General features: G+C 41.3%; 7 protein-coding genes, 1 long non-coding RNA gene and 1 other non-coding gene across 18 annotated transcripts; 4 read left to right on the top strand and 5 right to left on the bottom strand.

The window, feature by feature from the left end:
- Positions 1–146,936: 146,936 nt before the first annotated feature.
- On the top strand, positions 146,937–196,254 carry LOC126270553 (uncharacterized). The gene is made up of 4 exons (XM_049974078.1): positions 146,937–148,182; positions 182,120–182,638; positions 182,721–182,777; positions 195,964–196,254. Exons 1-4 carry the CDS (start codon positions 147,251–147,253, stop codon positions 196,187–196,189), a joined length of 1,734 nt encoding a protein of 577 aa, XP_049830035.1. The 5' UTR covers positions 146,937–147,250; the 3' UTR covers positions 196,190–196,254.
- Positions 174,529–294,789, bottom strand: LOC126270569 (craniofacial development protein 2-like). Its single transcript, XM_049974079.1, has 2 exons — positions 294,771–294,789; positions 174,529–176,023 (listed from the first exon to the last, which is right to left on the bottom strand). Exons 1-2 carry the CDS (start codon positions 294,776–294,778, stop codon positions 175,264–175,266), a joined length of 768 nt encoding a protein of 255 aa, XP_049830036.1. The 5' UTR covers positions 294,779–294,789; the 3' UTR covers positions 174,529–175,263.
- On the top strand, positions 233,099–316,728 carry LOC126270585 (glycolipid transfer protein). The gene is made up of 6 exons (XM_049974081.1): positions 233,099–233,161; positions 234,604–235,001; positions 235,121–235,176; positions 265,167–265,285; positions 297,437–297,587; positions 316,158–316,728. The coding sequence occupies exons 2-6, from the start codon at positions 234,857–234,859 to the stop codon at positions 316,338–316,340; spliced, it is 654 nt and encodes a 217-aa protein (XP_049830038.1). The 5' UTR covers positions 233,099–233,161; positions 234,604–234,856; the 3' UTR covers positions 316,341–316,728.
- On the bottom strand, positions 303,862–362,615 carry LOC126270601 (transmembrane protein 17-like). Of its 5 annotated transcripts, none has more exons than XM_049974083.1 (5): positions 362,076–362,426; positions 339,025–339,128; positions 326,024–326,137; positions 325,386–325,632; positions 303,862–304,771 (listed from the first exon to the last, which is right to left on the bottom strand). In XM_049974083.1, the coding sequence occupies exons 1-4, from the start codon at positions 362,188–362,190 to the stop codon at positions 325,390–325,392; spliced, it is 576 nt and encodes a 191-aa protein (XP_049830040.1). In that variant the 5' UTR covers positions 362,191–362,426; the 3' UTR covers positions 303,862–304,771; positions 325,386–325,389. The 5 variants fall into 5 exon arrangements, with proteins under 5 accessions (XP_049830040.1, XP_049830042.1, XP_049830043.1 ...); XM_049974085.1 differs by lacking the exon at positions 303,862–304,771 and adding an exon at positions 311,402–311,591; XM_049974086.1 differs by lacking the exon at positions 303,862–304,771 and adding an exon at positions 316,768–317,118 and having other exon boundaries at positions 362,337–362,615.
- A 77,303-nt stretch (positions 362,616–439,918) lies between these two features.
- Positions 439,919–494,011, bottom strand: LOC126270526 (uncharacterized). Of its 2 annotated transcripts, XM_049974076.1 has the most exons (5): positions 493,481–494,011; positions 471,007–471,846; positions 456,174–456,332; positions 442,970–443,235; positions 439,919–441,242 (listed from the first exon to the last, which is right to left on the bottom strand). In XM_049974076.1, exons 1-4 carry the CDS (start codon positions 493,481–493,483, stop codon positions 442,972–442,974), a joined length of 1,266 nt encoding a protein of 421 aa, XP_049830033.1. In that variant the 5' UTR covers positions 493,484–494,011; the 3' UTR covers positions 439,919–441,242; positions 442,970–442,971. The 2 variants fall into 2 exon arrangements, with proteins under 2 accessions (XP_049830033.1, XP_049830034.1); XM_049974077.1 differs by lacking the exon at positions 456,174–456,332 and having other exon boundaries at positions 493,481–493,642.
- Positions 494,012–599,751: 105,740 nt separating this feature from the next.
- On the top strand, positions 599,752–618,763 carry LOC126270515 (uncharacterized). Its single transcript, XR_007549141.1, has 4 exons — positions 599,752–599,865; positions 605,346–605,446; positions 612,759–612,881; positions 618,675–618,763. It is a non-coding gene; the product is annotated as an uncharacterized LOC126270515 (long non-coding RNA).
- Positions 614,287–1,002,891, bottom strand: LOC126270443 (transcription factor HIVEP3). 2 transcript variants are annotated; one of them, XM_049974070.1, is made up of 20 exons: positions 1,002,295–1,002,891; positions 712,851–712,907; positions 696,180–696,736; positions 678,975–679,187; positions 669,020–669,360; positions 666,385–667,024; positions 663,879–665,208; positions 651,345–651,781; positions 650,713–650,988; positions 650,224–650,317; positions 650,028–650,148; positions 649,609–649,744; positions 649,403–649,526; positions 647,228–647,454; positions 646,276–647,096; positions 640,907–641,093; positions 635,243–635,491; positions 629,595–630,305; positions 624,709–625,629; positions 614,287–618,791 (listed from the first exon to the last, which is right to left on the bottom strand). In XM_049974070.1, the coding sequence occupies exons 1-20, from the start codon at positions 1,002,332–1,002,334 to the stop codon at positions 618,669–618,671; spliced, it is 7,605 nt and encodes a 2,534-aa protein (XP_049830027.1). In that variant the 5' UTR covers positions 1,002,335–1,002,891; the 3' UTR covers positions 614,287–618,668. The 2 variants fall into 2 exon arrangements, with proteins under 2 accessions (XP_049830027.1, XP_049830028.1); XM_049974071.1 differs by lacking the exon at positions 614,287–618,791 and adding an exon at positions 628,123–628,269 and having other exon boundaries at positions 625,498–625,629.
- On the bottom strand, positions 834,769–834,841 carry Trnav-aac (transfer RNA valine (anticodon AAC)). Its single transcript has one exon. It is a non-coding gene; the product is annotated as a tRNA-Val (tRNA).
- Positions 1,002,892–1,002,909: 18 nt separating the features above from the next.
- On the top strand, positions 1,002,910–1,104,879 carry LOC126270469 (proteasomal ubiquitin receptor ADRM1-B). Of its 4 annotated transcripts, none has more exons than XM_049974073.1 (8): positions 1,003,283–1,003,535; positions 1,018,872–1,018,988; positions 1,033,493–1,033,595; positions 1,041,973–1,042,081; positions 1,050,110–1,050,306; positions 1,074,331–1,074,420; positions 1,094,805–1,094,971; positions 1,103,312–1,104,879. In XM_049974073.1, exons 1-8 carry the CDS (start codon positions 1,003,332–1,003,334, stop codon positions 1,103,612–1,103,614), a joined length of 1,290 nt encoding a protein of 429 aa, XP_049830030.1. In that variant the 5' UTR covers positions 1,003,283–1,003,331; the 3' UTR covers positions 1,103,615–1,104,879. The 4 variants fall into 4 exon arrangements, with proteins under 4 accessions (XP_049830031.1, XP_049830030.1, XP_049830029.1 ...); XM_049974072.1 differs by having other exon boundaries at positions 1,003,306–1,003,535; positions 1,050,113–1,050,306; XM_049974074.1 differs by lacking the exon at positions 1,074,331–1,074,420 and having other exon boundaries at positions 1,002,910–1,003,535.
- The last annotated feature ends 48,554 nt before the right edge of the window (positions 1,104,880–1,153,433 follow it).

Raw genomic sequence — 1,153,433 nt, 5'->3', positions numbered from 1 at the left:
CGAGAGAATACGGAAACCTCGAACGTCGTTTTTGAAGGCCAGATATCACATTCCGGGTTGCATAAAACGACAGCGGTAGGGGCAGCTGAAACGTCGTGTGTAATTGCAGCAAAGTTATAAATTACAGGGCACGGAAGCAGAGTTGCGTACGCAGACAACTAGAAGTCGAGATTTCGAGAGCGGATTGAGACTTAATATGAACAGGCGAACGCAGTCGACGAAAGGAAGTACATCTGAACTGAGAACGTTGTAGCTGGACCGAGGAACGACTGACCAAAGGAATAAGCACGAGACCGACTGAACGAGACCGCCGGTACGAAACCGAGACGGGAAAGAGAGCGTCGTGACGGTGTGCGGACATTTGCCACGACTTTACCTGCTCCGGAGGGTTGGGTCCCTTGTCTCCCCTCCCCCCTCCTCCTCCTCACCCGCAGCCCGACCCGCAGTAAAGGTACTCACTGAGCCTTTCCCCTGGTTTACTTAACATAGGACCAGTATGTCTATGGGTTCTCCGCAACATTTCTAGACAGAGTTTCGTTGTGGAAACTACTAAATGCATCTCGCATTGAAATCCGCATCAAATTTCGAGCCTCAGTAGTAAAACTTCGCCAATCTTGGAAATTTTGCGCTCGTCTAAATTATACTTGCCTTTTTCGGGGCTCCTGCAGCAGCCTTCTGTCGTGTATTGTGTACCGTGGGGAATCAGTTCCGACTGTTATTAATTTATTTGGCATGGATCTCTCGAGTGCTGTTGATACTATTTCTTTGAACTTAAGCCACATATGGTCTTCACTTACATAGTTTGGAGGGATTGGAGGCCGTCTCTTAGAAAGACGTCAACCGAATTTTTAGTTGCTTTTAGTAAACAGATATATTTCGCGTTTAGTTTTGTTGAATTTCTTTGTTGGGGAATTGAGCCTCGCTACGACTGTGTATTCACTAATCCGTGTATCCGTCGTGATGCTCTGGATTATTTGTGGCTAAGAGGTCAAGTGTGTTATCGTAATCATTTACAATTTGAGTGGCCTCGTGAACAATTATGGAAGTTGTTTTCTATCTGCAATAGGGTCTGAAAATGTATTTTTGTCAACATAAGGAGGGTAGATTCAAGTCACTGCCAACTATAATTGTATGAGTAAGATACCTACTTGCAATGAGACTCGAGTTTTCTTTGAAATGTTCAGCAACTATTTCATCTGAGACCGGGGGTCGGTAAAAGGAGCCAGTTATTAATTTATTCCGGTTGTCTAATATAAACTTCTAATATAAACTCTGCCCATACTAGGTCACAGGAACTACCTGCTTCAATGTCGCTTGTCAGCTGGAACACACATTACAATATTTTTCCTTAAGTTGTGCTTCTTGTTTCTGTTGTTGTGGAGATCATTACAATGACGGCTTTTCCCCCCAAACCTAGGATGCTTTCTCTGTGACCCTGTAAACACCAGAGCTAGACAATGTAGAACAACAACGTACGTTACAAGCATAACATTCTGTGTTACTTCATTTCCTTATTTCTAACATTTTAAATCTGTACGTCGTATTTAGATGACATGTCAATCATAGATGTTCTTATCTCTGTTTATGAACGTACTTTCAGTCATGTTTTGAAGAGAGTAAATTAATATGGAGTATGTCGTTCTTCTTTTCGAACATTCACATACCCATTTCTTCTTTCCTTGTTGTGTTTTGGGCATGCAGTTGTAGTAATTAAAGTAGACACAAATGCAGTGATCAAAAAGAAATGATTAGCGTACATTCGCATTCTGTTTACAACGTCCCTTTCTCGTTGCTCCCATGGCTATGGACTGTTTCTATCGCAATCAGTAAGCGTGAAAGAAAGCTACCGTACAGACAGAGGGATCTATATTTGTACTTCGAAAAACTAAATACATACTGACATAATCGTCGGAATTGCTTTCGTTTCCCAAAAGTTATAAATATTTCGATTTCGGAAATGAAGCTCTGTATTTCGCCAAGCTGTCGAAGGAGAAGGTCCCTTGCCTACTTGTTGTATCGAGTAAGATGTGGAGACAGCGGTTTGAAAGCGGACAGAAGTAGTACGAGGAAGGGCGTCCCTTAAGCCGTTGGCACACGGACCGTGCTGTCGAACGTCAACGTTGAGCGTGCCAAGTTCAACGTGTTGCAGAACGCTCTGAAATGATGCGACTTGTGCATACGGTACGTGGGCCCCAACGTGGTATACGCGATCGCAACGCACTCCAGCGGCAGTTGAGGGATGTTCCTAGTTCGTAAATCACACTGTTTACTCAACGGGCGGGCGTAAAATTCCCACATTAGCTCTGTTAAAACGCACATTTCCTCCATCGTCCACGAAAGGGAAAGACCATGTCCAATCAATAAGGATACAGGTTTATAAAAGTTCCATTACAAATAGTGCGGAACAAATTTGGAATACTTCTGCGCGTAAGATAAGCATTATTTCATCATTCCCACATTTTATTAAAACCCCAAGGTCAGTCTTACTTGATCAGTGTTGCTACCCAGTAGCAGAATCTTTGCAACACGTGAATTACGAAGTGTAAAAGAAAAAGGAGCAAAATATCTTTATACAAGTAGCGAAAGCTGTCCTGTAGATTAAGCCAATCGAACAAAGTCACCCCTCAAAAAAAGGTGAACTTATATTTATTTACATAACATCAAATATTATAGTATATACTTATATTAAACTAATAATAAAGTGTCTGAGCCCAATAAAAACGCGAATGTTAGGAAAAAAATTTGGAAGTGGGAAGACACGAACCACCGCCCCATCAAAATAATCTACTCCGGCAGTGACGCTAGTCACTACGCTATTTTTTTTTCTCATTTTCTTCGCTTTTGTTCGTTACATCTGCTCGGGGCGGACGTCGTAAGACATCCGTTTAAGTTCGTTGTTGATCGATTTACTCAGTTTTTTTTTTTTTATTTTATTATTACAGAGGGCACCTAACCCCACTGACCGAACACGCATTTTTTTTCCTTTTTCATTTTGTTCGTTATTGATCATTGTGTTTGGTCGTTGCGGACGTCGCAAGACATCCTGTTCAAGTTCGGTGGTTGATCCTTCCACTCAGTTTTTTATTACACAGACCAACCGGCTCTCTGACGGAACACGGTGAGCTACCGTGCCGGCATGCTATAGCAATAAGATAATCTAGAACTCCAATCATAGTATCTTAGGTCGTGCAGAAAACCTTACTCGTAGATATGTTACTAATTGAAGTTTAGTTATAACAAATTGTACCAACAACAATGCCTTTTGGGTAGATCTTCAGTGAGTCGCTGCCTTGAAATAGCCTACTCTCATAATACGCAAGTTACAATAATTCTTTTGCCACGAATATGAGGTTTCTCATTATTTTATTGGAACGAATCACACAGTTGACAACGGTTTTTTTTTAGTGATTCTCAATTTGCTGGTGCTCAGGATTGGCATATGTACAAATAGGCTTGAAATGAATGCCAACCAACTCTGATCCTCACTACCCCTCCTTTCCTCAATCCCTTTCCCGGGCTCCCTCTCCCCCCCTTCCATCCTCTTTTTTCCCCACCTCTCCTCTCTCTGCTCCCTTCTCTCCCCCGAGTCATTTTGCATTTCCAGCCTCTGCCTCTTCTCATTCCCTCTCGCGTCCGCCCTGCCCCTGTCCCTCCTTGCCCCCCCCCCTTTTCGTTTTTTCCTCTCCTCTCTCCTTGTTTTATCCCCACCAGGTCCTCCCCCCCCCCCCCCCCCCCCGATCTGCCTTTGGCTCGGGAGTGTCATCTTTGTGCCGCCATTTTCGTGCAGTGTTTTACAGTGAGTGTTCCGTGTTGTGTCTTTTGGGAAGTGTTGCGAACGGCCATCACACTATCGCTGGGTGTGATTTTTTTATCTCTTGCGAACAGAAACCAGACCGTCGCCATGTTTTTAATTGTGTTCTCCTATGTTACTTGTCTGATTCCTGTGTATTTTATTAACATTGCCAACCCCTTTTGCTTTCTGTTTTAACTTTCTCCATTTTTCCGCCATTTTACACTTTAAGTCACCGTTTTATGGCCTGTTTTTCTTGTTTCTTTCTTCTTCCGTTTTTAAAAATGTTTGTAGGCTGTAGAGCAGCGTACTAAGCTGCTGCCAGCCCGCCCCTTTGGGGGAATTGAAAATCAATAAAAAAAAATGCCAATTAGGCGCCTCACAACTCTGTACTGAAGGGAGACGGCGTGCGTGTGACGTACGTGACGTTGTGCCATCTCATTGTGCAACGCCCAGACGCATGCTCCGAATATCTGACATGCCAGATATTGCTCTGCACGTCCGGAAAGACTCCCGAACGTGCTATTCCACGCTGTGACATCAGAAACTCGGCACGCTCAACATTCGGATGCACGGTCCGTGTGCCGACGGCTTTACCTGAGGGAGCGCTACTCAAGCTACCTGGCGAAGGGGCAAGTGTGGCAAATGTGCGGCATTCGTCGTGGACGGCCGCCCCTCGGCAGTCGTTGCCTCGGAGCCGCTCCCCGGCGCGCACGCGCTGCAGATGCAGCGGCCGGCGAGCGTTGGCCGGACGCCCTTGGCTCCTCGGCGCTCGCGGCGGCCGCCCGGCCGCATGTGGGTCGCGCGGCGGCCTTGGCGCGCCGGGCGGTCAGCGACGCGCCGACCTTGACACAGCGACCCGGCCGCCGCCGCCGCCGCAGCCCGCCTTACGTAAATGTTATTCAACCCGCGTCGCGGCGCAAACAACGCCCCGCGTCATCAGCCTCCCTTGCAGGATTTCTGCAGCGTGCGCAGGAAAAAACAATTCCCCGAAGCGAGTGACCGGGCCGGTCTTCCCGCGGAGGTCTCCGAGGAGCAAACAAGTGTCCGAGGCCCTGTCCCTGCGACGCAGAATAACACTGGCTCACGTGTCAACACAGCAGAAAAGGATAATAGGGCTGACAACAGAGATACAATTCGGCGAACGCAGCAGTTGCGTAACAATGCTCTTATCCTCCCATTTCCTACGCCAACGACCGCCACTTGGATTTCATTAGGTTAAATAATATGACCGTAGCTTACATTTGACGGCTACGTTTAGTAAATTATCGATTTAGAAATTAGCGGCTTATTGAAGGTTGGAGAGTCAAAACATCCATGAGAATATTATTATTATTATTTTACTTTCCTGATGCAATAATTTAGCAACAGCCGTATGTATTGTAGAAATTTATTTTATTTTATGAACTTCTAAGTGCTACCAGGTTCGGCATTACATTGATGCCATATAACACGGAAGGAGCCATATAACTGGATTCGTGAATCAATCGTCCTGCAACAGCTCTTGGTAGCCAGGCGACACAGACACTACCAAACTTTGACTTCATCCACGTCTGCTAAGGCAGTTTACTCGCGTGTATCAAAAATCTGTGCTTCACTACAAAGTGACGAAAACATTACACAAATAGTTTTTAAAATCTGAAAACGTGTGTAAAACCCAAAGAAACGGACGACGTGTTATTAATGAACAGGTGGACAATGCCTGCCAAAAATATGTCACATGCCTACATGTCTCTTTCCCGGCTATGGCAAGGATGAGGTTTATGACACCGAAGTGCGTGTTCTGTGGATAATTAACGTCATTAGGACCATCACTTCAGACTGGAAATAATCCTTGGTACGTTCCTTGTTGCACATCTCCTATCATCGCATTACGGTAGGAATTATAAATAAATTTATGCTAAATAGATGAAATCACTAGGCTCGAAACTGAAATTATTGCTTCTATTGGAGATACTGGATGAAGTTAGTTGGAAACCGTGTAACTAATGGACGCCCTTCCTGAAGCCAAAGCAGCCCAATTTGAAGTGGTATGATTGCTGTTGGGCAACAAAATTTACATGCCTATGAGTTACATATGTGGGATCATGTCCTCAACCTTTATGGTTTGTATTCTGATAAACATCATATTAGGTATTACCAGACGGACGCCGTGATTATGTTGATGACTGAAAGCGTCCGTTCAAAAATTTGTTTACTACCCTGGAGGCAATGGAAGAAAAGCCATAATTCTGAAATATTCTTTCCCAATTTCGTTCAGTGAAAAACTTTATTATATGATTTAGTGGTCCGTGATTGCATAAATGGAAGTGATTAAAAATAAGCATAACACTTACCGAAAATAAATTAATATCAATAGGGAACTGGAAGCTCCCTGGGTATGTTACATTTTCTCTGTACAGGGTGTGAAATAAAATTAACTTTCCTTGCGGATGATGTATATTATTTTGTCACTGGATATGCGGAGCAACAGTTTCGTCGAGTTCCAAAGAAGTAATGACGTACATGTGTGTTCTTATATTGAGAAACATAATAACGCCCCGGATGTTTCATTGTTTTTCTTATTTTATTTCGAGGAAAACTAGAATGTCCAAAGAATACGAGAATATTCGGGATACCGGACCTGGTAGGATGCATTTAGCAGCTACGTAAGTGGGAGGTGGAGGAAGAAAGCACCTTAAATTCGATATCTCTGACGTAAACTTGATGGAGTGTGATGGCTCTACTGTCATTTACTATATTCGTAACTGAGTAAGCCGAAATATTGGTAGGACTGTGTGCTCATACTAACGCTTGTCGGTAGAACGCCGTGGCGAGAATCGGAGAGTGTATTAAAGCAGAAAGCTTGCTCGAGATAATAGTTAAGTAATCCTAGAGATGACAAAATGTAATACAAATCGCCTATATGAAAGAAAAAAAACTCCCTCTTATCAGTTCTGCTTGTCAGCGCAGTTTTAGTGCTCTTTCATAAGCTAAATACCATGAACACGTGAAAAAGGCTTAGTGCGGAAGACCAATAGTATACTGTATACCACTACAATATACTGAGAAAAAGTAATTTGCATGTGAAGGAAATCGACACAAACCTTTCTTTAGGGTTAGTCTGTTTAGTTCGGATTTCGAGCGTATATTAGCCATGATTAATGAGAATGAAATACGTCATGCAGAAGATGGAAAGAACTTTTGTTTACTCAACACGGTCGTGTTACGTAAGTGCTCAGTATGCTTGCGTTAGTAGTGTTACAAGGTCCTGAATCGCAAAAAACTGATCTTACTTTTTTCCTTTCTTTATCTCTTCGCCGTACTTAATCCCAAAGTCTGAAATATACCAGTTTCGTGATACTTGTAGCTCCCTGTGTTCACAACGAGGAAATCAGTGAAATCAGGCAGATAAGAGGTATACAGTCTTTCTGACAATAGAAGCGGAAAACTGGTTCCTCTTGCTGCAAACTGTATCGGTAGCACAAGTGTACATACGCAGGTACACTTTGACCACTCAGCGTATAAGTATGATAGTATTTCTATGGCACTCAATACAGTCGTAGTTGTTCAAGAAATGGATACTATCAGTCATTACGACGAACTTGGGGGAGGTATTTGGCACAAGAGAGACTGTCGAAGTGAAGATCACGCAATTCCTGTATTTTACAAAGTAGCTTCATGTCCAGTCTGCACAAATTAAACTTGAAATGTACTCGACTCTCCAACTACACGTAGAAGCAATTAGTTAAGTCTTCAAACGTACTTCGCGCTCGTGATTGTTACACCATAAAAGCGAGAAAGTGATTTTGTGGCACTAGCCATTACGCTGATGAACAATGAAACTCCATTTGGAGAAGACATCAGGCATGAAATTATTTTATAGATTATGGATTGAGAACGGAGAGGATCGATAGAAACATGAGATGAGGAAACAGCGGACCACTTATAATTTTGTCATGTGAACAACGTGTACACTCGTATTACGTTTAAAGCCTAAGCTCATTTGCAAACGGCGGCTCACGTTTCGTAAGTAAATTTACATATTTCTCATAAAAAAGCGCGAATTATCTCCAGTGACACAAAGTCAAGCTGTAATTCGACGCCGGCCGAAGTGGCCGAGCGGTTCTAGGCGCTACGGTCTGGAACCGCGCGACCGCTACGATCGCAGGTTCGAATCCTGCCTTGGGCATGGATGTGTGTGATGTCCGTAGGTTAGTTAGGTTTAAGTAGTTCTAAGTCCTATGGGACTGATGACCTCAGAAGTTAAGTCCCATGGTGCTCAGAGCCATTTGAAATATTTTGTAATTCGACTATTTGTTTTCCTTCATTGAATTTTGATTCCCTCCAGAGGGGGGAGGGAGGCAGCTTAATATGCCGCTCTTATAAGAAGATAAACATCAAAAACAGGAGATAAGATGGTGACTTTGAAAGGTCTCTGTCGGATTCCTTTCATGTTAATTTCTTAAATCTCTTGTCATTTACGGCATACATTCCACTTCTAAATTTACTGTGGTCTTTCTGACTATCTGGGAGGAACGTGTTACTTTTACACATAATCAAGAACGATCTGTCACACTACTACACTTTAAAACACAGTTTATATGTAATTCATGCCTCACAGTCTCACATGGAACCTACATCCTCTTTCTTTTATATACTGTATATGATAAGATACTGTCATCCCCCTTCCCTTATGTGTGAAAGGATGAATGAGCAAATGTATTACTAGTTGCATGCTCGACGGTAGCAGACGAGCCGATCTGATAGAGAACTCCGCCACACACCGTCAGGTGGCTTGCGGAGTATGGATGTAGATGTAGATGTAGACAAACGTCGGAACACGTAGCTACGCTTTCTTAAAGCAGAGAGGTTTCTATGGTCCTGTCCGTCCCTTGTCATGTTGGTATAGGAAGCTGCCTCTCTGGTCACTTCCGATTGTATCTGTTAAGCACCCTCGGTAGAGGCCCACACCAGTCTGTCCGCGGCGAGCGTCTGAAGTGGTAAGATCTTCGACTAAGCGCGTCTCTGCGAAGTCCGTAGGACAATGGATTTCTTAAGTTCAGCCTAACTGGAAATTTAATCATCTGTATTTCAGGTTTAGATCTAATATATCTAATGTTAGCTTAAATTCCAACTTAGTATAATTCGAGTGTGAAGTTCAGAATGTCTTCCAGTAGTTCCTTTGTCACTACTTTGTGAGTAAAGTGGAACCACGTGTTGATGATCCGTAACTCTCAGATCATCAATCTTAAATGCGAATGTGTTAGAGATTATAACGTCTCGTATTGACAATATTTTTCAATATAGCAACTTTTCTTTATGTTCATCCCATGTGGGGTGTACTTTGTGAGATCAGTACCACGTGCTTATACAATTGTTTGGCCCATCAGGTTACTAGCAAGACGATAGCAACCAGTTCGAGGTTTTTCTTTTGTAAATTGCGTTTCGATGTAATTTATGTATCAAAATTATTGGTGAGTTACACTCATTGTGTAAATCAAGTTGACCTCATGAAGCATGTGGTGTAGTCATGAAAGTAGCCCTCAGCTATTCTTTTTGGGAAGATTTCACAGAGAGTTAGTATGATTTCAGAATTCCAGTGTGTGGTAATTTCATGACGGACAGGATTGCGCTACGAACGTAACTTCTTTGGGTGAAAATTGAATCGGTTGGTTGTGGCTAATTTCCTCTTGCATATGTTTCGACATTCTTCGTGGGGTATTTTATGAATGCAGTGTTGTATGCAGTCTCCCAATCTTGGCTCCATGTTTGATGTGTTCTGTAAGATTACCAACTCACATTTTCACAATCCTAAATAAGGCACCAGTTTAGTTATGAATCAAGTTTAATATGCTGAAATTTCAACGGAACAATGGTCAACGTTAAAATAAATGTCCAAATATAAGCTGATTTATTTCTTTTTATTTAAATTCTCTCTCTCATATATATACACTCCTGGAAATGGAAAAAAGAACACATTGACACCGGTGTGTCAGACCCACCATACTTGCTCCGGACACTGCGAGGGGGCTGTTCAAGCAATGATCACACGCACGGCACAGCGGACACACCAGGAACCGCGGTGTTGGCCGTCGAATGGCGCTAGCTGCGCAGCATTTGTGCACCGCCGCCGTCAGTGTCAGCCAGTTTGCCGTGGCATACGGAGCTCCATCGCAGTCTTTAACACTGGTAGCATGCCGCGACAGCGTGGACGTGAACCGTATGTGCAGTTGACGGATTTTGAGCGAGGGCGTATAGTGGGCATGCGGGAGGCCGGGTGGACGTACCGCCGAATTGCTCAACACGTGGGGCGTGAGGTCTCCACAGTACATCGATGTTGTCGCCAGTGGCCGGCGGAAGGTGCACGTGCCCGTCGACCTGGGACCGGACCGCAGCGACGCACGGATGCACGCCAAGACCGTAGGATCCTACGCAGTGCCGTAGGGGACCGCACCGCCACTTCCCAGCAAATTAGGGACACTGTTGCTCCTGGGGTATCGGCGAGGACCATTCGCAACCGTCTCTATGAAGCTGAGTTACGGTCCCGCACACCGTTAGGCCGTCTTCCGCTCACGCCCCAACATCGTGCAGCCCGCCTCCACTAGTGTCGCGATAGGCGTGAATGGAGGGACGAATGGAAACGTGTCGTCTTCAGCGATGAGTGTCGCTTCTGCCTTGGTGCCAATGATGGTCGTATGCGTGTTTGGCGCCGTGCAGGTGAGCGCCACAATCAGGACTGCATACGACCGAGGCACACAGGGCCAACACCCGGCATCATGGTGTGGGGAGCGATCTCCTACACTGGCCGTACACCTCTGGTGATCGTCGAGGGGACACTGAATAGCGCACGGTACATCCAAACCGTCATCGAACCCATCGTTCTACCATTCCTAGACCGGCAAGGGAACTTGCTGTTCCAACAGGACAATGCACGTCCGCATGTATCCCGTGCCACCCAACGTGCTCTAGAAGGTGTAAGTCAACTACCCTGGCCAGCAAGATCTCCGGATCTGTCCCCCATTGAGCATGTTTGGGACTGGATGAAGCTTCGTCTCACGCGGTCTGCACGTCCAGCACGAACGCTGGTCCAACTGAGGCGCCAGGTGGAAATGGCATGGCAAGCCGTTCCACAGGACTACATCCAGCATCTCTACGATCGTCTCCATGGGAGAATAGCAGCCTGCATTGCTGCTAAAGGTGGATATACACTGTACTAGTGCCGACATTGTGCATGGTCTGTTGCCTGTGTCTATGTGCCTGTGGTTCTGTCAGTGTGATCATGTGATGTATCTGACCCCAGGAATGTGTCAATAATGTTTCCTCTTCCTGGGACAATGAATTCACGGTGTTCTTATTTCAATTTCCAGGAGTGTATGACGACACTTCCAGACTGCCAATTTCTGCTTTCCTTAGAATATCAGTTATTTATTTATTTATTTATTTATGCATTTATTTTACCTGGCAAGATTAGGGCCTTCAGGCCCTCTCTTACACCTAACCAGGCATACTCAGGTTGAACGAGTTACAGTTTCTACTTAACATTAAGGACATATAGCCTATGATGCTGTATTGATGTTAAAGAAAAAAATAGATATTATAACAGTAGTATAATGATAATTATAACAATAAAAAATAATTATAACAATCAATAATAATAATAGTAATAATAATAATAATAATAGTAATAATAATAATAATAATGACTATGTATATGAAAGTAAACATACTTTTCTTTTCTGAATGTCAGTCCCATTGTTAGTTGGGAATTTTCTCGTCATGTTCTTGCAGCTTGTGAGTTATTCTCATCGAGCAGAGACATAAGACGATAGAATGGGGTGAAAGAGATATATAAGAGGTAGATAGGTTAGAGGAAGAGAAATAGAACGGTAAAATTCGAAGCTGTGATGGAGAGGAGAAAGAAAGAGATGGGAGGGGCACAAGAATGGTGGTTATACCGTCCCTAATATGTAAGCTTTGAGTTCCCTCTTGAATGTTGAGTAGTTCTGGATAAGACGCAGATCACAGGGGAGCGCGTTCCATAGTCGTATGGCTGAGATGGAGAATGACACGGAGAAAGATTTTGTGTTATGTAAAGGTACAGCCAAGATGATAGACGTATCCGATCTGGTGTTGCGATTGTGGAATGACGATAGGTGTTTAATGTGAGAAGATAAGTATTGGGGGCACCAGTGGCTAAGAAATCGATGAAGTAAGCACATCGTGTGGAGATCGCGTGCCGTATGTGGGCGTATCCAACCTAGCTGGGAGTATGAAGGACTGATATGATCATACAACCAAATATTGCACACGTATCTAACGCAAGCATTCATCACTAGCTCGAGGCATCTAGAATTTTCACTATTTGTGCCGTGTTGAACTACATCGCAGTAGTAAAGATTAGGCAAGACTAGTGTTTGGACTAATTTTTGTTTAACATGGGTTGGAAATATTTTCCTAAACTTTTGAATTGCATGTAGGGAGGAGAGCGATTTCCGGCAAGCTGTGACTGTTTGTTCTTCCCAGTTTAGGTGTTCATCCAAGATTATTCCAAGGTCTTTTACTGTTTTTTGGTATGGTAGTTGGGTACCATTGAGGAGTATTTTAGGGACTGTTTCGCGAAAGTACCGGCTGATTAACTTTGGATGAGATATAAGTATGACCTGGGATTACAATTCGCACTCTTAATTCACTGCAGATTCTTCGAATAACGAGCAGTGAGTTACTCATCTTTTAAGTGTCATAATAAATATGAGCAATAATAAAGAGATAACAACCTCCTCATTAGGCTGTGACGTGCAGCTTACAGTTTGAATAATCAAACATTTTTAACCAGTAGTTCTCCTGCAGTCGTTTGAGAATAATGCCAGCGAAAAACGTGGGGATTCAAAATATATGGTGTTTTATGTTTTGTGCTACAAGTGAAACGTTTTCCGAAAAGCTGCTTCAGCAACATCAGCAGCTTCGTTTGCATACAGTACGCTCTATCAGCAGCGCACTGGATGACTCGTCTTTCACCTTTCTGCCTTCATTGAATCAAGCCTAGATGTGGACACGATTCCTTGCGTGGCACGGCAAAGAAATCTGCTACAAAAAGTCCTCGACAAAGAATTGCGGCAATGAGTGTCAACAGTGCACCACAGTGGGTACTAAGTTTCACAAGGGGAGTGCTGTAACATGAGCTACATTGGTACATCATGCGTATATTATCTTTCTTTTCTTTTCTTTGTGCCGCGTCAGTCAGCCTCTGGCACATATTGAATCACGTGCGCACGCGCGCACACACACACACCACACACCACACACCACACACACACACACACACACACACACACACACACACACAATGTTTACATTGGTTGTGAACATATCTTACATCACGATGTGTTCCCATCATTGCAAGAGATGTCACAGCAAAGGCTATATCAATATGGAACACACAACATTCGTACCTGCAGACAACTTTCCTGGTGTGCGCTGCTTATACCGGGTGTTACAAAAAGGTACGTCCAAACTTTCAGGAAACATTCCTCACACACAAATAAAGAAAAGATGTTATGTGGACATGTGTCCGGAAACGTTTAATTTCCATGTTAGAGCCCATTTTAGTTTCATCAGTATGTACTGTACTTCCTCGATTCACCACCAGTTGGCCCAGTTGAAGTAAGGTAATGTTGACTTTGGTGCTTGTGTTGGCATGCGACTCATTGCTCTACAGTAGTAGCATCAAGCACATCACTACGTAGCATCAACAGGTTAGTGTTCATCACGAATGTGGTCTTGCAGTCAGTGCAATGTTTACAAATGCGGAGTTGGCAGATGCACATTTGATGTATGGATTAGCACGGGGCTATAGCCGTGGCGCGGTACGTTTGTATCGAGACAGATTTCCAGAACGAAGGTGTCCCGACAGGAAGACGCTCGAAGCAATTGATCGGCGTCTTAGGGAGCACGGAACATTCCAGCCTATGACTCGCGACTGGGGAAGACCTAGAACGACGAGGACACCTGCAATCGACGAGGCAATTCTTCGTGCAGTTGACGATAACCCTAATGTCAGCGTCAGAGAAGTTGCTGCTGTACAAGGTAACGTTGACCACGCCACTGTATGGAGAGCGCTACGGGAGAACCAGTTGATTCCGTACCATGTACAGCGTGTGCAGGCACTATCAGCAGCTGATTGACCTCCAAGGGGACACTTCTGCGAATGGTTCATCCAACGATGTGTCAATCCTCATTTCAGTGCAAATGTTCTCTTTACGGATGAGGCTTCATTCCAACGTGATCAAATTGTAAATTTTCACAATCAACATGTGTGGGCTGGCGAGAATCCGCACGCAATTGTGCAATCACGTCATCAACACAGATTTTCTGTGAACGTATGGGCAGGCATTTTTGGTGATGTCTTGATTGGGCCCATGTTCTTCCACCTACGCTCTATGGAGCACGTTATGATTTCATACGGGATACTCTACCTGTGGTGCTAGAACATGTGCCTTTACAAGTACGACAAAACATGTGGTTCATGCACGATGGAGCTCCTGCACATTTCAGTCGAAGTGTTCGTACGCTCCTCAACAAGAGATTCGATGACCGATAGATTGGTGGAGGCGGACCAATTCCATGGCCTCCACGCTCTCCTGACCTCAAACTTCTTGACTTTCATTTGTGGGGGCATTTGAAAGCTTTTGTCTACGCAACCCCGGTACCAAATGTAGAGACTCTTAGTGCTCGTATTGTGGACGGCTGTGATACAATACGCCATTCTCCAGGGCTGCATCAGCGCATCAGGGATTCCATGCGACGGAGGGTGGATGCATGTATCCTCGCTAACGGAGGACGTTTTGAACATTTCCTGTAAGTGTTTGAAGTCACGCTGGTACGTTCTGTCGCTGTGTGTTTCAATTCCATGATTAATGTGATTGGAAGAGAGGTAGTAAAATGAATTCTAACATGGAAAGTCAGCGTTTCCGGACATATGTCCACATAGAATATTTTCTTTCTTTGTGTGTGAGGAATGTTTCCTGAAAGTTTGGCCGTACCTTTTTGTAACACCATGTGTAGCTTATGTTGTATGACAAAGGTGATATTTAGTCACTTAGCATTGTTCTCTGATATCTATTTGTAAGTCTACGCAGTGGTCCACAGACAAAATACGCTATGCCACGTAAGTCGTCTGTCTTTAGATATTTAATGATATCCATGTGAAGCGAGGCCGGGTCGTTAGCTTTAGGTAAAGGGAAACATTTCTCTTCTTGAGAGACTTCCTGAAAATGAGAGTAGAGTCTAAACTAATTATGGGACAATAAATTGTACATTCGGTTAAGTTCTGACTAGTTGTAGCCTTTTTTCTCATTGCTATAATTCTTAAGAAGTGGTGCTACCTGCAGCAACTGTTGAGGCCACGTCAGTTTCACGTATTGCATAGCGCCGGGTGGTATATGACCCGGCATGCTCGTGTCTGATATATATTCTCCCAGGCACAGTTATCAACCTAACATAGTAAAAAAACTTAAATATTATAACCGGACTTCGTTTCCCCAATAGTTAAAATCGCAAATAACGAAATCATTTGTTCAACAGGGAAACCGTACATGTTGCCTTTAGTGGAACCCACTGACTTCAACGAGCGACGAATGGTGTGCCCTCCCCAATACTTTGCTCAACTGCCACTCCTACCCGAAGTTTCCACCTTTTCTGTTTTACGGAATGGATAAGCCTCTATATATACGTTTGCAAATGAGCCAAAACTTTGTAACATATTATCTACTCATACGAAATGCCGAAAGCGTGGGGACATCCACTAAAAACTTACCTTTCTTGCATGTTCCTTGCCAGTCGCTTGACTATCACATTTTCAGTTGTCATAGTCGCTTACATCGGCAGCTATTCACATTCTCTACACATTGACTTGTGCATATGGTTTCCCTGTACCATCATGAACAACTACGAGACGAAAGTGAACGTTACTGGGTTGTGTTTTTCAAATCCTCTTAAGTCAGTGCCCTTTGTACAACGTTCCTATAGCAAGTAAATTTCATCTCTGAAGTATGATCCTAGAATTCTACAAAAAAAAGTCTACAACGGCCATTATCTTTTAATTTAACTCAAAATATTTTGTACATACATTTCTTCATTTCTTTCGATGTAAGTGAAGAAGGAACTCAGACAGTTCAAATGGCTCTGAGCACTATGGGACTTAACATCTGAGGCCATCAGTCCCCTAGAACTTAGAACTACTTAAACCTAACTAACGTAAGGACATCACACACATCCATGCCCGAGGCAGGATTCAAACCTGCGATCGTAGCGGTCGCGCAGTTCCAGATTGAAGCGCCTAGAACCGCTCGGTCACATCGGCCAGCGAACTCATACAGTAACAAACCTGTTGCGTAGGGGGGATTTTCCAACACAGCGTATATTTTCCTGGGTTTTCCAATGCCAGAGCAACTTTATAGGTAAGTGTACTGATCAGTAGCAGGTCCTTGCGTAGCTCATTCCATTAGTTATTCCTTGCTGTGCGCTTTAGTATTCTTCCACTGGGAACAAGTTTTACTGGCTGTCTTCCAGTGGAATGACGTGAGCAAGCTACTCAAAAAGTTTATGTCTCATCTGGTCAACGACATTTTCTGCTACTGTATATTTTATCCAACTCGTTGTTGTACGGATTTGCCATTCTCCATTGCACGCGCCTTGTGCTGGACCATATATTTTCCTTAAGGCTTCCACTCAAAATCAAGGAAATTGAGAAATACATCTGTCCGGGTATTCCAGGTACTACATTCAGGGAATTTCAGTTATTGAATCAATGCCGCGTACATCTGAATACATTTATCAACAGTGGAAGGTCAACACGAATCAGACCCCTACACAGATCTGTTCAGCACTTCTGCTGAAACATTACTACTTGTGAGGCTTCGGCATGCGTGTTCGCAACCTTCGCCAGGGATCTTTTTCTTCGTAATCAAATGGACTGCCCAGTGCAGAGGAATACTGTTCAATCCATGCAGGCTGAGGCCATCAACGACGATTCGCGTATTTTATTATACTATCTTAATTCGACTCCTACTGAAAATACGTAAGCTCTTCTTAGGATAGTCCCACCCCAGGTACGAAGAGCAGAAGCACCAGCACCGCGCGGGATTAGCCGAGCGGTCTTAGGGGCTGCAGTCATGGAATGTGCGTCTGGTCCCGGCGGAGGTTCGAGTCCTCCCTCCGGCATGTGTGTGTGTGATTTTCCTTAGGCTAATTTAGGTTAAGTAGTGTGTAAGCTTAGGGACTGGTGACCTTAGCAGTTAAGTCCCATAAGATTTCACACACATTTTAACAGAAGCACCAGCAGTAAAGAATCAAAAACAAGGGACAAACCAACAATAATCACTTTTCTGGCACGAGAGACCTCTCTACGCATGCTAATTAAGAAATAACAGACAAGTCTGCCTATAACATCTCGAGAGTGTACCAAAAGAGGTGGCGCCTGGTTTCAGCCTGGCCATCATATCCACAAGACGCTTAACAAGCTGAATATAAAACTCTCCAAGTGCAAATCAAATCTAATTAAATAAGAAATGAGCATAGACTGAGACAGCTGCAGGTGCGCTCCATCCTGCACTCGACATTATCTCTATTCTCAACGTTCTGATCAATTGCACCTCCATGAGGGTAGAAAGCCAAAGAAAAGAAGGCGTCAACACGTTTCAACTGAAGTAACACAGTTGAGACACATTAATGTGACCACCGCATATGTTCAATGTCAGAATGCAACAACCACTCACAGACGCCAGGGGGCACCACTAGCAGCGGAGGGAATATAAAGCGTGTTGGGGGAACGTGGAAAACAGTGCAGCCGTCGTCGTAATGCGCGAACGGAGCGATTTGTCTGACGTCCAAAAGGACATGATCATTGGCTCTCGGGCCAAGGGTGAAACGATTTCCGAAACGGTTAAGCTTGTAAACTGTTAGCGTGCCGCCGTGGTTACAGTATACCGTTCTTGGCAAAATGGTCGTTTCCAAAACTGGCGCCGAGACAAGCGTGCTGCACCATGGGCCGCAGACGACAGAGGTAAATGACGGCTGCGGTGATGCATGCGGGGCAGACGTGCATCTGTTGAGCAACTACCTGCCCAGATGAATCATGGGGCTACCAACATTATCTTCTCAACGACCGTTCAAAGAACGTTGCTGCGCTCGGACCTTCGCACCAGGCGCGTGATTCATTCAACCATGCTGACTGCGAATTTGCACGCCAACACGCAAATTGAAGTCCACTGAATGGCGAAAGGTAGCCTTTTCAGATGAATCACGTTTTATGCTCCACTGGACAAATCATTGTTGGCGTGTACGGCGTGATGCGTCTGAAAACAGACATCCTCCGATAACCGTCGGAAGGATCCAGTCCAGAGGAGGGAGAGCATTGTAGTCTGGGGAATGTTTCTGTGGAATTCGCTGGGTGATCTCGTCATTCGGGAAAGCACAATGAATCACCAGATATGCATCTGTGACCATATCCACCGCTAAATGCACTTTGCTTTTCCTCGGCACGACAATTTCTACTAATAGGACAATGTAACATGTCACACAGTTCGCAGTGTATGTGGGTTTCTCGAAGGGCACCAGACTGCCCGCATTTAAACCCAATGAAGAATCTGTTGAACAACTTTCATCGGGATGTTCGTACCATGGGTCGTTAAACGAGAAACCCAGAAACCCAGCGCAGCTGGCTGCGGCACTGGAATCGACATGGCTACACAACCCTGTCGGTACCTTCCAGACCGTTATGGAAACTCTTCCTGCAAGTCTCGCAACGGTCCGCACTGCAAAAGGTGGTTATTCAAGAATAGGACCGTTGCTCACATTGACGTGATTGGGCTGTGTATAATGACTTGTTCACAGTTTATAATGTTGATTTCTGTAGATTCGTGTTTCCAAAGAATGGCTTTCTGTCATGCTGGAGACGCACTCGTTTTTATCAAACTGTGGCAGATATTCTTCAGTTTTTGGTAGTGCTGCAACTAGACATCGTAACTGCGGTTGTTTGGTGTTATTGTTGTTGTAGTCTTCAGTCCTGAGACCTGAGACTGGTTTGATGCAGCTCTCCATGCTACTCTATTCTGTGCAAGCTTCTTCATCTCCCAGTAACTACTGCAACCTACATTCTTCTCAATCTGTTTACTGTATTCATCTCTTGGTCTCCCTCTACGATGTTTACCCTCCACGATGCTCTCCAGTACTAAATTTGTGACCCCTTGATGCCTCAGAACATGTCCTACCAACCGACCCCTTCTTCTGGTCAAGTTGTGCCACAAACTTCTCTTCTCCCCAATCCTATTCAATACTTCCTCATTAGTTATGTGATCTACCCATCGAATCTTAAGAATTCTTCTGTAGCAGCACATTTCGAAATCTTCTATTCTCTTCTTTTCCAAACTATTTATCGCCCACGTTTCACTTCCACACATGGCTACACTCCATGCAAAACTTTCAAAAACGACTTCCTGACACTTAAATCTATACTCAATATTAATAAATATCTCTTCTTCAGAAACGCTTTCCTTGCCACTGCCAGTCTACCTTTTATATCCTCTCTACTTCGACCATCATCAGTTATTTTGCTCCCTAAATAGCAAAACTCCTTTACTACTTAGAGTATCTCTTTTCCTAAACTAATACCATCAGCATCACCCGACTTAATTCGACTACTTTCCATTATCCTCATTTTGCTTTTGTTGATCTCCTTTCAAGACACTCTCCATTCCGTTCAACTGCTCTTCCAAGTCAGTTGCTGTCTCTGACAGAATTACAATGTCATTGGCGAACCTCAAAGTTTTTATTTCTTCTCCGAATTTTTCTTTTGTTGTCTTCACTGCTTGCTCAGTATACAGATTGAATTACATCGGGCAGAGTCTACAACCCTGTCTCACTCCCTTACCAACCACTGCTTCCCTTTCATGTTCCTCGACTCTTAGAACTGCTATCTGGTTTCTGTTGTTTGCTATTACAAGAAAATATTTTTGTATGTACACTATTCTATTCACTGTTATGTGTGTAGGCGAGAATAGATTTTATTGGACCAGATACTGAAGCTTTTCCTCTTCTCCATCCAGACGCATTGCGGAAAGATAATTGGGCCAACACCGCTGTGTGAGCTATTATTAGTCTAATTTTATGTTCACAATCCTTACGTGATCGCTAAGCAAGCGAATGAATAACATTTGTTGTATCTGTCCTGAGAGACGTCTTTTAAGCACGCTTTCTCAAGATGCGTGGCACTTTTCTTCGAGCCTCTACCATTTAAGTATTTGCAACATTTCCGCTATACCAAGCGCACTCTTTCGTGGTTCTCTGTAAAACAGACTCTGTACTTTTCCCTAGTTCTCCAAAAATTCGTAATAGGAGAGCAACCATTATTCGAGTGTCTTCTCAGTGAGATGAACATGATTTTTATCACTGCCTGCTAATTCTCACGTGGATTATTCTTCGAACGGAAGGTTGGTTTCTTCACCGAGGTCAAGGCCAATTTCTTCCCTATGCTTCTTGAGGTCGTTCATTCACATGCAGATTCTGATTTCCCTAAATCACCAGTTCTTTGTATTAGAACACGGGCTGTATTCTTCCCTTTCTAGCTCCCTTGAACTTGACCCGCGCTTCTACTAACCTCATGTTAAATCATTTCCTTCCTTCGATTTCAGTTCGACGTTAGACAAGGTTTGCAGCGTTTTTTCGCAGTAAGGCAGTTAACGTCCATTACGGGCGAAGACTGAACTCGTGCCGTGGGACTTGCTCGGGTGTCGGCCGCGGCTTCCCTGGAAGCAGGATCGGCGCGTGGGTACCCCCGGTCGGTGCTCGAACCCGCGCCAAGGTCGTGTGACGTCACCGTGGGTGACGCCACACGTTCATTGACCAGAGCGGGCGGCCTGACGTCAGCGGTGTTCCGCTGCTGCCCTCGAGAGTGAGTGGACGCGCGCAGCGGTCGAAGGCGCCATCTAGGGGCCAAGGCCGGCCGAGGACCGGGCGCGCTCAGCCTCCGCTGATCCGGGGTCGCGGCGGAACGACTGCTCCAATTGGACTCTCCAACCCCCGGACACATATTCTGTCAACCGCCAAGCTGCTCTTTATGTTGCCTGCTCAAATTGAAGGAGTGATCGCACTTCAGTTGGGCGATAACTGTAGAGGGCGTTTAAAAAAAGCTACCCCATTTCCACATGGGAGATATCACGGGTTACAAATACGAATAATGTCTTGCAAACATAACACTTCACGCAAACTTGACATCATGTACCCTATTCTGAATGAAATTTTCACTCTACAGCGGAGTGTGTGCTGATATGACAGATTAAAACTGTGTGCCGGGCCGAGGAAGGTAGGAGACGAGGTACTGGCGGAATTAAAGCTGTGAGAGCGGAGCGTGAGTCGTGCTTGGATAGCTCAGTTGGTAGAGCACTTGCCCGTGAACGGCAAAAGTCCTGAGTTCGAATATCGGCCCGGCACACAGCTTTAATCTGCCAAGTAGTTTCATGTACCTTATTGTTTCAGAACTGGTTATTAACCCTCATAATCTGCCGCACTTGTACCAACATATCTCTCTAACATTACACAATGCGTCCGATTTCCGTTAGGACTGTGGCTATGAAATATAAATCACGGATTATGTTCACCTGTTTTGGTATTGCATTTAGTACTGCATTACAGTTTTCTTGTTGTTGTTGTGGTCTTCAGTCCTGAGACTGGTTTGATGCAGCTCTCCATGCTACTCTATCCTGTGCAGTTTTCTTCATCTCCCAGTACCTACTGCAACCTACATCCTTCTGTATCTGCTTAGTGTATTCATCTCTTGGTCTCCCTCTACGATATTTATCCTTCACGCTGCCCTCCAATACTAAACTGGTGATCCCTTGATGCCTCAGAACATGTCCTACCAACCGATCCCTTCTTCTAGTCAAGTTGTGCCACAAACTCCTCTTCTCCCCAATTCTATTCAATACCCCCTCATTAGTTATGTGATCTACCCATCTAATCTTCAGCATTCTTCTGTAGCACCACATTTCAAAAGCTTCTATTCTCTTCTTGTCCAAACTATTTATCGTCCATGTTTCACTTCCATACATGGCTACACTCCATACAAATACTTTCAGAAATGATTTCCTGACACTTAAAAATCTATACTCGATGTTAACAAATTTCTCTTATTCAGAAACGTTTTCCTTTCCATTGCCAGTCTGCATTATATATCCTCTCTACTTCGACCATCATCAGTTATTTTGCTCCCCAAATAGCAAAACTCCTTTACTACTTCAAGTGTCTCATTTCCTAATCTAATTCCCTCAGCATCACCCGACTTAATTCGACTACATCCCATTATCTTCGTTTTGCTTTTGTTGATGTTCATCTTATATCCTCCTTTCAAGACACTATCCATTCCGTTCAACTGCACTTCCAAGTCCGTTGCTGTCTCGGATAGAATTACAATGTCATCGGCGAATCTCAAAGTTTTTACTTCTTCTCCATGGACTTTAATCACCTACTCCGAATTTTTCTGTTTGTTTCCTTCATTGTTTGCTCAATATACAGATCGAATAACATCGGGGAGAGTATGTCTCACTCCATTCCCAATCACTGCTACCCTTTCATGTCCCTCGACTCTTATAACTGCCATCTGGTTTCTGTACAAATTGTAAATAGCCTTTCGCTCCCTGTATTTTACTCCTGCGACCTTCAGAATTTGAAAGAGAGTATTCCAGTCAACATTATCAAAAGCTTTCTCTAAGTCTACAAATGCTAGGGACGTAGGTTTGCCCTTCCTTAATCTATCTTCTAAGACAAGTCGTAGGGTCAGTATTGCCTCACGTGTCCCAACATTTCTACGGAATACAAACTGATCTTGCCCGAGGTCGGCTTCTAATAGTTTTTCCATTCGTCTGTAAAGAAGTCTGTCTTTGTAATTAATCCTCTGTGAAGCTGTTGTCAGACACAACATTTTAAACTGTCTTCTTCAGCAGCCATTTCGAACATATCGATTCGAGTTAGCGTTGGCATCAGTGATTCTCGGGAGCGAGAAGAAGACAAATCATGAAACGGATTCCTATTATTGAATTCGGAAAGTAGTCCGCGGTGATACACAAAAGAAGCAGAAGACTTCACTCACAATGTGATAACGGCACGGCCAAAAACGATAGCTCCTTCCTACCACACTGTGACATTTCCACGACGAACCATCTCACTGTACGGATTCCAAACAAACAAACGAAACATAGACTCCATTTCACTTTACGCCAACCCTTGAGGCCTTTACGTGTCGACTCTGAACGGCGGTGTGTCCGAAATGTTTTCCTCGGTTACCTATTAGAAAACTGCGTATTTTTAACGCTGGGCGTCGCTGTTCGGACCTCCATCGCAGAGTCGTCAAAAAAAGGGGTAGAACGTGAGAAATATAGGGTATGACAATCTCCCTACCGCGTGACACGTTCACGGTGGCGTTGGGAGGAATATTAGCGAAATCTGGTACTAGTGTGACATCATTAACACGTCTTGCGCCTCACATCAGATCTGGCCTTTTTCTTCGCTTTTGTGGATAACTTGCTTCGCCGAGTCCGAGGGCGACGCCGCTGGTCTCTACTCTGTTGCACCATCAGAGAGGAAGGAAGTAGCCACCTTTGAGCCAAAATTTAAACTTATTCGTCACAGTGGAAGATAATTACGGGGTTTCGAAAAAGTGACACTTTAATTGTGTTGCGCGGTATAGAACCGTTGTCACGTTCTGGACCGCTCACAAGTTTATACCTTGTGCAGCCACGACAGAATCGTCTGCAGAAACGTTTCTCTAAAAGCTTTCCTTGTTTTCACACATGTTACGTAAGAGTAGAACAAAACAGGTATCTCGGCAAACTCTTTTCCTCCATAATCGACATCTAACAATTAGGACAGCGCTCTCGACCTGCGAACTCTATAGTATTTGATCTCTTCGTTTAGTGTAATAACTTTCTGTGATGTGAATCGTTAAGGAAATCGAGCTCTGCCGTTCGCTGATGGTCGAGAGAAACCGCACTCGGCCGGACTACTGCGGCTGATCAGTAATCGTCAAATCGTCGCACAATTTGGATAGGAGTCTAGCTAAACTCTTTGTCTCGAAGCTGTACGTGTTGTGATACATAAGCAGGACAACTGGACTTAGTACATTCGCGTCGTCAGTTACTGGCACGCTTTATACCTCCAACACAAGTATGAGCTCTCTCCATAGTTTGAAACATGGGTTTAAAGTGGTTGCGCGTCATTTATCGATAAATGGTAGATGTCACATGAAAACGTATTGCATTATCGACTCTGATCACCTTCGGAATCCGGAGGCGAAACAAGAGCGCGATACTGGTGGTGTGTTTACGCCGGGGAAGGGGTCACTGCTTTGCTGCCGGCATTCCAGTGAGGTTCTGATCAGTTTCTGCAGTGAATAGTTTGTCAATTTGCGCGACACAGACCATCTTCACTACCCAGTATCATCTTCGCATGTGTCTAAGTTACACGACTCCACTTTACTCGATGTAGGTTCTTTTCATACCTTGATTATGTACCTTCGTGTAAGATTTGTGTACTTTCTGAAGTAGTCATATAATGACTTTGTCCATTATCAGTCTGTCTCCACTCTCCTATTTGCGATGTGTTACTTTTTCAGGCAGTTTTACGATGATTTAATCGAAACGCATCATTAAACAAATCGCTCACCACAAAGTCTACGACATATGTACGATTTCGGTAGTGTCCGTGTTAGCACTGTTTGTTCTGCACGTATGAGTAGTATACAGGCACAGAGGTAGAACACCATGTTTTGCTACCTTTCAACGGAGCTGCCCTGTAAGTCTCTACAGACAGAGTCCCAAAGTTCGATCAGTGGTGGCAACGCAACGCTCTTATATCCTGCTCCTAAGACCGTGCGTATGTTTGCAAATAGCGATACGTTATTCAAAGCGTAGTCAACTGTGCATATTTAGATGAGTTGGTTTAAATTAGGCTTTACTTTAAATATGGACTATAGTGGGCTGTGTTTCTGGTAGGTGCTAAAGCTTCCTCGACATAACACAAAACCACAGCTCTCCCGTGCAGGAAGTGAGAAATAATTGAGAGCTCACAGTCGAGTGAAAAACACCACGTGTTTCGAAGTGCGCCATATTAAGTGTTTCTCATATTGAACATTTTTGCAAGCGTTTACAGCTCATTTTCTATTTAAATATCTGTGCAAAACATTCCAAATTTCAATGCACATTTGGTTTACTGTCTGTAAATGATAGAATGTTCTACCTGAACTGAAGGTACTACTGTCCCGCTTGTGTACGTAAAGTGTATGGAGCGACAATATGTTTGGTAGTACAGGGATGGTGAGAATGATTTATAGTATTAAAAAGGTAAAACACTTCGAATGTTCTGCAAAAATATATTCTGTTTGTCACGAAGCGGCATTCAGCTTGTTAGGCCATCTTCAAATGACAACCTGAACAAGCTGAAGGTGACCTGAGAAGCCGAAATCCGCTTCGTAGCACAAGAAAGAGGGGAAGCACAAAGGTGGAAGGAGTATATAGAGGGTCAATCCAAGGGCGATGTACTTGAGGACAATATTATGGAAATGGAAGAGGATGTAGATGAAGATGAAATGAGAGATATGATACTGCGTAAAGAGTCTGACAGAGCACTGAAAGACTTGAGTCGAAACAAGGCCCCGGGAGTTGACAACATTCCATTAGAACTACTCACAGCCTTGGGAGAGTAAGCCCTGACAAAACTCTACCATCTGGTGAGCAAGTAGTTTCAAACAGGCGAAATACCCTCAGACTTCAAGAAGAATATAAAAAATCCAATCCCAAAGAAAGCAGGTGTTGGCAGATGTGAAAATTACCGAACTACCTGTAAATAAGTCACGGCTGCAAAATAACAACGCGAATTCTTTACAGACGAATGGAAAAAGTGGTACAAGCCGACCTCAGGGAAGATCGGTTTGGATTACGTAGAAATATTGGAATACGTTAGGCAGTATTGACCCTACTACTTACCTTATATTAAGGAAAGCCAACCCTACGTGTCTAGGATTTGTAGACTTAGAGAAAGCTTTTGACAATGCTGACTGGAATACTCTTTCTAATTCTGAAGGTGGCAAGAGTAAAATACAGGGAGCGAAACGCTATTTAAAATTTGTACAGAAACAAGATGGCAGCCATAAGAGTCGAGGGGCATGAAAGGGAAGTAGTAGTTGAGAAGGGAGTGAGACAGGGTTGTAGCTTATCCCCGATGTTATTTAATCTGTGTATTGAGCAAGCAGGAAAGGAAACAAAAGAAAAATTGGTCGTAGGTATTAAAATCCATGGAGAAGAAACAAAAACTTTGAGGTTCGCCGATGACATTGTAATTCCGTCAGAGACAGCAAAGGACTCGGAAGAGCAATTGAACGGAATGTGAAACATCCCCTTTAACAATTATACATGACTGCTTAAACTGACACAATATCTCTAGCGCAACGCAGTCTGACTTTGAATAATCCCTACAAAAGAATGGCCCTGAGTAATATTAAACTATACCTTTCACAAATCACTTACCTCACAAAAATCTTCGTTACTCAAGCTACTGCAATACATCGAGCGCCACTACTGAAGGCACTAACTATTGATAGGCACAGTTGGCAAAAGAAAGATTTTGATAGAGAACAAACAATGTATTTACCTTAATACTGTTCAAAAGTCATATTATATATATATCAGTTCATAACTTCCATTCTTACAAATGTACTGTTTCTGGTGGACACACGTCCAGATCATCCGCTCTCACAGATCTGCCATCTCACTTCCCCACATCACCACTGCTGGCGGCTCACCTCCAATTGCGCAACGCTACGTGCTGTTAACATCCAGCTGCCCAACACTACAATGGCAGACAACTATGCAAACTAGCTACAGACTGCACACAGCACAGCCAGTGATTTTCATACAAAGCGCTACGTGGCGTTACCAACAAGAAAACCTAAACAGCCTACTTACATAGCCCCCATGCTCCCCACAAAAAATTTTGCAAATTGTTTTGGGCATTGACCAATACATGTTTGTTAAAATTTTTTCCGAATTACAATAATAAAGAAATCATATGCACACACTTATTGATACAACGTTGGTCAAAAGCTAAAATTTTCTCACAGTCCATAAAGACAGTCCTGATCGTTCATCATAGTAAAACTGCAGTGTTTTTCTCAAAGTCTGAGAAGTAAAAGAAAATGCACACGAAGTAGTGGATTTTCATGCAGTCTTGAAGAAGTAGTGTCGTCCTTCAAACGGAAAGACAGTGCTGACTGTTGACATGCAGACAGGTAATGGGCCACAACAGAGCAAACCCACCACAGAGTCAGTTGAAGTTTTGAAGAATATTGGTAGGTACGTCATCACAGGGTAGACTCACTGTAGTCCTCGTAGAGATTACGGTATTGGTGGGCCACCAGAGGTGCAGACCCACTGCAGTCCTTGTAGAGATAATGGTATTGGTGGGCCATCAAAGATGCAAACCCACTGTAGTCCTTGTAGAGACAGCCAGCAGCCATCTGTTGCGGCTGTGCAGGTGCACAATCACCATCGAAGAGTCTTGTGGACAATATAGCAAGTCCATAAACCACCACTTGTGCACTTACAAAGTTTTTGGAATTGTCCTTAGAACCAGCAATGCTGTTATCCAGTCCCTTGCTGAATTATTAACACATGTGCAAACTCTAACAGTCCCTACTTCTCACATATTGTCCACATGCTATGACGAACAGAAACATGTGCAGTGAAATGTAACTTACAAGTTACTTAATTTGATGAACTGGTGTCAATTACAATTTTATAACATAAGAATACAATAACAAAGGTACAAAATACATCATTAAAGAACGTAACAGTACAGATAACATTTGTAGTAACACAGACTTTACAAAAGAATAGAAATGAACATTTGCATCAGTGTTACAGGAATTATGACATAAGTAAATTAAATAAAATAATGAGAATAGTTTTCGAACATTAATTTCCCATAAGAGCATTGAAACAAAACAGAATAAATAATGTCTAAACTTCTTTACAAAGTAAATAACATATTATCAGAAAAATTCTACAACATAACTCTTATTAGATAAACACATAAAGACAGAAAAACACAAATTCACACAGTGTAATGACACAAAAATACAGGACAGGGTTTGTTTTCAGTGTGACATTTGGTACTGCAGTCCAACCCAAAACTTCATTCTGTAGATCTTTCCTCTTATTTCAACATTTGTTTCCACCAAAAAAAATCGTATCCAAGCATGTTTTCTGTATTCTGTTCACATCCTCTTTCAGAAATAGTTTTTATCCACTGTACACTACTTTTTTGGCCAAACCATTTTCTTATAGCTTCTCAATGCATTTCTTTCAATTTATCATAACTCATTCTCTTATATAGTCTACCCCCTCTTAAGCTAACTTAAATGTACTGAGCTCAGATGCTAAATTAAGGGACAAGGCAATGCAGCAGCACTAAACAATTAATACAAACAGCAATGAAAAAATGGAAATTTTCAAAGCAAGCAGCAAAAAAATATAAATTAGCAAAGCAATTGCAATATTACAACTAATATAAGGCAATGTGCAGCAAACAAGAAAAATAAATCATTAGTAAAACTGGCTTAACAGAGTAATACAAAGTTAAATTCAGTATCACTATGCCTGGCAAACAGCAGCAGAAAATGCAATAAATTATGTCTAAACACGACAAAGCTTATGCAGAAAAAATATTACAGTAGAAATGGCCATGTTTGATACCTATGTCACATCTTAACACTAGAGTGATGCATGACGATAACTTACTCTACCAAAAAAATTACCAAGTAGTTGAAAAAAAATTATGTATGCTGTTACTCTTATCAATCTCTTCTTATTGTTGTTTCCTTTCCAACTGCTCCTTTTTCGAAGGACGTGTAACATAAAATTATTATTTAATAGATCTGTTGACAGAAACTGTTCACATTGGTAAATGCATTTCCATTTTATTTTATGTAACCAATGCTGCAACACAGCTGGAAACCAGATATCAAATGAAATAAGCAACTATGAAAAGCAAAGCATAAAAATATCATTCAATACTCATGTGACATTTCATAAATTAGTAGAAATTCTCGCAACTCTCGTAGAAAGACGCTTGTCATAATCAGGTGTGCAGATGTAAATATCTTTCCAAGTAATGAGAGTGTCATATTTGCGATGCTTTCTACAAAGGAATGTAAATAGCGAGGATAATGGCCTCTTTTTTTCCACCTAATGGCTTTCTTTTGTCAGACGACTATCTCTCAGCTGGGCGCCCAAACCGCATTATGTCAATGTCACCTTTCTTTCCGAAATATTTACGATAGCAGTTTCCGCTACAGTGGCAGTCTCATATAAAAATTTCACAGGTCGAGAATTTGAGTTACAAATTTGTAGAAACAAAATCCTGTAAATGCAACAGTGTCCAAAAAATTTTCGCTATCATTGTGATACATTCACGCATTTACACACATTTCATAATTCTTAAAGTACGATTCTCAGTTTCCAACATCCTTTTTAATAAGTCAGAGTCCCTAACCACTACTCATTATTCCTTACCTCATTATACATATACATATTCGTCGACACTTCAATATTTCACCATAATAAATACATAGCATAATCAAATTCCTCATATAGCATCAGCTTTTTGATCATAAACATACCTCAACAGCATAATACACATTTTCATCATAATAGTATCATCATAACACCTCAGTCAAATCTCAAAAACGTCGTAGCTTTCTGCAATAACTTCAAAACCTAAATACGCCATTCAAAGCTCTCATAGTATCACAGTGGTTCCGAAAAAAATACGAACAGTTCACAAAGTACAGACAAAATACAATTTCATAAGTTTGAAGTTATCCAACTGTGTAATTGCGTAAATATCTGTCACTGACATAGCAAAAAAAATGTTTCTCTCTCTCTCTCTCAGTTAAATGATCAGATAGCTGTATAATTTATGTGTTAGAGAAATATGGTGCCGATGTGTAAAGTTGTATAAGCAAATACCATATTAGCTAGGGCTCCTTGTGCTTGCCAAACACATGGTACACAAAGTAAGCGTGTATCCCCCTGAGCATTACTGTAATTGTACCATCAGGTGTTACATATTACAGCAATCGAACGAAATGTATCACCGAAAACTTTCTTTGTATCTTTGTGATTCAAAAATTTTTAAAAGTAAATATTTTAAGTACAAAATTAATCGCTCAAATACGTGTACTGTAGCGCTAAACTGTGCGTCTTGTTAGATAATCTCTGTGGAAGTGTCGTAGTTGTCGTCCTCCGAAAGCTAAGTTCAGCAGAAGTCAATGTACTTATCTCATGATAAACAAAAGTGAAATGTTTTGCGTATATATATATATCTTACTTATTACGCTTATTGCCGTGATGAAGAAAGTACTGTGCTGTAACGTATTGTTGTGCTACGGAAAAGGCTGTTTCATTGTAGATATACTACAAAAGTTACTAAAACATGTTTTCCTTTCCAGAAGAATTCAGAAAAACTGTGCACATATAAAACAGAAACACCGCAAAAGCAACATTGTAAATTGTCACTCATTAGTAGCGTCGTGATAAAATCGTGTAGCAGTCACATAAACTAACCACTGTGTCATCTGGTATCTCACAGAAAGTACTTCAAATAAAGAATGTCTTTTCAAGTAAATCAAAATGTTGCATTAAAATCTCATTAACAGTACATGTTCTAAGTATGTAAGCCGTATATTCGTTACGTAATCGTTGTAGTGCTACAACGATGAAAATTAATATCACGACGATGTCAAACCTTATTTCCATGATTTAAAGAAGTATTCATGATATTAAAAGTGTAATTATAATTTTTTTATTATCATTTTTGTGCTCATGTAGCAAAAACTTTCTAATGCGCGGAATAAATGAGCATTGTTTGTACTACGAAACTATATACGATTGTTAAGGGTTAAGCATGTAATAATTCGATGTAAGGCATTTTGTTGAGTCTGAATTTTGTTCTCGTACTGGTCAGTAGAGAAGGAAAAGTTCCTTAATCGATGTGAATGTATAGACTGTAAAAAGGAGAGGGGGAGAGAGAGGGGGGGGTAAAAACAATGCATTCAAAACAAATTTCCCAAGTGCAACGTCTTGTCGTTTTCTATAACTAAAAATTGCAAGGTCTAATCTGAGCCTGTCCTGAATAACAGCGAAGAACATTGATGTTATCATATATTTTCTTCGTTTGATCACGGTTGTGATTTGCATGTTTCTTTTTGTTACGCGACGTGTTATGAATATTTTCATTATACGCGCAAAAGTGCACACTGCTTTAATCGAACCTGCATCTTTCGGAAACGCTCACTTTCAATCAGTGCAATTACGCGAATACCGTCTAAATCACAACCGTGATCGCAAAAGTGTTTCCTGGACCAAATAATTCTTATAAAATGTGTATTCTCCAAAGCGAGCAGCATTGCACTATCGCTGACTCGCAACAATCAAAAGAGTAAAAAACGGTGCTTAAATAAAATTGCCACCTTTTAATAATTATTATTATCCCATTAAATAAATAAATAGCAATTTAGTGGCTATCCAATCAATAAACAGAGGGAGCAATTCAGTGGCAACCTATTGACAGGACTAGCTTATATGTGTGTGCTAGTGTGTGTTTTTTCTATTTGTTTCACGCTGTAATGAGCGGAAATCTACGACGACCCAAAGCACGATACCTTTACTGTACCATTCCATTCCAACGGCAGCAGAACATCGTGTGAGTGTGTCCTCTTAGGAAGGTATAAGAGTCAATTATATTTAAATAACTGCGAGAAGGATCACTAAAATACAGCATCAAGTGTTTTCAGTAGAGGTTAACTGAACGAGATTGGAACTGAATTTTAATCAAACGAAAGCGAACATTTACAGTACTGATTCCAATCTGGTGCAGTGTAATAATTATTTTATGTTTTGTGTGACGGAATAATTGATGTGTTGCGTGTGACGTTTTCCCGATTAGACTTGCACCCGAACATTTGCAAACATGGTGAAAACAGGGCGACGTGTAAGAAAAGCTACACAGCAGGAAGTAACTGTAGAACATTCAGAGGAAGAAGGAATAACTAGTGATGTAGAAATTGATAATATTTTTTTCAGATCAGACAGAGGATATAGAACAGGACACTAATATTAAAGCCAGTGATCCATCTGCTGTAGAACACAGACGGTAGTTCAAGTGCATACTGAAGCAGAACCACAAGAAACACCAGCTACAGTCGGTAGAGACAACACAAACAGTAATAGATCCATTTTCTCTTTTAATGATGAAAAATGGAACAAATGTTTAAAATACAGGAACAACCACAGATACAGCGCGAACAAGAAACTGCTAAACAGCTTGCAACTGAGATTAATAGTAATATTAGCAGAGTAGATGAACGGATTAGGACCTTGGATGAACACATCAGTTAATTAGACGAGCGTACGCAGTTAGCTTTTCACAGTTCTCAAAAGAGATAAATCAAAAGCTTGAAAACCGATTAAAACAACACTATCGCCAGCTGCGACAGCAAATAGATGCCCTGTTGTCTGCTATACAGAACAACATTTCAAGTATGTAACAAAAATATCATGACTTACCACAGAATGTAAAGCAAGTAACCCAGGATGTGGACAAATTACAACAAACACACACTTCTTTGGAAGCAGAAATATGCAAATAAGTACATGTATAGAAAACCTTACGGTTGATAATCAAAACGTAATCGAACAAAAATGCAAAGAACAAGAAGAACGCGTTGTGACCACATTCAACACATGGCTAAATGACAAAGACAAACAAATTAGTACTGTTATACAGACGGAACTACCTGTGATGTTACAACGAGCAGGAACACAACTGATACATGAAAACAACACAAAGATTCATGAACTCCAGACTGAATTACAAAACGTGCAGAAAGTGCTTAATGAAACACGTATGCAAACATCTCATAACAGTTCACCGGAGTGTGTTGGTATCACAGAAACATACCCTGATCATTATGGAACGCCTTTAACTGAAAGTAGGGGGCAGACGGGCAATAATTTCAATCCAACACGTGGAGTAACATCCGTTTATCAAAACCATACGCAATCATTGGTGACTTAGGATGCTTTAGTGAAGAATTCACAGTTTCAGAAGTTTACCAATGATAAGAACGGACCCATCCAATTGTGTTCATCAAAGGGATCCGCGGAATAATGCCAAAAAGTTGGAACGAAAGGGAGAAAATTGTCTTTACAATTACCCATATTCAAGGTGAGCCAGCGTTGTTCGCGACACAGAAAGCTGAACAATGCACCTCCTTCCATGAAGTTGAACAAGCTTTTCTAAACAAGTATTCGTCGCGTGGGGTACAAGAACGATTAAGAAAAGAAGTTTATAGTCCTGAGCCATTTAATAGAAAAGGCAGTACTTTGCGGAAATATTTCGAAAAGTATCTGGACAAAGTGAAATATTTATCCACACCAATTCCTGAGTGTGATGTTTTAAAGATATTAAAGGAGAAGTTACCGCGTGATCCAAAGGAGAAATTGTTTCACATTCCTGAAGACAACGTGGAACATTTTCTATCTGTACTAGACTCTTTAGATTTGGTTATCGAAGAGGACAGACACCATTTTGGGAATAATTCGTCGAATAATGGTAATGGTAATGGTAATGGTAATGGCAATGGGCGAAACCACAAGAACAATAGTAATAGAAACACCTACTATGGGAATCAAGATCATTGGAATAGACTGAATTATTCAGGATGGCAGAACCACAATACGAACACAAATGCACAGTACAGTAATGCACCGAATCACATTTATCATCCACAGAACAACAGTGGACAAAACAATAACGGAAACTTTTCAAAGAAACGGAAACGAGGTTTTAGAGCTAACGCCAGTTACAATAACTGGTAATGTTTCAAATAATCAGCAAAACATGCAACCACCACATAACTGGCCAACACAGAATTATGCACATCAGCAATGGCAGCAGCCTAGGCCACCGCAATATCACAATAACAATCATGTACAACCTCCGTACAATAGAAATATGTCAAATAACATGCAGCAGCATATGAATGCGCAGCCATGGCAACCACTGAATCAAAATATCAAGATCATTGAGGTAAGTGAACCGCAACCATCAACCAGTACCAGTCAGTCAAACTAGATGCGACGACATTCTGCTCCCGTGTCAGTCGCAGGGTGTCTAGGGGGCACTTGCATGAATGATGTTAGTAATAACGAGCAACCAAGCGTGCAGACAACCAGCTGTAGTAACAATGAGAATGTGTGTCGCATAGCATCAGCAGCGATCGCGTCGAACGACGCAAAAGATGCAGTGTGTAGGAATAATTCTGTTGATGTTGCTCAGCAACGTAGTTCAACTATGCAGATGTTAAGATACAATGACGGAGTCGATATACGAGAGCAATTATGTGAAGATTTTGGGAAGAAGTGTAATTTGTTTGAAGGGGAAGTTGTACAAAAAGCTATAATTAGTGATATTTATGGTATTCAAACTACGGTGAGTTTAGATACTGGAGCATCTGTTCCTGTGCTGAATGAATCGTTCTTTCTTCACTTAAAGAAGATTAGAAAGATTCCGGTTTTTCCAGTCACTAATTGTCGAGTTACAGAAGACATTAGTCAGAATCCCAACTAGTTCGGGAACAGACACGGATTTGTATTAATTTTGGAATGGGAGCCAAAGAGTGCACCTTCCTTGTTGTAAAGAATTTAGCGGTGAACTGCCTCCTCGGATGAGATACTTTGCGAGAGACGGAAACTATAATCGATCTCGCAAAGGGTGAATGCAGCATGTGTTTCTGTGACACGAGAGTCAGGTTAGACTTAGTAAAGATCAAAGAATTGCATGGCAAATATTGTCAAATTTTAAAGATAGAACCCATTCGCGCACATTTATGGCGGGTTCAAGATACACTCCTGGAAATGGAAAAGAACACATTGACACCGGTGTGTCAGACCCACCATACTTGCTCCGGACACTGCGAGAGGGCTGTACAAGCAATGATCACACGCACGGCACAGCGGACACACCAGGAACCGCGGTGTTGGCCGTCGAATGGCGCTAGCTGCGCAGCATTTGTGCACCGCCGCCGTCAGTGTCAGCCAGTTTGCCGTGGCATACGGAGCTCCATCGCAGTCTTTAACACTGGTAGCATGCCGCGACAGCGTGGACGTGAACCGTATGTGCAGTTGACGGACTTTGAGCGAGGGCGTATAGTGGGCATGCGGGAGGCCGGGTGAACGTACCGCCGAATTGCTCAACACGTGGGGCGTGAGGTCTCCACAGTACATCGATGTTGTCGCCAGTGGTCGGCGGAAGGTTCACGTGCCCGTCGTCCCGGGACCGGACCGCAGCGACGCACGGATGCACGCCAAGACCGTAGGATCCTACGCAGTGCCGTAGGGGACCGCACCGCCACTTCCCAGCAAATTAGGGACACTGTTGCTCCTGGGGTATCGGCGAGGACCATTCGCAACCGTCTGCATGAAGCTGGGATACGGTCCGACACACCGTCAGGCCGTCTTCCGCTCACGCCACAACATCGTGCAGCCCGCCTCCAGTGGTGTCGCGACAGGCGTGAATGGTGGGACGAATGGAGACGTGTCGTCTACAGCGATGAGAGTCGCTTCTGCCTTGGTGCCAATGATGGTCGTATGCGTGTTTGGCGCCGTGCAAGTGAGCGCCACAATCAGGACTGCATACGACCGAGGCACACAGGGCCAATACCCGGCATCATGGTGTGGGGAGCGATCTCCTACACTGGCCGTACACCTTTGGTGATCGTCGAGGGGACACTGAATAGTGCACGGTACATCCAAACCGTCATCGAACCCATCGTTCTACCATTCTTAGACCGGCAAGGGAACTTGCTGTTCCAACAGGACAATGCACGTCCGCATGTATACCGTGCCACCCAACGTGCTCTAGAAGGTGTAAGTCAACTACCCTGGCCAGCAAGATCTCCGGATCTGTCCCCCATTGAGCATGTTTGGGACTGGATGTAGCGTCGTCTCACGTGGTCTGCACGTCCAGCACGAACGCTGGTCCAACTGAGGCGCCAGGTGGAAATGGCATGGCAAGCCATTCCACAGGACTACATCCAGCATCTCTACGATCGTCTCCATGGGAGAATAGCAGCCTGCATTGCTGCGAAAGGTGGATATACACTGTACTAGTGCCGACATTGTGCATGGTCTGTTGCCTGTGTCTATGTGCCTGTGGTTCTGTCAGTGTGATCATGTGATGTATCTGACCCCAGGAATGTGTCAATAAAGTTTCCCCTTCCTGGGACAATGAATTCACAGTGTTCTTATTTCAATTTCCAGGAGTGTAGTTTCAATTGCAGTACATTCCCGGTCATGGATGATGTGAAGGACGAGAATATCCACCTCTCTGAAATAGTAGAAAAAGTACAACAATCCTCTGGTCTTGACAGTCTGCAACAAAAGCAATTATTAGACACACTAATTATCGTAAAGTATTTTTGAAAAAACCTGGACTAATTAAAGGTTACGTGTACGACATGCAAGTATTTCCCCATGAAATTTATTGTCATCAAACGTATTCAATACCCAGCGCGAAAAGGGAAGCAGTAACAGAATACCAATTAGTTGTAAGAAAGTTTCAGCTCCAGTTCGACGGAGCAAAAGGACGCCGAGCTGCAGCAAGGAGAAGAAGAATTGCTTCAAGATGATTCCACCCTAAGACACTTAAACATAACACAAAGTTGAGATTTATTAAACTTTCAGGAACTTTTGCGTGTGAAACTACGAACAGTGAACAGAACTGCATATTTCACACAACAGTAGGATATAGTGACTTTAGAAAATAAACGTTTCATTTTGTTGATAATTATTTTGAACTCACTAGGGTGAGCAGGTTATGTTCTTTTTTTTCTTTCAGGCTGTGTACACGATACACTTACAAGATGTAAAGTTTACGCGAGTTACGTATAGGTTTAACAAATTTTGCACTTTAAGTTAGTGCTCGGACTTGCATGAACTATAAACCAGGTGGAACAAGATGATGTCCATGACTGAACAGATCATTACACAGACAAACATACAGACTTGTGTTTATCACTGCACACTTTGTAAGTCCAGGAGTACCATTTCGAGAAAATATATGACTTAGGATTTGCTTTTATATTGTAATTGACAACAATTATGTACTTCATTTGATATGTACAATCATTCAGTTATTTATCATTATATAACTAGACTGTGTAAAGACATTCTTATGGGTAGCACAAGGACTTTACCTTGTCAGACTTGATTTAACTGTGATCAAGTGATTACGTGGTGGAGTAAACATGTCACAGATGACCTATGAACAAAGACTTCCTGTGAACATTATCCTCTACGCGTACGAACTTTATTTCACTAGCCAAAGAGTGGAATCTAACACAAAAGTGGACGCTCAATGAGTGCGTTGTGTTACCATGATTTCGTTTTCAAATTTTGTGCTACGAGTGTTTAGTAATGCCAAGTATTCAGAGTGTTATTGGGACCACATGCGTGGACGTAACATTCCAGGCAAACTAAAACTCAAGAGCAAGTGTTTTTTATCGATCAGTCAGCAACAGTGGTGAGCCGTAACAGTGTTGGGAACTGCTACTGACTATCATTAATCCCGTTGCAGATCTTATAAAAAAATAAAAAAAATAAAAATAAAAATAAATGAAATATTAATTATTACTTATGTATTATAGCGATTGGTTGTAATTAATATTTGCTTATCTGAAACGTGGACGTTTAATTATTTGGCATAAGACGCTTGAAAATGGCTTTTTCGTAAATGCAATGTTATTCGTAGTTGACCGTGAAATAAGACTCAAATAATCGGACTTCGTATTTAAATCGTTTCCAAAGACTGCTGCGGTAGATGCGGACTCAAAATCTAAATCTCAATATTAAAATAATTTGCCAGCCATGTCAATACGTCGTACAGAGGTGACTGTCTATTTCATAAATATAAATTCTTTACAGAATCGAGTGCCTAGTAAGATTGCAACTCGCAGTGTTATATAACATCGAATATGGCGGTGTCCCAGTTAATAAAATATACGTGCTTCCCGCACCAGTTCTTCTGCTCGACCCCCTTCTTCTTAAAGAAACATAAGAGTGTCGTAATTGTATTTTGTTTTATCAGCGGGATAGCGCTGCAGTTCTGTGCCATAGGCTTTATTTATTTGTCAGAGATTAATTATTTAACTAAGATTTCGCGTTTCCAAGGGAACGCACGCACGGCATGTAATTTGCCTTTATATTGCCCCCTGAATTGCGAGGCGAAAGGACACACCTGCAGGCGAGCAATTCACCTAAAGGCACAAGAAAATCTAAGTTATCTACAACTATTTACACGACATACATTACACAGTATATTATATGCAAAATTTGAATAACGCAGAAGCGTCTATGTGACTCGGGCACTGCTGTTATATCGTAAATTTAGATCGCGCGGCACAGTATTGCAGTTCATATTGTTCGTGTGCGCGCGCGTTTCTCAGTCGTTGCATAAAGAAAATGTTCCACCAATATTACATATGAAGAGTACATTCTATGACAGGTAACTTAATTTTAAAATTACAATATTTGTTATAACACAATACAATTTTAGATTCTTGAATGTTCTTAGTTACATGGTATTGCATTCAAAGAAAAATGTTTTTTGTTTCAGGTGCGTTGACCTATACACATCGTGTCGTTATGACAGTTTATATTCATCTGCTGCACAGTAATGTTTGAGATGTTAGTGTCGTCGTGGTAAAGTTTTTTGATCACAGTAACATCGCTGTTTAAGAACGTATTGGATACATAAGCACGTCAATTTCCTATTTCCAATATAGTCGTTGTGATGCAGTTCGTTGTGACAACAAGCATTGTTTATTACAGCTCGGACGTGACCCGTCAAGTAATGGGTCCATATGCAGTTCGTTTTCAGTATTCCGTCGAAGCTTGGTTGCAGAACCTCGGACAGCACATAGCTGGCGTCGATCCTTGGGCAGTTCAGGTACGTTTGTCCGTCAAATTTCGAGAGCATTCCGTTCCCAGAAGTTCCAACCAAAATTCTTCCACTCGTCGTGTTGTTTTCTGGACAGGCAAGATGTGACCATTTAATCCAGTTAACATCTTGAAGTTAGGTACTGTAGTAATGTCACTAGACAATGTACCAAATATGCACTTCACATTTTTAGTTTTTTGCTAAATATAGCTCACCTAAATATTTGCAGTTACTTATCAAAGAAATCGTTCATCGCGTTTACAAAGGTACGATGCATGATGAATGTCATTAACAGTTTCTTTCACATAGGTTTCTGCATAGTTGCAGACTTAGTAATGTACGTTAATGTCCGTGACCAGTGGTTCACTATGCGATTCTTTTTTAAAGTTTTTCACATACTAACAGTTGCATTATACATCAATTTCTTAAAAAACATAAGTAATCATACATATACACGTCACACATTTTCTTAGCATAAACATAATAGAGTTACACATAAACATGTTTACATCATCATTACATAGCTATAAATTATTACATTATGTCACATTTGCTTGCATGTATTGCATATTTACGTTCCCTTTAACGGTTTTGCTGGGATTTTATCGATGTTTTTTTGTAATGTCATCTGAAATTAAGATAGGTTAGACACAACATTCAGTACATCAGTAGGCAAGACCAGGTGTTTTCACTACTCAAATATTCAAAATAATAAGAGACGGAAAACTTTCAGATTCCTCGCGATTTAAGCGTGTGTGTATAGTGTCTGTGTCGCCTTGGCTACTGGTAGACGCCTTTCTTGCTGAGAGGTGTGCGTCTAATCTATTTCTCGAAGTAAAAAGCTCCTTTCACAGATGACGTCTGTCGGTTCGTCAGGTGTCATACCAAGTCAGTGGTACCTACAGTCCCAAATGTTCCGTGAAAAATTAATGTATCATTCACTGCTACGTAACCATAAATTTTACCTTAATATTCAGTTTTCTTGGTAATGTCGCGGCGTTGAAAGAAAAGTTCTTCTGTCTTCAACTGCGTCACTGGTACAGATGAAATGAAAATTTCTATACTACTTATTATCTATGTTTTGCAAGTTGCTTAACAATGTTTTCATGGGCTTGACCTTGACATTATTTAGCATGAAATGCTCTAAGATCTCGGTGTGCGTATAGCCCAACAATTTTGTTCGCTCTAGGATGTTGCAACAGATACGCACCAGGATGCGGTATGTTAACAATAATATAAGGTCCTTCATATAGCAGACGCCACTTAGCATTTGTATTGTAAATATTTAAGTTATTGTGTACGTCTTCGAAAAGACTTAGGTAGGACACCCAATTATTATGTTTTGATGAAATATAGGTCCTCATGAATCGGTTTGGTTCTCGGAAAAGTCTCTCAGTCGCGTTACATTGTGGACTAAACCTTGAAATAAATATACTTTTAATGTTATTGCCCTTCAAGAAATTTCTCCATCTGTACCCAGAGTAGTATGCTGCATTATCTGACAATTTCTTTAGGTTTTCTTCCCACGTGCGTCAGGTAATCACTTGAGAATCTTCGTATTATAGTATTTGCAGTGGTGGATTTTAAAGCATAAAGTTTTACATGTTTAGAAAATATATCGTAGAAAGCTAAGATACATTTGACGCCTCCAGAGCTTTCTGGATGCGTTCCACTGATGTCAGTACACAGAATTTCCAGGGGGTTTACTCGGTAAAATAGAATGTAAATCTGTTTTTGTGGATAAATTCGGAGGTTTTGATTTTTGACATGTTTTCAATTCCCTGTAAATTTTTCTTCTCATATTTCTAAAATAACAGTATCTGCTGAGCTTTGCCAAACACTTTTTCGTCCCATAATGACCCCAAACTAAGTGTGTGTGCCAAATCAAATTACGTTCAGACTCTTTGGGAATGCATACACACCAGTTAGTAGCATTTGGATGTCGTCGATAAAATAATACATCATTGTGTAACCTGTAATACTTAATCAAAGGATGGTTGTGTTTTTCTACCAGTAATGTTATTATCTTATACCGGTGAGGATCAGATTTTTGTAATTTAGCCATGTTTCTGCACATATCAATATAGTACTGGTCATACTGCTTGTCCTGCATTGAGAGAATCCTGTAGTCATTTATATGTTCTAAGTCACTGTTGGTTTCATTCATACCTTGTGGAAGTCTAGACAAAGCGACGACAATGGTGTTGTCCTTACCTTTTATGTACTTAATTTCAAAAGAGTAGTTCTGAAGAGTAAATGCCCATCGTGATAGTCTAGAATGTACAAGTTTACAAAAATGTCTGGGCCTGGTGATCGGCATAAATTACTGTATGTTTGCCAAATAAATAATAATTGAATTTCTTGAATGCCCAGACTATGGAAAGTGTTTCTAACTCAGTAGTGGAATACGTACACTTACACATTCACTTAGGGTACGACTTGCAAAACCAATAATTCTTATCTGTTCCTCTTCTTTATTCTTTACAACTTGAAATAAGCAACAGCCCAAGCCAGAACATGAAGCGTCACAAGTCATACAAAAATCTAAATTGAAATCTGGATGGCTCAAAATGCTTGCATTCACTAAAGCATGTTTAATTGTATTGAAGTCATTCTGGCACTGTTCCGACCACATCCAAACTTGATTCTTTCTGAGTAGATTTAACAGATGTTTACTGTTCAAAAGTGGTTGTGGTAAAAAACGTCTGAAAAATGAACATAGCCCAAGGAATGATTTTAACTGCTTTTTTGTTCGAGGGCTAGGAAAGTTTGTGATAGCATCTAATTTACTGGGATCAGGACATATGCCCTGTGAATTAATAATGTTGTTGTTGTTGTTGTTGTTGTTGTTGTTGTTGTCTTCTTCAGCCCTGAGACTGGTTTGATGCAGCTCTCCATTCTACTCTATCCTGTGCAAGCTTCATCTCCCAGTACTTACTGCAACCTACATCCTTCTGAATCTGCTTAGTGTAGTCATCTCTTGGTCTCCCCCTACGGTTTTTACCCTCCACGCTGCCCTCCAATACTAAACTGGTGATCCCTTGATGCCTCAGAACATGTCCTACCAACCGATCCCTTCTTCTGGTCAAGTTGTGCCACAAACTTCTCTTCTCCCCAATCCTATTCAATACTTCATTAGTTATGCGCTCTACCCATCTAATCTTCAGCATTCTTCTGTAGCACCACATTTCGAAAGCTTCTATTCTCTTCTTGTCCAAACTATTTATCGTCCATGTTTCACTTCCATACATGGCTACACTCCATGATATGTCCTAAATATTTTATCTCACTGCAACCAAATTTTGATTTTCTAAGATTGGCTGTGACTCCAGCTTATGCAAATTTTTCTAAAATTCTTTGAAGTGTGTCAATGTGTTCATTCCAAGACTGTAGCTATCAGTATATCATCTACATAGTGTGTGACTGTCTCAACTAAATCATCGCCAAGCACGGTATCCAGGGCTGTAATGAATACTCCCTAACTACATTCAATCCGAAGGGTAGAACACAAAACTGATAGGTTCGCCCCCCGAACTTAAATGCAGTATATTTCCGAGAATCAGGAGTGATACCTACTTGCCAAAATGAATTAGCTAGATCTATTGTAGAAAAATATTTTGCATCTAGAAATTTCTGTAATTGCTCTTCTAAATTCTCGGGTTTTGTGTGAACCGGTAAAATTATTTCATTTATAGCTCGTGCGTCTAACACTAGCCTAATGTTACCGTTTGGTTTTTTGAGAACTAGTAGAGGACTACAGTAAGGTGAGGTGGATGGTTCGATGACTTTCCAGTCTAACATTTGTTTTAGTTTTTGCCACATAGCAGGTCGTTGAGATAACTTTACGTTATATGTCTTGTGGTAGAAGATCTTGTGAGGCTTAACTTCAATTTTGTAGACATACGTGTTGATAACACCTAATCGTTTGGTAAAAACTTGTAAATATTTGGATAGCACTTCCTGTATTCTGTATTTTCATACGTTCATGTACACTGAGAGCTGTAGCTTCATTTATCTTATGATCAATGTTTTGAAGTCCATTAGCTCTGTGTAAGATGAGTGTGTGTGTGTGTGTCTTTAATGTCATTGTCAAGTACTAACTGAACCTTGTACCCTGTACAGTGTTTGTCATGCTTTAGAGTTCTCCTGTCCAAATCAATAATTACACTGCCTTTATCATTTAAAATACATTTACCTTTGGAGAAGTCTATAATGCAGTCCTCGCTCATAATATCTAATCCTAAAATGCAATTTGTCACAAGGTTTTGTACAACCAGGAATGGCCATTTTACAGTTCCATTACCTATTTTAATGTTTACAAAAACTTGCTTCTTAACCCTACATGACTTATTACCTAGAGCAGTAGTTATTTTACAGTTTTGGGCAGGAAACTCAGGTACAGGCACCAATTCACATATCTTTTTATAGAAATTAAAAGACAAAACGCTCACAGCTGCACCTGTATCTAAGATAATAGTAGTTGGAATCCCACCTACTACACCAGTAGTAGACGCTAAAACAATTTCATTTGTGTTTGAACGACATTGTGTACTGTCTTGCAAAAGTTCATCTGATATATTCTCATCTTATAAATAAAACAGGTAGTTTTTGTTTACAGTTATTAGGCATATCAATATTTTGTTGTTCAATGGTGGTGTCAAATAACTGATTAACATTGAAGTGGCCCCCAAGAATTCTTCAGCCACGACCCGGGGCATAGAAGTGACTGTTTCTAGTTTGTTGGATTAGCATTTGTATTAGGTATTGAAACAGATTGAGGTTGTGTATCCGGTGTCACTTCTATTATATTCACATTCGGATATTGCCTGTTGTGATCTCCAAACTTTTGTGGTGGTTGTTGCAGTTGCGCATTATGACTTAACCTGTCGGTCGTAAAGTATGCTCCAATTTTGTCCTGGTGGCTGCTGTTGTATAGCAGTGTTCGAATGAAAGTAGTGATCGCTACGAGTCCAGCCTTGATGCTGTCTTGGCCCGTATTTATTGTTTGTTTCTGTTTGTGTTTTTGTTGTTATATTTATATCCGTTGTTACCGTTGTTGTTATCGCGGCGCCTTTTGTATGGATTGCCGCATTTAGTGTTATTACTGTTGTAATTGTTGTTTGTAATGGAATATGCGTGTTGATTTTGATTTCCGTATTGAGACGGCATGTGAGTTTGCTGTTTTTGCTGTACCGCGTATCCAACTGTCGGCGCGCCAGAACTGAGTTGGCAAGCCTGCATGTTTTACATACCACTAGTATAAACATTGTGGCTGCTGTTTTGCCGCGCGAAGCGCTGATCATCTAGTAACATGACAACCGAATCTAAAGCTGTTAAAAAATAATCTGGATCGTCATCCGGAATTTGTAAGAGTTTGTCTTTAATGTTGAAAGGTAATTTGGCCTTCAACGCATGGAGTGTATCACGTGTTGCGACTGGTTCGTCCAAATAAGTCCCATGTTCAAGTGTTTTTCAAAATATTTGCGTAAGTTACCATTTTTACCGTTAAAAGTTTCAGGTTCTAAAATTTGTCTTCTGAGTCGCTCCCGGACGGATTGCGACCAGAATTTGTTCAGAATGGCACGCTCAAACTCATTGTACGTGGTACATACGTCAGCTTGACTGTATGCCCAGACAGCTGCATCGCCTTTGATGTAACCGACAATATATGAAATCTTTTTCCGGTCACTCCAAGTGCGTGGAAATGCGTTACTAAAGGATTTAAGAAAAATAACCGGATGAATGGTTCGTTTTTCTGGGATAAAAGTCTGAAACTGCCTGTGTTTTATTAAGCTTTCTTCTTCCTTTGTATTATGATATGGATTTGTTCTATTGTGATTACTGTAATGTACAGATGGCGAGTAATTACGATAATGTTGCTGTGGTTAACCATGATAATAGCTTGTGTTTGTGTTTGCACGACGTGGTTTATGATGTTGTCGTGGTGTGTTTTGTTCTTGTGTGTTTGTTGCGTGCGGTATGTGTGTCATACTCGTATGTATATTGGTTTCTGAACTGTACATTTTGACTGATATTTTCGTTACGTTCAGACTGTGGTTGATCGGTGAATTGTGTCATTGGTGCAGTGACAGACTGTACTGCGTCACTAATCAGCTGTTTGTTATTAGTGATATATTCCGCTAGGGAGTCGTTCACAATTGTTGGTAAATTTTCACGTATGCATCTATCAAAATGTTTATCTTTGTTCTCTACCCAGTCATGAAATCCTTTATTAATATTTTGAAAATGAGCTGTGGCATCAGATTGTAATCTGTCAGTCAGGTGTTGTTCAACATCGTCAAATTTATTCTGCACGTCAGTAATTCGTTTTTCAAGGTAGTTATGTACTGTAGGATATGCTTGAATTTGTCCAGTAAGAGATTCACACGTGACATTAGGTTTTTTACTTGTGTCTGTAAAAGTGCTACGTCATTTGTAATCGTTTCTTGTATCGTATTAAGCTTGGAAAATTTCGTAGTGAGGTCAGTCATCTGTTTGGTCAGTGTGGCGTCTATAAGTTCCACACGTTGTAAATAAAATGTCATTACATGTCTTGATTGCTTTAAGGCAGATTTAATTACGTCATTTTGTGTCTTTAAGGTTGCCATATTTTCTGCGTTTTGTTTCATTAGCGTTTGTAAAATGTTGGCAATGTTTACTGTTTGCAAGGTCACTGCCCCCGCCGCGTCATTAGACGTGACGTCATGTATTAACATGGGCTCTGACTGAGACGTTGAAATTTTTGTGGTGGACGGCCTATTGTCAAAATTTTCGTTAACACTTGCGTCAATATTTGATGAATCGTCACTACCGGTTGCTGTCGTAAAGTCATTTTCAAACATTTGTCTCGAGTCCGAGTCGGATTGCGTCTGAATAGTGTGTCTTTGCTGTTCCATCTTTGCGTATTGTTTTTTAGTTATGACCATGCTTCAAGAAAATAAAGTTTTAAAATAAAGTGCAGTTGAACATGAATCGCTCGTAGCAACAATGGCTGTTTGTTAATTTAAAAATGTAAACTGAATATAGGATTGTTGTTAATGGCTGCTGGCCATGTTACAACGTATCGTACAGAAGTCGTCCATATTGTACACTCGTGTAATGGTATTGTTGCAGAAGTTATTGTTTAAGGAAAACCACTGAGAATCAAATTTATCACTGAAAACTGCTACGCGCCCATGAAATACTACAGAATCTACTAAAAAGCTAATGCACTGAGTTATGCGTCTGGTCAAGCCTGTCAATGCAAAAATGCTGCGTCTTACCTCATTTTGCTGGAAGCTTCGTTGCGTCTTCCCGCAAAATTTTAGAATTGGAAAATATCTTCAGATTTTTGTTATTTCTCATATATTCACGTCCAGGTCCAGAAAGTTGATTTTTCACATGAAACAAAGAGAACGATGTAACAAATGACAAACTGAACAACGTCCTGTCGCGGTCGCAAATATAAAATAAATAAAATAAAATATTAATTATTACTTATGTATTATAGTGATTGTTTGTAATTAATATTTGCTTATCTGGAACGTGGACGTCTAATTATTCGGCATCAGACGCTTGACAATGGCTTTTTCGTAAATGCAATGTTATTCGTAGTTGACCGTGAAATAAGACTCAAATAATCGGACTACGTATTTAAATCGTTTCCAAAGACTGCTGCGGTAGGTGCGGACTCAAAATCTAAATCTCAATATTAGAATAATTTGCCAGCCATGTCAATACGTCGTACAGAGGTGACTATTTCATAAATATAAATTCTTTACAGAATCGAGTGCCTAGTAAGATTGCAACTCGCAGTGTTCTTATATAACATCAAATATGGCGGTGTGCCAGTTAATAAAATATACGTGCTTCCCGCACCAGTTCTTCTGCTCGACCCCCTTCTTAAAGAAACATGAGAGTGTCGTAATTGTATTTTGTTTTGTCAGCGGCATAGCGCTGCAGTTCTGTGCCATAGGCTTTATTTATTTGTCAGAGATTTCCGAGGAAACTCACGCACGGCATGCAAATGTGCCTTTATAAACTGTATCAATGTTGGAACGTAATTACATGAACCTTTAATTGCAGATAGTTACGTCGTAAGGACGAATGGACTTGCATCATGATAAAGAAACTCACAAACAGTCGAACACCTCGCAAAATACACAAACACAAATTCTTCTTGTTGAGTGAAAGAGTGCGTAAAATATGATGTAATTTAGATGTTAATTTAAGGAACTGATACTGCTGTTTGAATTTCATGTGACTGTATGCTGGGATGCTGAGCACACGTGTCGGTGAGGGCAGCATACTGCAATGACATCATCCGTCATCCCTTGCCGCACCCTGCCACGCTATCGCTGTCCATCACAGACTTACCTGATGGGGCGAGACATCGATGTTGCAGTACACCAAGTCGCCAGCCGTCGTCACCAGAAGCACTATCACAAAATTGTACCATTATTAAATGTCATTCGAAGTGAATATTCAAATTTTGAAATTAAAAAAGAGGGTATGGAAGATGTGCACGCTCCGCCCTGGTTATTTCCGGGGTTTTTCCCATTGGTCTTTGCCCGAATGGGAGAGCGTAACTCGAAATCCCTGAGACTTAAAGGTAAACAAAGCACATGCTTCCAAGTGAATGAACACAGTGAACTTTAAACATAACAGACAAGGAAAATAAGCCTGCTTGGATGTCCAGTCAAACAAGTGTGACTGTACATCCAAAGGGGGCAATGTAGTGCTACAACGATGAAAATTAATATTACGACGATGTGAAACCTTATTTCCATGATTTAAAGAAGTATTCATGATATTAAAAATGTAATTACAATTTTATTATTTTCATTTTTGTGCTCAGTGTAGCAAAGACTTTCTAGTTCACGGAATAAATTAACATTGTTTGTACTACGAAACTATATATGATTGTTAAGGGTTAAGCATGTAATAATTCGATGTAAGACATTTTGTTGAGTCTGAATTTTGTTCTCGTACTGGTCGGTAGAGAAGGAAAAGTTCCTTAATCGATGTGAATGTATAAAGACTGTAGAAGAGAGAGAGAGAGAGAGAGAGAGAGAGAGAGAGAGAGAGAGAGAGAGAGAGAGAGAGAGAGAAGGTAAAAACAATGCATTCAAAACAAACATCTCCCAAGTGTAACGTCTTATTTTCTATAACTAAAAATTGCAAGGTCTAATCTGAGCCTGTCCTGAATAACAGCGAAGAACATTGATGTTATCATATATTTTCTTTGTTTGATCACGGTTGTGATTCGCATGTTTCTTTTTGTTACGCGACGTGTTATGAATATTTTCATTATACGCGCAAAAGTGCACACTGCTTTAATCGAACCTGCATCTTTCGGAAACGCTCACTTTCAATCAGTGCAATTACGCGAATACCGTCTAAATCACAACCGTGATCGCAAAAGTGTTTCCTGGACCAAATAATTCTTATAAAATGTGTATTCTCCAAAGCGAGCAGCATTGCACTATCGCTGACTCGCAACAATCGAAAGAGTAAAAAACGGTGCTTAAACAAAATTGCCACCTTTTAATAATTATTATTATCCCATTAAATAAATAAATAGCAATTCAGTGGCTATCCAATCAATAAACAGAGGGAGCAATTCATCATGTAACTAACAAGGAAGAATGTACAGATAACACTGTGTCGCCTGTTCACTATAACAATGCATTCGTAATTACTTGTCTAAGTTCCCTAGGTTCTTGACTGGGTAGTTAACATTAAAACACAGTTGCATGTTATCAGTTTGTAAGTGTGACAAAGAGTACCAGTAATGAAGTGAAAAATTTTATACCAAAGACTAAGTTAAAAAGCAGATTATCATCCAAGAAACGGTTTTACATGTGAAATGTGGTGTAAACCTTTACTCTTTCTAGTACCCAGAGTTTCAACTTCAAAGTAATTATCACGTTGTATATGTCGGTAAAGAATGCTAAAATTTTTCTCAAGGTTAGCAGCTATGTCATTTTTCTCTGAGCCAGCAGGCGCACGTGGCTGGGTGCGGTGCGAGTCATTGTCTGCTATCTCCTTACTGGCTTGCGTTGTTATTGGGATTAGGAGACCTAATTTCTACAAATTCACCTTGTAGAGAGGGCCCTGCCCTGTTCGAATCCCGCCAATTCTGATGCAATTCAGGTGCGTCGTTACGATCATGTCGTCTGTCATCATGTCGGAAGTTCCTGTAGTTTCTTTCTTGTCGGGTAAGTGGTGGAGACTTTATCCCTGAATTATCACTGCTTGGTAGACCGTTGCGTGTGAAGTTATTCTGTCTCCCTTGATAATAATAGTTCTGGTTGCCATATTGTCTGTTTCTATCGTTCTCTCTCTCACATTCATTACTATGGAAATGCGATCTTTCTCTGTAATTATTACTACACTGCCAACGGTTGTCATGGGGGTGATGATTGTTTTGGTCACTATTTATGTTGTGAGAATAGCCTTGTGTCCAGTTGTTATTGCCACCGATGTGACCTATAATTGTTGTGCTCCTGTTTTCGTATTTCCGCGATTGTCAGTGTCAATTTGTAATTCTTGTAACAGTCCCCGAAAAGCTTCAATGTCGTCTTTGCAACGTCCTGCGAAAATAATATGCCGTAAATGTTTAGGCAATTTGATTAAGCAAATGCGGATGCGTTCTGAGGGGCTGTAGGGGTTTGAAAGATACTGATTCTAATGCAACATGTCTTCAAAATATTTCACAAGACTGGAAAATTCAGATTGTTCGAAATGTTTCATCATTATGATGCTATGTTTTACTCGGTCTTGTGTAGCTTGAGACCAATATGCTGTGAGGAAGGTATGATAAAATTCTCCTTCACTTTGACAATCGTGAATGAGCGATCGCATTCTTTCAGCTGGTTCATTCTCTAAATAGCCACACAAATTCTAATCTGTGCTCTAATTACCATTTGGGAGGAAATCAATGAGAGAATTGATGGAGCCATGCTTGTGGATGAATGTCGTTGCCAGAATTCTTAAATGTTAAAGAATTTACTTGTAGTAATGAACAGCTTATAGTCCAAATCATCGTGTCGGCGAGTAGCATGTCGGTCATTGTTACGTCGTTGTTACGTCGTTTCGGCGGTTCCATCTCAAACCTTGCCAATTTCTTTCACAATTTCCGAAATGCCATGTGTTATTATTTTGTGGCCTTTCCGTAGTTCTAAGTCCCTCTTCCCGTATTGGAGCGCGAGTGTCCTCTGAAATATGTAATTTTTGTACTACTTGTGCCAACTGATCTTGTACTTCCCGGATTTCTCTTTTGTGTTGCGTATTAATTTGATTCTGATTTTGTTCGAATTTCTTAATTTGTTCATACTCTTCTGTGTCAGTGATGGCTACAGGTCTTGTGACATTCAGATCATCATCTACCTTTGCAGATAAGTTAGTGAACTGATCCGAAAGTTCGGCTACTTTCTCCGATAGTGTACTTATTTCCGCAGTGTGTTTTTCTGAACCAAGTTTCAGAGTGTCCATTTGTGTTGAAATCGTATCTACTGTGTCCTTTAAGTTTTCCTGAGTTTTTGCAAGTTGCGTAACCGAATCGGAGATGCAACTGAGTCAATTTTAGCTTGCAAGGTCTCATGATTTTCATGAACAATAGTTTGCAGTTCTTTTATGGGTGCTTCGTGATTCTGTAATGTATTTTCATGCTCGCGAAAAAATAGGTTGGAAATGCTCACAAATTTGTGTTTTTACGTCATTAGAGTTTTTGACATTTCGATTCAATATTATGTAACTCAGTAGTTAAATCTTCAAGTGTTTGTTCAAGTGTATCTTCGACTGAGTCTAACGTTTGAAGCTTTTGTTCCATTGCGTCTAACTGTTGATGTGTTTGTCTCTGGTGTTGTTCCATTGTGTCTAACTTTTGAAGGTTTTGTCCCATTTCAAGCGTTGTGTCTAATTTTTGAAGCTTTTGTCCCATTTGTTGCATTAACTGTAATAACAGTGCACTGGTGTCTGAAACATGTTCCTCAGTGGTATTCGGAAGTGCATTTGAACCGGCAATATTCGCATTTTCAAAAGCAGAAAATGTGTCTTGACTTATTTGAGAAAATGGTGAGGACGCAAAACCTGAATCTACAGTATTTGCAAGATTGTGTCCTGTCATTTCGGATTCCTGAGGCGAGCTTTTGCCGACCGACCGATCGATCGATAATGCTTCCCTGTTGACTAATTGTTTCACTGTCTACACCATTGTTTGACGCCCGCTCCATTTCCCTATACACAGTTACCAAATTACTACTTTGAACATTAGTTAATTCATTACATGGTGGCGCTAACACACTGCTTTCGTCTTCACTGTCATTTCTCAGTTTACTTTGGAGCCTAGTATTACGTTTTTCACACGCCATTATTGTCACAATATTTCACACAACACAGAAAAACACAATTTGAAGAACAAAAATAAGAGAACACATTAACATAGCACTGAAAATAATATCTACTTAATTGCAAGTGCAGCTGCGAAATACTTGGTGCAAATTTACATGCGTGCGACACCTGTTTTACTGTACAACAATAAAAGACTACAACTACAAAGAAGATTCTCTCTACAATTACACGCTAGCAATAAACAAAATCTACACTAATTACACAAACTACAAGGAAAAAATCAGAAGATTCCAGTGAGGTATCCTCGGCTAAGGGCCGACATATGAAGCGTCCCCTTAGAAAACTTATACAAGACTGTGCTTAAACTGACACACAATATTTTTAGCGCAACGCAATCTGACTTTCAATAATCCCTACAAAAGAATGGCCCTGATTAACATTAACCTATACCTTTCACAAATCACTTACCTCACCAAAAATCTTCGTTACTCGAACTACTGCAATACAGCGAGCGCCACTACTGCCAGCTAAATAAAAGATTCAAACTACTGAAGGCACTAACTACTGATAGGCATAGTTAACAAATGAAAGATTTTAATGTAGAACAAACAATGTATTTACCTCAATAGTGTTCAAAAGTCATAATGTATATAGCAGTTCATGACATCCAGTCTTACAAATTTCAAAACTCCGCCATCTCTCTCCCTACATCCACCACTGCTGGCGGCTCACCTGCAACTGCGCAACGCTACGCGATGTTAACAGCCAACTGCCCAACACTAGAATGGCAGACAACAATGCAGACTAGCCACAGACTGCACACAGCACAGCCAGTGATTTTCATACACAGCGCTACGTGTCGTTATCAATATACAAACCTTAACAGCCTACTTACAAGTGTTGTGTAGCTTGCATAGGACAGATCACACGCACTGTGACGTGACTTCCGTAAATTGCTCCAGCCAAATGCCGTGATGGTTCCTCTCAAAGGGCACGACCGACTTCCTTCCCCGTCCTTCCCTAATCCGATGAGACCGATGACCTCGCTGTTTGGTCTCTTCCTCCAAACAACCCAACCCAACACGCACTGTGAAAGAACGCTGCACTGAACATCTGTGTTACACTCGCCAAGCAAATCCGGTTATTTTCGAACACTGTATTTCCATAGGACATTTATGGAGTATCACACATCTATGATTCTGACGACAGCAGCATCTTTTTGGGACTCCATTATTAAAGAATTCACAGAAACACACCTGGTGGAAAGTCCAGTTGGGCAGTTCATGGAACCTCATCATCTTCACTGTTTGGTCTAATCGAAGACTACAGAGTGCGCCAACGACAGCGACAAGCGGTAATGCAGAGGACAGCTGAGTGGCTCCACCAGCGAGGGGTCTGCAGCTAGAAAGTGTGGTCCGTCTGTGGACTTCATTGACGCATGCGCGATGTACTAGCAGCGCTCTATATATTACACAACAGAGCAGCTCGCCGACTGACATGCAGGGAGGGAGCGGTGATATCGCCATGCCTGTTTAATTTGTATATTAACAATATTACCACCATTCGGCACGTCACCGCCAATGCGTATGCCGATGACACGGCCTTTCTAACCTCTGGAAGGAACATCGAACAACTTGTCAACAGGATGCAGCAAAAACTTGTCACCGAACAATGGGCAAAGAGCAATAAAATCATTCTAAACCCTACGACAACTGCAGCAATAATGTTTACGAAGAAACGGTTGGAACTGAGGACGCGACTTGCAATCAATGGACAGCCAATACCCTGGGCTACGACGACGAAATACCTTGGAGTGATACTGGATAAAAGGATGACTTTTACGCCACACGTACAAGATAGAAAACTGAATACTATGAAGATGATCCCGTTTTTCACGAGCAGGAATCTAGATCCGTCAAAGAAATTAAAACTTAGAGAGCAATGGTACAACCATCCCTGCTGTACGACTCGACGTCTTGGTGAACAATATGCGACTCTAGTCTAGACGCCCCACGGTGGGCCAGAACGAGAGAAATACACGAGCTGACTGGGGAAAAATACGTCGCTGAGCAGATAAAATATCAGGTAACTCGTATTTTTCACAAATTAGACGAATATCGGGGAAATGTCCACCAACCTGCGTATGTAGGCCAAGCCCTACCACAACGTTGGCACAATTACAAGGTGCCTCGGGCCATTATTACACCCCCACAGGACCTTCAAAGATGATGCAATCTTTAGTTACTTGTGGTAGTTACCGTTCATTACTCGCACGACTACCTATGCAACACTCTCAAAGGACTCAAGGATCCACAGAGAGCCCAAGATCGTTTCCAAGCCAATACACAATAAAGTGAAACCATTTCTCACACCTTGACACTCCAGAAGAAAAAATGGCCCAAGGCGTTCATTCTTTGGACACAACATGCCAAAAAAAAGCTCGCCGACAGTCTTCGATGGCTCGCTTGAAGATGACTGACAAGTACCCCGTCGAAACAGCGTGGGATTAATTAAAAGCCGACCCGCTGCAAGCCCGATATTTGTTTGAATAGCTCCTTCTCATATCATTCGCGCATGGGATACGGAAAGAATTATTGCTTAAACGCCTCTGTGCTTATTTTAATTTGTCTACTCTTGCTTTCACGGATCCTATGGAAAAGGATTATCCATTAAAGCTGATTCTGGTCGGAACAAGGCATTCGGGAGATAGTTGGCGTCTGTCTTGAAGTGTATTACAAATCACGTTTCTCAGAATGTCCGTACTCTCTTCCCAAGAGTCAAATAAATCTGTGACCGTTCGTTTTGTCCCTGTTTATAAACGTTTAATATCCTCAGTTAGCTTTATGAGATATTTTACACTGTAGGAAATACATTTACCAGCCACAAGTTTTTGGTACTGGTGCCACAGACTTGGGCAGTGTTCTAGAATGAGTCGCACTTGGAGTTTGAAAAGCAGGAGTGAGCACTGTCAGATTGGAAGTTGTGAAGACAGACTGGATAGCTCAGTCGATTAAACTATTCTTTTACACGTGTTTTTAGTCCATGCCACGCAAAGATCTCAAGTACAACTTTACTGGGACCAGCCGGCACGGTTGCTCAGCGTGTTCGGTCAGAGAGCTGGTTGGCCTCTGTAATATAAAAAAAAAACTGAGTCTAAGGATCAACAAACGAACTTAACCAGATGTCATGTGGCGTCCGCAACTACCAAACACAACGATCGACCACGAACAAAATGCAATAAAAAAAGCGGTCTAAGGCACTGCAGTCATGGACTTTGCGGCTGATCCCGGCGGAGGTTCCAGTCCTCCCTCTGGCGTGTGTGTGTGTGTGTGTGTGTGTGTGTGTGTGTGTGTCCTTAGGATAATTTAGGTTAAGTAGTGTGTAAGATCAGGAACTGATTTAAGTCTCATAAGATTTCACACATATTTGAAATTTTTATTTTTTGGTACATTAAGCTGCTGATATGCGTAGCCGCTTTTCCTGTGTTACGTGAGGAATATTTCTGACTCCGCTTCACGGTAGGGATCAGCGCGTTGGCGCCGCGGGCGCCGTTGCTGCCATTTCTGGGAGACGGTGACTCACATCCGTTCCCCGATATTTCCGCCTTCGCAAGGCGAAGACTGTTCGCCCCGTGGTACAGTACGCCAAAGCAGACTTCCTGGATAGAGTGCGTCACGCGGCCACTTTCCCTGGAAGACAGTGGGGTAACGATTACGCGGTGGCCGGCTGCCAGGGTCAAGGGCACGCCATGACGCACACCACGTGACTGCCGGCAGCCGACCTACCGCCGCCGCCAGATAACCCCGCCTACGCAAACGCCTTTTTCGGAACTGCACCTCCTATCTCCCTCCTCAAGGTGGTTGTTTTCCTTGTGATTCGGCACCTCGAACTTCGGAACTGTAGGGTGTAACTCGCCAATAAACAGCCAACTTATGGTGCTAGTCGTGGGTGTACTGAGCAAACCTGAACTCCACCGATAAAATTTCAAAGGTTGAGGCTGATTAGCCCAGTGGTGGCGTCACTATGTCGCAAAGATTCAGTGAGTTTCGTTCCCATCATATTTAAGCAAAGACTCCTCTTGAAGGTGGTGCGTACGAAACTCATCGAAACGTTGCCTTTCGCGGGCAAGTGCTCTACCAACTGAGCTACCCAAGCACGACTCACGCCCCGTCCTCACGAGCTTTACTTCTGCCAGTACCTCGTCTCCTACCTTCCAAACTTTACAGAAGCTCTCCTGCGAACCTTGGAGAACTAGCACTTCTGAAAGAAAGGATATTGCGGAGACATGGCGTAGCCACAGCCTGGGGGATGTTCCCAGAATGAGATTTTCACTCTGCAGCGGCAAAGGTCCCGAGTTCGAGTCTCGATCCGGCACACAGTTTTAATCTGCCAGGAAGTTTCATATCAGGGCACACTCCGCTGCAGAGTGAAAATCTCATTCTAACTGCAATCATCTACTGTATTTAATAGATTGGGAATATTTGACGCCATCGACTTTCTTATGTCCGTTGACTACAGGAGACAAGTGAGTCTACTGCGGCGCCCTGGCGTTTTATTTCTCTATCGAGTCTCGTCTGTTTCGAGTGGTCATTCTCGTTTACACGACAGCGCAAACATTGTGTGTGGTGTGAGAGCTGTCCGTCGGGCAGTTTGGAATTTGAGCGGTGAAATTGAGGTTATCAGAGGCTATCCTTTTCACGAAAATATCGAAATATGGTAAGAAAATTTAGTAATAAACAGTGATAATAGAGTTAATTAATGAACTCATGATGGAAGTAGTTGTCAAAGGTCGTGCGGTAAATTTTTCATACCCCTGACAACTCAGAGAATGTGAAAAGCGCTATCCGAACATATACATTTATTTGCTTAACAAAATATGTACTTTCAAACACATCAGACAACTTTCCCGGAAGATTAAAACTGTGACTGACCGAGACCCGAACTCGGGACCTTTGCCTTTCGCAGGAGAGCTGCTGTGAAGTTTGGAAAGCGGGAGACGAGGTACTAGCGGAAGTAAAGTTGTGAGCACGGGGCGTGAGTCGTGCTTGGGTAGCTCAGATGATAGCGGCACGGTAGCTCAGCGTCTTCAGTGAGAGAGCTGCTTGGCCTCTGTAATAAAAAGCTGGGTGGAAGGATCAACAAACGAACTTTAACGGGTGTCACGTGACTTCCGCAACGACCAAACACAACGAAAAAAATAAATAAAAAAATAAATAAATAAAAAAAGGTATGGTAGACCACTTGCCCGCTTAAAGCAAAGGTCCCGAGTTCGAGTCTCGGTCCGGCACACAGTTTTAATCTGCCCGCGGACAGTTTCATATCAGTGCACTCTCCGCTGCAGAGTGAAACTCTCATTCTGGAAACATCAGAAAACATTTAGAACACGTTAAATAGCGCCTTTTTGCTCTACCTTTTGTATCTCGTTTTCTTACTAAATACCTAATAACATCAAATTTTTTTTCGTAAAATAAATCTGTTGAAATATTTCTCATTAAAACGCTTTCACATATATTCATGCTTTTATCTTTTTCCATAAGTTGAATTAACGCTGTAGATATACGTAACAGAGACTTTAGTCATCAATAATACATTCTCCTTCACTATTTACAACAATCTGCCAACGCTGGGACAACTCCATTCCGCGACTGTAAAAATCATGTGGTTTTGAGGCGAAGAACTGTCGACCATGTTCGGAGCTCATTTTCATCCGATAAGGAAATTCCTTCGTGGCTGTTCGATAGAGAGCGGAAAAGGTGAAAATGTGAGGGCGCAAGATCAGGTGAATAAAGTGGGTGCGGAAGTACTTCCGAACCCAACTCTTGTATAGTGCTTTTTGTCAGTGTGTCAGAATCTGGGGGGGGGGGGGGGGGCATCATCGTGGAATAGCACCATTTGACGCAGTCTTCCTGTCCGTTTCTTCTTAGGTTGCGTCTGCAAGACGTCTCAGTTGTTGGCAATAACTGCCAGCAGTCACGGTTACACCTCGGGGAAGCATTTCATAGCACAACACACCGTCACTATTCCATAATGTCTGTAACATTATCTTTTATGGGTGCGCACAGGTCGCTGTCTGGGAGTGGCTGCTTTCAAACATTTCTTTCGCTTCCTTATGTTATCATAAACACGCAATTTCTGTTCACCAGTAACGATACAGAATAGGAACAGTCAAAGTGATTTAAGAGCCAATTGATGGAGAGCAAGTAAGGATGCGCATATTGCCACCTGCTGATTTTTGTGAAATTGGCTTACAGCATGTGGTAACCATACATCCGATTTTTGAACCTTCCACTTTGCTTGAAAATGTTACACGATGTTCGAATGGTCACAGTTCATCACGTTTGTCAGTACTCGAGTACACAGTGGATTAATGCGATCAAACAATCTTCATCACAGTCCGAAGGATTTCCTGAACGTGAAGCATTGGTAATGTTAAAACGATCCTCCTCAAAACCATTTTCTTGCTGTGCTCTGTCCAACGGAATTATCCTCATACACGGCGCTAATGTGTATGGCTGCCTCCGCTGCCGTCACCCCTTTTTCGAACTCAGACGGAAGAATATGTCGAAAATGTTCCGATTTCTCCACTTGGCACTCCATTTTCTAGCGTCCACAGCTCCACTCACTATTTCCTATGACAATATGTAAACCCAGATACCAACAGTGAACAACAAATAACAAATCACAATCGATAAATAAACCCATAGCGATCGGAATACCAAGATGCGAAACGAAAATGCTGCAAACTTATGCAGCAACTTAATATTTATGCACAGTGTAGCCTCCTCCTTTGCAGAACGTAAACACCTTTTTAGTTTCATATATTTCTTCTCTGAGGAAACAGTAACAGGAAAAAAATACCAAGTCCTTGCGCATCTTTTCAATGTGTCGCAAAAACAAAGGAAATTACTCAATAAAGTTTAAGACACAAAAACACAAAATCTGTTTTATAATATGTGTGACTTCGGCCAGATTAGGCTAACTTCCGATGTTAGAAGACGCAGCCGTATTCCCTTGTTTCTCGCGTGTGCAGTCTGCATCAAACTCAAAACTTATAACTCCACAAGCGGCACAATCTGTGGATCACTGACGTCACAGACACTCGACTCATAGTTTTTTGCTGATTTACACGCAGTTGCGAAAGGTGCACGCACTTCGATTAGTAGATTTTGATCAGAAAGTCGCTCGTGTAAAACGTGCTTAAAGTTCAAATGGTTCAAATGGCTCTAAGCACTATGGCACTTAACATCTGAGGTCATCACTCATCTAGAACTCAGAACTACTTAAACCTAACTAACCTAAGAACATCACACACATCCATGCCCGAGGCAGGATTCGAACCTGCGACCGTAGCAACCGCGTGGTTCCGGATTGAAGCGCCTAGAACCGCTCGGCCATAGAGGCCGGCCATGCTTAAAGGATCAGTGGTTGATTGCCCTTCGTTTAATGTCTTACCCCACATTTATCTCTATATCTGCAGTGAAAGCCTCGCGGAGTGCCCACGTGGTTAGAGGCGCCATGTCATGGATTGCGCGGCCCCTCCCGCCGGAGGTTCGAGTCTTCCCTCGGGTGTGTGTGTGTGTGTGTGTGTGTGTGTGTGTGTGTGTGTGTGTTAGTATAAGTTAGAGTAAGTTAGTTTAAGTAGTGTGTAAGTCTAGGGACCGACGAGCTCAGTAGTTTGGTCCTTAGGAATACACACCCATTTTTTATTTTTTTTATTATTCTTTTATTATTTTTTTCACCTGAAATACGGACAACAGTGACTGCACCCCTACGCGAGCATGCAGCGCCGCAGCACGACGTGGCATAGACTCGACTAAGGTCTGAAGTAGTGCTGGCGAAAATTGACACCATGAATCCTACAGGGCTGACCATAAATCCGTAAGAGTACGAGGAGGTGGAGATGTCTCCTGAACAGCACGTTGCATGCCATACCAGATATACTCAATAATGTTCATGCCTGGGGAGTTTCGTGGCCATCGGAAGTATTTAAACTCAGAAGAGTGTTCCTGGAGCCACTCTGTAGCAATTCTGAAGGTTTGGGGTGTCGCATTGTTCGTCGGAATTCACAATAGGCAAGAATGGATGCAAGTGATCAGATGGAATTCTTAAGTACGTACCTATCAGAGTCGTATTTAGACATATCATTCCATCTGCAGACGTCCCACACCATTACAGAGCCTCCGCCAGCTCGAGCAGTCCCCTGCTGACATGCAGGGTCCATCGATTCGTAAGGTTGTCTCCATACCATTACACGTCGATCCGCTTGATACAATTTGAAACGACACTCGTCCGACAGGGCAATATATTTCCAGTAATCAACAGTCACATGTCGATGTTGCGGGCACAGGCGAAGCGTAAAACCTTGTGTCGTGCAGTCATCAAGGGTACACGAGTGGACCTCCGGCACGAAGCCCACATCGATGATGTTTCGTTGAATGGTTCGCACCCTGACACTTTTTGATGGCCCAGCATTGAAATCTGCAGCAATTTGCGGAATGGTTGCACTTCTGTCACGTTGAACGATTCTCTTCAGTCGTCGTTGATCCCGTTCCTGCAGGATCTCTTGCCAGCCGCAGCGATGTCGGAGATTTGATGTTTTACCGGATTCCTGATATTCACGCTCCACTCGTGAAATGCCCGTACGGGAAAACCCCTACTTCATCGCTATCTCGGATAAGCTGTGTCACATCTCTCCTGCTCCAACTATAACACCACGTTCATACTCACTTAAATCTTGATAACCTGCCATTATAGCAGTAGTAACCGATCTAGCAACTGCGCCAGACACTTGTCTTATATAGGCTTTGCCGACTGCAGCGCCGTTTTCTGCCTGTTTCCTGTATTCTGTATTTGAATACGCAAACCTATACCAGTTTCTTTGGCGCTTCAGTGTATATCACAGTACACAGTCAGAGAAATTGGATTTCATACTTAAGACAAATGAGACTGCAGGTTGTACAATAAATAAAGTAATTAATCATGTAATAGTACGCAAATGACGCGTAGTCATCAAATCAGCGAACTTATAAAATGGAAAGGTGAAGCTGAAGCATATAATCCGATCACGCAAATAATCATGGATAAAGAACGGGTATGTAAAATAAATATAAGCTCATAATCTTCCAAAACCATGGTAATTATTAGGAATTGGCTTGAGAGTAACAACATTGGCGCCTTACATTTAAGAAAAAAATGAAGATTGAAATTACGGCAAAGATACATGAATGGTGTCTCATAATCGAATCGATAAAAATATGTTACAACCTAAACCACATTTGTCCAGCGTTCACACGTATTGGCGTTCCAATGTACTTTGTACTGAACTTACATGGTAATTCCAAGTTACATCTGCCCATCGTTCTGCTGGATACGTACCGCACCTCCTAGCACGGCCTCCTGCAATGACTGACTGCTCGACTGCTTTCGCCTTCTACCTGGTTCATCGACTACGTTGCAACTTGCATGCCATCTATTGCGCATCCAGACCAGCTTTTTTTTAAATACTTTGTGTAGGGGACACACGGCTCGTAACTTCAGATGTCTTCACATTCTGCCCTATTAGCTTACGAAGTGTGATTTACTTATATGCCTACTTATTGCGTCGAAGTATGTCTAATAATCCTGTGGTTTAACACGAATCATTGTTTAACATTGCTACCAAAAAACATCGAAAGATATTTACTTCATATTCTTACGCGATATTCTAATAAACATTCAGACGGACGTAGGCTATATTTTTTAATATTTGTGGTACATGAATAAATAAAAAACTTTATAAAGAGGAATGTTGTTAGCAAAAATTTCGAAAATGTCTTGCCCAATTTACTTGAAAGTTTTATGAGATACTCTAATAAACGACTGGACAAACATTCGAAGGGGCAACATCGTTAGTAAAAATATCGAAAAGTTCTTGACTGATTTTCTTCAGATTTTTACTCGATGCTCTAATAAACGTTCGGTCGGACACGGTTCCATATTGTTAAAGACGAAACGTTGTGCAAAGAGCACGAAAATTTCTTAAACGATTTACTTCAAATTCTTACACCATTCTCCAAGAACAGTTTGTACTTAAATTTTTTACACAATACTCTGATAAACATTCGCGCGGACATAGGATACATACCTTTTAATGTACAGTATACGGTATCTACTCTGATAAACCACGTCATTATGACCATATACCAAATAGCCGGTATGGCACGGACAACAGCGGTGGCGCGTCATGGCATGGAAGCGATGAGGCCTTGGTAGGTCGCTGGAGGGAGTTGGCACCTTATCTGCACACACAAGTCAGCCAATTCCCGTAAATTCCGTAGAGAGGGGGGGGGGGGGGGGGGCGACGAGCTCTGACGCCACTTTCAATCACATCCCAGATGTGTTAGATCGGCTTCAGATCTGGTGATTTGGGGAGAGGGGCTGCATATCAACTGGAACTCGCTACTATTGGTCCATCGCGCTCCTGGCCTTGTGACATGGTGCATTACCTTGTTGAAAAATGCCACTGCCGAAGAGAAATATGATCATCATGAAGGGGTGTTTGCGGTCTGCAACGAGTGAACGGTACTCCTTGGCCGTCATGGTGCCTTGAACGAGGTCCACTTGACCCATGGATGCGCACGTGAATGTTCCACAGAGCATACTGGGTCCACCGCCAGCTTGTCTCCATCTGGCAGAACAGGTGTCAAGGAGCTGTTCCACTGGAATACGACGAGTTCACGCCCTTCCACCGGCATGATGGAAAAGGTATCGGGATTCATGAGACCATGCAACGCTGTCCCACTGCTCCGACATCAGTGCCGGTGGTCAAGCGCCCATTTCAGTTGTAGTTGCCGATGTCGTGGTGTTAACATTGGCACGTGCATGGGTGTCGGCTGCGGAGGCCCGTCGTTAGAAGTATTCGGTGCACTGTGTGTTCAGGCACATTTGTACTCTGCCCAGCATTAAAATCTAATCTCAGTTCCGTCACAATTCGCCGCCTGTACTCTTTTACTAGTCTGCGCAGCCTATGATATCTGTAGTGAGGGGCGGCTGCCCAGCGCCACGACGCCTCAACGTGGTTGCACCTTGGTTTTGCCACGTGTTGGAAGCAGTCACAGCACTCCTCGAATACCCGTCAAGTCGTACATTTTCCGAAACGATCGTGCCGAGCCTCTGGGCCATCACAATATGCCCTAGGTCAAACTCAGATTGCGCAATTTCCCCATTTTACACACAGACGCTACGCTCACTGATATTACATGTGCCTTGCGTGTGTCTGACTAGCGGTCATTCCTCGCCAGGTGATTATGCTGGCGCTTGAACGGGTTTATAGCGACAGTAGGTCGATGGTCACAATGTTCCGTTGCGGAACTGGAACATACTAAAGATTACACACGTCAATGATTGATTATGAAGACAACTGTGAATATTAGTTACTGAAATACTGTGTCGGCACTGTGGTGGACAGAATAATGGTGGGACAGGTGACTGATCCGTCCTACAAGAGGTGTTCAATGAATCCCCCACCCATCTCCATGCTCTTATCGCGTTGGAGGGTTGTGTTGCTTTTCACATCGATCATCATCTCGGCAGCCTTCAATGCCGGCAAAGGGTCGGTGATGCGAATGATAAGTTCTTTACGTGTATCCGCCTTGGCCAATCCACCGTTGAGGAAATGTGTTATTCAGGCACTGGAATACTTGTTCGATACAGTGAATCGATCGGTAATTCATTGTGTTACAGGTACATTTGCAGTAGTTGCTCTAATGTTACGTCTTCAAAAAGTGCAGGCAGGTCTTCCATCAGGAAATGTGCGTGCGCTGCAGCTGTCATGCGGTTTGGCAGGAACACAGGCCCTATAACCAGGTCATCAATCATACTACACCAGACGTTCACTGAGAACCTGACTTGGAATCTTATTTCCTACTGTCATGTGGGTTTTCCAACGCCCATGCATGAGAACTGTGGGTGTTCATGATACCACTGCGTGTAAAAGTAACCTCATCTGTAAATAAAATGTATTACACGACGTCTCTGCGTACATCCAACCATTCACAAAATCGTTGTCTGTTTACTGAGTAACCTGGATACAGATGTTAAAGGGCTGCACATGGAATTGGTACAAGCCCTCGAAATGTAATGTACGCCACACTAGCGGTTTTGGAAAACCAAACTGACGGCTGACTCCGTTTTAACATAGCAGTAATGTCTCCCCTTTCCTCAACTGACTGGACGGCTTCACATTCTGATGTTACGTGTACAAAAATGGTTCAAATGGCTCTGAGGACTATGGGACTTAACTTCAGAGGTCATCAGTCCCCTGAAACTTAGAACTACCTAAACCTAACTAACCTAAGGACATCACACACATCCATGCCCGAGGCAGCATTCGAACCTGCGACCGTAGCGGTCGCGCGGTTCCAGACTGTAGTGCCTAGAACCGCTCGGCCACTCCGGCCGGCGTTACGTCTACACTGAGTAGTGTTCCGGACTCATGTAATATTTGAAAGTCCCTGCAAAACACCCTGGCACAACGGGTTCGATGACCAAGTAAAAGTCTGGTATTCAGTCAAAGCCCCTCGGGCACTGTCATTATAGTACCTGTACACAAACAACATGTCTTTTCATTATAGTACCTGTACACAAACAACATGTCTACGTATTCTGCATGGGTGCACGTAAGTGGCAAGTACCATTCAGAGACAAAATGGAATTACTGTGACTCAGTCAGCCATAGCCACATTTTAAATGTTTTATGTTAGTGACACGTCCATATTCAGATGGCTAATATTTTCGTTACATAAATTTTTTGATCAACAGCATGTCGTCTACTCCACAATACGTTCCAGTAGAAGGCAATATGTCTTGTCGTGGTCCATATGGTTTTCTAGGTAGCTTCTTGAATTCCAAGACAACACACGTATAGTAAATAAGTTACTGTGGTGCACTTCACTTCATAATACTCTTAAAATGTGTGTTGAGCATCGCTCATGTGCTATACACCTGATGTTTTTCGTTTAGGATGGATCAGTCGTCTCTCCCACCATTATTCTGTCCACCGCAGAGCCAACACAGCATTTCGGTAGGTAATTTTCACGCGTGGAAGTAAGTGGTCTTCAACCTGCTCCAGTTCTGTTGGGTAACGGTTGTAAATTGGAACATGTTAAAACCACTTTTTCGGTTTATTTTCATGTAAAGAACCACCTCATAAGCTATGTGACATTCCTCCTGAATCACCATGTAACAGTGGAAAATTATTAGCAAAAGTTTATGCTCGATTTCCTTCAGATTTTTGTACGATATTCTAATAGTCATTCGGACGGACATAGGATATGTATTGTTCAAGAAATATAATATATAAATTTATTCATAACAGGGAAAAGTTGTTAGCAGAAAATCTCGAAAAAATTTTGGCTGGTTTACTTCAAATTTTTACTTGATTCTTTAATAAAAATTAAGATAGACATAGGCTATACATATTTTTATAGAAAAAATCTTGTTTTCGTAAACAGTGGCACTGAATGTTACATAGTGCAGTTTTTCACAGTGAAGATTATGGAAAAACCAGAGAAAACAGAAAATAAAAGCCCATTGATGATGCTGAAACTCCAGCGAAACGCTTCTGGGTAACAGAAGAGAAGATAAAGTTGTATTTTGCTCAAAGCAGATCCCTTCCGAAAACAACTCTCAAGCTTTATGAATTTTAGCATAGAATACCCAGTCGTTAACACTATAATCTGTCTTCTCTTTTACCATCCAATTAAAATTGACATCCTCAACTAGAATCATGCGTTCATCATTTAGGAAAATGATGTGTTTCAATTTCTTCTTCAGAGCAATCCGCCGTTGCAACGTTTTTCTCATTACCACTCAACCTTACTTCTTTAATCAATTCATTACCATTACATCGAAAATAATTATGTATATTCAATGGCACATTCATATCATGAACAAGTATTTCACTGTCTACAACATCAACGCCGCAAAATTTGGTAATAATAGTATCTATTTCACTTTGAATTTACTTATTTACACCGTTTCCACAATTCTTATTACTCATCAATACCTTTACATATACCCTTTCCTCAAAATTACTTTGTTATTTATTCTTTTGCCCCTTGAGTTCACATCTAGCTCTTCTTTTGCGATTGAGGAAACTGGTGCATCTGTTCCAGATATGTCAGTAATTTTAGCTGAAACATATTCAGCATTTGCCGGTGCAGCAACACTTTATGTGAAATACACCTCCTTTATGAAAGTGCCAACGATCATCATTAAACTTAGTTTTAATTTATTTAATATAGTGATTTCTCTTATTCAGTTTACTATATCTTTTATAAGCCACCAAAGTTTTTACTACCTATAATAGTATCCACATGACACACATTCACCTCTTTCCTCTCCCTATTATACTCAATTATCTTCCTATTGCATCCTCGTCTGGCCCTGTTCTTTGCGTAATTAAAAGCTCTCTTGCAGACCCAGGTGAGGTACCAGTTAGTTCTCTGTCTGCTCTGAAAATTGGTATCTGGCAGCCCCTCATATTTTGCACCTTGCTCACCATCATCTCTTCTTGGCTCAAAATCATGCCTTCTTTCCCAAAAACTTTTACTTTCTCCTTGCTGCCTATTTCTCCAGTCCCTATCCTGATCACTGTGTCCATTTCTCTCATCTCTCCATCTATGACCACTGGTTTCGTTCCTGCTATGTTTCTGTTCAACAAATTTTTATCCGTAAGATACAGCCCTGACCATGTTTAACATTCAGACCTTGGCCATATTTTATCAGCATTCATACGCATGCGGTGGTACAATGTACCTAATCGACACGAGAATTACAGCCGCTCACCGGCCCACTGGATCCTAACCACACCTCTTCGCATGGTCCTCTGCAGTGACCGGGACCGCTGGACAGCTCTAGCTTACCTGCCTGGGTCGACCACCACGTCGCAAATTGCCAGTCACATATCGCTCAACCAAATCCGCTGTTTTTAAATGAATTGCATAGCGGGCGCAGCACTCTAACGTCCTCCAAGATTTGTTTCAAGGCACTTATTTGTTGTGTCATATATACTTGCGATTTTGCAAGTTTATTCTCTTTATCTCCGTCATATTCATGTGTAATCTCACATCCTAGATAGTTAAAGCATTTAAATGCACTGTTGACCGTTACAGTTACCATAGCATGATGGCAGCATCCAAAAAACGTCAAATCAGCATATAGTGTGCTACCCGTTGACATCTGCACATAATTAGCATTTCAATAGTCATACAAAGTAGGTAGAAGTAAGACCATCTCCATCTGTATAGAAGGAAAAATTACTCAGCGTGTTGTAAGTAGGCTGTTTAGGTTTTTTTTTATTGGTAACGCCGCCGCCACGTAGCGCTCTGTATGAAAATCACTGGCTGTGCTGTGTGCAGTCTGTGGCTGGTTTGCATTGTTGTCTGCCATTGTAGTGTTGGGCAGCGGCAGCTGGATGCTAACAACGCGTAGCGTTGCGCAGTTGGAGGTGAGCCGCCAGCAGTGGTGGACGTGGGGAGAGAGATGGCGGAGTTTTGAAATTTGTAAGAACTGATGTCATGAACTGATATATATATATATATATATATATATATATTATGACTATAAAGGTAAATACATTGTTTGTTCTGTATTAAAATCTTTCATTTGCTAACTATGCCTATCAGTAGTTAGTGCCTTCAGTAGTTTGAATCTTTTATTTAGCTGGCAGTAGTGGCGCTCGCTGTATTGCAGTAGTTCGAGTAACGAAGATTTTTGTGAGGTAAGTGATTTGTGAAACTTATAGATTAATGTTAGTCAGGGCCATTCTCTTGTAGGGATTACTGAGAGTCAGATTGCGTTGCGCAAAAAAATATTGTGTGTCAGTTTAAGCACAGTCGTGTATAATTTTTCCAAGGGGACGTTTCAGTGTTTCTCATTCAGAAACTGCATGTTACGTAGTTAGTTTGTGAGACGATCGTGTTATAACTCATGTAAGAAGGAAGAATGTCTGTGTTGGATTTCGACAGCAACAGGATCTCGGCCTATCGGGACTGCGCTTTGTTGTTCCGCGATATTGCTGCTCGTGTTGGGCTGGACCCCACGATAGCCATGCGAATGTCGAAGCAACGGGTTCAGGAGGGTCGTATTTAGAACTATACAGGATCTTAACAGCTCCTCGCCGCTAACGCCCGAGACGGCAGACATTTTGTCTCCGTGCCGTGCAGGATCGCACACCCCGTCGTGAACCTTGAGTCAAGGAATGGTATTTTTTGCAGCAGTACACGTTTCCACATGCATAGTGTGACGTCATCAGTAGCATCAAGGACTCTCAGCACGAATGTCACTGTTATGGCTTCAGTTGACGTGACAGAGAAGTGCCAGTTACGAGTACAGCATCATGATGGACGTATCGATGTGTGGGGTCCCCAAGGAAATTGAGCGTTATCAGACTGCGATCATTGTCATGTGCGCCGACCATTGAGTACATAACACGATCGCCTCTGGTTCACACAGCTGGTGGACAGTAAGGCTTCTGTTCTCGTCCGGTTAGCCGTGCCGCCTAACTCACGGCGAATGGGTGCTGGTTCCCTTATTCCACCTCAATTACATTATGTCGGCGATTGCTGCGCAAACACTTTCTCCACGTACGCGTACAACATAATTACTCTACCAAACATTGGGTTTACACTCGTCTGGAGTGAGACATTCGCGGGGGAGGGGGCGTGCACTGCGGGCCGAACCGCATAATAACCCTGCTGTGACCCACTGAAGACTACGGCGGGGACGAAGCCTTTCCGTCTTTTCTAGGTCCCCAGTTCCCTACAATACAATACAATACAATACAAGGCTTCTATTTCTGATGTGTTAAAGCCAGTGGCTGTTCTCTATCTTCTAGATTTTCGCAACGTTTTCTCATAACGCACGACTGAGTGTTACTTATGCTATCCTTATGTACCTCGATACAGAAGTGGTTGACTGTTGCCATGGCTAGCACATTGTGCAGTTCTCTCGTCGATTGAAATTATCTGGTCATACTTTGCCGAAAAACCAGAACGTCACCACACACCAAACAAATGATTTATGAACTGGCCCTTAAAGTTGAAGGAGGGTGACATTTCGTACTCGTATCTGTCATAAAATCACAGTTCAGTTTCTTTGTATTCATCTGTGTTAGAGCTGTCGTTGCTGCCAAAAATGGCATGTCTGAGAACTAAATTCCGTAATCTGTGTGTCTCCAAATCACGAACAAATTTAATGGTGGCTGCTTCTGTACTGTACGAGTAAATGCACAATGAGTAAAATTTCTTCATTTGCATTCCATCCTGGTGTTGCGATTTTCATGGCCAGTAATGTACTTAATTTGTGGTAATGCCTCGCGGGATTAGCCGGGCGGTCTTCGGCGTTGCAGTCATGGACTGTGCGGCTGGTCCCGGCGGAGGTTCGAGTCCTCCCTCGGGCATGGGTGTGTGTATGTTTGTCCTTAGGATAATGTAAGTTAAATAGTGTGTAAGCTTAGGGACTGATGACCTTAGCAGTTAAGTCCCATAAGATTTCACAACATTTGAACATTTTTGAATCACGTAATCCAATAAATGTCGCGACCTGCGCAAATCATCGAGGCTTCGAAATTGAAGTTGTGTAATCCTTCTAAAGAGTTGTTCGCTAATCAAAGTTCACTGGAACGCTGGTGGGTTCCCGTGACGATGCTGTCGGATTTCCGTGGCTGTGGGAGGGCGTCTGGAAGGCCAGTCGGTCTCGTCCCGAGGAGCCTGCGGCATTCCATGGGCCATCGTGACGTCACAGCAGGTTAGTGACTCCCGCCGGAACTCCACGGCCGCGTGCGCCCAGAGTGCGCACGGTTGCGTCATCTTGCGTAGCTGATGCACACCTCTGTGCGTGCAACCAACATTACAGCGCGGCACTGATCGGAAAGTGTTGGTACCTCGGAAGCACCTCTGAAGTCCGCGACAGGATACAGTACTTATTTATTTCCTTCTACGCAAGTCACTGTATAGTACGTGGCCGAGAGAACTTTTCACTAATAGTAGGGGAAGGAGTAGAAGAAGGCATTACTCGATAATTTGGGCTTGGTAATACGAATGAGAAAGGAGAACGACTAACTGAGTCCTGCAATAGACCAGTAAAAATATCGTAAGACGGGGACGAATGCTTGAAAAATGGTGGTAGATACGAGAAGATTTCAGATGGATTACCTCATAGACAGATAGAGGTTCCGAAATCACGTATCTGATTGTAAGTTGTATCCAGGAACAGATATTATCGGATAAAAATTTAGTAATGACGAAGAGCAGGGTAAAGTTTAAGACAAAAGTGCAGAAGAATCAATGTGGAAAGAAGTCGGATATTAAAATACTGAGTAATGGTGAAATGAGTAAAGTTTTCCGAGGCTATAGATACTGTTATAATGAACACTACGGTGAGCAGTGCAGTTTAAGCATGGGCATCCCTAAAAAGGACAAAGGCAGAAGTTGGACAGACAAACATAGGTACAAGGAAGGTAACTACGATGATACCTGGGGTAAGAGAAGAAATACTTCAATTGATCGATGAAAGAAGAATGTACAAAAACGACCAAGGAAATTCAGGAATGCAGAAATAAAAATCACTAAGTGACGAAATAAACAGGAAGCACAGTGAATCAAAGACGAAATGGCTCTAAGGAAAATGTAGAGAAATCTAAAAAGAAATGGTTGTCGAAAGGACTGATTTAGCATACAGAAAACTCAATTAAAAGGATGAACATCAACATTAAGTGTTCAACGCGAATTAAACCGCTAGGAAGTACAGATAAGGGAGAGAACTATCGCACAGTCACCTTAACGGTTTATACATCTCAAGTTGGTGGCAGGTATAATATACCGTAGAATGGAAAAGAAAATTGAGGATCAATTAGGCGGCTTTCGGATAGGTGAGGGCACAAGAGAACCAGTTTTGACACTGCGATTAACAATGAAAGCTAGACTCAGTTAAAATCAAGATACGTTCATAGGATTCGTCGACCTACAATAAGCGTTCGACCGTGTAAAATGTACAAGATGTTCGAAGTTCTGAGGAAAATAGAAGTAAGTTACAGGTAAATAAACGATATTTACAAGAACCATGAGGGATCCATAAGAATGGAATACCTAGAGCAAAGTGCTCGGATTAAAAAGGGTAATACATGTGTGTAGTCTTTCGTCCCCACTACTCAGTCTATACATCGAAGAAGCAATGACTAAAATTAAAGAAAGATTCAGGAATGGGATTACAATTCAATGTGAAAGGATATCAATGATAAGATTCGTTGAAGATGTTGCTGTCCTCAGTGAAATTGAAGAAGAATTACAGCACGTGTTGAATAGAATGAAAAGTCTAATGAATACGGCGTTTCGATTGAGAGTAAGCCGAAGCCAGACGAAGGTAATGAGGCGCAGCAGAAATGAGATTAGTGACCACAACGTGAACGAAGTTAAGGAACTGCACTACCTTGGAAACAAAATAACGCACGACAGATGAAGCAGACTAGCGCGGGAAAACACGGCATTCATGACCAAGAGAAGTCTACTACTATCAAACATCGGCCTTAATCTGAGGAAGAAATCTCTCAGAATGTACGCTTGGAGCGCAGGATTGTATGACAGGGAACATGGACTGGAGGAAAACCAGAAAATAAGACAATCGACGCGTTTTACATATGTTGCTATAGAAGGATGTTGAATATGAGGTGGTCTGATAAGGAATGAAAGGGGTTCTCAGCAGGATGAGCACAGAAAGGAGCAAGTAGAGGAGAAGAAGGGACAGGATGACACGGTATAGGTGAAGTTATCAGCGTATAACCCCCACGGTACTATAGGGAGGTGTAGAGGCTAGAACTGTAGGGAAAGAGACAAATTGAAGTACATCCACCGAATAACTGAGGACGTCTTGGGCAAGTGCAACTCTGAGACAAAGAGGTTGGCACAAGATGACTTATTTCGTATTGTCAGTATCCCTATGTGTGATGTATGACGGGGCAAAAGAATTTTCCCAGTAGCGTCCTTTTTTCAGAAAAACGTCATCTTTTATTCTAAACCATTCCGTTAATTTTCCTCAGCATATTTTTACACATTTATGGATTTTATCAACTTGTTACAATCTTAGCAGCGTATCTCAAAATTACTTTGAAGTCTGCTGTAAGATTTACTTGCGAAGGACACCAAACCCAAAAACATCACACTAGCTTCTCTTATGTTCTTTTCAAATATCACCGCATGAAATTTAAGCCTTCCTGTAGCCTGTCTTGCAACTAACGTCGTAAGCATTTCCGTAGTTCCGTACTTTTCGAGAACTTCGCATCAGTTCGTGATATTACCCTGAGCTATTTAAACGGTGTGCCGCACTCCAGAGAAGTTGACAACTAAACTTGTACTCTTTTTATATTCATGTTATTTAAGAGGCACAATATTTTACTGGGTAATTACTTTCGGTCATGATGACCATCTTCAAGACCTGAGCAGAGATTATGAGTTGCTAACTGCATCAAATTTACATACGCTGGCTCGATTTGACAGAAAATTTTTTTACACGCAGGTCTTGAAGATGGTCAAAATAGACTGCAATTAATTCCATATTCTAAAGGCAATGCCTTGTCGAATCAACCATTCTGTTCTGTCATTGGCTGTTCGTTTCATTTCCATGTTATTGTCACATCCTATCTTCTTCTCGATGCCTTTCAAATACTTCATCCTAGACCGTCTTCTTTCTTCCTTTCCCAGCACTCACCTCTTCAAGAACGTTAACAATGACAATGTTGGATCTAATGACATTGCTATTTTTCTGTTTTCCGTTTCCTTTAATAATATTCTCTCTTCTTTGACTTTCCTCAATACCTCCAGGATGACTTTTCTTTCCGCTCAGCTCGTTCTTGTCATTTTCCGACTTATCTACATCTTAGTATCTGAAAGTCGATACCTTTCCAGTTCACTCAGAGCGCAGCTTTCATTTCCACACAAATGAATTTGCAAAGGATTTTCTGACATATGTATCCATATGTTTGCTGGTTGAAATGTTTTTCTTGGCATGAACGCCTATTTCTCAGATGCTGTCATTCTTTCCATTAAGCTCTGATGTTATCTCTGATTATACCGCCGAAATAAAATTGTTTCACCTGCTCAATTCTGGAGTGATCAGTTGTTATACTGGTTTTAATTTCTCCTATTCTTTTCCGTATTACCATTTGTTATCTTTTCCGTTTGTTCATTTTTAATTTCCATAGCTTAAGATTGTCTGATAGCTCTTGCGAAATAATCTTTAACCTGGATGTTATCACTTATTATCAGCTATTATTGACGAGCATTATCTTATGCTGATCTACATTTGAAGACAATGATCATTCAGTACACCAAGTGAAAATATTGTCTTAAGTCTCTCAGCAGTTCCTTGCAATCCATCGGCATGAGACTTTTTTGCAGACAACGGTGTCATCAGTGAAGAATCTATGGATAGTACAGATCATTATACAGCGCTCCTACTTCACTACTTTGGAGTTCATCCGATGAGGCTTTTCTGTTGAACATTCACCTTTCGGTAGAACTTGCTGGGTTGTATTGGTCATTGACCATTCGCATAACTGAAAAGGTGAGAAAGAACACAGCGTGGTCATATATTGGCCTACCTTACGTCTCTCTGTACTAGTTGTAAGATATCTTGGATGAAAAAAGCAAGAGATGTTTCATCAAATTTCCTTTCTTTACAGAAATTTCTTTTTCTAAAGGATTGACTTTATCAGTGGATGATTACAGTCTTTATGTTCGCCTCTAAGATGCTACAACAGACGAACATTAGGCATATGAGTCTATAATTATGTGCGTCCATTCTTTTACCAGTTTCGAAAATAATCTTTCTCAGTCACACAGCGCTGTTCCCTGCGCAAGAGGTTCTCAGTAAATGAGTACCATTATGAAAAAGACTGCTTCATCTGTATGGTATTTATTCATAACACAATTGTTTCATGGCGTTAGAGCCACATCTTCGCGGATAAATACTTATTTCAGAATTTTTTGGGATTTTTATATCATTTGAAGAAAGATGTTGGGTCATCTACTGGTTATCGTTTTAAATAAATTATGAAATAAAAATGTATCCCGGAAGATGTGGCTCTAACGCTATTGGATTTCTTTATGATCCAACAAATTTCACGGCGCTAGAGTTACATCTTCAGGTATACATATTTATTTCAAACGATAACCGGTTGATGAAACAAATATTTACAAGCGAAGGTGTTGCTCCAACGCCGTGAAACTAGTTGGATCACAAATAAAAAAGTATTTTATCATACAGCTGAAGCGTCTTTTTTCATCATGGTACAATTCGACAGCTGTGGGTGCCTTCAATACAAAATTTTCTGCAATCAACATAGGTCGTTAGAATCAATATGGGCCACGAAAGAGACTAATTCCGCCGCCTGTTCAGTACAAATTCTTCCACGAAATCTGTCAAGCACTATGCCTTGTTCGCTCCGAGCGATTTCAATTGTTTGTCGGCATCAGGATCATCTTCTCAGACATATGATTGTCTCAGGGGCAAACAGAACCTAGTATGCAATAATGGAAGTCCAATGTCCAACAAAACATGAAAGTCACATCGGGATGTTTTCACCAGGCATGTATAGAAGCACCTAATAATGTTATATATGTTCCTGTTGGCGCTGTTATCGATAATTTTTCTCTTTTTTTTCATCAGCCTTGTGTCTGGTTTCATGCGGCCAGTCACATCATCTCATATTAGCGCTTATACACAACGTATTCAACTATTTGCTGGACATAGCCCAGTCATTTTCCTCTGAAACTTCTGCAATCTACAACTTCTTCTAATATCATAGAGTATTCCTTCGCCTCTTAACCCATGTTCTATGATCCTGTACCGTTTTTCCCTCCGATCCCGGGGAGAACGTCCTCATTCCGTATAATCCTCTTGATTTTTATCACGTTTCTTAATACCAAATTTAGAATTCTTTCATTTTCTTCTTTTCCGGTTTTTCGATTCCATACAATGCGTTGCTCCAGAAAATTATTCCGGAGATTATAGTCTGTGTTTGATACTAGTAGAGGCCTTTTGGCGAGAATACACTCTGCATGTCTTAATCTGCTTCTTATGTTTTCCTTGATTCGTCCTGCATTATTTTACTGCCAAGATAACATATTTCCTGCGTTTCATCTGCTTCGTAGCAGATGTTAATTTCACGGTTAGTCTCATTTCCTCTACTCATCGTTACTTTCGTCTTACTTCGGTTTACTCTCAATACATATTCTCGTTAGACTAATTATTCCACTTAATAGAACCTACAATTTTTCCTCACTTTTAGCTACCTCATTAACAAATTTTACTATTGATATCACTTCACCCTGAACCTTTCTTTTATTTCCGTCAATACTTCTTCAATGTACTGATATAACAATTATGGGCCAGGACTGTATTCTTGCCAGCCTGCCTTTAATGTTTAATTCCCCACGTCTTCCATGTCTAACATTTCTTCTTCTACTGCAACATGCAGCTTCTTTCCGTCCTACTCAGGTTCAACAGTGGAACCCCTGTTGCACTCTATGTTGGTGACTTTTTTCTTTAATTTACCCACGCTATATGGATGTTTTTTAAGGTCTGCAACTGTATTATAAGATTATGTGGAATACTTTTATGCTGCTACAGTCACTTTTTACTAATATTTTAGTAGCACAATGCATTTCGGCAGCTTCAGGTGCATTATACAGTTACTTACACATCAGCTGATAGGTTATGTACATAAGTTGTGTGTGCCAGTGAGGTAAAGAATCGAAAAATAAACCTGTGTGGAAGGATAAATCTGTTATACTGCGTACATTATGGGAGAGACTTCCAAACAAGATATAATAAACACATAAATGCTTACCACACTAACACTAAGACACTAACAATAGATCAGCAATAGCTACCCACATAAAAGTCACAGGTCACCATTCCACGATATTGCGAATGATCTTCATATCTTACATAAAAAGGATAAAGGACACCAAATGGACTTATATGAAGAACTGGAAATCTTCATTCATGGCACAGCACATGGACATGTATTATTAAATGATAAGCTTGAAAGTAGTAATGTTAACTTCTTCAACAATTTCTCCGACATTAAATGTTTATTCCATTGACAATAGTTTTTATTAAGTATCCATGTAACATTCTCCATATTGCCAATACATCCAGATAAAAGTTTTCATCTTCACTACAGGTATATATTACTGTCTTTGAAATTGTAAGTAGTTTAGCTTCGGTTTTATAACTCTCTTGAAAGTTGTAAACAATCTTTTAAATTGTAAGTAGTTTATCGTAGATTTTAAAACGTTTGTGAAAATGGTAAGCTGTGATTGACCCTTTACTGTGCTCTGTGTACCAGAAAATGAAACCGCCAACAAAAATGTAAGTATACGTATTAATACATATTACCTGATCAGGCTATTCATATAATGTACGCAGTGTAACAAATTTATCCTTCCACACAGGTTTAATTTTCGATTCTTAACCCTACTGGCACACACAGCTGATGAATAAGCAACTGTATAATGTACCTGATGATGGCAGCATGCTGCCGAAATGCATTGTGCTAATAACGTATTAGTAAAAAGGGACTGCAGCAGCATAAAATTATTCCACATAGTTTGTTTTTAATATCACCGGTGACAGTTTCGACTTCTCCATTTACTGAATCTGGACTCCTGACAACCGTTACCTTTTCGATATCCCTACAATTTTCCTGAAGCCATTTCATTTAGTTTCCTATTGATTTGATTTTCATCTGACTTATATCCTTTAACTCCTTTCTTTTCGTGTTTGTATTTTTATTTCTTTCTTTCGTCTATTAGCTCAAGTATATATTGCGTTACCAAGTTTTTCCGCTGTTATGTTTCTCGCACCTTCATTTATCTGTCCAACTTCTGTGAGTGTCCTTTCTACGGATCTCCTTTCCCCTTCAACTGAATTGGCTACTGCGGTATACATTATCGCAGCCTCTACAGCCTTAAAAGCCTTAAAACACTCATGTCTCAGTAATTTATTATCTAACTTCTTTACACACTGATTCTTCCTAATGATTCTTTTCAATTTCGGTCTACTTCTTGTCATTACTAAATTGTGATATGAGTGTATACCTTTTCCAGCGTTAACTTTACAATCCAATATTTGATTTCGGAATCTCAATCCACAGTGATGTAATCTAGTCGGTGTCGTCCACTTCCTCCACGACTTCAAGCATAAGTGCTCCTCTTGTGATTCTTAAAGAAAGCTATTACTATTTGAAATTATTGCAGAACTCAAGGAATCTTTCTTCTGCTTTCTCATACCTACTATCAAGTCCGTATTTTCCTGTAACTCTCCTTTCCCTACTACAGCTGCTAATCCTTTGTGATTATCATCTCTCTTTGCATGCTGTAATACACGTTCAATTCCTCATATGCTCTCCCCCCCTTCCCCCCCGCGCGCCCTGCGCTCCCTCCTCTCTCTCTCTCTCTCTCTCTCTCTCTCTCTCTCTCTTTCTCTTTCTCTCTCTTATTTAAAATTTCGGAAAATACACGGGAACTGTTGTTTTTTGGCACTGGTTTATTGACTAGTCTGATTTGGATAATCCAACTATTGAACTGTTCACAGTGAAATTGCTCAATGTTTCTCTTTCGGGGGCTAAACCAGAGTCATCTGCCAATGTAGTGATCATGAGAACACTTCTTCAGTTCCTGACAGCATTCCCGCCCTTGAATAGCGGTTACATGTCTTTAATGTAGAGGAATCCTCATGTCCTCATGCCATTGATCACTGCCGAATTTTCCGTTTTTAGGGCGTTAGGGTGACTTCAACCTTTATCCGCTCCTCCATCCTCTTTCACAAGCTCGTAGGCATAAAGAGGGAACTCTTTACAAAGGAATCTGCGGTCGCCATTGCTGACGATTTTTTTTATTCAAATTTTAAGTGGCGGTTGGTATGGAAATGTTTTTTTCTGTCAGGAAAATATTTTGGGTTTTTTTCGTGAAAAATTATCGTAATTTTTTTACCCTTTTCCCTTCCTAGGTCATTGTAGTTGTCCAGCGTTTTCTTCCATTGAGTAGATTCTCTTCGTATAGTGAAAATTTGAAGGCCCGAAAAGTACTAATCAACATATGCCATAACCCCTTCATTGAACTCGATCTTTCTGAACCACAAATTTCTTTAGATGTGGCAGAAGTGGAAGACTAACGATACCAATTCTATTGAATGGGATGGATGCTCATATCAGTTACCCCGTTGCCAAAACAGCTTCATGGGAAAATTTAGTGTCCTGTTGAAATATTACTTTTCTCCTTTGTAATACAGGCCTCTTCGTAAGGTTTTTCCATTCAGTTGCTCCAGAAGACTTACGCAGTATTCAGCAGATACTGTTTTACTCTTTGCAATGTAAGCAGTAGGGAAAGCCTTTTGCATCAGAGACGACGCGTCTGTAATATTAATGACAGTCGAAATAGACTTTCTCCAGCTCACACCCACAGCTTTGGTCGCTGTTTCGTTAACGACATCACGTGACATAACGGAACAGTGTCTCATCGAGAACAAGATGATGCGCAAAATCGGTAAGATTCTTTTTAAAGCATTCCATTCACTGCTGAGAAATTCGTTTCCGCTGCTTTTTCATAAATAATTCTTCACGTTCCTTTTCTTCTGATATGCCTGTGGCGACAGCTACTTCACACAGCTTCAGTATCTTGTAGGACACATTCTGGAAGTTTTCTTCTACAGTAGCTATTTTGGGATCTCCTTCATGTGTAATATTTTCGAGACATATGATCACGTTGGGATTGAGCTCCCCGTTTCCTGTTAAAAACTAAAGAGCTGACTCCTCGTAAAAATGCATTATGTTATAACTTCCTTTCGCGAAAAATGTACCAAATCAGTAATTTTACGAAGCTATGATATTCCAATTAGTTTCAGTTTTAACTAAGAAACACAATTTGCGACGGATGTAACCCATAAATATCACTGACCAACAGATTTTGTGTTTATCGGTCATCGTCTTTGAAACTGTATCAGTTTGTATGCATATTTCGGTGAATACAAGAATACTTCCTAGTTAAATTGCAATCTAACGAAAGATTTATCTTGCGTTTGCGTAACGCTGAATATGGTGCAACACGTGAGTATAGTATTAGACTTATTTATTATAAGGCGCACATATACGATTTCAAACCTTACTGCAAGACTGCGTTGTTTGATAGCCGTTTTTAATGGCCAGTGAAGTCTAAAATATCTTACTTTACAGAATGAGATTTTCACTCTGCAGCGGAGTGTGCGCTGATATGAAACTTCCTGGCAGATTAAAACTGTGTGCCGGACCGAGACTCGAACTCGAGACCTTCGCCTTTCGCGGACAAGTGCTCTACGAACTGAGCTACCCAAGCACGACTGACGCCCCGTCCTTACAGTTATACTTCCGCCAGTACCTCGTCTCCTACTTTCCAAACTTCACGGAAGCTCTCCTGCGAACCTGTTTGTTTTAACGAAACAGATCTGATGATGGTCATTAAAGACCTAAATCGGTAATATGTTAAACAAAAAAGATTGTGACCATAGACGTAAATTAAAGGAAAGTGACTATAGGATACTTGGAACGTTTTTCGCATGCAGTGTAGAAGTATTTCGTCAGCTTATGAAATTAGAACATCACCTATTAATGTCGCCAATCCGAATCAGTCATCAAAATGAAGTTTTTAACACATTCATTAAAGCTCAAACGCTAACGGTTTACACGTGTATTCGTTCATACAGACCTGGCCGTCAGCGACATATGAACACTAACATGTGAAAGAGTATATTGATATGCTAGACGAAAGTTTCGTCCTTGGGCGGTACGTGTTTGTGGTTTGATTTCTTTAGAAAGAAAGATATATCCTTGAAAAAGCCCTATTATCCAGTTTTTAAGCAATTTGGCCACCCTCAGTCTACGATATTTTACGCAAGTTTTAGTGTGTATTCGGAAGCGAGATAATGACAAAATATAGTATATCCGGTCAGGGTCGATGTAAACAAAAGTTTTTTCTGTTGTGCAGTTATCTGCCTGTAGAAGAGGAGCATATTTTGAAAATATGTACTCCAAACTTGACGACTCAAAAACACTAGGCGCAGTCACGTGACATAGAACCAGGCATTTACTCGAAGGTTTGGTCACGACAAATTGTAAGCAACAGGCTGATACAGACAATATATAATGCTAACCGAAACATTTGTGCTTTTTTCAACACGACATCGTCACACATCCAGAAGTAAGCGGGAGTGGATTTAATTTTGAGTAGTTTCGTACCTCGGAAAAATACCATATACCTCTGAATCCTCTAATGCAGGCCACCAGAAAAGCAGTTTGATACGTATAGACACATCTTCATATTGCTATTCACTTATTACGTTGTTGTAATCAGAGGACTTAGGAAGGGGGGGGGATTCTTATTGGGAGTGTCGATTGGTCATGTTCTTGGTCCAATGAGTGTATTATTATTATTATTATTATTATTATTATTATTATTATTATTATTATTATTATTATTTACATACGATATTGCAGTGTGGCACAAGTTTTCGTTGTCATCGTGCCATTCTACAGCTGATGTTTGTCCGTATTCGCAACTGTGAACACATTTTAATAACTTTTTTTACTTAGAGCCGTGACCCGCCACTAAACATGACAGTTTCTGCCATTGAACGCTCGTAAAATCGACTTTTATTATCACCATGAACCATGGACCTTGCTTATGGTGAGGAGGCTTGCGTGCGTCACCGAAATAGCCGTACCGCAGGTGCAACCACAACGGAGGGGTATCTGTTGAGAGGCCAGACAGACGTGTGGTTCCTGAAGAGAGCCAGCAACCTTTTCAGTAGTTGCAGGGGCAGCAGTCTGGATGATTGACTGATCTGGCCTTGTAACGCTAATCAAAACGGCCTTGCTGTGCTGGTACTGCGAACGGCTGAAAGCAAGGGGAAACTACAGCCGTAAATATTTCAGAGGGCATGCAGCTTGACTGTATGGTTAAATGATGATGGCGTCCTCTTGGGTAAAATATTCCGGAGGTAAAATAGTCCGGAGGTAAAATAGTCCGGAGGTAAAATAGTCCGGAGGTAAAATAGTCCGGAGGTAAAATAGTCCGGAGGTAAAATAGTCCGGAGGTAAAATAGTCCGGAGGTAAAATAGTCCGGAGGTAAAATAGTCCGGAGGTAAAATAGTCCGGAGGTAAAATAGTCCGGAGGTAAAATAGTCCGGAGGTAAAATAGTCCGGAGGTAAAATAGTCCGGAGGTAAAATAGTCCGGAGGTAAAATAGTCCGGAGGTAAAATAGTCCGGAGGTAAAATAGTCCGGAGGTAAAATAGTCCGGAGGTAAAATAGTCCGGAGGTAAAATAGTCCGGAGGTAAAATAGTCCGGAGGTAAAATAGTCCGGAGGTAAAATAGTCCGGAGGTAAAATAGTCCGGAGGTAAAATAGTCCGGAGGTAAAATAGTCCGGAGGTAAAATAGTCCGGAGGTAAAATAGTCCGGAGGTAAAATAGTCCGGAGGTAAAATAGACCCCCATTCGGATCTCCGGGAAGGGGGGGGGGGAGAGGACTACTCAGGAGGACGTTGTTATCAGGAGGAAGAAAACAGTCGTTCTACAGGTCGGAGCGTGGAATGTCAGATACCTTAATCGGGCAGGTAGATTAGAAAATTTAAAAAGGGAAATGGATAAGTTAAAGTTAGATATGGGGTGAATTAGTGAAGTTCGGTGGCAGGAGGAACAAGACTTCTGGGCAGGTAAACACAGAGTTATAAATACAAAATCAAATAAGCATCGTGCAGGAGTAGGTTAAATAACGAATAAAAAAATAGTAGTGCAGGTAAGCTACTACAAACAGCATAGTGAAAATATTATTGTGGCCAAGATAGATACGAAGCACACGCCTACCACAGTTGTACAAGTTTATATACAAACTAGCTCCGCAGATGACGAAGAGATTGATGAAATGTATGACGAGATAAAAGATATTATTCAGATAGTGAAGGGAGACGAAAATTTAATAGTCATGGGTGACTGGAATTCGATAGTAGGAAAACGAAGAGAAGGAAACTTAGTAGGTGAATACGGAATGGGGGTAAGGAATGAAAGAGGAAACCGCCTGGTAGAATTTTGCACAGAACATAACTTAATCATAGCTAACACTTGGTTCAAGAATCACGAAAGAAGGTTGTACACTTGGAAGAAGCCTAATGACACTGGAAGGTTCCGAAAGATTAAATAATGGTAGACAGAGATTTAGGACCCAGGTTTTAAATTGTAAGACATTTCCAGGAGCAGATGAGGACTCTGACCACAATCTATTGGTTATGAACTGTAGTTTAAAACTGAAGAAACTGTAAAAAGGTGAAAATTTAGGGAGATGGGACCTGGATAAATTGACAGAGCCAGAGGTTATAGAGAATTTCAGGGAGAGCATTAGGGAACAATTGACAATAATGGGGGAAGGAAATACAGTAAAAGAAGAATGGGTAGCTTTGAGAGATAAAATACTGAAAGCAGCAGAGGACCAAGTAGGTAAAAAACAAGGACTAATAGAAATCCTTGGGTAACAGAAGAGAAGAGATATTGAATTTAATTGATGAAAGGAGAAAATACAAAAATGGAGTAAATGAAGCAGGCAAAAAGGAGTACAAACGTCTCAAGGCCGAAAGGAAGTGCAAAATGGCTAAGCAGGGATAGCTAGAGGACAAACGTAGGGATGTAGAGGGTTATCTCACTAGGGGTAAGATTGATACAGCCAACAGGAAAATTAAAGAGACCTTTGGAGAAAAGAGAACCACGTGCATGAATATCAAGAGCTCAGATGGAAACCCAGTTGTAAGCAAACAAGGGAAAAGTGGAAGGAGTATGTAGACGGTCTATACAAGGGTGATGTTCTTGAGGACAATATCATGGAAATGGAAGAGGATGTAGATGAAGATGAAATGGGACATACGATACTGCGTGTTGAGTTTGATAGAGCACTGAAAGACCTAAGTCGAAACAAGGCCCCTGGAGTAGACAACATTCCATTGGAACTACTTACAGCCTAGGGAGAGCCAGACCTGACAAAACTATACCATCTGGTGAGCAAGATGTATGAGACAGGCGAAATACCTTCAGACTTCAAGAAGAATATAATAATTCCAATCACAAAGAAAGCAGGTGTTGACATGTGAAAATTACCGAACTATCGGTATAATAAGTTACAGCTGCAAAATACTAACGAGAATTCTATAGAGAAGAACTGAAAAACTGGTAGAAGCCGATCTCGGGGAAGATTAGTTTGGATTACGTAGAAATACGGGAACACAAGAGGATTATCTTAGAAAATAGATTAAGGAAAGGCAAACCTACGTTACTAGCATTTGTAGACTTAGAGAAAGCTTTTGACAATGTTGACTGAAATACTCTCTCTCTAATTCTGAAGGTGGCAGGGGTAAAATACAGGGAGCGAAAGAATATTTACAATTTGTACAGACACCAGATAGCAGTTATAAGAGTCGAGGGGCGTGAAAGGGAAGCAGTGGTTGGGAAGGGAATGAGACAGGGTTGTAGCCTATTCCCATCGATATTCAATCTTTATATTATGCAAGCAGTAAAGGAAACAAAAGAAAAATTCGGAGTAGGTATTAATTTTGAAGTTCGCAGATAACATTGTAATTCTGTCAGGGACAGCAAAGGACTTGGAGTATTTTAAGGGAGTGGACAGTGTCTTGAAAGCAGGATATAAGATGAGTATCAACAAAAGCAAAACGAGGATAATGGAATGTAGTCGAATTAAATCGGGTGACGCTGCGGGAATTAGATTACGAAATGAGAGGCTTAAAGTAGGAGAGTTTTGCTGTTTGGGGAGCAAAGTAACTGACGATGGTCGAAGTAGAGATGATATAAAATTTAGACTGGCAATAGCAAGGAAAGCGTTTCTGAAGAAGAGAAATTTGTTAACATCCAGTATAGATGTAAGTGTCAGGAAGTCATTTCTGAAAGTATTTGTATGGAGTGTAGTCATGTATGGAAGTGAAACGTGGACGATAAATAGTTTGGACACGAAGAGAATAGAAGCTTTCGAAATGTGTTGCTACAGAAGAATGCTGAAGATTAGATGGGTAGATCACATAAATAATGAGAAAGTATTGAATAGGATTGGGGAGAAGAGAAGTTTGTGGCACAGCTTGACTAGAAGAAGGGATCGGTTGGTAAGACATGTTCTGAGGCATCAAGGGATCACCAATTTAGTATTTCAGGGCAGCGTGGAGGGTAAAAATCGTAGAGGGAGACCAAGAGATGAATACACTAAGCTGATTCAGAAGGATGTAGGTTGCGGTAGGTACTGGGAGATGAAGAAGCTTGCACAGTATAGAGTAGCATGGAGAGCTGCATCAAACCAGTCTCAGGACTGAAGACCACAACAACTAAACTTTAAACTAATAAAGATACTGAAAATCTGATTACGCTATCAGAATCGTCGTACAAATAATAGTAATGCACATGATTCATCTGGCTACTATTAATTTCTATACGAACTGTGAAATGTCTGCCATTAAGGTTTCACAAAGTCCGCCATGTTTTGCACTCCCAGCATAGACATCTCCTTCATCGACACAAAGCACCGTCCTCGTCACAGCGGAATTCTCAGCCACGCGGCTGGACCATGCGCTGGGGCTACCCCTCTCGTCCGGCTAAACTTCGCCACCACATGTTTGCTGCCGGGCCCCGGCTTTGACGAGCGTCCTGTGTAGCCGCCCCATTCCGAACATATAATATTTCCAGGGCGCCACAACTCGCAGACTTCAGAAGTTGCTTTGACGAATGCTGCAGATACAGCACGATCCATAATAAAGACTGCATAAGGCTATCAATGACATTCCCCGTTGCTACTAATTGTCCACGATCCACCCTTTTGAAGAAGCTACAATATTTTGCTGTAATTTTTCCTCGTGACTCCCGACGAGTGGTATTAGCCACAAAATAAAAGACCAAAGCAAACGCCAGAAGTTCATCCTCTGTATGCCTGACAGCGTGGATGCTCGTGGTTGAAGACAAGAAAGTTTCCTTAAACCAAGTGAGGACTTTGATTACAGGACTGGATTAATACAGCAAATAAGGCCACGAAAATGGTCTCACAGAAAACAACATCTTGAAAGAGGGACGATGCCTGGAGAGGTACAGTTACAGAGGAGGCTGGACCGCCAGGAAGCCTCTTAATAGACACCATTCTGGCGTCTCACGCAGCAAGTCCCATCACCGTTGATAGGCTTCCAGTCTGTGATCTGTGAATGTGGGGCTGAGTAAAACTGAATCGAATCGGTACATTGTCACTTATGTTGCATCTCGTTTACCACGGAAAATTATAGACAAATCTGCTATTAGCGAAGTTGAGAAAGTCGTCAGTATTGTCTTCTTTTGCTTTGTCTGTATACATTTATTATGGAGGTTTTTTTCTTCTCCTGGCTTGATAAACAACTATGTAAGTTACCGTACGAGAAAGTGTACACTTGCTGGTCCATTTTCAATATGAATCATAAGTCTCAGATTTCTAACTCTGAAGTTAAAAGAAACTACAACTACACCCATATACACATTCTGCAAGCCACCGTATGGTGCCTGGAGCAGGATACCATGTACCACTATTAGTAATTTCCCTTCTTGTTCCACTCACAAATAGAGCGAGGAAGAAACGACTGTCTACATGCCTCGGTACGGGTATTCGTTTCATTGTCTTCGTGGTCCTTACGTGAAATGTACGTCGGCAGCAGTGGGATCAGTGTGCAGCAAATTCCGGTTCTCTAAATTTTCCCAACAGCGTTCCTCGAGAAGAACGTCGCCCTGCCCCCGTGGATTCCCATTTGAGCTCCCGAAGCATGTCTGTAATACTTGAGTGTTGACCGAAACTACCAGTGACAAATCTAGTAGCTCGGCTCTGCATTTCTTGTCTTCCTTTAATCTGACTTGGTAGAGATCCCAGACACTCGAGCAGTACTCAAGCATGGATCGCAATAGTGTTCTATATGCGGTGCCCTTTACACATGAACCACACTTTTTCTAAAAGTCTCCCAGTAACCCAAAGTCGACCATTTGCCTTCTCTACCACATTTCTCACATGCTCGTTCCATTTCATATCGCTTCGCAAAGTTACGCCTAAACTTTTAATAGATCTGACTGATGCTGTGTTCGAACATCGGCGGATTGTTTTTCCTACTCATCTGCATTAATTTACATTTTCTACATTTGGAGCTAGCTGCCATTCAACACATCAAGTAGTAATTTTGTGTAAGTCATCTTGTATGCTACTATACAATCACTCAATGACATCTCCCGCATATAACATCAGCTTCATCAGCTAACAGTAACAGATTCCCTGTGACAGATTCATTGTTATTCTATACTGTAGTTCTACTCACTTGCTTAGAACTTTTCACTTTACAAAATGGTTCAAATGGCTCTGAGCACCACGGGACTCAACTGCTGTGGTCATCAGTCCCCTAGAACTTAGAACTACTTAAACCTAACTAACCTAAGGACACCACACACATCCATGCCCGAGGCAGGATTCGAACCTGCGACCGTAGCAGTCTCACGGTTCCGGACTGCGCGCCTAAAACCGCGATACCACCGCGGCCGGCTTTCACTTTGCAGAGTTATCTAGAATAGCTGAGCGACTTTATCGTCGGAATGGAAATCCTAAACCGAGTATATCGCTCTGAAAAACTCTGGCAGTAATTTATGTTTTTGAGAAATGGTACTTGCACAGTCCTTTCGAATCCACGTCAAACAAAAGTTCTGTCTATACTCTTAAGTCAGTTGGCAGGTCGGAGAGGGCAATGGCATATTAACTTCAACAGAAACATGCCTAACGAAACACTGCATTTCTTAAACCAGCCTTCAAATTTAACTCTCGTATTATCCAGTATAACGCAGAAAATATATTGCATACCTGTGTTTGCTCTGTTATGTATCTGTTGACGCTCATCAAATAAAACTTATGGAAAAATAAAAATTTTTCAGTGATAGTAAAATGTTCCTCATACAACATGATTATAACAATTAATGAAAATACATCCATACATACCATGAAAATGTACGTATGTTGCACGCCTCCTTCTAAACTGCTTTATCGATGTCAATCATACTTGGTACATATATTAATTACTGCCTGGAAAGACCCACTGTGGGAGTAAGAATCACTTACCTCTGAAAAGGGTGGGAGTTGGGGGTGAAAAATGAACGCAGCTCACCAAGCGCCAATACCCTGCCTTTATTCATCTAATATTTGAGAATGAGATGACTTACAGACTTGCAAGAACCTTTACGCATTATTTCTAACCTTTATGAAACTTATTGCTCGGCGAAACCCATGCGCGCCCCCCCCCCCCCCTCCCTACAAACAGTCACAAAATAATGGAGGAAAGAGTTTTTGTCTTACTACATCTCCGCTGCTCATGCAGTGAAACTGCCGCCTCGGACATAACGTTTTAATTTAATATTTCTTTAATAATAACTCTATTCGCAACACATCGTGCAGATAGTATTCACATATACCACTTGAACGTACCTGCAAAATTACATCGTTGTAGTGTAGGAAATATGACGCCACAAATATTGAGCTGTGCAAAAACGAAACTCAAGGCGAAATTTGTTAGAGAGATAGGGTAAACTATACGTGTGAAACTTGTTAAAGATATGTGAAATATAAGCGACATGTGCGTGTGTAGGCGAAACCGCGGGAAAGCATCACTTCCTAAACCCCTGTATCCGCGTCTACATCTATATGTGCATCTACACTCTGCGAACCATTGTGAAGTGCTTAGCAGAGGTTACGTATCACTGTACCAGCTATTAAGACTTTTCCGATTCTATTCACGTACGGAGCGCGGGAAAAATGATTGTTTAAGTGCCTCCGTATGTGCTGTAATTAATCTAATCTTGTCCTTAGGATACCTAAGTGAGCGTTATGTAGGTGTTGTATATTACTAGAGTCACCATCTAAAACAGGTTCTTGAAACTTTGTTAGTAGATTTTCTCGGGATAGTTTCCGCCCATCGTCAAGAGTCTGCTAGTTCAGTTCTTTGAACAGTACAGTGACAGTCTCCGGCGGGTCAGACCGTCCTGTTACTAGTCGTGCTGCCCTTCTCTGTACACGTTCAATACCTCCTGTTAGTCCTATTTGGTGCAGGTCCCACATACTTGAGCAGTATTCTAGGATGGGTCGCACGAATGATTTATAAGCAATCTCCTTTGTAGACTGATTGCATTTCCCTATCATTCTATCAAGAAACCGAAGTCTGCCACCCGCTTTACCCATGATTAAGACTATGTCATCGTTCCATTTCATGTCCCTACTAAGTCATACACCCAAGTATTTGTATGAGTTTACGAATTCCAACTGTGGTTCACTAACACTATATTTGTACGGTGTCAGGCAAATCCAACACCTTCCATGAAAACCATGACATGATAAGCAAGTCTAGTAGTATGTCACATAGCTCCGAATAAATCGTGACATTAAATTAACCAAAGTAATACGAGTAACGAGTGAGCAAATGGAATACCACAGACTAACACAAGAATGCCTAAATGCATGTCGTACCTTCCCAACGTGGTAGAGGGGAGAAACGAGAACAGAAGCCGAGAGCAGAACCGTATTATGCTAGAAGGCCCTACGATAAGGGACGGACTGGACACCCACGTCGCCAGCCTACCGCTAAGACCACACCACCCGCACGTTTTAGCGTGAGATTTTTTCGCGTCTCTGTTACGTCAATGACAATCCCCCAGCCCATGTTAAAAGCTAGAGCCCTCCAGAAGAACACTATAGATCTTACGACAACGCTAAAAGGACCAAACCAGCTGCAGGTTTTAGCGTGAGACTTTTTTGCGTCTCTGTTACGTTGCAAACTTTAAAAACATTGCCCCACCACAAAAAGTATAACGTTTCTCATTGGCTAGACAGAATTTTTGTAGGCGGAGCTTAAGATTCACATTGAGACCCTGATTGGTCAGATGAAAACACAGCCGGATAGTTTTTTAAACCAACTTCGGTAAATTGTAGTAGGGAGAAGTTAGGAGAAGAGAGTTAGTTCCGAGACGGCGAGCTGCATGGCTGCTGCGCCGGCCGCTGCCGCCCTGACGCTGCCTAAACACCGACAAGGTAATGAACGCACGCGATGCCGCATTTTTGAGCGCATAAGACTTCACTCAGAACTGCAGAAGTCTCATCTGTTACACCCCCTTTTTGCGTAATACTAGTGTCGATCGTAAATTAAAGCTCATGGTATTCACATTTGCCACTTTAAGTAAAAAACTGAAACGCGATGATTTCTCTGTTATATAATTATTTAGAAGCAACGTAAGCCACTGTAATTTACGACAAGTTAGATAAGTAATTTAAGATAATTGAGGGTCACTGTAGACCATTTTGATAGTTTTCTATTTTGTGAAACTTAATTTAAACCTAGATTATAGATGTGATATGGCATAGGTCATCCTTCGAGCCATTGTAGAACTTGGAAATCCATTCAGGGAATATTCGTTCACATTTTTGTTGAACGCAGTTGGTTTTTACCAGGATGGTAAAAAAAACGCTCAGAGCGTCGTTGCGCGAAAGTGGTAGGAAGACACGATATAGAACAAACAGACACCACCATGAATGTTTAGATATTCATAGGATATTATGTTCCTTTTTTGCTTTGTGACAACTTTAAATTTTTGAGCATTTAAAGCAAGCTGCGAATCGTTGCAGCACTTTGAAATCTTAGCAAGGTATGACGGAATATTTGTACAGCTTTATTCAAACTGTACTTCGTTGTAGATAACTGCTTCATCTGCGAAAAGTCTAAGGTTACTATAAAAATAGTTCGCAAGATCATTAATATACAACATGAGCAGCAAGGGACTCAACACAATAGCTCGGGGTACAGCCGAAGTTACTTCTACATCTGTCGATGGCTCTCTATCCAAGATAACGTGTTAATTCTTCCTACCAAAAAATCCTCAATCCCGTCACATACTACTTCTGATATCCCATATGCTCTTACTTTTAATAATGATTGTAGCTGTAGTTCTGAGTCAAATGATTTTCGGAAATCGAGAAATACTGCACCTACCTGACCGCTTTGATCCACGACTTCACGAAGTGAGGGAAGTGCGATTTGAGTTTCAGATGATCTACGCTCTCGTAAGCCGTGTTGGTTAGCATGCAAGACGTCCTCCTGTTCGACGTACTTCATTACATTTGAGCTCAGAATCTGTTATAAAATTCTGCAGCAAATGGATGTCGAGGGTATTAGACGGTAGTTTTGTTGATCACTTCTGCTACTTTCTTGTAGATAGGTGTGACCTGTGCTTTCTTCCAACTACTGGACACTGTTTTTTGTTCGAGGGATCTACGCTAGATTATAGTTAACAGAAGGGCTAACTCGGCTGTGAACTGAGTATAGAATCTGATAGGGATTCCATCGGGCCCTGGAGCTCTGTTCAGTTTTGACAATTTCAGCTTTTTATCAACCCCACTGACACTAATATACATTTAACTCGTCTTTCCAGTGGCACGAGCATGAAATTGGGGCAATACTCGCGGGTTTTCCTTCGTAGTGGAACATTTGAAAACAGTTAAGTATTTCTGCTTATGCTTTGCTGCTCTCAACTTCAGTTCCAGTCTCGTCCATCAGTAGACACTGACTTTGGTGCTGCTAACAATCTTTATATATGACCAAAGTTTTCGTAAAGTTACCATGGACAATCTCTCCAGTTATGAGCTGCTCTGCTGGCATATCTCTCCAGTGCATGGTCAACTATTCTTTTAAACTTGACCCATAGTTCCACAACATTCTCCTATCCTGAGCTAAAAGTTTCAAGTTCCTCACTGAGGTATGAAGCTATTGTTTCTCTGTCTAATTTGCTGAACATATAAATCCTTCTGCATGTTTTAGTTGACCTTTGTGTTTTGGTGATCAGTGTTGCTATAAGTGCGTTATGGTCACTGATACCAGTTACCACATGGACCTCCTCGAAGAGGTCAGGACAGCTTTTTGCCATTACATCTAATATATTTCCATCATGAGTGGGGCTCTGAACTACATATTCTAAGGAGTTTTCAGAGAAGGGATGTAGTAATGTTTCACGGGATGTCATCTCACGCCTATCACGAACGAAACTGTAATTATCCTAATTGATTGTTGTATGTTTCATGTCTCCTCCAATGACTAGTATCATTACAGAACGTACGTACAAGCGAAATGATATTTTCTCTGAAGTTGTCGGTCACATCAGGAGAAGAATCTGGTGCTAGATAGAAGGAAGCTAATTGAATTTTTTGCTTACCCTTGATACTGAGTCTTGTACAAACAATCTCACATGCATCTTCAACTTTTATATCGGTGAATTTGAGTTTTTTGGCTGATCTCACTACTGTCAACTACAAGTTTTAAACAGCTTTCTGTGCCTAATATTACCTGAGCTTCGATGTCTTTTAAAAGCGCTTTGTTGCTAATGCTTCGGCAGTTCATCGCCAGGATTTTGATACTCTCATCTGCGGGAGACATTTCTTTGTATCTTACACTGATACTTCTTAGGTAGCTGTCGTTAACTGGATTGGATTGAGAGTTACCTAATCTAAAAGAATCATGTGCGCACTCCACTCACAGTCAGCTACTTGGGCAGCTGCCTCTTATGTATAGTGCACACCTGGGCTATTTATGGAGACCCTACAACTCCCAACGCTATGGCGCAAGTCTAGGAAGTCACAGCCTAGGTTATCACAGAACCATCGGAGTCTCTGTTTCTTGCCTTCCATTAGACTAAGAACCAGGAGGCCACGATCTGTTGTGGGGACAGTGCTGCAGATTGTAGTTGGTTGCACCCTTTTCCCTCAATGGCTGCCGGAAGTCTTCAACATGCTCAACATGGTAAATGAGGACTTCAGGTATACACGCTAAACCTGGTGTTTCTTCTCTTGCCTCGCTGCCATTTCCCTAAGGCAGGGATTCCCAACTTTTTCAGCTGGCGGACCCCTTCTTCAGTCAAAAATCCATGGCGGACCCTTAGTCAAGAGCACAGTAACTTTAAATTTCAGAGCGAAACCCATGGGAACTGAAAGCTTATTAATGCAAGTTCCCAATGACCCCCTCCACCCCCACCGAACCCCCCCCCCCCCCCTCCCGAAGTATCAATAGCCTTTGGTGTAGAGATGAATGATAACTTGAAATTAACGATCAAATTTGAATTCCTACTGTATCTAGACACTTACTAGTGGATTTACTCCCTTTGCTCAACACACTATAGCCAGATTAAAATTACTTGCTAATTGAAATTTCATACGATGGAGCTGTCTTCCTCCAAGAGCAATCAACGTCACGTCCAAATTGTTCGCTGTTGACAAGCTGCCGCTTATGGTCTGTTCACTTCCACTGTTTGGCTACTGTTGTGTAAGGAGAATTCATATTTCGTAATAGGTGTGTGTGTGTGTGTGTGTGTGTGTGTGTGTGTGTGTGTGTGTGTGTGTGTGTGTTTTCGTGAAATCCGAAGAAAAATGTTCAAATGAAAAATGTTCAAATGTATATAAAGTCTTCCTTTGGTCGTCCTCCCTCCTCATTCATTTCAACTGGAAATTACCCTTGTTGTGAAGGCGATGGAGAAACTGCAGCCTCCTTCAATGATCCTGACTTCTTCAGCCACCGTTCCATGTTAGAAGTTATAAACTGGTCAAAAATCGACTACTTATGAAATAGGTAGTGCACTGACAAAGCAAGTTAAACATTTAATGATGCCTGGGGCCGCATACGTGCCAGCGAGCGCTGTAATTGGTTGACAAAGCTCGCTCCGCGCATGCGTAAAAGGTTTCAGAGCATCTAGCGTCATGAGCCGGCGCACAAACGACCCCCGTATTGTTGCGAAACACTCGACCAGAGAAGCCGCACTCTCCGGCACTAAAGTATGTATACGTTCTCATTTAGGAACCGCAAAGGCTGCTTGGGGATACGACCTGAAGTAAAAGTACACTTTTTTCACACACAAAAAAGAAAAATAGTGATGAATTTGATTTTCACATTTTTGTTCAATAATTTTACTCATTATTTTACACGATTTGGTGAAAGGTGACCGCGGCCCCTAAGGGGTCCGCGGACCACACGTTGGGAAGCCCTGCCCTAAGGGGTACCATCATTCGCAGTACGTGTGAACTGCGACGATTAACAGATCCAACGCTTCTGCGTTTGCCCACAACAGATGAACAGAGTACCACTAGCTCAGTTTCAGTTTCAATGACAACACCTGCAGCTTCCTTGTTAGAGGGATCGGCATAACACCCTGAGTCCTCCTTGCTCCTTTTCTACCTGTACAGGACGCCTAGACCCGACACCACTCACAGTCAAGTGGATGGGTAATAATGGGGCTTGTAATTCCTGCAGGAGAGACAGTGTCCACAGGAGAGGATAATACTTTAGGTATGTTTGGTACCACTGGTACACAACTCTTCGTATCTCTCCCAACACACATTCGCAGCAGTTTTCATTCGCTTGACGGTAGCCAGGGCGATTTCCTGCTGCTTACGAATAGCAACAAACTCATCCCCTGCCTTAGAACAGGAAACACAGTGGAGCTGCATTATGCCTGGTGCAGTATTTTACAGAACAGTAACCAATTTATGGCTGATGCAGTATTTTACAGAATATTAAACAAATAGCTTCATACTAAACTTGTTGGTTCTCTTAATTTATGAGTTTGATATGATACAAATATTATCAGCAATCTGTTGGAATTTAATTTATAGCCAAAAAAATAACATATCCGTTATGACAACAGAAAAATTGGTACAAGTTTTATTACTTCTCTGGAGAGTTTTTAGGGTTGAAGAAAGAAGGGGAGAGGTTGAAAGAGAAGGGGGAACGAGAAGATGGCACAGAGAGGGGCGAGGAGGCGGTGGACAGAGAAAGGGGCAAGAGGAGATGGACAGAAGGTCGAGAATGGAGCAGGTGGACAGAGAGAGGGGGAAAGGAGGAGATCGACTTATACGGTATTGGAATAAACACATGTCCAGGCAACGCCACGTACTCAGCTGATTTAACATAAATAGTGGGCATAGCCGTTTTTCTCATGTTTACTGTATTCACTAATGCTCAAGAATAACACTTGTAGAACATGCAATACGTTAGTTTAAGGTCAAAAGTAGGAAAGACACAAAAAAATCAATATCACGACATGGGTTTAACGGGACTGTCAAGCGGAAATGTTTCTCACTGGAGCTCTTTAGTTCTGCCAAATAGTGTTCAGTGTGCCCTTACGATGAGACCGTTCTAAAGTCCGGCAGAAAGTTTTTCCTCTTGTCCTATCTACTTGCTTGGGATTCAGTAGTGACAGACGGATGCCAACCGGACTGACTGTAGTTATTCACTTCTAGAGTTTTGTTAGGCTTTGCTTCGTTTGGTTTCTTTGTGTTGCTCTTTAGGACTAAATTTCGTGCCATCAATCTAACCACCCCACATGGGCTCTCTCTCCATTTCTCGGCAATTCAGCAAATATTTTTTCCTGTATTGGAACGTACGTAATGTTGACATTCATTGTCACCTAACGCCAGCAGTCAGTTTCTCAGCAAATACTCTTCACACTAGGTCCCATATTTAAGCAGTTCCAGAGCGGTATCGGCCCCGAGGTGACTTGTTCTCACAGTCGGCGTGAGTATGAACTTACACAAATACGTGGGATGTGTGAAGCGATCGGAGCCTGACACAGAACGTGCTCAACGATGAAATTTTTGCTTTTTATTAGTATAAATTTATATTCAGAAAAACTTTCCTTTGAAAGTGCTCGTGTTGTATTTCTTCGTTCAAATAACTAAATTGGAATACCATGTAAGAAAGAAAACACAATCGGAGCTACATATATTGCAAGTTCTAGATTTGCCACGTACTGTGAAAACCTGTTTTTTCACAGGATTTGCGTTGCACGCCATTAAGTACGTATCAAAGTGCGCGCCACCATTTTATGTCTCAAGCTTAATTGCCTCTTTACTCCTTTTATTTGCATACTGTTGTAGTCCATTAAAACATGAAAATACCCCTACATTTATTCCTGGAGACGGGTGTTCAGCGTGATTCTTAACATGAGTCTCAAAAACCGATTGAGAAGGGTCAATTTCAGGAAATATGCAGGCAAGAAGAGAAGAAAATAAGACCTGTTGATATCATGGGAAAACAATGGGACCTTACTCGTTTGTTACTCTAAAAGTCAGAGCAGTTTCCGTGTGTTGCGACTGAAGCATGGAGACAGTAGCATTTATAAGATTTAATACTGAAGCAAACATACTAATAGTTCCTTAGTTAGTGGACAAAACTGAATGTTGGCCGTTTACAGTTAGTGCTTTTAGTGAACACGAAATAGTTTGTGGCAATAATGAAAACAAAACACGAAAAATGATCTGAGCGCCAGCGTTATACCTCATACAGAGAATTTTGGTTAATATTCCAGGTGAAAAATCTCTCTCCTGATCAGCTTGTAAGCAATTAGGAGGTGGTAAGTTAACTGTAACTGTTTATTGCGGGTTACCGGTGTAAGTCAATAACAGCGTAAAAGTTTTTGTGCTCATCCTATTCAGAAGAAGGTAAGCTAAACCGTGTAGAACCATCGAACTCATTTCCTACATAGATAAATATGATAACTTGCCACATTTTTTTACATACTACCCTTATTTGTTGTGTGTGTAAAAACTTACACAAAGACATGGCCTATATGAAACGATTTCAGCCTGACACAGAGATGGTGCTGAACGATGAAATTTTTGCTTTTTACTAGCGTAAGCTTATATTCAGAATAACTTTCTTTTTAAAGTGCTCGTGTAGTATTCCTTTCGTTCAAATGGAGAAATTGGAATGCCATGAAACAAAGATTTTTTTCTTTCTTTTAGGCGACTTCTCGTCTACTGAAATTATTCTAAAGTCGATGAAGACAACGCTATGAGTACTCTTCCAAATTTTACACATTTCTCTATTTCAGACTCATGTGAATGGCATGAAACGAGGAATTCGACACACGCATACATCGTAAACCGAATATAAAGAACTAACTGTCCACCTGAAGATAAAAATAAGTATTTTAGAAACACGTCCAAGATAAGAAATAAACGCCAGTAATTGGTTCCATTTATAGGTTTACAGAGACCAATAACCACTGACGCAGTCTTTCGTCAATATTTCATACACATCGTGAATAACAAGACAAAGCAAAAAGACCATTGCTTGGAAACTGCGAAATCCTATTTTTTTTCTTTTGGAGTGTTAAATATGTACGTATGAGGCACCACTTAAAATTTTATTTTCTGTTCACTTGCACCATTTCTAAATGTTTATATTCTGTAAAGGTTTTATTTTTTCTCTAATTTTCGTATTCGCCTGCATTATTTTTAATGCATGAGTTCCAACAATTTTGTATAATCATTTCACTGTCGTACTTGACACGAGCTCTTAGACAATCGTGCGTCGGCAACATGCAATAAAGCTGGACCATCGGACGCCATATTCCGCGAATATCACCATGATACGTAACGAACGTCGATTCTCATGTGTTCCTGTATCCTCTTCCAGCAGCAGAAAAGCTAATTAAGTACGGCAAGAGGGGTTTTGTTTTCTTTGAATGATTTGCATCATGTTAACATCACGCACTACTTTCTGATGGAATCGTGAAACCAGCATATTTGTAGGCAACCCACCGAACAGGAGTGTGAGGCAAAATGCATAGACACAACGATGAATCCCGAATGCGCTGGTTGTTTTACTCATTTGGAAGAGAAAAGATTTGCTAGTATGTGACTGCCTAAGTGTCGCGGTCAGGAAAATTTAAACTTGGATCAAAAGCTGCTGACAGTGCTTCTACCCATCCTTTCTAGAGTATTCCCTTCTTCAAACCTACGAAACTGTCGTGTGGCAATGCCCGTTTCGAAAAGCTTCAACACGTCAAGTTTCGGATGCATCGTAAAACAGAAATCCAGACACTCGGAACAATTTCCAAATTCCTTAGTGAGTCGTTTGTAAATCTTGTCATGGCTAGTGAATCATTTTATTGGACCATGATGTTGGCGAAGTTTGTATAGTGTAAGATACTGAAAAATATTACATTGTTGTCGTTTTGGGAAACCCAGCCTTACAACTAGGTCGCATTAAGGGGATGTAGGTGCACCTACGATCAGACCTGAGCAAAACTAGTTTGATTTCTTTTCATGAGAGGTTGTTTCACCAACCGAGAAACTGACTTTAGCTTATAAATCGTAAATTTTGTAGGTCAGACGCTGTGTCAGCAAGAGGTCTTTGGAATTGCATAATCCTTAGCCAGGACTCTTGTACTAGAAATTAATTCGGAGATCGACCCTATTTTGACGAAAACTGAGATGTATAGTTAAAGTTACTTGTTACGAAAAATACAAACAGCAAGTGACCACGTCTACTAATGCTATGCGCTTAAAACGAGGAGCCGACCCTAGAACCCTCTTACACCTGTTGTTGTTGTGGTCCTCAGTCCGAAGACTGGTGTTGTGGTCTTCAGTCCGAAGATGGGTTTGGTGCAGCTGTCCATACTGCTCTGTCCTGTGCAAAGCCTCTTCATCTCCAAATAACTACTGCAATCTATATCCTTCTGAATCTGAGTACGGTATTCGTCTCCCTCTACCACTTGTACCTCTCTTTCCTCGCCGCCCCCCTCCCCCACCCACACACACACTTCCCTCCAATACTAAATTTGTAGTCCCTTGATGCCTCAAAATTTGTCCCACCGTCCGATCAACCTATCAGCCGAACAAATTCTTCTAGTCAGGTTGCGCCACAAATTTCTTTTCTCATTAATTCTGTTCAGTACCTTCTCATTAGTTACGTGATCTACCCATTTAATCTTCAGCATTATTCTGTGATGCCACGTTTCAAAAGCTACTATTCCCGTCTTGTCTAAACTTTATCGTCCACGTTTCACTTCCATACATGGCTACACATCAGACAAATACCTTCAGAAAAGTCTTTCTAACACTTAAGTCTATATTCGAAGTTAACAAATTACTCTTCTTCAGAGACCTTTTACTTGCCATTGCTAGTGTACAATTTATATCCTCTCAACTTCGGCCATCATCAGTTATTTTGCTACCCAAATAGCAAAACTCAAATACTACTTTTCGAATCTCGTTTCCTGGTCTGGTTTTATTCGACTGCATTCCATTATTCTTGTCTTGCTTTTGTTGGTGTTCAGGTTATATCCTTCTTTAAAGATACTGTTAATTTCGTTTATGCGCTCTTCCAAGTTCTTTGCTGTCTCTTACAGAATTATAATGTCATTGACAAAACTCGAAGTTTTTATTTCTTCTCCCTGGACTTTAAACCCCATTCCAAATTTTTCTTTGGTTTCCTTTACTGCTTGTTCAATGTAAGGATTGAATTACATCGGGGTAGACTACAACCCTGTCTAATCCCTTTTCAACCACTGCCTCCTTTTCATGACCCTCGATTCTTATAACTGTCGCCTTGTTTCTGCACAAGTTTTAAACAGCCGTTCGCTTCCCGTATATTACCCCTGCTACTATCAGAGTTTCAAAGAGAGTAATCCAGCCAACACTGTCAAAATCTTTTCCTAAGTCTACAAATACTATAAACGTAGGATTCTAAGATAAGTCGTACAACAAGTATTGCCCCGCATGTTCCCACATTTCTCCGAAATCCAAACTGATCTTCCTTCAGGTCGGCTTTTACTAGATTTTTCATTCTACTGCAAAGAATTCATGTTAGTATTTTACAACCATGACTTATTAAAGTGATAATTCGGTAATTTTCACACATGTGAGCACCTACTTTCTTTGTAATTGGAATTACTGCATTCTTCTTGAAGTCTGAGGGTATTTCGCTGTCTCGTATACCAGATGAAATTTTGTGATGGCTGGCTCTCCTAAGCCTCTCAGTAGTTCTAACGGAATGTCATCTACTCCCGGAACCTTGCTTCGACTTAGGTCTTTCAGTGCTCCGTCAAACAGTTAATTAGGAGCAAGATACAATATGGCTGTATGTTGTATGTGTCCACCACCACGTCACGACCGAAGATTTATAGACCATATACAATCGTCAGTTCTGCGTATTTTTGGTGGCTATATTAAAATATCTGTCATGGAAACGACTGTGACAATATCCGCACTCGACGACGAAAGCTCTCACGTGCCGACGTATGATGATCAGATCCGCTACCAATAGTCTATTACATTGGACATTGCGTCTGTTACTAAATATGATACAGACCAAGTCATATTGGTCGAAAAATCCCAAAAATCTCCTATGAATATCATATAGTATGCTGAAATCCTGAAACACCTGAAAGAGCAATGTTAACATCAGTTTCACAGGAGACTTATGGTGTCAGGCAAACCATCTCTCTTCAAAAATTCAGTTTGCTGTATATCAAAGTCATATAACTAAAAGATGCGTATACCTAAAGTATGTCTTTGCAGGAGCCGGATATTTTTATGACCAAACGGTATGTGGACAATCCTCCTGTTGCCAGCAGAAGCGGTGATATTAGACGCGGAGTTGTGTGCCATTCATGAAACGTATTATTTACACAGACAACTTACAAGTCGTAATACTGTATGTAGTGGCTCTATGAGTGCCCTATAGTCTCTTATGACAGCAGCCGAACGAAACCCTGTAAATCCTTTGGCACACGGTGTACTGAAAGGTCTGAATCGAACAAAGGAGCTGCGCCAACTGGTCCAACTACAACGGCTGCCGGTAGAAATTGGAATTAAGGGCAACGACAGAGCAGACCAACTGGTGAAAATTGTGCAGCATCGACTGCACGCCGGTTTACCCCTACCGTGCAGTGACTTTTGTAGGAGACTCGTCAGCCATGCAAAAACGAAATGGACGAAGTGGACATGGGTCGTAACACCAGTTGTACACGGTACTGGGCGATTCAGTAACAGATTCTACGCCACATAACAGATTCTACGGCACCCTTGTTTCTCAATTTGGCATTCATGAGAAGAGAAGTTATTACTATTAACTGACTAGGAGCAGGTCACATGAGCGGTTACTAATAAAACGAGAAATTTGTTAAAATTAATTCCATCTCCAAATTGTGATTCCAACATCAATGACGAAGTCAATGTACACATATTAACACTATGTGATAAACAATCATCCATGAACAATTACAGTGTACAATATTTTAAAAATGAAGGACTATTTTTCTCTTAGTATAGCTCTTAGGTCCACAAATACGCCCGTTGCCAACTGTATTTGCCATTTTATCCGTCTCTGTAAAAGGGAACTGTGTATACATACAGGTCCTCCCGTAAGAATCAGGCTCATTTACTTTGGTATTTCAGCAGATATTCGCAATTTCATTTTTGCATTCTGCAGCTGGAATCAGCCGAAACAAATAGCGCTCATCATGTCTTTCATGCGACGCCCAGTGCCGACGGGACGCGACGGGGTTTTTCCTCTTACAAAAAATATCTTTTTTAAAGCGGAATATTTTGTGCCCATCCGATAGAGCGCTCCCAGATTAGTTTAGTGCAATATTTGTTTTATTAATACATACACTACTAGCCATTAAAATTGCTACAACGAGAAGAAATGCAGATGATGAACAGGTATTCATTGGACAAATATATTATACTAGAACTGATATGTGATTACATTTTAACGCAATTTGGGTACATAGATCCTAATAAATCAGTACCCAGAACAACCACCTCTGGCCGTATTGACAGCCTTGATACGCCTGGGCATAGAGTCAAACAGAGCGTGGATGACGTTAACAGGTACAGCTGACCATGCAGCTTCAACACGATACCACAGTTCATCAAGAGTAGTGAGTGGTGTATTGTGACGAGACAGTTGCTCGGCCACCATTTACTAGACGTTTTCAATTGGTGAGAGATCTGGAGAATGTGGTGGCCAGGGCAACGGTCGAACATTTTCTGTATCCAGAAAGGCCCGTACAGGACCTGCAACATGCGGACGTGCATTATCCTGCTGAAATGTAGGGTTTCAGCAGGGATCGAATGAAGGGTAGAGCCACGGGTCGTAACATCTGATATGTAACGTCCACTGTTCAAAGTGCCGTCAATGCGAACAAGAGGTGACGGACACGTGTAACCAATGGCAACCCATACCGGTTGATACGCCAGTATGGCGATGACGAATACACGCTTCCAATGTGCGTTTACCGCGATGTCGCCAAACATGGATGCGACCATCATGATGCTGTACACAGAACCTAAATTCATCCGAAAAAATGACCATTTGCCATTCGTGCTCCCAGGTTGGTCGTTGAGTACACCATCGAAGGCGCTCCTGTTTGTGATGCAACGTCAAGGGTAACCGCAGCCATGGTCTCCGAGTTGATAGTCCATGCTGCGCAAACGTCGTCGAAGTGTTCGTGCAGATCGTGGTTGTCTTGCAAACGTTCCCATCTGTTGACTCAGGGATCGAGACGTGGCTTCACGATCCGTTACAGCCATGCAGATAAGATGCCTGTCATCTCGACTGTTAGTGATACGAGGCCGTTGGGTTCCAGCACGGCGTTCCGTATTTCCTTCCTGAACCCACCGATTCCATATTCTGCTAACAGTCATTGGATCTCGACCAATGCGAGCAGCAATGTCGTGATACTACAAACCGCAATCGCGATAGGCTACAATCCGACCATTGTCAAAGTCGGAAACGTGATGGTACGCATTTCTCCTTCTTACACGAGGCCTCGCAACAACGTTTTACCAGGCAACGCCGGTCAACTGCTGTTTGTGTATGAGAAATCGGTTGGAAACTTTCCTCATTTCAGCACGTTGTAGGTGTCGCCACCGGTGCCAACCTTGTGTGAATGCTGTGAAAAACTAATCATTTGCATATCACAGCATCATCTTCCTGTCGGTTAAATTTCGCGTCTGTAGCACGTCATCTTCGTGGTGTAGCAATTTTAATGACCAGTAGTGTATTAACAGTGACAGTAAAGCTCGATGAATAACGAGTACTCCAGCAGCGACAGACCTGCTCTGGCCCTGCTGGAACTGCTGTTCGCCATAGATGTTTAACAGTCCCTGTTTGTACATATCCATAAAACGAATATCGGACTAGTCTAAATTGGGAACACACTGTCGAATGGAAAAGTAAAAATATGGTTTGTTTGTTTGTTTGTAATGGGAAACAAATCAACTCTTTCTGTTGACACTGAGCGTCGCATGAAAGGCACGACAAGCAGTAATTTTTTGGGCTGACTCTAGCTACATAATTCAAAAACGAAATTGTAACTATCTGCTGAAACACCAGAGAAAATGCGACAGACTACTGATCTCGTTCGATTGTTTTATGTTGCGTAATGAAGTCAGACCAGTGTCCTGTGTTTATTATGTGAAGTAACTGTATCTGGTGAAATGGGCTCTGCCTGGAACCAAACAAAGTAAAGTAGTGGCATTACTGACATGAAACCGACAGAGACGGTCAGACAGCTCTTCACATTTAAAATTCCATCTTGCTCATTTTGAAGGCAAGATGTTGGCCGTTAATGGTTGTGGCTAAAGCTCCTTGGAATGGTTGTGCCCTACAGCAAAAGCCGGTATTAGAAAAAATATTACTTTCAACAGTCACAACAATGAACTATAACAAGAAAATTTGTTATTGCATCTGAGTTTTGAGCTACGTACATCAAAAACCTCCAACATTTTATGACATAATAGACTATTTTTAAAGAGGTTCATATTTCGTGGAATAATAAACCAGAATCAACACTTTTCTGAACCTTGAAAAGAGAGAGAATGCCACAGCACCATGCACACAGCTCAATATCTCGGCCATGTGGATGTTTACATGGAAAGATGGCGATTACAAAGACAAAACTGCCATAGACTGCCTGTAAGAGAACGTTCGCGTGTCGTGAATGTTTCAGTACATGCATGATAAACTGTATGTGCATTAATTAAAACTGAAATAAAGTTTCCGATCATTTTTTGTTTAAGTTATAAGTAATGAAACTTCTATGGCCTGGGACACTAATGCAAACATCCGCACAGCCGGAATACTGAGGAGTGTGTGTGTGTGTGTGTGTGTGTGTGTGTGTGTGTGTGCTACACTGACTACCCCTCGAAGGTTCAAAAAAGTATCCAATCCATATTTATCCACTGACAAAGAAAATCACAGCACCAAAAAAGATTTATGTAGAGTAATGAAATTTTGGGAATACATTTATCTAGGTAAGATATTTAAGTGATTAACATTGCAAGATCACAGGTTAATGTAAGCGCGAGATAAGCCATTGAAAACGTGAAATGTTGGTACATGAGTAATCGGCGCAACCTCCAGAATGTTTAATGCAAGCATGAAAACGTGCATTCATTGTATTGTACAGGTACCGGATGTCAGTTTGTGGGATGGAGTTCCGCGCTTGTTGCAACTGATCAGTCAATACTGGGACGGTTAACGCTGGTTGCGGGTCACTGGAGTTGTCGCCCGATGATGCCCGACATAAGCTGGAGACATATCTGGTGACAGTAGACTAAGCCAACATGCCGACGTCCTGTAGAGCATGTTGGGTTTCAACAGTGGATGTGGGCGAGCGGTATCCTGTTGGAAAACATCCCCTGTAAGGATCTTCACAAATGGTAGCACAACAGTTCGAATCACCAGACTGATTTACAAAACTACTGTCAATGCTCGTATGATAACCACGAAAGTGCTCCTGCTGTCATACGAAATCACGCCTCAAACCATAACTCCAGTTGTACGGTAGACCTAGTGTGTCTAGCACGCAAACGGGTTGCTTGTAGGCATTCAACTAGCCTCCTCCTAACCAACACATGGCCACTACTGGCACCGAGGCAAAACCAGCCTTCATCAGAAAACTCAACAGACCTCCATCTCGACCTCCAGTGAGCTCTCGCTTGGCACGACTGAGGTCGCAAGCGGCGGTGGTTTATGATCAGTGGAAACACGCTACGTGGCCTCTGGATTGGAGCTGGCCTTGAAGTTACCGATTTGTAACAGTTCGTTGTGTCACTGTGGTGCCAACTGCTGCTCAGATTGCTGTTACTCATGCAGTACGATGCGCCGAACACGGTGGTCTTCCCTCTCGGTAGTGCCAAGTGGCCGTCCAGAGCCCGGTCTTCCTGGGACGGTACATTCTTGTAACCACCACCGCCAGCAATCATGTAAATGGCTACATTTCTGCAAAGTCTTTCTGCAGTATCGCATAAGGGACATCCAGCTTCTCGTAGCCTTGTTACACCTCGTTCAAACTCAGTGAGCTTTTGATAATGGCGTCTTTGTGACCACAAAGGCATTCTTGACTAATGTCAACTCGCCGTTACAGCGCGTATTTAAAGCAAATTTGATTTGCATCCTCGTAGTGGCGCTACTACCACCACTCCTATGAGATGGATGAAATCCGAATAAACATTTTTCAGATGTAGGATCTCGTCTACCAAGCTCTTCTTGGGATTCTTGGTATTGCAATTTTTTTCCGTCAATATATATAAGCATCCGTGTGGTCGAATTATTTAAGTGTTAGTGTTTGCGCGCGCGCGCGTGTGTGTGTGTGTGTGTGTGTGTGTGTGTGTGTGTGTGTGTGTGTGTGTGTTCTTGAAATACGTGAAAAACTGTTGGAAACTAGCCAACAGTATCGTAAAATGATTTTTTATGCAAGTGTGGTTATTTTTCTAATATCTTTTTTTTTTTTGTAGTGCACGACCATCCCAGAAAATTCTCACAGCCAACGTCTCGTTTCCAGGACGAACTAAATGAAATTATAAACGTGAACAGCCCTCTGGTGATGGACCTTTCGATTAGAAACAGGTAACAGTAGTATTTGTTTCTCATAGAAAGCGTTTATAACAGTGCTTGGTTCCTGCTTTTAATTTCTGCAAAAATCAATAAGTAGCGGGATGATCATACACATCAGAAAGGCGTTGCTTGTGGAAAACTGATGGAAAGACCAAGTATCACGATTACAGAATTCCTACATCCAACCTTGACCCATTAATGTAGGTATATTTTATGGAACCAGCCATACCTTTTCTGTAGCAGGAACGTTTCTGGGAACTTCGTTTCGACCTTCGCTCTGGACTGTTGCCATGTGGTTGGAAATTTCCGCACCAAAGATCTCAGAAATGCTATCAGCTACTTCTTTTGGTGCGCTGATGCTGACCTCGGGCGATATAAGTTAAGTGGGGAGAACATGGGCGTTCGTCTGTAGAAGGTTCTGTGACAGACAAATCAGCATGAATCAAACGAGGGTAGCTGCTACGCACAATTTCCACTTTTCTGTTCGTTAGCTCTTAAATACTACATATTCTTTTAGATAATTAAGTGATGCCAAAAAAAGAGCTTCGGGAAATTCCTGTAAAGAATAGCTTCAAAACTTGTCATTTAGACACTTACACATGATGTAGTTCAACGAAACAAAAATCAGAACTGTTGTACAAGTTCACGCTATCATCCTCGTTTTTCGATTGACTGGTGTCTTCTGCAGTCTGACCTATGAAGTGTTCTGGGTGTATTGGCATGCTCGGAATACACCTCTTAGCTTTTTCTAGAATTCCCCTGATTGAGATTGGACGTCATTCCCTGTTCAGTCCATTTTATCCGCCTAATGCTCAGATTTTCTTCGTTATTTCGATGTAATTTGTATGAAACTAAGTGAATCTTATATTTGTATTAGGATTTAACCTTCACTTGTTACCGAAGTCGTTCAGGGCAAAGCACCTGGGAAAGTACGTAGAAAAAGTATTTCAATGCCACTGTCGAAGAAATCATCCCGACATTCACGAAGACAAAAGTACGAGCGCGGAACAAGGAGTTCAGCCACGCTTCTGTCACTCACTGCGCTATGTCATTTATTTAAAACACGTAAGGTTGCTGATACTATCAGAAAGCGAAAATGAATTCTCAAGTATTTGCAAATTAGACGAGCCGTCACTGTGCTAAAGTGGCGACTTCTTAATGTGAAGCGACGGGCTCTGAAACCCTATGAAACCATCTTAACTTTTCGAAGTTTACCCTGCGTATCTTGGTATCTTTACTAAGCCAAGTACACAGTGTTCCTAAATCCTTACACATCCAATATGTTAAAGTTGTGCGTCTAAATAACCTCGTCGCCGGCGTTACCTTCTACAATTTAAAATAATTCTAGGATAGGGTCGAATGTTGACAGAAGAGCAGCGTGACATATTACCGAACACGGCATTTGAAAGAAATGTCTTTACGTGTAGGTTTGTTTTACTGACATAGAATAGAGAGAAAAGAAAGTTAAAATTGAACTTACTTTCGACATCGAGATTGAGAGAGACGGAGGGAACGGGAAAGAATGTCCAACGTGTTTTTCTGACGGCTCTGCCTTGTCATTGACATGAAGTGAGTTTTGCGAACGTGGGAAATCAATCAGAATTGATCGGAGATATGAACACGACTCCTGACAAATACAGGTTTATTGTTCTTGACACTATACCATTTCGCTCAGTGCCTATTTGGAGCTTACTTACCATGAACACGTCATTTTTTACACTGAAGAGCCAAAGACACTGGTACATCTGCCTAACATCGTGTAGGGCCCCCCAAGCACGCAGAAGTGGCGCAACACGACGTGGCATGGACTCAACGAATGTCGGAAGTAATGCTGGAGGGAATTCAAACCATGTCCGTAAATCAGCAAGAGTACGAGGGGGTGAAGATCTCTTATGAACAGCTGGTTGCAAGGCATCCTAGATACGCTCAATAATGTTCCTGTCTGGGGAGTTTGATGGCCAACGGAAGTGTTTAAAATCAGAAGAGTGTTCCTGGAGCCACACTGTAGCAATTCTGGATGTGTGGGGTGTCGCATTGTCCTGCTGGAATTGCCCATTCCGCCGCAATGCACAATGGACAAGAATGGATACAGGTGATCACACAGGATGCCTATGCATGTGTCACCTGTCAGTTGTATCTAGACGTATCAGGGGTCCCATATCACTCCAATTGCACACTCCCAACACCGTTACAGAGCCTCCACCAGCTTGAACAGCCCGCTGCTGACACGGGGGTCAATGGATTCATGACGTTGTCTCCATACCCGTACATGTCCATCCGCTTTATAAAATTTCAAACGAGACTCTTACGACCAAACAACATGCTTCCAGTCATCAACAGTCCAATGTCTGTGTTGACGGACCCAGGCGAGACGTAAAGCTTTGCATCGTGTAGCCATCAAGGGTACACCAGTGAGCCTTCGGCTCCCAAAGCCCGTATCGATGATGTTACGTTGAGCGGTTCGCACGACGACACTTGATGGCCCAGCACTGAAATCTGTAGCAATTTGCGGAAAGATTGCACTTCTGTCAACTTGAATGATCCTCTTCATCCGTCCCGTTCTTGCAGAATCTTTTTCCGGCCGCAGCGATGTCTGAGATGTGATGTTTTACCGGATTCCTGATACTCACGCTGCACTCGTGAAATGGTCGCATGTGAAAATCCCCACGTCATCGCTACCTCGGAGATGATGTGCCCCGTCGCTCGTGCGCCGACATACACCACGTTCAAACGTACCTAAATCTTGGTAACCTGCCATCGTAGCAGCAGTAACCAATCCAACAACTAAGCCAGACACTTGTCTTACGTAGGCGTTGCCGACCGCAGCGCCGTCTTTTGCCTGTTTATTGAGGCTGCGCACATCTCCCGCAGTGCATATGCTTTTTCCGTATCGAAACCGAGGCCTGACACAGATTGCTGTCTTTGGTAATTTGGCAGTTCGCACATGTTACACTCAAAAGTACCGTGCGAGATGCCGCAATAGTAAGGCATCGGTCTCGTTGTCGCAAAGACGACGGTTCGAATCACCGCCCCAGCCATCTACGTTTAGGTTTTACGCTGTTTCCCTAAATTGCTTAAGGGAAATTCCGCGCTGCTTCCTTTGGATTTCTTTCGCCATCCTTCTCCAACACGAGCTTGTATTCCGTCTCTAACGATATCGTAGTCGACTGGACGCCAAACATACACTTTCCTTCCTTCAAACACACACAGATAGTCTGCATCTGTCTACAGTAAATCTCGGAATTAAATTTTCCAAAGTAACATCTGTTATTTCTCTTTTACTTCTACTTGTATATTTTGAAACAGGTCAATAAGCTGATATATGCAAGAGAAAATAAGCTGTTTATTTACCTTTTGCTATTGTGAACTCTCATTCGTTCTTAATAGTGAAGTGTATTAAGCGACAAGACAAAGACAACCATCGTTATACAGATTTAATTTCTAATATGTGAACCATACCGCATCAGTCCCTCCGACGTTTCACCAATTACTATATTCGTTTCTGGTTTGAGCTCAATTTGTAGTACTAATTCCGTGAAGTGAGCTGTCTCTTAAGAGAAATATATTACTTGTAACAAATTTCCTTAAATAATTATATGAAACAGCACTATTTGTTCTTCAAAGGGAGTTTTCATAAATAATATTTGTTTGTTTGACCATCTTCCGCGGCAGCTGTTATACGACATGCGATCAAAAAGTAAGGGGAATTTTTTAATTCCATGTGTTTTATACAACTGATTTTCTACTTTTTTAGCTTGTTGGTACACATGCTCCTGATGTATGTTTGCATTTTCAGCTGTTTTGAATATTTAGTTTACTGTTGACAGTCGATAAGATTATGTGTTTCCGAGTGCTCGGAGAATTTTTACTTTCAAAATAGATGGATCACAGAATCTACGTTAAATTTTACTCGAAAAAATGGAATAAAGTGCAGCACCACATTCGAAAAGATGACTGTGGCTTTTGGTAAGTAAGACAAGAGTTTACGAGTGGATAAACGTTTCAAAGAGGGTCGAGAAGACGTTGAAGACAATTGCCTCGGACGCCCTAGCACATCAGTTACTGACAACAATGTGGAAGAAGTAAAGAAATGTTTCTCGAAAATCGCCGTCAGAGGTTGCTGCTGATGTCGGCATATTCTCTCGCTCATGCCAAGCAATTTTTGCGCACATTTTGGGCATGAAATGTGTAGCAGAACGTCGCGTGGGTATCGCTCAGGACCTGCTGAATGAAGCCGACAGCGATCCAAAACTTCTAGAGAATGTCAAACAGATGACGGAACACGTGTACACGGGTATGACGTCGAAACCGAGGACCATTTGTCCTAATGAAAACGGCCTGAAGATCCAAGATCGAAAATATCTCGACAAGCTTGCTAACATATGAAGGTCCTCACTGTTTTCTTTGATTACAATGGGACAGTGCACCATGAGTTTCTGACTTACGGTCGTATGGTCAATAAGCAATACTACCTGGCAGTTAAGCTCAGTTTGCGTGAAGCAATCCGAAGAAAACGACCAGAATTGCCTCAAAACCACTCGTGGAAATTGCATCACGGTTATGCTTCCGCTGAAACTTCACTAGTTCTGCATTATATTTTGGCAATAAACAAAACCATAGTGTTGCCTCGACCACAGTATTCGCCGGACATGGCCCTCTGCGATTGCTCTCTGTTCTTGATGCTCAAGAGAATCATGAAAGGACGTCGTTTTGCCACCACTGATGAGATCAAAAGAGAATCGTTGAAGGAGCTGAACACCACAACGAAGAGAGTTCTAGAAGTTATCCTAAAATGGGGAAAGTGCTGGCACAGGTGTATTATACTTACTTTCAAAGGGACAAAGCTTATGCTGATGAATAAATGAAGATTCTGTAAGAAAAACAAAAATTCCCGTTTCTTTTCGATCACACCTCGTATATTATTGTATTTTCCATCTTAAGCTTACTGCAGTTTAAAAGTGTTTTTCGCCAGGTGCGTTTTGCTTTTGTTTATACAGCACCTTCAGTGGACATTCTGGAAAAAAATATACATAAAATGTCTGTACATTGTGGCATTTATAAGCTAAAAACAGTATTTCTTTATAATTTTGGCATACAGTTTACTTACAATTTTTTTGCCTCTGTTACATATTCTCAAGTCCACTGTTCTTTTCCTTTGTTGTTTTGTTAAAGGCTAAAGTAGAAAAAATCTTGGTTGTACTTCCACTCTCTGTACATTTTTCAGCTTTTATGACCCTGCTTTTTCTTACGCTGCATTTCTTGGTGATTACTGTGTCTTGGGACTTCATTTATCGCCTCAGTGTAACCAGTCACAGGCTCATAGGTGGCCAGTGGGGCTCAGCCCGCGCTAGTATCGGTCCTGTGAAAATAAGTCAGTTGAGAGGATGCAATCAGTCAGGCAAACGAATTAGCACACACTGTGAAGCTCAAGTACTTAACGACTGTACTCAGCATTTAACAACCCCTTATGGCCTGTGATGACCGAGAGTGCGGGAACTGAAGGTACCAGGAATTCTGTACTGTAGTCTACTAGACTACAGCAGTTGAATGACGGGCTGCAAAACAAAGTTATAAAGGGAATCACCAAGAGGTGCCAGCAGGTTTCTTTCTGGGTGCCCATATTTTTGAGACCATTCCTTTGAGTCTCTCCTAATAGAAATGGATGGAGGTACACATATTGATGAGACTGGTGCAAACGTTGATCATCAGTTGGTTTTGGTGTTAAGTAATTCAAGAAAGAAACCAGAAATCAAAGCTAGTGGCTTCCCACATAGGATAAGCAAATGGTGCTTAAAAATACAAGCTCGCCATGGTTCCAGACAAAACAGTCTACACATCGCTGAAAGGAAAACAACACAATGACCCGACCATAAAACTGCACAATAGAAATATCCTCAGAGATTTCGTAACCAGTGACTTAGGACTGCAGACTGACGATCGATTGACATTCAAGCAACTCATGGAACAAGTGTTGATAGAGCAGGAAAACTTGTACACAAATTCGGACGCATCATCATAATCACTGACAAACTTCCACTACATGCTATAAGAACGTCACGGAGACCTTATTTGTGTCAACGGTATGCTTAGAGTCGAGGAGAAGGGCACACAGCGTCTGTCTCACAACAATCAGAATCGGTGTCAGGCCCAGCGCAGAGAAGCGTTTTGCTAAGATCATCGGGAGCTTTCAGCACCACGTCAATGGCAGTACTGTGCGTGATGCTCGGAATATATCTGACCGATCATCATTCCGTCAGCGTACTGCGACGTACTGGCTGAAGATGGAAAGACTGGACAGAGTAATGGAAGTTACGAGACAGAATTAATGGGACAAGTGCCAGCTAAAACAGTGGCGAGTGAATGTATGCCAGCGTGATTGGGAAGCCAATGTTTCTCCCGATGTTCGGCAGTGGCAGAAAATGAGCATTGCGTCAGGCAAGGTACTCTTTTCGACAGGACACGGCGCATGAACAATGCAGCTTCACTGACTAGGGACGCCTCTCGGCTCGACCAAGAATTTGTATTTAAACATATGTAAACAGACCCATCTCACGTTTCTAACCACGCCTGCGACGACGTGTGATTGTGTTGCTTTTGGTTTGCACACAACAGCGTTTGCAGTCGTGGACGGGGAGGAGTGGGGGAGGGGGGAGGGGGGGGAGGGGGGGGAGGGGGAGGGAGGAGGGGGAGGGAGGAGGGGTGAGGGGGGGGAGAGGGGGAGGGGTGAGGGGGGAGGGGGAGGGGGGAGTGGGAGGGGGGAGGGGGGAGGGGGGAGGGGGGAGGGGGGAGGGGGGAGGGGGTGGTAACACACCAGGCAGTCAGTTACCTCAGTAAGTGGATGACGTGTTTAGTATACGTGTAGCAGCATTGTCACACATATACAGCAAGAAAATGAACGAAACCATTAATGTTGGTATCGATTTAAATATTGTGGCGTCCAAGTAAAGACGACGTTAACCAATGGAAGACAGTGTAAGACAGGATGACACCTCCGTAATGTTTTTGGTGGATCTGATTATTCAGAAACACAAATATTCATTTCACTTCTCAACTGAAGTTACATTATATATGATAGTGGATGAAGTGTATAACGATAACGCTATTCATTGTGTTAAAGACATTTGTGCTAGTGGCAGTGGCGGAAACAGTAGCCCACTCATCAAAGAGAAACTAACAGTTCTGGTGACTACGAACCCCCAGCAGAAAAGGAATTCAATACTGTTAGTATTTTAACAAAATTTTCGAGAGAAAGTCTTGTGCGTATTTATGATGATTATCGTACAAATCAATTTAAGGTTGCGACCTACAGGTCATCACTGGAAAGACATCCACGTATAAACAATACATTGAAGGTCAAAGTAATATTTCATTATTTGCATAAAAAAGACGTGAACATCCATTTCGAGGAAACAAGGCAATCAAATACCTGGAAGTACAACACACACTATTGCAATTTGACATTGCAAACAAAGGAGGAAAATATGCCAATTACTGGTTCCTGGAAATTTAGGCACGGGAAAAATCTAGAGAAATTGGGCAGGCAAAGTTTAAATGTCCTGCAGCTTTCATAACGCGTCTCAAGAATGAATTCAGAATGTACCGTAGATACATCACTGCTTCCATGACAGCTAGAGACGCACAGAAATACAAGATATCCGCCAGTCTGCGGCCCATTTTGTCGAAGTAAACCAAAAAACTGCAAGTTTTCAGATACAGCCGTACTGAATTTGGAACACTGGTCGAAGTGAATTTAATTATGAACTACAGTACCTTCTTAAACGACACTATTTGAGAAAAGGAAAAAGCAACAGTTGCCTTGGTCCAGTCTACACACAATACAGCTCCTAGTTCTACGATGGATGTTAGAGTTCCATTGAGTGGACATCTAACAAAAAACTGACTTCAGGAAAAAACTTTCGGCCCGAAAGTTAAAAAGGCTATTGAAGACAGTCTTCTACCAAACACAGTTGGAGACTAGCGCGAGTGGAAAAATGTCAAAAAACCATTTAAATTCCTTTTTCGTGACAGTTGTTAATGACAATACTACTTTGTGATTCTTAGAATAGTCAAAGTTACAGCAACAGTAAATTATTAATTTGCCCTTAAAGAAGCTGCAAGCTAACATCCCATAGATGTTCGGGCTCACATGCCGTTCCTCTTCGTCGAAATGTCTAGGCTCAAATTCATCTAGGAGTTGAACCGCACGGTCGCGTTACACACCCTAAATTAGACACTTTTGACCCTTTGGTTATATTGTCTGGATGATGCCAAGTTTGTGAAATTGTATGAAACATACAAAGTTAATATAACATATAATAACAGTAATAATATCGCGAGCTAAATTAACGACCCATAGATGATGTAGGTCACACAATTGCAATTTGTGTTAGAGTAATGTTTATTCATAAAGCAAACTAATACCGCAAGTGGTCGTATTTAGAGTTACTATTACACTCGAGCGCACATCCATTTGGCACAGTTCGATCATTCACTATCTCATCGCGAAATACAAGTTATCTACGTGAAAAATTAGGAGTTCACTAGGCGCGCGGCTGCTCACCGCTCAGAGACTAAGTCCCGCGATACCACACAACGCGAAATTTTCTGAGTTGTTTCACTTCCTAGCTGCCTGAAGACAGACTGTCCGCTGTCTCGTCCTAATCCGTCCTTTGGTGTCTCCAGCTAAACTGTCCCCTTTGGTGTCTCCACCAGAACTACCCTCTGCCCGTCTGCCACCGCGTTTCCCGCGCGCCCAGCATCTTCGCTCAACTGACTAGCGCAATTCCCTTTCCTGAAGCCTTCCATCTGATTGGCCACAGATTATTCTAAATTACTTTACATTTTAACGTCACGTTCACGTTCTAAATAAAGTAACAATAATATCCATGACATCATAAACGTTAAATTCTTTTACATAAAACCAATGCAGTTGCCTTAACTTTGAATGTCACGGCCAGTAGCCTTGCACCAATGTGCTTTCTGATAAACAAATAAAGAACAAAAGTAACTATTATGCACTAAACTTTACAACAAATATTCTGTTACCTAATGTTTTAATAAGGTGTCATGCTGTCATCGTTCAATGTGTTTTGTGTGGAGAAAATGATCTGATGCTTAATTGAAAATTCTGATAATTTAAATTTACTATATCGTTTAAATAAAGTTACAGAGTTGATATTTACAACATTTGTCATTTTAATGATGCGCTTCTATATGAAATGTCGATTGTTAAGATCGACCAAAGCGTTCAGATTTTAGCATTCAGGTCTTCGTTACAAAACTTGTTTATTTCACTTTAACAGTAAATCCTAAACTATTATGAATATGATCAATATTCAAGTTTTATTGGGATCATCAGGAAAATTTATGGAGGATGGCAGATTAAAATTACTGTGGCTTCATTCCCTGCATTACTACAGAATTAAATAGTTTTCATAAATGTTTCCCTTTATGGCCGGTATTAGGTCCGCCATATTTAACACTGCTACGTTTCCTTCGCCACAAAAGCCTTCTACTGGGTTTCCCTATGATGTAGGCTCTCGTATGTCTCGCTCGCAGACTTCAGCGCTTAGGCCTCCATAGACATTAGACACCCGTGAGTTTCCCCATCTCATGGTGAATCTGCGCCCTGTCCTCAACGACAGGGTTCGTTTCACAATTCCTGAAGGCTGACACTTTCGGCCATATGCTTAAACGAGAGGGAAATGCTCGTTAACTCACAAAGTTAAATGCATGATTTTTCCGACAGTATAAAATATATACAATAAGGATAACAGTTTCTACAAGAACTATCTGCATGGAGTTCAACACTAAATTTGCTGTTTTCACAATGACAATGCATTCTATTATTCATAAACAGTTGTCTGCTCCACTTTATTAGCCTATGCTTCAAGATCCCTACCAAGCGACTGGGCAGAATACTCCTGTACATATTGCTGAATTCAAGAACTTGATTCAGGTGGCATTTACTGTATTTTGCAGTTCAAGAATGTGATTCTGCGTATTGTCCAGATACTGCTTTCAACAAATGTGCATATCGTCTCATGCACTTTGTTGAGGAACCTTATGTACATTTTTAAAGTCCTATTGTTGGTAAACTAATAACGCAATCGAGTGCTTTCAATAACCTAACCACAGTGGCACACGAAGCTTATAGCTGTTCGAGTTTAGGGACTACCCTTATGAGTGCACATTTGTCGGGAACAGGCTGTTCCTGTGGAGAACCTGGTACACGTGAGCAGATACTTCTGCATTGCACATTACACTCGAAAAGGGAAAAAAAGGAAAACTCAGTCATCCTGCTCACAAATGAGCCAGTCAGGCTCAACTGATTGCAGTGTCATCTATCAGCGAACGGCGTTACTCTGATGCGGTATGCAGGGGCGCGAAGTCTGCACTACTCTCCCGGCCGCTGCTACTCTGTCAAGTAGCTCCTCGACTGTCATTACGAGGTCGAGTGGCTCATATTCCAGTCTTCCGGCCAAAACAAAAACACAAATAAAACCTCTGGCAGTGCCAGAAATCGAACCCGGGTCCTCCACACGGCAGCCATCTGCACTGGTCACTTTTTCTCATTCGTTTATTATTTTTTAAATTCTTTAATTACACAAAGTTAACTGACGAATAACGACAACATAAATTGGAAAAAACATTCGTAGGTAATTCTGATAGAGAGGTAAGAAAAAATAAACTAATTACCCCTTCCACTTCAGGCGTTGGCCCCTATCTCCCAAAAACCTATCTAACCTAAAAACAAAGCCATTGCCATCGCCACTTTCATCCTAAAGCTAACTAGGACAGTTGTGCGCCACCACTTCAGGTTCCGCCCACGAACAAAAATTAAATATGCCTCTGAACATTTTATTAAAAAAAGATTACAATACTTTATTATATTTTATTCGTTCATTTTGTTCTTATATATTTATCTGTAATTCTTTTTTGTTCTATTTTTCTTTTTTCTCGTCGGTTGTCACTCGGCTATGGGGTCGGACGCGTTATTTATGCGGCCCTATCGAGCAAGCTTCACGCGTTGGCGCTATCTACGAATTCCTAAGGGACACAGACACATGGCAAGAGTTGAACACAACCGCTGACTATATTACGCACACTACACGACGAATACATAGAAACAAGAGTATGTAAACCAGACCGACAATCACCCGAGATGAATCCGACCTGGCCGGCCAGAGTGGCCGAGCGGTTCTAGGCGCTACAATCTGCAATCGCGTGACCACTACGGTCGCAGGTTCGAATCCTGCCTCGGGCATGGATGTGTGTGTGATGTCCTTAGATTAGTTAGGTTTAAGTAGTTCTAAGTTCTAGGGGACCGATGACCGCAGCAGCTAAGTCCCAAAGTGCTCAGAGCCATTTTTTTTAACCTGACCAACGGGAAGTACCCGACACAGAACAGAAGAAAAATACAGGCTAACAATGATCGACACAGTGGAAGAAAAATGGAGCACACAACACCACATTAATAACTGTCAGGTTGACGACTAACAAACAAGAACATCTCTGACTACGATTAACTATAATCGAGCCAGGCACATTAAACCTGTAATAGCTATCGTGCAGGAATAGTACCACTAGATCTAAAACGTATGTTAGCCAGATCATAGACGCGGAAGTCACATTCGTGCTGGACTACGCCTAAAATAGGCAGGTTAAACCGGATACCGGTAGAAATGAAACACACTGTCCATAGAACAACTCAATGACATAGATGACGATAAAAGAATAGAATAGTAATTAGAAAACAACAGCATAGTTAATTCGGAATTGCTTCCTACAACCAACCAATCAGTCACTCACTACAGTTAGAAATCACTATACCACGCAGTACTGAGCAGCTCTGTGTGTACTATCGAGGCCCTGACATCTTTAATGGCACTGGTTGCGGAGTCTCACATGTTTTATCCTACAATATAAGCAACGCAAGGTGAGACCTTAACTTTTCCTGGCGAACTGAATGTTCAAATAACTTACGTGTTTGTTGCCGGGTGACGTCGTCGACCACCGCCGATATTCCGACAGGAGCACACCCTGCCATTCTCAAGGCACAAATGCAAAGAGCAAGGAATGTGCAAGGAAATTTAATACCTCGGTTCACAGAGGAGAAACAAGGAAGATACCACACACAGAACAAAAGACAACACAAACAAAGATAACGAACGTCAGAAATATCGATAGTGACTATTAATCAACAGGTGAGGTAGCACTAGTTCTGTCCCTCTGTTTTTTGATGAGAGACAGAGCCGGATTCCAAGCAGCATTTAAACAACATCCACTATCTCTGTTAATAAGGTTTCTTGATTTCAACAGCTTCCTTAATAACAGTGCTGTGGACTTCCTGTGGATACCACCTTCCCAGGTATCCCTTTATAGTGATGTGGTGCCTCAACTGCGCCAAACCAGTGATCATGAGGGGATTGGTCCAATCCAGGAAAGAAGTGGCTGTGTGGCACTGTGCTACGAGAACTTGACAACTGACCTCCATTACCTGAATGCACAGGGAATGACAACGCATTATGGCCAAGCTCCTTCCTTTCATTGATATGCAGTAAGCTACAAGGTATAGTGGTGAGAGCACACAGACAGGATAAGCACACGTGCATACACCATCTATCCTCCATATCATCTCTGATCATCATCATTGTTGTCAAAAGCTTATCATCACCCTCCTTAAACAAAATGGTAACCATGTCACAACATAGGTAACTATTAGACACCACCTTTTCGGATCAACATCGAAAATTTTGCGGAGACAAAACTGTGGACGTTGCTACATCTGAGGATTTTTTCTGACACCTCACATGTACTCTCAGCGCTAAAGAGGCAAAATGCATGTGCTGTTAATTACTATGGATGAGGTGGCAGACACTATCATCAAAGGCGCGATGAACAAATCACCAGGCACAGTCAGCCTTCCGATTGAATTCTATCAGGTGTTCCATGAACCGACAATCCAGTGGTGGCTCGAATTGTTTCAGGAGCTGCTCACTCCTAACTTCCACATGCCAATGGCCTTTGTGGTCGATATTGTAATTCTGATACATATACTGCCTCAAGATCCAGAGGTCATAAACTTTCGCCCACTTACTTTTCTCAGTGTAGACTATAAGATGTATGCACACCTATTGGCGGCACACATACACACAGTACTACCCTCAATCACTTGATCAGAGCAAATGTCACATGGCCATGTTGCTCACCTACAAACAGCCACGGCAAATGTCTGGATCTCGTCATGCTCGCTACCTCAAGCCACCTCTGTGTGGCACTGATATCAATCAATATTTACAATGCCTTTGATAGTGTCCAACACCAGTTCCTTCTATCAGTGGTGATGCATATGGTGCGTCCTCCACACTTGTTAACACTGTGAGATGCCTTGTTACCAGTGCCACATAAAGTGTTCAAGCCAATGGACGACAACAGGCGGGACAGATTCCAATACTTCATTCCATCAGATAGGGCTGTCCCCTGTCCACTGTGCTGTTCTCCATTGCCCCTGAATCCCTTATCAGAGGTGTCCTACCATGACTTATGGGCTCACCCTATGGAGCCATACCTTCTGTTGCTGGGCATATGTAGACGACCTGCTGCTGGTATGTACACCTACTGAAATACATAACGGCATCACACGGATCTGACAGTATAGAAGAATCTCAAGAAGGCTGCTCAAAGTGGCCAAATCAGCAATTAGGAAGATCAGTCATGGACTCCAAGGTGAAGGAACACTGCCACTGTCCTCAATGGACAAATTCCATTAACTGAGTAGCACATTTACTGGACATACCCACCTTATGGTGATATACACCTTCTGCCATTTGCTTCAGACAATACAAGCCCACATACAACACAACCTCCATCGCAAACTGAATACTGTCCATCGAGTGACCTATATCAAATCATATGTACAAAATGGTATATAGTGCCCAAATCTTCCCTCTGCTGGTGATCCTAGGACGACAATTCCAAGAGGACTCTGCATACTTCATATCGACAGGAATCTACTTTAATGCCCACTACAACGCCCTCACCCTCCCACTTAAGGAGGAGGACTCAACCTTGTCCATGTTAGAGCCAGACATCTGCTTTATACTTAACTATTATTACAATGAATTGGCGCTGGTCTTCCATGTCTCTTACACACTGTGTCTTAGAGGTCGCCCCTTTCTCAACAGTCAATCGGTCAATTTGGTCCACACTGCCCCAACACTTTCCCACTTACAGATCTTCTTTGTCAAACTCAGGTACATATTGATGATCTTCCAAGCATGTGTGCGCCACAAGCAAAAGACTTTTACAAGTTTGTTTCACAATGTACCCCCCACAGTATGTTGGAGAACCTCCACCCATATATCTGTTGCGCAGCAGTGTGGAAGAACATTCATGTGCCCTTCCTTACAAATTATGCAAGAACCCTGTGATACTGCACCATTAATGCTAAATGCTCAACAAACCAGCAACTTCACCATATGGGACTAGTCAGATCACCATTATATACTCACTCCAACAGTGAGGATACTGGTGACATATCTCGCATGTCCATCAATGCACAATGTATGGCAAGTCATTCAACAAATACAGGCATGTTACCTCAGTGTCCCACCAATGACTGCCAGCCCACAATTCCCTCTACTCTCAGAGAACACACATTTTCCTCTTAACCGAGCCCCACAGTATAACATGGTTGTAGAGCATGATGATTGCATATCTCATCTACAGTGATGGAGCACACTTCAAGCTCGACGTTTGATACCATGTTTTAGATACTCATGCCACATTTGAATGAATGCAATAGTACAGCCATCAATTTGCTGATTGCTTACATACTGTACTTATTACCCCTCCCCCCTCAGTTGGGGAGTACCAGACATTTTATGCACCTGAAGTCTCTTGACACCCTTTCTGAAAACAGCACAGTGTAACAGCGTAGTCCAGACCACATATATATTATTACTAATAATAATACAATAAAGAACATTAAAGAAATTAAGAAAAAAAACATTTTGTATGCATTTCCTAACTTTACACAGCAGTTACCACAGGTGATGGCAACAATGTGGCCAGGCTCCAGGTTGCATCTCTTGCCCAGTTCACTTCCTTATCTCCTGGCAATCATCATGCATCCTCTCATTTAAAAAAGTCCCTTTGAAGCAATGGCTGCTTTGGCTTGCATTTCAAGTCTTACTGGTGGTTATGTTTTAATCAGCTTTGTGATAGAGGTAAGATGCAGAACAAGGATCGGGATTAATTTAAGGAAAACATGAGAGAGGGTGGCCAAATTTGATGTGTCATTTATCATTCCCAAACAAATATTTTTTATTATTAACAAAAAATGGTTCAAATGGCTCTGAGCACTATGGAACTTAACATCTGTGGTCATCAGTCCCCTAGAACTTAGAACTACTTAAACCTAACTAACCTAAGGAAACCACACACATCCATGCCCGAGGCAGGATTCGAACCTGCGGCCGTAGCAGTCGCGCGGTTCCGGACTGAGCGCCTAGAACCGCTAGACCACCACAGCCGGCTATTATTAACAATTCTACCATAAGCCAATGAACAGTTACCAGACGACCGATGTGGCCAAGCGGTTCTAGGCACTTCAGTCTGGAACTGCGAGAATTGTGTGGTCGTAAGTTCAAATCCTGCCTAAGGCATGGGTGTGTGTGGTGTCCCAGAGCCCTTTGAACCATTTTTTAAACAGTTACCAAGATTCTTACTAAATTCGTACAAACAGTTTGGTTTTTAAATTAAAGACAAAATACATAAGGACATTTGGTTTATACATAACACATAAATGGTACTTTAGGAACATATCAACTATAAACTACAATGGTGGCCCGATTACAAGCAGTAAACTAATTTAATAAACCTGTGGTGGCACTCTGTCCCCATGATTAGCATCCCAACTATGGGCTAATCCCACAACAGGACTTTAATATACATTCAACAAATGTTAAATGAAGATATTAAAATGCATACACTTCCACTGCATTTTTATTTTCCTTTTACTAAAAATACTAGTAAGTAATAATTATAGTAAGTAATACTGGGTAGACAACATTCCATTGGAACTACTGACGGCCTTGGGAGAGCCAGCCCTGACAAAACTCTACCATCTGGTGAGTAAGATGTATGAGACAGGCGTAATACCCTCAGACTTCAAGAAGAATATAATAATTCCAATCCCAAAGAAAGCAGGTGTTGACAGATGTGAAAATTACCGAACTATCAGTTTAATAAGTCACAGCTGCAAAATACTAACGCGAATTCTTTACAGACGAATGGAAAAACTAGTAGTAGCCGACCTCGGGGAAGATAAGTTTGGATTCCGTAGAAATGTTGGAACAAGTGAGGCAATACTGACCCTACGACTTATCTTAGAAGCTAGACTAAGGAAAGGCAAACCTACGTTTCTGGCATTTGTAGACTTAGAGAAAGCTTTTGAGAATGTTGACTGGAATACCCTCTTTCAAATTCTGAAGGTGGCAGGGGTATAATACAGGGAGCGAAAGGCTATTTACAATTTGTACAGAAACCAGATGGCAGTCATAAGAGTCGAGGGACATGAAAGGGAAGCAGTGGTTGGGAAGGGAGTGAGACAGGGTTGTAGTCTCTGCCCGATGTTATTCAATCTGTATATTGAGCAAGCAGTAAAGGAAACAAAAGAAAAATTTGGAGTAGGTATTAAAATCAATGGAGAAGGAATAAAAACTTTGCAGTTCGCCGATGACATCGTAATTCTGTCAGAGACAGCAAAGGACTTGGAAGAGCAGTTGAACGGAATGGATAGAGTCTTGAAAGGAGGATATAAGATGACCATCAACAAAAGCAAAACGAGGATAATAGAATGTAGTCGAATTAAGTCGGGTGATGCTGAGGGAATTAGATTAGGAAATGAGACACTTAAAGTAGTAGATGAGTTTTGCTATTTGGGGAGCAAAATAACTGATGATGGTCGAAGTAGAGAGGACATAAAATGTAGACTGGCAATGACAAGAAACGCGTTTCTGAATAAGAAAAATTTGTTAACATCGAGTATAGATTTAAGTGTCAGGAAGTCATTTCTGAAAGTATTTGTATGGAGTGTATCCATGTATGGAAGTGAAACGTGGACGATAAATAGTTTGGACAAGAAGAGAATAGAAGCTTTCGAAATGTGGTGCTACAGAAGAATGCTGAAGATTAGATGGGTAAATCACATAACTAATGAGGAAGTATTGAATAGGATTGGGGAGAAGAGAAGTTTGTGGCACAACTTGACCAGAAGCAGGGATCGGTTGGTAGGACATGTTCTGAGGCATCAACGAATCACCAATTTAGTATTGGAGGGCAGCATAGATGGTAAAAATCGTAGAGGGAGACCAAAAGATGACTACACTAAGCAGATTCAGAAGGATGTAGGTTGCAGTGGGTACTGGGAGATGAAGAAGCTCTCACAGGATAGAGTAGCATGGGGAGCTGCATCAAACCAGTCTCAAGACTGAAGACCACAACAACAACAACCATATGGCAGATGGTCGGTTAAAATGTACATCTACACACATCAAAAAAAGTTTTGCATCACCTCGAGTTCAGAGAGTTCCGAAACCTGTACAGAATATTGAAACAGAGATCAACATAAACATCATTTCCGCCCTTTTTATTGCTCATGGAAACCAAACATTGCATGTTGTACAACCATACAGCCAGACCTTCAGAGGTGGTGGTCCAGACTGCTGTACACACCAGTACCTCTAATACCCAGTAGCACGTCCTTTTGTACTGATGTATGCCTGCATTCGTCATGGCATACTGTCCACAAGTTCATCAAGACACAATTTGTCCAGATTGTCCCACTGCTCAACGGAGTTTCGGTGTAGGTCCCTCAAAGGGGTTGGTGGGTCATATTGTCCATAAACAGCCCTTTTCAATCTAACCCAGGCATGTTCAATAGGGTTCATATCTGGAGAACATGCTGGCCACTCTAGTCGAGCGATGTCGTTATCCTGAAGAAAGTAATTCACAAGATGTGCATGATGGGTGCGCGAATGTTGTCCATGAAGACGAATGCCTCGCCAGTATGCTGTCGATATGGTTGCACTATCGGCTGGAGGATGGCACTAACACATCGTATTGCAGTTACAGCGCCTTCCAAGACCACTAGCGACGTATGTCGGCCCCACATAATGTCACCCCAAAACACCAGGGAACCTCCACCTTCCTGCACTCGCTGGACAGTGTGTCTAAGGTGTTCAGCCTGACCGGGTTGCCTCCAAAAATGTCTCCAATTATTGTCTGACACTCATCCGTGAAGAGAACGTGATGCCAATCTTAAGCAATCCATTCGGCATGTTGTTTGCTCCATCTGTACCACGCTGCATGGTGTTGGGGTTGCAAAGATGGACCTCGCCATGGTCGTTGGGAGTGAAGTTCAGCAACAGGCAGCCTATTGTACACAGTCTGAGTCGTAACACGACGTCCTGTGGCTGTACGAAAACCATTATTCAACATGGTAGCGTTTGCTGACAGGGTTCCTCCGACCCATAATCCGTAGGTAGCGGCCATCCACTGCAGTAGTAGCCCTTGGGCGGCCTGAGTGAGGTATGTCATCGACAGTTCCTGTCTCTCCTTATCTCCTCCATGTCCGAACAACATCGCTTTGGTTCACTCTGAGAAACCTGGACACTTCCCTTGTTGAGAGCCCTTCCTGACACAAAGTAACAATACAGACATGATCGAACCCCGGTATTGACTGTCTAGGCATGGCTGAATCACAGACAACATGAGCTGTGTACCTCATTCCTGATGGAATGACTGGAACTTATCAGCTATCGGACCCCCTCCATCTAGTTGGCGCTCCTCATGCATAGTTGCTTACATCTTTGAGCAGGTTTAGTGACATCTCTGAACAGTCAAAGGGATTGTGTCTGTGATAGAATATCGACAATCAACGCTTATCGTCAGGAGCTCTGGGAACTGGGGTTATGCAAAACCTTTTTTTATGTGTGTATAATGTAAAGGGTTCCTGAGCACAGACTAAGAGAATGTACAAATACAAACACGCACGCGCACCTGACACTCACATGCTTACCTTTATCCCGAGCACACACAACTTTATTTATGGGCCAAATCCAATAACTCGCCCCAGGAAGGGCAATAAAGTCTACAACAAACATAAATTAGAATCATTGGTATCAAATACTCGATGATAAAAAATAATAGTTTCAAGTACCAGATTAATATTACAAAATATTAGCTCAGTGCTTACAGGAACATCCAGATTGACAAACACAGCGCCAAAAGGGATCACTGAAAGGCATAAAGTAATGGGATTCCTGGCCAGCTCACACGGGGCACAATTAACAGCATTTAAGTACAGCACTTTGTGAACAGTCTTCGTACATAATTTTGAATAATTTCCAAATAGACCAACAGCTTCAGGACTCCAGATAGGTACCAGTTAATAGTGCCTTCTGCTCATAGCTGCTAACAAGTCGTTCGACTCATCCTGGCATATCTGTCACACCACACTTGACTGATGCACTTCGTAGCCAGGTTGCACGGGACGAGACCGGCTCCTTGCCCAGTAAACTCGCCAGCAGAAAAGGTAGGCACTGCAGGAAAACGCTGGCACCCATAGCCGAGTACTCAGGCACACCCGTCCACCTCCATGTCGCACACGTCATTCACCTCAGTGTGTACACATAACCAAGCAAAGATCATACGACGAGGGCCAGAGTCGATAGAACGCGAGCAGAAGTGGCATCAGTAGATCTCGCTCGTGTACTCGCAGAAGCTGCAACGGCTCAAGAGCTAAAGGCTGCAAGGTCTAGAATCAACAAGGAAATATTTGTTTTATTTATATACTGTTTGAGAGTGATACAGAACAGCAAGTAATAAAAATTAGAAAATGGTAAAGTGCGTGCCTGGAAACCGAGAGGCTCGATGGATCGAATCTCGGTCGGACAATAGCGGTTTCGGTCTTCGTTTTAGCCCAGGCTTCACTTCTCAACGATGAGAGGAGTCGACAGAAAATACATGTAGTTCGTATTCCATGTTAGGCTACAGGGTCTCTTCCTCCAGGTGGATAACTGGGATACAATAGGGACACGCAAGGCGCCACAGTAGGTTCCAATAGAAAGATTTGTACCAGGACATTGAGCCATAAGAAATTATTATTATTACCTACGACATTTTTTACTACAAAGTGGAAAGTGCAGAATACAAGCGTACCTCTCGTCCTACAACCAGATTTCGTAACACGCCAAATTGTTCAAACGTTTCGCCTCCTGCAGCAAAGTCAAGCTATAGGCAACTGACATTTCCGCGACACATTTCTTTTTGCGACTTTGAGTTGCTATGCAGTGATGCGATGCTGAAATCGTGCTGTTCACTGGGAATTGTCGTGTGTCTTTTTACAATTTTACATCGATGACGCACTTTTTTACTATGCTGTACATGGGCTCGGCACTTTATTGTTCACTGTCCTGACTATTATTCATCGAAAATCAGGTCATATCATGGTGAGCCAACTGTAAGTTTGCCAACCATGTTTCCCATAAGATTGCAGTATATTTCATTTGAAGGCAGCCGGACTTTCAAAGGGAGACGGTTTACAAACAGATCAAGCCCAGCAAACTGATCAAACACTGAGCATACTGCCTGTGATTTGCCAATAATTAACTCCCACACAAGATTAATAACTAAAAATGACGAGGATCCTCTGCAACAAAAGACAATGTCCTTTGACTTAGATTATTAATTTAAAAGGTTTACCTTCAAATGGTAGAAAAACTTAACTACATTCTTCTATTTCACGCTGATATGATTCACAAATCAAACTTCATTCTTTCCAGAGAATCCACAGTTCAGCCAAACGAGTTTGTTTATAAACATTGTGAGCTCACCTATAAATTATTCTGTTTGTCGGTCCCCACGCCCCACGCTAATAATGGGTATTCATAAATGATGTGAGTTGATGTATGTCTTGTAAATTTTCTTCTGCTCGACACGAGAAACCAAAACAAAACAAAAATTCGTCTGAGCATGTCTTGAAGGCCCAAATGTACTGACTGGCTGCCCTGTCATTCATAGCTCATAAGTGTCACCAGAGAGGGGCAAGTGGTCATCACAATGCTCTCCCAGCCATTGTCAGTTTTCGAGAGCGGAACCGCTGCTTCTCAAGCAAATAGCTCTTGAATTGGCTTCACAAGGGCTGATCGCATACTGCTAGCCAACAGTGCTTAGCAGACCTGGACGATCACCAGTCCAGGTGCTAGCCAAGCCTGACAGCGGCTCAACATGAAACGCTCTTGAATTCACATCTTTGTATTAATCTTTGTAGACCATTCATTTCTCTCCATAATTACTTAAATACAGTATGTGATCAAAAGAATTTGGACGCCTGGCTGAAAGTGACTTACAAGTTCATGGCACGCTCCATCGGTAATGCTGGAATTCAATCTGGTGTTGGCCCATACTTAGCCTTGATGACAGCTTCCACTCTCACAGGTATACGTTCAGTCAGGTGGTGCAACGTTTCTTGGGGAATGGCAGCCCATTTTTCACAGAGTGGTGCTCTGAGGAGAGGGTCGACGTCGGTCGGTGAGGCCTGGTATGAAGACGGCGTTCCAAAACATTCCAAAGGTGTTCTATAGGATTCAGGCCAGGACTCTGTGCAGGCCAGCCCATTACAGGGATGTTATTGTCGTGTAACCACTCCGTCACAGGCCGTGCATTATGAACAGGTGATCGATCGTGTTGAAAGATTCAATCGCCATCCCCAAATTGCTCTTCAACGGTGGGACGCAAGAAGGTGCTTAAACATCAATGTAGGCCTGTGCTGTAATAGTGCCACGCAAAACAACAAGGAGTGCAACCCCCTCCATGAGAAACACAACCTCACCATAACACCACTGCCTCCGGATTTTACCGTTGTCACTACAAATGCTGGCAGATGAAGTCCACTATGTACTCGCCATACCCACACGCTGCCATCGGATCGCCACATTGTGTACCATGATTCGTCACTCCACACAACATTTTTCCACTGTTCGATCGTCCAATATTTACACTCCTTACACTAAGCGAGTTGAGTTTTGGTATTTACAGGCATGATGTGTGGCTTACCAGCAGCCTCTCGACCATGAAATCCAAGTTTTCTCACCTCCCACCCAACTGCCATAGTACTTGCAGTGGATTCTGATTATTTTTGTATTGCCTTTTATACGTTGTAAGCTCGTTACAGATTTCAATTATTGTATACTCCTTTAGTTACGCTGTTCAATTAATTATTGAAAACTAGTGTATGCCGACATTTGCGACATCTGGTGAACTTACAACACAGACATCTTGTGGCTACTGTACGGCAGCTTGTTTTGAACAGTAGTGCTATTGACAACATGACTCATGCATCTGATGTTATTTATATACATTTGACGATGATGGTGCTGATTTTGCATTTAACATTTGACGATACCACAGTGGCTGCAGTACATTAGGACTTTACTTTATAAACAGATATGACTCTTCATACTTAAAGCCCACAAATGCGTATGTTTGTCAGTAGTACTTTTCATTATGGACTACTTCTTGTTCTTAAGCTGTAAACAATCTGCGAGTGTATTTATGTTTTTTCACCTTTGCTGCAGATCTGATGATGGTCATTATAGACCGAAACCAATAATCTGTTAACAAAAGGTTTGTGATCATAGACGTAAATTAAAGGAAACTTATTGATTCTGATGCAATTTGGAATTCCTCTGTGATGGTCTGGATAAATGTCTGCCTATTACCCATTATGACCATCTTCAACTGTCAACGGTCTCTGTCAGTCAAAAGACGAGGTCGGCCTGTACGTGTCCCTTTATGTTTCCACTTCACTATCACATCGGATATACTAACCTAGCGGTGTTTAGGAGTGTAGAAATCTCGCGTACAGACGTATAACACAAGTGACACCCAATAACCCGACCACGCTCTAAGCGCTCCAGTCTGCTCTCTCTCGATGTCTATCGATTACTGAGGTCGCTGATATGGAGTACCTGGCAGTAGGTGGCAGCACAATGCACCTAATATGAATAACGTATGTTTTTGGGCGTGTCCGGATACTTTGATCACATAGTGTGCCTCCCTCTTTAATAGTCACATGTCCATTTCCTGCAACTCTTTCTCGCAATGTTAACTAAGTCGACATAGAACCGATACTTTCCACTCGCTACTGCAAGCATTGTCGGCGCGTGTCGAAAATGCACCAAACGCCAAAGGATTATACGTAACAATAGTAAAAATGAAGGTACTGCTCGCCAGCTAGCGCACACCACGTCAAAGAGTACAGTAGGTGGTCTGAATTCACTCCAAATAGGTAAACGGTGCTAAAATAAATTGGATAACATAGCGAGTGGTTGCTGAACACCATTCCGCATTAACATACGACACAGTCACTGCGTTCTATCATTATTTAAATGATATTTGAACGAATTAACAAACTAACATTGCCACATGGACTATAACGAACAGTATCACATGCTCTCAGCCAAAGAGGTGTTTGGGTTTTATTGTAGAATACAGTTACACAGCCTGTAACTTTATAACTTTGCGCCATCACTTTTCCTCCTCCTCTTGACCATCGAATTCTCATGACAGAAACGTATACTACGACCAGGGCTTTAACAGTATATCTCACTTTCAAATGCCATCACTCTAGATGGTGTCAACAATATCAGTTTTAGCAACTGTAGAGGTTTCATGTGGAGGACAAATAAATTGAAGCTGTGTAAAGTTAATGTGCATTCTAAATTAATTATGGGCTACAGTTCGAAAGGCTATCACCCGAGAAACAGTAAAAGCTACTTCACCTCCTTAGTTCTACATTGGATAACTTGAAGAAATAGTTTTTGTTCGATGTCGCTGAAGTTATGTGAGTCTCGAGGATAAATATTGAACCTGCTATTTGTTTTATGTAATAAAATAAACTTGGACGAAAGATAATAATATAAAGAACTGGTAACATGTATGATAATATCCCCCTCCCCCCCCCCCCCCCCCCGCCTGTATCTTAATTCTCTGTCATGACGTGATATTTTGGCTCTGTAATTTTCTTGTTTTTCATTGACTCGACGTTAATGTGCACCGATTTTTCTTGAATGTACCTCTAATCAGTGACTAGTTGAGAGGAACTGCAGATATTTGTGGGGCAACGGAGTAAATATAAGTGTCAGTTTATCTGAGTAAAAGCTATGGTGCGGCCTGTTGCCAATGTAAAAATGTTACATTTGAAAACAAAGCTGTATTACTCCAGAATAAATCCACAGAAGATGTCTTTAATACAAAGAAGATGAAGCATGACTGGAACGTAAATATATGTTAAATTGCAGCAATAAAAAGGCGTCCGAATTTATAAAATGAAAATAATTCTTGTTCGGCAGTATCATCAAGCCCTTTGCTGTAGTGGTTGATGTCGGCGGCTCCTGACATAGAGATTTCACATTCGATTTCTGGTAACCATGTATGATTTTTCTATAGACAGAAGGCCTACAACCAGGTCCACTCAGCCTCATGTGGCCAAGTAAGGAGCTGCTGGAATAAAATAAGCAGCAAAGTTGCCACACAAGACGCCGAGGTGGTGTCAAATCGAAAAGCCTACACTGCCTTTTGGGAGAGCATCATAAAGGAATCAACAGAAATAACCGTTTTTAATCGAAAGCAGTGACTGAAGGTTTATTACACGAAGGCAACCGATTCCCAGTTAGGTGCGACACTAATCCTACTGCAATTGTAAGAAAAGATGGGTCAGATTCCAAGCTACTCTGAAATTTCTGTAGTTTTGCTAGAATACTTTGAAGCACTGCCTTTCAGACATACATGGTAATTATATTGCCGTCATATGTCAAAAGGTTCAGAGCAACAGGGAAACTGTATAAATCCATGAGGCAAGAAGTGATGCTGCCATTGCAGTTGCATAACAATGAGATAGAACATTCATTCTTAATTATTCCACAGCTTAGTGTAAATATCATCATAGGTGTAGGTTTTCTAAACCGTTGTTGTGGTAAACAAGTGACTCTGAAGAACTGAGTGGCAAGAACAAAATAAGAAGGATTTTTATGAGTATAGAATTTCAAGAAAATCCAAAAGAGTCATCCTCTGGTGAGTGAACAGAAGAAAATGATGTACAGGTAGGAGAAAGGATTCTGGCAGATGAACAGGTATCTTAATGAAAATGTGTAGGAGGATTCTGTGGATTTGGAAGCTTCACAGCTGGATGACTATGTACACTCGAGTTATATACAACAATTCTTCTTTTCCTTGTTCTACTCTCTTCCTTATTCTAACCTTTTCGGTTTTATCTAGTTAATGGACAGTTTATGTAGCTATGCGAAGATTCTACGACAACTTTGACATACATTTTGCTGAGATCTTAGTTCCAAATGATCCTCTTCAGTGGAATGGATCTATTACTAATTTTAATCTGGTCTTCAAGTTCCCCAATCGTGATTCGTCTATATAGCATAACCAGTGTCCTTACATGATCAATAACAACCTCATTTGTGTATTTTGAAAGTCTACTTAAAGATAGTTCACTCCACTGATGAGCAACCACCTTTGAAGTGTTGTAAAACTTCTTTATCTGTGTCATACCCATTGCTTCATCCCCAAACACTTGTCGGATATTGTGGATTTTTTCAACTTCAGAATGACTTAGATTAAAGAAAAATTATGCAAAATCCGTTGTTCCACTTTTTCTGTCATTTTGCCCACAGCATATAATCCGACGACTACTAAATACACATGTTCAGTTGTCTGTGGCTAACCAGTAACTGATAGTTTCCACAGTCGTGAACGAAATCAAGCATGCTCATTACATATGCCTCCAAACATACTAAACGTGGGCGCCCCAACACCATTGTTGGTTTAAGCAATAAAAAATAAGATTGGATACTTTTGAAGAGCCCTTGTATGTTAGAGTTAAGCTTATGTGTTTGAGAGGATGTACTAAGCAGTCACGAGCGCTAGTGATATGACAATTATGAAAAGCACCCTTGAGTGTTAGGAGACAATTAGTTTTTGGTGTTGTGAAATACAGTGGACTGAGCAGCCATGAGTGCCAGTGTAAAATCTCAAATTTTGATTTACATTCACTTAAGGATTGAAGTAAGAGGGAACTGAGAAGTATTTGTTCATTATTTCAAAATTTTTCACACATGTCTAAAGGTTTAAATTTATAATCGTTTTAAGAAGCTTGTAAAAAGTCCAGGAAAGCTACCGATGTGTGCATGATTAGGGTGAATAGGATCGAGATGATATGGCAAAGTAACAAACGAGAACAGAGTGTGTATAGGCGCCATAAAATTATAAAGGAAGAACGAAAACCATTCCCATAAAATTTATTGGCAAAATGTCCCTGCAAATAGAAAAATGTTTTAGGAAATCTGATGTTAGATGTGGCTTTCAGGTTAACAACACCATAAATCTGCGAGTAAAACGTAAACTGAAAAGTACATATGACAAATTTGATAGCTCTGGAATGTACAAGATTGATTATGGTAACTGCGACAAATATTATGCCAGTCAAACGAGCCATTCTTTTAATGTAAGGTTTAAAGAACATTAACAACCACAGAACAAAACTGCTTTGGGACAGTATTTATCTGAAACTGGTCATTCTATAGGGAACATTGAGAATAGTATTTGTATTCTCCACAGGTTGGAAAAAGGTCATGACCTTAGTTTGTTAGAAGAGCTTGAGATTTATAAAGCGAAAAAAGAGCTTAATTAGCAGAGTGATTTCGTGCCCAATGCCTACTTTGATTTATTTGACAATGTTCTACTTTATCACTTTTTTTTGACGCACTATAAATCGAAGTACGATCGTCGACGACGATCCAGACTCCATGGCCGAAGGTGATGAGGTGCCTGGTTCACTTTATTGAATAAACGTTTGTGGTCAACGTCTAAGGACCTGTATATCGGACCGTAAGATACCTCCAGTACGCTTCCAGAGTATGGTTCCAATTTCGCTAGGTGTAGTTAGATGGGGCGGTACTGGTCAAGAGCAGTGATGATCCGGTCGACGAGTTGTATGGTCGCATACTCGTGGTCTCTCTGGGTTCTGTTGAAAGGCTCCCTCACAAGCTTAATTTGTCACTCAAACGCCGTAGCGAATGTTTCCGCTTTTGTCAGTGGGTCTTATGTTAATTCCTGAGGAGCCTGAAGCCGTCGTTTGGGTGTGGGGTCGGCCCTCAAGGTTTTTACTAACCACAATTCTTCTCTGGTTTGCAGAAGGAAGGAGGACGTCTTATCTTTCAGAGTTTCTACTAACTAGAGGGAGACCAAGAGATGAATACATTAAACAGATTCAGAAGAATGTAGGCTGCAGTAGATATTGGGAGATGAAGAAGCTTGCACAGGATAGAGTAGCGTGGAGAGCCGCATCAGACCAGTCTCGGGACTGAAGACCACAACAGCAAACTAACTACTCAAGTAATCGCCATCGAAGCTGCCGTTCCAGGCGATGCACCCATCAGTGGTAAGCTGGGTTGTGAGACTGTTGCCATAACATCCGGTACCAGTTCTTCTGTAGCAGTAGTTCTTCAAATAAGGCAGGCAACGGATAGTGGGTCTGGAAGTCCTCAAGAACCTTTATAGATGACAGTTTGTGGGCCTTCTGGAGGTTCTGCGCTAAGTAATTGATGGCATAATCGATTTGGGCCAGTGTCTGAACCTCACGTGTAGGCACGATGTTGTTATGTAAGCACCTCTCGAACTGGAGCCAGTTATTTTCCTGATGAACTCGCTGGTTCGGTAGGTGCCTTGCTCGTGGTAGCATCGCCAGAACATGATGATGGTTCGACAATAAGTCATTGATAGTAACAAGACAGGAGTCAGTCCCAGATCCTTGAGTGATAACGATGTCAAGGACTCATGGACGTTGGTGACTGGGGGAGGGTGTGTGAGTCAGCTCAAGAGGTCCCCAGATTTCCAGGCCAGTGCAGCACCAGCCCCTATGGTTGGCGGTACGTGAATTTCGTTGTTTGTGTGGCCAAGACGTTAATCTGACCCCTCAAGCTGAACCAGTGTTTCTATCCACATAACTATCCTAGCCAGCTTAGCTTTAGCTGCCAACATCATTTTCCAGCAGTGATGAGTTCATGTAGACGGTTCTAACTGCTAAGAAGTTTGAGTACAGTTGTCACCTCCGTAAGTGCACTATCCACATCTTTGCCCCGAGAGTCCCTTGGTGTTGAGAGACCAGTGTCATGCTGTAGACCCTGCATTGCTGAAGCAAATGTTCGTCCTTCCCATGTTCTAGTTCAGCCCACGTCTGGTCCTGTGGTGTTGACAGGGGCTTTTTGAGCAACAAGGCCAGCCCTGTCAGCCATTACAAATTTCACACCCTCAGGAACAGTTGGGCGTTCCCTCCGTGATTGTGCAGGATGTAAGGCTTATGGGCTGAACTTCTTGGGAGATTTCTGAAATTCACTTCATCCCTTCCAAGAAACTGTATTCAGGCCCTGGCAACGCACTTTAATCACTGAACACCTCTGCTTTATATATCTTGCTGATAGAGTGCCTTACATATTTACATCGTTTCTTACATTGTGCACATAACTAGCGTTTTCTTGTTCCTTCTCTGTTTATATTATATACTTCATTAACTAGATAATGTTGCCCATGCACTGGTATGGGGTTTTACGATTCTTTTCTTGGAACAGGGTACCACAGAGTATTAGGGACCCTCTGGCAGTCATGCTTCTTCTAACAACTTCTCGCCTATGCTGCGCTCTGGCGTTACTGTCGACTGTTTTCATTCATTGGGCTTCTTTCTGTTTTGTAATTTTTATATTATTCTGTGTATTCGGAAAGCTATTTGTTATTTATTTATTTATCTATAGTATCACCACCTGAGCGCATGTAAATTATTGTCTTTCAATTTTTTTCCTTTTTAACGATCTAACTTTCACAATGTTTTATTTCTTTGCTTACACCTTATAAACCCATTACAGACTTTGCTTATTGTATCTCCCTTTATTTTGCATCGTACAATTATCACTGAAGAATATGTGTACACCTACAGTAGCGACATCTGGCTACTGTACGACAGTTAGTTCTGAACGGTAGTGCTGTTGACAAGATGTCTGCTGTGTATACTATTATTTATATGTGTTTGACGATGCTGGAGCTGATTTTGTGTTTAGCATTTGACGATGCCACTACAGCTCCAGTGTATTAGGACAATTTTTTATAAAACAGGTATGCCTCATCATGTTTAAAACGCTCAAATAAGTAGGTATTTTCTTCGTAGTCTGCTTTATTGTTTTAAGCTGTAGACAATCTGCTAGTTGTATATGTGTTTTCCCACATTTTGCTGCTAACCTGAAAATGGTAATTACAGACCGACACCAGTAGTCTGATGACAAAATTTGTGACCATAGATGTGAAGTAAAGGAAATTTATTCTACTTTTGGGTCACTGTTCAATTTTCAACCATGTTGGAGCTTGTGAAATTATTGTCGCATGAGTAGTCAAGTGGTGGCGTTAGTGTGTCCTTGCATAGCCAAGTTATGAGGTTAGGAAATCTAACCCACAATTTAGAAAGTTAACAAGGGTAGGGAAAGGTGTTAGACATAGTCTGCATTGATGAGGGAGACATTTTCCTTCCACAACCATCTCTAAATTGCAATAATCATCACCACATATGTGAGAATGAGTGTTATGAATGTGTTGCAAGTGTGAGAGATCAGTAAAACATGAAAAGCCTGGTGACTAGAAGGAAAAGGAGTAGTAGGTGTGAAGACCTGTTCAATATTTGAAAGTGGTCGATTTTTTTGTTTTTGTTTACTCCTAGTATTACAACATTATGTATGTTATACATGTGTTCTAATTACAGTAATATGATAAACCTGAATCAACATGACTGAAAAGGGTCTGGGATCATTGATAAGTCATAAAAGGTGAAATCGTTAGGTGCTGAAAGAATGACTTCAAGAACAAAATTTTGTGGTTGACATGAAAACTGCATTGGTACAGCAAGTTGTTATTCATGTAATGAGTTTCAAAATTCCTGTGTGTATAACCAGCTGAGGCAGTATAAAACATGGTAATGATCTGTTATCTCACTTAACATGCTCATTTCCTAATGCTAATGTTATATAATCGGGAAGAGAACAATTTATAGCAGAAAATCTCCTAAATATATGCTCTGTTTAATTTGAAATGGACTGGAGTAAACCATATCTTAACATGACATTTGGATCAATAGTTATTTGAATTTTGATTGAGTGCATCAGGACATGCTGACTTGTGTTAAGACTTGTCCAACCATTGTTGCTCCAGGGCTGCAGAGAACCTAGCTACATACACTACAAGTCATCTATAGCAGGGACAAAGTCCAGGATTTGGAGGTCTATGGAAAAAAGTGTTACAGGCTGACCACCTGTCCAATTCTCACAAGGCATTCTTTTATATATTGTGTGTTTGTGCAGTTTTGAGCTATATATTTTCTTTGTTTTTCCCTAACAAATTTTATATCATTGTGAGATGAACACTGGATGAATAAATAAAAACAATGAAATAGAATTAGGACTGACACTGACTGGCATGTACTGGCATATGTAGAGGACTTATTGAGATGTCTATCAATGGTATATTTTTTCCTGCTTGCGAAAATAGTCTGAATTTATGATGTGCCATTCATTTGACTGTATTATGTTATATGGGCCCAATTTTTTAGTGTTTTGTTGGAGATACAGTCAAATATATATGATCATTTACTTTTGTTGGATGTGTTGATTTTCCTTATCCGAGGTGCAGATGTGTGTGTAATTTTCATGTCACTACATTTTCTCTGTATTGTTCTAGAGTGTATTTTTTGTGGTATCTTAAAAAGTTCTTGAATTAAGTTTTCACTGACTATTAATTAATTATTATAAGTATCTGTTATATAGAACCTATCTCTATAATGTTCCCATTTTCTTTAATAGAAATAGTGTATTGTCTCGCGTCTTTCTCTGTCCATTTCATAACAATACTGCATGATCATCAGATTTTATTGTCTGATCTGTCAATTTCTGAAATGATACGTAATTCCTGGATCTTTTTACCAGTTTTCTTAAAAATGGCATTAGTGTTTATAGTGTGAAAGTACCCTGAGGTACTTACTTCTCCCGACTACTACGCAAATTTTCTTTTTTCTCTAAGAAGATACTGTTTTAATACACCATTTCCTTGAAGGCTTGCATGATTGATTTTAATTTTTGAGGGTAACACTGCTTTAAAAATCATTAAAAACTTATCAAGAAATGTGATTAATTTAGATAATCTTGTCCCAGTTTATATTTTCAAGATTTCTGTAAAATCTTTCATTGTTTGGTAATTAGTCACCCTCATTGTTTTCTTTGGGTGGTTGCGAGATGAGCTAATTTATGTAGTGTTCACTAACATATGTAATAATTTGATGGTCTATTTACTTCTGAGTAGCTATGTGTTCCTTTAACATCTGTTAGTTAAATCAATACATTATCTGTCAGTGTACTATGATCTTGAGCAGGGAAATTTATGACTGATAATAAATTGTAGTAGTTAATAGCTTGTCTGGATCAGTTTCCCTGTCACATATCTCTTAAACACTGATATGGAAATCACTGCAAATCAATAATACTCACTTTATATGTGAAAGACATAACAGTAAAACAGTAACATCTTTTATGAAATGAGGTTGCCTTGGTCTTTGGAGGAGACTGGTGACCTTTATATCTAAATAAACTGGACCTGATCCATGTAAGTACATCCCAAAAATCGGAACAAATAAAAGTGAAGCTCTTTGTCACGTTTTGTTTTATATGAACAGATGACCAGTTTCTGCTTTATAGCCATCATCATATCGATAGAAGAATGAAAATGAATTATTATTTCAGAATTTGCGAAACATTAACGTTAATCTAGTAAATACACACACAAAACAAATAAAACTCTTCATTTCTGTGTGTAAATAACAGCCTCACATTTATATCAGTTCAGTTTGTAAGTACAAATCATTTGTGTCACTGTTTTTAGAGTAATTAACTTACTTGCTTTCAGTGTGTATGTTATACGTCCACTTTATTGTTTCACAAATTCTGAGACATATTTCATTTTAAACTTTCCACTTATAGATATGATTATAGCTGTAAAGCCAGAAAAGATTATCTATTCAAATAAACTAAAATGTGACTAGGACTTAGAATCTACAGTTATAAATATTTTCACTAAAATTTTTCTGTTACCCAGTGAAACCAATCTACTTCGGCCCACCATCTGCTGGTCTAGGAGAGAACTTTCAGCAGTAAGCTGCTACCCTCTCGCAAAGTTTATCTCAGTTCAATAAACTAAATGATGATGCAGGAAAGTCAGTTATGCTCTTTCTTCGCTACTAGCCTTAAAAGTGTTATTAAACTGTCAGAGAAAGAAAGAACGATCTAAATAGACAAGACAGTGCGCCCTTAAGTGGGGTGCTTTACACATTTCATTTCATGCGTTACACTGAGAACACAATGACCTGTGACATTGTTTGCGAAAAGACCTGGACACATATCTATATTTCCAAACTGCTAACCCAAAACCAGGTACCAGTTGCAGGTTGCCTGTCTAAAACCATTCAGGGGCAACAAAAATTAGATTTTAAATATTTCACATAGTTATTAACTGAATTAAAAAATTTACAGTGATGTCATAATCTGTTCATTAAGAGATATAATCTTATGTTAAAAGGCTAACACAATAAGATATGTACTGCAGTTAGAAACTGTGTGTTTGTCTTGAGGCAGTGGAACTGATAACAAAAAAATTCCTCCATTTCATTCATCATGTATTTGAGAATGAGAGCACTTAGCGATTTCTAACAAACTTTACACATAAACTTTTTTTACAAAACGTTTCTTGCTGATATCTCCCACCTCACCCCAAAAAAGATGAAAGGAAAGCAATGTATTGCTTACTACATTTTCACTGTTCACACCATCAAACTTCAACCTCAGGCATGATGTTTTCATTTATTACTTCTTTCCTATTCATTCTATTCAAAACATGCTTTGAAGATAGTATCTAAATACACCACTCATTGTACCTGCAATATTATATCATCGTATGACACATAGGTGATATGACTTCATAAACATTGAGATGCACGGAAAACTAGCCTTTGCTTAAAATTGAGCTTAAATTAGCCAGACTTGAAGCATAATTTTAAAACTTTCCTAAGCTTTTAGTCGCTTACATGCTCACTGCTACTCTGACTCATCTGTATAGTTATCATATGTTTGAAGCTGTTTTATACATGGGAGTTAGATTCCTTAAAGAATGAGGTGTTTGCTTGTAAATATCTGTTGATGCCCATTATTCGTCATATAACATGGTAAAATACTTGCATGAGGACGGTAATTTCACCATACAGCATTGTGATTCCTGGCAAAAGCAAACATTATAATGATTCAGTATTTTCGACTGAAATGTCCAAACAGATATTGAGTGAAATAATACCTGACACATACAATGCAGTATAACCATCCTGAAAAAGCATTTCACGAAGAAAAGTATCTCTATTATTTAATATAGCAGTTGTGACAAGTTAAAGATACTGTAACATTTTTGTGCAACTCCACATATTCTGAAAAATTATAGGTGTGGTCAATGAGGTAACTTGTATTATGCTGTTTCTGAAAATACCGGAATATTCAATTTCTTGCTTAAGCTCTACCTGCAACCTGTTATAAACTTTTTCATCAAAATACAAATCTCTATTCTGAGCTTTAGATCAGGATTCATAGTCTATGTGGAAAGTTTTACTTTTAATCTTTGGTAGTGAATTGTACAATTTACCTTTAATTCGCTTCTTTTATGAAGCACATATCCGTTTAGGGAATAAGGATATTGACACTCAAGTATAAGAATATCTATGGCCAAAAGACACTGCTACAAGTTGCATCGTTATCAACTGAAACAATATTCTGACTGAAATCTTCTGTAGAATAAATATGTTATTTTTATTTTATCTTCACTGCCACAAAAGATGGTGATGTACAATAGCATTGAGAGAAAGTAAGGTAACAATTCGTTATTTGGGTCAAAATGACACCTTTCTTAGCGCAAAGGAGTCAAAACTAATATTTTTTGTTAGACCCATTATGTTTTCTTCTTTTTATTTATTTATTTTAATTACAGTTTTCCTGTTTGGCGTAAGTGTTAACTGTTCTTGTTTTATAGGCAGCTGTCGTCAGCCCTACACACACACACACACACACACACACATATATATATATATATACACACACATATATATATATATATATATATATATATATATATATATATATGTGTGTGTGTGTGTGTGTGTGTGTGTGTGTGTGTGTGTGTGTGTGTGTGTGTGTGTGTGTGTGTGTGTGTGTGAGAGAGAGAGAGAGTGGGTGTGTGTGTTTACTTCAATAAATTCAGCAACAAACCCTGTAAAGTACTGATCCATCACAACCACTCCAGAATTTTCACAGGCTGCTGCATGATCATCAGTAGACTTATGTACAGAACAGCGATTTTGAAAGTGTAAAATAAATTTCTTTATTTCCAACTACGATCACGCCAGCCGCTGTGGCCGAGCGGTTCTAGGCCCTTCAGTCTGGAACCGCGCGACCTCTACAGTCGCAGGTGCGAATCCTGCCTCAGGCATGGATGTCTGTGATCTCCTTAGTTAGGTTTAAGCAGTTCTAAGTTCTAGGGGACTAATGACCTCAGATATTAAGTCCCATAATGCTCAGAGCCATTTGAACCATTTTTTTACTACAATCACAAACTTGTTGGGTCCTCAGACTACCAGTTGCAGTCGGCAATGACAATCTTCAGGTTTGCAGAAAACGTGGGAAAAACACAAATACAACTAGCAGATTGTGTACAGCTGAAAACAATAAAATAGACCATAATGAAAAGTATTAGTGACATACATATAAATATTATGCGCTTTAAATATGATGAGGCCTGACTCTTAAAAAGATGTTCTAATGTAACGGAGCCATAGTGGCACAATAAAAAGATAAGCACAAAATAAGGTCAGCATCGTCGCACATATATAAAAATATGGTATATACTAGAGTCATCTCTCTAACAGTGCTACTATTCAAGACAGACTGCCACAAAATGATTGTGTCATGAGCTCAGCAGATGCCACTACTTCAGGATACATATACTATGTGAGACTTATGACCTCAGCATTTGCGTCCCATAGTGCTCAGAGCCATTTTGAACACTATGTGATCAAAAGTATCCGAACACCTGGCTGAAAATGACTTACAAGTTCGTGACGCCCTCTATCGGTAATGTAGGATTTCAGTATGGTGTTCGCCCACCCTTATCTTTGATGACAGCTTCCACTCCCACATGCATATAACAGTCAGGTGTCGGAAGGTTTCTTGGGGAATGGCACCCCATTCTTCATGGAGTGCTGCACTGAGGGGAGGTATCAATGTCACTGTGCTGCAGGCCGTGCATTATGAACAGGTGCTTGATCATGTTGAAAGATGCAACCGCCATCCCAGAATTGCTCTTCAATGGTGGGAAGCAAGGTGCTTTAAACATGTGATGTGATGGTGCCACGCAAAACAACAATGGGTGCAAGCCCCCTCCATGAAAAATAGACCATATCATAACACCACTGCCTCCGAATTGTACTGTTAGCACTCCACACGCTGGCAAATGACGTTCGATGGCCATTCGCCATACCCACACACTGCCATTGGATCGCCACGTTTTGTACCGTGATTCGTCACTCCACACAACGTTTTTCCACTGTTCAACCGTCCAATGTTTACACTCCTTACACCAAGTGAGGCGTCGTTAAGCATTTACCAGTGTGATGTGTGGCTTACGAGCAGCTGCTCGGCCATGAAATCCAAGTTTTCTCACCTCCCACTAACTGTCATAGTACTTGCAGTGGATCCTGATGCAGTTTGGAATTGCTGTGTGATGGCCTGGATAAATGTCTGCCTATTACACATTACGACCCTCTTCAACTGTCGACTGTCGACGGTCTCTGTCAGTCAACAGACAAGGTCAGCTTGTACGCTTTTGTACTGTACTTGTCCCTTCACGTTTCCACTTCACTATCACAATGGAAACACTAACCTAGGGTTGTTTAGGAGTGTGAAAATCTCGCGTATTGATGTATGACACAAGTGAGACCCAATCACGTGACCACATTCTAAGTCCATGAGTTCCATGGAGCACCCCATTCTGCTCTCTCACGATTGAGGTCGCTGATATGGAGTACCTGGTAGTAGGTGGCAGCTCAATGCACCTAATATGAAAAATGTATGTTTTTGGGGTTGTCTGCATACTTTTGATCACATAGTGTATGTTCCACAATCATATAATTGTACAACATGGAATAAATTGAATAATACGATCGGTAAAATCTGTAGTGAGCTTATCAGATGTACAAGTCGTTACAGTAATAAAATGCAAGTAATAAAAACATGGCCAAACTTGGGTTGTTGAAAAGGAAATAGCTAAGTGATAATAATTTAAAGGAAATTAACTGCCAGAGGTCACATCATACCCTGCGACATGCTGTTCCAAGGAAAGAATGATAAATCACGGTACCACTCAATTAACAACATTATCTAATTAATTTAATACATTATACAAAACAGAGAATAGACAAGAAAATATGAGACTAATATGCTCCATGTAAGAAAATGAAGTAAATATGTAAAGCACTCTATCTCATCTTGCAGACATTTATTTAAGGAATTTGGGATATTCACAGTACCTTCGCAAAACATATGTTCACTTATGAAATTTGTTATTGATAACCCACCCCAATTGAAAAATAATAGCAAAGTGCATAGCGACAACACTAAAAGAAAGGCTGATCTTCACTATTCCGGATTAAATCTCACTTTGGTATAGAAAGGGGTGAATTATGCTTCCGCAAACATCTTTGCTCATTTGCCAAATAGCATTAAAAGTTTGACAGATAGCCAACCAACATTTAAAACCAAATAAAAGAATTTCTGAATGACAACTCCTTCTACTCAGTAGATGAAATTTTAGATATTAAGTAGTAACTTCAAAAAAAATTAATAATTTTGTGTAAAGAAAACTACTGTTAAAGTGATATGTTCCACATCATTACGAAATGTCGTACTGTAAATGATCTAAGGAACAAGTATTAATGTATGTATGTATCAGGTAAAGACAAAGGTGAGGTACATAGGGTGAGTCGAAAAGGATATTACAATTTTGAAATGATATAGAAATTAGTTGAGATAACTTACAGAATCAGTAGTTGTGTCATTTTGTAGCAAACAAACTCAAGTTTGATTCATATAGTGCATACCCCACTCTGCCACTAGGAGCGCCAGTGTAGTGTGCAGTTGAAGTGGCTACTTTCACTGATGTGGAGTGTACTTGCTATGTGTTTAGGTTTCATTAAACAAACTTTGCAACGGAATATGCCAAAAGAACTTTTCTGAGTCGGGTTGCTCACTGAGATATGAAAAATCACCAGCTCGCCCACGTGTTGATGATTATGTCAAACAGGTTAGGGAGAGCTTTGTTCACAGTCCACAAAAACGCGACGTGCGTCTCACGAGACTGGCATTCCGCAGAAGACTGTTTGGCGAGTGTTGTGCAGATGTTTACACTTGAAACCATATAGATTCACAATGGCACAGTTCATTAGCGATGCAGATAAGGTTGTTCATGATGAATTCTGTGCGGAAATGTTCCATCAGGCAGAGGATGACAAGAAATACCTGAACACAATAATCTTCAGTGCTAAGTCCACATTTCGTACCACTGGCATTGTGATCACCCACAACTACAAAATATGGGACAGCGAAAATCCGTATGCAACCTTCAAACACTCTCATGGCAGCACCAAAGTTGATGTGGTTTTTTTGCCGTTACCAATTGAAACTGTACAGGTTTTTCTTCTTCAAGGAGAGAACTGTCACCCATATTGTGCACCTGGATATGCTTGAAAACATTTTTGTTCCACAGATCGATGAAGATGATCCAGATGGGGTAGTTTACTACCAGCAAGACGGTGCACCACCTTATTTCCCCATGGAAGTTCGAGATTTCCTCGATAATTGTTCCCCAGGTCGCTTCCCAATTGCATGGGCACCTTGGTCCCCAGACTTGACACAACTGGATTCCTTTCTCTGGGGTTCCATTAAAGACCATGCGTATGTTCCTCGCTTACCACATAATTTAGCTGACCAGAAAAATCGACCCCCCCCCCTGCCATTGCCCAAGTAACAACTGAGCTGCTGAAGGAATGTAGGAAGAAATTGATTACCAGAGGGATCTTTGCAGCATCACAAATGGTAGTCACATCGAACCAAAATGAAATATGGAACTTGTTGTTGTTTTCTACAAAATGATACATCTATCGATTCTGTAAGTTATCTCAATAAATTTCTATCTAATTTCAAATTTGTAAAATCCCTCTTGACTCGCTGTGTATATAGAGAGGCGTTTAGTAATTAAAGTAGAATATTGTCAAAGGAAGCATATTAGCATTGGGCACAAAATCGCTCTGTCCATTGAGCACTTTTCTTGGATCTTGTTTTTTCACTTTGTAAATTTCAATCTCTTCTAACAAGCTGAGAGCATTGCCTTTCTGCACACTATGGAGAAGAGCATATTATTCTCAACGACCCCATAAAATGACCAGTTTCTGATAAATGCAATCCCAAAGCAGTTCTGTTACACTGGTGTTAGTTCTCCTTAAACATCACATTAAAAGAGCGACCGGTTTTGCAGATACAAAATTTATCACAGTTGTTACAACCAACTCTGTATACGCCAGAGCCAACAAATTTGTGTACACTCTTTCACTTTACCTTTTACTCGCAATTTCAGGATGTTGTTAATTTTAAAGCCACATCTACATTAGATTTTGTGAATCATTTCTCTATTTGCCAGGACATTCTTCTATGAAATTTTATTACAACGGTTTTCATTCATCCTTTATTTTCTTTCTATTTTCTGGGTGAGTGTGCCTCTGCCTTCTGTTTATTATACGTTTCTTAAGCCTATTGTAATGGCGTGTGACAGCATTTACAGAAAAACCATTAGCTATTCCAATTTGCTTTAAAATACTGAGTTCTTTACGTATTTCACTTTCAGTAGCAGGTAGACGAAGGAGCCAGTGAATCACTGAAGTGAAGAAGACTTTTTTATATAGTGGATGATAGCTTTACAGAAAATGATGCAAAAGAAATTTATAGAGATCCAACTGAGAAGTTTCAGACTCGTTTACATACAAAGATAGACATCTCCCAGTTCATCCTTAACGATTATGAAAAGAAATCCCTTGAAATGATAAATGAATACTTCCTCAGCTTAGATCTCAAATTAAGATTCACAAAGACGGAAATCCAGTTCGCCCCATTGTGAACAACATGTCATCACCAAACTATAAACTAAATAAGTTTCTTAACGACAAACTTAAATCAGTTTACCGGGTCAATACTTATTTTGGGGTTAAAAACAGTTGTGAGCTTGCAAATGTAATCAAGGATATACATATACAAAATAATGCAACATTAGCATTTTTGGATCTGAAAAACCTCTACAGTAATGTCCTGATAAAAAAAAACTATTGAAATTATTTAACGTAATCTGCTAAACCCATAACAAGATCGGTAGTGCTAAGTGTACGAAACTACCTGAATTTCTAGATTTTGTTTTAGCTTGCAATTATTGTACTTTGAGTGACAATATATAGTATCAGAAAGATGGCCTTTGGATGAGTAATAGTCTAACTGGTATTTTGGCAGATATTTTTTTGAACGATTCAGAATGTAAAGCTTTTGCCAAGTTTACACAGATAAAGGAAAAAACGATTTACTATAGATGGTATGTTGATGGCATTTTATTACTGATAGAGGGTGACGCCAGTAAGGTTAATGCATTTACCCAAGTAATAGGGAGCATGCACCCAAAATAACTTTTACTATGGAAGTTGAAAAAGAGAAGTCCTTTAACTGCCATTATCTTATTGCTAAGAAAGTTGAGAATAAAGATAAATTTTCGGTTTTCAGAGATCCAACATGTAGAGGTAGTCTCATCAATGCCAGTTCATGCCATCCTCCACTATATAAAAAAGGCTCCTTTGGCCATCTTTGTTCGAAAGCAAAATATGTGAAGAACTCAGCATTATAAAGTAAATTGCATGTAGACTGGCAATGGCAAGGAAAGCGTTTCTGAAGAAGAGAAATTTGTTAACATCGAATATAGATTTATGTATCAGGAAGTCGTTTCTGAAAGTATTTGTTTGGAGTGTAGCCATGTATGGAAGTGAAACATGGACGATAACTAGTTTGGACAAGAAGAGAATAGAAGCTTTCGAAATGTGGTGCTACAGAAGAATACTGAAGATAAGGTGGATAGATCACGTAACTAATGAGGAGGTATTGAATAGGATTGGGGAGAAGAGAAGTTTGTGGCACAACTTGACTAGAAGAAGGGATCGGTTGGTAGGACATGTTTTGAGGCATCAAGGGATCACAAATTTAGCATTGGAGGGCAGCGTGGAGGGTAAAAATCGTAGAGGGAGACCGAGAGATGAGTACACTAAGCAGATTCAGAAGGATGTAGGTTGCAGTAGGTACTGGGAGATGAAGCAGCTTGCACAGGATAGAGTAGCATGGAGAGCTGCATCAAACCAGTCTCAGGACTGAAAACAACAACAACAACATTGGTTCTTCTATAAATGGTGTCATGCACCACTACAATAGGCTAAAGAAAAGTATAATAAATAGAAGGCAGATGTACACTTAGCAAGAAAGTAGAATCAATAGAGAATGAATGGAAACCATTCCAATGAAATTTCATGGCAAAATGTCTTAGAAAATAGCAAGATGTTTCAGAAAATCTCATGTTAGATGTGACTTTCAAGTTAACAAAGCCCTAAAACTGCAAGTAAAACATACATTGAATATGGCACATGATAAATTTGTTAGTTCTGGAATACACAGGATTGATTGTAATAACTGTGATAAAAATTGTATCGGCCAAATCGTCGGTTTTAAACGTAAGGTTTAAGGAGGATCCACAGCACCTTAACAGAACTGCCTTGGGGTTGTGTTAATCAGAAACTGGTCATTCTGTGTGGGGGCATTGAGAACAATGTGTGTATTCTCCATAAGGTGCAAAAAGACTATGCTCTCAATATGTTAGAGGAGCTTGAAATTTAAAAAGCGAAAAAACAGAACGATTTTATGTCCAACACCTACTTTGCTTTGTTTGACAATGTAAGACTTCAATCACTGAATGCCTCTTATATATATATCTTGCCTTTGTCTTCACTTGGTATAGAGTGCTTTATACACTTACTTCATTGAGCTTATTACTCATGTGTTGTCTTGTCCCTTCTCTGTTCATATAATATATTTCATTAACTAGATAATCTTCTTAATTGACTAGTACTGTGTCTTACCATTTTTTCCCTTGGAACAGCACATTGCAGGGTTGGTGGTTAAATTCCTCTGACCACATCTACCTCTATATCTACACTCTGTATGCCACCATGAGGTGAATGACAGTCGATATGTCCCAATATGCCAGTTTCTAGGGCTTCTTCCCATTCTATTCATGTATGGACACAGGAAGAATGATTGTGTGAATGCCTCTGTCAGTGCAGTAATTATTCTAATCTTTTACTCAAGATCCCTATGTGAGCAATACACAAAGGATTGTAATACATTCCTAGGGTCGTCATTATATCTGGTTCCTTAAAGTTTGATAACCGCTTATGTCTATCTTCAAGAGTCTTCCAGTTCAGTTCCTTCAGGAGCTCTGTATACTCTCCCTTGGATCAAACAAACCTGTGACTATTTGCACTCCCCTTCTCTGTATACATTCAATAACCTATCTTAGTCCTACTTGGTACAGATCCCACACACTTGAGCAATCTGGCAGTTACATTCCTTTGGCCACTTCTCGCGTATGCGACATTATGGCGGTCACACCAACAGAGGGTGCTCATTAGTTACTACAGTCTGTTTACATTCATTCCAGTTCTTCCCCTATTTCTTTCATTATTTCTATATTATTCTGTGAACTCCATAACCTTATTCTTATGTATGTCACTATATTTTTAGTTTAAATTCGCCACAATGGCGTTTCAGAATTATTGTCACTTAACTTTTTCCTTTTCAACAATCTAACCTTGGTCATGTTTTATGTTTATTGCATTTTATTACTGTAATGATAAATACATCCGGTAAGACCACTACAGATTTTATCAGTCGTATTCTTCTTTTTATTCCACACTGTAGAATTATATTATTGGAGAATACATTTAAACCTACAGTAGCGACATCTGACGAGCTTGCAACACAAACATTTTGTGGCTTCTGTACGGCACTTTGTTTGGAACAGTAGTGTTGTTAAAAGGATGACTCTAGTATATGCCATACTTTAATATATGTGCGGCGATGCTGACCTAATTTTATATTTATCTTATGATGATGCCACTTTGGCTCCATTATATTAGGACATATTTTTAAAGCAGGTATGCCTCGTTATATTTAATACACACTATTTTCACATGTATGTCAGTAATGCTTTTCATAATGACCTACTTTGTTGTTTTAAGCTGTAGACAATTCACCAGTTGTATTTATGTTTTTCCCATGTTTCTCTGCAGATCTGAAGATATTCATTACTGACCGAAACCGGTAGTCTGATGACCTAACAAGTTTTTGTTCATAGACAGACATAAAGACATTTGTTCTACACTTTAAAATTACTATGTAATCAAAGGCGAGAAACTACTAGACTAAATAAACAGCTGACTGAAACCCATTTTGCGCCCCAGATTTGCAGTGATCTCCGGTTCGTACACTACAATCTGTCTGTGCAGTTGTGATCTGCTGCACCCACAGCTGAGCAGTTTTGTTCAAACCTCCAACTCCAACTTCTATGTCTGCGCAGGTCTCTCATTTTCGCTCAACTTACGTCAACACGCTACGATCGATCTGTGCAAACTCTTGTGTGACAAGATCATTGGTTGTCGACCGGGCACTTTTACTTATGCATTGTGGCAACCCTGTCTGTCAAAATTAGTTTCGTTCGTGGGAGGGAGGCGTGGAGAGGCTCAATTAAGTGACAAGTAGTAAAGGCTGCAGGTCTATTGTATGTGAAATATGTATGTGTCGATAGTAATTTGAGTTCATTTGTAAGTGACTTTGTAGGCTATGCATCTCGATTGGGAGATGGAGAAAGTAAATACGCAGGGAACAGGGATTAGTACTTGTAATAGTGCAGATCACGATATCTTTGTCTCCAATCTGCATTGCGGAGAAGTATTGTGTTATTCTGTAGTTCTTATTAAAGGTGGAGTAACCAATAAAAACAATAGTCTGTGTGTTCCTCAAAACTGTAAAATAAAGCAGTTTAACAATTTTTCGGGCTTGTCTAAAACTACGCAATGGCCTATTATAAATTTTAGGTTCAAATGCCTAGTTGAGTTAGGTTTAGAAGAAAATGAACTCGTTATAGAATGTTGTGGACGAACGTTAGAGTTAAAACTTCATTACAAACCTAGGAAAACATCACTTTCTGTTATTCCGCTTTATATCGTATGCCATGGTCACGACGGTAAATTCCAAGCTCCTGCCGGCGTTGAAAATTCAATCAGAAGTGCTTGCGAAAGAATAGCACTTGGAGCTAAATTGATTCAAACTGTTATTGCAGAGAAACTGTATGACTGTAATTTTGGTCGTAAGACTTTTCAACTCGAAACAGACATAGACCCATCAGCTCCAGACTGTGTCACTTTTCACAGTCAACTTTCACACGAAAAAGCGCGAAAAATGAAGCCGCATGAACTGTGGGAACACTTTGGGAGAGAACTAATGATGTCTTCTCTAGGCAGCAATAATAGAAAGTTCTTGGCATTTCTGTCATGTACTCGGTACAACCCACCAACTGATGGAACTGTTCCAAATACATATGCAGAAATGCTATCTGCAATGGAGGCTCATGTTGCTTTGGGAGGTGGAGGGCTCGCTATTTTCGGCAGTGCTTGTTTATATACTTGGGCTAAGACAGTGGAAGATGTTGTACCATACTTGACAAATCAGACAAAAGTAGATTCAAAGTACTTCATGGATGACAGCTGCTATAGGTATGTTTGTGTCCTGCCAGCATTTACTTCCAACACTGTGCAATTAAATAGCTTAATTATAGTACTTAAATAGTAATTTTTGTTTCGTCAGAAGAGATTTACTATCAGATTTTCTAAACTGCAAGGAGCAGTCTGAATTATAACATACAAAAATGAAAGACAGCCATCCATATTTGTGTAATTAAATAGCTACCACAATACAGATTTACATTAAGTTATACCCCTGATACTGTTGTCAGGCTGTTCTTAAACACTTGCATTAGAACTACATGTGTTTCTAATCAATTATTAGAAATAATAAATACTCCAGGTAACTGTAGATGAAAAGAAAATTTGCAGTGTAAAGAAAAGTATTTTCCCCCATGTAATATGTAAGTAATAATCTAAACAATAGATTTAGTGCTCTGATTGGATAATCTGTACAGTGTGATATGTAGGAACCAAAATATTAAAGGTAAAACATTACTGAATACAATCCAACCACTATTTCATAAGCATGAACGGTCATCAGTCGTTCAGCATCCAGTGCTTGTTTTGGGTACTTCGGACCTTTCCCTGCAGTGTGCCCTATATACATTTGTGTTGCTCGTTTCCTAATGTCATTTATCCACTTTCCCATAGGTCATCATGTGGATCATTTATCATCTCCTAGAATCCAACAAAGAACTTCCATGATTTGTGTCCCATCAATTTGCCTTGTTACATGTACTGCTCATGTTCATTTCCTTTTCAGTAAAGTAATAATTTTATTTACATCAGTTTGTTATTCAGTCCTCTAATAGTTAAAAGCATGCTTGTCTACATTGGTCATGCAGCAATTGAACTCTTTCACTGTAAGTCAATTCTGGACTTCATTAAACAGGGCTGGTGATACACACAGACTTCAAACTCCATGTTTCAGACACATGGAAAGCTTGGTTTTGTAAATGATTTAGTTTATCAAAACCACACCAGGCCCTTTTTACTCTTCTGTTTATTTTTTATTATTTATTTATTTGTCAATGCAGTGAGTCTCCAAATTCAAAAACACAGTAATTGTTATCTTATTATAGTTAATGTTCAGGTATACCTTAAAACTTACTGTAAGGTATTAAGTTCTTCCCTTCATCGTTGAAGTTTATTTGTTGTAGAGGCAAACTGTACAGTGTCATGAGGAAAACAAGAGGTTCAGTTATGTTCCATAAACTCAACCTCCTTTTTTAAATCCCCCAGTGTTGTGGCTGAAAATTATTTCTAGGAATGCCGAGAATGATTTGATGATATGGAATCTCCTGGTATGTCTCCTGTACTAATTCTGAATTTGTCACTATACTCGAGGAAAGCTGTAGCAATGATGTATATATTATTCAGCATACTTACATCGTTAAATCAAGTTTCTCAAGGGTCATTTAAGTATAATTTTTTTAGCCCTATATCCACTTCAAAGTCAACTTATTCATTTGTCTACTTGTAGCCCGATTGTCAATAGTATAGAATCTTCATTCACCTTTCAGTATTCTTCATGTAGTTGGACTCATCAAAGTTTACACATGAGTAAACTTTTATGGAGTAATCAGTCATTCAGGAAATAACTTCCTTATTTAAGAACCAAAGAGTTTCCTTTATCACTTGAGACAAACATATATATTATGATGATTAGTTTCTAGGAATGCTTCTGTTGAATAGGATTTGTTGTATGTTAGCTCTTATATTTGTTTAGTGTTGCTGTGCAGGCTGAGTGTGGTAACTAACTGAAAAAAAATTCTGCTTAAGCACTTAGTTATTACGGATTAACAAGTCTCAAGGAAGGCAAATCCAACAAGTGAATTTTTCTGTTATTGTTTACATGCACGTGACATCTTTTGTTGAATTTTTCCTCTAACATATATTAAACAATTATGTATGTATAGGCTAGGCACTGTCATTATCCTGAGACATTTAAAGTAGTTTCTGCAGGAAGCTGATCCTGAGATACATCTGATTCCTTGCTTCTGACACCTGAAAATACATTAGCTCCTGGGCAATCACCCCTAAGTAATATTCTACACTGCAAATGAGAGTGGAATAAAGCAAGCATGAGTTGAGTAACAACTGTCTGCTTACACAGTTTCTTAATTTATATAATAAAAAACTGTCAGCTAGTTTGCCACATAATTAGTGTGCCCTTCACAGGAAAGATTTTGGCCTATGGCCAGAAAAAGTATTGCCAAGTACTTATTCTGTTTTTGTCTGGTGTATGCACTTCTGATTGAGTGACACTACTCATCTGAATCATTTCTGTTTTATCTAATACTCTTTGTAAATTCTCTACTGTGGTAAAACCATCGTTAGAAATATGCACAATGTAGGATGAAGAAAATCATGTTGTCTTCTCCTAAAACATCAGAGTATACTAAGTTTTCCTCACTATATATATATATATATATATATATATATATATATATATATATATTTTTTCCAAGACTTACCAAGCGGGAAAGCGCCGGCAGACAGGCACATGAACAAAACACACAAACACACACACAGAATTACGAGCTTTCGCAACTGGCAGTTGCTTCGTCAGGAAAGAGGGAAGGAGAGGGAAAAATGAAAGGATGTGGGTTTTAAGGGAGAGGGTAAGGAGTCATTCCAATACCGGGAGCGGAAAGACTTCCCTTAGGGGAAAAAAAGGACAGGTGTACACTCGCACACACACACACACACACACACACACACACATATCCATCCGCACATACACATACAGTCTGTGTATGTGCGGATGGATATGTGTGTGTGTGTGTGCGAGTGTACACCTGTCCTTTTTTTCCCCTAAGGGAAGTCTTTCCGCTCCCGGTATTGGAATGACTCCTTACCCTCTCCCTTAAAACCCACATCCTTTCATTTTTCCCTCTCCTTCCCTCTTTCCTGACGAAGCAACTGCCAGTTGCGAAAGCTCGTAATTCTGTGTGTGTGTTTGTGTGTTTTGTTCATGTGCCTGTCTGCCGGCGCTTTCCCGCTTGGTAAGTCTTGGAATCTTTGTTTTTAATATATTTTCCCATGTGGAAGTTTCTTTCTGTTATATATATATATATATATATATATATATATATATATATACACACACACACACAATGACCCTGATTTATTTGTGGCAAATCATTTTCAACATGATTACAACACCAGAAATCAAAATAATTTTATGCTGCCCACCCACAGTTTAAAACTTTATGCTCAAACTCCACATTATACGGGTATGAAAATTTATAACACAGTGAAAGGAAGAGAATTGCTCAGCATGCATTTAGAAACACCGAGAACATCCTTATATAAGAAACTAGTGCAGGAATGTTACTATTCAGTAGAAGAATTCATAAATGACAACCTGAAAATTTGAGCAGGAGAGAGCGAGTACTTAGGACTGTTAATCTTAAAAAGTTTGTTACTTTTGAAGAAAATTAATTGCTTCATTATGTAATTATTCAGTACTGTATATTATATTGCTGGTATTATAAGGAAAATTGTAAACCAATTTTTGTGTTTTGGCAAGTCTCCTGTACTTTAAAGTAAATGGCTTGAAATTGTATGTTATGAGACAATAAACTTCTATTTCATCAGTATATAGTATATTCTTAGATGTGTAGGATTCGAAAAGTTATTAATGTACACACTGAACAGATGATGTCCACGAAAAGAGCCTTGAGATATTCCTCTTTTTTTTATTAGTAGTGTTGCCGATCACAACTTATTTACATGATTCATCTGTAACATATTGCTTAAATAATATTTTAATAAACTAAGTAGTTTATTTTCAATGTCACTGTGTATTTACTACTTTTATGATCATGTCAAGTGACAGTCAAATTCTGTGTTTAAATCAGTGTGTGTTCCAGACATTATTACCCGTTTTTTTCGTATCCATCATAAGGATTAGTCATCAGAACTTCAATTGCTTTTATAGGTGATGGGAGGGATCAGAATCTGAAAAGTTAATTGTAATACTTTTTTCTGTGGAGTAAAATCATCTTGATAGTTTTAGTGAAAATTTTGTATATTTTTCAAACGAGTTTGGTGAATTTATTTGTATGTTCCTTTTGCTGTGAAGTTGAATAATTAAAGTACTGTCTAGTTCTGTAACTTACCTTCCTCTGCAAACGTTCTGAAGCAATTTGAACGTTTATGTATCATTATGTCTCCAACTTTAACCATTTTTAGAGAGAAACAAAATCAAACAATGGAAAATCCAAGATGGAAGAATGACAATATTATGGAAAGGGTAGACTGCTTCTTACCTTATAGTGGAGTCATTTACTTGCAGACAGGTACAACAAAACATCTGCTAAGCAAGTAAGCATTCGGCCAAAAGGCCTTCTTCAAGCACGCACACGGAAAAGTGCTGTTTATGGGAGAGGGTAGGGCAGGTGGGGGGGGGGGGGGAGGTGACAGAAAAGAAATAGAAGTAAAAAGACTAGACGTGCAGGTGGCATAGGAGCCTGGGTAATGCTAGAGTGGCAAGAGGGAAGGGGATACATGGATGAAGGTCAGTGATTATTGAAGGCTGAGGCCAGGAGGTTACAGGAACATAAGATATATTGCAGTGACAATTCCCACCTGCGCAATTCAGGTGGGAACAGTACTTGTTAGCTGTCTTATTGCATGTGAGATTTTCTTCCTGTTCTCCCCTTGGGTGTGCAAGGTTTACAACTTTTTACTTGACTACTTTTGTTAAGTAACTGCCTCTTTCATCTATGTATGTGCAATATACAAATGTGTAGTATGTATGATCTAACATGCTTTACTTACCCCTATTCATTAGACACAATATTCTCACAGTTTATGCCATATATATTCTAGAAACTCCCCCCCATGAACCATGGACCTCGCCGTTGGTGGGCAGGCTTGTGTGCCTCAGTGATACAGATAGCCGTACCATAGGTGCAACCACAATGGAGGGGTATCTGTTGAGAGGCCAGACAAATGTGTGGTTCCTGAAGAGGGGCAGCAGCCTTTTCAGTAGTTGCAGGGGCAACAGTCTGGACGATTGACTAATCTGGCCTTGTAACACTAACCAAAACGGCCTTGCTGTGCTGGTACTGCGAACGGCCGAAAGCAAGGGGAAACTACAGCTGTAATTTTTCCTGAGGACATGAGGCTTTACTGTATGGTTAAATGATGTTAGCTCCCTCTTGGGTAAAATATTCTGGAGGTAAAATAGTCACCCATTTGGATCTCCAGGCAGGGACTACTCAGGAGGACATCGTTATCAGGAGAAAGAAAACTGGTGTTCTATGTATTGGAGCGTGGAATGTCAGATCGCTTAATCGGGCAGGTAGGTTAGAAAATTTAAAAAGGGAAATCAATAGGTTAAAGCTAGATATAGTGGGGATTAGTGAAGTTCAGTGGCAGGAGGAACAAGACTTCTGGTCAGGTAAGTACACGGTTATAAAAACAAAATCAAATAGGGGTAATGCAGGAGTAGGTTTAATAATGAATACTATGAACAGCATAGTGAATGCATTATTGTAGCCAAGACAGACACAAAGCCCATGCCTACCACAGTAGTATGTTTATTTGCCAACTAGCTCCGCAGATGACAAAGAGATTGATGAAATGTATCACGAGATAAAAGAAATTATTCAGATAGTGAAGGGAGTCAAAAATCTAATAGTTGTGGGTGACTGGAATTTGATAGTAGGAAAAGGAAGAGAAGAAAAAGTAGTAGGTGAATACGGAATGGGGGTAAGTAATGAAAGAGGAAGCTGCCTGGTAGAATTTTGCACAGAGCATAACTTAATCATAGCTAACACTTGGTTCAAGAATCATGCAAGAAGGTTGTATACATGGAAGAGGCCTGGCGATATTGGAAGGTTTCAGGTAGATTATGTAATGATAAGACAGAGATTTAGGAACCAGGTTTTAAATTGTAAGAAATTTCCAGGGGCAGATGTGGACTCTGACCACAATCTGTTAGTTATGAACTGCAGATTAAAACTGAAGAAACTGGCAAAAAGGAGGGAATTTGAGGAGATGTGACCTGGATAAATGGAAAGAACTAGAGGTTGTAGAGTGTTTCAGGGAGAGCACTAGGGAACAATTGACAATAATGGGGGAAGGAAATACAGTAAAAGAAGGGGTAACTTTGAGAGATGAAATAGTGAGTGCACCAGGGGATCAATTAAGTAAAAAGACGAGGGCTAGTAGAAATCCTTGGTAAAAGAAGAAATATTGAATTTAATTGATGAACGGAGAAATTATAAAAATGCAGTAAATGAAGCAGGCTAAAAGGAATACAAACATCTCAAAATTAGAGCGACAGGAAGTGCAAAATGGCTAAGCAGGGATAGCTAGAGGACGAGTTTAAGGATGTAGAGACATATATCACTACGGGTAAGATACACTGCCTACAGGAAAATTAGAGACCTTTGGAGAAATGAGAACCACTTGTATGAATATCAAGGGCTCAGATGGAAACCCAGTTCTAAGCAAAAAAGGGAAAGTAGAAAGGTGGAAGGAGTATATAGAGGGTCTGTACAAGAGCGATGTCCTCGAGGATAATATTATGAAAATGGAAGAGGACATAGATAAAGATGAAATGGGAGATATGATACTGTGTGAAGAATTTGACAGAACACTGAAAGACCTAAGCTGAAACAAGGCCCTGGGAGTAGATAACATTCCAATAGAACAACTGACAGCCTTGGGACAGCCAGTCCTGACAAAACTCAACCATCTGGTGGGCAAGATGTATGAGACAGGTGAAATACCCTCAGATTTCAAGAAGAATGTAATAATTCCAATCACAAAGAAAGCAGGTGTTGACAGATGTGAAAAATACCGAACAATCAGTTTAATAAGTCACAGCTGCAAAATACTAACACTAAGTCTTTACAGACGAATGGAAAAATTGATAGAAGTTAACCTCGGGGAAGATCAGTTTGGATTCCATAGAAATGTTGAAACGTGTAAGGCAATACTGAGTGTACCACTTATATTGGAAATAGTTTAAGGAAAGGCAAACATATGTTTCTAGCATTGGTAGACTTAGAGAAAGCATTTGACAACGTTGACTGGAATACTCTTTCAAAATCTGAAGGTGGCAGGGGTAAAATACCAGGAGTGAGAGGCTATTTACAATTTGTACAGAAACCAGATGGCAGTTATGAGTCTAGGGGCATGAAAGGAAAGCAGTGGTTGGGAAAGAAGTGATACAGGGTTGTAGCCGATCCCTGATGTTATTCAGTCTGTATATTGAGCAAGCAATAAAGAAAGGAAACAAAAGAAAAATTTGGAGTAGGAATTAAAATCCATGGAGAAGAAATAAAGTTGAACAGAATGGACAGTGTCTTGAGAGGAGGATATAAGATGAACATCAACAAAAACAAAATGAGGATAACAGAATGTAGTCAAAATAAATTGGGTGATGCTGAGGGAATTAGATTAGGAAATGACACACTTCAAGTAGTAGAAGAGTTTTGCTATTTGCAGAGCAAAATAACCAATGATGGTTGAAGTAGAGAGGATATGAAATGTAGACTAGCCATGGAAAGGAAAGCGTTTCTGAAGAAGAGAAATTTAACATTGAGAATAGATTTGTCAGAAAGTCTTTTCTGAAAGGAATTTTATGGAGTGTAGCCATGTATGGAAGTGAAACATGGACAATAAATAGTTTAGAGAAGAAGTGAATAGAAGCTTTCGAAATGTTGTGCTGCAGAAGAATGCTAAAGATTAGATGGATAGATCATATAACTAATGAGGAGGTATTGAATAGAATTGAGGAGAAGAGAAATTTGTGGCACAAGTTGACTAGAAGAAGGGATTGGTTAGTAGGACATATTCTGAGGCATCAAGGGATCACCAATTTAGTATTGGAGGGCAGCATGGAGGGTAAAAATCGTAGAGGATGACCAAGAGGTAAATACACTAAGCAGATTCAGAAGGATGTAGGTTGCAGCAGGTACTGGGAGATGAAGAAGCTTGCACAGAATAGAGTAGCATGGAGAGCTGCATCAAACCAGTCTCTGGACTGAAGACCCGCACATGCATTTAAAATTACGTGTTATGAGCAATAAATTAAATTGAATTGAAAACTTTTATCTATATAAAATTTCTTCCCTGATGAATTTGTTCCCTTCTAGCTTTGTGTGTATTTGTACTCTGGATCTCACTTGTCTGTTTAGTTGCTGTTCAAAACTTGTAAAATGTAGTCCGTTTCATTTTTAGCTCCTTTTGAATCAGTTAAGGACAAATATGATGATCTTCTCAGTAAAGTCTGCCAACATGTGACTTCTTGTATCACGACTAAACATTCCCCCTGATGAATTATTCTTTAGTTATTGTACTACTTTCACATTAAAAATCTGTCATTGGCATCATGTTATAGTACTTCATCATTTATTTGTTTCTCTAACTCTTTGTAGAGGTCTCCTGACTCCTCTTTGGCATATGAATGCATTGCTAAATACAGGGTAAAACAGAACCCCACTGACAAACTTACAGAGGTGATAGTATAATGGGCTTTAAAATGCATACCTTAAGACCTATGAGAACTTGTTCTGTAGAAGAAATATGTTTCACAGTGACGAAGATGAAACAGTGCTTACAGCTCTTGAGGTATGCACTTAAGAATCCATATTTACCGGACATATTTTCCTTACTTTCGTACATACTGCCATCTCTGAACGTTTTTCGGTGGAGTTCAGGTTAACCCTGTATATGTAACTGATTTCCATGGATTATATTTTGATTATTTTTAAAAGAAGTCTTTTTTATTGTGTATGATATTCCTTCACATTGGTATATGGTTTTTATTTTTCTTGAGAGTCCAGAGTGCTAACTACTATGTCACCTCACTCGGTGATAGTCAGTCTGTCTGTCTGTCTTTGTCTCTATCATCTGTATCACATCTGATTGAAATAGTTGCAAACTTTGACACAACGAACTGTCTGCAACGTGATTCTGTGAGAAGGCCACCCATATTTCTTCCTCATAGTGATTCAAGGCATTTACCTTATGTTTACTATCTACCGCATAGTCACACAGAAAGAATTCGCTTCGTGGACAGACTGCAGGAGATTGCACCCCAGTCTATGAATGGAACACAGAGATTTAATGTGATAAAATCTCTCACTCCCTTGATTTATTCATTGTGCTCTGTAAATCTCATCACAAAGGAGAACCTTTAGGGATACCGAAAAATTGAAGCTGAAACAAATAAAATTAACTATTAGAAACTGTTTAGTAATTAGCTGTTTGCTGAACAGATTGTATACATACAACAAAAGTTAAGTTACATTTTTGACAGGTGCCTGTTAAGTTCTTTCTGTCCTCCTGATAACAGCAACAGTCAGTTGTTGAATTTAGAGATAATCCTGCAATTTGTAGGACGGGTGATTAACTGGATGTTCTTTTGATTTTGTTTTGAATTTCTAGAATTTCACAGTCTCTTCCATTATGTGATACGGGGCTTGTTAAGACCTCCCTCACCAGAGTACAGGACAACAGTCTGATTCCTCACTGGACCATGAGGCAAAGGCTACTTGCAAAGCACTTTATGAAAAGACTACACAGATAATGAAAATTAAAAACAACCTAAAAGAGTATGTTGGCAGCAAACATTGTACCTGCAAATAAACAAGTACACATACATTACATTTAATTAAGAAGACATAGGTTGCGCTACTAACAGCCATTAGTTAAAGAAATATAGACAAAGATATGAGCTACCTTGATAGATCCACCTTTGACGTATTTTGTGACAGGTTGACGACTTCAGGCATACTTCCTGACAGACTTAAATTGCAAGTAAGATTGCTTGTCATGTCCATTCCATGGCTTAGCCTGCAGAAGCTACACATCTCCTGATTAACAATAAATTGTGTGCAGTTTAAAGAGTTTAGCCTTTGTTGGCTGAGTTTTGGTTTGATGAACATGAGGATCTCGAGCTGGAGGAGGGTCAGCACAACCAGTCCTATACAACTGTAGACTCTGGGAATGCTTCAGGAATCCATCTTAGTCATAAAGGTGGAACTGGTTTGTTATGGAGATCAAAGTTCTTGACTTATCTACCTGTATCGCAAGGATGGTAAGAGTTTGTATATATAAACAAATAAAACTGTCAATGAGGTGGATGAGTGTTGAAGAGAAACCTACCAAACACCATTCTTATGATGAAATGAATAGATTGATGGGGAGAAACTGTTTAATGAAATGAAATCATTGACTGACTTGAAAATCAGTGCAAACTGTTATGATACACTGAACCTGGATGTAATGACACTGGAAGTTTGTGTTGGTGTAGCATACCTGAAAGTTTTGCAGTGATAGCCTTTCCTGTGTCATAGCATTTCATTGATTTCATCAGCATCAATTAATTCATTCATTTCATTTCACTGCCCTTGATTCATTTACTCAATGAGGCAGGGTAAGCCACAGAATTCCAACTCCATTCCCCAGTGTTGCTGTTCACACACATACTCTAGAGAGCAACCTCTGGTATTGGTGTTCAGAAATCATACATGAAAAAAAAAGTTACAGTGAAAGTTTGTCAGGCCTGAAGGTGTGCTCAGATAGCCTAATGGTTAAAACAACTATATATGAAAAGCAAGAAATCTGTGGTAGAGTCCTGTATCCGAGCAAATTTCCAATTGTATCTACATATTCTGGTATACTCATTGGGCTCTGCTTGAGTTGGAATGTATTTCCCATGGGTCATGTTGGACAGAAATTGATCCTGAAATTCAAATACCATTGCCAGGATTTTGTTTGTGCTCTATGGAGTACTAACACCCACCAACCAGAGGCGGCCTGACATTGAAGTCATCCTATTGATAGATTGTCAGAATATTAGATAACAAGAACATATTACACAATGTTTTCCTTTACATGTTTATAATGATCTGAGCGAAAAGGATGCTTCATAGTACTGTACTAATTGAAGTACTCTTAGCACAAGGGGCATCTCATGTACTGGGTGAAAGTAGTGAGGGAGTGTGTCCTTTACAAACTGGGAAACCTTAAACATTTTATTACAGTAAAGGAGCTACAACATGTTATAATGTAATGTCAGTTGCCATGAGCTGAAAGAGAGGTGAAAAAAAGTTGAGTGGATGAGGAACTAGAGAAAAAGCTGATTTCATACACACATTCAGCTTGCCAGTGTTACTAGAATATGTGAAAGCAGAAGTTCATTGTATTATAGTATATCCCTACATTGCTCAATCATTATATTTCTATAAATATCAGCACATTGGCTTGATGTGTAATGACCTGCCTAACTGCATGAAACGTGGTAAATCTATGAAGCTGGAACAAGAGCTACCTCTCATCCCTTTTGTGATCAGATAACCATCTGTTATGGAGTAGAGGAGAATAAGATACAATAAATCAAACTTATGAACAAATATTGTACATGGAGGTGAAGGAATAGTGTAAGATGCAGCAGCCACAAATCCACCCAAATTCATTCAAACCTGTTGCTGTGAGATTGGCCTCCAGAGCTAATTCAACATCACATACATTCTTCTATGTACCTACTGAAAAATTCAGTCTTCTCCAAAGAAAAACCAAACAATGTACTAGCAATCATACATGGTTTAATCATGTATTGCAATAAGATAGTCAAAAGTAAATATTACTCTTTCATCCACATTCAAAGCAAAAGTTGCAGAATAGGGGACAGATGTTCTAAACAGAACAGGTCTTAAACCATATCACAGCAGAGGCAAAAACTTCAACTGAACAGAGTTGAAAGACAAAGCAGCAACCAAAAGGGAGCCTCCAAAATCGTTGGTACACAGAGCTCCCTGTCACAACCATGATCCACCACAATGATGATGCTTCCATGCCAGAGTCTATCTTTTGGTGGCACAATTGCCACTGCAATGATGGAGAGTTGGGGGGTGTGGAAAATGCTAAAGTGCAAACTGACCACTGAGATGCTACCAGAATTTCAGGTTGCAAGGGATGAAAAAAGACCAATAATAAAGAACTACCAGGAGTTCCTCAGTTCCTACACACTTATAAAAAAGAAAACAAAAAGTTCTGCAAAAATGTGAGAAGTCTCCAGGAGCATTTCCAGTATGTTCCAGAGGGCCAATACCAGCTGTATCCCCACAAGGGAGCCAATAACACAAGTACTGTAAACATTGCCTGCGCAGTGGTAGGATGTCACCACAATTTGGAGGGATCCAGCCACTCATCACCACAAAGAGTTCACAGAGATAGGCAGATGGAATTTTGCTTCCAACAACAATGAAAAGTAAAATTGTCTTAGTCCATGCCAGACCTCAAGTAATCTAAAAATCAGGACTGTGGCTCCAGGTAGTGCCCACAGTACAGCATGCTTTGAAGGCTTACTTGCCAAAGCAAACCATCCTCTAATTTTTTACTGGTGAAAGCAATTATTGCCCCCCCCCCCCCCCCCCCCCCAAACAGATGAGTAATGCCCTTCTCAGAGTATTTACCACAGGGTGGCACTTTTTAATTATGTAGTTTCACACCTATTGGTGTGCATGGTGAGCCAATGACTAACACATGTTCTAGAAAACAAGAAGCTTCTAGTTGTCAACAATGTGTATTCAAGAGAGATCAATCAATTACCGATAATCTGACGAAACTAGAGGAAGGTATACAGAAGGCCATGCAAGGTAGGTTGCTTAAAGTGTGATCTCCTTTTATTAATATAGTTCTTCCTGTCTAAATGTTACTTCAAATTCCACATGGCTAAAGTTCTGTCACCAGTTTGAGCAGAAGAATGAGCTCTCAGTGGTACATTTTAAGTGTCAAATTGTTTACAAGAGAGATCAACAGAATAATACTCACACTGAGGAATCCAGTTAGAGTGCTCTCTATTTCTGAAAGAGTTCTCTATTTTCCACTTCACATTGCCACCTGTTAATCTAGCTTTACAAGACTGGGGAAGTGGGCAGATAGTAGTGAAATTAAATTCTCGTCAGAGAAAACAGTTTCTGTTAATTGTAACTATTTGCATTGAGTTTTTAAAGCACCTAAACTCCAAATGAAGGACCCTATTCTCATTTTTAAAATTTGGTTAGCTACTGTTGTTGTCTGTACACATCAGACACTGACATTGCTAATGCCTATAGAACTTGATGATGATGATGATGATGATGATGATGATGATGATGATGATGATGATGATGATGATGATGATGATGATGATGATGATGATGATGATGATGATGATGATGATGATGATGATTCATTTTCGAATAACTACTGCCACCTACATCCATTCAAATGTATTGATCCTGTGGTTTCTCTAAACTTGTAATGCAACACATTGCATATTTATTATCAAACTGGCCATTCCTTCATGTCTAAGGATATGTTGTATCAACCGATTCTTTCTTTTAATCAAATTTTGCCATATTTTTTCCCTCCAATTAGATTCTGTAACTTCTCATCGCAAACCAATCTACCCATTTAATCATCACCATACTTCTGTAGCACCACATTTCAAAAGCTTCTATTCTCTCCTTTTCTGAATTGTTCATAGCCCAAATTTCACTTCCTTAAAGGCTACACTCCATATAAATACTTTCAGAAAAAATTTTGTAACACTTAAATTTATATTACATTTTAACAAATTCCTCTTCTTTATAAATGCTGTTCTTGCTATAGCCACTGTGCACATTATATCCTCTCTCATCTGAACATCATCAGTTGGTTTGCTAACCAAATAGCAGAACTCATTTTCAAGACACTATCAACTCCATTCAACTGCTCTTACAAGCCTTTGCTATCTTTGACATAATTACAGTGTCATCAACAAGCCTTAAGGTTTTACCTGAATTTAATGTCTTTTCCAAATTCCTCCTTGGTTTCCTTCACTGCTTGCTAAATGTACAGACTGAATAACATCGGGTATGGGTGCAGCCTTGTCTCAGTCTGGTTTCTGCAAAAGTTGTAAATAACCCTGTAGTTCCAGTATGTTATCCTTACTAGCATCAGAACTTCAAACGGCGCATTCCAATGAAGATTATCAAAAACTTTCTCTAAATCTACAAGTACTATATACTTAGGTTTGCTTTTCTTTAATCTGTATTCTAAGATAAGTCATATGGTTAGTACCGCCTTGCGTGTTCCTGCTTTTTTCCTGAACCCAAACTGATCTTCCTCAAGATCAGCTTCTACCAGTTTTTCTATTCTTCTGTAAATAATTTCCATCAGTATGTTGCAAGCATGATTTATTTAATTGATATTTTGGAATATTTACACCTGTCAACACATGCCTTCCTTTGAATTATTACATTCATCTTGAAGTCTGAAGATATTTTGTCTGACTTGTATATTTTTCGCACCCAGTGGAATAGCTTTGTCATTGTTAATTCTCTCAAGGATGCCAATAATTCTGTGTCAACATTGTCTACTCAAGGGGCCTTGCACTGACTAAGGTCTTCCATGCTCGGACAAATTCTTCCCATAGGAGCATATCTCCCAACTCATCTTCATCTCCTTCTTTCCTTTCTATAATATTATCTTAAAATTAATTCCCCATATATAGCCCTTCTATATATTTGTTCCAGCTTTCCCTTCTTTTTCTTGGTACTGGCTTGCCGTCTGAGCTCTAGATATTCATAGACATGTTAAGGCAGTGATTTTAATGCTTCAGGTGTTCTACCCGCATGCACGTGTGTATAGTCACCCTGAGTAAAATGCATAGAACATCTTTACAACCATGTTAAACTGTCAGTAAAATCCTCCTCCGGGATTGTATGTCACATTGACTTGAATGTTAGTTATGTCACCAAAGTGTTGACCCTCCATGTGAATTTCTGCATTTTTTCATTTTATGGTAGATTCATATTAGTAACACAGTCTCATCAACTGTGATAAATTTTGCCAGAAAGGAATTGCTTGTGTTTTGGATCTAATCAAGCTGTGGCAGACGTTCACACTTGGTTGATTTTGTTCAAGAGTCGAGGAGTACAGGACTAACTTTGTACACACTATTCTCTTTTTCAAAACATTCTGAGCAATTTAGAGATTTTACGCCATTGTGATTTGTTACACAACACAATTGACACAGTAGTATCACATGTCCTCTAGTTAACACTGCCTGCTCAGAACTGACTAGCCAACTGCACATCTGTCAACAGTTGTTAGGTCAAATTACTACCATAGTTACTGCACTGACATCACTTATATGATAGGACAGTACACAGCTGTTCCTCTTTTCTCCAAATATGTCTTCAATCTTCTTATAGCCAGCACCTATCTTTCCCCTAGTCATAAATGCTTCTATATCCTTGCATATCTCCTATAGCCACACCTTCTTTACTATTTTGCATTTCCTGTCACACTCATTTGTAGATATCCATATTCCATTTTGCCAGCCACATTTGTATGTTTTCTTCTTTCATCAAGTAGATTCAATATCTTATGTTTTATCCAAAAGTTTCTGCTGGGCTTTTTCTTTTTCCCTGTTTGATCCTCTGCTCCCTTCACGAATTTATCTCTCAAGGGTATTCATTCATCATCTGTTGTGTTACTTACTCCAACTTAAGGATAAAAGCTCTAAAATTTTAGCTGCAGGTCATGATGAACAACAAACAGAATCAGTCCGAGTTTTGCAATGTCCAAGTGCAGCTTATACGTTGGCTAGGTACCACATTGATCTGGTGCATCACGAGTGAATTAGGCTGATAACAGGTGCCTTTAAAATGAGTCCAATACCCATGCATTGTAACTTCCTGGCAAATTAAAACTGTGTGCCCGACCGAGACTCGAACTCGGGACCTTTGCCTTTCGCGGGCAAGTGCTCTACCAACTGAGCTACCGAAGCACGACTCACGCCCGGTACTCACAGCTTTACTTCTGCCAGTATCCGTCTCCTACCTTCCAAACTTTACAGAAGCTCTTCTGCGAAACATGCAGAACTAGCACTCCTGAAAGAAAGGATACTGTGGAGACATGGCTTAGCCACAGCCTGGGGGATGTTTCCAGAATGAGATTTTCACTCTGCAGCAGAGTGTGCGCTGATATGAAACTTCCTGGCAGATTAAAACTGTGGGCAAGTGCTCTACCAACCCGCAAAAGGCAAAGGTCCCGAGTTCGAGTCTCGGTCGGGCACACAGTTTTAATCTGCCAGGAAGTTTCATATCAGTGCACACTCTGCTGCAGAGTGAAAATCTCATTCTGGACCCATGCATTGTGCTTAATGCAGCGAACCATCATCTGCTAGACTATGAAAGCTGCTCATGATGCATCAGGCTACCCTACTGACATCCGTCGCATACCATTGCTTCGCTCTAAATGGAGCACACTTCCACAAACTTACCATGAGCAATGAGGCCATCTGGAATTTGCAAAAAGCAGTGTGTAGTGACCCTTGGTTCTTAACAAATTGCAATTTTAAAAAGTTATATACAGTCACCAACCCAGTTATTAAAGAAGCCCAAACTAATTTGATAACTGTCGATATATGGAAAGAACTATAATGCAGGCTAAGTTCTCAGTCCATTATTTAGTGAAATATTAACTAGATTGTGGTATGTGCAAATTATTTATGGCATTCACCAAATCTGTTCTTGTGATTCACTTATTGAATGAATTCACAGTTCATTCACTACAGGAGATGATATGAATTCAGTCTATGAAATTCCTCATGTGCTTCGACACCGTGAGTCACTTTCAATCTATTAAACACTTGAACTTTCCAGACAAGCAAGTAAAAACCATCTCGCACTCCCTTCTTTTCCTACGGAGACAGGGGAGGTGGTATTAGTCTGCTGGGCACAAGGATGTATAAAACTCTGGGGAAAAAAGTCTGCATACAAAGCAGCTAAGGATGTATGCATGAGAGAGACTACTGAGGCACAGTATTGTTTGTCAATAGCTGGCAGTAAGGAACAAGCAGCTGGGGCAGCCTTCTACATGGATCCACCTGTATGTAATGCTTGTGTGTGTAATGCTGTAAGTCGCGTTTTAAATGAATGCTTTTTCTGTCATGGCAAGTGAGTAGAAACTGGTTTACAACATGATCTGAATATCTTGACTAACTGTTTTAGTTCTTTCTGCTGCCCTATTTGTATTTTAAACATATATTTAACAAAAGGATATGTCAGCAAATTTCAATTTGTTTACAATGAGTGTTTGAAGAAATAATGTGACATCAGCGTGTGAGTTACTGTCTGACAGAGGCATCTTTAGGCTCATCAAAGACTTGCAGTACATTTGATATTGCATTAACATTTAGTTGTGAAACAAGATGTTGCTGATAATATGGCGAAGGTCATTAGTTTTGGACCTCCGTTTCCGTATGGTGTCTCTTTTGTTAGCCCTTTTTCCATATGCCTGTTTTTAGCTCTCTTCTGTTATGTTAATTTGGACTGACATTTAATCGTTTTTTAACTCCTTTTATGTCTTTGTGTTCGATAGCTTTGACTTTGGTACATATGACCCCAGTTGTTTTTAGCACCCTAAAGCAAAACAAAACTAAAACAAGATGCTGATAGGTTCTGCATGATTTGACAGAAGCACAAAAACAGGCTTGTTTCAGTTGGTGTAAAGACACAATCAAAATGTTCGACTGAGGAGATGAAAAATGCATATGCAACTTTGTAATGAATAAAAACTGCATGAGCTGGAATTTAAGTAGAATCAACCACTTGTTTAAAGGTTAGGTAACAGAAAGTGTAATCATGTTCCCATAGCACTTTGAGTCTTGTTTTCCCATAAAACAAAAGGGAAATCATGGGATGAGTAACTCTTGGGGTTAAAGTATCTTGTTCTAGGAAGAAAGAGCTTAACGTAACTCGGTGGCATAGCTGTAGTGAAGAGTCTAAATTATATTATCATCAATTTGTACAATCATCCAGTCTGTTATAAAATACATGAAACTCATACACTCTGGTCAAAAAGTAAAACACTCGAAGAAAATGCAAGAAATAAATAATTGGAAATTACTGAACAAGAAAGAAATGAAAAAAAAATTGAATGAAATTGAGCCCCAAAAAATGTCTGTGGCAGAAATGGTGACAATTGAAAATCAATCACTAAAAAATTCAGTGATTGCTACTTCAGTGGTACAGAATGTTGAACCCACTAATAAACAACCAAATACAGGTTCATTACATTTACTTGTGCGGACACTGAAAGCACCCAAAAAGTTTAAATAATACAATCCCTAAAGATATTACAAAATTCATCAGGTAACTAGAAATTCGTAATCCTGCTGACAATGATGATTCTAAGAGAAGATTAAAATTTAGCACTGACTTGATAGCATTATTCTTAAGCCATCTTGGTAATCAATCAATGAACTGAGGGAATATTTCTTGATGGACTTAAATGTGCTGTAATAACACTCATCTATAAAAGTGAAGATATGCAAATCACTTGTAATTAGACCTATTTCACTCCTTTCAGTTGTCTCAAGAGTGTTTGAGAAAGTGGTCTATGACAGAATATTGTTTCATTTAACTGATCAGACCTTCTTAATTGCCTCTCACTTGGGATTTCGTAAGGGTTCATCACAGAAAAAGCAATACGATACCTCAGAAAACAAATCGTGGTAGAAGTAAACAAGAAAAATTATCTTGCTGCTGTTTTTTGTGATCTTGCCAAAGCCTTGAGTGTATGGACTGGAAAAGTCTACATGACAGACTAAAGTTTTATGACATTAATGGCATCCCTGTTGCGTGGGTGGAATCTTACCTTCATAACAGAAAGCAGTGTGATGTCCCCACAAGGACTACCAGTTGGCACACTCTTGTTCTCAACATATGTAAATAAACTTCTCATGAGTTTATCCTATTATCACGGGCACTAGGTGCAATGTTTGGGCACATGTGGCATGGAATAGTCTGCATGAGTAAGCTGGATAACTAGCTTACTTTTCAGAGTGGATATACTGTAACATGTACTCACCTTTGTTATTAAATTACATATTTTCCTTCCTTTTGAATGCAGACTTTTGACCAATACTGGCTAGTCAAAAATACATATTTCTGTTGATTGTTATGTTTCCACTTGTAAATTATTACACATGCTAACTTTTCATATGAAGTACAAGATTCATTTTATATAACAATGGTGAGTGCATGTCACTGCAGTTCAATTCTGAAAATGAATGTACAGCTGTGCTCAGTAACAAAAAAATGATTTTCTGTATTACGTGATGGATGGATGAGTCACTGTTTTTTCTGTGTTCTTATTGATATTCAGTTTTATTGATCAACAGTTTAGAATCAGACAAAGGATTAGTAAAAGAATGACTGAAATTGACAATTTCAATACAGGTGTGTGTATATGTTAGTTAATTCGAAACACATTGACAGAAAAAGAAGGAAAAAAAAAGGAAGTAACTGAAACTTCGATAGGCTGGCTTAAGTTTCATAACTCTGCATTTAAAATATTGAATAGCTTAAGCTTTTTCAGGGAGGGCATTCTTCCATTAGTCTGTCATCAGACTAGTCTCGTGCTAAGGGCCCACTTTCATTTTTCCATTATGTGACAGATGTCATAGTTAACAAGCTGATTACCATGAAGCTGATTGCAGACCTAGCTGAGATTCACACCTGATGCCATGTGCCCACCAGCAGCCACAAGCTTTGGATGATGTTCAATGCTGAAAAAATACTGCATTATATACTGGACTAAACATGTGAAACTTGCGGCCATCGGTAAGCACATGGTGGCAGGTATGAACCTCTGCTGTGTCCACCAGTGGCCTTGCAGCAGTCAGTGTGTTAAAGAATGGTTCAAAAACCATAACATTCTGTGATGATACATCAATACTAATGAAGGGACCAAGGGCAGCCTTTGCAGTTTGTCTTAATCTCACAAAGACGTGCATTATCCAGTTTCAAAGAACCAGTAATAATCAGTTACCGTAACACCAGAAATAGACCTTAATTGTCATACAGTGAATGAAGCGCACATCCTGAAAAAATTCATTGGCTCACAGATGCATAAAAAGATAAAAGTTGCACACGCGCCCGCACAAAAATCAAGAAGCGCACACACGCACACACAAAAATCAAGAAGCTCATTTCAGCTTGTTTTGCCCAGAGAAGAAATAATAAAACTATTTTTGTCAACATTTCAGTGCCTATTACAGAAACTGGAAAAAGAAACCAAGAAAAGAGTCATAAGTAAATGGATGGTCAGCAAAGTGAGTAGGTAATGGTTTAACCAGTTATAATTGTAGTGAGGCCAGTAAGTTTTATTTATGTTTGGGGCTTGCTGGCTATTGTGCTATGTTTGTGGAGTTACCTGAACAGTAGAACCTTGCTCCAAAATGTATACAAAATGACAGTTCAAGACAGAAAATACAAACTTATTCCAACATACATTAAATTAAATGAGGTGCAGTAGATCTCATGTTCTGAAAATCTGTCTAAATTTTTGAAAATATTCCTGCATGTTTCTAATGAAACTTTTCTTCCTCTTACCGTATGCCACAAAGTACCAAGAAAAGTGGATTGCAGAAGGAATAAAAACATCTAGTGCTTCATAAAGAACAGCTACATTGAGAACTAAAACTCAACAAATCCTAACTTAGTTATCTATGTAAAAAATTAAAAAATTACAAAAATATTTTTAAGATAGCTATAAATGCATCAAAAGAATTAGCAAATTTACAGATTTGTTTGGAAAAGTGTAAATAAATCCAAGATGCAATGGTCAGTGATCAAAATGAAACATGTGTAACTGCTAGAGGCCATGACATTTCTCACATCAAAGCAGAGGACAAAATTGTTGCAGATGCTGCTTCGGTATCAGAAGTGTTTATTGATTCCATTATAAATGTGAACAGATCAAGCACTGATGTAGAAAATTACACAGCTAAAGTAAATTTGTTTGGCAATTAGTAACGTGAAAGTGGCCTTTCTGTAAATTCAGGAAAATTACCACAAAAGAAAATACAATACTATCACTCAAAAGTAAAATATCAGAAGGGTGGGCTGGGATATCAATGAAAGTGTAAAAAGCAGTCCCTAAATTAAATGCACACCTACAATCCACAATCCACAATAGTTAATCAACGCATTGAAGAAGACTGTTCTCCATACACTCTGAAGCATGCAGTAGTTAAACGGCAATTTAAAAAAGCCACAAAAGTACACACCTAATCTCTCTCCTTCCCTCTCACTCAAAATTATTTGGAAGGTTGTTGCAATACAAATTCAAAATTTCAAATAAAAATTTAATATGAGTTTCAAAAATGCAAAAGCACCGTGCCTGCTACCAACAAATTTGCAGACAAAATTAGCTCATCTGTAGAAAACTCCCTGCATGCCACAGGAGTTTTTTTGTGACATCAGTGGCCTTTGGTAGTGTAAACCACTGCTTGCTTCTCTACAGACTGAAACAATACAGAATTAGGTCACTATGTCAGAATGTTTTACATCCGGTCTAACCAATGGCAATGAAGAGTGAGTTTCAGACACAGGACACTATGCTTCAGACTGCAAAATTATTACACAAGGACTACACTAGGGTTCACTCTTAGAACCCACTGTTCCTGTTTTTACATAAGTGATCTACAACTAAATATTGACTGACACACAGCTTTATTGGCACATCTGTAATTATTGAAATTAACAGCACTGACCAAATTCATCAAACTGTAGTAAATACCTTAGAAAAACTAGATAAGCATTTAGATTAAAACAGGTTAGAATTGAACATGGAAAAACCTTGTGTCTGATGCAAGCATGGTGATGGATGTTTCACCACCAGGTCAGGTCACAATGTCAGACATGAGGCTCTGCTGTGGTCACCAGCAGCCTCGTGGCAGTCAGCTTGTTAATGCAGCTTAAAACAAACCAAGCAAGTTAAATCATGTTGAGTTCCAGTTCTGTGTGACAGAACTGCCACCAAAGTGGACTAGTATTGTTACCAGGCCTGGTACAGTATATGAGGAGTGTGAACAGCATCTGAGGTTGAGGGATGAGTGTGAGATGCTGTGTACTTGTGTAATACATTGTTATCAGCACCTGACAGTTTTAACAGGGCTTCATTGTTTATTGTAGGTCTCCGTTTGAACAGGCAGTTGAATGATGTAATACCTAGATTTGTGGGGCGTTGGACTGCAGTTGATACATTTCCCAAGTGGACGGAATAGCCAGCAGCCATCGTGATGGAGCAAAGTGCGGTGGTGCCGTACAGAGAGCAAGTCCACTGGCAATGCACTGTTGTGAAGCTGGGAGCAGTAGTACAAGAAAAGCAGCAAAGCTTTGTCTTATGTGTGGTGGGTGCATAGTTTATCTATCTGCTGCTTTAAAGTGCAGATAGAGCGTCCTGTTTCTCTGTTGGACTGTGAGTGAAAAGGCAGGCGGGTGATGTGACAAATCCCATTGGCCGCATGGACGTCCTCGAATTCTGCAGACACAAATTGAGGTACATTGTCAGCATTGTCAGTCACAAGCAACTCAGGTAAACCCTCAAGGCAAAAAATGAACACGTGAAGGGCGCAATGTGTCATCATAGAGTGCATGGGAACCACAAAACGAATCTCGCAATATATGTCGACAACAGTCAAAGAACGAGTCCTGCAAAATCCAAATGGAAGCACTGTTAAGGTGCTCCAGGCTTTGGCCAATCAAAAAACCATTGGGGCGGGGCGGGGCGGGGGAGGGGAGGAGGGGGGGGGGGGGGGGAGGCACACCACTGAGCTGTCATCTGTTCTATTTGTGAGACCGTATCAAACCACGTACAATGTCAGTGAGCTAATTGTTTGGTATGGACCACACCCCAGATACCCCGATGAAGTAAACTGAGAACATGTCTTCAGAGAACCTTCAGAATCACCACATGTGATGGTTTAGATTCAGTGCATAGCAATAGGACACCATGTAACACAGACAAGTCATGCCAATGTGCAAAATGTCAGAGAACCACAGGACTAACAGTTTGTCTCATAGTGTGAGGCCAACCAATGCAGACATAGTGCAATATAATCTGCAGTCAGGTTCTGCTGCTGTGACCTGGGTGATCTGCCAGTGATCTAATGGAAAAATGGTCCAGCATGTCTGAGTCCTGGCAATGGTATGGCAACGAGATGGTTCTGAAGCATCAAGAGTCCGCATCCAGCCCAAGGGAAGATGCAAAAGCATGTCTGCATTGTCATGCTTGGGTGTGGGCCTACACATTATTTTGTAATGGTAGTGCAATAAGATGAGAGCCCAGCATTGAAATTTCTGCGCAGTGCAATGTGGAATGGGTTGGCTGGGTTGAAAAGTGACTTCAAAAGCTTGTGGTCAGTCACCAAGTAGAGTTTTCTTATGTACAAACACTGATGAAATTTAGTCACTCTTAAGATGATGGCAAGAACCACTTCCTCTATTTTAGAATAACTATTCTGAGCTTTGTTAAGCAATTTGGAGGCGAAGGCTATTGCTCTGCTCTGTCAGCAGAATCAATCCTATGTGAGAGACTACAGCATCAGTGTCATATGAACAGGCATCCACGGCCAAGATTACAGGTTTGGGAGATTCAAAATAAACTAGGCAACTGTCTAAAAACAATGTCATATTCTGGGATAACATGAAAGGTACATTCTTGAAGTGAAGGCATTACAATGGTGCTGCAATCTCTGCTTCTTTTTGAACGAAAAAGATGTAGTCAGCTTCCCTAGTACTGACTGTATGTAATTCAGTAACATTCCTTGGAGGTCTGAGGTCACGAAAATAGTCTGAAAGTGCGACTAATGCCAAATGAACACCCTCAGAAATAATTACACCAAGTACTCGGTCTCAGTTTGAAAGAACATGCATTTGTCTGTGTTGCATTTAAGGCCTGCCCCTGCTAACAATTGCAACAAGGTGCCCAAATTACCAAGGTGCCTGTCTGCGGAGTGACCTGACCCACAATATCATCTACATAATTTGTACACAAAGGCACAGATGCAGTTAATTGTTCCAAACAGCACTGAAAAATTCCCGGTGTGTATGCAGTACCAAAAATAAAACAAAGAAATTTGAATAGTCTCCTCTGTGTATTAATTACAGATGCTTGCTTTGGCTGTTCATCTAAAGGGATCTGGAGGTAGGCATCATATAAATCAATTTTAGAGAAGTAACTACCAGCTCCCAAATGGTACATAAGTTCATCAGATCGGGGCAAAGGAAATAAATCAATCACTGTTTGGGGGTTCACTGTTGCCTTAAAGTCTGAACAAATACACAATTTGTTTGAAGGCTTCATGATAAGTACTAAGAGAGATGCCCCCTGACTGGTCATGGTGGGAGCAATAATGCCACCGTCCTGCCTCTGAAAGTTCCTGAACTACCTGTTTACAGAATGTATGTGGTACAGTGTGAGCCCTGAAGAAGTGAAGCTATGCATCATCTTTCATGGTCACAAGTGCAACAAAATTAGCTTTGCCTAAGCCATCAGCTTAAAAATATTTGAATTCAGCACACAACTGAGCAACAGTGCCCTTTGAATCAAAAGGGGTAACTGACAACTCATTGTCTACCACACACAACCCAAACAAATCAAGGCCAAATATATTTACATTGTTACGTGAACACAAACCTGAAACATCAGTTTTTCACAAATTCTTGTGTATTGCAGAAAGGAACAAATACTGAGTACTGGAGTGTCTGGTCCATTATGTGAAGCAAACTTAGTGTGTGATTTTGGCAGCTTGGGCTTGCCAAGAAGATCATAAGCACTGGAATTTAGCAAAGATAATGAGGTACCCATAGCTAATTGCAGATAATTAGTTTGGCCCACTAGCACAAGGTCCACAAAAGTATGTTAGAGTAGTGTCGCACTGAAGAAGAGGCTATTGATTTCTTGATCCGTTCCACACTAGAAGCTCTGTTTGGTTCAGAATACACAACATTTACAGCGAATTTTCATTCCTATTCGCATGTATTAGGAGAGAGAGCTTTTTTTTTTCTTTTCTTTTTTTTTTTTTTTTTTAAAAAAAAAAAAAAAAAGGCAGCAGCATACTGCCTGACCATGTGTTTTGTGATGGCCATAAGTGAGTGTCACTTATGCGCTTAGAAGCAGCACGGGCAGACTTGACACTAGTGCCTTGTTGGCCTGGCTGTTTAAATGGCTGGCTGTGCTGAGCCTGAATGGGTCACCATGTGCTTGACTTTGAACCAGTCTGTTCACATGGCCACCAATGCTATTGTTGTTGTTGTGGTCTTCAGTCCTGAGACTGGTTTGATGCAGCTCTCCATGCTACCCTATCTTGTGCAAGCTTCTTCATCTCCCAGTACCTACTGCAACCTACATCCTTCTGAATCTGCTTAGTGTATTCATCTCTTGGTCTCCCTCTACGATTTTTATCCTCCACACTGCCCTCCAATACTAAATTGGTGATCCCTTGATGCCTCAGAACATGTCCTACCAACCGATCCCTTCTTCTGGTCAAGTTGTGCCACAAACTTCTCTTCTCCCCAATCCTATTCAATACTTCCTCATTAGTTATGTGATCTACCCATCTAATCTTCAGCATTCTTCTATAGCACCACATTTCGAAAGCTTCTATTCTCTTCTTGTCCAAACTATTTATCGTCAATGTTTCACTTCCATACATGGCTACACTCCATACAAATACTTTCAGAAATGACTTCCTGACACTTAAATCTATACTCGATGTTAACAAATTTCTCTTCTTCAGAAACGCTTTCCTTCCCATTGCCAGTCTACATTTTATATCCTCTCTACTTCGACCATCATCAGTTATTTTGGTCCCCAAATAGCAAAACTCCTTTACTCCTTTAAGTGTCTAATTCCCTCATCAGCACCCAACTTAATTCGACTACATTCCATTATCCTCGTTTTGCTTTTGTTGATGTTCATCTTATATCCTCCTTTCAAGACACTATCCATTCCATTCAACTGCTCTTCCAAGTCCTTTGCTGTCTCTGACAGAATTACAATGTCATTGACGAACCTCAAAGTTTTTATTTCTTCTCCATGGATTTTAATACCTACCCCGAATTTTTCTTTTGTTTTCTTTACTGATTGCTCAATATACAGATTGAATAACATCGGGGAGAGGCTACAACCCTGTCTTACTCCCTTCCCAACAACTGCTTCTCTTTCATGTCCCTTGACTCTTATAACTGCTATCTGGTTTCTGTACAAATTGTAAGTAGCCTTTCGCTCCCTGTATTTTACCCCTTTCACCTTTAGAATTTGAAAGAGAGTATTCCAGTCAACATTGTCAAAAGCTTTCTCTAAGTCTACGAATGCTAGAAATGAAGGTTTGCCTTTCCTTAATCTTTCTTCTAAGATAAGTCGTAAGGTCAGTATGCCTCACGTGTTCCAGTGTGTCTACGGAATCCAAACTGATCTTCCCCAAGGTCGGCTTCTACTAGTTTTTCCATTCGTCTGTAAAGAATTCGTGTTAGTATTTTGCAGCTGTGGCTTATTAAACTGATAGTTCGGTAATTTTCACATCTGTCAACACCTGCTTTCTTTGGAATTGGAATTATTATATTTTTCTTGAAGTCTGCGGGTATTTCGCCTGTTTCATACATCTTGTTCACCAGATGGTAGAGTTTTGCCAGGACTGGCTCTCCCAAGGCCGTCAAAAGTTCCAATGGAATGTTGTCTACTCTGGAGGCCTTGTTTCGACTCAGGTCTTTCAGTGCTCTGTCAAACTCTTCACGCATTATCATATCTCCCATTTCATCTTCATCTACACCATCTTCCATTTCCATAATATTGTCCTCAAGTACATCGCCCTTGTATAGACCCTCTATATACTCCTTCCACCTTTCTGCTTTCCCTTCTTTGCTTAGAACTGGGTTTCCATCTGAGCTCTTGATGTTCATACAATTGGTTCTCTTATCTCCAAAAGGTCTCTTTAATTTTCTTGTAGGCAGTATCTATCTTACCCCTAGTGAGATAAGCCTCTACATCCTTACATTTGTCCTCTAGCCATCCCTGCTTAGCCATTTTGCACTTCCTGTCGATCTCATTTTTCAGACGTTTGTATTCCTTTTTGCCTGCTTCATTTACTGCATTTTTATATTTTCTCCTTTCATCAATTAAATTCAATATTTCTTGTTACCCAAGGATTTCTACTAGTCCTCGTCTTTTTACCTACTTTATCCTCTGCTGCCTTCACTACTTCATCCCTCAAAGCTATCCATTCTTCTTTTACTGTATTACTCTCCCCCATTCCTGTCAATTTTCCCTTATGCTCTCCCTGAGACTCTGTACAACCTCTGGTTCTTTCAGTTTATCCAGGTGCCATCTCCTTAAATTTACACCTTTTTGCAGTTTCTTCAGTTTTAATCCACAGGTTATAACCAATAGATTGTGATCAGAGTCCACATCTGCCCCTGGGAATGTCTTAAAATTTAAAACCTGGTTCCTAAATCTCTGTCTTACCATTATATAATCTATCTGATACCTTTTAGTATCTCCAGGGTTCTTCCATGTATACAACCTTCTTTCATGATTCTTAAACCAAGTATTACCTATGATTAAGTTGTGCTCTGTGCAAAATTCTACTAGGCGGCTTCCCCTTTCATTTCTTAGCCCCAATCCATAGTCACCTACTACGTTTCCTTCTCTCCCTTTTCCTACTGCCGAATTCCAGTCACCCATGACTATTAAATTTTCATCACCCTTCACTATCTGAATAATATCTTTTATCTCCTCATACATTTCTTCAATTTCTTCGTCATCTGCAGAGCTAGTTGGCATATAAACTTGTACTGCTGTAGTAGGTATGTGCTTCGTATCTATCTTGGCCACAATAATGCATTCACTATGCTGTTTGTAGTAGCTTACCCGCATTCCTATTTTCCTATTCATTATTAAACATACTCCTGCATTACCCCTATTTGATTTTGTGTTTATAACCCTGTAGTCACCTGACCAGAAGTCTTGTTCCTCCTGCCACCGAACTTCACTAATTCCCACTATATCTAACTTTAACCTATCCATTTCCCTTTTTAAATTTTCTAGACTACCTGCCCGATTAAGGGATCTGACATTCCACGCTCCGATCTGTAGAACGCCAGTTTTCTTTCTGCTGATAACGACATCCTCTTGAGTAGCTCCCGCCCGGAGATCTGAATGGGGGACTATTTTACCTCCAGAATATTTTACCCAAGAGGACACCATCATCATTGCTAGGTGCAAAAATGTTGACTGACTGAAAACTGTCTATGGCACTGTCACAATAGTCTTGATAGTAAATACTTTTAAAACAAGAAAGGGTCAGGAAACTTGAGAATCTGTTTCCTTAGTCTATTATCAGCCACATTCTGAGTAATGGCATCATGTATCATGAGTTCAATATAATACTTGCAACATTTAACATTTAAACTTACACTGCCAAATAAGTCCTTGTAAGTCTTTCACTGACTGTCTATAAGTTTGTCCTGATTGCTTTAAAAAAATTTAAACTTGGCAACTGCCTCATGGACTTTCTCATCGTAGTAGCTGCTCAAAGTATGGATTAATTCTTCATAGGTCACAAACTCTGGTGGCTAAGTGGGGAATAATTTGCAGCACACTCTATATGTCGATACACCATGTGTTGACAAGAACAAAAGTACCTGGTACTTGGTGTGCAAATAGATGAGCTTCAAACTGGGCCAAGTATTCAACATAGACTTCTTTGGTTTCTTCAAATGGGTAAAACCAAGGCACTAATGATGGTTGCATAAATTGTGGCACTGCTATAGCTGTTGTTATCTGATTATGATTCTCATTGGCTGCATCTGAATGAAGCCCATCATCTCAGTAAGCTGCATCATTTGTTGCATTCTAACTGAAGAAACTGCATTAGATCGAGCATCAGTGGCAAAGGAACTTGTAATTGTGGTGCTGATAAGTACGAGGCAGGCATACGTGGGGGTTGGGGTGGGGTGGCCATGACAAAGCACAAAAATATTAAAATTAAATCAATATGTGGCAGCACAAACAAATAAATTGAAAAATTGGATCTAAAACAGAAATATCCTCAACCACAAATGGTAAAAGTTCAAACAAAAATCTCCAGAAAGTGGTAAAAAAAAAAAAAATAGATAAAGGGCAACAGAGGAAGTAGATTCAAAAAGGTTTGACACCTAATGTTGTGGTGCGAGTTAGGAGCTGCTATGTTCTGAGTGGCCAAGTGATACATCCTCATTGGTTAGGAGTGTGATGGGTAGCAGCGTTCATTGCAAAGCTGCACTAAAAGTCGTGATGTATCATAAATAGCACTGAATATTTACTGATGTAGGTAACCATTTTCTTTGAAAAATACTATTATAATCAAGTAAATATTAAACTACCAATAGGAAATAAAAAGCAGCCATTTAGGTTTACTGAGCAAAGAGTAGTGTTTTAAACAGTGCAGCTTTCTTTCTAATTTGCTCCTTTGTTAGGGTGTCACAAGCATGAATAGCATTAGGCAGCATAGTAATACTTTATTGTTAATACAGTTTAAGATTATGTTTCTATGGCTTACTTTCATTTCTTAATGCATAAATTGACTCATTTGTCATTCCTGATGGTTCTCCTTGTTGTTGGGATCTATAAAACACAATGGACAAATGAAGAGGTCTTTCAAGGTGAAGTGACGCCAAAAAAATGGTTCAGTCATGAAGCACTTCTGAAAAAATGATCACTTGTTTCTTTAGCTTCACTGTACATGTATGACGACTGCTTTAGGGAAGGGCTTAACAACTTGCTGATTTTGAGGAACTTGCATCTGTTCACAAGCAGATGGGGAGTGAGGCAAATCTTCATGTATCATGTGGTCACGACTACACAGGAGAAGCACCAACCATGAAATAGGAGGGTGTCAGTTTTGACAGCGGTGACATCTGATACCAGCAATGGCGAATTGACATTGTGTAACACTGACAGTGTCTTCTACTCCAATCTCCTGTGCAAGGTATCTTATTTTACACAAAAAATGTGGGCTACCAAAATGTTTAGTGTACCTCCAGGAAATTCAGTTTACAGAGGCAGTACTTCTTGATACAACAGAGAATACAGAAATGGAAAATATCAGGGTTCATAGTGCTTAGGTTTTAAAATTAAAAGAAAGCTCTCTGAAGAGTAAGAAATGTTACACAAATTTTCTGTTCAGATGACCTACAAAATTGTGGTACTTTTATAAAAGTCCTTTCATGGACTGTGACTTAATAAAATAATACTTGGTAGTGCAGCACTGTTATAAGACATGGCAACCAAGCCTCCCATCCAGTTTCTGGTAAACAGCTTTCAGAGCCAGCTTGAAAAGTATTTGTAAAGAGGGTGTTGCATATTCCCTACCACTCTATGAAAGTGTAGCTATTGCTGGCACACAGCTGGATGTGAAGTTCTAAGCAGTGTTGAAGAAATCATTAGAAAATACAGATGATTTGTCATGGAATTTATTGGCATGTGTCTACAGACAGAGTGCCAGTTATGTTGTCGGAGGGGGGGGAGCTTGAAGTAATTGATCTGTAAACTTCTAAACTGACAAAGACTATACAGACAGTCTAGTTTTCTCCAAGCATTTCCCTCAAAATCAATTTCCTTGTTTACACTAGTCTCCATATGTCTCCACATCCTATACCCTACGATAATGGAGAAAGTACAGTATGGGCTGCTCATGGAGCACATTTGTTGTGAAGCCCTGCTTTGGTATACCACTGAACAGTTAAAACTAAATGGTATACAACAATATGTGTGCCCCATGAAATCGGGAAAAACAACCCATCTGTCACTCATGCAACATGTCCATGAGAATGGATGAAAGTGAGTGAATGAGCTTTATAAAAGATTTTATGGTATTAATCTAACAATTTCAAATATTTGGTGAGAATCATTTTAGCATATTTTAGTATGGGCACTGAAACTGCAATTTTGAGTGCCGTAAACCCCGAGCATTACCGACATAAATGTAGAAGCAAGACCTCTGATTCAGGGTTGCTGCAAGTTTCCCTACACGAAATTCCCTGATATTTCCCTGATTTCCAGACAAGTTATACGATTTTTCCGTGACAAATTTTGAGATCTCAACGGCAAGTTAAGACGTAAGTTGGTGACGGTCTTTGAAGCTATGGTACAAAAACAATAGTGCAAACGAGAAACCATCTTCGAAGCAGATGTGAGCAAAATCTTGCTAACATCAACATCTTTTGTAATGAACATGTTTTTAGATGGAGAAAGCAAGCTAAATGGTACATGTGTTTCATTAAGACTACTGATGTTATTTTACTGCAAAAAAACGAAACACATTTGGTGACAAAAATAGGCATTTTCTTGGAGTTGCAAGACAGATTTAAAACACCTTCAGTGACTAAAGAAATAACCTCAGGAGAAAGTATGCCTCTTGAAAGAAATGTATAATGCGGGGAAGAATTGTGTGAACCAACACTGTGAGTGACCACCAATAAAAAGTTGGTTCTACTGTGTTTGTTGTTGTCAGTTATTATCCACTGTGTTATATCCATTATTTTACAGGTGGTGTGTGATTTTTCTTTCAAGAAATGAGTATATTATGTATAAACTGTCCGCCCCCGGTAGCTGAGTGGTCACCGTGACAGAATGTCAATCCTAAGGGCCCGGGTTCAATTCCTGACTGGGTCGGAGATTTTATCCGCTCAGGGACTGGGTGTTGTGTTGTCCTAATTATCATCATTTCATCCCCATCAATTCGCAAGTTGCCGAAGTGGCGTCAAATCGAAAGACTTGCACCAGGCAAACAGTCTACCCGACGGGAGGCTCTAGTCACACGACATTCCTTTTTTTATGTATAAACTGCCAGGCAGGGCCTGCATATTAGTTGAAACCAAACAGCTTCAGATTGACAGGCCCGATCCAGTACAAATACCTGCAGAAACAGCCTGCGGTCTTGGCCCGTTGCAGAAATCCACTCACGTGGCCAGCTATTACTAGCTGACGATGAAATGAGACCGCGGTGATCAATCCATGCAATGGATAACTTGTTCAAATACTCTGAGAATCAATAATAATGATGATAGATAGCAAATCACCCCAAAGATTATTGCTGAGCCACAGACAGGCACACAGAAAAGCCAATCGTCCTCTCACAACTAAATTTTCAGCCACAGCTTTTGTCAGAAAATGAGAGCGCACACACAATCACTCAGAAATAACTCACACACATGTGACCACTGTCTAAGGCTGTTGTGTCTACAATCTCTGAAAAACAGACCTAAACAAACCACTCCTCATGCCTCTCATTGGCAGCTGCTAGGCTAATGACAAGAAGTGGTGGCAGTACTGATGGAAGCTGAGGGGAGTGGTAGGAAGGGGAGAAGCAGCGCACATACTCAGCTGCACCAGCGACAGTACATGACACCTCAGTAAACAAACCATTTCATCTACTAAGACAAAAACGAGATTTTTCCAGTGTTTTTTCAAATTTCTCTGATATTTCCCTGATTTCCCTAATGTATTTGAAATTCCCTATATTCCATGATTTCCAAAACCTGTGGAAATCCTCTCATTACAGGTCCATTTTATTCTCTTTCAAACAAATTTGATACATTGGAATCATTTTTAGAATATAAGTTGCTAAATGTCTTTTACTTTGTCTTTCACAAAGAATTTACATCCACAGAATTACTCTGGAGTTCACAATTAAATACTTGGCAGAGGGTAGATCGAAATTTTTTCAGACTATTTCCCTACCATTTTCTTTTCAAGCAACATAAGGGAAAAAAAGGAACTTAAATCTTTCAGTGTAAGCTCCAGATTCTCTAATTTTATTACAATGATCATTTTTCCCTATGTAGGTGAGAATCAACAAAACATTTTCGGATTCAAAGGGGAAAGTTAGTGACTGAAATTTTGTGAAAATATTTCACCACAATGAAAAATGCAATGAAAAATGCCTCTGTGTTAATTATTGCTATCCCATCTCACATCATGTCTGTGACATTCTCTCACTTGTTTTTTGATAGCATAAAATGAGCTGGCCTTTTTTGAACTTTATCAGTGTCCTCCATCAATCCTGTCTGGTAAGGAACCCGTACTGTACAGCACTACTCCGGAAGAGGACAGACAAGTGTACTGTAGGCAGTCTCTTTGGTAGATTGTTGCATCTTCTATGCATTCTCACAATAAAACACATTCTTCCATTCACCTTCTCCACAATATTTTCTATCTGATGTATCCAGTTTAAGTTGTTTGTAATTGTAATCCTTGGGTATGTAGTTGACACAGCAACCTTTAACTTTGTGTGATTTATTGTGTAACAGAAACGCAATGAATGCTATTTATTACTCATTTAGGTGACATCACTCTTTTCATTGTATACAGTCAACTGCCACTTTTGGCACCACATAGATGTCTTGGGTAAATCATTTTACCGTTGGTTTTGACCTTCTGATGACTTTATTAGATGCTAAATAACAGCATCATGTGCAAGCAGTCAAAGAGGGCTGCTTAGATTGTCTCCTAAATCATTTATATAGATTAGGAGCAGCAGAAGAACTGTGAAACTTCCTTGGGGTATGCCACATATCAATTCTGTTTCACTCGATGTTTTTATTGTCAGTTCTGTACAACAAGGCCATAGGTATGACATCAAAATGGTACCAGTAGAGCTAAACATACAAAACTATCCCGCTCATGTAACCTGTGACACTGCCAAGACCTTTGATTATTTGGACCATAAAGTTCCATTCAGCAACATAAAATATGGCACTAAAGGCATATTTCGGAACCCTTTTCTTCAAATGGAAGTTAGGCTTTCAGAAAGTTTAACTGTACCACAGAAATACAAGTACTTTGTATTGAGGAAAATAACACCAAGCCCATAAGGTACGGTATGGGTTTAGTTCTGCCCTTAACGTAAATAATGTGATAATCAGTTCGAAAACAAATTAAAACCTACTGTGTGGAATTAATGGTCAGAAACTATATTTTTTTTCCTGAATTGAGATGTGACTGTCCATAATTTCATAAGTTGGTTTGATTGTTTGATGTTTAAAAAATGTGTAGTTTTTGTGAAGATTTCTATAGTGTTAGTAAGCATTTTGTTACTTGTGTTCTGTGCATATTTAGTATTTGAAAATTTCAGGGGAACATATGGCAGCTGTTTTTCAACCACTCTGGGATCAGCTTTACATGAGCTTGGCCACACCTTTGACTTAGGTCACTCCTCTGATGGTATAATGGGAAGAGGATTTGATAACATTGATCTGGTTTTTACTGTGCCCAAAAATGATAATGGAAACAGGAATTCCAGCAAAACATGTGCACACATTGTGAAACCAGTTTTCAGGGAATTATCACAGAATTCTACTGTCTGTCTAACAAGATTGTTACAGGTTTCATATACAGTGACACCCCTAGAAGAGAAACTGAAGCATAAACAGGAGAATATAAACAGGAAAGTAGATTTTAATAGCACAGAGAATGTACACAATGCTAAACTACATGGAACTGACAAGAAATTTGCCAGTCAGAGTGGCAATAATTTTGAGAAGACAAACAGCTTACACAACAAGAAACCAAACCACACTACAGAGAAACTGATGGATATTTCTGATCATACATATTGGTCAAAAAGTTGTGCAGCTCTACTGTCATACCATAGGTGAGCAATAAACATGAGAATTTCTTTTCAGTTTTTTTTTCTTTCATAATGATTGTTATTAGATTCATACTTCAATTTTCAGGTGGTTCAATGACTATACGGATGAGTTTACTGGAGAACTGATACTGGATTCAGTTAGGCAAGTATACACACATTTAGAGATGCAGAATGTGTCATGCATGTAATGATTACAATTACTCCTTGCTTCATAATGACGAAAAACTGCTACTTCTGTACTATGATACAGAAGCTGAAAAGCTTTCTTTTGTCCGTGTTCAAAGCTACGGTGGTGTGCAAAAAAACATGCACAGCCACGCCCTGAATCCACGTACTCTGGATGATGTGTGGCACACAAGACCAGTGATGCAATCTACAATTCTCTAGATTTAATTGGAAAAAATCTTTGACAAGGAGATTAAATAAAGCTCACCTGTGTTGCTTTAATCCATGAGACATGGTTAAATTTCACAATTCGAAAGTCAATAATGAAAAGCCGTGCTATATCTAATTATATCATCTAAGATTCCAACCTCTAACCATTGGACTAGAAAGATCCACTGGTGACGTTTCAATCACTTTCAATCGTGACAACCATTGATAATTACACTAACAACAAACAGGAACACAGCTTAAATTCAAACAACTCTAGCCAGGTTGATTACTTTTATCTAACTGCATCTGCAGCTAGCTAAAGGTTCCACACTATGCTCTGAGGTGTCTCTCTGTACCTAAACAGTCCACTGTCACTGAGCCACACATGTGAATGCAGTTTCAAATGCTCTCTGGGATTTCCACACCGTAAAAGTGATCTCATTGATCACAAGAATCACTCACTCCAGTACTCTGAAATGATGATGATAAACATAAACTCTGCACCAGTGGACACATGACTTGCCATGTCAGCACCATGCAACCAAGCAACCAAATGGTTTCAGGAGCTCCAACCTGCTCCATGAAATTATTTGACGTATATGTCTTCCAGCCAATCAGAATTGGAAGCAGAATGACAGCCTTGTTGTTGGCTATTGTCTTCTCCTGCATACCTCCACACCAAGTGAGGTGACACAGTGATTAGCACAGATTTTGGTTTTCCATTATTTCCCTAAGTCACTCCTGGCAAATGCTGGTATGGCCCCTTTGAAAGGACAGATCAGATTACCTTCCCCAGCCTTGAAATAATCTGAGCTCGTGCTCCGTCTGTAAGGATCTCAGTGTCAGCAGGAAGTTAAAACACTAGTCTTCCTTCCTTCCTTCCTTCCTTCCTTCCTTCTTTCCTTCCTTGCTTACTGCTGCTACTGTAGAGGGCTGTGTCTTAGTAGGATATTAAGAACTTTCTCTGCAATGGCCCTCACGGGGGAAATTGTTGCCATGTAAGCCCACCAAGTAGGCTCTGGCTGACCCTTTTAGTATGATTAACAAGAAAGGATCCCACATTCTCAGCAGCAGGGAAGTGTCTGGGATGATTACAAAGGCAAACAAGCTAGCACTTGTGGTTGGACAGAAAATGATTTGTTACACAGCCCCAATATTTCAGCGACATATAAAAATTATTCTCCAAGGACAACGAAAAACTTAAGAGATAAGAAATATAAGTAACATATAGTAGCAATGGCTTGTCAGTTGATGATCTCCAGGGCCTACAATTTCAAATTTTTGTAAGATGAATTTTACCTCTTTATTTTCATGAAATAGCTCTTTTTAGGTCGAAGCAAACTGTTTTAATCTTTTTGGAATCTTTTAATGAAAGATATAATGAACACTAATATTAACATAGAAAATTTTACTATAATTTTGACACAGTTGTTCTAATTCTTTGCGGAGGATGCACAATTAACTATTCCTTATACAGGCACTCAGAAAATGCATAAACAATTGAGATATTTACCCATGCCACAATTACTATCTCTTTTTATAATATTTTAATGAAAAATCTGTTACTGAAAAATTGTTTTCATGAGTCACTCACATAAAAAGACTCACTTGAAATGTGTATCTATGTATTACCACAGTGCATTGTATGCTGCAACTAATAAGGAATTTTATATTGTGTTTTGGTATTGCAGTACACAATTAACCTTATTCCTAAGGTTTGTAAGCTGAAACCTTTCCTGTTGCTTGTCAGTAAATTTTTGTAGGCTGAGAAAAATCCCTCTACAGCACAAGAGGTCAGTGGTGCATATTTCATTGAGGAAGTAACTTGCCTCCAGTGCAGTCCATCTTTAAACTGAATGTTCTTCTTTCAAGGAGGAAACAGAAAATGAGTTTACTGTAATGTAAACGAGGAAGACAAAAATAGATGCAGAGATTTATTGGACCGAAAGTGATTACACAACTGATTTCAGTTATGTGCACAGTTACCCAAATAAATTAACGCCAAGGTGATCAAAAGACAGCTTAAGTTTTGACTCACAAGCAGGGACACATGGAAACTAAAGTAACCTTTTTGAAAACTTATTCTGAATATTTTACTTTCTCTCTATCATTTATGTGATCTAACTAATGGTTAAATACTTTTCCATTCTTATTCCTAGCTATTTATTAATTTTGTTTATTTGCTGTATTCATGTTCCATCTAATTCATGAAAAGGATCAGCCACAATAATGACGGACACTTCCTTCGTATCTTCATATCCAGGATTCCTGACAAGAATATTCTTTAATTTAGTAACATATGCTGTACCCAGTGAACCAGGTATTTCTTCCAGATACATCTGCATCTTGGAGATTACATCTACAGACTCTTTCAGTGGTAGAGATGCAGACCCTAAGTATTGAACTGCAACAGGTAGATGTTAGAAATGAGTTTTTAAAAATGCCATGGATGCAACATTCTTTTTATTCTTAAGGGGCATCTTGGCTTTTTCAGTAATAGCTGATTCACTAGAATCGAGTGTGTTTAACCTCTCGAGCTTTTTGGTAGTATGTCAAGAACCAGGTGGACCACCATGCAACTATGGGTTTGGGTGGGAGGGGAATGTTTGGAGCCATTTCCTTAAAGGACTGAATGTGGGTAGTAGCTTTGAGAAATAGTTTCATAACAGAGGAAATGATACTGTTAACCCCAAGAAAATTATTACTTACTTCCTCTGCTAGATGGTGTAGGCCATGAGCAAGGCAAGTGTGATGGATCATGCTCAGATAGAATTCTTTCAGTGTTGCTCCCGCATCTAACATATGGGCAGCACAGTCTAACACCAACAGCAAAAATTCCTAATCGTTATCTCCCCCTGGCCTAGGAAGCATAGGGTGTCTCTGACAGTGGCAGATACTGTACTGCGGTTCGTCTTCTCCAATTCTTTACACAGGAGTAGGTGGGTTTTTGCTAGTACCATCAAATTTAATTCCTTCACCATGACATTAACTATAAATCTTCCACAACTCTCAGTGGTTTCACCAACTGAAAGCCAATCCAGTGGTCACCAACATCTGTTTCAAGATCAGCGATAGTCTTTACATACACCTTTTTCAAATCATTTTTGCGCAATGTCAACCCAACTGGTATACTGTGGCTGCCAATACTCTCCAGGACGCCCTTAAAAATAGTGTTCTGTAGCACATCCTATGGCACATTAGCCAATCATAGATTCTCACTCAAGTCTAGATTAAAGCTGTCCAATGTGCTCCTTGTTGTAGAGGAAGTTAATGGGTGAAGCTGTTGTTTGATCTTCCTCCTCCTGATGCAAATGTGAGCTGCGGATCTTTATGTGGAAGAAAATGTGACCTTTTTTGGAAACTAAGAAGACTATAGTGACTAAAAAGTAAGAATGTGATTATGTAAAATGTCAACTTCAATTGGCTCTCATATGAATGTCAGTGAAGTAATTTTAAATTTTGACTTGAAAATCTGAGGGAAGAAGACTGGTAGATAAAATGAATGACCAAAGTAACCTATGATTTCTTACTTATTTTTGAATGACTTGGCAAAAATATTACTTGGCTCTCTGTTATGAAACAGTAGTATTCCCCAATCAACTGCCAAAAAAATACCATTTTTTCAAGATTTCTGTTTAGGCATGACAAAATTACTCTTAAAGCACACTACTCAGTGTAAGTCAACACATCATGCCACTTTACTTTGTTACTGCAAAAATAAATAGATTTAAGTGTCATGATCCATTCCTTTATTATATCACTCTGTTGGTGGTTATCTTTTAGTAGAGGGTGGGTGAGTTTGTCCCTGTGCAGCAGCATGTGGACATATTCTCAAAACAATGATTTGTGACATACAGTGTTGTGATTTAAATGTGAGCTATATTTCTTACATCTTCTGAACGACAAAAATAAGTAGATTTAAAGTGATATTGATGTAAGAGCTTGCTGACACATTATCACGAAATAAACACAAATTTTATTGTGCCAAACACATCTTGATTTCAGTACAGTGTTTAAATTTCTTTATTATATCATTTCTTAACATGTGCAATTTCACATGACTGAGTTTCCTTAGTATTAATTCAGAAAATCTGTTTAAATAATGAGTTTTCAGCAGAAGTTCTCTTTAGCTCTTACTTTTCCTCGGGAAGTCCTCTTTAGCTCCTTTCAGGCCTCTTAGTGTGATTTAGCCATTTTTTACTTTCTCTAAAGTGAAAAAACCTTCAAATCCGGGCCCTGGTGATCACAGAGGCCACATATACACCTCTTTAAAACTGCCCCTCTTCCTCTGCTTCATTCACTTTTTTTCCCAGAAGAAGGGGCCACTGGCTCCAAAAGTAAATACCTTTATATGTGTGTTCTCCTGCCGCCGCTTTGTTAGTGTACTATTATTTTTATCTATCCATTTATGTTATATCCTTTAAAACTACTGAGTGAATAATGGGGAAATGTCATACAGATCTAAATTACTTGATTGATTAATTCATATACAATAACTTCATTAAATAATTTAGCAAAAGATACAAATTAAAAAGACATCTGAAAAACACAATTTATAATAGTTCATAAAAACTATCATCTCTAAAAGCAAATGTCCGCAGCTTGTGGTCAAGTGGCTAGCATTGCTGCCTCTAGATCGAGTTTGATTCCTGGGCAGGTTGGGGATTTTCTCTGACCGGGGACTGGGTGTTTGTGTTTTCTTCATCATTATCATTCGTGACAGTGGCTAGATTGGACTGTGTAAAAATTGGGAATTTGTACAGGCGCAGATCACAGTGCAGTTGAGTGCTCCACAAACCAATCATCATCATCATCTAAAAGCAAAAGGTAACTGTTGGAAAATCAGTGTACCACTGACCTCTTTTGTAGCAGTGCTTTGATGATCAGAGACATTACTATTTTAAAAAATAAGGAAATTCTCCAAAATATACAGCTGAAAGTTAAAAGTAATCAAAACACATTTATGTGGCATCTGTAAATTCTAAAATACTAATAATTCTAAACACAACAGGCCAGCAAGCAAATACACTGAAGAGCCAAAGAACCTGGTACACCTGCCTAATGTTGTGTAGGGCTCCCGCGAGCATGCAGTAGTGCCACAACATGATGTGGTATGACTCGGCTAATGTCTGAAGTAGTGCTGAAGGGAATTGACACCATGAATCTTGCAGGGCCGTCCAAAGGGGTGGAGATCTCTTCTGAACAGCATGTTGCAAGGCATCCCAGATCTGCTCAAACCATCATTGATATGGGCTTTCCGAGCCGAAGGCCCACTTGTGTATGCTGGATAGCTGCATGACACAAAGCTTTATGGCTTGCTTGGGCCCATCAACACCGACATAGGACTACTGATGACTGGAAACATGTTGCCTGGTCGGATGAGTCTTGTTTCAAATTGTATCGAGTGGATGGACATATACACGTATGGAGACAACATCATCAGTCCATGGACCCTGCATGTCAGAAGGGGACTGTTCAAGCTGGTGGAAGCTCCGGCCACCAAACTCGCCAGACATGAACATCTACCTCGTAGATACTGTGTCCCATCACTTGTGTGACAACTACAACATCACCTTCAAATTCGCTTAAATCTTGATAACCTGCCATTGTAGCAGCAGTAACCAATCTAACAACTGCACTAGACACTTGCCTTATATAGGCATTGCCGACCGCATGGCCGTATTCTACCTGTTCACATGTCTCTGTATTTGAATATGCATGCCTATACCAGTTTCTTAGGCACTTCAGTGTAATTAAATATCAATACAGTCAAACGGTGGTGTGTTCAGTTAAAAATTACTGTATGACTGTTGCTCAGCAACAACTTTAGAGCACAAAACTTTGAAACACATTGTATAATAAAATCTTAAACAATATTATTATGAGCTTATTTCTCCAAGGATATTACATAAACATGACTGCTGTCCCATCTCAGTTGCGGAAAAAGCTGAATTGTAGTAGGGGCAACAAATGAATCACACATTGGTGAATATAATTCTCCAAGCAAGTAACCACCTAGCTCTCATTAGCTCACCAAAATCACATGCTATTTTGGATTCATATGCATTTACTGAAATTTTAGGTGTTTTGTGCTTTAATTTATGGGGCTTGTGTTTGTATATGCTTAACCACTTCACTGCTTCCATATCACCACTAAGTATTTGCTCTACATTCTAACACTTAGGCTGAGGGGCATCAGGAGGGCACATTTATTGGTGTAGTGAAGATCAAACAGGCTGTTGGGGATGATCCAAATCTTCATCTTGCACATTCTGTGATCAGTGATGCATCAATGGGAATTCCATCTCCTTCAAGGTTCATGTGCACTTTTACAGCTGTTTCCAAATGTAAACCCTACCTTACGTATTGTGTATGTAATAGCCATGTAAAAATTTGAAAAAGTTACACAACTGCAACTATTCTCAATATCCCCGCATCAGTGGAAATGTGCTGATTTAAGAGTTTTATTTGGCTCTTTTCTGGTCACATCATTCCCAAAAATCTTTTGATCATGTCCTACCCATTTCTTCCATTTTTTTTCTGCTTGGCTTACATTCTCCCAAATGTCTCCCACATTTTGACCATTGAGGGGCAGCTTTTTCACCACATAGCTATAATTCATCCTCTGATTCTGGTGAACTTCTGTCACCTCCAGTTCTCAAACATTTAACATTAGAATGAGAGGCAGGATCTCATCAATTTCTTGTCTAGATAAAACATTGTCATTCACCAAATGATCATCACAAAAAAATTATGAAATTCAGAAACACATTCAATTTTTCCATCCGATGATGCTGAATGTATTCAAAAAGTGGAAAAGATCTTATTTTTCACAAGTCATTATTATCAAATACAGCCAGAATTTCGGGAGCAGCTATCTTCTCTAACAGTTTCAACATCAGATTTCATCTCTTCAGATTCATTTGATTCTTCTTCTGTTTTTATATCCTCTTCCCTATCACAATTATTTTACTGTGAGACCTCAATAAACGGGCTTTCCACAAACTCATGGTTATATGCTAGGCCCCACCATGTAGTTCTGTACAGCATCCTACTTGTGTAATACTGTCTACTTCTTTCTCATAACTACAGATTCTGTCATCTACATCTTCTTCCAATGCATATTCTTTTAAATTCTCACTTTATTGTGCATAAGATGGTTCATCATCATCAAGATGGTTTAGATTATTCTTTACTTCTTCTTTCCTACATTTTTTCAAGTTTACACTGCCTCAACTCAATTCCTTGATGTGTAATTCCTTGATCTTCCATTTTATTTCTAACCATGAATCTTCCTTTCTTTTCTCCTTTGCTTCTCTTTCCCTATTCGTTTCCTTCTCCCTCTCTCTCTTCTCTCTCTCTTTTGTTTCCCTCTTTTCTCTTTTCACCCTATCCTTCCTTCCACATTCCTCTCTCCACATTTGATCATTTTCCCCCATCATGTGCTCAATTTGGATAAGCACTTCTCGAATACTTGACTGGCTTTCCATGGTATTCATTATTTCACTCTCCTCAAAAATCACAGAAAAGGAAATGCTTAAATCTCTGACCTACTTATTTGAAAACAACCCTTGCAAACAATATATCATCTGCACAAAATCCTGCATTCTGTGGGACTTACGAGGAAAACAGTGGAAACAACACAAAATCAATCACTTGCACCCAGATTGTTCAAAGTGAGTCATGTTAAGGCCACACTCAGCCAACAGTAATGCAATGATTAATGCATCTGGCTGGTGAATATGTCATGGTCAGTGCTTCCAGTCAGAAAAGATGACATTCTGCACAGTGTTTATCATAGCAGTGCTGCCAGTTGAAAATGTTCCTTTAGTCCTTGCCTCACATCTTCCATGGTGTCGTCAAAAACACTCAGAGCCATGGCCTGAATCTATATGCTCTTAGCAATGTATGAGACATGAGACCAATAATGTGATGTACTGCTCTGCTGATTTAATCAGAAATGTTTTTAGTAAATCTGGTATAATTGTCTACTGTGCCACACAATCCAGTCACATTAAATAAGATGTTGTATGGTGTGAGACAATGTGTTGACAACCAAAAGCTGTATTCAGTTAAGAATGATGTCACAAGATGAACAATTTGTGACTGCAGTGTGATGAAAAGTGATGGGGCGGCATGAAAACTCCTAAATTAAATTTTTAATCAGCTTCAGGCTTATTGCCTTCACCTTTTTGCAATTGTTGCTCATTATTGTTTCACCTTTGTATCAATATGTACATATGATGAAGAAATAAAATAAAGGCATAGAAAAGTGTTCTCTCTTACAAGTGAAATCTGAAACTTCTGTCAGTTAAAAATGAGTTGTTATGACCATAATAATTCTTTTTAACTGATGTAATATTCAGGTTTCACTTGTGATAGAAATGATTTTTCTGTAGCCTAGTTTTATTTCCTCATTGTATGTACAGACAGCCGATGACATCAAAAATCATTTGAGCTTAATAATCCTTGTTAAGTGCAATTACTGATTTCACTTGTAAGAGAGTTGATTTCTCTATGCCACTGTTTTATTTCTTCACTGTTTGCACAGTTGAAACAATATAGCATTCAGTTCTTTAAAAAATATATTTTATTTAACATCCCTAAAAAATTGAATGTTTAAGAAGACAACATAATCAGGAACAAGATACGTAGAGGTAGCCTACAACACCCATTGTGGCTCATCTGTGACAGGTGGTGGAGTGGCTAGAGCATAGGTCAAGTCCAGGGTGTGTGTTGATGAGTCCACAACAGTGCAGGATGCACGGAAAGCTGGTTTGAGCCTGTCAAGCAGTGAAAGTGGTTGGCGTTCCCATCACACTGACTACTGATGACAGGATAATGTCCATCATAGGGTGGCTACAGTGGCTTGCATACTGCACTGTGCTGTATGAAGACATGATGTCTCTCCCATACCTCATCAAAAACAAAAGGGCAATGAGTCTGATGACCAACAACCTATTCAATTAAGTATGAACTCTAAATTGTAAGTTGTTTTTTGGTCTTGGTTCAGAGATTTGTTTACAGTTTACTGTGGTTTTTGATGTTAATATTGACAGTGAAGTATAAAATGAACACCAGACCAGTAATATTAAATGATAGAGAAACTTTCACAGAAATATATTAAATGATAAATGGCTTCATATGTGTGATCCACTGTAAACAGAACTCCCAAATACTCATATAAATAAAATTCTTGTACTTTTTTTTAATTGAATGGAAACTACCATTATTCCAATGTGCCATCAAAGAAATTGTAAACCCTTTTTGGAGTTAAAATATTGTGAAGGTAACAAAGGTAATACTAAAGCTTAATTCAGACAAGTAATTGTGCAGTTGATATTGTAATTGAAAAAAATGCAGAACACTGAGAATTATTACTCAGAAATGACAAAAAAGCTTGCATGTTATGTATGAGATTTTATCTGTAACAACAGAATCAAACTATTATATGAGAAGAAGAGGTGTTAAAAAAGAGCATGTTTGAAATCGATGACTAGGTTATTAAATGCTACATCTAAATGTTACAACAGTAGAGTGACAAATTTAATGAAGACAACCATTGTCGTCAGTTCAAGGAGATGGCATACAGCAAAATCAACAAAATAATGATTTCCAATCAAATTATTACTGTAGTAACGTGATTCATATGATGTCAATTGTGCAAACTTACTTACTTTTTTTGTCAAAAGACGTAATATATATTGTACATCTTTCAGTAAAGCAGAAAAACTAAATGAATTTTCTAATTAATATCTTTTTTTTACAGTTTTAGAAAGTAACGTAACCAAATTTAATTGTTCAGATTTTCAAAAAAGGTTGCTTAACATACAGCCCATAACAGTCAGGAGTCCCTCAGAATGTGTTAACCATTACTTTAATCTCATTGTAAAAATTTTTAATGGAAAAATCACCAACTAGAGCTTTGTCTTTTGTCTACAGCATTTGTGTACATCACTGGTACAGTCAATAATTGGTTTGTCAAATGGATGTAGAGTGAAGCAAAGGTTCACATAATATACAGACTTACTGGTACTCATTTAGTTCTGCATTACCTTCAGTAATTATTAGTGCTCATTTTGTTTGTTGACAAAAAAAATATCCTGAAATAGGAATGGTGAATAAAAAACTTTACTTTCCATGTGGCATAAAAGTGAGTCTAGCAGGCTTTTTAAAGGGAGGAGGAAGGGGAGTTCAGCATGCTAAGTATTCCCTTGATTCCTTTGCACAGAAGGAAGCAGGTAAGTGTAGGAAACACAGGATCTTTATTAAAGGATTAGATTGGAAAGCCATACAGTGGCTTTGGCCAAGGGAGATAAATAAGCTATGGAAAAAAAATCAGAAGTGAAATGACTACAAAAGATGAGAACTGAAAACCAAGAAACTAATGTTCAAGGTGCCAGTCACAAGAAAGAAATGAGGGAAGGAAAAATTACAGTAAAAAAACATAGAACAGGTGGTTAGATATCTAAAAAAGAAAACTTAATCTACTGAAGGTGAACAACACAAGTCTGTTCCCTACATCTCCTTCTTTTGTATGCAATTTGTTGAGTACCCTATATACCTAATTTCTCAGATATATCTAACAACAAAGATGATGTAACTTACCAAACGAAAGTGTTGGAATGTTGATAGAGACAATAACAAACACAAACACAAACACACACACAAAGTTCAAGCTTTCACAATCCATGGTTGCTTCATCAGGAAAGAGGGAAGGAGAGGGAAAAACGAAAGGATGTGAGTTTTAAGGGAGAGGGTAAGGAGTCATTCCAATCTCGGGAGTGAGACTGTGTTCTTACAGAGATGGATCACCCATTTCACAATGTCTCTATGAATTACAACAGACCAGGGAAAACAATATGAGCCATACCTGTTCAAAGTACTTGCTGTCCTCCTGGGTACGAAGTGGATTAGAACTGCTGCTTACCACCCAGCAATGAATGATTTAGGTGAATGCATGTGCCACCAACTAAAAGTGTCACTTCAGTGTCATAACTCACAGTGGTGGACAGAGATGTTATCAGTCATCCTCCTGTGTCTACGTGCACCACTGAAAGAAGATGTGAAAGCAACTTGTTATGGCCAGTAGATATGATTGCACAGTAAGTTCTTTGCCATTGTGCCAGATGATTGCATTGTCCCATTTGATTTTGTACAAAAGCTACATACACTAATCCAGCAACTATGCCCTGTTGTTCCAAGAGATCAACAGACCAGTTGCCCTTTTGTTTTTGATGAATTACAGAAGTGCCATCATGTTTTCAAACAACATGATGCAGTAGGCAAGCCTCTGCAACCACACTATGATGGACCTTACTGTGTCATCAGTAGGAAGAGCAAGACATTCAAAGTTGACATGATGAGTACGCCAACCATCATTACTGTCAACAACCTCAAACCAGTTTTCTGCACACCCTAAGCTAGTGAAGACTAATGTAGGCACACCACAGACTCAACCAACACTGCAGCCTCTCCACTGCCTGTCACGGATCAGCCACAGTGAACACCAGTGGCTACCTTTAATGTACCATCAGCAACATGTGCACAACCTATTGTTACCTGGTCCAAACAAAACTTTGATTCAACAGAAAATAATGTTAACACTAAGGGGGGAGTGGTTAAGTGCTGTGTTATGTGCACTGTAATGATTACTGTTTTTAATGATTATCTTTGGTGCAGTTGCTGACTTACATTTTATCTTTGTTTTATATATGTTTAATTCTGTTGTTGATTGTGTTATTAAATGGAGTTATAGAAGTTATAGTTTAGTTCTTATGTTGCAATAAAGTTAATTCATCTAGCCCCACAACATATACATTCACAGAAGCACTCTGTGCTACTGACTGAAATTCAGGCTTTCTCTCACCAAAACAACACGACGCAGTAGGCAAGCCACTGCAGCAACCCTATGATGGACCTTACTGTGTCATCAGTAGGAAGGGCAAGACATTCAAAGTTGACGTGATGAGTACGCCAACCATCATCACTGTCAACAACCTGAAACCAAATGGCATATTAACAATATGATCATCTGTACATCTTGTTCTTAATGCTATTATCTTCTTAAACATTCAGCCATTTCTGGAAGCTAAATAAAATGTATATTTTTTAACAACTCAACAATATATTGTTTCAACTTCGTATTCATATACAAACAGTGAAGAGGTAAAGTGATGGCACAGAGAAATCAATTCTCTAAGAAGTGAAATATGAATAATTTGCAGTTAAAAAGAATTATGAAGCTCATATGATTTTTGCTGTAATCTCTAATTTCTGTTTCAGCTGTGTTTACATACAATGAGGAAATTAAAAAAGACTGTAAAGTCAGTTCTATGGCAAGCAAAATCTGAGATTATGTTGTTTAAAAAGGAATCATCAGTATCATAAATGGAACTTGAATATTACGTCAGTTAAAAAAGAGAATTAGTGTAGTCATAACAGTTCACTTTTAACTGACAGAATTTGCAAATTTCATTTGTAAGAGGTAAGATTTTTCTGTGCATTTATTTTATTTCTTCATTGTATGTATGTACGGATACAAAGAGGAAACAACAATAAGTGAAGACAGCAAAAATAACATGCGATGAAGGTAATAAGCCTTTAAGCTGGTTAAAAATACAATTTAGGATTTGTTCAAACTGCCCCATCAATTTTTGTCATACTGCGTTCACAAATTTTTCACCCACCTTCAGTTCTACAATATCATGTTATTTATCATTCTTGTAACTGTCATACATTTATATAATTTTATATAATCTTGGGAGTGTCACCACACACTAAATTACTAAAGCCCATTTCTTATTTCTATGTTTCATACATCATTTGACCTGGGATTCAGTTTTGCAAAACTATTTTTAACATGAAGTCTGTAGCAGTGTATAAAACTAGACAAAAAACTAATTAGTATTTTATGGTGATTAAAGACATTGACTATGTTTTCATATCCACAGGAATGTAATAGAGTCATCTGTTGGTATCAGAGTGGTGGAGATTCGTGATGGCTCGGGACAGATTCTCTGTGACTGGCAGTTTCTAGAGGAAAAGAAAATAACTGAATTTGCATTGCCATCTGAAGTATATTCTGAGGCTGGTCAGCTCTTAGTTGCAGAAGATTCTGCAGGAAATATCTTGAAACATCCATTGCCATTTTATGCAGTTTCTGCATCAGTTCCTTAAAAATTAATGTGCTTTTATTTATTTATTTTTAATACTGCCTTTGAATAAATCTCAACTCAAACCCCTCAGTCTATTTTATTTTTTATGTTTATCAGTGTATGAAACCAAGTCACAATATTGATAATGCATGGAATAACAACTAAGAAACTGTATAATTATCTTCAGTGGTAGAAGTAACAAAAATGAGTTAAAAACCTGACAGAGCCACACAGAAATCATAATATTCACTACAGAAGTTATATACGAAACTAAAGGTAGCAATTGAAGGGTTATCATGCTAAAAGGGCCAAGTAAGAAAATGTGCTTTCTTAGTTAATCAAAATAAATTTTATTCAGATAACATGAATGTAAATATGCATGAACTCCACATTAATACATCTCATTGACTTCAGGAAAGAAAGCTATCATGTGGCATGTTCCAAAAACAACAAATAAACACTGAAAAGCTAAATGGGCTAAGTCCATCAAACAAGTGTTGTAACATTTTTACCTCTAGTAATCATTTTACTGTTCAGTCTTTGCACAATTCATTGTACAATTGTTTTAGCATCTCAGGTAAGTCTTCCATCATACTTTTAAAGTCTTGTTTCTTCTGTGAACATAATCCTTTTGCCCCACTGACCTCACTGAATATGATCATTTCGAAACCCACTTCACCACCATTTTTCAATATTCTTATCATTTTCCATCCCTGTGTTTTGCCAAATGAATTTTTATCTGAACTACCACAGATGTGGTGATTTTAGTCCATGAGGCAAAACCTATATTAACATTGGTTGTGTTGATGATCATGTCAGCTGCATGCTGAAAGTCAATACAATAACCAACTTCCATCTGAACAGCTTTAAATGGTTACTTATTGTGAGCTGCTGTTATCATCTTCATTACATCATTAGGAACAAAATGCTTCCACACCTTTTCTCAGGCTTCCTTACAGAGTTACCAGTTTCTATGTTACTTCCCTTTGCTGAATTATTTTTTCACAGTCAGTTGTATTGCCAATGCAGACATGCAAATGACAGGCTACAAATCAGCTAGAGCAAGAGGTAGTATGTAATCTCTACATACAGTATAGCCAACTCTTGTAAAACAATCTGCATGCACCCCATTTAGCTTGAACGAGTCAAAGGAGTTACCTCTCATGCCATCTACTGGCCTTCATTACACTCACATCAGCCATCATTGGAGATAGCCCCTTTAGTATGTAAATGGCTTGTTCACATACCACCTAATGAAGTAGAAAACACAGTTTGCACAAAACTGGTGTTAGGCCCTTTATCATGATAACCCATTAATTGGGCTCTCAGATATACATAATCAGTTCTATTGGAGAATGAAGTGGGGCACAGAGATGCATCCACATTAGCTCATAGAGTAAGGTGAGAGGCTGACACAATTTAACTTGTCTCACTTGTAGTGCAGTTTGGTGTACTTCATCTCATTTGCACCATCAAGCACAACACAGTAAATGACAACATTAATCCGTACTTGCATTTTATATGCCAGTAGGGAATGCTCTAAAAGAGAACATTAAAATCAACCAAAATAGTGTTTGTTTGTGTATTGATTATCTCATTAATCAGTGCATTTTGTCATATAATTAAAAATGGCATCATCTTTGACTTATGAAATCTGCATATTCTAGGTCTCCTTTTTCAAATTACAAGTTTTGTGTCATGTGTTTCTGATGTCTGTACTAATCATAACACTGAGAACATTTTGCAGAAATATAGCATATTGTTGAAAGAACACACAGAGTTTGGGACTATGTGAACATTACATATGTTGATTGATTGTAGATGGCACTATTGCGGTTTTGGAACTCCCATATGTGGTTTCCATAGGATTTCTTTTTTTCTATTTTCATAGAGACTTGACTTAATAATAATGCCTCAGTTATCTATTCAACTTTTGATAATCATTTGCCTTCAAAAAATAGTTCACAATTATATACAAAACATTCTCAGTTTTCTTTCCATGTCAGTTCGGAATAAAATGTCAAGCTTTCGATGATAGCCTCCATTTTCATCATCAATGACAATGGACGCTACCATCGAAAGCTTGACATTTTATCCTGAACTGATGTGGCAAAAAAACAAGAATGTTTTACATATAAGTGCCACCACGAAAGACTTCATTCTGAGTTCACAATTAGTTTGCTGAGTTTTGTCATGGCCATTCGTAAAGGTTGACTAAAATTGGTTGTTGGTCCAAAAACACATCAATGTTGTGTGCATTGTGATTGGAGAGTGTGAGCATGTACTTACCATGAGGTAGAGATGCCTTTAGTTGTATCAATGGCCCGCATTACATTCAATTTTACATGAACATTTAGTTTTGAAACAAATCTTTCCTTGACACATTCCCCAAAATTTGACAGAAGATCAAAAACAGGCTCATGTCTATTGGAAAAAGGAAGTAGTCAGAAAATTTGATCCAGCAAATGCAAAATCCATATACAAAATTGTTACAGTATAAACTCGGATATATATGTACAAGCTGGAAACTAAGCAGTATCAACTCTGATTGTTCCAAGGTAACCAAAATCAACAACAGTGGTTTGTTCATGAAGCACTTCCAAGAAAGAGACCACTCTTTCCTATTGGTGTGCAACTATTTTTCTGCCACAGGTCATTGATGAAATGAGGAAAAGCAACCAAAAATGTTGCTTTATTGTTCATCACAATGATACCAACTATCACAAAGTGTGTCATATAGTTGATTTTTTCATGGCAAAAAACACTGATTTGATGTCGTTTGGCTCATATTAACCTGATTTATTAACTAATACCTTCCCTTACATCAAACAAAAAATGCACAGACAGTGATTTTCATCATGTCAAGAAGCTGTTGAATCCTTCCAAAACATGTTCTTAAGGTACCTAATTCAGGTTAGAAAAAGTGCTGCAAAAGTTTATTAATACTGGAGACAAATATTGCAAGAAACAATAAAAAATTTGTACAAAAAATGGTTTTCTTTTCTAGTGTTTTTGTAAAATCTGCAAAGGTGGTCCTCATACATATTTTGAGTTGTGGGGGCAAAGCTGCGATAAGCGTACCCACTGAATTTCACAGTTCTGTTTTCTTTTTGAATTTATAATGAGCAGCAGCTAATATTTAATATTTTGTAAACTCACAGAATATATTCATTCTGTGGCACAAGGATTCTGTGCAGCAAAAAAATTTGATCTCAATTAATTCGTATTTAAATATAAAAATATTTCATAAATAGTATTCTTGTCAACAGAGTGACAAGTCAACAATGTGTCCACCCTTTTTGTCCCATAGCACCAAAGCCATTGACATGAAATCATTAAACATCTCATTGTCACAAGTTAATTGTTCCCTCTCACCCAGTCAAGAATTATTCCATAATTTTTTTCACACGTCTTTGTGAACTTTTTCGTATATGTTGTGTTTCTCACATGCCTCACCACAGCATTAAGGACAAACATTTGTGTATTGTAAAATCATAACATCTGATTTGGATTCTGTATCAATGCAAGGTTCAAAATTTTACGTTTGTAGAGGATCTTAAACTGAGCACTTTGAGATAAGAAACCAATTCTCACAAATTAATATTTAGGTTTTTATTAACGTAAATAAATTACACTTAATAGCAACTTCTTAGTAACTGTAGAAAGTGGCAACTACAAGTCTTATGAGGTGCATGCATTATAACATAATCTATTGGCAGAGCTAAACTCTAGATTGAATGAGTGATGTGTGGTGTCAATAGGTCACATCAACCATACAAATTACAATCTTCGGAACATTAACTGCTCTGATGAGCTGCCATGTTTAATTCAGTCTGCCTTTGTACTTCATGCAGTGTTCATATGTATCAGTCTTTATGGTGAAATATATGTGTATATAGAAAACTTGGGAACTGTTTATTATGTATATTATAATCAGTATCCAGAATCCCATATTGGTGACCCCGGACAAAAAGTTCTAAGTCTTCCGCGATTTCCACGCCGTTTGCATAGAATCAACAGGTTTCACATCTGACGCCATGGCTACATCACCGAACATTCTTTACGAACATTTGGAGGCCCAGCTCTGACGACCAGGCCAACACAACCCTCTGCCATCGGTTATTTCACAGCTAACGGACAATGATCTACGACAAGGATAACCTCTACTTTAGCAACTCCACAATGACCAACTGTTACGCAGTTACCTCAAACAATGGACTCAGGCTTTGTTTTGCCAGATTACACACAACAGCAAGTGAAAAGTGAAATGGACAATCTACTAAATGTGACGATCGATCACTTGTATGAAGTTCAAAGGGACCGAAATTAGCACACGTGCTTTGATCCTCTACGCACCATGACGTTGATTACAGTAGTGCTGTGTGCAATGCCACCATCTGTGCGAAACGAACATGCTGTCAACTATTACCAAGCTACACCAGCCTCGCCTCCCTTACAAATCAGTAACAGACATTTTTATGCATCCAGTTCACCACAACAAACCACCAGATAGTCAGCTCAGGTTTGCGACCATGTGGGTACGGTACGAGTGCACCCAACATAGTCTCTTCACCCAGGAACATTGTACTACAACAGTGCGACCCCCAACAGGTTACACCAGTGTTTCATGGTCCTCCCACAAAGGATGCGTGGCCAGTGTGTGCGGAAAACTCTCGCTGTTGCCACCTTAAGCTCCAGCCCCCTCCCCCTCACCCAAGGGGGTCCTCGATTCTGACCAGACAACCGCTCACTCCTTCTGCAGTGCTGTCTGCGTTTGCCATGCCAACCTTCCACATCATTTCTGATTTGGACAATGTCAGTGTTATTCGTGCAATTTCTGGTCCAGTTTATGGACCCTCATTACACGCCACACACCCGTTCGCTCCAATGGTACTGACTGATTGCCACGTCGTGCTTTCGGCCTTTTTCAGAGACATTACAACCAACTGTTGTTCTGAACATGTGTGCTAGTATCATTTCCGCTCTTGTGATGCCAGATCCCAACATGTGCAGCGAGACCGCAGGTCTTCCAAGACATCTTTGTCTCCACCTCCCAGGCTGCCTACCCAAGCTCCTTCCCCTAGATGAGGAAAATGGTTCGCATTGGTGGAGCACCTCTTCAAGCTGCATCAAGAGACTGATGACAGCTCCAAGTTCCTATGTTTGGTCACACACCTCCACGAACACTTGGATTTAATTTGTGATCTCCTACTTTCACATCCACCGCCACAAAGTACGAGTTTGCCAAGAAAACAATATTAGAGTGACTTGCCTGCTCGCCACAGGATTTGATAATCAAGTTTCTGAACTAGGAGCAACTGGGGGACCGCACTCCATCACAAATTTGGCGCCTCCTCAGGTTACTCGTGAGTGAACACACAATGTCAGACGTCACTCTGTGGGTGGTGTGGTCTGCCAAGTTACCTACTGACCTACAGATACACCCACTGCCACATTCTTACGAGTCTATCGGTTCTCGCCTACACATCGCAGATCAGCTGTATGCGCTCCTGCACCAGAAACACCCAGCTCATCCCCCATCACTGTGAGACACTACACCTCCTGTTTACTGGTCGCCTGCAAGCAGGGCAGGGCCTGTTCCACTTCCATGGCTTCTACGCCGTCAGGCAGTACTCATTCGCTCTCTCCTCTTTCTGAGCACTCAAGACTCACCCACAATCCATACGTCCCGGTTTACATCCCAGAACAGATCAACGAAGACAAGCCTCCCCCACTATCAAAGTCACCACCACCTTCACATCCAGCTCATCCATACTGTTGGTACCACAGGATTTTTGGAGCTGAGGCCAACAAGTGCAGGTTACCTTGCCAACACCCAAATGCCGACCACAGGAAATAAGTGACACCGAGTCCTGCGGGGAACTTCACAGGCATCCCTTAACATTGCACTCCATTCACTCGTTCCATCAGCCAAGCAGTTGTTTATACATGACAGACATTTCATCACAGTTTGTCTACCTAATTGACATTGGTGCTGACATGTCTATCATACCTTGATCGTTGGCTCCTACCGACTTTTCACCGACAAAGTCTCTCCTGCGAGCTGTCAACGCATCACCATTACAAACTGTCGGTTCTGTGAAAGTGATGGTGCACCTATCCCCTTCTCTGTGTTTCCCACGGACCTTCTACATCACTGACATCGATGAACCAATTCTTGGTATGGATTTTTTGTCCCGTTACAAACTCTCTCCAAACGTAGTCCAGTGTTCAGATACCGTGCTCTGGCATCTATACTGCTCATTCAGTTTCCGCTGCAAATGGGATTTAGTTCATGAGTGTTCCACCCTTGCAGGCAAGATTGTGACCTGCATCACTAACCTACTTTCAGAATACGACTTAGCGGTGCACCTCCGCCGGGACAATGACGAGCTGAAACAACGAATTGCTCACACTTAGAATGAACTCGTTGTGGCCCACACCTCGCTGTTGAAACTGCAATGCGCAGTTCCTTCAGCAGATCAAACTTCACGCCCACTATGCACGCAGCCGCCCTGCTTGTTGATCAACAATCCCCCTCTCCCATGTGCCAGCCAAGCAACTTGGCAGCCATCGCTGGCCCTTGCGCAATGCCAGCGCCTCTCTTGCCTGCACCAGATACCCAAGGCAAAGTTAACAACAGACAGTCGCTGCGTGCCCCACTCCGCTCTGTGCTGCGTGCCCAGCCTACCTCTACAAACAAGCACATGCCGCGCTCATGTAATAGGCATGTGACTTACGTGCTGTCTTTTCCCACTTGCGCTAACGGCTACGCCTCATCGTGCCCCACTCGTCCCAAAACTCCAAGGCAGAACATTACTCAGCCTAGTGTGCAGTTCTCAGTCTGTTCCATCACTGATGGAACAACACACATGATAATTACCACTGCCGGCCCTCCTATTAGATACAAGGTTAGGCGCCTCAACCCAATTAAGTTGTGCAGCAAATTAACTAACTCCTGGAGGCAGGCATTCTACAGCCATTGGACAGCAATTGGTCTTCAGCAATTCACCTCATCACCAAACATGACGGTTTAAATGCTCGCACTGTTACGGGCAATTACCCCATGCCAAAAATAAACAATTTCACTCATATGCTATCGGGCGCCACAATCTTCAGTGTGATTGACTGCAAACGTGCTTATCACCAGATTTCTGTAGGGCCAGAAGACATTCCAAAGACTGCGATCATCACGTCGCTTGTTTTGTTCCAGTACAACTTCATGCCATTCGGTTTAAAGAATGGGGCACAAACATGGCAACATTTCATTGACTCAATCTTACGATGATTCAAGTTCTGCTTTTCTGCTTTGCATACCTGGATGACATACTCTTTTTCAGCAAATCGACTAAAGACCATGAAGATTATTTATCCCAGGTCCTCCAGTCTTTGGCATCCAACGGTGTCGAGGTCCACATAGAAAAATTCCAGTTGCATCAGTCTTCTGTGAAATTTCTGGGTTACACTGTCTCCGCAGGCAGAATACAACCTCCCAAATCCTGGGCTATCATGTCATTGTCATCCCCCAGCTACATACAAAGAACTCAGACGTTTCCTAGGTACTATTAATTACTACCACCATCATCTACCTACTGCTGCTGCTGGGCAGGCCCCTCTGACGAACATTTCCGCACTACCGTTGAGGGCCGTCCTTTCTTCATTCTTACTGATCACAAACCGCTGGCGGACGCCTTTGCAACCCGCAAGAGGATCCTCCGCCCCGACGCTTCTGCCACTACGACCTGGTCTCTTAATTCACTACAGACATATGCTACATCAACGGCACGGAGAACATCTCTGCTGATTTCCTCTCGTGAATAAATGCTATTTCAAGAATCGTCGGTTTATCCCACCTCACCGCTCTGCCCGCTTCGGACGAGGACACTCAGGGTCTGCTCACGGACCTGCAGTCTTCACTCGTGTTTAGCAAGGCTAAGTTCCCTGGCATTTTGTATGAAGTGCGGTGTGACTCTTCTATGGGCATTCTGCGGCCTTTGCTCCCACCCACGCTGTGCCAACAGGTTTTCGACGCCTTGCATAATCTCGACCACCCCGGCATCCGAGCCACCACTCGCCTCGTCACTGAGCATTTTGTGTGGAAAGATGTGAAACAAGACTGTCAAACATGGGTACACAGCTGCGTTTCCTGTCAAAACAAAATAGGACGTCACATCTCTCCACCACTCGGCAAGTTTTACATCCCTAAGGGACATTTCCGTTGTGTACATATTGACCTTATCGGTCCCCTGCCTCCGTTGGAGGGCCACAGGTAAATCCTGTCCACAATAGATCGAATGTCTCATTGGGTGGAACCTGTCCCCTCACCTTACATCACAGCAGAAACTGTGGCCAAAGGATTCGTTTCTTCTTGGATCACTAGGTTTGGCTGTACGTCCACCATCACAACCGACCAGGGTCGATAGTTCAAATATGCACACTTTACAAATTTCTGCAATCTTTGTGGTATTAAAAAGATCCATACAACAGCCTACCACCCATAAAGCAACGAGTTGGTGGAATGATGGCACCGCACCTTTAAAACTGCACTCAGGTGCCACGACTGTCTCTGGTCAAGGCACTTCCTTGGGTGTTGCTGGGCCTACATTCTACATTTAAACCAGATTTACATGGGACAATTTCCGAATTCATTTTCGGCGAAAACCCAGTTCTACCAGGGGAACTATTTCTCCCCCAAGATCCCAGGGATTCCTCATCCTTCCCAGACTTTATCGGAAGGATGCATGCACACTTTAAAACACCCAGCTACACCCACTTGCCAGCCATTCCACACCTGACACTTATGTGCTGACTGCACTCAGCTCTTGCTCACATGTCATGCTAGAGACAACTCTGTTATACAACCCTTACAACCTCCTTACTTCAGCCCCTTCAAGGTACTCTGCAGGGGCGAAACGATGTTCGAAATTATGATAAAAAATCACCCGCAAACTGTTTCTCTACACAGGCTCAAGCTTACCTTTGTAGACTCCGACACCCCTCTGCCATCCCAGTCGGACTGCCCGAGCACATGTTCTTTTGACAAACCCACTAACGAGTCCGTTGGGTTTTCTCCATTCAATGATTCACCATCGCAGTTCGCGCATTCCTGAGACATGTCATCATCATCCCCATTCACAGGTTTTGAAGACATTTCTGGTACTAGAGACGCGGACGCCCGGTCCTTCATTTTGCACTGCAACGTACCACCTGACCGTGTCGACGACGTGTCAATTATGGTGTTACACAATCGTGTGCTTGTACTGCTCACCGACAGCACAGACCTGACCCTCACGAGGAACTCAATGTCCAGATAGTGCATAGCTTGTCCCTCCCACAAGAGTGGGACCCATCATGTGTTCAAGCTTTCATTTCTTCAGACAGTTCATTATGCATTCGGGGAAGGCACACTCACAAGCCGCCTCCTCTCCCATACTGCTACTCCCGAGTTGGCCGATGCATCATTCCCCCCCCCCCCCCCCCCCCCCCCCCCCGCTGGTTTTCGGATTACAAGTTGGATCGGCGTCCCCCACCGCACCTTCGCATGCCGACCCAACGGAGATGGAGCTTCTGGTCATGTGCCTGCCGCCTCGCACCACTCGCGCTGATGCTGACACCCACACGATGCCCCCTCAGGGCCCATAGGCTGTAACCCATATTGCAGGGGGGAGGCTGTATGGCGTCGATAGGTCACATCGACCACACAAATAACAATATTTGAAGCATTAACTGCTCTGACTAGCCACCATGTTTAATTCAGTCTGCCTTTGTACTTCATGCAGTGTTCATGTGTATCAGTCTTTATAGTAAATAAAATGGAAAGAAACTTCCACATGGGAAAAATATATTAAAAACAAAGATTCCAAGACTTACCAAGCAGGAAAGCGCCAGTAGACAGGCACAATAAATAAAACACACAAACACACACACAAAATTTCTAGCTTTCGCAACCGACGGTTGCTTCTTCAGGAAAGAGGGAAGGAGAGGGAAAGACGAAAGGATGTGGGTTTTAAGGGAGAGGGTAAGGAGTCATTCCAATCCCGGGAGCGGAAAGACTTACCTTACGGGGAAAAAAGGACAGGTGTACATTCGCACGCACGCACGCACGCACGCACACACACACACACACACACACACACACACACACACACACACACACACACACACACACAAGCAGACTTTATAGTAAAATACATTTGTATATAGAAAACTTGAGAACTGTTTATTATGTATATTACGATTCGTATCCAGAGTCCCATAAAAGTAGTAAGTCCAATTGCTTGTACACTTAGTTTATGATAGGATTGTAATTGTTACTGCATCAGTATTCCCCATACTATTAATCTTTTTAACTGTGCAGTTTGTTGGGAAATTGATGGACACTTACTGATGAATCTTCTCACACATCATCCAATGCTATCTTGAATTCTACTGAGTGAACAATGTTCAGTATCTTGGCCAGATCTCTGTGGCTTGAAAATTTCTGTCCGCATCAGTAAATTCTTCCAGTTAAGGTAACACCTGATGTGCACTTTCCCCTATTCTCTCCTTCATCTTTCCGGGCACTACATCCTGTTGCATCATATGGTAAATGCACATCTTCATGTAAACAAATAAAGCTCTCTTCTTTACCAGTGTTTACAATTCATAAACGGCTGTCTAACTGCACCATGGATACATTACAAACATTTATGTACTGTTTATCAAGATAGTGCCATAAATGTAGGTGCAGTAGACAGTCCTTAGTTATAAAACTTAAGTAATTTACTTCCACCCACCCTGATAATTGAGCATGTTAGTGAGCCACTTTCAGGATTACAGTAGGTGAACCTGCCCTGGATCAAATCTGTCTTGCAAATTAACAATGAGGGTTTGTGAACTGGCATCTAACTATGTGAGTATTCGGCTGATACCCCTATCGGGCCTCAGATAACATGCTACATAAACTTTTAGGAAGCATTCTCACATTTGAACACGAGATCCTCTCCAGATGCAGGTGGATGAGGTATACAGATTCAGTGCTGGAGGAGAGTTGTGGCATCAGGAAGGACATATGGCCACTAACTTTCACTAACATTGTCAAAAATCCATATAACAATGCTGACTCTGTAAAGAAATGGGATAAGGCAAGGAGGAGCAGGAGGAAGAGGAGGAGGAGGAGGAGGAAGAAGAAGAAGAAGGAGGAGGAGTATGCTATGCGCTCGTTGATGAGGATAGCAGTAGAGTCCTCCCACAGGCGCCTCCCCCACACCATTGGTGTGGCACAGCCCACAGAGAACAAGGTCGTCTAGACCCTTCTTTGTCCGACCTCTCTATGGGTTCGGCGCCACCGGTCACCCCTTGTTGGTGGTCGTGTGGGTCACTTCCATCATGCCCACAATGCTTTTTTGCCCAATCTCGCACAGACTGTCCCCATCACTGGAAGATATGTACCCTCTGTCAGAAACACGGCCATCTCCGATTGTCTGTCACAGCCACTCCACCAGCTTCCACTCCTCACCCATAGGTCATCAGGATACTGCACATACGCTGCAGTCGATCATCCCACTGGATGCCTCATTGATGTGGAAGTTGTTCCTCACGTTCTGCATTTTTAATGTGGATGTTCGTTTCCAGGTTGATTCAGGAGCCCCATCTCCTTGCTCAATCTGGTGACGTATACATGCCTAGGTTCCCCAGAGCTGTCTCCCACCTCTCGGTGATTGGTCGCATACAGTGATGGCTCTGTCAGCCTCTGTGGGCAATTCTCGGTCCCAGCCACCTATAAACACATTCCCCAGCTCCTGTCCCTACAGGTGGTTGACCATCCTTTGGCTTCAAACATTTTTGGACTCGATGCTTTCACACTGTTTGGCTTTTTGATTTCCAACGAAGTTAAGGTCGTTTCCACTGCAGTCCCATACCAGGACCTCGATGACCTGTGCTCGGCTGTGCCTCTCTGTTTCAGCTGGAATTAGGGTGTGTTTCGGACTTCAAGACACACATTGCTCTCTGGCCAGATCCTCAGCTGCAGTTCTTCCAGGTCCAACCCATTCTGGTTGCCTTACATCCAGCAGCCAAGCAAGAGCTTGATCGACTGCAGATGTCATCGAGCCCATGAAAGTGAGTGCTTGAGCGACCCCGTTAGTGTTTATCGGGAAACCCAATGGCTCCCTTTGCCTGTGTGGGGATATTGGAGTTAAAGTCAATGCACAGTCCCTGGTTGAAACTTATTCCATTCCTCGGCAGGAAGACCTTCTCTCCTAACTTGTGTGTGACGAGTAGTTCTCTGAGATTGACCTGGTGGAGGCTTACCATTAATTACCCTTAGATGAGGAGTCCCAGGAAATCAGTGTCATCAACACGCCTTTCAGATTACATCAACACAAGTGCCTCCCATTTGGTACTTCCTCCACGACAGCCATTTTTCACAGGTACCTGGAGCAGCTCACACAGCCCATCCCAGCTTGTGTCAGTTATCTAGATGACATCTTGAGTCACCGGCCGCACATGCCATGAGCATTTGCAAAACCTCGGCACCTTATTTCATGCCCTGCAGACTTTCTTTCAACCAGAAGTTGAATAACTGGATCGCTGGCTCAGTAAAGATGGCATTCATCCATCAGATCACAACATTGTGGTCATCAACTCCCTTCCATGCCCCAAGGATTTAACTGACCTCGCAAGTTTTTTTGGGCGAGGTTAACTACTACTTAGTTTTTACCCCAGGCTGCTGACATTGCACAGCCCCCCAATTGCTTGCATCGCAAAGCGGTGCCTTTCAGTTGGACTCCTGCCTGTAATCAAGCTTCTCTCCACTTGAAAACTATACTCAAGTCTGCCCCTTGCCTGACTCCCTTCTCTTCTGACCGCCCCTTGGTTGTGGCAGCCGATGGCTCGGCCTATGGTATTGGGCAGTCCTGGCTCACAGGAATGCAGATGGCTTAGAACAGCCCATTGCGTATGCGTCCAAGACACTGTCCCCAGCACAGATGAACTATTCTCAGATTGATAAAGAGGCCGTTGCAACTGTGTTTGCCATTCTAAAGTTTCACATCTACCTGTGTGGGATGAAATTCACTCTCCCTGCTGATCACAAGCCTTTGGTTACCCTATTCAACCCAGACACACACATCCAAGAGTGAAATGTTCAACGTCTCTAGGACTGGGCTCTGTTCGTATGCAATTACACTTTCATTATCCGATATAAGCCCACCTCTCAAACTCCAGTGCAGATGCCTTGTTACATCTCCCCTCAGGCCCTGATCCCAAGTTCAATGAGCAGGGAGTCCTCTGCTTTCACATTGATATGGCCTGCCAAGATACACTGGACAGATTTCCCATTATGGCTGTACATGTCGCCTCGGCCATACACCAAGATACCATTCTGCAACAGGTTCTCTGCTACATGACCCATGGTTGGCCCACCTATTGGACTCACCATTTGGAAACTGAATTCAGCCCCTGGCACACCACTCACACAGGCTTTCGGCTGTGACGGGTGTCCTCTTGGCCGTGAAGGCTGACACCCATCAGGTGATCATCCACCTGATTTGTGCCACCATGTCCTACACTTGCTACACCGTGGACACGGGGGGTATCCCTTATGAAGGTGTTGGCTCGCCGGCAAGTGTACAAGCCCAGCATTAATGGCGACATTGAATTCCTGGCCCGTGGTTCATGGTGTGTGCATGTCGCCAGGCCAGCCCTTCACAATCATTTGCACCCTGGCCTGTCCCTCACCAGCCCTGGACTCACATCCATCTCGATTTTGTGGATCCCTTCTTGGGATCAAAGTGGTTACTCATTGTGGATGCATACTCCAGATACCCATATGTGGTGCGCATGGTGTCCGTGGTTGATGCCACACTCACGGTCTTGGCTTAGGTTCTTGCCATCGAAGGCCTGTCTCATACCTTGGTCCCAGATAATGGCCCCCAATTCACGGCAGCCTCATTCCACACATTTTGGGAGTCCAATGGTATAAAAACACATCTGCACCCCTCTGTTTCATCCGTTCTCCAATAGCACAGCAGATCGACTGGTCAGGATGTTTAAACAACAGCTGACAAAAGCAGTCAAATCCTCTGCAACCACATCAGCCCTCACTTTATTCCTGAGCACTTATCGCACCATGCTGATTGATGGTCATATTCTGGCCGAACTCCTCCATGGGCAGCAACCACGGACCCTACTCCATTTGCTGACGCCATCTCCTTCTGAGCCCTGCTTCTGACCCTCTCAGCATTACACATTGGGCATGGCCTTGTGGGTGAGCTTGTATTGGTAATGCTGCTTGCACTTCTGCCACAGTAGTTGTGACCCATGGGCAGCATATGACATTGGTACAGACACAGAAGGAGCTCAAGTGCTGCCACTATAACAAACTCTGGCCTCATACCTCTACCTCATGTCCACCAACCTCCCACCTCCTTCTGCCCCACGGCAGACGGCTCTCCACAGGCACGTCGGCACTCCTTCCCGCCTTCACAATGATCGGAGGCACTGTGTGATGCCCTGCCCTCCGGTGACTTTTCAATGGATTGCACGGACTGCCCTCCCGACCCACCGCTGGCAGTCGACAACACATGGCCTCCCTCCTTTCCCTCCATCCACCCACCATGGCACATCCTGGGCAATTCCGCCCCAATGCACATATTTCAGGGGGGAAGGGAGCGAGTGTTGGAAGGCGTGGAAGCTGAATGTGCGCCAGAGGGTATGGACCAGAATACCCGCTAGGGGTCTCTGTGCTCTGGCACGTGCATGCACCGCGAGTCTCGTCAAGCAAATGCGCCACACTTCATACCATGGGAAGTCAATGGCCAATCATGTTTCCGGCAGTCACGTATTTAGGAGGCCACACGGCGCTACCCTGGCAGTCTGGTACTCACCATAGTTCACGTGTACATCTCAGCTGTACTGCATTCCAGTTCTGTGTGTTGAGATATACACTGTTGTTGTTTGGAGTGTTCCTGCATTGTTGTTGTCTCATTGTGTTTGCTTGCTTGCTTCCTTGCCTCATGTTGTTTTCTGGTCGGTTGTAGTGTCTGTCATCCCCTACTTATTTGTCTGTTCATTGTTAGTGATTCCTCCAGTGGCTGCCCTGCCTGGTGGCTTCGCATCTCCGTTTTCTGCCATGCATCGCTCACAGGTCACTCGTGACTATAACACAGAGTATTGATTAGCAGTAAAGTTTTCATTTCTGGACACCTTGATATTGTGGAAGAGGATGTCAGATGTACTCATTTAAAGGATTCTGATTCAGGATGTGAACATATTAGTGATTCGGAGTGCAAAAGCATAGCAATGAATATGTAAATGAGCAATAGAAGAACAGGATATCAAAGTGCATAATTGTTTTGATTATCTTTTAAAAAATCTAGGTTTTAAAAGAAGTGAACATGATTATTTTCAATATCTATTGATGACTGCAAATTCTGTGATCTGTGTAATCGTGTTTGTTATAATAGTAAAAGGAAAATACAAGAAATCAAGAATCTGTTATCCAAACTAATCCAAATGAAAGACTTAGGTGAAGTAAAGAATTATCTTGGAGTAAATATTGACTGTAATTATGCAGAGAATGAAATGACTTTTAGTCAGGGAAACTATACTAACACACTAGTTAAGAAATATAAGAAATATCAGATTGAACATCAAATTGTACAGTACACCAATGGAAGTTACTTTGAAATTAGGACCAGCACAAGATGCAAGTCATGATATTATTAACAGTAATTCGAAAGGTGCTCTCCCATATTTTCACTCAGGAATATGGCCTGATATAAGTTACAGGATAAACTATTTGAATAAATTTAAAAACTGTTACAATGATAGTCACTTTAACTATGCTTTGCGAGTACTGAAATATTTGTATCAAGCAATAGGTTTGAGGTTAGCTTGTGGAGGCAATGAAAACATCAGTCTCTTAAGAGTGTATTGTAATGCAGATTGGGCAGGTGACTGCATAGATCATGACTTTGTAATTATATTATCTTGAAATCTAAAAAGCAAAGTGTCACAAAATCTTCTACTTTTGCTGAGTAAATAGCGTTGTTAGAACCTGTCACTGAGATTAAGTTAACTCTAGATATTTTTAATATGTTTTATGCAAAATCTGATAAGTCTGATAGAAGTATTGGATGACAACTAAGATACAGCAACTATTGCTAGATATGGTAATTTTAGAAAAACTTCAAAGTGTAATGAAATACATTATCATTTTGTGAATGAATATAGTAGGAATTGAATTACAAACATTTTTAAAGTAAATTTACAAGACAACCTAGCAGACACCTTTACCAAATATTTGTGCAAGTATAGATTTGTAAAATTTTGACAAATGTTGAATGTAATCTGACTGCAATATAAATTTAAGGAGACTACTGGAGTGCGGTTCATTTATATCCATAGTATCGACAGTACAGTGTCGAGAGGACCCCCAACAATGAGTGTATATACATATATATGTACAACAGTCAGTGCCATGCTGTCTGCCTGCCTGTGTATGTGTATGTGTAAAGAGAAATGTATGTTGTATTTAACTATTCATTAATAAATACTCATATTGATTTTTTTTGCTTTTGCCAATGGTTCCACAATATGAAAAATGTGAACCTGTTGTATGATTCGGAATTCACTTTAAGCCAGTTCAAAGGCTGGAAGAAGACAAACCAACCTCTGGCTTAAAGACAGCTCCATGGATTTTAATAATCCTGTAAAAAGACCTTCAGATTTTTTATTGACACACATACTCTGTATAATGACTGAGTACATAGTAAAGATCCTTTGTATCATTTTGTTGTGTTTTTTATTTGAAGAAAATACAGTTGTTTTCTGCTTATAGTAATATCTGCATGTTTATATTTGGTTAGTGGAATGTCCTCAAGCATAATGTAACAGCTGTTTTAAGTTGTTTAAATGTAAAATTCATGCCCATAATATCACATGGAATTTTGCAAATGCCTAATTCTAACAGATTTGTCTTTGCCAGTATGTACACAGATTATGATAGTATGTTACAAAATGCTTTCTTTTGAGTTAATCTTAGACAAAATCAGCACCTGAGTAGTATAAAAGGAGGAGCAGTGATTTTTTTTCTCCAGAGTTGCAGTATTTATTCTAATATACGTGTAATCATATGAAGCAGTCAAAGAGTATTTCTTGTAATCATCAGTCTGAGTATATTAGCATTAGCCATAATTTACAGAAGTAGCACTCAATAGCTGCTACAGCCAGTTAACATATTACTTAGCTCATCCACATCCCTGAAGGCTCTCTTTCATGATATGGGTTTATGACATACTATGTGTGAATGAATGAAAGAAACATACACCCACAAATCATTTCTCAATATAAATTCAGGTGCACTATATTTTGTTGAACCTACATGTACAAAATTATGAAAGAGGACCACGTACAGGGTGTTTCAAAAATGACCGGTATATTTGAAAATGACCGGTATATTTGAAACGGCAATAAAAACTAAATGAGCAGCGATAGAAATACACCGTTTGTTGCAATATTCTTGGGACGACAGTACATTTTCAGGCGGACAAACTCTCGAAATTACAGTAGTTACAATTTTCAACAACAGATGGCGCTGCGGTCTGGGAAACTCTATAGTACGATATTTTCCACATATCCACCATGCGTAGCAATAATATGGCGTAGTCTCTGAATGAAATTACCCGAAACCTTTGACAACGTGTCTGGCGGAAGGGCTTCACATGCAGATGAGATGTACTGCTTCAGCTGTTCAATTGTTTCTGGATTCTGACGGTACACCTGGTCTTTCAAGTGTCCCCACAGAAAGAAGTCACAGGGGTTCATGTCTGGCGAATAGGGAGGCCAATCCACGCTGCCTCCTGTATGTTTCGGATAGCCCAAAGCAATCACACGATGTACCGCTGTTGGATCACCTGCTGCACTAGCTGCGCGTTGCCCTCTGTGGTTGCCGTACGCGGTCGCCCTATCTTTCCAGCACATTCATTCGTCACGTTCCCAGTCTGTTGAAATTTTTCAAACAGATCCTTTATTGTATCGCTTTTCGGTCCTTTGGTTACATTAAACCTCCATTGAAAACTTCGTCTTGTTGCAACAACACTGTGTTCTAGGTGGTGGAATTCCAACACCAGAAAAATCCTCTGTTCTAAGGAATAAACCATGTTGTCCACAGCACACTTGCACGTTGTGAACAGCACGCGCTTACAGCAGAAAGACGACGTACAGAATGGTGCACCTACAGACTGCGTTGTCTTCTATATCTTTCACATCACTTGCAGCACCATCTGTTGTTGAAAATTGTAACTACTGTAATTTCGAAAGTTTGTCCGCCTGAAAATGTACTGTTGTCCCAAGCATATTGCAACAAATGGTGTATTTCTATCACTGCTCGTTTAGTTTTTATTGCCGTTTCAAATATACCAGTCATTTTTGAAACACCCTGTACATACAACCTTGCAAAGCCATATGTGTTATGACAATGACTCAAACAACAGACTGGTACCAGTTTCTTAGCCAAGTAATACAAACGAAATCTATCTCATTATCCTTGCAATACAAAAGATATTCTGGAGACACAGAGTGCAGTCCGAACTTGCAGTCAACCGAAGAATGTACAACTAGAACATGATTTCTATTTGGCCTTTTTTTGACAAATATGATTAGGGTATTACAGTAAGTGGAGCCAATGCTTAATTTCTAAGTGCTGGAGTGCACTTCTTCACTGTACAACACCCCCCCCCCCCCCTCCCACCTTTCCTCCCATTCCATAAAAATCACGTTTCAGTTTTTGAAACCTGGTGACAAAATTTACAATGAGAGATCATTTTTTACAAAATACCACTCTGAAATTCAGGTTTTTAAAACATACTTTCTTATAATAAAAACAGTAAAACCACAAGATTTAATGGAAACAACAGGTGCTATTACCTGAAAAATGTAATGCATCATTAACTCAAGCCTGTAGCAGCATCATTTTGCTCCCTAGTTCTTCTTGGTATATATTAGCACAAGTCATTAGTTTTCATGACTATGGCATCATCTTTTCAAGTGCTGCCAGCCACTTGTACTTGCTCCATTAATGCATGTCCATTCAGTGAGTTCCAGCCAAAATTACGCCCTGGTTGGAGCAGGCCTATTGATTTATTAATAATTTTGAGAATAATATTAAAATGGAAATTTGCTGGCACCACACAAGAGGTGCAACAGTAGTGAGTTCGCTGGGGAGTGTGTGTCTTAGCTAATTTAAGCACTGCAATGCACACTGCAGACATTCAGGCTTACGATTTTTCGTATACAAAAAATGTCTGTAGCATATAACGTTGCATTATTAGATGATAGTTCTTCTAGCCTTGAAGTTACTTACCTCCTCCTCTTCTTTGAAGACAATGCTATGGCATCCACCTAGCTCTGCTTAAATTTCTTGCTTCTCCAAAGTATTACAGGTACCAGCATTGCAGATAGATAGATCAGGTGAAGTAAGGAACTAGTAAGTGTAGTTGACTTTGCATTATAAGAATTAATATATTTCAGATTATTAGTGAACTAAACAGAAATCCACATCCTCTGTCTATCATCGATGGGAAAAGTCGGCAATAGAAGACTGACGAAACATCTGATAGGACTTTTTAACAAACATGTTCATCTTTTTCTCTCACTAGCTCCACAGGTTTGATTGCTGTGGGCGTAATGTGTTTTAATCTTTGCTGTAAACTAATTAGACAAATGGATGGATAAAAATAGACAGAAAAAATAAAACATATGTCCATATAGATAAACCACATAAATTCCAATACACAGACAACAGCCTGGCTAAAGACAGAAGTTACAACATTAGGGATGACGTAGATGAAATAAGATTAGCAACTACAAACAGAAATGTAAGTTTTGTGAATGTCCTATGGCCCCATGACCAGCCCTGGGTTAATACTGCTGTAAGCTGTGTGAACACTGAATTGAGCAGGCTGCTGCTGACAGAAATGAAATCTCATATGAGTGCAGTGACTGTTGCTACAACTGGGAAACGGGGACTTCGCCTTTTAAATTAAGAAAATTACATATTCTCTCAAAAATAAAAGCTCACCTGGATTTGATGACGTTTAATGGAGAACTAAAGATTTTTTTCCGTGTACTACACTCTGTCTTACCTGAAAAATGTAATGCATCATTAACTCAAGCCATTTTTCCAGAGAGACTGAAATGCTGATCTGATGAAATTACATTTTCTCGGATACATATTGAGTCTCCACTTTATCTTCAATAATGATAGAAGCTGAAGTAATGAATTAAAATTTGTACCAAGGCCAGGTATTGAAGTTTATGTTAGGAAGGGCACTGGATTATCGTACTCTGTGCAGCTGTTTTAGCCACATTGCCAGGGTGGTGTAGGGATAACACGTTTGCGTAGTAAGCAGGAGACCTGTGTTCAAGTTCTGGCCTTGGCACAAATTTTAATTCATTACTTCAGATTCTGTCCTTACTGAAGACTGAAATGTGTAGTTGTTAAACCCTTCTTTAAGACAGGTGACAGGAGAGATGTCTATAATTAATGACCCATTTCACAACTGACATCACTAAATCACAATTAAGATTTCAGAAGAGTTGCTCTACTGAGAATGCCAATTACATGTTCACTTACAGAATTTTACTAGCATTAAATGACAAAAAAATAGTGCTGGTCGGTATTTTCTCATTTATCCTAGATAAATGAGGTTACATGGGACTGATGGTATAGCCAATCAGTGGATAATGTCATGTCTAACCAAAAGAATGGAGGAAGTTGTGCTTAGTAACACATCTGATGCTGACCTAGTACATTATTGTGATTGAGCAGAAATCATATATGGAGTTCCACAAGGTTAAATCTTAGGTTCACCATTGTTCATCTTATATGTTAATGTTCCTCTGTCTAACATAAAACAACTAGAATTAATTCTTTTGGCAGATAACACTAGTACTGTAATCAGTCTAAGCATACATACAGCAACAGAAGAAATAGTAAACAATGTTCTTAAAAGTATCATTGACTGATTTTCAGTTAATTGTCTCACTCTATATTTTAAAAAGACACAAATACTCAGTACTCAACATCTAGTGGTACTACACCAATGATAAGAATAACACATGGTGAGGAAATAATAAATAGGGTGCAAAATTCAAAATTGAGAACTTTTAACATTGCGGCGTGTCAGCAATCATGAATAATTTAATGATTATAGAGAATTCACCTCAATTGCAAATAGAAACCGGATGTTGACATAGGTTTCAGCATGGATAATCACACCTTCTTCGGAACACACTAAAACTACAAACTGCCTTAAGAGGAATGGTCCAACATTAAAACAGAACGCCCAAACGGGCGAGTCTTTTGCCCTTTTGGGCATTCTATATTAATGTTGGACTTTAGGCAGTTTGTAGTTTTAGTGTGTTCTGAAGAAGGCATGGATTTCCACGTCAAAACCTAGGTCAACATCCAGTTTCTATTTGCAATTGAGGCGGATTCTTTATAATCATTAAACTTCAAAAGTCTTTGGTATCCAATCGATGAGAATTTACACTGTGAAAAACAGATTTTGGAACTCCTAAAGCAACTTACAGTTAGCTCAATAATGTGCAGAAGTTCTGGTCGAGAGTAATGAATTATTTAGGAATAAAGGAGACAACTCACCTTAAGGCACTAGCACTGCATCATCGAAAGATGCAGAGAAAGAGAGAGAGAGAGAGAGAGAGAGAGAGAGAGAGAGAGAGTATAAGGAATTTCATTCTGAAAGCTAGCAAAGTAAAGCTCTGTAGCTTTTGTGTGTTTATCAGTAGATGACACAGCACTTCTGCCTTTAGGTGAGTCGTCTCCTTTATTCCTAAATAATTTGTTACAATTAGTTCACCCACAGTTGCATTTAGAATCATTGCAAATTTTGGGGAGAGGGAAATCAGTATGTTTACATATTTTTCAATAATGTCATATGTAATAATGCTCTGGAGAAACTTGCCCTCAAGAAATAGTCTTTATTGCTCAAAACTGTGCTTTAAGAATTATATGTGGTGCTCACCCTCTATCACATGTTGACATCTGTTTAAGGAGATAGGCATTTTTGATACTACTTCACAGCATATTTATCCCCTCATGAACATTGTTGTGAATAATCCACTGCAGTTGAAAAGGAACAATGATGTATATTAGGTACAGCACCAGAAGAAAAAGTGACATTTATTATGCTACATAAGGTCATCTTTACCACAGAAAGAAGTGAACAAAGCTACAACTAAAATCTTTGATCACTAACCCAATGACATAAATTGCCTGATAGACAGAAAAGTAAAATTTGAAAATAAACTGAAAACTTTCTCCTTGACAACTCCTCCTCTTCCATATAAGCATTTCTTTTATTATAATGTGTAAAAGTTGGTGGGAAGGAATTACTAACTCACATCTGTATGTCTTCTTCTGTACAGGTTTCAAACGCTAGTAAATTTTATTCTTCACGATTAAGATAAATTTATGGGACACTGGAATACATAAACCAAGGATCTTTGCTATAAGAAAATATATGCCAAAAATTATTAATGTCAGATACCACTCTACTGAGAGGTATAAATCACGTATGCAGGAGAAACGGGCCTAAATTCTGCGCCTATTCTTGATCCATTATGTGATAAAAGAATAGAGACACAAGTTCAAATTATAGCATAACTGCAGGGTGAACGAGGTAGTACTTAAGGAACGTAAACAGAAATTTGGCAAATGATTATAGCTAATTTCAAGTTTATTTATGTTGTAACACTATACAGTGACCATTACCCAGTCTTTTGAAGTATCTACAGAAGCAAGAGGTCAGACAGAAGCTTGGTGTGAAGTAGGTGATACTTCTCCTCCTCTTCAGTCACCATTGATTAGCTCATGAGTGGAAAATGACATCGCAGCCATACAATCGTGGTCTTCAAGCACACACCTCCACGGCCAGCCTAAAGAGGCCATTTCACTCGGCACAGTGCCATGTCATGTGCTTCGCACCATTGCCCTCTCTACTGTTTTTGTGATTATGGGATACTTCACTGTGAGACAGTGCTTTAATGTAACCTCAGATTTTGTGTGTTGTACTTATTCCTATGTAATTCAGTGTGTCAATTTTCCTGTTTGTGTAGGTGAATTAAAAGTTGGCTGGTGGGAATCCTAATACTGTGTTTGTGCAACATTGCAATATTTTTGGCAATGAGTGCGGTATTCTAAACAGCGTGTTTCAATTTGCAGTTCACTGAGACCAATATGTCAGAGGGAGAAATTCTTCAATGTCTTGTTGAACAGCAGCAAGCTCTCACCAACCAGCAGCAGGCTCTCTCTGTGTCACTAAACAATTTGGCAACTTAACTGAGCTACAGGGTTCATCACCACTGATGGGGCCCCACTGTTTCCTCCATACAATGATATTGCAGAGGATCAGGATGTGCACAAGAAATGCCTTCAGTAAAATTTTCAATCTTTTGTTGTATCTGACCCCAATGTGTGTAAGGCTTTCTTTCTGTCATCATTTCTCCTCATGTTCCTCACCTTTTATATCAGCTAGCTCCTTTGTGCGAAGCTGCCTAGTCTCTCTTTTGATGGAATGTGTCGGTTGCGCACCAATGTACTCACATTATTGCTGCAAGCGCTGAGTTCTTCCATTGACAAAAACAGCCACAGCAGTCCTACAGAGCTTGGGCAGCAGAACTTTATGGGCTTTGCTGTGAATGCCAGGTTGTTACTGAAGCTCACTGGGACTCTCATGCTAATTCAATGTTTTGTGATGCTGTAATATGCTTAGCCCCTGGAGAGAAGTTAGTGAATGTGCTCTAAAATGTGAAAATCCGTACCTCATAGAGATTCTGACCATTGCCCAGTCTTTTGAAGTATCTACAGAAGCAAGAGGTCAGACAGAAGCTTGGTGTGAAGTAGGTGATACTTCTCCTCCTCTTCAGTCACCATTGATTAGCTCATGAGTGGAAAATGACATCGCAGCCATACAATCGTGTTCTTCAAGCACACACCTCCACGGCCAGCCTAAAGAGGCCATTTCACTCGGCACAGTGCCATGTCATGTGCTTCGCACCATTGCCCTCTCTACTGTTTTTGTGATTATGGGACACTTCACTGTGAGACAGTGCTTTAATGTAACCTCAGATTTTGTGTGTTGTACTTATTCCTATGTAATTCAGTGTGTCAATTTTCCTGTTTGTGTAGGTGAATTAAAAGTTGGCTGGTGGGAATCCTAATACTGTGTTTGTGCAACATTGCAATATTTTTGGCAATGAGTGCGGTATTCTAAACAGCGTGTTTCAATTTGCAGTTCACTGAGACCAATATGTCAGAGGGAGAAATTCTTCAATGTCTTGTTGAACAGCAGCAAGCTCTCACCAACCAGCAGCAGGCTCTCTCTGTGTCACTAAACAATTTGGCAACTTAACTGAGCTACAGGGTTCATCACCACTGATGGGGCCCCACTGTTTCCTCCATACAATGATATTGCAGAGGATCAGGATGTGCACAAGAAATGCCTTCAGTAAAATTTTCAATCTTTTGTTGTATCTGACCCCAATGTGTGTAAGGCTTTCTTTCTGTCATCATTTCTCCTCATGTTCCTCACCTTTTATATCAGCTAGCTCCTTTGTGCGAAGCTGCCTAGTCTCTCTTTTGATGGAATGTGTCGGTTGCGCACCAATGTACTCACATTATTGCTGCAAGCGCTGAGTTCTTCCATTGACAAAAACAGCCACAGCAGTCCTACAGAGCTTGGGCAGCAGAACTTTATGGGCTTTGCTGTGAATGCCAGGTTGTTACTGAAGATCACTGGGACTCTCATGCTAATTCAATGTTTTGTGATGCTGTAATATGCTTAGCCCCTGAAGAGAAGTTAGTGAATGCGCTCTAAAATGTGAAAATCCATACCTCATAGAGATTTTGACCATTGCCCAGTCTTTTGAAGTATCTACAGAAGCAAGAGGTCAGACAGAAGCTTGGTGTGAAGTAGGTGATACTTCTCCTCCTCTTCAGTCACCATTGATTAGCTCATAAGTGGAAAATGACATCGCAGCCATACAATCGTGTTCTTCAAGCACACACCTCCACGGCCAGCCTAAAGAGGCCATTTCACTCGGCACAGTGCCATGTCATGTGCTTCGCACCATTGCCCTCTCTACTGTTTTTGTGATTATGGGACACTTCACTGTGAGACAGTGCTTTAATGTAACCTCAGATTTTGTGTGTTGTACTTATTCCTATGTAATTCAGTGTGTCAATTTTCCTGTTTGTGTAGGTGAATTAAAAGTTGGCTGGTGGGAATCCTAATACTGTGTTTGTGCAACATTGCAATATTTTTGGCAATGAGTGCGGTATTCTAAACAGCGTGTTTCAATTTGCAGTTCACTGAGACCAATATGTCAGAGGGAGAAATTCTTCAATGTCTTGTTGAACAGCAGCAAGCTCTCACCAACCAGCAGCAGGCTCTCTCTGTGTCACTAAACAATTTGGCAACTTAACTGAGCTACAGGGTTCATCACCACTGATGGGGCCCCACTGTTTCCTCCATACAATGATATTGCAGAGGATCAGGATGTGCACAAGAAATGCCTTCAGTAAAATTTTCAATCTTTTGTTGTATCTGACCCCAATGTGTGTAAGGCTTTCTTTCTGTCATCATTTCTCCTCATGTTCCTCACCTTTTATATCAGCTAGCTCCTTTGTGGGAAGCTGCCTAGTCTCTCTTTTGATGGAATGTGTCGGTTGCGCGTACTCACATTATTGCTGCAAGCGCTGAGTTCTTCCATTGACAAAAACAGCCACAACAGTCCTACAGAGCTTGGGCGGCAGAACTTTATGGGCTTTGCTGTGAATGCCAGGTTGTTACTGAAGCTCACTGGGACTCTCATGCTAATTCAATGTTTTGTGATGCTGTAATATGCTTAGCCCCTGGAGAGAAGTTAGTGAATGCGCTCTAAAATGTGAAAATCCGTACCTCATAGAGATTTTGACCATTGCCCAGTCTTTTGAAGTATCTACAGAAGCAAGAGGTCAGACAGAAACTTGGTGTGAAGCAGGTGATACCTCTCCTCCTCTTCAGTCACCATTGGTTAGCTCACGAGTGGATAATGACATCGCAGCCATACAATCGTGGTCTTCAAGTTGCATGGGGCAGCACTGTGTTAAACAACAGTAGCAGTACACACAACAACAGTGGCCATGTGCTCCTCTCACGTAGTGCCCTTACTTCTTTGTTCGACAAGAGTGGCCCGAGTGCCCAAAGCATTGGGATATGTGCAAACACTGTAGAAAAATGGACATATTGTGTCTGTGTGCAACTCTCACTCTCATTCATCACATGGATGTAAACAGTGTTTCCCAAGTTACAACAGCCCTAAACAAATTTTATACTGAAGTGCATGTTATGGATAAGGTATTAAAACTGCTAGTAGACATGGGTGCTGCAGTGACTTTGTTAAATTCTCAAACCTATGTATATCTTTGATCACAGGTGTTGTCCACTGCCTCTTGTTCATTTGTGAGTTACAAAAAACAACTACCCACACTGGGACAGTTTTCTACTCTCATAAGGTATAAAGCAGTTGTTCGGCCTTTGACCTTTGTAGTGGTTGATGATGCCAACACTGAAAACTTATTTGGGTTAGATGTCATCAAAATTTTTGGATTCTCTATTTCTGATGAAGTGCATCTAGTATTGGATTAAGTTCTGTACTAACAACTGGACGCACTCTACTTGGAATTTTCCTCACTGTTTGTGGGCAGTATAGGGTGGGAATCCTCATTGCTTTTTGGGAGCAAGTCAAAGCAGAACTCAATTCTTGGGTGTTGTCACACCAGTCTCCCCTAGTGAATTGTCTACCCCATTGGTCATTGTCGCAAAACCTATCAGCAGCCCCCAGCTCTGTGGTGATTTTAACAAGTCTGTGAAATCACAGTCTATTTATTCATATCTGACAATTATCCTGTTTAAAATAAATTCTTAGCTTGGCTATCCAGGGACCAATATTTTTCCAAAATAGACCCATCTGGAATCCTTGCAACTGATTTCAAACATATCCTCATAGTTGATACCTTCTTTGGGTTGTACCAGTACCTGCACTTGCCATTCATCATAGCTAGTGCCCACGCTGTTTTCCAACAATTTCTGGAGCAACTCACAATTGCCATTCTGGGGTGCACTAAATACCTAGATGATATTTTTGTCTCCGATTCCTCTACAGATTAACACTCATGAACCTTCAGGCCTTGTTCATGGTACTGCAAACTGTGAGTTTGAAATGTAACTTGGACATGCAAACTATGAGTTTGAAATGTAACTTGGACAAATTGCAATTTTTTAGTCGTTCATCATCTACCTTGGTTTTGAAGTCTTACAAGCTTGCACTAGCATGTTGATGCCATTATGGCTTTGCCACGTCCTATCAATGTCAAGGAGTTGCAAGCCTTTCTTGGAACGATTGTGTGCTACCATAAATTTCTTCCTGATGCAGCCACAGTGGGGCTCAGATCCTTCAGGCTCTTCTATATCAAGGTGTTCCTTTTCACTGGTCATCACCTGAAAGCTTGCTTTTGCTCTGGTGACATCATTATTACACTTGGCACATTGTTTTCTTACCTTACAACCAGGTCAGTATCTCATTTTGGCCACAGATGCCACCTAGTCTGGCCTTGGAGCCATTCTTGTGGACAAACACATGGACAGTTCCGAGCGCCCTATGGCACATGCTTCCAAAACCCTAAATCAGGCATAACAGTGCTATTCACAGATAGAAAAAGAAGTCCTTGCTATTGTCTATGCACTCAAAAAACTTTTATGTTTTCCTCTATGGTTCTAAATTTCATTTGATTACTGGTCATAAACCTCTGGCTCTCTTCCTCATCCTTCAGTCTGTCTTCCAGACAAAGCAACCCATCACTTTCAATGCTGGAACTATGAGATTCACTTCCACCCCACTACACAACATGTTAATGTGGATGCTCTGTCTCGGTTGCCAATTGGCCCTGATACAGTGTTTTGATGAACTGTTGTGTTTCCATTTAGATGTCAAAGTCCAAAACACTGTGAATAATTTTCCCATTACCAGTTCTCAGATTCTGGCAGCTGTCAGCCAATCCTGTCTTACATCGGGCTATTCAATTTGTCCATGCTCTTCACCACAGTGCCCAGGGTTGTGATCCTGTCCATGTTGCAGTGGACCATCATGCACCAACTCTACTGGGCCCTCGGGCATGTTTCTTGGACAAAATTGCTGGCCCACCACACGTGTTTTGTTTGGGTTTTGACAACTAGATCATGCATGTTGTGTTAGCCTGTGTGTGTATGCTATCCATCAGGTTGCACCATGCGCCTCTCATGCTCTGTGGCCAACCCCCAGCACCCCAGGAGTGTATTCAAGCTGATTTTGCAGTTTCCTTCCTTAACTCTTTTTGGTTTGTTGACACTTTCTCAAAATTTCCTTATGTCTTTTGTAGTCCGTCCACATCCAGTCATGACTCTCACAAAGATATTTTCCTCGGAAGATTAACATATACGCTGGTGATAAACAATGGCCTGCAATTTGCATCTCAGGATTTTTGTACAAAGATGCTCTCTCTCAGTTGCCAACTGGCCCTGTTCCAGTATTTGGTCAGGATGAACTGTTGTGTTTGCATTTGGCATGTTATGACCCCTCACAAGTCAAACAGTGATGTGGAGCAGTTGATCCGTACTTTCAAACTCAGATGAAAAAATATATCACACAATTTTCTCTTGAGGACACACTCGATAGGTTCTTGAGCTCCTATAGGTTCCCTGCAGTTGATGACTATGGCCTGGTGAAGCTGCTTCACAACTGCCAGCCCCATATGCTGCTTCACCTGCTCCGGCCGATGCCCAGCCACCTGCCAACACCTGCCTCACAGCAGTTCTATCCGAGCTCTGCCGTTTGCACCAGCAAGTCTGGCCGATGCCCTAAGTGGATCTGGCAGTCGTACACCACTGCTGAGGCTGCTGCCTCTGAGTCATGTGCACCTTCAATGGCTTGGTGCCCTGACACTAGACCAGCTCTGCCCATGCATGACCGACCACGCACTGGAGACCTGCCACCAGCGTGGCTGCCTCCACTGTCCGCACTGGTCCTGCGGCACAGTACCCACCCCCTTTGGCTCCTGCATCATCTTCATTCTGGGAGCCACTGCTGCCAGGTGTAGCAGTTAGTGCAGGGCTGCTTTCCTCCCCATAAATCACTGCCACTGCCTTTGCCTTCTCTTTTACCTCCATCACCAAGTGCCTGCCTGCATATGGACATGGCAGCTCCATCACCGGTGCTTCATTATGGCCTCTCACGGGAGAGTGAGCACCACACCTGTCCACCCATATGTCATTTCAGACCATATTCTGCAGTAACAGCACGACACCTGCTCCAGCAGTCGTCCCATCTGACAAAGACACAGACATCTCCACAGTGAACAGATACCCCCAAGACGAAGGAGTGTTGTTGCCCCATACAGTAAGCGTACATAGTTAAACAGCGCGTGCTTCAATGACCACTTCACTCAGCACAGATGGCACAGCAAGAACTGTACTGTGTGCAAACAGCTGTATATAAGCCAGCCTGCCAGGCCCTTGGCCGCTCTAATGTTTTTGTGATTGTGTGACACTTTACTGTGAGATTGTGCTTTAATATACGCCTGATTTTGTGTGTTGTACTAATTACTACATTATCCAGTGTGTCTGTATTTTCCTGTGTGTGGAAATGAATTAAAAGTTGGTTGGTGGAAATACTCATATTATGTTTGATCAGTGTTACAACAATATATACGACTGGAACTGCAGCAGATAAAATAAAAGACGGGGAACAAAACAACACAATATCACAACCATACCCCATCATTAAGTCAAAATAGTCATAATATGAGCACCAATATTTTATATTAGTATATTATAATAAAAAATGTTTACCGAGTTTTATAGCAAGTTTCTAACAAGGCAAATTTTACCCACAGTATTTATAGGAGGTGTGAGTGGCTTGATATCCAAACTTGACCACCATTGTCAGTACAAAATACTACTCGCCAAATATGCTCATGCTCCCAAAATGTGGACCTAGCTCACCAGACTCCTACTGAATAACAGGCCCAGAAATCTCACACTTCATATAGTGGGGTCCTATGAAGCCAGTGTGACTGCAGGTCAATGTCATCAACTTTATGGATCTTGTGCTTGTGAGTTGTAAGTCACAGCTCTGATAAACATTACCTTTTTAGACTACAAGCTGCTTAGGACAGAGCTAAACACTACTGTGTAACAGTGACCATGAATGGAACGATTTTTACCAGGCTTTTGTGGGCATATTAGACAAACACAACCAGGTTACCCATGCACAGGTAAAAGTAAATCATACCTTTGTGCGATATTCAAACAATGCTGCAACAAGGATGCCTGCTATGCACCACCTCTTAAGCTTTAGTGATGGAGCTGGATCCTTCCTTTTGAGGTATTAAGTTTGTAATCCATGCAAATACAATGTGTCATAATTAACATCATACAAGACTCTAGACATTCAGGCAGTAATTCACAATCATGAGAAAGTTTGGAGGATGGAGGAGAGTGTGGCTGAACCCGACAAAATTAGCTGTAACGGCAATGGGGAGAAGTCCAAACATCAACAACTGAACAGAAATAGCTAGGATTATAAATAATAATACAGCCACAAAAACTGTGGTTAACCAGTTGCATGGATGTAGTCTGAACAATGATCAGGAAAAGAAAATGAGTAGAGTGGACAGAATACAGATGGCATTCTTTATTAATATATGTGTCCTTATGAAGTTACAGCATGCTGCAATAATGTACCTCCAACCAAACTAATAATATGAAATGGTTTTGGAGCAGTCACATGGTATTTTTGTAGGGAAACATCTTTTAAGACATCCATCCTGATAATGGTAACACCACTTTACAAAGGGGGACCAAGCACATATGACACAGAGGCACACTGCAAAGCGGGCTTCCTTAGGCGAGTATCACTGCACTCAACAGCTGTGCCTGTGTTGAATCTGGCTGAAAAACTGGTGTTTGCAAGTAGGTTATTTTAAATGATATGATTCACAACAAGATTACAGTTCAAACATTTTAACAGCACTTTTATTACTGAAAGAACTAATGTTTATGGCCAGATTGAATTTCATTCACTTAAATTATGCACAGATAATTGGCTAACCACATATTACACATGTGACTGATGTCCTATAATGGAATTGTTGGAGTGCAGTAATCTAAGACCGAAGTAACTATTTACAAAAGTTAGTTAAGACAGTCACTGATTAAAGTTCTTATATCACTGTCCTTGAAATCTAAGCCAATTCAATAACAAAATGATGTGCACAGTAAGTAACTATTCGAAGAAACCAAGCTTATAGTTTGACCCTATTGTCACAGTGGACATTATTGGAGCTTGACACGGTCCATGATACTAATGACACAGTCACTATCCAATTAATCATACACAACAGTCACTGAATTGTTAAATAAACTCTTAGATACAAAATCTAGGTAAATTCCAGTTCATTTTATGACATGATTTATACTACATTGTTTGGAGTGCATTATCCTGTATTTGAGGACATAGATGTTGCTCCATTGAAATTCACTGTAGACTGGCTTAAAATGGCTTCCCATATACCTCTTTTATAAATTTACAATAGCTTCAACTAAAATTGGCTATTTTACAATTAAACATTTATGTTTCTAAGTAACTGAATAGTGGAAGAAGAACTGTTTGAATGTGGTCTTTTAGATACAATGGTAATTTAAAGTGAATTCACTATCTTATTTGCCCAAATATGGAATTCCATTTCACTAACAATGTTAATTACTCTGAAACTAAAAGGGTGCAAAACTTGCTAACATATTTTGTCACTGGCTGCAGGATACTCCACATATTTAAGTATCTTTTTGATCTACTTTATCAGGAGAAAGAAAACTGGCATTCTACAGATCAGAATGTGGAATGTCAGATCCCTTAATCTGGCAGGTAGGTTAGAAAATTTAAAAAGGGAAATGGATAGGTTGAAGTTAGATACAATGGGAATTAGTGAATTTCAGTGGCAGGAGGAACAAGATTTTAGGTCAGGTGAATACTGGGTTATAAATACAAAAACAAGTAGGGGCAGTGCAGGAGTTGGTTTAATAATGAATAAAGAAATATGCATGGATAAGCTACTACAAACAGAATGGTGAATGCATTATTGTAGCCAAGCTAGACACGAAGCCAATGCCTATCACAGCAGTACAAATTTATATGCCAATTAGTTCCGCAGATGATGAAGAGATTGAGGGAGTCATGATGCAATAAAAGAAATTACTCAGATAGTTAAGAGAGATGAAAATTTAATAGTAATGCCGGACTGTAATTAGATAGTAGGAAAAGGAAGAGAAGGAAAACTAGTAGGTGAATATGGAATGGGGGTAAGGAATGAAAGTGGAAGCCACCTGGTGTAATTTTGCACAGAGCATAACTTTATCATAGCTAACACTTGCTTCAAGAATCATGAAAGAAGGTTGTATATGTGGACGAGGCCTGGAGACACTGGAAGGTTTCAGCTAGATTATATAATGCTAAGACAGTTTAAGTAACCAGGTTTTAAATTGTAAGACATTTCCAGGGAATGTAGACTCTGACCACAATCTGTTGGTTATGAACAGTAGATTAAAACTGAGGAGACTGCAATTTGAGGAGATGGGACCTGCATAAAATGAAAGAACCAGGATTTGTAGAGAGTTTCAGAGGGAGCATTATGGAACGATTGACAAGAGCAGGGGAAAGAAATACAGCAGAAGAAGAATGGGTACCTTTCAGAGATGAAATAGAGAAGGCAGCAAAGGATCAAGTAAGTAAAAAGACAAGGGCTGCGGTAACAGAAGATATATTGAATTTAATTGATGAAAGGAGTAAATACAAAAATTCAGTAAATAAAGCAGGCAAAATGGAATACAAACATCTTAAAATGATATGAACGGGTAGTGCTAAATGACTAAGAGGGAATGGCTAGAGGACAAATGCAAGGATGTAGAGGCATATATCACTTGGAGTAAGATATATACTGCCTAAAGGAAAATTAAAGAGACCTTTGGAGAAAAGAGAACCACCTGTATGAATCTCAGGAGATCAGATAGAAAACCAGTCCTGAGCAAAGAAGGGAAAGCAGAAAGGTGGAAGGAGTATATAGATGGTCTATACAAGGGGGATGTTCTTGAGGACAATATTATGGAAATGGAAGAAGACGTAGATGAAGATGAAATGGGAGACATGATACAGTGTGAAGAATTTGACAGAGCACTGAAAGACCTAAGTTGAAACACGGACCCAGGAGTAGACAACATAACATTAGAACTACTGATAGCCTTGGGAGAGCCAGGCCTAACAAAACTCTACCATCTGGTGAGAAAGATGTTTCAGACAGGCAAAATAACCTCAGACTTCAAGAAGAATATAACTAGTCCAATTCCAAAGAAAGTAGGTGCTGATGTGTGAAAATTATTGAATTATCAGTTTAATAAGTCATGATTGCAAAATACTAACACAAATTCTTTACAGAAGAATGGAAAAACTGGTAGACGCTGACCTCGGGGAAGATTAGTTTGGATTCCGTAGAAATGTTGGAACACGCGAGGCAATACGGACCCTATCACTTACCTTAGAAGATAGGTTAAGGAAAGGCAAACCTGTGTTTCTAGCATTTGTAGACTTAGAAAAAGCTTTTGGCAATGTTGACTGGAATACTCTCTTTCAAATTCTGAAGTTGGCAGGGGTAAAATACAGGTAGCAAAAGGCTATTTACAGTTTGTATAGAAACCAGATAGCAGATATAAAGAGTCAAGGAGTATGAAAGGGAAGCAGTGGTTGGGAAGGGGGAAGAGACAGGGTTGTAGCCCTATCCCCGATATTATTCAATTTGTATATTGAGCAAGCAGTAAAGGAAACAAAAGAAAAATTCGGAGTAGGAATTAAAATCCATGGAGAAGAAATAAAAATGTTGAGGTTTTCTGATGACATTGTAATTCTGTCGGACACAGCAACGGGCCTGCAAGAGCAGTTGAACAGAATGGTCAGGGTCTTGAAAGGAGGATATAAGATGAACATCAACAAAAGCAAAAGGAGGATAATGGATTGTAGTTGAATTAAATTGGGTGATTCTGAGGGAATTAGATTAGGAAATGACACACTTAAAGTAGTAGATGAGTTTTGCTATTAGGGGTACAAAATAACTGATGTAGGTCGAAGTAAAGACGATATAAAATGTAGACTGGCAATGGCAAGGAAAGAGTTTCCGAAGAAGAGATATTTGTTAACATCGAGTACAGATTTAAGTGTCAGGAAGTCTTGTCTGAAAGTATTAGTAAGGAATGTAGCCATGTATGAAAGTGAAACATGGACGATAAACAGTCGAGACAAGAAGAGAATAGAAGCTTTCGCAATGTGGTGCTACAGAAGAATTCTGAAGATTAGATAGGTAGATCATGTAACTTATGATGAGGTACTGAACAGAATTGGGGAGAAGAGGAATTCGTGGCACAACATGACTAGAAGAAGTCATCGGTTGGTAGGACACATTCTGGGCATCAAGAGATCACCGATTTAGTATTGCAGGGAACTGTGAAGGGTCAAAATCATATAGAGAGACCAAGAGATTGATACACTAAGCAGATACAGAAGGATGTAGGTTGCAATAATTACTTGAAGATGAAGAAGCTTGCACAGGATAGAGTAGCATGGAGAGCTGCATCTATCTAGTCTCTGGACTGAAGACCACAACAACAACAACAACAACAACAAAAAGTCAGTAATCAGTGGTGTACCTTTCATATGTTTACAAAGATGACAATAATCGAGTCTGAGGTTCCAGAATGAGATTTTCACTTTGCAGCGAAGTGTGCGCTGACATGAAACTTCCTGGCAGATTAAAGCTGTGTGCCGGACCGAGACTCGAACTCGGGACCTTTGCCTTTTGCGGGCAAGTGTTCTACCATCTGAGCTACCCAAGCACGACTCACGCCCTGTCCTCACAGCTTTACTTCTGCCAGTATCTCGTCTCCTACCTCCCAAACTTCACAGATGCTCTTCTGTGAACCATGCAGAACTAGCACTCGTGGAAGAAAGGATATTGTGGAGACATGGCTTAGCCACAGCCTGGGGGATGCTTCCAGAACGAGATTTTCACTCTGTAGCGGAGTGTGCACTGATTGGAAACTTGGGTAGCTCAGATGGTAGAGCGCTTTCCCACTAAAGGCAAAGGTCCCGAGTTCGAGTCTCTGTCTGGAACACAATTTTAATCTGCCAGGAAGTTTCATATCAGCGCGCACTCCACTACACAGTGAAAATCTCATTCCGGAAACATCCCTCTGGCTGTGGCTAAGCCATGTCTCTGCAATATCCTTTCTTCCAGTAGTGCTAGTTCTGCATGGTTCACAGAAGAGCTTCTGTGAAGTTTGGAAGGTAGGAGACGAGATACTGGCAGAAGTAAATTTGTGAGGACAGGGCGTGAGTCGTGCTCAGGTAGCTCAGATGGTAGAACACTTGCCCGCGAAAGGCAAAGGTACCGAGTCTGAGTCTCAGTCTGGCACACACTTTTAATCTGCCAGGAAGTTTCAAGTCTGAGGTTATTGATATTATGAAATTACCACAGTTTTGAGATAAACTAGCTGGCTCATTAACTTCTATTAACCAAGGGAAACTAGCAAAAGATAATATCTGCTCTTCTGCCCTCCTCCTCCTCCCCCCCCCCCCCCCCCCCCACACACACACACATAATAAAACACCTATAAAGAAATTTGCAGATTGCTTGCAGGAGAATACATTATTTTACCAATACTCCCACTAGGCATATGCAGCGACTGGAATGACTTTATAATTAAATAAGTAATTATGAGTAGGAAGACCTTCAAAATTCATTAAGCAATAGTATCGTGTTGTGCCAAGTAGTCTATATATTTTCCTGTGATGAATAATGTCATGTGCTAAACGAGGAGGGGGAAAAAACTGGCCCTCAGTACCAGGACTGAGCAGAAAATCAAGCTGGTATACATTGTTTTGATACGACATGGAAAATTTTTTTCACATAGCAGAACATAATAATTATGTGCGGATTCTTGGAAATTTTATAACCTACATCCTATGCACAAAATATTTGAACATGGGGATTAGCTCTAATGGGTGCTTCACTCACAGTCAATAGTGTACAACAATATCAGACAGTAAGATGGGAAAACATTCCAGAATTTCTTTAAGATTGAATGACTGCACCATAAGCAGGACTAATCTACCCATATGCAACCAAGGTAATTCTTTACTTTCAAAAAGGGTTTTTAAGGAGTTTAGCCTGCAAGTAACTCATTAGTTTCAAAGAAGACTTACTGGGACTGTTAGGCTTGAAGATTGTAAGGTTTCAAAACGATTCTAGTTTTCAAGAAGATTTAAGTTTTCAGGAAGATTTTTGTTTTTAAGCCGATGTCATTACGAATTTTATGTCCAATAAAGTTCTGGGTATTACGGTGAATTTTGTTTCACACGAGGCTTTCATTGCAGAAGGAAAGCTTTAATTCGTAGTTACTGTTTTGTGATTCTTTCATTATGTAGTTACTACGTTTATCCACGATAAGATGAAATTTAACTCTGTGGCTCTCGATAACAGCAGTAGGAGTGTCTTGGACTCGCACTCCTACTGCCGAAGACCACGGAGCGACTAGAGGACGGCGCGAACTTGCAGCAGTTCTGTTACCTTTACTGCAAACTGTGTGCACACAGGTGCACACTGCAAAATAATAAGTCGCGTCATCTGACAGCTTAACTTTGGCAGAGCTCAGAGATAAATGAATATCTTTCAACTAGTACCGATTTTCACCGCTCCTGGCAGCACTAGTACAATCGTCAAGTTATTGTGGACAGAGTACAACCTTGGATCAGTGATCTCCATACTATGGAATTGATTAGCTGTATTACTAATCATCACTCCCGTTACCAGAAGGTAACTCTTCAAGAGGAACGTGTTATTTTAGGCAAGTGCAATGTAGACTAAAAGGAGAGGAAGAATGCCAATAAATACAACAAAAAATGGAAAATATCTGGTAAAGGCCTATCTTCAAAAATGTCAAGGAGAATTACAATTTCCGTTCACACTACGTGCAGCTGTACAACACTGTCGCAAGCCAGAAAAGTTTATTATGTTTGCCTCTTTCGAGTCCCTCCATCATAAAATTGTAACTGGCACAGTGATCTGGGTGTTCCAATTCATTCGGAAACAGTAAGGCAACTAGTGTTCCAGGTTCACTCGAATTACCAGTGAACAGAACTAAAATTGCCTGCAGTACGTAACTTGTACAGAGGGCCTCAGAATTGATTGTAAATTATTATAGCTCATGTTAAAATGTAAAATGCGTCCCAGTCCAAACTTATTATGTTTATATCCATTGGTCAGAATAAATCGTGGCACACTCAATAGTAAAACATGACAAAACCGATTGCGAAGGCCTGATCTGTGTTCGTGCATCTGAGTAAAACATTAAATTAAGCATGAAAACTTTACAAACATTTTTTGAAAACAAGTCAAGAAACATACTGTTACACCAAAACAGCAATTGAGTGAGACAATCACTAATCTTAATTCAGATCAGCTAATTGTCTAACTATTCCGCTCAGATCCTTTGGTGCACGCCGCACGGGTGTGGTCAGTCCTATGATTGTTAGGCGAGCTATGTTAAAAACGTAAACCAAATAATTTCAATCGACAACATTGTTGCGCACTTTCACAATAATAATGCACAGCAGACCAGAGTCGCACGGAATATGTAAATAATAATAATATAAAAAGCCGAGTGCCATTATGTAATATGTTACTTGATTAACTAGGGATCTGTTATTTGTAGTACTTTAAAAATACCACACAATCATCCTTACATAATCCTAATCAGTATTATTATTTTTAATACAAAATTGCCCCCGAAAAACCTGACTGTGAGGCTGCGGGGTTCATACCAAGTGCTACAAGAATAAACCGCTCCTGTGCATAAGACTATACATGTTTATTGATTACACACACCTGCAAGATGTACAAAATTTTATGATTATTTTTGGCGCGCCCCTAATGCATCTGCACTTGACAATGCCGAATACGATCGAAACTGCAAAATCCAACAGAAATGTTTTTGTCTTCGTTTTGTTATACTTCTGGTGCAAGCACTCTATCAATTTTCTCGAAGTGACAATGAGCACTCTGCACGCCTGTCCTTTTCACTTAAAATGATTTAATCGTTTTAGTATTCTGTCGCTTTTTCAACAGTATAATAACTCATTGAAATAGACAGTCTGATGACGTCAACTTAGTATTATTTGGTTTTATTATGCATTTATTGAGAGATAAAGATGATATTTTACATGCAGTTTATTCTCTTTTTGTACTGTGTCTTCAAGGAAAAACTCGCGCTGTAGTTCAAAAGTACCGCGTAATCTTTCGGCCGGAAACTATGGTCTTATTTTGACAGCGAACAGCTGATTAACTCCGAGATGAAGTGATGGCTTTCTGTGGCGCCGATCGGAGAAAATGCTGGTCAGGAGATAACGGACTGATAGCGATTGGAGGCCAAACGGCTGCAGTTTGTGCATTTTATTCTTCTGCTTTACCAAGTTAGTGAGTGTTGTGATAAAATTGATACACGTGTACAAAATGTCTAGTCCGACGAATAAAGCATCTTCTCAAGGAAGAAAGAACTTTTTTACAACAGTGCAAGTGCCTTTTCCTGATGTTATTGAAGGGAAAATTAATACTTCTAACTTCCTAGAGGCGTCGAAAGGCGTTGTCGAATTGGTTGGTAAGAATCAGGTGTTTTCGGAAACTTTTGTTGTAAATAGCAAAACAATCTTGCAAAATTGTGTTCGTAATTATGTATGACTTGAGTATTCAAATTATATTCAATTTTTATTGTTTCAGATAGGTTTGGAGGTATATTCGCCCCTGTTAAATATGACATGTCGGGAAATATCAAGGTAGGCGAAGTTCATTCTGTGAATTTACGTTTTCATGTAAGACTCTACCTTCTTGTTATTGTAATAGATATTAACTATAACTGAGAAAATGCTCCACTAGGCTCGAATTTTTAGCAGTAATAGTGCGTATCGGCGCAGTTACTGGTATTAATCTGTAAGACACTGCATTTCCCAAGAAATGTAATCAATAGTGGAAAAGCATAATTTCGGGCAATTGTTTGTTACAGACAGCTGTATCCAGACGATGGATCAGTTAAAAAATTTAGTAAGAATTTTGTGATAAGTATATGACCCGCGGACAGTCGTAGTAGTCTACATGGTCAACAAGAGAGGTGTGTGTGTGTGTGTGTGTGTGTGTGTGTGTGTGTGCGCTAATTACACATTGTTAGTTGAGACAAATAAGGACCATAACAAATTACGCCATACATAGCACTTAAGATGTTGAAAGTATTGTTTCATGGTATATTAGAAGTGTTAATAATCTGAAACTCAAGCTCATACATTTGCCTAACAGTAGTACATGGAATATGTGATTTATTAAAGTACACACCATGTATTCACTTCCAGCTGTTATCAGTTCTGTCTTACCCAGCCAAACTTCACAGAGGCTCACTTGCATACTTTTCCCAAGAATCATCCCTTTGAGAAAGCCAGTTGTATCCTTAACTCTGTCCCGTACTGAGATATACCAATAGCGTTCTAGCATGAACAAACATTTCTAATAAATAAAAGCTGGATAGCTGAATGGAATTTGCAACCAGTATTTTTGTCCTTAGCTTAGAGTGTGATAGTTAACTGTGTTAATTCTATTTTTGATTTTATTATCAACTGTTACTAACCTCAAAGTTTTAGGAAACAAGTGATTTTTTTACCGTAGGTTTTTCTGCTGCCGTAATAGAAATCTCATTTTGTGTATTTGATTTGATCCTTATAGGAAAGAAGTAAATTTTTAGCTCAACAGATGAAAAGATAAGCAGCTGGCTTAGTTTAAAGTGTACAGTTATTTGTCCTATAGTAGAATTACACCAGCCAAAATGCAGCTCAACTGTGAATGCTGTTCTCAAACACGGGGTGAATTGATTAATGTTCATAAGCAACTGAAAATCACACTGACTACTGTCAAACTATTGGCTGCTGCTCCAAACTGGTGTGTTGGAAGTGCCCCCAAGAGTCATGAAACTATGGTACCAGCACATATAGGTACCTCAGGTACTCTCCTGTCGTATGAATCCTATCTGCTCTGCAGGAAGTTTGAGCTCTGTCGTACTTGACTGTGAGTAATGTGTAATTGGTAGATACAGGCGTCCTATAGAGTAGATGGTTCCAGGGTGTTATACTGATCCTGCTAATGAACATGTTTGAGGTACTGTCTTTCACTGAAACTGAAACAAAGCTAGAAGGACTCACTTTATCTGTTTTAGGGAAACCTGGTTTGTCATGTGTTGAGAGGAGGCAAATGCAAAAGGATAGGGAGTCCATTAATCGTCAGCAGTCCAAACATATTGCAACTAATGGAACCCCTTTGGGAAAGGGCAGCAAGGGAGAGGGGAGAACACCAGGTGCACTCTGTGTATACGCCTGGGGGCCTCGTTCAACATGTTGAAGAGGCTATACTGGCAATCATTGAGGGAACAAGGTGAAACAAACTACAGACTGTGGTGCACATGAGAACAAATGATGCCTGTTGTCTGGGCTCTGAAGTCACACTTGGGTCATTCCAGCAACTGGCTGAGAAGACCACCCTTGCACAGAGTTTCAGTGAAGCTCACAATTTGCAAAATTTTTCCCCTGTACTGATCTTGGTACTCTGGTTCTGAGTAGAGTGCAAGAACTGAGCCAGTGACTTCAAAGGTTCTGTAACAAGCAAAGCTGCTTCTTTGTGGACTTGCGCCATAGGGTTGAGAACTGTAGGGACCCCCTAAATGGTGATGTGTGCAGTATATATCAAAGCCTCCTACCCAAGTAGTTGACTGTGTGTGGGGTGCATGCAAAGATTTTTTTTAGTTTAGGCAACTCTCCATCCCATCTAGATAACAATAGCTGTAGGAAACCCAGAAATATCAGTGTAAGTTTAAAAGAAATGTCTCTCACAGGTGAGAGTATTATTATCCTAGTAGTTAACTGCCTCAGAATTTACAACAAAGTGCCAGAATCCGAAGTGCTTCTGAAAATCAATGAAGCTCATATAATACAAGGTACAAAAAGCTGGTTGAAACCTGAAACTGATAGTGGTGTGATTTTTGGGAAAAGTTTAAGTGTATATCAAAGGATAGGCAAATGGGAAATGTAGATGGTGTATTTGATGGAGCGGATGAGAAACTCAGATCCAGCAAGACAGAAACTGAAGCTAAATGTAGGATTGTCTGGGCAAGACCGGAGTGGGCATAAGATGGTAATTGGAATCTTCTATTGCCCACCAGATTCGTCTCCTGACACAACTGAAAACTTAATGGAAAACCACAGTTCTCTTATACATAAGTCTCCCAGTCATGCTGTAAGCATTGGTGAAGACTTAAATCGTCCAACAATCAATTGGGAAAATTACAGTTTTGTCAGTGGTGGGTATGATAAGACATCCTGTGAAACATTACTAAATGTCTTCTCTGAAAACTACTTAGAACAGATATTTTGGAACCCCACTCTCATGATGGAAATACATTGGATCTAATGGCAACAAACAGACCTTGACCTCTTTGAGGATGTTCATATCGCAACTGGTATTGCTGACAATGATGCTGTTGTGGCAACGGTGATTATCGAAGTACAAATGACAGCTAAAACAAGCAGAAAAATATATGTTAAGTAAACTAAATAAAAACTCAGTAGTTTCATATCTTAATGAGAAACTTGAAACTTTCAGCACAGTACAGGAGCATGTAGTGGAACTATGGCTCACATTTGAAAGAATAGTTGAGCAAATGCTGGATAGATATGTACCCAGTGGAACAGTTCATAATGGGAGATATCCTCCATGGTATATAGTCACTGTAAAGAAACTTCTAAAGAAAAGAGACTACTGCATAATAGGTGTAAAACAAAGCACATGCCTATAGATAGAGATATGCTGAATGAAACACATTTGGCTGTCAAGAGAGAAATGCATTAAGCCTTCAGTGACTACCATAGCAGAATATTCTCAAACAATCTTTCACAAAGCCCAAAGAAATTCTGATTATATGTAAAGACTATTAGAGGCATTGAAGTTGATGTCCAGTGCCTGGCAAATGTGACAGGATCTAAATTTGAGGGGCAGTAAAGCAAAAGTTAAGATTCTTAACTCTGTTTTCAAATGTCCCTTTACAAAGGAAAATCAAAGAGAACTGCTCTGATTTAATCCTTTTACCACAGAAAATATAAGTTAAAGAAGTATTAGTGTCAGTGGGGTTGAGAATCAACCGAAATCACTAATTGAACAAAGCTCCAGGGCCTGATGGAATCCTTATCAGATTCTATACTGAGTCTGTGGCTGAGTTAGCCATCTTCTAAATATAATCTGTCATAGGTCCCTCGAACGTAAAACTGTGCCCAGTAGTTGGAAGAAAGCACAGGTCACACCCACCTACAAGAATGCTAGTAGAAGTGATCCACAAAACATCCTTGACATTGATTTGCTGAAGAATTCTAGAACACATTCTGAGCTCATACATAATGAGGTACCTCAAACAGAATGACTTTGTCCATGCCAACCAGCATGGATTCCGAATACGTCGATCATATGAAACCCAACTAACACTTTTCTTGCATGACATATTGAAAGCTTTGGATCAAGGCAGTGGGTAGATGCAGTATTTCTTGATTTACAAAAAGCTTTGACTCAGTACCACACCCACACTTAATGTCAAAAGTACAATCATATGGGGTATCAAGTGAAATTTGTGACTGGACTGAAGATTTTTTGGTAGGGAGGACACAGCATGTTATCTTTAATCGAGAGTCATTTATTGTGCCCCAGGGAATTGTGTTGGGTCCCATACTGTTCATGTTGTATATTAATGACCCTGTGGTCAGCCTTTTTGCAGATGATACAGTTATCAGTACTGAAGTAATGGCTGAAAGAAGCCGCATGAATATTCAGTGTGATCTTGATAAGATCTTCAAGGGGGTGCAAAGATTGGCAACTTGCATTAAATGTTTAGAAACATAAAGTCGTGCACTTCACTTCAATTAGTCTACAAAGGAGATTGCTTACAAATCACTTGTGTGACCCAATCTAGTATGTTGCTCAAGTGTATAGGACCCATACCCAATAGTACTAAAACGGGATATTGAACATATACAGAGAATAGCAGCACGAATGGTCACAGGTTTGTTAGATCCGTGGGAGTGTGTCACAGAGATGCTGAAGAAAGATGTTAACTTTCCTGAGAAAGTTTGCTAACAAAGCTTTAAATGATGAGTCTTGGAATATACTACAACCCCCCTACCTAGTTGACCCCGAGAAATGGTTGGTGTGGCAACACTAATTTGTAAAGTAGCCTGAAGTCTAGGTTAGTTTGGAAGGTGATAATTTCCTTCTGAGTTGGCAAACAAATGTGAATGTGATAGGGAGGTTGTGGTAACAGATTTATCTGCAGTATAATGTTATCGCCCCACCCCCCACCCCCCACCCAAAAAAAAAAAAAAAAAAAAAACAAAAAAAAAAAAAAAAAAACACCTCTGAACAAGCCTAAAAGGCCCAAAATGACAGAAAATCTGCATTAGACAACGTACTAGTCTCAAAAGTATTTTGGTGTGTTATCGTACAGACCTACATAAACTATGAAAAATGCAAGGGTGGATCCACTAAATAACATTTACCTTCAACTTTTCCAAATTCCACAATGGCTAAGAAACTGGTACAGTTCTAAAGCCTAGTGCACAGTACCTATCTTTCTGGAAGATGACCCTTGATGCTGCAGTCCTTGGTGAGAGCTCTTCTCGTACAGCAACTTGATCAGTTCTGTTTCATAATCATTATTATTGTGTGTATCAATGCTAATCACATGACCAGTGTTCAAAAGGAGGGAGATATTAGAATAGAAAGCTGTTCATGTACTTCAGGCACAATGTCATTCAGGTGTTAATATGTCCGTCAAGATGAATAGCCACTGCCAAATTGTGGCCAAAGCTAAACTCACTGCCCAGCTGCTGCCCAAAATACTCAGTTTAAATGGTTGTTTCATAAATTTTGCTACCTGGCTCTCCTCACCAAGACCAGCATCTCTGAATGACATTTCACACAGTTATCATGTGCACTCTCACTTTCCTCTCAGTTCTATCACCCACCCTCCATCCCCAACTGTATCCACCATATTGTGTGCCATGCCACGTGCCTGTTCCCTTGCTTCCTGTCACTGTTATCCATCAGCCCCTCTTCCTGTCACCACCTCACCATGTTGTTCCTCTCACTCATTCCACACAACAAGATCAGACCACTCACTCCAATCAGGCTGCACCATAGGGATGATGTAGCCATCAGGGACAATGCTGCTGACAGCGATACATGTTTTCATTGGTTGCAGAAAAGGATATTGTCCAAAAGCTTAGCAACATTTTCAACCTTGTTTGTGTGCCTGCTGATTGCTCAGTGGCTTAACTATATAGTGGCTGGTTACTCTTTCACAGTGCTGTAGTTGGAAAAAAACATTTAGTCAGTACTGAACAAATGGACTCCAGACTATGAGTCCAGATGGACTCATAGTGGAGCAGGTCATATTTTCAGCATGCTGTTTCTTCAGTTGATCTTCTTCTTGACCTGAGCCAAGACTGCCCATAAATTTCTGGATTAAATTTTCCCAGTGGTGGATCAACACTTCTTAGGAAAATTTGTTCTGCCAACAAACTGTTCCTTTTTTTAGTGTGAATGTCATTCATAACACTAATTGTTCTTTCGCATTCAAATGTGGAAATTGGAATTGAATGAATTATTTGTGGTAATTGTTCAAGGTGTTTAGGTTTTATGTTTGTGTCCACATTTCCATGAATACCAGAATATATTTTCTAACAATATATTGTGAAGGAAAGTGGCTACTGACCATATAGCGGAGATGCTGTGTCGCAGATAGGCACCACAAAAAGACTCTCACAATTACAGGTTTCGCCCATTAAGGCCTTTGTCTACAATAGACACACACACACACACACACACACACACACACACACACACACACACACACACACACACACAACTGCAGTCTCAGGCAACTGAAATGGCATGAAGTCGGAAAACCTCACATATATTAGAGATGCTCCTATCTCCACAAATTATGTCAGTACCATGTGGTTAGTGTTTTGTTTGCTACAAGAGCAAGATTTTTCTGTGCTGCTTTGCTTGGTCTAAGAACCTACATTGGATGGATGGCTAAGACTGGAACAAGTCAGTGTTTGAGATTTTCATCAAGAATTCCGTGAAATGGACCACTGTTTATTTGAACAACTCTATGGTTGTTGTGTAACTCAATGCCCTTAAAGACTTTGTTTTACCTGCTTTAGTTGCATCCTCAGCATGAGAACATGGAGAAGATGACATGGATTCCGATACCCGGATACTAAATTTTATAGTCTTGTCAGCTTTGGTAATAGCCACGTATCTTCTTTGTTTGATTTGCGCGTAATGGGCCCCCTTAGGAACTTGGCTGCCAAGGAGGGGACGGAAGCCAGTGTGCACTCCATGTGCATTCCGGGGGGGAGTCATTCCGGATGTGGAAAGGGTGCTGCCGGATGCCATGAAGACTACAGGGTGCAGCCAACTGCAGGGGATGGCTCTTGTCGGTACCAATGACATGTGTCGCTTTGGATCAGAGCAGATTCTGTCTGGTTTCAGGCAGCTAGCGGAAAAGACGGCCAGTCTTGCTTCCGAGATTAATACGGAGAGCTCACCATCTGCAGCATTGTCAATAGAACCAACTGTGGTCCTTGGGTGCAGAGCTGAGTGGAGGGTCTGAATCAGAGGCTCAGGCGGTTCTGTGACCATGTAGGCTGCAGATTCCTCGACTTGCGCCATTGGGTGGTGGGTTTCTGGGTTTCGCTTAATAGGTCAGGAGTCTACTGCACACAGGAGGGTAGCGGGGGCTGTGTGGAAGGGACTGGATGGTTTTTTAGGTTAGAGGGTCTCGGGGAACCTCAGAAAGGATGTCCGTCTAAAAGTGGGCATGTAAAACAAAGTAAGGTAGTTGTAGAAACGATTGGTATTGTAATTGTAAATTGTCGTAGCTGTGTTGGGAAAGAATCAGAGCTCCAAGCCCTAATAGAAAGCACTGAAGCTCAAATAGTTATAGGTACAGAGAGCTGGCTGAAGCTGGAAATAAGTTCAGCCAAAATTTTTTCTAATGATCTAACAGTGATCAGAAAGGATGGATTAAATACAGTTTGTGGTGGAGTATTTATTGCTGTCAGAAGTAGTTTGTCCTGTAGCGAAATTGAAGTAGATAGTTTGTGTGAAATAGTATGGGTAGCAGTTAAACCTGACAATTGGACTAAACTATTAATTGGATCGTTTTACCAACCCCCCGGCTCAGGAGATATAGTTGCTGAACAGTTAAAAGAAAACTTGAGTCTCATTTCAAATAAGCACCCTGCTCATACAATTATAGTCTGTGGCGACTTGAATCTACCCTCAATATGCTAGAAAAATTATATGTTTAAAGCCGATGGCAGGCATAAAACATCATCCAAAATTGTACGGAATACTTTCTCAGAATATTATTTCGAACAATTAGTTCATGAGCCCACTCGAAGCGTAAATGGTTGTGAAAGCATACTTGGCCTTTTAGCACCAAATAATCCTGGACAAATAGTGAGTATTGTGACGATTATAGGGTTTAGCAACCACAAGGCAGTTGCTGCTAGGCTGAATACCATAACACCTACAACCATCAAAAAGAAACACAAAGTATATCCATTTAAAAAATCTGATAAAAATGCTCTTAATGCCTTTTTAAGAGACAGTCTTCACTCCTTCTGATCTGATCATATAAGTATAGAAAAGTTGTGGAATGTTTTCAGAAAGATAATATCGGCAGCAATTGAGAGATATGTACCACATAAATAATAAGTGATTGTACTGATCCCCCATGGTACACAAAACGGGTCAGATAGCTGTTGCAGAAGCAGCAAAAAAAGCATGCCAAATTTAAAAGAACACAAAATCCCCAATATTGACAAAGTTTTACAGAAGTTCAAAATATGGTGCGTACTTCAATGTGAGATGCTTTTAATAATTTCTACAATGAAATTCTGTCTTGAAATCTGGCAGAAAACACAAAGAGATTCTGGTCATACATAAAGCACACCAGCGGCAAGATGCAATCAATACTTTCACTGCGCGATAACAATGGTGAAGTTACTGATGACAGTGCCACTAAAGCAGCGTTATAAAACACGGTTTTTTGAAACTCCTTCACCAAAGCAGATGAAATAAATATTCCTGAATTCTAATCAAGAACAACTGCCAAGATGAGATACAAGTCACACAAATGTGAAGGCTATAAATTCAACGAAGTACTTACGGATTACAATTACAAATAACCTAAATTAGAACAATCACATAGATAATATTGTGGGTAGAGCAAACCAAAGACTGTGACTCATTGGCAGAACACTTAGAAGGTGCAACAGATCTACTAAAGAGACTGCTTACACCACGCTTGTCTGCCCTAATGTGGAGTATTTTTGTGTGGTGTGGGATCTACATCAGGTGGGACTGACGGATGACATTGAAAAAGTACAAAGAAGGGCAGCTCATTTTGTATCATCGCGGAATAGGAGAGAGAGTTCACAGACATGATACGTGAATTGGAGTGAGAGTCATTAAAACAAAGGCGTTTTTCGTTGCGACGGGATCTTCTCATGAAATTTCAATAACCAGTTTTCTCCTCTGATTGCAAAAACATTCTGTTGGCAACCACTTACATAGGGAGAAACAATCATCACAATAAAATAAGAGAAATCAGGGCCTGCACAGAAAAATTTAAGTGCTCATTTTTCCCGGCGTGCCATTCGAGAGTGGAATGGTAGAGAGACAGCTTGAAAATGGTTCATTGAACCCTCTGCCAGGCACTTTATTGTGAATAGCAGAGTAATCCTGTAGATGTAGATGAAGAAGCAAAGATAAATCTGAAAGCTCACGTAGAGCATCGTATCCAACTGCTAAATTTATAACAAACTCAGAAGCAGTCAAAGTTTTTCAAAGGCTTGCATATTTAGACTGGAATCCCTGTATCTATCAGCAGCAGCTTCCATGAAATGATTGATAAGTGGTGTACAGTTATTGCAAACAGATTTCACAGTTCTAGTATGTAAGGTAACCAATCTGATGGTAAATATTTTCCCAACTTTATTTACTTTTTTGCCAAGATCGTCTGCACATTCTCTTAGCTGAGCTTCAATTTTAGGCAACGTGCTACAGACAGAATACAGTTTACCAAAGAAAAAATGGAAATGAGTAACATCTTCAACCTCATCTCTTGTGTCTTGTATTGCTAGTTCGAGTCTGTGGATAGCACAGTGCCAAACAGTCAAGTGAGGAAACATGTTCTGTAATGCCTCAGCAGCTTCATTTCTCTCTCCTAAAATTGCTAAGGCTCCATCACTTGCAAATCCAACAAAGTTATCTTTTAGGTAAAAATGAGGAAAATCATAAACACTCAGGTTCTGCAAAATCGCATCCTCGATTGAACTGGTTTTCGTGTCTGACATAGTCCATACCAATTCAAGCAGACTAGGAAAAAATCTTACATTCATATTCTCAGGTGTTATTCAGTTTAGCATATGTTAAATTTAAAGACTAAGATGGCTACAGTGACACTGCACATACCATTTTGAAGATGCAAATTTTGGAAAAAATTTTAAATGCTGTAGTCTGGAACAGCTCTAATTTTTTTTAAGATAATTGCTTTATGATTACAAAGAAATCCTCCATTTGGACGTATCTATCAAAGTTTTTTTTACTATAGTGTTCTGAACTTTTTTATGATTTGTGGGAAATTGGTTCAAACAAAATTTTTCAAAGATATCAATCCATAAAATTTTGATTTTTTTGTGTTGATTAGTACCATATAGTTCTACATTCCTTGAAAAGGAGAGTTTGCACTTTTAGGTTGAACAGGTTTTATAAACAACTGAAATTTTTGACAGACATAAAACCTGTTTTATTACCACATTATCTCATAGCAGGCTCATAAAAATCAAAACCTAACCTTATTTAACATAATTTTAGTTTTGAAAGATGAGTAAGAGACACATTTTTTCAAGCATTTTAAGTGGCTCTAAAATGTATGTGAAAAGTCCAAAGACTTAAAGGTTTCAATTTATACAACTTATGTGCATTCTGTTTTGCACAGAAATTAGCCAGTCAATGAACAAAAATGTGTTCCACTGCTTCAGTATCTTCCTTTGATATAGAGTGATGCTCTCTGTTGAACCAATAGGAACTGGAGAACTTGTCTTCAAAACATTGTGAACAGGAAATGAGCACTGATGGCATTCTTGCTGTCCAGCTGGAAACCTATATCCAGCAGCTGGTCCATGTGGTAGCACAAGGTTCACTACAATTTCATTTAACTCATAACTGGTGTCTATAATTTCAGCAATCCACCAGTCAGTCATACACACATGCCACAAAGATCCCCCTTCTCAGGTTTTGAATGTGAGTATTATCCTGTGGTTTCTGAGGTGTTGGCCGAACAAACAAAATTTCTTCTTTCTTGTTCTTTAAAGTGCGTGCAATATGAGTTCGCCCACTTTACGTCCAAAAATGTGTCTTCTGAATTCCTTTCACAGTAGTAGTTTGTTTGGACCATTCTTCCTTTTTCTGCTCATGTAATTCTCCAATTTCCTTCAAGTGTAAGATTTCACGACTCTCGTAAAATCCTCAGCATTCTGAATTGCAGCTGTATTGGGTCTGGAAAGATTGTGTTGTAGCATGGTGCTTCAGCAGGCCTCCTACTCCATCAAAAGGCACCTTCTTGTGACCAGTAGCACTGTATACCCAGTCACTTGGCACAAGCAACTTACTCAATTTGAACAGTTGGTAACGGTTTTTTAAATGAATAGGAGCACCATCAGAAATAATGATGATCTTCTGTGCCCCTGTTTGGAGTCAAAGAATTTTGCGCACTGCTAGCAAAGCGTGTGCCGAGTCATGTCCTGTGTCATGACCTATAACTGCAACACTTGTGGTCTTGTTTTGAAAAAATGTCACTCCTGTAAAAACTGAAACCTGGTCATTACTCCAATGATACCCTTGTACTTCTCATAGGAGAGTTACATACCAGTTCTCAGCAAAATCACAGTGAAGCACTGAACATAGTTCTTCAGCCTGTTCACACCCTTTCACTTCTTCAATGTGGTGGTGTTGCAATTTCTTCAGATGCTGGTGTGTTACTGCTTTCACTGATCATTTACCAAGTTCATCAATGAAACTGTCAAAGGTAACAGTTTTCTCAATTAGTATATTTTCCTCCCATGACAGATATGTAATTTCTGCAGAGTTATCTGCTTCTCTTCCAGGCCGAGTGTCTGTAAAAATGGTCCTCCCATTCCAGGACAGTCACCACATTCTTGAATCAAACAAGTTTCTTTGAAAATGTCTCTGGAATAATAGTTAAAACTTGCACCTTTTCACTGTAGGATGCACAGTATTCAACAGCTGAACTGATAATTGTAAAAAATTCCTGGCAAGAGGTGCAAGGGTACGTTGTTTCATTTTCCTATGAAGATGGAATTTCTACTTTAAAGAGAGTGGGGTTAGTTTTGCTGTACATAGTGTATTCATCTATAGCTTTAGTAATTTCTCTGCACTTTCTTGATGCGTAGAGCTTATGACTCAATTTCACTGACCACTGTTTATTAACAGGTTTAACACCTACCTATGTAGTTGATTGATTCAGGGTATTTAATATTTTCTCTGTTGATGCAAAATCTGCATCATCTGCACCATTGTAACTGTCACCTCGTTCAGATACTATCATTGTTGTTATTCTCTCAAATCATTTAGAACACAAAAAGTCCTCCCTGGAAACATCTTCACTTTGAAATAGAGTCTTCAAATGAGGGGAAAGAAAAAAAAAAAAAAAAAAAAAAAAAAAAACACTTATTCACAACCTGAACGAAGTCTGTTTTTTTGTTTGTCTTGTATATCACTCTTTCATGGATATGCAAATAGCCGCGCACTTCACTCTCCTGTGGCCCCTGTCGGAAGACATTTCAAACAGTCCTTTTCATAAAACACACTGCAACTGCATCAACTGGCAAATTCCTTGTGAAAACACAGAACTCACTGGATGGTCTCAGATTTCTTAGAAGCCTCTTCAGTAAACAAATTAGCACTGAGTAACTACAATAGATAAACTTGCAATGAACAGCCACGACAAAGAAACTGGCAAAAAACTCCAACAAAGTGTAAGAAGTATTTCCAATGATGGAAGTGAAAAGAAATAACTGCAACAAAGAAAGTGATCAGAAATAACTGCAACAAAGACAATATAAATAAACATTGTAACAAAGAAATTAAAAGGACCAGCTTCAGAGAAAATATACTGTACCCTTGAAAGCTAAAAAAAAATAATTTTTTTAAATTAAACATGCCGAACTTAAAAGTGGAAGCTCTCCTTTACAGAGAATATTGTACTACATGGTACTAATCAACAGAAAAAAATCTAACTTTTCTGGATTGGCTTTTTTGAAGAAAAAAATTTCTGTAAATTATAAGAAAAATTCAAAAGATGACAGTAAAACAACTTTAACAGATATGTCAAAATGGAGGATACCATTGTAATCGTAAAAAAGGAAAAAAAAACCTCTAACAAAATATCTAGGACTATTACAGACATAAAGCATTTTAAAAAATTTTCTGAAATTCACATCTTCAAAATGGATTTCTTGCAGTGTCATCTTTGCATCTTTGGAGGCCTGTATCTCGGGGCAGGAATATTTTGGAGGGGGGAAAAAAAAAAAAAATTTCTTATGTACTCCTGAATTTTAACATACACTAAATTCAATAACATCCGAGACTATGAAGGTAACCCCCCCTGCCCGAAGTGATACAGATCATGCTGTCTTTAAGTGCAATGATATCCCAAAAAATAAATGAATTACAGTGTTTTCTGACATGGCACATCACAAACACAACACATAAATTACTGCAAGTAGTGGCTTGTCCATGATAACACGTATTCTAATATTACTTTATATAAGGTGATAAGCTATTATTCTCTTTCTCATTTCTGTAGCGATATGATCAGTAATCTTGTACAACTGAACTTGGAATGTAAGACTTTTCCCCTATTAAGACCATTAAGTTCCTGGACATGAATGCCTATTGGAAAATCAGTTAATGGTCTTCCTAGCTTTGCCTCCTTATATGCTGTTCTAATCAGTATACTTGTAGTCTCACACTGATTAACTAACATTGTATCTACTCCTCTTTCTAAAGGTTTTCTCTCAGCACTAGCCTTAGTCTGCTCTGCACTTTTATGACTCATTGATTTTTTATGTTCATGTATTTTCTTTTTTGAAACTATTTTTCTGCTATCTTTTGTATTTTCAAAATAAGTAACTCCCCATCAACTCGCTCTTTACTAGGGTCATTCAATATTTAAAGAGCCAAATTGGTCTGGAGAAAAAAACGTTTATTTAAAAAAAATTCTTTTTTTACTTTTCAACATAATCCCCATGAACATTTATGCACTTGTTCCAACGGGCTGCAAGCTTTTTTATTCCAGCTGCAAAGAACTCTTTATCTTGTTTGAACCAATTTCCCACAAACTTTTTCACATCCCCGCTGTCCTGGAACCTCTTCCCACATAATGCCTCCTTCAGTGCACTAAACTAACGGAAATCATTAGTTGCTAAATCAGGACTGCAAGAGGGATGAGGCAGTACTTCCCAGCCCATTTTGTCAATGGTTTCACAGGTTAGGTGAGCAATATGAGGATGTGCATTGTCTTGCTGGAGACTCACACCTCTCCTCTGAGATCTGCGACATCTCCCTCTCACAGCTGGCTTCACTTTGTTTAACAGCAAATCTGAGTAGTATTGGTTGTTCATTGTACGCTGCTGTTCGAGATAATCACAAAAAAATTGGACCTTCAGCATTCAAAAACACTGTCAACATGACTTCCTGCTGATGCTTTGAATTTTTTCTTGGCAGGTGAGTTGGTATACTTCCACTTCATGCTTTGTCTTTTTGTTTCTGGGTCATAATAGAGAACCCAAGTTTCATCACAAGTTAAAATTTTGTTCCCTTTCATAACGTTCCATTAGCTCTGTGCACACTCTCAACCTTGTTACCTTGTGTAGCTGCATAAACTCCTTAGGGGCCCATCTTGCACATGTTTTGCAGTACTTCAGCTTGTTACAGTTAATGTTATAAACTGTACAAGTACTAACTTGAACCTTATCAACTATCATTTCCACAGTCACATGGCTGTCGGCACAAATAATGTCATCAGTTCGATTTTCAAGTGAGGGAGTTGAAACTGCAACTGGTCGGCCAGAACACTGTTAGTCAGTCACTGAGTCACGATCATTTTTGAAGTGCTCTATCCACTTGTAAAAATTTGCACGATTCATACAACCTTCACAATAAACTTTAGACATTCTGCAGTATATATTCACTGGTTTCTTGCCTTCAGCAAGCAAAAAACAAATAACAGAACATTGTTCAACTAATGTGGACGTTTCAAGTGGACTCGCCATCTTTAAATGTATTTTTGAGGTTATAAACAAAGCGATGTTGATGCATAAACTACCCAGGGCTCATCTCAGTGATACCAACTTAAAACTACAAAAGTACCAAACTTGCCCTAGCAACAGTTTTTTCCTCAGACCAATTTGTCTCTTTAATTACTGAATGACTCGTGTAGCTGGCTCTAATCCTGAATCTCGCTTTCGTCCCAAACCATGCCTGCTAGCTTCAGCACAATACGAACACCACAGCTTTTTGTTTTTTATTACTTTCCTGCTGTTTTCAGTCTTAAAGTAATTGTACTGAGATTCTGACTAACTTTCTGGCCCCCCTGTGGGTCTGGGGGTTAGAACTGGCACGAGGTATTCCTGCCTTTTGTAAGAGGCGACTAAAAGGAGTCTCACATGTTTCGGCCTTTATGCGATGGTCCCCTGTAGGGTTTGATCTCCATTCTTCCAAATATTTCCAAAGAGCGAGCCAGTTGCAAAAAGGCACCTAACATGGGGCTTCGTGTCTATTATGTGCTGAGACCTCTCGCATCCTTCATCGACATGGATCTGCACTTCCGCCTGTTCTCCAGTCGTTGGGTGGGGTCACCCTCCTGGGTACACTTTCCTCCACCCATTGTGCAGTATCACTTTGTGTGCTGGTGTTGCTAACGGACTTCTTTGCACCTGATATCCAGCACGGTAGCCAGTCCATTGTGGTGAGGTCGCCATGTACCCAGCTGGTTGTAGTCCCCTGACCACACAGCGATGCCTGCACCGTTAACTCTCTACGTATGCCAAGGAGTATATACTCATCACTCTGGGGCATCGGAACTCATGGCAATGGCCATCCTCCAAGGGGGCCTTTGTTGTGGCGGGGTGGCACTTGTGGGGTGCCCTTCTGGTTGGAGTGGGTGGCATCAGGGTGGATTACATGCTATGAAGTGTAGTATGTTAAATCTTGCAGGTAGTCAAACACCAGCAGTCTCTAAGTGGTCAAGGTCTAACTTAAGTGCTAAGAAATACCCCAAATTGTTCCTCCATCTGGCCACACCATGAGAGGAACACCAGACTAAGGATGGCAGCGAAGCTTATTCATCCCGGTACCTCGTATGTACGAGAGTTGATGGTGAATGTTTGTTGTCAATGAAACCTCAGTTTTTTGTGGAGCATTTAGAGGACAAGTTTGGGAAGTTGGAGGGCTTGTGCAGTCATGGGCACTACTCGCCTGTGACAAGCTGGGGGATGTTTCTGTTTCCATCACGCCCCATAAGAGCTTAAATATGGTCCAGGGTATCATATTTTACCAAGGACCTTCTTTTGCAGCCTGACGATGCGCTGCATGCCAATTTAGAGTGGTGAGGTGTCCATTTCATTCGGCGCATCCGCCAGGGTCCAAGGGCTAATCAGGTTGCCACCGGTGCCTTCATCTTGGCCTTCGAGGGTGACACATTACCCGAGAAGGTCAAGGTGATGGTCTACCGCTGTGACATAAAGCCATATATCCCTCCCTCGATGAGGTGCTTTAAGTACTGGAAGTTCAGCCATATGTCTTCCCACTGTACTTCCAGCGTCACCTGTCAGAATTGTGGATGTCCTTCACATCCCAATACTCCCTGTGCTCCACCTCCCATTCGCCTTGCTTGCCAGACTGCAGGAGTCTCCAGAAAGAAAGAAAGAAAAATAATGGAACACAACACCCTGGACCGACTGACCTACACTGAGACAAAGAGAAAGTATGAGAGGCTACATACTGTGCATATGACGTCAACCTATGCTGCCGCTACAACATCTGTTCTACCATCTTCCGTTCCGCCACATACAGTTGGCTCTCAGAGCCGTCAGACTCCACCTGCCCCCTTGATGGTGGGGGGGGGGGGGGGTACTTCCCTCCCTGTTGCTCTTGCACAACCTACTTCAGGAGCCTCCCAGCCCCCCCCCCCCCCCCACTCCCCCCAACCGTCAGTGACATCAGTCCCCACTTCTCAGACAGAGAGGTGAAAGTCTTATTCGGCTCCTCTTGCCAGGAAGGGATCCTTCGGGTCACTCCCTTCCCATGTTCCTATCAGTGGCAAAACTGACACCTGCCCGTCGCTGAAGCAACCACTGGTAGCTGCTGGTCATAGGGCTTCAGGGTCCTCCTCAGTCCCTGAGACTGGAGAAGTGAAGCCCTCCCAGCCTGACAAACCTAAGGACCAGCGAGAGAAACCTAAAAAGAAAAAGACCCCCAAGAACCAAGGCACTGTGCTGGCACCCAAACCACCACTACCTACAAGCTTTGTGTCTGAGGATGAGGTGGAGATTCTGGCATCTGCTGAGGACCTAGATCATGCTGGGCCCTTAGACGCAATGGATGTCGATTGCACAGGTACTCATCTGGTGGCAGCAGGTGACCCTGAGGCATAGACTGCCTCATTGAGTGTTTCGTGCTTTCCCAGTCTCATGATCATGTAATCCTCCAGTGGAATTGTGGTGGTTTTTTCCACCACCTGGCTGAGCTACAGCAACTGTTAAGCTTTACACCAGCTTTCTGCATTGCCCTCCAGGAAGCCTTGTTCCCGGCAATGCGGACCCCTGCCCTCCATGGCTATAAGGAATATTACAGGAACTGTAGCGACTATAAGTGTGTCAGGTGGAGTTTGCATCTATGTCCTGAACTCAGTATGTAGTGAACCTGCGCCCCCTTTAAACCTCTCTTGAAGCTGTGGCTGTCAGGATAAAGACGACACAGGAAATAACTGTCTACAATGTATATCTTCCTCCAGGTGGTGCAGTACCCCTGAACTTATTGACTGTGCACTGATTGATCAACTCCCTAAACCTTTCCTACTTTTGGGAGATTTTAACGCGCATAACCCCTTGTGGGGTGGTGCGATGCTTACTAGCCAAGGTACGGAGGTCAAAAATTTACTGTCACAACTCGGCCTCTACCTCTTAAATACAGGTGCCCCACACATTTCAGTCTGGCACATTGCACATATTTTGCTATTGATCACTCGGTTTGCAGTTCTGGCCTTCTCCCGTCTATCCACTGGAGAGCACATGACAACCTGTGTGGTAGTGACCCCTTCCGCATCTTCCTGTCACTCCCCCGGTGTCATGCCGATGGATGCTTACCCAGATGGGCTTTAAACAAGGCAGTCTGAGAAGCCTTCATTTTTGCTGTCACTGTTGAATCTCCCCCACATGGTGGCCCCCCCTCCCCCCCTCCCCCCAGCAAAAGACACTTCCTTGATGGTCACTGGAAGTCGCTGAGGCAATTAAAGAGCATCAGCAACCTCTACAGCAACATAAGCAGCACCCTTCCCTAGAGCACCTAATAACCTTTAAGTGGCTCTGTGCCTGCATTCACCAGCTTAGAAAATGAAGGAAAGAGGAGTGTTGAGAGAGGTACATGTCGACCATTGGGTGTCAAACGTCACCATCCTAAGTCTGGACGAAGATCAGACGTCTATTGGGGTACCAGACCTCAACGGGTGACCCTGGCATTAACATCAATGGCGTGTTATCTACCAACACAAATGTGATTACAGCAGATGGAAAGGAAAGTTCTGTCATTTCTTTACACGCCACAGTGACCCCTATAATGCCCCATTTACAAAGTGGGAGCTCCTCAGTGCCCTTGCACATTGCTCCAACACAGCTCCTGTCCCAGGTCAGATCCACAGTCTCATCATCATCTCCAACCAGGTCTGGTGCAATGGTGTCTTTCCGTTGCAGTGGCGGGAGAACACCATCATTATGTTGCTCAAACCCAGTCAAAACCCACTTGATGTTGGTAGCTACCAGCCCATCAGCCTTACCAACTTTCTTTGTAAGCTGCTGGAACAAATGGTGTGTCGGTGTTTGGGTTGGGTCCTGGAGTCACGTGGCCTACTGGCTCCTTGTCAGGACAGCTTCCGGCAGGGTCACTCTACCACTGATAATCTTTTGTCCCTCGAGTCAGCCACCTGAACAGCCTTTTCTAGATGCCAAAATCTGGTTGCCGTCTTTTTTGACTTACATAAAGCATACAACATGACCTGCCGACATCATATCCCTGCCGCATTGTCTGAGTGGGGTCTCCAGGGTCCGCTCCCAATTTTTGTCCAGAACTTCCTGTCGCTCCGTACTTTCCGTGTCCAAGCCAGTGCCTCCCACAGCCCCCCCCTCCCCCCTTCCTCCCCCCCCCCCACCAGTAATCATTAGAATGGTGTTCCTCAGGGCTCCGTATTGAGTATGTCTCTATTTTTAGTGGCTATTGTATTAATGGTCTAGCAGCAACTGTAGGGCTGTCGGTCTCACCTTCTCTGTTAGCAGATGACTTCTGCAATTCGTACTGCTCCTCCAGTACTAGTGTTGCTGAGTGGCACCTACAGGGAGCCATTCACAAGGCGCAGTCATGGGCTCTAGCCCACATACTTCCAGTTTTCAGCCGGGAAGTCATGTATTGTGCATTTCTCTCTGTGTTGCAACATTCATCCAGAATCAGAACTTTACCCAATGACAATCCACTCACTGTAGTGGAGACATATCGATTCTTAGGACTGGTTTTTGATGCCCGATTGACTTGGCTGCCTCACCTTCATCAGCTTAAGCGGAAGTGCTGGCCAAACAGACTAAGTGGTTTTGCTTCTGGAGATGGGCATCTCCGAATCTGACCTGCATTCTATCTTACACCACAGGGCTTTGGGAGACAGAATGGCATAACAGTACACACAACAAACTGCGTGTCATTAAGGAGACTATGAATGTGTGGAAGCCTACCATGCGGTCCTCTCGTAGGGAATCAGTTGTCCTATGCCGGCTCCATATTGGCCATATGTGACTAACGCATAGTTACCTCCTCTGTAGCAAGGACCCACCTCAGTGTCACTGTGGCTCACAAATCACAGTCGTCCACCTCTTACTGGAAGCTCACTTTTAGCCCCTCTTTGGCAGACTTTTAACATTCCCAGCACCCTCTCTTCAGCATTGGGTGACAATGCCTCATCAGCAGCTTTAGTTTTACATTTTATTTGTTAGGGTGGGTTTTATCATTTGATATAAGTTTCAGCGCAAGTCCTTTGCGCCTCTGTGTCCTCCACGCTAGTGCTTTTAGGGTGGAGGTCTTGATGTGTTGCAGAGTTGCTGGCTGCTCCTTTTTATTCCCATGGTCAGCCAGCCATGGTAAACTGCTCTATTGTTTTGATCTCTTCTACATGTTTCTTGTGTCTCTCTGTGGTTTTCTATTCAGATTTTGGCCATTTTAGTGTTTGTTGCCCTTCAGTCATTCTTGTGGTTTTCTCCTTTCTTCCAGCTGTGTGTTGTTTGTTTCGATTATTTTACTCCGACCCTTGTGGAATTATTTTAAGCAAGTGGAACAAGGGTCCGATGACCTGGCAGTGTTTGCCCCCCTCCCTGCTCACTTAAACCAACCAACCAGCCAGGGATAATCTAGAATCACTTAACTTACTTGAACATAAATAATAACTGAATTAAAGCCTCCATTCTTAAGTTCCTCCTCAAAATCTTTGTCCTTTGAGATGATAGTTCTTTTCGAAGGACTTGGTTGGTCACAGCTAGCACTGTTCTCTTCAACTTCTCTGTTATCTGGAGTTTTTCATTTGCCATTATTTAACCAGTGAAGCAAGCTCATTATTATTTGAAATTACAATGAGTGTGTGTGTACACACACACACACACACTCTCTCTCTCTCTCTCTCTCTCTCTCTCTATCTATCTATCTATCTATCTATCTATATCTCTCACCACACACATACACAAACTATACCTAGCAAAACAGACTCAAATAAAACAATGGCACAGTATGGCTCTCAAAACGCACACCCAAACATTCACTGTAAAAAGAAGCAAAGCTGGCAGTGTTGCCAACAACTCAGCATGTAATATATATCTGGCCAGTCGAAGAAGCATTAGTCAGAGAGAGTAATATTCAATTCCGTTTTTGTTTTGAGTTGTGCCACAAGATAACCCTGAATAAGTAAATAATCAATAATCATCTCCAATTTTTCTTTCTGAAATCCATTTGACAATTTACAGTTTGACTATTTTTTATATTTTTAAAAAGGAAGTATAACTGGTAGACTTCTGACGAGTGTTGGTTTTAGGGTAGTACACCATACCGGCCCAACAAAAGCACTACTCTTTCCATTATATGTTTCAATGGTTGTATGTTGTCATTACTTAAAAATATATCTGTATATTCATCATAAGTTCCTTAACTGGAAGCACAGGAGACTTTTTTAGGGTGAGTACACAGTTCAGCTCAAAGATTAAACTGACTTCAAGCCTGTGCACAAATTTATATAGGATTATTTTGCTCAGGTCTGTCATATCTTTGATTTTGCTGACATGCATTGTTCCTGTGAATACAGTCACTGAAAGATGCAATAACCCTCTAAAGAAATAGTTTCGAAAAAGTTTTTAACATTTTGATGAGTGAGAGAGAGAAAATCAGAAACCAAACATGTGAAATTTATCTGGACTATAGATAAAGACTTCCGGGCAGATGCTATATCTCACCTCCACAATCTTATCACTGGAAAGTAAATGTTTGCAGATTATGAAAACGTCTGATAAACTCTGAGTTATTGGGAAACTGGTGGTGCAGGGAAGAGAATTAGAAAATGAATATGTAGCATAATTGACAGATCAAGCATCCATTTTCAGTGGGACGAAGATAAATATTTTTGTAACTATTTTTGAGTTTTGGAATAAAAGTTTCCTCATCATTAAGAGAGTTTTGGAGATTATTATCTATATCACTACCTATATGGAACACTGTTTGGTTCCACTTGTAACAACTACACTGAAGAAAAAAGTATTGCAACACCAAAGAATAATTAATTTAGAGTAATTAAATTTTGGGAATATGTTTGTCTAGGTAATATATTTAAGAGATTAACATTGCAAGACCACTGTTTAATGTAAGCACAAGGTCAGCCATTGCAAATGTGAAATGCTAGAACATTAATACCCATTGTAACCATCAGAATGCCCCCCTGCGGGTTCGGTGGTTAGAATAGGCCCGCGGTATTCCTGCCTGTCGTAAGACGCGACTAAAAGGAGTCTCAAACTTTTCGGCCTTGTATGATGGTCCCCTGTTGCGTTTGACTGCCATCTCTCAAAATTTTCCGAAGAGCGAGCCGATTGGGGAAGGGCGCCTTACTTGGTGCATTGTGTCCATCTTGCGATCAGACCTTTCGCCAGCTTATACACTGTTGAAGTGCAGTCCTGTCTGCTCTCCATCTCTTGGGCATGACTGTTTCTGCGTGCAGATTACACCTTGCACTGTGCAGTGCCTCTTTCTGCACCGACGGCGACCATGGACCACATGTTACCTAACATCCAGCATGGTAACCAGTCCGTTGTGGTGGGGCCGCCATGTACCCTGTTGGTTGTAGCCCCCTGACAACACAGGGATCACTCTACTGATGCCTGCGCCGTTAACTCCCCACATATGCCAAGGAGTAGATGCCTATCCTCCTGGGGTATCGGGACTCAAGGCAACGGCCATCCTGCCAAGTGGCTCTTGCCGTGGCTGGGTGGCGCCCATGGGGAGGGCCCTTGGCCGGTGTAGGTGGCATCAGGGCGGATGACCCGTAATGAAGCGTGGTACATCGTCACTCGCTGGTGGCCAACCGCCATCAGTCTCTAAGCGTTCTCGGGCTCCGAAAACGTTCCTTTCCCTGGCCACACTGTGGGAAGAATGTAAGTTTCAGGATGGCATTAGCAGTTATTCGTCCCGCTTCTTAGTTTGTACGAGGGCTGATGGGGAGTCTTTTCTCTCCACAAAGCCTCAGTTCTTCGTTGAGCATTTAGAGGACAAGTTTGGGGAGGTGGAGGGCTTGTCAAAAATGCGCTCTGGGTCAGTCCTGATACAAACGGCATCCTCTGCACAGTCACGACGGTTACTCGCTTGTGACAAGTTAGGGGATGTTGCCATTACGATCACACCCCATAAGAGTTTAAATATGGTCCAGGGAGTTATTTATCATAGGGATCTTCTTTCGCAGTGAGCTGCGCGCCAATTTAGAGTGCCGGGGTGTACATTTCGTCCGGCGCGTTCATCAGGGTCCGAAGGAAAATCAGATTGCTACCGGTGCCTTCATCTGGGCCTTCGAAGGGGATACATTACCGGAAAAGGTCAAGGTGATGGTCTACCGATGTGACGTTGAGCCCTCTATCCTTCCCCCGATGTGGTGCTTTAAGTGCTGGAAGTTCGGCCATATGTCTTCTTGCTGCACTTCCAGCCTCACATGTCGAGATTGCGGACGCCCATCACATCCCAATACTCCATGTACCCCGCCTCCCATCTGTGTCAACTGCGGGGAGCACCATTCACCGCTCGCCAGACTGCCGAATTTTCCAGAAAAAGCGTAAAATCATGGAATACAAGACCCTGGACCGACTAACCTATACTGAGGCCAAAAGGAAATATGATCGACTCCATGCTGTGAGAATGACATCTTCCTACGCTGCTGCTACAACACCTGTGCTAGCCCCGTCTGTTTCTCCAATTGTGGCCGGATCGACGAGTAGTACAACTCCTCCTGCCCCCTCGCCAGTGGGGGGCTCTACCCACCGGGTTGCTCCTGCGCCATCTACCTCAGGAGCAACACCATCCCACCCATTGGGGACGTCCGTCCCCACTTGTAAGCCGGAGAAGTGTCCAACTTCTTCGGCTTCTCACGCTCGCAAGGGGTCCCTTGGGTCCCTCCCTTCCCAGGTTTCCGCCAGCGAGAAGGCTGACGACCGACAGTGGTGTAAGTGCCCACAATCAGCTGGTCGTAGGGCTTCACGTTCCTCCTCCGTCCCGGAGACTGAATCGGTGAAGCCCTCCCAGCCGGGGCGACCCAAGGAACGGCGTGAGAAACCCAAGAAGAGCTCCCAGCCCAAGGATCTCGTGGTGGCAGCCATCCCACCACAACCTTCCAGCTCTGCGCCTGAGGATGCGGTGGAGATTCTGGCGTCCGCTGAGGACCTCGATCTCGCCGGTCCATCAGACGCCATGGAAAGCACTATCACAGGTGCTAAATCGGAGGCAGCAGGTGACCCAGCGGCGCAATCACCCTTCCCAGTCCCGTCACGCCTTTCTCAGCCATGGACAACACCATCCTCCAGTGGAACTGCAGCAGTTTCTTCCACCATCTAGCTGAGGTCTGCCAACTTATCAGCCTTCACCCTTTCCTCTGCATTGCTCTGCAGGAAACTTGGTTTCCGGCAATGCGAACCCCCGCCCTCCGTGGCTACCGGGGTTATTATAATAACCGGGCAGCTTATGAAAGGGTGTCTGGTGGCATCTGCATATATGTCCTGAACTCTCTTCACAGCGAATCTGTACCTCTCCAAACACCTTTAGAGGCTGTCGCTGTTCGGGTGTGGACGCCACAGGCTGTTACCGTCTGCAGTCTTTACCTTCCACTGGATGGTGATGTCGCGCAGCATGTCCTGGCTGCTCTGATAGCCCAATTGCCGCCACCTTTTTTGTTACTGGGCGACTTTAATGCCCATAACCATCTGTGGGGTGGGTCGGTGGCAACAGGTCGAGGCGCCATCGTTGAGCATTTATTGGCGCAGCTCGATCTCTCGATTTTAAATGATGGTGCCTTCACACACTTCAGTGTGGCGCATGGCACATACTCTGCCATTGACCTTATGATCTGTAGCCCTGGCCTCTTACCGTCTGTCCAATGGAGAGTGCTTGACGACCTTTGTGGTAGTGACCACTTTCCGATCTTTCTGTCACTACTACAGCGTCAGTCTTCTGGGCGCCCTAGCAGATGGGCTCTGAATCAGGCTGACTGGGACTTGTTCTCCTCCACTGCCGCTATTGAGCCTCTCTCTAACGATGACATTGATGCAGTGGTTCAATCGGTCACCACCGGCATCGTTACTGCCGCTGAATCTGCCATTCCCCGTTCTTCTGGGTCCCCTTGACGGCAGACTGTGCCTTGGTGGTTGCCTGAGATCACTGAAGCGATTAAAGCTCACCGGCAGGCACTCCTGCGTTACAAGCGACATCCCTCAATCGAACACCTTATCGCCTTCAAACGGCTACGTGCGCCCGCCGCATTATCCTCCAACGCAAGCAGGAGTGCTGGGAGCGGTATGTGTCACTCCATCGCAGGTCTGGGCCAAGATTCGCCGCCTCTATGGCTATCGGACCCCTGTCAGCGTCCCTGCACTCTCACTGAATGGAGCAGTTTGTACTGACTCCGACGTCATTGCAAACCACTTGGCAGAGCACTTTGCTCTGAATTCTGCTTCTGCCAACTACCCCTTTGGCTTCCGCTCCATTGAAGAGCGGATAGAACGTCGGAGTCTTTCTTTTCGCACCCACCATCCTGAATTGTACAATGTTCCATTCAGTGAGTGGGAATTCCGCAGTGCCCTCGCCGCTTGTCCTGATACCGCTCCTGGCCCAAATAGAATCCACTCTCAGATGCTGAAACACCTTTCAGTGGACTGCCAGCAACGCTTCCTCGACCTTTACAACCGCATTTGGGTCGAGGGTGAGTTTCCGTCGCAATGGCGGGAAAGTCGTGTTGTCCCCATTCTGAAACCAGGAAGAACCCTTTGGAGGTGGACAGCTACCGTCCCATTAGCCTCACCAACGTTCTTTGCAAGTTGCTTGAACGGATGGTGAGCCGGCGCTTGAATTGGGTACTGGAGTCTCGGGGCCTTCTGGCTAAGTCTCATTGTGGGTTCCGTAAAGGCCGCTCTGCCACCGACAATCTGGTGAGCCTGGAGTCGGCCATCCGTACTGCCTTTGCCCGCCGTCAGCATGTGGTCGCTGTCTTTTTCGACATGTGGAAGGCGTATGATATGACATGGCGTCATCACATCCTTTCTACGCTTCATGGATGGGGCCTTCGGGGCCCTCTGCCGATCTATATCCGCAATTTTCTGTCGTATCAAACCTTCCGTGTGCACGTCGCAGCCTCATATAGTTCCTCCCAAGTCCAGGAGAACGGTGTGCCACAGGGTTCTGTTCTAAGTGTCTGTCTGTTTTTAATAGCCATTAACGGGCTCGCAGCGGCCGTGGGAAATTCTGTCTCCGCTTCCCTGTATGCTGACGACTTCTGCCTTTACTACAGCTCTATTGGCATTGCGGCTGCTGAACGTCAGCTACAGGGCGCAATCCGCAAGGTGCAGACTTGGGCTGTAGTGCATGGTTTTCAGTTTTCGGCAGCCAAGACCTGCGTTATGCATTTCTGCCAGCAACGCACTGTTCACCCGGAGCCGTGGCTTTATCTTGACGGCGAGCTTCTTACAGTGGTGGAGTCACATAGGTTTTTGGGGGTGGTTTTTGATGCCCGGTTGACTTGGCTGTCTCATATTCGGCAGCTTAAACAGGCGTGTTGGCGGCATATAAATGCTATGCAATGCCTGAGCCACACCAGATGGGGCACCGACCGATCTACTCTCCTATGGCTTTACCAGGCGTTAATCCAGTCCCGTCTGGACTATGGGAGTCTGGCTTATGGCTCAGCATCCCCATCTGCATTGCAGCTGCTGGACCCAATTCTCCACAGCGGGATACGCCTTGCCACTGGTGCCTTCCGGACCAGCCCTGTGGACAGCATACTTGTGGAGGCAGGTGTACCTCCCCTGCGGTTATGACGCCAACAATTACTGGCTGCTTATTCTGCCCATGTTTTTAGCTTGCCTGGGCATCCAAATTATCATGTCCTGTTCCCGCAGTCAGTCGTCCGTCTGCCAGAACCTCGGCCCCGGTCGGGTTGTCCGATCGCCGTACGCGTCAAACAGCTTCTCTACGGGCTTGGGTGTTTCCCTGTTCTACCTCCTTTCCAGGCCCCTCTGCGTACACCCCCATACCCCCATGGTGTGTGCCTCGCCCTTGCCTTCGGCTCGACTTGGCACAGGGCCCGAAGGACTCAGTCCCTCCGGTGGCCTTCCGACGCCACTTTTATTCCATCCTGGCCACGTATCAGGGCTCTGGCATTGTCTATACCGACGGTTCGATGGTTGCTGGTTGTGTCGGTTATGCACTAACTCTAGGGGACCATTCTGAACAACGTTCGTTGCCGGCTGGCTGCAGTGTTTACACAGCTGAGCTGGTCGCCATCTTTCGTGCCCTAGAGTATATCTGCTCCTGCTCAGGTGAGTCCTTCGTTATCTGTAGTGATTCCCTGAGCGGTTTACGAGCTCTCGACTAGTGTTTCCCTCGTTCTCATCTGGTGATGGCTATCCAGGAGTCCCTGCATACTCTTGCCTGTTGCGGCAGATCTGTGGTCTTTGTTTGGACCCCGGGCCATGTTGGGATACCCGGAAATGAAACTGTTGACTGCCTGGCGAAAGAGTCCACTAGTGCACCATCTCTGGAGATTGGCCTCCTGTCGACTGATTTGCGGGCACTATCACGCCGCAAAGTTTTCGATTTATGGGACACTGATTGGCGCAACCTGCCCGTGCCAAACAAACTCTGCCGTAGCAAGGAGACGACGACTGTGTGGCGGTCATCCATGTGAGCCAACCGCAGGGTATCAGTCGTCCTTTGTCGGCTCCGCATTGGCCACACCCGACTCACGCACAGTTATTTACTGTGTCGTGAGGATCCCCCTCTTTGTCGTTGTGGGGCGTCCTTGACGGCGGTCCATATTCTGTTGGAGTGCGCCCTTTTAACTGTGCTCAGGCAGTCTTTTGCGCTGCCTGTTTCGCTCTCTGCGCTTTTGTCTGACGACTCTTCCATAGCGGACATAGTTCTGCGTTTTATTCAGGCAGGGGGATTTTATCGCTTGATGTAAGTGTGTGAGTTTTTGTGTTGATTCTGGCCTATGGCCTATGATTTGTCTGATTTTTTTTTTTTTTCATGTGTTTCTCGTTGGTTGGCTTTTCCCTTGTTGTTTGTATGGTCGGCCAACCACCGTCACACTCTGTGTGATTTTAGTTCGTCTTGTCTGGTCTTTGTCTACGTTTCTCTTGTTCTGTGTCGTCTGTCTTATCGTCTGTTGATCGTTTTTATTCTCTGTGGGTGTTTTTAGTATTTGGAAAATGGGACCGATGACCGTAGCAGTCTGGTCCCTTTAACCTCCACAAACCAACCAACCAACCAACCATCAGAATGATGAATTCAAGCTTGCAGATGTGCATGACATTGTGTTGTACAGGTGCTGGATGTTAATTTGTGGGATGGAGTACTGTGCCTGTTGCACTTGGTCGGGCAATACAGGGACGGTTAATACTGGTTATGGATGACACAGTAGTTGTCGTCCAATGATGTCACATATGTGCTCATTTGGAGACAGATGTGGTGATCGAGCAGGCCAGGGCAATATGTTGACACTCTGTAGAGCATGGTGGGTTACAACAGTGGAATGTGGGTGGGCAATATCCTGTTGGAAAACACCACCGTGGAATGCTGTTCATGAATGGCAGCACAACAGGTTGAATCACCAGACTGACTTACAAATTTGCAATCAGAGTGCATGGAATAACCACAAGAGTGCTCCTGGTGTCATACATAATCACACTCTAGACCATAACGCCATAGGTCCAGAGTGTCTAGCATGCAAGCAAGGTTGGTTGCAGGCCCTCTGCTGGCCGCCTCCTAACCAAAACATGATCATCTCTGGCTCTGAGACAGAACCAGATTTCATTAGAAAACACAACAGACCTGCACCTTGTCCTCCAATGAGCTCTTGCTTGACACCATTGAAGTTGCAAATGGTGGTAGTTTGAGGTCAGTGGAATGTACACTACAGGGAGACTGGCTCAGAGCTGTCCTCGAAGTATCCAGTTTCTAACAGTACGTGGTGTCACTGTAGTGCCAACTGCTGCTCAGATTGCTGCTGCAGATTCAGTAGGATGCACCAGAGCTGTACACTGAACACAAAGATCCTCTCAGTAGTGCTAATGACAGTACATTGTGACCATGTGTCGCCATACCCCAGATGCAAAATTGTAGTGTGGCTAGGAACAAAATGAATCCAAATTAATCTTCATGCAGTTAATTCTCCTCCTATCCTCATAGTGGGGTAGGCAGAGCCTTTTCACCAACAGGAAGTAGAACCAGAAATATTTTGGATGTAGAATGCTGAATTCCATTTGTGGATAAAAGTTTGCAATTTTTTGAAACAAATGGTCCCAATAAATCATTGTTCAAACAGATGGTCAATCTCTGGCTGCCTTTTCTTCTTTCAGTACATTTATAATGATAATTTCTTCTGATAAGCTTTTTCAGAATATAGAACCTTTTAAATAACAGTCTCTGTTAACTTGCATGCTACAAACTCCATTAATTAGATTAGTGTTCAAACTAAACACAGTCAGTGTTAACATGCACACCAAGAATTGCTAGTGTACACACACAAATTTCACTTCAGTATTTGCTGTTAAGAGATTAAACTGACTGCAATGAACCTGTAGCATTCACAGTTAGGTTCTATTTGTCGAAGTTAAATGCCATTAATAGTTCAACTTTAGATCACTTAGCTCAAAATTCACATAAACTGAATTCGAAACTTTTTGTGATATTTCTTGTTGCAGCCTGTCAAGTAGAAAATGATTATTAATGGAGTTTAAGTTCCTAATATTATGCTAAAAATCTAATATGTGAATTCAGAGATACTCTTATCACTTCAGATGTGTAAAAACTTTGTCTTCATCATTCATTTAAAGCTTTCCTAGACTTAATGTGAATTCTAAGAAACTCCATTAAAGTTGGACGATAAATCGCCCTTTGAATGTAAATCCCAAAATCTTATATAAATCTGTATTAAATTATCAGTTACTTTTGAGCCATCACAATATTACATATTGTTTCTTGAACACCAACAATTGCCTTTACACACATACCTGGCAAACATAAATTTTAATGTTTCCAGCTTGGTATCATATACAACAACGAGTCAGAATTCAACATCTCATTTTATTAAGAAGAAATTTTAATAATCAATGTATAGGTCTCAACAACATCTTCAGGTCGGCTGTAGCCCTATGGTTCTTGTGTGTACTCTAAATAGTGCCCAGTACACCCACTGCCACATCATCAGCACAGCACCAAAACACCCTATCTGGACTTGTTTCTACAAGTTTTTCAACACAATTCATTTAAAATTTATAATACAAAATTATGGCACATGTTTATACTTTCCTTGTGTTGCTCAGCAGAACATACTAGCATTTACCACAGTTATTTCGTATAAAACAGTTTAAAAGTGGTGGAATAAATGAGAACATTGCCTAGTGTGAGTCAACTGTAATATGTCGCAGCACTGGCAGCTGTGAAACAAGTTTGAGGCATCTTTTGTGTCAACACGAAAGTCAATGCATAAACTAGGTCTAATTTGCTGGCACTATGTCAATTCCATTTTTTTCTCTCTCTTTTGCAGAAACTTACAGAGAAGTATGAAAGTAACAAAGAACGGTTCATGTACCTTAATGACATGATTCTTATAGAGAAACAAGAAAATGGCAACTATGCAACAGATGCCCTGCTTTGGCTGAGAAGGTAATACCTAATGCTACCAGCAACTTGGCAAAAGTTTATATATCATATGAGAAATAACACAATAAGCTATTTTCTGCTTTTTTCATTTCTTTTTTTTATTAATCTGTTGTTGCAGTTGTGTCCACTGATTACACTATTTCAGATTACACTCACTTTTTTAGTTCAAATCGTGACACTAAGTGAGAGTGGCAAGCCCGATTTAAAAAGTACGGGTCAGCAGGCACAACCATTCAAGATGTCCCTTTTGCTGCAACTATGCACATCCCCTGAAGGTCTCTATATTTTTAAATGTGTCACATATTGCAATACTGGATCCTCCTAAAAGTTTTAGAATCACATAGGAGAATGTAACCCTGTCAATAAGTTACAGTTGCATTATACAAGTTTTAGTTTTCTGGTATACTACAAAATCACTATCAGTGGTCTAATACAGACTTGATTTGGTATGAGGAAAAGTTAGAATGCAAAATGGCATTCTTTCAAACTAAATTTAGGAGATGGGTAAGTAGTTCAGGATGACAGAACCTAATGAAACTTTTCCAGTTGATTTATTCAGGTCAATACAAAAGAACAAGGACCATGCCTCAGTGATGCAGATAACAGTACCGTAAGTGCAACCACAACAGAGGTGTATCTGTTGAGAGACCAGACAAACGTGTGGTTTCTGAAAAGGGGCAGCAGCCTTTTCAGTAGTTGCAGGGGCAACAGTCTGGATGAGTGACAGATCTGGCGTGGAACATTAACCAAAGTAGCCTTGCTATGCTGGTACTACGAACGGCTGAAAGCAAGAGGAACTACAGCCATAATTTTTCCTGAGGGCATGCACTTTACTGTGTGGTTAAATGGTGATGGTGTCCTCTTGGGTAAAATATTATGGAGGTAAAATAGTCCCATAGTCACTCATTTCGTTCTATGGGTGGGGGACTACTCAGGAGGACATTGTTATCAGGAGAAACAAAACTGGCATTCTACGGATTGGAGTGTGGAATGTCAGCTCACTTAATTGGGCAGGTAGGTTAGAATATTTAAAAAGGGAAATGGATAGGTTAAAGTTAGATATAGTGGGAATTAGTGAAGTTTGCTGGCAGGAGGAACAACGCTTCTGGTCAGGTGAATACAGGGTTACAAATACAAATTCAAATAACAGTAATGCAGGAGTAGGTTTAATAATGAGTAAAAAATACAAACGAGGATAAGCTACTATGAACAACCTAATGAACACATTATTGTAGCCAAGATAGACACGAAGCTCACGTCTACCACAGTAGTACAAGTTAATATGCCAACTAGCTCTGCAGATGAAGAGATTGAGGAAATCTATGATGCAATAAAAGAAATTATTCAGATAGTTCAGTGAGACTGAAAATCTAATAGTCATTGGGGACTGGAATTCAACTGTAGCAAAAGGAAGAGAAGGAAAAAATAGTAGGTGAATATGGACTGGGGGTAAGGAATGAAAGAGGAATCCACTTGGTAGAATTTTGCACAGAGAATATCTTAATCATAGCTAACACTTAGTTTAGGAATCATGAAGGTTGTATACGTGGAAGAGGCCTGGGGTCACTGAAACGTTTCAGATAGATTATATCATGATAAGACAGAGATTTAGGAACCAGGTTTTAAATTGTAAGACATTTCCAGGGTCAGATGTGGATTCTGCCGAAAATTTATTGGTTATGAACTGTAGATTAAAACTGGAAAAATTAATGAATTTAAGTAGATGGGATCTGGATAAACTGAAAGAACCAGAGATTGTAGAGAGTTACAAAGAGAGCATTAGGGAATGGTTAACAAGAACAGGGGAAGGAAATACAGTAGGGGAAAAATGTGAATCTTTGAGAGATGAAATAGTGAAGACAGCAGAGGATCAAGTAGGTGAAAAGACAAGGGCTAGTAGAAATCCTTGGGTAACAGAAGACATATTGAATTTAATTGATGAAAGGAGGAAATATAAAAGTGCAGTAAATGAAGCAGGCAAAAAGGGTACAGACGTCTCAAAAATGAGAACAACAGGAAGTGCAAAATGGCTAATCAGGGGTGGCTAGAGAACAAATGCAAGGATGTAGAGACATGTATCACTAAGGATAAGATAGATATTGCCTACAGGAAAATTAAAGAGACCTTTGGAGAAAAGATAACCACCTGTATGAATATCAAGAGCTCAGATGAAAAACCAGTCTTGAGCAAAGAAGGAAAAGCAAAAAGTTTGAAGAAATATATAGAGGGTCTATACAAGGTAGATGTCCTTGAGGGCAATATTATGGAAATAAAGAGGACATGGATGAAGATAAAATGGGATATATGATACTGCATGAAGAATTTGACAGAGTGCTGAAAGACCGAAGTCAAAACAAGGCCCTAGGAGTAGACAACATTCCATTAGAATTACTGATAGCCTAGAGAGGGACAGCCATGACAAGACTCTTACATCTGATGAGCAAGATGTATGAGACCAAATACCCTCAGACTTCAAGAAGAATATAATAATTCCAATTCCAAAGAAAGCAGCTGTTGACAGATGTGAAAATTACCGAACTATCAATTTAATAAGTCATGGGTGCAAAATACTAACATGAATTGTTTACGAATGAATGGAACATCTGGTACAAGTTGGAGAAATGCAGTAATATGCGAGGCAATACTGACCCTATGACTTTTGTTAGAAGATAAGATAAGGAAAGGCAAACCTATGTTACTAGCAATAGTAGACGTAGAAAAAGCTTTCGTCAATGTTGATTGGAATACTCGCTTTCAAATTCTGAACGTGGCAAGTGTAAGACACAGGGATGGAAAGGCTGTTTACAATTTGTGCAGAAACAGATGGCAGTTATGAGAGTCGAGAAGCACGAGTGGAAATGAGACAGGGTTGTAGCCTATCCCCGATTTTATTCAGTCTGTGTACTGAGCAAGCAGTAAAGGAAACAAAAGAAAAATTTGGAGTAGGAATGAAAGTGCGTGGAGAAGAAATAAAAACTTTAAGGTTTGTTGATGAAATTGTAATTCTGTCAGAGACAGCAAAGGACCTGGAAGAACAGCTGAACGGAATGGACAGTGTCTTGAAAGGAGGATTTGAGATGAATGTCAAAAAAAGCAAAATGATGGTAATGGAATGTAGTGTAACTAAATCAAGTGATGCTGAGGGAATAAGATTAGTAAATGACACACATAAGTAGTAAATGAGTTTTGCTATCTGGGGAGCAAAATAACTGATGTTGGTCGAAGTAGAGAGGATATACAATACAGACTCCCTATGGCAAGGAAAGTGCTCCTGAAGAAGAGAATTTTGTTAACCTCGAGTGCAGATTTAAGTGTCAGGAAGTCTCTTCTGAAACTATTTGTACAGAGTGTAGCCATGTGCGGAAGTGAAACATGGACGATAAATGGTGCAGACAAGAAGAAAATAGAAGCTTTCAAAATTTGGTGCTACAGTGGAATGCTGACGATTAGATGTGTAAGTCATGTACTAATGTGGAGGTACTGAATAGAATTGGTGAGAAGAGGAATTTGTGGCACAAGGTGGCAAGAAGAAGGCATCAGTTGGTAGGACACATTCTGAGTCATCGAGGGATCACCAATTTAGTATTGGAGGGAAGTGGGGAGAGTAAAAATCATAAAGGGAGGCCAAGAGATGAATACAATAAGCAGATTCAGGAGGATGTGGGTTGCAGTAGTTATTCAGAGATGATGAGGCTTGCGCAGGATAGAGTAGCATGGAGAGCTGCATCAAACCAGCCTCTGAACTGAAGATCACAACAACAAGAAATAAAATCCTGGTGGACAGCTGGTATTGTAGTTATAGAAACATAAAAGACCGTGCAGTGTTTCCAACAGAGTTGGTATATGACATGCCATCTTTCACAAGTGATCCATCCTCCTATCAGATATGATAAGCCTGTGACAGGGCAGCAGTAGGCAGTGCTCGGTGGGTGGACTGGGCAGGTCTTTCATCTTGGTCTACCTCAGGGATATGATCGATGTGGCAAGAAGTTCAGATTAGGGGTGGCATAGGGGTGGACCAGGATGCTGTACAGATTGGGTGGGCAACAGAACATCACTTTAGGTGGAGTGGGAAGGGTCATGGATAGGGTATTCCTCATTTCAGGACATAATGAGAGATAATGAAAGCACTGACAAAGTATATGGTTCAATTGTTCTATTCCAGGGTGATGATAAAAGAACTCTTTTTTTGTAGCTGATTCTTTGGGGGATGAGAGAATGGGGGGAGGGCAATATGGCATAGGAAATCTGCCTGTGGACTAGGTTTGGTTGGTAGTGCACTACAGCTATGCCACTGTGAGTAGCTAGTTTGTATGGGAGGGATTTTTTGGTGTGGAAGGGGTGGTATCTGTTGAACTACAGGTACTGTTGGTAGTTAGTGAGTTTATTGTACACAAAGGTGTGGATGGAGCTGAAGGAGAGGTGGACGTTAGTGTCCAGGAATGTGGCATGTTTGGTTGAGGTGGTGTAGGAATGAGGACTGGTTGTCTTGGCCCTGAGCATGTGTGTGTAGTCGAGCTCGTAAAAGAATTCCTCTGAGAGCTAGCAAAGTTTCTTTCTTTAAGCGTGTGTCTATTGGCAACTTAGTGTTTCTGCTTTTCAATGAATGGTCTCCTTTAATTGAAAATTATATACAAAATACACTACTAGCTTGATGGTTGGTATATTATTCAAAGGTATTTGAACTGCAATTTTTCCAAAACTATTAGGAAGTTTGAAAAAAAAGGTCATGCACAACACTCATTTGAACAGCATTTTTAAAAAGTATTTAGAAGACCAACAATGTTTTTTTACTGGGTAGTGGTCATGGGAGGGGAATGTCAGAACTGGTACAGAACCATTTGGGAAATGATTACCAGGTAACATAATACATATAAGCTAAGCATAGGGTCTAGCAGCATCACCAGTGGTTTAGGCTCTTTGGGGAAGAATCTGGTAACAGTTAGAACCATAATCTTAATTATACAATTGAGGGTGGCTGGGAATACCTTACAGTTGAGGATAGTCATATCACTCTTTAAACAGTGTGGTAAGACCTGGATGAAGTGTCCTGTAGAATATATTAATGTAGAACATAGAAAATGCTCTAATAGGAGACAGATGTTCACACATATGAGGTAATCCGAAAAGTAAGTTCTCCTATTTTTTATAAGTACAGATCTCTATCTGTGTGCAGTTGGTCACACTGTTATGAAGAGTGCTTCACGCGCTGTGTGTAAACATGCGCACACCATGCTAAGGTGCTCAGTCTTGGCTTGGCAGCCATTGAGAATGGAGCTCCTGTTGGATGTTACCCCCAAGTGTGAATTGTGCGCAGTCATTTGGTTTTTGAATGCAAAGGGCACTGCGCTGATTGAAATCCATCACCAATTGACAGAAGTATATGGTGGGTCATGCATGGATGTCAAAATCGTTCACAAGTGGTGTAGAGAAGTTGCAGCTGGTCGGACCGAAATTCACGACGAACAAAGGAGTAGGAGATCATCAATTTCGGAGGAGACAGTGTTGAAAGTTGAGCAAAGCACGTGTAAAGGTAGGCGGATCACCCTGGATGATCTCTGCACGTAGGTTCCTGAAGTTTCCCAAAGCACTGCTCTCAGAATTTTAACAGAAACATTAAACTACTGGAAGGTGTGCGCAAGATGGGTTGCCACGCATGCTGACTGAGGACCGCATGCGGCAACGAGTTGACACTTCCGACGCATTTCTTCACCGCCTTGCAGTCGAACAGGACAACTTACTGGACTCAGTTGTCGTACCACTTTACACCTGAGACCAAGCAACAATCACTCCAGTGGCGGCATCCTTCTTCACCAATGCAGCGAAAATTCAAACAAACACAGTCTGCCAGAAAGTCATGACAACCGTTTCTTGGGATTGGGAAGGGGTATTGTTGGTCGACTTTATGCCTACTGGAACCACAATTAACGCTGACAGGTACTGTGAGACTCAGAAAAAACTCAAACGAGCAATTCAGAACCAGAGAAGAGGAATGTTGAGCAAGGGCATACACATTCTCCATCACAGCGCTTGCCCACACATTGCTCGGCAAACTGTTGCTCTCTTGCAACAGTTTCAGTGGAACAAAATTACCCACCCACACTATAGTCCTGACTTGGCACCCAGTGACTATCACCTGTTCCCTAGGTTAAAAGAACATTTGGCCGGAAAGCGATTCAGCTCCGATGAAGAGATCCATAACTTTCTGAACAGCATGATGGTGAGTTGGTATGACATGGGCATACAAAAACTGCCACAGCGTCTACAGAAATGAATCGACAGAAATATAGCTAAATGTTCAAGGTGTAAACTGATGTGGACCATTGTAGAAATAAACAGGTCTATGTACTTATAAAAAAAATAGGAGACCTTACTTTTAGGATTACCCTCGTAGGTGTGACTGGTGCATGATGCTTCACTTAGCATCTGAATGGTTCCAGTAAGAGGCTACTTGCACTTCTAATTGTTGAATCATCAGTCTTCTGACCAAATGGTTCATTATGGCCTCTGATGATTATCGTCTCTTCTACCAGCATCTTCATCTCAGAGTAGCGCTTGCACCTTATATCCTCAATTATTTGTGGGATGTATTCCAATCTCTGTCTTCCCCTGCAGTTCTATGCTCTTCAGCTTCCTCTAGTATCATGGAAGTTATTCCCTGATGTCATGACACGTGTCCATTTATTCTGTCCCCACTTCCTATTAGTGTTTACCACATGCTCCTCTCTTTACTAATTCTAAAGAGAACAACTTCATTTCTAATCTGACCAGACCACTTAATTTTCAATATACTTCTATAGCACCACATTTCAAACACTTAAGATTCCCTCCTTTTCCAGTTTTCTCAGAGTCCACAATTCACTACCATTTATTGGTTTGTTTCAAAAATACATTCTCACAAGTTTCTTTCATAGGTTATGATCAATGTTTGGTACCGGCCATCTTCTCTTGGCCAGGAATGCCCTCTGTCACCTGTGCTTCCTGTTGTTTGTTGTCCAGTTTGCTTCATCTATTATGTTTTATTTCATTTCCAAGGTAACAGAATTCCATAACTTCATCTACTTCCAGGTCCCCCACTTTGTGTTAAGTTTATCACTAATCTGATTTCTACTATTCCTCTTTAGTATTTTCTCAATTTACTCTCAATCCATACTCTTGTGTTCTTTCCTTTCAACATATGCTGAATTCTTCTTCACTTCTATCAAGGATAGTAATGTCATCAGTGAATCTTATCATTGATATCCTTTCAATCTGAATTTTAATCCCTCTTTTGAACCTATCTTTTATTTCCACCACTGCTCCTCTAATACAGAGAATGAACAATAGGGTCAAAAGACTACACCTGTCTTCCACCCTTTTTAATCTGAGCTTCATTCTTTCTCTTCCATTCCTACTGTTCTTTCTGGGTTCTTGTACAAATTACATATTATTTGTCTTTCCCTATAATTTACTGCTGTTTTTCTCAGAATTTTGAACATCTTGTGCAATTTTAGATTGTAGACAGCTTTTCCAGGTAAACAGATCATATGAATGTGTCTTGATCTTCCTTGCTTCTTACTTCCATTATCAGTCACAAAGTTGACTGCCTCTCTGGTGCCCTTACCTTTTCGAAAGGCAAACTGACTGTCATTTAACAGAGCCTCAGTTTCCTTTTCAATTCTTCTGTATATTATTCTTATCAGCAATTTAGACACATGAACTGTTAAGCTGATAGTTCTTGCACTTATCTGTCTTTGCTATATTTGAAATTGTGTGGATGAAATTTTTCTAATGTGTTTAAAGACTCATAGATCATATGCACCAACTTGAGCAGTTGCCTGGTTGCCATATATTCCAACAATTTCAGAAATTCTGAAGGAATGTTGTCTATTGTGTCTACCATATTTTATCTTAAGTCTTCTAAAGCTCCAATAAACTCTTCCCCTTTTTTCTCCCTCTCCCTCTTCTACAACTAATTACTGTAATTGCTGACAGATGATAAAATTAGTAAGTATTATCAGTGTAATATGTGCTGCTTATTTTTGCACTTCCGGTTGTTTTACTGTGATTAACAAAAAACAACAACAACAACAACAATAATAATAATAATAATAATAATAATAATAATTGTCCCAATTGTAACTGAAGTGTACCTTTATCATTGCACACAACATTCTCTTGATGTGTTAAATATTGGATCTTAATGTCCACTACAGTATATTTGTGCAACAGTGAAGTTGTAATAATGGTCTTTCAAGTCATAATTATAAGGAAGAAGTTTTTTAAACATGCAGCTATTATAATAACTTGACAAATTCTGGCTCACCTAACTTTCCACAGTAAATTTACAGTTTTGTCTTATTGCCAACAAAGGTGGAATTACAGCCAGAGTGAGACGCTTTTCACAACTTCAATAATTTGGTATTTAATTGTACGTATCAAGTTTTTACAACTCGTGTAAGTTTCCTTCTCCTGTAAGTTTCCGTCTACACATTACATCGGAGTAAGTGTCAAAATATTAAGTATTCTACTTCTATAGAAATTATCTTTCACATATCTTTCTTCAGACATTTTTTCTACTTAACGAGTACTATGCGCAACTGTCTTAAAACATTTTTCAAACGACTGTTTAAAGAATATGTATATTTGAATATTATCTCCAGAAATTTAGTTGCTCAAGTGTATATCTGCATAGTACACGAAATATTATATAATGCCTGTGAGAGAAACCTTCCTCTGCTGCACCTTCCACCCCCAGCTGTAAGTGAAGGAATGATATGTTGATGTGTTATAGTTGACCCCCATAAATTATGCAGGATATTGTTGAAAATGAAAGCTAATGTTTAGAATGACTCATTTTGTAGTCTATGAAACATTATAACACCTATGAGAGAAAATTATCGTTGCTGTGGGTCAGCTCTAAGTGAAGGAACAGTATCCCCATGAAAAAGTAAGATACTTGTGTTTCTCTGTTGGGTAGCAGCAGCAGAATTGTTTAAAAAATAAAGGTTCATAATGGATTGGATTAGATGATATTAGATTAGATTAGAATTTGTTCCATAGATCAGGAATACAACACTTCGTAATGATGTGGAACATGTCAGGTTAATAAAAGGTGTCTATACAAAATATTGCATTACACAAAATATTACATGACACTTTTTTGTGGGGGTTGGGGAAATTACCCACTTACTATATACAAAAATTCATCTAATGAGTAGGAGGAGTTGCCATTAAGAAATTCTTTTAATTTCCTTTTAAGTGCTATAAGGCTATCTGTCAGACTTTTGATGCTATCCGGTAAGTGACCAAAGACTTTTGTGGCAGTACAATTTACCCCCTTCTGAGCCAAAGTTAAATTTAATCTTGAGTAGTGAAGATCATCCTTTCTCCTCGTGTTGTAGCGAAGTACACTGCTATTAATTTTGAACTTGTTCGGATTGTTAATAACAAATTTCATAAGTGAATATATATATATATTGTGAGGCTACATTGAAGATCTCTAGCTCTTTAAATAAGTGTCTGCAGGATGATCTTGGATGAGCTCCAGCAAGTATTCTGATTACACGCTTTTGTGCAATGAACACTCTTTTACTCAATGATGAGTTACCCCAGAATATGATGCCATGTGAAAGCAGAGAATAAAAATAGGCGTGGTAAGCTAATTTATGAGATGTATATCACCAAAATTTGCAATGACCCTAATAGCATAAGTAGCTGAACTCAAAAACGTTTCAGCAGATCTTCAGTGTGTTTTTTCCAGTTCAACCCCTCATCATTGCATACACCAAGAAATTTTGAATATTCTACCTTAGCTACCGATTTCTGACCGAAGTACATATTTTTAATGGTGTCATTCCAGTGACTATGTGGAACTGCATGTACTGTGTTTTGTCAAAGTTTAATGAGAGCCCATTTGCAGAGAACCACTTAATGATTTTCTGAAAAAAATCGTTTACAATTTCACCACTTAATTCTTGTTGGGTGTGATAGCTATACTTGTATCATCGGCAGAAAGTACCAGCTTTGCATCTTCATGAATATAGAATAGCAAGTCATTATATATATTAAGAACAGAAGAGGACCCAAGACCGAACCTTGCAACACCCCATTCTTGATTGTTCCCCAGTTTGAGAAATCACCAGTTTTTTTGCATATTATGTGAACTGCTTATTTCAACTTTCTGCATTCTTCCAGTTAGGTATGATTTAAACCATTTGAGTGTTGTACCATTCATACCACAGTACTTGAGCTTATCTAGAAGTTTTCCATGATTTACGCAATCAAAAGCCTTTGAGAGATCACAAAAAATCCCAACGGGTGACCTCCGGTTACTCAGAGTATTTAATATTTCATTAGTGAAAGTATATATAGAATTTTCCGTTGAAAAACCTTTCTGGAAACCAAAGTGACATTTAGTCAAAACTTTATTTTTACAAAGGTGTGGAGCTACTCTACAAACCATTACTTTTTCAAGAATTTTGGATAAGGCAGTCAGAAGAGAGATTGGGCAGTAGTTGTTGGCATCAGACATTGTTGTTGTTGTTGTTGTTGTTGTTGTTGTCTTCAGTCCTGAGGCTGGTTTGATGCAGCTCTCTTAGCTACTCTACCCTGTGCAAGCTTCATCATCTCCCAGCACCTACTGCAACCTACATCCTTCTTAAACTGCATTGTGTATTCATCTCTTGGTCTCCCTCTACGATTTTTACCCTCCACGCTGCCCTCCAACACTAAACTGGTGATCCCTTGATGCCTCAGAACATGTCCTACCAACCGATCCCTTCTTCTAGTCAAGTTGTGCCACAAACTTCTCTTCTTCCCAATCCTATTCAATACTTCCTCATTAGTTATGTGATTTACCCATCTAATATTCAGCATTCTTCTGTAGCACCACATTTCGAAAGCTACTATTCTCTTCTTGTACAAACTATCATCCATGTTTCACTTCCATACATGGCTACACTCCATACACATACTTTCAGAAACGACTTCCTGACACTTAAACCTATACTCGATGTTAACAAATTTCTCTTCTTCAGAAATGCTTTCCTTGCCATTGCCAGTCTACATTTTATATCCTCTCTACTTCGACCATCATCAGTTATTTTGCTCCCCAAATAGCAAAACTCATCTACTACTTTAAGTGTCTCATTTCCTAATCTAATTCCCTAAGCATCACCCAACTTAATTTGACTACATTCCATTATCCTTGTTTTGCTTTTGTTAATGTTCATCTTATATCCTCCTTTCAAGACACTATCAATTCCGCTCAACTGCTCTTCCAAGTCCTTTGCCGTCTCTGACAGAACTACAATGTCATCGGCGAACCTCAAAGTTTTTATTTCTACTCCATGGATTTTAATACCTACTCCGAATTTTTCTTTTGTTTCCTTCACTGCTTGCTCAATATAGAGATTGAATAACATCGGGGAGAGGCTACAACCCTGCCTCACTCCCTTCCCAACCACTGCTTCCCTTTAATGTCCCTTGACTCTTATAACTGCCATCTGGTTTCTGTACAAATTGTAAATAGCCTTTCGCTCCCTGTATTTTACCCCTGCCACCTTTAGAATTTGAAAGAGAGTATTCCAGTCAACATTGTCCAAAGCTTTCTCTAAGTCTACAAATGCTAGGAATGTAGGTTTGCCTTTCCTTAATGTAGCTTCTAAGATAAGTCGTAGGGTCTGTATTGCCTCAAGTGTTCCGATATTTCTACGGAATCCAAACTGATCTTCCTCGAGGTCGGCTTCTACCAGTTTTTCCATTCGTCTGTATAGAATTCATGTCAGTATTTTGCAGCCGTGACTTATTAAACTGATAGTTCGGTAATTTTCACATCTATCAACACCTGCTTTCTTTGGGATTGGAATTATTATATTCTTCTTGAAGTTTGAGGGTATTTCGCCTGTCTCATACATCTTGCTCACCAGATGGTAGAGTTTTGTCAGGACTGGCTCTCCCAAGGCTGTCAGTAGTTCTAATGGAATGTTGTCTACTCCTGGAGCTTTGTTGTGACTCAAGTCTCTGAGTGCTTTGTCAAACTCTTCACGCATTATCATATCTCCCATTTCATCTTCATCTACATCCTCTTCCATTTCCATAATATTGTCCTCAAGTACATCACCCTTGTATAGACCCTCTATATACTTTTTCCACCTTTCTGATTTCCCTTCTTTGCTTAGAACTGGGTTTTCATCTGAGCTCTTGATATTCATACAAGTGGTTCTCTTTTCTTCAAAGGTCTCTTTAAATTTCCTGTATGCAATATCTATCTTACCCGTAGTAAGATAAACCTCTACATCCTTACATTTGTCCTGTAGCCATCCCTGCTTAGCCATTTTGCACTTCCTGTCGATCTCATTTTTGAGACGTTTGTATTCCTTTTTGCGTGCTTCATTTACTGCATTTTTATATTTTCTCCTTTCATCAATTAAATTCAATATTTCTTCTGTTACTCAAGGTTTTCTACTAGCCCTCATCTTTTTACCTACTTGATCCTCTGGTGCCTTCACTACTTCATCCCTTAAAGCTACCCATTCTTCTTCTACTGTATTTATATCCCCCATTCTTGCCAACTGTTCCCTTATGCTCTCCCTGAAACTCTGTAGAACCTCTGGTTTAGTCAGTTTATCCAGGTGCCATCTCCTTAAATTCCCACCTTTTTGCAGTTTTTTTCAGTTTGAATCTACAGTTCATAACCAATAGATTGTGGTCAGACGTATCCCCTTTTTTATGCAGTGGTTTAACAATGGCATACTTCTGTCTGCTTCAGAGAGCTATTACATATGTGGCCAAGAATCCCACTTATCTCTTGGGAACAAGCTTTTACTATCCTGCTGGAAATGCCATCAATTCCATGTGAGCTTTTATTCTCAAGAGAGTTTATCATTTTCCTAATTTCAGGAGGAGAGATGGGTGGAATGGTATCAAACGGTGTGGGCAAGGTCTCTTCCATTAACTGCCTTGCTTCTTCCAATGAACATTTAGATCCTATTTTCTCTACAACATTTAAAAAATTATTATTCAAAAGGTTTTCGACTTCCAACTTGTTTGTCAAGTTTCCGTTCGCCTTGGTAATGCCGTCATCCTGTACTCTTGGTTGCCCTGTCTCCCTTGTAATAATATTCCAAATTATTTTGTTTTGTTATCAGAGGTATTAATCTCAGACATGATGCACATGCTTCTGGTCTTCCTTTCTTAATGTAGTACAGTAGTTTTAATAATATTTGGTGTTTTTGGGTCATTACTCTTTCTTGTTGTTAGATACTGTTCCCTTTTGTGGTTGCAAGATATTTTTATTCCTTTAGTAAGCCAAGGTTTTTTTGCATGGTTTCTTATAATCGTATTTAATTACTTTCTTGGCAAAACAGTTTTCAAAATCTCTTACAAGTGTATCATGAAATAAGTTATATTTTAAATTAGCATTGGGTTCCTTGTACACCTCATCCCAGTCTAACTGCTGAAGATTTTCTCTGAAATTTCTAATTGTTGAGTCATTAATTGAATGCACAACTTTGGATGGTAGTTTTGAATTACTGAATGGAGCTATGTCATATACTGTTGATGCAAACCATGATCAGAAAGGCCATTCTCAACAAGACAAGAATTTATGTTTTTAAACTTATCTTGGTCTATAAAAGTGTTATGTGCTGCTGTCCTTTACTACCTGAGTGGGCAAATTAATGACAGATGTCAAATTGAAAGAACCGAGCAAGACTTCCAGGTCATTCTTCCTATTACACTCTTTCAGTGAATCAACATTGAAGTCCCCACAAATAATAATTTGCTTTCCCCTATCTGACAGATAGCTCAATAAGGCATCAAAGTTTCCTGAAGGAGACCTACATACTGTTACAATTATAAAAGAGCCCTCCTTCAGTTTAAGTTGACATGCACATGCTTCTATATGTTGCTCTAGACAAAACTTGTTTTGTATCTAAGCTTTTTACACAGTGGAAGTGTAATTGCTCTTATATTTCTCACACTGAAAGTGATAAACCACTCTGCCAATACGTCTCAATGTGCATCCAACCTGATTACTTCCTCCAATTGAGACAATTAGAGAAAATGTACTTAAAGTACAGTATAACCCCACTTTTATATTCCCAGAATTAACGTTTCCCCACCATTTGTGACAATTCTTATCACTCCCGTAAAATTTCCTATGCTCACAATGTTAATGTGCACCCAATTTTGCATTAACATATCTATAATTTTTCCATGACCTACACTTTATGAAACAATGTTCGTGGAGGAAAAAACTGATGTAATTAATATAAAATGATGCAGGCATGACATTGGCCTTTTAAACAGTGTATAGAAATATCATGTGGTTAAGTTTTTTGAAACCAGGGCATTCTATTCAAAGAACCTGAATCTGTAAAAGTTGGAACAATCTCTGCTTGGTGTAATGGAGTGACTCACTATGTCTACATACGCCACATTTTCCAAAAGATTAAAATCAAATTTTGGAAACCATTTTTTGCTATCATGTTTACATGTCCAGGTCTGAAGCGGATTTGCTAACCCAGTTAGTTATGACATCTGGAAAATAGCTGTTCCAGTTTTTATTTAGTCAGCACAATCGTTATTTCTCTTCAGTTAAATGTTAAAGGTAGACAGTTTCATGCTCAGTGCAATAATTCTTCTTCACCTTCAATGCACAGTAAGTCATCCCGTCCATATAAGTAGACATTTTGATAACAAAGATATGGACTGACAATCCAAGTACGTTTCAAAAATTGCTGTGCATTTACGTGGGAGCAAAGATCAATTGTGGATGTGGAAAGCAGGCAGCTAGGAACAGATTTCCAGAATCGATTTTGGTGTGCTTACATAAGCAACCAGAAACAGTATTGTGAATTCGGAATACTAAGTTCGCTCACAACAGTTTTCAGTCTACTGTGCATGCACAACTTTGTGATTGTTGCGCTCATCTTGTCAGTTCGAAAGGACATTTCATGTGTTTCATTGTTTGACCACTTGTAGTGCTGGTTGACACTTTTGTGTCACTCAGATGTTTCCAGTTTAAATAACGAAACGCTGCCCCGGTTAAGTAGTTTTTCATGCTTACCAAAATGCGTTTTGAGAAATTATTCTCGTTGCCAAGTGCAAATATTTACGTATGTATTTCTTGTGTGTGTGTGTGTGTGTGTGTGTGTGTGTGTGTGTGTGTGTGTGTGTGTGTGTGTGTGTGTGTGTGAAGGAGGGGGCACAGTACCTTTAAAATCTTGGAAAGCATCATGGTAAGCATGAAAAATATGTATGTTTCATTATTTAAATTATGAATGACACAATTTCATGCTTTCCAAAGACATCAATTGTGATGAATTAAACTAAGTCAAACAGTTCTACTTCCCAGACAGTTTATCCAGTTCCAGTTACATAGTAGAAAATTAGGATAACCATTATTGGATACTAGCCTAGTCCGTAACAAGTATTTTGATGCCTTTTACGCACACATATCATAAATAGTGTATACGAAACTGCAAGGGGGGGGGGGGCATCTACATGTGAAGTTTACCGGTTACAAAGTTATTACAACATTTTATATTGTCCTGAATTTTATATCACTTTTTTAAAGTCCATTGAAAAATGTAACAGCAGGGTTTCACTGTATACAGAAAAGTAGGAGTGGAGTAATGTCCTACCAAAAACAAAACATGAAGAAATATGACAATTTGAGGCCTTGTAGGCTCAAGTCCTACCATGGTCACCAAAAGTGTAATTTACCAGTTGGATTTGATGTACTTGATTCAGTGGAGATTCAATATTGTTCTGCTTTTACTTTAACTGTTACTTTGGATGTAGTGGTAGTAGACTTTGTCTCCTCAATGTCCTCCTCTTGCTGGAAGGAACTATAATACAGCAACTTCTACTTTTCTTGAGTAATTATGTGGACATCCTCCACAGTCATGTGCACTAACCTTCAGATGACATCAAACATCTATTCAGAGTCCACCAACTTGAAAACAATGACAGGCAACTTTATATGCAGAATGATGCATCCAGAGCAACACTTCAGTTCATAGTTCATTTGTTCATATTCAGCATAACCATTGGCAGCATTTTTTGTATGTACCCAGAGGACGTCACACTTCTCCATTTTAAGTGGGCAATGCAAGGACCTCATATATACTTCCATGCAAGCGCTTCCTCTCCTGAAGTTACTGCTATTGCCATCTCATCTTGAAGACATTGTTCCTCAGCATGGTTTTCCATCCACATATAAAACAATAAATTCACACAACAGCCTCTCTAAAAATAACTTGTTTTATAATTTCTCATTCATGAGTATCATTTGTTGGTAAGAAGAAGATGAAGGATTCTGATTGTATGTAAAGTGGCACCAAAGTTAGTGCTAGTCCCTAGCAAATGAGACAGGAACTGAAACTCAGGTAGCAAAGCAAAATCTGAATTGCTTAACTTCATTTTCAAATGCTCGTGTCAGTGGTGTTGAAAAACAGCTGAAATCATTAAAACTGAACAAAGCTCCTGGGCATATGGAATCCCTATCAGATTTTATACTGAATTTTCTTTCGAGTTAGCTCCTATTCTAACCATAGTCTATTGTGTATACCTTGAACAAAAAGCCATGCCCAACTCTTGAAAAAAAAAAAGAAAAGCGCAGGTCACACAGAGACGATGGCAATCGTGGGGGATTTCCTCACAATCAGTCAATCATCTTCCCACTCAGTGTCTACAAAACACAAATGTAATGAGACTAATGATTCATAGACCCTTCCCGCTGCACCATGGTTCCTCGTGGTGTCATGTACTGAAGACGGTCAGTCTTTCGCCACGGTAAATCTGTTTATTATTCAGAAAGGTGGGGTGCAATTGCTGGCCCTGTGAAATCCTGCTACCACTTACAGAATGGCACTTTGCTTTTGGAGACCAGTTCTGATGCTCAGCACAATAACTGCTTGCTGCCTTGCTTCTCCACAGTTATCGTGTTTGTGTCGAGGCCCATAAGAACTTTGAATTATTCCCGTGGTATAATTTACACCAGGCTTCTTGACGGTCTAATTGAGCCCAGAATCCAGTCTTACCTCTCTAATCACAGTGTCATTGCCATCCGTCATGTATTGAAAAGGTTGATTCCTCCCTAATGCCCACCCACACTCTCTTTCTCACCTTTAATAGATTGGTGCTTCCATTCAAGCTCAAAGCAGGCTATGAAATTATCACAGTCCAGTTGTACATTTCGAATCCAATGCGCTACCTGTGTCATCATTTCAACCACACTAGAACATCTTCTCGACACCCAGCCACATGTGTCACCTGTGGTAGGGATGTGCACAAGGACAATTGTCGACCTCCTTCTTCCCACTGTATCAACTGCAATGGTGGCTGTGCCGCCTCCTCTCGGGATTGTCCTGTGTATCTTGATGAGCAGGCTGTTAAAGAGATCCAGGTAAAGGAAAAGGTGCCGTACCCAGTCGCTTGCAAGTTACTGGCTAGTCAAGCCCTGCGTTCTCCCATCTGGTAGCTGTAGTTGTGTTCGTGTTACCCCTTGCTTCGTGAACGCCATGGCCATGCAGACATGTGACCTAATATTCAGCTCTGAGGTTGTGAAATCACCCAGTGTCAAGGTAGCCATCACCATCCTCCGTCCAGCTGTCAAGCCGTCAAACTCCCGCCTTAAGAGGCACAGCCACCAGCTACACAACCGGTAGGCAGGAAAGGACAGAATGAGTAGTCCCATGAAGACTTCCTCTGTCCCTCCAGCCAAACACCACCCTAGTCTTCCTCTAACTGGATGGGCTCGAAGAAGTCCACCAAAGGCAAACGGTCTCCTCCTTTGCCAATTTGAAGATCCTCTTCAACAGTATCACCACATGGCACCCTAGCCCGGCCACCCTCTGTATTGCTGGTGCGCACCACCAACCGTTTTTCAGCGTTGGACTCCACAGACCGACCGCACAAGCATGCTGATGCTTGTTTGGACCCCATGGACCAGGATCCTCCTGCTTCTGTGCCCTTTAGTAGCGACTCTACACCGACCCTCACTCGGCGGCCGCTAAGTTGACAGCCCTACATCTGTTCCTCTTCATGACAGTGTTCCAATGTAACGTTCGCGGCCTTCGGTCCAAGGAAGAGGATTTATGGCTGCTTTTAGCATTGCAGCATCCCCTTGTAATCTGCCTTCAGGAAATGAAATTGTGCCCTTGCGACTGTTTTGAGCTTTCACATTACTTTGTGATTCGTTTTGACCTTCCCCCTGAGGCCTGCATTCCATCTCATGGGGGCGTCATGCTGCTCATACAGGATGACATCCATAGTCACCCCATCTCCCTGACTACCCGTCTTCAAGCTGTTGCAGTTCGCCTTTTCTTTACCTGCCTGACTTTTTCCCTCTGTACAATTTATGTCTCTCCATCATTTGATGTCACCAGGGCAGACTTCCTTCAGCTTATTGGGCAGCTACCTCCCCCATTTTTGCTACTCAGTGACTTTAATGCACATCATCCCCTTTGGGGTTCTCCCAGGACCTGTCAGAGAGGTGCCCTTTTGGCTGACCTTCTTAACCAACTTGCCCTCTTCCGCCTGAACACTAGAACACCCAATTTCCTATCCAACTCCTTGCACACCTATTCCCTTTTGGACCTATCCTTTTGCACTGCCCAGCTTGCCCATCGTCTTGAGTGGTCCGTTTTTTGTTACACCTACTGACACGACCATTTCCCATATGCTCTCTGCTTGCTGAGTCCTACACCATCCACGTGGATGCCCAAATGGCAGCTTACTAAGGCTGACTGGCAGCTTCACTCCTCCCTGGTGTCCTTTGAAGAACAGGATTTCCCCAGTTGTGATGACCAGGTGGACTATCTCACCTATGTTATCCTTACTGCTGCAGGATGTTCATTCCTTGCACTTCCTCTTTACCGTGTCATGTGTCCGTCCATTGGTGGACGAAGGCATGCTGCAAATGCAATTGACACTTGGAGACGGACTCTCCGCGTTCTAAACTGCCATCGTGTGGTGGCAAACTGCGTGCAAAGTGTCCTCACGTTCTTTGGGACAGCAAACGAGCTAGCTGGATTTTATTCACTAGTTCTTTTAACAGTTCCACCCTTTCCTCTGTTGTGCGGGCCAAGCTCCGACGCCTCTCTGGGGCCAAGATCTATTCCCCCATTTTCCGGCCTCACAGTAGCAGACGATGCTATTGTGGAACCTATTGGTATCTCCAACACCTTGGGCCACCATTTTGCGGAAGTTTCAAGCTTTTCCCACTATCACCCTGCCTTCCTCCATCAGAAATGAGCAAAGGAGCCTAGGGCGATACCCCTCTCTTCTTCGAATTATGAGTGCTACAATGCCACCATTACTATGAGGGAGCTCGATCATGCTCTCAGTTCATCCCGATCCTATGCCCCAGGGCTGGATGCTATCCACATGCAGATGTTGCAGCACCTTTCTCTTGTGTCTGCTTAACATGTACAACCGCATCTGGGCAGAAGGCTCATTTCCTGTATACAGGCGCGAAGCCACCGTCATACCATTACCTAAGCTCGTTAAGGACAAAACCCTTCTCCCCCATCTCTCCTACCAGCTTCGTTTGCAAGGTGATGGAACACGATTCATGCCTGGCTGGTATGGTGGCTCGAGTCTTGCAATTTACTGACAAATGCACAGTGTGGATGTAGAGTGTGGCATTCTGCAGTTGACCAGCTCGTTACTTTGTCCACCCATGTCATGAATGGTTTTCTGGGGAAATCCCAGACTGTGGCCGTGATTTTCAATTTGGAGAAGGCCTCAGACACCTGCCTGAGTACTGGTATCCTGCATACTCATTACACGTGGAGCTTCTGTGGCCACCTGCCCTGTTTCCTTCAGGCATTTTTAAAAGATCAAGTTTTCAAGGTGCGTGTGGTTTCTGCTTTGTCGGACACCTTTCTCCAGGAAAACGGTAAGTGGTTTCTCCCACCATCTTTACATCTTGGGCCTAATGCCCTTCTGCTCATTGAAACGACGAAATTCCTGGGGCTCAAGCTTGATAGGAAACTCTCTTGGTCCTCCCATGTCTCTTACCTGGCAGCCTGCTGTATGCGGTTCCTCAATGTTCTGTGTGTCCTCAATGGTAATTCCTGGGGTACCGATCGAATCACCCTCCTCTATTTGTACCAGTCCCTTGTCCATTCAAAACTCGATTATGAGTGCTTTGTTTATGCGTCAAACATGCCTGTCCCTCTTAGGCCATCTCAACACTATCCACTATCCGTTTGGCCACAGGTGCATTTTACAACAGCTTGGTTGTGAGTCTGTATGCTGAAGCTGCTGAACTACCACTGCCCTACTGCTGTGACTTCCTACTCAGCAGGTATGTATGCCGTTTGTCAGCCATATGTGGCCACCCATCCGATGCCTCCTTCTTTGATGATTCCTTTGATCGTCAGTATGGGAATCGTCCTTCTTCTCTGTTACCTCCTGGAGTCCGCTTTTGGCACTTGCTACGGCGGCTTAACTTCGCACTACTTGCACCTTTCCCGGTGTGTGTGAACCATTCGCCACCTTGGCTTCATGAAGCAGCCCATGTTAACCTTGGCCTTCATTTGCTTCCTAAGAACACTACTCCACCTTGGTCTATTGCCTTCAGTTTCACGACCTTCAGATGGAACTTCGCGATAGTACCTTTGTACACACTAATGTCTTTCGGACTGACCGGGGGTGAGGTGTGCCTTCGTCATTGGCACCCGTGTCTTTCGACATCAGCTTCCTGCACACTCCTCAGTATTTACAACCAAGCTCTTCACCTTGTATCAGGCCACAGAGTACATCCAGCGACTCAGCGTTTTCAATTGTGTGCTCTGCTCAGACTCACTTAGTGCCCTTTACAGTCTATGTGCACTGTACACCACCCATCCTTTAGTGCAGCGGGTGCAGGAAAGCTGTGAACTACTCACTCCTGGTGGAGCCAGTGTGATGTTCGTGTGAGTTTCTGGCATGTCAGTCTGGCAGGAAACGAGTCTGCTGCCAAAGCTGCAGTCCTAGTACCTCAGCCCACAAGTACCTATATTCCATCCAATGACCTTTGTGTTACCGTCTGTCAGGATGTGGTGTCCCTTTGGCATCGCCAGTGGTCCTCCCTTCACGGGAATGAGCTTTGGCTTATTAAGCCTCTCCCAGTGGCTTGGATGACCACCTCTCAGCCCTCCCGCTGGGAGGAGGTATTTTTAACTTGGCTACCTATTGGGCACTGCCTTTTTAGCCATCGTCGTTTGCTTTGTACACATTGTGCGCAAGTTTTAACTGTCCACCAATTCCTGATGGAATGTCCATTTTTTGAACTTTTACAGTCCCGTTTGCGTTTGCTTGTGAGTTATCGGCCGTTTTAGCAAATGACACGCGGGATGTTGATCACGTTTTAGTTTTTATCTGCCAAAGCAGTGTGGTGAAGGCCCTTTAATTTTTAGTTTTGGACCTCCGTTTCTGTATGGTGTTCTTTCTTAGCTCTTTTCCACGTGCCTGTTTTTAGCTGTCTTCTATTATGTCAGTTGGCATTGACGTATAGTTGCTTTTTAACACCTCTCTGTCTTCAGAGTTCTAAAGTTTTAACTTGGGTGCGTATGATCCCAATTGTTTTTGCACCCTAAAACAAAACAAACAACAAGGGTAATAGAGGTGGTCAACAAAACTAAAATCCAATATCGATTTGTTGTAGAATGCTTGAACACATTCAGAGTTCAAACATAATGAGATTCCTTGAACTAAATGACCTGCTCAATCCCAGCCACAATGGATTCTGAAAATATTGATCATTGGATCAAGGCAATCAAGTATATCCAGTATTTCTTGGCTTCCAAAAAGTATTTGACTCAGTACTACACTACGTTCATGGTCAAAAGTATTATCATATAGGGTATCAAGTGAAATTTGTGAGTGGATTGAGGACTTTTTGGTAGGCAGGACACAGCATGTTATATTGGATGGAGTCAACATAAGATGCAGAAGTTAACTTCAGGTGTGCCCCAGGGAAGTGTTAGGACCCTTGCCCTTTATGTTCTGTATCAGTGACCTTTCAGGCTTTGTGCAGATGATACAGTTATCTGTGATGCAGTACTGCCTGAATGAAGTTGCATAAATATTCAGTCAGATCTTGATAAGATTTCAAAGTGGTGCAAGGATTGGCAACTTGCTTTTAATGTTCAGAAATGTAAAATTCTGCACTTCACAAAATGTAGTATCCTAAGAGTATAATATCAATGAGTCACTGTTGGAATAAGCTGACTCATACAAATACCTGGATGTCGCACTTTGTAGGGTTATGACATGGGAATGAAAACGTGGGCTCAGTTGTGGGTGAACCAGATGGTAGACTTCGGTTTACTAGTAGAATACTGGGGAAGTGCAGTCCGTCTGCAAAGGAGATTGCTTACAAATCACTTGTGCAACAGTTCTAGAATATTGCTTAAGTGTGTGGGACTCATACCAAATAGGATTAAGAGGGGTTGTTGGAAGTATACAGAGGAGGGTGGCATGGATGGTCACAGGTTTGTTTGATCCATGGGAAAAGGTCAGAGAGATACTGAAGGAACTGAACTGGCAGACTCGTGAAGAGACCTATTAGCCCAAGAAAGTCTGTTAACAAAGCTCCAAGAACCTACTTTAAATGACTCTAGGAATATAGCACAACCCCATATGTATCATTCACCTATGGATGCTGATAAGATTAGAATATTTATTACACGCACAGAGGCATTCAGTCAGTCATTCTTCCCACACTCAGTTCATGCATGAAACGGGAAGAAACCCTAATAACTGGCACAGTGGGATGTAGTCTCTGCCATGTACCTCATGATGGTTAGCTGAGTGTTGCTGTAGATGTAAGTAGCAATAGTTAAAATCTTCTGGGCTATTAGGCTGTGTTGTTTTTCTTCTAAAATGTTTGACCCCTCTCAGGGTCTTTTGGTGTCCACTACTGCTAGAAGAGTGTTCTAGCAGTAGTGGACGCCAAAAGATCCATCCTGAGGAAGATCCCAGCAGAGGGGTCCAAACGTCAAATATTTTAGAACAAACATGATGTGGCCTAATAACCCAGAAGATTTTAACTTGGTGACAATGCCCACGAAAGCCTGCAGACTTACATAAGTAGAAATACACATCACTCTTCTGACTGAAGTGATATGTAACACCAGAAACCAAATAACAGTTGCTTATCATTATTAATGTGAATCTCATCAGATAATATGTTCCTTAAAGTTCTCCTTTATAACAGAATCTCAATGGCTACATGAGCTAAGGACAGTATTGCACACAGGTCTGTCTCAGGACCAGCAAATATGTAGTTCTGATGTATGGGGACGATTTGTTTTATTTTATTGGCAGCCCATATAATTCATACCAGCATAAGAAGAATTTAGCAAATTTCAGACCACAACTTCATTCATCTGTCATCTACATACACCCTACCATGAAGGAAAAGCTTTGTGGATGTGGAAGGGGTCAAAGTATACACTAACAAAATGAAGCAATTGTACAAACAAGTTACAATTATTAAACTGCTATATTCTGTTTGTGCATGTACACATTTAAGTGACATATTTCCAAGGCTACATTGGTAATTATCAAATAACAGTAATCTACAAACAGTAAGAGTAGAGTGAATATTATTATTTGTTGTTGTTTTTAGTCCAAAGACTAGTTTGATACAGGTCTCCACAATAGTCTATCCTGAGCAAGCATCTTCATCCTTCATAACTACTGCAACATATATCCATTTGAAGCTGCTTAGCACGGTCAAATCTTGGCCTCACTCCACATCCCCACCTCCCTCCTGCCCTGCCAAAACTTATTTCCATTACCAAGTCTACTATTCCTTGATGCCTCAGGGTGGGGGTGTGTCCTATAAATTGATGCCTTTTTGTAGCCAAGCTGAGCCATAAATTTCTGTTCTCCCCAGTTCTATTCAATACCTAACCATTATTTACTTCACCTATCCATCTACTTTAATATAGTATTCTTCTGTAGCACAGTAAGTCAAAAACTTTTACTCTCCTCTTGTCTCAACTGCTTGTCCAAGTTTCACTTCTGTACAAGGCCACACTCCATACAAATAGCTTCAGAAAAACTTTTCCAACATTTAGATTCATATTTGATGTTACAAATTTATATTTGATGTTAACAAATTTCTGCATCGGAGGTTCAAGACCTCCCTCTTGTGTGTGTGTGTGTGTGTGTGTGTGTGTGTGTGTGTGTGTGTGTGTGTGTGTGTGTTTGTGTGTGTGTGTTGTCCTTAGTGTAAGTTAGTTTAAGTTAGATTAAATAATGAGTAAGCTTAGGGACCAATGACCTCAGCAGTTTGGTCCCATAAGACCTAACCACACATTTTCAAATTTAACAAATTTCTCGTTTTCAGAAATGTTTTTCTTGCTATTGCCAATCTGCGTTTTATATCCTTTCACCATCAGCTTATTTAGTTAGACTACATTCCATTGCCATTCTTTTACTTTTGTTGTTTTTTGTTTTATAACCTCTTTTTATGGCACACCCATTCCTTTCCACTGCTCTTCCTCCAAATCATTTTCTGCCTTTGACAAGTTTACAATATCACTGACTAATCTCAAAGATTTAATTTACCCTTTCTGCTCCCTTTCCACATTTCTCTTGGTACTCAATGTATAGAGTAAATAAAATCAGGGATAGACTACAACCCTGTCTCATTTCCTTCACAAAGACCATCTCCATTTCATGTCCTTTGACTGTACAACTTGTAGACACCTTACTGGTCCCTGTAATTCGTCCCTACCACCTAGCATTTCAAACGGTGTTTTATTCTAGTCAGCATTGTCAAAAGCTCTCTCTCAGTCTTTCTTTATTTTGTAATCATTAGTCTTCCGAATGGTTCGATGTGGCCTGCTACGAATTCCTTTCTTGTGTCAACTTCATCTCAGAGTAGCACTTGCACCTGTGTCGTCAATTATTTGTTGGCTGTATTCCATCTCTGTCTTCCCGTGCATTTTTTTACCGTCTATAGTTGCTTGTAGTGCCATGGAAATTATTCTCTGATGTAAGATGTGTCCAATCACCCTGTCACTACTTTGTGTCATGTTTTCCACATTTTCCTCTCTTTATTGGTTCTGTGGATAACCTACTCATACCTTATATTATCAGTGTGCGTAATTTTCAACATCCTTCCATTGCACCACATCTCAAACATTCAGGTTCTCTTCTTTTCCAGTTTCCCACAGTCCACGATTTGCTATCATACAATGCTGTACTCCAAACCAACATTCTCAGAAATTTATTCACAAATTAAGGACTATGTTTCACTATAGCAGGCTTGTCTTGGCCAGGAATGGCTTCTTTATCTGTGAGTCTGCCTATCGTGTCTTCCTTGGTTTATCTGCCATAAGTTAGTTTGGTTCGGAGGTGGTAGAATTCTGTAGCTTCATTTATGTCGTGATAACTAATGTTGGCGAAAAAGATTATCATTAATCTCATTCCTGCTTTTATTATCAGACACATCATCAGAACTGGCCCTATAGTTCTTTTACCTTTCCTAAAACCAAACTGACTGCCATCTAACATATCCTTAATTTTCTTTTACCTTCAGCAACTTGGACACATGAGCTTTTAAATTGATTTTGCAATAGTTCTCACATTTGTCTGCCTTTGCTGACTTTGGTATTGCATGGATGATATTTTTCCAACAGTTGGATGTTAGGTCTCCATTCGCATACATTATACACACTAACTTGAATAGTTGCTTGATTTTATAAAGTCAGTAGGAATGTTATTTATCCTTTCTATCTAACTTGATCGCAAGTCTTCGAAAATTCTGTTAAAAGCCATTGTCAGCAGTACACACACACACACTCACACACACACACACACACACACACACACACACACACACACCTGCAGTCTCTGAGACTGCAGATGTTGTATGACTGTGTGTGCGTTGTGCACGTGCGCATCCGCGCGCTTTTGTGGCTACTGCTAACAAAGGCCTTAATGGCCGAAAGCTATGATTGTGTGAATCTTTTTATTGTGCCTATTGCGACTCGGCATCCCCACTATATGGTGAGTAGCAACTTTCTTCTCTGGTATTGTTACATTCCATCCTGGATTTTCCAGTGTTTAAATTACTGTTAAAGTGTGATTTTAATACTGGATCCCTGATGGATCCCAAATTGACTCCCACTGTCATTAGAGAAGTCTTCCCCCTCACAGAGTCCCTATACATTTAACACAATTCCCATTGAACTCAATTTTGGCAGCTTTGCTTTTCATTTCGCTGAATGTTGTTTTGACTGCTCTGTATGCTGAATCAGTCCACCTGACAATTTTTTTCCCCCCCTACTCCATGTTTACTGCGGCCTCTTTGCCTTGACTTCCCTATGATTCCTGTCTTTTATCCACAAATGCTATAAACTTCAGTTTACCTCTCCTCAGCTTAGCTTCTAAAGGTAAGTCCTAGGGCCAGTATTGCCTTATATGTTCCTACATTATTCGAGATGGGGGACTGATGACCTTAGCTGTTTAGTCCCCCTTAAACATCCCACCAACCACCACCACCACCACCACCACCACCACCACTATTTGAGAATCCAAACTGCTCTTCCCTGTGTTTGGCCTCTACCAGTTTTTCTATTCTTCTGTAAATAATCCCTGTCAGTATTTGCAAATATAACTTATTGAACTTATAGTTTAGTAATATTTTACATCTGTCAGCATCTGCCATCTTTGGAATAGGAATTATTACCTCCTTCTCCAAGTCTGAGGGCACTTTTCCTGTCTCTTCGTTGTTGTTGTTGCTGTTGTTGTGGTCTTCAGTCCAGAGACTGGTTTGATGCAGCTCTCCATGCTACTCTATCCTGTGCAAGCTTCATCATCTCCCAGTACCTACTGCAACCTACATCCTTCTGTATCTGCTTAGTGTATCAATCTCTTGGTCTCTCTATATGATTTTGACCCTTCACCGTTCCCTGCAGTACTAAATCGGTGATCTCTTGATGCCCAGAATGTGTCCTACCAACCGATCCCTTCTTCTAGTCAAGTTGTGCCACAAATTCCTCTTCTCCCCAACTCTCTTCAGTACCTCAACATAAGTTATGTCATATACCCATCTAATCTTCAGAATTCTTCTGTAGCAGCACATTGCGAAAGCTTCTATTCACTTCTTGTCTAAACTATCCATGTTTCACTTCCATACATGGCTACACTCCATACAAATACTTTCAGAAACGACTTCCTGACACTTAAATCTATACTCGATGTTAACAAATTTCTCTTCTTCAGAAATGCTTTCCTTGCCATTGCCAGTCTACATTTTATATCCTCTCTACTTCAACCATCATCAGTTATTTTGCTCCCCAAATAGCAAAACTCATCTACTACTTTAAGTGTCTCATTTCCTAATCTAATTCCCTCAGCATCACCCAATTTAATTCGACTACATTCCATTATTCTCGATGTTCATCTTATCTCCTCCTTTCAGTACACTGCCCATTCCGTTCAACTGTTTTTCCAGGCCCTTTGCTGTCTCTGACAGAATTACGTTCTCATCGGCAAAGTTTTTATTCCTTCTCCATGGATTTTAATTCTTACTCCAAATTTTTCTTTTGTTTCCTTTACTGCTTGCTCAATATACAGATTGAATAACATCGGGGAGAGGCTACCAGCCTGTCTCACTCCCTTCCCTACCACTGCTTCCCTTTCGTGGCCCTCGACTCGTATAACTGCCATCTAGTTTTTGTACAAATTGTAAATAGCCTTTTGCTCATGTATTTGACCCCAGACACCTTCAGAATTTGAAAGAGAGTATTCCAGTCAACATTGTCAAATGTTTTCTCTTAAGTCTACAAATGCTAGAAATGTAGGTTTTGCCTTTCCTTAATTTATCTTCTCAGATAAGTCATAGGGTCAGTATTACCTCACATGTTCATTCCAAATTCCAAACTGATCTTCCCTGAGGTCAGCTTCCACCAGTTTTTCCATTTGTCTGTAAATAAGTCGTGATTCTATTTTGCAGCCGTGACTTATTAAACTGATAATTCGGTAATTTTCACATCTGTCAATACCTGCTTTCTTTGGGATTGGAATTATTATATTCTTCTTGAAGTCTGAGGGTATTTCGCCTGTCTCATACGTTTTGCTCACCAGATGTTAGAGTTTTGTCAGGACTGGCTCTCCCAAGGCTGTCAGTAGTTCTAATGGAATGTTGTCTACTCCCGGGGCCTTGATTCAACTTAGGTCTTTCTGTGCTCTGTCAAACTCTTCCCGCAGTATCATATTCTCATTTCATCTTCATCTGTGTCCTTGTCCATTTACATAATATTGTCCTCAATAACATCGCCCTTGTATAGACCCTCTTTATACTGCTTCCACCTTTCTGCTTTCCCTTCTTTGCTTAGAACTGGGTTCCCATCTGATCTCTTGATATTCACGCAAGTGGTTCTCTTTTTGCAAAAGGTCTCTTTAATTTTTTTGTAGGCAGTATCTATCCTACCCCCTAGTGATATAGTGCCTCTACATCCTTACATTTGTCCTGTAGCCATCCCTGCTTAGCCATTTTGCACTTCCTGTCGATCTCATTTTTGAGACGTGTGTATTCCTTTTTGCCTGCTTCATTTACTGCACTTTATATTTTCTCCTTTCATCAATTCAATTCAATATTTCTTCTGTTACACAAGGATTTCCACTAGCCCTCATCTTTTTACCTACTTGACCCTCTGCTGCCTTCACTATTTCAGTCTCAAAGCTACCCATTTGTCTTCTACTGTATTTCTTTCCCCTGTTCTTGTCAGTCATTCCCTAATGCTCACTCTGAAACTCTGTACAACCTCTGGTTCTTACAGTTTATCCACGTCCCATCCCCTCAAATTCCCACCTTTTCCCAGTTTCTTCAGTTTTAATCTACAGTTCATGACCAATAGAATGTGGTCAGAGTCCACATGTGCCCCTGGAAATGTCTTACAATTTAAAACCTTGTTCCTGAATCTCTGTCTTACCATTATATAATCTATCTGAAACCTGTAAGTATCTCCAGGCTTCTTCCATGTATACAACCTTCTTTTATGATTCTTGAACGAAGCGTTAGCTATGATTAAGTTATGCTCTGTACAAAATGCTACCAGACGGCTTCCTCTTTCATTACTCCACCCCCCCCCCCCCCCCCCCCAAAAAAACCATATTCACCTACTATGTTTCCTTCTCTTACTATCGAATTCCAGTCGCCCATGACTATTCAGTTTTCGTCTCCCTTCACTATCTGAATAATTTCTTTTATTTCATCAATCTTTCTGTCATCTTCAGAGCTAGTTGGCATATAAACTTGTACTACTGTGTTGGGCATGGGCTTCATGTCTATCTTTGTTTACAATAATGCATTCACTATGCTGTTTGCAGTAGCTTACCCGCACTTCTATTTTATTTTATTCATTATTAAACCTACCCTTGCATACCCCTATTTGAGTTTGTATTTCGCACCCTGTATTCACTTGACCAGAAGATTTGTTCCTCCTGCCACCTAACTTCACTAATTCCCACTATATCTAGCTTTAACCTACCCATTTCCCTTTTTAAATTTTCTAACCTACCTGCCCGATTAAGGGATCTGACATTCCACACTCTGCCAGGGATCTCAGTAATTCTGGGGGTATATCATCTACCCCAGAGGCCCTGTTTGGACTTCTCTATTTCAGTGCCTTTTCAGATTTGCTGCACAGTATCAAACCTCCCATTTTACCTTCATATACTTGCTCTTCTTCTGTTTCTCTAACATTTTCTTCAAGTGTGTTTCCCTTATATAGACCCTCTGTATATTTCTTCCACCTCCCAGCCTTCCCTTCTTTACTTAGTATGGGCTTGCCATCTAAGCTCATAATATTCATACAGGTGCTTCTCATTTCTCTAAAGGTCTCTTTCATTTTTTATAGGCACGATCTGTCTTTCCTGTAGTCATACGTGCTTCTGCGGTCTAGCATTTCTCATCCAGACATTCGACCTCTGCCGTTTTGTACTTCCTCTCAGTCTCAGTTTTTAGACACTTGTCTATCCTTTTGCCCACTTCATATGTATACTTTCTCCTTTCATCAGTAGATTTAATATCTCATGTGTTATCCAAGGATTTGTGCTGGGCCTTGTCTTTTTACCTATTTGATCATTTAATGTTTTCATTGTTTTATCTTTCAAAGCTACTCATTCATTTTCCATTGTATTTATTTCCATGTTGCTGTTAATTGTTGCCTTATGGTATCTTTGAACACTCGTCAACCTCTGGCTATTTCAATTTTTATTCAGGTCCTCTCCAATTAATTTCCTACCATTCTGCAATTTTTTTCAGTTTTAATCTGTAACTCATAATCAGTAAATTACAGACAAGCTCACGTCTGACCCAGGAGATGCCTCACAGTGTAAATTCTGATTTCAGAATCTCTGTCTTACTATTATAAGTAATCAGTGTGAAATCTTTCAGTATCTCCAAGTCTCTTTCACATTTACAACCATATTTCATGGTTCTTAAACCAAATACTGTTGATGATAAAACTGTGCTCTGCACAGAATTCTACAAGGCAGCTTGCCCTCCTTTCATTCTTCTAAACCAACTATGTTTTTCCTTCTCAACTGTTCCTTCTGTCAAATTCCAGTTTCTCATCACAATCAAATTTTCATCTCACTTGAAGCTGATCAGCATATAAACTTTTACTACTGTAGTAGGTGTTCGCTTTTCATCAATTTTGGCTATGATAATGCATTCACTGTACTGCTCATAGGAGCAGTACCGGTATTGTTATTCATTATTAGATCTACTTCAGCATTACCCCTTTGATTTTGTGTTGATAAACCAACAATCACTTGACCAAAAGTCATATTTATCTTGCTACTATGATTCCACGATTCACTAAATCTAACTTCAACCTATCTTTTTAAATGTTCTAAACTACCTACATGATTGAGGGATCTAACATTCCTACATTCCTCATTTCAACCTGTAGAATGTCATTTCCCCCCCCCCCCCCCCCCCCCCAAGAGATACAACATCCTCCTAAGTAGTCCGTTGTCCCCAATCTATGATCTGAATGGGGGGTTTTTACCTATGAACATGCCATCAACAAGCTGTAAGTAGAGCTACATATCCTCAGGAAAAATAACTGTAGTTTACCCTTGCTTCTTATGGTTCTAATGTGGTCACAGTCCAATTTATTCCACACATAGATCCGCACACCAATTTCTGGAATGTAGAAAACACTTTAATTTTCTCACCCCAAACATTTCTATTTCTGTGCTCTGCACAGAATTCTACGAAGCAGCTTCTCCTAGAGGACTAAAGTTAAAACACACAGATGACATACTCTTACTATAAGTAGTGTTTTTTATCTCTGAGCTATGATCATAGCTTATTACCCATAGAGAGCCACTCTTCTTGTACTGACAAATGAACAGACTGTTACTTCTGTTCTATGCAGCACAGTTATTGACTGGTGTGTTAGATAGTGCCTGTCTGCACTGTTACCAACAGTCCCAACACATCCTGATAATATGGCATATGTAATGTTTGAAGCAACTCTTAGAAAACAATAAACACTTAACACTGAATATAAAATCACTATAGCTGATACAAGAAGCAAAACCAAGTTAAAGCAATTCTTGCATCCCAATCCCAAATAGCATAGTATTCTCAGAGACCCACTAGTGCTTTCTAGGTGCTGCCTCACTTTGGTATGGGATGTACTAACTGGATTATAAAAATAAATTTTCTCTGTCTTATGATGCTGCTCATGTGAATGGGTGTAATTTGTACTTAAATTAAGCATAAGATCTATTATATTATTTTCTGTCAATACCTTTAATCCATCAGGGAGGCTGTAGAATGTTTTCACGACTTTGCAATTTACATCTGGCTGTGCTCAATTAAGGTTAAATCATTCATAGTAGTCATATTTATTTCTGCTATAATTCCAGTTGACTGCAATGCAATTCATAAGAGTGTGTGTGTGTGTGTGTGTGTGTGTGTGTGTGTGTGGAGAAGCTATTGTTAAATAAGCCTAGTGACTCGAACTGCAGCCCATAAGATGCTTGGGGATGTATGTTTATGTGCTTATAAAAGCATTGAGAAATTCAAGAATTTTAAATTTTTGACTGGTGAAAATGTACAATAGATAAGAATCTGCATATTTTGCAATGTTAATCATCACCATTTTAATTATTTTTTTTCTTTTTAATTTGCAGAGCTCTGAATTTTGTATATACGTTTTTTAAGTGCATCCGAGAAGATGCTCGCAAAGGAGGAAACACTGAAGATCTCATACTATTTTTACAGAAGGCTTATGAAGAAACCCTAAAAAGGTATCATGGCTGGATGGCACAACAAGTGTTTGGAGTAAGTGAAAAGTGAATGAAAATTCACAATTGAGTTTGCCCTTGATATATTTTGCTGTCTTTAATCCCCCCCCTCCACACACACACACACACACACACACACACACACACACACACACACACACACACACACACACACACACACACACACACAACGTGTGCGTGCGCACACCATATTATCAATTTCCTTGAAAGAAAACTGTGTTGTCTGTTTCTCAAACTCAAATACTTTATTCATCCAGTAAATCTGTACAGATTGTGGGCTGTAACTTGCATGCACACAAGTTACATATTACATCAGTGTGTATTGTAATTGTGCAGTAAATTACCTACTTCAGGAGCAGTAGCAGTTTTTGCATATTCTTGCTTCAAGTCTGTTGTACTTCACATAGTCTAAATTTTCTGCCACTGAATAGAAGCAGTGAATCTAATAAGTAGAGACCGGATTATATGCATTTGTATGTTGCATATGCATTTGAATATTTGGCTCATTTTCACTAGTTATTGTATATTTTAACTAAAAACTAGTGACGATGCATTTTTTTACCCTGTATTTACAATATTTTAATAATTTAGATGGGCGGTCTCTAGCTCTATCTAGTTTTGACGTCTCACAGATTGACCACAACCTTAACTGTGTGCAGTTGCTAACTGAGAGGCCACTGCCTAGAGAAATCATTACAAAAGAGGAACAGGCAGGCAGACAGACAGACAGTCAATCCTCCTGCACCCACACCCCTGGACCATACTCGCTGGCAACAATTAAGTTAAACTACGCAAGCTTTTAGCCGCACATCTACATCTACATCTATACTCCGCAAGCCACCCAACGGTGTGTGGCGGAGGGCACTTTACGTGCCACTGTCATTACCTCTCTTTCCTGTTCCAGTCTCGTATGGTTCGCGGGAAGAACGACTGCCGGAAAGCCTCCTCGCGTGCTCTACTCTCTCTAATTTTACATTCATGATCTCCTCGGGAGGTATAAGTAGGGGGAAGCAATATATTCAATACCTCATCCAGAAATGCACCCTCTCGAAACCTGGCGAGCAAGCTACACCGCAATGCAGAGCGCCTCTCTTGCAGAGTTTGCCACTTGAGTTTATTAAATATCTCCGTAATGCTATCACGGTTACCAAATAACCCTGTGACGAAACGCGCCGCTCTTCTTTGGATCTTCTCTATCTCCTCCGTCAACCCGATCTGGTACGGATCCCACACTGATGAGCAATACTCAAGTATAGGTCGAACGAGTGTTTTGTAAGCCACCTCCTTTGTTGATGGACTACATTTTCTAAGGACTCTGAGCACTATGAGACTTAACATCTATGGTCATCAGTCCCCTAGCACTTAGAACTACTTAAACCTAACTAACCTAAGGACATCACACAACACCCAGTCATCACAAGGCAGAGAAAATCCCTGACCCTGCCGGGAATCGAACCTGGGAACCACCAGATTTGTGAATGAGTGTATTAGAAAAATGTTTCCAGAGTCTTCTGCAGGTGGAGAGTGTTTTTATTTATTTCAGATGCTGCTCCCTATATGATCAATGCAGGAAAAGCCCTCTTAATATTGTAACCCAGTATGGTTCATGTGATGTGCTTTGCTCGTGGAGTACATTGCCTTGATGAAGAAGTATGTTCCATGTTTGTGAATGTAAATAAACTGATTTCATCCACAAAGAAAGTGTTTCTAAAGGCTCCTGCTCACATCAAGACCTACAAAGAAAAATTACCAAATCTGCCTTTACCTTCTGAAGCAGTGGTAACTCATTGGGGTACGTGGGTCTAAGCTATGTTGTTTTACAATGAACATTTCGAGGCCATTGAGGCGTAGTAAATAGTGCAGAGGCTATGACAGTATGTCAGTGCATGGAAGCTTTTAATGATTCCAGTATTTAAAAAAATATTGCTGTGATTAGCACTCATTTTCCCCTATACCTCCAAGTATTGAAAAGCTTGAAACTGGAGGTTTGGCATTTAATTTTATTCATTAACTTGAATAGATTCATTCTTCTAGTGAACTCTTCATTGCCAGAGATATTCCCAAGAAATCTTAAAGAAAATTTTTGAAACATTTTAAACAATAACCCAGGTTTTGAACCCTTGTGCGAAACTGATAGTTTTATTAATGGGGTAGGTCAACTTTTACCAGAAACAATAAGTACCAACTTAGCATCCTAATTCAAATACTGCCCAGTTACCTCAGTTGATGATGCAGAATGGTCCTTCTCTGCCTATAAAAATGTTTTGAGTGACCGAAGACAATCCTACTACCGAACATTTGGAAGAGTACTTGGTTGTTTACGTTTACAATGTTGTTGTTGTTGTGGTCTTCAGTCCTGAGACTGGTTTGATGCAGCTCTCCATGCTACTCTATCCTGTGCAAGCTTCTTCATCTCCCAGTACCTACTGAAACCTACATCCTTCTGAATCTGCTTAGTGTACTCATCTCTCGGTCTCCCTCTACGATTTTTACCCTCCACACTGCCCTCCAATGCTAAATTTGTGATCCCTTGATGCCTCAAAACATGTCCTACCAATCGATCCCTTCTTCTAGTCAAGTTGTGCCACAAACTTCTCTTCTCTCCAATCCTATTCAATACCTCCTCATTAGTTACGTGATCTATCCGCCTTATCTTCAGTATTCTTCTGTAGCACCACATTTCGAAAGCTTCTATTCTCTTCTTGTCCAAACTAGTTATCGTCCATGTTTCACTTCCATACATGGCTACACTCCAAACAAATATTTTCAGAAATGACTTCCTGACACTTAAATCTATATTCGATGTTAACAAATTTCTCTTCTTCAGAAACGCTTTCCTTGCCATTGCCAGTCTACATTTTATATCCTCTCTACTTCGACCATCATCAGTTATTTTACTTCCTAAATAGCAAAACTCCTTTACTACGTTAAGTGTCTCATTTCCTAATCTAATTCCCTCAGCATCACCCGATTTAATTGGACTACATTCCATTATCCTCGTTTTGCTTTTGTTGATGTTCATCTTATATCCTCCTTTCAAGACACTGTCCATTCCGTTCAACTGCTCTTCCAAGTCCTTTGCCGTCTCTGACAGAATTACAATGTCATCGGCGAACCTCAAAGTTTTTACTTCGTCTCCATGAATTTTAATACCTACTCCAAATTTTTCTTTTGTTTCCTTTACTGCTTGCTCAATATACAGATTGAATAACATCGGGGAGAGGCTACAACCCTGTCTCACTCCTTTCCCAACCACTGCTTCCCTTTCGTGCCCCTCGACTCTTATGACTGCCATCTGGTTTCTGTACAAATTATAAATAGCCTTTCGCTCCCTGTATTTTACCCCTGCCACCTTTAGAATTTGAAAAAGAGTATTCCAGTCAACATTGTCAAAAGCTTTCTCTAAGTCTACAAATGCTAGAAACGTAGGTTTGCCTTTTCTTAATCTTTCTTCTAAGATAAGTCGTAAGGTCAGTATTGCCTCACGTGTTCCAACATTTCGACGGAATCCAAACTGATCCTCCCCGAGGTCCGCATCTACCAGTTTTTCCATTCGTCTGTAAAGAATTCCCGTTAGTATTTTGCAGCTGTGACTTATTAAACTGATAGTTCGGTAATTTTCACATCTGTCAGCACCTGCTTTCTTTGGGATTGGAATTATTATATTCTTCTTGAAGTCTGAGGGTATTTCGCCTGTCTCATACATCTTGCTCACCAGCTGGTAGAGTTTTGTCATGACTGGCTCTCCCAAGGCCGTCAGTAGTTCTAATGGAATGTTGTCTATTCCGGAGGCCTTGTTTCGACTCAGGTCTTTCAGTGCTCTGTCAAACTCTTCACGCAGTATCGTATCTTCCATTTCGTCTTCATCTACATCCTCTTCCATTTCCATAATACTGTCCTCAAGTACATCACCCTTGTATAAACCTTCTATATACTCCTTCCACCTTTCTGCCTTCCCTTCTTTGCTTAGAACTGGGTTGCCATCTGAGCTCTTGATGTTCATACAAGTGGTTCTCTTCTCCCCAAAGGTCTCTTTAATTTTCCTGTAGGCAGTATCTATCTTACCCCTAGTGAGATAAGCTTCTACATCCTTACATTTGTCCTCTAGCCATCCCTGTTTAGCCATTTTGCACTTCCTGTTGATCTCATTTTTGAGACGTTTGTATTCCTTTTTGCCTGCTTCATTTACTGCATTTTTATATTTTCTCCTTTCATCAATTAAATTCAATGTTTCTTCTGTTCCCCAAGGATTTCTAGCAGCCCTCGTCTTTTTACCTACTTTATCCTCTGCTGCCTTCACTACTTCATCCCTCAGAGCTACCCATTCTTCTTCTACCGTATTTCTTTCCCCTATTCCTGTCAATTGTTCCCTTATGCTCTCCCTGAAACTCTGTAGAACCTCTGGTTCTTTCAGTTTATCCAGGTCCCATCTCCTTAATTTCCCACATTTTTGCAGTTTCTTCAGTTTTAATCTACAGGTCATAACCAATAGATTGTGGTCAGAGTCCACATCTGCCCCTGGAAATGTCTTACAACTTAAAACCTGGTTCCTAAATCTCTGTCTTACCATTATATAATCTATCTGATACCTTTTAGTATCTCCAGGGTTCTTCCACGTATACAACCTTCTTTCATGATTCTTAAACCAAGTGTTACCTATGATTAAGTTGTGCTCTGTACAGAATTCTACTAGGCGGCTTCCTCTTTCATTTCTTAGCCCCAATCCATATTCACCTACTATGTTTCCTTCTCTCCCTTTTCCTACACTCGAATTCCAGTCACCCATTACTATTAAATTTTCGTCTCCCTTCACTATCTGAATAATTTCTTTTATTTCATCGTACATTTCTTCAATTTCTTCGTCATCTGCAGAGCTAGTTGGCATATAAACTTGTACTACTGTAGTAGGTGTGGGCTTCGTATCTATCTTGGCCACAATAATGCGTTCACTATGCTGTTTGTAGTAGCTTACCCGCATTCCTATTTTCCTATTCATTATTAAACATTTTGTGTTTATAACCCTGTAGTCACCTGACCAGAAGTCTTGTTCCTCCTGGCACTGAACTTCACTAATTCCCACTATATCTAACTTTAACCTATCCATTTCCCTTTTTAAATTTTCTAACCTACCTGCCCGATTAAGGGATCTGACATTCCACGCTCCGATCCGTAGAACGCCAGTTTTCTTTCTCCTGATAACGACATCCTCCTGAGTAGTCCCCGCCCGGAGATCCGAATGGGGGACTATTTTACCTCCGGAATATTTTACCCAAGAGGATGCCATCATCATTTAATCATACAGTAAAGCTGCATGTCCTCGGGAAAAATTACGGCTGTAGTTTCCCCTTGCTTTCAGCCGTTCACAGTACCAGCACAGCAAGGCCGTTTTGGTTAATGTTGCAAGGCCAGATCAGTCAATCATCCAGACTGTTGCCCCTGCAACTACTGAAAAGGCTGCTGCCCCTCTTCAGGAACCACACAACAAATTGTAAATGATGCTTTGGTCCAGGCCGATAGTATTAAATAAAAGTTAACGCTGTTCAAAAAAATTCATGATTGTACATTGTTTTTTAAGTAAAATATTAAGAAGTTTTTGAGCGTGTCCTTCCGCATGGGATATATCTCAAAGTTAGTCCTGCACATACGATTGTTTTGCTGCAACTCACTCACATCGCATCTGCTTGTTACCGACAACAATAGCAAAGAAGGCACAATTCTTGAAACATGGTGTGTGTCCCCATTTTGCAAATTTTTCGAAAGTAATTCCAGAAAGACCCCCTTCCTAACCTATACCAGAAAGTATTCAGAAAATGATGTCAGCGTTCTAAATGTACTGATTTTTCGTGTGGCTGGGTGCTCTTTCTCGTAATTGATACGGACAGGTTCGACTTTGATTTATATGGACAGGTTCGACTTTGATTTATAATGCACGCAGTAACTACCACTTCTTTTTTATTATTTGATCATACATATTTTAAGGTTTTTATGATGCATATAATCTAGTCTCTACTAATAATTCCTTTAGGCATTTATAAAACAGTAAAAATGAGGAAACAACTTTTAATTAGTGTAGCAAACCTTTATACATTTTTATAGCACTATTTGTAGGAGAGGTTTTAAAGGTGATGTCCTGACTGCCTAGAGATAAGAGTTTGTCTTTTTGTCTAGTATTGTGTTCATGTACATTCTTTCTTTTACATTTTTTCTGTACATATTTACCTGTTTCTAGAATAAAAACATAGGGGAGTGGGAGACTCGACTTTTGAAAGAGGGACTTGTCATGCATTCTATGTTGCTCTTACAGCTCTTTTCTGGGTCAAGATGATGACTAGCTACCAGTTGGGCTATCCCAGAATATAATCCTATGCTGTGTAACTAGGTAAAGTGCACAAATCGAATGATGTGGAAGCAAACCTAGGCTGTAGCATACTTTCATCAGTGTTAGATTTGTTTTTGTTATGTGTGTCTGTCATTTAAAATCATTGTGAAGCCATTGCCTAGAAACTTTGTTGTGTTGGGGGTGTGCTGCTGGAGTTTGATACAGAGGTGTTGAAGGCTTGCTTTAAAGAGATGTTTAGAAAAATTGTTTGAATGTATTTATTATTAGCTTATTTTCTTCAAATCAGTCATTAAGGTGGTCATATGTGATTCAATGCTTAGATCTAAGTCATTTATTTACAGAAGGGAAAGAAGGATAGGTCCAAGAACGAATCCGTGAGGGACTCCACTTTTTATTGTTCTTGCTAGCATTTAGTTCATGTGTTATTGCTACTTTTTGTACAGTCTCAGAATATTTTAATGTCAGATTACCTACAAATGTTAAAGAAAACAAAAACAACAAACACACACAGCACAATGAATAAATATGTGATAGGATATGTACCTGCTCTATTGTTCTGCCTTTCAAAACGAGGTGGTACTGAATTTGCTCAAAATGTTTTATTCCCATTGTGGCATTAACTTCAAAATAGAAAAGTACTTGAGTTATTGGACACTATATTAAAATATGTATGCTGCCAGCATATCTCAGAATAAGCAAGATGGTCATTTTCAGCTCTTTTGATCACAGCCAGACTGAGTGTTATACACATGGGACACTGAATCTCCAGTGTCAGGTAGGCACTGAGGTTTTCATAAACTTTTATGCCAGGCATGTGCTGTGAGTACCTTGATGCAGAGAAAACCACCAACAGAAGTCATCTGCAATGACAACAATAATGATCATCATTAATTATTATGGACTGTAACGGCAATCAGCCCAGAAAAAATATCCCCCTCACCCAACCACATGTCTCTACTGAGCCCACGTGACAGAGATTATCATGAAATCACAAACATAGCCATTATGTACTAAAATCATGGAGAAAGGTCTGGTTGAGTAATTGGTGCCACCACTAGCAGTGTAAATGTGTATCTTAAATTATGAGGTGATGTATTCCACTTACCTCATATGACTTCCATCATATCTTGCTGATAAATGATACAGGAGCCTACTGTCTGATTAAGTGCATCCATTTGTTCAGTTACTTTATGAACATGTTCAGGAAGGCAATGTTGCACACCATCATTCAAAAATTGTCAGAACAGCTTGAAAATCAGCCTGAAGACACAAATGTGCTTGTTTACTCCTCCCTCCCCCAACATTATTATGACTTCAGGTATGTTTAGCTCACATGGAATCCCAATACAAGAGATGTGCACAATGTGGAAATTGAGCAGTTATGGATCAGTATGGCTCCCTAATGGTTTCTTGGAGTTTGAGCCACACACCACAACTGATATTTCACCAGGTCTAAAACTTACCCATCTACAAGTGCCATAACCTCTTAACAGGACTCCATCTATTTTGCTGCCTTAAGTTCCTTTAGATAAAGGAATTGATAGAAATCTGGGTGTGCTGAATATGGTAAGCGAGTTGAATGTTCCAATACTTCAAATCCCTTTGTACCTTTGTGATTGTGTACGCAGTTCTGGTTAAACATTTTGTTTTTCTTTTTTGATTCAGGTGCCTTCTCATGTATTTTTATTCAGTTGGCCGAGAAGGTTACACCTTCATTCTGCAAGGTCACCATGTTTCAATCATGGCTTTGTTTTTGGTATTATAGCCATAATAGCAACTCGGAACATACAATCAGTTGGATTCATTTTAAATGATCCAAATCATGATCAGAAATTTTCAGTCTTTTGGTCGGCGCTATATAAATGAGGCTCCCGTACTGCAACTTATTTCAACATTCTCAATGACCAAATATTTCCCTCTCATATAAATCTTCATGATAAGTAAGTCGCGGAAACTCCCATCTTCTAATAAAATGACAGCCGTATTCACTGGGCTGCATACATATCTTCATCTTTTGATGAGCAATCACACACACCCAACTGCCCCTAGACCTGTCCACTATACCACCTGATCTTAAGCCCAGTGCAGGAATGTGCAGATTGAGTTTGAATCCAGTGAAAATTTCTTTTTGATGTGGAAACATGTACATTGTTGTTATACAACAGGATAGTTATTTACTTGTCTGACAGACTCTACATCTACATGGTCAGAGTGCTTAAAGGTCCACAAGATGAGTTCAAACATTGCAGACCTCCCAACTCCACCAAAATCAGCAATGAAAGTATATGGCATTCAGTTGGGTATCATGACAATTCAGGCAAATGAGGCTGCATATAAAATTGCCAAGCATACAAATATGAGAAATATTGTGGTGATCATAAATGTAGTCACTTCAGCACTTAGATAGATGACCATATAGGAAAAATGGATAAGGTTGACAAACAAGGAGCTGCAATTATTGAAGCCAACAACCTTTAATATGGTAATTCTCTTCTCAGCCGGTGCTGTGAGAGGAAGTACTTTAAACATACCTTTGGGTGGTAAACTGACATGTGACACATCAGTTCCTCCACTAGCAGGAAATCCAATCAGTGTGCAGGACTTGGGAGATACAGATTTGTGTATACATGGACAGAACAGGATATATTTTAAATCACAGTAGTGAGGTGAATGAGGTAGGAGTTTTACAATAGTTTTTTGTGTAATTATTTTACTACAATTGTCAGAGATTTTAAAATATGACTTCAGTGGCAGCATACTTCTGTATGGGTGCGTGAGGATCAACAGTGCATCAGATTCCAATTCGAGATATTTACTCTTATGAACCCATTTTTAACATAGTGGGGTACCACCATATAAACAAACAAACAATTATATTTTGTGTGACTTGTACTTATATGGGCAGGGTACCGATGACACAATCAGCTTGGTGCACATGGGGGCACTAGCTTGCGTACCCGTGGCAAAAGGTGGTGGTGACTTCTAGGTGATATACTTCCTGGTTGCTTTTATAATAGACAGCAACCCCTGTTGTTGCCCATGGCAATTGACTCTTAGGGACAATTAGTAATTACTCGCACTGCACTCTTGGCATAGTGGTATGTAAAAAGCTCACTGCCTGCAACACAGCCTCAGAGATGGCGACAATATCACTATATAAAATGACACACACAAATCTTTCTATTTGTCATGGTGGCAAAATTCTCTCTCAACATAGCAGCTATCTCTAATTAAGTTGCTCATGATACCTCAGAAGTGTGTAAACTTATTCCTTGTCCACCAAGGCCACATTGCCATTTACAAGTTGCAGAATATCTTCTTCACATTTGTAATGTAACTCTCTGATAATATTAAATGACAGCAAAGTACCCGTCAGAAATAGCAAAACTATTTAACTTCATGTTGATCTCAACAGCTACTCAGTAAAAATGTGATTATGCTTAGTTGGGTGAACTGAATCACTAATGTGATTAACAGACATGTCTTGTTGAGTACAAGATCTTAGCTGTTCTTCCTGTATCAATTGCACATTTTGAAAAATACTTCCTGACCAATATAAGTGTGGCGCACATAGAAATTGTGAGTGTGACTAATCACTATATTTAAAGAAAGAAGGAAAGGTTCACTACTGAGATATTCTGCACAAGACATAGTAGGTGACAACTGACTTATGCAGTCCACAAGTGTGTTCAGAAAAACACAACTTACGCTGCGCACACATTATGTGATTGTGTTTTCATTACTTGTAATATGTAACTTGCAGCAAAATTCATTATGAAAACATATGGCACAAAATCTTTAACCCAATATTATTATTGTTGTTGTTGTTGTTGTCGTCGTCGTCTTCAGTCCTGAGACTGGTTTGATGCAGCTCTCCATGCTACTCTATCCTGTGCAAGCTTCTTCATCTCCCAGTACCTACTGCAACCTACATCCTTCTGAATCTGCTTAGTGTATTCATCTCTTGGTCTCCCTCTACGGTTTTTACCCTCCACACTGCCCTCCAATGCTAAATTGGTGATCCCTTGATGCCTCAGAACATGTCCTACCAACCGATCCCTTCTTCTGGTCAAGTTGTGCCACAAGCTCCTCTTCTCCCCAATCCTATTCAATACCTCCTCATTAGTTATGTGATCTACCCATCTAATCTTCAGCATTCTTCTGTAGCACCATATTTCGAAAGCTTCTATTCTCTTCTTGTCCAAACTATTTATCATCCATGTTTCACTTCCATACATGGCTACACTCCATACAAATACTTTCAGAAACAACTTCCTGACACTTAAATCTATACTCGATGTTAACAAATTTCTCTTCTTTAGAAACGCTTTCCTTCCCATTGCCAGTCTACATTTTATATCCTCTCTACTTCGACCATCATCAGTTATTTTACTTCCTAAATAGCAAAACTCCTTTACTACTTTAAGTGTCTCATTTCCTAATCTAATTCCCTCAACATCACCCAACTTAATTCGACTACATTCTATTATCCTCGTTTTGCTTTTGTTGATGTTCATCTTATATCCTCCTTTCAGGACACTGTCCATTCCATTCAACTGCTCTTCCAAGTCCTTTGCTGTCTCTGACAGAATTACAATGTCATCGGCGAACCTCAAAGTTTTTATTTCTTCTCCATTGACTTTGATACCTACTCCGAAATTTTCTTTTGTTTCCTTTACTGACAGGAAAATTTTCTTAACTTCTGCAATTTCCTGCTTGTAATCCCAAAGAGGGGTGTTTGCTACAGGACATGTCTCTGCATTGTCAGAAAAATTTCAACAAGAGAAGTGTCCCTTAAATTATGTTGTTAATAAATTGTTGTTTGGCATAAGATCTTATTAATCATGATGGTGGCTTTCATCAGTGAAGAAATTAAAGTAATAACTGAGCCCCACATCTCTCCCAGACATAAAATTTTATGCTGAATTTGTCATGATAATCCGTTTTCTCTGGTTGACTACTGAATTTAAAATCCATAGGCTCACAATTCAATAGAAGACATGCATGCAATAAAATTGTTGAGCACATGTGTGCTAGTCCCAGATGGAGTAATATTCAACAGAGGGAAGTCATGTAGACAATGCATGCATCAGCCTGTTGATTTCTAGTGTAAACTTAGCAATGTGCATTAAACATCTCTGCTTATAAAACTCACCTGAAGAGAGCTGCCTTATTCTCGACAAGTTCTAACAGCCTGTGGTGTATGTCATACGCGTTTTCACTATGCACCGCAATTATATTATCATTGACAATATAGAACATTTTTTGCACACCTAGATCAAGTTTCTGTAGCACTAGTAGCTTTTCCTGGGGGTTGTCACTCCACTTTGGCCTACAAACCGTTAATATGGTCATACGTCTTACCACAATGAATTGAACACAGTAGCACCAAGCTAACTCTCCATTCCTGAGTATTGGGCTAGTAATTATAGAATGCTGACAGATCCACATAAAAACCCTGAAATAATAATAAAAAATAAAAATATTGGAGTCAGTCACTCAACAAAATCTGTAACATAAATTCATCAGTCAAACCAAGCCAAGTGCGTTCCTTCAGCCAAAACCTTATTCCACTTGAGGTTGCCAGTTATCACATGAAATCCTGAATTTTCACTTAATTTGGACAAAAATCCCCGGACCCATGTTTTTTCAAGATATATATCCCCCCCTCCTATTGATGAATTTCGGTTTACCAATACGACTTCTGTTTGGTGTTGTCAGCTTGATACACTCAGAGTGATGAGATATTCTTCTTTCACTATTGCTCAGTTATGGTAGTTGTGTTTTGAGAGAACAACGTATACCGGTTAGGCATTGAAATACTTTGTAAAGTGTTAAAACATGAGTGATGCTGGAAATTAAAGGTGCCTGGTTCAAATGCAGGTACAGAAAGAATTGTTTCATTAATGAATAATAGATGGAGTGACACACAAAACAAGTGATACTTTTACAGAAAGAGAACCAGTCTGTTCTCAAATACTAGAAAGCCATCAATAATTAAAAGATAAGGTTTTAAATCACAGTAAGTGTAATCTTTCAAGTGCTGAACCACTCTTCTTGTGTGTTTCCTTTTCTCCTTTTTTGTATTTGCAGGAATGTATGTAATGTGTGCTGTTAGTGTAGTGATATAACTTTTTTCATAGAGCACAATAATACAATATGATTATTTACCCTTTGTTATTCTGTATGAGTAGTCAACTTTAGGTCCATTATTTTCACATTTATCCCTTCTTTTATACACTATTATCCCTTGTCTCCACTTTTACTGTGGGATGGCAACCCCAATTCCTCTAGTTATGAACTCTAACATAATGCAGGGACAATGTGATGGAGAAATGAATGCAGCTGTAGAATACATTCAGAGCAACTGTCAAACTAACAAGACAGTTCGTAAAATCACTTGAAAATGAGCTAAATGCAAAAACTAGTTATGTACCAATAAATCAGATACAGCAGAAATTGAAAAATGTCACCTCCTTTTACAACTTTTATCTCCCGCAAAATAAAAAACCTTCAGAAAATTACTAACATACTGTTATTATTAGCCATACCTGCATCAGTAACATACAAGAAAGAACTAATAGTTGTCTGATGGCTTTGAAATATTTTACGGTTCTTCACACAGAAAACCATGGTCATTGTATTTCAGGTTTCAAAACTAGTACATGGTAATGAGAACAGATAAGACTGTTTTCTGGGACATACATGATATATTCTAAGAACCAAGATATTGCCATCAGTATGTTGTAAAAGTACTGAATTTTATATAGCTCTATTTCACTTGCAAATGACACAGCTCAAATGAAATAACTGAATTTTCTTCCTGTGGTGTTTGGCATTGCAGGCTAACCAGATTTTACATATGCTACTTACTGTGAATATGAGGCCAAACTCGTTTATGACTTTGCCTATCAGCCCATTTCCCAAAAGCCTGACCTATTGTTGTCCTTGGAGTGCTGCACAATTGTGATATCAGAAGAGTAAGTTCTCTCTCTTGTTTGTGAATCTGTCGATGGTTGAGGACATCAGATATTGAATTGTTACCTTTACTCTTGAAACCATTTATATTTCATAAGGGTTTTCACATTATTATACGTAGTTACAGACGTAGAGAACAGAGAGCTAAACCTCAATCAGGATGGTCAGATAAGAATTTTAATTACTGAAGTTCACTCTGCCACTCTTTCATTTAGTGAAAGAAGTTTGTTGTGCATTGCATGTTTTTGCCAAGGAAAATGAAGGAGAACATTTTATTCAGAGGGAACAAGCTGACCAGATATTTCACATATATAAGATATGACAACGCCTTGTGATTGTTGACGCTAGTATTGTGTGCAAGGAGAAACTTACACAAATACTTAACATACCACTGAGGTAATTAACATTATTCTGAGTAATGTATGTTGCATTTCGCTTGACTATAATACACATATAGTACATTTGCAACTGCAACAGAGAGAGATAACATTCAAAACTTGTCTTTAAAACCATTGTCCAAGAGCAATGCAGTAAATGTAACTCTGTTAAAAATTTTCCCTAGTTTTTTAGACAGACACACACATTAAAGCTAAGATTACTATGGTCAGACTTGACAAAAAGTTGGTACGTTGAGGTGAAACACCATCTTCACATCATTTGCCACACACACCCATATCAGCTTTAGGGTGCTCAGCAGGAAACCTAATAATAATAATAATAATAATAATAATAATAATAATAAATAATCAGACTCATAAGTTAAGCTCATCTATTAGTATGACAAAATATGACTTCCTCAAGTCTTAACATGTTGACTACCACACACATGGTAATGGATGTTCTGTCACCAGGACAGGGCAGGCACATGGTGTTAAGATACAGGGCTCTGCTGTGGCTGTTGGTGGCCACCAGCAGCCTCATGGCAGCCAATATGTTAAAGGAAAATAGACGCAGCAGCAAATGAAGTATGTAGCAGTTTGTGTTGTTGCAAACCTCAGCTTGTTGCTCCATGGCTGCCAACAAATAAAAAGGCCCAAAGTGATAGCTCCATGTACTCTACAGGAGGCAGATCCCCCATGCGGAAACTACTAAATTTGCTTTGTGCCCTCACTCTACAGTATCTCAAAATGGAGGGTGGTCTTGTGGGCAGGGATATTTTTGTTAATTTGAGGATCACCATACCACAGAAGTCAAACTGTATCCCTCCACTATGAGTAAAATTCCAGTATTGAAATACAACATATGTGAAAGTGTTTTCACATCAACCATTGTAACTACCCTGACCATATCACAGTTGTTTTAATGTTGTCATACCTAAACAGTACTCCTGTGTGTGCTTCATTCTCTTAATACCAGCTTATCTGGAGTATTGAATATTTACTGTATTGACCTGAATATATGTCACATCTTTAACTTTAGGGAGTAGGGGAGGGGCAAGAAGCTCAGTGGAGAAAAATTGTCACAATATGGTAACTCTTAATCACATTTTTTAATGTAGTAATGTAGATAAAATACTCCGAAATGCCAGTTTCATGAACAGTCTTCAGTGATGTCATTGTTAACTTCACTAGCAGCACTTGTTTGATCACAATCAGTATTTTCATCACTCCTCCCAAAGTACACAATCCTCACTACCATCGAAAGCATTGGACACACAGCACTTCTTGAACTTTTTCATGACAGTGTCTGGTGAAACGGGGCATCGTGGAAAGATAAGTCTGACTGATGGTTTTGTTATCTTGAGAGGTGGAATGAAAGCATGATCCATTTCTAAAAGCCAGTCAGAATAGTGTTTTCAAGGATAGTTTTTACATGGCTTATTTATTATGATATCAAGCTCCTGAAGTTTTTAAGTCATATCTCAAGGTATAATGACTGTTTGTCTTCAATACAGCAACTTTATTTTTTACTCTAGAAGTGAGCTGATCTGTAAAGGTAGATGACATAACTTAATGAACAATGCAGTATATCTGCAATTCCAAACAGCAACCAGCCAGTACCTTACTCTGTTATCCCCCAGCCTTTTTCATGCCAATAAATCACTCACCCTCCTGCGAAAAATTTCCTTGGGCATAGGCCTATGCTTCAACAAGATAAAGGGGGCAGCTTTCTACTCTGTGCAGTAAATGCTGACATCATGGTGTTTTTTGTTTGTTTTGTTTCCAGTTCTCAGTGACAGTATCTTTTACTCTTTTATAGCCCACTGTGGTATCACTCAGCACCTCCCAAAAGATAAGTGCATCATTGGTGTTGCTAATCTGGTGTAGAGGTTAAAAGTACTGCCATATTTACATTATGTGCTTCTGGAAATTGACGAATTTCATCAGTAAAATCTTGATGTCTCTTTACTTAAGATGTGATTCATCACATCAAGACCCACTTCTACATACAAATTTGCAGCATGAGCTGATACCCCCATGGAATTCTGGTATGTTTTTGTAATTTCCAAACTTAACACTTTCGCTGCGGCATCGGTGCAGGTGCGCAACTCTCCAGTGCGGGCCGGTAACACTCCGAAACGGCAGGTATTGCTCGTAACAGGCGCTCCTAAGCACACCTGAGTAACAGGCTGACGTCAAGACCTTGTAAGATCTGTAGTATCATGTTCTATACCAACTTAATGATGACACCTTAGATGCATTACTTCAAATAAGCTTCGACTTTATTGTGGTCATGTTTTAAAGTCTGTTTGGTGTCTGACACCTATAGGGGTCACAGGCGTCATTAGAATGTTCGTGGTTTGTTGATGATGTAACAAAAAATACAATTCAAACAAGCAACATATCCACTGCAGTCATGAAAAATTTGGATTCCATCTGTATCTTAATGGCATACTTATTTCGTTTGTCATTTAGACAATACATAAAAAGCAATCTTCCCCTCCAAAGAATCATTGATTCATCTATTGATAAAACTCTTCCTGGGTAATACAGTTGAGACATTCTCGTGTTAAAATAATCTAATACAGGTCGTATCTTATATAAACGGTCATGCCTGGAAGTGGATTTTTTCAAAATGCGGAGAGCATAATATGATTAAATACTGGTCTCTGCTTATACTCATCGCTATTCCTTTATTCTCAAATTAGTTCTTTCTTCCAGTAGTCTTGTAATCGCGGATATTTAACGTTACCCATATGTAACGAAACACCCAGGAAAACTAGTAATTCACCTATACTTAGAGGTTTCCATTTACAGATCCTAGATCCCTCTTTTGTATTTTAGCTCGGCAGTATGTTGACTGCATTATCGTTCGTTTCGTCAACTACGAGTTGCAACACTTCGTCTGTTACCACTAATCTGAAGAAATCCATAGGAGAATTGCCAGCAGGATGAATTTGCAAAACGTCTTCCCTCATAAATGGGTGATACTGCATATTATGTGGTTCTTTATGCCAGGAATCGCCTGGATTATCTCCGTGTGACAGGTCGGGCTCTGTTTCATCATCGATTTCCACACAATCATCGTGATTGGTATCGTCAGATTCGGAACTGTCACGAAACAGATTTGAAAGCTGTGCTTCCACGCTATCATCACTCTGCAATTCTTCTGCAGGCTCTAAATGACAATCTCCGTGGTATGCCTCGTCCTCACTATAAAGAAAGTCACTGCCGACCAGTACACTAAGTAACTGTTCCTCTGTCAATTTAACACTTTTCCTGTCCAGGTGTTGGTTCATTAGCCGCCATTACAAACAATATACGTTCAACTACTGACCACACAAAACAAAAGTTTACACGCTATGATGCTAGATGAGACACTGCAACTAGACTGAGAAATCAGATAGCAGCGAGCGCGGATGCTTATAAGTGTCAGCCGCACTGGATCGTGGCTTGTTTTGACGCTTATAAGCGTCAGCTGCAGCGAAAGTGTTAACAGGATTATTCATCTAGAAATTGGACACTTATCTTATACACAGGAAAGAATCCTAGCTTCCACTTCAGGTCCTCTACAGGACTTCCATGATGAAATGATCGTTTGCAGCTCCTATTACATGTACTCTTTGCATTACAAACAACTTTGCTGAATTCCAAAGTTTGTTGATAATTTTCTTCCAGCATTACCACTCATTGGTGAAGACAGGTTTTATTCTCTTTGAAATAAAATTCTAACTGTCTGCACGATATGAGTCACTGGCTAAATGATATCGGTTACAGTGTTACCTTGCATTGGTGACTCATTTCCAAACACTAGTGATATTGTAGATCTATTTTGAACCAAGGAATGGGCACTACAGTTTGAAATTTCCATGATGAGAAAATATACTCCTATTTGCAGAATTGCACAGTTAATTTGCAAGTGAATTTTGAGGAAAACTGCAGCTTACCATAGTCATCATGAAATGGAAGCACAAGCAAGATTTGAAACATTTTGGTACATCAGCTACTTTTTTGCTGGTGTCGTCGTGTACCAATGCTTTCTACCTCTTTTAGACCTTCCATTATATTCCTTATTAACACCAAAATCTTTTAAGTTTAGAATCACTGCCTAGATGGTTTTTGTCTTACTGCTTCTGTGATAGCAGCAACTGTTTCCCCTTAGTAGTCCCCAACAACATTGTTGGTTGATTCACTTACGATATTGTTGTTGTTGTGGTCTTCAGTCCTGAGACTGGTTTGATGCAGCTCTCCATGCTACTCTATCCTGTGCAAGCTTCTTCATCTCCCAGTACCTACTGCAGCCTACATCCTTCTGAATCTGCTTAGTGTATTCATCTCTCGGTCTCCCTCTACGATTTTTACCCTCCACGCTGCCCTCCAATATTAAATTGGTGATGTCTCAGAACATGTCCTACCAACCGATCCCTGCTTCTAGTCAAGTGGTGCCACAAGCTCCTCTTCTCCCCAATTCTATTCAATACCTCATTAGTTATGTGATCTAGCCATCTAATCTTCAGCATTCTTCTGTAGCACCACATTTCGAAAGCTTCTATTCTCTTCTTGTCTAAGCTATTTATCGTCCACGTTTCACTTCCATACACAGCTACACCCCATACAAATACTTTCAGAAACGGCTTCCTGACATTCAAATCTATACTTGATGTTAACAAATTTTTCTTCTTCAGAAATGCTTTCGATATTGCAAAACCCAAATCGGCGACGTACGATAGTGATGGAAAAAACAATTCTTTTGTGCACATCTGAAAATTTGTGTGATGACTCATGTTTTGTTAGAAGCCAGCCCTAATTATTTTATTGTATGTATGTATGTATGTATGTATATATATATGTACAGTACACATTACTGAATGCTTTTGTTTCCATACAGTTGCTTGCAAAAATGTGCCCTGGTAGAAGTGTCTTGTTAAATACTTTGGCCTTGGGAGAACCAGACCAAGAATCTGAAGTCATGGAGGATATGGACACATTCCTTACGCGGCTTCACAGCAACATCAGCACCCTCTCTGCCTTTTATGCACAACATGGGCTTGAAACAAATACTAGAGTGTGAGAAAAGCTTATTACAAGACCAGTTCCAGAGGTGCTGCTTAAAAAGTACAAGGCATTGTTTAAAAAAGTCAGTATTAGATGTTTAAAAAATTAACTGTTGTACACACATTTTAATGAAACTGTTTGGTGCTTAAACTTTTAAGAAAATATTTACACAAAGAAGTGCCTGTTTGTCGTAAATGACAGTTTTCTGTGCTCAATGCTTGTCTTCAAATAAGCAATAGGATTTAGTAACATAAAATTCTCAATTAGAAAATTGTTAATTACACAATCATTGCACTCATATGTACTTAAGGAGAAAATATTTATTTTCTGTAAGAGGTTTTATTGTCTAATGTTATGAGAAAAAAATCTTCCATTTTTATAAATTATTTCTTTTAAATCCTTCACCAACAGAAATTTTTCTTGGATTAGTCTTTTTTCACTCAGTGATGGGGAACAATTTCAAATATGTATTTTTCCACTTGTTACACTTACGCAAGTTAAAAATTGCAACAAAGGTAAGCAGGAAAGTAAATAATAGACTACAGGTAGGATTCTTTTCATACTGTGAAAATGAATACCCATGGATCAAGGTACCACAATCAATCAAGCTCTAGAGAACTGTGTAACCTGCAAGATAAAGATGGCAGGTCCACTTCACTCTATTAGGGAACAGCACCAGCACATAATTTACACAATTTCAATAGTTAAATATTGAATTCTGACTTAAATTCCTTCACAAAATATAATTGAATAGCATTAGAGTGATCTTCACTATCGATGATGTTGACAAGCACCTGAAATCATCAAACACAGAACTTAATTAAGACTGTATCACACTCTCTATATGGGGTGAGTCGGGAGGAAAGTTTGTGCTTTGAGATGACTGTGTTAGTCATTCCAACCAATAAAACCTCATATGTATATATGCCCGTTTCTGAGGTAGAACACATTTAATGTAAATTGTAATTTTCCGTATAATTCAAACAGTGTTTTTTTTTTTTTTTTTTTTTTTTTTTTAAATGATGCTGCCACCATTTGACTGTATCAATTTTTACTTTGTTACAAGATCCAGATTTCAGCCATTTTCAAGTACAAAAACTTACCAATGTGTCAAAAGACATCAGACTGGTATGAGCCAAACATCCTTGTTGAAAAAGCATATCTGGTCATATAGGCCAGATCTGTCATCAGTTAAAGTGAGAATATCTCTAAAATACACTTCCATTTCTCGACCCTATAGCACAGCTGTTACATGAAACTGCTAACCAATAAACAGGTATGCACCAAACTATTATGTTGTTCAGGCATAGTCACGTAGAGGAAGCTGATATGAACAATTTGATATAAGAAACTTAGTCTATCATTTCGGGAAACTGCCAGCGGTCTTACTGTAGTGGTAACACTGGTTCCCGTCAGATCAAAGTGCTGCCGGACTGGGCTTAAACTTGGATGGATGACTATCCGGTATGCCAAGCACTGTTGGCAAGCGGGGTGCACTCAGCCCTTGTGAGGCAAGCTGAGGAGCTACTTGATGATAATGAAGTAGCGGCTCCTGCCTTGTAAACTGACATACGGCCGGGAGAGCGGAGAGACAAAATTCCCCTCCATATCTGCATCCAGTGACGCCTGTGGGCTAAGGATGACATGGTGTCTGGTTGGTACTGTTGGGCCTTCATGATCTGTTCGGGAGGAGTTTAGGTTTTTTAATTTGCGGAAACTGCCAAACACTGACCTTCAAAAATACCTAAGCTACAGCACATGCGCATCATGAGAGATTTTCGATATTCTCATGCTCTTTGTGCAAACTATTTTTAAGAAAATTTAATACACTGCAATACTTTTTGCTAGAGGATGAAGTATGAAAGTGATATTTAATGTGGGTTCTATTTTGGAAATCATTCAGAATAGGGCATTTGTTGATATGAAGATTTTTATCTGAATCACTAATACTATCACCCCTCACAACCCATGCACCTTTCTTCCTGACTCTCCCGGTATGCTTGTCCCTTCTCTTGACCATGGTTTACTATAGAACCTGAGCCACCTCAAATGGAACACATGCTTCGAGGTGCTTCAACATTTTTAGTGGGATAATTTGATTCTCACAATATTCATCTGTGGAACACTCGTGCAGAAGGTGCCTACAAACCATCTCAGAGAAGAGGGGAGGGGAGGGGGGGGGGGTCAGACCGTTTTGCACATTTATTTACAAATCTTTTCAGGCTACTGCCACTGTCTATGAGTGTTACCTGTATTTGTACTATATACAACATCACCAATGGTATCTTTGTCCAAACAATTGTTCCCTAATTCCATTGTATAAAGGTAAGTTTTTGAAAATTCTTGAAATGTTGGGCATAATATACTTCATAGTAAATCAATATTTACGAGTTACTGCTTTCCAAAATTTTCAGTAGCAAATATCTGGTTTTAAAAATTGTTTACCCTCTGTCACAATGTTCATATTTGTATAATTAGCATAATATTTTTTTCTCCCCACACTGATCAGAGGATACATTTGAAAATCTATCTTCGAGATGTAAATACACTGTTAAGAAGTCAACTGCCATTAGGGAAATGTGCTGTATCCTGTGGCAGTGAAGCAAAGGCAAAAGGTAGTAAACTATCGGTCATCAGCAAGTTGCATGTACAGCAAATAATTGTATCCTTAAGGAAGTGGCAGGAAGGGATGGAAAGGATCACTGTGTATAAATCTGGAGGCATTATTCAACACATTGGAACAAATGATGCCTGTTACATGTGCTCACAGGTCATACTTCGATCTTTCCAGCAACTGGGAGAGAAGGTTGGATCAGAAGGCTTGAGCCAGAGACTTTGAACTTTTTCGTACAGTTGAACCATAGAATTGAGAACTGTAGGATCTCTCTAAATGGGTCAGGGGTGCACTACAAGACCACTACTGCTGCCCAGGCAGCTAACTGTGCATGGAGGTTCACACAAGGATTATTTCTACATTAGATATATCTCCAGCCCATCCAAACATATAGTTTAGGTGCTCCCATTTACAGTTTAGTGTAAACTCCAGTAGATCCCCTACAGATGAGAGAACTAAAATCCTAGAAATCAAGTGCCATAGCATTTGCAAAAAATTCCTCCAAGTATAAAAATGCTCTAAACAGTGGTGGAATTCACATAATACTTGGGACCACATTTGATCCATCTTGCACACTTGCTTTCACCCAACCTTCTTTTATAATATTTTATGGCTGCAAACACACCTCCACCACTAGTGTTCAAACCTATCTTTCCGATATACATTCCAGCAGAAGTTTAGAAGTTTGTTGCTATTAACATCTGGTTTCAGTCAGCTTTCCCGTCCTACTACTGTGTGTTTATTGTTACTGTCTGTGAGTGAGACTAGTTAGAGAACCTATAGACACTCCTGTGGTTAATTAATACTTAACATTTTCTTCTTCTGAATTGCTATGACGGATGCTACCATGTCTGTGATCATAATACATCTTATTGCACCTGTGGAGGGTTTTTCCTATCATAAAAAAAAAGTTGCATCAAAAGTACTCTCTTACCATTGCAGCTACTTCCTATGTGTGGTGAACGCCTGACCTTTCAAGAAAGGTTCTGCATATATCCATCTGACAGCGGAGGTCAAGAAATTAGCATCCAATCACAGAATTGTCTGAGCCTTTGGTTTAAGCTTCCACTTGATTCCACACCAGAGGACTGCAATCAGTTTTGGGAATGATGTTACAAAATAACAGCTGTGCTTCCACCCCAAGAGCGAGGCTAGCTGTCTTTGCCAAAGCAGATAGCTGCCAGTAGAAAGTCAGGGTTGGCTGTGAACCCAGGCCGGAGGCAAAATTTGTGCCAGCATGGGCTATGATTTACAGCTGTGTGCACCCAGTGTGCTCAATTGCTGCCAGCAGAGCATCCTTCACATTTCATACAACACTCTCCAGCACGCAGAGCAGACATTGGATTTCTTCCCTGAACTGCCCACTGTTTCCCTTCAGGCCCTCATCACCAGCCTAACATTGTACCACCCTCGGCACTTGTCCAAACCACTTGGGGATATTGGCCAGTCCCAACAGGCACAGTTTCTGTTGCTGGTTCTTTCAGCGGCAGGCAATACCTTAAGCCAGGTTTTAAAGCCATAACTGGACAACTATGTGGCTGGTACCCACTTTTGTTTTCTGTCCAGAGATTTGCAACATTGGTACTATTTGCTAATCACCGTCAAGCAAGTGTCGACCAGCCGGGACATGAGAATCTGAAGGCACAGCTGCATCAGGGACCCCAGACGACACTTTAGGCTCCAGTGGTGCCAAAGCATTCGTGTCAGGTGCTCCAACACCACCTATTATTTGCTTGTGTTTGCATAGTGAATTTACGCATTTTGATGATATGTACAATGCCTTTTCTTTATACCGGAAATATGAAGTACGAAAAGGTTCATCCCAGTGTAATTAAAGTTTTGCAACTTTTTTTGTCGAAGCACATAGTGCTAAACGTCAAGAGTACTCTGCAAGACTATAAACACGTGTCGTCACATTTACCAGATCAATGGGAAAAGTACAAGCATAGTCTATGCTCGAAATGGTGTTAGGAAACAAACTAAGTTGTGCTGTAAGGAAAGCAATTTAACTCTTTGTGCTTATCCGTATGTCAAAACTTATCACACACAATTTCAGTAATAAAAAACTGTTAAACCTTGTTTTGAGAGAACATAGAAGTATATCACTATTGTAAATGTTTTTATTTGTACAAGGGTTGAAACTTAAATAGTGGCAGCTATTTATTCACAACCAATACAAAAAAGTTACATGTTTGCACCTGTTACTGTCCTTCAAAGTAGTCATCAGTGTTGCGTAGAACCTGTTGCCAGCGATGTGGAAGGCGTAGTATACCGGTAGCAGAGCCTGTTCTGTTGATGGTACAAATGGAGCAGTCTACTGCCTGTCGAATCTCTGGAACAGTTCTGAAGCGAATGCCATGAAGTGGTTCCTTCATATTCAGAATCAAATCAAAGTCACAAGGTCTTAAGTCCTTGGAGTATGGTGGCTGGTACAGTGCTTCCCAGTCCCAGCGACCGAACAGAGCAGCCACAGCTTCCAAAATGCTTCTTTTAGCACGATTTGTTGTGATAAAGGATGGAGAAATGCTATGTCTGTAGATACATATTCTAACTATAGATCATATCTTCAAGATAGCTTTTCGCATTATTTGGTAGCTGATTGTGAAGTGGAAAGGAGATACAGTATGTAAACTTTTATATGACTGCGTGATGCCAGTACTTTCAGACATGTCCAAAAGAAATGACATCACACATTCATATAACTGATTCACCTCAATGGGCAATGAATGCACTACCTTCAGTGCGGATGAACAGTTATCTTCAGCTTCCTGTGGGGAATCTCAAAACAGCGAGCATGGAGGACATGGACACTGAGACTGCAGACAGGAGGCGTACTGAGATAATCTTTGCAATTGTGATAAACACTGTGTCTGGGTGGCGCAAGGGTTAATGCCAGCTGCCTAGGAAGCAGGAGATACTGGGTTCAAATCTCAGTTTAGCACACTTTTCATTCATCAATGCTGATTCCATATGAAGTCCTGATGCAGCTGAAATCTATAGTTCCCTCCCCCCAGTCAGCAGCATACCCCAATGTCTACATTAGTTTCAATCTGCCCAGTATGGCAACCATGAGCACCTGACTTATACATATTACATTAAAATATCTACCATGTTATCTTGTCTGTATATGAAGGCAAATCGTAGCAGATATTACAGGGATGTTGACGCGGTTTCCACTGATAAATAGATCGATTCCTGACAAAGGTTTGTGTATAAAATTTTACCACTACGCCACACAATCGATCTGACTGTAGGTACTTAGTACTACCCAGGTCGCTAGTTTAAACTAAAGAGATCTATTAATTGGCATACATGTGTTTTCTGACATTATATAAATCTCCACATTACTGTTGAAAAGTGAGTGAAATTGCTTTATCCTTCTAGTCATGCAACATACAGTAATGACAAATCTTTTCAAGAATATGGTGTCCCACCTCACTATCATAGGGTGAACAAGTACGCCTCAATCAGAATGTGCCCGGCCAGTTCTTGCACTCCCCACACCTTATGGTCCTTTTTCTCTTGTGGAACTGCGTAATACGGACACACTTTGCTACATTATTGAAGTGGTGTGAGCAGAAATCTCATCTAACACTTTGGTGTGAAGTCAAAATCTGGCACGATTTTTACACAAAAATGTATTGATGGTGAAATCCAACAATTTGGATACTTCTTTTACCCACTATTTGAAACTATTAGTTTGAGGAATTACACTTTTAAGTATAAAAATGACAAAGTGTGTGAGGGCAAAGACAAAGGAGGATCTCCTTATCTCCCTCCCTCCCCCCCCCCCCCCCCCACACACACACACACTAGAGGAAGGAACTATTAATTCTGAAAACTAAATAGTGTGTCACTTTTACTTCTGTTTGTGTATGGGCTGTACTAAACATTTCATCTCCCAAAGTAAAGTACTGGCCAGCAACTGTCTCATAATTCATTCATTTACCTTTGATAAAATTATTTACAATATGTATAAGATAACAATGTAGAGGTTGATTCTGACCAAATGCTATGCAGAGCTGCTTCATGCAGTTGTATTGTATGATTGACATTGCCTTATAATTTTTAACCAAACATAAAATTGTCATTGATATCCACAGACATACTTACCGTACCTGAGCACATCAAATCAACATGAGATTACATTTCCTCATCTCCCCCCCCCCCCCCTCCCGCCTTCCACGTTTTCTACATCTCCTTGACTAGTTTTCCAATGTTGGCACCAGAAATCTTGTCATATTGCACCCACCACGACGAGAGTTTCAAAACACCTCATAACATCCAAGCTAAGTGTATAGCCAACTGCTGTTGCCACCAGAGTGAATGCTGCAGTAGCTCTTGACATGTATGTGATACTGAGTCTATGGCATTTGGGAACTCCCAGCTTTCTAACCCTAATAATGCTGTAGCAGAACTGTGTGCTTCACTTTTAAAATTTTGCTCATATAACAGATAAATAGTAGGGCTGTAATCTATCCTGCCTACCAGCTGAACCAGGGTTGCCAGAAGTGAAATTCCCTGATATTTCCTGGCAAGTTTTAGTATTTTCTCCTGACAAATTTTGAGAGCTCAAGGGTAAGTAAAGAAATGAGCTGACAAAAAAGTGAGGACTTTTAATGAACTGCTTTTAGATGGAGAAAGCAGCCAAATGGTATGTATGTTTTATTAAGACCACTAATGTTATTTTATTTCAATAAAATGAAAAACAATTGGTCACAAAAAAATGCATTTCGTTGGAGTCACAAGACAGATTTAAAATACCTTCACTGATTTCAGAAATAACTTCAGAAAAAAGTAGACCTCTTGAAAGAAGTGGAGAAGAATCGTTTAAACAACACTATATGTGACCGCCAATGAAATGTTGATTCTACTATATTTGCTATCATTGGTTATTACGCACTGTGTTATGTTTATTATTTTACAGATACTGTGTGATTTTTCTCTCAAGGAATATATGAGTACATAGCTTATAAACTACCAGCCACTGCCACAATTTTCTTCTTTCTTATAGTCCATACTTTCCAACATATAAACTACTTTTGAAGTGCCAAAATGTATTGGAATAAATAAGCTGTCTACAAAACACCGCACTGTACAATGTACTTGCGGTGAGACAGTCTCAATTCGTGAAACCCACTGCCCGTTGCCTCTGGCCCACTGAGCAGCACAGCAGTCCTGGGTCCATGGATAAAACACAAAAATGTACTTCATTACATGACACACAAAGCGACCTGGCCTGCAGGCAGATCGGTGAGACTAGATCAGATGGGCAGAGCCTGCACATTAGTGGGAAACGATGGGCTTCAGATCAGCATGCCCAATCCGTTAGAGATACCCAAAGAAATGGCCTGCAGTTTTGGTCTGTTATGGAAGTCCACTCATATGGACAGCTATTCACGAGTCCCCAGACACCATGTTGATGAAATGAGACCATGGTGACATGGTAAATACGAGGGCTATGCCGAAAATTTTAGCGGAGTGTGTATAAAAAAAAGGGGGGGGGGGGGTGATGTGGTAACACTCGCACTTTTTCCTTCTCCAGAAAGTCCATCGTTCTGGTAACTGTGTGTGCAAATGCATTGCCGTGATGCAGCAGAAGGTGCCCACTCTTGGACTTTGGATGCTGTGACTTCCATGTGGCGATGACTTTTGGAAGACAATCGTTCACGTACCATTCAGCATTGACTGTACGACGTGTGTCCAAGGTCATAAAGGTGAGATGCCCAATCTTTGTGAAAAAAGTTGCCACCATCTTTTTGCCAGAGCTCCGACTTCGTCGAACTTTTGTGGGTGGTTCCTCCCCTGGAAAGCACCACACAGAAGACTGTCTCTTCGTTTCAGGGTCATAACGATAGACCCACGTTTCATCACCTGTGACGATATTGTAGGTGTCTTGGGACTTCCCCCCACTGAATTTTTCGTATGATTGCTCAGCCACTGACAGGCACATATAGAAGACAATCACACTCCCACAATTAAATTTTTGGCCATAGCCTTTGTCACAAAACTAGAGCGCACACACACATTCACATAATCATTCATACACAGCTAATGCACACATGACTGCTGTCTCCAGCCGCTGTGTCAACAGTCTCTGAGAATCAGCTCCAAACAAATCACTCCTCACATCTCCCTGCCTCTCATCAGCAGCACTGACTGGAAGCTGAGGGGAGTGGCAGAAAGGGGAGAAGCAGGAATAATGAAGGAGTGGGGAAGCGGCACACGTACTTAGCTGTGCCCAGCCAGCGATGATGCATGACAAATCAGTGAACAAACCATTACCTCTACTGAGAGAAAAATGAGATTTTTCCAGTTTTTTTTCCTTCAAATTTCCTTGATTTCCCTGGCACTTTTGAAATTCCCTGATTTCCAGAACTTGGGGCAGCCCTGTGAATACATCTGTGAAATAATGGGTCCTTACGTAATGTTGAGTAAGAGTAATACCTTATCAATCATCCTTCTGCTGTGTAGAAAATAGTACACGCAAACGAGACTGCTCAGCATGGATCTTTGAAGAGTGGCGTAGTGCAAAAAAGCCAGTCAGTAACTGAATAATTAATAAAAGTACAGAAAATGACTGGACTATTTGCTCCAGTGGTTGTAGCATAATGTTCTGATTAAGCAACAAAAACAGCTGGAGAGGGAGCTGTGGAACCAGCGACAGCAACCAGAATCCAGCCAGTTCAGGTACCTGCACATAAAACATGTGATTGATGGCGTAATTTGTTGCAGGATAAAAGACACATTACAAGTAGCTCATTCACGACTAGGTAATTTTACACATTTCAACATAGCAAACATTCAATAAAACAAGTTCACGACAATGTTTTCTTCGTTGTTAAATTCATTGGTAGCATTACCTATCATAACAACTGTGATAAAACTGAACAGCTCTCCTTCTAATGAAGAGATTTAGATCTGACTAACTGCACATTATGAACAGTTTCCCTCCAGCCTCTCAAATAATTATAGCTCATTATTTCAGTTTACTCAGGTTTAATATTGATAAAGATCTAAAATTCTCTCTCTCAAAGAATAAGTCCATTAAATGGAAAACCAATGCTTAAAAGATTCTGTCTTACCTTGTCTGATAGGTTACCAATGTACCCAAAGTACAGTCTAAGACATTCATTAACCGCCGCTGTCAGAAGAACTGTAGAAACGAGGAACCGATATAAAACAGTAAGGCACCCATACTGTAAACAAATTAATATGTCACTTATTTGTGTTTACATACAATACCAGTAATCACTTCTAATAAGCTAATTTGGTAGTATTCTGTTTGTTAGGTACTTATTCTATATTTTAGTCTTATGATAATATCTAGAATACATTATTGTTTGTGTAGCATTCCATTACACAGGGGAAGCAGTTAACCTTTGCATCTCAAATAACTTTTGCCTATATGAATAGTGACTAGGGTCTTAAAAAAGAAAAAGGACCAATGTGTTTCCACAACTTCACGATATTCAGATGTTATGAAAGGGAAAGTTGCTACTCACCACATAGCGGAGATGCTGAGTCGCAGATAGGCACAACAAAAAGACTGTCAATATAAAGCTGTTTTGCAGGAACTACATTGCAGTTACAAGAGTTGAAGGGCATCTCAGAGTTTTTATTTCTTCCCTCTGTAGTGTAATTCTCTTTCCATACTACTGATTAGCAGTTGATATGGGGGAGAGACAGGATTGTAGTTAGCACTGATGTTATTCAATCTCTACATAGAGCAGACAATAAAAGAAACCAAGGAGTAGCATGGAAAGAGAACTACACTACAGAGAGAAGAAATAAAAACTCTGAGATTTGCTGACAACATTGTAATTCTGTCAGACTGACAGCACTGAAAGCCTCACTCGGCACCTGCACAAAGCACCTTCCAATTGCTAGCTGCCGACTTTACGGTTGCTAGTCTCCGAATGACTATTGTTCCACCTTTTCCCTTGCACCAACCACATTTTGCGTGCGCTAACTCACTTTTGTTTCAGGGGAGAAGCACACCAAGTTTTCATTTATACAATCCAAAAGTCTTAAGTGTGAATCAGCACATACTTTGTTGTATATTCATACCTTTTACAAAATCCTCCCATTTACACATATTAGTAAATCAACAAAAAAAATACATATAATTAAAGTCATCTTCCGCCAAATGATGCAAAGTGTTCTAACAGTGAAAAGAAAACATAGTGCATATCTTTACAGCATATCAAAGATTACATACCAAAGAAAACATACTTTATATGAAGCATAATTATCAGGAAAAAAATAATTTAGGATCTTAACTATGATGATACAAGTTGACATACAGATGCCCAAGCAGATGGGGAAAACTAAGGTGAATAACAATAGTGATCCTATAATGCTAGTTACAAAGCAACAAACATAGTAGAAAGATAAAATGAACTATTACAAGAAACCTCCTTTCTTTAAGGGGCCATTCGCCAAGAGTATCTAGGACAACTGGTGACCAGTCAAAATTTAAATCTCTTTCACTCTGTGGCTACAGACATGAAGAATAGACTGCATTTACACCTTTTGCTGTATCTGCTAAACCATTGGATAGCTCAAATGAAAAATGCATATTAAAGCATATACAGTTAAAACACTGACATTGAGTTAGAAAGTGATGCACCATCAGTGGTTCATCACAGTAAGAGCAAAGTGGCACACTGTCACCACTTTAACATATGAGAATGGCTGAAATGACAGTGTCCAATACACAGACTAATTAAAATTATGCCCTTACGATGCGACACAGGAGGGAAAGTTTCCCAAGTATGCCTCATCTAGGCTAAGATATAGGGATTACAATGTGTAGGAAATGTGCTCCCCTTCCAGGAACAATTGCAAGTATGAAGGAGAAAACATTCGCCATCAGGACACAGATTCTACATCATCTGAGTGTGAACGGAATGTAGTCCTGGTACAGAGGAACACGGTGACAAAAAAGTTTGCTCTAGCTGCTTCGCAGCAAGAACAATAATATAGTATTCACGATTTTGAGATGTGAAAGATATCTCCTGGGCCTCCACCACTCACTTCCAAGGTAGAAGAGCAGGACAGTAATGCGACGATTTTGAAACCTACGCAAAGTGCAGTCCCAAAGTGTTGGGCATATCAGACATGGTCCACTACAACATTGTTAACAAAGTGTTTTGGAAGATAGGTCTTTTTCCAGCAACATAATGAAGCTTCTCCCCAATGACAGAATAGGAAGTATAACTTACTTTTACTTTTTCGTGTCCGGAAACTAAAATTTGTTTGCCCAGTATTGGGCAATGTCCAATGCTTCTTCTTTAGCCAGCCATAGATCATCGAGAGTGCATCTGTGGGGGCAGGAGAGTATTGTAGAAGATGTTCCATGTCCTGTCGAGTGCCGCAGTCGCATTTGTCGTCATTTTCGTCCAACAAGACCCATTTGATCAGATTATATTACACAGGAGCCACCCCAGTTGTGATGTGGTTAAGCATACTCCAGATTTTCCAATCACCAGAAACACCGCTTGGTGGGTCCTCTCTTAGTGGATAGTAGATGGACGGTTCATCCAAGGCGCACCTTAGGAAATGGTGTCTGGATTTGAGTCTTCTGGGGCCACACACTACGCCAAATATTGAGTGACGGGCATCAAAGGTTTGTTTTAGCTTCTCGGTATGTTCATGGGCTTTTCTACGTGAGTCAGGGTTTGTGAAACCTGCGGTCCGGTGAAGATTTTCTATGGGGGTTGGTTTCATGCAGCCTGTCACTAACCTGCATGTTTCATTCAAGGTAATATCTACCTTTTGTACGTGGGTGGATCTGCACCATACCGGGCAGGCCTATTCAGCAGTTGAAGAGCACAAAGCTTGGGCTGAAGTTCTGACCACGGTAGGTTTGGCACCCCATTTGCTATTGGACAGCTTTCTTATTAGGGAATTTCGTGCTTCTACTTTTTTGCATGTTTTTTCGCAATGATATTTGTACGTCAATATTCTGTCCAGCATGACACCAAGGTAGGTGGGAGTATCTGTGTGTTCTAGTAATGTCCCATCCCAGGTAACATTAAGCCTGTACTTTGCCTGCCTTGAGTTCAGATGGAATGCACTCACTTGAGTTTTGGAGCAATTGGGTTTTAGAGAATTCTTTTTGTAGTAGGTTGACATTGTAGAAAGGGCGGTTTCTAGTTTCTCCCCGTATAACAATAACGAGAAGCAACAATAGAGATCCAAGACACATTCAGTGACAGAGAGGATTACATTTGTGAAATACTCTACCTGGTTACCACTGCTGGGGAATTGTTGATTGTCAAAGGTATCTAGTAAGGAGTAGAGCTTGTAGTCAGGTTTCAGAAGCTGATACACTGTCTTACACATGGATTGTACATGGTTCAGGAAGCAAATTATGCATACAGAATGTTCACTCAGGTACACTATGTAATCAAAAGTATATGGACACCCCAAAAACATATGTTTTTCATATTAGACCCATTGTGCTGCCACCTACTGCCAGATAGTCCATATCAGCGACCTCAGTAGTCATTAGACATCGTGAGAGAACAGAATGGGGTGCTCTGCAGAACTCGCAAACTTCAAATGTGGTCAGGTGATTGGGTGTCACTTGTGTTATATGTTTTTATGTGAGATTTCCACACTCCCAAACATCCCTAGGTCTACTTTTTCCGATGCGAAAGTGTAATGGAAATGTGAAGGGACACATACAGCACAAAAGCATACAGAACGATCTTCTGTTGACTGACAGAGACCGCCGACAGTTGAAGGGGTTTTAATGTGTAATAGGCAGACATCTATCCACACTATCACATAGGAATACCAAACTGCATCAGGATCCACTGTAAGTACTATGAGAGGCAGCTACAAGGATAACAAGGGTTGTGTGGTGTGGACTGGGCAGTTTTTTTAGGTTAGATGGCCTCGTGCAAGTACAGAAAGGGCAACAGCCTCAAAGGGTGTGGGGCAAAGTCAGGACATGCAGGGACCAAGCAGAAATCGGTATTGTAACTGTAAACTGTCGAAGCTGCGTTGGTAAAGTACCGGAACTTCAAGCGCCGATAGAAAGCACCAAAGCTGAAATCGTTATATGTACAGAAAACTGGCTGAAGCCAGAGATAAATTCTGTCGAAATTTTTACAAAAGCACAGACGGTATTTAGAAAAGATAGATTGCATGCAACCGATGGTGGCGTGTTTGTCACTGTTAGTAGTAGTTTGTCCTGTAGTGAAGTAGAAGTGGATAGTTCCTGTGAATTATTATGGATGGAGGTTATACTCAACAACTGAGCTAGGTTAATAATTGGCTCCCTTTACTGACCTCAACAGCATTAGTGGCAAAACAACTGAGAGAAAATTTGGAATACATTTCACATAAATTTTCTCAGCATGTTATAGTCTTAGGTGGAGATTTCAATTTACCAGATATAGACTGGGACACTCAGATGTTTAGGATGGGTGGCAGGGACACTATACTGAGTGCACTACCTGAAAGTTACCTCAAGCAATTAAAAAGAGATCCGATTCGTGGAGATATCTTGGACCTACTGGTAACAAACAGACCCCAACTTTTCGAATCTAAGCGCAGATCATAAGGCTGTTGTAGTATCCCCAGATATGGAAGTAAATAGGAATATTTAAAAAAGGGAGGAAGGTTTATCTGTTTAGCAAGAGTAATAGAAGGCAGATTTCAGACTACCTAACAGATCAAAACGAAAATTTCTGTTCCGACACTGACAATGTTGAATGTTTATGGAAAAAGTTCAACGCTATCGTAAAATGCGTTTTAGACAGGTACGTACCAAGTAAAACTGTGAGGGACGGGAAAAACCCACTGTGGTTCAACAACAAAGTTAGGAAACTACTGCAAAAGCAAAGGAGCTTCACTGCAAATTTAAACACAGCCAAAACCTCTCAGACAAACAGAAGCTAAACGATGTCAAAGTTAGCTTAAGGAGGGCTATGCTTGAAGTGTTCAGTGACTTCGAAAGTAAAACTATGTACCGACTTGACAGAAAATCCTAGGAAGTTCTTGTCTTACGTTAAATCAGTAAGTGGATCGAAACAGCATATCCAGACACACTGGAATGATAATGGCATTGAAACAGAGGATGACACGTGTAAAGCTGAAATACTAAACACTTTTTTCCAAAGCTGTTTCACAGAGGAAGACCGCACTGCAGTTCCTTCTCTAAATCCTCACATGAACGAAAAAATGGCTGACATCAAAATAAGTGTCCAAGGTACAGAAAAGCAACTGAAATCACTCCACAGAGGAAAGTCCACTGGACCTGACGGGATGCCAATTCGATTCTACACTGAGTTTGCGAAAGAACTTGGCCCCCTTATAACAGCCGTGTACCGCAAGTCTCTAGAGGAACAGAAGGTTCCAAATGATTGGAAAAGACCAAAGGTAGTTCCAGTTTCCAAGAAGGGTCGTCGAGCAGATGCGCAGAACGATATGCCTTTATCTCTGACATCGATCTGTCGTAGAATTTTAGAACATGTTTTTTTGCTCACTTATAATGTCATTTCTGGAAACCCAGAATCTACTCTGTAGGAATCAACATGGATTCCGGAAACAGCGATCGTGTGAGACCCAACTCGCTTTATTTGTTCATGAGAACCTGAAAATATTAGATACAGGCTCCCAGGTAGATGCCATTTTCCTTGACTTCCGGAAGGCACTCGATAAACAAAGTAAGAGCTTACGGAATAGCAGACCAGCTGTGTGTCTGGATCAAAGAATTTTTTGCAAACAGAACACAGCATGTTGTTCTCAATGGAGAGACGTCTACAGACGTCAAGTAACCTCTGGCATGCCATAGGGAAGTGTTATGGGACCATTGCTTTTCACAATATATATAAATGACCTAGTAGACAGTGTCGGAAGATACAGGCAGCTTTTCGCGGATGATGCTGTAGTACACAGAGAAGTTGCAGCATAAGAAAATTTCAGCGAAATGCAGTGGATAGGCACTTTGAGCAGGGAGTGGCAACTGACCCTTAACATAGACAAAATAGAAAGAAGGATCCTTTATTGTATGATTATATGATAGTGAAACAAACACTGGTAGCAGTTACTTCTGTGAAATATCTGGGAGTATGCGTGCGGAATGATTTGAAGTGGAAAGATCATATAAAATTAATTGTTGGTAAGCGGGTGCCAGGTTGAGATTCATTGGGAGAGTCCTTAGAAAATGTAGTCCATCAACAAAGGAGGTGGCTTACAAAACACTCATTCGACCTATACTTGAGTATTGCTTATCAGTGTGGGATCCGTACCAGGTCGGGTTGACAGAGGAGACAGAGAAGATCCAAAGAAGAGCGGCATGTTTCATCACAGGGTTATTTGGTAAGTGTGATAGTGTTACGGAGATGTTTAGCAAACTCCAGTGGCAGACTCTGCAAGAGAGGCGCTCTGCATCGCGGTGTAGCTTGATGTCCAGGTTTCGAGAGGGTGCATTTCTGGATGAGGTATTGAATATATTGCTTCCCTCTACTTATACCTCCCGAGGAGATCACGAATGTAAAATTAGAGAGATTCGAGCGCGCATGGAGGCATTCCGGCAGTCGTCGTTCCCGTGAACCATACGCAACTGGAACAGGAAAGGGAGATAATGACAGTGGCACATTGGGTGCCCTCTGCCACACACCGTTGAGTGGCTTGCGGAGTATAAATGTAGATGTAGATGTAGAGTTAGATGGAAGGTGAGAAAACTTGGATTTAATGGTCGAGCAGCTGTTCATAAGCCACACAGCATGCCAGTAAATGCCAAACAATGCCTCACTTGGGGTAAGGAGCATAAACATTGGATGACTGAACAGTGAAATAATGTTGTGTGGAGTGATGAATCACGGTACACAATATGGCGATCCGATGGCACGGTGCAGGTGTGGCGAATGCCCAGTGAACGTCATCTGCCAGCATGTGTAGTGCCAACAGTAAAATTCGGAGGCAGTGGTGTTATGGTGTGGTCGTGTTTTTCATGGAGGGGGCTTGCACCCATTGTTGTTTTACATGGCCCTACCACAGCACTGGACTACATTCATGTTTTAGGCACATTCTTACTTCCCATTGTTGAAGACCAATTTGGGGATGGCGACTGCATTTTTCAACATGATCGAACACCTGTTCATAATGCACGGCCTGTGGTGGAGTGGTTACATGACAGTAACAGCCCTGTAATGGACTGGCCTGCAGAGTCCTGGCCTGAATCCACTAGAACACCTTTGGGGTGTTTTGGAACGCCGACTTCGTGCCAGGCCTCACCGACTGACATCAATACCTCTCCTCAGTGCAGCACTACATAAAGAATGGGTTGCCATTCCCCAAGAAACCTTCCAGCACCTGATTGAACATATGTCTCCGAGAGTGGAAGCTGTCATCAAGGCCAAAGGTGGGCCAACACTGTATTGAATTCCAACATTGCTGATGGAGGGCGCCACGAACTTTTCTTTTAAGTCATTTTCACACAGGTGTCTGGATACTTTTGATCACATAGTGTGTGTGTGTCCAAGATGACAGACTTCTCTACATGGTGAACTAGCTATCTACTGCAGATGGAGAGGTCCAGGTGTGACAATGAATGTGTGGAATCTGAAAGAAATATGGGTTCACATGTGGTAAGGGAAGTCATATTAATCTGCTCTAGATCACCTGCCAGGAGTGTGTCCCTTGCACTGGCTCTTGGAGAGCCGCATATAGGATGGTGGCCATTGCAATTGCTGAGCAGGAAGACTGGTATTGGGAGCTGACCAGTAAGCTGTAGTATTTTCACTCTGTTATGAACAAGTGAGAGGAGTGCACAGTTAAGGCAGAGAGAACATGTTATCCTGGGAAGGGAAATACAAACAGTGACAGCTTGTAACCAAGTATTCAACTCTCAGATAAGTGCCACTATACCATGACGAACAGGAGCCCCTTCTCAGGAGGAAGGTAATAGCAACAGTAAGTGAAACCTTTTCCCTCACCCAGATATCCTGTATAGCCCACTTAAATTACAGAGGGCATTTGTGCAGCACGGTCTCCTGTGCAGTTAATGCAGTGACAGAAAGGAAATGTGCAGTCTCCCTCACTGTATAAGTTTGGCTGCATCTTAATAGGACTTGCAAGCGTGACTGAAACACTGACACTGGTAGCAATGCATGACGATGTGTGACAGGTTGAAGTGGTCTTGGGGCCATATTTTTGTTTCTTACACGCATATAACAGCTAAGGACCATGAATGTAAAAGCAACTGAAATTCAGTGGTATGTGATCTGATGCTGCATGCATTCAACTGGAAGATAACCATATTTAAGGATGTCAGGTGACAGTAGGGTTAGTGATCACCCTTGCAGCTTCGGACAGCTCGATTCTATATGCACTGGAATACAGGTTTCAGGAGGAGGAGGATTCTGTTCCATTATTTCTTCAGAAGTGGAGCTTCCCCAGTTGATTAGTTGGCTTTAAGGTTTAGGATCAGTTGACGATTTGTATCGGTGAAGTGGAGATTGACCAAACAAGGTTAGGGAACAGCACTGAAGTAGAAGAGGATTTCAGAGTTGGGGAATGCAAGGAACAATTCCTCTTGCATTTGTTAGGTGACGACCTGGACATTGGTACAAGAGATAAACAATAAACTTTCTTGACAGTATTCTCTGTTCAATTTTTGGTATTATATATGTGTCACACGAGACTTCTCGGTGTGGGTGAAGATTTGATAAATTGTTGTGGAGGTACAGTAGTAACAGACAAGGATGATACTTTAGAGCTTGAGGACTTTAGAATCCTGGTTCTGAATAGGCGGTAGCAGGTCTGTGTAGACATATTCACTTTGATTGTGGTGTAGCCACAAAAGTGCTGTTAGTGCAAGATGATGATATGAAACCTTTTCCCGTACACAGACATCCTGTATAGCAAGTACAGAGGGCATTCGTGGCAGCATCGCCTCCTGTGCAGTTAATGCAGTGAGGGACAGGGGATGTACAGTCTCCCTCCTCTGTATCTCTGCCACAATGTATGAGTTTGACTGCATCTTAAGAGGACTTACAAGTATGAGTTAAACACTGACACTGGTAGCAATGCATCAGATTGAGTATGTAGGGTCCCAGTAATGGCATAGCCTAACCTTATCTTCAGCAGAAGCTGTATCTGATTAAATGTCAGGAATGGGGAATGAGTAAGCACTAATTCACTGTTTTTCATCTTTGTGACTCAATGGATTGCTTTTACACACTGATCAGAAAAGCAACCTAAGATTCCCCCCCCCCCCCCCTCCCCCCCAATAAAGCAGCTTGGTAACAACTTTGCACAAGTAATTCAGTCTAGCTTTCACCGGTTTCGGGGCCTGAAATGCACTGTTTGCCTCAATTAGCTGGGTACCATTATACAGGGGAGTGCATGGCTTCATTGGACCAGCAACTGTATCCACTCCTTGCTGAAAAATGAATGGTTTTACATCAACAGAACTCTTAACCTTATTCGGTGTGTGTCACAAATAGCACAATGCCACTGGAATATTTGTAATTTTCTTGATTTCTTCCCATCTTCATTTGTTAAATGGAGGCAGAGTGGATGGGATTGGTGTGCTCATTGTAATTTGAGAGTCCCCCCAGATTGACAGTGTGTTTCTGATGGTTAGCTCCCTCCTTCTGGTGGTTTCCCACACAGAGAGAGTAACCCATCTTGGGTAACTGTTGACACCTCAGGTCACACCTGCCTAATTCCAGACAGAGCAACATACCAGGATGTATGTGCGATCCCTACCTGTTGACCCAGGTGCTGGGAATTACGTATTACCTAATCACCCTTTACGCGTAAAATGCATTAGCTGGCCCTTTGGAAACGTAGACTGTAATAACTAGCACACAATACTTAAAAATGTGTACTAAGATGAGAAAGTGAGTTGCAGCAGCTGGGTGTACAGATTATGTATCAAAGAAGGCAATGGCAATATTATTGTCCCTCACACAATCCAAATCAAATCAAATACACTCCTGAGGTGAAACACATGGCACAAAAATCTAATTTTTTTGGTAATTGGAGAAGCAAGCATGTGCAGAATATCACAATACACGTCTCGGAAAAGTCTGTGTCAAATAAATTCCAAGAATGTTCATGTACCCAAAAACAAACTCAAGTGACAGTATACATTTGACACAATACAAGAAATGGAAATGACTATCTTTGCAAGCACTGTGACACAAGATGAGACATTGCTCCACTAATTTGAAAATAAGATGAAGAGAAAATTATGTGGCATACACGAACTTGTTCAAAAACAGCGAACCAAATGTGTATCATTTTCAGGAAACATTTAAGGTTTCCGCAATTTACATGAAGACAGCCTTAAAGAGACTAGCTTTTGGATTAAAGGAGAACACTCCTCAAAAAGCACACACTTTGAGTCATCAACAGGCACACATATAAAGAGAAAAACTTGCTAGTTTTCACAGTAACCTATCTCTCTCACATTCACACTCACACTCACACACACACCTCCAGGGTGCCGAATGGATGCACAATACTGCATTTTGACAGGTGGACTAAGTTGTTGCAGTTGGGGGTTGTGTCGAGTGGAGGGGAGAGGGGTAGGGGGAGGGAGGTGTCGAGAGGGACTAGGGGTGAGTGACTAGTGACTCAACAGGAGGCATTTTGCCTGCTAGGAATGAGAGAGGGAGGGAGGGAGGGAGGGAGGGATGGATGGATGGATGGCAGGAGCATGGGCTAGGTATGTGATGCACAGTTGTCGGAGCCAGTGGGGAGATACGCATGCTAAATTTTGGAAGTGCTAACAGGACAGAAGAGGAAATATTGAGTGGAAGGTGTGGATGCAGTGGGTAACTGGAAATTGAGGCCAAGACAATTACAGAAACAAATAATGTGTTGCAAGTATAACTCCCATCTACATAGTTCAGAAAAGGCTGGGAGTGGAGGTGGCGTAGGGGTGGGATAGAATGTTGTGTAGGATGGATGGGCGATTGAACACCACTTTACGATGGTTGAGAAGGGTTTGGGGTAGGATGTCCCTCATATCAGGGGATGATGAGAGGTAACCAAAGCCCTGATGAAGGATACTGTTAGGTTGTTTCAGTGCAGAGTGATAGTTGTTGACTTGAGCGTGCTCCTCTGTAGTTTATTCTTGGGAATGGTGGGAAGATTGGGAATGTGCGAGGATATGGCACAGGAAATATGTCTGTGGACTAGGTCCACTGCATAGTGCCTTTCTGTGAAGGCCTTTGCGAGACCTTCAACACACTGGGCAAGTGAGTTCCCATCACTGCAGATAAGACGTCTGTGGGTGCCCAGGATCTATGATAGGGATTTTTTTTTGTGCAGAAGAAATGACAGCTGTTGAAATGTATGAAATGTATGAAGTGTTGGTGGTTAGTTGATTTAACACAAACAAAGGTGTGGATGGAGCCATCAGACATTGAGATCCACATCGAGGAAAGTCGCGCACTGGATGTGGCAGAAGGTATTGAGGTTGTGAAGGAATGAGGATAGGGCATCTTGGTTTTGAGTCATTATTGCTTCACAACCTCAACACCTTCTCTACCACCCACTTCATTTGATCCCCTCAACCCAACATGCCACCTTCCTTGATGTACCTTCAATCTCTTTGATGGTTCCATCCAAACCTCTGTCCACATAAACCACTATCCACCAACAGCTATTATCTTTCGACATCTGCCATCCCTTTCACCCCCCCCCCCCCCCTCCATACAGCCTAGCCACTCATGGACAACATATCTGCAGTAACAAGAATCCCCTTGCACAGCATGCTGCAGATCTCATGAAAGTCTTCACAGACAGTCACTACTACCTCATCCACAAACAAATTTCCTGTGCCATATCCTCACACTCTCCCAATCTACTGACCTTCCCAAGAATAAACTACACAGTAGCTTTCCCAAGTTACCCAGCATGGTACTGGACTAGAAGTACTAAACCACATCCTTCATTATGTCCTGAAATGGGATACATCCCACACAAGATCCTTCCCACTCTTTCCTAAAGTGGTGTTCCATCGCCCACCCAACCTACACAACATCCTAGTCCACCACTATGCTATCTGCCGTCCGAACCAGTTACCACAGAAATCATATCCCTCTGGAATGTGAAGGTGCAAAGCCTGTCCAATCCACACATACAACACTTTCTACTCCAGTCCTGTCACAGGCTTATCCTACCACTTTTGAGTCCAGGCCACCTGTGAAAGCAACCACGTCATATACTAACTTTGCTGCACAGCCTTTTAATTAGGTATGACTATCATTCAGCTGTCCATTGAATGGCCACTACCTAACTGTTGCCAAGAACAAATCTGACCATACAGTGGCACAACATTTAGCTATGCATAACATACTCTCTTTCAATGGCTGCTTCACAACACAGAGCACCTGGATCCTTCCCTGCACCTCTAAGCTACAGAGACGGGAGTTCTCCTTATAACACATTCTTCGCTCCTGCAATTGTCCTGGTCTCAAACTCCAGTAAACCACTGTACCCACACACTCCACTCAACATTTTCCCCTTTCTCCATCCCATTACCCTATCCCAGATTCATGTCCTGACGTCACCTTCAGCATGCGCCACTCCCCACCAGCTCCGACAACTGTGCATCACATGCCTAGCTGGTGCTCCTGCCGTCCTTTCCTCTCTCATTCATAGCTGGTAGGCTTGTTGCCTCCCACCAAGCTGCTATCCCCTCACTCCAACCCCTCTTCCTGCCTCTCATCGTTTGTGTTTAATTCAAAAGTATTCATGTTCTATCACAATTTTTCTGCAAAGTGAAAGATGTATTGTCTGACTGTCAGGCAGAGAACAAATGAAAGCTATCATCACAAAAGGTAGGCTTCATTTAATTATTATTAGTGTCAGAGTGCTACACTACTTAGGCGTGAGACAACATTCATACAGATTTTAAAAAATAAAATATAATATCATCATTATAGCTGAATTCCATAATTGTTAATGTATAGGCCTACAAGAAGTGTGCTTAGAAAACCACACGATTCTCATTATTCTACAGCTAAATAATTTATATTTTACAGTTTTGTTATTCTAAATGACTATTACAATTGCTCATTACATAAAACACCTAATTATACAGTACCTTGAAATGAAACATAACTGTCATAGAAGAAAGCCAAACTGGGAAGAAGATCACACTGAAGTACAACGCCATCTGTAGAGGAAGGCTGGAAAGTGCTTCTGTTCCTGCAAATAGTAAACTTGTCTCATAAAGCTGCTATTTAATATTGCCATAAAAATGCATGGGGCAGTGCAAAAAAAATTAGTACACCCTTTTAGAGCTTTCCAGTTCACCTAAGATTTATTGTTGCAACAGTGCAGATGAAGTACATGAAATGATTACATTTACAGATCAATAGCACAAGAAGATTTTAGGTACCAGATATTGACCCATGCCAAAATACTCATATTACTGCATGGGTGTGCATGCAGGCACTGACTCTGGCATCCAGTCACTCATACATATGGCAAATACTGTCCTGGGATATGTTATACCACCCCTGCACGTTCACATAGTTCTGTAAGAATTGTTGGCTGACGAGTTGCACAAGTCACTTCTCATCCCATTGTACATCTAAATCATTATTCTGCCATTCACATTTAAGTGCTTGGCAGAGGGTTCATCGAACCACAATCATACTATTTCTATACCATTCCACTCCTGAACAGCGAGCGGGAAAAACGAACACCTAAACCTTTCTGTTCGAGTTCTGATTTCTCTTATTTTATTTTGATGATCATTCCTACATATGTAGGTTGGGCTCAACAAAATATTTTCGCATTTGGACGAGAAAGTTAGTGACTGAAATTTCGTAAATAGATCTCGGTGCGACGAAAAACGTCTTTGCTTTAATGACTTCCATCCCAACTCGCGAATCATATCTGCCACACTCTCTCCCCTATTACGTGATAATACAAAACGAGCTGCCCTTTTTTGCACCCTATCGATGTCCTCCGTCAATCCCACCTGGTAAGGATTCCACACCGCACACCAATATTCTAACACAGGACGAACGAGTGTAGTGTAAGCTGTCTCTTTAGTGGACTTGTTGCATCTTCTAAGTGTCCTGCCAATGAAACGCAACCTTTGGCTCGCCTTCCCCACAATATTATCTATGTGGTCTTTCCAACTGAAGTTGTTCGTAATTTTAACACCCAGGTACTTAGTTGAATTGACAGCCTTGAGAATTGTACTATTTATCGAGTAATCGAATTCCAACGGATTTCTTTTGGAACTCATGTGGATCACCTCACACTTTTCGTTGTTTAGCATCAACAACCACCTGCCACACAATACAGCAATCTTTTCTAAATCGCTTTGCAACTGATACTGGCCTTCGGATGACCTTACAATCACTTTCACGTGATCCTCTGATGGCCCCAGACGAGCTACACAAGTCAATGCTGTGGCATGTGTGGAAAACGAGCTATGGATGTACATGTCCATAGTCCCACTGGTAATAACCGGTTCGCAACAGTTCTTGCTGACATGTCTTATCTGTACTATGGTAGCTGTACGATCAGCCACTGCTGCCCTTACAATATGACGATCTTGGTAGGCGACTGTGTTGTGGACATCCAGAACCTCATCTACAGATGTGGGAATGTTCATGTGACTGCTGATATCACCACCGTTGCACAACTGACGCAGCACGTCCAACTTGTGTGGCCATTCTCCTAAAAGTCCATCCCGCCACTCGGAAAGCCACAATCTGACATCTTTCAAACTCACTCCCTTGCTGTAGCAAGCACAAGTAAGTATCTGTGGCATGGTTGCCTGCTTGCTTCAAATGTCTGCAGCACCCAATTCTTCTTTCTTTGATCATTCCTTTTTAAAGGGTAGAGACAGATGGCACACTGGTAGCCGAGTCACTACGCTATCTGCTGGCAGACGACACTGAAAAGATTATCAGTACATTCACTATCCCACAGGTGGCATGTGCCATCATCGGATAAAATCAACATCATTTTTCCATATGTACTAATTTCTTTCCAACACACACACACACACACACACACACACACACACACACACACAGAGATAGAGAGAGAGAGAGAGAGAGAGAGAGAGAGAGAGAGAACCACGTGTTATTTTTATGTGTCTATTATTATGATTTAGTGGCAAGTGCTGCTTCCAAGTGAGTGTCAATCCAATACTATGCCTCGTTTGTGTCAAGAGTGAGTCAGTAGGCCTATAAGCTTCCCAGCATACTGCATACTTTTGTGTTTTTTGCCAAAACTGAATAGGAATGATACAAATTTTATTAATTATTCTTATTTTAATTAGTAGCAATGGATATAAGTTTTGTTCCTTCAAAGGACCTTCTCTTCAATGCACAACATAGTGCATTAGAATAATTTGACACAATTCATTACATGTCCAGCAGTAATCATCACAACTGTGCCTTCTGCAAACTACCATAGCACAAAATATTCCTTATTTATTTGCTACAAAAGAATAGAGTGCTTGATATGTAAACCAACAACTAACTGCTCCTAGAGTTTAATGTTATTGCAGCTGGTAAGTTGGCAAAAACGGCACAATGTATCCTCATTAACACACAATATAACTGCCAATACAAGCAACATATCAAAAATTATGCGCTTCCTCATTAATCATTCCTTACAACAAAACCAGATAATATTAACTGTCTAAAGACTTGGCATCACAGGACAAACCATCTGATATCAACCTATGAATCTACACCTACTCCTAAACTATGCAAACCACCTTAGAGTTTGTGGGAGAGAGTACCGCTAGCATTACTATCCTTCTTGCCCTTGCTCTGTAGATTGCAAATAGTGCAAGGGAAGCATGACTGACAGTAAACCTCCACATTGGCTCTAATTTTCTCATCGGGGTAATTTTGCGAGATGTACTTGGGAAAAGTAATATGTTGCCTGACTCCTCCCCGAACTTATTCACCAGGAAACTCTACAGTAAAACTTTCCTCAGTGCACAATGCATCTCTTGCCGCATCTGCCACAGGGGTTTGCTGGGCATTTCTGTAACTATCTCATGTTGACTAAATGATCACTACGTGAAACACACCACTTTTTATTTGATAGTCTTTCTTCCATTAATACAATCTGGTTGGGTCTCAGACTGATGAGCAATAGTCTGAAAGGTTGAGTGTTTTGTAAGCCATTTTTTTCATTAAGACTCTTCCAATCGCATCCGCTTCTCTTACAATTTGTTTTATGTGGTCATTCTACTTTTGGCAGCTCTGAATTGTTACCACCATGTATTTTACAGTAGTTACTATTTCCAGAGACTTGTTGCCAACAGTGCAATCGTAAAGTGGTAGATTTCTTCATTTATTTATGCACAAGGCGCTACATTTATTTACCTTCAGGATCAACTGCCAATCCCTACACGAATCATACATGCTCTGCAGGTTTTCCAACAATTCACTACAAGACATTATCCACTACGTCATTTATATGTATCGTAAATGGTAATAGCCCTATCACCCTTCCTTGGGGCACTCCTGAAATTACCTTAACACCAGTCAGTTTTGTTCCTTTAAGAATAACTTGTTGGATTCTAACTGTGAAGAATATTCTGCTACCCAAGTAACCACTTACTTATTGAGCAGGGCCCAAAATTCTCCACCTGTAGCAGAGGTCAAGAAATTTGCATCCAAGATTGACACAGAATTGTTCAAGTTTCTGGTTTAGGCCTTCCACTCAGTTCTAAATCAATAGACAATGACTGACTCTGGTTACGATTATACAAATAGTGAGTTGAGCTCACATCCCATGGGTGAAGCTACCTGCCTTCAGCAATCCAGCCAGCCAGCTAAAGGATCTGACAGCCTCAGAACTCAAGCGGCAAGTGTCTGTGCTGACATGAGCTATGATTTACAGCTAGCAGAGCTTCCTCCACAGCTCAGACAAAATCTTCTGGCAAGCAAACCAAATGCGTATTGACGTATTTTCCTAACATCTTTGCTATTTCCCAGATAAAATCTTCTGGCAAGCAAACCAAATGCGTATTGACGTACTTTCCAAACATCTTTGCTATTTCCCAGAGGGTCCCTATTACCCATTTAACATTGAAGCTCTCAAAATGACCAGGATATCATTTTCTGCACTTGTCCAGACTTCAGGAAAATCTGGCCACTGGCTCAACAGTAGAGGCATTCCGTGACCTGCATCGGAAGAGACAAAGTGATTCCAATGGCACCAAAGATATCACAGCTTTCACCATTGGAGCCCTACGGTCACTGCAGTTCAGAGTAGTAGCCTAAAGCCTGTTAATCAGGGCCAATGCCGGTTCTTGCTGTTTTCAGAGAGCAGCCAATTACCTTTGTGTTTGTTCACAACAAGCACAGTCCTTATCCATTTTGTACTGTATAAAAACGGCATAAAAATCACCAAAAAATACAAACTAAGCTGTCTGAGCTAACTGAGAAGGAACAAACAGACTGCAGCAAGAGAGTAAATCACCCAAATCACTATTACAGTTTTATGCACAGAAAATATAAACAAGAAAAAAACTACCACCAAAATGTGCTCTACAAAACACTCATTCTACACTAAAGATCACAATATTTGAAAATTTTTAAAATAAAAATAAATACCACCACCATAAACAGGCACATTCTGTTCACTAAAAAGTCAGGCCAAAAACAAATATCCAAAAAAAAATTTAAAAATAAAAAAATCTCCAGTCACTTAGAATATATTTGGAACTGCATTATATAATGCGCAACCAACCATAGCTGTTGATTTTCGTCAGTTTAAACTCCATATACACTATTTGTATCAAATGAGAACAAACTATACATAAAGTGTATACGATGACTACAACTAATGCCTCTTCAAACATTATTCGCACATAAACTGTACCTCTTATGTGCAATGTGTCCCATCATTATATATGGAATATACTTACAAAATCTACTCATCTGTATATTCTATCAGGCTGGTGCATAACTTCAGAGCATTTTTGTTTTGCATGTTGGTATTCTGGTTGCTATGGGTTTATTTATCGATGTCACTTTTTATTTGTAGTTCATTGTTGCTATTTGAGTTTGCATTTTGCTATTTGGAGATAGTGAGTGGAGCTGTGGACTCTAAATATAGAGTACCGAGTAGAGAAATCGGAACATTTCTATTCTTCCGTCCGAGTTCAGTAAAGTGACGACAGCAGCAGAGGCAGCCACACACATTTGCACCGCATATGAGGATAATGCCACTGGACAGAGCACAGAAAGAAAATGGGGCTCTCATTTTGAGGAGGATCATATTGACATTAGTGACTCTTCACGTACAGGAAGCCCTTCGGCATTTGTTGTAAGTCATTTAAATACATTAATCCATGATGATCCACATCAGTATTCATGAGAATTGGCAAAAGTGATGAACTGTGTTCATTCCATCATCATGTTACATTTGCATGCAATGGGGAAGATTCAAAAATGGAATGTGTGAGTATAGCATGCTCTACGCAAAATCACAAAAATCAGAGGGTGACCATACATGCACCTCTGCTTGCTCATCATCAATTGGCTCGTGAACAACCCCACCCATTCCTACCCTGTACCACTACTCATGGTGAGAAATGGTGTCTTTATGCTAAGAAACTCCCTGTACAAAGGCCTGTGCATCCACAAAAGATTATGTTATGCGTCTGGTGGAACAGCAACAGTGTAATGTACTATGAATTACTTCCCTGAGGTATAACCATCACTGTTGACATTTATTGTCAACAACTGAGACATCTTGCAAACACAATCAAAGACCAACGAGCAGTAAGACTGTGTGATGTGACGCTTCTGCCGATAATGGCTGCCTGCTTTCTGCTAGACTGACAAATACATTATCAAGGAGTTCAGTTGGGAAGTCACTCTCCAAAAACTTAATCTTGCTCCCTCAGATCTTCACCTTTTCTGCTCTCTATATAACAACCTTCAAGGGACTTCCTTTCTGGATGAAAGTGCACTCTGAACATGGCTCAACAATTTTTTCACCTCAAAATCCTATGGTTTCTACAGTTATGGAATCATCATTGGCAGACTGTTGTAAACAGTGAAGGGGAATATATTGTTGGTGATAAAGTCTGTTATGTGTATCTGCTGTGCTTATTAAGCTTACAAAACAACACTACAAACTTATGCACCAACTGAATACAACTGTAATGACTACTCAATCTGAAATGTTCTACATGTGCATTATAATCTCCAACGAGGCAAGATGATCAATTTAAGTATGGGCATCAACAGCTGATTTGGCTTTCACAATATAGCTTCATAGTTTGATTGGAATCATTCATTTACTTACTGATCTTTATAACTGGACTGTGTATGTACACAGAACTGCCAAAACATTACGACCACTTCCAACCGTGACGTTGGATGCTGCCTGGTGGCACCATGGGCACGTGATGTTGTAACAAAAGTATGTAAGAGGAGCAGGTATGGACAGGGGACAACCCTAGTGAAGGTATGGGCTGCAAATGAGAAAATCCCCTGAGATAAGTGACTTTGACAAAGGGCACATTATTATTATTATTATTATTATTATTATTATTATTATTATTATGCAGAGCCTGTCAATGAGTGTCTTGAAAATGGAAAAGCTGGTTGAATATTCATGTGCCACTGTCATAAGTTTCTACAGAAAGATGTTGAAGGACAGTGAAACTACCACTAAGTGCTTAAAGGTTGTACATCAATGATTCTTGACAGAACATGGAGTTCAGATTCTTGTCTGCTCTGTAAAGTAGAATAGATGGTGAATTGTGGCACCTCTGCCGAAAGAACACAATGCTGGTGGACGCACAAGTGTTTTGGAGCACATTGTTCATAGTACATTGTTGAACATGGAGCTCCACAGTAGCCTACCCCTTTGTGCTCACGAGTTTACCCCTTTGTGCTCACATGTTGACACAAAGACATCATCAGTCATTGTTGCAGTGGACACAGGACCATCAGGATTTGACCATCGACCAATGGAAATGTGTCGGCTCTTCGGGTGACACACATTTCTGCTACACTAGGTCGCTGGTCATCTCCACAAGTGCTGTTATTGAGGTGAACGGCAGCTTGAAACTTGCAGTGCACCACTGACACAAGCTGGTTTGAGCAGTATTATGCTATGGGAGACATTCTCCTGCACTTGCATGAGACCAGTGGTAGTAATCAAATACACGCTAACAGCTGTGAACCACCTGCATCCCTTTATAATTGATGTCTTCCCCAACAGTGACCTCATCTTTCAGCAGTATAACTGTCTGTGTCTCAGAGTCAGAAGCATGCTACATGGTTTGAAGAGCACTGTACTGATCTCACATTGATGTCTCGGCAACCAAATCTGCCTGATGTAAATCCTAAAAAACCCATCGGGGTTACTACCGGGCACCATCACCGTGTATGCAAATCAGCGGGCCGTTACTTACGCGAATTACCATGACCTGTGCATGAACATCCACTGCCACATACCTCCACAGACCTACAGACAAACTGTCAGATCCCCAATATGCAGAATCAGTGATGTATTTGATTTGGAAGATGGACAAACAAGTTATTAAGCAGGTGATCATAATGTTTTGGCTCATCAGTGTACATAAAAAAGCAAAATCTGTCGTTACTGTTGGTTCATAAAGTATTAAGATGTACTATATACTCCTTAAGCAAGTAAGAAAAGAAGATTAAGCACCTTAACTAATTTTTATCATCTTACAATTTAGTGACATGGGGTTCAGTACTTGAGTTTTCTGTCCATTTGAACTGGAAGACACCACAGAAGGTATGAAGAACATAAAATCTAAAAAACAGAAGGCACTGATGGTACTTTCCCTGACTTCCTGTTGCACTATGTTCCTACTACTGTCAAATGGCCGAACACCATCTTTTCAAATATCTTAGAAACCTGTCATCTGTCTCTGCTCTTCAAGAAAACTTGTATAGAGCAAGCTGGATTTGGATCAGAAAGAGGATGTGAAGTACAGGTGCCAATAGTAACTCTCATAAAAAAAACTGCTATGAGAAGCAGAAGATAAACATGAGGGTCTAACTGCAGCCTATGATACCATCAAGCATGATAGACTCCGCTGAAATTCATCAGCATCATTTTGTGTCAGAGACCAACCACTCTACTTGGCAACATATTGAATAACAGATGCTTACAGGTATCCTCAGAGAAATCTAATAATAGAATTCACAAAATAAATTATGCTACCCCACTTGGTTCCCGTTTGGCCTCACTTCTTTTTAACTTCTACACACTGGCTGTATTTGCACATTTGGCTGCATTTTCGCAGAACATGTACATATGACAAACAATGACACTGGTAACATGCATTGGGCTATGTACAATGGGTCTTACATTGATGACGTCATAGCCTGTGTGTATACAGAATAGGGATCCATGACATCACTGCTTGTCTTCATCTTCTACAGTAGCTTCAGCTGGTAAGTGTACAGAGTAGTGATCCGATAAGCACTAATTCACTGGCTATCCTCTTTATGACTCGACAGACAGTGATCGTGCCCTAATCGGAAAGGTAACCTTGTATTTCTCTCTCTGTCAGACTGCCAAGCATCCATGAGGTAACAACACCATGCACGTAATTTAGCACAAAATGGACCTCTAAACGAATGCGGTATCCATGGAGGAGTATAGGATCCAACACTGTTTGTCTCATTTAGCAGGGTTCCATTTCACAGACGAGTGCTTGGCTTCACAGGACCTGCAATTGTACCCACTCCTCACTGAATGGTGAACGAATTTAACTTAACAAAACCCTTACCCATTTTTGTGTATGATGCAACTGGATGATTCATTATTTCCTTCCTTTCTTTCCATTTCAGTTTGTCAGACAGATGCTGAGAGGACTGGTTTGGTATGCTCATTGTGATATGATCCCTCATGTTGCCAGAGTCATTGATTGCATGGTCCTTCACTCAGGGGTTTTTCATACAGGGGTATTAACACATCTTACATGAATATTCACACATCTTACACGAATATTCACATCTACCAAACTATAGGAAGAGGGACCAATTGAGGGGGTCGGAGCAACAGTGGTCTAACCCTCTCCAATATGGAAAATGAGATACTGGTGCCATCTGTTGTCTAGTGAGGTGAACTACCTTTCTATCATGTGGCATACACCAATATCACCTTGTACATATTGTTTAGAAGCCACTAATTTCTTCCCTCGAACAAACTTCCATTTTGTTTGGGTGCAACATTGGTCCAACCTCAAACAGCCAATGAGGGGTCAGTATCTGGATCATGAGTAATAACATCGAGTACGGCTGACAATCAGGGCAAGAGTGATGTCTCAAGCAATGACAATAACAAAGAAACAGTGGAGTATTGTGGAAGGAAAAGGACAAGGTGTATACACTCCTGGGACAGGAATATAAAGAAGAGGAAAAGAAATGCAGGAGAAGAATATGTAGGGAGAACAGACAAGAAAGTCCACAAACACAAACTAGGCCCACCAAGTGGTTGTCAACGTGTAAGTGTTATGCATGTTTCAGTGAAGAACAATGCGAAACAGTGTTCAAAAGGTTTTGGAATACGTGTGACTTAGTTTACAAAATGCGTATATTAGTGGGTGTGTGAAAGTAAACCTAGTGAAGAAAAGATATGGAGGCAAGTGGAAATGAGAGCAGGAGACAACACACCCATGAGTATTGTATTTCGTTACATGGTAGTGATAAAAGAGTTTGGAAACAGGCATTCATATCTTTGATTGGAGTCAGTAATGGTAGACTTTCGAGGGCAGTTTCACAGAAACAGACTGAGGGAACACCACAACAAGATGGTCTTGGAAGACACGGAAATAGAACCAATAAAATTAGTGATCATTAGTCCAATTCAGTTGTAAATCATATTAACAGTTTTCCATTGTGTGAAAGTCATTATTCGAGAGCTTCTGCTCCAAACAGAAAATATTTGCAGCTATGATGTATAAACTTTATGTTACTTGGATGAAAAAGGAACATAATACTGAAGGTATTGTGAGTGAGTATATTTACAGGGATATTTTAAATACAAAATTCAACCTCTCTTTTTCCTCACCATCTACTGACACATGCAAGGTGTGTGATTCATTGCGCATAAAACTTTCACATGTGGAGGAAGATGTTGAAAAAGCTAACATACAAAAAGAGTTAAATCTGCATCAATTAAAAGCGCAACAAGCACATAATAATCTAAAGACAGTTACAGCTTATTCTAAAGATCACAGTTCTGTGAAAGTGATAGCATCCGATTTACAACAAGCTCTGCCTACTTCCCATCTACACACTACTGAAGTGTTCTATAAGAGACAGTTGTGGACTTTTAACTCTTGCATGCATGATTGTACTTCAGATGATGTGCACATGTATGTATGACCACAACATATTGCAGGATGGTGTGCTGATGAAATATCATGTTTAATTAAATATACTTCCAACAATCTTCAAAATATTGATAAATTAATTGTGTATTCTGGTAACTGTTTTGCTCAAAATAAGAACATATCCTTAGTATATTTTTGGTTCAACTTATTCACAAACAATAAGTTAAGGAAATAGTTCACAAGTATCTAGTATCAGGTCATAGCTACCTACCCTGTGATAGGGACTTTGGACTCATAGAGAAGAAAAAGAGATTGGAAAAATGTGTGTATACACCTGCTGGGTGGGTATATCTTATAAAAAATACTAGAACAGGTAAAAGGAAATTTAATGCAACTGAAATGCAACAGGTTGATTTCATAAGTTCAAAGCCTTTAACTGATAAAATAAATAATCTTAAATTTACTGAGGATAAAGAACCCATTCTTTACAGTCACATTTCAATGCTGAAAATCTGTGCTGAACAACCATGGAAATATTGTGTCAGGTATTGTTATTCAGATTGTATAGAGCAAGATACATATGTGAGTATCGTTAAAAGACAAAAGAGAAAGAATTATCACACCCTTGAACTACAACAAACTACATGGTTTAAAGAAGATTATGAAATCAGAAACACGGAAGTAAAGGACAAAGTTGCTGTTGCTGTAACTGATCATGCGGCATTTGCTAGTGCTTGTGCAAAGTTTTGCAGTCGATTTTACACTGGTACCCATACAAGATTCAGATGGTGCAGCAACTGAAACCCCATTATCCACAGCAACATTCTGAATTTGCTCTTCGGTTACTAGCACAGAATGAAGTAGATGACATGTGACTCAACAAATGAGTAACGAGGCACTGAACAACCATGGAAATATTGTGTCAGGTATTGCTATTCAGATGGTATAGAGCATGGTACATATGTGAATATCGTTAAAAGACAAAAGAGAAAGAATTATCACACCCTTGAACTACAACGTGTTCAGCTAGTGCCAAAATATTCCAACCCAAGGCCAATTAACCCAAAGGGAGAACGATATTAATGACCTTTTGAAATATGTTCCACCCATTTACCATTCATTTTACAATAGTCTGTTATCTCAAAATAGAACTGAGGAAGATGAAAATATACAACATATTTTGGAGGTTGACAGTGAAGACATTTTTGATACCCCTGATTTATATAGTAGGCCTACTGTGTAATCTTGCAAAACACATACTGAAAAAGTATATTGAAAAAGAAAGCTCTTGCTTGTAATAAGTTTAGAATTTTAATATTTTACTGACAGAACAACTTTGTGTAATGTGTTGTTACTTTAAATTCATATTAAAACTTGTAGAAGAACTATTGGGATGAACATATGATTAATTACATTACATTTATTTGAATAGCATTTTTTATTCTTTCTGATGTATACATAAATGTCAGTGCAACAGTGGCCTAACCAAGAAAACAAGTTGCAGGAACTACACTATTTCTAAAACTAATTCACAAAACACTTTATAACATTGTGGTTAAGTTACTCAATCGTCATGGAATACACCACTATCAAAAAAATTAGTATTTCCAAATTACAAGATAAACCACAATTGTATAACTTTGACCTTCTCTTTCTCTATTTCTTAAAAAAGTGGCTGAGACCACTGTTGCACTGACCCCCTCAATTGTCAGTTGGAAAGGTGCCAGCCCAGGCAATCACTCCTCCTTGGGCCCAGCCTTTAACAGGGGATATGTGGTAGTCCTAACTGTCAACACAGATGTTGGGAATTACGCATTACACTGTTAACCTTCGCATATAAAATGCATGAGCTGGCCTTCGGGATCACACAAGTGGTGAAGAGAGAAGAAAAACGAAAGACTTCAAACATTCATTGAAGCAGAGCAAAAATCTAATAAATCAGAGCCCAAAAAAAGAAAGGGAGAATAGCATGGAAATAGTAGTAGAACAACAGACTCGCAGTGGGGGAAAGGAAATAGTACTGCAAGGACTGTGGGCTCCATGCTTGCCAAGCACTTGCTCACAAGAGGAACTGGTATATGACAGTCGACTTATTTTGAGGAAGAATACTTTCCTTACCTATGCTAGTACACTTCTTAAATCTTCCACACTTCATAAATCATGTCGTTTTGCTTCCACAGAAGGGGAATTCCTTAACCGTCTCTATTACATGGTTCCCAATTTTGAAGTCAAGTTAGTTGCTAATCACACTCCTGCTACTCTTAAATACTACCTTCCTTCAGTTTGCTCTCAACCCATACTATGTGCTCAGCAAACTGTAAATTCCACTTAACATGCCCTGCAATGTTTCCTCATTATCCTCTCATTCTATACTTTATACTAGTTCTGAACTTTCCTTTTATTCGCTTCATTCCATCTTCAATATAAATGTTTAACAAGAGAGAAAGAACACGTCTCTCTTGGTCTCCAATATTTTTGTTCCATCTTTGTTCTTGTATACATTTTATAATATCGTGTTGTTATAATTAAAGTGCAGCTACTCACAGAGGTCCAGTATGGGCTGAATTACCACATGCCAGGGATACTTGGTACATATGCTGATATGTTAATGCATTAATGCAGAATCTATTTATGCTGGGAAATAAATTAGGTTCAATTGTGGCCACTAGCTGCAAATCCAGCATTGCACACTGTTCGTATGACAATATGACACCCACACTGTCATATGACAGGCCATCACACGAGTGAACAGTGTGGCTATCAAGAAAAGAAACTGTGCACTGTTCGGGAAACTGTTTTCTCTATTTGGCAGCAATTAACATTGCTGCACAGGGAGAGTATCACTGACAAAGGTTGAGAAGAGGCCTAATGTCACTACATGGTTTAAAGAAGATTATGAAATCAGAAACACAGTAAGCTTGGTGTGGTACCTGGAAGAGGAATCCGTCCTATCCCAGTGGAAGTTAAGGACAAAGTTGCTGTTGCTGAAACTGATCATGCGGCATTTGCTAGTGCTTGTGCAAAGTTTTGCAGTCGATTTTACACTGGTACCCATACAAGATTCAGATGGTGCAGCAACTGAAACCCCATTATCCACAGCAACATTCTGAATTTGCTCTTCGGTTACTAGCACAGAATGAAGTAGATGACATGTGACTCAACAAATGAGTAACGGGGCACTTTATACACTCCACAGTGCAGTGAACAGATAGAACTGCTGGACTGGGGTTACTGTTAAAGCACATGTTTTGCGTGAAGAGCTATTGCATTTGCCTTACGTGACTGACTGCTGTGGATTTACAAGCACCTTTATTCTTGGTCCATTTTTCTTTGAAGAGAATACATCCAGAGTGCTTGTCAGATGTGCTGTGATGTCTTCATGTTATCGACACCTCCTTGTACAGGACATGATTCCTCCTTTAAGAGTGAAAATGTGAGGAACTCACTGTTTTTATGCAATACTGGAGCAACACCTCATGTCACTTGCCCAGTGAATGATCTGCTCTATGCAACTCTCCATGGACACGTTACCTCTGGAGGTTTTCCAGATGCACGTACAGCAAGATTACGTTATCTGAATCCATGTGACTTTTGGCTCTGGGGACAATGAAAAGAATCCATTTACCAGGGACACATTCGGGCCAGTAAGAAGAATCACATTCCTCAGACTCCACCAGAACTGCTGCGAGCAACTGTTGATCAAGTTATTTTATGGATGCAGCACCTTATCAACACCTCCAATGCTCATATTGAACAAACTGTTCAAGCGGCAGTTAACAGTAAAATCAATGTTATCCTTTACGCATTGTTTGGACTTTTCTGCCCATGTATTGTTCCTAATCCATTAGATATGGAAACATTTCTATACATCTTTCTTGCATTTGCAGTGCCAGATTTGCAACTGGTGGCTAAAATTGGAACTAGTTTTTTCAAAAGCATTACAACGTCTACAAAGTTTTGCTGTCATATGATAATTACAGCACATATTGGACCTCTGCGAGTAACTGCACCTTCATATTAACCACCTGATACCTGTCTTTCCCTGTAGTATTCACGTATTTCTCTGAGGGTTTCAAATACTTTGCGCCATTTTATATTATGATAACTTTTTCTTGGTGAACAAATCATACGGAAGTGGATGTGATTTTCTTAGGTCTTATTTCCAATATCAAGTACTTTATTAGAACTGGCCGTCTAGTGCCTATACCTTTCCTACAGCCAAACTTATCATTTAATTGATCCTCAGTTTTCTTTTTTATTCTTCTGCATATTACATTGGACAGAAACTTGGCTGCTTTAACTGTAAAAGCTCATTGTTCAATAGTTCTCACATAAATCTACCCTTGCGATTTTCAGGATTGTCTGGATATTTTTCCAAAAGTCCAGCATTACGTTCCCAGTGTCTTAATACTACCGGCCGCGGTGGTCTCGCGGTTAAGGCACTCAGTCCGGAACTGCATGACTGCTACGGTCGCAGGTTCGAATCCTGCCTCGGGCATGGATGTGTGTGATGTCCTTAGGTTAGTTAGGTTTAAGTAGTTCTAAGTTCTAGGGGACTGATGACCACTGATGTTCATCCCATAGTGCTCGAGCCATTTGAACCATCTTAATTCTACAGACTAACCTAATTTATCATTTGGTTGCCACGTGCCCGATGATTTAAAAAAATTCACACAGGATTGTCATCTATCGCTTCTCCCTTGTTTTGAACACAATTCTTCTTTGCCTCTGTCAAGCCCCGACACTCGTACTCCTTGCAACAAAGGTATATTACATAAGATGAAGTACACAAAACCAACTGTACGGATGGAAAATGGACAAATTAGACAGGAAAACAGCAATGTAGCTGCAATGACACCATTCAAGATTCCTGACTTATCAGTTGGTTGAGTTATGAAAAATTCCACTAGCAGGCGCAATGTTTCCCCATTGATCCAAACTATCATCCTTGATCACAGGTGATACTCGAATTGTGACACCCATGTGTTCAAGAAGGCCCTTGCTGTAGTCTCCACCAATCTCTCACTGACAGATACTGCCTCTGACCATCACGTATATCTGTCAACTGCTATGAACAAAGATCAGTATCCCTCAGGTGGTAGCAATGTATGTATGTGCACATGGAAGAACTGATTTGCTGTTTCCAGAAAGTCCTAGTCTATGCATGTCTACCAACTTTACACCTTTGACTGGATGGGCATGTCCTCAATCACACGTGGGAACTTCTCTTACACCAGACCACACAAATTTCTCTGTCAACAATCTGATGGTTGTGTTAGCACCTGGAAGTGCGAGGTTGCAAGTTCTGTCAAACACCAAGCATCGCATCCTCATGGGACCGAATGCTGTCAGATGGTGTTTGGACATGTCGCACCAAATTAAGTGCCTTCTTCCCTAATATTCTTACTTGCTTGAGTTTAAGGCATGTTGAGGTGTCCTGTAACAACTGCTGTAGCTGTTCATCTGTGGCTTGCTCTTTTCTTAGCTGATTGTAATCTCACAATTCATAAATTGCAACAACTATTGGGAAAAAAATCTGCCACTATATTATCTGTCCCTTTTGTGCTTAATATCAATGGTAAACTACCCAATGAATTCCAGCTCGTGGAATTGTTGTGCGGAATAACCTCCTTTCCTCTCCTTAGAGGTGAAGGTCATCGGCTTATGGTTGGTAGAAACAGTAAAAGAGTGAGCTTTGACACAAGGACGGTCAGCAGCTCCCTATCATACTCACAACATTCAGCTTGTGCTTTTGAAAGATTTTTTGAGAAAAACCCTGAAGGTTTCCCAACTACTCTCAATTTTTTAATACAGGGCAACACCAATTGCAGACTGTCTGGTGTCCACTACAACCACCAAAGATACATTACAAAATCAGTGTGCCTGTTACCCACCAGCGCATCCATGAGTAATTCCTGCATCTTCTCTGCCTCAGGTAAATGGCGTCTTGTGAAAGCTGATGATCCCCAGGAACCTCCTAAACTGATGGTAACATGTTGGCGACAGGATTTTTTTAACGGCCTCAACTTGTTCTTTGAGAGGACATATCCCCAACACTGACACTTCATGCCCTAAGAATCAGATTTGCTTCTGCCGGAGGACACACTTAGCTTTATTTCTAGTTCATGGGATCACCAATTTAGTATTGGAGGGCAGCATGGAGAGTAAAAATCGTAGAGGGAGACCAAGAGATGAATACACTAAACAGATTCAGAAGGATGTAGGTTACAGTAGGTACTGGGAGATTAAGAATCTTGCACAGGATAGAGTAGCATGGAGAGCTGAATCAAACCAGTCTCTGGACTGAAGACCACCACCACCACCACCACCACCACCACCACCACCACCACCGCCGCCGCCGCCGCCGCAACAGCAACAACAACAACTGGATTCTCTGAAACACTGTCTTGTGGTGGTCTTCATGTAATCTAGGCGTTTATGAAAATATCAATATACTGTCCAGGTATGTAAAATATAAATTTAGTCTCCTCAGTACCTCATCAATGAATCTCTGCCAAGACTGGGCTGCGTTTTTTAGACTGAGTGGCACGAAGCAGAACTCTAAGAGACCGAAAGGTGTTATGATGGCAGCCCTGAGAATGTCTACTTCAGCCCCAGGAATCTGGTTGTAGGCCATTTTACAATCTACCACACTGAAAAAAAAAAAGAAAAAAAATGGTTTCGGCTAACACGTAGATTGGAAACAGCATAATGGTCCAGGTATGTCCTTGTGTTTAATGTACGATAATCCGCACAGGGTCTCCCAGTACAGGCACTGGAAGAAAGTGAATGGGCAAACATTTTTCTTTGTCTGTTCACTCCTGGATAAACTGTCACATGTAATGAGTCCAATCACTGGTGCAGAACCCTGTTCACCTCCTACAACTTCACTCTCAGCTACTATAGTTGTGGGGGTTGATTTTTCATTTGTACCTTGGCAACTTTCAGAAAACATGTGGCCTACTGTGCCTATTGCAGGTTGTTGAGCTCATCAGGGAAAGAGCAAGGCGAAAAGAGCAAACCATTTGTGGTAGCAACATATCTGTTCATGTCATTCCCACGGTGCCTGGCTCTGTCATCTGGGGAAGCCAAGTTTCTTCGCCTCTAGTGTTGACAGCTGCTTCTGCATTGTATGAGTCTGTAGCTTACATCATGGAGTTGCAAATCTACGTTCACTCTCAGTACTTGCCTTACACCTGCAGCCTCCATCTTCCATTGTCACGAATGTGCCTTCTTCTCCTTCTATAGCATGTATTTTCTCTGCCACCGACAGCACAGCATTGATATCAGTGCTACATGCGACTACCGTTGTTTTTAGCTACAGTGGCAGCTGTGTGAGCCATACATGCCTTAATGTGCCATTCGACATTGCCTTCTCCTCTACAATACTTTGGAGATGCCGCCAAAACTTAGGTGTCCTATCACCAATACATTCTGGGGTGCAGGAACTGCTGCGTCTCTTGATTTGTGGTTTTGCATAGGTGTTTATTGCGTCTCTCAAGAGTTAGTACCAGTCTTGTGAGGGCAGTTTTAATTTTAACATTGGACACGGTCTCTATTGCTCTTGCATCCAGGCTATTGACAGCCACTGCAAACCTAAGTGTAATTTTCTGTAATGATGTTCTGTGTGAATCCTCAATCCAACCTGTCTTCTCCGGTAGGAGCTTAGGTGTTTGTGGCTTCATTGGTGGGCCAGCAACTGCTTTATGAGTCACTTCTCCACCAGCTGCTGCCGGTGCCCCCTACAGGTGGGAATTCTTGTCATCCTGTACTGTAATTTTCATCTGCAAGTCTTTAGTTTGTTTCTCCAAATCTCCCTGTAGCTGTGAAACTTTCTGTTCTATCTGAAAGCGTTTGGATCCAAAACACGAAGTGCTGTGCTCAAATTTACCAATTTGTCTTGGTTTTCCGAGGTCACCATCTAAAAGATATAGCTCATTGTGCTCTTCCTACTGCACAGAAAGGTGATTGTATGCACAATAACTATTTACCTCGAAAACTCTATTCAACAACTTGATAATGGAATCATAACAGATTTGTTGAAACTAAAAATCGTAAAGAATGGCTATGTTACAACTAAGCTACTTAACCAAAGAATAATAGAAATGTCTTTCTAGTCATCATCTGCAGCAAGTGGTTCACACAATATAAATATAATGTGCACCTTTCATCTCCCACTCCCCCCACCCCACCCCACTCCTCTCTCTCTCTCTCTCTCTCTCTCTCTCTCTCTCTCTCACACACACACACACACACACACACACACACACACACACACACACACACACACACACACACACACACACACCTTTAAGACAAAGGATGATAACAATAGTTTCAAGACTGGAGTGGACCTACAGGACAAAATAATATTGAATACAATATAGCCAAGAAATTTCTTGGTTCATCACTTTTTATTCTGGAAGATGCCCAGTATCTGTACCATGGATACACAATTAAATGCACTTACACTAACTGCCAGTCTAAATGTTCAGTGTCCGATATCAAAACTTGTGTTACCGTTTGTTGTTAAGGAACTGAAAGCATGTGTGTTGTGTTTTTCACCACTGACTGGTGAAAGCAGAAGGTGAATACCACACACACACACATAACAAGTGCACAGACACTGAGTGCATGGTACCAAAAACAGCTCTTTCTGGTGGAGTGACAGTGTATGCAATCAATAAATTTTGTGTCAAGGAAATTAACCCAACAAGGTACTGTGTTGATTTAGATACGGGATTGGCGGTAAAAGTCCAGATTACTTATAAATATACCAATGTGCAAATAAACATTGGTCCACCTACCATCTCCAATGATTTAATTAAAAAACATTGATACACTTACTCAGCGTGCCCATATGAATCAATTGTATAGTCATTTTACAACCACATGTGATACATTTCATGTCTCTTCATTTAACCCACAAATACATTTTGACAAGAGATGTCCGTATTGAAATTGTTATTATTTGTCAAACTACTTGGGATAACAGGATAAATATAGTGGAACCAACCATTCATTACAATGCCAAGTATAAATTCTGTAATTAATTTACCAAATATTTCTCGGTGTTCAGCAGCAGAATCATTAAAAAGGAGAAAGTATATCATCTGAAACCTGCATCACATTTGTTAACTGGCAACAAGAAGCTTAAGGGAGAACACGTGTATTCAATGTCCTCAGGGCTAAATTTAAAGCATTTCCCACTATTCCTTAAGAAAGATCCTATGAGCAAATTTCAAAACAAACTCAAGACAAAAAGCAACCAAACAAAAATCACAGTACATTCCTAAACTAGTTAATAAAAAATGCATTGCACCAATAATAAATGAACACCTCAAAGTGGCAAAAGAGTTCAGTATAAGGAATACGTGTTGTTGCATTATTTACATGCAAAAGGAATGTACAACAGGTAGAGTAAAGAGGCTACAAAGGATTCAATTGCACTGAAAAGGCCCACAAGCCATGCAAAGGAGCTTGGGATCTAGTCAATGGGCATAAGACAAACTAAACAGCTGATAGTTATCTATAAGTTTAGCAATATTTTCATTATATCTGTCTGCAGCTCATCGCCTTCTCTGTGCGGCGAGTAGCACACTATCATTTTCATATTTTTAGTAGTTCTACTTAATTTGATGAGTTCTTTGTAGAATAATTGAAAAACTTAGATCCAAAGCTTGAGGATTGGCCTTACAAGCAGGTCTTTTCCATTGTTGCATTAGTGAATGGGAGAAATTTAACCATAAAACTATCATTAGCACTGTAAAAACTTAAAAGCCTTTGAAGAGTCCAGATACCTATGGTATGTCATGTGCTGTCCTGAAGAAACTACACATTATAAAAATGGATGTATGTTCCACTGCTCCTTTTGAACCACTGGACCAATTTCAACAGAACTTGGTACATACACCCCTAACAGCCAGGTAGCAATCGTTGTGAGGGTAAGAGCCACCTACCTACCATAGTTCAGGAGGTAAGGCATCATAAACGAGGTGCACAAAAAGTTGCCATATCATATCTAACATTTAAATTTATTACTTCTCTGGTACTAACATTATTCACAATAAATTTTGCAGACAATATCTATGTATGCTGTTAAATGCACCAACAAAATTATATCATGGTACCACACACACTTCAGAGGAAACAGTGCCATAAACACTAAAATGCGTGAAAAAAATGCTGCATTGTGCACAATGTTTAAATTTATTGCTTCCTTGCTACTAACTATTTGCAACACAATTTGGATACAATACCCACATTTGCTGCTGAATATACCTACACAAAGTATCATTATAAGACACACAGTTCAAGACATGTGACATTACAAACACTGAGATACGTGAAAAATGCCGCATCATACACAGTTTTAATTAATTTATTCTTTCCTACTAATACACTCCTACAGCCAAGTCAAAGTAAGGAAAGTCCTGACATCTGAGAGTGTTTTCAGCAGGTTTCAACTGTGAATCAAAAAAAGGTATAGATGAAAACTATAGCCATTTATAGAGCCATGAAGAGGCATTGTCATAGAGATGTTTACAAAACTGTATTGTCATACACAAAGTGGCTGTACTTTTACATTGGTACAATCTGCCTACTTCTTTGTACAACTGTTTCATAATCTCAAAGGTGTTTTCACAAATACATAGAACTGAAATTTTTTCAATATTACACTACAAACACGCTTTATTTTTTGTTTTCATTTCTAATACAAAATTGGCAAAATGAATACCCGGGCAATTTTGGATTTATCAGCTAGTCACAGTAATAAACAAATGCTTCCCCCAGTAGCTCTAACAACAACAGTTTACAGAAAATAATGACCTGATTACAATGTCATGCTAGAGTCCAATATCAATCATTCCTGTACAGCCTAAAGTGATGGAATCTGCACTGAAAAATAAGTTTTTCCACTTACACATTAAGTGGCATATTCTACAATATGCACCAAGGATTTAAGAAAGGAAGATATAGCAATGAAAAGTGTAAGTAGCACTGACACTGTGGCCTTAGAAAAGATGCACTAAGTCACTTCCACACTATGGTGTTGATTGTAGTCTGACAATCACACAACTCTGCTTCAAAAGAAGGTGACAGATTGTGCCTGACCAAAGAGCAATATTTTGTGAAAAGGAGCTAGAATACACCATCACTCTGAGACCTGCAGTTGAGCTGCTCTTTATTGATAGAATTTCTACATGACTGGATGTAGAGGTCAGATATTACTATTCACTGACAAGATAATATTATTACCTAGTGGGAAAGACCGTAATTAGGCAGTTCATGAGGCAGTTTTATAATTCAATATGGCCCAAGAATGGTTCACAGTAGACTAGATTAAAATAAGACAATATGCTGCATGGGTATTATGTAGTCATGGTGGCACTGGATTCTTGGGCAGGCCTAATATAGATGACACAAAACTTCTTGGTTTCAGCACTGACAGGAAGTTCACCTGCAAAGAGCAGACGGCACATGCATTTGCACGCGCACATGTGTACGCTTTCACAGCTATTGCAGTTACATTGAAAATAAAGTAAATAAAAGAAAAAATATCACTAACACTTCGTGTAAAAATGGCAGCACAAATAACAGTTGGAACATTTGTGATATGTATGGTTTTTTCTACAGAGACTAGGTTTATCATTTATTTGTATCAGTTTTGGGACACCTTATCAAACACAAATGGTAGGAGCAGCACATAGTAGCACTTAACTTTAAGAAGACAAAGACTGTGTCATAACAACTGCCTCAAAAATAAAAAATCATGCATACAATCACTCAGTCACTAGTGACAGTGCAATTTTCTAGTCCATTAACAGAAAAACATTAAAAGAAATTTTCAGTTTACAAATTGAGTCATCCTAGAATAATGAAAAAGAACAAGGGAGCCCACTGCCTGGAATTTTTTTAAGACCTATGGATCTCAACGTCCCCTGCATGTTATAATTTTCATAACATAACTACACATCACGAAAAAAACCATACATCAACATGCCAGAAGCCCTATACACAAACAAGAACCGCAAAATGAATAAATTTTGAAAGAAAAGACAAAACAGTAACAGTGTTAACTATTGATCCCCCTTGCCCTTTTCAATATAGCATTGACGTAAATATTAGGCTGCGCTACCGACCAATTTGTTACCACAACCTTCATTTTACTTTCACATTTGTTGGTTTGGCCAACTCTCAACCAAATTATATGTAAGCATTAAGCCTCATTAACAGCTAATTTGTTACAACCAAACTTTCTGCTTTCACATTCTTTAGCTTTGCCAACTTACAATCAAATTGTCACCATCCAACATAACCTAGATCTCGGGCCGAGATAGAAATCGGTTTGCCAATACAACCAAGATTTCATGGGAAGGGGGATGGGGAAATGGGAGACAACACATTTTAACTGTTAAAATTATATAATACATTACATAAAAAGGCATTAAAGAAGCATGAGGTACAGACAGCAAAAAAAAAGTTTACGCACACCAACTCAAAAAAACTTACTATACAAATAAACAGAAATTAACAACAATAAGCAAAATGTATGTACGTCTACTCTATTAAGATGCATTTTGGTACAACTAAAGCAAGTTTTTTCCTTCGTGTGTGTAATTTTTCCGTGCAATACTTGTATACATTATTATGAACAGTTATCAATGTCAACGACTCAATACTGGAAAACAATCAATGGCCAATCAAGATTCTTGCTTCCCGATATGGCTCAGCATAATAGAAAATAATTTAATTCATAAAAGCAGTGGTAAGGAACAGGAAAACGAACTGCAAACAGAGTGCAAAAATTACTGTAAAATTCTGACCTACTCCCTCCGGACTGTTTAATGTTTGGACGGAACACGTAGACAAACCAGGAAATATTTTTTCTGATATAGTTGAAAACGTCTTTCCGTAAAGTCTTGCTCTTCTGTTCTCCATCACACCACAGTGTAACAGTGTTATGTTAGATTGTGATCACACCCTCGTTGCGGTTTTATAAAATGACCTTAAACTCGCAGAACCAGTTAAAGTAAGTACATCGAAAACCACAATCGAGCTGCAGAAAGAAAAGTGATTACGAGAACCTTTTGGACGTAAACAAAGCTTTTCGATTCTGGCGCCATCCTGCAGTTGACATTTAACACTGCGGTACGGATCAGTTTCTGCTTTCATATGATTGGCTGGCATTAATCACTTGCACGTACACATCCCCTCAATCGCATCGGTGAGTCAAGTGGCTTGTGGAAACACCGTAGTGGCTCCCTGTCTCTCCAGCTGGCCTACTGACGGAAAAACGTTAGTGAGCGCCGTAAGAATAGTTCGGCTGCAACAGGCAGAAGCAGCATTCCTTGTATCCATAAGGGGTGCTAGCAGGAGACGAACATTGTTGGTGCTGCTCATATTAGCGATTTTGACCGAGATAAACTCACGCTGCAGAGTCCTTCTTCGGCACGCCGCCGTAGAACTATGCACAGAAACCGCTAAGTGAAAAATCCGTGCAATAAGCACCTTTGTTTATATATAAAAGCCGACTTCGGAATTCTGTTTCTCGGACATGGAAGGAGTTGCTAGACATTCATAAGTAGCTGCAGATTGCCCTGACTACCATCAACCGATTGGTAGCTGCTGCAAATCAGTGTGTTGGAAAAGCTCCTGAGACTCATACCTGTGGTACCAGTACCTAAGCTATCTCAAGCACTGTCTGCTAATGTGGATCTGTCTCCTCTGCAGAAAGTATGGGGCCTGTTATTGCCCGTCCATTTGCCTTTGAGTGGCGTTTCAGTGGTACAGCTACACATCCTGTACAAGGTGGATGGGAATCATGGAGAGACCACAGTGTTATTCTGATCCCCCTAATCATCAAGTCTGAGGTGCTGTCTTTCACTGAAACTGGAAATGAGTCAGTGGAACTCACTTCACCTGTTTCGGCTGAGGTCATGAGAAGTTAAATGCAAAAGTGTAGAAGTCTATTAATTGTCGGAGGTTCAAACGTACAGCAAATGATACTTCTCCTTACAGGAATGGCAGAAAGAGACAGGAAAGAGCAGCAGCTGCACTCAGTGTATATGCCTGGGGGCTTCATTCAAGATGTTGAAAAGTCTATTCCAGCAGCCACTGAGGGAACAGGGTGCAACCAGTTGTACACTGTCGCGCTTTGGAACAAATGGGTTCCAAAGTAATACTTGGTCCATTCCAACGACTGGCAGAGATGGTTGAGAAGACCAGCCTTGGACATATAGTGTCAACGAAGCTCACAATTTGCAGCATTGTCCCCAGAACAGATCAAATCCCTTAGGTTCTGAGTTGAGATGAAGGACTGAACTAGAGACTTCAAAGGTAATGTGACAAGCTAAGATGCAACTACCTGGACTTGCACCATAGGCTTGACATCTGTAAGGTCCTCTTACATTGGTAAGATGTGCACTACACATCATAGGCTGCTACTCTGGTAGCTGAGTGCATGTGTGTGTCGCACAGCAGTTTTTTGTTTTTTAGATTAGGTGACTCCCCATCCCGTCCAGACAACGATAGCTGCAGGAAACACAGAAGTATCAGTGTAAGATAAAAAATTACGACTCACAGGAGAGAGTATTAAAATCCTAATGCTTAACTGAGAAAGCATTCACAAAAAACCCCAGAGTCTGAAGCACTCCTGAAAAGCAGTGAAGCTCACATTATACTACAGACAAAAGGTGGCTGAAACCTGAAATTGATGCCAGTGAGAATTTTAGAGAAAATGTAGTTGTATGTCGTAAGGATAGGCTAATGGGGAATGGACATGGTGTATTTGTCTCAGTAAACAAGAAACATAAATCCACCGGAACAGAAGTTGAAGCTGCATGTGAGAAGATCATTGGGGCAAGACTTAGTATCAGGAGTGGGCGTAAAAAGATAACTGGATCCTTCTGTGGCCCACCAGACTCATCTCCTAATGTAACTGAAAACTTTATAGGAAACCTCTGTTCAATTGTACATAAGTTAACCAATCATGCAGTAATCATCGGTGGAGAGTTTGATCACCCAACAATTAACTAGGAAAATTACAGTTTGTTAGTGGTGGGCATGATAAGACATCCTGTGAAACATTATTAAATGCTTTCTTTGGAAACTACCTAGAAATGATAGGAACATAACTCATGATGGAAATATATTGTATCTGATGGAAGAAATAGACCTGACCTCTTTGAGGATGTCCACATCGAAACTGATAGTGACAATGATGTGGTTGTAGCAACAATGATTACCAAAGTACAAAGTACAACTAAAATAAAAAAAGCTATATATGTTCAGCAAACTAGATTAAAAGTCAGTTGTGTCACATCCCAGTGACGAACTTGAAACTTTCTGCACAGGACAGGAGCATACAGAGGAATTATGCCTCAAATTTTTAAATCATAGTTGACCACTCGCTGGAAAGATAGATTCCTAGCAGAACAGTACATAATAGGAGGGAACCACTATGGTATTCGGTCACTGTAATGAAACTTCTAAAGAGATGCCTGCGTAATAGGTGTAAAGCAAAGCATAGGGTTATAGATAGAGAGATATGAATAAAAACAATTTGGTTCTCAAGAGAGCAGTGCATGAGCCCTTCAGTGACTACCATAGCAAATGATCTTTCACAAAACCCAAAGAAATTATGGTCATATGTAAAGGTTTTAATGTCACTAAAGTTAGTGACCAGTCTCTACTGAATAAGACAGGAAATGAAATTGAGAAAACATGCCCAGTTCTTTGAAAAGAGCAAATGCCACACCTGCTGTAAGAATGGAAATAGAAGTGATCCACAAACCTATCATCCAGTATCCTTGACATCAATTTTTTGTAGAATCTAAGAACATACACTGAACTGAAACGTAATGAGGTATCTTGAACAGAATGGCCCCCGCCGTGCCAACCAGCATAGCTTCTGAAAACATCGATAATAAGAAATTCAATTCACACTTTTCTCACATCGCATACTGAAAGCTCTTCATTTCCGAAAAGTATTTGACTCAGTACAACACCTATGCTTATTGTCAAAAGTACGATCATATGGGGTATCAACTGAAATTTGTGATTGGTTTGAGACACTTTTGGAGAGAGGTGGAGAGTCATCGTCAGATGTAGGAGTAACTGCAGGTGTGTCCCAGGAAAATCAGTTGGGATCCCTGCTGTTCATGTTGCATATAAGTTACCTTGCCAACAATATTAAAAGTAACCTCAGACATTTTGTAGATGAGGCAGTTATCTATAATGAAGTACTATCTGAAAGAAGCTGCAAAACTATGCAGTTAGATATTGGTAAGATTTCAAAGTGGCGCAAAGAATGGCAAGTTGCATTAAACGTTCAGAAATGTAAAACTGTGCACTTCACAAAACGATGTAACGTAACATCCTATGACTATAATGCCAATGAGTCACTGTTGAAACCAGCAAACTCAAACAAATACCTTGTAGGGATATGAAATGAGACGATCACATAATCTCAGTGGCGCATAAAGCAGGTGGCAGACTTCGTTTTATTATTAAAATACTGAAGAAGTATAGTCTACATAGACGACACTCACAAATCACTCATGCGAACACTTATAGAATATTGATCAAGTGTGTGGGATTCACACTGAATAGGACTGACAGGGATACTGAACGTACACAGAGAAGGGCAGCACAAATGGTCACTGAAGTGTTTGAACTATAGGAGAGTGTCATAAAGATACTGAGCAAATGGAACTGGCAGACTTGAAGATAGACATAAACTATCCCCAAAGGTTTAAAAAAACCGCCTTTAAATGATGACTCTAAAGATATACTGCAGTCCCCTTCGTATGGCTCATATAGGGATCATGAGGATAAGATCAGAATAGTTACAGCAAGTAGAGAGGTATTCAGACAATCATTCTTCCTGCACTCCACACATGAAGCGAATAGGGAGAAGCCCTAATAACTGGTGCATTGGCATGTACCATCTGTCATGCACCTCACAGTGGTTTGCAGACTATAAATGAAGATGTAGATATTAAGGCCTCTAGACATGCACCAATTTATCGGGCTACCTACCAATTTCGTGGCAGCCTACACAAGTGCCAACCGACTGCACTCAGCGATTCCTTTGCCACCATGTTGTTGTGATTTGTTTATCTTAAGTTCATTCTACGAGATCCCCTTTGGTTTTACACAGGAAAAAAATGAGGATTTCCCTTAACTGTTTTAGACATAACAAGGCCAAAAAAAGACGAGAGAAAGCTGTTGGCAAAGAATTGGCTAATTCAAGGGAAGAAAGTCACACATTGTGTTGCTTAAATAATGGGAGTCTGTTGATTTTTGTAATTATATAACACTGATTCACTCATACAATTCTGAGTCGCTTAACGTCATCAATCCATTATAAACGAAAAAGAATACTGTCATGAGAGAGACTTTTAGTTACTTTATGATTTCTAGCGACTGACAGTAGAGAGGAAGACCTCAGATTCAGTGAAGTTATATACCCACAATCTCTATATACAGGGTGATTAATGAAGGTATGCAAATATTTTAATATGTTATTCTCCAAATAAAACTAACGAAAAAAATCAAATGAATATAGGTCCACAAATGTTTAGTTATGGAGTTGCAGCTAATAAAATATTTTGCCTGAAATCTAGAAACTTCGCTAATATGAAGACATTGTAAATATTAGTCCTGAGACTGGTTTGATGCAGCTCTCCATGCTACTCTATCCTGTGCAAGCTTCTTCATCTCCTATTACCTACTGCAACCTACATCTTTCTGAATCTGGTTAGTGTATTCATCTCTTGGTCTCCCTCTACGATTTTTACCCTCCACACTGCCCTCCAATACTAAATTGGTGATCCCACGATGTCTCAGAACATGTCCTACCAAGGGATCCCTTCTTCTAGTCAAGTTGCGCCACAAACTTCTCTTCTCCCTAATCCTATTAAATACCTCCTCATTAGTTATATGATCTACCCATCTAATCTTCAGCATTCTTCTGTAGCACCACATTTTGAAAGCTTCTATTCTCTTCTTGTCTAAACTATTTATCATCCACGTTTCACTTCCATACATGGCTACAGTCCATACAAATACTTTCAGAAACGACTTCCTGACATTTAAATCTGTACTCGATGTTAATAAATTTCTCTTCTTCAGAAATGCTTTCCTTGTCATTGCCAGTCTACATTTTATATTCTTTATACTTCGACCATCATCAGTTATTTTGCTCCCCAAATAGCAAAACTCCTTTACCACTTTAAGTGTCTCATTTCCTGATCTAATTCCCTCAACATCACCCTATTTAATTTGACTACATTCCATTATCCTCGTTTTGCTTTCGTTAATGTTCATCTTATATCCTCCTTTCAAGACACTGTCCATTCCGTTCAACTACTCCTCCAAGTCCTTTGACGGAATTGCAATGTCATCGGCGAACCTCAAAGTTTTTATTTCTTCTCAATGGATTTTAATTCCTACTCCGAACTTTTCTTTTGTTTCCTTTATTGCTTTCTCAATATACAGAGTGAATAACATCGGGGAGAGGCTACAACCCTGTCTCACACCCTTCCCAACCACTGATTCCCTTTCATGTCCCTCGACTCTTATAACTGCCATCTGGTTTCTGTACAAATCGTAAATAGCCTTTCGCTCCCTGTATTTTACCCCTGCCACCTTTAGTGTTTGAAAGAGAGTATTCCAGTCCACATTGTCAAAAGCTTTCTCTAAGTCTACAAATGCTAGAAACATAGGTTTGTCTTTCCTTAATCTTACTTCTAAGATAAGTAGTAGGATCAGTATTTCCTCATGTGTTCCAGTATTACAACGGAATCCAAACTGATCCATTCGTCTGTAAAGAATACGCGTTAGTATTTTGCAGCTGTGACTTATTAAACTGATAGTTCGGTAATTTTCACATCTGTCAACATCTGCTTTCTTTGGTATTGGAATTATTATATCCTTCTTGAAGTCTGAGGGTATTTCGCCTCTCATACATCTTGCTCACCAAATGGTTGAGTTTTGTCAGGACCAGCTCTCCCATGGCTGTCAGTAGTTCCAATGGAATGTTGTCTATTAAGGGGGACTTGTTTCGACTCAGGTCTTTCAGTGCTCTGTCAAACTCTTCACGCAATATCATATCTCCCATTTCATCTTCATCTACATCCTCTTCCATTTCCATAATATTGTCCTCAAGTACATCACCCTTGTATAGACCCTCTATATACTTCTTCCACCTTTCTGGTTTCCCTTCTTGGCTTAGAACTGGGTTTCCAGCTGAGCGCTTGATATTCATACAAGTGGTTCTCTTTTCTCCAAAGGTCTCTTTAATTTTCCTGTAGGCAGTATCTATCTTACCCCTAATGAGATAAGCCTCTACATCCTTACATTTATCCTCTAGCCATTCCTTCTTAGCCATTTTGCACTTCCTGTCGATGTCATTTTTGAGACGTTTGTATTCCTTTTTGCCTGCTTCATTTACTGCATTTTTATATTTTCTCCTTTCATCAATTAAATTCAGTATTTCTTCTGTCACCTAAGGATTTCTACTAGCCCTCGTCTTTTTACTTACTTGATCCTCTGCTGCCTTCACTACTTTGTCCCTCAAAGCTACCCATTCTTCTTCTACTGTATTTCTTTCCCCCATTCCTGCCATTTGTTCCCTTACACTCTCCCTGAAACTCTCTACAACCTCTGGTTCTTTCAATTTATCCAGGTCCCATCTCCTTAAATTCCCACCTTCAGTTTTAATCTACAGTTCATAACCAATATAATGTGGTCAGAGTCCACATCTGCCCCTGGAAATGCCTTACAATTTAAAACCTGGTTCCTAAATCTCTGTATTACCATTATATAATATATCTGATACTTTTTAGTATCTCCAGGGTTCTTCCATGTATACAACCATCTTTCATGATTCTTGAACCTAGTGCTAGCTATGATTAAGTTATGCTCTGTGCAAAATTCTACCAGGCGGCTTCCTCTTTCATTTCTTAGCCCCAATCCATATACACCTACTATGTTCCCTTCTCTCCATTTTCCTACTCTCGAATTCCAGTCACCCACGACTACTAAATTTTTGTCTCCCTTCACTACCTGAATAATTTCTTTTATCTCCTCATACATTTCATCAATTTCTTCGTCATCTCAAGAGCTAGTTGGCATATAAACTTTTACTACTGTTGTAGATGTGGGCTTCATGTCTATCTTGGCCACAATAACGAGTTCGCTATGCTGTTTGTAGTAGCTTACCCGCATTCCTATTTTCCTATTCATTATTAAACCTACTCCTGGATTACCCCTGTTTGATTTTGTATTTATAACCCTGTATTCACCTGACCAAAAGTCTTGTTCCTCCCGCCAGCGAACTTTACTAATTCCCACTATATCTAACTTTAACCTATCCATTTCCCTTATTAAATCTTCTAACCTACCTGCTCGATCAAGGGATCTGACATTCCACGCTCCGATCCATAGAACACCAGTATTCTTTCTCCTGATAATGGCGTCCTCTTGAGTAGTCCCCGCCCGGACACCCAAATGGGGGACTGTTTTACCTCTGGAATATTTTACCCAAGAGGACGCCGTCATCATTTAATCATACAGTAAAGCTGCATGCCCTCGGGAAAAATTACGGCTGTAGTTTCCCCTTGCTTTCAGCTGTTCTCAGTACCAGAACAGCTAGGCCATTTTGGTTAGTGTTAGAAGGCCAGATCAGTCAATCATCCAGACTGTTGCCCCTGCAACCACTGAAAAGGCTGCTGCCCCTTTTCAGGAACCACACGTTTGTCTGGCCTCTCAACAGATACCACTCCATTGTGGTTGCACCTACGGTACGGCTATCTGTGTCGTTGAAGCACGCAAGCCTCCCCACCAATGGCAAGGTCCATGGTTCATGGAGGGGGGGGGGGGGGGACCACCTGTACACGTGAATTTGTTGGTCGTCCCATTGGTGCCTTTGTACCGTCCCTTTTGCTGTGTTCACAGTTTCACTTACAACGATCATTGAACGCTGTCACTAGATGTCGGCCGACAGCTTGATCATGGTGCGTCCAATCTTCTTCCTCAGTCTGTGACAGGGTGAAAGTAAGGTTCGATTAGAGTTTGTTGTATGTGTGAAGTAGATTAGATTTTAACCTCCGTGGTGGGTTGGATATCATGACACCTCTGAGCTTGGAGACAAGTCTTATGAATATATGAGATGAAAGGGAAAACGCCATGTCACAAAAGTTAAATTTTTTTTAACTTTATGACACCTCTTTCCTTCTTCCACCACTAGTTAGAGTCAGAATGAGCCACTATCTTTGAATCTAACATCCTGGTCAGATGTTTTTCGTGTTTATATATTTATGCTTCGAAATTATGTAGTCTCAGAGACACATCACATTAAGGATCTCTCCCAAACCAGTTGTTCTGAGTACAGTTTATTACGCTATAGTGGCTGGAAGTGCGATTTCAGCTATAATGGTTTTGCCAATGATGTTATGAGCACATAATGGTTAAGCTATAGATGAAAGTAGACACTGTTTCTATTATATGATGCACAGATAAGATTTGTTTGTGAATAAGCAAGAATTACTTAAATAATGAAAGATAGATCAGTAGTTTCAAGGCAGCTCACTTAATTCTAAAAATGGTGAAAACTAATGCAATACTGGTAGAATATTCAGATAATCGGATTCTAGTACTAAAAACTTGAGTATTCTTTAAACACTTGCTCAGGACATTTGTGAAAGGAAAGAACAAGGTTTCTGGTGGCACTATTGTTTCAGATTGTGTGTAGCTTTTAATAAAGGAAATCATCTTCATCATAGAATCTTTTTAGTGCTCTTGCACAAAGCGAAATTCGCTATAGAATAAATGTGTATTTGGGGTGTAAGAATGAAGATATTAGCTTTTAAATTAGTCCATAGGTCATCATAAATAGTATCCAATGCATCACACATAAACTTGGAAATTGTACATTGTATAATGTGGTATAGGCCTCAATATTGGAAAGACAAAATCACCAGATGTCAAATACCGAAGTGCCATGTCCAGTTTTAGTTGAGTCGGAAGTGCATCTTTAATGAGAGTATTAGTTTTTGTTGTCAGAACTCGAATCACACCTCTACAAGTCCTCGAAATTACTTTTCATTGTCTGAAAGTGTTTTACTTACGGTTTTTGACTTCACAGACCCAAGATTATTATTGGTGACCCTAAAAAGCAAGTTTACAGACACTATGTTTTGCTGAATTTATTTGAAGTTGTGCCGGCATTTATTAATAAACCTCCAACGATTCTCGTTTAGCATATGTGTGAAAGATAAACAATGTTTTGAGTAGCATACTCTGAACATGTATAGCACTGTAAAGTGGACACAAGTAACACCAAATTTGCAAGCCATTTCGTATAACAAAATCACCAACCTACTGGCATAAAAATGCCAACAAGCAGTAAAAACAATTTGTAGACAGCTAATGTCCATATACCACAACCTAAAAAAGATCCATTACAGTAAGCATAAAAAGATGCATATCCTTCTTGGTAGCACATATCAGTTTTGAGGTTATAGTTTACACCTAAAACTTCTGATAAAAGTTTTGGCTACTTGTGGTTTCCAATAAACCTACTACTTCAGTCAATAGATTTCAAACTATATCCTGATAATGATTTTGTATCCTCAGGATGCCACAAATTCATTCTGTCTTTGATAAATGGTATCAGTTTCTCACACTCCAAATGTGAAAATGTCTGTCGATTTGTCCAAAGGAAACAAACTGATCTGAATTTCACCGATTGTCATCCGAAGTCTATACATTTAGACAATGAGATCGGCTTCAATGTGACCATGCTCATAGTGATATTCTGATTTCAAAAAATGAACCGATGTCAGTTGTTGTCGACATCCACTGATTCCGACGCACTGTAACTGCAGCTTTAAACGACCCCTGTTTAACCACCAACGTCGACAATAAGACATTCTTTCCGAGAAACATTGACACTTGACAGCCTGTAAGGATAGCACCATTTGAAATGTATCATGCAATATTTTGACGTTCCATTCCATTAGTAATGAATCTACTGTAAGGCTGCAGTCACAGTGGATTTCAGCAATGACCAAAATATAGCCCATCTTCTCAAATCAGTATGCGACTATGTTGGTCACATTGAAGACAATGTCAATGCCTGCACATACAGAATTCAGACAGCAATCGATGAAATTCAGATCAGTTTTTTCTCTTCAGTCGTGTCAACCACCGTTCTCACACATAAAATATGGATGGTGAGAAACTGACAAGTTTGGCCCATCAAAGAGTTGTTTAGTTACTTCGATAACTGAGGACTGAGTGTACAGTACTCACCACATGCTTTCCAAGGCGGATATAGCTCATTCACATGCATTTGACATCTTTTAAGTGCAAAAGAATCCAATGCAGCACAGAGGCAACGTGGTATCCATTGAACCATAGCAGATAAAATCTAACCTACTTCATACATAAAGTAGCTTGTAATCTAATCCAATTTCCTTGATCCTTACCAAAAATTGATGGAGGAGATTGGACACAAGATGTCAGTAGAAGTTATTGAGCGACCTCTGGAAATGGCGTCTGATGACCATTATCGGAACCACTGAGAAAACAGTCTAAGCTATTTGAATAACAGGGATTAAAATCCTACAGAAAACAGTGAACAGTGGCTGTTTTGTATATATTATTTAATTACGAATATTAAGGCCTCATTCCTCAAGTGCATCTATAATACCCCTCAAACAGAACATTAGAAAAGTGTTGCCTTCTATCTTTTTTTAGGAGCGATAAGTTGTGAATTATGAATGTCTCTACAAATTAATGTCCAATATCAGTCAATGGTTTCTTTAGATGTAACCCAATATGGTCCTGTGTTAGTCAGTTTTTCATTAGTCATATTCAGATAAACATTATGATGTGGAACATATCAACTGAACACACACACACACACACACAGATATATATATATATATATATATATATATATATATATTGCTGTTCTGGTTGCTGTAGCGCACAATCCTCTGGTGAGCATACGAGAAATTGCACGAGGTGTAGGAAAGAGCCACAGTAGTGTGTGCACAATCTTGCATCAGCATCAGTTTCATTCGTTCCATATCTCATTGCATCAAGAACTGTATGGGAATGACTCTGAATCCCACATTGCATTCTGTTGTTTTGCACTTCAGCAATTGCAAGGTAATCCAGCATTCCTAAGCAATACAACGTTTATGGACGAGGCTTCATTTACAAATCATGTTAATGTGAATCTGCAGAACATACACTACTGGTCCGTGCAAAATCCCCACTGGATTCGCCAAGTTGCTCATCAACGACAGTAGGGTGTCAGTGTTTGATGCAATATCACTGCTAACTGTATTGAAGGAACATTGAATGGACATCGATATGCATCATTTCTTCAACACACACTAGCGCTCCTCTTGGAAGATCTAGGATTGGAAACTTGTCTATCAATGTGGTTCCAACATGATGCAGAAGTTGCCAGAGGCGTTCTAGATGCGACATTTTCAAATAGATGGATGGAGCGGGGAGGTACTGTGTGATGACCAGCATGCTCCCCCGACTTGACACCATTAGACTTCTTTCACAGGGGCGCAGTGAGACACAGTGTGTATCAAGAACTCCCAACGACAGTAGAGGATATGCAACATCATATCACTGCGGCGTGTGCGGCAATATCTGTAGAAACTCTACAATCTGTACAACACTCTCTCGTTACCTATCTGCAAACGTGTATTGATGCAAACGGAGGGCACTTCGAACATATGTTGACGTGACACAGTTCCATTGATCAAGATGTGGGTGTAGTTTCTATGTTAGTTATAACGCACAACAATACAGTTTCAGTGGGTGACAGGGCACTAGTAAATGTGTTTAACGAAGTGAATTCAAGTGTGTTATCTCTAATTGTAGCTCTAGTTGTCATTTCGCTAGAATAAACATACATTTCCAATTTGAAAAACGTAACTTTGCGTTAGATTTGTTACTATTTTATTTTTGTGGATTGTGCATAACTTCCCAATGTGTGAGCCCCTGACACAGGCAGTGTGAGGTGCATGCTTGAATCTCAGGACGTGCGCTAGCTCTGCGCTTCATTTATTTCAAGTGTTAACTTCGCTTTGCAATATCTTGGGATGTAACTGATGTATTGCGATACAACATATAACAATTCGATTCTACACAGAGTAAGCGAAATAACTTGCCCCCCTTATCACAGCCGTGTACCGCAAGTCTCTAGAGGAACGGAAGGTTCCAAATGATTGGAAAAGAGCACAGGTAGTCCCAGTTTTCAAGAAGGGTCGTAGAGCAGATGCGCAAAACTATAGGCTATATCTCTGACATCGATCTGTTGTAGAATTTTAGAACATGTCTTTTGCTAACATATCATGTCATTTCTGGAAACCCAGAATCTACTCTGTAGGAATCAACATGGATTCCGGAAACAGCGATCGTGTGAGACCCTACTGGCTTTATTTGTTCATGAGACCCTGAAAATATTAGATACAGGCTCCCAGGTAGAAACTAGTTTCCTTGACTTCCGGAAGGCGTTCGATACAGTTCCGCACTGTCGCCTGATAGACAAAGTAAGAGCCTACAGAATATCATACCAGACGTTAAAGTAATCTCTGGTGTGCCACAGGGGAGTGTTATAGGACCATTGCTTTTCACAATGTATGTAAATGACCTAGTAGATGCTGTCCAAAGTTCCATGCGGCTTTTCGTGGATTATGCTGTAGTATAAAGAGAAGTTGCAGCATTAGAAAATTGCAGTGAACTGCAGGAAGATCTGCAGCGGATAGGCACTTGGAGCAGGGACTGGCAACTGACCTTTAACATAGACAAATGTAATATATTGCGAATACATTGAAAGAAGGATCATTTATTGTACGGTTATATAATAATGGAACAAACACTGGTAGCAGTTACTTCTCTAAAATATCTGGGAGTATGCATACGGAACAATTTGAAGTCGAATGATCATATAAAATTAATTGTTGGTAAGGCGGGTGCCAGGTTGAGATTCATTGGGAGAGTCCTTAGAAAATGTAGGCCATCAACAAATGAGGTGGCTTGCAAAACACTCATTCGATCTATACTTGAGTATTGCTCATCAGTGTGGGATCCATACCAGCTCGGGTTGACAGAGGAGGTGGAGAAGATTCACAGAAGAGCGGTGCGTTTCGTCACAGGGTTATTTGGTAAGTGTGATAGCGTTACGGAGATGTTTAGCAAACTCAAGTGGCAGACTCTGCAAGAGAGGCGCTGTGCATCGCGGTGTAGCTTGCTGTCCAGGTTTCGAGAGGGAGCGTTTCTGGATGAGGTATCGAATATATTGCTTCCCCCTACTTATACCTCCCGAGGAGATAACGAACGTGAAATTAGAGAGATTCGAGCGCACACGGAGGCTTTCTGGCAGTCGTTCTTCCTGCGAACCATACACGACAGGAACAGGAAAGGGAGGTAATGACAGTGGCACGTAGGGTGCCCTCCGCTACACACCGTTGGGTGGCTTGCGCAGTGTAAATGTAGATGTAGATGTAGAACCAACGCCATTATTTTTGTGATTTTTCATGCTAATGGTTGCATACGAAATATAGGGGTGTCCATTTAAAAATACACAAGTTTGTGTTAAAAACCGTATTTGTTTATGTTTTAAAATTTCACGTAGTATTTGCTTTCCTAAGCTCCTGCCATACGTTCATGCTGGTGAAAACCATTTGAATAGCTATTGTTGTTCCAGAGATATTTGAGGTGGCAGAATTAGGTGAGACACCCTGTATATATATTTGTGTGTGTGTGTTTGTGTGTGTGTGTATGTGAATGTATAAAATTATATGTCCATATGGTGCCCATTTACAAATTTTAACTTTAAATCTGACTAGTTAGCTATAGTTGAGAATTCCTCTATGGTACAGAAACAGTTGACAAGAAGACTCAGTTTTAATTTATATTTTGAAACACTTCTGCTACCTGACAGTCAATTTATTTTCAGTTTTATAGCTGCTAATTTCACCCATTTCTGTGCCAAAGGTGGATTCATTAAAGGGTAATGAAGATCATTTTTCTTTCTAGTCTTGTATTTGAGAATACCTCTTTTACTCTCAAACACAGTTGGATTGTTGATAACAAATTTCATGAGTTAGTGTGACATGGTACTGTGGGGTGACTTAGAACTTTTGTAGTGTTTTGTTTCGTATTATGTTGGCAACAGTGTGTGGGAGACATTCATATTTACATTCTCATTCATATTTACATATGAATGTGAAATGCCTCATTCCATATCATTAGAATTAAGTGTACAAGTGATCCACAGAACATGAAACTAACATACAATACATTAATGTGTTCGTTTTTCTATTTCATGTCGAGTGCACAAGCAGTCCTACATTTGGACCTCATAGTCTTCACTACATTTGACAGTCATCCTGCTGTTCAGTGTTGCAGACCTCAAATTGTATTGTATACGAGTATTTCAAATACTTCAGCTCTTGTTTAGACTTGATAAAGTTCACACACACACACACTGACATTACATGATATAATAGCTTGTTATACATGTTGATCAAAAGCACGAGAATTTTCATGACAACAAAAACTTGATGTTGACCCAAAGCATTAGCTTCAGGTGTTTAGATTGTTTCAAGTCATGAAAGTTATTTTATCAAAAATGCTGTGTGCATCATTTAAGTGTATCCTACTCGTTCTGATCATAGTCTAAAGACCTTTGTTGGAAAGTGTTTCACCATATGTGTAACATACAGATTGCTTAGAAGAAAGTAAATGAACATTGAATGAATATGCTTCTACTAACCGATACATACTGCTTTCTTAATCACAGATTAATCATGGACTTCAAATGTCCAGAACATTTAATCTCATAAAACTTGTCTGCTTTCCTCTCATGTTCCTCTTTTATATCGTTGTATGTTGTTTCTGCTTATTCAAAATTTGTATCTGAGTTGTATCTTTCTCATTGTTTACCTGTAGATCAAGTTTAGAATAGTCGCCTCTAAACTTATGTAGCAATTTGTCACAAACATCAGTCGTTATTATTCGTTTGACACAGTGTTTGGGGGATTTTTTCTCTGAACATATCAGTTGTAACTCTCGAATTAAGTTCTTCTCGTAAATATAACCGTTTGCTATCATGAATACTGTAATGTAATTTGCGATCTCTCAGTGACTGTATACATTGATGCACTTTAGATGCTGTTTCTCCTTTGTTTGGTCCAGTGTTATGTTTTCCTCTGGTCCCAACGTGTGCTTTCCCTGCTGTAGCGAATGGTTGTTTTGGGACTAAGAAGTGCTGTTCCTTCTACATTTCAGGAATTTTTCACTTTGTTGACAACAACAAGTCATGATAACATGCCTTGCTTACTTCTTTCCACATTGCACACATCTTTGAGCTAAAAAAAGAAAACATATGTAAGTTTTTTGCACACATGAACATTAAACATGTGGTGCATATGATTTGAAAGTTGAAAACATAATGAGTAAATATCAATACCATATAGTGAGGCTACTATCCCCCTAGAGGAGTAACTTTGCTCCAACTCTGAAAAAAGATTCGGTCATGCCAAGAACCTTTTCTAATAAACTTTTTGAAACAGTTCTGATTGTCTTCAACTGCTGACAGTATCTGCTAGGTCATATATTTCAGTTATTGTGCCTCTCGCTGACCTGGACATTTTCTGCCAACAAAATCTGTGCTGCTGTATTTCTGAGGAAGTTATTGTCCAGAAAAAGCGGTATTTTGCTACCAGAAAACTACTTGAAGGGAGTGTAGTGAACATTCATTTGTATGTAGAAATTAGTTAGTGTCTAAATCATACCCACAAACTTGTACTCAACATGTTACTTATCACTGTATGATCGAAAGAAGTCACGAATGTCCTTTTCTAGGGAAAATGGGATAACCTTGCACCACTGATAAAGTGGATCAAAGTAGCTCCACTGTACTTTCATTACTTTGTTTTAAAGTTGATTCAGTTTGGGATGAATCTTACTACATTGAAAATAAGTACTACTAAGAGAATAAAGTTGTTACAGTATGATGTGAGTATAATGGGAGCTAGGACCTTGCCAATATGCAGTTTAGACCATTGTAAACTGAAATTATGCCTGGAATCCATAACAATGGAACACTTGCTTGAAATGTCACAAAATGCTTCTACACCAGTGCCAGGTGCTAGTATTAACTCAAGAAGAGAAAAAATCCAGACAGTACTTGAGTATTCCAATGATGAAGACCTATTAGAAAAAAAAAATCTTGATGAATGTTGAGACAAAGATCGGGAATCACATAGAAGAAATCAAATGGAAATGTTAACAGCAACTACGTAGAATGAAGAGATCTTATCAGAACCACAGGAAAAATTTAAAAGAACCAAGAAGGAGGACTGTATGAAAATAAACATTACCTCTGTATTACTGTTAGTTTTACCAAAGTTGGTGCACCCATGAAAAGCATGATGCCACCTCAAGGTAACTGGAAATAGCTTGAAATAAAAACGTACTTTTTCGCAAATGGGACGACATTGGTTGAGGTGTAAACCCCTCAATATACAATCCTGGAAATGGAAAAAAGAACACATTGACATCGGTGTGTCAGACCCACCATACTTGCTCCGGACACTCCTGGAAATTGAAATAAGAACACCGTGAATTCATTGTCCCAGGAAGGGGAAACTTTAGTGTATATATATATATATATATATATATATATATATATATATATATATACTCCTGGAAATTGAAATAAGAACACCATGAATTCATTGTCCCAGGAAGGGGAAACTTTATTGACACATTCCTGGGGTCAGATACATCACATGATCACACTGACAAAACCACAGGCACATAGACACAGGCAACAGAGCATGCACAATGTCGGCACTAGTACAGTGTATATCCACCTTTCGCAGCAATGCAGGCTGCTATTCTCCCATGGAGACGAACGTAAAGATGCTGGATGTAGTCCTGTGGAACGGCTTGCCATGCCATTTCCACCTGGCGCCTCAGTTGGACCAGCGTTCGTGCTGGACGTGCAGACCGCGTGAGACGACGCTTCATCCAGTCCCAAACATGCTCAATGGGGGACAGATCCGGAGTTCTTGCTGGCCAGGGTAGTTGACTTACACCTTCTCGAGCATGTTGGGTGGCACTGGATACATGCGGACGTGCATTGTCCTGTTGGAACAGCAAGTTCCCTTGCCGGTCTAGGAATGGTAGAACGATGGGTTCGATGACGGTTTGGATGTACCGTGCACTATTCAGTTTCCCCTCGACGATCACCAGAGGTGTACGGCCAGTGTAGGAGATCGCTCCCCACACCATGATGCCGGGTGTTGGCCCTGTGTGCCTCGGTCGTATGCAGTCCTGATTGTGGCGCTCACCTGCACGGCGCCAAACACGCATACGACCATCATTGGCACCAAGGCAGAAGCGACTCTCATCGCTGAAGACGACCCGTCTCCATTCGTCCCTCCATTCACGCCTGTCGCGACATCACTGGAGGCGGGCTGCACGATGTTGGGGCGTGAGCGGAAGACGGCCTAACGGTGTGCGGGACCGTAGCCCAGCTTCATGGAGACGGTTGCGAATGGTCCTCGCCGATACCCCAGGAGCAACAGTGTCCCTAATTTGCTGGGAAGTGGCGGTGCGGTCCCCTACGGCACTGCGTAGGATCCTACGGTCTTGGCGTGCATCCGTGCGTCGCTGCGGTCCGGTCCCAGGTCGACGGGCACGTGCACCTTCCGCCGACCACTGGCGACAACATCGATGTACTGTGGAGACCTCACGCCCCACGTGTTGAGCAATTCGGCGGTACGTCCACCCGGCCTCCCGCATGCCCACTATACGCCCTCGCTCAAAGTCCGTCAACTGCACATACGGTTCACGTCCACGCTGTCGCGGCATGCTACCAGTGTTAAAGACTGCGATGGAGCTCCGTATGCCACGGCAAACTGGCTGACACTGACGGCGGCGGTGCACAAATGCTGCGCAGCTAGCGCCATTCGACGGCCAACACCGCGGTTCCTGGTGTGTCCGCTGTGCCGTGCGTGTGATCATTGCTTGTACAGCCCTCTCGCAGTGTCCGGAGCAAGTATGGTGGGTCTAACACACCGGTGTCAATGTGTTCTTTTTTCCATTTCCAGGAGTGTATATAGGGCGAGTCACCAAACGGTACCGCTGGATATATTTCGTAAACCACATCAAATACTGATGAACCGATTCCACAGACCGAATGTGAGGAGAGGGGCTGGTGTAATTGGTTAATACAAACCATACAAAAATGAACAGAAGTATGTTTTTTAACACAAACCTACGTTTTTTTAATGGAACCACGTTAGTTTTGTTAGCACGTCTGAACATATAAACAAATACGTAATCAGTGCTGTTTGTTGCATTGTAAAATGTTAATTACATCGGGAGATATTGTAACCTAAAGTTGACGCTTGAAACCTCCGACGTTCAGTTGCGTGTTGTAACAAACACGGGCTACGGTCGGCGAGCAGCATCTGAAGGGACATGTTTACGACGACGACTGCGTTTACGAGTGTGGGTGTAGTGCACTGTTGTGGTTTGGTCTAGCTGTCGCAGTGTCCGCATGTAGCGCTTGCTGCTACTGTTAGTCTGCTTTCGTCTCCGCACGCAGACCAACTGTAGTACACCGTGTTACCAGACGTCTGTGATAGTGTAGTGCTGTAGGAATTGTGACCATGGTGTATTTCAACCCTGAAAAGGCGGAGATGATACTCATCTATGGCGAATGTCGACGAAATGCAGCTGAAGCCGGCAGGGTGTATGCAGAACGGTACCCGGACAGAGAGCATCGAACGTGCCGCACATTGCAAAACATCTACCGCCAACTGTATGCAACAGGTATGGTCGTAGCACGCAAACGGGTCCGTAACAGGCCCGTCACTGGAGAAGCGGGTGGAGTTGGTTTGTTAGCTGCTGTTGCCATGAACCCACACATGAGTACACGGGACATTGCGAGAGCCGGTGGACTGAGTCAAAATAGTGTCATGCGCATACTGCGTCGTCACCGCTTTCACCCGTTTCATGTGTCGCTACGTCAGCAATTACATGGTGATGACTTTAATCATCGAGTGCAATTCTGTCAATGGGCATTAACAGAGAATGCGTTGCAGTTCTACCTGTTTATCGATGAAGCGGGTTTCACAAACCACGGGGTAGTGAATCTACGGAACGTGCATTCCTGGTCCATGGACAATCCTCGCTGGCTCAGACAGGTAGAGCGACAGCGACCGTGGACTGTAAATGTATGATGCGGAATCATTGACGACCACCTCATTGGTCCTCACTTCATTGCAGGGGCCCAGACAGCTGCAACATACATCGCGATTCTACAGTATGATCTGCCAACATTGCTCGAAAATGTCCCACTGGAAACGCGTCGACGTATGTGGTATCAGCATGATGGTGCGCCTGTACATTCCACAATTAACACTAGGCTGACGCTTGACAGGATGTTCGACGGGCGTTTCCTAGGACGTGGAAGACGCATAAATTGGCCAGCCCGTTCTCCTGATCTTACACCTCTGGACTTCTTTCTGTGGGATACGTTAAAGGAGAATGTGTACCGTGATGTGCCTACAACCCCAGAGGATATAAACAACGTTTTGTGGCAGCCTGCGGCGACATTACACCAGATGTACTGCGGCGTGTACAACATCCATTACGCCAGAGATTGCAATTGTGTGCAGCAAATGATTGCCACCACATTGAACATCTATTGTCCTGACATGTCGGGACACACTCTATTCCACTCCGTAATTGAAAACGGAAACCACGTGTGTACGTGTACCTCACCCCCTCATGGTAATGTGCGTCAGTGAAAAATTCCAATAAAAAGGAGTTAGCATGTAGACGTAATGTGCTGTTCCAGTCTCTTCTGTTCCTAAGGTCCATCACCGTTCCCTTTGGATCCCTACGTAATTCGGTGCTCTCCGATACACACGATCGAACAGCGGAGGAGTGGTACTCAAGCGTCAACTTTAGGTTACAATATCTCCGGATGTAATTAACATTTTACAGTGCAACAAACGGCACTGATTACGTATTTGTATGTATGTTCAGATTTGCTAACAAAACCAACGGGGTTCCATTTAAAAAAACGTAGGTTTGTGTTAAAAAACATACTTCCGTGCATTTTTTTATGGTTTGTATTAAGCAATTACACTAGCCCCTCTCCTCACGTTCGGTCTGTGGAATCGATTCGTCAGTATTTGATGTGGTTTACGAAATATATCCAGCGGTAATGTTAGGTCACTCACCCTGTATATATACTTTTATTTGCATTGTGGCGCCGTCAATGAATAAGGTAGTTTTAGTATGAATTTGCAGCAGTGGACTGTAGCCATATTTATACGTGGACTTGATGTTAACTTTGTGCAATTTGAAGTAGCGAAGTCTGCTGGGCCGACATGGTGTTATATCCATGAGTGAAGCAAAGTCTACATTGCATTATTCATAACAAGCAGGGAAATGTTAAGGCATTTTCATAAGAGAAAGAGGAAACTGGAAAAGAGGCAATAGTAATGTATTTAGGTGTGATGAGAGAAGCCACAGACCCGGAAGTGGGATGGGTGGCTGACGCCAGGCAGATGGGCACCTGTGCTTGATAATGAACTAAGAACTATAAGCTATAAAGACACAAAGAGGGCTCTATGTTTTTGACAATGTGGTCCGTAATACGGCTTGGAATTAAACTTAATAAGCAGTCAGCACTCCTGATTAGAGAGAGAATGTGTGGGACGAGAGGGCGAAAGAGAGATATCCTTCTGGTGGGGACAGCACTATGTGATTCTCAGCCAATACAGGGCTTAAGACATGGTGTGTGACCATATTAAGGGTGGCGTCCCTAACCCTCCACCCAGCCTCTGAAGAACCACTGAAGAATAATGCACAATGGCATCTAAAAAGGAGGCAAGCAACCCCCAACATGACGTCATGGCAATACGCAGCGGGGTAGAAGGGGAAAAGGATACAAAATTCGGCAGAAAGACTCTCCGAGAGAGAGGCTGGAGTCGCCAAGGCAGTCTGGGAGAGTGTGCAGTAAACGAGCAGACGGAGGTCAGACGAGAGGCGCTGCAAGGAGAGCCAGGGCTCGTTGCAGAATTATCATCCGGAGCTAATGATCAGATAGGCAGTAGCTGTGGGACTCTGAGTTAGTCGTGAGGGTCGCATTCGAAGAGTAGACAGAATGTCAGTTGTCTTATGCTGTCTCTGTATCAGATTTTGCCACTTATTGGAATCGTCTCAACCAGACCAATTATGTATTCATTCTGTGTATTTTGAATAAATTTCAGATAGTTAAACGTTTCTGAAGAGTACTTCAGTTATCTCCCAGCCTTTTTCTGCCTTCACACCAGAGATTGCAACTTCTTAGAAAAGGGAGTGTTCAGCGGGATTGGGCCACAAACTGCTAACGAAACCATTGCACTGGTGCTAACCTAATGTGTGTCAGTATGTGACTTCAAGAAGAGCATTCACTAAACATGTGCATGCTGCTGAGTATAGATAGGGGATATCAAGAATTATCAGTGCCATTAGTGCCAAAGATCTCTTGGATGAGGGTGCTGTGCTATGCCAGTGTCCACATGAAACTTCCGACGTGCACTGCAGCTGCAGTCTGTAACAGAGCTACAGTTTGAACCTCTGAGTTCGCAATGGACTTGGAGCCAGCCAGCAGCGGGCCAGACCAGGTCTTCCAGCACAATGGTCGACTCCTGCCTGGAGGTAGAGGGGTCGCATCCCAGCTTCTGCAGAACATCCATGCATTGCATTTGCCTTCCACCATAACGGGATGCGAGTCATCGTGTCACAAGTGGCGCCTGACACTGGAGGCCAGCACATGGCAGTCATTGAAGACTTGGCTGATGTGACAAGTGGGCCACAGGCAGCAGGGCTGCGCTCTCAGCAAAACGGAGCGACCAAAAACACGATTGAGCGGAATTCGACGTGCGGGACGCCAGACAGTTGTAGTGCCTGAGACAAAGGAAAATAAAATCTTTACAAACTCCATAGCGTTTCTCTACACCCATGAGGTGCCCCGTGCCCCACCACACAGCCTCCACTCCAGCATCCCCATACCTCTGGTGACTTCAAAATCTTTTCATTCATTAGAAAAGTTAAAGCTTTTAAATTGTATTCTAATACTTCATCCGAGTCAATACCACTTTTCCTGGAATCTTTTATTCTTTTCACCTGTTTCTGAAGATTTTTCCCTAACGAATTTAAATTTTTACCTCATCTATCTTTGTAATTGTGTGATATCTTTCTCTGTACTTCATCAGCAAACATCACTCCACTCATTCTTCATGTTTCCGTTTTTGTAACTTTCTGCTTTTACATCTACATTTACAATCTGCAAACCACTGCGAATTCAGCGGCAGAGGGTACTTACCACTGTTCCAGTTATTAGAGTTTCTACACGTTCCATTCACATATGGAGGAAGAGAAAAATAATTGTTTGAATGCCTCTGTGTGTACTGTTGTGGGGTTGTGGGGATGGTCGAAACCAGGACCCCAGATGGCCGAGCTGAAACCGGGACCCATTGCTGTTTTTTGTCAGGAGACCGAGCAAGTTCAAGAGCAGTGCAGAGTGACACAGTGGTGTTTGGTGGCATTACTTTATTCTCATAATTTACAGCGGTTTGGAGAGTGCAACTCTTGGTATTTCAACGGTATGCCGACGCAACAGCTGGTGTCAACAAGGCTGCTTGCTGCTGTACGTCGGCAGCCACTCTCCTGGTCGCCACCTGCTGAGCTGAGGCGTAGCGGCTATTTCGGAGACTGCTACAGTCCCTGATCCTTGCCGCCCTCCACTCCCTTCTGTCCGACCATGGGACAAAGGTGGTTGTTTTGGTCACTGGTGGCCCTCGGCCGCTGCTGCTCCCAGGACAGGACTGGACTCTAACCTGCACCCTCCTGGATGGACTCGAACCTGCGCCCTCCTGAACGCTGTGCAACAACTTTCTGCTAGTGGTGCTTGCCAGTTGGCAACGTCCTCTGTCGTCGTTGGTGCTGCTCCAGCGCTGCTGCGCCTCCCGCAACATACGCCTCGCCTGGACCCCGGTACGCCAGGTGGGAAGTGAACGTGGCCCGTCCTGGATCCACTGCAGACTGCTGTCACTGCCCTCCTTCAGGCTGACCATGCAGTCTTCAAGTATCCGGCTGCCTTTCCGTCCCACCCTGGTGTTGCATCCCTGGAGTTGGAATACAGCCTGAAAAAGTACATAGAAATAAAGTTAAGATTTATATAGAATATATAAAACATCACTGCCACACTGGTCCCAATAGGCATAAATCAGCATAGGTCCATCCCGACGCACGACTGACCTGGCACACTCTGTCCCAAGGTAAACGCACCTCACTATTTAAACTGCCTTTCCGCTCGTTTTTGATGCTGTGTCAGAGTGAGACAGAAACTATGGCACGGATAAATTCCCATCTCTTAACTTCGCTCTGGCCTAGTTCCTCGCGTCGTATCACAATAACTTCAAGCAATGCTGCAGTTTGCTGCCTCGTTGTTGCTTCACACAAATCAATTTGGTGCGCGCAATAGCGCTGTCCCAGCACTGTGCTCACAAGTGGCATGTTTGAATTTCCTGGTCTACTAGCTGTGACCGTTTCAACACTATGCCAGCGGCCCCAGATTCCATCGTCCAACCGCGCGTTCGTTGACTTTTGATAAACTTTCCTCTTTCCTACTGCTAAGACTAATACTAGCGCAGCAGTGCTGTTGAAGCGGTATGGCTCGCTATTTTTTGTTTTTTTTGTTTTTTGTTTTCGAAGCTGCATATCTTTTGTGAGTTTGCTTCCTACACCACGAGGCGACAGAACGAGTAAGAAGGGAATTGCGAGTAGTTAGCTCTGGCCTGTGTGTGCAGAGCGACATCGGTGTCGGAGGGCAAGACCGCTTAGTCAGTGGACCCTGTGGAAGAAGCCGTTTGGGGACAGAACGCCATGGGATCAAAGATCCTAGTGTGGAGTGTCAGTGTTGTCCCGACGGCGGTCTTTGTGTGGTCACTCAAGGGCTGAAGAGTAATTTCTTGGTTCTGCCCTTGGATTCCGACGAAGAATTTCGGCAAGTTTGATGTATGAGGTTAACATAAGAATTCTAAAAAGGTACATTGATTGTGCGTGTATCAGACATATGAGTGGTATAAGCTGTGCTTCACTATTGCTGTTTCCAGTTAAGGCGCTGCTTGGGAGGAGAGTGTTGATATCGCCATTGTCATCTATTTAGTGAGGGACTGAATCATTGCTTGTCTTGTTAAGAAACCAACGTCGGCCCTCAATGTGTTAAATTCTGTTATCTACAGCTATAACGAGGAATTTGACACTTCGGTAATGTCGACGATTGAACTTCGGAGGTACTGTTTAGTGTTCGTAGTAATGGAAAGATTGACTATGGAGCTTTCCAGTAGGATACTTATGAATTGTGTTAATTGCAGTTCACTTTTTATGGTATTATACCATTCTACTAGTCGTGGCGAAATCGCTGATAGTATTTTCATAATATAGCTTGGGACGTCATTCTGTGGTTTGGCGTGGCCCTCCCAAGAGTTTAAAGCCCCAAATATTTTCTTTCTACCTTTGCAGAGGTTGCCTTGCAACAGTTGTTGATTTGTCTCTTGTCTACACCACCATACTGCTCTTTGGTCTTCAGAAGTACCACATCTACTCCCTCGCACGTTTTAAGGTTTGCAAGCCGCACCAATATCGACATATAATCCCAGTATGCAATTTGTGTAAGTTGGTTGCGCCCTGTTAACGTTTTGTGCATCTTGGAAAATCTCTATTGTACCACATGTGATTCTGAAGGACAGCATAGTGCAGAACAGCCCATGACCACGACGAAATCAAAGGATATGTATTGTATATTAGTTTTCAACAGATGTAACGACTGAACTTAAGAGTTGTGTGTTTTATTATTTATAATGAAATGAAAAGATTTACATACCTGGTTAATTACAACATCTATGCATAATTATTTGTCATAATTCGTTGGGTGTGATGTGCATCACATATAGCGAGGTTTATGGTGTAAAGTATTTAAAAGGAAGGAAAATATTTTGTGATACAGTGCGCATCGTAGATGCTACGGGATTTGAGTGTATGTTGATAATACCAGATTTTACTGCATTTAAGTTGTTGATATATTTAAAATTTTGTGATCAATATTTCATTGCCTTTGGATATCATGGTGATATCTAGGAACATTTTGGTATTTGCCATGTGGCATTATAATTTTTATTTAACCTTGCATTATGCAATTTTTTGCTTAAAAAGGAATTATGAGTTTTAGGCGTTGTAAATTGATTCTGAGAGCTGTTCTTTGATCTGTTATTATTCAAGAGACTGATGGTAAAAATAATGCTTCAGGGACTTTCATTAAGGAACTATGTTGAGGATGTTGCTGTTCATGATAACGAATGTTCACTTACTAGTTTAAAACCAAGTTAATAAACTTGTAAAATTTTAAAGGTGAAAAAAAACTGGAATGATGTCTACCCAAACTTCCCACAACTTCCACATAATCAAGTTATTTGCCTTCGAGTGTTGTCTGCTGTTTTTCCCCTGTATCTGTCCCAGTTAATGCCTGTGGGGCCATGTAAGTTGTAATTATTGTAATCTCATCTGTATGATCCTTGTGTGAGTGATGGCATACTCCTATAGTCATCATTTAAAGTTGGTTTTAGAAATTTTCTTAGCACACGTTCTTTGAATAGTTGACACCAATCTTCAGGAGTCTGCCAGTTCAGTTTGTTTGGTATCTCTGTGACACTTTCCCTTGGATCAAACAGACCTGTGATCATTTGAGCTATTCTTCCCTGTATACATTCAGTATTCCCCGATAGTCCTATTTGGTACAGATTACACACACCTGAGCAATATATATATATATATATATATATATATATATATATATATATATATATATATATATTTGTAAGCAATCTCCTTTGTAACCTGACTGCACTTTTCCAGTATTCTATCAATATACTGAAGTCTACCATCTTCTTTACCCACCACTGGGCCTACGCTGTCATCTCATTTCATATCCCTACAAAGTGTGACAACCAGACATTAGTATGACCTGGCTGATTCAAACAGCGACTCATCGATATTTCAGTCATTAGATACTATATTTCTTCTTCTGCTACTACAATTTTACATTTTAAAACATTTAAAGCAAGTTCCCAATCCTTGCTCCACTTTGATATATAATCGAAATCTGATCGAATATTTATGCAGCTTCTTTCAGACAGTACTTCATTAAAGATAACTGCCTCATCTGCAAAAATTCCGAGATTACTATTAATATTGTCGGCAAGGTAATAAATATGCAACATGAAAAGCAAGGATCCTAACACATTTTCCTGGGACACGCCTGCAGCTACTTCCTCATCTGACGATGACTCTCCATCAAGGATAACATGTTGCGACCTCTCTCCAAGAGACCTTCAATCTAGTCACAAATTTCAGTTGATACCCCATTTGATCATACTTTTGACCATAAGAGTAAGTGTGATTCCGAATCAAATGCCTTTTGAAAATCACGAAATACATCATCTACCTGTCTCCCTTGATGCCAAGCTTTTAGTATATCATTTGATAAAAAGGTGATTTAGGTTTCATGTGATCGATCGGGATCCGTGCCAGTTGGCCTGAAGAATGTCATTCTGTTCGAGAAACCTAATTATGTTTGAACTCAGAATATGTTCTCAGATTCTACAAAAAATCAGTTCGGGGTACTGGACGGTAGTTTGGGGATCACTTCCACTACCATTCTTGTAGAAAGGTGTGACCTGTGCTTTTTTCAAAGAACTGGGGATGGTTTTTGTTTGAGGGACCTATGATAAATTGCAATTAGAAGTGAGACTAGCTCGGCCGCAAATTCGGTATAGAATCTGATAAGGATTTCATTAGGCCCTGAAACTTTGTTCAATTTTAAGGATTTCATTAGGCCCTGAAACTTTGATGAATTTTAAGGATTTCAGCTGTTTCTCAACGGCAGTGCCACTAAATCTTGTTTTTCTCATCTTTTCAGCAGTATGAGTATTAAATTGGGGCAATTCTCCTGGGTTTTCCTTTGTAAAGGAACATCTGAATATAGAGTTAAACACTTCATCATTTGAATTGTTACCCTCAATTTCCGTTCCTGTCTTATTCAGTAGGGACTATTCTGCCGTGGTAGACACTGAAGGCATCATGCATTACTCTTGACAGCGAAGCGTTTTTCAGTCAGTGTCTCTCTGTATATAACCCTGTTTTACACCTATTATGCGGTAATCTTGTTTCTTTAGGAGTTTTCTTACAGTGACTGTGTATCATGGAGGATCCCTCTCATTATGAACCGTTCTACTGGGACATTTCTATGCAGTGCATTATCAATTATTCTTTTATACTTGAGCAACAGTTCCTATAAATCTTCCTGCCCTATGCTGAAAGTTTCAAGTTCAACACTGAGATATGACACTACTGATTTTTTATCTAGTTTACTGACCATATATATCTTTCTGCTTGTTTTAGTTGTCCTCTGTACTTTGGTAATCATTGTTGCCACAACCACGTCATGGTCACTAATACCAGTTGCAATACGGACATACTCAAAGACGTCAGATCAATTTGTTGCCATCAGATCCAATATATTGCCATTACTTGTGCGCTTTCGAATATTTGCCCCTGACAGTCTTCAGAGTAGGCATTTAGTAATGTTTCACAGGATGTCTTATCACACCTACCATTAACAGAACTGTAATTTTCAAAACTGATTACTGGATGGTTAAAGACTCCACTGACGATTACTGTATTATTGGGGAACTTTCGGACAATTGAACTGAGGTTTTCACTAAAGTTTTTGGGTACATCAGGAGAACGTGTAATGGGCAAAAGAAAGGTATTATTGTCTTTTTATACCCACTCCTGATATGGAGTTTTGCGCAGACAATCTCACATGCAGCTTCAGTTTCTATCTTGGTAGATCTGAGTTTCTTGTCTACTGTGACAAATACACCATGTCCATCGCCTTATCCTTTCGATGTACAATTAAATGTTCCCCAAAAATCCCACAACTGTCAATTTCGCGCTACAACCAGATTTGTGTAGCCAGCATTATGTGAGCTTCATTGCTTTTCAGCAGCACTTCAAACTCTGGCATTTTGTTGTGATGGTTGCAACTCAACACGCCTGTGGGAGGTATTTCTTTTGATCTTACACTGATACTTCTATGTTTTCCTACAGCTATTGTTATCGGTGTTGAATAGAGTATTGCCTAATCTAAAAAAAAAAAAAAAGTGTGGACACCATACACACACACACACACACACACACACACACACACACACACACACACACACACACACGGCTACCTGAGTAGCACATTCTGATGTGTAGTTCACACTTTGTCGATTTAGGGGGACCCTTCAGCCTATGGTGCAAGTCTAGGAAGTTACAGCCTAGCTTGTCACAGAACCTTTGAAGTATCTGATTCAGTCCTTCCACTCGACTCAGAACCAAAGTGCGACGATCTATTCTGGGGGCAATGCTACAAATTGTGAGCTTCGTTGACACTTCATCTCTGCCAGTCATTGGAATAAGCCACGTACAATTGGTTGCACCTTGTTCCCTCAATGGCTGCTGGAATAGACTCTTCAACATCTTGAATGAAGCCCCCAGGCATATACACTGAGTGCAGCTGCTGCCTTTTCCTGTCTCTTTCTGCCATTCCCGTAAGTATCATTTGCTGTACGTTTGAACTGAAGACAATTAATAGACTTCTACACTTTTGCATTTAACTTCTCATGACCTCAGCCAAAACAGGTGAAGTGAGTTCCACTGACTCAGTTCCAGTTGCAGTGAAAGTCAGCACCTCAAACTTGATGATTAGGGGGATCAGAACAGCACTGTGAGCTCTCCCTGATTCCCATCCACCTTGTACAGGATGTGTAGCTGTACCACTGAAACGCCACTCAAAGGCATCATGGACGGGCAGTAACAGGCCCCATACTTTCTGCATAGGAGACAGATCCACAAGAGCAGACAGTGCTTGAGGTAGTGTAGGTACTGGTACCACAGGTACGAGTCTCAGGAGCTTTTCCTACACACCAATTTGCAGCAGCTACCAACCGGTTGATGGTAGTCAGGGCAATCTGCAGCTACTTATGAATGTCAAGCAACTCCTTCCATGTCCGAGAAACAGAATTCACAGAAAATTCCGAAGTCGGCTTTTATATACTCCGTTGATACTCCATTTGCGAGGCTCGTTTTCTCAACCTTCTCTGCCTGTATGAAGTCGGAGGCCAGAAGACGGGCATCATTTGTCCCAACGTGAACCTCAATCTCCAACTGGTTGTGCCCTGTTCCCTCAATGGCTGCCAGAATAGGCTCTTTAATATGTTGAATGAGACCCCCCAGGCATACACATTGAGTGCTGCTGTTGTCCTTTCTGTTCCTTGCTACCATTTGCTTAAGGAGCACAGTCCTTCACCATACGTTTGAGCTGCTGACTGTTATCAGACTCCTACCCTTTTGTGTGCACTGCACCTACTGTTGACACCAGAAAAAAGAGATTTCCTCAGAACAGGTGAGTTGGAGTGCTACTGGCTCAGTTCCAATTTTAGTGAAGGACAGCACCTCAGACTAGTTGGTTAGGGGGATCAGTACAACACTGAGAGTTCTCCCTGCTCCCCAGCCACCTTGTACAGGAGGTCTAGCTCTGCCATTGAAACGCCACTCACAGTCAAGTGGACAAGCAAAGACAGATCCCATACAGTCTGCAGATGAAACAGAATCCGCAAAAGAAGACAGTGAGAGAAGGAGAAGATTTTAACGTCTAGTCCAGAGCAGACAGTTCTTGAGGTATGTTTGGTGCTGGTACCACAGGTACAAGTCTTGGTAGCTCTTGCAACATACTGATTTACAGCAGCTGTCAATCCTTTGACAGTAATCAGGACGATTTTCAGCTACTTACGAATGTCAATCAACTCATTCTGTGTTCGAGAACAGCATTCACAATGGAGCTGCATTTTAGTTGGTACCACGTATTACAGGGCAGTGAAGAAATAACTTTAATCTAAGCCCACTAATTGTCTTTTAATCTCTTGATCTACAAAATTACTAAACCCCTATAAGACTTGAAGGAAATGCAGAAAACGAGATTTCTAATAAGCTAACATAAAAACTTGTGGTAAATTACTAATTTCCCAAAATTTTTTGATGTTAATTGTAGTTATTAGCAAACTCGAAAACAGAGTTAATTTATGGTAAATGTAGATAATATGTACTCCTCTTGAAGGGAAAACTAGATGTTACATAATATGTTAGTTGGATTATCTGCTACAGTTACTAAATCCTAAACGCTGATTTACTGAAAATTAGATTATGTACAGGACAACGATAGCTTCCAAAAATTCTCAAAACTACACCTTTATTTGCATTGACATACAATGAAATTCAGGGGCGATCTGTTTCTTGACAGTAACTGTGAACCTCAAAAGCTGATTTGCTACGAAATAAGTTACAAGAGCAAAACATGCGCACCAGTTACTTACAAAAATATAGTTTTGTAAATATCCAAAACTTTTCAAAAATGACCTTTTTTATGTAATTGTAAAAAGAAATTAGAGAACGATTGTTCTGAACGAGGATAGGGCTACTGTCCTCAAAAATTTTAAAAGAGCACAAATAAGTTTAAGCTTACAGTTGACGATAACAGTATGAGTTTACATAATTCTGGAATTTTCGAAATTTCACGATATTTCACAAAACAAACGGGTACTGATACAATCAATGAAATATTGTGCAGAGGCGATGTGAACAGTGAAACATGCAAAACTAGACTTTCGAATCGGTTCACGAATCTTGTATATGCAACTTCACACAAAAGAAAATTCCAAAGTCGCCTTTCGTATATAAATAAACATGCGATTTTGCTCCAATATTTCACTTCGTTGTTTCTGTGCCAAGTTTCACAGTGGTGTGCTCAAGAAGAACACTGCAACGTGAGTTTATCTCAGTCAAAATCGCTAATACATGCAGCACCTACAAGGCTCGTCTTTTGCCTGTTGCAGTTAAAAAATGCTTCTACCTGACAGTGTGGGCTTTGACTTGTAGAGCTGTATGCACTATAACGAAAGTGCTCTCTCTTCTTCTTTTTTTGACATTTTAAAATTCTCATGCCCAACGTCTATGACAACACAATATTTAGACACAGCCCAAAATATTTCAAAAGCTTTTAATGTTCCATATATTACTACACAACCTCTCCACCACAACCCTAGACGTTCACTATTACTGCACAACAGGAAAAACTATTACAGTTATTGCTACTGAGAGTAGTACTTAACATTTAATGTCATGGGGGATCTACTGTCTTCATACATTTTTCTAAGAACTCAGTGTCTCACAGTACAGATGTGTAAACTATCTATGGTCAAAGTAATGTGAAAAATGTTACACTAATTTTTTACCTTGAAACGGCACTGATAAGTTTCACTAGAGGTTAGTAGTAGACACTCCTCTTGGTTGCACAGCATAGCTCGCAGTCTGGATTTGGTTCAGAGGTGATCATTAGGTTGAGAGTCGGTGAAGCAAACAAATGTGAAGGCCAAACAGACACTATGGTAAGATATTGAGCTATAGTTTAGCTGATGTTTACGTTTGCGCCGTATTTTAGCACACTTAACACTCTTTTAATCATGAAAACTAAAACTGTGAGGTAAATTTAGAAGAATATTACACAATAGATAAGACTCCAAGGAGTAAATCGCATATAAATTACGAAAAGTACAAGAGGAGAGCCATAGAGTAACTTTCACCAAATGTTTAACGATAACACACTAGTATATTCACAAGGAGAGAATGGACTTTTCATTATTCAGTCACACTGTATTTTACATTCATATAGCGCCTCTTTAAAAACGACATAATGACTTTAACGACATTGTGTTGAAATACTCATTTTGCACGCTTTACAGGCGAGGATATATCACTTCTGTGGCACTGACACAGTTCACATAGCCAAAAGTACCAGCTATCAGATACACTTGTCAGTGACTGTTAGTTGCTACTTGTGACTAATCATAGTGTAACATCTATGGTGGTAAATCGCCGAAATCGCATTTAACGTTGATAGTGTGCAGATATATACAACTTGGGAATTAATAAAATGTAATTTTAAATGGTGGCAAATCTCAACTAAATAGTTCGATTACCAGGAAGCAGGAAACACAAATATCACTGATATCGGAAAGTCACTGTTTATCCAATCCATAGTACACTCCTGGAAATGGAAAAAAGAACACATTGACACCGGTGTGTCAGACCCACCACACTTGCTCCGGACACTGCGAGAGGGCTATACAAGCAATGGCACAGCGGACACACCAGGAACCGCGGTGTTGGCCGTCGAATGGCGCTAGCTGCGCAGCATTTGTGCACCGCCGCCGTCAGTGTCAGCCAGTTTGCCATGGCATACGGAGCTCCATCGCAGTCTTTAACACTGGTAGCATGCCGCGACAGCGTGGACGTGAACCGTATGTGCAGTTGACGGACTTTGAGCGAGGGCGTATAGTGGGCATGCGGGAGGCCGGGTGGACGTACCGCCGAATTGCTCAACACGTGGGGCGTGAGGTCTCCACAGTACATCGATGTTGTCGCCAGTGGTCGGCGGAAGGTGCACGTGCCCGTCGACCTGGGACCGGACCGCAGCGACGCACGGATGCACGTCAAGACCGTAGGATCCTACGCAGTGCCGTAGGGGACCACACCGCCACTTCCCAGCAAATTAGGGACACTGTTGCTCCTGGGGTATCGGCGAGGACCATTCGTAACCGTCTCCATGAAGATGGGCTACGGTCCCGCACACCGTTAGGCCGTCTTCCGCTCACGCCCCAACATCGTGCAGCCCGCCTCCAGTGGTGTCGCGACAGGCGTGAATGGAGGGACGAATGGAGACGTGTCGTCTTCAGCGATGAGAGTCGCTTCTGCCTTGGTGCCAATGATGGTCATATGCGTGTTTGGCGCCGTGCAGGTGAGCGCCACAATCAGGACTGCATACGACCGAGGCACACAGGGCCAACACCCGGCATCATGGTGTTGGGAGCGATCTCCTACACTGGCCGTACACCTCTGGTGATCGTCGAGGGGAAACTGAATAGTGCACGGTACATCCAAACCGTCATCGAACCCATCGTTCTACCATTCCTAGACCGGCAAGGGAACTTGCTGTTCCAACAGGACAATGCACGTTCGCATGTATCCAGTGCCACCCAACGTGCTCGAGAAGGTGTAAGTCAACTACCCTGGCCAGCAAGATCTCCGGATCTGTCCCCCATTGAGCATGTTTGGGACTGGATGAAGCGTCGTCTCACGCGGTCTGTATCTGACCCCAGGAATGTGTCAATAAAGTTTCCCCTTCCTGGGACAATGAATTCACGGTGTTCTTATTTCAATTTCCAGGAGTGTCTTTAGTAATAATGATCTTTGTCAGTAATAAAAATTAAGCACCCCATAGACTGTCAGTTGGGGCCCCATGAGAAACACAGACCCAACAACAAACTTGTGACCTCTCACTAGCTGATTTGTGAATGCTCGACTCCAGGCAGGTCCAAGGGAAATCAATGTGTAACTGAAAAGAAATCCATTACAGGTCTTAACTGTGTGATGTGCTATCGAGAGTTTGCATGCATTCACACACAGTCAGTTATTTAGGACTGTTTGTGAGAAGCAGTATAAGCGTCAGGATAGCTCACATTCAGATTTTACATTGAAATCGTTCTATGTACTGCTGTTATTAGTGTAGGAAACAATGCAATGCCAGGCCATTCTCATTTAATACAAAAGCATGTCCAAAGATCTTTGTCAGTAGTGTATGGAGTATCTCAGTTACCATTTCCATAGAGAGCGATATATGAGTAAGTGCCATCTACACAGATAGTTAATGCAGAGGCGTTCTGTAAATCCTGTTCACTGTGTTTTACCCATGAACATACACATTCATGTGCTTTAGTTTGTTATTTATTAGCTCCTTGCATTGTGATGGATATAAATACAGCATGTACTACTGTTAGGCAGAAAAGGGCTGATAGGAAAGACATGAGAAATCATGGAAAGGCTTACAAGACAGCAACATGGAGAAATAAACCAGCATAGCCTCTAGTATGATTGCAGTGTATCGTCTTTATGGCCCCAAAATATGTTTCTGAGACGTGTTTCTTCATGTTGTGATTATAAATTAAAATTTAAATAAATTATGAATAATCCGCCACGATTGCGAAAATTCCCGGTGTTTACCCAGGTTTCAACGTGGATAACCACGCCTTCTTCAGAACAAAATAAGAAACAGTTTGCCTAAATGAGCATAGTCAATTTCTAAAATGAACACCCACAACGGCAGGTCCCCATAAAATATATTAACATTACAAGGTACATCCGTACCAAGTCAATAACACTACTTAACTGTGTGTGCTGCCTCGCCCCAGCCAACGTGCGATGGGTCATAGGCTCTCCACTGCACTAAGGCCTCGCCGGCTGTTCCCCTGAGCGACTGTCGACAATCTCTGCGCATGCGCGCGGCTAAGAAACGCTCTTCTTATGCATAGAAACGGGATACAACAGTTAACATGAATCGGGGCCTAAGTAACTACAAAAAGTTGTCGCCCAAATAGTAAGTGATACAAGCATTGATGCGGAAATTACGACATATTAATTCTCGGCCAACATTGGGCACAGTTCGTGTATCAGCCACTAACTAATATGGAGGCACTAAAATTAGGTAAAAATTACAACTAACATACAGAAATGCCTATGCATGAGGACATAGTAAAGTGCAATCGGTTCCAAACCATACTACATGCGGGAACCATTAAGTTGTAACTCACAGAGCAAACGGTCTGCAAAACTTGACACCTTAACGGATAATGCTGTGGGGGCGGGGAGAGGGGGGGCGGTGGAAAGAAAATCTCAAATATTGTAATAGTGGAAAATTTAAATGAATATTTTATTTTTTTATAATATATTATATTTATATTGTTTTATTGCTGGTAACATGCAAATGTAAGAACAAATTTAAAGAGCTCTCAAATTAATTGTAAAGAGGTGATATTTCTAGATCATTTTTATTGAGTTCACTATCAAATCTGTACATCAATATAGCCAAATTCAATCTGACACAGCTCTCTTCAATTAAAACGGGTAATACCAACAAAATTCTTAGCAAAGGAACATTCAGTGAATTTGAGGATGCAAAGCTGAATCAAACTTTAAGAAAGGTTGTACTGTGCAAAATGTGACATGTCTGGATGACCTGCCTCAGTTAAATCCATCACCACAACGAAAATGAAACATCTTTCATCTGTGCTTCCTTACATGGATAAGAAATATCGCATGTCTTACAGAAACATTTGCCAGTGAGGTAGCTGAATTGAACAGACAGTTGGAATTAAATTTTAAAGCATTTAACTTTTCCTTTTTCTGTATCTGTTATTTTGAAAGTTTTCTATTTGCATTTATGATTCAAAATAACACTATTAGTAGCAAACAAACATTAAATAACATTTGACATTTTTTTCATTTCATAAAGAGACTACATTTGACATTTGCACCATTTCCAACAAACACTACTCAATTTTGACATTGACAACACCAAACACTTACGAAACACATTGCCCTGCACATAACAATGTATGTGCCATAGCCTATCTTCCATGCATGCCTTGTGATAAAAAATAATGCGCAATATTCCCACATATGTAACAATATTGAATGTGTAGGAGTCAGATTGAGAGGTTGGACAATAACATTGACAACACCAAACACTTATGAAACATATTGCGCTGCACATCTTTGGGCAGAATTGACAATATTCTTCACGGTCTCATGTGCTATAGCCTATGTACTTATTTGCATTCACTGTTTTTTGTTGTTGTCATCCGCATTTAATGTGGAAAGCATGGGGGTATATAAATCCACCATTTATGGTTCTTATTTGGTGATATTTAGTCTTCCATACTTTTTCGTTTCGTAGTTAACAGAAGTTGGTTTCTGGTTTCACCACATTGCGATTCTGTTTATAACTTCTCCTGCATATTGCATTCCATTAATTGTATTGTAAAAACGGCATGTTGCTCGTATTCTGATTGAGTTCTTCTAGCATCTGTAATATTGAGTGAGGTAAATGACTCCATATTTGTTTTGTTTCATATAAAACAGAAGCTGGTTTCGTTGCATTATGGATGGTGTTCTGTGGAATTGTGTGTATTTGTTAATCTGGGTTCGAACACACAACAAAAGTGTCGCCACAGCGAGTGCCATACTGCAGTTATATGTGTAAACTTCCAGTTTGCTATGGTGCGACTTAAGACAGACAACTTTTGTCATACCACAAAAAGTGCGACTTCGTTGTACTTCATTACATCACTTCCCTTCCTGTATTTCGAAACAAGAGTATCCTGTTGCAGTTATCGTGGAGTTAACTGCTGCTGCACTCCATTTAGTTTCAGTAAGTTTACAATTTATAAGCGAAAAAAGTCTAAACAGTGGTCGGCAGGTACCTTTCTTCTGCAACTACAAGAAATTTCGGTAGCTGTGTGTGTGTGTGTGTGTGTGTGTGTGTGTGTGTGTGTGTGCAGTATTTTTTAAACCAATGATGTAGGATCCACCTCACAATCCTGGAAGATTTTTGGACGGATAAATAAATAAACTTAATAAGTCACCCAAAAGCGAGGTGTATAAACTTTGTGATTTGTGAACTCAAGCACTGTATAAATTGCTTTTTTGTATGTGAGGAATAGTCCCCAAATGGATATGGGAGATGTTAAACTAAAATGTTAAACTAAAAATTAGTTATTTTGAATGCCTACATCAACGAATACAATAAGATTCTAAAATACTGGATGAGTGGTGTGTCTGCAGATGATATTTTTGCATTCCAGCTGTTGGTTAATTTGCCACACCAGACAGCATTTTTCGTCTTTGTGTGTTCTTTCATTTGTTATGTGATTGTGGCTCCTGATTTATCCCTGTACGAAATCTATTTTCGGATCAAAGATTTGCGTTTCTTCTTCCTTGTATTTAAGTACTGTCTCAGCACCAACACTATAACGTTAATACCTGCTCATATGATTTCAGTTGACATCACTTGAAGTATATAGCTCAACTAAAGCACGGGATACAAAATTTACATGTGTTTTTTCTTTTGCCTCCGCTACCACTAATAGTCTGTTCTTACGTAGATAGTAGTACTACCGATCATAGAGTAAACATCTCTGGAGAGAGCATTGCGTTCTGCACATGTTGTCAACGTTAAACCAGGATTGTCACGTGTTTTCGGGACTTCGCTGAGCGTGTGTGCTTTCCGTCGAGTTTGAAGTTTGTAATATCAAGAGTTTTGTTGTTTTCGCCGTCTGTTGATTGTGTAATAGCGATGGTGAATTGCTGTTGTTGCTACGGATGCAAAGAAAAATATGTGAAAGGAGGGATAGTAACTTTTCATGGGTACTATGTTTAAAATTTTCGAGACGCATTATCATTAAGGCTTGAGTCTGTAGACCTATTTTTCTACGATCTTATGACTATATAATAGATATTACGGTTCCTACAAAAGTTTACAAACAATTGCTTCCTCTCGTGAATTTGCTAGTGGAACAGAAAAGGGAATGGTTAGTTGTTTCAGCAAATACTATCCTCCATGCATTTATCAGTGACTTGTCGATTATGTATATAGATTTGAAAGACGGGAGACATATAAATTCAATATAGTGGGAGTCTGTAATTGTCTTCGTATAATATGTGTGTCCAAACCTTTTTGTTTACCATAAAGTTACAGTAGCAGACCATGTTAAGTGTGTCTGGGACATGGAGAATGGTTATGTGTGATTTATATTTTAGTTTCCCAAAGGATGAACAACGAGTAAAGATGTGGCTCCAGAAAATAAGGAGGAGTAATTTTGTCCCCACAAAATATTCCAAAGTATGTTAAAAACTCTTTGAAGGGGAATATTTAGACAGAGAAAAATTTGGACGTGTGTGGCTGAAGGTAGATGCTATACCAACTATTTTTAATTTTCCACAGCAGACAGCACCTACTACCAGTTTCTGCATTCAGCTGAAATACATTTTTTGCACAAATCAAATAAAAAACACAATAGTGTAGCTAATCAAAGTACACATTCATCTTCTTTGGTATATTTTGCCTTCAGTTTATTTTCTTCACCATTTGATTAAGAAGCCTAAAATATTAGTAAACATGTCCCCAAACCCTTCATTTGTGTCACTTTCCACTTCCCTTAATGGTGTTATATGGGTTGACTGTTACATGACCAACTGTATTTGCTTTACAGTACATTTATTCTCCGAACGCCTTTTTTTACCCACTTCTTACTCAGTCTTCTATTTATTTAATAAACTGGGAGCAAGTACGTAAAATGCGTTAAATAAACACTTCCAAGTGTCACCAGTAAGAAAAATGTTGCTTTAGGTCGCAAAAACGAGAAAATAAATACGCAGAAATAGCAGAAAAAGAACGAATTAGCAGGGATATAATCACTAATGTGTGGCAAATTCGGTGTTTTTCGGACACTTGCATAAATACTAGCGTACTGTCAAGTCGTTTTGCAAGATTATCACTGCAAAAATGTACGTCAGTCTCTGTAATACTATAAAGTGCCGTATCATACCGAAAACTACCAAAAATCGAGTGCATCTGAACTGTGACACCTATCGCAAAGGAGTAGAATGCAATATCATTTGCCCTTAGAATTTACGTAGCTGGTTTCTTCCTGGTATCAAATGGATACTGTTAAAATGTCTGCGCAACATATACAGGGTGTTACAAAAAGGTATGGCCAAACTTTCAGGAAACATTCCTCACACACAAATAAAGAAAAGATGTTATGTGGACATGCGTCCGGAAACGCTTAATTTCCATGTTAAGAGGTCCACCTACGCTCAATGTAGCACGTTATCACGATTTCATACGGCATTCTCTACCTGTGCTGCTAGAACGTGTGCCTTTACAAGTACGACACAACATGTGGTTCTTGCACGTTGGAGCTCCTGCACATGTCAGTCGAAGTGTTCGTACGCTTCTCAACAACAGATTCGATGACCGATGGATTGGTAGAGGCGGACCAACTCCATGGCCTCCACGCTCTCCTGACCTCAACCCTCTTGACTTTCATTTATGGGGGCATTTGAAAGCTCTTGTCTACGCAACCCCGGTACCAAATGTAGAGACTCTTCGTGCTCGTATTGTGGACGGCTGTGATACAATACGCCATACTCCAGGGCTGCATCAGCGCATCAGGGATTCCATGCGACGGAGGGTGGATGCATGTATCGTCGCTAAAGGAGGACATTTTGAACATTTCCTGTAACAAAGTGTTTGAAGTCACGCTGGTACGTTTTGTTGCTGTGTGTTTCCATTCCATGATAAATGTGATTTGAAGAGAAGTAATAAAATGAGCTCTAACATGGAAAGTAAGCGTTTCCGGACACATGTCCACATAACATATTTTCTTTCTTTGTGTATGAGGAATGGTTTCTGAAAGTTTGGCCGTACCTTTTTGTAACACCCTGTATAAATAATCCACGACACGTACGAAAAGAATCCGTCTGTACTAGGGATGTAGTGACATTCGAAATATACAGGGCGCTAAACGGACAAACACACGACGTCCCGAGATCACGTGACCAGGCCGGCAATGTATGTTGACAACACAAAATCTGTTCTGTGAATGTGAATACTCACTCCAGAGATATTTAATCTATGCTACCGATGGCAGAAGAAGCTACGTGCATCGAAAACTTGGAAGTGGAGCTACGTTACGTTTGCTGCGTGTACCTCAGCTGAACTACGCGAAGAGGCACTAAGACGACACACATACGATTTGTATCCCGTACTTCACTATGGGGTACAGTTCTTTTCTTTTTTTTCACCTTCGATGCTAATAGTATCGACTGAAAGTTATAGTTTTGATCACAGCAGTGACATTCTTTAGTTGAGCTATATAGCTATACACAACATTTATATCCTGCGGACCAGTTGACATATATGGGTAAGTCTCATCAATGCTAAATATGTCGTTCTTTTCGAATAGGTAGTGTCAGTGCAAAGGTCAACTGAAGGACGTGACACAAACTTCAGTTGTGTCGGGCGTTTCGCCTTTAATATTGATAGTACAGATTCGAAAAAATCGTACTGTTACTAGTGCTGGGAAACGGAAGAAAAACGACATCTGCGAAATTTCTATTACGTACTGGAGTACACGAAAACAAACGTAATGGTGTAATACAACAATAAAATATGTCAAAATGGTCAAATGCACTAAAAGAAAAAAATGGAAAACTGAACTTACCACACGGGAACCTCTTAAAAGAAATGAATCTCTCATAGAAAGACATTAAAAAAATCGCATACCCACATACACAACAAACAAAACATTACGAAAACACACACGCACAGACACACAGACATTCACCCCTCATTCCCCATCCTAATGTGAAATTAGCTAACATATTTCGGACGGTACATTTGCCCAACACGTTTAACGAAACATATAAATGGGCAGTATGTCTGGGGAATTCTACGCCTCCATGAATATTTGTCTAAGTGACTTTGTAGTGTGGAAATACTGTGTTTCCCCTTCCCTACAAGAGATTTCACCGCTGAGCAATAACCCTCTATGCTATTTGTGCAAGCCCATGTGGATAGTGATCTGAACTCAGTATTGTAGTTAACTACGAGATGTTGGTAACCCCTTTTCCCTAAATCCCTATATTAAGAAAAACTGTCTGAAATTACAATGGAACCCTCTGCGACGTGATCTTCAATTAAACTGACAAAAGCTTCGTTCCTTCGATTGAGTACCACTTAAACACTACATCGTCACTTCTTGACCTGAAACTACAGCTCACCAAACCCAGAATCCCACTCGAGTTTCCCCCCCCCCCCCCCTGTTGTACTTTCTTTAGCCAAAATGCGCCTCTTCATTTCGACCACAACATCTCTCCCCTCCCCCCAAAGTCCCCTATATTTCATGTATTCCCCACAAACATCCCTCCAAAAAGAGTACCAATCTACAAATGTACGCTTACTCACACGATATTCATGGACACACAGCCACACATGATATCTCAAACATCAACAGTACGTGATTTTCATAATGTCTCTCAAGGCGAGCTTAGATTTTTCGAACCACGTCCCTCGGCTAATGGATCGCCACAACCGATCTTGATGCAGCGCCACACGAATAAGTGGTGAGTATGGAGACGAGATACACTTGTGAGGCGCATCTGTTCGCCACACTCACGACGTCGAACATACTCCACACATTTGTAAAAAAACAAATCGTCGCAACATGTATACGCCCATAGCCTCTGTAAAATCATCCAGATTCATCGGAACAGATAAATCCATACCTACAAACGAAAATGACACACAAAAATTGTCCTAAAATAAGAAACTAATATTCTAAATTACCTCAGTATCACTAAGAACGAAGTTAAGCACTGAATGAATTGCAAACAACCAATTGTCTAAATAAATGCACACGAAGAATATTTTGAGCAATATGTAGTGATCTCTTTTAAAATCGCATTCTGTTATTTTAATGTACAATGATAGCGCTTATCTGGAACACAGAATTATTTTATCATCTATAGCTGAAAATGAAGACATTGTTATCTATGAGTAATGTATGATGTCATTAGTCAAAGGCGACGGGCTGTATCCCCTGCTTCACTAAACCCGACTTTTAGTTGCTGAAATGCCTTATTTGTGCTGGGTTTATCTAGTGAAACCACATAAATATTGACCACTGACACTTGCAAAAGTATTCTCAATAGAAACTACTGAGCTCCTTGACAATAAATAAGCCTGCCACAAATACATGTTTAAACAAACAGCTCTATTACATTACTTGATGCACACCACATAAATATTGACCACTGACACTTGCAAAAGTATTCTCAATAGAAACTACTGAGCTCCTTGACAATAAATAAGCCTGCCACAAATACATGTTTAAACAAACAGCTCTATTACATTACTTGATGCACACTTCACAAAAAAAAGCATTTTGCCCTTGTCGCAGTGCCTGAAAGTTTCAATCCATTTCTTTATGAAATATCACAAATGTCTGACAACATACAAATAAATTTCACATACTCGACAATATGTTTCTAACCTCAGTACGTTTTCCACTTCAAGGTGCAGCCATGTTGCAAACCATCTCATTGTAAATTATTAAAATATGTACTGGTATGTATAAAACTGAACGTCATAGATCCAGCAGAGGACCTAGTATGGATGAGCTAAAATGCGATTTCCCAAAATCAATGATCTCTGTGAATGCTAGCTTCCAGTAACTGTGATATTCTTTACTATGATTTGTCGCAGTTAAGAATCACATTTAACGAATTCACAACTTATATCCCTCCACTATTTCTGAGATTCTTGCTACTTCTTCGATTTCAGCGCTTTGCATGACTTCTCACAGGTAAGATGTTACTCTGTCATTAGCCGCAACTAAGAAATGAGCTGTGTCAGCGCAATCGAGAGATATGTTCTCGCCTCTATATCTGATTATACAGCAGGGCCTAAGGTTAACCTATCAGTAACACAACTGACAAAAAGTAAAGTCAAATGGTATTATTCATATTTCCAACTATTCTTCCTCAGTTGTTATGTGACGTACGAAAGATACACCTGCCACGGAGAAAATTTCATCTGAACAAAACAGTCAGTAGTAAGCATGTTTTACCTATGTTCTTCCTTTGGCTTTAGTTTTGTGTTATTGGAACAAGTGTGAAAATGTTCATAGTGTGATGTTGATGATCAGAGCACAAACTGCGACACAGTACCAAAAGAGTTCACATTTAGAATATGGACTCTAACCACGTTATTATGTTGCTAAGTATCTGAACCACATTGTCAGTCTCTTCATATAGCGATAATTCATCACATCGATAACAGGCTGACAGCAGAGTTGGAAAAGTTGTCATAGCGTCTTTACACCATCTTTGCCAGAAGTAAGGTTAATTTCTAAGTTTGGGAATGAATGTAGGGGCATCGTTTATGCAAAGTGTGAAACCTCCCCCTACTCAACTGCTTTTATTACCAGAAATATGAGCAGTTGTATAACGTGTATTATATTGCTAGTAGTTAGTAGAAGTATAGAAGTATAATAATGCTTGTGATTTTCCAGATGCAGTTCCCATTTCGATTACTGGATGGTCCATGTACCCATCCACATTTAGAAGAGATATTGTGAAGATTCAAAATGACTCTTGAAGAACTCGCAATGTAGAAGGGCCACCATTGATAATATAAGTATGCAAAATGAGTATTGTACAGTGTGTCATTGAAGCCATTATGGAATTTGAAAGAGATGTTAAATAAATATGAACTACACTGTTAGTGGACAAAGAAAACTCCATTCCCACCTTGCTTAAGCCATCTCATACCCCAAAATTGCCTGCAGTGTATTAAGTGATAAAAACTTGCTAGAGTGTGATATCAATCCATCCATCCCTCCTGCCTTGAAAGTTGGTTGTGATAACAGACTTTAGTCCAAGGGTTAGGTTAGGTTGGAAGGTTGAGTGTTTTATGGTTAATGATGTGGAAGTGAAAACAGTGGAAAGTTATGATCTTAGGGGTAAAAGTTGACACTGGAACAGTATTAACGCAATATTTGAAAATACAGACAAAAGTTTAACTATGTACTGTACTGTCGGAAAAAAATATCCATTGTGCGAATACAGTTGTTAAAAGTCTGTAAAAGTTACATAGGAGACACCAGATAGCATTTTTAGTAATTTATATACGATGTATGTGTGTAATATGCACCAAAATACTCAGCGAAACCTTATCAGTTATCCGTTTCCTGAAATTACACTGCAGTTTTAGCTTTTATGACGAAAAGTGTGTTTAAACGTGTCCCGAAAATTCCAGGCTACACTATAGGTCTATCTATTAGCACAATCTATATTCGGTCTTCATGTTCCTCAGCTGCACCAATCCTCAACCGAGTATAAAATTTTTCTCAGAGCAAATTAGCTTCATGGTTAATTACTTCGACCATTAGTTTGTAATACAACCATATTGTGAGACACAAAGTTCGTCCACAGCTCGTGGTCGTGAGGTAGCGTTCTCGCTTCCCACGCCCGGGTTCGCGGGTCCGATTCCCGGTGGGGTCAGAGATTTTCTGTGCCTCGTAATGACTGGGTGTTGTGTGATGTCCACAGGTTAGTTAGGTTTAATTAGTTCTAAGTTCTAGGGGACTGATGACCATAGATGTTAAGTCCCATAGTGCTCAGAACAATTTGAACCACTTGAACACAAACTTCTTAGAATGTAGTACAGACGTAGGCCAACAGATGGCAAACAGCATCTAATGTTAACTGTGCTGTATAGTTGATACTTGCGAGTTCTAGTTGTGACTTGTCATAGAAATCACTCTTAGACTCGATATCCTGCTATTTCGAGCTTAGGCTATCAGATGGCACATGGTGTTCAATGTGAACTGCGCTTTTTAGTTGCTACTTGCGACTGGTCACTGAAAATGCAGCTACACAAAAGGTCCACAGGAAGAAGTACGAATTTAGGCCAACATGTGGCACAAGGCATTGAATATGCAATGATATTTGCTTAATGCTTAAGCTCCAAAATGGAGTAATTCGTATTCTGAAGGGGTGTTGCCTACAGAGATCCATATAGAAGACTCTTTAAGGAGTTTGAAATTTTGAACCTCCCTAGTTTATTCACCTATGAATCAGTATGTTTCCTCCAGTCAAATCAAGAATTCTCTAAACAGTGAAGTACGCAACTATCAAACCAGAAACACCACGATTTCCATAAAAACATCCTTTCAAAAGCGTTGTACCAAAATAATATGATGTATCTACCAAAATAATGCTCAATGCCTTACCAAAAGAAATAAAAACATATTTTTATTTCAAAAAATAATAAAAGAGGCTACTATTGGGTTAAACTTTCTACAATGTTGATGAATTTTTTTGCTATCTAAACAGGTAGTGATTATTTTTGATTTTCTTGTATAAAACTTTATTTTTTCATCTTGCATGTAAAAAGAAAACAAAATATGTGAAGTGTAATTAAGAAAATATTAAACTGTAATTAAGAAAATGTTACTTCCCTTAATTGTTAAAAATATAAATTGTACTCTATTTCTCTCTCTCTTTCCCTATGACAATTCCTATATCATGTATATGATAAAATGGATGATAATAAACTGAACTGAACTGCATTGACTTTCAGTTGTGACTGAAATCGCACCCAGATTCTGTAAAGTTGTTGTTGTGAGATATGTGACTACTCAGTCACTATTATTTATAACAGACACGCAATTTCTTGCTGGCCCTTAGGGCAAGTAATATAGTACAATCATGTCATACAATTCAGACCACTGTTCCATTGCTTCAATTAATATTTGGTCATTTATTATAGAATTACAGAGTTCATTGCTTCAATTAATATTTGGTAATTTATTATAAAATTACAAAGTTTAACAAAATTAATAATGAAACGACACAATTTATATTAAATAATGAACAACAAACAAGTGACATCAACCACGAAACAGTGATGAAACTAAATAGGGAGATGTGCGCTTATCCATGAGGAAATGAGCTTTGGAGTCGCTTGACCAACGAAAAAATGGATGACGTCAACCACCAAAACTTTCTTCCCTAAAAATATGGACAGTGCCATGACATGATGTGATGGGATGAAATGGCAGTGTGGATGCCTGCATTTAAAATGTATTGCAAAATGTTTCGATGTGATGTGGCGTGACAGACAGTGTGAATTGTCCTTGGTTCATAAGCAGCAATGAATAGACATAAGTCCACTGAGCACCATGCTACAAAACCAGCTTCTATTTCATATTAACCAAAAACAAATATGGAATCACTTACTCCACTCAACATTATGGATGCAAGCAAAAATTAAGTAAAACATAATTGCAATGCAATACAAAGAGTGCAATACATGCAACAAGATTGTAATGAGGTACAGAATTTCCACTCCATAATGGCTACATGATTGAAACTGCCATTTTGCTGCCAAAAGGCGACCACCATATCATTTATGAAGTTTTGAATTACTATGAACTCCATCTATGAGAAGTTAATCTTAGTTTCTGATTAAAGTTTTTCCAATATATTAGTTTGCAAGATAACAAAAACATTTTCAGATACACATTTTACCAACTGAGTACAAGACCTACACACAAAGTATGAATGAAAAATATTTTCTACTTCATTCATCATAACAATAAACCAGATATAAACAAACACAAACGCTATGATTGGTCAGCAGCCATAGCACATGTAAACTTGCAGTGTTACGCTCTTGGATGTAAGATCAACTTATATATTAGATGACTTATTGCTAATTTTCTGTAAATGAAACTTTAAGATATTCTAATGTATTAACAGCCATCAACGTTTGTCTTACTCATACCTTGGCCACATAGTTTTCATTTCAAGAACAGTGTACAGTTGCAGTCTGTGTAAATGCTACTTGCACTCTGTATGTCACACTATTAATGCATACCATGAAAACGGCTGACACTGCTTCCTGTTATGCAGTGAAACATGCGCATGGAATACCATATGAAAATGGCGATTAACATTCTTGACTTTTTTGCAAGTCTACACACAAAATCGGCTTTGAATTTTTTCGACAAATATTATTTACAAACAGTTAGGCTTTATTTTTTTATGAAAAGCGTGGCGCAATCGGTAGCATTGAAGTCTGAAAATCTGATATACTGTGCAGTACTGGTTTGAATCTCACTCCAGCCATTTTTCTGTCACTTCGAATACCTATATCATTTAAATATGACATTTATCAAATATACAAGGTGAGTCACCTAACGTTACCACTGGATATATTTCGTAAACTACGTCAAATACTGACGAATCGATTCCACAGACCAAACGTGAGGAGAGGGGCTAGTGTAATTAGTTAATACAAACCATAAAAAGATACACAGAAATATGTTTCTTAACACAAACCTACGTTATTTTTTAAATGGAACCCTGTTAGTTTTGTTAGTACATCTAAACATATAAACAAATACGTAATCAGTGCCGTTTGTTGCATCGTAAAATGTTAATTACATTCGGTGATATTGTAACCTAAAGTTGCTGCTTGAGTACCACTCCTCCGCTGTTCGATCGTGTGTATTGGAGAGCACCGAATTATGTAGGGATCCAAAGGGAACGGTGATGGACCTTAGGTACAGAAGAGCCTGGAACAGCACATTACGTCCACATGCTAACACCTTTTTATTGGTCTTTTTCACTGACGCACATGTACATTACCATGCGGGGTGAGGTACACGTACTCATGTGGTTTCCGTTTTCAATTATGGAGTGGAATAGAGTGTGTCCCGACATGTCAGGCCAATAGATGTTCAATGTAGTGGCCATCATTTGCTGCACACAATTGCAATCTCTGGCGTAATGAATGTCGTACACGCCACAGTACATATGGTGTAATGTCGCCGCAGGCTGCCGCAATACGCTGTTTCATATCCTCTGGGGTTGTAGGCACATCACGGTATTCATTCTCCTTTAACGTACCCCACAGAAAGAAGTCCAGAGGTGTAAGATCAGGAGAACGGGCTGGCCAATTTATGCTTCCTCCACGTCCTATGAAACGCCCGTCGAACGTGTGCCTCACCCCTCATGATAATGTACATGTGCGTCAGTGAAAAAGACCAATAAAAAGGTGTTAGCATGTGGACGTAACGTGTTGTTCCTGTCTCTTCTGTACCTAAGGTCTATCACCATTCCCTTTGGATCCCTACTTAATTCAGTGCTCTCTGAAGCACACGATCGAACAGCGGAAGAGTGGTACTCAAGCATCAACTTTAGGTTACAATATCTGCAGATGTAATGAACATTTTACATTGCAACAAATGGCACTGATTACGTATTTGTTTATATGTTCAGTGGTGCTAACAAAACTAACGGGGTTCCATTTTAAAAAACGTAGGTTTGTGTTAAAAAACATACTTCCGTGCATTTTTGTATGGTTCGTATTAACCAATTACACTAGCCCCTCTCCTCACGGCAAATGTCGGGATGGTTCCTTTGAAAGGGCAAGGCCGATTTCCTTCCCTAACCCGAGCTTGCGCTCCGTCCCTAATGACCTCGTTGTCGACGGGACGTTAAACACTAACAACCACCACCACCTCTCCTCACATTCGGTCTGTGGGATTGGTTAGTCAGTATTTGATGTGGTTTACAAAATATATCTAGTGGTAATGTTAGGTGACTCACCCTGTATACTATCACATAATTAATCATCATTTTTATGAAAAATGAGTGGCTTCTTGCTTCCAACTACATATTGCACTAAAAATTCCTGTTTTCATTACAAATATAAATTCTTAATTATTAATATTTTATGAAATATTGTTGAATATTGTTTAACTTAAGAAAACATTACACAATTAAATTTTTTGGAGAAAATAAACAATCAAATACTCTATATTCAGATATGTTCATTGATTTGTATTACAGATGTGCTCTCACGCAAGGTAGATGATAAACATCATAGAAACATGGAAAACAATAATTTTCACAGAATCTAGCAGACTATACAAATACTGAAATTTCTACTGTTACCACCGTACCACTTCAATTTGAACCTAATGGCACTGATCTGGCGCCAAGTTAATGGATTGGTCGAGATAAATAACAAAACATTTAAGCTGCCAGACATATGAGAACTAATGCAGAAAGCTTTGTCACTTGTTAACGCCGAAATTCAGAACAGCCTTTATTAAAAGATGATAAGAAAATACGATTTTTTTGGGTGGCTTTCACGAATCTGTTGTTGCTCACCGACTTATCAACATTGCAGATGACAGTTTCAGTACTGAAATGTATTCCTCTGACTCAGATATGGAAGAATTTCAGCAATCACCAGTCTGCTGACTTTTATGCCTTCAGTGACTTCAATATTTAATGTTGAGATCCTTGCAATATGCTTTTCCGTCACACATAACGGAGGCAGAAAAATTACCGTTGGTTTAAGTCAGGAATTTTCATCACTCTTGTTTATAATTACAATATTATATTAGCAAAGATCAAGAGCATAGTATGTTTTCCATCTGGTTACCTAGAGGCCAATTCACATCATGTCCAGTACCATCAAAACGTTCCACAATGCATTTCAAATTGCGTTATCCACTTTGGCCGTCACGTCACAATGGTGCACCAGAAAGGTTTCTCAGGAAAAAAGTTCTCACAGTTGACGTCATCCATCTATTACTGATCACGTAACTCCAAAGCTCATTTCCACCCAATACATCTGCAGATATCCGTATTTCATTTCTTGTGGTTTTCGTTCGTTGTTTGTGGTTCTTTATTTGTTATAAATTCTTTCATTTCACTATGTCTTTTGTTAAAATGTATAAAAAATGACGAAAGATTAACTGAAGCAGTGATGTCTTTAGTCTGAATTATAAGACATAAACATACTACATTATGTGCTCTCTACTATTTATTTTACTATGGATTTTTATACATATTGGTACCGTATTTAATGTTTTGCGGTGAAATGGATTGCAGTGTGGGTGCAGCTTGAAGTGAGAAATATTGTGGGCAGGAGCAGACAGATTAGTTGGTGGAATGTATTTTAATGTCAGACATCTGTAGTGTTTCCTAAAGAAATTGACTGAAATCTTCGACACTGCAAGACGTTTGTTTAGATGTGAGTTTGTTGCAGGCTTATTTATTTATTTGCAAATAGCTCTCTGGAATGACTTTGAAACAGTTTTGCAAGCATAGTTGTCAATATTTGTGTGGTTTCACTAGCTAACCCTGGAAAAGAAATAAGGCACTTGAAATAACAAAAACCAAATACAAGGCATAAAGAAAACACATAAATCTTGAAGGGAAGGTATTGAAGGAGATACGACTATTGCACAGAAATTTGCACTGAGCTAGCAACTAAACTTAACCTTGAAAAACCCATTGATGGAAGGTAACAACACTGTATTACTTTTAGTAATTCTGGGTGCAATTTGATGGAACAAGTGAAAAAACAGATGCTTTGATTTTCTGAAACATTGAAAGGGTACAGTACCGCCCAAGAATGAAAATAAATACAACATTCTTTGTTATTCTTGTCAGAACAACATGTTTTTATGTAATAATAACTCAATTTCACTTAATACACCGAAGCTGGATACCAGTGTAGGAAAGAATGACAATTTATTTATTTAATTGATCACATGTGCACTCCCACAAAGTAAATCCCTACATCGAATTTGGTTAGATCTGCGAAATGAATGAATGTATGGTCATCTGCTTACCGCAGATAGTGAATGTAAATAATTGATCATCTTTGTGACGGTCCTTTGGTCACCTTTGGTGGAACCAAAGAGATGAAATTTACCTGAGCTTTGAGCACCTGAAATGTGGCTGACCAATACGGTAGCAAGGTGCGCCCCCACCTCGACAGAGGTGCGAGCTGACCTGAAGAACAGCCGCTGGATCTTGTGTTGGTAAAACCTGTCTTAGGTGTGCTCCGTAAAGACAAAAAAGTGGATAGAATGGTATGCATGTGGAATACTTGAGAGTAGTTTGGAATAATAATTTCTCTATTTCAGGAACTTTTGTGGGGAGAATTAAATGTCAGGCAGGTAATATTAAGGGGATCATAGTAATCTTCGTAAGTGACCAATGGTCACAATGAAACCACATGTAGGAATAAGTTGAAATACTTCCGAGTGCTAAAGTTAAGTTGAATTACTGGCGTGTGTGCTATAAGTTGGAAATATTTAAGAATGGCGTGTGCAGGACTTGAAATTAGAGACGAGTACTTCCACATGGTGAGTCCAGTGTGAGTCTCAATCTGTGTATGAGACAAAGGATAAAGAGAAGTACTTGTCGATGGTATCAGTTGAGGACTCGCGTGTGTGATGAATATGTTCTTAATATTACTTTGCGTGTTATGTTTCCGTGTGATGCTTGATTCAAACTATAATACTCTGAGAGTGAAGCAAGATCAGTCAGCCGTCTATCCAGCAACGCCACTTGGCTTGCATTGCACAGGAAGACGAGCATGTATACTCCAGAGTTCATAGTAGGGAAGAAAAGCTACGAAGTGGGGCAGTGTCGTGTGAAACTGGGATGAATACTAATTGAAGTGGGAAAACTGAAAGTGATGTGATTATAACGTTCTGGCTCCTACATGCTGCAATGTTGCCATACTTTGAGACAACCGAATTATTCTTTCAACTGTCAATTTTTTTTGTTTCCTTTGCTTTTTTCTTGCAGCAGTATAGCTGTGAATGTATATCTGCATTTATTTAAGAGCGGCTGAAAAAAAGTCAGGTGACGGCAATAAATGTGAAGTACTTTACAAGCAGGCGAGGTGGATTATTTACCAGATTTTTAACTTTTTCAAACGTGAATTTGAAAGCAGCTATCCTACTGTTGACATTTGAAAACATAAGAACAGACTACAGAACCATATCGTGTCGCCAAGAGAAATGCGAAGAGAACTGTAAACGAAAGTGTCAGACCTGTAAGAACCCAGAAAAACATCGAAATCGTAAGGAACCTGTAACACAAATGGATGGTTTTAACAACTATGTTGTAAAGTACTCCAAGTGAATGATGAATGCCTGAAATCACAAAAACGTGTTACAGTCAAGCAGGCTTCAATGGTTAAACACTACATCAATGTGAAGAAATTCCAGATACTTTACGAAGAGAGTTTTTAGTTCAAAGAAGTGACATAGGTGCAGTACGATACAATAGAAGAAGGTAGTTCAACAGTGTATTACCTTGATGAGACATGGGTCAGTTAGAATCATTCCAAGAAGATATGCCTGAAAATGAGTGATGTTACTGGCGGTTTTAAAGTTCTCATAGAAACTCGGATAATTATTCTGCATGTTGATTCTTCTTCTGGTTTTGTTTCTAAGAATAAACTTACAATTACGTGTAAGAAAAGCAGTGGGATCACCATTCGGAAATGAACGCTGTCAGTTTCGTGGCATAATTCACAATTCTTGTCATACCTTGCTTCGAAGTCGGTCATTGTCAGTTATAATTCAACTGTTATAGGGAAAACATCCAGGTACAAAGCTGACATTTTTCCCCGGCTTGAAAATAAAAATATTAAGCGCCGTATAAACCAGACTCGTGCAGATCTCGTTAATTTATACAATTACGTGACGGAACGTACAAACTTGACTTCCTTGCATGTGAATGGGATCATACAGTTTTGCATTTACCCACGTGTCATTGTCCCTCTAGCCCCATGAAATTAATTTGGGAAAACTGTTTTAAGGCTATGTGGGGGACAAAAAACATTCAATATAACATACAGTGAATCGTTTGTGCATGAGGCAATAGACAATGAAGCATTAGACAACATCCCACCTGTAGCATGGGCACAGTGTGTGACATACTGAAAAGCTTCAGAAAGAAGAATTTGGCAGGGAAATGATGATGTATATAATCCTTGAGCTTATCATCGTAAATTTACAATCAGATTGTTTGGAAACAGACTCAAATGGAAGTGGCGATGTATTATGATGTACACTTTGGAACAAAGTAATAATATTTCTTCGTTTCAAAGGCTCGTGGTTTTAAAAAATGTGTCTGCCAACGTATCAGTTGCATACATAATAATGATAACTTCCTAGCCTTCTTGATCAGTACTTTTTATCCTTTTAATTATGCAGACTACAATGTTCAACATATTGCCCAATGAGGGGTTAAACTTCTCCCATCATGTTGTATGCTCTAATAACTCGAGAGAATGCAGCTGGATAAATTCTTCAGAAGTCCGATAGTTCAAAAGGTAAACCTCTGTTATTTTCATGGCATTCACTTGATAAGGCCCTAAAACGACAATAACTGTTATTTGTCGAGATATCGAGGGTTTTCGATGTTACCGGTCAGTACACCCTGGAGTTATTACCAGATGCTTGTTCAATGTTACGAAAGCGGTCTCTCACTGTAATATCAAGCTTGTTTTTATTACACTCATGATGCCCATTAACAGCGAAAAATATGGCAACTTAGGGGCCATTTTTAAAATAGTCTTTTACATTAGTCTTTTCTACCACTAATTCTTTTTTTACATGCAGTGATTACTATAACCAAACACACATAAAAATTACACATTTTTAAAAATTGTTTTGAGTAGAAGCAGTTGTCAAACAAATATAAAAATTTCGGGTTTTGCTTGAAGTTAATTTTGTTGTGTATTAAATTTTTATTTATAATGCAAATCAAATTGCAATAAATGGTAATTATTGCAAGCAGTTTCAATTACCTTGTCGTTAGAGAATTGTCATTTTGAGAAAAATTGTACTTCACATCTTCACAGAGCTGTATCAGCTGTTCTCGTCTTCCGACATCACGCCAAGTAAATCTGTGGAGCAGTGGACGCAACGTCACCAAGACGTGAATTAATATTTCTCTTTTGACGATTGATCGAAATTGGTTTTAATATTTATTATTCCCCTCATATATTAGAATGTAGAATACAATGCACCGTAGACAATCGAGTCTGACTGTTGTCCGCAACAAAGCAGTGCGGCAACGTGGACTTTGCCCAGTCTCTGCTGCGGCGCATGTGCAGTTCTCATCCCCCCCACTTCCTTTCCGCTCCACCTCTATACATGGAAGCGTCGTTCTAGGTGACGGGGGCTTTAGCTGGAAGCCGATGTGCGCATAACGCACAGCATAAAACGCACTCTTTATTATTGTAACTGACTGTACTCGAGGCAACTTAGCTCCCGCGCCACGTGAAACGAACTCTGATGAGGTTCCAGCAAACGCGGAAGAATACATAGTGCAATATTGCCATCAAGTTTATTCCTACAATTAAGCAGTACATTCACAAAGCAATAAAGTATTCTCGCGCCATATTTTCCCTATTCTAAGTTTACTGTCAGGCCACCAAGAGCGCTACTGTCGGTTTCTTACCACGGGTCTTGCATTTGTGATACTTTAATTCTTTGTAATGGAAAGTTGAATATGAGGACAAGACGAATGAGCGTATCTATAAGAGGGTATTGAGCTGTATTAACCAGCACCGTAACAGTGGGACGTGAAGGGAGATAATTTCAAAATCAGGAATGAAACATACGATTGCTATGAGGTTTCCCTCATGACATACAGTGAACATTATCACACAGCCACGAAGAAAGGTGTCAAAAAATTTTAATTAATTGAAAGTTGTGAGTAAATGTGTACTGTAAGGGGTGGGGGTGACATTGAGGCCCTTATATGAGTTTTTTTCATGTAAGCCGGGTAAAAATTATTCAGTCTCAGATATATTTACTACTACATGTAGCTACACTCTGTGGTCATATAATAGATAACAGCATATAAGGGCAAACTAAATATTAAATTGTGATATAATTATAAATAATAATTTATCACAAAATCAAAAAGTGTCATATGAGTATAATATCAATGAGTCCTTGTTGGAATTGGTCAGCTCATACAAATGCCTGAGAGTTACTCTTCGTAGGAATATGAAATGGAATGATCACATAGGCTCAGACATAGGTAAAGCAAGTTGTAGTCATCGGTTTATTTGTAGGATACTGGGGAAGTGCAATCAGTTTGTAGTGATTAGAGAATTTCCACGTAAATTCTGGAACCACTCGACCTTCTGCCGCCTCGAACACGCGATGTTTCAAAGATAAGTGTGTGAGAGAGAGCCTGTTTACTGCGCAACACATTTCTGTGTCTGCAGGATCGACGCAGCTCGTGGGAGGACAGGAGTTGCATCAGACGGGCGACGCCGACAAGTGTTTGCCGCTCGCGCCATAGAACCTGTATGGAGGGTGCAAGGAGCAACTACATATCATTCCTTTGTAGTCGAATAACTGTAACTGTAATACACAATTGAAACATGATGCTTCTAAAGACTCGTACTTAACCTCAGTGTTAGACTTACTAGAAGCAAGACCTGTTTTTGAATTTCTGGTGGTTATTAAACCCACCACATTGTACTTATAGTTGATAGTATCTGATGGTTATCGATGTAGTTCGCTTGCAAGAGTTTATGTGTTTATATGAAACTTGTGGAAATGAAAATATACCTGAACTGAACAGAAAGTATGAGGGTACCGAGTTATTTCTAGTGAGTGAGTGAGTGAGAGAGAGAGAGAGCGCGCATTTTGTAGTTCCTCTAACCAGCATTATTCCTTTGGAGAAGAAGTTATGGAGATTGGTGCAGCTGCATATCCAGAGAAAAGTATCGGCTAAACCTTTCACGTAAGTCAACTGTAGTAAGAGAAGTGTGAAGTTCGCAATCCAGTTGCACCGCTTCTCTTGTCACCGAAACTGTCAGAACATGGTGACCGACGTGATCAGGACTTGAAAAAAGTGGAATTTTGAAACGAAATCAAGATAAAAAGGTATTGTAAGTTGCCATAGCAACGAATAGTATCAAGGCAGGGAAATTGTTTCACAGAGTTGGATTCTGCATAAACGTTATAAACGGGTGAAAATTAATAAATACCATACAAGAAAAGACTCAAGGAAAATCTCAACAGTTTAGACTAATAAGAGTTAGGACAAGATCTATTTGATGACAAAGATCCAGTGTGGAGAGTAAGAAGCCCTCACACACAACGCTGGGGCGTGAACTCCGTAACCAGCAACCGACGCCAATGGCGCCAGCTGCTGCTCACCGGTGCTGACTACAAAGCCGTTCAACGGCACCGACACTGAAACCAACCTCAGACGCTGCCGGCGCCCGTGCTGTCCACCGGCGCTCATTCCACACCAGCTCACCGAATGGGCCTGAATCTCTACGCCGGATGAGCGAAATACAATAATTATTTCAGTGTGAAGTTAAGGACATGGTTCAATAGTAGACTGTTAGTATAGTTATTATACTCAGAGGTGAATATATTTTAACGATCACTAGAGCTAAAAGTAAGGGGAATACGGATAAAACTCAAAACTCTGAGGAAACATGAGAACTAGCCGTGGCCATGACATTGAGAGAGGAAATGCCAGATTGGACAGAGGTAGCAAATTTCATTAAATCACTAGACTCAGTGAATACTCAACTAAATGCTAGATTAGATGAACAGAACGCGGATTCAGCTGCTATAAGAAAGGAACTAAGTGCTACTTTAAGTGAAAAATAGAAGCACAGGATGAAGTTTTAAATGCTAAGTTAAATGTCTGTTTGCAATTAGTTTTAAAGAATGAATTAAGTAATTCCCTGAGTATCCATGTAAACCAACTGTTCACTGACTTTGGTCAGACATAGAGTAACCAATTTCAGGACTTAGCTAAAAAAAACTAGAATTTGATATTGAAGATAAATGTAAAAATGTAGAAACTGAACTTGGTGAAAAGTTAGGATCATTCCAAAGCGTGTGCAATGTTACATTCGATGCTGTAAGGCATAGGTTGCACACCTTAAAAGAGAGTTTGGACAAAGAGGATAAATTAATACCTGTGGTCCAATCGCAAATTGCAGGTGTGATCATTCGAGTAGATGACGTGGAATGAAATGTTAAACCACTTCAGACATAGTAAATATAAGTAATCTAGAGGAACAGGTACAGGAAATAATCGACCTAAAAGTTGCTGAGATGGTAACCCCCAGCAATATTTCTTCAAATTTAGGTTCAGAACTTAATGATACTAAGAGAGGCATAGATAATCTATGGAAAGAACTCAAACTTATCCAGGATAAGGTAGACAAGAAAGTGACATCTCCTAACATGGTGTTAACCAGTGAGGTAATGGCCGACCTACAGTGGGGGGCAAATTCTGGGCTATTCAGACAGTTTCCAAAGTTTAAGCCAGAGGGGGAAACACATCCTACTCGTTTTCTGAAATGGTTTAACCAAGCCTTGTAGAAAAACTGGGAAGATTCAAATAAATCCGAATTTTCAGTAGAGTACCTTTTAGGAGAAGCTTCAGAGTGGGGCAGGTGGTCAGCTAATGCCCATGAGAAATTAACATATGATTTGTGGGACCAGAAGTATTACAACAGTACGTGGGAACAATGACAAGTATTTTGACTGGCATTTAACACGTGCAAAGTACTTAGATAAGCCCTTGAGGGAAGAGGGGTTCGTTCGAATTCTAATAAGATTTCTATCCATTCATGCCAGGAAAGATATATTGTGTGGTGGGTGGAAAACCAAAGAAGAACTGTTGTCTTTTGTGGATGCAGTCAATGCCTCAAACACGGACCGTAACGAGAGCGTACACCAAAATGAAAATCAGACTTATAAAAGTAGTAGAAATTATAATTTTAGAAAACATGAGGGTGATTTTGCTAGAGTACACCAATTTAATAGGAGTAATGGTAATGATAATTACCAAAATAAGCATCCAACTTCTAATATAGGCCCAGTGACATCGCAAGAATGTGTACCAAGCAGTAATAGAGTACAAAGTGGTAACGTAATACCCCAATTCGGTAACCAACCAGTGGTTACACCTTAATGAGGAAAACGTAGTGCGATCTTGATCCAGGGCTGGGGCCCAGGTCGTAGAAATACATTAGGAGGTCTATTCCATAATAAGTATGTTAATTTCACGCATAAAATACCAACCAAAGAATGGTTGTTACTGGAAGAACCGAGCTTAACTACCATTAATCCACAACCAATAATAATAAGAAAAGTAGATAATTTTGAAGTTAACAAATTTATAGATTCCGGGAGTGAAGTGTCACTTATTTCTAGAGTTTTCTTTAACACATTACGAACGAAATATCACTTAGCGATTCTACCGGTAACGGGAAAGTACAAAGTCGGTATTACTGGAACAAAAAGCAAAGCTGTAAAACACGAGTCCTAGGTGAACTGCAAAATTTGGAGTATCCCATTTCGTCAGACACTATAAGAGGTAAAAAATATCAATAGGATTTCGTTAATTGGCCTAGACTGGCTATCAGAAATTAACGTCATATTGAATTTTGAGGAGAATTTTCTTTACTTTGAAAAAGGTGACTACAAATATTGTGTAAAGTTTGTGATGGACATGTATATTGGTAAACAAACAATTGAGAATCAAGTAAAGCTGTGAGTACCAGGTGTGAGTCGTGCTTCGGTAACTCAGATGGTAGAGAACTTGCCCGCGAAAGGCAAAGGTCCCGAGTTCGAGTCTTGGTCGGGCACACAGTTTTCATCTGCCAGGAAGTTTCATATCAGCGCACTCTCCGCTGCAGAGTGAAAATCTCATTCTGGAGTTGAGAATCAATGTTTATGATTAAAAGTGACAGCACAATTGTCACTTGTGTCTACAGGGTGACAAGCAACTGCGCACCGGAACCGAGCGTTCGCTAAAAGCGCCGATGCTGAACGATGCATAACTGCGGCACCAGAGCCGAGCGTCAGCGAAAAGAGCCGATACGGCAGACGACACGGAAAATGGGATGTTAGGCGAATAGTGGCCTTACGCTAGTAGCCTATGTGGTCTATTGTGTATGTGTCGCGTGTGTAGTTTTCGTTGTCGTCGTGTGAAATCTTCGAGGTATTGTGGAAGTGTGAAGGTTTTCTCCTTCTTGAACTAGGACAATACCATCAGAAATATGATGAATCCAGAAAAGAAATTCACATGTTCAGAGTGTGGAAAAATCTATAGCTATAACAAGACTCTGCGGAAACATGTATCACAGGTACTTCGAGGAAAGTTAAATGATATCGCTCTTCAATTAAAAGTGCCAAAGTTTCATAAATATTTGTCTAGTTTATGTGGCAAACAGTTCAACCATGAGCGCAATGTAATGTGCCGCGAAAGAAAGGAACATGGATTGGAAAATAGTTTTATGAAAGTGAAATGCCCATTGTGCGACATTTCAGTTCTTTCGAAGAAAAGCGATTATGATCACTTGTCAATGAAACATGCTGTGCTGATAGCATCTGAATAGACGGAATTTGCATCTTTCCAGGAATTCAGTGAGTGGAAGAAGCAGACTGAGAGAAAAACGTTGTCACTTTACATCAAAACGTGTGGGTCGTATCGTACTTCGGACAATGTCACTCGGCATTCCTTAGTATGCCATCGTTCAGGACAATATGTATCTACGAGTAAAGGTATTGGCCGCATGAAAATCCAAGGCACTAACAAAATAGGAGGTGTATGTCCTTCCAGCATTGAAGTAACCGAAGCTGGAGATGGTAGCTGCAAAGTAAAATACGAGGTTACTCATGTGGGTCATCAAAATGGTGTTAGACATTTAGATTTGACAGAAGAAGATAGAACGTTGCCCGTTAACATCGCAAACAAGGTACCATTGCAAGCGATACTCGATAAAGTAAGAGACACTTTGTCTGATGCCATGCTAGAGCGTATACATCTACTGTCAAAAAAAAGATTTATACAACACTGAACAGTGTAATAATTTACGTTCCGAGGTCATTAGACATAAAGACGATGGCATCAGTGTAGAAGCGTTGGTAAACGAAATCAATGCTAGCGATAATGGTTCAAATGGCTCTGAGCACTATGGGACTTAAGTTCTGAGGTCATCAGTTCCCCAGAACTTAGAGCTACTTAAACCTAACGACATCACACACATCCATGCCCGAGACAGGATTCGAACCTGCGACCGTAGCGGTCGCACAGCGCCTAGAACCGCTCTGCTGCCCCGGCCGGCGCTAGCGATAATCCCTGTGTCTTATTCTACAAACCACAAGATACAAGCAGCCAAAGTCATATTCTCCTGAGAAGTGAAGACTTTGTCCTCATCATTATGAACAATGCTCAATGTGAAATTCTGAAGAAGTATGGCAGTGACTCATGGAACTAACGGTTATCGTTTCGAGTTACTTATACTTCTTGTGCTTGACGACATGGGAAAAGGTTTTCCTTGTGCTTTTCTTATCTCAAACAGGTCTGATCAAGATGTGCTGTCATTATTTTTTAACGAAATAAAGACTAAAGTAGGAAAAGTACATCCTCAAGTGTTCATGTCAGATTTAGCTGAGTCTTTTTACAATGCTTGGCTTTCACAGATGGAAGAACCTGTGAAAGACTTTATTGCTCGTGGCATACAGACAGGGCATGGAGAAAAGCTATATGTATTAAAATCAAATCAAAGGAAAGACAAGCTGAAACTTATAAGCTAGTGAGGAGTTTAATGCAGGAAAGAAACGTCACAACATTTGAGCACGTATTTCCTGTAGCTTTGGAGCGAGTGGTTTTATATCTTGTAACAGCTGAGTTTGGGTTCTACCTCCAAGAACATTATGCTAAAAGCACCAGGTGCTGAACATATTGTTACAGATCCAACAGTGGTATCAATACAAACAAGCATATTGAAAAGATGCATCGAACAATAAAATACATATATTTGCGTTGTAAACATGTAAAACGACTTGACAAATCCATTCATGCATTAATGAGCTTCGTCAGGGACAAATTACATGACAGGCTCATTATTCTGACCAAGGGAAAACTGACAAGCAAACTCCAGGATATTCGCTCAAAGCATGTCTTAAGTTCTGAGATGGTTCAGGAACGCATAGTTGAAGAAGGAAAAGGCTGGCTTGTACCATCTATTTCTGAGATGGGTGACACTTATTTTGTACAGCCAAATATGCAAGACTGCAGCTGTAAATTGATTTATATTGACTGTCAGGCCTGCATATATCAGTATACATAATCGTGCGTAGATTCGAGTATCAGATGGAACATGTGTAAACATATTCACTCTGTCTGCCTATAGTAAACAAGACAGTCAAAAAATGGTTCAAATGGCTCTGAGCACTATGGGACTTAACATCTGTGGTCATCAGTCCCCTAGAACTTAGAACTACTTAAACCTAACTAACCTAAGGACATCACACACATCCATGCCCGAGGCGAGATTCGAACCTGCGACCGTGGCAGTCGCGCGGTTCCGGACTGAGCGCCTTAACCGCGAGACCACCGCGGCCGGCCAAGACAGTCATCCAGTTCAGTGAACGTCAGTAATTTTTGTGATGTTAATGGTGACGAGCATATATTGCATATTTATGAAGAAGGGGAATCAGTAGTAAGTAAAAAAGAAAGCATATTGGTCGATCTCAGCAGAGGAAATATTGAATCTTCAGATTTAACTCAGGAGAAGGAGAATATGAAGAGAAAATTTTCTGAAGTGATTGACACAATATCTTCTCCAGGGCAACTGGAAGTTTTAAAACGCCAGCTATCAAGCTTGAAAGCTACATTAGATGCTGTTGACTCCAATAAAGATCATATAGGAATTGGCCCTTGCACTGATTCATCAAGAAGGGAACAAAATACACAGCCTCAGAGACGGTTGTTCTCTGCAAAGAAGAGGAGGAACATAGTGCACCATTTCGAGAAACCAAGTACAGCTGTGACACAAGACATTACTGTTTCTCTATTACAAGACAGTCAATAGATATTGACGTTTATACAGTGAAAATTTACCTTACCTAATTCCTTTTTTAGTGACGTTTCTTAGTATTTTGCAGTTCACATCGTAATTATGCTGTTGCTATTAAACTCCAGTCAGTGGCTTAAGAATGACTATCATCCCTTATTAAATATGAAGAAATTAATTTAAATCAGTGCTGTATGTTTGGCTTTCTTGTTTAATAGTTTTATTTTCTGCTACATTCGTGATTAAAACAGTAAAAATTTATACTACTGTAAGTAAAAGGTCTCCTTTTCACAAAGTGGCTCGCTTGTCAGCCTCAATTGCGTGTCATGTTGTCATCTGCAACCTCGAGCATCTTCGGTTCTTTCCGTGAAAGGTCGCTCGGCTCCAGTGCCGTAGTTGGTTGTCGCTCTGTAGACTCAAATCAATGTCACCCGAGACTGAAAAGGCAAGTTACGTGTCGCTTCGTGTTGACATACAGGGCAAAATAAATAAATCGCCAATATTAACCAGTGAACAAAACCTAGATTTATATAAAATTCTGATGCAATATGAAGAAGTATTTTCCGATCGTCCCGGTAGTATTAGCGATTATGTATATAAATGTAAAATCAAAGATATTACCCCATTGTTCAGTAAGCCTTAAATGAAGCGGTTAAGAAAGAAATTGGCACTATGATTGACAATAACGTAATAGAACGTAGCTCTAGCGTCATGAATTACCCCTTGGTAGTAAAAAAAAAACCTATATCCAATCCTGAACTCAACCAGCTCCCTTCTCCCTTCCTGCCTAGTAGGAGTAAATGTGTACCAGCCCCTGATCCGGCCTGTAATGGAATATGCGTACCCTGTCTGGGGATACGCGCAAAGCAGCATCTGGACAAACTCCAGAGGCTGAAGAACCACGCCCTCAGGAGGATATTGCATTTACCTCTTGGGTACCCCATAGATGATCTGCACGCAGCAGCTAAAATCCCACTCCTGATAGAGCGTTTCCAAGATCTGGCAAGGGCCTCCTATGAGGGTTCTTCCAGATCAGGAAACGCCCTCATCCACTCCAAAGGTCAGTACAACATGTCCCACGACAAGCACAAGCATGACGTTCTTCGAGGATTAAGTCAAAGAGAAAATCCCAGTATTCAATCCTTAATCCTGCTCCTTCCCATACAACACCAATCATCTCGCCAACCTCAGGCAAGTACCAGACACAAACAGAACAATCATCACATTCCACAGACACCAAAAAACTACAGATATAATCACACACACACGTACACAGGGGAATAAAAGCCAAAAGGCTACAAAGTCCCCCTCACACTTCCCCAAAGAGGGGAAAGTAACAGATGAGAGCAGTAGCAGTAGTAAAAAAAGACTACAGGAGGTGTGCGGTTAATAGTAGACGCACGTACTTTGAATAAGCATATAGAGACGGAACGAGACAGACCCATTAACATCGCTGAATTATTGTGCAAATTTGAGAAAGCAAAGTATTTTAGCATAATGGACCTGACTCCTGGATATTGGCAAATTTAGTTACATCCTGAATCAAAGAAATATACAGCATTTCTATTTGATGGGAAATTGTATCATTTTAATGTGTTACCATTTGGGCTAAATATCTCAGTGTCTGTGTTTATACGTGCACTGGACGAGGCGTTAGGAAGTGGATTGTTAAGTGGTTTAATAATATAAGTAGATGATATACTAGTAATCTCATCTACCTGGGAAGACCTGCCTGACCTTGAGTAAAACTCTGAAAAGGTCTACAGAAATAGGTATTACACTAAAATAATCTAAATCGTACTTTGCAAGGCAGGAGGTTAAATTTTTCGGGCATATTGTAGGAGTGCAAGGAATTAGACCAGATCTGTAACGTATGAAGGCCATTAAGGAGTGTCCACCCCCTAGAAACATAAGACAATTGAAAGGATTTATTGGAGTGGCTGAGTACTATAGACGATATTTGCGAAGTCAAGAGCTGAATGACCCAAGACTTTTACGTTTATAAGGAAGGGAATAATGTGGTTTGGGATCAAGAGGCCAATGATGCATTTGAAAATGTAAGAAGAGCACTTGTTGAATCATCCATATTACACCATTCTGTTATAGGTGAGCCATTTAAAATTTCAACAGATGCATCTGACTATAGTATAGCAGCAGAACTTTTCCAAGGAGAGTGGGGTTAGGAAAGTACAAATCACAGATCTATAGCTTTTGCTAGCTGGTGTCTTGGCAAACATGAATTAAACTATACAGAAAAGAACTATTAGCAATAGAATGGGGTATCCAAAAATTCCAAACACTAGTATGGGGGGGTTATATATATATATATATCACCAAGCTCTATCCTTTTTAATGAGTAGTGGGTTATTGCATAGTAGATTAATGTGGTGGATGATGTTCCTACAGGAACATAACATTAAAATACGGTATATAAAAGGTCCTGAAAATATTGTACCTGATGCTTAGTCTAGGTTACCTGTAGGCATGAAAGAGTTAAAACATGTGGAAGAGCCCAGCGTAATTTTTGCGATTAACTTTTTGGCAGTAGAATATCCACATAACAGTGTACAAGAAATGACTTGAAGAATAACAGAAAACATCCATCATGATACCTACTTTACAGAAATATATACTAGGTGTAACAAGAATGCCTTACCTCTTAAGCAAGTAGGGAGGTGCAAAATTATATGAAATAACTTGGAGAGACGGTGTAACATCTTGACGGTGGCATTTATGCATCCTGAAATTAATGGAGGATGATATTGTGTGGTATGTTCATACTGGATATGGACACTTCAGAATAAAGAAAAGTATCGTGTGTATGAATAAATTCTACTATTTTAAGAAACTAGGACATAAAGCTGCATCTTTAATTATAGCTTGTGAAAAGTGTCAGAAGGTAAAAGACAGTAACACTCATGTTAGAGACAAAACGTATCCAATCATTCCTAAGGCATTACACGATCTTACAGCAGTGGATCTCTTCAGACCAATTCTGAAAGGGAAGAGAGGAATATTGTACATTTTTGTCCTCATACAGTGTTGGTCGAAGTATGTTTTGTTGTATCCTGTTAAGAAAGCAAATACACCAACCGTGATTCACTGCCTGCAACAACACTTTCTTGAGGTAGGTAAACAAAAATGATTTATTACAGACAATGTACATTTTTGTCCTCATACAGTGTTGGTCGAAGTATGTTTTGTTGTATCCAATTAAGGAAGCAAATACACCAACCGTGATTCACTGCCTGCAACAATACTTTCTTGAGGTAGGCAAACAAAAATGATTTATTGCAGACAATGGACCACAGTTTGTGAAAGAATTTTTAGCGTGGGAAGATGTTCAGCAAGTATTAATCTCCAACTATAATCTATCTTCCAATCTGTGTGAAAGGGCTATGAAAGAAATTGGAATGTTATGCCGCACGTATTGCCATGAAAAACATACATCATGGGCATCAAAAGTTAAACACTTTGAGCTTATTTTAAATGAATTACCACATTTATCAACTGGATTAAAACCTTTGGAAGTAATAGGCGAACCCTTTGTGGGACAACACCTTATTAAATATTTTACTTGGCTGGAACAACCTACCGTGGATTACAAACTTAATCAGACATTAGTTTCTAAGAACTTGGGTGAAAGGGCACTACAGCGAGTAAGTAGACATAATGAGAAACCTACCAAACTTCAATACAAGGTTGATGACTTCGTTGTAATAAAACAGCATCTAAGTTTCCAGCAACTATTAAGAGTTTAGTTTCTGATTGGGCACAATTTAAACATAATTTAAAAGAATTTTTGGTGGCCAACTCCTTCTATTCCATCCATGAGTTTCTCGACAAGTGCACTAGACCATTTTAATGAAAATTTATTAACTTTAATTTTTGACAATAGTTGGTTGTAACAGCCAAGTAACTACCTACTGTGTGAATGATGGATGTATGGAAAGCAAATGTAAGTCGTAAGTCTGTAAATAGTGGAAGTTTAATTTTAAATCTTATACATAATCTGACTGTTCTTAACTGAGGATCACTGAAATGAATAATTTACTTTAATTTTGACAATACTTGGTTGTAATAGCCAAGAAACTAGCAAATATCTGAATGATGAATTTAATGAAAGCAGATGTAAGTATTAAACCTGTAAATATTAGAAGTTTAAATTTAATTCATGTACATAGTTCTACTGTTTATTGACTGAGGATCATTAAAATTAATGATACTCAAGTTTTTCTAATTACATTTTTGTAAGGTGTTTATCTGACATGTTCCACACCAAGGAGGATTCCCTCTTTTATGGGTCTATGGAATGAATAATTAACTAATCTGATCTACTGTTCAGAGCTCCGCCCTGAAGAGGGAGACACACAAACTTTTCCTTAAATATGAAGGACCTTACTGAGGACAAGGGGTGACACACCCCAAAACGTTAGTTTTGGTAGATCCTATAACAGGATCAGAAAAAGGAAAATACAATGTAAAAGACCTAAAGACGTATATCTCCCAGGGACGTTAACGTTCTGTGTTAATGGGCAGAGTGACGAACATCAGATCCCTAGTTGTTTTCGGTGTTTCTTCTGCAATAAAATTTTTCTGCACCAAATTCGCGCAACTTCTTACACTATCCCCCTACTTCTTACAATATCCCCCTACCTCTTATACCATCCTATTATCCACCATTAGAGAAACATACCTGTGTGGAAGTGTGATAACAGCACCCAAAACTGGCCCTGGTATGTGATTAAGTTGTCTTCACAATCCACTCTAGTCACCGGTGGTATCGATTGTAATGTCGACAGCAGCCAACACAGCCTCTGGAGCAGTGTGCCTGCTAGGTATTTGGAAGAAGTCATCCTCTGTTGGAGGAGTTGTCCGCTAAGTATTTGGAAGAAGTTGTCCTTGGTTGTTAAAGAATTGTGCCTGCTAAGTATTTTAGTCGTCTTCATGCTTCGCTCTAGTCAGCGGAAGTCTCGTTTGTAATGCCGACAGCAGCCGACGTGGTCTCCACGTTTAGTTAGATCTTATTTTTCCATAGCCAGCCAGCCTCTCCTGCTATCTACGTGTAGTTAGGTCTTATTTTGTCTAGCCAGCCACTCTCTCCCACCATCCACGTATAGTTAAGTCTAATTTTTTCCTTAGCTATTCTTTGAAAGTAATCTCTTATCCAGTTGGTCTATGCAAACCTGGGTGCAAAGGTCTTAATAAACTGCGAAGGATATTAGAATAATAGAATATACGATAATGTATGAATAATTGCATAGTTGTGATAATATGATACATAATTTTATGTTTTTTACCCTTTTATAAAATGTGATGTAAGTTGGAGGATTTGTATCAAATTTGAAAGGGGTGGGTAGTGTAAGTAATAGCATGATTTACACCAACAGATAAATCATGTCTAACACTAAACACACATCACACCTTCTAGAGAACCCTCGGAGACAAGTGTGACTGCTTCTTCACCATTTGCCGTTCCATAGGTGTTGCTAAAAGTTTTTGGGGGGACCTCAAGGGTGAAGGTGATAATGTTTGTACTGTAGGAGACGATTTAACACCGTATTCCTTCGGCTTCTCACTCAAGTACTGGTGAGGTAGGAATCCTGGGGACGGGAAGGTGGGAAGAGTTTCCTGTCTTTGGGGCTATCTTCTTTCTCTTCTTTGATCTTAACAACCATTTCTACTTTTTCCTTTCTTACTTCCCATTTGAGTACCTGTCTATCTTTCCCTCTTTACATATTCATATACTTCTGTTGCTGAAGTATATTTTCCGTGGTTTCCAGTAACCTTAAACTTATTTCATATAAGTAAGCAAAAAACAATGATCATTCCATATCGCCTATATGCATAAGTATAGAAGAACTATGCTAATTTTACATCGAGTATACCTAAGTAGGAAGCGTGAGCAAGGAAAGAAAACATAAGGCAGAGAGGTCAGTTTAACAAATATTCTGATAAATTTGAATTGTAGGATAACTGTTGGACTCTTATAGCTTGAGTAAAATATATTGAATCGAGTATATAGGCATGGTTAGAAGTTGTTGAGTTAAGGACACTAGGGTATGAAATGAAGTATTAAGAAGCTAGTGTAAAGTGTAAAATAGATTTTTAATTTTACCAGAGAAATTTAATTATAGTGTACATAAAGATGTATACTAGGGCATAGAACCACGAGGCCTACTCGTAAAGTATAAGGGAGGTGCACCCAGCATTTATTGGATATAAAGGGCAGATAGGTAGACCTAAGAAAGGCTGACCTATACTGTGTGGACAGGGGCACCAAGAAGGGTATTAACCTGTACCATAGGAGAATAGGAATTTAAAGGGGCGTACCTACTGAAATGCAAGGAGGAAGGGCACTCATAGGGTCAACACATGTGTAAGGTATAGATGCTGATCTGAGGGGAGAACAGTATCGTGGCAGAAGTCACACATTTTGTAGGAATTATTCTGGTAAGTTTGGATTCTATATTTCACTAGCATTATTATGTTTTCTTAATGTCAATAGTAACACTTTTATTTTGCCCAGAGTTCTTCTAGACTACAGACTGCTGTAAGTAATGATGCAATTATGTACTAAAGAGGTATAGTAGAGAGAATTAGAATAAAGGATGAAATATTCAAGGGTCCATGACATCTGGAATTTACGATTGGAAAAAGAGCAGAAAACAAAAACATTTGTCCTCTTAATATTTAGGTATTGAAAGAGCAAGCTCCAACACAAATTGAAAGGTTCACGTTTTATAATTGTAGCAGAGTGGAAGAAAGGGATGACCAAGTAATAAGAACAAGAGTATTTGCGATTATTAATAAAAAAAGATGTATTGTTGAAAAATGAAGTATTATCCTATGAGATATTAATGTGCATGGTAATTATGTATAAAATATCACATGTTTGATCTAAGGAGGGGGATATGTAATGATTCGAGAATTTCCATACAAATTCTGGAACCAATCAACCTTCTGCTGCCTCGAACATGCGATGTTTTAAAGATAAGTGTGTGTGTGTGTGTGTGTGTGTGTGTGTGTGTGTGTGTGTGTGTGTGAGGGGACAGAGAGAGAGAGAGAGAGAGAGAGAGAGAGAGAGAGAGAGAGAGAGCGTGTTTAGTGCGTAGCACATGTCTGTGTGTACAGGGTGGATGTTGGTCATGGGAGGACAGGAGTTGCATCAGACGAGTGACACTGACAAGTGTTTGCCGCTTGCACTACAGAACCTGCATGGAGGGTGCAAGGAGTAACTATGTATTATTCCTTGGTGGTCAAATAATTATAATTGTTATAGACAATTGAAACATGATGCGTCTAGAGACTCTTACTTAATCTTGGTGTTAGACTTGCTAGAAGCAAGACCTGTTTTTGAATTTCTGGTGGTTATTAAACCCACCACATTGTACTTATAGTTAATAGTATCTGATGGTTATCGATGTAGTTGACCTTCAAGAGTTTGTGTGCTTATATGAAACTTGTGGAAATGAAAATATACCTGAACTGAACTAAAAGTATGAGGCTACTGAGTTATTTCTAGCGAGGGAGAGGGAGATAGAGAGAGCATTTTTAGTACCTCATTATTTCTTTGGAGAAGAAGTTGTGGAGATTGATGCAGCTGCATATCCAGAGAAGAGGATCGGCTAAACATTTCAAGTAAGTCAACTATAGTAAGAGAAGTGAGAAGTTCGCAATCCAGTTTTGCACCTCTTTTCTTGTCGCCGAAACCATGAGAAGTTTACAAAGGAGACTGCTTACAAATCACTCAAGCCAACTGGTTCTAGAATGTTGCTCAAGTGTGTGGGGCCTGTGCCAAATAACACTAACATGAATATTAAACACATACCGAGAAGGGCAGCACAGATGGTCACAGGTTTGTTTGATCTATGGGAAAATGTCACAGAGATATTGAAGAAACTGTACTGGCAGGCACTTCAAGATAGGCATAAGCTATCCTGAGAATGTCTACTACCAAAGATTCAAGAACTAGCTTTAAATGATTGTGAGGACAAGATTAGAAAAATTACAGCACACATAGAGGCATTTAAGCAATCATTCTTCCTGTGCTCGCTATGTGAATGGAAAGGGAAGAAACCCCAATAACTGGTACAATAGGACATACCCTCTGCTATGCACTTCACAGTAACTGTAGGTGTAGGTGTAAAATCCAGTATGTAATTCTAGGTGAAGAATCTGCATTTGGGGGGGGGGGGGGGGGGTGATTTGTGAGAGTTTGGTTTTTCTGCTAAAACTAATTGGGAAAGAAAACAGTAACAATGTAACTCCAGAAAACTTTATTTTAATGTCAGGAAGACATACAAAAATTGTGAAAATAATTTTAAATGCCAGGCTTTGATACTACTGTTTCAGATACTGCAGTTCACCACCTTAACAATTAACTTAACTTGATTAGTCTACACCAATCACTCAAAGAAAACTGCCGATGCTCATTTGCTAGCTTGGATTTATGCTGTAAAACACCGCGTCTGCGTCATAGAAATGACATGAAACTTTTATGAGCATTTCTGACTCTTCTTTGATTACTCCATAACAGATACAATGTAACAACCAAACGTTTTCTTGATTACCTTACTGGGCGCAACTTATGTTAAAAATTGACAACAACATAATTTCCTGCTACAAAGTCTGTGTTATTGCATTCTTCAGCTGCATATGTTAAATGATTTGCATTTCTGTTCTTTCTAAACAGTCATTTTGGATAACTGTTCATTTAAAAATTCCATATCAGCTTCATTGAAATCCCACAGAGAAAACGTGTCACTGCCATCAGTTACATCATCTGACTGTCTCTTCTTTATTGTCTGCTACTTACTTGCCGTTCCTTGTTTGTTTGTGAAAGTTTTCAAGTCTCTCTCAATTTTATTATTTTCTGCACGTAAAACACCTGATGTTCCAATGTTGATTCCTGCTGGAACTTGTATATCACCTGAATTGTTGTTTAGGCTAGCTTTAGGAAACCTCGACAAAACCTGTTTGTTTAGTGGAAAATTCTTGTATTATGGAAACCAGACTTCAGATTTTATTCTGTGTTCGGGGGCATGGTTACAATAAACTTTTATAATAAACCAAGAAATTCATTCAATAGATGAACATCTGCTTCCCAAAGCTATCATCCTCTAAGAAGAAAGTATTTCCCTCTATTCCAAAGGCCAGAAAAATGCCACATCAAGAGGTTGGAGCAGGTGGGTTGTATGTGATGGGAGGGCTACAAATTTGATTTCATTTTCCTCACACTGACGTAGCACTTCCAGGTTAATGTGAGAGCTCTAAGTACCTCCTATTAATGCTTTGACACCATTTTGTTTCTTAAAAATAGTCAACACAAGAGAAATGAACCAATCTTCGAAACACTGGTGATCAAACCAGCCAGATTTCATTCTGTTATACTTAGACTCATTTGTTCCATTCTGGGTTCAACTGGACCTCATGGTTTGGAAGGAAACCATTAATTATTATTTCATCAGTTGGCTGTTCTTTGTGAAATGTTGCTCACCTCCAGGAAAATTATCTTGAGAACCAGGTACTTTTCCCCCTGTGCTATCCAGTTAGCTGTTGGCAATACAACAAATTCCATAACAAGTAATTGGAAAGCCATATGCAACCATGGAAACAACATGTACCACACATCCGATTTCCTCATCGTATGGAAAAACTCACTGACTGCCCATTGTTCTCAATGGTACCGATACTGGTATTGCAACTGGAACATTCTGGGCCTCCTTTGTCTCCAGCCGTAGTGTATACTTATGGATATTGTACCTAAGAAGAAAAGATAAAACAGGATTGTGCAGAGTAACAATATGCATTTGTAATAATTCCACCTACGTGTGTGTTACTGACATGTCAGTGCTTCCCTCGGTGATAGCTGTTTGTCCAAAACATGTTTGACAAATTCTGTGAGAGTTTCTTCAGTGAAGTTGCAGTAAGAATGATTTCCAGTCCTCCTTTAATATGTTCTGGGCACAGCGGACGGTCTTATTGTCCAATATAGTTGGCTCGACTGATGATAAACGTGATTGGGGGGGGGGGGGGGGGGGGGGTAAGATTGTGAGGTGACTGTGTGATAATCTGCAACTGTCATGTAGTCATAACATCAACCTTTGAAATGTTGTTTATGTCTGTATAACTTTGGCTCTGAGCACTATGGGACTTAACAGATGAAGTCATCAGTCCCCTAGAACTTAGAACTACTTAAACCTAACTAACCTAAGGACATCACACACATCCATGCCCGAGGCAGGATTCGAACCTGCGACCGTAGCGGTTCCAGACTGTAGCACTCTATAACTTTAAAATGAAAAAATATAGTTAAAGTTTTTAAAAGTTAAATAATATAATTGCCTGTGTAAAAATCAGCAAGTAAAATGTATGTTCCACAAAAAAAGTTCGCAGGTTTTCTATTTGGATGGAAAACACGTGGTTTTAATTAAAACAGTCAGGAAGCTATGATAGTTCAGTGGAAGCACAAGTGATGACTGACGGTAGTCACCCCTATTTACTGTATACAGGGTAGTCAGAAACAGTCTGAAAAACTTGTAAGAATTTTGCAGGATAGGTTGTGCTGAGAAATAACTGTTAAGAAAGAAACTTCATACACTGCAACATTTCCAAGTTAGTTAATCTTGAGGTCATCAGTCTCATCAGATTAGGGAAGAACGGGGAAGGAAGTCGGCTGTGTCCTTTCAAAGGAACCATTCCTGCATTTGCCTGGAGTGATTTAGGGAAATCACGGAAAACCTAAATCAGGGTGGCCGGACGCGGGATTGAACCATCATCCTCCCGAATTCGAGTCCAGTGTGCTAACCACTGCGCCACCTCGCTCGGTGTAATTGTACTTGGCCGATGATATTTAACTGTGCGAGAGTGAATTTGAGGTGTACAACTTTGCTTTTGCCGTTTGCCAATAGCTGGCGACAACAGTAAGTAGCGGTTGAAAGAAACAGATCGCAGACATCAGGCAGTTAGCTTGGACCTTGGTCAACATAACCTCATTCAAACATTAGTTGATTTGTATCTGCATCATAAAGTTGTTCTTGATTGAAAATGTCAGTTTACGAGCCTAATTCTTGTCATTTGCGGGAGGTGTTACTGTTTTGTTTCAATAAGAAGAAAACAGCAGCTGATAATTTACGATAACCCTAGACACAAAAAAATCATGGGGATATCCCGGCCATGCTTCGACCTTGACTGCCAAACTGAATATTCATGGCTCCAATATTGTGCTCTGCATTTGGTGGGACCAGCTCAGCTTTGTGTACTGTGAGGTGTTTAAACCAAGTGAAACAATCACAGGTGCTCATTAATTATAAAGTGATTTTGCAGCGCGACAACGCTCGACCCAACACTGCAAAACAGGTCAAAACATGGGAAGTCCTATCCCACCCACCGTATCCTCCAGGCATTGCTTCCTCTGACTGTCACAGGCTTAGATCAATGGCGCATGGCCTGGTTGACCAACACTTCTGATCTCATGAAGAAGTCACAAATTGGATCGATTCATGGATTGCTTCCAAAGACGAAAAATTTCTCCGATGCAGAATTCGTACACTGCCCGAAAGATGGGAGAAAGTAGTGGCCAGCGATGGAAAATACTTTGAATGATACATGTGTAACCAATTGTTTCACTAAAGCCTCCAATGTTAGCGAAAAAACAGCGGAAGCAAAGTTGTACACCTTGTATGTAGAATTCCCACTGAGGAAGCAATCATAGTCAGTCTGTTGTAACTGCACTGCTGGGCATCCAAAATGCAACACCAAGAAGGAGTGGAGATTTCACAGCCAAATGGATTTGGGAGATAACACATTGTACAAAGATCACATGATTGAAAATAGTTTCATGTGAAGTGAAGAAGATGATGAAATCGGTGCCAAATACTGCTACGAGCCTCAGCATTCAATCGGAGACTCTAGATATGTTCTTGGGGTACAGCAGTCCATGCTGTACACACAAATACGAAAAGTTAAACCATTAACTTAATGTATATATTTTTTGGATTTGAGGTCCGGCAGTTATACAAAATACCGTTTTTCTCAGTACTCAAACATGTTTCGGCACCGCTGTGCCATCATTAGTGGGCTTTCGTTTTTATTTATTCCACAATTTGAACATTTTTGTTACATTATTATAAAATTATGTGCATTTTTAGTTAAAACAACAAATCGTTTCTTTTTGTAAGTACCTTTACATTTGGTGAGCATGAATTTTCTGGAGCACTTTTGTGTTAATTATTACAGGAAGCTTGTCATCTGCAACCAAGTGATGATGAGAGTTTACCTATCTTCTGGAGTGTAATTTAGTTCTTCGCAATGTTCTTGCACCGATTTTCGTACTTATGTTTTCATGTGGCAAGCACTTCCATTCTCCGCATCATGCTCAGATGTTGCGATGCATACATAGATATAACAAGCATTTTCCACAAATAACGTAGTAAAACTCTTTTTCGCTACACCAGAACACAGTGTGAATGTGGTTTGTTACATGACCCAGCCCAGCGAGTGTTCATTTGAATTTTATTTGCATTGTGTGTGTGTGTGTGTGTGTGTGTGTGTGTGTGTGTGTGTGTGTGTGTGTGTGTGTGTGTAAAACTTGTCAACCGTATGGGTAGTATAACTATTTTCTACTGCCATTTGTTTTATTGTGTTTAGTTCTTGTGTGTACTTCTGTTTGTTCATGGGTGTTCTGTTTAATCTATGGAGCATGAATCTGAAGTTCACATATAATATTCGTCTTTTTTGAGTGTGATCCCTTAAACATACATCACACAAATGTGCCAGTAATGTTTTAAATAATGACCCTAATGTCTGGTCTTCTGGGCTCGAAATTCTTGTAAGTGGCTAGTTATCAGTACGTTAAGTTAAATGAGAGCCAAACTCGCTGCAATTTAAGAAATTCATTGCGTATTCGCACGCGTAACAATTCATCTTGCATGAAAGGAAATTTACATTGAAACTAATGCTTTTCAAAGTGCCATTTGTATTATTTCCCTGAGACCTGTTGGAAATAGCTTCGTTTCAGCAGTTGCCAGACTGCCAGAAAACAGGCATTACTGGGCATGGGCAGCTACAATGATGCAGGAAGCCCATATGTTCTTACATACGTAGTGTTAAATGATCTTACATGGCGTCATAAAACAAATAGGGTACTCCAAGAGCCTCCAAATTTAGTAAACCATACTAAAATGCTTAATTTGGCTTAAAACCACATTTATGTGTCCAGATTCACAATGAAGTATGCCCCAACCTGATATTAAGTTTTTCAGTGCAGTTTTCAAGATGCAAATTTTCTTGGAGTACCAGTACTGCATTGTCTCAGATTAATTCTTTAATATGACATTATGCCATACGTGCCAAAAGCTAAAATGTGCACTTGAAATTCAGTTAGCAGTTGAAACTAGCTAATAGTGCAGAATGAAATACTTTGTTTCTAATAAACTGACTGTCTCTGGGAAAAAAGATTAATAAAAGCCACATTTATTTAGCAAACCAAAAAAATTACTTCATTGTTCTGCAAGGCAACTGACTGCCATAAACATGAGGAAAAAAATAAAATCAGAAAACCGAAACTAATAACATATGTTAGCCTTCTGTAATTATGTGGAAGTACTTTAATTCACTCGATAGCTCCAAACCACAGAAATCCATTTGGTTTTCGCTTCATGTGAGAAGGGTAAACAAAGACAAAACAGCAAAACCTAACCGTAAACATACAGTATGAAATACTCATGTGCAATACCCATCCTTTGTACTCGCTCAAAAAATTCTATGTCACAGGAATGTCATTCACAATCAGAAGTAGAGCCAACTGTGAAATCAGCCATGTCATATACCAACTTGACTGTAGCTTCTGCACAGTGTTTTGTGTGCTCATGACCAATGAACTACCCACCCAAATGAATGGATACTGCCAAACTGACGAAGCAGTACACAACTTTCCCTACATGAGTCAGAGCTGGCTCTGAAGTGCCACTTTTCTGTCCCATTGTCTAACAATAGACCAAGCATGCCCCAGTCTCTGTCAGGTTCAGCTATAAGATCAACATGAAAGTCACATGATGCATGAAAAAGCCTAGACCCTATCACTGAGTTTTGTGCAGGGCTGTTCCAGTACTTGCAGACCTCATTTATAACTAAAATCTATCACTGATTGTAACAACATCTACTGTGTTAATATTACATATGTAACAACACAGGAAACAGCATTTCACACAAATTCAGTGATTATCCCCGTAACAGTTTGTCAGTTAAAAAGTAACAAATTTAGTAACAGTACTTACAGTTCTTCTAGTGTATATTTTTCCTATGTCCCAGAATTGACATTCATTAGTGTCACCATAGTTTGTTACACTGGGAATAATCTGTTTGATCATTAATACATGATGACAATACACACAAGTTTGGTAGGTTACCTTTATAATTTTCAGAGAACACCCAAAAAGTTACCAAAAGATGTCTGCTTTACTCCACATTCATTATCATCGTAATAATTTAATTGAATAGATAAAAAAACCTACTCGCCAAGCAGCAGCAGAACACATATGTAAAAGAAGTTTGTACAGGTGCTGACAGATTGAGTACAGGAGTCCTTTATTTTCAATAAAAGAAAAGATTTTTTTTTAAAAAAATGTGTGAGCTATGGATGGCAATGGATGTTCACAAAGCCGTGCACGGGTCCTGGGTTGGCGACACATCAGATTTTTCCAGTATGTGCACTATCCCACGGCTTGTTCACGTGCTCGACGAACAAACAACCTTTCTGCTGACGGGGTGACGCTTAGGGAAGCGTCGCTTGCCTAGGCAGGGATCCTACAGCACCCAATCAGAAAGGTCCAGGAGATCACGTGTGAGCGCCCAACTGCACGAACGAGGCGTGTGGATCGCCGTTTTTTACTGACAGGCCTGCGACGCGATCAGACGCATTGGCCGGTTGCCTCCATGCACTTTTCGAGCCCTGGCTCAATCTGTTTGCACCTTAGGGCCACTAAACTCACATAATGTACCCCGGCTAGGTCATCAATAAATGTTTTCTCAATAAACGGGAGGCAGTTTGCCGACCGGAGTTGAAAAATTAACACTTATTCTTTTTTAGACCCCACTTCAACCTCAGCCACATCCTGACATGCACAAGATTATAATTAGGTAGGCTTTTGGAGCCAGTGGCTCCTTCAGGCAGAAGGTTTGAAGGGGAAGGAAGAGGAGTGTAGGTCTAGGAAAAGTGGTAGATATTGAAAAGTCACCCAGAACCACGGGTCAGGGAAGACACCAGATGGGATGAGAAGACAACCACAAAAATTTATGAAATATCTGCAATAATTAAAATATATTTTTGGCATGTGATACAGCCAAAATGACTGTGCAAAGTACAACAAGCTGTTACATCTGTGTTTGCTGAAAACTGCAGTTGCTACTTGACCATTGCATTAAATGTAGTGTAACTTTGTAATATCAGTTTCATAGGCTTTGTCAGCTTACAGTGTAACTATTACCTTTCAACATAACCTTGATCTTTGTTATGGTACAAACAAGGGTGTCACCACAATTTTCAGTACGGAGAAGTAGTCAAAGTGCCAACCCACAAATAACCCGAGAGGGGATATTTCAGTTTCAGTCCTCGACGTACAGCACTGCTCTTCTTTATCCCCCACCCCAGTTACTTAAAACCATCTTTCATTGGCTTCACAAGACTGATTCATTATCAACATGTATGCCAAAGAAAAATGTTTTGGCTGGCACTGCCCCTGACCTGGAGTTGAGCTGTTATAATCATCGAAAGTTAAAACTATAGTGCAGGACTTTGTTTCAACAGCCTGTTCTGGTAAATTCTGTTAGTACCAAATGTATTGGTTCTGTAGCTTTAACAAGGGAATGGCTCATTCTTAAACTGACACAGAAAATGTTCAAACTGAGCTAACCAAAGCTCTTGTTACCATGATTATCAAAAACTGTGCAACAAATCTTTACCGAACATTGGACTTTGACATTTAAGGCTAAAAATGTAACCTCAGCTTGATAACTAATAGTGAGCAAGGAACAGCATCAACAACACATGGCAGTGAAAAAAGTATATTTACACAAGCTTATTATGTTCAGAAAAAACAGTAATTAAGAGCAGCATCTTAGGGCAAAAGTTTTGTATTCTAATGCACTATCAGTTTGACAGTAAGAAGATGTGGTCCAATTTGTTCAACGTGCTCAAGCTCTAAAGAAAGACTACAAGAAAGTGAACAATGTTCATCCAGTGAAATATTTATTAACACAGACAATCAAGTAATTCATACATAATTTTATTTGTTTAGTTAAAAACATAAATGCTATTTTACAGTGTGGAATTGTGCAACAGCAACAAAGTTACATCAGGTACATTATAGTTGAGCAAATTTTAACAGTCACGACACTTGCAATTCTGAATACCATTTTTCCATTATAATAATGAACATTTTTAACCACCAAATGTTCAGATTTCTTAAGCAGTGTGGTGTGGTCAACACATTTGCACACTCAAAAATAATACTTCTTAGCAAACATTAATAAAATAGATAAAAAATTTCATAATGAAAGATTAGGCACTGACATTGAATGTGAGATCATATATGGTTCACTGAATAACTTAAATATGGAAAAAAGAAGTACTCCACAAGTATCACTGCAGATTACAATCTTGGATGGATTTTTTTCCAGGAGTTTGTACTATTAAGAAAATTTACTAATGCATAATTAGAAGTTTTTTGTAATTTAGAGATTCCAAAGCAACACTGAAAATTTCTGCTGATCATTTGTAAGCCAAAAGGTTGCGGAAGTATATCCCAATGAAAAAAAATCACTTTAAAGGAACTTAACATTTTTTGTACAATAATACTTCATTTTCAGCATAAGTGATACACGGTACATATAGAAACTAAGCTATTTTGATGTTGAAAACAGAGTCCATCCTCCCACATAAAAACTGTGCCATAAAATTTTCATACCTCGTTTAAAGTTCCTCCACAGGAGGCACAAACAAGGGACTATATTAAATAAAACTGCAATGGTAAAAAATTCACTGCTGAATTTAAGCCAAATGGCAAGAACTGAAGCACAAAACAAATTAAAAATTTGTACTAACATGAGACTGTATGAACAGGTGTACATTATTATTTCAGAAATATTTCACTATACAACATTCTAGTCAGAGTTATGCTTAAAAGGAATAATTCTACTAATTTATTACAATCTCCAATAGTTACAAAACAATTTCTGGCACTACAAGTTTGTTTAATCTTAATACTAACTAAATGTTGAAAAGTATGTACATATTCAGATAGCACTATAAGGAAAATTACAAGTGATTCAAGAGTGTTTTTCCAAGACAGACAGATGATACTGAAGAACATAAAATATATACAAGCAATAGCACAGAAGAGACAGTAGGAAGAAGTATCTGCATAAAATTTATAGTACAATAAACCTTATGTCTTACTGTAACGTTCCTGTTAAAAACTTAAGATATTCCAGATTGCAGTTACATTCTGCAGTTACTAAATGTTCATTTATCACAGACGATTGAGGTATTTGAAGCCCCCTGAAACAAATAAGAAACTCCTTCAAGGATAGATATATTTCTTTTAATGAAAAATGATTCTGATTAAAACATCCACTGAAAGTATTAGAAAAATGAATTGCAAGCTTTTAATATACAATGAAAATTAGAAGTCATTAAACATGGCAATTATCACTTGCAATATATGAACAATGTTGACAGTTGCAAGTGCAGTTTTGAATATTGTTCATTTTCAAGCAAAACTCAACTGCAAACACGCACATTAAAACAATCACCTTTCCAAAATTTAAGCTAGTATGAACAGTATCCAGGCCTCGAAGATCAATATAAAATTAAGTCAAAACTGCAACATCATTTTCACTGTAAAGTCTGCTTGATAGTTTCATTTAAATGCACGAAAAATGGTGTCACATTAAAGTCTGTTAAAATAAACTACTTTGTACTTCCAAATGAGACTTTCACTCTGCAGCAGAGTGTGCGCTGATATGAAACTTCCTGGCAGATTAAAACTGTGTGCCGGACCGAGACTCGAACTCTGGACCTTTGCCTTCCGCGGCCAAGTGCTCTACCATCTGAGGTACCGAAGCAAGACTCACGCACGGTACTCACAGCTTTACTTCTGCCAGTACCTCGTCTCCTACCTTCCAAACTTTACAGAAGATCCGCTGCAGAATGAAAATCTCATTCTGGAAACATCCCCCAGGCTGTGCCTAAGCCATATCTCTGCAATATCCTTTCTTTCAGGAGTGCTAGTTCTGCAAGGTCCGTAGGAGAGCTTCTGTAAAGTTTGGAAGGTAGGAGACGAGGTACTGGCAGAAGTAAAGCTTTGAGTACCGGGCGTGAGTCGTGCTTCGGTAGCTCAGATGGTAGAGCACTTGCCCGCGAAAGGCAAAGGTCCGGAGTTAGAGTCTCGGTCGGGCACACAGTTTTAGTCTGCCAGGAAGTTTCATACTTCATAATGTACTGCCACTTTTTCCATGTTGGAGTGTGATCAGCATAAAATTACTCCACTTGGTGTCTTTAAGCAATCTTTGACCAGCAGGATAACAACCCATTTACTGCTTTCAGCCCCCCCCCCCCCCCCCACCACACTCCCTTTAAGTAAGTAGTAGTAGTAGTAGTAGTAGTAGTAGTAGTAGTAGTAGCAGCAGCAGCAGCAAACTTCCATGGTAGCCTAATCCAGAAGATTTTACTTTTCAAAGCCCTTTCAGGTCCTAATCTTCCATCAATAGGAAGCAGAAATAAAAATTGGTGACTTACTTCCACAAGGGGAAGCAGCAGTTGTTAGAGAGATAAAGTGTGTCAATACATTTTGTTCCAGTGGTTAAAAGAGAGGGCTGTAATCCTATCACTAAGTAATTACTCATAGGATTAGTAACTAAGGACTATTGAATGTTAGTGAGGCAGTATAAATATTTACCAAACATATACAAACTAACACGTATGATGTGATATACATCAAAACTTAACTATTAACGAAAAGAGACTGGGCACTGAATAAACCTGACAAGCCTATTACCTTACATTTTGCTCTCCCACAGCTGTTTCTTTTAGGAATCACAATTCATCAGAAGAAAATTGTGTCTACAGATTTGGATACATTACAGTTTCTACAGCCTCCTTAAACATAACTGGGCATGGTGAATTTAAATGCGCAAAGACCAACTCAAAACAACATTTTAACTGTCTGAAGTCACTATAGTAAGATCACAAGTAATATTCTAACTCTCTACAAATTCCATACTTACACTCAAAGTAACAGCTTCCGCAGATTCCTGCGACTGGCAGCACTACCAATACCGTTTCTCATTCTTCTGCAGTGGCTTTGCAACACTGGCAATACTGCTCTACAAGGTTTACCCATATGAGGAGCAGAGTGACAGTGTATGCAGAATTCAAACAAGCAGCCAGGCCTCGAGCAGCGACCATACCCCTCAGAGCTACTTATGTGAGATGGCAACGAGCATCGAGGGCAGGGCATTAAGTGTTCTCCTTGACTTAGCTTTCCACCCTCCTACAATTATAATCAAATATGTTGATGTTAGATTAATACAAATTATTGCATGGCACATTATCATATTTAGTATATTTATTACTAAAGTTAGCACAGTATTGTCAGTTTCAAGTTAAAATTTTTGAAACTTTACTCTGAAATTGCTTAGCAAGAACTTCAATGGGCTTGGCACATCAAACAGTGAGCACATAAAGAAAATTGAACCTTCATATTTGAGTCCAACAACAATTAGAGAAGTAGAAGTGCTGAAATCAAGAGAGTGGAATGAATGTTGTCATTCTATATTAACCCCTTTAAACCCCGAGTTATCTTCTATTTTATATTTTGACAGAAACTTAAAATCCCAAATATACTCTTGGCAACTTAAGAATATGCCTTCGGAAAAATAAAACCTTGCCTGTATCTGTCTCAGGAGGAATAGTAAGTGTTCAGCCTGTAGAGAGCTTTTGGTCCTGCATTTGTAGCCTGGCTGTTGTGTTTTGGGTGATGTGGTTGCCATTAGATACAGTCTTTACTGTGGGCAACTTTTTATATTTGAAAACAAAACACACATCTTCAGCTTCTTTCTTGTTTGTTGTTTATCTTTATGGACAAGGCTGTCTATAGCGATCCTGAGTTTGACACTGAAATTAGCAACTCAAAGTAAAGAAGAATGTGATTTTACTTCACTAATGATTAAGTGACAACAGTTGATCAATTGTGTGACAAGTGCTCACTACTGGTACAAGATAAAAACATCCACTGTGCTCCAGGCAGCTGCTCTAAGATTTATGTTCACAAGAAGCCATTGTGAAATATGTGGTCAGATTTCATAGCTGTACAGAAACTAAAAGATGACTTCAACTTTCAGGATATTTTAGACCAAGCCATACGCACAAGTATACTAGGTATTTTATTTAAGCTGATATGCAAAAATTTGTAGTTCATTGTTTTGAGATTTAAAAGCTATCTTTGTACATTTGTATGTAATGTCATTCAATAATTAAAAAATATTTTAAAGCATAATTTGAAAAAATTAATGTTAATGGGTTGAAGAAAGCTTAGCTCTGAACATAACCAGCTCTCCAGACAAAGCTCAAATGTTCAGGAAATAAACTTAGCATAAGCAAACTACTATTTGTAAACTTTTTTATTGTACATTACATTTAATTAGAAAACTGTTCATGTATCATTCCTGTTGGTGATGTTCCACGACATCACCACTTCAATTAAGTCACAATCACATAACCTCTTAGCTTTTTTTTGTAGTGCCCTTACTGAGAAGTGTTTTTTAGAATTAACTAAGAGAGAAAGGAATTATAGATGCATCATATATTAACTGTAAGTGATCAGCAGTAAGGCTAGACATCAAACAAGAATCAAAGGTTGATACTTGGTTTGGCAAAAATATGTAACCATCACATTAACTAAAATGGATTGATATTTCATAAACTAAACATTCTTCAAGAGCTCATAAATTGTACACGATAAGCCTGGAGCAAAGTTACATGCTTTTAGGGTGATAATGATTCTAAACAAAAAGCTTCATATGGATATTTGCCCTATTCTGAATGGTTTCCGAGATAGAACACATCACTTTTGTACATTTTTTCCCTTTCTGGAGCCTTTGGAAACAATTCAGAGTAGGGCTTATGGATATGAGGTTTTTATTTAGAATCACTAATACTATTACACCTCCAACCAAGAAACTTTCTTCTTTACTCACCCTGTATCTGGTGAAACAGATTATAAAGGTAAACCATCTTTTTGGAACATTTACTTGGAACTGCACTTTTGTGAACAGTTAATTATATTTGAAATACTCTATTCAGCCACTGCTACAACAAAATTAAATTCTTTTAGAGACTTACACATTATGTAATTAAGGACTCAGTTCAATATCACAATACAACAAAACCTAGAGAAATAAAAGAAAAGTATGGCCTGCTAGGACAGATTGAAGAACAGCTTCGTAAAATTATATAAACTAAAAAATGCAAATTTAAAACAACATTTTGTTTGCTAAATGAAATTTAAAACCTGCTATAAAACGCAAGTGCATTATATTAACAGCATGAGAGGAATACTAAACTGCCCATTTCACATTGTAAAGCATCAGCGATAGACTAAATTTCAATTATGAAGTGTACAATACCCAGCAAATATTGTACCATACAATACTGCTTCTGGATTAGTATTCTGTGATACATATTTGGCTGAACAGCGTAAAAACTATAGTTACAATTAGTAGTGTTTCATATAAGCACTGCTGTTGGCTATTGTTTCACATGTAAACATGATCTCATTTTTGAAATTACAAGCAATAATAATAATGCTATAAATACTTATGCTATACCAATATTGACCTACTCATCTGGAATAGTGAAATGGAGTAACACAGACCTAGAAGCACTCAATACACTTACACGATCACAATGCCACAAATATAGAATACATCACATACATTCAGCAACAGAAAGATTCACATTAAGCAGAAAGGATGGAGGAAGGGGATTTATCAACATAAGAAACCTACATTACGGACATGTAGACCATTTAAGAAAATTCTTTCTAGAACGAGCAGAAACTATCAAAATACACAAAGCAATCACTCATATAAATACATCGGCTACACCACTGCAATTTCGTAACTACTTCCACAACCCTTTAGATCACATAACATCAACAGAAACGAAGAAAGTAAATTGGAAAAAGAAAACACTACATGGCAAGCACCCATATCATCTAACACAGCCACACATCGATCAAGACCCATCGAACAAGTGGCTATGAAAAGGCAATATATACAGCGAGACTGAAGTATTCATGATTACAATACAGGATCAAACAATAAACACCAGATATTACAGCAAGCATATTATTAAAGATCCCAATACCACAACAGATAAATGCAGACTTTGCAAACAACAAATAGAAACAGTAGATCACATCACAAGTGGATGTACAATACTAGCAAATACAGAATACCCCAAAAGACATGACAATGCAGCAAAAATAATACATCAACAACTTGCCATACAACATAAACTTATAAAACAACACCTTCCCACATACAAGTATGCACCACAAATGTACTGGAGAATGATGAATACAAATTATACTGGAACAGAACCATTATAACAGATAAAACAACACCACGTAACAAACCTGACATCATACCAATAAAAAGAAGAAATTAACACAACTAATCGAAAAATCTATACCCAATACAACAAATATACAGAAGAAAATAGGAGAAAAAATTTAAATACATCCAACTAGCTGAGGAAGTCAAGGACATGTGGCATCAGGATAAAGTTGACATTATACCAATTATACTATCAACTACAGGAGTCATACTACACAATATCCACCAGTACATCAACGCAATACAGCTACATCCAAACGTATATATACAATTACAGAAATCTGTAATTATTGATACATGTTCAATTACCCGAAAGTTCCTAAGTGCAATGTAACATGTACCATACAGTTAAAAGGGAGTCACGATTGATCAAGGTCCGTGTCACTTGATATTTTTGACCAGATATAACGTCTTGAAAAAGAAATCATAGTAATAATAATAATAATAATAATAATAATAATAATAATAATAATAATAATTTCAGTTGACATAGAATACAAAGACACAAATACAGACATTAGAAACTTCTTGCATAGACCACCAAATGGCCCGCAAGTCTAAACAACAATAACAACTATCAACACAATCCTACACAACAAAATAAATGAAAATACAACTATGTACGAGTTATAACTACTCGTTTATTTAGGAACACTCACTACACTAAATATTCACACTAGGCAGAGATCAAAACCAACCAACACACAGAAAAAACCCACAAAACCAGCATGGCAACACAGGCTACAGATCAGACTAGAAAAACTGAGAAAAGACATCAGACAGCTAACACAATTTATAAGAAATGAAATATCAGACAAAAAACAAAAAAGGTTAGGTAAAATCTCACAACAAGAAGCGATAGAGCAATTAGATGAAAAGAAGCAGAAATTACAAGCAACGACTTAGAAGATACAAAAAAGTGAAAATAGAAGGAAACAAAACCAAACATTCAACACAAAACAAAAGAAATTTTACCAGACAATAGATAACACACACACATTAAAATAAACAACCAACCAAACGTAACAGTCATGGAACCCTTCTGGAGCAACATTTGGTCAAACCCAGTACAACATAACAGACATGCACTGTGAATACAAGCAGAAACCGACACATACAAGACGATACCACAAATGCCTGAAGAGAGAATTTTGCAACATGAAGTCACCCGAGCAATTAATTCTACACACAATTGGAAAGCCGCTGGAAATGATAAAATAGCACATTTCTGGCTAAAGAGGTTCACCTCAACTCATTCAAATCTAACTAAATTATTTAACATAGAGGGAAACATTCCACGTGGGAAAAATATATCTAAAAACAATGATGATGTGACTTACCAAACGAAAGCACTGGCAGGTTGATAGAAAAAAAAAAAAACACAAAATTCAAGCTTTCGCAACCAACAGTTGCTTCATCAGAAAAGAGGGAAAGACGAAAGGATGTGGGTTTTAAGCGAGAGGGTAAGGAGTCATTCCAATCCCGGGAGCGGAAAGACTTACCTTAGGGGGGAAAAAAGGATTTAACAATTACATTGCAGACCCATACACAGTCCCTGATACACTTACACAAGGAATAACTTATCTGAAACCTAAAGATCAAGCAGACACAGCAAACTCGGCGAAATATCGCCCCATAACATGCCTACCAACAATGTACAAAATATTAACTTCAGTCATTACACAGGAATTCATGACACGTACAACACAGAACAAAATTATAAATGAAGAACAAAAAGGCTGTTGCAAAGGAGCACGAGGATGTAAAGAGCAACTGATAATAGATGCAGAGGGGACATATCAAGCTAAAACTAAACAAAGGTCGCTGCACTACGCATACATTGATTACCAAAAAGCTTTTGATAGTGTACCCCACTCATGGTTACTACAGATATTGGAAATATACAAAGTAGATCCTAAATTAATACAGGTCCTAAACATAGTAATGAAAAATAGAAAAACCACACTTAATATCCAAACAAATTGAAACACTATCACATCACGGCCAATACAGATTAAGCGTGGAATATACCAAGGAGACTCATTAAGTCCTTTCTGGTTCTGCCTTGCTCTGAACCCACTATCCTACATGCTAAATAATACAAATTATGGATATAATATTACTGGAAGATACCCACACAAAATCACACATTTGCTATACATGGATGATCTAATACTACTGGCAGCAACAACTCAACCAATTACTAAAGATAACAGAAGTATTCAGCAATGATATAAATATGGCTTTCGGAACAGACAAATTTAAGAAAAATAGCATAGTCAAGGGAAAACACACTAAACAAGAAGATTACATATTGGATAACCACAGCGACTGCATAGAAGCGATGGAAAAAACGGACGCCTATAAATGTCTAGTATACAGACAAAAAATAGGCATGGGCGCGCGGCGGCGGAAGGCCTCTGGAGGGACCGAGTCCTTTGGGCCCTGTGCCAAGTCGAGCTGAAGGCAAGAGTGAGGAACAACCCTTGGGGGTTTACGCAAAGTGGCCCAGAAAGGAGGTGGAACAGTGAAAACCCTAAGCCTGGAGAGAAGTTTTTTGACGCGGATCGCGATCGTACAACCTGATGGAAAAAACGGCCAAAGTTCTGGCAGATGGACAACTGATTGCAGGAACAGGAGACGATAGTTTGGATGCCCGGGCAATCTAAAAACATGGGCAGCATAAGCGGCCAGTAAATGTTGGCGCCTCAATCGCAGTGGAGGGACACCAGCCTTCACAAGTATGCTGTCCACAGGGCTGGTCCGGAAGGCACCAGTGGCACGTCGTATCCCACTGTGTAGTATTGGGTCCAGCACCCGCAATGCAGATGGGGATGCTGAGCCATAAGCCAGGCTCCCATAATCCAGACGGGACTGGATTAACGCCTGGTAGACATGTAACAGGGTAGATCGGTCGGCGCCCCAGCGAGTGTGGCTCAAGCATCGCAGATCATTTAGATGCTGCCAACCCCAAAAAACCTATGTTACTCCACCACTGCAAGGAGTTTGCTGTCAAGATAAAGCAGCGGCTCAGGGTGGACAGTGCGTCGCCGGCAGAAATGAGTAATGCAGGTCTTGGCTGCCGAAAACGGAACCCATGAGCGAAGACTGCGCCTTACGGTTAGCGCCCTGTAGCTGACATTCAGCAGCTGCAATGCCAATAGAGCTGTAGTAAAGGCAGAAGTCGTCAGCATACAAGGACACAGACAGACGTTCCCACCGCCACAGCAAGCCCGTTAATGGCTATTAAAAACAGACAGACACTTAAAACAGATCCCTGTGGCACACCGTTCTCCTGAACTCGGGAAGAACTACGGGAGGTCGTGACTTGCACGCAGAAGGTACGATATGACAAAATTTTGGATGAAGATCGGCAGAGGGCCCCGAAGACCCCATCCATGAAGCGTAGAAAGGATGTGGTGATGCCATGTCTTATCGTACGCCTTCTGCATGTCAAAAAAGACAGCGACCAGGTGCTGACGGCGGGCAAAGGCAGTACAGATGGCCGACTCCAGGCTCACCAGATTGTCGGCGGCGGAGCGGCCTTTACAGAAACCACCCTGAGACGGAGCCAGAAGACCCCGAGCCTCCAGTACCCAATTAAAGTGCCGGCTCACCATCCGTTCAAGCAACTTGCAAAGAACGTTGGTGAGGCTAATCGGACGGTAGTAGTCCACCTTCAAAGGGTTCTTCCCAGGTTTCAGAATAGGGATAACAATACTTTCCCATCTTTGCGACGGAAACTCACCATCGACCCAGAGATGATTGTAAAGGTCGAGGAGCCGTCGCTGGCAGTCCACTGAAAGGTGTTTCAGCACCTTACAATCTGGCCCAGGAGCGGTATCAGGACAAGCGGCTAGGGCACTGCAAAATTCCCACTCACTGAATGGAACATTGTACGATTCTGGATGGTGGGTGCGAAAAGAAAGGCTTCGACGTTCCAATCACTCTTTAATGGAGTGGAAGGCCAGTGGGTGATTGGAAGAAGCAGAACTCCGAGCAAAATGCTCTGCCATGCAGTTGGCAATTTCGTCGATGTCTGTACAAACTGCTCCATTCAGTGAGAGTGCAGGGACGCTGACGGGGGTCTGATAGCCATAGAGGCGGCGGATCTTGGACCAGACCTGCGATGGAGAGACATCGAGGCCAATGGTGGACACATACCACTCCCAGCACTCCTGCTCGCTTTGGCGGATAAGGCGGTGGGCCCGCGCACGCAGCCGTTTGAAGGTAATGAGGTGTTCAAGGCAGGGATGTCGCTTGTGACGCTGTAGTGCCCACCGGCGATCTTTAATCGCCTCAGTGATCTCATGCAACCACCAAGGCACAGTCCTCCTCCGAGGAGACCCAGAAGAACGGGTAATGGAAGATTCTGCGGCAGTAACGATGACGGTGGTGACGGAGTGAACCACCGCATCAATGGCGGCAGTAGAGAGAGGCTCAATAGCGGCAATGGAGGAGAACAAGTCCCAGTCAGCCTTACTCATAGCCTACCTGCAAGGGCGCAGAGAAGACACACTGTGGCAGTCACAGAAAGATCGGAAAGTGGTCACTACCACACAGGTTGTCATGCACTCTCCATTGGACAGACGGTAAGAGGCTAGGGCTGCAGATCGAAAGGTCGATGGCGGAGTACGTGCCATGCGTCACGCTGAAGTGTTTGAAGGTACCATCATTTGAAAGCGAAAGATCGAGCTGTGCCAATAAATGCTCAATGGTGGCGCCTCGACCTGTCGCCACCAACCCACCCCACAGAGGGTTATGGGTGTTTAAGTCCCCCAGTAACAAGAAAGGTGGCGCCAGTTGGGCTATCAGAACAGCCAGGACATGTTGCGCAACAGCACAATCCGGTGGAAGGTAAAGATTGCAGACGGTAACAGCCTGTGGTGTCCACACCCGAATAGCGACAGCCTCTAAAGCTGTTTGTAGAGGTACAGACTCGCTGTGAAGAGAGTTAAGGACATATATGTAGACGCCACCAGACACCCTTTCATAAGCTGCCCGGTTCTTATAACAACCTCGATAGCGACGGAGGGCGGGGGTTCACATTGCTGGAAACCAAGTTTCCTGAATAGCAATGCAGAAGAAAGGGCGAAGGCTGATAAGTTGTTGCAGCTCAGCTAGATGGTGGAAGAAACCGCTGCAGTTCCACTGGAGGATGGTATCGTCCATGCCCGAGACGGGCGTGACGGGACTTGGAAGGCCACTGGGTCACTTGCTGCCTCCAATTGAGAGACCGGCGAGATCGAGGTCCTCAGTGGACGCCAAAATCTCCACCTCGTTCGCTTTTCCACTGGTCAGAACTCGCAAAGGGAGGTCCCCAAGGGACCCCTTCTTGGTGAGAGTAGCCTAGAAGTCTTACGATTCTCCGGCTGGGAAGGAAGAGCAGATGTCCCCGATGGTTGGGGGGGGGGGGGGGGGGGGTTGCTTCTGAAGAAAATAGAGCAGGAGCAACTGGGTGCATCATACATTTCTTCAATCTCTTCATCTGCAAAGCTAGTTGGCATATAATTTTACTATTGTGGTATAGTCTAAACTACAGAGCGAGCAGCGCTTTTGGTGGGGAAGTGGCCTTTCCCGAAGAACGCTGCCACCGGACTATAGGGGCACCCTAAATCTGTTGCCCGTTACCTATCTAGCGGTGTAGATATGAGTGCAGTGATATGGGCCGTTTCTGCTCGTGGTATCAGTTGCCAGTGCCAGTTAACTTTGTAAGTGGAGGTATTTGCAGATCAACGAGCGTTCGATCGTCTCCAAGGCTAGTACAGCGTATGTTAAAGAGGCGACGCAAAAAGAACTGTTGGCTAATATTACCAGTCCCAATCGAAGGGTTGCAATTTATGAAAAACGTCCGCCTCGCCCAGTAGGACCCATAAGGAAGGAACGCGAAAATAAGCCGCATGGTTTACTGGTATCGCCACGAAGGAGATCTAATAATTTTGGAAGGAAACCCATAGTTATAGACAGTATCAAGGTCACGTAAAACCTCTGATACTTATGGAACACTAAATCTCTATCTCTGCCACTATTCACCTGATTCTACGACATATTGCTTAAAACATGTGCGTAATAGGTATTCTAAACACTGCTGAAATTTCTTTCGAAACATGTAACCCGGTTCTGGAGTTCTAAGCAGAAAGCTTGACATACGAGGTGCGTTTACATATTAATTTTTATTTTTTGGTAAGAACTTTATTTGTTAATCTACAGCAACGTTACACTCTTCAAAATAATCCACATTACATACTATCCACTTATGCCAGTGCATTTCCCAGTCCCCGAGACACTTTAGGAACTGTTTCTTTGGGATAGTTTACAGGTCTTTTAACTGTGCATTTTTAATCTCATCCATACTTGTAAAACCGCTGCCCTTTAAGACCTGCTTTGAAATGTTTATACCACTTGTATGCCCTTTATTTTTCATAACAGGCTCACCAAAACAATTCTAAAAATTTCACACTCTTTATTCCATTCTTACAACAAAATTTAATACAGATTCTCTCATCTATTTTTATAGAAAACAATCGTTGATGCTAGCAAAACACATGTAACCTTTTTGACAGCTCACAACAGAGTGAATACCCAATATGTACAACATTGTACACACACTTTTGAGACATGTTTCCAAAGACAGTGACAAAAAAGTAGACCAAATCTGACTACAACACACAAAATTATAAATTTCTGCTTAATTTTTAAACACCCTTCGTGTTGCAAGAATTGTTAAGTTTCAATACAGTCCTTCAAAGAAAACTTCTACCTTTCAGTAGAAACACAAAGTAAGAACAAGCCTTAAATTTTACAGATTGATTGCATTACATGGGGTTCGTTTTACAAATAGCAGTGGAGGAACATACATTTGCATGAACAGGCAGAATCCTGATTTCCGTTCTTATGTTAATATTATTTACTCTATAATGTTGTGTTTTGGAAGAAACTATCGTTTTTGTATTCTTTATGGTCTTAATGCATTTGTCTAAAAACAAACGCAGCCGAGATGTATCTGTACACAGCGTTGCCACAGATTTAAAGCGCGCGCCGCGACAGGGCTGGCACAACGTTGTGAAACGGTCTGTAGAAGCGCCTTGTGACATAGCTGGGTTGGCAGAGTAGGGACTTGCTCGCTCGCTCATCAATTTACTGACAGACTGTAGATGTGGGCTTTGTACCTGTCTTTGCTACAATAAAGCATTCACTATGTTGTTCACAGCAGATCACACACATTCCAATTTTCTTATTCATTAATAAACCTATTCCAGCATTACTGTTATTTGATTTCGTATTTATAACCCTGAACACCCCTGACCAGAAGTCCTGTTCCTGCTGCCACCAAACTCCATTAATTCTCACTTAAAAGAACATTACAGCTTAGTACTGAAATGTTACAAGAATATATAATCATTATAGACAATTCTTTGTTGTGGTCAAATGCTATACAATTACCTGATCGCATGGATATCTTTAAACGTACTGATGTAGGTGCCCAAACTTTTGTTACATTTCAGAATAAAAACTTTTACATACACAATGTGATACAGACACTCACATGGAAGTAATTATTTCATTAAGCATTTGCTATAATCAGTAGAAGCATTTCTTTTCAGTTATTGTTGAGTGCAATATATTACATATGTTTTGTACGTTTAACATGCACTGTTGTATCAGAAGTATCCTGACACCAATTAGGTGACATTAATATGATTATTATGGGGTGTGTCAACCCTCCACCTTTGTGACGGCTAGAAGTTTACTAAGAACGCTTTAAAGTGAGGTGTCAATGTATGGAGTAATAGCACTCCATTCTTTCAGAGCCAAAAGCACAGTAGATAGTGATGTAAGATACTGAGGTATGGAGCAAAATAGACATTGTAACTCATCCAAAATGCTCTCGTACTGTACCACCACCTCATCTTTTAATGGCCATCATTTGCAAAACCAACAGCAGAGTACATTCTCTAGGCACTCACAAAACCTGAACCTTTCCATAGAATTGTAATTGGGTATAGTACGATTAATTATTCCACAGCATTCTTTTTCAGACCTCCACTGTCCATCATTCTTTACACCCCTTAAGCATCGCTTAGCATTTACCTTAACGAGAAGCTGCTCAACCACTGTGCCCCATTCTTTTTAACTCCCTACACACATCCAGTGTGCTGGACTGGTGGTAGCACTTTGGAACTCCTGAATGATTCCTTCCACCGAAGTCATACAATATTTTAACACACCCCCTCCCTTTACAGAATGTCTGCCTGGTCTTACTCTACCTGTGGTTGTTCCTTTATCTTCACAATAATGTGAACAGCCACTTTTCACAGCTTTAGAAAAGTTTAAGTGTTCTTGTTAAATTTGTTACTCGGGTAATATCCAATAATTAGCCGATGTTTGAAGTCACTGAGCTCTCTTGACTGGCCTGTCCTGCTGTCATTGCTTCTCAGCTAACACAACACTTCTCACCTCTGCTTCTCATGACCTCCAGTGATCAATTTCACTTTAAATACGGGTGTCCAGGTACTTTTGATCAGATAGTGTATAGCAATAAACAATCATCATCCTATTTATTTTGTAATAGAGGAGGCACTTTGAAAAATACATGCCCCCCTCCCCCCAAACTATTTTCTCTTATTCAGTCTATTAATAGATAATGAGTGATATACAAAATTCAGAGGTTATTAAAATTTTAGTTAGACTTTTTTGGATTGAAACTTATTGTGTATTTAGTCATCAATATTTTGAACGTAAAAATGCATTAAGCTTCACTAAAAATATTTTCTTTAAAATTAAATTATGAACTTGCTGTGTAAAGACCATTAATGCAAAAAATTGGTACACAGATACAGGTTAATTTTATTAAAATTAATATACCCAATTTGAAACTATTTTTTTTTCCGGTGTTAGGACAATGATATTTTGTTTATAAAATTATGCGCAATAGAAAGCACCAATTTCTGAAACAATCCACTATAAATTTGAAAATAATTCAGAAAACAAAAACTCTTTTTATAAAATTAAAATACATTGTAGTAACTTGCAAACCTATTTACTTTTGTCAAGATTCATGTCCCAATAAGAATATTCTAGCAACTAAAACAAAGTTTTTTTTTTCGACAAGGTCTGGACACCATCTACAGTCTTATGTTCAGTAACTTCCAAGTTCTGTTCAATTGAAATGTCAACATATCACTCTCAGTTTTGTGATATGTTGCATTTAATCTAGCTAATATTTTTCTGATGTGTAAACATAATACACAGTGCTGTGAGAAATGGTTTGAATGAAAATCCATGTCAGAAAAATTGACTGGCAGACAAGTGTTTCAAACATTACAAAAACAAATCTGCCCTGTAGACATCAAGATGAAAGGCAAGTAAATATTTTATAATTACTCAATGCAAGGCTGGAATTATAATTAATCACAAATAAATCTATGTTGATTATTGTTAAACTTTATGGTTATTGCTGTTTGGGAAGACAGATATTCCAATTGTGTTTGCTTATTCGGGTTAAAGTAGGAATGAATCTCGTCTAGGAAAGAATATTGCAACTTCTACTGTTTACAGTCAGCACATTCATCATTCACCTCTGCTGAATAAATTGTTTCTTCCATTTCCGCAAACAATAAAGAGAAATTTTATTATACTGGAGAACATTTTTTTAGTTTTATTAATTACCAGTTGACTTAATGATCACAAGCAACTTTTTAATATTTTTCAAGAAACTTTAATTATGTAGCCACACTACATTTTCATGTTCCAAATAGGTATCAAAAATACACACACTCACTGAATGTTACAGCATGACTACAATACTAACCTTATAAAAAAGGTGAAAACGCACTTTGCTCGGACTGACAGGTGGACTAACTGGCTCTTTTTTACGAGGTGATGGTATACAGAGATTCTGCAGCTCGGAGCAGGCTCCACGCCTTAAGTATCTTCTACTGTGCTGCTGTGCCTTTACATAAGGACTGTACTGTGGTGAATAAACACACTACATTACAGTTCTGCCAACAAATTTCTAATGTTATTAACAACTAAGACACTCAACAAACTAAGCAGAAATGTACAAGGGGCAATCACAAGGAAATGAGAGAGATGGAAAATAAAGAAAATTTTATTATTTCAAAAGTAATTGTTATAATTGTTAATGCATTTATCCTACTGTGGGACAAAACAATCAATGCCACATGGAAAAATGTTTGCAGTTGCCTACAGAACCACAATTGTACCCAGGTGTGCACCTTTGCGAATTGATGGCAATGAGTGCATTTCTTCAGGGCTCCAAAATATTGAAACCATATGGGGACAGAGTAGGTTGCATTGAGGGTGTGTCAGGGCTTTCCATCACAACTTCTGCAGTTTAGTCTGAAAAACTGCAGCAGGCTGCCCTGCGACAGAATTATGCCGCCTGCCAACTTTCCTGTGTGTTTGGGTAAACTTCAATTTAGGCAAATTGTCCACATACCACTGTGCATTAATAGTGGTACCATGCTCCAGAAAGTCCATGAGCAGCACCCCCTTGCAGTCAAAGAAAAATGTCACCGAGTTTCCCCAGAGCTGGCGAGCCTGTTTTGGCTACGCTGCAGATGTGTCAATGGGAAACCCTTACACATTGTCCATACAGTCCTGATCTCTCCCCACGTGATTTCTGTATTTTTGGAGCAAAGACATTTGTGCCCATCAGTTTGCTTCAGACAAGGAGGTGCAAACCTGGGTATGAATGTGGTTCTGAAGACAACCACAAACATTTTCCCATGAAAGCATTTACCATCTTGTCTCACAGTTGGACAGATGTATTAACAGTTATGATAATTGGTTACTTTTGAAATAACAGTTTACTAACTTTTCCCATCTGTCTCATTTTAATCTGACTGGTCCTTGTAATTCATTATGTTCTTTAATGATCTGCAGTAGCTAAAATGTCTGACGAGGAAGGGAGGGAGAGAACAAGAAAGGTGTTGCCATGTATTACATATTTGCAATCAGGCATTTTAAAAACACATGTCTAAGAAATACTGCAGCTATTTATCAACAACTGTACAGTAAAATGAAGTAAACCTATGAGCTACAAACAATCACCGAGTTGGTATCTAAAATAACCTCTGAATTCAATCAATAATTGTAAATGGCCAAGCTTGCAACACACAGGGTAAACATCACCTGTAACACAATGCACAAAACTGACAGAATGATTTTTTTTTAACTTAGCAAACTGCACTACTGACAGCAGTTGATGTTTTACAAGGTCCAAAGGGAATACTAATTGATTGGACCCATCCTCTACAATATTTCAAAATGCAACTCAACTGCGAGGTCATCAGAATCTGTACAAAGTCCCAATCTTTACACAGACCAATATACTCACTTTCACGAGTGACTATGAAGTGAGGAGGACAACACAAACACTTAGTCCCCTGTGATTCAGAGGTAGCAACACTAGCCACCAGACCACGAGCTGCGGACTCCTTGTCATTGTGCCTTCCTACAACTCAATGCCTCTAAGTATTTCCACATTATTGTTACTGCTAACTGAGTCTGATGCCCTACATTTTATTGCTCAAACCAACACTTAACACAAAAGATGCTGAACAAGGAAAAATTTTCAATTAAGATACTCTATACGTTTGTGATGCCAAGAAATAATGACATAGCTGCATTGCCTGGGATTTCATTTCCTGGTTATCTCCACTCGTGCTCTGGTGTTTTCCTCAGATGTCTCTCCAGCAACAAAGTTTTTAATAGTCGTATGCACTGTTAGAGTAAATTGACAAATCAGACTATGCAACATGGCAGTGTCAACAGTGACTGCACAAAGTTGGCATGATCCAGAAAATGATCCTTCAAAAGACTATACCCATTAGAGATACTAAAATTTAAATATTGTTCAACAACACAAAATGTGGCATCTTCCCCTTCCTCCCCTTTTTCCATGTCTTCCCTCCAGCCTTGACATTCTGGTAGTGCAAATGGAACAATATCACAAAGAATGCACTTGCTGTCAACCCCCTCCCTCCCAACAACACATCAGCTCATTCCCCTGCCACCCCCCCCCCCCCACCCCAAAAAAAAAAGAAGAAAGAGAGAGAGAGAGAGAGAGAGAGAGAGAGAGAGAGAGAGAGAGAGAGAGAGAAATCTCCTACTTTGTCCTTGCTGCACAAACCTACCTCCCTTACTCAACTGTTGTTCTACATTCAACCAACTTGTTTTTTCCACCTCATGAGTTTACCATCTTTCCAATATTTCATTACCATTTCATGCTTTCAAATGTAATATGTGACTTCTTTCTAGTCGTTAGCATATCAACAAACAATTATTGAAAATTGCACACACCCCTTCCCCTTGTGCTTAATTTTTTTTTTTTTCTTTTTTTCCTACTCAGTGAATGTCCAGTTTCCTGAAACTTGTCCATTCTCATGTTACCGTCAGATTTATTACAAACCTGTGAGACAAATATTGCTTATAGGTGTTTTTTGACCTGAATCTTGTTTGTGTATTTTCACTCTAATTTCTCCCAATGTACCAGTTTATGCATCATACTGCAATCCAGTGTCCAACATTATCTGAATAATGCTGTTTTTCTTAAGAGATTCAATGACATTTATAGTGCCACAGTCATCTATTATTCACACAATTCCACATTTTCTGCAGTACATACACAGATCAGTAACTGTGGTATCCTAAAAGAATTTCTGTAGCGGGTGTTTTGTTACTGTATGCTAACCACCCATGATCAAATTATTTTGGACCATTGATGATAAAATATGTACAACAATATGGTCAACAGCAATTTTTGAAGAATGTTAAATATAACCACTCACCTACAGTTGGACTTACGTGCAGAACATAGAAAGATGTAATTGTAGCAACAAGAGTATAGGTTTTGGTGTCAGTTGTTGTATGTGCATGTGAAGCTAGTGTGAATTGTTTTCTACTATGCATTTCTATGCCACACTCATCAGTCCGCTGCAGGCTAGTGGCTGCGTTTCCATTGCGTTACATGTTGTTCGACCCAGGAATTTCCATTACTGCTTAACTTTTAATGTATTTATTCAATAATAAAGTGGGAACTAGATGCAATAAAGCAACATAAAATGCCATTCTGGTAAATGTTCGCAAGAGAAGTTTTCATTAAACAAGGCATTTCCAAGACTATACCTTCACACACTGGGTGAGCTCCCAACCTAAATTAATATAGAATTTCACTGCTGTGAAGTTTCTCGAAATTCACAAAACATTAGAAAGTATTATACAAAAAGAACTCATAGTAAGCACTAACCCTCACTGTTAACAGAACAATCACATATTTAATGCAATATCTTTCACTGAATAGTTAAGTCACACTCCGGATAGTGTGTACACTAAACTGTTTGGATAATACAAGGTATCAGAGTTTCAAGACTTCTGATAGAATATTCACATAACCAGAGGTATTGTCTTTACAAAACTTCATTGTATTTATCCCTTTCCATCCCGAGCGAAAACATATTAAGCCTTTATCTGAACTGTACCCAATTCCATACATTATGAGCTGCAGGATCAATTAAAGACACTAAAAAATTCTCATGGTGGGAGTTTGTTAAAAAAGTGACTACAAATATGTATAACATCCACAAGTGGCACATCTTGCCTCTGTTTAGACATCTTATACATGTTAAGTACATGAACAAAACACAAAAACACACACACAGAATTACTAGCTTTAGCAACCGATGGTTGCTTCTTCAGGAAGGAGAGGGAAAGACGAAAGGATGTGGGTTTTAAGGGAGAGGGTAAGGAGTCATTCCAATCCCGGGAGCGGAATGACTTCCCTTAGGGGAAAAAAGGACAGATGTACACTCGCGCGCACACACACATATCCATCCGCACATACACAGACACAAGCAGACATATTTAAAGGCAAAGAGTAAGGGCAGAGATGTCAGTCGAGGCGGAAGTACAGAGGCAAAGAAGTTGTTGAAAGACAGGTGAGGTATGAGCGGCGGCAACTTGAAATTAGCGGAGGTTGAGGCCTGGCGGATATCGAGAAGAGAGGATATACTGAAGGGCGAGTTCCCATCTCCGGAGTTCGGATAGGTTGGTGTTGGTGGGAAGTATCCAGATAACTCTGACGGTGTAACACTGTGCCAAGATGTGCTGGCCGTGCATCAAGGCATGTTTAGCCACAGGGTGATCCTCATTACCAACAAACACTGTCTGCCTGTGTCCATTCATGCGAATGGACAGTTTGTTGCTGGTCATTCCCACATAGAAATCGTCACAGTGCAGGCAGGTCAGTTGGTAAATCACGTGGGTGCTTTCACACGTGGCTCTCCCTTTGATCGTGTACACCTTCCGGGTTACAGGACTGGAGTAGGTGGTGGTGGTGGTGGGAGGGTGCATAGGACAGGTTTTAGACCGGGGCGGTTGCAAGGGTAGGAGCCAGAGGGTAGGGAAAGTGGTTTGGGGATTTCATAGGGATGAACCAAGAGGTTACGAAGGTTAGGTGGACGGCGGAAAGACACTCTTGGTGGAGTGGGGAGGATTTCATGAAGGATTGATCTCATTTCGGGGCAGGATTTTAGGAAGTCGTATCCCTGCTGGAGAGCCACATTCAAGGTCTGATCCAGTCCCGGGAAGTATTCTGTCACAAGTGGGGCACTTTTGGGGTTCTTCTGTGAGAGGTTCTGAGTTTGAGGGGATGAGGAAGTGGCTCTGGTTATCTGCTTCTGTACCAGGTTGGGAGGGTAGTTGCGGGATGCGAAAGCTGTTTTCAGGTTGTTGGTGTAATGGTCGAGGGATTCAGGACTGGAGCAGATTCGTTTGCCACGAAGGCCTAGGCTGTAGGGAAGGGACCGTTTGATATGGAATGGGTGGCAGCTGTCATAATGGAGGTACTGTTGCTTGTTGGTGGGTTTGATGTGGACGGATGTGTGCAGCTGGCCATTGGACAGATGGAGGTCAACGTCTAGGAAAGTGGCATGGGATTTGGAGTAGGACCAGGTGAATCTGATGGAACCAAAGGAGTTGAGGTTGGAGAGGAAATTCTGGAGTTGTTCTTCACTGTGAGTCCAGATCATGAAGATGTCATCAATAAATCTGTACCAAACTTTGGGTTGGCAGGCTTGGGTAACCAAGAAGGCTTCCTCTAAGCGACCCATAAATAGGTTGGCATACGAGGAGGCCATCCTGGTACCCATGGCTGTTCCCTTTAATTGTTGGTATGTCTGGCCTTCAAAAGGGAAGAAGTTGTGGGTCAGGATGAAGCTGGCTAAGGTGACGAGGAAAGAGGTTTTAGGTAGGGTGGCAGGTGATCGGCGTGAAAGGAAGTGCTCCATTGCAGCGAGGCCCTGGACGTGTGGGATATTCGTGTATAGGGAAGTGGCATCAATGGTTACAAGGATGGTTTCCGGGGGTAACAGACTGGGTACGGATTCCAGGCGTTCGAGAAAGTGGTTGGTGTCTTTGATGAAGGATGGGAGACTGCATGTAATGGGTTGAAGGTGTTGATCTACGTAGGCAGAGATACGTTCTGTGGGGGCTTGGTAACCAGCTACAATGGGGCGGCCAGGATGTTTGGGTTTGTGAATTTTAGGAAGTAGGTAGAAGGTAGGAGTGCGAGGTGTCGGTGGGGTCAGGAGTTTGATGGAGTCAGGTGAAAGGTTTTGTAGGGGGCCTAAGGTTCTGAGGATTCCTTGAAGCTCCGCCTGGACATCAGGAATGGGATTACCTTGGCAAACTTTGTATGTAGAGTTGTCTGAAAGCTGACGCAGTCCCTCAGCCACATACTTCAGACGATCAAGTACCACGGTCGTGGAACCTTTGTCAGCCGGAAGAATGATGATGGATTTGTCAGCTTTCAGATCACGGATAGCCTGGGCTTCGGCTGTGGTGATGTTGGGAGTAGGATTAAGGTTTTTCAAGAATGATTGAGAGGCAAGGCTGGAAGTGAGAAATTCCTGGAAGGTTTGGAGAGGGTGATTTTGAGGAAGAGGAGGTGGGTCCCACTGTGATGGAGGACGGAACTGTTGCAGGTAGGGTTCAATTTGGATAGTGTCTTGGGGAGTTGGATCATTAGGAGTGGGATGAGGATTGTTTTTCTTCCAGCAGAGACTACGAGTGTAGGACAGTAAATCTTTGACAAGGGCAGTTTGGTTGAACCTGGGAGTGGGGCTGAAGGTGAGGCCTTTGGATAGGACAGAGGTTTCGGATTGGGAGAGGGGTTTGGAGGAAAGGTTAACTACTGAATTGGGGTGCTGTGGTTCCAGATTGTGTTGACTAGAATTTTGAGGTGTTGGGGAGAGTGGAGCTGGAAGTGGGAGATTGAGTAGATGGGAGAGACTGGGTCTGTGTGCAATGAGAGGAGGTTGAGGTTTGTTGGAAAGGTTGTGGAGGGTGAGTGAGTTGCCTTTCCGGAGGTGGGAAACCAGGAGATTGGATAGTTTTTTGAGGTGCAGGGTGGCATGTTGTTCTAATTTGCGGTTGGCCTGTAGGAGGATGCTATGTACAGCCGGTTTGGATGTGGGAGAGGAAAGATTGAGGACTTTGATTTGGGATAGGAGTTGACGGGTGTGTTCATTGGCCGAGTCGATGTATAGGTGAAGGATTAGGCGGGTGAGGGCTATGGATTGTGCTGTTTGGAACTGGTATAAGGACTGATGGAAAGAAGGATTGCAGCCAGAGATGGGAACTTTAAGTGTGAGGCCTTTGGGAGTAATGCCAAATGTCAGACAAGCCTGAGTAAATAAAATATGGGAGCGTAATCTGGCTAGGGTGAAGGCATGTTTGCCGAGGGAATGTAAATAAAATTTAATGGGGTTGTTGTAGGGATGTTGTGAGGTTGACATGGTATTAGTAGGTGGAAAGGGTAATAGGCTAAAGTGAAAGTAAATAGAGATTTAGAGATTTATGTAGGGAGAGATAAAGGTGTGAAAAAAGTCGAAAAAGTGTTGGTTTCAGATGAGCTATGTTGATCATGTGCAGAACTTAGGTTGGTGAACAACAATGGGTGCAAAGGTTGGGTAGTTATGTTGTCTCCAGATCACGTTAAAGGGTGGGGAAATTCAAAAAAATTTCGAAAAAATAATTTTCGAAAAAATAATTTCCGGAAAAATAAAATTCGAAAAAAATTTTCGAATAAAATCTCAAAGAATATGGGTGTAAATGTATTCAAAGGACTGGTTATGTACTGGCAGGTTATGAGAACGAGGCTAACAATTGTTTGATGAAGAAATAATAACGTGTAAACCTGTGGGAAGCTGCTAAAAAATGATCGGTTATGTGGGAAAAACGGGAATGGAAATAAAACGAAAGTTGTTGGAAAAAACTGAGATGGTTGTGTAATGGGTGAAAGGAACTGAAGCTGATGGATATGTGTGTGTGTGCGCGAGTGTACATCTGTCCTTTTTTTTCCCCTAAGGTAAGTCTTTCCGCTCCCGGGATTGGAATGACTCCTTACCCTCTCCCTTAAAACCCACATCCTTTCGTCTTTCCCTCTCCTTCCTGAAGAAGCAACCATCGGTTGCTAAAGCTAGTAATTCTGTGTGTGTGTTTGTGTGTTTTGTTCATGTGCCTGTCTGCCGGCGCTTTCCCGCTTGGCAAGTCTTGGAATCTTTGTTTTTAATATATTTTCCCATGTGGAAGTTTCTTTCTATTTTATTTACATCATCATTAATTTGAACCCAACAATTACGTTTGTTATTGTCTCTGTTGCATTTCGAAATCTCTATCGTCTTACTTTCTCTTTTCGTTTGTACAAGAAGTTTCACTTTGTATTCATCTTCCATTTTTCCGTAATCTACCATACATTTTATCCTGCCTAATTATACTCAATAATACGTAATTTACTTCCAAACCATAACCTAAAATTCAACGCTTTCAACATAACCGCTGCTATAAAATACATTGTTCCAAGTTTACAAACATTTCGTGTAAACTCGTGAATACTATTTCACAGCTTCAGTTCCTTTCACCCATTACACAACCATCTCAGTTTTTTCCAACAACTTTCGTTTTATTTCCATTCCCGTTTTTCCCACATAACCAATCATTTTTTAGCAGCTTCCCACAGGTTTACACATTATTTCTTCATCAAACAATTGTTAGCCTCGTTCTCATAACCTGCCAGTACATAACCAGTCCTTTGAATACATTTACACACATATTCTTCGAGATTTTATTCGAAATTTTTTTTCGAATTTTATTTTTTCGGAAATTATTTATACGAAACTTTTTTCGAAATTTTCTTGAATTTCCCCACCCTTTAACGTGATCTGGAGACAACATAACTACCCAACCTTTGCACCCATTGTTGTTCACCAACCTAATTTCAGCACATGATCAACATAGCTCATCTCAAACCAACACTTTTTCGACGTTTTTCACACCTTTATCTCTCCCTATATAAATCTCTATTTACTTTCACTTTAACCTATTACCCTTTCCACCTACTAATACCATGTCAACCTCACAACATCCCTACAACAACCCCGTTAAATTTTATTTACATTCCCTCCGCAAACATGCCTTCACCCTAGCCAGATTACGCTCCCATATTTTATTTACTCAGGCTTGTCTGACATTTGGCATTACTCCCAAAGGCCTCACACTTAAAGTTCCCATCTCTGGCTGCAATCCTTCTTTCCATCAGTCCTTATACCAGTTCCAAACAGCACAATCCATAGCCCTCACCCGCCTAATCCTTCACCTATACATCGACTCGGCCAATGAACACACCCGTCAACTCCTATCCCAAATCGAAGTTCTCAATCTTTCCTCTCCCACATCCACACCGGCTGTACATAGCATCGTCCTACAGGCCAACCGCAAATTAGAACAACATGCCACCCTGCACCTCAAAAAACTATCCAATCTCCTGGTTTCCCACCTCCGGAAAGGCAACTCACTCACCCTCCACAACCTTTCCAACAAACCTCAACCTCCTCTCATTGCACACAGACCCAGTCTCTCCCATCTACTCAATCTCCCACTTCCAGCTCCCCTCCCCCTAACACCTCAAAATTCTAGTCAACACAATCTGGAACCACAGCACCCCAATTCAGTAGTTAACCTTTCCTCCAAACCCCTCTCCCAACCCGAAACCTCTGCCCTATCCAAAGGCCTCACCTTCAGCCCCACTCCCAGGTTCAACCAAACTGCCCTTGTCAAAGATTTACTGTCCTACACTTTTAGTCTCTGCTGGAAATATCACTTTGCCACGAAGAAAAACAATCCTGAACCCACTCCTAATGATCCAACTCCCCAAGACACTATCCAAATTGAACCCTGCCTGCAACAGTTCCGTCCTCCATCACAGCGGGACCCACCTCCTCTTCCTCAAAATCACCCTCTCCAAACCTTCCAGGAATTTCTCACTTCCAGCCTTGCCTCTCAATCATTCTTGAAAAACCTTAATCCTACTCCCAACATCACCACAGCCGAAGCCCAGGCTATCCGTGATCTGAAAGCTGACAAATCCATCATCATTCTTCCGGCTGACAAGGGTTCCACGACCGTGGTACTTGATCGTCGGGAGTATGTGGCTGAGGGACTGCGTCAGCTTTCAGACAACTCTACATACAAAGTTTGCCAAGGTAATCCCATTCCTGATGTCCAGGCGGAGCTTCAAGGAATCCTCAGAACCTTAGGCCCCCTACAAAACCTTTCACCTGACTCCATCAAACTCCTGACCCCACCGACACCTCGCACTCCTACCTTCTACCTACTTCCTAAAATTCACAAACCCAAACATCCTGGCCGCCCCATTGTAGCTGGTTACCAAGCCCCCACAGAACGTATCTCTGCCTACGTAGATCAACACCTTCAACCCATTACATGCAGTCTCCCATCCTTCATCAAAGACACCAACCACTTTCTCGAACGCCTGGAATCCGTACCCAGTCTGTTACCCCCGGAAACCATCCTTGTAACCATTGATGCCACTTCCCTATACACGAATATCCCACACGTCCAGGGCCTCGCTGCAATGGAGCACTTCCTTTCACGCCGATCACCTGCCACCCTACCTAAAACCTCTTTCCTCGTCACCTTAGCCAGCTTCATCCTGACCCACAACTTCTTCCCTTTTGAAGGCCAGACATACCAACAATTAAAGGGAACAGCCATGGGTACCAGGATGGCCCCCTCGTATGCCAACCTATTTATGGGTCGCTTAGAGGAAGCCTTCTTGGGTACCCAAGCCTGCCAACCCAAAGTTTGGTACAGATTTATTGATGACATCTTCATGATCTGGACTCACAGTGAAGAACAACTCCAGAATTTCCTCTCCAACCTCAACTCCTTTGGTTCCATCAGATTCACCTGGTCCTACTCCAAATCCCATGCCACTTTCCTAGACGTTGACCTCCATCTGTCCAATGGCCAGCTGCACACATCCGTCCACATCAAACCCACCAACAAGCAACAGTACCTCCATTATGACAGCTGCCACCCATTCCATATCAAACGGTCCCTTCCCTACAGCCTAGGCCTTCGTGGCAAACGAATCTGCTCCAGTCCTGAATCCCTCGACCATTACACCAACAACCTGAAAACAGCTTTCGCATCCCGCAACTACCCTCCCAACCTGGTACAGAAGCAGATAACCAGAGCCACTTCCTCATCCCCTCAAACTCAGAACCTCTCACAGAAGAACCCCAAAAGTGCCCCACTTGTGACAGAATACTTCCCGGGACTGGATCAGACCTTGAATGTGGCTCTCCAGCAGGGATACGACTTCCTAAAATCCTGCCCCGAAATGAGATCAATCCTTCATGAAATCCTCCCCACTCCACCAAGAGTGTCTTTCCGCCGTCCACCTAACCTTCGTAACCTCTTGGTTCATCCCTATGAAATCCCCAAACCACCTTCCCTACCCTCTGGCTCCTACCCTTGCAATCGCCCCGGTCTAAAACCTGTCCTATGCACCACCACCACCACCACCACCACCACCACCACCACCACCACCACCACCTACTCCAGTCCTGTAACACGGAAGGTGTACACGATCAAAGGGAGAGCCACGTGTGAAAGCACCCACGTGATTTACCAACTGACCTGCCTGCACTGTGACGATTTCTATGTGGGAATGACCAGCAACAAACTGTCCATTCGCATGAATAGACACAGGCAGACAGTGTTTGTTGGTAATGAGGATCACCCTGTGGCTAAACATGCCTTGATGCACGGCCAGCACATCTTGGCACAGTGTTACACCGTCCGAGTTATCTGGATACTTCCCACCAACACCAACCTATCCGAACTCCGGAGATGGGAACTCGCCCTTCAGTATATCCTCTCTTCTCGATATCCGCCAGGCCTCAATCTCCGCTAATTTCAAGTTGCCGCCGCTCATACCTCACCTGTCTTTCAACAACTTCTTTGCCTCTGTACTTCCGCCTCGACTGACATCTCTGCCCTTACTCTTTGCCTTTAAATGCGCGTGCGCGTGCGCGTGTGTGTGTGTGTGTGTGAGCGCGCGCGCGCGCGAGAGAGAGTGTACATATCTGTCCTTTTTTTCCCCTAAGGGAAGTCTTTCCGCTCCCGGGATTGGAATGACTCCTTACCCTCTCCCTTAAAACCCACATCCTTTCGTCTTTCCCTCTCCTTCCTGAAGAAGCAACCATCGGTTGCTAAAGCTAGTAATTCTGTGTGTGTGTTTGTGTGTTTTGTTCATGTGCCTGTCTGCCGGCGCTTTCCCGCTTGGTAAGTCTTGGAATCTTTGTTTTTAATATATTTTTCCCATGTGGAAGTTTCTTTCTATTTTATTTGTACATGTTAAGTGAAACATTCCCAGTCTAAATTAATGCACAAACTAACAAAATGCTTGAAAATATATTTCTTTTCTCCCAGGGATGCATGCCTCTGTCTTATTCTTGAATTTTGATATTCACACACACACACACACACACACACACACACACACACACACACACACACACACACACACACCAAACTGCAGTCTCGGGCAACTGAAACCACACTGTGAGCAGCAGCATCAGAGCATGATATGGGTGTGGTGACTTGGTGGGGGTAAGGAGGAGGCTGGGACAGGGAGGTCGAGGGATAGTATGGTAGGGGTGGTGGACAGTGAAGTGCTGCAGGTTAGACAGAGGGCAGCAGAAAATGATAGAAGTAAAACGATAGGGTGTGATGGTGGAATGACAGCTGTTTAGTGTTGGAATGGGAACATGGAAGGGGCTGGATGAGTGAGGGCAGTGACTAACAAAGATTGAGGCCAGGAGGGTTATGGGAATGTAGAATATACTGCAGGGAAGTTCCCACCTGCGCAATTCAGAAAAGCTGGTGTTGGTGTGAAGGATCCATATGGCACAGGCTGTGAAGCAATCACTGAAATGAAGGATGTCATGTTTCTCAGTGTGCTCAGCAACAGGGTGATCCACTTCATTCTTGGCCACAGTGTGTCAGTGACCACTCATGCCAACAGACAGCTTGTTGGTTGTCATGGCATGACTGGTTTCACAGTTAGCCCTGCCTTTGATGGGATAGGTGATGTTTGTGACTAGACTGGAGTAGGCAGTGGCGAGAGGATGTATGGGAGAGGTCTTCCATCTACGTCTATTACAGGGGTAGAACCCATGAGGAAACTGGCTGGTAGCAGGGTTTGTGTAAGGACGGATGAGTATTTTGTGTAGGTTCAGTGGATGGCGGAATACCACTGTGGGAGGGCTAGGGAGGATAGCGGGCAGTCAATTTCTCATTTCAGGGCACAATGAGAGGTAGTCGCAACCCAGGGGCGAAGGAGCGAAGAGGGGTGAGGGGGGAAGGGGACAAGAGGAGATAGAACAAAGAGCAGTGCGCTTCATTACAGGCTCATTTAGTAATCGTGGAAGCGTTAGAGAGATGATAGATAAACCCCATTGGAAGACTCTGCAAGAGAGACACTCAGTAGGGGCTTTTGTTGAAGTTTTGAGGACATACCTTCACCGAGGAGTCAAGCAGTATATTGCTCCCTCCTACGTATATCTCCACGAGGAGGATAAAATCAGAGATATTGGTGCCCACACAGAGGCATACCAACAACTTTTCTTTCCACGAACAATACGAGACTGGAATAGAAGGGAGAACCGATAGAGGTACTCAAGGTACCCTCCACCACACACCATCCGGTGGCTTGTCGAGTATGGATGTAGATGTAGACTGACAAGTGACACATGTAAGCATCCTGCCTGATCACCTGCAGTCATTCTTGTCCGTTGCGCATTCCAATTGACTTGGCCATTACCAGCAGGACAAGGCGACATCCCACACGCACGACATCTCACATCTCTGCAGGATTCTTTGTGGTTAGGTAAGACCATGCGACGTTGTGTTACAGTGTTTCAACGTGCTCATGGGGACCCAGCACAAAATTAGGCAGGTGTATCAGTTTCTTTGGCTCTTCAGTGAATTTGTGATAAGGAAGAATATGAATGTTAATTCTCCTTGTTTCACTTGCAGCAATTTAAACTACCCTCTTAGGTTCCTGCCAAACCACATACTCTGAAATCACTAAATACTTGGGCACAGCAACACTGAAAGTATGAAGTCATAAGGTCTTCTTCAAAGTGATAGCAAGACCTTATGACTTTATACTTCCAGTCTCCATCTTTGAACATCATATGGAACTAATTCAATTTTCACTACTTTATTTCCACTTTTATTCAATCCCCTTTTACAGTTTATGCATCATTTTGGTAGTTAACAGAAGGTTTCTTACAGACTTTTTGCAACTTTAATAGGAAACCCTCTCTTGTTAAATCCATCACATCCCCACAACAATCCTTCCTCCTGCCTTCTTTGTCCACTCAATTCCCCCTTCCCCAATTCGTTTTATAATTTCACTATTTTAACTGTTTACATTCTACGTACCCATTTTTCTATACAAGTAATTTTTCAAACAGAATATTTACATACTTATACAGTCCATAGTTTTAGCACAAACCCCCATTTTAAACTCTTGGCATGATATGGTTCTGTACAGTCAACCTTAGTTAATGATGCAGCAACTGAGGTGAATTCTACATTTATGCACAATTCTTTTATTTTATACTTATTTTAAAATAAAAGATGGTACATATTTAGGTTTACTTTGTTTTGGATCTGAAGATGATCCAGAGTAATCAAAGTAAGTAATCAGATTAAAGATATGCAAATGAGATGGGACAATAAATGGGAATTATCCTAAACCTAAAAAATAATCAGCACTTTTGCATACTTTGCACACAAGTTCAATAGCTTTGAACTAAGAGGTTCCTAAACATCCATTACTGAAATTTAGAGTTAATAATTTGCGTGATTACACCTAAAATGTATCAGAAAATAGCCTGAATGGTTAAGTGGCAATTATTTCTTACAGTGAACCACTATACACAAAATGATCAAATGAGGCAGTATTTATTTCTCAAGCCAAGAGAAGTCTGACAAATTCTTTCTCCAGAGCCCCTGACTTGTCTCTTGTGACAGCATGTAGAATGTGGACAGCATGTTATGTCCAATCCCTAAGAGTCTTTGGAAATTAGGCAGAAAGTAAGTAAAACCAACATGGAAGACTATATTGCATGAAAAAATATGTCAGGAAATAAAATAGCAGGTACTAAATATATTGTTAGGAATAATTATAGAACAAGTCCCCCCCCCCCCTCCCAATTACGTAATTGCAAACCTTAGCTTACCTCCTCTTTATTTTCTTTCAGCTGAATTTTTGCACGAAGGTAAATTTGGCGACGTCGATTTGCCTGCTTGTCATTTTTACAGATGTTACGCCATGTGTGTGAAACTGCAGCTACTGCTACAAGGTCTTCAGGCCGTAGGAACTGTAAAATCCTTGACACAACTGGCCGATAACTGGCCAGTGCAGCCAACACATCTACACGAGGTTTGCCCAGTTTACTGCTCCATGAATATGGTACAGTTGACTTACTTATTATACTTGACTCATACAGCGACTCGTTTTCATTGCCACAATGTGTAAAGAAGCACTTTGAAAATGACTGTTCACATGGATTTAAATCTATTTTTTCTGGTGTCTGGGAGTCAGAAATACCAGAAGCAGTTTGTAATGAAGTACTTCTATCAGAAGTCGGCGTAGAATACTGAGACGATTTTAAAAAAGAATAACTTTTGCTTCCTGCCAATCTTGGCAAATTATCTTCTCTGCAAGAAGCTGCCAGCAGCTTGTCTTGCAGAGAGACTGTTTCTTTACAGCAACCAATATCATTGAGCAAAAGTGAATCACAATGAGCTCTCTCAGTCTTCTGCAAACTGTCCAACTGTCCCTTAGTATAGCAGTTCTGCTGGGAGGCTGCTGTTGATGGTATTATGTTACAGCAGTAGTCAACTGGGGACCTACTGTTATATGGACTGCTGCAACTACCCCGTCTAAAGCGGACACAGTTACTTTCTGACCCTGAGCTCCCTGGGTTACTCAAGTAACCACTATCATCTGGAAAATATTGACTGGTATTTGGGGTACCAACTTCCTCGCCATTCCATGGTGATGAGCAGCTGTCCATCTGAAAAAAAAAAAAAAATTAATAAATAAATAAATTAATTGGATACATTCACTGTTTGGTTATCAGTGTAACTGCGAAAGTCAAGGACAAACAAAAATAAAAATTTACCATTTTGTGTCCTGCAAGATAAGTCAATTAAAGTGTTTTTATAGCTTTTTTAGTTACACGGGACAAAGCTGGTCAATGCCAAAAAAAAAAATTTGGCCAAATGTTGCAACAATTGCTGAAATGACTTTGAAAATGTGAAATTGAACACAGCCCTTAAACTGAATTTACAAATGCAGGATGTACTAATGGAGGACTGTTCTCATATCAGATGTCAATGAAGCAAAATGCTAGTTTAGCATGCAACAAACTGATGGAAAATTATGACCATATTATAATTTTTTACTTTGATCCAAATTTTTCATTCTTCACCTTTTGCAATTTGTTAATATGGGGAGCAATTCTCACTGCTGTTGGCACGACTTCTGAATTCTCACATTATCTTGCAAATATCACAATATGATCAAAGCTCTGTTTCAGTCTCAGAAACCTGAGATTGCATTTAGAAACTTGCAACAAACTTTTCTCAAAAGAGACTGAACCTAAATATGTGGTACAATGTTTCCTTTTTACTAACAAAATTGTTTACACAGTGAGGAAAAAAAATCTATAGGACACATTTTCTCAGTACTATGGAAAATTTGGTGTTAAGGTGGAGTTAGCTACTAAGCAACATCATAAAAACTGAACAACAGTTTGTTTATAGTTTTATCAACAAGTCCAAATGTTACAAGTCTTTCCCCTATCAATGCCCTCATTCCCTACCACACCAGAACACTATATGACAATATTAAACAAATTATTAATCCCTACAGCAGCAGGACTCAAATTGATGCCATTGAACTGAAAATTAAGACATTGGCAGCCAAGTAAGAAACACCCAGAACCTATCAACAATAATAAAGTCCCAAGTTGCATGTGAACTAAGTGGGTGCAATGGTAGAACTAACAAATCAAAGGGAGAGTCTACAACCAGCTGCTCTGCAAACTACAGTCTCAGGCAACTCGTAACAAAAGAAATCCACATCTTTCAAATACAAGTTTAAAGTCTCCTTCAATTCTTGGAATGGAAGGTAAAGAGATTCTTTGTAAACTGCACACAAAATAAAAACCTGGGAAAGAATGAACTTGACCCGGATGGTGGATGTACTCTACTTTTTAAAATTTTCAATATTTGACATAAATAATAAAGAACAATCTTCAATCAAAATGACATTTGCAGAAGGAAGTTCAGCTGTATAAAGTTTGCTGCTAAAGCAGCACCATTAGCTGAAAATGAGGAGGAAATAGTAACTTCAGAGCTGTAAATATAGTATGAATACAGAAATAATGTGCCAGGACGATCAATTCACGTTTGGAATGCAAGTAACAGTTAGGCTAGCAGAGAAATAACATTTTGCAATGGCTCTAACTACAGTTCCAAAGGATTAGTCAAATGCTATTTTTGCCACCTATATAACTTCTTCCCCAATCTAACTGTGGGCCCCCAAGGACAAACATCCTAATTCAACTATGAACTTAAAATCTCTATAGGTTTTAAGTTCAATTTACTTCAGGTTCATATAATCAAGTTCCCTACAGAACATGCTAGTATTCTCATCTTAGTCTTACATTACCCATAGCACTTGTTTACATTAGATTCATTTATAACAGTCCTCTATATAGGTAGTAGTAGTTCCTTCCACAATAGAGGCTTCATAGCCTATGCACCTGCGGTTTTAAAAATTCTTCTCTAAGTACCCCAAACACCACTTTCTATTATCAAGAAATTTGTCAAAATACACTAAAGGACCCTTTCAATTTAATCACCAGAACTAGCAGCAACATTTTATCTATTCACTTACACCCTCCACTCAGAAAATGTTTCATTTGTAAGAAAGGAAGATTAAATCTCAATATTAAATCAGTCACTGGAAGTGAACATTGACAAAATGGAATGGCAGACCTGTAGGCCCTCAATTACAGGACAAGTTAGGGGAGGACCATCACATTGGTTGATTGGGAGGGGGGAGGGGGGAGAGGGGAGCCGGGGAGGGGGGGGGCGGGGATCAAACAAGGTCATCAGTCCCTTAATTCAAGTGTGTTGCAGCCAGAAATTTTTTAATCAGTCAGGAAATTCATAACACTAAAAGCAACAGAGCTAAAAACATAACAAACGTCTTTTGTATCATCAGTAATAAAAGCAGGATGAAAGAAATAGGTAAATTAGCAAATGGGTGCCTCCCGGGGCTCTGCGTACAACAGGAAATGTCGCACCCACAGCTCTCCCACCCCTGATCCATTACAGTCAAGAGCACCCACTATTCAAAAGAGTGAGAGACCTAAAATAGAGAATTAGTTGCAGCAGAAAGGTGGCAAACTGAACCTAAAAGTAATTAGAACAGAGTGAAAGAGGGTGAAGGAGGTAGAGTCTAGCAACCCCCAGACTCAGCATACCATGGGAGGAACTCCTTCCCCAACCATACTACCCCCACTCTGGAACCTTATACCTGAGAATAAAAACCACTTTCACGGAGAACACTGAGAACTAGGCCAATCATCAATCATCAGTGAATCATCTGCTAATATTAGAGCCAATGATCCTGGAAGTCCATACTTGTCATTGAGGGCCAAAAGCAGGAGGCATTCCTCCAAGATATGAGCTGCTGTCCACAAGGATCCACAACCTCAATGTAGGGGCAGCTTGTTACACAAAATGAATCTATGGGTTAACTTGGTATGATGCATGTGGAAGTGATATAGGACTGTGGATTCCTTCTAAAAGCGTAAGGAGGAGCAACAAGCTGCAGTAAACTGCTTGATTGTGCAGTAACGCCTTTCAGAGATTTATGTCTGAAATACTCCTTTGTGATACAGACAAGGAGAGATTGAGTCAATAATTAAATTACTGAAGACTAAGTACTCTCATGGATATGGTGGAGTGCCTAACAATATTAAAGTCTTGTGCTGCACTCGTTAGCCCTGTATTTAGCCATATTTGTAAATTTTCCTTTAGGAATCGTCAGTTTCCTGAACAATTGAAGTACTCAGGAGTCAAGCCGCTTTATAAAAAGGGAGAAAAAGATAATGGAGACAATTTTAGACCTAGTTTGCTGATTCAAGAATTTCTGTGTAAATTCTAGAACCACTCAGCCTTCTACCGCCTCGAACACACAAAATTCTGGATATGAGAGTGGGATGGTAGAATCCTACTTACTGCACGTCACATGTTTGTGTGTGCAGGTTTAAAATCAGTCGTGGGAAGAAAGTAGAGGCGGCGGATGAATGGAACCGGCAAGTACCTGTCGGGCAGTCCATAGATGTTTTAGTGAGTGTGTAAGGAAGAACCATGGAGTTTATATGCAGCTCTGTGCTTATTGGGCCATTGACTATTTTTGTTAAAATAAAGACAGTTGAAAAATAACTCTTGAACATTCCTGACGAAACCTTACTATTTGCAAGACTTATTTTCTGATTTACGTTAAGAAAAGTTATGGTATCAAAACAGACTTCCTTTTAACTGTAATTTAGTTTGTTTCTGACGTTCGGCTGTACGAGGGACTTACCAGAATTTATATATTTACGTTGAAAGTGAGAGTTTTAATGTGTATGAAAGTCAAATAAGTCATTAATTAACAAAAAGCAAAGTTTGCAATCATGTCTAATTACATCATAAGCACAAAGAGTCTAAAAATTGTTGTACCTAGCGTTATTTGACGAAGGAGTCAAAAAGGTTTCCAGCAGCCAGCTATCCAGTAAAGAAGAGTGGCTGCAAATTCCAAGCAAGTCACCTTGTAAAGAAGTGGAAGGTGGTTTGGGGGAATAAATTGAAATAACCCAGATTCACACTCCTACTTCAAGTCTGAAACGTTTGACTATTTCTATGCCATCAGTGTTTGCTAAAGTTATTGAAAAGGCTATGTATCTGGGATAATAGATAATTTTATATCACGCAATCTGCCAACAAATTTACAGTTCAGCTTTAGAAGTGGTTTAACAACTGAAAATACTATATTCGCTTTTCTCTGTGAGGTACTGGATAGGTTAAACAAAAGCCTTCAAATGCTAGGCATATTTTTGATTTAACTAAGGTGTTTGATTGTGTTGACCACATGAATGGACCTCGAGGAGAGGTGGTAACAGAAAGAACTCTAGTTTAGACAGAAGGGACCAGACGCGATAAGACCTGACGTGGGCCGCTGATGCTGGAAATTAGCTGCCGTGGTTGGCAAAAAGGAGACTGTAATTTGGATGCGCAGGAGAACTACAATTTTTTTTGGGCGCAAAACTGCTATGGTCATTAGCGCCCGGTCTGTGACTTAGGAAAAGGCAAAAAAACGAAACTGGAAACCAGCAGCAATGGGAATGAACCTCAAAAAAATTGGAGAAACTAAAAACAGAAGGAAAGCTTTAAAAAAAAAAACAACACTATAAAAGGGGGTTAGTTGTCCCAAAAGGAGCTTCAAATGACTGACGTCATCTCACTGGCACTAATAAACTCGAGAACACGATCGGCTGAGCACGTGTCATCTGCTAAAATGGAAGATATATCAGGCGACAGCTGTAGACGGGTGCAGCACTTAGTAAAGTAGGGGCACTCGAGTAAAAGGTGTCTTACCGTCCACAGCTGAGAGCAGCGGGGACAGAGTGGGAGAGGATCGCCACTTAAAAAATGTCAATGCCTAAAAAGACAGTGCCCTATCCGGAGTTTAGTTAAAATTACCTCCTCCTGACGACGTGTTCGGGAGGAAGAGGTCCAAGCACAGGGAAGAGCTTTCACGTCCCGCAATTTATTATTGCGGAGTGTCAACCAATGTGCATGCCAAAAAAAAAAAACCATTCCATAGCTCGGCGAAGGGAATAATGCAAATAGCTGGCTGAAGAAGAGAGACTGCAGTCTTGGCCGCTATATCGGCTGCCTCATTTCCACAGATACCAATGTGTCCAGGGATCCACAGTAACGCCACCGAGACACCCCCAAATGGAGCAAGTGTAGGCAGTCCTGAATCCGGTGGACCAGAGGGTGGACAGGGTAGAGAGCTTGGAGACTGAGGAGAGAGCTGAGAGAATCTGAACACACAACATACTGTATCTGCTGATGGCGGCGGATGTATTGGACAGCCTGGAGAACAGCGTAAAGCTCCGCAGTATAAACCGAACACTGGTCAGGAACCCGAAATCGATTTGGGGAGTCGCCAACAATATAGGCACTCCCTACACCTAATTATGTTTTTTGGGCCATCAGTGTAAATAAATGTGGCTTCCTTCATTTGTGCACATAGAGCAGCAAATGCCCAATGAAAAACAAGTGAAGGGGTACCATCCTTGGGAAACTGACAAAGGTTACGGAGCAGGCAGATCCGGGGACGGAGCCAAGGCAGTGCTGTACCCCAAGTTGTGAAGAAGGTTTTAGGAAAGCGGAAGGAAGGAGAATGGAGCAGTTGACGGAAGCAGACTCCCGGTGGTAGTAGGGAGGAAGGGCGGCCTGCATACCCTACATCCAAGGAGGCGTCGAAAAAAATGTCATGGGCCAGATTAGCAGGCATGGAAGACAGATGGCTAGCGTAACGACTCAGGACAGCTCACCGACTGGACAGCGGAGGTTCAGCAGTCTCAGCATAAAGGCTTTCCACAGGGCTGATATAAAAAGCTCCAGACACTAAACGTAATCCACAGTGGTGGATAGAGTCGAGACGCCGAAGAATAGACGGCCAAGCAGAGGAGTAAACTATGCTTCCATAGTCCAATTTCGAACACAATAAGGAGTGATAGCGGCGGAGAAGGACCACTCGTTCCGCTCCCCAGGAGGTACCATTCAGGACACGGAGGGTGTTGAGGGATCGCAGACAGCGAACCGAAAGATAGGAAACGTGGGAGGACCGGCACAGGGTTCTGTCAAACATAAGACCGAAGAATTTAGCGACGTCCAAAAACGGAAGGTTGACAGGTCCTAGATGTAAGGAAAGTGGAGGAAACTCCGTACGACGCCAAAAATTAACACAAACAGCCTTACTGGGAGAAAAGCAGAAGCCTGTTTCAATGCTCCATGAGTGGAGGCGATCGAGACATCCTTGAAGACGTCGTTCAAGAAGGCTGGTCCGTTGAGAGCTGTAGTAGATCGCAAAATCGTCCACAGAGAGGGAGCCCGAGACATCAGGAAGGAGACAATCCATAATCGGATTTATGGCAATGGCAAACCGTACAACACAGCACGAAGCCCTGGGGTACCCATTTTCTTGGGAGAAAGTACGGGAGAGTCTGGTGTTCACCCGCACGTTAAATGTGCACTCTGCCATAAATTTGCGAAGGAAAAGGGGCAGCCAACCTCGAAAGCCCCAAGAGAACAGTGTGCGGAGGATGCCTGTCCTCCAACAGGTATCGTATGCTCTCTCCAGATCAAAAAATATTGCTACTGTTTGGCGTTTCCAGAGAAAATTGTTCATGATATAAGTGGAGAGAGCAACAAGATGGTCAACTGTAGAACGACGCTTTCCGAAACCGCATTGGGCAGGTGTTAAAAGACTGCGGGACTCCAGCCAATAAGCTAAATGGCAATTCACCATACGCTCCAAAACCTTACATACACTACTCATGAGAGAAATGGGGCGATAGCTAGAGGGGAGATATTGTCCTTTCCAGGTTTCGGAACAGGAATGACGATAGCTTCCCGCCATCGTCTGGGAAAGTACTGTCGGTCCAAATTCGATTATAAAGGCGAAGGAGGTAACGCAGACTATGGGTTGATAAATGCAGCAACATTTGGATGTGGATACCATCCGGTCCTGGGGCGGATTTACCAAAGTCTACAGATCAGTTTGCAAATAAAAACTTTATTTATGAAAATATACAGTACAATCACCAACAAACTTTACATATTCACATACACCTTTACCTTTTACCCAAATGAATACAGACTCATTTACAGATATTTTCCTCCTGTTACGAGTATATAAAGACAAAGAAGAAGGGAAATATATGCTGATTTACCAAAGTCTTTATTAGCAAGTTCGGCCATATGGTAGGTGCGAAATGCAATGTCTTTGTCAACGAAACTTTCGAGTCCACCAACATTTGGTACTCCAGAATCTCCACGGACAATGGCTACAGTAAACCATCCGTTACCATGACCAAAAGAATCATTAATATCTAAACTAAAATGAAGTCGACAACCACAGAAAACAGAAGGTCCGTCCAGCAAGGCTTGAGCAGCGACAGACTTGACTGGTATACGATTCTTCTTGTCTCCAGATGTTGTAGCAAACTCGATGGTCTTGTGCACTGTCTGCTTAGAACGGCAACGATATCTTCTGTACGGCATCTCGGCGACACAGTAGACGGCCGAGGGCGATTACCGCCGCCAGGTGGTACTGTAGATGAGACACGCCGTGGCGGAGAAGGAGATGAACCGAGTTTCTTACTAGCCTTCTTGGAAACATGATGTTTAGATGAAGGAGGAATCGATGGTTGTGAAGTTGGGGTACATAAAAAATCTTCACAAGTAGACTCTTTTTTGCAAGTCCGAGTGACTGACTTTTGGGCTTGAGATTTAGCAGAACCCGAAGAAGGGTGAGCCATAGAGTGAGCAGGCGAGAGTGGGGAGGTTGAATGGGCAATCTTTGCGCTGGCCAATCTGCCGACAGTGGCACTAAAGGTGAGGTCACAAGTTTATGTGGCTACCTCCTTTGTTGGCCGAGGAGAGGCAAGGACAGTGCTGTATTTACTTGTCTGAGGCACAGTGGGCTTTTGACTGGCGTATAATTTTAGAGCAGCAAAGGTCGACAGCTTTTCCTTCACTCTGATTTCCTGAATGATCTTTTCGTCTTTAAAAATGAGGCAATCTCGAGAGGAAGCAGTGTGGTCACCCATACCATTGATGCAACGAGGAGATGGAGGTGGACAAGCACCCTCCTGGATATCCTTGCCACACTTAACACATTTGGCAGGATTGGAACAGGACTGGCTGGTGTGATTGAACCGCTGACACCAATAGCAACGCGTAGGGTTTGGGATGTAATGTTGAACAGAAATTATCTCATAGCCTGTTTTGATTTTCGATGGGAGTGAACTTTGTCAAATGTCAAGAAGACAGTTGGAATGATGTTCGTGTCAACCCTTTTCATGACTGAAGAGCCGTTACGTCCTGGTCAGACAGGTAGTGTTGAATTTCCTCTTCGGACAATCCGTCGAGGGAGCATGTGTAAACGACCCCACGTGATGAATTTAAAGTACGGTGCGGTTACACCCAGACAGGGAAGGTGTGTAGGAGTGAAGAACGCAGAAATTTTTTTGCCTGGAGGGCACTGACTGTTTCTAACAACAAGGTGCCATTTCGTAATCTGGAACAAGACTTTACAGGACCTGAAATTGTGTCAACACCTTTCTGAATAATGAAAGGGTTAACCTTGAAGTTGTGACTCGTCAGACCAAGAAACAACAAAGAACTGTGGCTATGATGGAAGAACTGTCTGTAGCTGAGACTCATTGAACTTACGCTTGTTAGCTGACATAGTAGAAGATGAGGAAACCATTGCGAAAGTATCCCCCATGATTACCGGCGTCTCCGAGGGCGCACTCCTTCCTTTTATGGGCCATCTCTGAGGGCACTCCCACCTTAGGTGATTGTTCACACCTCAGGTCACACCTCCCGACAAACGGACGGAGGGACCAATCGGCACTTTCGGAAGTTATCAGCTCGGGTAAATCGCCCCTCCCTGGGCGGGGAATTACGCGTTACCCCGTCGCCGGTTATGCATGGAAACGCGTGGGTCGGCCTTCAGACACTCACAGGGAGGGAAAAAGGGAAAGGAAAGAAGAGGGGTCTCAAACGCCCCAGCGGAGAAAAGGGCAAAGAGAATAGCTAAGGAAAAGAGAATAGCTAAGGAAAAGAGAATAGCTAAGGAAAAGAGAAGGACAAAGGAAGGACGAAGGCACAAAACATACTCCCAGAGGGGGAGAAAGGGAAGGAAAGAGGCAGAGGTGAGGGGCGGCGAAGATGGGGGATGGGGGATGGGGAAGGGGAAGGTGTGCAGCCCGGAAAGGAAGGAAGGCCACATTAGCTCGGGGTCCCGTGCTTGCTACGCATGTATCCACGGAAGAGTTGTGGACCCCCTGGGGGGGACAAAGACAAGGTGATGAAAGGTTCACATCCATTGTGAAAGTGACAGGTAACATGAATTTAAGCTGCCAGAGCAAGAGCACAAAGAGAGGTCAAGGGGTAACAGAACAGGGACACACCCCAAAGTGGTGACCAAAGGACTTATTGAAGGAGGCAGCATAGGATTGGTGTCCAGGCATGGCAGACAAACAGCATATGTTACAGCTGGGGAGAAAAATCATGATTGTATGACAGTGGTAGTTCAGGAGCTGCAACATACACTCTCAACCAGGCTAGTGTAAAAAGCACCAATGGCCAAACGGATGCATGATGGTGGATTGTATTGATATGGCTTAATATGGATGAACATGCAGAAACAAAACACCCATAGGTAGTTTTGAACGGACAAGAGACCTGTACAGACAGAGCAGGGCAGTCCGATCCTGCTCCCAGGAAGTACCGAGGACATGTAGGACATTGAAGGACCTCGTACAGCAGGCAGCCAAGTATGTGGAAGGACAAGGAAAGTTTCCTATCAAGGAGGAGCCCCAGGAATTTCTTATTTCAACAAATGGAAGATCAGCAGGCCGAAGGTGTAAAGATGGAAGAAACCAATTAAATCATAGTAAGAAATGCAGAAGTCGTCTTCATACATAGAAGGTAAGACAGATGGCCCGACAGCTTCTGCTAGACCATTAATGGCCACTAAAAATAGTGATGCACCCCATACAGAGCGCTGCGGGACCCAATTCTCCTGCATCCGGGGGAGATAGGGGGAGGGGGGGGGGGGTGGGGGGACTATGGGAGGCACCAACTTTGACACGGATAGGAAATCTTGGATAAAAATCTAGAGAAGGACCTGGAGACCTCACTCATATAAAGTGGCTAGGATATGATGTCACCAGGTCGTGTCTCTACCTTTTCATACATCAAAAAAGATTGAAACCAGGTGTTGGCATCTGGGAAAGGCTGTTTGGATGGCAGACTTGAGGGAAATTAGATGGTCAGTGATAGAGTGACCCTCGTAGAAACCACCCTGGCATGGAGCCAGTAGACCACGTCACTCCAGGGCCCAGCACAACCACAGACTTAGCATACGTTCTAACAGCTTATAAAGAACATCGGTGAGGCTGATGGGTATTTGCCAGGTTTGAGCACTGGAATAATGGTGCTCTCTCGCCACTGCAATGTATATACGCCTTTGAACCAGATCCGGTTGAAGATGACATGGAGATGTTGCTTGTAGTCTGACGAGAGATGTCTGATCATCTGACTGTGGATCTGATCTGGCCCCAGAACTGTGTCAGGGCAATGTGAAAGGACTGAGGAGCTCCCATACTGTAAATGGAGCACTATAGGGTTCACTGTGATGTTGAGTGAGTGAGAGGGCTTTCCTATCCATCCACCATTTAAGGGTGTCAAATGCTCGGGAATAATTCTCCGACGCAGATCCTCGAGCATAGTGCTCAGCAGTTGCATTTGCGTCGGTAGGTAACACGCTGTGGATGTTAATGCCAGTGACACCTGTCAGGGTCTGGTACCCACAAACATGTCTGATAATCACCCAGACTTGCCAAAGTGACATATGGAACCGAACGGTCAAAACGTACATCTCCCAATACTCCTGTTTCAATTTTTTATTAGCTGGTGGACACAGGCACAAAGCCATTTAAAAAAGCTATTAGATGTTCTATGGAAGGGTGCTGCTTTTGTCACTGTAGAGTTCACAAACGCTCTTTAATGGCCTCAGTGATTTCCAGCGACCACCAAGGAACTAACTTTCACTGGGGGGCACCCTGAAGAACAATGGATCATGTTTTCCACCACAGCGAAGATGGTTCTAGTGACCCACTTAACTACCACATCAATGGTGCCATGTGGGGGGAGATTCAATGGTGACAGAGGTGAAAGCTTCCCAGTCTGCCTTGTTTAAAGCCATCTTGGTAAGCATCTGGGGGATGGCACTGGGGAGTGACAGGAAGATGGGAAAGTGGTAACTACTACACAAGTCATCATGGGCTGTCCAGTGGACAGATGGGAGAAGTCCTGGGCTGCAAAGGGATAAATCAATGGCCAAGTAAGTGCCATGAGCAACACTGAAATTGTGTAGGTGCACCATTATTTAAGAAACACAGGTGGAGTTGATACAGGAAAGTCGACACCATCTGGAGGAAGGTATACATTACAGAGGCAGTTGTTTCCCGCACCATCCTTATCCTGACAGCCGCCGAAGGCAGGGGTCCGCAGTGTTGGGAACCAGGTTTCCAGGAGGGCACTGACGAAAGCATGGGTAAAGCTTAACAGTTGCCGTAGCTGAGCCAGGTGGTGGAAAAACCTGCAGCAATTCCACTTTAGGATGACGTTATCAAGAGGCTAGGAAGGCATGGAGCACACAAGGAGGCAGTTTGCACCTCAGGGTCACCTGCTAACACCAATTGAGTATTTGTATCCATTCCTATTGCGGGTGACACATCAGTGAGATCCAAATCCTCAGGGGATGCCGAGATCTCCACCTCAGCCGCAGGTGCAGAATTGGTAGGAAGTGGTGGTGTTGGGGCCACCGGAGGCTCCTTTTTCTTAGCAAACTTCTTTGATTGCTTGCCCCCTCACTTCTCTTTAGGGGCTTGCCGGGAGGACTTCTCTGCAGTAGCTTCAGACACAAAGTAAGACCGTGAAGCTCTTCATCCAGCAGCTTTTGGCTCCTTTAGGCAATGGCAAGTGTCTGCTGTGGCATTAGTGGAGACCTTGGGAAAGAGGGTCCCACCCCTTCCATATGATAAGAGCTAAAGGAGGCGGGGGGGGGGAGGGGGGGGGCGGCTTGTTCCTGAAGTAAGTACTTTGGGAGCAATGGAAGGATATTTTCCCCTTACCACCTAAGGGGCATATGTATTCTAGAGGCCCAGATGGCCCACTATTGGTGGCACAGAGTGTGGTACGACGTACTTGTGACAGCAATGGTAATGTAGCTGCAGCAAACGTGGACGCCAACCAAAGAACGTGTAAACTTTCAAATTTATGTTTAGCCTCTTGGTAAGTCACCCAGTCCAGGGTCTTTTACTCCACGATTCTCCGCTCCTTTTGTAGTACTGTGCAGTCTGGCGAGCAGGGGGAGTGCTGCTCTCCACAGTTGATACAAGTGGAAGGAGGTGTACATGGAGGACCTGGATGCAGTGGCTGTCTACAGTCTACATGTGGTGCTGGAAGTGCACCGGGAAGACATGTGCCTGAATTTCCAACACTAAGTACTGCATAGAGGGAGGGACATATGGTTTAATGTCACAGTGATAAGCCATCACCTTGACCTTTTTCAGGCAATGAATCACCCTAAAAGGCCAAGACAAAGGTACCGGTAGCAACCCTTGTGTTTGGGTCCCCAGTAAACACACCAGATGAAATGAACACTCCACAACTCTAGATTGGCGCGGAGCTCATCATCAGACTGCAAGAGGAGGCCACGATGGAAAATAATCCCCTGGAACATGTTGAGGCTTTTATGGGGAGCGATGGAAACAGGAATATCACCCAGCCAGTCATAAGCAAATAACACCCGGGATTGGGCTGGGGGATGCTGTCTGAATCAAGACTGCACCACTTCTCATTTCTGACAGTGCTGTCACCTCCCCAAACTTATCCTCAAGATGATAAACAACAAACCGAGGCTTCCTAGGTAGAAAGGAGTTGCCGTACATTTGGCTACAGACTAAATACCGATGCAAATACGTATTTCTTCTTTCTGTAACTCTACCTTCATCCCATGGTGTAGCAAGGAAGGGAAACGATTTAGGGTCGCATCTGTCAGCAACGCATTCTATCTTGCCCTTCTTAGAGACTGCTGGCGCTGTACAGTCACCAGCAAGAGATGACAGTCCGCTTCATTGTGAGTCTCCGCCCTGATGCCACCCACTTCAATCAGTGGCTCTTCCCAAAGGTGCCACCCAGCCACAGCAAAGGCCACCTGGCATGGTGACCACTGCTGGGAGTCCTGATTCCCCAGGAAGACAGTCATCTACTTCTTGGCATACATGGGGAGTTTACAACTCAGGCATCAGCAGTGCGATCCCTATGTTGTCAGGGGGCTACCACCAACTGGGTACATAACTACCCCACCACAACAGGTTCGCTACCGTGCTGGATATTGGGCACAGAGAAATTCAATATTGTCATAGGGGCGAAACTGGGAACCACATTGAAAGACTGAATGAAAGAAGCAAACCAAACGGGGAATATGTGCGCTAAAAGCAAAAAGGGTGGAGAGTATTAAAATACTACGGCAGATGGGCTGGGCTGGCTGATTGCAAGAATAAAAAAAAGGATGAGCCACTCGAGGAAAAAGATGGATAACTGTGTATTAGAAAGTGCTCCCAGACACTTAATATATAATGCAGAAAATAAAATCAAAGTGGGGCTAAACCAAAGACTGTTACACCCGTCGTCTTTTACCCATGAAGTCATCAAGATGGACACCCCTATTCAAGCTTATGACATCACTCATCCGTACAGTAAATGAAGGAAAGTTACAGGAGACAAATCATGTAGCCAAAAATTTCTGTACCGTTTTAAGAGAAAGTATCATGAACTACCCACTAAAAAAGTGGGGTACGAATGTGGGGGTAGATGGTTGGCACCTGATGGTCACCATGTTTTTCTTTCATAACTTGAGAACCACAGATTCTAATGAAAAGATTTTCCAATAGAAAATTAAACTACATCAAGTTGTCTACAAAAAATATTACTTTCTACTCTAATACTAATGGTTTCTACATTGCAGGAGATGGAAAACAGCTATTAACTTATTAAGAATTTGCAACTAAATGATTTATTCCCCTATTAAGCCTAATTGGTCTTTGTTGAGTGGGCTACATTACACACGTAAAGACAAACAAAAAAATTTTAACTGCAGACATGAAATTTGCAGGACAATCTCAAGAATTAGGGAGTTCTGGATGGGGACAAATTATATATGACAGTCCCAACACTGAAGATGTAACAAAACTAACATTAATGCAAAAATCAAGCGAAGTAAATCCTCAGGAAAACAATAAAACCAGTTATAAAAAATAGCACTTGACCTATGCAGTTCAAACAAAATCCACGATATCATGCACCCAGCCACACATCCAAAACCCAGCACTGGAAATTTCACTCTAGTTACAAAGATCGAAATAAGTCCACAACACTACAAAACCACACACAACTATCAGTCTGGAATCTAACACTTCATTTGACCTATGTAGCCAAAACTAAGTCCACAATACCACAAAGCCGAAACTCACTAATACTGAAAACCTCAACTCACCATTATAGGTAAAGGACAACAACAACAACAACAACAACAACAACAACTCAATGGCTACCAATCACTATCCAATGTAATTTTTAACAACACAACCAAAAATTACATTAATACCAATTTTTATATACGAGAAACACGGAGTTATGTACTAACACAAATACTATATATAGTATAATAAAATATAAAACCTTAAAATTATATTTACCAAGCAAAGTGAGCCACCAAATAAATCTGACAACATCAAAATTAATATGTCGTCAGCACAATCTCTCTAATCGCCAGCTGTTATACCAGAGCCAAGGTAGCCCCGGGTGCCAGGAACCCATATAACATCACTGAGGAGGGGGGTTGTCTATGACCAAGGCATACACAAAAGTACCATGGTAAACACCGGCTATTTACATACAAGATAATGGAAACAGACATTCTGAGCACTACTTCCTGCAGGGGGAGCTCGAACCACGGCCTGCAGGAAGTATCACTACGCCAAAACACGATTGGCTGGAGACAGATATTTAGGGGCTAGGACCAGGTCGGAAGTTCAGTTCACACCAGATGCCAACCTCGTGTACTACGACTGCAGAAGATTATGTCTTCGTCTCGGATTTGGACTGTTACTAGTGTGCGAGTTTGTTACCACGAACCTTTGTGGAAAAATTAGAAGAGAACTTTTGTTTGCCTCAATTATGAGAATTTTCGTTATTGTTATCTTTAGTTTGTATGTTCAGTCATCAACTTTGTGAACTTACATCAATAAAAGTTGTGTTTGTGAAAATTGCGAACTGCCAGTCAACACCAGCCTAGACTTATTGAAATGATAAAATGCCTGCTCAGTCCCATACCTTCTCCACAAACTTAACACTTCACATACTCAACAATTAAAAAGTAGCTGTATGACTAACTGTGGGTAACATGTAATCCCCAACAGTACTCACTAACAGTACTTAAGGAGTCCAATTAATCATTAGTATCACTCAATACAGAAAAACAGCCCACAATAGGTAGCACCACTGCATACTCCAACATACAATCTATAAATACAACCCATTTCAAATATTACACACCACCCTGATCCTGCACAACACAGTTACATCATGGGTCAAAGCAGAAGGATGGTACTCCTAACTTAAGTTGACCCCAAAGTGTGTGGAATGTCATAAAATAATCTGGAACAGACATAAATCAAAGATAATGGTAGAGTAATAGAAAATCCTCAGGAAACAGCAAACTTCGTAAATGAATATTTCTCTGCTATTGTGGAGAAGTTGCCACAAAATTTTCATAAAACAAATGTAGCACACACAATGACTTTTGCAACAAGAACAATGATGATATTCCCCCCCCCCCCCCCCCACAACAGAGCTTGAAGCCAGGAAGACACTACAGAAATTAAAACATAGCAAGCCAACGGCTGTAGATCAGATCTGAGTCCCTGCTCTGCAAGGTTTGCATACAAGCCCATTAATTAAATAAATGAGTCCTTTAACTCAAGTACATTTTCAGAGTATCTAAAGCATGCACTAGGATTGGACTGATGGGTTAAGGGGCTCAAACTAAGAGGTCATCAGTCCCTTCATCCTACATGTATCAAGCTGAGAAGTGTCCACAGAAGAAAAATCCTGGTGAAGCTGACAGTAAATGAGAATCAAGAAAACCAAGGAGGTGACTCACCAACACTCTTCGTGTGGCCTCCTAAATGAAGTTAATGCGGAGGGACAGTGGACACTAGAGGCCAGTTTTACTACTGTTTGCATTTCCAAAGATAATGGAATCGATCTTTAAGGACGACTAATGAGTTACATCAATAAATACAGCCTTTTTAACGAAGCACAGATTTCTTTCTGAAGTGGGAAAAATTACAATATGTCCCATTGCAGAGTTCGCGAAAGTGGTACTTTAAACTCTTGGACGAAGATGACTAACAGGTATACTCTGACTTGTCCAAGGTTTTTGACAATGTTGACCATGAAATACCAAACAAGCTAGAAGCACTAGGTGTAGGAGGAACAGTGAACAAGAAGTTTCAATCTTACCTGGGAAACAGGTTGAGTGTTCATACATCTGCTAATGGCAAATTTTCAGCAAAACAACTGTCAGACAAGAAACACACAAACATGTGTTTCTCATGGTAGTTCATTGGGTCCAGTGATTTTATTATACTGGGTGTCTCTCCCAAGAGGCATCAGGTGCATTTTCTCTGGTGTTTCAGCAGATATTTGTAATTTTGTTTTTTGCATTGTGTAGCTGGAGTCAGCCCAAACAATTACTGCTTGTAACCTCTTTCATGCAACACCACGTGTTAACAGAAAGCATTTCTTCCCCATTAATAAAGAAAGAAATGTATTTTTAAATCAGAATTTTACATGCCCATTCAATAGAGCAAGCCCAGATTAGTCTACTCTGATATTTGTTTTATCGATATGTATTAACAGTGACAATAAAACAAGAATAAATAGAAATCCAGCAGCGACTCAGCAGGTCTGCATGCTTAGCGGGAGCAGTCGGCACAGGGCAGAGCATTGGTCACTACTGGAGTAACTTTTATTCTTAGAGTTTTACTATCCCTGTTAATACATATTGATAAAACATATTGCACTAAACTAATTTGCAACCACTATTAAATGGGCAGGTAAAATTCCACTTTAAAAATAATTGCATTTGTAATGGGAAATGAACTGACACTTTCTATCAACAGTGGCCATTGCATGAAAGACATGATGAGTACTGTTTATCTGGGCTGACACCATTTATACAATGCAAAAACAAAACCGAAAATGTCTACAAAAACGCCAGAGCAAATGTGCCCAACAACTCTTAGGTGAGAGACCCTATATATCAATCGTGCGTGCGTGCATGCGAGTGTACACCTGTCCTTTTTTCCCCCCTAAGGGAAGTCTTACCGCTCCCGGGATTGGAATGACTCCTTACCCTCTCCCTTAAAACCCACATCCTTTCGTCTTTCCCTCTCCTTCCCTCTTTCCTGAAGAAGCAACCATCAGTTGCGAAAGCTAGTAATTCTGTGTGTGTGTGTTTGTGTGTTCTGTTCATTGTGCCTGTCTGCCGGCACTTTCCCGCTTGGTAAGTCTTGGAATCTTTGTTTTTAATATATATTTCCCAGACAGTGTAAGACATGGACGAAAAGTTCCCTTTGCTGATGACAACAACACCATAGTTAGTAATAAAACTCCAGAATATCTATTAAAGAAAGCAAATGAAACTCTCAGATGTTTACTATTGGACAGTATGTAGTAAATTAAATGTAACACGTGAAAGAACACCCCCTCATGTACACTAATTTCTTAGCTATGGGCTTCTTTTCTGAGGATCAAGGCACAAATCATGGAGACAATTTTCGAACTGCAGTGAAAGACCACAAGAATAATAAATACCAGTAGTAGTCAAAAATCACATTGTAGTCAATTATTTAAAAAACTGTATTCTTACTGCACCAAGTGAGTACATACCTACCGACCTGTTACTAAGTATTTCATTAATATTTCTATATGCAACCATGGAACAATAGCAAGTTTGGACTTAAATTTATCATATAGAAACAAAAATCTCTGAACAGTATTTTCTATCTGGAATAACATTTTATATTAAACTGCCACAGGAAGTGAACAAGATTATTAAAACACATCTGTTTAAAAAGGCTGTTAAAACATGCTTTATAAGCAGTGTATTCCACACATCAAAGATTACTTAAAGAATTCCGAATATTGGTTAATAATGAAATAATAGCAACACCGTCTCACAAGTGGTATCTTCTCATTCTTCAGAGTTCAACATCTCACCATCATGGGGCAATGTTGACTCAGTTTTTCAGGAGGACTGAGTGGAGGACATGGAGAAGAGTGGAGAGTTTAACACCGGCAGTTTGTTTTCAGAGTGGACTGGAGTCAGTTTTCTATGTGAACTGGAGATAGTGCAAGGTATAAAGCAGCAAATTTATGGTTCTGCTATCACCAACACGAGTCCTTGATATGTGCAGCAATGAGTAAAACTGCACATATACCAAAGAACAGTGCACAATTAGTACCCACTGAATAGATCAGTTCAGTTGTTAAGACAAAGACTCCATATTCAGGAAATGAAGCCTACTCTGTCCGGCCACCCAAATTTATGTTTTCCACCTCGTTATCCAAATTGTTAGTCATTGCCTATGGTGTGGAAGGACCCGGATTCAATTCCCGGTACCTCTTCAGATTCCCCCTCCCCTTGAGATAGGAAGGTCTGATACAGGGTCCACTCAGCCTTTATGAGACCAAAACACGAGCTGCTTGAATCAAGAAGCAGTGGCATCGTCAGAATTCATCTACTGGTAATAATGGTTCGAGGGATTGGCAGCATGCTCATAACATTTTCAATGATCAGAGATCACTTAGTCCTACTGCCTTGTAGGCAGCAGTCAGCCAGTCAGAACAGGCGTAACATCTACCCCATTAGTGGTGTTTATGTTTTCTTCAGTCAAATTCAAGGATAGTTCCTTCAACAAGACCACAGCTGAACATCTGTGCTATCCAATTTAAGCACATTTATATATTCAGTGCATCTATATTTCTTAGCTATTTATTTTCACTAACTATATAAAGGATTTGGCAGACAGGATAAGCAGCAGTCTACCATGTTTGCTAATGATGCTGTGGTGCATGGGAAGGTATTGTTGAGTGATTGTAGGACACAAGATGACTTACGCAAAATTTCTTTGGTGTGATAAACTGCAGCTAGGCCTATATGTAAACGTAGAAAAAATGTAAGTCAATGCAAACGAGTAAGAGAAACCTGTAATGTACAGAATTAGAAGTGTGCAGTTTGACACAGCCACATAACATTTCAAAGCAATATGAAATGGAACGAGCATGAAAGGGTTATGGTAGGGAAGGTGAATGATTCGACTTCCATTTCTTGGGAGAATTTTTTTGAAAGTGTGGCTCATCTGACAGGAGACTGCTTATAGGACTAGTGCAACCCATTGTTGAGTATTGTTCGAGTGTTTGGGATCCGCACTATGTCTGACTGAAGGAAGACACCGAAGCAATGCAGAGGCAGGCTGCTAGTTTTGTTACTGTTAGGTCTGAGCAACACAGAAGTATTATGGCAATAAGAATCACCAGAGGGAAAGTGAAATTCTTTTCGAGGAACATTGCTGAGAAAGTTTAGAGAACTCGCTTTTGAGGCTGACTAATGATTCTACTGCTGCCAATGTACAGTTTCACGAAAGAACCGTGAAGATAAGATTAAAGAGATTGGGGCTCATTCGGAGGCACACAGAGAGTCATATTTTCATTGCTCTATATGCGAGTGGAACAGGAAAGAAAAACTGCACCACAAGATGATTAGGAGTGGAAATAACTAGGAGTGGTACAAGGCACCCTCTGCCACGCACAAAACTGTTGATTTGTGAAGTATTTATGTAGATGCAAATGTGAAATCCTTTACCACAGCAAGATGATCCCTGGATGGACGGAAGTAGGCAGTGGCCTATTTATAAGAAACACCCATAACACCAGCCTGAAGCGATTTAAGGCAATCATGGAAAACTTAAATCTGGACGATTATACAAGGAGTTCAACACCAATTCTGAATGTCAAATTTCTCCAACACAGAACCACTTTGTTCAGTATCTAATTTTGCAGAGACAGTTGTTCCACAAATCCACTAAACAATATGAGGATACATTGCACATTTACATTTTCAGAAATTTGTTGTAGCTAAAATATTTTCCAGTATTATGAACATTCCTTCTGTGCTGGAGAAATGCCCTATACCTGTCTCAATATTTCAAATACCAAGACTGTACTGAATGTGGTAATTTTATTAACATAAACAAGGCCATGTCTTTTTTTTCCACTGCAAAGTTAGAAACTGTTTTACAAAGTTGTGATAGTTTACTTCAGCCATCTTCTGTGCTTCACACACAAGTTACACCATGCGTTGCTTTTTTCTCATAGATAGATATGAACAATGCAGGACAAACACTTCTCTGAATCACATCACTACCAACATTTTTCGTTACTCGACAGAATTCTCCTCTCCATAACAAATGGAAAAATACTCCTATAGTAAAATATTTTCAGATTTTCTTACATGCCTCTTTCCATCTAAAGCTATGCAGACACACTTCCTATGCCATCTCAAACCAGCCACAGCCACCTCCTGACACACTCCCACTCCCCCGCCAATTTACATAAACACGCGGTAAGTAACCTCTATGCTCCTTTCATAGCACTCATTAACACCAATTATTTTCACACATCCGCTTTAATGTCAGCTGATTATTCAAGTGTTGCTTAGTACTGGAAGCTTTATATTATTAGTATTAACTTTATTTTTAATAAAGGTTGTGGTGCCTAACTTGTCTTTTGGTCAAGGGTGGGTGGAAAGTAAAAGTTTACAGATTCTGAAGATATTCGAACACAAGATGCAGCATTTGTTATCCACAATTTCATGTATTGACATGTATCAACATTGTCCAAACTACGCATTTCACCTTTTAATGTCCTTTACTTTTAAACTCTTCCCCCCAAGCAGTTAAACATGCTACCTCTAAAGTAATCACTACAAAAACAAAATCTGCCAAAAAATCAATACAAACAAAAAATATCTTGCATCTCACAAAATGTATCAACATATGTATGAGCCATTGGCAAATGATGTGGCACGTTATATTTTAGATGCTGCTGATCGCAAGCAATATTAGCAAATATATGTAAAAAAAAAAAAATGTTAACGGTACATTACAAACCTTTCATTATACCCTCAATAAACACTGAAGACAAAACACTGCGTAAAACCGTCTCTAAACGAAGTTCCCACAATGTTTGACAGTTAACGGCAACGGTCACCACTGTCGCTTGAGAAATTATTGCACAATGCCACTCAGGTAAATGTATTTTGGATGTATGTCAGTATTCTTAGCCTTTTCAATAGTATTCACAAAGTAAAAAATCATAAAGCGAAATAAACGGTTCCAAAACAGTAGTAAACAGTCTGCGAGCAAAATGCTCACATAGCGGTATCAGAAGTCCTTGAGACAGAAAATTACAATCAAGATGCATTTAACATCAGTGAAGGACGCGTAAAGGTTTTCGAACACCCAGAAAATTATGATTTTCCTCCGACGTTTAAAAAAAAAGTCTCAATCCGCCCCCGCATGCCAACTACATAGAACATTAAAATCGTGAAAAAGACTTTCAGTGCGAATAGTTTCTAGTTGTACTTACCATTCCCACTAATGCAATACTCTATCATTTATCCGGTGTAAGTCAAGATAAAGCTGGTCAACAGCAACACAAAACACACTGAACAAGCAAGCTTTTGTATAGGATTTGATTTGAATTTCCAGCCCTATGATAACGATTCCAACAGCCAATCGCATTGTTTTTCTATAAAATCTTTGAATGTGCCTCAAGTGTACATGGCTGCCAATACTTAATTTTATTTGCATGACTAATAATGTTTAGTATGTGAACAGCTGATTTAATTTTATTGTGGATAAATTTTTCGAAGGCCTTAAAGGTATTTTTCAAGCGACTGAGCAGTAACTAGTGAAAGTCCGTTCTTGTAGAACGCGGTTGTTCTGTGTTATGTGATTGTTGGTACCAGACGCAGGAAGTCGGGCCGTTGTACTGAACAGCTGAACATTGTGTAGTGTTGAAACCGCATGAGAAAATTTGTGTAATGTTTATGAGTATCACTGTGAACGTCAGTAAGTAGGGTTATTGGGATCAAGATTTCTGACATTTTGTGCAGGTGGCCATGGACCAGCCAAAGGAACAAGTTAAAATCCCGATGGTATACACATGTGGAGGTAAGATTTCTTTCATGAAATTTGAGTGATGTTCGGCTTTTGAACATTCCATTGAAACTGTTACTTTTGTAATTGCAGAATGTCATCATGAAAATGAAATAAGAGCACGCGACCCAATTCGATGTCGAGAATGTGGCTACAGAATTATGTACAAGAAGAGAACAAAAAGATGTATCCTTTTGGACCTATATATTCCCCATACTATGTATTGCCTCAGTTGTCCCAAACAAAATGAATTTGATTTGATGTGTTATGAAGGTATAAAGCAGTCAGTCAATGTTATTTTATGCTGAACTACGGGAAATGTCGCGTCGGATCAACAATAAATGAAATGTTAACTGGCAGTATAGAAGGATTCAGGGTTTTTTTAAATCTAGAATTGTATAGTGTGCAAAAGATATTGGACCATTCATTAATTACAATACACATTCGTTGATTTTTTTTCCTGACGTCATTTCAACAAAAGAAAATTATACAATATTTTCTTACTCTACACATTTTATAAAAAGGCTAATCGGTGAGGCAGTTTCATTTTTCTGGGTATTCCCTGACGGTATAGAAGCAGTGTTCGGCCAAGTAATCCTTCACAGTTGATTTGAACTTGTTTAAGGCCATTATTATTTTCGTGGATTTGTGTAGTGCATTGTAAAATTTGCTGCCAGGGTTGGAACATGGCTTTCTGTAATAGCGCTGCATTTGTCTGTTGCTCATGTACATCATTTGTTTGTCTTGTGTGGTAGCTATGTACAGATCCTGATGAATGTTTTGATTTTAGAAGCTTGTATTTCTTGCTGTGTTTCTTGTGTATTAGTTGGTATGAGAAATATTATTTTCTACCTGTTTCATCTTTGATGTTATTTGTGTGGGACATTTGTGGGTGACCTTTTGTTCGATAAGCTTTTCTGCTACATATAAAAAATTACTGTAAAATGTATTAGCTACCTCCTTTGGTTTGCAGATAGTGTGCAGATTTTCATTCAACTGTATATTATTAGTTTGTGTACAATATTCCAAACAGCTTTAATTTTATTGGATGCATTTCTTACGTATCTGTCATTTTCCAGTATTTTGGCAATTTTTATTAATTTCTTGAGAACTATTTTATAGTTATAATACTTATCATATTCTGGTGTTGTGACATATTTTTGTAACTCCGTAGAGAAATCCTTTATCTGGACATGATTTTTTGATACCAGTAGTGATAAATTTATTTGCGTGAGTTAGTTTTGACAACCTAAAATTAAGTGGAAGTGCTACATCAAAATGATATTTGTTTCCATAAAGGTATTGAATTTGTCAGATTTATTTCCCATAAATTTTCTTCTCTCTCTCTCTCTCTCTCTCTCTCTCTCTCTCTCTCTCTCTCTCTCTCTCTCTCTGTGTGTGTGTGTGTGTGTGTGTGTGTGTGTGTGTGTGTGTGTGTGTGTGTGTGTGTGTGTGTGTGTGTGTTTCTTTTTTTAGTACCTGTAGGTGGTCTGTTTTACTGGCAGAAACATGTCTAATATTTTTTGTAGTCTTGCTTAAATTATCATCCCCTTTGCTAAAAGTCTGTGTCCTTTGTGTTTTTATAAAAGCACACACATCTGCTAATGCTTTACTGCAAGTTTTGGAGTCTAATCTATCCAGATGATTTTCTATGTAAAATTCCACTTATCATTATCTGGGACCCAGGATAGGTATTTCTGGCTGTTCTGACTGTTTCTTGTTTCATTAATCAGCATTCGTTCCTACATGCACATAAACAAAGAGTTCTTTGCCTTTACAAATGTCTGCTTGTGTCTGTGTATGTGCGGATGGATGTGTGTGTGTGTGCGCGCGCGAGTATATACCTATCCTTTTTTCCCCCTAAGGTAAGTCTTTCCGCTCCCGGGATTGGAATGACTCCTTACCCTCTCCCTTAAACCCCACATCCTTTCGTCTTTCCCTCTCCTTCCCTCTTTCCTGAAGAAGCAGCCGTTGGTTGCGAAAGCTAGAAATTTTGTGTGTGTTTGTGTGTTATTTTATTGTGCCTGTCTACCGGCACTTTCCCGCTTGGTAAATCTTGGATTCTTTGTTTTTAATATATTTTTCCCATGTGGAAGTTTCTTTCTATTTTATTTACATCATTAATTGGAATCCAACAATTACTATTGTTATTGTTTCTGTTGCATTTCGATATTATATATAAATAATCATTTCCAGCTGCGGTTTCACCTTCCCTCTTATGTCCCCCCCCCCCCCTTTAAATGTTTTTCAGGTGCCTAGTCATCTGATGTAGCCTAATACTAGGTCGACATCGATTTTACAGTTCAGGACTTCAATATTTTTCATAAGAGTACCTGGGTGTTAAAATTACGAACAACTTCAGTTGGAAGGACCACATAGATAATATTGTCGGGAAGGCGAGCCAAAGGTTGCGTTTCATTGGCAGGACACTTAGAAGATGCAACAAGTCCACTAAAGAGACAGCTTACACTTCACTCGTTCGTCCTCTGTTAGAATATTGCTGCGCGGTGTGGGATCCTTATCAGGTGGTATTGACGGAGGACATCGAAAAGGTGCAAAAAAGGGCAGCTCGTTTTGTATTATCACGTTATAGGGGAGAGAGTGTGGCAGATATGATACACGAGTTGGGATGGAAGTCATTACAGCATAGACGTTTTTCGTCGCACCGAGATCTATTTACGAAATTTCAGTCGCTAACTTTCTCTTCCAAATGCGAAAATATTTTGTTGAGCCCAACCTACACAGGTAGGAATGATCATCAAAATAAAATAAGAGAAATCAGAGCTCGAACAGAAAGTTTTAGGTGTTTGTTTTTCCCGCTCGCTGTTCGGGAGTGGAATAGTAGAGAGATAGTATGAGTGTGGTTCGATGAACCCTCTGCCAAGCACTTAAATGTGAATTGCAGAGTAGTCATGTAGATGAAGAGAATCACGAAGTAACAAATTCGTTTTCAATACACTGCTGTCTTCGTAATTAGTGGTTCTCTTAATGTTTCTATATATATATTTGTTGGTTTCACACATTTTGAGTCTCCCCCCACCCCCAAGCATCTGTAGGATTTTCTATCACTTTTTGCATCACCTTCTCAGAATTACAAATATTGTGTTTATAGTGTTCAGAAAACAATTGTTTCTCATTTTCTTCGTCAATTTCACTTGTAGGCCTAAATGTAACAACTTCAGAGTATGTTTCCTTCTCAATAGAAAGTTTCACGTTTCAGTCTTTTAATAACACAATTGAATTTTTGAGAGTTTATATATTACTGAAACTTCCTGGCAGATTAAAACTGTGTGCCCGACCGAGACTCGAACCCTGGACCTTTGCCCTTCGCGGGCAAGTGTTCTACCATCTGAGCTACCGAAGCACGACTCTCACACGGTACTCACTGCTTTATTCTGCCAGTATCACGTCTCCTACCTTCCAAACTTATATTACTGTTTATTACTTCATGGTTTTGTTTTTAGAGTTAACAGATTTTGTCGGTTCCAGCTTTTATTCACATTTATGACACGACCACAAAATATTGTCATTAATAAATTTTAAGTTAACTTGTGCACTTCTTTCATGCTACCGCCATGATAGGCAGTTCATCTCAGCAGTGGTACGTGAATGAAAGGGCAGAGAGAATATACAGCTTTGTATTTTGTTTCTACAGATCATGTGCGTCAAGTGATTATTAATTTGGGGCGCAATTAAAGTAAATTTGTGACAGATGGATTGCATCGTGTGGGGGGGGGGGGGGCGGAAGCCAGTCATGCTGGACAAGGATCTGCCTGCATCCACAACACAGGTGCTCGACAAACAAAGAACAGATGGCCTCTGCCACTCGTCTCGCTGAAGTTATTTTAATTGGAGTAAAGGTAATCCATTTTATTACATAAGGAATGCAAAGAGAGCAGTAAGTTGTACTAGAGTTTACAGAAGCAAAATGAGGGAAATTGAATGTAGTCTAATTTAATCAGGTTATACTGAAGGAATTGGGTTAGGAAATTGGATATGTAAATAGTGGATGACTTTTGTTATTTGAGCAATAAAATAACTGACAATGGCTGATGTTGAAAGAATATAAGATAAAATTATGTATAGCAAGAAAAGTGATTGTGAAAGAGAGAAAATTGTTAATGTTAAATATGGATCTAAATTTAATTGTTAGAAAGTCTTTTTCTGAACTTGTTTGTCGGAGTGGAACCTTATACAGAAGTGAAATGTAGATCAGATAGCTAATGAGCTGATACTGAATCAAATTGAGGAGAAAAATTAATAGCACAATGTGAGTAAAAGAAAGAATCTGTTGATATGGCACGTATTGAGATGTCATGGTATCATCAGCTTCAACATAAAGTGGAGGAAAAATTTGTTAGGAGACTCAATGGCCTGGCTGCAGTAAGCAGGTTCAAATGGATATGGCTTGTAGTAGTTCTGCAGAGCTGGAGAATCTTGCACTGGATAAACAAGTGTGGAGAGTTGTGTCAAACCAGTCTTTGGACTGGTGACCACAACAAGATTTGGGGAAACAAAATTAAAGTTGATATGGTATTTTTGTAATTAATTATACCGTGACTGAGTATACTTCATCGGTTGGCTGTCAGCAATGTTTCAAAAATCAAGCCTAAACTTCAGTGTAATTTTCCAAGTTATGCAAATATGGTGTTCATAGAAAATGTGACTATGGAAGAATGGAACTGAACATTGGGTCACATTCCTGTTGAGATAGGATTGTTTTGAATTTCTCCCACTAACGGAGCAGGGTTCAAGAATGTAAAGACATTCTGGATGAAGGATATATTTATCTGGTTTTCACAGATATGTTTGGTAACTAAGTGCTGATGCTTTGTGTGTACAACTCAAAATTAATAAGCTGCTGTAAGAGCAAAAGTTGAAAGGACTGGTCAAATTGTTGACAAGTTTGTTTCAGTGTTCACTCCAGCTTTCTAGTAAACTTGCAATGTTGCCTGGACTCTTGACATTTTCCCATGTTTATACAATTGTGACTGTCAATACTGCATACCAGAACCTCAAAAAGATCTTTACAATAAACTGTAACAATGATGAATGAACTGTTGTGGAATTTCAATATGTTTCTAGCCTCTTTTTTTTCCTTCATGAACACTTGTGACCATGTTTATGGCATCTTGATTGTCAACACACAGTTCTGTCAGTTGATTCAAACCTGAAATTCCAAGTTCTTATCCAAGGTTTCATAGCCAACATACATTGGTGTCGAAGACATAGCAGATTGGTATTGTTTGGTTAAAAACAACAGTTGAGATTGTAGTAATATTTGTTTATTATAATCAGTTTTGGCTTATGTTAAAGTCATCCTCAGATTTTTTTGGGGCCGCTGTGGCTGGTGCTGGTGGCTCCTTCGTATTTCATATTATACTACGATCATACACTATGTTGTCTTTCTTGCTTTGAATTTGCCACAAGAGTTTGCTTTAAAGTGACCAGACAATGGGTCCTCCTTGCATGATAAGAACGCCACTGTAGAGCATGTAGTTGAGATATCACATCCATAATTAGGATCAGCACAAGCAAGTTGTGTTAAGCCTCCATCAATGAAAATAACATTTCATAGTTCCTTTTATGTACTGAAAAATGTTTCCCCTCTAGTTTACTACTAAATCTGCTTAAGTAGTTAATAGCAAAACTAATATACGGAACAGATATTGTTGCAAGGTGTAATAGACTCGTATAACATTTCGGTAGGGTTCAGTAGTCCTTTCCATTGGCTCATCATTAACAAGATTTTCTTTGTACACATAGATGGGTTTACAAAGATTCCCTGTGAACTTGTTTAATTTCCACCCCAAGATATGACACTTGGATTTTGAACTAACCTGTCAATTATTATTTCAAACTTTTGATTCACCTTGTTCAGAACTTCAGTAATGCTGTTTGTCCTCCTTCAAAAAACAGGCCTATAACGAACAACAGTGGTATACAGTAATAATGGTTCTGCCTTCATTATAGTAAATGCAGTGATAATCAGTGTTAACAATTACTAATTTCTTCAGATAATTTGAGAATTTCTAATTCCATTTCAATGGGGAGCTTGTTTTATGCCATATAAAAACTATTTGTTTCAAGAAATGTATTCGCAATTGTGAGTATGAACCACCTTTGGTTGTACATTGGAATGACAGTAAAGATTTGTGGCAGAATGGAGCTTGAATCTGGATTTCCCACTTGTCCCAAGTGGTCACCCTAGCTGCTTTGGTCATCCAAGCACTTACCACATCCATACTCAAACTTCCATATGTCGTAGTCCATGTGTCAACACCTGCACCAACACGTTAAGTATATTCCTGTCCCGGAAGGACATATTTTCATTGAGTCGAGGCCCTGGTTTTGGCGAATAAATATGAAATAGCAGTGCACTTCTTAGTAAGAAGTATTACGCAATGTTTCTTGAGGCATGCATGCATCGTACTTCTTAATAATGTACGCTCTGTTATCTCGTACTGTTTGTATCTTCATTGAACCCATCAGGTTGATTAATGTAGATCTCTTCTTGCAGATCACTTTATAGAAATGCTGTGTTCACATCACAAGTAGATATTTTCACTTCATTTGCAGCTGCAAGATTAAGCAGCAGTCTGATTAGAAATATGTTACATGATTACAGATTTAGGAATTGTCTAGTGCTTCCTCTTGCTCAAAACTTCTTGTATGAGGCATGTTTTTTAAGTAAGTACCGTTTTGAAATTTAAAAAAAGGCTTGCTACGATATCTTTATTTTCACATAAAACCCTGTACCTTAATCTATTTTTCTACATAATTTCCGTCGATATTGAGGCACTTGTCATAATGTTGGATGAGTTTTTGAATACCCTCCTCATTGAAGTCTGCCGCCTGACTTGTTAAACATTGCATCACCATTGTTTTGACTTTGTCATTGTCTTGAAGATGCTGATCGCCCAAGTGTTTATTCAAGTGCAGGAACAGATGGTAGTCACTGGGCGCAAGATCGGGGCTGTACGGAGGAGGATTTAGAGTTTCCCATCGAAAAGATGTGATGAGATCCTTGGTCTGATTCGCCACATGCTGACAGGCATTGTCTTGCAGCAAAACAATGCCCTTGCTTAACTTCCATGGACTGTTGCATTGATTCTGGTGTGACGTAGGCCACCCATGTTTCATCGCCTGTAAAAAAAACTTCCATGGACTGTTGCTTTGATTCTGGTGTGACGTAGGCCACCCATGTTTCATCACCTGTAAAAATTTGGCTTAAGAAATTACCACCATCGTTGTGGTACTGCTCAAGGAAAGTCAATGCATTGTCTAAATGTTTGGTTTTGTGCACATCTGTCACAATTTGAAATCGTAAAGCGCCTGTTTTCTCTCACCTTATTGTCCACTTCCTGCACCAAACTTTCATTAATGACCGAGGGATGCCCACCGTGTTGTTCATCATGCACATTTGTGTGGCCATCTTTAAATGCTCTCACCCACTTTCTTACCATTCCATCACTCATAATGTTTTCTCCGTAAACTGCACAGATCTCACGATGAATATCGATCGCGTTTAGGCCTTTAGCACTAAGAAATCTTATAACAGCCCCTACTTCAGTCAGGGGGACAAAAGATTATCGGAGGTATCTTAAACACTCGGTACACAATGTAAGCAAGGAAGAATCAGACTTTAATGGCGTCAGTGCGTAGATTAAGGTGCAGGCTTTCAAATAAAAATAAAATTATTGAGATATCGTAGCACGTCTTTTTTTAGTTTCAAAACAGTACTTACTTAAAAAACACACCTCGTAATTTACTTTTTACGCAATACGCAGTGACAGGTTAGAGCTTTATAATCTTTGGAAGTTCTACAAGGCTCTTAAGTTTCCAGTTTTATTAGATAGTTGTATTCATCAGACATTTCTTTATACCAGTTTTGTCTTTCAAGGCATTTCAAATACAAATGTCACAAATTTTGCAAATCATGCCAAATTTTTCATTAGTACTGCTTTGCACAGGTTGACAGGCTGCATGAGGTTTTGACAGCAAGACTATTTTGAGCTATGTAATCCTGAAGGTGACACTCTGCATTCGTTAGTGATATTACAGAGTAAGTCATCAGATATCAGCTTTTTTGTTCTCGTTTTCTCTTGTGGAAGTATTTACTATAGTAGCTTCTTTGTCTTTTACTCTTTAGTCAGATATGACGTTATCAGAGCTAACAAATACTTTGTTCTGACCTCCTTCACATTGTTCACCATGTTTCTCCCTTTTTGTGGTGTACGGTTGTTCTTTTGCCACTCAATATAACTATTTTGTCGGACACTGCTTTTAACAATGTAAATATTGCAACTCCATTGTGTGTTTCCTCCTCTTTGAAACACACCACAAAAAAAGGAGGAACATGGTAAACAGTGTGAAGGAGGTCATAATGCAAAGTTGTAATAAAGTGGTATGCGACCTCCAGACCAGGTGAGAGGAAACGCAGATCAGTAAAGCATGCCACTGATGATGCCTTAGAACAAGAAAAAGGCTAAATGCATCTGGTGGGATCAATAAATTAAGTGGCGGCAGCAGGAAAGGGCAATTTTATTTACAAAACAAGTATTTCTATGCTTGCTGTGGAGGATGGCAACTCACAGACTTTTTTTAATAAGTTTATATTTGATACCAGCACATATAAAATATTCTCCAGAACTAAATCATAATATATTTATTCATCAAAAACTTCTAATTCAACATTTCCCACTAAAATTCCTTCAAATTCAGTAGCATCACCAAGCACCACTTTCGTACATTGATTTAATTTTAGAAAATTCATTAACCATCTTTTCTAAATGTCACGTGTTGTACGATGCCACAATTTTGATACCACACTTTCTTGATCATATTGCAAATTTGGCAATAGATAATCCAACAGTGACTAATACCGTATATTTGAATTTTTTTGATTCTGTACCGCTGTGTTGTTCACTTGTCTTATTTCTGTCTAATGTTGTGTTAGGACATTGCCTGGTAAAATGACAATTTTGTTTGCAGTTATTACCCTAATAAATTTCTCTCGATATGCTAAATATTTACCGCATGGTTTATTTCTGTACATGTTCATTTTTTCCAGGTTTGAAACAATGAAATGTGGACTTTTCCTGCCGACTTGCTTTGACAAAGTGTTTATTTTAGAGACGGTTCTGTCTCATTTAATGTCTCTTTGTCCAGGGACAAATGTTCAAATAAAGTATCGAAATTTTTGTCGGTTGCTGCTACATCATCCCATACAGTGCAGAAGAGGGAAGTTTCAGTGGTACCATTCAAAGAATTTGTGACATAATCCAACCTTCTTTCACAACTTCACCTTCTGCTGCTAAATCTTCCTCATAGTCTTGTATTTGCATATAATGTTTAATACCTGACTTACTATTAGCAGAGTAATTTGTTGGCAGTATCCATTAACAAGTTACACACACTCTTGTACATTACGGTCCACGGGATAGAGAGAAGTGTGTCCATAGCAACACAAAAGATATGTTCACAACCGAGGCATAAATTTGAATTTCCGCATACCCATTAGAATAAAAATAATACATTTTACAGTCCAAAACCTTGTTACAGTAGATGATAGGGAGGCTTTGCCACGGGTTTTGTTGTCACGTCTGCCAGTATTTCGTCTGAAGATATGTGCTCCACAGTGACCTTGGTTTACTATTTTTTTCTTATAAAGTATTGTCTTGTCTGTATGTTTGGTTAAACTCTTATAGCCAATAGTTTTAGGCAAGTCAGTTGCTGCTTTCACGTCACATAATAGTTTGATAGGGTACTGTCTAACCTTCAAAGCCGTAGAGCCTCCTGACATGATGTGATCAGGGCCACATATTCTGCCTCAGTCATGGAGAAGGCTACATCTGGCCGTTTCTTAATCTGCCAGGATGTTACTGCTCCTTGGGATTTAAACCGATATCCAGTTGTTGACTCCCTGTCTTCAGAATCTCCTGCCCAGTCTACATCACAAACTATTATGTGCCAAACATCTGCATTAGAAAACAATAGCTTCAAATACTTGGTGCTGCACATATTTCAGTTTTTATTTATGCTTCTATAAACTTATATTACACTCAATCATGAATCCTAGCTTCTTCCGACTGCACCAGTAGAGAAACATGTCCTTATTCCCAGGTGGAAACTTGTTCCACATACTGTTCCTGCATTGTGGTCTGGCTAATGGAATCTCCCCAAATGGCCTTGCCATCAAATTAGACATCTCCAGCTGCAGCCTCTCCTTCCACAGTGACCTCAACCTGTTCAGATTCTGCCTGTTCTTAGCATTCACAAAGTTTGTCCTACCAAACCTCTTAAATCAGGCACAAATCTCCTTGCAGTACACCTTTCCACCCATAAAATTCTCCCACTCTGCAATCCCAACTTCGTGTATCCCTCCTCATAAAACTTTCAACCTGTTCACCTACTCTGCTTTGCACTACAATTATACTACCTCTATAGCAGCCTCAAAAGCTCTCCCAAATCCAGTCATAACTGACATTGTGCCTTCCAGGGCTACTTCATTTACCACACTTTAAGAATCAACCTCCTACCACTCTATAGAATCCACAACCTACACATCCCTGAAACACAGTCAAGAACCTTCCCTCCAAAAGCCTTAGTCCCATAGAAGCATCATCTTACCTTACCTTTTGCCCCACTACCAAATTTGATCATGCTGGGCTTGTTGTTAAAGACCTTCCCTCCTTCTCCCAGTCCCTACAGTGGAAAACCTTTTTGCCACCAACCTACCGAACATATTCAATCCAAAACCAATGTTGTACCCTGCCTGACTCAGTTCAAATCATCCCCTCTTAACATTCCAGACTTTCTTAACCTAGAACCTTGCCTCAGCATCATTTATCAAATTCCTCAACATGCAAGATAATATTACATCCACAGAAAGAACCGCATTCCACCACCTAAAAACTGATACTGATTTTATAATATACTACCTGCTGAAAAAGGCTCCACCACTGTTTTGAACAGCAAGGATTAAATGCTGGAAAGGCTTCACCAGCTGTCAGTTGACCACCTAAAGTCCATAAAACCAACTGCACAGGACACCCCATTGTGCCAGGTTACTGTGCCTCCACTGAGAGAATCTCTCTGTTAGACAAACACCTATTACCTGCAAACTATCCTCCTATTTAAAAGCTACCAACCATTCCCTCCACCAGTTCTCCACAGTTCATGTTCCTTTACCGCACAGTACCCTGCTTGTCACTATTGATGCCACTCCCCTTTACACAACATCCCTAATGCTCATGGCCTTGAACACCATATTTCCCAATGCCCGGCAGATTTCAAACCTACAACCTCCTGTGTGGTCACTATGACAAACTACACCCTCACCCACAATTACTTCATCTTTGAAGGCATCACATACAAACAAATCTGTGGTACAGCAATGGGCACCCACATGCCAACCTATTCATGGGCCATCTAGAGAAACTCTTCCTACCACTCAAAATCACAAACCCCTCATTAGGTTCAGAATCATTGATGACATCTTAGTGATCCAGATAGAGGGTGAGGGCACCCTATCCACAATCCTTCAGAACCTCACCACCACCTCCATTTGCTTAACCTGGCCCTCCTCAACCCAACAAGTCACCTTCCTGAGTGTTGCCCTCCATCTTAAAGGTGGCTCCATCAGTACCTCCGTCCATAGCAAACCTACTGACAGCCAGCAATACCTCCATTCAATAGCTGCCACCAGGTCCATACAAAGAAGTCCCTTCCATACAGCCTAGCCATCAAAGCCCATCACATTTTTAGTGACAAGCAGTGTCTATCCAAATATACCAAGGGTCTCACTGAAGCCTTCACAGACTGAAATTACCCTCCCAACCTTGTATGGAAACACATCTCCCATGCCATATCTATCCAGTCTTCTAACATCTCCTATAGTCACACCGTCCGGTCACAGAGGAGAAAACTCATGACTCAGTACAACGAAGCACTGGAGCAGCTACATCACACTTTCCACTAGGGTTTCAACTACCACTTGTATTTCTGAAATGAGGAATATACACACACTATTCTTCCCACCCTCCCACAGAGGTATTCCACCACATACTGAACCGAAACGATATCCCCATCCATCACTACTCCACCCCAACTCCCAACCCCTTTCCCCATGGCTCATATCCCTGTAATAGACCTAGCTACAAGACCTGTCCTCCTATACATCTTCCTACCACCACCACCACCACCACTCCTCCTTTCCAGTCAAAAGCATCAATTATCTCATTAAAATGAGGGCTACCTGTGATGTGATTTACAAGTAAAGCTACAACCGCTATGCTTCATTCTGTGTGGGCATGACAGCCAACAAGCTTCCTGTCTGCATGAATGGCCACCAACAAACTGTGGCCAAGAAACAGTTGGACCACCCGGTTATCCAACACAGTGTTCATCACTTCAATGACTGCTTCAGAGCCTATGCATATGGATCCTCCCAACCAACACCAGCTGTTCTGAATTGCTCGGGTGGGAACTCCCCCTTGTAATGCCCCTGCCTTCAACCTTCATTGGCCACTGTCATTCACCGACTATCCCCTTCCCTGCTCCCATTCCAGCACTGCACAGCTGTCTATTCCACCAGTGCACTCTTTTTCCCCCCCCCCCCCCCCCCCCCCCTCTCCTTTTCCACTCCCTCCCCCCTCCCACACCTCTGCCTTCCCTGGTCCTGCTGACTGCACCTAGCTGCCCTACCCTGTCCCTTCCATGTCCATGTATGCTCCCACAAGCAGCACTTTACTGCGCTACACTGCTATCCCTCCCTTTTTTATCATTTTGTTATAAGTTGGCTCTCAAAATGTGAATTTAGGCCTTGCTTCCAAATATTTTGAGATTTTGAAGATCTAGCTTCTTGTTCGTCAAAGTAGCTTCTGGAGTCTTCTTTTTAGTGCCTTAGTCAGTGATATGTTAATTAAGTGGACTGCAGTGGAGACTGCTCTGCCCAGAATTTGGCAAATTTGTTTTGAAGAGCAGACATCTTGCTTCTACTTATGTACAGTTATGACATACTGCTATTCCATTTTGTTCTGGTGTGTATGGCACTGTAATCTGCTGTCAGATCCCTACTTCTCTTAAAAAGTTTATCACATACACATTCTGTGCAAATACCTGTATGTAGAGTGCAAATCACTTTTCCAGTTTGCGTATCAACTAGATTTTTAAAGTCATAAATTAGCCATTTCACATTATTTTTATTTCTCAGACTATATACAAATACTTCCATGGAGTTGTCATCAGTTAAAGTAAAGTAGTATTTGGCTCCTCCAGTGGACCTAGTCTTCATGGCCCACACGAATCTGTGTGAACTATTTCAAGAATTTATGTGGCTCCTGGGATAGATCTTGAAAAAGGAAAAGTCTTGTTTGTTTGCCCCTAAGCAAGTTCCACGTGTAGTGTCAACTGCTCCCTCAAATTTCACTAGCAAGACTTTTGTGAAGTGCATGCGTAGCTTCAGATTGCAGATGACGTAGTCTTTTATGTCTCAAGTCAGAGTTATTTGACTGTAATGCTGATGGCTTCAAAAATTTGATCATTTGGTTCATCAGTTGATACATACTATTTGCTAATGACACTGGCAACCAAATTTTTGGATGTGTCATAAGTACGACATCGTTACTTGTAAATAATATTGAATGAACTTTTCTACTATTTTACTAACAGCTAGTAGATTTGTGTGTAGTTGAGGCACATACAGGAATCCTCTACTTTAACATTGTTTATTTGTTGCCTGTGAGAACATTTACAAGTGAAGATCCTATGCCTTTTACAGGTAAGTTGCCATTATTTGCTATCACAACTTGCAAGCGTATAGCTATTTTACCGATATTGTTGTTACATGGATATTTAGACACTTATGCTGACACGTGTGAATCTACATATCTTTCTGTCCATGTGCATCTTTACTTGCAGCTGCATTTGAAAGTAAGTCTGGTAGCTTGTTGTCTTGGCCAATGTTTTTTCATTGTTTCTTATCTTTCTGAGACAATTTTCTTCCAGCTGCTTGTACTTGTCACAGCTGTAGCACCATTGACCTTTTTTTTTCTGAATGTAACATCGCCATTCTATCTCCTGTTGACTCACAGAGCAGTGTTGCTTATCAATGGTTTATTACAGGCAACATTGATTGTTTCTTGCCGCAGTTTATTTTTTATGGAGTCTCCTGTGATTGACAAGTTTGAATTTTCTAAGCTCTTAATCATAGGTTTATATTTGTCTGGTAGACCTACAAGTAGAATACACCAAATTCATTCTTCTTTAACATCAAAACTCATAAACCATATAATTTTTGTGGAAGTTATCTTCAACATTTATTCTTCAATTGACGAACAATTTTCTAGTCTGGTTGTCAGCTGTGTCTTTGTAAACCTATTCATCAGTAGAGGTCAGAATATTTGTAGAAGTGCGTCAGCCTCATGCTTATTTTGCTGTAGACATATCTTGTAACTGAACATATAGTGACGGATGGATGGAGTGTGTAATTTTTGCTCTCAGTGTGCAAACTTTGGTTACAGCCATTATTTTGCCATACAGAATCTCACAAATGATTGTGTTCTAAATAGTTCGCATAGTGAATTGTCACATACTATAATTTTCCCTCCCGATCAGTGTCTGTCAGAGGCAGTGATTCAGTGTTTAGAAAAACCATTGTATTAGCTGCTGCTAATCTCCACTAGTAAACCATCTCATATTTTTTAGAATATTATGCTGAATTATACAGCCTGGGCCCATAAGCTGTTAGCAGGGTAATATGCTGACAGTATCTGATTGAAAGTATAATATTTATTGTACATATTAAAAAGTTAAACACAGTTACACAAATTCTTGTACAATACAGTCCATGGAATAAAGAAGTGTGTTCATAGCAGATTCTCACACTTCCCAATATTGTATTCATAACTGAACAAATGTCTGTGGAAATCTTCAGTTAAATGATGATAAAAAGTCATCAGCTGCATAATGAAACCTTTACTTGGTTCACTTAACCAGTTTCGACAGTTTAGTCCTTTGCTATAGAGTCAATAAAACAGTGACATCACAAAAAATTAAATGTCAAATTTTACATCACACATAGTATGTCCAAGAAAAGTAAGCCACCAAACTGATCAATTTGGTGGCTGGTTTTTCTCACTCATACTATGAATTCTGTGAAATCTGACACTTAATTGTTTGTCACTCATCACACGTTTGCACATATCATTATCTGGATTCTTCCCCCAGACACCAGTTTGTCAGAACTTCACAGCTAGTACCTAGCACTACAACATGTCCTTGGTTCTCGCAGCTCACCTGGCCTTAATTTACGTTAATTTCTTCCGCCTCTGCATTTCTTCACATTAACTACTCTTTTCTTCACAGTGTTTTAGTTTTCTACTTCTTTGGTTGTCTTACTTGTCTGTTTTTGACTGCCCCCTCCCACCTCTGTTATGTACAATGCACTTTGTGTTTCACTCTTATTAACTTGTGCATGATGTGTAAGCAGTAATCTCTGTCCTGCATATTACCCTGTCTTTTACTTTTAAACTCTCAGGTTTTCAAATCTCATCTGATGTAGTCCCCAATAATCAATCTTCCCTTCTCATTCCGTACAGTAAGTCTCCCCTGTCCTGCCGTTCTGGGTGACTTTCCCGAAATCTACCCCATTTCCTAGCTAAATCTCTTCAGTCCTACTCCTTCACCCCTCTTTCTTCCCCTTCTGACCTTTAGACCTTCTTCCTGAAGGAGGAGTCACTGGCTCTGGAAGTTTGCCTAATTACAACCTTCTTTTATGCTTGTGCAGATATTTTATATATGCAATTTAATTAATTGATTTGTATGTTATGTAACTCAAGTGGAAACAGTCAATGTTTCTACTTTGAGAGGCAGATCTGTAGTCTCATTACATGAGTTGCATTGCTTCAGGATGGTTCAGACAACAATAAAGCACAATCACGGGATCCATATAGTTACACTATAATGGAGCAGAAAACAAGACAGGTGGCCGTCACAGTGAATATCACTGAGTCAGAGCGATATCTCTAGAATATGAAAAGTTTCTAGCAATGAGATCAGTTGATGATCATCACTGAAATGGCTGTGGCAGAAAAATAGCAGGACTGATTTCTGTGTATAACAGCAAACAGAAACCTTCAATTTAATACTACAGATCTGTGGTGGCAATTTCAAGCAGCTACAGGAGTGCAGGTGTCAACACAAACAATACGAAATAGACTCCATGCACTGAGAATAAACTGTAGTGTCTAGTTGTATCATTCAGTTTCTTTTTTATTTTGCTTTAGTATCTTTTGTTTGTTTGTGTTAGTTAAGTGGACATGTGTTCATCTTCTTATTTTTGTTTTCTTATAACTGTACCTGATAGCACAAAAATTGCTTTATTTCCTATTATGACCATTAAGGACAATGAATCAATATGCAGCATTTATTTTTACCACTGTACTTCCTCTATTTGCAGCATACTTTGCTGACATTATCCACATACACCACTGAATATACTATTGAAATTATAACATTGTACGACGCACAGTTCAGGAGATGAGCTTTCATAAACGTAGAGATGTGTGAAAAACTAGCTTGTGCTTAAAGTGGAGTGCAAATTACCAAAATTGCATTCATTCATTGTTTCATAATGAGTGTACCTAGTGACTTAAAAACTTGAAACATAATCTAAAACCTTTGTTAAACTTTGTCTAACACATTTAACTTCAAATATTCAAAACATTAACCTGTTTGTAATCGGACATTTGAAGCTGGAAGTTCGATTAGATTTGTTAAAGAATTAGTGATTTACTGGTTTTTACTATTTCCTGAATGATGATTGTGGGGAAAGTGTGATCTGTTGCTAGACTGATGCGTAGTTTAGATTGAAAAGTGAATAAAACGTTTTCGGTTTCCAGCCACGTCAGTTCGAATAAAATCCTCAAGCTTTTGATGGCCTTCTCCGCCATTGTCGTTAGGAGTTCACTGACTGCCAGGGCTGCTACGGTTTCTTGCTTATATAGGCATGGTGACATCAACAGCAGCCAATCAGATCAACCCAATGTGGCGTGCACCTGTAAGTCTACCTGGGCAGTTAGCAGAGCTATTGCCCGTGGCAGCACCAGTAATGTCAGGTGGCCCCAGGGGCAGGTGACATGTTTGAAACTGCCGCTCCCGCATCGCGCATCTGTCTTTTCTTTCTTTAGATGTCCAATGCCCACCCCCATGCCCTGCTGTGTGTGTATCCCTGGTCTCTGTTGAAATTGTTGTTTAAATGAATCTGCCTTTACAACAGAGTCCCAATATGTAGATGCATGAACCAACACCTTTGTATTTTCAAACTGTGTTTTATGTCCATTTTCTAGGCAATGCTCTGCTATGGCCAACTTTTCAAGCTCCCTTTGTTTTATATAGCGCTTGTGCTCAGTACACCACTCCGCAACTGTGTGAATTGTTTGTCCAATATACATGCTGCCGCATTCACAGGGTACACCATACACACCGGACACACGAAGAGCAATGTTGTCTTTAACAGGGCGCAACATATCTCGTATCTTGGGGGCGGGCCAGAACACTGGTCTTGGCCCATGTTTCTACAGCAAACGTCCTAACTTACTGATATTTGCTCTACAGTATGGCAGGAATAAAGTCCGTTTTTCCTCTTCTACTGATTCACCAAGTGTCTTTCATCAGCGGCCCTTGAAAGCATTTGCGGCATCTCTTTTGATGTATCCATTTTCCCCGAAAACATGTTTTAAGTCCTGCAATTCAGACTAGGTGGTCGTTGTCAGAGATAATCTTGGCTCTATGAACCAATGTGTTCAGGGCAGCTTTCTTGTGCACAGGGTGGTGGAAACCATTGCCGTTAAAGTACCAATCAGTGTGTGTTGGTTTCCGGTACACTGAATGACAAAGCTTCTAATTCGAAGAAGCACACCACCAGATATGCTGGTAATTGTGGGGATTTTCTTGCTATAAGCCAATCACCATCTCAGTCGACATCTACTAAATGTAAACAGAATAAGGTTAAAGATTCTAAGACTCTCCCAGTTGTACCTCAGTTCCTCATGGTATCACCTACTGGAGGTGGTCAGTCCTTTGCTATCGCATTGATAATTCATAAAGACACTGAAATTGCCTGCCCTGTGAAATCCTGCTCTAGTTTACGTAATGGCACTGCTTTTGGACACGAATTGTGATTTTCGAGCCCAACAGCTGCTTGCAGCTTCTCTCCTCCATGGTTACCCTGTTCGTGGTAAGGTCCATCAAACACTGAATTCTTCAAGGTGTTATTTACACTAGTCTGCTCGATGGTCTGACCGAGGAAGAAATCCAAACTTTCTTCTCTGATCAGGCCATCACTGCAGTCCATTGGGAAATGAAAAAGATTGATGCAATCTTAGTACCTACAAGCACACTCTTTCTCAAATTTGATAGGATAGCTTTTCCTTCTATGACCAAAGCAAGCTATGAAGTCATCACGCTCCAATCATACATTCCAAGCCTGATGCACTGCTACCAGTGTCTACGTTACAGCCACATTTGAATGCCCTTTCAGAACACTGCCAGATGTGTTGCTTGTGGTAGGGATGCTCAAGAGGGCAATTGCCCATATCCTTCTCCCCACTGTATCAGTTGCAGTGGCAACCATGTAGCGTCATTCTGAGAATGTTACTTGTATATCGATGAGCGAGCTGTCCAGGAGATCTGGGTGAAGGAAAAAGTACCCTACCCTTTCGCTTGCAAGTTGTAGGGTAGTTGAAAGTCCTGCATTTTACCATCTGGCACTTACAGTACTGCTCTTTCTACAGCAGCCTCAAATTCAGCACCATGGTTGTAAAATCGCCATTGTCACAGTTGCATCTGTCTCCTCCACCAGATGTGTAACAAGCCACCACATCTTTGCCTCTGGTGACGAAATCACCTGCTACACAACCAGCAAGCCAGAAAGGATGGAACAAATACTCCCGTGAATACTTTTTACGTCCTTCCAGTCAACAAATATCTTTATCTTCCTCTGCCAACCAGAAAGGCTCCAAGGAATCGAACAAAATCAAATGTTGTTCTCCTTCACTGACTCAGCAGTCCTCTTAAACATATGATACCCTCACCCAGCCGACCCGCAAATTTGCAGCATCGCAACCACTTTGACGTCATACATTTCTTTCCGGTATGCTTTGTCCTTCCCCCTGAGGACAGTATTCCACCTCGAGGGGCAGTCATTCTGCTCATCCGGCATTACATTCATAGTAAACCATCTCACTGAGCACCCAGCTGCAAGCTGTTGCGGTCCACATTTTTTTTCCTCACTTCACCTTTTCCCTTTGTAATGTCCACAACACTCTCATTCTGTGTCACCAATGAAGACTTTCTCCAGCTTATTGGTCAATTCCCTCACCACTTTCTACTGGTTGGTGACTTCAGTGCACACCATCTCCTCTGGGGCTCTTCCAGGGCCTGTCAGAGGTGCCCTGTTGGCTGACCTTTACAAACAACGGAATCTCATCTACCTTAACACAAGATAACCCATGTTACTTTCACACTCCATGCACACTAGTCCCATTTGGACCTATCTTTCTGTACTGCCCAGCTTGCCCACCGTCTTGAGTGGTGTGGTTCGTTCTCTCTGTGCTCTCAGTTTACAACCATCATCCTACAATGACAAACTGCATTCATCATAAACAGTTGCATGTACAGGGTTGTCGCGTTCTTCAGGGTAGCAAATAAGTTAGCTGGATTTCATTCGCTGGTTTTTTTACAGTTCCACTTCTGTCGTGTGGGCCAACCTCCAAAGACTTTCTGGGGCCAAGATCCATTCCCCAATTTCCATCCTGATGGTAGCAGACTGTGTCATAGTGGACCCTACTGCTATCTCCAACACCTTGGTCCACCATTCTGCGGAGATTTCAAGCTACTCCCACTATCACCCTGCCTTCCTCCATCAGAACGACTCGTGAAAGCTCGGGCGATACCTTTCTTTTCTCAGAATTGAGTGTGCTACAGTGCTGCCTTTACTATGAGGGAGCTTGATCATGCCCTCACCTCATCCCGATCCTTTGCCCCAGGGCCAGACAATGTCCACATTCAGATTTTGTAGCAACTTTCTCTTGCGGGCAAGCACTTTCTGCTTCGTATGTACAATTGCATCTGGGCAGAGGGCAAGTTTCCATGGTGCTGGTGTGAAGCCACTGTAATACCCATACCTAAGCTCGGTAAGGACAAACAGTTTGCATCTAGCTACTGCCCCACTTCTCTCACCAGCTGTGTTAGCAAGGTGTTGGAATATATGACTCATGCCCAGGTGGTATGGTGGCTAGAGTCTCGCAATTTACTAACCACTGTACAGTGTGGATTTTGAGCATGTAGGTCTGCAGTTGATGACCTTGTCACTTTGTCCACCCATGTCATGAACTTTTTTCTGTGGAAATCCCAAATTGCAGCCATGTTTTTTGATTTGGAGAAAGCCTAAGACACCTGCTGGAGGACTGGTATCCGTCGTACTCCCTACACATGGGTTGCATGCCACATTTCCTTCAGGAATTTCTAAAAGACTGAGTTTAAAGATACATGTGAGTTCTGTCTCATCAGACACCTTTATCCAAGAAAACTGTATGCCTCAGTGTTCCATCCTGAGTGTTGTAGTGTTGTCCTCTTTGCAATGGTCTGTCTGTCTTGTGCCAGGCATATGCAGATCCCTTTTTTGTTGACTATATTGCCATATATTGCAATTCTTCATGGACTTCTCATTGAACGGTGTCTTCAGCAATGCCTCAATCGCCTTTACTGATTGAGCATTGACAGTAGCTTTCATTTTTCCACTAACAAAACTGTATGAATTTCTGGTGGTGCAATTTGTTTCTTCCAGTCTTCACATCTTGGGCCAGTTGCTATTCCATTCATTGAAACTACAAAATTCCTGGATCTCAAGCTCAATAGGAAACTTTCTTCATCCTCCCACATGTCCTACCTGGCAGCCCACTGTATAGTCCCTCAGTAGCCTGTGTCCTCTGTGGTACTTGCTGGGAAGCAGATCAAATCACTCTATTCCGTTTGTACCAGTCCCTCATGTGTTTGACACTATACTCTGGACGTTTCATTTATGCATCTGCATATCTGTCCCTCTTATGCTGTCTTAATACTATCCATTGTTGTGGCATCCGTTTGGCTGCTGGCACCTGTTACACTAGCCTGGTTGAGAGTCTGTATGCATGCAGAAGCTGCCAAACGACCTCTGTCCTACCACCATAACTTTCTCCTCACCAGATACGTGTGTTTTTTGTCTGCCTTGCATGATAAGTCATCCTATGCCTCCTTCTTTGATGACTCCTTTGATCTCCAGTAGGGGGCCTGTCCCTCTTCTCTGTTACCTCCTAGAGTTTGCTTTCGGCTCTTGCTCCAGCAGCTTAACATCATGCTACCTGCCACTTTCCCGATGGGTGTGAACGCTTCATCTCCTTGGCTTTAAGTGGTGGCTCGTGTTCACCTTGTCCTTCATTCACTTCCTAAGAACACTACTTCAGGCTCAATCTATTGCCTTCAGTTTCACAACCTTTGCACAGAACTTAATGATAGTACCTTTGTGTACACTGATGGCTCTCCTGCTGACCGTGGTGTTGGGTCTGCGTTCATCATTGGCACTGACGATTTTCAGTATCTGCTTCCAGAATGCTACTCAGTATTTACAGCAGAGGTCTTCACCCTCTATTAGGCCATGCAGATATCCGGTGTCACAAGTATTTTCAGTTGTCATCTGCTTAGACTCTGTGCACTTCAGAGCCTCTGTGTGCTGTACACAGTCCATCCCTTAGTGCAGTGGCTCTCGGAAAGCTTCCATTTGCTCACTCTTGAGGGAGCCATTGTGATGTTTGTGGGTTACTGATCATGTCAGTCTGACAGGAAACAAGACTACTGGTGCTGTGCAAAGGCTGCAGTAGACCTCTGCGTGCTAATTCTTCCATTCCTTCCAGTGTTGCCATTTGTCACCAAGTGGTGTCATTTTTGTTTCACCACTGGTCTTCCCTTCATGGGAACAATCTCTGGGGAATTAAACCTCTCCCAGCAGCTTGGCCGACCTCTTGGCGCAAGGAGATCATCTGAGTATTGGGTGCTGTGGTTTTCGTCACTGCCATTTAAGTGGCGATCCCCCACCAACTGTCATTAACCTTTGACAGTTCACCATTTCCTGACACAATGCCCTCTTTTTAACTACTCACATTCTAATGTACATTTGCCGTTTTAGTGAACGACACACAGGCTATCACCCATGTTTTACTTTTTCTTTGTTTTAGCAATATGGCTAAGGACATTTTATCTTCAGTTCGGCACCTCTGTTGTCTCTACAGCATATTTTACGGACCTATCTCCAAGAGGAGGTCCTTGTTCCTAGCTCTTTCTCTTCCCTTTGATTAGGCTTAATGTGTAGGCATTTTTAACTCATTTTTCATATCAGTGTTCTAAGGTTCTTACATGGGCGATGTGACCTTAACTGATCTTGTGCCCTAAAACTCACACTAACAATTCATTGTGTGCTCTCTCATGTTTAATCATAGTTTCTGATCGATGACCATTGATCCACATTTTTCTGACTTCTTATTGCATTATTGTTAACCTGATTTTTAAAAAGAACTCTTATAATAGCATGAGCAAATTTTAGTTTTATATGGTTATGTGATTGAATGTTAATAAGATACTGATTGTCATACAACTGGATTCTCTTTGTACAAATAATAGCCATTGTCATGAAAAATGAGGTTACTGTCTTGGTCATGTACCTATAAAGGGCACTCTCCCTCCCCCTCCCCCTCCCCCTCTCCTGTTCTCTTTGCCTACTAGTGTGCGGATGTTGGTTTGTCGGATGGGTAAGTACAAGAGTGGGTGTGGTATAAATCCATCAGCAGCCGACGGTGTTCTACAAAACAGCTCATCTCTGAATAAGATAATTGTCTTTACGTGTCTGGTGATTATTTTTAAATGGGACCTTTCCATGGTCCTATTGTGGCCATTGTTGGGTTTTCATTTGACTGCCACTTATAATTACCACTTAATAAATGTGTATTTCATTGAAAGGCTGTCAAGAACATCAGTTTGTAAATCAGTATTCTGACAAAGATAAAATTACTTGCTAAATCTGTAAAAGTGTAAGACGAGGAAAGGTAACTAATTAAAATTTCTGTAAACATGGCTTGAGTAACATAGCATGATTTATTACAGTTTGAAAAATTAATTTACTTGAATTAATGTGGTAAACAGAAGAGTAATTTCCTTAACAAGAACAGTAGTTGTTTTCGACGCCAGATGAATGATGAATACTCTACAAAACTACTACTGTGTGTAATTGTTCTAAATGCTTGTATATTCTGTTCAGAGTAAGATTCCAAGTGGTAATGTTAATTATTATGTCTAAAAAAAACTGTTACTAAAGTAAACTCCCTAGCAATTTGACTTGGCATATTTGTTGTATTGTACATAAGTATTGTAAATGTGAAATAAATAATAAAAATTATTCTGAAGTAACCACGTTTTACTTTTGTAAATAATTTAGAACTAAAGGTAACAACTCATGAGGTGTTAGGTGTTAGGTGTTAGAAGTGTTGAGTAAAAGACTGAAAGCTTTTGAACAAATTAGAACTAATGTTACCCGACCCCCCCCCCCTTCACACACACACACACACACACACCACACACACACACACCACACACACACACACACACACACACACACACACACACAAACCTTGGTAGCTACATTGTGCCAGCTGAACACAAAATGCTGCGACTGCAGTTTGGCAGGTAGACTAGGGTTGAAGGGTAGTAGAGTGGAGTAGGTAAAGGGAGGAAACAGCTGGAGAGAGAGCTGGGGAATGGTGGCTGATGAATTGAGGGGAGGCAGCGGGTGTAAAAGATAAAAAAGTGGGAGGTAGAAGAAGCAGGTGTGCGGACAGGTATGTGACATGCAGGCATCGCATCTGGTGAAGTCGTGCTGCACATGAGGACGACCACCAGAGGAGTGTATGACACAACAAATGAAGGGGAGACTGTGGGGTAGAAGGGCTGGGTGCAAAGGGTTACGAGGAGGATTATTGGAATGAAGAACGTGTTGCAAGGATAACTTGTATCTATGGAGTACGGAGAAGCTGGTGCTGGGAGGCAAGGGGGTATAGGATCCTGATGGCACTGGTTGTGAAACAGCCATTGAAATTGTCCATGCTATGCTCAACAGCGAATTCCACCAATGGGTTGTCACGTCTGCTGTTGGTCACATTTTGGCGGTGGACATTCATTCAGGTGGACGGTAGTGATAATGCCGACATAAAATATTGTACAGGAATGGCAGCATAGTTGATTTATGATGTGGCTGTACTTGCAGGTGGCCCTATCCCTGATAGGATAGGATAAGCTGTAATGGAACTGGAGTAGGATGTGCTGGGTGGGTGAATCAAATAGGGCTTGTAACTCGACAGGTAAATGCCCAAATGGAAATTGGTTGGCAGTAGATGTGGTATAGGGATGGACCAGGATGTTATGTAGGTTGGGTAAGCAGTGGAATAGCACTTGGAGGAATGGGGAGGATTGTAGGTAGAATGTCCCTTATTTCCAGGTGTGATGGTAGGTAGTTCCAGCCGTGGTGAAGGACATGATTCAGTTGCTTCAGACAGAGAGGTGATGGGTGAGATGCTCCTTTGTAATTGGTTCTTCATGGTTGTTGGAGGATTAGGAATGTGTGAGAATATGGAATGGCAAACCTAGTTGTGGACTAGTTTTGGGGAACAGTGCCTGTCTGAGAACATCGTGAAACCTTCAGCATACTGGGCAAGTGAACTGTCAGCAGGTGGCCAGATTTTGTGGGAGCAACTTCTTGGTGTGGAGTGGGCTCTGTATGAACATGAGCATGAGTGTAGCCAATTTGAGAATTGTAAGTCAACATCCAGAATGGTGGCACTTGGTCTTGAGGGATCCAGGGTGAAGCGAATGGGAGAGAAGGCTGTGAGGGACTAAGGATAGATTACCTTGGCCCAGGGTTCACATCATCAATCTAGCAGGCAAGGGGTTTGGGGTTTTTGGAGGCTATAGAGGTTTCCTTTGAATGGCCCATAAACAGTTTGGCAAAGGAGGGTGCATAAAGTGCCCATTGCTATGCTACAGATTTTTTTATCTGCCCTTTAAAGGTGAATTAGTTATATGTGAGGACATAATTAGTAAGATGCCTTATACATTCAGACAATTACATTCTCATACATAACTGCTTCAACTTGAAGAAAGAGAACATCTCATTTGTAAAACCTTTATTTGTGATAATCAGTTTTAATAAAGAGTTACTATTGTCTGATCTCAGTACAGGTCAATATATGCAGCCATTGCATATGCACTCCGTATCTTAATTAATGGGACAGTTGACGTAAGATGTATTCGCATGTCAAAACCGGTATGTACAATATGTTCAAAGTTAAAACCAGTGTTTACAGAATGTTTCACAAAGGGTATTAGTCTCCTGCTACAGATCAGATTAAATCATTGATGCAAGAGTACCACTGAACCAAGTTCAGCAACTAAATCCTATTCTTCACCAGGGATTTGACTACCTATTGTAGTGCCAGAAGTGAGGGACATTGTAGCTACAATCTTTCCCACCCCTCGTCAAGTGATATTCTGCCATCACCCAACCTATGCAACATCCTTATTCCACACACATTGCCACCTCCTTGCCACACGTATCATCAGTCTGTGGAAAACCCAGGATCATGATCTGTCAGAGTCACACACTCTTCTCCAGTCCTGTCATGGGTACATTCTATCATGTGAAAGCAGCCGTGTCATACACCAGCTTTTCTGCCATTTCTATACAGCATTTTATGTCTATATGACCACAAACCAACTGTCCATCTGAATGAATTACCACTACCAAACCGTGGCCAAGAGTGGACCCAACGGTGCAGTTGTGGAGCAACAAATGAAAAATTTCAGTGGCTACTTGACAAACCATGTTATCTGGACCACACACACACACACACACCCTGCGGGTTCGGGGGTTAGAATAGGCCCGCGGTATTCCTGCCTGTCGTAAGAGGTGACTAAATGGAGTCCCAAACTTTTCGGCCTTGTATGATGGTCCCCTGTTGGGTTTGACCTCCATCTCTCAAAATTTTCCGAAGAGCGAGCCGATTGGGGAAGGGCGCCTTACTCAGTGCATTGTGTCCATCTTGCGATCAGACCTTTCGCCAGCTTATACACCGTTGAACTGCAGTCCTGTCCACTCTCCATCTCTTGGGCATGACTGTTTCTGCATGCAGATTACACCTTGCACTGTGCAGTGCCTCTTTCTGCACCGACGGCGACCATGGACCACATGTTACCTAACATTCAGCACGGTAGCCAGTCCGTTGTGGTGGGGCCGCCATGTACCCTGTTGGTTGTAGCCCCCTAACAACACAGGGATCGCTCTACTGATGCCTGCGCCGTTAACTCCCCACGTATGCCAAGGAGTAGATACGTATCCTCCAGGGGTGTCGGGACTCCCGGCAACGTCCGTCCTGCCAGGTGGCTCTTGCCGTGGCTGGGTTGCGCCCGTGGGGAGGGCCCTTGGTCGGAGTAGGTGGCATCAGGGCAGATGACCCGCAATGAAGCGTGGTACATCGTCTCTCGCTGGTGGCCAGCCGCCAGCAATCTCTGAGCGTTCTCGGGCTCAGTTTAACACTCAGAAGTACGATCCGAAAACGTTCCCCTCTCTGGCCACACCGTGGGAGGAACGTAAGTCTCAGGATGGCAGTAGCAGTTATTCGCCCTGCTTCTTGGTTTGTACGAGGGCTGATGGGGAGTCTTTTCTCTCCACAAAGCCTCAGTTTTTCGTCGAGCATTTAGAGGACAAGTTTGGGGAGGTGGTGGACTTGTCAAAAATGCGCTCTGGGTCAGTCCTGATACAAATGGCATCCTCTGCCCAGTCACGACGGTTACTGGCTTGTGACAAGTTGGGGATGTTGCCATTACGATCACACCCCATAAGAGTTTAAATATGGTCCAGGGAGTTATTTACCATAGAGATCTTCTTTTGCAGTCTGATGAAGAGCTGCGCGCCAATTTAGAGCGACGGGGTGTACATTTCGCCCGGCGTGTTAATCGGGGTCTGAAGGAAAATCAGATTGCTACCGGTGCCTTCATCTTGGCCTTTGAAGGGGATACATTACCGGAAAAGGTCAAGGTGATGGTATACTGATGAGACGTTAAGCCCTATATCCCTCCCGCCGATGCGGTGCTTTAAGTGCTGGAAGTCCGGCTATATGTCTTCTCGCTGCACTTCCAGCCTCACATGTCGAGATTGCGGACGTCCATCACATCCCAATACTCCATCGCCTCCTGTCTGTGTCAACTGCGGGGAGCACCATTCACCTTGCTCGCCAGACTGCCGAATTTTCCAGAAAGAGCGTAAAATCATGGAATACAAGACCCTGGACCGACTAACCTATACTGAGGCCAAAAGGAAATACGACCGATTCCATCCTGTGAGAATGACATCTTCCTACGCTGCTGCTACAACACCTGTGCTAGCCCCGTTTGTTTCTCCAGTTGTGGCCGGATCGACGAGTAGTAAAACTCCTCCTGCTCCCTCGCCAGTGGGGGGCCTCTACCCACCGGGTTGCTCCTGCGCCACCTACCTCAGGAGCAACACCATCCCACCCATCGGGGACGTTCGTCCCCACTTCTAAGCTGGAGAAGTGTCCAACTTCTTTGGCTTCTCACGCTCGTAAGGGGTCCCTTGGGTCCCTCCCTTCACATTTCCGCCAGGGAGAAGGCTGACGACCGACAGTGGCGTAAGTGCCCGCAATGAGCTGGTCGTAGGGCTTCACGATCCTCCTCCGTCCTGGAGACTGAATCGGTGAAGCCCTCCCAGTCGGTGCGACCCAAGGAACGGCGTAAGAAACCCAAGAGCAGCTCTCAGCCCAAGGAACTCGCGGTGGCAGCCATCCCACCGCAACCTTCCAGCTCTGCGCCTGAGGATGCGGTGGAGATTCTGGCGTCCGCTGAGGACCTCCATCTCGCCGGTCCATCAGACACCATGGAAAGCACTATCACAGGTGCTAAATCTGAGGCGGCAGGTGACCCAGCAGCGTAATCTCCCTTCCCAGTCCCTTCACGCCTTTCTCAGCCATGGACAACACCATCCTCCAGTGGAACTGCAGCGGTTTCTTCCACCATCTAGCTGAGCTCCGCCAAATTATCAGCCTTCACCCTTTCCTCTGCATTGCTCTGCAGGAAACTTGGTTTCCAGCAATGCATATCCCCGCCCTCCGTGGCTACCGGGGTTATTATAAGAACCGGGCAGCTTATGAAAGGGTGTCTGGTGGCGTCTTCATATATGTCCTGAACTCTCTTCACAGTGAGTCTGTACCTCTGCAAACACCTTTAGAGTCTGTCACTGTTCGGATGTGGACGCCACAGGCTGTTACCGTCTGAAGTCTTTACCTTCCACCGGATGGTGATGTCGCGCAGCATGTTTTGGCTGCTCTGATAACCTAATCGCCGCCACCTTTTTTGTTACTGGGCGACTTTAACACCTATAACCATCTGTGGGGTGGGTCGGTGGTAACAGGTCAAAGCGCCATCGTTGAGCATTTATTGGCGCAGCTCGATCTCTCGATTTTAAATGATGGTGCCTTCACACACTTCAGTGTGGCGCATGGCACATACTCCGCCATTGACCTTTCGATCTGTAGCCCTAGCCTCTTACCGTCCGTCCAATGGAGAGTGCATGATGACCTTTGTGGTAGTGACCACTTTCCGATCTTTCTGTCACTACTACAGCATCAGTCTTCTGGGTGCCCTAGCAGATGGGCTCTGAATAAGGCTGACTGGGACTTGTTCTCCTCCACTGCCGCTATTGAGCCTCTCTCTAACGATGCCATTGATGCAGTGGTTCAATCGGTCACCACCGGCATCGTTACTGCCGCCGAATCTGCCATTCCCCGTTCTTCTGGGTCCCCTCGGCGATGGACTGTGCCGCCTTGGTGGTCACCTGAGATCGCTGAAGCGGTTAAAGCTCGCCGGCGGGTGCTCCAGCGTTACAAGTGACATCCCTCAATCGAACACCTTATCGCCTTCAAACGGCTGCGTGCGCGGGCCCGCCGCATTATCCGCCAACGCAAGCAGGAGCGCTGGGAAGGTATGTGTCCACCATTGGCCTCCATGTCACTCCATCGCAGGTCTGGGCCAAGATTTGCCGCCTATATGGCTATCGGACCCCTGTCAGCGTCACTGCGCTCTCACTGTATGGAGCAGTTTGTACTGACTCCGACGTCATTGCAAACCGCTTGGCAGAACACTTTGCTCTGAATTCCGCTTCTGCCAACTACCCCTTGGGCTTCTGCTCCATTAAAGAGCGGATAGAACGTCGGAGTCTTTCTTTTCGCACCCACCATCCTGAATTGTACGATGTTCCATTCAGTGAGTGGGAATTCCACAGTGCCCTCGCCGCTTGTCCTGATACCGCTCCTGGTCCAGATAGCATCCACTCTCAGATGCTGAAACACCTTTCAGTGGACTGCCAGCAACGCCTCCTCGACCTTTACAACCACATTTGGGTCGAGGTGAGTTTCCGTCGCAATGGCGGGAAAGTCTTGTTGTCCCCATTCTGAAACCAGGGAAGAACCCTTTGGAGGTGGACAGCTACCGTCCCATTAGCCTCACCAACGTTCTTTGCAAGATACTTAAATGGATGGTGAGCCGGCGCTTGAATTGGGTCCTGGAGTCTCGGGGCCTTCTGGCTCCGTTTCAGGGTGGGTTCCGTGAAGGCCGCCCCGCCGCCGACAATCTGGTGAGCCTGGAGTCGGCCATCTGTACTGCCTATGCCCGCCGTCAGCATCTGGTCGCTGTCTTTTTCGACATGCGGAAGGCGTATGATACAACATGGCGTCATCACATCCTTTCTACGCTTCATGCATGGGGCCTTCGGGGTCCTCTGCCAATCTATATCCACAATTTTCTGTCGTATCGTACCTTCCGCGTGCACGTCATGGCCTCATATAGTTCCTCCCAAGTCCAGGAGAACGGTGTGCCACAGGGTTCTGTTCTAAGTGTCTGTCTGTTTTTAATACCCATTAATGGGCTCGCTGCGGCCGTGGGAAATTCTGTCTCCGCTTCCCTGTATGCTGACGACTTCTGCCTTTACTACAGCTCTATTGGCATTGCAGCTGCTGAACGTCAGCTACAGGGCGCAATCCGCAAGGCGCAGTCTTGGGCTGTAGCGCATGGTTTTCAGTTTTCGGCAGCCAAGACCTGCGTTATGCATTTCTGCCAGCGACGCACTGTTCACCCGGAGCTGCGGCTTTATCTTGACGGCGAGCTTCTTACAGTGGTGGAGTTACTAAGTTTTTTGGGTGTTGTTTTTTATGCCCGCTTGACTTGGCTGCCTCATATTCGGCAGCTTAAACAGGCGTGTTGGCGGCATCTAAATGCTCTGTCTCTTTACACATTGCTCTTAGCACACGACAATAACCTGCAGAATGTTGAGTGGACTGCTCAGCCTTACGACCCCCATCTTGCTGCTGCCTGTTCCACAGAACTGAAGGCAAATCTGCATCCGTGTGTTGGGAATACAATGAAATGCATGTACAGATGTTTTCCCCATTGTTAAAGATATACAGGGTGTTTCAAAAATGACCGGTATATTTGAAACGGCAATACAAACTAAACTAGCAGCGATAGAAATACACCGTTTGTTGCAATATGCTTGGGACAACAGTACATTTTCAGGTGGACAAACTTTCGAAATTACAGTAGTTATAATTTTCAACAACAGATGGCGCTGCAAGTGATGTGAAAGATATAGAAGACAACGCAGTCTGTGGGTGCGCCATTCTGTACGTCGTCTTTCTGCTGTAAGCGTGTGCTGTTCACAACGTGCAAGTGTGCTGTGGACAACATGGTTTATTCCTTAGAACAGAGGATTTTTCTGGTGTTCGAAATTCCACCGCCTAGAACACAGTGTTGTTGCAACAGGACGAAGTTTTCAGCGGAGGTTTAATGTAACCAAAGGACCGAAAAGCGATACAATAAAGGATCTGTTTGAAAAATTTCAACGGACTGGGAACATGACGGATGAACGTGCTGGAAAGGTAGGGCGACCGCGTACGGCATCCACAGAGGGCAACGCGCAGCTAGTGCAGCAGGTGATTTAACAGCGGCCTCGGGTTTCCGTTCGCCGTGTTGCAGCTGCGGTCCAAATGACGCCAACGTCCACGTATCGTCTCATGCGCCAGAGTTTACACCTCTATCCATACAAAATTCAAACGCGGCAACCCCTCAGCGCCGTTACCATTGCTGCACGAGAGACATTCGCTAACGATATAGTGCACAGGATTGATGACGGCGATATGCATGTGGGCAGCATTTGGTTTACTGACGAAGCTTATTTTTACCTGGACGGCTTCGTCAGTAAACAGAACTGGCGCATATGGGGAACCAAAAAGCCCCATGTTGCAGTCCCATCGTCCCTGCATCCTCAAAAAGTACTGATCTGGGCCGCCATTTCTTCCAAAGGAATCATTGGCCCATTTTTCAGATCCGAAACGATTACTGCATCACGCTATCTGGACATTCTTTGTGAATTTGTTGCGGTACAAACTGCCTTAGACGACACTGCGAACACCTCGTGGTTTATGCAAGATGGTGCCCGGCCACATCGCACGGCCGACGTCTTTAATTTCCTGAATGAATATTTCGATCGTGTGATTGCTTTGGGCTATCCGAAACATACAGGAGGCGGCGTGGATTGGCCTCCCTATTCGCCAGACATGGACCCCTGTGACTTCTTTCTGTGAGGACACTTGAAAGACCAGGTGTACCGCCAGAATCCAGAAACAATTGAACAGCTGAAGCATTACATCTCATCTGCATGTGAAGCCATTCCGCCAGACACGTCAAAGGTTTCGGGTAATTTCATTCAGAGACTACGCCATATTATTGCTACGCATGGTGGATACGTGGAAAATATCGTACTATAGAGTTTCCCAAACCGCAGCGCCATCTGTTGTTGACAATTGTAACTACTGTAATTTCGAAAGTTTGTCTGCCTGAAAATGTACTGTTGTCCCAAGCGTATTGCAACAAACGGTGTATTTCTATCGCTGCTCGTTGAGTTTGTATTGCTGTTTCAAGTATACCAGTCATTTTTGAAACACCCTGTACTTAGTACACAGAATACTGATCACACTTTAGATATGATTCACCTATTGACATGTAATGGATCATGTCCCAAACATGTCAACTCTGAGAGATGGAAGACAATAACAGTTTGCAATTGCAGAGAAAAAAGTTTAACTAATCATGTGACTCTTCCATTTCACATACCATTGGTCCTTTCATAAAACATTTTTCAGTCTAGTTAAGTGATTTCCATTGCAGTCTCAATGAATTTTGTAAATACTGTATTCTGAAGCTCTTCATCATTGTTGGAATGTAAACAGGCATAAACATTGTGTTTGCTTGAATTTTAAAGCAAACAGCTTTAGTTATATTTGAAGTGTTTAACGTAATACTGTCCAAACACGTTAGTAACTTCTGAATCTGCTTAATCTTAGAGTAATTTGAGTTTTCATGTGAAACACTGTTTGCACGATCGGAATTTTATGTTTGTGTGAATTAATTTCTTAAATCAGTAATACAATGGAAACTCCAGGTTGTAATAACAACAATGTAGGAAAAGATGGATTGCTACTTACTGTAAAGACAACGTGCTACGTTGCAGACAGACACAATTAAGACACTTACATGTAATCTTTCAGCCACAGCCTTTGACAGAAAAAGAAAGAGGAATACACACAATTCATTCACACAAGCAAGCACTCCCCCTCCCCCCCCCCCCCTCTCTCTCTCTCTCTCTCTCTCTCTCTCTCTCTCTCTCTCTCTCTCTCTCTCTCTCTCTCTCTCTCACACACACACACACACACACACACACACACACACACACACGACTGCAAAGTCTTGCAGCTCGGACAAGCATTATGGTCTGAGCTGCCGGAGTTGGCAGTTTTGTGTGTGAGGTGTGCCTGCTCATGTGAATGAATAAGATAACAAGTGCCAGTGTTGCATGATAATACGTATCACAGTTGTGGCACCATATACTGGCCAAGAATTTTCGGATGAAAGAGAAGAGTGATTTAGAGAAAAAAGGGCCAAAGCAAGTCGCCCACAGTGAAACAGTTCTACTTTAATCAATATGAGATTTGACTGTGTTTTAAATGAGAAGTTAGTAACAGGCATTAAGAACAAAAAATAACATTTGAATAATGCAGTGTCAAAACATATGCTGGAAATAGAGTAAGACTCTTGACTAGTGTATGTGGATCCTGGCAACGTGACAATCTGAAAAAGAAAGTTAATTTCTTAACAATTATGAATGGAAGAATATTTTAAATTTTGTGATAAATAATTTTAATGAAATGTACTAAATGTTGAGTATAAATGACAAGTTGTGACCAAATGTGGTTGGCCACAGTTTTGACCAGCGTAGTGGTCACGTGACTAATGGAGCTGAGAGCACGCAGGGATGTTTTCGTGGTTTTTGCTGGTAGATGCTGATCGGGTAAGGTCATTTAGGCATCAAAATGCCTCTCTGGTACGTGAACTGAGTATGGGATTTTAGAAGTCTGTTTTGGCACTAGGACTGAAATACCAGTAGCCGGTTGCCTTTCAAGTACTAGGTAATATCTTTTTTTGGATTTGCATATATGTAATTTGCCTGCAGACTACTTTCCATGCACATGACCATTTCAGTTTGTACTTTGAATCGTATTGATGAATATTCAAATGTGAACTCTTGTCATTACGTAAAGTGTTTTCAAAAGTGCTAATGTGTTTGTTTTTCCTAATCCACTGAGATTCATTGGCCACTTGATAAACTTAAATCTGTTCATAAGGGTATAAATGCAATGGTGGACAACCACTCCCCTCAGCAGACAAGCCATCTGTTAATTTATGTTGTTCACTTGCCCTTTAGTGGGAAAATAGTGTTGATTTCTATTACTGGAGTTTGAAAGGCACGCCATCAACCAGCCCACACCTTGGCTGACACCACAGTCAACCTATGTCCTTGCCTGAGTCTCCTTCCCCTCACTTGTCCCAGGTAGTTTCAGTATTGCCGATGCATTGTCCATATCGTTGCCTGGTCCATGTGTCCCAACAGAGGACATCGCAATAGCCACAAGTACCAGGATCAGTTGCGTTACATAACTTGTGTTGCTAGTCATCAGCTGTGGCCGATCAGTTTACACTGTTCTTCAACTCAGATAGTGAGAAACTAGTTGGAAGAATGGAATCAAAAATTGATTATCTATAGTGTTAAATTGGTCATAGTATAAAATCTGAATTTGAGGATTTAAAGCTGAATTTGCTGATCAAATAGATGAAGTGTCTAGTGGGTTTGATAATGCGGTATCAGTGTCTGATGACGTAATAATGATGAATAATTCTTGTTACAAAATTGGAGAATCTAACCTGGGAGAGCATAAAACAGATAGTGAGAATTTTTCAGTAGTGTGTTTACATTTTGTGGCATGCAGTTGCAGCTCTAGAGGCTATAAAGCTAAGTACTGACAAAGTTATTTATGCACTGTTATACAATTATTAAATTTAATAGTTTTCAGCAGTGTTTCATGCTGTTTTTGGTGAAATAACGATATAATGAACTTTTGGAAAGATTCGCTTGCTGTGTTTTTAATGTTTTCTGTGCGTTGAAGCCATTTAGCAAATTTGGTGCTTTAGTTTTCAGCTGTATTTTCTTATTGCTTGTAGTGAAATAGTTCAGTAAAACTTTCATTTAGTGTTTTAACTTCATTCAGTGTTTCAGTGACCACTTGAATTTTTGGTTTCAGCTACTAATTTTGTGAAGTTTTGTTGGTATTAGTATTAGTTGTGGGTTAGTAGTACTAATACAAGTAGTTGCTTTCTTAGTCGAGAGAGAATTTCGACACTGCTATTGTTAGTTCTATAAATAGTTCTACTGGTGTAACTGAACTTAGGTAACTTAGATGTATAGTTTTTTTGTTTTTTTTTTTTTTTTTTTTTTTTTTTTTTTTTTTTTTTTTTTTTCAGTAACTAAAATTTTACCAAGAGTGACAACTGTGGGCTTTGTCGTAGATTTGTGAGTAGTGGGTTACAGTGTGGGGTTTATTCAAAACATTTTCATTGGAGGGGGGAATGCAGTGGAGAAGCCAGTGGGCATTCTAGTGAGATCCTCTTCTGGGAATGCAGAATCTGTAGTAGAAATAAGTTGATAGAAGAGCAGGAGCATGAGACCTGTACCCTTCATGTGCAGTTACAACACGCAGAGAAGGAACTAGATAAGTTGAAGAGGGTGTAGGGTGCTGGGGAATGGGAACTGGCAGTTGGCAAGAAGTCAACTAGGAGGAGTAGGTATTCAGACAGTTATACTTCGCGTATATGTAAGATTTGACCAACTGTAAAGAGTTGAGTGGGGAGGTGCCTCTTGTAGGTGTAGGGAACATGCAGCAGTTCTCAGCAGTTAGTAGGCCTAGGTCAGTTGCAAAGTCTAACAGAAAGAAGGTGGTTCTGTTACTAGGCTGTTTGCACGGTAGAGGTGTGGACCAGCAGTTGCAGGGGATTGAGAACCAGGTCACCAACATTGTGAAGCCTAGTGCAGGGTTGGCTCAGGTGACTGACAACAACAGGGGAGTTATGTAGGAATTTTATGAATGAGACCAGGTAATGGTAGTGGGTGCAGCAGGGAACAGTCTTGATAGAGATGTGGAATATGATGTAGGTGGTGACTTGATAAAGATATCTACTCAAACTGGTCACACTAATGTGCATTTCGTGCAACTGTTTCAGCGTCATGACCGGCCTCACCTTAATGCGGCTGTTAGGCCCGCTAACATGGGGCTGGAGAAGGCTCTGATGGCAGAGGGCATGGGTCACATTTCAGTAGTGCCAGCTAAGTCTGCCAGTAGATCGGCTTTCACTAGGCATGGCCTGCACCTCAATGGATATGGGAAGGGGAGGCTGGCAAAGCTTATAGGTGACAGTGTAGTGGGTGGTGGTTGGGTCACTCATGGAAAAATTCCTGTAGTTGTTGGTGTCAGAGCTGCACCTTTTCGTATATTGAAGTCAGCTAATAGGTATACCTGCTTAAAGGAACTTCCTCTAACTAATGGCTCACTTTCAGAGGACGTCATGTTTACAAGTAGAGAAGGAATTAGTCTATTTCATCAAAATATAAGAGGTATTGGTATATCAGAGCACCACTTAAATAATTTGACAATTCGAAGGCATCCTTTACCAGGATACAGATTAGCTGGCTGTTTTTTTTTTTTTTTTTTAGGAGTTGCTTGGGGAGTGGAGTATTGCATTTGACTCCATAGACATATCAATGCACTGCACTGAATAGGTACTTGAATGTTGTGCAGGGGGGCAGTTGAATTTAGTGAAGCTAAACTTCTAATTGCTGTTGTTTATAGGTCCCCTGACTCTGGCTTCAGAGAATTTCTGCTCAAGCTAAAGATGGTTCTTGATTCACTTTATAGGAAGTATCGGACATTAGTTATATGTGGTGACTTCAATACAAATTTTGTAAATGATAGTGCAAGAAAAAGGATGTTGGTAGATGTCCTCTAAATTCATATGATCTGATGCAGCTGTGTTTTTTTCCAAATAGGGTCCAGGGGAACAGTAGCACAGCCATAGACAATATTTCTATTCATTCTTCATTACTAGATGTGCATTGTGTTAGTGAAAGGGCGAATGGCCTTTCAGATCATGATGCATACATTTTAACACTAAAAGACTTTTGTACTCAAACAAATGTCACATATGATTACAAGCTATGTAGGAAAGTCCCGTGCTGCACATGTTCTCTATTTAGCCATATTTGTAATTTTTTCCTTTAGGATGATTGAAGTACTCAGTAGTAAAGCCACTTTATAAAAATGGAGAAAGGGATAATGTAGACAATTTTAGACCTATTGCTATGCCATTAGTGTTTGCTAAAGTAATTGAAAATGCTGTGTATATGGGATAATTGATCATTTTATATCACACAATTTGCTATCAAATGTACAGTTCACCTTTAGAAGTGGTTTAACAACTGAAAATGCTATATTCTCTTTTCTCTGTGAGGTACTGAATGGGTTAAACAAAAGGTTTCAAATGCTAGGCATATTTTTTGATTTAATTAAGGTGTTTGATTGTGTTGGCCACAAAATATTGCTCCAGAATTTGGACCTTGATGGACTGTGGGGAGTAGCTCACAATTGGTTCACCTCTTACTTTGGCAACAGACAGCAAAGGGTCATTATTCACAATGTTGAGAATGGCTGACATGGGGACTGAGGGTACACTCAATTGGGGTGGGGAGGGGAGGGGGTGTACCAGGGATCAGTGTTGGGGCCGCTCCTGTTCCTTATTTATATAAATGATATGCCCTCTAGTATTATGGGTAACTTTAAAATATTTGTTTGTTGATGACACTAGCTTGGTAGTAAAAGATGTTGTGTGTAACATTAGATCGGTTTCAAATAGTGCAGCTCATGACATAAGTTCATGGCTTGTAGAAAATAAACTAATGCTAAATCACAGTAAGACTCAGTTTTTACAGTTTCTAACACACAATTCAACAAAACCTGATATTTTAATTTCACAGAATGGGCATATGATTAGTGAAACTGAACAGTTCAAATTTCTAGAGTTCAGATAGATAGTAAACTATCATGGAAAGCCCACGTTCAGGACCTTTGTCCAAAGACGTAATGCTGCTATTTTTACTGATTGAATGGTATCTGGAGTGAGTGATCGTTCGACACGAAAATTAGTTTACCTTGCTTATTTTCATTTGCTTATGTCGATGGTATTATATTTTGGGGTAACTCTTCCCATTCTAAAAGAGTATTTTTGGCTCAGAAACTGTCATTTCCTGTTAACAATATTAGCTTATTCCCAAGAATAAACAACTTTCACTCAGTTAATACTCAACAGAAATTAAACCTGTGTTTGGATTGGACTTCCTTGAGCCTTGTGCAGAAAGATGTGCAGTATACTGCTGCATCCATTTTCATTAAGGTACAATAAGAATTCAGAAATCTTAGCAGTAATCCACGTGCTTTCAAATCGAAATTTTAGTGTTTCCTCGTGAGTCACTTCTATTCTGTCGAGAAGTTCCTTGAAAAATTAAGCTGATTCGTAGTGTATTGTTGATTGTGTTTACTTGAACTTATGGCTTAACTTTTTTCCGATTCATAAACATTTTATTTTTATCTGTTATTACTTTTATGGTGTAATTTCACGTACTGACATGTTCCATGACTTACGAGATTTGCACCTCAATTTGGTCCTGCCAAAGTTGTCATGTAAATAAATAAATAAAATAGAGGAAAGTTATCCTATTTAAGAAAAGACATGTTTAGTGTAGGGTCAGAGGAAGGAAATTTGTTTAAAAACAAAAAAAATATTTCTATTCAAGGGAGATGGAAGTCATGTGGTTCTCACTAGGGATGTTAACAAAGAATGGATGGGGAAGGTTGAGCATGAGTATAATATAAATTACTGGGTGTCACATGCAAAGGTGCATTAGATGTTGATGCCAGGTAAATTCAAAGTGGCAAAAAAGAGAGAGGAATTGAAAGTTAATCCAACAGCATTAGAGAGTTTTTTAAACCTCGTCAAGGAACAAGAGTGGCAGGATGTTTATAGTGCTGATAACATAGATGCCAAATATAATGCTTTCCTTAACACATTCTCATGCCCTTTGAGAGTTGCTTTCCATTAGAACATTCTAAATGGGGCACTAGCAATAATAGGTGGCTGGCTAGTGGGATAAGGATATCATGTAGAGCAAAGCGGGAATTATATCAAAATATTAGAAGTAGTCACACTCAAGCTAGTGTAGCCCATTACAAGCAGTACTGTAAGGTGCTTAAAATGTTATTAGGAAGGCAAAGAGTATGTGGTATGCAAATAGAATAGCTAATTCGCAGGATAAAATGAAAACAATATGGTCAGTTGTGAAGAAAGTGTCCGGTCAGCAGCACAAGATCGACGATATGAAGTCAGTTCGCAGTAAATAATTTGTGTTACAGATTAATCAGATGTATGTACAGTATTTAACAATCATTTTCTGAGCATTGCTGGTGAATTAAATAAAAATTTAGTTTCTACAGGGAGTCATATAACCTTTCGGCAAATGCCTTTCAGAGATAGATTTCTGAAATACTCCTTCATGATACAGACAAGGGGAGATTGAGACAACAATTAAATTACTGGAGACTAAGTACTGTCATGGATATGGTGGAATATGTGTGTGTGTGTGTATGTAAAGGATAAGGAGATTTGGGTGGAAATTGAGGCTGGTTTAATGAATAAAACTGATTTGAAAATGTTAAAGGCTGAAAGAGTGTAGTTTCCATGGCGCTATGTATTGACAAACAGAGATATATATCTGAATAGAAGGAATTTTTGCCAAGTTTCTAGTATTAGTTAGAAAAGTAGTGTATTTTGGTTTTTTTAATTGTATGCTAGATATAAAGAGAATGGAGTGAGAATGGGCATCATCAGTGGGTTGGTGTCTATTGCAGTTGCTCTGGTATTTAATAGAGGTAGTAATATTGCAAGAAGTGGGAACATGTGTAGAAACGGAGCTGAGGGGCAGTCTAGTTCGTGGCATGGAAGTTATTGAGTTATTGTATATGGGCCTGCTTAAAGCGAGCCTGCACTGTTGACTTTGTGATGGTATTATTCATTTATTATTATATGGGCATGTTCAAAAGTAACTTGTTCTGGTAGGTTTGTGATGATTGTGTTTATTTATTATTACATGTCACGTTCAAGTGGAGCAAGTTTTTGTAAGGATTCTTCATTTATTATGTGGACCTGCTCAAAGGGCACTCGTGCGTGATACTTTAGTAATTGGTGGTAATGCAGCAGATGGTGCTGATGTTCTTGGAGTTCTGGAGATTTGCTAGTACCAATGGATGTACTATTTGGTGAATATGTTGTTGAATGATTTAGTGCCGGCCGCGGTGTTCTAGCGGTTCAGGCGCTCAGTCCGGAACCGCGCGACTGCTACGGTCGCAGGTTCGAATCCTGCCTCGGGCATGGATGTGTGTAATGTCCTTAGATTAGTTAGGTTTAAGTAGTTCTAAGTTCTAGGGGACTGATGACCACAGATGTTAAGTCCCATAGTGCTCAGAGCCATTTGAACCATTTTTGAATGATTTAGTGAAATGAAAAATAATTATCATAATGGAAGTCTTAGTATTGAAATTTGTCCTGAGGTAAAAGTGGAAGTAAAAGTTTTATGGAAGATAATTATTACACGCTTTCTAGAGAATAACTTCAGCAGTATTTGGAGAGGTAAGTGGTCGAATAGGTTTAAAAAAAATAGATGAAACTAAAGTAAATGTACGAATTATGTGATGTGTATTATTTATCATTTATGTGTGCAATTAAAAGGAATTTTGAGGGGATTATTATACATCTCGGCTAAATGTAATTGTTTATTTTTGGGGTATGTTCAGTAAACATAAAAAATATATTTTTTTAAAAAAAATATTGAATTTCTTGCTGCACAAGAGGATCCTGATGATTCTAGGGTGTATGAGGTAAGCTTATGTGGGGCAGTGTATTATTCTTAGTGTGCCAAGGAAAGTTGCAACTTGAGCTGGAGGCAAGTGCATGGGGTCATGCCAGTTGCAGGCTGGACAAAATTTGTCATTTTAATAAGGGGAAGTGTGTGTGTGTGTGTGTGTGTGTGTGTGTGTGTGTGTGTGTGTGTGTGTGTGTGTGTTTCTCCTTCAATGATGATGACTGGAATAAGAAAATATATGCAAAGAACTGTGACTTATGATTATGAAGTTTGTGGATGTAATTCAGTTCTGAGATAGATTCATAAGGAATTTACATTTATCTGAAGTTTGCCTGTACACTTTGCCCTGTGCTTTAAGATATTTCACTTGTGAGCTGATGCAGTGGGCACATGGTGAAGCAGGAAGGGTTTCAGTAACGTGATCACTGGGAAGCATGGGGTCATAGTTACAGGCAACTGTTGATTCATGTCATTTCCAGAATGAGATTTTCACTCTGCGGTGGAGTGTGCACTGATATGAAACTTCCTGGCAGATTAAAACTGTGTGCCGGACCGAGACTCGGAACTCATGTCATTTGGTTGACACTTGCCAGGACACGGCTTGGCTGACGAGTGGCTGTACTTCAGTGAGAAAGAGGTGGTCTTGCTGATGCACAGATTGAGCTGGGACTGAAGGAGGAAGTCCATGATGTGTAAGCAACTGGAAGATTGCAGTGAGGGTATAACCAGTGGGGTGTAGTGATGTGTAATGACACATTGGAGAAGGGCAGTTCACACACACAACCCTTGGAGTTTAGGCATATAATTACTTATATATCTCTTATTTCAATGCCAAATTGCTCATAGCATGAAGTTCCTCTTTATGTTTTGGCACAGTTTTGTTTGAATTTCCATTTGTTTGTTATTATTTATGTAGTAGTAGTAGTATGGGTGTGGAAGTCTCATTGCTACTTCATGCAGCCATTACTGAGGTAATGTCTTTATGAAGTGGGGGTCTTGCAAGACAACAAACAGCAGTGTTGCAGGATAATACATGTCATAGCTGTGGCACCATCTGCTGGAACATGTGTATTGTGCAAAATGTGCCCAAGAATTTTCCAACGAGAGAGGAAAGTGATTTAGAAAAAAATAGTACCAAGACAGGTCATCCACAAACAGTTCTACTTAACCGATATAAGATTTGACTGTATTTTAAATGAGAAGTTAGAAACTGGTATTAAAAACCAAGGAAATAACATTTGAATAATGCAGTGTCGAAACAAAAGCTATAAATATAGTAAGATTCTTGACTAATGTATGTGGATATTGGCAAAGTAATGATCTAAAAAGAAAAAGTGAATTTTGTAACAGTTATGAATGAGAGAATATTTTCTATTTTGTGATAAAAAATTTCAATGAATATAATTTAAGTGCTAAATAGAAATGACTGTTTGTGACCAAATGTTTTTTTGGAGTTTTGAGTAGGGTAGTGGTCACATGCCTATTTGAGGTGGAGTATGCAGGGATGTTTTCATGGTCTTTTTCTGGCTAAGATCGTTTAGACAGCAAAGTGCTGCTCAGGTATGTGAGCTGAATATGGCACTTTGCAAGTCTGTTTTGCCTTTTGGACTGAAATACCAATAGCTGGTTGTCTTTTGAGTACCGCATAACGTCTTTCTTTGGATTCACATGTGTGTAATTTGCCTGCAGATTACTTCCCATGCACTGGCAGATACGTAACCAACTCAGTTTTTACTTGAAATAATATTGTATTGCTGCATCTTTCAATATGAAGTATTGTCATTAAATCAAGTGTTTTCAAATGTGTTAATGTGTGTCTTTCCTTATTTCACTGACTGACACCCAAACCTCCAGATGTCAGACACTCGGATCGATACCAAATGTTGTACGTAGATAGAGTATCAATCAAAACACAAATTTAGTTCATGCTGTGCGCTGTCATCCAAATAGGATATGCGTAAATGGCAATTGAAAGTAACACCAGAACTGTGGAGTGCAGGAAAGACATACCTGTGAATGAGTTTCGCAGGTCAAGTGTGGGTGAATTGAACAGTCTAAGGTCATTGTACCCACATTGAAACCCCACTGATGACAATTTGTTTTAACTGTTTACACGTGAAACTGTTTCATGGGAGAGCATTTTCCTGACACATAAAATAACTTTTCAGATTTCGTAGCAATGTTCTTTTGGAAGTATACTTTTACTTCATTAGTTGAAGGTAGCAAACCTATAGAGTACATTTGTATAGATAGGTGTAGTTTTCTGTTGGACATGTGCGACAGAAAAGTCGCCACTGGTGACAAAGCAGCTAGTACATCTGTAGTCTCATAGAATAAACAGAAGACAAATGGAACATTAAAATAAAATAAAAAAAACAGTTGCACCACACATGCAGAAGTATTAATAGTCACATATAACACTTTCACATGTAATACAGTAAAAAAAATTTTCATCAATGGAATATGAACCCAGGAGCCTTCATGAAGAGATCTAACATTTGACCTACTTCCCCACAGAAGCTATATGTGCTAGGTACTCACAGTTATGATTTTCCTGTGTTCTTTAATTCTGTTGTTACTTTTAGTTAACATTTATGCCCATTCTACTGGATGACAGCACATAGTATGAAGTAAATCAGAGTTTTGGTTGGTACTCTACTGGCATACAATGTTTGGTACTGATCTGAGTGTGTGACATCTGGAGGTTTGGGTGTGAGATTCACTGGCCACTTGATAAACTTATAAAATGCTCATTAGGGCATAAATGAAATGGACACCCACTCCCCTCAGTAGGTGAGCCATCTGGTAATTTTAGGGTTGGGTTGGGTTGGGTTGTTTGAGGGAAGAGACTAAACTACGAGGTCATCGGATTAGGGAAGGAAGTCGGCCGTGCCGTTTCAAAGGAACCATCCCAGCATTTGCCTGGAGCAATTTAGGGAAATCACGGAAAACCTAAATCAGGATGGCCAGACGCGAGTTTGAACCGTCGTCCTCCCGAATGCGAGTCCAGTGTGCTAGGTAATTTTAGGTTGTTCACTTGTCCTTCAATGGAAAAGTCACATTGATTCCTATTATTGGATTTTGACAGGCATGACAGATATTTATTAGGGTATGCCATTTCCCCAGTACGTTGCAAATGTTTTTCTTTCTTCTTCTGATGAAGGCTCTGGTTGAAACCTTATGGGCATGTGTCTTTTAACACTAGAATGGTGGAAGGGGTCAAAATGACCCCAGTCATACTTTTTCATTCATTGTCATATCCAATTTATTTACTTCATTAATGAAATTGTAATTTTTTTCCTCTTTCTGAAGAGGTTTTAGTATTTACAAAATACTTTAATTTTCTTTGCCATTTCATTCAGTATACCTAGAACAGCGGAAGGAGTCAGTTTGACTCCACTGTAATTTCTCTTCTGAATATAAGTAAATTATCCAACAATACAGTGCAACAGTGAGCAGTAACACAGGGCAGTTGCTCCTCATTGTTGCAACTTGGCACATGTACATTCCAGTCTGGCATAGCTTATGTTGTGTCACAAAGGCAGCCTTTGTCTGTGAAACATGTTTTTGAACATATATCGTTAGTATGGACTTTCTGATGAAGTGTTACATCTCTTAGAGAATTCTGAAGTTGAAGCGGAAATTGACTTCACTGATGAAGATGATGATTATGTACCTAACACAAGTGAAGATGAAGACATGTTGAACAAGGGGCGATTATTGGAAGAGGATTCAGATGCTGATATATTTCAATCATCACGTCTTTCACCACAGCAGGTAAAGCTGGAAGCGTCTACAAACGTGATTGCAAGGGATGGAACTATGTGGGGGAGTGGAAATCATTCATCTTTTGGAAGACGGTCAGCTGTGAATGTTCTGAAGGGGAGAGGAGGTCCCACTGCTTATGCTTGCCAATGAGTAGACAGCTCTGTCATCAGTGCTTTCCATCTTATTTTTGATGAAGAAATGTTACGTCTCGTGAAGAAATACACAGAATAAAATGCTCGAAAAGTACTAAAAAGCAATGACTGGACTGTCACTTGAGAAACTGAAGAAACTGATATCCATCATATATGCTCGGGGTGTATTGTGCGCAAAGGTATGTCTGTGGATGATCTCTGGTTGCACTGTTGCAGCAATGTTGTCTGTACCTTTGATGTAGCAAACGTTAGTTGTGAATTGGGAGATTAGGTCAAAGTGGCGGAAATGCTGAGGGGGTGGGTCTTCGGGGGGAGGGAGGGGGGGGGGGGGTTTGCAGAAAGCATCTGTGAGTGGTTTGTGATCTGTGAGGATGAAGAACGAGTGACCCTCCACGTTGGGGTGGAAGTGTTTGACATCCTCGTGGACCGCAAGGAGTTCTCTATCGAAAGTGGAGTATTTCTTCTGGGCTGTTGATAGTTTTTTAGAGAAGAAATGAAGAGAGGAAACGGTGTCTGCCTTGCGTTGCTGTAATATCGCTCCCACCACAATGTCGGTGGCGTCCATAGTGATGAACTCGGCCGAGGGGTCGGGGTGAGTGAGCATCACGGTGTGAGCTAAAGAAGTCTTTAGTGCATTGAAGGCCTCAGCATATGTACAGTCCAGTGACCGGGTTTGAGTCCTGAAGCCTGTTTACCTGACAGCGACTCTGTCAGTGGGGCCTGCATGGTGGCAGGTGACAACAGTAGTTATTTACTGTGCCCAGGAAATGTCAGAGTTCTTTGTAAGTAGACGGGGAGGGGGGGGGGGGGGGCAGTGATGTGATGGCCTGCACACGAGATGTAGGAAACTGTATTCTGTTGGTGGGGACGGTGTAACCAAAGAAAATGACGGAAGGCTGACTCAATTGGAATTTGTCTTTGCTGACCTCGATGCTATTGGAGTTCATGGTCTGAAGGACCACTGATAAATGATTTTCATGTTCCTCAGCTGACTTGCTGAAAATGAGTATGTCGTCCAGCTATGTGAAGCAAAACTCGAACTGTCATAAAATGGAGTCAATGAACTGCTCCCACATTTGTGCCATATTTTTCAGGCTGAATGGCATGAAGTTGTATTGGAACAAACCAAGCGGCGTAATAATAACTGTTTTAGGGATGTCTTCTGGTGCTACGAGAATCTGATGGTAGGCAAGTTCACAGTCAATAACACTGAAGATTGTAGCACCCGATAACATATTAGTGAAATAACTGATGTTAGGCACAGGGTAATTGTCCATGACGCTACGGACATTTAAATGTCTGTAATCGCCACACATTTGGAAAGAACTGTCACGTTTGAGGATGAGGTGAATCAGTGACGACAAGTTGCTGTCTGACGGTTGCAGGATACCAGCCTCCAAAACTTCGTTAATTTGCTGCTGGGCCTCGCGCAACTTAATAGGGTTGAAGCATCTAACCTTGTGCCTAAAAGGAGATCTGACAGTGGTAACTATCTTGCGTGTCGTTCTGTCAGAGACTGAAGAAACATAGAACTGCACACTAGACTGATAATTGTCGTGACAAAAAGTTTTTGGACAAGTAGGGCGCGATGAGGAGTTAGTGTGAGTGGGAAAGGGCAGTCTGAAAGTCACGTGCCTAGTATGTGAGAACAGCGAGCACTTGATAGGAGAGGGATGCGCGCGGAGCAGGTTGGAATGTGCTGCGACTGTCTGCTGTCAACTGGCACTAGCGTCGTGCATGGAACAGCAATGACCGCTGAGTCACGTGACTGGCGAGCAAGAGAGGGGGAGAATGTTTATCAACACATGGGGTGGCTGCCCGCATGGTGGGCGTGGTCGTATCTTGCGCCCGACTGTCATTAGAAGCAGTGTTTGAAACACATGGCACTGAACGTGGCAAGAGTGTTGGGGGTGCGGAGTCTACCGGATGCAAATCATCACACACAATTAATGTTTCTGGACTAACCTGATGAGTGTCCGAGCTGGTGGCGGTCAGAGCAGCTCGATTAGGTGGTGGAACTGTGGACTGCAGTTTCAGTAGCGAGATATGAGCCACGATGAGCTCATTGTGTGTGCTATGCGTTGTTTCAGCTCATTGTTTTCCCAGTGGAGTTGTGCCGCTGAGTAATATTCTAACAGTAGATTAGTGACACGGGTCACTATGTCACTCGCGAGGACGGAGCACCCACGTACTAACTCACATGTCGCGAGAGAAACAGAGTGTGGAACATAAGTGCAGGAACACAGAATCTGAGTGTTAGTGGGATGGTGTAACACGGAGCCCCGAACTATGTTCGGAGAGAGTTTGTAATGGGACAAAAACTCCACATTGAGAATTGGTTCATCGATGTTGGCAATGTAGAAAATGCAGAGAATGAGATAAGTACACCGTAACTTTGGCAGAGCCTGATGTGTGTGATGTTGATGCATTGACAGTTCGTAGAAGTGACTTCGTTGGTGAAAAGACAGAGGGAGCCATCAATGTAGGTATAATAAACACGTCAGCACAGTGTCGACTAGGAAAATAAGCCGTGACGAAATGTTAGTCACATACAAACAGCAGCTCGTCGGGGCGGACGAGTGGATGGAATGCAGTGTATGAGGATGCCTGTGAAGTTCCCCACAGGACTCAGCGTCTTTTAGGTTCTGTGGTTGGTGTTTGGGTGCTGGCAAGGTTGCTGACTCTTCTTAGCATTATCACCGAAAACCTTGTGGTACCAGCAGTCTGGATGAGCCAGATGTGGTGGTGGTGGTGACTGCAGCAGCGGAGGAGGCTTGTCCTCGTCGAATTTTTCCGGCATGTATACCAGCACATAAGGTGTGTGGGCAATCCTGGAGTGCTCGGGCGGTGGAGAGAGTGAGCACATGTAGAAGGCGCAGAGTCAGAGCAAGCCTTGCCTCTGCGAGCGGGCAGCTAGTAAGGGGGAGCAGTTGTGCCAACTAGTGGTGAGTGGTGAGTTAGCTGGCAATGAATACAGTTGGTCTGCGATGCGGAGAAGAGAGCCGATTGACTCGAAGTGCGGTAGCAGGTGGATCTCTGGGTCAGTAGGTAGCTTGACAGACCACAGAGCCTACAGTGTGACGTCCGGCATGGTATGCTCATTCACAAGTAACCGAAGGCAGCGCTAGAGTTGTGATGGGATGGGGTTCGGTCTCCCCCTCCCCCTCCAGGTGTTCCTCGTACAAGATCTGATTATTAATTCTTGTGGTGAACAGGCAAGGCATACTATGATCATCTTCTTTTCAAACTCGTATTTCGGTAGAGACGGTGGCAAAAGGAGTAGATAGCAAATTAAGTCAGAATGATGTGAATGTGTGACAAGGTACAGGAACTTAGAGCTGTCGTCATACACGTGATGCAACTCAAAAAGATGCTTGACTAGCGTAAACCATGACACTAGGTTGTCCTTGTATAAAGGTGGCATATTTGGCAGACGACGTGGGGGAAAGGGGGCGGGGGAGGGGAGGCGGCTTCAGTGTCTCAGAAAATCAGCTGGTCTATAGCGGGAGAGGCTATACAGCAGGCCGGCGCGGTAGGCACTGGTGTGTTTCTGGCAAAAACATCCGTAGCATCTGTGGGTTGCATTGTCCTTGATGTGTCGCGAAAACACGACACTGCTGACACGGTCGGTACTGTGGGAATGAGCTGTTGCGCGGTAGGTGTTTGGGTCCCATAAACTGGGCCATGGGCTATAGGCACTGATTTGAACTGAACTACCCTGGAAATAATGCGGAACACTGGCGTGGCAGACACAGGCGGTGCTGTGGGGGAGGCGAGCGGCTGGAACCGGGGCCACCCTGTGAATGTGGGGAGGGCTGGGGGCGGCAGGGGGCAGGGGTTGGTAACTCGTGTGAACAAAGTTTAAGTTCTTCGCACACATTGAAAACATGCCCTGTGAGGTCGGACTATAACTGACAGATGGCACTTGTGGGAAGTCACTTAAGTGTGGTAAGACGCCATTGGAAGGCGGAACACCGAATGATGCACTCGAATCAATGTGGTCGAAAACTTGAACAACAGGTCTGGGGGCTGAGTATGGAGAATTGTGTGGACTAAAATGTTCTTGATTAGTTTGCCAATGAGGCAAAACCGGAACAAGTTGCAGATGATAGAGGCCGGGTGTGTTTTGTGATAATGGCGGTGTTGCACACAGCACGACAATGACTGTTGTTGCAGCCCGTTGAGAGTTAAAGTAAGTGTGTGAATGTAGATCGCTTGGAGCATTTCATAATGTATTGGTAGGTACACAGTTCTGAATATTATTCACTTCACACTTCACATGTTGGCGAGCACAGTCCAGTGACACAAAACCCGAGTCCATTTTTTGTGTTAGCAATGTAGCACTCGATGGTAGTAGAGTGACAAAGTTTGAGGTTAACATGGCTGGAGAACGCGAATCACTGTGAATTAATGTAGAACCGGTCGTTGGCGAAGGATTGAAGAGGTTCGGCGATCGCTGTTGGGCTTCCACATCTTTGAACAAAGAGTTGGGTGAGGCGGCCATGGCGGCATGCTCCTAACCTGTTGATGCTACAACACCCAGCGTAGAAGTCACAGAAGACATGCAAACTTTGGAGTCACCAGTATGGGAATGGGATGCGTATAGAGGTATACTGAACAAACTGCCCCACAAATATCTGCACATAAGTATGTATATTTACATTAGTCGGACACACATACACGACACAAGATACAAATGCAGACTGAATGAATTAACATGGCTGCTCGGATGAGCGATATTAAGTCCAAAAGGAAAATAAATAATGATTTAGATGGTAGAACTGAGGCATCAAATAGTGAACTGAACAATGATTTGGCCAGCAGAATTGATGCTACAAACAATGAACTAAGAGTTATTCAAATTTTTTTAACAGCATTCAGATCACATAGATAAAAGATCTTGCCAGACTTAAATTGTTTGCTGAGCCAGAGTGCAAACAAATTGCTACTCAGGCTAACTCAATGGAAACCAAAGCTATTAAGGTTGAATCAAATTGCATGGGTACAGTTGAAAAAAAGAAAAAAAGGGTTAAATTATACACACTGTAATAAAATAGGAGATCAAAGTTTTAAGATCTGACACAAGTCAGAACAATCGAAATAGGACCAAAAAGACAAATTTGTAATCCAAAATGTATAATCAGAACTTTGCAATTAAACTTTTTCCACATTTGGAACTTCGATACTAACCATCAATGTAGATGCATGCAGGAGTTACTTACGAAATATAAGTAGATAATTGGCTGGATTGGGAAGTGAATAATGCTACAAAAGTTTTCACTAGTAACTGTAGTGGGATGTGAGCCCTAGCTATCTTCTAGATTCTGTATGGTGGTGGGGAGCCAACAAGCCACCATACAGAAACTAGAACCTAAACAGACCTGCAAGACTCATGAACCTTTCCTCCAAAAGCCTTAGCTCCACAAAAGTATCATTTGTTTCCAAACGCCTCATCTTTTGCCCCACTACGAAATTCAATCGTGCAGGACTTATCAAAGACCTTCTCCTGGTCCCTACAGTGGAACACTTTTTCGCCACCAAATTTACCAATCAGAATCAACCCAACAGCAATGCTGAACCCTGCCTGACTTAGCTCACTCCTCCACCCAACTGTAATCCACCCCCACTGCCCCCAAATTACCACCTGTTAACTTTCCAGAATTTCTTGATCTCAAACCTTGCCTCACCATCATTTCCAAAATTCCTCAACATGCAAACTAACCTTAAATTCACAGAAACACAATCCACCACCTAAAAGCTGATCATGAGCTTCTAATACAACCTGCTGACAAAGGCTACACCGCTGTTGTTTTGAACTGCAAGAATTACATGGGAGAAGGACTCTGCCAACTGTCGTCAAAATCCTGCCACAGTGATGCCATTCCAGAAATCTAAAAGGATCTCCAGTCCTCCTCAAATCCTTAGACATATCCTAGAAACTCTCCTCGGAGTTCATCTCTCTCCTCACACTGCACTCCTACTTTTTATATGCTTCCTGACGAACATAAACCCAACAACCCAGAATGCCCCATTGTGCCCAGTTACTGTACCCCAACTGAGAGAACCTATCCCAGTGAAACCATTCACCTGATCTGCAAGCTAAGCTGCAACCACTGTCCTGCATTCTATATGGGCATGACACCCAACAGGACGTCTGTCTGCATGATTGGCCACCGACAAACTGTGGCCAAGAAACAGCTGGACCACCCTATTGCTAAGCACACTAACCAAAGGGACGGTCTTCATTTTAATGACTGCATAACTCTCGTGGCCATACCCTTTGTTAGTCACTGTCCTTATCAGTCTAGCCCCTTCCCTGTTCCATTTCCAGTACTACACAGCTCTCTATTCCACCAACACACCCTCAGTTTTTTTTTACTTCCTCCTTTTCTGCAATCCCCCCTTCCCATCTGCCTCTCACCCCCTGCACTCCCCACCCTCTGCTTAACCTCCAAACTGCATCTAGGTGCCCTATTCTCCTCCACCTCAGCCCTGTACACTCCCACAAGCAGCACTTTACTGTTCCCCACTCCTACCTGCTATCCCTCCCCGTCCCAGCTTCCTCCTTGCCCCCACCACCCAGTTGCCTCTCCCATCATGCGCTGCTGCTCACTGTCTGGCTTCAACAGCCAGAGACTGTGGTCCTGTTTGTGAGAGTTGTATTTGCAAGTGTGTATGTTGTATATTTTTGTTGAAGGCCTTATTGGTTGAAAGCTCACTTTCTCACATCTTTTTGTTCTGCCACTGCGACTCAGCATTTCTGCTGTATGGTGAGTAGCAACTATCCTACTCATAACATTGAAGAGTAATGCACAGAAAATTGTCTCTAAGAGAGGATTGAAAGGCTTTATCTTTACTTTATTTATTGAATGAACTTTTCATTTCCTTCTTTTCTTATAATATAATTTATGCTGTACTATGAAGCCTGGGGATGATTTTTCTAGTGATTATTTGATGATTTGTATCCGTGTGGTCGTTTGCTCATTTAATGCTTTCTTCTGTGTTACAGCTTTTATGAGGAAACATGATTGTTTATACTGATTGATGTACTGACTATGGTATGTAGTGGTTAGTGTAAGGAATTGTGTGACTTTATGATGGCTTGATGATCTGATAACTGTGCTATGTTTCATATTTTGGTAGGGTTTAAACTTATGGGGATATTGATAGCAACAAACATAGCTGGCAAGTGAAGGGTGGTCTATCTTTGGACATAGCAAAGACTTCAGTGCTTTCTGTGTCATGATTCAATGTAGACATATTGTAGTATGCTTTAAAACACCCAAACAACTATTTTAACCCGTTCTTCAAATACTAACAAACATATATCAAAATGTTCAAGTCAAACAGACAATGTACCAAAGGAGAATAAAATGAACATAACACTGGCAATGTTCCAGATTTGAAGAGAATCATCAAAGATAATACATTTGATTATAAATGTACTATCTTTGACGTTACTTTGTCTATTTGACTTGAAGAACTGATAATATAATGTAAATGGATAGACAAAAAATCTGCTCACAAGTGGCAGCAGGGGAACCCACATACACACAAAGGATTTGACGTTTCCAAGCTTTCACAGCCAGTGGCTCCTTCTGGAAGAAGAGTTGAAGGGGAAGGAAGAGGGGTGAAGAAACAGGACTGGAGTCACCAAATGTGGGGTCTTGCCCACTCGTTTCGTACAGGGTGCCTAAGGGATGCTGCATTCTCGGAATGCTGTACAACAATTCAAACAAATAATTATTTCTATAAAGCAGATTTGACAATACTTAACCTGAATGTACAAAATGTTGTCGCAAGTGATGGGCGACATGCAATATAATTGAGTCCTTGCTATACATAATGTTCAAACAAGCAACAGATATGGATCACGACAATCTGGTATTGTAGCACTCTCTGCTTGCCATGCTAATACTCTACGAATAAAGTCCACTAATGTCCAGCTGAGACTGACAGGAGCAATGCTTACATTCACTTCTTGCAGAGGTCACTCCTGTTGTGGCACAATCCTTGTCAGCAGGCTATTGGCTGATGTCATCTCACCATCTCCTCTGGTCTTGTGTTCTTCCTCTTCGTTCCGGGGCTTGTGGTTATGCCAGAGCAACTACACTGGATGAGATTTGAAAATCCGAGAGCTTAAATGTTGAAGGAAGACAAGGTAATATGCAAGACACTACTAAAACATGGTGCACGAGTTAATAAGAGCGAAAAACTAAGTGCATTGTAAGTAACAGAGCGACGGTCAAATATAGACAAGTCAGAAAACAAAAGATGTAGAAAAATAAAATGGAGTGAAGAAAGGAGTAAGTCACTGCAAATAAATGCTGAGATGAAAGGAATTAACATAATTAGGCCAGGTGGCTGATGAGAGCCAAGGACATTTTGTAGTGCTAGTTCCCAACTACAGAGTTCTGAGAAAATGGTGTCTGGGCGAAGAACCCAGATGGCGCATGTGGTGATACAGACACACAGTCATGTTGTACAGCACACTCTGCAACAGAATATTGTTTGTTGCCTGTATACACCCTCCGCCTATGTCCATTCATCCTGACTGATAACTATATGGTAGTCATGCCGGTGTAAAAGGCCACACAGTGTTTAAATAACAGCTGGTATATGACGTGTCATTTCACAGATGGCTCTCCCTTTGATAGTATATGTTTTGCGTGTTACAGGACTGGAATAGGTTGTGGTAGGAGGGTGCATAGGGCAAATCTTGCAGTGGGAACGGTCACAGGGGCAGGAGCCATAGGGTAGGGAGGTGGGTGCAGAAGGAGCATAGGGTCTGACAAGGATGTTGTGAAGATTGGGAGGGTGATGAAAAGCTGTTCTTGGTGTGTGGCCCAATCCTCAGACAGAATGGATCTCATTTCAGGGCATGATTTTAGGAAATTATGGCCTTGTTGAATTAGCTGATTAATACATCAAGACCAAGATGATACTGGGTGACAAGTGGTGTGCTGCTCCATTTCTTCTCAAAAAAAATTAGTTTCCCAATCAAAATGGTCAGCTTTAGACTGAGAACTCCTTGCAGTTTATGAAGCCCTGAAGTACTTCCACAGAGATGTCTAAGGATGTCATGTTATAGTATATGCAGACCACAAACTACTCATCGTTGCGATGCGATAATCATCATAACATGTCAACCCTCTCAGTACTGGCACCCGACCTTATCGCCAAATACATGAGGTGCAGACAATCTTATTGCAGACCACTTAGGGTGAATCAGTACTCTCTCCCTCCGCTTCAGAAGGTACCCTTATGAGAAGCTAGATACTGACCAATAATGCAACAATGTGAGAATTGCAGAACTGATGCGTAATGACACTACCAGACTATGCATCTAAACACACGCCGTCCTGAGAACTGACACAAATCCTCTGCAATGTGTCTCTTAGCAAAGTTCAGCCACTGTGTTGCTAACAATACAAAGAGAAATTTTCGACCAACTCCACAGTCTCGTCCATCCCAATGTTGGTCCCAGAGTCCATCTCATAATGGAACACTTTGTATTGACCATCAGCAAGCAGGACTGTCATTTGTGGGCACAGCGATGCACTTGGCGCCAACGCAGTAAAGCTGGCAGACATGCACAGCCTCAGTCGGGCTAATTTGAAATCCCAGTGGCTCTCTTCCACCATGTTCACGATGACATTGTCAGCCCTTTCCTGTAATCAGAGAGGTTCAGATACACTGTGTGATCAAAAGTATCCAGACACCCCCAAAACATATATTTCCTGCTGCCAGGTATTCCATATCAGTGATGTCAGTAGTCATTATACATCGTGAGAGAGCAGAACAGAGCGCTGCACAGAACTCACGGACTTTGAATGTGGTCAAGTGATCGGGTGTCACTTGTCATACATCTGTATGAGAGATTTCCACACTCCTAAACATCCCTAGGTCCACTGTTTCCGATGTGATAGTGAAGTGGAAATGTGATGGGACATGTACAGTACAAAAGCGTACAGGCCGACCTTGTCTGCTGCCTGACAGTTGAAGAGAGATGTAATGTGAAATAAGCAGACATCTATCCAGACCATCACACAGAAATTCCAAACTGCATCAGGATCCACTGTAAGTACTATGACAGTTAGGCAAGAGGTGAGAAAACTTGGATTTCATAGTAGAGTGGCTGTTCATAAGCCACATGTCACACTGATAGATGCCAAACAACGCTTCACTTGGTGTAAGGAGCTTAAACATTGGATGATTGAACAGTAGAAAAATGTTGTGTGGCATGAAGAATCACAATACACAGTGTGACAATCCGATGGCAAGTGTGGGTATTGCGAATAACCGGTGAGCGTCATCTGCTAGCCTGTGTAGTACGAGCAGTAAAATTCGGAGGCGGTGGTTTTATGGTGTGGTCGTGTTCTTCATGGAAGGGGCTTTGCACCCCTCGTTGTTTTGTGTGGCGAGTATTGACGTGAATCATATAGAACACCTTTGCAATGTTTTGGAACATCGACTTCATACCATGTCTCACTGACTGACACTGATACCTCTCCTCAGTGCAGCACTCCGTGAAGAATGGGCTGCCATTCTCTAAGAAACCTTCCACCACATGATTGAATATATGCTTGCAAGAGTGGAAGCTGTCATCGAGGCAATGGGTGGGCCAACACCATATTGAATTCCAGCATTACCGATGGAGGGTGTCACGAACTTTGTAAGTCATTTTCAGCCAGGTGTACGGATACTTCTGGTCTGTCAATGAGAGGCAGACCTTAACAGTGCACAGAAACCACCACCTGTGCTCTCATAAAGGCTCAGATTACACGATTTGGCAAATCGGACACAATTACCAGGATCAAAGCCACCAGTTTGAATCTCTTCACCTCTCCATGTAAGCTCTGTGATATCAAGTCTAACACCACTACAGCATATCACCCAGTTGAGTGATGGCAACAGACCCTCCAAGCAGTCCTCTTGCTTTAGTTCAATAAATGAAGGACCACATCCAACATACCACTGCCCTCCCATTACTTGACACCTAGAATAATTGTACATAGAATCACTACCCAATATATAGACGGTAACTCTCAATACATGATGTCCCACTGCCGTTCAGCTAGACTTCAGTACAAATGATATCACTGTAAAGCTCGCCCATAATGATTTCTGTCTCACAGCTTGCAACGATGAGACATTTCTGTGTGACAACCCATGCATTCACCACCTTGATCACACATACACCCTCCCAGCGACATTGATTTCACTTCTATATTGCCTCACCTTTCTAGGGATTGTATCTTTATCACCACCTGCCTGACGGGCCTGTCTCAGCAGCCACATACTCCATCGCCTCACAATGAGAGGAATTCTGCTGCAGAGATGATGCCTTTCACCCTCAATGCACCATCAGCATCCAAGCACTGTTGCACTTCGCATTTTCCATGCCACCTGCTTCCCTACCAGCGCTACAGCACAAGTGTAACACATGAAATGACTCCAAGAAACAGTTCAGCTGTGCCTTGGAGTGGAGTTGGCTATGACATAGCTGGTCATGCTCACCTGTGCATGCCAGGCAAAAGCAAAAAGACCAACAGGGAGTTAGCTTCTGTTATTTGATATTATCTCCTAAGGGAGAACCTGGGGAAATTATTTTTAAATTTTGGCTGATGATATTAAAGTCTGTTTCCTGCTGATTAATTTTACTAGGCTTGATTAAATATTTAAATCATGATTTTTTTTAATTTAAATTATTTTTAAAGTCTCAAAACTCAACAGTTGAATCTTGTTTTTAAGTCTTTAATATATTATCTGCTTTAATTGTTATACTTGTGAGTTTAATAAATTAGATTGTAGGATATAAATGCTATCAATTATGTTTAATCCATTACAGCCCACCCCTTCCTTCCAGGGCAAACAAAACACAAGAAGTGTGCTACATTTGTGACATTCGCCTGCTTTACTTCTTCGTTGATAGTCCTCAGTGTCAACGTGCAGCATAGTTATACTGCCTCAAAAATGGAGAGTGGAAGTTCAACTCTGACTACTGTAAATGATATAGCTGACAGTTGCACAACTGCATTTCACAGTTCATAGCTTTCACCATTCACAACATGATTATATCTCATCCAAAGTTAATCAGCCGGTACTTTCGCGAAACGGTCCCTAAAATACTCCTCAATGGTACCCAACTACCATACCAAAAAACAGTAAAAGACCTTGGAATAATCTTGGATGAACACCTAAACTGGGAAGAACAAACAGTCACAGCTTGCCGGAAATCGCTCTCCTCCCTACATGCAATTCAAAAATTTAGAAAAATATTTCCAACCCATGTTAAACAAAAATTAGTCCAAACACTAGTCTTGCCTAATCTTTACTACTGCGATGTAGTTCAACACGGCACGAATAGTGAAAATTCTAGATGCCTCGAGCTAGTGATGAATGCTTGCGTCAGATACGTGTGCAATATTCGGTTGTATGATCATATCAGTCCTTCATACTCACAGCTAGGTTGGATACGCCCACATAAGGCACGCGATCTCCACACGATGTGCTTACTTCATCGATTTCTTAGCCACTGGTGCCCTCAATACTTATCTTCTCACATTAAACATCTATCATCATTCCACAATCGCAATACCAGATCGGATACGTCTATCATCTTGGCTGTACCTTTACATAACACAAAATCTTTCTCCGTGTCATTCTCCATCTCAGCCATACGACTATGGAACGCACTCCCCTGTGATCTGCGTCTTATCCAGAACTACTCAACATTCAAGAGGGAACTCAAAACTTACATATTAGGGACGGTATAGCCACCATTGTTGTGCCCCTAACATCTCTTTCTTTCTTCTCTCCATCACAGCTTCGAATTTTACCATTCTTTTTCTCTTCTTCAAACCTATCTACCTCTTATATATCTCTTTCACCCCATTCTATCGTCTTATGTCTCTGCTCGATGAGAATAACTCACAAGCTGCAAGAATATAACGAGAAAATTCCCAACTAACTGACATTCACAAAAGAAATGTATGTTTACTTTCATATACTTAGTGACTATTATTATTATTATTATTATTATTATTATTACTATTATCATTATTATTATCATTATTATCGTTGATTGTTATAATTATTTTTATTGTTATAACTATCATTGTACTACTGTTATAATCTCAAATTTTTTTTCGTTTGACATCAATACTGCATAATACGTTAAATGTTCTTAATGTTATTTAGTAACTGTAACTCGTTCAATCTGAGTATGCCTGAAGGCCCTAATCTTGCCAGGTAAAATAAATGCATAAATAAATAAATAAATAAATAAATATATGGCCAGTTCACTGTTCGTAAATGTTGATAGGCCTCATTAACAGGTTGCAAGCAAACATCAGCGTACTGCTACAATATTTGGCTGTTGAACATCTATGAACAGTAAAAAGCTAATGACACAGTTCACAGTTCTTGCGTAATAATAATGTACATGTGACAGTATTTCTCAAATAAATTGAACAGGCATTGTGATTACTTGCTCTAACTCGTGTTACACTTATTCCACTGTTAAGTTGATACATTGTTGTTGATTTAAGCAATACATAATTCCCACCTGATAACTGGCCATGGACCGACTGTCTCAGAACCAAGAATCGGTGCTTTATATATCATCATAATAATAGGCACTAAAACTATACGTTTAAGTTACAGAAGTTACAATTAAAACAAAACTCTTTCAATTAACAAATATATCGAAAAATTCCTCCTTTTTAACAGTTCATTCTATCACAAAGGTTAGGTTAAATAATGAAATTAACAGATATACAAACAGTACTTCTGACAAACCTGGTAATTATTTTGGAAGCAATTAACCTTATGATAGGTGCGTCTTCAGAGGCGATCGTGCGTGTCTCTCGCACACCACTTGTTTTTAACAAACTTTGTGTCTTTTTAAACATTAAATTTTTATCGTAAAGGTAATATTAGTTATTATTCATGGGCTATACAAACAAAAGTAAGGTAAATTATTTATAAATAAAATTATGTTTCAGAACACATTTTCTTCCCACGGCTTCTTGAAGTACTGATACTTACTTTCCGTGTATGAATGTCAAATTTATACAGGATTGTGCATGAAATTTTGGTTTCTCAATATACTAAAGTTATTTGGAAGCTGAAATACAATCAATGCAAACATTTCTTGAATGATGTAAACAAATAAAGTGTCCACATATTTCACATTTGAAATGGGTGATTCTCGTTTTCTTACTGACTAAACATGGCCAACATCTTTTCTTCAGAGGCTCCTGAGGTTGATCTTCTCCTCCTTGCTGTTGGTGCTCATCCTCTGCATGCAACACTTTTAAAACTTTTACATGGAGGTCTCCAGTTACTTTAGCATGTCTCCTTTTACATGTCCTTGCACAAGTTCATTTGAAAGATATCTGAAATATTTTATTCTCTTGAGATTATTGCTGGTGTTTTCTTTCCAGATTATAAATGAATTTACGGCAGCAACATTCATCATTGAAAAAAAAAAAAAAACAAGAAAACACCACCAGAGGCCATCGCTCTGTGTTTCTCACAACGTTGAAAGACCCATAAAGTTTATCAACAGTGTCAACGCCTCCTTTTGTGTGATTATAAAAAGTTATAATTTCTGGTTTCTTGAGATCACCTGTTCCTTCATCGAGAAGGCTGGATATCAACAAAACATTTTTGTACTTTTTGGCACGTATGAAACAAGTGTTGCCTCTTTACGAAAACCAAACAGACTTGAGTAGGGCTGTCAGTTTCTGGTCATTGTGAGTTCTGTAGGAATTTGAGACTTATTTTTACATTTCTGCCAATGTATGAAATTTTTTTTATGCCAATTCCTTTACCAAATTGTAATCCGTAAGCCAACTGACGGCCATGATATTTCTTCCACTGTAGAAAATGGGTGCTGCTAACCTTTTCACAACGTCAGAAAGTTTATTACTTGTGCTAAATGGACCTTCTGGTTGGGTTCCAACATATATTTCGATAGTATATGTATAAAATATCAAACAGTCGACTATACCCCAAATTTTTATGCCATATTTGCTTGGTTTTTATGGCATATATTGTATGAAACTGCACCTACCTCAAAAAGCCTCAAGTTTTTCATCGATTGTGACATTTTCGCCAAGTGAATAGCATTTTTGGCAGTTCACAAAGAATTCTTCAAAAATAATTCTCATAGGAGCTAGGCGGCCAGTTTTTCTTCGTTCTTCTCTTCTTTCCACATCATCAAAACGAATAAATGACATTAAAAACTGAAATCTTTTTATACTCATTATGGTTAGGAAGTCATCCATCCGCCATAAGTTGTTGATATTTAGATGATTCGCGTGGTACACGCCAACGTGAGAAAGCAGCCCGACTAAGGCTTTCAATTCCACTGTGTTTGTCTGTTGAGTATCCCTTGAACAAGAATAGTTATCTTGTATTGTAAGAATAAATTTGTTTGTATTTTCTACAATACATTGAGTAATTGTGTCAGAGATAAGACATTTCCATGAATCTAGAATATTAGTCAGGATTTTTGCAGGTCCGATTACTCTGGCAGATGAAGTAAAATATTTTGTTTACCTCATCTTTGCATGTTCCTTGGCTTTTTTTGCCATGACCAAACCTCGATTATTTTTTTATTTTTCCTTTGAACAGCTTGAAATGCCAATTTGCTGACCTCATCTTTGTTGTCTTCTGAGCTGGACTGAGCACTCAGTTCCTTATCAGAATCTCCATCTCTTTCCGATACATGCTCTTCTTCATCAGTGTCACTCCCTCCATAAAACTGTTGTCCTGATCATCCCCATTGTCAGTATTATGCAAAATTGCATTTATCACAGCTTCAACATCCAAAGGATTGTTTAAATTATACATCACTTTGTCCCCCATAGTACCTAAGAAATAAATGTTAAACAAAACTGAATAAACGACGTGATACAAGCACTGAAGGTCATACATATCTGACACACACAATTTAGTTTAATTTCACTGTCGATTCGAGACACATGTAAATTCACCCTGTACACTACTTTAAATTACTAATAAGCATCAAACAAATAACAATAAATAATGGAAAATGAAAAGTTAAAAACTTACACGGAAGGTCACACGTATTCCTCAGATACGAAACACATGTTACTAACAGGCTGTTTACTGTAGAGGGCAGCGACCAGGACTGAAGTAGGATGTACTTATATGGATGTGTCCGAAAGAACAGACACCATTGATGACCTGCAGCCGTCGAGAACGAAATTAGAATTATATTAATATCTTCAGCTGCTAAGGGGCATTGATTTATATCAACGGAGACAGGTGAAAATGTGTGCCCTGACCGGGACATGAACCCGGGATCTCCTGCTTACATGGCAGACAGTCTATCCATCTGATCCACCGAGGGCACAGAGTATAGCGCGACTGCAGGGACTATCTCGCGCACGCTTCCTGCGAGACCCACATTCTCACCTTGTATGTCCACACACTACATTCATATGTCCCCCACCCCAATACACTCATTACTCATGCAAGACATTCTTACCAAGTCCCGTAAGAGTTCGGGAAATAGGTGTGCATTCGCACAGGAGGAGGAGGTCATGGCCAGTGTTGCCAGAACTATATACTTATATGGATATGGGGTCTGATCTTTCAGACATGTCCTACATGTTTAGGAAAAACATTTAATTTGGGTAGTATAAAAGATCAAGAATACAATAAAATATTTATATTATATGAAAGGCATCTGGTGAATTACATTTGTTAAGTAAGTACAACAAGTCACAATATGTGTTCTTTATTGTAGAATATTAGAGGTGTCTTGTTATGCCAGCAATCTTTCTTACTCGGCGATGTTTACATATCAGTTTTGCCAGGGTACAAAACCTGCAGTAGAACATAAATATTCACCAAACTGATCTCTTGTGTGTGTTCTTTTCACGGTCCCTCTTGTCCCCTGTGCTGGAATGCTGTCCAAAGGACATGGTGAAGTGTCATCAAAGTTGTACCCATTGCTTTCCTTCACAAAGTTGTGCAGTACACAAGTGACTTTAACAGTGATGTCAACCAAATCGATACTGACATAAATCGGAAGGTGGAATATACGCCATTTATTGGCCAAAATACTTAATGCACATTCCATGTACCACCTGGCAGTCAATAAATGGTAGTTAAAAATTAGTACTTTTCAGGATGTTTGAATCTCCCTCATGTCCAAAGACCCCAACCTCTATATATATATCTGAAGCAGTAATTTGCGTCAGCTACTGCCATTAAAACTATTGAAAAGTACTTCTTGTAGTTAAAGTATTCACTACTCAGTCCCCATGGATTGATCACTCTAATATGCTTACATCAGTACATCTCATGCAATGTGGAATTTTTTCATACTGTAAACTAATATTCAACCAGTCTTCAGCAGTTGGGCCTTGCATTGTTTCCCAGATTGCTGAGCATCTCTCTCAAATAAACTTTGAAATTTTTGAACATCCAAGTAGAAACTGGAAGTGTAGAGATCTGATGGAATTGCCAGTTGCAAGATATCTGCCATGAAACATTAAGGATTGCTACTACAAAAATGTGAAAATGCATGATGGTAAAAGTGGAGATTCATCAAAACCCAGGAAACATTACATTTATCACAAATGGTTGTTATTTCTCCAATCTTTATGTGTAGAAAGAGAGTGAGTATTCCATATTTATAATGTTCGTGCATTTTTAAGTTTGAGACTAAGCCATGCAGGGCCACAAATTATAAAATTTTACTGTGGACAATTACCGTTTTCTCTTTTTACCAAAGGACATCTGGGAATATGGTTGTCAATCTAACAGAAAGTACGCAAGTCGCTGACAACAACACTGCACAACAAGAAGCAAATACAACACCTGAAATACATCATACTATATCCAAAGCCTTGCCCCCTGTCTACTCACACAGTGCAAAGGAAGAAAGAAAGGAAAACAGGACGAGTTTGAAAAAAAATTGTTTTGGGCGTTTTGGAAATGAGTTTACAACAATCACATACAAAGGAACGTAGAACTAATGATCCAGATGAAATGTTCCTACTTTCGCAAATGACGCTTATTAAGAACTTTAGCCCGGCTGACAAGATGGATTTTCATTTGAAATATTTACAGTTGGTTCAGTCCTACACACATGCTCTGCCGTCCAGAATTACATCTGAAAGTGACCAACAATCATCTCAGTCCCCAAGCAGCACACCTACAATGATCTTTGAGGAAAAATCAGAAGATTCAATCCTGTCCTTTTACGCATTGTAAACAAACAATACAATAAGTAATAAAACTTCACTTACCTCAGAGTAATTGACAGTTTTTCTTCAGCCCTTATACAACCACATAGTCGAGTATCTCTTCCAGTAATAGCATTCGACACATTAGACAGCAGGGTTTCGTATGACTTGATAGACATCCTGTAGTACTCAAAAAACTTTTCAGGGTTTTCTTTAAGTTTGTTGTGTAGCAGATTGAATGTTCCCCTCTCTGATCTATCCTCAATTATTGGATGAGTCCAAAAACATCTTTTTTGTCTGTTGTCTCCGTCAAATCAGTAACAATGCAGCACACATTATTGTTGCAGATTGTTTACTTAATACATTCATTTCTCAATGTTGCAATGTCACCCAGGAAGGTCTGAAATGCTACTGAGTCATATATGGCCACATTCACGTCTTTGGTCGCTAGGACACGTTGCACTGAAAGAAGTTATATACACGGTCGAATGTGGCCACCACCAAGTGACTTTTGAAGCTGCTTCTTTAGATGCTGAGTGTCCAGCTTCAAAAAATGCAAGTGTGGCTGTAGCCTTAAGAATCCTAGGAGTTCTTCTTCCAAAAGTTTGTAATTAGTGCATAATTTATATTTGTTTATAAATTAACAATAGAATCTAAATCATGAAACTGTTACTGATTTCACCCCATAATGAAATGTATTAACTAGGGATGGTCAAAATAAATTAAGAAATTAATTATATACACAAAACTAAGCACAAAATTAGACCTGGTGCTATATTCCTTAAGATGGAGGGCCAACCTTTCTCTTTTATCAAAATGCAGATTATACTCGTGCATGTTAACGGTAATTAGGCAAAAATGAAAATAAAATGTATGTAAGGAGGCAGATGGCAAAACAAGAGAGGAAGTAAAGAGATACCAGCTTTTTGGTGATGTACAGAGTTAATGATATTTTGCCTTGTGTAACTTGTTTTACCAGAATCTATTTGTGTTCGTCCCATTTCAGGCGTATTAGGTGGACCTATGGAGCCTGAAATGTTATCAGGATCAGTTATCTAAAACGAGAACAACTCGTCTATGAACTGAAAATATGTGATATGTCAGAGGAAGGCAATATGGCAGAGTTGTCACCATGGCTGCACATGGTGCTAGGGTCTCTAATACAGGTTAATGTGGCACTTTTTGACCAGCTGAGCCCATCCGTCAAGTGCGGCTTCTCTTGGTGACGAAGGAAAAATTTAGTATTTCTTGGAAAGTAGGAAATTTTTGTGCATGCTTGTGTAGCTTATTGCTGGCCGGAGTGGCTGAGCGGTTCAGGGCGCTACAGTCTGGAACCGAGCGACCTGCCTCGGACATGGATGTGTGTGATGTCCTTAGGTTAGTTAGGTTTTAGTAGTTCTAGGAGACTGATGTCCTCAGAAGTTAAGTCCCATAGTGCTCAGAGCCATTTGAACCATTTTTTGTGTAGCTTATTCAATTCCAGGTCACACATTGGTTCAGTCCTATAAATGATTCGAATTTAGTGGTTTGTGATCCTAAACACAAGTTGGAGGTTGGCGAGTTGCAGTTGAGAGTGATGTGATAACAGATGGCATTAAGCAAGTTAGGATGTGTTAGAAGTACTGGGGGAAGAGAGGACAAAAACTTTGTGCCTCTCACAATTTGGGAAGTTATAACATAATTAGTTTGTGTAAGTTTGCTGTCAAACCCTCTCTTAAGTGTGTTGTGTGGAGTGGAATATCTTGCTATAGACACTGTGCAACAGCTAATTGTTTTTGGTTGACTTAAGAAAACAGGTGAAAGTGTTTAGGGTAGACTGGAGGTTGTTTTTCAATTACTGTATCCATTGTGTCAGAGTTACTTGACTGAAATGGTGGCAGATGAGCTGGCACAATAAGGGTGTTCGCGTGATTTGTGAAGCTGGGTCTTAAGAGAGAGATTATTGGCCAGAATGAAAAATGAGATAATCAATGAATACTTCTTTCAGGTTCAGCATTCATGTGATCCATTGTGGGAGAATATACAAGAGATGCACTCTGCTACTCTTGCTTTTGAACTGCAATTTTTGGAAGTGGAAATAGTGGCGCAATTTTACAGGGGCTTAATCGGAGGATAGCCCACCAACCTTTGGAGGATTACATCATTTAATTACTAACACTGATGGTGTTAATCAAGCAGACTTGTGACTGGAGGAGAGGGGGGGGGGGGGGTGAGCAGGTATCTCATAATTTTACATCTACAATCAGGGACATCAAAAAGGAAAGATAAGTACAAATTATTTGTGAAGTTAATTCGTTTGTGGACTCGTATGCTTGTTAACAAAATGAATAGGGATGAGGTTAGGAGTGAGGTAGAAGTGAAAGCTGTAGGATCCAGTCAGGACGTCTCAGAACCGAGTGAAATCATAGTCAGCAAAGAAACTGTAACAATTGATATTTCGCAGTTAATTTTGCTAAAAATAGAGGAAATGAAGACAGATAACAATAGTAAATAAAAAACAGTACAAGATCAAATGGACCAACTTAGTAATCAAGTTCCAGAGCTAAAAAATGGGTTATTAGAGAGGTTAAAAAGTGTGAATGCAAAAGTTGTTGTTCTAGGAAATAAATTTATTGTTTTGGAAAATGAGATGGTAGTTGAGTCAGCAAAACAGTCAAAGGATGGTGGTGACGTCAGAGCTGAACAGAAGGCCATAGCAGAAAAAATGGAACAAAATATTGTCACTTTAAATTTAAAAAATTTAAATGGTTAAAACAATATGCAAACTAATGTAACTGTTTTAGATCAAAAAATTTCAGCAGTTCAGGAAATTTATGCGAACCAAAGTCCGTGTGCAAACAATGGTACTGCGTGGTCCGACGCTCCTATCAAAAGTTTTCCATCAGACAATTTACAGCCAGTGGATTTTCTGCACCACTGTAGAAACAGTTTTGTGTCAGGAATGAATGACAATCAAAAAAATTAAATCTGTTAAAAGATGTCTTGAAGGCGAAGCTCTGCCATGGGTAAATTTAAATTTAAGTCAGTGGGAAACTTCAAAGTTTCGAGAAAAGTTTTTTAAATAAATTTTGGTCAGACGCGAAACAGGGAATAATGAAAAGTGAATTTCTGAATAGTTCTAATTATAGGAATAGGGGCGGTACTTTGAAAGAGTTTTGTAAGAACCAACTTAAAAGATTAATACACCTTCACAGTACATGGACATGATGATTGTCTTGAACAATTTTCACAATATGTTGACAGGCTGGATAGGGCAGTAGAAAGAAATATGTACCACAATAATTGGAATGATAGAAACCACAATGGGAGTAATTACAGAAACAGAGATAAAGGTAACTTTTGTTAGGATCAAAGGGTCAATTGTGAGAGAAATTTGAACATTGTATTGTATTGATCCAGGCAACCAAAGTATTGTACAGTTGTACATATGATATTGGACAGGTCAAGAGAGCATATTTACAAGCAATTTTTACAAATTGATTTTTACATTATTTTGTAGTGAGGAAATTATCTATCTTACACAAGACAGTCAATACAAATCATAGAATTGTACGGTTGTACATATGATATTGGACAGGTCAAGAGAACATATTTGCAAGTAATTTTTAATAAATTGATTTTACATTATTTTGTAATGAGGAAATCATCAGCAGGATAGGTATAATGGGGATAACCATGGGCATTTTAATAGAAGAAACAATCATAGAAGTAACAACTCGGGAAACAGCAGTTCGCCTCAATGAAGGTCCACAGCTTTGGGGGAGAGGAAACACAGCAAGCATACGCCCCCCAGGTTACACTTGCAATTAGATGACAACTACAGTGTTAATGATATGGCACATATCTGAAATTGAACAGAACGAGTATCAGATTTCTCATTCATGTTTTGATCAAACGTTTCGGGATACTATGATTAATTATGGTGATGTAGATGCTAATCACAAACCAAAATATGAGACAGTGAGAATTTTGATGCAGTATGTACTAATGATTTCTTCTCTTTGTTGGAAAACAATGTTATAGATGTGTGTAAGTCAGGTGATGACTGTATTGTATCTGAACTAGGTGATATTTTTTATGTAGATATGAATGAGAGCTGTAAAATAACTGAGATTCGTGGCTTATTGCAAATGAGTATAGGTGAGGTAAATGACTCTGATGGAGATGAGATTTGTATTGTTAGTGATGATGATGAGGTAATTTTGAAGGAATATGATGATGATGAGTATCAGGTACTTGTGGAGTTTAAGAATGAAGAAGTTTCAGAGTTATTTGTAAATTATATTGGCAATACACGCAAGGTAAGTGATATGTGTGATGATGTGAGTGAGAGTTGTGGGATACCAGTCCAGTCAGAACAGTTTTTCATTAACATCATGCATAGTAATGTTCCAAACAGTAAAGGCAAGTTACCTGAGAGCTTAGAGAATAAAGGTGAAAACTTTCTGAAGTTTGTTTTGGACTAGATTGATTATAACATAGATAAATGTGCATTCTGGAATAAGTCAGCTATGGATAGTCAGAATTTGTATCCAAATTGGTGGAATGAATTCAAAGATCTCAGCAGGAAGTGTAATTTTGACAGTAAAGTGTTTTGTGTACCTCCTGTAACAAGTGATGTTAGTTGTCCCATGGAATCTATTCATTGTGTTCAATCTCTACCTGACAACATGAGTAATCAAAGAAATGCTATGATACCAGTAAAGTTGATAAAATCCTGTGAAGACAGCGTGGGTGTAGCATTTGATGAAATTGTAAATGATCTTTTGTATTAAGAGTGTGACAACAGAGAAGATGATTAAAATTTTGGGTATCCTTGCATTGCAATTAAGATTATGCTTTACAATTAAGATTAATCAGTGGTAAGGTAACTGTTTTATGGATACAGGCAGTCTGATTTGGATATATGGACAAGATCAAGTATGGTAAGAATTTTGTGGAAGTGTTGACTGTAATTGTAAAGGTGAGATCAGCTACTGGTAAGCAAAGAAAATTGGTAAAATCTCAGATACTGATAACTTTTAGTATAGAAGACAAGACCTTTGAAAATGGATGTGTAATGATCCATAGTCTGGACTAAAATATACACTATATTTGCGTAATTGTGTTTTGTTTGTCAGGAATGCAGTATGTAAGATGATGTGATTTCTCAAGTTCTGTTTTAGTTTAAATCTAACCCACACTATATTTATAGGTTCATATAATTATATAATTATGTTTTGAATGAATATAATAGAGGGAAACATTCCACGTGGGAAAAATATATCTAAAAACAAAGATGATGTGACTTACCAAACGAAAGCGCTGGCAGGTTGATAGACACACAAACATACACACAAAATTCAAGCTTTCGCAACCAACAGTTGCTTCATCAGGAAAGAGGGAAGGAGAGGGAAAGACAAAAGGATGTGGGTTTTAAAGGAACACACACACACACACACACACACACACACACACACACACACACACACACACACACACACAAGCAGACATTTGTCTGCTTGTGTCTGTGTATGTGCGGATGGATATGTGTGTGTGTGTGCACGAGTGTATACCCAAGGTAAGTCTTTCTTCTCCCGGGATTGGAATGACTCCTTACCCTCTCCCTTAAAACCCACATCCTTTCGTCTTTCCCTTTCCTTCTCTTTCTTGATGGAGCAACCGTTGGTTGCGAAAGCTTGAATTTTGTGTGTTTGTCTGTGTGTCTATCAACCTGCCAGCGCTTTCGTTTGGTAAGTCACATCATCTTTGTTTTTAGATATAATTATGTTTTGTAATAGATTTGTGATTCAGAACTTGATATATAAATGCCATGCTACTAAATGAGTAGATCCTTTTACAATTCTGAAATGGGACAGTGCCATTAAATATGTAGTAATAAATTTTTATGTCCTGTACTTTAAAAATCAGGAATAGTATGCTAGTATATCTGTGTGTATCACTTTACTACTTAGTACGCAAAACAATGTTGCTGGCTTTAATGTGAAAGCTAGACAGGAAGTTACCTATCCGTTTGAGCATGTGATGAGAAATCTGGGAAGGAAACTGAAAGATATGGGTGCACCCACACTCCTGTATGGCTGTACCCTTGCTGGTCCAGTCAACTTACAAGAGAACATAGGTGCTGCATAATGTACTCAATCATCTGTCAGATACATCAGTGTTGTGGCTGAGATTTGTAAATTGTTAGCCAATAAATTATCCTATATGAAGAATTCATGGAACTATTTGTTTAGAAAAACAATCACTGCTATGGGCAGTTTTAATCCACATACATGTATGTTTTTTCAAGTAGGAGGATTAACTTCCAAATACATTATGTAACTTTAAATCAGTATGTATTTTTTTATCAGTTGGAAATGAATCTTTTAAGCCTTTATGCATGTAGATTAGTTTGTATGAACAATTAGCAAATAGTGTGGATGACATTTATGAGTATAGATAGTATAACAAGACGTGTACATTTCTGATTTCACACACTGATTTTGGTCCTTAAGCTACTCGATTATGTCATCATTCAAAGTTATTTATGAATTTGATTACTTGTATTTATCCTGTGTATTGGAACGTGTGTGTGTGTGTGTGTGTGTGTGTGTGTGTCAAAATATTTCTTGCTGGTATGTACCTGGTGTGGTTTGGGATCATGGGTCGGTCCCCACATCATAAGCTTAGGCCCTATTATTTTTTCATTATTTTGTGCTTTGATGAGTCAACATATCCTTGCATACTCTGGTTTTATGCTATATTCCTATTCTATATTCCCACTCATGATTGAGTGTGTTCTTCTGGTCTGTACCTGTCATCATGAGTTTTTTGAGTTGGATTACTCATTGTACACTTGCAATTTCTAATTCTAGTAATTTACACTGTCTGCACTTTTTTCTGTAGTTTAATGTTGTAATTCTGACTTTGTATCATTTGTCTTATGACAGAATGTTCCACAGATATGAAAATCTGAATGCCATGTCCTGATATATGTATAAATTATGACTTGTATAGGCAGATATCTTTCTTATGCTTTCTGTAATATGTTATGTATGAGATACGTCTATACATCTGTTTTTCTGTCTTTTGGCATCATTTTGTGCACCGTCTGGCAAAACTTATCATATGTCACAAAATATTGTAAATATATTTTTCCCAAATTTTGTGAGGGAGATATTGTGGAGGAACATCCTCCTCTAGCATTACTTTACCGCAACAGAAGTATTTGATACCAGAAATATTTTTCAATTGTAGACAGGTCAGTATTATCTCAGCTGTTTTTTTGAAAAATTTCATATCATTCTACACACAATGTTATATTTCAAGCTAAATAGTATGAAATTGCATTACTTTATTTTCTTTGTCACAATTGATATGTACCAGCTCTGAATGTACAGTTAAAATTATTTTTTTATAAACTTATGAAATTATGAAATATTTGGCACACTTAAAATTTCTGTTATTAATTATGCAACCTGGTACTGGTTCTTTTTGGATTCATTTATAAAATAATAATATAAACTACTAGAAATTCATTTGTCAAGAAAGGCTGTAAACCCTTTGGAATATTGTTATCACTATAAAGTGATGTAGTAGTGGGCATGCCTCTGATGTGATTGGATGTGTTTTTGTATTTCAGATTGTAATTTAGGCTTTGTTAATGTGAAAGCAAAAGACAGTGTGGTATAGTAAAATGCGATGCAAATAAGCATTGAAAAAATAAAAAGTCTGCATAGGTATTCTTCAAATTTATTTACGTCAAGTGGAACATGAGAAACTGAAATGTGAAAATTTCAACTTCAGGAATCAGAGCCCTAAACATGAAGAATTGGAGCCATAAAGACAGTTGTGACAACAAAGGATGGAGAGGTAGACTATAGCACAGGGATCTTAGGCTAGTGTTTTGGGTGTATTGCTTACTGTATTCTGCTTGAGCAGTGTTTGCTGTCTGCTCCCTTTGCAGCTGAATTCTTACTTAGTGTAGGTCACCTCTGTTTAAAATTATTTAGTGTGTTTTATAGATGGAGATCTCAGACCTCCCCAGGTTGTCCATGTTGTAAGGTGTGCTGATGTTTTTCTTGGTGATGTCAGGATGACACTGCTCTGCCTGATTTCTTTACACTTGTAAAACTGAAGCCACTCTCCACAATTTTGGGGCAGCAGGGAGTTATTTTCTGTTGTTTTGTATTACTACCTATGAGAGAAATTGAAAAATTTATTTTTAAATTTCAACTCACATCATTAAAGTCTCTTTCCTATTAATTAATTTTGTTAGACTTCATTATAAATTTAAATCATGAAATTTTTTCCTTAATTGACACTGTTTTTTACTGCTGAATTTTATTAATCTGATTTGGTTTTAAATTGTTTTGAAAGCCTCAAAATTCAACTACTTAATACTTTTTTCTTTAATTAATGTGATCTGCTTAAATTGTAATAGTTGTGAGTTTAATCAATTATGTTGACATGTATAAATTTACAGCCAGCAACTCACCCTCTTGCAGGGCTGCATGGCCTATCTGCAACCCACCACACCTCAACACCATGTAAACACAGGGAATTCGTTTACAGTGATCTTATGTTATGCACACATATTATTCTGGCATCAATGCTCACCAGCCCCCACTTTTCCTGTACTGCTCCAGTCCCAGTGGTGTCTGAAATGGGACTCCAAGACATTTATGTTACAACTCCACGGCACCCCTACCAGCATTTTGATCGACAAGCTCGAGCCCACCTATATGCTGCCCATTCCCATACCGCCACCCTAACCACTGTCCTTTTCAGCATCCCACAAATGGGTGCCGTCGCCTACACGAACAAAGACCATGCTTCCAGCACCCACCAACAGTACCACCATCATCGACAATGGCCAAGCACCCCAGCTGCCAAAGGCTCCTCAACACTAGCCTACCACACTATGACCAAGGACACCATGAGAAGCCCATCATGCTATGCTGGTGCCACCTCAAACTCACCATCTGTTGACAACAAATGCACCAGCACCCGTGACGTGGAGGAGATCCGTGGCCCTGCCACTATACCACCTATGCCCAAAGCAGCAAATTTCCCTCCACTGTGGTCAGCAGCCAGTTATGCCACATCACAGCCCCTGTCACATCCACAACAGTGTTATTTCACATGCTCCCAGCACCTCGCCTCAGAGTTGCTACCACTCATCCTATCGCTGGAAGCACCAGCAATTCACACCCACAGTGTCCAGTGTGTATGCTTTCAGTTGTCAAATGCAGCCACCAAGCTCTCAACTCCTCCTTGCAGCCAACAGGAAATGCTGCAGCACCTTGCATCCACAGCCTTGCTCTGGCAACAGTGCGCAGTACCTGCCCATCCCTGCAGATGCAGCACTGGACACAGGCTCAAGGCAACCCAACCCGGTTCCCCTCATCCTGCGTACCGGTAGCTTACTCGTCGCCCAGGTGTGTTTTCACGTAATACATTCTGGATAAATGAACAAAGTTACAAGACATATAGTCAGGTTGGGAAAACATGAAAAACAGAGTGAGAAATAAGACAAAAGTTGGATCAACAAGGGAAAAAAATAGATCATTTGATATAAAAACAAGTTAGAGGGGCAAGGTCAAGCACTAAAATGTATCAGAAAAGATTAAGATGCTGTCAAAGGTCAGGTACAGAAAACTATAGAAATGACCAAGGGGTTGGAACGTGCTTTAAATTTTGTTCAAACACATGTGAACACAGAACATAGTAAGTTTGAAACTTGTATCAGTTCTGTAGAAAACAAAACTGAAAAGGTAGAGAAAGATCTGATCAGTTTGATAGAGAGAAATGACAGAAGCTTAAAAACTTTATAGTCTCTGATAAAAAATGAAAGTATTAACTTGAAACTGAGTGAAACCAATAGAATATTCAATAAATAATTGTCAGGTGTAAAAGGTGATGTTGGTGCATGGGTTAGCAATATTTCAAACGTTAGGGTAAAGGTAGATGACATCGAAGAAAAAGTTGCAACCAGAAATTTTTGTAGCAACAACAGTCATACTTGAAATAGTACAAACATAAAGAATTTTCCCAAGGTAAACAAACTCCACCCCATGGACTTTATTTGCCAGTGTAGGGATAATTTTACTAACAGTATGTCAGACAACTTGAAAACTAAACTTGTAAAGAAATTTTTAGATTTAGAGGCACTATCATGGACTAACCAGAATATATGTTCAGATATGACTTTTTCAGAGTTTGAAAAAAGTTGTTTGAACAAATTTTGGTCTGAAACCAAACATATTAGGATCAAATAAAAATTCTTGAATGGATCATGTTTCAAAGGTGGTAGCTTTTGCATGTAAGATTTTTGTGAAAAGTAACGTAAAGCACTTCTTCACTTAGTTAAACCACTAGATGAAATAATACAGATAGATGCATTAAAGAGGTGAGTGCCACTCAAAAAGTACAGTATTCTGACCAGATGACTCTGTTGAACAATTTTTAAGATCTGCTGATAAACTAGATACGGCACAAGAAAGAAATGAGAGACAGTGGGGTAGGCAAAGGGATCATAGATTTTATCAGAATGGGGGAGCAGGAGGGGGGAGGGCGATGATTATCATTCATGGAGACAACAGGAACAACTATCATGAAAACAGTTATAGAAGGGATAGCCACTGGAATGAGAGATGCACGGGTGATGACAGGAGCAACAATAATTGAAATGGTAGATGTAGGGACAATGAAAGAGCTCATAAGCAAAGAAGTGCTTATGATGGGGAGGTAATGACACAATGTATAATAATAGGAATTTTGAAAATAGAAGAAATGGGTCAGAAAACCGAACCACACCCCATGGGGAGCAGGAAAAGTAGATACCAGAATCAGCCTATTAATTTTAAGAGAAGAAAAGGTAATTTTCAGAGAGGGTTCCACAGTAGAGATTACAGTAGTTCACACCAGGTATATAAGATAGAGTTTAGAGAAGGATTTTGGGAAGATATATTAAGAGAATTGTAAAATGAAGAAAATGAGGAAGGAGAGTGCTGAAGCTGATCTTGATGATGATTTATTGGATGAATCTCTTAGCAATAACAGAGTTTTGATTAAAAATGCTAGTGATGATAATTTTGATGAGTTTGGTTTTGTGAGACTTAACTGTTGAAGATACAGAGGAGAGCAGTGAACCTATTTGTGTTGAGGTTGAATGTGTTGAGGCTGAGTGTCATATACTTCAGTGGGGAGTATATGGTAGGTAGTAGCTATGATGATGCTGTTGATGATGTTCTGATGCTATGCTTTGTGAAGAATAAAATTATATGGGATGATTTAGGTCAAAATTAAAGAGGAATGACTGATGATAGACGATGATAAGAGTACAATTATAGGTTGTGATGATGATTTAGTGAAGAATGGGGAAGTACATGATGATCTGCTTATACCAGTTAATATTAGTGAAGTAGTGTCCACTTATTCTGATGTTAGTATGAAAGATTAGCTGATTAGTGATAAGATTTTGAAGTAGACTTGTGATTATTTTGATAATATTGGTAATGGGAGTGAAGTCCATAATGTGAAAGGAATTTGTCAGGATATACATCCAGAATGGGAAGGGGCCTGAATTTTAAACCAACTGAAGAGCCAGCAGATTACAATATAGTTTTCAAAAGCTTACAGCCTGTGAAGAGTGGAAAATCTGTAGAGGAAGAGAAAGGCATGATTTCAGAGAGAGAGAGAGAGAGAGAGAGAGAGAGAGAGAGAGAGAGAGAGAGAGAGAGAGAGAGAGAAGCGGATTTGTTGTATGGAGATGAAAACACTGATAATTGTGATGAACAGCAGAGTGCATATATTTGTGTTAAAACAATTTATTAGAGATGTAACTGCCTGGTTGGCAATGGAAGTCCTATTTGAGGAATATCAAAACACCTTAGATATGGAATAAAAGATGGAAAGAATTTTGCTGAGTTTCCTGTGACCACAGCCAAAATTAAAGACGCCACTGGGAAAAGTAGTAAAGTGATTAACAAATAAGTTTTATTGTTTTCCATGATAAATGACATTTATTTTTTGGTGCATTGATGTTTAGTGATTGAGAATTTGAACAAATGTTTAACACTGGGAATGAATTTCATTGTCAAAGCTAAAGCTGGTTTTAATTGGAATGAGATGAAATTGTCATTTACTGATCCTAACAGGTGAATTTCTGGGGAGACAGGTATTCTGATGACACATAACAATAGTAGCAGTCAAATCAGGGGATAGAGAAATTTGCTGATAGAGGATACTATGGGGAAGGTGAATGGTTTTGTGATGGATGGATGACTAATGGCACTTACAGTAAACTTGTAGCAAAAAAGGTAGGGGAAGCTGATTTGAGTACAGAGAATGAAGATGAACTACAAAATATGTATGTGAATATAATCATATTTTTGATGAGAGACCAGATAGACTGAAGAACGACAAATGTAAACTAAATTTGACACCCCATGACCCATTTTTCATTAAATCTTATAGGAATATCCGTAAGAGAGATGCAGTTGAAACGGAGGATAGTGGAAATGAGTTGTAGCCAGTATAATAACTTGTTGGTGGTAGTTTCTAAATGAGATGGTGGGATTAGGCTAGTTCTGAACTCTAGACATTTGAACAAGTAGTTAGAGAGTGAGATTGACCAACCAGAAAACATAGATCAGTCACTGAATAAATTTGAGAATGTAAAATTCATGACTAGTCTTTACTTGACTTTTGATTTTCATCAAATTAAACTAGAATATGACTCTAGAAAGTATACTGCATTTTTGTGTAATGGTAAGTGTTTTCAGGATTGTGTATTCCCATTTGTTTGAATGTTTCCGTAGCTGAGTTGATTAAGGGATCAGATTTTATTTTGAGAAAGGAACTTTTAGCCAAATTAACTATTTATCTAGACAGTATAGAATTATGTAGGAATGAAGGAGATAATGCACCGAAAGGCAGAAGTGCTGCATTGTTGGTAGGTAACAAACAAAAGGTACAGAGCTATGCTATCTTTCAGAATGAACTTCTTTTCAAGCTTGTAGTCACATGCTCACACCTGTCTCCGTATATTGTGCTCAGTTGACTGCCAGCTCTTTCCTGGTACACGCTGAGTGTACTGGGGTGAGGCTGTAGCGGTTCTGCCTGCTTTTATTTCTTCTTCATTCGTTGTCCGCGGTGTCGATGTACTGTGTTGCTACAATGGTTGAAAAATGGGGTTTGTAATTTGGACACAGACTACTGTGAATAATGTAGCTGACACGTACACATTTGCATTTCACCATAGTTTACTTTCATTTTGCTCAACCCCCAAATAATACATACTTATACATTTATGGCCAGTGCACTATTGTTTAAACTTTCCATAAGCCTCTTTAATAGTTTGCAGGCAAACCTCTACATACTGCTACAATAGGTTTTTGTTGAACATCCACGAGCAGTAGAAACATAACCACACAGTTCACAGTTCTTCAAATAAATTGAATAGTCACTGTCATTGCTTTAATTGATGTAATACTTGTTTCACTGTTAAGTTGATACATTGTTGTCGTTCTAAGCAATACAGGTTCCTCTTCTGACATTTGGCTGTGAACTGACTGTCTAGTAACCAGAAATCAGTCCCTTGTATATCATCACAATAATAGTCCCTGAAACTACACATTGTTTAAAGTTTAATTTACAGAAATTACAATCAAAACTTAACTCACTAAATTAACTGAATACATTGAAAAAGTCTGTCTTTTTTACAGTTCTTGTATTACAAGAGTTAGGCCAAATTATTTGTTTAAATCGTGACAAAAATCATTATGCAGACATTACTTTTGACAAAACTGTTAATTACTTTGAAATTAATTAAGGACTGGCTTTGCTAACATGTTTTTGAATAGAGTCAAATAGATCCTTTAAGAACACAATTACTTGTTCCTCAAAAGTTTCTAATTTGTACAGAATATACATTTGTAAATAAAATAGAAAGAAACTTCCACATGGGAAAAATATATTAAAAACAAAGATTCCAAGACTTACCAAGCGGGAAAGCGCCGGCAGACAGGCACATGAACAAAACACACAAACACACACACAGAATTACTAGCTTTCGCAACCGATGGTTGCTTCTTCAGGAAGGAGAGGGAAAGACGAAAGGATGTGGGTTTTAAGGGAGAGGATAAGGAGTCATTCCAATCCCGGGAGCGGAAAGACTTCCCTTAGGGGAAAAAAAGGACAGGTGTACAGGCGCGCGCGCGCACACACACACACACACACACACACACACACACACACACACACACACACACACACATATCCATCCGCACATACACAGACACAAGCAGACATATTTAAAGGCAAAGAGTAAGGGCAGAGATGTCAGTCGAGGCGGAAGTACAGAGGCAAAGAAGTTGTTGAAAGACAGGTGAGGTATGAGCGGCGGCAACTTGAAATTAGCGGAGGTTGAGGCCTGGTGGATATCGAGAAGAGAGGATATACTGAAGGGCGAGTTCCCATCTCCGGAGTTCGGATAGGTTGGTGTTGGTGGGAAGTATCCAGATAACTCGGACGGTGTAACACTGTGCCAAGATGTGCTGGCCGTGCATCAAGGCATGTTTAGCCACAGGGTGATCCTCATTACCAACAAACACTGTCTGCCTGTGTCCATTCATGCGAATGGACAGTTTGTTGCTGGTCATTCCCACATAGAAAGCGTCACAGTGCAGGCAGGTCAGTTGGTAAATCACGTGGGTGCTTTCACACGTGGCTCTCCCTTTGATCGTGTACACCTTCCGGGTTACAGGACTGGAGTAGGTGGTGGTGGGAGGGTGCATAGGACAGGTTTTACACCGGGGGCGGTTGCAAGGGTAGGAGCCAGAGGGTAGGGAAGGTGGTTTGGGGATTTCATAGGGATGAACCAAGAGGTTACGAAGGTTAGGTGGACGGCGGAAAGACACTCTTGGTGGAGTGGGGAGGATTTCATGAAGGATGGATCTCATTTCGGGGCAGGATTTTAGGAAGTCATATCCCTGCTGGAGAGCCACATTGAAGGTCTGTTCCAGTCCCGGGAAGTATTCTGTCACAAGTGGGGCACTTTTGGGGTTCTTCTGTGAGAGGTTCTGGGTTTGAGGGGATGAGGAAGTGGCTCTGGTTATCTGCTTCTGTACCAGGTTGGGAGGGTAGTTGCGGGATGCGAAAGCTGTTTTCAGGTTGTTGGTGTAATGGTCGAGGGATTCAGGACTGGAGCAGATTCGTTTGCCATGAAGGCCTAGGCTGTAGGGAAGGGACCGTTTGATATGGAATGGGTGGCAGCAGTCATAATGGAGGCTCTCCAGCAGGGATACGACTTCCTAAAATCCTGCCCCGAAATGAGATCCATCCTTCATGAAATCCTCCCCACTCCACCAAGAGTGTCTTTCCGCCGTCCACCTAACCTTCGTAACCTCTTGGTTCATCCCTATGAAATCCCCAAACCACCTTCCCTACCCTCTGGCTCCTACCCTTGCAACCGCCCCTGGTGTAAAACCTGTCCTATGCACCCTCCCACCACCACCTACTCCAGTCCTGTAACCCGGAAGGTGTACACGATCAAAGGGAGAGCCACGTGTGAAAGCACCCACGTGATTTACCAACTGACCTGCCTGCACTGTGACGCTTTCTATGTGGGAATGACCAGCAACAAACTGTCCATTCGCACGAATGGACACAGGCAGACAGTGTTTGTTGGTAATGAGGATCACCCTGTGGCTAAACATGCCTTGATGCACGGCCAGCACATCTTGGCACAGTGTTATCTGGATACTTCCCACCAACACCAACCTATCCGAACTCCGGAGATCTTTTTTTCTCCTAAGGGAAGTCTTTCCGCTCCCGGGATTGGAATGACTCCTTACCCTCTCCCTTAAAACCCACATCCTTTCGTCTTTCCCTCTCCTTCCTGAAGAAGCAACCATCGGTTGCGAAAGCTAGTAATTCTGTGTGTGTGTTTGTGTGTTTTGTTCATGTGCCTGTCTGCCAGCGCTTTCCCGCTTGGTAAGTCTTGGAATCTTTGTTTTTAATATAGAATATACATTTGTTTATACATCAATAGTAGAATTTAAGTTACAAAACAATTACTGATTTCACCCTATAACAAAAGACACTAACTAGTAATAGTTGAAATAAATTAGAAAATCAATTACATACATAAAACTAAGCACAAAATTGGATCTGGTGTATTTACTTTAAAACTGAGGGCCAAATTTTCTCTATTATGAAAATACAGATTTTACTCACGCATGTTAATGGTAATTAGTTAAAAAATGAACAAACAAATTTAAGTAGGCAGATGGCAAAACAAGAGGGAAATTAAAATTATCCCAGCTTGATTCATCACAAGTGTACGTGGGGTGAGGTTGAGGGATGGGGAGTGGAGAGAGGTTGGAGGCAGGGAGAGGCTTGGTGATGGGGGGAGGGGGTGGGGGGTAGTATCTACCAGCCCATGACACACACACACACACACACACACACACACACACACACACACACACACTATTGTGTTGGGGGTGGGGTGGAGGGGGCAGCAAGTTACCTTAGGTTTAGGCCACAGAGGTCACAGGAGCAAAGGATGTGCTGTAAGGATAGCTTCCATCTGCACAGCTCAGAAAAGCTTGCAGGTTCAGTGGGTGCCAGTACGCCAACTTAGGAGGGATGGAAGTGTCTGGGTAGGATGTCCCTCATTTCAGGGCATGTTGGTAGGTAATCATCTTCCTACTCACTCCAGCAACAACCCACACACCTGCCTTCTACATGCTACTCAAAATTCACAAACCTAACAATCCCGGGTGCTCCATTGTGGCTGGTTACAGTGCTCCCACAGAAATAATCTCAGCCCTTGTTGACCAACATTTGCAACCAATTATCCAAAACTTAGTCTCCAGCATTAAAGATGCCAACCACTTCCCGCACCGGTTCTCCACCATCCACACCCTTACCTCCTGGGCCCATACTCATCACTGTTGATGTGACCCTCTTATACACCAACATCCCTCATGCTAATGGCCTTTCTATGATTGAACACTACCTAGCCCAGTGCCCTTCAGATTCCAACCCCACCATCTCATTCCAGATACACATAGCCAACTACATCCTAACCCATAACTACCTCACCTTTGAAGGGAAGGTATACAAACAAATTCATGGCCCAGCCATTGGCACCTGCATGGCACTCTCCTATGCCAACATCTTGAATGGCCAACTAGAGGAAACATTCCTAGCTTCTGAAAATCCCGAACCCCAGGTCTGGTTCAGGTTTATTGCTGACATCTTTATAATCTGGACCCAAGGCCAGGATACCATATCCTCATTCCTCCACAATCTCCACACCTTCTCTCCCATCCAGTTAATGTAGACCTCCTCCACCCACTGTGCCACCTTGCTAGATATCAATCTCCTCCTCTCAAATGGCTCCATCTACACATCGGTCCACATCAAACACACCAATCACCAACCATACCTGCCCTTTGACAGCTGTCACCTCTTCCTCACAAAAAAATCCCTCCAATACAGGCTGGCCATCCATGGCAGGCACATCTACAGTGGTGAGAAATCTCTCACCCAGTATGCTGAAGGCCTTGTAAAGGCCTTCCCAGACAGGCAGTACCCTAAAGTCCTAATACACAAACAAATCTCCTGTGCCACATCCCCACACACACCCTTGATCCTCACATCCATCCCAAGAACCAACCACAAAGAAGCGCCCCCTTGTCACCCGAACCACCTGGGACTGGAATGACTGAACCATGTCCTATGTCAGGCCTTATATTATCTATCATTATGCCCTGAAATGAGGGCCATCCTACCCAAGATACTTCCATCTCCTCCCAAAGTGGTGTTCCACTGCCCATTCAATCTCCAAGCTTTCTGAGCTGCACCGATGGGAGCTATCCTTATAGCACATCGTTTGCTTCCATAAGCTCCCTGGCCTAAACCTAAGGTAATTCACACCCCCTCGTACACCCCATTCCTACCCCAATTGAGAGAGAGAGAGAGAGAGAGAGAGAGAGAGAGAGAGAGAGAGAGAGAGAGAGAGAGAGACTGGCGGGGGCATCTGAGTGAGTTTGTGTGTGTTTGTCTGCGTGTTTTTACTACTAGCTTGAAAAAGGGAGTTCATTTTGAAAGCTAGCACAACTCTGTACCTTTTGTTTGTGTACCTTTTGATGACACAGTGCTCCTACCTTTCAGTGAGTTGTCTCCTTTATTCCTAAATATTTCTTAATTCTCAAAAAGAACTTTTCATATATTATTATATACACAATATGATATTATCCACTGAAACCTGGAAGGATAACACCTATACCTTAAGGAAAATTGGAGAGAAACTCAGATAGGGGGTGTATGACTTTGAATTTAGAGAAATGCAAATTTACTGTGAAACAACTTAATTTTCTTGGCCACAGAATAACAAAGGAGGGAATTTTGCCTGATAATGAGAAAATTTAAGCCATTATAAAATATTGTAAGACTATGTCTAAGAGGGAGCTAAAACCATCCTTTGGCCTTGTAGGTTTCTGTAGAAAGTATGTCAGGAATCAAGGATTAAATGAACCTTGCTTAAACAATCTGTTTGAAAAGAATACTAAATGGGAACAGAGTGATGAGTGTCAAATTGCCTTTAATGACATAAAAGAACTTAGTAAGAGCAAAATACTACATAGGTTAGACCTTTCTTTGTCATTAAATGAAATAACAAGTTTACTGTTACCAGTCACCATTTTATTTATTTCCACGACACGTTTCAAAAGTTTAAACCACAATCATCGGGTGGATTTACATTAGTTAGTATGACATTTGTGTGTGTATTGTGCTATGATTTTTTGGAGGAACTTGTGGCACTGTCTCCAGTGGTCACAGATTCCTTTCGCTGTTGTAACACATCACACGTATACTGTCACATTTGTAAACAAATATGTTCGCTTTCTTTGTCATTTTGTTTAATGACGTATTGTAAAGATACAGTTCAGATACCGACAGATGGAAAGTTTGCTGGCCTGAGTGGTACACTGATACGCTCATTAAGCACACACATGAAAGCTTTAGTCACTATGGTTCACAGAAATGCATAGGCCTACAGAGAATTCAAGAAAGCATTTATTTTCATAATATTGCTAGGAGAGTCTGGAAATTTCTTGCCCCTTCTGACAGATGTCAGGGAGTCCTCGTTAACAACCAAACATGTAGAGGTTATCTGCAAAGTATAGCTCCTAACAAACTGATGGACCTAGTTGGTATGGATCTATTTGGCTAATTGCCTAAGGCAAATAGAGGGTACTGTTCTATATTTGTCACGGTAGACTTATTCTCTAAATTCATTAAATTTTATTCTTTGAAGAAAGCTACTACTAGGAAAATTATAACCAAGCCTATTTCCACATTGTTGTTATTCCAAATGATGTCTTTCTGACATTGGGAGTAAATTCAGTTCAAAAAATGGAAGGATTTTACTGATGATCATAAAATAAAACATATACTTATTTATGTTTATTCACCTTCTTGTAATACTACTGAGAGATATACATTGAAGAGCCAAAGAAACCAGTACACCTGCCTAATATCATGTAGGGCCCCCGTGAGCATGCAGAAGTGCCGCAACACAACATAGCATGGACTCGACTAATGTCTGAAGTAGTGCTGGAGGAAATTGATAACACGAATCCTGCATGGCTGTCCATAAATCCGTAAGAGTATGAGGAGGAGGTGGAGATCTCTTCTGAACAGCATGTTGCAAGGCCTCTTAGATAAGCTCAATAATGTTCATGTCTGAGAGTTTGGTGGCCAGCGGACATATTAAACTCAGAAGAGTGTTCCTGGAGCCACTCTGTAGAAATTCTGGACATGCGGAGCGTTACATTGCCCTGCTGGAATTAGTCAAGTCTGTCGGAATTAAAAATAGACATGAATGGATGCAAGTGATCAGACAGGATGCTTACGTACATGTCACCTGCCAGAATCGTATCTAAATGTATCATGGGTCTCATATCACTCAAATTGCACACACCCCACATTACTATAGAGCCTCCATCAGCTTGAACAGTCACCTACTGACATGCAGGGTCCATGGATTCCTGGGGTTGTCTCCATACCTGTACACATCCATCCACTCGATACAATTTGAAATGAGACTCGTCTGACCAGGCAACATGTTTCCAGTCATCAACAGTCTGATGTTGGTGTAGTCAGGTGCGGGCAAGGTGTATAGCTTTGTATCATGAAGTCATCAAGGGTACATGAGTCAGTCTTTGGTTCCAAAAGCCCATATCGATGATATTTCATTGGATGCTTTGCATGCTGACACTTGTTGATGGCCCAGCATTGAAATCTGCAGCAATTTGCATTAGTGTTCCAGGAGCCACTCTGTACAATTCTGTACATGCGGAATGTTGCATTGCATTTGAATGATTTTCTTCAGTTGTCATCACTCCCATTCTTGCAGGATCTTTTTCGGCCACAGCAGTGCCAGAGATATGATGTTTTACCGGATTCCTTGTACTCACGGTACACTCGTGAAATTGTGGTATGGGAAAATCCCCACTTCATTGCTACCTCGGAGATGCTGTGTCCCATTGCTCGTGCACCTACTATAACACCACATTCAAACTCACTTAAATCTTGATAACATGCCTTTGTAGCAACAGTAACCACAACTGCACCAGACATTTTATTGTCATATATAAGCATTGCCGACCATAGCACCGTAATCTGCCTGTTTACATATATCTACATTTGAATATGCATGCCTATACCAGTTTCTTTGGCACTTCAGTGTATAAGGGAGGCCCGCCATTTGCCATTTGTGCAGAACTTACCATAGTGAAGAACACTCAAACTTATTGATTATATTGGTTGCTTTGATGCTGTAGTAAATAGTTTGCCATACACAACAACTGGCTTTTCTCCATATTAAATTTTATATGAATCAGTTGAATTTCCATCATGTAAGAGTACTGATGTAGTTGATAGAGAGGACTTGATTAGGAAGACCATGGAACAATGTTGCAGTAAAAGAAAACAGAGACGTGATAACAGAGTGAAACCTACACAGTTTAGGATTGGAGACCTTGTGTTAAGTCAAGATTAATTCCAAGTTAAAATTTATAAACACAGAGATTAAGAAGTTTATGACATATACATTGACTTCCTTTGAAATTTTAGAAAATTTATGTCCGAACGCTCGGAGACTTATCTATCCAAAATGCATGAAACTTTTTGGGCTTAGAAATTTAACACAGCTGAAATTATACAGACACGTGAACTGAAATGATGATTGAAGTATACTATTTTGTTTTTTGATATACTACACTTTGCTTTCCCTCGGGGGGTGCATACACATTAGTGCACCAGACACGTGACAAATGCAGGGCTCCCAGCCATGTGATATTTGCTTCTACAGTAACACATTTTGAATGTCACATATTTTCTTAGACTAGCTGTTATCTGTAGCTTGCACACCTATGTTTATACACTTAACTATTTTGTTTGTAAACTTCGATTCTTGGGTATGCATATACTTCATACAACGTGTAACTAGAGTTATGAGGATGTACTTAGTTTTCCCTACACAGATATACTGCTCTTATAATATTTGTACTAGGAATCATTTTGCCATGTTATGATAAGAAGATTTTGCTTAAATTATGACTTTCACACTTATATATATCTTTCATCTACTCAAAGTTTATGATTTGTAGACTAACTGCATTTTGCCATCGATCTGGCAGCCTACTTGGTGCATCCAGCTGTAACTTCAACACTTCTTGCCTCAACATCACACAGTATTTGATCAGCAATCACAAATTTAGCCTTATGTATTTTCAAATCTTTCAAACCACATACGCAAATAATTAATTATTTACAACTGAGATTACTTGACATTCAATGCATGTTGAGTGGGCCCTACATACTTGCCTTGAGCACACAGTTACTTATATGTCAACAATAGAAAGCCCAGGCCAGAATGTAACAATGCCTTATCTTTCCATTCTCTCACCACCGTCCAAAGTCCCACTGTCTGGCCACAGAGGAGCATTTCCCTCGTGTCTCAGAACCATCCAGGACTGAAGCAACTGAATCACATTCTCCACCAAGGCATCGACTACCTCTCATCATGCCCTAAAATGAGGAATGTCCTAACCACTATCCTTCCCACCCCTCCCACTGTGGTAACCCACCACCAACCAAACCTACACCATATCCTCGTCCATCCCTAAAAAACTCCTGCTCCCAACCTCTCGTTCATAGCTTTTATCACTGTAATAGACTAGATGCAAGACATGTTCCATACACCTCCCACCACTACCTACTGCAATCTGGTAATAAGCACCACCTATCACATCAAAGGCAAGGCTACCTGTGAAACTAATCATGTGATCTACATGTTAAGCTGCAACTACTGTGCTGCATCCTACAGAGGCATGACAACCAACAAGCTCTGCATGAATGGTCACTGACAAACTGTGGCTAAGAAATAGCTGGACTACCCCATTGCTGATCACACCACCCAACACAACGTTCTTCATTTCAATGATGGCTTCACAGCCTGTGCCATCTGGAGCCTTCCCACAGACACTAAATTTTCTGAGTTGCACAGGTGGGAACACTCACTTCAATATATCCAACGTTCCCATAACACTTCTGGCCTCAAACTACATTATTCATTGTCCCTACCGATCTAGCCACTTCCCTGTTCCCATTCCAGCCCTCCATACCACCATCACACCCACACTCTTTTTACTTATTTCCTCTTCCGCTAACCTCTACCTGCCATATAACCTCCTCAATATCTGCCCCACTCTCTCTTCACCTGTATGCTCCTACAAGCAGCACTGTACCATTCCTCACTCATACCCTGCTATCCCTCCCCTCCCAACCCCAGCCTCCTCCTTACCCCCACCACCTGATTGCTTCTCTCATTATGTGCTCCGCTGCTGCTCACGGTGTGTCCTCGGCAGCCATGGTCTGCAGTTTTTTGTATGTGTGTGGGGGGTGAGGGGGGGGTCCATTTCTGATGAAGGCTTTTTTGGCTGAAAGCTGAATTTCTGACAGTCTTTTTGTTGTACCTGTCTGCTACTCAGAATCTCCACTATATAGTGAGTAGCAACTAATATAGTTACTTATGAGTGGAAGATTCATTTAGCTATGTTCAGTGCAATGATACGCTGAAGACTGTGGTCAAAGTATCATAATGTAGGGTTCAAATAAAATAGAAAGAAACTTCCACATGGGAAAAATATATTAAAAACAAAGATTCCAAGACTTACCAAGCGGGAAAGCGCCGGCAGACAGGCACATGAACAAAACACACAAACACACACACAGAATTGCTAGCTTTCGCAACCGATGGTTGCTTCTTCAGGAAGGAGAGGGAAAGACGAAAGGATGTAGGTTTTAAGGGAGAGGGTAAGGAGTCATTCCAATCCCGGGAGCGGAAAGACTTCCCTTAGGGGAAAAAAAGGTCAGATGTACACTCGCGCACACACACACACACACACACACACACACACACACACACACACACACACACACACACACACACACATCCATCCGCACATACACAGACACAAGCAGACATATTTAAAGGCAAAGAGTAAGGGCAGAGATGTCAGTCGAGGCGGAAGTACAGAGGCAAAGAAGTTGTTGAAAGACAGGTGAGGTATGAGCGGCGGCAACTTGAAATTAGTGGAGGTTGAGGCCTGGCGGATATCGAGAAGAGAGGATATACTGAAGGGCGAGTTCCCATCTCCGGAGTTCGGATAGGTTGGTGTTGGTGGGAAGTATCCAGATAACTCGGACGGTGTCACACTGTGCCAAGATGTGCTGGCCGTGCATCAAGGCATGTTTAGCCACAGGGTGATCCTCATTACCAACAAACACTGTCTGCCTGTGTCCATTCATGCGAATGGACAGTTTGTTGCTGGTCATTCCCACATAGAAAGCATCACAGTGCAGGCAGGTCAGTTGGTAAATCACGTGGGTGCTTTCACACGTGGCTCTCCCTTTGATCGTGTACACCTTCCGGGTTACAGGACTGGAGTAGGTGGTGGTGGGAGGGTGCATAGGACAGGTTTTACACCGGGGGCAGTTGCAAGGGTAGGAGCCAGAGGGTAGGGAAGGTGGTTTGGGGATTTCATAGGGATGAACCAAGAGGTTACGAAGGTTAGGTGGACGGCGGAAAGACACTCTTGGTGGAGTGGGGAGGATTTCATGAAGGATTGATCTCATTTCGGGGCAGGATTTTAGGAAGTCGTATCCCTGCTGGAGAGCCACATTCAAGGTCTGATCCAGTCCCAGGAAGTATTCTGTCACAAGTGGGGCACTTTTGGGGTTCTTCTGTGAGAGGTTCTGGGTTTGAGGGGATGAGGAAGTGGCTCTGGTTATCTGCTTCTGTACCAGGTTGGGAGGGTAGTTGCGGGATGCAAAAGCTGTTTTCAGGTTGTTGGTGTAATGGTCGAGGGATTCAGGACTGGAGCAGATTCGTTTGCCACGAAGGCCTAGGCTGTAGGGAAGGGACCGTTTGATATGGAATGGGTGGCAGCTGTCATAATGAAGGTACTGTTGCTTGTTGGTGGGTTTGATGTGGACGGATGTGTGCAGCTGGCCATTGGACAGATGGAGGTCAACGTCTAGGAAAGTGGCATGGGATTTGGAGTAGGACCAGGTGAATCTGATGGAACCAAAGGAGTTGAGGTTGGAGAGGAAATTCTGGAGTTGTTCTTCACTGTGAGTCCAGACAGCTGCCACCCATTCCATATCAAACGGTCTCTTCCCTACAGCCTAGGCCTTCGTGGCAAACGAATCTGCTCCAGTCCTGAATCCCTCGACCATTACACCAACAACCTGAAAACAGCTTTTGCATCCCGCAACTACCCTCCCAACCTGGTACAGAAGCAGATAACCAGAGCCACTTCCTCATCCCCTCAAACCCAGAACCTCTCACAGAAGAACCCCAAAAGTGCCCCACTTGTGACAGAATACTTCCCGGGACTGGATCAGACCTTGAATGTGGCTCTCCAGCAGGGATACGACTTCCTAAAATCCTGCCCCGAAATGAGATCAATCCTTCATGAAATCCTCCCCACTCCACCAAGAGTGTCTTTCCGCCGTCCACCTAACCTTCGTAACCTCTTGGTTCATCCCTATGAAATCCCCAAACCACCTTCCCTACCCTCTGGCTCCTACCCTTGCAACCGCCCCCGGTGTAAAACCTGTCCTATGCACCCTCCCACCACCACCTACTCCAGTCCTGTAACCCGGAAGGTGTACACGATCAAAGGGAGAGCCACGTGTGAAAGCACCCACGTGATTTACCAACTGACCTGCCTGCACTGTGACGCTTTCTATGTGGGAATGACCAGCAACAAACTGTCCATTCGCATGAATGGACACAGGCAGACAGTGTTTGTTGGTAATGAGGATCACCCTGTGGCTAAACATGCCTTGATGCACGGCCAGCACATCTTGGCACAGTGTGACACCGTCAGAGTTATCTGGATACTTCCCACCAACACCAACCTATCCAAACTCCGGAGATGGGAACTCGCCCTTCAGTATATCCTCTCTTCTCGATATCCGCCAGGCCTCAACCTCCGCTAATTTCAAGTTGCCGCCGCTCATACCTCACCTGTCTTTCAACAACTTCTTTGCCTCTGTACTTCCGCCTCGACTGACATCTCTGCCCTTACTCTTTGCCTTTAAATATGTCTGCTTGTGTCTGTGTATGTGCGGATGGATATGTGTGTGTGTGTGTGTGTGTGTGTGTGTGTGTGTGTGTGTGTGTGTGCGCGCGCAAGTGTACATCTGTCCTTTTTTTCCCCTAAGGGAAGTCTTTCCGCTCCCGGGATTGGAATGACTCCTTACCCTCTCCCTTAAAACCTACATCCTTTCGTCTTTCCCTCTCCTTCCTGAAGAAGCAACCATCGGTTGCGAAAGCTAGCAATTCTGTGTGTGTGTTTGTGTGTTTTGTTCATGTGCCTGTCTGCCGGCGCTTTCCCGCTTGGTAAGTCTTGGAATCTTTGTTTTTAATATATAATGTAGGGTTCATTACACTACGCTATGGTCTATGACCATGTGAAGGATGATGTGCTGTTATGTTGGTTTGTTCAGATCACTAACGTATCAGCTTTTGTACTGTCATATAAGATGTTCAATGAATGTAGATATGCAGATGAAGAATGATGATGAGTGTTAAGTATTTTACATTTTGTTTTGGAAATTAAGAGTTACGGTTTATGGTATTAACCAGCTGGAGAGTCACTTGTAAAGGATTTGTGAATTACCCTACTGCATTTTGAGATATGTACTGTTATTTGGAAGAGGAACTGGAATTTAACAATTGAAAAGAATCACTTAGCAAGTTAAAACTGTACATGACTTCCTAAAGGATAATGATCAACATTGCTCGTGTTAACATTTGGCAATGTCTAAACTGTACAAGACTGCACATTGTTTTACATTTCACTTGTGTAGATATAGAGTGTCGGTTGTGTTTTACTGCCTGCCTATACAATGATCCTAAGGTTTCTACACAATTTGAGTGGAGGACACGCTTTCGTTTTGCAAGCTGCAATATACATTATACATATTTACTCTATGAACTGCATCATTGCTAATGTATAGTACTGAGGAGAAGAGGTATTGATTATGCTGTGATGAGAAATTTTTATGTTAGGATAAAGACACTATGATACACAACTAGATGGATAACACTGTAGTATCAACACATTCTCTGATCAAAAATTGACAACTCATGTCATTGCACTACTCTGTACTCATCATTGCACTTCAGCGATGCAGAAACAATGAGACAGAAAATGTAGTCTCTGATTACTCTACACCAATGTTATTTGAAGCGTGTTTTGATGAAGGAAGAGAAGGTTGGGTCTACTTTGGGTTTTATGTTTCAAATATGGGCTTGTATTGATTATGCAACCATATTTTAGTAGTAGACAATATTACCAAAAGAGTTAGATGTAAAAGGTGCTAGTTAGTTATGTATACATGTACATGCTTGAATTTGAGGTTTATGAAATTATTTTTTGTTGACTGACTCCTAACGTGTACATCAATGTTAGATGTATTTGAATGTAAATAATCAACATTGGCAAAATATTTATAGTTTATTGTATGCACGTTTAGCAGTCAAAAGAGACTGATGGTTGACTCTAAGTTGAGTAAACGGAGAGAAATGATATACTGATAATTGACAAGGAAAGCTTGTATAGGGAGATCTATTGTACTATTACTATGTGTTGTGTTTGAAGTGAAAAACTGAAATGTGTTGTGCTTGCTTACCTTGAAAGGAAAATTAGTAGATACATTGGACTTTTCCGTCTCAATCCAACACTACTGAAAATGAGTTATATTTAGGAAAAAGTCTGATTCTGTATTATATAAGCGAAAAGTTGAAAAAGTTTTGTTCTGCTCATAATATTACTGTTTCATGTGACTGATCACTTCTAGAGGATGTGTTTTCTGTATTGTAATTATTGGCATAAGTATGAATGTATTAGCTATTATGCTTTGTTAGCTGTTTTGTGGATTGCCTGCAAAAGTTTTGTCCAACCTGTGGTTGCACAATATTTTGGAATAGGGGTAGACTATGGAAACATAACAGTCCATTCTTCACACGATTTTCAAGATAAGTTTGATCACTATACATGTAGGACCCATACATGTAAGTTCACCTTCTGACTTCTGCAATGTGATTTTCAACAACTTCATGTCAAAGTCTTTGCTAATACTATGTTCATTCATTGGTAGGGACACATATCTTAAATTTGTTTAGTTGCGATTAGCAGTACTCATTTGCAAGCAAATTGGATGACATAAAAGCACCAAATATACTATATCTACACCCATATCTACATCTACTTCTAAATCAAAAACAAAGATTCCAAGACTTACCAAGCGGGAAAACGCCGGCAGACAGGCACAAGAACAAAACACAGAAACACACACACAGAATTACTAGCTTTCGCAACCGATGGTTGCTTCTTCAGGAAGGAGAGGGAAAGACGAAAGGATGTGGGTTTTAAGTGATTTTAAGCAATCTCCTTTGGAGACTGAGTGAACTTTCCCAGTATTCTATCAATAAATCGAATTCTACCACCTGCTTTACTCATGACTGAACCTACGTGATCATTCCATTTCATACCCCTACCCAGATATTCGTATGAGTTGGCTGATTCCACAAGTGACTCACTGATATTATAGTCACAGGATACCACTTTTCTTCATTTTGTGAAGTGCACAAATTAACATTTCTGAACATTTAAAGCAAGTTGCCAATATTTGCACCTCTTTGAAATATTACCAAGACATAACTGAATATTTATGCAGCTTCTTTGAGATATTACTTCATTACAGATGACTGCATCATCTGCAAAAAGCCTGATTTTGTGATAAATGTTATCTACAAGGTCATTAATATACAACATGAATTGCGACACACTTCCCTGGGGTACAACCAAACTTACTTTTATGTCTTGTGATGACTCTATCCAAGATGACATGCTATGTCCTTCTTATCAAAAATCCTCAAGTCAGTCACAAATTTCGCTTGGTACCCCATATGATCTTAGTTTTGAAAATAAGCGTAGGTGTGGTATTGAATCAAATGCTTTTCAGGAATCAAAAACTACTACATCTACATGGCTGCCTTGATCCAAATCTTTCAGTATGACACATGAGAAAAGTGCAAGTTGAATTTCACATTATCGATTTTTCCAGAATCATGCTAGTTCGCATAGAGGAGGTCATTCTATTCAAGATACCTCATTGTGTTTGAGCTCAGAATATGTTCTAAGATTCGACAACAAATGAATGTCAGGGATACTGGACAGTAGTTTTGTGGATCACTTCTACTATCCTTGTTGTAGACGGTTGTGGTTGGTGCCTTTTTCCAAGAACTGTGTACACTTTTTTGTTCAAGGGGTCTATGATAGATTATCATTCAAAGAAGGGATAACACAGCCGGAAGTTCAGTACAGAATCTGACAGGGATTCCATCGGGGCCTGGAGCCTTGTTAATTTTAACGATTTCAGCTATTTCTCAACACCACTGACACTAATTTCATAATATTAGACACATGTAACAACTCTGTCTGTCACACTGTCGATTCACTATATTATTGTTTAACATAACAGTTTCTAATTACTTTGTAATTACTGTAATTCATAATATGAGACTAAGCTGAGAAAGTAAAGAAAGTTTTATTTAGGCTACTATATTGTTATTGTTGTTGTTGTTGTTGTTGTTGCTGTTGCTGTTGTTGCTGTTGCTGTTGTTGCTGTTGTTGTTGTTGTGGTCTTCAGTCCTGAGACTGATTTGATGCAGCTCTCCATTCTACTCTATCCTGTGCAAGCATCTTCATCTCCCAGTACCTACTGCAACGTACATCCTTCTGAATCTGTTTAGTGTATTCATCTCTTGGTCTCCCTCTACGATTTTTACCCTCCACACTGCCCTCCAGTACTCAATTGGTGATCCCTTGATGCCTCAGATCATGGCCTACCAACTGATCCCTTCTTCTAGTCAAGTGGTGCCACAAACTCCTCTTTTCCCCAATTCTATTCAATACCTCATCATTAGTTATGTGATCTACCCATCTAATCTTCAGCATTCTTCTGTAGCACCACATTTCGAAAGCTTCTATTCTCTTCTTGTCTAAACTATTCATCATCCATGTTTCACTTCCATACATGGCCACACTCCATACAAATACTTTCAGAAACGACTTCCTGACACTTAACTCAATACTCGATGTTAACAAATTTCTCTTCTTCAGAAACGCTTTCCTTGCCATTGCCAGTCTACATTTTATATCCTCTCTACTTCAACCATCATCAGTTATTTTGCTCCCCAAATAGCGAAACTCCTTTACTACTTTAAGTGTCTCATTTCTTAATCTAATTCCCTCAGCATCACCCGACTTAATTCGACTACATTCCATTATCCTCGTTTTGCTTTTGTTGATGTTCATCTTATATCCTCCTTTCCAGACTCTATCCATTCCATTCAACTGCTCTTCCAAGTCCTTTGCTGTCTCTGACAGAATTACAATGTCATCAGCGAACCTCAAAGTTTTTATTTCTTCTCCATGGATTTTAATACCTACTTCGAGCTTTTCTTTTGTTTCCTTTACTGCTTGCTCAATATACAGATTGAATAGCATTGGGGAGAGGCTACAACCCTGTCTCACTCCCTTCCCAACCACTGCTTCCCTTTCATGTCCCTCGACTCTTATAACTGCCATCTGATTTCTGTACAAATTGTAAATAGCCTTTCGCTCCCTGTATTTTACCCCTGCCACGTTCAATATTTGAAACAGAGTATTCCAGTCAACATTGTCAAAAGCTTTCTCTAAATCCACAAATGCTAGAAATGTAGGTTTGCCTTTCCTTAATCTTTCTTCTAAGATAAGTCATAGGGTCAGTATTGCCTCACGTGTTCCAACATTTCTAAGGAATCCAAACTGATCTTCCCCAAGGTCCGCATCTACCAGTTTTTCCATTCATCTGTAAAGAATTCGTGTTAGTATTTTGCAGCTGTGACTTATTAAACTGATAGTTCGGTAATTTTCCCATCTGTCAACACCTGCTTTCTTTAGGATTGGAATTATTATATTCTTCTTCAAGTCTGAGGGAATTTCGCCTGTCTCATACATCTTGCTCACCAGATGGTAGAGTTTTGTCAGGACTGGCTCTCCCAAGGCTGTCAGTAGTTCTAATGGAATGTTGTCTACTCCCGCAGCCTTGTTTCGACAGGTCTTTCATTGCTCTGTCACACGCAGTATCATATCTCCAATTTCATCTTCATCTACATCCTCTTCCATTTCCATAATAATGTCCTCAAGAACTTCGCGCCTGTATAGACCCTCTATATACTCCTTCCACCTTTCTGCTTTCCCTTCTTTGCTTAGAACTGGGTTTCCATCTGAGCTCTTGATATTCATACAAGTGGCTCTCTTTGCTCCAGAGGTCTCTTTAATTTTCCTGTAGGCAGTATCTTTCTTACCCCTAGTGAGATAAGCCTCTACATCCTTATATTTGTTCTCTAGCCACCCCTGCTTAGCCATTTTGCACTTTCTGTCGATCTCATTTTTGAGACGTTTGTATTCCTTTTTGCCTGCTTCACTTACTGCATTTTTGTAATTTCTCCTTTCATCAATTAAATTAAGTATCTCTTCTGTTACCCAAGGATTTCTACTAGCCCCTGTCTTTTTACCTAGTTGATCCTCTGCTGCCTTCACTATTTCATTCCTCAAAGCTACCCATTCTTCTTCTACTGTATTTCTTTCCCCCATTCCTGTCAATTGTTCCCTTTTGCTCTCCCTGAATCTATGTACAACCTCTGGTTCTTTCAGATTACCCAGGTCCCATCTCCTTAAATTCCCACCTTTTTGCAGTTTCTTCAGTTTTAATCTACAGTTCATAACCAATAGATTGTGGCCAGGGTCCACATCTGCCCCTGGAAATGTCTTACAATTTAAAATCTGGTTCCTAAATCTCTGTCTTACCATTATGTAATCTATCTGAAATCTGTCAGTATCTCCAGGCTTCTTCCATGTATACAACCTTCTTTTATGATTCTTGAACCAAGTGTTAGCTATGGTTAAGTTATGCTCTGTGCAAATTTCTACCAGGCGGCTTCCTCTTTCATTTCTTAGCCCCAATCCATATTCACCTACTACGTTTCCTTCTCTTCCTTTTCCTACTGTCAAATTCCAGTCACCCATGACTATAACATTTTTGTCTCCCCTCACTACCTGAATAATTTCTTTTATCTCATCATACATTTCATCAATTTCTTCATCATCTGCAGAGCTAGTTGGCATATAAACTTGTACTACTGTAGTAGGTTTGGGCTTCATGTCTATCTTGGCCACAATAATGCGTTCACTATGCTGTTTGTAGTAGCTTACTTGCACTTCTATTTTTTATTCATAATTAACCTACCTCTGCATTACCCCTATTTGCTTTTGTATTTATAACCTTGTATTCACCTGACCAAAAGTCTTGTTCATCCTGCCACCAAACTTCAGTAAATCCCACTCTATCTAACATTAACCTATCCATTTCCCTTTTTTAAATTTTCTAACCTACCTGCCTGATTAAGGGATCTGACATACCACACTCCGACCCGTAGAATGCCAGTTTTCTTTCTCCTGATAACGACATCCTCCTGAGTAGTCCCCGCCCGGAGATCCGAATGGGGGACTATTTTACCTCCGGAATATTTTACCCAAGAGGACGCTATCATCATTTAATCATACAGTAAAGCTGCATGCCCTCGGAAAAAATTATGGCTGTAGTTTCCTTTTGCTTTCAGCTGTTCGCAGTACCACAACAGCAAGGCTGTTTTGATTAGTGTTGCAGGGCCAGATCAGTCAATCATCAAGACTGTTGCCCCTGCAACTACTGAAAAGGCTGCTGCCCCTCTTCAGGAACCACAAATTTGTCTGGCCTCTCAACAGATACCTCTCCATTGTGGTTGCACCTACGGTACGGCTATCTATCGCTGAGGCACGCAAGCCTCCCCAGCAATGGTAAGGTCCATGGTTCATGTGGGGGAGGGCTACTGTATTATATATTGGAATTCCGTTTACATTATAAAATAATGTACTCATATTTGAAGCAGGAAATGTGTAAGGGATATTTGGAATAATGTAGGTTTCGATGCAGTTAACAATGTAATCAGTAGTCTTAATTCGAAGTATTTCATTTATTTTTCCACAAAAATGATGGATAAGCATTTGACTTTGTATTCTGTTTCGTGTATTTCAATTGTAGCCATTGAATGATAACATTTTCCATAATTTTGAACAACTTCTGTGATTGTAATTAACAAAATTACTATAGATAACTATGCTCCAATTCTCTGCGAATGTATGTAAGACCTGTGAGAAATTGCTTGAGAAGGTCACTACAATGTGAGATTTTGAGCTGCACTGTGTAACATCAAGTCTAACTCTTACCACACCTCAATTATTTTTTGATCATTCCTGTTATTGGAGAACCCTGGTGCTCTCTGATTTGGTATCACTTAAGAAAGAGCTGCAGCAGAGCATTGAAAAGAAGTCAGGTTCACCCCAACATTTTTTGCCCAGAGATGTGATATCCTGTAGCACTTATTGTCAGTGGAGTGAGAGAAGATTCATTGCCGTGTGGAACACTGAGGCAGCTGAGATAGTCTTCTTGAACAGATAAACTTGTTGCATGCAATCATCACTAAGTAGTCACAAGCTGGGCGACTTTCACGTGTCAGCATGTAGGGTGTGGTAACATGACACGAAGTTGTTTGTTTTAATGGGTTGCAGGTCACTGTGCTGAGCTGTGATGAGGACATTCATTGTGATGCCGGTAGAAGTGGCTCTCCTGGGGTGTGGCAGAGTCAGCCCTGTGTGGTAGGTGCATGGGCATGACGCTGTTGATGATGTTCTGCACGGGTGAGAGTGTAGCGTGCTTGGCAGTATTCTGACCAGGTCTGGGCACAATGAGAATGGGGATGTCTGCAGAGATGCAGAAGAAGTGTACTCAGTGGAATTCTGCACAGACCAGGGTGTGACACAAATGGCAGTGTTCTGTACAGGTGCAGAGCAGGTTGCAGGTAGTTAGGGGTTTCTTGACATGCGAAGGTTATCGTTCAAGCCAGATGTGGTTATGTCAGAACAGAAAGCACCTGGGCAAAATCAGTCAGGCTTGGCCACTGCATGGAAGGAAGGACACCAAGCATGTTGCTGTGGCACATGATGCTGAGCATTGTCATCAATAATGTGAATACCCTGTTGGTTGTTCACGGAACATTCTTCATTTTTATCAACACTAGTTAGAAATAAATTGTCCACAATCATATGCCTGGTCTGATGTGGTCTGGTTGAGCCTGAGTATGTTCTGTGGTCATTTTCGACAACTGAGCAAATGGCAACAGTGAGGACAGATCGAACAAATTTGCGCATGGTGTGAAATATGTGCTGTATGTTTAGAATGAACGTGAATCCATGGAGCCAGAATGTTGAAGTCCAGTCAGTGCATAGGATTTCTGCAAGTAGGGTATGATGACTAGGTTTCACAGTGGATTGTTTGTTGCCGTCTATTGTTCAGGACTAGCGTCGTAAGTTGAACCACATAACTGAAGCATTTCACTTGCACAATTGATGTATCAAGATGGTGGAAGAGTCAGTTGAGAAGCACTGTATTGTCCTGAATGGAAACCAGTCAGCAATCACATGCAGGTCACAGTGTCATAACTGTAGCAGAGTGAACTTTACTTCATATGTAGTTGCAAATCGTCGAAGTTACCAATGTCAGAACACAGGATACGGGCAGGTGTAGAATATTGAATACATTATCTGTATGTAGAGTAACACACTTTTTATTGAAAACTATTACATGAGATGTCCACACATGAACAGAGCACACTACTTATTAAATAGTCCAGGAGAGTCCACAAAATCACCCGCTCTGGTCAGTGATGTGGTCAATAGCCACCATAAGTTCAAACTTCAGCATAACATAACTTACATTGACATTTACATTTACTAATTTCATTTCACTTTGCTTACTAATTATCAAAGCTTTGCATTCTTTTTCAACAAGATCATTAACTCTTCCAACATTTCTATTCACCACCAGTTCACATCTTGTTTCAACATCATCAAATGTATCATTATTTGCATCAACATTCTTTTTAGCTACTACCGCCTCCTCAATATCACAGTACCCATTTCCTCTGCATAAAAAATTATTTCATTACTATCACCAGAGGAACAAATTTGTACAACTTCAGTTAAATCAGATTGATGAGAATCAACAACTTCTATCTCCTTATTACATTAATTTTGTCTTCAATTACAATTTCACTAGACTGTGTACTCTGGATCCAAGTATCCAATTTGTCTATATTCTGTCCACATGATTTTGCCTTACTGAGATTGCTGATGCCTAGTCCATTTTGGAATTGAAACTACTAACACTAATTCTAATTTCTTTCATTTCAATCTTTGAACTGTTAATATCATTCCTAGTACATATATTCCTGTGCATTTCCTTCAAAAATTCGAATAAACTCTGATTATTCCAGAATCAGATTTTCACTCTGCAGCTGAGTGTGTGCTGATAGTTTCATATCAGCGCACACTCCGCTGCAGAGTGAAAATCTCATTCTGGAAACATCCCCTAGGCTGTGGCTAAGCCATGTCTCCGCAATATCCTTTCTTTCAGGAGTTCTAGTTCTGCAAGGTTCGCAGGAGAGCTTCTGTTAAATTTGGAAAGTAGGAGACGAGGTACTGGCAGAATTAAAGCTGTGAGGACGAGGCGTGAGTCGTGCTTGGGTAGCTCAGTTGGTAGAGCACTTGCCCGCGAAAGGCAAAAATCCCGAGTTCGAGTCTCGGTTCGGCACACAGTTTTAATCTGCCAGGAAGTTTCAACTCTGATTATTATCTCTTATTTTGTCAATGTTTAGTGAAAACATGATACCAAAAACAGTTTTACCTTGAATACGTTCTGACACCATTCACTGCTTCCATTGTGTCTTATGATAACTGCTGCAGCTCATAATCTCTGCACCAGCTCACTCGTTTTTTCCTCCAAACTTCTGTGTCAGCTGGTTTGTTTACAACTGCTGGCTCTATGCTGTTGACTGCTACATGAGAATTCTTTTCCACAATGCTTTTACTGCAACATATTCTGAAACCACGGGCACCATATGTAATGGAACTGTCCTTGCATTTTGTTGTCTTTCCTCAGTAACACAAATCTCGATCACATCAAAGATGAAAGTTTGAATCTGTATGAGATGGTGTTTGCTCAAAGATGTATGTATGCAACACAATATTTTAAATGACATTAACATATTTATAAGGAACTGTCACAGTTCTCATTTATCACAGTTCCTGTTATAGGCAATTACACTCTAGTAGCTCATTTAACTTAGTCCATAACACAAATCACTGATAAAGACAGAAGCTGAACAAATAAATTCAAACTTTTTGCCACCGTTGTGACTTGAATCGGTGTCTCCTGTGTACTAGGCTGATGTGCTGGCAGTTACACTACTGTAGCAATACAGGTAACACAGCTGCATGAACTACCCTAATCCAGTGCCCCCCCCCCCCCCCCAATAAAACTCCAATTCATGCCTTCAGCCTATTTTCCCTTTCTTGAATCATCAGGATTGCCCCATTACTTATGAAGCTGGTGTGCTACTCCAATACAAGAGAGCCTCAGCAATACTGATGATTTGTGAAGGGGAAAAGAGCTGATGGCACGAATCACCAAGTCCAACAGTAGCTAGTTTTGATACGAGGGTTGTACCAAAAGTATGGTTCCAATATTTTCTACAAATAAAAAACATTGTTTACTGTTATTAATTTATACATTGTTGAAAAGCTTACACTTTTGTCTATTTTTCAACATAGTCTCCATTTTTTTTACATGCTTTTGAAGACGGTGCTCCAGCTTCTGTATTCCTAAGGCAAAGAAGTCTCCCATTAATCCGCTGAGGGAGTATGTGATCTCTGCTCAGACTTCATTGTCGCTCTTGAAGTGTTTGCCATGTTTGCCACCCAAGTGTTCCTTAAGCTTGGGGAAGAGGTGATAATTGCTCGGGGCTAAGTCCGGGCTGTATTGGGGATGGGGCATAACAGCCCACCCAAATTTCTTCAAAAGCTCCTGTGTTTGACAAGCAACATGGGGTCGAGCATTGTTGTGAAGAAGCCCTAATCTCTCTGTCAGTTGTCCTCTCTGGCAATTCGGGATTGCTTGCTGAAGTTTGGCCAATGTTTCACAAGATCCATCTGAGTTTATTGTCATCCCAGGTTGCACGATATCAATGGTGAGTACCCCATTCTGATCACAAAACACAGTCGCCATAACCTTTCCTGCTGACTATGTTTGTTTGAATTTCTATGGTGGCAGTGAATGAGAGTGTAGAGATTCTTGTTTTGTTTTGAGGGTGCAATGAAACACCCACGTTTCATCTCTCATGATGATAAGAGTCCAACAACTTCTCCTTGTTGCCTCCCCCATCACACTGTTGAAGAAACTTGCGAGCACAGTCAAGGCATTGCTCCTTGTGTCCCTCAGTCAGCATCTGGGGGACCCTGCGAGCACACGCCTTGTGATAACCCAACGCTTCTGTTAAAGTTCTTTCAATTTGATTCTGTATTTCTAGATTTCTGGAAAGCTTTTGACACCGTTCCTCATAAGCGACTTCTAATCAAGCTGCGGAGCTATGGGGTATCGTCTCAGTTGTGCGACTGGATTCGTGATTTCCTGTCAGGAAGGTCGCAGTTCGTAGTAATAGACGGCAAATCATCGAGTAAAACTGAAGTGATATCAGGTGTTCCCCAGGGAAGCGTCCTGGGACCTCTGCTGTTCCTGATCTATATAAATGACCTGGGTGACAATCTGAGCAGTTCTCTTAGACTGTTCGCAGATGATGCTGTAATTTACCGTCTAGTAAGGTCATCCGAAGACCAGTATCAGTTGCAAAGCGATTTAGAAAAGATTGCTGTATGGTGTGTCAGGTGGCAGTTGACGCTAAATAACGAAAAGTGTGAGATGATCCACATGAGTTCCAAAAGAAATCCGTTGGAATTCGATTACTCGATAAATAGTACAATTCTCAAGGCTGTCAATTCAACTAAGTACCTGGGTGTTAAAATTACGAACAACTTCAGTTGGAAGGACCACATAGATAATATTGTCGGGAAGGCAAGCCAAAGGTTGCGTTTCATTGGCAGGACACTTAGAAGATGCAACAAGTCCACTAAAGAGACAGCTTACACTACACTCGTTCGTCCTCTGTTAGAATATTGCTGTGCGGTGTGGGATCCTTACCAGGTGGGATTGACGGAGCACATCGAAAGGGTGCAAAAAAGGGCAGCTCATTTTGTATTATCACGTTATAGGGGAGATAGTGTGGCAGATATGATACACAAGTTGGGATGGAAGTCATTACAGCATAGGCGTTTTTCATCGCGGCGAGACCTTTTTATGAAATTTCAGTCACCAACATTCTCTTCCGAATGCGAAAATATTTTGTTGAGCCCAACCTACATAGGTAGGAATGATCATCAAAATAAAATAAGAGAAATCAGAGCTCGAACAGAAAGGTTTAGGTGTTCGTTTATCCCGCTCGCTGTTCGGGAGTGGAATAGTAGAGAGATAGTATGATTGTGGTTCGACGAACCCTCTGCCAAGCACTTAAATGTGAATTGCAGAGTAGTCATGTAGATGTAGAATTGTGCCATGAGAAGCTTCAGGCATTTGTTCAACAAGTTCATGGAAAGTGACCCTCCGATCTTTGAGCAGCTCACTGTTGATCTTCTAGACAGTTGCTTCCGAAACTGGTGATCTTCCACTCCGTTCTGAATCGTGAACTTTTGTGCGATCCCCAACAAAAGCCCTGCACCATTTGCAGACATGCTGAACAGACATGCACTCTTCACCATAAACCTCAGTCAGCAGTCGATGAATCTCCACGGGCAGTAACTTCCTTGCATGGAGAAACCAGATTACTGCTCAAACCTTGCATTTGGCGGGAGTGGCAATCAACACTTCCATCTCTGATGGCTGCCAATCCAACGCTGAGCGACATAGTGAATCACGGATGGGCAGGCTTGAGAGTGGGGGGATCCACTGTGCACGGCACTGTTGTTGGATTTAGCCTAGCACCTTCCCTCGAGGCTGTAGCTTGCACGGAAAAATTTAGGTAGCAAAAGTAAGTAGCTGAAGCCAAGAATCTAATAGTGGTTTTGACAAAATCTGTGATGGAAAACGGTACTCGTTCAGAACTTTAGTTTTTATTATTGGAGAGGATAATTAGTTTTTCATCAATTTAAATACTTTACGGGAAAGCTAAGATGCTTATCTTTCAAACAGTGTAAGTCACTTTCCTCAAATGAAAATATTAGCTTATGGATCCTTTAACACGGTGAACTATAGTTCTAACATCAATTAACTGTAACATTTAAGTAATAATGCCACAATGGAATCTAATACCACAAATGCAATTAGAATGGATGAAATAATAATCTGAATAATAAAGTTAAGAAAAATTATATGTAAATAGTTATTTGAGATTTTTAGCTATGCTCTGGATGTCTACAGATAAATGTAGCAAAAATAAGACAAAACTTTTTATGTAAAGTTTGGTTATTATTGGGAGTAGAAAAAAATAAAACTGATGGGAACGAGCCACCTGTTGTGTCACAGACTGAAGGGCACTTTGTTCAAACTTTGCTGAGATGCCTGTAACATAAATGAAAATTGGAGAGAGAAATATATAGTAAAGTTGTAACAAAACAAGTACTACTCTCATTCAAAATTTCAGACATAAAAATTACACCAAGATGTCTCATAATTTCAGAGTTGAGTGAGAACATTATTTTACATATGGTCTGGATTGTTAATACTGAAGCAGGATTTTCTTGGAGGAACAAAGAACTATTTTTCACTTATGCCAAAAGTGGGTTTCACCTCAAACAGTGGTAATTATGTTGAATTCTGTGAACAATAGTAACCACATCATGTGCTCTTGAAAATTCAAGATCTCACACTAATGACTGGATTCCATACACTTTTTCTGCTGAGTTATTTGTTGCTGTTAAAAGTAGATGAGCAACTCTGCTGTCTGGCTAGAACACTACTTCAGGCAATACATTGACATCCAGTTCCTTACCTACCAAAAACTTATTTTTGGTGCATCTACACATTACAAATAGCAACTTTGCTTGGTTCACCAGGGCTGTGAATCCTACCCTCACATCATGATAGTATCTATAAAAGCAGAGATCTTCAAAGCTGACGTTTTCATAACCTGATGTTGCTGGGATGTGATATGATGATGCCTTGTGCATGTTCCTTCCATGCCAATTATCAGCTCAAAGCTGTCTAGCTGCTTGCCTGTTGCTTCCAGTATGTGTAACATAGCATCCCATTTGGAAATTTTGTGGAAGCCTGCCTCATGACCTGTGCTTGACAGACGTGGTGACTACATCGTTAACATGGACATATTTCTTCTGTTACGCATCCAAATGTGCATTGCACAGATTACCATTTGCAAGTACTTCCTGTGAACTTGGCGCAGAAGGTGTGGTAGGGGAACAAATGTCGTACTTCTGTGAATGACTTAACGTTTGCATGTAACAACTTGGCGCATCCTTTAGAGGTCGTCAAATGCATTTGGGTACTGACATCATGCGCATCATTTGTGAGCCTTGTTGCCAAATCTTTGGTGAAACCAACACCACAGGGATCTGTTTGTTCGTGGATGTTGGTTGTCTTGCAAGTAGTCTCGCCACTGTCCATTTCTGGCACTATCCTCTCTTGTGTGCTGTTTGTTACGTAGTGCAGCCACCTGCATCGCCGAACTGTGAACTGTCTCTGCTGCTAACTGTTCCATTGTTGTAGCTTGTGTCTTGCTCATGATGCATGATATAGGGCCGCTGCTTTCACTTGTTTCTGACATGCTTGATGTGGGGCCACTGCTTTCACTTGTTTCTGACGTGCTTGATATGGGGGCCTCAGCTGAAATAATGCCGTCTAGAGCATTGCTTGGTCTGAAACCAATACATGCCCCATTGCTTCTGCTCTTTCTGCCAGCACTTGCAAAGGTACATTTTTTGCATGCCCAAACTGAATCTCATGTTTTCAGGGAGTCTTTTAAACCACAGCATGTATAGTAATTGCTCCAGTATTAAATCTTGGCTTGTTAGCAAATGAAGTTTACTCAGAAGTTGGCACGGGAATTTATTGCTTACAGTCACCCACCATTAAACTCTGCAGCCTGAACACTGTACACAAGGTGAAGTTTTTTATAAGACAATTTTTTAATTCCTTTTAGCTGCAAGGAGGTAAAACCTCTTTGGTGAGAATTGTCTGTGATTCATGTAGATGGGTCATGGCACAAATGTAATTGCATGGTGCCAAAAAATGCTTTCTGCATGTAAGAACCAAAGTTCAGGTCTGAACGTCCAGAATACTGGTAATCTCATGTGTTATGCTGTCCTACTTTGTGTTGTTGGCTGTAGCAGATGCTGTTGTTGTGGGGGCAACCTATTGGCATTGTTCTCCCGTTTTATTCCTCCTTTGCTGGTGGTGTTGATGTTTCTTGTCTTAATCAGGGACATCACTGAAGGAATGCTCGAAACAATGGCCTTGATACAAACAACCTGGATAGTGTTGTACACCTTTATTAGAATCACAATTGCAATAGCATAAAATCAGAACATTGACAGAAAATAGGGCTAAAGAACATCAAAAGTACAAAAGTGATGAGACACTTCCCACTTGACGTCGTTTGTTACAGTTGATTGTTTAGTCACCACAATATGCTTATAAAAATGTACATGAATGTTTTGGAGATTGTAGAGCTCAAAAATGAAACCAAAAGATTCAAGACAGGGTGTATACGGGGACAAGGAAAAAAAATTCCCGGATTTCTCCCGGATATCCCGTTTAAAAAATATGTTATTTCCCGGGCGAAAATATACTTTTTCTGTGCTAAGTGACAGTAGGTTTTCCGTACATTTTCCCTCGAAACTGTAAAACGTAGCAGTCCTTTGAATGGTTAACGTTTTATACAATCGCGTGTAACTTCCCGGAAAAAAAAGAAAATACGGGGCAGAGAAGTTTTGGAAAGACCTTTGATTTGCAGCAACATATACGCAGCATATTTTCGTATTACGAAAGCATAAATTCGAATTTCACCAAACACAGGGCGTTAGTTTCCGGAGAGTTGAAACCGAGGTTGCGATGTCCTTTTGTAAGCGAGTCATATCTCAAGCCACGAGATCTCGCCAGCCGATGACAGCAGCAAGATCACTGGTTACATAGCGCGAACACGCAAGAGGAAAAGTTAACTGTTTACATTAATGTATACAGTACGGTATATCTACCAAGAAAAGTTAAGCTTTCACATATAATATTGGTCTCTAAGATTAACACGCTACAACAGAAGCTAAGCTTTCACAAATAATGTTGATCTTTTTTTGCCTGTATTATACTTCAAGATACATCACACAAATGTGCCAGTCAATTTAAAATTATGACATAAATGTCTAGGCTCGAAATTCTTGTTAAGTGCCTGGTCCTCAAACTGTTCAGTTTCGCACGCTCTGTGATTTAGATATCCGTCCCACTTTCTCACACGTAACATTATTCATCTTGCGTAAAAAGGAATTTACTTTGAAAGTAACGTTTTTCTAACCACTGTTCGCAATACTTTCCGGAGACTGTTAAAAATAGGTTCGATTTACCAGTTGCCAGATAGCGCCAGAAAACAGGCATTATTGTGCGTGTGCAAATGCAGTGGTGTAAGAAGCCCGCATGTTCGTGTGCATAAAGCACTAAGAGAGCTTACATTACACCAAAAAAGAAACTGATCAGAGGATATTTCAAAGAGCATCGGACATTCGTAAACCATACTAAAATGCATAATTCGGCTTGAAGTGCAAATTGGCTTTTTCCAGATTCACAATGATATCTGATATTAAGCTTTTCAGTGTGGTTTTCGGGATGTAAATTTTCTTGGAGTACCATTACTCTACGATCTCATTTTTGGTTCTTTGTTATGGTATAATGTTATATATGGCAGAAGATAAGGTGCACTTGAAATTCAGCGAACAGTTGGAACTAGCCAATACTGTAGAATGAAACACTTTGTTTCAAATAAAATGATTGCCTCAGCGGGAAGATTAATAAAGCCAAACGTCTTCAGCAACCTTGCAAATATAACTTCACTGTTCTGCAAGGCGATTAATGCTTGACTGCTACTAACTCGGAAATAAAATAAAATCAGAAAACTGAAATTAATAATATATTTTTGCCCTCCGTAGTTATGTGAATGTATTTTAATTCACTTGACAGCTCCCGGCCACAGAAATCCGTTTTGTTTTCATTTGACCTGGGAGCTGTACACGAAGCAGCGAAATCACTTACGTAAACACGGGTCACGTGGAGGTTAACCCCCTCCCCACAACAACTCAGATAACTCGGTGCAAGCGTGAATCTGGCAGCTAGGGCGTGCGAGAAAAATTTTTCTCGTTTGCATCTGGCTGCTTGCTGCTACTACCGATACAGCTAACAGCCAAACTTCACGTAGCGGGAGAAGGTAAAGCTTATACGCGAGTCAAATGCGCATGCGCAACAGACCGCTGGCAATTAGTCAAACGAACCTAATGTGAACAGTTGTGACGTCATGCTCATAGCAAGCAGTTTATTGTTACGAAGAATTAAAGTCTGCGCCCTACGGCCTTTGACATATTTTTGCTATTTGCAGGCGCTTGTGCGTGCACGATGTTTTGTTGTAAATTGCACATTACCTTTGCCACTAAAGTTTTATTTTTTCCCCTCTCGTTTATATTTTATTTCTGCAGTATCATTCTCCAGTAGCAGGATACAACAAGATTCTTTGCTAGAGAATCAATTCTGCAGTAAAAATTACAAAAATTTACCTGAAAGCTAAAACAATGACAAATTCCCGGAATTCCGAAAACTTCCCGAGGTTTTCCGCGATGAAAAAATTCCCAGGTTTTTCCCGGATTTCCTGGTTGTCCCGGGTCGTATACACCCTGCAAGAGAATATTCACTGCTCTGCAGAACTTGAGGCTGGGATAGATAAAGCAACATAAGATATTAACTTCTCAGTGCAAATGAATGGAGGTGCAGGACCATGTTGCCAGAGGTCTCCCACTCATGGACGGAAAGTTGGGTGCCACATGGCATGAGGTCAGTATGACTACAACAGCAAATGGGGCTGGCTCTGCAACATGATGCCACTGAAGGAAAAGGAAAAAGACAGTGTGTGTCAATCGGCGAACAGTTACACTGTTCTGTAGTTGTCTTCTTCATTACACTGTGGCTCAGAAACAACATTTGGATGATTTCACACAGGGAAGAATCATCAAGAAACTGGAAGGAGGACAAATGTGTGCAAAGTGTAGTCCAGGAGTTCAGCATTGCTCACAGCATTGTTTCATGTGCATGAGGAGCATTCCAAACCACAGGCATTGCTGTAGACAAGCACTACATTGTGCAACAGACAAGAAGGGACCCATATCAAGCAGTGGGTGCAGTTGCAATCACTTTTAACATGACTGCAAGCCACACCGTCTCATATTGCAGAGTGACAAGGCAATTGCGTGGGGTGGTCTCTTTGCCAGGCCATAAATACATCATTGTGTTCCATTGTCACCCTGACATCAGTTGCACCATTTACCATGGTACCAAGAGCCAACAAGGAGTGTGGTCAAATGCTCCTCTCATGTGAGAGCATTTTCAGTCTTCATAATAATTCTGGACATGCTGTTGCACAGCAACCAAGTTCCCAGGTGCACTTATAAATTTTCAAAGCTATTGCTTGACACAAAAAAAAGAGGTCCAACTCAGACTGTGAGTCACAGTCATAACCTTGAACACACAAAGTGTGTCAGTATCGCAAAAGCACTGCAACACTTTTACCCCTGTTTTGGACATCTTATTCTCAGTTTCTGGTCATTCCATTGTATCACTGATCACAACACAATGACAGTCTCGCTAATTGCAGATAAACTTTGCTTGTGAACAGTAATGCACTGCTTGCTACCTGTTTGATGACTTAAACTTCAAGACTGCAGCCTGCTGGCTGTGGTTGGACTTCATCACTCCATGCTGCCACAACCAATGGGTCCAGCTGCCAATGATAGAAAATGCAGACTTGCTGGGCTTTCCACTGGTGAAGGGCCGAACAGACTGACTGCAAGCTGCTGTCTCCTATTTGCCGGATGGACACCAAAGTGATGACTCCCGGCTGAACATGTACCTCCTTCTTGGGTGTATGCCATGTGTGTTGAGGTAGGTCTGGCCTTCCGCCTTCGTGACAACCACCCTGCAGAGGATGCTGTGTGTACTGGTCTAAGTAAGTGTCCCCATATGAGAGTGCTGAGATCCATCGTATCCACAGAGGCACATCTGTGGTCTGCCTCACTGGCTCCCGATACCAACACTGCACCACATCACTGTCCGGCAGGGTGCCTGACCTGCTGCAAGCTATGCGAGTGGCCGGTGTGCTGTTTCTAGCATTCCTCACTAAGGCTGAGTGAGCAACACAGCCAGCTTCTTGCACACTGGAGAAAACAATATATATCATAGCAATAATGTTACCACAGACATCTGACACCTTTGTGTGTCTGAGTCAACATTCACCAGTCCTCTAAGCTCAACCTCTGAAACTTGTAACATCAGTGCCTCAACTGTCAAACCTCGATGCCCACTGACCTGACCTAGGGGGTGCCCATTAAGGTACCCAAACTGGCAAGAAGTGGGAACACTCAATGTCGACTGTTTTGGTGATTGAGGTTTTAAGGTGTGGGGGAAACAAAATGTTGCATGGCCGTACTGACAACTAAATCTTTGAATGTCTTACAGTCACCAGTCAGTGTTATTGTGACAGTGGAGTGAGTGAGTGAGTAGATGGACAGAAAGAGGATGAGAGAGACACATTTAATGTGCTGCAACAGTACATCATACCATTACACACCGCTACCATTACTATTACAAAAGGGACTCGATATGGCACTCCCTCAGTCTCCAGAAGCATCTGAAAGTGCAGGATTGCATTCTGCACAGTCGAGTGAAGCATGTCCATAGGTACACCTGCTAACTCTGTTGATATGCTGCACATCAGATCAGTACATGTGTAAATGTTCCCCTGGTAAAAACTGGTACCCTGGTAAACCTAGGTAGCCACACAACTAGAAATCACAGGGAGTGAGATAAGGTGATAGTGTTGGCCATGCATTTGGAAACAATCGGCTGATAATTCAATCGTTTCCAAATTTGTTTCCGAGAAGTGAGTGAACTTCATGAGCAATGTGCGGAGGGGCCCTATCTTGCATGAAAACTGTCAAGTTCAATGCATCTCTCTCCTGTAGAGTGGGTATGTCATGCTGGCAAAGCATATTACAGTAATGCTGGCCAGTCACACTGCATGTCTTAGGTCCTTGAGCACCAACCTGCTCAAAAAAAAAAAAAAAAAAAAAAAAAAAAAAACAATAGGCCAATGATGAATGTAGTCGTGAAGCCACACAATACAGTGACACATTCACCACACAGAGGAACTTCACGCACAGTGAGTGGAGGTAGGATCCCCACACACGGCAGTTGTGTGTGTGTTCACCTCGCCCATCAGAGAAAAATGAGCTTTGTCTGTCCACAGGACAGTCCAGGGCCAGCCCTCATCAACTTCAATCTTTGTGAGAAAGTGGAGAGTGAAGTCAACATGTCATTGTCCATCCTGTGGTGCACGCTACTGTTCAATATGGATCTTGTACGAATACCATTTGAGAATGGTTTGAAGCACCTTCCATAGAGTGGACCATGGGATGCACAACTGTCGTGACACAGCATGTGCAATGCCTGATGATCGGGAATTGCATGCAGCGTTGTCTGCCACAGCAACAGTGATTTCATCAACCACCTGTGGTGCAGTCAGTCTTAGGCCTCTTCTCCAGTTGATTCGAATTTCTTCTTCATGCTCTACAAAGCAGGTGGAGAAAGAGGACCCTTCCATAATCCTTTCAGCTGGCGATATTCTCAAAGTACAGCTGCACCATTACTGTTGTGTCAATAACAGAGCTTCACCAATAATGCCCGAATACCCTGCTCTTTTTGCCCAAACTCATGTTACCGCGTCAACAAGTGGACTGCAATTGGTGAGGTGTGAGAGACTATGAATCACAATGATTGATCATAGTGCTTGGTGGCCCTAGTTGGGACTGGATGGTGGCACTGTGATGCATGGAAATCATGCACCCCATACTCTGGACATTAAGGCTACCAAGATTGATACTCATATGGTAATTAAGTTTGTGTGTTAAAATGTGTTAAATAGGGAAAGTTTAATTATATTCATGTGGTAGTTGCAGATTAGAAAACAAAATGTAGATGGAATGCTTAGTTATAATATCAGTATTTTTTTCTGTGTGTAACTGAATTTCAAGGTCAGATGCCCTGAGAGACAAATGTGTGCTGTAGAAAGATACGTATATAAATCAACATTTCTTATTTTTCACTTTTGTATAGGTGTAGGTACAATCTGTATTCTTTATGTTTAACTTTGGTGCACATCTACTTTGCTTTAACACACATGCATCTGCATTGCTGAATTGTGTATATTGCAGTTTTTTGGTCTCTGATTACACATATTGTCAGTAGTTTGATTACAACCTTTCTTGGCACTGATTAGCTACATTGGTAGCAAACTGACTATTAATTCTCCTTGTCACTGGTTATGTGAGTGCCTCCTTATTAACCATTTACACCACTAATTATTTATTAATTGCATTGTTAATTATGTGTTCATTCGTACTTTCCGATTTGTTTTAGTATATTGCCATATTGTGTCTCAAGCAAACATGCCCCATAATTAACTAGGAAACAGCAATTTTCCTTCTTTCAGTTCATTTTTCATCCACAACACAATTACCAGAACATTTTGTACAGACTTTTTGGATGTTCATTATACATCCACAGAAATATCTCTATGCTGAGGAAAGACATATGGGCACTAAGCCTGATTTTTTTTATCAATCAGAAACTGATAATGTTTACTCCCGAGCATCAACTGTCGAATAAATATTCCTATCAGCTTTGCATATGTGCTCTGACTATTCAACTGCAATGAACATCAGGCGTAATTTCAGGGATATCCTGATGGTTTGATCCATAAATCATGTGTCTGTGTTGTTGCAAAGAGGGACCACTGTGGTACCATTTACTGTACATGAGGTGTGGACATGCCCTATGGCTGTGGGAAGAAAAAGGAGTTCCAGGAAGCAGGCAAAACTTTGTATGTGAAGCAAAATCTGTTAACTCAATTTTGTAGTATTTTCTCATCTCATATTAATTATGTGAAACTTCTATTTTCATAACTAGAATTGAAATAAACTTGTGATTTACTAATACAATGCTTAGATTACTCATTGGTTTAAAATGTTTGTGAAATTTATATCAATCTTATGAGAACATAGATTCAATTGGATACTAGCTGATGAATTTCAGATTACCTTGCTATTATGATTTCTTAATTATCACATAATTAGTGAAAGAGAGAAACCTATTGCACTACAATTAAGCTTTTTATAGCTTGTCAGTTCATTCTGTCTCGTATTTGGGTTACATTCCAAACAACTATTTTGGTATGACTTGCAACATTATGTCTGTCATAATTATTCTCATTACAAATGGGTTGCTTAGTTAGTTAGTTAATTTCATGAACCATGGATCATTTGTATGGTAAATCATAATGAAGTGGAACAAGTCATTTTATATTCACATCACAAATTATTTTGTAAGTAAACCTACATGATCATGTACAAGTTTTTTAAGTCATACAGAATGGAAGGAGTTATGAAGATTAAACTTCTTCAGTTTATGTTCACGTCTTACTTTGCCATTTGTCAGACATTCTGTATCACTGGGCAAGCATACAAAAATTTTTGTTGCAATGTTGTGCGCTCCCCTTTTGAGGTAAAGACAATCTTAATGTGATGTAATGAATGAAATTTTTTTCTTGTTGTATTGTAATTATGAACTTCATTGTTCCTTTTGAAGCATAGTGGATTATTTACAACAAACCTGATGGAATAAATGTACCGTGAAGTGATAGTCAAAATGTCTAACTCCTTAAACAGTTGGCTACAAGATGACCATGGGTGAGCATCACTTCTTACAACATATTTTTGAACAATGAACACTTTCTTCCTTAAAGCTGAGTTATCCCAGAACATTATTCTATGACACAATTGAATGAAAGTATGCAAAATATGTCAACTTACTGATTTCTCTCCGCTCAAGATTTTCAATGATTCTAAGTGCAAATGTGGCTGAACTAAGTTCCAAAATGTGCTGCTTTCTTTTTAAATTGTCATCAACATGGACACCAAATAATTTTGAAATTACCACCCTGCTTAACGTGTGTTACATTTATCACTGACATAGTAGCCCTAGATGTGAAGAACTGAATATGATGCACCTTTTTAAAACTGAAGATGAGTCCATTTACTGGAAACCAGTCAATGATACTTTTAAGAACATTGTTTACCATTTATTCTGTTGCTGTACGTATGCTCATATTGATTACAACGCTAGCATTATCTGCAAATAGAATTAATTCTGCTTGTTGGATATTACATGTTAAGATCGTTTACATATATCAGGAACAATATTCTGAGATTGAGCCTTATGGAACCCCAAATTTGATTTCTTCCCAGTTGGAATAATATCCTTGGACTACATTAGTCAAAATACTAAGTACAACTTGCAGCATTCTTTTGGTTAGATAGGATATCTATCGGTTAACTGTACCATCAATTCCATAAAATCTCAGATTTTACAGCAAATTATTGTGACATAGGTACAATGCAAAAGATACTGACTAGCAGCATTTTATGTTTGTGAAATTTAGTGAATGAACTGGTAAATGGTACTCTCAGTAGAGCAACTCTTCTGAAACACAAACTGCAATGTAATAATGATAATATTCTTGCTCAAGTGAAATACTATTCTAGAATACATTAAGTTTTCAAAAATTTTGGAAAACTGTATCAGTAGTGAAACAGGTCAGTAATTATTGACATCTTATCTTTCTTATAAGGGGTATACTAACAGCATATTTCAGTTTCTCTGGGAAAATACTTTGAATTAGGGATGAATTACATATTTGGCATGACAAAGTAACAAATTAGGGAGCTATGTGCCACAGTAAGTGGAGGTGGGTAACAATACCCGTATGTAGGCAAGCGATTTGGTAGCCTAGAGTTGGTATGAGGGGAAATGAAATTTTTGTATGACTGAATGCTAGCATGCCCAAGGCTTAGGGCGCGCCGCGGCAGGTCCAACTATGTGACCAATAAGGGCAAGGCCAGGTACAAAGACAAGCAGCAACACCAGAAATAAGTAAATCCCAAAGCTGGGAATTTGGATGGCTGTTGCTGGCGTGGCCTTTCTACAGGAGATGCACCAAAAATGGTGGAGTGTCAGGCAAGCTGAAAGATGGCTTCTTACAGCTCTTTGAGAATCTAAAACTGTTTAGAGTCAAGTATTAAAGGAAATTGGCATATATTTGCAATCTCAGAAAAATAAGGTGCAGCCAATGCCACAACAATATTTTAAATATCTTTTAAAACTATAGAAGTTAATATTTCACACTGAACTTCTGAATTAATGACTTTTAAATGCTTCTTGCGATATCAACAAACAATATCTCAGATGATAGCCTTGCACGATAGTTACTATCCCTGAAAACCACTCATCTGTATCTTTAATTTATTGATTTATGATGTCTTTTATATCTTTTTTAGTATGCAAATACCTGTTGGAATGTTGTATTCTCCACAATCACAAAGAATGTGAATGCAGCATGAATATCTCATATCTTGAAATTACTTGTTTAATGAAGAGTTCACTATTTTGCAAGTAATTTGGTTTAAATGCCGATTACAAGTACTATTAAAAAATGTTCTAATTTAAAAGTGGTCAACCTCATGTTTTAGCTGACACCACAATTAAAAAGAGTACCAAAAGACACCTATGTCAAGAAGGCATAAATAATTATTTAAACAATATTTAATGATGATTCATAGTCATTCAAGTTGAGTGCACTTGCACATGGGTACTAGCTTATTTATGTATGAACAAACCTTTATCTATTATTTTGTGAATGATATGAGTGTGACTGAATATTTATAAATTTGTTTATTTAAATATTGTTGTAATATATTAGTTTAGCCCAGGAAGTGGTCAAATTGAGTGATATCAAGTCTGTAGAAATTTCAAATGATGTGTTTTTGGTGGGGACACTCTCCAGTCACTGCAAAAGCAGACATTAGTGGAACACTAAAGGAGTCAAGTGGGGACTGGGACTTTTTAACGAAGAGCTCAAGGGAGCAAGTTGATACTCTTGGATGTTCATTCTGTAAGAAGGCAGACCTACCAGTGGTATCAGGTGAAATTTAATCGAGTGGGTAAGAGATTCTGGATGGTGAACAGCCACGATGAGACTTTTGAGGACACTATAGGCGGAGACCTGGTGGGAAAAAGACCTACCTAAGGTAACACGTGATATTTGCTCATGTCCATGTAGACTCTGGAAATTGAATGGCCACTACAATACTCTAATGTTTGAAGGAACTTTATATTTTGGGAGGTCTGAATGTGTCCAGAGTACACTTCCAACTTTTTCCACTTTTTGTCTCTTAAACATTTTACCAAGTTATCCTCAACACTTATTTATACAAAACTATACATAACCTTTACAAAGTAATACATGTAATATACCCTCAAAACTTTGCTTATATTTTTTGCATCCTCCACACAGTCTACCCGTACAAACAATTAAAATTTTTTAAGAGGTTTGATGACCTCTATGCACCTAATTTTGTGTAAACAATAATTACAAATAAACTACCAAATTTTACAGACTATAAGACACACTTCAGTTTAAGCAATTCTTTTAAAATAACATTTTTACCGTTTTTATTAATAGACTGCAAAGTAAGACTAAAGAAAATTCTTAGTTTATAAAAACAAATTGATCTTTAAAATCCCTTAATATCACCATCATGATCTTCTTCTTCTTCTTCTTCTTGTCCTCTTCGTATATTAAGACAGTCTTCACTGCCATCATGAGCATTACTTATGCCACACTTCCTGGAAGATTTAACAATAATGTCTTCTCTCACTCTAGACCATGACTGTTGTATCCACTGACATGCTTGTTTAATTGTAGGTCATTTTATGGCTCCCTTCAGCGTGAATTCATGTTGGATTCCATCCATCATCCATTTGTTCCATTCCTCTCTTATAAAAATTTCAAATGATCTATTTATCGAGACATCAAGAGGTTGCAATTGTGAAGTAAGTCCTCGTGGAATAAGAGCAATCTAGGAATGTTAGGTAATGTAATCTGGAAAATGTGACTCCCAGGTTCTACTTAGTTCATTTAGACAGGTGTAAGCCATGGTACAGTGCCAATGGATTAGAACTAGAATAAAGACTTGCAATGGTATTGTTAGGTTAGGTTTTACGCCTTCACATGATGTGGCATTGTCTCACAGCAGCCAAAGTGCTGAGATACCACACACATTCAAGTTGTATCATTGGCCGTGACATTGTCAATTAAACCACTCGAGGTCCTTCGAGAAGCAGGATTCATGATAGCAGTAAAACCATCCCATCAGCAATAGCCGACCAAGTGAAGTAAAGTGACAGAATGGGAAAATCTATCTTAGAAGATATGCTGAATTAAAGGGATTAGAAGGACTGTTTAATGAAGTGGAACTCCTGGGTAAATCTCTGTGAGCAAGGGGAATTAATTAAGATTTTAATACAGGATGAAAAGAGGAAGAAAGTTCAGACAGAGCCCCAAGTCACAACAAACCATCAAGCAAGAGTACCATGGATCTCATTGCTAAAGTATAAAACTGTAAGACATTAGCATTAATTTGTAGACTGTCGTTTGCACTGACACCAAGAATGGAAGTGGAAATATGAATTGTAAATAATAAACATATACCAATGTGTGTACCAGCAAAATTCAAGATGAAATTTTCTTCGCAGAGTGGAGGAAATTATAAAAGATAAAGTTATAAATGGTAACTTGGAGCATATGCCAGAGTCCACACCTGTAATGAGGCCACAGCCAGACAGCAGGTGCTGATCAGTAACATGCATTTTCAGCTCCTGTGTCAGACCATAAGCACCAGAACCCGTTCACAGCCCTGAATCATATAACTGAACACAGCTTGGCAGACCTACTCCCAGTCACACCATACCTACCCAACACTGACAGACTCCTGGCTCTTCAACATGACCCAGAAACACCACTATTACTGGGGAATCAGTAGGAGAAAGGAGAATTTAACTACAGCCGAACCAGTTCATCATTGTTTGGTCAGCTGCTAGTATGTCATGCCCAGTTTTTGTCAGTCAGTGCCACTGCCAAAATTCTGCCATCACTGGGTCGCAAACAGAGGACCAGTGCCTCTCTGCCAGCCAAAACTGCTCCTGCCACCTGCTCTTGCTCCTGCTCTTAAGTGTCTACCCAGACTTCGACACTGCCAAATGCCACTGCCATGCTGCTGGGATGACGTGACCTTCTAAAATAGAGAAGACGAGGTTGCCAATTGTGACCGCATTCTGCCGTATCAGCTCATCTTGCATACTGGAGGTGGCAGCACAGAGTTCTTATCTTGACCAGCAAGTGCGTTCCTTTCATCATCGCCTGCGGCTACAATGCTGGTATATTATAAAGGAACTCCAGGTTACACCAGAAATTAGGGTATACTCTGAAGACTGCCTAAGCTCAATAAATTAATAGAGAACCATTGTATAATCATTATTGGTTTGTCTGCAGCTCTCCCACACAACATACTTTTCTCTCAAACTATCTATGGATCTTATACGCCCCAGGAGGACTGGAACCTATCGTGACAAGAAATAACTGTTTATGTTTCACTCTGGTTTCTCCACAACTACCTCTAACCTGAATGGAAAGATTCTGCTTCTACTTTCATTAGTATACAGTGATTCAGTAGTTACTATCTCCAGTTCCTGAACAGGCATCAGCAGTATGTTCTTGAGTTCACACCAAAAATATTTGTATTACACGTTTCTGCACTTTGAAAACTTGAGCTGGGCTTGATGAGTTCTGCTAGAATATTATCCTGTTTGACATTATGGAATGTAAGTAGGCAAAGAATGCTAACTTCTTTATTAATATATCAGATATGCCAGACAACATCCGTAATGCAAATAAAGATTTGTTTAGGCATTTCAGCAGTCCTCTGGTATGCCTCTACAAGGTTAATTTATCATCACTCTGTAATCTAAAGGTTTTAACATTGTCAAAGTCTTCTATCTGTTTGTCATCATACACTGACAGAAAAAAACCAATTAAACACTAAAAAAACAATAAACATAGAGTAATGAAATTTTAGGAAAACATTTGTTTAGGTAACATATTTAAGTGATTAACATTACAAGATCATAGGTCAAAGTAAGTGGGAGATAGGCCATTGCAAATGTGAAATGCTAGTACATTAATAACTGGTGTAACTACCAGAATGTTGAGTGCAAGCATATGAACATGCATCCATTGTGTTGTACAGATGTCAGTTTGTGGGATGGAGGTCCATACCTGTTCCACTTTTGTGGTGAGACTGACTCTGATGGTACCTAACAAATGCCATTTCTTTTCATCTGCCCCGGAATTCAGCATGGCATGCTGTTTGTGGATGTTTGAAACCACACTTCTTTATGTTAACCTTGGCACATCTATTCCAATAGTGGATATGTTTTAGGCATTTGGGCTCCACTAAATCGCATATGGAATGCTATTAGTACATTCCAACTGTTCTCTTCATATGACTTCTTAATTGTAGACTGTTTTTCTGGTGAATCCACTCTTCTCAGCTCTTTAACTTCGATTTGTCTGCATGGCTCACAATTTGTTTCCATACTCTTGGTCTTCTTTGTACAAGGGGCTTACAATGGTGCTCCCAGGTAGCGACACTCCAGACTGGTTACAGTGATTACAAACACATCTAATGATGCTCTGGTATCAGCTGAACGACAGAACTAGTTGTCACTGTGGGCGTTGCGAATTGCTCATTTATAAGGTGGCGTGTACTGGGCAAGAGCTAACATGGGTGACTTGTGTTGAACTTAAAATTTTGGATCACAGTAATTGGCAGAAAGTCTTGGTATACCTCTTTAAAGCAGTTAGTTTAAGTACTTATTTTAAGCAATTTTTTGTTGTTAATTAACTGAATATGTATGGTTGTCTCGGGGTTTGAAAGTTTATGTAACGCTCCTCATTTTAGTTATTTTATTAAGTGTATTTTCAGCTTGTTCAATGTCATGGCTGTTTAAGTTTTACCTCCAAACTGGTAGTGACTTATTAAAATACAAAGTGTCTGGGTAGAGGTATACAGAGACATTTATTTGTATTTCAGTATATTATGGCTTATAAGTTTACTTGTACAACATGGCACACTGTTCGTAGCTTGACAGATACCAAATGGTCCTCCACTTCTCACCACCTGTTCTTAAGCATGACAGACTGTGGTTTAGATTCACTGTCTCAAATCTACCAGATCTCAAACCCTTGTTCTGTAAACTATGTCCTTGGTAAACTCCCACCGAACAGAAGTTCAGGAGAGTCACATCAGGACACCAAAGGGGCTGGGCAATGGGACTCCCCTCCCATTCCAATGCTGAGAAAACATCTCACAGAGAATGTGGTAACATCCCCACGGTGGTGGGAAGGTGGTCAGTGGGCACCATCCCGTTGGAAAATGATGTTAGAAGGCATCTCTGGAACTGTGTACTTCACCAAGATGTCGAGATAGCTGTGCCCTGTCACTGGCACACACGCTCCATGCAACTCAGCACTGTTCGTCAAATGGTGAGTATCACAGTTTGGAGATGTGTCAATTGCGTACTTACCCATCAACATAAAATGTCAATTTCTTTCATTATAAGGGTTTGTTTGTGTATACCTTAGCCCAGACACTTGTATTGTGTATATTAAATGCCTTAAAGCATTGTAGGGACTGGGAATGCAAGCTTATATCTTGGCCAGATTTTAAAGTGGCATACCTTTCAGATTAGCACACACCACTGTGTGTAATATTTTAGTGGCCATTTAGCAAGGACCATATGTATTTCGTTTCCTATAAGTTGCACAGCAACGTTCATGGCAAAGGAGTGAAGGTGGCTACCACTGTATTTAATATAAAGTTCCATGTTAACTTGCATAGTTTATGTAAGTACTTTTGTTGCATGAAGTTACATAATTTTCATTCCCAGAATCTTTTAATATTTGGTTAATAAATGCTGAATAACCATTCAGCACTTTATTTACTCATTTATCACACCCACAACCAAAGTTCATAGTGAAACAAAAGTACAGGAGTGGTGGTGTAGAGTGACAAAAAATACAAGGTACTTTTCCTATTAATACAGTTCGAGAACGATCAGTCACGGTGTAAGAAATTTGGCTCGCCTGCTGAAAGAGGAACTCACGTACAAACTCTGCAGGAGCGTACCCAACCACTAGGAAATAATGAGGGCCGATACAACAATTACGTAAGTATACATGTGAACCTATAACAAACTAAATTACGTAGAGAGAAGAGGTAAGTTTGGTTATCACTACTGTTTTGCACTCTGCTTAATCAAAAATCAGCATAGTAGAGGAATTGCTTCTTGATTCTACCCCATTAGTTGTCAAGTTAGGAGGCTGCAAGCTTGTTTAGAGTATTCTATAGCAAGTCTGGAAAACTTGCAGGTGACATTAATGAATTACAAATCTCAAAACTCAATTCACTGGTTGATTGGGATGCTGCCTCTAACATGAACATGAATAATAACAACAGACCACAGTACTAAGCACTTGGATTTTAGCCAATGGAAACCGTTTGCCAAATTATCAAACCCCTTCCAAGTGTGTGAAAGAACATGAGACCACATCAGTGATTCCGTGGCATAAGTAGATAAGTTACTGTATGCTTCAATTGTCCTGCCAAACCAAACACATTCAACGGGAATCACTGAGTGCAACCCATTTTAGCCATTAAAATGCAAGAGGCCTCATGAGATTACACCTTAGAAAATAGGTCCAGTTTTACACAATTTTAGTCATACTTTAATTTAGAACAGTATGTTAACTGTCATATTCCTGTCTCCTAAAGCCAGTAGCATGCACACAAAGTAACATGGCTGCGCTCGTGCAGACAGTGCAGTAGCAGAGGGGACAACTGTTTCAGTTTGAGCCTAGTCTTCCCTCCAGCCAGATTTTTTTAATTATATCAAAAACAAGACTTAAAAGTCATTTAAAATTGTTGATAATTATTTGGAAGAAAATAATTAATTATGACTTAATGAAAATATTATGCATTCAGAACTGATGCCATTTCCAAATGTCTGCTCAGGAAGAACTCTCCCTCCCCCCCCCCCCCCTCTAATGCACGAGGACTGCAGCACCATGTTATGTAGCGAAGGGAAAGCAACGAGAACACTAAGTGAGCAGATTGGGTGGTGACAGTCAAGTGAGCAACAACATGATATAGCAGCCCAGCACTCCTTAAAGAAACATGTTTCTGCACTGATGCCATGTTAGTTTGAGTGAGCTCTACATGACAATGTTGTTTATGCAACTTTTGAGATTAACAAGTGCTTGGAATGTTGTGTGCTGCTACTTGTGCTGGAACAACCTGATACTGACAGTCACTTAAATATTTCATTTTTAAGTAGGATAAAGGACAATAGTAACACTGCTCGTAAGATTAGTTTTATGAATTGACAACTACAAGCTTCATACAAGTCATAATTCTATATGATGCACTGATAGCTACTTCACTGTTTGTATTCAGTTATAAATAAGAATTGCCCCATTCTCTTATAGATAACTGCAATTTAATTGATTGCTGACAGGTTGATAGCATTTTTATGATATACGCCAAGAACATAGGCTGAAATAAAATAAAAGTAATTACTAGGTTCAAATTAATATTTATTGAAACTGCATATCTGCAGATTTGGTTGTATAAAAGATAGCAGTGTTCAACACTAAAGGACGAACTGCACAGCTGTACATGGGTAGAAACCTCTGTTAGTGATGAACTGTGGAAGCAGTTCCTGCATTCCATAAGTCACAGGACTCAGTTACTCACAACAGGATTGAGGAAGCCGACTTCAAGACAACGAACCTCATTTACAAAGACACTTTCAGATTTATTCACACAAGCTGTCACAGTTATTACGTCTTTCAAACATTCTCCTCACAAAACATTCAAATGTCACACTGTAGTCTGCTTTCTTCACGAAGGATTAAGAACCTGCTAAAGTCATTAGAATAACACACAATATAATAACTGTCTTGTGGTACTGAGCACCATTACTGGAATATTTGTACACAAAATTTGTAGTTAAGAATAATTTGCTTTTCAGCACATAACATTTAATTTAAAATGATGACAGTTACTGCCTCGCAGTTCTGCAACAAACATATAGGTCTATGAACTGCAAATTTGCCTGGCTATGTCAACATTTAACAGGAGAATACATATATCAAAGTTAATACTGAATACCAATATTTTCAAACAAACAAACCCAGTGAAGCAAGTTTCAGCCTTTTAAATGCAGTTTTGGTAGCTAGTATAATATGGGGAAGGGGATCATGGATTGAGGTTATCTATTCAACTACCAGTCCTCAAAAAGTTTCATCTGAGCATTTCATTTGGCAATACCAGTGTAACACATTTTCTTTTGTTACATATGCACAAAATATTTATATATCTATATAAGTTATAAATTACACAACAACTTCCTTATGGTATTCACTTGAATATGTTTTATATACAGAATAATTATTTATACAAAAATTATACATACATTTGTCATATTTAGTACAAACAATTATACACAAAGTGGGTAAAATTCAATGTAAATGTGGTACAAATTCATTTTACTTATGAATTCGTGGGACATCCAAATTACAGTTGTACTCATTGTTCATTAAGGTACTTAACAACCACCTGGAATCACAGGAAGTAAGCTCAGTCCATAATTAAAAGAAATAGGCATAAAACTGAAGGCTGGGTGTTAAATCAAGCAAACTTACCACAGCAAGTTCACAACATTAATAACTTGAATTTTAAATGAATGACTTTTTGTCTTGCTATAGAGCACATTAAGTAATTGTAGTGACAGATGAAGTTATGCTTTTCAAAATGATGTTTTCCCCTATTTGTATGCCTGGACTGTAATAAAATTATTAGTGTCTAACAAAGAAGAAAGTGACAAGAAAAATGCAGCATGATATGCCCCAAAATTCATGCTGCCTTAAGAACACTATGAAACTTATCATATTATCAAATTAACTTTTGGTATTCCCAGTTCTGATGCATAAGACATCAGCAACGGAACTGTATACTTGTTGCCAAAATACAGTGTAGTATTTCATTTCGATCAGCAAGATAGGAAACAGCAAGTTCTAAAGTTAGTGTTATAGATTTTTAGAAGTATCTAAAGACTAACAAAATACCGAGTTTTACAGTTGATTGGTGCACAGTGTTATAGCGATCAATCACAGACAATATACCGAAGTGCAAAAACAAAATACCAATATGACAGTAACTTGCCTTTTCTGCAAGTAATGGTAGATACTAAAGACTTTACGAAAATGATAGTACTTTGTTGATTAAGATCGCTAAAAATATCAATGTAAAATGATCACTGCCTCATTTGTAGCATCTACACTTGGAGTGGAAGAACACATTAAAGCCAAAAGAAGTCATTAGGCTTGTTCGAGCACAAGACAGTGAAGTCTTTAGCGTCTGTACTAAAATATGATATGGTAGGCAAATAATATATCATACATATAATCACTGTAGTGATTATGTTACAAATGCCAAACAGGAAAACATTAGCCAAGTGTGGTTAGCTACGAGATACTGGTAGTTTTCCTGCAACTTTGTGAAGAATCTCTTCCAGAAGAAAAACTGAAGTAACTGCTATGACAACACAAAGCAGTAAAATGTTTAGTGCAGCACAAGTGAACTCTTCACTTAGAGCATACACAATATTATGCAATTTATCAGCAGCAGAAAAACAATGTATGTGAAAGCTACAGACTACCCGTGAATAAAAGTCATCCAACCAGTATGTGGAAACTTATTTCCATTTCTTTCTTACACTAAGTCTTAGCAGTGATACACCACGCAATAGAACATTTATTTTGGGGGGGGGCAAATGTTTTTACTATCCTAACAAATGACATGTGAGCACTTCGAAACCTCTATGGAGAGCCATCCAGTGTACATCCTCTTCAGCTTACAATTGTGTTAAGTGTTTTCTACGTCAGAGCAGAGTTAAATATTGCCATACTTTAAGACCAAGCACTTTCAATTCATTTTTACAATATACACACCGCTCACTTAAAATCTGAATTAAATGGATAAAGTAGTGGTGTCTCTAAATTTGAAGGCATGTGGTTTGGCAAACAAAGTTAAATATCTGCTACAGATTCTTTAATTACAAATATCTGAAAGATGTGGAAGAGAGTGAAAGAATTGTACATTTTGAAATGATAAGAGATGTAATGCTACTACATTTAACTGGTTCCCTTAGCACCTGGCTCTCACTTGACAGAGTTCTGAACAACTCTTAGCAACCACTGACACACTTTATGCTTTCGTCCCTTGTGTTCAGCTTTCATTAATATGGAAGTAAACAGTATCTTTCAATATTTTGCTTATTAAATTTGCCAGTTTTTATTTTTGGCAAGCTTTCACACATCACTGTGTACTGCCACTCAATCAGGAGATAGAAAAATACTCTTGACAGACCACGAAAGCAATGCAGAAGCATATGAAGAAGTAAAATACTACCTGTTTACTAATGCCAATTTGTTTACATATTGTTACACAGACAAGTATTTTTGAAAGCAGAAGCAAGTTTCTAAATTTTACTCTTCACAGTTACTTTTTACCTATGCTTGTTTACAAGCTCTGTATACATTTGATCATGGAAGTTTAAAATATGCCTATCACCAACAAGAATGATTGGAACAACCCCATTTACTAAATACTGGGCAACAAAAGTAATGAAACTTGAAGAATCAAGCCATTTTTTTATGTTTAAGTGATTAGAAAAGCCAATTTATAAGATAATTTAAACAGGTCATGGTAGGCAGTGGACACACACGAGGGGGGCGAGCGCACACGCGCAGAGAGAGAGAGAGAGAGAGAGAGAGAGAGAGAGAGAGAGAGAGAGAGAGAGAGAGAGAGAGAGAGAAGGGAATAGGACAAAGGAGGAGTAAAAAAGATAAACATAACACTGCTGATGGTTCATACCACAAAAATGATTTTAAGATGAATCTTCCATAAACTCACTCTATTTCCCAGCCATGCTGGCACAAACAGAAAAGTTTGCTTGACTTACATGTGCAGGTGTAACGATACTTGTATTGACAAGCAGTGCACATGAACAAACTGAATCCTGATGTTACAGTATATAAATCTAAATGAACGAAAAATTGTGGCAATAGAAATTTTATGGTAAAAGAAATGGATTTGGAGGCATTACAGTGAACAACACCCTACCCATAACTTCACACTTATGGACTGATCCTTTGAGTTCGCCTTTATCCCTTGACCCCCTTCAGCAGGAAATATAAATTTCCTCATGGGGCTCTGAACTTCAGTTGTTGTTTCACCTACTAAAATGTTTTCTTTCGTTACTGTTCAGGTCTCCCATTCCTCTTTGACATACACAATCTGATTTATCATGAAAGTGGGAAGATGATAGTGCAGTATGTTTGTTTTCAATACACAATTATAAATAATTACATCTGATTAACAACTAATAATGAGAAAGAGTGGCCCCAAATTTCACATATGAATGTTGTACTTTATGTGGTAAAGAAGGCTACCAGTTATCTAGCTGTCTGGCAGTACACATACAGAAAAAGTTGATATACACTTCATTTTTTTCATTCTGTTGTGTTAGGAACAATGTTTGTAAAATACAGGATAATATCTACAATAAATTAATTTTCTGTTGCATCTGATCACAAGGTAATGAACACTGATTTTTCCTCATTTTACTGTACATATAAACAAATTATCTGTCTACTCAAAGTTTTTGACTTTGCAGAAACATTATACACATTTAATTTACTGCTGTGAACTTGAAATGCATAAATTTTTAAAAAACAGTAACATACATAAAATTTTGAAGACAGCTATCATATAATGTGTTAGATGCTGTAAACTGGTTTTAGTATAAAATAAAGCTCTTTGTAAAACTGGAAATTCCTTTCCAGTGCCTTGTATACATTCTCTTCTTACTCTATCACATTACTGCTTTTTCTTATAGGTGCGCTGTTGCTTTTTTGTGCATCTCTAAATGACCATTAAGAAGATGCTGTGATGTAAATCCCGCATCACAGAATTCACACACAAATGGTCGTATCTGTGTATGAGATAAAATATGCTGTAAAAGAAAATATAATTCTTATTTTTGCAACAACATTTTCTTTAATTATTTAAAATCTACAACAAAATTCATCACAAATAAGTAACTACCTTAGTCATTGTAACCCATAAACTGTTTAAAATACTGCTCTGTCATGAATTCATCAGCTACTGTTAACACCAGCATACAAATGCTTATTTAATTCCTGCAATTCCACATCAGAGCTATTATTTTCAATTCCTAATCACTTATCACTGTTAAACTGGACAACTATTATTTAGATGAAATGTTACATACGCCCGTGTATAAGAAGATCTTACATTTGTGTCGAAGATTATTTCTAATTATTCTAAGGGATTTTGCTACATTAGCACCATAAATTAGACTAACAGTATGAATTAGCTACAAAGGAATGATATAAAAATGTCTCAGCCTTTTGTCATTTGAACCAGAAATCCTGAAACTGATTTTCTCATTAAACTGGTAACTAATAAAATAAAATGAGGTCACTTTGGAACCTAGAATTGTCTTTGTCACATTTCATTTTGTTTCCACAGATAACTGGTTTGGCTTTATGTGCATTCTCAGATCTGAAAGTAGACACGCAAAGAACACACAGCAATTAATTAATTCAGTTTACGGGCATGCATCCTCTTGTGTCATTGGTGTAGCAAATCTGATGGTTGCTTTAAAGCCAAAACATGTGGTGCAAACTAAACAAAATATTATGATGACTGCAGAATCTACAATTAACTAATACAAATTTCTTTATATTATGAAGTTACCCAACACATAAGATGTTGTCCTGTTGTTGCTATCAAGTTAAAGAACAGTATAATGGAACCACTTATTCAAAAGTAAATCATTCACAAAAACTGTGCTTCATAGACAGAGAGAGAAGCTGCATGACCAGTTGTAATGATAACACTTTTCAGTGATTAACTGTCGAGTTTTATAAATGTTGGGTGCACAGAATACATCCCACTGAGTCACAGGCCGCTAATCTATATCTTTCACAACCTACAAAAATAATATACAGAAAATATTTTTCTTTTGAAAGATCCTGGAAGAAATTCAAGTCCCATTAATCTACTTAGAATTCGCTCTGTTTTGCTTGGATCACATTGTCTGTTACAATTCACTTAATGCGGGAGCACAACTAAAGCAATATTTTAAAATACAGTCTGTGGATGAACTGATTATGTACAGAAAAAAATATGAACTCATTCAGTGAGAATACTGCCCTATGCACTCCATTAGCATGCTGAAACTTCATTTAGAAACCTAATAAAACATTTTTTGACCCACTCAATTACTTGAAAATATCTTGTTTTGTTCCAAAATTTGAAAACTTAGTTAAAGAACTTAAACAGATGCCTGACCAAGTGCAAAATACTGACGAATCTAGCTTGAACTACAGGTGCTTTCCTACAAGAACTCATGCTGCACAAAATTACTCTGTAACAGGTGAAAACTATTTCTGACTGTAGTAATGCTAATAGCAGTCACAAGATGCTGTTGTTTGTGACTGGAAAGAGGGGGGCGGGGGGGGGGGGGGGGGCATTCAAAAACATTAAAATGGTATCACTACCAGTACGTTATTGTAAACAAAAGTCAACATGGATGGAATCCAGCCTCTTTAAGGAGTGACTTTATTATCAGTTCATCCCTGCATTTAAAGAGAGAGAGAGAGAGAGAGAGAGAGAGAGAGAGAGAGAGAGAGAGGAGGAGGAGGAGAAGAAGAAGAAGAATAAGAAGAATAAAAACCCCTCCCTGAGTGTGTCATACTGATATGCAACAATACAACATGTCATCCATCATCCATGTGAAGATAAAACTCGATACAAGTGAAATAAAAGCTTTATTTATTCCTGCCAACGTAACATCTGTAATTCAACCCATGGACCAGGGGTGGCTAAAGAGGCAATGTCTTTGAAAATATATTGGGTAAATTTTACAGAAGACACAAGAAGGCAGCAGTTTGTTTCAAGTGATGAACTCAATAAATATAAAAAGAGGTAATCTGGAAACGTGGGAAGAAATGGCTGCACCAATGCTTGAAAAATCCTGGTGAAAACTGTGGTAAAAAACGAATGAGAATAAAGATAAAAACATCAAAAAGAAAAGTCAAGAGAATCAAGATGAAACACCCCATGCAACAAGTGATGAAAGTCAAGAAGCAGACACTCCAGTGATTTTAAGGGCTTTGCAAACTTTACTGGAGTCCTGTGACACGAATGAGTGTATCAACACAGCTGACACTGACAGCATAATGGAAGAAGAATTAACTGACAATCAAATCACTGATAACTCTAAGAACTGATGAAATGAGGAAGATGACAACGATAACTAACACAATGAACCTACAGCTCAGGTATCACATATTGATGCTAAAATTGCATTTGACATAGCACTTTAATAAATCAAACAAAGTTCTATGTCTATACCAATAGACATTTTGTGAAATGGGAAACGGAAGAACAATGTGGTGTAATGAAGGTTGTCTGCTTACGAACAGAATATTTCCCCCCCCCCCCCCCTCCATGTGACTTCTCATGTTTTAATCAGTCAATTTCATATCAGTTGTTTGTCAGTCCAGTAACAATGTATGCACAATTGTCAAACTTTCAAGCACAGTAACAAAACCTTACCTTATGATACAGACATATTTTACAGTTCAGGTACTGCTGTACATTATACTTTTGTGCAAGGTATTTTAGTGTGTCTATGTTTTCTTTTTGTTTAATAATAAACAAAAAGTTCTGGTTGAGAATAAAGAATTATTTAGGAATTAAGGAGATAACTCTACAAAAGGCAGAAGTGCTTTGTCATCAATAGAGAAACAAAAGGTACAGAGCTTTGCTTTGCTAGCTTTCAGAATGAAATTCCTTTCTCAGGCTGTAGGAGAAACAAGCATGACCCCCCCCCCCCACTACCCCCCCCCCCCCCCCACACACACACACACACACACACAACACACATGCTTATCTCCCTACATTGTGCTCAGCTGACTGCCAGAACTTTCCTGGCATCTGAATGGTCAGCGTCTTGGACTGACACGCATGGCGGCCAGTGTTCGATTCCCGGCTGGGGAAGATTTTCTACCCTCAGGGACTGGTTGTTGTGCTGACCTCATCACCATTTCATCCCCACTGTCGACGCGCAGGTCGCCCAATGTGTCGTCGCACTCAATAAGACCTGCACTTGGCGGCCGAACTTCTCGACTGGTAACTCCCCGGCCACTGACGCCATACGCTCATCCATTTCTTTCCTGGCCCGTGGTGGGTCCACTGGAGTGAGGCGTTGGTGCACGGTGGGGTGCAGTACCGGATGGAGAGAGACAAGAGGCAGGGAGGGTTTGTGGGAAGCGTCTAGTGGCTCATGGGAGAGAGGTGCGCTGTCTGTGGACCAGACAGGAGTGCAGGTAGAGGGGGCAGGTAGCGGACGGCTGCGCACACATTTCACAGACTAGGGCACGAGATGGCAGCGCACACCACTAAAATCTTGCATGTTACACTCTGCTGCACGTTGTGCCACTGGGTGGTCCACCTTGTTTTTCACAACAGATTGACGGTAGCCATTCATTATGGTTGACAGCTGATTGGTTGTCATACCAACGTAAAACACTGTGCACTTGTTGCAGCAGAGTTGGTGTATAACCTGGCTGCTCTCACAGGTGGCTCGGCCTCTGATGGGATAGAATAAGCCTGTGACTGGACTGGAGTTGGAGGTGCTGGGTGGGTGGATATGACAGGTCTTGCATTTGGGTCTTCCACAAGAGCATGATCCCTGTGACGGGGGACTGGGTGTGGGAGTGGCGTACGGATGGACTAGGATTTTGTGGAGGTTGGGTGGGCGGTGGAACACCACTCCGGGAGGGGATGAAGTATCTCTGACAGATGTCCCTCATTTCCGGGCATGATGATAGATAATCAAAGCCCTCACGAAAGACATGGTTCAGTCATTCTAGTCCTGGTTGTTACAGGGTGAAAAAAGGGGGGCGCTTCTTTGTGGTTGGTTCTTGGGATGGATGTGAGGATCAGGTGTGTGTGTGGGGATATGGCATGGGAGATCCATTTGCATATTAGGTTTGGAGGGTATTGCCTGCCTGCGAAGGTCATTGTGAGGCCTTCAGCATACTGAGTAAGGGAAATCTCTTCACTGCAGATGCATCTGCCGTGGGTGGCCTGGCTGTATGGGAGGTATTTTTTAGTGTGGAAGGGATGGCAGCTATCAAAGTGCAGGTACTGTTGGTGCTTGATGGATTCAATGTGGTCTGAGGTGTGGATGGAGCCATATGAGAGGATGAGATCGAGATCTAGGAAGGCAGCACAATGGGTGGAGGAGGACCATGTGAAGTGGATGGGAGAGGGTGTTGGGAATGCTGTGGAATGAGGATAAGGTGTCTTGCCTTGGGTCCAGATTATAAAGATATCATTAATAAACCTGAACCAGACCAGGGGTTTGGGATTTTGGGAAGCTAGGAACATTTTCTCCAGGTGGCCCATGAAGAGGTTGGCATATCAGGGTGCCATGCGGGTGCCCATGGCTGTACCATGAATACAAACGTATACCTTCCCTCCATAGGTTAAGGAGTTATGGGTACGGATGTAGTTGGTTAGGTGTACGATGAATGAAGTGGTGGATTTGCAATCTGCAGAGTGTTGGGAGAGGTAGTGTTCAATGACAGCAAAGCCATGGGCATGAGTGATGTTAGCGCATAAGGAGGTTGCATCGACAGTGGCTTGTAAGGGCCCGGGAGGTAAGGGTGTGGGGACAGTGGAGAGCCAGTGCAGGAAGTGGTTGGTATCTGTAATGTAGGAGGCTAGGTTTTGGACAGCTGGTCAACAGGGGCCGAGATTCTTTCAATGGGGGCACTGTAACCAGCGACAATGGGGTGACTAGGATTGTTAGGTTTGTGGATTTTGGGGAGCATGTAGAAGGTGGGTGTGCACGCTGTTGTTGGGATGGGCAGGAAGGTGTATTCAGGGAAGAGGTTTTGGGAAAGGCCTAAGAATTTCAGCAGGGACTGGAGGTCATGTTGAAGTTCTGGGATGGAGCTTGCAGGTGGAGGTGTCTGATGGCTGGCAGAGGCCCTCCACCACATAGTCACTCCATTTAATCACAACGGTGGTGGAACCTTTGTCTACTGAGCGGACGATCCGGTCCAGATCCATTTTTAGGTTGTATAGGGCAGTCCCTTCTTCTGATGAAAGGCTGTAGTTCTTACAGAGGGAACTAGGAAAGGATGGTGCAAACAGGTTGGAAGTTATAATTCCTAGAAGGTGACCAGGGGATGGTTATGCAGGAGTGTGGGAGGGTCACAGTTAGATGGTGGTATGAACTGGGACAGACAAGGTTCAATGTAGGGATTGTACTGGCTTTGGTTGGAGATGGCAAAGAAGTGTTTCCACAGTAGGGAGCAGGAGGAGAGGTCTTTCATAAGTCCAACATGGTTAAACCTGGGAGCAGGACTGAATGTGTGGCCTTTGGAAAGAACTGAAACTTCTGTGGGGATGAGGAGTTTGGTGGAGAAGTTAAAAACAGTGTTCTGGGATTGTTTCATTTCTGGATTTTGCAGAGTGCTGGCAGGAGGTTTTGAAGGACGTGGTAGGTTGAAAAGGTCAACTACACAGGATCTGGGTGCTATGAGGTTCTTTATTGTTTAAACATGGAACAATATTTCAGAAAAATTCCAGTTAAAGTTGTACTGAACTGTATTGTGACGTTACAGGTCAATAAAGTGTTCCCCTGACAATCCAACTTTTTTGTATCCTGTGGAGGACAGATTAGAGAGATTCTACTGTATTTTCAACACTTTTTAGTGTGTCATGAGACATATAGAAAAGGAACAATGAAAACAGCGCCTATCCTCACCCTGTATGTAATGTAATATTCACTCAATTAATGGCTGCATATAAAAATCAGAACTTACCTTCTGCAAAGACTCCCTGGATGAATGTAACTTTCCACATAGATCACAGCACAGTGTCTTATCAACATTGTTAGCACTTACACTACTTTCAACAGTTTCACTACTAAGCAGTCTGCTTTTACTGTCCACTTTGTCTTTTTGCATCACACAAGAACTGCTTATGGCACTTTCACTGAAATTATATCCACAGTCCATGGAAGTTTCATTATTTTGGCACTGGATACCACAATTATCTTGTGTAACTTTTAAATGTTCATAGATAGTTCTACTTTCTGTCCACCTCACATTAACCTCTCCACTCTCATTTCTCACTTCAGAACTTGCTTCGCCTCTGTTTGTGGTAGACGTTTTGAGCCCATAACTCTCACTTTCTTTCAAATTACTACCACTATACGAATCTGAACACGATTCTTTTACTGACGAACCTCTAACATTATGAGGAGTTAACACTGTCCGATTTTCATCTAATCTACGTATATTCAGTGAGTTGTAGTCCTTCGGCATGCTGCGATTTTCACCATCCCCTGTTTTGCACAGTTTTAAAAATTGTCCTTGGGTATTATAAATAGTTGCCAATGGATTAGATGTTGCAAAAGAATCACTATTATGAGAAATCAGAGTACTTTGTTCATTTGTGTCAACACAGGTGGTTCCCATCTGTTCATTGCCAAGCACATTCCCTGACCCATCTGACAAATTACTATCACCTGTAGCACTGAACAACACATTACAGTTCCTCAAACTGCTTGCGGGTGATGTTCTCGACAAGTTCTCATTCACTGTTGTCATGGTGAGAGGGCTACGTCTTTGAGAATTATGGTTGGATTCATGACTGATGAAGTTGTGAACCTGTAGGTCATTCTTGTTGGAAAATGTTTTCTTGCACATTTTACACAAGAAAATGGTTTGGTTTATTAGTCCCTGTAGGAAAGAAAAACAACACTGTTAATTTCTCAATCACATAAGCAGCAACAGATCATCACAAATTAGTGAATACAAAAATCATTGACAAGCCATTCTAATTACTATACATCACTAACAGCATTCTCTATACAAGTTTTAAACTGAAAGAAGTGAAAGCAGACTTCTAGTGTCACCTGTCAATCAGTTACTGGCTGCTGCAGTTTAGGCTAAATTAACCCAAGTGATTAACAGTGCATTACACTCATCAGCAACTGAATTAGAGAGACAATGCTGTTTTGCATACAGATTGGGCCCATTGCCAAAGTAAGCTGAATAGTGGGGCATGTCACATGACTGATGTCCTCCAATTTTGCATTGGCCATCAGTGTGAGAGTCAAGAGCAGAAAGTGCAAGACGTGCAATATCAGCACACACGGTCACAGATAAATCGTGTGCTCTACCAAGAAATATCGCACTCTGAAAGACTCTGAACCTTTTCGATATCATTGTAATACTGTGAGTCTTTGATGCAAGGAAAACTGCCTGCCACAGTCAACTGCAATGGGCAATAACATGTTGCGCTTGAAATTTTTTAATATTGACGATACAATCATTTATAAGAATTACAACCCAATACATCTCTCAGGATAAAACTATCTAACTGACACAATACTTTATTCCTTCACTCTCACATGCTTTTGTCTCCTGAGTTTTGTTTACACTATTACATCTATACTCTTTTACAAATGCTAACTCCATTGTTCTCCACAGCTGCTGCTGTCCGTCCTTTTTACAACAACAAACTAGAATAAGCACTACAGTACCAGTACTTCATATCTGCCGCAACATACATTTGAGATTAATTTTATGTCAGTCAGGTCCTGTGAAGCCTGCTTTTTGACAAAGGAAATTTTAGATGCTTAATGGTCACTGTGTTCAACAAATGCTTTGCTTGAAATAGCAGATTGAAACCAATGAAAAGAAGATTACAAACCAGCTGATGTGGCTACAATCTGAGGGATCCATAGATCCATAAATATGAAAATGACATGGGTCACTTAACTATTGCAGATTCAACAGTGGATAAACAGACCACAGTTCAGAAAATAACATACCAAATCAATTGTGAACAACCATGCCAGCAGAACCATCTTTTTGTCATGAGTCATGGTACTACATATTTGTCTAAAAGCACTTGAGGCAAGGCATCTTGCTTGCCAACAAGGCACAGGTCAGACTAACTAGAGGAGGTATTCTCGTGTCAGGGATACTTACACATTGTGACACAGTGTCGGTATATGACTGCATTCATCTCTTCCCAAAGAATGAATGAAATGTGGACCTGTTGGATAATTACCACCTATTTGTTCACTAACAGTACCCCAAAAGGCATCTTGTTCCGTCAGCAAGAAAATTCATTATATCAGCACACCCATATTGTTTCAGAACTAGAACTATTTGAGGAACACGCTATCGATAAGATGAGGCTTGTGTGGCTCCCCCACGTCTCCTGAGCACAATTCTACTGAACACACCTGGGATGCCACTGAGCAAGACACGTGCAGCTTGGGCTCAGCTCACCACTGTCTGCGAACTGTAGGTGAATTTTAAATGATTACATATCAGGATGCCTACCAATGTTTTCAGTGTCCTCTGTAGTTCACAACAAGTTGATGCTGATCAGATCAAAATGAGGTGTTATTGCTGGGTGGTTGCGTTCATTTCAGGTGCTCCAGACACTATATTTGAGAGTAAAACCCTAATCAATGAACTCCAAGCTCAATCCTACAACCACTGCCACATTACATACAAACAATCAGTAATAGTTATTTCGTGTACTAAGATGGTAAGTACTGTTTGTCTACTGCTAGAAGTGGCACTAATACTTTCAAATTGCTCAGAACTGTTGCCACTAGCTTTACTATTGAAGCATTAGATTGTTTCACGTCAGGCATATACTATTGATGCTTATCAAAATTATTTTATTGCAGTAAGATATATGCAACACTGAAAACGAGTCGCAGATTATACCAGTATAAGTAGTGATGTTTTGTAAGCTACCAGGAATGCAGGCATAAGACATTTACATTTATAAACAGTGAGAAAAAGTAAACTAAATTTCATTCTGTGAAGACAGGCTTAGCTGCTGGCTGGCTGGTTTGCAACAGTTTCAGACAATGAGAAGAGCAAAACACCATCTCTTACCTCAAATATACTGAACCAAAGAGAAAATGGAGACTGCAGTGAAGTGCCTGATCTAGTTCTTATTTTGTAATACATTCAATCTGCACTAGATAAGACAGGGAATACATAATATGCATGTAACTAACTAAACACGAATGTTTTCATGTTCCAAAATCTACACATTTTTCCCGTTTCTGTTTATGTGGCAGCAATTGGTGTCATTTTTTATGATATGCCTGGAAAACTATTGTTACAGGAAGATATGAAATATTTCAGCCATCAAATAATTGTGCCCGACAACATCAGCACTTCAGTTTTACTGCGTACCTATCTTCCATTTTCCATTTTCATTAGCTTTGGCTGAGCAATAGTTTGACAACTGCAGTCACTTGGCCTAATGCAGTTATATTTTTCTTTCTGGAGATTTGCAAAAAACAATATATTTGTGTTTCCATTCCTCCCACTTTCAAGAAGCTGAAACAATGGCCGATCAATAGAATAGCTCAAGTAAATGCAGGTAGGGTTGCACAACTATGGGAAAAAATTATTAACGACTGCAAATGAAAGGAATCAATATCAAGCATCTAAAAACTTACGTGGTTTTCAATGACACAAATGTAATTTATTCATTGGTAATTAACTACTTTCACATTATGATACAAAATTTCAATAGTTAGTAAGTTCCTAGGTTTACGCTTAACAGTATGTGGTATATGACATTTGTGGCCACAGATTCCAAGGATTTAAAATTATTTATGGAGGTAACAGCTAACAAGTTAGAGCTCTAAGTTTTTGTTAAAAGTATGATGTCTCCAGTTTTGTGGCATATCAAATGGATTCTTATGAAATGGCCTTATGCCACAGTACTGATTTCAGTTAAAAATTTTAGAGTCCATTAACATTTTACTTTTAATAACAAAATATGCAATGATATGTGATTACAAGAATTTTGAGATTCTTTGACAGGCCTTTGCCATATATCTGAATGTTTATTTTCCCACGGTTTCGCAATTACGCAGTAAGGCTATTTTCAAGTGTACATTCATTGGCTTTTTGGTCACCAAAATGCTGCAGTGGCAAATATTGCCATATTGGTCTGTTATATATGTTTTACATGAAGCATGTCACTTAGCCTAGCTCTTCTGAATGCAGATGTCACATGTATAATTAAAATGCTGCAACTAACAAAACTGGTAGAGTCGTAAGTCACAAGATTAAAAATCACATAATAGTAAAACACAATCACAGTCAAGATTTTTGTAATAGCACCATCCACTGGATACTTTTCACATAAACCGCTCTTCAGTCACAGCCTGTACTTGAAGTGGCTTGTATGTTTTGTTATAATATGGAATTTTATTCTCATGAAACTATCTTATACCAATTGTTTTAGTTCAAATATTTGAATTATATGTATGACATGTGCATTCAGATGTTCTACACTGTCCTTTGTGTAGGACACATATAGTAAACAACCATTGCAAATATTTACCAACATAATTTTTTATGGCCAATCAGCCAATGTCTGAATGTTTATATTGGAACACATTGAAAAACAGTTTCTATTATTATATGCTACTTACAGTGCTTACTGAATGTAGGATTTTTTAACTACCCTTACATTTGTTTGGACTTATGCCATCATTTGAGTAAATCAATTAAAAGCAAGGAATTTTATTGAATTTAATGAAAACTTCAAATCAAATTCTATAGAAGACTAACAAATGAATTAAAACAAATACACAGAACTATTTGAAAATATGTGTGATTTCTTCTAATGAAAGAGTACATCAACTTACGTCATTATCACTCTGTGAGGTAGCATCTGCAACACCTGCCTCTTTACTGACTACTTCACTGAAAGTCCTACACACACTCTTTTCTTTCTCATTCTGCTGTTCTGGTCTGATATCAAATGATGCCATCTGTGCACAACTGTTCCTCATTTGTCTAAACGGTTCCTTCTGGTGTAATTCCATACTTGTTTTTTCTGCATGGTGAACAGAATTCCCCATATGCAATGAATTGTTCTGACAACTTTCTACTATTTTAAAATATTCTTTAGATACTTCTGCTGTGTGAACATTTAATTGTGCTCTGGACTGTATAGCTCTTTCTTTTCCAGTCTTATTAATATGACTTCTTGAATACAAGCTAGGTGCCAGATCATCATACTTTGTTTCTACAACATTTGCTACTGAAACATTATTATAGCTGATTTGAGAGTTGACTTTAGCATGTCTGGTAAATAACTGATCATTTTTTGAACGATGTTGTTGGTTTGTGGACACATTAATCAGCTCATGGTTAACATTAGAAACAGCAGGTGCTGATGGTGTAGCTTCTGGATAATGTGGGCTCTGGTATCCAATAAGAGGTTCTCCTTCATCTGAAGATGTTTCTCCTCCACTAAGTTGACTGTGAGAATTTGGAAGAAAGAGTAGTCCACGCTCACCATCCCACTGTCCAAGTTTTGAAGGATCCTTTTCATATAACTTCTGTGCCAACACCTGAAATATTAAATGTTTAATGTAAAATAGTCATTGTCCACTTGATATTTCATTTAGATAATTTTCTGTTATATGTGTCAGAAACAGGTTTTCAAAATACAGTAAACATTGAAACTTTTACTGAAATGTATCAAAGTCTCACTCACTTTATTGAGAAAAGGAAAAAATAAACACTATGAATATGTGTAGACAGGCACATGACAAGATACAGTACTGTGTGCATTAAGTAATTTTCTCTCCAAACACAAAATCACAGAAGAAAACAAACTGCCCCAAATTCAGGCAAGCCTCCTTATTTGTTTTTTTCCCCTTTTATTCTTTCTCTCACCTCAAGCCTTTGATTTTAGTGTCAATACTTACTAATTTGACTCTCTTCTATCACTCTTAGTATACAGCTGCTTTAAATTTATGACCAGTGATTCATATTCTTTATTATGCTACAACATTTGTCTCCCACAATTTGTGTGCTCGTATGTTATTTCATGCACATCGTCTCTCCTATTGTATGTTAGTAATAATTAATTTGCTACTTTTATCATCATTTTCATCACACCTATCTGCTGGGCTGTATGGTGAATAGGGGATCAGATAAGGAGAGAAAAAAATCTGACAAGATAGGGTTAGGTAAGAATGAGTTAGGCTGGGAGCTGCAATGGAGTTGCAAGTTAAGGGACTGTTTTGAGAAATTTTCTGAGGAGAGTAAAAGGGGAAAAATGAAGGATAAAGTGCAAGAGAAAGAGATGTGGAAAGATTACAATAAATGAGTAGAGTGTAGTGACAAAGTAACAAGAGGAGTGTGAGGTGACATGTGAGCAGGAGAGTAGAATCCAGATGACACAGGTTATAAAGCAGTCACTGAAGACAACCACTAATGTTGACACCATGCTCCACAAGTAGGTGGTCTACATGGTCACTGACCATAGCTTACTAGTAGCTATTCATTTGGGTGGTTAGTTTTTTCACGGTTACAGCTACATAATGCTTCGTTACGTGCAATTATTACGGCAAAGTTAGCAAATGATGTCACATATTTCCAAGTTCTTCAACCTTTGATGGAGTAATAAATGGAACCGACAGCTGGAAAAGGAAGTGCTGAGATCATATGTAGGACAGGACCGTGGTCTGGGTTCTCTGCAAGGATATGGGTCATTGGGTAGAAGGCTGTAGTATGAAGGGAACAAGAACAGATACAACTAGTATAATTATACATACATGAGTTGGGACGAGAGTACCAGCAGCACAGTTAGTAGAGACCTTGTATTGACTTAATCAATCCTCCTTGTGCTTTCAGCTACATTAAGTGGTTATATGCCCATGAGTTTATGGCTGAGTACTCTGTAAATTGGGCATAAAATAGCATTTCCTGACATCGCTATCATCATGTAGATTAATAGTTTCTGGAGCAGCATAATAAAAGAAACTCATAACGTCCCTAATAAACATGGCAGCTTGTTGCTGAAAATAATGTGTAAACCAACCATCACAAGATGGAGCAGTGTTTTCTCTTATTTTTTTAAAAAAAGAAAAAAACGGGAGGGAGCCCCTCCACACCCACACCAACATGGTGACCATCTCAAAAGATCTACTCCCAGCTCTGTATTTGTTAGTTACTAATCAAGGACTTCACAGGATGTGGAGTCATGACGTTATCCATGCATCTGCGTAGGGTTACCCACTAACAAGGCCACACTGAGGAAATAGATGGTGGACGAAAAATTAATGAAGGGTAGCAGTTTAAAGAGCAGAGCGGAAAAAGTGCCAAGGAAAGCACCAAGGGGAAAAAACCTCTGTGATAGTCTGGACAAGGTAGAAATACCAGTAGCAGATTTCTTGCTGCCTGCAGCAGATCATGCAAGGGTAGGTTGTGTTAGTAGTGGGTATCATGCAAGTGGATACCCTGTCACAGCCATCTGTTCATTATAAAGAGGTCTGTCCAATTCGTGTGACAGCACAGTGTGCTGCCGAGAGCTGTGTAACCCCCCTCCCACATTGTGTCAATGAGGAATGACTGTGGGGGAAGGCGCCAGTCGTCCATCGGCGTCTCGTAGACATGCTTCGCAGCCAAGCGCCCAGAGGGCGGCTGCATAGTGGCACCATTCGTCCTCCGCAGGCTGCACCGATGTGCTGAGTGATGGCCATGGCCGAGTGTCCCCTGTGTGACGGATGACATAGCAGAAGTCCTTGACTGCCTTGATCACCCTGGCAATCCACTCCTTGGAGCAGAGCTGCTAGGTGCCGATGCATCTCTGTGTTACTGCAGCGACATCCACTGTGTTTCTCTGCCAGCTACTCTGTGAGGGTAGCAGCAGCAGGTGCCATCTCTTGTTCTGTGGTGGCCACACTGAGGTCACATGTGAGCTGCGTGCATAATTGCCACACCTGGTGGGAGGCCTCCTCCTTCTCCATGGACAGGGCGGCCTCCAGAGCTGCCCTCTCTGCTTCCACGATTGCTTTGAAGGCCACTGTCACTTCCACTGCCGTGGCTGCCAGCATGTGGCACGTTTCCTGCACTTGCAGCACCTCCTGTGTCACCACCAGTGGCCAGTCCCCTGCATCATTCTCAACAGCATGGTATTCTGACCACCTGTGGGCAGTGGAAGCTGTCTTCCCATCTCTTGGTTTTGTCATTTTTCGGTGGCACTTACGGCACTGGTGTCGCTCCTTCTTCATTTACGTCTTGTCTGCAATGCAGCTCTCACTGACAAAGGCCGGGCAGTCATGCCAGTTGGCCACATGGGGCCCATTGCAGTGAGCACAAGTTGGCACTTCACCCTGAAGTCTCACACAGGTGCGGGTGTCATGTGCACTGGCACACTTGACCCACCACGGTGAGCTGCGGCTTTATTTGGGCACATACCCCCTCAGCTTGGCACCTAAAGCACTGGAGCTCAGGGTCCATGCCGAGGGGGAGAGCTTTGTCAGTCACAAGAAAGTCTAAGAACTTCCTTAGCCAGAAGGTGTCACCACCATCTGCCACAGTTTGCACTACAACCATGTATAGCAGTGTTCAGCTTTTGTTTGTCCAGTTATGTGACTTGGCAGTTGCACCCCAGAATCTGGCACGTAACAGCCTCCCTTGGACCGTCATCTCATCACAGATTCAAGGCAGCCCCCTGAGGAGAGCCTCAGAAGGCTTCTCATACTGTTTTGATGTGGCCATCTTCTTCAGAGTAGATGGATCAATGACGTAGACAACCAATGCACTTTTGAGTGCACAGAGATAGACCACACTCACTACTTGCAGCTGGATGATGGCATCCGAGTTGAGACACACTATGCCTGCTACTTCTTTGCAGCAGTCAGCTATATCATACAGCTCTGTCCACGACCCTTTACTGCACTGTTTATGTGGTGACAGACTGAGCGCTGGAATCCTAGGAGGTCAACTTTCATTTGATAATGGTCAAAAGCTCGTGTATGTTTTGTCACTTGGCATGGCTGGATGCCCAACAAGATTTTATGTAGTCATTTCACTGCAAGATAATGAATTCATATATTTTTTTCCTCAAAAACAATAAATATACAACATGTCTGAAATGGGAACACATACCATGAACCAGACTCATAACAGTAGAGTATCAGGTCAAAGGTGTTTGGTTTGTTTATTGTAGTGCTTGACCACCCTGCAGCAAAATTCACATAAGGTGCCTCTGGAAACACGATGTCTCAGAGTAGCTCTTCCTTTCATAGAAACAATTCAAAATCTCAACCCCATTCAATTGATTATACCGTGAGTTCATTCCATCTTCTAGTGCATAAATGAAACACCATTCCAGAAACATTAAACCAAGAATTGTAAAGGGAGATGGCTGGTGAGTGGTCCTCTGAACAACTTAGGTGGTGATGTATGAAATGCTGGTACTACATTGCTCAGACAACAAAACCACATTCACACCAGAGAATCACCAACTTGAACTCACATTTTAGGGAAAAAAGCACACTTGCAAAATATCAGCCCCAGCAAACAATCCCGAATGGGTATTTTTCCCATTTCTTTGATATTATGCAGTTATGACCTTCTGACTATACAGCTTTAACTCACATGCAAACATCGGCAGTTTGTCACCTGTTCTGCCTCCGGCAGCCACCTGGTGCCTAAGTGTCAAGTACTGTACAGCGGAGTGACAAGCAGATCTCTCCTATTTGTGAGACACTGAAGACATGAGATGAGGAAAGGGTAGAGGGCCTTATCTGCCCAACATGTTTTGAAATTTTCTTCGATAACACACTATTTTATGAAAAAATAGTAGATACCGTTTTTGCTTTAATAATGAAGTTTCTCTTGGCATTCATAAAGGGCAGATTTCTGTTCTTTCCACTTTTCACTTAATGTAAATTTTGTGACACCCGCTGCAAAAGGTACAGATGTATTTCCCAACTGTGACATATGATGTGAAACTGGCATTCAGTGAATCATTTGAAATAATATTTCATACAGCTATTAATCATAAAATCATATGTAAGTTTCATAAACCAAGACAGGGCATACGACGATGAAAAGTGTCAATTCCTTGTGATGATGTCCTCCTCTCTAAGCAGGAATCAAGTAATGTTGTGGGCTTAAAGGGAGATGTACATAAGATTACGATATAAGGACATTGACAGTGACATTTGGAGGTTTAGGTCGTGTCATTAAATGCAGGCACGAATAGCCAAAGTGGTTAAGGTGAACACTCACAATAAGTGGGAAATCCAGGTTCAAGTCCAGGTTCAGCACAAATTTTGACATGTCACAGTTGGGTAATACATCTATCCTCATTGCGGCTCATGTCAAGAAATTCACATTTAGGAAATAATTTTAAATAATATTTCATAGAGATGCTGTTTGTCAAACTGCATGTAAATATTCTAAACTGCTACTTATAACACAGTAAGCCTGAAACAAAGACATAACTATAATTATCCTTTACATCTTATCCACCTCTTTCTCAACTCACCTGCAAACTTTCAAGGGAATTTTCACAATCTGTGGTGTCAATCTCATTTAAACTTATGCCTTCCCTCTCCATCTCAGCATATGTTCCAAATGGCAGCTTACCCACACATTCTAGTTTCATTATATGCATTTTTGATCGCAGGTGTTTAGCTAAATGGCCATGTATACGAAATGCTATTTTGCAGTCATCACATTTGAAAGGACGAGGATTTGTAGTAGTTGGAGCTCCAAAAGTGGAGTTCATGCTGACCTACAGACAGAAAATAATATTACACTTTGACACATGATTACATATAGTTACTGATTCTTTAAATGAAAACCTTGAATGGTTACTTAAAACTATAGAAATATGCAGTAATTTCATCTATCACAGGTAATTTAGTAAGTTAGTGCGATAAACTGTAGCAACACTGTGGTAGACTTCTGTATTGAGGGTGTCTCACGCAAATAGTATTGTTTTAGTTGGGAATACAGGTATGTACAATATGAATTTAGGTACGGACTGTATTAGAGTAGTGTCAGATGCTCATCTTAATGAATAGAAGTGAAATATTGGGACAAGATGACTATACAATCCGGATGGAGACCTGGCAAGAATATAATAATCATGACAGAAGATAATCAGCATCAAATTAGTGAGATTTAGAAGGAAGAGATAATGAGTGTGTGGCAACACAATCTCTGACATGGCGGGGAAGGTGGGGGGGGGGGGGGGGGGGGCAATTACTGAATGACAGTAATGTGTGATATCTTGTGTCTATTCATCTTTGTTGACTCCTCTTTGTTTCCTTCCATGTGACAGTAGCAATTACATTGTTCTCATATTCTTGCAGGAGTGCAAAATAAACTGCTGTAATTCGCCTATATCAGTTACATGCCGTTTCTGTTGTTCCCGCTAGCGGTGACATCACATAGACAATGAACAAAGAACAGCACATCAAATGTGAGTCAACAACACCATTTTCAATGGATTCCATTGCACCAGAACAGGCAGTGAGCAATTCGGATGATACGAACACCAGTCTTCACTTTCAAATTCAGACTGATGGAATTTCTTCACTGCCAGTTGGCTACACTGTGTTAATCCATGTCGTGCAGTAAGGTCGTAATGAAGCTATATATGCCACAAGAGCCAGACCTTTGGTTCAAAATGGTAGAACTCCTGTTTGCTGTGGATAGTGTGTGCGATAGCAATACACAATTTATACTTACCACTGGCACACTGTACTCTCAACCTCTAGTGTTATTGTCACACATTTTTTACGCCACCCTCAATGCGTACAAATGTCAACATCAAGGAAAATGAGTTTCAACATACGCTTAAGTTACAGGACCTATGCATGCAACAAGTCCTAAATAGTGAGAATATTAGTGACAAATTGCCCTCCAAATATTGGTGTCACCTTCAAACATTACTTACAGAAGTGTAAATTTCTGAAACAACCTGCACAACTGTGGTTTAATCAACTACCATTTGCGTTAAAAGTACTGTGATTTCCAACAACAGTGGAAACATATCTTTGCATTTGCACATGGCTGACCGAATGCACAATGTTTTACAAGTGAGAATGTGGGTGCATCATGTCGAGACGCAACAGCTTCACATGAAATGTTTCAGCTGACATTGCAATATGATAGCAGTTCACGCTAGCAGAGAAGATCTGTGCACTTCAAGATACAGGCACACTCTAGCAGCAGCTCAAGGAAACTGATCCCACAACATTAACTCACAACATCTGTGGTAGCAAGGACCAACAAGGTTGCATCCACATGTTTTCAAAAACAGTCACAGACTTGATGTTGATACCATTCACACCTAACTCCACAAGCTCTTTGCACTTCCCCTTGTGATTATCCAAATGAAAACAGTGACTGGATTTAGATGCAAGCCACTGCTCTGACGAAAAGCACTTATTTACACCAACGTTCACAGAACGAAAATTTGAGGTTCATCGCAAGTTCCCAATACTTAGGCCGCTATTCGCTGACACCCAGAAATCATTGACAATGCTACCAAGGGATCAATCTTCGTGTCCTGCATTTCCAATGTAGATACACTTGAAATACCAGGACAACACAATGTTCCAGGCCCTTTTCGCCATCACCTCAGTTATACATCACAGACACACACACTTCATGCACACATCACATTGATTACAAGGTGGATGCAAGTATACTGACAATGGATTGGAACAACGAAACTGTGGTCGACACCTGGCTTACAGCTGCTAGTAACTTCCAAATTTCTACTTTATAGGAACGAACCGTTGTTGAGAATCATGGCTTCAAGAAACCTCTGCAACTGACTTTTGTGTAGGCTGACATAAAGGAACCCACCGTAGGCAACACATTTTTGCATCACTATATGGTTGACAGAATCTTGCACGAGACGTGTATCCATGTTGGTTCTGAAGCTATTAAAGGATGTCTTGGGAAAATGAAAATTTCCAAACCTTGCATTACATTTTGTCATGTGGCATAGTTCAACCTAGTGACACGCATGATGCTATTACTCCAGATACAGAGTTGAGCGACACTGTTCAAGGGACTCCAGTCTTCACACCCCCAACTACACACTGAAGGATCTTCAAATGATAGAATGTGCATACCATGACATAAAAGACAAGTTATGATCCCTAACAGATGGAAAAAAAAAGAAAAAAAAACCAACCATTATGGTGGAAAATGAAATGATTTCCAAATAGTGTGTAGCATCTAAGGAATTGAGAGCTGCTCAATCTGACCTCTAGAGCATAAGATCTTCCTCCATCTCAGCTTCTATCAATCGACCAAGTGACTCAACCCACAACAGTTAATGAACCATCTCTGTGTCAACAACTGCAGTCGTGCACAATACAGGACACCACATTGAGGCTATGCCTGGTTCTCCCCATCACCTTCAAGACTTACGGACTAGAGCCTGACAATTATGCAGCAGCTAAGAAAGAGATCAACAAATTGTTGAATGTGGACATAATCCATCATTCAAACAGTCCTCAGGGATCTCCTATATATATTGTAGAAAAGGAATATGGCTCTTTGTGACCATATGGAGACGATCGATCATTAAACACACACACACCATTTTGGACTGCTACTCAAGAGAAAGCTGTTCAAATGTGGCAGCACTTTGTAGATGAGGTACTTTGTGGACTGCCCTTCCATTTTGCTTATTGGATGATATGTTTAAAAATAGCTTTGACAACTAGTTTTTGACATACTCACATAATACCAGTTGGTGATTAATGGGGACAAATGTGAACTCGGACAATGGAAAGTACAATTCTCAGAACATTTGACCTCTTCTTCTGGCATAGGAAAAATCAATACAACTGAAGACACAGGATGAAGAATTGCAACAGCTATGCCATTTCCTGGGAATGGTTAATTTTTACCACCACCATTTTCCACATGCAGCAGCCACATTGGCACGTCTCATCGCAACACTAACAGGACCTAATTCCAGTGGATGCACCCCCCCCCCCTCCTTGGAACACAGATATGCTACAGGATTTTGACACGGTAACAGCAAGCTTGCAAAATGCTGTGCTCTAGGTGCACACTGTGTATTTTGTACCTCTGGCTATCAAAATAGACACCAGCCAGTTGATAATATGTGTGGCGCTTCACAATCAAATCCACGGTTCTGACAGCCACTCTGAATTTCCCCTGGATGCTTACATTCTTCCGGACAAATTGGAGTGCATTACACTTCATACCATAAGTGGAGGCATGATCCTTAATCTGTTTACTTATCATAAACCTATTTCATTTGCATTTACAATGCCGTGTGAATCCTTTTCAATAAGGCAATGCCAGCAACTGGAATTTATTAACCAATTCACGATAGACATTCACCATGTCAAGGTGCAGACAATCTAGTGCCAGATTATTTTTTTAGAATCAGTTCAATATCTGGCTAGTGACATTACTAATGTGGTAATCTGGTTCCTGTCAGGTCACTGAAGTTAAGCACAGTCAGGTTTGGCTAGCCCTCGGATGGGTGACTGGGTGCTGTTGGCAAGTGGGGTGCCCTCAGTATTTATGAAGCCAATTGACAAGCTACTTGATTTAGAAGTAGCAGCTCCAGTCACAAAAACTGACAATGGCAAGGAGAGCAATATGCTGACCACATCCCCCTCCATATCCCCATCCAATGATGCCTTTCAGTGGAGGATGACAGCAGTCGGTCCTGTTGGGTCTTCTGAGGTCTGTTTGGATGAAGTTTTGGAGTGCAGTATCTAGTGACATCAACTACAAACTACTGCTGAGGCACAACCCACAGTGCCCAATTACAAGAACTTAGAAGCAACCGAGGTACTGGGCTGTAATTAGAACTGCTTCCTTTAAGGGACTCCAAAAACTAGTTATGGTGTGACATTTCTACAAACCAGCCTCACCCATTTATGCCAACTGCTTTTTAGAGACAGCTCTTTGATTACGTACAAGGCCTCGCGCACTCTGGAAGTGGTTACTGACAGATACGTTTGGCCATACATTAAACATGACTGTTGCACATGGATCCAAACTTGCTTAGCACAGCAGAACATTGACGTGGACCATGCTGTGCATAAGTCAGGTACACTCAGATAACCTACACAACATTTCACATATGCACACATCAATACGCAGAAATTCTGCCTATTGCCAAAATCTCAGCTGAAAGAGTGGCACAAACTGTTCTGACTACATGTATTTTCCACTTCAGATGTGCCACCAGCATCACTACTGATCGAGGTAGACAATTTGAATCTGTTTCATTCCCTAACTCACCAACCCCTGTGCCTTCAAACACCAACGCACAACCAGCTACCATCCAGCCAGTAACAGGGTGTTTTAGAGTGGGTTAAGTCTGGCTGCATATTACTGGTGGACATTTATAAGGATCAATGTTACTACCATCACCTGATGCCTACACTGGAAGCCAAGAGGAAGGGGGAGGGGGAGGGGGACTGCACCATCACCCGAATAGCATTCCCTGCAATCTGATGCTGCGCCAGTTTCATAGCAACAGTCCCTAAGGCAAGGTCAAAGTCAGATTGGCATGTGATATCTCTGTGACCAATCTTTTTTGAGCTCTCTGCTTGCTTCCATGTGTCGGTAGCAATTAAACTGTTCTCGTGTTGTATGTTCTTGCACGAGTGTAAAATAAATTGGTTTTATTCACCTGTATCAGTTACGTACTGTTTTTAAAGTGAGTAGTGCTCCTACAAGTGTACAAATGATTGATAGGTGGATATGGGTATTAAATCTGTAATATGAGAATCTTTGCAGTGCAAGAAAGCATGTGTAACCTACAAAACTGAGGTGAACAAACATTCAACATTCTCGAATTCTACTTTTTTTAAATTCCATGAAATATTTTATTTGGACAAGTTATCATCACAAAAAGAGAAAATTTATATGATGGGTGCACAGAAAATCTGTTATGATACCATGGCTCAACTCTGAAGAGAACTGAGTATGTAAATAATGGAAAACATCCCTTGCAAAAAGACAAATACTATCACCATTATAAATTGTGGGCATGTGGAAAACATTGGATCTTAACTTAGTTTAAAAGCGAAACTTATGTTGGTGGAAGTGCACAGCATTCTTTCAGTTGTGTAACATATTGTATAAATAGCTCAGTTTATGAAAAGTATTTCCCCAGCACTCTACTTACTTTATTCTGATGGCTGACAGAACGCTCATGCTTCTGTAAGTGCCCCTTCGTTCTGAAGGACACTGCACATGACTCGCAACGAAAAGGACGTTCAAAGTAATGTATGTTAACATGTAAGCGGAGCTGGCTTGGTTTGGAAAAAATCTTGTTGCAGATTGAACACATACTTCGGCCATCATCTGTTATACTAAAGACAAAATATGAAAAGAGTTGTCATTAATACAAAGAAGCAAATCAGAAAAATAGGTTCACTGTAATGTTCTATTTACGAATATTTTTGCAGTGCCACAGGCTTTCACATAATAATAATAATAATAATAATAATAATAATAATAATAATAATAATAGTAATAATAATATAATACTTTCACTTATTGTTGACATATATATGATATATTTTACAAAAAGAAAACTCTCTTAAATGTACACTCCCCATTTTCAATTTCACTCTCCAAGTGTTAATTTGCTGAATTTTATACTTCATGTGGAACACAGCAGTTTGGTGAATTCCATTTCATTTCAGTTACAAACTTCATGTAAGTTATGGGCACAGAGGTAGGTAACAGAAGGCAAAAAGCAGAGGAATGGGAAAAAAAACAACCACTGAAACAGGATGAACGTACATGAATGACAGTTAAGAGGGGAAATGACATACTATCCAAAATTTTCCAGAAGAGGAAAGTAAGCAGCTTAAACAGAAAACAATAATTAACACTCACTGAGAGATATTGATTGTAAGTTTTACATTGCTCTTTATATGCCTGTCCATTGCTCAGTACCTCGTCCTAAATGTGGAATGTCATCCATCCTCTTAATGATTGTTTACTGCAAGAACTGAAACCTATTAAACTAACTTGTAACTATTACCATATAAAATTTAGTAAACTACCGAACAAAGATTATGTCACCTTAGTCACAAGTGGCATTGCTGACCTAATTGAAGATTGTGGTTATGAAAACACACCACCACCACCACCAATGCACAATAATCTTTTTATTATTACTGCTGAAGCTGCTGCTGCTGCCGCCACTGCACCCAGCAGAGAGAAATTATCCATATGACAGAAAACGCAAAATATAAATAGAAAAGGGGAGTACGACACCACTATCTACATGTAAATACGTACTCTGCAAGTCATTATACAGTGCATAGCTGAAGGTATCTTGTACCACTGTTAGTTATTCCCTTTCCTGCTTCATTTGTAAATGGAGCAAGGAAAAATTGTCTGTCCACATGCTTCTGTACGGGCCACGATTTCTCTTACCGTCTTCATGATCCTTACATGAGATGTATGTTGTTGGCAGTAGAATTGTTCAGCAGTTTGTCGCAAATGCTGCTGCTCTAAATTTTCTCAATAGTGTTTGCAAACAAGAACGAAGAACTGGTGTTAATATCAGATAAATAGAGATGGCAAAGTGTGCATTGGGCTTCATGTTTCCATGTCCAGCGACTTCACGCAAGTGTACAGGAAGGATAGGTCCAAATAGCACAAGCTTAAAAGCAAGTACAGGCCCCTGGTGATATTATTGTCAATTATTATGAAGAGCTTGTTGGTGGCCGCATCACAATAAAATGCCAGGCATATTTGGAAGACAGTTTGCAGATGGCATACCCATTCTCACTGACCACCTTATCCTTGTTATGCTCAGGAAACAAACCTTTTTATCTTCAGGGAAATTTAAATTGCTATGACTCTGTCCTGGATGAGACCCAGGAGAGTGAATCTTGCTGCCGGATGCGTCCTAATATACATAAGATGTACTTCAAAAACAACTTACATCAGACAGTTATGTCTATCAAGAACAAAAGTGGGAAATGAGGGATTACTGTGGGCCACTGAGGCCAACTCAGTTGGACATTTCATGCAAAGCAGTGATCGTAAAAGTTTGTGATGCCTCAACTCATTATCAGATGAGAAAGAGTACCCTGATATTGGTAAAACAAGTTGACTTAAAAGAACGTTGTTGAAAGACAAATTTACAGGAATATGTTCCAAAAGCAACTGTGGAAGCACCCTGAGGGAGCGTTACAACGGCATTATTATCCATGATGTATGACCTTCAACATAAATAAATTAAAATTCTGTACAGGAAGACCCATTATTGATGGACTGTTCATGTCTGGTAATCAACTATTACACAGTGGCTCACAGTACCAGCAGCAGAAAGAAATTTGTACTGATCTACTGGCAAATTAAATGCAATCAATGGTAGGGTACATCGAGCTGATGCAGGGGTTAGGTTCAAATAATCTGTGGCTGAGACAAAGGCTCAGACAATTACTGAACTAAATGCAAATTTAGATACAATAAATGCTCACAGACCAACAAGTAAATAAGTTAGATATAAGAGATGCTAAAACACATCATCATACCAATATGTTAGATGAATACATTCCTGTCTCATTACAGGAAAGTGTGATGATAAATAGAAATTCATAATGAATGTTACCTATACTACTAAATTCAAAAGGGGAATTACATTCTGACAATCAAACTGTCTAATTTAATGATAAATGGAGTAAATAAATATGCTAGTGAATTAAATACAGATCTGAAAAAACTTCAGAGACTAGCATCAGATTAAATATTCCTAAACAAGATAAAGATGCAGATGAAGCAGAAACAACAGATTTCAGTTTTACAGCAGTGGAGGAGCATGTTGCCAACTTAGCTGAATAAAGGTTCAGCAAAATACTGAGTCATCTGTTTAATTCACATTTTTGTAGGTATTGTCTGTGAATAGTAAGTTTGGGAGACATTAATTAAATTTAGTGCATAGCTACAGCTGAACTGATGGATATCATATATACATGATCTATATGGACAATTTAGAACTAGTATCAACAGCTTTGGTTGTCCAACAGTGTTTAATATTACTTTATATGAGAGGTGTGATTTTAGTATAATATTCTGCAATCATAATAACTTAACATTAGTTTTAAAAAAGAAAACTCTTAATGACAAGAAAGGGTTCAGTTACCCTTAAGTCTAGATGGTATGTTACAGATGAAATAATAATAATAATAATAATAATAATAAATAATAATAATAATAATAATAATATTGAAAACAAATAAAAGGAAAATAAAAAGGATTTTGAAGTATAAGGTAGGAAGCCTCAAACCCATATCACACAAAGAGAGATAGGTCGGTTGCTAAGTGTATCCAGAGGAGTGTATTGTGATACACTTTCCAATACCACTGTCATGATTAGCTTAAAATGACACGCTAAAAGGTTATTCCACCAAGAGAATGGAATTGGCCTCTGATTTAGCTTTTAAAATAATGTATACAAAACAGCCACAACAAGACGGACATCCTGAAATATAACCATATTGTGGCATAACTATTTTTAAAGCACATAATTGTTTCCATAGATCTATTAGTTGAATTTATATTGTTTTGTGTAAGGCAGCTACAATTACTTTATGTGCTTTCAATGTATGAATTTTTTTCCATTACCACCCCTTCTATCATCTTTCCAAGGATTATAACAGAACAGTCCCAAAATTTTTAAGGTACCACGTCACAATCTGAAAAAACTGAACCCTTATAGGATGACTTTCTTGTCCATCTTTCTGTCTGTGCAAATGTTAAAAAACCATTTCTCTATGGAATGGGTGCACGTATCAAGTTGAAATTTATGTCACATATTAAGGTCAATGGTCTGTTCGCAGTGTAAAAATTTTAAGCTTTTAAGGCAATGCAGTCGAAATACGCAGTCATTTATGTCACATTTTTTGACACTCAAAAACTCTCTCATCAAAACCTATATGTTACTTTCCGTTGACATATAATCACGAAATTGGGCTGGAAGCAAGCTTTCACAGTGCAAGTGAAGTACAAACAAATTGAAAATTGTTATATTGTAATCATATCACACAAAAAAATATCTTTTACAATTAGAATGTTCATTCACCCTCTGTCAAAAGCATAACAGACGAATAATACAGCTTGCAAATATAAAATGTAAGTTACAGTCATGTTTTAGTAAGTAAATAAAATATTTATTAAGTCTTAATTATAAACATGTATAAACTGACGTCCCCTGCTCGCTTCATTTTTTATGTCCAGAATAGTCTGACGAACTATGATAGAGATTTTGATATAGTCTTTGAGTTCCCGGGACCGATATCTTGTCAGTATCTACATAGAAAACAGGCAAAAAGGCTAAACTGGTATAAATGGGTACTTAGAAGGCAGAAGGTAAAACTACACAACCAGTTATGTTTATTTGCACAATCGAAGGCGGGATGTCAATGTAATAGGTGTATAAGGACAAAGAGCTATGAGCTTTAAACAGGATACTGTGCCCTAATATATGAAGTATAGTAAGAAATAGGGTGGGTGTACCAAGGGAGGAAGATCTACACATGTGTTGAGGAAAGGGAGGAAGGAAAATGTATCTACATATATTACAAAAATGCATGAATGTGTGTATGTTCCACACCTCCTCCAAAACCAGTGGATCAATTTTAACCAAGCTTAGTACAACAACACTTACTGTCTGGAAAGAAGTACTGTGGGGATAAGCACCACCTCCCATTGGGGTGCAGTCCCCAACAATCAATCTTTCCTTCACATCCCATCCGGCAAGTGTCACCCTGACCTGGGAGTCCGAGCAATATTTCCGAACCTTATTCATTTTTATAGATGTTACCAATCCTTTTCCTTCCCCTTCTACCCTTTTGCCAGAAGCTAGCAATTTTTAATATCTTGATATGAGTGCTCCTGCCACTGTTGGGTGAGCAGATTTTTTATCTATATAATTACACTGTATTTCAAAAGTTGATTATTTTTACTGATGTAGTACTTTTCGTGAGTCATAAGCCTGGAGAATGATTCACAAATATTCATTAAACCTCATGTTCTTATTCAACTATTCGAATTTCTCTAACTGCTTATGAACCGATCAATTATTAGGACAGCAGCAGTGGAAAAGTGATCACGTTTAAAAAAGTCCGCAGCTTCTGTCTCTGGTTCTGTGATTTGACAGACCTTCTCTGTACTCATTTTGCCTCTTATTTCCTATCATTCTGTTCTCCTCTCATTTTCCATTAGTGAACCAGTATTTAAAATAACAATAACTCTCTCAGTAATATTTCTTTTTTTTCATTTGTTCCTTATTTCTGTTTTCATTGGCCTGTCTTCAAAGCAGTTTCCTCTACCTTTGAGGATTGTCAAATCATGATAAATGTGAGTGCATTTATCAGCGAAAAGAAACACAAAGTCCATTCTTGTAGAAAGGCAAATTCTGGAGCTCTACAGATCAGTTCAAACTAATCATTACACAACAAAACTAACATTACATTTTTACAGGGTGAAATAGCAAATGCATTTGTTAGTCAGATGTTTATGTGGACTTACCTGACATAGCTAGGTGACGGGCCACTGGACGGTGGCATGAACTCTGCTTTCGGACCACCTGGTGACTGAGTTGGACTTTCACGAGTTGTCGTAGTCTGAGTGGTAGGTGGAGACAATGGACGCTGACTGCTAAAAGGAGAGGATCGTGCAGGTGACCCATTTGGTGCTGCCAGTTCCACATGCATACTTGAAGACTGTGCTACCGAAATAGGGATGGAAGAAGATACAGAGGCAGCAACTGAAGAAACAGCTGGGAAGGCCACCTCTACTGACAAACAAGTTTCAGTACGTGATACAGGAGTTGGAAATGAAGCAGTCGGTGTACTGCAATTTCCAGCAACATCTGTTACTGGAGGAGTAGGTTCAGGCTGTAGTACCTGATGACGCTTCACTCTCGCATCCTGCAAAGCTCGCTCAGTCAGGTAAGCTTGCAGCATTGTAGCTTCAGCTGGGGCAGGTACTGGAGGTGCTGGAGGAGGAGGACATCGCTCTGCAGAGCTGCAAAGAGAAGCGAGAAGGGTAGCTGGTTCCGAAACAGGAGTCAGAATTTCTGAAACTGGAGTTGTAGGCTGTGTCTGGACATGCAGCTGAAGTTGTGATCGAGTGCTTAAGTCTACTGGAAGACCATCTTTATCACGTGTAGTGACAAGAGGTACAGTGGAGGTGGTGGGGCTACTGGCACTCAAAGCAGGTTGTGGTGTGGAAGTAGTAGTGGTTGTCCGGTTAGATGGGAAATAGTAACGGTTTGTTGTGCTTTGCACAACAAGTCCACCGCCTGTGGTTCCTTCCAGTCCAAGGGCCAGTCCAGTATTGTTTGACACCTGTAGAAACACAAATTTTTATTAGCATTGTTTTATTGTGTTACACTGTTTCTAAATACAAAATAGTGAAACAAGATCTGATTGAGAGAGAAAGTGCATTTTATAAATTTGTTTCAGTCCTAGTTCTGTACCTTTTCACGCTCTGTCTGAGCACTGACTGTTGAAAGTGTTGGAGTGTGTGGTGTCGGAACAATAGTAGTAGCCATATATGGGTATGTGTTTGGCCTGGCTGCAACTGCAGGTACTAAACCAGCCGACGCAAGCCCCGGTGAACTCGAGCCACCTCCACGACTGAGAGACAGCAAGCTGCGAGCTGCTTCACGCTCTGGAGCTCCTTTGTTTGCCTCATCATCACAATCTGCAAAAAATTTAAGAAGGGTTAGTGAACCTGCCATTTTGTGATACAACATTTCAACATGTAATTTTTTTCCAAACAGAGGAAATAGGTACTGTGTTAATTTTATTATATGCAGCTCTTTTTACAGACTAATTATGAGCTATCAAAATAATGAAGAAGAAACTATGAATCACTTTAGAAAAAGTAACAGCAATGTAAGTATGGTTTCCCACTCCATTTTAAAACCATGAAGTTATATATCGGAATACAATTATAAATTAAAAAAATGTATATTAATCATAACTATAATGTGTGACCATCAGAGGGAACAAATATGTAACAAAGAAACATAATAAAATTTACTATGATTGTCAGTCAAACGGAAATCAGAAATGTTTTATTTTGGGAAAAAAAGGTAAATAGAAAAGTAAGTCCCACCACAATATAGCCAGCAATACAATTTGATTAAAAAACTCAGCATCAGTATTGTTATGCCTTGTTTATAATAGTCTAACTACAGGGTGCACCACTGCATCAATCGCTTTTATGTCCATCAGAGACCGGTGTCCTCGCAAATAATTTTTCACTTTGCCAGTGTGCAGTTCATGATGGATGGTTGAGTAGTTTCAAGTGCATTTTCCAAATTGTTTCTTTGGAGTGCAGTGTTTTCTATGGTGGGATACTGGCATGCAACAAGATAATTCCATGCACTTACTGGTGTTTGTTTTTAACTATCAAGTATTTTTGGGTATGAAGCAAAAGCACGGACTATTCCATTGTCAGGAGCTGGACAGTAATGAACCATCAGGTCAATGAGCATCATTTTACCTGTAATTGAAAAAATTCTCAAATTTTGAGAGTTATCTTTCTACTTCTCACATCATCATTTACTCTGCAGTTCCTGATGTCTGCATTATGTTGCATCCACTGCTTCTCTCTAATCCAAGAAAATGAACACTGCTATTGATTGGACTTTACACAGTGTAGACTCTGTTCTATCCAGTGATGGGGTGGCTCATCTGTGAAACATAGTGGCAGTCACTAAGCACTTGGGCAACCTATCCTAGAATACTGTTGAAGTGTGAGAGATCTGTACCATACAAGGTTATCAGGGGATACAGTATGTACACCAATAACAGCACCACAAATGGTCACAGGTTTATTTGATCACTGGAAGAGTATCCTGGAAATGCTGATATGAAAAATCTGAAATGCAAGACACTTGAAGAAAGATGCCAATCATATTGAGATAGCTTACTTAAAACATTTCAAGAACTAGTGGTAAAAGAGGAATCTCTGAATATACTACAGTCCACTATGTATCAATCCAGAAGGAACAGTGAATACAAGATTAGACTAATTACAGAGGGATTTAAAAATCATTCCCCCTGTGTTCCCTACATAAATAGTGGGAGAAAAATCCTTCATAAGTGTTACAATGATGAGTACCTTCTGCCACGCATTTTACAGTGCTTTGCTGAATGTAGATGTACTTCGACTGGTCATGGCATACTCTTCCTAGAAAGCCTCTGCACTATGCCTGCTGCATTGCTCTCAGGGAGAACTGTTCTGTTTGTACCATCTATTTTTTAATGACTGCTTTGCTTCAAGCAAACACTAACACACACAGGCACAAACTGAAACAGTCAAAGCTTCCAAAATCTACAAGTCTTTTTTTTGGACAATATGAGAAGAAATGGTTGGTGCATTATTCAAGTCACTTAAATCTATTCTAGACATCTATAGAAACTGCCCAGTTACCATATTACGAGAATTTTAGAAACATCTATAACAAACAAGGAACATTTTCTTTAGGTTTGCTACCATATTCAACTAAACTATATTAAACATTGACCAGCATACAAAACTGTACATCTGTAAAAAAAAAATTGCTGTACCTTGACATACAATTACCAATATACCAGTATAAAAAATATATAAATAAAAACAAAATAAATATATTTCTTACCCTCATCAGCTGGCACTTGTTCATCATCCTCATCTTCATCCTCATCATCGTCATCATCCTCATCTTCATCATTATCATCAGACTCCGATTCACCATCTTCAATTCGAGAAGCTCGCATTGCTTGCTGTAAAGATCATATATGTAACTCTGTTCTAAAATAACATAGTAACACATCGTATTACAACAAACAACAGCTTCTTCAGTACCTGTTTTGCCAGACATTCTTCATCGATGTAACTGTCATCAACAACAGTTGGTACAGGTACAATTCCAAGTTCTACACACTTCTTGTAATGTGCCTTTGATTTCATATGTTTTGTCAAATTTCCTTTTGTTTTGAAACTGTAAAAAGTTATATTTGCATAAGAATACAGAGTAATTTAAAAGGACACAAACTGAAGCTATGGGTCTTCACGCATATGACGAATAAATTTTGATACATGTTGTAAACATTATTACCAAGAGACATCTGAAATCTTACATCTATTGCAATGCCTCAAGCAATGAGTAAAGCACAGCCATCATGACTACTCTACATATTATTGGTACTACCATCAAACTTTCAGTAAATAGGTTAACTGTTCAGCTTTGTTTTCTTGAAAATAAATACAATAATTATTCTCACCTGAAATTACAGTGCTTGCAGGTGAATGGCCGGACATCTGTGTGAGTGCGAATGTGCTTCTTGAGCATAGAGGGCTTCTTGCAACGGATCCCACATTCCTCACACACATAACGACCACGGCCTAAAATATGTGTTAGTGAGAATTATGTCCTCGACATTGTTGTTCATGTTAAGATCATTCCAAAATTCTGCTTACCTCTCCCTCTCACATATGTATATTCTTCATTAGACTCAAAGCCCCCATCAAAGATTTTAACCCTCCTTGGTGGCTGCTCACCACTTTGTGGACCCTACAAGATGCAAATGACAGCAAAAGGTATTTGGACTGTTTGTACAGCCAGACCAAATGAAGTATGTAGCTGCAATGACCACAATTATATTTTACAACTGCTTCTAGTGCAGCACGTTCAGGATGTCTTTCTTACTGATTTGTATCCCTTTTTCATCAAGGATATTTGTATGCATTAAAAAGGCTACACTTGATGCTCTAGTTCTACCTTCATTGCCAGGGAAACACTTCACTTGGTCAGGTTTTAACACCTGCAATACACTTAACTACAATAAATTTATCAGTGCAAAATTTATTAAGAAGACAAAATACTATTTCTGCAATGATTTCTGAAGAGCACAGGAAAGTTAAGATACTATGTTGTCACAGCCTTTGAACAGCAAGTGCAATACCTACTTCTTGTCCATTGGTGTTGTTCTCGGAACTATTTTCTCCATCATCAGCATGTGTCTTATCTTCAGATGTACCTTCATCAGTTACATCTTTCTTTTCTTTGTTCTTCATCTGATTCAAAGTTTTATTCTGCCAATATGATGAATGGGTCATAACCAATGCACGCTTTTGTGAAGTTCTTGCCACTGTATACACAACCGGTCTATGACGTGAATCGTACAGTGCCATTGCCTTGCCAGGCTCTAGACCAAGAGGATTTGGAGCAGCCTCTGAACAAACCTGAAATAAAATGACACTTGCTATTCAAATTGAGGAGGAGGAGAAGGGGGGGGGGGGGGAGTCAAACACGAAACCATCAATGGGCAAGAAAAAAAAAAAAAAAAAAAAAAAAAACATTTACTGTTAAGAAAAATTATTCTTCTTGATACACATGAAGGAATCTCTTTGAGGAAACCAAAATAACTTTTTACCTCACAACAGAAAGTTTATGAAAATGCATAATGTTTTCCACAGCAAATTAAAAACTTAATAATCATATCCAATAAAATGTATAAAAGTTATATTTATATAAATTATTATATACTGTTCTTGAACGATTTTACATAAATTAAATAAAATTGTTTTGTAAAGCTTACCTTCCAATTGGAGTACATTGACAGCTTCGAGTGTTCAGGGCTGTGTAGCACATACATAGGTTGAAGCCTATTCAGAGTGCAATAATACGAACGAGCTGAGCATTTTAGGCCCAAATATGTGTATGCATGTCCATTCAAGTACAACTGTCCATACGACTTTTTTGGTCGTGGGGTCTCTGGGCTTACGAGAGGCAAAACTGGTGTCAACCCCATACCGTGTACCTTCTTTGGTGTAAATGTCCCTGGCTTCAATGGCAACGATGTAGGCCTAAGAAACCGTGGACGATGAGAGCTATCAGAATTTCCACTCTTTCCATTTCCATCCTCATTATCTATACTTTTTTCGATATCTGCACTTTCTGTTCTGCCACCATTTTCTGGTTTTGCAGGTGATAATGAACTTTCACATTTAGAGCCCATCACAATACTGTCACTTCCTGGAATCACATATAAATATAAATTACTGAAAATAAGGAAATAAATCAAGATAACATAAAATGAATACTGTAAAATTATAATATGTGATACTAGTACCACTGTCACTAAATTTGTATCAACTCTTTCTCATTGGTGCTAGCTATTAAGGTGACCTTTAATAACAGAGACATTTGACATTTTTAGGGAGTCTTAGTTCACTCTAAAATGTTCCTAGAAGCTAAACAATTTTTAATACAAAAATGGGTCTTTTGTCATTCAGTTATTTATGAACATATTGATAGTTAAGCCTGGTGGTAAATATTACTATCTCAATACGATGACTAAGAAACTTTCTCAGAAAAAAATCACCCTATCAATGGGTCAGACTTGCCTGAGATAAACACCTTCAACCACTGGTCAGCAGTGAAAAAGCCTCTGGCCACTGCTCATGAGGAACTAAGCTGAAGCAGTTCTATCAAACCATACTTGCACTGAGAATGAACCCAAGATCTAAGTTGATCACACCTACCCATTGTAAAGCCTCAGTTGGCTCATCCTCTCAGCTAGTTCCCATGAAACACATGGTACTCTCCTCCTCCCAGAATTTGAAAATGCTGTCACCAAGGGCATTTAAATGGTTCAAATACAGTATATTTCCGCTGTCAGTGTAAACTTGTTTTCCACTTGTATGAGAGAAAACTGCATGAACTATATGCAATTAAACCAGGAACTTTATCATGGCCCAGACATGCTCTTGGATACTAGTCAATCCCACAATGTTATAAAGACAATATCATTTGTCTGTTGCGGAAGAAGGTAAAACATGAAAGAAAACATTTAATAATAATCTGATTGCTGCTGTGTACGCATTACTCCAACAGCCAATAAGTTTATAAGGTATCAGAACGGTAGGTAACAACTAACTGTTACCACCAAATGACTAACTTCTTATTTTCTGGATGGGTTGGAGGATTATGGCAGTAAATCAATGTTTCATCACCAGTAACAATGTTATTAAAATAATAAGGTAGAACACTAATTTTTCGAAGCACCGGAAACATTTCATTTGAGTGGATACGGTTGTAATAATAATTGACCAGAGGCGCTTTTTTATATTTTGTTTACCACTACCAGTTTCAAGCAAAGACTCATTCTCTTTTGATTTTATGTGTAATTTGACCCGACTTTTAAGGTGTTGGATGTTGTTTTTCGAATTGTGATCTATTTTATTTCTATGTTCTGAATGTCCATTTAAAATGAGATTACTATTTCATCTAAGATGTTCGTGTAGATCCCTTTTTTGGTTCTATGAAGAATGGGTTGAGTCCAGAGGCATGCACTGAGCCTGTATGGTCCACCCGGGACCACAGAGAGGACTACCGGGCAAGCTTCGAATCACACTGCCCAGTGTCCCGTCAGGTCCCCGAGTCCAGCCAGGTGCCCATCATGCGGCTGAGCTGGTCGTCAAGCGGCATGCCGCCACACATCACACTGTTGTGTGGAAGTCTCTGTGGCCCAAGCAGTTTTTTATTTTGCACAGTATTTACTGACACTGTACTTCACCTCCGGTGTTACATTAAAATAATTGATGGCTGTAACATGAGTAACAAGATTATTACTTAAATATCCACTGCTGCTTTTAATTGTTAAATTGACTTCTTGTTACACGGATATGAAAAGACTTTGTACCTCATGATACAGTAAAAACAGTTAATTTTATTAAAGGTTGCCCTACTAATTATCAAATTTTTGTAATAATTTATGAGCAAATGATAAGCACTTAAAGGTTTATTGTTATTGTTATTGTTTCTTTCTTATCTCAGATGTTATGTCTGGTCAAAAGTAGAAACTGACGCGGACCTTGATCAAGTGTGACTTCCTTTTAACTGTACGGTATATGTTGTATTGCATTTAGGAACTTTCGGGTAATTGAACATGTATCAATAATTACGGATTTCTGTAGTTGTATATTTAAGTTTGGATGTAGCTGTATTGCACTGATGTACTGGTGGATATTGTGTGGTATAACTCCTGTAGTTGATAGTATAATTGGTATAATGTCAACTTTATCCTGATGCCACATATCCTTGACTTCCTCGGCCAGTTGGATGTATTTTTCAATTTTTTCTCCTGTTTTCTTTTGTATATTGGTTGTATTGGGTATGGATATTTCGATTAGTTGTGTTAATTTCTTCTTTTTATTGGTGAGTATGATGTCAGGTTTGTTATGTGGTGTTGTTTTATCTGTTATAATGGTTCTGTTCCAGTATAATTTGTATTCATCATTCTCCAGTACATTTTGTGGTGCATACTTGTATGTGGGAATGTGTTGTTTTATAAGTTTATGTTGTAAGGCAAGCTGTTGATGTATTTTTTTGCTACATTGTCATGTCTTCTGGGGTATTCTGTATTTGCTAGTATTGTACATCCACTTGTGATGTGATCTACTGTTTCTATTTGTTGTTTGCAAAGTCTGCATTTATCTGTTGTGGTATTGGGATCTTTAATAATATGCTTGCTGTAATATCTGGTGTTTATTGTTTGATCCTGTATTGCAATCATGAATCCTTCTGTCTCACTGTATATATTGCCTTTTCTTAACCATGTGTTGGATGCGTCTTGATCGATGTGTGGCTGTGTTAGATGATATGGGTGCTTGCCATGTAGTGTTTTCTTTTTCCAATTTACTTTCTTCGTATCTGTTGATGTTATGTGATCTAAAGGGTTGTAGAAGTGGTTATGAAATTGCAGTGGTGTAGCCGATGTATTTATATGAGCGATTGCTTTGTGTATTTTGCTAGTTTCTGCTCATTCTAGAAAGAATTTTCTTAAATTGTCTACCTGTCCATAATGTAGGTTTTTTATGTCAATAAATCCCCTTCCTCCTTCGTTTCTGCTTAATGTGAATCTTTCTGTTGCTGAAGGTATGTGATGTATTCTATATTTGTGGCATTGTGATCGTGTAAGTGTATTGAGTGCTTCTAGGTCTGTGTTACTCCATTTCACTACTCCAAATGAGTAGGTCAATACTGGTATAGCATAAGTCTTTATTGTTATTATTATCATCATTATCATTATCATCATCATCATCATAAAGGGTCTAATCACAGCATCTTGCACTGAACTGTCTGCACAGGGGTACATTTGTTGGCCACACACATATGGATGTTAGAGAAGGGCCATGGATATTCCTGACAGATTCTGGAACCATCTCCAGTCTCTGCCTATGCATTAGTGGAGACATGACATTGGGGCCAACACCAGCAATTCTTGAAATAACCCATTTGGGCTCATGAGCTGGTCATGCACATGTAGATTTCTGCAATAACAGGCCAGATTACATTCTTCAAATCAATGAGTTTTTCTGTAGTTTTCATGTGACATCAAGTTCTAGTTACTTACAGTTTGGTGAAGGAGTGGAGCAATGACCAAGTCAAAAAATTTATAAAACTGTACCGCAAAGGAAACTGCTTGTGGAAAATGAACCATGAACATTACACAAAGAAGAATATAAAAAGAAAGGTATACAAAGAGAATGCTGAAGCATTTCTGTATGACGTTCCAACTGGGGAACAATGTGTAATAAAAAGTTATCTAAAAAATTAGAGACCAAGTTTTGTAAAAGAGCTCAGAATAGTGTAGGCTGTAGAAGAAAACAGAAAAAGGAAAGAATGAAGTGTACAAACAAATAAAAAGTTGCTTGTACCATGTTTATGGTAGTACTATGCATTTGATTTGTTACTTCCTTTATTTTGCATTATGAGTTACTTTTCTTTACAATGAACGCCATGTTGCTACCACATCAAAGGATTCTGAAAGAAGTGCAGATGATTCAGAAAGCAAATCTGCTCATGTGCAGCCAGTCATTTCCACCTTCCCAGCACTGCCTGTTTCCCTGTTGAAGCTTCATTTTCCAAGGTGAGATATACATGTAGAATGATGGCCTCAGCCGAGTATCCGAAAGAGCAGCAGGCCTCGACAGTGCATCGCAGGTCGTGCCTTACATTTCTGAGTACAGCTGAGCTCAACTACACACACTGTGGACAATGGAATGGACTGGTCATGCACAGGTGGGCTTGGGCCAGTCAATGTGACATGATGCATGGCTCTGGTTAAGTCTATTGCATAGTGCGGATTTTCTCAATGATTCGTATTCATTCCTGATCCATATACATTCCTGACTGGTCACACATTTTAGCTTTGTACAGAGTATTTTGTTCATTCCTATGTTATTCTCAATGCAAAAGCTAATATTAATGTAAGTATTATTTTTTTGAGATTTATTTCCTATATATGGTGGAATATCAATTTTTTCTTTCTTCTTCCTTTCTACTTTTGATGATGTTGTTCAGTCATTTTTATTTGGAAATTTGGTCCCAATTTTCTTTCTGTATATTTTATAAGCTATATTAGGATTGCAAGCATTTTTTGTGATTACAGTTTTTTAACTGTAACCATTTCTGTCTCATGTTTTTTGTAGTAAGTGGAACTCTAATGACACAATCTATCATGGCATGAAAATACACCATTTTAAGTGTTAGTGGGTGACATGGTAAGTTGTGTATTGTGCAGTGACTTGTGATCTGTTTGCAAAATTTACGAGCAACTCATTAGCTATTTTTGTGTGTGAGAAGTTTATGCTCTTGTTGGTTTCATATTTGGTGGTAAATTTGATGCTATTATGAATTTTATTCATTTGTTGGTGAAATTCAATTTATCTCATGATTGTTTCCATTAAAGAGAGTGAAGGTAACATCAACATAAGGTCGGGAATGAAAAATTTTTTTTCTAAGTGATTTAACAAAATATTTAGCTGTGTGTGCTGTCATACAATTATTTCATTTTCCAAGGGGAGAGATACCTGCAGAATGATGGGACCACTATTGGAAGCTGCCTCACAGGAACCCTGGTAATTATTTTCTTAGATCAAAATTTTCAGAGAACAATCCTAATCAGCTGATAAGTCACTTACCAACATTATGTAGACAATCCTCTCATTCTCTTTAATGAAACGATGGCAAAACTAATAAAGTTAATCAACAAATGAATAAAACCCATAACGCCATCAAAGTGACCATCAAATATGAAACCAACAAGAGCATAAGCTTCTTGGACACATTTCCATTTTGTAAACCTAAGACAAGCGACTGCATGATGCATAACTCATCATGACCACCACTAATACAGAAAACAGCTTATTTTTCAAACCATGATAGAATGTGTCATTAGAGTTCCACTGAGCAAAGAGGTCATGAAGACAGAACTGGATACAACTAAAACTCTTGCTATGAGTAACAGCTAAAATCCTGATATAGTCCATAAAATATACAGAAAGTAATTCACTTACAAATCTGCAAACAAAAGTGAAGAGATAACATTAAGAAAGTAGAAAAAAGAAGAAAAAATCCATTATGTTACCATATATGAGGAAATACTTCCCAAAAAATAAGTGAGACATTTCACATCATCACCATGTTAAAATCAGCTTTTGCACATAGAACAAACTAGGAATGAAAATAAGATGCAGGACAGACAAACCTAAAAAATATAGACAATCAGGAATATATACAATTAAATGCAGTGACTGTGCCTTATTCCAAATTGAACAAACAGGATGGAAATTTATTACAACATACAAAAAAGATATAAACAAAAGTGAAATCATCATCTCCACATTAAGTACTGCATTTCCAGGAATATCACTTTACAGAAGACATATGCACTAATCTTTCCATTCTTCATAAAGCTCATAAACGAAGCTACATGAACGTCTTATAGGAAATAGAAATCTACTCACATTTGGCAAAAAGTCCACACAATATTTTAAACAAAAAAGCAGAACATAGAAAGAAATATATATTGAGAACTTGGACAAAATTCTTTTGGCGAGATATAATTAACAAAAACCAATCCTCAATTTTACACACGATATAAATTGATTTTCATCATAAATACAAGTGTATCTGTGACACATGTATAGAATATTGTAACAGACAAGCGCAAATGCAGCAAGACAAAGTATTAGATCATAATTGAAAAAATAACATTTAACAGCTAGTGATGTAAATAAAAATTAAACTTACAACCAAAAATAGAATGCTGTAAATAAAACATAAAAAGTAGCACTGGTGGATTATTATTACAACAGTATGTATTTCATACAATTTGTCAAGGCTGTAGAACAGTATACGTAAGAAATATTTAACTGAAGCTCAGATCTGAAATTAGTACTTGAGAAACAGTATTACAATAAACTGGTCACAGCTTTTATTTCTCTCCACGTAAAATTCTTGATACCGAATAATCAAACAGTTACAGAAAACTGATATGAGCTTAAGCTTTTGGCTACAATGCAATACTGAAAGATTTAAACATAAACAGTTCACTGTTACTACCAGCCACTTCTACTTTCTCAGAGTCTCTTCGGTAAAATGATCCTATATCAATAAATAGACTTCATATTTAATGCATTTCTTGTCAATAATTTTTCTATTGATTTTAATGGCAATTTAGCTCACAACTTAGTTTATGTCTTACATATTACAAAATGACTGAGTATAAACTTTTTTACTATTTTTCCTCTAAAATTTTATTCAGCACTGTAACTATGGATGAAGCTTCAACTTAAAAGCAGCAGTATTCCAGTTAGAAATTCAAAGTATCTTGCTCAATTGGGATGCAGAAACTGGATTTTATTTTTAGCTATGTATTGCATGAAATTGTGTGAAACATGATTTTACATGTTTTCATCCCAATCTGATCAGTGACATCCCATGGAACCTGTAGTTAAAGATAATTGGACACCTACACTACTTCTATATTCTTTAATTATCAACACTTAATTGGGTTTTCTGTGTTTATCATTTAGGATTGCAAAATAGTTTTCTTGCAACAAAATTTCTTCTTTCACATTGCCTATATTTTCAGGTTATTTTAAGTGCAGCATTGAGTTTTATTACGTTACATTGATCTTTGGTCGATCAAACAAATTTTACAACAGATAAAACTACTTTCGCTTCTGGTACTGTGAATGGGGAAAATGTAAATTCCACCATGGTTCAAACTCCAAATAAATTGTTGATCTCCCTATTGTAGGCTGTGTAAATCAGTTTATAGGCCAGAGTAAGGCAAATGCAATCATAGGCCAAAGCCCAGTAAAGCACTAATGAGGTGGTTGTGGGCAACTTCACTTTCATCCTATTAATACACAATGAACATTACTTTCTAACATTGTAGCTTAACATTACATTGCGAATGAAATCACTAGAGGCGGAGCAATGGCTCATTTGGTTAAACATTTAGTTCTGGTAGTCCACACAGTTAATACTTTAAGATTGCTCTGAAATGTCCTTTAAGGACATTCAACATTAACAGCATGTTGAAGTAATACAGTTAGTTTCATTACACCATTCAAAGCATTTCATTATTTCAGAAAAATGAGACAAACGACTATGCGAGCAACCTTTCTCATTAATAAAGCGAAGTTCAGTATGCAGTTGCCAGAGGAAAATAATACAATTTTTAGCACAGAGGACAGAATCATAAACTATAGTTGGGGTAGCTCTTTACGCTGTCTCTTTACTAGTATCACTGAGCAAACAGAAGCTGGAGGCAGGAAAATCCATAACAATTTTAAATTTGACTTGGAACCAAATTAAGATTCACTTTCAGTCTCCACAATGAAATTACTTAACCTCATAAGTTTCTTAACCTGTTGAATTAGTGTCAAATGCCACAATACAAAATGTATAAAAATGAAAGCCCACTATTTAAACAAACTTATGAAGGCACACTGAATGGCAGCTTGCTCTAAATGTACAAAAATTTAAGTTAAAACAGATGAGTAGGGAAAGCAATCCTGTAACGTTTGAATACAGTACTAGCGACATGCCACTTCATACAATTACATCAATTAATTCTCTGTGTGACATTGCAAAGTGACACAAAATTGAATGAACACACAGAGTCTGTTGTAGGGTAGGCAAACTGTTGACATCAATTTACTGTGAGAATTTTAGGAACTGTAGCTCAGCTATAAAGGAAAATGTGTGTGTGCGAAAAATGTATCTGTGCGACAGAATCTTTAGTATTACTCTAGTGTTTCAGATCCACCAGGACGGATTAACAGAAGACATCGAAACAATTTAGAGTTGTGCTACTAAATTTTTTGCTAGTAGGTAGTACCCAATGATTCTAGAAATGTTCCACGAACTCTAATGGAAATCCCTGGAGGGAAGAGGACATTCCCTTTGAGAAACACTATTGCGAACATTTGGATAATTCTCATTTACGACAGAGTGCAAAACAGTTGGACTGCCACCAATGCACATGCCACATCAGGACTACATAGACAAGATAATGGAAATCCAGGCTCATATAGAAGCATATAGACAGTCATTTTCCCACTTTCCATTCGCAAGGGGGACTGCAAAGGGAATAACTAACCGTGGTACAACGTATCCTCCACCATGCACTGTATGGACTGCTGTTTAGAATGTACCCAGAATGTACACAGATAACTATGTAGATTTATATTTTGAATGTGAAGTTAGCAAAACGTATACTTCAAAGCACATGAAATTAAAAATTTTCCTAGGTTTTTATGTAGTTTATAACAAACTACTTAAAATTTTGTGTGATAATGTAACAGTATTAAATTTAGCATACATTTCTGTCATTTATACTTTTTCTGAATATGTTTTATATCTGTCTACAGAAAAAGTCTGAGAGACACTATATTCTATTGGAATTCATACCAACGGTGAATAAAACAAAATATCGGCTAGTGGCAAAGAAAATCTGATCTTTACTTACAAAATGAGTAGCTAAGTATGTTTTCTGTCATCATCTTATACTACGACTTCCACTGTTATAGAAGATCTATACAATCTATTGATTTTACCATTCACTTAAAAACAATTCACTAAGAATTGCTTTTACATACATGTCAAAAATCGTGCCTATCTGCGACTCAGCATCTCGGCTATATGGTGAGTAGTGACTTTCCTTTTCATAATACTGTTATTTTTACATGTATATGATAGATATTTAATTAAAAGCTGAAGAGGCAGATAATACATGTTTACATATTAAACCTTTGCTGTACCCCTTTATCTTCCTTTAACGTAAATAATTCACGTAACATTCCACATTATTTGGTATTTAACAATTCCATAAGTGTCTCTCCAGCAAAAATAGATTAAGTAATGCTGACTAAAAAGCATATAAGCTCACTGAACAAAATCTCAGTCCTTCCATTAAGAAAGCAGATTTGTCACTTTTGAATGCTGTAGAACTAGTATCAGGTGGTCATATGACCCTCAATCACCAACGTAAGTCATGGAACTGAGGTGGTGTGTATGCACTAGGCAGTTATATGGAATCAATACAGTAAGATGGGTGAATGAGAAGACATGACTGAATTGCAGAAACCACACTGGTTGGTGTATTAGATCACATCTTGATCCCATAGAAAAATGTCTGAAACTAGTTGAAGCAATGTGTGAAACATATCTATCAACATCCCTGAAATTTGGAATTTCTATAGGATTTGATCAGCAATTAGTAGCTTGAGCTGGATATGGCATACTTAACAGAACTTGCGAACACTCTTCCTGAAGTATTTTGGCCATTATCCAAGTCTAGAAGTGCTACTAACATGGTATTAGGAGTATGTCTTTTATACTGCCGGGTCTGGGTGCTGACGAGTCCTCTCCATTTGGCTCGGTCCTCCCAACACTTTTCTTCCTCCACTTGCTGCCAGCTCACACTTCTCCTTTCCACAGATATTCTCACTCCCGTTTTGCACAATGTTCTTGGGTGCCCGCTAGGTCTTTTCCATCCATCTTTAGTTCTTCCATAATTTTGGGAAGTTTCTGCCCACGCATCCTCTTAACATGCCCATACCATCTTAATCTCTTTTTTTTTTTTATTTCTTCTCTCATACTTTCTTGTTTAAGGTCCTTTCTAATCTCTACATTCCTTACTCTGTCCATTCTTGTTTTTCCCTTAACCACTCTGAGAAATTTCTTTTCCCCTGCTCGCAGTCCCTTTCTGTCATTGTCCATGTTTCTCCTCCATAGGTGACAATACAGAAGTAATAACTCTTATACATAAGGAGCTTTGCTTTGTCTGAAACTTCCTTATTCCAAATCAGGTGTTTTATTGTTTGGTAGAAATTGCCTCCCTTCTGTAACCTCCTATTAATTTCGTTGGTTATTCTTCCATCACTAGATATTTCACTCCCTAAATAAGTGAAATTGTCTACCACTTTGAGGGGTTCTCCATTCAAAGTAATATCCCATTGAGCCCTACGTCTCTTCCAAATACCATTACTTCACTCTTATCTTTAATTATTTTTAACCCAGATCTTTTCATCTGCAAAACTCATTTTTTGTCTTTTTCTTTTACTATATCTTTAACTGCCCTATTCATTACCTCCACAACAACATTAAAAAGCGCAGGAGATATAATACTTCCTTGCTCAAGTCCGTGTCTTATTTCGAAGTATATAGAGTTCCTCAATGGTGTTCTAATTCTACAATTGTGTCCTCTGTACATTGTCTTTATTACATCAATGTGTCCATCTTCATCTAATGTATTCATCAGTACAAGAAGATAAAATGAAATGGACTAAAAATAACCTAAATATTGGTACCCTTAATACATTAACTCTCAACGGAAAAATGGAAAAAATGACAAATGTACTAACAGAGAGAAAGTTAGATATTTTGGGATTAAGTGAAACGAAGTGGAAGGGAAAAGGTGACAAGAATTAGAGAGGTGGGGGAGAAAAAAATAGCAAACAGCTGGTTTATGAAGAGAGAAAGTCATGTTATCCCCAGATACAATTGGGATGGAAGAACCAAGAGTATAATCGATTTTATTCTAGTAGGTAGGGAATGGGGAGAGAAAGTAACAAATGTGAAGGTAATTCCAAGTGTGAGTGCAGATGGAACCATAGATTACTGGTGAGACAATGGAAAATGAATCAGTGTGTAAAAATTGAAAACAGATGAAAGTGACAATGATAAGGGATTGAAAACTAAAGGAGAGTGAAAGTACTGAAGTATAGAGAATTAATCACACAAAAATTTCTAAAATAAGTTTTCTGCAAGGTAGAAAAAGAATGGAGTTTATTCAAAGACACGCTAGTCGAAGCAGCACAAAAAGTATGTGGTAGAACTCCTGGAAAGGAAAAAGTGAGACAGACAAGTTAGTGGGATGATACCACAGTCCAAGCAGTTAGAAGAAAAAAATGGAGTCTGGAGAAAGTGGTGGGAAACGAAAAATGACAAGGACCGCAAAAGGAACATAGAGGAAAGGAAGAAGTGCAAAGAAATCGTGGAAACACCAAAGAAAAAGGTATGAGAAGAGTTTACAAAACAACTTGAAGATGATGTGAAGAGCAATAAGAAAATGTTCTATAAAATTATGAAAAATAAAAGAAAGGCTTCTGAAGTACCAGTAAAAATGGAAACAGAGGATGGGACTGGGACTGATGATCCATGGAATATAAAAGATCTCTGGAGAGAACATTTTAAGCAACTATTAAACCCTGAGGAGCCAGGTACACGAGGAAACAATAAATACTGGAGAAAACTGAGAGAAGATGGCAAGCAGAATTAGGACAAATTACAAGGGAGAAAATGGGGGGGGGGGGGGGGGGGGGGAAGTACCAGGACCTGATGAAGTATCAGTGGACATGATAAGAGCAGCAGGTCCAGTGGGAATGCAGTGGCTGTATAGAGCACTGTCAAGTGTGCATACAGCTAACATTTTTTAAAGATTTTAACTAAATCGAAGAAGTGAAGATAGAAAATGAGCTGAGTGAAATAAAGCAAGGGTTTAGGAAAGGAAGAAGCATGATCGACCTGATATTTTCTATCCATCAACTGATGGAAAAAAGTTGGGAGTGTAACAAAAGGGTGATAATGGTTTTTATAGACATAGAACACACACACACACACACACACACACACACACACACACACACACACACACACGGCCACACACGGCCACATTTAATTTTGATAGATCTAAAATGGAGATACTAACTAATTTCTTAGAGGGGTACAAAATAGTTCAAACTATACAAAACATATAATTACAACTAACCTCTGGAAACTTTCCTTGGTGGTGGTGTTATTGCAACTGGTTTTGATGGTGATAAACGTTTGACAGAATCTTCAGAAACCAAACGCTCAACTGTGACTTCTCCAGGAGATGAAGCACAGTCTACCTTGATCATTGGTAGCGTTGACTGTAATTTTGGCATCTTCTTTGGTGGCGAAGATGATGCACTCGGTAACCTCACAGTGTCATCACGTGTTTCACGCTTGGATGGAGCAGACACTGTTATGAGTCCTGTGGTAGAACATTTTACAGGGGCTTTTGATACTTGTGGACTCATACGAGGACTGTCCACTACAGTGGTTGGTGATGCCTGCACTACACCACTAGTCACAGCTAAATCAAGAGGGGCAGTATTCCTTAGGAGAAGTGTCTGCGGGCCAGGTATTCCAGGCACATGAGGAATAACTTTACCACCATACTGTATTGTCACCACCCCTGTAGTTCCACTGGTTCCACTTGCAACAGATGGTGGAGGGAGTGTCAGAGGGTTGTAGGCAGTGATGTGTGTTAAGGGATTAAGGAATGCAGGGAAAGCCACAGGAAATGGCAGTGGACGACCAGGCGGAGGAATACCAGGTACTGCCAAATCAGGTGTGGCAATGTTAGGGGTTACAAGACGTGCTGCTGGAAACATAGCAGGTGCAGAAGCAGCAGCAGGAACAGTGGATGGGGTGTTTTGAGTTGGCTTTGGGCTTACTACACCACCACCCGAAGTCCTCGGCGTACGTGCACCATTAGCAGAGCTGCCTCCTGCAGGTGTAGGAGTCATTGTTGCTGCAGCGACACCAGCTACTCCTGAACTGATAGTTGTCGTAGGTAGCTGAACAAGTGTGCCTCCCGAGTGAAGCCCAGAGCGTGCTATCGTAACGACTATGTGTGGAGACTGTGGCTGCCCGCCTTCGATTACACTAGCTGTTGTAGAGCAGGGACCTACCACAAGCCCTCCTCCCATGTGCCCAACTGTGAGCCCTGGACTGTGCCCGCTGCCACGTGTTGATGGCTCTATACGCAATGTCTTCATTTCACCAGCTGCATCCAAGATTTGCACCTCACCCCCAAACATCTGAAGGGAGTTGGGCCGAGGTGGTGCTGGCGGTGGGCACTTTGATAATTCCTCAATGGAACGCAATGAAGGTAAGGGTGACGTACAGCAAGATGAAGATGCAGAGGATGAACGTTCCGAGTCAAGGCGACGTCTTTTGTCTTCAGGCCTGTAGCTGTCAATAAGAGGTGTAGAACCTAGTAGAGGTCCCGGTGATGGAAAAGGTGGAGCCACACGATCACCACTGGCCACTGCAGCACGTACATCCACCTGAAGAAGATATTTTCTGATACAATATCTTATTTAACTTCTTGTACTTCTATTTTTTTAATCTATCATTAGTTCTATACAATATGAAGCAAAGGGTTGAAATTACACAAACCAAATTTTCAACTGTTCTTAATGTTTTGTGGGGTAGCATTCTCAGGTAAGTTTTTATACCATTTACAGAACAGTAAACACAATCGGGTGATGACCATTTTTGTAATTAATTCTTTTACAGCTGGAGGGTACAGTTAAGACACATGGCACCGCAGAGCCAAAACACCCAACGTACATCGGCAACAACAACAGAGTATAAAAGTTCAAATAGAAATTGTGCTATGTTGTCTGTGTAATGCTGACTTTGCATTGAATACATGACAGAATTCTGAAATAAATTTTCTTAATCTATAACTAAAAATTTACACTAACGTCACAGAAGCAAGGAAAGGAATGGAGTAAGACAAATAGGGAGAAGAAATTAAAACTATGTTGTAAACAAAGGAGAAATAGGAGACGAAAACAAGAAATATTTTAACATTTTTGATATGTCAAAATTGTATATTGGGGTCCAAAATTTGAACCACAAACTTCAACCACTTTCACAGATAAATGACTACCAGTTAGGGCCATTTGTGAATACATTACAGATCAACTCAAAATTACTGTTGTACTTTGTTCCCCCGATATCTTCACATCAACATCAAAGAACAAGTTCATCTCCATAACATTAGCAATGATGCAGTAACTGTCTTATTGTTCAAATTATGTTTCATGAAGAAGTTGCACGATGATGCAAAATGTGTGTAGAAATACTGAAGTAAAATACTTTGTGTGACACATAAAATAAGAGATTAACTAGTATCACTAAAAGAATTTGTAAAGATAGAAAGTCCTCAGCACATTCACAGTCCAGTAAGAATAGAGGAAAATCACATAATTGTCAATAACAAAAATCACATTCTTGTCAGTGACAGTGAACAGACAAATATGACAAAATCCTTACATATGGAACCAAAGGTTCCTTCATTCTCTAAGAAAGACCCTTCAGACATTAAGGTCATAGTCAACAGTGGTTTTCAGAGAGAGAGAGAGAGAGAGAGAGAGAGAGAGAGAGAGAGAGAGAGAGAGAGAGAGAGAGATTGGACAGGATGCAACAATTTAAGAGCTGTTGATGATGGTTACCTTCAGTGCTGTTCTTTGATGTCTGGTCTCTTCAAGAGAGCTGTACGAGCTAGCTGATGATATTCTGGGCCTTCTAGTGCAGTAGTAATGTTGGTGAGTCTCTAGGTTCTCTGCACTGCGAAATGGGATCTTGCACACATTACACACAAACTGGAAGCTTGCAGTTGTCACAGATGAAGTAGGAAGATCATCAGCTAGTTGGGATGTGGGCTCCAATGTAGCGCCCACCTCTGCAGCAGCCGCTGCCGCCGCTGCTGCCTCAGCAGCACGCCGTTTCAGTAACAGTCTTTTGATTATGGAGTTCTCAGCAGTGTGTTCTTTGCTGGTGGCAGAGGCTAGATCATTGAGGAGGGCAAGTGCCGCACTGCTGTCAGGGCCAGGATCAATTGGTGGCCCACATCCATGGTTGTGATCACGGAGTACCTGGCTAACAGCATGTTGCTGTACCAATGGCGGGATCTGACCCACTGTCTTGAGACGCTGTGGTGCTTCAACACCTGGTGCTGGTTCTTGCGCCAACACTGGGACAGGCCGTGACGACAAATTGAGTGGCTGTTGCACCAGCGTTGCATTTACTGGCTCTGGTGTCGAACAGGCGCTACTGCCCTCAGATGGACGTGGTGATGGAGTTGCCTCTGTCCTGGAATGTACAAGATAATTCCCCATCTGGATAGAACTGTACTAAAGCATTTACAATATCAGTTCAGTTAACTGCAGTTGCTACTGTAACGAGACGGAACTGATAAAAATTCGAAAATATTGAATCTACATAAGGTTGAATGCTGACTAGGAAATTTCAAAACTGCTGTAAGAGAAAGCTATGTAACTGAAAAGCATTGTACGGTGATCTAAGGTACTATATATGCATTCTCCACATACTTTTTTTTCCGATGTTCAATAGATGTCTAACTCTAGAACCTATTGTATACCACACAAGTATTATGACTGCATACCTCAAGCAAAAGACAAAATGGGTCTCCAAATAAAATGCAAGTGTCACAGATAATTATTAAGCCCCCCCATGACATCTGTATTAAGGTAGGAAAAAACTGTAGAGTTGAGACTTTCCATTTTCTGTTAGGAATACATTACGACAGCTGCCGTTCAAAGTCTGGAGGGAGTAATCTAAATATGTCTTATGTGGATCAGTATAAAAGATATAGACTTCTCAAAACCACCAGAGCAAAAAAGAATTTTTTTTCCACATGCTACAACTCAGAATTAAATCAAAATACAATACCCAACAATACTGCCTAGAATTTCATGCCACATAACAGTGAGAAATACACAGAATACAAATAACATCGTAATTGATCCACAAAATAAAAACACAATTTTAACTTGCAACCTTTTGGGATATTTCTTACGTAAGTTCAATACAATACAGGTAATTTTACCACAAACCTCTTCAGCTTACATTAACCATTTCCACCTGGAACTCACTACTATATTAGATATCATTTAAAAATGCAAGAATGAATGCAGCAGTACTTTTCCTATCCAAGGAACTTCACCTATTTTTGTTGTCAAATATTTGTCTTTCAGTGGGCTTAAATGTGTAAAATACAGTTGACGGAAATGATAATACTTATCATACAAAATGTTGACAGCATTTCACTTGAGTAAAATAGTTTTACTCTTCTTCAGAACGAACTCATTTAAAGTCTAGAGACTTCCGACAGTCAGGAATATGAACAGAAAGAATATGGTAACACACATTTACAGCAGATATTCAGGTTGTTCGTGGTGGTGGTGGTGTGATGCTGGTGATTAAAATAACAGTGAGAAAAGGAACAACAACAATGAAACCAGAAAGAAAGATGGTAGTCCACATCTCTCCTCAAAGCTTGAATATACGGAGATTGACAAAATCCTCACTTTGTAAAGGCGCACATTATAGCATCCAGTGTCTCAAGGAGACAAAATCACTCTTTCTACTTTGCTAATAGCAATTATGTCTAAGAAATAGGGAAAGTCTAGAAAGTAAACAATTTTTAAAGCAAGCTCCTTCTTCAACTTAGCCAACAGCCCTGCCACAGTGGATGTTCTTGTGAGATCACCGAAGTTAAGCACCTCTGGGCACGGCTAACACTTGGATGGGTGCTCATCCAGGTCTCCCACGTTCTGTTGGCAAGTGGGGGGTGCACCAAACCTGGCTAATTGAGGATCTACTTGGCTGAGAAGTAGTGGTTCCATGTAAAAAAAAAAGAGACAACAGCTGTAAGAGTGGTGTACTGACCCCCCACCCCACACCTCAAAATCAACAAACGAAGATGTCTGTGGGCTGAAGAAGACTCAGTGGTCCATCTGAGCCAGTGGGCTATGCAAGCCCAGTTTGGGTGGAGTTTAATTTAGTTTTCCCTCTTCAACAACAACAATTTGTACAGTAAAGTATAAATTTCATAAGGTTATCCGCAAGTGCATCCTGTTCTCCTTTTATTATGCTCGCAGTGTCTTCATGGAAAATACCAAGCAAACCACTACTCAGTCCTGTCCAAGTACTCACATGTGTACCGCATAGGTATGAAAATATCTGAGTTTTTGATCTTCTGCAATAAAGAAGTTGCAACAGTGGCTACAGAGTGTTGAAAGCCTATGCTAGTCACCTTTCACTAAATAACAATTATTTCTGTACCTGCTAGGGCGTAATAGCGCTGCTGCAAGCCTTGAAGAGTGGTCTGGCTGCTGCTGCATCTGTTGACGGTGTAGGTGCATTTTCTTGGGCCAGCTGCATGAGACAACTTGCTGGTTGTGTGTGATGATATTGGTGATATGACGTGTTATCACCTCAGGGCTAGGGCTGCCAGCTGCACCATGGCAAACAAGCGGGGGAGGAGGAAGTGGATTCTGCACATCAGCACTGCTTGTCGCCAGCTGCTGCTCCTGTTGCTGTTGCTCCTGTTGCACGGACTGTGATGATAATGGTGATGATGAAGCTTCATTAATAGTGGCAGGGAGCGGTGCTTCATCTTGTTGCTGAAAAATATATCATTTTGCTCAATAACAGCAATACACACACACACACACACACACACACACACACACACACACACACACACACACACACACACACTCCCCTGCTTTGAAGTTTTTCTCAGGTATTTGTAGTTGATACTGATTATTTCTACTTTGTATATACTTAGAAATTTTAATGATAAACTCCTCATTTAGAGTCTTCCTGCCCTACAAGTTTTACCACTTTCTAAAACCCTGTACAGTACAGTAAGTACATATCATGTAACCTGTTTGGCATAGGCAGAATACTGTTTGTTTATTACCACTTGCACCGGTATTGATGCAGAGACCAGTGGAATGACAGAGTTCAAAAAGTGAATGTCTAACCAGAAGCAAAGTTCAGTGTGTACTGAAAATTTTTGCACTAGTGCATGAACACCCAGCAAGTGATTCGAATCAACAAAACAAACAAACAAAAGCGCGGCCTGTCCCTCTATTATTAATGACTGTGTTGAAGGGTTCTGAGTACAGCAAGCAATGTCTATCATATCTAAGGATGCTGATGCATCAGTTGATGAGTCCACATGACATGCCCATGGTGGCGCAATAACAAGCTGCAACTGTGGTATAAACTCTGGGACTTTCTTACCTTTCACTCATATTGAAATCTGTGCTGGGTGAGGAATCCAAATCACTGTCAGGCACTAAACGGTTCATCCCTTTAATCACCATAAAAGGCCAGAAATGGCCTGGCCTGTGCAGACTTTGTTGATGGAGGAGGGGACAGTGGGGGTGCGTGAGAGGAGGCCCGCAAGATGTGCTGGAATACAGGCCACACGCTCACACGTCTTTTCCTTGTCATTATTGCTCGAGTCTGATGTCAGCTACGTCTGTGGACTTCATGTATTCTGGAGCGCTGCTTGGACCTGCCTGCAGAAGGATAATGAGTGCTGCAGTTTTTCAGTCTCCACCAACATTTTTTTTGTGTGTGTGGGGTGGGGGTGGGGGTGGGGGGGGGGGGGGGGGGGAGTGTTTGCAGGCAGTCTCTTGGGCAGGCTTGTGTCGGGCACAGTTGTTGCTAAAGGCGAGGGTACTATCTCATTGCAGACAGAGCTGATTATGCCTTGGGTTGACCCAGAGTCCTGGTCAGAACTGCGAAACCGTACGTGGGAGCCTGTATGGTAATAAGGCTATGAGGGTGGGTGGCAGTCCCATTGAGTTGAGTGCAGGGGTGAAGGAGGGTGCAGGGCTTGCACCCCAGTAGAATTTTGGCTGAACTATGTGCTTTAACAGAATGGACCAGTATGTCGCAAGCAAGCTAGTGTGGACTTCCCAGGAGTCAGCTGTCATCATTATCTCAAGCATCTACATTTTGAAGGTTCTGACCACCCATCTGACTTCCAGATTGGTGCCTGGCACATACTGCTTCTGGACCATACAGCAAGCTGGAGACTGTGTCTACATTTAACTGCTGTGTGATATCCAAATAATGGAGCTTATATATTTAGTTACTAAGCAACAATACCCACTAGTGCAGCTTTGCACCATCTTGTCAGGATATTTTGAGTGGGGACCAAACAGCAAAATAAAGGGCTTGTGGTTGGTGATCAGTTGAAACCTGGTACCACAGAGACATACATTAAACTTCTTGATGCCACATACGACAGCCAATGCCATTTCCCTATTTGTGAGTAATTTCAATGTGCCGCATTTAATGTTTTCAGATGCAAATGCAATTGGCTGTTCTAGCAAATTGGCACATTTGCAGGACAGAACTGCAGCAAGTCACAATCCAACATATCGATTGCAATTGTTCACCATTAGCCCGGGGTTGTATGGTGCTGGACAACAGACTAACCTAAGGCACTTTTTAAGTTGCAAGAAAGCTCTCTGACTAACCTCTGATCACACGAATCTAACTCCTTTTCTTACATAATCGATTGAGCAGGTATGACATCTATGCCACATCAGGAAGGAATTTTGCATAATTACTAACTTTTTTCAGGAGTGAGTGTAGTTCTTTGAGGTTGTCATGTGCTAGTAAGGTACTGATTGTGTCCACATGATCTTCTGTGGGCACGAGCCCTTCTTTCCATACTGTATGTGCTAGGAACTTTATATCTGATTCAAAGAAACTACATTTTTCGAGGTGACAATGAAAACCTTGGGTTTGAAGTATATCTGAAACCCTGTGCAAGTGCTTGTCACCCAAAATAGCTGTCTAATAGTGTAGTAACCACAAAAAGTGTGTCTCATTATTTACTAGTAATTGAAGATAGGCTTCACAGTTAGATCTGTCCTGGAAAAATATGGCCCTCAGCCAATTTCGTAGAAAGTTCTCTGATCTGGGAATGGGATATTGATCTGTGTTAGCTTGAGCATTAATGGCAGCCTTAAAATAACCATGAATTCTAAGTCATCTATTTGGCTTCTTAACTACCACCATGGGCATTGTCCACTGGATAGACAATAGTGGAGATATTATTCACATACTTTGCAGTCTCTCTAGTTCTGCTTGCACTTGATCACACATGGTGGAAGGCATTGAGTGTACCCAACTAAACTTATGTACTGCTAACTGCTTTAAGGATACATGATGTTGGAACTACATTGCACAACCTAATGTAAGTTCAAATGCTTACTTATACTGGTACATAATGTATCAAGTTTTTTGAATGAAATCACAACTGAACACGATACAACTGGTGCAAAAGTGTCCAAGCCAAAAATATTAGTTGTCATGCAAAAGTAAACTATCAGCAGGATTAGTTGCCGAGCTCCATTTTTATACCTATCCTGGACTATGATTTGAGCTGTCAGTAGGACTGATTGTCCACTGTATGTCACCACTTTGTGCTAAAAGTACCACAGCTGTGAGGAGCAGATGTGCTGTATGCATGCGCATTAATCAGACACTCAGCCATTCCTTTGTCCAACTGGAAGTCTGTTATTGCTCCATTAATTTCCAGCTGCACCACAAGCTTCCGAAGCCTGCCTGCTGGCACTGGAAAGAATGTGTGGAGCACACTGGGACCTGTTGTTATAACTCACAGGCCAAGGCAGACTTTTGCTAAAACCCATGGTTTGTGGCATGCCAAACAAGCGACATCACTGAACAGGCAGCAATTTCATTGATGCCTCAGGTTTCAATCTGGACTGATTTGATTGCACTAACTTCTCTGGGAGTCTTTGAAAGACATTTGAGGAAGCTTTTTATGAGCTTCCACTCACATTTGGTCACTACGATGGTAAACCAAATACTTCTGTTCCTGAGTGTTTTTACCAACAACGAGGATGATGGATCACTAATTACTGCTCTACTGAACCTCACTCCATCAGTTTACCAGACAATCAAGTGCTGAGTAAACTGGGTAGTGGTGGTGGTGGTAGTGATGGCAATGGTGGTGGTGGTGATTGGTTGCCATCAGTTGATCATAGAACATGACAGTCATGACAAGTTCAACTACTACTGAAGTCAACACTAGAAGTATAATTAAACATAGCCGCACTGATGCTGTTACTTCATGAGCTTTGGAAATTTTTAGCACATCACTCAGTTTTTGATCAGATGACTAAAGCCTTGACATTATTAACTTTATTATCAGAACCCACACATATAACAACACGACAGATTAATTATTGTGCTAGGGCTTGCAAGTCAGTGGCCCAAGCTGCACTTGTTTGCTTGTGTTGGTTGAGACACTGATTAAATTTGAGCACGGTTGTGGGTTCGGTGACCGTAATAGCGAGTCAGCAAACCATAAACCTAAGAAAAGCTCTAACTGCTGAAGATTCAGAGTGGGCATAGCTTTTGCAATACTTTATACAGTTCATTACTACACTAAAGTAAGAGTGTATTCTGATGTTCAAGATCAGTTATTTCATGAAGAAAAAAATGACCTAAACAGACCTCGTGACATTTGTTTGCATCATCAAAGTAAGTTTATGGCTGAGAGGGGAGGTGGTAACGCCGCAGATGCATGCAGCTATTGGTTTTGCAGTAGTCTTAAAAGCAATTCCTGTTGTAGCTATTTTCCTACTGCTTGTATTTCTATTACTGTGGTGGTTTTTGCAGTTGCAGTTGCTACTCTAACTGATCACTCATAATGGCAGTGACACAGAAACCGGTGGAATAAACATGCTGTTCCTCAGGTCGATGGCAGTGGAGTTACAGAGTGAATGGTTAACCAGGAGCAAAGTCTAGAGCATAGCAAAAGTCATCATAAGCATTCACATACATCCAGGGAGTGATCTAAATTGAAAAACGAGCATAGGCAAGGCCATTCACTCAACTATCACTGGCTTGTATCAAAGTCTTCAGAGAATGTACCTTCTTCATGGTTTTCTAAATTCTATGAATTGCACAAAAACGATGAATAATGAATCTCTTATTACTATAATGAAGATAACGAATAAGTGACTTTAAAGTAACTCACATTTTGTACAAATCAGTGGCTGTTATGTCTGTATATAGCCACAATACAATTTTTTTTCAATTCTTGATAGTAGTCATTAATTTACCTTATCAGACAGTATTGATTCAACGGTGGTGATTTACTGATAACCTGGTGGTAACTTTAATATTATGGAAAAACACACACACACACACACACACACACACACACACACACACACACACACACACACACACACAGAACATTTGGGCAAATTATATCATTATTCTCAATTCCAACATTTATCACACAGTGGCACTACATTATTAGTTTCTTATACAGATACACTAAAAAAAAAAAAAAAAAAAAAAAAAACACACACACACACAAACATTTACTGACATAGTACATTGGCTATACAACAGGGATCAGTAATCACATAGGAACCGGGTCTCGCAAAGGCTACCCAGAGCTTCAAAAAAGGAGTTGTAGTTTTTTAGTCACATGTTACAAATTAACGCTTATTGTCCAGACGTATCTCAAAGACAACCTGCTGCTGCAACAATCCTGCCCACTAAGTCCTCCAGTGATGTAACAGGTGTTTTCCATACACAAGGACCTTCAGATACCCCCCACAGGAAAAAATCAACTGAAGACACATGGTCGCCAGTGAACTGGTCCACCGCAACCAATCCAATAGCTGGGAGAATTTGCCTGCAGATGTTCCCTCACTTTGCTGAAACGTGTGGGAGGGTTCTCCATTGTACTGAAAGTGAATGTTATTATAAACAGGCATGGGAATATCATTAATCATGTCTGGCAGGATATGTGCAACTGTCAAGTCAGTTACGGAGAATGTATGGCCCAATTAAAAAGTTTTTGAGAATGCCAGCCCACGCATTAACGATAAATTTGCACTTTGAGGCACGTGTACATGTTACATATGGGTTCACATCCGCCCACATATGCAGGTTGTGAACATTCATCACACTCTGAAGAGAGATCATGTCCTCGTCAGTGAAGAGGACACTAGATTAGATTAGATTAGATTAATACTTGTTCCATAGATCATGAATACGACACTTCGTAATGATGTGGAACATGTCAGGTTAAAGAAAGGTGCCTGTACAAGATATTACATTCCACAAAATATTGCATGACACTAATGCTTAAGTTAGTTTTTTTTTCCCCCTCTGTTAATTTATATCTAAAAATTCAGCCAATGAGTAGAAGGAGTTGTCATCTAGAAATTCTTTTAATTTATTTTTAAATGTTGGTTGACTATCTGTCAGGCTTTTGATGCTGTTTGGTAGGTGACCAAAGACTTTTGTGGCAGAAAAATTTACCACCTTCTGTGCCAAAGTCAGATTTAACCCTGCATAGTGAAGATCATCCTTTCTCCTGGTGTTATAGCTATGCACACTGCTATTACTCTTGAACTGGACTGGATTATTAACAACAAATTTCATAAGTGAATATATATACTGTGAGGTTACTGTGAGGATACCTAGATCCTTAAATAGATGTCTGCAGGATGACCGTGGGTGGACTCCAGCAATTATTCTGATTACAGGTTTTTGAGCAATGAATTGCCCCAGAATATGATACCATACGAAAGCAGTGAATGAAAGTAGGCATAGTAAGCTAATTTACTGAGATTCTTATCACCAAAATTTGCAAATAACCCTAATAGCATATGTAGCCGAACTCAGACGTTGCAGCAGACCATCAATGTATTGCTTCCAGTTTAACCTCTCATCAATGGACACACCTAAAAATTTTGAAAATTCTACCTTAGCTACAGACTTCTGTTCAAATTCTATATTTATTACTGGAGGTGTGCCATTTACTGTACGGAACTGTATATACTGTGTTTTATCAAAATTTAAGGAGAGTCCGTTTGCTGAGAACCACTTAATAATTTTGTGAAAAACATCATTTACGATTACATCACTTAGTTCTTGGTTTTTGGATGTTATTACTATACTTGTATCAAAAGCAAAAAGAACTAACTTTACATCTTCATCAATATGGAATGGTAAGTCATTAATGTATATCAAGAACAGTAAAGGACCTAAGACCGAACCCTGTGGGACTACGTACTTGATAGCCCCCCAGTTTGAGGAATCAGCTGTTGTATTAATATTACATGAACCACTTATTTCAACTTTCTGCATTCTTCCAGTTAAGTATGAATTAAACCATTTGTGCACTGCCCCCCTCAAACCATAATGATTTAGCTTATCTAAAGGAATTCCATGATTTACACAGTCAAAGGCCTTTGAGAGATCACAAAAAATACCAATGGGTGATGTCTGGTTATTCAGAGCATTTAATATTTGATAAGTGAAAGCGTATATAGCATTTTCTGTTGAAAAGCCTTTCTGAAAACCAAACTGACATTTTGTTAGTACTTTATTTTTACAAATATGGGAGGCTACTCTTGAATACATTACTTTCTCAAAAATTTTTGATAGAGCTGTCAGAAGAGAGATTGGGCGATAGTTGTTGACATCCGACGTATCCCCCTTTTTATGCAATGGTTTTACAATGGCATATTTCAGTCTATCGGGGAAAACACCCTACTCCAAAGAGCTATTACATACGTGGCTGAGAATCCTACTTATCTGTGGGGAACAAGCTTTAAGTATGTTGCTGGAAATGCCATCAATTCCGTAAGAGCTTTTACTTTTCAGTGAGTATATTATTTTACTGATTTCAGAGGGAGAGGTTCGTGGAAATACAGTTGTTTCAAACTGCACAGGTATGGCCTCTTCTATTAGAAGCCTTGCCTCTTCTAGTGAAGATCTAGATCATATTTTCTCCACAACATTTAAAAAATGATTATTGAAAATATTTCCAATTTCAGATTGATTGTTAGTACACTTGTCATTCAGTTTTATGGCACTAAAGTTTTCCTGTGCTCTTGGTTGCCCTGTTTCCCTTTCAATAATAATCCAAATTGCTTTAATTTTATTATCAGAGTTACTGATCTCAGACATGATACACATGCTTCTGGACTTTTTAATAACTTTTCTTAGTACCGCACAATAGTTTTTATAATATTGAACAATTTTGGGGTCAGTAATCCCTCTTGCTGTTAGATACAGTTCTCTTTTACAATTGCAAGATATTCTTATTCCTTTAGTTAGGCAAGGTTTTTTATATGTTTTCTTGGAATTATGTTTCACTATTTTCTTGGGAAAACAATTTTCAAATGTATCGTGAAATAAGTTATATTTCAAGTTTGCATTGGGTTCCATATACACTTCATCCCAGTCTAGCTCCTTTAGACTTTCCCTAAAGTTTGCAGTATTTATATTGTTAATTGAACGCACTGCTTTGAAATTCTGATTTGATATACTGCATGGAGCTATGTCATGTACTGTAACTAGCTGTGCACCATGATCTGAAAGACCATTCTCAACAGGATAAGCACGTATGTCCTTAAACTTATCTTGGTCTATAAAAAAAGTTATCTATCAATGTCCTGCTGTTGTTTGTTATCCGAGTAGGAAAATCAATGACGGATCTCAAATTGAAGGAACTGAGTAATACTACAAAGTCATTCTTCCTATTACACTCTTTCAAGGAATCAACATTGAAATCCCCACAAATGATAATTTGCTTCCCCCTGGCTGACAGATAGCACAACAAAGCATGCAAGTTTTCTAGAAATAGCTGGAAATTCCCTGAGGGGGACCTATACACTGTTACAATTATGAAAGTGCCATCATTTAGTTTTAGTTCATGGCACATGCTTCCATATGTTACTCTACACAAATTTTTTTTAGTTTCTAAATGTTTTGCGCTGTGGAAGCTTTTGACATATATGGCAACTCCTCCTCTCATCATATTATCTCTACTTACATGCGCAGCTAATTTGTACCCATTGATGCTAACCTTTTGCATATCAGTGACAATGTGATGCTCAGACAGGCATAGTACATCTATTACATTCTCAGTTCCTATATCTTCTAAACAAAGCAGAAGCTCATCAATTTTATTCTTCAATCCCCCAATATTTTGATGAAATATACCAACATTTTTCATTTTACTTTTGTGAGTATCTTGAACTTTTTTAACATCTTTAGTACTTGCCTGGCTGAGTTTCCCACTGGACACTGATCTTACACTAAAAAAGAGTTACCACCATGAGATGTAATTCCTCCCCCCTTTAAATTTCCTGCTATCAGCCCAGCCAGTTTACCCTTCCCCTTCTTGTGAAGCTTTGATCTGCAGGAGATTCGTGCAAAAACCATGGTGAAAATCCAATGCACTTGGTGCAGTCCACCAGTTGCAACATCCGGACACATTGAAAATGAAATGGATGCAGTACTTCGCATCATTGTGTAAAATGCACCAGACAGTGGGTTGCGTGTACCAGCGTCATACATCTTGTGTACATGTTGATGATGTGCACTGCACCCTTTCTTCCACTGCAACTGCCTGGGCTGTCTGTTGGCTAATAGCATTTGGCTTGTGCACATGGAATGGGGCAGTTTCACACAATCAGCACTGAAGGGTGGCTAATAACTTAAGATATGGCAATTATCTACTGGGATATTTCGAACAACGTAATTGTACGGCTTCTCATCAATTGTAGTTGACTGCACCATAAATCAAATGCACCTCACCCATTTTGTGGTACGTGTAGTTAGCCACGTTACTCCCAAGGCTTCCACTGCATGAATGGCGCTGTTCTCTGTGCACTCTGCCCATTTTGTATGGCAATGCTCTCTTATGACTGCAGCGCCCTCTCACGGCATTTGTGATCCCCAGTTCCTATGTGATTACTGACTCCTGTTGTGTGCCTGATCTGCCATGTCAGATTGTAGTTTTTGTTTTTTTTGTTTTGTCTCAATGACTAAGTGGTAACGTGCCAGCTACATGTCCAGGGGTCTCAAGTTCAATCCTAGTCAATCCTGGGATTTCGATCTGTCACTTATCACTTTTGTCATCTCTGGCAAAGTTTGCTGAGATTATATATATATATACTGACTTGTACTAAGGTTTGGAATACATGTTAAACTGCAGGTACCCGGAGCATGCCTAATACATCACTGTTGTATTCCAAGTAGCCTTCAAATTCATGACTGCTTTACTAATGTTCTATTCAAAGTTCCACAGCTGTCTGCTGGAAATCTATGCTGTAATAAAGAGATAATAATAGGCCACTCTAAGCACTCTGTGAGCAACCATTCCAATATCGAACCAGAAAGTGTGTAAATCAATGCTTACCTGCTGGTAGAGTACTGCCTTATGGAACTTTGGCTTGTATATGTGTCGAGCAGGCTGCTGGCTATGCTGCTGCTGCTGCTGCAGCGGCGACTGTGACAGGGATGTTGCTGAGGTGACAACAGTACTGCCACAGCTTGTGCTGCCCACCGATGACAATGACAGAGCCGGGCTGGGTGAAGCTCTTGCCTCCGATTCACCACCCTCAGCATGCACCTACACAGTGCCCACACACTGAATTCAGAAATTTGTTAGTACTCCCACGCTTTTTTCAAGAAACACTAAGGAGGATTTGTAGGTTCTGCAAAAATGTGTTGATGCTGACAATGAGCCGCAGTATCTCTTTCACGATATGATCATCTTATGTGGGCTACCGGGAACAAAGATCTTTCGATTTAACATACACAAAATATACCGAAAGATCAATGTAGTACCTTACAATTTTTGTTTATTATTTCATATGTTGCTTTTAGCAGCAAATAATAATGTGACAGCTAGCATTTAAACAAAGGTCATGTGGTGATCCAGTCTTTAAGATGTTAATAATGGAGCCAGTGAATTCAAATTGTGGAAAACTTGAAAATCTATCTGCTTTTACCACACCATTTACCACTGCCATAGCCATCTGTTATTAAAGTACTAATTTCACAAGGAAATTTTATGTCGTTTCTATACTGTCATTCATTCTTCAGGTTAGCTATACACGATGTACAACTCCGCTGAATACTGTACGATACATTTCTAATGACACATTCATGAACAGGTTGAAAAAACCTTACTTATACTTTACTGTGTGGTTTAAAATCATCACAGGGAACAGGGTGATCACCACCTGAGACCTTTACATGTACTAAAGTGTCAAAACATCTGATTTATGGTTAAAACAATTCAGAGCAAGACATCTGTTTTAGCTGAAATATACAGCACAGAGTATAGTTGTTAAGAGTACTAGGAAGTCATTGCAAATGATGCGACAATAGTCAGAGCTTCTGAGAATATTGTTTTAAAGTCATTTACAATAACTTGAGCAACTTTTAAAACCCACCAATATTTTTGAAGTAGTCCATTCTAGACTGAAGACATTTACATAGATTGCAAATAAACATTCAGAACTTTTTCCAGGTTCATTTCACATATTATATGGATTTAATATGCCAGAATATCATTTTCTACAGGGGTAGCCAAGAGCAGACAACCAAGGAAGTGCTCTCTCTCTCTCTCTCTCTCTCTCTCTCTCTCTCTCTCTGTGTGTGTGTGTGTGTGTGTGTGTGTGTGTGTGTGTGTGTGTGTGTGTGTGTGTGTGTGTATGTACACACAATTCATCTGTATCTGTAGCAACAATGATAAGCAACATTCTCCGATGTGAGTTGATCTACATTGCTCAACTAAGCTTGAAGACTTCTGTAGGGAACTGCTGCTTCCCACATGCTACAGATTCTGTAAACGTGTTACCCCTTATCAAGACTGAGCTTTTCTTTTCGTAACTGGAGATGAAGGTGAGCGAAATGGATGGCAGATGACACAAGGAAGAATGGGAGTAGATGGTGTGGAGAGTAGACACATGAAGGGCAAGAAAAAGGTGGAGGGGGAAGAGAGAATGAGTGATGGAGTAGATTGGCGACAGTGGGTAGGGGAGAGGGGTGCAATATCAAAGTTCATGGTTGGGGTTCTCAACCGTGTAGAATTTCCTTAATCAGTTGTGTATCTAGACAGGCGTATGATGTTTTACGGCATTTTCAATGTACAAAGATTAAATTGCTGAGGAAAGAGTGTACAAAGTTTAACAAGCAAAGTAAAGCCAATTAATTCCAAAATATATCAATGTTAAAATTATGACAACAGTGACGTGAGCTAAAAACTTTTGCAGTACCACTTGAAAACGGCTGAAATTGGAATTGTAAAATGAATAATTTCTACAGTCAATGGCGAATGTGACGTATTTCAAAAATTTATATGCATCTCCCCCCCCCCCCCCCCCCAAAAAAAAAAAAAAGAAATGTGTGTTTCCATATACCTGAAACCTGGATCTTCAGAGTTACTCCATGCAACGACGATGTGTATCTTACTGAGCTTAACAGTGCCATGCAATAAAGCAATATAGGAATAATGATCAGTATCTGAGAACGCAGTTAGTACTCACATTCACTACTAATGTACTGTCAATTGTTGGGAAGTCAAATTTACTCCACAGGAAACAAATATATCAAACGAAAACGGCACAATTGGTTTCATGTATCAGAATAATAGTCTAGTCCCGGAGATATAGGAACATCATTGAGGGTCAACAGTTTTAGCAGAAAATATTAAGCATTCAACCAAACTGTTCTGTTAGTGCATACTGATTAACGTTCATCACTGAAGAAGCATCTTTACTCGCCATTATGTGTGTCATGCAGCTGGGATATCTTCAAAGAGCAAGCTGTAATTATGTAATTATCTATCGATGTGTGAGTGAGTGTGAGAGAGAGAGAGAGAGAGAGAGAGAGAGAGAGAGAGAGAGAGAGAGAGAGAGAGAGAGAGAGAGAGAGAGAGACTGACTTTGACTATTTTCACACACATTAGCAAAGGATCTGGAAAATTGTACTGCCTGAGCATCTTTTCAGGCAAGATTTTAGCATGTGGGCGAAAGTAAATTAATGTATAATGATGGTGGCTAATCCATTATATAACCAAATTGTTAAAATTTACATTCAGAAATGGAACTGAATTACAAGCATTGATTGCACCACTACTTAATTCTATTAGCTCATTCATAAATTAATGATACCATCATACACATTATTTTTAAAAGTTGCATTCTGTTGTTGGTGCTTGGTTTCATTGTTGTTATTTTCTTTGTGTTTCAACAATGAACACCAAAGGACAGTACTTTTGAGAAGGAATAATATTGTGATATTGTGTATATTTGTTGCTATGTGTGATAAGTTTTGCTTTTAATACTGTTCTAATTTTTTGAGAAATGATCTGCCGGAAGATGAGAAAATAATTTCAAGGTAAGTGTCTAGATATATTAAGACATTTCATATTACAGTACTTCACCTCAAGTTCCTAGATCATAGAACTACAATTTTACATGGGACAAATATGATCTTATGTATTTAAATGTTTTAAAATGTTAACTGCTTACATTTTTATTTCTTTTGAATTACAACACAGTAATAAGTGAAAATCCCCAATGGATTTAGTATCTGAGTGACCAAACACTTTTGGAGTATGAAACCACACTTCAAAGTAATGTATTTTCAGATAGACTGTCTTCTGGAAGAAGGGAGGCTTTTCTCAAGATGAGGAAATTCAAGTGTTCTTCACAGGTGACACTGATGATGAATGTAACCTCCTCCTGGAAGAAGTCTAAAGTGGTGAGAAAAATGTTGTTATGGAGTCTGAAGAGAATCCTAATCCGGTACCCAGAAAAGAAGGAAAGCTGAGTATCTGGCGCAATCTATAATTTCGAAAGTAGGAATGCAGGAAGCGAATATACAACAGTGGACGAAGAGAATGTTTTCTAGAAAGTGTAACTCCAGACTCAAAGAGCTGCGATTCTTCGGTTTCCCCTAGTGTACTTCATGACAAAATAGTTCACGGATCAACGGCTGGATGTCATTGTCTAATTGGCCCAATATTTCGGCAAACACTCTGCCATCATCAGGAACGCCGAAAAATTTCACTTTTCCCCTAGTCTATCCTAGAATGAAATGGTGAGCTGCAAGAGGGCAATATCTTCACAGCCAAAACCCCCGGCTGGAGTGGCTGATGTTATTGCCTTCTTTTTCTGCACGAAGTGTGGCTGTCATCTTTAGGCATGCTGCACATAATGCAAATAACATCGCGTATTACGAGAACGTCATGCGTGCTCCCTTAGCTCTGCAGTCTCGCGCGATTTTACAGAATCTACTTGGTAAAAAAATCGATTTTGCTATTACTTATAGCTTTATATATCAGCTTCATGGTGAAGATCCCATCATTTCGGTAATGGCCATAGTTACAGTGATGTCTCGCATTTAATTGACACCGTACAAAAGTCTAAAGGTTTGCAATATAAAATAGGGGTTGCTATGATTTACGTTTGGTACATACCACATGGTAATTTGTTGCGTGTGAAGTTTAGCTAACACATTTAACTTTTCTTTAGACTTGGAAAGATGTCTACCTCCAATCTCGAGAAAATGGATTTTATGTAGCGCACTCAAACCTGATCGCACACACCAGAGATAAAACCAGGATGAAATATTCGTAACGTTCACATCTCACACGGTCTGAAATATGGATACAATATTTTGGCAACCGTTAGCATGCAAAAAGAAGAGTATTTTGCAATATAGTTATTATACGAAACTTCATTATCCACCAAGTTATTCAAGTAACTATAAACTTTTTCAATAAAACACATTAATTTTTAATGCCGTCGATAGCTGGTGAAATGAAAATTCCTGTGGGTTTTGCTGCAAATATGGCTTTTTTTTTTAAAATACTGAGAATGTGCTATTACATGAACTGCTGACCTGCCTTGTCCTCAGTTACTCACTAAAAACAAAAAATAGCTGTTTCAGTATCTTGGCGCAGTTGGTCAAAATTCACTACTGATGACGATTCTCTGAAGAAGAACATGTGTAAACAGCCAATAAATCTCTTCTTATTCCGCAATCTCAGTGGAAAATTTTAATTCGGGATGTTTTTAATAATGAAGAACTAGTAGTAAAACGAAAGCTTTTTTATTTGCTACACTCGGCGATCAAAGAAATATATAAAAATTCACACCTAGCATCACATTATTTTCATCGTATTTTCACCTCAAACATCTTTTGGTTCACCAAAGATATTAATAATTATTTTTTCCGTTGAAGAGTAGTTAACACGCTTCTGCAAGTTGTCAAAGGGACCACAGCTTCAGAGCTACAAAACATATCTTCTCAAGAAGAACTATTCCAGAGCCAAAAAGGAGAACAGGTCTGCTCGTAAAAATGTGGTTAATTTCATTTATGGGCCGCAGGAAACTGCTGATCAATACGAAAATAGACTATATCTGTCACATTTCAAAAGATATTTGAGATGAAGCAGATCACTGATGCGTAGAAAAAAAATTCTGAGTTACAGAATTCTATTGAAAATGCCACAAAAACAGCGACTTATTTTTGACTGAATTGTTAACCTTCTGAATAATACCAAAATTTCTCTCGTGAAATGTTACAACTTGCATCTTTTGCCAAAACGCAGCAGAGCTCACGAAGATTCGCCAACATTCTAGTGTTGCTGAAATTGGGACACAATCCTGAAATAGTGCAGTATTAAACTAGCAACTGAGAGCAACACAGATCAGTAATTCACGACAGTATCCCAAACCGTTTTTGAAGTATGGGGAACAATTTGAATATTTCATTCTCGCTTTACCACTGGCGCGCGTGCTCGGAATTGAGTGCACTACACGAAATCTATTTTCTCGAGATTAGAGATAAATAAAGATCTCCTCCTCTTGAGGAACCTCAGAAGAAAGCGGCCATTTCATTTAGTCCTTTCTGTAGCGAATCATCCAGAAAGATAGGACGTATAAACAGCAAGTGGAGACTGTCTTCCGTCCACCATGGCCTTGTCGGAATAATCCCAATATTTAACAGAAGTAATTTAGGTAATCACAGAAAATCTAAATCAGGATGGCCGGATGAAGATTCGAGCCTCCACCCTCCTGAAAATAGAACTGTTCCTCGGAGAAACAGCTTATCAAACAACCACATTCTGCGACTGTGGAGGATTCACTAGCATTCCTTGGATGTCACATCGACTTAACGGCCAAGACAATGTAAAATACAGTTAGAAAACCATTTAAGCCTGATTGGCAAGATGTCATCTAGGACCAAGACTCAGCTATTCTTATCTCAATGCGGTTCCTGAAACTTTTCGCTCAGGTAGGGGCATTGTATGTAAAGGCTGGTAGTGGCACCAAATTTAAGCGTCCAGACGCTAATAGGTGAGACAGCAACTGAAAGTGAAGATACAAAAGCTAAAGAAGAAATTCTTAACGCCGTTTTCTAATGTTACTTTATAAAGAAATGCATCAATTTAATACTCGTACCGTACCACTGCAAAGATGAGTAGAAGAGATTACTAATGACAATGACGTTGAGAAACAGCTGAAATCATTAAAACTAAACAACGCTCACGGGACTGGTGGAATCCGTATCAGATTCTATATCGAGTTCGTGACTGAGTTAACACTTCTTGGAACCTTAATACACCAAAGATCTCTGGAAATGAGAACTATGACCAGTGCTTTGAAGATAGCACAGGTCGCACCCATCTACAAAAAGAACAAATGACCTCCTCCATGCCAACCAGCACATATTCCCACAATATGAATCCTGTGAAACCCTACTCTCACTTTTCTAACATGACATACTGAAAGCCAAGGATCAAAGCAGAAAGACGCAGTTTCTCTCGGCTTTCAAAAGGCATTGACTCAGTAACACACACGCTAATCATCGAAAGTACGCTTATATGGGGTACCAAGTGAGATTTATGACTACACTGAGGATTTCTTGGTTGGTAGAACACAGTATGTTACCTTGGATGGAGATTCACTGACAGATCTAGAGTAACTCCAGAGTGTGCCGGCCGAAGTGGCCGTGCGATTCTAGGCGCTGCAGTCTGGAACCGCGAGACCGATACGGTCGCAAGTTAGAATCCTGCCTCGGGCATGGATGTGTGTGATGTCCTTAGGTTAGTTAGGTTTAAGTAGTTCTAAGTTCTAGGGGACTGATGACCTCAGATGTTAAGTCCCATAGTGACCTCAGATGTTAAGTCCCATAGTGCTCAGAACCATTTGAACTATTTTTTTGTAAAGTCACCAGGCAAAATAATATCAGCCAGCTCAGGGCTCACGCACAGATGAATCGTCAAGAAGGTGCAGCGATCGAGTCACCTGCTCAACCGCACGCGCACGGCCTCTACGTGAGCATAAGGCAGCACCAATCAGTGAGACATTTGTGTTTCAAGCGAACATTGTACGTGAACATGGCAAATGCAGAGATGTGACAGTGGCAAAAAAGGGGCAATCGTGTTTAGCCGCACCCATGGCCATACAATGCGTGACGATGCGGAGTGTTCGACATGTCTACAAGCAAAAGTGTAACACGCGTGGCCACGGAAAAGCAAGTCTGAATTACGGTCTGAAAGAGATCCTGACTGACAGGGACCTTGGACGAGTTTCACGGCTTCTGAATCAGAATCGCTACCAAACCCGACAATAATTGCTTCAGGCACTGAATGAAGATCCAAATGGTTCAAATGGTTTCCAGACGTAAGCGCCTAGAACCGATCAGCCACAGCGGTCGGCAATGAAGATCCATCCCAACCTGTTAGCGAGATAACATTGCGACGGGAACTGCATGAAATGAACATCGCAGTGTGTCACATCAAGAGAAGCTATTGCTCACACAGGCACAAAATCACCGTCCGGTATGGCCGTGCGATTCTAGGCGCTTCAGTCTGGAACCGCGTGACCGCTACGGTCGCCGGTTCGAATCCTGCCTCGGGCGTGGATGTGTGTGATGTCCTTTGGTTTGAGTAGTTCTAAGTTCTAGGGGACTGATGACCACAGATGTCAAGTCCCACAGTGCTCAGAGCCATTTGAACCATTTCTGAACAGGCACAAAAGACGAGAACAGCACAGTTCATCGGCGTGAAAGAATATGTGAGTGGTTTTCCGAACACTCTCCCACACTTTCAAAACTCAACTGGCCTGAAAAATTATCTGACTTGAGCCCCATAGAAAATCTGTAGAACGTGTTGGAACGGCGGGTAAAAATGTCGACATTAGCATCCCCGCAGCTTTGTGGATGTGTGCGACAAATCCTCAGCGAGTGGCTTAACGTGGATGCGATGTTCACGTACAACGTCGTGGACACACATCCTAACCAGATACAGGCAGTTGTCACGTCCAGGGTAATAATTTCATATGGGTGACTTATTTTTCGTCCGATGAGCTCATAGGCACCGACTTACAGGAACGAGATTAGTGTGGCAGTCTCGTCTTCCAAAGTGCGTGCGGCAAATGCGGAAACGTGAACTATGGAGACTTTAGTACTAAAAGCGTTCAACAGGACCAACTTCGTGTTATTCTTTTCTTGGCTGCAAAAGGACAAACACCGATAGACACCCGTCGAGAAGGAAGAATGTTATGGGGCGGCATGTCTGCTCAAAACTACCATTGTGGAATGGTGACTCGACGCGTCTCCGTGTTGGTCGTATTCGACTCAAGACGCCGATAGATCTTCGCCTTTAGCCTCAACTGGAAGACAAGTGCGAGATATTCGAGTACCCACCCTCTAGTCCTGATGCCATTATCACGCCTTCTGTCCCTTCAAAAAGGCCATGTAGGATCGACGATTCCTGTCGGTCGAGGATATACAGCAGGCAGCTACGTACTACTTCACGCAGCAGGGCACATGTTTTACCAACAGGTGAATATCTTCAACCTAGTGGGTCGGTAGGGTGATTGCTTCATTGCTCACGGCGCTTTGACTGACTGGCATACAGATTCTGGACTGTTTGGCCGAGCAGTTCTAGGCGCTTCAGTCCGGAACTGCGCGACCGCTACGGTCGCCGGTTCGAATCCTGCCTTGGGCATGGATGTGTGTACTGTTCTTATGTTAGTTAGGTTTAAGTAGTTCTGAGTTCTAGGGGACTGATGACCTCAGGTGTTAAGTCCCATAGTGGTCAGAGCCATTTGAACGACAGTACGGCATCCATACAACAAGTTAATATTTGGAAAGCATATTAGACAACATATGTACGTTTTAAATATTCATTTATAAAATACGCGCACAGTAGACTGTTCACAGATAACGGCTAACTATATACGAAGGTAAGTCAATTATTATCCGCAATTTAGTTATATATTTTAGTTTATTTTGCCAGTACTGTCGTTTTACTTTTATGACGCATACTTTGTTTATTTGTTATTATATCTTTTTTCAATTTTGAAGCCGCTAGGTTAGTTTCGTTATCGCTGCCCTGCTGTTAATCATAGCTGCTCCGCTGTGTATTTGCACCAAAGAAGAGCAACGTTCAGTGATCCGTTTTTTTGTGGTCGGAAGGCGTATCAGGGGCCGAAATTCATCGAAGACTTTCGGTACAGTACGGGAACGGTATTTTGCCACAACGGAGTGTCTACTAATGGACTGAAAAATTCCGAAATGGTCGCACAAGTGTTGCGCACGATGAAGGAACCGGACGACCGTTTACCGCCACAAATTAAGATACCATTGAGCGTTTACGTGAAATGAGTCTCTTAGACAGACGATTAACTATTGACGAAGTGGCACATCGTCTGCAAATTAGTCACGGTTCTGCCTACGAAATCATCCTCAATAGACTTGGGCTTCATAAAGTTTGTGCAAGATGGGTCACAAAACAACTCACACACTTGCATAAACAAACGCTCTTGGACATCTAAAATAAACGTTTGGATCGCTATGGTAACAAAGGGGACAACTTCTTAAACAAGATAATTAACGGTGACGAAATATGGATCCATTATTACGAGCCGGAGAGTAAACGACAGAATATGGAATGGAAACATCCAAATTCGCTCTGCGAGAAAGAGTTCAAGACCCAACCGTCCGCGGGAAAAATGCTACGGTTTTTTTGGACGCACAAGGTCCAATACTGGAACATTACGGGGAAAGGGGTACAACAATAAACAGTGTACGTTACAGTGAGATGATTACTGACAGGCTAAAGCCTGCAATTCAAAGCAAACGCCAGGGATTGCTGTCAAAAGGTGTTTTGTTGCACGACAATGCCAGACCGCATACTGCTGCCCACACTGCTGAAACGCTCCAGAAACTCAAATTTGAAGTACTGGATCATCCTCCATACAGCTCCGATCTTGCCCCTTCTGACTGTCACTTGTTTGGGCCACTCAAACAGGCATTAAGGGGCTGTAGATTTGCCTCGGACGAAGCAGTGAAAGATGCGGTGCATTCCTGGCTCGCAGCTCAATCGAGAACCTTCTCTTATGAGGGTATCAGGAAGCTTGTACAACGATGGACCAAGTGCGTCGAAACGCAAGGAGACTATGTCGAAAAATGATATTCTTTTAAGTTTCCTATTTGATTACAATAAAATTTTATAACTACTTTGCGGATAATGGACGTACATTCAGCAAAGAGATACCGTATCACAGTTAACTTAACACAAAGCAGTGGACAGTCAGGCAGCCATAAAAATATTAAAAATATCTGACAATGAATCGAGTCCCCTTAAAAGAAGTTAAGTGTAGTATGTAATAATAAACTTACTTCGAAATGGGAGCAGGTGGTGGAACCAAAACAACGGCTGCTAGACTGCCACTGTACTCAATACTTGGTCGCTAAGCTTGTCTATGGGCAGTGGACAAGCAGGAAACATTATCAAGGCTAAGTATTCACACAGGGCTCACGAAAATGTTTGCAAACAATGTATGTATGTTTTTCAACTAAGTGCCTTAATTAAATGTACATCATGTATAAAGTAAATATAATACGTATTAAAACATTCATGCAAATGGTCGGCTTGTAGCCATTAAGACAACTTATTGTTTTTACACGATCCATCTATCTTTAAAATAAATAACGCAAACGCGATTTTTCTGCTAGCAGTGCAATTTAGGTGCATCTGTCGCCAAAACTATTAACACTCCGCTATAAATATATATTACAACAGCACCAAACACGCCCAAAAATTAACTATTGAAGTGGAAAATGCAATACATTTGACAGCTGGAAAACCACGTCTTTTTTTTGTACTGACCTGCAAGTCTACCGAATAGCAATCGGTACACATTGGCGACACTACTTCTGTATGACGCTGTTATCTGAGCAAATTACGAGGGGATATTAAAATCAAGATAGCGCTTATCTGTATCGTGTGACGCAGCTGTACGATCGCAGCTCCAATAGCAGGCCTCCACGGACGAAAGAACGGGCAACCTTGTTTCAGTGTAAGTTAGTCCGATGGGTGTTTATGCGATAACAAATTGCAAACTCGCCTTACGTTCACTATACAAGCATGTCATCCACGAGATACTAATAAATATTTTTCAGTTTTTAATTGTTACTAAAGAAATTCAACTCGATATAAAGACTAAGAAAAATGATTATTTTCAGAGTAGTTAGATAACATTAGCCGATGTTTGTTTTTCACGTAGCTAAACATCAGAAGATGATTTATGAATGTTTACTGCATTTATTTAATACCGTATTAAATCATGAGCGCTACTTTATAATAGTCGTTACGCTGCTATTTCCACACATGAAAACTGGAATACTCCTGCACGAGTCAAGTCTCCTCTGTGGATTTTTATACTGCGACAGTAAACACAGAAACAATTAATTGTTCGAGAACAAGAATTAATAATGGGGAAAAATTATTGCTATCTCCAACAATGTACGCCCATGGAACGATGTATATGGTATGTCTACGAGAGAGAATAAGGCAACTGTCAGACGAGAACTTTCTACGCCAATAATTTCTAGCGTCAATTTCTGCTTTTTTCCCACTTTATTTGGGGAAGCGAGGGCTTAATATTTGTACTGAAGATCGATGGACTACACTGTCTGAGTAGAATATTGGCTGTGGCACGCATTTCCAAAGCTGATTATTGTTATTCGCCAAAGGCGATTTTGCGGAAACCCTGAATTTGGATGGCAAGATGGAGTGTTCAACCTTCTTCCTTCTAAATGCGAGCCCATTCTGCTAATCTATGCACCTCTTGCTGGGTTCATAGTGCTTGAGACGCACAGTGGGAAAAGGCCGCATTAAAGCTGGTAGTGACTTTTCCAATTCCAGCTACGGTACAATCGATAGAAAGTTAATTAAGTTCTCCTTAGTTGTATTCACGCTGTTTTATAAGCATAACGAGAACGTCATACTCCTACCTTAGCTCTGGCCTATTCTGACCAGGTATAATACCATGCGTGTGGAATTAGCGAGAGCTCCTCATTATCCTTTTTCATTGAATTAACGACACGCTGTAGTAATATGTAACCACAGTTTCAGCCTTTATGAAACCTATGCGCATGCTATCAGGTATGAGTAGCTTATTACAGTAACAATCATCAGTGGACGACTGCACTGCACAACACTTGCATAGTACACAACATACTCCTAACGGAAAGAAACAACATAATTTGGGTGCTAACATTGAAGACGATCGTTATAGTCATAGTAGTAAAATACTCAAAGAAATTAACTGTTTCATTCCCTGGGTACCGAAACTGTAGATTTTAGTACTGATATTTACTATAGAACAAGTTGCAAGACGAGGATGAAAAGCGTATTCAGACTATTAATCACAGTATTTCCATGCGGCCTTTACCCACTATCCATTTAGATTCATTTGGAAACTCTGGTGATAAATTTACATTTTGAATACAACAAAAAAGTCATCTCATTCCAGAAGAAACCTTCGTCAGAATATAGGGGTCATCAACTGGTGAAGAGTTTGCACCGCTCATTAATCTCTGAAAGCAATCAGTTCGAAAGGAAACGTCAGCATCAGGAACATACATGATGAAATTACCCCACAGAACGCCGTAACACAAAATGCATTTTTCAGCGAGAAATTCGAAAACGCTGCCCTGCTGCAACACGTAGATCTCTCTCGAATCTTACCATAGCTGCTGGATGTTTATTAGCAGCGGTATCAGCTGCACTAATCTCTACTTTACGCAACATAACTGTTTTAATTATAGCAGGAATCGAGCAATGATTTTAACAACTGAGCGACTAGTAATCCCCCCACTCCCTATTCTTTAAAGAATCTAACGCCTCTGCATAAAACAGCTCCCATTATCAAACACTCGATGTGTATAGTGTGGGTAATTTGCGCTCTTTTCCAAGAAAGGCTAGTTCTTCACGCATCTCAATGTCGCTCAATTATATAATTTTGCTAGAGCATTCAGTGGTATATGTGGATATTGTTTGCAAACTGAGACAGCAGTAAAGAAGTAATGAATTAAAGTGTCATGCCTGTTTTTTTTTTTGTTTGTTTTTTTTTTTTTTTTTACTGCGCGAGCAGTACGGGGCGTCTACGAGAGAAAAAGTCTCGAAAAGGTTTGAAATTATCTATACAGTTTGCTGCAAGTCGATAAGTGCTCAGATTCTCAAGCGCCTTGAGTCACGCTACTAGCAGTCGAGTAGGTCGCCTCAGCATTTCCCTTGTCTTAAATGTACAGTTCCTTTTCCCTCTTAGAAGAAGATTGACAAGAAGAAAACTAAAAGCGTGGTAATTGGAGGAAAGGGGAGAAAATGCCGCACGAAAATAGGGGGAGAGGAAATAGAGCAAGTGAATAGCTTCAATTACTTGGGAAGTGTAATGATGGATGATACGTTTTGCTTAACAGAAATTAGAAAAAGAATTGCAATGGCCAAAAAAAGGATTCAAGAGGAAACAGAAATTACTTTGCGGACCACTAAACAAAGCTCTGAGGAAAAGATGCCAAATGTTACATCTGGAGCGTTGCACTGTATGGTGCGGAAGCCTGGACATTGAGGAAGGAAGATGAAAAAAGATTGCGAGATGTGGATATGGAGAAGAATGGAAAAAGTGAAATGGGAAGACCGAGTAAGAAATGAGGAAGTATTAAGAAGAGTTGGAGAAGAAAGAAATATGCTGAAAGTCATCGGAAAGAGAAAACGGAAATGGATTGGACATTGCTTTGCGGAGGGACTGTTTACTGAAGGAAGGAATAGAAAGAATGGTGGAGGTTAAGAGGAAGAGGAAAAATAAGATATCAAATGCTGGGAAATATCAAAGGAGACAAATATTCAGAAATGAAAAGACTGGCTATGGACAGATAAAAGTTGAAGAGGCTTAACCCATGACAAGACCTGCCGTAAGGCAGAATACCATACTACTATTAGTTTTTTCTCTTAATGTTGCGATGCTTCCGTCTCCATTTGCTGTTACTTCCCGCTTCTCAACTTTAAACGACCCACCAATCTCATTTCTGTTTCGTACCGCGCCTGTGCGGCTTCAGTAGTCACGTCTTATTAACTATTTACACCGTTTTCCCATTTGTGTTCGCGTTCGCGCTGCACGGACAAAGGTTATTATGGAATTTTTGTTAAGTAATTCCACGCAATATGTGACTCCCCCCCTTCCCAAGATTTTTATTGCACTTTACATGTTTCATTATTTTCGTAATCTTTGGTGCCCGGTCGTGATATTCGTTTTTTCAGGTCCCTTTTACAATTTTGACATGGAACCTTCGTTGCTATGACAACACTAGGGTGAGGGTGACCTCAGATGATTACGTTATTTTGTAAATAACGTCCAGTTCCACTCCGTCTACAGTCCACAAGTGGCCCATTGGGACCATCCGACCGCCGTGTCATCCTCCGAGGAGGATGCGGATAGGAGGGGCACGGGGTCAGCACGCCGCTCTCCCGGTCGTTATGATGGTATTCTTGACCGAAGCCGCGACTATCCGGTCGAGTAGCTCCTCATTGCCATCACGGGGCTGAGTGCATGGCGGCCTGGATGGTCACCCATCCAAGTGCCGACCACACCAGATAGCGCTTAACTTCGGTGATCTCACGGAACCGGTGTATCCACTGCGACAAGGCTGTTGCCATAAATAACGTCCTCTTCTGTCTTTTAATTTGTTGTAATTTAGAAATTTTAGGAGCATAGTTCCTTATCCAATATTTCAGACTTGAGGGCCGACTACCATTCATGTCTGACAGAACTTTTTTTTATTATTATTATTACAGTTTACACCAGATGATGTAACTTCAAGTGTATACAATTACAGATTGTGGATTAAACAACTGTTCTACGTTTTCTTCATTTTTCAAAATGGACTTGCATAGTCGCGGCTGTCCCATACGAACAACTCTTTTACTGACTGCACGACAGCGGCAACATATACGGAAAATAACTTGGGAACAATTACACATCATTGCTTGCCAGCAGTATTGATATGGAATGGCTCACCAACGGAGTCGTTCGCAATGACAGTTGTTGTCATACCTGTGTACAGCAATTTCAAGATGAAAATAAATTTCTGCGATTAAAATTTTCGCCGAAGCTGTACAGTTTACCCACTCAAATCCGTTAGTGGGGTTAATAAAGGCAATGTAAGAAGGTCTATTTTGATTCCTGTACTACCTGAAGCAGACGAGCTGTGAAAAGCATATCTAGGGTTTCTCTAGGAGTAATTCGTCCACTAAGCGTATAGCACGATTTGCGAGAATTCGAGTAATTAGCTTACCCAAACTAGACAGCATCGATATTCCGCGGAGACTACTGTAGTCTCTGCAGCATCCTTTCTGAATTATGGGAATCACTCGACTATTTCTGAAATCAGCATGAAGTTTCTTCCGTGTTCCGGATTTCAACAGTCCGCTCCTGTATGTGGTTTATGACCTTTTTGAAATATTTCACTGGTCTATCATTAGGACCTGTGTTCTTGTGTTGCTCTGCTTGATCGACAGCACGCTTAACTTCGTCCATTGTTGGTGGAAGCTTGCCCAAGTTATCCTTTGTTGGGTGCTTGTTCTATTAAGTAGAGCACCTGTTCATCAATAACTAGTTTGCTAATTCAGAAGCTTTTCAATATGTTCCTTTTACTTATTCATGATGGAACACTGATCTTTTAGAAGTGTATTCTTGCCACTGGATCAAATTGGATTTCTACCAAAGGTAGTTGGAGCGTAAATCTCTTTTGTGACTTGGAAGAACTGTCGCATATCTTTGTGTGCAAGATATATGAACTCTTTAGCTCTTGTTATCCACCATGCATTCTTCAGCGCACATGTCTTTCTTTTTACTTTAAAGATATACATCATACACTTTGTAGCCTCATCACTTGGACTGTGTTGAACGCTTACTGTCAGATTACGCCTATTAATGATTAGATCATGGCATGAAATATTGAGTTCCAAACTTTATTGTTGCCCTGGAAGGCGTCCTGCAACTGTGCCCGTTTTAGCCGTTTAGTCATAAAGAGAGAACCCTTGTTCGTTGCTGGAGTTTGTATCGTCCACAGCATGGGAGTTAGTTTAGCGATACACTATAAATAAGCGGCGAAATTTTTGAAGAAACACTGCATGTTTGTCCACGCGATGCTACTCACAATCGAATGCGATAGTTATCAGTATTCCTGGAAAACACTGTAGCATTCTATACACAAATGGCTGTAGGAATTCAGGATAACAAAACTGAAAAAACGGATATGTATGATGTATGATGCCTTGGGCGTTAGAAAGTTTAAAAAAATGAGCAGCAGGGATAAGATCACTTTTGACTCATGCTTCTGTGGCTCTCTGTGTGACTGTCAGTCACGTAATTCGGTTACGAATTATTATTTCACAATGTTTCAGATTAATGTGTCGTATACAGCGGCTACATGCAGACTTACTGTGCACTGGTAACATGGTGAAATAAGACCTCTGCGTTTTCTACGACGTTACTGGCTTGTTTTCCTCACGCAACCTGTGGCTGTACCAACTATGGCAAACGCGCTTCGGCTGCAGAGCGAAGGCGCATCAACTACGTACCGTTACGAATAGTGGTATGAGGTATTTCATAAAATGAGACGAGTTAACTCCATAAAGAATATATGTTGAAATGGGTGTGCACAAGAGTTTCGTTTCAAAACGAAATACAAGTTACACTTAATGTTAGAGATAGATAGATAGAGAGAGAGAGAGAGAGAGAGAGAGAGAGAGAGAGAGAGAGAGAGAGAAAGGGGGGGGGGAGATTAGTGACGACAAGGTGGTTGTAGTAAGACCGACTACCATAATATCCAAATACATCAAAAATAAACGCAAGATGTATCTATTTCAAGAAGCAGATAAAAATTAGCTCGAAGCCTTCCTAAGGGACATTCTCCACTCCTTCAATCTGAAGATGTAAGCGCAGACCAGATGTGGTTTGGAGCACACAAATAGTACTGACAGTAATTTATTTGGAACATATCTCTTAATTGCTAAGAGATGGTACTGATCCCCCATGGTATATAAAACGGTCAGAACACCGTTGTAGAAGCAACGGAAAACACATACCAAATACAATACGCTTGGAAGTCCCCTTCTGGAGCATTGCTGTGCGGTGTGGGATCTGCGTAAGATAGGATTGACTGAGAACATCGGAGTAGGATTTAATGGAAAACCGAGTTCAGGAGCTTGTGTAAGCTTGGTGTTACAAAGCGTCCGGCAACGACTTACCTGAGAGCCCGGAGCCGGCCGGGAGTCGCGGCTGTCTGCGTCGGCGTAGTCGTCGGCGCTGTCGCCGTCGCCGTCTCCCTCTCCGGAGGCGGCAGAGGCGGAGGCGGCGGAGGCGGCGGGCGACGTGGGCGGCGACTCGGGAGGCTGCGCGGGCTGGGGGTGGGCGCCGGCGCCGGCGCCGCCCTCCTCCAGGCGCAGCGAGTGCGCGCGCGACCGGCAGTGCTTGTACAGGTTGGAGCGCGTCTTGAAGGCGAAGCCGCACGGCCGGCAGGGGAACGGCCGCTCGCCCGTGTGCGCGCGCACGTGCTTCTGCAGCACGCTGGGCTTGGCGCACGCCAGCCGGCAGTAGGGGCAGGCGTACCGGCCCGCCGCCTCTTCCGCCGCCTGCGCCTGCCCCTGCACGCGGCCGTCCAGCTCCTCGGCCGCCTCCGCCGCCTTCTTGAACTTCTTGTGCAGGTAGCGCACTTCCTGCTGCTGCGGCGACTTGTCCCTCTGCGCTGGGGACACGGCCTCGTGGCTGCCGTTAGGTGCCCGGGGTTCCGCGACCACAGCCTCCTCTGTAACACGCATCAACTCCTCATCCAGGTCATCTTGTGGTGGGCGTCGGATGGTAGTTCTAGTGCAATTATCTCATCCCCTCTTTCCCTTTCCCATTCGCCAATGTTTCATCAGAAGAATGATTCTCTAAAACTCTCCGCCACACACAACGCCTTCCTTGTAGTGTCTGTCACTGGTGTTTGCCTACCATCTCCGGAGCGCTCCCGCATTTACTAAACGATCTGACGAAACACCTCCCACTTCCCCACACCCCTCCATTAACGGATGATCAATACTACAAAAAGTGTCACACGAGAGGTTTGTAAGCCACCTGTGTTATGTATCAATTCCTCTTTAAGATTCTTCCATTGAATTTCAGCTTGATTTTTGCTAGCCGGCCACGGTGGCCGAGCGGTACTAGGCGCTTCAGTCCGGAACTGCGCGACTGCTACGGTCGCAGGGCGAATCCTCCGTCAGGCATGCATGTGTGTCATGTCCTTAGGTTAGTTAGGTTTAAGTAGTTCTACGCTACTGGCCATTAAAATTGCTACACCAAGAAGAAATGCAGATGATAAACGGGTATTCATTAGACGAATACTAGAACTGACATGTGATTACATTTTCACGTAATTTGGGCGCATAGATGCTGACAAATCAGTTCCCAGAACAGCCACCTCTGGCCGTAATAACGGCCTTGATACGCCTGGGCATTGAGTCAAACAGAGCTTGGATGGCGTGTACAGGTTCAGCTGCCCATGCAGCTTCAACACGATACAACAGTTCATCAAGAGCAGTGACTGGCGTGTTGTGACGAGCCAGTTGCTCGGCCACCATTGACCAGACGTTTGCAATTGGCGAAAGATCTGGAGAATGTGCTGGCCAGGGCAGCAGTCGAACATTTTCTGTATCCAGAAAGGCCCGTACAGGACCTGCAACATGCGGTCGTACATTATCCTACTGAAATGTAGGGTTTTGCAGGAATCGAATGAAGGGTAGAGCCACGGGTCGTAACACATCTGAAATGTAACGTCCGGTGTTCAAAGTGCCATCAATGCGAACAAGAGGTGACAGAGACGTGTAACAAATGGCACCCCATACCGTCACGCCGTGTGATGCGCCAGTGGCGACGACGAATACACGCTCCCAATGTGCGTTAACCGTGATGTCGCCAAACACGGATGCGACCATCATGATGCTGTAAGCAGAACCTCAATTCATCCGAAAAAATGACATTTTGCCATTCGTGCACCCAGGTTCGTTGTTGAGTACACCATCGCAGGCGCTCCTGTCTGTGATGCAGCGTCAAGGGTAAACGCAGCCATGGTCTCCGAGCTGATAGTCCATGCTGCTGTAAACGTCGTCGAAATGTCCGTGAACGTGATGGTACGCATTTCTCCTCCTTACACGAGTCATCACAATATTTCACCAGGCAACGCCGGTCAACTGCTGTTTGTGTATGAGAAATCGGTTGGAAACTTCCCTCGTGTCAGTAAGTTGTAGGTGTCGCCACCGGCGCCAACTTTGTGTGAATGCTCTGAAAAGCTAATCACTTGTATATCACAGCATCTTCTTCCTGTCGGTTAAATTTCGCGTCTGCACCACGTCATCATCGTGGCGTAGCAATTTTAATGGCCAGTAGTGTAAGTTCTATGGTACTAATGACCTCACATGTTAAATCTCATAGTGCTCAGAGCCATTTGAACAATTTTTTTGACATTTGCTTTTTCTATACAATATTTTTATGTAGTCATCCCATATTTAGTCAGTCCGGTCGGTAACACCCACGTGTCTTAGGGTTGTTACTGTTTCGAATAACTTATCGCGACCAAAGAATAAATCTCTTGGATTACGCTGTCGGCGAACTGTTTCTCTTCGCCTTTTTACGTGCTCTACGTTACTTTTGTTTCCGCTCAGTGTGAACTGCCGGCCCTTGCTCCAATCAGAGATATTCCGCAGATCTTCCTGCATTTCACTACAGTCTACTGACGCTGTTACCTATCACAGGCTAATAGCCTCATGGAACTTCCGACGACATATATTCCATAAAGTAACGGCCTTATCACATTTCATTTGGGCTACTTCCGGAAATACGCTTACATCTGTCGCTTTTGTTCCATTAAGAACAACATGTTGAATTGTTCTAAAAAAAGTCTTCAGTCCAACTGAAAATCATGGCGATATTCGGTAAGCACGTATTTTCATCACAACACAACAGTATGGAAATGTATCGAATGCCTTTGGGAAGCCCACGGCAGTTGAATTCATGGACGGAAAGAGCGAGCTTTGTTTCACGAGATTTGTGCTTATGGTATCCATTTTAACTTCTATAGAAGTGTTTTTGTTTTTCAACGTCATAATGCGTCAATAAAAAACATGTTCCGTAGTTTTACTATAGATTGACGTCAACTATATATGTCTATAATTATATGCATCTATCCGGCGACACTAATTTTACACAGTAATTGCGAGAGCCCTTTTCCAATCGCTTGGTCTGTTACGTTCCAGCGAGCTACAATATGCTGCTGCTGCTACTACTACTAGAGCGGGAGCGAGTTTTTTCGCGGAATCCCTATACAGGGTGATTCAGTCATGATGATACAGAATTTCAGGGATGATGGGCAAGGGTAAATGTGTCAGTTTGAGGTAAGGACCCTGGCACGAAAACAAAATAGTCTAACGTTACAAGCTCAAATCGTTCTCGTCCATCCGACTGTTCACTACTCTTACTGTTAAGCTCTTCTCTTTCCAAATTTGGGGAGGGGGTAATATGGACCAAAACAAGAAAGACGTTACGGTTATAAAGGCATTGTGGTTTGATAAAACAATTGCTGCAACGAAAATTTCTATAGTGACAGACTATGACTCTCTGTAGAAAAAACAATTACTTTGTGTTCAAAATCATTGCGAAATAAATGACAGAGGGTTGTTCAGCTAAAGAAAAGCAAATTGTATTGTCGATGCGTTATGACTCATGTTGACATTTCCAAACAAAATATTTTATAGCTACCAGCTAAAATTCGATGCAGAAGAACATTGCGTAGGCTTGCAAACCACAAGCTGAATCGTCCTTGTTCGGAAGTTGTTAATTTCTGAAGACAAATCAGCACGGTTACGAAAAAGTGAGAAGGCGAATCGGTATTTCGTACAGAATAAGCAACAAGTAAAAATATTTGGAGGAGTGATATACACTCCTGGAAATTGAAATAAGAACACCGTGAATTCATTGTCCCAGGAAGGGGAAACTTTATTGACACATTCCTGGGGTCAGATACATCACATGATCACACTGACAGAACCACAGGCACATAGACACAGGCAACAGAGCATGCACAATGTCAGCACTAGTACAGTGTATATCTACCTTTCGCAGCAATGCAGGCTGCTATTCTCCCATGGAGACGATCGTAGAGATGCTAGATGTAGTCCTGTGGAACGGCTTGCCATGCCATTTCCACCTGGCGCCTCAGTTGGACCAGCGTTCGTGCTGGACGTGCAGACCGCGAAAGACGACGTTTCATCCAGTCCCAAACATGCTCAAAGGGGGACAGATCCGGAGATCTTGCTGGCCAGGGTAGTTGACTTACACCTTCTAGAGCACGTTGGGTGCCACGCGATACATGCGGACGTGCATTGTCCTGTTGGAACAGCAAGTTCCCTTGCCTGTCTAGGAATGGTAGAACGATGGGTCGATGACGGTTTGGATGTACCGTGCACCATTCAGTGTCCCCTCGACGATCACCATAGGTGTACGGCCAGTGTAGGAGATCGCTCCCCACACCATGATGCCGGGTGTTGGCCCTGTGTGCCTCGGTCGTATGCAGTCCTGATTGTGGCGATCACCTGCACGGCGCCAAACACGCATACGACCATCATTGGCACCAAGGCAGAAGCGACTCTCATCGCTGAAGACGACACGTCTCCATTCACGCCTGTCGCGACACCGCTGGAGGCGGGCTGCACGATGTTGGGGCGTGAGCGAAAGACAGCCTAACGGTGTGCGGGACCGTAGCCCAGCTTCATGGAGACGGTTGCGAATGGTCCTCGCCGATACCCCAAGAGCAACAGTGTCCCTAATTTGCTGGGAAGTGGCGGTGTGGTCCCATACGGCACTGCGTAGGATCCTACGGTCTTGGCGTGCATCCGTGCGTCGCTGCGGTCCGGTCCCAGGTCGACGGGCGCGTGCACCTTCCGCCGACCACTGACGACATCATCAATGTACTGTGGAGACCTCACGCCCCACGTGTTGAGCAATTCGGCGGTACGTCCACCCGGCCTCCCGCCTGCCCACTATACGCCCTCGCTCAAAGTCCGTCAACTGCACGTACGGTTCACGTCCACGCTGTCGCAGCATGCTACCAGTGTTAAAGACTGCGATGGAGCTCCGTATGCCACGGCAAACTGGCTGACACTGACGGCGGCGGTGCACAAATGCTGCGCAGCTAGCGCCATTCGACGGCCAACACCGCGGTTCCTGGTGTGTCCGCTGTGCCGTGCGTGTGATCATAGCTTGTACAGCCCTCTGGCAGTGTCCGGAGCAAGTATGGTGGGTCTGACACACCGGTGTCAATGTGTTCTTTTTTCCATTTCCAGGAGTGTATTATACGAATTAATGTGTAGGTAAATCTAAGGTGTTAATATCTTGTGAAACCTCATCCTGTAAAGATTTTTTTGAGTTTACTGAAATATACCTTACGGTTTGTTGCTTGTTAAGGCTAGCTCAGTGAAAGACGTTGGATTTATGACTAAATTTTACGTAATTCATTTTAAATGTGAGATGGTCGTTGTAACGTGGTAGTACTTTATCAAGCAACATTTCAGATAACTAACGTAATATAGGGTCAAATTTCGTAAATATTGTTTCCAACAGCTCGTCCAGTCTCCGTTACGAAGTGGGTAGTTGCGATTACGATTAGGTGCAACATACTATTTGGGCATTTGCAGTGACGTGAGTTCAACGGAACAATTAATTCAGAGTTAGTTTTAATTTTGGGTAGGGATTATCCTTTCTTTTGGGCCCTTGGGAACGTTAACTTGGCTGTTAGCGACAGTAGTTCGCACGAGTCCCTTCGACTAACGACGTTTATTTTGTAGCCTGACAGACTTGTTTTCATAAGTTTGCGTGACTGAGGCCGCAGAAAAGATTCACAGTGCTTGCTTCAAATTGGTTTCTGAGTCTGCCATGCTGGCTTAAGGGTTAGCCATTCTCCACTGGCATTAAGTATTCTCTCATCACCATTATGTTGGAAATTATACTACGAGACGAAAACTGTCACGAGGGGCAGGTTTCAGATTATTTCCATTAGATTTCAGGTGATTTCTATTTGTGGGAAACGGACGACCAATTATGCCGCACTGAAGTAAAAAAACAGATCTTTGTGCACTTCAGGTATGACTGCCTGAAAGGCCATAATTTTTATGAACACTTTCGACAGTTCCTTGGAGATATTGAGGACTTGCTGCCCTGCCGGCGAATCCAACACCCTCTGAGGTACAGGTATTGCTTGATAGTGGTACTGGTTTCTGACATCGGACGTCTGTGATCCAAAGTGATCAAGAAGGTGTTCTTCCAGAACGGAAAACTTATAATAATACTGAAGTGCGCTGCTTCGCGCGGGGGTGGTGTTCTTATTAGTTATACCCGTTTAAGACGAGTGTTGTGGCATAGCGGAAGTGCCTGTGATTGGCAGGCAGAGGTCTCGTTTTGATCGTGATGTGTGATGGAAGTCATCTCGTAGAATCTAGTGTCCGCGTCTTTCCAACACGGTATTTCGACGTCGTCACTCGGCGTCTTCATTAGGTCTTTCCTAAGACTGAAGCTCGTGATGAGAGCGCCGAGTTACTACGTCCAAATATCGTATTGGAAAGACGCGGACCACCGGAAGTACACTAGATACTACGAGATGACAACGCATCGCCAGGAAAATGTAAGAAATTATACTTGATGGAAGTGTTTAAATGACTTAGCGGCGCGTTCAGCTATTATTTTTCCATCACTGCTTTAGGATTGTATAATGTTAGTTGTCGTCCATTATCAAGAATTTTACAAAAAAAAAAAAAAAAAAAAAAAAAAATTATCGCTGGCACTTCAGGCCATGGAGGTCTCTGCACCTGTGAATATTTAAATAGCGGCAGCAGTTATTGTGCCTATGAGACCACGAGTCGTAATTACCATTAAATTAAAAACACCACCCCAGTCAGTACGTCAGCACGTGGCAGTTTTAAAAATTACACACATTTCACGTCCCATCGCATTTTATGTCATTCAATACGGTGCGGCCATAACGTGTATGTTGAGTGCGAAGGGAGGTGAAATGTATGTAGTTTTTCTAACTGTGACGCGCTTCTGTACTAACGGGACCAGGGATATTAATTACGACTACCGCTTTCATACGCACAATAACGTTGGACGCTATTTAAACACACGCAGGTGCAGTGACCTGTATGGCGTAAAGTGCCATCGATAAACTTTTTTGTAAAATACTTGATAATGGGCTAAGATCGACACTGTAAAATCACCAAAAGAAAAATGACAACTGAAGGCGACACTAGAAGCAATCATTTAAACAATTTATCGAAGCCGCGCAACCACACTCAATCAAAATTTTTGAAGTGAGATTTTGTGACAGTTATTAAAAGCCAATTAATTGCATCTGTTTCTGAAGAAACGTGAACAAGTACATCTGCAAAACACTGCGAAGTAAACATGGCATACTTTGGGGTGAATTGAGTGACGAAGGTGTCTGTTTTGTATCTGTGCAGATCGTCTGTGAAAGGGATCACCTGGGGGAGGAATAGTCGTTTTTCGGGATGCACGTTTTCCGTGCCAGTGGTCGCACCTCCAAATCTTTATGAGAGCAGTGAAGCAGTTAGAGTGGTAGGGCGGTACCGAAGGGGTGGTGAGATGGCCCACCACCAAGGGCGCGCCGGCCGCGGTGGACTCGCGGTTAAGGCGCTCAGTCTGGAACCGCGCGACTGCTATGGTCGCAGGTTCGAATCCTGCCTCGGGCATGGATGTGTGTGATGTCCTTAGGTTAGTTAGGTTTAAGTAGTTCTAAGTTCTAGGGGACTGATGACCAAAGATGTTAAGTCCCATAGTGCTCAGAGCCATTTGAAGCCAACCAATGGCGCAGTCACAGTACGCAAAAACTGACTGAAAAAAAAAAAAAACAAGGAAGACAAGGCAGTCTAATAATTTACCGCGAGAGAAACGTGGTCCTCCTACCCCCTCAGCCTATGAGGCGGCTTTCCTTCGGCCAGCGACTGTAAACACTGTCTGTTGTTCGTCCCAACAGCATCGTAACGGAACGACTACCACCGTACAGACGTCTCTATCTTTGTTTATGTGCCAACTGTGGACTTGATTCAATCACTGGGACAACCGAATCGTTTTAGGCCGATTGGTCAGTCAATTGTTTTTCGTTCAATCGGGTTTTCCATACATAAAAAACTACCGAATGTAAGTAGTCCCAGCGGCCATGTCAGCTGTATGAATGTTTCCACGCACTCCCTGGGTTTGAGCACTATCATTTACATACTTTTAAGACTTTTCGTTTACACGCGAACCACGACTAGGGTAGCCAATTTTTTGGACACAAATAACGTATATTATTACAATAAGACGTGAGTAAAAAGTTTCTAAAAATGGAGCATTTCCAAACTTTATGAATTTATTTGAATACGAATTTATCTTACTTTAGCATTAAATGTGGATTTTTTGTTGATTTTAATACGTTAATAACTCATGCCGCATTACAACAACACATTTAAAGAAGTGAACAATTACTACTTTATTTAAATCTATTGAACTTCTATTTCTCTTTCCGCTTGTTTGCGGCCACCACCGATAACCATTTCAGCAAATGAGGTGACAGCAACAGAGAGCATATAAAACATATTTTTTTTTTAAATTGTTGGCTGACTTAATCACTTGCTTTTCAAACAAATACTGTCACTTGTCGAAAGCATTTTTGTGCGAAATATTTGTCATCATATGTCAATTTCCTTTCGGTTGGGTTGTTTTGGGGAAGGAAACCAGACAGCGAGGTCATCGGTCTCATCGGATTAGGGAAGGAAGTCGGCCGTGCCCTTTCAAAGGAACCATCCCGGCATTTGCCTGGAGCAATTTAGGGAAATCACGGAAAACCTAAATCAGGATGGTCGGACGCGAGATTGAACCGTCGTCCTCCAGAGTGAGAGTCCAGGGTCTAACCACTGCGCCACCTCGCTCAGTCCAATTTCCTTTGACTGCCTTTAATTTATGTAGTTTCATAATATGAATCATCCTTGCCGATACTTTATGCCGCACTAAAATTATCTTTAGCGTAACTTTTTTTTTATACAGAGCTTTGATTTCTTCCATTTCCACCCGTTGATCGTTTCATCACTCTGCTCCACGCACGAAGTTCATTATTAAGAGAACGCCTAGCCATAAATATGCACGAAAAAATGAACTGAATGCTACTTATTGACACTCAATAAAAAGCAAATACAAGAACCGCAATAATAGCAACGTCAGGCGATAACAGAATAGAGGACAGTCAACAACACTGATTAACAAAGGCAAAACGATCGATTTTCTTCGCTCGTAACATGCACCAGACAGCATTGACTGCTTTCATTCTGTTGCTGCCACAGAACCGTTCCACTAAAAGAAATCAATAAATAGTCCAATCGATTCGTAAGTGTACTACCGACTGAATCCATTGTTTTTATTCCATTGCTTCCATCACCACTACTGGTTTGTACAGTTGCCGCCTACACAAGTCGTTCATATTCAAAAGTAGCTTTTTATGGCTCTGTACTGCGCTACTGTATTGTATACTCTGTTCATCATAAGAATAAACCTGATGTAAACATTACGCCATGTATTCTTCCGCTAATCTCAACGGATTTTGTTTCACGTGGAGCGGAAGCCATGCTGTGACCAGTTGAGACAAGTACGATCATTAAAGTACGTTTTGTGCTGTATTACAGGCACATAGACCGGGCGATACTGCGTGACAAAAGCTTCACCGGCGCATTAAACTTTGACACACTAGCCAGCCAGCTGGTCCAACTAACCTGCAATGGCTGGCCGGAGTGGCCGTGCGGTTCTAGGCGCCACAGTCTGGAACCGCGAGACTGCTACGGTCGCAAGTTCGAATCCTGCCTCGGGCATGGACGTGTGTGATGTCCTTAGGTTAGTTAGGTTTAAGTAGTTCTAAGTTCTAGGGGACTGATGACATCAGAAGTTGAGTCCCATAGTGCTCAGAGACATTTTGTTATTTAACCTGCAATGATGTGAGCAGTTGCAGTTCAGACGTAAAAAGAGATGGGCAAAGAAAAAATACAGCTTCCACTGTCATTTAATTTTTTAAAGGGAATGAAATAGTATTCGGCAAAATTTCAGCCTTACCGCGCGCTTCTTACATGACCACACGGAAAGCATAAAAATGCTCTCGTTCTCACCTGACACACTATTCTAATTACAAACAGCAGTGATGAAAATTCCTAACTTATACACAGAGTAATTTTTCTGAGCGAGCTATGTGTGATGCAAAAGCATACTGCAGGGATTTCACCGTACTGTTTAATACTGAACCCACTGAACGTATTAATTACAGACAGTCGTCTGGTAATCTCTTAGCTCCTTCCTTATCCGAAACCGAAAATACATTTCAGTTCTGGAACTGTCATCTGCTACATTGATAACGAGTCGATCAAAAACAGAATCCGTGAAGTCAACCAGGCGCCGCATTTTCTCTTTTTTTATGACATACCGTTCCATATCCCGCCACGTACGCCAGTGACAGTGGCATGTGAAAAAGCTGCGTGCATTATTTCCATTATGTCTGTTAGCTTAACAGTCTTGTTATTTCTGCCAAATCTCTTAACTTGGCTCCAGATCAGTACTGTTGGGCTAATATCGTAATGGCACAGTGGAATGTGTAAAAATTCAGCACTTGTATGAAGTGCTCGGTGCTGTGAAAGTGATTTTTTTTCATGTTTCTACGACACTCATCAACATCTGTGGTATAAAACAATGAACATAGCCCAAATAAAGAGTAGAGTTTTTCATTTTTGCCTTAAAAATTAAGTTGCTATGTCTTTATCTAAACAACCTTTATCAAAAGTGTTTCATAAAATATCGATAATTAAGAGTTTATATTTGAAATGAAAACAGGAACTGCTGGTGCAATATGTAATTAGAAAAAAGAAGACTTGCATTATTCATAAAAAATAATTATGAATTTTACAACTGCGTGATGTAGGTATTTAAAATAGAACGAGAAAAAAGGACTCATGCGACACTTGAACCAGCAAACCATGACATGCAATTCCGCTGCACATCCAGTATGCATGTGTGTCTCAGTTGTGTCTAATACAGTCCTTCGGAAAACTTCAAAGCCGATTATCTCTGCAAATTTATGAAAAACCATTAAGAACAACCTATTCCTCGGCACTTTTTAACCGTGTTCCACAGCCCACAGCGCGTTTTATTACGGAACAGGAAGCAGCCTCACTTTCATACTGCGTATTAACAGCGCGACAACAGAGCACAACAGAAGAGATTATGTTACTGTATTTTGGAAATAAAAACTACATCGCTAAAGCGTAATCGACGAAAACGCTGATGGCTGTAAATACATTTGAATATCTTACAGTTTCATTTTGACGTAACTTAGTAATAAGATATCTAATACCTAAGTAGGACCTACTTCCAAGAGCGCAACAACACCAGTGTACGTGTGCTACGACTTCTGACCAATCATCGCGTTTGAGTTTGCATCAGGTTTATTCTTATGATGGACGGAGTATAGGATCTCATAGGTTGACGGTCAGGTGCTGAAGCAAATTTCTAATTTACTTCGCTCAATGATAACGCAATTCCTGGAATGGGATATTTTGTCAGCCCATTATTATTCGTAATTATGTTTTATTTCCAGATAATACACTGGAGAACCAAAGAAACTGGTACACTTGCCTAATATCGTGTAGGGCCCCCGCGAGCACGCGGAAGTGTCTCAACACGACATGGCATCGACTCGACTAATGTCTGACGTAGTGCTGGAGGGAAATGACATCACGAATCCTGCGGTGCTGTCCATAAATCCGTAAGCGTACGATGGGGTGGAGATCTCTTCTGAACAGCACGTTGCGAGGCATCACAGCCATGCTCAGTATTGTTCATGTCTGGAGAGTTTGGTGGCCAGCGGTAGAGTTTAAACTCAGAAGACTGTTCTTGGAGCCACTCTGTAGCAATTCTGGACGTATGGGGCGTCGCACTGTCCTGCTAGAATTGCCCAAGTCCGTCGGAATCCACAATGGACATGAATGAATGCAGTTGATCAGACAGGATGCTTACATACGTGTCACCTGTCAGTCATATCTAGACGTATCTGGGGTCCCGTTTTCATGCCCTACACCATTACAGAACCACCACCAGCTTGAACAGTCTCCTGCATGCTGACATGCAGGGTCCATGGATTCATGAGGTTATCTCCACATCCGTACACATCCATCCGGTCGACATAATTTGAAATGAGACTCGTCCGACCAGGCAACATGTTTCCAGTCATCAACAGTCCAATGTCAGCGCTGAGGGGCGCAGGCGAGGTGTAAAGCTTTGCGTCGTGCAGTCAGCAAGGGTACGTGAGTGGGTCTTCGGTTCCGAAAGCCCATATCGAAGTGTTTCATTGAATGGTTCGCATGCTGACACTTGTTAATGGCCCAGCATTGAAATCTGCAGTAGTTTAACGAAGTGTTGCACTTCTGTCACGTTGAACGACTCTCTTCACTTGCCGTTGGTCTACTACCTGCAGGACCTTCTCCCGGCTGCAGCGATATCGGAGATTTGTTTTCCAGGATGCCTGATATTCACGGTACACACGTGAAATGATCGTACGGGAAAATCCCCACTTCATCGCTACCTCAGAGATACTGTGTCCCATCGCTAGTGCGCCGACTGTAACACCACGTTCAGATTCACTTAAATCTTGATAACCTGCCATTGTAGCAGCAGTAACCGATCTAACTGCGCCAGACACTTGTCTTATATAGGCGTTGACGACTGCAGCGCCGTTTTCTGCCTGTTTACATATCTCTGTATTTGAACACGCTTGCCTACACAAGTTTCTTTGGCGCTTCTGTGTAGTTTAAGCACAATTTGTAATTTATGAGGAGCAAATAAGACTTCATAAAGCACAATGCTGACATCAGCTGCTATAAACAATAACGTATGCATTATGTTTCAGTTTTTCAGAATGTTTGTACAAATAGTAATTCATTTACTACAATGCTCCGTTTAATTTATTGCGTGCAATGTTTTCCACATCACTGTAGTTCATTTAAGTAATATTTTTCAATATCGCTTCTTTTTCTTGAAACCTACCAACAAATTTATAACTTTAGCTAAATCTGTGTAGAAAATAATTCTGAAAGGTACAGCACGGCCCTATGAAGAAACTGACAATATTAAAGCCGTACCTCGATTCAGAGTATTGCTAGCGATCCTGACTATAATTTTACTACCACCGACGAACGTTTTGTCAGCCCACCGTGGTTTTACATGTCACGTAAGTTGACTCGCGGGCCACACAACGTCAAGGATGCATGGAGTCTGGTTGTGGGCGTGCGAGAAAGTTGAAAGGAATGGCAAGATATAATAGTCTAAGAGAGTAAAACTTTTCAATGTCCACGACATTATTATTATTAATACTGGGATACTTTTACCCCTACAGCATAAAAAGTTTCATGTAGCTTAGTTATTAAGTGTAGAAAGTGAAACGTTCATCCTCGTCCGCTGCCTCTGAGCTTGTGTAGCGTGTAGTGAAGTCCCGTCACAGCTGCGGCCAAACTCCACACACTCTTAACGCCGTGCGGTCCGCGAGACCAATCGTGCGACGTATTGCTCCTTAGACTTCCTCCCAAGCGTTTGTTGATGCACCTGGATAATTTCTAGGCCCTGCTACACCTACGCTATAAGGCCAAAATAGGGTCGCCAGCCCTATTTAGACCCACAAGATAGCGTTAAAGCAATTACTTCCTTTATATCACTACTGCATACCCTGTAGCCATCTGACTACCTTCTAAAGCTCGAAAGACTGATCATTAGATTGAACAATAATCATCGCAGTCGCTGAACTGTCACCAAACTGTCTCTCCCATCTCTTGTGTACCCAACACAGGAAAGCCGGTCTCTTACTTAACAGTCCGTGTACGATCGCTAACATCAACACCCACCTCGATAACCAGTTACAGATACAAACGCTTTCCACGCGCGCGGAAGGGAACGCTATTCCAAATATTTCTGAAGTTTCCACATCTGGAGAACAACCTCACTGTTCCCTGACAACCAACTTCCGAAATATGCCTCCCCATCACCTCCACCCCAGAGGGCTCAACTCGCCTCATGCAGCCTAACAGGACAAAAGACGGACTCAACGATTTTGACAGCTGCTCACGCGTCCAAGACGTTCTTCTTGCATGCTGACGCTTCGGCCAATGAGCCTCAAGAACAGAAAGCAGTCACTACGAATGGCCATTTACTGTTCACGCTCTTAGAACGGGGGGAGGTCGAAAGGTAATCCCCTTTTTACTTTATTTGTAAAGAATTTCAAATGCAGCTGCATTCATTGTTAACTACAACAGTTACGATTAATTTATGACTTCTGAATATAATATCCGTCCATTTCCACAGTGTTGTCCCATTTTTTAACAAAGGCCTGTATTTCAGTGCAGAGCTTCTGTTAATGGCCCGAACAGATGGAAGTCTGATGGTGCCAGATGAGGGCTTTATGGGGGAATGAGGCAGGATATACCATCCAATTTTTACAATCTGTTCCAGTGGTGTGACGACTGGTCTGTGTTCTTGCATTGTCATGCAAAATAAGAACATCGGCCATAGCTTTCGTTGGGCGAACACGCTGAAGACATGCTTTCAGATGTTTCAGCGTTCTGACGTATTACACAAAACTTATTTAGCATCCGTGCTCTATAAAAATCCTGCATCACAGATACTGCAGTCATAACTTTCCCCGCCGAGTGCAAACTTTTGAACTTTTTTCTTCTTCTGTGAGTTTCTATATGCCACTCAATTACCTGCCTCTGACTCAAAAAAATGAACCTATGTTTAGTCTACAGTCATCATCATCATCACCATTTAAGACTGATTATGCCTTTCAGCGTTCAGTCTGGATCATAGTCCCCCTTATAAAATTCCTCCATGATCCCCTATTCAGTGCTAACATTGGTGCCTCTTCTGATGTTATGCCTATTACTTCAGAATCATTCTTCTTAGTCTACAGTCACATTTTCTTTTTTTTTTTTTTCAGTAAGTCCTCTCCCTTCCACGGAAGTGCCGCAAGAGTTAAGGAGGCAATTTTTTTCTTCTCTCTTAACTCTGGTCGGGTAACACATTCCTGGTATACAAGTTGTACAAATCTTTGAGTATCCCGGTTGCTGACTAATCGTCATCACAATGTCGTTACCGAGGGAGGCAATGCGACAAAATACATCTGTAGTCACACGGCGCTCACAACGAACGTTGTCACCGACTCGCTAAATAATGCGTGGAGCCAATGCAATCACCGGCCTGCCACTCCGCGTTTTGTCAGCCAACGGTATTTGCCCTTCAACTTCGTTACAGCGGCCAACCCTCCGCGAAACAGCGCAGACAAAATTCTATCACAGTACGCTAATACGAACATCGATATCGACCATTTTGCAATCGACTGCAGTATTGGCATCTGTTGACACAGTAAGTTACTACTGCTGTGGACTGGAGAAGCAGCTTTGCGCTCAATTCAAATTTTTCACTCAACAAAATTTATTTAAAGAGAACAAAATAGGAGCCATTACTTTATTGACTGACCCTCGTACTACTGTGAAGTGTTGCTGCCTGCCGACACTTTCATTATTTTTTCCCCCCAAGGCGTACTAGGAAACGCCAGCCGTTCCAGGGGAAACAGTCGTCTTTGAAAGCCTTCCTCCCAGGCCAGACCATACCCGTTAGCCGGTTTAAGCAGAGACTGCCCACTTCGCTCCAGGCGTGACAACAGTTCCCTTGCCCCGTCGGTCGGGAAACAGACGCGGTTGCCCACAAAAGCCATGGAAATAAACCGTTACAGTAGCGTAAACAAATTTATTGTGTTGCCTTTCTGTATATGTCTGATTTTACTTAGTGCCGCCTCGTCTACCGATTTAAGAACAACTACTTTACTTATCACTGACTGGCTGTGTACGAAGTACACACTGCACCACCCATCTCTGCCAACAGATAGCTGAACGGACTTGCCTACTGTACCCCATAAGGGCTGCTGCCCGATTTTCGATTTCGCGTAACTTCAAACCCGCTCCACGAAATTAATTTAAAATGCACGCCTTCGAGCGATCAGCCTCAGGAGGAAAATTAAAACATTTCCACTGGTCGGTAGAGCGCTGGTCCCTGCCACGGTTCTACTAGCTAATTTCCTCACAGTTGCTACGAAACACATGCCATGCTGGGGAAATCGCTCGCCCTAGGAAACAGCAGAATCACTTCAGACAGCTACCAATCTGACGGGATTACGGGAAGACCGGACCTTTCTCTCCGAGAAGGACAAAACCTCTTTTATCCCGACCCAAAAACCCGACCCCGGCCTTACACAGTACTACAGGACACACAGAGAGGCGCGGTCATGAAGTGATAAGTTACAACGTGCTCTACAAGAATTTCTAACGATGCAATCTTCCACCGCTGGCTGGGCCTGTTAACAAATACGACTTAAATCCATTCGCTTCCCCCATCTCACAGCTACCTTGACTTAGCATCCCGTAGTATCACGATGTAGGGGCGACCTAACGACCGTGTTTTCACACATCCGCATTGTCTCATCTACACTCAGAGCTTGGAGAACGCATGAAATCCGTAGGAATGACTCTTGAGATAGAAATGCCGGGAAAGGCTATGACTTACTGTCAAGTACCTTAATGAAGTGGTTAAGAAAAGCTGTGCAAGTAGAACCGAACTGTTTACTTTGTCCAAACGAGATAGTTTAAAAAGATGTGTATCGTATTCTACTTTTATTTTATGTACTTTATTTTTCTTTTGATCTATTTTTCATTTCTTACTTAAAACAGAAGGATAATGTTACGTCAGCTGATTATTGTACTTACCATTAGTCTCCACTGATTTCTTTTTTGTTTGATGATCATCCTTATTTACTTGGGCTCCTGCAAAGAAACAAAATATTGTTAAGTCACTATCTGTAAAAGAGAGGTACGAAAATAATTATTCTAAATATGAGACATATTCATAGATTGAAAGCCGAATCAAATCAGAAATCGCATATTTGAGGTGATCAACGAATCTTCCACGTAAGAAATCCTCTTGTGAAAACTAGAAACGTATTACTCATGGCGAAAGAGAGAAAGAACACCTGCAATGATAGTAGAAGGCAATATTTAATGAAGAACTGACACGTTGTAACTATTAATAGTAGTTTCATTTATAGTTTTCTAAGCGCGTTCAAAAGTGGTATATAGCTAAAGAACCGCGTAATTGTTTCCTTGTACTAATAATCATCGCCGGCCGGTGTGGCCGAGCGGTTCTAGGCGCTTCAGTCTGGAACCACGCGACCGCTCCGGTCGCAGGTTCGAATCCTCCCTCTGGCATGTTTTCTCAGTCCCCGCCGAACTGTCATAGTGGTTGCAGTGGATTCTGATGCTGTTTGGAATTCCTGTGTGATGGTCTGGATAGATGTCTGCCTATTACACATTACGATCCTCTTCAACTGTCGGTGGTCTCTGACAGTCAACATCGAGGTCGGCCTATACGCTTTTGTGCTGTACGTGTCCCTGCACGTTTCCACTTCACTATCATATCGGGAACAGTTGACCTAGGGATGTTTAGGAGTTCGGAAATCTCGCGTACAGATGTACGACACAAGTGACACCTGATCACCTGACGAAGTTCGATAGTGGTCTAGCGGTTAAGGCGCTCAGTCCGGAACCGCGTGACTGCTACGGTCGCAGGTTCGAATCCTGCCTCGGGCATGGATGTGTGTGATGTCCTTAGCTTAGTTAGATTTAAGTAGTTCTAAGTTCTAGGGGAATGATGAACATAGATGTTAAGTCCTATAGTGCTCAGAGCCATCTGAACCATTTTTTTCAAGTTCGATATCCGTGAGTTCCGCGGAGCGCTTCATTCTGCTCTCTCACGATGTGTAATGACTCCTGAGGTCGCTGATATCGAGTACCTGGCAGCAGGTGGCAGCTCAATGCACCTAATATGTAAACTTATGTTTTGGGGGGTGTCCATATACTTCTGATAAAATAGTGTATAAGTCCTTCATTCTTCGAGCAAGGTTAAAGTCCCATCTACAAGGAGTAAAAAGCTACTAGAATTCCAATCCTTACCACGTTTCTGTAGCTTTCGGAGAAGGCAATGTGATCGCCTGTCCGGGAACTGAAATACACTAAGTAATTTTACTGGAAAATTCATTCCAGTTGGCTTCACTTCAAGTAACTTCACGGTCACTTTGAATTTACGACCTGTGGACAATAGATGGACCGTGAAGGGGCGTCTTTTTATGTATGAAGAAGGCATTCAGGCAACATCGGCAATATACTTACTGGAGACAACAAGGCTGAATCAAGCGCCTTGAATAGTAATTGTTGCTCTCCTCAGTAAGGTTTCTCCTAATGCCCTAGCTATCCTACCGTCGTATGCTATTGTCGCACCCATTCCAATTCGTAAATAAAATGAATTAGTTCCCGTTATTAATATAAATTCAAAAATACACTAGAATTCGTACTGAAGCCAATAAGACGAAGACGGGCACCAAATCACTCACCTACCATGCGACTGCAGATATTTCCAACCAGTGAAACAGACGTATCTCAGTGCGGGACACATTTGTATAATTCGCTTATTATTCTTCACATTGTATGACGTATCCACCGAGCGGGTTAGCGGCCCGCGGCAGGGTTCGCTGCTATGGCTATGGCAGTTGAAACGCACTGCAGTCCGCGGTTACCGCTGTCGAACTTGCCGCGCAGCGATCCGGAGCGAAGCGTCCACCGTCCCGCTGCAAGAGATTTCAGAGTGGTCTGCTCGCGTAGTCTAGACGGTAGTTCTGCAGTTACTGCGCGGGATAATGAACAGCGAAACTCGTCTTGCGTCAATAGAATTCTGCGAAAACGAAAATGGTGTTGTGAACCCAACGAATAGGACGACAAAAATACGAGTGAGGACGCAAGTAAGGGCTTAAGCTGCGATCTGATGCCAATTCAGGAAATGAAAATGACTACTGGCTCCAAGAAACTCTCACTCACAGTAATCACTTTTCGAAACTATTTCTACTTTTTTATTGTGATTTTATGTTTAATCGTTCGAAATTTTGAAACTACGATGTAATAAAATTTCTCAGTTGCATAACTGTATCTTACACTACTTCCGAAGTCTGATTAAATACTGCATTCTTTAGCGGTACAATGCCATCGGCCAACGCATTTTTTCCGTTTTGGCTTCCTATTGTTTTCGATGTTATACACCATTATGAAGGGGCCGCTGCACTTTTATTGACGGTGTTCTCGCACGCACTGAGTGACCAGCGATCAGTCCGCGGCTTGTCGTCTTGCGGTAGCGTTCTCGCTTCCCGCGCACCGGGTTCGATTCCCGGCGCGATCAGGAATTTTCTCTGCCTCGAGATGACTAGGTGTTGTGTCTTTCATCCTCATTCACTCGCAAGTCGCCGTAGTGGCGTTGAAGAACTTGTGGAGCGGCAGCCGAACCGCCCCGCGAGGGGTCTCCCGGCCACCAATGCCATACGCTCATTAACATTAGCATGAACACCCGCCACGCAGTGAAGCCTCATCGAGTGTGCGCAGCCGAAGCGCGCAAAGACGCACAGGCCTGCCGCGCATAAACTGTTACACGCGGCAGCCGTGAGCAGTCGATACGCGGTTTTAAGCTCCTTTTACACGGTCGACTTTCTTGTCTCAATTGACTACTCCAGACACGTGCGGCTACTGCAGCGCCCCCTGTGTTTTATTTCGTACTGAGTCTCTTCTGTTTTCGTACTGAGTCTCTTCTGTTTCGAGTAGTCGTTTTCGTTTACACGTCAGCACCAAAATTCGGTGCGTAGTGGGATCCGTTCTGCTGTACAGTCTGGCTTCCGAATGGTGAACGCGACGTTATGAGGGACTATCCTTTGTAAGGAAAAACAGAAATATAAAATATCGTTCAAATGGCTCTGAGCACTATGGGACTTAACATCCGAGGTCATCAGTACCCTAGAACTTAGAACTACTTAAACCTAACTAATCTATGGGCATCACACACATCCATGCCCGAGGCAGGATTCGAACCTGCGACCGGAGCGGAGCGTCTAGAACCGCTCGGCCACATCGGCCGGCTGTCCTCGACTGTGCGAAGCCTCTCACCGGAGGTTCGAGTCCTCCCTAGGGCATGTGTGTTGTTCTTAGCATAAGTTAGTTTAAGTAGTTTGAAAGTCTAGGGACTGATGACCTCATCAGTCCCTTAGGAATTCACACACATCTGAACAATTTTGTTAACTTTCGTACAGCAAAGCCTGTTAAATGATTCACGGTTCGTCACACTTTAGCGTAAGTTTCTCCGGCCGCCTAGTTAATGTCATGAACAGCAATCTGCATCTTTAACATAAATTACAGGAGCAACTGCTCCAGTGCGGAGCCGAACTGTCTACCCCCGTAGGAAGTTCTTTCGACTGTACAGCGAGTGTACACGTTTCTTGCGCTGCGCACAAACTATCAATAACAGCAGTAGTACGGTTTTCTCGCTTTCGTTTGCATATCTGGTGTAGAGAGAGAGAGAGAGAGAGAGAGAGAATGTCCTTGGCGGCTAGCTACAGCAGGATGTCGGCCTGGCGCGCAACAGGTCTCTCTGTCTCTCTCGTCGCTGCCCCGCACTGCGTTCTCTTCGCCACGAAGATCTCTGGCCGCCAGCTGTGAGATCACCTTCCACGAGCCAGCCCCGCTGCGTCCTGCAACAGTAGCTGCTTCTAGGAAATCTCTCCGCACAAGCCAATTCCGCGCATCTGCTGTATACGTCGCCTCCGTCGGCCTTCGTGCACTCCTACGCGGCTCTGGTCGCCTTCTCGCCGCTACCCACCCCGCAGCAACCAAAACCCGCCGCTTTATCGAACTAGTTCGCTGCTAAAGTTGTCACGATCACGCAAAGCGAAAGGGCCTATGAAGATTAGAAATGAAAGTAGCTTCGTGGCGCCAGGAACAGTTCATTTCCGTTCAGTGAGCTGCTACTTCCTATTGCATATCGCATATGGGTACAAGAAATGAAGCAGATCGATAGTCATCACATCTGGTATCAAAGGCATAGCCTCCCGAAACCGCCGCTTCTATAATGCGTGTAATATTCTTTTCTTTTCTTTTTGCCTTAAGAAGGGTAGGACGTCAAACGGGCCGACTTGGAACAGGAGAGACACCACATGACATTTTAGTTCCCAATGTCTATACTTTTACAACAACAAAAAAAGACACATTAAACTTTGTCAGCATCACTAGGAAGCATTCAGGATTCACACTAATTGCAGTGGAAGTTCGAAAACATAACAAAATAATTTTTTTACGTGTGAAATTTCATCATTTTTTCACTTACTAATGGCTGCATTTGATGCTATAGGTATAGTTTTCTTCATAAGTTAGAGAGATTCTTCGATGCATTTTGCACAGCATACATACCATACTTACAGGTGTATGAAACTCGAGAATTAATTTAATTTATGAAAAAACGAATGCTCTGTTGTATTTTAAACTTCATGTTTAGAAAAAAATAACAAATTTTGTAGTTAGTTACCTCAATTTTTACCACAGCTTTTAACAGATTTGGAAAATTCTAGAGTTTCAAACACCTTTAAGTATGGTTTGTACGTTGTGCAAAATTCATCGAACCATCTCTCTTACTTATGAAGAAAAGTGTACCTATAGCAACAAATGCTGCCATTAGTAAGTGAAAAAAATGATGAAATTTCACATGTAAAAAAAAAATTACTTCATTATGTTTTCGAGCTTCCACTGTTATGAGTGTGAATTCTGAATCCTTCCTGGTCATGCTGACAAAGTTTTATCAATTTGTAAAAGTATGGACAGTGGAAATTAAAATGTCCTGTGGTGCATCTCCTGCTCCAAGTCGGCCCGTTTGACGTCCTACCCCCCTTAAATGAAAACTGTTGCCATCTGCAGGTGCAGACCGCGCTGGTAACATTTAGAAACAAGTATATCCGTAGCAACGAGTGCAGATACTTTTTTAATGCTTCCATTTCGAGAAACTTATTTCTGACACAGTAGCCCTTAATAGGAATATTATTCAATGAACCCATCAGAGTAAAACCGCCATAGCTGAACAAAATCTTTACTTCCTTTATGTTTATCGGACTTGTCTCACTAATACGTCCCAATCCTGTAGAACAAGTGACATCGCCTTAGCCATACTCGACGACAATTGGATGCTTCATATGAATAGCCCTGTGGAACCTGTTATTTTCGCCAAGTAAGTATGACTAAGTGACCTCACCTGTATTCTATGAGACTGGAACGTGGAACTGATGGCTACGCTGGTTCTGGTGGCAATGTACAGAAAATAAAAGTTTTTACACTAACCATGGTGGCTTCACCCTGGGAGGTTTATTGAATCGTAAATCGTTCTGCAGTTTAAATGAGCTATAATTGTAGTTTACGATTGACAACGCCATATTTAGATTAATGTAGTCCGAAGGCCAACACGCTTCATTGGCATAATTTAACGTAAGTATTATTACATTATGCTGATATTAATTCACTCACGTTAAATTGTGGTCGAGCTCGGAAACTGTGGACTGAATTTTTGCCTTTATACTGCAGCACAAACACTGTTCGTTTTACTGAAGTGGCCGAATACAGGGATGCATCTCTGCACCAGTGAAAGTGGTGGTATTCGACACGTAAAGGCGAAAACAGAACGAAACAGAAGGCAGCTGCAGTGTTCATAATGTAGTCGATAAGAACTTTTGTAGACGAAGATATAAATTTATTACGGCAAATGAAGATGAGTAAGCCCGAAATACATACTGCCATAAAAAAAAAAACCACTGTACATAAAATGTGGCCGACTGCTTTATTTCTTGAAGTAATGGCTTCAATAGCTAAATCGAATTGTTTCTACAGTTCATCGAAAATCTCCATTATAAACACTCTTTTACCTGATTTCATAGTCATTTATCATCATACTTCAGTCATACAACAAGCCAAATCAAATCTGAATTACGTGTTTCATTCGTATTTGAAAAATTGGCGTAATGCTAAAACATTAGACATTACACGCTACGAAAAGTACACATTTTACATGTGAATGCGCTTAGTTTACCCTCCTGAAGTGATGTATGAAAGACTCACTTATTCTACGAACTTTGGAAGTAGTTTACGCCGATTTCAATGGAACGGCCCAATTTCTCACGAGTTCCAGCGAAACTGGTTAGTGACTGATGGCTCAATCTGCGGAAATTGGATTCTTACAATGTCTAATTGCGATTTTATTTTAGCACAGCCGTCCTAAAAACTGCACACGCCACACACAATACGTTACTGTTAAATAAAATATAAACTGTCAAATTATTTCAAATTAGTTTGTGTGGCCATCACCCGCAGCGAGCATAGAAATATTCGTTTTGTAAATAAAAACCGCCTTTTCTTTCTGCTCAATTGCGACAGCAGCATCAATACATTTCAGTGGTCGTTTCTGATCACCGTTTTCTCTCTTTCAAATAATTGGACCAATGAAACGTAACTGGATCCTGCTGTTGTTGAAAATTACAGACTGTAAAATAATTTAAATTCCGTTATACTCATTGCACACTGCAAAGCTCAAGCGTATAACACGGACTCCGTAAGTCTATTATCTTTGTGTAACATCGCACCCTTGGCTGAAATTAAGGTTAAGTAATTTAACGAATTACTTATTGTCGCTGGTGACTGCGATAAATTTGTCACCGTCAAATATTAAAGAAGTGAATGATTAAAGAAGTGAATGCACAGACGTTAGCAAATGGATTGGTAACTTTTATACCACTGCACTATTTACATTCAGTATGCTCTTCTCAACAATAACGAGTTTGACAGTTTAACTATCTGGCCTGTAATGTAATCGAATATTTCAGTATTTGACTAAGTAATTGCTGAACCGCCGAAACAACATTGTCCATGGTCTTCTATGGTACGAATCTTGATAATATTGCCATTCCTATTACAAGCGTGTTTTTGTAACGAGTCGCTATCATTGCTGGAATAAAATAATGCGTATCTTTCATCTGTGGATATGTAGATTTGTTGATACTTTCTGGTCCCTTGCAACTGCTTCATTTCTATAGTGGACATATCACTTCGAGATCCTCATGCTGTAGTGTTTACCATCGCCTTGTCCGGTAAGAGTCAGTTTTAGGATGTGGGAAGTAGCTACTAGTAACACCCTGAAGTATCGCAGAACAGTTACTTTTCTAATGAAGAAAGGTATGAGAGGTAAAAATCGTAGCCTGGCACCACGACTCACTACAATCAGCATGTTCAAATGCAAGTAGGTTGCAGCTGTTACTCGCAGATAAAGAGAATTTTACAGGGTGGACTAACGCGGTGAGCGGAATCACTTACTATTCGGAGCAAAAAACACAACAACGATTTTGAGCTTTTACGAATGCTTATTATGGTAATGTTAGATTTGACGTAGGGTCAGTGTCTCCACAAAAACATTGGAACTTAAGTAGGGCTCTAGATACCATACTTTAACTTTCTCCTTTTGTTGTAGCTACTATAAAAACCGTTCAGGTTCATGTCCATTTTATTGGTTGGTGACACCCTAGAAACGATTTGTTTTATCTGGTACGAACAGATCAGTCTATGATTTCTACTAAACAATGAGTTAATCCCGCGTACAGCTTCCTCAAGCACTGATGGCTGTATTCTCAAATACGTTCAGAATGAAGCCTCTTCGACGTCTTGTACATTCATGTCACCTTAACAGATCTCGTCTCTAGAAGTACAGAATTCTGAAGCCTCTCAATCGCAGTTGATGGCTGTCACCTCTAGAGAATCATTGACACTGTTATAGGCTACGACGCGAAATGTCATTCCCGACGTCATAAACCAATCACTGACTCGTGATTTAGCTAAATAAACAGTTTTCTTAAGAGGCTTGCACTTGCACGACGAGGCGATTGTGAAATCACCAACTCTCGCCTGTAATAGTTTAACAGTATTTCTCTTGGGAACCCGTCTAGTTCTAGACAACTGTCAAGAACGTACCTACATACACGCAGTGAGAGTATTTATACTGAAATTTCCACAATTAGAATATAAAACAGATTGTAACATTATTAACTGTTTCATTATAACAGAACACAATGTACCTTTAACGTAAATATGTATAAAACTGGATGAAAATCAAATTGCTTTTTGTACCGCTAATATTTGTTTACTACTAACCGGTTTTCGGAAAATTAGGCCACCCTCACGTCAAAATTGAGAAGAATGAAACAAAAAAGTTCGCTGTCCAGCCTTAAATATGAAGTTATTCTACCAACAAGCGACGTGAGAATTCACACCATACTTCACAATTTCTTATTTTAGGTTGGGTTGTTTTGGGGAAGAGACCAAACAGCGAGGTCATCGGTCTCATCGGATTAGGGAAGGATGGGGAAAGAAGGCGGACGTGCCCTTTCAAAGGAACCATCCCAGCATTTGCTGGAGCGATTTAGGGAAATCACGGTAAACCTAAATCAGGATGGCCGCACGCGGGATTGAACCGTCATCCTCCCAAATGCGAGTCCAGTGTGCTACCACTGCGCAACCTCGCTCGGCCTGATTTTAGGACGATAAGGGCTTCTGTGTTTTCACAGCGGCGTGACTAAGCGCAAGTGAAATTTGGTGATATAACAATCAGTTGAACGTTGCCCTTTTAACGCACAAACAACTGGCTAAGAGAGAGAGAGAGAGAGAGAGAGAGAGAGAGAGAGAGAGAGAGAGAGAGAGAGAGAGAGATAAATAGTTTTTTTTAATCATGATTCACATTATCTAGCGCACGATACGTTTCGGAAAAATGTTTGCCAAAGCCAAACATAATTTTACAGTATTATGACAACGTGAAGTGATGCTCCGTAGTTCTGATAACTTCGGAATTACAGAAACACGTTTTCATGTTTCTGGTGTGGGTAGGTAAACTGAAACAAAACTGTGGTGTTTCATATGTTTGTGTTTCTCCATGGTCAGGGAATCTCCTAACGTACTGGGGCTGTGTATATCCATAAATATATACATTTTTTTGCCACCCGTCTGGCTAATTCGGGACAATCCACGAAAATTTACCATCATAATATTCCTAATGTGATGCGTATCAATTCACAAACACAACATGGACGTCGTACGTTCAGCTCCAAACTATATGAGAGTCTTGGAGGAAAGCTGATGCCAGAAATTGTCACCAACTAGTACGACGTGCTTCCTCCAGTCTGCTTTGCTAAATAGTTATGAACATTTGCCCCTGAGTGACCAGAATGAGATTTGCTCTCTGTGGCGTTGTTACTTATGTAATTAACATCATTCGAACTTTCAAGCCTATTAAGATATTTCGCAATTCACAGTAGACCACACATTGTCAGAATTTATTGGGAATTCATTAAAGATTTAAGCAAAATCGCAACGTCATTTTCTCATTCATAACAGCGTCATTAGTGAGCAATTCGAGACTATATCTTGTTATTTTGGCCATTAACAAGTTGGCCACAAACAGTACTGGTTCACTCACAAATCTCATGAAAACGCGATGTCTTTTCTTACCCTCTTGAAACAGTGTAGAATTAGGTGCTTTATTTTATTTCTGAAAAAAAAACCGTGATAAAATTGCTTAACCACGGATAATTAAAATTCATGTTTTTGTATACAGATACCGGCACTACCAACAATTTCACTACAAGTGACTCGTTATTAAAGAACAATAAGAGCCAACCGTTAATGCACAGGCAACATTTACACAAAATTACTCAATTAATGTGGCTACGTTACGTTACGCTTTGTTACGTTACGGTAACGTAAATAACTTACATTGAAGGCGTCCACGAACCGGCTTACTGGCAGCAAGTAATTAGTTCACTTGTCAGTCGAGGGATGGCTCCACCCTCTGCGCCGCACTGGTTTCTCAACTGATCGATAGATGGGGACACAAGGTACAGTTCATATCCCCTGCTTACAGCAGCCTACCCCGTTTCTGGACCACATATCGCGGCGCAGCAGCCAAGCATGCCATCGCATAAGCTGTGTTCAGTCTGTGATGTTTCCGATTTATAGAAACGTACATCTTGCAAACAATAGTTTTTCATAACTCAAGTTTGCTTGTGATTGTGCAATCAACAAGGGACGTTCAATAAGTAAAACAACACTTTTTTCCCAGCCACTTTCGTTTGTAAAACTGCAGAATTTGTTGGGGCACACCATGGAATATTCCCGCTTCCGCGACAAGAGTTTCAGGAAGTTCCAATTGGTGGTGGCGCTATCGTAATTTTCGAAGTAGCGTCTGTAACGGAGGTACGTTCGAAGGAGGGAGCTGTCATTGAGATTATTATTATTGTTACTTTAGCGGAAGCCAGAGCATCGCAGGGCATTCGTAGGCGCTTGCAGGATGTCTACGGAGACCTGGCAGTGAACAGAAGCACGGTGAGTAGTTGGGCGAGGTGTCTTGTCATCGCAACAACGTCGCGCACACCTACAGATCTCCCGCATGCCAGCCGGCCACACACAGCCAACTACTAAACCGGACATCTCTGTTTGTATCCCTGACACACACTTCCACCAGTTAACAGAAGACCATATCGAGCAACGGAGGACCATCTCTGCGGAATTGCTTGCGCGTTACGAGGCTTATCGTGTTAATTTTTGTAGAATTTCGTCACATGCGACGAAGCATGGGTTCATCACTTCGAACCGTAAACAAAACGCAATTTATGGCGTGGCGCCACACCACCTCTCCTCCGACGAAGCCACACCCTCGGCCGGTAACGTCAAGGCCACGGTCTTCTAGGACTGTAAAGAGATTATTCTGTTTGATGTCCTCCCTCAAGGTGCTACGATCAACTCGGAACTGTGTTATCATCAGGAAATTTAAGATGCGATTTCTGCGACTTCGTCGCCATAAAAATGCTACTTCTCCATGACATGCAAGGCCTCGCACAAGTCTGCGCACCCAAGAGAAGCTTACAAAACTTCATTGGACTGTTCTTCCTAATCCACCTTAAAGCGCCTCACGGACATACAGGTCTTCCCATTAGCGTAGGGTGAGGCCGTCGCAGTGAATGGAGATTAAGTTCAAAAATTGGGTTTTGTAGTGAAAAGAGTGGGGAATATCATGGTGTACTGGAATCCTGAATAAAACCAACCTATACTTTCAGAAAAAAGTGTTCCACTACTTATTGAACGTTTCTCATACTTTATTTTCGCGTTTGGTCATGTTCTCGTAACCGATTTCTTTTTCGAATCTCCTTGATACACTGTCTATGAGCCGTCAGAGAGATTTCCAGAGAACTGTATCCGATCTGAAGCCGTCATTCCATGACCAGAATGATTACGATAGAGACATCTCCAGATTTATGTCAATACAAAAAATACAGCCTACTGTCATAAGCTGAAAAACAGCAACTCAGAATATGAGAGGCATGACAGAACCTGCTCTTCTGAACTCCAGTCTGTAGCTTTAATTTTCACGAAGTCTTAACAAATGTTGTGGGTGGTTGTTCGAAGTGCAAACTGAAGGAACTGACCACTTTTATATATTCGAAGATGGCTCGTCGAGTAGACATCGTCGCGAAAATAGCACAGTGCTGCATAAAATACAACGTACGCTCAGTCCATACGCTCCAAGCACAACCAACACATGCGATACCGGAAAAGCCGCTAGATACCCTCCTGTCTCCCACAAGGTGCCCTCAAATCGAAGGTAAGACGCAGCTCCAAACAGGGACCACATACTAGCGATTTGTCTCAGAACGTCTTTTGATTTGGGGCTTCACTGGAGCGGCACACTGCTTGTTTCGTATTTCCATAGTTCCGAATTCCGATGAGCAATGCTCAATAAAATGCAAAAGGATCCAGGAAGACTTGCCGGTATAAAGACTATTGCACATGAGAACTCTATTACTAAATAATGATCCATTACACAATCCACATATTCCTTCACGCCTATGCAAATTGAAAAACCGCATAAAATTAAAAGCAGTTCAACTCAGTGTCAGCACTGCGTAAGTAATCAGATGGTTGTTATACGAATCTACACTTCAACGTTGCATTTTCAACAACTGTTCTATTAAATTTCTGTTACATTCGCTCAATTTTGTCGAAATCAAAGACTGCGAGCAACTGGAAGCGCTCACTAAATATAGTGTGAAATTACATAATTAACTGAGTTGCAAATTCTAAAATTGTGGGTTCATCAATTTCCGAGAAGTCTTGAAAAAACGAAGTGTTTCACTCTTGCCTTGCAAAGATACTGATCTTGGTAGCGAATGTCTTTGCTTACAATAACATGCCCATCGTTAGTCGTTGACACACAGCATTTAAATAATTTAATTACTTGCACGTCAGACACCGATTACATCATGTCATAGCTTTTGTATACACGGAATTATCAAAACTAAACTTTATCAGAACCGTTAAAAAATGCGACTGTGAAAGAAGATAAATTTTGGTATTCGGGCAGCACATTAACTGGCGATAGCAACATTACAGAGACTAGAATGTAGACCGGCAAAAGCTTGAAAAGATTTTATGAAAAAGAAAATTATGTTAACATCCTTTTTTAAATTTTGAAGTTAGGTACTTTTCCAAAAGTATTTCTATTTGGTGTGGCCTTGTACTCAGATGAAAAGTGGAAGGTACACAGTACAGACAAGAATAGAAAAAAATGTTTTAAAATGTGGTGCTGCTGAAGATTAGATGGGTACGTCGTATCAATAATCAGGAGTTACTAAATAGCATTGGTAAGAAAATAAATTTATGGATGGACTTAATTATAAGGAGGAGTTGGATGTTAGGGTACGTTTTCAGGTAGTAAGGAATGTTTTGATAGTGGAAGACATGTGGAAGGGACTGTATAGGGAGACAAAGGCCAAACTGGCTCAAGAGGATTCAGGCTGCAGTAGTTATCCAGACACAAGAGACTTGCACGGGATATACTAGCGCGTAGAGCTGCGTCAAACCAGTCCTCGGGAGTGATGACGACGACGACACTGACGATGGCATTGACGAATTTCACGTAACTGAATGTGTAATGAACTGTAGAGTAAACAGTATTTTCTCGAAAAATCACCTGTTGTTTAATAAGCCTAAGCACGCACGCACGCACACACACACATGATCGATGATCTCAAACGCTGCGTGCAGAATGTCGCTCTGTAATTACTCATTTCCGACGTTCTTCTCGGCTGTTTAATTTGTAACTCAGGAGGACACACCTATTATTGTTTACCTCATTATAAAGGATTCTGTTTTCGGTAAACAGCATGGATATGTGGATGGTTATTTTTTTTACAGTTATAAACAACAGAACACAATATTATACCACTGTGGATTTTTCAATTCACCCCTCGAGACAATTCATGAATGCAGCATTCAAATCTACATTTCGAATAACATTAAGTGGCTCGGCCAAGCCGCAATGAAAATATGTGGAAGAAGATACGACAAAATTACCTAAGGCTGGGTCATTAAATTGATAACTACGCCACCCGAGTGAACTTTGATAATTTCGAAGACGGTACCTATATCGGAAGCTTTTTAACTAAATAGTGTTTCCGCGACGAAGATAACTCAAAAAGTTCATTTCACGAAATCACAAATTAAAAAACTGGCGCGCAAACAAACATAGGTGACCGTATTGTCGTGACAGCTGTCGATTTCGGCGTCCACGAGCGAAATCGAAACTATCTGCCTTCATTCCCCAGAGATATTCATCAACGTGAAATGAGAGATCTGCAAGAAACACCTAGCACAGGTCCGCCCTCGGCCGTTCTAACTCTAGAGGTCGTGGGCATAGGCAGCGACCTTGCTGCATCTCCGGGAAACTAAGAAGCCACCGGTTATTACACTTCACGTAGAGTTCGTAACTACCCTCCGCAACATGAACAAAACCGCCAAGTCCATTAAAAAGTATACAGGCACTGGTAGAGCTGGGAAGGTTGGACACTGGATGCTATTTCACAGTTGAAAATTTCGCGCGACTGCAGTGCACAGAATATCGTAAAAATCGTCCATGCTTTTCCCGGCATTCACAGTTTTCTCCGGTCGGAAGTTATAACAAATAATTTGCCACAGGTGCCATTCACTCCATAAAGGTTTGAAATTTGGGTAATGCTAAAAATTCAGTCGGCAAGACTCAGCACAACCAGTAGCATCTCCGAAGATGTCCAACGTAGCTTTGGACGAAACGTCAGGCATGAGTTCCATGGACCACGACAATACAACCCGGAAGAATTCTCGGCAGCTAATGCTACAATGACGACGAATTGCTACTGGCTAAAATGGTAAACTGTCCTCTGGTGTACTCTAGAAACAAAAAAAATTATTTATTTTCACGTTCCAAAGCGATTTGCATTAGCGAAAAACAAACAAACACATTTAAAGATGTGACGTTCGTGTATAACCCAATATTTGCATCGCCAACTGATAGACGATTTATAAGAAAATATTCGAGGCGGCGTGTTATGGACTTGGGGAAGGGAAGCAGGGGTGTTAAGGCGGCCATTTACCGCCCAGCTGGTCCTTCGATACGTCCGACCGCGTGTGGACTCGGCAGGCGATTGCTTGTCGGAGCCAACCTGCCTGCACTGACGGAGTGTGAGCTGGCAGGCAGCGGTCTGGACAAACAGGTACAGATCTGCCGATCGAACCGACGGACCCGAATGCGGGCTCATCGCCCACACAAAGGCGAAACAGACCTGCTCGGCGGACTCGTCACCTGTATACGGGACCTTTAGTGACCAGAGTTGCAAGGGCAAGAGAGGAAGGGTGGGAGGGGGGGGGGGGGGGCAGGATTTAACGTTCCTTCTACGATGAGTCATTACGTATGTACCTCAAGCTCAGTTTGCGGAAGGAAACTGCCGCGTCTTTTCAAAGGAACCACTTCGGAATTTACCTTACAAGATTTTGGGAAACCTATGATTAGACAAGGTTTTGAGTCGCTGTCCTCCCCAGTACCAGACCTGTATCTTATTAGTACGTCACACTGAAACTTACTAGCAGATTAAAATTGTGTGCCAGATCGGGACTCGAAACTGTGGACTTTGCCTGTAGCGGGCAAGTGCTCTACCGAATGAGCTAGCTAAGCACGACTCACGATCCGCCCTCACAGCTGTACTTCCGCCAGTATCTCTTCTCCTACCTTCTAAATGCCACTTTCTTTGGTAGGAACGTAGAGGATTGCGCCCGAGGGAAGCAAGAAAAGCTTAGCTCATACGAACTGTATCTGACTTACTGAAATAGGAAATTAAACAATGAAGACATCACAGGAGCATGTCGACGAGTAGAATTGCAGCATAGTGCTGTGCACCTCCGCCTGCATAAAGCGCCATGCTTACTATACATCTCGTAGGACGTGAGGTGTCCTCTGTCTAAGAATGCTACAGGCAATAGTGCAAGTACGATTTATGAGTCCCTCGTCATGGTCTAGTTTGCCGGTGGCGATCAGATTCCCGTTTGGATCGCTGCACCAGACGAGCAGCCAATGCCTAACACGAAGTAACCGTACCAGAAGTTCGAATCAATGGAGAGCAAAGTGTCAGAATAGTCACACCAGGAACCTTCTGCTGAAAGATGCGAACAAAGATGCCGCTTGCCGGGCTTCCTCAAGTGCCATTGCCTTACAAACTGGCTCCAGGTGGTAGAGCGACAAATGGGGCGAAGTTTTTTTTTTCTATCGATGAGGGCAACTTCTACCTTAGCGTCGGAGGCTTTCGTTTGAGTGGAGCGCTAACGACGAAAGCTGCAACAGCCCTAACAATGAGCATGCATTTCTGGTGTTCGTACATGAAACCCTGATGAGTGCAGAATACATCGAGAGCGTCGTCTAGCACCATTATTTTGTTGTTCTTACAGCGCCGCTGAAACTGGCTCTTCCAGCAGAACTATACCAGTACACATACTGCTTATCGTGTCAATTCTACAGAACTTGTAAATTATCCGTTTTAATTACTTATTATGGATGACAGTGGGTGACTGCATCGAACAGCGCAGGTGGAGCACCTCTTGGAACGTGTCATTGCCTATGTTTTCCAGTTACTTTATGCACTGGTCAGTAGCTTTTCTTTTTAGGAATGGTCCACGTTTCATTGATCTCTGCTACATGGCAGTGACCTCATTCGGAAGTTACTTTCGCCGTTAAGTTTTGCACACAAAAGCAGAAGTGCTCTTAAAAACTAGTTTCTTGACGCATTTCATTGTACAGACTACACTGATAAAAACAGGCAGTAATCAGATTTGCTTGGAAGAAATCGGAAGAACAACGCGCCAAAGATTTGCTGCGCACAGAGGGTTTACCTCCATTCTGCAACATGGGTTGCTGTAGCGACAGTGACCCAAGTGGCTCACTGGGGCCCAGCTTCGGAAGCAGAGGCCACCCTCCCTGCAGACGGCCGCACGACACGTCACCTCTTTTACACTGTCCGTCTAGAAGCGTGCTCTGGCCTTTCTTTGGCGGTAGAATTCAGAGAAAGTGGTACACTGGCTGCTACCAGTTTGCCAACCAAATTGGTGTTGTCGGCAGGCTTCTCCCACAGGAAAGACATGAGAATCTCTGCGTGTTAAGTTTCCTCGAGCCGCCCGTTTCACACGAGGCCTGTGCTTCACATTGCATCTGTCTTCTTCTCCGAGTTTCAAACTAACAGCCTTGCAAATGCGCGCAACGCTTTTCTTCCGTTAGCTCCCTCGCTCACGAGAGTGATAATTCCAAAAATATATCCACACATGTTATACAAATGTACATATGTTCCTGATTTCAGGTGTGCCGCAGGGGAGTGTCATAGGACCGTTGCTATTCACAATATACATAAATGACCTGGTGGATGACATCGGAAGTTCACTGAGGCTTTTTGCAGATGATGCTGTGGTGTATCGAGAGGTTGCAACAATGGAAAATTGTACTGAAATGCAGGAGGATCTGCAGCGAATTGACGCATGGTGCACGGAATGGCAATTGAATCTCAATGTAGCGAAGTGTAATGTGATGCGAATACATAGAAAGATAGGTCCCTTATCATTTAGCTACAAAATAGCAGGTCAGCAACTGGAAGCAGTTAATTCCATAAATTATCTGGGAGTACGCATTAGGAGTGATTTAAAATGGAATGATCATATAAAGTTGATCGTCGGTAAAGCAGATGCCAGACTGAGATTCATTGGAAGAATCCTAAGGAAATGCAATCCGACAACAAAGGAAGTAGGTTACAGTACGCTTGTTCGCCCAATGCTTGAATACTGCTCAGCAGTGTGGGATCCGCACCAGGTAGGGTTGATAGAAGAGATAGAGAAGATCCAACGGAGAGCAGCGCGCTTCGTTACAGGATCATTTAGTAATTGCGAAAGCGTTACGGAGATAATAGATAAACTCCAGTGGAAGACTCTGCAGGAGAGACGCTCAGTAGCTCGGTACGGGCTTTTGTTGAAGTTTCGAGAACATACCTTCACCGAAGAGTCAAGCAGTATATTGCTCCCTCCTACGTATATCTCGCGAAGAGACCATGAGGATAAAATCAGAGAGATTAGAGCCCACACAGAAGCATACCGACAGTCCTTCTTTCCACGTACAATACGAGACTGGAATAGAAGGGAGAACCGATAGAGGTACTCAGGGTACCCTCCGCCACACACCGTCAGGTGGCTTGCGGAGTACGGATGTAGATGTAGATGTAGATCTCCTCAATTTTCACCGGTCCAATTTCAATCAAACTTGTTACACATCTGGAGAGAAATGCTGTCGGGGTAAGAACCAGCAATCTCCTATTGGGGTAGTGGTGATGACGTGGAGAGAGAGGAGGAGGAAAGATGAGATTAACAGGTAGAGAGGGGAAGGAGGAAACAGACACAGGCATTGTGGAGGAGGAGATGGACAGAGATGAGGAGGAGAAAATAGAAAGTAAAGTGGCCGAGGAGGACAGAGAGAGGGAGGAGGGCGAGATAGACAGGGAGTGAGAGTGCGGAGGAGACAGTGAGGGAGTAGGAGATGGAGAGAGGGGGAAGGAGCAGAGGGATACACAGAGGGGAAGCAGGAGGCGGACAAAGAGAGATGGAAGAGGAGATGGTCCAACAGAAATACAGACCCGGACAACACCACCTGTTCAGTTATTTTATGAATATACAACACTGCTTCAGCAACACTCGTCCATTTGGCGAGATCTCTGTTTCATGGATGTTGCATTGCCTGTTTTGAATGTGTACGATTTACTCCTAATAAATTGTCTCTACGGGAAGTGTATACTGTAACCAATACATATGCGCATCTAGGTGGAAAGACGTTCGTAAACCCACGTATATTTTTTTAGCATAAACTAGCATTTGATACTGGAAACCTATAGGGATTGAAACTGCAGTGATGTCAACAAACTAACATTTGTGACTTACACTGACGTATACAGAGGGGCATTTAAGTAAGTGACATTCCGATAACAACGCTACGGAACGGAAATTGTGAATTTTGTCAATTTGGCTGACGTAGACGTATAAATTTATAGACGTCGTGTTCAATCCCTGGCTGGAGTTTGGAGCTTTTTCTCGCAGTTGCCGTTACCAGTGGTAATGCTACGTGTGAAAAAATAGGGTTATGTCGTCGTTTGGACTCTACGTTTAACTGCTACGCCAACCTCTTGCCACCTAGAAATGGCTTGCCGAATCGTTTCTCTCATAGGGCTATAGTGTACGACTACCATTGGGCTGAATGCTAGTAAAACATAAAATAATGTCAAAATAAACATTCGAGTCGGTATACGGTTCATCATTTATTGTATACAGTATGTGTCTAAACTAATATTACACTGTGGTTGCCACTACAAGCTCCAGTAGAAGCTAAACACAATCGTGTGCGCAGACACTACACACCCTGGTCCACCGCCGCACCCGTTTCAAATTGCACACCTTCCCCTTCAGCTGCACACACACACACACACACACACACACACACACACACACACACACACACACACACTGCATCCTGCCCAAGGAAACTCCATCGAATCCCGTCTCCTGATCCGCAAATATGTGCAGGCCTGTCACAGCCCATTCCACTCTTACCTCATCCACAAAAAGTCTCCATACGGACAACACTTTGTCAAAGTCCAATCCCCGTGTAACCCACACCCGTCTCCGTATTAACAACATGACTAAATCTATCTCCAGATGATTGCCAACTTTTTCGTGAAACCATACATCCACCTAATTTTTCCAGCAGCGGTTAGTAACTCATGAGAATGACATGTTAAAGTAAACAGCCGCATCACCTGTTTTGCCGTATTTTATACACTTCTGGGAAAAAATGCAACACCTTCAAGGATAAGATCATTTTATTTATAACTGATGTGACAGGTAGTTCACCATTGTATAGTATACGATCAATTCAGGCAAAAAGAGGTCACAGTAAATGGTACCCAAACAGTCGCCTCATTACGCTGTACCTGTCTCTGGGACAAGAAACCGTGTATTCCCGCGCGGAAACAACCATTAAGGTGCCGAATGGCATCCTGCAATACATTGTCCCAAACTTCTTGCGTGTTTCGTTGCAACCCGGGGTTGGTTCTTCCAGGCTCCGCAGAACGATTAAGTTCCCGCTTCATCGTGTCCCACAAGTACTCTATTGGCGAGAGATTGGTGATCTCGCTGGCCAGGGCGGTAGTCGCACACAAGGAAGAGCAAGTTGCACCGCAGCAGCCATATGTGGCCAAGCACTGACCTGCTGGAAAAGTCGAAGAAATGATAGTAACATCGATGTAAGAACCTGTGCAATGTAGCAGGCACTTGTTATGCTGCACTGCTCAAACACGAAATGTAACTACGAATTTTAAGTGACGGCCCATCACATCATGAAGCTTGGGATGAGACTTCAGTGTCGTGGGCGAATACATTCCGCAATAACCCGCTAGCCAGGTCTCCACCACACACGTGTACGCCCATCGCTCACATACTCGCAGAATCTACTCTCACTCTCCATTCAACTCTTTCATAACATCCGAGCAGCCACGCACGGCGGTGTCTTGCTGTCGATGGTAGCCTGGCAAGATCAACACGTGTCCTTTGTCCTGCTCCAAACAAACGATTCCCAATGATTCCCGATGACACCGCAGTTGCAACATGTACCCAGATTTCGGCCCAGGATGAGGTTCAGTCGGCCATGGCTGTTCACACAATGCTTCCATCTTGGCGAACCTCTGTACTACGCAGACGTCCAGAAGCGGGTCAACATGCCTGGGAATGTTCCACAGATCACTGCTGAAAACAGCGACTCACCATCGATGCATCCTATCCAGCTTCCCGCAGACCCACAGTGCGACTCCGTTCAAATGGCTGAAGCCGTACGTACTCGTCGGCGGGGCACTATTGTACCCTAGAATGGACGTTGCAGACAGCGATAACCTCTAAACTCAGCGCAATTAATGCCTGCAGCGTCAAAACAGAGTGTACACAAACAAGCCTCCTGAGCGCCATCCCGTGGCCGATGACCGCGGCGAATGAATCACTACACCACAACTCCTCACTACGCATGTATTGTAGACAGGTACCACTGAAACACAGTCATTGGGGATAGTGCATTTTTTTCCGGCAGTGTGTATTGTAACGCGTATGATCCCCTTACTATCATGTAAATTCGCGTACATTTAAAAAAAATTAGGGAAGCAGATAAGTGACGCTACGCAGCTCCATTACAGAGAAAGAAAGAACGTGTGTGGTGCTGCAGACCCGCGCGGCTGCGGCGTCACCCGCCACCCGCTACCCAGTGGCCTGGTAAATGGCAGACGCCCGCGTGACCTTTGTGCGGCCGCCGTCAATATGCGTGTCCTCAGCACCCACCCACGCTCTGCCGACAACGCCGATGGCTTGTGCGGGGTTTAGCAGCGACAATGAGGACTCCCTGAAACTGAAACTCTATCTCTATCTCACACACACACACACACACACACACACACACACACACACACACACAGAGAGAGAGAGAGAGAGAGAGAGAGAGAGAGAGAGAGAGAGAGAGAGGCGCGCAACACTGGACTTACCAAAGGCCAAGAAACGTAGATACGTACAGTCTATCACTTGACAAACTGATGCGAACTCTAGTCCCGGCCGCAGTGAGTATATTCATTGTTACGTTATTGCGGAAAAGGCCGAAAGTCTTGTCAACGTTTTTTTATTTTTTATTTTTCAATTTAGTAGCGGTAATCATCCTCGGAAATGCGGAGAAACAAGCTTGCAAAAGGTTAAAATCCAGTAAGACGATCGTGTGTAAATTATGAAACGAGGGAAACGACGCTCAGGTGAGTGGGATTGTGGAACATCCGCAGGCTGCGGACCTACTCAATTATACAGTGATACTAAGCAAAGACATGACTGGAGCAGTCTTCAACTGTGAATAATTTTCAAAATGTTTATAAATTTTTCGAATATTTTTTTAGTTATTGTACACTAATGTTCCGCTCTATGACATCCTGGTTGTGAAGGTAGACAGACGCATCTGTGTGTTCTAGCGCTAGGCGACATATTATTATCGTCCTTTAAATAAACAAGGTGAATGAATGTCGTGTGACGAGGGCCTCCCGTCGGGCAGACCGCTCGCCTGGTGCAAGTGTCGATTTGACGCCACTTCGGCGACTTGCGCGTCGATGGGGATGAAATTATGATGATTAGGACAACACAACACCCAGTCCCTGATCGGAGACAATCTCCGACCCAGCCGGGAATCGAAACCGGGCCCTGACGATTGACAATCTGTCGCGTTGACCATTTTTTTTTTTATCGGACAGAGGCGCAACTTTTTTTAAATCTCATTTTGTATGCTCTTGGTCATTGCATATGCTCGGGGCGGACGTCGTAAGACATCCGTTTAAGTTCGTTGTTGATGGACAACTCGCCGCCCTCCCCCCCCCCCCCCTCCCCTCGAGGGCACGTAACCCTCTGACCGAACACGCTGAGCTACCGTGCCGGTGGCCACTCAGCTACCGGGGGCGGACAATAAACAAGGTGACTGTATAAAAAGTTTTATAACAACATACCACGACCTGATATTTGTTCAGAAGTCATGAGTCTATTGAAGCCTCTGTATGTCGAATAACGAGATGATTGAGTTAGAAGAAGCGGCGAAGTTGGCATGAAAGCGGCCGGCCGCGGTTGTCTCGCGGTTCTAGGCGCGCAGTCCGGAACCGTGCGACTGCTACGGTCGCAGGTTCGAATCCTGCCTCGGGCATGGATGTGTGTGATGTCCTTAGGTTAGTTAGGTTTAAGTAGTTCTAAGTTCTAGGGGACTAATGACCACAGCAGTTGAGTCCCATAGTGCTCAGAGCCATTTGAACCATTTTGACATGAAAGCGCCCCAAGTAGAGTCAAACACGAAAGCTTGCGCCGGGCTAGGTGAACCACGATAGTATTATTACATACAGTATCTTACGGCAAATTTATAGCTGATTTTTGATATCTATTTGTTTCGTCCGTTCTCTTATTAAGTTTATTTTACGTGCATTTGTTGTTGTTGTTGTTGTTGTTGTCTTCAGTTCTGGGACTGGTTTGATGCAGCTCTCCACGCTACTCTATCCTGTGCAAGCTTCTTCATCTCCCAGTACCTAAAGTGCATTTAAAGCTCTAATAAACTTCTATGTAAAAGCACGCGCGAGTAGTGAAGTATTCATAAATGTAATGTTCATTAGCATATTGCAACTTAATCATTGTAAAATGAAAAGTACTTCTTGATGTTCCGTAACAAATATCGTCGTTTCACGATCATATTTTTAGTTTCTTAGGCCATCATCAAATCCAAACCGTGTGTTACAAGGCTAGGGCCTACTAGAACTGCAATGTTTACAACAGTCACTTGCCATATGGTGACTGCCTTACAGATCTACAACATATTTCTGAACGAATAAATTTTGCACGAAGTAATGTTTCCAATGGTGATCATCATTACATTTTTCTAAGCATAGATAGAAAATCTGGTGAATATGATCATCGTCACAAAATGTCAACGCTTATAACACCGCTATTCATATTCTAGAGTATGACGATTATAAATCGTGAGGCAACGGGTGAAAAGAAAAAGTGTTGTAACTGGCAGAAACACTTTACGAAACTGGCTAGCAAGAGTGCCACATGTTAAATGACGGAGAATTGTATTTTGCGGACTTCCAGAGCCTCAATAAATCATTCCGTTTCGTTGTAAACTAGGGATTATTTAAATATCACCTCGAGAAACATTACAGCACAGTCACCCATTTCTGGAATTTATTTCATGTTATGGCTCCACTGTTCGACCCTTGGCTTCGTCGTATCTACGGTAAGTGGCGTTGCACAGTGTAGGAAACATTCCTGAATTTCAGCAGCAGATCGAAGAAAAAATGTTCATGGAGGAGGTGATCACGACCTCATGCTAGGCGTCAAGCGGTCGCAAGCTTTTCGTTTAGGTCAATAGTTTTTCGTGGCGCAAGCTGATCTGTACCATTCCATACGCGATTTCACTGCGGATAGCAGGCTTGCCTCCTCCCTCTCCCCCCCCCCCCCCTTTCCTGTCCCATTCGCGAGAAGTACAAAGAGAGCGAGCGCCGGTAAAAGTATCCGTGTAAGTACTAATTTCTCTCATTTCGCGACAGTTTTGGTATTTGAACAGTAAACCTTTCTGTGACGCAGGAAACATTAACGACTGCCGTTCTGCCACAGGAGTTCATGACCATCTATGTGATTCGAGTCCTCGGTACCTTGGAGTTCTCCCACAATATTGTTTACATCTAATGATTTCACTCTGTTGCGATCGACATGTCGAGCTACCAGGTCCTGAATGTTAATTCGATACTCGGTAAGCTCACATTGTGTTCATAAAATGACTGAGAATCTGCACCTCTATTTTCCCAGCATTCTGGTTACCAAAATGAAAATCGTGAATTTCTTAATCCAGCACATTTCGCACTTAATGTCTCTTATCTACGTATTATGTACTAGATCACTGACTCATAAGTAATGGAAGGGGGTTTAGGATCAGTAGTGGCTACCGAACATCATCTTATGCTCAAAGTGGCACCCATGGTGTTGATCACGATCTTCACTAGTAAGATAACTATACACGAACGCCTCCTTGTGCGATACAGAGTTACATCGCTGCCTGCTTTTGTCGGTCTACAGCAACAAATGACTGTAGAGATCTATTAGAAACAGAAACAAATATCAGTGGAAACAAACTAAAAAGTGTTTCCATAGTTACTAAATCTTGATCAAAGAACACTCTTTAAAAAAATAAATTGAACACGGTAAAAAGTAATTTCATCGACCCTAAACATGTCTGCTTATGTTGCTGATGTTCGGTTAGTTCGCTAAAGTATGGTTTTAATAACATGAAATATACATGTAAGTTCATCGGAAAAACTCTAGTTACCCAGTTAAAAGAACGCAGTGGTCGCTTAGTAGTCGCAGCATTACAGCCCTCAGACCTGATCGGTCACGTGACCATCTCTGTGAGACGGTCGTGAAACGATGTGTGAGTATATATGTGTCAGTCGGCTGCATGGAATCAACGCGCTAAGATGAGTCGATGTGGAGACACGACAGAGTGGGAGGAAGGAGCGATGACTTATCACCACACAATAGGAATGAAGTTGGCCGTTTTGTTGGTCTGTCACGCGGGCTTTCCTACACGTCTACAAGCAATGTTTTACCATTTGCGGGCAAGTAATACGGCGTTAGTGCGGTGGTCGTGAAATACCCTTAACAACAAGTACCAGAGACGAGTGCGACATCTTGCCCATCATCTGTTTCAAATCTGACAGGGACTGCTTCGGACAATAATTAATGAAGCTCCATTTCACCAAGTTTTCGAGCGAAAATTTCGAAGGAAACTGTATCTAGTCGACATCTGGAGTTGGATACCTAGCAAAAAGTCATTATTGACAACGGTGTGTAAAGCTGTACGACGTCAGTTGGCCAAACTGGACAGCAGCTGACTGGGGGTGTGTGGGTGGAATGAGGGGGTGGGGGGGGGGGCGTGTGGTTCAGTCTGACGAGTCGCGATTTTGCCACTCTTCAAATGATGCAAGGAGTCGAGTGTCCGTATGGTCTGAGACTTTTAACTCGCAGTGTACGGAGACTGTAGTTCAGATTGGAGGTGATGTTGGATGTTTTACGTATCACGACTTGGACCCACTCATTCAGGTTCCAATAGCCTCGGTGACCAAAGTATTGTCTGTTCAGCTACATCTTCATGAGGAGTCTACTAGGTACACTTCCGTCTTCCACGATGACAACAGTAGTATTCATAGGTTTTCATACATACGTTCCTGGGTTCACGAATAGGCCGACTGGCCTGATATACCAACAGTTTCCAAAAGCGATAGAAAATATTTAGGATCCTTCGGGACCCCGGTGAAACGTCGCTATCAACATCCCCAAAATTTTCTAGCTCTGCGGCATCTAATAAGCGAGTGGTTTGAGCATGATCTGGCATACATGAAGAAGGGCTTTCGTTTTACTTGCTTACAATCGACCTACTTCTGATGTAACTTCGGACAGTTCATGTGACACACCAACACATTTTATACGTGGCTCCAGACGTGCATGTGACCTGATAACATTGTCGGCAGCGTGGTCAGAAACAGTCTGAAAAGCTTTTAAGAGTGCTGCACGGGAGACGTACTGAGAAACAAATGTTTAAAAAAAATTCGTTACGTTGCGCCGTTTCTGAGTTAATTAGCACTCAAATTAACCAATGAGATCATTGATCGCGCAAATTCAACCTGCCCTTGAGGGACGGTGTCGCCAAACGTGTTCTTCGTTTGGTTTCCTAAAACCGAACAATAGAGCGATACAAAAATTGGATATGGGTTTCTAGAAAGGATCGAACCCGAGCCAAGGGCTGAGCAGTCTTGTGCGACATCATCTACGCTATGAGAACAACTGACAGTAATTGTATCTGGCAGGTCGCTTGAATTTGCGCGGTCAATAGCCTGATTGGCTTACTCCAATGCCAATTAACTCGGAAATGGTACAGCATTTAGATATTTTTTCATAACAATTATTTCCCAGCACAATCGACTCTGCAACATCCCTACAGGCTTTTCAGTCTGTTTCTGGCCACCCTGTATACTTTCAGATGCAGTCGATTTCCATACTGTGACCGTCAGTTTCAGAATTTCGCGCGTGCTGCGGGGCACCGTGTGTTTGAAACATTTACACTGTAGCAACTTGTTCCTCAAAGTTCTTCATTATGAAGGAAAGAAGGTCGCGAGGAGTCGAAAATGATCATATAGCACGTGCACAACCTGACGCAGCAGGGAGTAGGTACGAGATGAGTCGGCAGAAGCGGCAGGCTTATCCAGGAGACTACGTCAGCTCCGTGGCGCCGTTTCTGGGAAAGGAAAGAGAAGGCCGGGCGGGCACCTGCGCCGCGGCCGGAAGTGTCACGTCGGGCCGCCGGAAGCGCGGCTGCAGTTGGAGCCGAGCCCCGCCTCCGCCATTGAGCCGCCACGCCACAGAGTGCCGTGCCTATACCGTCCGCTGCATGTCTTCCGGCATATCCATTTTACATACTCCTCAAGTGGCTCCAGTCCATTCACATACGCTGCGCGTCGCTCGGTCTGTACCAAACTACCAGGGCTATACGTAAAGTAACCTCTTATAAGGGTGATTCAAAATTAAGTGAACACGCCTCGCGAGTGTAATTTATGCATCAAATTAAGAGTAAAATGTTAGATAAAGTTGTTTTAGTTTCGAGATATGCATTACAGTAGGAAACAAAAGTGCACCACAAACAAGACAAAATTAATTCGTCTCAAAGTAACGACACGAAGGGACCCGAATTTCAACACAACTACGTATTGTACATTTACCCCAGAAAATGTTCAAAATGATGTCCTTGTAGACAAAGACAGTGACGTGCACGACACCTTACCACTCCCGGAATGTTGCGGACTCTATTCTTATCATATTGCATTTTGTGCCAGAATCAGCTGATCAATGCACAGGGGTGCACAAAGCGACATGAGACGATATGCACCCGAACGCTACACCGCAAAAGCTTGTCCTGGGCCATGATGTAATACCTATCACAAATGACCTTATGCATCGTAACTCCGAAAAAGAGCAATTTCAGACAAAACTTACTATTCTGATGAATACATTACACCCACGAAGTGTGTGCAGTTCCTTTTGGATCACTCTGTATAAACAAAATACTGGAAGGTTACAGCAAATTAGAAAAAATCCTGAAGCTATATCTGTGTAAAACTTACATGGGTCCACATTCGATAGATCGAAGAAGTTCTGCCGAATGTGTTTCGACCAAAGTACTTTATTTAGACACGGCACATACTTGAAATAGCTTATTACTTACGAGTGGTGTGAATATGCGTTCATATTTCACGCACACGAATTACTTCATCTGAACCATCAGGTGGCTTGCGGAGTATGGAATGTAGATGTAGAACACTGACATCGTTTGCAGCTCCACAAGGGTATGTCCTATACAATGATCTTTGACTCTAGTACAAATGTAGTCATGTGGAACAGTATGTTGATCGCTGTTATAAAGAACGCGGCACTTAAGAAGGGTTATTGGGGGATACCTGCTACGGCGTGAAGTCAACCGCCGGCACACCTGCCGGGAACGACAGGGAAGAGAAGGCTGTGGGAAGAAGTAAGCCAATCGCACGCTGACCGGACCTCCCACCAGGACGACAACGCGATAGCATAGGCCGCTATGTGAAGAGAACATAAGCGTCGCGACCGACTGGTGTCGCCCCAGTTCTACAGCAGCGTCAACGATATCCAGTTCAATAGCAGCTTCAATATTAGTCACTTCGATATCAACGTCGACGACAGATCACTTCGCTTGTACATTCTATGTTGCACAGACTTGGGAAGATTGATTATTTTGTATGTCGCCCTTTGCTTGCGACACATCTGTGTAATTGCCAATGTTAAGTCTTGCAGACATCTACATCTGCACTCCGGCAAGCCACCTGACGGTGTGTGGCGGAGGGTACCTTGAGTACCTCTATCGGTTCTATCTTCTATTCCAGTCTCGTATTGCTCGTGGAAAGGAGGACTGTCGGTATGCCTCTGTGTGGGCTCTAATCTCTCTGATTTTATCCCCATGGTCTCTTCGCGAGATATACGTAGGAGGGAGCAATATACTGCTTGAATCCTCGGTGAAGGTATGTTCTCGAAACTTTAACAAAAGCCCGTACCGAGCTACTGAGCGTCTCTCCTGCAGAGTCTTTCACTGGAGTTTATCATCTCCGTAACGCTTTCGCGATTACTAAATGATCCTGTAACGAACTGCGCTGCTCTCCGTTGAATCTTCTCTATCTCTTCATCAACTCTATCTGGTACGGACCCCACACCGGTGGGCAGTATTCAAGCAGTGGGCGAACAAGTGTACTGTAACCTACTTCCTTTGTTTTCGGACTGCATTTTCTTAGGATTCTTAAAATGAATCTCAGCCGGCATCTGCTTTACCGACGATTAATTTTATATGGTCAATCCAATTTACATCGCTCCTAATGCCTACTCCCAGTTGCTGACCTGCTGTATTGTAGTTACAGGGTGTTTCAAAAATGACCGGTATATTTGAAACGGCAATAAAAACTAAACGAGCAGCGATAGAAATACACCGTTTGTTGCAATATGCTTGGGACAACAGTACTTTTTCAGGCGGACAAACTTTCGAAATTACAGTAGTTACAATTTTCAACAACAGATGGCGCTGCAAGTGATGTGAAAGATATAGAAGACAACGCAGTCTGTGGGTGCGCCATTCTGTACGTCGTCTTTCTGCTATAAGCGTGTGCTGTTCACAACATGCAAGTGTGCTGTGGACAACATGGTTTATTCCTTAGAACAGAGGATTTTTCTGGTGATGGAATTCCACCGCCTAGAACACAGTGTTGTTGCAACAAGACGAAGTTTTCAATGGAGGTTTAATGTAACCAAAGGACCGAAAAGCGATACAATAAAGGATCTGTTTGAAAAATTTCAACGGACTGGGAACGTGACGGATGAACGTGCTGGAAAGGTAGGGCGACCGCGTACGGCACCCACAGAGGGCAACGCGCAGCTAGTGCAGCAGGTGATCCAACAGCGGCCTCGGGTTTCCGTTCTCCGTGTTGCAACTGCGGTCCAAATGACGCCAACGTCCACGTATCGTCTCATGCGCCAGAGTTTACACCTCTATCCATACAAAATTCAAACGCGGCAACCCCTCAGCGCCGCTACCATTGCTGCACGAGAGACATTCGCTAACGATATAGTTCACAGGATTGATGACGGCGATATGCATGTGGTCAGCATTTTGTTTACTGACGAAGCTCATTTTTACCTGGACGGCTTCGTCAATAAACAAAACTGGCGCATATGGGGAACCGAAAAGCCCCATATTGCAGTCCCAACGTCCCTGCATCCTCAAAGTATTGGTCTGGGCCGCTATTTCTTCCAAAGGAATCATTGGCCCATTTTTCAGATCCGAAACGATTACTGCATCACGCTATCTGGACATTCTTCGTGAATTTGTGGCAGTACAAACTGCCTTACACGACACTGCGAACACATCGTGGTTTATGCAAGATGGTGCCCGGCCACATCGCACGTCCGACGTCTTTAATTTCCTGAATGAATATTTCGATGATCGTGTGATTGCTTTGGGCTATCCGAAACATACAGGAGGCGGCGTGGATTGGCCTCCCTATTCGCCAGACATGAACCCCTGTGACTTCTTTCTGTGGGGACACTTGAAAGACCAGGTGTACCGCCAGAATCCAGAAACAATTGAACAGCTGAAGCAGTACATCTCATCTGCATGTGAAGCCATTCCGCCAGACACGTTGTCAAAGGTTTCGTGTAATTTCATTCAGAGACTACGCCATATTATTGCTACGCATGGTGGATATGTGGAAAATATCGTACTATAGTGTTTCCCAGACCACAGCGCCATCTGTTGTTGGCAATTGTAACTACTGTAATTTCGAAAGTTTGTCTGTCTGAAAATGTACTGTTGTCCCAAGCATATTGCAACAAAAGGGGGAATTTCTATCGCTGCTCGTTTAGTTTGCATTGCCGTTTCAAATAGACAGGTCATTTTTGAAACACCCTGTAAATGATAAAGGATCTTTCTTTGTATGTGTTCGCCGCACATTACACTTGTCTACATTCTGATTCGATTGCCATTCCCTGGATCATACGTCAATTCGTTGGAGATCCTCCTGCATTTCAGTACAATTTTCCATTGTTACAACCTCTCGATATACTACAGCATCATCCGCAAAAAGCCTCAGTGAAATTCCGATGTTATCCATAAGGCCATTTATATATATTGTGAATAGAAACGGTCCTACGACACTCCCCTGCGGCACACCTGAAATCACTCTTAATTTTCTTATCATAATAAAACTCATTAATACGACTTGTTTGATTGTTTATCTAGCGGACCGAGCATGCAGGTTTCCTAGACATTAAAATACCAATCCGCTGCTCAAAGCGACCAGAGAGGATGTGATTAATATGGCAGGAAGACAGTAAGAATGTGGAAATCCGAACGTATAATCCTTATTTGCAGCGTTCTCACATGGTAAACCAACAAGTAGTATGGTCTATTTTATCTATGATGAAGATGACAATGACAAGGTGTTTCTTAGTCAGGAAAGCCTGCTACATAGCCCCTTCCTGAACTCACTGATGTAGAGCACGGAGCCCTGTGTATGCCACGATCTGAAGATAGAGGTTTAAAAAAAAAACTCTTAGCACTATGGGACTTACCTTATGAGGTCATCAACCCCTAGACTTAGAACTACTAAAACCTAACTAACCTAAGGACATCACACACATTCATGTCCGAGGCAGGGTTCGAACCTGCGATCGTAGCGGTCGCGCGGCTCCAGACCGTAGCGTCTACAACCGCTCGGCCACCCTTGCCGGCGAAGATATAGAGTCCTACGAGGTAATTGTTGCAGTGGCTAGAACTTTCTTTCATTTAGATGTGCGATCTCATTAAATGTAAAATGCACTTCTGCGGCCTCCATGTCCGTTCTGCTTACTCAAGGACCTTCACATTTACCCTAAGATGTTTCTCGTTTTAAATATACGCAACTCAGAATATTTCGAAGCGATGAACGGAAATCGAACCGGGAAGACTGAGTCAGTATTGAGTGAAGCTAACCCGTACCCCATGGTAATGATTATGATCGAGGAAGGCTCAGAGATACGCATCAACCAGGTGAACGTGTTAATAGCACTGAAATAACGCGGGAAGTGACACAAAGTGACATGTGACGACTGTGTAAACTTTGTCTTGTCTGACCAATCGCTGTGCGTCGGGGAAGCGATGACACTACAGCCTATAATAGGCACAGAAGAACAAACGGCCAGAATAGCGACAGGTAACGGGTCTTGCCTATAGCAATAATCGCTTCAGTGGGGTGGGTACTTCAGGCACATTTACAAAAGAGCTGCCATTTGTCTGCATGTCAGCCTTTGGGGGGTGTTCCACTGTACTACATCCAAATACATGCTCCACAAGCCACCATACAGTACGTGGCGTAGGGTACCTTGTACCACTACCACTCATTTCCTTTCCTGTCCCACTCGCAAACAAAGGGAGGGAGAAAAACGACTATCTATATGCCTACGTACGAGCCCTAATTTCACTTATCTTTGTGTTCCCTACGCGAAATGTAAGTTGGTACAATCGTTCTGCAGTCAGCTTTAATTTTGTCATTAGTGTTCCTCTAAAAGAATGTTGCCTTTCGTCCAGTGACTCCTACTTGGGTTCCCGAAGCATCTCCATAACACTCGCGTGTTGTTCGAAACAGCTGGTAACATATCTAGCAGCCCGTTTCTGAATTGCTTCTATGTCTTCCTTCAGTTCTATCTGGTAGATATCTCACTCGAGTAGTATGCCCACTCAAGAACAGGTCGCTAGACGAACCACACTTTTCTAAAATTTTCGCAATAAACCAGTCCACCATTCACCTTCCCTACTACCGCCCTTACATCCTTGTATCATGTCATATTGCTTTGCAGCGTTATGCTTAGATATTTAATCGAGGCGGAATGTGGCAAAGACATATGGAATGGAGCGAGCATGTAACGATAGAGAAGGTGAATGGAATGAACGACTTCGGTGCCGAATCGGTCTGCAGTTGCGTTTTAAACTTTGCGAAAAACGACTTCTGCAATAGTCACAGGTGACAGATAAACTTAGATTAGTCAAGATTGTGTTTCGGAACACCAACTGCTCTGCACAGGGGGAGGGCGGCGTTGTAGTGTCCAAAACATTCCAAAAGGCGACACCTGCGATAACCTGGAGTCATATGCAAAACAGTTCAGTGCAAAAACTCGGCTGCATACGTCGTGTATTGCCGTATGCGGAGGACACATTCACTGCCGTCTATTAGTATGGACAACCTTGTTGTGTGTATAGTTCTTTGTATTTGCAAAGTGGGATTCTCTAAATGAATGTATTTTCTGTGATGGCCTACTTCCGATATTAATAAATATCAGAGTACAGTGGATGATTCGGTGTCGGAATGATCGCAATCTTGCTAGCTGCAGTGTCTTAATGACCATCAGTAATGGACGCAAATAAAAAGGTCTCTTTCTCGTATTAAGTATGTTATTTGTCTCAAAGAAAATTGAAGAAATATTTTAAAAGGCCTCACCTGTCACAAGTTAGCAAGTAGAAAATAATATGATAAATTTATAAGCTAACAATATACGGAAGACTGGAAACCAAGAATAAAACGTTTAACCAAAGGACGGTGAGTTTCAAGTAATGCCGAACTGATTCCTGACGTTTCTACGTCACAGACCCGTTTATAATTCGAAATTACTAACTATTTTCCTACCGCGGCTTGCAACAATTCTGTAATTGATACAGGTCTTTGGCAGAGTGATAGATATATTACAAACGCACTAGTTCACTAGTCGGGCCTCTTCTGAAGCTCTCCCTTTCCTACAAATACACCAGGTGATCAAAAGTATCAGGACACCCCCAAAAACATACGTTTTCATATTAGGTGCATTGTGCTGCCACCTACTGCCAGGTACTCCATATCAGCGACCTCAGTAGTCATTAGACATCGCGAGAGTGCGGAATGGGGCGCTCCGCGGAATTCACGGCCTTCGAACGTGGTCAGGTAACTGGGTGTCACCTGTGTCATGCGTCTCTACGCGAGATTTCCACACTCCTGAACATCCCTAGGTCCACTATTTCCGATGACATAGTGAGGTGGAAACGTGAAGGGCCAGCACAAAAGCGTACAGGCCGACGTCGCTTGTTGACTGACTGACAGACACCGCCGACAGTTGAACAAGGTCGTAATATGTAGTAGGCAGACATGTATCGAGACTATGACAGTTAGGCAGTCGGTCTGGTACGGAGGCAAAGACTTTTATACTCGTAAAGTCTAGAAGTATTAAATCAATGTTTTGACTTAACCAAGGCATCGCTGCATTAGGCGTGATGGTGGTGGTGGTGGTGGTGAGAGAGAGAGAGAGAGAGAGAGAGAGAGAGAGAGAGTTGAGTTTCACACTATCGGTATTTTACGAACCTGTGTCGATTTCCATAAAGAGTACTTTTCCGTAAAAGCTATCATTTTTAAGTCAAGGTAATTTCTAAGGTATTTTAAATGGTATATTATTCAAGAAGAACAAACTGCCCACATTTCATGAATTTCTTACTCCTGACTTTTTTTTCACAAATGGTCACGGTTTCGTGTTTTCTAAACTGAAATGTGAATATTAATACTTTTATGTCGAAGTTTTTCCGAATGTTGTAATTCGATTACAGGGAGGAGATTACCAAATACAGAACGAAAATGTAGGTCAAAATATGACAAACGTTGTTCAATTTATTCAAAATTCATACAAGTTTTTGTATGCGAAACTTTATAGTGGACAATTAGGTAATAGTGAAGAGAATATGAAATACACAAGAGAAATAATCGCAAGGAGCCAGAAGAAAACATCGCATAAAACGTACCCTAATAACAAAAAATCCCGGAAATGCAATATGGAAAACTTACACATAGGTTTCGTTGTCACGCATGGGAAGTGGTCAAGGATAGCAATGACTGGACTGTATCTAATGTTGAGAGGAACAGCATGGAGTAGCGTAGATTACCGGGGAAGGATTCATTTTACAGTTTTTAACTACTCTAGATATTCGTGGTATGATATCTGCACTTTCCATAGGTTAAACCAGTTAGTTATAAATATAAGTTTGAAAACCTAAATACTAATTAAGTTGCAACGGATTTCTTGACAATGAATTTTCAGAAACACAAAGATAGAGTGAAAGGTGCTGCAGGACTGGAGGCTTTTAATAGCACACAATCAGTGGAAATGTCTAAGTGAGGACGATCCGTACAGTACACTGAACACATTCAGTATAAAACACAGACTTTCATCTAGATCACCCAACCCCAGTAACGGTTGTCTCAGGTAATATTTTTAGAAAAAGAAAGAGGCACCTGGTACACTCTTTTTCAGGTAATAGGCTGCGGAGTACGCATTTCTTACAAAAGTGTACCTTCGATGATACACGCGAACCTGCTGTGCTGATGTCTATTTCGAGGAACATGGGACCATCAAGAACAGAAAGCTTACTACAAGAAGAATGTTGACTGTTCTGGCAAAGTTGGGTTGTTGGCCACATTTCAAGGTGAATGGTTACGGACAATGTCTACAACGCAATACCTGCCGTATCTCGTTCAGAAGCGCGACTAAGCTACGTCGCTGAATCACGTCCGACGCGAAAACGTGGGGCCCGGTAAATCGGTAAAATCAACAACTGTTTCTGTTAACAAGAATACACAATAACTTGACAATGAGTAAGGTTGAGCGATTATACAATGGATCAGCCTTATGAGGTGTATTTCCTGTAACCGCCCCACGTTGCAGGCGGGGGTGGTGAGCGGTTCTAGGCGCTACAGTCTGGAACCGCGCGACCGCTACGGTCGCAGGTTCGAATCCTGCCTCGGGCATGGATGTGTGTGATGTCCTTAGGTTCGTTAGGTTTAAATATGACCAGAGAAGTTAAGTCCCATAGTGCTCAGAGCCATTTGAACCGAAACAACAGGAATATGTCTTCGTTTGGGTACGGCACTCTTTACAAAGATGAAGTTCAGAAAACATTGGGCACTTTTTTTTAATACTGCCAGATGTATTTATCTTTTTCTTTCAATTTAAACATGGTCAGTAAAGTTGCACTGCAAAAGCTGCATTACATTCAGTTTCGTCATTCCAGCAACAGTACTACTAAGACCGTCTCCGTAGCTCGAAGGTTAGTGTCGCTGTCTTCGGGACGGAAGGATCCGGGTTCGATTCCTGGTATCTCCAGAGACCTCTTCTGAGGGTAAGCTCTCGTACAACGCCCTTGTGAGGCCAGGTGGTTGAATAAAGAAGTATCGGCAGCTTCAGGATTCGTCTACTAGTAACAAAGACTGGAGAGATTGGCGACACGTCGCTCCTCGTTTTGGGACGCAGGCAACAGTCTCACAGTCAGAAAGGGCATAGGCACAATCCGTAAAACGAGTTTAGGTTTTAGCAATGGTACTAGACTAGAAGCAGTCACTTGGTTGATTTTGCTCCCGATGCTCACTGGATATCCTGTTCCATTGCTCAGACTGTCTTTGTTTATACATGGGCGACTACCGAACATATTATATCCTTCGGCCTTTAATCAAAATGAGTGTCAAATGGCTGGCGATCCTCTACCGAACATTTACTGCACGTCTTTGTTTGTACACAGTGCACCACTTCCTACTTACAAAATTTGCGAGTTTTTTTTTTTTGTACCTAGGCCTGCAGTTCCTGAAGGTGCGAGTTTCAACCCTCGAAACGTACGTGATGCTAGGACGTGGCGCGTTACACCACAATAAAATGGTTGCAAGGTTTACAAGGATAGGTCCCCAGCGGTGGTATCGACTTTTTGAAAACATCTATACGGTTACGCAGGTTAACGTCCTAGGCATTACACCCTGCAACCATTCACCCTCGTGGGCTCTCGTTTACGAGTAATCAACGAAAAAAAGTCGTTATTTTGGGTGACGCTCTACAGCTTCAAAAAAGCAATTTTCTTAAGGATACGGTTAATTAGTTTAACGAATCTCATCAGTTACTATAATTTTTTTAATTTTTATATTTTTGTCGAAACGACTTTAATCATTAGTTTTATTCTATTAATTGGTTTAAAGAAATTTCTTTATTTCCATTTCCTTATCACGTCGTTTTAATTACGGTCTTAGCTTTTTAAATTGCTCTCATTTGTCCTTACTACAATTCTTTTTCCATTTGACTCTACATACGTGTGACTAATTATTCCATGCACTAACATCCATTACTTTTCTTCCGTCTCATCATATTTTCACCATGTTGTTGCATTTCATTATTTATTATTTCCATTCCTCATATTGCTTCAATTTCGTTTTACTTATAAAATCACTTCTTTCCTTCAAATCTTCATCTACCTTATTTTGTCCATTGTGCAATAAGAATTTGTTTTAAATGTCTCTATGACGATTACCACCAGAGAAAATGTAGACCTTGCCATGAAAATTACATTTTTGGCGCCACTGCATATATAAATAAGATTTCTTCGCTCTTTTTTACGGATAGGTCTGCATTTTCAAATGTTTAATTTTTATGATAGGTAAATAAGAGCAATTATATAATTAAATTCACCTGTGCAAAGATTCCAACTGGAAAAAGAATGATTAGAGGAAAAAAATGAGAGCATTTGGAAAACATGGTCATTAAAAACACGTGACAATGTAAAAGGAATTAAAAAATTACATTTATACCAATTAATCGAATGAAAATATGGTCAAAGTCAATTCGGTAAAAATTTGAAAACAAAAAAGCTTCGTAGCCCCTGACGAGATTCGAACAATCTGTTGCATATGGGACTTGGTACTATACCCATAACGCTACATATCCAGCACGTAAAATCTCTCTTTTAAAGCTGTACAGCATAACACAAAAACCATACGAAATTACTTACACACACACACACACACACACACACACACCGCGCGCGCGTTCTTTTTTTTTTTTCGATTACTTTCAATTAAGGGCCTATCAGGGTGAATGGTCGCAGGGTTTTATACCTGCGAACTTAACCTACATTGCGGTATAGATAATTTCGAAAAGTCGATCCCACCGCTCAGGACCTCGCCTTGTTGAATATGAGTAAGTGGCCACATTTTGGCTGCACTGAGATGCAGCTGTGTATGAGCGCCATTACCTCAGTTTGTTTCTTGCTACGATGCGACACGCCGCGCTGCAGATTTCCGTCACATAAGAACGCTTAAATAGTAACTGTCGGATATTTGCCAGTGATACATTGCCGAGCTAAGTAAAGAGATACTAAAACTGAAGTCGCTAGTAACTGATGAAAAAGGAAAACAAAAACGGAAAACCAAGTATAAAGGTTAGCAACTGATTATGTGGTATGAAAATAAGCGTATTTCAGACGAATAAGAGGCGGCGCATTGGGACTGTTTATGTAACTCGTTCCACAGCTCTCGGCTGTGCCTGCGGCGGGATTGTGCGCGCGCGGCGCCGTCCGGCCACAGTCCTCAATGGTGGGATGGATGCCGTCGGTACCTGCGGCAGCTCGCCAGCGGCCGCCTGCAGGGAGGGGGGGATGACGTCAATGTCCTGGGCACGTGACCTTGGGGTCGGATTCAGCTCGTTGCGGCCGGCTGCGCTCTCGGCGCAGCGCAGTTCTGGCCCGCTCTGCTCTGCCCTGTGCGCCGCGGGCAGGTGCCACCCCTCGCCCCCCACCCTCCCGGCCCGAACATACAGGCGAGTATGCCGAAACGCAGCATTACTCTCTTCCTGCATTCCGTCAATCGGGGCACCCACAAAAAGTGTCTGGGAACATCTAACAAGAAAATAACCTGGCCACCGTCGTTATACGTTATCACGACCGTTCAAATGTATTCCTGTCGTAGCGAAACCAAACGTTTATTTATGTTCTCGTTATCCACGTTGCTCTTATCAACGTTTTCGCAAATAAAATCAACTCGTTTGTTCTTTATATCATTCAACTCGAGATCAATGCTCAATGAAAATGTGATTCTGTCTTTATAAAGACTCAATTTTTATCTAGTTATTATTTCGCTCCTATCTGACACGCATCTAATTATTTATCGAGTTATTCTTTTACTTCTCTTCTAACACCCTTGTAGCAAGGATAAAAAATATTATCAAAATACTTTCTAGCGGCTAGTCTCTGAAATCTGACGGGTGTAATGGAATGTCTGTTGGCGACATCTGTTTTGGTATCAGCCAAACAAGCGCGACATGAATCTGGTACTCTCCTGTGGATTTCTAATTACGCTGGCCAATGCAACAATTAGGAGCTTTGCTAAGAATTTCTATCTTTGACGTTCTTCGCTTTTGCAGATGTCTTCCTGTCAACTTAGGGTTTACCATTTGCCTTATTCGCTCAGAGAAGATATTTGTTGAAATTTTACTCCGATGTCGGAGTAATTTAAACAATAGCGAACACGTTTAGCATTTTTTTTTTCCATGTGGTGTTGCAGACGTGCTACGGTATGTAAAAGACTAAATCCACCACTAATTCTGTTTTCATTCGAAATCTGGCCAGAACCATCGGCGTCTGTCATGCCACTTTTCCTTTTGTTAGTAGGACACATTTATGGAAATTAGACATGTAGTACGAAACCAGCGACCTCTCGCTTACCTTAACCAGTTCGGACGCTGCAACTCCCAACTTTCCGACAACGTATTTGAAATTATATAGAAGTAATTAACTTACGAAGTAACTGACACCAAAAGTTCAGGCCTTCCAAATTTAAATCGCCTATTTTGGTTTAACGACCGCAAGATTCTGAACTTTAACAATATAATTTGATTGCTATATTTTTTCTGCATCAGACAACACCGCTCACTACTTAATTCCGTCGGTAATTAATATTTCGAATAATTTACTCTTAAAAGATTTATTTCATGATGGACGTCATAGCCGTAAGTAGGAGATTTCAGAAACTGCATAATAATAACGTTCCATGTACCTCTGTGATACTGATAATAGTAAAGTCTTAAGAGCCCGTGCCAAATAGCAAAATCTCAACCAGCATAATTTCAAAGCATTACGTAGTTTTAGAATTCACATCATCATCTTGGGCCTGTCGTTAAATAGACACCCCTACCGCAAGCCACCAGTTCGCCAACGACCAGCATACAGACGAAGTCTTAATGTTTGGAAATAGCCGTTCTGCATTCGTTGTATCTTAACATTTGGAAATGTTCCACCGGGGAATTTAATTCGACCCATTTGTCACCAAGATATTATTACTGACTTGTGGCAGTCGGAGAAGTAAACATGCAGCTACACTTTTATCTCTGTTATTTGATAGCGTTGTACTTCTCAAGAATCTTAGTGTTTTCACCGTTTTCCAGAAACATGCCTCCTTGATCCATAAATATCATTAACTTCCCAAAGATATGAAAATCAGTTTTAGCTAACGAATAAAAGAGATCATCTTCCATGATCTGACTTTAAGCGCGTCTAGGATTGTTGTTACAATATCACATGTCGTTCACTTCCAAGTGCTTTAACAAACGTTTTCACCGAATTTGTTACCAACTTCTAGTGAAGCAGAAAGAAATTGCTGGTTAGACGAAGATTTACATCAAATGACGTTTTAACTGTCACAGATATTTTCTTTACATCGTTTAAGTGATTATTTCAGGAAGGATATGACGAATTTGGCAGCGTCACTTTATAACAGGTTTTGATCAACAAAATTCCTACGTAGAAGACTTAGTCTGATGTTCTTCTCAGACCCAGAACTTCTTGACGACAGATTTCTACCTGTAAATACAACCGCGCCCAACAAATGCACGCTGCAGCCTCGACGACTGTCGAACAGCTCAACAGACACTTCACTCCGTCGTTCTCGCCACGGCGCTAAACACTATGGTTTTGGCAGCGTGTCTGCCAGGAGGCCAGGCGCGTGCAGTGGCTGGAGGTGCGGTCAGACGGAGGAAGCCCGGAAATGCCGGCAGCAGCGACGCATAGCGGGGCGGGGCGGCTAAAAGCGGCTCTTGGGTGCGCCGCAGGTTCCCACTCGGCTCGCACCTCTCACTCAAGGCTTAGCACTGGAACTAGTTCAAACTATTTACGTTACGCCTGACACCAACGTTGCAGCTTTAAGTGCCCTGCCACTGGCTGTAGGTACTAAAACAGTTCCGCACCGTCTTTACGTTCTGCGTTCTGACTAAACGGCGTTTTGTAGTGTATTCTTTAAGAGCTCTTAACTGATGTTTAGGCTAGTACTGTATGTAGACTCGGCTCTGCTTCGGTATGAATTTGCCAGGCTGCGCCCTTTCTAAGGCTATTCCCTGCACCCGCATTACGTGAGTAGGGAAACTGATCGAAAATCTAATTCTGGAGAGTCGTATTGGAACTCTAAATTAACAGTATGTACAACATGTGGAAGACAGACAAGTATGCCCGTTCGCGTTTAGTCACATAGGACAGTGCCGTCCAAACTGAATTACAGGAAGGTGGATGCTCTCTGTATAGGGCGTCAGTGTTTTCTACGATACCAGAGGGGCTGTAACAGCTGAAGAAAAGATGAGCCCAGCAGTGTCAGTAAACGCGATCTTTTTAAAGACTGAAAACCTCTTCATTCCTGGTTTTTAGGAAGAGACGTGATTCGCTAAGGTTGCTTAAAAATCAATAAGGAACTTAAGCAAAACATGTCTCTTTCAGAATGCCGGTAGCATGCAGGTGGCATACAGTAATGTCGTATAAATCCTCTTCCTGTGTATATTACTGGAAATATTGTTCAAAACAGATCACAATGAAAATCCGATTTAATGTATATATAAATTCATAATGCAAACGAGGTAGTACAAATTATTTTTAAAATTCTGTGGACGATATATTCGTAAAATAACTACGCACTGTGTATATGCACAGTTTATTAAAACATGTAAGACATGTGCCCACTGGCGTACAACTGTGTAACAATGTCTCCAAACCAGAAGACGCACCGAGCGAGATGGCGCAGTGGTTAGCACACTGGACTCGGCATTTGGGAGGGCGACGGTTCAATCCCGCGTCCTGCCATCCTGATTTAAGTTTTCCGTGATTTCCCTAAATCGTTCCAGGGCAATGCCGGCATGGTTCCTTTGACAGGGCACGGCCGCCTTCCTTCCCCATCCTACCCTAATACGATGAGACCGATAACCTCGCAGTTTGGTCTCTTCCCCCAAGCAACCCAACCAGAAGACACAACATACCTGAACACCCATCGCAAAGTTTATAAACAGACATCAGGCAAGGTAATAGTCAGCTTCTCAGTTCGCTAAAAAAGCATTGCAACGCAACTACACAGTATTGCCAAGTCAGTTCTAGAACTGATTTCGTTTTACTAATCCGTGAAATACAATTGAAACCAAAGTGATACATTTAAAACATTTCTGGAAGCTTCGACATCCTTGCCTAAATGGGAACATTGCTGCTGATCTAAAAACCCAACTAAAGCTCTCACTTGACGGTGGAGCACAGCCTGCGAAACACGGCGTAAGTTCAAAATGGTTCAAATGGCTCTGAGCACTATGGGACTCAACTGCTGTGGTCATCAGTCCCCTAGAACTTAGAACTACTTAAACCTAACTAACCTAAGGATATCACACACATCCATGCCCGAGGCAGTCGCACGGTTCCGGACTGCGCGCCTAGAACCACGAGACCACCGCGGCCGGCACGGCGTAAGTGATGAATTGAAGTTTAGTGACTTCTTACACTGAGTTTCTTTACTATTTAATCGCGACACCCACGGAGCCAACCAACAAAATGTATGTATGAGTGATGTAAAACCTCTCCCTTCGCCATCGACCAACACGTTTACAATAAAATTACTGGGTTGGAGCATGAGTATAATAAACAAAACAGATACACATAATAGAAATTTTAATCATAAATAATACAGTCTCCTTCACTATTTACAACACTCTGCAATGTTGAGGTAACTTCTCGATTCCGCGACTGCAGAAATCACGTCGTATCGAGGCGAAGAATACGTCGAGAAATGTCCGGAGTGTATTTTCATCCGGAAAGGAAGTTCCTTGAACAAGGGCGATAGAGAGAGTAAAGGTGAAAATCTGAGGGCGCAAGATCAGGTGAATACGCTGGGTGCGGAATCACTTCCCAACCCAACTCCTGTATAGCGTTTTTTGTCAAAAACGCAGGCAGGCGTTGTCGTGTAGTAGTATCACTTTACGCAATTTCCGATTCCTTGTTCTTCGACGACGTCTCGGTTCTTGACAATAAACGTCAGCAGTGATGATTACACCTAGGGGAAGTAATTCGTAGTGGACCACACCGTCGCTGTTCCACCAGATGCATAACATTATCTTTTGTGGATGCGCGCATGTCTTTATACGAGGAGTTGCTGCATGTTTGGGCACAACCTTTCCTTTCTTTTCCTTATGTTATCATAAAGACGAGATTTCTTGTCACTAGTAACGATACACGATAACAATGGTCGGTGTTGTTCACGAGCCAATTTATGGCGAACAAGTAGACATGCACATATGAACACTCGCTGATTATTGTGATTTTGGCTTGGAGCATGCGGTACCCATACACCCTATTTTCGAATTTTCCCCATTACATGCAAATGTCGCACGATGGTGGTATGATCACGATTGATGACATTTGTCAGTTCTCCACCACACTGTCATGGGTCATTGTCGATCGATGGGTTTAAATGATCTCCACCAAACCTGAAGGTCTTCCTAAACGTGGACAGTCACAAATGTCAAAATGATTCTCCTTAAAACGAGAAATGCCTATTCTCGCCGCGTTCCGTCCAAAGCCATATCCCCATACACTGCGCAAATCTTTGTGGCTGCCTCCGTTGCTGTCACGCCACCACTGAACTCAAACAAAAATACGTTGGAAATATTCCAATTTCTCCACTTGGCTCTCCATTTTCTAGCATCCACAGCCCCACTCACTACCTCCTTGTGGCAAAATGATAATACGTTAACTCAAATAGCACCAATGAACTACAAATAAAACATGGCAATCAATAAATTAAACCCATAGCAATCGAAGTACCAACATGCAAAACAACAACGCAACGAACATATGCATCAACCAATTATTTTACTTTGAAATTTACGTCTGTGGGGCCTATGTATCTAAACACGTCGCATAAAGAAAATGACATTTATGTTCCAAATTTTATCACTGAAAGTATTTATTTTTATTTATTTCGTCTGCTTAAGTACGAGGAAAGTCTGCGATAAAACCTATGAATTATCTCCTGATAACCGCACTTTCCTGATAGCGATACTTCTTTTATTAACAATCACTCAGAGCCGGCGCCAGCGCTCCTCCACTACCTGCGAAGCCGTCCACACAGTCCGCCGTTCGATAGTTGACAAAAGGCGAGGGTTTGGATTGTCTCAAGACGCCGTAAGATAATTTGCTGGTCAGGAAAGACACGTTACCAAATCTTTACTCTTGTGAAGCAAACCCCACCAATCTACATTCTTTCCAAAGCCGGCCGCTGTAGCCGAGGAGTTCTAGGCGCTTCAATCCGGAACGGCGCTCATGCTACGGTCGCAGGTTCGAATCCTGCCTCGGGCATGGATGTGTGTGATGTCCTTAGGTTAGTTAGGTTTAAGTAGTTAAGTAGTTCATCAGTCGGATAACCTCAGATGTTAAGCCCCCTAGTGCTTAAAGCCATCTGAACTTTTTTTTTCTTTCCAACGACGAAAACAGTAGGAAAATAATCTAGGTTGAGTATGGCATTTTATATAGTGGTTTCAATCACTTACACGACCACGTGGTAGAAAGTAGACGTTTTCCTGTGTCGTTTGGATATGAAAGCAACCGAACTCTGAGTTACGTGTACGGGAAGTAACAAACGTCAGGGTATTTTCTGTTTGTTTGGAAGAGATGTTTAAGGTTTTTTTGTTTTTGCACTTTACGTAGACAGTAAAAAATGAACCACGCTTCTCTCGTAAATGCTTACATACGAGGCGCCGCGATTATTACGATACTAGATGTGCACTCGGAAAGAGCAAGTTTCGGATCCTCGGATGGTCATTCAGATTTATATTGCCCGTAGTTTCTCTAAATTTTTGAACGTGACTGCCTCGATAATTTGTTTGGAAAGGATACGTCTGGTTTCGTCTACCATCTTGATCCTACCCGAGTTTGGCTCCGATTCCGATTACTACCCGCGGGTGGGGCGTTAATACTAGGGCCTCCTTCCAAATGTAATGAAAATGTATGTTTTGAGATATTTCGGACATGCCCGAAAGAACGGACATATATAAATAAGGCGAGGACGGCCAGTGATTCTTTCATTACAACTGCACACCAAGCTCTAACACTTAAGGGAATCGGCGAAGTGTGGCGAATAATGTGGATGATGGGCGAGGGGGCAGTATAACAGTATTTTGAGGATAAGTTGAGAATTTAGGTCTGATGGGAAGAATGGTAGAGTAGTCCATGCAGTTGTGACGACTGTGTCCGGATGGTGAAGTGGTCAGCGCATCTACCTCGTAAGCAGGAGATCCGGGTTTGAAGCTCAGTCCATCACACATTTTCAACTTTCACTATTGATTTTAATCGTTGCTTGCTGGCATCTAATGTCTTTAATTCCTTTGCTTCGTAATGAAATTGACATTGAAAAGTAGTATTTTTGTTGAGATCAGGTCCGAACACACTATCTCAAATGGCTCTAAGCACTATGGGACTTAACATCCTAGGTAATCAGTCCCCTAGAACTTAGAACTACTTAAACCTAACTAACCTAAGGACATCACACACATCCACGCCCGAGGCAGGATTCGAACCTGCGACCGCAGCAGCAGCACGGTTCCGGACTGAAGTGCCTAGAACCGCTCGGCCACGGGTGCCGGCAACACACTAGCGTTCAAATTAATTCCTATAGAGGATTATACACCACATCCAGTGTTGTTACCCATCTCCGTAACAGCGCTGTGTGTCTTCAAAGAAGGCACTGTGACGTGGTTGGTTGTAGTAGTGGCAGAATAGTGGCCCTTACGGACAGTTTTGATACTAGCAAATAAATCAAAGACTCATGTGGTCTCGCCCGGAGTTACTGGGCTGAAAACTTCCTCACACTTTATACAGTGACTAGACGCGTAGATGCGGTGAAGGATCCAAGTGTGCTGGATTTATTTTTATTTGACGATCGATTCTATAGGTTACGATGTTGCGTTTACAGCCTGATCTGCACAATCTCTCAATAACCAACTCCTCTACACTCAAGTTAACAATGACTGTGCTTTTTATGTTGAGCTTGTTCATACGCGCCTTTTTCTTTTCTAGCCGTATCCGTGATTTCTTATTACTCAATGAAAAAAACTGAGTTCATTTATAAAACGACACAGGCATCGATGTGAGTGCAATCGTTCTTTCGAAGTCACCCATTTTAGTCCGATGTTAAGCTGATGAGCGTAGAAGGCATTATTCGTCTTCCACATCTTCTCATCCGCCCTTACAGGCGTTACACACCACCGCACATCTTGAGAATAGAGCAGGCTTAGCGTAATATTCAATTGTTTTTAGTTTTACAATTAACTGTAGTGGTTAACTTTTTATTTAAGAGGGCGCAGCTTATACAACTGGCTCTGCTGAAGCTCCTCTGGCTGTATTCCTGACATCCCATGCCAATACTGCCTAACCAAAATATTTTTTTATCAAATTCATGTGCAAGATGAGAGAAACTTGAAGAATCCGAAGGAAATTTAATTCATCCACAAAAGAGGTAGCTTGTGAGACCTACGATAGATCTATTCTTTACCCTGGGAAGCTTAACAGGTGCAATTAACGGAGAAAATTTAGAAAATGCAAAGAGCGCTGCGTTTCGTCACGGCTTAATTTAGAAAACGCGACAGTATAATTGAGATGCTTATCAAGTTCCACTGGCAGAAGCTGCAACCGAGGTGTTATGCATCAGGCAGCTGTTTACTGTTAAACTGCCTCCTACATAAACACGAAATGACGACGACGGAAAATCGTATCACTCAGAGGCTCATACGTTGGCTTACCGGCAGTCGCTCTTCCCATTCAGATCTTGCAAATGCAACAGCAAACAGGGACAGTGGTAGTGGTACCAGCAGTTCCTTCCGTCATACTCCTTACGGTGGAGTTCCCAGTACTGATGGAGTTCAGTGGGTGATTGTGACAGCCACCGAGCCGCATCTCGTTCTGGGATTACTTTTCTACATAACTTATACATCATGGTTAGGGGATATTCAAAGGAATCTTTAGTTAGCCAAGGGGAAGGTCCAAAGCGAGCCAGTTACTTCTCCATGAACACAAGATTTTGAACAATTGCCACAAACTGCATTGTTTGACCCCTGAGATGATAAGAAACAAATACGATCTAACAGTACCGCACTTTGGCGAGTAATAGCGTATCGTCCAATGGAATGTACCGTACAGCGCGCTGCATGATATGGATGAAATGCCTTCCAACACGGAAACCGTTTATGGCTCGATATTATATTTTGTCCCTTCTCCAGTGGGTAGGATCGACACACACAGCGTTCGAGCTCCAGTTGGTGACTTATCATATCTTTCTCATCTGGCAACGATTTGTTCGTGTCAAAAAATGACAAGCTGAACCATGATTCGTAGTGCACATTAAGGGGTAGGTCCCCCTTTAATCAGCCGAGTACGTCAGTTCTAAAGTTGAAGGTAAGAGCATGTTGTTGTTGTTGTCGTCTTCAGTCCTGAGACTGGTTTGATGCAGCTCTCCATGCTACTCTATCCTGTGCAAGCTGCTTCATCTCCCAGTACCCACTACAACCTACATCCTTCTGAATCTGCTTGGTGTATTCATCTCTCGGTCTCCCTCTACGATTTTTACCTTCCACACTGCCCTCCAATGTTAAATTTGTGATCCCTTGATGCCTCAAAACATGTCCTACCAACCGATCCCTTCTTCTAGTCAAGTTGTGCCACAAACTTCTCTTCTCCCCAATCCTATTCAATACCTCCTCATTAGTTATGTGATCTATCCACCTTATCTTCAGCATTCTTCTGTAGCACCACATTTCGAAAGCTTCTATTCTCTTCTTGTCCAAACTAGTTATCGTCCATGTTTCACTTCCATACATGGCTACACTCCAAACAAATATTTTCAGAAATGACTTCCTGACACTTAAATCTATATTCAATGTTAACAAATTTCTCTTCTTCAGAAACGCTTTCCTTGCCATTGACAGTCTACATTTTATATCCTCTCTACTTCGACCATCATCAGTTATTTTACTCCCTAAGTAGCAAAACTCCTTTACTACTTTGTCTCATTTCCTAATCTAATTCCCTCAGCATCACCCGATTTAATTTGACTACATTCCATTATCCTCGTTTTGCTTTTGTTGATGTTCATCTTATATCCTCCTTTCAAGACACTGTCCATTCCGTTCAACTGCTCTTCCAAGTCCTTTGCTGTCTCTGACAGAATTACAATGTCATCGGCGAACCTCAAAGTTTTTACTTCGTCTCCATGAATTTTAATACCTACTCCAAATTTTTCTTTTGTTTCCTTTACTGCTTGCTCAATATACAGATTGAATAACATTGGGGAGAGGCTACAACCCTGTCTCACTCCTTTCCCAACCACTGCTTCCCTTTCATGCCCCTCGACTCTTATTACTGCCATCTGGTTTCTGTACAAATTATAAATAGCCTTTCGCTCCCTGTATTTTACCCCTGCCACCTTTAGAATTTGAAAAAGAGTATTCCAGTCAACATTGTCAAAAGCTTTCTCTAAGTCTACAAATGCTAGAAACGTAGGTTTACCTTTTCTTAATCTTTCTTCTAAGATAAGTCGTAAGGTCAGTATTGCCTCACGTGTTCCAACATTTCGACGGAATCCAAACTGATCCTCCCCGAGGTCTGCATCTACCAGTTTTTCCATTCGTCTGTAAAGAATTCGCGTTAGTATTTTGCAGCCGTGGCTTATTAAACTGATAGTTCGGTAATTTTCACATCTGTCAGCACCTGCTTTCTTTGGGATTGGAATTATTATATTCTTCTTGAAGTCTGAGGGTATTTCGCCTGTCTGATACATCTTGCTCACCAGCTGGTAGAGTTTTGTCATGACTGGTTGTCCCAAGGCCGTCAGTAGTTCTAATGGAATGTTGTCTACTCCGGGGGCCTTGTTTCGACTCAGGTCTTTCAGTGCTCTGTCAAACTCTTCACGCAGTATCGTATCTCCCATTTCGTCTTCATCTACATCCTCTTCTATTTCCATAATATTGTCCTCAAGTTCATCGCCCTTGTATAAGCCTTCTATATACTCCTTCCACCTTTCTGCCTTCCCTTCTTTGCTTAGAACTGGGCTGCCATCTGAGCTCTTGATATTCATACACGTGGTTCTCTTCTCTCCAAAGGTCTCTTTAATTTTCCTGTAGGCAGTATCTATCTTACCCCTAGTGAGATAAGCTTCTACATCCTTACATTTGTCCTCTAGCCATCCCTGTTTAGCCATTTTGCACTTCCTGTCGATCTCATTTTTGAGACGTTTGTATTCCTTTTTGCCTGCTTCATTTACTGCATTTTTATATTTTCTCCTTTTATCAATTAAATTCAATATTTCTTTTGTTACCCAAGGATTTCTAGCAGCCCTCGTCTTTATACCTACTTTATCCTCTGCTGCCTTCACTACTACATCCCTCAGAGCTACCCATTCTTCTTCTACTGTATTTCTTTCCCCTATTCCTGTCAATTGTTCCCTTATGCTCTCTCTGAAACTCTGTACAACCTCTGGTTCTTTCAGTTTATCCAGGTCCCATCTCCTTAATTTCCCACATTTTTGCAGTTTCTTCAGTTTTAATCTACAGGTCATAACCAATAGATTGTGGTCAGAGTCCACATCTGCCCCTGGAAATGTCTTACAACTTAAAACCTGGTTCCTAAATCTCTGTCTTACCATTATATAATCTATCTGATACCTTTTAGTATCTCCAGGGTTCTTCCACGTATACAACCTTCTTTCATGATTCTTAAACCAAGTGTTAGCTATGATTAAGTTGTGCTCTGTGCAAAATTCTACTAGGCGGCTTCCTCTTTCATTTCTTAGCCCCAATCCATATTCACCTACTATGTTTCCTTCTCTCCCTTTTCCTACACTCGAATTCCAGTCACCCATTACTATTAAATTTTCGTCTCCCTTCACTATCTGAATAATTTCTTTTATTTCATCGTACATTTCTTCAATTTCTTCATCATCTGCAGAGCTAGTTGGCATATAAACTTGTACTACTGTAGTAGGTGTGGGCTTCGTATCTATCTTGGCCACAATAATGCGTTCACTTTGCTGTTTGTAGTAGCTTACCCGCATTCCTATTTTCCTATTCATTATTAAACATACTCCTGCATTACCCCTATTTGATTTCATACTAACTAGAATAAGATCATGGTCATTCTAATATTCAACCAACGTTCCGGTTGATGACAGCTTAATTATCCTTTCAGCAATAGTATCCTCAGTTTGTCTCCGTAATTCAAACTGACCGTGTGTATGCACGTACATTGATAGAACAACGTCTCTCCAGGGATAGTAATTTTGCTTTCTGTGTGAAACTGTCTTGCTCCCTTCGTACGCTCCTCATGCGTTATCAATTATTCCTTCTTCACTGATCTCCGGCAACGGCCTTGCCGCAGTGGGCACACCGGTTCCCGTCAGATCACCCAAGTTAAGCGCTGTCGGGCATTGGCCGGCACTTGGATGGGTGACCATCCGTCCGCCATGCGCTGTTGCCATTTTCGGGGCGCACTCAGTCTCCTGATGCCAGTTGAGCTACTCGACCGAATAATAGCGGCTCCGGTCAAATAAAACCATCCTAACGACCGGGGAGCGGTGTGCTGACTACACGCCCCTCCTATCCGCATTCTCGGATGAGGATGACACGGCGGTAGGATCAAAGATGTTTCACGTAACTGAGTTACATAGTTTTTCCTTCGGGCGCATTATGCATCCATATTATCAAGTCCCCTGTCGCGTTTTTCTGTCTGTACAAGGTCTGTTCGAAAAATTCCGGAGCTTAGTTAATTTTTTTCTACGCTTAAAAAATAAACGTGCGATGTGGCCAGGTCTGGATAGTCCGGAGGATGAGGCAGCACGGCAATTTCATTATTTTTTTTTTGTGGAATAGTAACGCACCACCGACGGGAATGTGCGTGTGCGTTATCAAGATGGAAGAACTATGAATCGTCTCGCCACATTTCAGGCAGTTTCCTTCTCACATTTTCTGGAAGGCTTCGCAACACGTTCCGATAATACCATCAGTTGACAGTTTGTCCCTTTGGCATGAATTCACGATGAACTAATCCTTCAATGCCAAAGAACACTATCAGCACGGCTTTGACATCTGACTTGATCAGTTTTATTTTTTAGCATCTTTTCCGACCCATTGTGAAGACTGAACCTTGGTCTCAAGATCTTAACCATAGAACCACGTCTCATCACAAGTTATGAGTCTCTTAAGGAACATCTCGTTCTCATTTGTGCGATCCAAAAGTTCTTCACAGATTGTGAGGCGAAGGTCTTTCTGGTCTTCTTGACTCGTGAGCCGTGGGACGAACTTGGCGGCAACACTATGCATTCCAACGAGCTGTGTCAGGGTTTTATTACATGATCCAACTGAAATGTTATATTCTTCCGTAATCTCTCAGTCAGTAAGTCAGTCTTCGATTGGTACGCCCAACTTCGTTGACGTTCCTGACTTGACCGTTGTCGGTAGATGTTGAAGGGCGACCTGAAAGAGTGTCATCTGAACTTCCGTCAGGCCATTTTTCAACCGTGTGAACCATTCGTAACACTGAGAACGGCTTAAGCACTCACCACCGAAGGATTCATGAATCATTTGGTGTGTCTCTGTAATGGTTTTCACGCAAAAATTAATGCAGACACGTTGCTTCTCTAGCTCTGCCATCTCGAAATTCGCAAACGTGCGACCCAACGAATTTTCGTCGCCGAACAGAAGCATTAGCGGATGCAAATGCAGTTAAAATACTGACAGGCGATATGTGATCCTTGCGAGGGAAAAAGTTGGCTTGATGTACTTCAGTGACAACATTTTGTTCAGTTTTTCTAGGATAATCTGGTTTTACTATCAGAAAAAAATAGAAACTCATCTGCATGAATTGTAGAAAACAAACTATTAGCAATCTGAAAGCGTTGCTGAAATTTTCGATTTACTATCGTGCTTACGATACCGAGCCAGCAACATGAAACACGGCAGCCAACAAGAGAACACGAGAGCAGGTGCTTCAGCAGCTGGCAACGCGCGCCCAAGAATGGAAACCGGCGGTAGAAGCGAGCAGCATTATGCAGTGGGGGCTGCGTCAGCTTTTCCGCGAGGCGGCCCCTCGCTTCCCGGCACATAACGCCACTGTAAACAAATACACGCGGCCGCAGTGCTAGTGCGCGCAGGCGCCGCCTGGCTGCAGCACCGGCGCGCTTGCGGCTGAAAGCCATTAACAGGAAACGTGACAGCTAGCCTCCGCTCTCCCGCAGCGTGACGTCATCGTGCACAGGAAACCTCGCGCCGAGCAGACTGCCGGCACATCTTCCACTCCTATTTCGTATTTTCAATGAGCCGGGGAGAAACTTTTTTCTTATGCTGCAGCAGCTTCCACATCCAAGTTTGACGTTACGCTGATACTAAAATAAGACTTGGAGCTTATGGAATGGGCCTCTTCGATTTCCTTCATACTTATAGGGGTTGAAGATCATTGCCGAGACATCCGTTTCTTGCAGCAGTTAAGTACGAAGTAAGTTTTTTCCCCAGTTCTAGACAAGAGTCGAGTAGCATTACTTGCAATGCTCGTTCTAAAACAAATCTTTGATCATGCAAGACGAGCGAGTCCAATGGTTGTCCCTTACTCTGACCTCTTAATATAACTGATCGTTAAGTCACTATGAGCAATAACAACGCCGTCACACTAAGCACAACCACCTAAGTGTGAACCACCTAAGTGTGAACCACGTTATTTATTTGTGGGTCGCATAACCGCGGATAATTTATAGGACAATGTAAGGGATCTTGGAATTTTAATCTTAACTAGCTTAACAGTTATCTATTTGTCCTAATGACTGACAAAAATCAAAAAAGTTAACAGAACAAAGTGCTCTAAAACTCAAACCAAATTACAAACTGCCGATAACACTGTGGTAGGGTGTGTGGACTAGGCAGCTCGCAGAATCAAAGTTAATGTATGAAGATTCGTCAGGTCCCTCATGTATCTTTCTGTCTTTCTTGGCTACTTTTTAGTATGCCTCTCGGAATAAAATGTGTTATTTATTCTCTACATTTTCATAATTAAGAAATGTGTTCCCACACGCCATACTGCGATGCCTCCCCCTACCCAGCTAACATGAGATTTAGTGTGACAACAGATAAAGAAAAAAATAATAATAAAATGGACACAGAAAAACGCTGGCGTCTGTCTCACTAGTGTACTTCTTCGCGAGACATCCCCCTAGACTATCTCGGTTTAAGATTTTTTTAAATTCCCGACAGTCATTCCAATGTAAGAATTGCGAGCTAATGAGTAGTTAGGACCTCCTTTTTACCATCATTTGAGTGTAATTACGTGCTCCTCTAACACATCACGGATTGGGTAGTTCGGGTCGCATCTTAACGTTATTCTCGTCAGGTAGTTTTCCCGCCACGATTCCGGCCTTGCCTGTTTCTGGGCGGGCCCTCGGACAATGAGAGAGCCGTCCAGAAGTGAAACTCACGAGAGCATGCGGCACTTGCCGCCTTGTCCCTTCACGCTACGGGGGCTCGACACGGCGAATTTCCGCCTGAATGTGCTCTTCGGTGGGAAAAGCAACAACCACGCGGAATCTTACCGACGTTCGGATGCCAGACGCGGACGTTTTATCTCTACCGCGCTGAATGCGCGCCCTTTTTGGGTAGTTTGACTTAACTAAGACTTTTCAAAATTCTAAAGGGGGGGGGGGGGGGGGCGGTGGAGGCTGTCACCTATTCTCTCACAGGCAAACCACGAACAAAAGTTTCTGTTTGGAAAAGAGAGAGAGAGGCCAAGACCAAAATTTTCTGTTCTGAGATAGACCAACAAATAACAACGGGCCCTGTTTGGTTGCTGATAGTTTTGGCACAATTTTTTGTGTGTTTTTTTTCTCCTCTCTCTCTCATCCACAGGCCCCAGTAAGTTAGGAAAGAACAGTTTTTCGTGGTACTGGAGGTCCGACTTGGGTGATTTGTGCCTCGCTCAAGTGCACGAGTTCAACATAGATTGAATAGGACGTGGAACTCAGGCCGCGGGCGATTTGTAGGGTCGTCACGGTAACATTTAATTTCATGGTTTACTATCTGTTTATCACATTTTTCGTGATTCTCGATTACTTCATCAAATTTCGTATTCGCAAGACTTGCTCATTTCCGCGTCTAATTTCTTGCTGCGGTCACGTGAGCAACACCCGTGTTGTTAGGGTTAACGTGGGGTTTCCTACAAGGGTGAAGCAGGTATCGAAGCTGTCCCGAGCAACCGGTTCCCTAACGAGGTGTTTGCGAATTGAGCCTCCCCCACTGCTTGTCTACCTCAGTCGCTCACCCTCAGTGCAGGAGTTGTCACCGTTTCTCAGTGTCGTCGTCGATAGCTTTCGTTCCGTACGTTTTCCTACAAGACTTCCGTTCTATGCAGTGTACACGATGAAAGTGATAACAACAATGGAAGGGAGGCGTGTCTTATCAAGGATTTATAGGAAAAAGTTAAGAATATGCGAACTGGATGTGCGTCAAATACGAACGGAGTAGGTGCAAAGGCCGTTTAAAAATTAGAAATGGTGAAATCGTTGCTCAACAGCAACATTCTTGTCCACCTAACAAAACAGATGTGGAGATAAAAGAAAAGACTACTTAACTGCAGAAAAACGAGTTCGTGAAGAAAAGACAGTGCATGTAACCGAAATTTTTAAGCAGGAATTTCAAGATTTTAAAGATAAATGATTAGAATTCGTGGCATATATTTCCAATTATGACAGCTCCATGACTCATTTGTGTAAGGCGATAAGATGAGCTATTGGGACAGCCCAGAACACTGGCTCTAGTTCGGAAATTCGCCTTAGCGAAGACCTTTTGAAATTAAAGGAAGGTAATAGTTTTTTGAAGACTGGTGATAGCTCTGTTCCAGGCAAGAGACTTCTAGTATTTGCTTGTGAAGAAGCAGAGAAAATCCTTTCTGACAATGGAACTGTACTTATGAATGGGACATTTGAAAGCTGTTCGAAACAGTTCAAACAACTGTACACAATCCATGCCGACACCGGAAGTACAGAAGAGGCTTCGCTGCCAGACAAAAGTCAAATTTCATATAAAAGACTTTTTTCTGGATTGAAATCTAAAATGCCTGGGTGCTCACCAAAAACTGCAGTGCTAGATTTTGAAATGGCTACAATTAAAGCAATGATTTCAGTGTTCCCTGAAACAAAACTTTCCGGCAGTAATTTTCACTTTAACCAGTGCCTGTGGAAGAAGATACAGGAACTGAGATTAACGGAAGACAACAGGGACACTGTCGCATGTGTGCTGCAGTGGCACATCTTCCACTTAATACTGTCGATGAAGCGTGGATTTTAATAATGGAACAAATGTCCAGTGGAGAGAGGATCACAGCATTTGCAGACTATATGGTTGATCAGTGGATGGAAAATCCTAATATACCTATTGAAATGTGGAACGTTTTTAACCAACGACAAGAACGACGAATGCTGTCGAAGGTTGGCATAGAAAACTGAACTCCTCAATAAATCTGAAACATCCAACTGTGTACTTTCTTATTCAAAAGCTGGGAGGAGGCAGTGAATGCTACTTTTGTAATTAAAAAAGAATCCATTGGCCACCTCTTCAAAAAAGAAAGAAAAGGTAATAGATCTTGACAAAATATTAATAGACATTATGAGAACATATGAAGACTCTGGAGATTAAAAAAGATGTTTAAAATCTCTAGCCGTTTCACAAAAAATCCAATAAGAAATTACGATTGATAAGAAAAAAAAAGGTTATCAGTTTGCTAATGTAATGTTGAACAGCAATAACAACAACAAAAAATAATAAAATGGAAACAACTTTTACACATGCCTATGTACTACGTGCATTCTGTTGCTCGAATTATGTAATGATTTCTGTCGTATAAGGGGCAACAACTATTAAATAATAGCAACGAGATTACGAGAGCTGTCACTTTCAGTGTTACGTAAAATAACGTTATACCTGGTAAACACAAAATGAAAATGATAAGCAATGTGGGACTTCCTTCCGTTTGCGTTTGAAACTCTCGGAGAACTCCTGTGTGGTAGAAGGGTGGAAAGGGGAGCCTCAACTTGCTTTATGTGATATTTAGCACGTTGAACATTTGACAATTCCACTTTTATTTGCAACAACTGATAGCTCGTTTCATCATAGGGACCGTTAGGTAAAGCTGCCTCCAACTCGAAAACTGGTTTGAACACTGCAGTGCTTTACTTTATAGGATGATATAGGAAATTGTATGCTTTTGCCTTCTTCGATCGTCATATTGGCTTATCCAGTCGACTGTATTGCGTGAAGCAGAAGACACAAAAACTATGGAAAGACGGTAGGTGGTGAGATGCTTTCACAAAATGCACTTCTAGGACTGGAGTGTTGGCCATGGCGTTAACGATGCCGTAAACTGACTTGTTATCGTCGTTTCATTCCTTCCTTTTAAACAGCGTAATATTTAGGGCAACTACATTAACGTACGGAGTTTTATTGACACAAAAACTTGATATCGGGGTCACACGTGTCGCTTTAACCGCCGAGTGGTACATTTTAAACAGAGCTGCCTTTCTCCCGACATACGGCTCACATGTCAGCAGGAACATGGGATCTTGTGTACGGAGGTACAGCCTGCGAGGTAAGCTTCTTAGTGCTTCCTTTTGTACTTGTGAATCTTGCACTATAATTTCACTCCCCTCCACCTTCTGGAAGTAATGGGTCACAGACGGAGAGTTCACTGCTTTGCGCATAATCAGAGAAGATGCAGGAGAGGGAGACTGGGGCGCTGGTGGCTGAGCACCACGCCAGACTGCAGTTCGATTAGGGAACACGGTCTAGCGTGCGTCCGCATAACATCCACATCATTACCGTCCTTCGCTAGGTGACGCACTTCCCGAGTCAGCTGTGTAACGCACAGTTAATACCGCCTACCGGAGCTGGCTGTGTTGAACCAGGTTCAAGCCACTGCTCTGACTTCAGGCAGTAACTTCAGAGTTATTAAGGCATGATTATTTTTGTTTACTGAAAGGAGAATATGCAAGTTATAAATTCAAACACAGAGATACGTAAACAGACAGAATATGCCGCTGCGGTCGGCAACGCCTATATAAGACAAGTGCCTGGCGTACTTGTTACGTCAGTTACTGGTGCTGCAATGGCAGGTTATCAAGATTTGAGTGAGTGTTATAGTTGGTGCACTATCGATGGAACACAGAATCTCAGAGGCACCAATGAAGTGGGAATTTTCCCGTACGACCATTTCACGAGTGTATCGTGAATATCAGGAATCCGGTAAAACATCAAATCTCTGATATCGCTGCCGCCGGAAAAAGATCCTTCAAGAACGAGACAAATGATGACTGAGGAGAATCGTTCAACACGACAGAAGTGCAACTCTTCCGCAAACTGCTGCAGATCTCAATGCTGGGCCCTGAACAAGTGTAAGCGTAGGAACCATTCAACGAAACATAATCGATATGGGCTTTGGCTCCCACTCGTGTATCCTTGATGACGGCACGACACGAAGCTTTACGCCTCGCCTGGGCCCCTTCAACACCGACAATCGACTGTCGATGACTGGAAACATGTTAACAGGTGATCAGACAGAAAGCTTACGTACGTCACCTGCCAGAGTCGTATCTAGAGGTATCAGGGGTCCCGGATTCCTCCAGCTGCACACGCCCCACACCATTACAGAGCGTCCACCAAAATGAAAAGACCCCTGGTGACATGCAGGGTCCATGGACTCATGTGGCTGTCTCCTTACTCGTACACGTCCATCTGCTCAATACAATTTGAAACGAGACTCGTCCGGCCAGGCAACATGTTTCCAGTCATCAACAGTCCAATGTCAGAGTTGATGGGCCGAGGCGTAAAGGTTTGTGTCGTGCAGTCATCAAGGGACACGAGTGGGGCTTCCGCTCTGAAAGCCCATGTCGATGATGTTTCGTTGAATGGTTCGCGCGCTGACACTTGTTGATGGCCCAGCATTGAAATCTGTACCTATTTGCGGAAGGGTTGCACTTCTGTCGCGTAGAGCGATTCTTTTCAGTCATTAGTCTCGTTCTTGCAGGATATTTTTCCCGCCGCAGCGATATCGGAGATTTGATGTTGTACCGGATTCACGGTACACCCGTGTAATGGTCATACGGGAAAATCCCCACTTCATCGCTGCCTGAGATGCTGTGTTCCATCGCTAGTGCATCAACTATAACACTCACTCAAATCTTGAAAACCTGCCATTGCAGCAGCAGTAACCGACGTAACAACTACGCCAGGGGCCACCTCAGAGATGCTGTGTCCTATCGCTCGTGCGCCGATAATAACACCACGTTCTAACTCACTTAAATCTTGATAGCAGCAGTAACCGATCTAACAACTGCGCCAGACATTTACTGTCTTATAAAGGTGTTGGGACCGCCGGGCCGTATTCTACCTGTTTACGTAAGCATCCTGTCTTGTCACCTGGAGCCATTCATGTCCATTGTGCATTCCGGTGGACTTTGGTAATTATAGCAGGACAATGCGACACTCTACACGTACACAATTGCTACAGAGTAGCTCCAGGAACACACTTCTGAATTTAAAAACTTCCTCTGGTCACAAAACTCCGCAGACTTGAACATTATTCAGCATATCTGGGACGCCTTGCAACGTGCTGTTCAGAAGAGATATCCACCGCTTCGTACTCTTACGGATTTATGGACAGCCCTGCAGCACTACTTAAGACATTAGTGGAATCCATAACACGTCTTGCTGCGGCACTTGTGCGTGCTCGCGAGGGCCCTACACGATATTAGGCATGTGTACCAGTTTCTTCGGCTCTTCAGTGTATATAAAGGATATGGACTTCACACGAGGGAAGTATTTTGTAATAAAAACTGTAATCCACTTGCAATGTATATAATTCTCACATGAACACGTCATTCATTGACTTACCGTAATGTGTACATCCACCGTGTCCATGTGTCTAGTGAACAATTTAAACATTATACGTAAACTGTTAATTTCGAATTATTAATGTTAAAGGGACTTAGTTCTACATTTTCGTCCCTTCTGGATACATTATTATCATTATTCTTTATTGTTATAATTATTTTTTATTGTTATAATTATCATTGTACTACTGTTATAATATCTATTTTTTTCTTTAAAATCAATACTGCATAATAGGCTATATTTCCTTAATGTTATGTAGAAACTGTAACTCGTTCAATCTGAGTATGCCTGGTTAGGTGTAAGAGAGGGCCTGAAGGCCCTAATCTTGCCAGGTAAAATAAATGCATAAATAAATAAAATACTCGGCCACTGCTCAGTCATTTCGCTCTATTGAAAACAGTTCCGAATGCACGACGGGACTATAGCAAAATAGTAAGCCAGGATACTGACATCATCTGGGTGAACCTTTCTGCCGAGTATCTTGCAATACTAGACGGTAAAAAATGGACAGAATTTGCCAATGAATACAAAAAAAAAAAAAATGGAATTTCAATGCACTGGGCAGAATAGATGGGAAGCAGATTATGATTAACTGTCCTATGTGTGGAAATATTATTATAACTACGAAAATTTATTATTTTGCAGCCTGTCGCTGTTCATAAATGTAAATTTACCTTCACAGATGTTGGAGGATCTGGGGAAAAAAAAGAGACAGAGGCTCTTTTTCAGCTGCCAGTCTGTACGACTTTCTTTAAAACCTTGTCGCTACCTGCCCTCTTCCCAGAGTGTCCACTTGACATGCTTCGTGTTGCACTCGGTGATGACGCCTACCCGCTGAAAGTGTATCTTACAAAACCGTTCTCGAAGTAACAGCTTTCAGATGAGGAGAAAATATACAATTATCATCTTTCAAGAGCAAAGTGGAGTTTCTAATGTGCGTCAGGTATGACGACTGGACAATACTGACGAAAGCCATTGAAACCACTGACGAAAAAGGTGAGAAGATTGAGAAATGCATGCATTAACGACACAGCTATACACTAACCGACAAGGAAGTTCATAAACAACATTAATGCAGACGGCTTTCTACAATCGCAGTAGGGAAAACTGTCTGGAAAGGTCATATAACATCCAGTCATCATCCCGCACCTCACAAGACGTTAGAGAAGTTTTCCAGTGTTTTTTAGTGGTCTGCAAGGTTCAGTTCCATGGGAAAACCAGCAAATTCCATTAAGCTACAGCTTCAAATTGTAGAATGGCTATATTTAAAAGTTGTGTTGTATTTAATAAAGAGTTAATACATACCTGATACATTTACTTGCTTTCCTACATTTTCCCTGGGAGCTGGTTTGAGATAACGGCTGTGATATAGCGGGTCACGGTTATCCCAAATTCTCGCTCAACTTTCTCCACCTCTATTAATGCACTTTTATCCATTTTCGCACATTAATTCTCCTGTAGCGCTACTACAGCACTTTCTGGAATCGGGCTGACTCGGGATGCAGAAACTAACACGTTTGGCCAGCACAGCCCCTTCGCAGGTAGTCTGTGCGGCCGGACCAATTCTTTTACTCGGCTGTGTGGGCTCCTATTAGCTGGCCACACAGGAGCGGATTTCCGCGATGGGCCACGGTTATTTCGGACAGATTCTTGAATACCTGCACTCCCGCCCGTGCATTAGTGGAGACACGAACTTCAGACCTTTCCCGCAGTTCTCGGATCCGGCCACTCACCAGGTACACACAAGAGTGGATTTCTGCGACGGGGCCCCGTTGCAACCCTTACGTTTGTCTCCCGACAATCGGCCTTTGTGTCAGCGGCGAAGTCGCGTCGGCCCGGGTCGGACCCTGCGCCCAGTGTTTAGTCTAGGTAGCCTAAGGTTCACTAAGCAATTATTTAGGGTTCCTGCAAACTATAGACACAGCAAAACCGATGGCCTTCATATATCAAAATAAATCATGAGTCAAATTTCGGGGCGGCGAGGTGATGAAGAGTATTGTTCGCTAACAGCAGTCCGGTAATGGTGGAACTCAGGTGACAAGATATTAAGCTTGTGTTCATGTTCTGTAGGGGAAAGAGGAAGCGGGGTGAACAGGTGACATTAAGAGATACAGCTAAGTTCGATGTTTTACTTTAAATTAAGTTTTATTTGCGTTCATTCCAAGCTTAACGTACATATTCATTCCAAAAATTACACGATATAACTCTCACTGCTGTAATTACGGATCATCGAAGTACGTTAGCAACAATAATGCAACAAACGTTTACAGAAGAAAGAACGTAAATATTCTTGTTAACATTTTTGCGCCTCCTTTAACCCAATCATACCAATGATAAATTTTCGTAGGTTGTCATGGAATAATCAATTATTCAAAATGACAGTCACAATGGCATTATTTATTTTGCCGCCAACCGGTTTCAACCCGCTATGGGGATCTTACACCATTTGGTCGCTCGCTGGAGTCGCCACCCTGCCTGTGCACGGATACCAGGGTGAAGGTGAAGACTCCAGCGAGCGACCAAATGGTGTAAGATCCTCATCGTGGGTTGAAACCTGTTGGCGGCAAAATAAATAATGCCATTGTGACTCATTTTGAATAACTGATAAGTAAATTAATCGCTGTGATCTCCACACAACTATGAAAATATTCCAGGAATTTTTTTAGACAACAGAGTATTTTGGTGTAGCGGACAAATGGTCTGCGGTAGCTCGATACAGACTAATAATTGCGACTGGGTCCATCTGTTATCCTCCTTACCACTGTTTCTGTGAAAATACCTTCAGAGCGGTGAAACAGCCTGTAATGTGAGATCACCGCATCTCGCAAAACGACTCTGCGATCCAGACGCAATGTGATGGGGCTGCTGTCGCACAGTGTCGTAGCGTCGCATTGCACTGCACGCTTACCAACTCTTCTTCATCAGTAGACCTTTCCATACTGCTGCTTGTCATTGCCGACGAGCAAGTAACACATCTAGAAAAACGAGCCTCAGGCAGAAGCAACTACTTCTGAATGGCAGCTTGAGGGCAAAGTGTGGAGTGGAATTTACCATTAGCAACAGCCAGTACCGTGAGTGAACTGGATAAGTGTGTTTCTAAACACAAGGAGGCACACAGCGGTCCGACATGTTCCACTGTTGTACGGATATTTTTAATGCAAGGTAGTTACAAGGAGAAATGGGGGCAAGAAACCAAACGAAATGCTATTACTCTGTATGTAGTCACCTGATACAAACATGCTCAGCAAATTTTGTTGATATCAGTAATCTGCTTTCTACGTCATAGAACCTCGTTACAGTTCACTATTCGATTTGTCTTCTGGTTATTCCATGACGGGAATAACGGTCTCTCGGGCGTACTTCTTGCTACGACATAATTTACAGCACCTACGTAAAAGACACGCTCAGCTTGAAACTGGCCCGGCAACCAGTAAGCCGCACGCGCACGCCGCCGGCCACGGCCGCAGATGGTTGGCACTGACGTCCGTGGCGACGTCAACAGCGGCGTGCGTAATGCAGGCGGCTGTAAACACCGGCCCCTCATATGCACACCGGCGTCAGGCCGGTCCGAGCTCATTTGTATTCTAAAGAACTTGCGTTCCCTACAACGTCTCACGACGAAATTCTGTTTGGCCGAATGCCTGATTTTGCAACGGAAAAAACTGCTTCTTTCTAGACGAAGCATACTTATTGTTTCCTTCAAGTGCTCGGCATACGAAGCACCAGATTCTCCTTATCGAGACAACGCAACACTTCCACACAGGCTCAAGGCCAGCACACCTCGATTACGAGTACAGTCCCAACTTGTAGCAATCAGCACGGGTTTCGAAAAAGACGATCGTGTGAAAGCCATAGACACGGGTTCCCAGGTAGAAGCCGTGTTTCTTCCGCAAGGCGTTTGACACAGTTCCCCACAGTCGTTTAATGAACAAAGTAAGAGAATATGGACTATCAGACCAATTGTGCGGTTGGATTGAAGAGTTCCTAGATAACAGAACGCAGCATGTCATTCTCAATGGAGAGGAGTCTTCCGAAGTAAGAGCGATTTCAGGTGTGCCGCAGGGGAGTGTCGTAGGTCCGTTGCTATTCACAATATACATAAATGACTTTGTGGATAACATCGGAAGTTCACTGAGGCTTTTTGCGGATGATGCTGTAGTATATCGAGAGGTTGTAACAATGGAAAATTCTACTGAAATGCAGGAGGATCTGCAACGATTTGGCGCACGGTGCAGGGAATTGCAATTGAATCTCAATGTAGACAAGCGTAATGTGCTGCGAATACATAGACAGAAAGATCCTTTATCATTTAGCTACATTAGAGCAGGTCAGCAACTGGAAGCAGTTAAATCCATAAATTACCAGGGAGTAGCCATCAGGAGTGATTTAAAATGGAATTATCATACAAAGTTGATCGTCGGTAAAGCAGATGCCAGACTGCGATTCACTGGAAGAATCCTAAGGAAATGCAGTCCGAAAACAAAGGAAGTAGGTTACAGTACGCTTGTTCGCTCACTGATTGAATACTGCTCACCGGTGTGGGATCCGTACCAGGTAGGGTTGATAGAAGAGAGAGAGAGAGAGAGAGAAGATCCAACAAAGAGCAGCACGCTTCGTTACAGTATCATTTAGTAATCGCGAAAGCGTTACGAAGATGAAAGATAAACTACAGTGGAAGACTCTGCAGGAGAGACGCTCAGTAGCTCGGTACGGGCTTTTGTTGCAGTTTCGAGAACATACCTTCACCAAGGAGTCAAGCAGCACATTGCTCGCTCCTACGTACATCTCGCGAGGAGACCAAGAGGATAAAATCAGATATTAGAGCCCACACAGAGGCATACAGACAGTCTTTCTTCCCACGAACAATACGAGAGTGGAATAGAAGGGAGAACCTATAGAGGTACTCCAGGTACCCTCCGTCACACACCGTCAGGTGGCTTGCGGAGTATGGATGTACATGTAACCCTCCGTTTGTGCTATTTAGAATATACGATGTTCCTGGTACATCGAGTAAAAATATGAAAGGTGAAGCCGTTTTGTTAACCTTTTGAGACTTAGCATTCTATGACACAGTCATTGCAAGGTCACGCTTCTAAGGCTGCGACAGTTGGACAAATTTTTCCGGATCTTCGACTGAGCCACAGTGTATAACATTGCACAATTTCAAACACTAGTTCACACAATGACCACGAGAGTGGTGGTATATGGAGTGTGTAACATCGTGACATGCAATTATCTCATCGTCTACTACAATAATCCACAATGAGAGCGTAATTAAAACTTTAAAATATACAGCTTCAAAGAGAACAACGCAGCATCTGTTCCCCGACGTAGTCTTTCTTGAGGGGGGTTAGTTGCCTTTGCCTTTGATTTTTACTAAATACACTTCCAAAGTTGTTTTATATGGTGCATAAATCCCAAACAGACTGCTCAGGAAGTGTTCAACAGATTGTCCAGTGTCTATAGAAAACGTCGTTTTGGTCCCGTTACAAACCACTTAGGTCCTGATTTCATGTGGCCACTCTACAGATAAATTTCAGATCAATCTCGTGCAGCATTTAGCTCGCGGATGTTTTATTGGCAACGACAGAAAAACAAGAGTTTACGAATACAACTGCTGCGAATCATGTTTACTCTTCACGTTTCGCTGCTGCCGTTAAAAGGTCTGAACTGAACACCGTCCGAAATAAATGTAGAAGGTAAACTATTACAGTCTGATGTTGACTGAATTTCCTGCCGATGCCCGACAGAACGTGACAGCAACATCAAACAGGAAATATTCCTAATATTCTGCAAAATTATATTTGGTCATAAACCGTCTTACGGTTTTCCAGACCAATATCTGATGAAAACAACGTCGCTACCACAGATAAAATTATGTGCGAAATACACATTTTTATACGGAAGTAACAAACATACAAAAAAAATGACGACTTTTAAAGAGTTAACGCAGAACACTATTACGCTTTCATGTCAGGCAGAAATAGTTACATCAACAAAAATAGTGACCACGAGCGAGTTGGACTCGCGTTCTGTGGGTTCAGTACAAACTTAATTATGTACATAGACAGCTGGTCCATCTCGGAAATCGAGAATGTCGACAATTTTTGCCTGTTACGACGGTCATACTGGAAATGTATCGGTCCCGGGATTTCCAAGATTTTCGAGAATGTTTTAACTTCACGATTGAAGCCGGATAACGAACGTCAAATTCTCTCTTTCCACCTTTTTTTCCGCTTTAGTTTTACTGTGAAACCTTCCCTCTTGCCAAAATTCGCGAGTCTGGGCCAACGGAAAGTACCCTATTGATTTGATGCGTGAGTATACGAATCAAAGTGTGTGACAAATAGCATTATCTTGAACGCATTGACGTTGAAGTTTTCATTTATTACGCCGTCAAGAGACTATAGGCCTTAGCACGTAACTTTTTTTTATTTATGAATTTGGCCAGCTTTGGACCGCATACAACTTAGACTTATGGTGTTTCTTTTTCTTCCGTTCTTCCCAGTACTACTTCATTTTCTCGCCAACTGCTCGTCTCTGCTCACCTGTCCACTCTCTCTTGGGTCGAGGTTTTGGCATCTTCTTCATAGCTTGCGTTTTCTATCAGTAGCCTGAACATAAATATTAACTACATACGTCTACCCGTCCCTGAGACAATGGGTTTTTAACAGTCGGATGGACAGACATACAGTAAAGTGATCTTACAAGTGACCCGTTTTTACCGACTCTGGTACGGGACCCTAAATAGCAAACACTTTTTTATGTGGAGGTACAGTGAACAACTACTGAAAAATTAAGTTGAATTTACAATTTTAGTCTACATCTACATGATCTACATCTACATGACTACTCTGCAATTCACATTTAAGTGCTTGGCAGAGGGTTCATCGAACCACAATCATACTATCTCTCTACTATTCCACTCCCGAACAGCGAGCGGGAAAAACGAACACCTAAACCTTTCTGTTCGAGCTCTGATTTCTCTTATTTTGTTTTGATGATCATTCCTACCTATGTAGGTTGGGCTCAACAAAATATTTTCGCATTCGGAAGAGAAAGTTGGTGACTGAAATTTCGTAAAAAGCTCTCGCCGCGACGAAAAACGTCTATGCTGTAATGACTTCCATCCCAACTCGTGTATCATATCTGCCACACTCTCTCCCCTATAACGCGATAATACAAAACGAGCTGCCCTCCTTTGCACCCTCTCGATGTCCTCCGTCAATCCCACCTGGTAAGGATCCCACACCGCGCAGCAATATTCTAACAGAGGACGAACGAGTGTAGTGTAAGCTGTCTCTTTGGTGGACTTGTTGCATCTTCTAAGTGTCCTGCCAATGAAACGCAACCTTTGGCTCGCCTTCCCCACAATATTATCTATGTGGTCCTTCCAACTGAAGTTGTTCGTAATTTTAACACCCAGGTACTTAGTTGAATTGACAGCCTTGAGAATTGTACTATTTATCGAGTAATCGAATTCCAACGGATTTCTTTTGGAACTCATGTGGATCATCTCACACTTTTCGTTATTTAGCGTCAACTGCCACCTGACACACCATACAGCAATCTTTTCTAAATCGCTTTGCAGCTGATACTGGTCTTCGGATGACCTTACTAGACGGTAAATTACAGCATCATCTGCGAATAACCTAAGAGAACTGCTCAGATTGTCACCCAGGTCATTTATATAGATCAGGAACAGCAGAGGTCCCAGGACGCTTCCCTGGGGAACACCTGATATCACTTCAGTTTTACTCAATGATTTGCCGTCTATTACTACGAACTGCGACCTTCCTGACAGGAAATCACGAATCCAGTCACACAACTGAGACGATACCCCATAGCTCCGCAGCTTGATTAGAAGTCGCTTGTGAGGAACGGTGTCAAAAGCTTTCCGGAAATCTAGAAATACGGAATCAACTTGAGATCCCCTGTCGATAGCGGCCATTACTTCGTGCGAATAAAGAGCTAGCTGCGTTGCACAAGAGCGATGTTTTCTGAAGCCATGCTGATTACGTGTCAATAGATCGTTCCCTTCGAGGTGATTCATAATGTTTGAATACAGTATATGCTCCAAAACCCTACTGCAAACCGACGTCAATGATATAGGTCTGTAGTTAAATGGATTACTCCTACTACCCTTCTTGAACACTGGTGCGACCTGCGCAATTTTCCAATCTGTAGGTACAGATCTATCGGTGAGCGAGCGGTTGTATATGAGTGCTAAGTAGGGAGCTATAGTATCAGCGTAATCTGAAAGGAACCTAATCGGTATACAATCTGGACCTGAAGACTTGCCCGTATCAAGTTATTTGAGTTGCTTCGCAACCCCTAAGGTATCTACTTCTAAGAAACTCATGCTAGCAGATGTTCGTGTTTCAAATTCTGGAATATTCCATTCGTCTTCCCTGGTGAAGGAATTTCGGAAAACTGCGTTCAATAACTCCGCTTTAGCGGCACAGTCGTCGATAACAGTACCATCGGCACTGCGCAGCGAAGGTATTGACTGTTTGTATGTATAACCGAGGCCAAACAAGAAAACCGAATCGAAATGGGAATTACTCAGTTTCAGAGGTATCAGGTACAGATACACTATCTGTTGGTGACTAACGAACATTCGTGCCGGATCAGAAATCGAGCTCGAATTTCCCTGTTATCGCAAGCGGTCGCCTTACCATTAGACTATCCAAGCCCGTCTCGCGAGTGACGCACACATCTGTACGTCACACTGTCTAGAGTAAATACGCGATAGATTGCATAATTTTTTTTCAAAAGCCAGTTTCACAACTTAACACAAAAGAACAGCCTGAAACTTTCCATGAACTGCTTTCTCAATTCATAAAGAACAAAAGTCGATTTCGTTTACAAAGATGCATCAAATTTCACACTAGCTAAAAATTCTTAAGAAATGTCACACTTGAACATCTTACAAAGTACCCGGGTTAGATGACTTGACACATAGGTGATAGATGCCACGAGAAAATAAAAAAAAATCCTGAAGTTTTTTCATAAACACCAGGAAAACCGCACCTGAGGATTCTTAAGACATCCGCTAAATACTTCATTAACTGGAGGGAAGTTGTGCTAACATGTCTCACTTATCATAACACATCGGCATTGTTGTCGGTATCTTAGACCGACAGTTGTTTAACGACGTTTCTGCCTTTTCACGAGAAGTGGTATTTGGCACTGTCTAAGATCCACTCTGCCAAACACTCGCGTTGTAACGTCAGAAAAGACCACTATACAGCCGTCGGGGATGCCAGAAGAGGTTGTGGGGAACCCCCTGTCACTGCTGCCAGCCCCGGTTCTGCGCAGACGCAGACGCCGTCTGGCGGCGCGCTGCTGCCCGGCCTGCTATCGCCGACCTTCGGCCCATCACACCACGCCGTCCCGTCCTCTCCTCCGCCGAGCCACGTCAACACGCTTACGTAACCTGCGCGACTCCGACCCAGCGGCGCCGGAGGCCGAGGGAACTCCGCGCAGCAACGTCTACTCCACTCTGCTTCAGATTTAGACCCCGAGTCGACAGTGCCTCGCTGATAAGACGCGGCCGAAACCAAGGAAATTCTTATCGCCGCCAAACAAGTACGAGCGGAGATAAAACTTAGCACCACAGTTCTTAGGGGCTTGCGGCGAATGTGGCAACAAGGAAAACGAACATGTAGTGCTGAAATGCAAACTAATCAAGATCTGATCTGAGGAGTAACTATGAGGAAATAGGGGCATTAAATGAAATTGTGCGAGATGAGAACAAAAGGATATGCGTGAACGACATTACAGATATAGCTGTAAAGAGTGAGCTCAGAAAATATTAAGAAAATGCGACGTCCCGAAAAATGTGACGCAGATGATAAAGGAGAATCCGCCGGACAACAAACAGCCACACCTTACTGGGACGCCGGGAAAAGTATGACGAATAATACGCCAGTGGACATGAAACACGAAACCTAGGGGTGACAACGCTCAATAAACAGGGAACACAACACGAAACCTACTGGTATGTCTCACAGGGCGTGGTGTCAAAGGATTGTCTAGTTCCCCAGAGTCCTCTGATCTAGAGGAAACGATGGGTCTAGCACCCGTCGTTCTGAAACAATGCTCGTCTCGACATCTAACTGCGAATAGTGAATATGTATCGTCATACTATCCAAAATCTCTCTGGAACATCATTTTGCCAATTCCGTTTTGTAAAATAAATTTGTTCTTTGAATTTACTGTTCTGAAATATGTGAAATCTTCACTACAGCATAAATATTGATATAAAATTAGTATGAATATTAATTTCGTGAATGTCTATAACGTTCTGTTAAATGGAATGAACGATATCTTGAATATAAAATACCAGATTGAGGAAAAAAGACGAAAGTAATTAGTAGTAGTGGCAGCAGTAGTAGAAATGAGATCCGTGATAATCTTAACATTTAATTGACTACCAAGAAGTACACGAAGTGACGGAATTCTGCTACTTTGGACCAAAATAACCCATATTAGACGAAGTAAGGAAACAAGCAATGTAGTACAGGTAAAGGTCGTTTTCCTAGACAAAATAACTCTGCTAGCATCAAACAAGCGAAGGGAACCTGGAGACACAGTAAGCTTTCAAATGGATTACATAATGCTGAAACAGAGATTCCGAAACCACATTCTAAATTGCAAAATATTTCCAGGGGCAAAAGTGGACTCTGATCGTAACTCACTGGGTATTAACTGCATTAACTGAAGAAACTGCAAGACGGTGGTAAATTAAGGAGACGGGAACTGCATAACTTGCAATAACGATAGATTTATGAGACTTTCAAAGGTAACTATTGACAAACAGGAACACAACAGAAGACGAAAACCTTGAGATTAAGTAGTGAAGGCAGTAAGGATTCGCACAGCGAAAAAGATAAAGCTCAAAAGAAATCCCTGAATAACGCAAGGTCTATTTGACAGAAAAGGAACAAATAATAATATAGCAAATGAAATATAGACGTCAAAAAAATTAGACTGACAGGATGTCCAGAATGGTAAAGCAGGACGAGATAGGCAAGGATGTAGAAACATGCGTAACTAGTTGGAAGACTATGGCGTCCCGACTGGACATGAACTGAAAGCGCAGGTCGATTGAGAAATCGTCGTCGTGCATATGAATTCATGTCGAAGAACGTCGCTTTGTATTTATTTATGTATTTATTTTAGACTTAGGCAACATTGACCACGTAGCTAGAACTACTTGTAGTTGTGTAAGCTTAGATCGCGTGGAAACTAAACTTATTGTGTGTGAGAGGCGATTTTGCCTCGTTTATTCGTGTGATCCCGCCACAAAATGCTCGTGTGCAGTCGCAGCCTGCTTGTTTCACAACAGAAAAACGAAGGGAACTGGTGTTACCTACCATCAATTCCCGAGGAACATACAGCTTCAAAAAGTGTGACAAATGTTGCGGAAAAGACCACGTTAATGTGCCGAAATGCCACTTTTTTCACTGCATTTTAAACCAGACGATTACGTGCGAGATTTACTAGCACAGCTATTGGATGTACCTGCCAGGACAGTACTGAAACGAGATGCTGTGCCTTGTATGTATCTTCCAGTTCGTTCAAATATTTGTACAGATGGCAAAAGGCAATCAAAAGGAAGTATGGATGACAGGTTTCAGTCGATGGATGACAGGTTTCAGTCGAAGGTTAGTCTGAACGGGGCACTCGAGAAAGAATTAATTACATCAGTAGAGGGATCGAGTAAAGAATTAGGATAAGAACAAAACACTTCCGAACTAAGTGCAGCGTTTTGAAAGTAACAGAGAAATGTATGAGAGGGAAACTGAGGGCTTTTCGTCACAGATTAAGGGAGAATCAATTTGCAACAAATAATCTGATATAAAATAACGTGAAGGAATTTTCGAAGATGATTTTCTCTGGGACTCGAAACAGCTGTTTGCTCTCTGGAAAGAAGCAATGCATTAGCTATTCGCCCTATCTCTAGAAAATGCTGTACCTTTTTAAGAAACAAAGTCTATTGTCCACTCCCTGGAATTTCAACTTTAGAAGAGATGGTCCTCTTGTTTGTTCCATTGTTGCCCTAGAGTGTTGAGTGATGTGTTACATTTGTCGAAAGCAAACGGACACGCAACTTCAGACATCGAGCCCGTGTGACTTGTCTTTTTGCCGAACTGAAAGTCGATGGAAGTGAGGATCGTCTTGGAGGCCGTCACGGTAATGAAATAGTTGTTACGGTTCCACAGTAATGAAGTAGCTGTTACGGTTCGTGGGCTTCGTTCAGAATGGAAAAAGCTGATATTTTATGACTCTGATATTCATATGACAGTGGCGTTAATAAACACAACAGTTTACTCCATAATGAAGGTTACAGTGATGTAGTAGTAGTTGTGGTCGAAAAGTAGATGTAATGATTATGGAAGTTCATGTTTTCCGCATCCGTAGTACGTGGCGCAAAAACGTTGTCGTTTTCGCATGCTCCTCCCTAAAAAAGTTTTGCAACCAGTTTACTGGCGACAGCATGAAGCTCTCCGATTGGAGAGTAATTGTAAAAGCAACACTCGAGAAGTTGCCACCATTAGATAAGGCTGAAATTAAAATGTACCCCAAATTGTCAGAGTTTCATCTCTGATCACCAACGTGCATACCTGGTCTTGCAGCTTTTACCGAATGACAGTGCTCAAGCAATTATCTATCTGTTGAATGGAAGAGCCAACGGCAGACTTCTTTCAGCTTGTCAATGGCTCATTTGACTTTCTGAATTCTTGTAGAACGGTGTACAAAAAGATATGAGCGAGTGGTTACGGAAATCCGGAAACTATCCTCGATAAACTGTATTTCTGCCGCGAAAAATGCAAGTTGACAACAGAAAGCAACTATAGGCATTCCAGAAAGGATAGTTAATATCGATTAACACTCTATTTAGCCTTCATTCTATACCTTTGTCACCAGGCATTACGTGTTTTTTTTTAAAACATCGATGAAAAGAGGGAAACATTTCTTGCTTTGGTGCTTCTGTCGGTCACTTCATTCGTGGTACTGGAAGACGACCGACACCAATCCATGTCGTGGAATTTGATGTATGTCTGAAGCAAAGGACTTTTTTTTCTTTTTTGTCATCAGTCTACTGACTGGTTTGATGCGGCCCGCCACGAATTTCTTTCCTGTGCTAACCTCTTCATCTCAGAGTAGCACTTGCAACCTACGCCCTCAATTATTTGCTTGACGTATTCCAATCTCTGTCTTCCTCTACAGTTTTTGCCCTCTTCAGCTCCCTCTAGTACCATGGAAGTCATTCCCTCATGTCTTAGCAGATGTCCTATCATCCTGTCCCTTCTCCGTGTCAGTGTTTTCCACATATTCCTTTCCTCTCCGATTCTGCGTAGAACCTCCCTCATTCATTACCTTATCAGTCCACCTAATTTTCAACATTCGTCTATAGCACCACATCTCAAATGCTTCGATTCTCTTCTGTTCCTGTTTTCCCACAGTCCATGTTTCACTACCATACAATGCTGTACTCCGGACGTACATCCTCAGAAATTTCTTCCTCAAATTAAGGCCGGTATTTGATATTAGTAGACTTCTCTTGGCCAGAAATGCCTTTTTTGCCATAGCGAGTCTGCTTTTGATGTCCTCCTTGCTCCGTCCTAGGTAGCAGAATTCCTTAACTTCATTGACTTCGTGACCATCAATCCTGATGTTAAGTTTCTCGCTGTTCTCATTTCTACTACTTCTCATTACCTTCGTCTTTCTCCTATTTACTCTCAAACCATACTGTGTGCTCATTAGAATGTTCATTCCGTTCAGCAGATCATTTAATTCTTTTTCACTTTCACTCAGGATAGCAATGTCATCAGTGAATCGTATCATTGATATCCTTTCACCCTGTATTTTAATTCCACTCCTGAACCTTTCTTTTATTTCCATCATTGCTTCTTCGGTGTACAGATTGAAGAGTAGGGGCGAAAGGCTACAGCCTTGTCTTATACCCTTCTTGATCGTCCACTCTTATTATTACCTCTTGGTTGTTGTACATATTGTATATGACCCTTCTCTCCCTCTAGCTTACCCCTACTTTTTTCAGAATCTTGAACAGCTTGCACCATTTTATATTGTCGAACGCTTTCTCCAGGTCGACAAATCCTATGAACGTGTCTTGATTTTTTTTTAGCCTTGCTTCCATTATTAGCCGTAACGTCAGAATTGCCCCTCTCGTGCCTTTACTTTTCCTAAAGCCAAACTGATCGTCACCTAGCGCATTCTCAGTTTTCTTTTCCATTCTTCTGTATATTATTCTTGTAAGCAGCTCCGATGCATGAGCTATGAAGCTGATTGTGCGATAATTCTCGCACTTGTCAGCTCTTGCCGTCTTCGGGATTGTGTGGATGATGCTTTTCCTAAAGTCAGATGGTATGTCGCCAGACTCATATATTCTACACACCAACGTGAATAGTCGTTTTGTTGCCACTTCGCCTAATGATTTTAGAAATTCTGATGGAATGTTATCTATCCCTTCTGTCTTATTTGACCGTAAGTCCTCCAAAGCTCTTTTAAATTCGGATTCTAATACTAGATCCCCTATCTCTTCTAAATCGATTCCTGTTTCTTCTTCTATCACATCGGACAAATCTTCACCCTCATAGAGGCTTCAATGTATTCTTTCCACCTATCTGCTCTCTCCTCTGCATTTAACAGTGGAATTCCCGTTGCACTCTTAATGTTACCGCCGTTGCTTTTAATGTCACCAAAGGTTGTTTTGACTTTCCTGTATGCTGAATCTGTCCTTCCGACAATCATATCTTTTTCGATGTCTTCACATTTTTCCTGCAGCAATTTCGTCTTAGCTTCCCTGCGCTTATGAGATTGGTAAACAAAGATACAGGACACAGTTGTGAGCTGACCATCTACTACCAAAGAAGGCATTGAATGCTGAGCAGATTTCAGGTGTCTGCAGGTTACATCATATGTCGTACAGCACAACAGGATATGACATCGGGGACTTTGTCGAAAGAATTACTTTGCCCTCTTCCAGTGCTTTTCTCATAAGACGGACAGAAAGAACTTCTATAACGACTAGATTTGTTACTGCAGTCTCGCAAGTGGATGCGACAGGTCTCATAATTTGAGCTGTTCAACGAGGCTAACGGAACGGACACTGTTCGCGTAAAAACAATATTTTTCAGAGGTTAGCCGGCATCATTTTGCTGACATATTCTCATGTGGCGCCGGAGATAATTAAAATACTCTTAAGGAACCGAATTTTTATAAGAGTGCTGAACATCAATATGAAACTGTAGAGAAAGAACGCAACAGCATCACAGAAGCTAAACTGTCGGCAGTCGTCAACAGCCAGAGGGATTTAAGGAAGTAAGTAACTGTTCGAAACTATGCGTATATGGTAAATTGTGTGCAAAGTGGTGCTCTGTGGTGGTGCATGGCGCATTCGCGACGGCGCAGCAGCAAGCGGTCACTGTTGTTGCAGGTAAGAATTTCTACCTGGCCTTCCACACAATGGGACCGCCGGACCAGAGCAGAGGAGGAGCAGAGTGCCTGGAAGACACATTGCTCAGACGCACCTGTAACTGTCTCATAATGTAGTTTTAAATATACTGTCCACCTTTATAAACGGCGTAATTTTACTTTCAACCGACTTCCCTTTGCAACGAGTGTATGCACTCGTCTGGCTACGGAAAGGGGCTAAGAAGCTGCTTACAGTACCTTCGTTTCTGACGGTGCAGTAAGTTTCGTGCCCTTCGTCGGAAGGTCTGCTTCGTCACCGTTGCCATTCCAACGCCCAATAGCATGCCGTTTCGTTCATGCTCACCTTTATGGAATTACTTTGATGCTTCCTACAGGAAAATTAAACATACCGTTGGAGGAAGGAAGAGTAACTGTATGAATATCAAGAGTTCAGGTGGCAAGTCACAAGTGAGCAACTATGGGAAAACTGAGGAGGAGGAAGAATACTAACGGAAGAGCTATACAACTGAACTTTAAAATAAAGTTACAGAAAGGGAAGAGGATGTAGCAGACTTCAAGAAGAGTATAATAATTCCAATTCCAAAGAAAAAATGGTTCAAATGGCTCTGAGCACTATGGGACTTAACATCTGAGGTCATCAGTCCCCTAGAACTTAGAACTACTTAAACCTAACTAACCTAAGGACGTCATAGACATCCATGCCCGAGGCAGGATTCGAACCTGCGACCGTCGCGGTCGCGCGGCTCCAGACTGAAGCGCCTGGAACCGTTCGGCCACACCAGCCGGCACAATTCCAAAGAAATGCTGGTTATGGCGAGTGTGAATATTACCGAACTATCAGTTTAATTACTGACAGGAATTACTTGCAGCAGAATGAAAGACTGGTAGCAGCTGACCTCGGGGAAGTCCATTTTGGTTTTCGGAGAAATGTAGGAACACGCGAGGCAGTACTGGTCCTATAATTTAGAAGACAGATTAAGGAAAGGCAAACCTACGTTTTCAGCAATTGTAGACTTGGAAAAAGCTTTTGATATTGTTGACTTGAACACACATTTTGAAATTTCGAAGGTAGTAGGTAAACAAGAGTATCGCCTTGTCAGCAGTATATGATCCGGGGTTCCTGAAGGACACAGTTCCGCTGCGGTACGGTTAACAGGCATCACCGTGTGGGAGTCAAAGTGCGCTTCACCTGGAGAAATATGCCACTGCTAAAGTTCGCGGGAGAGTAAATTCTCGTGGACAAGAAGTATAAAATGCACACCGATCCACGCTGAAATTCTGGGGCACAGATGGGGATGATGCTGATCCGCTCTTGAGTCCAGATCTTGCAATATGCGTGTCCCAGATTTTCAACAAGCTGAAAGAACGTCGGAGAGGAAATTGTTTGGGCGGAGCCGAATGGTCTGTGTTGTTCTATTTGTAGTGTCGCTCGTGAAAATGCAGCACGTCTGGAGCAGGATGCTACTCCGTGGGTGCGTGGACCGAAGAGAACTGCATGAGTAAATTTAAAAGATTTGAAATGGTCTTTAAAATTTATTGGAAGTCACAAACAGCTCTCATTATGAAAGACTGGATAGTGAGCGCTCCTTATTTAACCAAAAGGAAGTTTTTTCACGCACCTACATATTTATGACATACCTCCTGAAGCATGTGTCGCACAATAACATTTTGTAGATCGTAACTGTCTTGCGAATAGACTTGGTAGTAAAATCATAATAAAATGTCATGCCTGATACTAGTTTTGACTGTATGAACTGCGAAAATGTAAGCGAGAAACTCTTTTCCTTTCATCTTTGTACTCTGCGGGAGGGGGTTGTCAGCTAGAAAAAGATCGATGAAGTTTCGAAATTCTGTGTAAAGTTCGTTGGAAGTCGCCAAGTGCTCCCATTCTCAAATAATGGATTAATGAACGCTAGGTTTTTCCGCGTCGTCAAGTTTCGCTGCCGCTAGACATTTGCACAGTTTTTAACAGTAATAACTGTCCGAGTTAAAACTTTAACATAAAATTATTCCTCTTAATGAACAGATTATGACAGAATTGAAAATCTTTTAATTCCGTCAATAATTACGCGAAATAACGAAATGAAAATTTCTGTCGCCTGCGGAGGATGTTAGATAGGCACCCTTCAACTGATACCTGGTTCCGGGACAGACAGTTGGTAATATACACTGAGGTGATAAAGTCGTGAGGTCCCTCCTAATATCGTGTCGGACCTCCTTTTGCCAAGCGTTGTGCTGCAACTCCACGTATTATTGGCTCAACAAGTCGTGGAAGTCCTTTGCAGCAATATTGAGTCATGCTGCCTCTACAGCCGTACCGAGCGAGGTGCTGTAGTGGTTAGAACACTGGACTCACATTCGGGAGGACGACGGTTGAAACCCGCGTCCGGCCAACCCGATTTATGTTTTCCGTAATTTCCCTAGAACGCTTCTGCAAAATGCCAGAAAAGTTCGTTTGAAAGGGCACGGTCAATTTCCTTCCCCATTCATCCCTAATCCGAGCTTGAGCTCCGTCACTAATGACTTCGTTGTCGACGGGACGCTAAACACTAATCTCCTCCTCCTCCTCAAAAATTGCGAAATTATAGGCGGTGTAAAATTTTGTGCACAAACTGACCTCAATTTTCATAAATGTTTATCGAGACTCGTGTCGGGCAATCTGCAGCCCAAATCATTCGCTAGAATTGTTCAAAATGTTTTTCAAAACAGTCACGAACAACTGTGGCCCAGTAACATGAAATACAGTTGTTTGGGAATATAAAGTCCATGAATGGCTGCAAACGGTCTCCAAGTAGCCGAACATAGCCATTTCCAATGGGTTAGACCAGACGGGCTACCATGTAAATACAGTCCACACGATTATGGAGCCACCGCTAGCTTGCACAATGCCTTGGTGACAATTTCGGTCCATGGCTACGTGGGGGTCTACGCCACATACTAACCCTATTATCATCTCTTACAAACTGAAATCGGGATTCGTCTGACCAGGTCCCTGTTTTCCAGTCGTCTAGATTCCAACCGATACGGTCACGAGCCCAGAAGAGACGCTGTAGGTGATGATATGCTGTTACCAAAGGCGCTCGAGTCGTCGTCTGCTGCTGTCATAACCCATTAACGCCGTATTTCACCTCACTGACCTAACGGCCACATTCCTAGTACGTCCCACATTGATTTGTGCAGTTATTTCACGCAGTGTTGCTTGTCTGTTGACACTGACACCTCTGCGCAAACGTCGCTGCTCTCGATCGTTAAGTGAAGACCGTCGGACATTGCGCTGTCCATGTTGTTGTTGTTGTGGTCTTCAGTCCTGAGAGTGGTTTGATGCAGCTCTCCATGCTACTCTATCCTGTGCAAGCTTCTTCATCTCCCAGTACCTACTGCAACCTACATCCTTCTGAATCTGCTTGGTGTATTCATCTCTTGGTCTCCCTCTACGATTTTTACCCTCCACGCTGCCCTCCAATACTAAATTGGTGATCCCTTGATGCTTCAGAACATGTCCTACCAACCGATCCCTTCTTCTAGTCTAGTTGTGCCACAAACATCTCTTCTCCCCAATCCTGTTCAGTACCTCCTCATTAGTTACATGATCTACCCATCTAATCTTCAGCATTCTTCTGTAGCACCACATTTCGAAAGCTTCTATTCTCTTCTTGTCCAAACTATTTATTGTCCATGTTTCACTTCCATTCATGGCTACACTCCATGCAAATACTTTCAGAAACGACTTCCTGACACTTAAACCTATACCCGATGTTAACAAATTTCTCTTCTTCAGAAACGCTTTCCTTGCCATTGCCAGTCTACATTTTATATCCTCTCTACTTCAACCATCATCAGTTATTTTGCTCCCCAAATAGCAAAACTCCTTTACATTACATGTCTCATTTTCTAATCTAATTCCCTCAGCATCACCCGACTTAATTCGACTACATTCCATTATCCTCGTTTTGCTTTTGTTAGTGTTCATCTTATATCCTCCTTTCAAGACAGTGTCCATTCCATTCAACTGCTCTCTTAAGTCCTTTGCTGTCTCTGACAGAATTACAATGTCATTGGCAAACCTCAGATTTTTTATTTCTTCTTCGTGGATTTTCATACCTACTCCGAATTTTTCTTTTGTTTCCTTTACTGCTTGCTCAATATACAGATTGAATAACATCGGGGAGAGGCTACAACCCTGCCTCACTCCCTTCCCAACCACTGCTTCCCTTTAATGTCCCTTGACTCTTATAACTGCCATCTGGTTTCTGTACAAATTGTAAATAGCCTTTCGCTCCCTGTATGTTACCCCTGCCACCTTTAGAATTTGGAAGAGAGTATTCCAGTCAACATTGTCAAAAGCTTTCTCTAAGTCTACAAATGCTAGAAACGTAGGTTTGCCTTTCCTTAATCTTTCTTCTAAGGTAAGTCGTAAGGTCAGTATTGCCTCACGTGTTCCAGTATTTCTACGGAATCCAAACTGATTTTCCCCTTAGGTCGGCTTCTACTAGTTTTTCCATTCGTCTGTAAAGAATTCGTGTTAGTATTTTGCAGCTGACGGCTCCGTCAATGCACTGCCCTTTTATAAGAGGCTAATCCCAAAAGTAAGGTTTCCTATTTTTTTATAAGTACATAGACCTGTTTATTTCTACAATGCTTTGCATCAGTTTACAGCTTGAACATTTAGCTATTTTTCGACAGAATCACCATTTCTGTAGATGCATTTTTGTAGAGGCTGCGGCAGTCTTTGTATGTCCTTGTCATACTAGCTCGTCGCCACGCTCTTCAGAAGGTAATGAACCTCGTCTTTCACCTCGTCGTCGGAGTTGAATCGCATTCCGCTCCTTTGAATTTCGGTCCGACCAACTGCAGACTCTATACACTACTGAAGAACATTTTTGACATCAATGCACGACTCACCATACACTTCCGTCAATTGGCGATGGATTTCAATCAGTTCAGTGCCCTTTGCGTTCAAAAACCGAATAACTGCGCGCAATTCGCACTTGGCGGTAACATTCAACGCGAGCTCCATTCTCAACGGCTGCCAAGCCAAGACAGAGCGCCTCAGCGCGGCGTGCGCATGATTACACACAGTGTGTGAAGCACTTTTCGTAACAGTGTGACCAACCGCCACACAAACGAGTTCTGTACTTATAAAAAATAATTGGAGACCTTACTTTTGGGATTACCCTCGTATCTTGTGTGCTCGATACTAACCGTCTGCACATGTGCATAGCGCCGTGCCATGACTTTGCCACCTCGGTGTAGATGCCTAGGACTAATTGCCCCCTTAAAATTTGTGAAAATAAATGAGCGGAAGAGGTTCTCCACACAACCTGCGTCGAAACAAGCCTCTCCCGACTTTCCTTGTTAAAGTAACAGGGTTTTTAAGTGTTGAGCTGGTTCGCTGTTAGTACCACTGAGAAGATTACAGCGCACGTGTCAAGGGTCTGGTCGCGCGTGACGTAGTGCTTTACGTTAACGGCTGTGGCTCTCGGCCGTGCGTAACCGCAGCAGCGTCAGCCGTTAACTGCGAATTGCCCATTAGCTGTGTGTGCTATTCGCGCATTATATCGATAACCTTTGCTGCCTGGATTCGCGGTGACTCCAGCGACAGAAGCACGCCTACTGTACCAGGTCGGCGTCAGCTGCTGCTGTCTCCCTTTTCGGTGGCAAGTTATGACACACTGCTCATTTTAAATTATAAGAAGTCCTAAATGCAATCATAACCGAAGTGATAAATATAGTAAATGGGGGGTCTACAAAATATCATGTCATGATTGAGAAAAAAGCTACGTCGAACAAACAGGCAGGTCCTTTGATGTACGGTTTCAAGAACACACGTATGCAAGAGGAGGGTCATAATACTGGTAACATCGACGAACAGATTCAAATTCTACATGAAGTTAAAGTAAATGATTAGGCATTTTAGTCAACTGGAGATTTACACAACTGGCCGTTAAAACTGATACATCAAGAAGAAATGCAGATGATAAATGGGTATTCATTGGACAAATATATTATATTAGAAATGACATGTGATTACATTGTCACACAATTTGGGTGCATAGATCCTGAGGAATCAGTAAACAGAACAACCACTTCTGGCTGTAATAACGGCCTTGATATAGCTGACCATTGAGTCAAACAGAGCCTAGATGGCGTGTACAGGTACAGCTGCTCATGCAGCTTCAACACGATACCACAGTTCATCAAGAATAGTGACTGGCGTAGTGTCACGAGCCAGTTGCTAGGCCACCATTGACCAGACGTTTTCAATTGGTGAGACATCTGGAGAATGTGCTGGCCAGGGCAACAGTCTAACATTTTCTGTATCCAGAAAGGCCTGTACAGGACCTGTAATATGCGGTCGTGCATTATCCTGCTGAAATGTAGGGTTTTGCAAGAAACAAATGAAGAGTAGAGCCACGGGTCGTCACACATCTGAAATGTAATGTCCACTGTTCAAAGTGCCGTCAATGCGAACAAGAGTTGACCGAGACGTGTAATGGCACCCCATACCATCACGCCGGGTGATACGCCAGTATGGCGATGACGAATACACGCTTCCAATGTGTGTTCACCGCGATGACGCCAAACACGGATGCGGCCATCATGATGCTGTGAACAGAACCTGGATTCATCCGAAAAAAATGACGTTTTGCCATTGTGCGCCCAGGTTCGTCTTTGAGTACACCAACCTAGGCGCTCCAGTCTGTGATGCAGCGTCGAGGGTAACCGCAGCCATGGTCTCCGAACTGATAGTCCATGTTCCTCCAAACGTCGTCGAACTGTTCGTGCAGATGGTTGTTGTCTTGCAAACGTCCCCATCTGTTCTCAGGGATCGAGACGTGGCTGCACGATCCGTTACAGCCATGCGGATAAGATGCCTGTCATCTCGACTGCTAGTGATACGAGGCCGTTGGGATCCAGCACGGCGTTCCGTATTACCCTCCTGAACCCACCGATTCCATATTCTGCTAACAGTCATTGGATCTCGACCAATGCGAGCAGCAATGTCGCGATACGATAAGCCGCAATCGCGAGAGGCTACAATCCGACCTTTATCAAAGTCGGAAACGTGATGGTACGCATTTCTACTCCTTACACGAGGCATCACAACAACGTTTCACCAGGCAACGCCGGTCAACTGCTGTTTGTGTGTGGCGAAATCGGTTGGAAACTTTCCTCATATCAGCACGTTGTAGGTGTCGCCACCGGCGCCAACCTTGTGTGAATGTTCTGAAAAGCTAATCAATTGAATATCACAGCATCTTCTTCCTGTCTGTAGCAAATCATCTTCCTAGTGTAGCAATTTTAATGGCCAGTAGTTGTGTTACGAGACGCAGAGAACCTGACAAACTCCTCACTGAACAGAATGAATTTGCAACAGACGCGTACTTCAACATTTACGACGATCTGTTCATATGCGCGAATCGTTTTTACTACATACGTGCTTGGCCGAGGATGGAGTCTTCCGGCGGTCGAGTATTGCATTGTCTAGTGCGGGCCGCAGTAGATGTCCACAACCTCTAAGGCTGAGGAGCGTGCCACCCACCTGCAGCAGAGCACCACACCCGTCGTACTGCCCGTGTCGTCCCTGTCGTACCAATGGACGACGGCATAATCAGGCAATAGCCGGAAAAGACTGTGTAATAGAGGACGCGTGCATCTAGCGCAAAGAGGGTGAACAAAATCTAACAAAACTTTAATATCTATACAAGATCGGTGTTTAACATTTTATAGGTAGTTTGACAATGGACGAACCTGTGTTCAGTGTATGCCGCCTTTAGGTATGAACTATATGTATTCAGTTAAATTACTAATAAGCTGGTTAAATATTGCACTTATTTTTAGGTTTTAATATAAATTTTCTTTTGTATTGTTTTAGAATCTGAGGATGGTCACTGTATGGCCGAACCCGCCTATGACTGAGTCAAACATGTGATTGCGTCTATAAACAAAAAAAAAAAAATAATAATTACAAAAGAATCAATCACGCACTCCACAGACAAAATGTAGTTTGCCATTTGAACCCTAGCGATAACGACTGCTCTGAACCGAGCCCGTATTTCCTTCAACTGAATGCATGCGAAAAGTTCCATAAGGGAGACTTTGCGCTACGTTACGTAGTACCACATAGATGCCATTTTTGATTCACATTCGTCCGCGGACTATAGTTCCTATTCCAAAGGAAAGTTACAGATTCTATTGCAACAGAAAATACATCAAAGTAGGGTTTTCTAAAGGCAGGCAGGGGCGAGCTCCTTTTTGAACAGTGCAATTTCCGATGTGTGAAAAATGCACCTTGGTTCGGAAATCGTGTCAAATGATGCCGCAAAAGGTCTTGGCGTGGCATAAGGTTGGCGATGTTGTCAACAAAATTCTTTTAGTAGGCGCTGCGCAATAACGTAAATGTCAAATTGGACGGCGAAATAATTATTTGTGCAGCTTTTTGGGGTGTTGAAACATTTGGGACTGTTTTGTGAGGAGTTCTTTTCCTTGAGTCTGAAGAGCTGAGAAAGAAGCTATTTGAATTCAAAAGCGATCGTGCGACTGTAAATGATCTACGTGATGAATGTACGAATACAAAAATTGTTCAAATGGCTCTAAGCACTGTGGGACTTAACATCTGAGGTCGTCAGTCCCCTAGACTTATAACTACTTAAACCTAACTAACCTAAGGACATCACACACATCCATGCCCGAGCCAGGATTCGAACCTGCGACCGTAGCGGTCGTGGGGTTCCGGACTGAAGCGCCTAGAACCGCTCGGGCCGCGGCCGACGACATGTGGTCGGGTAATTCTAAGAAGTGACGAGGCAAATTTTGCACTACATACTGCAGTTAACACACACAACTGTCGAATTTGAGGTATTGCTAAATCACGTGTTGTGCATGAAGAGCTACTGCACTCGCTGTTCATGACTGTGTGATGTGGATTCACAACCACCTTTAATCTCAGTCCGTTTTTCTTTGAAGAAAATACACCCAGAGGGACTGTCAGGTACACCGTGACGCCTGCACATAACCGAGACCTCCTTGTACATCACGTGACTCTTGCTCTGAAACAGCGTAGCTGTATGGATACCACCGCTTTCATACAGGATGCGGCAACACCTCATTTCGTCCGCCATATGAAATACCTGCTTAATCCAGCCTTCCACGAACATGCTATCTCCAGAGATTTTCCAGATTCATGGCTTGCAAGATGATCTGATCTGTGGATGATCTTATGATACGAACCCACGTGACTTTTGGCTCCGGGGATATCTGAAAGAAGGCGTTTACCAAGGACACGTTCACTCTCCTTCTGATAAAATGGCCAGTAAACAAGAACACGCTGCCCACATTCCACCGGAACTCTACGAGCAACTGTTCAAGTCCTTTTACGGATGCAGCACCTGGTCAACGTCTCCGGTGCTCATATTGAACTAAATGCCTATGTGGCAGTTAACAATGATATTATCCTTATTCCTTTCTCACTTGTTTGACCTCTCTGCCTACGTCCACTACATACGGAAACATTTCTATAGCCGCCCCTGTGGCCGAGCGGTTCTAGGCGCGTCAGTCCGGAACCGTGCGACTGCTACGGTCACAGGTTCGAATCCTGCCCGGGCATGGATGTGTGTGATGCCCTTAGGATAGTTAGGTTTAAGTAGTTCTAAGTTCTAGGGGACTGATGACCTCAGATTTTAAGTCCCATAGTGCTCAGAGTCATTTGGAACATTTCTATACGCCCTTCTCGCATTCACAGCGCCAGATTTGCACCTGGTGGCCAAAACGAACTAATTTTTCCAGCGTAAATCGTTTCCGCATTAAAGCATTAGAATATTTCGTTGCCATTCGGTATCTGCACCTCACGCTCAGTTCAAATGGCTCTGAGCACTATGGGGCTTAACATCGGAGGTCATCAGTCCCCTAGAACTTAGAACTAGTGAAACCTAACTAACGTAAGGACATCACACACATCCATATCCGAGGCAGGATTCGAACCTGTGGCCGTAGCGGTGGCGCGGTTCCAGACTGAAGCGCCTAGAACCGCTCGGCCACTCTGGCCGGCACCCCACGTTGGGGATCTGTGAACAACTGCACTTTAATTACAACTATCCGCCACCTGCAAGCAGTCTCACAAAGCTTCCGACAGATAATTTGCACAGGTAACGTAACCATCTCAATGTTTTGGGCCTGTCGCTACCTGTTACCTAGTATCGGCGATTCACCGAGTTAGACGCCAACAGTGTCGCCTTGGTCCCTGTTAGTTAACTTAATACTTCCTTACAGTCACTCAGTGGCGCTATAGCTGGGTCGGACAATCCACTAAGAGCGCGCAGCACGTGAGTTAGAAGAGCCGGCTGGCAGCGCACGAGGCGGGTGCGTACGTGATAGCCAGGCCGGGCGGCGGGTCCGGAGAGACGCCTGCGCGACGCTACGGAGTGGGAGGCTGCCGTGAATCAATAGGCGTGACGCGGCACGGCGCAGCCGGCCTCTGCACCTTGCCCGCGGGCCACGGGAGTCCCCACACACAGCCGTCTACCAGCTATCAGCCGGGCTGCTGGCGTTATACGCTACCTTGATACAGATTCGAAAGTATCCTTGCCATGGGCAGCACTTTGAATCAGGGTCCATAACGTGCAAACTTCGCACTTTAGAAATGGGCACCAGTACAGTAGCAGGCAACAGTACTTTCGTCAAACAAGTTTTTGCAAAAACACGTGATACAAAAATAAGGTCTGATGTTTTCTCTGGAACGGCGCCCTCGATCACAGGGTAAAATATTTAAAAAAGGACTGGTTAGAGATTTTGAGGAGACTCGTCTGGCACTTAAAAGGAAAATGGCAAAAGGAAGCACAAAAGTCAAGAGCTGAAGATCAAGCTGGGAATGATCTACAACGACGGGAAAATCTGAACACCAAAAAATAATTAATGTAGAGTAATTAAATTTTTGAAAGACATTCGTCTAAGTCACGTATTTAAGTGATTAAAAATGCGAGATCACAGGTTAACGTAAACCCGAGATAAGCCGTTGCAAATGTGAAATGCTGGTACATCAATAACCGGTGTGACCGCCAGAATGTTGAGAGCAAGCTTGCAAACGCGAAAGCACCATGTTCTACAAGTGCCGGATGTCAGTTTGTGGAATGGAGTTCCATGCCTGTTGAATTTGGTCGGTCAATACAGGGACGGTTAATGCTGTTTGTGGATGACGCTGCAGTTGTCATCCAATGATGTCCGATATGTGCTCGATTGGAGACCGATCTGGTGATCGAGCATACCAAGGCAACAGGCGCAAGCTGTAGAGCATGTCGGGTTACAACAGTGGTAAGTGGACGAGCGTTGGAAAACACCTCCTGGAACGCTGTTCATGAACGACAGCACAACAGACCGAATCACCAGACTGACGTACAATTTTGCAGTCAGGGTGCGTGCAATAACCACGAATGTGTTTCTGCTGTCAGACGAAATCGCACCTCAGAAATAACTTTATGTGTAGGTCCAGTGCGTCTAGCACGCAGACAGATTGACTGCATGCCCTCAGCTGACCTCTTCCTAACCACCACACGGTCATCACCGGTACCGAGGGAGAACCAGCTTTCGTCAGAACACAAAACAGACCTCTATACCTTGCCCTCCAATTAGCGCTTCACACCACTGAAAACGCAAATGTAGGTGCTTTGTTGTTATTGGATTGCACGCTACAAGGCGTACGGCTCTGAGGTCTCCTTCAATTAATCTACATGGCTTCAGAAAACATCGCTCTTGTGCAACGCAACTAGCTCTTTATTCGCACGAAGTAATGGCCGCTATCGACAGGGGGTCTCAAGTTGATTCCGTGTTTCTAGATTTCCGGAAAGCTTTTGACACCGTTCCTCACAAGCGACTTCTAATCAAGCTGCGGGCCTATGGGGTATCGTCTCAGTTGTGCGACTGGATTCGTGATTTCCTGTCAGAAAGGTCGCAGTTCGTAGTAATAGACGGCAAATCATCGAGTAAAACTGAAGTGATATCAGGTGTTCCCCAGGGCAGCGTCCTGGGACCTCTGCTGTTCCTGATCTATATAAATGACCTGGGTGACAATCTGAACAGTTCTCTTAGGTTATTCGCAGATGATGCTGTAATTTACCGTCTAGTAAGGTCATCCGAAGACCAGTATCAGTTGCAAAGCGATTTAGGAAAGATTGCTGTATGCTGTGGCAGGTGGCAGTTGACGCTAAATAACGGAAAGTGTGAGGTGATCAACATGAGTTCCAAAATAAATCCGTTGGAATTTGATTACTCGATAAATAGTACAATTCTCAAGGCTGTCAATTCAACTAAATACCTGGGTGTTAAAATTACGAACAACTTCAGTTGGAAAGACCACATAGATAATATTGTGGGGAACTCGAGCCAAAGATTGCGTTTCATTGGCAGAACACTTAGAAGATGCAACAAGTCCACTAAAGAGACAGCTTACACTACACTCGTTCGTCCTCTGTTAGAATATTGCTGTGCGTTGTGGGATCCTTACCAGGTGGGATTGACGGAGGACATCGAAAGGGTGCAAAAAAGGGTAGCTCGTTTTGTATTATCACGTAATAGGGGAGAGAGTGTGGCAGATATGATACGCGAATTGAGATGGAAGTCATTACAGCAAAGACGTTTTTCGCCGCGGCGAGATCTTTTTACGAAATTTCAGTCACCAACTTTCTCTTCCGAATGCGAAAATATTTTGTTGAGCCCAACCTACATACGTAGGTAAGAGAAATCAGAGCTCGAACAGAAAGGTTTAGGTGTTCGTTTTTCCCGCGCGCTGTTAGGGAGTGGAATAGTAGACAGATAGTATGATTGTTGTTCGATGAACCCTCTGCCAAGCACTTAAATGTGAATTGCAGAGTAGTCATATAGATGTAGATGTTCATCTACATCGATGCTCTGCAAATCAGATTTAAGTGCCTGGCAGAGGGTTCATCGAACCACCTTCACCATTCTCTATTATTCGTATCTCGAATAGAGCGTGGAAAGAATGAACACCTATATCTTTCCGTACGAGCTCTGGTTTCCATTATTTTATTTTTGTGATCGTTCCGCCATATGTAGGTCGCATTCGGTGGAGAAAGTTGGTGATTGGAATTTCGTGAGAAGATTCCGTCGCAACGAAAAATGCCTTTCTTTTAATGATTTCCAGCCCAAACCCCGTATCATTTCTGCTACACTCTGTCCCATGTTTCGTGATAATACAAAACGTGCTGCTTTTCTTTGAACTTTTTCGATGTAGTCCGTCAGTCCTACCTGGTAAGCATCTCACACCGCGCAGCAGTACTCCAAAAGAGGAACAGTTCATTGTGTGACAATGGTGCCAATGCTGTTCACATCCGTGCTGCAGAGTAATACGATACAGCAGAGCCATACGCCAAAAACGGCGATCGACCTCCTCGTTACTGCCACGTGGCCATTCGGGGCCCGGTCGTCATGTGACCGTACATTCTTGTAACCACCAATGCCAACAATCATGTATAGTAGTGACATTCCTTCGAACCCTATGCAGTATCGTAGAAGGAAAATCCAGCTTCTTGCAGCCCTATGACCATGTTCAAATTCCGGGAGATGTTGATAATGGCGTCTTTGTCGCCTTAAGAGCATTGTTGGCGAACACCAACTCCCCTGAAGTGTAATTATCGGTCGCGACTGTGCTAGCGTGTCTTTAAAGCAAACGTGATTTGCTTCTTCATAGCGGCGGTACTAGTGCCACTCTTAGGCAACTGGCGCGAAATATTAATAGACATCTTTCAGAAGCAGAAACACGCCTACCAACTTTCGTTTATGTCACAGAGCTGCTCCTTGGTATTGTTTTTTTTTTCAATCAATGTGTATGCAGGGGATTGACAGAAACATGGTAACAGCAAAGTCACAACACATTACCATGCCTAATACTGTGTAGGAAACCAGATGACATTCAAAACAGCTTCTAGTTGTCTAGCAATGTATTGTTTTCAAGCGAACCTTATACTGTTCCTCCTGCAAAATAGTGGCAGGTGCAGGTAACAACGATCGAGGTGGGTAGCGCCCTTCTCTCCGAAGTAGACCACAAAAGCTCAGGCGGACGAGCGGTTCGAGGCGCTCAGTCCGGAACCGCGCGACCGCTACGGTTGCAGGTTTGAATCCTGCTTCGGGCATGGATGTGTGTGATGTCCTTAGGTTAGTTAGGTTTAAGTAGTTCAAAGTTCTCGGGGACTGATGACCACAGCTCTTAAGTCCCCGAGCCATTTGAACCATTTGAACAAAAGCTCAGTAACGTCGAAATCTGTTGACGGGGTGGATATGAGAGATAAAGCAAGGGCCTACGGAATATCAGACCAGCTGTGTGGCAGGACTGAAGAGTTTAAACACAGAACACAGCATGTTTTTGTCAATGGAGAGACGTCTACAGACGTTAAGGTAACCTCTGGTGCGCCACATGTGAGTGTTATGGGACCATTGCTTTTCACAATATATATATATATATATATATATAATGACCTAGTAGATAGTGTCGGAAGTTCCATGCGGCTTTTCGCGGATGATGCTGTAGTATACATAGAAGTTGCAGCATTAGAATATTGCAGCGAAATGCAGGAAGATCTGCTGCGGATATACGCTTGGTGCAGGGAGTGGCAACTGACCCGTAACATAGAGAAATTAATGTATTGCGAATACGTAGAAAGAAGGATCCTTTATTGTATGATTATATGATAGCGGAACAAACGCTGGAAGCAGTTACTTCTGTAAAATGTCTGGGAGTATGCGTGCCGAACGATTTGAAGTGGAATCGTCATATAAAATTCAGGTTGAGATTCACTGGGAGAGTCCTTAGAAAATTTAGTCCATCAACAAAGGAGGTGGCTATCAAGACACTCGTTCGGCCTATACTTGAGTATTGCTCATCAGTGTGGGATCCGTACCAGGCTGGGTTGACCGAAGAGAGAGAGAGAGAAGATACAAAGAAGAGCGGCGCGTTTCGTCACAGGGTTATTTGGTAAGCGTGAGAGCGTTACGGAGATGTTTTAGCAAACTCAAGTGGCAGACTCTGCAAGAGAGGCGCTCCGCATCGCGGTGTAGCTTGCTTGCCAAGTTTGGAGAGAGTGCGTTTCTGGATGAGGTATCGAATATATTGCTTCCCCCTACGTATACCTCCCGAGGAGATCACGAATGTAAAATTAGAGAGATTCGAACGCGCACGGAGGCTTTCCGGCAGTCGTTCTTCCCGCGAACCATACGCGACTGGAACAGGAAAAGGAGGTAATGACAGTGGCACGTAAAGTGCCCTCCGCCAAACACCGTTGGGTGGCTTGCGGAGTATAAATCTAGATGTAGATGTGGACTATTCCCACAGCTGCTCATAAAACCAGTCCTGAACAATGTGAACTGTGAGAACAGAGAACATGTCTTCCTGTAACACAGCAGTTGCAGTTGTCGTCGCCGTCGCCTTATTTTTTCTTTATCACAATCCTCTTCAAATACCATCCATGACTATCACTCAACACACGCTTTCGTCGGCATTGTGACGATTTTTCCTCGTGTGCGGTAATATTCTTCGATACGATGTGTCTTGAAATGCCAAACACATTCGAATTCACCAAACTCCGACGGAATGCACTCACAACTACACAGAACGATGTTCTGCCCACGACTGACACTTGAAACGTATTGGGGACATGGCACGAACGGCGTCCGTGGGTAAATACAACAGTGCAACCTGCAGGCTTGGGTAGCGTCTACGTTTATCATCAACGACGCATTTCTCGCGATATTTTCATATTTTTGTCCAATTCTTGTATATCGGAAAAAAGCGAATGTTATACAAGAATGTCAAACTGACGATAGCAGCAGTAGGGATGATAGAAAATGCAGACTAGTAATAGCAAAGTAAAGTACTTCTGGAAAAAAAAAAAAGAAAAATCAGCTGACACCCAAGCAAAATTTTACGGTCAGTAAGTTTTCTTGTGGGTGTTCGTCTGCACTGCAGAGTGTCGTATACGAAAGCGATACATCGAAGATAAGCAGTTGCATCAGACACGCAGAGAATAGAAGCTTTTGAAATGTAATGGTGAAGATGGAATTGGTTGATCGAATAACTAATTACGAGCTACTGAATGAAGCTAGAGGTAAAGAAAGAAATTTACAGAGTGTCTTGACTACAGAAAGGGTCTGGTTGATACGCTGTATCCTATGACATCATCAAGGAATTGTCGTTTTTGTGCTGGAGAGGGAGGGAGGAGTGTGTGTGTGTGTGTGTGTGTGTGTGTGTGTGTGTGTGTGTGTGTGTGTGTGTGTGAGCGCTCTCGTACGGTGGGCAGGGTAAGGAAATCGTAAAGGGAACCCAGCGTATGAATACAATAAGCGGACTAAATGGACGTTGATTGCATTAGCTATTTTGATATGATGAGGTTTGGACAATGTAGACTAGCATGGGGAGCTGCATCAAACCAGTTCTGGAATGATAACAATAATAACAACACGCTTAAGTTTTACGGAGACTGTGAAACGCACACTTTGTGAGTAAGGAGCAACGCGCTTGTCCTCCCGAGTGTGTGTTTACCGAATTCTGAGTGTTCATTTCCCCTTCATCTGTGCTAACTGCACATGATGTACCATACGAAGCACTATTACGATTACCACTACAAGAAGAAATGGAGATACACTTAAACGATGTCCATGAATATTTCGTTTATTTCTTAACTCTCTAGGCAAACCACTAAGTTATGTGTTGCGTCCTTTCGAGAATATTTGGTAACCATGTCACCTCAACTTTCTTGAACAAACTGGTTTCAAAGGTGGCCGAATTACTTGCTATTTATTTTAGTGTCCCTCCTTTCTAAGGAGCTACCTTGAGAGACGGGAACACGCGAGTCAGCGGAGGACACTGGCAACATTAAAGCAAAACTCAATGCGAAATTAGTACCATCTCAGTTGCGATGTTGCAACGGCCAACAGCAAATCTGACTGGAAGGCCAGTTTCTGCGAACCACGGATGACACTACTACACTATTTAACATCTCAAGGTTCATAATTGGCTTTACATACAGCACATTAAGAGATACACCATAAGACGTAGTATAGTATACAGGAGGAAGGTATAGGCAGAATTTTAGGTGTGAAAGAGCGTCGTGAGTCGTGTCTGGAGAGATCAGTCGGTGAGAGTAATGCTGCGATGGCCGAGGGTCCAGGTTCGAGTACCGGTCTGGTAACTAGTGTTAAAACGTTTCACAACAGCGCATACTGTCCAGTGTGAAATATACAAATAGCTGATAATAGATTACGAATATGAAAATTTGTGCCGGACCGGGGCTAGCACAACGAATTGCCGTTTATTGCGAGCGGTTGCCTTACCACCCGTGTACGTTTCATTGCCAGACCCAAACTTCCATATGTCGCAACTACGTGTCTTTAGCTTTGAGTCTTATATGCATTATGTATATTCCTGTACTGGGAGACATCTTTATTGCACGTCGCTTGCCCGGAGTCGGCGGATAACTATGGTAATGCAGTGCCTCTGTTGTTCAGAAAAGCGGTACAAAGTTACTTCCCACATGCATGGCTGACGACGTATGAAAGTTGGGTCTGATCGTAAAGTGCGCACGGATAGCCTACGGTATGGCGACCACTCGCAATAAGCAGGAATTTTGGGTTCGATTCCTTATCCGGCACAAGTTTTCATTGTCCTCATTCCATTAGAGAGCCGATAGTTGTCCATATTCCTAACTGCGAATACATATCATATATTTAATAACGGCTGTAGTTACCGCAGTACTTGTTCCTTCGGAGATGCATGCATGTCCAAAGGAACATTGCATCATACTTCTGAAAAAACAGGCACAGCAATATCGTATAATAATATAACTATGTTGTGTTTTAATTAGTTTACAGTTTTGCTTCTTGTCTACGAATATGGTTGGATCGAAAGTCACTGGACACTCCAAAAATTTGTTAGCCAAATGATTTATGTACCCTGCATAGCAGCTGCTTATATCCAAATGAGTTCATACGTTACGTCCCATTTAAACGTTTAGTAGCAGACAAATTTCCGTTACTTTCAAGCCTAGAACGGAAACGAAAGTTTGAGGAACGGAACATTTGCTGCTACTTCACAATGATCACAAAAACAGTCTTCTCGGCTCGCATCGAATGTGATCTGTTGAAAGCATAGGAAAATAAAGTTCAGTTCATCTTATTGGTGCAGAGACGCTTACTTCCGTCACAAACTACTAAAAACCTAAGTTCGTTCAAAATTTTATATTGTTACTAATGTCTGAGTATAACAGGCTAAATGGTGTAATTATGAGATATCAGAAATGAGATCATGAACCTATCACATTGACGGCAGAGCGTCCCGAAAAGCTAGAGGAATATTTACGAGGAAGATACGAGTTTGACGTGAACAATGTTCAATGTTTGTGAGCTGGAAGGTCAAGTAGCGAGACCCTCTTTCCAGGAAATCCGACACCTGCTAGCACGTCGCATTCGTGGAAGAATGAGCACTACAGTGTGGCGAAAGAGCTTCGCGCACCTATGAGCTGCTAGAGAAGACTAACCTGTCCAGATACAACGCGCTTTGCGACGAGAAAAAACGGCCACAACGTATTGAGCTACAAGACCTGTCTGCACTATCAGTGATATTCGCCTTAAAAATGACTCGTGTGACAATTTTTCCGCTCAAACTCTCATTTCTTACACGCGCAGTGGACAAATGAATTCCAAGTTTCCCCGTCCTCTGTGAGTTAAACAAAAAATTTCAACGTAAAACCAACACACATGGTTCAAAGATACAATCGTGCAACTCAACCAAGTGAAATATAAATCGTGTAAACAGGTAGAAAGATTTAAAATAGTGAAACTACTCTGTCGTTCTTTTACCACTGGAAACGGTCAGAAACAATACACACGCTTACTGGAGTTCATCTGGAGTGATTTAAGGCGAGACGGCCACGTAACTAATTGTTAGGAATGTTGATGATAGACTGGGATTTACTGGAAGAATGCCAAGGAAGCATAATCTGTCAGCGAAGAAGTTATCTTACGAACGACTTTTGCGACCACAGGAGTATTAATATTGTTCGTCCATCTGAGACTCTTACCAATATGGATAAACAGGGTGTGAGGGGGGGGTGGGGAGGGTGGAGGTGGGAGAGAGAGAGAGAGAGAGAGAGAGAGAGAGAGAGAGAGAGAGAGAGAGAGAGAGAGAGAATACTCATGATTCAGAGAAGAGCTGTATAGCTCGTCACCAACTTCGTCTAATCGGTGCGAGAGTACCACAGGTATGTTCAAGATGTTACAACGGGGCACGTAACAGGAGAAAAGTTGTTCGTCGTAAAGATGTTTGTATTTGAATATCTTAGAGCAAACGTTCCAGTACCAGAAAACGAAATATCGAATACCACCACACATTTCGTGCAATGACCATGACTGTAAAGTTAGATTAATTCGACCTTTCACGAAGACATGCTGGTGCGAGATATTTTCAGTTATATTCTATGCAAAGAATTGGAACACTATGTACAGTTCGCATACACTGTACCCGTATAGTGGATTGCGTAGTAAACACGTTTCTCTGGAAAAAAAAGTGCAACGCGTGCATCTTACAATTCCATCATGCCCGTATCTCCGTCAGCGGTGGAAAAAAGTCTAAGACTGTAAGAATACAACTTCCTGCCTTCCTTTTATAAAGTGTATGAGACAAGAACATAAAACAGAATCCTTGAATTTCGAGCAAAATAGGGTAATATTTTTGAGTCGGCGAGTGTGCCCATTCCGAAAGTGGATGATGTGCAAATTAATCATATTTCATTTTTTTAAGACTGGAAAAGGTTGGCACGGAATGATACAACAGCAAATTTCTGTTCCTGTCTGAGTAACACGCAAGACAACCAAAACGAGGACTTCGGGAGTTAATTTGCGTCTATTACTGGCGCCCACTACAATGTTTCATAATCCTGTGCCAGGAAATAATTAATAATAAATGCGACCGATCATGGCTTGCGCTAAAAACAGTACTAGAAGGAAAACACAACCGCGACAATTTCATACTTTACTACGTTTGTACACAACTACTAGTTCGGATGTTTTGTTAATTGAGCTCTTTATATTTACGATAAAAGCGATAGATTCTTTTACTTCAAATTTACGCTGCACGTTACAGTACATCATATGGAGGAGTACATCTGCCCAGAGTAACAATTTCGGCGGTGGCTGATTTCCAACTACGTCTCGTTCTCTTGTAGCTGTGCGAAACGAAAAAACGGCGCCCCTTGCGGTTAATGGAAAATTATGAGAGATCTTCCGTCCAGCGTCCGACAACAGTGGAGTGGAGCTTATAGAAGTTCGCGAGTTTTATGAAAAAATTTAGATCGAAATTGCTGCCGGAGTCATAGTTCGTTAAAACAATTTTTTTACACAACAGAATAAGATCTGCCATTCTACATCTACATCGATACTCTGAAAATCACATTAAGTGCCTGACAGAGGGTTCATCGAACCATCTTCACAATTCTCTGTTATTCCAATCTCGTACAGTGCGCGGAAAGAATGAACACCTGTATCTTTCAGTACGAGCTCTGATTTCCCTTATTTTATCGCGGTGATCGTTTCGCCCTATGTAGGCCGGTGTCAACAAAATATTTTCGCATTCGGAGGAGAAAGTTGGTGATTGGAATTTCGTGAGAAGATTCCGTCGCAACGAAAAACGCCTTTCTTTTAATCATTTCCAGCCGAAATCCTGTATCATTTCTGTGACACTCTCTTGCATATTTCGCGATAGTACAAAACGTGCTGCCTTTCTTTGAACTTTTTCGATGTACTCCGTCATTCCTATCTGGTAAGGATCCGACACCACGCAGCAGTATTCTAAAAAGAGGACGGTCAAGCGTAGTGTAGGCAGTCTCCTTATCAGGTCTGTTACATTTCCTAAGTGCCCTGAAATTAAAACGCAGCCTTTGGTTAGCCTTCCCCACAACATTTTCTGTGTTTTCTTTCCAATTTAAGTTGTTCGTAATTGTAATACCTAGGTATTTAGTTGAATTTACGGCTTTTAGATTAGACTGATTTATCGTGTAACCGAAGTTTAACGAGTTCCTTTTAGCACTCATGTGGATGACTTCACACTTTTCGTTATTTAGGGTCAAAATGCCACTTTTCGCACCATTCAGGTACTTTTTCTAATATTTTGCAATTTTATTTTGATCTTCTGATGATCAAAACAAACTGCAAAATGAGTATATCCATACGTCCGCATACACATTACGGATTCGTAATCTATGGAAACAGTAAACTTATTATGTAGCGATTTCACTGAACTTTCTCGAACAGCACGTAACAAATTTTCAGCCTTTTGTCTATGGTTCAACAGAATAATGGAAAATGTGTTCAGTGTAAAAATTTCTTACAGAGTGGGGGGCCTATTTGTTAGCAGTATGTAATGTGTTACAGATGTTGTTTTATGTGCTGCTGTAAGGACTCCTGGCTGGCGGTTGTACGTCAGTAGCGCTTACGGAAACTTTTCACGGACTACCACTGCTAGGTGACGCACATGCGGCAAACAAGCTCGCAGTTGACGAAGCCGGTGCAGAGACAGCAAGCCGGAGAGCCAAGGGAGACAGGAGGCGGTGAGGTAGAGGAGGGGCGAAGAGGAGGCTGCCGCTGCGAGGAGGCGGCGCGCCTCGGGCGGTGCCAGTCATCCCAAAAAAGAAGCAGCTGCCAGGTGCCAACGCAGCGCGGCCAGCGCATCAGGTGCTATCGACTTGGCCGCGCGGCCGTCTCTCTCACGCTCGACCACGTCGTAGCCGCCGTGCTGCGCCCAAGTTCAACAGCACAGCTCCATCCTATCATCGAGAAATGCCGTCTGCCTCATGCTAAAAAGCAGTGTTAAGTAAACACTCTGGTCGAACTACGTAGGTCGTATTGCAAGCTGTACGCCCTTGCTTTCTGAGCTATTTTTGACACTACCGAATCCGAAGTACGATGCCACATAGTACTACACAAACAACTGAAGTCACTATATCTGCCAGAAAAACTCCTATCGCGGAGGGTGTTTCGAATACGACATCCTTAACTTCATAGCCTGACACTCATACATCAAATAACTCTGAAGAACCTATTTAGGATAGCGTAATTTACATATTGTTTGCGAGCTTCGCTATAAAGTCTTTATGGAATTTGGTGTCAGGTGACCATCACGGTGGTACAGACACACTAGGATCGCGTTCGGGAGGGGTTGGGTTCAAATATCGATTTGCCCATTCCAGAAACACACTTTTCTGTTTTCTCGAAACCTTAGGTCAACGGCGACATGGATCCTTCAAAAACGGCAAAGGCTCAGTTCCTTCTCCATACTAGTCAAAATAAGCTCGTCCTCTATCTCTAATGACCCCATCGTAAGATGTTAAATCCTTAATTACACTATGGCTATTTTACTTGTACATTAAGATCAGTGGTAATCAGATTCATGTGATAGCAAGCAATTCTTTTACGCCAATGCTGAATATGTAATCTAACTAGTCTAAGCTACCGCTCTTATCGTATGAGAGAAATAATTCAAAGTACTGATTCAGTTTACCCACAGGAAGCGGATTTGTGACATGAGCTAATACTCATCTGCTGCGTTTTGAACAGGTGCAAATTGAAGAAAAGTGTTACTGAACGGGGCAATGATTATATGCACATAACGCCGGGTGTTTAGTGGCGCAGATCATCCCCCAAAACTGAAGCAAGAGAGATTTTGAAAATTTATATGAGTACTAAAAGTAATCACTATATGATTCAGTATACAGAAAAATGAGCGGTCATCAAAGCATAACAGTAGAATCATCTAGAAAACGTCAGAGCAAAAGAGTAGAATCATCTAGAAAACGTCGGACCAACAAGGTATCTGAGCAATTGTTAATAATTCGAGAAGATATTCGGTATTAAATACGTTGAGACCTCAACTTTTGCAGATACATATTTACTGTATGTACAGACTTTTGCTCCTGTCCCGCACAATGCTTGGAATATCTCTGAGCTCCTATGTAATAGACGCCTACAATTTTTCTTCGCTAAAATATCTGTTATAGAAAAACGGTTCACAAAAGATGAGCTTGCATCTTATTTAGACATTAATGAGTTGTCGGGATGAGAAAATATGATAAGTAGCACTAAGTATTGTGGATGTATTTGCCACGAAGCACACATGTAGGTGTTTGCGGTAAAAGATGTTCAACCGCAGATATCGTATACGGCTGAACGTGTTTGCATCACGAGAATTTGAACATCTGTTGCCTATAATAGCGTGCAAAAGTCATTTCATACGCCGCAAACTCCCAGCATGCTTTGTGCAGCACACAATCTTATGAACAATTTCCTGGAAAGCTAGAGTATGTTTCAAGATACGGCGCACTTCGCCACCGCTGTCGTCCTTCGCGGGAACTGTTCTAAGAACACAGCTGATACGCCCATAATACTGAGCTATGCAAGTAGTCACCAGATACTTCAAGTATAACAAACATCGCCTTCAGTCACAATGAGCCTTGTTTTTATTCATTTCGGACCTTTTCTCTCACCATTGCTTTGCAATAAAGTCACGGACATCATCATACGTCAACGGTTGACAGCAGATGATATGAAAATCATAGCATCAGAGCAGATGATGCGGCGATTTGAGAAGAAAATGATCAGAAAGTGGAAGAACAACTAAATAGCTTGTAGAGAGTAGTTTAAGAAACAGGCATGTAAATAAGCTCAACAAAAGGTAAAGTAATGAAAATTAGCAGGAAACATGAAAAAAAAATGAAGCCATACCTTCCAATGGAACCATTATTAAAGAAGTAGATGCTTTCAGGTCTTCAGTAAGTAAATTAATTAAAAAGGGAAATATCAAGGATAATAATTAGAAATTTGGAAAAGCAAAGAACATGAGGTACAAGTCATTCATTACCTGCAATTCTGACCTATGGATCAGAATGCTGGGCTCTGACAAAGAAGGATCTCACTAGAATACAAGCAACAGAGAAGCGCTTTCAACGAGGGACTTTGGATGAGGCGAAAAGAAACAGGATAAGGAATGAAACAATACGAAACACTATGCAGCTCAAGCACCTAAAAGGAATTATGGAGAGTAACAGTCTTAAATTGTTGGGCCACATTAAAGGAATGGGGCCAGAAAAATGTCAGAGAACAGCCTTTGAATAGACAGAATCTGGAAGAAGACCAAATGGAAGACCAAGAACAAGAGTGGAGCTACCAGATGAAGTACGAAGTGAACCAAAGAGAATTGCACGGGGAGGAGATGCTAAGTGATAGACAGGCAGTGAGCAGGAGCTTGGAAGAGGCTCTGTAAACGACCTGTGTAAGCAGAAATATTCAGGGAGACGAACAAGAAGAAAAAGAACAAGAAGACGTAATTTCACCACAGCACATCATTTCGCCTAATGAGCCCAAGTATGAATACGTACAAAACTTTTTTTTCGGTCTAATGTTAAGCTATACGCCTGAAATTTGTAGCGTTACTGACTTGCTAGTAAACTGAAAGTAGTATTATAATCAAATTACTAAATTAAGTGCGTCTAACGAAACCTATTCTCCCGTAGCATGCAGCATGTCTAGAACTCAAAGTGTACTTAATTTGTACTGAGAGACGTAGGTTCTTATCGCTAACGTCAGTAAGTGGTATTGTCATTTTTTTATGTCATTAGTAAGGCACTGTTTCGGAAGCTAGGCCATTCACACGTGCTCATAAATTATGTAAGACAACAGGTGGCTGTGTGAAACAAATGCCTTGGGTACCAAAACCGGGCGTGCTATAAAATATACTTCGTGCAACTGGAGCTATTGTCTATTCAAATGCCTAATCATAGAGGCAGAAAGTGTGTGTCCAATAGCCAGGAAGCACTGGAGTGCCTTGCAGGCATACGTTCAATCAGGTGCTGGAAGGTTTCTTGGGGAATGGCAGCCCATTCTTCACGGAGAGCCACAATGAGGAGAGGTATCGATGTCGGTCGGTGAGGCTTGGCATGAAATCGGCGTACCGAAACATGTCAGAGGTGTTCTACAGGATTCAGGTCAATACTCTGTGCAGGCCAGTCCATTACAGGGATGTTACTGTGGTGTAAGCACTCAGCCACAGGCCGTGCATTATGAACAGGTGCTTTATCGTGTTGAAAGATGCAATTGCCATCACCGAATAGCTCTTCAACACTGGGAAGCAAGAAGGTGTTTAACACATCAATGTAGTCATGTGCTGTGATAGTGCCACGCTAAACAGCAAGGTGTGCAAGCCCTCTCCATGAAAAACACGACCACACCATAACACGACGGCCTCCGAATTGTTCTGTTGGCACCACACACGCTAGCAGATGACGTTCACCGGGCATTCGCCATATCCACACCCTGCCATCGGATGGCCACATTTTGTACCGTGATTCGGCACTGCACACGTTTTGCCACTGTTCAATGTTTACGTCCCTTATACCAAGCGAGGCGTCGTTTGGCATTTACCGGAGTGATGTGTGGCTTATGAGCAGCCGATCGACCATGAAATCCAATTTTTTCTAACTCCCCTCCGAACTGTCATAGTACTTGCAGTGGATGCTGATGTAGTTTGGAATTCCTGTGTGATGGTCTGGATAGATGTCTGCCTATTACACATTATGACCCCTTTCAAATGGCGGCGGTGTCTGTCGGTCAACAGACGAGGTCGGCCTGTACGCTTTTGTGCCTTACGTGACCCTTCACGTTTCCACCTCACTATTACATCGGAAACAGTAAAGCTAGGAACGTTTAGGAGTGCGGAAATCTCGCGTACAGACGTATGACAAGTGACACCCAATCACCTGACCACGTTCGAAGTCTGAGTTCCGCGGAGCGCTCCATTCTGCTCTCTCACGATGTCTAATGACTACTAACGCCGCTGATGTGGAGTAACAATTCACCTCATATGAAAAACGTATATTTTTGGGGGTGTCCGGATACTTTGATCACATGGTGAGTGTATATTGTCTGACTAGCTTGCTTGTATCATTTTACCTCAAAGATGTGAAAGTGCTGTTTTTATTGTCGAGTAAGTATTCTGCTTCGGGTTAGTGCACTTTCTTCGAAAGAAGAAGCCTAGTGTTTAGAAGATAGCGAGAGCACTGAAAACGTACCTGGAATTTATTAATTAAACCTGTGATGAGATACTGCAGAGGTTCGCTTGGCAGCGCTTCGGTTGGACACTTACCTGGAAAGAAAATTAAGAAGAAATACATTAGATACCAGACTGTTATTGGCAAACATACATTTGCAAAAGCGTTTAACTATCTCTCATATATATATTGCTTCTCCTACGTCCTTTTTAGAAACACTTAGCTTGAGAACACGTGCCTCAACATTAACACATGTATACTGGACCTTCTAGTTCAGCAACTAGACGCTTTTTATTCAGTTATTGCGTTAAATCTTCTACACATGACACTTAACAACGTTTAAAAGCTTAAGTAATATATGTAGCCCATAACGACATCACGCATATCTAAAGGCTGATAGTATTACTCGTATCACAGTGAAAACATCATTTTCATTTAATTGTTATTTTGCTACGGAAGCCACCTTAACTCAGAATATTTCCAGCGCTTTAGCAATGGCAATTCGAAATATTACCCAAGATCTGGAGGACGGTCTATTGTCTTCAACAGTGGTGTAAGCGACGCGAACACTCTCGAGTCACACGAGATTAAGGAGTGACTAAAAAGTTGCCCTGATCCTAAACAATCTAACAAGACCACACATACTTTCTATAAGACAGTGACATTTTATATCACGCAGGCAGTCGCTATAATTCAATTACACAAAAATATTGCGGTAACGTGGACGAGTCACCACATTTTAATGGAGCCTAACTCCTCAATGAACAATACATGCAAACGCTCCAGAAAATCTTAACAAAAAGGTGTGCGTGTGTGCGCAAGCACGCGCGCGGGAAGAGAGGGTGAGGGCAGTTGTGCCCTTCAATGCCGCGACCTGCGTTCCGCATGCAAAAACGCGCCTTCTCCGTTACGAATGTGAGTGACGTCAGCGACCAGTGACGACATCGCTATTACACATGGAAAGCAGACTGGCGCAGCAGGAGTCACTTACCTCGACACAACACAAAGGGCAAGGAGCTTACCGTGGGCTCCACCAAAATGGCACTGCCAGATCGTCGAATAATGTTTACTACAGTTGAGGAAAGCTAACAATGGAACATTTACGAGAAACAGTAAACACACACACACACACACACACACACACACACACACACACACACACACACGTATTCACAAATACTGTCGCGATACTGTAGCTCGTTAACCAAAGTCAGCATTCCGGAACTTGAGCAATAGCGCTACCGAGCAAGAGATATACATCTAACACAATGACACATATCTCAATATATTTTTTCTAATTTATCTTTCTATTTCATTTAGTTACTGTCCTAACAATGATAATCAAGTCAACAGATGAGGCCCTAAGTGTCCCAAGGAAAGAATCTTAACCCGTATCTGCTTGTTCCAGCTGAAACCCAACGCATATTTGAAGATGACTATAATTCCGTGAACATCACCCCCCTTTCTCCCTAAATGCGTTACACATGTCATATTAGTCATCCAGCTGAACATAAAGTATAAAAAAAAGAGAGAAAAAAACGAGGCATAGGCAGCGCTGAGTTCCAAATTTTTTATGTAAAAAATTGTTTTCAAATTAACTCGCTTCCACACAAGTTTAGAATTAGCAGTACTTTTGTCCATCCATGAATAGCTTTTCCAAGGCAAGCATTCACATGCATAAAGTTCAAGAATGAGAAAGATGAGAAGCGCAGTAGACACTGGCCTTATAGCAGGAACCATTCCGGAATTGGGCTGAAGTAATACGGGGGAATCTTCACTGCTCTGCAAAAATCAAGGACGAGATAGATAAAATATTAGCTACTGGGTGAAAATAAACACAAGTGCGGGAGCATGTTGCTATAGGGGTTGTTCGTCATGCACAGGAAGTTGACTATTACATCGCATAAGGTCAGCGTGACTGGCCCCACAACACGAGGCAGCTGAAGAAAGCGAAAAAGACTGTTGTGTCAAAACAGCGAGCAGTTACGGTAAACTGCGGAGGTTTTCATTGCATCATTGCCCAGAGACAGTATTTGGACGACTTCACAAGGAGAAAAATCATCGGGAAACTGGTTGAAAGCCTACGTCAGACGAGTGTAGCCCAGGAATTAGGTATTGCTCACAACGATGTCTCACATTCATGGAGGGGTTCCGTGGGAGAGAGGTGGTGGTCCAACCACTGTCAGCTTCACAGCAGATGGCCGCTACATTCTGTAACAGGCAAGGTGGGCCTCACGTCAAAAGGCGGCTGCAATTGCGACCGCATTTAACAGCACTGCAAGGCAAGCAACCTACGCTCCTCAGTGGCACGGCGTTTGCATAGGGAGGGGGGGGGGGGGGGGCGTCAACACCGTTCGCGATGGCGTCAAGAGGACAGGGATTGGACCAAGAAGAAAGATCTTCTCTGATGAGAGCAGATTCAGTCTTGAGTAGTGCTTCTGAACGTGCCCACATATGGTGAGTGGTGCGAACACGTAATGCAGCTTCAATACCGTCGAACATGATCGTTTTTGTAGTTCAGGAGTTGCGATGTGCGGCTGCGTAATGCTGCATCCGTGTACTGAGTTCCAAATTTTTGAATGCGGTACACTCACTGATCAACGTTATTGCGACACTGTAATCTCTCTCCATGTGCTTTCGGTCCTGACGTTGTTTTTTCCCACGACAATGCGCGTCCGCACGGAACAGCGCAGGTAGATGAAGAACCGCGCCCCTGGTTTTATAGTCTCCACGGGATTATCACAAATCGCAGTGACTTCTGTGTAATTAGTGTGTTTCAAAGTGTCATGCGCACTTCTTTCAATTAGCTTCTATACTACACTGTAGCAGTTCTTTATAGGTATGGTTCAAGTTTGATTTAGCTATGGCACTTGGGGTACTTTCGTCCATTTTACGTTTGTTGAAGCTAGATATTTCTTTATTTTTGTTGTTCCATTTATATTTTATAATATGAACGTATGATTCCGCGAAGTAAGGGAAAGGGTTGTAACGTAGCAAATTATTACGAGTTGTCACTTTGCATTGGAAACATAGCTTTGCCATGGACCCAGGAGGACAGCAGACGTTTGATTTCATGCTCGCACAGCCGATATGACGCTGGCTACTGGGCCAGACGAGCGGTGTACTTTACTACTGCTGCGTGCAATGCGTTACACAAACACTATGAAGCTGCAGAAGTTCTATTAAATATTAATTGATCTTTTCCACACTTACACACTTAGAGTGAAATTTTTTATGGATAATAGAACCATAAACTTAATAACTTCATTACTTTTAGAAATGAAAATATTACCTAAAATACCTGTGTGGGCATAGTGAAACCGAGTTTGGGATTGCAATGTATTCTTCCGTAGCATCAACTGAAACTGCAATCAAGAAGATAGGTTCATAAACTCTATTTTCATGAATTTTGTTTAGTTCCATTGCCAAAGATTTATGTCATAATTGATAGTACACTGGAAAAATATTTAATTGGTTTTTGGTTGTGTGAATGTTTTGGAGAGACGAGAGAGTCCAAAAATGGTTCAAATGGCTCTAAGCACTATGGGATTTAACATCTCAGGTCATCAGCCCCCTAGATTTAGAACAACGTAAACCTAGCTAAGTTAAGGACATCACACACATCCATGCCCGAGGCAGGATTCGAACCTGTGACCGTAGCGGTCGCGCAGTTCCGGACTGAAGCGTCTAGAACCGCTAGGCCACAGCGGCCAGCTGACGAGATAGTGAAAGTAAATGTAAGCATGGGAGAGTAGTTGTGTAATAGGGGAATTTGGAATTTATGGTGCAACCAGCTTCTGGGGTGATTATCGCAAGTGAAGTGGCAGATATCGCTTACTTGCATGTCAAGTGGTGAAGCCGGTCAAGTGTCTGCAATGAAACTGTTTAGTCGCTAAAGCTTCTACAGCATTATGGCGAAATGGACTTGGTCTCGGTACAGCAGAAAAGGAGAATGGCTAGAAAAAAAGAATGCGGTGAAACGTCTCTTCCTCGTCCATAACAATCTGCCAGAACGCCATAAGAACTATTTGAATATCTGCTTTCAGTACGAAGTCTATCGCACCTGTAAGGAGCTACGGTCAGACGAGTGGGAGGAGGAAAGGTAGATAAGACGGTACGCGCAGGCGCCGTGGGATCCCCTCAGCGAGCAACAGGTAGCAGCAGCAGCAGTAGCGGCACGCGGAAATGGCAGCGCGCACGCGCATAACCTGCCACCGCCAGCTGTTCCATTACCTCCAGCAAACAGCCCGCCTCGCGCTGTTGCCCTACTCAGATAACAGCACAGCCAAGGAAGCAGCTGTTGGCGAAGAGGCGGCGTCAGTTTCTGCGCTTCTATTAAACCGAGCGTTAAAAAGAGAATGCCACTAACATGCTTCCTTGAACGCATAAATTCACGATATACCCTTTGTGTGTGTGTGTGTGTGTGTGTGTGTGTGTGAGAGAGAGAGAGAGAAAATTCCTAAGGGACCAAACTGTCATCGGTCCCTGGACTTGCACACTACTTGAACTAACTTACGCTAGGAACAACACGTACGCCCATGCCCGGCGGAGGATTCGGACCTCCGGCGGGAGGGGCCGCGTAATCCGTGACAGGAGGCCTCGAACCACGCGGCCACTCCGCACGGCTAGAAGCTGCAGATTCACAGGCATTACACTACGAATAAACACTGGCAAAATGCCAGCGATCCAGATGACGACAAAATTATTTAGGGATACGAATTCTGAGTTTCACTCTCGTAAAAATTGGCCGGCTACCTGGCAAGTGTGGCTAAACATTTAGCGAGCCATAGCACTCCATTTGTACCAGTGCTCTTGCGTACCCTGTTGACATCCCCGTCTTCTTTGATCTTAAAATACGCGCCGCTGTCGCTCTACCTACAACTACAGTTTGCCTTGTAGAATAACAACACCCAATTCGACGTTACTTTTGTAAATATTTACACGGTGAGTACCAGTCTCGTCCATCGCATCGTCGCATCTGACTTACCCAATTATTCAACAATCTAACTCGTATATGGTTTCCTTTAATGACACCGACTTCTAAGGTACCTCGGAGCAACGAGCCAAACGGAAGCGGTGTAACCAGCGGGATGCAATACCACAGGAAGACCGCGCGACTTTCGTGGCATTAGAAAGCTTCGTTTCTACAATAGACATTTTGATGGTTAACTTACATTGACACCTATGGAACATCGCACCAGGCTACGAATTAAATAAGTGTACACTGAATAGTCAAAAACTAACTGTAGCATAAAATTTTCAGTGTTGATATGGCTGTATGGGCACGTAATGAAAGCCAATAAACAGAAACATTACATTTATTATGTCCTCTAGGTAAGTTTTTCACATAATAATTAAAAAGAACATCTCCAGAAAAGTGGCAAAAGAAGCAAATGTACTCCTATATTCCTCAAATCACAGGAAAAGCGAAGCGCATCTAACCAGCTACATAGTTTGTTCAAAAGATATGACAGAGTCTTCTGTAATTTTAATATAAAGTCTCTAATGCATTTTCAAAGATATACAACCATTGCAAGAAAGCTATTTCTACTAAAGAGATGTTCATATTTCGTTTCCTGATAAGTCGATACTTACTACAGTATTTGTATCGTGCTAATAGTATAAAATAGGCATGTATTAAATTGAATGATTTGTATGAGTTCTCGCTTTACTTCCCGTTCTTCCTAATGGTGAGTTTGACAAACGCCAGTTTGTCGCTCTGACTCCTTTATATCTTCCCGTTTATTTCTAATTGATAAATAAATTTGATATATTACGACGCAGCGAAATACTTTTGCAAATTTAAAATAAATTCTTTGTTTTATTCAACCTTTCCAACAAAATCACGATGGATTCTCAAAGGAAACAAATATGTCTGTATCACGTAGCCTCGTAGAAGATCCACAGTTAGGATGTTCCAAAATATGGTTTAAACACTTCTCTCTATTGTTGCCAATTTAATAAACGTGTCATTAAATGCACGAATAGTACACGAAGTGCACGCAGTTACAGACATGATTGTTCAGCTAGACATTTCTAGATCTTCCGCCACTCCATTCCTTGCACAGGAGACGCATCACGGCAAAGTTAAACGGTACGAAGAGCGACCTGCAACGTGAACTCCTACTAAGAACTCGAGAACGTGCTTCTGGCCGTGTCTGTACCTCGTGGGTTCATTTACGGTAGCCCAACCTATGGCATCTCCAGCTGCGCGTCAAGAGATGGCGCAACACGAAAAATAATGGAGGCAAGTGGCCCAGCAGTTTACTTCAGTTTACTTCTTTCTCCTGAGCTATCAGTGGGCCATTACTTCAGCAACACTAGACTGCCGTTTTGAAATGGTCAACTGCGCAATACGGTGTTCCGAAACACCTCTGCCAGCGGCTGCTCTCTTTCACTGGTCACTGATGAGAACATACCTGCAGGATAGAAATTACAAGGACCACGAGCACCCTTTGGTTCTTCCTACTCTTGTGAATCGTGCCATTCCTCAACGTCATATTAAAGCGCAAAAGTTCTGCTTCTTCTGTGTGTGACATTTTATAACAGAGAAGCAAAAAAATGTTCGAAAATTCGGAAGTGGATTTTAGTTCTACATCAACAGCACTGTTACGGACTACAAACCCTGAGTCAAAGACTACTATTTTCCAGCCAGTCGTCACAAATATATCCGCGTTTGAAACAGATGTTGCATGGCACCGATGTCGTAATCTGTGCAGTTGTTAGTGGTGGATAGGAATAGTAGCCGGCCGATTGTATTTAACAATTGCGATGTTTCCAGAGACCAGCGAAAACAAACAAAAATCATAATGATCGAACAAGCTATACTTAAAAGTGCTATTTGGTGCCAAATATCAGTTCTGCCAGAGAATGATGTCAGTTTTCTGTACCCTAAAAGAATCTTAAAATGTCTGGTGCTCAACTCTCTAAACACAGGTACAGAATCGTGAAGGTGCTTACATCCATACTCCCCCACAAATGTTTCATTACGGTGACGCCCCGACAAATGGCCTTTAGTTTTTGTGCCGTTTTAGTTTCAGTGTGCTTTCAGTGTTCGCACATATTGAAGTTCCGTTCCAACGGCGCCGTCTTCCTTCGTGCGATTTTGTCTACTTTTCGCGACTGGAGACAGTGTAAAAGGCCGACAATTTTCTTATGGATGAAGATCTCCCCAGTCGTGGAACGCAAACTATATTCGACTGCCAGCAGAGACTCGGAAAAGTGGTTTGATCAGTTGTTCCGAATGATGTGTTTTACTGTGTGATGCACAAATATAGTGGGAAATTAAAATAAGTGGCGCTTAAAAAAGCAGCCTTCGATTCGACCCTACCGAGGATAAATCTTTTTACCCTTACAATGTGACCACTCTAGACAGAAGGATTACGTCACTGCATTTCAAAAATGGCTACCTTTCTTGATACCCAGTTCGTCAAGAGCTGATGGAAAGTTGCGGGCAAGTATTTGCCAGTGACTCAAACCGAAAAGGCGCGCCAAGCAGAGAGAGATAAGCGGAAAGGTCGGCCGCTATCTTATCATGGGCCGGCATTAATCACTTCAACTGCGCGTACTGCATGTGCGCTATTTGAGAGGCTGTGTGTGTGTGTGTGTGTGTGTGTGGGGGGGGGGGGGGGGTTTCCCCTGCAGCCTGCTTTGTGTACAGACGCTACAGACTGCCACACCAGCTACATGCCACGCACTACCCAAACATCGAAATTACTCTTACTTGACGAGAGCGTCTACCGGGCATGTGAACAGAAAACCAACTTTCGTTTCCTTGTAGCTACCTTCTTGAGTTTTTGGCGACACTTCGTTATCGCGGAAATTAAAGGCAGAGCGAGCGTATTTGGTCCCATTCGACGGCAGATTAAGTCGCGCGCCGTTCCTATTAGAGGCCTACCACATTAGTACTGCCAGTAAGGAAACGAGGAAATACATCGAGGACGAATGGGACCAACATCCACAAGGTACTGGCTCTCAGGGGAATTCATATTTCTATTAGTTTACTTTTTATACACTTGGTTTCTATGACACAGTTTCTTATTTTAATAGTAACATGGATTTCAGAACTCAGTGCAGTCTCCATCTGAAGGTTCCAACCATTTGCCACACTGCTCAGTTTGATAAAGAGTTGGTGAGATTGCCCTGATATGCTGATTCTTCATACCACACAAGATAGAGAGTAGACTGACACAGCACGTGAGTAAGGCTTTCAAAACCTAATCTTCTATTCGGTCAGTTTAACCTAATCTTCTATTCGGTCAGTTTACACTGTATAATAAGTTTAATAACTCTTTTATAAAGATTAATATTTTAGTGAGGCGACTTTCTACAGGCGGTTCTAGGTGCTTCAGTGTGGAACCGCGCGACCGCTACGGTTAAGTCCCATAGTGCACAGAGCCATTTGAACCACTTTTGAAAAAACGGCAAATACATGAGATGGAAAAACACTTTGTCTTTCTCTTAGATGTCTCGAAAACCCTCAACGTTACAATGACCGTAAATGACCATCTATTACGTATTTTGGCGTCAGATCCGAACTTTACAAAAATTTTCCTGTGAATTGTATTAATGTAAATGTGCGCGCACACACACACACACACACACACACACACACACACACACACACACACTCTCTCTGAAGTGCGCATCAGTACAGCTTTAGAGGTATATATGAACTGTATCAGAGATCCCAGAGCGGTAACGGTCGGAAGGGGTGATCGAGCGGTTCTAGGCGCTTCAGGCCGGAACCGCGCGACCGCTACGGTCGCAGGTTCGAATCTTGCCTCTGGCATGGATGCGTGTGAAGTCCTTAGGTTAGTTAGGTTTAGGTAGCGCTGATGGCCAGAGCGGTAAGCACGACTGTAACCTCTAAATGGACAAAGATCATAGACGTAAGTGTTTACGTAAACACTTTAACAAGAGTTCTCTATCTTACGTTTTGATCTCATTGTCTGCTTATTTTGCCCGCTCGCTTTCTGGGCTGAATTGCGCTAGCTTTGAACTGATGTTAATTTAGCTGCGTGTTCAGCTTCAATTCTTATCTGGAGAACTGAAATCAGATTCTGGGAATAAAAATATAAGAATCATATAAAAGTATTATGCTCGGAGACAACATTTTTATTGTTTTTCCGTTATAACTATCGTATAGCTGCTGTGATGACGAAATGTAAGTTTGTGTGTGAGTGTGTTTGGGGAGGGGGGGAGGGGAGGGGGGGGCGGGCGGGAGTGCCAATTCCTTTAAAAATATATTGTTAAATGCATTTTTTATTTTATTTTAAATAACACTCCTTAAATTATATATTCTTTTCCGAAAAAGAACTGCATTAATTTTCATGGTCAGTTTATAGATTACAAAAAGAACTGACCTTCAAAGCCAAGAGTGGGCTGTAGCTGCTTTAAAGTTGCTACTGAAATTGTTTAATAATTTACGTAACAGTAGAACCAAAGACACTATACTTCATGGAAAGAGGCCTCGTTTTCTTTAACGTTGCCGTAACTGATAATTATTTCAAGGCAAAATTTCTTCGATTCATTTAAAGGGAGGGTGTGACGTGTAAGTACCATGATCGTAAATAGCAACCAACTGGTCTTGCAATAACACACGACCCAATTTAGAGGAATCATCACGAAGACTGATTCTTTATATAAGTTAGGACTACATTCTAACTTGGATAAAAGCAGTGCAGTACATCGTCAGCGATTTTACAGAACGTCTTTCATAAATTATGCAACAACTCATTTTACAGTCTAACACGGGCCCTAAGGTTTTCGGCTGTAATCAGTCAGTTAAATAAGATGCTGAACACTCACTTCATTGGATGCCTGTCCCTTCCTTAGACAAGCAGCTGTCATTCGATGGCTGGACGGAAATTTTGCTGGTCTTTATACATGGACACCAAGCAAAACCTAAATCGAGTTAGGTGAATGTCAGAATGATCTTACAGCAATGCTGCAGCTTCTTTCTACGGCCTAGTTCAAATTATTCTATGATCAAATTTCTGATGAGCACGCTTTGAGTTTGTCACTGAAGCCACCACGTAAGTAAGGAGTGAAGTTCACATCGCAAAGGGTCGTTTTTATGTAACGCGGAACCGTAAACGGAACTCTTAACTGACGAACCAGGTTTATGAGACGTTTCCAAACTGTTCGGTGTTAAGGTCAGGGCTGCAGCCCAGCCACGGGAGCGAGAGCCGCATGTGTATCTGCCGTATCGCCAATACTTCGAAAGGTCACTCGGGCAATAGAAAGATGGCTCATGTGCCGCTTCTGCTGTAAGATTTTCCACACATGCCGCGTGCCATTGCTGGAAAACAGTTATTCCTGTCTGTCCGGTATATGTGTTTATGTTCCCCGTAATATTATTTGACAACTATAAGAGACTTAGTCATCAGTTAAGCGGTCAATCGTTGCATAACCCCCCTCTCTCTCTCTCTCTCTCTCTCTCTCTCTCTCTCTCTCTCTGTGTGTGTGTGTGTGTGTGTGTGGGGGGGGGGGGGGGGAAATCATTATTCCAGATTTTTCTACTTCAGGCAGTCTGGGGGGGCATGGGGTGTTGCTGACGGAATTAATTCACTACAGAGTAAGAAGTGGAAGCTAAGAGACTCCAGCAGACAAAGCGTCCTCCACAGATTCCAGAGATAACACAGCGAGCAACAGTGATGATCGCAACGCTTGTTGTGATGCAGTGCGATCCTCCAAGTCGATGTCATCATCGCCGATAGACTTTAATTCCCGAGATCGTTCAACATGTTTACCTACATCTGAACTCCGCAGTGTGTTCAGTAATGCATGGCAGAGGCGTGTCCCACTTTTGCTATTCGCAATGCAAGTACACACCTAGCGACAAAGTCGCGCGATATCGGATACGGAACGTCACGATAAATCGTATCGAAACGACGGCTATACAAGTAACGCGTCCACACCCTCTGAGTCAGCTCTACTACGGAAATCCGAATGCGATATTCTAAGAAATTATTCTCTGTGCGTTTAATTTTTGCCTCAACAGTCTAATATTATTAAAAATGAGAATAGTTGTTGTTGTGGTCTTCAGTCCTGAGACTGGTTTGATGCAGCTCTCCATGCTACTCTATCCTGTGCAAGCTTCTTCATCTCCCAGTACCTACTGCAACCTACATCCTTCTGAATCTGCTTAGTGTACTCATCTCTCGGTCTCCCTCTACGATTTTTACCCTCCACACTGCCCTCCAATGCTAAATTTGTGATCCCTTGATGCCTCAAAACATGTCCTACCAACCGATCCCTTCTTCTAGTCAAGTTGTGCCACAAACTTCTCTTCTCCCCAATCCTATTCAATACCTCCTCATTAGTTACGTGATCTATCCACCTTATCTTCAGTATTCTTCTGTAGCACCACATTTCGAAAGCTTCTATTCTCTTCTTGTCCAAACTAGTTATCGTCCATGTTTCACTTGCATACATGGCTACACTCCAAACAAATATTTTCAGAAATGACTTCCTGACACTTAAATCTATATTCGATGTTAACAAATTTCTCTTCTTCAGAAACGCTTTCCTTGCCATTGCCAGTCTACATTTTATATCCTCTCTACTTCGACCATCATCAGTTATTTTGCTCCCCAAATAGCAAAACTCCTTTACTACTTTAAGTGTCTCATTTCCTAATCTAATTCCCTCAGCATCACCCGATTTAATTGGACTACATTCCATTATCCTCGTTTTGCTTTTGTTAATGTTCATCTTATATCCTCCTTTCAAGACACTGTCCATTCCGTTCAACTGCTCTTCCAAGTCCTTTGCCGTCTGTGACAGAATTAGAATGTCATCGGCGAACCTCAAAGTTTTTACTTCGTCTCCATGAATTTTAATACCTACTCCAAATTTTTCTTTTGTTTCCTTTACTGCTTGCTCAATATACAGATTGAATAACATCGGGGAGAGGCTACAACCCTGTCTCACTCCTTTCCCAACCACTGCTTCCCTTTCATGCCCCTCGACTCTTATTACTGCCATCTGGTTTCTGTACAAATTGTAAATAGCCTTTCGCTCCCTGTATTTTACCCCTGCCACCTTTAGAATTTGAAAAAGAGTATTCCAGTCAACACTGTCAAAAGCTTTCTCTAAGTCTACAAATGCTAGAAACGTAGGTTTGCCTTTTCTTAATCTTTCTTCTAAGATAAGTCGTAAGGTCAGTATTGCCTCACGTGTTCCAACATTTCGACGGAATCCAAACTGATCCTCCCCGAGGTCCGCATCTATCAGTTTTTCCATTCGTCTGTAAAGAATTCGCGTTAGTATTTTGCAGCTGTGACTTATTAAACTGATAGTTCGGTAATTTTCACATCTGTCAGCACCTGCTTTCTTTGGGATTGGAATTATTATATTCTTCTTGAAGTCTGAGGGTATTTGGCCTGTCTCATACATCTTGCTCACCAGCTGGTAGAGTTTTGTCATGACTGGCTCTCCCAAGGCCGTCAGTAGTTCTAATGGAATGTTGTCTATTCCGGAGGCCTTGTTTCGACTCAGGTCTTTCAGTGCTCTGTCAAACTCTTCACGCAGTATCGTATCTTCCATTTCGTCTTCATCTACATCCTCTTCCATTTCCATAATACTGTCCTCAAGTACATCACCCTTGTATAAACCTTCTATATACTCCTTCCACCTTTCTGCCTTCCCTTCTTTGCTTAGAACTGGGCTGCCATCTGAGCTCTTGATATTCATACACGTGGTTCTCTTCTCTCCAAAGGTCTCTTTAATTTTCCTGTAGGCAGTATCTATCTTACCCCTAGTGAGATAAGCCTCTACATCCTTACATTTATCCTCTAGCCATCCCTGTTTAGCCATTTTGCACTTCCTCTCGATCTCATTTTTGAGACGTTTGTATTCCTTTTTGCCTGCTTCATTTACTGCATTTTTATATTTTCTCCTTTCATCAATTAAATTCAATATTTCTTCTGTTACCCAAGGATTTCTAGCAGCCCTCGTCTTTTTACCTACTTTATCCTGTGCTGCCTTCACTACTTCATTCCTCAGAGCTACCCATTCTTCTTCTACTGTATTTCTTTCCCCTATTCCTGTCAATTGTTCCCTTATGCTCTCCCTGAAACTCTGTACGACCTCTGGTTTTTTCAGTTTATCCAGGTCCCATCTCCTTAATTTCCCACATTTTTGCAGTTTCTTCAGTTTTAATCTACATGTCATAACCAATAGATTGTGGTCAGAGTCCACATCTGCCCCTGGAAATGTCTTACAATTTAAAACCTGGTTTCTAAATCTCTGTCTTACCATTATATAATCTATCTGATACCTTTTAGTATCTCCAGGGTTCTTCCACGTATACAACCTTCTTTCATGATTCTTAAACCAAGTGTTACCTATGACTAAGTTGTGCTCTGTACAAAATTCTACTAGGCAGCTTCCTCTTTCATTTCTTAGCCCCAATCCATATTCACCTACTATGTTTCCTTCTCTCCCTTTTCCTACACTCGAATTCCAGTCACCCATTACTATTAAATTTTCGTCTCTCTTCACTATCTGAATAATTTCTTTTATTTCATCGTACATTTCTTCAATTTCTTCGTCATCTGCAGAGCTAGTTGGCATATAAACTTGTACTACTGTAGTAGGTGTGGGCTTCGTATCTATCTTGGCCACAATAATGCGTTCACTATGCTGTTTGTAGTAGCTTACCCGCATTCCTATTTTCCTATTCATTATTAAACCTACTCCTGCATTACCCCTATTTGATTTTGTGTTTATAACCCTGTAATCACCTGACCAGAAGTCTTGTTCCTCCTGCCACCGAACTTCACTAATTCCCACTATATCTAACTTTAACCTATCCATTTCCCTTTTTAAATTTTCTAACCTACCTGCCCGATTAAGGGATCTGACATTCCACGCTCCGATCCGTAGAACGCCAGTTTTCTTTCTCCTGATAACGACATCCTCCTGAGTAGTCCCCGCCCGGAGATCCGAATGGGGGACTATTTTACCTCCGGAATATTTTACCCAAGAGGATGCCATCATCATTTAATCATACAGTAAAGCTGCATGTCCTCGGGAAAAATTACGGCTGTAGTTTCCCCTTGCTTTCAGCCGTTCGCAGTACCAGCACAGCAACGCCGTTTTGGTTAATGTTGCAAGGCCAGATCAGTCAATCATCCAGACTGTTGCCCCTGCAACTACTGAAAAGGCTGCTGCCCCTCTTCAGGAACCACACGTTTGTCTGGCCTCTCAACAGATACCCCTCCGTTGTGGTTGCACCTACGGTACGGCCATCTGTATCGCTGAGGCACGCAAGCCTCCCCACCAACGGCAAGGTCCATGGTTCATGGGGGGGGGAAAAAAATGAGAATACGAAAACGTAAATGTTACCGGAGGAGAAGCCTCTATTTTCCGGAGACATTAGTGCTGCTATGAACTTCTCGAAAAATTTAAACTAGAAGATGGATTGGGCTTCAGAGGTTTGTTAAGAATGAGCAGTGCCGATTTCGATACCCTCCGGCAGATGGCTGCAGTTCAACGTTCCGAAGTATTCCACAGTGTTTAAGGAAACCATTCCAGCCTCTATCAGGCTTGTCATCACACTTTGGTTCCTCGCGAGTGGTGAATGTTTCATCAGCCTGATGTTTACATTTAGAATTTCAAAACAAGCTATCGCAAGTAACGTCGCACAAACCTGTGAAGCCGTAATTACTTCGCTGAAACCGTTTGAGAACGTAAGAAAGAAAACTATTTTTGCTGACCAATATTTTATTTTAATAATCATTTCTTAAATACAACTTTATCAGCTACATTTATGTTTATCACTTAAATTTGTCCAACACTAGCACAGTTGGTTATGAGTGGTCCCTCAGCTTTCGACTAGAGTTTCACCCCGTTGCGACCTATAAAGAAGTGTCAAAAAGAGGATAAGTTAGTGCTATTTGCGCTCTAAGATATTGATGGCGATGAACCGACTGCAGGCATTATTGTGTGATATTCAGCACATTTGAATTCGTTATCCTTGAATAATATCCTATTTCTATATATAGAAAAACTTTATTTTCTAGTTGTGTTTATGAAATTTCGATTGCGGGTTGTTCCGTCATTTAATTTATTCGCAGCTTGCTCTCCGTATACTGCAAATTCATCTCTACTGCAATCTGCCCCTATTGACCCTTCCTGCAGTTTACGGTTTGCTTCACGATGAAATCTTTAACCACAAATTGGCCTTCTGAATTGTTCTTGTGATTTTAATTGTGTACTTTTTTCCGTGACGTGTTGAGAAGTTTCGTATTTTTGCCTAAAACAGAATCCCTCCTTTTGCTTTTCTTTTTGTAGTCATGGGATGTCAAACACATAGGAGGGCCCGAAAATCTTTAATTATTTGAAATGTCTTCATAGCAGGCCGGTATTAGGTTGGTGCATCAGTTCGTAGGTTTTCTGTTTTGCATGTTGGTATTCCGGTTACTGTATGTTTACTCACCGACTGTCTTTTTGTAGTTGTAGTCCTCTGTTGCCATTTGAATTTACACATATTGTCATTATGTTCTTTGGAGGTAATGAGTGGAACTGTGGACGGTAGAAAATGAGAGTGCCATGTGCAGAAACATTTCTTTCGTTTGAATCCAATAGAGGATTGACAGCAGCAGAGGCAGCCGGACCCATTTCCGAAGTGTGTGCGGATAATGCCGTTGGACACAACACTACAAGGAAATGATATCCTCGTTTTAAGGAGAATCGTTTTGACATTATTGACTTTCCACGTCCAGGAAGACCTTCGGGCTTTGAAGAAAACCGATTAAACGCATTAATCCATTATGATCCACGTCTGTGTACTGGAGAATGGGTAAATCTCAGGAACTGTGATCATTTTCTCATCGTGCGACATTTGCATGCAACGGGGAAAGGTTCAAAAAATCGGGTCTATAGGTACCGAATGCACTGAGCCAAAATCACAAGAATCGGCGGGTGGCCAGTGCACCTCTGCTTGCTTGTCACCAATTGGTTCATGAACAACACTCAGCATTCCTATTTTGTACAGCTACTGGCCTCGAGCAATGGTGTCGTTACGCTAACATAAAGAAAAGAATGGAATGGTTGAGCCTAAAAAAAGCTCAAACTCCCAGTACAAAGACCTGTGGGTATCCACAAAGTATTATATTTGGCGTTTAATGGAATAGCTACGGTGTGGTGTACTACGAATTGCTTCCCCTCCTGGTGGCATTTATTGCCAACAACTGAGACGTCTTGAAGACGCAATCCAAGAACAACGACCGGGACGCCTGCGTGAAGTGGCGCTTCTACACGATAACCTCTGCCCTCGTTCTGCAGATTGATGAAAGACATTACACAGGAGTTGGGTTGTCATTCCGTACCATCTCTTCCCCTCGGATTTTCACCTTTTCCTATCTCTATCGAACAGCTTTCAAGGAACTTCCTTTCCAGAAGAAAATGCTTCCGAACATTGCTCGACGAGTTCTGCGCCTCAAAACCACGTGAACATATGTGAAATCTAAAAAAAGTAACCCCAGCGTCGGCAGACTGTTGTAAATAGTGAAGGAGAATATATTTCTGGCGACTAAAGTCTCTTACGTGGCAAGAGCGAGTTTAACAACATTCTGCACGTACCGAGTGCTCCAGGAACATCATAGGGGAACGAGAGTAGTACTTCATCGCACCCCAAAAGATAAGGCCTCGGGTGGGATCCTCTGTGACTTGGATGAATGCTGTCTACGAGTCGCCTCTCACGAAGTCTACGTGGCACGCGCAAACAACCATCAGTTGCATGCAGGAAGAATCTGCTTTCATCGCTGAACACCACGGCGCGCCATTTCATCTCCCATTTCCGATTTGATCCTAGGTGGCGTCAATCGAGCCATACTCGTCGATGCTGTGGCGCGAGTGGAACGGAGGTAGAGCTGTGCGTGCCCCATAGTCCCGCTGCTAATAACCGGTTCGCAACAGTTCGTATCGACACGTTTGGGTTCACAAGCCCTCTTATCTGTATTGTAGCTGTACAATCTGCCACCGCTGCCATTATAATACGACGATCCTAGCGAGTGTGTGTGTGCGCTGCGTGGTCATCCAGAAGCTCGTCTGCTGTTGCAGAATGTTCATGTGACCAATGATACCAGTATCGATGCAGAACCGACACAGCATGACAAGTCGAACGACAATTCTGCGAAGGGACCATCGTGGCGCACGAAAGGCCGTAATTCGACCACTTTCAAACTTGCTCAGTTGGCAGTAGGAAGCACGAATGCGCCTCCGTGGCGCGGTTGCCTACTTGCTCCACACCGAGGCGTCTGGCTGTCAGCATTTCCTATTAAAGTGTAGACACACACAGTACTCCCGTAGCTATGACACTATCGTATCTGTCGGCGGACGACATTGGAACTATTGTCAGTACTTAACTGTCCCACAGGTGGCATCGTCTTTCCAGGTGTACTCATTTTTCCGGGAGCATATTTATTAAATGTTTCGGCTGACTGTATGTCTTTTTACCAATTGCGTTGACTTACAACCACCTTATTTAATTTCACATTCCTTGCTTTAAATGTGTATCGCACTTTAAGATGATCTCTACAATGCGCATTCGCGATACAGTGTTACTTCCGTTTGAAACTTACACCACAGATGATCGGCACGGGGCACATATGGGCATGAGTTGTCAGCAATGGAAGGTAAACATAAAACATCCCCCCCCCCCCCTTGTAACATCATCTGGCCCCGCAGTAGCGGCGTAATTTACCCCGCTGCCCCTGCGTCTCCAACTTCACTTATCTCACGGCCAAATTCAGCAACGTCAGTTACAATGACGATCTTACAATATTACACTGCTGTGAGAAAGAAAACTACACTCTGGAGAAGCTCGTAACATTAGCTTACTTTTTGCATTCGGGTATTCGGCTATTAGTTGTTAGATACATTGTTGGTGTTGTTGTTGTTGTTGTCTTCAGTACAGAGACTGGTTTAATGCAGCTCTACATGCTACTCTATCCTGTGCAAGCTTCTCCATCTCCCAGTACCTACTGCACCCTACATCTTTATGAATCTGCTTAGTGTATTCATCTCTTGGTGTACCTCTCCGATTTTTACCCTCCACGCTGCCCTCCAATACTAAATTGGTGATCCCTTGATGCCTCAGACCATGTCGTACCAACCGATCCCTTCTTCTAGTCAAGTTGTGCCACAAACTTCTCTTCTCCCCAATTCTATTCAATACCTCCTCATTAGTTATGTGATCTACCCATCTAATCTTCAGCATTCTTCTGTAGCATCACATTTCGAAAGCTTCTATTCTCTTCTTGCCCAAACTATTTATCGCCCATGTTTCACTCCCATAAATGGCTACACTCCGTACAAATGCTTTCAGAAACGACTTCCTGACACTTAAATCTATACCCGATGTTAACAAATTTCTCTTCTTCAGAAGCGCTTTCCTTGCCATTGCCAGTCTACATTTTATGTCCTCTCTACTTCGACCATCATCAGTTATTTTGCTCCCCAAATAGCAAAACTCATTTACTGCTTTAAGCGTGTCATTTCCTAATCTAATTCCCTCAGCATCACCGAAGTTAATTCGACTACATTCCATTATTCTCGTTTTGCTTTTGTTGATGTTCATCTTACATACTTCTTTCAAGACACTGTCCATTCCGTTCAACTGCTCTACTGCTCTTCCAAGTCCTTTGCTGTCTCTGACAGAATTACAATGTCATCGGCGAACCTCCAAGTTTTTATTTCTTCTCCATGGATTTTAATACCTACTCCGAATTTTTGTTTTGTTTCCTTTACTGTGTGGTTAGATGCTTGGTGTTATAAAATACGGCCGAGAACCGCGGGGCCCACGAAATGCCTGATTCGGACCGCAGTTTGGTGGTGGTGGTTAGTGTTTAACGTCCCGTCCACACCGAGGTCATTAGAGACGGAGCGCAAGCTCGGGTTAGGGAAGGAAATCGGCCGTGCCCTTTCAAAGGAACCGTCCCGGCATTTGCCTGTAACGATTTTGGGAAATAACGGAAAACCTAAATCAGGATGGCTGGAGACGGGATTGAACCGTCGTCTTCCCGAATGCGAGTCCAGTGTGCTAACCACTGCGCCACCTCGCTCGGGGACCGCAGTTTGACCACTGATCTAGACCATGCTTTCAACGGCCGTATGTGTTTGAAACAGTTTTATTCCTACCTACGCGACAAGAATTGTGTGGAAGTGCTGCTGCGTATTTATACACACAACTATTCTCCTTTTCTTCCGACTCCGTGTTTCCTGCGTCTGACACAGCGGCTTCAGGGTTCACCACTTCAGAGAACGCAAGCTGCTGGCCTGCAGCGGTAAGCGATTGTGGCTGAGACTGCAAAGTGTGGGGAGGGTAGGAGAGGTGGTAGGAGAGGAGAGGAGAGCGATTCGTGGGCAAGCGAGACGAGTCGGCGTGTTCACCTGCGTCGGAACGTGGCAACGCCGCCGGCAGCCAACCTGCTGCAGCACAGCAAAGCACGGGCTTCTGGTTGCAACGGCGCGTGTTTTTCACCACGTGTGTGCGGGCGCCGGCGCCGTGGCGGCAGCCGTGGTGGCCGCGGGGCGCAGCCTCCACGGGGGGCGAGCAGCGCTTGCACGCGCCATTCTCGTCTTTTCACTGTTTCGTCACAGTGCCTGTTACTGACGAATGACGATATTTTTCACGAAGAAATACTCCCGATAGCTGGTACTGCATCCTTAAAAAGCATGTTATTAAGGCTATCGACGATTTAAAAAAATTCTATCCTATGTGCCTTCGGTTCATCATCATCAGCCAATTCAATCATTAAATGATGTGGCCTCTTCGAGTCGAGGATTCAGGTAGGCTTTCAGCAGTCTTCTCCAAGTGGGACGGTTTTGGGCAGTTCTCTGCCAGGTGTTATCAGCGATCTTCTTGATGTCTTTGTCCCATCTGTCTGGTGGTCTTCCTCTAGGCCTCCGGTGCTCTCTCGGACTCCACTCCAGTACTAAAGTCTATCTGTAAACTGAAGAGCGAGCAACGCTTTCGGTGGGGGAAGTAGCCCTTCCCTCAAGAACGCTGTCACTGGCCTACAGGGTCACCCAAAATCAGTTACCCGTTACCTGTTCAGCGGTGTAGATCGGCGTGCAGAGACATACGTTGTTTCTGTTTGGGAATCGTAGTTACTAGTGTCAGTCGGTCAACTTTGTATACTCGCTGATATACTTAGGTATCCGGAAGTGATGGATAATCGCCCTGCATTGCTAGAAAATGTACAGAATAAGAAGAGGAGGTATCTGCGGAGTAACGAGCGTCTCTAATGCTATAACAGCGTGTGCAAGGAGGCGACACAAAAAGAACTGTTTGCTAATTTTACCAGTCCCAATCAAAGGGCTGCAATTTATGGAAACGTCAGCTTCGCCATAATAGAACACATAAGGAAGGAACGCGAAGAATTTAAGTTTCAACGTAATACTTCAAAGGAAACTTATAACTTTAGTAGGAACAAACCTTAAATTCTACAGATTGGCTGCACTATATGGGATTCGTTTTACGAATAGCATTGACATGAACTGGCATTCTGTTCTATGTTTGTAGTAGAATTATGACTTCCGTTCTTACGTTAATATTATTTACTTTATAATGTCGTGTTTCGGAAGAAGCTACCGTCTTTTGTATTCCTTATAGTCTTAACGTATTTGTCTAAAAATAAACGCGGCAGGAACATATCTGTACATGGCGTCGCCACAGATTTAAAGCGCGCGCCGCGGGAAGAGCGGTACTACGATGTGAAACAGCCTGTAGTAGCGCCTTGTGACGTAGTTGGGTTGGCAGAGTGGGGACTCGCTCGCTCTTCACTTTACCGACAGACGATAGCTTCGTCCATCTGTTGTCTTTTCTTCTTGCGACGTGGCCAGCCCACTGCCATTTCAAGGAACCTACTATCTCTAAGATGTCATTAACCTTCGTCACAGACCGGATGTCATCAGCCCTTTTGTAAATGAGTTCAGTGTCCATGTCTCGCAGCCATACGTCATCACAGGAAGAATGCATTGATCAGATACTGCTTTCTTCAGATTTACTGGCATTTTTGATCTGAATACTTTTGAATTCTTCCCAAATGCTTGCCAGCCAAGCTTGATGCGTCGATAAATTTCTGGCCTTATGTCTCCCTTCATATTTATAATCTGGCCAAGGTAGACATATGCACTGACCTCTTCTAGTAGACTATCCTTGACTTTCACATCTCCATCTGGGACCCATTTGTTGGACATTACTTTTGTTTTGGACAGGTTCATGTTCAAGCCAACCGGCTGACATACCGATGCAAGATCTGTAGCTAAGTTTTGGAGCTCTGCGAAGTCTTTGGCCAGTAAGGCAAAATCATCACCAAATCTCAAGTTGGTAAGCCTTCTTCCATTAATTTTAATTCCCTTACCTTCCCAGCTCAGCTCTGACATAGCCATTTCCAATACAGCAAAAGAGAATTATCAGAGATATGTGCAAACCGATGGCAGTGACATGTACAAACCGACGGACAGAGAGAAAGGGTGAGAGCGAGCTTCAATAAAGTAAGATTTGACTGAAATTAAAAAAAAACCACGTTGTAGCTCCAGTTACTAAAAGAATTGATAATGACAGAAGTGCGAAACATTCTTACGTAAGTAAATAAATACACAAAATTTGTTAATTTTTTTTGGGAACACTTTTTACTTACCTCTCGATGAAATAAGATACGCACGTTAATTCTCTCTCAAAATCTTCAAGTATAATCGAAAGGGCTGAACAAGTAAAAAAAAATTTAAAAAATCACTATCTGGAGACTGTGTGGTTACATTCATATGAGACGTAATCGTCAGAGACTTATCAATTGGTTGTTTCGCTATGGACTGAAATGGACGAGCCGTAGCGTTTTGTGCAAACTGATAGCACGTCAATGGCTGAGTCAGCGCAAAAAGCTCGCCGTCAGTATCAAAGAATTTCATGAAGGTGATTACGAAGGTTCCGGGTACAGATGGTAGCAGATGCATGTTGGTATGTCTTGTTTAAAGTGATGAAAAAGTGTTTCCGCCCGGAATCGAACCGGGGACCTTCTGCGTGTTAGGCAGACGTGATAACCGCTACACTACGGAAACTGCTTCTGTGAACATTACTTCACAGACAACTTGTAATGAGGTTGCCATCGTAACTTAAAAATTCAATAAATGCGGTACTTGCATAACGTAGGTGCATGCAGCAGATACACACATGACGTGCCTCACTGGAGTAGAACACGACATAGACAGGAAAATACTGTTTCCACCCGGGATCGAACCGTGAACCTTCTGCGTGTGAAGCAGACGTGATAACCGCTATACTACTGAAACGACGGACGGGGTGAGTCCATCCTTGTTCACTGGAAATTGTCTCAACCTCTCTCTCATCCGCGCATGCACACACGATAGTTCTTTTGCCAGCTTGAAACCCGTCACAGCCGAGGGCTCAAGAAGTCTTCGGGGAGCTCGAGAGGGTGTCAGCCGTAGCACCCCGAACGAGATAGCGGCGTTTCGCGCAGTCGTTATTGCAAGTCGTATCAACAAAAGCAGTAACTTTCTTAGAGTGGGTGGAAAACATTCATATAGCTGACTTGGCCGATGAGACTGTTTCACTTGCTTGTTTCATTTCGGTAAAAAACCGAGCGAATGGAAAAACAATGACTGACCAATCGGTTGTTAAAACGATTCGGTTGACCCATCACTATCTCCAGCTACACGACTATAGCAACTAACACTCAGTGTACTGCACCTCTAACGCTTCCGAAATGTACTACGTCCTTGTTCCCCCCCCCCCCCCCCTCCCCTTCCGAAACTAAATACGTGTAACTCAATGAAGCGAGTTGTAGGCATGGTCAGAACTATAAATAACTTCACTATTAACTCGATACAACCACGAGTCATTTCAAAATATTGTGCGTGGGTACCTCAGAGCGGACACAAAGTCGCGCGAAATTCATCAGTGACGAGTGAGTGTGCTTACAAAATGTTAAAATACAGGAGGCCGATTGTGTGAAAAATACGTTAAGGATCGACACGACATGGAGTCGAGACATCTGCCCCAAATAAGCAGCAGTACCGTGCTGAAATTAAATACTCCATTCTTGATATGCATCATGTAATTTTAGCCAGAAATGTCTCAATTCAGTATTAAGTATAATGCCAGGAGGTACTGAACTTCAAAATCCAACAACTTATCGCTCACAAACTACGTTCTCGTGGTAAACAAAGAAACTAATGAAAAACCATCCTTATATAAGATGCAATTTTGAAATACGCTAGACATAGCGAGTGAACACATGTGATCAATTGAACATGACTTCAGAGAAGCATACACTTTAACGCCCAATCGACGACGATACCATTAGAGGAGGAACACAAGGTCGAACTGGGGGAAAGATGGAAAGAAAATCGATCTTTTGTTTTCTAATGTATCACTAGCCCTTAGGGACTTACGGAAATTTTGGGAATCCTAAACTTGGAACACGAGGAGATGAACCACAAATTTCCAGAATCGGACATTCAATTCTCCTTATCATATAATAAATAATAATAATAATAAGAAGAAGAAGAACTTTAAGATTTTCCGCGATGAACAAAATTTGATCAGCGGTTCGACAAAGGCAGGTAGCCAGAGAAAGAATGCAACACATTAGTTGAAAAAAAAAAATAAAAATAAAAAAAGCTTCTTGAAATACTTTCCAAAACAGAATAATAACAACAATAGTGAAGCAAAACGAAACACAGAGTATCCGGTACAGACTCAACCACGACGTTTACGTAAGCAGCGCTCCTCAAGAACATAAAATTAAATAAAAAAAGAATATTACAACTCCGTCACGAAATAAAATTGTCTCTTTCTATTAGAAACAGTAAATTTGAACGTTACTGCAGGGAAAAGCATGGCGTGAAGTTAACGAAAAATACACGGAATTTACGTTCATCCACACGTGACTGAATATACACACTTTGTTCTTCGCAACAGGCCGGAAGAAGTCAACAACAAACCACCCCCACTAGGACCTTGCCATGAATACCGGACCAGGATTCCTGCAACTATTCCCCTATGCTCTATGCTGAGTACGGGTCTTTTTTTTATGCTGAACCCAAAATCTCAGTTTTTTACCTTTCGCTAAATATGCAAGCTAAACATCCGCGGAATACAGACATTCACAGTGGCATTAATAATTTCTACTGCCTTATCAATAAAATGAAGCTACACCAATAACAAACGATTTTATAAAAGCAGGAACAAGGCGAAACAGGAGACCATGACTACTTGTACTGATGCTAAGGCACGAAGTTAGACTGTAAAATTACGCAAAAGTTACAGATTTTATGTGACAGTTCGACAGCCGGGTTGCAACACTTCTGAATCATTTCAAAAAGCATGTAGTGCCGCTTCAAATAATCTATAATGTCGCCTAAGGTTTCTCCTCCACCTCCTACAGCTCTGCATGTACAAGAAAAATTTCCTCGAACTGCCACTTTTCCAGTGCGGAATACGTAGTTTTCACCTGTCAAAGTAAAGAAACTCTGAACCCCTCAACATTCTAAGTTGGCTCACTAATTAGACGGGCATTATAAAGGCACATACATGGTCATTCCTACTTTTTCTATACTGTCTGTTGATACTGAAGTAGTTTAATTATGCGTAACAGGCCACAGTAGTTGCCGTGATTCCAGGGCATCGTTAACGCTTTTCTCACTAAAGTACATCTGTATGGGACAACACATTCAGCATTTTTGCCTTGATAGCTTTTGCTCCGACAACTGAGACGCAGCCACTGATGTAGCACTGGGCGTGACAATAAAGGTCTTGACGTCGTTTTGTTGAACAGATCCCTTTCTCCAAAGGTGGTCGTCCCACGTTAGGAGTAACTTTGTCATAATAGAAACACAGCCAGCCGTACAGTGTACTGTATTTTGGAATTTACCTTTTTTTTCAAAAAGGCTCTACTTTTACAATTTTAAATGAAATTAAGAATAAGTTCTTACAAGAACATTTTCTGAATCAGGTAAAGCGGCAATTCAAAACGAAGTACTTATGAAATAATTCGTTACGGAAGGTGTATCGGACGTTAAATCAGTTTCTCAGGCATCTCAAGCCAATAACCAAGAACTCAATTCTTGCACCGATGTCGTTAAATAGTTTACCATCTTTGAGAAAATGACAAATCTGAAAGTAACATTACTCAAGCTACAATTAACGATGTCTCATAACGAAAAACAGGGTCGGGTGGGAGAGAGGAGAGAGAGCCGACGAGTGCACTATGAAACGTGTCATTTTTCCATACGTGATCCGACACCTCCAAATCTAAAGCATATTGCTTTCCATACACTAATTACATCGAAATCACGTTGATGTTACATGAAGAAACTGATATTTTTAGATTCCAGATCTAATCCTGTGCTCATCATAATAAATTTCCATAGATACTTTTAAAATTGTGTACTGCTTATTAGCACACACCATGCACCAGGCGACAAAAAATACCACCGTACTTTTTTCTGATAAACAGTGACGACCGAAATAAAGCAGCTCACCGAGGCGACACAAATTGATCTACTAAGTGCTTTATCACAGCGTAGAAGGGCGCAACTGTTGTAGAATGAGGCCCATGAGACCTGTATGGAAAAGTGGATTATGTGACCACTGCTCTCGACAACATCGGTGGATTAGAAAACGGCACATCCAAATGATTGAGCGGTTACGTCGCACTGGTGAGAAGTTAATACGTACTTGCTGATAACAGGAGTCGCGATTCTGTCGCACATGGACGGTCCTGTTTATAATGAAATGTACAGGATACGAAACAGTGTTCGTTGCGTGCATATCACGTAATGATTTCTATGATACATCCAGAATTAATAAGATGCGTCTGATGCACCTACTATATGGCAACTGAAATTCAATAACAATGTGCGTAGTAATACGTTGCCACAAATCGATGGGGCAGTAGTTAAATGTAATTACTTCGACGGCCAGTTTCCCCTACTGGAAAATATGAAAGCGGGAGAGACTGAAATTACTGCACACACCAGCGGCGCTTTACCAGTAACCACGTGTCGCTGTGCTTGACGCAAACAAGCGGAAGAAATTGGAAACAAGGATACGTGATTCATTCTGCGAAAGCGCTATCGTGGCAGGAAACCAACACTTCCCGTTGTTCCGCCAAGCCTTTTGCGTTCATTGTTACCGTTTCGGATCAAAGGCCGTTCTGCAAGAAGTAGTGCTACATGCTTAACATAAAACTGAATGTTATACTGAGTGTTTTTAGTGCGCGTAACTGGTGAATGATATGAGTCTCCACAGACTTAACGCTGCCTTGTCTTTGCGTTTTATTGTTTCTACGTGATGACTGGGTGTTGTGTGATGTCCTTAGGTTAGTTAGATTTAAGTAGTTCTAAGTTCTAGGGGAATGATGACCATAGATGTTAAGTCCCATAGTGCTCAGAGCCATTTGAACTATTATTCCTACCGCTACAGTTTGTGTGTCGTGCTCTGGCTTGATCTATGATCAAAGCAAGGCTCTTATAATCGCGCAAATGATCGTTGTCGAAGATTACTTTTCAGCATTTAAAAGGCAGTGAAACCTCAACTGTTTTAAAATATTGTTAGAGATCAAAAGCAAAACGAGGATAATGGAATGTAGTCGAATTAAGTCGGGTGATGCTGAGGGAATTAGATTAGGAAATGAGACACTTAAAGTAGTAAAGGAGTTTTACTATTTGGGGAGCAAAATATTTGATGATGGTCGAAGTAGAGAGGATATAAAATGTAGACTGGCAATGGGAAGGAAAGCGTTTCTGAAGAAGAGAAATTTGTTAACATCGAGTATAGATTTAAGTGTCAGGAATCGTTTCCGAAAGTATTGGTATGGAGTGTAGCCATGTATGGAAGTGAAACATGGACGATAACTAGTTTGGACAAGAAGAGAATAGAAGCTTTAGAAATGTGGTGCTACAGAAGAATACTGAAGATAAGGTGGATAGATCACGTAACTAATGAGGAGGTATTGAATAGGATTGGGGAGAAGAGAAGTTTGTGGCACAACTTGACTAGAAGAAGGGATCGGTTGGTAGGACATGTTCTGAGACATCGAGGGATCACCAATTTAGCATTGGCGGGCAGCGTGGAGGGTAAAAATCGGAGAGGTACACCAAGAGATAAATACACTAAGCAGATTCAGAAGGATGTAGGTTGCAATAGGTACTGGGAGATGAAGAAGATTGCACAGGATAGAGTAGCATGGAGAGCTGCATCAAACCAGTCTCAGGACTGAAGACCACAACAACAACTGTTAGAGGTATGCAGATTAACCGATAAGAATTGTTCAGTGTTCAGAAAGGTCTCCGAGTTTCACGTAGACCCACTGTAAGGTCATCAACTGTTTACAACAATAGCATCATGGCAATTAGTAAAAATTCTGGTGTTTTATTACTCATAATTCCTGCAGCCGGCTTACTCATAATTCGTGCTGCCGGCTGCAGTACTTAATCTTGAACAACGTAATAAGCTTAGCTGTAGCTCTTATGACGACCGTTTTTTTTCCTTCATGCCCTGCACACAGCGAGCACAGTGAGAATCCGAATGTACTATATACATGAGAGAGTAAAAGTCTTTGTTGAAAAAATCTTATTTCACTATGAGAACTGGAGCACAGGACTGGTTTACGTGACTGGAAAAATGAGCAAGAAGTAAATACCGCCGTAACGATATAATTGATGAAGCAACATCTCTACACAACTGCAGATTTATGCACTGCACGGAAATAGTAATGTTGACGACCAAAATCAGAGTCGTAGTTCCAAAATACCATCACGAACGTTTCGCAGTCTTCCTAAATGATTGTAAAAGAGTTTCCGGAGGATTACTTGAAGAAAATGATGTCATAATCTTCATCCTGCTGAAAATGCACTGCTCAGCTTGAAACGCGATCAGTGCATTCCTTCTAATGCTTTAAATCCCAACGCGCGGCAACCCAAAGCGACATTCTGCAGCATCGGTGATTTGTGACGTCAATGAGCAGAAGCTGGGCCTTTATGGCACTGCAGCCCGGGCAGAGGTCGCAGCTTCCGAATGGGATGGAGCAGCTTGGTGGAGGGGGTTACGGTACGGGCCATGGCGGTGTGGAGGGGAGTGAGGGAGGGGGAGAACACGCGCCCGTTGCGTAAGCGGCGGGGTGAGGCGAGGCGAGGCGAGCCGAGCCGATGATAAATAAATGAAGGCCTGGTGGCGGTTCGAACCGCGCTGCGCGGAGCCGCGTATTTACAGAGGATGTCCCCATTCCCCAGGGGCGACAGCAAATATAACTCCGGGCCGCTAGCCCGCTGCTGGGCATTCCATGCGCACGCTTTCCGCAGTTCCATTATCGACAGCGGGAGCAGTCAGGTATAGGCTTAGAAACGATTCAGTACTAACGAGGAGAGATCCCTAGCATTGGAATCGACTATATACGGTAATGTAGGCTAAGGTCCCAGGTACTTAGCCTGGTAGGTCCTCCTTTGCGAGTAATCCAAGAAGAAAATCGGAATTTCGCGTAATGCTCTACAGTTTTGAAACGAGATGTTTAACTGTCTGGTTGTGCAACTTAATGGTTAAGGTACAGGCTTCGCATGCGAAACGTTGTGGGCTCGTTATCTCGTCAAGCGCCTTGAAATTTTTTATTTTTAAATCTATCGAAATGACTTTGATTGTTACTTTTGTTGAATTAATTGGTGTCAATATAATTTTTATTTCCATTGCTTTGTCACGTCATGTTAATCATCGTATTAATTTTTTCAATTGCTCTTTCTTCCTATTATTCTTCCTCCACGTAGAATCTTTCTTCATATTATTTTTATATATTAACATCTATTTATTTTTTCAGATTTATCATTCTACATTTTTGTCTATGTTACTGCATTTGTTATTTCTGTTCCTCAGTTTGCTCGAGTTACGTGTTATTTATAATAGCTTCTTTTGTTCAAATCTTCGTCTGCGTTGATTTCTCCATAGTGCAGTAATAAGTTACGTTTTAAATGTCTGTATGGCGATTACCATCCAAAAAATGTACATCATTTAACAAAAAATACGTTTTTGACACCGTCGCAGTCAATATAAATCGATTACTTCGCCTTCCGTTTTTAACCGATACATTGGCAGTTTCAAATGTTTACACATTATGATAAAAGAATTAAATTCACATGCGTAAAGATTGAAAGTGGAATGATAGGAAATAATGAGAGCGATTTGAAAAATTAACACAGCGATTAAAATGTAATAAACCAATAGAAATAAAAACATTACATTTAACCCATATAAAAAGTAACGCTCTAAGACATTTCGATAAATATGTGAAAATGATTTTCAAACCCCTGATAAGATTCGAACTATTGCGGTATCTCCGACAACGAGTCGGAAGAACGTTCAAACAGTTCAAATGAAAATACTGTTACATGTGGGAGACCATTTATTTGTCTCTGATTCTCAAAGTTAGAGTACAACAGAATTCGCCCTTTGTAATATGTGTAACGGCATTAGTGTGTGAGAATGGTGGACTAAATAGCAACGCATTATTCGCGTCGGGAAGATTTGATAGCGAAGAACTGAGGGGATACTTGCTGATGAAGACATTTTGTCGCCTGAACGTTGGGCACATTCTGCGCTGTGATGTATGCGAGCGGGGGCCACTTGAGGGCCAGGAACTCACTTCACACGCGTTGACAATGGTCGCTCATGCATATGCGAACGCGCAATACGTTCATCGTCTCTTCGCCGAACGGTGTGCAAAGGGTCGCGCCAAGTTACGAAACGCCGATGCCCGAGTCGTCTCCTCTATACGCTGCACCAGACTTGCCAGACAAGTGCGTCACTTACGTATCACACGAATCCGCCCACACAAATCACGCTGCTACCTTACATACAAACATGGAATACTTGCAACCGTCGATTGCTACTATTTACTTTAGTGGAAGAGGTTTAGGATATTATCAATAATTACTCAGAGTGTTGTTTCGCAGTTGCAACAACAATTAAGCCAATGAATACTGAAAACAAAAACTGAATGCGCTATACAGAAATGCGCCTTTACGAAGGAATTTGAAATACCGAGACATTTCGCGCTTTGTAGTATCATGCATTTCCCCGAATCAATCATTTTGTCCTGGGACAGAATGTACGCTGTATTTAAACTGCTGACTGAGATGTTCCGGTAAGGTTCTCAGTCACGAAACTGTGGACAACTAAGATCAGTGGAGGCGGGTGGCAAAAGTCTGATTCACTGTCCCAGCCCAGTTTGCCATTTTAATCGTCAGCGAGTTTTGTTAAGACATTTAAATCAGCCCAAGTATTCTCTTAACAATAACCTTTGAAATAAATTTCCTATTTAACGTAGTCTATTAGTAATGCAATTTTTTCCATATGCCACAAAAAGAACTGTTCTTTAATATGTTTAAACGCATTGTTTTGTACGTCACTGAGCCATCGTGCTATGGAATGGCCCGTATGTCTCAGACAATAACGAAATACACGTAACTTGGTATTGGTGGAGGTAACTGAATTTAGAAGTAAACAGAATTAAATAAAACCTTGTTCCAGTTTTTAATTACGGCGTGACCGCGACGTGTCCGTGGGTTACAAATACGCTCACATTGTAAGTTATAAGGTAGCAAGCCAGATTATAAGTTATAAGGTAGGACGCACTTATTTGCGTAACTGTATAAAGATTAACGCATACAACTTGTCACCTGGCCACGTCACCACGTTCTTCCCGCGGGTATACGCAGTTTGCTTAAATCTTATACCTCCAATCTTTTTAAATCTGCAATCTGATCTGTACTCTCCGATCCTGCTTTCTGGATAAGCTTCAAAATAGAAGGCTTTAAAAAGACTGAACTTTAAATGATGCAGATAACAGCCCCATATATACTACAATCAGCAAACTGCTTTTAAAACAATGTGAATTAACTGGAACCTGTAATTAATTGTGTGGCAATTTCCGAATCCTGTCAAATATAACGTACGGTTCTTCTAAGTGACCATTTGCTTTGGTCACTAAGAAACGCTACATCCTAATAACCTTTTTAATAGTTGTTTCACAACATTTTCGATAATCGTTAAGAATTACAATTACCTGTGAGAGGTGTTTCGTAATTTATGTTACGTAAACTAGGGATCATAGACGTTACTTGTCGTGAAACGATGTCGGAAAGCGACACACTCGCTCGTACACACCCGCCGTTATTATAGACTGAGCTGTATTCTTGTGTGCCTTCTCAAGATGTGAACCTAAATAGGTCGTGCTACTCACTCGCGAGATTGAATAATCACGAACAAGATCAGTCCATTAAATAAAAGAAATAAATGTGATTTCTTAAGAAGTGCCTTGTCGACGATATGATGTCTGGAAATGACAGGGAATTTTTTGGGTTGCAGGAGAATTATCACTCACAGAGCCAATTAGTTGCCACACGTTCCGTTCAACGTCTGCTTTTGTAACAAGCTGTACCTGAGTAACAACTCTTACTGTTTCCATGGATGACTTTACTCAATTTTTTTCTATGGTCTGATTTGAGCTCCTTAGCTCGTGTATGTTTTAACTTAATGTAATTTATGCAAATGCCAGTTCCAATTTTCAATGTCGTCAAGTATTTTACACGTTTATTTTGTAATATATTTAAAACATTATAGGTGATTTTTCTTCTGAAGAAGATACTCTTAGTAGTACTGGAACCAACAGAAGGTTTTGCATTAAACTTATGCAACTAATTGCTGTATGCATTTTTCGAAATGAAAGCGAGACATCATGGTAATTCCGTATACTTCACGTATATGTCATTCAGGATATCTATTACGAGCGCATGGCCTTTGAGTTCACAAGACGAACTTAGCTGGGAGTACAGAATTAGAGGCTTACCAATATGGTCAAATTGGCTTAATACGGACACAAGCCGCGCGCTCGAAAGAAAATTTGGCAAGTGACAAACTCTATCCGGTATTCCGTGCCACTGCCGACTTCTGGCACTGAATACCTTACTGTCGTGCGCGCTCACCACCCCATGCTGTTCCTCCTCCTCCTCTTCACCCCTCACTACAGACTTGGCTCGCTGAAGAAAAAAAATTGCAGGAATTCGAAGATTACCGCGTCAGTACGAATGGTGTGCGGGGAAGAACACATGCAAGTAACGAAACGTTTCAGGTCTATTGGCACATTCTTTACTGCCGAACATAGACATCCAACAGCTCTGGCCAAACTGTATTATTTCATGATCAAAAACGAACTTGACTCGGACTGTCCACTTGTTGCAGCAGCAGCGGACACGGCGAGTACCGGCAGGTGAGTAAGAAGAGGCAGGGGCAGTGGACCGAGACGACAGGGGAGGGAGGGATGGGAGGATCGTGGCGCGGTATGCGGGCAGCGCAGTACCCTGGGGGGGGGGGGAATGATCGCCCGCACAGCACTTGTAGCTGTCTGCCGCCCTCTCTCCTATGGGCCACGTGCCCCATTATTGTGTTCATCCTCGTGACTGGTTAGATGCAGCTCTCCACGCTACTCCATCCTGTGCAAGCCTCCTTTATCGTTACGTAACGGTAGCAACCTACACGTATTTATCCATTTTCACGCTTTCGTCTCTCTGCACAATTTTTTTACCATCTACACTTCCGTTCAAATACCAAGCTGCCGGTTCCTTATTGCCTCAAAATGTTCTTGTCGACCGATCGCTCCTTCTGGTCTGGACATGCCATAAATTTCTTTCACTTCCAATTCGTTTCAGAACATGCCACTTGTATTCCACCTAACACTGTAATCTTCATTATTCTTTCGCAGCAGTACAGTTCAACAGCCTAAATTCTGTTCTTGCCAAAAACTAGTTACAGCCTACGTTTCACTTTCGCGAAGGAACCATAATAACTGAATGTCACTTAAACTTATAACAAACACACAAAGCAGTCAAATACTTCATTGAATTGAAACACGTCTAAGAACACAAAGCCTTAAATGATTGAATGAACACGACGCCAACCTCATGAACAAAAGAAAATACACACACACACACACACACACACACACACACACACACACACACACACACACACACAGAGAGAGAGAGAGAGAGAGAGAGGGGGGGGGGGGAACGAGAGAGAGAGGGGAGCGAGAGGGGGGGAGCGAGAGGAGAGAGGGGGGGAGAGCGAGAGAGAGAGGGGGGGAGAGCGAGAGAGAGGGTGGGGAGAGCGAGAGAGAGGGTGGGGAGAGCGAGAGAGAGGGTGGGGAGAGCGAGAGAGAGGGTGGGAGAGAGCGAGAGAGAGGGTGGGGAGAGCGAGAGAGAGGGTGGGTGAGAGCGAGAGAGAGAGAGAGAGAGAGAGAGAGAGAGAGAGAGAGAGAGAGAGAGAGAGAGAGAGAGAGAGAGAGAGAGGGGGGGGGGGAGGGGGAGCGAGCGAGAGAGAGAGCATGACGACAACTATCACAACGTTGAAAATACCAATCATATGAGTTATCGAGTCCCGTCGACTTGCCTTCGACCACGCGTAAAATGGACCGTCCATCCGTAAAATGCTGCTAAAAACCGTAAAAGTTGGCAGGTTTGCGAAAGACTTATTTCTTTCTTTCTACATTCGTCCCCTATCCGAGATTCTGCCCCGTCCCTACAATCATTACGGTGTTAGGTGAAACAAAGTATGCTGCATTCTTTATTCCTTCTTTGTAGATATACTATGGGAGAAATTCGTGGTGATACATGTACTGCAGTAAGGCTAGCCTTTACCATTTTCTAATTCTGTTTCTGTGCTGACAGAAAAAATATCTTCCTTCAGTTTTTGCTTTAAAACTATGACAGTTTTGTCTTCGAGCATCCAAACCTTTCAACAATAATGCCAAGCTTCTTCCGAAACAGCGAAGCATACTGTAACAATGCGAGAGAGTACATGCAACTTTTGTTGGATACAGAAGCGTTTCGCATAATTCATTTTCCAAACGCACCAAAAAAAAATTATGTTGATAACTAGGTTATCAGAGCATAGTAGGGCTCGATACGGGGAACACACAGCACTCGACTGCTCTCTGTGAGATTTGCAGTGCCGTCAGTCGGGTAGGTGTGTGCGGCCGCAAGCGGCGAGGTCGCGACCCGGCCCCCCCACTTACCAATTGCTGCTCGCGGCACGCTGATGGCGGAGAATTGCGCCTGATGAGCTATATATAGGGCCAGCCGCCACAGTCAAGTCCAGTCAGTCAGTTTCTCTCTCTCTCTCTCTCTCTCTCTCTCTCTCTCTCTCTCTCTCTCTCTCTCTGTGTGTGTGTGTGTGTGTGTGTGTGTGTGTGTGTGTGTGTGTGTGTGTGTGTGTGTGAAACCAGGTCAGGTCGGAAAAAATGGACATTTTTTCTTGTTTTGGTCCAAACTACTACCTCCTAAAGTGTGGAAAGCAAAGAGCTTGCAGTAGAAGAGATTTGCTTCAAGGTATCGAAGATGAAGAATTGCTCATAGCTCTCTAGGTATGCATCTTCGACCTTATGTTTACTGAGACACTCCTGCTTCTAGTACCGTGTACTTTCAACTGCAGACGTTCACGCCACGCCCTGTACATGAAGAGGCAAACGAGGAGGAGGAGGAAAACGTTCAGATAACGATATTTAGAGGTTTTCAGTATCAGTTCGGTTTTATAGAATAAGAATTTTTTTAGTCTCCGTTTGCAATCTAATAATAAAAACGGTAAAAATGTTTTGTTTAAAAAATTGCTGTAAAATTAAGGTGTGTCTTAGTCCCTAAAATACGGTACCAGCATATTACAGTCATGGGCTATCACACATGTCGTTTAATTAAGCACCTGCGTTAATGTCTTTTCCACTTTCGGCGAGTACAGCTACATAGATTTTTACCGCGCACTTGCAGTTAATTTACCTGCAATCTCAAAAATCTTAGCTACAAAGTAAGTCCACTTTTTGAGCAGCCTGGATGAGTTACTGGAGACTAAGTCTTAGTTCTGCATAAGTGAATTTGATAGCAGAATTAACTGGTAAATGCATCATCATCACCATCATCGCCTAACTTAAGCTCTATGTAATACGTGATTTCTGCAGGTAGAAAATCTCCACAAGTATATAGCAAAATCACTTTTCAAATGACTATCCGTGATTGTAATAGTCTACGAATATGTTTTACGTATTTCTGAATTTACGTATTTAAATAATTATGACAGCTAATCAACTGCTTTTAATATAAAATTCAGTCTTTATTTCCATCAAAAGTTTCACATTCCCGACATCGATTTCATTAATTTTTTGTTTTTCTGAAATTAATAACCGTAGAAAGTACAATTTGTTACAGATTCCCCATCTAATCCGAGAGGGATGCAAAGACACGAACTTTGACTTTTTTACCGACGCGTAACGACACAAGCCCTTTTACACGATTTGTTTTACCGCAAGTGGCATGCTGATGCTCGACGATGTAATCAGGTCGAATATCACGTATGTGGCGATCTAGTAATCCCAAAAGAAGAATCTATTCAACCATTGAAAGAGTCGAACTACTAAGCTGCTAGCTGCTTCACATGAAATAAAAGAAACCTCTGGTGTTCGCATCCTATACTAATCCTCAGTCACTTGGGCCGTTTGAGAATATTTAGTGACAGACAGACGGCGGGAGGGGGGGGGGGGGGTGATGGTGGTGAAGTGGGAGAGTGTTCTTTTTACTTACATCAGCAGCCTTACACTTGTGCCCCATACGCAACAGCCCTGCATCCGCGACTCGCAAAGTACTCGCATTTAATGTGTGATGTCATTAATATTGACTACTGAATCGCAGCACGATCTCCGACTGTGGAATGGGGTAGAGAACAGATTGTCTCCTCCTCCACGGAACGAGCCTGTCGTTTTCCTCGAACGGCTGTGCGGTCCAGCGTCCCAACCACTGCGCCATCTCTGTTCGTACCCACCAAGAGAAGCTACCTAAACGCCTTCACACCAGTGCTGAGAACTGTTTTTTGTCGCTGTGGGGCGGCGCGTGTATTCGTGCTTTCCTGCATCTGGTGGCGCTGCCTTTTCTGTTTATCGCCATGAGACTGCGGTCGTATTTCAACGCCCTAGGTTATTATTTGAACATAGTTACCTTTTATTTTGAAAATCCAGTCTTTCAAAACAACTAGATCGCATAAAATAATTGTACACTAAATTACACGTATTATGTGGTATCTCACTCAGAAAGCTCTCTCGTTGGAGAGTCGCACAAAACTGTACACACAGCTGTTAGTTGCGTCTGGCTGATAGGTAATAGTAATTCATGTCACCGTATTGCTCGTGCCATAACTGACAAGAGTAGAGCGTGAGGCATCAGCGATCCGTGCCGTGCCTCCCACTCGCAGCATCTAGCGTGACCTCCGGCGGTATACTCCGGGGTGAACGTGTTAAGCCCTCTTTCCGTTCTGCCACCGTTAGGTTATCTGATAAGAGACGCCTCCAACAACAAGTACAAGTTCTGCGTTTCATATCAGTTTCAGTTTTACCAAGTAATTGCCTACCTATATAAACCAACAAGGGTTTTGTTGACAACGATAGCTAGCACGACTTTTTGTAGAAGATAACAAGATCTTAAGAAACGAACTCCCAGTTGGCTTCTGATATCATGTTAACAAATTTCATATTACAAACACTGTAGCTTCAATCTTACGGTACCTAGCGACAGGAAAGTATGTCTGGAAATAGACTGAGCATAATTCGATGCTGCACGTAGTAGATTATCGCGCTCTGAATCGCCTTTTTGTTCCACGTTGCTGTAGATGTAGTGACCACTGGTAGCCAATTCAGGTCTGTAGAAAACATTGGTAAATAAATCGCCCTGTAAGTTTTCCCGCGCAACACAACCTTGCCAAAATTTAAAAAAAGCCTCGAAAAGAAATTCAAAACAATCTGCGTTTATTGTTACTCTAACACCGTTGAACTGATGGTTGCGTTACGTTTCATTCTACAAAGCAGCATTAATTTTTCCAATAAGACAGCGATCATCACGTTCCTCCTAGAATAAGGCTGGCGTCATTTCTTATCTGAGGTTACCGTGGTGAACTGGCATGGGTTCATTCCATCGACCGCTGTTTTGCTTCGACGATTATACACGGAATCTATCTCTCATAGCTTGTTACAATGTGATAAAGAAGACGATCGCTTTTGTCAGCGTGCCGCAGGAACAAAACAGAGATACCCAATGAATGGGTCTTAGGATCTTCAAAACTAAATATCAGCATACAACAAACACAACCTGGGACAGCGTGAGTTATAAGTAACCAAGATGTTCGAAACCAGATAAGAAGGCCCGTAACGGTCAACTGTCAGTTTTCCCTAATTTCCCCATATGCGGTCTTGACGGTCTTTCTAGCTTCATCTAGTCACGTACTTTACTTGGTTCGCCTTTAAACACGCAGCCTCCACAGTCTCACAGCTTCATCACTTACAAGCTGCGTACCTTCCGCTGCAAATGTCTGTGGACTGCTCCTCTTTCGCTTACAGAAACCCAATCACAGCGCACCCTACACAGATAGCGGAATTTGCAGTTTCAGCGAACGTTCCAAACCTACGTCACCACATAGGAGCTACCGTATCGGGGACGACCGCCTACTTCGCTACGATCTTATTTCCTCTGCAGTGCAAATACAGTTGTTACTTTCTGAACTCCTTCGTATGAATGTTCAGGTATAATGAACGGAACACCGCCGTCACGGACTATCGCGAGAAACTTTTTGATCTGCAAGGAATTTTTCCGGGTTATATGGCCGTGGTCTATGGAACTCTTCAATCCAGCCGGCAAGACTCAGTACAACCAGTAGCACCTCAGATGATGTCTAACGTAGCCTTGGACGAAACGTAAGGGATTGAAGAGTTCCATGGACCACGGCCATACAAGCCGGAAAAATTCTCAGCAGCTAAAACATCCGGTCGTGAAAGTCTTCATTGTATGATTAAACTTTTTGATGTTTCAAGAGGAGAGTACCGTCGCCGGCATGCATCGGATAACCTATCCTTGACGCACTCAACACAATAGTTTTATTTTTAGCCGTCGTTTCTTCTTAACTTGCAATTCCTTGTTGTTTCGTAACATGATGTCAAGGTTCAAGACGATGTTTCTCCTACGAGCACAATCCGAGGGAAAAAAGGAGAGAGCCAACATTTGAAAACCGAAAAATGTAGTTCTTGCGGTACCTCAGTGCGCGCAATTACACAAATACATGAACATTATTTCAGTGAAAACGTCGGCTCTGTCCAGATATAAGAACTAGATTTTTCTTGGCGTTGTTTAGCAACTGGAAATGAAACAAGACACAAAGATAAAGCAAAAAGTCTGTATGATCTTCCTTCTGAATGTTATATACGTATTCGCGACAAAATAAATGTTGAAGTTTTGAAATATTTGCACGATACTCTTCCTATTCTAATGAAAATCCGTTCATAAATTGGTCTGGCCGTTAATAAACTTAGTTCCTTAAAGCTGGTACTATGCAAGGGGTGCCCGAAAAGACTTTCCCTGATTACGTAAATTGACAACTCAGGCTAGAGGTAAGATGCAAATATGAAACTAGTGTCTAATTGTTTACAACTATCAAAGTTTTTTTCTGTTTTAGGTTCGCAGTACGTAAGTAGTGGATGAGGTGCAGTGCCCAAGAAGCCATGTTAACGAATCAGGAGAAGTCACAGTGTGTCCTGTGGTACCATTAGACACGATCACCAACCACAATGCAGAGACACTTCCAGAACATAGGATCGGTTGCTGAGGTCTGGTCGACCAAGAATCTCAGTGGACAGGGTGGAAGCTGTAAGGCAGTCTTTTCTGCGAAGTCCGAAGAAATCGGTGCGCAGGGCCTCACGTTAATTACAAATGCCAAAAAGCTCTCGCCATGACATTGTACACAAACGTTTATTGTTTCGTGCATACAAAGAGCAAATCGTTCAGGCCTTGTTGCCCATTGACAGTACACGTCGATATGACTTTGCGGTGAAATGCTGTCACGTATTGAGGACGATGATGGTTATCTCAGACGAATTGCCTTTTCCGACGAAGCGACCTTTTTTGTCAGTGGAGTAGTGAATCGCCATTAATGTGCGCATTTGGGGTTCACAATCCCTTGGCGAGGGCATGGAGTGCACCAGAGGCAGTCCAAAGATGAATGTTTGGTGCGCGCTATTCCACGATCGAATTATCGGGCCATTCTTCTTCGCTGAGGCTATCATCACAACTGCAGTGTATCTGGACATGTTACAAATGTATGCTGTTCCACAGCTGCTTCAATATCACCCCGATGTCTTGTTTCAGCAAGACGGTGCACCGCCTCATTGGGGTTTGGACGTCCGTGCCTATATCAATATGACCTTTCCTGGTCGATGGATTGGTCGCGATGGGCCAACGGTTTGGCCTCCACAATCTCCTAACATAACCCCATTAGACTTCTTTTTATGGGGTTATGTCAAGGACGAGGTCTACCGGACACATGTACCAGATCTTGAAACCCTGCGGCAACGGATAACCACAGTCGTTGAATCGATCTCTCCAGTGATGTTGGCTAATGTGTGGACGGAAATTTAATATCGCCTAGATGTGCTACGTGCTGCCGGCCGATGTGGCCGAGCGGTTCTAGGCGCGTCAGTCCGGAACCTTGCGACTGCACGGTCACAGGTTCGAATCCTGCCTCGGGAATGGATGTGTATGATGTCCTTAGGTTAGCTAGGTTTAAGTCGTTCTAAGGGACTGATGAGCTCAGATGTTAAGTCCCATAGTGCTGAGAGCCATTTGAACCATTTTTGCTACGTGCTACCAAGGGTGCTCATGTGGGATTTTACTGATGTGTGAAAAAAATTGATGGTTTGTAAACAATTACACACCAGTTTCATATTTGTATCTTACTTCTAGCCTGAGTTAAGAATTTATGTAACTAGGGAAAGACTTTTCGGACGCCCAGTATTTTGACTTCAACTGATCAGTAGCGGTCCGAGCGATGATGTAATGTCGACGTCCCGTCAAACGTCCTTGAGCCAACCAGACGAAGCTCCACAGCAGCAGGAGTAAAAAAATAGTAGGCTCGCGGAACTGTGCGAGGAGCGAGGGCAGCCGGATGGCGGATACGAGGAAACCGCGGCGTGGCGCTGTAGGTGCGGCCTGCCAGCCGGTTCCCTGAAGGCGCGCACCGCTTCCCGCAGCCTCAGCCACTGCCGGCGGGAACCCTCAAGGTCGCGCGAGCACCAGCTCAGGCCGCCCTTCCGGCACGACGAGCCGCTGTTGCCCCCGCCACATTCTATCTAGCCACTCGCTGCAACAGCCCACCCGTTTCTACATTTGCATCTCTCTCTCTCTCTCTCTCTCTCTCTCTCTCTCTCTCTCACACACACACACACACACACACGTGTCTGGAAGTTAAATATTGTTTCACATGCATGGCCAATGTTTACACCAAGGTGTCGCTACGAGGACTAACTGTGGTGGGGCGATACGGACCGGATAGCGATATGCACATAGACAGTTGACGGTAGTATCGCGAAAGCAAGGTATAAAGGCGTAGAGCATTGGCCTTGCTGTCATTTGTAATCGGGTGTTTCACGTCAAAAGGTTTCCGACGCTATTCGTGCCGCACGACGGAAATTAACATTCATTGCACGCGGAATCGTCGTTGGAGATAAATGCATGGGGCATTCCATTTTGGAATCTTTAGGGAATTCAGTATTCCCAGATCCACAGCGTATCTAGAATATCAAATTTCAGCTATTACAGGGTGACACAGAAAAACGGGAACATTTCCACAATCCAATAAAACTAGAAGGGAAGAAATTGCATTCATAGCAACTGAAACTTTACAGCTTTGCCATTTACGAAACACTGATGGCATTAATAATTTTTTAAAAAAATTACGTCCTTTAGATGGCATCCTCCTGTACGAATACATTCGTTGAATCTGCTGTTGTAATTCCTTATTGACCTCTGCAACATCTCAGCTAAGATATTGTGAATTGCATCCCGAATTCTGTTTTAAGTCATCCAGTGTTCTTGGTCGAGTCGTGTAGACTGCTGTTGAGGAAGCCCCAACAAGAAAAACAAAACAAAAAAAAAAAAAATCACTAACGGATAAATCTGGGGATCTAGGGGGCCAGGGAATGTTACCGAATCGTGAGATCACACGGTTGCCAAACAATTCTCGCACACATGCCATTGACTACCGTGCTGCGTGTGATGTCGCTCCGTCCTGTTGAAACAAGGCTGCTTGAACGTCTGGAAACTTGTTCAATGCCGGTGTAACGAAAGTTCGTAATATCTCCACGTAACGATCGGCATTGACAGTTATGCTTCCCTGTTCATTTGCGAAAAAAATACGGTCTGATAATCGCATGTCATGAAACACCACACCATACTGTCACTTTACAAGTATGCAAAGGGCGCTCATGAATGTCAGGATTTGTGTTTCCCCAGTAACGGTAGTTCTGTTTATTCTCATAACCTGTGAGATGAAAATATGCCCATCTGACATCCACAACTTGTTTAGAAATTCATTGTCATTGTTTATTTTCGTTATTTCTTGACAGCATCCTAATCGTAACCAGTAATCTTTGTCCTTCAATCGTTGACCATCTGTAGTTTGTACGGATGAAATTTTAAATAAAGATAAAGAATTCTGCGAACACTCTCCCGGGACGAATTGAGCGCCGTGGGCTCCGTGAGACAGATTAGCGTACAACACCAATTGTTGGTCGTCCTGTTGGTTTCTTCTTGAGGGCAGATCCAGTCTCTTCTAAGTTATTAATGCAACATTTTATCGCGTGTTTCAACGGAACCTCATCATGACGTCCGAAATTATAAAAAACGTCGAAACTCCCCTGCACCGCTACCAAATTATCGTCGCTTTTATAAAACGTTTTTATGGCTAACGCACGCTGTTGTCCGTTCCACTGATATGGCGGACTGTTTACTCGCTAACTGCCACGAACCCGCATGCCCATGGCTGCCAATACGCATTTCAAACATTCCCGTCATTCTGTGTCACCCTGTACCTCTCACCACAGACAACGACTGGCCTTCACCGAGAACAGCGGCATTTGCTAGAACTGCCAGTGCTAGCAGACAAGCAACACTGCGTCAAATAACCGCTGAAATCAATGTAGGACGGACGACGAACGTATCCGTTAGGACAGTGCAGCGAAATTTAGCGTTAATGGGTTATGGCAGCAGACGAGCGACGCTAGTGCCTTTGCTGACAGCACGACATCGCCCGCAGCGCTTCCGCTGGGGTCGTGACCATACTGCTTGAAACATAGACGATTGGAAACTATGGACTGATCAGATGAGTCCCGATTTCAGTTGTTAAGAGCTGATGGTTGGAGTTCGAGTGTGGCGCAGACTACGCGAACACATGAACCCAAACTGTCAAAATGGCACTGTGCAAGTTGGTGGTGTGGGCAGTGTTTACATGGAATAGACTGCGATCTCTGGTCAGTCGTATTTCAATGGACAGCACCAACCTGCGTGTTGTCTATTACAAGCGGAACAGTACAAAGTTGAATGTAAAGTTGCATCGCGGAAAAACTAATTCATTTACGTCTACAAAAAATCTTTCGAATTTTTTTATGTAGGAAAATTTAATACTTATTTTCACGAGTGTAAGGATTTAATCTTGTGTTCTCCGTTCACGGGTTCGATGGAGACAAGCCCCACTTAAAAGTAGACCGTACCAGAAGCTACGCCAACCTATGCACTAATTTTTTTACGCAAGCATTATTAAGTTAGAATACTTCATGCGCCGGATATCCCCGGTGAAACTCCTTTGAGAAAATCATATTACACTTTTATCTTGTAACCCTATCTCTATCCAACTGCATACTACTCAAACTGCAGTTATTTGTGTTAACTGTCTATTCTATTTGGAAAACTATCCCGTCTTTTCAGTGATGCGTCACCTTATTGGCTGTGTAATGTATTTCTGAGGCATGGCAACTCCTTCCACTCCCTACAGTAGTGGATGAATGTCACTGAAAAACAATAATGCCTCTTAACACTTTTAAGAAAAGCTAAATAAAAAATGTAGATCATAAAAACCAATAAGACTGGGAAAAGAGACTTTTCGAGAAAGAATAAATAATCAGACCACCCATAATACAAAATGGAACTGCTCTACGAAACTGGATTAGAATGCAGCAGAAGTGCACATTCAGCAGATATTTCAAAATTTCTACACGATATTACACCAACAGTAATTCTTGTTAAGTGATTTGCATGCAGTATCTTAAAATGGTCATACTCACTATAATCTAGAAGCTAAACCTTGTCAATGCAACCACTTAGTTCGGCCTCCCACTTCACTTCTAATCGCTTCAAGCTTTTGGTGTCTTGGCGTTTTACTCATGTCCCACCTTACTGCCACAGAGTAGCATAGAACAAAATCTGACTGGTCTCTACTAAAAATTCGCCGTTTTTAATTTATCGCTAACAGACACCACTAACACGTCTTCGCAACTAAATTTAAACTACTTGGTCCCTTTCCTGTGGTAAGCTGGCGACTTTACTCTCCGTCATTACGAAAGGCGCATGGCTGAGCTCTCGCAGTCGGCAGATGAAAGAACACGCAAGAGGCGTCTGGCAGCACAGACGTCAGTGCCATGACGCGGCCCGGACCGGATGAGTAGCGGTCACGCAGATGGCATCTGCGACGCCATATGTTGTCAATGATGTCAGCATGCAACATTATATTAGCCTCTCCATCGACGCTCTTCCATTCCGATCACTTCATCAGTGTTTCAAAGATGGGTTAACCGGTTTCTTACCAATTTTTCCTGCAACTCTTCACGGGGTCTTTCAAACACCTAGTGTTAAGATCGATGCAGAAAGCTACGTACCACTCGCTGACTGCTAATGTTGCTAACAAGGCAGGAAGACAGGGCTATAGTTTGCGCCACAGTCAAATGATATACAATGTTCATTATTTGAAATGCGATAACCACATGGTGACACGGACTGTCCACAGTTAACGCGAACTTCGATTATTAGCGCTACATATACATAGTAAATACACTCTACAAGCCACCTTCGGGATTTGGCCGTGGGTACTTCGTTTATCACTGTCTTTTATCCTTTTCTACTTCAGTCGGGAATGATGCGCGATAGTAAGCTTCTGTGGCCCTAACTTTCATATTTTTTCTTCATGCTCTTTTCGCGAGATATACAGTCACGGAAATAAGTATTCATACAGTAGGTGGTGACAAACTACGATGGTGTGTCGGGACAGTAAACCACCCACAGCGCCGATACGAATAAGTACGATGATATAGCGTCAGATAACCACGTTCTTGGTAATGAAGCTTCCCGTAAGCCATGAATATATTCTGGGAAAATAAAATATGTTACACTCCGCACGGTCTACGACACAGCAAAATGTATTCATACACTAGCTGACGGGAGTGCCTTTGCTAACAGCGTAACATCGCCTACAGCGCCTATCCTGTACTCCTGACCATGTCGGTTGGATCCTAGGAGACTGGACACCACGCCCTGGTCAGAGAAGCACCAGTTTCAGACACTTAAGAGCTGATGGCAGGGTGCGAGCGTGGCGGAGCCCCTACCAAGCCGTGGACACAAGTTGTCAACAAGGCACTAAGCAAACTGGTGGGCTTTGTTTACATGGAATGGACTCTGTCCTCTGGTCCAACTGAACCGATCATTGACTGGAAATGGTTATGTTGGCTACTTTGAGACCATTTGCAGCCATGCATGGACCTCACTTTCTCAAACAACAACGAACTTTTTTAATCGATGGCAACGCCACATGTCAGCCAGCCAGAATCGTTCGGGATTGGTTTAAAGAACATTCTGGAGAATTTGAGCGAATGTTTTGGCCACACAGGTCACCCGACACAAAAGAAGAAGTAAATATCCCAGAATTCGAATCCAGAACAGCTGCCAACATGAGTAACGTAGAAGTAAATATCCTCGGAGTAGTGAAACAACTTAAATCACTTAATAGAAGCAAGTCTTCTGGTCCAGGCTGTATACCAATTAAGTTCCTTTCGGAGTATGCTGATGCATTAGCTCCATACTTAATCATATACAACGGTTCGCTCGACGAAAGATCCGCACCCAAAGACTGGAAGGTTGCACAGGTCACACCAATATTCAAGAAAGGTAGTAGGAGTAATCCACTTAATTACAGGCCCATATCGTTAACGTCGATATGCAGCAGGATTTTAGAACATTATTGTGTTCGAACACATTTAATTACCTCGAAGCAAACGTTCTATTGACACACAGTCAACATGGGTTTAGAAGTCACCGTTTCTGTTTATCACAACTAGCTCTTTATCCACATGAAGTGCTGAGTGCTACTGATAAGGGGTTTCAGACCGATTCCGTATTTCTGGATTTCCGGAAGGCTTTTGACACTGTAGCATACATGCGGCTCGTAGTGAAACTGCGTGCTTGTGCAATATCGTCTCAGTTACGTGACTGGATCTGTGATTTCCTGTCAGAGGGGTTACAGTTTGTTGTGATTCAATGAAAGTCATATAAACGATTTGGGAGACAATCTGAGCAGCCGCCTTCGGTTGTTTGCAGATGACGCTGTCGTTTATCGACTAAAAGTCATCAGACGATCAAAACAAACTGCAAAACAATTTAGAAGAAATATCGGAACGGTGCAAAAAGTGGCAGTTGACCTTAAATAACGAAAAGTGTGAGGTCATTCACATGAGTGATAAAAGGAACGCTTTAAACTTCGGTTACACTATAAATCGGTCTAATGTAAAAGCCGTAAATTCAACCAAATACCTAGGTATTACAAATACGAACAATTTAAATTGGAAGAAACACACAGAAAATGTTGTGGGGAAGGCAAACCAAAGACTGTTTTATTGGCAGGACACTTAGAAAATGTAACAGACCTACGAAGTGGAGTGCCTACACTACGCTTCTCCGTCCTCTTTTAGAATACTGTTGCGCGGTGTGGGATCCTTACCAAATAGGACTGACTGAGTACATCGAAAAAGTTGAAAGAAAGACAGCACGTTTCGTATTGTCGCGAAATATGGGAGAGAGTGTTATTGAAATGATACAGGATTTGGGCTGGAAATTATTAAAAGAAAGGCGTTTTTCTTTGCGACGGAATCTTCTCACGAAATTCCAATCACCAACTTTCTCCTCCGAATGCGAAAAATTTTGTTGACACCGACCTACACAGGGAGGAATGATCACCAAGAAAAAATAAGGGAAATCGAGAGCGCGTACGGAAAGATAGTTGTGTTCATTCTTCCCGCGCGCTATAAGAGATTGGAATAATAGAGAACTGTGAAAGTCGATGAACCCTCTGCCAGGTACTTAAATGTGATTTGCATAGTATCCATGTAGATGTAGATGTAGTCCCACTGAACATTTATGGGACGAAATCGAGTGGTCAGTTTGTGCGTTAAGACCTTGCACGAGCAACGCTTTCGCAGTTGAAGAGAGCTGTGGAGGCAGCATGGCACAGTATTTCTGCAGCGGAGTTAACAGCGACTTGTTAAGTCCACGCCAAGTCGAACTGCTGCCCTACGCAGGGCAAAATGAGGTCCGACACGATCAGGAAGTTTTCCATGACTTCTGTCAGCTCAGTGTATGTTGTTACACTTATGATAGGACTGTACGACTATCAACGACGGCAGTTTTCTTACTATCGTGAAGTGCGTTAAATGGTTTTCTCATCCTGTGCCCTCCGCCCCCCTCCCGCCTGCGACGTCCCCCCTCCCCTTTTGTTGTCGCTGTTGATGTTGAGCCGCTACTGCTACAGCCCGGTCGGTGGAATGGAGACACGACGCGCACTGATGGTTGTCCCAGTCCGATATCGTGGAACAGCACTTGAAAATCTCTAAAGAAAATTATTCCTCGCGTAATATACGAAAGTCCGTTTGCGAGTCCGCACAGTCTTCTCAGCGCTGCGAACAGCTCATTTTAATTGTCTGTTATGGTTTTATGATGATTTGCTATGCCCCGTTAGTTCGTTATTGCAGTATTGAGTGAATCATTCATCACATGCGTCGTATCACACCACTGAAGCGAGGAAAAATTCATTTGCGGTTCAGTATCAGACTAGGAAATGAGACAAAGTAGTAAATGAGTTTTGCTATTTGGGGAGCAAAATAACTGATGATGGTCGAAGTAGAGAGGATATAAATGCTGAATGCTGAATATTAGATGGGTAGATCACATAACTAATGAGGAGGTATTGAATAGAATTGGGGAGAAGTGGAGTTTGTGGCACAACTTGACAAGAAGAAGGGTCCAGTTGGTAGGACATGTTGTGAGGCGTCAAGGGATCACAAATTTAGCATTGGAGGGAAGCGTAGAGAGAGACCAAGAGATGAATACACTAAGCAGATTCAGAAGGATGTAGGTTGCAGTAGGTACTGGGAGATGAAGAAGCTTGCACAGGATGGAGTAGCATGGAGAGCTGCATCAAACCAGTCCGAGAACTGAAGAAAACAACAACAACAACAACAACAACAGTAGTTGTTACGTTGCTAGGCAGAATTGTTCACTACGGCACGACGCAAATCCAGAGATAATCTATAATGCTATCTTGCTTTCGTGCGACATAATATTATTTCGGCAAGATACTCCATTCAATGCTCAATGTTCAACAAGTTACTCTTTCAATTAAAATGTTCACGGTTAATTTTGATCATCGACTATCACACAGTCCAATTAATGATGGAGCCAACACGTGAGATTTCCATTACTGACGAACGATTTTATTGCCCCTTCTTAGCAATTAGTTTATAATCATTACACCACACGCACACCGATGGATCAGATCAATTACGAGTCTTTTCAGTTCGGTGATGGTGACAATTACAACTTTTACAATCAACGTATTTGTATTATCTTCGTGTGTTCGTATTAATGTTTCCTACTCCAGGCTAATCACGTATTGCACTCTTCGATACTATGTCTATTCTTCGTTGTAACTGTTCACTTGGATGAAGGTTGAGTCCAACAATAATATCTCCAATAATTAAAGTTCAGCCGCGCGGGATTAGCCGAGCGGTCTTAGGCGATACAGTCATGGGCTGTGCAGCTGGTCCCGGCGGGGGTTCGAGTCCTCCCTCGGGCATGGTGTGTGTGTGTGTGTGTGTGTGTGTGTGTGTGTGTGTGTGTGTCCTTAGGCTAATTTAGGTTAAGTAGTGTGAAGCTTAGGGACTGATGACCTTAGCAGTTAAGTCCCGTAAGATTACACACACACATTTGAATATTTTTTTGAATTAAAGTTCATTAACTCGTCGTCAAATATCAGAATATCACTTCAGTTCAAATTTTCAAGTCAGAATAACTCAGAACAAAGTCCGCGTATCTCTATCACACAATATTACTTTGTTTCTTAAAAAAACACCCTCGTAGCGTTCCGTTTGTAGTACTACAACAAACGGTGCTCTCTCTCGATTTCATAGGAAGCAAGCTAGCAAGCGACTAACTTTTCGATGATCGAGCATTGTAGACGCCTTGAATTTCCTTTCTGTCGTGTTTACAACTCTCTTTCACAATAAATGTTATCTCTGACCGACATATTACTTTGGACTTAACTTTCGACGTACTGATTTGCAGTTATACTGAGATGTTTGATAGCTAATTACAAATAACCTTCCTTTCTACTTTTTATATCATGACATACTCATACTCAGTAATTATTGAAACTGGAGTTCATCGAAACTTCCAGGTGTTATATTATTGTCAAAGTTGTCGTACCTGTCAGAATAACACTGTTCCCTACTTTGAATTATCACGACATTCTTATTTGGGTTTTCGGGTTTCTTGGGGTGTTACACTCCCCCCCCCCCCCCACACACACACACAAACAGCTTTCGCAGTTAGGATGAAAGCAGGGCGCGCTTCCCGCGACGGCACGCCGCTCCAGCCAACCTTTCACCGCGCGCCGCAGGTGAGTCACGGCGCGTGTGCTCCGTCAGGCTTATTTCAGAAAAGGCAAGGAGCGGCAGCGTCTGTGGCCGCGGCTGCGGCTGCAGCTGCTGGCGGGGAGCGCCGCGCTGCGCTGCTCGGCGCGGCGGCCGGTGACGTCACGCGGAAGTAAGCGGCGGCCCCAAGGCCGGGCGCTCCCCACGCGGCTCGCCCGCAGCGGGCGTGGTGGCCGCCGCTTGCAACCTGCCCGGCCCCGTGCCGTCTCACATGAGGTCGCACCGCAATGGCGCTCTCCACTCTGCGTCCGCTACACGCCACTGCACGGTCAAAAATTCTAAGAGATGTCAAATGGCTCTGAGCACTATGGGACTTAACTTCTGAGGTCATCAGTCCCCTAGACGATGTCAACTCCAAAACATGAATGCACGGTCAAAAATTTTAGGAGATGATGTCAACTCCGAAACAATTTCACTGTCAGCTGCGCACATCACTGTTCTTCGCGCGCTTTCTGTAAGGCTGTCTTAGGGAACAAGGCTCGGTTGAACGTAATGGTCTCCAAATACCGACTTGACGCAGTTCTCCACGCTAATCTCTCCCGTGCAAGTACCTTCGTCTCAGCCTAATTAAGCCAGCCTACACCCATTTGGATATCCTTCTCATTACTCTAACTTACATTGTTCCGTATTCCTGTATGGTCTGTAACGCATTTGTCCATGTTTCACTTCAATATAAGGCTACCCTCCACGTAATACTTTCAGAAAAGACTTCTTAACACAGTTAAATTCGATGTTCAAAACATGGTTCAAATGGCTCTGAGCACTATGGGGCTTAACATTGGAGGTCATCAGTCCCCTAGAACTTAGAACTACTTAAACCTAGCTAACCTAAGGACATCACACACATCCAAGCCCGAGGCAGGATTCGAACCTGCGACCATAGCAGTCGCGCGGTTCCGGACTGAAGCGCCTAGAACCGCTGGGCCACACTGGCCGTCTAAAATCAATGTTAATAAATTTCTTTTCTGGATAAACATTACCGTGCTATTCACAGTCTGAATTTTATATCTCCTATACTTCTCTCTCCAAATCTGCCCGACTTTCTACTTGATGTTTAGGTAACGACGGGTATGTGCGAAATACTTCCGGAACAAACTGAACGCCTAGTCACCATTGAATGTCTCAGAGAAACTAACTCCTGTCTTTACTTTGTCAGATTGAGGAGTAGATCTGCTGTAGAATTCCAGTACGAAACGTTTATTTTGAGGTTGCTAAAAACACTTGTCAGTAAATAATATTTCTATTCTTATCATATGCTTAAAAGCATGCTGACTTCTCTGCAAGAGGTATGAGTACAGGCGTTATTTACTCAACTACTTTCGTTGCAGTTAACTGATCTCCCCATTTATCTTGTTTTGGAATTAAAAAATATTATTGGAGGCTACGCAAACAATAAAAGAAAATTACTTTTCTTAAAAGACAAGATTTTATCAATCGTCACTTTCCGAAGCTTATTGATACAGGTATATAAGGAACTTCTTCGAATTTAGTCAGCTGTGTAGTTCGTTAATCAGTTCTTTAATATTCAGCTTCCTATTGTGAACCATTAGGAATTCCGCCACAGTGGCGTGCACTATTTTTGGCAGCCTTCTAATGTGACTTCCTCATCTGGTAAAATTGTGAAGGACAAGCCGTTTAATGAGCGTTATTAGTAAGCGACCATGCTGTTACACAACAATATTGTTTGTGCCCTACCACTGTATTTAAGCGCCTATTTTCCATCTGTCAAAAACATCAAGTCGTTTAGAACAATCCTAAGTCGCACACTTGTTGAGGCGTTAAAGCAATTTCACGAAAGCCTTATCGCAAGTCAACCATTTGCATCACGGCTTTTGATAGGCGTGTTGAAACTCGTTCGACACTTTTTTATGCGATAAAATACCTGCGTTTGGCGATTATCCGCCACAGAATCTGTTACAAGACAATGACTGATAGCGCACGTCTGTTAATCTTATCACAACGACAAGACGGAGGGACAGTGACACTTTAGCGGAAAATATTGCTGTACTATATATTAAATCTGAACAGCCGTTTGTTTTGCAGCATCAACCACAACTGAACTACCTATTTCTTTTCCATCTAGTATGGTACTGGAGATTTATGACGTGTAGGCTGGTGAATTAAGAGACAAGTGCTGATTTCGACAAGTAATGGTTATTAAGGCACATGTCGACAATACACTGATTGTGTGGGAAAAAATTAATGTTCGCCTATCACACATAAAATATTGGCAACATTTCTTATTTTCTGCATTTTTGAATAGTCATTAATGTGCACATAAATAATGTGTCGCATTCTGAATATCAGTTACATCCTTACAGAGACTATAAAAACAATGACATTTTATACTTGTGTAAGATACGATGAAGAAGCTTAACGCTACATCATCATCATAGTGGTCATTAAAGGCGGTACACTAGCGCCACTGTACAGAGATGGATGTAAGGGTTCTTCCCAAGCCTCGTGTGAGTATCTCGGCATTGGTCCAAAGGGATTTTGGGAAACTACGCTAAACTATATTCAGAAAGACAGGTCCAAATATGGGCTACTGCGGTTACTGCTCATGACACGTCAATTCCAGTAGTTTTCGTATTGATATTTTAAACTTCAAGTGTAATGTTCTCTCGGTTTTTGAAACACAAAGCAGTTATAAATAAAGTTTTGCTACTTGAGAGAGCACCCAGTAAAAACAAGTGATCATAGGACAATTAAAGTTCATGGAAATATGCGGATGAGAAATAACGAATAAACCAATGAAGGAAATGTATTTTAATTCCTACGTGAGAGGCGAAAATCTGTTAATTAGGTAACATGATTAGGATCGATGTTATAAATGTTGCTCAACGCGACGACTGTTTGCATCCAGTCTGCACCGGCACTACAAATACCCGTTCCCAACTGTTCGCAGCACTTATCGAACGTTGACCGTGGGAAGTTCAGCTGTCGTGACAGATCGTGCACTGATGGAAGATCGCAAATTGGGTAAAGAAATCTCAGATGTACCAACAATTATTTCAACAATTTGTGGTGCAATTGGCTGTCGACCTTTTCGAGAAGCAGTTATCAAATCGCCAGTTAATACCAACTTCCGAATCATGTTCAACGCGAATGCGGAAAGAGGATTTTCGGTATTACTTTAAAGTGTCGATAGACGTGCAAGAGGACCAGCACTATTGCTGCTGTTTCGATAAAACAGCTTTACAAGTATAGTCCTGTACAGCTTGTTCAGACCCATGTTGACTGTCTGCAACTGTAATGCACGCTGATGCTCATGTTTAAATTCTCTATCGTCGTACGAGAACTGGTCGTGACATTAACCCTACTAAGAACGCATATCCTGCAGCGCACAGAGTGAACATCATTCCTATTACAATATGAGTCGATGATGGAAACTGTAATTAACGGCAGTCAATACACACATCAAAAAAGAGTTTTGCATCACCGCGGCTCCCAGAACTCCTGAAGATAGACGTAGACTGTGGATATTGTATCACTGACACAGTCAGTTTGACTGTTCACAGATGTCACAAAACAAGCCCAACGAGCTGCGTCTATTACACAGAAGGAGTCCAACAGTCTATCAGTTCCAGGAAGTTCCTAGGAAGGAGGTACACAGCTCGTGTTGTCTGTAGTTCAACCATGCATAGACGGTCAATACCGCGGTTCGATCGCGTCCTCGTTGTTGCTTTGTGCCAGGAAGGGCTCTCAACAAGAGAAGTGTACAGGTGTCTCTGAGAGAACCAAAGCGATGTTCGGACATGGAGGAGATACGGAGAGACACGAACTGTCGATGGACGTGCCTCGCTCAGGGGCTACTACTGCAATGGATGACCGCTAACCACGGATTATGGCTCGGAGGAATCCTGACAGCAACGCCACCATGTTTAATAATGCTCTTCGCGCAGCCACAGGACGTCATGTTACAACTCAAACTCTGCGTAATAGGCTTCATGAGCGCAACTTCACTCCCTTCACTCCCGACGTCCATGGCGAGATCGTCGGAGACGTGTTTGGGGGCAACCCGGTCAAGCTGAACGCCTTAGAAATACTGTCCAGATTTTAGAACAAGGTGGAGGTTTCCTGATGTTTTAAGGTGGCATTATCTGGCACCGACGTACGCCGCTGGTGGTCATGGAAGGCGCCGTAACGGCTATACGATACGTGAATGCCATCCTCCGACCGATAGTGCACGCATATCGGCAGCATATTGGCGAGGCATTCGTCTTCATGGACGACTTTTGCGCCCCATTGTGCACATCTTGTGAATGACTTTCTTTAGGATAACGACATCGTTCGACTAGAGTGATCAACATGTTCTCCAGATATGAAGTCTATCGAACATTCCTGGGGATAGATTGAAAAGGGCTGTTTGTGGGTGACGTGATCTATGCCGAATAGCCGTTGAGGAGTAGGACAGTCTGGACCAACAGTGCCTTGATGAATTTGTGGATAGTATGCCACGACAAATACAGGCATGCATCAGTGCAAGAGGACGTGGTACTGAATATTAGAGGTACCGGTGTGTACAGCAATCTGGACCACCACCTCTGAAAGTCTCGCTGTATGGTGGTACAACACGCAACGTGTGGTTTTCATGAGCAATAAAATCTGTACGATGCGTATATCAACGCGCTCTTCTCAAAAGATTTCTACCGTGTTTTAACAATTTTACGAATAGAAAATCCCTAAGGCGAGAAGAAATAAGATACATGTACCCTCGATGCCACAGAGAAAGGTTAATACGTATGGAGTGGCTTGATAAATATTACATACACACAATGCTCAAACAAAACTCTATAGGTTTATCATATTGGTTATGAAGCCTGAGGTTGGTTTGGTTCTTCATTGCAGTCGCTTGCTACCTACCATATTCATTCAAGCATCATCAAAGATCTGCCTCATTCAGTTAGTCCTGGACTTTTCCTCCATTATTCCCTTAATTACAGTTTCCATCATCGATTCATATTGTAATATGTAACCGATCATGCACTCCATTCATTTCGTTACGTTCTTTGCTACACTATTCTCGCTGACTCGTTGCAGGGCATCTTTGTTCTCTAGTCGATCAATCCATCCTATCTTCCAATAGTTACCTCATCACAATTCGAAAACTTCGCTGTCTTCCCCATTGTCCACCTTTTGCATTCATATGCAACTGTGCCCTAACATATTTTCATGATCTTTCTCTGGTCTCAAGGCTTATGCATATGGATTTTAGTAGCTGTTTTATTTTGTAAAGAGATCTTTTCCTTCTTGTAATCTTCGCTACTATGTTTTATTGTATCTGTTCTAATTCCAAGATAGGGAATTTGTTCGGCTCTTAAGGAGTCTCTCGTCCAAGGTTTGACATTTAGTCGACCAGTACGTCCCTTTGTGAGCATAACGTTACCTTGGATTTCATTTGGCTTAAGCTATTTTACGGGCTGTAAGACGCACTTTCTTCGAAAATTGCCTACAAAATTCAGCTGCCTGTTTCACTCGTATTAATATAAAAATGTCCAGTGTTTGATTTAAAATTCCCTTCAGTCTTAAGAATGGTCATATACTCTGTGCCGCAGGAAACCTATCTGTATCTAGCAACAGTGGATTCAACTGGCAGCAGCAGTGGACCAATGCAACGAACGTGTGTTGCAGAGATTCAAAAGCTTGCTAACACTGTCTCCCTCACGCCACGCCATCACAAATCCAGAATAGCCCTACGATACCTCATTGCAGCGTACAGTGCCAGTGAACTTTAATTAAAAGTGATTTGTGTTATCGGTGACGGTACAATATTTTTGTTAGTACCTTGTTTCGTAATTGAGAAAAAGGGAAGGTACTCATATGATGCGGTCTATATAAATGGAAAGTAATAGCATATGCAGAACAACATGTAAATAGAGCTGCTGAATGGCATTTTGGTCCTTCAGCAACAGAAAAAACCGTACACGATTGGCGGACTACTGATTATCAAGAGAGAAAAATGAAGAAGAGTAAGTGTGCAAATAGAGGCCTGAATGAAAAATGGCCAAAATTAGAAGATTATGTATTGAAATGGATTCAAGGACAAGTCAAAATGACATTGGAATGAATAAAAAATGATTCAAATACACACTCGTAAGCTAGTGCTACAGTGGAACAAAACATACTTTAAGGATGGGTTGGATGCTGCTACAGGTTTTTTGAAACATCACGGATTTAGTATGCGAACCAAAACATTTCAGAACAGTATTATGCGAAAATATCTTTCCATCGCTTTATTATTCAAGATAGAAAGAAAATCAGTGTGGAAGTAAGCCATACAGCGAACATGCAGGAAACTCTGACAGACGTGCTGAGTAACAGAAATGTTACCATGAAACGTGCTAAAACTGGAACTACTACAAACAAGTGGGCATGGAAAAAAGCACTGAACTGTTGTCCTTTCATGGTGTACTGACAGTACAAAATTTAATCCAATGATCATTTTCAAGTGCAAAACCATGCCAAAACCTTCCGAAACACCGCTCGGTCACAGCGGCCGGCTTGGGAAATAATAATGTGGACAAAAACAAGAACAAATGTCCAGTAAACATGTGCTCTAAAACGCATACCTGAAGAGCTATGAGCACTTATCTTCGCTACTTGGAAACGTAATTCTCCTAATGAACAATTACTCATAGCTTTTAAGGTATGCATTTTAGAGCAAATCTTTACTGGACATTTTTTCCTGTTTTGGTCCATACTACTACTTCCCAAAGTGTGGAAAGCAAAGAGCTTGCAGTGAAGAAATTTGCTTCAAGGTATCGAAGATGAAGAATTGCTCATAGCTCTCAAAGGTATGCATCTTCGACCTTATGTTTACTGAGACACTCCTGCTTCTAGTACCGTGTACTTTCAACTGTAGACGTTCACGCCACTGATACGCCCTGTACATGAAGAGGCAAACGATGACGAAGAGGAGGAGGAGAAAGTTCAGATAACGATATTTAGAGGTTTTCAGTATCAGTTCGGTTTTATAGAGTAAAAATTTTTTAGTCTCCGTTTGCAATCTAATAACAAAAATGGTAAAAATGTTTTTTAAAAATTGCTGAAAAATTAAGGTGTGTCTCCGTAAAATACGGTACGAGCATATTATAGCCATGAGGTAGCACTCATGTTTCATTAAGCACCCGCGTCAACTCGTCCACTTTCGCCAAGTACAGCTATATCATCAATTTTTACCGCTCACTTGCAGTTAACTTACCAACAATCCCAAAAATCTTAGCAAAACAGTCCATTTTTGAGCAGCCTGGATGAGTTACTGGGGACTAAATCTTAAGTCTCCGCAAGTGAATTTGATAGCAGACCACCACCACCACCACCACCACCAGTCTTCATCCATCATCATCCTCCTGGTTTAAATGGCTCTGAGTACTATGGGACTCAACTTCTGAGGTCATTAGTCCCCTAGAACTTAGAAGTAGTTACACCTAACTAACCTAAGGACACCACACACATCCATGCCCGAGGCAGGATTAGAACCTGCGACCGTAGTGGTCTCGCGGTTCCAGACTGCAGCGCCTAGAACCGCTTAGCTCTATTTAATACGTGATTTCTGCATGTAGAAAATCTACAAAAGTATATAGCAAAATCACTTTTCAAATGACTATGCGTGATTGTAATAATCTACGAATACGTTTTACGTATTTCTGAATGTACATATTTAAATAATTATGACAGCTAATCAACTGTTTTTCTAGATACGAAACTGAGTCTATTTCCATGTAATGTATCATTTCTCCGACATCCATTTCGTTAATTTTTTTTTTGTTTCTCTGAAATTAATTGACCGTAGAAAGTACAATTTGTTACAGATTCCCCATCTAATCCGATAGGGATGCAAAATACGAACTTTGACACTGATTTTTTTTAAACCGACGCATAACGATATAAGCCCTTTTTCACGATTTTTTTAAAGTGTCTCAAGTGGTACGCAAATTCTGGTGCCACTCCCTAGAGTCCAGATTTGAATACAACAATTTAGACGCCAAATGTGCGGAGACGAGAGTGTGTTTTTTGGTGCATAGCTCAACGAGAAGTTAAGTGCGAGGGCACAGGTAGCCCCTGCAGGGCGGCAGCCCGCAGCGCGCGGCCGCGGCGCGGTGCGCTGATTCACGCAAGGACACCCAGTGGCTGCGGCAGCGGCAACAGCACCAGCCGCTGGAATTCCTAGCCACGTCACCACGGCGCACCAACCACCGCCACCAGCCGCAGCCGCAGCCGGACCTCGCGCGCAAGGTCGCCCTCCTCTTACACGCTCCCGGTTAAATAATACCAGCTGCCTCGCCACTCAATACCGATCGTGTCTACTGGCGACCGCTCGCTCTATTTAGAACTACAGCGAAGTACAGCTTGACAAAGCGGGCGAAGGAAGGTGAGTATAAAAAAACTATAGTGTAGCGTCCTGTCGATGTCGAGTTCCTCTGGATCGGTGACTGTAATAAGACTTAGTCTTTCACACAAACCATCTAATAATTAACCTCAAGCGATGTAACGAAGCTACAAAAATCTTATGCTTGATGGCAGAGATGGGGATTTGAACTGTCTTCCTTCCGAATATCCGTTTAAATTGCGTCACTTTGCTCTTAATAACAAATATATGAGACAGTGGCGATATAAGGTAACGCTGTTAAGTGTTGTTATGGCAGAAAACAAAATGAGTTCTTGAACTTTCTTCTTCGTACGCATGCTGCTGTCCTTCCTAACAAAATGAACAGGTTATACTTTGCTTGAAGAAATACAGCAACTAGACACTTTTTATATAGCATTATTTATACCAAGACGCGTCTCAAGCTTCTGCCAATCATCAGTTGAGTAGAAGAAATGTATCGTGATCAATACAACATTTTTGATGGCTGCATTTTGAACCCCGCAGCTGCCGTTCATTGTGTAAATTTTTCTTTTTGCCGGATTTTTATACGTATCGCACACACTTTTAACAAAGGGTAAATATATGTGCACGCGCTATGCATGCAAAACGCTTGTCGACACTTTGATCATAGTGTTGTTCAAATAAAATATTGACTCGATTGGCTGATTGTAAGACGAACCAGTACCGAATGTTGAAGATAATGTTGATATAGTTTTGTATTTCATAAAGGAGTTGGTGAGATGTAATTAACACATTAGCTCTTTAGGAGGACTTTTCGAATTAGCTCTATACTTTAGGTGTAACATTATTTCCAAAAATGGCTCTGAGCACTATGGGACTTGACATCTGTGGTCATCAGTCCCCTAGAACTTGTTGTTGTTGTTGTTGTCTTCAGTCCTGAGACTGGTTTGATGCAGCTCTCCATGCTACTCTATCCTGTGCAAGCTGCTTCATCTCCCAGTACCTACTGCAACCTACATCCTTCTGAATCTGCTTAGTGTACTGATCTCTCGGTCTCCCTCTACGATTTTTACCCTCCACGCTGCCCTCCAATGCTAAATTTGTGATCCCTTGATGCCTCAAAACATGTCCTACCAACCGATCCCTTCTTCTAGTCAAGTTGTGCCACAAACTTCTCTTCTCCCCAATCCTATTCAATACCTCCTCATTAGTTACGTGATCTATCCACCTTATCTTCAGTATTCTTCTGTAGCACCACATTTCGAAAGCTTCTATTCTCTTCTTGTCCAAACTAGTTATCGTCCATGTTTCACTTCCATACATGGCTACACTCCAAACAAATACTTTCAGAAACGATTTCCTGATACATAAATCTATATTTGATGTTAACAAATTTCTCTTCTTCAGAAACGCTTTCCTTGCCATTGCCAGTCTACATTTTATATCCTCTCTACTTCGACCATCATCAGTTATTTTACTTCCTAAATAGCAAAACTCCTTTACTACTTTAAGTGTCTCATTTCCTAATCTAATTCCCTCAGCATCACCCGATTTAATTTGACTACATTCCATTATCCTCGTTTTGCTTTTGTTAATGTTCATCTTATATCCTCCTTTCAAGACACTGTCCATTCCGTTCAACTGCTCTTCCAAGTCCTTTGCCGTCTCTGACAGAATTACAATGTCATCGGCGAACCTCAAAGTTTTTACTTCGTCTCCATGAATTTTAATACCTACTCCAAATTTTTCTTTTGTTTCCTTTACTGCTTGCTCAATATACAGATTGAATAACATTGGGGAGAGGCTACAACCCTGTCTCACTCCTTTCCCAACCACTGCTTCCCTTTCATGCCCCTCGACTCTTATTACTGCCATCTGGTTTCTGTACAATTTATAAATAGCCTTTCGCTCCCTGTATTTTACCCCTGCCACCTTTAGAATTTGAAAAAGAGTATTCCAGTCAACATTGTCAAAAGCTTTCTCTAAGTCTACAAATGCTAGAAACGTAGGTTTGCCTTTTCTTAATCTTTCTTCTAAGATAAGTCGTAAGGTCAGTATTGCCTCACGTGTTCCAACATTTCGACGGAATCCAAACTGATCCTCCCCGAGGTCTGCATCTACCAGTTTTTCCATTCGTCTGTAAAGAATTCGCGTTAGTATTTTGCAGCCGTGGCTTATTAAACTGATAGTTCGGTAATTTTCACATCTGTCAGCACCTGCTTTCTTTGGGATTGGAATTATTATATTCTTCTTGAAGTCTGAGGGTATTTCGCCTGTCTCATACATCTTGCTCACCAGCTGCTAGAGTTTTGTCATGACTGGCTCTCCCAAGGCCGTCAGTAGTTCTAATGGAATGTTGTCTACTCCGGGGGCCTTGTTTCGACTCAGGTCTTTCAGTGCTCTGTCAAACTCTTCACGCAGTATTGTATCTCCCATTTCGTCTTCATCTACATCCTCTTCTATTTCCATAATATTGTCCTCAAGTACATCGCCCTTGTATAAACCTTCTATATACTCCTTCCACCTTTCTGCCTTCCCTTCTTTGCTTAGAACTGGGCTGCCATCTGAGCTCTTGATATTCATACACGTGGTTCTCTTCTCTCCAAAGGTCTCTTTAATTTTCCTGTAGGCAGTATCTATCTTACCCCTAGTGAGATAAGCTTCTACATCCTTACATTTGTCCTCTAGCCATCCCTGTTTAGCCATTTTGCACTTCCTGTCGATCTCATTTTTGAGACGTTTGTATTCCTTTTTGCCTGCTTCATTTACTGCATTTTTATATTTTCTCCTTTCATCAATTAAATTCAATATTTCTTCTGTTACCCAAGGATTTCTAGCAGCCCTCGTCTTTGTACCTACTTTATCCTCTGCTGCCTTCACTACTACATCCCTCAGAGCTACCCATTCTTCTTCTACTGTATTTCTTTCCCCTATTCCTGTCAATTGTTCCCTTATGCTCTCTCTGAAACTCTGTACAACCTCTGGTTCTTTCAGTTTATCCAGGTCCCATCTCTTTAATTTCTCACATTTTTGCAGTTTCTTCAGTTTTAATCTACAGGTCATAACCAATAGATTGTGGTCAGAGTCCACATCTGCCCCTGGAAATGTCTTACAACTTAAAACCTGGTTCCTAAATCTCTGTCTTACCATTATATAATCTATCTGATACCTTTTAGTATCTCCAGGGTTCTTCCACGTATACAACCTTCTTTCATGATTCTTAAACCAAGTGTTAGCTATGATTAAGTTGTGCTCTGTGCAAAATTCTACTAGGCGGCTTCCTCTTTCATTTCTTAGCCCCAATCCATATTCACCTACTATGTTTCCTTCTCTCCCTTTTCCTACACTCGAATTCCAGTCACCCATTACTATTAAATTTTCGTCTCCCTTCACTATCTGAATAATTTCTTTTATTTCATCGTACATTTCTTCAATTTCTTCATCATCTGCAGAGCTAGTTGGCATATACACTTGTACTACTGTAGTAGGTGTGGGCTTTGTATCTATCTTGGCCACAATAATGCGTTCACTATGCTGTTTGTAGTAGCTTACCCGCATTCCTATTTTCCTATTCATTATTAAACCTACTCCTACATTACCCCTATTTGATTTTGTGTTTATAACCCTGTAGTCACCTGACCAGAAGTCTTGTTCCTCCTGCCACCGGACTTCACTAATTCCCACTATATCTAACTTTAACCTATCCATTTCCCTTTTTAAATTTTCTAACCTACCTGCCCGATTAAGGGATCTGACATTCCACGCTCCGATCCGTAGAACGCCAGTTTTCTTTCTCCTGATAACGACATCCTCCTGAGTAGTCCCCGCCCGGAGATCCGAATGGGGGACTATTTTACCTCCGGAATATTTTACCCAAGAGGATGCCATCATCATTTAATCATACAGTAAAGCTGCATGTCCTCGGGAAAAATTACGGCTGTAGTTTCCCCTTGCTTTCAGCCGTTCGCAGTACCAGCACAGCAAGGCCGTTTTGGTTAATGTTGCAAGGCCAGATCAGTCAATCATCCAGACTGTTGCCCCTGCAACTACTGAAAAGGCTGCTGCCCCTCTTCAGGAACCACACGTTTGTCTGGCCTCTCAACAGATACCCCTCCGTTGTGGTTGCACCTACGGTACGGCCATCTGTATCGCTGAGGCACGCAAGCCTCCCCACCAACGGCAAGGTCCATGGTTCATGGGAGAACTTAGAACTACTTAAACCTAACTAACCTAAGGACATCACACACATCCATGCCCGAGGCAGGATTCGAACCTGCGACCGTAGCAATCGCGCGGTTCCGGACTGAGCGCCTAGAACCGCTAGACCACCGCGGCCGGCCATTATTTCCAAAAACTAGCCACAAACATTATGAAAATTCCACAATATTTCGACGACAATGTTATTGTCACAGACAAGGAACAACACTGAGCTGCTGGCAGCTGTCTTACCTCCAGTAAATAATGTACCTCATTTTCACACAGCCACAATCTCTTAATGCTTATTTTCAGGTTAATACGAATAGTGTGTGTTCTTATGGAGGCCAATTTATAGCTAGCTATTTCCTTCATTCTGAATATCGGATAATACCTAACATAGCGTTCTATAACGCCTACAGGCAACCTAATTTGAGAAAGGCCACTTGGCAACTTGCTATTAACCAAGTCCCAAAATTGCACAACCAAGTTTCCCGTGGATGTACACATTATTTCCCTTCGAAGCCACATCTTTGAATGGTTGCAAGAACAGTCAATAGTATCCACCCATAAAAGCACTTAGGAGTAACGTGAAACTCAAACGCGAACTTCGGAATTGCTGCGACTTTGATCTTATACAGTAGAATTAAGTAACCATCAACGAAACGCTTGAATCTGCATATTAATACCGCAAGTGTAGTACAAATGCTGCACAGTTGTAGCTGTCCAATTTGCAGACCACAGCATGACAATATCCCCTAGCATGGCAATATTTTTGCATTTCCGTAAACATATCCGAAGTCCAAGTAACCGGATTCTTCCGTCGCTTTGTGTTAGAACACGATTGTGCTTATAGAGTGGCAAGTCTTAAACTGTGCCGCAACGTATGATGCAATAAATGAAAATCAACTGAATAAAACGCATTTTGCATGCTTTTCACCACCATAAAACCATGTCTTTTAGCGTTCTTTGTATTTCAGTATCTATATGACATGAGCACATACTACTTTCAGACTTCCGAGGCTGAGATATATTTTAAAAGAAACGTAATATGTCGACATGTCAGCCTTTCTCCTCAGAAGCGGCTTCTGTCTCATTTGTGCTTTGTTGCTGGTGTACTAGCGATGATGTAACTGCATACAAACTAAAAATATTTTGGGAGGCTTCTGTTAATTATTGCGACACCTGTTTTCTGTAAAACATTAGTTGCATTAATAAGCGGCCACAAAGAAATTAATACGCGGCAATGTATGAAGATTTATCGCCTAGTAGCACTTCTCCTAAACGCACAGTGCCGAATCTGCAACGTACAAGCTATTGATACGTCTTAAACGTCTTAAGATACGTGACTGGGGCAAGCTACCTCTGTTTATCTGCCCTGCTAGACGCGCAACGCCCTGCTGAAACCTCTTATAAAGCATGTTCGAGCAAGCGTGTGTATAGCCAGTATAAGAAAGTATTTACCACAGACTGATTTGCTATTGACAGTAATGCTGTATCTACTCCTGGTTTCCAGAGACGCTTACTAACATCGTCTGTATCTGATTCCCTGAACAGGTGGACATGTCAACTATGTGGTCTGTAGAATTCTCTTGTTTGAATACCTTGATGAAAAAAGAAAGAGATAGGTTCCTGTAATAAACAAATGTCACGTTCTCCAGCGTATTTTTCACGTTCACCAAAAATTTAACAGCATACCTTCTATTATGTAAGTATATTCTTCCTGCAGCTGGTCTTCACTCTTGAAATGGTCAGTAGTCTCTCTTTCAGTAAAAAAGCTGCAAACACACTTTTTTTACTTTCTTTAAAGAAAGACAATACTACGCAAGTGGTGGTTTCATTAGATACGTTTGCGGTCGGTAGGGAATAAAAACGGAAATGGAAATCACACCATGTGCACCGCTTGCCAGAAATAGCTCTGTTTGTGAGACTGCATACACTGGGTATTGGCGTGGAAGGAACGATGAGGAGGAGAGGGAGGGGGACAGGGAGAGAGAGCTCTGAGTGCAGACGGCGTACGTGGCTGGGTGCCAGGACAGCTGCCACGACGGCAGCTTCGGGCGACACGCCGCGCGGGCATTCGGGCGGACTCGGCTGCTCTCGGCCCGCGCTCCTCCCCCTCACCCCTCCACAGCGCCCAGAGAGCACAGATCAGCCAGCGACCTTCATCTTTTCTCTGTTTCTCTCGCAGCGCTTCCCACATTCGCCTCGTGGAGATAGCGCCCTGACGGCATCCCCTGGCAGCCGCGCTGGCGACCGCGCATGCCCAGAATATAACAGACCGATCCAGAGGTCACCGCCATTCATCGCGCCACGCTGTTCGCGAGGCTGCCTCTCAAACAGCCACATTCCACCGGCTTGTTACGTCCTACGTGCTGACTCACTATGCGACCATTAACATCTCTAGTCCGTAAAACGCTTTCGCAGCTGAGTGCTACGAATAGGAGGGACCAAATGGTAAATATAAGTAGAAAAACAACAATAACATCTGGACAGATAATTTACAGGGGAACGATAAGATACAGGTAGGCAAATTGCCAAAGGAAATCAACGTAAAATACTCACTTTTTTCCTCAGTGCCACTGAGTAACTCCTGTGTATACATCCAAGGGATGGCTACTTTTCTTCATATGTTTTTATTACTCAAATAACGACGATAATCTTTTGTATGACACTGCGCAGTAGCATGTTTCTTATAGAGAAATGGACAGACGTAAGAGACCACACAGCGAGGTTATCAGTCATCAGTCTCATCGGATTAGGGAAGAAGGGGGAAGGAAGTGGGCCGTGCCCTTTCGATGGAACCATCCCGGCATTTGCCTGGAGCGATTTAGGGACCTCGCGGAAAACCTACATCAGGATGGCCGGACGTGGGATTCAACCGTCGTCCTCCCGAATGCAAGTCAAGTGTGCTAACCACTGCGCCACCTCGCTCGGTTACACGATCTGTTCCGTTTCTCTCTCTATTTTTTCCAGATGTTTAGCGAGGTGGTAGTCGTAGTGGATAGTCCCGACGAAAACGTATACACTGATTAGCCAGAACATTATATCCACCGACCTACTCTCGGTATAAACCAGACAGGCGATAGCAACATCACCTGACGAGTGATGACTGCTAGTCAGACACACGCACGGTGCATGTAGCATCAGTGAGCATGCTGTCCGACTGTAGAATTTGAACGACGGCAGACTATGATGCCCCGCAGGCTCTGCGCAAGCATTTCGGAAACTGCGCAACTTACAGGGGTTCGAAGAGTGCTGTCATGAATGGCTTCAGCAGTTAGCGAAACCGAGGTGAAGCTACGTACAAACATCGTGGGGTTGGGCAGCCATCCTTCATTACTCATAGCCTGGGCAGACTGGTAAAATAAGGCAGGCGGACTTTAATGATGCTCAGAATACAAATTTGCCTGAACACAGAATGCACCAAACACTCCAAAAATGGAGCCGACGACCCATCCATGTGCCAATGTTAACTCCACAACACCGGCAAGTACGACTCATATGGGCACTTGACCATCGGCACTGGACATTGGCGCAGAGGCACAGTGTTGCTTCGTCTGATGAATCCCGATACTTTCTTCATCACGCCCATGGGAGACCGCGAATCCGTCGTCTTCCAGAGGAACAGCTCCTTGACACCTGTACTGGCAGCGGCTCCATTATACACTACTGGCCATTAAAATTGCTACGCCAAGAAGAAATTCAGATAAACGCGTATTGATTGGACAAATATGTTATACTAGAACTGATATGTGATTACATTTTCACCCAATTTGGGCGCATAGATCCTGAGAAATCAGTACACAGAACAACCATCTCTGGCCGTAATAACGGCCTTGATACGCCTGGGCATTGAGTCAAAAAGAGCTAGGATGGCGTGTACAGGTTCAGTTGCCCATGCAGTTTTAACACGATACCACAATTCATCAAGAGTAGTGACTGGCGAATTGTGACGAGCCAGTTGCTCGGTCACCATTCACCAGACGTTTTCAATTGGTGAGAGATCTGGGAGAATGTGCTGGCCACGGCAGCAGTCGAACATTTTCTGTATCCAGAAAGGCCCGTACAGGACCTGCAATATGCCGTCGTGCATTATCCTGCTGAAATATAGGGTTTCGCAAAGATCGAATGAAGGGTAGCGTCCACTGTTCAAAGTGCCGTCAATGCGAACAAGAGGTGACCGAGACGTGTAACCAATGGCACCTCATACCATCACGCCGCATGACACACCAGTATGGCGATGACGAATACACGCTTCCAATGTGCGTTCACACAGATGTCGCCAAACACAGATGAGACCGTCATGATGCTGTGAACAGAACCTGGATTCATCCGAAAAAATGACGTTTTGCCATTCGTGCACCCAGGTTCGTCATTGAGTACACCATCGCAGGTGCTCCTGTCTGTGATGCAGCGTCAAGGGTAACCGCAGCCATGGTCTCCGAGCTGATAGTCCATACTGTTGCATCGTCGTCGAACTGTTTGTGCAGATAGTTGTCTTGCAAACCTCCCCATCTGCTGACTTGGTATTCGAGACGTGGCTGCACATTCCGTTACAGCCATGCGGATAAGATGCCTGTCAGCTCGACTGCTAGTGATACGAGGCCGTTGGGAACCAGCACGGCGTTCCGTATTACCCTCCTGAACCCACCGATTGCATATTCTGCTAACAGTCATTGGATCTCGACCAACGCGAGCAGCAATGTCGCGATACGATAAGCCGCAATCGCGATAGGCTACAATCCGACCTTTATCAAAGTCGGAAACGTGATGGTACGCATTTCTCCTCCTTACACGAGGCATCACAACAACGTTTCACCAGGCAACGCCGGTCAACTGCTGTTTGTGTATGAAGAAATCGGTTGGAAACTTTCCTCACCTCAGCAAGTTGTAGGTGTCGCCACCGACGCCAACCTTGTGTGAATGTTCTGAAAAGCTAATCACTTGCATATCACAACATCTTCTTCCTGTCGGTTAAATTTCGCGCCTGTAGCACGTCATCTTCGTGGTGTAGCAATTTTAATGGCCAGTAGTGTACTTTGGCGAACATTCACGTGGACGTCCCTAGGTCCAGTAGAGATCGTGAAAGGCACCATGGCGGGCGAGAAGTTTCGTACAATGGTTGCAGACTACGTACCCCGATTAGCGACGATCTTGTTTCACGAATACAGTAGCATTTTTCACGGAGATACTGCGCCATGTCCCAAGGCCACAAGTGTGATTGAGTGGTTCGAGGAACACAGTGGAGCGTTCCAACTGACATGCTGCCTCCCAAATTTCCAGATATGAACCCGATGGAACACTTCTGATACGTAATTGAACGAGACGACAGAGCTCATAGCCTCCTTTCCCCGGAATTTACAGGAATTAGGCGATTTGTGTATGCAAATGTGGTGCGAACTGCCCCCAGCGACCTACCAAGGTCTCATGACGCGTCGCCGCTGTTATCCGTGCAAAAGTGGATATACAGACAATTAGGATTGTGGTCATAATATTCAGGCTGATCAGTCATTAGTCGGGGTTTCCACGTTTCTTCATAATCGTATCACAGTTTTTTGGTGTCAGAGCAATGAAATGTGTCGTGTTCGCTGCCATACCTACATATGAGTCAGTAATTTTTAAGTATGTCTTGACCTGTTTGGTTCTCTAGTACATGTGAAATCGTTTGTGGTATCGTCGAAAGCTAACTAAACATTTATGGTCTGAAGTCCAGGACACGAATTGTCTACAATAAAGCTAAACTGTTGATTATAGGCATGACATAATTTATAGTCAGTGATTCTTCTTCTCCTAGAATCAGGTCTGTACCTATTACAGTGCCCATTTCTTTCTCGGTCTTTCCAGACTTCTTCGGCCGACCGTATAATTTCTGACTTTGTAAGGTAATCGGTTACTGTTTATTCTGTAGAAGTATTAACTCCTCTTTCTTCTGTTGCGTTCAATTTTGTTTTTTGTTTAATTCATTCCAAATGTCACCGTTTATTAATCCGTCTACTCCGGGTTTGGAAATAAAAATAGAAAAATCTCTACCGGATATACACATGGAGTTTTTAGTTGCGAAAGAGACACTGGCGCCAACCAAAACGAATTATATAATATAGTTTCGTATTGTAACGATTATGTAAATTATTTACTCTATGTGGTGTGTTGATGTAAACATTATTTGCGCTGTAAGATTTTTCCTTGCAAGCATCAAAGCCCTTCTTTTTTGTTTAATTTTACAAATTGCATTGCATTCAGTTATGTCTTTTGGTCTAAACCTATGCAGACTTTAAATTACATTCGTACTATGAGCTGAATTTTTGTCAAAATTTCTTGTAATAACAATTTACTATAGGTTGGAGGGTCATCTACGGAGGACGTAGCGATCAACAGAAAGTGGTTTCATCACACAAGGTGAACACTCTGTTACTTATTTATTTAAGTCCATCGGAATTTACCAGTCTGGAATCTGGTGCTACAGCGCGAGTCAACCGAAATAAAGCTCTCACATCCGGAAACCTGGAATCGTCTCCGGTTCAAAACGCCCTGAGCACCAGCGTGTAGCATTCCCAGTAAAAGACACTTCTCAGAATACAAGAGCAACGCGACGGCCTCCCGAACGACTGGGAGCACCTCTCTCAGCAGAAAGTCGCTTCCTGGAACCAGGATGAAAAACGCCGCGGCGCCTTTCAAGAAAGAAGAAGACACGAGGAGCGGTCAGTGGCACTGAAAAGACCGCTCGTACTCTGGTGTCGTGCGTATCAGCTGGAGGCTGGAAATGTGCAGAGTCCACAGGTGGAACGCAGCACGCCGATTTATCGCGGTGCGAGGAACTGCTCGGGAACCTGGCCGTCAAAATTCTTGGAACTTCCGTAGCTCCTGTAAGCGGCATTTGGCCTTTTAGCAAAATAAAAAGGACGATCAACAAGCGGAGCCGACCTCGTCACTTCCAGCAAATAGCGCCAATAAACGTCCAACAGGTTAAAGTTACACAGACACCCACATTTTCTCAATACTTTCTTGAAAAAATTGTATCTTTAGCTCTGTAAGCTCTCTTTCTTACGTGATTCTGCAGTCATGGCAAAACTGTCGCACATGCTATTCCCACTATCTCTTGAGGCAGGCGGCTGTATCCATTTGCCTCTAAGTCTTTCTTTCGGGTACCACTCTTTGGTTTATTTATTCCTTTGAGACGGTCCGTGTGTCATCCTTACCAGCACCAACATGAATTCTATTTTCCAAAATTTCGTAACGTAATTATCCGCCTCAATTTCCTAAAAAGTGCAACATCACCTATTATCCACACTGAACTTCGTGTCGAGTTGGGCACTAGAGATCACCGAGTTGTCAAGAAAATTATACTCCAAGTTTTTTCGATATCACTACTACACACTAAGCTGATGAAAGAAAGAATTCAATATTTAAAACAGTCAGTTTGTCTTTCAAAATCTTAATATACAGTATGTCATCTAAACTTCGCTCGCCTCTTTTATGTTTTTTCGTGTCCTTGTGCCATTGAAAATGCTCCATCTTCAACGAAATCGTCGACAACATAATACTATTTGAGTCAAATAAAATTGTCAAACCTTAGCCTTCAATCCGCCCGCCCTTACCTTTTTTTCCACCTGACACTTGAATTATTATCCATCGTTAGAAGTGAGAGTCACTGTGGGAACATTTTTGAAAATGAAAGCTTTTCAGAATACTTATTTGTTCCTGTTCTTATTTACGCGCATTGTGGTCATTTTTCATTGTTTTATTCTGTAACCTAAATAAAATTTCACTTTCGGACTCAGGTCTTATTTGGCCAAAAACGTACGTAGGAAAAATGATGATGTTCTCAGGTAAATTTAGCAAAAGTGTCACAAAACCGAAGCAAACAAATTAATGATTAAGAAGAGAGAAAAGATTCTACAATTGTACGATTTTGGAACTGTTGTGGAATTTTTTGTCGTAACTAATAATGTGGGCCGGCATTTACAAGGAAAACGTGACCGCCATCCACTGGAAGTTGATTATTTGATTATTTTAAGCGAAGAAAACACTGCCATACACAAGGAGCTTCACCGATCGCACTGTAAAGTGCCTCGTCGTGAAGTTTTAACGCCAGACCTTGGATGGCCGAATGGCACCGACCGACCTCCGTGTCATCCTCAGCCCACAGGCGTCACTGGATGCGAATATGGACGGGCATATTGTCAGCAAACCGCTCTCCCGGCCGTATGTCAGTTTACGAGACCGGAGCCGCTACTTCTCAATCAAGTAGCTCCTCAGTTTGCCTCAGAAGGACTGAATGCACCCCGTTAGCCATCAGCGCTCGGCAGACCGGATGGTCACCCAGCCAAGTGCCTGTATAATAAACGATATTTTAAAGCTGACTATAGACCAACCATAACTGCTACGGACTGCTCAAGTGTACGATAGACATAGGAGACTGGTCGTCCACTTAAAAGCGGCGAAGGACATATAGGATGTCGCACAAAATTACGAGGGCTTGTGGAGGACTTCTTGAGGAACGAATCGAGGATAGAAACCTGCGTCCGGAAACTTCGTGCAACGATGCTGTAGAGCGTCTATATTACAGCAGCCGACGCCTGCCACTAGATCACACCTTCGGTAACAAACATGACTTTGACAGTACTGACGGACAGTAGGCTGAACGTCCCGCAATGCAGTTTGTTATTCGCTGACGACATCTCATTGCCACGATCTCCTGTGGAGAGGATGCAAATAGGTGCTGCACAGAAAGGCCACATCTCCTATGAATGCAATGCTCTGTTGTCCCGGTGGATGACAGTTTCCTCCATTTTGTTCCCCAAGACACACACTACGACCACTCTGTAAGCTTGTCTCAACATTTCTGGGACACACTGTATACGCCTCGTAGCAAGTCATCCGTAGCTGAGCCTAGTGAGCAATGTGGTCACGATATAGACGAGGGTTGTTCAATAAAGAATGATCATAATTTTTTCTGACAACGTACTTTTACATATCATATTTTTGACGGTCCTTCTCAAAGTAGTCTCCCATGAATGCGATGCACTTGTCCCAGAGTTTCTGCCAGTCTTCAAATACGTGCTGGAATTTTTTGAGAGCTACTTCAAAATCGCCCCCTCAGCTTTCACCACTGCTTCTGATGATTGATAATGCCTCCGACGAAGGCGTTTCTTCATATTAGTCAATGGAAAAGTGTCACATGGAGCTAAATCCGGACTATAGGATGGGTGAGGGATGCATTTCACATTGATTTTTCAAGATATTCAGCAACAAAATTTGCAATATGCGGCGACACATTATCGTGGTGCAGCATCCAGCCTGTGGTCGTTTGCGCGTGACAGGGAGTTGCAATGTTTTCAGGACATCCCTGTAGTATTGTCCAGTTACTGATAAACCATTCCATGAGTATCAGATAATGAGATGACCATTACTTTCCAAGCAGAAGCAACCACTTTTGCTTTTTTTGGGTGGTTGGTGATGAAGGAGATTTCCACACTGAGCTTTGCTGTTTGCTGTCAGGATGAAAATGATGTAGTCCAGTTTCATCATTTGAAAGAAACTCCGGATCTTCGTCTAACATCAACTTTACCTGCACGCGAATGTGCTTTTATTCGGGAATCAAGTCTTGGAACCGATCCCGCACAAATACGTGTCATGTGTAATTTAATACGTGTCATGTGTAATTTTTGTCACCAACGTGTACGTGGCACCCAATGAAATGTTCAGTATTTCAGAACTTGATCCTAAGGTAATTCGTCGATCTTCTCTCACAACGACAGCAGCATTGTAAACGTTTCCTTCCGTAAGAGCAGTAACTGGAGCACCTTCCTTTGAAATTGTCTCCTCGCTTTAAACACTTTAAACCCCCTTTGAGCCGTGCTGTAGGGAAGAACCGACTCTCCACAGGCCTCCTTTAACATTGTATAGGCCTCAGCTGAAGATTCGTTGAGACGAAAGCAGACTTTCAAAGCCACATATTGTTCCTCGCGTGTTACCTGCAATGCAGCGGTAGGCGATACTGAACATGTCTGACATTTCCTACCAGGAGTTCCAACAATGAAACTCCTACGGAGTGTTTGTTACATATTGAGCTAACAGAATATCGTAAGATTAAATTTTAGCACGAGTATTTATGACTATAAAAAATTATGATCATTCTTTATTGAACAGCCCTCGTCTATAGCTAATTTCTGCGCTTTAACAAAATCATTGTGTCAATGTAAAGGAACAGTCAACGAGGCGGTCGTTATTACTAAACGCCTCAAAAAGTATAATCGTAAAGGCAGCTTTAAATTCAGTTCTACGTGGACGTCAACGGAGTATGCAAACACAAAACGGGCGCCACTCCACGCCCCATCTTCCTGTCACAGCATATCGGTTACTGCTTCCACCAATCACAGGATCATTCAATAGCCAATCTAAGGAAGCAAACTTGGGAAGTACCGTTTAACAGTGCGGCAGAGTTTGCAGCCATGTATAGAAAGACGAATTCGTGGATTATAAGATGCTACAAGATAGACACGGTACCAATATCTGGTACCTATAGCTAAAAACTTTCATCATCATCATCATCATCATCATCATCATCATCATCATCATCATCATCATCATCATCATCATCATCATCATCATGGCCAGCGGTAGCAAAAGCAGACATTGTTATCAAAGACAACATGGTTAAAGATACTACGCGGTGTGTCGCATCGTTAATCAAGGGCAAATATTACCAACCCAACAAGTCTTAACTGCTTTAAGGCGAATTTGACGACACCTAGATGCGACCACAAACGCAGCGCGTCATGACAAGAGCGAAGTGGAAAGGGACACAAGAATGACGGCAACAGCGAGAAGTTTCCGGACGGGCCCCCGCTGCTGACATCAGCCTTCGGATGGCGACTGCCGCTTCTGGGAACCCCGGGGCCTGTGTGTGTGCGTGGCTCCAGCGGCGCCTTTCTTTCTTCAGAGGTCGCCTTCCCTGAAGTGATAGCCCAACAGCTGCGTCATTCGTCGCAGCCTTTAGTCACAGCATCAACTAAATTAGTTTTGATTCGTTTTTTAACGCCAGTGGTCAACACAGTTTATCGAATAAACAGGGTAACCTACACATAGCGCAGCCATTATACGAAATTACCTATGGTACGAATGAAAAGCGAGAGAATTAACACCGCACTAGTAACATCTGGTTTTGAACGTTCATTACTAATATCAGCCTTTTAGGCGATTTTGAACTTGATTTAGTAACATCCTTCAATTCAGAGGGTGTCATTCCAACGCAAAACTCTCCCAGTGCACATTTGTTCGTCAACTGTTACTTATAAAAAAAGGTATTTGCTGACAACAAATATTGAAAACATGTTTTACTCATCCACCTGTTTTACATACAAAGTGTATACTCATAAGTTTCGAAAAACTATTTCAACAAATAGGAGTATTTCAACAAACAAGAAGTTACGTCTGTTTTTCATCAAACAAATCAATACAGTTCTTCTGCTTATTGTTCTCTTTAATGTAACATCACATTAGTCTTATCACGAACAGTGCATTATTAGGATGACTGTTTATTATATGCTACCAACAGCCTTATTAGTTGTATGTACAGTCTCCTTAATTCTTTTTTCAAATAAAAAGACGACAAAATCGATTAAATAATAAACCGAAATAACTTATCTTCAAACTGTGCCTACTTATAATTCGAAGAATACTTAAGACAAATCGAAATAACAAACAAGAAATACGAAAGGAAGGTACATGAATGAAAAGAATTCTTTGCAGCAAGCAGTACAGATTTTTGTAGTGTGCTCACCGCAATTATCAGTTGAGTACATGCCGCAACAATGGCAGTCATTTTTTTCTTTTTATAGCGGCAAAAGCGGCATGTTTTCCGAATCATCTTCTAAGTAATGCTGCCAAATGGATGCTTAGAAAGATTCTGATCTACTTGAGCTCGTTCCGTCTCATTTCCACAGAGACCATTCTCTATAGTTAGCCTCAATTCCTTGAGAATATTGCTAATAGCCAGCCTGCGTATCAACCAGTCTTGCGCAAGTAGAGAACGCAAGGCTGTGGAATACTCAAAACGAGAACTTTTTTTTGGGAATACTTGATTTTATTGACTTATCAAATTTGGCGCATAGATTTCGCAGGAATTCACCAGTTGATATGACCATATTGTGAACGAAACTTAATGGCAATCTATCCGTTTTTTCTACTGCGATGATTTGCTTTGCACATTCGATCCAGGGTGTCTACCCGCCTTTAACTGCACTGTATGTCACTATCATCTCTTCTCTTTTAGATGGTTGGTTGATTGAGCCCTCTGAGTGCATCGTAGAAACAAGTACAACCAGTTTATCTGGTTTGTAGGATACAGCTGTGATTTGATCGTGGAAACTTCCTGTTTTATGTTTTCTGTAATTCCCGTCCACAGAGTTGAGAGGCAACTCCATTTAATTTTTTTATTGTTCCCACCACAGTTAGCTTTCTATCGAGCAGTTTGGTAGCAAGGGGGACGCTGACGAACCAATTATCCATCGTTATGTTACGATTCATCCCCTGAACAATCGCAGTTAAGTTTGTAAACATAATTACCTGCTGCAGGCATTCCACTACTTGGGAAAGAACCTTTTGCACCGTAGGGAACTGCATCAGTCATGTGTGTTGTACTGCCGTCTCGTATCATAACGATTTTCAGCCCATATTTTCTTGACGTGGCAGTGCGGAATGATGTGCTAAAATATTTGTTATCAAATAGCACATCAGCATTCAAATGGTTACTCTTTAAAGCAGCTGATAGTATCAGTAACCCAAAGTCCAACTCTTCGAAGGTCCTATTTTTCAAACTGCAGCATTTTTCACTTTTATAATTAAACCTGATTCTGTTCGTATGAAGGACAATTTTGTTCATGACGGAACACGAAAAGAACAGAGCAAAAGATTCCTTTGGATCATAGGTGTACTTGGTAGCGGGCGTTGTGGCAGGCTTCATGTGAACAATGTTTCTGGCGGCAGTCCTGATCGAACAAGTCGTCGTCGTTATCAATATCCATTTCTCCCAAACTGCTCTTCTTCCTCCCAAGTGACGATCAGATCTAGTAAGGAGCACTGAGATTCCTCTGGTACTATTTGTATTTCAACCTGAACTTCTTGGCCGATATTAGCTAGGACAATATCCTCTTCCTGCCTATTCTGTTGTGGTACATCTGATGGATTCGAAGAGTTGACGGTTGGAGTTGTTCCCGTCTGCTCCCTTACTTAGACTTCCTGTTTTTAGTTTTTAACAAGAACAGCATTTCCTGTGCCTGCTCTGACGTTATGTTTTCGTCTTCATCAACAGATCGAGTGCCATCTTCAGTTTCATATGAAGCATCACTATCAGTATTGTCTTCTTCCTGATCACTGAGCTCTGCCAGTACCTGAGCGATTCTATCAACATCGTCAGGATCAATTCATACTTCACGATTTTCGTCCTCAATTTCCAGTCTATTTCGGCTGAAAATGAAAACAAAACGTCAACGATCCTATCCGTATCGGGATGGGAAATCAACGCACTGTTCGCGGAAACGCAAAGCTTCAGTTTTTTTTTTTTTTTTTTTTTTTTTTTTTTTTTTTTTTTTTTTTTTTTTGAGGAACGTAGGGGAGAGGGCATTGTTTTACACAGAGTATGTGCTTTACTTATTTTTATAGAACAAATGCCCGAAAACACATCGAGTAACAATGCCAATAGATGCAAAGTGACCTGAGTTTATTGTTGTAATTTGGCAGAGGCGGAGCTAAGGCATATGAACAAGAAAAATCATTCTTTTTTCGACCAATAAAACCCAGTCGCTACGCTGAACATGTACATAAAAAGATGGAACAACGGGTAGGATGTAAACAATATTGACGAGATCACGTAAGATGTTGAAGAAACGCTTACTGTACTTGTAGCTAACACCAGACAAAATGACGGGTACAACATTACTTCAGATAGTAACATCCGCCTATTTGACGGGTAGAATGTCACGTACCGTTCAGCTGGTACTCTGGAAAGTTACCGGGGCTCCCCCCTGCATGTCATCCTTCCCCTACTCAGTTTGTGTCATTCATTGGTGTCTGATGGTTGTTGCCCCCCTTCAGCTCACTAACAATGTAAACGTAGCCGACTTTTTGACGGGTGTTACTTGTTGAGGGTTTAAGTTACTGAGATTTGTTTATAGGCGAGAACTGCGTACATCTGAAATGAATATGCACTCCCTGAGTTTTCTAGAATGTAAAAATGTATTCGTTAATTTTTATGAATCACTTGTTTCGCTCAGTGTTGCTGTGTTTAAAAAATGACAAGTATACCGCCTCATATCTGCGATACCACAGAATTTCTAGTTACATAATGTCGAAGGAGCCTATTCAGCTATCTTTGCAGCATACCAGCAATTCTACAGTTATCTTATAGTCGAACCGAAATTACAAATAAAGTATGCTTGATATTTTTTTTTAAGAAGTTTATAGTTTCAGATTTCGATGTACAATGGGATAGGAATGAGGATGGAAACAGGATGACATTTGAGGAAGTGGTGAAAATGGTCAATAGATTGCAGTGCAATAAAACAGCTGGGGTGGATTAAATTAAGTCGGAACTCATCAAATACAGTGGAATGTCAGGTCTTAAATGGCTACACAGGATAATTGAAATGGCCTGGGAGTCTGGACAGGTTCCATCAGACTGGACAAAAGCAGTAATCACACCAATCTTTAAACATGGAAACAGAAAAGATTGCAACAACTACAGAGGTATCTCTCTAATCAGCATTGTGGGTAAAATCTTCTCAGGTATTGTTGAAAGGAAAGTGCGAGTATTAGTTGAGGATCAACTGGATGAAAATCAGGGTGGGTTTAAGCTTCTTAGAGGTTGTCAGGACCAGATCTTTAGCTTACGGCAAATAATGGAGAAGTGTTATTGAGTGGAACAGAGAATTGTATCTATGCTTTATAGATATAGAAAAGGCATATGACCGGGTTCCTAGGAGGAAGTTATTGTCTGTTCTACAAGATTATGGAATAGGAGGCAAACTTTTGCAAGCAATTACAGGTCTTTACATGGATAGTCAAGCAGCAGTTAGAGTTGACGGTAAATTGAGTTCATGGTTCAGAGTAGTTTCAGGGGTAAGACAAGGCTGCAACCTGTCTCCACTGTTGTTCATATTATTTATGGATCATATGCTGAAAACAATAGGCTGGCTGGGTGAGATTAAGATATGTGAACGAAAAATAAGCAGTCTTGCATATGCGGATGACTTAGTTGTGATGGCAGATTCGATTGAAAGTTTGCAAAGTAATATTTCAGAGCTACATCAGAAATGTAAGGACTGTGGTATCAAGATTAGCATCTCCAAAACGAAAGTAATGTCAGTGGGAAAGAGATATAAACGGATTGAGTGCCAAATAGGAGGAACTAAGTTAGAACTGGTGGACGGTTTCGAGTATTTAGGATGCATATTCTCTCACGATGGAAACATAGTGAAAGAGCTGGAAGCGAGGTGTAGCAAAGCTAATGCAGTGAGTGCTCAGCTACGATCTACTCTCTTCTGCAAGAAGGAAGTCAGTACCAAGACTAAGTTATCTGTGCACCGTTCAATCTTTCGACCAACTTTGTTGTATGGGAGCGAAATCTGGGTGGATTCAGGGTACCTTATCAATAAGATTGAGGTTACGGATATGAAAGTAGCTAGGATGATTGCAGATACTAGCAGATGGGAACAAAAGCAGGAGGGTATCCACAATGAGGAAATCAAAGAAAAACTGGGAATGAACTCTATAGATGTAGCAGTAAGTGCGAACAGGCTTAGATGGTGGGGTCATGTTACACGCATGGGAGAAGCGAAGTTAACCAAGAGACTCATGGGTTCAGCAGTAGAGGGTAGGATCAGTCGGGGCAGACCAAGGAGAAGGTGCCTGGATTCGGTTAAGAATGATTTTGAAGTAATAGGCTTAACATCAGAAGAGGCACCAATCTTAGCACGGAGTAGGGGATCATGGAGGAATTTTGTAAGGGGGCTATGCCAAAGACTGAATGCTGAAAGGCATAATCAGTCTTAAATGATGATGATGATGATGATGGTGGTTTGAGGTCCCGTCGACCCCAAATCATTAGTGATGGAGCATATGCTCCGACTGAGGTATGATGAATTAGGGGAGCGAGGTAAATCGGCTGTGCCCTATGAAGAGTGCATTTTGGTATTCACCTTCAGCGACTGAAGGATTCACGAAAATCTGTATCTCGGTGGGTAGAATGGAGTGCGCCGTCCATCAGAATGCGAGCTCAGTGTCTTAGCACTGCTCCACCTCGCTCCGTTATTTTGTAAAGAATAAGGAAACTGCACTACTTTATTACTACATTGACGTGTGGGATACCTTTTGATAACAGAATGTGAGACAACCGCATTGCTAAAATATCAAATAATTTTCTAAGGTAATAATAAAATTTTCTTGTGCTGCATACACGGAAAATGAACACTTAAGCGTAAGTTCTTCAGAACACTTAATGCCACATAAGTAAGATTTTCACCGTAAGTAACAAAAAACGAATTCTGCTAGTACCTTAGAAAATTGTTATGTTGCTTTAGTTCGTTACTTGGTCTGATTACACTAAAACAATTCAATTCCCAATTTCGATTTTTGCAGTAGGGCTACACACCTTAAGAAATTTTCGTCGCGACTAGGAACGACCGAGATCTCGTGTCGAGTATAATTTAAATGAAATAGTACACTAGAATCGCCGTTTGATAACGATTTAGAACTTGCCGGCACATCAAAACTGCGTGCCGGACCAGGACGCGAATGTGAGACCTTGGCCTTCGGCAGGCTAGTGCTAAACTGATTCGCTATTCAAGCAGGATACACAACCCGCTATCACAGTTCTACTTCCACCAGTATTACATATTGAAATTATTGTCCAGAAAAGGGTAATGACGCTGTTCGGTCTAAATACATGAGAGTAAAAATTATGCAGTATTTTATGCAACCAAGGTTCTACCACGTCAATCTACATAAATAAGAATCACTTGTCGCACGTATGATTGATCATATGAGAAAGGCTCTACCGAATTAGCTGCTCTTTTTCTGTGTCCGTAATTGTGAATGGTAATGGTATTTTTGGTACGAAAATGGAAATAAAATTTTTTCATTCAGTTTTATAATCTGCTGTCACATGTTTTCATACGAAAAAATCGGTTTGTTTATGTATAACACACAAATACATATGTTGTAAATAAACGGGAAAAGTTGTTAACGAAAATTTGGAAAAGTTCTTGGCCGATTTACTACAAATTTTTAGGAGACACTCTGCTGAACATTCAGACGAAAATGGGCAGATGAAGGGGGGAGGGAGGGAAGAAGATGGGCAGAGAGAGGGGTGGCAATTAATTTACCATGTATATTCAATTCCTATTTAGCGATTACTTAGCACTGCCGGGTTAGCTAGTTTTCGATAAAATAGTACCGATCAACGTTTATGTTTAGTGGACTCTGAAACCCCATGGAGACCTGTCCCGATGGTCCTTTCTTCATTTCTTGCCACGATGTTTAATGGCTCTGATTGCAGGACGTGGCGTTTCAGTCATACCTTTCGTCTGCGGTATGAAGTTCCGCACGTAACACCGTAGGTGTCCCCAGTTTCAGAAACGTTAGTGTTGGTGCAACGGATTTATAGCGGCAAGCACGTCAGAACTGCTAAGAGTCGCAGTTTCGTACCTGTTGCATCATCGTAAGTGGCATATGTTTTCCGACTGACCTTACGCACACTGAAGAGCCAAAGAATCTGGTACACCTGCCTCGTTGAACGATTCGTCGTTGGTCCCGTTCTTGCAGAATGTCTTTCCGACCGCAGCGATGCCGGAAATTTGATGCCTGGTATTCACGGTACACTCGTGAAATGGTCGTACGGGAAAATCCCCACTTCATCGCTACCTCGGATACGGCGTGTTCCACCGCTTGTGCGCCGACTATGACGCCACATTCAGACTTGCTTAAATCTTTACGATCTGCCATCGTGGCAGCAGTAACCAATCTAACACCTGCGCCGGACACTTGTCTTATATAGGCGTTGCCGACCGCAGCGCCGTATTCTGCCTGTTTACGTATCTCCGTATCTGAATAAGCATGCCTATTCCAGTGTCTGTGGGCTTCAGTGTAGCACGCCGCAGAGTAACAGCGATCCTGGAGTGGCGTGGCGCGGCAGGTGCTACGGGATGTGTGGCCAGCCAGGCAGCCTGGACAGCGCCATGGGCAGCAGGTGCGGCGAGTCTGAGGGCGCACCTGCCGCCCCACCCGCTGGCAGCCCGGCAGCACCTGGCGCTGCTCTCTTCCTCATCTCCCGAGAGGACGCCGCGCCAAGCTCAGCGGCCACCGCACCGATGCTGTTGCTTCGCCAGCAAACATCGACGTCGACTACTAGGGCGACGAAGGTCTGATCACGGTTTTAAAGGACACGAGCAACATAATTATGGCCACGATATGGGGCAAAATTTAGTAGAAAAAATTCAAATGTTTGTGAAATCTTAAGGACATCAGTCCCTAAGCTCGCACACTACTTTAGCTAAATTATCCTAAGCAAAAAAGGCACACACACCCATGCCCGAGGGAGGACTCGAACCTCCGCTGGGACCAGCCGCACAGTCCATGACTGCAGCGCCCTAGACCGCTCGACTAATCCCGCGCGGCATTTAGTCGCAACAAATTGCAACTGCACAAGGCTGTAAATTCAGCTAAATATTTAGGGATTACAATTACAAATAACCTAAATTGGAACGATCAAATAGATAATATTGTGAGTAGAGCAAACCGAAGACTGCGAAGGTGTAACAGGTCCACCAAAGAGACTGCTTACACCACGCTTGTCCGCCCTATTCTGGAGTATTGCTGTGCGGTGTGGGATCCGCATCAGGTGGGACAGACGGATGACATCAAAAAAGTGGGGCACCTCGTTTTGTATTATCGCGAAATAGGGGAAATAGTGTCACAGACATGATACGTGAACTGGAGTGGCAATCATTAAAACAAAGGCTTTTTCGTTGCGACGGGATCTTTCTCATGAAATTTCTATCGCCAGTTTTCTCCTCCGATTGCGACAACATTCTGTTGGAAGCCACCTACATAGCGAGAAATGATGATCACGATAAAATAAGAGAAATCAGGGCTCGCACGGAAAAATTTAAGTGCTCGTTTTTCCTGCGTACCGTTTGAGACTGGAACGGTAGAGAGACAACTTGAAGATGGTTCATTGAACACTGACAGGCACTTTATTGTAAATAGCACAGTAATGACGAAGATGTAGATGAACTAGTCTGATTTTCTTTGAATTGGTTACAATGAAGAAACGAAAATTAAAAAAGTAGGGATTATTCCGAGTAACACTCACGCACCGTGGGTTCCGTACGAACTTAATTTCGTATACATATCGTTTGTCCATCCCCAGAATCAAGAATCTCTACGATTTTTGTCCCATTCCTGAGAAAAAAAAGTCTTAATAGAAGGATAGACAGGCAGTCTGATCAAAAAATTCCTGTGTCTTCATTAAATATTAATAATTTGCTGTTTTTTTCTTTAGTTATACTATGAAACATCGCTCCATGTGAAATTTCATGACTGTAATTGGAAATCTGTGTTAAGGTCTTATGAGACCAAGCTGCTGAGGTCATCGGTCCCTAAGCTTACGCACTACTTAATGTAACTTTAACTTACGCTAAGGACACCACATACACCCATGCCTGAGGGAGAACTCGAACCTCTGGAGGGAGCCGCGCGGACCGCGACAAGACGCCCAAGACGGTAATAATGTCAAATTCAGTAAGCCAACTATTCATTTATTCCATCAGCTCTTTTACGCATTTTAAATCATTACTCCGAACAGAAATTCTGTCTTATGACAGTGACGCTCTTTCGAAACAAATTCTATCTATGTGTATATAATATTAAGTGTTGTTAGCGAGTTTACAGCTAAGGTGTGATCCAGTAATTATCTTGATGAAACTTGTCATTAACGTTCCATCACATCGTCTGCTCTGTCTAGAGACGATTCTAAAATTTCCCACGAAACTCTCGATCTAAGGAATTAAATTTGTTTAATGTGTTCACATCCTTATTCTAAGCTAAGCATCTCTGTTTATGTTGTGTCTCTTCAATTTCTTCGATACAACTGTTAGGAAGTAGTACAAAGACCTACAGGTAACTAAATCTGCCGCTGTCATTCCTCCGCGTACCATTTGGCAAGCGCTTACAGACTGGCACGAGGCAAGCACCTGTTGCCTGGAAATGAAAAACCGAGCCACTTGAGCGGTCTTTTAAACTCCTAGCAGCACGGGGGGCTATTACGCTGCGAGTAACACGTGCGACGTCAGGCGTGTGAGCGCGAGTGGAAAATTATTATCACGGAGCCTCGGCAGCGTCGTCAAGGTGAGCACCAGTAATTGATGAGTCAGACGAGCGCCATTAGCGGCGACGCAGCACTCGCGCCGTAAACATACGGCACGGCTCCGCCGTCTGGCTTGGTGCGTCTGCTGCAGCCGATTGCATGTCTTCCACGATGCACGACCACCGCACTCACTGTACCCTTCCGCGATAGACAAAGGTGGACTTTTATTACTTGTTTCATTGTGGCCGTTCTGGAACCGTGACAGTGTAGAATAATTACTTATATTTTCTGCTACCGGTCAATTTTTTTATTTCATGATCAAAATTAACATAATGCAACGTGTTTTCAGCATGTTTTGTTCATCATCGACGTTGATGCATACAGATGTTTAAAAGCTAAAATATCTTAGTTTAAATTAACCTGGAACTGTTTTGTTCACTGTTATACTGCTGGTGTATTTGTGGGGGAGGGGAGGGATGGAAGGTAGGAGGGGACAGTGAGCGACCACAAATAGATGTCTTTTTTTATGGTCTCGAGCTGTGTGTCGTCGTCTTGATAGACACTACAGTGTGCCGGATGCAGGTGATTTGGTATCAGTCGTTATGTGTGATAATCGTGTGATATACTTTTCGTACGTCGATCTTCACTTACGATTTTGACATCCCAAAGCTCCATCTGGATCGCTGGAAATACTGGCGGCGCAGTTGTTTATCATTGCATTATTGCAGTTCAATCTGAAACAGTTTTTAGCGTATCCTCACAGCACAAACGTTTCTCCATAGATGCAAATAGTATACCTCAAGTACAATAAGATTCTGTTCTGGCCGATCAGCGTAAGTGTCTACAACAAGCACATGTCTCTGACATTCACAGCATCTACCTAAAACGGGTACGGGATGGGAGCCGGAAATAAGGCCATAAATAAAGAACTTCTCTGCCTATTACACACCCGGTAGACGAAGTAGACGTCGATTTTGTTTTTGTTTTGTTTGTTTAAATCTGTCTATGATGTTTTATTTCTGGCGTTTTGGTATGGACAGACAAGAAAGTGGTCTAGGCAGTAAGTCTGTTAACTTAGGAAAACTGTAAACGTACTTTTTCTTAAAGGCCAACTGCCAATAAGACTTAATAAAGGATACGAATGTGTTTTAATATGTTTTCTAATAGCCTCAGAAATTCGTACTTGGCGGGGTGAAGGTGCGAACTCAGCACATGCCTCTGTAGTTTTTGGAAAACAACGAATCTCAGCTGGGTTAACCAATTCACCCTTCCCACGCCCTGCCTCCAGTTACCATTCGCAGTTAATATTTAAGCAGTTTCTCTAACGTTATACGAAGAGTTAGCTTGTGCCATGACGTTGGTTTTCCTCAACACTAGCCCTAAATATTTTTAACTGCGAAGGTTGTGTCACAGCTACAAACTGAAGTAAGTACCACATGCCTACGGTCATGCCGGTAACATTTCCAAAATTTATTACGGAGATTTTTGTAGTCAATTACACTATAAAAAAACACGCGCCACGAAGGAATTACCTTAATGGGACGGAAATCTATAGGTGTGAGTCGCATACACGAAGAAAAAAAGGATTACAATTTCAGAAAAGAATGGATGCTTTATTCAAGAGAAAGGGCTTCACAAACAGGGCAAATAAATAAATCGATTGTCCACCTCTGGCTCTTATGCAAGCCAGGTACTCAGTTTGGCTTTGATCGATGAAACTGTTGTATCCTCCTGATGAATATCGTGCCAGTTTCTGTACAACTGGTGCATTAGATCATCAAAAACCACACATGGTTCGAGGGCGCTATCCATAACGCTCTAAACGTTCGAAATTGGGAAAACACCCGGCGACCTTGCTGGCCGAGGTAGGGTTTGGAAAGCACGAAGCAGTAGTAACTCTGTTTGCGGATGGGTATTATCTTGTTGAATCGTAGGCCCAGGATGGCTTGCCATGAAGGGAAATAAAACAGGGCGTAGAATACAGGGTGTGCATGAAGTCCGGCAACGCTTTCAATTATTTACTGCACAAGAACCAAATCTTGTACAGAAATCATACATACGTCATTTTGAAGAGAAACTCTGAAAGGTTTTTTTTTTTTTTTTTTCCCTGTATATCGCCACAGCGTAGTCCGGCAATTTGCCGATAGTCAGCGCTAGCTGCAAACATGGCGAGTTCAGGTGCTGAGCGAACTTAACTGTGTGTTGGAGTTTGACTAAACAAACGTGCTACAGCTCTTCAACGGTTGTTTAGAACGAAGTACGCTAAGAAGCCACCAACAAGGAAGGCAATTCACCGCTGGAGTCGTCCATCCCGTGAACTCGAAATGGCTCCAATGACAGTGTGGAAAGTCCTGCGACAGAAGCTGTCTATGAAACCATTCAAATTGCAGCTAGTGCAAAAGCTCAATGACGACGAAAAAGACAAGCGTTTTGAGTTTCGTTCGCAGTTGCAACAACTGAATGAGGATGGGGATGGCATTGTTGATAGCTTAATTCTTAGCAACGAAGCCATTTTTCACACTAATGGGAACATGAACAGGCATAATTTTCGAATTTTGAGTACAAAACACCCACACGAATGAACTTAATTTGAGCGTGGATTCCCCAAAAGTAAATGTTTTTTGTGCCTTGTCACGTCGAAAACTGTACGGGCCAATCTTCTTTGCTGTGAGCACTGTCACTGGAAATCCCTACTTGGACATGTAGCACCAATGGCTGATGCCTCAAATGCAATCGGACTCTCCGACTCATGTTTCAGTAGGAGGAAAGCGACTGCCACAGTCGAAGATGCCATGCTGAGATGGGCATCGGAAGAATTCTATTACCGTATTCACGTCTACCCGGTCATTCATGGTTCGCATATCGCCAGATTTTTCTTCAAAACGCAATATGTATGACATCTGTACAATGTTTAGTTCTTGTGCAATAAATAATTGAAAGTGTTCCCGGACTTTATGTACACCCTGTCCACGTACCGCTGTGCCGCAAGGGGGACGCAATACCAACCAAAGTGGTCTTATTATGAAAAGAAATGGCACCCCACACCAGGTTGTCGGGCAGTAAGGCGGGCGACAGTCCGCCTGTTATCCCATCGCTGTCTGGTGAGTCTCGAGACACGTCTTCGGCCTGGAATATCTTTGACTCGAGTAGAAATGTCTTCAGTAATGAGTCACGCTTCGAACTGATCCATCCATGGTGACCGACGAAGGCAGTCTGGAGACGCCCTAGACAGCTGTGGGAATAACCACCTGACTGTCGGCGGTCATACGGACCAACAGACATGATGTCCTGGAGTGCTATTTAATTTCATACAAGGGACGGTAAAACCAGCTCAGGCGATGCTTCTACAATATTCTACGTCCCTTTTTGCTGTCCTACATGGCCAGCAACATGGACTTACTTCTGTACGATAGTGCCCGCCCGCACACGGTAAGTTTCTACTGCTTTCCTTCCTGCCTACTAAACCCTCCCTTTGCCAGACAGGGAGCCGGATCTCTCCTCAACCGAGAACCTTTGGAGCATCGTTGGCAGGGCGCTCTAACCTGCTCGGGGCTTTGACGCTAACGCGCCACCTGTGCAGAATTTGGCAAAATATCCCTCAGGAGGACATCAAACATCTCTGTCAATCAATTAAAAGCCTAAGAACTGATAACATAAGTGCCACAGGTTCAGTAACACGTTATTGACTTAATCTTTCAAGATCGTTCCCTTGAATAAATCGTCCAGTTATTCTGAAACTTTAATCATTTGTCTGTACATGTATTTGCGAATACATAGAAAGAAGGATCCTTTATTGTAGGATTATATGTTAGCGGAACAAACACTGGTAGCAGTTACTTCTGTGAAATATCTGGGAGTATGTGTGCGGAACGATCTGAAGTGGAATGATCATATAAAATTAATTATTGGTAAGGCGGGTGCCAGGTTGAGATTCATTGGGAGAGTCCTTAGAAAATGTAGTCCATCAACAAAGGAGGTGGCTTACAAAACACTCGTTCGACCTATACTTGAGTATTGCTCATCGGTGTGGGATCCGTACCAGGTCGGGTTGACAGAAGAGATAGAGAAGATCCAACGAAGAGCGGCGCGTTTCGTCACAGGGTTATTTGGTTAGCGTGATAGCGTTACGAAGATGTTTAGCAAACTCAAGTGGCAGACTTTGCACGAGAGGCGCCCTGCATCGCGGTGTAGCTTGCTGTCCAGGTTTCGAGAGGGTGCATTTCTGGTTGAGGTATCGAATATAATGCTTCCCCTTACTTATACCTCCCGAGGAGATGACGAATGTGAAATTAGAGAGATTCGAGCGCGCACAGAGGCTTTCCGGCAGTCGTTCTTCCCGCGAACCATACGCGACTGGAATAGGAAAGGGAGGTAGTGACAGTGGCACATAAAGTGCCCTCCGCCACACACCCTTGGGTGGCTTGCGGAGTATATATGTAGATGTAGAACTCTACCGAATTCTGCCCCACTAGCATAATTTCTTCGCGGTGCGTCGCTTTTTTTGTCTTAGACTGTATATTACTTTGTTATTGCATTCTGACTTAGTTCCCATTACCAATTTTCTGTTATAGTCATATTTATAGAAATGTCATGTGCTGCAACCATTAGGTAGGAAAGAGTTAGGAGTTGGATTCGGCACGGAATGATATCGTATGGGTTGTTCCAAGTTTTACAGACAGCCATGGGGCAAGTTTTCCTCGAGTTGAGCTAGAAGCCCAATATACCAATGTTTTAAGATGAATTATCGAGGTGTCTAGCCAGGTGTAGCCCTCCGGTTGCGGTCATCAATTTAAAGGTAAATATAAAATACTCCCATTTGGGAAACCCTCTGGCTCCGCTCCCAGATCCACTGAGGAGAGAAACTGGCAGTTCCATCCCCAAATGCACAGGGACACACCGTGCTGCGTACGGATACGCTGCTGCGGTCTTCCCGTCGCAGTGGCGGGGGCCGGCGGCTTCCTGGAGGTCAGGAGCAAGCGAGGGTTCCCCGTTAGGCCAGCACGAGCGCGGCCGCGGCGCCTATCTGCCGCTGCCGGAACTGCGATAGCCGCGATGGCTGGGCGCGGGCTTCCGGCGCGCCTAATCTCGTTACGAGTGTGCCTGTGCGGCTTCGCCCAGGCGGCCACTTCGCGTTCGCCACGGCGGCTACCTGCCGGAGCCGCCTGGCAAGCACACACCTCTACACTACGTCCCAGCCCGTCCGACTGCTCTTCCCGAACATTATCAACCGCCACCCTACTTTGCTGGTCAATGACGTTCATTCCTCCTGTCGTAAACCCTCTTGCCACTATTTCGTCTTCACTGTGTTCCATTTATTTCTTTCTCTGGCTTCCCCTATAACCATGACATGAGCAGTTTTATTTTAAATGTGAAACAACTGATTGTAATATGGTTTATGCTAGCACATCGACAAACAGCCGCAAAAAGAGTTGCATTTTATTATTTTACGTACCTACCTAAGCGTGGAGGGTAAAAATCGTAGAGGGAGACCGAGAGATGAGTACACTAAGCAGATTCAGAAGGATGTAGGTTGCAGTAGGTACTGGGAGATGAAGCAGCTTGCACAGGATAGAGTAGCATGGAGAGCTGCATCAAACCAGTCTCAGGACTGAAGACAACAACAACAACAACCTAGTTCACATCTGTGATAATCTTTTATCGGCCGCGGACCCTTATACAACATGTCTCAAACCTTTTGAGTCAAATTAGAACAGGTGATAGTCGGTCCACAACCGATTACGTTGAGATATGGAACCAATGGTCGTAAACGCATATTTATTGTGTTATGGGCACAAATAGACGTACTACGCACAACATGGCCGCAGTACGTGTCTCATGTGACGACAGCATGCATCTCAAAGGCGCATTAGCCTGTGCCGCACGCAAACCACTACTCCTCGTGTCTGTTATCAAAATGGCTCCGAGCCCTATGGGACTGAACATCTGAGGTCATTAGTCACCTAGAACTTAGAATTACTTAAACCTAACCTAAGGACATCACACACATCCATACCCGAGGCAGGATTCGAACCTGGACCGTAGCGGTCGCGCGGTTCCAGACTGAAGCGCCTAGAACCCCTCTGTCTGTTATCCACTGCATCATACAGCTTGAGATGTGTCCATGGTGAGGTGTGTCATTCTGAAAAGTGCACACAACGTTGTCCGAGATGAAGTGCTACTCGTCATGAGAGATGGTAGACATGCAAATAACGTACGGTGCGGCAGAATGTAGTGCCGCTCGAATCTATGCGGACCATTTTTCCGAAAGTCATCATTCTAATTGGTAGAAATTTACACCCCTTATCATAAGGAAAGTGTGCAAGCAATGGGACGAACAGTTGACCCCTGCATTCATTTCTGTCTATGGATTATCCACCGCAGTGCTACAGTCGCGACCTTCGTCAGTTTGTATTGTTCACGGATGAGGCCTCATTCACCCGTGGTGTTTTCAAAAGCAGCAACAGATCAATGTCTGGAGTGCGGGAAATTCCCACGCCACCCACATCGGCGGCCACCAGCAACGATTCTCTGATGGGGCATACAGGACCTTATTGGCTGCCTCCCCGTTTGACTGGTCCACGTTACCTGGTATTCCTGCGAGATGTGCTGCCACCGTTCTTTGAGACTGTACCTCTTGTTGTCCGCGAAAGGATGTGGTTTCAACAAGACGGTGCACCAGCCCACTTCCATGTTAATGTCCGCGAGCACTTTAACGACACACACTCTCATCGTTGGATTGGAAGGCAAGGTCCTGCCCCGTGAACCGGCCACGATCGTCAGACTTCATACCTCTGCATTTTTTTCCCTCTGGGATGAAGTCAAAACGTTGGTGTATGAATCCCCCATGAAACGGATTAAGACTTGCTTGCTAGGGTCCAAGTTGCCTCTCTCCTGACAATGGACACGTGGTATCTCAGAGAGTGCGGCAGTAAAGACCTCTTATTCTGCACTTTTTTTCATGTGAATCCCACGGACAACAAGATTTTCCGCAGAGATGTAACATCCCATTTCCAGTCGATCTTTCCTACAAGTATTGGTAGAATTTCCCGAATGCTGGGAGCCATCTTTTACAGCCCGTAGAAGGCTTCAATTGTTTGTCTGAAGACACCTTGTCAAAGTTATCCAACTGGACTTCCCAGTAGATTTTGGCCTAGGTGAAAGAGAATAAAAAATGTCACAAAATAGAATTAAGTTTTAAGCAGATATATGCACATCCGGTAAACTGTATCGAGCATCCTTGAAACGTGCAAACAGCAGTTTCTAAAATGAGTCTGTTCATAACTGGTTTTTAACTATGCTGCGGATGATCTTTCACGTACGTCATTATGTTTAGTACTTGCTCGTTGGACAATGATCGTCCTTTATCATATTTCACTGCAGACGGGATATGTGGCACCCTGTTCGACAAGGATGATGAACTACATTTCTCTACACCTGTTTCAACATCACTTTCACTAGTTAAGCACATATGATTGTAGCACTGAAGTCCATTGTCCATGCAATGGAGCGAATACGACAGCACACATCCCACTGACTCGCCTTCCAGAAACGCTAATAGCTCATCTGGTCTTCCTTTCTCACTTCCTTGGCGTTCCTCGTCAATTTCGGCAAGTGATGATGTTATGCAATGTTTGCTTTGTGTATTGTTGCCATTGCCTCTGCTTTTTCATTTACACTAGGAGCGCTGTAACACTTTTGTGAGTTACTCTACGACTAATCAGTTTAACTATGTCCAGTAGCCCCATAATGTGTCCATCATTGGATAAGCCCAATACCGCCTTTCTATTGCCATTAGCAGCCAATATTGTGGGTGCATGGCTGAAAATATGTGGAGCGTCGAACGCCGCAAACATCATTGGCCTTTTACAACCTCGCACTCTATAGAGTTTCGTAGTCAGAATCGCCAGGTCTTTTCAGAATTCCCTGAGAACTCCCCATTTCCCACCCAAGCCGCCACTCTCTGCTTTGCTCTGCTGAAGGTTCCGGTCACCTCCGGGTACTATAATCATTCCCACTATCTGACAGTAATTCGTATATGTTGACAGGAGAAATATAATGGTAATCGTTTCAGGAGCTTTGTTGTTTTCCACAATATTACACTGCTCCCTCCCCTCCAACCCAACACACACACACACACACACACACACACACACACACACACACAGCATCTGTACTGATTACCTAATTGGCGTCCACTAACAAACTGAATGCATCCCCATGTATCTGGCCAGTGGCGTGTACCAGACTGCACCACGTTACAATAACGTTTTTCCGTACTTTGAAAGTCCTATGACTGTTCATGCGCGCGTGCTAGCTTTTTACACTGTGACGAGTTGGTGGCAAAGTAGATATGTGGGGCGGTAACTTCGGTTCATAGCTGCGAGATAGTGGCTGTGTGTTTTCGTTGGCGATTAACTTGCTGCAATGCGGGCAGTCTGGCTCTGAGCACTATGGGACTTAACTTCTGAGGCCACCAGTCCCCTAGAACTTAGAACTACTTAAACCTAACTAACCTAAGGACATCACACACATCCTTGCCCGAGGCAGGATTCGAACCTGCGACCGGCCGGCGCGGGCAGTCTGTTCGCTGTTTTTCACATCATGGCCTCATCAAAACGGTCGGAGACGTAAAGTCACGATTTAACGGTAGTACTCCAGATATGGGGGTACGAGGGTAGCGCAAAGTCATTAGAAGAGTTCGCTCGCAGTCTTTTTCCGCCCGCGTGCTACTTTCGGCTGGCACGACTGACGGAAGTGCGCCCTGCGCTAAACGGATCGCCCGTTGCAGCCTATGAAATAACATATTAGCAACACCCTGTATAGTATTGCGTAAGCTTCGTTCACTTATGACGAGCCGTGACTTGCATTCCGAGGCGTGCGTCGTCGTTTCGAATCGGCGTTTCGGTCCACAATGGCCTTGCAGCGACAGACAACAAGTGACGTAACGTACCCGGCAGTTTTGCGTCACGCTCTAGTCTCTATAAACACGGGGTCCGCAAACATTCCTCGAAACATTAACTTTTTGCTGGCGTTAAGATGACTGGACACATGCCCACAGAACGGCGTATTTAAGCGAATGGCAAATTCTGGCATGGAAACGAGAACGTTACTGACATTCTCATCCAACTCCAGCGGCAGACGATACAATTGGGATGTTACGCGTCACGGAGAAGTCTACTGTTACAGCTTCGAGAGCAGGCATTCCAAGGAGCGTCGGGCAACATACTACTTTCTGCCATGTACATCCTGCGAAGCGCTCAGGATGGGAAAATCGGAGAAATTAGAGCTCGCTTGTCAACAGTCGTTCCTCTTGATTACAATTGTGAACTGGATAAGGAAAGGGACCAAACAAAATTAGTATGGGAAGAACAATCCGGCCCAAACCGTGGGGTGACTTGTGGAGCTGAAATGCTTAAGTTAAACGTAACCAGTAGGTCCACAGTATGACACACGCATTTTTGGTGATAGTTTCTTCAAAAATATTAATTTTTAAGTAGGTACAACATGCTAATATTTTCCTACCAGTTCTGACCTCCCTAAAAACGTGGTATGGTACACATGGAAGAGCATCCCAGTGTGGCAACAGGAACTCCGACGACAATCTGTCTCTGCATTAAGCATCACAGACTGATTTAAGTCCGTACTGTGTCTTTTGTAAGACCTCATTACTGTTAAAGCGCTGGTTATTTGCAGCGTATGCTCTTCCTGGAACGCAAACGCCGTAAGTATATGCCCTGACACTTAACAGGCAGTAAAGGAAATCAGTAAAACACGTGGAGGTACTTGCGCTGGCGCACAAAGAAGAAGAATAAGAGGTCGTTTCCACACGTACTTTCCTGTACTTAAAGTGAGGATTTATGGGATGAAATTCCTGTTACACACTGGAGATTTCAATTTTGGATAACTTAGGTGCTAAGTAACAAACGTGCGTGAAGTGAGACGGAAACTATAGTCCAAGAGATGGGTTTGAAATTGGATGTCGTCTGACCCGTTAAGTATTTGGTGGTTTTCTGAACACGGTTTTCAACGATGATATAACAATACTTGTTTGTAGGGTAGCATAAACTAATTTAACCTCTAGTAATAAGACGGAGTGAATGGACGTTGTCATTTCTTAACGCTGACTTCTTCTTTTTTGTCCCCTGCTATTACCGGCATTCAAATTCGACCACTAAAAGGAGTAGAATTCTTTAACTTCATTTCGAACTGTCTGAAAAAAAAAAATCACCTGAGCTGCTGAAGATAAAGGCATAGACTGCAAATGTCTACTAACACCAGTCACATTTTGGAAGGAGCAGTGCACACTAAACAAAATATTAAGAGGCTTATCGCAGCACAAGCATGAAGAGATCTACCTTATAGATAACACCTGTTACGGGTAGATCGTGATAATTAAAATGGATGTACAAGCCAATGCGAGAAGCTAACTGCACTTAAACTTACAAATCGACGCAACTAGACGTTCGGAGAGCTGCAATGAATCCAACTCACCTGAAACAGAAAAAAAGATTTTTTATTTCTCTATACCTTCTTATCCCTTAATAATTTAAGAATAACATAAACGTCTGAAGTACTCAAATTATAATCTGAGGATGTCACATAAACGCCGACGAAATTCTTCCCGGGTTTGTGTTGCTTTCGTCAGTACCGCGGGATCTCGACAATGGCTTATGCTGTGGAAACTAAGTTATTCAATAGTAGTGAGTCATTTAAAAAGCACCGTTCCAGTGTACTTGCGGTTCTTTTGTAGAATGGCTAAGTAGAACAGAATCTGAGGTACTCCTGCTGGGGTCAAGGACTAACATTACAGCTGATCATGCAAGCACAGGGACCTTTCATTTCGCGTTGTAGAAAAGGTATGCTGATTACATGACCCACGTGTTTTTTGCCCGTCGACCACGACGCAGCAAGCGTGTTCATAACTGCTGCTCAGAAAATTGATGCAAACCCGACACTTTCTCAGTAACAATACGTACGAGGTCTGTTCAAAAAATTCTGGAATTTTGTCCACAAAATTTTGTCTAACCTTATCTTATACTAACTGTGCACCGTCTCGTTCGAAATACAGTGGAAACTCGATTAAACGTCATATTCGGGACCGTGATGTGACGGTTGAGCGAATAGATGAATAACAAACACTGTATTCCTCCAAAACATAACGTCAATTTTTTATGTATAGACACATATCACTCTCACAGTAATACAATGATATTTCGGAGCGAAAACAAATTAAACACGACTGTAATAGCAAATTAAACTATTTATTACATGATAAAAATATCCGTACAGTAGCTACAAAAGTTTTTCTCCACTGATATCAAGTTGGCGAATGCCATGACGAAATTTAAACTTGTCGAGCCATTCGATACTTGCTTTAAAAGATGAGTCACCATGAAGTTTGTTGTTCATTTCAACAGCCTTGGCCATTATTATAGGCCCTGTAAGTGGAACCCCCTGACTTCTTGCTTGTATAAACCATCGGTACTTAGCAGTGTCCAATTCATCATATTTTGCAGGTTTCATTGTGTTTCTTGTTCGCGTATCTCCATCCATGCTCTGCATTGTTGACACATGTTCTATTTTATCAGCATCACGTTTTATTTCGTTAACTGTTGTTCTTCCAATACCATAAATCAGCGCTACACTTGTCGCAGTTTCGCCCTTTCTTAAGCGTTTTATATTTTCAAGTTTTTGATTGAGTCCTAAAACAACACGTTTACGTTTTCAGACATTTTATCAAGTCACTGTATCACACACACCTGCACTAAATACGGTAGTGTAAAATATTAGTCAATAAAGCTTATTCAAGTGGAAAACACGTAACACGGCGCAGCCCGCTAGATACACTGCGACAATTACAGTGTTCTCGCTACAACTGGAAACCGATCCAGTGGTGATTGTTGACTCACAAGTGACAAAGACAAGAAGAGGGGGAGATGTGTTAGCACGTCAGCTGAAGGTCTTATTTTATGTACCATTCTACGGCGGGCGGGTACATCCACTTCCCACTAAACTAGAGTAAACAAACAAAGCGAACGCGTCACTGCACCTTAGAGCATTCTGTTATTACAGTATTATTATGCTGTTACAGCATTGACGGTTAACAGAAACTGTTTAAAGAGTGACGGTTAATAGAGCTTTCACTGTATTCTCTTCCGCAATTGATACAGCGCTACCGATGCTGTTTCCACTTCCGGATGCTGTCTTGGTACGCCACTTGTGCGGGATCGCGCGAAGCGCCGTCTGCAATTTTCCTTTTATCTCGTCTATCGTTGCCAATCTTTGTCCTTTCAGGGGGATTTTCAACTTTGGAGTTAAAAAAAAAAAATGTCCGCAGGCGCCAGGTCTGGAGAGTACGGAGGATGGGGCAGCCCAGTGATTTCGTTTTTTGTGCAACAGTCACGCACCAATAGGCATTATGGTGCGTTATCGTATGCGAGAGCCATGAATTGACTCGCCACATTTCAGGTAGTTTCCTTCTCGAATTTTTTCTCAGGCTTCGCAACACATGCCAACAGAGAAACTTTCCCGACCTTCTGTCAAGATTGTTGTCTCATCATTATAACCGCAGAAACAGCCACATCGCCAGTTATGACTCTCTTAAGGAACATCTCGTTCTCACTTCCGCGATCCAAAAGCTCTTCACAGATTGCGAGGCGAAGGTCTTTCTGCTCTTCACTCATTAGCCGTGGGACGAACTTAGCACGATGCATTCCAAGATGCTGTGTCAGGTTCAAAATGGTTAAAATGGCTCTGAGCACTATGGGACTTAACATCTGAGGTCATCAGTTCCCTAGAACTTAGAACTACTTAAACCTAACTAACCTAAGGACATCACACACATCCATGCCCCAGGCAGGATTCGAACCTGCGACCGTAGCGGTAGCGCGGTTCCAAACTGAAGCGCCTAGAACCGCTCGGTCACACCGGCCGGCTGCTGTGTCAGGATCTCATGCCGTGATCCAACTGAAATATTACTTTGCTTATCAATCTCTCGGACTTCGATTGGCACGCAGAATTTTGTTACCGTTTTTGACATGAGTGTCGTCTGTGACGTTGAAGGGCGTCCAGAACAAGGGTCATCTTAAACTTCCGCCCGCCCGGCCATATTTAAACCGTGTGAACCATTCGTAACACCGAGTACGGTTTAAGCACTCAAAGCTTCCTGCATCAGTTGGTGTGTCTATAAATGTTTCCTTGAGTTTCACGCAAAATTTATTGAGGACGTTTTGCTCCTGTAACTCTGCCATCTCGAAATTCGCAACCTGTGTGACACAACGTTCTTGTCAGTACAGCACTGAACAATAATTAACAGACCTAAAACAATGAAAGTTATAGCAGTTACACATTAAATATGGGCTCACTGCGGGGATGCCAACCCCATATCGTTCCACCATACCAAATTACGGCTGTTCCGGAACTTTTTGAACAGACTTCGCACGCGCAAGTTCCTTTGTAACGTTGACACTAGTTAGTTTCTAAACTAAGGCGTCGTTTTATAGCAAGACTATACCTGGCGATACGTTTTTAAATCCAAAACCCATAACTTATCGAATATGAAAAAAAAAAATCAATGACTCTACGAACCAGGAACATGTTAGTGGAGTTTTCTTTTTCTCGGGTTTCCCACTAGACAGGAAAGTAGTAGGAAAACAGTCTGTGAGAAATGTGCTCGAAACAGCACCAAAAAGCACGTCATGTCATAACAATAGAAGAATTACACACCACAATACCTTTGCTTTTACACAATGATGTTCCAACCAAGCTGTAAAATCAGACATGCGAGGCTCACGCTGCACTGTTCGTAGCCTGGGAATCTCATCATTTCAAGGAGAGCATGTGAAAGTTTTCCTTGCCACAAGGAAAACGCGCACTACTGAATAAACACACAACAAAAGTAGAAAAAAATCCAGGAAGAAGAAAGCTGAACAAGGGCTGCCTGAAGCACCAGAATCGTTTAAAGCGATACGTCCCAGGTCGAAACCCTACAGCCCGTACTTTCGATACGCAGCACTTTGTAAACGAATAACTTTCTTGCCCATGGATATAGTGAAAGATTCAACTGTAACACTATCGTGTAAACTAACAGCACAACAAAAACGTACTCATTGTGCGTACCACAGAATATTTAGTTGACTGTTATTGCAATGGCAGTCCCATACGACGGTTCTAACTCGCGTTTTATGCGAAAACGATCAGTATAGTACCAATGTGCAAAGTGACCGAAAAGCTCACAGAGTTCGAAATCAGGCACAGATACGTAAGTTAAACGAAGCAGTTTGTAACTGACAGATGTTACGCGACTTTAAACTATGTACAGCACCAGCTAATTAGTGCATCAATCAGCTTGAACGAGTAAAATAAAGGGTTTATAATGTATTCCGAAATACACTAAAAACATTGTGGAAAGTGACTAATCAACTCCCTCCTCTTGAGACCCCCTGACAATTCGTTATACGTATATTGCTTGTGAGTGCAGATGTGGGTAGTACAGAAAAGAACAAAAAACTAAGCAGGCTGAGAGTAATGCTGAAAACCGTCTTTTTTGATCACGTTTTCAATGCCAATGCTGGTGGCCTCTGCGAAACTACCGCCGCATACCGCGAAACACCGGGAACAATTGCGTTTTGTTTCTCTGTAACCTTCTAAGAAGCTGTTTACGCTCCCCTCCTCTATCTTGCGTCTCCGAATCTCGCTATGCATCGATGTTGTTCTAGGAACCCAACTCGTGACCTGTATTTTGTAGCTTGAATTGCTACAATATTCCGTAGATATTAGACGCTCGACGATGACGCACAACTGGCTGTTGAAGAAAATAAACGGAAAAAGATTTTTGCTACATACTATATTGACGAGTTAGATTCATTTAGTACGCTTACGCTGTGTATGTTCATAGGCAAACGCAGCCAAGAAGTCCTAGGAGTTCATCTACGGTCGCGGCGCCGAATGTGAGAAGCAGTTCACTGTCGATGAGTGACAACAAGTCCGTGCGACGCAGCCAGCGCCGCATTTGCACACCAAGAAGCTTATCTGTTATAATCATCTCAAAAGTTGGGACATCTCTCTCTCTCTCTCTCTCTCTCTCTCTCTCTCTCTCTCTCTCTCTCTCTCTCTGTGTGTGTGTGTGTGTGTGTGTGTGTGTGTGTGTGTGTGTGTTTTTTCGCAAGCGTACAGTGTAACACCCTAAACGAAGTCCTCACTCGATTTATTCTAATCTTTGTTGTAGTAATTTGTAAAATAATCTGAAGATAAATTCGGTAGTTATATTCTAGAATTCATTTCACTTTTCAGAATGAATCTGCCAGAAACTTTCATATCATTTCGCTTTTGTTTCTATCACTGATGTTATCCTCATCAAATTCATAAATTGTTGATCGGGTTTGAAAAGGATATTACCCAAAGATTTCTTCGAATTTATGTCTGATTTGCTTACATGTGTCCTGCTTTTGGTCTTAGTTAACTGCATATTGTGCCCCGATAACGTTCTCTCCATGTCAGTAATGTCAGTAAGCATTTGCTCTCGCTGCTTGTCACATTCTGGTATCACTGACATCATTTACAGAAACGTAACTCACCGATCTCCAAAGCAGTTTTTTTTAATGTTGTTGCCACAGAATTTTCACTTGTTTGCGCTGACGCTTTCTGCGTGTAGCTAATAGATCGCACTTTACGAACGGGAAGTGATGATGCACAAGGTTAGTATATTCCCGTGCACTAAATACATTCAATTTGTATGACTCCGGACAAATGACTACAGTAAGAAATGATAACCTGGATTTGAAAACAAAGAATGTTATCTTGATGGTCTGTTCAGTGACATGTTAAGTCTTATCACAGCTCATGCCTTTCCCGACTCTGGCTGGCGGGACGAGCCTAAATGTGCTATTTATGTTGTTCTCAAAGGAGGTATTCACTGATTAGGGAAGTAAATTCGAGTGCTGTAGAACGTACGGCCTCAACGCACGGCAGTATTTGGCGACCCTTTGTTCTGGGATATCTGCTCTTTTATCGCGTAGTTCTGGAGCAGTGGCGAATGGAGAACAGAGCAAAGTCTGCAATACATCGGCGCCGCTTGATAATCACTGCCGTGCCGTTTAAGCATCAGCGGTAAACTCCACTCGACTGCCAACGACTATCAACGACTATGACATGTTTGTACCTCGAAGAAATGGAGCTCTGGCACAAAGGCAGCAATACGTTTTTAATGTGCTGCAGTGAAAAAATAAATGCTTATCCACAGCCGACCAGTTGCAATGGATAAAGAAATTCTTTGCCTAGGTTTCGACAAAGATAAATTTGTCTTCTTCATAACGTAGCAATTTTACATCAGTAAGGACTAATGTACCATCGCCATTTTTTACAACTGTCGGCATAGATCCGTGTGTCAAATATAATATATATTTTTTAATTTAATAATATAATTTTTTTATATTTACGTGACAAATCCTTATTCTAAGGTAATTTTTGACATATGGATCTATGCCGACAATTGTAAAAACGGCGACGGTACATTAGTCCTCGCTAATGTAAAATTGCTACCTTCTGAAGAAGACAAATTTATATTTGTCGAAACCTAGGTAAAGAATTTCTTTATCCATTTCAACTGGTCGGCTGTTTATAATTTTATTACGTGAAACCGTTGCTGTTGTGCAGTTATGTTTAAAATATTAAAAAATATGCTTTAGTAAGTGCGCGGAGCTGTCTACACACATCTCAAACTGAAGCACAGAGACAACTGTGGAGAAAGTAGAGAATGTCACAGAAGCTCCACTGCCTGGAAGGGAACCACATTGTCAGCATGTTAGCGTCCGTTATCATTTAAACATTTTGGCGATTTGTATTCGCTAAAATGTTTCTTCTCAAATTTATGGACGGTGAACCTGCCTTGACTCCAGTATACCTACTGTGTCGGCCGCGACATCATCGAAGTAGTGTGTATTTGGTCGTTGTTGTTAATTGCATTACTATAGTGTGAACGTGTATGCAGTTCCACTAAAACCTGTGCTGCAATAAGTTCTGGTTATTAGATGCAGTACAAAAATAAATAGTTTCTGAATACAATGAAGAAAACCTAAGCCTAGTAGACGGAAGATACTGACTACTGCGATAGTGGGCCGACTGTGCTAGGCGTCCAGCCTCTGACTTCACGTTTTGCTCCCATCTAGTGCGGCGTGTTGCGTGTAATTTTACACGTGACCACAAGTGAGGCGATGCAGCAGTCCGCGCGCCAGCGTCGACGAGTGCCGGAGGAGCGACCGCGGGGGTCAAGGACCTCTGCGGCCCGCCGCGAGGTCGGCCCGTGGCCTCCGCTGAGCCAGCGGCGTCCTTGCCGGCGCAGACCGGGCCTTCTGGGTGCCCTCCCTCACAGCCGGCCGCCCAGACGCACAAGGTTCCGCCGTATGACAACACGTCAAGCGATCGCAAGGGAACCACGCAAATGCCGCCAAGGATAACCTTCACATCGAACTAATCGGCGTAATTTATTCAATTAAGAGAAAACGAAAGATCGGACACTGTAGAACCGACCAATACTTTTCGAAGGTAGGTTGTTGTTTAACGTTTCGTCAACATCGCGGTTATTAGAGGTAGCTAGCAAACACAGGTTGTTGTGGTCTTCAGTCCCGAGATTGGCATGATGCACCTCTCGACGCTACTCTATCCTGTGCAAGCTTCTTCATCTCCCAATACCTACTGCAGCCTACATCCTTCTGAATCTGCTTTGTGTATTCATCTCTTGGTCTCTCTCTACGATATTTACCCTCCACGCTGCCCTCCAGTACTAAATTGGTGATCCCTTGATGCCTCAGAACATGTCCTACCGACCGGTCCCTTCTTCTTGTCAAGTTGTGCCACAAACTCCTCTTCTCCCCAATTCTATTCAATACCTCCTCATTAGTTATGTCATCTACCCACCTAATTTTCAGCATTATTCTGTAGCACCACATTTCAAAAGCTTCTATTCTCTTCTTGTTCAAACTATTTATCGTCCACGTTTCACTTCCGTAGATTGCTAAGGCTACACTCCATACAAATACTTTCAGAAATGACTTCCTGGCACTTAAATCTATACTCGATGTTAACAAATTCCTCTTCTTCAGAAACGCTTTCCTTGCCATTGCCAGTCTACATTTCATATCCTCTCTACTTCGACCATCATCAGTTATTTTGCTCCCCAAATAGCAAAACTTCTTTACTACTTATAGTGTCTCATTTCCTAATGTAATTCCCTCAGCATCACCCGACTTAATTCGACTACATTCCATTATCCTCGTTTTGCTTTTGTTGATGTTCATTTTATATCCTCCTTTCAAGGCACTGTCCATTCCGTTCAACTGCTCTTCCAAGTCCTTTGCTGTCTCTGACAGAATTGTAATGTCATCGGCGAACCTCAAAGTTTCTATTTCTCCATGGATGTTAATACGTACTCCGAATTTGTCTTTTGTTTCCTTTACTGCTTTTGTGCTCACCTCTGGAATCGTTTAGCCAAGCTTTCGTGCCAACTTCAAAGCACATGAAAACGTGCACAGTTCTTTTCCGAACAGTAATTCCAAGCTTAACAACAACACAAAGACTCGAGTGAACGAATAATTTTAGTATTTAAGAATGATGACGAAAACGAGAAGTGAAGGAGTGTGAGTGAATTGAACACCTCTTCGACGCCGATACCATTAGAATCTACGAAGTATCTGCTGTAGGTGGAAGAGGCAGCCATCTTATATTCAGCCCTCTAAGTGATCTAGGGCTGCTGACAGCTGCTCGTAATGTTCTGTCTAGACCAGGGGTGTCCAACCCACGGCCAAAGCAAGTATCAGTGCGGCCCAAGAAGTAAACATCACACGATCAGAAGAAAAAATGAATAAAATTCTATCTATGTAAAATTATAATAAATTGGATATTTTCCATTTGAAACTACCGCAGATGATCCTATTCTGTCATTGGCCCTTCCCGTTATATTTATTTTTTCTCAGCAGCGGTTTATACTGTTTTGTGCTGTTCGATAATAATACTCGTTTAATTCCGATAATAATTTGTTTCGATGAAAGTATGAAAAAACCGAGTCATGATTAACAGGGAAAAATTCGAAACCGGTAACAGTACTTTTTGAATAAAGTGACCTAAAACGAATGTGTGTGTGGTTGCTGTACACCATCAACAATTTGTTCCGTATAACAGCACGGTCTCCCGTCATGTCGCTGACAAAAATGCATAATGCTAGTTTGATTCCGAAGTGACTCAGATAAGCTAAAATGTTGAACACCTATGGTCTAGACAGTATCCCACCTGCCCATTGAGATACCTTGGACCATCCACACTTTTAGCGACACTTTCTTCAAAATATGGAGCTCTGACTGTTGTAAACTTCCTAAATGCAATTGCTGGCATGCCAGCTAGCCATCTGCATACTGAGTGAACGGCTGTTCTTCATTGTCGCTTTTCGAGTTGCGCACTTTTTTTGTTTTACACTCATACTAGGAGGACGCAGAACGTACATGTCAAGAAGCATAAAACTATGCGCCCACTTGTTATGCCCCTGTGTATTCCATCTGTGGAACGCATTATTTTGGAAACTGGTCGCTGCAAAATAATGATACCGTACTCTTCCGGAGGGAGGGAGGGAGGAAGAGAGAGAGAGAGAGAGAGAGAGAGAGAGAGAGAGAAACGCAGTCAGCGCTATGCCAATAACAGACCCTGGTCGCACTAAGGCCGTATGAACCACAGTGTATTTAGCTCCAGAAAAGTGCAGAAGAAATAAAAATCTTACAAGCGACCATAACAAACCTGCCATCCTTCTGTAGAAACTATTAAACCGGTGAAGAGACCCACGGAGTCAATGTCGAATGGGGCCATTCGCATGCCACTGAAACAATATAAAAAAACTACCGCATTCTGGAATGGTTTACTGGAATCAGCGAAAAAATAACAGCGAGAAATATGGCGAGGGGAAGGACAAAATCTTTTTCTTCCTCTTTTCTACTCCACAGTCATGGAGCATCACGGTGCATTGCTAGATTTATTAGAATATGATTGCTTTTCTTCTTCTTAAGCTGAAGCCTGTTTCCTTCAGTAGCCGTCAGTCTACCCTGAGGTTGTCATCCCATCTTTTCATTCGACGGCCAATATTTCTTTTACCAACTGGTTATTTCATATGATTTTCACAATCTTCCAGTCACCCATCCTGTTTATATTTTCGTTCCATTCATACTTTTTCTTATGTATCCACTCATAAAGAAGTCCACTTTACGTCCTTTCTAATGCTTTCATTTCTTTCTCTATCTCGCAGTGTCTCCCCTGTAATCATTTGCAGAATTTTTATTTCTGTGGTTTCCAAAAGTCTTTGTTTTGATGTTTTCGATCTTGTCTCAGCTGTGCATGTTACAATTGGTCTCAATTTCTTTGTATATTCTTGCATTTCCATCATTCCTATGTTTTTTTTTCTTTTTGTTTGCAAACAGTATCATTTAAACATCCTGTCATTTTATTTGCTTTTGCTACTTGTTCTCTAACATTCTTGCTGATATCTCCACTGCTGGACAGTTCAATACCAATATATTTAAGTGTTCTTTCCTGTTGAATAATTTTTCTGCCCACTTCCTGTTTGCATCTAACTGGTTTCACCATATATACATTTGGTTTTTTTGAGTGGATAAGACCGTATTCAGGTCTTTGGCTGCCACGTTAAATATATGTAGAAGGTATTGCACGTTATCTTCACTGTTCGCAGTAGAACTGCATCGTCAGCGTAACAATTTTTATTTCTTCGTTCTCTATTCTATAACGACTACCAGCCAATACCAACTTTGTCCATGAATATATTAAAATGTAGCGGGCTTAAAGAGTAACCTTGTGTCATACCACAATGAACTGCTATGCAGATAGTTAACCAGGAACCAATTTTCGCCTTGCTGTAGTTGCAGAAATAATGGTCTTCAATTGTTTTTATTAAATGGGAAGGAACCCCCGTTTGTAGAGGTTTACCGCATCTGCTAACTGAATCCTATCGAAAGGCTTCTGTAAAACAATAAAATAAAGACAAGATAGTCTGTTATATTCTGTGGATTTCTCTACAACCTGTCTAAGAATGAATATTGCATGTCAGCATGATGTACCGCATCTCAAACCATACTGCTCCTCTGCCTGGTTTGTGATGCTTTCTATTTTCTATTAATTTTCGTTATGAATTTAAGAACTGAAATCAGTAAAAACTGCTTCTAAAAAGCAGAAATAGCAAGTTACCCTTAGACCAAAAGCAGTACCAGCACAGGCAACTGATAAGCTAGCTTAGTTGCAACAATAGTGACCTGAACGTTGTTGCGTGATGGACGATTATACGAGTCGGGTCGGTAGTTTCAGCATTAACTCCGGAAACGAATGTGACAAGAGAAAAAAATGAAACATGGACGCGGGGAAGAATTATGGCAAGCGCAGAATCGTGGTTGACAAGTACGTCGCGTTTAATTCTTAACATCAGCACCATCCCGCAAGGGAGGGCCAGGAACTTGCCGTGTATGTAGGTCACGCAAACAGGCTTGTCCGTTGTGGGCACACAGGAGCGCTCCACGCAACAGCTTCACTTCACACTCCCCTCACGAACACCAACAGTCGGCGCTGTACATTTCTCGACGTTCCGTATGGACGTATTATGCCAGATCGTAAGTAAAAAGCGAGACCAGCAATGTACTAAGGTATACGTGTGTGACACCCTCTACTTGGCTAATCGGCACTCCTAGTGCTTGGCAGATTTTGGTTCGGCCTCTACCTCGTCTTCATCATCTTTCAACAAGCTTCGCCTTACAATTATAGCCGCCACTTGAGGAAGCAAATAAAAGAATGGCTCTGTGAAATAAATCATTGGGAATATATTTTTGTTGTTGTTGTAGAGAAAGACACCTGTCATGCGAAGCTGTGGCATAAAATCGCAATACTGCCCAGCGTCTATGTATTATACCAAACATCTGGAAAGGCACGCAATGCTGAGAAATTGGAAATTTACTGTCACGAGCGTCACTTGTAATGGGCTCAAAACGTATCACCTATTCCAGTGTGCAAGTGAACATCAGAACACATTCGCTTACCTCCGTTGGCCCAAAATTGAAAAGGCATCAGATTTAACATTTCTGCTTCTGCCCAATAGAAGTTTGCTCTCTAAATAAACACATACGGGTATGTAGCACAACATAGATGATTCTATTGTGACACGTCGGTGCCTAGCCAGTTGTCCACTTTCTTAACACGTGTTTCACCTCCAAAACCAATTTGTACTCGCCCGGCCGACCAGTCAGGCTCATAACTGTCGCGTGATTCATGGACGCTGGCTCACCTAAGACGCCTACTTTTCCCATGACGCATTCGGCAGCTGGTGGTTCCTCTGTTCAAATCTGTTCCTTGTCACAAACGAATTACGCTTACTGCAGTCACTTCTCAGAAGTAACCCAAGATCTCGAAATCACTATAAAAAGAGAACAAAGAAGACTTTAGGGGAAACAATGTAATACTGCCAACCGTGCAGTCTCTCTCTCTCTCTCTCTCTCTCTCTCTCTCTCTCTCTCTCTCTCTAATCTGATACTTATAAAATATAAATTGCAAGAAAGTGATCGAAATACAGAACTTGCTTTCGTAAGCAGATGATGGAATCCCTCAACATGATTTAGTTTTCCATCTACTGTTTCTGGCTTGTTAGGAGAAACGAAGCTCTCATGTTAATATTTCTAGATCACGCTATCATCCCACTTGATACTCTTCCATCTTCAGATAGCCGTATTTTGTTACACGCAATAACTGCAGCGCTACACACAAGAGGCTTCGAATGGCCCAAACTGATTTTGACAACTCCGTAGTAATTATTCCACTATTAAATTTAAAAGAAACACTATACTGACTTTCACTTCAGTAAATAGCTTAAGGCTCTCAAGTAACTGTATTTTCATTTATATCGATACTTCGAGCGTGTAATCAACTGATGAGCTTCACAGCTCACAAAACGACTTTCAACGATGACAGTTTTAATGACATACTTCCGATATTACGAGCTTTCTATTTTGTGACTGACGGTTTCTCACCAGCTCTAAGCAGCTCAGTCCTCTTGCTTACGATATTTTATCTGTTTTAACAGCACTACATGATATGGGCCTGGGAAACTTTCAGAATATTTCGCCCCTCAACAACTAGTGGAAAAGTCGCTGTTTTAACTGTTCGTAACAAAGCCCATATTTCTTTAACTATTGACTTGCCTAGTTTGCAACAACAGAAAAGAATTCTTCCGCGTAGATTCTTATACTCGTAAATACGAAGTTTCTGACAATTATCATCGTGTTAGACGTAGCGCTGCTGACGCTTCCACGGTATCTAGGTCTTATGATAACTAATATCTTTCGCATTCTGCCTTGCGACAAGATTTCCCGTATCCATTGTTTCTGCTACGAGCTCGGGTTAAGACGTGATGGTGCAGCGGCAAAATTGGAAGAAAACTTATCAGGCGGAAACGGTGATTAAATATGTAAATCCGGCTGCTGTGGTGTAGCTTTTCCTTAATTTTTACTCGACTGCTCTGGGTCAACGCCAGAATACATTTATGGGGCAGGTTAAAGTCTAATTAGTCTTCCATAATCATTTTATACAGCTCAGTCACCAATGGCTTTCCACGAGGGACTTTTCCTACCATTTTCACGGATATAAAATGAATACTCTTACATTAACACGAATTTTACTTGGAAAGCCTGTCTATCCTATATGGAATGCACACAAAAACTACAAACACCGCCTTAGGTAAAAAAATTAAAGTTTTGATGTAGCAAACTATGTACCTCTGGCGGTGAAGGTACATCTTTAAGTGTAATTACCTCCTGACCGACGGAAATTCATGAAAGAAATGTATTTATGTCACGAAAAATATAGCGTCTAACCTGATCTCAAATGTCTGGTGCATTCTAAAAAAAAGTTAAAACTAACACTGCGCCAATTTTTTAGTAAATTGTCTACCACGTCGCCCCAGAAACGAAAAGTCAAATCGCAGTACTGGATACTTTCAGGTACGCAAAAAGGATTCTTTTATTTTATTAGTTAACTTAAACATAACGGGCGAATGTTACACAAATCTACATCAACCGAATGAAAAAATCAAGAAAGAAAGGTCTGAGGGACAATACAGTTTCCCATGTAACACTGTTTATTTCAGTTGCTGATCACGTAAAACGTTTAATGGCTAACATCTGTTTCAACTGCCTACTCATTACGAATAACTGTATAAATAATGAGAAACAGTCGAGCTGACGTATAACGATACATTACCAAAATGAAATAGATGCCTAGTTACACAGCACATTATTTTAAAGCTATACGATGGCCACTTCTTACGTCGATGGCTGCGTCAAATAACACCTTGACGAGCCTGCTACTAGGGGACTGAAGGGGCTAGCCATCGCAAGTACTTACATAGCAAGACGTGGCTGTGGAAGCTGTTATAGTTTGAATATTCTACACAATTTGAAATTCAGTTTACGTAGGATAATAAGCAAGGTATAATGGTACAGCAAATAAACAATTTATGTGAGCACTGAGTGACAAAGTATATATTTGAAAGTAATGTGCTCACTGGCGCTCTTCGCCAATAACATGAACAACTGACTGAGTTGCAAATTACAGTTTGTTGCATCGTCCACCCAACTTAACGGATTTGTGGTTACTTTGACTTCCACGTGTAAGGAATCATTTTGCTGAAAAATGCCTACGGCAAACGTTGATAGGTACATCGCCGACTCACCACTCACTTCTGGATTGGAATCTACTCACTGGAAAATGGAGGAAAAGTACAGGGTGTTCCAAATTGGTCTTTACATCTTTCATCACGTATATCTGGGATAGGTGCTTTTCGGTTGGTTGGCTGGATGCTTAAAGACACCTAACTACTAGCTCATCAGTCCCTTCGCCCTTTAACAGACAGGTCTATTTTACTGTAGATAGGAGATAGCCTACCGTGTAAACCACAGGGCAAGAAAACCGCAAGATCTGCCAATGTCAGCGAAGCTGAGGTAAAAGACAAAGGAGGAAGGGAGACAGAGGCAAAAAGGCAAGAAAGGTGAACCATCTAGGGAGCAGCTGGAAGCCCCTGAAAGCATAATGCAATGAGGGGACAGATATCTCCCAGCCCCCGGTGCTTAACAGAGGTACTTTACTCCTAGATTGCCTTGGAAAAACTAACACGGACATGGCAAGAAGCACAGAGAGGCAAAAAACGAACAAGTCTAACAGACCACACGAGTGGTTGGAGGGAAGAAGAATTAAAGTGCAGGTGAGGTGAGGACCGCGCTGAATCAGAAAGCCCTCAGGGCTACAGCCTGGTCTGGGTAGACTAGGCAACAGTGTTCCACCAACCCCTCAACAGGCCAATAAGGTGAAGCGGCCGCTGCTTGAAGAGAATGGTAAAAGCCCGCTTCACGAATAAAACGTAAAACTAAGTCAATCGCTGGGGCATTGTCTCCAAACACCAGCGGTAGTAAGTGTTGGTTGGGAGAGTCCAGCAAATGTAGATCACCAGCGAACGGGCGCCACAACCACAGAGGTGTGGGTGCTCGCTACGGTGAGTATGACAGTGTGTCAGCCAAGTATGGCCCATGCGGGGCCAGCAAAGGACGGTATAGTCCTTGCAAGAGGCCTGCATGGAGAACCTCCACAGATTCGTGTTCTTTATCACCCGTAGTTATTTTGGTAGCCGCGCGGTCAGGGGCGTCTTGTCACGAACCGCGCGGCGTCCCCCTGTCGGAGGTTCGAGTCCTCCCTCGGGCGTGTATGTGTGTGTGTTTGTGTTTGTAGTGAGAACCTCCTTCTGGTGGTAAATCACTACTAATGATTTAATAATAAATAAATTGTAATCAAGACTGTTTTTGATAGTAAATATTTGTAACAAATTGATCACTGTTCACTCCCACAATGTATTCAAAAGTAATTAGTTAGATTAAATAGTGTGTAAGCTTAGGGACCGATGACCTCAGCAGTTTGGTCCCATAGGACCTTACCTTCAACTTCTTATTTTGGTGAAGTCAAGAGTGAGCCGTTCCGTATTCCAGGCACCTAAAACTTAACGGCGTAATACCGATCTCAAAAAATTGTTCAAATGGCTCTGAGCACTATGGGACTCAACATCTGAGGTCATCAGTCCCCTGGAACTTAGAACTACTTAAACCTAACTAACCTAACTAACCTGCGACAGTAGCAGTCACGCGGTTCCTGACTGAGTTGCCTAGAACCGCACTCCCACCGCGGCCGGCCCGATCTCAAGAGTCGATTTACTGGGAGCTAGTTCGACCAGGCTATGAGCGAGGTGGTTCCCGATGTGGCCCGGGGTCCAGACAGGTCACTGAGCGTCCACATTGTTCAAAGGCATACTGAGAACCTCGGATAGCAATCACCAAGAAGTGACGAGGGTAGCACTGATCCGAAGCTTGCAAACTGCTAAAGGAGAAAGGTGCAGTTTGTGGCAAAATATTCGCACAAATGTTCCTTTTTTTCGTTTTATTTTTCACGTAACCTACTTATGAAAATGGTCAGCCCCCAGCAGATGGCACTGTGTATGAAACGGTTAATGGGGACCAAATGTGACCCGCAGATCCAGCGAATCTTCCGTGCGCGTTACAGAAGGACACCACCACCACCGAGCAAAGGACAGTGGTACACAAGGTGCAAGGTATCAGAAATTGGTGTGAAAGGGACGACAACATTTAAGTGCAGCCCAACAAAATCAATCCGTCAAGCGTCTCGCTATTTGAAGCTACCACCAACCACTGTGCCCAGGGTGCTATAGAAGTGACTTAAGGTTCATACCTAGAAGGTGTAGCTGTTGCAGGAACCATTACCTCGTTCCCGAGGACTGCAGACATTTCCCCTTCGACTTTTTTTTGGAAATTTGTGGGAAGGTCTTACGGAACCAAACTGCAGAGGTGCATCGGTCCCTAAGCTTACGCACTACTTAATCTAACTTAAGTTAATTTACGCTAAAGACAAAACACACACACACACACACACACACACACACACACACACACACACACACACACACACACGCCCGAGGGAGGACTCTAATCTCCGACGGGAGGAGCCGCACGGACCGTGACAAGACGCCTTAGACCGCGCACCTACCCTGCGACGCTTTTTTTTTATCGATGAGGCAAGGATTTGTCTAACAGACCCCGGTGCGGAACCAGCAAAAACTGCGAGCTCGCATCAGAGCAGCAACTGCATACGTTGATGAGGACATGCTAGGTCGGACATGGGCGGAACTGGAGTATCGTTTAGCTATCTTGCGTGCTACAGAGGCGCACACATTGAACTCCGTTAAACGGTTAGGGGAACTCGGGACAGAACAGGATAGCGGGCTACAATGGGTAATTGCTCTTTTCTACACTGGACAGTGTTGCAACCTGTTGTATGGGCATGTAACTATTTCTCCGAATGGAATGGAAGTGAGGGCAGCCATTCTGATTTAGTTTGAAGTGCGAGATCTAAGTGAATTATTGTCCGTCACGTTAGTGCTTGCGTTGTTCTAACGTTTGGTGAATTTCGACGCCAGGTAAGCTGTTAATTGTAAACCCTAAGATGACACATTCCCTTAAAGTGCATGGGATTTGTTATACTTAAGTTATTTAATGCGTTTAAATACGTTAGTTATTACACTCCATACAAGTTGTTAACCTCAGAAGTGCTCCTGGGGCGGAACGGGGCAGAGTGGGATAGTGTCCCGTTCTGCCCCGTCCCATTTTGATGCAAGTAGAAAGCAAACCCAGCCTCGATGTTCATGGATGACCGACTCTCCCAGCCAGCTATATTCGCCGAACAACTCAGCTTTCCAGGTATCTCCCGAGGCTGTCATTCCAATGCCAATAATCTGTCAAAATACTCGGCAGACTACAAGACGAAAAGGAAAAACCTTCGTATTAACAGATTCTACTTATAAGAAGAAACTGCAGAATGCTTTCGTACGTAAAGTAGGCCTACTGAAAGGAGGAGGGTGCAATGTCAGGACAGAGACGTCAAGTGCAATGCAACTTAAGGCAAAAATATCAAACTACACACACACACAAACACACACACACACACACACAAAAAAGAAACAGAGGACATCAAAGACCTTAAGATAAATAAAAGGAAAAAGATGATGGACGTGAATCAGAGAGAGATGACGCTGAGTGCCTCTACTGTGGGGACTACTTCTACTCCCTTTCTAATGAGGGCTGGGTCGCATGCCAGAGTGGGCACACAATTCATGTGCTGGCATAGACAGTGAAGATGAAGAGGAAATACTGATTTGTGACTATTGTCGAAAGGGCTAGTAGGTAGTAGTTTCGTGGTTATTAAGAATTGCACATTTTTCAGAATGCCATTAAAATATTTTCTTATTTTGAAGAATGACATTTTGAAGAATGACTTTTTAATTGTGTAAATTATACATTCGTTAGTCTGAATTTCCTGTTATAGAACATTTTGTCATAGTTTACTACGACATTCGTAATTCAAATTCAACGTTTATGCAATAATTTAACAAAAAATATTCTTTTCGCATTCTGCCCGAGGGTGGGGCAGAACGGGAAATATGCAAGGCTTTCCTGGAAAAAATGCAAAATGTATTGTTTTAAGTGATTTTAAAATAAGGTACCTTAGGTTACAGTACAAGGTGTTTTTTTATCAATTTAATAAGCGTTTCCTTGTGTTCCCTTATTTTATAGAAATTGTTAAACTTTAAGTATCCCGTTCCACCCCGGGTTCCCCTACTGAAACTCCAAGTGCTTGTGAACATTATGCTGCAATCAGAAAATTGCTATTTTCCCAATTTCTGAAATAAACGTGATCGACGTCATAACTATCATTTGTGGACATGGTGCATACTCAACACCGGTGTTACAAGGCAAGAGTTTCAGAACCTTATCGCGTTTTGCCTCCTTAAGTGGAGGCAGCCGGGGTGGAGCGGGTACACAGGCTGCTGCGGAGGCGGTGCGGAGCGTCTGCGCGCCCCGGCGTGGGCGCAACGGTTTTTAGTTGGGCGTGCGCGGCGCGCCATGCCGGGCTGCGCAGCGCGGCGCCGCTGCCACATTCCGGTTGCGAAAGCTGGCAGAGCGGCCGGCGCGGACTCCAGAAATAGCGGCAGCGCCAGGGGCCGCTGCATACCGCCCTGCCGCACGCACCGCGTTACGCCCGCGGCCGCCTCGCACGTGCCCAGAGGCCGCTCTCTCTTCACCGTCTCGTTACGTGTACGCACCTCTACTTAACAAGCTACCGCAAAGCCTTCGGCAGACGGTACCACCCTTATCTGTGCCGTTCGAGAGCGTCGGTAAGCCTGCTTATCAGCTGCGATTCCCTCTTCGTGCTAGTTTCGCGAGGCATCTGGGAAAAAGTAATATACCTTCCGTCCTGAAAGTTCCCAGACTGACGTTACTCCTGGCGTAGAAGCGATGTCAGCGCAGTTAACTACGGCGGCAGCTCAAACTAAACCACTGTAAACAACAGATGTGTATTCGACGAGTCAGTTGCGAGCAGGCAGTGCGAGGTAGTCAACGCGCGGCAGTACAGTGACAGCTTTGCTGTGTCGTGAATCGCAATGGAGAAACATCTCAATATCACATGTTCGAGACATATATGTGGTCTCAAGAACACCGTTTTCATCCTGTGCCGACTATGAATCACGAGGAAGGAATCAATACCGAAACTTGAAAATTTATGCCGAGCGGGAATTTGAAGCCGTGCCTAAGGCTTACTAGGCAAATGCGCTGACCATCGCGCCATTTGGACACAGTCGTCATCGCAACTGCATGGACCACCTAACACGCCTCCCGTCAGACCCAGGTTTTGAAATTATCCACACAATCCGAATGCTGTGCCCCTTGCAAATTATCCACATTACTTCCGGCATCTCGCCGGTTCCCGTAAGGATTAGAGCGTGCTGGGCATCCGCACTGAAGTGATCATTGCCGTTCTCTAGAACTTCTTTAAGCCGAGAAAAGTGGGTGCGAAGTTCGTCCCGTCCACCATAGCTCCCAAACAAAATCAATGTCGGGTGAACGCCTGCCGCGGCTTGACTGAAATGCCTTCTGTGGTCATCGGTCTCCTAGAACTTAGAACTACTTAAACCTAACTAACCTAAGGACATCACACACGTCCATGCCCGAGGCAGGATTCGAACCTGCGACCGTAGCGGTCGCGCGGTTCCAGACTGTAACGCTTAGAACCGCTCGGCCACCGCGGCCGGCGACAGCTTTTTTCTAGGAAAGATCAGGAGTGAAAAGACATGGTGTTATCCAAACTAACTTACCACAAAACAATACAGTGCGGAAACTCGTGCGAATGGTCGACGCTTTGGCGACAGAATCGATGTTCCAGACAACGCAACGCGCCAATTTAACAAAATCCCAGAGGAGGGCTTTTATGACAGTTTGACATGGTTGTATGAACGTTCCGTGCGCCGTGCTCAATTGGGAGAAGGCTATGTAGAACGCATTAAAACAACCACCTTAATTTTTCTCAATTTTTTTTTTAATCCAGTCTCAAAAGTTTCCTCCAGTCTTCCCGAGACGTACTGAGTCGAAATTTCAACAGGAAACCTCTCCTTGATCCTCGGTGTCTGCTGTAGCGTCCAGAATTTAACACTCCCCAAACGCTCTCGCGTCGACTGAACAATCGCCTTACGAAACGCCCCGCTTTTCGTTGGCTCCTCTCTCTCTTCTATTAATCCAACTTTGTAGGAGTCGCAAATTGACTAGCAGTACTACAGCATCAGAGCGAACAAATGCTTTGTAAACCACTTCTTTCGCAGATGAAAAGCATTTCATTAAGATTTTCCCTATGAATCTTAGCCTGGCATCTGCTTTTTCTACATTTTGTTTTGTGGTCATTCCACATAATAATCAACAGAGCCGCATTTAATCCCAAGCAAGTGTTTGGCGTATATTCGAAAACATCACTACAATTCTCGACTTTTGTAAACTCTCAAGGCGAGTCAGCGACTGATTTCAGTTTGCGACAAGGAGCCTCTTTATTCTTCAAGACGCCATAAACACTGGACAGATACACTGAATTCGAGGCGCGTTCGTCACACGTGACACGGCTGACACAACAGCGCCAATCCAAGATAACATTTATGTATCATAGATAAAATGTTCAACTGGCTTGTATAAACAGAGCTGCTAGGTTGAAGCTGCAAATTTAGAGAGATTATGGGACACGTGACTCGTCATTGTAGGTGGCGACATCTGCAGGAAACCAAGCAGCCAAACAAATATTATTATTATTATTATTATTATATAAAAACCCTATCAGAGTAAATGTGTGATACAAAGTGAAACAGTGAAGTGCCTAAATGGAGCATTCTTACCTGCTGATTAGTTTCTGGCACAATTTCTACCATTTCTTTTCTATCACCGAATCCCACAAGTGCGAGACTGAGGTTAGTATCTGAATGTTGTTGTAATTCAAAAGAGCCTGCATAATCTTATAACTATCCTCCTCCGTATCTTATTGCTTCTACCATAGAAGCCAGCTGCAGGTGGTGGCACATGTCGGCACTAATGACGTGTGTCGCTTTGGATCTGAGGAAATTCTCTCTGGATTCCAGCGGCTATCTGATTTGGTGAAGGCTGCCGGTCTTGCTTATGAGATGAAGGCAGAGCTCACCATCTGCAGCATCGTTGACAGAACCGACTGCGGACCTTTGGTGCAGAGCCGGGTGGAGGGTCTGAATCAGAGGCTCAGACGGTTTTGCGACCGTATTGGCTGCAGATTCCTTGACTTGCGCCATAGGGTGGTGGGGTTTCGGGTTCCGCTGAATAGGTCAGGAGTTCACTACACTCAGCTGGCGGCTACACGGGTAGCGGAGGCTGTGTGGCGTGGACTGGGCGGTTTTTTAGGTTAGAAGGCCTCGGGAAAGTGCGGGATGGGCTGCAATGTCAAAGGGTGCTTGGCAATTACAGGACGTGCTTGGATCAAGGAACAGTCGGAATTATAGTTGTAAACTGTTGTAGTTGCGCTGGAAAAGTCCCTGAGCTTCAAGCGCTAATAGAAAGCACAGAAGCGGATATCGTTATAGGTACAGAAAGCTGGCTAAAGCCTGAAATAAGTTCTGCAGAAATTTTTACGAAGTCTCAGACGGTGTTCAGGAAAGATAGATTAGGCAGAATTGGTGGTGGAGTGTTGGTGTCTGTCAGTAGTGGTTTATCTTGTAGTGAAGTCGAAGTAGATACTCTGTGCGAATTGGTGTGGGTGGAGGTTATACTTAACAGCCGAATTAAGTTAATAATTGGCTCCTTCTACCGACCCCCAGACTCCGATGATACAGTTGCGGAACAGTTCAGAGAAAGTTTGAGTCTCGTAACAAATAAATACCCCACTCATACGGTTATAGTTGGTGGGGACTTCAACCTACCCTCGGTATGTTGGCAAAAATACTTGTTCAAAACCGGTGGTAGGCACAAAACGTCTTCCGAGATTGTCCTAAATGCATTCTCCGAAAATTATTTAGAGCAGTTAGTCCACGAACCCACGCGAATTGTAAATGGTTGCGAAAACACACTTGACCTCTTGGCCACAAACAATCCAGAGCTGATAGAGAGCATCATGACTGATACAGGGATTAGTGATCACAAGGTCATTGTAGCTAGGCTCAATACCATATCTTCCAAATCCATCAGAAACAAACGCAAAATAATTTTATTTAAAAAAGCGGATAAAGTACCACTAGAAGCCTTCCTAAAAGACAATTTCCATTCCTTCCGAACTGACTATGCGAATGTAGACGAGATGTGGCTCAAATTCAAAGATATAGTAGCAACAGCAATTGAGAGATTCATACCTCATAAATTGGTAAGAGATGGAACGGATCCCCCGTGGTACACAAAAAAGGTCCGAACGCTGTTGCAGAGGCAACGGAAAAAGCATGCGAAGTTCAGAAGAACGCGAAATCCTGAAGATGGGCTAAAATTTACAGACGCGCGAAATTTGGCACGTACTTCGATGCGAGATGCCTTTAATAGGTTCCACAACGAAACATTGTCTCGAAATTTGGTAGAAAATCCGAAGAAATTCTGGTCGTATGTAAAGTACACAAGCGGCAAGACGCAGTCAATACCTTCGCTGCGCAGTGCCGATGGTACTGTTATCGACGACTGCGCCGCTAAAGCGGAGTTATTGAACGCAGTTTTCCGAAATTCCTTCACCAGGGAAGACGAATGGAATATTCCAGAATTTGAAACATGAACATCTGCTAGCATGAGTTTCTTAGAAGTAGATACCTTAGGGGTTGCGAAGCAACTCAAATCGCTTGATACGGGCAAGTCTTCAGGTCCAGATTGTATACCGATTAGGTTCCTTTCAGATTGCGCTGATACTATAGCTCCCTACTTAGCACTCATATACAACCGCTCGCTCACCGATAGATCTGTACCTACAGATTGGAAAATTGCGCAGGTCGCACCAGTGTTCAAGAAGGGTAGTAGGAGTAATCCATTTAACTACAGACCTATATCATTGACGTCGGTTTGCAGTAGGGTTTTGGAGCATATACTGTATTCAAACATTATGAATCACCTCGAAGGGAACGATCTATTGACACGTAATCAGCATGGCTTCAGAAAACATCGCTCTTGTGCAACGCAGCTAGCTCTTTATTCGCACGAAGTAATGGCCGCTATCGACAGGGGATCTCAAGTTGATTCCGTATTTCTAGATTTCCGGAAAGCTTTTGACACCGTTCCTCACAAGCGACTTCTAATCAAGCTGCGGAGCTATGGGGTATCGTCTCAGTTGTGCGACTGGATTCGTGATTTCCTGTCAGGAAGGTCGCAGTTCGTAGTAATAGACGGCAAATCATCGAGTAAAACTGAAGTGATATCAGGTGTTCCCCAGGGAAGCGTCCTGGGACCTCTACTGTTCCTGATCTATATAAATGACCTGGGTGACAATCTGAGCAGTTCTCTTAGGTTGTTCGCAGATGATGCTGTAATTTACCGTCTAGTAAGGTCATCCGAAGACCAGTATCAGTTGCAAAGCGATTTAGAAAAGATTGCTGTATGGTGTGTCAGGTGGCAGTTGACGCTAAATAACGAAAAGTGTGAGATGATCCACATGAGTTCCAAAAGAAATCCGTTGGAATTCGATTACTCGATAAATAGTACAATTCTCAAGGCTGTCAATTCAACTAAGTACCTGGGTGTTAAAATTACAAACAACTTCAGTTGGAAGGACCACATAGATAATATTGTCGGGAAGGCGAGCCAAAGGTTGCGTTTCATTGGCAGGACACTTAGAAGATGCAACAAGTCCACTAAAGAGACAGCTTACACTACACTCGTTCGTCCTCTGTTAGAATATTGCTGCGCGGTGTGGGATCCTTACCAGGTGGGATTGACGGAGGACATCGAGAGGGTGCAAAGAAGGGCAGCTCGTTTTGTATTATCGCGTTATAGGGGAGAGAGTGTGGCAGATATGATACACGAGTTGGGATGGAAGTCATTACAGCATAGACGTTTTTCGTCGCGGCGAGACCTTTTTACGAAATTTCAGTCAATAACTTTCTCTTCCGAATGCGAAAATATTTTGTTGAGCCCAACCTACATAGGTAGGAATGATCATCAAAATAAAATAAGAGAAATCAGAGCTCGAACAGAAAGGTTTAGGTGTTCGTTTTTCCCGCTCGCTGTTCGGGAGTGGAATAGTAGAGAGATAGTATGATTGTGGTTCGATGAACCCTCTGCCAAGCACTTAAATGTGAATTGCAGAGTAGTCATGTAGATGTAGATGTAGATGTACCCTTTGGTGTCTTCTCTTCCATTTAACCAAACGTCCAAGTCATTTTCTATCTACAGTAGCTGAAATTGGTATTAACCACATTCAGAGGGAGTTCACTATCTCGTAAGGCCATTCTAACATTCACAAAGTATCAGGCAACAAATCATCACAGTAAGTAAATAAATGAAAAACAACGAAAAAATTACTAACGAAGCACGTCTCCAAAGTATTAAAGAAATTTTAGGAAGAATAAATGATTTATGACTAACTTCATTTGCTTCCACAGCAAATGCACAATCCTGACGGCGACAAATGAGGCAAAGAGAAACATTACAAGGATTCCAAGGCATTTTGACATACAGCGAAAACCAAATCAACAGCACTGTAGCGAAAAAAGGAGGTAAAAATTTGTCGTACCACCCCCCCCCCCCCCTTTCCTTCCAACGCCAATGAGATCAGGCAAAGTATTAAAAAGACTGAAGTCCTGATGAAGACTCCGTAGCGGCGGAACTAAGGGCCGAGGTAAGTCTCGATATGGCAAGACAGTGAGTTTTAACTGCGAGGACGACAGCTGAAGTTCCTGTCTTACCATCCTGATTTAGATTTCCCGTGATTTCCCCAAATCGCTGAGGGAAATTCTAGGATAGTTGGTATGATAGGGCTCGTCTGATTTCCTTCTCCGTGCTCACCTAATACCAGACTATGCTCGTCTTTAATGGCTTCGTTGTCGACGGGGCAAACACTACTGAGCCCTCCCCCTACACGACTACGGAATCATACTCCAGAAGAAGCAACAGATGTCTTACATAACACCACCTTCGACGTATGGAAACAGAACAACTATGAGCAGATTGGATCCATTCTTTATAAGAGAAGCGAAAGTCACGAGATGTAAACAACTACAGAATGTCTTTACTCTCATTGAAGTAGACAAAATCTTAGCTGTCTCAATAGTAAATCGACTAGGTAATAAAATCTAATACGTACTAACTTGGGCGATGCCAAGATGGTTTTCAGAAGGACTACTCAACAGCAGCACAAATTTTCAATCCGCAAACTATGGTAAAATATACGCTACGAGACATAACATACAAATGGATTTTTGTTAAATTTTAAAGCGTAACTATGGTTTCGTCAACCCCGGCCTGCACTCTTATTAAACATTCTTGCTGAAATGGAGGTAGATCAACAATTGTTGGCAACAATAAGGGCAGCGGTGAGTTCTACGAAGTCCAAAGTAAAATTCCAAGTTGATACAGTCCTTGTAGATAGGAAGAGTGAGAAGAGAAAGGAATTATCATTTCTGTTCGGTTGCGTACTGGACGAAGCTATATAGAAGTAGTATAAAAATTAAAAGCAACGGCTCTTTTGAAACCAATGAGGAATGCTACTAAGAAAGGGGTCGCAGCATACTATCTAGAATTTACGGATTGGTACAACGGTGGCGTATGGCGGTTTTGCTTTTAAACCACAGGGGAGAGTATTATTGCTAGGAAGGAAGCGACTGAACAGACACGATTACAGATAATGGCTTCAATAATTACGAACAATTAGTTGAAAAATACATGTAAAATATTCACTGACAACGCTACCCACGATACTTAATATTATTCAGCGGACCAGATACGTTTCAACGTGTACAATTAAGTTAACTCCCATAGTTATCTACAAAATGCAGTAAAATTCCGGAATTTGCTTTCTATCTAGAAATCCATTTCGGACAGAGGCAGAGTAGCGATTCTGCAGGCAAAGTCCTAGTTAGTATTCCCAGCTGGCGTGCTACACGATGGGCATTCTAAAACAGGTGCACACTTGGCGGGGTCTCCCAGGATTCCCGTCTATGAATCACGGCTCATGTCTGTTTCTGACGCCATACCCAACCTATGAGAAACAACCGTTATTTATTCGCAAAAAGACAACCGTTTCCGTTAACGTCACATAAAACAGCAGGAATAACCAGTGATCCGTATTGCCAGAATACCAGCCGCGCCCTTACAACATTACTGCCACAGTCTGTGCTGCCCCCGTTGTTAATTTACATTGACGGAAAAAAGTCGCAACACCAAGGAGGAGTTTTAAGACATAAATGAAAGTTGATAGGTGTTTTCCTGCACCTGAAAGATAAAATCTATTCATGTTTCGCGCCACTCCTAGAAGAGTGGATCTAGCAGCACCACTATGAGGATACGTAGTAAGTTTGCTTTTAACACACGCCACGGTCATTGTGAACTTTAGCTACCTTTGAGCTTGGACGTAGTGAGTTGATGTTAGTCCAGAAGGCGACGAAGACGCCATTATCAACACCTCACTGAGTTTGAGCGAGATCGTGTAATAGGCTACGAGAAGCTGGGTGTTCCTTCTGCGATACTGCAGAAAGACTTGGTACTGTACATGATTGATGGCAGCGGTGGTCTCGAGAACATAACGGTCGCCAAGAACACTGGGCTTCGGACGGACACATGGCACTACCGAGAGGGAAGACCATCTCGTTCGGTGTATGGCGCTGATGCATCTTACTGCATCTGCAGCGGCAAATTGACACCACAATGCCACAAACTATTTACAAACTGGTTACGTCAAGGGCAACTCTGAGCCAGATGCCATGTATGCATTCTACTGACCCCAAACAACTGCCATTTGCGACTTGAGAGGTGTCAAGCGAGGTCTCGTTGGAAGGCAGGTTGGAGGCCGGTTCCTGGTGCTACCTCGGTGCGAGTAGTGACTGTAGGAGGGCCGGTGTTCGCCTGCGGCCTCAACACACTCGACCTGTGGTGCTGGGTGCGATGACGCATGACAGCAAGAGCACTCTCGTGGTTATCCCACGCGCCCTCACTGCAAATGTGTACGTCAATCAGGTGATTCGACCTGTTATGCTGCCATTCATGAACAGCATTCGGGGGTTGTTTTCCAACAAGGAAATTCTTGCCCACGGCCTGCTCGATCACCAGATCTGTCTCCAATCGAGCACATGTAGGACATCATCGGACGACAACTTCAGCGCCATGCACAGTCAACATTAACCATCCCTGTACTGAGCCACCAAGCGCAACAGGCGTGGAACTCCATCTCACAAACTGACGTCTGGCACGTTTGCATGCTTGCATTCAACATTCTGGCTGTTACATCGGTTATTAATGCACCAGCATTTCCCATTAGCAATGGCTTATCTCGCGCTTATATTGACCAATGTTAATTACTTAACTATGTTACCTAGACAAAAATATTCCCAAAATTTCATTACTGTACATTGATTATTTTTTGTATTCCGATTTTCTTTTCATCAATGTAATTGTGTTCTTTAAAACGACTTCGTGAAATCTGAAGCCTCCAACTTCCGTTTGCGTTTGAATACTTGCTATAACACACTTGTAACAGCGATTGCAAGAGCAACTGTGTAGGGTGTGTAGGTGTAGGTGTGTGTGTGTGGGGGGGGGGGGGGGGGGGACAGACTGCGGAGCGAGCTGGCGTAGTAATAGGCTACTATTGGACCCGCATCCAGAAGGTAGAGGTGTCAGTTACCGTCAAGCCATTAACATGTAAGGTTCCCGTGCTTTTACTATAATAGTTGATACTGGTGTGATTAATTTCTGAAGTACGCCACGGATTCCCTTTTCCTTCCGATTCCAACTTTTACTCCGTCTCTGACGCTCTACCACGCGCGGTGTGGCAACGAGGTTTGCGGCGCCATGTCACGGATTTTGCGTTCCTTCCCGACGGAGGTTCGAGTCCTCCTTCGGGCATGGGTGTGTGTCTTATTCTTAGCGTAAGTTAGTTTAAGTAGTGTGTAGGTCTAGGGACCGATGAACTCAGCAGTTTGGTTCCTTAGGAATTCACACACATTTGAACATTCTGACGATCTTGTCCTGCACGTGACTAACCTTCGTTAGTTTTATGTCACCAACTCTATTAAGTTTTCACACCAGACGGGAGCAAGAAAGACTAATGTTTAACGTCCGTCGACATCGCGGCCATTAGAGACCGAGCACAAGCTCGGATTACGGAAGCAAGGGAAATGGAATAGGTCGTGTCCTTTCGAAGGTACAATCTAGGCGTTTGCCTGGAGCGATTTAAGGAAGTAATGTAAAATTTAAATGGGGATGGTCACACGCGGACTTGAACTGGCGTGCTCCCGAACGCGGGTACAGTGTGCTAACCACTGCGGCACCTCGATCGGTTCACACCGTAAGGCCTTTTTGCGTGTGTTGGGAGTAACATAGTGCGAAGGAGGATTCTTCTCGCCGCCGTCTTGACAGTGCCAAGTGACAAAACAATTTAGTTGCTGAGTAGTTTTAGATTTTGTAGGACAGGGCAGTATGAGTGAGAAACGTAAAGGTATGTCACGTACAATAGGAGCATGCACAGTGAAGTTCTGTAGTGTTCAAACCAACTTTCGGGTTGAGACAAACGTTACATTATTTTACAGCAGCTAATTCGTTCTTCAAATAAAATCATTTCTAGGTTGGAAGAACTGGCTTATGGCAAACAGTATGCAACGCTGGGAGTTCTCACCGTTCCGCACTAATCGCGTCTTACTGGTCAAGTAAACCAAAATAGCGATTGCGAGAATTTGCTGACGATTGAAAATGTCTTGTTCATTCCGCGGCTGCGCAGGCCCCACTTAGTGTGGGGGCACGCATAAACAAATTTCGGCACATTTGCTCTCTGTGTGTAGTTTTTCGAGTGGAGGGCATCAGCTGGGCAGCTGGGCGCCGGCGAGGCGCGCCGGCTATATTTAAGGTGCGGTGCGATCCCGCCGCGTCCCGGCGTCTCCCACCGGCTACGCGTCTGCCCAACACAGACACAGGCGCCGCAGTGAGAGAGAGAGAGAGAGAGAGAGAGAGAGAGAGAGAGAGAGAGAGAGAGAGAGGGGGGGCGGCGGCGGCATGCTGCAGCCTCCGATTCTGACTCTGCTGTAAACACAAGCCGCTAATATGTCACAGTCTTACACATCCGCCCCACTGATGGCTTATCATTCCCATTGCTTTTCGCCGTACAGATATTGTTAAACAACGGAAACGCTGAGCTATGAAGACAGCCAGGTAAGTTAATAATGGTATTGCTATATGCCGTAGTGGTGTAGCAGGAGAAATACATCAGACAACATTGGGGATTCCCAGGACATGTAACGTTAATACCATGCAATATCGCGTTTCCCCTTGACGCTGATATCAATTCGGCGAGGAAGAAATCCTAGAAATTGCTGCAGATATTTCGCATACAGCTGATGCGACTCACTGACGATTAGGTCCTGCAGGGCTACCAATCTCTGGGGATGTTAGTTATTACTTTTCACCCGCTGTTCTGGAGTGTTGCAGATATTTTATGTGGGATTAAGATAGGCTCATTTATGGGCCAGCCGAAGGGCGACTGTGTGCCTGACTATTCGCTAAGTGACTGACATGTGTCAGCCCCGTAAACACGGCAGTTATCAAGCTAGACTTGCAATGTCTACACCACATTCATCGACGAAGATGTCAAGAAAGGGTAACACTAGGTCTTGGAGAATGTTGAAATAAACATCCTGGTTCATGTTCACGGTAAACTGAAGGAATGGATCTAAGTAATGGTACCCCCAGGAAATCACAAACTTTTTCTGAACTACAACCTCAACGTACTGCTGGTTAAACGCGTCATTGGGGCGGCAGGAGACACTATGCCTCGAACCATTTTAAACGAGGCAAAACCGTGATTCGCCAGACCACAATAAACTTCTCCAATCGGGACTGTCCAATTTCTGTGTTGTTTAAATTCGTGCAGCGCCATGTAGTGCTGGGAGCGCCTTTGGTGTGCCCGCAGTTCCCTTCGCAGCGGTCGCTAGGAAACTGAGTCGATCCGAATCACTGACCGCAGCAATTCTTGTCAGGTTTACACAGATTGTCGTAGACAGGGGAAGACGTTCCTCTTCGGTCTCTAAGAGAAAAAATCTTTTTACCTCAACTGTTCTTTTTTCGTGCTACACGGCAGCGGATGATACACGCGTCCTAGTAGACGCGTTGGGCAGGCCACGTCGATAAACCAACTCATTTGTTTGAACGTCGTTCACAGAGTGATCTCAGACACGTCCACAGGCGTTCCCTTCTGGCAATGTGACACGTCTCACTCCATACAACCCACTATACACACCATAAAACCGCCAGGATTTATGTCTCCGGTGGATGGTCACATGGTCGCCAGGTACTTGTTCTACACCAGCGGTGTAGAATCTTTTAGCTAATACCTGGGCCACGCTGGAAGATGTTGAGTGTTTATGGGCTGCACGAAATATCATTAACACTAACAATATTCCTTTTATCGTAACTTTACATGCACTGATTCTCTTTATTTTTACCAATCGTGTGACAGATGGTCACTTCCCTTCTTGGGCCGCACTGATACTTGCTTTGGGTTGCATGCGGCACCTGTGCCGCGGGTTGGACACTGCTGTCCCACACCATCTACAGCACTCACAAGGATAAATGTGGTCTTTTAAGTGGTGACTAATATTTTGTCCACTGTGAGTAGAAGTAGTAGTAGTAGCAGTAGCAGCAGCAGCAGCAGCAACGTCGGATTAGTCACGAAATTAAAACCACCGTGAAAACCCGATGATTCTGTGCGCAGTGTGTCTATTATGGCCGTTGATCGCACCACCAAGCTCTTCTCGGTTTTGAGTGTAGTGAGCAGGCAAAGCTGCGTAGAACAATACTGTCTCCCGGCAAGTATAATGTGCCTGCTGAGGAGTTCCGCCTGATATCATACAGGCCACAAAGAGTTTTCTTTTTTATGGAACCGGACTGCCGCACAGTGCAAGTGCAACAACGGCGCTTCGCAGCGTTTTCGGTGGGGAGAGTTTGGTCACCCACCATACAGCCGGACTTGGTTTCCATCTGTTTTCACCTCTTCGCTCACATAAACCGCTGGTTATGATGGCAGCATTTTAGCACAGGCAGCGAGCTGCAGACCGACGTAGGGAATTGGCGAAAAGGAAACCAGACGGCTCCCTTCACGAAGAGTTTTGGAAAATTGGTACAACTCTATGACAAATTACGTCGGAACGATGACTAAGTAGAGAAGTTGCTGGGAGGTGTAGCTAAATGTTGCACACAAAACATTCTTGATTTATCACTGTGGTTTCCGTTCTGTGACCGTTCGTAGATAGACAAAAACAGCCCTCATAGTGGTAGTACTGTTTATTGTGTCCCGACGATTGTTTTGTGAAATATAGCCAGTTAGCCAAGGAGTAGAAAACCAAACGAAGACACTACATCTGACTTACATAAAACCCAATCAATGGGTTATATATTCCAATATCATTCAGAGTATTTTTGTAAATCTGAAAGTGAAACTAATACTCAAATGGAACTACAGACAATACATACGTAAACCCAGGAAGAGCTATGCGTTTTTAATAAGGACCTGTTACACCGCAAGAATGTGTAATATCATCACTTCTATCCTATACACATAAATTACGAGGTTAACCACGTCCTCTAATTCCAAGATGCGACAAAACCAATCCAGAGCAACTGCTCTGCCTGAGTGAATCGATAGGTGCACACCAGTCAAATGGTGCAAGGAGAAGAAACCGCTTGCACTCATTTTTAAAACTGGTTATTTGTGCACGGGATTGACCGCTAACCCTGCTAGTTATTATCTCAAACGATGAATATCTTAAAACTTACTACAAATAAAGACGATTCGTAGTTATTAACATACCCAGCAGCAGATTATTATATCAATAAAAGAACAGTAAAAGAATTAATAGTAAGCTTTTTTGGGCGCAAAAACAACTGGGATCATATGCGCTCACGTCATGACTATACAACACGAAAACAGGGAGGAGTTAAAAAATGACTGAACGGCTATCCTAGTTGACAAAAGAGAAGACAGCTAAAAACAGGGGCGTCGATGAAGGGCTACTAAGGACACCATACAGAAAAGAAGGTCCAAAACTAAAAATTAAATGGCCTTCGCCATAATGCTTTGACGGATAAGAAGTAATACGCGGTCGACATCCCGCGCGCCATTTGCTAAAAACGGCCAATAGCTCAGACGGCAAACCCAAGCGGGAACGCAAACGGTTAAAAAAATGGACATTCCGTCAGGAAGTCGAGGACAATTAAAACTTGGGCGCAGTGTGTACAAAGTGGTGGGGGAGCGCCACTTATCAAATGGCGATGGCTAAAAAGACAGTGCCTAATACGTAAGCGAGTTAAAATAACTTCCTATAGGCGGGAGGGCCGAGACGAGGTCGTCCAAGCCACTGGGAGAGACTTAATAATCCTGAGCTTATTCCCTTGAAGAGAGGTCCAATGACGATGCCAAAGGAACACCACCTCCTGACAGACGGCAATACAGAGATCGTCGGAGTGAATACAGGATCTAGTGGGCTGAGGTACGAGGACTGCAGCCTTGGCAGCAGAATCAGCAGCCTCGTTTCCTGACAGACTCAAATGACCAGGAACCCACAGAAACTTCACATTGGCTCCACCAAGAGTGAGCAAGTGACACTTTTCCTAGACCTGTTGCACTAAGGGATGGGCGGTGTACAACGCACATAAGACTATGAAGGGGGCTGAGAGAGTCTGAGCAGAGGACACAATTCAAAAGTCGATGTCGCCGGATGTGCTCCGTGGCCTGATACAGGGCGAAGAGCTCGGCTGTAAATACTTAGCAGTGTGCCGCATGCGCCGATATCTAAAGACGTGGGCGCCCGTGACGAAGGTACACCCGACACCACGGTCAGTCCGAAAACCATCAGTGTGCACAAAGATACTACCGCGAAATTCCATGCGAAGGTCGTTAAACTGGAGGCGATAGAGTGAGGCTGGAGTAATGTCTTTAGGAAGTGAATGAAGGCCAAGGTTAAAACGGGCCACTTCACGAAGCTAAGTTGGTGAAGGGCTCACGGCCACCGGGAAAGCTGCAGGTAGCGTTAAGTTGAGCTGCCGAATCAAGCTCCGAAAGCGGACTCCACGAGCTAATAGAGAAGAAGGACGCGCCTCCATACTCGCGATCAAATGAATCATCGAAGAAAGAGGCATAGGATGGGTGGCCACGCCTGGCAGACAAACGGCATGCATACCTGCTGAGGAGAAAGTCACGGCGGTAGGACAGTGGGAGTTACACAGATTCAGCATACAGGCTCTCCACCGGGCTAGTGTAAAAGGCCCAGTGGCCAAAAGGATGCCACTATAGTGGATAGTGTTGAGACGTTGTAAGAGGGATGGACGTGCGGACGCATAAACAAAGCACCCATAGCCGAATTTTGAACGGACAAGGGACCGGTACAAACGGAGGAGGATGGATCGATCGGCACCCCAGGAAACACCATTGAGCAGAAGGGACCGCGTACAGCGGGCTGCCAGGTAAGACACTTTGAAGGACCAAGAGAATTTCCTATCGAGCATGAAACCCAGGAATTTCGTAGTTTCAACGAACGCAAGGGCAACAGGCCCAAGATTTAAAGGTGGTGGGAGAAACCATTTGCGCTGCCAGAAATTCATACAGACGATTTTGTCAGTGGAAAAACGAAAGCCATTGTCGATGCTCCGGCAGTAAAAATGATCAGGCCACCGCTGAATACGCCTCTCAGTGAGACAGGTTCGTGGAGAACTGCAATAGATGACAAAATCGTCAACAAAAAGGGAGCCGGAGATGCCCGGCGGGAGACAGGCCACGATAGGGTTAATTGAGAGGACGATGCTCAGGAGGGAACCCTGAGGCACACCGTTTTCATGGTTAAAGGCGTCCGACAAGGCAGAACCCACACGCACCTTGAAAACTCGGTCTTTTGTAAGTTCCTGAAGGCGGCCACGGAAGACCCACGTGTAAAGAGTACGGAGGATACCAGTGCTCCAGCAGGGACGAGCTTTTTTTATATAGCTTAGTAGGAGTGAGATTTGACAAAACTTTACAAACAAATAAACCGAGGAATATGTAATTTGTGAACTTCTTAATGACAATGTAACTGGCGAAAAGCTGCCTGATGGAAAAAAACAACCCTACGCGTTTCTTGACTTGTGTCATCACCATCAGGCAGATTCAACACTTAATTATGGCGACAAAGTCGAACATACAGAGGGAGAAGGGGTCGTACCAATGCGAATTCCTGCCCGGGAAGTCAACTATAGATCAAATATTCACCTGGGAAAAACAAGCGAATACGGGGTTGGCACACATAACCTCTTTATAGATTTCAAAGCAGCTTATGATAGCATAAATACAGAGCTACTGAGAATGACAATGAGCGAAACACGAGGTAGTGTAAGAATAGGAAGAACGATGTCAAATACATTGAGTATTAAAAACGGAGTGCGACAAGGGGATGCATTGGCATGTCTCCTCTTTAATGCAGCCCTGGAGTAGGTGATGTGAAACGCAAATCTTCTGAACAGGAGAACGATCTTCTATAAATCAGTGCAGATACTGGCCTACGCAGATAACTCAGATGTAACGGCAAGAACCCAAAAAGCAATGGAAGAGACATTTGCAGCTCTTGAACAGGCTATTAGGAACATGGAGTTAATTATTAATGAACAGAAAACAAAATATACGGCAGCTGGAAAAGCACATAGAGAAAATATGCCAAATGCAATAACAATGAGTAATTATACGTTTGAGAGAGTTGAACATTTCAAGTACCTGAGCTCGACAGTTACGCGAAGCAGAGATTAATATTAGCGAATATAGCCTATTTTGCCCTAATAAGACTTCTATCCTCGAGGCTCCTGACTCGTACCATGAAATTAACTATCTATAAATCACTTATACGACCAGTGCTTACATATGCATCTGAAGCCAGGACATTAACAATTAAGATATTGAAACACTGGATGTATTTGAAAGAAAGGTACTTAGACGAATTATCGGCCCAATCAGTGAAAGAGGAAGATGGAGGAGGAGATACAACCATGAGTTGTATATCATATACAAAGACCAGCCCATCAGAAGGATAGTGAAATCATCCACCCCGAGGTGGGCGGGACATGTGGATCGCATGAATGATACTATACTACCAAAGTATCAAAAGAAATATTACAAGGAAAGCCAGGACGGCATAGAGGACGTGGTCGACCAAAAGCCAGAGGGGAAGAGGGAATAGCCGAAGATCTTAGGAAGATGGGCTATCTAAACTGGAGAGTATTGGCAAAGAACCGAGAGAAATGGAAGGAAATTGTAGAAGTGGCCAAGGCTCATCATGAACTGTAAAGCCAAGAAAGAAGAAGTCGAAAAAGGACAAACTTAGTAAATTATTTGTGCATTATCTAATGATTCACAGTCGTCTAACAATTGCTATGCATTACGCACAAAATAATTCGCAAATCCTTTATCACCTATTCAAACGATCAGTGAGGCAGTTTTGTTGGGAATTTCGGAATAATTTTATAGTATATACGCTGTAAGGCGTGTAAGTTAGAAGTGACTGCACGGGCAGTCTACGTCCTTATCAGGTGCGCAGGCCGGGAGGCTCGGGTCGGGTCGGGTCGGCGCGGCGCGGCACGAGCTGTCAGGAAAGTGAAACGGGCGGCGCCTTTCACCGATTAATTCAGAGCACCGAGCGCCCAAGTGTCGTGCCGGCGCAGATTCTGGCCTGCTGCCGGCTGCCGGGCGGGGTGGCGAAACCCGCCCTGCTACGTTACGATGGCAACAACGCCGCGGTCAGAGATTGCGGCGGCCGGAGTAGTCGCGTATCTCCTCGCGGACGCGTTATCGGCGCCACTCGAGATTACCGGGTTGCCAAAACGGCGCCAGGCCAGCCCTTGCAGCCGTGACTCACGCACCAGCTGCGCAGCGGATCGGCCGTCTGCAGGTGCCCTCGGTATCGTAACACAGCGGTAGCCACTGCGCGGGCACATACTTGGTCGTCGATTTCAACACCACGCATAGCTGGGCACGAGATCGTTAATCCGTTGATCGTTACTTAACGAAGTTCTGACTTCAATTTCTTTATTTGCATCCATTAACTATTAATTAGGTACCTATTAATTTTGACAAAAATGGCGACTCGCCGCCTTGAAAATCACGTTCTGACCCGTTCAGGTCAGGTAGGTGTGTGGCTCGTACGCCGGGCTGAGTGCGATTACTGTAACAGTCGAGTGTGATCGAGAATAACTGGGTGTTGGCTGTTGTTTACTGAGTTCGCATTAATTACTACTTTTTGTTAGTGAACTGACTGAGGAAACTAGATCATGAAATCGGATTCTAGCTCGAACAATAGTCTAAAGAGAAGCCTTGCAGACACACTTTTGAAAAAAAGGAAAGCCCAGACTCTAGTCTAAATGTGACTGGATATGAAATCTGAAGACTCATTCAACGGTTCGGTATTTCTTGGGGAACAGGTTTCAGTAAATTCATTTATTAATATAATACTCTTGTATCTTTGAGCGCTAAAGTCAAACGACTTTTTTCTGTGGGCAAAGACTTGTCTCATAAACGAGCCGTGCTTTCGGATGAAAACTTTAACACGTTGATTTTCATGAAGCAGAATACGCACCTGAGGTCAGCAACAATCTGAATCTCCTGTTATCAGATTCTCCAGTGATTTAACACTACTAACTAAATAATTATAAAACTAAATGATTAAACGATTGAACTGCTTTCTTATTTATCGTCGATGTGCTGCCTCAACTTCCCCGACCAAAACATTTTCATTTAAGCAACAGTAATACCCTGGAGTCACTTGCTCATTTCACTAAACCTTACTATTACGAGTGAACGATTAACAATTAACTTTAACTTCCGAAAAATCTAAAAAATAATGCTGTACGGTTTAACTAAGTTAACTTCATTTTAGTGACGGCTTAACGATCAGCGAAGATAACTTTTTGTTTAACGTTGACTAGCTATGCCACCACAGTGGTGCTACTGGACGTGTTCTTTCAGAAACTCAGCTCGTCCATCCAATTTTGCTAAGGGGTGGGGCGGGAAGTAATAGTCATGAAATCATGTTTACTTGATGTAAAAACTCACCTACGTGTCGACGTAACACCTCTTAAGCGATAGTGCACTATATCCAGCGTTTCCGCCGTTAAGTAGATTCCAGGGCTGTAGAGCGAATCTGGAAGCTCTGAAAACACCAATCGTCGGCTACCATAAGGTGACTGCGAACGCCGTCTGTCCACAATTTAATTTAGATGTGGGAACGGGTTCGGACTGCAAATACGGATTAAGAGAAAACCACTCCTCTGGACGTGCATTTTTTTTTCATCCAGTTGGTCCAGGAGACTTTATTAGTATTTAAAAGTCTTTGTTTTAACTACGCATCATTAATAAAAATAACCCCTTTTGCGTCCCAGTGAACACTTGCTGCATCCTTATTGCAGTTGAAAGCGACAACGAGTCTACTAACTAATGGGAATCGGTATGTTCCCAATGTTTAAATTGCAGTTTTGCGCCTGTCATGGAGCAAATGACCCATGACTCTCAACAATAAATCGGCGGACAAAATCAGTTTGTTTTTAAAACGGTTCAATGATGGCTAAGAAATTTGTTTTGGTGTTTATTTTGATCAACATTCAAAAAGTGCGCTACCCAACCTACAAATATCTTTCTGAGACTAAATTCTGCATCATGAAAAAATTAAGACGCCTTCTATTTGAATTAAATGTTTTCGATTTTTTTAAATTATAATCGATTCTGAAGCTTCCAGGCTCATCACGACATGTGCCTCATACATATATAACGAATCTGTGTACTGTATATCTTACAGGCATAAATTTTCCTTCAATAACGTACGCTGTGAAAGCAGAGTGTCTCAGTACGACAAATGAAATATATCTTCACTCGCTAGTTGCATAAAAAAAGCACATAGGATATCCCTCGTAAGAGAAGTCAGATGCATTTTCTCCAATTTTTCAGCGGATATTTGCAATTTTATTTTTTGAATGTGTAGCTGGAGTCACAGCCCAAACAAATACGGCTCCGCCACATCTCTCGCGCGATGCACAGTGTTGACTGAAAGCGTCAGTTTGTTTCCCTTTACAAGAACAATCAATATGGAATTGTACGTGCCCATTCGACAGAGCGGTCCCAACTTATACTAGTGCGATGATACCCGTTTCATCGATATTTATTAACTGGAACAATAAAACATGAAGAACAGAGAGTACTCCACAAGCGACAGGAAAGCATTGGCCCCAGCCTGACAGCTACTACAGTGCAGAAGCGTCGCGTACTCACGAACTGGTAATTCCTCGTCTTTTACTTTCCCTGATAATAAATACTCACGAAACGAATATAGCATTAGTCTATTTTTGGACCGCTCTGCCGAATGAGCAGGTAAAATTCAGCTAAAAAAAACTGTTTAACGGGAAACAGACCGACACTTTCCGTCGACACTGGTATCGCATGAAATATGTGATAAACAGCATTTGTGTAGGCTGACTCCAGCTACATATCCTATAAACGAGATTGCAAATATCCGCCGTAATACCAGAGAAAATGCGGCTGATGACTCCCAAGAGGGCCACTCTGTTTGTCGGGCACATCCGATGATGAGATTAGAGGCCGTTATCTATCGTGGAACAAGAAAACTTTTAGTTATAGTCTGAGGCAATTTCATTTTTCGTCATACTACTGCGTCCTTCATAGCCCCCTAAACGATGGAAAATTTAAATATAAATTAATGTAAAATGTGCCATACCATTTATTACGATATGCCTACGGCATTTGCGAGTTCACACATCTTTACAATGCGAATACCGTGTCGTGCGCTTTAATCGTGTTTGCATCTATCTTTCCTGTTCTCGTCTTAGGCGCTTCAGTCCGGAACCGTGCTCCTGCTACGGTCGCAGGTTTGAATCCTGCCTCGGGCATGGATGTGTGTGATGTCCTTAGGTTAGTTAGGTTTAAGTAGTTATAAGTCTAGGGGACTGACGACCTCAGATGTTAAGTCCCACAGTGCTTAGAGCCATTTGAACAATTTTTGTATTCGTACATTCATCACGTAGATCATTTACAGTCGCACGATCGCTTTTGAATTCAAATAGCTTCTTTCTCAGCTCTTCAGACTCAAGGAAAAGAACTCCTCACAAAACAGTCCCAAATGTTTCAACACCCCAAAAAGCTGCACAAATAATTATTTCGCCGTCCAATTTGACATTTACGTTATTGCGCAGCGCCTACTAAAAGAATTTTGTTGACAACATCGCCAACCTTATGCCACGCCATGACCTTTTGCGACATCATTTGACACTATTTCCGAACCAAGGTGCATTTTTCACACATCGGAAATTGCACTGTTCGAAAAGGAGCTCGCCCCTGCCTGCCTTTAGAAAACCCTACTTTGATGTATTTTCTGTTGCAATAGAATCTGTAACTTTCCTTTGGAATAGGAACTATAGTCCGCGGACGAATGTGAATCAAAAATGGCATCTATGTGGTACTACGTAACGTAGCGCAAAGTCTCCCTTATGGAACTTTTCGCATGCATTCAGTTGAAGGAAATACGGGCTCGGTTCAGAGCAGTCGTTATCGCTAGGGTTTATCGTGGAGCCGCTTCCCCGAAAGCGGTATGAAAAGGTACTGTGTATTTGTTGACAGACACCACAAATAGCCAGTACACCACCGGTAACCCAGCCACGCAAAAGTTTTCGTCTACTAGGAGCAGCAACATTCTGACCTCTAAGGTTTTCACGCACTGGTAATCCCTATTCACGCCATTCTGCTAGCCCATTGTTCTCAAATCGACATGTTACACCGTGATCCATCTTTCATATCCAGACACTCCGCAGCTTCAAGGTAGGGTTTCGTTGTTGATGCAACTGTTTCAAATTCATTCTAATTTCCGGAGACAGTGGATAATAGTATCACATAGTTACAAGCCAAAGATGGCAGAACAGATGACTGCCAAGTTCCTCGTAACTGTCTCCTCCAGTGTTGTTTCGAATAGAAGTGTAGGACTGAGAGCTATCAGCTTTTGGACTGAGAAAGTCTTGTCAAGCTTTTATTTAACTGCATCAGACAGTAATTTGTTGAGAATGTTGCACTGCCACCTGGCCGTGGCAAAACCCCGGCATCTGCTCATTCCAGTTTCATCTCTATCTCTTTACGACTGTGGAACCTCTCTTAACTGCTCCAACGAGGACCGTTCTCAGCACAGGTGTGATCCTCTTCTGAAGGAGCATGTAAATGCCCCCCCCCCCCACACACAATGTCGAAATAGGAGGTAGAACAAAATTGGATAACATAACCTTGCAGTTGCCTGACGAAAATTGTCATTTCATAGTCTCGTGTTGAATACTACAGGTATGACATATTTGAAAATATGCATGAAGTCCGTTATTGCAGACAGGTAACAGTGATACGTAAACAATTAATGACGTCACATGTCTTCCAGGTTTAGCGCGAAATGGCACGAAAGTAACAGCACTGCATCCATTTCAAATTTAAGCATCGAAGTTGCTAAAATATACTTAATAAAAAACAAATATATCGAGAAAGGGCGATTGCATTCGAACAATGATTGTAAGAACGCACTGAAAAATGAATTACTAAAAGGAAAAAATATCCAACCTTGAAATTCTGTATCGTAAAGAACGCAACGAAGATTAACGCTTAACGTCCCGTGGAAAATGAAGGTCGGTCACTAGAGACGGAATAGAAGGTGGGATAGAATAAGAATGGAGATGCAAGACATTTGCGTTCTTTCCAAAGAAAAGCGCCGGCATTAGAAACTGAGGGAACCATCGAAAACTTATCTGGGTGGCCACAGGCCGAACTGGGATCTGAACTTCCTCTTCCCAAATGTGAACACAGTACCTAAACCCACTGCACCTGTTCGTTCAAGGCTAGTGTTCCAGTGTTTATCTCGCACAACCAAGCCTCTTCTTTTTTCGGGTTGTTGAAACTCTACAATCCTGTCAGGATCAAAACTCTCATGCAGCTTCAACGAAGCCTTCACACAATGAAGATTGGGCCGTAATTTTTGTGGTGGTCTAGTAAGAAGTCCAATCAATGTAGGTTTCTGTGCCAACCAATCTGTGGCTTGTCATATAGGCATTACTACTGCTTCCTAGATTTATTTGACGATGTTTACTTTATTCAAAGTAATGCCAGCTTCTACTAATTTTACCCTTTTACACTTTCCTCCATTACCAAATTAACTATTCGCTGATGTCTCACTATGTGCCATATAAACTAATTGTTTCTTTATTAAAGTTGCGTCATAAAGCACTCTCCCACTAAATGAGATTCAGCACGTATTCATTTCTAGCAATAAGTCTAGCTTAGGTAATGGTTTCCAGAGGAGCTATTCCAGCGAGGTTTGTGCAGTACGACATAAGTACTAGAAATGGTGAAGGTTGTGCGGAGGAATCTTGAGTGGTGTCCGGATACCTTTCTCCGTAGGAACATTTTCCGCAAAAGGCTCACTCCGGGCATGGATGTGTGTGATGTCCTTATGTTAGTTAGATTTAAGAAGTTCTAGGGGACTGATGACCACATATGTTAAGTCCCATAGTGCTCAGAACCATTTGACCAAAATGGCCCACCAAAAACCGAACATCGATCAAGCATGAAAACAGGAAGAAGGTGTACTAAAGTGCGAGGAAAAAAGCAAAATGGAAACAGTGAACGGTCCATATTCAAGATACACAACAACGAGCGCATTACTAAGAGCCGTGTTCAAATCTCTATCGTGCCCCGTCATTCACGTGTCTGTCCTCCTTCTGTAGTCTTGCCAATTATTGTACTACACACTCGTTATAGAAAATGAGTCATGTAAGATTTTATTCCAGTCACATGTAAATGCGATGAATAGTGAGAACAGGCATGATCCAGGACATACCTCTCACAGAAATGAAAACAACAAATAAACGGGTGTAAACTTTATTTCAGCAAAGAAATTCAAGAGTCAAGACTTCCAAAATGGAACGCAAGAGGCATAAACATGTGGTAGTTGCGTAGAACAAATAGGAGGCGCGTACGTCTGGAGCTCCTTTCCGTACACCTCGCTGTTGCAAAGGGAAGATACACCACGACACACACAAATTTGAATACGGCGAACATACAAGACGATGACCGGACGGACAGTTCACGGTTTTGTGGAAAAAAGCGTGTGGGAGATTCGAACACGGCTCTCCCCCTTTCGGACTCCAACACCGTGGACACACAACCACGACGTTGCGGCTATGCTCGAAGTTACACGTCTTCAGTTTGCATCGTTTACTTTCTATTTTGTTTCTTTTTCACAGTTCGGCACACCTTCTTCCTGTTTTCCTGCTTGACGGGATATCCTCTGGGCCATTTTACCACTAAATCTGAGGAGGGTGCGAAGGGGAGTTCCCGTTGTTGGGCTGTATGCACAAGAGCGAATTATCGTCACGTGCTCGCAGTGTCATTTTATCGCCCTGATTAGTAGTGCAAGTGAAACAAAGGAGGCGCGCACGCTGCATCACAGCGATATCGCCGATTGCTGCTAAGCAGCAGTCGTCGTCAGTGAATGGGGCAGTGCACACGTGATCGCAACATCTTCCTCCAGCCTGACACCGATGCAATCGGTCTCGACGTGGAACTGATCATTGAAAACGTGAAAAAACAGCCAGAGATATGTGAAACATCTCGCAAGGCTTATCGTGGACCCGCCTGTTTTCAAAGTATGTGAAATGTTTTGTGAGCGTTTTGCTGCTAAAGTAAATCGGGAGAGAAACGATATAGGTATTCATCACCAACTATTGCGTGTGTGATCTAGAGGTGGCGCTGTTGCGGAAAGGTGGCTATTTAAACCTTGAAACAGTGCTAAGCAACAAATGTTCTCTTGCCTGGTGCGGGTCCTTTCATCCGAATGACGAAATCTTCAATTGGCAATAACAGTTTAAAATAAGCTCTGTTACCTCAGCCCGTTCAACGTAACCAATTGTTTTGTTGTACTGCAGCCACAAAATACATAATTGCACACGTTTCAATAGTGACAAACTCTTCAATCTTTCACGTTCGGGAATAAATTGATTCATTGCTCCTTACGAGCGTTACCGTCCAGATATAGATACATTTTTCTTGCTATGGTACTTTTCCTGCGTTGTCTATAAAGTAATCAGCGAAGACATTTCTTCAGGTGGTAAGAGAACTTCGGTACGCGCTCTTGTGTCCAAGATTTTGCACATAGATTAACAAACTTTCCTTACTATCTTACACAGTACTGTGCGGTCCATTCTGTATTGATAGAGCAGGTTAGTTAAGAGCCCCTGCCAAGATATCCGGAGATGATGAACAGTTAACGCTGCAGCTGATGTTTCATTGTTAATTCAGCAAACGACTGTACATTCATTCGAACCCAAACACAGTGTCACGAACCTTCATTCAGCAGGCGTGAACTAACCATTGGTTGAGTCCAAAACCTCCTTAAATATCACGTATTCGTAAAAGAAATAAGCAAAGTACTGCCCGCATTCTCCTGCCTACGTGCACAGTGCCTGGATTCCTATCTAGTACTGCTTATCAATTACCTCTGTGACCCCGACGTGTGTGCAATAAAACGCGATATCGCTGGGAGCACACGCGGCTGTTGCTCGTGATTACCGAATCTTGCTTCTTTTTAAACTTGGTTATATCCGTATCTGCACTCACTGCCCCCGCACACCGTCTGTGCCCTATATTAAATGTGCCCGAGGCTCGGCGGCCGCGGCGCGCGACACGTAGCAGGTGGAGCGGAGTATGCGTCACCATGGAGACGGCAGAGCGGCGCCAGCGCCGGCGGCTGCTGTGACGAGCCACGGCGCGGCCTGCGTGAGCGATCAATGAGGGCCGCACTCGCCGCTGCCATCTTGCGTGCGTGCACACCGCCTGCTGCCTGCCTGCCTACGACTGGCCCGCAGCGGCAGCCTCCACCTTCGAAACTCGACACGAAACACGGATGACAGAAAGCACTGAAACGCCGTAATTAAACGTGTCGCCGACGTCAGTGTCATTACAGACAGCACTTGCTACACTACTGGCCATTAAAATTGCTACACCACGAAGATGACGTGCTACAGACGCGAAATTTAACCGACAGGAAGAAGATGCTGTGATATGTAAATGATTGGATTTCCAGAGCATTCACACAACGTTCGCGCCGGTGGCGACACCTGCAACGTGCTGACACGAGGAAAGTTTCCAACCGATTTCTCCATACACAAACACCAGTTGACCGGCGTTGCCTGGTGAAACGTTGTTGTGATGCCTCGTGCAAGGAGGAGAAATGCGTACCATCACGTTTCCGACTTTGATAAAGGTCGGCTTGTAGCCTATCGCGATTGCGGTTTATCGTATCGCGACATTGCTGCTCGCGTTGGTCGAGAGCCTATGACTGTTAGCAGAATATGGTATCGGTGGGTTCAGGAGGGTAATACGGAACGCCATGCTGGATCCCACCGGCCTTGTATCACTAGCAGTCGAGATTGCAGGCATCTTATCCACATGACTGCAGCGGATCGTGAAGCCACGTCTCGACCCTGAATCAATAGATGGCGACGTTTGCAAGAAAACAATCATCTGCACGAACAGTTCGACGACGTTTGCAGCAGCATGGACTGTCAGCTCTGAGACCGTGGCTGCGATGGTGTACTCAACGACGAAACTGGGTGCACGAATGGCAAAACCTCATTTTTTCGGATGAACCCAGGTTCTGTATACAGCATCATGGTGGTCGCATCCGTGTTTGGCGACATCGCGGTGAACGCACATTGGAAGCGTGTATTCGTCGTCGCCATACCGTCTTATCACCTGGCGTGATGGTATGGGTGCCACTGGCTACTCGTCTTGGTCACCTCTTGTTCGCATGACGGCTCTTTGAACAGTCCGTTGCTCTACCCTTCATCCGATCCCTGCGAAACCCCACATTTCATCAGGATAATGCACGACCGCATGTTGCAGGTCTTGTTCGGGCCTTTCTGGATACATGAAATGTTCCGACTGCTGCCCTGGCCGGCACTTTCTCCAGATCACTCACCAACTGAAAACGTCTGGTCAATGATGGCCGAACAACTGGCTCGTTACAATACGTCAGTCACTACTCTTGATGAACTGTGGTAGCGTGTTGAAGCTGCATGGTCAGCTGTGCCTGTATACGCCATCCAAACTCTGACTCAATGCCCAGGCGTTTCAAGGCCGTTATTACGGCCAGAGGTGGATGTTCTGCGTACTGATTTCTCAGAATCTATGCACCCCAATTGCGTGAAAATGTGGTCAGATGTCACGTCTAGCATAATATATTTGTCCAATGAATACCCGTTTATCATCTGCATTTCTTCTTGGTGTAGCAATTTTAATGGCCAATAGTGTATTTATGGGTACGGTCAAGGAAGACTGCGACCATGGTCGGTTTTTAAGAAACCACCGTGGTATCTCCCTGAATTAGTTCAGAAAACAATGAAAAAAGTAAATCAGGAGTGAAGTACTAGTATTTGATCCTCGCTAACAAGGAACATACTGCAGTATCAATGCCACCACCCGCCTAGATTGAATTCACAAATGGTTCAAATGGCTCTAAGCAGCCTTGATTGCATTAGTTTGGTGCGTAAGTTCGTAGCGTTTTTGTTTTGAATGTTGGTATTCCGGTTTCTAAGGGTTTGTTTACCGATTGTCATGTTTATTTGTAGTTCACTGTTGCCATATAGGTTTACATAAGCCTATTTTAATTTGGAGACAGATAATGGAGGTTAGATGCTAGAATATGGAGTGCTAACTGGAGAAATTTGAACATTTCGGGTATATTCCTCTAAATGAGTTCAATAGGCGCGAGACAGCTGCGGAGGCAGCCAGAAATATTTGCGCCTTGTATGGCGATAATGCCACTGGACACAACACGGCAAGGAAATGGACTTCTGGTTTTAAGGATGATCGTTTTAACATTGTTGACGCTTCACGTTCACGAAGATCTTTGGAGTTTGATGAAGATCATTAATCCACAATGAGCCGTGTCAACGTGTTCGAGAACTGGCAAATGTTATGAACTGCGACCATTCGACCATCGTGTAACATTCCCATGCAATGTGGAAGGTTCAAAAAATCGGGTGTAGGGGTACCACATGCCCTAAAGATAAATCAAAAAGAAATAAGCGGGTGGCCATCTGTGCATTCCTGTATCGTTACTGGTGACGAGAAATGGTATCTTCACACTAACATAAGGAAAAGAAAGGAAAATTTGAGCCCAAGCAAAGCAGCAAGTCCCCGTACGTAGGCCTGCGCACATCTACAGAAGATAATGTTATGGATCTGGTAGAACAACAACTGTGTAGTGTACTACGCAGTCCAAGAACAACGACTAGGGATGACTGCGTGAAGTGATGCTACTCCACGATACTGACAGACCGCATTTTGCTACACTGACGAGAAACATTATACAAGACTTGGGCTGGGAAGTCAACCTGCGCTCACCTTGTTCACCTGATCATGCGCCCCTTTCCGGATGAAAATGAGCTCCGAATATGGTTCGAGGAGTACATCGCCTCAAAACCACGTGATTTCTATAGACACGGAATCGAAAAATGACCACAACGTTGGAAGGCTGTTGTCAGTAATGAAGGAGACTATATTATTGATGACTGTATCTGTTGTGTTCGTTAAACTTATAAAAAACGCTACGAAATCATGCACAAACCAAATACATACATCCTACAAGCTACCCTCTATCCGTTTATTACCGTAGTTTGATTAAACGCTGAAACGTCACCCGAAGCATCAATAGTGCCCTCTTTACATTTCTTGCGACTGTCCTAATTGGTCCGTGTCTACGGAAAAACAATAGGATTTGTTGGTTTGCCTAACACTAAATATATGTTTTATGCAAAATAGTAATCATTCATTCTGTAAATGCGTCGATCAAAGAAACGGTGGATGTTGGCTACACTTTCGGAAGCTAAATCTGGACATGCAAAGTTTTTCACACTCCTTGACTAAGCGATCATTTTGGAAAAAGACCCCCCCACACACACACACCCACGAGGTGAATTTCGCGGCATGCAACATTATGAAACACATCGTATAGCTATTTGGTGATTAGTACTGAAGACGAAACCCACTAATAAAATATGTGTGCACGCAAAATTCTTGCATTTAGAAAAGCTTTCTTAATCACAGACCAATTTTAATACGGTAAGGAAAGAACGCTTCCTAAGCTGTCAACAAATTAAATTGGGTAGCTTGTTCGACAAAAAGCTGTAGAATAATTTATTTCAGCTCATCGATCATAAAGGATGTTGAAGCAGATTTAACTGTGACCGGAAAATTCCATGTGCACAAAATACATCATACAATCCACTGCCAGGAACGTTAGGGGCCGTATTAATGACACGAAAAGTACAGCGGTTTAACGATATTTGAAGACACTTTGGCGATCTACATTTCGAAGTACATATGAATGTGTCAGAGTCTCTCCAAATATATAGTAAGATAACAAGGCTCTCTTCTACATTTATATAATACAAATGCTTATAGAAAAATTTCAAAGGTAGCGACCACATTCCACGATTTATCATGCGGTGCAAAGCACACAGATGCATGTCCAATTTATCCTTTGTTGCTAATAGACGACCAGAGTGTATTTTAGGTGTTTCAGTCGAAAGAGCAACAGCGGAAGACTAAAGCTTCCACAGGACTCAATAATTAGGGCCGTACGAACTTAAAAAGTGGAACAAGGCTCATACAACATAGTAGAGGCGTTTCGATGGCACACTGTAGATTTTTGGTTATTATTAAAACGTTTACTAGACAGCAGACATGCACTTGATTTAGTTCCACATTCCCAATGTTGTTTTAGTTTCCTGTTAGCTAAGCATTTCAGGAAAACTATGTTCATCAGCGAACAATAATTAATTTTAACTCACACAGTATCGCCAAAGATTGCGTTTGCTGTGTGCAAGACTGTCACTCTCAATACAATAAAAGTAACAGACCTTCCTAACAAACTCGTCAACTCAACATATAGTCTAGCTATTTAAACAGCTTTTCCCTCATAACAAGACGCCTAGCATTTCGTTCTTTTGCAGCAGGAAGGAGGAGATTGTAAGTGAATAGTTCTAGCAGAAGTGCGCTGCTCGGAGTGTCGATTAATGAATATAATGCAAATGAACTCTTTAATGGCCTTAGCGAGTTCCTTACTGAGTAAGTAAAGGGAAAAATTTCAAGTGAAAACGAGTACTAATGGGACACGTACCAGTTCTTCAGGGAGTGACAGAACCATATAACTTCAGCGACCAGCTGACCGCCCCGGTAGCTGAGTGGTCAGCTTGACAGACTGTCAATCCTAAGGGCCCGGGTTCGTTTCCCGGCTGGGTCGGAGATTTTCTCCCCTCAGGGACAGGGTATTGTGTTGTCCAGGAGCTTTGTTCAATTTTAATGATTCTGCCTGTTTCTCAACACCACTGACACACTCTTACTCAGTTCACCTTTTCAGTGGTACGAAGATTAAATTGCGGCAATTCTCCGGGGTTTTCCTTTGTAAAGCAATATTTTGAAAACTGAGTTAAACATTTCAGCATTTGCTTTCATGACAAACTACGTTCTTCTTGTTTGACATCAGCATCTGTGTGTTTCATTCTCTAACAGGGACATGCTTGATCCCCTCCCCCATTATAGTTAGAAGGGAGTCAGTACTTTAACTGCTGAAGATGATACGAACTACTCACACGGTAAACTCTCCATAGCACCGCCGTCAGATTTAATGGTAAGTTGGTCTAATGGATTGCCCCTCAAAAACTGAACACAGATCAAACATGAAGAAGGCGTTCTGAACTGTGGACAAAAAAGAAGCAAAATAGAAACAGTAAACGGTCCACATTTAGTAAGTGTAACATCGCGCAGTGTTAATGACCGTCGTGTCGTGGTTGTCTGTTCACCGGGTTAGACTGCGAAGAGGCATATCCGGGTTCAAATCTCCCTACTGCTCTTTTTTTCCACCCTCAGAAAATTACTAACTGTCCGTCCGGTCACTGACGTATCTGTTCGCTGTATTCAAATTTGTGATGTGTCGTGGCGCAACGTCGCTTTGCAACAGCGACATGTAAAGAAGGGATCTCCAGATGCACGTCCCTATTTGTTCTACACAAGTAACATGTTAGGCCTCTTTGTTCCGTCTTTGAGGTTTTGACTCAAATTCCTTCGTTGAAACATAGTTCACATCCGTTTTTTGTTTTCATTTCTACGAAAGGTCTATGCGACATCAGGCTCGCTCTCAATATTCATCACCTTTACTTCATACGGTATTATATTCTTACCATATGACTCATTCTGTGATAGAGAAAGCAGGTCAGTGGAGCATGAAATAAAACAACAAATAAACGGGTGTGAAATAGGTTACAACGAGGGAACCCATGAGTCAAACCTTCCAAAACAGAACGCTAGCGGCACAACATGTGGTACCTGTGTTGAACAAATAGGTGCTATGTACGTCTGGAAGTACCCTCGTTACACGTCGCTTTTGCAAGCGGACATTACGCCACGGCACAGACACAAACCTGAATACAGCTGACAGACACCTCAATGACCGGATCGACGGTTCGTAAATTTGTGAAAAAGAATATGGGCGAGATGGAGATTTCAACCCATATCTTCCACGGGCAGTCAAACATCGTTATCACACAACCACGACATGCCATTTATTAACATCGCGCGATACTGCACATATTAAATTTGGACCGTTCACTATTTATATTTTGCTTCTTTTTTCCACTGTTCAGTACACCTCCTTTCCGTTTCATGTTTGATCTGTATTCAGCATTGAATGGCCCAAATTATCACTAAATCTGAGGGGGTGCAATGGGGAGTTTCCCTTGTCAGAAAGCTATGACACGAGTTGCAACTACAGATCGAGCGAGGTTAAAATGGCTAGTAATTGTGGGAAAGATAATGTATAGAATTATAGTGTCTCGCAACGGTATGTATGGAATGAAGTGTTATAGGCCCTCTATTGTTCCTGATCTATATTAACGACATAGGAGACAATCTGAGTAGCCGTCTTGGATTGTCTTTGCAGATGATGCTGTCATTTACCGTTTTATAAAGTCATCAGATGATCAAAACCACTTGCAAAATGATTTAGATAGGATATCTGTATTGTGCGAAAAACTGCAGTTGACCCTGAATAAGGAAAAGTGTGAGGTTATTCACATGAGTACTAAAAGAAATCAGCTAAATTTCGATTACGCCGTAAGTCACACAAATCTGAAGGCTGTAAATTCAACTAAATACTTAAGGATTACGTAACCTAAATTGGAACGATCACATGGATAATGTTGTGGGTAGAGCAAACCAAAGACTGCAATTCATTGGCAGTACAGTTAGAAGGTGCAACAGGTCTACTACAGAGACTACTTACACCGCGCTTGTCCGCCCTATTCTGGAGTACTGCTGTGCGGTGTGGGATCCGCATCAGTTGGGACAGACGGGTGACATCGAAAAAGTAGAGCAGCTCGTTTTGTATTATCGCGAAATAGGGGAGATAGTGTCACAGACATGATACGTGAATTGGAGTGGCAATCATTAAGACAAAGGCGTTTTTCGTTGCGACGGGATCTTTCTCATGAAATTTCTATCACCAGTTTTCTCCTCCGATTACGAAAACATTCTGTTGGAAGCCACATACATAGCGAGAAATAATGATCACGATAAAGTAAGAGAAATCGGGGCTCGCACATAAAAATTTAAGTCCTCGTTTTCCCGCGTGCCGTTCGAGAGTGGAACAGTAGAAAGACAGCTTGCAGGTGGTTGATTGAACCCTCTGCCAGGCACTTTATTGTGAATAGCACAGTAATCAGGTAGATGTAGATGAAGTATACAACTGGAAAAGGAAGTGCTAAATGTATCGAAAAGAAAAGCTGCAGTTATATCTAACATGAGATTTTTAATTACGACAGGGGAGAAGAAATTGCAGCCAGTAGCTGATGGTCTTCTTTTTATCACCCATACCCCGTTTCTGTGTGTATGTGACGTCTTAGGTAACGTGCAAGTCAGTTATGGTTACCGCTACAACCTACAGGCAACAGTACGGTTATGTTCAAATTAGGATATCCTTTCTTCCCTGCAAGAGGCGAATGGCGACTACCATCTGCGTCCTTCTGTTTCATTTTGTTGCACATGCATGGTAATTTCCTAAATTCCTCAGCCTCTATGATCCTTGACTCCTAAGTGATATTACCAACAGCACCTTTCCGATAACATAAAAGATATAATATTTTGGTCTGGATAAGTTAAAAGATTGCTTTCGTGTTCGGAGTATGGATTTTATCTCTAGAGTTCACAATCTCTCTTCCATATTCCACTTTATCCTTGTCAGGGAGCAGGATCCCGTTTACAGGAACTTACTATATAGGGAGCAGCGGCCGACGAACGACAACATTACCAGTATTTAAAGGCCTAAAATTACAATATTTTCACTATAACTATTTGCCAGTTTCGGTATCGTGCCAATTTCAATCGGTAGTTGACGCACAGGAGCCACCAGCATATGGCGGACAACCAAACGAACGGCAAATAGTCATGCGAACAATAGTATAAAACCGTTTTAAAAGGATCTGCAGGAACGAGAACACTATCCGCTACCATCTTTGAGCAAGCACTTCCAGAATTTGTAACGGCAGTCTTCTGTGTTGACACTAAAGATAACGCTACCTGAACGCAAATACAGTTCTTGACCTGTTTGACGATTTCCGGTTGCTGATGGAATGGCTATTTTATTACTGTTTACTCGCACTGGGCTGTGTTCTAGTTTCTGCTACTACTTTTAAATTCTTTGAAGTCAGAGGGTAAAACAACCCTGCAAAGCCAAGATAAGCACAAAGGTCACCTAAAAAACTACAAAACCGTAGATGGTAGGCAAAACTCAAGTGCTGGTAACATATACTACTCTGGCATTATTAAAGCCTGCAAGAAACACGAGCTAGTAAATTCGCGGACGAGATGATTTCAATAAAACGTCTATAGATGTGTGATCGCCTCATAATATTATAAAATTACAAACACATAGCTTTCAGCTGGGTTGATTGTACCTATTATTAGAAAATGACTGGGCGTTTTAGCATTAAAAAAAAAAAATGAGTGGTAGGTCAAATGGAGATGGATATCAGATGCTACTGCTGCAAAATTTCTGATGTTTAATTTACTTTCGCAAATTTTTCCAAAGCTATTACAAATATTTTCGATTCGTTAATTTAATCTTTAAGTATCCATTAATTTCATTTCAGTACATTCAAATTATTTGTCTCGACTACGTAGTCACAAAATGTCGAAAACGCTTTGTCGCCCTTCTTTTTATAATCTTATACAACGCACCTATAGTATTAAAAGGAAGACTAAATAGTACTGTAACTCTTATTAGCCACTGAAGCGATTTTTTTTCGCAATAAGAAATCGACAAGTACGTGTGATGCAGAAGGCGTTAGCAAAAGGCACTACGACCGACACCAAAAACAGAAAGATGCAATCAATACTGTCGCCCATTCCGCCACATTTCTTGTAAAGATGACTTATCTGAAGAAATACAAAACTTTACGTTATTTTATACCTACTGTCAAGGACTCTGGAATGCATTTTTTTAAATAGAGGTAAAAATATTCGGCAGAACAATGTAAGTTAAGGCAGTTCAAATCAGACGCATGGTCTCAAACTACGAGTTTTCAAGGAAGAATCAGAACATGGAAAGACAGACAAGATTCACTTGGCAGAAAAACTGAAGAAGAGGTACTCTTGCAGATAAAAAAAATACAGCAACTAAAGCGACACTGGTTCTTCACACGCAGTCCAGAGGGTCTAAAAACGCATCACAGCATCTGATTTAACAAATCAGAATCTATAACATTTCCGCCCTTGGTTGGTTTGTGGGATTAAAGTGACCAGACTGATTTCCTCCCTTAAAAAGGCTTTATGCGTAACAGACGAAAACCAAACTTTTCGCCTCTGCTCGCTGTCGATTATCCAAAATTACACTTGTGAAATACTGAAAATGTTTGTGCTAGCCGGTACATCGCGTGTGTGGAATATAGTGGAAGAACTTAACTCTGTGTGTACAGGCACTAAATGTTCATGAGCACCATTTGCCGCCTGTTATAAAACGCCGTTGCAATTCTCCAAACAAGATGACGCGGCAGTTAAATCATTATCTTGCTCAGAAGGTGAAGGATTTAAATGATCACTTGTGGTTTTGCCAAAAATTTCTTGGGCATTATCTAGGACTATTTCTACAGAGTGGCTCCATCGTTATGCAACAGACAATCCGCAGTCTTATATCGATGGGGCACTGAACACTTAGCAAAGAGGTATTTTACTAATACCGCCTTAACATATAATAAATGTTTCAGTATCAACGGCTGTTTTCTAAAATGGTAAAGGGTGAATTGCTCAGCTTGGCTCCGCTTTCAGTTCATTTATTATATCAATGTCTCTCCGATGAAACGTAACTCCTATTTTCAATTATTTTTCTGCCTTCTTTCGCTATAAATTATTTTTTTAGCTTTTTGCTACGTTGTTTACGGCTCTGCATTAGTATTTCTTACATTCAATTATTTCTCGAATATTCTCCTTTGTCAATTATTACGCATTTTCGCTTACTGCAATTAACTGCAGCAAGCTTAAGACGAAAGAGCAGTAATAATTTATTAAACCAGCCGCAGCGAAAGATGGTCACGCAGACAACATTCTTGTCCTTGTTACCACTCTTTACTAAGCACTGCAACAAGCTTAATTAACTTGGCGTTACTGTGGGTGGAGCTGTTTCCAGAGAAAAACGTTATGAAAAGGACACACGCACACATCTCTGTTAGATAGAGTTGGTGCTCTAGGCACAAGTGCTTCTGCGCTCGGCTTTCCAGCAGGATAGTATGAATCCTCACAGAGTGTCGCTTTGCAAACGAGAAACAAATGAGAATGTGGAAAATTATAGACGTCGACTTATTAACAGCAGTTTTAAAGTAAGAGCTGTGCATCCGCTTCGCGTCATCTGGTACAGCTCAATCAAGTGCCGGGGTCGCTGCAGCTGAAGCAGATGTCAATTAAATCGTCTGGAGCCCCAGTGCAACGTCCACTGCAGGACACCAGCCATGCATGAAAATTGGCGAGACGGACTCTCCCGATAACTGCGATTTCGTCCACAAATGCTGCAACAGCTGGAATAATGCAATGAGTACTATCTCCTGTGCGCGCTGAGGCCTTCCAAGTAGTTGTGTCCTGACGTAACTAGGAGACCAAATGAAAATCCCTGAACCACCCTCGTACTGGAGTACCGAAGACAAGAGATGAGCCGGCCGTAGTTGCCGTGCGGTTCTGGGCGCTACAGTCTGGAAACGAGCGACCGCTCCGGTCGCATGTTCGAATCGTGCCTCGGGCATGGATGTGTGTGATGTCCTTAGGTTAGTTAGGTTTAAGTAGTTCTAGGTTCTAGGTGCTCAGAGCCATTTGAACAACAGAGGAGTGTATATTCTGATCAGCAAAAACATCATCAACACTGCCCACAGCGACGTTGGATGCCGCGTAGTTGCGTTGCGGGCACGTGACACGGTAACGAAATTATGTAAGCGGGATACGGAGGGGGGATCAACCTATCGAAGATATCGGCTGCAAATGGGGAAATACATTGAGATAAGCTACTTTGACAAACGGCAGATTGTATATGCATAAGTATATTGTATATGCATAAGTATATCGAAAACAGCAAAGCTGGTCGAGTGTTCACGTCTATTGTCGTGAGCATCTAACGAAAGAGATAGAAGGGCAGTGGAACTATCACTAGGGGCGAAATGGTTGGGCGTTCGCGACTCTTCACAGTACGGAGGCTTGTCTGCTCTATAAAGTAGCATACAGGGTTGTAGCCTGTCCCCGATGTTATTCAATCTGTATATTGAGCAAGCAGTAAAGGAAACAAAAGAAAAGCTCGAAGTAGGTATTAAAATCCATGGAGAAGAAATAAAAACGTTGAGGTTCGCCGATAACATTGTAATTCTGTCAGAGACAGCAAAGGACTTGGAAGAGCAGTTGAACGGAATGGACAGTGCCTTGAAAGGAGGATATAAAATGAACATCAACAAAAGAAAAACGAGGATAATGGAATATAGTCTAGTTAACTCTGGTGATGCTGAGGGAATTAGATTAGGAAATGAGACACTTAAAGTAGTAAAGGAGTTTTGCTATTTGGGGAGCAAAATAACTGATGATGGTCGAAGTAGAAAGGATATGAAATGTAGACTGGCAATGGCAAGGAAAGCGTTTCTGAAGAAGAGGAATTTGTTAACATCGAGTATAGATTTAAGTGCCAGGAAGTCGTTTCTGAAAGTATTTGTTTGGAGTGTAGCCATGTATGGAAGTGAAACATGGACGATAACTAGTTTGGACAAGAAGAGAATAGAAGCTTTTGAAATGCGGTGCTACAGAATAATGCTGAAAATTAGGTGGGTAGATCACATAACTAATGAGAAGGTATTGAATAGAATTGAATGCTCTGAGGCATCAAGGGATCACAAATTTAGCATTGTAAGGCAGCGTGGAGGGTAAAAATCGTAGAGGGAGACCAAGAGATGAATACACTAAGCAGATTCAGAAGGATGTAGGTTGCAGTAGGTACTGGGAGATGAAGAAGCTTGCACAGGATAGAGTAGCATGGAGAGCTGCATCAAACCAGTCTCAGGACTGAAGAGAACAACAACAACAACAACAACAACAACAACAACAACAACAACAACAACAACAACAACAACAACAACAACAACGTGGTAATCCGTGGCATCTCTCGCGAAAGAGCACAATGCTGGTGCACGAGCAAGTGTTTTGGAGCACACCGTTCGAAGCACACTGTTGAACATGGAAGCTCCGCAGCAGACCACCCGAAAGTGTTCACATGTTGACCAACTACATCGTCAATTAAGACTGCATTGGGCACGGGACCATAGGGATTCGACCATCTATCAATGGAAACTTGTTGGCTCTTGGGGTGGATCACATTATTGCTACACTAGGTCGATGGTCGTCTCCATAAACGTCACTAATTAGGAGAACGGCGGCTCGAAAGGGGCAGCGTGTTTCGGACGTAGGCTGGTGGGAGCAGTATTATGCTATGGGAGACACACTCTTACGCTTGCATGGTTTCTGTGGTAGTAATCGTAGAGACCCGCATCCCTTCATGCATGATGTCTTCCCCGACGGCTATGTCGTCTTTTATCAGTGAAATTGTCCGTGTCTCACAGACAGAAGCGTGCGTTATAATGAACTCACGATGTCTTGACGATTAAATTCGCCTTATGTAAATCCTGTGGAATCTATCTTGGTCGCTATTGGGCGCCATCACCGCGTGTGCGAATCAGTCGGCCCGATATTTAGGCGAATTAAATGACCAGTGCGTAGACATCTAACGCCACATCCATCCACAAACCTACTGACAAACTGTCGGATCCCTGACACGCTGACTCAATGATGTATTTCGTTCCAAAGACGGACAAACAAGCTGTTATGCAGGTGGAGGTGACGTTTTCGCTCATCATTGTTAAGTCTTTCACGCGTGCGCGTGTGCGTGCTGCAGGCTTGCCACATCGGGTATGAAGGAAAATGAATGCGTTGACGAGCTTCACAAAAATGTGCAAGAACGGTCACCGTTATGTAATGAAAACATAAATTTCAAAGGAACAAGGTAATGTGCTAACCAAGAGTCCATACCCCATGCCCTACGGTTTGCAAATTCTGGTCTTAAAGAAAGTCACCATTAATAGATTAGTGTCAGCTCATACGACTACAACTGAAACTGAACACCTATTAACGGTAATACCCTCTCCAAGATGCAAGTACTACACAGCTGACGACGACACCCTGTACTTTTTATTGAAGTGTGTAAAATGAAGAGCAAGGAATGAAAAGACAATACCAAGAACTCAAAATTAATTACTTAATCCCACATTCTTTTAAGTATAAAATCTGTCCATTTATTTGCAAATTCATTGTTGTTGTGGTCTTCAGTCCTGAGACTGGTTTGATGCAGCTCTCCATGCTACTGTATCCTGTGCAAGCTCCTTACAGTAAAGCTGCATGTCCTCGGGAAAAATTGCGGCTGTAGTTTCCTCTTGCTTTCAGCCTTCCGCAGTACCAGCACAGCAAGGCCGTTATGGTTAGTATTACAAAGCCAGATCAGTCAATCATACAGACTGTTGCCCCCTGCAACTACTGAAAAGGCTGCTGCCCCTCTTCAGAAACCACACGTTTGTCTGGCCTCTCTACAGATACCCCTGCTATGTGGTTACACCTACGGTACGGTCATCTGTATCGCTGAGGCACTCAAGCCTCCCCACCAACGGCAAGGTCCATGGTTCGGTGGGGGGGGGGATAAATTCATTAGAGTTTGTAAAAAGGATATTTAATGACACAAAGTTAGCATTTGTCACCAGACTGTGCCCATAATTCTTTAGTTTTTTAAAAGCTTAAGTCTGAACGACACAATATTCTATGGTTTTGTGTTCACAAAAACTAAGTGTACAAATATTTCACATTGTTCATGTCCTACGAATTAAGTAAATACAATTTAACTTTGTCTCATGTTCCTGAATTTTGCAATTGTTTGAATGAGCAAGTCACCAAACGCTTTTGAAATAGCAAATAAAAAGAAAGCATGTACGCAGTTTCACAAAAATTCCAATACTTAACCCACAGCGAAAAATAACGATGCAGACAAGCGCGTAATGTTTGTTGTTCTCTCTCCGATCCACCTCCACCCCCACCCCACCACCCATACTGCCTAGTACAGTGCGTATTATTTTAAATATTGTAAAAGAAGGAACTAGTCGTTGTAGACAGAGATTTAATAGTGTAATTTGTGGCACTCGAGGAAGTTAAATGTTTAATCGCGCTGAGAAAATGTGAAGTGCGACCTACGTTAAGAAAGAGACTACAAACTTGATTTAATTAATTGTAGCCATAGCACACCATCTTGCACAAAGGGCGAAGTAAATGTTGGAAGATTATACGCAATTGACGTAACTAATTTTAGTCCCGAACTGGCTAAACCTTGAAGCGATTGTATATCTTTAAGTCTTTATTAGTACGCCGAAGTATGTTCTAAAATCGTGTGAAACTAGTCATTTCTTGTTATCAACGCCAGCTTGATCACCAGCAACTCTAAAAAAGCTGTACTTTGATTTTGACGGAAGAATTTGTGTGACGGTATCAGCCACGACCGCAGTAAATCAACAACGCGACGCTATTTGATTAATTTTTTTCTTTTAACGAGCCGTGTAGCCAAATTTGCGGCGGATTGCGTGCGGTGATCGTAAGTGCGGCAAACGAGATTTATCAGACGGCGGAATTGAATGGGGTGTGGACGAGCACGCGACGAGAGCAGGAAGTGGGGTGGGGTGGGGTGGGGTGCGTGCCGCGACGTGACGAGGCGGGGCTAGCACGCCACCTGCCGCCGTGGCTGCCGAGCGCCACAGGTGGCCGCGCCGGGCCGGATCGGCGAGCGCGTTCCGGGAACCGGCCCCTGCCCCTACACTGCGCCGGCCGCATTCTCCCGCTCTTCTGGGAAGCCTCAGCAGCCGCGCTACCTGACGCGTCCCACGGCTATTACCACTGCCGCAAAAAACACCCATCACCCTCGACGCTGCTAAAAGTGGCGCTTCTCGCCTTACGAACCACACGCCTTACTTCTTCGCTATGCCCTTAGACGCCGTGGCCACTGAACTTTCACGGTCCAACTCGTGTTTTGCTTTGCATCTCCTCTTCACTGTCTGCAGTGGCGGCTGCTGTGTAATAACACGAGAGCACGCGAACGCCGTAACTTCTGACGCCTTGGTTATTTCCCTTGAATGCTGTTAAACATAACGTAGATGCGGTAATCTCAAATACACGGCACTAAATCTACCGCGCTGTGATACATATTGCTTCACTGGACTTCGTGAAACTTGGCATCAGGGTCGTAAGCACATCTTCACTTGTGCACATTTTAAGGAGCTTCTGCGCATGCGCAACTGGCGTGACGTAACTGCCTTGTGGGCCAAAGACATTTTGAAAAAAAAAAAAAAAAAAAAAAAAAAAAAATGGCCAGTATCACTCAACTGCTAGTTTACATCAATGTCATCAGATGCCCCCAAGCTTCTCTACGTTCGCCATAAATCCCGCTAGCACACTCCACAGATAACCGAATTGTCACACCATATACTAAAATTAGATCGGACATCAGTATATGTTGTAGTTATACTGAGAGAAAAACCTATTTTGTGGGATTCTGTATCGGATATAGTACTTAGGTTTTCGATTTTATCATGATTAATCCATATGAGGCGCTCAGAACCACAAAGACCATCATCGTCGATTGTGAGACTGGAACATTTATTCATGTTTCTTACATTTGTTGGTCTTACGGTTAGCTGTAGTGTGGGCCCAACGGGACCGACCGGCCGCCGTGTCATCCTCTCAGCCCACAGGCGTCACTGGATGCGGATATGGAGGGGCCAGGGCCTGTGGCCAGCAAACCGCTCTCCCAGCCGTATGTCAGTTTACGAGACCGGAGCCGCTACTTCTCAATCAAGTAGCTCCTCAGTTTGCCTCAAAAGGGCTGAGTGCACCCCACTAGCCAACAGCGCTGCACCCATCCAAGTGCTAACCAGCCCGACAGTCCTTAACTTGGGTGATCTGCGGGAACCGGTGTTACCACTGTGGTTGTACTGTATCCTGGGACTTGACGCCTGAGGTCATCAGTTTCCTAGAACTTACAACTACTGAAACTTAACTAAGGACATCAGACACATCCATGCCCGAGGCAGCATTCAAACCTGCGACCGTATCGGTCGCACGGTTCCGCACTGAAGAGCCTAGAACCGCTCGGCCATCACGTCCGGCGTCTCACTGGTTTCTCTGATATTCACTTAGATGGGGGGGGGGGGGGTTGAAGATAGTGTGCTTTTGGCCCTTAGGGCTCTCTCCGCCTCTGAAGTGATCATGTAGGTAGGTAGTATCACTTGAATTTAATTACATCCGCAAACGGCAGTGTGTTCTTTGAGTTGGCTGTCTACTGTGCAGGAATCGGCTTTCCTATGGAGTGTCAACATGAACGCACTGAACCTGTATTAAGAGCGAACAGAAAATTACCAGGAAAAGTTAGCCGCAAAGAAACTTGGGAATTCAAGGCGAGATTCAGTGTCTGATGAAGTGACGAAATCAAAAAAGTAATTGTAAGCGAATATTTTATAAAGAAGTTTATAATAAGCGTAAGTCGTTATATGGCTACAACGGAAGAATGCCAGATTTTCAGCCCGGAAGTTAATTCGTTAAGTAATACATTTGCCCGAAAAAAATTTAAAAAGCACTAAATCTCCCACTTACACAAAAATGCGAAACGGAGAGCAGCGAAAGCTTTAAATTATTTCGTTCTTGCCATAAACTGTACTTAATTACGTATAAAACAACAAAATTCCACAGAAGCTATTCTTCCTTTTTTCAGACAAACTATTAATATTATTATTATTGACTGCATCTGAAGTTGTATAAATATGTTGACGAACATAACTATTATGCAGCAGATACTATTAATTTCAAACTCTCGTATTTATCTGAATTTAAAAATTGGGGATCTACGAGCCATCACTGACTGATAGGCTTCTTTAAGAGCCATGACCGTAAAAACAACAGTAAGATAGAATTCGTTACTTCCGTAGTCATCGTATCATCTCTGACTTATCTTCACATGTGATCATTAGGCGCGTGGGACTGCAGGTACGTTCACATTCAAAATGTTTCTCACATTATATATCAACCCAAGCATCGTACGCGTTTACGACACCAGATCAACTGTATTGCTTGCCATATACTACAAATTGAAGACTACACGCTACTTTAAATAATACGATAAATCGTGTATTTCTGATTTGCCATACCGTTTCCGTACTCGTCATTCTCGATACGCAGCCTCTGGTTCGGCAGCTACCTCTAAATAGTTCTTTCGTGATAACAGTTTCGTATAATACTTGTCCGTACACAGAATGTTTCACAATTCATGTAACACATTTCTAGAGTTTGTAGAAGGGGTTTAATAAATCAAGTTTTACATAAGAGCTCGTCCGGAAACGTCATCCATGACACTACAGAGCGTCAAACTTCTAGGCGCCGGCGCCTGTAAATGTCTGATTTCGTGACGATGTTACAATATTTCAAGGATGATGGACAAGAATAAATATACCAATATGAGGTAAGGATACCTGTGTCGCAAACGAACGCGTTGAAAGTTATAAGCGGAAAATGTTCTGATCCCTCTGACAGTGGAATACATGTACTAGTACTGTTGTTGCTACGATTGTAGGACAGGAAACTACGAGAGGTGGCAGTATGGACCAAAACAAGGGAAAATGTGCAGTAAACATGGGCTCTAAAAAGCACACTTTAAGAGCTACGAGCACGTGTTCAACAGAGGAATGTGTTTCACACTAGCGAGGATGAACAAGTGCTCGTAACTCCACAGGTATGCAGTTTAGAGCCCATGTTTACTGGACAGTTTCCCTTGTTTTGGTCCATACTACCACCTCTCGAAATTTCCTGTCCTACAACCTTAGCAACAACAGCACCAGTACACGTATTCCACTGTCAGAGGTATCAGATCGGTCGCCGCTTGTAATTTTCGACTCTTTCGTTTCCGGTGCCTCAAACTGCTACATTTATCCTCCTTTATCAACGTTGGAAGTTCGTAATATCATAGTATCACGCTGTACATACATACATATATACATACATACATACATTTTCGGGCGCTCGTGCCTATTACTTTGACGCTCTGTGGCGTCGTTACATGACGTTCCCATGTAAAACTTTATCTACTAGTGCCCTCTACAACCTCTAAGTGTGTAATATGAATTGTGAGGCCCCTATATTTGGCGAAAACTAATTAAGACGTCTAATTAAACAGAAACTCCATTACGCTTGCATACTAACAGCTTGGAAGTACTGAGCAAGCCTCGGAGAATTATTTGCCGGGACAAATGCCATCCTCTAACAATACATTAACATGGTACACAGGGTGTTCCAAAAAGGTACGGACGAACTTTCAGGGAACATCCCTCACACACAAATAAAGAAAATATGTTCTGTGGACATGTGTCCGGAAACGCTTACTTTTCGTGTTGGAGCTCATTTTATTATTTGTCTTCAAATCACATTAATCATGGAATGGAAACACAGCAGCAGAACGTACCACCGTGACTTGAAACACTTTGTTACAGGAAATCTTCAAAATGTCCTCCGTTAGCGAGGATACATGCATCCACCCTCCGTCGCATGGAATCCCTGATGCGCTGATGGAGCCCTGGAGAATGGCGTTATGTATCACAGCAACTTCTCTGATGCTGACATTAGGGTTATCGTCAAATGCACGAAGAATTGCCTCGTCCACTGCAGGTGACCTCGTCGTTCTAGGTCTTTCCCAGTCGCGAGTCATAGGCTGGAATGTTCCGTGCTCCCTAAGACGCCGATCAATTGCTTCGAACGTCTTCCTGCCGGGACACCTTCGTTCTGGAAATCTGTCTCGATACAAACGTACCGCGCCACGGCTATTGACCCGTGCTAATCCATACATCAAATGGGCATCTGCCAACTCCGCATTTGTGAACATTGCACTGACTGCAAAACCACGTTCGTGATGAACAACAACCTGTTGATGCTACGCACTGATGCGCTTGATGCTAGTACTGTAGAGCAATGAGTCACATGTCAACACAAGCACCGAAGTCTACATTACCTTCCTTCAATTGGGCCAACTGGCGGTGAATCGAGGAAGTACAGAACATACTGACGGAACTAAAATGAGCTCTAACATGGAAATTAAGGTTTCCGGACACATGTCCATATAAAATCTTTATTTGTCTGTGAGGCGTGTTTTCTGAAAGTTTGGCCGTACCTTTTTGTAACACCCTCTATAAGACTATTGCACACTAGCGAATTTCTACTTCTCTAGTAGAATATTTCAACCAATTAGAAAGTGACATCCTGAAACCAAATTACTGAGTCGTTGGGGAGGAAATCATTAAGGACGCAATGACATTAAATAATGAGTGCAAGCCGTTCGTATCTCTCTTCGCTTTTGACCGTCGCTGATGTTTTCACGTACATTACGCATACACAGCGCGGTCTTCCAGCGCTGTTCTCACGTACTCCGTGGGAGGACCTAAAGCGGCAGTGTTTGGAAATCCTAGATGGAAACATTAGCGACACCGAGAGCTTCTGTCAGCCCTGGGCGACTGCTCCCTATCAGCGAGAAGTGCGTATCCGAATCCCGGCCTGCACAGAAGTTCAATTGCCACAGCACGTTAATTACACAGTATTTGATCATTTTCAAAACCATACGGTCTGCGTGTGGTGTTTCGATGCCGACACGGTTTTAATTCGATTCCAACTAGATCCACCCACACACTGCAAAGGAACTAGTTGCTAGGGCCATCGACAGTACGTTGGTGGCCAAATATCAGAAAACTTTACGGCGTAATTTGCGATGCTCAACAATATAAACAGCTGCTCCACTAAAATGGTACAAGTACTCAGCCGGCCGCTGTGGTCGAGCGGTTCTAGGCGCTTCAGTCCGGAACCACGCGGTCGCCACGGTAGCAGGTTCGAATCCTGCCTCGGGCATGGATGTGTGCTATGTCCTTAAGTTAGTTAGGTTCAAGTAGTTTAAGTCTACGGGACTGATGACCTCAGATATTAAGTCCCATAGTCCTTAGAGCCATTTGAACCATTTTGAACAAGTAAACATGTACAGACCAGCGAGTTTTACCCTGATATCGCCACGTTATAAAGGAAATATTTTCTCTCTCTGTTTAGCACTGTCCTGCTATTTATGATTGTAACGTAACTATTTCAAACGTAATAAGCAGAAGTTTGCTTTCTCTTTTTAATCTATGAAAACAGTAACTTTCACAGTGAAAGGTGCTAATGTTTATAATGCGAACATAACTTGTTCTGGAAAAGCACTCCAGACCACGCGTTTAAAATGTCAGTATTATCACTTAACATTCCTGTGAAATCTCTGAGCGTATCAGTGAGCGCTACCACACTGCAGTTTCGTTACCAATTTTTCGAACGTTTCCTGTGTAGTCTTTAAGGCTTCACAACATTCTTATCATATTCGTTGCTTTCTTCGTATTACCGCAACCGACTAAGTCTATAGGATATTAAATTGAGTCTATTAAGAGTATTTCATGGTGAAATAATTTCCGTAGTCTCTTCGGACGACAGAAGCATTTAGGATAGAGCAGGCGAGAAGGTGTTGGGCGTCCACGCGTCATCGCAGTTGAGGTCGTAGCTTGTCCGCTCTGCATTTCGCAGGCTACATGATAACTTTCAGGGTTCTCACTGCGAATTGGTTAACGGGCATAACGGGGAGCAATGTTGAGAGAATGTTTGGTTTTCCACCAGCTTGGAGACATCCTTCGAAGCGCCTGCACTTTAGCAGCTACATGATGCAAGGCGCACTTTTCTACGAACTCGTGAGTAACCACCGTAACGTTCTTTTGCTTACTTCCTTCAGCCGTTCCAGGAAGGGCCGCTACGCAATATCCTCTTTAAATGTAGTTGGTCTAGTCCTGCTTGCACTACAGTACAGCAATAGCGCTGCAGAAGATGAATTTGGTTTACTTCGCTAAAGATAACTGTCCACAATTTTTCCAGAATAAAATCCTTGAGACGTATTAAGAAACCGTATCGTTTCGCTTTTCTCAGTTTCAAATGAGAACTGTTGGAGATGACTGACAAAAGTTTAATATGCATCCCAAGAGCAAACAGCGACAAATAAAGCAGGCACGTTAATACATGGCTATTGAGGAAGGGGCGCGAACGTGAAATACCTTCGGCTATCCGAAAGGCGAAGTGTCCCAAACGACTACCTCCTATCTTACGCTTCCACAGCTAAAGCTATTTCTCTGCCAAAGAACCAGCGCTCAGTCGATACCTGAAACGCTATATTTCATAGATATACAGACGTGTCATCTAAGAAGTCACTTTCCTGTACTGATTTTCACGATACACTGTTGAGCCACAACATGACCGCCGCTCACCGCTAGATTGCCTGGTGGCGCGGCAAGGGAACTACATAATCGGGGCAGAGACGAATGGGGACAGCCAGCGACATATTTGACATTGACAAAGGGCAGGTTCTTATGGCCTGACGTCTGGGAATGAGAATCTCAAACGGCGAAGTTAGTGGGCTGTTTGTGTCCTACTGTCGTGAGCAACAATGGAAAGTGCTTGAAGGACGGCGAAACCTTGAGCAGGGGAGAAGGTGTTGGACGTCCACGGCCCATCACAGAACGTTGAGAAGGCTTGTCCACTCAGAGCAGGGTAGGCGGCGATCTGTGGCAAATCTGACGACAAACTACAACGCTGGTACAGGCACCAGTGATTCTGAATACACTGTTCTGACCATGGGATTCCGCAGCAGACGACCCACATACCTACACGTGGCGATCCGAGGACATCGTCAATTACGATTGCAGTGTGCACCGGATCATCCACATTTTGTTCCCGACAGGTTCAAAGGTTGAAAGGTGTGTGAAATCTTGTGGGACTTAACTGCTAAGGTCATCAGTCCCTAAGCTTACACACTATTTAACCTAAATTATCCTAAGGACAAACACACACACCCACGCCCGAGGGAGGACTCTAACCTCCACCTGGACCAGCCGCACAGTCCATGACTGCAGCGACTGAGACCGCTCGGCTAATCCCGCGCGGCGTTCCCGACAGCGATGGCATATTCGAACAAGATAACTGTCCACTTTACAAGGCCAGTCGTGCAACAGTTGTTTGGGAAACATGATAGTGAATTTATGTTTATGCCTTGGGCACCAAATTAGCACCACATAAAGCCGATAACACACATGCGGGCCATTTTCGGGCGCCACCTGGCACCCACAAATCAGCACGGGAATTGCGTGTACTCTGCACAGACATCTGGTGCTGCATACTTCCGGAAATTTATCGAACAATTGTCTCAACTGTGTCAAGCAGAATAACTCCGTTATTCCTTTCAAAGGCGAGTATTTAATTTTTTGAAGCAGGTGATCATAATGTATTAGCTGACCAGTACATTTTCAATCTAGACTTTGTGATGCATAATTGCAGCCAGCATGGAACGATGAGACATGGTAAATCGACATTTGCTTTTGTAAATGTATAGTTTTTTTAAAACTGAAAATACACACTTAAAAATCTCGTGACTAAGGCATTTTTTATATACTGTCTTAAGTTGCAAAAGCTAATATCGCAATCGTGTGCATTAGATATAGGGTAGACTATTAACTCCGCCCTTGATAAAGACACGAACTCCCAGGTATAAAAAAGGTTTGAAATTATGTTTACACTTTTTTGTATAAGAAGCTAAGTGCTCTCACTCTTAAGTACTGGATAAAAACAGTCAGGGTAATAAGCACGCCGTGAGATTTTCATACAGTTTATAACTTCAATGCATGTCGTGTTGAGTTAAACATTTAATGTAAGATTATACCTCTCAATGAACATGTTATGAGAGCATTTTAAATTTTTACATTTAGTCAATAATTATAGGACGCAATGAGAAGTAGTTAGCGGGACAGCTCACCACTGGGCCCGGATGACCGTTTTCGCTGTCCAGTAAAAGAAATAGTTAGGTTCTTTATACACCGGCTATGGATAAATATTGGGATAATAATAGACACTACACAGGGAATTAGACGTTGTACGAGGGTAGATCAAATATGAACCGGGAGAGTTTTTTGTAAACTTTATTGAATCAACCAAAACACAACTACACACACACACACACACACACACACACACACACACACACACACACACACACACACACACACACCTCATTTTTCTACTCAATCTCCAGACTTCGCTACTCATTTTCCCATCAATTTTTGGTACGGTCCTGGAAGAAAGAAGAGGGACGTGTGCGCATCCACTTGTATACGCTCTATGGCTGCGTTGTGGCAGTGACCCGGCGTCGCCCTAGTTGTTCTTTCAGCGTTCCAAACATGTGGTAGTCGCAGGGCGACGAATCTGGATGGTGAGTAGGACGTCCCAAGTTGCAAAATAGAATTTCCTCCAGTTTTTTCCTCGTTAAAGCAATAGAGCGCAACCTTGCATTGTTCTGCAGAAGAATCATCATCCTGCACGCCATAAATGTCTGGTCTGACGCTTGTCTGTGGTCGTCTTTCATTGAGTACGTTTTCCACAATCATCATCGTGCCACAAACGTCTTACGTCATTCATACACTTGGGTCTTCGAAAGGGTTTCTTCCTCAAACTCTGCACGAAGCCTCCTCAAAATTTCCACAGGTTTGGTGCCTTCTTCGAGAAACTTTATAGTCATGCGTTGACTAACAAACTTGTGTATCTCTTGCTCGTACACGGTCAGGTGACTGGAGTGGTCGCGTCACGCTAGCTGCGGCATCACAGTGCAGTCACAGACGTTCACACCAGGATCCTGTGGAGGTCTATCCCAGTTCCGTCCATTACCACAGCCGCCAGATTTAAATTACGGTTCACACTTGATACGCCTCAAGTGTATAGAAGACATGAAAATGCTATCATTTACGTGTGAGGTCTGGGCAGAAACTGTTGAAAACTATAGTTCTGTAGATAACATACTCGTGTGCGGGTAAACACGACGCAATCCATTTAACTGCTGTGAAGGACAGACGTTCCGGAAAGGTGGAATTGTCAAGTGTACGACTGTCTGCGAAGGATGTGACTAATTTTATAGACGTACCCACAATACTAGTGGTGTTCTCTATTTACAGTGCGGCGACACTCAACAACTGTGGTAGCAGCACAACTTCGTTGCCGTAGCTAAACCTAAAACCACATCAGAACTGCATTTCGCTGTCTCGCTTGTTAAGTAGACACTTATGATTTGCGGAATAGATTGAGAACAAGTTTTGTGGGCATTCAGAATTTTAGTGTTTTCTGTCATTTGTTCCGTTCCCTCCACCACTATTATTGCTTATTAAATAATGTATGTTAGCCAGGGACCTAGAAACGACGGAGAGGCTCCGTCCCCGCCGCAGCCGCAGTGGTCCACAACCCCACGACGACTACCGCAGTCCACTTCACCCCTCCACCGCCCCACATCAAACCTAGGGTTACTGTGCGGTTCGGCCCCCAGTGGACCCCCCAGGGAATGTCTCACACCAGATGAGTGTAGCCCCTATGTTTGCGTGGTAGAGTAATGGTGGTGTACGCGGAGAACTCGTTTGCGCAGCAATCGCCGACATAGTGTAGCTGACGCGGAATAAAGGGAACCAGCCCGCAGTCGCCGAGGCAGAAAACCATCCACAGACTGGCCGGCTCACCGGACCTCGACACAAATCGGCGACCGGCGGACCCTTCCCGCCAGGAAATAAATTAACTTAACACCATAGTTCACATGAAACATTAAAATTCCATGCGCCAGTATTCTATTCGCGTCACACCGCGCTCATACTAGCTATATATATATATATATATATATATATATATATATATATATATATATAGAGAGAGAGAGAGAGAGAGAGAGAGAGACTGATTGCAAGGCCGCCCTATATGTACAAAAGTGGGATACTAACAAAGGAAAACCGCGGAGACCCTGAAGGTAGTAGCCGTCCACAGACGTACCAGGCTCCGCGCCGCGGCCCGTGTAGGGAAATCGCCGACTTGGCTATGTTTTCAACCTGACATGCGCGAGTTCACGTGAATGCCAGGCTCTGGAGGTGCAAATAGTAAAGCGACCGCACGAAGCAGTTTTGCCTTTAGGGAGGCGCAAGAACGCGGCCGGGTCGGGAGATTATTATACAATCGGCAGCACGGCGCAGCGGGAGGCAGTGAAACGGCGGCCCGCGGCTGACTCACGGCGCAGCTTTCTCCTGGACCGGGTCAGCCCGGAGAACCCTCACCGCGAGCTGGCGCTTTCCTGCTGCCTGCCTGCTGCTGCTCTGCACAACACGCGCCGCCTTCGCGAACTTACACTGAGGTGGCAAAAGTCACGGGATAGCGATACGCACATATTCCGAGATCCACAGCGTTAAAGAGTGTGCCGAGGCATTACCTATCACCATGGACAACGGAGTGACCGACGACCTTCACTTAACGACCGAGCAGCGACGTTTGAATAGAGTTCTCAGTGCCAACAGACAAGCAAGACTGCGTGAAATTAACGCAGAAATCAATGTGTGATGTGAGACGAAAATATCCGTTAGGACAACGTGGCGAAATTTAGCATTAATGGTCTATGACAGCAGACGACCAACGATAGTGTCTTTGTTACCAGCACATCGCCTGCAGCATCTCTCCTGGGATCGTGATCATATCAGTTGTACACTAGACGAATGGAAAACTGTGGCCTCCTCAGCTGAATCCTGATTTCAATTGGTGAGAGCTGATGACATGGTTCGAGTGTGGCGCGGACACCACGAAGCCATGTACCGAAGTTGTCTACAAGGCACTGTGCAAGCTGGTAGTGGCTCCATAATGGTGTGGGCTGTGTTTACATGGAATGAACTGTGTCATCTGGTCGAAATGAACCTCTTTGAGACCATCCATTCGTGACCTTCATGTCACCAAAGAACGATGGAGTTTTTATGGATGAGAATGCGCCATGTCATCGGGCCACAATTGCTCGCCATTAGTTTGGAGAGCATTCCAGACAATCCGAGCGAATGACATGGCCACCCAGATCACCCGACACGAATCACTTCGATCATTTACGGGACTCAAGCGAGAGGTCCGTTCGTGCGCAAATCCTGCGCCGTCAACACTTTCGTCATTATGGACAGCTACTGAGGCAGCATGGCTCAATATTTCCGCAGGGGACTTCCAACGACTTGGTGAGAGTATGCCAGTCGAGTTGCTGCACTGTCCTGTGCAAAACGAGGTTCGATACGATATGAGGAGGTATCCCACGAATTTCGTCACCTCAGTGTATTCCAGATACCTCAACTGCGACAGTGATCCAGACCTGCGAGGTGGCGCGCACTTATTGTCATGGAACCGTCACTGACTTTTACGCACTAATTGAAAATTAAGAACACAGGATGTGGCGCTCATTGTCAGTAAGATGCAGCTTCAAGTCTTCCGGAATCAGAAAAATTAGGTTCGAACAACAGTGAGGTAACCATGTGATGCGAAGGAAAATGTTCAGAATTTAATGCCACGTCGACACTGAGTTCAGAGACTGAGCAATAGCTCTGGTTATATGGCAGGCAGAAAGACAAGCGGCTGGCGTTGAATGAATCATCCCCATGTCCGCCAGACGTGATTTACACAAGGATGTCACGGAAACCATAAATCGCAATGGTCAGACAGAGGTTTGAAATTAGCCCGCCAGAACACGAGCCAACTCTCTGATCCACTACGTCACTATTCTCCTTAACTTTACAGGCACAGGTGGGCGTTGCAATGGAACATACGTTTTCTGTTTGGACGTATTTGCATCGATTGTAGCCTTGTGCGAATTGAAACGTGGACGACAAACAGGAAGAGAATTGAAGCTTAAATGTGGTGCTACGGTAGAATGCTGAGGATTAGATGACTGTAACGAATAACTGAAGACGACGTATTGAACAGAAATGGGGAAAGAAGAAATTTTTGGTAGAAAAAAAAGAAGACAGAAAATTGAATAAAAGATGAGCTCTCTTATCAGGAAACAGCCTGAGGTGTGCAGCATCAAGGAATCGTCGACTTCGGACTGGAGACCACCAACAAAAACAAGTTGTGTTTAGCTTTAAATACCTCTGAAATATGCTGGAAATAATTTTACGCGGAAACTTGTAGTCTAGTTCCACTCAAAACGCAGCACTGAAAATAAGAAGTGCGTAGATCACTTCGCTTACAATAAGCATGCATAAAAAAACTGATCCCTCCATCATAATCTAATTTTCATTTCTCTGCGCATTCGTGAACAATCAAACCGAAAATTTTCAGGTACGTAACAATTGAGATGGGATTTAACGTTTACCCCGCGTAAATTTAGAGCTTACGTCCTTTAAACGAGTTTCACGCATTCTTTAATGACATACAACTGTATTAAAGAAATGTTATGGCACACACAGAGAGAGCCCCTGCACAGCAACCAATCAAGAATGGACTACTTCCCAGTTCCAATTTAGCAGGGAAGTAACCGCCCTAGTTTAACAGCTATTTTGATGGACCACCTGATTATAACCTTGGCGACAGTAGCCAACAACGGTGAACACTAAACAAAGGAAAATAGTAAAATCAAGTTACTCACGAAACAAATTAATATTCCACATAAATAAAGCAAATAACATTAACAATGGATTACCACCAAAATGTAATAATACTGACAACATCTTTGTACGCCATCGTATGGGCTTTTTCGATCCTTGCAGTCTCTGAATGCCTTCGTTCTATGCTGTCTGGACTACACGGTAAGGACCTCTAATGTAAGGGAAATTCTATAAAACGGGTCGCATTAACGCCTTGTACGTTCGTTTTATTTCCCATAGTTTAATTTGCTTTCCCTTCCATCCAGTTCAAGAATTCCTTCGATTTCATATCGCTGCATAGTACAACCTGCAGGCATTTAAACGCTAGCGCTTTTGTATGCAGTACTCCACAGTCCTCAAATGATTGAGGAATGACATCTTCAAATCGCAAAAAGTTGCTCTGTCAGTCATTTTAACCGAATTAAAATCTTATGTCATCAATGAATAATTTTTGACTAAAAATGATGCGTTTTACTACTCAAATTATGTTGCCGCGCTTTTGACGAATATAAGCTAAGAATTAGTATTTTATTCTCTGGGGTACACTCCCTATGTGGGCCTAAATGTTAAAAAAAATTTGTCTTGTGTACATAAGGACGCAATCACCGTAAAAAGACACGTAAGTAACACGCTGCTTCCCTGTCGATAAAGATTTTGCGATCGTTGACAGCGAAGACTACGTGTTTGGGTATCTTTGCCATAGCATGTATCTAATTATATTTGTGTATCATACAGTATGAACAACCGTTAGTAGACTACCACCGTCAACGTAGGTCGAGCCCTCCGGCGTCTTGTCTATACTTGATTCTGACTCATCTGACTGAAGCCCACAGCAGGGATGTACAACCTGCGGCCCGCAGAAAGCAGTTAGTGTTAGGTACATTACCTGCGGCCAAAAACGACTAACCTGTAGTCTGATTCACGGCTGCTTTTGGGTCAAAGTATTTTCCTTAGGGCTTTCAGTGTTTTCTAATTTTAAGAGCCTTTCATCTGTACTCAGTTTAAGAGTTCCTGCTGCATGCAGTCTTTCTGGTGTAACTACTGTTTCATAGTGCTTCAATTGTGTGTTCCAGGATAAATATTTTTAGTACATATGTTTCTTATTATTTGGAAGGCCCTCTCCATTTCATGTATTCTAGTCACTATTGCAGTCTTCGTGTTGTCCGATAATTAAAACAGTCTACTTTAGATAATGTGTTATTTATTTTAAGCTTTTGAGGTGCTTTACTGGTGTCTATCACGATCTATATTTTTTCGAATGAGATTTCTAATCCTACTTTTGCTGCTGACGTGTAGATCTATGATTTGTTCTTCAACACTTAAGTGAGTCTGTAGTAAATGAAATGTCATCCGCATATGTTAGGCGATCTATAGTGATCTTATATGTTTTTCTTCTTAGTAATACATCATTAGTGTTTATGGCCTTCCTCCGTTCTCTCCTCTCTTTAGGTAGTGTGCAGCCAGAAACTAGAGTCATAACCCCTCCACCTGTCTGTCTTAATGTTGAGCTACTTACAGCTGTTTTAAGTGCGCAACGTTTTAGTTTACTAATATTTATTTTAGAACTATTATCCCCAATACAACGGGCACGTATTACTTCTTCGTCACATCTCACAAAGAGCCACGAAGCTTCATACAGTGGGATGTTATGTCTCGCTTGTATATCTGACAGTCACTAAAAGTTCCTAAATGTTATGTTGTTTTTGTAAAAGATTGCTAAAAACTGAGAAAATTGTAGAAAGAAAGTTAAAGGCGACAAGAACTGGACTCTTAGTACTCAGCCCCGCGACTCCAACCCATGTGCTACTATGTACACTAAAGCGCCAAAGAAACGGGTATAGGTATACGTATTCAAATACAGAGAGATGTAAACAAGCCGCATACGGCGCTGCGGCCGGCAACGGCTATGCAAGAGAAAAAGTGTACGGCGCTGTTAGATCGGTTACTGCTTCTACGATGGCAGGTTATTTAGATTTAAATGAGTTTGAACACACGCTGCGGCCAGAAAAAGATCCTGCAAGAATGGGGCCAACGGCGACTTTAAAGAATCACTCAACGTGATATAAGTGAAATGCTTCCGCAAATTGCTGCACTTTTCAGTGCTGGGCCATTAATAAGTTTCAGCGAGCGAACCATTCAACGAAACATCGATATGGGTTTTCGGAGCCGAAGGCCCACTCGTGCACGCTTGATAGCTGCACGACACGAAGCTTTACGCCTCACCTGGGTCCGTCAACACCGACATTGGACTGTTGATGACGGGAAACCTGTTGCCTGGTCGGACGAGTCTGTACTGAGCCGATGGACGTGTACGGGTATGGAGACAACCTCATGAGTCCATGGACCCTGCTTGTCAGCGGGGGACTGTTCATGCTCGTGGAGGCCCTGCAACTGCGTGGGACGTGTGCAGTTTGAGTGATACGGGACCGCTGATACGTCTAGAAAAGACTCATGTAAGCGTCCTGTCTGATCACCTGCATCCATTCACGTGCATTGTGCATTCCGACGGACTTGGACAATTTTTGCAGGACAATTCGACACCCCACACGTCCAGAATTGTTACAGAGTGGCTCCATGAACACTCTTCTGTGTTTGAACACTTCCGCTAGCCACCAGACTCCCCAGACATGAACATTATTGAGCGTATCTTGGATGCCTCGCAGCGTGCTGTTCAGAAGGGATCTCCACCGCTCGTACTCTTGCGGATTTATGGACAACCCTGCAGGATTCATAATGTCAATTCCGTGCAGCACTACTTCAGACACTAGTCGTGTCCACGCCACGTTCTGTTGCGGCACTTCTGCGTGCTCGCAGGTGCCCTACACTATATTAGGCAGGTGTACCAGTGTCTTTGGCTCTTCAGTGAATAATAAGACGTGGCGGCTCCAGGGTCGGGAGAGCTAACAGCAGCTGCGAGGTACGGATGGCGGTCATCACTAAGACAAGCGGTTTTCGGTGAAATAGTTTTTTTTCTTCAGCGCCAGTTTAATCGCACAATTGAAGCCGCTCATAGTAGCCGGTTTTTATTCCTATTATTTCCTTTACTACACCCAGAAGTGGAACAATGAAAAATTTTGACTCCTTCAGTTTCAAGATGTATGGAGTCAAAATATTAAAGTAAATAGCTGAATGAAAGAAAACGTAGTCCGCCCATTGTTCGGTGCTTGATTACTACACGAATTACTGATATTCTCTGGTGATTCTAGTTTTTTTGTTGAAAAACTGCTCAAAAGTAATGTTGTAATCGGAGGTCATAGCACTCTTTGGAAATTGGAAATCGTCAGTACTAAAGAATGGAAACTGAGGTTGAGGAACTCTATTCTTCGTGTGAGTTTATCCGCCAGGACTACAAGCAGATAAAGGCACGTTGTATAACACAGGCGGCAGATCAGCTGCTATCTGTTTCCATTGTAAAGTAAGAATGAACCGTTACATTTTGCGTTTTGTCCTTATGTTATGTCACAAGTTTGCAGTGGCTTCTCCCATTTTTTTATCTTTTGAATCAATGGAGCATTGTACTTCATCGAAACGGCACTTCGTGAAATACTTCCAGACAGGGATGGTGCCATTCTGTAATACAGCTGGCATCCAACGATGACTATGGGAAGCTACCATATAGACCAGATGTGGCAAGTCTTGCACGTTGTACACACACACACACACACACACACACACACACACACACACACACACACACACAGGCACACACACACACAGGCACACACACACACAGGCACACACACACACAGGCACACACACACACAGGCACACACACACACAGGCACACACACACACAGGCACACACACACACAGGCACACACACACACAGGCACACACACACACACACACAGGCACACACACACACACACACAGGCACACACACACACACACACACACAGGCACACACACACACACACAGGCACACACACACACAGGCACACACACACACAGGCACACACACACACACAGGCACACACACACACACAGGCACAGGCACACACAGGCAACGCCACAGAGAGGTTCTAGGCGCTACAGTCTGGAACCGCGCGACCGATACGGTCGCAGGTTCGAATCCTGCCTCGGGCATGGATGTGTTTGATGTCCTTAGGTTAGTTAGGTTTACGTAGTTCTAAGTTCTAGGGGACTGATGACCCCGGATGTTAAGTCCCATAGTGCTCAGAGCCATTTGAGCAACGCCACATAACATGTACATACATTACTCTCTCAGCAATGCTTTAGCAATTCTCATGCCACGTTTTCGTTGCTCATTTCTGTCGACATTGTTATTAAAATAGCACTGATAGTTTTTTTCAATTTTCTAGAATAACGCAATATTCCAAAGCAATGCAAATTTGAAGTATAAAGACTACTCTTTTCTTAAATAACGTTTCATTTAAAAATGAAAAATTTTAGCACTACTGCTATGGCTAATTGGTATTTCGTTATTTCTTACCCGGTTATTAATAAAAAAAATAAAGGAGCTGTTGCAAACCGAGTCCAAATAGATGCCGAAAAATAGCGGTTATTCAGAATTAAAATATTGGTACCGGCTTTTCCCATCCCTACCGGGAGAGCGGTGTGTTGATACCATGCCCCTCCACCACCATCGGAATGAAGTCACTGAAAAAGGACGAAAAGACAGCTTTCGCCAAGCCGGCATACTATATGTGACCTAATATTAATATCACGAATGTGTAATGTCACAGATATGTGTGTCGAGAGGTCTAAAGCGAAAAGGTACCGGAAACGGCGCTCACATCGTGTCTGAATCAAATGCGCGTAGCGAGGAATGCAGCGAGGCCCGCCGGCAGGTGCGGTGCGAGGGGACGAGCGGCGCCGGCGTTTCGCAGAGCTTGTCGTTCCCAGGCCGGCGCGGCGCGGTTTCGCGTTGCTCGCGCTTCCGGTGTGGAGCGCCAGACGCTGCGGCCGGCGTACGTATGAATCACGCCGTCTTGCTGTCAGCCGGGCTGGGGGCATCGCATGGCGTACACCACCTCCAACACTATCGTCACTGTTCTACCCAGATGCAGCAGGCTTTCACGAGACAACTCTCCCATGTTCTCCGGTCTTCTGCCGTCCTCTTCAGGTCTGACCATTTTCCACTTCCCGTTATGTTGTCTAGCATCTTTTATCTCCTCCTTCCTCTTTCCAATGTAAGTTCTTCGTAACTGTAATTCCTAGGTATTTGGTCGAATTTACGACCTTTAGATTTGACTGAGTTATCGTGCAAACGAAGTTTAACGGACTCCTTTTAGCACTGATGTGGATGGCCTCACACTTTTCGGTATTTAGGGTCAACTGCCAATTTCTACAGCATACAGAGATCTTTTCTAAATCGTTTTGCAATTTGTTTTGATCTTCACTAGTAGACGAACGACAGCATCATCTGCAAACAACGTAATACGGCTGCTCAGATTGTCTCCTATGTCGTTAATATAGATCAGGAACAACAGAGGGCCCTATAAACACTTCGTTGGGGAACGCCAGATATCACTTCTGTTTTACTCGATGACTTAGCAGCTGCAGTACTTGGGTGAAAATCCAGCCTTCGTCGCCGGTATATCAGTTCGGCACGGCTGCACGAACCAGACGCCTGCTTCGGAGAACCATACGCAGCAACGTTCGCAGAACGATCGTTGATGAGACACTGCTGGTAGCCCGTTGCTTGATCTGGACGATCAGTTGCTCAAGAGTCGGACGTCTGTTCGCCCGAACATAACATATCCGCCGCCATCGTTCACCTTGTTGTCTACAGCCCGTGTTGCAGCACACTAGCCCCGGCGCCAGTTCTGGATAGCACCATCTTGGAATGAACGGTATGCTTCTTCAACGGCGGCGCACGATCTGTTTACCAACATAATCGCTTCGGAAATGGTTCTAGACTAGGCTCGAAAACCAATGACCATGCCCTCTTGGATGTCTTATAAATAGCTCCTTTTCCGTATTAAAAACTCCACGATTTTCCACGCACCGCTTACAAGCTTTGTTTATCCTCTACTGCTATAGTCTGTCTTTAAACTCAAGAGCGAGCGGTTTTGGTGGGGTAAGTGGCCTTTCCCGGAAAAACCTTGCCACTGGCCTACAGTACCACCCAAAATCAGTTGCCCGTTACCTATCCAGCGGGGTAGTTCGCTGTGCAGTGATATTCTCTTCGTAGAATCTTAGTTGCCAGTGTCGGTCAGTTGACTGTGTATTCATTGATATACTTCAGTGTCCGTCAGTGATGGATAATCGCCCTGCATTGCAAGAAAATGTGCAGAATACGAAGAAGAGGACGTATTTGCGAAGTAACGCGTGTTCGATCGTCTCTAACGTTAATACAGCGTGTGTTAAGGAGGCGACACAGAAAGAACTGTTGGCTAATATTACCAGTCCCAATCACAGGGCTGCAGTTTATGCAAACGTCAGCCTCGCCACAATAGGACGCATAAGGAAGCAACACGAAAACAAGGCGCATGGTTTACTGGAATCGCCGCGAAGGAAAAATAATAATTTACGGAGGAAAGCCTTCGTGAATTGTTGAGTTCCAATGCAGCCCTTCGAACAAAACTTTTACCTTTTAGTTGAAACACAAAGTAAGAACAAGCCTTAAATTCTACAGATTGATTGCGCTATATCTGGTTCGTCTTACGATTAGAGGAGCATACATTCATATGGATAGGCATTAGGTTTTATGTTTGTAGTAGAATCCTGACTTCCGTTCTTACGTTAATATTATTTGCTTGTGTTTCGGAAGAAGCTATCGTCTTTTGTTTTCCTTATATTCTAAAAGCATTTGTCTAAAAATAAACGCAGCCGGGACGTATCTGTAGACGGCGTCGCCACAGGTTTAAAGCCCGGCACTACGTTGTGAAACAGCCTGTAGAAGCGCCCTCTGACGTGGCAGGGTAGGCAGAGTGGGAACTCGCTCGCTCCCTCTTAACTTTACCGACAGACTATAGTGCTGCTGCCTGCCGTCTGCGAGTGGTTATTGCCTGCTGACGTCGAATACAGGCGTGGTAACATTGTTGTGATTGGACTGCGGACAATCTTGGTTTTACTGGTATTTAAAAGAACTACCAAAAGCCAACTGCACTCTCTTAAAGATACGCACCGAGACCGTAAATGTACGCTACTAGCCATTAAAATTGCTACACCAAGAAGAAATACAGATGATAAATGAGTATTCATTGGAAAAATATATTATACTAGGACTGACATATGATTACATTTTCGCCCAATTTGGGTGCATAGATCCTGAGAAATCAGTACCTAGAACAACCACCTCTGGTCGTATTAACGGCCTTGATACGCCTGCGCATTAAGCCAAACAGAGCTTGGATGGCGTGTACAGGTACAGCTGACAATGCAGCTTCAACACGATACCACAGTTCATCAGGAGTAGTGACTGGCGTATTGTGACGAGCCAGTTGCTCGGCCAGCATTGACCAGACGTTTTCAGTTGGTGAGAGATCTGGAGAATGTGCTGGCCAGGGCAGCAGTAGAACATTTTCTGTATCCAGAAAGGCTCGTACATGACCTGCAACATGCGGTCGTGCATTATCTTGCTGAAATGTAGGGTTTCGCAGGGATCGAATGAAGGGTAGAGCCACGGGTCGTAACATCTGAAATATAACATCTACTGTTCAAAGTGCCGTCAATGCGAACAAGAGGTGACCGAGACGTGTAACCAAATGGCACCCATACCATCACGCCAGGTGATACGCCGGTATGGCGATGACGAATACACGCTTCCAATGTGTGTTCACCGCGATGTCGCCAAACACGGACGCGACCATCGTGATGCTGTAAACAGAACCTGGATTCACCCGAAAAAATGACGAATTTGCCATTCATGCACCCAGGTTCGTCGTTGAGTACACCATCGCAGGCGCTCCTGTCTGTGATGCAGCGTCAAGGGTAACCGCAGCCACGGTCTCCGAGCTGATACTCCATGCTGCTGCAAACGTTCCCATCTCTTGACTCAGGGATCGAGACGTGGCTGCACGATCCGCTGCAGTCATGCGGATAAGATGCCTGCCATCTCGACTGCTAGTGATACGAGGCCGTTGGGATCCAGCACGGCGTTCCGTATTACCCTCCTAAACCCACCGATACCATATTCTGCTAACAGTCATAGGCTCTCGACCAACGCGAGCAGCAATGTCGCGATACGATAAACCGCAATCGCGATAGGCTACAAGCCGACCTTTATCAAAGTCGGAAACGTGATGGTACGCATTTCTCCTCCTTAAACGAAGCATCACAACAACGTTTCACCAGGCAACGCCGGTCAACTGCAGTTTGTGTATGAGAAATCGGTTGGAAACCTTCCTCATGTCAGCACGTTGTAGGTGTCGCCACCGGCGCCTACCTTGTGTGAATGCTCTGAAAAAATGGTTCAAATGGCTCTGAGCACTATGGGACTCAACTGCTGTGGTTATCAGTCCCCTAGAACTTAGAACTACTTAAACTTAACTAACCTAAGGACATCACACACATCCATGTCCTAGGCAGGATTCGAACCTGCGACCGTAGCAGTCGCACGGTTCCGGACTGCGCGCCTAGAACCGCGAGACCACCGCGGCCGGCTGCTCTGAAAAGCTTATTTGCATATCACAGCATATTCTTCCTGTCGGTTAAATTTCGCGTCTGAAGCACATCTTCGAGGTGCAGCAATTTTAATGGCCAGTAGTGTAGAATGTCAATAACTGTGCATATGCACGAACATTTAACTATTGCCGCTTTCGTGCAGGCATTGTTCGTAAATGTGTAGTGGGGTGCCTCGGGGCCTGCCTAGGGAAGACGTCAGCTCAGTAGTGAGCCAACTCTGCACAGAAGGTGGCCGAAGCAGAGGGGGTCACGCAGACTGCGGCGAGCGCGCCGCTTCCCGGAACGTCGGCTTCTGGGAAGGAGCGCCTTCCGAGAAGCGCCGCCTGCCCGCCGGGCTCAGACGGCAGAAAAACCGCCGCGCCGGCCACCCGGACGCTCGGCTAGCGGCCGCTGGAGCCGCAAACCTGCAGCCGGCCTCGTGACTCACAGCTATTTTTGCGGGCGGGAACTCCGCTACGAGTCTTTCCAGCTGACACAAACATTCTACGTCTCATACCCTGACAGCGACGCATTCATTTCATTTTATACATGATGTTTCTACACTGACCAGTAAGAACGTTACGACCACCAACATACTATTGACATACGCCCGCCCGGGCGATAGAAACGTTAGCTGGGGAAGAATGACTCTTAGTCAAGACATACGCACGGTACATGTACAGTGTGTAAACTTTTAGATGGCAGACCTCTCCCTAGTCCTGAATCGGTAAAAGTCGGTAAACGTTGGGAGGCTTCGGTAGGTACACAGTTTCGACTGCTGCCAACATTACGTAGATGACTGTTGTACAAGGTAGCCATTGTTGTCTGCATCGTTATTGTTTTGCGCTGTACTGTTCTGCGTGTTTTTATTGTGCTAAACATTATCAAAATGAGTGAAGAAGCAGTTGCTGGCTCATCTCGGGAATCGCAAACAACTCCTCCCGGTCAGCCTACGGTTAGAAGGAAACCAGTATTACGTACCGATTCTCAAATAGTGGATGCATAAATCTGAGTATTTTCCCGCGTTGGCATCTCATTGTTTGACGTCATATCTCCTCAAGAATGTGTCTTATTTCTTTCTTTTCGCTAGGAACCTCAATGGGCGTACGGAGAACAAATCACCAAAATTTTATCGCAATCGGAGATGAATGGTTTGGGAACGCACAGAGGGCAGACATACATACATACATTCTTTCATTTTTAGACTGACATTTACGTTATACTATATGAACTGTTTAAGTATACTTAAATTTATAATTAATAATTTAACATTTCGGGGAATGAAAGAAAATGAAGAAAACTAATTGAGAGCAGTGGGAATCGAACCCGGGTTCGCTGCATGACAAGCCATCACTTTATCAATTACGCTACGCATGTTACAGTGACCCAACTATTGAAACATCCATTACTCTTTTTCGGGCGTTCGAGGGAACAACTCACCAAAGTTTCATTAGAATCGGATGAACGGTTTGTGACCGCATAGTAGACAAACATTCATTCATTCATTCATATATATAGATTTTAATGTACGTGACGATTTCAGTTTCGTTTACGAACAACATTTAAAGCGCGTTTTACTTCCAAGCCTTTCATTTGCTTTCGTGTAAGCATGACGCGTAATTTGTAGTGCCAGCACTGCAACTGGTACGCATGCCTTACCCCCCCCCCCCCCCCCCCAACGGCTCCTCTCCCCACGCCAGCCAATGCTTGCTTCCTCCTCTCCCCGCACTCTCCTCACAAATCTGTCGTCTTACAGTTAACACACTGTAGTATAAGTGGGTGTGCTATCCGTGTGTAGAATGAGGAAGGCGCGCGATCTATCTGAATCTGACCGAAGATTGTGATGGTCCGGAAACTCTGCACGGCTTGTCCGGTGTTCAAGGTGTGCTATGGTGCGAGTCTTCAACACGTGGGCAGACTGGTAAAACAGGACAGCTGGCGAAATGTGGACGGACTAAATTCGGACTTTAATGCTGCGCAGAGTACAAGTGTTTTGCGAGCTAACATCAGAAAGACGTTCGGGCTCACATGCGGTTCCTCTTCGTCGAAATCTCTTCGCTTAAACTCGTCTCGGGGTTGAACTGCACGTTTCGCATTACACGCCCTAAATTAGGCACTTGCGACCCTTTGGTTAAATTGCCTGGCGGATGGCAAGTTTGCGAAAAACAATGTTAATAACACATATCATAACAGTAATCATAAGCCGGCCGGGGTGGCCGAGCGGTTCTAGGCGCCTCAGTCTGGAACCGTGCGACCGCTACGGTCGCAGGTTCGAATCCTGCCTGGGCATGGATGTGTGTGTGTGTGTGTGTGTGTTGTCCTTAGGTTAGTTAGGTTGAAGTAGTTTTAAGTTCTAGGGGAGTGATGACAGGTGTTAAGTCCCATATTGCTCAGAGCCATTTTTCAACTTCTAACGATGGACCTCTGCAGCTGACGACCCAGCCATGTGCCAATATTAACCTCACGACATCGAAAACTACAACTGAAAATGGGCACGTGACCATCGACACTGGACGTTGGCGTAGTGGTAAACCGTTGCATGGTCTGATGAATCCCGACACCTCCATCATGCTGATGGCAGGGCACGAATCTGTCTTCTTCCAGGGGGACAACAGCTCCTCGACAGATCTACGGCGAGACGGAGACAAGCTGGTGGCGGCTCCATTATACTCTGGGGGAACATTCAAACAGGCATCCAGCCGTCCAGTGGAGCTCAGGCAAGGCACCATGACGGCCAAGTAGTAACGTACAGTGGTTGCAGACCATCGCTTCATGACTATAATGTTTCCCAACGGCAGTGGCATTTTTCAATTTTGTGTGTGTGTGTGTGTGTGTGTGTGTGTGTGTGTGTGTGTGTGTGTGTGTAATGCCAACTCCTCCAGCGACCTACTAACGTCTCATTGCTTCCACGTCACGAGGCGTCCTTGCTGCTAACGGTGGGCATACCGGCAATTAGGCTGCTCTGGCTGATCCGTGTGTACGTCTAGTGTCCGCCTAACGTGTTATCGACGGATGCCCGCTATGTTTTACCACCATCACCATCCTTTAACAGGTGGTTCTTATTGGATACATTCATAAAGGTCGGCTTGTCTATAACAAATGATCAGCCAGTTTTTATGCTGGTTGCCTCTCTCTGGCCACACAGTTTGCAACAATGAAAAAAATCTTACTACTTCCTTTTAACCCCTATCGAAATACTACAAGCTGTGCCTGAAAATTTCGGTATGGTCACAGAAAATAAAGGGAACAAGAGTCAAAAATAAAATACCTTTTTTAACCTTCAAATTAATCACCATTAGCAGCTTTACATTTCTGATATCAGTTGTACAGTTGTTTACTCTCAGCAAACACTTCTTTAGTAACTCACAGCCGTGGTCACGTGTTGTTGGATATCCGCATCATTACACGAGATGAGACAAGGTGCTACCAACGCGATCCGTAAACGAGTGACAGACAATGGTACTGTGTTCATTCATCTTCCTCCCCTCCCTCGGGAAGAAATTCAAGATCAGAAAAGATGATCAACATCGTCTTCATCCCGAAATTTGTCAACCGTCTTTTTTTTTGGGGGGGAGGCTGGAAAGACGAACAGTATGCCACTATCACCTAGTCTCCGGATCAGTTTGGTAGTACCAGGTCTCATCTCCTGTAATAATGCGGATATCCAACAACGCCTGACCACCGTGCTTCGAGCGATTCCACAAGAAGCGTTTGCTGATAGTTTCCAACAATTCTACACCCAATGTCAGAAGTGCGTTGAAACTTACAGTGAGTACTAAGGCTAGTGGACGTATTTTATTTGTAACTGTGTTTCGTTTATTTTTCTGATACCATTCGCAGAAGTTTTCAGATGCAGCGCGTATGGTACAAACCAGCTATGTTCCAACTACTGCAAAAATCCACGAGTGCACTTATCTGGGGAATGATAGTGCTCATCGAAGTTGAAACTGATTTGGTAGGGTATGGAGATACAAATCGGTGATGCTCCGAAGTATCTGGGAAGAACGTTTGACATGGTTCTCACCTAGAAGCGCTGTGAGACTGGCAAACTGAGCTTTCACATAAAACCATTTGCTGTCCAAAAGAGCTCGATCACACTGAGGAAATCAACAAGACCATGGCACATTAACAATGACCCTCTGCTACTTCATCTGGGTACGTGCATGGTCATTTAGTAGTCATAATCTTATATGAAATAAGTTGGCGTAGTCCTCAGCGAGACCTATGGGTTAATGACAGGATGCGTTACCTTTCAGGGATAACCCCACCTACGTTTCAGAGTGAAACAACTGTGTGTAAGGAGAGAACAAGATTACAATGTAATAAGGTCTATCTATTGCAAAGGGTATAGTATGCCTGAAGTTCAGAGACTTATGTCTAGAGTGACACCAACATCATAGTGACCGACTGCATGAACGGAAATGGCAGGAGTACATTTGTCTACGGGCAAAGTGCCCTAAATTTATGGACTGACGGGTAAGGTAACGGAATGCGTATCGCCTGATACCAACGAAATCGAGTTAACATCGTAATTTTTCAACACACTAAGAACAGGAGTGGAAAGTTCCAAAGCCATACTAACGAGATACTGCGTAGATCACAGTATCACAACATGAAGTGCTGGTACTGTGCAAACAAACACTTTCTCCTATGCTTCTTGCTCGATATCATGAATCCCTTAAATTATTGGTCAAAACTGTTGTAATACACTTTAAGAGTTTCGTTACAATACTGAACTGTAAAAAGGCGTTTCCGAATCAATAAAAAAATGCATAAACAATTTACAACTGTATTAGAAATACTGGGTATACAAAAAGCGCAACATTCATAATCTTCATGAATATTCACGTCTTACTGTCTTACACGATTTTTTATTTTAGGAACCCGTTAGTCCATATTCAGATTAATGTAATTTTACTCTGCTTTCTTCGCTTCTGAGCGGAAGAATTTTAGTAAAGGGTATCCCTGTGATTAAGAGGTAATGTATTGATTTTTGTTAATTATGAATCAGAGAAAACATGAGGAACACTTACCAACCAGACAACACGAGAAACATTTTTGACGCTCTCGCGACTAGTAGGGAAAGCTGCACTCACCACAGTATATCGACACGCTCAATACAGACCAAAACAGTACGTTCACACGTAAAACGTGAAGAGTATACCAATGATTTTTTGTTCCCTGATTACACAAACAGTTCCAAAAGTTTATTTCCGGAGGAAAACGGAACACTCCGGTTCATCTGAACTCAGATATACCATATAACGAACTATTTAGTAGGTACATGGACACGTGCTCCTTGAATGAAGTGATACGCTGTTGTGTGGTGTCCACCGTAGTCTATCGTAAAACCAACGTATCGCTTTACAGTATGTACTTCTTGTACACAGATACACGGTGCTAAAAATTCGAGAAAATAAGGCTGATACAGGTGAGTACTGAGAGACCTCGAAAGGGAATACAAAAATAAACGCAGATGCACACATAACGTGAGTTAGTACCAATTAAGGCAAATTTTAACAGTGGTAATCTGTTAACACATGTGCTGTTCTCTGTAAAGTTAAAAGAAAATGGGGAACCGCAATGCGTGAAAGCCACGATGTAAAAATTGCTTTTAATTTTCTGTATACGAGGCACATAAAACTATACAATTTATACCCTTAAGAAACTGTCGCTGTATACCGTTAGAAGTGACATGTTCAGATTGTTTTAAGAAAAAGCACTGAGCGGCAGGTATTGTAAGAACCGCACTGTTCCAGCAGTTTAAACCCATCACGCAATCGTATCTATGAAAGAAATATGATTTTTCAGCACAAACATTATGATCAGGTTTCCTTTACAGTCTCACTTCTTTATACTTCGTGCAGTCTCGTGACATCATTTCAGACACATGCAGGATGGTTCTCTGAAGGAGATTCTGATCCGTCTGGTAGTAGTTCGTAACCAGTGAGAAGCTGCGATCAACTGAATCCGTAAGTGGATAAATTTAATAAAAAATGCTGTGTTCTGCCTTTTATTACGCTATTTAACTCCTCTTCCATCACCAGATAGTCTGTAACGAAGATTTCCATCATTTAATGTTGACACAGTTTTACCGTATGGTGAACTGCGTACTGGAACAGGAAACTGAAGCACATTCGCCCAACAATGTAGAGGTCAAATGACCGTTCGTACAGAGGGAGCCGTGCGAAACGTCCTAAGGCGCCTCAGAACGCACGGCTACCCCGCGCGGCTACGAAAATAGCCTTCATCAACGCTTTATCCCAACGAGTTTTAACTCTTGACACCACGTCTGCGTAAATTTCAACAAATTTAATACGAGTCTTAAAAACGCGTATTATCAAAAATATTCTGTCTACGTTAATTTAGCCAAGGGTTTAGTTTGTGAAAATAGCTTAAGCATCGTTGCGTCCAATACTCATTCGTACCCCACCTGCATTGAAGCGCAGAAGACTGAAAACATACGTCAATTGCTACAGATAGTTGACCTCCAGTTGCGGAAGTAAAATGTAAATCACAGCATTCTTTGAAATCGTTCCCACATATATTACCAGCCACAATGGTTACTCGACGCTATGGAAACGCAACTGTGCGAGCTTCTTGACACCGCATGAACGCAAATAGGTGCGAAGAAGTGATTACGAAAGATTTCGCTGGAAATACGTCACAAATGTAAGGTCTGCCGCTCACACATACCACGTTTAAACGTCGGTGATAAATCTTAGGTGTTTATGTTGCACTGAATAGAACGGTAAAATGTCTATCTACTACCCGCATTTAACTGTTTGTGTAACATCCAGCGTACATACGAAGCAGAGTCAAGCAACATATTACTACTTCCCACATTAATGTCGTGAAATAGTAACGATAGCAAAATAAGATCCCACCTCATTACAAACAGAAAGGAGAGGAGACTGAGGTACCTGTAGTAGTCTCGTCCCACCACGTAACGAAATACAGACGTGGCTGCAAACATACCAACACACGCACATTAAAACAATTCAATGGACGGACACTTGTCACTGGAAATTTGGGCAATTATACAACACTCGACGCCACGTACCACTCAGAACTGCCGGCCGGTGTGGCCGTGCGGTTCTAGGCGCTACAGTCTGGAACCGAACGACCGCTACGCTCGCAGGTTTGAATCCTCCCTCGGGCATGGATGTGTGTGTTGTCCTTAGGTTAGTTAGGTTTAATTAGTTCTAAGTTCTAGGCGACTGATGGCCTCAGAAGTTAAGTCGCATAGTGCTCAGAGCAAGTCAACTTGTGGGGAACCCGTCGCAGTGAATCTCTCGCACAGTGTAAATACCTTAATGTTTTCAAAATGTTGAAATACGATCCAGAAAGACAGCGCATCGAATGGCCTCCTCACCACATTATAATTTTACAATTCGATTTTTCAAACTGCCGAGAAATTTATAACGGCCTTCCCCTTTTGGAAATCATTCACATCGTGTGTGCGGCCGTTACGTCCGGGACGCTCGTTCTATTAGGAGAATGGTGAAGAAGATGCAGTGGCCTTGTTGAGAGATCCTTTCTGGCCAGCGCTTGTCGTGCCTTAGGAAAGACGACGAAAACTTAAAATTCCAATTGCCGTGCCTCCATTTGCACGAGAGAGAGGAGAGCTGAATAAATTTAATGATTGTCATAACGGATTTTTGTTAGCAACTTGCGACAGCCGATAAGAATTATTCATTTAACATTTAATTTATCTCACTGTGTGAAAAATCTTAGTTTATGTCAGCTGTAAATGCATATTTCGCAACAGCTTATAATTTCATCTTACTACTGATGCATCTTCTAGTGCTAACTTCGTTGTCAGTGAATGCAAAACACTATGATGTGTGCGTAGTGATTAACATGACAGGAAACTACATGGCAATTTAATTTTCGAGGAAACTGAACTCCTTTAAAACGCAAACGTCAAACTGAAATAATCTTCTACATTTTGATGAGGATTTGACTCCTAGCGTTATGTAACTTCGAACATGATGATTTCCTCCTGCGGCTGCCAACATATATTTTGTTTCCAATTTTCACCTATTGTTTGTAGTACGCATAAAACAATGGATTCTATACCACACATCGATAATGCTATATGTGAAACACATTTGGCCAAGTCATGAAGTGTACAATGACTGAAATACGTCAAAAGAAGCGTTTTGTACGCTGAATGTAAACTTATGTCCTACGCTACCCGCAACCTCGTGGTGTGTGCGCGATGTATCAGAGAAAACAGCGGTCAGCAATCTGCAACAGAACTAAAATCACGATAGCTTTGTTCGCGTCGATTAATGGTAACCTGTACGAGCAAAAATTCAGTTTCAGCGCTAAAAAGCAAACAGTAATTTTTCGCTATCATAGGTTACCTGTCGCCGATAATAGACGACACAGGAAGATTCCAGATGCAACAGGAATGACAGGAAGAAAGATAAGACCAGACACAAAACCCAATACGACGATGGTTTCCATTACAAACGGCTTTTCATATCCTTCCAGAGACGTACATGGCACGGTTGTTTTGTGTCAGCCTACAAATATCAGTCGTTCAGAATTGGATCAGCAGTCGGCCTTACGACATTTCTCTGTCATTTGTCGCTTCTTCCTTCTCGGCAATGCTTCGTAAATGAATAAAATCTCTAGTTTCTCTGTCATTCAGTGTTCCACAAATGATGGAGCAACTGTAGCACTGACTGCATAAGCCAATTCACGAGACTGGTGCAGGCGTGGCGGGTCATTTTGAAAGGAATCATGCCAAAGCTATTTTCTGGCTGAGGGCAACTTCAGTTTACCCGCTGGGCCTTTTGACAAATCTGATAACTGTCCAAATAAGTTGCAGATATTATTCACGCGTAATACACTGACGGTGCAAAACATTACGACCACAGCAAGATTGAATACCGGCTGGTGGCGTGCGGGCGCATGATGCGATGAGGGAAGAACACAAGGTGATTTAAAAAAAAAAAAAAAAAAAAAAAAAAAAAAAAAAAAAAAAAAATCCAGACACGGAAAATCGTGCGTACAACGTACAACAAGGATCAGTATTCACGTAGGAACCGCGGTTTGCGAAGGCCATCCGGGGCTACTAAATGGCGTTGCGGTCAATTAGTCCCATGCTACAAATAGACGCCAACTAGAGCAAATGCTCCACTTATTGTGTCTACATGCATCGAGACGCACCTGTTGCCGACGCTGCACTGAATAGCGCACCCTCTCAAAGATATCTGATATATCCCTAAGACATCCTGCTGCCGCAGCAATCTTGCCTACTAGGTCCTCCGGTGATGTAACAGGTGTTTCATACGCACGGCCCTTCAGATACTTCAACAGGAAATAATCGATTGGGGACATCAGGTAATCAAGGTGGTCATGCGACCAGCCTCCGCGACCAATTCACAGGCCGGGAAAAGTTGCCTGCAGATGTGCTCTTACGTGTCTGCTGAAACGCGCGTGGGCTCCATCAAGCTCAAACCGAATGCTGTGACGAATAAACATGAGAACATCATTCATATCTCCTCTCGCAGGAATACGAGATACGTGCGAATATTATGTCGGTCCGAGAGATCGTACGGTCCAAATTAACAGCCTCCGACGATTCCACCCCACACTTGACAGTAGCAGTTGCGTTGGCAGCCCCCGGTTCCGATGTTAATACTGATCCTTGGTGTATGCCCAATGTGCCACGTCAGTTCGTAATTTTATTTATTTTTTAATCGCCCTGCATAAGCGGAACAGAGACCAATGCGACATCATTCTAGCAACTATATGGGCTGCAGATGGGGAAATCCACAGACATACGCGACTTTGACAGAACGTAGACGGTTATGATTCCGCGCATTCGGAACGAGCATTTAGAAAACTGCAAAGATGGTCGGCTGTATGCATGTTACTGTCGCGAGCATCTACGTCCAGCTTTTGGTGGTGGTGACACCACGATTGTTCGAAATATGCACTGCTCGGAGGACGCAGGCAGGTGGGAAAGTGTGAGGGTGGTTTGGTAAGTCTGACGAAAAAGCAAGAAAAAAAAAGTTTGTTTTGTAAACAACTCACTTCACTTCGACATCATCTCCTTCGAGGGATATACACTTGGTCCAGTGATCCTTCATACTTTTCATGCCATAGGAAAAACTGTTTTCGTAAATCTTTATAAAATACTCGTTATCTGCTAATATCATTTCCTCATCTGATGAAAATTTCTTTCCAGCAAGCCTAAGTTTGAAGTTAGAGAACATGAAAAAGTCACTTGGACGCTACGTCTGGTGAACAATATGGATCAAAAACTAATTCAAAGTCCAATTCACGCTCTTTCGCCATTTTTGTCGCTGATGTGCGGGATGATGCATATCCAGGTGAAAGAGCACTTTTCTGTGTGGCAACCTTCGTCTTTTTTCAGCCAACGGATTTCAAACGACCCAAAAAATGTAGCGTAAGGTCCAGTTACGATTCTGCCTTTTTCGCAGTAATATATGAGGATTTTTTTTTTTTGGGAACTTCAAGAACAGTGACCATCACCTTACAAGCTAACAAAATTGTCTTTACCTTCTTCGGTGCAGTTTTACCAGTCTTTGTCCATTGTTTTGACTGTCGTTTTTACCTACAGTCTCGTCAATCTCAAGTTTTATTCAGCGGTCTTCCATTACAATATCATGGATTTTGTCAATAGTCTCCTATGCGGTGACCTCAGTTGGACAGGAGGAGGGCGCTTCGTTTTCGATGTCCATCTGAACACGTTTAAATTTATTAAACCGAAAGTAAATGGTCTTCAAAGATGGTGCAGAATGTGTCAACTTCGTCCAATCATGTTTTGATTTGTGCGTCAGTCTAATTCTTCAAATGAAAATGTTTAATGACGGCACTAACTTATGTATTCTGCATTCTCAGCAACAATCCACACACTGACCAATGCAGACGGCTGTCAACAACGAGCTATACACAGTACAATGTTGAAATTCTTTATACGGTCCTCGGAATAATCACGCTAATCTAACATAAAAGTCTAAGAACAACGTTCCATTTATTCATGGAAATTTACCAGGCTTATCTAACCACCCTCGTATTACGCTATGCGGGCACCGTGGCGACTTCGGTCTGCGTGCACGTTATTACGCACCACCTACATCCATTCACTCTTGGTGTCTTCGTCGATGGCGATGGCATTTTCGGAGTACGATAATTGTCAATGTCACAAAAACCAGGTGGAAGTTACAGTAGTTTGAGGAGCATGACAGGGAATTTGCACTGATATCTTTGCCACCAGACGCGCTTGATTTGAATCACATGGGAAAAGTCCAGGTCGCTATCGGGCTCCAGTTCCGCGCCCATAAACTACACGCTCGTAATTTATGGGAATTGCGTGACCTGTGCGTAGACATCTGCTGCCGGCTATCCCGGGGGAATTAGAAAGGACTTGTCGACTCTTTGCCGTATTGCATTCCATAGGTGGACCAACATGCTATTCAGCTGGTGGCTGCCTCATCAGTGTACCCTTCTGATAACGGAGGCACTGCAAATTTCTCCGTGATGGTTTACATTATAAACTAAATTTCCACCTATCAATATTTTACGTACGTATTTTACATGAACAAGTAGGGTAACATTGAACCCCTGTATGTTGGAAACGGGTTCAGTTGTCAAGCAAATTTACGACGTTATTCGAGATCGGAATCTTAGGAATATATCGTAAAAATTACAGGCATTTGCTGTGCATAACAGTCTTAGAATTCATGGCTCTATTTGGTACCCAAAAAGCATGTTTTGGGGGAGTTTCTCGATAATAGAGAAAGCTTTTCGAAAACGGGAATATGATGCTTCTAGATAAAAGTCTAGAGAATACATTCTTAAAATTTTTAGCAATTTGCTGCAGTTATTTAGTTATCCACTGCTGAAAGCGAAAAAATGGTGAAAAACGCTTTTTTTGGGTTTATCAGGAAGTGCCCATGAACTATGTAAATGGTGCCTCCAGAATACACAAAGAACCAACTGATTTGATCCATTTGCCTAAACTGGAGGATATGTGTAATATATAAACTTATATCCTGCAATGTAGGATAGTTACAGGAAGACAGTCCTCCTGTTGTATATACAAATAGTGCCTAGCTAAAGGGCTATCCAAAACACTTAGCCCTACCTTTCTATCAGCAATAGAACCTGACGTAGGAGGTCCAGAAAAACACCGTTTTTAAGCGCGGCGTTTTGGAACATAGTGGTAGCGCATCTCGTTGCATACGTACAGGTGCGCGCGCGCACACTTTTTTTTTTTGACAAATCACTCACGTAGTTAGTAAAAATCTCGAGAAGTTCTTAACCGATTTACTTCAATATGCTTCAGTTCCGGTACATTCATGTACCGTTCGCGAGTGAAGCAACGGCAGACGTACCTTTTCTATCGCGTGCAGACATGCCTCAGAAAAGTACCATCCACGGAATGATCACTATTCTGCTGGACACAAACTCGTAGTGTAATGCTCATTTCGAGCCACTCCTACACAGTTGTCTTTGTATACCAAAATGCAATAGCTTATCAGGCCACGAGTCAAGCAAACTACGCCCTCTATACTGTGGACTGTGTAAACCTCAATATTTGTGGAACTCCCAAATCGAAAGCTTACACGAACAAAACTTTGTGGCACGATGCTGTGCGAAGTGTGGCCTTGACTTGGCGAGAATAAAAAAACTAAATTAACTTCGCTATTACTACGAATAGTTTTATTCTGTGCATTTCTTCATTGCAGATGTTCTCACGTAGTACATTCTGAATATAAATCCGTATTGTTCAATGCAAATTCTTTCTTACATTTGTCACACACAAGAGGTATGAAATCACAGCATCTACGTAATATCGTATAAAACTTTTAACATCACTAACAAGTGTCGTTTCAGAAACAGTCCGGTGTCAGTGTTTTACAACTCAGTCAGCTTCCAGAAAAAACAACTTGAGATATGAAAACGACGTCAGAGGAAGAAAGCTATCTGAATTGACTGCCTTAGTTTGCATTAATTTATTGAGATAATCTATAGAGTTTCTCTAGATACAAAAGTACAGCTGCCTGTCTCTGACGGCATACACACGCAAATGTGCAAGTAAACATACTTTTGGCGCCAGCGGTATTGTTATCGAAACATCTAATGAGTACGACGTACTTAACCTGCAATTCGTGCTTCGGATCTTCGCCATCAATGACATATTTTCCTCTTTCAGAGTTTCGTACACATGCAGACCACTGATTCACCGAACTTTTAATGAGCAACTACTTATGAGGTAAAAATTGAATGTTGCAGTTTTTTGGGAACCGCAGCATCCGTCAACGAATGACTAGATAGTGTAGCACTAGCTTCTTTTACTTACGACTCCTTAGCGAAACGGTATCGTGTAGTAGGGACAACAGAATGAAGTATTGTTGTTGTAAGATTAGATTGTTTTCATTCCATAGACCCAAAAAATGAGACGACTCTCATGGGTGTGGAACATGTCAAAGTATAACATAAAACATTTGAATATAATACTTACTACTCTGTTTATTTGTCACGATTTTGTCGAAATTGGTGAACACAAAGCGGTAAACTGGAACAGCTAATATTTACAGAATTAACAAGTTCTAAGAATGACACATTGTTATGCACTATTAATCAATATATCACACACAAAATACGTAATCTTGACTGTTGTGACATAGTACTGTCAAAACTGAAATCTAACAGACATTTTTACTTAAGCTGGCTTAACAGTCTGTTAAGCTATTCATCTATAGAGTAGGAGTTTGCTTTTGTCTTTCAAACACTGTTTAAACCGCGCTTTACCTGAAACCAAGTTTTTAATGGTTGCTGGCAGTTTAATGAAAATGTGTGTTCCTGAATATTGGACCCCTTTTTGGACCAAGGTAAACAGACAGGTATTGTATTTGGAATGATGGTGATTCCCGTCTTCATCTGGCTTTCCGTAGATTACTCCTGGAAAATGCCAGGGTTCCTACTATAAGACCACGACAGATAACATATCCCATCCTTGGGAAAGTAGGCCTACATCTAAATGACATATATATATATATGAATTACATTATTTTGTTGTTCGTAACTCTTAATACCATGACATGTCCATATCCTTGGAAAAGTGATCCAAGGATGAGTCCTACTACTACAACGTTTAGAATAGTAGAAAAGATTCCTGCCTTCATCCATTTCTGGTCAGTCAACCGTCACTTGTTTGGATAATAAGCTGCCAGGCAATAGTTTGCTGGGAAGCGAACCCATTCTACATATGAGCGGGGGAAAACTAGAGGAATAATTTCACCGAGCTGCTTACGGTAGGTAAAGAACTGATATTTGTCAATGTATATTATCCGTGATAGATATGAATACTACATACCTCTCGTACTGTCTTTATCTGAGATTAAGAAATTATCACAGAATTGGCCTTATGCGGCTTGGGGAAATAACTGAAAACCGAAAGGTATATGGCCTTCTGGGGGTTTGAATCTCACTGTCTACATAACCGCCTAGAAACTATATGCTGGTTAATATCGTATCCCCAGTTCCACGAAGGTACACTGCGTAGAAAACTGTAGAAGGAATAAACTGGAGACTAGATGGTGGAGATGATTTCCTGAGAAGAAACTGAAAATATAGCTCAGTCCAAATATGGCGCAGCCCGAAGACTGGTTCACGGACAGAGAGAATGCTGGCTAAAGACTGATAGCTGTAGATGATGCAGTTGTAATTTATTCATCCCAATGACAACGCATGATGGGTAATGGAAGCTTAGATGGTACCATCTATAGATTTTGTAGGCCACAGAAGCTTCAGGCATAAAACACTGCCAATGACCTAATCTGAAAACTAAAATTATAAAATTTAACAAAAGAAAGTGCATGAATTATAACACTAGATCGAAATGGTGTACTTTCAAGTACACATGCAAAAGTTAAACCACTTTATCACTGGGAAAAAAACCATGATATTCCCGATTTGGTTCTTTGCTTCTTAACGGAGTTCTGATCCTAATCGACATTATGTACGGTGCAGTTCCCCTCCACCGACTTACATATTTGAAACGGGCGAAAAGCAACTTTTCTGTCACACCGAACCATTTCTTTGTGTTAATTCTGGGGGCGTTAGAAAGCACAATAAAATCCGGTATCTCATGGCTTAGGAAGTAAAGGAATATTTTCTCGTTCAGATAACTGATGCGTCTGAGTTAACAATACGTCACAGGATGAACTTCAGACTGCGGTTAAGGACGATTGGTTACAGTTACGGGCGGGTGACTTCACGTCAGGAAACGCTGATGTTAACTTCAGACACTACCGACTTCACGTCAGGAAACGCTGGTGTTAACTTCAGACACTACAGATGAGATATTACTATTGGTCCATGTTTAACTGTTTCACATAAGTCTTCCGTTTCCGAAACCAATACTTTACCGTATAATTACGAGTTAACAGACTACGGCTATAAGACGATACAGCGAACCGCGTGTCGATGTACAATTACAACTAAAGGTAATCTCTTTCACTTATCAACAATCGACGACGAAAATATATTTCTTCCTCGGATGCCAAATAGATTCGATGAAGTAGCCAAACGCGATGAATATCTACCCTTACGAACTCTATGTATTACATTACGAATTGCTGGCCTATTTCAGTTCTCAGTAATCTGGTCCTCCTAACGAGAGTCTCAGAAATCCTGGATCTAACCGGCGAGGAAACCATTAACGACAGCTTTCCCATCGATACATCTTAAAATTCCATCGATGTTTCAATACCAGCTCTATTGTACGCCACACAGCAAGTCTTTCCTCAGTTAATGTCATCAAAGCCGAAGGTGGTCACAATTTCAACGGGAAGAGAAATGAAAGACAATTAAATTAACAATGATCTAACAGAACTGCGATTACAAACCAAGTTCTCAAGTAGGTATAATTACTTATTGTAAAACTTTACGTAAGCATATCCCTTAAAAGAAATATTTTATGCCGACTCCCCTATCTCACTGGTTATAAAATATAATAAGGAGTATGATACAAATAAAAGACTGTGTACGGCAAACCAGATAGGAATGTGGACCTGTCCCCAACTGTCAAGTTATTTTGAGCACAGCGCATCATTAAACACAGTTGTTATTGTAGGTAACCTGCCCATCCAGCAGTTATACCTAAGCGGCCACGGGAATCAAGACATAACTTGTCTTTTTTATCCTTCGGTAAAGCGCAAAGTCTGAATACGCCAGAGAGAGAGAGAGAGAGAGAGAGAGAGAGAGAGAGAGAGATCCCCAAACTCCCTTAATGAAGGGGAAGAAGCGCTCTTAGGTGCCTAGTCTGTTAAATACTAAACAATAACAAATAAAATAAAGCCTAGTGTAAACAGAATCATGTCGATCCGTTCCGTTAACGCATTGTTTTACACAAAAATTTCGCCTAAAACCTGTAATTTAGGCAGTCTAACTTCCGATCGATGCATTTTTATAGCATGACCGGAAGTCAGTTGAAAAGCTATGTCGCAACATTTTAAAGTAAACATAGATAAGCAACTAATTTCTATTCGCACTATTCTGTCAACAATGTCATGTTGGTTCACAGTTTATTGTTGTCTTGTGTGAAATAAATACACTAAGCAATGTTCAGCGCTACTGCTTATGCGTCTAAGTAATTACGCTTGGACTCGACAATACAATATTCCCAATTTTATTTTGTTCCCACTGTTTGAAAGTTCTACACAAGTTCAACAATTTCACCAGATACAACTTCTTTGCCTCCCCCTTTTTTTTAACTCCTCTGAAAATCTAAACGCAAATACATTCATAGTGTACACAGTTGATAATACTGTACGCGCCGGAACGTCGCACCAATACCTCCCTGGAACCAATTTCTAAATAGGTTAATTGTTGCCTCTGCTTGAATGAACTTATACACTAGGAACAATCCGAACGTTTAATCTCTCGAGTGGTGATACAATTTGTATAAAGAAAACAATATACATATGCAGTTTCCCCATTAAAAACTAAATACGATATAATTTTCTAGCTTCCCGAATCTACAGTCCCAAAGAAACGTAAACACTTTGTAGTGCTTCCTCTTTCGGGAAGGGAGGCAACTAAACATTCCACCAGTGGCTCATGCACCCACTGCCCTCCCCTCTCAGCACTGCTACGATCAGTCGCAATCAACAGCTTGGTGCTCCGGCGGCTGAAAATCCTACGAGGTGTTTTTAGTGCCGAACTGCACAAACGAAATGTCTTCTAAGATAACAGTCCATAGTACTTACGTTTTGCGGGGGATACTCCGTGGCCTTTCCTTCGCGGCATGTCACGGTTTGACGTAACGGGAGTCGGCAGGATGAAAGTTACGGTCCAAGGATACACCAACACAGCAAAAAATTAGGTGAGAAAACCTCTGCTACCACCGGCAATCACAGATCATAACAATTAAAAAGTAAACGTTTTGAGAGGAACTACCACATATCAGAGATTCCAGCACAGGTGGGGGTTTCCCCACATTTTCGTGCACTTTGCATCAGTTTCTAAATTGTCGCACATGTGCGAAACGTTTTTCGCACTTTCAGGTACTCATTTCCACATTGGTATGCACATGTTCATCTTCTTGCACTCGTTGCATCGAGATCAAACATGAATAACAAACACCGATACACTCACTCCGCTTCGCTAGTCACTCCGACTCTAGTTTGGCTCTCTCATCGTCCTTCAGTCCCTCCCCACCGTTTGTGACGTCAGGGATTCAGGAACTTGACACCTTGTGCTCCCCGCGGCAACAGGCATTACGATCCCTCGCAAACGCCATCTTGCGACGTGATCATAAACCCGTTGCCACGAGTAACCTCCTCCTGCTCCAGCGTTGTGATATTGACTTGTCAGAGTACATACGAAGGAAAGCTACTTGGAAAGAAGCTGTTTAAGCAATAGCACGTATGGAACGCAAACAATCATTAATTTCGCGTGCCTTGTTTTCATAGCATATTGAATCAATCCTTTTGTCATCTTTGGAATTAGTGCTTAGAAAATGATTTTTGTCGTTAGACCTCTGCGTTTGAATATGAAACATATTTTTGAGGACAATATGTTTTCTTATCCGACTATATACAATCAATATACCTTAAATATTTCTGAACAATCACAGTATTATTTTAGCTGAAGGTCGGGCATATTATCCTAGCGATTTTTATCTTATTAGGAGGATCTTTGGAATGTTTAGTGACATCTGATTGGAAATTCTTTGTCACGAAAGTGTGTTGGTTGTGGAGACGTGAGGTTGCAGGTTTAGGAAAATTTATTTTACAGTTGAAAAATGCCAGCCGGAGCTCCGTTATTTGGTAACATACAGTCACGCTCACAGAGCAAAAATCTTGTGGAATGTAAAGCAGGAAAAATGACATTGAAAGGAAAAATGGTACATCCCGACAAGAGGAAAGGACTTCTATACGTTTATCAGTCGGATGATTCGTTGATGCATTTTTGCTGGAAGGATCGACAGAGTGGTACTGTAGAGGATGTAAGTATATAAGTAGAGAATGCTAGTATTCCTAAGTTTTTCGAACATTCAATAGCCTTAACATTTTTGTCCCCTATTTTTATATGGGAAATATGTCATAAAATGCGTTTATTAACAGCACGTTGAAAGTTTAGCAAAATATGTTACTACCTCATTGTGCTATGACATATTGAAATAAGGACAGTGTTGCTTCATGTTTTTTAAAGTAACATCTCATTTTTTGTTCATGTTTCGCTTATGGCTGTGCAAGTATTGAAGTCATCTATACAGACAGGCCTATTCCTTTTCTAGTGGATCGTAAAGGAGGCTAGAGTTGATGACTGTGATGCCATTACCAACATCTTATAAAAGACAAACTGAATATTCATTACAAATTCAACAAAATGTAGAAGAGTGACAGTTAAAGATCAAATACATAATTACTTTCAGTCTAGGTAAATACGTTCCAAATAAATTTAAAAGACCACCTTAGCTTAGTGTGCAACTTCAGATAAAAGTTCGAGAATTAACACATCTGGTTTCTGGTGTTCTTGGACTGTTAATGAGAATGAAAGGAATCTTTCAAAGAAAACCTAATATCACTCAAAAGGTGGTTCGTGGGTGAAGCCTTCGGTGTTTACCGCAGCCATATAATTGTGAAAGGTCTGCAGGGAAATCCTGATGAGCTCTGGCCCTATGTGGCATCTATGAATTTTCCAAAATCTTCCATAGTTTTTCATAGGTAAGTCTGGTGTTAAAACTTACAAATGATGAATATCCCCAGTGTTAAACTGTGCATCATAAAAAGCTGTTGATTAAAAACTCATGCTACTGTGCCCACACAAAGTATGCTAAAATTAACACTCCTTTTATTAAAACATTATTCGGACTATTCCAGGCAAGTAAGCAACCTAGTTGTGATGGAATTTCTATGAAACTCCTGCATTGTATTTGTTGCACGGAGAGGCTGTTTTCTAGCCTATATTTATAAACAAAAATCTTGTACAACTCCTCCTTTGTCAGATGTCAGCAGTAGCATTCATGCAGATTAATGAAAACGTTCAAGAATGAATACACAGAATTACAAGCCAGTGATTAACATACTGTGAGTAGAGTTGTGCGAGGCTCTACTTTTGTGTGATATTGGTATGTTGGCCCATGTGAAAGAACATAGTAGTATCCAGAAGGAATATAAGTAATGGCTTTAGGCCATGGGGCACAATCTTCTGTGCCTGGACTTTGTTCCACGGACTTTATCTGAATAGCAAATAATGTGGGCCTTATTTGCCATATTTCATATAGAGGCAATGAGTTGCAGAACTTAAGGTGTTGAAATAGGTTTGTGACATTGGAAGACAAATTAAATAAGATGAAGTGGGATATAGCCAGGGTAACTGAAATGTTAACAGGACATGTTTTACTTCACAGGAACAGAGCTCGGAGGATATTTAGACTTAGGTTTTGATATAGGTGGATATCCTAAACAAGAAAATTAAAAAGTATAGTAGAGATATTGAAGAAATTTGATGGGATAGCAGGACTGAATAAAAAATAAACAAGACACTTGGTGGAAAGTTTCCAGTTGTGTGCATCAGTATGTTCACACTCTTATGAGAACTTTTAAGAATGGTTATACAGAAGCGTGTGATTCCATCTGTCTGCTTTGACCCATGACATCGCCAATATTGCGGAAACGACCGTTCTCAACGTCTCCACTATGGCGCCTATGACATCATTATGTAAGCGACAGCAAACACAAAAATACATATAAAACCAACACACATCTCTCTCCGGAAATATAATCAAACTGATGGGACCAGTGCGGGAAATTGGGGGTTTTTGGGTGGGGACAAACTAAATATACACACACACACACACACACACACACACACACACACACACACACACACACACACACACACACACACACCCCACACAAAACTACAACATAAAAACACCCCAAAACTCCCAATTTCTGCTACACTTACAATATCTACGGGAGTCTGTTACTTCCCTTCACCTACATAGCTCAAACACAATTGTTAATACCACACAATAAAAACCAACTAATCCAAAAATTATAATCACACCGCAACTATCAATACCACAAAACCAACACCTGAAAGAACAAAAATTGGAATCGGACACTTTCCTTGACCTATATAGGTCAACAGCACCTCACGATACCAAAACACGCACAGCTACGACGACTTTGGAATCGGACACTTCCCCTGACCTACATAAGTAAACAACATACCAAAACACACACAGCTGCAATGACAAATTGCAATCGGTAATTTCTCATGGCTTATGCAGCTCAAATACAACTGACGATACCAAAAAAATTGAAATAGAGTACTTTTCCCTAAGATACATAAATCAAACACAAGTGCCAATACCAAAACATCAACCACCAACACATGCAGTAAATAACACTGACCCAACAACACATAAAAACCCCACCGAATATCATAACATGCGAACAATAGACCCCAAAAAAGACTACCTACCATAAAGTTCCGGAACTGCACACTAACCCCCCCATCTTGCATATTCTCCTTGCATATGCCTGATTTCACTGTCTCCATCACAATCCCGAAAAAGTTGCAGAAACTTAATGACCGACAACATGCCGCCCCCCATTTCAGCCCACAGATGCGCACTATCAAACTTAGAAGTAATATGCTTACCTAACAAAAGAAGCCACAAATTGAATTAAATGACTTACCGCGCGACAAACCAATAATATCAAATTACGCTACAATAACATAAACACAATGGAAACTTAATTCTTAACTCATTGAAACTAATTTCCGATCTTCTATAACATTCACGACTGATAAATGCACACTTCAAGCACCGACACCCAATACACCACCAGAGGACACCACCAACCATAACAAGACGACATCTACATACACAACACACTAATAAACTGAACACCGCGCCATCATGATGTCACACACACAACACACTTACGTCACAGGTCAAAGCCGACGGGTGGGACCGACGCCTCCGTTGACCTGCTGAATGACTGGAAATTTCACTGCAAGCTGACACACGCTTTTATTTCAGACAAAGTATAAAATTAAACAACTTATTCAGGGTAGGACACTAGATGTTAGAGGTCATATGTTAATGTTCCTATTTTATTCATAACCCGTTTTCACAGAAAAAAAATAGAAAATTGATTTGGCAAGAGTGAAATGGAAATAAAAATAAAATTTACCATGTTTTATCAAACAGAAAGGAAAATGTACAAGTAGACGTAGTCACATCCACAGAGAGAGTAATTGAAGCTGCTTGTGAGATTGATTGGGGAAGGCTTAGTATCAGGGATGGGCATATAATAATCATTGAATCCTTCTATCACCAACCAGACTCCTCTCTTGATGCAACAAAAAACTGTAGAGAGAACCTCAGTTCACTTTTACATAAGTTATCCAGTCATACTGTAATCGTCAGTAGAGATTTAAATTGTCCAACAATTGATTTGGAAAACTACGATCCTGTTAGCAGTGGGCATGATAAGACATTCTCTGAAACATTACTGAATACCTTCTATCTAGAACCGATAGTTAATAATCACACTCATGGTGAAATTATATTGTCTAATGACAACAAATAGACATGACCTCATTGAGGATGTCCACATTGTATCTGGTATCAGTGACTGTCATGTGGTTGTGGCAACAATAATTACCAAAGTACAGATTGCGACGGAAACGAGCAGAAAGATATTTATGTTCAGTAAACTAGATAAAATATCAGTAGTGTATATCTCAGTGGTGAACTGAAACTTTCAGCGTTAGGCAGTAGCGTGTAGAGGAACTCTAGCTTAAGTTTGAAAGAATAATTCACCATGCACTTCATAGATACATAGACAGTGGAACGATTCATAATGTGAGGGATGGTATACTGTCACTGTCACTGTAAAGAAACTTCTAGAGAAACAGATGTTTTGCACAATTGGCGTAAAGCAATGTGTATAGCTATAGATACAGAGGAGCTGAAAGACACCTGTTCGGCTGTCATGAGAGCATTGGGTGATGCCTTCAATGACCACCACAGCAGGATGTTATCAAATCATATATCACAAAATTCAAAGAAATTCTGGTCTTATGTAAAGGCTGTTAGTGGCATCAAAGCGTGCAGCTGTTAGCAAATGAGGCGGGAGCAGAAATAGAGGGTAGCAAAGCAAAAGATGATATACTTATCTCTGTTTTTAAATGTCCCATTACAAAGGAAAATCCAATAAAATTACCTGCATTTAATTCTCATATCACTGAAAAGATGAATGAAATAAGTATTAGTGTTAGTGATGCTGATCTTTAACCCTCGATTGGTCGCATCAATTTTTGTAACACCAGTGGTTGCGGGGTTGACTTTGTCAACCTGCCATTGTTTTCATTAAAGATGTGAAAAGTTCTACTATAATATGCTTGCTACTGAAAAATAAGTTTATTTTGGTTTTTTAGTTAATAGAAATACAAATTTTAATACTATACCTTTATTATTTCTAAAGATAGTTGCAAAACCTGATTAAAGAATTCTAGTTTTTCATTTAACAATACATTCGTAACACACAAGATAAAGTTAAATCACATTTGACCTGCATTTATTTCTCGGTACATGTTACTCATACAGCATTTATTGGATTATACTCTCTTTATTGAACATGACTACATTGTTTTTATGTAAAAACAGTTTCCTCATCCTGTCCCTCTATCTCATCCACAGTGCTACATGCACACTTTTCACACAAAACTGTGAAATGCTTCTTGCATACAAACATCTTACACTGACTACAACAAATCGTGGTTACAACATTGTTTTTTCTACCGCACATAATGCAGCGACTTTTTGTTTGGAGGTTCTTGCAATTTATAAGAAAATATTTTGAGATAATTTGGGAGCATCGAAATGTGGTATCTTGTAACTAAATGACCTTCCATAAGTTGTTGGAACAACTGTTTCAAAAATAGCCTCCGTAGTTTTTTGGGTTTTCTGCGTTTCGGGTAAACCGTATTTGGGCATTGATACCAGTGATGTTTAGTAAAGCGAACCTTACAACCATCATACACCTCCTTGTTATTTGTGCAACAGAATATTTACTCCGCATTTGATTGACTGTGTCAGTCCCTGCTTTTGTCATGTAGTCCATGATAATGTGTGGTTTATTGGTATTTTCATCAATTGTGCGTTCACTCTGCATGGTGCTAGACAGAAAAACACATTTGTTTCTTTTAGGCACATATGACACCAGTGTGATATCTTTCTGGTATCTAAACAGTGAAGACCCAATGTTCCTGGATTACAGAGGTAGTAATTCCTGTGGGATTTTTGTTTTATTTTTCTTAAGAGTTCCAAAGCATGTGACTTTTCTTTGCAAAATTGAGACTGCCAGTGGATAACTGGTATACCAATTATCAAAAGTAATATTCTGATTTGACCCCAGTAGAGGTTCTGCCAGATGATGCATAATACCGTACGGTTTATTTGACACTGTGTAAGGGCTTTCTGGTAGTGTTCCACAGTACAGATGCTGTATAGCATGTTTTGGCATAGCCAATAGCAAAGAATTTGCTGGTGTGTTCGGTATGTACTGAACAAATGAACATCTCCCTCTAAAGGTGTCAGAATCTCATCTATGGTTACAAACTCTTCCAAACTATAGATTTCCTTACAATTGGTCACAAATTTATCTAAATGTGACCTGATTGCTGCTAATTTGTTTCTATCGCATCTTTGTGTTGTCAATTTGGCGTCAAATCTCGTGCTCCTGAGGAGAAATGACAACCATCTGTATGACAAGCAAGCTCTAAGGATTTTCATACCAGTGCCATCTTTACTCCAAAGTTCTTGAACATTTGTTTTATTTCCGCCCTTCAAGCCAGTCAATATAAGGATTCCAATGAGCGCATACATCTCTTCCCTAGAAGTTTCCTTCATATCTCTCTCTAGAATAGATGTTCTGTGATGCTAAGTTTCTGATATGAAAATTGGTGTATTCCACAAGTAATTCAATCATATCTGCACTAAAAATCTTATTGAATGCTTTCACTTCTTTTGTAATAACCCTAGAAGACCTCTTCGCACAAGGTAGAATTTTTACTACATTTTTTGAGGGCATTTTTGCCATTTTGGGTCTTACATGTTCCTTAGATCACTTAATTTTGTCATCTTCACCAACTAAATACTCGCGCATAAAATAAAAATTATCACCATCATCTTCTTCATCTTCATGACATTGCATTTCCTCTTCAGTATGTGTGCGCCCTCCTCCCTCTAAAGGAGCTACTTCTATTTCTGATTCGTTGTTGTGATCACTAACTACTATTTGTTCTCCTTTGTCAGACCACTCAGGTTCAGAACACTTGCTGTCATCCGAATCTTCATTTAGAGGCCTTTAAATCTCCTCCTCTGAAAACCCGTTTTTTGAAAAAGGGCCTAAAAGTGCAAATAAAGTTAAAACATAGTTGCTAGTGAAAGTTTTTAATCCAAAATAATGACTGTATTCACAATAACCATATAAAAATACTTGCGTCACACGTTGCATGGTTGACTCTGTACACCAAACAGAACATGGACTGCAATAAGCTGCAGTTGTCAATGTGCGAGTGCTACAAGCGTAGCAAAAATGGAAGTGACCGACAGAGGTCCAGCTTGAAGATAGATGGTACCGCGAGCACTACAACAATGCGTATTTTGAATTCAAAGTGAAGAAACTAACTGTGGTCTACTCAGTCATCAATGCGACCCCTCAAGGGTTAAAATTGAACAAAGCCCAAAGGCCCAATGGAATCCCTGTCAGATTCTATATTGAATTTCAGGCTGAGTTAGACCACCTTCTGAATATGAATACAAATCTCTCGGTGTACATGCCTCGTAAAATCAGGATAAAACTCCAAGCTTTCGACCGCTACCTCCATGGTCGTCGTCAGGGCTAAAACTGACTGTCATGAACTAGCGAGGTTCCCACTTTTATATGCAAAGGGCGGCTTCTGATTGGCTGGAATACGTCATAGCAACAGCGATATGGTGCGTAGTGAAGTGGTGCCCTCTACTTCCATAGATGTAGTTTCTATCCTGCATTGCTTGCAGCGCCATCCCTTGAATCAGGAGGTAAAGTGCGGGAAGTTTTTCTCTGCGATTTTTCTTTATCCAGTGCACTCTTCCAAGTGTTGCTAAGTGCATAGCCGTTGTCTCTGTTAAAGTTACTATCACTAAGTCTAATTTCGACTGCTTCCCAGATCACTGAGTCCCAGTAATTCGGTGCGTGGGCTATTACTCTGGTTTCTTCAAATAAAATCTTATGCTTGTTAAGCAGGCTATACTAAGCCACCACTGATTTTTTCCAAATACCTGTATTTCAGGTGGCGCTGGTGCTCGGTGCAGCGGTCGGCAACGGTTCTTACAGACTGGCCCACGTAATTCTTGCCACATGCGCAAGGAATAGTATTAATTCCCGACACTCTTAAGCCGAGACTATCTTTGACTGATCTCAACATTTCCTTAATTTTCCTAGTTGGCCGGAAAACTGATTTTATTCCTTCCCTCTTCAGGACTCTGGCTATCTTGCTCATTGTAGCACCGCAAAAAGGAAGCCGCACTATGTGTTGCTTCTCTTCTTGTATATGGTCGGCATTGTGTCTTACTTTCTTGGGCAGTACTGATGTAATTTCACCGGCTGAATAACCATTCCTCTTGAAAACAGTCTTCAAATGGTTAATCCCGGGACCGAGATGGTCCTTGTCGGAAATAGTCCCAGCTCTGTGTACTAAAGTATCCAGCATAACTCTCTTCTGAGACGGATGATGGAAGCTATGGCTGTGCAGATATAAGTCTGTATGGGTTGGCTTCCTGTACACAGAATGGCCCAGTCGTCCATCCGGCTTTCGCTCCACCAACACATCTAAAAAAGGTAACTTCCCTTCCTTCTCTACCTCCAATGTAAATTTTATGTTTGTATGTACACCATTTAAATGTTCGACGAACTGCTGCACCGTGTCACTGCCGTGTGGCCAGATTAAAAAAGTATTGTCGACATGATTGTAGAAGCATGATGGGCGGAGGTGAGAACTGCCCAACGCTCGTCCTTCAAAGTCCTCCATGAAAAAAATTCGCTATTGCTGGTGACAGTGGCGAACCCATGGCTGTTCCATCCGTCATTTCATAATAATTTCCACTGTTTAAAAACTGTCGTGACAAGGAGGTAGTTCCAAAGTTTGCAGTTGTCAAACACCACATCAGAACCGCTGCAGTAAACAGAATTTTACGAAAGACCAGCCAAGCTATTGTGAAAGAGAGAATATGTCATACCAGGTATGAACTAGACATGAACGCTCGCCTGTTATTTAGTTGCCATTTATTTCTGGCCGGAGTTATCTAACCATTGGACTGGGAATGGGTTGATATGACTTTGGCAGCACACCAACGAGCCTGTTTAAGCAGGACTACGGCGAAACAGGCCGATAAATTTGAGCGGCTTAACCGTGATCAAGGAACTACTGGGTCCAACGGTATTCACCGTACTGTAATCAACTTCTTGGACAAGGAATTTCATGAAGCTACCATCTCGGCTCTCAGTAAAGGATTGAACTTTGCCCCAGCTCCACGTAAGTTACCGGTGGTTGAGATTATTAGTGGAGTGGAACAAGCAGTTCGTCAACTTCAAGAAGCAGCAGATGACTAAAGGCTTGCTACTAGCTAGATTTTAGTGACATCCAAACCACCTAAGTCAAACATCAGCAGAGAGGAGAGACAAGGACTGAAATTCTTGCAGTAGGATGAAGATCTAGTTGTTTTAACTGCTGACAAGGGGAACGCTATGGTAATCCTCAATGCTACAGATTACCACAAGAAAGTTGGATTATTACTGGAGGACAGCACATACCGGATTCTCAGACAGGATCCCACATCGGCGCTGAGCAGGAAGACAAGGGGGCTACTAAAAAACTCTGGCCTCTCCGACGAACTGGTGAAGAACTTACGGCCAAGAGCACCTAGGCCACCAAGACTGTATGGTTTGCCAAAGGTTCATAAGGAGAACGTTCTGTTGAGACCGATTGTTAGCGCTATTGGCTCTCCTACGTACAAGCTTGCAAAACACTTAACTAAATTGTTGGTGCCTATAGTTGGTCACTGCCAACATCATATTAAGAATTCAAAAATGTTTGTTGATATCGTAAAACAGATGAAAATAGGCCCAAGTGATATCATGGTCAGCCTCGACGTGATTTCTCTGTTCATCAAAGTACCTGTGGATGACACATTAAAACTGTTAGCTGCTCATTTTTCCTCAGAAATTTTGAAGTTGTTCCGGCATACCTTGACAACCACATACTTTTTATACAGTGGAAATTATTATGAAATGACGGATGGAACAGCCATGGGTTCGCCACTGTCACCAGCAATAGCGAATTTTTTCATGGAGGACTTTGAAGAACGAGTGTTAAGCAGTGCTCACCTCCGCCCATCATGCTTCTACAGATACGTCGACGATACTTTTTTAATCTGGCCACACGGCCAATACATCCATGGAAGTAGAGGGCATCACTTCACTACGCACCATATCGCTGTTGCTATGACGTATTCCAGCCAATCAGAAGCCGGCCTTTGCATATAAAAGTGGGAACCTCGCTAGTTCTTGACAGTCAGTTTTAGCCCTGACGACAACTATGGAGGTAGTGGTCGAAAGCTTGGAGTTTTATCCTGATTTGACGCGGCATGTACACAGAGAGATTTTTATTCAAGAAATACGTCGCGAAAGACTTCGTAGCCACCTTCTGACTATAATCTTGTCATAGAGCCCTGGATCAAAAATCCGTGCGCATTCCTTGGAAAAAGGCACAGGTTACAGAAGTATACAAGAAGGCTAGTACCTGTAATGAAGTAATATCTTAAAGAATCTGCATAAATATTCAGTCATACCTTGATAAGATTTCAGAGTAGTGCAAAGATTGGCAACTTGCTTTAAATGTTCAGAAATGTAAAATCACGCATATCTCTAAACGAAAGAGCATAGTATCCTATAACCAATATATCACTGTTGCAAGTGGCCAACTCATACAAATACCTTGGTGTAACACTTTGTGGGGATATGAAACGATCACAATGGCTCTGTTTTGTTTAAATCAGCTGACAGATTGTGATTTATTGGTAGAATACTGGTGAAGTGTAATCAGTGTACAAAGGACATTGCTTGCAAATCTCATGTGCGACTGGTCCTAAGATATTAAAAAAAGTGTGTGGACCCCTACCAAATATGACTACATCTACATCCATACTTCGTAAGTCACTCGGCGGTGTGTGGCGGAGGCTACTTTGAGTGCTCCTATCGGTTCTCCCTTCTATTCCAGTCTCGTATTGTTCGTGGAAAGAAAGATTGTCGGTATGCCTCTGTGTGAGCTCTAATCTCTCTGATTTTATCCCCATGGTCTCTTTGTGAGAGATACATAGGAGGGAACAATATACTGCTTGACTCCTCGGTGGAGGTATGTTCTCGAACTTCAACAAAAGCCCGTACCAAGCTACTGAGTGTCTCACGTGCAGTCTTCCACTGGAGTTTATCTATCATCTCTGTAATGCATTCGCAATTACTAAATGATCCTGTAACGAAGCGCGCTGCTCTCCGTTGGATCTTCTCTCTCTCTCTTCTGTCAACCCTGTCTGGTACAGATTCCACACTGGTGAGCAATATTCAAGCAGTGGGCGAACAAGTGTACTGTAACATACTTCCATTGTTTTCAGAGGAACGATCAACTTTATATGGTCTTTCCATTTTAAATCACTCCTAATGCCTACTCCCAGATAATTTATGGAATTAACTGTTTCCAGTTGTATATTGTAGCTAAATGATAAATCACAGCACATTACACTTGTCTACATTGAGATTCAATTGCCATTCCCTGCACCATGCGTCAATTCGTTGCAGATCCTCCTGCATTTCAGTACAATTTTCCATTGTTACAGCCTCTCGATATACTACAGCATCATCCACAAAAAGTCTCAGTGAACTTCCAATGTTATCCACAAGGTCATTTACGTATATTGTGAATAACAGCGGACCTACGACACTCCCCTGCGGCACACCTGAAATCACTCTTTCTTCGGAAGAGACTCCCATTGAGAATGACATGCTGTGTTATGTTATCAAGGAACTATTCAATCCAATCACACAATTGGTCTGATAGTCCATATGCTCTTACTTTGTTCATTAAAAGACTGTGGGGAACTGTATCGAACGCCTTGCGGAAGTCAAGAAACATGGCATCTACCTGTGAACCCGTGTCTATGGCCCTCTGAGTCTCTTGGACGAATAGCGCGAGCTGGGTTTTACACGATCGTATTTTTCGAAACCCATGCTGATTCCTACAGAGTAGATTTCTAGTTTCCAGAAAAGTCATTATACTCGAACATAATGTGTTCCAAAATTCTGCAACTGATCAACATTAGAGATCTAGGTCTATAGTTCTGCACATGTGTTCTACGTCCCTTCTTGAAAACAGGGACGACCTGTGCCCTTTACCAATACTTTGGAACACTATGCTATTCTAGAGACCTACACAGTACACCGCTGCAAGAAGGGGGGCAAGTTCCTTTGCATACTGTGTGTAAAATCGAACCGGTATCCGGTCAGGTCCAGCAGCCTTTCTTCTTTTGACCGATTTTAATTGTTTTTCTATCCCTCTGTCATCTATTTAGATATCTACCATTGTGTCACCTGTGCAACAATCTAGAGAAGGAACTACAGTGCTGTCTTCCTCTGTGAAACCACTTTGGAAAAAGACCTTTAGTATTTTGGCTTTTAGTCTGTCGTCCTCTGTTTCAGTACCCTTTTGGTCACAGAGTGTCTGGACATTTTGTTTTGATCCACCTACCGTTTTGACATAACACCAAAATTTCTTAGGATTTTCTGCCAAGTCAGTACATAGAACTTTACTTTCAAATTCATTGAACGCCTCTTGCATAGCCCTCTTCACACTAAGTTTCGCTTCGCGTAATTTTTGTCTGTCTGCAAGACTTTGGCCATGTTTATGTTTGGTGTGAAGTTCCGTTTGCTTCTGCAGCAGTTTTCTAACTAGGTTGTTGTACCGCGGTGGCTCTTTTCCGTCTCTTATGATCTTGCTTGGCACATACTCATCTAACGCATGTTGTACGATGGTTTTGAACTTTGTCCACTGATCCTGAACACTATTTGTACTTGAGACAAAACTTTTGTGTTGAACCGTCAAGTACTCTGAAATCTGCTTTTTATCACTTTTGCTAAACAGAAAAATCTTCCTACCTTTTTTAATATTTATATTTACGGCTGAAATCATTGATGCAGTAACCGCTTTATGATCGCTGGTTCCCTGCTATTGAATGTATACAGAGTAGGCCACCAGGAATGGCCACAGGTTTGATCTCTGGGAGGGTGTCAGAGATAGTGAAGGAACTGAACTGGAAGACCCTTGAAGATAGACATAAACTATCCCAAGAAAGTGTACTAATGAGTTTTCAAGAACTGTCTTTTAATTATAACTCTAGGAATGTACAACAATCCCCTCTGTGTCGCTCACATAAGGATCATGAGGATAAGCTTAGAACAGTTACTGCACACGTAGAGTAGATAGATTCAATCATTCTTCCCGCATTCTGTATTTCAATAGAACAGGAAGAAACCCAAATAAATGGTACAATGGGATGCACCAGTTCCCATCAACCTCATGGTAGGTTGCACAGTGTAGATGTAGTGTATAAAATGTGTTTGGAATTTATTAGTAATAATAGACTCATAAAGCCCCAAGCGAAAATACACAAAGCTAGAAATAGACTGAACTCATCAAGCAGAAAACCAGATTTGAAGGTTGACAAATTCTTTGCAGAGTAAGATGATGTACCAGATCATACATAGCAACAAGTTCAGTGTCTGAGAAAGTATAGACGATACTGACGGACTTGTTACACTGAGGGGCAGCAGCATATAAGAAATGTACTTGGGCAAACAGCAGAAGTTTTTACAGTTTACAAGAGGACTTAGATGATGTCAAAAAAGTAACCCATTAGAGGGAGACAGATAGTTTCGAATAAATTCTAATGGGAACATAAGTTAACAAAATATTTAGAATATATCTGAAAAGTTGAGACATTGGTATGAAAATTTGGTAAGAAAAACAATTGAAAGGAATAAAGGTATTCAGAAGACAAAACAGAAATGTATGTTGGCTGGACATAACATTTGATCATTTAAAATGGGTAACATAGTAAGCAACTACAAAGTTAGTACTGTGCAAAACTTGATTTCTTTAAATATTTGTGTAGTTCAAAAGCTGAAGACAGAAATACACAAGACAAATATTTGTATGCCTGAACTAATGCGAAGACTTTCAAAACTATTTGAATTATGATAAACAAAATCTGCCTGGAGATGATTATGTTTTGAAGAAATGGTTAAAACTGGAAGGGAAGGCACGCAGAAGAATCTTGCAAAATTATTTGCAGAATTTTTTGCAAGTAAAGTGGATTACCTAAAATTAGGATACTGGTATTGATCTAACTATTATACTTCACAGAAAAAGGACATAGGAAAGGCATGAATAAACATTATCAGCATCCTCTTCATAATGTACAAGGTATTTATTAGAATCAACACCAGTTACATAAAAGTAAAAGAAAGCAAATCATCAAATAATCAAACAGACTTGCCTTGCAAATTGATATGTCCCAATGGACAACTTGCAGTTTGTGAACAAAATTGTTGATCAGAACACAGTATGGCTTTTTGCTTTATCTTAGATTTGTAAGTTTTTTGTGGATGTTTTAGAACCACTTACAATGAAGTTTATACTAAAAATACACAACAAACAAGGAACTGATTGAACCTTTGTCAGTATATTAGATATTATTAGGTTATTTCAGCTAAGCTGTCCACCTCAGCTATTTCCTGTACTGTTTAAGGTATTTTAATTCTGTTTTCACCTAAATTAATTGTGAAAAAGTTCTCATTAAATGACACACAATCTCTTTTCAGAGTAATATTAATTACAGAGATACTGGTATCAGATTTGCTTTCTTAAATGGAACTTAAGTAATTTCTGCTACTGGTATCTAAAAGAGACAAATTCAACAGTTGTTCAGTCTTCAATAGCCAGTTAGTGGCATTGGAGAAATTAGGATTTATCATGTTTTTAACATGAAACTTATTGCTGCCTTATGCCAAAGTATGCATTGTTCAGAATTATTGTCAGATTGACGAGTTGCTCCAGATTGATTTGCCAATAGAATCTACTTGCAAAAGCAGAATAGTGGAGAAAAGTTTAATGTAAAATAGATACTAATCACACTTTGTGTTTGTGGTTGGACTGACACCATCTGGAAGGCTAAAGGCATAGCATGTAAGTATTATTCACCAATTGATTACAGTAACATTTATGTTCTTGTTCATTGCAGAGCCTTGAAAGAAAGGTGCATGTCAAAAATTGAATGGATTTATAAAACTTAAAATTGACGTATGTATTATCAAATAACAACTTGATGCCTTGAGTTTAATGGCAAAATATGCACACTGAAAAATTACAGCAGCAACAGCAACAAGAAGGAAACTTCAAAAGAATGTGATCATAAAAACTTTCTTAAAATTCCATTTAAATAATCAGTTGTTCAAAATGCCCACTTGCTACTGCTGTAAACATTTGCTGTTGCTAGTGAAAGGTTTATGGAAGAGAGATTCCGTCGATATCATTGCACATGATGCAACTTTATGCTGTTTTAAATCTTCTTAGATCATTGGAACTTACATGTCTACTTCTTTGAGTTGACACCAGAGAAAACTGCCCAGTGGCATAAAATCAAGCAAATGTCCAGACCAACTTATAATGCTTTAATGCCCTATCCAGCAACTAGGAAACAACTGAGGAAGTGCTTTTCTAACCACAAGCAAGATGTGTCCAGACACTCAAGATACACACATGTATTTGAAGTGATGCTTCCTTTAGGAGAGGTGGTAGGACTTTGGTAAGAAGTTTTGCATATCAGCTAAGTTTTTTTTCCCACCAATCATGTAGTCTCCAGTAAACCAATACCAAATGTTCATATTTCATTGCCTCTGGTCTTCAACTTGCATTAGCCAGTGCAGCTTTTCAGCAGTGCAGTAGCACATATTTCTTACTCAGCTTTTCACGATTTACAGAACTATCTTAATCGGTAAAGAGAGTTCTGAGAACAGCTAACCCATTGTCCTAATGTCACATGATACTAATATATCAGTAAATGTGTAGAATTACCTATATTAATTTATGGATTTATGCAACAGTGGTTATTTCATATATATGTCATATCATAAATGTTCACTATATTAGTGACAATCTTTTCCAGGATTTAATTATTTTCCCTGATGACTGTGAATTTAAACGCGTAACTCAATGCACAACGGGTCGTGTTTATGTACTAAAATTCAAATCTTCCAACCGAAAATTCTTCTTTTGGATTCAGGTAAGTGTCTTTATTTCATGATAAGAAACTTAAGATAGCCTAGTTATTTAGATAGTTATTTGTAAATGCCCAGCTGAACAATTAATGTAAAATTGTAACTTTAAAGTTTTTAAAATATTCTTTATGAAATAAACAATTCAAATAGTATTTTCTTCACTACCATGAGCCATTCATGTGCTGAAATGGTAGGAGACTCAGCTATCCATATTTTCTCTTGATTTGCAGTCATTTACTGTTCTGTATCTTCTTCTTCTGATCTTACACATTGCATAATATAAAACTTCGAAAGCTAATACATTAGGAGACAGAATTGCTGCCGTGTAATTACTTTCAGGTGGAAAAATGTATTGCACTAGCTATGAGCACATAAGTGCCACACTGTTCTAGTTTCTTCTGCAGAATGGAGAGAAAGAAGGATGAGCTGTCTGTGAATTGTTATTGCTGCTTATTGGTCTTTTTATGCCAGTAGGTTGATGGTTCACGAATGTTTGTCTTTCCACTTTTCACTGCTTGAGGTTTTCAGAGCGTCATGCTATAAAATTTCTCTCACAACTATCTGCCGAATGATCATTCAAGGTTGATTGACACGTCTGTTTTGCTTAATTTATTTGAAGGTGCACAGTTTGTTTGTAATCTTGCTTTTCAGTGTCACTATGAATCATCTGCCTTGTGTATTAGAACACTTCTCTCTTCACCTCGTAAATTCATAAAACTTGTCAGGTTATTCCAATAACTGAGGAAAGAGTGCGTAATTCTCACCATGTACCTTTAGAGACAGATGTAGCCCATTCACATGCATTTGGCATCATTTTAACAGTCTGGCCATCTTGATCCTGCCAAAGACTGATAGATCGAAAACACTGTGACCAAGCCATCAGCGGACGTTATTGATTAGCATTTGGCAACAGAATCTAGCAAATGTTTGTCGAACTGTGACTGCAGCCTCTGCGTTCTCCAAGGAAGGAACTCTTAGGTGTGAACGCTGGGATGGTGTGTCATTTAATTTTCATGCATGTGTGTCGGCAGTACTACTAATTTTTCCTCCTAAAAGTAAATACAGGCCACCAATTGCCTCATGCATTACCAATATAATACGAAACTGTAAATCAGTAAGCCATGAGTAACATTGTTTCAAAGTAAAATTTTTGTATTGAAGATGGTACTAGGTGCTGTCACTTTCTTACATTTAGATTTACGATTTATGATTAACATTACTACTGTCAGAGCCAGGCAAAAATCCGCGAAAGCATTGGCATACACACATTTAAACATATAGTTTCGTTACCTGCTTTCCTGTACATGTTGCACATTTCTGCATATACCTGTTACAACACAGTAACTGAATTTAACAGTAATTTTCCTTGTGATGCACAACACTTATCTTACAGTTTGATAAGCATCTCTTCAACACTCTTGTACGTATTAAACAAAGTGGCGATGAAAGGTGCTGCTGTTTTTCTTCTGTGCCTTTTTTGTAGTCCAACGGGACAAGGGTCCCAGGTGGATGAACTATTTTTTTAGAATGTATTATATGGTTGTACCTCTGTATGTTACTCCAGACCATTACTCTTAGATAGTTTATAAAGTTGGCCCTGTTTTCAGTGATTTCTTGCCAATAGTGCAATCAAACCATAATGGATCCTCCCTTCTATTTATGTGTAATATTTTAGTGTTACATTTAGTTATGTTTATCATAAACTACCAGACTTTGAGCCAGTTATTAGATATTGTGGAGATTTTCCTGAATTTTCATAGTTTTCTGACTGCTATAGACAGTAGCATTTCTACAAACAGTACTGTGGAACTCCAGACATGATTCAGTACATAATTTATGTATATTGTAAACATCCCTTGAACACTCCCACTAGATACTCCCAAAGTTACTTGTGCATCACTCTATTTTGTCTTGTTAATAAAGTCACATTGAGCTCTATATGTGGCAGACCTGAATGCAGTCCAAAACTCTGGTCTGATGCTCAGTAAGCTCTTATTTTGTTCACAAAGTGACAGTGCATAAGTGTTGGGGTAGCTTTCCAGAAGTCAAGAAATAGAAGTCACCCTGACCTGTGATTTCTGCTGCACTATGGGTCTGGTGTGCCAACAGTGTGAGCTGAGTTTCTGAGGATTTCTGTTTGTTTAGTTCTTGTTGATTGCAGTAGGAAGAGATTGTCCTCCAAAAATGTCTGTAGACGTGAACATAACTTTGTCATACTGGACTCTTGTTAGAAACTGCAATTTTCATGACAATAAAAGATAAAACAATTTTTTGTGCCACTCACTTTCTATTTTCTCTTCCTAAACCGCCCTGAGTGGAAATTATTTAGTAGCAGCATATTATGTTTACAAGATACTAAATATCTCAGAAGATACGTGGATAATGTGTTGTTAAATAATATAGGTGGTTACACAAGCACGCATCAGCATGCACAAGAACATTCTTTTCACATGGAAATATGAGAGTCAGAATTCAATAATAAACTTTTTGAACCTTATCCTTATGATCGCCAGAACACGCACGCACGTGCAGCACACACACACACACACACACACACACACACTAATCATACAAACAATCACTGATAGGTTTATAAACATCCATGCTTCTCCATGCCACCCTCACTCATGGATGCCAGAGGAAACAGCTGCCTTACAGAGAATTAATTTAGATTACAGATAGGGAAAAGAACATTATCGCAGGGCCTAGATTTTTAAGACAAAATGATGTGAAAATAACCCAAAAAATAGTGTAGAAATAATGTAAAGTTTACGTAAAGTGAGTTTTAAAATGAAGAACTTTATAGGAGGTCGGAACTGAAACTACAGGGAACTGAAGGAATGTTTGTAGTTGAACAACATGTGTTTTTAGTTAGAGAATCCTTACAGTGGTGCATGCATTTTGATACTTCACTTTTGTTGCAAACTTAAATCAAATGTAAAAAATTGACACATGAATGTTGATATTTTACAAATGGGCATTATATTTGGAACAGCATTGGTACAGAAATCATTATTTGTTTAAATACCTGTACCTAATAAAAGTTAACAACAGTAGGTAATGCAACAATGGTGATAAACATATGAACCATGAATTTATTTTAAACATGTATGAATACATTCTTGTGCAACATAGGGTATTGTTTGGTTTTGCCAACATAAAGAGAATGAATTTTACAAACAAACAGGTAAAAATAGAAGTAAAGTGTTAACCTTTTATTACTGTGAGCAACTAATTTGTTGTTAATTTGATAGGGCTCATGCAACATAACATTAAATTTCCTGTTGGGAAAATAAAATATATATGTTTTGTTCCAAATATTGATGAAAACATTGTTAACGAACCTTGACAACATACATAAATAACAAAAAGTTCAGAAAAGTTTTAAAATTTTCAGCCATAATAATAATAATAATAATAATAATAATAATAATAATGTCCTAATTTTAGCTGTATAGTATAGTGTACTTACATGTAATATTTGGTGAACATCCTTCACTTAGTCTGTTTAATTACTGAAAATCCTTCAATGTCGGAACAATATCTTCTAAGCACAAAAATTGACTGCATGTACAGTACTAATGTTTGGAATTTCCTATTCAGTCTCAGTTGAAAATTTGGATGAAAATGCTTTACAGCAGGGAGATTTTCTATGTCACAACTTTCCGTCTTCCTCCATAAACAAAGCTGTACAGATGTTGAAATATATCTACAGTGTGTAAAAGTAAACCACCAAAGTGTTGAAGTACAAATTATACAGAAACTCGTGTAAACATTGAGAAATTAAACCGGCTCGTGAAACCCCCATCCCAGTAATGAAAGGTTAAAAATGACATCCTTGAAACATTAAATATGGTACATTACCTTTATAATGAAAAAATGCAAATATATATATGCATTTGTGTAGCTGTAATATTTGTGATTTTAGTACTTCCGAACAGCATGTAACTTATAAGGAAAGAAAGATTAAATATCAAATTATGGGCATTGTCTGATAAACTATGTTAAAAAGAAATTAAGTTGGCAATAAACTGTGATAGAGCTGTGTGTATATGGTTTCTGTAAGAGGGATATTCTTGATGAAAGATCCATATCAGAAATGCTACATTCCTAATTAACAAAAAATAACTCTTCCAGTTCCCGCATCACTAGGTATGCAAATCTTCATAAACCTTAAATGGTTGTTAATGCAACAAAACAATTGCCCAACAAGGAACTTTTAACGAAAGCTTCTTCAAAATCGAAATAATAGTTAAGAACAGTCAGCTGCTAATTTTTCATTTACCGAAGGGGTGTCCATTTGTACTATGTCGCCACTTATCGTACCCGTATGTGGAAGTAGGAAGTTGTCATAATTAGCAATACTGCCAACCTATGCAGTCTACTATAGTGTGGCACCCGAAAAGTAATTGTTGTGCAGCAGGGCTCATTTAATTAAATTTCACAATCACTACTGCAAATAAGCACCACATTTCAGCATGAATGTGTCTAATATGCTGTCACGAAATTCAGTTGTTGGCAGTGAATGAAGTTAACTCTGTTTTTCTGTAGTCAGCGGTGAGTTGTAAGTGAACAATGATGCATGAATGTGATTTATTTAGAATGTTGTGTATTGTGAGAAATTGTATTGAAGTGTTGAAATATGACTGATATTTGTAAGTATTTTGTACCTTTTAAATGAATGAAAACCAAAAATGAAAGGGTGTGAATCAAAAAATCACTACCTGTGTTGAAATATGACAAAAAGTGTGAGTAAAATTAAAATATACCAATTAAAAATCCTATTCATTGTTCCGATGGCTTAAAAAGGATCTAGCCATAATCTCTGTTGACTTGGGCGGAAAGGATGCCAGTCTCTTGGTTAGTATTTTGGATGTCAGAATTTACATTGGAAAAAGAAGTTTGACAATTTCAAAAAGTATAAAATTTTATTGAATCCATGGCAAACTGACAAATTATAATTTCAACAATGACAGATAGTATAAAGAGAACATTTCAGTTGGACTGGCTGTCATCATATCCATTATTGGTTTATTCTAAAGTAGTTAAAGGTGCGCATCATAAGTTGTGTGCACTTTCCTTGCCATGTATAACGCATGGCAGTCATCCTGGTTTATTCATAAGCAGTCCATCCACGAATTTTTTAAAAATAAATCACGTATCCCCAACAATGCATGTGAATTCTGAATGGCATAAAAGTGCAGTTGACAAGTCAAGCAATTATGTTGATCTTACGACACACAAAACTGAGTAGAATAACTGATTATTGAGAAAAATAAAGAAGGAAGCTTAGGGTTTAACGTCCAACTGAAATTGAGGTCATCAGAAATAGAGCATTTGTTCAGAGTAATTCAAGGATGAGTTATGAAATTGGTCATGCCCTTTTAAAGGAACCATCCCAGCATTTGACTGGAATGAGTTAGTCAAATCATGGAAAACTTAAAATCCGAATGGCTGGACGTGGATTTGAAACTTCATTGAGAATCTTGTGAAATTGGTTGTTTTTTGTGTATTATGTAGCTTACCTTTAAGGGGAAAAACAAAGCAAATTCTGTTTTTTATAGTATATTGTGATTAAGAGTAGAGTCAGCGGGTGAAAGATTGCAGAAATATTTTGAAAGTGCCTCTAAAAATGCCATGTATATTTCTCATAGAATTCAAAACAATTTAGAATCTGGAACAAACTGTACAGTTTTGTTGTTGATTATCGTACAGGTTGTATGTGGCTGGAAACACAATGTAGTTTCCACATAGATCAATTTGAAAATCTTTGTTGAAGCTTGTGGTAATCGTTCAAAGGTGGAGATTGTGAAGAATGTTATCCTTACGAAATTTTTGAAGGCAGTAAAACAATTGAGAGATTTGGGCTTATGGCAGGACCAACAGGAAAAATTAAAATCTGGAAACATAAAACACATTTTATTATGATTATATTGTCATTTATCAAACAATGGAAAATCCAGTATGAAATATGACAATATTGTGAAAAGCATAGTTACTGCTTACTATGTAGCGGAGATGACGGGTCGCTGCTTGGCACAACAAGAAGGCTGTCAGACAAAGCTTTCGGCCAAACAGGCCTTCATCAGAACAACTACACACACACACAGTCTCTGGCTGCTGAAGCCAGGCTGTGAACAGCAGTGCATGATGGGAGAGGCAACTGGGTGGTGAAGGTAAGGAGGAGGCTTGGGTGGGGAGGGAGAGGAATAGCAGAGTAGGGGTGGAGGATGATAAATTACTGCTTGTAGGAACAAAGGGATAAGGTGGAGAGGGTAGGGTAGCTGGCAACTCCTAGGTACAGCTGGGAGGTTACTCATGGTGGGGTGCGGGTGAGTCATTCCATGTCAAATCAACACACCTATTTTACCTCACCCTCTTAGATTTTGCTGAAAGTTGGTATACCTATAGTGGGCACTGAGACTAAGAAAAATACCAAATTTCAATTTTTTATCTCAAACCATTTCTGACATGTGGCTATGTTAACTTTGCAAAAACCAGCCAATAACGTGTGAAGGGACTTTTTTTAAATTGTCCTAGGAGCTGCCCTAATTGAACTAGAGAACTGGGAAAGGTGTCATTTTGCAGCATTTTGCATGCAGTTTCCAGAGATATACAACAAAACATAGCTTCTAATTAATAACCTTTTTCAAAATGGTAGTTAATATTTTGATTTAATTTTTTTTACAAAAAGTACATAATTGAAAATTTTCAAAATATTTCCATAACTACTTCATACTGTTGTTAATCACATGGCAAAATATAAATCAGGGATAATGATGGGTTCATTGTTAAAAAAAATTATTCTGGGCTCTTGTTTTTCACTTTGACCAAACTGACCTTTAACAAACAGGAATTTCTTTAAAATATAAAATAAGAATATTTCTGAAGCAGTGTAGTCTTCCTGAGTGGAATATGCAAAATCGACATTTGTGATATTACCTACTGCCCACTCAAATAGATCTTGTGCAGTTTGGATCTGATTTTGGTTATTTTTATACTGAGCGGCAGAACCGTCAGAATAATAGTATATCTTTTCGGAATCTTTTGAAATTTATTTGCTAGATTAGCTTCTTTTGAAAGGTGTAAACCGCAGTTGTATTGTGCTCCAGGCAATCAGAAACAATGACAAAGCTCATATGCTCAATTTTGTCTTCCTGTTTGTAATATATAACAAAAGGATGAATGGTAATCTGTTGTCTTGTCCAGTGGAAACTCTGAGCTTCATCCTGTAGAAATATACTATAATTTTCTGAAAAATCACATATTACAACAAATTCAGATTCCATAAGGTTTTCTCTTGTGGAGTTAAGGAATGTTCGTTGTTGCTTGGCAATGAAGTCATGCCGAATCAAAGTCGACATCTTACTGCACAATAAATCTATGAATTCTTCAGAAGTTTTCTGAATAATTTCCAGATTACATCGGTCAACTGACATCCACTGTCAGAACTGAACTTGTTCAATTAAGTTTTCATGAAGAGTCTTTTAAAATTTTAGGTATGACAGTTTCTCCTGGGCAGTATTCACAGTTTCCCATGTTGCAATCAACTGATGATGGGTTGCAAAGCATTTTTGCAATGCACTGCTTATAATTGTTTAAGCTGCTGTTTGTTACTGTATTTAGTTTGGAATTTTCTATCATTAATTTTATGTTTTGGTGAGATGTGCACATGCAGACAGTGTGTGTGCCACTCCGGCCAGCTAATACACAATGTTTTGGTCTCAACCCAGCAAATTTAGAGAAACCTATTTTTATGTTAGGAAAATTGTCTTTAAAATGCGTGTAAGCTTCTTTAAGGTTACACAAAATAAGTCTTTTTGATATTTTTGTTTTATTTCCACTTGTTTCTGTAATTGTCACACAGTCTTTAATACCTGGCATTGCCCTGCTAACTTCATCATTTTCATAAAATGAATGTACAGTTTTGACAGTTTCTGTTGGTAAACACTTCCCTGGTTTTGAGTTTGGACCTTCCGTGAATCCTTTCTCTACCAAAATTTTTTTGGACTGCTGAGCAATGTAATTAGGAGCATTAAATTCCCTCATTATTTTCCTGACACTCCACTTTTCAGGTAAAATTGTAAGAATCATTAGTTTTTTTTTTTTTTTGCTCTGCTTGCAGAATTTTTAAAGTTTCTTTTAAGATTTTCAAGAACGGATCCATCAGTATCAGTATCTGGCAAAGAAGTTTCAGGAGCAACAAAAAGTTTATGTATCGTTGATGAGATTTTCTTCACTTTTGATTTGGCGTAATGCCTAGATGTTAGTTTTCTCTTGTCAATTGGGGACTAACCTAGTTCTTAAAGTGTTGTGTTAAATGTTTTAACAGCTACTGCAGTTGGAGTGAAGTCAGGGTCTTGGTCTCAGGTGATTATCTCTGATCGAGAAGTTTCTTCTTCAACACTTTCAACACTGATGGGCTCTGGTGTATTTTTCAATTTGGTTGCACCTTTCCTACATTTATCACAAATCTTGGCACCACTTGGTATCCCTATATATACGGTCCTCTACTGACGTACTATCTTAAATGTCAGTTTGGTCAAACTACTTTGTGAAAAACAAGAGTCTGGAATAATTTTTTTAACAATGAACCCATCATCCCACATTTATATTTTGCCATGTGATTTACAACAGTATGAAGTAGTTATGGAAATATTTTGAAAATTTTCAATTATGTACTTTCGTAAAAAAGTTAAATCGAAATATTAATTACCATTTTGAAAAAGGTTATTAATTAGAAGCTATATTTTTTGTCTATCACTAGAAACAGCATGAAAAATGCTGCAAAATGACACCTTTCCCAGTTCTCTAGCGTAATTTGGGCAGCTCCTAGGGCATTTTTGGACAGTTTTTGAAAAGTTTACATGACCATATTTCAGGAATGGTTTGAGGTAAAAAATTGAAATTTGGTATTTTTCTTAGTTTCAGCACCCACTATAAGTATACCAACTTTCAGGAAAATATAAGAGGGTGAGGTAAAATTTTTATTTAAAGTGTGTTGATTTGACATGGAATGACTTGGGTGGGGGTTAGTGAAAAAGGAGAGAAGTAAAGAGACTGTGGGTACCTTGGCGGAATAGAGGGCTTTGTAGTGCTGGAATGGGAACAGGGAAGGGGCCGTATGGGTAAGGACAATGACTAACAAAGATTGAGACCAGGAGGGTTACGGGAACATAGGATATATGTCATAGAAAGTTCCCACCTGAGTGTCTAAGAAAAGCTGGTGTTGGTTGGATGGATGTGGATAGCATAGGCTGTGAAGCAGTCACTGAAATGAAGAACATAAGTGTTGGGCAGCATGCTCAGCAATGGAGTGGTCCAGCTATTCTTGGCCACAGTTTGTTGGCAGCCATTCATGCTCACAGACAGCTTCCTGGTTGTTATGCCCACATAGAATTCAGCACAGTGCTTGGAATTTACCTTGTAGGTCATGTGACTGGTTTCACAGTTAGCCTTGCGTTCTGTAGGATAGGTGCTGCTTGTGACAGGACTGGAGTAGGTGGGGGTGGGAGGATGTATAGAACTGGTCTTCTGTCTAGGTCTATTACAGTGATATGAGGCAAAGGGACTGGGTGCAGAGGTTGTGTAGGAATGGACTAGGATACTGTGTAGGTTTGGTAGGTGACTGCAGGAGGGGTGGGAAAGATAGTGGGTAGACCACCTTCATTCCAGGACACAACAAAATGTAGTCAAAACCCTGGTGGAGAATGTGATTCAGTTGCTCCTCTCCAGGTGCTTACTGAGTCATGAGAGGAATGCTCCTCTGTGACCAGATGGTGGGACTTTGGGAGGAGGTGGGTGACTGGAGAGATAAGGCATGAGAGTTTTGTTAAGGGTTGGGAAGGTAATTACGGTCTGTGAAGGCCTCAGTGAGGCTCTTGGTATCCATATAGACGAGCCACCTGTGGCCATTGCATCTGTAGTGATGAGCGGTCCCTCTCAAAATATACCAAGTGATCCTGAGGCCTTCACAGACATAACTACCCTCCCAACCTTATACAAAAACAGACCTTCCATGCCTTATCTTCAGCCGCTCACTACCTCCCAAAGTCTTACTGTCTGGCCATGAAAGAACATTCCTCTCATACTCAGTACTGCCCAGAAGTGGAGCAACTGAATCACTCTCCACCGGGATTTTGACTTCCTCTTGTTGTGTCCTACCCACTATTCTTCCCACCCGTCACACAGTGGTATTCTGTACGCTGCCCACCGAACCAGCACAACATCTTCGTCTATTCCTACACAAACCATGTTCCCAGTGCCTTGTCTCATGGCTCATATCACTGCAATATTTCTATATGGAAGACCTGTTCAATACATCCTCCCACCACCACCTACTCAATCTGGTCACCAGCATCACCTACCTATCTCACCAAAGGCAGGACTATGTGTGAAACGAGTTAAGTGATCTGAAAGCTAAACTGCTGCCACTGTGCTGCATTATACGTGGGCATGACAACCAGCAAGCTTCTGACCGCATGAATGGCCACCTATAAACTGGCCTAGAAACAGCTGGATGACCTTGTTGTTGAGCACACCACCCAATACAATGTTTTTTATTTAAACGACTGCTCTGCGGCCTGTGGCATCTGAGTGCTTCCCACCAGCTTTTCTGAACTGTGCAGGTGGGAATTCTCCCTGCTATATATCCCAGATTCCTGTAACCCTTTGGCCTTCAACCTCCATTAGTCATTGTTCTTACTCATCATGCCCCTTCCCTACCAGAGTTCTTCAGGATCTGTTCCTGTATTCTACTATCTGGCACATTGAATTATATTGCATCCTTAATCATTAAATCACTGTAAAAGTTGTCACAACTACACTTAAATTTACACTTCCTAGTCATGCTCATTAATTCTGTATATCACTGGCGGTACGTCTGTTCCGGCTTTTCCCGCAAGCGAAATAACTGGTATCTGACTGCAGCTACTTGGACTTGCTGGTCATAATATTGAGTGGTTATAATACTGAGTTAATGCAGCGATTACGTGGTCATAACTAAGTTCACCAGGAGACGCAGTTGGGAATAGTTTTTATATTAACCGAACACTGGGGACCCCACAATTGAAAGAAAGTATTACAGCTTTACAGTACGTTGCACTCTATGAACTTCACAATGTGCTTGGAACTGTTAGGTATTAGAGCCATTCCTCTTCGGTGTTGTTAAATTGCCGGAACGGTGGTATGCTGGTCGGCAGTACTTTTTGGACTGATTTGTTCATCTGTTGTGTGGCTGATGCAGGTTGTACATCCAGTAATTGTTGTACTGTCATTAGTAGGACAGCAGTTTGTAGGTTCTGACCCTGAAAAGCTTGTGTTGGATGCATCACATAGGGCTTCTGCAGCTGAGGCAGTATCGGGGCAGGGGATTGAGGGGGCGCGGTAGCCATGGTTTACACTATTATGTTATAGCAAAAAAGAAAATGAAGCCTTTGAAAAGAGAAATTTGATTAGTTCTACAGCTCCTCTTCTGGAATATATGCAAGAACACAACAACAAATTAGCCAAATGATCCCCCCCCTGCAAGCTAAAACACAAGAGAAGCAAGCAAAATCGTCAGTCAAGTTGATTAACTGCGATCTGCACTGAATTATCCTCGTCACCAGTTTTGCATCATCTTGTTGCCACTGTAGAGTCTTGTGCCACGGAAAGGAAGGAGAGTATGTTGTTTGGTGGCCAGTATCCTCTTTCTACAACACAACTGAACACATGTATTAACAGGGTTCTTTATTAATAAGAACAGGAAACTACTTATCTTTAAGCAAGCTGTTGTGGTACAAGCTCTTCCATAATAATCAATGTTAGCCTCACTGCTGATGAGGTAAAAGTCCTACTATAAACACCACACTCTCGTAGCCAGTGACTTGAACTGGCATACGCCAATTAGAATAGTGGCTGAACTAGTAACTGAGCTGACTTGTGACTGATACTGACTCCGTCTGCATATGTACTGACTGTTTGTGACTGACTGGGCACTCTGGTCCACGTTGGTGATCTTAAATACTGGTGGTCGAGAGGGCGTTGCTTGCGAGTCTTTGGCCACTCAGGTGTGCTTGCTTCAGCACCTATTATTGATCTGCTTGGAACATCTTTGCTGACCAGTCTCCTGTTGACAGCTTACATCAGCATCCAAGATAAAAATCCAACAAAGACAAATTTACCGACTCGAGTGTTTGCTAGGTAAAGTGCAGTGAATGCCCAGTATAGTTTGTCAGACTCGGTGAAGATTCTGATCTAGATGTGAAGAACATACAAATGCATTTAGATGCAACACTCCCAATAAATCTGCCATGGCTACTTACATTAACAACACAGGCTTGCCTTCGACAATATACATAGAAATCTAATAATATTTCACAGAGTAAACAAAGGCAACTAACTGAACCTCTGCGAAGATCTCTGAATTCGCAACAGAAAACATTTGAAGTACACACTCAGTGACAAAGCTGAGAGAGTGGCATTGAAATTCTGTAGGAGGTTATCAAGTATACTACTCAATGCAGCGTAATGTTTACTATTGTCTAGTTTTGAGTGACATAAATCATTAAAAATTTCGAAATCACAAAACCAAAAAGTAAACAAAAAATATACTGAAATTAGGTTTATAATTTTATTATTTTTCTCATTTTCTTGTTTACAATGATGATGATCTTGAGTGAAAAGGTTGTAGATAATTAAGCACTTACACATATTTTATCTGTATCTTTGATTCGCAGTGTAAGCTAGTAATGAATGCTGTTCCACAAAAAACACACTGCATCTCTACATTCATACAATCTCAGGACTGTTCGTTTTGTTAGGTCATGTTTTTGTGACAAATGGAGATGAAAATGTATATTTATGACAAGGTTCAGGTTCTTTCTGTTTGAACATACTATAAGTAGCTTTATTATTTTTTAATAGAATTTGTAATCCTAGTGCCCTATTATGTTAACATGTGTTGATTATACCGTATTTGGAGTGAATTGACACTCAAAACAGGCAACTGGATACACCCAGAAAACCAAAATCCGCATGAAGATAAGGTTGTAAGCCTTTGGAATGCCTCATGGAAGAAAATAAAAAGTGACAGACACAGATTTTTTTAGTTTTATCTTTTATATAAATGATCATAAAATAGATCACATAATTCTGTAACAGGCTGAAATCAAAGAGCTAGACCCGTAAATGTTTGCATGTGATCAATGCTTCTTGAAAATGGGAATAGTCTACACCTTTTTCCCCATCATTTGATGCTCTTTCTTGCCCCAGTTAGGTATGACAACCTGCTGCTTGAAGGGGAACAACTTCTGTCACATGATCTGTTTAGAATTGTTTAGAATCAAACAGTTATCATGTCAGACCCAGATATGTTTCCACTCTTGAGTGAATTAGTTGATTTTCCATTATGTGAGATTGCTTCTCAGTGTCTGCCATTTCTTGTTCAGTGATTGGAAATAGAAACTTGAAGACAGTTACCCACAGTTAAGCAATTTCAGCAGTCTGGTCTCAGTATTTAATTCCTCTCTCTTGTTACCACCTGTTTCACTGAACAACTGAGTTAGTGATATTGATCCATTTATTGACTTCATGTAAGAACAAAACACATTAAGATTTTTGGTCAGATTGGTTGGCAGAATTTTGCTTTTGGATTAATTGATTTTTTTATTATTATTATATTGTTCTTTCACTCATTTTCACTTGATTCAGCTTTGTTTGTCAGCAAGGGTCAAACAACTGTTGAACTATTTCTGTTTTCCACATTCATTTCTAAGGCATATTGTACAATTCTTTTGAATTTTCTCCATTTCTGCACAACATCTTGGTCCTCTGAGATGAATATTTCATATTGATAGCTTTGGTACTTTGTAATTTCACCTAGCGCACATATTTTTGTATGTTCCTTAATGTTGGCCGGGGTGGCTGAGCGGTTCTAGGGCTACAGTCTGGAACCACGCGACTGCTACGGTCGGAGGTTCGAATCCTGCCTCGGGCATGGATGTGTGTTATGTCCTTAGGTTAGTTAGGTTTAAGTAGTTCTAAGTTCTAGGGGACTGATGACCTCAGAAGTTATGTCCCATAGTGCTCAGAGCCATTTGAACCAAGTAAAGTATCTTGGTTGTGTGTTGATACATTGACGTTGCTTCCTGCTACCATAAAACAGAGTCGTGACATCACTTACCACATAGAAGAGAGTTAACTCTCCGTGCAGAATAAAAGGAATTTGTGCAGAAGTTACAAGCAGTGTATATTTTTTTGAAATGGTGAGAACCAGTGTGCATGTGTACAATGGTTGTGATGCAGAGATATTTTCTGTAGAAAAATTGATACAAAATCTACTAAAACTTTGAACTAAAATGCTGTTAATGAAAAATTTAAAAGAATGAAAGTTTTGGCTGATAAAGTTATTTTAGTAAATGTGGAGATCATTTATGGTGACTAATAATACAATTGTGAAATATATCCAGTAAGTGTAGTGGATATATGCTGCACAGTGACTTATTTAAACATTCTTTTTATGAAACAGGAACCAAAGACTGATAAAGATGAAGAAAACTGCCGTCGTATTAATGAAGTTCTGAACAATCCACCAACTCCTGGTTCTCAGAGAAGTGGGGGAGGCACACCAGGTAATGCATTCTGTTGCTGTACATATTGCCATAAATGTTATCTTGCTAGTTGAGTCTCCAGTGCTCTAGTCCATTGCCTTGATACAGCCCCAGGCCCAGACTGCATCCACAACCAAATGCTGAAGCATCTCTCAGTGGACTGTCAGTGTCACATCCTTGACATCTTTAATCAGATCTAGAGCGAGGGTGAGTTCCCATCTCAGTGTCCAGAAACCCCCAAGAGGTGGCACAGTTACTGTCCAATCAGCCTTACCAATTTTCTCTGTAAGTTGCTCAAACGCATAGTGAGCAAGTGGTTGTGTTGGCTCGTTGAGTCTCGCAGCCTTTTGGCTGCATCTTAGGATGGTTTTCGGATAGGTCGCTCCACTTCTAATAATTTGGTTCTGCTGGAGTCCACCATCCGGTAAGCTTTTGCACATCTTCAGTACCTCATCACTGTCTTTTTCGATGTACAGAAGGCGTATGACACGACATGGCGTCACCACATTTGTACATTAGTGGGGTCTCTGGAGTCCACACAAGTTTCTTGTCAAGAACTTCCTGTCGCACCTTACATTCTGGGTTAAAGTGGGTGCTTCACTCAAGTACCCTCCATATCCAAGATAATGGGGTCTCACAGGGCTCTCTACTGAGATTCCTCCTCTTTCTGGTTGCTATAGATGGTCTTGCGGTGGCTGTGGGGTCTCCGGTATTGCCCTCTTTGTATGGTGATGATTTTTGCTTGTATAAATGCTCCTATAGTATGAGTGTTGCTGAGCATTGCCTACAGGGTGCCATACAAATGGTGCAGTCATGGGCTCTCACCCCTGGCTTTTGGTTTCCATCTGTCAAGACTCTGGTCATGCACTTCTGCCCTCCCCCACCCAGAGCTTTAGCTACATGATCAGTTACTACTTGTAGTTGATTTGGCACCTGCCGGACGGGTCTTCCTCATCTTCGCCAACTTAAGCTAAAGTGCTGGCTACACTTTGGTACACTTTGCTGCCTCAGTAACATTAGCTGGGGTGCAGACCACTCTGCCCTTTTGCAGCTCTATAAAGTCCTGATTCTGTCCTGCCTTGCTTTGGGAGCCTTGCATGTGGGAGCCTTGCTTATTGTTCAGCATCATCCTCAGCAATGCAGATACTGGACCTCATTCATCATTGTGGGGTCTGATTTACGACAAGAACCTTCCGAACTAGCCCTGTGAACAGCCTACTAGTCGACACTGAGGTCCCGTCATTACCTATCAGGTGCCAACAACAGCTACTGAATTAAGCTGTTCATGTTTGTAGCTTCCCAGAGTGTTCAGACTACTGTGCCCATTTCCTTGCAAGGGAGCACCTTCTCTCTCAACGGGAGGATTTGCCTCGAAGTCTCCTTTGATCCAAAAGATTCCATAGATCCCACAACTTTTTGCCACCTGTTCTAGGCTTCCCTTCAGACTTATTTGGATTCAGAAGTGGTGTTCACGGATGGCTCAACAGTTGGCGGCCTTACAGGTTTTACATGCACGGTGCAGTGAACTCCACACTCTGCCAAATGGCTGCACTGTCTCCACCGCTGAATTGATGTCTGTTAAGCTAGCCCTTAGCCATGTTTGTTCTTCCCCCAGGGGCCCACAGCTCTTATGTGAGTATGTATGTGTGACATGCATAGGTCCCAGAGCTATTGCGATCTTTGTTTTTTTTTCTGGGCTGCTTTATCTTTCCCATCATTCTCCTTTCCTGACCTCCTTCCTTCCCCTCTCTTGGTGTTGTTTTCTGTCAGCAGTTGCAGTTTTGGTTGGTTGCTTTTCCTCCTCCTTTTTGGTTTCTTTTTTGGTCCTCCTCCAGGTTTTGACCTCCATCTTAAAATTTGAAATCTGTAGTATGAGTCAGATGGAGAACAACTCTCTCCCTATCACCTTTGGCATGGGTTCCTCTCTTCCTCCTCTCCCTCTCACTTTTCCCCCCTTCCTCTTCCTCCTCACCAGTCCTTTGGCTTCCTTGCTAGGCACCAGCTCAGTATCCAGTCCGTGTGGTGGGGCTGTATGTTCTCATCTGGCTGAGCCCCATTGCACCACAGGGATGACACTGTTGGTACCTGCACCATGAGCGCCTTGTGCAAGCCTAGGAGTGGTTGTCCATTCTTTTTGGGGCATGGGAACACCCAGCAAAGACTGTCGTGCCAAGCGGCCATTGGTGTGGCTGAATGACAACCACAAGCCGAGCCCATGTTCGTAGTGGGTGATACCAGGTAGGACTTTTGACACATCAGACATTTTAAACTCTCTGGCCCCTCTTCTGCAGCCGTGTCTGTTCCCAGAAATAGTTCTGTCTCTGTTCCTGTTTCTTCCTGGCCCTACCCACCTTGGCTACTCCCTGGGGAGTGAGTCAGGCCCTCTGACTTGGGTTGAAACCCTTACCACGGTTCCTGGTCTGTGTCAGGACCAACAGGGAGGCTTTTGCCACCACCAAACTTGTTTTCTTTGTGGAACATATTGAGGAAAAGTTCGGTGAAGTTCAGTTGTTAAGCAAGACAAGCTCTGGCTCTCACCTTATAAAGACAACTTCTGCCAGTCAGTCAGCCTCCCTCTGTGGATGTGACCATTTAGAAGACATCCCTGTGACTATTGCTTCACACAAGTCACAAGTATGACAGTGGGTGTAATTTTCTACAGGGAACTTATCCTGTAATCTGATAATGAACTTAGGGCTAACCTGGAACAATGTGGTGTTCATTTCGTCTGGCAAGTCCAGAAAGCCCTAATGACTGTCTTGTAGACACTGGCTCTTTCATTGTGCAATTTGAGGAGGATACCCTGCCTGAGAAGGTCAAGGTACAGATGCGACGTGAAACTCTACATTTCACCTCCCATGCGTTGTTCCCATTGCCTCAAGTTTGGCCACATGTGCTCACCATGCGATGCTGCTCCCACCTGTGGTGACTTGCCGCCCTCTTCTTGTGGGGAGCCCTTGTACCCCAGAGCCTCACCTGGTAAACTGCTCTGGTCTCCATTCTTCCCAGTCGCTGGAGTGTCCATTGTACATGAAGGGAAAAAGAATTCAGGAAATAAAGAATGTTGAGTGTCTCCGCTACTTTGAGGACCAGAAATAGTTAGACCTCACCCTGTAAATATTTCCTGTACCTTTGCCTCAGTTAAGTCTTCCCTCCTTACCTTTCCGTCTTACCCCCATCTTGCACCCCGCTTCCCTTTCCTCACCTCCAGCAGCTCTCATCCCTTCTCCTCCAAGAATCCCCCTTCCTCCTCCTCCTCCTCGACCAGGCAAGACATCCTTTCAAAAAATGCACTTCCGTGATGATCATTCTCCTACTTTCCGTGGTTATCGGGCATTCTGTCGTAACTGAGACATTCTCGGGATAGCATCTGGAGGGGATCTGCACTTTGGTTCATACCCATGTCATTAGTGACTGGTTAGTAGTGACCTGGAAGCATTAGAGGTAAGAATGCGAATGACCCCAGTGATCACCGTTTGCAATGTCTACCTCCCTCCAGGTAGGTCATTTTCTTATGTTATCTACCTTCATACATCAACTCTCATCCCCATGTCTCCTGCTTAGCCGGCCGGAGTGGCCGAGCAGTTCTAGGCGCTACAGTCTGGAACCGCGCGACCGCTACTGTCGCAGGTTCGAATCCTCCCTCGGGCATGGATGTGTGTGATGTCCTTGGGTTCGTTAGGTTTAAGTAGTTCTAAGTTCTAGGGGACTGATGACCTCAGACGTTAAGTCCCATAGTGCTCAGAGCCATTTGAGCCATCTCCTGCTTGGGGACTTTAGTACATACCACCCCCTGTGGGGGAGTGTTGCTTGTGTTGTAGGGGTCTTCTACTTGACCAAATTATTACAGACTTTGATTTGTGTCTTCTCAATGATGGTTCCCCTACCCACTTCAGTGCTGCTCATGGCACTTCTGCTGTTATCAATCTCACAGTCTCCTCCCCTGCTCTCATGGCTTCCCTACATTGTTCATCCCAAGATGAACTTTGTGACATTGTCCACTTTCCGGTGATTCTATCATTCCCCTGCCACCACCCGTCAGGCTGGCCCCCACGTTGGACATTGTGCAGGACCAATTGGCCTTTATGTACATCTGTTGTGCACTTAACATCTCTCTGTCAAATTGCATTGAAGCAGTTGTGCAGGTCATATCTGCCACTATTCTTCACGCTGCTGGCACTGCTACCTCCTATCCCCACGACCCCCTCATCATCGGTACCGTGGTGGACCAGGGACGTAACAGTCGCTGTCCAGGACTGCCGACGGGTGCTGCAGAGATTTAAATGACACCCTTCACAGATAAAGTTCTTTGCTTTTAAGTGTCACCATACTAAGGCTTACCACCTTATTAAATGGAGTAAAACAGAATGGTGAGAGCGCTATGTTTCCTTCCTGGGGACGTATGCCTTTTCATTGCAAGTTTGGTCCAAGCTCCGTAGCCTTCTGGGCTTCCAGTGACAGTCAACTGTCCAGGACCTCATCCTCCAAGGCACTCTTATCTACTGATCCATTGGTCCTTGCAGAACACCTTGGTGAAACACTTTGCAACAGCATTGGCATCCTTTTCCTATCCTGTTACCTTTCTCTGCAAGAAACGCAGAGTTGATCAGACCCCCTCTGTTTCAACCCTCACCAAGCTGAACCCTATAATGAATGCTTAACTGAATGGGAATTCTTGCAGGCTCTTACATTTTCAGCTGACGGGACCTTAGGCCCATATTCCACCCACAACCAGATGATCCAATGCTTGGATGTTACACAGAAGCAACATCTACTCACAGTTTTCAACCGCATTTGGCTCATGGATACCTTTCCATCACAGTGGTGAGACCATATAGTTATCTCCATCCTTAAGTGTGGGAAGAACCCAGTGTCTCAGAAGCTACCTCCCGATTAGCCCAATGAATGTACTTTGTAAACTGTTTGAGAAGATGGTGAGCTTCAGATTATGTTGGGTACTCGAATCTCAGGGCCTTTGTGTCCCCGTATCAGTGTGGCTTCAGGGAAGGAAGATCTCCAACTGACTAGTTACTCAGATTGGAAACTGCAATCCGACAGGCTTTTACTTACCAACAGCACCTTGTCATGGTCTTCTTTGACCTAAATAAGGCATTTGACATAACTTGGTGCCATCACATTTTATATACCCTCTATGTCTGGGGCTTTTGCGGCCACCTACAGATTTTTTATTCGTGAGTTTTTATCCCACCAGCTTTTGTGGGTTGGAGTTAGCATTTCACTCAGCATCCCTTGGATTCAGGAGAATATCTCACAGGGTTGTGTGTTAAGTGTTGAAAGATATATTTACAATTAAGGGCTATCTTTACAATTAATCTGAATATGGGGAGCAAAAAGAGTGGCTTCAATACAACTGTCGTGCAAACAGAATGCAGTAGGATGTGCCGTACATCGGAGCTGGATGAAGCATGGAGTGGAACTTAAGCAGTGAGAGCGTCAACAAAAATTCTGGCAAAAGAACATTTATTAGATCGGTTAATTTAAATGCACACATGAACCTGTATAGTGAGTAATATGATGGTTACTGTTGCCTGCAATCTATTATGCTGCATATTAATTAACCCTAGAACTTTTCTTGGGAGTCCCCTGCAAGTTCTATGATCTGTGGAAGAGGAATGACCAAAGGATGGTTTAATCACGAACACTTACATTCACACGCAGTTCAGAGACTAACAGGAAGGAAAAGAACTAAAAACCTTCACCACAGCACATGTGGGTAGCAAGAGAGGCTGTTCCCTTGATTTTAACATGTGGGATAAATGAATACAATTCCCGTTTGAAGTGAATTGCTATAAAAAGGAAGCATAATTACGAATCATAATTAATTCAGATATTCTGCAGCAGATCACTATGGCCTTGACACTGTAAAGTTCCTCATTAGATCACAACCACATGGTCCTCACAAACAAAAATGTGCACAAAGAATGTTATCAAGTGAGACGAATTGCACAAAATTCAGTCATAAAATCGTGGAAATCATACAGCAATATACATGCTGTCGCAAAAGGGATACTTTAAAAAAAGCAGTTCAACTGAAAAATGGCCCACACCGTCCATGGATTTTGACGCACTTAACACTCGTTACGTAGCAAGTAAAATTTGTCACACACGATAATAAACTATGAACAACGAAAGGAATCATTTACTTTGACTAGCTTTCAAAACCTTACATAAAACACAATGTTATCTTCTCATTGAAAGGGCTCACCCGTCTCGCGTCCCATGGAGCACTCCACGAGCATCGCTCTCCAACCAAAACTGATCCCCCACCCACAGAAGTGGCCTGAGGAACCCCGGTTGTGGTGCCAACCTTTACAAAAAGGTTCGTCAAAGGCAAACAGAAACTTCTTTACAACCTGGTAGGTGCTTCCTACAGTTGGCTGTTCTGAGACAGTGGCAGACTGCTACACTCCCACAGATCTACGCACTGAAATCCTTGCGCACCCTTTCATACATTCAACTGATTGGACAAGAAGAGGAGAGAAAAGATACATTGAAATATGGCACTTAAATGTATCAAACGTGTGTGGGGTGGGGCTCTGACAAGTACCAATAACACAATGAAATGTTAAAGTATGGTTAGTAAACTGTGGCCAACACACACACACACACACACACACACACACACACACACACACACACACACTCAGCTGTGCTGTGTTTCTGACATCAAAGTGTGGAGTAGCATGTTGGGATCCTTTCTGAACTTGCAGAGCAATATGTAGCATGTCAGATAAGCTGAACTTGCATTTGAATGATACTATATCTCATGCGCACCTTGTCCCTTCGGTGCAGAGTTGTGATGCACCACATTGGCTTTCAGTTGAAGCTCATATTGCACTCTTGCAGGCATATGTTCAATCAGGTGCCGGAAAGTTTCTTCCCCCATTCTTCAGAGTGCTGCACTAAGGAGAAGTATCGATGTTGGTCAGTGAGGCATGGCACAGAGTCGGCATTGCAAAACATCCCAAACATCCCAAAGGTGTTCTATAGGATTCAGCTCAGGAGTCTGTGCAGGCCAGTCCATTACAGGGATGTTACTGTCATGTGACCACGCTGCCACAGGCTGTTCAGTCATGTTGAAAGATGCGATTGCCGTCCCCAAATTGCTCTTCAACAATGGAAAGCAAGAAGGTGCTTAAAACATCAATGTAGGCCTGTGCTGTGGTAGTGCCACACAAAACAACAAGGGTTGCAAGCCCCCTCCATGAAAAACACGACCCACCATAACACCTTTGCCTCCGAATTTTATTGTTGGCACTACGCACACTGGCAGATGACATTCACAGAGTATTTGCCGTATCCACATCCTACAAATGGATCGCCACATTGTGCACTGTTTTTCATTACTACACACAATGTTTCTAAACTGTTCAGTCATCCAATATTTACACTCCTTACACCAAGTGAGGTGTCGTTTGCCACTTGCTGGCGTGATGTGTGGCTTATGAGTAGCATCTCGACAATGAAATCCACATTTCCTCACATCCACCTAAATTTCATAGTGCTTTCCGTGGATCCTGTGTGATGGCTTGGATAGATGTCTGCCTATTACACATTACGACACTCTTAAACTATCGGCAGTCTCTGTCAGTCAGCAGACGAGGTTGGTCTGTACGTTTTCATGCTGTGCGTGGCCCTTCACATTTCCACTTCACTATCACATCAGAAGCAGTGGACCTAGGTATATTTAGGAGTGTGGAAATTTCACGTACAGACGTATGACACAAGTGACACCCAGTCACTTGACCACATTCGAAGTACGTGAGTTCTGCCGGGCACCCCATTCTGCTCTCTCACAATGTCTAATGACTACATAGGTCGCTGATATGGAGTACTTGGCAGTAGGTGACAGCACAGTGCACTTAATATGAAAAACATATGTTTTTGGGGCTGTCAAGATACTTTTGATAACAACATTGTGTGCGTGTGTGTGTGCGTGCGTGTGCGTGTGCGTGTGCGTGTGCGCGTGCGCGTGCGCGTGCGCGTGCGCGTGCGATTTAGATCATTTATGTGTTGTTTAATATTTCTCCTTAAATATGTACCACATGCATAGCCTACTCCCAGCAGTAACTTAAGGGATTCTCTTGGGAGCTTCTTCTCATTAGATATTTTATGCCCACATTAAAAATGCATTTTACATTTTCAGTGTCACCTGCTATGAGCTAGTGATATAGAACATCACTGATATTAAGTGACAAACTTCAGTACAGCAGCAGTATTATTCCCTACGAAAGCCTTTTTATTTGTTCATCTGGAAATGGTGTGAAAATTTCAAGAATTTCAATATTGTTTTCCCTGTTCCAAGGTATTAACATAGCCAGTAATTTATCAATGCGTGAAGTAATTTTTATACAAATTTCAACTTTTTCTTCTACAGATGGAGACTTGCAAAGTTTGCTGAACAACATGTCTCAACAGCAGCTAATGCAGCTCTTCGGTGGAGTTGGACAAATAGGTGGTCTGTCAAGTTTGTTGGGCACTATGGGGTAAGACACATTATCTTGACTGTAGATCATATTAGAATTTGAAGTATGTTTTTATAGTTATTTTATCTTCTTTGGCTATAAATGTGGATGTTCTGCCCATAAATTATCTATAAGCTCTGTAGCCTCTCAAAAGAAGGTGTCTAAAGAATGGGTAGATAACATTTTTCAACCTCTACAACCACTGTGTCATGCCATAATGGAAATTCATTTTATTGGGGTTGGTTGTAGAGTATTTTGAACAAGAAAAGTACTGTATCAGCTTCTAGTCAACCACAGATGCCACTAGTGCCTCCTTGGAGATGATGATGATGATGATGATGATGATGATGAGACTTGAGTTATATCAAATAATGGTTGTGAGTGCGTTTTAGTTACAACTTGGTAGGTAAACACTAAGAAGTGTAGAACATTGGCTGCATCTCTCGTCGGCAGTTCTAAAAGGACTGACACACTGCAAATAGGCATGGCTAGATTCACACTGTTTCAACAGATGACAGACCGAGATGCACGCGATTGCAGAACACAGCTGAACATTGCTCGTCAGGAGGTAGCTTGTGGATCCATCCTAAATTTAAATAACCAGAAAACTAAGGGCCAGAGCCAAAATCTAAGATAACACAGGGACACTGGTGAAATTCTGGTCCTAATTCATATGTAATATTTTTAGTAGCAACAAGTTAAATGTAAATTTGAGAATTTAGCAATGACAGGTAGCATCTGGTTAAGAGTGGTGGCTATATTGACTCAGGACTGTGTGTGTGTGTGTGTGTGTGTGTGTGGGGGGGGGGGGGGGGGTAGAGAGAGAGAGAGAGAGAGAGAGAGAGAGAGAGAGAGAGAGATGTATAGGTTTGAGTCGCAACTATAAGTGATAGAAAGTATTTGAATAAAAGTTTCATGGAATGTTGTGCAAGAGTTTTCTTAAGTTTAAATGCTGGACTTGTAAAGTTTTTTGGCTGTTAACTTAAAAAGAATTTCAACATTGAACAGTAATGTGTTCTGTTGCCTTGCATTTAGCACTTTCATAATTGCAAGGGACTCTGATCTTCCGTTGTGCTGCTTTCATAATCTTAAAGCTTTAATAAACAATTCATTTCTGAATTTTATCTAAGCTGGTGTTCGGAAAATTTGTTTCACCACTGACGCCTTTCCAGCCTGCAATTAGTAATTATTAAGAATGTAATGTAGCCAATGAAAATTAAATACCACACACTTAAACCCATTGACTTCCCAGGGCATTTAAAGTATTAAAAGCCAAGTATGTGTCGGAGGTAATGCTGGCTGTCCTATTTTCTGCCTCGCGGAGTTTATGCTCTCTGCATGCCGCTTGCTGCTTAAAGTGTGTAACATTACAGGACATATTGGGACATATTGAAGTATTCGATACTGTAGACTTTTAGGAGATGTCGATACAGATATGCAAAATGTAAAGGGAAACTTTGGTGATGTTTAAATATTGTACTGTGTCAATATTAGGACATTTTGCACAGAAAGAACAAAAAATAGAATTAATGTAAATCTATATTAGTGTTAGTAACCTATTTTCATTCAATTTTGTAATTATATTTCATTTTGTAAAAGAAAGATTCACTGTTTGCTGTAGCTCTGATTAATTGTATAAATTATCAGTTTTGAGCTAAATTATTTCGTATAATATGGACAAGACACTTTTAAAAACTCACCAGCTAAAGAGAAAGTCTGTAAATGAACGTTTCATGCACACTTCTGGAACTTTCTATGGAGAAATTCTATATTTTGATCGCAAAAATACGAAAACTTGTGAAAACTGTTTCATAACCTAATTTCGAAAGACGATTTGTATCAAGAAATATTGCTAAAAAGATTTATTTACGTTTTGAAACACGATTTAAATCATTTTACATATAAATAGTTGTTCTAAATCACTCAAGAAATATCCAGAATCAAATGTCAAGATATTTCTGGAAACATCGGTACAAATCTGGTGAAGGTTATCCAGAAGCTGGTAGAAAAATGTTATAAAATCTATTTGGAAATTATGCTTGTAAGAATTTATATGTACTGATCCTTTTACTTACTTTAATCTGTACTAAAATTCTGTAATGTCTAATTTAGTTTTAAGTCGTGAATTGCTATCGTATTGTAAACAAAACATTGTCAAAGACTCTCATTGTTTGGAAAGATATTAATACACCTAGGAGTTGTCAGTTGCCAGTTCGGATATGCAGTGCGGTTGGCTCGGAGAGTCGGTTGTTGAGTCTGTGAAGTCTGTCAGTTCTGTTTGTAAATAAACGTCTGTAATTAAGAATTACTTGTTGTCGTCAATATGAACTCAAGACCTTTTGCACGAAGCAGACACCTCCTAATGCAACGTTTTAATTTGGTGTTGAGGAGCTGAAATGTTATAAGTGGAAAAGAAAAAATATATACCAAATAGTATTATGTTTGGAAGATAATAGTGCCTGATTTTTTGGTGTCAGAAATGTTATCAAGTTAGGTAGAAACATTTAAAGTAGAGATTTGAAATGAGTACTTTCACTCACTTAATTTTTGTATCTTCTAGTGTGGTAAGTGGAAACACTCATTAGAAAATTGTATTGGAGTACTACAAATGTAATACAGAAATATAAATGGTGAGTGACTCTCAGTTAATATTAAAATATAGTATTGACAAACAAGCAGTTCATATCAGTTTTATGTACACATTTTGTAGTCATTGTACTATGATAAATAATTTCCTAATTCAGAAATTCATGGCAAGTGGCAAGTGAAAACTTCAACACAAGATCAGAAAACCAACATACGGATGAAAATCCATAAATTTTCTTTAAAATATTGTCATCACACTGTGATTCCACATCTATATTAATTGTCCACTTAACAAAACAATAAGTGACAATTCTGGTACATTTTTATTTTCTTCCCACCTGTAGACCACTGGAATGTTGAATTATGTACATTCTGCTCCAACACGTGTGATAATGAACAAACATTAAAACATACACTTAAAAACATGCCACGGGTAAGCCTTTGTTGTTTATAGCATTGTTATTGATGGTAGATAGATCTGCCGAACGCAGCACCATATTCTGACTGTTTACATATGTCTGTATTTGAATATGCATGCCTAGACCAATTTCTTTTGGGGCTTCAGTGTAGTTGCCATTTGTTTGTTTCAGCTGTGACAGCATCAGTAGTGACATAAAATAATGAATATAGTCAGTTGATTGCACAATTTATTTCCCATATTCATCTGTGCTTGATTTTGACGGACAGTAGTTTCCACATTCCAGTTAGCTGTTGCTAGCTGTATGTCATTAATGCCATAAATTCATTCTTCCCACATGTTTCCAGCCTTTACATGTGGAGGTCATAATATAGACTACACATTTATTATGGCTTAGAATGGATTGTTGCTTGTATATCATTTCTTATTTACATCATAAATAGCGACAGAAATGGCACTGTGACTTTAGTGTAGTTTTGTTTAGGTAGAAGTGTTAGTTTTCATCAAATATGTGCTGCTTATGTGGACAAAGACTGATTTTCTGGGTGTAACGTCTTCACAGTTAATCACAAGAATATTTAAGTGATGATTGTCAGAATTAACAGGTAGAACTGAAGAGGATGGGGGGGCCATTAGCCAAGAGTGGCAGATGTTGTGTGTGTAATTTGCAGGATTCAGTATGGCGTACCATTGTTACAGTTGACTGCAATATTGCTATTTACTTTTGAATGTAAGAAAGTGTGAAATGTTGAATTCTGATGTAACATAAACAAACTAAAGCTAAGTGCACTAATAATCTACATAGTGTCAACTGTCATCTCTCCTTCCTTGCTAGTAGTTACTTCTTTGCAGGAAAAGCCTGTGCACTAGCTGCTTCATGGCAAGAAGGCTTCAAATGTGTATTATTTCATGACAGTCTGTAACAAGAGAATGTACACTCATCAGACAGAACATTAGGACCACCTACTTAATAGCTGGCATGTTCTCTTTTGGCACAGATAACATCTACATCTACATTTATACTCCGCAAGCCACCCAACGGTGTGTGGCGGAGGCCACTTTATGTACCACTGTCATTACCTCCCTTTTCTGTTCCAGTCACATATGGTTTGCGGGAAGAAAGACTGCCGTGCGCGCTCGTATCTCTCTAAATTTACGTTCGTGATCTCCTCAAGAGGTATAAGTAGGGGAAGCAATATATTAGATACCTCATCCAGAAATGCACCCTCTCAAAACTTGGACAGCAAGCTACACCTCAATGCAGAGTGCCTCTGTAGCAGAGTCTGCCACTTGAGTTTGCTAAACATCTCTATAACACTATCACGCTTACCAAATAACCCTGTGACGAAACGCGCTGTTCTTCTTCGGATCTTCCCTAACTCCTCAGTCAACTCGATCTGGTACGGATCTCACACTGATGAGCAATACTCAAGTATAGGTCGGACGAGTGTTTCGTAAGCCACCTTCTTTGTTGATGGACTACATTTTCTAAGGACTCTCCCAATGAATCTCTACCTGGTACCCACCTTACAAACAGTTAATTTTATATGATCATTCCACTTAAAATCGTTCCATACGCCCACTCCCAGATATTTTACAGAAGTAACTACTACCAGTGTTTGTTCCGCTATCACATAATCATACAATAAAGGATCCTTCTTTCGATGTATTCACAATACATTACATTTGTCTATGTTAAGGGTCAGTTGCCACTCCCTGCACCAAGTGCCTATCCGCTGCAGATCTTCCTGCATTTCATTAAAATTTTCTAATGCTGCAACTTCTCTGTATACTACAGCATCATGCGCGAAAAGCCGCATGGAACTTCCGACACTATCTACTAGGTTATTTTTTTTACATATATTGTGAAAAGCAATGGTCCCGTAACACTCCCCTGTGGCACGCCAGAGGTTACTTTAATGTCTGTAGGCGTCTCTCCATTGAGAACAACGTGCTGTGTTCTGTTTGCTAAAAACTCTTCAATCCAGCCACACAGCTAGTCTGATATTCCGTAGGCTCTTAATTTATCAGGCTACAGTGCGGAACTGTATCGAACGCCTTCCGGAAGTCAAGGAAAATGGCATCTACCTGGGAGCCAGTATCTAATGTTTTCTGGGTCTCATGAACAAATAAAGCGAGTTGGGTCTCACAAGATCGCTGTTTCCGGAATCCATGTTGATTCCTACAAAGTAGATTCTGAGTTTCCAGAAACGACATGCTATGTGAGCAAAAAGCATGTTCTAATATTCTACAACAGATCGACGTCAGATATAGGTCTATAGTTTTGCGCATCTGCTCGACGACCCTTCTTGAAGACTGGAACTACCTGTGCTCTTTTCCAATCACTTGGAAACTTCCGTTCCTCTAGAGACTTGCAGTACATGGTGGTGTCATTGTATGGAAGCAGTGAGGCTTTGGTAGGTCTCTGGAGGGAGTTGGAACCACATCTGCACACACAAGTCACATAATTCCTATAAATTCTGCTAGTGGGGCAGCGATGAGCCCTGATGCCACATTCAATAGCATCCCAGATTTGTTAAATCGGGTTCAGATCTGATAAGTTGGGGGACCAGTACATCAATTTTAACTCGCCACTGTGTTCCTTGAGCCACTCCCATCGCTCTCGTGGCCATGTGGCATTGTGTATTGTCTTGTTGAAAAATGCCACTGCCATCAGAAAACATGATCATCATGAAGGTATGTACATAGCATGCAACCAGTGTATGATACTCTTTGGCTGTCGTGCCTTGCACAAGCTCCACTGGATCCATGGGTGGTCATGTGAATGTTCCCCAGAGCATAATAGAGCTGTCACCAGTTTATCCTTCCCGCATTATAGGTGTAGAGGAGCGTTCCCATGGAAGATGATGGATTCACGCCCTCCCATTGGCATGATGGAGGAGGCATCAGGATTCATCAGACCATGCAATGCTCTGCCACTGCACTAATGTCCATGTGCCCATATCAGTCATAGTTGCCAATGTCGTGGTGTTAACATCGGCACATAGATGGGCTGTAGCCTGCAGAGGCCCAACATTAGGAGTGCTTGGTGCACTGTTTGTTCACACACACTTGTACTCTGCCCAGCATTAAAGTCTGATGTTAGCTCCGCCACAGTTCGCTGCCTACGATGTCAGACATCTGTATTGAGGGTGGCCACCCAATCCCCCAATGTCTTGACATAGTTTCACCACATATTGAAGACAACACAGCACTTCACAAACACCTGAAAAGTCCTGCAGTTTCAGAAATGCTTGTCGAGCATTCGGGCCACCACAATCTGCCCTCCGTCAAACTCAGATTACGTGGCTTCCCCATTTTAGACGCAGGCTGCAAGCTCACTGATACTACATGCACCATGTGCGGGCCTAGCAGTTATTCCTTGCCAGATGACTCTATCACCTGGACGGGTTTATACCAATAGTAGGTTGGTGGTCATAATGTTCTGGCTGATCACTGTATACTTTACATTTGGTATGGGTACTCTAAAGCACCAAATATATGAGAATAAACATTGTGTTGTTACTTTTATATTTCTAATTGCTTTGGGCACTTGCTGTTGCACCAAAACTTGAGTAGCTGTGGCATCCAGAACAGTCTCCCACGGTTAGCAGGATGCTATGATCTAGAAGACAATGAAGCGTCATTAGGGTTTAAGGTCCCATCAATGATGTCATTAGAGTTAATACCCATACTTTGAAAATCAGAGTTCAAGGAGGAAACTTGTCTGTCTCCTTTTTAGAGGAACCAACCAGGCATTCATCTTAATAGTATTTGGGAAACATTGAGAACCTTAACCTGTATAACTGCACAGTAATTGTGAACACTGCTTCTTCTGAATGAATGACCAGTTTGACAGTATCCTTGACATGGGAATGTTAAACTGCCTTAATCCTGAGGGGCAAATGGTACATGTACACTGATCTTTCTGCATACTGAGTTTCTCACTTGAGGTGTACAGTCAGCAGCACAGTACCTTGCCCCCATTCCTCCCAAATTGTCAGTGATTAACTGTGAACATTCTGTGGACTTGAGTGTTTACTGTTACGGTTTTGTGATTGTATGACAGCATTCCTTATGCATTAATTCAGAGGTATGCTCTTTGTACCCTGGCACCGTGCCGCAACCGATCATCAGAACTCGCCAATCTCTGTAAAACTATTGTTTTTCTCAGAGAATGTTGTGATTTATGAACTTCAAACAACTAGGGATTGCCGCTATTGCCACAGGTGGCTGAGCAAGTGTCTCAATTTCAATTGCTCATCAATGTAAGTACTAGTTATTTATTGATGTCCGTATAAGCTATTAGTAATAAATATAAATAAAGTATATGCATGTATAAAAGTGTGTGTATGTATGTCTTTCGCATTTGCAGTCTTAAAAGTAGTTCAGTGCTTCTTTTAGAGATACATAACAGCACAAGAGAAATTTAGTGGGGGATGCTGCCATATCTGATTCACAAATTGTTTTTTTCATCAAAATTCGTAATTTTAAGAATTAAATTTGCAAAATTGTTTCGTTAGAATGGAAATACAAGACAAAATACATTATGCATTAAAGAACTCTCAAGGCTGTTTGTATCGTGGGTCTGTGGTATAATGTTATAGTGTAAATCCACATTTCGGGTTGTTTGATTCTTCTGTCACTGTTTGGAAGAAACATTTTACAAGTGACAATGAAGACACACTTCTCTTCTACTGCAGTCTTGTAGTTTATTGTGAAAGCTCATCAGTCTGCATTTTCACTGTCAACCAAAGCTTATGTTTAAACTCAGGATTATTCCTTGGACGTTTTAAGTATTTCTCCTCTTGCAGAGCAAAATATATTTAAAACGGGCCATCTTTCACTACATTGAACTACAGTTCATCCTGCAACTATCTTGGTTAGCTGGATTCTTGGGTCAGAGGAAAGAAAGGGCATTCTATCATCTTTTGTGATTACTTCCACTAGTGATCTGTTAAGTACAAATTAAACATTTAATTCTGTGATCAATATAACTTACAGATAACACTATTTTGTTTCCTTTCATCTTCCGTTTTTCACAGTAGACGTGGACCGTCATCTGGTAGCCAGGGTAGCTCTCGCTCAGGCACAACTACATCCACTACTAGTTCAGCTAGTGCCACAACTGGGAGTACAACCACTACAAGCAGTTCTGCTCCTGCTGTTACTACAACTACAGCAGCCCAACCTGCAGTCTCAACAGCAGGAAAGGAAACATCGGAGAAACCTGCTACAGCAGGTAAGTGGAATAACATGGCAGATGTAAGAGACAATTTTTTTTCATGAATTATTTGAATATACCGGACAATATTTTTTAAAAACAAAGATTCCAAGACTTACCAAGCGGGAAAGCGCCGGCAGACAGGCACATGAACAAAACACACAAACACACACACAGAATTACTAGCTTTCGCAACTGATGGTTGCTTCTTCAGGAAGGAGAGGGAAAGACGAAAGGATGTGGGTTTTAAGGGAGAGGGTAAGGAGTCATTCCAATCCCGGTTGCGGAAAGACTTCCCTTAGGGGAAAAAAAGGACAGGTGTACACTCGCGCACACACACACACACACACACACACACACACACACACACACATATCCATCCGCACATACACAGACACAAGCAGACATATTTAAAGGCAAAGAGTAAGGGCAGAGATGTCAGTCGAGGCGGAAGCACAGAGGCAAAGAAGTTGTTGAAAGACAGGTGAGGTATGAGCGGCGGCAACTTGAAATTAGCGGAGGTTGAGGCCTGGCGGATATCGAGAAGAGTGGATATACTGAAGGGCGAGTTCCCATCTCCGGAGTTCGGATAGGTTGGTGTTGGTGGGAAGTATCCAGATAACTCGAACGGTGTAACACTGTGCCAAGATGTGCTGGCCGTGCATCAAGGCATGTTTAGCCACAGGGTGATCCTCATTACCAACAAACACTGTCTGCCTGTGTCCATTCATGCGAATGGACAGTTTGTTGCTGGTCATTCCCACATAGAAAGCGTCACAGTGCAGGCAGGTCAGTTGGTAAATCACGTGGGTGCTTTCACACGTGGCTCTCCCTTTGATCGTGTACACCTTCCGGGTTACAGGACTGGAGTAGGTGGTGGTGGGAGGGTGCATAGGACAGGTTTTACACCGGGGGTGGTTGCAAGGGTAGGAGCTAGAGGGTAGGGAAGGTGGTTTGGGGATTTCATAGGGATGAACCAAGAGGTTACGAAGGTTAGGTGGACGGCGGAAAGACACTCTTGGTGGAGTGGGGAGGATTTCATGAAGGATGGATCTCATTTCGGGGCAGGATTTTAGGAAGTCGTATCCCTGCTGGAGAGCCACATTCAAGGTCTGATCCAGTCCCGGGAAGTATTCTGTCACAAGTGGGGCACTTTTGGGGTTCTTCTGTGAGAGGTTCTGGGTTTGAGGGGATGAGGAAGTGGCTCTGGTTATCTGCTTCTGTACCAGGTTGGGAGGGTAGTTGCGGGATGCGAAAGCTGTTTTCAGGTTGTTGGTGTAATGGTCGAGGGATTCAGGACTGGAGCAGATTCGTTTGCCACGAAGGCCTAGGCTGTAGGGAAGGGACCGTTTGATATGGAATGGGTGGCAGCTGTCATAATGGAGGTACTGTTGCTTGTTGGTGGGTTTGATGTGGACGGATGTGTGCAGCTGGCCATTGGACAGATGGTCAACGTCTAGGAAAGTGGCATGGGATTTGGAGTAGGACCAGGTGAATCTGATGGAACCAAAGGAGTTGAGGTTGGAGAGGAAATTCTGGAGTTGTTCTTCACTGTGAGTCCAGATCATGAAGATGTCATCAATATTTTTTGCTACTTTATGATAAAATGTTGTAGCATAGTCCCATATAGGTATATAAGAATGAAAAAATATGATTATAAACAAATGAAGTCAGAGGTGGGGAAGTAACAGAAGTGGATTCACACTTTGAGCAAGTTTTTAGGTACTCATGAAGGTAATACAGCTCTATTTTGGTTTTCTGCACTTCATACTTCACGTCAGACTTCTTCACATTTTCAAAAGTGTGTATTACTACATCTTGAATCAGTTAAGACATCCAACCTTTGGTGATGGTTCGAGTATATTTCACATTACTTTTTGCAGAAACTGATGTAAATGTGACATCGTGGCACTCTCAAGGCGACCAGAAATGAGGGTACCGATTTGTCAATCGCTATAGTGTCATGTTGTTACTAATGGATGTTTTAGTGACAGGAGAATCTGTTATAGCAAGAACTCTTTGGAAATATGTTGGTGGTTGTGCAACATGCGAAATATTTGTGACAACGAAGAATATGAATGTTATTGCTCATTGTTTCACTTGCAGCAATTTAAGCTGTCCTCTCACATTACTGCCTAATTACACCCTGAGAAATCATCACATATTCGGAAATAAACGGTGAAGTATTTGTGATAAGGAACAATATCAATTTTATTGCTGCTCATTTCACTTGCATGAACGTAATCTGTCCTCTTGGGTTTCTGCATAACCACTCAGATATGACCACACATTCAAAACAGAACACGTGAATATTTATTTCATCCTTCACTCTCTGACAAGACAGAAAAAATTAAATATTGCAGAACATATTGTATTATGATAGTGATGAATGTGATAACCATGCAGAGTTGAGAAAATATTAGTATGCAGCTAGTTACAAACCTAGAACCTCAAACTCAGCCAATCATGACATTTTCCATTACACTACAGCTTACTCATCTGAATTTTGTATTGTGCGTTGGTTATCATAAAGTCTCTTCAAGCCTTACGTCTTCAATGAAAGACAAGTGTGATGTATTTGTAAAATGGTACTCTTTGTAATATATATATATAATTTGTCTTCAATGCCTTATTAATTCACATTTAAAGATAAGTGTGATGTATTTGTAAAATGGTACTTTTTGTAATATGGTACTTTCAGTGCACCACTGCTTCTAAATGATGTACTGCACTTATAAGTCACACACTATGAAGAAAATCAATAATTGAAGTCGCACACAGTTCACACAAGGTCGTTCACAAGCATTCGTAAAAGTCAATAGTCAGAAGCCCACTATTGACGTCACCAGTGTGAAAAGTAGTGTGAAGAGGTGTCCACACTGTCAAAGGAAATGTTTTTGTTCGAGACATTATTTCTTACAGTGTTTCAAATCTGCTTCTGACTTGGTTTCCTGTCACTGTTTCTGTCCACACTGGCAGCAAACATTTCTTGGTGTATGTATGCTACTTGTTGTGTTGTTTTTATGTTGTCACCCATGTCACATCTAGAGACGAGGAAACTGTAATATGTACTGCTGCATTATTAATACTTGACCTGTGGCTAGAAGGCCACAACTGGCTCTGTGTTTCTTAGTTTTACAGAATAAGGTTGCATTTATCAGAGAATTTCGTAATTGGTTTAAAACTACAATATTGTTTTGATAGTGAGTTTGTATAGTAGTTGGTAATGGTTGATAAAATCAGATTTGTTTTGTATGAAGTACATTTGTTGGTTAGTGTAGAGTTGTCGTCTTTGGTGGGCGAAAATATACTATGGAACAGCTGGTGGGAAAAACTGGCTACATATAGGAACTGAATATGGAAGACAGCTCTAGTTTCTGTAATTTCACTTGCATATCCTTTAACGATTTTGAATTTCTGGCAAATATGGTATCACCATTTCTTTAAAAAAAGATTGAAATTTCAGGGAAGCAATTGCTGCCAGACTTTCGTCAACGGGAGATTAATTCCAGAGCCTTGAGTATTTATTTCACATTTCAAAGAAAGTGACGACAAACAACCTTATTTTGTTTTCTACGTAGCCTTTCTCAGTATTCTACCAAATGTAGCAGCAGTTTTCTGCAGATCACCTTGTTTTATTGCTGTTCTTGTACTGCTTGCATCATATACTTCACAAGCAGCCATCAACCTGATGCAACGATAACAACTCAACAGTCTGCTACCTCGTCCACTGCAATTTTTTTCCCCTCCCCGGAGAAACAGTACAGCAAGAGAAAACAAAACACCTAACAACTCTATACAACAGAGGACAATGCAACGTACACACTTTCACTGTGCAGCAGTGACATGGTTTCCTTTGATCTATACAGACACTGCATATATTTCGGGCGTATTATAGTATTAGAGGGTTGTAGCATCGCGCCTTAGTACCTGAATAGTGTAAATTCGCGTAGTCGTCTGTCTTCTGTTTTTGTTTTGAACAGCCAGTGTCGGTTGGTCACAGCCATTGTGCTCTTTGCCGCCGTTGGATAAGCAGCTGCAGCAGCAAGTCGTATAACCCTAGCTTACTTATTTGTTAGATAGTTTAATTAATTTCTTTGCATGTTTTTGGGTACTTGCATTGTTTAATTCATATATTTCGGGCGTATTATAGTATTTGACAGTTGTAGCATCGCACTTTAGTGTTTACTTGGTAGATTCTTATTTAAATTGCGTGAGAGTTTCGTATAGGAGGTGCAATTTCGAGTTTTAGTTACTGTAATCTAAATTCAGCAGATTGTAGCGCAGTCGTTAGGCATTTGTACAGGTTAGTTGATACATTCTTTGCGTGTTTCGCTTGCGTTATCTAGGCACGGACTCGTGTTTCAGTAACTGTTGTTCAACATCGATTAGAATGGACAGGGACTGCGATTGCTGTGTTCGGATGAGGGCTGACTTGGCATCCCTTCGCTCACAGCTGCAATCGGCGCTGACTTCGATCACGCAGCTTGAGGCTGTTGCCAATGGGCACCACTGTGGGGAGCCGGACTTGGGTATCACGGGGATGTCAACCTCGTCCCGTCTGTCCCCAGATCGGTCTGCCGCTGTGGTTGCCCCGGTTGCTGCCCGCAGTGGGGCTGAGCCCTTGCCTGTGGTTGATTGGGAGGTCGTTCCAAGGCGTGGCAGGCAGCGAAAGGTGTCCCCGGAGGCTGATCAGAAAGCCTCCCCGGTGCGTCTGACAAACCGGTTTCAGGCACTCTCTCTCGCTGAGCCAGATGCAGCTGCCTGCCCTGTTTCAGAGGATCATTCTCAGCCTTCCAGGTCCGGGCAATCGCAGAGGGTGGGCTTACTGGTAGTTGGGAGCTCCAATGTTAGGCGCGTAATGGGCCCCTTAGGGATACGGCGGCTAAGGAGGGGAAAAAATCCAGTGTACACTCAGTGTGCATTCCGGGAGGAGTCATTCCTGATGTGGAAAGGGTCCTTCCGGATGCCATGAAGAGCACAGGGTGCAGCCAGCTGCAGGTGGTGGCACATGTCGGCACTAATGACGTGTGTCGCTTTGGATCTGAGGAAATTCTTTCTGGATTCCAGCGGCTATCTGATTTGGTGAAGGCTGCCGGTCTTGCTTATGAGATGAAGGCAGAGTTCACCATCTGCAGCATCGTTGACAGAACCAACTGCGGACCTTTGGTGCAGAGCCGGGTGGAGGGTCTGAATCAGAGGCTCAGACGGTTTTGCGACCGTATTGGCTGCAGATTCCTTGACTTGCGCCATAGGGTGGTGGGGTTTCGGGTTCCGCTGAATAGGTCAGGAGTTCACTACACTCAGCTGGCGGCTACACGGGTAGCGGAGGCTGTGTGGCGTGGACTGGGCGGTTTTTTAGGTTAGAAGGCCTCGGGAAAGTGCGGGATGGGCTGCAATGTCAAAGGGTGCTTGGCAATTACAGGACGTGCTTGGATCAAGGAACAGTCGGAATTATAGTTGTAAATTGTTGTAGTTACGCTGGAAAAGTCCCTGAGCTTCAAGCGCTAATAGAAAGCACAGAAGCTGATATTGTTATAGGTACAGAAAGCTGGCTAAAGCCTGAAATAAGTTCTGCAGAAATTTTTACAAGTCTCAGACGGTGTTTAGGAAAGATAGATTAGGCAGAATTGGTGGTGGAGTGTTTGTGTCTGTCAGTAGTGGTTTATCTTGTAGTGAAGTCGAAGTAGATACTCCGTGCAAATTGGTATGGGTGGAGAGCATACTTAACAGCCGAATTAAGTTAATAATTGGCTCCTTCTACCGACCCCCAGACTCCGATGATACAGTTGCGGAACAGTTCAGAAAAAGTTTGAGTCTCGTAACAAATAAATACCCCACTCATACGGTTATAGTTGGTGGGGTCTTCAACCTACCCTCGGTATGTTGGCAAAAATACTTGTTCAAAACCGGTGGTAGGCAGAAAAGTCTTCAGAGATTGTCCTAAATGCTTTCTCCGAAAATTATTTCAAGCAGTTAGTCCACAAACCCACGTGAATTGTAAATGGTTGCGAAAACACACTTGACCTCTTAGCCACAAACAATCCAGAGCTGATAGAGAGCATCATGACTGATACAGGGATTAGTGATCACAAGGTCGTTGTAGCTAGGCTCAATACCATTTCTTCCAAATCCATCAGAAACAAACGCAAAATAATTTTATTTAAAAAAGTGGATAAAGTGTCACTAGAAGCCTTCCTAAAAGACAATTTCCATTCCTTCCGAACTGACTATGCGAATGTAGACGAGATGTGGCTCAAATTCAAAGATATAGTAGCAACAGCAATTGAGATATTCATACCTCATAAATTGGTAAGAGATGGAACGGATCCCCCGTGGTACACAAAAAAGGTCCGAACGCTGTTGCAGAGGCAACGGAAAAAGCATGCAAAGTTCAGAAGAACGTGAAATCCCGAAGATGGGCTAAAATTTACAGACGCGCGAAATTTGGCACGTACTTCGATGCAAGATGCCTTTAATAGGTTCCACAACGAAACATTGTCTCGAAATTTGGTAGAAAATCTGAAGAAATTCTGGTCGTATGTAAAGTACACAAGTGGCAAGACGCAGTCAATACCTTCGCTGCGCAGTGCCGATGGTACTGTTATCGACGACTGTGCCGCTAAAGCGGAGTTATTGAACGCAGTTTTCTGAAATTCCTTCACCAGGGAAGACGAATGGAATATTCCAGAATTTGAAACACGAACATCTGCTAGCATGAGTCTCTTAGAAGTAGATACCTTAGGGGTTGCGAAGCAACTCAAATCGCTTGATACGGCAAGTCTTCAGGTCCAGATTGAATACCGATTAGGTTCCTTTCAGATTACGCTGATACTATAGCTCACTACTTAGCACTCATATACAACCGCTCGCTCACCGATAGATCTGTACCTACAGATTGGAAAATTGCGCAGGTTGCACCAGTGTTAAAGAAGGGTAGTAGGAGTAATCCATTTAACTACAGACCTATAACATTGACGTCGGTTTGCAGTAGGGTTTTGGAGCATATACTGTATTCAAACATTATGAATCACCTCGAAGGGAACGATCTATTGATATGTAATCAGCATGGCTTCAGAAAACATCGCTCTTGTGCAACACAGCTAGCTCTTTATTCGCACGAAGTAATGGCCGCTATCGACAGGGATCTCAAGTTGATTTCTTATTTCTAGATTTCCGGAAAGCTTTTGACACCGTTCCTCACAAGCGACTTCTAATCAAGCTGCGGAGCTATGGGGTATTGTCTCAGTTGTGCGACTGGATTTGTGATTTCCTGTCAGGAAGGTCGCAGTTCGTAGTAATAGACGGCAAATCATCGAGTAAAACTGAAGTGATATCAGGTGTTCCCCAGGTAAGCGTCCTGGGACCTCTACTGTTCCTGATCTATATAAATGACCAGGGTGACTATCTAAGCAGTTCTCTTAGGTTGTTCGCAGATGATGCTGTAATTTACCGTCTAGTAAGGTCATCCGAAGACCAGTATCAGTTGCAAAGCGATTTAGAAAAGATTGCTGTATGGTGTGTCAGGTGGCAGTTGACGCTAAATAACGAAAAGTGTGAGATGATCCACATGAGTTCCAAAAGAAATCCATTGGAATTCGATTACTCGATAAATAGTACAATTCTCAAGGCTGTCAATTCAACTAAGTACCTGGGTGTTAAAATTACAAACAACTTCAGTTGGAAGGACCACATAGATAATATTGTCGGGAAGCGAGCCAAAGGTTGCGTTTCATTGGCAGGACACTTAGAAGATGCAACAAGTCCACTAAAGAGACAGCTTACACTACACTCATTCGTCCTCTGTTAGAATATTGCTGTGCGGTGTGGGATCCTTACCAGGTGGGATTGACGGAGGACATCGAAAGGGTGCAAAAAAAGGGCAGCTCGTTTTGTATTATCACGTTATAGGGGAGAGAGTGTGTCAACACACAGTTGGGATGGAAGTCATTACAGCATAGACGTTTTTCGGCGCGGCGAGACCTTTTTACGAAATTTGTCACCAACATTCTCTTCCGAATGCGAAAAAATTTTGTTGAGCCCAAACTACATAGGTAGGAATGATCATCAAAATTAAAATAAGAGAAATCAGAGCTTGAACAGAAAGGTTTAGGTGTTTGTTTTTCCCGCTCTCTGTTCGGGAGTGGAATAGTAGAGAGATAGTATGATTGTGGTTCGATGAACCCTCTGCCAAGCACTTAAATGTGAATTGCAGAGTAGTTATGTAGATGTAGATGCTATGGACAAATGTTTGTGTTTTGAAAGATGTTTCCAAATGGGATATGCATCCAATAGCTGGAAACATGTTTCAAGCTTAATGTTTACACGGCTTGAAGTTTACTCGACACGAGTAAACTTCTATTGGCTACAGGACACACACACACACACACACACACACACACACACACACACACACACACACACAAAACCATTTTAGATTCAGACATCCTTCAATGTACTCTAGTTTTCATTATTTTCATCAAGGTTTGCTTTTTTGTGGATGATCACAAAGGAAACATCTCAAACATGTATAATTTTTAGTCATAGTATGTCGGAAAACAGGTAGGTTACTTTGTACACATTTCAGTTTTTTTTTTATGAGTTTATACTTGCTGTTACAAATCTGTCGTTTTTGAAGAACTGATGAAATTCATTGCCACAAATTGTTGTATAAGCATTGTATTATACATTTAATTCCCTTCACTTATACAGTGTGTTGCTGAGGATTACGATTTTTAATTGTATGTATGTTTTTGCTTGTATTTTGGTGGTTTTAATGTTTTTCTCGATTCTGCATGTTCCTCACTTTTGCAGTTTTTTAAGTTTGGATCCCACGAAAATGTAAAATTGGGCTTTCGCTGTAGATAAATTATTTACATACATGAGCAACAAGAGCGTACCTAACCCCATATGTGATTTCTTCTCAGTCGTAATAATGTCCTCAGGACAATATTGCTTGATTAATAAGTACAAGACTCGCCATTATTTTGGATTAGATGTGGTGTCATCTGTTCGCTGGTTATATCATAATGGTGTCATCAGTTCCCTAAAATCTCAGTTTATCTACAAAAACAGCGCAATTCATGGAGTCAAATGCCCTAAATAGGATGCAGAAAATACCAAATGGTGGTACTCTGTTATTTAATGCTGGGAGGATTTGTTGAGTGAACATAACATGTAAATGGCATTCTCAGTAGAGCCTCTCTTCTGAAATCCAAATTGTGATTTACTAAGGATATCATTGTTGCTGAGGTGACATGTTCTAGATTACATCACCTTCTGAAAAAAATTGGTATATGATGACTTCTCTCCTGTTAAACTACCACCTTATTTAAAGAGAGATCTTATGTCTTACTTGAGTCTCTCTGTAAAAATGCCTTGTGTTAATGGTGCATTACATATTTCAGAAAAGACAGGACTTATTACTTGGAAACAAATGTACATCTACGTTTATATTCTCACGATGTGCATGGCAGAGGTTAGGTCCCATTGTACTATTTACTAGGGTTTCTTTCCATTTGATTCACATATGGAGTGTGGGAAGAATGATGGTGTGAATGCCTCTGTGCATGCAGCAATTAACCTAATCTTATCCTCACAATCCCTATGTGAGTGATATGTAAGGGGTTGTAGTATACCCGTAGAGTAGTCATTGAAACTTTGTTAACAGACTTTCTTGGGATACTTTACATATGTGTTAGTCTGCCGGTTCAGCTCATTCAGTATCTCTGTGAGACTCTCCCATGGATAAAACAGACTTAGGACCATCTGTGCTGCCTTTCTCTGCTTACGTTCAATATCCCCTGTTCGTATTTGGTACAGGTCCACACTCTTCAGGAATATTCTAGGATGGGTCACATGAGTGATCTGTAAGCAATCTCTTCTGTAGATTATCACTTCCCCAGTGTTCTACCAATAAACCGAAGTTTGCCACCTGCTTTACTCACAACTGAACCTATGTGACCATTCCATTTCATATCCCTACAAAGTTTTACAAGCCAGCTATTTGTATGAGCTGACCAATCCAAACAGTGACTCATCAATATTATTATTATTATTATTATTATTATTATTATTATTATTATTATTATTATTATAGGATACTACGTTTTTACATTTTGTGAAGTGCAAAGTTTTACATTTCTGAACAAGTTGCCAAGCACTGCACCAGACTGAAATCTTGTCAAGATCTGACTGAATATATGTGCAGCTTCTCTTAGATGGCACTTCAGTATAGATAACTGCATCATCTGCAAAAAGCTTGATTTTATTGTTAAATTGTCAGAAGGTCATTAATATAAAACATGAACAGCAAGGGTGCCAACACATTTCCCTGGTGCACACCAGAAGTACATCTGATGATAACGTGTTGTTTCGTCCCTACCAAAGAGTCCTCAGTCCAGTCACAAATTTCACTTGATACCCCATATGATCATACTTTTGACATTAAATGCAGTTGTGGTACTGAGTCAAATGCTTTTCAGAAATAAAGACACACGGCATCTACCTGGTTGCCTTGATCCAAAGCTTTCAGTATGTCTTGCGAGAAAAGTGTGAGTTCGATTTTAAATGATCAATGTTTTTGAAACTTGTACTGGCTGTCATGGAGAAGATCATTCTGTTCAAGATACCCAATTTTGTTTGCACTCGGAATTTGCTCTAAGATTCTACAATGATTTAATGTCAAAGATTTTGGACGGTAGCTTTGTTGATCACTTCAACTACCCTTCTTGTAGTTGGGTGTGACCTTTGCCTTTTTCCAAGAACTGGGCACGGTTTGTTGCTCGAGGGATCTGTGATAGATTATAGTGAGAAGAGGGGCTAACTCCGATGCAAATTCAGTATAGAGTCCGACAGGGATTCCATCAGGTCCTGGAGCTTTGTTCATCTTCAATGATTCCAGCTATTTCTCAACACCACTGACACTAAAATTTATTTCATTCATGTTTTCAGTGGTACAAGGATTATATTGGGGCAGTTTTCTTGGGCTTTCCTTTGTAAATGAAAATTTAAAATGGAGTCAGAAGTTACAGCTTTTGCTTTGCTACCCTCAATTTCAGTTCGTCTCTTTTGCTAGGGGTTGGACACTAACTTTGGTGCCACTACCAGCTTTCACATGGAACCAGAATTTCTTTAGATTTTATAAAATGTTAAATGACAATATTCTGCTGTGATTGTCATTGAAGGAATCATGTGTTACCCTCTTGACAGCCAAAGGAGTTTCTTTCAGCAACTCTGTCTGTAGCCATATGCTTTGTTTTACACCTATTTCACAGTAATATCTGTTTCTTTAGAAGTTTCATTCAAGGACTGTGTACCACGAAGGTTCCCTCTAAATTATTGACTGTTCTTTTGTTCACATACCTATACAGTGTGTGGTCAACTATTCTTTTACTTGAGCCAGCACTGGCTCCAAGGCACCATCTGACGGGCCTCTGCGTGGGCTGTCTCCCATGGCTTCCAGATTTCTCCCTCCAAAGTGCCTGTTGTGCATTATTGTTGTCGATCCACTAAGGTGACCAGCTCCTCGAAGTTGTAGCACAGTCCTGTTTCTTGAGCCTTACTTTTGTAAAAAGCTGACACAGCTGTCCCATATACACCACCTAAAGACTATATGAATACAGAAGCTTAATGCTCTCTGCATCCTGGCCCACACATCTTGGGGTGCAGACTGTACCACTCTTCTCCATCTTTACCATGCTCTGGTCTTTTCCAAACTAGATTGTGAGAGTCAGGTTTATGGCTCAGTGACTCCTTCTACTTTGCAAATACTTGACCCTCTCCACCATTGTGGGGTGCATCTGGCTATTGGTGCCTTTCACACTAATCCCGCTGACAGTCTCCTCACAGAAGCGGAGATTCCCCCTCTACAAATACGATGGAGTCAACTCCTGGTTTCTTATGCAGTCGCCATTTGCCAGTTTCCTAACCATCCCGTGTACCCTGTCCTCTTTGCAAACGAAGGATATCTCCCTCCTGACGGTCGCCCATGCCGGTTGGAATGTGTCTCGCTTCCCCCCGTCAGGATCTCCATCTCTACTCACTGGAATGCACCCAATGTATTTCCTTCCATACCCTCCTTGGATGGTGCCTAAACCACAGATTAGGACCTGCCTATTCCAGCATTCCTAAGGTCCATGTTGCCCCTATGGTCTTCGGGTGTCTTGTATGTGCCATCCTTGCAGAGTTCCAAGGTGCCAACATCTTCTACACTGATGGTTCTAAAACAATAGATGAGGCTGGATATGATTTCACGCCTCCTACTGGCTTAAAACACCATTTATTGCCAGTATCATGTAGTGTGTTCGCAGCAGAGCTTCTAGCCATTCAGAGCTCTCCATTTTTTTTCTCAGGCCTCCCTCCAAAGTGTTTCAATTTGTTCTGACTCAATGAGCACACTGCAGACTATCGACTGATGCTACTACTCTCTTCACTCTTTGGTCTCTTTTATTCATGACTTCTCTGCCCTTGGCCATGCCACCTGCTCCGTTGTCTTTTTCTGGGTCGCAAATCATGTGGGTATCCCAGGGAATGAACTGGTTGATTGTTTGGCTAGAGAAGCAGATACTTATCCCTCATTCCCTTTCATGATTCCAGCTGCGGTTATGCGGATCTACATCAAATCTATTTTTGCCCAAAAGTGAAATGACATCTGGTGCGCTACTTCTCATAATAATAAATTGTGCACAATCAAGGAGTCTACTGCAGTTTGATGCTCTTCCTTCCACTCCTCACTGTTTTATGCCATCTACTCATTGGGCATACTAGGCTCACTCATTGTTTCTTCTTGCGTAACGAACCAAACTCACAATGTGGTTGAGGAGCCAGACTGACAGTATCCCACACATTGGTGGAATGTCCCCTCCTTTTGACCCTTCATGCTAACTATAATCTTCCAGATTCTTCAATTTTAATATTGGAAGACGTTTCATGAATGGTTGAACTGGTCCTCAGTTTCCTCTGTGAAAGTGGCTTTTATTTCCAGATATAAGGTTTTGCTTTGCTTCAGAAGCAGGGGCTGGGTGGTTGTGGTTGGGACCTTGTTTCATGTCTTCTCGGTCTGGGACCTCATGACCACTCCACCTTGGAAAGAACACTCTGTTTTTCCAGTTTTTAGATTTGGTCTCACATTTTATGTCTTTTGCCGTGTGCATTTTAACTTCATTATTTTATAATTTGACTCCCTTGACTGGATACATCTACTTTTTGTGGACCCTCTTCCTTGTGTGAGGATGCCGGAGTGGCCGAGCGGTTCTAGGCACTACAGTCTGGAACTGCGCGACCGCTACAGTCGCAGGTTCGAATCCTGCCTTGGGCATGGATTTGTGTGATGTCCTTAGGTTAGTTAGGTTTAAGTAGTTCTAAGTTCTAGGGGACTGATGACCACAGATGTTAAGTCCCATAGTGCTCAGAGCCATTTGAACCTTGAGTGAGTAGCTACAGAATCGTGGGACTGATGAGCTCGCCATTTGGTTCCATGAACCCTCTTAAATAATGAATCAGTCAGTCATTTACATGAGCCAGAAATTCTCTACATGCTCCTGACCTGTGCTGAAAGATTCAAGTTACTCTGAGGTATGTTACTACTAATTTTTTTATCTTGTTTACTGAACACACATAGCTTTCTGCTTGCCACAACCACATCATGATCATTGATACTGCTTTGATGTAGCTATTTCCAAAGAGGTCAAGTGTATTTGTTGCCCTTAGATCCAATATATTTACGACTCCGTTAGAAACACCATCAAATCCAGAGGAGGTTTTATTTTATTTTTGAGAGGACATATAATTTTCTTTGTTTCAGGAGGAGACATTTGTGGTACATTCATATGATTGAATTTTATGACAACTGCATTTTCAATGTACAGCTGTGATTTTTCTCCTATATATTTTCTACTATATTAAAGAAATTATATTTGCTGCTGGTGTCTCATCATTTGTTGCTGTTTTATTTAATTCATTAGTGGTGATTTCCTGCTCTGTGGTTATCCTGTCTCATTTCACTACATTCCATACAGCTGTAAGTCTGTTGTTGAAATTATTTATTTTCTCCATCCAGGAATTTCCATTATTGTTAGTCATGGAAAAGATTAAATGTAAAGTCGCCTTTTTATTTATTATAATTTTCATCCCAGAACATCAGTCGAAACTTTTCTTAAAAACATTTGTTGTGGACTCTCTAATGATTCTGGTTTCCAGAAACAGGCAGACTTTATTAAATCTTGTCACAGTATAAGAACATTGGGGGCAGATTGTGTGTTACTAACAAGTATGTGGTGTATTCCCTTACTTGGAAGTTTGTGCTGGCTTAAGACATCCTGTTGCATACAAGGAATGGTAATTTAGCATTCATTCTCTTCTTTATTTAGACGAAAGGAGGTATCTGAAGTCATAGACAAACAAATAGAAAATCTCCTTTACTCTTGGCTTTTATTTTCTTTGTTTTGAGCCTAAATGAATAAGCTAACTATGAATCCTCATTTCCATGTGGAGTAAAACAACATTTAGTGCAAATTTCCATGCCTTTTTTGCAGGTGTTATTAAGATAGTATTTGAAAGTTATGAGAGTGTGGCATTTGTTTTTAAGAACATGCACTCTGACAAAGGGACCTTAAGTGGTGTCCCTTTTAGATTTTCTTCTTATTTGCAGGATTTCAAGGCCAGAATGTGGACATCAGTTTTCTCAGGCAGTACAATGCGGTTAAAAATGAAAATTAGAAAATTTCTGAATGCTATTAAGTACAAAACATATGTATCATACCATGAAATTAATTGGTAGCTCAGCACATAGCATAATTGAATTATAAACATAATGCTGCTAGAATGAGATTTTCACTCTGCAGCGGAGTGTGCAGTGATATGAAACTTCCTGGCAGATTAAAACTGTGTGCCCGACCGAGACTGCCCGCGAAAGGCAAAGGTCCCGAGTTCAAGTCTCGGTCGGGCACACAGTTTTAATCTGCCAGGAAGTTTCATGATGCTGCTAGTTTGAATTTCACTGGTTTCTCCAACAGGAAGGAGGTGGTTCTGTTACTAGGTAGTTCGCACGACAGAGCGTGGGCCAGCACTTGCAGGAAGTGTTTGGGAGTGAGTACCAGGTCATCAGCATTGTGAATCCTAGTGCAGGGCTTGCTCAGATGACTGTTAGTGTTGGGGAGCTATGTAGGAATTTTATGAAAGAGGATGAGGTAGTGATTGTGGGTGGAGCTGGGAATAGTTTTGATAGGGACAAGGAATATGGTGTAGGTGGTGTCCTTGTGGCACTAATGTGCACTTCATGCAGCTGTTTGTGAACTGAGCATGGTCAGACCACTCGTGGAAAACTTCCTGTAGTAGTTGGTGTTAGAGCTGCACCCTTTTTAAATTGAAGTCAGCTGATAGGTGTCCTTGTTTGAAGGAAGTCCCTCTACCTCTAACAAAGGAATCACCTTCAGAGGTGGTCAGGTATGCAAATAGTGAAGGAAGCAGCATGTTTCATCCAAAAATGAGAGGTACTAGACATAAAGGTAGTGAACTGCTTCTAGACGATGACTCTGACGATATTGGTATATTGGAGCAACACTTAAGTAACTTGACAATTCAGAGGCTTCCTTTGTCAGGATACAGATTAGGTGGCTTTTTTGAGTTCTTTTGCAGTGGGGGAGTGGCCATACATAAAAAATAGTATTCCAATTGAGTCCAAAGGCGTTTCATAGCACTGCACTGAACAGGTGTGTGAATGTAATGCAGGGGCATTTGAATTTACTGAAAATAAACTACTTGTTGTTGTTTGTGGGTCCCCTAATTCTGAGTTGAGAACATTTCTGCTTAAGCTAGATATGATTCTTGGTGTACTTTATAGCAAGTGCATAAAACTAGTTATATGTGGTGACTTCAGCATTAATGTTGTATGTGATGGTGCAAGAGAAAGGATGTTGGAAGGTGCCTTAAATTCATATGATCTGATGCAGAAATTCTAGCCAAGGTGCAGGGGAACAGTTGCACAGTCTTAGACAAATGCTATGTCTAATTACATATTATATAGAAATGCTAATCCAGTGGCAACAAGTTTTTTAAACCTCGTTAAGGAACACGAATGGCAAGATGTTTATAGTGCCAACAACATAGATGACAAACAAATGCTTTCCTTAACACATTTCTCATGCTCTTTGGAAGTTGCTTTCCATTAGAACGTTATAAACAGGGTGTAGCAGTAAAAGGCAGCCTGGGTGGCTGACTAGTGGGATAAGGATGTCATGTAGAACAATGTTGTAACTACATCAAAATGTTCAAAGTAGTCACAGTCAAGCAACAGTAGCCCCTTAGAAACAGCATTGTGAGCTGCTTACAAATATTATGTGGAAGGCAAAGAGTATGTGGTACACAAATAGAATAGGTAATAAAATTAAAACCATATGGTCAGTCGTGAAGGCAGTGTCTGGTCAGCGGCACAAGGTCGACAATATAAAATCAGTTCATAGTAAAAATATTGTTGTTACTGAAAAATCAGATATATGTACAGCATTTAACAATCTTTTCTTAGCATTGCTTCTGAATTAAATAAAAAATTTGTTTGTACAGGAGATCATATAAATATCTTAGAAAATGCCTTTCCGAGATTGACGTCTGAAATACTCCTCTGTGATACAGAAAAGGGGGAGATTGAGTCAATAATTAAATCACTGAAGACTAAGGACTCTCATGGGTATGATGGAGTTCCTAGCAGAGTATTAGTCATGGGCTGCACATGTTAGCTCTGTATTTAGCCATATTTGTAATTTTGCCTTTAGGAATGGTCCATTTCCTGAATGAATATAGTACTCAGTAGCAATGCCACTTTATAAAAAGGGGAAAGGAATAATGTAGACAATTTTAGATTTCTATGCCATCAGTGTTTGCTAAAGTTACTGAAAAGGCTGTGTGTGTAAGGATAATTGATCATTTTGTTTCACATAATTTACTATCAAATATACAGTTCAGTTTTAGAAGTGATTTAACAACTGAAAATGCTATATTCTCTTTCTCTGTGAGGTACTGGATGGATTAAACAAAAGGTTTCAAATGCTGTGCATCTTTTTTTGGTTTAACTAAGGCATTTGGTTTGTGTTGACAGCAAAATATTGCTCCAGAAGTTGGGCCATTATGGAATAGGGGAGTAGCTCACAACTGGTTCACCTCTAACTTTAAGAACAGACAGAACAAGGTAATTATCCACAGTGTTAGGAATGGCTGTGATGTGGGGCCTGAGTGGGGTACAGTCAAATGGGGATGTCCCAGGGATCAGTGCTGGGGCCACTCCTGTTCCTTTTTTTATGTAAATGAGATCCCCTCTAGTATTACAGACAATTCTAAAATATTTCTGTTTGCTGATGACACTAGCTTGGTAGTAAAGGATGTTGTGTGCAACACTGGCACTGTTTCAAATAGTACAGTTCACGAGATACGTTCAAGGCTTCTAGAAAACAAATGCCAAATCACAGCCAAAACTCAGTTTTTACAGTTTCTAAAACACATTTCAACAAAACCTGTCTTTTTAATTTCACAGAGTGACCATATTATTAGTGGAACTAATCAGTTTAAATTTACAGATTGTAAACTGTCATGGAAAGCCCACATTCAGGATCTTGTTCAAAGACTTAATGCTGCCATTTTTACTATTCAAATGGTATCTGAAGTAAGTGATAATTCAATGTGAAAAGTAGTCTACTTTGCTTATTTTCATTTGGTTTTATATTTTGGGGTAGCTCTTCCTATTTTCAAAGGATGTTTGTAGCTCAGAAACAGGTGATTCAGGCAATAAGTGGTGTAATTTCGCAAACCACTTGTCGGCCCCTGTTCATTAGCCAGGGGTATTCTGGTATTTTGACATTGGCCTGGTGATCAAAAAGTCAGTATAAATTTGAAAAATGAATAAATCACGGAATAATGTAGATAGAGAGGTACAAATTGACACACATGCTTGGAATGACATGGGGTTTTATTAGAATGAAAAAAAAAATACAATGTTCAAAAAATGTCCAACAGATGGCGCTTCATCTGATCAGAATAGCAATAATTAGCATAACAAAGTAAGACAAAGCAAAGATGATGATATTTACAGGAAATGCTCAATATATCCACCATTATTCCTCAACAACAGCTGTAGTCGAGGAATAATGTTGTTAACAGCACTGTAAAGCATGTCCGGAGTTATGGTGAGGCATTGGTGTCGGATGTTGTCTTTCAGCATCCCTAGACATGTCGGTCGATCACAATGCACTTGCGACTTCAGGTAACCCCAAAGCCACAGACTGAGGTCTGGGGACCTGGGAGGCCAAGCATGACGAAAGTGGCGGCTGAGCACACGATCACCACCAATAGATGTGTGCAAGATATCTTTCATGCGCCTAGCAACATGTTTTTTTCTTTACTCCCATTTCTTTTTAATAATAGCAGCTTATTCCAAAGAACTAGCAGCTTCCGCTCAGTTAATACTAGGCAGAAATCCAATCTGCACTTGGATCACACTACCTTGACTCTTGTGCAGAAAGGTGTGCAGTATACTGCTGCATCCATTTTCAGTAAGCTACCGCAAGAATTCAAAAATTTCCACACACTGCTCCTCTCTCCTCTGGCACTCAAACTTGTATTTTGTTTATGCTCCCAGCCATGTACCACTATAGAGTCAATGTTAAATACTAAGCTTTCTGGGGTCATGGCCACAGGTTTTAGTGTTGCCAGTGGATGTCACACTCAGCAAGTTGTCTTTAGAGAGTGGCCAGTACTGCTTTGCTACATTTTTTTTTTCTCCATAAATGTGATGGCATGTATGAACAGGTGATGGCTGGGTGCAAACTCCAGTATTAATCTCTGGCACTGAGGCCAAAACAGTAGATGAATTTGTAGAAAATACCCTAATAAAAGTGTCTTGAGGTATTGTATGCTTATTGGACAAATAATAAAAATCCCTAGCACTATTTATCTAACCGTTTATCGAGATCAATACAGTGAATGTAGAAAGATATGTATGCAGCTATGTTTTTCTGCTTTGAAACTTTTCAGGAGACAGTTTAGTGATTTATCAAGAACATAGACCACATATGTAGTTGTTTTAAGATTATTATTTTTCCCCAGTGTAGAGTGCAAGAAGTTAAACATGAAACCAACATTACACCAGATAAGATAAAAACACAAAATAAATATCATCTTCTTAATTTAGACTATAAATCTGCGTGTGTGCTGTGTTTTGCGACTACAAACTTTATAGTGTAACGGATTGTCAAGGTGATCTGTTTAGCAAACACTTACTTACAGTAGGTGCTAAAAAATGTAACAACCACCAGCAACAAATGAGGGGAGAAACGTGTCCATTCCAACAGTTAGCAGTAATACCTGGTGTTCCAGATCATGATAACAGTGAGACTGAAACTTTACATTACCAGCGGTACTGGGAGATCAGCATTCATAAAGTATGGTGATCATATGCACAAGATTATATGTCACAGTAGCCATTTAGTAGATTATAATACACAAAAATTAGAAAGGCTGAACATTATTTACAGAGAGATCTAGTCAACTGCATTTCTTTTTTCCTCAGTATTTATGACATTGTAATTCTCAAAGAGACAGCAAAGGATCTGGAAGAGCAGTGGAACAGAATGTACTGTGTTTGAAAGGAGGATATAAGATGAACATAATCAAAAGCAAAACGAGGATAATGGAATGTAGTCGAATTAAATCAGGTGATGCAGAGGGAATTAGATTAGGAAATGAGACACTTAAGGTAGTAGACGAGTTTTGCTTTGTTGTTGTTGTTGTTGTTGTTGTTGTTGTTGTTGTCTTCAGTCCTGAGACTGGTTTGATGCAGCTCTCCATGCTACTCTATCCTGTGCAAGCTGCTTCATCTCCCAGTACCTACTGCAACCTACATCCTTCTGAATCTGCTTAGTGTACTCATCTCTCGGTCTCCCTCTACGATTTTTACCCTCCACGCTGCCCTCCAATGCTAAATTTGTGATCCCTTGATGCCTCAAAACATGTCCTACCAACCGATCCCTTCTTCTAGTCAAGTTGTGCCACAAACTTCTCTTCTCCCCAATCCTATTCAATACCTCCTCATTAGTTACGTGATCTATCCACCTTATCTTCAGTATTCTTCTGTAGCACCACATTTCGAAAGCTTCTATTCTCTTCTTGTCCAAACTAGTTATCGTCCATGTTTCACTTCCGTACATGGCTACACTCCAAACAAATAGTTTCAGAAACGACTTCCTGATACATAAATCTATATTCGATGTTAACAAATTTCTCTTCTTGAGAAACGCTTTCCTTGCCATTGCCAGTCTACATTTTATATCCTCTCTACTTCGACCATCATCAGTTATTTTACTTCCTAAATAGCAAAACTCCTTTACTACTTTAAGTGTCTCATTTCCTAATCTAATTCCCTCAGCATCACCCGATTTAATTTGACTACATTCCATTATCCTCGTTTTGCTTTTGTTAATGTTCATCTTATATCCTCCTTTCAAGACACTGTCCATTCCATTCGACTGCTCTTCCAAGTCCTTTGCCGTCTCTGACAGAATTACAATGTCATCGGCGAACCTCAAAGTTTTTACTTCGTCTCCATGAATTTTAATACCTACTCCAAATTTTTCTTTTGTTTCCTTTACTGCTTGCTCAATATACAGATTGAATAACATCGGGGAGAGGCTACAACCCTGTCTCACTCCTTTCCCAACCACTGCTTCCCTTTCATGCCCCTCGACTCTTATTACTGCCATCTGGTTTCTGTACAAATTATAAATAGCCTTTCGCTCCCTGTATTTTACCCCTGCCACCTTTAGAATTTGAAAAAGAGTATTCCAGTCAACATTGTCAAAAGCTTTCTCTAAGTCTACAAATGCTAGAAACGTAGGTTTGCCTTTTCTTAATCTTTCTTCTAAGATAAGTCGTAAGGTCAGTATTGCCTCACGTGTTCCAACATTTCGACGGAATCCAAACTGATCTTCCCCGAGGTCGGCTTCTACTAGTTTTTCCATTCGTCTGTAAAGAATTAGCGTTAATATTTTGCAGCTGTGACTTATTAAACTGATAGTTCGGTAATTTTCACATCTGTCAGCACCTGCTTTCTTTGGGATTGGAATTATTATATTCTTCTTGAAGTCTGAGGGTATTTCGCCTGTCTCATACATCTTGCTCACCAGCTGGCAGATTTTTGTCATGACTGGCTCTCCCAAGGCCGTCAGTAGTTCTAATGGAATGTTGTCTACTCCGGGGGCCTTGTTTCGACTCAGGTCTTTCAGTGCTCTGTCAAACTCTTCACGCAGTATCGTATCTCCCATTTCGTCTTCATCTACATCCTCTTCTATTTCCACAATATTGTCCTCAAGTACATCGCCCTTGTATAAACCTTCTATATACTCCTTCCACCTTTCTGCCTTCCCTTCTTTGCTTAGAACTGGGCTGCCATCTGAGCTCTTGATATTCATACATGTGGTTCTCTTCTCTCCAAAGGTCTCTTTAATTTTCCTGTAGGCAGTATCTATCTTACCCCTAGTGAGATAAGCTTCTACATCCTTACATTTGTCCTCTAGCCATCCCTGTTTAGCCATTTTGCACTTCCTGTCGATCTCATTTTTGAGACGTTTGTATTCCTTTTTGCCTGCTTCATTTACTGCATTTTTATGTTTTCTCCTTTCATCAATTAAATTCAATATTTCTTCTGTTACCCAAGGATTTCTAGCAGCCCTCGTCTTTGTACCTACTTTATCCTCTGCTGCCTTCACTACTACATCCCTCAGAGCTACCCATTCTTCTTCTACTGTATTTCTTTCCCCTATTCCTGTCAATTGTTCCCTTATGCTCTCTTTGAAACTCTGTACAACCTCTGGTTCTTTCAGTTTATCCAGGTCCCATCTCCTTAATTTCCCACATTTTTGCAGTTTCTTGAGTTTTAATCTACAGGTCATAACCAATAGATTGTGGTCAGAGTCCACATCTGCCTCTGGGAATGTCTTACAACTTAAAACCTGGTTCCTAAATCTCTGTCTTACCATTATATAATCTATCTGATACCTTTTAGTATCTCCAGGGTTCTTTCACGTATACAACCTTCTTTCATGATTCTTAAACCAAGAGTTTTGCTATATGGGGAACAAAATAACTGATGATGGTCGAAGTAGAGAAGATATAATATGTAGACTGGCTATGACAAGGAAAATGTTCCTGAAGAATAGAAATTTGTTGACATAGAGTATAGGTTTATCAGGAAGTCTTTTCTGAAAGTATTTGTATGGAGTGTAGCCATGTATGGAGGTGAAACATGGACAGTAAGTAGTTTAGATAAAAAGATAATACAGGCTTTCGAGATGTGGTGCTACAGAATAATGCTGAAGATTAGATGGACAGATCAGTAACTAATGAGGAGGTACTGAATAGAATTCAGGAGAAGAGGAAGTTGTGACACAACTTGACTAGAAGAAGGCATAGGTTGGTAGGACATGTTATGAGGCATCAAGGGATCACTAATTTAGTATTGGAGAGCAGTGTGGAGGGTAAAAATTGGAGAGGGAGACAAAGAGATGAATACACTAAGCAGATTCAGGATGATGTAGGTTGCAGTAGGTACTTAGAGATGAAGTAGCCTGCCCAGGATAGGGTGGCACAGAGAGCTCCATCAAACCAGTCTCTGGACTGAAGACCACAACAACATTTAATACCTCCACTGTTCACGATTTATTTGTACCATGGAGAACAGAGTATATGGAATGCACTGGTATTACTGATGAAACTTCCCAGCAGAAGAATCACATTTTAATATGTGAGGGAAGTTTCTGCTGCAGAGTGAAAATTATTTTAGAGTGTTACTGGTGTACATTTCATTTAACATGCCCATTTCACATGTTGTTTCATATGACATAAATTGAAGATAAAATATTACTTTCATTGGAAATTGTGGTTCAGTATTTGTTATAATTTCCGCTTGAGGGATATAGAGAACTTAAATTTAACTAAGAAGAAAGGAGATTCCAACCAGTGACTCTTCCATCACCAGACTTCAACACTATGCATTTAGGATCAGGCATATGTTTAACTCATGCAAATTGTTTTGTGCTTATCAGTACTCTGAAATCATCTCATTTTTAGAGGCAGTTTTTTGGGGTTTTTAAATTGTGTCACACTGCTTTAGGAAATTGCAAATTTTGACAAATGTAGTGCTATGTTTTTCTGGTCCCAAGTAATGACAGAAGCTGCAGTTGATCCACATGTTATGGGTATGCTGTTCTTCATCCCAAAGTATTGTGTAGCTTGTGTAAATTCCTCACTACAACAGTGTTAAAAATGTTAAGCCCTTGCATCATTGTATACAAACAAATTTCTGTTCATATATACCACTTACCATCAGTAGTTTCAGATCAAGAAAGTACCATGTAAGGGAATGTTTGCACACTGTTCCATTTGATGTAAATACTTCATTGGAATAAATGAAAGGCTTAACAGTTTATGGACATATTGACTACATGCCTGACATCCCAGGTATAGTATTTGGAACTCAGTGCAGTTTTTTTAAATTTTGTTTTGGTAGTTCTTTTAAATTCATTGCTTTTACAGCGCACCATATTACCAAAAATGTTTCAATTTTAAAAAATTCCTCTTCATAGTACATTTATGTGTCTGATTACCACTTGCCAGTGAGTAGCTCCAGTATAAGCCCATAGTAGGATGACCTATTCATGGATAGAAAATTCAAACCAGTCACGTGTCCCCACTGTAATAGTTTGTGTGACTTCCTCAGCATTAGTTTCTGTGCTTTTACTTTCTGGTGAGTTGTAATCATTTAGTAGTTTCCGTAATGATGACTGTGATAAAAGTATGTTCACAATTCATGTTAAAGATATTTACAGTATTTTGTTTTGTGTCCACAACTCTTACAAACAGTTTATAACTTCTGAAAGCTAATTGCAGTTCCCCAGAATTCCCATACTCTTATTTTTTTTTCGTGTTTTCTGGTAAGTGAAATATTCCTCTTGCCTATTGTAGATATTATCTCCTTCATAAGATTCGTGATGTTTCTTTCAGTTAATCCTCCAGCAATTCAGCTCAGTGATCTTCAGAACTTCTTATCTGGTCTCAATGTCCCTACTCCTGAAACTACTACTCAGAGAACAGGCAAGTAACACTAATCTAAAATAATTTTTAAAAAGCGTTTCTGTAAACTCACTTATAAAAATTCAGAAACATTAAAGTTTGGTCCTTAAATGAATTGGTAATGTTTGAAACATATGTACACACAGTTGGAAAGACAGCATGTTTCATACATGCCTTTGTTAGTTCTTTGACTTCCTTTCTAAGTAGCTTAACACTTTCATCTAGAGTACATGAACCTACATCATCTAAATTTTGAATGTCTACAAAATATTTTCATGTCTATGGCACACACAAGTGAACTGAAGCAAGTATCTCAGAAACTGTTATAGAAGTAATTATAATTCCCCCACCCCACCAAACACACACCACACACACATACAAACCTAAAGAACTCTCGTAAGTGTTTGTATGAGTATTCATATTCATATATCAGATTACCTGATAGACACTTCAAATATAAAAAAAATGGCATTAATATCTGTCACCAAGGCAGTATGAAACATTTAACTACTGTCATCATGATAAAAACTGATTCTTTTAAAAGAATACATTTATTTTGTGCACCCAGTCCAGCATAGATTAATTAAAGGCGCTATGCTGTCTCGGAGGAAACACAAAACAAAATATTGTAAATTGATCATATACAATGGAAGAAGTTTGAAATTTTCCATTTAATGCCGAGATGGAATGCGGTGGTAGCGATCATATTGAGGCTGATAATGATGTGAGCAACAGTGCAGGTCTCGAGTGTCCAATGCGCTAAAGATAGGAAGTTGTGGAAAATCTCTCATAAATTGGAGGAAAAATTCCATTAATGCAGCTGTGTCAGAAGTGGAAGAGAGAAAATGGTGACACATATTTAATGATTAAGTTACTTCTTTTTTACCAACTTGTAACTTTTTGTTGAAAACAACCCCTTCTTAGTGATGGTTCTAAGTGTTTGGCACCACAGATGGGTTAGGTACTTTCAATGATATCCTCTCTGTCATAGAGCTCATGTAAGGTGGGATTTGTCATATTGTACAGTGATTACTTTAGGTGATGCATCCTAATAAGACATGGAGCACAATGGGGTTTTGAGGCCAAAGAAAATTGAAACTTCATGTTGGGGAGACAAAGGTTGCTGGATGTAATGACTGAATTGAGCAGATTTGCAGATCTAAATAAAAGAAAATATAAATGAGATATAATAAATATGTCTAATAGATATTAAACACTTCAAATATGTACCATAAAGGTACTTTCAAATGTTACATTCCAGCTTCTTGGTGGCTGTCTTCTATTTTCATTTACTAAGTGGTTCACTTGGAGGGAAGGGTGTTTCTAAAACAAATTTTACGTTTGTAATTTGTCAGTATTTAAAAAGTCATTGTGTTTTTAAACAGCCATGAAAGGAGAAAGTGGGCAAAATATACTTGATTTTGTGATCTAACACACAATGGTGGTGTGAATATGTGGAATTATATTAATATGAAGAAAAGATGATGCTATGGGTTCTGAGAGTTTAAAGTTCATAGAAGAGCAAGATTTCATGATTGAAGTATTTGTCATTTATGATATGGTAATGGTGGAAAGTTAAAATTGTTTGGTACAGTTATTATTTCCAGACATAACATTCATAGAAATCTTGATGCCTCATATTTCCCTTAAACCCAAGCTGAAGTTTTTGGAGCCCACTGTACACACAATGTTTACTCAAAGAATCTACTGTAACATTTTTACAAACATACAGAAAACTTTTGCTACAATTACCTTAAGAAGGTTCATATTAATGTTCTTAAAGTACTGTATGTAGCACAAAAGTAATTCATGTGAAAATGAAAGTTTTGCAACAGCTTTGTTATTTCAAAAGCTGATAATACTAATGTTAGTGCTCTACTTATAACCAGGTTTTTCTCTAAGTTCTTCAGTAATTTGGACATCATTTCAGACTTTTCTTCTTTGCTATTTACCTGAAGGAGGAACTGATCTGTGTTACTTTATATATCCTTTCTGCATAGTGATGCAGTTGTTTATTAAAAATATCAGAGCCTGTAGTGTACTATGGATATACTTCATCTTTATGTCTGCATGTTGCTATACAAAATAATTTGTTTCACTCCCACAAAAACATTTTAGCAGTTGCTATGTTGCACAGAGATATGTAATATAATTGTTCATGGACAACTATAACCAATATGTTGATCAAAATTATGTTGAGTGGTTTAAGTACAACAAAATCCAAGCAATATGACATGACCACTTTTTTTCCTGATGACATTAAGTTGGCTGGTATTAATGTATGCGAGAGGGTGTAAAGCTTCTCTCAGTGATCAAGAAAGAAGAAAAAACTTTGTGTACTGAACATCAGCCATATATATATCACTTCCAGTAAAACACCTGAATTGCTGCTGTTTGCATCCCGAGACAGAAACACATAGAAATCATCTGTCTTATCACTGATGCTTACATGTTTAAATCTTGTTTATAGTCAGGTGAGTGAAAGAATTATGAAGTGCTCACTACAGACACAGATATTTGTAAAAGAAAACTTTCAGTAGAGGGGACAAGACTCATTTTCAGGTTAACAGGATGTGTCAGAAATGATGAAAAATAGTAGAATGTTGTGATAAAATGGAAACTACCAATAAAGAAAGTGGGGAGAAAATACAGCTGCCAAAAATGATGCACACAATTCTAAAAGGAAAACGAGAGTGGAAGAATTCATAACAAAACAGCAAACAAGGGCAAGGAATTCATGCCGAGTTCTTGATGTGTGAAGTAATCATACTAGCAGTTAAGCATGCAATAAGATTTCACAACTTGATTATTCCTTCTGCTAACAAGACCAAGTTGTCTACAAATTTTCATGCCGTGTGTATTTTTGGTTGGAAATGGATGTCAAAGAATGAAAATGCGGAAACAATATAATCATGTCTAAAAGTACCCTCATTTAATACAGTTTGGCAGTTCTATCCAATTACTGCAGTAGGTAGAGAATGCTGAAAATGAGCACCTTGCATCTGTAAATAATTAGCTATTTGCTGTCTCGTGCTTCTCTAAACTGTTAGCAACACAGTGCCACCCACAGTTAAAGAGCAGCATGGATGTTCACCACCAGTTTCCCTCCACATTCACTGAGTTATAGAAGAGACATGCTCTTTTAAGTGCCCTCTCAGGAAGAAATGCAAGTGATTTAGAACATGCAAACACACAGAATTGAATCTCAATGATCATTCTATTTAGCAGTAAAAGCTCTGCTTAAGATGTTGTTATACACACCTTCCAAAGTGTGCAGGTGGCTTATGACATTGGAACGACACACACTGCTGAACGCAAGTGGAATATCTTTTAGTGCTTCATGCAAATTATCATTGCATTGTTAGCTACTATAAGCAGATGATGTCCTTTACTGTACATCAGAAATTTTCATTGTTTTAGTGAGGTTAAGTGACACAACAGTGCTCATCTATGACACATTGTAGAAGGCATCAGAAAGCCAGCTAAGTGTAAAGCTTGTGGATTTTCAACCTCTGTTTACTTACATATACGTACATAAGATGGCTTATGGTATCTCCTATCATAGTGAAACCGTGTCAGTAAATTCCTTTTAAAAATGTGGTTACTTAAAACTTTTATATAAGACTTAATTTTTATTTGCCGTCTTGTGAAACATTGCAATAGCCACAATGCAGTCCCACTGTGAAGGCTGTTTCATGTGTGGGATCAAGTAGTTGAAGTTCATAAGCAGCTGTAAATCACTCTGAAATGCTATCACACAATTGGAAGCTGCTGCAAATGGATGTGATGGGAAGATTCCCAAGTGTCATGTACCAGCAGAAATACTAAAGGTATTTAAAGTGCTAGCCTCTTCTGTGGTTACAGTCTCCTGCAGGAAGTACACAATTTACCACTACTTGTCCTCTTGAGGGGAAAGGCAGAAACCAGTGAGAACTTAAGGTGCGATACCTATCTACCCTAATTAATGGTGGTAGTGTCTTCCATGGAAACTAAGGCAGTTAGACTCATTTTACCTCTTGGGGTTATCTCCTGCATCCTGTGTTATGTGGAGGCAAACATAAAAGGGGTAGGGTCAGCTGCTCAAATGTAAGAGAAATAGTGGTACCCCTTAGGGAATTGGCAGCAAGGGCTGCAACTTCCTAGACTTGCACCATAAATTTGAGCACTGTAGGCTCCCTCCCCTCAATGGGTCAGGTGTGCACTACCCATTGGAGGCTGATACAAAGGGGGGGGGGGGGGGGATTAATGTCCCCCACCCTGCCCCCACTGACAAGATTGGACCTTTGGGGAAAATTTAAGTGTATATTGAAAGAATAAGCTAATGCAGATGGTGGTGATGTATTTTTTTGTAGTAGACAGACTCAAATCTACAGAGATAAAGTCCAAGTTGCATGCAGTGTTGTTTGGGAACGACTCAGTATGTGGACCTTTCTGTTGAACCCAGGACTGATCTCCAGATGCAAATGAAGACTTAAGAGACACCCTCAGGTCACTTTCTTAAGTTCCTCGATAATACTGTCATCATCAGAGGGTACTTTAATCATCCAACAATTAATTTGGGGTGGTTACAGTTTAAGTAGTGGACATGCCATGATTTCATGTGAAATGTTATTAAATTCCTTCTGTGAAAACCAAGAACATATAGTTTAGAAGCCCACTCATATTGGAAATACAGGGCGATTCCCTGATGATACGAATTTTCAGGGATGATGGCTAACGGTAAGTGTATCAGTTTGAGATATAGGCCCCTGGTTCAGTCCCTCCCAGGAACAGCACCTTACTATAGGCACCATTAGTGCTGGGTGAGAGGGTTTGGGTGCCTCAGTGACACTGAGAGCTATGTTGCTGGTTTTGCAGCTACTGGCAAGATCACCCAAACAGGACAGACCTCAGTGGAGGGGTCTGACGATGGAAGTCTCACAACTAAATAGTGTGAGGGTTGTTTTATTGCCCCTTCCCTCCCTGGAAGCTCCACCTGCAGTGGTTGGTACAGGCCTGGTGACTCCGGGTTTCCTGATCTGGGAAATGGCCAGCTCAGTGAGGTCTCTCCTACCATAAACCCTAGGCATAATCAAGGGACCACTATTATGTGCAGTGGTGGAATGTTGTGTTTTTTGGAGAATGAGGTCTTGGCTTCACTACCTGGTCTGTGGACTACAAGGAAGGTACACACCTCTACAAAAGAAACTTTCACTCTCTAAGTATACTATTTGCTGATGAGGTGAATGGTTGTTGAGGTAAACCACTACTGGGCAAACTCTGGAAGAACCTGCCCCCCTCTAAGTTCTATAAGGCTTGCTTAGGCTCATGGAGCTCTTTTTTTGCCAACGTTTGTTTCCCTAGCACCTTGTGGGATCCCTATTAAGTAACATAAATTCATTTCTGCTCCCGACAGGATGACTCTACTGTTATTTAGATTCCAGGATGTCGGGGATTTTCTCTGCACTGAGGCTGGGTATTTGTGTTTTCATCATCGTTTGGGAAAGTGGCAAGACTGGACAGTCAAAAGATTGAGAATTTATACAGGCACTGATAATGATGCAGTTGCAGTTGAGCACCCCACAAACCAAATATCCATCATCATCTAGTATCAAGTAGTACCTATGCCCGCCCAACAAAGCGTGGTTGGTCAGTCCTTCTGAGTAGTAGCCTCAGAATTATTGTAACTGGGCACTAGTTTACTTATGGTGTAATCAAGAGAGCAGAGGCATTGGGGGATATTGCTGGTCCCATAAAAAGTGATAAATGACTTTGTAATGGAACAATTATAGCTGAAACTGCCATATCACACCAAGTATTTAAGCTTCTGGGATGATGCAAGGGTAAAGGTAACAATCCTGGTGTGCTCGAGTTACGTAACACCCTTAACTACTGAAAATGTGTGGTTACCTGCTCCGTATTGGAGATGGAACCTGAGGATTTACGTGCAAAATGGAAAAAAAGAGGGTGTCACAGAAGTGCGGAACTAGATGAAAGTTCATGGCACTTTGGACAAAAACTGCAACATTTATTCTAAAGTTCAACCATCCAGAATTACCTGAATATTCTTGCAGGCGGTATCAGTCTTCAGATTCAACCAATCGTTCCAACCCAACCCAATGCGATGCTTCCAATGTCAAAGATTCAGTCATACCACTATGGCATGTAGTGGGAGGTCTACTTTTGGAAATTGCTGAGTCTCAGCTCACAGATCAGTCAATTCATGTACACGTTCACTGAAAGCATAGACTGCTCTGGAGATAACCCAGTACAGAGCAAGAAGTTCGGGATTTATAATGAGGAAAGAAAAATTCAGGAGTTGAGAGTTAGGAGAGGCATACTCTACAGCGAAGCTAAAATGAGCTTTCAAAGCTATCCAACATCCAATGTTTACTACTTTTATTGCGTTGACCCTGAAGAAACTAGTTACCAAATGTGAAGCTTCCAAACAAACCCAGATTGCAGATTCAAATGTAAGTAAGTGCACTTGTCAATTTGCTTATTGGGGGGGGGGGGGGGGGGGGGAGGGGTAAAGCTACACTTTAACTGGAAATTCGGGAGCCATCGGCAACAGTCTTGGTACCTCAACCACATACCACTGCACACAGGAAGCTGTTAAAAAGTGGCAATTAAATCTTCGGATCGACTAGCACTCTCCCTTTCTGATGGTCATATTACTGTTGAGGGCGTTGATATCCACATGAAGGAACCAAAGAGTTGGGCACCATTTGAGGTTCCCCTTGATCTCCTGGCGAAATCACCACTGCCAAGGGGTAAGGACAGGGACAACTGTCACTAATCAGTAGCGGACTGGGTGGCAGTGGAACTTTTATGGATGCCAATTGTGTTTGGAACAATTGCAGCTCCTGGCCCAGGACAGACTGTTTTGCACTTGCTTACAAGAATTCATTTTAAATTCAGTGACACACCTGCATTAAGGCACTACCACCTGTATAGGAAGAACAATGTTACTGAAGATCTGGTTAAGGGTGAAATGGCTGTTTTCGTTGGTGGCAGATGCCACGCCTCTCCTGACCCTCTTACCATGGCCATACACAGTTGCAGTGGAAGTCCTTAAGCCAGTTAAAATCATATTGTGTCCTTTACATTTTCCACCTCATGATCTTTTGGATGGAAATGCATTGACAGAACTCATCTGGGCACTGCCCTGGCCCTTACTCCTCATGGGAGACTTCAGTGCACACAGGGTGTTGTAAGGCTTGGCTACCACTTTCTCTAAGGCTTTTATTATTGAGTACATTGTCCATTCAGAGAATATCATCCTTTTTGCACTGGTCGGGTAACACATTTCCAGAGGTTCAGGGTCATCATCAGCCATTGACCTTTTTTTTTTCTCCTGAGTTTTTACCGACTCAGTTCAGTGAGAAGCAGTGCACAGGTTTGCATTCCAGTGACCAGTTTCTTGCGTGGATTTGTCTGCTGACTCTAATGGTGGTTGACAGAAGACCACAAAGATGGGTGGTTCAGAGGGTCAATTGGTTGATACAATCAGCAGGCCATCTTCCAAAAACAGGATTGTGCCCACGAGATAGTGGACCATATCACACCTGAGATGCAGTGAGCTGCCTCAGATTCCATCCCCCATATAGCAACCACCTCAGACTGTTTTCAGTCACTTGGTGGAATGATGAATGTCACTCGGCAGTCAGAACCAGGTGCACAGCTTTGCAGAAATTCAAACACTATACAACTACAGAAACCTTGGTGTCTTCAGATATGCGAGGGCACAAGTGAGTGATAAAAGAATGGAAGGGATTTTTACTTCCGTTAATTGGTCCTCTTCCACTGCACGAAGTTTGGAACTAAGTAAAGCAGGCTTCATGCAAAGGCAGTACGCCTTCTCTTCACGGCCTTGTTGAGAAATGCAATGTTGGTGGGCCTACCTTGAACATGTGGCTGAATGTTTAGCTGATCACTTTGCTATCACAGCGTCATACGCACGAACTCATGCATTCGGGGTGTTCTATAGGACTGTGGAGATGAAGAGACTGCTTTCCTTCTTGTGTAATGAGTTGGTCTACAATCTTTCATTCTCCATATGGGAAATGGAGTCAGCTCTGTTAGTGGCCAGACAATGCTCCATGACCTTATCGGATTCATTATGCCATGCTCTGTTATCTGTACCCTGAAGCCATAGTCAAGTTTGTATCTTGTTTGTCATATCAAGTTTGATGGACAGCACCCCACAACTGGGAATGAGCCAATGTTAATTCCATTATGGAAACCAGGCAAGGACCGTACAGACCCTAACAGTTACCAAATTGTAGTCCATTCTAGCTTTATGGGTAAGACTCTTGAGCATGTAGTCAACTGCTACCTTGTCTGTCTCTTTATGAACCCCAAGGTCGCCTGTGTCACTCCCAGGGCATTTTCAGGTGCTACCATTCTTCCCTTGCCAACTTAATTATACAACAGACAATGATACAGGATTTCCTTCTACTCTTTGAAACCATTTGGTTGGGATGTTTCTTGATCCTGAAAAAGCATACACCGCCACCACCACTACTTTGGAGGTATGAAATCCTTCGCCAATTTTGTGATTGAATTGAATATGTGGAATTCTGTCACTTCTTATCCAATCCTTCATGAGGACCAGTGCTTTCGATATCACACTGTGGTGCGTTGTCTGACTATGTTCAGGAGAATGGGGTCTCCCAAGGCAGAGTATGCAGTGTCACTTTGCAATCGATATCAATGGCACCTCTTCCACAGTTAGGAGCCCTGCTCAATGCTGTTTGTTTGTGGATGACTTTGCAATCTGCCCCAGCTGACGAAACCATTCATGGTAAAGTATACTTACTGACTCAAGGATCTGAATGCATCAAACTCTGAATACACAACCAGGAATTGAACAAATTGCCACCTTTGAGCCTTCAGAGGCTCAGTGATTTTAAGCTTTACACAGTATATGAAAATTTCTACTCCAAGTTATGTTTTTACAGCTCTTGGTTTCCTGTAGTCTTAAGTACATACCACTGTTTTATTGTTGTTTATACATATGAATCCCAGCAAAAGAATGCCCTCAGTTGTTCAGCTGTTTCCTCTGATAGGGTTTTCAAAGTGTGGCTTCCAGAAAGTTGTACAGATTATGATGTGAATTTATACGGCATTATGACTGCACTGGAGTGGATTCACACCACCACAGTACAAGATTTCTCATCTGTTCTGACTCACTCAATGTGCTACAAGTGGTCCACAATATCTGTCAAATAGATCAGGTGATTCAGCTCATCCATAACTCCTTACAGGTGACGAAGCAGCCAAAGAAGCATGTTGGGATGGTGTTGTATGTCGATGGGCCATTCCCTTGCCTATTGTCATATCATTATCTGATAGATGAATCGTTTGTCAGTGGGAAAGTGAATCGTTATAGGTGGCATAAAACAAATTGTGGTCATTCATATCCACCACAGTTACGGAAGAAAGTGCTGCTAACCAAACTGTGCATAGGACTTAGCCCTTTAATGCACATTTTCCTACTCTGGCTATGTGATGTTCGTGGTGTGCCACTTTCGGTTCAGCATATATTGGCTACATGTGTGTTATATAGTGATATCAGGGCAGCCCACAGTTTGGCTGGAGATCTGCCCACAATCCGTACACATACTGACACCAGTGTTACAGGGGCTCTGAAACTTTAACTGTCAGGCCTCATCCGTAAATTGCTGGATAGGAGAGGCAGACATTATGCATCATAAACTACTCCACATGTGGGGGACAGCCTTTATCTAACTTGAGAATAGCATGCAGACTTCTTTCATCAGGTCACTGAAGACCGTGATGTCAAGTGCCTCGCATCCCTAATAATAATAATAATAATAATAATAATAATAATAATAATAATAATAAGGATAAGGATAAAGTTGACATTATACCAATTATACTATCAACTACAGGAGTCATACCACACAATATCCACCAGTACATCAATGCAATACAGCTACATCCAAACTTATATATACAACTACAGAAATCCGTAATTATTGATGCATGTTCAATTACCCGAAAGTTCCTAAACGCAATATAACATATACCGTAAAGTTAAAAGGAAGTCACACTTGATCAAGGTCCACGTCACTTTCCATTTTTAACCAGACATAATGTCCGAGACAGGAAAGAGAATAATAATAATAATAATAATAATAATAGTAATAATAGTAATAATAATAATAATAATAATAATAATAATCATTGTTCTTAACATACACACTTTAGAACACGTTTTCTAGACCGTATTTTATTATTTTGGTCCACACAATGTCCTTCCAAAATTTGGAATCCTAGAGCTTGAAGTAGAAGAGTTTACTTTCATAGGTATCAAAAAAAGTTTTCCTTATAACAGTAGCCAGTTATTTCTGGGCTAGAGTCCCTTACCTCAGATTGATACATTTACCCTTGTCCATAATTCCTGAAAGTTTGTAACATCCATCATAGACTTGCCCTGTACGTTGGATTTAATGTTAACTAATAGACCTGACCTCTTTCAGTGAGTGTGAAGCAATTGTTGCAATATAATGAATATAGTACAAAGAACATCTTAAACAAGTAGGAAGATATAAATTTTTGGTAAGCTAGATAAGTGGTGTCAAAGATGAACCAAAAACATTTTTGTGTAGAGTATGTAGAACTAGTTTACAAGAATAGGTAACAAGACAATTGAAAGATATATGCCTGGTAAGAATAGTTTGACAGGACGGACCCACCATGGAATATAGTCACTCTAAAGAAACTTCTGAAGGAAAATAGTGTAATGCATAATAGGTGTAAAACAAAGCATAAGCTATGGATGAAAGCTAAATGAAATGAGTTGGACTGTTCCTGAGGACAGTGCTTGGAGCCTTTAATGACTACTATAGCAGAAATTATTGAAAGATCTCTCACAGAACCAAAAGTAATTCTGCTTGTTTGTAAAGGGTCAGGCCAATGACCTTGCCGCAGTGGTAACACCAGTTTCCCATCAGATTACCGAAGTTAAGCGCTGTCAGGCTGGGCAGCACTTGGATGGGTGACCATCCGGTCTGCTGAGCGCTGTTGGCAAGTGGGGTGCACTCAGCCCTTGTGAGGCAAACTGTGGAACTACTTGATACAGAAGTAGTGGCTCTGGTCTCTGAAACTAACATACGGTATGGAGAGCGGTGTGCTCACAACATGTCCATATCTGCATCCAGTGTTGCATACGGGCTGAGGATGACACGGCGACCAATCAGTACCATTGGACCTTCATGGCCTGTTCAGGAGGAGTTAAGTTTTTGTAAAGAGTCATAAAGTACCTGCAGTATGGTAGCACCATGACCACGCAGGGATCACACTGTTGGTGCTTAAACTGGCAACTCTGTATGCCAAGGAGTATGTGCCCATCGTGACTGGGGCATGGGGACTCTGAGCAACGGATTACTGGCCTGGTAGCTGTTGCTGAGACTGTATGGCACCCATGGGATAGTCATGATTCAGAGTGGGTGGCACATGACAGATCAACCTGAAATGAAGTGAATGAAGTTGTCTCCTGCTGATGGCCATATGGCCTCATCTGTGTCTGTGAAAGGACAGGCCTCTATCAGTGCATAGAGACATGACCCTAAAATGTTCCCTTTTGTGGCTAAGCTGTGGTAGGAACATAGCACTAAGTGGCAAGCAGAACAGTACTCCCAGCAGTACTTGGTTCGTACAAGGACTGATGGTAATTACTTTTCTTTGTGGAGAACTTGGAAGACAAGTTTGGGAAAGTGACAGCCATCTCTGAAATGAAAAGTGGGACAATTTTGATCAAACCAGCATCCCGTGTCCAGTCATGGGCACTGCTCACTTCTGACATGCTGGGGCATACTGGTGACTGTCACTCCCCATAACAGTCTAATTTTAGTCCAGTACATCATTTTTCACAGACGTGCTCTTAAAATCTGATGATGAGCTACATGCCAACTTAGGATTACAGGGTGTACACCTTGTCCATCATGTACATAGGAGGCCAAAGAACAATAGGTTTGCTACCAGTGCCTTCATCTTGGCCGTTGAGGGCCTGAAAAGGTAAAGGCGATCATATACTGATTTGATGTGAAACCATGTGCCCATGCCCCCCCCCCCCCCCCCCCCCCTTTCACCGTGCTGTGCTTTAAGTGCTTGAAATCTGAACACATCTTCACATTGCAGCGCTAGCCCCATCTGTAGAGATTGTGGACAACAGCTGCATGCGATTGCTCCCTGTGCACCTCCCTCAATTTGTCAACTGTGGAAAGCACCATTCTCCCTGCTCAACAGATTAGACTGTTTTTCCAGAGAGAAAATAAAATACCAGAATACAAGACTCTGGAAAAACTCAGTTACCAAGATGCCAAAAAGTAATACGAGCAGTTGCACCCAGTATATCAAACAATATCATATGCTACAGTTACAACTGTGTCTCACCTTTAGCAATGTACTCCTGCCTATTGCACCTACAGTGGGCCCCCAGGGTGGCTACCCCCATGATGGTTGGGAACTCCCCTCTTGCAACTTCCCCCTTGCCTACTTTTAGGGATCAATGACTTCCCAGCCACCAAGGACATTTGGTCCCCACTTCCCTGTCGGTGACAAATCCCCTTTGTGTGGCATCTTTCAGCATGGACGGGTCCATTGGGACACTTTCTTCCAAGCTTTCCACTGGTATAAAACCTGTCCTAGCCAGTGGCTAAAGGGGCCACAGGCTGCTGGTAGCAGGGCTTTGCAATCACCATCTTTGCCTGAAACTGATTCAGAGAAACCCTAGCAATTGTCAAAAATCTCTGAGGAGAGGAAAGACAAGAAAAAGACCTCCAAGGAAAAGGACATTCCGGTGGCCCCCATGCCACCAGGTACCACCCGTTCCACTCCTGTGGTCAAGGTGGGGATTCTGGCAGCCCCTGAGACCCCGAGTCACCTCGACAACGGAACTGGGAACCTATGTACATTGATATCATAACACCTCAGTTGCATCATATGACCCTAAGGCATAACCTGCCCCCTAGATCCCTTTCATTGCCCTTCAGGATACTGTGTTTCCGGCAATGCAGACCACAGCCCTTTGTGGATACTGGGGATATTATAAGATTAATGCTTCCTGTGACAGGGTGTCAGCCAGAGTACGTTCATATGTATACACTCATGTCTCTTAAACACCTTTGGAGGCTGTGGCTGTGCCACAATGCCATTTGCATTGTTTACCTTCCTCCAGATGGAGAAGTGTCTCAGAATATACTGTTTGCATTGGTTTCTCAGCTCCCTATACCTTTCCTAATGTTGGAAGGACTTGAAAAATTTACTGGCACAACCTGACCTTTACCTCTAGTTAGCACTGATACCACATACACTTCAGTGTAGTGCACAGAACCATATAGGCCACTGACCTTTCTATTTGTAGCCCTTGTGTTCTCCCATCTATCTGCTGAAGAGTCCATGATGACCTTTGTGGTACCTACAACTTCCTAATCTTCCTGCCCCTCTCTGTGTCACTCCTTTGGCTGCCTGCTCAGACGGGCTCTCAACAGTGCTGACTGGAATGCTTTCACTTCTGCTGTCAACCTTGGTTCCCTGCCACATGCAGATATCAAAGAGGCTGTGCAGAACATAACTATAGCCATTCTTTCGGCAAATGATACAGCGGTCCTCTGTTCCTCGTTTCTGCTCCAATGAAAGACATTGTCGTGGTAGAATCGCAGAGGCTATTCGAGATTGTAGGCGGGCTATTGAGTGCCACAAACAGCACCCATCAATGGAGCAACTAGGGACTCCAGTGCACCACCTAGTAAAACAATGGAAGCAAGAATGCTGAGAGTAGTACATGTCAACAATTGGACAATGTACATCTTCTTCATAGGTTTGGGCTAAGATCAGACATCTCTATGGATGCAAAACACTTGCAGGTGTACCTTGTATTACATTGACTGGCACTGTCTACACAGTCCCAGATGCTGTCACTGAATGTTTTGCTGTGCACCATGCTCATACCTCAGCATCTGAGAACTATGAGCCTGCTTTTAGTGTCCTAAAACAACAGTTGGAGTGAAAGCAGTTACCTTTTACGACACACCACGTGGAACTATACAATGCTCCACTCAGTGTGTGGGAATTTGTGTGTCCTAGTCCAGTGCCCTGACACAGCTCCAGGGTCAGACTGCATCCACAACGAAATGATCAAGCACCTACCAGTGGATTGCCAGTGCCGTATTCTTGCCATCTTTAACAGCACTTGGAGTGAGGGTGAATTCCCATCATGTCATTGTCCCAGCACTGAAATCAGGTAAGCACCTTCTACAGATGGACAATTATCGCCCAATAAGTCTCACCAGTGGTCTCTGTAAGTTGCTTGAACGCATGGTGAGCCAGTAGCTGTGTTGCTCCTTGAGTCTTCCGACCTTGTGACTGTGTCCCAGGGTGGTTCTTGCCAAGGCCATTCCTCTACTGATAATCTGGTTTACCTGGAGTCTGCCATCTGAACAGCTTTTGCCTGACGTCAACACCTTATACCGGTCTTCTCCTACCTGAAAAAGTCTTATGACACCACATGGTGATGCCGTACCTTCACTCCCTTACCAACCCTTACCAAGTGGGGTCTCTGGGGTCCACTTCAGATTTTCATCCAGAACGTCCTGTCACAGTGTACGTTCTGGGTTTGAGTTTGTGTTTCCCAAGTACCCCCCAATATCCAAGAGAATGGGGTGCTGCAGGGCTCTGTACTGAGTATCCCTCTTTTTCTAGTAGTCTTAAATGCCCTAGCAGCAGCTGTCGGGTTCTCAGTATCACCCTCCATGTATGCTAAGAACTTCTGCCTTTACTATTGCTCAGAGCCATCCATCCTCTACTATTGCTCCTCTAGAGTAGGCGTTGTTGAAGGTGGACTGCAAGGCACCATATGGAAGGCACAGCCATCATTCCTCACCCTTGGCTTTAGATTTTGCGCCGACAAGACTCGCATCAGTCACCTATGTCAGTGTTGTACCATGTACCCACAACCAGAACCTTACATTGATGATCAACTACTCAATGTGGTGGAGGCTTCTCTCTTTTGAGGACTGGTCTTCGATTTTCAGTGTGGAGATTTCTCATCTCCGTCAGATTAAGTGAAAGTGCTGGTTGCACCTTAATACACTTCAATGACTGAGTAACACCAGCTGGGGTGCAGATTGCACTACCCCTCTGCAGCTGTAAGAAGCCCTGATACAATCCTGTCTAGATTATGGGAGTCTGGCATACAGTTCAGCATCACCCTCAGCATTGTGGGTATTGGATTGATACACAACTATGGGATTCAACTTGCGTCAGGAGCTTTTTGAAACAGCCTTGTGAACAGTGTACTTGTGAAGGCTGTGGTCCTTTCATTGTGGATCAGGTGCCAACAACAGCATGTTCATTATGCTACTCATGTTTGCAGCTCCCCTAAGCATCCAAACTACCATCTCCCCTTTCCAAACACAGTAATTTGTCTCCCACAATGGTGGCCTTGATTAGGGATTATGATTTGCAATCTGAATCCTCTCTGAACTTCAGTTGTTTCATCTTCCATTTCTCCTCTGGGCCCAATCCTGTACACAACTCCTGTTTTCAGCAGTCAACTGCTCAGTCAATTGCTTTTTTCTTTAGTTGGTTTTTCAGTCAAACGAAACTAGACTCTGCGACCATGTCAGCTGTATGAATGTTTCCACTCACTCATCGGGTTTAAGTGGTTTCACTCAATGCAAGACAACTGACAGACACAAGTCTCCTTCAAATGTGATTGTTACATGAATGTTTTCACTCACATGCCTGATTCGAGTGGTTTTATTCTATACGAGACAACCAGCAGAGACAAGTATGTGTTGGTAACCTCACTTATATGAATGTTTTGACTCAGTCTCTGGGTTTGAGTGACTTCACTCCCATACTTTCATCACCATTTTCTGTGGTGGTGATGGTCATTTGAAGTGGGCGTGTGGTGCTCTCACCATAGCAGTCGCCGCCTCCTGTTGCTGCCAGAGCCAGGGATGCAGCTAGTGTGAGAAGGTAGCGCAGTGGCCAATGCGAGCACAGCACTATTAGGACCTGCACTAGCAGCGATTGGCCACTACCTTGTGCCTGCAGCAGCCGGATGCTGACATGGAACATGTTGGACACTCAGATACAGCTAAAGAGACTGGTTGGTTTCACTTGGAAAGATAGAAAGAATGAATAACTAAGTCAGTTAGCAAAATGCCACAGGATTGTGTTGACTTGTTTCATTCGTTGCTCCCAGTGACTATTTTCACTCAAAAGGAAATGAATGTACAATAATCAAAGTGATAAGTAAAGCTACAACCAGGCGATTTGCTTGTTTCCATTTGGTTTCTCTCATAGACTGGTTTCAGTCAAAAGAAGGAATGAATAATTCAACTGATCAGTAGAGCATCAACCAAGTAAGTTAATTGTTTCCCAGCAATGACTGAATCTATTGTTACCATTTTATTGTACCCAACACTGCTCGTACACCTCCATGGTGCATTCCTCTGCCACAGTTTCATCTTGACCTATCACAAGGTCCAAAAGACTGCCCATCCTGAGGCCCTCCACTGTCAATTTTTCTCCAGCCTTGGCTCATCCCAAGGTTCAGAAGTAATCTACACTGATGGCTCGATGTTTGCTGGTCACGGAGGTTTGGCTTATACACATACGGGACATACTGAACTGCTGTCCTTGCCAAATGGCTGTAGTGTTTTCACTGCAGAGTTGCTAGCCATCTCTTGTGCTCTTGAGCATTCGGTAGCGGCACTGGTGGATCCTTTCTCATCTGCAATGACTCCTTGGGCAGTTTGCAAGCTCTTGACCAGTTCTGCCTTTGCCATCCCTTGGTCAGTGCTACCCAGGATTCCCTGTATGCACTTGACGGATATGGATGCTCAGTGACATTTGTTTGAACCGTGGACCAAGTTGGGATCCCAGGTAATGAACTCACTGATAGACTAGTCAAACTGGGTGCCAGTAAACAGACGTGAGATCCATATTCCAGAAACTGATCACCAATTGGTATTACACCATCAAGTTTTAGTGCCTGGAATGCGGAATCACCCACTCTAACTTCGCCAAACTAACTGGGTGATAAAGGTGGCTACGAATCTGCGGAGGTCCTCCATGCAGTCCTCTCTCAAGGACTCTGCTGTTTTTTGCTGGCTCCACATCGGCCGTACTTGGATGACTCATGATCGTCTCCTCTGTAACGAGAATCCACTCTACTTTGTTGTGGCTCACACGTGACAGAGGTCCATATTTTTCTGGACTGTCCCAACCTATCTGTTGTGCGGTGGATTCTTAATCTCACTGACTTGTTTCCCCTGGCATTAAGAAATAATGCCCAAGTGGCTGACTTAGTTTTATAAGTTTTATTAGTGAAGTGGACTTTCACCTCTCTCTTCAAGGGAGAGCCACTTACCCTTATCAGTCCATCAAGCGGTTGGCAGAATACCCTGTTACTTCATCTGCTCAGACCGGGCTGCAGCTTCTGGGCTTGGTGATCCAGTCCTGTCCTCACCCTACCTGCTCTTTTACTCTTCTTCCCCTCTCTCACGTGACCTGTTAGACTTGTTAATCTTTTGTGTCTCTGTGCTTCACTTGCCCTGTCCATGTCGCCAGTGTTTCCAAGGCAGTCTCTGAGTAGGGTACCTCTGGCAAGTGGTGGGGCCTGGGGATGTATGTCCTTGTTACGCTCTTTCAGGGGCTTCCGGCTGCCCACTAGATGGGACACCTTGCATGCTTTTCTTCCTCTGTCTTCCAGTCTCCTTTTTGTCCTTACATCAGCTTTGCTGACATTATTAGAACTTACGGTTTTCTTCCCCTACATCTACATCTACATCTACATCTACATGACTACTCTGCAATTCACATTTAAGTGCTTGGCAGAGGGTTCATTGAACCACAATCATACTATATCTCTACTATTCCACTCCCGAACAGCGAGCGGGAAAAACGAACACCTAAACCTTTCTGTTCGAGCTCTGATTTCTCTTATTTTGTTTTGATGATCATTCCTACCTATGTAGGTTGGGCTCAACAAAATATTTTCGCATTCGGAAGAGAAACTTGGTGACTGAAATTTCGTAAAAAGGTCTCGCCGCGCCGAAAAACGTCTATGCTGTAATGACTTCCATCCCAACTCGTGTATCATATCTGCCACACTCTCTCCCCTATAACGTGATAATACAAAACGAGCTGCCCTTTTTTGCACCCTTTCGATGTCCTCCACCTTCCCACCTGGTAAGGATCCCACACCGCGCAGCAATATTCTAACAGAGGACGAACGAGTGTAGTGTAAGCTGTCTCTTTAGTGGACTTGTTGCATCTTCTAAGTGTCCTGCCAATGAAACGCAACCTTTGGCTCGCCTTCCCCACAATATTATCTATGTGGTCCTTCCAACTGAAGTTGTTCGTAATTTTAACACTCAGGTACTTAGTACAATTCTCAAGGCTGTCAATGCAACTATTTATCGAGTAATCGAATTCCAATGGAGTTCTTTTGGAACTCATGTGGATCATCTCACACTTTTCGTTATTTAGCGTCAACTGCCACCTGACACACCATACAGCAATCTTTTCTAAATCGCTTTGCAACTGATACTGGTCTTCGGATGACCTTACTAGACGGTAAATTACAGCATCATCTGCGAACAACCTAAGAGAACTGCTTAGATAGTCACCCTGGTCATTTATATAGATCAGGAACAGTAGAGGTCCCAGGACGCTTACCTGGGGAACACCTGATATCACTTCAGTTTTACTCGATGATTTGCCGTCTATTACTACGAACTGCGACCTTCCTGACAGGAAATCACAAATCCAGTCGCACAACTGAGACGATACCCCATAGCTCCGCAGCTTGATTAGAAGTCGCTTGTGAGGAACGGTGTCAAAAGCTTTCCGGAAATCTAGAAATACGGAATCAACTTGAGATCCCTGTCGATAGCGGCCATTACTTCGTGCGAATAAAGAGCTAGCTGCGTTGCACAAGAGCGATGTTTTCTGAAGCCATGCTGATTACATATCAATAGATCGTTCCCTTCGAGGTGATTCATAATGTTTGAATACAGTATATGCTCCAAAACCCTACTGCAAACCGACGTCAATGTTATAGGTCTGTAGTTAAATGGATTACTCCTACTACCCTTCTTTAACACTGGTGCAACCTGCGCAATTTTCCAATCTGTAGGTACAGATCTATCGGTGAGCGAGCGGTTGTATATGAGTGCTAAGTAGTGAGCTATAGTATCAGCGTAATCTGAAAGGAACCTAATCGGTATTCAATCTGGACCTGAAGACTTGCCCGTATCAAGCGATTTGAGTTGCTTCGCAACCCCTAAGGTATCTACTTCTAAGAGACTCATGCTAGCAGATGTTCGTGTTTCAAATTCTGGAATATTCCATTCGTCTTCCCTGGTGAAGGAATTTCAGAAAACTGCGTTCAATAACTCCGCTTTAGCGGCACAGTCGTCGATAACAGTACCATCGGCACTGCGCAGCGAAGGTATTGACTGCGTCTTGCCACTTGTGTACTTTACATACGACCAGAATTTCTTCGGATTTTCTACCAAATTTCGAGACAATGTTTCGTTGTGGAACCTATTAAAGGCATCTTGCATCGAAGTACGTTCCAAATTTCACACGTCTGTAAATTTTAGCCCATCTTCGGGATTTCGCGTTCTTCTGAACTTTGCATGCTTTTTCCGTTGCCTCTGCAACAGCGTTCGGACCTTTTTTGTGTACCACGGGGGATCCGTTCCATCTCTTACCAATTTATGAGGTATGAATATCTCAATTGCTGTTGCTACTATATCTTTGAATTTGAGCCACATCTCGTCTACATTCGCATAGTCAGTTCGGAAGGAATGGAAATTGTCTTTTAGGAAGGCTTCTAGTGGCACTTTATCCGCTTTTTTAAATAAAATTATTTTGCGTTTGTGCGGCAGGCTCTCTGATCTACAATATGTATCACTGTAGATAATAGAAAGCCTGCTTGTTTGATGACAAGGGTACTGCTAACCTAGCAGCTTGGGACATTTAAACATACAACTGTCCCATCCCCCTACCCTGTTCCATAATAGGAATGTTCTTCCTGACCTACGAAAAGGGGATACAAGTGCTCATAAAGAATTGTAACAGTAATATTTGTGAAATTTATGTTTGATATTAATAGATTTTGATGAGATGTCATGATTTTGTGGATATGAGATACAGGAAGGGGTCGACTACTGGCACGTTCGTATGTCATAGGAATAAGTTTGCTTCATATTACTTGGCTCAAACATTTCTCTGTAGTATCTGTTCGAAATCAAATTTAGGCATAAATTATAAACCAAAGTCTTAATCGATGGTAATAATCTAGGATAAATTTTCCTTTCTCATTACTTATGAAATGTTTGTAGATATGTTTCAAACAATTGTCTTGTTTTCTTTAGTGGATCTGGCATCGACAATCACATCTGAAAACCTGCAGACATTGTTGAGAAATACAGAATTGGTGACAGAATTACTGCAGCATGTGCCATCAGTTGAAGAGTCTTCATCTACTGTGCCTCCATCTGAACAACTTCGTTCAACACTTGCATCTCCTCAGTTCCAGCAGGTGACTTAAATGTGTAATTTGTTTAGTATTCCCTAAAGTAATGTTTACATGTTGTTGTGTTTTTAACATCCTGTAAAGCTAAGTTCTCATAGAAAAATTAAGGTCAGAATCCTTTTCTTTAATGAACATTACCCAAATCCTACCAAAATGATTGCCAGTTTTGTTTGTACAAAATGCATTCTGCAGAAAACAGTAGTGCTTGTGTGCCAGTGGAAAACTGGAAAAAGCTTGTTTCTTCAAGAGCTGTTGTAAAAGGATCGCAAAAAATATCTGGCTACTTACGAAAGCAAGTGGAGCGTTCATTGTGTCTTGGTGCAGTGATTAATTGAAATAGTAGAAGCAGCAGCAAATAACTGTTTCTTTAAAGAATTGATTATCTGATTACTTTACAAATGAGTTAATGTTTTAAATATTTGACTTTTAGCATGTAAGTGAGAAAAAATTCATGGCGTTTGAGAATTATGCCTAAAGTTTGGTGGAAGTCACCAAGTGCTCTCATTATGGAACACTGGATTAGTATAGCCTTGGTAATTTGCACAACATTGTAAGCAAAAGGTAGTTTTCATGCATCTGAATGTTTCATGTTATAGCTCGTGAACTGTGTCTCTCACAATTATGTTATTTTGCAATATCTGGTGCTAAAGTTTTGCTGCATGAACATTGAAAATTAGCAAGCGATAAACTTTTTTCATTTCATCATTTTGTGGATGGGTTCAGTGAGAAGCAGTTTTGTAAAGGTTTGAAATAGTGTAGAAAGTTCATTGAAAGTCATTAAGTGCTCTCATTGTCAAATACTCGACGAAAATAGTGGGGGTATTTGTGAGCCATTAGTAACATGTAGACACTACAGTACTTATTGTAGTGTGTTAAACTTTATAAAATGAGATTATGCGCCTTAATGAGTAGATAGACAGTGTTTTAAGTTTTTAAAATTGGCCAGTAACTATGCTGAATAATGAAATTCGGATTTTTATTGTCACTGGAAGCCATTACACAGGCTATCTACAACTGGCACCAGGTTCCAGGCTAGTGGTTTAGTAATATAAACAATGATAATTGTAATAATTATAATTATTTGTGTGCAGTGAATAATGGTTTTTGTTATTTGCGGCAGACATCTATTTAATTCAGATAACATAGCTCACTGAAACAAATCAGTAAGAAGCTAATATTGACCCACATGTCAACCAAAAAATGTGTGATAAGAGCCTTTGTGTATTTGAACTGATCAGTGCAGATTCAGCATCTTGCATCAGTAGGTGCCAGGTTAGATTGAAACACTTTTCATTGGTTTCCCTGCCATAAGCTAAGTGCAGCAAACATCATGCATCCCTCTATAAAAAGAAGTTAAATGTTCAGAATACGAAGTTTCTTCATAGACAGTTGTGCTAAGACAAACTGTAATATATACTGCTTGCTCTGGACTTTCTGTAGGTTTGTTTGCCCCTAAACTTTTACTTTGCAGATGATAAAATTTCTCTCAGAAGAGCTGCAACTTGCTCACATTTTTATGGTAACTTCACAAAAATTGTTCCCATGCTGCTATCACTTGCAGAAAAATGATTTTTTACTGGAACTTCAACAATCTTGTATGCATCCCTAAAAATATTATGAACAAATTTTGAAAGCAACAAAGGTGAAATTGTAGTTCAAAGGTAGACAATTCATGGTGCTATTTTGATAAGGCTTCAGTTACTGTTGAAAATATTATTAGTGTCTGCATATGGCTTATATGGCTTTTGCACAATGACTAAAATTTAAAATAAAATTTAACTACTCTTAAAATAGTAAACAAAAATGGGGAAAGGGACTAACCCACATGTAACTGATGGATTTATGGGTGCATAGCTGCAAACAAGTGCTTAGTGTCTTTTGTTGTATTACTTTGGTTTCTGTGCCACAGGTCAGCCAGCTACAGCTGTGTGTGTTTGGGGAGGGGAGGGGGATTTTATCATCAGTTTTTAAGCACTTTTCATGATGCTGCACAAACTTGTTTCGCCTGTTCTGCTGAGAACATCACTACCCACGAATTGAACCAATTTACAGCTGCAGTCTTGAGTTTGTCATCTTCAAATTATTTACTGCCAAGCAGTTGTTTAAAATGCAAGAACAAATAGTGATTTCTGAATGCATGGGTGGGACTGCAGGATGGGTTGTTCAAAAGTTTCTGAGGAGAATGCTGTATCATAAGCAACATACTGCCAGCAGTATGTGGGCACACCATGTCATGGAGGACTGTTCCAGACTACTATTACGTATTCTGTTGATTTGAAGTAACACGTCAGTTTGGCAAGGGTTTCGCAATACCTACCAGCTGTAATTGTTACGAAGGTTTGAGGACACAGAGTAAGGTGGTGCAGTGGTACACACTGGACATGTTCTTGGGAGGAGAGTTGGTCAGATCTGTGTTCAGTCATTGAGATTTAGAAAGACATCATAGTCCTTGTTTATGAATAAAATCTGCTATATTGCAGTTTTGTGTGTTTGATCCTTTTCAAGTGGAGCATTGCTAAACTGCAATAAAACAGTGTGTACACACAGATTTCAGTATTATAGTGCCATGCATATGGTAGTTAAATCATAAAGCAACACATGACATACATTTTGTGCTTCTTGTATAACCTGCAGCTGACTCTGTTGGAAGTGTATCTCTTCGTTGCTTTATTGCTTATGCTCTGTTTCTTCGTCTTCTGTAAATATAAATATAAAATGATTGACAGGTAGCCCAAGACCACACAAACAAATTGTTTGTACTCACCATTCTTGGAAATGATCACGTCACAAAACATGAGTGCACCTTCTTTTTGCATCTGTTACATGTAACTTCCACCTGGAAAAGACAAAATACAGCAACAGTCTTTTAATTCATAATTCTTTGCTGCCCATTTATTTGAGGATAACAGAAAATGAGACTGAGAGATGTATTTTGTCAATTCATGGTTTTGGTGGTTTAATGGAGTGGATACACAAAGATGTGTTCATGTTTTTGTGACAAATAAATTCAAAAAATGGTGAGTGTAAAGAAAATTTTGGTGTTGGACTTGTCAAAAACCTACTCTACTTCTCACAATCCGTGCAATGGGGACACATCTTTGCCACCAATCCTTCCAACAAAAGCCAACCTAATTCCGGCATTGTAACTAGCCTCTCCTAGTTCATACCCACATCCAACCATGATTCTCTCCATCCTCCAACCCAACCACCCCCTAGTCACCTTCCAAGAATTTCTTACCTCCAACTTGGCCTCACCATCCTTCCTCAGGTCTCTTCCCAAGAACACTGTTTCAGCAGAAGAAAGGACAACCATAAACATCGTCAGAGCAGTAAGGTGGTGCAGTGGTACACACCGGACATGTTCTTGGGAGGAGAGTTGGTGACCTAATCATTCTATCTGCAGACAAAGCTTATGAATTGCTGTGACTGCTTGACAGAAGGCCTCCACCAGTTGTTTCACACCACCTCCTATAAACTTGTGCTAGTGTGATCACATCCCAGAAGTCCAACAGAACCCCTAATCTCTGCTTAAATTCTTAGGACCTTCCCAGTACCTCTCCTCTGAATCCATTTTTTCTCCTCACTCCTATGACACCTCACATACCCACCTTCTGCATGCTCCACAAACCCAACATTCCTGGAATCCCCATTGTAGCTGGTTATTGTGTTACCACTAAAAGAGTTGAGCCCTTGTTGACAAACACCTCCAACCTGTTGCCAAAAGTCTAGCCTCCTACATCACATAAGTATCACTGCACAGACTGTTAATCATCTCCCACCCCTTTATCTCCTGGATTCCTACTGGTCAAAGGTGACACAATTCCCTATGCACCAACATCCCTCATGTTCATGGTCTTGCCGCTATTGACCACTTCCTCTCCAAATCCACTACCTCATTCCTCATGTATCTTACTAATTATATCCTAACATGCTACTACTTCCCCTTTCAAGGGCAGGTTTACATATAAACCATGCAGCTGAATTCCAACCTGTTTATGGACCATCTAGAGGAAACTTTCCTAGCCACCCAAAACCCCTAATCCCTAGTCTGGTCCAGGTTCATTAATGATACACGCATGATCTGGACTCGGAACACCCTATCCTCATTCCTTCATAACCTCAGCACCATCTCTCCCCTCAACTTCACTTGGTCCTCCTCATCCCAGCTTGCCCCCTTCTTGGACATTGACCACCACCTCTCTGATTGCTTCATCCACGCATCTGTCCACATTAAACCCACCAGCCACCAACAATGCCTGCTTTTTGAAAGTAGTCACCTTGTCTGCGCCAAAAAATCCCACGCAAACAGCTATGCTGAAGGTCTCACAAAGGCCTTCAGACACACTGTCAGAGACCTAACCCATGAACGTATGTCCTATGCTATATTCCCACACAGCCCCAATCCTCCCACTACCTCTAAGAACCAGCTATAAATGAGCACCTCCTATGTTATCCAGGAGCACTCCAAACTGGAGAAACTTAAATAACATCCTTTGTCACGGCTTTATGTATCATCATGTCTTGAAATGAGGGACATTGTACTAGAGATTCTTCCTTCCCCTACTTAGTCCATTCCTGTACCACTCCCAACCCCACCACATTGTCGTATGGGTATTATCCCTTTGGGAGGCCAAGGTGAAATATCTGCCCAGTACGCCCACCCAGCTCTTCGTATTCCAGTCCTGTCACAGCCATGTCATATACCGCCTCTGCTGAAATTATTGCACAGTTTTTTATATAGGCATGGCCACTATCCAGCTGTCCACTAAGATTTATGACCAGCACCAAAATGTGACCAAGAGTCCTGTGCTACAACATGCAACTGAATATAACATGTTTAATTTCAACGGGCCATCTGAATTCTCCCCTCCATCAGCAGCTTTTCTGAACTGCACAGATAGGAGTTTAGTGTACAGTACATTCCCCACTCCTGAAATCATCCTGGCCTCAACCTACAATAACCTACTGTCCCTACACCCTCCACCCAATCATTTCCACTCCCCCTGTCGTGTCACATCCTCACAGTTCGCCTCATCCTCTTTGTGCATTGCTCCCAGCTGGTGCACCCATCAGTATTTTTACTTTATCTGCTCCTCTCTCCGACCGCCTCCCCTGTCCCTCTCCCACAGCCTGCTGATGCTGCACCTGGCAGCCCTATATTACCACCACCAGTCCTTACATACTTCACCGCCAGCACTGATTCCTCTCCCCCCACTCATATCCTGGTATCCCTCCCCTTCCCCAGCCCACTCCAGATTCTTGCTCCCATTTAATGCAAATTGCATTCTGGCCGTTGATAGTGGTTGTGTGTGTATAAGGGGTGTGCTTGCTCTTGTGTGTGTGTGTGTGTGTGTGTGTGTGTGTGTGTGTGTGTGTGTGTAAGACACATGTGCTGGTGTTTCCATACACTTCCAGTATTTTTAGAATGGATTACAAGAAAGAGTTATGTGGGTCGCATCAGTAAAACTCCGCTTCTCATGTACATATTTGTGTGGCACCTTTGTTCACTCATTACAGTAGGCCCACATGCTAGGTCCAACTTCTGATGAATCTGAGCAGCTGTAGATCCTTTTGTACTGTCTAACTACAGTATACATGTCACACCTGGCAGCAGCTTCTATTTTAAAAAAACATTATTGTTTGCTTTTAACCACAGTACAATCAAATGACTGTTGAAACTCTATACTAGATTTTTGGAAGCAGAAACAGCAGGAGCTGCTTATATTGTAAAGTGGAATCCATTGAGCATGTAGAAGAAATGTACATCATAGAAGTACAGTAAATATTAGTCTGTACTAAAACATATAATGAAAATATTTAGAGAATGGGAGAACAAATCTGATTGTATCAATAGAAATATTTCAGGAGGTTGGTGACCCATTGCTCTAAGAGTTCAGGTGATTACATTTGGAAATGAAACGCAGATTGCTGCTGTCCATTGAAACCTATTTCCTTATAAAGTTATTGATTCTTCTGTTAATAAACAATAGTATTAAATACAGTTTGACTCATACATAGAAGATAACAGCAACCAGCCACTTTTATAATTCTACTTATTTATTTCTTAAAAACAAAGATTCCAAGACTTACCAAGCAGGAAAGCGCCGGTAGATAGGCACAATAAAAAAAACACACACACAAAATTTCGATCTTTCGCAACCGGCTGTCTGCGTCCGCACATGCACGTGTGTGTGTGTGTGTGTGTGTGTGTGTGTGTGTGTGTGTGGGCGAGCACACACCCATCCCTCCTCCCCCCAAGGAAAGTCCCCCCACTCCTGGGACCGGAACGACTCCCCCCACAAAAACCCACATCCCCCTGACGAAGCAACCGCTGGCCGCGAAAGCTCGAAACCCTGTGTGTGTGTGTGTGTGTGTGTGTGTGTGTGTGTGTGTGTGTGTGCTCCCTCCATTGTGCCCGTCCACCGGTGCCCCCCCCCCCCTCCCCAAGTCTGTTAATCCCTGCCCCCAATATATTTTTCCCATGTGGAAGTTGCCTCCACTTGCCAGGCAGGGGGGCGCCGGTGGACGGGCACAGTGGAGGGAGCACACAGGCACAGGAGGGGGGGGGGGGGTGTGCTCGCGCATCACACACACATCCATCCATGCATGTGCGGACGCAGGCAGACATATTTAAAGCCAATGTGTGTGTGCGCGTGTGTGCGTGCATGTGCGTGCGTGCGCGTGCGTGCGCGGGTGCGCGTGGGACGTGTATATACCTATCCTTTTTCCCCCTAAGCTAAGTCTTTCCGCTCCCGGGACTGGAATGACTCCTTACCCTCTCCCTTAAGACCCACATCCTTTCATCTTTCCTTCTCCTTCCCTCTTCCCTGACGAAGCAACTGCCGGTTGCGAAAGCTCGAAATTTTATGTGTGTGTGTGTGTGTGTGTGTTTTTATTGTGCCTATCTACCGGCGCTTTCCCGCTTGGTAAGTCTTGGAATCTTTGTTTTTAATATATTTTTCCCATGTGGAATGTTTCTATTTTATTTACTTATTTATTTAAATAGAGCTGATACTGGTTTCGATCCGACAAGTTCATTTTCAGACAGTTAGTTCATGTTTTACATTAGCTTTCGCCTTTTGTTTTCACAAGCGATGAAATTTCCTTGGGGTGGTGGTGCCCTACAACCAAAACAAGACGTGAGACAATGTCTTTTTAAGTGTAATTGTGCCTCGCAACAATTTTAAGTGATGTCAACAAATTATTAAAGGGAAGATTTTTCAGTTACTTATGATGATACTATGTTCCAGTGCAGACTACTTATGATCTTGCAGCAGCGAAAACTGTGCGATGCAGTTTTCTTTAGGTATATGTATGCACATAATGTAAAGCACCACTCATAAACTGTGAAGTTTCATCACTTGGAGGTATGACACTTAAATCTATACTAGAAGTTAACAAAATTCTCGTCTTCAGAGTGCTTTCCTTGCCATAGCCAGTCTAAATTTTATATCCTCTCTACTTCGACAAACAGCAGTTATTTTTCTCCCTAAATAGCAAAACTCACTAATTCTCACTATATCTAACTTTCATCTATCCATTTCCCTTTTTAAATTTTCTAACCTACCAGCCGTATTAATATATCTGACATTCCACACTTAGTATGTGAAATTTCTTTCTTCTGGTAAAGTCCTCCAGAGTCTTTCCCGCCCAGAGATCTGAATGGGGCACTATTTTACCTCCAGAATATTTAACCCCAAGAGGACACCATGCAGTAAAGCTACATGCCCTTGGGAAAAATTACGGCTGTAGTTTCCCCTTGCTTTCAGCCATTCTCAGTACCAGCACAGCAAAGCCATATTGGTTGATTACTGTTACTTTATCAATTTTAGTCAATCATAGCCTTGCTCAGGCCTGATCCAACTAAATGTCTGTTATCTGTATAGGAGTCTGTATCAGCATTTGGATTTAGATATAGTTGTGAATAATTCAAAATAATGTTCTAACATTTGAACAGAATTTTGTTTATTTTTGTAGTTGTTAATGAATTTTAATGTTTACAGTTTCCCTCATTGCTTTTATAACCTTTTTAAGCAGTTTCTTGTATATCACTTGATGTGAGTGTGTTTGATAGTGTTCTTAGTGAGCCAACTCTTCAGAGCTGTTAGATCGATCCTATTTTATGCAGCCACATTTTTTCACTGTTGTATTTTGACTTTATCTTTGTACAAATAATAGAATGAAAATAAGTTGCAGTAATATTACATCATAGGAAGTATGAAGGTTTTGACTCTGAGTAACCAGCAGTTAATATACTTCTGTTTGTGTATTTTTTGTGAACATACTTCTGCTTCTGTGTGAAATGAAAACTGGCAGAAATAACCCATTCACAATTACTTGTTTCAGGCTCTTAGTATGTTCAGTGCAGCATTACAGTCAGGACAACTTGGGCCTGTTGTGCAGCAATTTGAAGTAGGCCCGGAAGCAGTAGATGCTGCTAATCAGGGTAATATGGAAGAGTTCGTGAAAGCATTACAGAAGGCGTCTATAAGCAAAGATGAGTCATCAGCTCAAGGCACGAGCCGTGCACCCAAGGAAGAGGAAAAGAAACAGCCAGGAGGTGACGAGAAACGAAAGAAAACTGATGGTGGTTCTGGTGGTAGTGATAAAAAGGACGATGACGATGAGGAGTGGATGACTACTGATTAGCAGCAGAATTTTAGAGGTTTATTTAAGAAGTTCATATGTCTAATTTTGATAATGTTGGAATAATGTGATAAGTATCTGTTGGTTCTGATTGGAGCAGTATCGCCAGAAACTTGTTAAAAGAGCCCATGGAAATGGTTTGTCGTGGAAATACAGTGTTAAGACATTCTCTGAGGTAGTGAGGTGTGTAGAATGGAAAGACCTAGCACAGGCAAATTCACAGGCTTGATTTTAATCATGAGAGGTTATGCAGTTAAAGACTAGCTTATGTAGTTAAAGATCAACACTGAAGGAACTGTTGAAATTTTCATGAGTGTGACCTAAGCATCTCATTATCAGCACAAGTCAGTCAGTCTGTAATGAAAATGAAGAGAAATTGGAAAACTTGAGTGGAGCATGTCGAAGCTCTCATTTCCTTTTTCAAGTTGTGAGTTTGTCTGTGCACCGATAAATTGCCTTTCACAAATACATTAGTGTTTCTTCACTTATAATAGATTTGTTAAATCTATACTGAGACTATAAAATAGATAATCAAAATTCAAATTATAAATTAGATAATTAGGTAAATGCATTTCGTCATCAAAAGGAGAAATCGTTGAGCAGAATAAGTGGACGAACACATACAATAGTTCACATTTTATTATAAAAAATGCCTTTTGCTGCAAATGAGGACAACATACTTTTCATCTCAGCTGTTGAGCTCTTAATACTTAGTGAGGTAGCGGTATAACATATTGGTATGTTTTACATTTTCAGTGACAACATGTAGTGAAATTATGAAGTGAACCACTTTAAAACTATAGCAACAAATCATTTTGATGAACAAGAAAATCATTTTTGGTGGTTTCAAGAAGTGTTAAATCTACCATTAGTAAAGACTAACCACATTATTTATGATCACAGTGTGCTCAGCCTTAAAAAATGTACCTTGTTATGCGAGTGTTCCTATTTATAGTTCACACTGTTAAGCTCATTTATGGTCTCAGCTGCATCAAGAAAAGGCTTATTTTTTTACCTTCTGGAAATACATATAATTTTTTTGTTAATGAAGCACTTTGAAATATGCCCTTGTTGCAAATGAACATTTTGTGAAGCTAATAACTTTTCGTGTGTATTTGTGCCAGTGTTTGCACATTCATGGAATTTCCTGCTACTACTAAATGCTGACAGTGTTTTTTTTTTTTTTTTTCAATAATCAGTTTTAGTAGGTTTAGTGTGATTTATATTAAATACAAACAGTTGATTGTATAATACATTGTGTTGCAATATACCGTGTTTATGTTTTCATCATTGTGTACCTCTCCTCCCTTTTTCTGTTTCATAATAACTTCAAAAACCTTGGAAGCTAGGGTGAAATGAGTATAACATACAGAAATGTCTTCAGCTTGCATGATATTCTTACAGTAATAGCAGAAGTAGTTAATTGTATTGTAACAACCAAATAATGTAGTGTAAACTAACAGAACAACAAATATTCTTGACAAATTTTCTTTTTGCCATTGTTGGTAGCATCAAAATCTGAAATTGCATCAGAAAAGATTAAAACACTATGGTTACATAGTGGAAATTTGTAATAAAATTCTAGCTTAATATATTTTAAAACAGACAATGCCAACAGCCAACATTCCGTAGGAAGTGACTGGTGTGGATTTAAGATAAACAGATTGAAGACAACTTATTAGTAATTTAATGTGTGTTGCTGAAATTCCAGAACCATGAATGATTATGCATACATACACTAACAGTACTAAACTTAAATTTAAAAAAAATAAATGCCCTGAAAACCTAATTAGACCCTTTTCTTCATACTTGTGGCCATAAATCAATTAAAGGAAACATTGATTCCCACTTGGAGAACTTGGTCAGTTCTAGTCATCAGGTCATTTTCAAGAGTACATGTACATATATTCCCACAAAGAACATCATCCCATCTAACTGTTAACCACACTACAAAGCTTTGCCTCTTTTACTGTATACAAAGCTATTTCTGGATTCATAATTAAATACAACCACACCATCACAGTAGCAAGAGACTAAACTGGGACAATCATAGTGGTTGATGACCAGATGGGATGCAGATGGTCTTGGAATATTCTGATGTTTGGGTCTTTATTATAGCACTAGGTAACATCTAATAACATATACAAGCATGTGTAAATGTGGACATGAAAATGACAGGTGCAAATTGGGCAGTAAAGTGAAATAAAGTGGTTGGATAATTGATGAGTTGCACCTGAAAAAAATTGTTTCTTTGTAATCTAATGTGTTAATGTGTGATAGAATGTTCTCTACTGGTTATAACTTTGTAGAAAGTGAGTCAGAGGTGAACACAGCTCTGAAAGAGGTGTCTTACTCTGGTACTAATGAAAGAGCATCTCTTAATACATGATGATCTGACATTTGACAGGGCAGTTTTAAATTAGGAGAAGATTCTTCTAAGAATGTAATAGCTATGAAATCAAAATGAAGACAAGACTGACAGCAAACGAGAGAGAGAGAGAGAGAGAGAGAGAGAGAGAGAGAGAGAGAGAGAGAGAGAGAGAGAGAGAGAGAGAGACAGCCAAACAGGCCTAGAAGGCCCAACAGTACTGACTGGGTGCTGTGTCATCCTCAGTGCTAAGTGGTCACCAGGGGAATGTGGTCAGCACACAGCTCTCCCAGCTGAGGTAAATTTTTGTGACCAGTGTCACTACATCTCATGGCCTCACAATGGCTGGTTGCACCTCACCTGCCAACAGCCCTCAGCAGACCCGGGTGGTGACCCATCCAAGTGCCAGCCAAGCCTGACAGTACATAGGTGATATAACAAGCACCGATGTTACCATTGTGGCAAGTCTGTTGGCAGGTAACCACATATATAATAAATTTGAAATTCAACATTGTGAACAAATAGAAATGGAGTAAACTAGTATGGGCAATGCATTGTGCAACATAGATGCCAGAAGGCATATACAGAATGAGGTGTAAGTTAGAAAAAATATTGTAAGGACCACATGCTGCTACGCATAGAAACTGACGGACAGTTGATAGGTTTGGTGTTCTTTACGTCAGGGAATATTTGTCCTGTAAAGGGAAAAAGTGGTCAATGGAGGAAGGAAAACAGTGGCATACGACATTTTTAGAACAGTACTGCACTTTTCACTCTAGTTGATAGTTGCCACCTGTCACATTATCACTACCATGGCAAGTTTCACAACCGAGGAATATGGTGACATTCACCTCACTTACGGGCTTGCTGATGGAAGAGCTGATGTTACATGACAACTGAATCATGAGAGGTTTCCTAACTGGCACCTTCCATTCTCAAAAACATCTTTTATTGGATAGGTGCAGTAGGAGTACGTCGCATGTGTAGCACCTCCAGGATTTAGTGGCTGGGGCCAACCGGTGATGTACAGTGTTGTTGTTGTTGTTGTGGTCTTCAGTCCTCAGACTGGTTTGATGCAGCTCTCCATGCTACTCTATCCTGTGCAAGCTTCTTCATCTCCCAGTACTTACTGCAACCTACATCCTTCTGAATCTGCTTAGTGTATTCATCTCTTGGTCTCCCTCTACGATTTTTACCCTCCACACTGCCCTCCAATGCTAAATTTGTGATCCCTTGATGCCTCAAAACATGTCCTACCAACCGGTCCCTTCTTTTTGTCAAGTTGTGCCACAAACTCCTCTTCTCCCCAATTCTATTTAATACCTCCTCATTAGTTATGTGATCTACCCATCTAATCTTCAGCGTTCTTCTGTAGCACCACATTTCGAAAGCTTCTATTCTCTTCTTGTCCAAACTATTTATTGTCCATGTTTCACTTTCATACATGGCTACACTCCATACAAATACTTTCAGAAACGACTTCCTGATACATAAATCTATATTCGATGTTAACAAACTTCTCTTCTTCAGAAATGCTTTCCTTGCCATTGCCAGTCTACATTTTATATCCTCTCTACTTCACCGGATTTAATTGGACTACATTCCATTATCCTCGTTTTGCTTTTGTTGATGTTCATCTTATATCTTCCTTTCAAGGCACTGTCCATTCTGTTCAACTGCTCTTCCAAGTCCTTTGCTGTCTCTGACAGAATTACAATGTCATCGGCGAACCTCAAAGTTTTTATTTCTTCTCCATGGATTTTAATACCTACTCCAAATTTTTCTTTTGTTTCCTTTATTGCTTGCTCAATATACAGATTGAATAACATCGGGGAGAGGCTACAACCCTATCTCACTCCCTTCCCAACCACTGCTTCCCTGTCATGTCCCTCGACTCTTATAACTGCCATCTGGTTTCTGTACAAATTGTAAATAGCCTTACGCTCCCTGTATTTTACCCCTGCCACCTTCAGAATGTGTAAGAGAGTATTCCAGTCAACATTGTCAAAAGCTTTCTCTAAGTCTACAAATGCTAGAAACGTAGGTTTGCCTTTCCTTATTCTTTCTTCTAAGATAAGTCGTAAGGTTAGTATTGCCTCACGTGTTCCAACATTTATGCGGAATTCAAACTGATCTTCCCCAAGGTCCGCATCTACCAGTTTTTCCATTCGTCTGTAAAGAATTCGTGTTAGTATTTTGCAGCTGTGACTTATTAAACTGATAGTTCGGTAATTTTCACATCTGTCATCACCTGCTTTCTTTGGAATTGGAATTATTATATTCTTCTTGTGTCTGAGGGTATTACGCCTGTCTCATACATCTTGCTCACCAAATGGTAGAGTTTTGTCATGACTGGCTCTCCCAAGGCCGTCAGTAGTTCTAATGGAATGTTGTCTACTCCCGGGGCCTTGTTTCGACTCAGGTCTTTCAGTGCTCTGTCAAACTCTTCCCGCAGTATCGTATCTCCCATTTCATCTTCATCTGCATGCTCTTCCATTTCCAGTACATCGCCCTTTTATAAACCTTCTATATACTCCTTCCACCTTTCTGCCTTCCCTTCTTTGCTTAGAACTGGGTTGCCATCAGAGCTCTTGATATTCATACAAGTGGTTCTCTTCTCTCCAAAGGTCTCTTTAATTTTCCTGTAGGCAGTATCTATCTTACCCCTAGTGAGATAAGCCTCTACATCCTTACATTTGTCCTCTAGCCATCCCTGCTTAGCCATTTTGCACTTCCTGTCGATCTCATTTTTGAGACGTTTGTATTCCTTTTTGCCTGCTTCATTTACTGCATTTTTATACTTTCTCCTTTCGTCAATTAAATTCAGTATTTCTTGTTACCCACGGATTTCTATTAGCCCTCGTCTTTTTACCTACTTTATCTTCTGCTGCCTTCACTACTTCATCCCTCAGAGCTACCCATTCTTCTTCTACTGTATTTCTTTCCTCCATTCCTGTCAATTGTTCCCTTATGCTCTCCCTGAAACTCTCTACAACCTCTAGTTCTTTCAGTTTATACAGGTCCCATCTCCTTAAATTAGCACCTTTTTGTAGTTTTTTCAGTTTTAATCTACAGTTCATAATCAATAGATTGTGGTCAGAGCCCACATCTGCCCCTAGAAATGTCTTACAATTTAAAACCTGATTCCTAAATCCCTGTCTTACCATTATATAATCTATCTGATACCTTTTAGTATCTCCAGGATTCTTCCATGTATACAACCTTCTTTTATGATTCTTGAACCAAGTATTAGCTATGATTAAGTTATGCTCTGTGCAAAATTCTACCAGACGGCTTCCTCTTTAATTTCTTCCCCCCAATCCATATTCACCTACTATGTTTCCTTCTCTCCTATTTCCTACTGACGAATTCCAGTCACCCATGACTATTAAATTTTCGTCTCCCTTCACTACCTGAATAATTTCTTTTATCTCATCATACATTTCCTCAATTTCTTCATCATCTGCAGAGCTAGTTGGCATATAAACTTTTGTACTACTGTAGTAGGCATGGGCTTTATGTCTATCTTGGCCACAATAATGCGTTCACTATGCTGTTTGTAGTAGCTTACCTGCACTCCTATGTTTATATTCATTATTAAACCTACTCCTGCATTACCCTTATTTGATTTTGTATTTATAACCCTGTATTCACCTGACCAGAAGTCTTGTTCCTCCTGCCACCGAACTTCACTAATTCCCACTATATCTAACTTTAACCTATCCATTTCCCTTTTTAAATTTTCTAACCTACCTGCCCGATTAAGGGATCTGACATTCCATGCTCCGATCCGTAGAACGCCAGTTTTCTTTCTCCTGATAACGACGTCCTCTTGAGTAGTCCCCGCCCGGAGATCCGAATGGGAGACTATTTTACCTCCGGAATATTTTACACAAGAGGACGACATCATCATTTAATCATACAGTAAAGCTGCATGTCCTCGGGGGAAAATTACGGCTGTAGTTTCCCCTTGCTTTCAGCCGTTCGCATTACCAGCACAGCAAGGCCGTTTTGGTTAATGTTACAAGGCCAGATCAGTCAATCATCCAGACTGTTGCCCCTGCAACTACTGAAAAGGCTGCTGCCCCTCTTCAGGAACCACACTTTTGTCTGGCCTCTCAACAGATACCCCCTCCGTTGCGGTTGCACCTACGGTACGGCCACCTGTATCGATGAGGCACGCAAGCCTCCCCACCAACGGCATGGTCCATGGTTCATGGGGGTGGGGGTGGGGGATGTACAGTGTAGGTGACAGAATTTGTTACAAACTGTTATGGAGAACCGAAGAATAAACGCCAGTCTCTCGTCACTGCAGTAAGAATGTCACAATATATGTTTATGGTGAGTACTGCTTATAAACCATTACCATCCCTTTTGTGTGTATGAGGTACAAGCCTTGTTGCCGGGAGACTATCAGCAGAGTCTGATTATGTTATGGCGTCAGAGGCATGATCAGCGTTTTTCACAAACAATACTGTTAAATGTCGAAGCCCAGTTCATGGAGGAGGGTATAGTGAATTCGCATATTTGGCACGAGTGAGCAGAAGAAAACCCACACAGCACAGTGGTACAATGGTCCAACAATGATGCTATGTCAATAATGGGTGAGTATTCTCAATCGGCATATCGCTAGGGCCACATTCGCTTCCACTGAGGTGACAGGAGAGTGGTACCTGCATTGTTGTAAGATATTAGTTTGGCCTCTTGTATATACCTGTGGTACATGCATAAAGGAGCCCCTGCTCACTTCAGTAGCACAGCGTGATGCTTCATTGACAGTTTCTCCATTTCCAAATGGATTGGTCTTGGAAGCCCTGTAACTTGGCCAGTTAGATCACCAGACTTTAATCCTCTGGATTTATTTTTGTGGAGCTGTCTGAAGTGAGTGATTTATGGAGGAGGGATTGTTGATGTCAGCTGTTGGCACAGAGAACAACATGCCTGTGATGATGTGCAGAGGGATACAGACATGATAGATCATGTTCAGCAATCATGTCTGCAAAGTCAGTCTCTCTCTCTCTCTCTCTCTCTCTCTCTCTCTCTCTCTCTCTCTCTCTCTGTGTCTGTGTGTGTGTGTGTGTGTGTGTGTGTGTGTGTGTGTGTGTGTGTCATTTTGAACAATAGTTACAAAATGTCACTGAAGCTTCTGCTCATGTGTTTCTATGTTAATTTAGATTGGTACAGTTGTATTCATTTGGATTACTAGGTGACTTAATTGAGTGGTTGTATTTTGTATTCTGATTCGTTGTACACCTTTCTGAAGACTAAATCCAGGGCACAAAAACCAAATAATAAAATATATATATATATATATATATATACAGTAATGCAGTTCCTCCTCAGTTTCCATTCCCTATACCATCTGGCGACAATACATAATACCGGCTGGCAGAAACAGAACAAGATAGATGTGGACACTGTCACTGCTCGCATTGGCATGCTGCATTCCTTGCCTTCTAATCAGTGGCGTCAACTATGTACAATGTTCACATGTGCAGTGTTGCTGGTCTTTCCCCTTGGCCTATGTCGGTGCACAGGAACACCCAAAAGTGTGTTTCACACTTCTAAATCTTGCAACATTTAATTGCATTGCCATTTAGAGACAAAGGAACATGGGGAAAATGAATTTGTTTGTAACTCAATGTGTGGCACTTTGTATGAAATATTTTCCTCATTTACTGCTCACCCTGTGGATATGCAGTGGTGCAATGCAAGACACCACAACATGAGGAAGACTCTGGATAAGGTAAAACGACTATATTTACAAACTGAAGAAAAGGGACTGGTGAAATAGCAATAGAGGAGAAGTGTGGAGTTAATGACAGTTTTCAAGAAGACAGCGAACTCAAACTTTTTGTTATTACCGAATGCAATATACCTTTTACTGTTACATATTTAGATATATTTTAACAATATTAAAGTTTGATCAACACAACTGATTAACCTCGGAACATTTTTTCCTTCAAATTTTTTTATCAAAACATAATTTTAAGAGAAGTTATGTTAAGAACCAAAACGATTAGCAAAATCTTGTCTGGAAGTTCATTTTCTTAGTGTGTCTGACCTGCATGGTAGACACAAGTGGCCAGTTCATGATCTATTGTGGACGAACTTCATTCGGCTATGGCGGTTGTTCAACCTACATGAAAATTAAAAACAGCACAATAGAATCAATTTTTATGGAGATACTAATCAACATGTTGACTATCATGAGGCCTGCCGGTGGCCACAGCAGAGCCTCATATCTAATCCCATGACTTGTCCTGGACTAGTGGTGAAATATCCACCACCACTGTGAGTGCAGCAGTCAGAATGTTAAATATATTTAATTTTCAGTGTATTAAAGTATAAAATGTATTACATTTAAAACATACTGAATTAAAAGATATAATAGATTTTGACATTAACTGTGATTGCACAATCAGTAGGAGTAAGAATGCCAGTATCAACAGTTTTGGTATAAAACTATTAGGGAACAATTGACACTCTGGGTAAAGTAGGAAGAGAATATTGACAGATAAACTGAAGATGTTGGATGGACGAAAAATAAATTGACTGTGGCAGCCACTGTATGAAAATCGTAATGAAGTGTAGAGCAAGCAAATAGTAAACTCACTCACATAATGAAGAGGAGCAAATGACTTCAGGGAGATAACATAAATACCCCAGGAATGTTTTATGGTAGCAACCTGTTTAGAACATGTGTATTAAGTGGTGATTTTCGAGGAGCTGTTGGTATTATACATGTCAGTTAAGAACTACAGACAGCTCTAGCAGATTCATATTCATATTCTTTATTCACCATTGACCACCTGAGGTGGAATAGGCAATTTACATGGATATAATATAACACTTTCCTTGAATAATATCTTAAAGCTAAATGAACATTGCAAATAGTACCCATAGATGCTAACATACACCATAACATAAGATAAATACATTCAGTGACATCACATAATGAAATACTTAAAAATTAATGTCAATTGATTTTATATTCATAAATTCTGTTATATTGTAAAAAGGATTGATTAGTAACCATTTTAGTAGCTTGCTCCTGAAGCTACTTATGTGAGCCGACCGAGAAGAAAATGGAAGTTTATTAAATATTTTTATACTATTGATTAGATGGGCATTTCCTGTTCTTGTCAGCCTGTGCCTAGGTATGTCTAATTTTGTTTTGCCTCTGGTATTATGGTGGTGTATGTTTTCTCTCATTTCGAAATCTGCTATATTGTTTTTTGCATACAATGCTGAGGTGTATATATAAAGATTAATAACTGTTAATATTTTCAGCTGAATGAACAGTGGCCGGCAGTGCTCTAATCTACCAGAATTGCTCATTGCCCTTATCACTTTCTTCTGAATTTTTAGAACTTCAGTGATGTGAAGAGAGTGTCCCCATATCAGCAGTCCATATTCTATATGTGACTGAAAGAGTCCAAAATAAATAACTCTTAAATATTCTTTCGTCACTAGGCTTCTCAGTTTCCACATTAAATACATAACTCGAGACAATTTTGTGCAGATATGGTTGATGTGTGTTTCCCACGTTAACTTAGAATCTACATGAATTCCTAGAATTTTAACTGCTTTCACCTCTATCTCTTTTGACAATCCAAGTATAATCTGCTGGTTTTTATCAGGATTGCAAAGCAGTGTATTTGATGAGAACCAATTTAGTGCCGCTTCCAGGACATCTCGCATCATATCTTCCAGAACTGACATGTTCTCATGCTGAGCAAGCAAAGTTGTGTCATCAGCATAACAGATAACAGTATTGGGGATACAATGGGGTAAATCATTGACTGCAATTATAAAAAGGAAGGGCCCAAGGACAGAACCTTGTGGAACTCCTGTCTTAACATCTAGCAATTGTGAGTCTTTGTTTCCGACAGAGGCAAACTGCTTCCTATTGTTTAGGTATAATTCAATTACTGCCAATGCAGAGTCTTGTACACCATAGAATTTGAGTTTTGCAAGTAAGGTATCATGAGAAATGCAGTCAAATGCCTTACTTAAATCGCATAAAAGAAGTGATGGTTTATTTTTATTCTCAAAGGCTGTTATTACTTCATTCACAATTGAAAGAACAGCATTGGTGGTATTTCTTCCCTTGCGGAAGCCAAATTTACTATTAGAGAGTAAGTTATGTGACTCAAAGTGGAGGAGCATACCTACAATATCTTCAAAACAAAGTAATAATTTGGAAAGCATATTATAAAACATTTATCACTGATTCAATTATGTAGTTATGTTTAATATTAAGTGGTAGTCTTGAAACAAATTGTAGGAAAATTTTTAAAATGTGGTTTACCATTCATGTCCTTCCTAAAAGGCAGTTGTGTGTTACAAAGCAGACACTTAATCTAAAAAGTACCAATTTCTATGCCACCACACTTCTTACAAGCATCATTAAAGTGTCTGTTAGGATAAGAACTCGCCAATTGTTTGCTCAATAATGAATGAATGTATGTTCTGTGAACCTGATCACTGCACCAGTGAGCACAAAAGCCTGTTGATGCTACTTACTGCCAGGCCAGTGGACACGCTGCATCAGGCATAAGCCGTACTGTGACTGCTGGCAGCCTTGTGGCAGTCAATGTGTTAGATTGCACTTCAGACATGAAATTTTAAAATCATTTCAACTTGTTAGTCAATCCAGTCATTTTGAGTTATAAGACTTTCTGATGTCTACAAATTTTATTAACAAAAGCTTAAAATCACAAATGAAAATAGTGTTATTGTTCTGTGAATTCCATCAGTTCTACAATGGGCAGTTACAAACCCTCCTCAAAGAATAAGAAGTAATGGGCAGTAAAAAGGAAAATGAAGTCTAAATTTGTTTCATTTTCTTCTCACTGCAATTGAGGGGAAAATTTCACAGCAGTATCTTAATTACTGACAAGCTGTATCACCTGAAGGAAGGATAACATTTATTCTTTGGTCCTTAGTGAATAGACTGCTGTGCTAGTATTGAGTACTTAGTTCATATTTCAGTAACTGCTTTATTTCAGATAGTTCCTGATGTCTGTAGTGCCATATGCAAAGCAGTTCAGATTTTATTGAATTATGGATGAGGGGGATACATTGTCAGCTACACATATGACCTGTCTGTCATGTAGGCTTCTTATTAAAAAAATTTATATAATTTATTGGAAGATAGATTAAGGGAAAGATAGCTCCTATTTATTCATTTATTATATTACAAGCTATGATGTAATCACAGCAGAATGTAAACTGTAACAACAATTGGGTCTTTTGCCCTGTTCATAATTTTACAGTAACAAAGTCTGGCAGTTTCCAGTGATTAAGGGTGGCAGTGTGGTACTGGTGTGCAAGACTCACACTGCCCCTTGGCCATTGAACTTACTTGCTTCGCCGGTCTTCTTTTCAGGATAGCCGGCTGCGATGTCCTGCACAACTTCTTCTCCGAAGATAAGATGCTACTTTGGAGGAATTTTTTATACTCTTAAAATAACTCCGCACACACTCGAGAATACTTTGAACTCCATCTCACTGCATTTTCATCACACATAAGTTTTCATACATGTAAAACATTTTTTGTAAGCTCGACACCTTCCGGTCCGACAGAAACTATCACATTCATTTTTCCGTAAATACAATCTACAAATCTCTCCAAGTTCAATAAGACAACTGTCTGGATCTTACGAAAGTAAGAGAATGAATGAATAAGTAATTGTCTCGTCTCTTCTCTTCTTTCAACAATATTCAAATGATCACACAATAATGTTTGACGTCGCATGAAGTATGGCGCATTTATTCCAAAAGCTGGATGTGTAACTCCTTAGGCGGGCTTGGCGACTACATGCCTTTGCCGATCATCCATCTGATACAAGTCTGTCCTGCACGCACATAATTGTGGTGCAGTAGACACAGTTCTACTTTACCACAATCGTCTCTAAAATAATGCGTGTTCGAGACGGTAAGAATATGAGGGTTTACCCCAAAATTCTCGAGGCACTACAGTAAAAGGTACATATTTGTGCATGTTGACTTTAAAAGAGATTTATTGCACTATTTGTCTCCAATTGAAAAGAAAGCTACAAAGCTTGTGTCCTTTAACTGCTTTCCCATGTCATGCACATCTGTAATGAATTATCACATCCACATAATGTTGAGCATCTTTTCTGTTTGACATTTTGTGCTGTGAATCGCTTGGGTCCCTCAAACACCTATTAAATCCATATTCCTCTACTAGCAGTATTACATTGTCTTCTCTAACACTCATACAACTCGAATCTGATGCAGTAAAACAGCAGATGCACACAGTTTTAATCTGTCAGGAAGTTTCAGACTGACAACCAGCAAAACATCAATGAGCATCTGTGAATATGAACCACACATGACCAAATGCTGCTCAGTTACACTGTCAGCTGTTTACACAAGAGAAATGCTTGTTCTGTTTTGTTCACTTTGGTGTAAATTGAGCGTCACTGGAACAAGAAGCAGTGTGATGATGGACTGATACCAGTAAGCAAGTATGTGTCTTCATTACTAGATGGAGCTAGCTTACAGTTGTATTATGAGGTCCCATTGTGAAGCTTAGTATCACTGTCAGCCATGTGTGTTCCATTATTACATTACTCTGTAGTTTAACAGCATGGGAACTGCTTGTAGTATGATGACACTTTTGTATTATGGTCAGCCTCATTATCGTTTATTAACAGTGTTGTTTTTCTAGTTCTTTACATGTTCCGAATAGAACGCCACTTACTTTACTTGCTGCTGCCCAAAATCTCGATATTTGCCTGAAGTGTATAGAGAAACGGAGATAGAATGCTGCTGTGATATCATGTGCTCAGCATACTGTGACGTGATTTTAATATGATCCTTCACTACTGTATCCATGCAATTGCTTCAGAATGTCACAAGCCACTCTTTGAGATGTATGAAGGTGTTAATGCTACATTTAAACAACCCTTTGCTACTTGATTACAGAAAATTACAGATTTGACCATTGGTTTGAATTTTTATACAATTTACCACTTTCAGCATACCACCCACTGGTTCAAATCCAAATAGTTTAGTGCCCCTCTAAAAAATTTTAGGATTGTAGTTGAAAGTAGGAGGATAACAGTTATACAAATGGAACCACTTTAGATTCCATAGCAGAGGTGGTTTGTTACCTCAAAAAATTTGGCCAGCCCCATTTTTAGACCACATAACTTCTCTAGCTTGTTCAAAGAGGTGCAGACTAAATATGGCTACCTTTGATCGATAATGTACGTCACTCATTGCTTTGTGGAAGATACATAAGTGACTGCTTAAAAAGTAGTCTTCTTCCTTACATTTTAATCCAATGAATTGTTCCAAAAATTTTTGCATCCCAAATTTCCATCACATGCAGCCGTACCACTCATGGTATAATACTGTTTCATTAACACACTTCCAGTTACGTACTGCACATTCACTGCCCGAAAGGGGAAGTGATACAGTGACTTCTTTACATTCAAATCGTAGATCAATGGTTTCTCTGGCCCCCATACCCTTATCGTTGATTAAAAGTTTCAAAAATACTGTCACACTCCTATTCAACCTAGCAAAACACCAAGTTCTCTCTGTATAGTTCCAGGTCAGAGTCATTGATTTATTGCATTGCAAGCAGCTTCAGATAATTTTTTACCATTTCAGCCAACCAACAAGGCAGTTATTGACAGAATAGCTTCTGCCTCAGTAATAAACATACAGAGCAGCATTTTCCCAACCTTATTATGCAAATTAAATTTCCTGTGCAGTTTTACTTTCTGGAATGGTGAACTGTCACCATTATTTACACCCCTATCCTGTGAAGTTTTAGCACTGTCACTGTTGGAGGTTATGACTTGGCCAGAAACTCCTGTAAGAGTATTCAGTGCCTTCTATAACCCTTCCCAAGGACAGCTTTGCTGGGGTTAAGAAATTCCACTCTCTGCAGATCATTGTTAAGCAGGAGAGGTGTTTCACTTCAGCATGCTTCCTGACAGGTGTGATTGCAAGCTCTGAATTACCTTAGTGGTGCCACAGGTGCTGAACCTTTGGAAGCCCTTGAATGGAAATCCACATCAGATAATAACCTAATAAAAAATACTTGCACCCCAAGGCCAGGAAACAACATTTACGTCTGTAGTCCATGAACTATAGTATAGTTTTTGATAGATAGTGCATAGTGTGCTGTAACCACTTTGCCACAGAGCATTCGTGTGAAGGTCAATAATAGAACAGGTTTTATTCAGTTGAGCTGTGTGGGTGTACTGAGTATTTCAGCCTTGTCATATATTTTGATGCCATTACAGTCAAAGAACATCTGGAAAGAAAACTTGGATCCATTGACTAATTTTGCCTTGGTTTACTTTTTTCCTCCATTACTTAGTAAGATGATCTTACTTCAGACCCAACTGATGTGTCTCACTTAACTTCCATTACACTTCTGACTTTTTGCAAGTTTTATTTATCAAACAGGATTCAGCACAGATTGAATCAGCTGCATGTAACTTGGTAATTTCCTGACTGAACATAGTCAAATCACTCTTGTAACTCAAGATCTTTCATGACACAGAGTTATGTAGCTTGTTTGCTTACAGCACTTCTGAATCTGTGGCAGAGATGCTCCCCATTTTCCTCCTCATGGATGAGTAAACTGATGGGGTAATTTCTTATAATTTATAGTTGCACTTGCTAAACAGAGCTAACACGTACCATTATCAAAACACTACTGATCACTGATGGTAAAAGAGACTTTTAGTAGCTGATACCCTATATTCATTGAATTAAAAAGTGAAGCCATGGTTGTTACTAGCAAGTTTAATACATTTCTTTCACCAGTGATTATCTAACCAGCTCTGCAGTGTTTCATGACTTAGATACTTGATACTGATGGATGATGGGAACATCTGAATACTATATTTTTACTCACCGTCACGTTTGCCTCACCAACTAATTCTGTACTACCTCATTAGATATAACCAATGGTCGTTGGTGTCCAGCCTATCTTTCAAATATGTATACATTCAGAATTTGATCTGCTCCAATTTATTTCTGTTTTCAGCCAGTTTTTGTTTGAAGTATCAATTGTGTGTTGCTAGTATAAATAACTGTTGCAGTAAATTTATCTGGTTATTGGCTCTACAGAGGGTTTGTTAACTTAACAACCATTATGAGCACACATTTTGTACTCTGTTACCCTAGTAATTGCTATGTCTGGTGCATGCCTGATCTATTCAGTGAGGTCCTACATTTGTTCACCTAAGGCTGTACAATGACTGCCAAATTCCAGCATAAAACAAACAGTTCTAAACCCAATGAGGTATGTAAAGAAATCTGCACTGAAGATCATTAGATAATCAATGCAGCATATTTTAATCCTCTTCATGTGGGTGCTAATTAAAGAATTGTAGTTAGTCTTAGTGACAATGATACAAATAATTTGCCGTGCTTATACATTAGGAGTGAGGATAGTTGTCTTCAAAATTTCTGTAAGTAACTGAAAGGAACTGAGGAGGACTTCAAAACATATGTGGCAGGTGTTATTGATGCCAACATAAACCAGAACTCTCAGTGATGAATAGAGCCTCCCAATTTTGTCTGAGCATAACAGTTACTAAATGGGAGTTCAGTGTGTTAACAATACGTGTGAACAATAGGAAAGGTAAATGGAGTAGCACAACCCATTTGCTCTATTTGAAGTGTATAATTTGACCTGTGTTTAAAAGACAAGTTATACGGACGGAATGTTGCTGTCAGTAAACTGACTCACGGTGACATATTTCATTAGTATAATGTATGCGTTACAGTTATTATTAGGAAAGTTGGTTGTGCGAGCTGTATAACAATGTTCTGGATAGTATCTCTGTAAAGGAAATAAGGTGGTGGCCAATATACTAGGAAAGTTCTAAAAGTAAAACTTATTTTGATCTGACAAGCTGAGCAATTCTTCCCTTATCTCAGCTGCTTTCTCATAGACCATCCTAATTGTTGACACCAGTGCAATGCTAATGAGGGGAGTGACTGTTTACCATTTATTTGTGTTGTTTTAAAATGTTTGATAAAATTAATAACCCTCCTATAAGTGAGTTTTATAATGAAATGCGGTTGCTAAATACACATCTATAAAAAAGATGTAAATTTACAGACAGATAATGAAACTTTATAAAAATGTAACGAATGAAGTTACATTTCAAAAGCAATGCATCATGCTTAATGACAGACAAACTGGTATTTACGAAGAACTTAAAATTGGGTCGACCTCCAGTTCTGACTGACAAATTCAAATCAAGGATTGTGAGAAAAGCTCAACAGTATAAATATTTCATATTCGATGGCCTGACCTTGTGCTTTCATGAAAATTTCCAAGCAAATCTTTATCAAATAGGTAATGGTGATTTGAGGTATAGAAAAGTGTATGCCAGGTGGGTTCCTAGACACACAAACCCAAAAATCAACCAACTGTATGTCTAGAATAGACTGAGTGGGGTAATGCAATGGTTAGTGCAATGGACTCGTCCAGGAGGACGATGGTTTAAACCCATGTCCGGCTATCCTGATTTAAGTTTCCCGTGATTTCTTTAAATTGCTTAAGGAAAAAGCTGGGATGGTTATCCAAGCTTATATTCCATCTCGTCGCTGTGACGGTAAATGCTAATCTCCTCCTCCTCCTCCTCCTCCTCCTCCTCCTCCTAGAGTAGAAACCACAATTGCAGCTGCCTACTGTTGGACCCTTCACCGACTATGGTGCACTGTTCAAAACAAACAGGGGGATGGCCTGTTGTTCAGTGGCATTGTGCTGCCTAGTGATAATGCTTGCTTACATTCTCCTGGTGTGTTTCAACAGCTTAAGACTGAATCTTTAGCACATCTATCTCATAGTTCATGTGGACCAAAATTGATTGTTGTTGTTGTTGTTGTTGTTGTTGTTGTTGTTGTTGTTGTTGTTGTTGTTGTTGTTGTTGTTGTTGTTGTTGTTGTCGTCGTCGTCGTCGTCGTCTTCAGTCCTGAGACTGGTTTGATGCAGCTCTCCATGCTACTCTATCCTGTGCAACCTTCTTCATCTCTCAGTACCTACTGCAACCTACATCCTTCTGAATCTGCTTAGTGTATTTATCTCTTGGTCTCCCTCTACGATTTTTACCCTCCACGCTGCCCTCCAATGCTAAATTGGTGATCCCTTGATGCCTCAAAACATGTCCTACTAACCGATCCCTTCTTCTAGTCAAGTTGTGCCACAAATTTCTCTTCTCCCCAATCCTATTCAATACCTCCTCATTAGTTACATGATCAATCCACCTTATATTCAGCATTCTTCTGTAGCACCACATTTCGAAAGGTTCTATTCTCTTCTTGTCCAAACTAGTTATCGTCCATGTTTCACTTCCATACATGGCTACACTCCAAACAAATACTTTCAGAAATGACTTTCTGATACATAAATCTATATTCGATGTTAACAAATTTCTCTTCTTCAGAAACGCTTTCCTGGCCATTGCCAATCTACATTTTATATCGTCTCTACTTCGACCATCATCAGTTATTTTACTTCCCAAATACCAAAACTCCTTTAATACTTTAAGTGTCTCATTTCCTAATCTAATTCCCTCAGCATCACCCGACTTAATTCGACTACATTCCATTATCCTCGTTTTGGTTTTGTTGATGTTCATCTTATATCCTCCTTTCAAGACACTGTCCATTCCGTTCAACTGCTCTTCCAAGTCCTTTGCCGTCTCTGACAGAATTACAATGTCATCGGCGAACCTCAAAGTTTTTACTTCTTCTCCATGAATTTTAATACCTACTCCAATTTTTCTTTTGTTTCCTTTACTGCTTGCTCAATATACAGATTGAATAACATCGGGGAGAGGCTACAACCCTGTCTCACTCCTTTCCCAACCACTGCATCCCTTTCATGCTCCTCGACTCTAGTAACTGCCATCTGGTTTCTGTACAAATTGTAAATAGCTTTTCGTTCCCTGTATTTTACCCCTGCCACTTTCAGAATTTGAAAGAGAGTATTCCAGTCAACATTGTCAAAAGCTTTCTCTAAGTCTACAAATGCTAGAAACGTAGGTTTGCCTTTTCTTAATCTTTCTTCTAAGATAAGTCGTAAAATCAGTATTGCCTCAAGTGTTCCAACATTTCTACGGAATCCAAACTGATCCTCCCCGAGGTCCGCATCTACCAGTTTTTCCATTCGTCTGTAAAGAATTCGTGTTAGTATTTTGCAGCTGTGACTTATTAAACTGATAGTTCGGTAACTTTCACATCTGTCAACACCTGCTTTCTTTGGGATTGGAATTATTATATTCTTCTTGAAGTCTGAGGGTATTTCGCTTGTCTCATATATCTTGCTCACCAGCTGGTAGAGTTTTGTCATGACTGGCTCTCCCAAGGCCGTCAGTAGTTCTAATGGAATGTTGTCTACTCCGGGTGCCTTGTTTCAACTCAGGTCTTTCAGTGCTCTGTCAAACTCTATTTTTCCCAAACTAATGGTATTTTTGGGAAGAAAGCACTATGGAAATGACAGCAAACTGAAAGTGCAGAATTTCACATTTCTGAATATTTAAAGCCAGTTGCCAATGTTTTTACCACTTTAAAATCTTATCAAGAACTGACTGAATATTAATGCATCTTCTTTCAGATAATACTTCATTACAGATAACTGCAGAACATCAACTTAGTGACTGTGTTCACTAATCCAGTCAGTAGGCTTCTGGGACCTTAGTCACTCAAGTTTTCTGTTTACCATACCATGTCATAAAAGCTGTTACTGGTGAAACCAATGTTTTGGTCATGGTTACAGTGGCCTTCTGCTGGGGAAACTGGTGTGTTTTTGCTGTCCAGAGTCATTTATATTTTGTCATAACTTTCACTGCACATGACACATCACTCTATAATAATAATAAAAAAAGAGTTTATATTCTTGTTGACTTGAGGTGGAGGGTGTGTGAACTTTATTTTGATAGGTTATTGTGGTGGGGGAAGTGGGAATAAACTGTTGTCTGTTGCTTCTTGCAGTGTGTGTGGTATGATTGGTAGTTGTCAGCAAATGAGGCAATGACTCATATTTTTCCTCCTGTTAAACATAGCCTGTGCAGTGACAGTTACTCGCTGGTAAGACTTGTGTTGTTAGTGCTGCCTGTTAGGCTGTGATGACTGGCAGCTAGGATGGGGGCAACCCTGAATTCATCCTCTCCGTTCTTGTTGTTGGGATGTTTTACTATTCCTATGGCTTCACTGATCATGTGTTTCACCATCCCTGGTGGCTTATGAAGTACACAGGTTTCGTTAAATTTTATTTCCTTCAGAGATCCAGCCACTGAAGACCTGTTGTGCTGCCCGCATCAGGTGTAGTGCTCATCCTCTGGTACGCACATTGGCACTGGCCTGCCAGTCTTATTGATGTATACTTCTCACACACACATCCCTGGTGGCTTATGAAGTACGCAGGTTTCGTTAAATTTTATTTCCTTCAGAGATCCAGCCACTGAAGACCTGTTGTGCTGCCCGCATCAGGTGTAGTGCTCATTCTCTGGTACGCACATTGGCACTGGCCTGCCAGTCTTATTGATGTATACTTCTCACACACACATTCCACCTTGTACATGCCTGCAGTGTGCTGTACATGCCTGCAGTGTGCATAGCATCTACCTTTCCCTTGGAAGTGTCTAGCACATACTGGATCTTGCAGCTGCTCTAGGTGACAGACTGGACACCAGCCCAGCGACTGTGTTCACTAATCCTGTCAGTGACATTCTTCACATAGGGTAAGCACATTGCTGGATGCTGTTTGTTAGTTTCCTGTCTATCTTGGTTTCTTTTGTTCACACCAGGGCTATGTGAATTGATTAATGTTTATAATCATTGGCCAAGAACATTGCTAACAGCTTTTTGAGCACATGTGTTATGTTTGTGGGTATCATTTTGGCACTGCTCGCAGAGTGTTTTGTCTGTTGGCACATTTGTGAACAGCAACTTTACGTCAGTGACTGTGATGTTTGTGGGTAAAATTGTTTATCCCTTTATGCATTCTTTAAAGTACATCAAGTTGTTCACATAAGTGTCCATTTTGGCAATTAGAGGTTTTAATTTGCAGGCTAGATACTTTGCCAAATTGTACATAGCTGAGTTGATCCCAGTAACTATTGTCATTAAAGGATGGTCTTCATTACGTATTTTTGTCACTCCATAAATTCTAGAAGGAATTTTGAATTATTGGAATGAGTCTCTTGGCTGTTTTTTTTAATTATTATTATTATTATTATTATTATGTTATACCTTGCTCAGAGAGCAATCATGACAAAATATAAGTGACTCTGGATAGCAAATGCAACCAGCAGACCCAGGAGAAGGCCACTGTAACTGTGATCGAAATGTTGATTTTACCAGTAACAGCTTTTAGAATATGGTGTGGTACCATACCCAGAAAACTTTTTTGTCAACTATAGAAGTGTTTCGGATCACCTGGATGAAAAAGTAAATGAGACAGGAAACAATAATTAGGACAATGCACCCGAGCACAAAGGTACTTTGAGAATAGGAAAACTGAGGAAATCTTAACCCTGTTTACAATATTTGGCAAACTCTGAGGTTCGCTTATTTAGGCACCTAAAGCAACAGTAATAGTTGATTGGCATATATATCTTTTTTTCATCCTTCATAACAGCAAAGTTATATGTTTCTAGACAAAATTACTGCTTCAAATACAATTATGCCACAACATTAATAATAATAAGAATACATTTGCAAGTTCAGGAGTACACCAGGTCAGCTGCAGTAAATGCAAAACAAATCACACAATGGAAAATCCAAGATGGTATGTAACAACATTATGAAAAGGAAAGTTGCCATTCACCATGTAGCAGAGATGTTGAGTCGCAGATAGGCACAACAAAAAGAATATCACAAATAAGGTTTTGGCCAATTAAGTCCTTTGTCGAAAATAGATCACACACACACCAGTGGCGTAGCGTGAGGGGAGACTTTGAGACAGTCTCCACTGTATTCGTGCTTAAAAAAGATGCAACAGTAATTCATAACAAAAATATTAACAACTTTCTACTAAGAGCACTAAATGTGCGAAGACATCAGTTTTGTAGCCCGCGCCGCCGCACCCTGATTATTGGTGTATCTGCCTGCTTGAGACTCGACTGCTCTCAATCTGTGCCTCCCTTCCTTTACCTGGCTGTGTGCACCTGAGTGTTAGTTGCATTCTCAGCTGCTCTCCACTTTCCCTCTTCCACGAAGGCTGGTGCGCTGCACTTGATAGCACATATCGAGACTAGTCTCTGCCGCAGTGCCGCTTCTATGCTGGCTTTTAACACGGAAGTGAACAGCTTGAGTTATTTTAGTGCATATTTGCTTTGTATCGCTAACATGAGTGAGCCAGCAACTGAACACCTTATAGAACTTTTATTAAAAACACCTTTTTCTACATTAATGCACGAAAAAAAGTGCGAATTGAAGAACAGGCGAACTCCTGTAGTTTTAAGTGAAGCCAAACAAAAACACACTTTTCAGACAGCCTGGTACGAAAAGTATGCTTGGCTGACTGTGAATGCAGTTAATAACAGATTATATTGTTACACATATCTTCTGTTTGGTGGTGTAAAGGAATGATACAATGAGGGCATTTTTACAATAAAGAAATTTGACAAGAAAGCACAAAAATCAAATATCAAAACATCACCTGCAGAACAAAGAATCATTTCAGTTATTGGGCAAAAGTAGAATTGAGCATGCCCTTTCTGAAGCCACTTGTCTGACAGCAATAAAATACAACAAATAAGTTGCATCCAGCAGGAGAGTATTGGCTCGTCTTATTCAGGCAATTGTATTTCTTTGTAAAGAAGAACTAGCCTTCGCGGTCATCGAGTAGACGAATCCTCCACCAACAAATGTAACTATCTGGAATTGTTGGATTTACTAGCTCAAGGAGAGCAGGTAATCCGAGACCATCTATCATCATCTTCAACCTTTAAAGGAACATCTCCAGATATACTTAATGATGTAATAGAAATGATAACTCTCGCAGTTAATGAGAAAATAAAATCTGAAACTCAGAACTGCAATTTCATTTCGATTCAGTCTGATGAAACATTAGACGTGGCATGCAAGAGTCAAATGAGTGTAATATTCAGGTGCTGTATTGCAGACAAAATTGGGGAAAGATTCGTTGGATTTTACTATGTTTCTGGAGATAAAACTGCTGAAGGTTTGTCAAACATTATTCATGCAGTATTGAATAGAATGTGGAAGGAAAAGTGGTTAGTCAAACATATGATGGCGCTTCAGTAATGGCAGGGCAGAGAAAGAGGACTACGGTATAATTGGTGAAGCAGTTCTGTCCCTATGCGCTGTTTATTCATTCACACCAACTGAATTTGGTACTGTTCCATGCCTCCAAAATCATACGACATGTACACATGTTTGTAAGTGATCTTATTGCATTTCATTCGTTTTTCAGCGAATCATCAAAACGGACTGTATTGCTAACTGAGAAAGGATTTAAACTGCCACGTGCAAGCAACATTCGCTGGAACTTTCATTCCAGGGCAGTTTCAACAACATTTAGTCATTTCTCAGGGCTCTATAGTGTTTTTAATTATCTATTTGATGATACAGTCTCTCAGTGGGATCCAGAATCTTTGAGCTGTGCTGTGTGAATGAAACAACGGATGGATGATCCTATGTTTGTCTACTTGCTTCGCTTCTACCGAGGGTGCTTTGTTTATGTTGATCATCTCTTTAATGTCCTTCAGTCAAAATCTGTCAGTATAACTGCTTGCCACGATGAAATAAGAACTGTTTTGAGAAACTTATGACAATTAAGAATGTAAACATTCATTGATGAATGCATTAAATGCAGATTGTGTTTGAATGTCAACTTACCATTCTGTGACAGTCAAAAAGACATCTCTCTGGGCACTAACTTACGAGATACTGGATTTGCAAATTGTTCAGATGTAAAGAAGGTTTCAAGACATTCCCCAAGTTCAGTTTGTTGAACTTTTGAACGAAAAGTGTTTCCCGAACTATCAAAAAGAATTCCCAAAGTTGAAACTGCTTTAATTATTAGAACAGTACCCTTTTTTCAAACAAGAACAACTTGAAAATGAACTGTGTAACATATACACTGATGAGAAAAAACATCTCCAAGAATCCTCTTAAGGTACTTTGTCAACAATGATTTAGATTTCATTTATGAAGAAACAACGGAGTTCCTGCGTTTGGTTTTGACCCTACCCGCAACTACAGCAAGCAGTGAACGAATCATAAGTACTCTTAAACGAGTGAAAAAGTATGTAAGGAAATCAATGTCCAACATCTGGCAGTAGTGATTGAGCATGTTAGCAATAGAAAAGACACTCATTGGAGAGCTATCCAGTGATCAGGTCTTTGTAGACCGAGTTAGACTTATTCGTGGAAAGAAAAGACAGATGCATTGCACTTGTGTACAAAAAAATATAAGTGTTTCTTCTCTTGCTGCTGGAGTTCTACAAATTTGTCATCATTTCTTGAAACAGTTAGTTATTATTATTATTATTATTATTATTATTAGTGGCGGTGGTAGTGGTAGAAGTAGTTGTTGTTTTATTTGATGCATTTTGTTTCATTTGTTTAAATTATTGTTTATTGTACTATTTTGTCTCCCTGTAATAACTGCAGAGTCTCCCCAACCTTTACAACCACGCTATGCCACTGACACACACACACACACACACACACACACACACACACACACAACTCTCACACACATGACTGCAGTCTCTGGCAGGTAATCTTTAAATTCTGTATAGAGCAGACAAAATGCATACACAAGGTATATTGGAAGAACTTGAAATTCACACACACACACACACAAATCCAAATGTGCTGAATGATCAGAATGGTTCCTCTAGGAGTTCCTTTTCCAGTGCTTCTAATGGTCTAATCCTCCCGTGAACCGTGCAGAAACAGACCTGGAGAGAAGTGGCAGCTAATGGACTAAGTGGAATGAGGCAACCACAATGAGCTTACTGTTCACTACTGGAAAAACAGAAATAAACACAGTACCAGCAGTTCAGAACTATTAAATGGGCCAGCAACAGGCATTGCCATCCTGATGTCATTGTATTTTACTATAATTTCATTTTAACAGTTTTCAATGACTAGTGTTGCACTCTTTTTATCATAGGGACAATGTTTGCAATTTCTTTTAGTAATGCTAAATGTTTTTCTTTAATGATACATTTTGTATAAAATATACTTCATCATGGTTCTGTTAATCATTTAGCTACACATGTATAATTGTCTTTATGAGCACACATTTTACAAACTTGGCTTTGAATGCTAAATTAGATGTACAAAGTCTATACATTTTGCATGATTTTAAGATAAGGCAGTCATTGAATTCTGCATATGGTTTTAATTTTTCATATTACTCTTTAAAAATTGAAACATTACATTTTTAACTTTAATTTGCATTCTTGGGCAATTTAAAAAAAAAAAAAAAAAAAAAAAAAAAAAAACCGGAACAGTTTTATTTGACTGACCACAGAAAACGTAGCGTACTCTGTTATCCTCCCACTTTGTTTATTTCTTCCTCCATCCCCTCTTAGCCCTGTCTTCCATATCCCTACATAACAACTCAAGACAATATTGTAATTTCAGTCTTTTGTCACGTGAAAGTATACTGTACATTCTTGAAATGATTACGATGTTCGAAGTGCCTAACTGTAATTGTTTATCTAACTTTTTGTGGATTAATCAAACAATGGAAAATCCAGGATGGAATGTACCAATATGAGAGAAGGAAAGTTGCCACTCACCATATAGCGGAGATGCTGAGCCGCGATAGGCACAATAAAAAGATTCACACAATCATAGCTTTCGGCCATTAAGGCCTTTATCAGCAGCAGACACACATACGCAAATGCACACACACTCTCACGCAAGCACAACTTGCACACACATCTGCCATCTCAGAAGTGTAGTTTCAGCTCTCTGACACTGCAGATGTGTTTGCAAGTTGCACTTGCGTGAGTGTGTGTGTGCGTGTGTATCTACTGCTGACAAAGGCCTTAATGGCCGAAAGCTATGATTGTGCGAATCTTTTAATTATGCCTATCGCCGTTCAGTATCTCCCCTATATGATGAGTGGCAACTTTCCTTCTTTCGTACTGTTTTTGTGGATCAAGCACTTCTGAAGATGCAGCTACTTACTGAAACAAATAATGTGAATATGTTTTATGTAGCTAAGCAATCATTTATGTAAGACATTACTATACAAACATTACAAAGTTTGCATACTTCCAGTTGGTAATATGTCTACATATACCTCTACATCTATACTCTGCATACCACTATGCTATGCATGGCAGAGAGTAAGACCCACTGCACCAATTATTTTGGTTTCTTACTGTTCCATTCACATATGCAGCATGGCAAGAATGATTCTTTGAATGCTTATGTGCACGCAGTAATTATTCTAACCTTATCCTCATGATCCCAGTATGAGTGTTATGTAAGGAATTGTAGTATATGACTAGAGTCATCATTTAAAGCCAGTTCCTGAAGCTTTTTAAGGTGACTTTCTTTAGAGAGTTTACGTCTATCATCAATAGTTTTCCAGTTCAGTTCCTTCAGTATCTCTATGACACACTCCCATAGATTAAGCAAACCTGTGACCATTCGTGCCCCCCTTCTCTGTATATATTCAATATCCCCTATTAGTCCTATTTGGTACAGGTTCCACACACTTAAGTAATATTCTAGAACATGTATGAGTTCACTGCAAGCAGTCGCCTTTATAGACTGATTGCATTTTCCCAGTACTCTACCACTACACTGAAGTCTACCACATGCTTTACCCACGATTGAGCCTATATGACAGTTCCATTCCATATCCATACAAAATGTTACACCCAGGTATTTGTATGAGTTGGTCAATTTCAGCAGTGACTCACTGATGTTGTAGCCATAGGATACTATGTTCTTTCATTTTGTGAGATGCACAATTTTGCATTTCTGACTGAATCTTTATGCAGCTTCTTTAGATAGTACTTCATTAAAGATAACTGCATTGTCTGCAAAAAGTCTGAGGTTACTTATATTGTCTGTAAGGCCACTAATATATGACATGAACAGCAAGGGTCCCAGTAACTTCCCTGGGGCACACTTGAAGTTACTTCTGCATCTGATGTTGACTCTCCAACCAAGATAACATGCTGCATCTTCCCTACCAAAAAGTCCTCAATCCAGACAAAAATTCCTCTTGAAATGATCATACTTCTGAAAATAGGCATAGGCAACAAAAATGTTGCATCTAACTGCTCCCGAAACCATATTACGCTTGTGTTCAGAGTATGTTCTAAGAGTCTACAAGAAATCAGTGTCACAAATATTGAACAGTAGTTTTGTGGGTCACTTCTACAACCCTTCGGGTAGATGGGTGTGACCTGTGCTTTATCCCAAGAACTGGGCACAGTTTTTTGTTCGGGGGTCTATAATAGATAATAGAAGCGGGGCTAATTCATCCACAAATTCAGTATAGAATCTGACATCGATTCTATTGGGCCGTGAAGCTTTTTTTCAATTTTAAGGATTTCAGCTGTTTCTCAACACCACTGACACTAATACTTCTTTCATTAATCTTTTCAGTGGTATGAGGATTAAATTGGGGAAATTCTCTGGGGTTTTCTTTGTAAAGGAACATTTGAAAATGGAGTTACGCATTTCGGCTTTGACTTTCCTACCTTTGCATGGCAAAGTGAGGTTGGAGGATGTGAGAAACGAATGTTTTATTGTTTGTCTTTCAGTGCTCAAAACAGATGGGCATACATGATATGTACCAACTAGCTGCTATGATATAAGTTTTGACATGGAGCTAAAATGGATTTATGAATGCACATTACAGTCAGTCAGTTTCAAATGTGGTACATATTTGTAGCAAGGAATATGAAATTAAATTAACACGTTGCAATGCAATGCAATGGGTAGGAGGAAAATGGCTTTCAAAACATTTAGTAAATGTCTGAGGAGTGGTAATGGAAAAGAATCTTAAGTGCCAGATCTCACATTTGTCAGGAAAACCAAAAAGTACTATATCTCTTTTTCTACGATTTATTTGTACCCAAAAACTGAAAAGGTATTCTGATGCTACAGAATTATGTTCTCACTTCATCACTGCAAAAAACAATGAGACAAATGAAAAAATAAATAATTTATTTAGAATCTTGGTCTTTCAGATGAAGCATGTCTTGGCATATATCTGACATGGTCTTTCCTCTTTTAAACACATTGACAGTTTTCCATTGTTTGTTTCAGAGTAACAATTTCTAATAGATATTTCAGATGAATGAGTATGAGATATCTTCATTGTACTGCATTTGGAGATCTGAGACAGCTGCATTGATAATGTTTCAGCAACATCTGAAGTCAGTTGTTTGCACTGGAATTACCAGGGATGGGTTCATGATTTTAAGTGAATTGACAGTCTTGTGCAAATCTTGTAGAATAAATGCCTTGCTTGTATTTATTTATTTCTCTATAATTGCAAAATCTCTGTTGGAGCTCAAAATACTGAGCCCACTCACCAAATACTTGTGTGTTATCTCTTCAAACCGTTGCAGGCTAAATGGAGGAAGTCTTCTCACATGGCACTTGGATCCACATTGGGGACCACTGCTTGGCGCTGAGACCTTGCAACATCCAGCATTGAATGTTTGAGACATTTCTCTGTGATTTGACACTTGGAACAAGTTTATGGACATGTAACAGAGTACTGAAGACACAATGGTGGTGAAAACATGTTTTATTGAAAAAATGACGTTAGAACATTTTCAATTTACTGTCATTTGTTTTGTGTCTCATACTGCATAATGCAATAAATATAAGTACAATTATTGCAACAACACTTTGTCAGGCAGTTAAGTGTCACAACTCTGGGGTCACTGAGGGTGGCAGAAATTGGAAACAGAGAACAGTTGACACATATTATTCCAAATGGTGCCAGCTTTTAACAATCAGTATTTGGGGGAGGGGAGGGGGCAGATTGCAGCCATGTTATCATGCCCTTATTAGTGTTACATCCCTAGTGTGGTTTTTGCCAGGGATTGAGCAACAGAACTGTGCAACAGGGAATTCAATTAGTCGACCAAATTGAGAAAGAGGGAAACTTCATCATCTAACATAAATTCCTAGGTTGGGATGTAGAAGACAGGAGAATGATGGCAAAAATAAGCACTCAAAATGTACAACTAACCTTTAAGTTTATTCTGAATTTTTAGTACAGACTGACCTTCCTGGCTGAGATGCCTCCATGCTAAATGCAAGTCCTTGGACACAGACAGTGAGTTTATCATTGTTCTGTCTGCTAACTGAAACACATAGGAATCTAAGATCAATAGTCTTGCAGACATCTAATTCCAGTCCCGGAACATCAGCCTAACAGTCAGTCTACCTCTGCCCATGGACACTTCTCACAGCCTGTCCACAGAATCTGTCTCTCTGCTCGACGTCTAGTCCCAATATTTTGTTCAATTTTTGCATTAAACCTCACCAGTCCCTGACATGATGCAGTGTCTAAGGCTTCACATCACATATTGGCTATACTGGTTCATTATTCTCAGTTATCTTTCAGACGATATGTGGAGGGATAGGAAGTCTTTTTGTATATGGCTACCAAATTCATCCTAAGCCTTTCATCAGTTTCTCATGATGTATTGTAGCTCCCATTACAAGCCCCTCTCTCTTTCTCTCTTACAGCTTGTGTTCTCTGTCTCACAATTATTACCTAAGGATCTTGCTTCATTAATTCTCTCCACTAATTTATCTTTACTGTTTAAGGCCTTAGCTTAATTAATTCTGTCAAATAACTCATCCCTTAACTATATAGGCCTTCTGAGTTGCTCTCTGCACTCTTGTAATCCAGACAAGTGACTTCTCCACAGGATTCTCCTGTTGGCTTCTGTAGGCCAAGAATTGTGATCCTTGTGACCTTTTCTGCCACACAAAAGCTCTGTCTTCAACTAACTTTCAATATTGTACACATGACTTGTCTTTTAACTATGGACATGACAGAGTACATTGACCTCAGAAATGTGAATGGTCTCTCTCAGAGCTCCCACTTCTCCAAGTTTACAACACCCAAACCAACAAACACCACCATCACTGCAAAACCCCTTTTAGGGCAGTTAAAAATAAAATTGATTCCCTGACCATCACAGTATTTCACGCTAAGATTACTCCTGCTAACAGCATGCTATCCTATAAGTTAATTAGAGTTTTATTTTCCCCACTACAATTAAGCATAAATTATCTTTAGTCACGCAGTCCCCAAAAGTTAGGTGTGTACCATCATCTTATATTCTAATAACAAGATTGCAAAAATGTTGCTTCCCCCCTTGCTTCACCAGCTTTCCACCTCTCCATCCCTTTATCTCCTGGATCCCTACTTGTCACTATTGATGCCAACTCCCTGTACACCAACATCCCTCATGCCCATGGTCTTGCTACTATGGAACATTTCCTCTCTCAACATCCTCCAGATTCCAAACCTACTGCCTCATTCCTCATACACCTTACTAACTTTATGTTCAGCCACAAAGGAGTGTTCCCTTCATCACCCAGCACCACCCCAGACTGGAACAACTGAACCACATCCTTTGCCAGTACTTTGATTACCTATCATCATGCCCTGAAATGAGGGACACTGTACTTGAGATACTTCCCACTCATCCTAAAGTGGTGTTCCATTGCCCAACCAACCTCCACAACATACTAGTCCAGTCCTATACCACTCACAATCCCAACCCCTTGCCACAAGGATCATACCTTGTGGAAAACCTGTGTACAAAACCTGCCAAATCTACCCACCCAGCACTTCCTATTCCAATCCTGTCCCAGGTTTATCCTACCCCATCAGGGGCTAGGCCATCTGTGAAAGCAGCCATGTCATTTACCAGCTCTGCTTCAATCACTGCACAGCTTTTGATATTGGTATGACTACTAACCAGCTGTCAACCTGGATGAACGGCCACCGACAAATTGTGGCAAAGAGCAAAGCAGCAGACCGTCCTGTGGCACAACATACAGCTGAACACAACACAGTTGATTTCAGTAGCTGCTTCACTTCCTAAGCCATGTGGATCCTTCGCTCTGCCACCAGCTTTTCTGAACTGCGCACATAGGAGTTATCATTACAACACAGTCTTCGCTCTCATAACTATCCCGGCCACAACCTTTGGTAACATACTTTCCCCACACCCTCTACCCAACAGTTTCCACCCCATCTGTCCTATCATCTCATCTCCATTCCATCTCCGACCCTGTTTATTTGCAGCCTTCTGTCAACGCATCCGCCCATTTTTTCCGCTCTTCTTCTTGTTTGTTCCTTTTTCCCCCACCTCCCTGCCCCACAACCTCCTGACACAGCACCTGTTGGCAGTCTAGTCCCTACACACACTACCAGACAGCGTTCGCTCTCCCCACCCGTACACTACGTCCCTTCCCCTTCCCCACCCCCTCCAGACAGCTGCTTGCACCCCATGTGATAGTTACATTCCGGCCCAAGATGCTGGAGTTGGCAATCCTGTGTGTGTGTGTGTGTGTTTGTGTGTGTGTGTGTTTTTCACTAATGAAGGCTGTGGTCAAAAGCTTTACATAAGCATCTTTCAGTTGTGCCTCTCTGCAACTTGATGTGCCTTCTTTACAGTACGTAGCAATCTGTCTTTTCATACATTGTTGACATTATCAGTTTTCTCCTAACACACAACTACTTCTCCTTTGAAGGGAAGGTATAGAAACATATCAACGACTCATCCATGGCTGTCTCCATGGCACCCTCCTATACCAACTTGTCTGTGGGCCATCAAGAAGAAACCTTCCTAACTTTCAAAAACCTCAAACCTCTGTTCTGGTTCATTGATGATATCTTTATGATCTGGACTCAGGGCCAAAGACAACCTATGCTCATTTCTTTACAACCTCAACACCTTCTCTCCCATCTGCTTCACCTGGTACTCTTCAACACAATGTCTCACCTTCCTGGACATTGACCTCCCCCTCTCTGATGGCTCCATTCGCAGCTCCACCCACACTAAACCCACCAACCACCAACTTTACCTGCATTTTGACAGTTGCCATTCCTTCCACATCAAACGTTCCGTACCATATGGTCTGCCCACCCAGGAACAGCGTATCTGCTCTGCAGTTCTCACAAAGGCCTTCACAGACATGCACTATCCCCCATACCTAGTGTCCAAACGGTTTACCCATGCCAAATGCCCATATGTCCCCAATCCTCTCACCACCCCCAAAAGCCAGATACAAATTAGCAGCCCCTTCATCACACAACACTTTCCAGGATTGGAACAACTGAACCACGTCCATCGTCAGTGCTTTGATTATCATAATGCCCTGAAAGGAGAGACATCCTATCCACGATCCTTCCCAAACTTCCTAAAGTAGTGTTCTCTTTCCCATCCAATCTCCAAAGCATTTTCGTCCATCTCTATGCCACTCCCAATTCCAGCTCCTCGCCACAGGGTACATATCCTTGTGGAAGACACATGTGCAGCATCTGTCAAGTCCACCCACCTAGCAATTCCAATTCCAGCCCTGTCACAGGCTTGCTCTACCCCATCAGAGGCCCTGCCACCCATAAAAGCAGCCATGTTATACTCCAGCTCTGCTGCAATCACTGGACACCTTTTTATATTGGTATTACTCCCAGCCAGCTGTCTACCACGACAGCCAAACTGTGGCAAAGAGCAAAATGGACAATCTGTGCCACAACATGCACATGAACATAACTTGCTTGATTCCAATAGCTGCTTGACAACTGTGGTCATCTAGACACCCCCACTTCCACTGCCTTTTCTGAACTGCATAGGTGGGAGTTATTTTTACAAAAAATTCTTCGGTCCTGAAATCATCCCGGCCTCAACATCTGGTAACCTACTATACCTACACCATTCAGTCAAAAGTTTCCACTCCTCCTCCGTCCCCATCATCTCCTCCATTGATGTCCCCTCACCCTAATTGTGTGCCGTTCTCTGCCAACATGCCACCTGTATTTCCCTCTTTCTACTGCTCTTCTTTTCTGCTCCCCTCCCCTAACTGCCTCCCAATTCTGTGCCTTGCCTGGCAGCCTTGTCCTGCCACCTTCTAGTTCCTACAAACTCTGCCAGACAGTGCTCTTCTCTCCCTCCGACCACAACCTGCTACCCCTCCTCCTTCCCTGCTCCACTGAGGATTGTTGCATTCATTAAATGCAACAGTCTCATTCTGGCCAGAGCAACTGGAGGTAGCAATCATGCATGTGTGAGGTGTGCCTGCTTGTGTGAATGTGTGTGTGTTTTCCTCTCTCTTCTAAACAAGGCTTTGGCTGAAAGCTTAATGTGTAACAGTCTTTTTAATTGTGCCGGTATGCAACTCAACATGTCATCTTTACAGTGAGTAGCAGTGTATTTTCTTCATAATTCTTAATAATAAAAAGATTTAATACAAAGGATAGAATTTCTTTGTTGGTTTTCAGGCTCTGTTTGTGACTTTAACTATTACTACTACCATTAAATCTGCTAATTTACACTGTAGTGTGGTACGTGATTCCCACATTCTTCTCTTTTCACCTTCTTTAATTAATGATTCTTTAATAATAGTTTCCATCTCTTGTGAATGTGAACTTCCACTTGGCAGCATATGTGCTTCAGTAGTGGTTCTCTCATAATTTGTAACTTATTACATCTGTAGATGATAGTTTTGTAGTTGCATGTGATAATTTATTTGGTGCTGTTTCAGAGTCTCTGATTAGTGAAACCCACTTAGAATATTTGTTATTATAATATGTTCTTCATCACCTGCCTAGCTCTTGCATGACGCCATAAAGCATTGTCTTGTGGGTGGTATTTCCATACTAATATGGGTATGTGGGTAATATGTTCCCAGGCTAGGAATTTCTTGAATTTACCAGCTGTAAATTATCTGATAATAATGTACTGATTTTGCCTATATTTTTAAAATAGCAGTCTACTAATTTAGATTTGCTATACTGGTTACAGCCTTGTTCAATGGACACAGCTTTATGATCTTTGACCAGCACTCGATCACTACAAAAATATATGTCGTTCCTTTCCACTCTCTAGGCATTGGACCATAGAGTCCAAGGGCAATAACCACATACACATACAGATATTATTGGATGTAAAAGTGTATGTATTCCAGAGGTTGTCGATTTCACATTTATTATGAAACACAGGTCCCACAAATATTCCTTCACTTGTCTGTATAAATTCTTGAAATATGAGAGACAGTCAGTAGTTAAAGAGACAAACTAATGTAGAAATGAAACAGTTTATAGGAGGAGTTTTATACTTTCATGACTTTAGGTTGGCATCACTGTGATCAGCTGAGAACAGCTGAAGAATAAAAATTGTCTTGTTTATAATCTCAATATTGAATTTAATGATGATGTGTCTGATTGAGCTTTGCACATTAGTTCAACAACATTCAGTGATCCATTTTTTGCTTTATGAATGTAGTAAACCAGCTAAAATCTTTTCTCAAATGATTCTGCATTAGGATGAAAGTTGTATGAACCACAGAAATTTTTATAAGTGGGTAGAACTGTTCAAAAACTGTTGAACCACAGTGATTTATGAGCAATATCCTGGCCAGCCAGTTGAAGTGTCAACTCCTTCGCTTGAAACACACAATGATGACATTATTCATGAAGATCAATGTATTGCAGTAAGTGTTGGCACAGTTCATAACATTATCAGTATGAAGTACAGCAAAATAAGTGCAAGGTGGGTCCTGAAGAGTTAAAGCAACAACAAAAGAAACAACTGAAAAATGGGTTGGGAGATACTATCACATCCTCCATAATGTCTGAGTTTGGCTCCCTTGAATGTTATGTGTTTGGTCCACTCAAGTAAGTATCATATGGAAGAAACCTCAGGAAGACTGTGGAGATCAAAGAATTTGTGGGAAAGTGGCTCAAACAAGACAAAGACACCTTTGCATCAAGTATAAAAAGTCTAGTTCATCAATGGGACAGGTATATTAATATTGGTGGGGATTATGTTGAGACATAGTAAAAGTCTCATTTTACAAAATACACAGTTTTTTTTTTTCTACATCAAATTGTCTCTTTTAATTACTGAATGTCCCTCTTAGCAATATTTTTTCATGTGTAGTTTGGGTACTCGATAAAGTTTATATTAAACTGTTTTGTGTGATTTTATTTTTTTCTCACATTCAAAATTCTTAATTGCCCCTGGTCACAAAGAGAAAATATTCTTATGCCTATTTAATATAGACGCTAATGTACTCTTTTCACCTGTACTCAGTTATATAAACTTATTATCAGATCCATTTATGTATTACTGATCATTACTGCTATTTATAATTATCTATAACATTGCCTATTATTGTGGCTTCAGCTATCAGTTTTATTTCTAATGTAACATACTAGGTTCTGGTTGTAAGTGAACTTTTCCTATGTTCGTATGGAAAAATCATTCGTTCCGCATGGAAAAATCACTGTAGTTTCATTTAAGTTTAACGACACTTAATTTTCTGCTAGCTAATCAATGCCTAACAGGATTGGGACATTCAATCCCACTATTGAATTCACTGGATATTTAAATGTGTAACCATTGATATTAAAATTAATCAGTAATTCTTATATAAATTGGCTGTTCCTGTAATTCCAATAACTTTTATTCCATTTACTGGTAGTTGAGGCAAACTGTTTAACATATCATTCTGTTCCCTCATCAATAACACAAATTTTCCTTCCTGAATCTAGGATAAGCATATTTTGCAGTACACTGTGAGACTTTGATTTTAAATACTCATTTGTTTTGTATTCTTGTTCTTCCAAAAAGTTCATCAGGAACTTATTATTGTCTATAAATCTTACGAGCATACAATTGTTTATACATAGCTCAACTACATATACTTCTGAGGACAGAGACATTCTCAAAAAACTATAAGTTTTTCCTTCCTTCATGGTTTTTATTTTGAACTAGGTTATTTGAAGTTTATCTATTTGCATGTTATTTCTCGACTTTGATCCTGAATCAGAGTACTTGTGTTTCTTCCTTCCTCTGTCTATATGTTGGTTATTATAACTTCTATTGCCTTTTGACCATTTAGTGGTACCATGACTGTTAGTATAAGTACGATTATTAGTACTGTTATTATTATTTGCCTATCTGTCAGATAATTTTTATAGGGTCTACTTGTTTTAAATATTCTAATAATGCTGAAATCTTCCCCCAATCCTTTCCTAAAGATTATCCCTCTCACTTATCATCTAAGTATTTTTTCTTATTTAAGTGCCATTCCGCAAAATCTCTATATCCTTTTCAATAATTAATATGATATGGCTTGGAACATAATAATTACAGACAAAATTTTTTTGAGTGATCTCATTCCAATTTCAAAATCATAAGTGGTAAAATGTACTAATTGCTACGTTCCCCATCTCCCGTGTCTCCATTTATATGACTATAGTGGATGTCTGTCTTCCGACGCTGTAAATTTAGGAAATTTGTGGTTTAGTCCTTTATGTAGAAAACAAACAAAATTATCACAACTGTTATGTTGTGTTCTATTCTCCTTTCATTACTTCTTGTTTGGCATATTCTAAGTTTAACTGTTACTATGTGAAATCTCTTTTGTTGTTTTGTCATTAGTATTGGATGTTGATGCCATGTTTGCCATTACTGTGATAAGTGATAAGGATTTATCCTCAAAAATCTTTAGGTTTATTGTGTGCTTCATCAAAGAAATCTTTAGGTATATCATGTACTTCCTTACTTCATTGTTCTCATTATGATTCAAGTCTTTCTAATCTAAGGTTCCATTTCATTAATATGTGTTGAGAGGCCAGACAAACATGTGATTCCTGAAGATGGGCAGCAGCCTTTCCGTAATTGCAGGAACAACAGTCTGTTTGATTGGCTGATCTGGTCTTGTAACATCAATGGTCATGCTGCACTGGTACTGCAAATGGCTGAAAGCAAGGGGGAACTACAGCCATAATTTTACCCAAGGGCATGCAGCTCAACTGTATAGTTAAATGATGAAAGAATCCTCTTGGGTAAAATATTCTGAAGGTAAAATGGTCCTCCATTTGGAACTCTGGGCACGGACTACTCAAGAGGAAGTTGTTATCAGGAAGAAAAAAACTGGTGCTCTACGGATCAGAGCATGGAATGTTCAGTCTCTTAATTGGGCGAGTAGATCAGAAAATTTAGAAAGCAAAATGGATAGGTTAAAATCAGATATGGTGGGAATTAGTAAAATTCAGTGACAGGAGGAACAGGACTTCTGGTCGGGTGAATACAGGGTTACAAATACAAAATCAAATAGAGATAGCACGGGTGTAGGTTTAACGATGAATAAGAAAGTAGGAGTGTGGATAAGCTACTATGAACAGCATAGTGAACACATTATTGTAGCCAAGATAGGTACAAAGTCCACACCTACCACAGGAGTTCAAGTTCATAAAAAAAAAAAAAATTGTTCAGATAGTTAAGGAGACAAAAACTTAATATGACTGGGGACTGGAATTCGACATTAGGAAAAGGAAGAGAAGGAAAAATGGTAGGTGAATATAGATTGAGGAAAAGAAATGAAAGAGAAAGCCACCTGGTAGAATTTTGCACAAAGCATAATTTAATCATAGCTAACATCTGGTTTAAGAATCATGAAAGAAGTCTATATATGTAGAAGAGACCTGGAGACGACGGAGGGTAAGACAGATTTTAAATTGTAAGAAATTTACAGGGGCAGAAGTGGATTCTGACCACAATTTATTGGTTATGAACTGTATATTAAAACTGAAGAAATTGCAAAAAGTAGGAAATTAAGGAGTTGGGATCTGGATAAACTGAAAGAACCAGAGGTATCAAAGGGAGCATTAGGGAATGATTGACAAGAGCAGGAAAAATAAATACAGGAGAAGAATGGGTAGCTTTGAGAGATGAAATACTGAAGGCAGCAGAGGATCAAATAGGTAAAGAGATAAGGCCTAGTAGAAATCCTTGGGTAACATAAGAGATATCGAATTTAACTGATGAAAGGAGAAAATATAAAAATATAATAAATGAATCAGATGAAAGGGAATATGAACACCTAAAAAATGAGATTGACTGGAAGTGCAAAATGTCTAAGCAGTAATGGCTGGAGGACAAATGTAAGAATTTAGAAGCACATATCACTAGGGGTAAGATAGATAAAGCCTACAGGAAAATTAAGGAGGCATTTGGAGAAAAGAGAACCCCTTGAATGAATATCAAGAGCACAGATGGTGATGTTCACCTGGTTTGTTTCTTTGTTGATAGTCCTCGCTGTCGATGTACTGCATAGTTATACTGGCTGAAAAATGGAGGGGGGGGGGGGGGGTTCAACACTTACTTCTTTGATGTTTAATTTTCAGAAATTACAATTAAAACATAACTCATTCAATTAACTGAACTCATTCAATTAACTGACTACCTCAAAAAATTCCTCATTTTTAACCGTTCCTTCTATCACAAAGGTTAGGCTGAATTATTTGTTTAAATAATGAAATAATGAAATTAACAGATATATATCTAAAAACAAAGTTGATGTGACTTACCAAACAAAAGTGCTGGCAGGTCGATAGATACACAAAAATCACAAACATACACACAAAATACAAGCTTTCACAACCAACGATTGCTTCTTCAGGAAAGAGGGAAGGAGAGGGAAAGACGAAAGGATGTGGGTTTTAAGGGAGAGGGTAAGGAGTCATTCCAATCCTGGGAGCGGAAAGACTTACCTTAAGGGGAAAAAAGGACAGGTATACACTCGCACACACACACATATCCATCCGCACATACACAGACACAAGCAGACATTTGTAAAGGCCTTTTGTTTGGTAAGTCACATCAACTTTGTTTTTAGATATATTTTTCCCACGTGGAATGTTTCCCTCAATTAACAGATATAGTTATTCAACCAATGCTTTTGACAAACATGGTAATTATTTTGGAATTAATTAAGGGCTGGCTTTGCTAATACGTTTTTGAATAGAGACAAATAAATACTTTAAGAATCCTACATTCTCAAAAAATTAGGGGATCAGGTGAGATACCATACACAATAGACATATGGTTGTTGTTGTTGTTGTGGTCTTCAGTCCAGAGACTGGTTTGATGCAGCTCTCCATGCTACTCTATCCTGTGCAAGCTTCATCATCCCCCAGTACCTACTGAAACCTACATCCTTCTGAATTTGTTAAGTGTATTCATCTCTTGGTTTCCCTCTACAAGTTTTACCCTCCACGCTGCCCTGCAGTACTAAATTGGTGAACGCTTGATGCCTCGGAATATGTCCTACCAAACAATCCCTTCTTCTATTCAAGTTGTGCCACAAATTTCTCTTCTCCCGAATTCTATTCAATACCTCCTCATTAGTTACGTGATCTATCCATCTAATCTTCAGCATTCTTCTGTAGCACCACATTTCAAAAGCTTCTATTCTCTTCTTGTCCAAACTATTTATTGTCCATGTTTCACTTTCATACATGGCTACACTCCATACAAATACTCTCAGAAACGACTTCCTGATACATAAATCTATATTCGATGTTAACAAATTTCCTTTCTTCAGAAATGCTTTCCTTGCCATTGCCAGTCTACATTTTATATCCTCTCTACTTCAACCGTCATCAGTTATTTTACTCCCTAAAGAGCAAAACTCCTTTACTACTTTAAGTGTCTCATTTCCTAATCTAATTACCTCAGCATCACCGGATTTAATTGGACTACATTCCATTATCCTCGTTTTGCTTTTGTTGATGTTCATCTTATATCCTCCTTTCAAGGCACTGTCCATTCTGTTCAACTGCTCTTCCAAGTCCTTTGCTGTCTCTGACAGAATTACAATGTCATCGGCGAACCTCAAAGTTTTTATTTCTTCTCCATGGATTTTAATACCTACTCCAAATTTTTCTTTTGTTTCCTTTACTGCTTGCTCAATATACAGATTGAATGACATTGGGGAGAGGCTACAACCCTATCTCACTCCCTTCCCAACCACTGCTTCCCTTTCATGTCCCTCGACTCTTATAACTGCCATCTGGTTTCTGTACAAATTGTAAATAGCCTTACGCTCCCTGTATTTTACCCCTGCCACCTTCAGAATGTGAAAGAGAGTATTCCAGTCAACATTTTCAAATGCTTTCTCTAAGTCTACAAATGCTAGAAACGTAGGTTTGCCTTTTCTTAATCTTTCTTCTAAGATAAGTCGTAAGGTTAGTATTGCCTCACGTGTTCCAACATTTATGCGGAATTCAAACTGATCTTCCCCTCCAATGCTAAATTTGTGATCCCTTGATGCCTCAAAACATGTCCTACCAACCGATCCCTTCTTCTAGTCAAGTTGTGCCACAAACTTCTCTTCTCCCGAATTCTATTCAATACCTCCTCATTAGTTATGTGATCTATCCATCTAATCTTCAGCATTCTTCTGTAGCACCACATTTCGAAAGCTTCTATTCTCTTCTTGTCCAAACTATTTATTGTCCACGTCTCACTTCCATACATGGCTACACTCCATACAAATACTTTCAGTAATGACTTCCTGACACTTAAATCTATACTCGATGTTAAAAAATTTCTCTTCTTCAGAAACGTTTTCCTTGCCATTGCCAGTCTACAGACTTATGGTAACGAATTTTATTCTAATTTGTGTGTGATACAGTGTGATATTTTGCTGTCTTAACTCTTTACTTGTGGTTTACATGGCATTTACATAGAGTGAGACACCATAATAGTGAAACAGTCATTCTCGTTGCCCTCTAATATCGTGTGTGATAACGTCCGATGGCCAGTACAGTTGCACACCTACGTGGCATGGACAGTATGATGTTATCAATCAGCTCTAGAGGGACATTTGGTGATTCTTCCAAGAGTGCAATATCCAGCTCTGCAACCATTGTGGGAGGTGCTGGTCTGTCTGCAATGCGTCTGCCAAGTGCATTCCAGACATGCTCTATCGAGTTTAAGTCCGGTGAACAAGCTAGCCACTCCATTCATTCAATTCCCTCAGCTTCAAGTATGTTGTCCACCAGTGCAGCTCTGTGGGGATGAGGCATTATCATCCACCACAAGGGACCCATCTCCTATGGCAGCAGCATAGGGCACAACAACAGGTTGAAGCATCTCGTTTCCATACCTCTGAGCAGTCAAAACGTCAATCTGAATGGCATAGAGGTCAGTATGTCCCACAATACTAACTCCTGTCCACGCCATTCATCCACCACCATGATATGGTGATGTTTCCTGCACATTCTATGTTCTCTCCAGATGAGGGAGCTACAGTTTCCCGGCTGAACACAAAATCTTAACTCACCTGTGAACAGCACCCGGTGCCATTCATTACAACTCCAATCCTGATGTTGTTCCGCCCAGTTTCTGCGGGCTAATTGGTGTCATGGGTTTAATGGGGCACACACCATAGGCCTCCGTGTGTAGAGGCTGCATTCCCAAAGGCGATTTCGGACTGTTTGTGTTGATATTGCGCATCCTGTTGCTGCCTGGATTGTGCGTTGCAGCTGAGTTGCACCCAGCCTCCTGTCTCGACAGGCTGTTGATCGGTGATAATGGTCATCTCTTGCTGATGTTACCTGTGGACGATCTTGGCCTTGCCTTCTTTTAACGGTTCCTGTTGTCTGAAATTCAGTCCAGGTCCTGGAAATTACACTTTGGACACTCCAATAGCTGCAGCCACCTCCATCTGTGTCTGTCTCATTTCCAACTACACTATGGCTCTCCCTGCAATAGCTTTGAGTAAGTCATGTCATTGTTGTATTGCACTACCTGCTCACTACACTATCTGAACCCAACTGCTTGTGTAATTCGTATGGTAGAGTAAACACAAGTCAACACCAACTCCCTATGCAGCAACTTTCCTTTATTACCACTATCTCGGTGACTGTAAGGTTGTTGTCTCTACTCCGTAGAACCAACAGAAAGACATCAAACTATTTCAGTTCATTCTGCCGATGACAATAGTTCAGAACCTAGATATCTCAACTGATCCCCTAATTGTTTTGACCTGTGTAGTAGTTCTTCTTCCAAATGTTTATAATTATTGCAGAATTTGTTTGTAAGTCAACAATAGAATATAAGTCACGCAAAAATTACTGTAACAAAAGATATTAACTAGGAATAGTCAAAATAAATTATGAAATTAATGACATACACAAAACTAAGCACAAAATTAGTCCTGGTGCTATATTCCTTAACACTGAGGGCAAACCTTTCTCTTTTATGGAAATGCAGATTATACTCATGTATGTTAATGGTAATTAGGCAAAAAGGAAAATAAAATGAATTTAAGGAGGCAGATGGCAAATCAAGAGAGGAAGTAAACCTATTTGCTTCGCTACAAGATGGAAAACCAGTCCTAAGCAAAGAAGAGGAAGCTGAAAGGTGGAAGGAGTACACAGAGAGTCTATGTAAAGGAGATAAGGCAGTATCATAGCAATGGAAAGGGACATAGATCAAGATGAGATGGGAGATATGATACTGCAGGGAAAATTTGACAGAGCACTGAGAGACCTGAGTCATAACAAGGCCCCGGTAGTAGATGACATTCAGTTAGAGCCACTGATAGCCTTGGGTGAGCCACCCAGGACAAAACTCTTCCATCTGGAGAGCAAGATATATGAAACAGGCAAAATACACCCAGACTTTGAAAAGAATATAATAATTCCAATTCCAAAGTAAGCATGTGCTGACAGGTGTGAACATTACTGAACTATTAGTATAAAAACACATGCTAACAGGTGTGAGCATTACTGAACTATTAGTTTAATAAGTCATGGTTGCAGAATACTGAAACAAATACCTTACAGAAAAATGGAAAAACTGGTATAAACCAAAAGAGCAGTTTGCCATTTACAATGTCAGCAAGAGATGCTTGTAGGTCTTCTTTGTACGCATCATGGATGCCAAGAAGGATCACCTCCGAATCAGGAACTGCTGTGGCATATGAGGGCCGTCTGAAGGGTGCTGTGCCAGTGTTCAAGTCTATTGCTTTGTAGATGATAAGCAATAGTATGGAACTTGTTAAAACCATACAGCTCACATAGTTTCACAAAAACGCAAGACTCAAAAAGGAGGTTGTGCATTCATCTGACTTCTTTTTTCTGACAAGGACTACATGTATGCATCCAATTGCAGCATTTGGTCTTGACTCCAGGCCATATGAAGTGTTCAGTAATGAATCATGTAGTGGTTCTGATGCCTGGGCGATCGAGGTCATGAAGAGACGCAAACACTGCTTGTTGGAGTGAAAGAGGTATCACTGAGCAGAGATTACCTGTCGAAGTATCATGCATAATTGGTGGGGAGGAGCCCAGCAGTATACACGATTCCAAAGACAGTCTGCATTTGGGATTCTTTTGCACATTTGCATTTTCATTGCTGTCTTTTTGTGAGAGAGCCAGTTCATTCAGGCTGATGGAAGAGATGATGATATACACTCAAGGCAAATAATGAGGGATGATGTTATTAGATATATGTAGCAGATATCTGTGGAATATTGATTGATTAAGTTCATATGCCTGAGTCGCCTGGGGAGGAATGTCTTTGTATGGATTGCAGATGGCATCTGCGAGTGGCCAGTAAAGATGGTAAACTCGTGTCCTTCAATATTGTCGCAGAAATGCCTGACTGCCTTGTGGACAATGAGGAGCTCATGGTCGAAAGTTGATCACTTGTGCTGAGAAAAATCTGAGGCGCTCAGTGGCATCACCAATGTTTTGCAGGAGGACTGCAATTATTGAAATATCACTTGCATCAGCAGTGACTGAGATGAGTGTGTCAGGTGGTGTGGCAGCATAACAACATAGTCTAGAGCTGTCTTAACAGCTTCAAAAGAATTGATTGTTTCGTCTGTCCATGGTAATCCCCTTGTGCAGGAAGTGTTTTTACTGGCCATAGGGTTGGTAAATGGGTACTGGATGGAGGCAGTGTGAGGCAAATGTTGGCGATAGAAGTTCATAATGGTGAGAAATCTTTGCAGTTCACAGTAGTTAGTAGGCAGTGGGAGATTATGAATGAACTCGACATGGTCAGATGTTGGCTCATAAAAAATTGTATAGACTAGGAAAGTAACACGGTCTCAAGACTGATTTCAATGCCTTTGTTAGGGAGCGTTGCGTGAGCTTGGATCACATGCTGTGCATGTTCCTCGACAGAAGGGGAAAAGATCAGGAAGTCATCAAGGTAGAGATACGAAAATGGATGGTTGAACATTAAGAATCAGCAAATCGTTGCCAAGTCAGGGCCCTTTTCTTGAGGCTGTAAGGCATGAAACAGTACTGAAAAAGTCCAAAAGGGGTGATGAGTACTGTCTTAGGTACGTCATCTTTGAAAATGGGAATTTGGTAATAAGCTTCACAGCAGTCACGTATTCTGAACACAAGCAGTCACTAGAACACATTGAGTAGTTGGGTGAAGTCCTGTACATGTAGGATCAGGTAATTGTCCGTAATACTGCAAGTGTTCAAGGCTGTGGATACCCCACACAAACGAAATGAACAATCGTTTTGAGGATGAGGAACATGGAGGAAGACTAGTTGCTGTTGGAGAGGTGAATAACGTGACACTGTATTCAGGGTGCGACAGCGAGCCTTGTTGCATGGGTGGGGTGATCCTTCCATAGTACTGATTTTGTGACAAGTACCATTAATAATCACTGCTACAAGTGCATTGAGCATACTCATGAAAGTAGGGGTATGGTCAAGCTGTGAGAGGGGAGTGCCTTTGGGAGAAACACTGAGAAGGGAAGTGCCACTGACCTTAGTCCTGTATAAGGGGTGATGCTGAGGGGGTGTGGGAATGGATGCAGGAGTGTCAACTGTGCATGGTGGCTGTGCATCAGTGATTTGGTGTAGCATCTGATGAGCTTGCAACAGTTGCTTGGCTGCTGCAGTGATCAATTGACAAAGCTCGGAATTGTGTGTTTACAGAGTGCTGGGTCGATAACGTTTCAGCATAAGTTCAACCAAAAGTGCGATGAGAAGAGTCATCAATGTAGAGCACTTGGAGAGAGTGTGGGGCACAGTGTCATATGTGTAATAGGGGGTTTTGGAGCTGAACAAGCACAGAATTAGAGAGCCAGAGGTATGGTGAAGAAAAGAGGCAGATTGAATGTTTGGTGATAAATTGAAATGTTTAAGAAAGTCCATACCAAGCACAGGTTATCTGACATTGGTGACATGGAATGTCCAGATAACGTCTAGACTAAGAGCAAGGTGCTCTTGAAGGTCTGCTGTACAAAGTACATTGATGTTAGACTTTTTAGCTGCACATAAAGTGATCTAACTTGGGGATGTTCAAGCAGGTGCCATATAGATAAGGAATTTTAATTTTGTACTGTAATCCAATATGTAGAGGCATCCAACAGGGATGGAGATGGCCTTCGCCGACTGTTGCGTAATAAGGAACAGTGTGCAGTGGTTGCAGACCAGTGTGCCTAAACTTGTCCTCAGGCAGAATTTGGGCATGTGCAGGGAATGGGGCAGTTCCTTGCTACACCTCCAAATATAGTGTGGAACCAAAAGAGGGAGTAATTGGTGTGGAGAGGGCTCTGTACCCCATGCTCACCGTCTGTTGGGTTCTGCACAGGATCAGCACAGTGTTCTGGTATTCCTTTGGCAGTGGCTGGAGGAAATCATAGATCTGGCACAGGTAATGCACTGATGCCTCTGCCAGGTAGCTATGTGACTTCCTGTTGGGATGCGTATGCTCTCGTGTAACCCCTGTTGCCTGGGGGGAGATGGACAGGGGCAACATCACAGCTGTCAGTTTTATCCTCTGAATGGATGCTGGGGTAAGTAAGTAGAAGTTCGTGTCGAAGAATGCTATAGGCTTGATCTACGAGACAAAAAGCTTGGTGTCCATTGGGAGAGCAAATTTGTGATATGAGCTGTAGTTGCAATTAATGTGGTAATTTAACCGGTCACAGAGTGCATAGTGCAATATGTCATAAATTTGGCATGTAGATGGCATTAGAGTTCAGACAGAGCCCAAGAATTGAGGCTTTCTTCGTGAATGATATGATGAATAACTGGTGGGCATGACAAGTGTTTGAAAACAGCAGTTATAGTGGCAGAGTACTTAAGATGAGTAGGTGGGCAGAAGGCCAAATCACTGATGAAATATAGGCGAATGACACATGAGTCATCATTCGTGATATCATGAATGTCAAGGAGCTTGTTGACTAAAGCAAACCAAGTCTTGGGATTGTCTTTCAGGAGATGAGGGAGTTTCAAGAATCTACTAGTGAGGACCTGTTGTAAAGGTGTAGAGTGAACCAGGGGACTGAGAGAACTTGGTTGTGATGAGGAGCTATAGGTGAAATATTTACTGAGCACTGTGCACAGAGGTTGATGCTGCAGAGCTGCATCACCCAATGTTGCTGTGGGGAGGTTGAGGTGTTGTCGACATATAACATGTGATGCTGCAGCTGCAAGGGTGCAATCAACTAATGCTGAAGAGGCGACTGTGGTCATCAGGTGCAATAGTGGTGTGCATTCATGAGGCGAGACAGCATGATATGCTGCATTACCTGAGGACTCTGCATGGGGTAGGGGAGGGGAGAGGAAGGCAAATAGGTATGATACAGAAGAAGTGGGTGCATGGTTGATGTGTAGAAAACAAATTTGGCCATCGTACAGAGCACTGAGGTGCATTCTGTGATTAGTAGTTCACTGTGTGTTGATCTCTTAACACTGGTGGCAATGTATGTTGCATATTCACACGCTGGGTGGTGATACTGAGTGTGAAATATGCAACTTCTCAAAGCTGTGCAGCTTGTGGAATGGTAAGGTCAGCATGACCTTGAGTAGACATTGACACATATGAACTCCACCATTGTGAAACTGAGTAGCAGCAGCTGTCTGCCGACAAACAGCAGCAACAGACAAATAACCAGTTTTGTAATATTTTGTGAGTTACTAAGCGGGAGCGAATTATATAGCTTCATCTATATGCTATGGTATTTTACTTTTTGTACTTCTGCATGTTAATTTACTATTTACTACACACAGTTCTTATGTTTTCATTTGTGTTGGAAGGTAAAAAACTTTAGTGACATTTTACAATTTCGTAACCAGGAGTGAATTATTTAGTCTTGCCAGTGTGCAGTGGTAGTTTAGTTTTCGAATCATTGTGTTTCAATCTAATTTGTTAGACACAGTTCTTGCGTTTTCATCAGTGCGTACAGTAGAGTTCTGCAGCACATGTCGATAGTCCTTTGTCTGTGTAGCATAGTTTTCCACAGTCTATAGTATGCATAGGCACTGTGATTGCTGTGTTCAGAATTAATTAGAGTTGGTGACACTTTGCTTGCAGCTGCATGCTGTATTGTCTTCAGTGCCACAGCTTGAAGCTGCAGTGGAAAGGCATCACTGTTGCTGAAAGGTTGTGGCGATCCAACAGTTGTCCAGCACGACCCGTGAGTCTGCTGAACAATTCACACTGGTGGCCAGCCCAGTTACTGGTGGCATTAAGGTTGACCCTCACTCTTAGCCAAAAGGGATGTAGCCATGCAATGTGGCACGTAACAAAAGACTTCCCATGGGGTCCACATGTAAAGTCTCCCCAGTTAGACTGACAAACAGGTTCCAGCTACTGCCGATGGCTGATACTGTCCCTCAGTCCGATGCAGTCCTGTTTTAGATGACACTTCTCAGCCTGCAAGGCCGTAACAACACAGAGGGGGGGGACTGTTGGTAATAGGGAGCCCCAATGTTAGGTGCATTATGGGCCCCTTAAAGACAAGGCTGCAAAGGTGAGGAAGAAACCAGAGGGCACTCCTTGTGCATAGCTTGTAAAGTCATTCCAGACATGGAATGTGTACTTTCAGATGCCATGAAGAGCAGAGGGTGCAGCCAACAGCAAGTTGTGGCTCATGTTGACTTGGATCAGAAGATATCCTCTCTGGTTTCAAGCAGCCATCGAAAGTGCTAAAAGCTACCAGTGTTTCTTGTGAGATGAAGGTATAGCTCGTCATTTGCAACATAGTCTCCAGGACCAATAGCGCACCACTGGTACAGAACTAAGTGAGGAGTCTGAATCAGAGGCTGAGATGGTTCTGCAACCATGTAGGCTGCAGATTCCTCGACTTCTGCTGTAGGGTGGTGGGGTTCTGGGTTCTGCTAAATAGGTCTGGAGCCCATTACACACAGCGGCTCTGTGGTGTGGACTGGGGAGTTTTTTTGGGTTAGAGGGTCTGAAGGAAACACAAAAAGGACTTCAATCTTGAAGGGTACAGGTTGAACACAGAAAGAATGTAGATCTAGGAGGCATCGGTAAAGCAGTTGTAAATTGTCGTAGCTATGTTGAGAAAGCACAAAGTTCCAAGTGCAAATGGAAAGGACTGATGCTCAAATCATTAAAGGCACTGAAAACTAGCTAATGTCAGAGATAAGTTCAGCAAAAATTTTTGCAAAGGACCTAATGGTGTTGAGAAAGGATATGATAAATACAGTTGGCAGTGACGTTTTTGCTGCTGTTAGAAGTAGTTTCTCCTGTAGGGAAAGTGAAGTAGATAGTTCCTGTGAATTAGTATGGGTACAGATCATTCTTGGCAACTGGAATAAAATAATAATTGGATCCTTTTACCAACCTTCCAACTCAGATGATTTTTTTCTAAATCTGTGTTGACTGTGTGTCAATATACAGTGGTGTGGGTCAGACTCTCACTATCGATTAAACAATCAGCCCACCTATCTGGATACACTTCATGTTGTCTGCAAATTTACTCTGCAATGGTAGACACTGCTTTTGCTGATAAAAGCAGCGTTGACGAAATGTAGACTGATCAGCGGAGTCATGGGTCATGCTGGATGACCTTTGGATCCCCATGACTTGTCAAAAACTGTGATGCCCATCCACTGCATTGCAAGCTGTGGAACTGAAGCCAACTCAGCCTGGACCTGAGAGCAAAGTGTCACCAACTCGACTCACATCTGCACACAGCAATCACACTCCCTATCCATACTATAAACTGTGGAAAACTACACTACACTGACAAACAAAGAACTACCAACATGCGCTGCAGAACTACTGCACACACTAATGAAAATGCACAAACTTTGTATAATAAATTAGATTAACACGTGAGGATTCAAACACTAAACTACCAACGAACACAGGTGTAGCTAAATAATTCACTCCTGGTTAGGAAATTGTAGAATGTCACTAAATATCTTCTGATTGCTCTTGTGTGTGAAGTTATTAAAGAGACACTCATTAAATTGCATAATTCATATCGGGATGTTAAATATAAAGATGATAAGCCAACTAAAAGGAAATTTTTGGCTTTTTTCAACTGACTCATGCAAGAATCCCGAATGCTCAATAATTTAATTAACCTTCAGCTACTGCCCATGGACTGGAGTTATGTGACCTTTGCGTGGTAGGTATTTAGTCAAATTTAATCAATGCTGCTTTTATCGGCAAAACCAGTGTCTACAGTCACAGAGTGAAGGCGCAGACAACATGAAGTGTTTCCAGGTAGGTGGACTGATTGTTTAATCGATAGTGAGAGACTGACCCGCACCACAGTATATTGATACACAGTCAACGTGGATTTAGAAAACATCATTCTTGTGAAACACACAAAGTGTGAGTCCTATCGAAAAGGAATTTCAAATTGGTTCCGCATCTCCAGAAGGCTCCTGTACCATAAACGTAGCTTGGAATTAAATTGCATGCTTATGGAATATCGTCTCAGTTATGTGACTGGACTCATGATTTCTTGTCAGAGAGGTCACAGTTCGCAGTAACTGACCGAAAGTCATATCACAAACAAAAACACAAGAACTGTGTCTAGTAAGTATTGAATTAACACACAGAAATCCAAAAACTAAATTACCATAGCTACAGATGAAACTGTATAATTCGCTCCTGGTTAGGAACTTGTAAAATGTTACAAAATCTGTTATTTGCCTGATGCTGTTTGTCAGTGGACGATTGCTGCTACTCGGGTTCAGAAAGGTGGAATTGATGTCTGTCAACTTCAGTGTCTACTCAAGATCATGCTATGTTGACCTTACCATTCCACAAGCTGTACAGTTTTGTGAAGATGCATGAGCTAGTGGTTGCTGGTGATTTTAATATAGATGTCCTGAAAAACATTGTCAGTGAACAGTTACATTGTCATACAATTTAATTTCTACTGTAAATTTCCCAACTAGGGTACACAAATGTTCTAAGACTGCTATTGATAATATCTTCATAGTCAAGTCTGGGCAACTAAGCCACAATTACAATACCAGTAGTAAATGGGCTATCTGACCATGACATGCAACACCTAACATTAAATTTTGAAAATTGTCAGGGTAAAACATCTATCAGAACTGAGTACAGAAGGCCAATAAAACAGTCAAAAACTGAGAAATTTAGGAGATTGCTCAAAGAAATT

Source organism: Schistocerca gregaria, chromosome 1 (assembly GCF_023897955.1).
Source record: "Schistocerca gregaria isolate iqSchGreg1 chromosome 1, iqSchGreg1.2, whole genome shotgun sequence".
Classification (NCBI taxonomy): Eukaryota; Metazoa; Arthropoda; class Insecta; order Orthoptera; family Acrididae; genus Schistocerca; species Schistocerca gregaria.
The sequence above is the reverse complement of the archived record's forward strand: the minus strand, read 5'-3'. Positions and strand labels throughout refer to the sequence as shown.

Coding starts and splice junctions, on each gene's coding strand:
- LOC126270553 (XM_049974078.1), top strand. CDS start 147,251: ATGCATCTCGATTGGGAGATGGAGAAAGTAAATACGCAGGGAACAGGG. Junction 148,183..182,119: donor ATGGATGACAGCTGCTATAG/GTATGTTTGTGT, acceptor TGAAAATTTCAG/GGGAACATATGGCAGCTGTT. Junction 182,639..182,720: donor GCTCTACTGTCATACCATAG/GTGAGCAATAAA, acceptor TTCAATTTTCAG/GTGGTTCAATGACTATACGG.
- LOC126270585 (XM_049974081.1), top strand. CDS start 234,857: ATGTCTAGTCCGACGAATAAAGCATCTTCTCAAGGAAGAAAGAACTTT. Junction 265,286..297,436: donor GCCCTGCTTTGGCTGAGAAG/GTAATACCTAAT, acceptor TTTAATTTGCAG/AGCTCTGAATTTTGTATATA. Junction 297,588..316,157: donor TGGCACAACAAGTGTTTGGA/GTAAGTGAAAAG, acceptor GTTTCCATACAG/TTGCTTGCAAAAATGTGCCC.
- LOC126270601 (XM_049974083.1), bottom strand. CDS start 362,190: ATGGAGAACAGAAGAGCAAGACTTTACGGAAAGACGTTTTCAACTATA. Junction 339,129..362,075: donor AAACAGTCCGGAGGGAGTAG/GTCAGAATTTTA, acceptor TACTATTTGCAG/GAACAGAAGCACTTTCCAGC. Junction 326,138..339,024: donor CAGTTATGTTTCATTTCAAG/GTACTGTATAAT, acceptor ATTTGTTTACAG/TATGGGTGCCTTACTGTTTT.
- LOC126270526 (XM_049974076.1), bottom strand. Junction 456,333..471,006: donor TGAAAGAAAATAAAGAGGAG/GTAAGCTAAGGT, acceptor TATTCACCACAG/TACAGTCCTTATGTAAAGGC. Junction 443,236..456,173: donor GTTTTCACCTTTTTTATAAG/GTTAGTATTGTA, acceptor TTATAATTGTAG/GAGGGTGGAAAGCTAAGTCA.
- LOC126270443 (XM_049974070.1), bottom strand. CDS start 1,002,334: ATGCCGCGAAGGAAAGGCCACGGAGTATCCCCCGCAAAAC. Junction 679,188..696,179: donor GGCCGGCTCCGGGCTCTCAG/GTAAGTCGTTGC, acceptor GGCACTGTGTAG/GTGCATGCTGAGGGTGGTGA. Junction 647,097..647,227: donor CTCAGACAGAGCGTGAAAAG/GTACAGAACTAG, acceptor GTGTTTCTACAG/GTGTCAAACAATACTGGACT.
- LOC126270469 (XM_049974073.1), top strand. CDS start 1,003,332: ATGCCAGCCGGAGCTCCGTTATTTGGTAACATACAGTCACGCTCACAG. Junction 1,042,082..1,050,109: donor AGTTTGTTGGGCACTATGGG/GTAAGACACATT, acceptor CGTTTTTCACAG/TAGACGTGGACCGTCATCTG. Junction 1,074,421..1,094,804: donor AACTACTACTCAGAGAACAG/GCAAGTAACACT, acceptor TGTTTTCTTTAG/TGGATCTGGCATCGACAATC.